This window comes from Calypte anna, chromosome 2 (genome assembly GCF_003957555.1).
Source record: "Calypte anna isolate BGI_N300 chromosome 2, bCalAnn1_v1.p, whole genome shotgun sequence".
In the NCBI taxonomy this organism is placed as follows: Eukaryota; Metazoa; Chordata; class Aves; order Apodiformes; family Trochilidae; genus Calypte; species Calypte anna.
In genome coordinates, this window is record NC_044245.1 from 9,652,839 (window position 1) to 10,806,271 (window position 1,153,433).

Consider the following 1,153,433-nt stretch of genomic DNA (forward strand, 5'->3'; position numbering starts at 1 on the left):
CATCAACTTTTTCAGGAGATAAGAGCCAGGATCACCAGAGGATATTTTGTCCTACTGACAATGCAGCTGAGACCTGTTGAACATGTACCAGTCCAAAAACCACTTCATAGAAACTGTGTTCTCTGAAGAGTCACATTTCTTTGGCTTCTTCCATGAGAAGGGATTGAATCCCTATGTTGGCTTTGCTACTGATAAGAATTTGGCACAAACTCATGACCTAACAGTTTGCTTATGTGCTAATGAAAATGTATGAATTAATTGCTAGGGACACCTAGACTAATCCTCTTCTGTATGAGACTTCCAAACTTTATCAAGACTTTATCAAAGTCTGCTTGAAAAAAATGCTGTCATGCTTGGAAAAAAACTTGATACCACTCCCATTTGAAGCCATCTGATATCACACCAGCAATGCAACACACTGAAACCCTGAATGAACACGTGACATGGTATTTCACAATTAACTAAACCTCAACTGTGTTTGTAAACAGTATTTATAGGAGGCCAGGCTTGTTTATCCTGAAACTATGTTATCTCAGGAAATGCAAGGCTAATGTTCAGTCGTGCCAAGCACTTGTTCCCTTAATAAAAGTCTGATGTTAAACTTTATAGACTCTTATGAATAACTGAAATCCGAAGAAACCTATAAATATTTGTCTGTCAGCTCGGTGATAGTTGAACAGCACTGTGTTCTGGGCATGAAGGGCATACATTATCTCCTGACATGGATGCTTGCCATTTGTTGTGATAAGCTGATGTGAGAATTCACCAGTTAGGGCTCAACCAGATTTCCAGTGCAGGAAACCAAAGTTGGATTTTGCCATCTATATTGATTTAGCACCTCATAGCTGGACCCTGAGTAACTGCTTTTTGTTATTGCTGTTGTCTGCATCACCTCTGTGTTTGGAAGGATGCAACCACAGCACTGAAAAATGGAGACCATGCTGAGAAATGTAAAGGAGCAGATGTAGTTTCACCACTCAAGTCTGATGGTTTTGCATTAAAGCCCTTTTATATTTCCATTCTTCAGTGAGTCCTTGATCCCATCCAGATCCCACTCACACCAGAACATTCTCAAGTGGATCTCCACACCTGAGTTAGAACTTGGGCACTCAGGCTCCAGTCTTCAGACTGGTCATGAGGTCTTAGCCATGGGGTACTGTCTAACACGTGCTTATTCTATGAAAAGGACAAATCACAGCTATATATTTATATATATGTGACATACATCACAGCACCCCAAGGCTGAGGAAGGCAGCCCCATGCAAGGGTAGGAAGGAATCTCAGGCCATGTTCTGGCCCGGCTACACCAAGGGTACAACGGTTCCAAGTCCAGCTCCAAACACTCCTGTACACCCAACACAAAGCTGGTATTTAAAACAGGAAATAAGTTTCAGTTGAAACAACCCCATCTAGGACAAACCAGACCCAGTCAGGGCTGACAGGGTTCCAATGGGCTTGGTAAGGGCCCGGTCGCCGGGCAGAGTCAAGCCCGGGCGAGGGCTGGGTCTCGGCAGGGCTAGCGGGCCTGGAAGCAAGGACGGCTGGGGAGAACCAGCACCGAACCCCCCGTCCTATGCTGGGGCGGCACCGGGCCGGGGCGCGATCCCGCGGGGGCCGAGGGGAGGCGCGCGCGAGCGAGCGACGCGGCCCCGGCGCGGTTGCGGGCGACGCGCGCGCCGCCGCGCCCGGTCATCGGGAGCGCGCCGGGGAGGCTGCGGGCGGCGGCGGTGGCGGCCATCTTCTCTCCTCTGCCGGCTGCTCCCCTAGTGCAAGTGAAGCAGCCCCGCCAGCCCCCTCCTCCCCTCCCTCCCTTCCTCCCTCCTCTTTCTCCTCCCTCTCACTACATTCAGCCGTCGCCGCCGGTCAGAAAGAGGGCGACCGGGAAAGCGAAGGCCGCGGGGCGGGGAAGGCGGAGAGGGAGGGGTGGGGGGAAGCCGGGCCGCCGTGAGGGGAGCAGCCCCACGGGGGTGTGCGGTGGGGGCGGCGCAGAGCTCGCCGGTGGCGGGCGGGCGGGCCACGGGGTGCCAGCCCGGGGGATTGGTGCCTCCCCGGGGCCGGCGGCGGCCCCTCCGCTCGCCCCTGCGGACCGGCGGGCTCCCCCTCTGCGGGGTCAGCTCGGGGACCCGGACCCCGCTCTAGATGGGATAAGCTGTAAACATGTTTAGCTTTGAAGGGGATTTCAAAACCAGGCCCAAGGTGTCCCTCGGAGGAGCGAGTAGGAAGGTAAGAAATGTCTCCTGTCTGTCTCCGTGCTTGTGTCTCTTTCCCTCGGCCCCCGCCTGCCTTGGCTTCTTATCGCTATTTTTACCGTGGGCCTTCTAAAATGGGAGCAGCTATGACTAAGGTTTAATAAAGGGGAAAAAAATCCTCCCCTCACGATGATGTGTTTTTCTCTGGCCTCTTTGGCTCTGGTGTTTGGTTTTTTTTTTTAATCAGGCCACACACCCCCTCCCAGGCTTGTAGTATAGTACGAATTGTGGGAAGCGAGGAAATGTCTCCTTGGCTCATCCCCCCTGCAAGCAATCCGGTTTGTTGTGGCTCGTAGCACCTCCCGAGCTGTTCGTCTCCAGGGCTCCCGGGGTGAAGGAGGGAAGGACTCGGAGACCTCTTGTCATTTCCCTTCAAAGGGAAAGCCTTGTCTGGGCCCCCCTCACTGCAGAGATGAGGGCAACAGCCTGGCACAACTCGAGGTCAATGCAAATTTCTGGGGGAGGTTTTGTCCACATGAGTGGGGGTTGCCGGGTCACCGGTTTAGCTTTTCTCTGTCAAGTTTACTTTCAATTTGTTGTGTGCAGGGTGAGTGGTTACTTGTCTGCCATACCAAACTATTGAATCTCCTTGTATTTATTGATGGCAAAGAAGCGACGTGATTTATTTAGATCTTGCTGATTGGACAGGGTAGTCAGATGTTTAGTCAAGCACTGAAGGGCATAGAAGTCCCGAAGAACAAGAGAAAGGACGAAGTGGTTTTAGACGTTATGAAGTCTTACTGTTAATGTGCACTGTAAGCAAGTTCGGTTGGCTCAAACTTTGAAGGTTTGGCAGTACAGTTAAAACCTGAACTAAAAGAATGTACTGTGTGATATTAAAACCACAGTGAACTTTGCATTTCGGTGTATTGTCCTACATAACTTTTTCAAGAGAATGTCTAACAGAACTGTATTTCAATTGTTTAGCTTTTAATCTGAATCATCTACTGTTTGTCCTAAGACATTTCTCCTCGTTAGACTACATGCAGTGGCATTATGTGAGACAAAAATACCATAAATACTCCCCAGCTGAAGTAGGAATTTGCCCTGGTCCTTAGCTAGGCACTTAAGGTATTTCACACCTTTTGGCACTGACTTGCTGATATTGTTACTTACAGAACGTGTTTCCTCCTACAGAAGTAAACAATTGTGAAAATATCTCTCTTACACCTATGGATTTTTTAATGAAAATTCAGCAGAATTCTATTTTAGTTACATGGGACAAATTGGTTAATGTTGTACCAGTATATTTCCAGTGGCAAATATTAAATGGTAAAAGAAGTGGAAACTGAAATTGGTGCATAATCTTCACTCTGTCTGATACAGAGGTTGTATTCTGTTAGCAGATTGATACTGACTGGTCTACAGATTTCATGGTTTTACTTTGGTAGGCTGAAGTGTTTGTGCTGCATCAGTGCAAAGCAGTTAGTTTCAGCTTTGGACATCATGGCTATATGGACATCGAAGAATACCCCTGAAATATCTGCTTATTTTAGGAAATTGTGTACAGTACTAATAAAAGAACTTAAAAAAGACTAAGAATTACTTCTAAAAATGTTTACCTGAACTTTATATAAGCATATGGTAGAGATTGGTGTGGCAAGCATTTACCTTGATTCCATGAGCATATCATTACCTCATGACACAATTTTCTTCTGGTCATGTTTCTCTTACCTATAGGCTTTGAAAGACTGACACTGAAATGTTTGTGCGTATGGAACAGAAAACCAATGGCTTGCTGACAAGACATCATGATAATAGAATCATAGAATCATAGAATTGGCTGGGTTGGAAGGGACCTCAGAGATCATCGAGTCCAACCCTTTTACCACCGTTGCGGTTGCTAGACTATGGCACTGCATATAACTTAAAGATTCAGTGTCTAGTTCCAGCCCTGCACACCTGTGCTGCATAGTTAGTGGGATGCTTAGTATTGCCTCTTTTGATTCAGTTGGTGAAATAAAGCATAACTAAATATACTGGCAAAATTTGTATGCAGGCTGCTTAATTCTGAGGATAATTACCCAATTTGAGATGTTGCACCTGTATAGTTACATTAGCATAACTTTCCCTATATACAGGCAGTACCAAAGATGCCAGCAGAGTGTTCCTGATGTGGATAAAATTACAGCAAAAGAAGTGATCAGGAAAGCTGAATATGGTTTTGCTAATATAACTGCAGCTGCAAACAGTAACTGTTGGTCATGGGAGATGTGTTGATTCTGTGTCTGACACTGCCATGTATGTCTGGAGTGTTTCCTTAGGCCTCATGAGGGATCCTATCAGAGCAGGTACAGTGATGGGAATATAGCTGGGGACTTGTGGTGTTGAGGCACTGAGCCACTGAATCTAGTGTGCTTTAATGGTGTTTTTGAAGGATTAAAGCAGAGATCTTCAGGTTTGTTTTTACAGTGTTTGCGTCTTACGTTGTATGTGTTACAAAAGTCTGTATTGCAGATGCTTTGGAGGCACTTGAGTCCAACCAAACTTTTTTGCCAGAAAAGTAATCTTTAAGTATCACTTGTTTTTGTTAAAATTGTCAAAAAAAGAATCTTTTGAAAAAGACTATCCTTGATGACTGTTCTTTTCAGAATATTATTGTGACATTTTAATACTGCATTTTACATAAAAGTCTGGGTGATATTGTCAGCATTTGGACTTTATCTACTTTAAAAAAATCTGCAGATTGATTTGGACTATCTCCATTAGTGGCATATATAATATATATGTATATATAGATGCTATTTTGTACTTAAAATGTGCTGTTACGTTTTGCATATATATATTTTTTTTAATGTAGGGTGCTTATTGTCAGCTTTAAAATATTATTCCCTGCTTTATGAGGTGTTTCAAAACTATTTTCAGATTTAGTTTTAAGTATAACTGGCAAAACATAATTTTTAATTTTTAGGTCAGGTAGCATCCAAAAATACTGTTACTGGAGTTCAGTACTTACGGACTTTTTGTACAAGACAGTAATTGTTGCCTAAAAGGCTGTAGCTGCATAATTTCTGTGGTGCACTTGAAGAGTTGGTTTGTGGTACAGTTCAAATTGAGCTGGCCCAACCAAACTGTCCAGTGGAATGAAAGAGATGTTCCTTCACCTGGGTGGTAACCACCTCATCCTTTTTTGTCCTGGATAGTGAACATATTTCTTCAGGGTGGAGTGTCACTGCTTTGTGGTGGCAGCTGGCAGGTTTCACTAATTTTATCATGAGGTCAGACTCTGGATGGCATTGTGCAGAATCTGTTTAACCACATCAGCTTGATTTAGCTTGATTTGGGCCCAGTGTTCCTTTATTAATTTTACCAGTGTCAAGAAAAATATGAAGTAGCAGCCCTTTAGTACATACATGCAGGGGGATTCCCATGCCTGCACTGAGGTGTACAAGGGTTATCTATAACTTAGATTATAAAATGTATTAATGACATCTTGTAATACAATATAATATGTGAAGCATTTAAGAAAAATATTTATTTTCAGGAATTTGTTATACAGATGAGTTAGCACTGGTGGTGAAAGTGAAAGTGAAACTAGATTCACTCAGTGTTATTTTTGTGGAAGACATGGGAATTTACTAATGAATAAGAAGTGATGACTGCATCTATATTTTGAAAAATCCAGTTTCTTTTAATATGGATATTTTAAATAAAAATCAAGAGAAAAAGTTTGCTAATAGTTTATTTACAGATGTTATATATTTGTATATATTTATGTAAATATATTTACACACATATATTTTATATATAAAATGTATAAATTATATATATTTTATACATTTGTATGTTTATGTAATATACACAAATGTATAAAATATTTATTACATAGCTATATATGTTTTCAGTAGTAACTGGTAATGCTTTCTTAAATGAATAGCATAATATTTAGCATCAGATTCATCTATATTTTTCCCCCACCTCTCATCTGAAGTGCAGAGGCAGAACTCTAGAAGCATCTTATTTTTTTCTTTCTTGTCTGTATTCTGTGCATGAAGTAACTTCTTGTGGAATAAAATTTAACAATTTAAGAATAAGCTGTAGGATTGCCAGCCTTTGGAGAGATCTGCACAAGTGAGGATTGCTTAGGATGGCAGATATCTGCAGGATTTAAGCAACCATGGCACAGATTTAAAAACTAGTTTTGTTCCTCTCTTACTGATTAGGGAAAGTTGTTAATAATTTCAGGAAGGAAGAATTATTATTTTATTATATCTTATTTAGACCCACAACAGGTCACAATGGAATGAAATTATGCTATGGGTTTATAGTACAGGATTTCTAGATCACAATTACAAATGTGCATTTTGTTTTTGAGTGGTGGGAAGGAATTTCACTAATATCATTGTCCCATAAGGCACACGGTGCAGATCCTTGTGCAAGTGCATATCTCATTCTGAATCAGAACTGTGTTTTGTCCAGAACATTGGAATGTCAAGCCTAAGTCTTGAAATACTATTTGAATCTCAGATGTGTGGTGTGGAAATATGAAGAGACCATCCGCTGTAAAAATAACGATTGTCTGTCAGTAGGAAGCTGTACAATTAACACACGCTAAATATTTGTGTGGTTTTTTTCCTCTCAGTGACATTTAAAATACTCCTCATTTGAAAGGAAGCTATGAATGCTGAAATTGTAATTAACTGACAGCAGTGATTGCACTGTTCTTTTCAGTTGTGGTGTTTTCTCAAATTCGTATCCAAAATTTCTGCTTTTATAGATACACTTTTCTTGCTTGTTTCTGAGAAAATGAAAAGTCACCCAGTTGCAACAATGTATACAATACACATCTTAAGAATTCTGAGGCAGACAAGCTGAGAGTAAATATCATCGGAACAACTAGTTTGTATTTCATTGAGTTTCTAGAGGCAAGTCCTGGTTCCACTGTGTGTGACTTTGTAGATACCAGGATAAAAGTGGTTCCAGACACATCCTAGATCCTACAGTAAAATTCAAGCTGAAATGCTGAGGTGTTTTATAGGAAGCACAATGACATTGGTTTCAGTGTGGCCAGGCTTTCCTTAGCCAAGTGTGTCTAACTGGGCGTATTTTAAGTACTTTAAAATAACTTCTGGGAGGTAGTCTTCTCTACATATAAACTGAATAATGATTAAATATTCAGAAATATGACGAGTCACAAATTGTTCTAAAGCAGAATTTTTCAAGGTGTTGAATGTGTTTTCCTCAGGTTGGCTAAACTGTGTCCAGTGGAAATGAAATTAGCAGTTTAAGTTACTGAGGTTCAGTTAAGGACATTGTGAGTCTTTTCAAACATTAAATTCTTGTCCTTTTTGGAAAAGCCACTCTGAAAATGGCTTTTTTTTTTTCTTTTTGTGTTAGAATAGAAGGAATTGAGGCAAGCTGATGCTTCATTCCCCTTTAAATGTCTGACTGCCTACCTTGATAGGTAGATTTGTTACCTGACATCTGTGTGGCAGGAAAAGAAACAAGATTGCATGACTGACATAAAAGTGAGGCAAGGAAGATGGGGAGAGGGAGTAGGAGTGAGCCAGGTATGATGTTTAGAAGTTACTGTCAGATGATCTTGTCCCTTGAGTAGCTCTGGCTGCAGGAAGGGAGGAAGAGGTTGTGGAACAGCTGCTGTAGCTGCCATGAGTCAGGTGCCTGTATGGATTGGAGTTGAGAAACCTGCATCTCTTGTAATGCTGTTGCAGCAAGACATAGAGCAAGCTCTCTCTCACTGTTCTGTTTATTAAGAGGCAAGGCAGGGAGGATTTCAGAGATAAAAGTGCAGTTAATTGTCCTTAAGAAATTTTGCTAGAATGCCCTTTGTAGCCAGAGATTATTTCATAGTTATTTTCATTGCTTTCCCTTAGCAAGTTTGGTTTCTATTGCATATTTACTGATTCTTTTTTATTTCTGAAGAGGCAGTGTTGGGTTGAGGAGATAAATTGTTCTTGCATTTAATTTAAGTTTATTATTTTGTCATAGTTGCAATTCCATTTCTTCATGTTTCTGATCTGTGTTTGTTCTGTGAAAAATAACAGCATTTTGACCTGTAATAATTTTTCAGGGTGGGATGTATCTACCCCAAAATTTTATTTTGTTAATTTTTAAAAAATTGATTGACTTAAAAAGTGCTTGCCTCAGGGAGACCCATTTCCTGATCAGTGCAAAGCTAGTGGTACACTGTGATACACTGACCTCTTATATCACCCCACTTCCCACCTCTTCAAATACTTGAAATGATTTGCTTCTTACAAGCCCTCTAGCTGCTTATTTCCCTTTATCTACTAACCCCTTGCATTTACTGTTTCTAATTTTTTTCCTATTTTTTTTTCCATTTCCTTTTCCACTCACATATAGCAATATATCTTCCTTTTTCTATAAATTCTGCTTTTTTCTTTCAGTTCTGATAAATTCAGCAACACTGTTTCTAAGCAGAATACAATGAATACATGATGTTGCCTGCAAAATGAAACTCTTGAAGCACATTGATGTCACTTCCAATCACATTGATGTGATCACTTCCAATTAGAACATCTTACTGACTTCTTTAATACCTTGGGTATCAGCTGTTGAAAAATAAATTATCTATTAATAAAAGCTCCGAAACTTTTAGCCATCTGTTGGTTATTTCTTAATTTATTACATTGCTTTGTCTTTTTTATGTGTCTCTGAGGTTAGAATCTCTTCCCTTTCCTTACCAAGCAGACCTGGAGCCTTTCCTATTGCTTGAGTGGAGATACATGATTTTATGTATGGATTTGGTTATGATTTGTTTATGCTATACTTAGCACATGGAAAAAAACCTGTCTTTAGAGGGCAATAGCTGTAGTTAGTGGTGTGTTTGGCCATAAATACTGTCTTTAGAGGAAAAGCTGGTTAACCTTCTTGTGAGATTTCTTTATGTTTGCTTCAGTAAATGATCTGAAACACAAACCCAATTTTAAATTCCTTTTCCGCATCTCTGTTTTTCTTTTCCCATTCTCATTTGGTGGTCTGTGTTAGAGTATTTTCTATCCTAAAGAAACTGGGAGAGAAATGAACTTGCTTCCTCTCTGTCATCAAAAATGAAATTCGGCCTTATTTTTAAAAAATCTGTATATAGACATTGAAAATACTCCACCACACTTGTTTTAGGTGTTGTTAAATATTTTAATAAACATTTGTTTGCCAACTTCAAATTTGCTCTATGTTCTTGGATCCCAATACATTTTCAACTTGATAATATTTTTTCTTAACTTCTCTAGACTAATAAGGGCATAAGCAGAAGAAGTAAGTAGTTACATGCACCATAAAAGCAGAAAAGGAAAATAACTTCCTTAAATCTCTTACCTGCTTTAGGTTAGATTTGGGAATGTGTCAGGGAACTTTCAGCTCTTATTGTCTGCAGTGGAAGCTGAATACATCAAAAAGGAATTACTTTGTGTATTTCCTTGGAAAGTACACAGAATCATCCAGTAAGAGATTCTTGCAAATAAAGCTTTGTTTGTATTTTGTAATCTGTGTGTACTGATTTAAGATTGTGCTTTAAAAACTAAAGCAAAGGTTTTTTATTGTAATGTTATTATTCTTTAGAGGCCTCATGAATACTTATGTATTCTTTACTTTTTCTCTGTTAGAGACATCACTGTCCTGAATCTTTCAATTTGTAGCCTTAAATTGGGTGGAGAGTTCAAGATTTTAAAAAATTCTGACCATTTATGTTATGTAGGTTTGTGTTGACATCTTCTATGAGCAACCTTTGAGGAACAGGATAAGTAAATATGAGAGCTTTGTGCTCTTTTGCAAGTTAGACAAGGAATGGGGCTTTGGCACTCTATGTGGTTACTTTGAACATGTCACAATTTGCTGTATGCACCTGGGTCAATGACTTATGTACAGTCTAAGCAAGGAAATAACTCAATAAACATTTAGTTCTACCTGCTTGGATTGGGACTCTATTCTGTTTCAGATTTCCTGTTTGTAAATGGATGATATTTGCCTGGATTATTAGGATGCTGAGAACAGAAACCTGGACAGGGATCAATACCATTTGCTGCTGTTTGCTTGTCCCTTTTCTTCTTACATAGCTTCCCTCTGTCACTGTGCTTTCAAAGGGCTGTTACATTTGGTAGAGTGGAAAATGATGAACAATTACTTTTCTCCAGTGTTTTGTGTATTACATGTTTGTGAACAACCCCTAAAGTGACATCTAGATTAAATATCATGAACACATTTGAATCATGTGTTTGAATGAAAATGCAGTCTTATCTTTCATTTTGCTTCATAGGAAGAAAAAGCTTCTCTCCTGCATCGTACTCAGGAAGAAAGGAGAAAACGAGAGGTAAAGTAGACTGTAAACGTCTGCATGCACACCAGATCTTCCTCTGATGTAGTAACATTTACAGTCCAAAGTACTTCGTTCTGCTGCAGTTGTACTTTGTTCAGGAATGTTTTGTTTCAGTGTACAAGTTCTGCCTAGTCTTACAGTATATTAGAAGATGCTTCCCAAAAGTGACTGTCACCTGAAAAAAAGTTAGTTAAGTGTACACTGGTTGGAAAGGGAAATTTTCCACTTATATTGATGCTCATTTCATCTAGTCTTTTTTTTTTTTTTTTTTTTTTTAGAAAAGACAGGTATTTGAATAGTAAATTGCATTTTTGCCTTGTCAGTTATCTGTTGACTATGGTCTCAACAAAGTCTTGTGCTCCTGCTTCTATAGTTCTTGGATGACCTCCAGCAATTCACTTCCACAGTGTGTGTGTGTGCCTCAGTCCCCTGGAGACAGAATCAGAACAGTGATACTTGAATGCATCCTAAAGTACTTTGAGATCATCTGATAATTGAGGGGCAATGAGATGCAGTTAATGAGGCTGATGGGTGAGGCATGAGGAAATCATAACATTTGTTTGAGGTGGAAGCTCACTGCCATGGGTAATTTAGTTTGGAATAATGAAATGGAAAAACAGGTATAAAATACCATTTAAAAACCATGAATATATGTGGCTATATGAAAGCAAAATTTAGTAATATAGAATTAAAATAAATGTTATTTTTTTATATTTTTCCCCTGCTAAACAGTTTTGGTCATAAAAAATATTTTTACTGTGTAGTTTTTGTGCTAATCAAGACCCTTGCTAGGTTAAATACAGATCCTGCAGTTGCTCCTCTGTTTCTGAGGACAATTGCTGCTTTTTTTCTTTCCAGCCTCGGTGTATAGTTATGGACTAAGTTAAGTACCAAGTTACCAGGATTTCACCAGTTAGATCAGAATGCTGTGTTACGAATCACATTTATGATCAGGGAGTCTGTATCAACATATGCAAAAAAGAGTCCTTATCAACATATGGAAAAAGACTTTTTTGTGCTTCATACATTTTTTGCCATATATTGCAATAATCCATTCAGCTGCTTCATTCTGTCTGCTGCAACGCTTATACAGTTAAATATCTGTAAATGTACACACTTCTTTGACATCTATCAGTTTCTTACGAAATGAGAGTCCTTAGAGACTAAAATCAGGGCTTTTAGAAAAACTTTCTGTAGCAGAATAATAGCAGTGACCTCAGACTTAAAACCTTTGCTGTTATGGGTCACTAATTGACAATTATGTATTCTAGGATAAAACCTGTATCTACAGAAAAAGAGAAATACCTACTTTTTAGTCAAGTGTTACATTTTGATTCTGAAATGACAATGCTTTTTCATAATTGAAATTCTCTCCTCCTTGCCCCCATACTTTGCATTTTCACTGCTTGATGCTTTGGAGAGAAAAATGCCCTTTGGCATATCAAAATTTTTATTTTAGTTCATGCTCTAGAGGTAACTAGAGTCTTTCAAGTAGATTCTTCTCAGAAATTGCTTTAAGAGGAGTTGTTTCCAAGAACAGCAAAATAGGCATTAAATAGCAAATTCTTCTGGTGTTTCTCTGGTCAGTTCAGGTGAAATTTTTAAGTTGGATGTGTCTTTATGGCAGAATAAAGTAGAAATCAAGTTTTTTTGAGTTGAAAGATTATGTGAACAAATCTATTTTAATTAAATTAATTTAAAATGTTTTGAGTTTTGTTTTGCATGGTGGGCCTTAGAATTATGGCCTTATTATAGTCTAAGAATTGATGAGGTTACAATTTCTCAGAGCTGTTTTTACTCTGTCTTCCAACTTCCCTTTCCTGAACCAGCCTTTTGTAGCTGTAGGTTCATGAGCAACTATTTTATTTCCTGTTTCATCCCCTAAGCAACTATCCAGACATTATTAGAAACCTAATTACAGAAGCTACTTCTGATGCTGATGGGTAATAAATATAAGTAAAAATGGAAAAATCAACTGAAGTGAACAAAGAATACCCAAAATAAAACCAACTTATGTAACACTGGAACAGCAAGAATTAGAGAACACATCTCAAGTACTGAGCAGCCCAGCCTTGAGACATAAGCCTGCAAGACACATAAAAGGGATGGAATGGAGTGCTCCCCACAGCTTACCTTGGCCTTGAGCACCAGGTGGAAAACACTGACTAATTGGCCTCATCGGTATATTAATGTACTATGAGCATGCAAAAATACCCACCCATAGGCCAGATGGACCCCTACTAACAAAAAGCCCTCTACCTTTTGAGCATGTGTAGTAGTAGTAAAATTTTTAAGCACTGTGACCTGAAATGGAAGCAAAGAACTAGTTACCTGATCATGTATAAGAGTGATAGAACAATTAGAGATAAAGTAATTTCCATGTTTCTGTGTATAAAAGTAGAGATTATGTTGCAGGAAGCCGAGCTATCTTTGTGGAATATCACCTGGCTCTCTTTTCTGAGCAGAATTGGATATTAAAGCAAATACCTCCACTTTGTGGATTGACTCATTGCAAACTGGGTGACAGACCCTGCATTTGGGACAACATTCCCCTTGGATATTTACAGTGACCGGATATGCTGGGACTGTTGTCAGTGAACTCACTGAGTGCTCTTTGTGTGCTTTCTGAAGGAAGCTGGCTTTCAGTTCCTCAGAAAGCAAGTACTGTAAAGGGATGATTTTAACTACTCTTTCTGCTACTCAGGAAGACATCATAAAATGACTCACTTTATATGTCTGGCTTGAAGGAGAGAGGAAGAATTTTAATTTCCATGTTGTGCTCCTGGGCTTAAAGCATTACCTCTCATTTTTGTTTTGACTGTCTCCAAATAGTTGATTTTTAAGATTTTTTTTTTTATTTTTTTATTTTTTTTATTTTATTTTTTGTGGATTGGTGTTCTTCCGCTCACATCTAAAATGCACTCATAAGACTGATATATTGTATGAATGGAAACAAGTAAGTCTTCAGTGTTAGCTAATCTATGCAGAATGAGGAATGATATAATCAAATTTGATGAATTCTTCATCATTTTAGTATTAGACTTTGTCTAATAAAATACAAATACATTTATTGTTATTTCTCTAGTATTACATACTTAATGAATGTTAAAAATGCTTTTTCAATATCTTAATGTAAATTTCCACTTAAAAAGTGTGAAAGGCTTCCTTTCTGATTCCAGTATATTTGATATAAGCCTTCAAACACTTAATTTTGCTAGTGATTAGTGCTTACTTTTTAAAAACATGCTTTTGAATATAAGGATATTTGATAAAAATGTAGAAATTTGAGTCAGCTCCATGGTGTTTATTTTAGTTTTTTAAATTTCATTTTACAGGAGGAAAGACGGAGGCTTAAAAATGCAATAATAATCCAGTCATTTGTAAGAGGGTACAGAGACAGGAAACATCAAGTAAGTACTTATTTATTTATAAAGATGTAAAATATTATAGTAAGAAGCAATTACATTGAAAAATCTTCACCTTTTTTAGTATTTTGTCTGTCTATGAAGTGCAAGTCCTTTTTCCCTCTTGACATTTTCAGTTGAGCCTCAATATTTTGGTAGAGAGATGTTTATTCTGCAAAGTGACAGTGGACTTCAGTGGGATTGTGTGACATGCTTTTAAGCTGACAAAGCATATGAAAACAGTAGGATAGTAGCAGCTGTCCCACATAAGTGAAGCTGTTTTTTTTTTTTCCCCCAATATGTCGAAGAGGTAATTTGAGTAAAAAAGATCTGATTTCTAATCTGCTCATGGGTACATTATCCTAAGAAAAAGTTGTATCTGTTTATATTAACTGGTATTTAGTGACTAGGCTAGATACAAATGTTTATTGTGTATTCTTCACTTAAAAAGAAACAAATTAATTGCAATGTGTACTTCCTGAATTACAGACAGCAGTTATAGCCTTAACTAGGATAATTGTGTCTGTTTTCATCTCTTAAAAAATAAATGTGTTGTATCCATTTTGCTGCTTTTTTAAAAATAAAATTGAAATAAGGTTTTTAAAGTTTCGCATATTTATATTAAACAGTAAACCATTAGTGATGTATTGATGCATGTCTTGTTTTTAAGTATTCTATCCAAAGAAGTGAATTTGATCGCTGTGCGAATTTGGCCCAATCTGGAGGAACCTTTTCCACTGCTAATGGAGCTAAATTGACTCTCTTGGTTCGCCAGTTACTCTTTTTCTATAGACAGAATGAGGATTCTAAGCGTTTGGTGAGTACTGTTACATACTTGGTTTACAGTACTTTTATTTAATGCACTTTTAAAGTACTCTTTAACTTAAAAGATTTTGAAGGGATGCTAAAAAGGCTATGACCAGTTCATTAAATTAATTTAAGGGCTCTGGCTTTTTTTGGCCTGCATTTTGCTTATTTTTGTTTAGACAGAATAACTTGCAATTAGATTTCATGTGTGCACAGACACAAAATCTGTGAAATGAAGCCTGTAAAAATCTTGTGTGTGTTATTCACAGTAACTTATTAAATATAATATACTTCTTCTGTTGTAATGTAATTTTTAAACAATATTTTCTACTTAGTCCTCTGATCATTCCTAGGATTTTCAGGTGTTGCCTTTTTTTTGTTTTGTTTTCTTTTGTTTTTACACTGCTTAGTAAAGCTGGCATATCAATTGCAAAGTCACTGCAAACTTCCCAAGTGTAGGTGTAAGAACTGTTCATAGCAGGTATTAGTAAAAGACATTGCAGAATTATGGATATGTAAAGCCAAAAAGTTAATAAATCCATTTGTGAGTGTAGTTCAGTCTTAACTTTGAAAATTTAGTACTAGCAGTTGCATAGTTCATGCTGTGTCAAACTTTCTTTACTGAACTGAACATGGTTATCCTTGTTTTTTGGCAAGATCTCCAAAGGTACCCAGAACAGGATTGCAGTATTACTGTCTGTGTCGTAATAAATAATATAACCTGTTGTTATGCATAGTAAGGTTATGATTATCTTTTCACAGGTGTGGTTGTGTCAGAATTTAATTAAACAGAGTTCTCAGTTTGTTAAGCAATTGGATGGTCCAGACAGACTTACTTGCTTATTCCAAATAAAAAGACTGTTGGGGCTGTGTTGCAGGTAAATTCTTTTTTCTATATTTCTGTTGTCTAAATAGCATTCAGAAATTCTGTTGGACACTTTTGCAGCAGGTACAATATTAAATGTAAGTTTATTTTACAGAGAGGATTGTTCATGTTAAGCAAACATGTAGGCCACAATAGATATTTGTTCTGTGTAAGAACAAAGGAATTGACTTTCAAGTTCAACATGTGTTTAAGGGATGCCCTGTCTAAGAATAACTTTAAGTATGTTTGTGTATGATATAATTAATAATATTTGTGGAAACTGGAAGGTTATCCTGGGAACTCGTGGTGATTAAAAGGTGTTATCCGAATTAGATTAATGTTCCAAGGGTATGTTTTGGATGTATTTTGTTTTAAAACTAACATTATTTAAGATACCTTTCCTCACACTTTGAGATTGAGTCATGTTAAACAGTTACAGGACTGGCTTCATCAGTACATTTATAATTTGCAGTGGGAGGATCCTGGTAGGATCGTAGGAGGGTAAATTTATCAAGGTGACTTGAAGAGTTGGAAGCTAAAGCCTTTTTTAGAAAACAATATATTTGCTCTTATTAATAATAGATACTAGTTATATTCTCCAGAGCTTTAAAATATTTTTTCCTTTTAATATTGAGGCTTTTTTGAGGAAATTGTTTCATTGAAGTCACTGAAACATGTGTTCTTATATTTGTATATACTGAATGTATAATAAACACTGACACCAGATACTAAAGAAGAGTAAGTATCTAAACTTACATAACAGTGACACCAGATACTAAAGAAGAGTCCATGAGTGTGTCCACCAGCTGTGGTGTCAGTGGATCATATTGGACATTTTCACTACAGTTGAAATGGTGGTTTTGTAAATGAAACTGTTTTAGTATTCCCACTCTCCCTTCCTAGCTGGTGATATGGGAAAGTAAAACGAGTGTAAGAGCTGTCCCTGCCTGTGTAAATAAAATGGAGGAAGAAGCTCTTCTTAACTGCCCTTGCCATCATGATGGTGGGTGGCTATAATTGCTTTCTGAACTACTTCAGTTTTCTGCAACAGTCCAGAAAATGAGCAGTGGGACAGGTTGCTGAAAAAGTGTGTCTCCCTGGGATAAGTTGAGATTTATGAGGTGCTGGTAGTTGTGGATGCTATGGAAAAAAAAATTGACTGTAATATTGTACAGAAGATGGTAGTTTGCTTGCAGCTAGACTTGCAAAAAAAGGCTCTTGGTGACAGAATGTATTTTACTGTTTAGTGAAATGTCATAGCCTTGTCAAAATAATTTTTGCTGATAGATCCTGTCTTTCAGAGTGGCAAGGAGATAAAGCATTTTTAGGGCAACCGTGACTATATACATCTCATATTTTTAATCCTTTTCATCTAATCCTTTTAATTCTAAGCAGAATTTTTGTGGTTATTGGTAGTTGTTTCATAAGCAGTTTGCTAGAAGGATGAGGTTGGTTTTATTTGTACTATTTCAGTCTGTAATCAAGGACATATTGTTTTATTTATACATAAAAGTGTTTATTCCCATCCCATATTGCTCTGGAGCTTTCATAACTTCATTTTTAATAAGGGTAGTTATACATGTTGGAAATACACATGTTCTTTGCTTCTCTTGCGGTCATTGCAGTAGACCTCCAAACTGTAACTTCACTGAAAGCGTGACTCTAGTAGGTTTTAAATAAAAATGCCATATTTATGGAAACCCTAAAATCAGGAATTATAAAGATACCAACCAAAAAATGTAGCTGAACTACTGAGAACACTTGGAAACCAAGTAGAAATAAATTGTTTGAGAGATGAATGTGAAAAGAAATTTTTTATAGTTTCATTTTTAAATCAATGTGCATATACCTGTGGTAAAATAAGTCTTGTTAAATAATTCTTATTTAATTTCATTTATAGGCTATTGCAAAATTGCAATGATGACAGTCTGAATGTTGCACTTCCTATGAGAATGCTTGAGGTATTTTCATCTGAGAATACATATTTGCCTGTTTTACAAGATGTCAGCTATGTGACATCATTAATTGAACAAATTTTGCACTACATGATTCACAGAGGTGAGTAGCTAGAAAGTAGAAGTTCTGGGAAATACTAAAAATGTAACAGTGTAAAAGATCTGCAGACTGTGTTGTTGAATCCCATTTTCCTTTACCACAGAAAGTGCATTAAGTGCTGCATACAGTAACCTGTACAATAAATGGATATTTTTCTTGTAATGAGATCACTGCTTGAGAAATCGCTGTTTGATGTGAATATTCCACAAAGTCACTTGACCACAGATTTTGAGAGTAGGTGAATATTACCTAACAGAAGTTTTATTCCAGTAGCTGTTTACACACACATGCTCTGTGCCAGGTGTAAACTTCAGTTATTTTGAAGTTGGGCATTGTTTTGCATTATAGTTCTATATAACTGCTAATGTTCATTATTATAGTAAATTGGTGTTATCTTTTCATCCTGCTAACACTAAAGACACCTTATCCAAGATAATGGTGACCTAGCTTTTATTTCCATTGTACCATCCTCTGCAAAACTGTTTGCTCAACTGCAATCAGTTACACCTGTGCAAACATACTGTGAGTTAATGAATGGTGTAGTTATCACCAAAATTATGTTTTGTTTTGAAGAAGCTTTATTGCTCTGGGAATGTGTGAAAAAATTAATTAGGCTTTCTGGTACTATAGCTTCAATTGGTAAGACCTGTGGGGAAAAAAGACAAAAACATTAGGAAATAAGCCTCTTGGATCCAGCTTCATTGGTATAAAATGTAAAAAGAGCACTTTTCAGTTAATTGTTGGAATAATTTTCTGTTTGTCAGTAAAAAAGTTCACTCAGTGGACTAGGCCATCTTATAGAGTTACTGAGGATTTGGTTTTTAACTACTACATGTTGAACTCACTATGAGGAAAAAAAAAGGCTTTTTCTGTAGCAGATTTATTTTAATGGGTGAGGCATAAGTAAAGGTATAGAAACATTTGTGTTTGTCTCATTACTTAATATATAGTAACTATATCTTCCAAAGTAGCTTAATATTATTCCTTCAGCTTAATATTCAGTCCTCACAAGTGATACATAAAAGTTTTAAGATGTTAGATCATAAATTGTAGTAAAAAAAATTTCATCTCTCTGATATAATCAAACCAGAAAGATGTGGTTCTGTGCAGCTACAAATATTCCATCTCCTAATAATTTTTGATGGTTAAACCTATAAGCAGCTTTTATATACTGTATGTTTCTGCACGTAGTTTGTCTTCCATGTATGTTTTGTGAGCATTGCCAAGTTTTCCCTTCATGGTGAAATCCACTTTTTGCATTGTGTGTCAAGCTAAAGAGCCCCTCTTGGAGAGTCTGAGGCTTCTCAATGGGGTGACACTGTTCATGGATTTGCAGTGACTCATGTAGTGGGGAAACGTGTGTCTTAGTTTAGGAGTTCATTGAGCAAGCAGAAGTTGGTTTAAGAAGAATGGAATAATGTGATTCCATTTGTACTTCAGTGAGATAAAAACAAATTACCCTCCACATGTCTTTCTGGATTGGGTATTTTATTACTGCCTGAGAGATCCTTGTTCTGGGAACAGTGATTGTGTTCTTTATCCTTCTAAAGCAAGGTGTCCATAGAATTGCGACATTTGTCAACGGGACTCTAAATTTTAAGATGCAGTCATGTTTGGAGTAGAGGGGAAAAGTCATAATTTCTGAAAGTGTGGAAGGAAAGCAAAAACAGGAGGAGAGAATAAAATTTTCATAGGCCATTGTTTAAAAAAAATAAAATTATTAATCAGCAGGAATGGTGAATTTTTGAAAAAAAAACTGACTCTGAATGCAGTTATGTATTTATGATTTTATAAGGTGAGTTTTTCCAAACAAGCTGCTGGTAAATCCTGTTACTTCTTCTTGAATGTGGCTTAGATTATTGTAAAATGTCAGGTATATAAATTGTTTTATAAGGAAAAGAATTACTACATTTAAAAAATCGGTATTTCTTACTTACAGGCTACTACAAGTCGCTTTATTTGTTAATTAACAATAAGCTTCCCTCGAGTATTGAGTATTCTGATGTTTCTCGAGTCCCTATTGCAAAAATACTTCTGGAGAATGTTCTGAAGCCATTGCACTTTACATACAGCTCCTGTCCAGAAGGTGCAAGGTAAATAAAGATAATATTAGACACTTGTATACTTGGTATTTTCAGAGATGTGCAGTTTGTTGTTGATGAATGTCCAGCTACTCTTTCAGGGCAGTTTGATTTATTTGCAATGGTAATGATTTTCTGAAACAATATAGTTTCAGGTGTGTTTAAGAAAAAGGCAATAAAATGCTGAAGACTGCAATAAACAGAGAATAGCAGGGCTAACAATATATAGGAACATAGGTGTAGAATAGCTTAGATGAGAGCAGAGGTGCAGCTATGAGTAGATGAAATATAATTAGAGTTAAAAAGAATTTTGTGTCAGAGATGAGTTTTATGAAGAGAAATAACTAAGTAATAGCTTATGAGAAGAAAGAGTTACCTAGAAAGATGGAGCAAAAACCAAACTCTGGTTGTATCACATGTGACAGTGTGGTCATGTTTTGTGTTGAAGTGCGTTAGGTGGGGAAATTCCTGCTTTTTAAATTTATTTTTTATTTCAAGATTACAAACAATAAATTTAGGTTGATAATAGTTTTCTGTGAGTTCGTAAAAAAAATTAAAGGATAAAATTGCATTCAAGGTCATCAGGATAAGTGTGTAGCATAAGTTAATTTTTGAGAAATGTGGTTTAATAGCCCAGGACTGATGGAGCACATCTTTGCAGCTTTCTTGATGGAAATGTTAAACTTGGAAATCAGTCTATTATTTCATGGGTGTAATTGTGGGAAATTTTGCCTGTATTTTCTATAAAGACAACTTTTCTTCATTTCAGGCAGCAGATTTTTGCAGCCTTCACAGAGGAGTTCCTGGCAGCACCTTTCACAGATCAGATATTCCATTTCATCATTCCAGCGCTTGCTGATGTGCAGACCATTTTCCCTTATGAACTATTTCTGAATGCACTATTATTAGCAGAAAGTGGATGTTCAAGAAGAAGTGATCAAGCCCCATGGCTTTTTTACTTTGTGTTAACAGTTGGTGAAACATATTTGGGTGAGGAAGCTAATTCATTGGTTTTTCATATTGGGGTTGGGATGTTATGTATTTCCATGGCGTGGTTCAGTGCCAAGCAAAAACCAGTTTTTGCATGCAAGTATTGAAGAGATCTGGTTTATTATCCAGTCTTGTACTTTTCAGTAAAAAATGTTTAATCTGGGAAGATTTGATATAATGGGTTTTGGTCAGGTGTTTCTTGTAAAAGATACTTTATAGTATCTTTTGAGTATCACACTGTCTGGCTAGTGTTACCTGAGTAAGAATCTTTTATTTCTGTGTATGTGCTATAGGGTCCCTTTCAGAGGAAGGACTTCTTGTGTATTTGAGGGTACTCCAGACGTTTCTGTCTCAGCTGCCTGTGTCTACTGCTGGTACAAATTGTCAAGATGCAAATAGTGATTCTGAAGATGAGGATGAAGAGATCAGTAAAATGACAACTACACCAGTAAGCAGTACAGAATTTCTTTGAATTAATTTTTATTTGTAGCAGTACCAAATACAGGCAAAAAGCCTGATCACCAGAAGTCTGGTATTTTTATAGTTACATGTAGAAGTGAGTACATTTACCTCTTAAAAATAGATGGCTGCTCACTGTAAGCAAATGAGCTACCCATGAGTTATGAATGTGGAAATACTGTTTGTGAAGGAACTTCCAGTAGACACTCATTTCTGCATTTCATGTCCCATGCTGACTGGTGTCAGGGGGGAAAAGATGACTATTTGTGTATATTAATCTGGCCTTAATGTATCCAAGTGTTGCAGAACATGCTTACTTTAAAGGGAGTCTTTCCCACTGACCTAAGTGAAACCCAATTGTTCCCTACCCTGAGATTTAAGTTTGCTGTTGGGTCTGATGCTTTTTAGAATGCTACTAGTATATACATATGTGCTTACATTTTAATTATTGTACAAGAAAATGTTATTTTCTAGTAAAATTTTGAAGTGTTGAGGGGCTTTTTTGGGGTTTTTTTGTGTGTTTTTTTTAAGGGATACTTGATCATTAACAAGACAATGTTATATTTGATATATTTGTAGGGTGATGGGAGAATATCAGTTCAGTACATAACTGAGGAATGTCTAAAGAAGTTGGATACAAAGCAGCAGACAAACACTCTACTGAATATGGTTTGGAGAGATTCAGCCAGTGAAGAGGTCTTTACCTTGATGGCATCAATCTGCCACACACTAATGGTACAGCACCGAATGATGGTACCAAAAGTCAGGCAAGTACAAGTAGTAGTGCTGCTGAACTGTAGTACATCTAAATGGGATTCATTAGATAGATTTGTTTTAAATACCCTGTGGTTTTTTTTCCTGTATTTTCTTTTCTGATCAGCTGAAATAAGTAACAATTTCAGAATTTCAGTAATAATTGCTGGCAAAATAAAGAATGGTTTGATTATGTTTCTTATTTTTCTTGTTCATTGTGCTCTCTTTGCAGTGAATCCAAAACTGTAAACTCTTGGCTTACAAGCAATATTGTTTATATTAGGATTGTGTTACCACACTGAGGACTGTGCAACCAGCAATATTTGTGATGAGAACAATCACACACAAATAGGGATTGCAAAGATTCTCAAAAGGACTTTGTCTGTCCACATGCTCAGAGGCAGTGTTGTTAATCATCATTCTAGCACAAGTTTGCCTAGGTTGTTTTTAATATTTCCAGGGACACAGATTACACAGTTTCTGTTGCTGGCTGAGTACTGAGACCAACCTGTTTCCTACCTTGTTTAATATATAGCCAAAATCTCTCTTGCTACAAATTGAAACAATTCCTAACTACTGAAAACCACTTTTGTTTGAGAAGGACCCTAGCATCTGAGATGGAGATCTAAGACTTGTTCATTTATATAACATTCTTTTACAAAGACAACAAGCCACTAATATCAATAACAATGGAAGAAGATTTTTGACTCTTATCATCAAATTAAGGCCCATAAGTATTAACACTCTTCTGTGTTGCAGCTAGTTTTTAGTAAGTATGTAGCTGCTGGTAGTAAAGTAACTATTTAGGGAATGTGGTAAACACAATCAATTCAAACTGCATTGTAAACAGTGATACAGAAAACTAATTACGTGCTATCTTAGCCCAGTGGTGTTTATAGCTGTTAGAGGAAGTAAGATGTCAGTGAAACTGTGATTGCTCGATTAGGGTAATTAGTTCTTTGTAGACTAATTGCATTAGAGCAGGATGTGAGACCTGAAGATCATAGCAGTTGAATGAGCATGCCTGCTTTATTGTCACAAGTAGTACATTGCCTTGGATAGTAATTACTGAGCTGAAATGCATCACTGCTTTGACTTCAGGTTTGCTGGTGAACTGTGTGGAACAGGGTATTTAACAAATAGGGTCACACAGAACTTTAATTGTATGAGTATGGCATCTGTTTCCTCTAAGAATCTGTATTGGGTCTTTGCAATTATTTGTGATAACAGGTTAGTTACACATTGGTTAATTTTAGGAGTTATGAGGCCTCTACTCAGCTATTAGGGCAAGCAGTTTATAAATTCGAACTTTTGAATAGCTCCAAAATAGTTGAATTTACCAATTTAAATTAGTAGTAGAGCTTTTAAGTGCTACTACCAATGGAATTATTTTCATGGTCAAAATAAACTTAATTCATATAGGCATTTTGTAAATTAAAGTAGACATTTAATTTCTAGTTCTGATTTCCACGTCAGTTTTAAGTATTAGGTTTGCCAGTCGTTGTGTCAGTCTTTTTTCCTTTTCTCAGTGCATCTTAGACCTGGCCTAAGATATCAAGCAGCAAATTTGAACATTCCTTTTGCGTTTTTTTCAAAGGGCATTTGATACTGTTTTAAAGGAAGTAAACTTTGTGCTAATGATTTCAGAAGATCAGCATAGTACTTTTGTAATTTTAAAATATGCCTGATGATTTTTAGTTGCCCAGATTATTTTATCAAATGTAATGATAGTGTTCTGGAAGATGCTTCACTTGTTTTGAGTGAAATTGAAATTATTTTGAATATGTTCTAAGAAATCAGAAATGTTCTTTTTATATTCTGTTTGGAAACATATTAGGTCAAGTGGTTTAAAAGAAAAGGTTGTTACAAAAACTTTGCTTATTTAACAGCATTTACAACTGTAACAGAAAATAATGATAATTAAAAACATAAAAGATGCAAATCTGCAAAGTGGGATGCTAAATGCAAAGAGTAATAACTGAAGATGACTTTTCAATAAATAAGAGAAAATAAGACCAAGAACATAGGCTTCGAAGAGAGGTAACAGCAAGTATTTCTGTATTGTTTCAGTATTTCTCAGGCTTTTTTCCTTGATAAAAAGGTGGGAAACTCCTAGTATAGACTTCTGTCACTCCATTAAAGTTGATTACTTTTTCTTCTTGTGGCCTCACAGTACATCTTTCTTTGGTTTGAGTGATGATGATACATGGTGTTAGGAACATTGGTGTCACTGCTTTAGCTCAACAGTTTCTTTGCTTTTGCAACAGAGACCAAGAGAACAGAACAAGGTACTGAAGTACAGTGTAGTTTTGACCAGAAAGAGAATGGCTCTGAATTTTCTTTCATACCCTGCAGAGTGGTGGGACCCAGGGGTGGATCACTGGGAAAGCAGATTGCTCTAGATTAGTTGTTAGGAATTTTGGGAAATTCTGAATCATATAAGTTCTGGAAAGGTGCAGTCAAGAAAAAGGCCACAAGACTGGAAAAACCTAGCTGTAGCTATGTTCAGTAAGCCAGGTGACAGGTGTAGAATAAAATCCTGACTGTAACAAAGTCACTGGGCGTTGTCCTTTTTTTTGGAGGGGCAGGCCTTCAAATTTTCACTGTCAGGTTGATTTGTATTACTGAATACAATTATTAAAATAAATGTCTCAGATTATACTTCTCTTTATAAAGAGTTTTGCAAGACTTTTGTTCATCAAAACTATACTTTAAATAACTAGCAAATTCTGTTTCTGCAAGATATTTTGGGGCATGATTTAATTACCATAGACGTCAGGTTATCACTATTGATTAATATTAAACAGTGAAGGGAGCTGTTCTTGTACTGGGGGACATCAGTTGCTATCAGCTGTCTGATGAGTGCCCTGGAGTAATTGGTAATGCTGGTTTGACAGTTTCATAGTGACAATGCATTACTACTATGTAATTAACGTAACACTGCTAGTCTTAACCTGTGGTTGAAAATTGGTTGGAAAGCTGACATTCTGGTGTAGCATGAGCAGTCTGTTTGGACACATGTAGAAGCTTGGGCTTTAAATGAGGCTATTTTTGTAATTCTTTGGGGCATGTTCTTTCACTGTTGTGTTTTTTTTTTAAACCAGAATGATTGCATATGAACTTTCAACCCTTTTTTGAGCTTTGCTTTAGTCTTGGTCCCATACAAAGAGAGGCAGAAACATAAAGCCATCTAAAGAGGGGTATAGTTTATTTTGGGATGGCTTTGCATGCTGTCTCCTACTTGTGACACCTTGCAGTTCTGAAGTGTCAAAATCTGTTGCCCAGGCAGTGGTGACCTTTCACAGACTGTATGAGTTCCTCTCATTCTAGTCTATTCTCTTCATTAACTTAAATGGTCTCAGTGGGAAACTGGGCCCAATTTATGACCCAGACTGAAAATCTTTCCTTTAACTAATTAACTTGTAGTGGTGCCTCAGCTAAATTAAGCTTAATGGGTCATTTAATCTGTTCTATTGCGCAGGAGGAATTCAACATTTATTTTTTTTTTTTAACCAGAGGTGCCCAATACTGTTCTGGCAAGTACACATAAATCATGTGGCCTTTGTGGACAATTAGATACCTACAGAGAGAAACAAGGTTCAAAATAAATGATTGTTATGTACTTACTTTTGGGAGAAGGTAATTGATTTTGTTATGATTAAAATAGATACTTAGCAAAAATTACTGGAGTGGATTTAACTCTGTCATAACCTGTGGCTGGGACACTGTGGATTTATCCACTTGGAAGGCACTTATCCTTTCCAGGAGTACAAAAATGGTTCTTGTCCCAGGCTACAAAACCTGCATATGATCTTTAAGGAAAAACTATTAATGAATCCATTATATTAAACCATGTGTAGTGATCTCATAATAAAGAAATTTGTAGTGTGCAATGAGATTTTCCAGAAAATTCAGAAATACTAAATGGAAGGATGAAAAAAGCAGTTTAAACTTTAGATGCTTGTTTAGTTTTTAGAATAGTACAAATATTGAAAATGAAACCCCTTAGTCTATAAAAAAATCACATAGAAGATCTATCCAGTCTTTCTGATTTCTACTGTTTGGGTATTTTCTTTAAAGGAAAAAGTGATCAAGACTGTATGGACACTCAGGCTTTACCTTAGCTGATCTCTAAACTGTGTGGGTTGATAATGCTTTCTCATCAGGGTATACAAGTTGTCCCTGTAATATTCTGCAGTTTAATTGAAATTATTATCTGGTGCAATGTTGTCTTAATGTAGGTCTATCTGGATATGCTGGTGTTTTGGGGATTTTTTTCTCAGCCAAGGAGAAAGACCAAATTAGGTAGATTTTGACCTACTTTAAATCTCAATTGTGTTATTTCTTAATTTACATTTTTAAGCGTTTTAAAAAAATATTTTGAAAACTTTGAAATTTTTTTCTTAAGCTTTTGGAGAGATAGGACTTTTCAGTGCCATCACTGCATTGTGATACTTTTATTTGTTTGTTACAGTTGCTATATTCTACTTTGAAAGGCAATTTCTTTGCTTGGAGGATAATAGGTTGTTTCTGCAATCATTCCTTTAACAATGGATTATATTTGAAGTGAATCTGGTGATGAAAAATTTTTGTAAGACAAGGCCTGATTCCCCCTTTCATGTTTAGCTTTCAGTTTCATCTATAGTTAATAGTTTGGGTAATAGTTAATAGTTATAGGTAATAGTTTGGGAACTTCAGAATTGATTGATTAACCTGCTTCATATTCTATAGGTATTTTGTATTGACAATATAGGTTGTTTAATAACATCTTCTACCAAATTTGCATTTTTGTATTTAACCAAATTTTCAGGGAAGGGAAATGGGAAAGTTGAATACATTCAGCATTTCTGGAATTGGGCCATAAAGTAAAGCAGTTGACTGCCTGAATCACGGATATAGAATAAAAATGGCTAAAACTTACACAAAGGTTATTATTATAAGCTCTTAAGGTTTGTCCTTTTTTTCCCCATCATTATTGCTGAATATCACTAAATGAAAAAATGAATTACATTATGATGGGTTCAATGTCCATAATGTTTGTTCATTTCTGCTAAAACTATTACATAATTTCCAGGGATGATTGTAAAATTAACAAGTTTTTACTTGGAAGCCCTATGAGACCTCATGGCACTGTGCCAAATTACTTCTCATTTCAAATATGAGGCTGAAAACTGAAGGTCAGCAAGGATATTTCTCATTTCAGAAACCAAGACATATGAGCTATCATTAAGATTTTTAAATATTACAATACAAATCATTGTTCTAAATTAGCTGATATGTTAAGCCCTTCCTTACATGATCATGCATAATATCCACCCAAATGTCAAAATAATGTGACTTTAGAAGGAAGTAAAATGTATCAAATTCAAGTTTAATTTTTTCAAAACTTCCACATATCTCAAGTAGAACTTAATTTTACAATAAAACTTATCTTAAACTGGCATTAGCTGGTGGGTGTTCCTTCAACTTTGACTCAAATTTAGTAATGATCACCAACATGCAGCTTTTCTAGAATATGTGAAGCTCTCAGCTCTTTTTAAAGGTACTGATGTATGTATTTAAAATTCAAAGTTTTTGAAAAAAGAGGGTGATACAACAAGAGAGATGAAAGATGCATCACAGTCCAGAGGTTGCATGTACTTAATTTTCCCTTCTTCAGCATTCCCCTTTTCTGTCTCCAAAACTGCCTGTACCTGTGAAACTCCATCCTTTCTGCTTAAAGAGTTCAATGCGACTTTATCCTTGCACAGCTCCTTGTCTGTGCATCTGCCTTTTGGTGAACACATGTGAATTGAGACTGTGAAAGAAGGGACTTGCTGTGTGGATGCATGAGAGAGGCATCAAAATCCCTCAGGGCATCAAAAAAGCCCTCAGGGCTTCAGCAGTGGGGGATCCAGGACCCTGAGGGATATGGCACCTGCAGTATTTGTGAGTGGGCGATGAGGTTTTCTTGTGGTTTCTTTGTTTTTATGTTTTTAAATGAATTGCCATTTAAATAATTCTCAAATGTTTTTAAGTGCTTACTGATATTTTACTTTCTTCCTTGATGAAATGTGTTCTTCCTTTCCTTTTGCCATCTGATGAATTTTAATTTATCCATATGGTCTGTAATAAATATTGTTTTTACTCAGGCAGCAGCTAGTTTATCCTCCCTATTCCCATTTCCCAGCCTCATACCTCTTGTGTGGATTGGCACGGGGAATTTTGATGTTATGAGTCTATTTGCCTCTGAAGGACATGTGGGCCTGAGTATTTGTTTTACCTTAATTATTCTAATAGTAATTAGGAGATCTAGGAAAGTTGCATTTAGGATGTCTAATTGAATCTAGTTCTTCAGTATCCAAAAAATGACAGCTTAGTCAGTCAAATCCAAGTTGGTTTCCTAGAATCATTCATGGTTTCAAATGAAGTTTGTCACTTATGTTCCTTCCTGCAAGGGAAAAAATAGTCTAAGGGAGAAATTTTAATTCCCAGAAGCTTTTTATTTCTCATATCTACAAAAAGTTTATCATGCAATAGTCATGTTGAAATTACCTAGGTAAAGTTGGTTCTGTGTGTGACTGACTTGTAAAGACACACATCTGTTTTACAGATGAATAAACCATTTTCTGTCAACAGATGGATCAGTGTATGTGTATGGGTAGCTGTCCTGATGGACATTGTTCCATTGATGTTGCTGCCTTTCTCTCTGCCATGCAGAATATACCAGTAAAATTTCTGCAGAATTTTAAATGAATGTTTACTTCTAGTATGAATGAACTGTAAGGTGTTTGAATCTACTTTTCTCAAAAATTGCTGGGTTTTAATGGAAGAACCACGGAAGTGACCTTCTAACAAGTTGCTGTGTTTTCTATGTTAGTTTCTATATTAGAATGGAAAAACCCTCAGAGAAATAACTCAGTGTATGTTATTTTTATTTAGTGTGTGTTTAATTCTGTAAATATTGCAAACTTGGGTCTATGTAGTGTGGTTTGTTCCAGAGTTACTGAAGACTACATATTTTAGGATTAAGGAGTTTTATGAAGGTGTTTCAACTTTGGGGCAGTTGCCAGATTTTATTAGAATATTAACCTCCATCTTGAAAAAATTAATTTTATTTGTTAATGTTTGATAAATGCTTGGCATAAAAGTTCTTATTGAAGTGTTGTGTTTTTTGAATACAGTATTTTTGAATATACAATTTATTTGAACTTTCTTTTGTAGGCTTCTTTATAGTTTAGCCTTTAATGCCAGATTCCTGAGGCATCTGTGGTATTTGATATCTTCAATGACTACACGAATGATTACAGGGTATGTGTTATACAATTTTCAGAAACTAAGTCTTTGTCAAAACAGAGCATATCTAGTGAAGAGAAAATGAGATGGTGGTATGGCAGGACATGTGGAAGATGATTGAAAGCAAAACACTAATGGTTACTTAGCATCTGTGATTTTGTAAAAATGAGCAAAACCTTGGGAAATGGACAGCTGTAAATTAATAAAATCTTTATTTAAAATAAGATGGATATTTAGTAGGTTTTGGTGTGCTTACTAGCATCAATATAATAAACACTGAAGTCTCAAATAGTTAATTCTAAGTGTGTGAGTTTTATCTTATATGCTCTGGCTAGTTCAGAAATTGGTGGTGGCAGAAACTTGCTCCCACGAACTGAGGCACTGAACATACAGATTTGTTCTGTGCTGACCTTAGTTATTCTCTTTGCTTCATGTCTCTGTTTTAAACCAGAAAGTATCAGCAGTCTCTAATAGTTAGCACCAAAGTTTATATATCAGGACACTGAGATACTATTGGGGCAAGAGATTACAAAGAGTAACCTTATAGTAGTTATTAAAGTGAGTGAGCTGTACTTACTATGATGTAGGAACTGCTACTGTTTCTACTACTACTGTATTTTTACTAGAATGTTAAAGTCAACACGTTTTTTTGAGAATTTAATTAACTATTTCTTTAATTTTGCATTTTATATTTTAAGGTCTATGGTGCCACTCCTTCAAGTGATTTCAAGAGGCTCTCCAATGTCTTTAGAAGACTCTAGTCGAATTATCCCTCTTTTCTACCTTTTTAGTTCTTTGTTTAGTCATTCACTTATTTCTATTCATGATAACGAGTTCTTTGGTGATCCAATAGAAGGTGAGTTTCAAGCATGCTAAATAGCAGTGCTTTGCAAAATTTTTTTTGTGTGAGGCTACAGAGTTCCCTGGGCAGTGATTTGCTGACATCTGTGGGGAGGGCTCTTCTGGGCTGCCTTGCTGATAGTCAGTCCCCTGAGCACTCAGCTGTCAGCTGGCTCTTTCATGGTGATTGCATTTAGAAAAATGAGGAAAAAAAAAAGATGGGCTGCACCTTGGGAGCCCTAGCTTTACAAGGTCTGATATGGAAATTCTTAATCTTGAAAATTTTTATGCATTAGTGAAGAGAGTGAAGTTTTTTTGGATGGAACCTCTGGTCTAACAAAAAATTAACATAGCAGGTATCACAAAAGGCAATGTTGTAATTAAAATCATTGTGACTGCAAACAATTAAAATAGCTGATTGCCTTTATATAAACACATTTGGGTGACATTTCTTTTCTCTGCCTTTAGATTTTGTTTGTGAAAATTAAAGTTCCAATGAAATAAATGTTTTTTCAATAATGCAAATGAAACTTATGTTTTATGTAGTTGCAGGTCAAAGACAATCATCGATGATGCCTTTTACTCTAGAAGAGCTTGTAATATTATCACGCTGCCTTCGAGATGCATGTTTAGGAATCATAAAGTTGGCTTACCCAGAAACAAAACCAGAGGTTCGTGAGGAATATATTGCAGCATTTAGAAGTGTTGGAGTAACAAAAAATACAGAAATGCAGCAATGTATACAGACGGAACAAAAAAGGTGGATTCAGTTGTTCAAGGTAAATTGTGTCAATTTTCAGAACATATTTAAATAAAATTTTCAGGCTTCTGCAGAAGATTGGAGATTATGTGGGGGGTTTTTTAATTATACCTTTAACACAGTTACAAAGAATATAGATTTGGGAACATTGCTTTTTGGCATTTATAGACAAACTTTAAGTATAGAATTATAGAATGGCCAGGGTTGGAAGGGACCTTAGAGATCATTTAGTTCCAAACCCCCTGCATAAGCAGGGACACCTACCACTAGACCAGGTTGTTCAAGGCTCCATTGAAACCTGGCCTTGAACACTTCCAGGGAGGGGGCAGCCAAAGCTTTCTTAGGAAGCCTTTTCCATTGTCTCATCACCCTCAAACTAAAAAATTTCTTCCTAATGTCTAACCTAAATCTCCCCTCTTCAAATCTGAAACCATTTCCCCTTGTCCTCTTGCTACACACCAGTGCAAAAAGCCCTACTCCAGCTTTTTTGTAGTCCCCCGTCAGATATTGGAAAGTTGCTATAAGGTCCCCTCGGAGCCTTCTCTTCTCCAGGCTGAACAACCCCAACTTCCTCAGCCTGGCTTCAAAGGGGAGGTGCTCCAGCCCTCTGATCATTTTAGTGGCTCTCCTGTGGACATGTTCCAGGAGCTCTGTGTCCTTCCCATGCTGTGGACTCCAGAACTGGACACAGGTGGGGTCTCACAGGAGCAGAGCAGAGAGGGAGAATCACCTCCCTTGACCAGCTCTCTGTGCTTCTCTTGATGCAGCCAGGACACAGTTGGCTTTCTGGCCTGCAGGAGCACATTGATGGCTCATGGTGAACTTCCGGTCCACCACCACACCCAAGTCCTTCTCCTCAGGGCTGTCTGCAATCCTTTCTCCTCCCAGCCTGTGTTAGTGCATGGGATTGCCTTGACCCAGGTGCAGAACCTTGCCCTTGGTTTTGTTGAACTTCATCCAGTTTGCATCAGTCCAGTTCTCAAGCCTGTCAGGGTCCCTCTGGATGGCATCCCTTCCTACTAGTGTAGTGACTTCACCACACAGTTCCTTGCTCATCCTCCTGCCTGCCTTCCTCCTCACTGGGACACATTGGTCCTGGGCATGCAGGAGGTGATCCTTGAATATAGACAAGCTTTCCTGGGCTCCTTTCCCATCCAGGTCTTTAATCTCACTCTGCCCTACTGTGCAGACCCTTGAAGAGACTGAAGTCTGCCCATTTAAAATCAAGTGCCATCAGTTTACTTTGCACTTTCCTTACTGCCCTAAGGATCTGGAATTCTACAGTGTCATGGTCACTTCAGCCTAGTCTCCCATTAATTTTTACATCACTCACCAGCCTCTCTCTGTTGGTGAAAACAAGGTTTAGCAAAGCTAGCAAAGAATTTAAAGTAAGTAGTTTTAATTCTGATAACATCTGCTTGTTTTTTGTTTCTGGCATTTCTCAATGTAATTTTCTTGCTTGTCTCGTTTATTAAAAAATTACTGTAGTATAGGCTTAACTTCATCTCCCATGCAGCAAGATCATTATAGCTTTGTGCAGTGTGAAATTCCCACTGAATTATGTGATTACTGAAGTACTTCTGTACTGCACTAAACAGGTACTAAAAAAGGCTTCCCTAAACTGGTACCATGCTCTATTGGTTTTGTTGGTATTCTACTAAAATTCATTTGTTCTACTCCTTTTGTTTTTTCTGGAATAATAATGGACTGGTGACTCTAGCTTAGCAAATGTAAACTTAATGTATGTTCTTTCTGGATATCTACCAGTGTATTTCTGCTAGTTTTATCCATGGCATCCTATCTAAGACATGAGTTAAGAGAAGCTGAAAACGTTGGCAGGAAAAAACCTAATACAACTTTTGCCAGAAAAAAAAAAAAAAAAGAGTGCTTGACTTATCATGAAAATTCTGCAGCAAACACATCTAGTCAGCTAAAATTGCTCATTAAAGAAGTGGGAGCAGAAGAAATGCATTTTCCAAATTGAATGCTAGATTTACAGTCTGTTTAATACTGGTGACCTCTCGCACACTAATGTTCAGTTCGAGTCATCAGCTGTCCCTTCAGGTCTTTTATCACTGCTTTTGTCAAGCTATCTATTTAATTGAAAGAAGTTAATTGAATGAAAATGATCAACTAAGCTTGTATTAATATTGCTAATGGAACTTTCTTCTTGGCCATGTTTGGAGAAAGATGTCATGCTAGACTTTAGGAAGGGCCCATTAAGGCTTGCACTTAACCTGATGGGCTAATTAAGGAATGCTTATTCATTCTACAAGTCTAAGATAGCTCTATCCAGCCTATTCTGCCTGATTTTACAACACATTTCACTTATGAGCATAAGCATTAATAGCAGTGAGAGTAACTGATAATGTTTTGATTGCATTGAATACAGTCCTAATGCACCACTGAATTTCTAATTTGCACAGGTTTATCTGATATATGTTTGCACAATTTAATTTAATTACTTGTCTTTAAATATCGAAATAAACTTTAGATTAAAAGGTCACAAGTGAAAACCCCAATATCTCTTTTTCAAAGAAGGGTGACATGAGGAGTACTTTTATGTATGCAGTTTCTATCATGCTGTCTTCTGTTTCTTCTCATTAGTTTGTCATATTTAATCATTCTTTTCATAAGCTACTTTAATATCAGGTGAATTTGATAATTTTCTGCTGTTACTCAGAAAGGTGTAAAATCACAAGTCACTCTGTCCCACTTTGGCAGTCAGGAATTTAAGTTGGAACTGTCTAAGCTCAGTGGACTGCTAACATTTTCAGGATCAAGGTTTGTTTTCCATTAGCTGAATTACAAATGTAAATCTTGAGGGTATCTCCAGAGGTTCTTTCTACCCAAGAAGTAGTTAATAAGTAAGTTTCCCTTGTTTGCTCCTTTAGAAACATAGTGTTACAGAGGAAAATTCATCTCATCAAGGAGATTGCTGTACACAACACAACACTTGAGTCTTTCCAGAGGGCAGCTACAACAGAGGTTCTTGCCAGTAAGCAGGCAGCAGTATCTTCTTCCAAATCATTACAACACAAGTCAAGTAGTTCACATCATAAGTTTGAAAGAAAAGTATATTCTACTTATTTACATAATGTCAAATATGAGGATATGTCATTGCAGAGAGATATATAATTTCAAAAACTGTTGCAAGCTGCCTGCAGAAAAGGCACATTCCTTCCCTATCATTTGTGCTTATAGTTTCTCCTTTTTCTTTTTTTCTTTTCATTTTCTTTTCATTTTCACTTGTTTAGTATGTTTTCTGTGCCACTGGTGTCTAGGGAACTACATTCCTATATGTAAATGTATATATGCAAATGCAGTCTTCTGCAAGGTAATCTGAAAGCAGTGAGATTTCTAACAGTGATGTGATTATTTGCTGGCAGATTGGAGGTCTTTAAGAATTCCATGTGAAAACATCTTTACAAAGGAGGTTCCTCCTCTTTTGGCTTGATGAGATGTTGAATAGTGTAGTCAACCATTACAGATTCTATACAAGGATTTAAATTATGAGTATATGGAAATAGATTTTGTCAAACAAAAGAGTTATTTCACTGTCCTGAGTTAAACTTATGAAATTAAGTTGCTAATTTTGCGTAATTTTAGTTTTGATTCTTAGTTGCACTTGGCACTTTATTGGAAATAAATGCCCATTTTAGTATTATTTATTGAAGCAGGTATTTCCTTCCAATGAAATATAAAAAGTTTTACAAAGAAGTCCTTAGTGTTCTCAATATCCATTTGTTACATAGGAGGAACTCAAGCCTCATTTAATTTGATTCTGTTCCCTTTAAGGATTCTTTAACTGATTGTAAAATGTTTTATTAGGGTGGTCTTCATGTGGATAATTTTTTCTGATTTCACACACACACCCCTCCCACCCTTTTTAACAATCTTTTTCTTTAGTATAGTGGTAATAGGACCACTGAGCTTCAGTGCAGGGTAGATGAGTCACTGGATTTTATAAGGGCAGGGTGATGAAAATTCCTGTCTAATCAGACAGTTCCCTTAATAGCATTCTTATTTTACAACCTTATTTTACAAACTGGATCTTAAAAGGTCTTTTATATAGTATTAGACACAGAATCCTTTAGAAAGCCCCTTAAACTCTTTGGTACTCTTGACACCTGACCATTAAGACTGTCTTTTAGCAAGATTACTCCAGGAAAGCTTTGTATATGGGTTTTTTTGTTTTTTTCTATTCATTTTCCAAGTGCTGTAGCTCTAAGCTGCAAAACAGATGGCTGTTCATTGTAGCAGTGATACTGTCTTTCTAGGCTAGCAATTTAATATGCTTTTGATTCTACTTTTTTGCTTTCTGTAGTGTTGGGCTAAAAATTGGTTCTGCTTTGGAGAGATGGCATGCAACCAAGTGTGGCAATTGTGGTTGAGATGGAGTAGTTGTTAGCTTGATATCTCTGGTTTTTTTCCTTTTTTTTTTTTTTTTTTCTCCTGCATTGAAGGAAACTGCAAAGATTATTACAACTGCAAAAACATCCTAGTGACCATGATAACTGTTTTCTTGGCCTCTGAGTTTAACTGATAAAGAAGATGTTCATAAACTAGTTATCTGTTCAGTTTTCTATCTTCTGACTATGGTTAAAATAATGACAAGAGTTACCTTTCATCTTTCAAATTCCTTGTCAATAACAGGTAGTGGTTTAAGCTGATGTTCTTGTGTGAAGTATGGGTGGATGCATCATCACTCACTGGTTCAGCTGATAAACAAAGATTTGTTAAACCACTGTTACTAGATGGTTCCCAGTGCTTACTCCTGTTATAACTGTGCTAACTAACACACAAAAAAGCTTCTACCAAGCACATTTTTAAAATCTGTAGATAACATTACAGTAATATGGTATATATGTGGTTATTACATGAAAATTGCAACCAGCTACTGCACACATACATTTTTAATTGTGTGGGTGCTTTTTGTGCTTCTTACGGTGATCACCAGAAGAATATTTGATAATCATCTCTTTTTTTTTTTCTGGAAATTGTAATCTTACAGTCTGTTTTCAGTGATGCTTGGGCTAGGCTTAATGCTCTTATGTTGGATCCTTTAACAATCTTACATTAGGATTTACTGTACAGTATAAACAACTGAACCAGTCAATCTAGGATCTGTTTTAATAGAGACAGGAACTCTGAGGCAACAATTCATAGGATAATTTGGCTACTTGTGGATGAGATGACCTTTTTTTCTTGAAAAATGCTAACAAGCTATTCATTGGCAACAAAAGAAGGCTGTAGTCTCTTTTCAGATGAACACATTTATCCTTAAAAATATCAGCATTTATTTTTTGGAAAACCATGACAATGTCAAGTTAGGTGATACCACCTGCAGACATGTGATATCACCAGCAGCTTTGTATGATTCCTCTGAGGCACTTTCAGCTGGGAATGCTTTAGTTTGTTAATGCAGCAACCTGTACGAGTCTTTTTTTCCTGTACTATATAGGTGTAACTTTTGCTGTTATGTTTTGCTGCCAATTTAATGCTTCTTCCCTTCTCTACTTTCTGAAGTTGATGTTGGCTTTTGTACAGTTTGACCACTGAGAAACACATCACCCAATCCTTCTGTTTATTAGTTGATCCCTCAGATTTGCCTGGTGTAGGGTGATGGATGTAACCTTTGTCTTGAGTTCAATTCTTCTGTGGTGCATTCTTCTTGAAAAATGATGCACAGAAATTTAAGAACAAGGAGGACAAGGAGAACCTACATGTCAACCAGATTGTTCAGAATCTTGGAATGAGAGGTTTAACAATAGCTGTATAGTTCTCTCCTAAAACATGAATATATTATTAAGTTTGATTTCTGAAAACAGTTATAAGCAAAAAGAAAAAAAAAATCTATAAAAGAACCAATGTATAAATAACCTGTTTAGGTGTTTCTTTCTTTAAATAAATAATGTAATGCTGGTAATGATTTGTTTAGGCTTCCTTGAACTGTGTATTTTGGGTAACCCTAGGATTATTTAGTCCCAGGTAGTCCTGGTTCCTAGGTTTTGTAGTGACATTTCAATGAGCCTGTTCTTTTGATGGCTTACCAGTGAACCACAATTACTTACTCACATTCTGAAATATTTAAGAGGAAGATACTTTACGTTTACAAATAAGTAACTATTTCATATATTACTGAAAGTTTTTTTAAGTTGTTTTTAGCTTCTGGATTGCAAAATTTCATTCACAGAACTTAATGTTTATCATACGTATGTGTTTCTGACACCTAGGTCATAACAAACTTAGTGAAAATGTTGAAATCTAGAGATACAAGGAGAAATTTCTGTCCACCAAATCACTGGCTCTCAGAACAAGAAAACATAAAAGCAGATAAGGTGAGAAAGAGTGATATCCTTTTTTCACATAGCTTTACAGGTGCCAGAGTTTCAATGGTAAAGTGTTTGATTCCTGACGGGATCAGTGATGTTGATGTTGCACAGGTTAGTAACCTGGAGTAATACTGCTCTTCTGTAATGTAAAAGTCTTGCCTCTGTTAAGAAACTTTTATGTTAAATCACATTTCCATTCCATAAAGTAGAACTTACTCTACAGTGTCATGGTGTAAGTCGTCTGTATTTATAGCAGAAAAAAAAATTAAATCTTGTAACATCTTGTTACATTTTATTTTCTAGCTATTTATGTACTCCTCATAATGAAAAAGCTAAACAAAATCATTGCTGTGGGGAAAAGCCCCCCTTCAAATCATCTTCCAAAAGAATAGAAAATTCAGGTGCACTTTCTGTACTTCTCTTACCTGGATATTACTTATTTTTCTAAGAGTAAATTGTAATATGTAATAGTAAACTGTAATATGTAATCAGATAATGTTTAACTGTAAAATATTGTTAAATTATTAGGTTACACAGCTGTATGTGCCATCTGCTAGGCATGTCTGGAGAGTCAGAAGAATGGGAAGAATAGGACCACTGCAGTCTACTTTGGATGGTAAGATACTGTCTATGCAATTTTTGCTTTACTAAATAAAAATACCAGTTTGTCTTGTGTGAAGAAAATAGACCTTTAATAGAGCTCAGTTGAGTATTTTGTGTAAAAGACTTAATAGTAGCCAAAAGTAAGGCTACATCTCAATTTTGTTTCAAATACTTTAAAAACTGTGTATTTCTATACATACTGTGTGTATGTCTTAAGAATATTCTAACGCACAACAGCTTTCCCCAGGCTTCTGCTGGCGTTGGTGAGGGGAAACTTTAAGGTGGACAAGTGGTATGTGTGAAAAATACATGTATTAATATGTACAAAAGACAGATGCATAGGGTACAAAATGCATGAAGTTGCAGAAGATGTAAAGCATTGTGGTTTTGCCATTTCTGTATACTATAAAGAAACTTTTATGTATTAACAACAAACATGTTTTAGGAACCATGGGATGTGTTGATTCCTTCGTATAGATATTATCTGTCATTAGATTAAGCAGAAACTTTGCCCCTTAAATTATTCAAAATATATGAACTTTATGGAACTTCCAATGAAAGATGAGAGAATTGGACCAACTTAGTAGTTAGGGTAAATTTGCAGTAGTTCAGTTGTGCCAGTATGCTTTTTCATGTAGACAGTCTGTTTCTTTCAGCTTTTCTTACCTTTCCAGTTTCACTGCTCTGGAATTTTATCTTGCTATGCTCAGGTAAAATAACAATGAAATCACTAATACTTGTGAAGATTTAATAATGCATTTAAAATTGAGCCTTTAAGCAAAAATGATTAATAAAGAAGTCTGTACTCTCTTTCAAGATGATGTAATCTGTTTCAGTATCTTAGCCAGATGCAGTAGATCATTTAGTGAAGACCATAGCCTTTATGCTGCTATAGAGTTGTACAGAACTGAGGGCTTTGTCCAAGGTGAAACCTAAGGGCTTCTTAAAGTGATACTTTTTATTTGAGTAGCTGTTACAGTATAGGTTTACTCAGATTACCCTATTAGTCTGGTTGCCAGATAACACCTATTTGGTCCAGTATAAGTATTCCTCAGAATTTTGAATCAAATTTTTTTTTCAGTTTCATTTCTCTTTTTGGATTTCACCTATTTTAAGTGATTGTTAAGATGAAATCTTAAAAGCAGGTGTTTTAGCAAAAATTTCCAGGCTTCAACAAACCTGTATCCTCTATGGCTTATGGACTCTACACCAGCAATCTGTTTCATCCATTGACCTGCATGGCTCTTGGCAGCCATACTGCTTGGATGATTTCCACTGCCAGACCTGTTCCACCTGTTTTTACACCCAGATCTTCCCCTATGCTACTAGTGTGCTTCTTCCTCTCATACATTCCGTATCAGGACACATACCCTTGTCTTCCCATAACAGCACCATTTTTCTCTGTCTCTAATATTAGATGACTTGGTCTGGGTAGTTGGTGGATAAGGAGAAGCTGTGCTGTGGCTGGTGCTGAGCAGCTACATGCCCTCGTTTTTCTGGCTGTCTATCAGACAAGCTGACACTGACACAATGTACAGAGCAGAGAGCTGAGCACTTATGATTTCTCTAATCAAGTAACTAAAGGAATTTCTCTATCAAGTTGAAAATTTTTGCAAAACCTACTATTTTTTAATCTTTGATTCTCTGTTAAAACTTAGCTGGTTAGCTCAAAAGGTGTGCTGGAGGAAAAATGCTGAGGAAAGATGACACAGTTTGTTCATGTAGGACTAATTTGCATACAAAATCAGGCTAAAGAAAGTGCAGTCACCATGAATGTGTGAAAACAAGCAGGTAACAATGTGCACATGACTTGTTTAATCCCTCTGGACTCCATATGGGTTAAAGCCAATTAGCATGAAAGTACTGCTGGATCACATATGGTCATGTTTATTTGTGCTTTTTCATTTACTTAAATGGCAGACTCGTGAGTTCTAAATGCTCTCTATTGATGACTCCATCCCATATTTCTCTTAAGAGAAAGAAGCTGTGATGGAGAAATGCAGATAAAATTGACTAATTGACTGGAATAATTGAACTGTCGAAGTCATGCAGTCGTTTACCTTTGCTGTACATGCACTTTTTATTTAAAATGCTTTTAACTCTTAGCTTAATAGGCTGCATACATTGACTTTAATTAAAAATGTTTACTAAGTGAGCTACAAGGTAATCACAGGTAAGCATTTTATCAGAAATTCCAAAGGCTTGCAATGTTGAAACCTGCCCTAAATGAATATATAGCAAGTACAGGGGTGTTTTGGGTCATGTCCTTTAAATTGGTGTGTAATACATCCCTACTTAAAGTAAGGGGATGTCCAGTTGCAGGAGTTCAGCAAGATGCTAGTCACCACAGGGGGGACTCAAAGCAAAAGCTTTAAAATGTCATTATAAACTTCCAGACTGGAAAGTAGTGTGGAGCACTTACTTCAGTTTTATAATATGGCCTGTAAATAGTCTATAGACTCTGGAGTCTTTTTTCAAGAAGGTGTTGTCTAGTCAGTAAATAATACCATTTTTTTGGTGCAGTTAGTTTACAGTGAGATACATCCTCAGCAACTGAGCTTCTTCCCACAAACTTTACTTTTTCCTAAAAACATCCTCTGTGGGTATAAAAAGGTTCAAAGGAGCTACATGGTAGCTTGGGAACTGCATGTGATGTAGCCTTTCTGTGGCTCTTTCAAGTCTTTTTTCTTTTTCTTTGTGTGTTTTTTTTTTGTTTGTTTTTTTTGTTTTTTTGTTTTTTGTTAATATTTCTTACAGGATTTCATGTGTTCACTAGGGTCTTGTTTTGGGAGAAAAACCCCATTAAAATACATGTTATCTTTCTCTTGGTTTCATTAAATTTAGTTTAGTTCTTTGTTTGTAAACCTAAAATGATTTAATTGAAAGTAGATGTTGTGGTTGAAAACACAACCCTTTAAGCTATTTTTATCATAGGATCATATTATATATTTCTGTGATGAAGATGCTGATTATTTATAGCTTCTGAATTGTATTCTGTTGTGTATTTTTTTAATTGAAAAATAAAAACATCAGTAATAGGAAAATAAGTTCTTTCTTCTGAACAAAATAAAAATGCAGCAGTACTTATTTTTATACACATTTTGTTTCCAGTATGCTTTTATTACAGTTTGCCTGCAGAAACTAATGTTTAAAGAAAGGTAAGGCTTGGTGTGACTGTTTAGTAAATAAACTATATTACTGTATGTATTTTCATACAAAATAAATAGAGTCACTTGGTACAGTGCTTTAAAAATGCTCTTTCAAAAAAATTTAAAATTATTATTTCTATTTTAAGTGGGTTTGGAACCAGCACCTCTTTCTGTATCTGAAGAACGACAACTTGCAATTCTGACAGAGCTGCCTTTTGTAGTTCCTTTTGAAGAAAGAGTAAAGGTACCTAATTTCTAATATAATATGCAGTTTTTTTGGTTTTTTTGTTTTCAATAAGTGTAAAATAGCACTTAGCTAAGTAGAAACTGGATTGTTTCCCTGCAGAAGTATATGATGGGCCATACTGTTTTTCTTCAGTGCTAACATGGCAACTGAACATTTGAAATGAATTACTTTTTTTTTAGCAATGATATTACCTGTTATAGTGATTGCATTAAAATTAGAAACGTATTACAAAGATACATGAGAGCAGTTGTATGTTTGTTTCAATGATTGATCTACGTGCTGGCACCCCCTTGTGGTACACAGAGCACTCACTATCTAGTTGTGCATCTGTAATAAACAAATTGCACGGTCAAGGGTGGGGACTTTAGTGCAGGGGTGGGTTTAGTCAGAATGAGATGATGGATGTCCATTTTGGGAAAATAAAGCATAGAGATTAATTTCTACTTTCATAGCTGAGTTGCTGAATTTTATAATAGAGTATGTGGTTTAAAACTTGTAAGATTCTTGTACTGCTTTCTTTGTTTTTTAATGTTTCCTAGATTTTAAATCTGTAATTGCTAGTTCTAGTAACTATTTCAGTTTTAATCATATTTTTTTTAAAAAGATGTTACTCTGTTACACAGATTTTTTTTTTCAGAACTGCTTTTGTTGTCAACTTTATCAACTTAAAAAGATCTCCTTGATTTGTCTTGTAAACTTTTAAGTGGCAAGACACCATCAAGAGAAGGGAGAGTGTTTCCATAGAGAAAATAAATCAGTATTCATCATAAAAGACAGTGACAGCTTTGGTAGAGCTTATGGTGGTGTGCATGTTCTAATGCCCTGTACATAAAAATGTGTCTGTAGCTGTTCTAGAATTGCAGACAAACTCAGGTAAGAAGGGACCTCTGGAGGTGCTTGAGTTCACATTCTTCCTCACACAGGAGTAATTTCAGATTTGAATTGGGATTCTCCAGGGCTTGTTCAGATGAGTTTTGACTTCACAGATCTGTGTAACCTCTTCCAGTAGTTAATCACTCTCATGATTTTTTTTTTTCCTCCATGTCCATTCAGCTTTTCTCTTTCTGCAGCTTCTGACTGTTTCCTGTTGTCTTCCTGCTGTGCACTTTAGAGAAGAATCTGGCTTTGTCTATACTGTAATCCCAGTTGGAGAGCATCTTCTCCACTAGCAACAGTTTTCCATAGAAATAGTAGATTTGAGACCCTACTTTATATTTCTGTGCTGTTGTCAGATTTTCCTCTTTCACGGTACATTTGTTGGTTTTAAACATCCCCGAGGACTCTTGCTTACCATTCTTAGTTAAGAAAACAGTCTGTGATATTATTGGAACTAGATGATGTTTTTGGTCCCTTTCATCCCAAACCATTCTATGATTATATTATTATTGGGAGGTTACACCCCTTGGAAAATATACTAGTCTATTGAATATAGGAAGGGTGCAAAAGAGGATGTAGTAATGAACAGACACTCTTTGGACTGAGGGTGCATTGAACCTTTACATAAGGCAGCCCCCTCCCATGCTACATCTTCACATAGAAACAGAGGTAGCTACAGTTACTCTTCAGATGGACTGTAACAAGTTCCTGTTGTGAAGACTTGCAAAGGGACATGGTGAAATTCGATTTGTACTGCAGCTGACAGTATTTTTTTGAATTGGTAACATGTTGTGGTTGTTTGTTTAACATGGCAGTGTTATCCACTAGTTTGCTTTGAATTATTTTCTCACTCATCCTGAGAGAGGAACTTATACCTAATTTCTTGTGTGCAATAACATTTGTGTATGCAGAAGGCTTGTGACTTTTTCCCTTTGTTTTTGAATACTTTGCATTGCAGAACTCTGAAAGGTAGGGAGAGGAAACTGGAATCATTGACACAGTGTCTGTAGATGTGCATTTTTATGTGGAAAGAATTGAGGATTGTATCTTGCAACAGAAAAGTTTTTTGCATGTCTGCCCCTTCTCCTTCCCTCCCCTGGGACCTGGCTCTGTATTATGTTTCTTCAGCTCAGTGAGAGAGAGGACAAATCACTTGAAAGTGAGTGCCCAGAACCAACCCAAAGGAAAGCAGTGAATAATCATCTCTCATTGAATATTTAGATCTGCACAGTGATATGATTTCTCTCTTCACTCACTTTAACAGATTTTTCAAAGACTCATCTATGCTGATAAACAAGAAGTTCAAGGAGATGGGCCATTTTTGGATGGAATTAATGTCACAATCAGAAGAAACTATATTTATGAAGATGCTTATGATAAACTTTCTCCTGAAAATGGTAGGTTTACATTTATCATCAGCTTGTTTATAAAATTTAACATCCTACTCAAGTAAGCAAGTAGGTAACTACGTGATAAGAATGGTAAAAATATAAGATGTGAAAATCCTTAAATTCCTTGTTTTTACGTAGAGTAATTCTCATCCACATCTAATGTATCTAATCATTGAGGTCTCATTCTCTTTAGCACACCCTTCCTTAATTAAAACCTACTTCTATGGGCCTTTGTTTGCCATTTACTTGTCCAAATAACTGCACTTTATATTATCTGAGTAGTTCTGTAGATCTTACCTTCTTTTGTAACCTATGTCAAATAGCCTATCTAAACCAGAGTATTTGGTAGGTACAGTATGGCCAGTAAGAATAATGTAGTGTACTTTGTAATGATAGTATGCTGTAGTGCATATTTTACCACATTGATATACATCAGATCTTAGTGTGAATTTGTGTGAGTCTTTATTAGTTATATCATATTTTTGCATCTAAAAAAATATTTTTCAAATACTTAAGATTTGCCATGTGAATCTCATCTGCTGTGCCATGTATGTTCCCTCCTGGAGAGCTGCCTGGTTTATTGAGGAAAAAAAAGAGATGTTGGTATTCTTGGTTTGTATAAAATTACTGGAGATTGTGCTTCTTAATTTCCTTTACTCTGGTAGTGTTAAAGATACTATTCTATTTAAAAATAAGCTTTTGTATTCCAACTCCAGTGTTTAAAGCTATAACCACCTAAACCAGCTACATTAGACTTAACTTTATTTAAATTAAGTACAAAATAAGTTCTTCTGCTCTTGGAAATTTTTAAAAGGCTCATCAGGAGACGTCACTGCATGATCATCTGGAAATTATATGTGCAATTGGCTGTTTTAGAGATGGTTGAGTCACCATCCCTGGACGTGTGTGAGGGTTGTTTAGATGTGGTGCTGGGGGATATGGTTTAGGGAAGAACTTTTAGAGTAGGGATGATGATTGGACTTCATGGTCCCAAGGGTCTTTTTCAATCTGAAAGATTCTATGATTCCCTAGTGGCTGTCAGTAGTTTTATTGTATGAGTCATTAAGTGGTCTCTTAAAAAGAAAGATGAAATGGAATTGGAAAATAGAAAAAATTGAGTCTTGGGTTTCCCCTCCCTGTCAATTAAATGTTTAAAAATGCAATTCTGAAACTGTTATGCAATGCTGAGTAACAACCAAGTCAGTCTGTTTTTTTCTGTAGAAAAAAAACCATTTCACTGTGAGACTTGTTAAGCACTGAAATGGGCTGTGCAGAGAGGATGCCAAATCTCCATCACTGGAGACTCAAATAGACAAATGCACTGAGCATCCAGATATGGCTTGGAAGTCAGCCTTCTTTTCAGTGTGGGAATTTCAAATATGAGTCTCTTCCAACCCAAACTGTTCTGTGAGGCCTTCTGTTCAGTCAAAAGAGCTCTCTTGTGGTAATACAACATTTTTCTGTTTGTTTGGTTTGGTTTTTTTTGTGTGTGTGGTTTTTTTTTTTTTTTTTTTTTTTTTTGTGTGTGTGGTTTTTTTTTTTTTTTGTGTCGAAGGGGATGAGGTGGTGGCTAAAAATGGCCATTCTGTGTTTCCAGCCAGCAGATTTTTTTCTACAGGAGAGCATTTCAGTTGAATGAAGAATTAACAGATGATTTTTAAAACTGCTTAAGTGAGGAACGGGATGTTTCCAGTAGATGTAGAGGCATTTGCTAATGGGAGAGTACAAGTTAAGGCACTAGGTGGTAATTCTTTTGCTACAAGGTGCTGACAAATCTTTCATGAACACCAGTTGTCCATCCATAATGTGTGTTATAGAATATGTAGGCAGTAGGTTTTTTTACTGGTTTATTACTGGTTACTTTGCTGAGACACAAATGTAGTCAATGCAAGGGTTCAAGTAAAAGCTGTGTATTAGCTTAAATCTTTGGAAGCCTTCAGTGAATTGAGCAAGTATGTCATTCTTCCCTGTTACATAGACATAGTTCAAGAAGTAAGTATTGCTTGCTTTCTCAAGTAGCAGCATTTTATGAAACAATTTTATGAAACCAACATTATGTTTTATGCCTTTGGAACGTGGCTCTCTGTACCACAACTTGCCCAGTGGAATTACATGACATGGCAATGAATCCAAAGTATCCAAAAATACTAAGTTCAGTTTTGAAGGATATTATTTAAGGGTGTAGCTTAACAGCTACTTGGTAGCTTAACCCCTACCAAGGCTTTCCATTCTATCTTTTCATGACTCCTAGAGCAAGACCCTTTGTACAAAATGAGTTTCACACATAGAATATTCCAAAACTGAATCAGTAATAGATTTTTGCTGCAGTACTACTGACTACCTCAATTTTTTATATAAAGTTAGTATAAATATGTTTGCATGTGTAGTTACATGTATTTTTATGTGAATAAAAGTCAAGCAGATTTTTGCATCTGATTTTCTGTTTTTTTCTCTCTGCAGAACCTGACCTAAAAAAGCGCATTCGTGTTCACTTACTTAATGCACATGGTCTTGATGAAGCTGGTATTGATGGTGGTGGAATTTTTAGAGAATTTCTAAATGAACTACTTAAATCAGGATTTAACCCTAACCAGGGTTTTTTTAAGACCACCAATGAGGGACTTCTTTACCCTAACCCTGCTGCACAAATGCTCGTTGGAGACTCTTACGCCCGACATTACTACTTTCTTGGAAGAATGCTTGGAAAGGTAAAACCAGTGTTATATAATATAAACCTATGACACTACCAAGTTTATTCAGTACTGTTTTGTTTTTTTTTTTACATGGGGGCAGGTGGGGAAAAAATTATAATTTTTTCCAGAGTTGAGAAAGAATAACTTTCAGATGTTGGATCTGAACATTATTTCCCCAAGTCACCCAATTTTCTGATTAATTTTAATATATTAGTTACATACTCGGGAAGTACAGAAAATTTGAGATACCCTGACTGCTAATTGAGAAAAGTTTGCATATGTCATCTTCTGTGTTTATCATCTTGCTTGAAATTAAGTTGCTTGGTGCTAGTGGCTACTCTGCTTACGGTGAGTTTTAACCAGGAGCTTTCTGAAATTTGATTGCAACTCCATTTTTGTCAGTTGGAATATATGAAATTAATATTTTCAGAAACACTTTGTATGAGCTACAATTCTTGCTAGTATTTAAAATTTGCCATGGTTATTTACTGTGCAATAAGTAACTGAGGTATGCCTTATGCTGTATGTGAATTAACTTTCAGTTATTCTGCTTGGTTTTTCACGTTTTGCATCTTGTTTAAGTTTTAGGGCTTGGTATTTTACTGTTATGAACATTTGAAGACTAATACAGATCTGTTGAGCTAAATAAAAAATGGAGAGAAAAAAAGAGCAGCCATTACAAACATTTTATTACATTCAGTTTGCTTTTATGAGCAGGCTTAGTGCTGAAGCTCTTTCCCTCTGAGCCCTTGAAATTACTTCTGTAAAGCTAATAATTGTGAAACAAAGTTTGGAATACAGATTCCATTTCAGATAAAAAAAATTTTGATTGCTACTCAGCTGTCTAAAACTGGATGTATCTAAGGTGTAAAAGACTCCCTTAATTGCCGGGATTATTTTGGGGGCTAAAATCCTGCTGACTTGCAGTGAGATTTAACATACAGTTGGATGTCCTTCTAATGTAGCTGGAGGTGGTTGAAGAGGATGTTGTTGGCAAACTTGAGCTGTTGAAAATGAGTGCTGTTCTTTACTTGCCAGTCAACTGATTTAGATTAAACTACCACTTTGTAGGCAAATTCCTTGCTACTGCATCCCAGTTATTGCAATATCCAAGCTTGTTAAATAATGAAAATTTCAAATCAACCATTTCAGTAAAATAATTTCTGAAGGATGTTTCAACTGCTAATGGGAGATGGGTTCAGTATTTATACAATAAAATTTGTAATTATGACATGCTGCATATCCCAGGCTTAATTTTCTTCTAATATCTATAAACTTTTGGAATGGGAAAGCAAATACTGCTGTGGTATTGTGAGGAAGTTACTTCACTCTGAAAATGTTTGGTGTTTTTCTGGGAATAGGGCAGGGCTCAGTTGTGGAGAGGGAATTTGAAACATTTTTCTTTTTTTAAATTGTAATTTTTAGTCTTTAATTTCTTCTGTCACACACACATTGCCTTCTGTAATTGGATCTCAATATTAGCCTAGAGACAGAAGTTGCAAAATGTGTTTTATTATCTCCCATAGAGTGCTGCAACTATAGTCTTGCCTTTGACTTTTTAAAATCATAGGGTCTATTATTTAACATATCAAAAGCATAAATTGTTTTTGTATTTGCAGTATATTTACCTAAGGTAAGAATTGACAGTGTTATTTAATAATTACCCTTACCCAGGTGCACAGACACCTTTTTAGTAGTGTATTTAGAGAAGTGATGAATTAAATGGAAAGATAAGGCACGACCATACTATTCAAAACCTGCCAGTGTTGTGATCTTAGTTAAGTTATTGAATACTCACTCACCCGTTTTAAAAAATGTGTCCATTTTATGCTTTGCACAGGGTTATTTGAAAGCAATAGTGGATTATTAAAAGCCCCTTTGCAAACAAAATAGATATAATGCAAAGGAAGCAATCAGGCATCCACAGCAATTTCTTATTTGTGGAAAGCAGTATGTAAAGAGCTCTGCCACCAAAAACTCTCACGTAAGAAGTTTCAGTGTTATCAGAAAACAAATACATTAAAATATAATAATTTATAGAAATTCTCTGTCTCTTGGTAACCATTTCATACTAATATAAAAGTGCATTTAACTTGCAATACCGTAAGTTTACACTTAATTCATTTTTTCTTCTCATCAGGACATTTCTAACAGCTTGACATAATCTGTGTTAATTGGTAAATTAGAATTAGAAACATCTGAAAATTTAAAACTTACCTTGGAAAACGTTGTATCTAAAAATAAAATTTATTTTTTTAGGAGAATCTATTTACTATTTGGGGTCTATTTTTGTAGTTAGTGAGGAAATGGAAATCTGTATACTGTACAAACTACATGGCTGGCTGCAACTTCTGATTACCAAATGAGCAAAAGTTCTGGTGGAAATAATACCAAGTGATCATGTAATTGCATATATTTCCTGAAATAATTCTTATAAAAAAAAAAAAAAAAAAAAAAAGAACTTGCCTAGACAGCAGCTACTCAAATACTTCCAAAGTTTACATTTCTCTACTTTCAGCAACTTTACCTGTAATGTAAATATTATTTTAACATTGGTGCCTTTGAAACATTTTCCTTTCTCTGCAGCTGAGGGACGTTCAGGTGGAGGTGTCCTAGCCCCAGATTCTCTTTGTTGTCCCCTGTGTGTTACCTTTCTAAATTTTCAACTTACATTTACATTTATTTAAAGATGTTAATGCGATAAGTGTTGTAGAGAAGGACATTATTTGCATTTGGAATTATTTGACATCAAGAAGATAATTCTTAATTTACTTTCAGGAAGTGGCAGCATTAGTTAAAAATATGGCTGGAAGTCCATCAAAAGATTAGAATTGTAACTTTTAATATTTTCCTCTTCTTCCTTTTTGATGTAAATCTGCTAGTTCTTGCATTTATAGTATTTTGCAATGATTCTCTTTGCTCCTTTAACAAAGTGACTCTTTCCAGTGCTAGAGATTTTCATCCAGTCCTCCAAGCATCTTTGGTTATACTGAATTAAGCCAGCTCCATTTCTTTTACTACAGCTGCAAAGCACTAGTAAATCATGCATTCATGTAGCTAAGAACACATGCACTATCTTTGAAATAAAGTATTCAGTATCTTTTTTTAAGCAATAGGATCTGCAGTCTCTGGAAGACATTACAGTTTTCTGAAAAGACAGATTTTTTTGCCAAGACTGACGTTTTATCGTAAATGGTTGGGAAGGTAGCATAAAGTACAAAATGTGACATTTCAAGTTACTGTTCTGAACTGAGTCCTTCCTTTGCAGATTCAAATAAAGAATTCTGTTACAGGAGACAGGAAGGACTGAGCAAAAATAACCTGTTTATTCTAAATTTTAGCATTATTTTCATGACTGATAGATTCAGATCACTTTGGCTTGGTTTAAATCAGTACACTCTGAATTGATTTGTGCCTCAGCCACAATTTATAGTACTAGTACCCAGAAAGGTAGGTACAGAACGAAGATACAAAGAGGAGGTAATTTCTATAAAATTTATGTTTTATTAATTTCAGTTACCCTGCACATGATTTTGTAGACTCAGCGTTTTGCTTAAAAGCAAGTTAGATGATCATTTGCCTCAGAAAATCCTGAATCATCTGAAATTGAATCAAAACAGAAGTTGACCATGGAAAGCAGCATGCTCTTTTAATTACACATCTGCAGTGCAGAAACACCATTGTAAGAGAGCAAAATTCCTAACTTATGGAAGTTATTTTATGATTTATGAACATCCATGTTAACTAATGTGAATCTATTTTTCTGACACGGTTATTCAGCTTGACAATTCATTTGTGTTCATTTAACCCAACCAATTATCTTTTGATTACAAGTAGCTACAGTAGTACTAAACTTGTAGATGCACGTCTGGCACTAAAAGTCTACTGAAATGTGGTATTTTAACTCTAAATCTTTAGGAAGGAAAAGTGTGTATTGATGTATTGTGATATTTATTGGGTCATAATGTATTTAAATTTTCTTTAATGCATATGTTAGTGATTGTTTACTGTGATAAAGTGCATAGAGGTCTCTTCAAGGAGTTCTGCATGGAAAGAATTACCTCATGTCAGTGGTCACTCCTCAATTAAAAGTTCCATTAGCAGATGATTCCTGCTTCTGGTTTGTGTACTGATTGCATTTTATCGCCTCTAAATCAGGTTTCTAGACAGGGAATAAATAAACAGTAAGAGTGTGGTAATGGTATCCTGATATTTTTCACATCTGGGAACACCTATGTCCATTTCAATCAGTTAGGTCTGGAATATTTACTGAAATTCTTTCATCTATTTGAACTGTCTTTAAAAATGACTAGTTTCACTGCTATTAAAATACAGATTTATCATAGAAGCCTATCCAGAGGTTAGAGAGTAGTAAATGTTTCAGTTTTTCAGAAAATTAGCTCTGAAACACAGAGGACATGTCTTCCTTTTATGTTTGATTATTAGAAAATTATGTTTAAATCTGAGAAAAGAAAAATCTATTAAGCTTTTACTGGAACCTGAGTAGTGAGTGATAACTGTCAGTTACCCAGTGCATTCACAGGTATCTCTGGGCCTTTCCTCTGCCATCCCTCAAAACCCACCAATTGCTACATTGATAGCAATTCATATCATATATGCTGTAACTTATAGAGGTAACTGTTCCTGTTAAAACAGAAAGTTCCCAGCTGATGAAGGGTTGCTTTTCTGCAGGCACCAACATTTCTATTTTGGTAATAAAGAGTCTGGTAATAAAATTAATGCACCCTAAATTCTTAGAATGAAAATTCTAGCATAATTTTCTATTTTAAAATTGAAAATTAACTCAAGGTCATTTGATATGCTTCAATAGGGTCTTTGGAAATGCATCCCAACATTTTTATGGTGGTGCATTCATTAGTCAGTCATTTTGCCTGTTATTTTGTGCTTCTCACAGAGCTGCAGTCTCTACACTGACTGCAGCAAATTTGCCAGGCAGACCCCTCCCATCTGAGTCTTTGCTACCCCATATCTCTTGAACGTCTATGAACTTGTACTCACTGACCTTCAGCTTCCCAGGGAGTGCTAAACCAAAAGTAAAATGGTTCTTAAAAAAGGTTTTATTTCTTCTGGGGAAAAAAATAAATTATATATATATATATATATATCCAAAGGTACTGGCACTGTTGCAAGGAGTGCTGATACAGTGCTATCAGATGCCTTATGCTGTCATGGAACTTTTTATTCCTTTTTTTAAAAACACAGAAAAGGCATCCAGTATTGCACTAGGAATTTTGCAGTCACAAAATAATGTACCAGACTTTCCATTACTATGGTGATATGAATTCCTCTAGGGGCTCTGCTATTGTATTGCTTAGAGAACTGAGAAACAGTGACTTAAAGATACCAGGTAGCAGACATACTGCATTGTGACACACGCCTGATAGAATTAGTTTTATTTTATCATATTTACATTAGAAACAATATTAAATTGCTTTTGCTCCCTGTAAAGCACATTATTAAGTATATATGTAAGAAATTGTCTTAAAATTACTAAATGCTAGCTTTAAAATGCTTCAAAATTATGTGTTAATCTTAATATAATTTATATTTTTAGTTTTATCTTTTTTTAGGGTAGGAAGGGCTTTGCTGGCCTGAATGGCTTTGTGAGTGTGATATTTCTAGGGTATAAATAATAAAATAGAAGGAAGTCCTAATGGTTTTGCTATTTTTCTATCATTTTTATTAATGGTTCTTTGCAGCTTTGAAGATCTATTGCAGTCTGTAAGTGCTAAGTATTATTTAATAGCAACTGGTTAAAATGACTGAAATAGAAAGGGTTATGATCTTGGGGACTGATTAGGGAAATAACTGAATTTGAGCCCAATGATTTACTGCATCAGCCCATAAGCTGTGTGTCTTTCTAGGGCTATGATTTTAGGATTTTTTAGGTTTTAAAAAACAGTTCTGGTTTGTAAATGATTAATGGAAAGTAGAAGCAGTAACTGATGAATTATTCTTCTTGGGAAATATTTTAATTTAAATAATAAATGAGAGAACTAATTAAAGACCTGCAAGTGTAAGTAAAATCATCAAAGATGCTGCATAGTCTTAGTTGGTTCATCTCTAAGTTTGTTTGCAGCTCACATGAGTTTTAAAGATGAATTAATTTAATGCTGAGTTTAAACTTTATTCAGAATGCTGTAATGCTCATGAAACCTCTACTTATATATAGTATATTTGTTGGAAGTTACAGGACTTAGCTTAAATTTTATCCTGTTTTAAAACATGTTGCAGTCTTTTCTTCCTAAAGAGATTTTTCCTAAATCCTGAAGTCTAGTCTCTTGGTACCTGAGCAGTACCTTGTGTTACCATGTTGAGCTGAAATAGTATTGTGATAGTTACCATGTACAGTCATAATCAGATATTTATTCTCATTATGTTGAAAATGAGAAAAGTTCCCATTGCACAAGGAACTGTTATTTTCCTCCCTTTCTTACTATGTACTGTCTATAGCTATCCTTCCAGCTGAGATCTTATATACTCCATATATATATTAAAGCTAGTCATTCCATGCCTATATTATGAAAACTCCTTGCCTTGAAGAACCATTCCTTGTTCCTGCACCTCACGTGTTTAATAAATGCGTGCAGTATATTCATAGGTATCCAAACAGTATTTTTCACATCAGATAAACAAGTTGTGATCTGTGTTGCTGAACTGAGCAAAGGCTTTTGTAGCTCATCCATGTTGCAGTCAGTTATTGTTGAACTATTCCACAATCACAAGTTGGTGATAGTATTTAAAAGAGGAAGAACTTCAGAGTGCCAAAGCCTATTAACCACTGTAGGCTTTCTATTCCTGTGCTTGGTTTTAGTATGTCCCCTACACTCCTGTTTTAAGATGTGTGTCCTATAGGCATTCACACACAGAGAGGAAGGTATATGAAGTCCCTTTTACTGAATACTGCTTCTTCAATAGTGAAGTAATTGCTCGTGGCCTTTTAGCCACAAAACCTTATTCTAATATTTTTGGGTTTTATTGTGTTTGTTTTGTTTTTTTTTTTTAAAAGGCTAGCAAGGCATTGTGAAATAATTAGGAAAAGAATGGGGTGAAGAATAGCAGAAATAATGTTACTGAAAACCAGATCCATGTGTTTGCTTTCTTTTGCTTAGTTGTTTCAGAAGCTTTTAAGTTACTTTAATGGTTACCGAGAGTAACCCAAAGGTTACTTCACCTAAAGAGCATCCCTAGTTTACATGAGTTGAAGGAGTGCTGGGAAATCCAGGTTGGCCCTTCTAGCAGGCAAAACCTTTTAGGTACTGCATCACCATATGAGCATTACAGTACTTGCATAATAGTCCTTGATGTAGATGCCTCTGCTTCAGATTAACCTCATGTCACAGTCTTGCATCTGCAAATTGAACTTTAGTGAAAGTGAAACGCTTGTACTCCCAGCTTTTTGAGGAGGCAGGTGTATACAGGCTCTGTTAAGGTGTTTGGTGCCTGCCCCTCTGCCCCTCTTCTAAAAGTTAGAAAGTAGAAGTCTTTTTGACCACCAGTTGCTTGTTTCATCACTTCTTATCTGGATTTTTTGCTTTCTATAAGCCAGTTGCAGTTTGAGACCAGGGAATGACAGTGAATTCAAGTAAGAGGTGAGTTAGATAGGAGGGCTGGGAATGTGAACTCTCAAAAATCATTGAATGACATTGTCCCTTTGGTGATGACCATAAGATTTAAATGAAACCTGCCAAAGGGTGAGTGTTTGAGATTAAGTTTGAGATCAGTTTTAAAATATATATTGGTAAAGCTTTCTGGCTTTGATTTCTTGAAGCAGTGTATGAACAGGAACTTCTGACTTACACTCAAGCAGAAGTCACTTTCCTCCAAAAGAAAGTTTCTTCTGTCAGGGTTGCTGCTCACTGGCTTCTGGGGTTAAAAAGAAGACTGTTTCTGGGGGGAGAGATGACCTTTTACTGTATTAAAGTACATACATAAATACATCCTAACAGTGCATCTTCTTATTACAGCTAATTAATCTGAAAAAATTAATTAGAAAATTAATCTGAAAAAATTACCTCTGAAAGAAATGGTCGCCATTCCTTTGTCTGTCACTGATGCTGGGCTCCTGCTTCCTTTATGTTGCAGACCAGTTCAGAAAGTTCATCGGGCAGAAAAATAAGTTTAAAATCACAACAGTTCACTAATGTAAAAGAGACAAGGAGTTAATCTTCCCTTTTGGACATTAGATTATCAGCAGTAAGAAAAACACCCATCATGGTGGGCTTCCAGGGGCAACTGGCTGCTTCAAGGTTGTGTTCCCATTGAAACAAATGGTCTTGCAGTTCCTGCCCAGTTTCAGCCATAGTGTGAGCTGGTCTGATTCTGAATTGAAAGCAAGCTCAACTCTAAACAGGGTCCATGCTGTGTCCAGTGCCCCCCTCTAATCCCAAAACCAAGTACCACAAACAAAGCAGAACAGAAGTAATTACATTTTTTGAACTTGATTCAGCAAGTTGTAACACTCACGTAACCTCCACTAAATAGCTACTTGGGTTTGTTTCCTGGTTCAGTCAGCAAGTTCATTTGTTTCATAGCTCTGGCAGGAATGGGTGGAATCCTATCTTTTGGTGGCAGCAGGTTGGTTGATCAGTTTATGCTGACTGAGAAGCAGGGAAGTTAGATGGAAGCTGAAAAGTAAAGTTTCAGTTTAGTCGTATTCAGTTGTACACAGCATTTCTCAGCATCTCTGATAAATGAAACAAAAATTCAGTTTATAATGATTTTATTTAGCAGAGTTTTAGTCCATTTTTTTATTCAACTTGATTAGGATAGCTTGACTTTCAAGGTAATTAAAACACTACTTTTTGTCCTGTTTCCAAAAATACTCTGTTTTTAATATTGTAATTACTTAGCTAAGAAAAGAAGTAGTAATTAAAGTTATTCTCAAGTTGCACAATTTAGTTTCTTTAAAAATGCTTTATATAGTTTTTAGATGAAGTTATAAATGTTCACTTTGGAACTACCTGAAGATTAATAGCAATGCATTTGAAATACATTATTTTTTTATTGATTCTTAATGTAGTAAATTACTGAAGTTATTTGGCAGCAAACAGAAATAGCCAGTGATGTTGTTCACATTTATTTTCCTGATAGCGTCACAATTTGCATTAATTGCATTGCAGCTGCACTCACTTATATTAAAAAGCTTCTACTATAATTAATCCTTTCTATTTCAAATCATTTTGGCACAATTTCTAGCAATAAACACTCATAAAAGACAGACACTTGAAAAATAACATACAAGTTTCTTCAATATACCTATTGCTGTTTTTTCCTGACAAGGAATTATTGATAGGCTTCTAAGATCAAGTGGTGCAAGTGGCTAAGTCTTAAGACCAGTTTGAAAAATGCTAAGTGGATTATTTTGCATAAGAAATAGACAAGTTTTGAATTTGTGTAATTAACCTGTGTTTAGAAAATACCTTGATTTATGTCTACATTTGTATTTTAGTTGCATACATTATGGAAATTTAATTTATAATCCATTTAGCTGATGTGATCATAGTTTTTAGTGCTATCATTTATTAGTCCTTGTATATTAAATGCTCTAAAGGCTTAAACCTGCCTTCTGTAAAAAATTACACCTCTACATTTACATTTTATGAGTCATAGATGGAATTCCATTTTAAATTCGGGTAGCTTTGATATATTTAAGGAATTACAATGGCTTTATTGTTACTAATGCAGGAACAGCAAACACTGACCTTATACATTGCAAATTAATGATTTATCCCTCTAGTTTGCTTTTAAAGTCAACTATACAAATGAGGATTTCGACTTCTACACCTTGAATAAATCATATAGCTCTAAATATAATGCACCCTTTGGCTTTGAACTCGTTACTCTCAATTCTTTCTGCAAGGTCTAACTCACCTCATAGAAATGTTCTTTCAGAAGTTTAAGGAATTGTGTATATTTTTCTTAACACCTTTGTTGGACTATCATTCAGTGATTACAGCTACATTTCTTTTTTTTCTTTTACTTTTCTCCCCCCCTCATTGTGCTTACTTTTCTAAGTTTGCAGCACACCGTGGAGGAATTAAATAATGCCAAAACATCCTTGAAGAGTAAATAGAGAACAAGGTGATTTTTTGATGATGCCTTTTCTGATCAGCCCTTTAGTGATATTTAATGATACTGTAAATATTTGCTTGTAACAGTTGGAGGTGCCTGTGTGACAAAACAAACTGGGCATCAGGAAAGATTATGTACAGACTGTCTCAGGAATGTTTTTTTAAAGGCCATAATCTTGAATTTTTCCTTTATTCATGTAGGCTTTTTCTAAATGATGTCACACTTACTCTTTCTATCTCTGAAGTTTACAGCTCTCCTTCTTTTGAGAGCTACCGTAAGTACTTTTTCCCCCCAGTCAACAACAAATTATTACTGCTGTATGGAAAATAAGCTGTTATTACATTTTATAATTTACTATAACAAGATGCTGTTTTCAGTTGCCTTGCATTACACTGCAGTATGATCATACAGTAGGGAACAGTGGTATTGCTGGAGTTGGTGCATTTCTGAAAATTCTCAAGGAAATTCTAAGTTTACAGTAAAACCATATGGGTCATGAGTGCTGCATGTTTGGGTCAGGGTCATTTGTGGTGCTGTCCTCTTTTGACTGGTGTTACAGTGTCAAACACAGGAAGAATCAGACCTGAGAGACAGTCATAACTGGGAAGGTCTCAGTTTGAAAATTAAAATGGTTTGATGATGCCATTAAGCAGTAGAATTCACCAAAACTATTCACCAAGGAATCTGTATAAGATGCAAGAGAAGTAGTTATTTAGATTTGTTTAAAATGTACTGTATTTAAGCAATTCTTTTAAAGGAACAGACTATTTTACATGTAGCAATTGACAAGAATAGACAAATAATGTTTGTGACAGTGCTAATGGAGGTAGAGATGCTAACGGTTTTGGAAGATATTCTTGTTAGAGTTGCACTGCCCTTTAGCAAACTTCACTTTTCTTGCTGATCTACACATTTAACATATTTCCTGTTTGCTGTCATACTTTGGACAAGAAGATTCATGACAGATGGGCAGTGACCTTACATTTTGAATCACTACATAGTTGATTTGTATAATTTGGGAGCTTGGTATTTCACAAGAATATTTAAATCTCAAACTTCAAATGATTATTTTTAAATTCATGGAGTATCTGAGCTTTTGCTATATCAGGAGATCCTATTCAGGCACCAAATTAAGGAGGAATTACCAAACAAAGTTGAGAAACAGAAACTGGACCTCAGAATTCCTACATGTACAACATTAAAATCTTAACATGCGTTTAATTGCTTTGTTTTTCAGGCTCTTTATGAAAATATGCTGGTGGAACTTCCATTTGCTAGTTTTTTCCTCTCAAAATTACTGGGGACAAGTGCTGATGTTGACATTCATCATTTAGCTTCATTAGACCCAGAAATGTACAAAAATTTGCTTTTTCTCAAGAGCTATGAAGGGGATGTGGAAGAACTTGGACTAAACTTCACTGTGGTAAATAATGACCTTGGGGAAGCACAGGTAAGAATGGCATTTGCTTTTTTTTGGTTTTGTTTCATGTGTGATTGATGAATCATTGCTACACTTACTAATTAATATTTTAATTTTAAAACAGTAGAAAACAACTGTTAAAGGTGGTGTGTGTGTGTGTGGTGTAACAGGGATTCTGACTTGGTATTTGTAGTACACAGAAGCTGCTGTTGTACTTCAGAAATAATTTTTGATGGTGACTTAAAGGTGGTCTGGTCTTTTAAGTAGTAAGCTATAGTGATTATATTCTAACAGTCATACATGAAAAGTTCTATTACCTTAGATAATTTCTTAAAATACTTAATGTTGTTTCTTTGATTGCACTTCAAATAATTGCACAAGTTAGATGATCTGTAAACTAAAATGTGTTGTCTCCTTTAGCTGTAATTTTCAAAGTACAGTACCTAAAGTTAGAAAGTTATTTTAAAACACCTTTTTATTTTCTTTTTTTTAAGGGGCTGAGAGATCAGGCAAGTCAGAGAGTGCTTGATGCTACTAAAAAGCAAATATTTAGGGCCAGTTAGGTCCATAAGTATGAGTTTTTAACACAGTTATACTATATAATTTATTGGAGGGGGTTTATCTTTTGTTTGCGCTGAAGATCACTTACACTCATAGCAGAAAATAAATGTCACTAGAGCTTGAAAAGTGCCTGTATGTGCTAGTACAGTTAACCTCCTGAGTTAAAGTCTTTTGTCATGCTTCCTCTTTCATTTATGAGGTCTTAAAATTGTGTATTATTTGTGGTCTACTTACACTTGATTACGGTGTTTAATTAAAAGTTGGCTCAAAAAAGTAGACCTCACCACAATGGGACGTGCAACAGCATCTTGACTCAGCCTTGTTTCTTGTGGAAGAAACAGACTAAAAGGGGCTGAGCAGTGCTCCTGGGTCTGCCTGGGACTCTGTGGGTCTCCCAGAAGCAGCAGTGCCCTGTGGTTCAGCAGCTGGGCCTGGACATTGTTGGCTTGAGTTCTCTCCTGATCCTTAAATCATAGCAAGCACAGTGTCCAAACCTTCTGCTTCAACCACACCAGGCTCTGCCTTTATTTTGATTCTGCTGTCATCCATTTCTTGTCATTTTCCAGAGAGGGTGATCAGACATTGGAATGGGCTGCCCAGGGAGGTGGTGGATTCTCTGTCCCTAGAGGTTTTTAAAAAGAGACTGAATGTGGCACTCAGTGCCATGGTCTGGTAACCACAGTGGCAGTGGATTAAGGGTTGGAGTTGATGATCTCAGAGGTCCTTTCCAACCTGTATGATTCTTTGATTTTGGAAGATCCTAAAACCTGGACTGCATCACAGTTTTAAAATAGTATCTGCAGATTTGGGGTTCCTGAATCATGGAGAAGGGGATAGTCAGCAATTGCCTATGTAAGTGATGTTTCATATTAAACATAGGCCACATGTTGGCCCTATGTGAAAACTTGTGACCTGCACAGTCTTGAGAAAAACACACAAAAACCTGAAATAAAAGCATGTGATGCAGGTGTATGAGAAAGCAGATTTTTAGAGCACCTACAAGAATACAGCACCTCCTCTGCTGCAGCATGTCCTGTAAGGGACTGTTCCTGAACTGAGTTCTATCCTAGCCATGCATTTGGTTCCTATGTTGCAAAACACACAAGATGTCAGTTTCCAGCATAATCCAGGATTTTTGCGGAAGAGAGGGAGGTCTATTGTTTGTATTAAAAATCAATTAATTTAACCAGACCTAAATTAACAGCTCGGTTGATCATAGCTAATACAAATCCAGTTTAGTCTCGTTATTAAAAAATGAAAAGTAGCTAAGGTTTTCTGGAGAGCTTATGGTTTCCGTACTTTTACTCTGTATTTCCTCAAAAATTAGCCACACAAGTTAGAACCTACCTCAGGGAGTAAAGTTGAAGGACAGAGAAAAAGAGATATTGTTCAGAAATAATAATATAAGGAGATCCAAGTAAGAGATTTTGCCAGCTCTACCAAGCCTGATTTATTTATTTAAATTTTCTAAGACTTAATTGCTTATACTATCAAGACTTTTGATTTTTAATTGTTCAGCATAACTTTAAAAGGGAGATTAAACATAACATGGAGTTTCTGAGTAACTAAATGAAATTTTAATTAAGTATTCTGATGCTGTTTTGCTATATTTATACTTGAATTTAGAACACTGTATCCATGAAGTATTCACCATCTTTTAATGAGACCAAGTATTAGTGTAGTTGAACAGAACTAATTGGTTCTGGTCACAGTCGTTTGTGTTCTAATGCAAGAACTTACTTTTTATACTTCATTTCATTATTGTAATAAACATCATATGGTTAGATATATTTTGTCTCCTATTTGACTTGTGTAACCATTGCATACTAATTAATTGTGTCAAGGTAAGGCTAATTCACTTTGGGAAAAGAGCTTAATTTGCACTTCTTGTGTTGAATGTACATTATCTCTAGTTTTCAGCTAAACAACCACTTTAGGGTCTAATAAATTAGAGCCCAATAAATGCCTCATAAATCTATCACTGTAAATAGCTGTCCTCATGACAGTGTCCATCCAGCAGCTGGCACAAAAGCATTATCTGCAATGAAAGACACATTCAGAAGAGGCTGTATTGCCTGTCAGTTGAAGGTAAAAATTCTTTTATCAGCATATTGATTCCAATCCTGTAATGTGCTTTTAGGTCCCATTAAACTACTGACAAAGTACATTCACCAGAAGTTCAAAAAGGTACTTAATAATTTGCACATTAGACCTGCTAATTAGGGGAGCTATGCCATCAACCTTATCTTCCAACCCCAAATAGCTTTAGCTTTTGATAAAGAACTGTCTGATGTAGTGATACCAGCCTAGATTTCAACCATTGGATCTGCTGCATAAAATAGTAAAAAAAAGTCTGAACAGAATGTCAACCTATAGTTACAGGTGTCTTCAAGTAGCTGTTTATATTTATTTTCTTTCTCCTTTTATCTTGGAATTAGATGTGATAAAATGGCTATAAACTGCTTATTATAAGTGTGAGGTTAATAAATTCAAGAAAATACCTCTTATTTTCAGACCTATTTCTGTCTATTTTTTTTAAAGTGAGGGAATAGAATTTTGTGGTTGCTCAAGAAAAGAGATGAAGATTCAACTAGGAATTTTTTTCAAAAATGTTAGATTCTGTACTTCAGAGAGCTGTTTCAAACATTGATTCTTGAGATTACATGGATCAGAACAGTTGAATATGATCAGAAGACCACATAAATAAAGGGTATAAACACAAATCCACAGGACAGCACTTTAATATAAAAAACAAGAGTTTCTATGAAATCTATATCGTTGATGTCAGAAAATGTCCCTTGATTTTTTAAAGTAGATGTGAATACCATTTCTGTTACTGAAAATATATTGCCTCACTAAAGGGAATTTTTTTTTCTTTTAAATTTTCTTGAGAGAAAATTTTGAAGCATTAAAAATAATACTGAAAGTTTCTGTTTTGGCAACTTCTTTACTAGGATACAGTGGTTTACTTGAATTATTTTGGAAGTTTTTCAGAGCAAAATATTGTAAGTTGAGACTGATCCTTCTCAGGCAGATTTATAGCAGTTACAGCACCTGCATTCTTAGGCATTCAGATGCAATCTGCTACCTGGAACTCCTTCCTGAACATCTGGAAGGCAGATGACAGAGGAAGAAAGGAAACCTTTATCTAATGTTCAGAATAGGGAAAACCATCATGGGCTATGTGAGTAAAAGTGATCAGGTGACAGGTCCCTTATTCTTTTCCAAAATATTTCCCACTTTACCCTCAAAGTATTCTCCTTTTTTCCATTCTCCTGGGAAGCAGCTGCCACTGTCAAATCTGTGTGAGCAGCAGCTACCATTAAGTTTGTCAACAGAGAGTTGCTTTTGTTTGTGATCACATTACAAAGCAATTTAGTGTGACAGATTGTTGTTAGTAAGCCAGAAGATAAGTCCCTTGAATTCTGCTTGGCCAGTGTTCCCTTACTAAGAGTTTCTGTGTTTTGTTTTTGGTGTGTGTTTATTTCAGTGCTATTCTAATACTCAAAATAGGTGCAATAACTCAAAATGATAGTCTGAACCATTTACTTGAGCTGCAGCCATACATAAAAGAGAGGTTTACTTTTTTTTTTTTTAAAGCTATGATGGTTTGCTTAAATAATAATAAATGTAAGTTCTTAAATAATAAATGTAAGCAGCTTTTCTAGAATGTACTTGCAGAAATGTGATTGAATTTATAGGCAACAAAAGTATAAGTGCTGAAGAGGTATGAGCAACCATAGTTCCAGGTGTATCCATCCCTCAGTCAGATGCCTAATGCAATTCCCCCCTCCACATTTCTAAAATATGCAAAGCACCTTTTGTTGCATAGTTTTAATATGTGACTTTTATATTCCATTTTAATATTTTCTGTTTATTTTGAAGACATACTTTGCAAGTATGGAATCAAATTCAGCTGTGGTATTGTATGAATGATCTGAATACTTATCTAAATAATATATATGATTTGATTGCTTTTAACAAAAGTGACTGATAATTAATGAGGTTAAGTGTTGTGGGGTTTTTTTTTTAACTCAGTCATACAAAACAGAAAATACGGTGAAGCCAAGTGTGCACGTTTTGTGTAACCTGTGTTATGATCTTGCACCCTCTAGTGGTGAAAATTGGATGGATAAAATCAAAATGCAAGCTGGTAGATCTTTTAAGATGTAGTAACTTGTGTAAGAAGTGCATCCACATTTAGTATAGTTTTACTGCCATGCCCAGGAGTTACCATTTTTTCTTCTGGTTTATGTCCTTCTTAGCTTTTATGACATAATATATTTGTTATTCCTGCTAGATTAGCCCCTTTGTTTCAACATGTGATGGTACATGGACAGAACAAGGGTAGAATTAATCTCACATTGACAAACTCAGGAAATGGATAATTAGATGACAGGAAAACCCCTGGGAACTTGGCTAACTGAATGCTGTAGTTTTACTGCAAGTGGCCTTGCAGAGTTCAGGGGAGGAAGGGGACCTGTGGAAATGCTGCTGGATCAGAAATAAGGGTTTACTAGTTAAAAGTTTAAAAAAAAAGTCCAAGGATCTTTTGAAACTATTTTTTCCTGAAAATAGTGGTGAAAAAGAGTACAATGCTTTTTTTCTCCAGTTTTCAGGAAGAACATTACAGGGAGAGAGAGTAGCTTTTATTAGACAAAAAATATTGCTTTCCCATTATTCTTAGACCCCTGTTGAGACATGACCATTATAATGAAATCATAAGCATGAGTTAATCTGTGTCCTGATCTCTGTTTTCAGGCCTGCAAGAAAGGCAGACATTGTACTTCACCTAGTGCTGGAATGGAGGTTAAGATGCAGCAGTTTCCTAGAACACCTGCCAGTAGTTCCAGTTCAAGCATCTTTTCGAGCTCAAATGTGGCTCATACTGAGCTCATAGAAATTATTGTATGCAAAGGGAATGATAACTTAATTAGTTTATTGTTGGTGTCTGTATTCTTAAGAGATGCTTGATGAGTTAGGTGATACAAATATGCTTTAGTATGGCCAAATTCAATGTGTCTCTGCCTCAAAGAGAGGAACTGTATTTTGTGAAGTTGTGACAGAAGAACAGATAATTATTCAGTTCTGGAAAACAAACAAGATTGTAAGTGGGCAGATAAATTATTACGGAATCATAGAATCACAGAATAATTTGGATTGGAAGTGACCTCTGAAGGTCATCTAGACCAACCCACCTACAGAAAGCAGGGACATCCTGAACTAGATCAGGTTGCTTAGAGCCTCATCAAGCCTCACCTTGAATATCTCCTGGGGTGAGGCCTCAACCACCATCCTGGGTGTTTTAGTAGTGTTGAGGTCTCAACAATCATCTGTTCATGTGAAACATCATTGGTAGCTCTGATTCTGTAATATTAAAGAGCATAGGAATTTAATAACTATGAGGAAGTTTTCTGATCTCATTAGGCTTTGTAAAAGGGTATTTGATAGGAGGAAATTAAAGGAACTTGACTTATTTCAGTTCAGTGAAAAAGCCTCTGGGAAGATTAATTAAGTTGCTGCCCATAAGTAATACATCATGGTTATAACTGAAGAGGAAGGAAAGAACTGGTTAAGCAATAGGGTAATGCTGAAATAGGTACAGTGAGCAAATTTCACCCATTGAACTCAAAGTGGAAATTATATTAATGCAATTATCAAGTAACTTTCCAGTGATGTTAAAACTATTACAGTAAAATTACTACAGTGGTATGAAGCATTGTAGATTTCTAAACTCTGGTGGTGTTTGCAGTAGCAGTGGAGAAAAGCTTAGCAGTCCAGGGCCCCCTTCTCATCAAATGTTTCCACTGTGATATGGGACATGTTCCATACTTCTTCTAATACTCTTTGTGGATGCTACCAGAAAAAGTATCCTCACCTGGGCCAGACAGTGACACCAGGTGGTGGCCTGTGCCTCCTGGACTGATGAGCAGCATCAGATGCCAGAGGTGCTGCTCCCAGAGAAAGCTCTCCTGCTTTGTGAGCCCACAGTTCATGCTGAAGGAGACTCACTCACTTGGGAGCAAGCTAATGTGGCAGACATGAATCGGCTAAACTGACACTTGATTTTACTTAATTCTAATCAGTACTACCTACACACAGGGATGGTGGTGTATTGATGAGGTTTTTATACTCTTCGTGTGACAAAATCAAGAAGCTTGTAGCTGAGGGATTGAAGTGGGAAGTAAGATGTATTTTTAACTCCTGTTGTAATTTAGGCTGTCCTGCCTTATCAAGGAAAGTGGTAAATATTCCATCACACGGAGTTTTACACCAGAATTGCTTGTCTTTCTAAAAAATGTGCTCTAACTTGTCTCTGGATTTATTGATTTAAATACAGGAAACTCTAGACAGAATTCTCTGAGCTGTGTGATCAGGAAGGTCAGATTTCACAGATCTGACTGTTCTCTTTTGGCCATGAAAAGCTATGAATCAAGTAAAAACCTAAATGCTCAGAAGCACTGTGAATTTTTAATCTTACCACTTCTCATTCTGCTTAGTACTGGAATAGATCATATTATTAGGTAGCATGTCACCAAATAAGCTATTAATGGTCTTAATCCTCTGTGCTGCAAAGATGTGATTGCTGCCAGAAACTGAAATAAGTGATTGTTTAGAAAAAATAAATTAAAATTTCCTGAGTGTAGAAAAAAAGGATGAGAAGGTGAGTGTATCTATCAGCTTTATTTATTTATTTATTTAGTTAAAAAAATTACTCTATTAGTACTCTAATAATCCCTTCTGGTTGGGCTTCTACTTAAGTAAATTAACATCATGTAATAGCAAGTAGAATATGTAAAGGTCTTTAGTGTTTTAATAGCAACTACCATTCATCCTGATTGCTATCTTAATGCAATTACACTGCCTTTATTTAGGGTTTCTTGTGGTTTGTTTTTCATTAAAGAAAGATTCTTTGCATTCCAGGGTATCTTGGTGTACATGAAGGACAGAAGTTAAACTTCTTGGTAGAAAAAACAAAGTTTAGAGTTGTATGGTTTTTATTTTTCTTGAAAGTACTGCATGTGTGTAACTTCACTTCTCAACAGTAGGTAGTAGGTAGTAGGAATGGTGAATGCTTATAATTCAATAATTAGGTTTGTATCAGAATGTGAATTATCACTCAGGGGACATTTCTTTTCTGTTATGTGATCTTGCAGAATTCACAATCACCCAACAGAGAAGATCCTGTCCAGTCAAGCACAGCTTTTTTAATATAACTGGAAGGAGAGTACTCTTTGTGAGCTCTGGTTTATACAGGCTTCTCTCTCTTCGAGGGCACTCTCTAGCACCAAGTGAAACTGGAGGTGAACTTGTCAAGGGGGAGATTTTCACCTCAGTTTCTGTCTGACTTACAATAGTGAATTTAGTATTACACACTGTCTTCTATTAAAGAACTGTGATTTTTCCTGAATCTGCTTTCTAGTAATAAACCATAGGGCCATGCACTCAGCTGCATTAGGAGCTGGAGGTCTAGGCTTAAAAACTGAGTGCCATAGAATGTGCTCTCATGGGTAAACAGAAAAATATCCTACCTTTATTAGTGGTCAGAATCTTCTGTCTTATTTTAAGATGAATTTTCTTCAGTATACTCCAGTAAACCTGAAATCTTCACATTACTTACTGGAATGTTTTGCAGTTCAATTCTCCAGTTCCAGGACCCAGAACTAAAGTTTACCAAGATGATGCCAATTATTGTTTATAGGTCGTTGAGCTGAAGCCAGGAGGAAAAGACATCCCTGTAACCAGTGCCAACCGCATTGCTTACATCCATCTGGTGGCAGACTACAGGTTAAACAAACAGATCCGACAGCACTGCCTTGCATTCCGCCAGGGACTGGCCAATGTGGTCAATCTGGAATGGCTTCGGATGTTTGATCAACAGGAGATACAGGTATTTCTGCTTAAAACTGCAGAAAACGATTGCTTTAAACAAAAAAATGCTATTTTTTGCTTGTATTGTAACTATCTAAATTTCCTTCACTGCTAGGTTCTGATTTCTGGTGCCCAGGTTCCTATTAGTTTGGATGACCTTAAATCTTTCACAAATTATTCAGGTAAAGAAGTTTTATTTAAATTAAAAATTGCATGACAGACTAGGGAATAAACTAATTCGATTTTTATCCTAGTTTTTAAAAACTAGTTGTAGGGTCATTCTCATTAACTTTGGCCAGACTCTGTAGATGGGCCTGAATTTCAGAAGATTGGGGAAAATTACAACGTAGTTTTATAAATGCCAGGAAACATACAGGTATGCAGTTTGTTTTATTTGGAGGCTTGCTCCAGGACTTGGTGGCTACCAAGAAGATGAAAAGTCACATGGAAAAGAAATGGGGTAATGGGTGCAAGTTACTCCAGGGGAGATCCTGATTGGACATCAAAACAAAATTTTTCACTTTTGAGAACAGTTGAACATTGGAATAATCTCCCCAGGGAAATGGTGGATTCACCAACACTGAACACTTTTAAGACTCAGCTTGACAAGGTGCTGGGCCATTTTATCTAGGCTGTGTTTCTGCCTAGAAACATTGGACCAGATGATCCAGCCTGGCATTCTTTGTCTATGTAATTCTATATATACAAGTTTATTGCCAGATAAGTAGAGGACCTTTCTAAATGGATGTTAATCAATGGTTGTGTTGGGTTGCTCCGAAAAGAAGTCTGCAGATGAATTTGAGATAGTTGATTTTTCCCCTGTATTCAGATTATTTGCCATTTCTCAGCCGGAGGAGAGAGATCAGATTTTTTTCTTAAGAGAAATGCAAGGTGTCTTACATAATTTTTTCATGCATGTATCATGAATGTAATAAAAAAATAGCTCCTATATCATTGGTTCACATCTAAGCTTACTTCAATGTAATCTGATTCATTAAATAACATCCCAAGTCTTGCAGATTTTGCAGATGCTTAGAGTAAAAGGCAGTAATTCAAAGTTAGTAGGTAAATGCTAAACTAAATAAAATAAATTTTAAACAAATGAATAGAATTCAGTGAAGAAAACTGAAATTAATAAACTGAGGGATATGGTAGCCATAGGTAAACAGTGAAACTCAAAATGCAGTGATCAAAGAGATCTGTAGATGACTTGAAGTCAGCAATGTAAGCCGGTTATAAATTTTCCCCAGGCAAGATTTTAGGTTTCTTGAAGAATTTCTTGCTTAAAAGTAGTGTACCTATAAATTGCTTAAATCTCATTACAGGTGGCTACACAGCAGACCATCCTGTAATTAAAATATTCTGGAGAGTTGTGGAAAGCTTCACTGATGAAGAGAAACGCAAACTACTCAAATTTGTAACAAGCTGCTCTCGACCTCCTCTTCTGGGGTTTAAGGTATTAAGTCTTCCTGACTTCCTAAAAGGTTTTTGTAAAATATTTCAACTTGAGATACAAGCTTTTCTTGTCTGTAGAAATTTACAATTTGAGAAGGATGTCTGTGAATTTCAAAATGACTTCAGTATTTGCATTTATCATGATTATAGTTTAAAATGTTTTTATGAAATGTTCTGTTGGTTCCTATTTTAACTGCAAAAATTGATCAGCCTCAAGCACATTGGTTAGGTCATTTACTCTTTGTCATGGTCTTCCCTGCCATGTCATTTTACTATGCAGAAGCAGTATTGCTACCAGTTTCAAGGAACAGGTTGTGTTAAGCATAATGTCTTCAAAATCAGGCAAAAGAGAATGTAGGATATAAAAGCAGCTATTAAATTTGGACCTTCTAAGTGAACCATTTGAAGCAGGAGGCATACTGTGTTTCCTTCTAATTACCATTTAGCTACTTGTAGGGTCACAGCTCACGTAACGCTCCATATCTAAATTCTCTCCTGCTATCTTTAGATTGATATTTGTGGTGCAGCCCTAAGTATGAAGAAAACATTTTGTCTGGTGCTTTTAAAACTAAAGCAAGCTTGAGGCAAGTTGAAGGCATTTTGAAACTGAGTCCTTGGGATATTCTACCCATGAGTTGCAGCTGGGCTGCAAAATTCTGGCTAGGAATTGGCCATGAACTTAATTTCCTATAAAATGTGGAAAGATTAAGTGTTATTCTTCAAGAAAATAAATTTTAAAAGTGCTTCATAGCAATACCATCACCTTCAGCACAGTGCTCAGCATGTTTCCTGTTGTACTATTTAGTACAGTAAATAAAATGGTGGGCTTATGTGGAACAATTTAAGGCATCCCATAATCCAGTTTCCATCAAGCAAGGATTTGTTGCTAAGCAAAAATGAGAACATATACTATGTAAATTTTCACATTATAAGCCACTGTGGTACAATATACAATATTTAATTAGCAGTGGATAGTAACTAATTTCCTATGTTTCTAGATAAAATAGGTGGATGAACCCATAAGAAATTAATTTAGGTATTATGTAAATCCTGAAGGTTTATTAGCTGTTTTGTAAAGCAGGTGGTGTTGAATGAACATTTTCTCACTATAGAAATACTTCTCATTATAGATACTAACTTTTTATAAAGGAACAAGGAATTCAGATATTATAATCTGAGGGTAGAAACAACATACCTGGAATTCTGCAATTTTATTCTTAAATAATACTGTGGAAGTTCATTCTGGTGTTGTGGCTTGTTTTTTGTTGGGTTTTTTTGTGTGTGTCTGTGTGTTTTGTTTGTCTTTTTCATAAGCATTTAAAATACCTGAGAGGAAAATACTAGAAGAATTTCTTCTTTAGGAATTGGACCCTTTCTTTTGATGGGCTTGAGGGTGACACATAAAGATGTTGCAAGTAGAAATATGGAAAAAAAAACCCAACAAATTCCTCTTACACACACATAACTTAGATATTTTTAGTCCTTAACACTAGTTTTCTCTTAATGAATTAAACAAAATTCATTCTAGAACTTTTAAGCTCTTGACAGTTTACTCTTTTTGTAAGTACAGTTTTCTTCTGGAAAACAAACAAGATGCTCCAGTATTGAAATCGCAGTGGTATCAGACACAGATCTCTAACACCTGAATGATTTAAAATACATAAAAGCATATGTGGGTTGTCAGTAGTATGGGGATCAGTTGCTAGGGGTGCAGAAAGAATGCTCCAGTACCTTCAGCAGCTTTTAGTTTTTAAGGCTGCAGAGCAATTTTGAAGTGGAGGAGTTATTTCTTGTGTCATATTCTGCAGTGAATTATATTTTTTCCTTTGACTTCCATCTATCCCTGTATGCTGTAACTTCACATTCTCTTCCCTCATCAGTCCTTTCATTTATTTTCCCCTTTCTTTGGAAGCTGATAGGTGTATGCAGTGCTGCCACTGCAGCACAATAGCATTTACAGCTCCTTTGGAGCAATTGATCTCTAACCCTCTGTGCGGTCTTAACCCTCTGTGAAATTCCTTCAGCTGCTGAAGCAAGTGCTGTGTGGTGCTGTTAGCATGTGGGTAGGTAGTGTATCCTTCTTCAGTGTCTATAGCTCTGCTACACTCCTTTTATAGGCACCTAGGAGAGGAACTGGCACTTTCATTTGGCAATTTACCTGTTCATGTGTCTTCAGGATTAAACTAATCCTGTCTCAGACCCCACAAGCTCTGTTAACTGGTATACCAACCTTTAAGAGTAAAGAGTGTCTGGGGTAATTACATTTGGATATGGAGACAACAGAAATGGATGTTTAATCACATGAATACTATCTAGGATATTAATTGATAGATTTGTGTGTTTATTTAAAAGCCTGCAGGCATTTCTATTGAACTTCTCTAAACTCAGTTGAATGTCACTGCTGAGTCCTAAAGCAACAAACAAAATTTTGTAGGACAGTGGGAAGAACAATTAGAAAACCATGGGATGGGACTAAGATGGAACAGTGCACATCAGTCATGTAATGAAGGGAGGATTGGAGAGCAGCTGTGGAAACAAAGCAAACAGAACTTTCTGTTTGTTGTCATCCTTTTTAACTTCAAGGGGAGGGGAGGGAATGCATCTGTAGTTGCCCAGTTTTGCAATAGCCAGTGTGACATTTGAAGAGATGGAGGAAGTGAGTCAAAAGTCTAAAAATACTGAGGCTGATAGTGACACATTAGAAAAGGCAAACGTGGAAAGCTGAAGTTTGTGTGTCTGCTTGGGAGATAGACCACAGCCTGACTTTTAACATATTTGTCTAAGAAAAAATGGAAGTCAAATAGTCATCAGATTTTCAGAATGACATCAGCAAGTTAAAAAATGAATTCACTGCAGAACGGACTTGTGTGCTCAGCCACAGGCAGCAGTCTTGTCAACAGAAAGCAGGGTGAAAAGGCATTACTGCTGCTCTGCTGGGCAGCACTGAGCAGGAGTTAGGTCAGTACTTGCATGGTGCTTGCAGTAGAATCTCATTGACATGGATTTACTAACCTGGTTTGCCAGGAAATGTTTTCCAGAAAAAGAACTGGGTAAGTGGTCAACAGTGTTATGTCTTGGTGACCTCTGACAGGGTGTTGTTCAGAGCTTTGAAGGTGAGGAGTGTGAAGCTGCCAGAGTGCTGAACCTTACTGGTTAAAGGACTCTCAATTTATTTATGTTGATGGTGGACACTAACACAAACTATCTTAAAAATTTATTTACAGTTTTAATATATATACTATATTTTTCTGAGGGCAACATAATTTCTGGTTCTCATTCTGAAATCTTCTGTATGCTATGAATACTATGAATATATATATATATATATAAAAACATGGAACCTTCATATTTTCCTAAAGTTAGTGCATTTTATTTTAAGATTAAAAAATGTCTTGACATTCATAGCATTTAGATAGCACAGCCTTGTGTGTCTCATTTAAGAATTTTAAACTCCTACTGCTATATTTGGACTCAGAATAACTTTTACTAAAGCTAATTAAAGTTTAATAAGTTTAATAAATGTGATTGTTACAGACCAAAAAAAAATTATTAAAACGTGGTTGAAAATTTTTAAGTTCCAATCAGGTCACATAATAAATTGATGATACTTTTCACTTCCAAACTATTGCAGTTTCCTGCTGTACAGTATTTAATTATGCAACAAATGGTGCCCTTGGCATGACATTTCAATTTAGAACTTCATTTTTCCATTTTTAAAGCTAAAGTAGGGGAATTCAATTAGCATTTTGAAAGGAACACTAAAAAAGCTGCATTTTAGCCATGAAATACTTTTAAGGCCTCCATTTGAACAATAATTTAGCTTAGAATCTCATTGACCTTTTGGCTTTGGAGCTGGGATTTTTTTCCAGTTTCTAAAATCAGAACTGTTTTACCTCAGGCAAGCATTTGATAAAATGAACACTTTCTTGCCAGCAAAAGCAGTGTTTTAGAGATAACAAATATTTTTCAATATTTTTCAGTATATTTTTTTCTCAGAGGAAAAAAAAATTGACATTATTAAAACAATTCTGTATTCTATACCATATGTTTGAAAAGTCTGTTCTTTGGATCAATAGTTATCACATCAGAAGAATAATCAGGGTTTGACAGATTTTTATCATTACAGATTCACTGTGCACATCAATATCATCCCAGTAGCAGCTGAGTGACTTTATAATCACTTTGTGAAGAAACTGAATATAATTGTTTTAAGTATAGTTAGATCTTTATTTGGATAATATAAAGTAGTAGTAGTAGTAGGAGAATATAAAGAGTTCTAGACCATGGTGATGTAAATACTTGCTTAATCTTACACATGAATAGTTCCACTGCAGTAATCTTTACTGTTGGGCTGGAAATTCATAAATTACAGGCTTATTGAAAGATCAATTTAGACAGAAATCCCCTTAGGAAAGGGAATGCTTTTAGCATTGCACCAGACAACTGATTTTATCAAAGAAAATACTGTGTATTGCGGTGAGTAGAAGGAAATTAATGGCTTGATACTCATCAAGAATTTATTTTGTATATCTGGGGTATACTGAGAAGTTAAAGCTCTAGAAGGAAAACATTAAAGGCATGTATTTGATCACTGTTTCTTCATTTGGGATTTTTTTTGTGTCACAAAGAAATTGATTTAGTACTATAACTTTACCAGTTTATTCTTAGTTTGGGTCACTCATTCATCCCCTTTGTTGTCAGATGATTACTACAACATGACAAGTAAAAGCTTGTGTACAGTTTGTCTGTAAAACTGGAATACTTTTAAGCTCTGAGAAATGTTGTAACTGGCTTAGCACATTACTTCATTAGCTTGAGCATAATTTCCTTTGTTAGGATTTTTTTGTCTATATAGAAACAGTGTCTTCTCTGCCTGGAAATTAAAAACCAGAAAGTACAATTATCAGAATAATTGGCATCATTATACAATGACAAATAATATATGTCATTCATACAAACCAGAACATCTTTTCTTTTTACCTCTGTTACTGCTAGTGTGTATTTTGCTGTCAGAAACCTTGAGTACAGCTGAAACCCATCTTTTGCCCCAGTTCCTACAGAATAAAGAGGGCATTTGAGAGGCTTTGTAAGAGGAGTCCGAAGTTGAGAATCCCAGTTGTTTCTCCCAAGCAGAAGAAAAAATTTCTTGCATGCTGGTGTATTACTTTTTCCATTTTGTGTGTCACTGTTTTTAAATAGCATTTTAAATGTGCAGAATAGAGCCTGTGAACATTAACCCATTATTGTTTTTTCCTTAGAACCAAATAAATTGCTTTGTGTTTTGTAAATTATGACTTTCGGTGGGGACAAGGCAGAGGGTGGCACTACACAACTTAGGAGTGTTTGGGGGCCACCAGGAATAAAAGGAAATAACATTTTATTATTTCCTTGTGACAGGTTTTGATTTGATGGTTTATTTCCTAGAAATAGGTCCCAGCTGTTAGGAGTTTTGGCTTGTATGTATTTTTTATATGTTTTCTTTTTTTTCTGTTGCATTTTTCAGGAGTTATATCCTGCATTTTGCATTCACAATGGAGGATCTGATTTAGACAGGCTGCCTACTGCCAGTACCTGCATGAACTTGCTGAAGCTTCCTGAGTTTTATGATGAAAATCTTATGCGAAGCAAACTTCTTTATGCCATTGAATGTGCTGCTGGATTTGAATTAAGCTGAGTTGAACTGATGCTTCTTTGGATGATCTGCAGAGGAACTAACCAGTGCCTACTCCATAAGCAGCACCCATACCCAAGCAGTTTTAAGGGAATTCTGTCTAGATTTCTGCAGTTCTTGTGTCTTATCAAAAGCCCTCAAATAGGTGTAATTTTTAAACACAATTTCTTAGTTAGATTTCATTAATTAATATTACATGGACACTGCTTTATGAGTCAAAACAATGAATGCCTGTGTGCAGTGTGGCTGTTTTCTGTGTTTATGCGAAGAAGGAGCACATTTAAAGAACAGTGACATCTCAGTGAAATTAACCAAAGATGAAGCTTTGGCTTTGTGCTGTTCAAACATAAATATTTTTGCAAACTGGCAATAAAGTTGTGAACCATGCAGCACATTGGGATGAGACAGGGCTAACATCCTGTAATTAATCTTTTAGATGGAAGTGGAGCAGATGTTTGCAGATGTCCCAGAACTGAGAGGATGAAAATGCTCATTACCTATAACCTGACATCTTTACTTACATTGTAGAACTGTTTACAAATCATAGTTGTTGCAGAACTGATTTTGTTCTATACTACCTTCCCTCAAGATGGTAAGCACTGAGATAAAATATTTATAATATTCCCATTTGTGCTTTCTGGAATACCTTGGAGAAATTGCATTATTTTAAGTTCAGCCTTTGGTTGTGTCATGATCACTTGACCGGTGTCGTTAATGGATGTGACTATCCATGTTTTCTCTATTCTGTTTGTCTTTTGTGCCTGTACAGATACTTTTTTTTTTTTGATGTATCAGACTCCTGTTGCATACACAGAACATAGAAATCATCACTTTGAAAAAAATACACATGTAACAACTATTAAAATTATTTGAACCAAAGTTACCAGGCTTTATCTTTTATATTTGAAGCCTGTGGTGTTCACATTCCTTTTCCCTGTGATTTCTTTCCATCTTAAGTACCATATCTGTGCCGTAGACACTTGTCATATTCATTAATATTTTGTGACTACACAGGTTATATATCCATCTGCCTGCAGTATTTCTGCTAAGAAAAATAGGTGGGAACAGGCTGCTTAATATAATTTAATATCTGGGGGAAAAATTGCTTTCATGTAGAAGGAACTGATCCCTAGTAGTAGGCACATTGTTGGGTATTCATATGCAAACTGCAGTTGATTTAAAAAAAGGAGTTACAGTTCAAACTGTAAGATTCATAAGTGCATCCCTCTGAAGTTTAGTTTTATATTTTAAAATCATCAAAATTTACAATCAGATTTGTATTCATCTCTTATGCAAAAAAGTATTTTGCTGTTACTGTAAGCTGTTGGATTTCATATTTAATAAGCAGTAAACAGCAATATCCTTTTAAATGTGGGGAAACAGTAATTTTAAGATGTTTGCTAGTAACCATATAAAAATGTATAATTTCTTAATTTGAGTAATAAAGTGTTAAAATGCTATTTGTAGTCTTGGTGTACAGAAATAAAACAATTGGTTTTCTTTTTGGTTTTGCTTTAGGCTTTTTATTTATGTCAAATGTTACATACCCAGACAATTCTTTATCTCAAAATTATTTTCTTGTATATTTTTCTACCTAAATTATGGAACTTGTAAAGAGGTTGAAAAAGAGATCAGTAATAGTGAAACTGCCTCTTCCTAATCACAAAACCTGAACACTTCTTTTAGATAGCATTATTTATTTTAGAACCTAATGCTTTAAATATTTTGAAATTATTTCTCAATTCCATTATTTTGCTACATTGGGTAGTGTTGTATCTATATTTTGTAAAATTAAATTTAAATTTTCTATTAAAAATTCATATTTTGAAGACTGTGTTGGAGTCATGCCAAGTAACCATGACTGGTAACGCACACTTTCTGCTTTTGTCAGAGGAGAGAGTGTGCACTGTTCCTGTCTGTTCCCATGAGTGCAAGCTCTAGGAAGTGGGTAGGCTGGGGGGAAATGTGAGGTGCATGTAGGTGTAGTAATTTCATTGCAAGAATCACACAGTGGCAGAAAATGTCAGTAGAAAATTTGAGTTTGCTGAAAATTCTCTGTATTTCTCTTTATTACTCTTTACTCCTTATTACTCTTTATTCTTCCAGTAGTACTCAGTGATCTTGTTTTGTACATTCTGTACATCAGGTATGAAATTCTGACATACCCACATCAGTGGGATTTTACCCAAAATTGCATTCTGCAGGTAGTCAGCTGAAAATCTGAGCTGCAGCAGCTTGCACCACCTTTGGTATCCAGACTGCTGTAAGAAGAGGGTTGGGCTCTCCTTTGGCAAGGGGTGTGCTCAGTTTTGACTGTCAACTGGTTCAGAGTGAAGCACAAGTCCCCACTTTTCAAACGTATTCCTGGATATCGTAAGGAACAGGAGATAAAGGTATGAGAAATAACATAGGAACAGTTAGTCATGTGCTGAGGAGTTAGGTGGTGGAAATGATCTCTCACAGATATTATGTAGCAAGAAAATGGATTTTCTATTTTTTTGAGAGAAGAGCAAACTCTCTCCCAGTTGTGATGCTGTCAGAATTTAGATAGGCAGAGGCAGGAAGCACTTTTAATGCAAGTAACCTGAAATCTCATTGTTGTGATTTTGATCATCAGAATTGTGGCAGAAATAATCATGGGATTTGAGTTGTTTTCTGTGCAAGACAACCCGTCCTTAAAGTCAGTTTCTGTACTTCAATGTTTTCTCCTATTTCAGTACTTGCTTTTTGAAAATAACAGCATTTTCTGTTTGGTTTTAATTAAAAAATAATTTTTGTAATTGTTTTTAAACAATTGTCAAGGTTTATCTTTATGATGGAAGTGGTCGCAAATTCTTCATCTCTCCAAAGTTAAAAGGCATAAAAGTGGAATAAAAACATAAAATTAACACTTGGTCTGTGTATCTTGGTAAGAATTTTTCCAGGGGTGCATTAAGTCCTACTAGCTGGACTGAAAAAAAAAAACAACAAACCAGAAAGGATTGACCTTGTTCTTCAAACCAGAAAGGATTGAACTTGTTCTTTAATCTCAGTTGTCTTCCAGCATGGTCCTGAAAGCCAGACTTGTGTAAACTTCACAAAACTCATTCATGATTTCTAGGAAGAATTTATGTCTTCAAAAGAGGAAAAAAGGGCTTCACTTTCGTGCCAGAACACTGAGCTAAGAGAAGTTTGGCTTGAACAACAACAAGGAGATCTTCAGTTATTTTTGTGACATGCTCCTTATTTAGAAACAAACAGAAGTTTCCTGATGCTATTGGGAGCAATGCAGACAGTTTTCTTTTTGCATCACTTGAGTTATCTAGCACAAACATCCTAATTTGGTCTATAAAGGGGTTTGGAACTTAAAGAAAACACTTCAAGGAGTGCACTAAGCTCATGCTAAATTTGAGTTAAACCAAAAACTGTCAAATGCCAGTGAGGACAGCACATCTCTCCACCACTGAAAAATGGTAAGAGCACAGAAATTAAAACACAAGAGAGCTGTTTTTCTTGGAATGTTTCGTTGAAGCTGTAATTTTTTTGTTATTTATAATTATATGCAAAACCATTTGCTCATATACATGAATCTGTGTTAATAATGGTTTGTGATGTAAATGCTTGTTACTATTTTTTCTCATGATGCTTTGCCTGTCAGTAAAGGAGAGAAGAAATGAACATGGTCTGTAAAACTGGTTAGGATATCTATATTTTTATTGAATTCTGCTTTTGTGAATAAAATGATTTGAGTTTTCTTGAAGCTTTGCAGAAACACTCTTCTTTAATTTTTATTTATTTTTTCTTTTTTGCAGTGAATAGGGTCTTCTCTTGCTAAAGATTGGTAGTACTGAACAGGTTCTAAATGGGAAGCATTTATTAACTGCTCATTGGTCTTGAAGTTACTACTGTTGGAACTGTCCAGAGAAGTGGCTGAGTCACCATCCCTGATGTATTTAAAAGATTTATAGATGGGGTACTGAGGGACATGGTTTAATGTTGGATTTGGCTGTGTGAGGTTAACAGTTGCACTTCATGATCTTCAAGGTCTTTTCCAACCCAAATGACTCTGATTCTGATGCTTGAGGATGATTTGTAACTTCAGTTTTCCAGCTCTGAAGTTCCCACTGTTATCAGCCAAACTGCAGCTATGAGGTTTAGCTTTGTTTCAGTCTGTCTTTCAAACAGCATAGCTAAAGTTCACTTTGCTTTGAAAAAAACTTCTTTAAAATCTTTGGAAAGAACAGAACTCCCTCCTTGGATAAAAATATGAGAAGCTCTAATTCATAGTGAAGAATGCTACACTAACTGTTAGAAAATACATAAAAAAACATCTCTGAGCTGCTTCTGGAATTTCAGCACATAGGGTGCCCCTCTGAAGGTGTACTTTAATTTTTATCTCCTTTGATAATTAGAATTATCTGCTTCCCTTTGCTTTTCTATTATTTTCATTGCTAAATACACTTTTAGTTCCATTATAGCATTTATAAAGTTAGCACTGTGCATGTTTATTTTGGAATACTTACACCATATTCAGCTTACCTGCCAGTAAACGTGGTAAACAGAAAATTACAGAAAACTGTTCTTGTTGGGTACTTCAATATTTGTAGCATGAATAGATGAGAAAGGCTTGCAGATGTCTTGCCTGTTTTTCAGCATCTATCTGGTAATCTGGAAAGCTCATAACATTTCTGATGTGGCTAGGGAGACAACAAAAAGCAAAAAGTAAGGGTTAAATTTACACCAGTTTAATCCATTTCAAAGAACACAGCATGGTTGGAGTCAGCAGGAATGTCTGAAAATAGCCTCTTCCTATCCCTATGCTCAAAGCAGGGTCACCTACAGCAGGTTGCTCAGGACCTCGCCCCATTAAGTTTTGGATGTCTCCATGAACAGAGACTCCACAACTTCTCTGGGCAATCTGCTGTAGTGTTCAAGTGTTAAAATAAAACGTTTAAAATCAGGTTTAAATACAATTTCATGTATTCCAGTTTGTGTCCAGTACTGGGCAGGACAAAGGAATCAACCTTTTCCAGCCTGAACAACCTTAGCTGACTCAGCCTCTCCTCAAGTGATGTTCTCCAAAACCTTAATCATCTCTCTCTTCTATCTTGCTTGCTAGTGAACACAGCAGCAAAACCTTTAGTGCACTTTGGTGTGATGAGACTGAGTAGACTACACTAATTCTCATGTCAGAGGCTGTAGATGTCTGCAGTTGTTAATAATGGGTAATGCTGGGTTTAAGATTTTGTGGCTTTGCTTTTTCACCTTCCAGGACTGCTTTGTTTTTTCAAGGATTTTGCAAATCTGTTATCAGCTGCAAAATAACAGACTTGGTATGAATTATGGTGTCAATTATCTTCATAGCTTTACAGATATGATGCTAAGCATGGATGGAAAGAATGTAGGATAGATGTTACATCACCTCACTGTGTGTTCACTTCTTCTGCCACCAACAGTATCAAACATCTATGGGTTGGGCAGCCCAGTGCTAGGTGCAATCCAACAGAGCTTGTCAGACACACAGGAGAAACACGGGAATTCTGACTGAGCCAGCAGTGTGCACTGGCTTGTATCAGGAACAGTGTGGCCAGCAGGACCAGGGAGGTAATTCTCACCTTGTACTCAGCACTGGTGAGGCCTCACCTCAAGTAATGGGTACAGTGTCCTTTAAGAAGGACACTGAGGTGCTGGAGTGGGTCCAGAGGAGAGCAGCAAGGCTGGTGAAGGGGGAAAGTCTTATAAGGAGAGGCTGAGGGAGCTGGGGTTGTTTAACCTGGAGAAGAGGGGACTCAGAGGAGACCATATTTCTATCTACAACTACCTGAAGGGAGGCTGTAGTCAGGTGAGGGTTGGGCTCTTCTCTCAGGCAGCTACTGACAGGATGAGAGCATGGCCTGAAGCTGCTCCAGGGGAGATTGAGGTTGGATGTCAGAAAGCATTTCCTCACAGAGAGGGTAATCAGGCATTGGAATGAACTGCCCAGGGAGGTGCTGGAGTCACCGTCCCTGGAGGTGTTTAAGGAAAGGCTGGATGTGGCATTTAGTGCCATGGTCTGTCGATGTGGTAGTGTTAGGTCACAGCCTGGACCTGATGATCTCAGAAGTCTTTTCTAGCCTCAATAATTCTGTGTCCATAGAGGCATGCAGAGATGCCCTGGAGGCTTGAATTCATGCTATCAAGGGATGAACTTCTCTTCTGGGATGAGAAGTTCTTGTGATCCTTGGTACACTTCACTCACTGCCAGAATAGTTGCTGTCCACTCTTGGCCCATATCTACCTGTCCATAGCTCTGTAGAAAACATGCATTCTGTCTGCAGTGTCTGCTATTGTGTTTTTGGGAACAGCTTGCTCATATGTCCTACTACATTTGAGATCATTATTTTCTCCATTCCTAAAGCAGCTGTTACTTCATTCTATGTAACATTTGACTGAAAAGTAGTTTTCCATTATTTCTATTTTATTCTCTGTTTATAGTTCCACATAGCTCTTGATTGCTGAAGAACACAGGCATGCACCAGATGGTGGCATTTCAGATCATCTTGCTACTTCTGCTTACCCTAGTGTTAGGTCTAGGAAAAGCATCTCTCCTCAGTTGCTATATAGCTTTTGCTGCATGTTGTCAAACATCTCTGAAGAAATTATTTTATTCTAGCCCTTTTATCTTTTAATTCAATTGAAGCCCTTCTTATAGTTTCCTTTTCCCCCTGATGCTTTCAGGCAAACAGCAGAGCTTAAAGTTCCAGGGAGATGTTTTAGGTCAATTTGTTTGTAAGATCTGTCTGGCTATTGAAAAATTACAGAGAATTAGCTAATATTTGGCACTGGCATACAGATAAGAAAGCCTACCCCTGATCAAATTAATGAACAGAAATGCTGATCAAGCTGTCCTTGCAAGGAAAAGCACTTGCTGTAAGCTGTGAGATCTGACTGATCAGCACAGTGCTGAGGTTGTTCTCTGCACACCCCAAATAAGCAGAATACATCTGATACTTCTGGAGTAACTGGCATATCCTGCAATGTTTTAACCACTTTGGAAAGCATCCACTACACTCAAACTTTTACTTACAAAGAGGAGTCCAGTTAAACTTGCAGCCTCCTGGTTACCTAAGAAGCACTGTACCAATGAAAATTGAGTTTGTGTTCAGCAGAACTCTGGAGAATGCTAATGAAAATCAGTTATTTTGTGCTTTTAATGCTTCTACTTAAACTTTTAAACATTAGGTGTATTGCCCATATTTCAAGTCTAATTGTTTCTGATAAGCTATCAGGGAAAAGTTAATGCTTAAGTTTTATTAAGTGGCACTTTCCAGAATTACTTTGCCAGTAGCACTGTAATTAAATGATGTGAAAACACTCTTTGATACATATGCTCATGTTCTTTGCTAATACCCAAAATAGAGTCTGTAAATCTGTAAATAGAGAAACTGGATGCATTAAGCAGCAGGCCGGGAAGGCTGCAGCCATTACCACATCAAAGGGACTAATATTAATATATCTCTAATGCAGCATTTTTAAGCATTTCTTGTGTTCTGATGGGCTTTTCATAATGGACCTCCATAAGTCACAAAAAACTAAAAAAAAAAACCAACAAAAAACCCGAATCTGGGAACCATGTGAATTTCTAGTACCTGCTGGAATGCTGCCACATGATTTCCATCATTAGGTTATAGCTACCAGTTAGGCCTGAATTCATCTTACTTAACTTCAGCCATCTGTAAGGTGTCTGTAGAGGCACTTCTGATGACAGAGAGGCCACCCGGACACATAGCTCCAGAGGAAGATGCTTTCTTTACTAAAATACATCTCCAAAGTGGGTGGGATAAATTGTGACCTGGAGGTGCCCCCTCCTCTCTCTTTCTCTGTCATTTTAGACCTTAAAGGAGAAGCTCAACCTTAAGACAGCTGAGGTTAGCTGAAGTGTAACCAAACCTTTCCTTCATGCTCCCAGGTTAAGAGCTGAAAATTCCTGGACAATGAAGATGTTTTGATAACAGACTTTATTCTGACTTATTAGTAACTGGACACCAGCACAGGTCTGCCTGCATCTTTGATACCAGCTGTGACAGACCAAGCTTGATCAGCTTCTGTTGTTGGAATGCTGCTCCTCTGCCAGAAACATTTAATGCTCTTCAACACAAAATTCCAAGCTCTTCTTGCAAGCAGCTAGACATAAAAAATATGGAACGCTTTTACTTCACACTTTTGCAAATAACTTTACTTTTTGTAGTTGCCTCTCTTGTTTATCTGTGTTCATGTTTTACACAGAGTCTGAAAGGTCCTTTGTTGCATGGAAAACACACAAGCAGTTCTTATTTAAAAGCTTTCAAACTACCATAAGACATCTTAATATGACCAACTCTGGAGTTTAAAAATAGTCCTCAGAACCCTTAGTTGAAATAAATGTGACTGAATAGACAGAGCACATTGAACTATGGGTCAGAAGAATGTTAATTAATTCTCAGGAACCAGTCAGTCCTGTCCTGTGGTACTTGAACTATGTAACTTGCATGAGAGAGGGGGGAGTAAAAAAGTGGTTATGAACGTTGTTTATCAGAGTGCTACTCTCAAATAATCATAGCTGCAATATTGGTTTTGACCTTTGGGTAATGTAGGAGAAGCAGAGACCTTTCCTGGACATGTACAGGTTAGAACACATTAGTATCATCAGCATCATCTGATGGTTTGGGTTGGAAGGGACCTTAAAGATCATCTAGTTCCAGACCCCCTGACATGGGCAAGGACATCTCCCACTTGACCAGGTTGCTCCAAGCCCCATCCAACCTCGCCTTGAACACTGCCAGGAACAGCTTCAGCTCTTCCCTGAGAAACCTGTGTCAGTGTCTCACCACCCTCTCAGGAAATAATTTCTTCCTAATATCTAATATCTAAATCTCCCTGTTACCTCTCATCCTATCACTCCATGCCCTTGTTAAAAGTCTCTCTCCAGTCACTCTCCCTGTAGCTCCTTCAGGTACTGGGAGCTGCTCTCAGGTCTCCCCAGAGCCTTCTCTTCTCCAGGCTGAACAACTCCAGCTCTCAGCCTGTCTCGGTAGGAGAGGCTCTCCAGACCTCTGAACATCTTCCTGGGCATCCTCTGGATTTTCTCCAAGATATCCAGGTCTTTCTTGTGTTGGGGGTCCCAGAGTTAGACAGAGTAGTGCAGGTGGGACCTCACGAGAGCAAAGTGACTGAGCTGACCCACTGAGGACCTGAAGTAGTAAGAGGTGGGTGTCCCCCCATCCTGGGACACAAGTGCAGCAGGATGCAAGCAGCAATTTCCTTCCCTGCTTACCACCAGGCGTTGTTCTTCTGGCCACAAAACAAAACTGTGAATGTGTTTTCAGAACTGAGCTGAGCCAAAGGGATAAAAAGCTGTCACTGTGTGTGTTTTGCACAACGTTTTGAGCAGGTTTGCCCTGTTAGTCTTGCTCTCCCCAAATCACTGTTAACATGTAATCCACCTCCACGCATGAAAAATTGTCCAGGGTTAAGCTTTGTCAAGGTGACTTCAGGTGGAATGCTTGGTCATTTACCAGTGGGGAGCTTGAACCACAGGAGGAAGGAGAAGCTTCTTCCTCTGATGCTGTGTTAGCAGCCTCAGCCTGGAGCCTCTGGAGTTCTCTTTGCTCTGAAGACCTTGAGGTACCAGTAGAACCCTGTAATTCCGTGCAGGATTATGCATCTTTGCAGCTGTTCCACTTGTGTTGGTAAGTGGAATATTTTATGTCAGCATCCATCACGCGCAATTTAAATATAAAATCTTCTCTGTAAACAAAGCAAAGGAACTGCCTCATGTGCTGCTTCCAGCCTGTTTACTGCAGGGGAGATTTTTCAAAGACTGAAGACAGTTCATGCTGTGCTGTCATCCATTATGAAACGCTGAAGAAAAAACATTTCAAAAAAAGTTTAAACCATTACATCAGAAATTTGTATGATCTCCCAAACTACACAGTACTGCCCCACCACCTACCTTTGCACTTTCTAGGCTGGGATTCCTCTTAGGTTTACAACCAAACGTTTGAAAAAGGGACAGTCTAATTTTTTTTTTTTTTTTCCATGTGAATCAACAGCTTGAACTTAACATCTGTTTGCTGATGAGGGACTCATAGCGTTACTAAGTGTCTCCTCTCCGATCTAATTTTAAAGACTTGTTTCCATGACCAGTATTTAGCATCAAACCTTACTGAACAGCATTTCTTTTGAAGCTTTTATTTCCCCCTACGCACCAAGCCCATAAAGTTTTCTTAGGGTTGCCCTGCTACTTGCCTTGCTAATTTACAGTATTCCCCTGTCTGATTCCTCTGTCTTATTTCAGGCTTTTTTTTTTTTTTCCTTTTTGAACTGATCCCACTCCCACATAAACATCTCCAAAATAATGAGCAGCCTTTTAATTGACTTTATTTAGGAAGCACATTTTAGGTGGGGAAACCCCGTGATTTCTAATTATATGCCTAACCTGATGCTGATCTATAAATAAACGCCTCCCCCAACTTTTTAAATAAAGGGCAAGGAATATAATTTTACAGCAATTTAAATAATGGATGAAGTCCAATTTTGGAAGCAGAAGAGTAACTCGGCTGCTCATTCTTTGCTCTCGGCTACGACACTCGGAAAACCACAAATGCAAATATAACCCAAAGGATGCTTAAATGTATTCAAACAGCACCAGGAACCTGCGTGTGTGCCAGCTGGAAAATGAGGAATCTGGCCTGAAAAAAGAATTATGTGTCAGGGTTACAATTTGGGAGACTAAAATAAAGCTGCACACGGGGGGGACATTTTGTCTTTTTCACTGCTGAACTCCCCTATTCAAAGAGTGGCTTTCAGAATTATTATTTTTCACCTCTTTTTCCTGCAGCAGCACCCCTGGACACCACATCCCCTTCCCCCAGCAGCACTCAGGGGTTTTACACCCAACCGAGTGGCCATGAGGGCTCAGGAACCTTGGGAGAGGAGTAACCAGGGGTGCTGCGAGGGGAAACCCGCGCCAGGAAAGCCCTTCCCGGCCCTGCGGCCGCGGATGGCACCGGATGGCACCGGATGGCACCGGATAGCGGGCGATGCCCGGGCCCAACAGGGAACGCGAGCCCAGCCCGGCCCGGCCCGGCCCGGCCCATGGCGCTGCAGTGCCCGCGGCCGCCGGTAGGGGGCAGGCTCCGCCTGCGCGCGGGCGGCGGCGGGGCACTCACGCCGTTCGAGAAACTTCCGGAAACATCGTTGCGGAAGTGACGGAGCGCGGTGACGCAGCTTCCTGTTTGCGGCTGAGGGGAGGGGAGCGGAGCTGCCGCCGTTGTCCCGGGCTGCAGGCGGGAGGGTGGCGGCCGCGCTGTGGAGACACCGGGGAGGGTGAGTGCGGGGCGAGAGGCCGACCCGGGAAGGGCCTCGCTGCTTTGGCCGTGTGAGGGAAAGGGGAGGGAGGAGAGGGGAACGCTGGTTTCTGGGCCAGGCCGCGGTTCTTAGCAACAGTGTTGCTGGTAACGGGGCCTGCCGGCGCGGCTCGGCGTGGGCCTGGGCCGGCTCCGCCATGCTGCGGGCTGGGGGAGCGGCGGTGGAGCCTTCCCCGTAGGGAGCCGGCGTGCCATCAGCCGTAGAGGCTCCGTCCTGGCCGCTGGTAAGGTGCGCGGCGGCGGCCCCGGGGCGGCCGGAGCGAGGGCTGTGGGGAGCGGAGCGGGCGGCGGGGGTCTCCGGGGATCTCCGGCACTCGGGGCGGCCGGCCGGGCGGGTGGGTGTGTGGGTAGGGAGCCACCCCCGAGCGCAGTGGCTGTGTTGGGTTTATCACGTAAGTCGAAATGGAGGAGATGGAGTTTGCGATCCTCGGGTCGGATGATCCCGCCTCGGTTTTGTCCTCTGCCGCAAGCAGAGGCCCGGGGAAATAATCCGCGGTTTTTTCTTGCAGCGGTTTCAGTTTCAGAAAGCAGAGGTAGAGCCTCGGTTCACCTTTTGCTCTTGATTGTATCGGTCAATCTTAGACTTTCATCCTTTTTCTGCGCAGAGGACTTTTTTGGCATGCTTGTAAACTAAGTGTGCTTTGCTTTTTTTTTTTTTTTTTTGTTTTTTTTTTCCCCGGTAGAATTGGTTTAGTTAAATTCTGTTCCGTGCTTATTAATTCAGGGTAGGGTCAGCAGTAAGGTTGTTGGATGAGGCGGTAGCGCTCAGGTGTTACGAGCAAGCTCAGTTTTAAGCTGTGTTGAAAGCTGTCAGAGGCGGGTAGCGAACCTTGTTTGTCGTCGTCATTGCTGGGCCTCTGAGAGGGTGGCGAGTTGGGAAGTGAAGTTATTTATGACTTTACTGTTCGTGTCTGCAGTCCCACTTTATACAGTATTATAGTGTTACAGTAAGAGCTCTTGTTGGCTGCTAAAAACCTGTGCTGGGGCCGTGAGCTGATGGAGGAGTTAGGATAGATAATGCAATATACAGAGCAAATTTGTTTGATAATAAGTTGGTTTTTTTCTTATTTGGATAAATTAACATCATAGAAAGTAAATTTGTAACAAAGCTGATGTCTAAATGGTCGAGCTTGTGACGTTGCATACTCAGCCCTGAGTTTTTAGAATATTAAGTGTAAAAAATGGTAAGGACAAGGTGTTGACAAAGAGGGAACAGCTGGAATGAACTATGCTCTAACTCTCTGGTTCTCAGCGGCTGGTTCCTGCTGCCTGCTGACCTTGATTTTTGTTTACTCGTTGGAGATCCTTGTACTCTAGTTAGGGGGATTTTTATGTTCAGCTGGTGATCAGGAGCCTGATGGTTACAGCACCGTTTAGTTTGCTGGATTATGTTGTCATAGCAGATTTGTTTGGACCAGTAAGTAAATGTAGTTACAGATCTTGTCTCTGTGATGACATTTTTGTGATTTTATTTTACTTTATTCAACTGTAATGCTAAGTACTGCAGAGCACTCATCTAACTTTGTTTTCCCACTTCTGCCTCGTGCTGCCTGTTCAGTGGAGAAGAAGAGTCTTTTGGAAATAAAAGCTAGTTTAGGGTCAAGTTTTCTTAAATTATCTCAGACATTGGAGGAGAAGTTTAAATTCCTGCTTTTGCTGGCAGTACGGCTTAAACTGCCATCATGATGATGATTTCTCTATCTGTAAACTCCGAAGTTCCCCTCCTTCTTTGTCAGATTCCTCTTCTTAGAACCTGTGCTTTTTGACTCTTAGCACATTCTTACCTAAGTAGCTTTTCCTTCTGTCTCTTGTGCCTTTGCTAGATTGATGAGGTTTGCTAGTTTATCTTGGCTGGACTTTGGGAGAAAGTATGCAAGGCTTTTGTTTTTTTGTTTTAGTTGCAAGAATAATGTCTTTTGGTATTTATTTTTGAAATATACACATAAACATTACCTGTTATATTTTTTCTTTCAACCACTAGAAGTTTTGAAATGTATATGGAGACAAATGTTTAAGTTATGTTAAATTATCATCCTAGCAATATACAAGTACCTAAAAGTTACTGGGCTGTGTTGAAGAAAGAGGGGGTTTTGTTTGTTTGTTTTCAAACTGTAAAACTTCATGACTCTTGCATCTGTACATCTGTGCTTAATGCCATTGCTGGAATTAGGGCTTCAAGCTGATACTGTGTAGGCTGAGGCTGATGAGTGTTCTGCTGTGAGTTCAGAGGCATTGAAATTCTAGGCTGGAATTGACTGAAATGTCACACAGGTCGAACAGAGAGGGAGCAGCTACCCGTGTTAGCCACGTTCTGCTCTTGTGCTGCTGGCTGCAGAGGTTTGTGCATGTCCAGCATGTCACTGTACTGGATCTCCAGAACTGACTGGGCCATCTGTTTCTTACCATCCAAAAAGCAATGTTTGCAGGGAGTGTGTTGTCTGAAATTTCAGTTTAGTTGTGTGAGGCTTTATCTGATGTTTTGCACCTTAAGCAGGAAGTGTTCAAATTTTTTTTAATAGCATCTCTAAAGAACTTCTTCAGCTGTGTCCTGGTAACATTGTCAACAGCTTTTCCTTGCACTTATTGAAGGAGTGAAAGAATTAGTGAGAAATTACTTGGTTTAGTCAAAACTTGGATAATTTCATATATGATGATTATTTACTCCAAGATAGCTTCATATTAAAACAGTTGTTGATAATATTAGTAGGTTTAAATTACACGTTTTTTGTTTTGCATGAAGTCATACATTTGAATAGATATTATATATTGCTTCAGTTTAGATTTAATGAACAGATTTAATTTACTTTGCTTCTTTCTATTTAACTGCTAAGGAAGAAATAATGAATGCATATGGATTTCACTCCTACTGTTGCAAGTTTTCTATTTGTTCTGAATAAGTACTTAAATCCCAGTGGTATTAGTGAGGACCCAGCATCTAACAAGCATCTTACAGCTCATGTGTTTAAATTTGAAGCAGTTTATAGCTACATTGCAACCAGGTTTTGTTATAACTTTGCTAGTTCTTTTGATAAGACAAGAAAGATTTTTTTTTTTCCTAAAGATGTAGTCTTTTTCTATGACAATTTGTCAATTTTTGTTCTGAAAAAGAAATTGGTGTTTGCCTTATTTTAGCATTTTTATTTACTGGTTGGTTTAAGTAAAATTAATCTTCACTCTAAAAGCTACTGTCATGGAGGAAGTGTGCATAAACTTTTAAACTACTTTCTTCTCCCTGAAGGTTCATCTCTTTGCATATGATTATTTGGCTGAAATTGCCTGGATCAAATCTTTGCCAGTTGAGGTTTTCACTGACTTTAATCAATTAATCAAACACAGGTCATACTCATTTTAAAATGAGTTAGGAACATTTTTACTCTGCATAAAATAGCCTTCTATGGTTAGTAGTAGGAGGGTGCCTGTGTTCCAGATTTGTATGATACAATTCCAAATTTGGATACCTGAGTTGTGTTTTGGAAAAATGCCCCTTTGCTTTAAGGAGGGATCATGAGAAAGCACCCCTTTATTTAAGGCCCACTCATAGATAGGTAAGAAATAGAGGATCAAACAACAGTGTGAAGGTAGCCTGCACATGGATGTGCTTCCTTGTCCAGTTTTGTTAGCTAGTTTACCTTTCTTTTACAGATAAAGGTTTTTTTGTTTTCTTCTCTTTCCATTTTTGGTAGGTTAATAATTTTTCAGTGGTTCTTATTGCCCTCTACAGGCTTTCTATGTGCCACAGTAATATGGGCAAGAAAGTCCTGTAGCTTCTGCCATGTTTTGGCCTCCTTGGGGAGGAGAGGAATAGAAAAGGTTCTTTGTCACGTCTTGCCTTAAGGATTTGAGTTACCCCTGTACTCGTGCTTTTTTTGTTCTTTTTGTTTTGGTGGGTTGTGGTGTTTTTTTGGTTTCTTTTTTTTTTTTGGAGGTGGGTGGTGTTGAATTTTTACTTAATTCTTGATTTTTAATAGAATGTGAAGTGCAAGGTAAAGCAGTCAGCCTGGCTACCTTTTCCCCTGTACTCTGAACTGCACCCTCTCATACATTAATCACTGTTCAAATCCATTCTGTTTTCTAAAAGTAACAGGATGTTTGCTGTAAACACCAGATTAAACTAAGCTTTTTGGAATGTTGGGTTTTATTAGATCCATCTCATGGGGATGCTGGGCTAGTAGTAATCCAGTGAGTATAAACATTGCTATTTAAGGACATTTTATTAACTTCAAATATATGGTAAATTAAATTTTTCGTGAAGCAATACATTTTAGAACCTGTAAAGGTAAATGGTGACATCTTGTCTAAGCTTAGGTAAGTAGAGGTTAAAAATACTAAGGTTTTAACATACCTTAGTCTGTACCCCACTATGCATGTATGAATGGCAAGAAAAATTTAATGCTGGTACAGTGTTTAAGTGTATTTTCCAGAAAAATTTCAAATTTCCTACAGATTTATTTTGTTGTTCTGTATTATTATTGCACTCATCAATGAAAGTGACTTTCAGTTCTTCAGTATTTTTCACTTTTATGAAGGATTTTCTGGTATTCGGTGTGGGTGTTTTTGTGTTAGCACTAGTACAGTGCTCCTTTGCTAGGACAGCTAGGACTGCTCCTGCTCCCAGCTCAGTTACATGTGGCACATCCAAGATGCTGTTGGTAGGACTGACTAAGATCTCTTAATTTCATGTGGGGTTTGGTCAGGGTTTTGGGACTTGCATAGCTTCCTGTGTTGTACTAAGTAAAGTTCATTTGATTGTTGCCTGGGTGGTGTTCTGCTCTGAAGTTCTGGTGTGAGATTTGTTTCTGTTTAGGGTGTAGGATGACACCAGAGGCAGTTTCTGTAACCAGTGTCTGTGTAAAGAAAGTGGACTCTTGAAGCCAGTGAGGACTTCTTGAGCCACTGGTACAAATGTATTTTGGAGCCTTAGTGAATAGTTGGTGCTTTATGGTTGATCTATATTTGTCCTTCTTTTAGACGGGTAACTTGGAGAGATACAAGCAAGTAATTACAGTTTGTGAATTGCAGTTGAAATCCCCAACATACTATTTTGGAATAATATTCTTGGAATGTGAAAAATAATATTTTTTTAATCATAGGTTGCAATTCCCAAAGATGCTCGAGTGTGTGCATCATCTCTTAACATACCAGAGTCATATCCAAATTGCTCAGTTGCTGTTGGGAGGTCAGATGGAAGCTCAGGTTGAACTGGGATTGAGAACAGGGTATTCTTTCTGTGTTGCCAGCAGGATGCAATACTTTAGGTAGGTTTGTTAAAAACAGGCAGGCAATAGGAACGGGATAGCTCTGCACCTTGCACAGGATGTTGATGACTGGGTGTTCCTGAGAACTGCATGAATAAGGAATTGAAACTCCAGCTCTCTCTACCCAGGTGACTGCACCACTCACTAAGCTTGAGCTATTCTGGCATCTTTCAGGACTCTTTGTGCTGCCCTCTTGCTCGCGGCCAGAAATAGATAACTTGTTCTGACCAGGCTGACGGCAAAGGTCGCGTGCCCGTGTCCCTTCCTGTCTGAATTCCCTCCCTCCTGATTTAAGAATTTGTTGTTTGGATGCCTTCCTCCCTTCTGTATTTGGTTTGAGATGCTGCTTTGTCATCCTTGTAAGTTCTGTATCTGATTGTTTTCTTTTTTGTCATCTGATCTTACAGAAGTTTTTAACTCTCTACATATCTATGCTCTGTAATTCTTCTCATGTCTTTTATGTAGCTGAGAACTTTGTTGTAAACAGTTTGAGCTGTGTTTCAGAATAACTTAAACTGATCTAGCATTGGGCTGTGCTGTAATAGGGAGGTCCCAAGGCTGCTCATGTACTCCTGTCAGTTGTCTTGTGTTGGTACCAGCATTAGGGGCTGCTTCTTAGTGGGGCAGAAGGTTCCTGATTTCTGTGATAACTGAGAAGTCTGTAAGCTAGGGAAGGAAACTTTTAGTCCACATAAACGTGTGGATGTTTGATGTATTCCTGTTCCACAGGAGGAGTACCTGATAGCATCCTATAAACATGCAGCAGTTAGGGACACAAGTAACTGTAGGTTCTTGAAGGCAAACATGAAGACCATGAAACAACATCTTCTATCTGGAGGTTTTTTTGCTTGTTTTGTCTTCTGAGACTTTGAAGATTCTCTGTGGTTAGGAATGGGAAAATCAGCTAATGTGGCCTGGCTTAGTTATGGCTTTGGAAAAAATCCAACTTCTTGAATGCTTAGTTAATGCTTTGCTTGTGTATCTGGAGACTGTTTGACAGTTTTGGGGTTTTAGGAATATGTTTGTTTAGTTAGGAAATTTGAGTATTTCTGCACTTCTTTTTGCAGGAAGAACATGGTTTGCTGCTTTGAAACATCTAGGCTTTTTCACCATGCAGATTAACATTTTAAAAAACTCCAGCAGTTTTATCAGCTATTTTCCACTTTGTTCTAAGCTGATTGGTTTTGTGTGTTGGAAAGACTGGATGCAGAGTTCTTTCCTGGTTTGAGTGTTTTTTTTGTTCTTTGTTGCTGTTTTCTTTTTATTACTGGATGCTTAGCAAAAATCCATGTATTTTTTAAGGGGCTAAATATTAACTGATGCTGGTGGGTTTTGGTTTTTTTGTTTGTTTGTTTGTTTTGTTTCCTTAAACTAAAAAAAAAAAAAAAAAAAAAAAAAAAAGAAACCCCTGCAGATTAATTTTCTTCATATAAATATTGCTAAAAATATTTTGCACACAAGGCAAAAGTTTCTTTGATACCTTAAATTGTGCCAGTGTTATTTATGCTTGATGTTAACTAGCAGTAGAAATAATGATTATTGGATGTGAGCTCCTCCTGTCATGTGAATATTACATCAGGAGAAGGAGAATATAAACATTTTTGTACTCTAGAGAGCTGCTGGTTTATTTTGATTCCAAACTAAATAGCAAGTAAAGACAGAAGAGCACACTCACTAAAATATGGAATATGCAAGACCTAGTCATTCCTTTGAAACAAATGATTTTCTGGTCTCGGAGTTGTTTTTAGATTCAGAGTAATCAAGTAAGGACTGGTCTTGTTGCCTTAGCACTTGTTTTTTGGTCCTGACTAGAGACTTCTGTTATTTAGGTTATATTAACGTATGTTTTGAGTCTTAACTTAAAACACTGCAGCACTGTTTCTAAACAAGTTGCTTTTCTTACCTGCTTATTCCAGCTAGAAGCTTGAGTACTGAATTTTTGCTTTAACTGAATTCAGAAGAGTGCTCATGCAAGTCTTGAGTTTGCACCTAGCAGTGTGTTACGTGCTCTTATGTTGCTGTGGCTTCCTGCTCTTGGCTCACTGGTTATAGCCTAGTAACTTGTTAGGAGCAGCTCTGACTTGCAGTCATAAGCATGGCTTGGAGCAGATTTTTTCTTCTCTGCCATCTGATTTCTTTCTGTAAACTATATGTTCTATATATGCTATTACTCAAAAGGTTTGGCTCTGTGGTTTGATAACACACTTATGCATGCTACCCATGCTCCTCAGCAGTGTATTTATAGAGCTGTGCTAATCATTGCTTGGGAAACAGCAAAACTGGCATGACTAGTTAATAGCAGATATTCTGGGATATTTTTGGCAATTTTTATGTTTACATGTTGAACCCTGGCATTACTATATTAGCATTGACATTCTTAATGTTCACTTTAATGCATGTCCCCAACTTCCCTTGGTGTTGCTCACAGTGTTAACAGTAGTACCCTTAGTAATTTTTTCTGTGGAGATTTCTTCAAAGGGCAAAAACAATTAGAGGTTTGTTCACCTGCTGCACTTTAATTCTGGAAATGTTTGTGGAACTGTATGGTTAACTAGATTGCAAAAACCACCTGAGTTTGAGACACAGCTCATCCATAGCATTTGTTTTAGTAGTTTGGAGGGAGCAGGTAACATGGCAGAGTATCACTTGAACTGGTTTTGAGATTTGAGGAAATGTGTGTGCAGCCACATCCCTAATTCAGATTAATTCAGCTTTAATCTGCAACAGCAGTGTCTTTGAAGATGTACCAATTTATTTTGAAAGGAAGTCTTTCTTGAGTGTTTGTATCCAGCTGTTGAAAGGTGCATGTAGTGTAGTACAATAAATTAATTTTAGAATATTTCATTGGGCTTTATCATTCTTAATTATTTCAGCATTTGTGTGAAAAAACATGTAAATGAGATTTTGTCAGGTCTGAAATGAAAAGTGCTGAATGCCTTGAGATGAGAGTGGAGTGATTTCAGTGAGTTTCTGTTCTTGATGCACGGGACAAGGTGGTGTGACTAATCCATTACTGTATTGTCATGTTCTAAGTATATTTGAGTGACTTTGCCTGCAAGGATTTGATAACTCATTAAAAAGGTCAGTCTTGCCTTGTCCATAAGACTTGAACCAGTTGGAAAGGTGGTTGAAAGTTTTGCCATAATGGAGGCTTCTTTCAGTGGTGGGGAGAAGAAGCCTTTGCATGAAGAATTGAAAACTATTCTTGATTTTTTAGATTTTCTAATCTTAGTGGTCTTTTAGTGGAAGTAAGAGTTAGTATGAATGTGTTCCTGTCAGAATTTAAATTGAGTAGAGTACTTTTTCTTTTAACTTGTAGGTTTCTTTGAACTCTTTTCTTTGAAAACTTTACTGTCATATACTAAGAATACAAGGTGTCTCTGTCCTTGGAGTTAGTTGGTTTACCTTGCAGTTAGCCTGGCCATGCTTTATGTTGCTAAACACAAAGGAAGTAAGTGGAATTCAGTAGCTTTGTCAATATGTGAATTTTATATCAACTTTGAGAACAGGAAAGGCTTATTGGAAACTGTAGTTTGCGTTTTATATTTTTAAGAACTGCACATATATTACTTTTTTTTGAATGTAGCATCTCGGTGCAAGTAATGTTTTGAACAGTGGATGTGAAAGATGTGTCCCCTTGTTTATGATGATGTGGGCTTAAGGCATGACAGGTGTTAGAAATGACAAAGTGAACGTGAATACGTAGTTTCTTTTACACTCAAAGTTATATCAAAATGGTGACATACTTCACATACTCTTCTTACTGTACTGGTTAAATCTGGCTTTTCAAGCTGTTTCAGGAATCTGCTGTTTATTGTGTTTCAGTGGGATTAAAGAACAAAAAAAAATCAGAATCAAAGTAATTGATCTATTAACATAAAATGCTTTTATTTTTTGGTATGTGGAACATCTAAATTTCTAAAGCTGTGCTCTCAGATGAGGTTTGCTACTGGAAGATACCAGGCTGTTACCTGCTTTCTATGTAGTAAGTAGCATTACTGGATAAACTTGTAAATTAATTTCTTGTTATTACAGGACTTGAAAGATTCATCTGTTAACAAGACAAGTACTGAAACATGGTGGATTACTATGAAGTTCTGGGAGTGCAAAAGCATGCCTCAGCAGAAGATATTAAAAAAGCGTATGTATCCCTGGTGTATATATATGTTATGCATTTTAGGAACAAATATAATCCACATTTTCTGGAATCCCATTTTGTTGTCAATACCAGAATAAGTAGAAGTCACATAAATTGATATCTTTCCTAACAGAGATTTGCAGAATTTGTTGGTACTGGTCTAGGCACAAGTTATGAACACATGGGGAATTCTGAAATGCATTTACAGTATTTAAGGGCTCTTACAACTTGCTTGAACCATTTTCTGCTTACCTGTATAGCATGTTTATTATTTTAAGAGTAAAATATCCTTTGTTTTCCTTCCATTCAGGTACCGTAAACTGGCGTTAAAGTGGCACCCTGATAAAAATCCAGACAATAAAGAAGAGGCAGAACAGCAATTTAAGCAAGTAGCTGAGGCCTATGAAGTTTTGTCAGATGGTAGGTATTTTGAAAGAGCTCTCGAACTGCAGGCCTCTGGTCTTGATATCAGACTGAAAAAGCTGATGTGCCATGTTTTAAAGGAATGTTGTAACTTTTGATTACCATCCAACTCAACTACCTCCTTTTCAAAAGACAAGAGAGAAAAAGAAGATTGCAGATAAGACAGAGAAAGCAGAAATTTTGAAACAAAAAATTAGGATCTTGTTGATCTACTTGTATCTCAGGATAGGTAGTGAAACCAGTTTCCTTCTAGAAATTGAAATCCTGGTTGCTAGGTCCTTTTCAGAAATTTGTGTGGAAATATCTGTGAATACCAAGATTGATTTTATTTTAGGAAATAAAGCCAATGTTACCATCAGTGTGGGAATTACTGTATTTATCCAGTAGAAACCAGTCAACTGTGATACTGAGGACAGTGTTTACTTTGAGGTGGTCTGAAATGGCTTCTGAGCCTGACCCATGTGGTTCAGGAATTCACCTTACAGTTCACCCTCATCTTTGTGCTTGAAAATTATAATTCATTTTTGCTTGTTTGCATTCGTTTGCTCGTTCTGGCAAAAGCAGTCTGAACCACAAAGTGATGTAAGCTAGTTTGATTATTTTCCCCTATAATTGACTGCAGCTGTCTATATGCTATTTCTGAAGCGTCCTTGATTTCACCTGAGACCAGTGAGCATGGAAAAGCTATATTTAAAGCACCAGCAGCATCCAGATTGCCTTTCACAATTTGGCCTGGTTTATCAAGCTGCAGTTTTGTAGCACCCTGTTTCTTTCATCTGTTTTGATATTTAATTGACATGAGAGAAACATAATTTATGGGCAGTTCATTGTATACTTCTAGAGTAGTTTAAACTTCTAAAAAAATTTTGAAGCAAGATAGAAATAGGATATTGATCTGGTTGTTACACAGATCTTTAAGTTCTTCAGAAACAGTACAGTGCTAGAATTTTAGAACATACTCTAAAATGTTGCTTGTTATTGGGTCTAGACTAAATCCTAAATTGCTGGTGTCTTAGCAGTCATTTGTACAGCACGGCTATCTGAATCCTGACCCCCATGGCTGAGAGACTGTCAGCTGCCCTGCAGACTTAATGACATTTTCTGACACTAGTACAGGCTTGAATGAAGACAGATTTTGGCAGGAGAATAGTTTTTAAGGGGTTGCATAAGCAAGGACTATTACTGTTGGGTTATCATAGAACACACTTCCCTTGTGATTTCAAGAATGCTGTATTTTTCAAAATGAACTTTGGGCGGTGTGAACCCCCAGGTCTTCCTTGCTGTTTCCTGCTACTTCTGACACGTTGTCTACCTTGCTTCTTTGGTCATGGTGGGCAGGTTAAGCTCCTTTCCTTAAAAATGACTGGAGAGGCAGTGTTGGTATTGTACTAAGCTTTGCTGGGTGCAGGGAGATGTGTGTGTCAACCTATTGCAACTTCCCATTATTTGTAGATTATGAGCAGTTTAGAAGACATTCATTCTTCTTAATCAGGAGTATTTTATTTCTCAGCATCTATTTAAGATAATGCATGTTCTTTCAGTATTGCTACTTATATTTCAAAAACATCACCCAGTGAAGAGATTTCAGTACAAATAGCATTCTAGTACTATAAGGCTAAGATCAGGTTTCCTGACTGGTTTTGGCCTGATGCTTCCATAGCACTGTAAGCAAAGTAGGCTATCAAAGTAAGCTCTTCAGAGTCTCTTCTAGTACCATCAGTGCAGTCTGATCTTCTGTAATAAGGCAGAGTTAATTTTTCTCTCCTTTCTCATGGAAAGTAGAAGACTGGTGTGCAGTGATATTAAGGAGCTATTCCATGTCGTCTAAAATAATAGAAAGCAACCAGTTGGAGTCAAATGCTTCAATTACAGTTTTTTTAACATCACTTCATTCCCCTTTATTAGAAGGGTTTATAATTAAAATTATGGGTTTTGCAGTCAATTATAGAAGGACTGTTCTTCTTTTATCATAACTCTTATCACAGTGGGCTTGGTCTTGTGCAATAAAAGGAAAAGAGGCAATGGTCATGGTTTGAAAGAAGAGAAATTCCAATGGGATAGAAGGAAGAAATGCTTACAATGAAAATACTTGGGAACTTCCAGGGAACTTCCAGAGATGCTGTGGAATCTTTATTTCTTGGAGACTCATGAGGTCAGGGCTTTATCCAGGCAAGTTTTGACCAACTTCAAGATGAGAATTGTTCAGAGGAGAGGGCTGAATGCCAGAGGTCCTTTACAACCTAAAAGCTTTCCATGGTACTTGTGTAAAGATGAAGACTGCAGTATTCTTTTTAAAGAAAAGCTTCCTTTTAAACTTTGCCCTTATACCAGATTTATTCTCTGCTACAACAGAACCTGAGCTTCTGTGACTAAATGGTAATAAGTCTAAAGTTTAGTACCTGTTCTTTCAGAACCTCAACTGCTTTTGCAGTTACATGCCAGAACTTTCTTAAAATCACTTCTGGGAAGATATTTAGCTGAGAATATAATTACCTGGTTTTGTTTCTTCCAAATTCAGCGTGCCTTTTTACTAACATGATGTACAACTTCTTCTTGTAGCTAGAAAACGTGAAATCTATGACAGATATGGAAAAGAAGGCTTAATAAATGGAGGTGGAGGTATGTTGACAACTATCAGTTCATTTTTTCTCTATTCTGGTGTAAAATAATTTTTGGCATCTTCCTTTCTAGGACAGGAATCTGGCTTGTACTAAGGCCTAAAGTGTAATCTTCTGAAAATGAAAATTACAATCGTCTTTACAATTTTTCTGGTTCTTGTAGATGGTATTACATCTGGATACAGAGCAAAGAGAATTAATTATAATAAGTGTTGTGTGTACTTAGCCTGAGTAATACCTGAGTAAAGAAATTTTACAAATGTGTTCATATTTTTAAATTACTGAAATTATTGAAATTTAAATTGAACTTTCCTCTTAGTAAGAATATGTGAGGGTAATTGAAATTTAACTTTTTTTTGCAGGTGGAAATCATCATGATAATCCATTTGAATATGGATTTACATTCCGTAACCCAGAAGATGTCTTTAGGGAGTTTTTTGGTGCAAGGGACCCCTTTTCATTTGAGTTCTTCGGTAAGTGATCTGCTGGCTTTAGTGTGTCTACTCAGAGTTAGTGCAGCTTTATTAGGAATAGCTCTGAAAACTGGAGGTAAACAATTGGTATTCTAAATGTTTGCTTCTGACCTGTTTCTTCTTGGTTGATTTGATAGTACAGAGCAGATAAGGCTTAAAGTTCATGTTTTGTTGGAACTCTGTTCAAATAAATACTCAATGTAGTCTTGAGAAATTTTGAACTGGAGGTTAACTTGCTGCTAAAACACAGCTATCAGTGTGAACTTGTATCATAGTAGGAATGCTTTTCTTGTATCAAAGTAAGAACAGCTGCATATATGGTCTAGACACTCTCCCAAATTAATGTCAGGTTTGCTTGGGGGACAGAGCCCGTAAGGGCTCAGATAACTGAAATAATTCTTGAGGCCTGGGTGTTTCATTTAGTTAAAGAAACCAATGTGTGATAAAGTTGTCAAAGTAATCATTTCTCCATAGTACAGGTGGTCTTTTGGCTTGTTATATTGGTTGCTGTAGTGTACTGAAAGTCTTTCTAGAGGTGCTGAAGTTCTTACTCATTCTCTCTCTGGATGTTCTATTGCACAAAAGGCTGACCTGTTAAGGAAAACATCCTATGTTCAGTATTTACTTAGAGAAAGTATTAAGTCCCATATTGAAAATTTCAAGAAGTGTACTTGAAAACCAAAGGTGTCTTTCTATTCAATGGCTTGGTATTGATTAATCTCTATAACAATGTATGTAGGTACTTTAATATTTTAAAAGTAATTTTTTATCGTTGGCAGTATTAAGGGGCTAATTCAACTCAGATTTTAATTACATCTTTCTTTAGTTTGCTCTTCAGGGATCATCAGTTGTTGAATGACATCTCAAAGATGGATTAGAAAAAAGGTTGAAGGGCTAGAGGTTGAATTCAGTAGAACATTAGTTGATTAATTAGATGAGTAGCTAGAGGAAGAATTTGGTTAGAGGTGAAGCAACATAAGCAGTTGGATCCAGTGGGAAATTAGTAGAAGTGGTAAAGGGTAGATTGCAGGACACACCTAGCAAAATATTGGTGAATGAAAGGGGTTCTGAACTGGGAAGACACAGTTTCTTCACTGTCGTCTTCATGACCTCAACCATTTTGCAGTTGAGTGGTAGAAAACCTAGAAAAATCTGAGCTAGATGTTGAGTAGGATGCTAATGAGGAGGAGCTGGGAGTGTTCAGCTCTTCTGTTGGTTTTTAAATTTAACATACTTTAAATAATACAGTTGGTTCTCAATCAAATTATCTTTACAGTAAATTGTATAGGTGAGGCATGTACTAGCTCCTGGGAGACTCATGTAGGCTGTGCTTTACTTGGGTTGTATTTACTTCATCAGCATTAGTAAAAGATTATACTTGTTTCCTCTCAAAATGGCAGTGTTCATGGCTAAACCTGAAGCTGTGAAGTTATGTTCTGCATGTTAAATAGTCATGGGATGAAAAACTGAGGTAACTTCTAGTTAAGTTCTCCTTTAGGATGTCAGTAGTGATAGGACTAGGGGGAATGGTTTCAAACTAGAGGATGTAGATTTAGATTAGATATTAGGAAGAAGTTCTTCACCATGAGGGTGGTGAAATACTGGAAGAGGTTGCTCAGAAAGGTGGTGGAAGCCCCAGCCCTGGAAGTTTAAGGCTACGCTGGACAGGGCTCTGAGCAACCTGATCTGGTGGGAGATGTCCCTGCCCATAGCAGGGGGGTTGGAACTGGATGATCTTATAGGTCCTTTCCAACTCTGAAAATACTGTTGTTCTTTTGGATTCTGTGGAAGGAAGACTGTATAACATAGGCACTGTATAGTGCCTAGAGCTATCTAGCTTGCTGCCAAAGTTTCCCTGGGATATTGCAGCTGCTTTAGTTTTTCCTGTAAAGAAATAGTGATGTGTTGTTCCCCTGTGAAACAGAGGACCTAAGAGCATACCTTTGCACTGACGACATCAAGGCATGCTTCCAAAACCAGTCTGCCCCTACTTAACACCCAAATTTATTTATTCAAAAGCTGGATATTTATTACATGTATTGATCACTGTCATTGTCAGCTTTAAGACATGAATAATGTGGCACAAGCTCCATTTCTTGAGGAGTAAGGTTTTGGCACTGTCAGCAGCATTGTGTATACTCCAGTAGATAAAAACAGTTTCAATGCTGCCTCCACTTTATGTGGATAATTGCAGTGTCAGTCATCAGAACAAAACCTGTGATTCTGAGTGAAAGTTCTTGTAAAATGCCCTGGTCTTCTTTTGTTTTTGTTTTTTATTTGGGCTTCAAGATGCTTAGAACATTCTCTAATATGGAAAAGTGTAACTCGGCTTTTCCACAGCCGAGTGTTTGCAATAATCTTTGCTTTGCATGAATGATTAAGGTATTGCAGCATGAAAATGGGAATGGTTTCAGCTGAATGTAGTGCATTTAATAATGCCAAAAGCAAGAGCAGAATCATGTGTATAGCATGTTCTGTTGGGTCATTGTAGAATGTGCTGTGTTGAAACAGGTGGGAAAGCTTCTGTCCTGAAAATAAAGAAATTTATCTTCTAAAAATGAGTTTACAAGTTGCTGAGAAATTTTTTGTGTACATAGTAACTTAAAGAGCTACTCAGGTTATAATTGGTTTCAAAAGCAGCAGAATAAGGACCGAGGTCATGGTTTCTAAAAATGCACACTGATGGAATCAAAGATGAAATTGAACAAATGCTGTAAAATGTTTGCACCTTTTACGGTTTTGACATGGCATGTAGTGAAGTGCACAGAAAACAGGTGGGGCTTAGTATCCTGATTGCCATTTAATATGCTAATAGCATTCTGATGTGTAACCCGTGTACGTTTATGGATGTGAAAATTTTGTAAAATCATGCTAGGAATTGAGTCTGTTAAGACAAACATGCCTGAGTCAAACTCGTGAGATATGTTGCACTGTGACTGCAGTTACAGAAAGTTTTCTTTATAAATATCTTCATGTGTACAAGTAAAACTTTTCAAGAACATTTTTCTGCTGTATTTTAACAGTTTGAAATGATGGAAGGATCCCAGTGTTACCACTGGTGGTGGATGTGTATTCATTTGAAGACTGCTGCTTCAGGCATTGTGAGGAGCAAAAATTCCTCACAATTTTGATGTGTTTTGATTGACCAAAATGCTTGACTGTAATTCTGGGCTGTTAAACAATTGACTTGGTTTTGGTTTAGACACTTACATTCTTACTTCAAGAAAAGGTTCTGTGTTGGAAGCTATTATCGGTGAGGAATTGTATTGGAAGATGAGTGGATATCAACATGAGCATAACATTACCCAAAAAGCAATTAATAGTTCAGACAACTTGTTAAGTCATCTTTTATGTACATTGAGCTTCACATACACATTTTGAGATGGATCTGAGATGTTGAAGTAATTTCTGTTTCGGCTAGAAAATACAACTCATGACCTACAGCTGACCAGAGTCCTCCATCCACAGAGGAAGCTCAACAGGATGTTGCAGGGCATTGCAGACAGTTTTAGATGCTGGTATGTCTAGTTGAATGAATTCCACAAGGAACTATTCTACTGAATGTGCTGATACTGTGATGTGATAAATTGCTCCAGATGGATGCACCTCTGGAATTTCTCCACCAGAAGTCTGTTTGTAGAGACTCTTTCAACACAGATTATAATGCTGACGGTTTTGCCGTAGTTGCTAAACAGTCTGATATTCAGTGTTCCTTCTGAGATGGTATTTTATAAATGTCTTAAGTGGTTTTCTTAGTTTGTGAAGTAGAATTCACACTGCATTTTAATCTAAATTTATTACCAGATGATATGTTTAAACTCCTACACATTCTGTGGAGTTTCACCTGAGAATTTTGGTTACCTGGTTTATGGGGTATTTAAAAATCCATATTTTTGGAAGCCAAAGGTAAAGTTTAACTCAACACCTTTATATAGCCAGCTAGGTAGAAATGTTTGTCACAGAGAATGTTAACTGGATAGTTTTATGTTATGTAGTTTGGTTCCATCAAACAACAGAACTACTGCAGATTGACTTATCAATTACATAAAATGAAGTATGAGCATTCTGGAATAGTATAAGAAATTACTTCAAGCATGCAGGCTAAAGAGACTTCAGCTGATAAGGAAGAGGAAAACCTGTGTGCAGTAATCATTGGAAACTGTTTCACATTATCTGTGTTTTAGGATGTTGTTTAGGAATGGAATAGCTTACTCAGCCTTTTTGTCTCAAGGACAGGAAGTTGTCTTGTGGGACAAATGTTTTGCTTAAGAGTCAGATCATGATGTTAATGTACATAAAATCCCAATTCTGATGATAATTATGTTAAGGTGTTCTAATGCAAAACATTTGTAAGTCAAATGGTTCTTAAACTGAAATAGAAGAGGTGGCTTTCAGTTCAAGTTATCTTGTACAACATTGTCCTCTTTGTTATTAATCTTTTTGTTGGCATGTATTTGCAGCTTTTGGTGCAATTTAAGAAGTGCTTGGAGGTTTGCATGTGTATTCATTGCTTTGTGAGGCATGTGCACAGTTTTATTTCAAAACCACCGATCTTGGATCATAATTGTCCACTGGTCCAAATTTAACTACTTAAAGAGTTTTTCAGAAATAGTATGTTTGAAGAAGGTTTTTAAAACACAGGAATTGTCTCACCCAGACAGCATTATCAACCAGGTACAGGTAATGTTGTAGCTCCATGGGTAGCTATACCAATATAGAGCTGCTTCTGCTGAAAGAGAGGCCTTGCTCCAGATTCTTATGTCTGTCTTAAAACTTGAATCTTTGACTCATGTCCCCCTGAAAAGCTGTTGGGTAGCACACTAGCAAAAGAGAAAGGTGGTCTCAGGTATCCTACACCAGTTCAGGTTGTTAGTCCCCAAGAAAATGGTTTTGTTCCAGTTTGTTTTCTTGGATGGCTGTCTGGTTAAAGTGATCAGAGGACAAATGCTGAACATAACACAAGGAGAGCATGTGGTACAATGGTAGGGGAAGATTCCTCTACTTTTAGGTGTGCCTGAATATTTGGGTATAAATTTGATAAATAGGAAAATGGTGAATAGAGTTGGTCTTACTGTACTCCAGCATCTTTGTAGTTGGGATACAGATGTCATTCAAAGGTAATCTTCCAAATGTCCTTTTTCTAGAGAATTAGTAATCCCAGGATCTCTGCTGTATATCATTAAAAAGACTTTCAAATGCTTTTGCTAGTAACTTATCTTAAATAAGTTGGGAAAACAACTCTTTGGCATCTGATTCATGGGCATGAGCAATTATAAAACAATGCTGAAACACTCTGGGCAGGTGAATCAGCAGTGCCTGCAACAGTCTCAACAGTGTGCTTATGCTGTAGTTAAGTAAGCAAATATCCCCATGCAAAAGTGCTTCCTTCTGTGGCTTATTTCTGTGGCATATCGAGTTCTGATGATAGGGGATTTTTTTGTGCCTTGGGTACCCTCCAGAGGTGCAGCCTGAGGTTCTGTGTTTATTTACCGCAAATTTGAATGTTTGAAACTTTTTTTGAATAGAAGACAAGTCAATTCTATTTTTTTGCATGTATGGTGTATCTGTTGCTCATGCAAATACACGTTATTCAGGCCTGCATCTCATACTCTCTTCTGGCTTAATCTATAAAGTCACTTACAGAATGCTTTTAATAGGAAAAAATTACGGTGAGCAGGCAGCCTGCTCTGCCTTTGTGGAAACACTGCAGACTCTAATCCTCACCACTGTTGAGCCTGACTGCCTCCTCATACAGGGGCTGAGCAGCTTTTCAACTTGATTCTGTTCAGTGTGTTGGAGAAAGTGTCATCTTCCTGCATCTGCAGTCCATGTGTTTTCCAGCTTTTCCTTGGTGTCATGTTTTGACTGAGGTAATAATGTGGCTCTTACTGCAAAGAATGAATGAGAGAAAGTTCACTGGTTGGGCAAGGAGTCCAGAGAGTGTTGACTGCACAGTGATGCTTTTTTTACAGGATAATGTATCCTTCCAATAGTGTCCCTGTAGGGTTATTAAGGTCTCTGGCTATGCATGTGTGTAAAAACATCTGCTGACCTTGCACAGTTTATCTCCACAATTGATTTTCTGGAGGTGAATTATGGCATTGCACTAGAATGCAGCCAGTTCTTTCATTAGGGATAGCTTTGCTGTGGGGCTCAATGCACCTTCCTGCACTGCTTTTGACCCTCGGGCTCTCCTTCCTGCTATTTTCCTGTCATCAGCACAGTTGCTTTTTGTTGGTCACACTGTGAGCTGTAGCAAAGAATTGATGTAGCTGAACTTGCTTGTATCTGGAGATGCTCTTCTCAGCTGATGAGTCCCTGGATCTGTTCCCCAGGCAGCTGCCAGGGTGTGTTATGGTAGAAGTGGCTGGCACAGGAAATGTGGCACTTTCAATTTAATATAGGGTATTGTGATTTCAGCTAATGGCTTAAATTGACTTAATGAATTTAAAATTAACTGTATTGTGGACTGTGTTGAAAGCAGATACTCTCAGTTTTGCATCCTTTCTTTTCTTCCCCTATTGTATGGTGCGTTCTTGCCTGTTTTCTTAGATATGCCAGTCTTGCCAACACCAAGTCAGATTAGCTTGTGAATGCAACAGAAAGCTAACAATACAAATGCTCAGTGTTCTCTTTTGAATTAATGAATTTATGCAACTTGTCATTTGGTTTCGTGATCACAAGGCAGAAAAGGAGAGCAATAACACCTTTTTAGTAATACTGTGCAATTAGCTTATATTACTGAAATGGAGAGAATCCTGGTTGTGTGTTGCAGCTCAGGACTCCTGAATGTGGGGGAGATCATGACCTACCTTATTTTGAACTGCAGCAAGATACTTATTATAGTTGTTGTTATTTGACTTGTTTAGAGGTTAAATTCTTTTCCTGTGACTGCAGATGAGCAAGGTAGGATTCCGTGGCTTGCAGTGATCAGGTTTGATGTTTTATCCAGAGGCACATGACAGTTGCTGCATCTGAATTAGCAAAGATTTTTCAAAAATAAATTCTTTTGCAAACATTGCCCCTACTGTATAATCTTTTATGTTGCTGGGGGTTTGGTGTCCTGAACTTCAGGGTAAGTTTTTTCTTCCTACTCAGTAACAGCAAGAGTCCTGATGTCCTCTATTTTGTCTCTTTTTTGGTAAAAGGCTACCATGAGTTCTTGGCTTAAGCATTAGCTTTTTCCACAAAAGTTTCCAGACTTCTGTATGTTAGAAGTCTGCTGTCTGCTGGCTTGCTTGAAATATCTCTGAAGCTTCGAGGTTGTGTATATGTGTGTGTGTATGTGTATATATATATATATATATATATAATATTTTCTCTTTTAAGAAAGGCCTTGTGGGTTTTTGTGGTTTTTTTACTACTTGTTTTTGTAGATTTGAATCTTTCTAACATTTAATAAGAAAATTACATGGATTGGAAGCAGCAAAATGAGCATTGTATGAGGACTACTAATTAAAAAACCCAACAATCTGATGTTGTGATACTCACTGCATTTTAGCAGCTTGGAAAAAGCCATCTATTTGGAAAGGTTACCATGCATGGAAGGGTTCTGCTAAATCACAAAAATAGACCTACCCGGATGAAGTGTTGTTTTTTTGCTGAGTGGTTCTATTAATCACCCTTATTTAGGGACTAAGAGCATAAGCAGGGTCTGTGTAGTTGTGAGGTTGCTATATTAAAGTGTGTTTGGTAGTGGATGCAACAAATGATAATGCAGAAGCCTCCTGCTGCCTTTTCTCCTCAATGTTTTTTATTTTTTTTTTTTTAAACTGCATACTGCAGCAATATGGCTGTAAGGATACTAAGAAGTGTTGACTCAGGAAAGTCCTACCCATTTCCTGACTCTGCAGTCCATCTTTTCTGAGCATTCTGCAGTCCACTGCGAAAGAGTGGTTCAAGTATCTTATGTACTGGAGAAAATAACTGGAAGAGCACTGGAGGATTATTAGCAGGGCTGCTACCAGGAATCACTGAAGGCTATAGTATTTGCTAATACAGAGGGCTGACCTCTTTCTTTGGTGTGTAGGGTTGCCAGAGGCTAATAGGGCATGTCCAAAACTCTGTTAGAGACAATAATCCCTTTAAAAGCTGGGTTGGTAGCAGGGATCTGGGAGATTGTGTGAGCCTCCCTTAAAAACTTTTGCATTTCTGCTGCTGTTGTGCTGAGGACAAGAGACTTGCTTGCAGAACAGACTGATACTTTTAAAAACTCAAAGCTTACATGGTAGGTATTTTATTTTTATTCAAACTCCAGGTAACAAAAAATGGACTATAAATAGAAAGCTTAACAGTGGGAGTAATGTAATATAGATGGTTTGTACACGTGAGTGAATGACCTTCATAAGTAACTTGTGAGTCACTCTAGCGAGAATAAATTGGACTACAAAACAATTAACTGTTGTGGTTTGACTTGCTAGATGATAATGCTAGTCTGAAAAAACCCAACAACAACAAAATGATCCTTTTTAAAAAATGGTGCTTGTTTTGGTAATAACAATTTTGGTGATAGGTTGCCATGCTTCCATGCTGAAGTGTTGGTTTAATTTCTGTTGTTCTAAAGGTTCTAACAGGATATCTCTATAGTTAGGACAATTTGCTCTACATTTAAAAAAAAGCACAAAACAAAACAAAAAAAGGAATAACAAAATGTCTTTCTCTCTTGCTTGTCTAGTATTATAAAACTTTGGTCTTGGGTTGTTTTTGTTCAATAACTGTGGAATCCAGGGGGAGGATAGGGCTATTTTTATTCTACTTGGTGTTATTTGTCTTTGCTGATGAAAGTATAAGCCTGAACCTCAGTGGCTGCCTTCATTCACCATAAATACATTATGATGCTTCACTTTCCTTAAGTAATTGCACATAAAGCAGATGGTAATTGCTATCTTTTAATTATCATATTGATTGCTTTAGTGTTGTCACGATTGCATTAACTTGGTGATATATCATAAATCTGCTTGGATTCTTGAGATAATACCAGAGAGTAGAATAAATACAGCTTTTCTGAGCTTTCTTTGCTTATGTGTATGCTTATGTAGTTCTCAACAGTCATGCAGAGTCTTTCCTTCCTTTCAAAGTTCTGTTGTTGCTGTCACCAGTTTCTGCATTTTTCAACAAGAGCTTACTATAAGCAATGTTTCAGACTTTTACCTTTCAATATTGAGTCCCTGCTTTAAAAACTTTGTAAAATAATTGCTGCTCTTCAGTACTCATTCTCAGAGAATTGTGATTGCTGAAGGGAGTAATTGAAATTCAATGCAAATACTGTGTTTATTGAGTATCTGCCACATGACTGCAATTTAATATGTTGGTTTTTTTGTTTTAAGAACATTGGTAAGAAGCACTTGCAGCTAATACTTGTAATAACTATTTTTAAGGAAAATATGATAAAGTAAATAAGGATTCTTTGTATAGGTGTCTGGTTCCCTACCGTCTCCTCTTCCACCCCCCCAAAAAAACAAACCCAAAAAAACGACTGTTGTCTTCTGATGCTGATGGAACAATAGCTGTTCTAAATGACATAACAGTTCCACTTAAATTTGAAATAGCATTTAAACATGACCCCATTTCTCTGTTTCTGCTCTCTTCCTTCTGCTTGATATCTCTTTGGGACACTGTAAACCTCTGTACATGCATCAGAATACACATTTGAAGTACCTAATGTGGCTAGTGATAAACAGTTGGAACACTTGAAGATTGAGTTATTAATCCCTGGCTGAAAGTTACCTAACGGAAAGTTACTTTTCAGGGACCTCATCATGGTGATGCACAATAAACCTTGAACAGAAATAAGCTAGACAGTTCAGTCCCTGTGTGCAGTATTTTGAGATTTGTTTAATATAAGTTCTAGTAGTTTAATCTGTTTGTAGTGCTACTCTCTATTCTACATGTGGGAAGACCTTATTGTGACAACAATAAGTTCCTTATGGGAATTTTGTGTGTAGAGCTCATGAGTATGCATCTGAAGAATGTTATATTTGTCATAAGCTAACTAACTGAACAAGCTTCAAATAAATACTACTTAAATTTTTTATCTTGCCTCCGTTAATGACATATGAATATGCACTAGAAGTAATACTATTTCTGTAGATTGTGCCACGTCTATTATACTGAAGAATGTGTTTACACAAGGTTTACTAGATTTTAATACTAAATGGCTAAAATAAGAAAATCAATTACTTTTTTATAATTATTGCTATAATTATAAAAAGAGACACAGAATTTAGTCCAGAGGGAGCCTAGGAGTTGCTTTCTTTGTGGGCTGTTCAGTGCAGCAGCATAAAATGTTTCTAAGGAGAAATTTATCTATAGCAGGAAATTAATTTATTTAATGAAGAAAAACTGAGGAATACAGAATCATTCAGTAATATTGACCTCTTAAATGTTTTTTGTTTTGTAGAAGACCCTTTTGAGGACTTCTTTGGGGGCAGGCGGGGTCCAAGGGGAAGCAGGAGCAGAGGTGATGGATCATTTTTCTCTGCCTTTGGTGGATTCCCTGCTTTTGGAAGTGGCTTTTCTGCATTTGACACAGGTAAATATCACAGCATTTCTAAAGGAATGCAGTTTTGGTTCACAAAGGATATCAGTATAATAAGCAGATACATGCTTCAGGATGTATTATATCATGAAATTCTGAATATTTCTTAAAAATGAAGCTGCTCTCTGTAGAGCCTGAATGTATACAAAGTCATAGTTAAAATATTTGGTCTACTTGAAAGTAAACAGAATTCTAAATAGCAAAACTTTGTGTTCTTAATTTTAGTGCTACAGTGTAGCTACTTGTAGCTTTAAGAGGTTTTTTTTGTCTGTTTGCTTTAAGGTGTTGGGAGTGTGATTGCTTTTATTTAAGGGCCTGAAAGCACAGTAGAAGAAATCTGTGCGTAAAACCCATGGTACTGCTTAGAATCAGTTTGGGGGTATTTAATTTGAATGCTGGCATCTTCTCAGAGGCTGCTGAGAGTTGCTGGTAGCCAGCATCCCTTCAAGTGTAAGGATTCTGGGTGTCAGCTGGCATGTTAGTGATACAAAACTTGTTCTGTCTTCTAACTCCAGACATCCCAACATCCATGTTTAAGCAAAAAATCAGGTTCATTAACACTGTTAGCTTTACCTTGCTTCATATGGTTGTTGAGTTCAGCAGACAGGCTTGAATACACTTTCTTCAGGGGAGGAGCTGACAAACAGTTTTTGAACAATGCTCTGCATTTGGAATTTGAACTCTGGGTCCATATGGGAGAAAATGATGGGGCTGAAGCTGCGGTTCTGTTCTGCTGCTGGTGTTCGGTACCATCTAGACACTCATGCTGTGTTGATGCAACCAAGGGTATCCTGAAGCTGGGATGTAGTTTGAGCAGATAAGAAATGTGGAAAAAACATTTTTAGTCAAAATACCTTCATTTCCAATAGGTTTTACTTCGTTTGGCTTGGGGCATGGAGGCCTTACTTCATTGTCCTCTACGTCATTCGGAGGCAGTGGGATGGGCAACTTCAAATCAGTATCAACCTCAACTAAAATAGTTAATGGCAAAAAAATTACTACAAAGAGGTAAGTGATATATTTGTATGGAACTATGTAAAGACATAGGGCACAGATACCTGCATATAACCATATGTACACATAAATGTAATGATACATGCATATATTATCTAATCTTTGCTTTTGATATTGTGGTTGTCTCATTACTTGGATTTCTCTGCTTAAAAAAACTGAAGTTTTGTTGGATTCTCCAACTTCCTGGTATTTTTTAAAGCTATAGCATGTGAAAATGGAAAAGATTGTTTTTGTCTAAATTCTTGATAGTCAAGGTAGGCTCAGATGTGTAATATGTTTTAGAACTGCCCTGATGAAAAATCAAGGTTGCAAAGGGTTTGCTGTTTAAAATAAATGGACCTGGAAGTGAGAATTCCTCCAGGACTTCAAAACCTCCTGTGTTGGTGATGCATCTTTTATCATGATTCTTAACTGCTGTCTGTCAAGTCAGCTTGAGCCTCTGGAAGGAAAAATGTGGTTGGTTTTTGTTGTTCATGAAGCTTTTAACTGAGGATTCAGAGGACTTCTAATTTTGCAAACAATACAAAGCAGTTTACCCCAACATCTGCTCTGGTTTGCTTTCCTAGGCAGTGTTTGAGCAAAGTTTTTATGTAAAAAACAATTTTTTCTATTAAGTGAAATAAGCAGCTGAAACTTGCTTTGGAGGAAGTTCCTATTTGTTGGGAAGTGAATTTTCAAGTATTAGAGCACACCTTTTCACTTTTTCATGTTTCTGATGGGGAAATCACTGAGAAACCCAAATACTGGTTAGCTGTAGGGTAACTTACATGCAACATGATGATCTATAAGTTATAGGAGTACTGAATAAGTAGTTAAATGCAATTGCAGTACTAGTACTAAAAATGATGGAAAAGCAAGAGGGAACTTTTTGTTTTGTTTTGTAACTTGTGTCCCATACTTCATACTTTTTTGAATCTTGTTGTACTGGGAAGATCCTGACATCTTGATGACTGAAATGCAGCCTTTGTCTTCACACATTGGTGTAGTCATAGTATTTTTCTGTGAACTTGTTCCAGAAAAATCTGAAAACAATTCTTGAGGTGACTATACCCTGTGAGAGACACCAAAGCAGTAGTTTATGCAGTAGAAGTGAAGGCACCATGTTTGTTTCAATATTAAAAAGTAGGCTAAATCGGGTATTCTGCTGCCATATCTTTTGTTACTGTATTTAAAAAGTGGGAGGAGAAACAAGAAAAAAAGTCACATATAGGAAGGCACATTTAGTATCTCTGAGTGCTGTTACTTTGAAGAATGTCTGCTTACAAGGTAGCTAAGGCTAAAGAAGATGCATATCCCAGCGTACTCCATAAAAATCTTACTTGAGCAATAATTTGCTTCAAGGAGAAAGCTGTTTCCCCATTTATAAAAGGGAAAGAACCACATAAAAAAAATCCGATCTCCAGAAGAATTTGTGGTTTCCTCATTTGAATCATGAGGGAAAAATCCCCAGATATTTTAAAAATTAGGTACGAGTTAAATACTCTAAAAATAATTAAAACATTCCTTATTTTTAAAACAAAGAAATAACCCCCCCCTCCCCCCTCCAATCCCATAGAGATCTTCAATATCATCTCTCCTTTCAGTTGGGGATAAGTTATATTTGCAGTGTGTGTGCTGGTCATAAACTTGGTACACCTTAAGTCTCCAAATAAATTGTCCTGCTAAAATGAAAAGTGAATTAAAGACTGTCTTGTGTGCCTTACATTATGCAAACCTGTGACTGGATCTGGTACATGATGCATTTAACACCCAGGTAGGTGCTAAATGCATTGATTGATTGCACAGCTGATCTGTCAGACATTTGGTTTTTCGTAATAGTACAGGTTCAGTACAACTGTGATAGTGTATGAAGTGACAGCTGTGACTCTGAACTCTACAAACTGGGGGATTCCAACTTCCAGGAAGCAATTTTCATGCTATAAATAAGCAATATCAGTGGGGGAACACAGATGGTTACTATTCAGAGCATCTGTGCTGTTAACTACATAAGCATTAAGGAGGTGGTGTTCCATTATAGTTTTTTATCAAAAAACCTCGGACTGGTGTGTATTTTCAACCTGCTTACAATGCTTTACAGTGGCTAACTGGGTTTTTTGTCCTACAGAATTTTTGAGAATGGACACGAGAGAGTAGAAGTCGAAGAAGATGGCCAGTTAAGGTCGCTAACAATAAATGGTAAGGAGCAGCGGCTGCGCTTGGATAACAAGTAATTCAACGCACGCATTTAACAGAAATTTTAAGCTATAACAGCCACCATTTGAGGAGTGACAGGAACATTTTTTGAAGATTTCAAAAGAACTCAACTTTCTGTATATCCGTACTTAAGTAGTATAAATAGCTCACCGAAGCTAGTATTTGTCATAGACTTTTGAGTTAATTGTTGGGACCACATAAATTGGACCATTTTTTGTCCTCAAAATTGTTGTAAATTTCTGTATGCACTTTTCTTTTTATTATATACGATCGAGGTGAACCATGATCCTTCAGTAGTGCTAGGGCGAGATGTACACTAACACTAGCATGAATCTTGCTTTTTCCAATTTGTTTGAAATGTGAGCCAATTAGTAGTTTAAGTCTGCTGTGAAGTTAACATTTCCAGAATAACCTGATAATCTTTTTAATGATTTCAGCTTTTTTTTTGTTTGTTTGTTTGTTTATTTGTTTTTTGTTTTTTCTTTTTTTTTTTTTTTTAATGTTTAGTAGTGAACAATGTTAATACATTTCTGGTAATGCATTTCTGGTTTAAATAAATTAAGGATGTTTTATAGTTGTGCATGAATGCAGACAGCTTAGTAAGTTTTGACAAATGTTTTAATGTGTAATGTAAGCAAAAGGTAAACAAAAGTGAAGCCAGTGAGCTGGGTCTTTTGTCATTTGGTACAAAAAAAAAATTCAAAATGAATAAATGCTGATGTTTGTGGTGCATTCTTTCATGAATGGCATTTGTAACCTTCTTGTGTCTGTGTGTGATTTGGGCAACTTGGGAAAACAGTGCGCTTTTATTTTCTACCACCTTTTTCTTCAGTCTTAAGGATGAGGGCCTTTTTTCTTTGCAGATGTTTTCTTCAATGTGAGTGAAAACATGATAACTTAATTGCTTTTCTAAACCTGTATCTGAAGCATTCAGAGGCTAACTCTCTAATTCAGAGGCTAACTCTAACTCTCAACTATGCCCTAATGCATAAATTGTTTTCTGTAGGCCCAAAGTAACTCCCCCTGTTTAAAAATTAAAAAGATTTCTAAAGTTCTAAGTTCTGCAATTACTTCCAAAATTAATCTGTAGTGAACATAAATACACAGGAAAACATTTAATAATTTAAAAGGACTTTCTGAACATAAGGATTTTTTGCTTATTTTGAGAAAAAGTATAATTTCTTTGGATCAGTTTTGTATAAAATTCCTAGGGTTAGCGTATCTCACTTATCAAACAAAAGTTGAAAGATTGATGACTGCCTTTTGTTAAGTTAAAGGTGTGAAGCAAAGTGTTAATTTGTAACTTAAGACCAGATTTTCAAAGTTTAGTAAAAGGTGACTTGATTTCTATGTCATAGAGCATGCAGAGAAGTATTGGCATTTCTTAGCACCTACCAGGCTGTGGGTAGTTTTATGCTTAAATCATGGATGTGCAGTTTTTGTCTGTGCACCAGCTTTGAACATCTGGCCTTCAACAAATTCTTCAGGGTGGCTTAGTGTTTTAAAAAAAAAAAAAAAAAAAAAAGCATGGTGTTTTCATGTACTCTTAATGTCTTTTTTCTGAACAACATCTGCTTTATGCTAACGAATATGCTGATTATTAAATATATTGAAAAGATACACTATTTTATCATGCAGGAAAACCAAGTCAACCCAGATCAGCAATCTATCAAAATGCTACAGCAGAGTAAATATTTACAGTAATGTTAGTATATCTTACCTTTGTCCCTCTACCATTAATGCTAATTTCATAGATCCAGACAAAACAGGTAGAAGAAGAAATAAATATGTACTTTGGTTTTGGGACTAGAGAAGTTATGTACCTTTTCAAGTTCTTCGCAGAGTTCTTGTTACTTCATTGTTGTGTTTTTGGTGTAGAAGCACAAACTCAGTTTAAAACTAAACTGTTTTCTTGTTAATGCTGGTTTTACCTTCCCCATGTATATTCCTTCTTGATCCAGATAACTGAACACAATTTATTTCGAAATCTGGCTTTGTTGTGATGTCTTGAATTATTAAAAATGTTAATTTATATTTATAGGACACAGTGTGCTCCTTTAAGTTCTGTAAACTGTAAAAAGTGCTTCAAAATTGGTTAACCAACTCAAATAAAATTAGGACAATCTGGAGTTGAGTTTGAATTCCTTCCTGTGGATATGTGTAAGTTTTTACATTAAGGTGCCAAACTTCACCTTCTGTTTTAGTCAGGGATAATCTTCTTTAGCAATTTAAATTACCTAGCTCAGGTAGATAATGCAGTTATGATAGCAGAGCTGCTGCTGCAAATCTGTACCCATCTGCCTTAGATCATCTTACCCAGGAAAGTGTGGTCTATCTTAGAGTATTATCTACAAACACTTCTCTCCAGGATTCTATAATGAAATCTTTTAACCCCCTAAATTTGCTGAAGATCCAGTGTTTGATAGTCTCTTTTCTGCCTTCAGATCTGTGAAGCTGGTTATTGCCAAGGTTTGACAAAATGCAGCACTGTAATTTCTTGGTAGAAAGAGAGACTGGCAAATCACTAACTTACAGACAGGAAGAAATGAGTCAGGAGGAAGCAGAAGGAATCTGAAAGGTTTTCTACAGTAGTCAGCAGGTACTCATACCTCCAGCAATGGGGTAGGGTGGAGGTTGAACTGATGGATACTTGGGCTTGCTCCAAGTATACAACTGTATTGGCAGTTCCTGTTCCAGATGTAAAAAATGGTAATCTTACACTTGACCCAAGCCTAGTAGTCTCCAACTGTTTAAAAATGTAGAACACAGTTTTTCTAAAATAACACTACTCTTTATTCTTAAATCCAACTTCATTATATACACAAAATGAACCTTTGTTCTATGCTTGCTGATTCCATTTCTTCCTACCGTGTTACATATTTAGACTTTGTAAAATGTGCTGCTGAAATGAGTTTTTTATATTGTTCCTTATTAATACATAACTTGCATATATGTACAAAACCTACTCAGTGGAAATGATGGATCCTCAAGAGCAGCATAATTACTTAAATTTCAATTTTGACCAAAATAGCACAAAATACATACCAGAAAATATACTTAATCTAGTAAATGCTAGGCATAAAATGTGCAGTGGGATGCTGTAACTTATAGAAGCAGATATTGTTTAAAAATACCATTTTTTCATTAATTTTGAATATTTAGGGTCACCATCCAGCTTAAACTAAGCTTCCTCCATTGGTTTGGAAAAACAAAGGTGGAGTTTTTGAACCTGCTGAGTCCCTTACTCTTCCATGCTCTGCCTCAAAGTTCATTGGTAGAATACAAGAACTTTGTAATGCTTTTTCTTGGTGCAACCTCTTTTTGGTCTCTTATGCATGGCAGTAATTTCAATGCAATACACTGTAACACAAGTTTTTCTTTGAGCTGCATGGCACCTACCCCTGTCACTTGGCTTTACTGCAGAACTTTGGGATCTTGCCTTAGAATGCCTCACGCTCAGCGTTGCTGGATCTGTTGTAGTTCTTGGTTCTTACAATGCTTTCTCTGTTGGGAATCACAGGCAGTGTTTTGTGGTATGTGACAAAGCTGCTCACAGAGTAAGTCTGTGTAGCATTTGTAAGATGTGTGCTGTATCAGCTCGTGATTAATTGATGGAGTTAGTGTTAGGATTCTGAAAATAAGCCTTGTGAAAGACTAAAAAAAATCTCTCTAAACAAGGCCAGTGGTTTTATATCTCCCTGTCAGTGTTGGTGTTTGACTGTCCTGTTTGCTTGCCTCCTTCAGTGTACTGGTGTTTAGGTATAAAGTGAAGGGTTGTTTTTTCTTTGTAGCTCTGCTTCTGTGTTTCAGACCAGGTGATAAAGTTAGATTTTATTTTTGGAAACCTGAGTTGTGTTCCTGAATTTGCTTCTGTTTGAAAAGTGACTGTTTCCTGCTTTGCAGGCTGTGATTGTGACAGGATGGTGTTTACTTATGTGGTGGTTGTATTGCTTACAGCTGTATGATGGTTATGATCAGAGAACTTTTCAAAAGCACTTGGTGCTAATGCAAAACTTTAACTTAGTATTTGAATTCTCATTCACCTTTTCACAAAGGATTTCAAAAGTGCTTTTAGAAAACCTCTCTTTGGTCATGATATTTGGATGTCTTAGTATTGAGGTTCATTGTTAAGTCATGGTGTTCTCACAAGGTTGTTGGAGTGCAGACATAATCTGCCATTCAGTAGTCAGTTGGCCTTTGAAACTTTACTTTTTGAATGTAAGAAAAGGAAATTTGTTTGCACTGTCTACTCTCTCTGGTCTTGGTTCGTTTGGGACTGAATTGTGATCATAGACTTGTTTTATGTAGTACTCAGCATGGACAGTTTGGGTTTTCTGATCTTGGGTTTTCTTGTTTTAAGTAAAAAGCCTTTTATCTTCCACCTGAAAATCTGAAATGGTTCTTACCTTGCAGTAAGGTTGGAATGGAGCAAATACACTTCGTTAGTGTTTCAGACAGAGCCTTTTGCTTTAATTGGTATAGTTTACTGCTTGATCTGCTTTGTTTTTGGAAAAACACCTTGACTGAAGATTGGGTGAGGTGTGATACTGAAAAGTTAGAGCAGAAGATGGTTGGTTTATACTCTGCTGTACAGGTCATGTATTCACAGAACGGAACTCTCACTTCTGAGATGCTGCTGTCAGATTAAACAAAAATTTCAAGTGCTGTGACCATCTGAGCCATAGCCCTGAACCTGTGCAAGCTGAGTGCTGATTCAAGCTCATTGAAACGTCTCTGAAAATGATGTTCTGGCACACAGCACTGGGTTAGGTGTTATCTTACTTAAAACAGGTGGTAGAAAGTTAATTGAAAACCCCCAGGAATACTTTATCCCCTGTCATGCTTACTGTGTCCAAAAGATACACAGCAGCTTGAATGTGATGGTACCCAGATCTGAGAGCTGGGGAATCTTGGTGTGCGGTGGATTTCAGTGGTGGGCTGAAGTGCTAATTACCTTCCAACTAAAGGAAGTTAAATGTTTCTGCCTGAGAAGATACCACCTTGGAAATGTAATTGTGAGGATTAAAGCATATTTTATTCAGAAGTAAAAAGTGTTATTAAAAGAATGCTCTTAAGTAGAATTTTCTCTTCTCTGTCTTTTAAAATAATGTTAGCTTTTGCAGCATAATGAATTAATTTTAAAATCACTAAAACCAGGTGATTTTTGAAATTAAAGGTGCGATCAAGAAAACAATTTTTTAGAGGCTTATGGTGATTCTTAAAACTTTGGTTTCTGCAAACTTCCTTCCTAGGCGTACAGTTGGCAGCTGCCTTTTGCAGCGAGCAGCACAAAACCCAGCATAGAAACTAAATCTGAATTTGTCATCCTTTTGTGGTATTTGTCTGCAACAGAATGCTCCATCTTGCTTATGTGAAAGGGCATGTTCTGTAGTGTCAGTCTCTTCTTCCAAAGGGAACTAGACTGGATGTTTTAAAATTGGTCCGGATTCCTCTATTAAAGTATTTCTGTAGGAAAATGAAGAAAACTAATTTGGTCAAGGCTCAGACTTTCTTCCAGTGTCTGAGCTTGGAAGGACTGAACCTTCTGAGTTCACAGGGCTTTGGCCAGGCTTTCCACACTGATACTGCCTCACATCAGAAAGCACTTTGATACTTTGATTTATTTGGACATGCACTGTTAAGAAGTCACTCAGACACCTCCCAGAATTAGTCTCCTAATCTTGACATATGAATTTCTTACCATTGGGTGCTTACAGGAAATGCAGGCAGGTCCTTATCATCAAGTGTACTGCACTTCAGTAACTAAAGTGCATTATTCAGCTCTTCTGTACAAACTGTGGGCAGTTTCAGTTCAGGAGAACTCTTTTCTGTAGAGAATTGGACATTTACTTAATGGTTAGTACTGGGTTAGTACTGCTGCAACCAGGAGTGATGTTCACAAACCTCCTGCTCTCAGTCTCTGACTAAACTCCTGAACAAGTGCAAAGAAGTAGAAAATACTCTCTTGGGAAGATGCACCTCCTGTGTTAGGACAACCAACAAAGTGCTTCTTTGATTAAGTGTGTGTAGTGCTACTTCCAGCTTTTCTAGTGTTATGTTCTAGCACCAAGAAAGGCAAATCTTAACAACCTTGATAAGCACAATGCTGCTTCTTAAGGTAAACTTGCAGGGCATGAAATGAGTAAGGAAGAAGCAGGAAACCAACACAGCCTGTTTGGGTGCTGTTGGCTTAAATTTCAAGAACATTTTTTGTCATTTGGCCTTGACCTTTCTCATCAGGAAGACCTGAGGAAGAGTTACTGCAGTGAATGCAGAAGCAGTGGGCATTTGCCCATTCTCTGCCAACCCAAAGTTCTCAGATGATGCAGAGGCTGCAAGTAGATGCTTCTGCAGCCTCAGGATGGTGTGCCAAATTCCATGGAGATTAAAAAAAAAAACTATACACCAGTAAGATAAAAGTGCGTGTATTAAAGGTCACCTTGTTTGCAAGGAGAGTATAAACATTTGTGTGAGGCTAGACAAATCCAAATTGGAAGATAAACATGCATTTTTAACACATGGGTGATTAACTGTTTGAAGAACCTGTCAAGAGGTGTTTTCTCCAGCTTCCAGCATCTTAAAAGAGTAGCTTTCTAGAAAATGTACTTTAGTGATAAGTGAGTGTTTGGGCTCTACAGAGAAGCCGTGCAGGAGGCTGGGGCACAGGGCACAGCACAGGGCACAGTGTTCCCTCAGGCCTTTCCTCAGTGTCAGCTTCTTCCTTCCCTCTCCTGTTGTGTTGACATTAATACACAGCATTCTCTTCCTGTAGTTTTGAGGCTGGGGGATGTTTTGTGATGGAGGAATTTGAGGGATGGTTGGGGCTACATGCAGAGGCTGCTTCCTTGCCTGTTGGAGGAAGCAGGATAGCTGGGAAGATAGGAGGAAGCCCTTGGATCTGGGGCATAGATGTTACTCCCTGATGACTGTTGCCCTAAAGCATCCAGTTTTGAATGTGTAGGTACCAAGAGTGGACTTCATGTGGGAGAAGAGTTCTGGATCTCTTAAGGTAAGTAGTTGTTTAGTAGTGGACAAATTGGGTGCTTGGTGAGGAGGAGGAACCAGGGTGAGGGCAGTGATGACAATCCCATGGAATTTGATTTGGAATTTGGATTGTAGTGAGCCCTTGTATATCTCTTGTACTCTCGCCAATAATAGACCTCAAAGTGTAGAGAGCCTAATTCCAGCTCCCAAGATGAAGTTTAAATGAACTATTCTTTTTCTTAAATGTGGGCAGTGTTTTAACAGTGTCAGGGTTTTATTTTTAGTGTATGTTAAATCTTAATGTGGATATCAATATACATGTTTTGAATTTTGAGTAACAGATGAAAAAGAAAGCTGCCTTTTTCTTAATTGTATCATCTTGGTAGTGTGCTGAGTACCTAAGATAGCAGTATGTCAGAAAAGCTGCTCTGGCTGTTCCCTGTGGAAATGTCTCCTACAGGGTGTGAAAAAACCTGTAGATGTGTATTTGGGTTTTATGAACACCCAGAGCTGCATTTGTTGTGTTTATTTCTAAGAGAAGCCTGTGGACAAGCAAAGTCCTGGAATTACGACCCAAATACTGCCGAGTTACATAACCATAAAACATAGCTTGGAACAAACCCAAAACAGTAACTCTTAGATGGCAAAATCTTGGTATTTCTAGGTCCTTCCTAATTTTCTGGGGAAGGTATCCTGCTTGGAGAGTTCTGGGATTCCAGAACTAAGTCATAGTTCTTCTCTGGTTGGATTAATCATACTTTGGAAACTAAATATTCAGCCCTTAAAATAGCTTTTGTGCAGTCTCCTCTCTGTACCAATGAAAAAAACCAGAAGGCTTTCCCCCTTAGAGCAGAATGAAAGCAGCCCAGCTTCACTGGTGGAGACTCAGATGTAGTGACAAGGAAACTTGTGACTGGAAAAGCACAAGTGCCACATTGGTCTGCTCTGCCCTTTTCTGGCTTCAAAGAAGTCTATCGACAGAAATCCTGTAACTGGCAAAGCATACAGTGTACACCTCATATGTGTTGAGTGTTCATTAGTAGAAAACCACTTCAGAACTAATTAAAAATGTACCAGAGCTGTAACTTGTCAGAGCAAAGGAATCATCAATTTTATCCATATTTTCCAAGGAGCTTCGAAGTTGTTGAGTTGCATCCTCTATGGAACCTATTAAGGAGTAAGAAAATGAATTCTGTTCCCTTGTACAACTTGAGTTCCCTGTTACATCTCTGGAAAAGATATCACTGGGTATTCTTAGGTGAAACACAGGAGTTTCTCTAGATGATCAGGTAGGAAGTGACAAAGTAGATGAGAGGTTTTACCACTGTTAAGTAAAATGAATATTAGGCTTTACTATGCATATTCATATTTTCAAGCTGTTACAGCAATGCCAGCTGCTACTGTTCAGCATCTCACTTTCAGTATCTATTGCAAGTGGAGGGACTATCTAATTTCCTGAAGTATTTGTGAAACATTGGTATTAGTTTACCCTAATCCATCTTGAGGGTATTGGCCCAAAGAATTGGAAGATGGGCTTGTTTGGGAGGTTACAAGAAAGTTGAATGATTTTTGTCCTGAATCCTTCCACAGTAGTTTTGTAGTCATTAATAATTCTGTGACTGAGGAATGCAACTCTGTCTGGAAAGGTGTCATTCAAGGTGAAGTTTAAATGCTTTGTAATGCAGTGAATAATCGAGAAGATACTTCTTGTAATCAATCACTCCTTCACAAGCAGCTCAGCCTAGAGAAATAAAGGATGTTTCTGAGAAGACACAGGTGTTTCAGCCTCCCTGCTCTTGAACGAAATCAAAACCAAAAACTTAATTGCTCTTACGTGGTTTCCACTCTCCCTTCTCTAACACTTGCTGAGATCCCATATGCTCTTTGCTGCTGAAATGTTTATAGAAGGAGATGACTGCATCCCTGGTAACCCTTTTCGTAGAATAACTGAGGAAGCTGAGTGCCTGTGCTGTGTTGCAGGGGGGTTGCTCATTGCCCTGGACAGAATAGTTTCCAATAGTAGAAATCCTTCTTCAATGAGAGCTATGTGAGGGGAAGATTTTGCCTTGCACCTCCCACCTCCTCCTGAAACAAAAAGCCAGCCTTTTGTTCACACTTGGCCCCAGATTCAGCTCACTCTTGTGCTTTCTGCATGTGGCAGCAAAATTCCCCAAATTATTGGTGTCTCCATTGCTTGGTATGGATCTATAAGTTTCACAGGGCCAACCCAGCAACTTGAAGGGCAGCTTTAATGTAGGTTAGATGATACATTGGTAACAGGTAAAAGCCTCTTGTTTTCTATTTTTCTGGCTAATTCTCACTTAAAATGCAGCCCCTTACATACTTTCAGATGAAATGGTGGTGGAGATGGACAGTCTGAGGTCCCAGCTGAACTGTCATCATTGACTTAGCTACTATCATATTAGTGCTGCAACAAATGGGTTTTATTTATTGCTTTGTCCTCTCAATAGACAGTGCTTTGAAGGCTTTGGCAAAGAAGTGCCATCTCCTGGAAGGTGAAATTACTGCCTTGGCTCCCATAATTTTATTTCCACTCTACTGCTCAATCTTGAGTAAGCAACTTTTTTGTTAGAAAAACAGGTGTTCATTTAGTATTTTTAAAAATCACTGTAAAAAGAGATGGCTTCTGCAGAGATCCCAGGCTGCATCCAATAACAGGAGTTAGGCAAAGTCAGAATTTTAACTGGCAAGTGATGAAATGTTCTCTGAACTGCAAAGAGTAGGACTTTTTTTTGTCAGTTGCTGACTTGCATGATAAAAAATGTAGGTGAAAGTCTTATCTATTGTGCATCTGCCTTAGGTTTCCTTTTGATATCACAGCTCTGACTGCAGGACATTTTCAGCCCTGTAAAGGCAGCAGTAATGATCTTACATGGCTAAGGAGAAATGCTGTAGCATAAATGAAGTTTGACTTGGTGAAACTCTTGGCATGTGTTGCTTGCTGGTGGATTAGCTTTGCTGGGTGCAGCCCCTTGGGCTGCTGGTTGTACAAATCTGTAGTTAAACAGTTCAAACCTCTGCAGTTTTGATGAGGTTTTTAAAGTTTTTCAGACATTGATAACACACTATAATGAGTCTGCTGAAAAGTAGTCACTTCAATATTTGGAAAAGCCTTTTTTGCCTTTACAAGAGATGCAGGTATATCCATATACCAGGTGATTTTTGAGCAGAAGCTTCTTACTGCAATTTCAGGGGCTGAGTTGTCCTTTTGTGCAGTTTTGGTGGGTGAATCCCTTCTGTGGGCACATCTTCCAAGAGATATGGGCACTCAGGGGCTCTTAGCTCCTGTCTGGGATGCAGTGTCTTCCCATTTCTCTGCCTTTGTGATAGCTCCTAAATACTGGTTGCCTCCTTTTTGCTTTTGTTCTGAAGTTTGTGTTTCGAAATGGTTGTTACTGCCCTTGGTGCTTTGTCCTGTGGACCTCAGGTGTGTTAGAAAAAGGAGAAGGTGGGATGGGATGGGATGGTGCTGCTGCAGCAACATAGGATTGGAACAGCCATGGCTCCAGGCATGGGCAATTCCGAGCTGGCTTTCCCAGGAGATGAGTGGCCACACTGAGTACACCAAGCTGGGACTGATGTCATTCTTTGAACTCCTTCCATTTCCAAAACTGAAAAAGCTCTCTTGGTAAAACGTTCCCTGTTGCCACTGGATCTCTGCAGCTGAAGCGTGTAAACTGACTGACAATACCAGTCCCAGGCACAAAAGACAATTGTAAGTATTGTTGTTGTTGGGTTGTAGTCGTGTTTCTAGTTTGGTGTTTGTTTGTTTGTTGGTTTTTTTTTATTTGAGAATTTTAATTCCCGTGCTCTCCTTTTATTGGTTATTTTGGTCAGAATTCCAGTTTGAGCAGTATACACAGAAAAATTTCTGCGTGTATGTATGTCTGTGTTTGAAAAATTACTTGTATATCTAAACTGTAATGAATTTTAAGGCACAGGCTGAATAGCTTGACTGTGAGTGGGGAAAAAAAACAAAACCAACATTTGGCAACTTTGAGAGTTCCCTGATGGATTGGAGATGCCAAACAACAAAAAGTTTTACACCTTGGGAGGTGCATGCCCCTAATTAAAGACCATATTTAGTCAAAATTAGTATTGAAATGCTATTTTTTTCAGACTCCTCATTAGCGTGTCAGTATTATCAAACAGAATACCAAGGAACAGTTCAGTTCTCTAGCAGTTTAGTTAGGAATATGTCAAAAGTAGAACTGGATTTTGTGGTGAAGGCATAAAAAAATACTGAGCTGTTAGAAGGGACCTCTGTTACTCAGAGCATGTGTCATTTTCAGGGTAAATTAAAAGAAGGTCTTTGTACACGAAGCTCTGTAAAACAGGGATGTGTGTAGGCACTTGGAGTTGGGATTTGCTTGCCCTAGTAACATAGGAATGGATGAGGAATGAACACGTTGTGGGGTATAATCAGAGAGGGAAGAGATCTCTCTTTTTTATAATTACTGTGTGAAACCCCTTGTGTGGTGTTACTGACTCAGGGTTGAAGGGAGAATATTTTTCAATTACTAACCTGAAAAGATGGGAGGTTACAAGCTGAGTGTGGGCAGTACAGTGTAAAACATGGAGCTTACTCTTACTGTCCTGTGTCCTGTGAGATTTCAACAGCACTAATATCCATTTGATGAAAATATAAACTTGGTGATTTTGTGCTTTTGCCAAATTACTATGGAAGTGTTGACAAAACAGCTGGGGAAGTCATTCATCACATTTTTCTGAAGTCACTCATGAGATTCTTCTTAAATTTAACAGCATAGCTTTTTGCTTTATATGTAATTTTGTTCTCTTATGGTAATCTGGATTTACTGTACATTAAGGTTTTGAAGAACAGTGTAAAGCTGATAATGGGAAAATACATAACAAGACTAAAATTTGCAAACTAGGGCTTGCTTAGAACTGGTCTGGAGATGCTTCTTTTTGTGAGGGCCACATGAAAATGTTTAATGATGTCTGTTATGAAGATCTGTTGATTGTGAAAGCAGAAGATCACTTTGCTTGCTGCATGGAGTTTTCTAATTACAAGCCAATTTTGGTGGGCCTGGTGGTGCTAAGTCCTGAAGGCAAGAATCAGTCTTGTCTCTCAGGGCAGCAAAGGGGCCATTTCATCTGGTACTGGGAGGTTCTGGAGCACAAATGTGAAAGGTTTGAAAGTTTGTGGGGATCAGTCAGGCACAGGGAGAGAGGAAATGCTGGTGGAAGGTGCCTCGTGTCTGGTTATGTGGCAGAGGTCCAGGCTGGGTTGCACCTAGTTGCATCGTGGTTTATTTCATTTTATTTCATATTTTAAGTTTTTAATTTTTTTTTTCTCAATAAGATTTGGTTTTGTAATTCAAAGTGCAGTTTCAAAAGGAAACATGAGCTGCGAGGCTTCCTGTCATTTTTGCCTGAGGTTGAGTTATAGGTGAGATGAAAAAAGCTCCAAATATTGAACTCAAATGAGAATTCTGATACCAGTGATACCAGTTCTGGACAAAGAGGGGCCATGTAAGAGAGGGAGTCTGTTCCAGTGATCTGAGCACCATCTCACCTTCAGGTTGTCTAGGGTTTGTTGAGAGAGAAGCCCCAAGAGTAGGACCCCCTGCCTCAGCTTTTTCAGGGGATCTGGCCAACAGCACTGCAAGAGTGGCATACAGGGTGACTTGAAGGAAACTGTTAAGGATCTGACATGACCCTGAAAGTGTAGATAGCATCATCTTTTGAGTAATGTCGTTTGCTGTTTAAAAATCAGGTCCATTTGTTCAAACTCTGAGCTTGAAATCTTGCTAGGTTGTATTTATATGTGTCAAGCCGCAAAGCTCGTTCCTTGCTCTTTGCTGCCTTTCAAAATTCATGCAGCAATGAATAAAAGACCCCGGTGTGATAAAGTCTTCTAAATTTAATAAAATTCACTTTGAATGGCAGCATGCAAATGGGGTCATCTCTCTGCTTGCTGCAAACGCAGGGAGTCGTTATCTCCTGCCATTTGCATTTTCCACATCCCAAATCTTTAAGATGAAAGCAGTTCATGTAATCTGTACAGGCTTTGATAGAAGCAAAGTTACTGCAGAAGGCTGCATGTGCTCAGCCTGCACTTCTTTCTCTCTGGCCTCAAATTTAAGCTAGGACCATCCACTGGGCTTTAAAAGCTCTCCTGAGATGTAAGTTTGGGGCTTCGAGCAACTTGGTCTAGTGGGAGATGACCCCATGGCAGGGGGGTTGGAATGAGATGATCTTTAAGGTACTTTCTAACCCAAACCATTCTATTATAGAAGTTTTGGGAGCAAGGAGGTGAACCCAGGCTCTCAGCAACTCTCCTGTCTTTACATCAGGCTGCAGAGATGTGGTGCCACTCAACAGAGGCTTTAGATACAGATCCCCATGTAGCTTCTCAGGCCAACAACAGGATGACCTCTCCTTTCAAAGCACCCATTTGCAAGGCTGTTGCAGTTAGTGTATGGTGTGAGCTCATTTCTTTTACCCAATTTCTTGCAGACCTGGGTCTCTTTGTGGCGAAACGTTGCTGTTTTGAGCAGCTCAGTGTGCTGGGATTGCAGGATTCATGTTGGCACATGCTGGGCTGAATATACTGGGGTATTTAGGCGTGTATGGGGCTGGTATGTAAAATACAGATGGCTATATTAAAAAAAAAAACAAAAAACAAAAAGCAAATCCAGAGGCTGAGCTTCCTAAGAAAGCTGCTGCAGGGCAGGGAGGGTAAGCAGCCCCAGCATGGGGCTTTCCCTGCCCCAGCCCTGTGCCATAGGGGGATGGGCTGGGTAGGAACAGCGGAGCTGGCACCGGAGCAGCTGGATACGAGGGCAAAAATAAAAGGAACGAGCCCATTGCCAGCTTCTAAAGCCAGAAGGGCAGAGGATTGCTATGTGTGAGCAGAAAGTATTGAGCCCTGCCCTTTCCTGGATACTGGACGTGCTGCAGCCATGGCTCTCTCAGGACAGAAATAGCTATGCAAGAGTCGTTCCACCAGTCTCTGTCCTTTTTTCCCAAATCCCATCCCCTTAATTTTCCCCCCATCTCTTCTTAGGGACTTCACCCCCACTTTCCCTGCGATCTCAGGCCACTTGTGGACTTGTTCTCCCCCTAACAAGAAATGCCCATTTCCCATGGCAGAGGTGGTAGCAGTGCTGGTTCTGGCCTGGGACAGTCTGGCCCAAATCCCTGAAGTTACAAACCTAATCAGAGGGTTTGAGTTGTAGCAGTGAGACCCAGTGCAGGAAGGACAACTGTCACCACAGCAAGCCCTGAATCTCCTCCTCTTCTTTCTTTAACTCTAACAGTGGCATTGAGGGGTGTGTGGTTGCACCGGAATTAAAATGACGTGTAAGCTAAGAAGTGGGGAAAGACACTGATGTGAGTGAGACAGCTCAAAATGTCGTCCTTCATCCTGTGCTTCAGCCAATGAACTGCAGTGCTGAAATAAAATCCCCTTGGGGTTTACAAAAATCTCTGCCTTTAGCAGCAGTGGTGCAGATGGGGCAGCTGCTCTGGCATTCCCCGGATGGTTTCTGAATGATTTCAGGCGCTTTCGGTTTTTGAGACTGCTTGCATGTTTTTACCAGTAGCTTTTAAAATGTCTGCTTTTTCAAGTAAGCATTGTATCAAATAGCAACAGAAAAGGGTGTCACTCTCAGTGGTATTTTGCAAAGAGGACTTGATGCAAATTTTAGTTTCTGTCAAGTCTGACAAACCCAAGAGAGCACAGCCTGAAAGTGGCTTTTGTAACTCCTGCTGCTAAGCATTGCAGTATTAGTATTTCCTGGCATTTAGAAACAAGTTTAAGAACAATTAATCAGAAGAACTTGCTCAACATAGCCTCCAGTAATGATGAGAGAGTATTTTCTTAGCTGAGCATGTTGCCTACAATTTCAGGGGAAGGGTGTGTATATGTGTGTGCGCACATGTGGTTTTGGAAAATACCCTGGCCTTGCTATCTTAGGAGCATCCCTTGCTTGTAACAGAAATTAGAAAAAAACTATAGTGTTTGTCAAGCTTCTGAAAACAACTTTCAAGTTTGGTCCCCTAGATTAGACCACTTCTGTGTTTATTAGTAGAGTTGTTTGGTCTCCTGATGTTTTCTCTGTGCTGTAATATATTGGATATGGAGCTTTTTAGAGAAGAAACAAAAGAACCGCTTAATTTTCAGGGTTTTTTCAGCCCAGAATAATCCAGGCCTGTAGAGAGTTTATTTCCATGGAGTAAGTTCTGAGCTCCAATAGGCTCCTCTCAAGTATGAGACTGCTCAGAAGATGTTGGACTTGAGTGCCAGAAGAACCTGGGCATCTTCTGCTGAGGTAAATATTAACAGCAGAGCTTATGTAACAGCAGAAAAGTTCATCAGTACAAAAGCCTTATCAACACATTACAGACCGCAGTGCTCTTGACCTGAGAAAAATGTATTTCAATGGTCATTTCTTTTCTTTCTTTTTGAGTTGCTCCTTCAGAGTCAGCTCAGTCTCCCCGGTCCCAGCAGATGCAGTTGAGTCACCAGAAACTCCAGTGCCTGCCCTAGGTGCAGGGTAAATTCCAAACCCTTGTAACAAGAGAAATTAAAAAAAGTCAAGCAAAGCTTTTTTCTTTAGCACTCTTGTTTTGTTGTTAGTCACCACTGATAGCAGCTCAGACTAACATCAGACTTGTAATTGAGCCCTCTCTGGAGGCAGCAGTCCTGCTCTGGGCTTTGGAAGGTACATGGCCTCTTAACTTCAAAGTCTCAAAGTAGGAGTAAGACACTTTGCTGGCAATCATTCAAGAAAGGCTGAGTGTTGCTCACTGCCTCGAGGAAATCTTCCTCTGAACTGAGCAAACCGGTGCACCTACTTTTGGTTTCTTAATACAGGGGGAAATCCTGATTATATGCATTTTTTTTGGTTAGTTGTGTAGGAAAATAGCAGTAGGGCAGCTGTGCGGGAACCACGGAGACTCAGCTTCCTCTTGCATGGGAAGTGACATGGTAAATGCAAATCAGGGGTTTTATATCCTCAGGATGTTTACCTGGGTTTGTTTGGCCTATTCCTGTAAATCACTATCATGCCATTAATTACTGCTGATCCTTGGTGGGAGTTCAGTTCCAGGACATACATGGTTACTGCTGAAATGTAACACAAAATAATAATGCTGGCTCATGCAGGGCTGCTCTTTTGGGAAGTGCTTCATGGCTTCTCTATCCCACGTCACCCAGAATATCCTCTGCCTTGGTTGTTTTTATATCTGTGCCTTATAAATATTTTGCAGGAACACACATAGACCCCCCCAGAGTAGCTGGTTGCTCCCCCAAAGCACCCACCTAGTCCATAAACTGAACTTGCAGTTTGCCTTAGAGATGTAAAATCCATGCATTTCTGAAAAAAATACAAGTTGGCAGTGAGTTTTCTGATAGCGTTGCCCTGTTGTAGGCAACCGTAGGCAATATTGCCCTCTACTGGTTAATTACAGGTGAAAGGATCCATATTTTCCCTTTTCATGTAGCAGCACTTTGCTATCAGAAATTATTTTTCAGCTCTTCTTGCTTGGAGCAGAAGGCAGATTTTGGTCCCAGCGCAGCTTTTTAGGATGCTGCACCTTGTGTTTGATTTTTCTTTCCCCAGAACCTGCTTTTCATTTGGGAGGACCCGGTGCAGCAGAACACTGAACTTTTAATTACTGTTTTTATATGTTAGTAGTAATGCTTAAACCCTAATTTTCAGAATTAACCCTTAGAAAAGTAACTTGTCCAGACTGGTTTGTCAAGTGAAATAACTGCAAGGTTTTTAATTAGTATTTGCATTAGTAGAATAAGCCCTTTTACATCAGGCTGTAATTTGGATGCTGACTCCAGTAGCCCCCGGATAATTGTCCCTTTCCCTGCCCTAGCTGGGGTGGCTGCACGATGAGCTGGATCTAGGCACTGAGTTAAAAATAAGCCTGCAAAAAGAGTGTTATTTTTAACCTGGGTAAGTCCCCTGCTCAGGTTCACAGCGTGGCTGCCTGGGCTCTCATGTGGGTGCTGGCTTGGGGGTGCAGAAGATGGCAGGAAGGGAGCTGTGGGGCTATTTGAAGCCAGAGTACCCTGAAAGTTGCTTCTCAGGTGAATAGTCCAGCTCTGAACTCAGCTATGGAACCCTTCCTCCCTCCAACTAGAAGATTTTGCCAGGGCAAGCATCACTGTTGACAAAACTCCAGAAATGTTTACACATTTTTCTGGTAGTGATGCCCTGTGTCCCAGACCTTGCCCAGAGTAAATTATTTTTAAGTCTTGTATTTACAACTACTAGAGCTTAGCTTTATCCAGAGCCTGCCTTGGATGTTTCTAATATATTCAAATATGTAGAACAAGAAAAAATTGTTGATGCCAATTACACCTTAATTTTTACTTTGCAAGGTGTGTTAAAGATAGATGATCAGAGGAAAGATCTGATGGCTTATGTGGTGCACAGCACTACAGTTGATTCAATATTTGAGTCACAGCTGATATGATGTTATGGTATTTAACATTTGTGCTGCCTGCTCTCCTGTAAGTCAGTGGAAAAAGTTTGGATATTTTTTGGAGTCTATTTCTTGAACTAAAATTGCCTTCACTGTGGGGGACATGGAAAACTGAATTACTCTAAATGATTAAAATGGGTTTAATCTTTTCAGTACTTAAAGTGAGCTTATAAGAATGGTGGAGACAGACTTTTTAGTAGGGCTTGTAGCCATAGGACAAGGCATAATGGTTTCTAACTAAAAGAGAGTGGATTCAGACTTAGGTATAAGGAAGAAGTTATTTACAATGAGTGTGGTGCAACACTTGAACAGGTTGCCCAGAGAGGTGGTAGGTGCTCTGGAAATGTTCCAGGTTAGGTAGATGGGGCTCTGAGCAACCTGACCTGAATGAAGATGTCCCTGATTACTGCAGGGACCTTTAAAGGTCCCTCCCAACCCAAACCCTTCTATGATTTTATGATTCAGCTGCAATATGAGCTGTGTCCATACTGGTGGGCATCAGCTCTGTATCCCCCCAGGGCACTGCCACGGGGTGAAGGACAAGGAGGGGCAGGCATGGGCAGCCTAGAAGTAGGAAGCACAAATCCTTCTTCTGGAGGAAAACTGGGTGACTTCATAGTCTCATCAAAGTTAATAAAGCATTTTACTTCAGCTGCCACTGTATTATGTTTTGTGGCCCCCAGACATGGCCCCACTGGGGCTGCCTCTGCTTTCATACAGCAGAGTAGTGCTGCTGGCAGCTTGAGAGGGAATTTTCGTGCACTAGAAGACAGGTCAGCTCAGCTTAGCAGAGCTGTCACTTACAGAAAGGTAGGGAGCTTACGAGGAGAGGTTTAACACAGACTTCCACAGGGATGCTGGTTCCCTCAGCTGGATTGTTCAGTTTGGAGAAAAGGAGGCTGAGGGGTGACCTCATTGCAGTTTATGGCTTCCTCACAAGGAGATGGGACTGGCACTAATTTCTTCACTCCTGTGACCAAAGACAGGACTTGGGGAAATGGTAGGAAGGTGAATCAGGAGAGGTTTAGGTTAGGTATTAGGAAAAGGTTTTTCACCCAGAGGGCAGTTGAGCAATGGGACAATCTCCCCAGGGAAGTGGTCACAGCACCAAGCCTGCCCAAGAAGCATTTGGATGACACTCTCAGGCCCATGGTGTGATCCTGGGGGTCCCCTACACAGGGACAGGAGTTGGACTTACTGGTCCTGGTGGGTCCCTTCCAACTTGGCATATTCTATGAATACTAAGAAGTCGTGCTCTAGGTTTTAGCAGAGCCTCTTTTGGGGCAAACAGTGGGTAAGAACAATCTTGCAAATGGCCTCTTCACCATGTTCTCTAAGCATTTCATACTGATACCCACCCTCAGCCATGTGCCCTTTCCTTGTGCTTCAGCTGCAGCTGTGTTGCACAGATAGAGCCCAAGCAGGAGCTGCCCAGTCCTGGCAGCCTGGCACTGGCACTGGCTCTGGCACTGGGAGGGCAGGCAGCACACCAGCAGCACCAGGCACAGCCAGGGCTTTCCTGGGCTCACTGTGCTGGTGCAGCATGTTCAGCAGACATGATGGTGCAGTGCAAGCACTTTTTTGGGATAATTTTTGAAGGAAATAGAAGAATTACAAGAATTGTTTGTGGTTTGTTTTTTTTTTTAGTTGATTCATCATCTTTGTTGGAGCAATTAAACTATGAAAACCTGCTGGAGGAGGGTGTGTGGTTCTTGCTTTGGACCACTGGCAGAAGAGCTGCAGTTGGAGAACACTCCAGGCAAGGCCTTGGAGAGGCATATGGTGACTTTTCACAGGGAAAAAGTGGCATAGTTGTAAGGCCTTGTCCCAGATCTCACAAGAGGTGTGTGCCAGGCAGGTCCTGGCATTTTTCAGTGTAAGAGCTGGGCTCATACCCTCAGAAGCTGAAGGTTTCTGCTCTGGAGAGCTTTTTTCATGGGATTTGATAAAGTAGGACAAGCTCACCTGCCTCTTCTTCTAGACTGCAGTTGATTGAATTGAAAATTTGGGAGTATGGAAAGTCTTTTGCATTTATATATTTGAAGTTGGACTCAAGCAGTATGTGCTTGCTGGAAGATCTTTTTGCGACTTTGTTGGGTGCTTGGTGGTGTGGGGCTGGTGTCACAGCTCAGCTCTGCATGAGCCTTCACTGCAAGCAGCAGATCAAGGATGCAAGGGGGTGCAAGAGGTGCCAGCATGCAGTGATGCTGTGGGTGTGTCACCAGAGAAGAGCAGGATGGCTTTGAATTCTTCTAGTGATAAATGGTGCCTTTCACACCAGCTGAATTAGACCAAAGGTGTTGGATTGCTCTCTAGTGTAATTTGTTATTTATTGGGGTGTGTGTAGAGCACCTGATTTAATACTCCAGCTGTGTTAGTGTTCGTGTGCCTGACTGGGGTGTTTCAATGACTGCAGACACACACACAGCTTTGAGAATGCCTCAGCACATTTCTCCTTCCTGCATCTGTTTGCCAATACAAGTTTTAAACATGCATCAAGCAGAACTTGACACATCAGAAAGAAACCCAGGCACTTTGCATTTCCAAGGGAGGGATCCCCAATTCTGCTGAACTAATTTGTTAAGAAGTGAATTCTCTTGACTGTTTTTTGTTTGTGCAACTGGTTTGTATGGGTTTCCTATGTGCTTTTTTTTTAACTCTTGGCATTTGTGTAGGCTTCATGTTCTTATAGACCTGGTGTCATCAGGCTGAGCCATGTTTCAGTGCTGTTTTCATCGTGTGTAAAATACTGTAGCATCTTATAGGAAATGCCAGGAGTTCTGCAGCTGGTGTTTTCTGAGGTTTTCATTGCCCACTGCCTCTTGGAGCTGGAGCACTCTGTGCTGCTGTCCCACCAGCCCTTTCCTACTGCAGGGAGAGCCTCACCCTGGGAGTTTTGCCTTGGTCGGGTGCAGGCAGGTGGTGGCTAAATGTGGAAACCCTTGGTGTTCCCATCACCTGTGGTTTTGTCTTGTTTGCTTCTGCCTTCAGAAGTGCAGAAGACTCCAGTGTAAAAAATTGTGAGTGGTGGTGGTGGGGGGAGGATAGGGTGAAGGAATGGTCCCTCTGCATAATACCCACGCACACCAGGTGCTCAAACACTGCAGTGTGGCATCAGGCACGTCTCTCCAGTCTTTTCCTGAAGCCTCAGGTGCTGCATTGCACTGTGAAATGACTTTTTAAACATACCTTGCCTCCTTTTTCTCATGCCCTCAGAAGCATCTCCCCATGTAGGATTACAAGGTAAAGACAATGCAACCTGTGTTGTTGGACAGTGGTGGTGATTTGGTGCACACAGTGAAGTGGGTATTAATGCTCTTGTTCATTACTGCAGACGTGGGGATTTTTCCATCTTCAAAGCATTTTCCAGCCATGAACTAAGAGCACATGCATTAGCTGAGAGCACACACCCCTCCCTAAGCAGCTGATGCCGGGCACATCCCAGGAAAAACTTCCAGAGTGTGACACACCACTTTTGATGCAAGTAAAATGACGCTGTGTTTCATCAGCTCTATTAAAAGTACTTAAGTAATTGAATTAATGAACCTTTAAAAAGCCTCTAAGAGACAAATGTGGTACACACCTTTCTTCTCACTTTTTTTTTTTTAAATCTTATTTTCCTGGTTGAATGTCTTTGGTTGGCTTTTTTATTTGTTATCTTACTGTTTGCTTTTTAATGTGTGGTTTTGCTGGGTTTTTGAAATTGTGTTATGGTAGCTTATTTCTCTACTTTGCAGCATTGGTACTCTTATGGTTTCTGCAACAAAGGAAAGAGTCATCTGCAAAACAGCATGAGTATGACTGGAGTACCATATCTGTCCTATTAATTTTGTCAGTCATTGGGGTTTTATTTCCATTGCATTCATTTGCCTTTGCCGTGTGTTGCTCCCTGGACTGTGTTTACATCTCAACCTCATACACATTAATCCCAATTTTCCATCTTCATGTGATCCTTCACTCTCCTCTGCCATCCTTCCAGCTGTGGATGTTCAACATCCAGCCCCTTTGAACTCACACTGGCTTTGTTTATCTCCCACCATCCCCGTAGCCAATATTTCTCCCTCCTTTCCCCATAGTTTTTCCCTGAGCAGGGCCAACCCTTCCTAGGCAGACAGTCCAAGTGAAGTGGGATGAGACGTGCTTTGCACAGGACAGAAGCACATTGTGCAGGGCCATGTGTTTGGCATGCTCACCCTAACTCTTGTGAAAAAGAAAACGGTGGCCCCAGAGTTATCATATCATATCAGAGTTATCATATCTGGCTGGCTTTAGGTGACTTCAGTGGGGTGAGAGGCCTTTGCTGGAGGTTTCTGCTCCTGACACTCCCTGATTAGCAGATAATCAGGATAAATCTGTGAGGTAACCACAATCAAAGCAGTAGTTTTCTGAAACCCGATTTCCAGCCCGATATTGAGGGTTTTTTTCAGGCTAAACTTAAGCATATTGGGTGAAACTCACTTTTCTTGCACTCTTTGCTCTTTCAGGTCAGGTAGATGAAGAAGCTTTTGCTGAGGAGTGCAGAAGGAGAGGACAACAAGCTCTGCCTTTCCAGTCGACCAACCCTCGTCTGCTGAAGTCTTACAAGCCTGCCAGTTCCCCCAGATATGGCCTGCATTACAATAGTGATGAGCCGGAAGAACAAGACAGAAGCCGGGTTACAAGCAGCTTCGAGACCCCTTTTTATTTATCAGGTGTGCACAACAAGCATGTTGATGAGAAATGTGCAGAAAAGAGTCCACCAGCTAGTCAAAAGCCAGAACAAAAAACCCAGGGAAGAGTTTGTTGCTGTGTGTTGACTTAACGTGAGCTCCTCAGCAGATAATAAACACAGCTTGTGTGCCTTTGTCCTGCATTAGTTCTGCTCTTCAATTTAGTCTAGATTCACAAATGGGACACTCAAGTATCCAGGGCAAATATTGTTATGCTGTTGAAGTGCCTCTGCTTTTTATTCTTTAAAGTGAAGGCCTTTTAGAGTTTAGCTGTTCACAATACTTTGCACATTCATTTATTTAAATTGAGCTTGGCTTCCTTGCTGAAGGTGAAGTTCAGCAGCTTGATATTATTTCTGGAAGCTGCAATTTTAGGCACCTACATATTAATAGAGAAGACTGAGACCATTCAGGTGAATGCAGGAATTCTGTGATTGTCCCAGTTATTTTTAGAAATAATTAGTCCTTTGATATGCTTCCTCTCTAATGTTTTGGTAACATAGTCTAGAGGCTATCTTGGACAATGAAGTCCTCATTACTACTTGGTTTAATTTGAACCTGTGGTCAAAGATCATCCAGGACTGCCAGGACAGGTTTGTCTGAAACATGAAGGTGCCTTTCTGCTTGGATGCCCAAACCAAGGGATCTTCTCCGTAGTGCTGAGTTAGGTGAAGTGCTGGGAAGTGTGAGCATATGAGGCTCCTCAGGGTAAACACAGAGCACGAAAAACATGCACTCTACCCCAAAACTCACATACTCCCAGTGCTGTACTAAATTCTGTGTTGATGAGCCTTTAAACCTAACACTGTCTTCTGTATGGAAGACCTACATATGCCTTATGGGATGGCAGCCTTGAAAAAATAGAACCATTCAGATAAACGTCTTCCTGATCAGTTGCTGGAAGTTGGGTCTCTTTAGGGATGGCCAAGTTGAATCTTCTATTTTTTAAAAAAACAAACCACCTCTGGTTATGAAATCTCCTACTCAAGGGTTACAAGTTTTGTCTCCTGTGTCTCTAGCCAGCACAATAAAACCTTGCCTTTGGAAACCTGTGGTTCTCTGCAACCACAGCAATACTTTGTAATGGTTCCAAAGAGCACCTGAGTTTGACATACACCTTGCAATTGTTGGAGCAATTTTTAAGATTGCTGCGGACTTTTTGCTGTGAATCTATTCATGCTCCAAGACGCACAAGTTTGCATTAAGGTGACTTTCTAGAAGCATTTGTGCAATCACAAAATCCTCAGTAGATTGTGAATTGTCATAAAAAATTCATGATAAAAACTTGACTGCAGTAAGACTAAGATTTTACTGTTGCTTTAAATATTTTGTCCTCTAATGGACAGGGCTGATGAAGGACTGATCGAGTCAGTCATAAAAACCTATGTGAGTGTCTTAATCCCTCCTTGGGAAGGTGGTGCACGAGTCGTGGCCAGTAACTCCTCCTTCATGGGTGTTCAGCAAGCAGCTTCACCTGTGCAGCTCTGGAATTACAGAGAACACTTACTTGCTCCTGCTTGGCTTCTTATTGATCACTGCTGTGCTTACATAGGACAGTGATGGGGAAAAATCAGTGTCTTTTTCCACCTTCATCCAAAGCCCACTCAGTTCAGTGGAGAATGGTTAAGTTCTGGGCACTGTTCCAACTTGAATCCGATGGTTTTGCCACTTTTGATGTTGGTAGTGAGACTGTGCAGGAACTTTAGACATTGTCCCAGTGAGAGCATCTCAGGCACATCCTCAGCTGTTAGTGATTCACCTGCAGTGAAATGGTTTTCTTTTCACAGATCTAACCATGGGAGAGTTTGGGTTTAAATTTATAAGTCTGTAGCAAATTTAAAGGAAGGAAAAGAGAATGGGTTTCATCTTGGCTATAAGGTGAACAACCCTCTGGCAGTGGTCATCTCTCTCTAGCATCCAAGCAGAAAGGCTGGCCAACTTGTTTAGGCTGGCAGCTGTATCCAGAGGTGAGATGAATCCTCTCCTTAGTCAGGGTTTCCAGTCATTACAGTGGGTATTTAATAAAAAAATTAGATTTTAATTTGATTCACCATCTAATAATGACACTTCACTTTTTAGTAGTAGTTGCTCTGTGTCTCATAATGTTCCTGGTTTCATAATAGCCTTTTAGAACAAAACTTCATCTCTTGTACTCTGAAGTCACTGAATAGCTCAGAGGTCTCTAGCTCCAAACAAGAAGTTTTTAAATAAGAAATCAGATGCTGCAAGTAATGTGCTTCCTGATTGTGTGGTGTATTGCTGACTGGTGCTATCCATGCCCTGTCAAAGTGGTATTAATGCCAGCAGAGATCTGGGGGTTGCAGCCATCAATGGTAGATGTAGTGGTAACTACCCCTAAAAAGCTTCTCTGGATTTGAGAGTTTTGACCTTTATCTACCAAGAACAGTTGAAATGTTTCATTGTTAAATACTGGAAAATCCATGATACAAAACATCATTCTTTGGAAGATAATATTGCAAGGTTTGCTCTTCCTTGTTAATGAAATAGCTTGTATTAACCCAAACCTCACACCATTAATTTTTGCTCCATTTTCACCCACTGGCATCCCTGAGAAGGGAACCACTTAGAGGAACAAGCTTAACTAATCTTGATCCTTTCCTGGCATGGATTCCTCTGCTGGAGAGACGAGCTATTTGTACTTTATTACATCTTTAACACGGTCTCTGTTCTTTTTACCAACACAGGCTTTCCTGTATTACACTTTACTAACTAGTAAAATCAACGTGCTTGGTTATCCAAAGTAATTACCTTAGAATTCTCTCACATTCTTGTATTTGGGCATGTAGTAGAGAGAGAAAGGAAAGCACAGCCAGTTTTCCATGGAAATCTAATACATAAGGAATGCTGGAGGTGCAGTGATGGGAGGGAGTTCACTCTCTCTATTCCACATCCCCTGGCTGTAACTCTGTGAGGTGGGACAGGGTAACAACTGAATTTTCCTGTGGGGGCAGTTTACTGGTGGATTTGGAAACTTGCTGGTTGCTCCTTGGCTTAGCCAGAGCTGCCCTCATGCATGATTTTTTTGGCTGTTATTAGGAGAGCATCCTGTGACCCATTTGCTTCCCATAAGAGATGGCTGGGTTCAACATGGAAGGGCTTCTGAGACTGCAGAGCCTTGCAAGCTTTTGCTTGCCATGTGGGAGTAAAACCTTGGAATTTACTTAGTAAAGTTATTACTTTAATTAATAGCAGGCGAGCAGGTTGTATCTGGCTTGGTATGCTCTTGTAGCAATTCTAGGCAGAATTTGTAATGAAAATAGTGTGGTGAGCAAATGTGAAGGAAGGCCCCAGTAAGTTACTGCAGGTATTCTATCCCCTAAAACATCAAAGTTTGATTACATCACTGGGTTGGCCAGTGAAACTGGAGAACTCACCCCTTGGATTTAACAGTGAATAATTAAACAGTGGAGAGGCATACCAAGACAGGGTGGGATGTTTTGTCACCTCAGGTCTTTATGCAAAGGCAAGTGCTCTCTGTGATGCTCTCTGGCATGGGCAGGAGCTGTGGATGCAGTGAAAGAATGAGTACATCAAGTCATGGTGTGCTGGGCAGGGGAAAGGAGGGAATGTGAAAGTGTAGTATAAAGCTGTAGTTGTAAATTGAGTCACATCCATGAAATTATACTGAGGCTGTGATCTTGGGTGAATTTTTATAATGCCATATGCAAGTGTGGTCAGTCTAGAATAACAGATGGTGGCTGCATCTCAGCACTAACCCCAAGCTACCTTTGAAATAGCAATTTATTGTTTTAACTAGAGAGATGTTTCTAAGAACAGAAAATTAGCACAGCACAGAACCCAGCTTGCATGTGCCCTGCTAAAGCTCTGTGTATGTACTGGAGGGCAAAAGAATAGCCACAGTCTTAGGAAAAGGTTAGTAATCTTGAAAACCATTTTCCCTGGGACTTGAGCAGAAAGCATCAATCCCTCCCACCTCCAATCTCAGTGCTTCCGAGCCTGAAGGTAGAAGAAGACTCCTTCAAAGTCTTCACCTTTGCAGGGGATCTTTAAAAATCAGGCCATGGCCTTTACTACTGACTGATGTGTGTAGGGAAGTGCTGCACACTGATTGCTGGGTGTGCCTGAACATTTTGTTTCCTTCTGCCAACTCCTACGCCCTGTTGGTACTGGCAGAAGGAAGGTGGAGCAGACCCTCTACTGCACTCTGCATCTTGATAGAGCAGGCAAATGTCAGGTGGGGAAGGAAGAAGTAGGATATCACAAATGGTTTGGGTGGGAGTGTTTTCCCCAGGGCCTTTGTTCTTTCGGATCAGCTGCTGGATGCATCTCCCTTGGAGCTGCTGTCCAAGAACGTGACAAGTGTCATAGTCAGTGACTGAACAAACCTGTGACTTTGGGAGGTGCAGATTGGCAGAGAAAGCCAATCTGGGACACAGCAGAGAGGTTTCCCAATTTCTTTTGGTCTTTGATGAGTGGCTGAGAGAGTTGCTACTAAGCATTGCTAGAAATTGGTTTCAGCCTTCAGCAGCTTTATGAAAGCTGGAGTAGCTTCTCTGCTCTTTATGGTTCTTCTGGAGGTAAAAGGGGATGAAATGGAAAGAGCAGTTCAGAATATGCTGTTTGTTTTAGACAGAAATTATCCAGCTTGTAAATCAGGTGAAATTCCAACCTGTGCAAATACTTGCTTTATCTGTCATTTCTCCTGTCAGCTGACAAAAGCAAGAATATACCAAGTTAGGGTGATAGCCATCAGCATTGGAGTCAACCTGGTTTCCTAAAGTTGAAGCTTGGGTAAGCTCTCAGCCACCTTTTCTCTCCCTCTTCCCTGGAATATATTTTTAGAGTTCAGATGGCAAACAGTCACTTCTAGGGGTGGAAATTTGAAAAGCCTTTCTCCAAGGCCAGAACTCTTTGGATGAAGCCCATTCAGCCAGGTGCTAACTACAGGAAGTTTCTATGGCCACTCTGTGATGCTGGCGACTCACCAGGACACAGGTTCACTGCAAATTCATCACATAGTGATGGGGCTGTTTCTTTCTAATTCAGATTTTGTTCTCTTGTGGCTTTTGAGCCTAGTCTTGCAACCAAAGCAGCTAAATATGCTTTTAATTAGTGCTGGTTGCAGTATTCAAGTGAAACAAGCACCAAAGGGTTACACCTTTAGTGTGCAATTTTTATGTTTGTTAGGAGCTGCTTCCCATGTTTGGATCAGGTTTTTGGCTGTTATCACCCAGCCTAGCATCACTGGAGCTAACAGACCAGCAAAGTTTGACCTATTCTTTCTTCTTAGGTGGGGGTAGAAAAGGAAATAGTTGAGTGAAATTATTTATCACAGCAGGCTTGAAACAGAAAAGGCCTGGCAGTTTTCTCTTGAGGAATATTCTGTATTTGTGCCTTATCTCCTATTTTGGCCAATCTGTTTCTGTGTGTCAGTGATAACACTTGAAAGATTTCAACTTTTCACCCTTATCATTCTAGAGGCTGGTAGGAGATTGTGTTGTCAAATGCCTGAATATCTTCATACCACATTACTTAAACATTTCAGTTGTTTCACTTATAAGACAATGAATTATGTGCTATTCATTTTAAGCCATAATTTACATTGATTCACGGTGTTTTTATGGAAGAGTTGCTAGAATTGCTTTTAGTATCTCAAACAGTTGAAGAAAATGGACTGTTAGAAAAAAAAAAAAAAAGGAAATTATAATGATATAAAATAGCAGTATCAAAACCAATCATGCCTGGATGTGGAAGCATTTAGAAATACTGACAGTGTTTTGAGAATGGAAAATGAAAAAATTATGAAGCTAATAACCTGTTAGGGTTTAATGATCCTTTCCCAAATATCTGTGTTAATATTTCATAGTTATTACATGAACTAGTTCTGATCACCTGATATCATCATGTTTTTCCCTCCAGTAAAGGGAAGAACCTTTGGAATAACAGCCCTTAGATGACTGATTCTGAGGAGTCAGCATGTCTCTTGTGCCTCCATTGGCCTCTGGGGGAAAGCAAAGAGAAGGGCTCAAGCCCTTCTGGCACATGTGACTTGCAGCAGTAAATTAAATGCCAAAGGATCCTCTTTTGGGCAATGTATAGGTGTCTGAGGGGCTGACATTGATGTAAACTTTATGGATGGAGTTCTTGGGAGATGCTCATGCGGTGTCTCCAGGGACAAGGTTGTGGCTCAGGGTGCAGGCAAAACCCAGCATCATCTGCAGTTCTGCCAAGCACAGCCAATATTTCTCTTCCTTATACAGTAAAACTGGTTTCCACTGGCTAATTGCTCATGGCAGAATTTCTAAATAAATATCTTGCTTCTTGACTCAGATGGTTGCAATAGATGAAGTCATGCTGTTGATACAGCATTGGAGCTAGAGTGATAACCCAGGAACAGCTTCCCTTTGCTGCAAGGGAGTCTATTTCCTCTAACACACCTACTTTTGATAATGTCTTCAGTGATTTTTTTTTTTCTCCAAAGACTTTCTCGTGGTTCTCTCTGAGTCTTAAAAGTAAACAGTTCTGCCCTGAGCACAACCCTACTTGTGCTTGGGAGGAGCTCTGATCAGGAGCAAACTCCAGCCACAGTGTGGCTTCCTACTCCTCTGACCTCCCACCACTTCCTTTTCCCATCTTAATGTTGCTGCTGGTGCTAAATTGATGGAGAATCAGGTGCCATGGCTTCCTCAGGGTCATCTCTGCCTGCTGGCAGACAGAATGGGGAAAAGGAAAAGCTTTCCAGAGAGGCAGAGCTATTCCCATCCTGGGCTGTGCCCTGGACTCCCTGCCTTGCCTCGCAGCTGCTCTGCCCTGCTCCCCATCACTGGGCTGTGCTGGTTCACAGTGCCAGAGCACTGAGCTAAGGGATTCCTCCAGCTATCTGAAGGCATCACAGAATGATTATATGAGGGAAATGTTGGCTAGCTTGGAGTTTAGATTTTCAAGTGCACTTGGGTAGCTGTGATGTCGGTTCTGCAGAGGTCACGGTCCCTGCAAGTCTGCTTGCAAGATGAATGTGATTGTAAGTTTGAAGGATAGGATGTGATGATGCAGAGGAAGAACTGGCTCATGTATGGTTGTGAAGGGAAAAGAAAATCATTGGGATGATGATCACGTGGCTGGAAGCTTGTGCTTAATGACCCTGTAGCAAATAATTGTTGTTTGAACTTAATGCTTCCATGCACCAGTGGAGATGAAGTAGAATATAACCTGTGGTGCATAGTTAAGCATGAGCAGGCTGATGACCTGCACAGAAAAATGCATATTGGTAAACACTGAGCACCTTTTGATTTCCTCAGGATTCTTGGCATTCCCTTGTCTTATAATGGAAATGCAAATACCTTGGTGATGCTGGCTACTGTGAGCAGGAAATGCCAGTACTTAAATAGCTCCTGCTGTATAAGTCTTATTTATTGCTTCTGTTTTGAAAATTATTCTAGTTTTGCATGTGCTCTAATTTTGAAGCTTTTCCTGAATTTCTTTGAAGTCTGAAAGGTCTCCAGAGCTTTTCGAACTTCAAAGATCAACAGCATTTTCTTTCTATCCTATGTAAGGGATATAGTAGAACTGGGGGTATAGTGGAAGTGATAATATACATATATGTATATTTTTAAGCATTAAAAAGCCAGAATTTTTATTTAAGATTCGTTAAACCATTCAGAGAATGTGTGCTTTTGCTAGAAGGAAAAATCCATGAATGCTGTTGAAAGTGTTTGACAAGCCATGTTTCCTCAGGACACAAAGAAGGCAGCAAGAGGAGGAAGCAGAAGCAGAGAGAGGAACAGAAGAAGAAGAAGTCAACCAAAGGGAGTTACTAAAATGGACTTCTCTGCTGTGCCAGTACCTTTATAATAATAACAACAACTTGATGTTACATATGAGCACACCTCTTTTGTGTATATTTTTTGATTGTTCACACTGCTAGCAAGGAAGTGACTCATGTTTAAAACTGTACTAAAATTGCACTATGTTACTCTTCTTAGTTTCACGGAGTGGCTTTCTTGCCAGTCAGATTAGGGAATTCGAATGAGGCTGATCTTGGTTAGAAGTGTGTTATGTTTGAAGATTAGAATTTCTTACCTCTTCCTTCCCTGGGACTAAAACGACTCTAGTCTAGTGTTTGTTTATTTGTCTTGCAGGATAGAAAGGGTTGTACAAATGCCTGTTTGGTAACTCTGGCATCTACATCAGGCCTGTTGAAAGAAGAGACCTATTTGCTCTCGCCAGTGGGGATGGGATTGAGACATGAGCTCTTGTAGGGTAATTCATGCAAGCTTAGTAAGTTACTTTTATGGTGGTTTTTACTTTATTCCGAGCTAGGCAGCAAAGGTTTTCCCCTGCCATTAAAATGTTCCTTCTTTTTAAATTGTATCATGAAGTTATATTCTCTGATTTTAAGAAACTTAGTGTAATGATGGTCTCCTGTAAGCACTCCCCTGATTTTCCTGATGCATCCTGATGAATCATTTAGTGAAATCATTCCTTATTTTAAAAGGTTATCTTCAGAACCTAGAGACAAATGATCTAAGTGCTACTTTGAAACCACTCCTTGTTTCTGCTGAGTAGGTTTTAGATAACAAACATTTTTTTCAGCATCTGTATAAGATTTTACCAAGTTGTTTCTGCAAAAACTTACACCTTTATGTATGACAGCATTTTGCATCAGTTTGTTGCAGGACTAAATTTTTTTTTTTTTTTTTTAGCTTGACAAAATGTCTTCAATTTAAAAGAAGTATGTATTTGCTGGCAAGATGACTTCCTTGCTTCCCATACTTGTCTCATGTGCATGACACATTGCTTCTCTTAACCTTTTAGTTTGTACAGAGCCCTTCCATTGCCTTAAGCATTCACCTGCATGTTTCTTGTCAGTATGTTGCCTCCTCTTTTTAACCTCCAGGTAGGAGTTAGCAGCTTATGGTTTTGTTTTGTTTCTTTTCTTTTGTCTCCCACTTGCCAATATGTTCTTGTTGTAACAGACTTAAACCTGGCAATATTGAAAGTTCACCATTCCTGGACAAACTCGCTCATAACATTTAAAAGATGGAGGAATGCACATCATGGTGTAAGGAAGAAGCTAAACAGAAAGATCAAGTCTGCATTCTAGCATGCTTTGATATAATAAATTCTGGTGTCTCTGGTATCTGCATAGTTTAGCTTTCAATGCTTACATTACCCAGTGTAACCTATGCAAACATATAAACAGCCATGAACTCTGTTAGGGTATTTAAATTATGGTTAATATGGAATAAGGCTGAGTACTGGTTTTCTGTCACTTAAGTACCACTTTTTTTGTTTTGTGCAGTGTTACTAATATTTAAAAATAAAGAAAATTTTCCTTTATACTTTGTCTCTTGAACTGTACTGTAGACTACAGCTGGCATCAGTTATTCTTGTTTAACTTCAGGCTGTAAGCACAAGGGGAAGAGTCCACGTTCATAAAACACTGACAAGCATTCCACGTTACTCCTTTTGCTAAATGAGCAAATTGATACAATCCCTGTGTCAAACAGCTGATACTGGAGAAAGAGGGTTTGTGCTGACTGGAAACATCACTATAAGGAGCATAAACCTGAAGTGGAGGAACACTCATCCTACAACATTTTGAATTGCATCCCATTTGCTTTCCCTACTGTGGAAGAAGTCCCCCTCAGTACATATGCCAATTTTAAGCTATTAGTGCTCCCTACTTTTTGGGAAAATGGTGCACACTTGGAAAAGCAGGAGAAGCGGAGGAAAGGAGAGGTGACACAGCACTGGGCTGTTCTCCCTCAGGCTGTCCCTGTGCTCTGAGCAGCCTTGTCACAGGATGGCTCCTGGTCAGGAATGTGCCTTGAAGAGTTAGAGCAGACTGGGATTTGGTACGTTAATATCTTCTTGACTCTAATCCCTCTGTTGGGCTTGAAGGAGGAGGATAGAGCTTTAATGAGTCAGGAGACCTGAGGGTAAGCTTTGTGTTCATTAGGAAGCCTGTCTCACCAAGGGCATCCTTATCTCAGCAGAAAAGTGATGTCCTTGTAGCTGGGCTCCTGCACCTTCTGTGGGGAGAAACTTCTGGAAAACATGGACATAAGCTTTCCAATAGATACATAGAATCTGCCCAGGCTTGCCTAGAAATTGAGAAATGTGGGTCCATGGCCATTGAGCCTAATTTCTTCCTTCAGCCTGATTTTTTTTTTCTGGATTTTACATGACAGGTAACTGCTTAAGTGTGCCCCATAAAGCCAAGCTGGAAGCCAGGCTGTAGGGCCATGGCCACATGGTGATGGTGCTTGCAGGGCAGCCTGGATGTGCTGCCACATCTGCTATGTCTGTATGAGCAGACACATGTGAGGTCTGCCCTGTCCCTGTGCATCCTGTGCCCAGGGTGAAGGCTGCATGATGATGTGGTTACTTAAAGTATGTGCTGGGGCAGGAGAAGTGCAGGTGGGTGTGAGACACCTCAGCTGATGACAGATGATGCTGGCCCAGGAGTGGCTGTGAATAAATGTGCTGGGCAAGTTGGGAAAGGGGTTCCTGACCATCCTACAACACTTGTATGGAAGAGCTGAGGAGAGAAACAAAGGAAATTTAAATACAGACATGATGTGATTTATGGAATGGATTGCAAAATGATTCTTTACAGAGCAGAAACCTGGACGCAGAGACCAAAATGTATTCAATAAGAAAATTAAATTATTAGGGTAGTGAACAGCTCAGTAACAGCATGATTAGAACAATACACTGAAAACAAAATCCTTTTCTCTTAAGACAATCAATCATCAGTCATCACAAGGAAAATCCTGACTGCTGAGTGCTGTGCTTCACTTGGAAACTGCTACTATGAAAATGGTTTAAATTGTTTGTACACACCTTTCAGAGATGTGCATAATCTGATCTTTGAACTAAAATTTGGCAAGACTTTGATCTTAATTACGTGATCCCAGACCTCTGTGGGCAGGTTGCAGACCTGTAAATTCTATTTCTAAAGAGGTAGCACAAAACTGTGGTGTTCTCTGCTGGCTTGGCTACCTTCACAGGGACTTGCTTTTCCCTCAAATTTCAGTACCATCTTATGAACCTTTGTATGTATGTGTTGAAATAGCATATTGAAAAGTTGTTTCTTTTGAAAAAAAGTCAAACCCAAAAAATGGGCAATAATCATTAGGAGAGCATTAAACTCCCTGTTTTCCAACCATGTCTGAAATGTGTGACTTCTACCCACTTGTTCTTCAGGATTGTTATTAGACATATGTCACTCAGCTGGTGGCTATCAGGTGATAGGATCACCTTGCTAATATATAGACTGACATTGTTTTATTCTGCCTACACAGAAGTTTATTAATTTCCATTTTTTTCCTTTGTGTTGTGTGCCAGTTGCAAAGAACTGTTTGTTCCTGGGACACACAGGTTAGTCCTCCCTGCATTTCAGATTGCAGTTATCTTCCTTGCTTTGCAATCCTGCTCTTTTATGTCCAAATTTAGCTCATATTTTAGTGCTTTCTCACAGTACCTTGCCTGGGGAGTGCCTTACTGCCCTGTATCTGACAGATTGATGGGGGGGTGCGTGGTACAGTTACCCACAATTAGGAATATTTAATTTTCCTCTTCCCAAAAAGCAGGTTGGAATCTGGTCTAAGAAACATTTAATCACTTATTTACAAAACATTGCTCATTGCTGAAAACTCTGGGCAGGGCAAGGCAATTCTCCTCTCCACTGATGAGGATTAAAACAGGGCACTTGAAGCCACATACAAGTGCTTGATTTTAATAAATGCTCATATTTGAAACAATGATTGGTTCAGCTGCTCTGTGTCAGCACACTTGGACTTCTCAAAGTTTTTCTAGTCCAAAAAGGACTAGGCAGGGTGTTGGGAAGTGTCAAGTTTGTTATGCATGTTGTTGGTGCCCTCTTGGCCACCGGCTGACAGCAGGAGAAGTACTTCCAAAGTGGCTGAGCTGACCCACCATGACATTTCCAAGCGTGGGGTAGGTTACCTTGTTCCTCTCATCACAGCAAGCACAGACTGCTCATGTCATTTGGCACATCTTGAACTACAATGTCAAGTATCCCAGACTTTCCTTCTGCCTCTTCCAGAAGGCCACATGTTGTCACTGCAAAACCAGCTCCAAAAGCAAGAAGTGCATGAGCAAGAGCAAAATGCACACTCTCCTAACCAGTCTGAATGCTCTGATTTCAGGAAAATGCCTCTGTGTCTGCCTGAGAGTGATCACAGATTTTCTAAGATGTCTCCAAGAAGGGAATGGGACCTCGCTGTGCTGGCTGGATGTTTGATTGCACCTCTTCAACACCTCTTTCCATTCACATGCCCACGCACCTTTCTACTTAAATAGCATATATAATTTTTTCCATCCCTTGTTTTGGAAGTGCTCATCCTTTGGTCAATGCAGAGTGGATTGTTTGTTCTTTAGGTTGCCAGTGGTTGCAATTTGTGATATGGATTTTATTTTCACATTATCTTAATGTTAGGGAGTTTCTGTTGGAAAAATTTCTTTACCTTAAAAAACTCAAAACTACTTCCACTTTTAAGATGAAAGCTAGCAGTGCAAAATGGTAGATCACAACAAAGCCAGCAGGCAAATACACCTCTTAAATGTATTAGGTTAAAGCTTATGGGATACATGTTTCTGCCTGATTTCTGGAGCTTCAGTGTGTGACATCTTTGGATGGTTTAACATGGTAAGCTGAGTAGTGCTTGGCTGCATATTGCTATGAGAGATCAAGAGACTGAAGTTTCTTTAATAGCCTGCATGCTCAGATCTCTAAGGAGCCATTAAGGAGCTCTAAGCAAACACTTCCCACGGTACTTGGAAGGAACACTCACCAAAGGGGCATGACTTGGTCCTGGCAGCAGATGCAAGCCACAACTTGCCACACTGGTAGGGTTGTGACAACATGGGGTTTACTGCTCTGGGGTTCAAGGCACGGAGGTAACCAGCACTAGAGCCTTCCCAGTGCTGTGAATCATGCTTTACACCCATAAAAATGATCTGTCAGCTTCCTGGCTCATGGTCTGTCTTTGATAGTGATGAATGGTGGATGCCTAAGGGAGAGCACAGGAATGGGATGAGCATGTAATTACACCTCACCAAAATGTTTTCCCAGCTGTGGTGCCTTGTGGGTCAGAGGCTCCTGGATCCAGAAATGTTTTTTTTCTCTTTCCCAGTTTGTTTTGGTTTTTTTTTTTCCATTGACCTGTTCTGTTACCTCTTAACCTACAAAACCGATCAATACCCAGTGTCCTATGGCAAGGAATTCCTTACCTGACTCTCAGGTAATGAGAGAGCCCCTGTGTTTTTAACCTTTCTCCTACAGATTCCTTGGATTTCCTCCCCTCCTCCATCCTGACACTGGAAGAGATACTGAACACTGCATCCTCGTTCACCTTTTCCATGCCACTTGTGAATTTAGACAATTTCCTCCTGCCAGCCTTTGGTTAACTCTTTTACAGCTCAAGAAGTGCAGCATATAGAACCTTTTCCTTCCTTTGATCACCCTCTTGGGTTAGGAAAGCTCTTTAAACATCAGCTGTTGCTCAGCTCCGTAAATTGTGATGACTGCCTGGCTGAACATGACCAGCATTTTAGCAGCTTGCTAATACCCTGTTATCAGTCTTACAGCAAGAGAGGGAAGCCACATAAAGCCCAGGACGCAGGAAGAGCAGACCAACTCTTGAGACCTGAGTCTGATGCCCTCAGTCTCGCCAAGCTCTGATGGGCTCTGGAATGAGAACGCATGAGCTCATGGAAGTGATGGCATCTCCAAAAGGTGTTCTCACCGTCCTTCCCACCCCCTCAGCCAAAATCTTGCCATGGGACATTCCTTGGTGGCTGACGGGATGCGCACCTCCTGACTCAGGCGCGGCTCCTGCCCTGCTGGTTGCTCCTCAGGCTGGCAGCAGTGACATCTGTAACCCTGCTCAGCTGTCCCCACACCAACTGTGGGGTAAATGCTTCTTTGTCAGAAAGAACACTGCCACTGCCAGTTTCTCTGCTCCCACAGAAAGCTCTTGTTGGCTGCATGATCCTGGTTGACCAGGGAGATGGCTCCATTAACCTTGGGAAGACACTGTGCTCCTGGTGTGACAAGACCCTGCAGGCAGTGCCTGGAGACATGGGAAACCTCACTCCACACATCCCTGATTTCTGCAGCTCTGCCCATGACAGCACAACAGCTTTGCCACTTCCAATCCCTTCTTGTCCCATATGCAGACAGTACTTCCCATCTGCAGCAGTCTGGGTTTTGTCCTGTTCCCCATGGCATCTTTCGTGCAGGGACAGCTGTGTGCAGGTGTTCCCTTATTGGGTTTTCAGGTCACTGATGTCATCTGAAATGACTGGGGAGTTAGCCATGAGGAAACCTCAGTGATAGGGAGGATACAGAGAGATGGGAGGGTGTAGGACATCAAACATTCATCTTTAAAAGTGCAAAGTCAAAACTGGCCCATTGATCCAACCCTCAAAAGGCTGTGTCAGGATCTGTCACAGCTCAGAGTGCATCTAGCTCTGCAGTTCTGCTTCAAATCCAGCTCTATTTTAAACAAGACTTTAGATCTGAGTGCAGACAGGCTCCAGTGGCAGGTAAACCCTGCTCTCTGTGCCTCTGCTCCAGCAGGCAGCCCTGCTGTGGTTTGCAGGAAGGTGTCTTTTGGGTGCACCTGAGCCCACGGCCTCTTCTTGCCCAGCAGGTTTCAAGTTTGCTGGTGATGGGTTTTTAATCAATAGCACGACTTCCCTTGGAACCACAGATTTTTCTGTCCTGAATAGGTAGGAAAATATTATACAGCTCATGTGTAATTCAAGCCTCAGGTTGCATTAGGAGATGGGATGTGATAGAACATGATGGTGATGGTAATGAGTCACCTCATATTGTGTTTCATTGTGATGTGTCAGCTGAGAAAGCCAAAGAGCAATAGGTGTTTCTACCAGCCCAAATATGAAACAGCTGCTGGTTCATGCAGAGATTACCAACTTTTTCCTAGGCTACTTAGCAGATGGGTTCAAGTCTGTGGTTTAGCAATTTTCTTATTTAAGCTGCTAACAGTCAACCACCTCAAAATTTGTTTTCCATCCAGAAAAATTATCAGTCTCCTGTTAGCAAGGGTTAACCTTGCTCAAAAATTCCACTTACCAGGAGGTGACTATCTTGGCAGAGGGGAAAGTTTGTGAGATTGTCTTAATTTTAGGACTACTTTGGGCTGGTATTGACTAGAAGAGGGTGATGATGCTACCACTCCTTGTTCCTGTAGAAGTGAGAATATGATTTTAAAAGTCAGTAGGTTAAAAACTGACCCTACACTTTTGAATTAAATCCAGAGGGTTGCGGATGCCTGGACACAGTCAGAAAATCTTAAAGGGTTTCCAGGATAGGATTTTTGTTTCCATTGCTGCTCACTGTATATCTGGTAGACACGAAGAAAAAGCATGCAAGACCATTTGGATGTCACACCAGTCCTAGGTATGAAAATTTTTCTACAGGATGCAGGTGATGGAACTGTTGGAGGCCAAGGTGTGTCAGTGCCTCTCCAGTACTGCTCTGGTGAGACCTTCAGCCAGCTGCTTACCCTCCTGCTGAAGTGCCCATGGATTAGCCAGGGCTGTTGTCCTGGTTTTAGCTGGGACAGTTACATTTTCTTCCTATCAGCTGGTACAGGGCTGTATTTTGGGTTTAACATGAGAATAAAGTTGATAACACACTGATGTTTTAATTGTTGCTAAGTAGTGCTTATCCTAAGTCAAGGATTTTTCAGTTTCCCATGCTCTGTGAGCAAGAAGGTGCACAAGAAGCTGGGAATGGCTAGGATAGCTGACCCCCAGCTAGCCAAAGGAATATTCCACCCCATAGGACATCATGCTCAGTATATAAACTGGGGGGAGATGGCCAGGATGGGCTGGGCTGGCTGGGCATCCCTCAGTGGGTGCTGAGCAACTGCATTGTCCATCACTTCTTTTCTTGGATTTAATTTCTTTCTCTTTTGATCATCTTCCTTATAATAATGGTACTGCTACTACTAAAATAATTTACTTTATTCCAAGTAGTAACTGTTTTTATCTCGACCCATGGAGGTTTTTTCTGATGCTCTTCTGTACCCTGTCAAGGCAGGCGAAGGAGGCAGCAAGCAGCTGGGTGGTGCTCAGCTGCTCTCTGGGGTTAACCCACAACAGCTGCCCAAGCAAACAGCCACCCTGCTGGGCATCCTGGAAGTGTCTGGTGTCCACAATCTGCTGTGGGGATGTTTTTTTCCTAAGATTTAAGCAAATTTTGTGAATAGGCATTTTTATGTTCACCTTCTCCTGTCATGCTATTTTTTTTTGAATGTGAGTGAACTCAGCAGGAGGTCTGTGGTTTCCAGCCCCTCATGCTGGGTACAGATTCAGGGCAGGTATAAGTGTCTCCTGTCCCACAGCTCTGGAGCTTCTCCTGACTGTGACTCTTGGGCAGTCCCCAACCCTACATCTCTCTGCAGCAGAAAAAGTTCTGTGAAAGGCTCTGGGGTTTTTGCTCTGTCAGTGAACAGAGACCAGGGTAGGGCCCTTCCCCTCATTTTTATACTGGAGTTTGAGCTCTCCTTCCATTAACCACTTGAAGCCCCAGTGTAAGGAGAAGGCTTCTTAGCAGGGCTGTAAATGCTTCAGAGGAGGCACCTGGGGGGGGAAGCTGAATAATGGAAATGTTAACAGAGCTTTCATTACACACCCGATACACCATTACTTAATTTCTTTGGTTTTGCCTTCTGTTTTTTATAGGTTATTTTACCCCTGATCAATAGTATTCATCCTGCTCAGTGAACAGGCTTGATACTGTTTTTATGGTGTGAAAATTACTGTTGCTTTGACTAGCTCCTATTACCAGGTGACACTGGTTGGCAGACAACAATTAATCTTCCTATTATTTGGAAAATAAATGTGATTTATAGGGGCAGCAATCGATAGCAGTCTGCATCTTGCCACCAGGGTGCTTGCTTTCTTAAATAAGGCTTTCACCTTTGGAGTGTGAAGGCTGTTTGTCTAGTGCTGCAGAGCAATTTATAATATAGCTTTTTTACTCTCAGCTTTTATTAAGAATTTTTTTAAAGATGATGATGATGATAAAGAAAACATCTGTTGTCTTTTTTTTTAGGGTTTGATGCCTATGTGGAGAGCAGTTGTGTAGGTGTGAGCTTATACCCACTGGCAGGGAAGGATGTGTTGTGGATGCTGGAGATGATGGAGGGAGGAGGAGGAAAGGCAAAGCTGACCATTGAGCACCTGTTATCACTTCCCTTCACTCACTGGAGAGATGATAGTCAGCACTGAGGATTTATTATTAAAATCTCACAATATTGATAGCAAAAAATGGATCAGTTTAACTGCAGGGAAGCAGAACCACTTCACCTGATAGCTGTGCAAGACATCACCTAGAGATGTGTGGGAGGCCTACAAGGCTGCTGCTGTTTTGTCTGCTCATTCTTGCTCTCTTGCAGCAATCTCACTGCACTCTACTACTTGGCCTTCTTTATTTATTTTGAGCCAACTCTGCTCCAGCACAGGTGTGGGGTCTCTTCCTCTGCTGCCCGTGCTGAAAATGTTTTGTCCTTCTTGCAGAACTAGTAAATAAATAGTCTGCCAATTTGGGCACAATTTTATGCCTCTCATAGGACAAAGGAACTAAGGGAGTGCCTCATGGCTTTGGATTTTTTTCTTTTTAAATTAAAAATACACATGGTCTCAAGTCCTCTCCACTCTTAGGCTTAGTCCAGGTGTAACTGTGATTTAAATTGTGTGCACGTATCAGCACCTCTACAAGCAATTACAGTTGTAGTCAAACCCTGAGCTCTTCCCTCAAATTGTGTCTGCCATGCCAAGGAAGAGTGGACAAAGCTGCAGATCACCTCAGCTGGGCATGGGGACCCCACACCTCCAAGGATGGATGCTCTGGGAGAGCTGCAATGCCCCAATCCCCCAGATGATGGAGAGCCACCCAAGCAGCCCCCCAAGCAGCTCCATTCCAGGGTGGAAATTTTCACCTCTAACCTCAGCAAACAATTCTGTCCTTCTTGCAAAATTACTGGTGAAAGAAGCCCTGAGTTGAACAAGCTACATCTGCACGTTTGCAGAGGAGAAGGTGAACACTGCATACTCACCTATTACTGCTACACAAAAGGGCTGAATTATTTCCCTCTAGAACTGAGCTGCTCAGAAAAATAGTTAACCAAGAGCTTTTCATTGCAGGGTTTTTGCAGAGAGGAATGTTCCCTTAGGAAGCAAGCACATCTGATGGGAAAATGTTGATCCTTAATTTTAAAAAGTGGATTTTCTGTCAGGTAAAGTTTTATTTTGGAGATATTTTGCTATCCATCCTGCTGGCCTTCTTGCTCTGCTTTGGGGCTGACCTGGTGAAGCTGAAAGGAATATCTGGAAGTTGTTTTTTTCTCCAGAGAAATAAATATGTATGTGTATGTATATGTACCTTAAGCACTCTTCTGGATATCTGAAATTTCTTTACTTAGGTCAAGAGGATTAATTCTATACTAGCAGCTAGGAAGCTGAAAGAATCTGGAATTGCCATTATCTGCCTTAAAACACTGGAACCAGCAGTTTTCTGAGTATCTTTGTACAGAGCCTTTATTTTTCTCTGAGTTTACATCAAGGTACTGCAAAACACTGAGTTGATCTAACCCTGATTTGGGCCTCCACAGTGGAATTCAATTATTTTATGGTCAAGAGGGGAATATTATGCAAATGTTATCTGCTCCATTACATGAGGCCAGGTAATGTCACTTAATGAAGTTATGATCTCATGGCAAATCCAGAGCCTATCTCATAGAGAAACACCCTGCCACAACTGGAATAATTATCTCTTTTAGGCATCATCCTTACAGCAGGTACTTCAGTAAGCTCAGTTCCTCAAACGGGTGCTGCTTCCAAGCACCTGCCTGTCTAGCTGCAATGTTTTTACACAGGACCAAGCATAGGGTTTGTGCTGAGTTAGCTACAACGAATGGGTTTCAGGGGGTAAAATAGCATAAATACAGATGCTAGGGTAGCTATAATTACACAGACTTTGATAAATATAATTACACTGTTGTTAAAGGGGCTTTGGTGTAATTTATTGCTCTGACTTGCAAGATTTGGATAGAGATAGAGAGCTGTCAAAGGGAGTGAGTGCATGGTTTTGTTTCCTTATCTTAAATTAGAGCCCCAGGACACAGCTGTGTTCTTGTACTTTGAAGATTAATTTAAAATAAATACCATACTTTTGCTATCAGTCTCTTCCCTTCTGTCTGGAATTTTTGTCACATGGATGCACTTATTGCAGGTGCAGACTTTCATGCTGTCCTGCTTTGGAGAGGCCGTGGTTTTGTGCTTCCCTGGCTACTGGTGCAGGGTTCAACACTGGTTTGGCACTGTATTTCTAGTGGTAAGTACCTTCACTGGGATAAAGATGCATGAATTTGAAGAGATGTTATACATTAATTATATCAGATTATAATTACCAGATTATAGCATATTATATCAGATTATAACAGCACAGATAATCTGAAGTAAAATCTGGACATATTTAAGGCTTCACGTATGTAACATAAATAAGTTATTGCTGTGTGTATCATTACACTAAATCTCACTCTTAAAGGATTTTCTATTTTGAAAAACTATCCAAGTAACATAGGTATCATGTTGCTATCTCAGAACCTGGTCATAGTTTGATGACACTATCAGGATGTGCCCTCTATAAAAGATCCTGAAAAGGTCTTCCTATTTGAACTAACCCTTGTGAAGTGCTCAATGCTTTTCTGAATGGAATGAACCATTCCTTAATTTAGCCCTTGCAGCTGCTGTACTGTTTGTACTAATACCTACTGATATTCAGCAAATTAAATCAAGATGCATCCTACCAAGTGTAGTGGTGGAGAAAGCTGATCAGCTCACCTCAAAGCAGCCCTCACCATCTGAGTTGTTCCAGATGTGGAACACTGAACTGTGATGAGTTAACTCCAACACTTACATAGTAAACCCCAAAATCCTGCTGTCATTTATGAGCCTAGAAGAAGCACAGTTACACAAAGCTTTATGTACTCCTGTCAGGTTCCTGACTTCATAAATAAAGCAGTGCTCTGCTTTCCCCCTGAGAAGAGGTTGTTGTGCACCTGTCTTGTCTATTCCCCATCAGCCACAAGCTTTCTACTTTGTAAAGTAAGGTCTCTCATCCTCGTTTTTGAAACACCTGAATTTCCTAGCACATTGGTATAATTTATGAGCTTTGTAAAAAATCCATTACTTCTTAGTTTCCTCTTTAGGAAATTTTTTGCAATTCTTGAGCATTTGGGTCTGCAAAGCTTATTAATATGAAAGCACAATTTTTTTGCTGGAGTTCAAAGCTGTAAATTTGCTGGAGTGAGTGTGGACTGGAGACAGAAAATGGTTTGATGTATGATGCATGGCCACATTACAAACATAACTGTACTTGAGACAGCAGCCTTCATGGTAAAGAGACTGTCCTGAGACTGAGAAGATCTGTATGCAGTTCTTAACTCTGCTTCAGCCTTTCTATCTTCAAATGGTTACCAGTCAACATACCTCTCTGTTCCCCATATATAAAATAAGGTAACTCAATCCCTTTCTCTTGCACTTCATTCAATCTATTTAGCTCATTAATTCTTCAGACCAAGAACTTGATCCTGCTATTTCACAGGGCGAGCACACAGAGCATTAATGTGGAGCAATAGAGATTAAACAGTCTTGTAGCTTATGAAAAGAAAATTCAGCCCTACAGAGGATTCCCCCTTACTACCAATACTGAGACAACACATTTCTCCCTCTCCTTTAAATCTGGACACACCAGAGATGGAGATGGGTGAGGTCTGCTCAGTGCCCTGCTCCATGGGTGGCTCCCGTTGCACCTCCTCTCATTCTGCTTAATTGTATTTGCAGTGCAAGTATTTGAGCAAACAGCCATATCCAAGGGCTTTCCCAGAGATAAGGGGGTTTACTTCACTTCCACCCACAGCTATCTGCAAAACAATGTAATTAGCTGATCCCGTGTTTGTCAAGAGAAAACAAAACTGAACAGCTTAAGTGGTATTTGGAGAAACACCTCATACATGCCCTTTGGCATAATTCAGGCTATAACTCGATGTCCACAGCCACAGAGAAGGGCTAGAGGAAGATCCCTTCTTTATTTAGAGGAAGAATTTCAGCACATATGCCTCAGGAGAAGTTATTAAGCTTCTTTAGTTATTACACTTCATCTTTTGCATTTGTAACATACATTTTGTAGGTACTCACATTTTTCAGGGCATGGGTTAGTGCAGAAGCAATGTAGCCAGTTCTCGTCCTTCCTCCAGCCCTGCCCCAGCACCCTGCATGAGAGACCCACTGGAGTAGAACAGACCCTGTAACTGCCCTCTGTGAGAGATTTATATATATTTTCCTGCTTGTTAGACAAACCTGATGTAACCCTAACTATCCAAGCCAACTAGTGTGGTAAAAAGATGCTACAAGATCTCAAGAATTCAGAGCAAAAGAAGAACCATTTAAAAAGCTCCTCAAAACAGCTAGCTGTAGTGGAATTAGATAGCTTAGCTAAATAAATAAGAAGTTATAGCTTGTGGAAAAAAATCCCAGTGATTTCCCCTGAGGTAAAATCAGTAGAGAAAAGAAAAAAACAGTAAAAAAAATCTCTCACCATAAACCCAAAGGGACTTGTCAGCTCTATGGAAGAAATTGGAGAGACCACTCAAGCAAGAAGAGGATTAGGCTATCTCCTATCAAAGCACACATAGACTGGATTTTTTACGGCAACTTAAACAGAAAGTGGTGGGGTTTGTGAGGTTTTTTCCATTTCTAGCTGTGGCAAAGAGTGGAAGAAAAAAAATACATAATATAGTCCCTAAAGTAATGTCTTTCTATTGGGACCACTGCCTACATCCTTCTAGGCCCATCAACTTGAACAATTATGAAAGTGGTCCACTTTGCACAGTGACCCCAAAGGCATTTATGTCCCCCAGTGCTGAACATGAGAGAACTGACCTGGCCCATTCACTTTCCTGAGTGAGGAAAGTGAGGAATTGCTGGGGAGGAAAGGACATGGTTGGTGATGAAGGCTTCTGGATGCTGCCTGCTTCAGGAGAGCTGGATGCAGCTCCCCTACCCTGAATCCTGCCTGCTAATCCTCTCTGACCTGGGCTCCTGATCCCAGACACATCAGCACTCAGCTGTTTTGAATCTGCCCAGGTTTTCAAAAATAGCAGGCATAGCCTGAGGATGCTCCCATGAGCACAGCTTCTGCTGTGAGGAGTGGTACAGGCTGTTTGCCCCATGCCAGAAGCAGGGTGCTTGCTGGCGACACTGCCTCCCCATAGATCCTCCTCTGGTCCTCTTCTCCTTTAAAAGGTCCTTCCAGGTGCCATCTCCTCCAGGCTCAGTCCAGCTCCAAGCTCTCTCCATTCCTGCAGCTTCTCAGGTTGGTCTGGTGGCAGCTTTCAGGGGAATACAGACAAGCTCTCCTCCATTTGGTGCATCCCTTCCCTTTCTTATTATCTGCCTCCCGCAGTCATTCGATAGTAAACTATGCCAGGGCAGCATAACTGGGCCCCTTCACTTGTCCATCTTCAGACCTGCTGGTGGACCACTTGTTGGGTGACTGGTCACACTGTGATCCAGCCCTGCTCCCACCATCTGCTTTGTACCTTTAACCAGTTTTTCCCCAAAGATAGAACAGTTTTAATTTTGCAGTAATTTGCAGTCTACTTCTGGGCTTTCAACTAACTCTTCTAGAAGTTATTAATCCAGGACAGACACATTTTTCTCTCTTTTTCAGCTTCACATTCTGGTGTTGCTGAGGTAATATGTCTCTGTCTGTCTCCCTTTATTTATTTATTTATTTTTAAAATTTCCTTGCCACTCTACTGCCAGCTGGAGAAAAACTGTTATCTTCTTCCTACAGGCAAGGTGCAAAGAGATAAAAAAGCAATTCCAGTGCCAAAGCTCAAAGTTTATCTTCCCAACCTCCAGCCACCACTCTTCCATGGCTAAACGTGACAGTGTCTTATGCTTGGAACTTCCTCAGGTTCTCCTTGGACATTTCCCTACATGTTCCACATTCAGAGACACACAACCACCAAGTCCATGCAGCCCCTTGTGTTCCTGCTGGATGCTCTGTGCCCATTTGCACCTTCAGATCCTACCCTGAAAAGGGTCAAATGCCTCAATTTATGCTCAGCAGATGAAACCACTTGTTGGGCAGAGTAGCTTCAGGTTCAGAGCTCTCAGCTGCCTAAAGGCTTCCCACCATTATCTTCTGCCCAAAAAGCTTTTTTCTTGGAGTGAGGGAAATAACTGAATATCTTTAAAACAGCTGTTCAAAGGCTTCATAGAGTGTGGCAAAGCTTGAGCACAAGAATGTACCTGGTAAGCAAGATTCCTACAGCCCATGACAACTCTGAGCACCAGGTAGTGGGCCCCGTGGGTTTGCAGCAGTAACCTTTGCCTCTGAGATGTCCCACGCTGTAAAAAAATGGTAGACTTGATCCTAATGTCTACCTAGTAGTCCTTTCCACAGGAGGGCTTCATATGGAAGTGGGTTTTCTTAGCCTGTTCCCCTGCTGCTCTTTTTGAGGTCATTTTACTTCATCTTGATGCTGTTCTCTAAGGTGCCTGACTTGCCAGAGTTGCAAGTTGTTTAAGGTATTAGAGTGCTGGAGTTCTGCTCATAAATCTAGTTCTAATTAACTCACCCAAGTTCCAATAGGTAATTTATGCTGGTATCAATCCAGTTTGAATTTACATCACCCCTTTTTAACCTCAGGACTTCTAGATACAATCACCTCAGTATATAAATGTTATGTTATGAAATAGTATCAAGGATGTTGTCAGTCTACACAGGGCTGTATCAAGGCTAGCTGGAGAAAGGGATTCATTGCTCAATATGTCATTAAAATGGATTCCATATTTTTACAAGTTTATACATTTAGCTTCAGGCATTTTCTTATGACTTGCACTAGCAATAAGCTTTCAAAACAAACACATACATGTGTTGTTCTATCTTGCTAGCAAAAATGACCATAATCCCTACTCTGCCTACCTTTCCTATTTCAAAAATTCTTCTAACTAGGATTTCTGTAGACCAGTACTGCCTGCCTTGAAGTATTTCAGATTAATAATTCTGATGCCAGCGATTTTACTGGGACCTCCCTCTCTCCCCCTTCCCCCAAAAACCCATTCATGCTTTAAAAACTTAGAAGAAACCCAGAAATTTACCATTTCCCATTGGCCATTTTTCATTTCTTGCCTACTTCAGAATCACTGCCAGAAGCTCTCATCAGTCTGCTCATGATGTATCCATGGCTCTCTCAGCATCACGTATGGCTGTGGACAAAACAGGCAGGTGAAAATAAGGGCTGCTGATTTTGCTATCAGTTTGCTCTTTGACCTTGACCTCTGGCTGGAAACCATTATATTATTCATTCAAGTTTCATGTTGTCTCTTCTCTTTACTTGTAATCCATGTTCCGTGTAGGTTTTATTACTAAATGTGGGTTACAGATTTCACCAACTGGGAATAAAATCACACTGTTAGCATGACACCCCCAAACACCAAGATGTCTGCTGGGTTTCTCCTGGGAGCTATTTACTCTTTGCACAATATCAGCCCCTTCCTACTGACCCAGCACAGGAACAGAACTAATAATAGGAATCATTAAACTTGCTTTCAGTATAAGATAATTTAATTTAAAACCTGTAGCCTAAATACCATTTGAATTTATTTGTTAAACATAAGACTTTGGTGTAACACAGACAGCATTTTTTTGAGTGAAAGCATAGATTCTTGCTTAGAAAGATTTATCTGATATTAATGACATAGATTGCATGAATCAGTACGTGCCATAAACTGCTTGAAGACTCGTTAAACCTGATGAATTAAATAACCCTCCTGGGCTGGAGAGAGATGTTCCTGTTATAGTTTATGATATACTGTATATCACATCTGTTTGTTATTGTTCTAACCATGTTATTTTATGAGTAAAAGGAATAATGCCAGCAGGAGTAAGTACTGCTTATTTTGTAGGAAACAGATGCTCTGCAAACAGGAGACAATGAAAAAATTGGACATTGGGAAATATGCTGGAAATCTGGTAGCCTGAGGAAGCACTGGAAGAGTTGACTGTGGAGAAAGAGCCTTAATAATATTGTTATATGGTATATATTATGATATATATGATATATATGGTATATATATGATATACTATGTTGGGTTTTTTTATTCAACATTAAAACAACTTGTGTTCTGATTTTAGTTGACTTTGAGCCCTTTTCCCTTGGAAGCATTGCCACAAGGGCTGCTTATCTGCTATTTGGGTCTCTTAGGTTGGAGTCAGGTCCCAGATGATACTGATAAGCATCTCTTCTTCTGTTCCCAGGGAGCACTGGACTGAGGCCCAGATCTGTATTTCAGTGGTTCACTAAATCATTTCAGGCTTGAGCAAAGGTAAAGCCTCTTAAAATTTCAGACCAAACATAATTTGCTTTGTGTTATCTATATATAAGATGCTTTTTTTTAATTATTATTATTTTTTTATTAGCTGGCAGCACAATTTCTCCAGTTCTCAGGTTTACACTTGCAGTCATGTCTGTGTTGGCTGGCTGAGAGCAGCCCCTATCAGCCTGAGCCAGGTCCCCAGGGAGTTAATGGGTTCTGAGCCAGGCCAGCTGCCCTTGGCTGTGAACTGTAAAACAAATATTTCTCTTAAACACGGAGCATCTGGACTATTCCAAGAATGTCTCAAAAGCTGGTCTAGGCTATGTCAGCTCTTCTTCATATGCAAAGGGGAAAAAAGCCTTTCAGAACTGAGGTATGAGAAGTATGTAACGCTGAGATGTGTCATTGTCTAAGCTTTGGGCAGGGTGGGATGTTAGGGAAGGTTTCCAGGGAACAAGAAAAACTTTCACAAACTTACTGGCTGGCATCCATGGCAAATGTCATTCCAGATATGGCAGAGAATTAAGCAGCTCTAGAGCAAAGCAAATCCATATCCAAAAATAAAGATAATAACACTTATATTTTAAGCTTGAATGCTAAAAATGCAAGTGCTGTAAAAATCAGTGAGACTGAGGAAGAGACTTGAGATCCCTGAGAGTATTTAAATGAGTAATTTTCTGTGATTCTGGTTAATAACAAGTTAAGTGTTCAGATGCATTTAAAGTGTGTGAATTGCCTCTTCAGCTTGAGGAGGGACTAATCTTTAAGTTACAAACAATGTGCTTTGCTAAACTGTGGACAAAATTTCTCTCACTGGACCACTGATGGGTCATGGTGTGATGAGAACATAATGTCTCTGGCTTAAAGAGTCTGTTGTAAATCTAACACATCGATAAACAAAGAAAGAAACCTACCTTTCAAAGAAGTCTACTTATGACTCCAAAAATTCTCACTCAGGCTACATAAAATTATGATAGTAAATAAATATTCAGCAACTCTGATACACAAAGCTCTTCTGACCTAGAATCAAGTATTTAAATGTGAAATTGGTCCTGCTCCAAGACATTGTCCTCTGCTGATGCTCCTTTTATATGTCCATTTGCTTCGTTCTCAGCTCTTTCCATCCCTCTCTGGGTCACTGTTGGCCTTGATCTCCTGGTCCAGTATTCTCTCAATGTGTCCAGGTCTCTGAATGACTGGATTCCTCGGGTGGCAAGCACTCCCAGGAAGCTGTCTCCTGCTGTCTAAGCACCTACTGCAGATGATGCAGCTCTTGTCAATTCACTCTGATGGCTCAGGAATATCTGATCTCATTTTAAGGTACTGACCTGCCTTTGGCCAGCTGACTTGCCCTCTGGGATTCAGTGGTCAGACTGACATGGACTGTAACAGGGTCCTACAGCAGCCACCCTGGCAGACACCTTGACTTCTGTGTCCTGAGCAGAAGCTCTATCCTGTCCTTGCTGTCCATTCTAAAATCCTGGCACATCTTTTTGAGTGCCCAGTTGGTTTTGATTCAGTTTGTATTTTTTTTCTCCTGTTATTTCCTCCTTTCTCCATCCTTTCCTAATCATGGCAGGTGATAATGCTGTTCTGCCTGTCACTCAGGCTCCCAACCTGGCCATCATATTAGCTGGGATTTAGCTGAGCTGTGATTACTGAAATCTCAGTGGTTCTTGGTTTCTGATTTGAAGCCAATCCTTCCCAGCAATGCACACAGGTAAATCTCTCCTCCAGACACCCACTGTTTCATGCTTAGAGCCTTGCAATTTCCTTTCCTTTGCCCTTGAGAAATTCAATCCTGCCCTGCTCCTCCCCAGGGGCTACTGAAGGTCATTCTCTAGCTTGGACTGCCTCTCACCTTTCTTTTTTCTACACTGACACCTTTTTCTCAAATCCATTGAGCATGAGCTTCTTGCCTTGGCTCTCTGGGCACATCCTGGCCCATTCCCTGCCATAAACTGCTTGAAGACTCGTTAAACCTGATGAATTAAATAACCCTTTGCATCAGCTTTTGTTGGCTGTCAAGGCAGTTACTCCCTCCTGGGTTGCCATCATCCCCAACAAGAACTTGGATTCTTCCTTCCATCCGGCCCTCGGGCTTGGAAGAGACATCTTGCAAACAACTCCATAGCCACATCATTGCCTGCCTTCAAAGCTCTTATTTAAATTCTCCTTTGCCATAAGGCTTAAGGGAAAAAACACACCTTTGACATTACGCAGACTACAAGAGTATATGATACTAAATAATATATTTGTTCAATATTTCCCTCATTTCATGTGTATTTTTTTCCTACACTTTGATTATAAACTCTTTTGGATAAGAATCACTTTCACGGGGCTGTTATTAGAGAAGACATAAATACATCATAAGGATAAATAAAGGAGGGTAGTGACTGTTCCATTCAAGAGAAGGACACGTCTACATTTCCTGGATGTCGTGAACTCCATTAGGAGCCCTGGGTGTTGACATCAGTTTGTCTAATTCATTGCAATTTTTTCTAAGGTAATAAGGCTCGTTGTTAGCTTTGGGAAACGTGAGAGAACTTCATTTCAGTCAGCAGTATAAAACACCAGCTGGTTCTTCAGTGCTGCATTTTTTGGAGAATCCACTGGAGGGACACCTCCACTACGAAACTAAAAGCAGCTGCAACCCACTCTGGCGCTGCCAGCATCATCTGCTCCCCCTGCCTCTTAGGTGGAAGGCTGTTATTTTTCTGGTTACAGATTATTTTTGGTTTAAAATCAAAGTCCTAGTATCACCTAAAGTTATTAGTTCTAGAGACATAGGAGGAAAAGAAAGGAAAAAATAGTCATGTCCTTTTGGAACAAGGTTAAAACTTGAAAACTTGGTGGTGGACATCAGAAAGCCTCTGCCAGCAAAACCCAGCTTGCAGAGTGCCCTGTGCAAGGGCTGCAAGAAGGGCCAGGCAACCAAGTCAGTCCTGGTGGCCAGGCCATCTCTTGCTGCTGCAGGTTTTCAGAAATGATGGACATAGGAAAGCTGAAATTGTCTCATGGTGAGCCTCCAGGAGGTGCAGAATCTCTGTTTTCCACATCGAGTCTACTGTTATTGCAAGCTGATTCTTGCCAAACCACAATTTTTTTTCCTAACATGAATAAACTAATATTTATGGCTACCCACTACTTTTCCCTAAAAAGTAATAGTCACTGAGAAAGAGGCAGTCTGGGGAAGACATGCCAAACGTATCTAAAACGTATCTCTGTGCAAATATGATTCTATTTTTGTCTGAAGCAGAAAGCAGGAAACAGTTATGTTCCTGAGAAACTAAATTTATCTTGAAAAGAATATTTATTGAAGTCACCATAGAAACAGAAATGTAGAAGTATTAGACTTATTCCAGTTGTTACTATTTCCTCCACAGCATGAGCTGTTACACAGTAAATAATGAACAGCCTAAGATCTGTTATAAACTTATTCTAGAGATAATTTTACTTTTTGATGGAAAAAACCCCCCTGACTTTTGTGGCACTTGAAATTTCCCTTTCACATTGCTGCTTTATTTTACCAGAACAAAAAGAGGTAAACACTTGTATTAAGTACTAAGCAGCCTCTGTTCCCACCTTTACTTCGTGCAGCCTTCCACACTAGCAATTTACTACAGTAGCTACTCTGTTTTACCAGTAGGAGCTGGGTCACTTCCAGTACTCTTGATTTAAATGCCCTATCAGGGAATCTTCACCTTTTCTCCCTGGATGTGTTTTCTGAAAGCGACAACGTAATCCTGTATGCAGAGGTTATATTTATCACAGCTGGTTTAGGCAGAGACAGAATTAATTAGGAAGTGTCTCAAATGTCAGATCGTTAAATGAAATTGTAAAAAGGTAAATTGTCATCTTCAGTCAGCAGATATCTTATAAAATGATCCTTGGAACAAATTGCAATAGCTGTAAAATATTCATTTCTTCTTTACAATTACTTGTAGCGACAATGTATATGGTTCCACATAAACACTAAAACTTTCTAATTTGATGTGAAGGTCAGCATAGAAGTCATGATGAAGAATTTATTTTAGTCTCCGTGGAATGACTAAACACTGAACAAATATTTAATTTGCATTTTACATTACTATTGAATAGACTTTTCTTCTTCAAATAATCCCCCCAAGTTTATTTCTGTTCTTTTCTTGTCAAAAATGTATAGTAATAAAGGAAAAAACCAAGGTATACATAACAAACGGCTAACATTTAATACATTCTTCTCTGTTATTATTTTAATACCATAAAAGATACCGTAATAGTGAAAAAAGGGAAAATGCAGCATATTTTTCACTCATTCCATCCTAAAGTGTTTACTTTTCTAGCCTGAAACCAATATTAGGACTTGGTAGTAGAAATACATTTTAGTTGGAGGAATTCTTGTAATGTACTTCTAGAGTCACGAACGTGAGGTCTGTTATTTGGATGCACTTTTTGATTCTAGGGTCTCACAGGAGTTTTCTCCATCAGGATGTTGGTAGCCACATTACAAAAGGTAACACATTAGGACAGAAGTCAGCACGGGGAAGATAGCATTTGGTTTTCCACCCTTCATCCTTTTTCCTCCACAAATCAATCTCTTTGGACTGAACCAGCTTTAGATGCAGCATCAAGGGAAATTTTTACGGAAAAGGATGCTTTAAAGGGGCTTCTGTACATTTGCCATGGTACTTTCCAGGCCCTTTTTGGGACATACAGACCCTTGTTGTTTATAGATTTTGCAGTACTGTTATGAAGCAGACTGGGCCTGGGTTCATGTTCCAAGACAGGTGAATAAACAAGCTCTTCTTGCTGCAAGAGCTGGAATAACTGAGCTGCAGGGAGGAGGAAGGTCCCATTAAAACCCAACATATTCTTTCCTCACACTGCTTCCAATGTGGGGAGGGCATTCCCAATCCAGAGACAAAGCAGCTGAGGCAGCTGGTACATCAGGGCAGTGGTCAGGTTATACCATACTGATGCTATACACAGCTTCTACAAAGCAGTGGTCCCAAATGTGCCAGAATATACTTAAGAGGCTTGTTTCTTTTGAAGATTCCCTCCAAATCTGCTTCTTTTCTTGGGCACCCAGCTGCCTGGCCTCACTGTGGCTCTCAGGCTTCCCTCCCTGATGAGTGATGAGGGCCTTGGGGACAGCCACCCTTCCCTGAGATTTCTGCTCAGTTGTGTGGTCACAGAGAAGTTTTCTACTCACTCTCCTCTGCAGAACAGGTTGGAGAACCCATTTCTGAACTTAGTGAGTGCTTGGAAAGCAAAGCCACCCCTATGGAAACCCTCCAAAGTTTTTTCCCTATAAAACATTTTTGAAACTGATCCCTCCCACAATGCCAGTAGGCTCTGGGAGAAGGGAATTTTCAGTGGAAAAGTGAACATAGGTTTCTTCCCTGCTGCTGCTTCTGTTTCCTATGCACAGTGCCGGAGAAGGGAGGTTGGGGTCTGCCCCAGCCACTTTCCCAGCTCTAAATTCATTGAGCAAGAAGCAGTCATGGCTTGGAGATCAGCTGTGCCTCTGCATGTTTTACATCCCTTTCTGGAACTGTACAAGAATTGGGAAGGGACAGAAGCCACCTGTGTACTCTCGGTGGCTCTGTACTGGTGCAGCTTTGAAATCCAGATTTCAGTGCTGCCCTTGTGACTCAGCTTTGTGTAGTGAAATGAGGCAACCAGGTGCCACTAATTACCAGGCAGTGGGCATGAGCTTGTGTCAAGCCCACCTGTGCCTGATTAGGGCGGGCCCCAACTGTGCATGAGCAGGATTAGGGGGCCAATAAAAGGTGAGGCTTCAAGCAGAGGCTTAGCTCATTCCTGAGCAAGCCAGCTTGGGGAGGTTGCTTGGATCCTGGAGCAGTAGCACTGAGCCAGGCTAACCAGTCCTGAGGGCAACAGGCTTAGAGCACTATTTGTGCACTTCTGCTGGAACATCTGTTGGACCTCAGAGCACAGTGACCTAAGAGAAGTTCGTCTTGCAACAGCTTTGTTATCCTGTGTCAGCCGTGGGCACATGTACAGCAGCTTCACCTAAGGTATGAGATGCTACTCCCTATGTTCATAACCTGCTGTAAGGGAAAAAGTGTTTCAACGTAGAACTTTGCCACTAGGCCACCAGATTAGCAGTCCTCAGTGAGACTGGCTGTATATGCTGGTAAAAATTTCTGTGTGCTTAAAGAAATCCAAAAGGGACTGACCATTAGCCTCTAATCTTCCACCCATCTTGCTGAATTACTTTCATCCAATCTTTCTTTGTGTTCTTACCTGATATCAACTTAACCCTTCATGCACGTTCCTCCTATTGAAAGCACAAGCTTCAGTCATCTGTTAAGAGGGTACAGTGAATGTTACATGAGTGTATTCTTGGATTTTTTTTTTTTTTTCTTTGTGAGCTGTTAAAATTGCTTCTTGAGGACATGAATGCCTTTTCTTGCTGTCTCCACTCCTCTGTCTCGGTCTTTGACACTGAGGACACTTGAGAAGTATGGGTCATGTTGCATGGGAGCATGGCATTTGGGAAGCATAATGCATGAATCACAGACATTCTGTTTTATTCATAAAGAAGAAATAATTTGGAATTTTGCTTTCTCTTAGATCTTTTGATAAACAGCCTTACATGGGGCAGTTTTTTAAAAGAAGGTGGCTTTTTTGATACTGCAGTAACAAGAAAAAGGTCTGTCTGCTTTTGGTTTCATATTATACAATGATTAGCCTAAAGAGATATCAATTATGTTTGTATAAAAACACTTTTCCTCACTGTTTTTAGCCCTGTGTGTTGCACTGATTAAGGGGAATTGATCTTTGCTGCCACATGAAAATGGGAAAACAAACATGAGCTCAGTGATTGTATAAGATGTGCTGGAGGGCCATAATTCGAGCCAAGAGGAATGCTTTGTGGATTAGTCAGACCATGCAGACAAGTCTATCAAATGTACAACGTGTCATATACAGATTTCTGTTTAGTGGACCTTTCTGTCCCAGCCTCCACATTTATCACTGTCTCCCTGACAGGAGCTCTGCCCTGTTATCCTGACTTGTATGTCATTTATCAGTGTTAAGTACAACAAAAGAGTATCTCTTTAAACCCCCTTTACCCTTTCACATGCTTCTACCCTTGAATAATGATATCTGTCTCTGCAGCCACAAATATTCTATTTCATCCTTTCCATTGTATTATGTTAGTTGCTCAATAAATGATTAAAATGGCATTAGTGCACTTTAAAATGAAAATTATTATATTATTTTTGAAGTCATGTGTAGAAGAAGAGATAAGAGCATTTGGGTGCTTTTGACCCCTTTTTAGGCCTGTCAAATCAGAGGAATTTTGTATAATTCCCCCATCCACAAAGTCAAAACACAGCAATACCAACTCAGTCCAAATTCCACAGCCCCCAGTGCCCAAGCTGACTTTTCAGACACAGGTATAAACCACTGACTCCAAAACAAAAAATGTGGACTATGACATAAACACAGAAATTAAACCATCAATGGTCTTTGAACATTCTTTCACATACAGCTTTTGAATCTAAGTTATTCAAGAACAAAGGTGAATGTGGGGGAAATGGGCCACAGGAACCCTAGAAATGTTACAGAAAGACAGTTTCTGGAAAAGATGTTTACAAACAGCATTTCATGGCCATGTCTTCTGCTGTGTTTTATAACAATGGATTGCCTCTATAGAAAGCTGGCAACCTGCTAGAAATCACAAGCTTCACAGAATTTATGTCTAGCTACTGCCTTGCAAGACATTTTATAGAGATGTGTTAGCAACTCTGTGTAACAGGTACAGTTCAGGCTCAGATTATTAATTATAGTTTGGAGTTTCAATTTATAATCAATAAAAAACCCCAAACCAATTACTAGTTTGAAACTTTGCTTCTCATTCTCTCATGTGTAGATACACATAAATCATCCAGTTCTCACACCCCTCCAGCTCTATTTTCAGGACCTATTTCCCCATTCTCTTTCAAAAAGATAAAAACCAGCTCATCCTTTATATTTTGCCCAGCTTTTTCCTGCTCCTGGCTCTCTCTAGAAGCACTGCCCCAGTTGGACATGTTCCCCTGCAGTCCTACTATATCCTTTCAGGCATCACTCAAAAGATGCTCAGACCCTCAGATTTGGGCACAGCAATAAGGGAGTATCTGCAAGGGGAGAGAGCACTGTCAAGGGATTACCTGGGAAAGGATGAAAAGATCCCTGTCAGTACTCCAGATTTGGGTCCTGAGAGAGTTATCAAGATTGATTATATGTGTAACATCTGCCAAAGCCCCTCTGACAAAGTTGTTCAGTGGCTGTAGAGTAAAATATCCTGATGCTGAAGGGATGCCCAGGGAGGGGTTACTGGATGAAAACCAGGATGCCAGTTCCTGATGTTGGCACAACACATGGAACACAAGTAGAAGTGGAAATGGGAGAGTCATCTGGAAAGCAAGATGTCTTCAGAGCTCTTGTTTCCCAGGTCTGGCAATGGAAAAGGCTCCTGGGGTGTCTTGGTAGATCACCTTCTCTGTTAACATTGAGTTTACTTGATCTCCTGCATACACTGGGAAAAGGAATCAGGTTTGGGACCAGGTTTTCTCTAGAGGGGAGAAATGCCTTAGCAGGTTTACAAAACCAGGACTATTTAATAGGATTTGCAGCACTTGCTGGCTGGCATGCCAGACTCCAGGGAATCTGAGACTTCCCAGGAGGTGGGGCACTGTCTTCTTGTTGATGAGTTGCTATCACAGACTTGAGATCTAGGAATAAGTTTCTGACAGAGCCCTCCACCTGGCAGTATATATATTGCAATTGGCAAGCAAGTTCCAACTTCTGACTTCCACAGGAGCATCTTTGGATTGAATACCTTACTCTGGCTGCTCTGCCAGAAGTTTCATCTCTATGTGACCATGGCTGTTTCAGATAAACTCCTAATCAGACAAAGTCTTACTCAAAGACACTATGGCAGCAGTTTTCCCAAAAAGGGATGATGCACTGACCTAATAGCCACTTTCCAGTAGAAAAAGGGCCTACTCCTTTTCCCCGCTGCTGCTCCCTGATATATACTCTTATTATTTACCATGTTTTGGCAGATCTGGGTCTCTCTGGATCCCTCTACACGTGGATGCAGCTCATTAACTCAGCAAATCCTGTTTGTTTTCCCTGCTTACCAAAAATTACAGGAGTCTGGACTTATAGGCAGCAGGAGACCATGAGAAGGGTCTGACAAATCTAGAGGTGGTGCACAGGAGACAGTGGGGGCATGTGGCTGGGTGTAGGGAAAGGGCACAAGATTCATATCTTTCTTTTTAAAGCAGAAGAGAAGCATTAGATCAGCCCACCAGATCATGATATTTAATTTAATACATCCTTAGCTCTCCTAGAAATGTTACTGCTTGTGTAGCTGAAGGCAGCTTTCTCACAAGTGCCCGAGGTTGGTGGTGCACATCTGCCCTACCATCAACTCATCACCTCTCAGTCATTTTCCAGTGATGAGCTCCCTTCTCACAGGAGGTGTTTCAGGTGCTAGCTCCAGATGTATCAGTATTTTGCGCCTTGAATGAATTTCATCCTCTTCCCATTATTTCACTTCGAAGTGCCACGTGGTTCCTTCTGTGCAACATCCCAGTTCTTGTGCCATCAGCACATATCAACATGCTCCTGACAGCTGTGCCAATTTAGCATTTGCATTTAGACTTCATTTTCAACAAACTACATGGTACTTCATATAACCTGATGTACATAACCCCATGTTGTCACTCGGTGCAGCATTTGACTCTGAACACCCTCCTGGCAAGATTGTTCTGACTCCCACTGAAACCAAAAGGGGTCTTTGCACTGATGTTACTGTGCCAGGCCACCACACTGAATTGGCTGAAAAGTTCAAGATTATAAGTGATAAGTTTTGAAGAAAACAGTTTGAATATGCCAGTGGTTCTTTAGGGTAAATTTTGTAGCTTTATACTGATAAAAACAACAGGAAAAAAAACCCACCCTGTGTTTAAACAAAATCACAGTGAATTGCTCAAAGGCAAAACAAAATTCTCTGCTCAGCTGTTTGGCTCACATTCATCTCCCTTTACTCCTATAGAAGTGACATTTTAATTAACTGTGTCAGGTGGATGTGTAACATCTCTGCTGAAAAGCCTCTATCTGCTCAGCTGTGTGTCATAGTTTCTATACCACTAATATCTACTGGAGGTCATGCTTTTGTGGTAGGAGTATCCAAATTCTGAAAAAAAAACTTCATAACCTATAAAAAGTCTAAGCTTTTCTTCCACTTGCACAAATCCACAGAAGGTAGTAATTTAGGTGGATTATTTAAGTACTATGCAATTTTATTCTATGAGAAAGTAAAAAAATCTCTAAGATCAAAAATCATCTCTTTATAGGTAATAAACAGTTTTGCATAGGACTGGCTGGCTAAATGGTAGTGGTTTTGTTCCTCGAGCAGGCACTTTTAGCTATGAATACCAAAGTGTGCAAATGTAAAACTGCTTCTGCAAATAGATGTGCAGCTCTGAGGTTCACTTTCTGTGAATGTTAATGGCCACAGAATTCAATCACATGAATATTCAAAGAAAGTGAACACAAAAGCAGCAGAAGTGTGGTTAAAGCAAAGAGATTTAAAAATGTAAGCCCAGAATCATGATTTCCCCCACCCTGCCAGTGTGAGTGTCTTAAACTTTGAGAGCTTTACAGTATTGACTCTGAATTCTTTAGGTAAATACAATGGGAGACAAGCCATGAGGATCCAGAGAGTCCTCTGAGGAGAGTATTGGATGTGTCACAAAGTCTGATTTGGATCTGAAGCTTTCATAGTCACCTGTCAGCTTAGACCTAGATGGGAGTGCTGTGGTGCAGGAAATACCTCTGCTGGGATGACAAGGACATGGTCAAAGAGGAGGATCACTGGCTTTGTGAGAGTCCCTTGTCAAAGCAGGAATCAGGGTGAGCAAGCAGGGAAACAATGTGTGAAATTTTGTGAAAGGTGAGGGATGAAAGTGACCAATACTTCTATTTTTATTGTTTTTAAATAGCGATGCATGTTGGGGTTTAAATTGAAAGTGTGTGATTTAAAATCAGTGAGCAGGAGGGAGAAACAAAGGAGGAATGGAAACCTATATATGCATTTATACATGTACTTGAACATATATTCTCAGTCTGTCACCTTAAGACATGGCACTTAACTGCAGCTGTGAGTGGGAACCTCTGAAATAGTCACTGAAGCAGGAGTAGCCATACAAATATAATTAAAACTCCAGGAGGCTGGAGTGCTGCATTTTGTTATTCAGGAACTTTCCTGATGCATTTTAATTTTTGTCAATAAAGAAATCATGCCCAGAGGCAATCTACAAGGAAAGAACATCAGAGGTTATGAATGCAACCAGTTAAAAATAAAGTGAGGTAATTTGGACCTTTGGAGAAGCTGAAGGCATTTTCCCAAGCACTTCATGAGCACACAGTCAGTGGGAGCCCACTGCACAACAGGGATGTGAGTGAATGGCATCTCTCCCAGTGACAGTGGGGAAACTGAGGCATGTTGGTGACTGGGACTCTGATTCTACAAGGCACTTAAATACATGCTTCAAACACAGAACACTCTCACTGATGGCAAACACTATTTTCCTGAACTGAGTAATTGTTGGTCTCAAATCCCATCTCTGTAAAACATGGGTAATGTGATGGCTGCTCTTAGGATTAGGCTGTGGTTGGAAATGCACCTGTGTTCACTTTGCTGAAGACCACAACAGGGAATAAGAGAACTGTTGGGAGTATCAGGCACAGCTATCACTGGTTTGATAGCAGTAGGAAGTGAGGAAGGACTGAGGCTGGCAAGTGATGGAGAAGATATGAAGGTATGAAGGAAGTCTCAGAGAGACTGTTGAATCTGTGCTGCTATGGGAATTAAATGTAGCACACTTACTCACTGTGTGCAATATGTAATAACAAACTTGGGGCTTCCTAGATACCCTCATACAACACAAAGGCAGGTGAAGGATACTGGGAAAAGGCTCATTTTATCAACTAATTCACTTTGCAAGATGGGAAAGACATGGAAGGGCATAAATAGACCCATTTCTTTTCAGTATATTCCTTTCTCACCCTCTTCTTAAAAACAATCACAAAGCTGAAGTGATTAGTGCAAGCTTTATGGTCAGAATCTTCATTTCTTCATATCACCTTCAAGCAACTTCCTTCTTCAGTAGCTTCAATGGCATATGGATTTATTTATGGATTTATTCATTTAGCTAGTAGGAAGGGTTTTGGTAATGTGGTTGCTCTGTTAGGTTTTGATGCCCGTTCTAGAAGGCTTAGCAGCTGACAATAGACCCTCACTAATCAAATATAAATGCCTTTTCAAGAAAATTAAATATTACCTTTCATTATATCTTATTGGCATCAGGTCAACTTCTGTTTTACTGATACTCCTCCAGAAAAGTGAGATCTGATAAAAAATTTAATTTCAGCTTACATTATTTATCAGAATTTTAATTTAATAGTCTATGGCTGACTTCGTAAACATCTCATAAGGATAATAACTTCAACACAATGCACAGCCGTTTTAAGACCTTACCAAAACCCTAGAACACAAAGTCACTTGCTCTGTGTATTGTTCTAACACAGAACAATTCTATTGCACTCAGTGTCATCTACCAGATGCCACCAGATGATTTGGAGGTGGTATAAACATATAATTGAAATCAATTTACTTAACAGGACTCTAAACCTTGGTATATGGGGAGATTTCCTTTGACAACTTATGGAAAATTTCTGCAAAGGCTGATACTGCCTGACTGCTTTTCCATTCTTCTTCAATGAAGGAGTGAGGTGAAAAAGCAGAAATTGAGGAGGTTTTTGTGTCCCCTAACTGGAGCCACTTATGATTCAGGCACATCAGTCTACACCAGCCACGTGGGGTCCCTCTGCATTCAGTGGAGACACCTTCATCCCTCTTATCCTGTGCTCTCAGAACTTATGCTTTTGGGAACTCCCTCCTCAGGAAGACCTGCCTTTCCTTGACTGTAGCTTGCCAAAAATATTGCCTAAAAAAAAGCTCAACCAAACAAGAAAAAAAACATTATCTTTAAGCATCTTTTTCATAAAATCATCTGTTCTTTGAAAAATGTTCTGATCCTTCACTTTGAACAGGATCCAACAACTATAATAAAATATAAATAATGTCTTCTTGCTAATTTTGTTTTTCCACATTCCAATGCACCTTTCTTCTTTCAGTTTTTCTCATTATTTTCCTTTGCTTTTCCAGAAAAAAAAAAAAAAGAGAACAGAAAATACACAGACTGAAGAATATTAAACCTATTTAATTACAGTGTTAAAAGCATTCTGAACACAGAGCTAGGGACCCCCTCTCAGTGGGGCTTCACCATCAGTCTCTGCAGAATTGTGTGGAATTAGGTGAGCAGGGCTAGCTATCCACTTTCTACTCAGTCATTAACCCTCAGCAACCTGCTCTTCATACTCCTGGGCTTCTCTGAGTTGAAGGGATAAGTGAGAATTTACAGTAAAGGTTCATTTCTGCCTGATCTGGGCCCTGGCAGCAGACAGTCCACTCCTTTCATCAACCTGGTGACTGAAAGCAGGCAGGATGCTGCAAGTCAGACAGGGCAGCCTGGTTGATTATTCTGCAAATATTTTGCTTTTTCAGATTTGCTTACATATCAAAATATGGATTTAGCTGATAAAAGCCAACAGTTCCATCAGAGTCCATTACAATCTATCAGGCAAATACTCAGTAATTTCCAAATTAGTCCACTGACTACAATACATTCAAGTGATCTTTATAATCTCTTTGTAAAAAAGAATCCACCTTTACAAGAATTACCTAAACATGGATTTGCCAGGCAGATAGCTTGCAATGTAAATTACTTGTGTTTGCCTAGGTAGAATGCATAACAAAATGCATGCTCAAATGAGAGACCATATTGACTCTTTACAAGCTGTTACGGTCTATTAGATAAATATTATCTCGGTTCACGATTGTGGTAGTTTTCTATATGCACAGTTTCTTGATAAGCCATATGGACTCTCAGATAAAATTGTGTCTTCAGATTTAGAAAGTGATATGCCTGAATAGCTGTAATGAGCACGAGGAAGCTCCTGTTAACCAATTAATCAGAATGTGTCACTGAATGCCCCCTCCTCTTTCTCTGGTACTATGTGCTATAAAATATACCCAGCAAACATGCATTGCTCAGTGGTGTTTTGACAAAAAACACATGCCAAGGGCACAACAACCAATCCTTGTACAACAGCTGTGGTTGTATTTGCCTCCCTACACTACTGTGGTTTGTCATCTTTCTGATTCTTTTCCATCTTGTTCACACAAATGCACAAAACCTCACACCCATGGCTCACCAATATTAACAGAAAGAACTTTACTGGTTTCAAAGGCATGAATTTCAGTCAGTGTTGCCTTTTCTCACTTAATAATAAGTAACAAACACATTTTTCAGTCACCAGTAGCAAAACCTCAGTTACGTTTCATCTAAATGGAATGTGAACTCCAGGGATTCCTACGTAACTTGTAAAGAGTTCACACAAACTGCCCAAGGCTGGGTCACAAACCATCAGTTGAAGCCATGTCTTAACTTTGCAGGTGAGATATCAAGCAACCTCTCCATCTTTAATAAACACAAGGATTTGTTCAGTGTGTGTGTTCACCATGTTGATGTGAGAAGTTAGGTGGCTGATTCCAGTTTGTTTCAAGTGTCTGTCTATCCCAGAGCTCTTTTTTTCCCCTCTCTGTACACCTTGCAATGGAGGTCTCTTGCTAGTTGCTGTCTACACAACTGATACATGAAGAGGACAAAACCCCACATTACTTCTGGATAAATGAAATTTTGTCCAGCTTCTACTCAGGTTTTACAGGGTAGATTTTCTCCTGAAGAGCAACAAAAAGGCATATTTACACAGCATGGTTCAGCATTACCCAGAGATAACCACAGTACCTTGGGGTATCACAGGTTTTGAAAATGACCCCTGGGGTGCTTTACTGTAATTATCACTCAAACTGGGCAGCATATAAATTCCTGAGTATCTTCTAGAATGTTTTTTGAAAAGACATAAACTTTTCTACCAGTAGAAAAAGTGCTACTTTGCTCTATGCTGAGCAGGATGGTCCCAGATAGCTGGGCTAGGTGAGTCTAGCTTTAAGAAAGGGATGGACCAGATACAGGCAAGGCCTTGAGTGCCTTTACATTATTCCTCACAAATGGCTTACATGGCTTTATTTTATACCATTGTTATTTTGCCTCCAGACCCTAGAAGCTAAGCCAACAGATGGCATATTAAGAATGTAATTTTAGTAGGTAAGGAATGTAACTTCACTTGGTCCTCTGTTCCATGACTTTCGTGTTATCTTAGTATTATTTAAAATTAGCTCTGCTTTGAATGGCTAAATTTGTTCTCTAAAGCCTGCTGCTCAAATGTAAACATCATACAACTTTGATTTCCTATGAATAGAGAACACATGCTGCTACTGAAAAGAACATACAAGACTGCCATGCACTTAGAAATCAAATGTTAATTATGAGTCAGGAATGGAAGTCACAATAAGCTTTTGCCCATCTGTGGTGGCCAAAGTTAATTTCCAAGCCTCTACAAAACCCATATTTTGCAGATCTGCTTGGATTTGTGTATTTTATCAGGACAGCAGTATTTCCAGCTCCTAGTCCTTACAAAGGAAGCCCTGGCTGCAGTCAGTATCTAATGCTGTTGCCCACCTTCACAGAGAGGACATCAGCATCTTGCCTGTGCTCATGTTCACATCTATCCTCCTCAGTGCTAAGATATTCAGCTTCAGACAGCCCTACCCTGTTGTGTCTGTGCTGTTGATGCTTTTATGGACTAAATTACACAGTTTGGTTTTGTTTGTTTGTTTGTTTTAATGGAAACAGACCTCTTTCTGAGTGTATTATTCTGTATGTCAAACTTGGCATGTGAAAAATAACAGTCATAAGCCTGAAGCATCCAGAGTCAAAGTTAGGCTGCCTGCAGTCATGTTATCCTCACAAAAATGTGACCAGAGGCAAGTGAAGACGAGTCCTGGTTTTCTGAAGTGACCGAATCCACTAAAATATGTAATTTACCAAACTGAAGTTGTGCATTTAGAAGTTTTGGCTTCCCTTTGCTTTTCCAAGCTCCAATATTTTATGCAGCTTATTTTAAATAATTGGAAAAGCATGGGGAATATCTGGGCATTGATAATATTGTTTCAAAATTTTTACAGTGCCTAAAAATGTTGATTTGCAAACCCCTAGGTAAGGGCACAGCCACCCCTTTTCCAACATGTAAGTCATTTGGGACGAGCTCTCGTATCTGAGAGGAAATAATGGACAAATTATTCTTGCTGTCACAGTACAAGTTATTATGTGAGCTCAGCTCCCTTTATTCAAATAAGCATTTTGGAAATAGGTTATGTTTGTGCACCTTGTATTTCAGTGCACCTTTGGCACTGCTGGAGTCTAAACTGAGCAGAGCCCTCTGAAGCTGTTCTGGGGACAGATCTCCTTCCATTTTCCAGGAAATGCTATTCTCATGGGACTTCCAGCAAAGCCCTTGCTCTGTTCAAAAGGCTTGGTTAGGCTTGAATAAACATCTGACCTTCTTGAGGAAGAAAATGTAAACCTCCCTCCCCTCCCACCCCAGCTGTGACTCTTTTGAGGTCCTTTTCTACTATTTGTCTTTATTTATCAAGCAAAGACAATATGTTTGACCTATATAAGAACAGAAAACTTTCAGACCTAAAAAAGCTTTTATCCATAATGAAAATAAGTGAAGTTCCAAATTGTGAATAAATATGAAATCTGTAGGAAAGAAATTTTCATTTTAAGTTTTTTTTGTTTTTTTTTTTTACACTGTGAAAAACACATAGAATAAATAAGCCTCCTTGTCTTTCTAGGTACACAGGGAATGATGAGCCCCATCCCTAGCTCAGTGTGTGACAACTGCTCCTGTATTGCAGGTTTTGTGGAAGAAGTGCAGAACTGTGTGGATTGATCAGCCAGGATTTGGAAGGCCTTTAATGTTTTCATTTTAGTTAAGCATTCCTAGTTCTAGTCAATTTTTACGTGTGCCATCAAAACCCAGAAGTAACTTAAATAGAAGCGGGTTTTCTTTTTTATGAAATGCATGACTTTCCACTTGCCTTTTATTCACTGAGCATTTCATGTCTTTCTTTAAGTTGTTCTAGGTTCAGCCTCCAAGAGAAGAGCAAGGGAAAATCAGGCCATTTAAAAATAAAATAGATTACTTCTGCACAGCTTTCTTTAATCAAAACCATTATAACTGATGGCTCAGAGCCTTGATTACACCTCTTCAGAGGGCACCCCTTGATTTTGTGCGACATCCCTGATTATTTTATTTACTTATTTATTTATTTATTAGCTTTTACTTTCTGCCTTGATTTCTAGGTCACTGAGTTGAGGCTCTTTCTCGCTTTAAATGGACTTGCTTGTTTCTCAGCGGCAGGTTATTTTTCTTACAAGGACTATGAAGTAAACATGCTCCCTTTTCAGAAGAAGACAAAAAATCCTGTGATTGCATATTCCTGGAGTCCTTTCTTTGCCCCCTCCCTTCTCTGCCAGCCCAGCCCCATGTGGAGAGCAAGACTGGACCAAGAGTCATTCCTCCCGACCTCTCCCGAGCCCCCATGGAGCCAAGGGCCAAAAGGTCATTTTCTCAGGTTTCCTCTGCAGGGAGAATCCAAAGGTCATTCCCTACCCCCTCAACTTACCCCAAGTGCATCTGAGAGACATTTAAAACTCCTTTGAAGAGGGAAGGGAGACACTGAGTCCATGTGCTTTACCTACTGCCTCTCAGCAGCCAAGATAAGTGAACCAGGGCTGTGCATGCAATGTTTACCTTGATACCCAGACCCAATCAGGCCTGACCTTGGATTCTAGGTTTGGCACTTTGTGAACTTCAGCAGGGAGAGGAAGAGATTGCTCACACATTTGAAAAGTAGACCTAATTCTTCTGCTTCCTTTTTTGTTCCCCAAACGAGCATTCTACTTCGCACAGTCCCCAGGATCCTCCTCTCCTCCCAGTCTGGGTTTCATTAGGAATTAACCAGATGCCATTACAGGGTGATGTTGAATAGCTCTGATATCTTCCTGATATTCTTGGTTCTTGGGAATGGAGCTGTGCAGGGCTCATTTTAAAAGACCTCTTAAAAAACCAACCCAGATAGACTCAAACAGCCTCACCCAGAACTGCTGCTACCCTGTCATGCATGAACCACGTGGACTGGTTTTGGAATCACTTTCCATTTCCCAAGGCAGAAGTAAATATTCAGGATTAGCACCTCTACAATTCCTCCTCATCTCTTTAAAGGAAAAAATCTTTTTTTTTTTTTTCCTTTGCTCTCTGAATTATTGAAGTAAAAGAGAGATTTCCCATCATTAATTTCTTTGACCCACCCGAGGAAGGAAGAGAGGAGCAACAGTGATTTCACAAGGTCCCCCGCAGAAGAGGGGCACCAAGGGTCACTTCCTCTCAATCTGTCCCCTCCAAAGGGGAGCAGTCAGGCTGTGTCAATGCCATGGTCCCTTTGTGGTGGATAAGCAGCTGGAGGTCATCCCCTGCCCCAGCCCTGCTCTCCCTGCAGACACACACACACACCCTCCTGCACTATTGCTTTCTCTTGCACACAGGGGGCAGGGGAGATTAGTTCTTTTTTCCTCTTTCTGCTTTGTATAGAGAAAACTCACAAGTCAGTACCTGAGCCCCTTTTGGAAAGAGACAATAACAAAAGGGCAGTTCCTAGGGTTTTTTTTTTCTGAGGATTTTTCATGCTGCTGGGGTGCAGTAGAATTAGATGAGCAAAGCCTTAAAATCCAAATAAAAGTGAAGCAAATTTTCTTCTAACGTCTAGGTACACACCAGCCCTGAATTTGGGAAAAACACTAAGCTCCTGTGAAACACTGCAAGAAAGCAGGGATCATATGAAATACACTGGAAAATCCAGGTTCTGTGTTATCAGACAGGAAACAATAAATAAAAATATCTATCCTACTTGTTGTCTGGGGTTTGAACTGCTGCATGTGACTCCTTTAGAGCCTAACATGAATCCTTTAAAATAAGGCAAGTATTCTGTATGAATTTCATGTACTTTGGGTCAGACCATGACCAGAATTCCCTCTTTACATTAGTCTTTGGGAAGATCTTTAAAGAACTAATGCAGAATTAAGAGTCCTTGTCAAGAGTTACCTTTACAGAGATAAACTGATTTTTTCTGATTCTAATGGACAAATTTTGTTCCGAGATAGGGGTTTGCAGTTCCCATCAAAGTTAACTAGATCGGTCTTAGCCACTTCCAAAGCAGAGGCAAGGGAAATATGCATTACATAGCTGCTTACACTGAAACAAGAATCTGTCCCTAAAATTTTTACATTGTAAAGGCATTCTACAACTTAATCCTTTGCTATTTTAAATGACAGGAAAAGCAAGTTGCTTAAAAAACGATGCACAGACATTTTACATACTTATAAGACTGGCTAAGTAGTGAAAGTGATTCAGCAGCATAAATTAATGTGTACCCAGAACCTCCATGTGAACTGCTTAGCAAGATCCAAAGCTCCTCTTGACACACTCCAAGACTGTTCAGAGGAGAACAAATTTTAGTCAAAACTTCTTTCTTTCTATTCTCTTCCTCTGCAAAGCCAGAATGACTTCTCTTAAGGCAGATGTTGACCTCTGGTACTGTGATTGCAGTCTGGACATTTCAGCACACTGAAATAATTCAGGACTTTCCAGCTCTTGAGGTAACACATTGTTTCTATAGAAGGAGCAACACTTGATTGTGGAACAACATCGTTTTTGTGTCCTACCTCAAATGCATCTCCTTGTTGCTTGGGCATTAAATGGCTACAAAATGCTTTGAGATGCCCATGGAAGTGTGCAATATTGTTATTCTGCAGCACCCAGCCACTGCAGAGTTCAGGACTAATGTCATTCATCAGTGCTTCAGATGACCTCCCTTAAAAATGAGTGATTTAGCCTTTGCAAGAAGAAGCATCGTATTATTGCTCATACTAGGTTGCACATAGGTGGGACACTGTGGGAGGAAAAGGAGTGGAAAAGGATCTGCTCTCTCACACAGAACTATCTGCAACAGTGACTCAGGGGATAGGCTTCTTCCCAATCTGAACATTTGGCTATCTATGACATTGAAAAAAATCTCAGCCCCCCATTTTTTTCCCCTTGGCTTGTGTTCACTGCTTCACTTTTTAAGACCAAAAGTGGTGACAACAGGATGAGATGTTGAAGGTCAAAGGATAAATTTTTTAAGTCACACACCAATGCCCTCCTGTAGTTTGGATTTTACCTGGGAGCTGGAGAAGGCAGAAAGCAGGGGTGGGGGAAGAGGAGTCACTTATCCAATGGAAAAAAAAAAAAAAAAAAAAAAAGAAAAAGAAAAAAGGTATTTAAAGCAAATATAGCCTGTGGGATGACATGGTCTGATTTCCATTTGGAGTTAGTTTAAGGGTCATTTAGATGAGGTGTTTGGGATATGGTTTAGGGGAGAACTTTGTTGAGTAGGGATGATGGTTGGACTCAATGATCCCAAGGGTCTTTTCCAGCCAGAAAGACTCTGTGATTCTAGGATTCAAGCATGAACTGTGACTCCCACCCATGCCCATGGATTCCTGGCTCTGCCTTGGAGTGTTCCACATTTCAAACTAAGCATGTGAGGATCCTTTATTAATTGTGATGGTTTTGTTTTTGCCACACAGTGCTGCTTGTAAAGAATACAACGAATTTCAGCCATTGTTGTATCCTTTCCTCCCCTCCCTCCCCAAATGCAAACTACAAATCCACTTAAAAAGCAGAGATCTTTTGACTTCTAACAGAAACTTTTATCCGCATAAGAGGATAAGGAATTCATTAGCTTAAGTTGTGTGATTGTAACAGCTCATTAGAGAGCACTGTGCCTTTCAGAATGAGCATGCCTCCAGCCCTATATTGAATCTGTCAAAGTTAAGGATAAAGGTATGGGACAACTTCACCATCCTGGAAGGCAATTTCTTATTTTTAACTATGCAGACCACAGGCTTCATTAAATTATTTTAATGAACAGTCACAGGCCTGACATTCAAATCTTCATTTGTGTCTAATTGTGACCAAAATATGAAATTGCTAAATTGATCTTTCTCGCTAAGAAAGATAAAAAAAAATAAAGCAAACCCATATTTTAATTTACAATCAGTAATTAAGTTTTAAGATTTATTTTGACTAATTGTTGTTTGTTTTTTTTTCTTTAAAGTGAAATATTTTTATTTCTAACTGCTGCAAAATGCTGCTGTAAAAATCTTAACATTCCTTCTCTTCAAACAAGGAAAAACTGCCACAGTTAAACAGAATAGATGGTAATTAGTCCTACTAATTTGTTGAAAGAAATGAAAGAAAAAAAAAGCAGAGTTCTCAGGCATTTGCCAGATGAAAAAACAGCGATACGGTAGTTTTTCATCTGTGGAATCTCAGAAGGCCTGGCCCTGAAAAAGCAGGTCGTTTGCAACATTTTATAAAATACATGAGAGGAGATTGTATTTTTCAATCTTCCCCCCGCAGCCTTGGCTGCTTCAGTCAATTTATGCATCATCTGCTCAAGTTCAATACAGGGCGCTGGGTCCCAAAATGTACTTTGAAGCATCCATAGCAAATCTCCTAATCTCCGCTTTCACTATCGGAAAACCACCTGCATTAGAGTGGAATTTGGGATCAGCTTTTAGGTTGAGAGGTGAAATGGTTACTTAGATAACCTGTAGTGTCTCGGTTTCAAGTGTAATGTTCGGGTTTAGATAAATGATTGCTTTTCATTTTCCCCAAAGATGAATGATAAAGGTTATAGTTTTATACCGGGATTTATAGACTCCTGAACCCGCATATACATGGACACCAAGTGCTTCTTTGACAATTCACCTTAAATATAAATATTGCAAACCCAAGTGTTTTCCTCAGGCCATTCTGAGAAAAATGCTATTATTTTACAGAGCCTGATGGTTGCATTAAGCCCCCATCATGTACCTTTAGTGATCAATGAGCTTTTCTGCCTTATTCTTATTTAATCTAAGCAAAGCTCAATACCTTTCCTCCCTCTCAAAGAAAGAAAATTACACATTTCTGTGTGCAGCAGTGCTAAGACTTAACACCAGTAACAGAACTTCACAAGACTGCACAAGGGGAGGTTCAGTGCTTTCTGAACTTTTGTTTCCAAGTACAGCTTCTACTACACCAGGTTTTTTGGTTGTTTTAACAACTGTTCTGTTTCCACATTTCCTTTATTTTTTATTTGTTCTCCCCTGTGCCATTTGAGAACAGTGCCTGTGTCGCTTGAGGTAAGAGAAGCTATTGGCATGAAAGGGCAAAGACACAAAATAATAATTGTTGTTGTAGGGTGCAACTGATAAAAAAAAAATATAATCTGAGTTTTAAACTGATTTTTTAAAGTAACCTCTCAGTTACAGGGTGTTGCAGTGAGGTGATAGCCAAGTATTTCTGCTTTATGAAGACAATCACAACACAAAACCAGGTTTTTTGAATCACACAGCTACTTGCAGCAGAATCTTTATTCAGAAAGATCTTGCAGTATCTCGATTCAGAAAAAAAACAGTATTTATGTTTGTCTTGTGCTAGGCAGGTACAAGGCTCTTTTGTTCTCAGAAAAGTCCTCCTGCACGCAAGTGTTTTAAAACATAGACTGCCAGAAAAAAAAAAAAAAAAATATATATAAAAACCTATCATTCCACTTCCTACTGATCAAAACCCACTGCGTCTTTTATCGTCAAATCTTACTGTTAAGATTTGGACTGGCAGCCTTCCAAATGCTGTTGCATCCCCATCATCCCCACCCCCATCCCTATTCTCATCTCCATCCCCACCCCCATTCCCATCCCCATCCCAATCCCCGTCATCCCCACCCTCATCATCATTCCCATCCCCATCATCGCCATCCCCATTCCCATCCCTAACCTCATCCCCATCATTCCCATCCCTACCCCTATCCCTACCCCCATTCCCACCCATCCCCATCCCTATTCCCACCCCCATCCCCACTCCCATCCCCATCATCACCATCCCCATCCCTATCGTAGTCCCCATTCCCATTCCCATTTCCAACCCCATCCCCAGTCCCATCCCTATCTCTGTCCCCATTCCCATCCCTGTCCCTATACCCATCCCCATTCTCATTCCCACTCCCATCCTTATCCCCATCCCTATCCCCATCCCTATCCCTATCCCCACTCCCATCCCCACTCCCATCCCCATTCCCATTCCCACACCCCAGGCCCCGCCACCCCCTCACGCTAAACGGCTGCTAATGGCACCGCTTCGCGCAGGGCTCACGGCCGGGCTGCGGGGCCCCTCTCTGCCACCCCTCCGGATTGGCTACACGGCGTTAGAAAGGTGGGCGCCGATTGGCTGGGGCCGGCTGCTGTTGCTATGACCCTGTTGCTAAGGCCCTGGCCGTCTCCAGGCCCTGCAGGAAACATGTAATGAATTATGGATGGATGATTTTCTCAGAGGCCTGATCTGTAATGCAGATGAGCTGCAAGGCCCCCCCCCCTTTTCTTCTGGGCTTTTAAAAAATATTAAAAAAAAAAAAGAAAAAAAAAGAAAAAGGAAAAAAAATAATCTGAGTTTTAAATCAGAATCTGGCGTTTGAACCTTCCCCAGTCACCACGGTGACTCCTGAATACTGATGTTAATTCTTATGCAAAGACAGGGCCAGAGGTCACTATCTGTTATTTGTTCAGGAAAAGCTTGTAGGATTTTCACTGAACTCGGTGACCTATTGGGGTATTATTTTTTCCCCCCTCTTTAGTTCAGAGACAAAATAGGATACAAACATCAGAAGTGGTATTTTCCAACAGTTGGAGAGGAAATCGTCCCTGCGGAGCATGATGGAGCCAGAGGAATCCAGCAGCCAGGCCAGCCAGCATGCTGGCTTTTCTCACCTCTTATGTCTTTGCCTAAGTATGAGTTAAAACCTTCTTGTTGGCAGAGCTGGTGTGGCAGAGGCCTTCATTAATGGTGTGAACAGTCTTTGGCCGAAGAGTTGTTCCCTCTGACAGCCACATCCATGGGATGCTCACTTCCCACGTGCAATCCTGCATTTTGCTACCCACAGGTAACTCCCCAGATGCAACCTCCTGCACCAACAAAGCTTCTGATGCTTCATACCTGAATAAAAAGGTAGCTACAATTAATTTAATTTCCCTAATCTTTATCAAGAATTACAGTGGATGTTATGTACAGAAATTATAATATTTTCCTATATTTAATGAATACTGATGTCAGAAGAGACACCTCTCCTGTGCTTATGCAGAGCTTAGGGGTTTTTTTACTTCCACACTGGTGACAAATTATTTCAATCCTTTCTGTGTCAAGTCTCTGGACAAATGCAAATTGAAAAAATATTAATTTTAGAGGAAATAATGAGCCTGGTCCTTATTGGAGTCAGATTTAAGCTAATGTAGTTTTGTCCAGACTCAGCCAAGTGAGTGCATCCTCAGTTTTTCTCAGTCTTGATCACAGCAGAGGTCTCTTGGTACCTTGAAGGTTCACGACCAATGTGAAGGACAAGGCAGCCCTGCTTCTCCTCAAAGCTCTCTTTTTAAGGCACTTGCACACAAAGCAATTTACTCAGCAAGGAAATTACTGAGCAACTAGATTAACTTCTACATATTTTGTATAGTGGAATTGATGCTTTTTACGCCTCAAATCCTGACTGGTTCATGGCCCTTCCTCAATGAGAAGCAGTTGACTTAAGAAAGAGCTCTGAGATAAAGGTGAAATGTCTCTGACCCTCTAGTGATTCCAAGTAGAGTGATACATTGTTTCTAGGATTATTAAATAAAATGTTCAGTTGTGTCAGTGAACACTAAAAATAATGCAGAAAGTCTGTGAAACACTGAATACAGGGGTAGAAAGCAGTTATGCTCAGCTTGGTCCATCAAGCAGTCCCTAACTGCTCCAGCTGCAGTGGCCCTTATTTTTTATTATTTTCTGTTATTAAAATGTTTTCTATTGAAGAAATTGGTTAAGATGAAGCTGTGTTGCCTAACACACCCCTTCCTGGCAGAGCGTGAATCAAACTCCATTAAAGAGAGAATACAGGCTGTAGATGTATCATTAGAGACCAAATGATGCTTATAGCTCAGAAATGTCTGAGATGCAGTTTGTTGAGAACATAGTGTTAACATGGTGGGGTTTTGTGTGTGTGTGTGACAGTGGTTCTGAGAAACACAGATAAAAATGAAAAACATGTGAAGAATTTGTACTTGAAGGAAACGTAGGTGATGCTTTTGTGAACCAAATTAATGTATTTTAAACTTTTCATTTGATGATCTTTATTTTTCTATGTATTACTCTGAGACAAAGGCATTGGAAGATGATTAAGCTCACACCTATATAGATACAATGTGCATCATGGATTTTGGATAGCTTAAATAGTCAGCAAAGAGGCAGCAAGTGACTTCTCAAGCACATAAGCAATTTAAACAAATATGTATTTGTACTGCTATAAATGGACCTGGGAGTTCTTCATGCTTTCTGTTGAGGAGGAACAAAAAATTCAACCAGCAGCAGACAAGCTCTTTCTGTAGCCATGCTGCCAGGTTTTGGAAAAATGTTATCAGATCTGAGGATGGTAATGATGCCTGCAGCACAGCTTTTTCCTTTGTGCTTTGGTCCTGACTTCACTGAAAGGGTGCAGGGCAAAGAGAACTCAACTCCAGCAAGCAATGTGACTACTCCCCCAGGATGTTCTGTAGGCAGCTCCTCAGGAGGAACCTTGCTGAGTTTTTCTGATTAAGATTTTGTAATTCTCTTTGCTGTGCTTGTGTGCTGTGGGGCAAGGGAGGGGCTGGAGGCCTTTATGGTATGGACCTAACAACCTGACTCAACAGATACAATACATACTGGACAATAGTTCAAGTGCATGAAGGTCTGGAGCCATCAATAGGCAGAGAAATGATGCAGGAAGCTTTCACAAAAGAAGCAGCTCTTAAGAAAGGAGCTGAATGAGGAAAGGAAACTTTGGATGCACTGAGTGGTAGGTTGGTGTGTGGCTTGGGTGGAGTGGGAGGCAATCTTCAGAAAGGAAGGAGAGGAGATAAATTGTATTTTTTTTTCTTTCTATCTCTAGCATCTGATTGAAAAAAAAATTAAATCTATTTCCACAGAAAATATCAAAGTTCTGTTTTGGTTTTTTTCCCTTCCAAATTTTCAGTGTTATTGTTTAAGTACAAGTTTCTTTCTTTTAGAAACAAAGGGCTTTTTTCAATTTACTTAAAAAGAATGAAAACTTTCCAGGGCTCCTTTTCTATTAAGGAATGTATGAACAAAGCAGCTTTGCATTTTTAACAACAATAGCTTTAAAATAGTGGTTTAGTACAAACAAAGATCCTTCCATAACTTAAAGCATTTTCTGCTGAAGTAATTTCAACCGGTTTATGCTATCAGTAATCTTCATGCAGTTTACATTAATCCACAAACATTGTATAGTGTGACGAAGCTGATGAGAATCAACAAAGGATAAAGCAGAGTATTGCAGCCCAGATTAAGAAACCCACTGTTTAATGCCAGCTGCTCAGGAAATGTCAAAAGTAAAGTGAGTTTCAGGTCAAGGGCACTGGGAACACTCTGTTAGCAAACCCTAAGACAGGCAGCTCTTGTTATTAGTATGAACAAGGATATGGTGAGTCCTTTTTAATCTATCTCTGGGTCTCCTTCTAGCTTCCCAGAGACAAATCCGTCCCACTTGGGCTCACCTCTGTGGGATTGCTGGGAGTTTTTCAAAATGTACCCTCTTTCCTCTTTCTAATATTCCCCATCAGGCTTTCTAAAGGCCAGGAAAAATCCTGTGGGCTCAGTGCCAGGCCTTGAAGGTGCAGAAATAAGTCAGCAAGTGCTTGTTTTTTATTTATTTATTTTTTAACTTTCCATCACAGCAAGGATCTTCCTTCACCCTGTGTTTTTCTACCACAGCATTTAATAGTCCCCATGTCAGGCCCATTTCCAACTTGCATGCCTTCGCCTTCAAGCACTTTTTTTGTGCTGTTCTGGGGCATTTAGATGGTGGAGGATATTACCAGTTACTCACCAGTTAAGGGAGTTGTACATCTTGCTACAACACTAAGTTGGCATGTGAAACTTCTGAAGAAATAGGATCGGAGTTTGGGCAGGTTGATAGCTTGATGAACCTTTCTATAGGTAGCCCATTCATGGAGGATGGGGCACTGTTTCATGTGACTGGGAGGAAGAGGATCTGGTTTGGGAGAACTGGTATGATGTGTGCTGATACTGCTTGGCAAAATGTCACCAGTAAAGTGCTGCAGAATTGAAAGTGTGTTGTCAACCACTCTGGAATGAACAGCAAAGCAACTTGGCTCTGTAACTTTAAAGCCATACAGGCACTTTCTATACCTGAATTTCCTGCAGATGTCCTGCAGATGTGTACCAAGTCTGCTGTGAAATTTGCAATGATTGAATTTTACAATAATTGTTTAGAATTTTGAAGGTTAAGAGCATGGTTTGATTCATTATGGATGTTTTTACCACCTCTATGAATTTTCAGGCATCCCCTAAATGCATACTTAGAAAAGGAGCCCTGGAAAAGCTGTGCTTTTTAATGGAGAAAAAGTCCTAATACAGCACTGTTCAATGTACTTCTAGCATGCATTCTGGTAACATACAGCGGGATGTGGCTTGTAATTTTTTATGATACAGCACTGGGCAACAAACTGATTTAGAACAAAATCTGTAAGGCCAGTTGGTCAAACTGATGAGGCTTATTGAAAAATTGTCACAATATTCAAGCATGTTGTCATAGTTTTATTGGTTGATTGGTGGCTATTTGAAGCTTTAGATTAGGAAGAGGGAGCTGAGTGACTCAGACCCTGCAAGTGCCACAGAATTTTTTGCTTCTGAGACCAACGTGGTGTTTCAGATTTGGTCCTTTAGAAAGAACAGCCACCATGATGCCATCTGCTAGGGTCCAAACCTTCACAGAGAAGGGATTTATGTCATCATATACAAGACATGTACAGAAGGGATATCTACAGCAGATCTAGTGGGCTCAGGCACTGGAGAAAGCCAGGCCCTTTTTGCATTTAATAATTTGATCTTTTTAGTTGTGTCTTCCTTAGGCTGAGACAAACCCTTGTCCTGGAAGTATCTGCGTTTGGTTTACTTGGCCCAGAACAATATGCTGTCATGATGGGTTGTGATGATCCAGGCTCTTCAGGAAACTCACTCTATGTCTCCTACCAAAAAGATCTGTATCATGCTGTAATGTCTTTGCCATGTTGGTCTTTGCTGTTTAGCACACAGTCCTCTTCCACACACAACTTCTTTCTGAGCCTGGGAAGAGCTCTTTTTTGAGTGAGTCTAGAACAGTTAGTCCAAAGCAACTGGTTAACTGGCCTTCCCACTCCCAGTACAGCAGCTTGTGGTAGGCTTACTGCAAGTGTAGCCACAGAAATTGCTCTAAAAGCAGCTTGGTAGCTGCTTCAGCTTTCCAAGTCAGCTGGCAGCTAACTCGGGAAGCTGAAGCCAGCTGGCAGTGTGATGTCTAATATATCTCCAGAAACCACTGTGTATGTGCAGCCATTTCCATAGTGATACAGCATACTGTTTTGTCCATGTGCTCTGGTCAAATAGAATAGGTCAAAATGCTGCCATTTATCCAAAACTGAGATAAAACAATGACATAAGGGGAATAATGGGACTATGGATGTGGATCCCGTATGCCATAATTCTACTTGATTACAAATAGATGCTATTATCTATGTCCTCTGAAGAAAAATTGCCATGATAGGTAGGATCTGGATTTGGACAATCCTACTGGAGAATTTTCTGGACAAAAGACCACAATACCAGAATTTTAGGTGTTTCATAAGGAGTAAGAGCCCATCTTGCAGGAATGCTGATATGGTAGCTGGCTGTGTAGATAGAAGTATCATAGATAATTAGTGTGTAACAGTTAACATTCCTTAGCTAATTTGCAAACAAAATATCCAATTCTCCTTCAGCAAATCCTGTGTAATGCAGTGGGTTGCTTCTTTGAGTTTTTCAAGAAAACCCTGAACTCACAGCTGCTAGCAAAGTTGGCATGTTTCAATCCCACCTGTGTTAGCTTTGAATTTAATACAAATTTCACTGACAATAGTATCAAAACTCATATTCTGATCAGTGGAAACAAACACAGCCTTGGTTTCTTAAGAGTAATTTCCTCTAAGATAAGAAAGCACCATAATTTGATCTCCTGTATAACACAGTCCATTCATTTTCGTGCATTTTACATGTTTTTCATACATGATGACTTTAGTTAGATAAGGCATTTATATCTTCAGGGGTAACAGTTGCATGCTACAGGTATAGAACAGAAAGAGAAAGCTGTAGTACCAAATATGTATAAGTGATTATGGAGAGTTTCTTAAATGGGACATGTATAAATGGTTGCAATTCTTGAAAAGCAATACTTTCTCCCACCTTTTAACTCATTTATTTCCAATTTGACCTGAGTATTTCTTTCTAATCTTAAATCTGCCAGTCCACGTGATTCTGTGCATGCAAGCCAGAAATACAAATGTAGCATCTAGGAACATTTGTCTCTATATATTTAGAACACAGATCTAGTTTGTTTGGTCCCTTCTTGTCAGTTACAAAAAGTCTTTAATTTTGCTTTAAAAATCCTTCCACTGGCAAATAACAGAAAATCCCAATCTCCAAACCCCATGTGGCCAGTTGTGCATGAGAGGTAGAGGACTCCCACTGTCACTGATAATCTTTTAGTGTTTAATTACCTTGTCTGAAATAAAATTACATCTTGTTTCAAGGTTGAATTTGTCTAACTTCAACTTCCAGCCGTTCAATCTTGCTCAAGCTTCTGTCAACAAGATTGAAAGCCCTTTATTAGGTATCTTTTCCACCAGTAAATACCTATATAAACTGATACAGTAATTCTATAAATTACCTGAAGTTCTGCCTCTAAAATGCAGTTTTTAGCTCTTGCTCTCCCCACATCTCCTTGACAGAGCTTGCTTGCTTCTATGTGCTGCCTGGTCAGAAACCAACACTTCATCACTTGTCTTCCAGCAAGTGATGAGGAAAGAGGAAGAAATTATCTAAGAAAGAAAGAGGAGAGGTTTGAAAGCAATTGCTTGATGATTGATCACTGTTTGTATATTTGGAAGAGGCATTTTCTCTTGAAAAGCAAATCTCTGCTAAACAGTTGCAGCCTACCCAAAATAGGCTGTCAGATCGTTTCTACAGTACTGATTCTGAATGTTTACAAAGCAATGCCCTGTTCTGGACTACAACTGACATAAATCAGCCAGGCTCCAGTGAGGTCAATCCCTGCCAGTGGAGCTATCATACTTCATATAATTTGAGGACGTAGAAAATGCTTTATGAAAGAGGCATGTGGATATTAAGGAACACTGGCTAAAGCAGTGATAACCTGTAGCATCCCCTCTGGGATGTCCCTAAGTTTCCTACTTCCAGTTAACATACAGGGTTCTCCAAACCATGAGTGGGGAACAAAGTCAGAGTGAAATCACAGAAAACCCCAGCTACTTAATTTAACAACAACAACAAAAAATTAATTTAATTAAAAAAAAAAAAAAAGTACAGTAAAAATTTCACCACCAATCTTCTATCCACAAGCCTAATTTCTCACACTGACTATCCAGTTATTCATACATTTAATTGGCACTTTCACGTTATGAAAACATCAAAATAGACTTAGCAGTCTAAGATGTCACTAGATTAGGGAAAAAAAAATGTAGTACCCAATCCAGCAAGCTTGTGGGTCTGTAACATTAGCTATTTATAGCTGAGCATATCAAAGCTTTCAGTGTAGAAGGTACGAGGAATCCAAAATAAGAAGGTGAGTACAGCTCTTCCCCAAGGAGGAACGGTGATCAGAATTCAACATATGCCAGTGGTGTAGTTTCTGTATATACCCTACAGGGGTAAGTTCTGCAGCAGTGATTTATTTCAAACATCTTTTTTTTTGTTGTTGTTTTTTCCTTTTTTTCTCAGTGAAGTAAAATTACAGCTGTATCATAGAAGAGAGAACTAAAGCAGAAATATGAGTCATGAAAATGTTCATGGTTTATTTCAGGGTAATAACTAAACACCTGCTAAATTTTTTAAAATTGCCCAGATTTCACAGTGGGTTTTATCTTTTTGTTTGTTTTTTTCTTCTCTTAAGCCCTGCTCTTGATCCTTGATCTGTGTAGGAAGATTGTCTCCCCAAATTCAGCAGAGCTCTGCCTGTACCAATGCTCTTCCCATGCGGGGCTGATTACAGGACAAGAACTGAGGTTTGTGTGACAGGGACAGCATTTCTCCAGGCGTGTAGGCGGAGTCCTGACATAGCACTGGGTGCACCAACACAACACGAGAAAAGAGATCATTACCCAGAAAAAAAACATAGACTGTTTTTGAAAGCTTGTGCAAGAGAAATAAGAAAAGTGACTCATCTGTGTTGATTCTATCTAACCTTTACTTTCCCACATGTTGCTGTTTTCTTCTGATAGCAGCTTTAATGTAGTTAAAGTGTCTTGCTGAGGAGAATGCTATAGGTGGGCATTATCTCCCCTGAGACACAGAGTGTTACCGAACCCCTTGGGCTCATGCTCAGTTGTCTGTTTTGCTTTTTATGTTTTCTTTAGTTGTTTTTCATTCTGGCACTGAGTGGGCAGACAAGACTCTTGAACAATCTGTAATTACATAGTTTCACAGTTGATGAAGTTACAAAGCAGTAAATATGTAGTTGGTATTAGAGAGGATAATTTTAACCATACTCACTCTACATCTAATAGAGCACATCTGTGTCCTCTGTGGGCACTCTGCCTTAGATAATATAAAAGGAGAGAAGTGGAGAAGAGAGCAGCATAATAATATCTGCATAGTCTTCAGTGGAATCCGTTTCTGGAAATACACACTTGACATTTGAACTCTCTCATACCAGTGCTGCTCCTGTTGCATCTTTGCCCTTGAATAGGAATACAATTGAGTTCGGACTGTTGAATCTCTTGTGACAAGAGAAATAGAAGTTTCCCAGTGTGATCTGATTGCCATAGTCAAAGAGAAGTGTTTCATTAGACCATCATGTCTGTAGTTCTTAACCTGGGGTCATGACTGTGTCTCAGAGAGTCTCAAAAGAGGCTCTCTTTTTGGCTCACAAGGAGAAAACAATATGATATATTTTTCTCTTCTAACAAAGATCACAGTACAAAATAGAATAAAATATTTTCATCAGCTTGCCTCTGCTGGGTTGTTACCTGCTCTGCTTTTACTTCTGCTGGCCAATATTTGGTATCCTGGTGATACAGAACAGCTTCCTCTGTAGATTACCACATGCCTAATATAATGAAATCATATTGTATTTATACCACTCAGAGCTAAGGGATATAACCTTTTAAAGAGTCAAGGGCCAGTTTTATTTTATGTTGCCAGTGTGAAAAGATTTGTTTATAATGCCATTGCATGCTGATGCTTGAAGTTCCTTGGCTGAAGCAGCTACTAGACTCACTCTTGGTCATCTTTGTTAATTATTTGTACTCTAACAGCACCCATGAATTCATGTATCTTGTCCTAACATACAGAGTTATGTTTACTTGAATATCCATATTTTCCAGCAGTCAGGGCAGACACAGGAAAAAGGAGACTGACTTCCATGGAACCATGTCAGTTCAGCTCAGCTGTTGCTCTCCTTAGGATATGCTACTAGCTTAGGATGCAACTCAGGCTGTTTGGAATATCCCTCCACCTCTCAGCTTCAGTATTCAAAGTACTGCAAGCATACTGATCTTCAGCAATGGTCTACCTTCTCCTGTACATTATGATGAAATGGCAGGACTCCCCTCTGCATGGGGGTATTATTCCCTGACTTATACTCAGGCAGTAAAGTGAAGAACACTGTTAAAAATCCATTTAGGAAAATAAGACAAAATTGAGAAGAGGCAACAGTATACTCAGTTTGCAAAAACCTGGACAAAAGCACACTCCTGAATTATTTTCTAGAGTTGCTTGCTGACTTCCTGAAGAAATTGCTAGTAATTTGTTTTTGTTTTCCTTGCCTTACTCTGTCTCTTTCTTCCTCAAATGCTGATGCCTTTCAGATTCTGACAACAGCACCACCTATGCAATACAGCAGAAATGATCAAAAAAATAAGGGGAGTGGTTTGATGATCTGTTTCTTAAGCAGCCTGCTAAGAGACGACCTCTGTATGAATGAAAGAAGTCAGACACAGTGTAGGAGAAATCCAACAGAGCTTGCTTGCTTTCCCCCCCTCTCTCCTCTAATGACAGGAGTGGACTGAAACAATCTCAGTCCCTTGAGCCTGTCATGGTTTGGAAGGATTACTCCCATCAGCATGAAAGGTTATTTGTGACTTCTTTTTGTCTGCAATTTACTGTTTCCCCTGTCCTGAGATTTCCTCTCTCTCATTTAAACAGTGTTGCTGTGGTTAAAAGGCAAAACAGTCATACCTGCACCCTTTCCTTTCTCCACCTCTGCTCCTCACTTGATCTGCCCTCTCAAACATTTCTCTTGCTACTCTTTTCTTCCCTCATCATGCAAAACCTCAACGTTCAGGTAATGAATCCCATCTCTCCTCTCTCTCTTTACTGATGCTTCCACCAGGTGAATGAGCCCCCTGACAATGGAAGGAGGAGATAAGAAATCCCCCATGGCAACATCATGGATATTTAAAATAATTTGGAGCAAAAATCCCTGCAGGTTTATTGAAAACACACACACACACACAGATTTATTTATCTGCTTTACTGCATTTTGCTTACGTCAAGGGCTGGATGGCTCCTGCTCAGCCCCCTCAGCAGGCAGATAATTGCTACATATCCTTTTGTGTTGCTGCCACCACCTCCACCATCGGGCGCCTTCTCAAACAATCGCCTGCACAGCCTCGGAGCAATCCATCTCTCCGCAGACAGTAGGATAACAGGGCTTTGATATTAGGGGTCTCCCAAGAGCAGGTGAGAGTCTCGACTCTTTTCTTGAAAATCAAATGAAGTAAATACTGAACATTTCTCTTTCCTTTTCCAGATCATTAGCAAAGATGTTAAAACCGGGCTAGCTCTGTGACAGCTCCAGCCCCATATCGATGGTCTCTCATTGGCCATCATTTCCATACAGACACACTGACCTGATGTAGTGTCATTTATCATTACTTTTTGTTTACAGCCACTCAGCCAGTTGTCACTCTGTGTGACAATGACTGTATTCAAGCCAATATGAATTTATTTTTCAAGAAAGACTTTCTGAGAGTCAAGATTCTGACTCACTGAGGAACCAGCTATACTGCATTAGTGGCAAGACCTTTTCCTTCACCATCACCCATTATATTTCTGATTAAACAAATCATAGCATAGCCTGGCCTTTGTGTCCATATTATTTACTGCTCAGGGTTTATTCCATGCGGTCGTGCTTATCTTTTCAGCAGGATATTCATCAAATTCTATTGCTATTCATTTAGGCAATAGCATATTTTAGGCTTGCTTTGATTTCCTCTGCCTGTTTCCAGCTTCTGAATGCTGGTTTCCTAGTCATCTCCCTGAACGTGGGATTGTCAGACTCCACTGCCTTCAGGCATCTGCAGACCCCAGCAGAGTCAAGACTAACAAAGCACCCCATTTTTTCCTGGGAGAAGGATGCCTCTGGCAAACCTGACACTTTTATGTGTGAGGCAGGAAGTAAACAGGTTTTTGTAGGTCATGGTAGCCACAGCAGTAGGTCTTGGTTATCACCTTCTTCCTTTTCTACCCTTCTCTTTTAGCTAACTGTTCAGTGAAGGTGGGAGGATAAGTGCCAGATGTGGGCGCACAATCTCAGTGAGAGCTGAGCCACATCTAGTTAAACCTCCTTTCCTTGAACTGGTGTGGCAATGTGTGGGTAACACTACGTGGCTGTGGATGGAGGCTGGAGGATGTGCTGACCTGCTGAGTTTTGTGAGTTGTCTTCTGGAAAAAGGGAAGCTGGATGGAGAAAACGTGCAGTAACTTATTGGCTATGATGAATATCAGAAGCATGTTCAGCAAAAGTTTCCTGTGCTGTGGACAAATAACAACTTTTCAGTTGTCTTTTAAAGCTGTCTCTTCAGTTTTTCCTGTCTTTGCCAAAGTAAATATTTCATTTCCCAGGATTAAGGCATCTCAAATACTATTTATTACATATTTATTCCCTCCTCTGTGGTCTCCTATCCCAACAGCACAAAATATATAATTGCACAAAACAGACCGGTGGACTAGAGATGAATCTTAAACTTCCCCCAGTCTAAAACTTCAAAGTTGCAACAGGAACCAGATGCTGGTCCCAAAAGACAGAACTGCATAAACTTATGTAAAATTTCTGGTGAAGCAGGAAGACTGCATGGTACTAAATATTTACTTCAAAATTGATTTTATCTCACTGAGGGTTTTTTTTCCTAATTTATAGAAAGTATGCTTCTTTTTTAATACTGCCAGATGCTATATTCTATTTTTTATATTGGAAAATACATTTTAACTAGAAATGTCATGAAAATGAATTTCAAATATGGATTAAATACTTAACATTAAGGGAAAATAATCTATTTTGGTACATGAAGCATTTTATTTCACCTGATGCGATGATTCAAAAAATATTTCTCTGTTTACTGATAACAACAAACCAATTTGGAACAAGACACAGCTATTTCAATGACATTTTCCCAGATCTACTAGTGAGATAAAAACCCATTATCTGTAGAGCTCGGAGTAGACAGTCTAAGTCATTAATATTATAGTAAAAGCACTGTAAGATGTTCAGATGGCAGATTCTGTGCACTTCTACATATATATATAGTATATATATGTGTATATGTGTTTCTATATATATACATGCATATTAATGTGTGATTGTGTGTCTGCAAACAACAAGTAATACAGCAGTTTTGCCCTCAAATACAGTAGCTCAATATAGCTTATGGAGAGGCATGGATGTCTGCATTATTATGGGTATTTTTGATTTACAACTTTGGATCCAGTCCAAGATTGAAAATGCACATATTCAGTTTGAGTATATCAGTAGTTGCACTGACCTGTGCTTGAAAGTTTTCCCAGAAGTCTTCCTTAAATATATGGTGTTGGATTTTGTTACTAACCTTTTTAAATAGTCCCCAGTATCCCTCATTTTATTGTTTTGGAAACCACAACCACATGCCATGTGTATGCAGTTTAGACTTGTGGGTTCATGTGCTAAGTATTTGGTTCCCAACTTTTCTTTGATCCCCTCAAACAAAGCCACTTCCAAGAGCAGATGAAACAAGCAGAGCTGTAGGGTGCTATTAGGTCCAGATGCCTTGGGATGCTATTAGGTCGAGATTCTGATGGTTTATAAGATGTTGAGGGCAGTAACTCCTATTTGGAGTGAGAGAGGCAGTAATTGGAGAAGCTCTGCTTGCTGCCATCTCTGGCAGTACCAGGACTGGTAAATTCACCCCTAACCCTTCTATGGTGGGCATGCATTGAGCACCTGGCCCTGATCTCTCCCAAATCTCAGTTTTGTCTGCCCAAGTGAGACTGAGCCACCCCTGCCTTTCTGTATAGATAGAGTGTGTTGAGCAAGAGGCACTGCAAGACCAGCACAAACTGCTTGGGGGTTTTGCTTAACATGAGTGATCCACTGGGGCTCAGGTGCCACCTGGTTCTGGAGATGACTGGAAAGCAAGTGAAGATAAGATAAGCACATCAGCCTTTGGATGCAGAGAACTACACATCAGGTCCCCAATGCCCAGCTCCCCACTGATGGACAGCAACATGCTGTGGAGGCAGTGTAGCATAGCTTGTTTAATGCTGCATTATGTTAATGCTTACCAGAGGGCCATTAACATGGGAATCTGAGATTTAAAATATAGTGAAACACACAATTCAATGTTTCGTAGCAGTGGGTATTCTAGAGTCATAACCACACAATTTTTTTTGGTCAAGTTTCAGCCCAAAGGAAATTTTTTCATCTAAATAGCTTTCTAATCTACCTATCCACAAACATGTATTTGTTTTAATGAAAATGGTTAATATTTATCAGACACATAATGGCAGTGTAATTTTTACCCAGATTGCATGCTTTACCTGTTAAATGTTTTACAAGCTTTCTAAAACCAGATTAAGCAAAAACATTAACATCAATCCGTTGAATGCAGGTGCTATTTAAAAAATGTAGATGTTTTCAAACACTAGAGTGAGTGGAAAAATATTGCTGCCTTGACTGTCAGATTATATTTCTTTCCTGTTGAAGCTAAGTGGGTTAAATTAAGTGATTAATTAACTATGCATCTGCACAATTAGATGGGCATTTTTATTCCACTTAACTTATATATTTATTTCTAGCTTGGGAAGAAAGGAACTGTAACAAGACAAAGGGAGTAACATCTACCAGAATTAGAGATTCCCAATAGCACTATTGTAGTATGGATTTTACTGTCATTTCCATTGTAGCATTGTGAATCCATTGGGTTTATAATTCAGGCATAAAAATGTGCTCCCTGGTGAAATTTCTAGGTTAGAGGAATTTTTGCTAAATTTTATTTCCTCTTGTTTAGAGACTGGAAGGCTGTAACTATAACTAACAAAAGTAAAAGCCTTTGTGGAAGGTTTGATAAGTTTCTTCTAGTCACGAGCTGATTTGCCTGGTCTGTCATTGAGGTGCCTTTTCCAAAACCAGCTCCTGAGCTCCTACCTGGACTTTTGTCTGTGGTGAGAAAAGGCAGCTGCTACTTTGAAGCTAAGAAACTGCTCAGGTGCCCAAGCTGGTCTGGGGCAAAAGCAGCAACCACAAGTTGTTTCCTTAGTGCCCCTTCCAAAGTGCACGTGGATGTCCATAAACCTGCCACTAATTCTCTCCAAATGGAGATGTGTGACAAGTGGTGTTCCTCAAGGATTGGTACTCAGACCAATCCTGTTAAATATCTTTGCTGGGGACATAGACAGTGGAATTGAATGCACCCTCAGCCAGTTTGCTGATGACACCAAACGGTGTGAAGTCACTACACTAGAGGTAAGGGCTGCCATCCAGAAGGAAGGGATGCCATCCAGAGGGAACTCAAGAAATGGGTTTGTGCAAACTGCCTGAAGTTCAACAAAGCCAAGAGCAAGGTTCTGCACCTGGGTCAAGGCAATCCCATGCACTAATACATGTTGGGAGGAGAAAGGATTGCGGACAGCCCTGAGGAGAAGGGCTTGGGGGCTGTGGTGGACCAGAAGCTCAACATGAGCCATCAATGTGCTCCTGTGTCCTGGATGCATCAAGAAAAGCATAGAGAGCTGGTCAAGGGAGGTGATTCTCCCTCTCTGCTCTGCTCTTGTGAGACCCCACCTGTGTCCAGTTCTGGAGTCCCCAGCATGGGAAGGACACAGAGCTCCTGGAACATGTCCACAGGAGAACCACTAAAATGATCAGAGGGCTGGAGCACCTCCCCTTTGAAGCCAGGCTGAGGGAGTTGGGGTTGTTCAGCCTGGAGAAGAGAAGGCTCCGAGGGGACCTTATAGCAACTTTCCAATATCTGAAAGGGGACTACAAGAAAGCTGGGGTAGGGCTTTTTGCACTGGTGTGTAGCAAGAAGACAAGGGGAAATGGTTTCAGACTTGAAGAGAGGAGATTTAGGTTAGACAGTAAGAAGAAATTCTTTAATTTGAGGGTTGTGAGACACTGGCACAGACTGCCCAAGGAAGTTGTGGCTGCCCCCTCCCTGGAATTGTTCAAAGCCAGGTTGTTTTGGGCTGTGGGCAACCTGATCTAGTGGAAGGTGTCCCTGCTCATGCAGGGGGGTTGGAACTAGATGATCTTGAAGGTCCTTTCCAACCCTGGCCATTCTGATTCTCCTTCTACCCATTGCACTGCCTCCCCATAACTGCAGCTGGGAACAGTCTTGAGCAGAGTTCCTCACTGATTCCCCACCACACACACACACAGTGAAAACAGAAGTCCTTTTCAGCACCGATGTTGACCAGACCTCCTTTCCAAGAGTGTTTTAAGCTCAGTCTGTGCCAGAATCCTGGTCACTGGCTGTTATAAATGCTGTAAATGGACTAATGTGGGCCCAGCAAGCACTGGGTCTACTGCTTTGAGCTGTGGTTTTTGAAAATAATGTGATGGATTGTCAGAGCCTTTGGTCAGCAAGGTGAGACAATGAGAACCCTGCTGCTCCCCTGCTCAGTTTGCAACTCCAGCTGCTGGTGGTAGCAACCATTCAGCTGAAATTCCCTCCAATGAGCAAGGACCTTGGCAACACAGAAATGTTGGGGTTTTTTCTCCTCTCCCTCGTAACTTTTGTTTTTTTGGCATCAGCTGCTTTGTGTCCTCATACAAAAGTTCTTTTCTTTTTCTTTTACTTTTTTTTTCAGCTGACATTTTGATTCTGCTTTAATTAAACCACTTTGGAAGCAGCATGACTCTGTTTTGGAATGAGTAGCACTGGTACAAGTTTTGTGCGGAGGCTTCTCTTTTTCAGAGTGACTGCATCCCTTCTGACAGCCCTCCCACAGCTAGCCCACCTTGCTGTGCCTCAGGCCTCCAACAGTTTTGGGATTTTTTTAACCTGCATGAACCCTACTGCTCTTCAAGCATCCTGCTCAGGTGTCACAGGGCAGTTTATGTGATGAGAGGCAACTGCTGCCACTCCTCTGCTATTCTGCTTGCCTGACACCTCTTGTTCCTATCTCCCTTTCCCCCTTTTCCACTCAGTGATTGACCCTACTGGGATGCTGTGCCCCAGGATTTCTCAGGTCTTTTTTTCTCTCCCAGGAAAAGAGCATGTTTGAACCTCACTGAATTACTGCTCTGCTGTGACCTTCCAAGTGTCTGAAGCAGAGAAAGGAATTGTGGGCACAAGGACCAACACCCTCCTACATCCAAGGAACACTGGTAGCATTTCTGTAGTAGAAGGGTGCTCTCTTACTACTCCCTCTACCTAATATTCTACATCTGATTTTGCAAAGTTTGAAACTAGCTGTAAGTAGGGGACATTACAAGATCAGTACTTCCAGGCTGTCCCCATCTCCCCCCCAGAAGTGTTCAAAGCCAGGTTTCCATGGTGCCTTGAGCAACCTTGTCTAGTGGAAGGTGTCCCTGCCCTTGTAGGGATGTTGGAACCAAATGATCTTGAAGATCACTTCCAACTATAGCCATTTTATGAGTCTATGATTCTTTTGGGTTTTTTTCTGTTTTCCTTCAAACCCATCCCATCCTGCCCTGCTCATATGGTGCTCCTACAGCTTCATACTTTCAGCAGCTTTGCTCTGATTAGAGTGTTTAATTTTGCTATAATTGGCCAAATGTCCCACCTTTTCCACATTCTTGTCCTTTAGCTTTCACTTTGCCTATTTAACCACTCCTTTTTTTACCTCTCCCCCTCTTCAGAGAGCAAAGCAAACATTAAAATACCAGCATTTTACATGGAGTTTAAAAAATATGTTCAAAATATGTTCACCCCATGAGTGAACACTCTTTTAGGTTTTTTTTACTACATTTATAGTAGAGGAGGTAAATTGTCACATTTAAACCATGAAAAAATGACAAAAAATTCTTGGAGATAAGGCAGTGATTCCCAGACACTTTCCCTTGCAGCTCTACTTCTAAGATTCTGAGCTCATCCCCAGCAGTATTTTCTGCGTAGGGTGCACGCCTCAGTCTGGAAAGCACCAGTACAAGGAATTCTGGGCTATTTTTAGTCAGATCCTTGGAATTTTTAACCATTCAGATTAAAATCTATTATTATAAAGAGTACTTATTTGGAAGTCCACTTTTGTGATTGAAAAACATATGGGAGAGGATTTAAAAAAAGATAATAAATGTTCAGTTTTTATGCCTGATTTATAGATAATATGCAGTCTCCTCATGGGACTGTGTCCATTCAGTGTTTCCTTCCTGCCCCAGCAAGGTCTCTCCAGGCACCAGTTTGGTACATTAGCATTGCTCCATTTGCAGGCCTTTCAGAGCCTTTCAAAACAGTATCCATTTCTGTTTTGCAACCCAACATTTCAATAAATCATCCACTTACAGAAAGGAAATCCATGGAGGTTAAGAAATAATTTCATATCTGAGCAGAACTATTATAATTACAAATATGTTTACCCTGTGCTGGTGGTTAGTGGATTGAAAATTGAGCCCATTTGGATGAATTAAATGAAATGCAGGAGGAAGTGATTAGCAGGCCCCTGTGTCCTGGAAGTCGTGTAGTGCACTACTAGGAAATTCATAGCATCCCCAGAGCCAAATGGCAGAATGCTGGATCACAGGGCAGCTTCCTTGGACATTGCAGTTACTTTGAAAAGTTCCAACACTACAATAAACATGGAAATGTTCTTAAAAGCATAAAAATATCACTGAGTATTGTTAATAAAAATGTTATATAGGGTACGTTTTCTTAGGGGTGAGACCAAACTCAATAAGAAGATGGCAGGCAGAATTAGGTAGTTTGTGGAGTCCTGGCTCTGTCACCATCTCTTTTGGGGGAGAGAGAAAAGTATTTTAATTACAGGAAGAGTAGTGTAGCGAGTGCTTCTCCTTTGAGAAGGAAAAAAAAAAAAAAAATGAGGAGGAGAACTGTGATCATCCTATGTCCTGGCCCTGCTTCAGGACAGCCACAAGCCATAGCCTGTTCAGGTCACACAGTGAAATTACAACCCACAGCCCCAGTGGGCTTGCTCACTGCCCCAGGAGCTATGTTTAGTGGTGGGTATTTTCAGAACCAGGATTTCCTATTGTAATCCACATCACACAGCGCCTGACAGGCAGATGACTGCAGGAATTGGTAGCTTGGAAGCACTGGAGATTTTTTTGACATGACTGTTTTAATCATCTTGTCTTTATTCCAGAAGTTAATTTCTAACTGTAGCCACAGTTCTGGGTCAGCAAAAATCCATAACTCGCAGGAAAACAGCCTAATTTTACACTTGGCAAAATGGCGACATCTTTAAAAATCTGTCAGCTTATTAATATCTAATAACTCCAAGCAAACTTGCCTTGAAATTTTGCTGATCTCTAAATTTTAGAGCATTCGAGGGGATCTGTTTTGTTTGTTTGTTTGTTTGTTTAAAATCTTATTTTAAGTTACAATTCCTTGTAACTGTTTATATCCATTTAATGACTGAAAAGACATGTCCACAATCTGTCTGTGGCTGAACTCCTCTGAATAGTTCACTTGTTTGGAGTGACACTGGTCTAACTTGTTGGTTCAGTGGTCAGCAGGCTTTTTGAATCAATGTAACACAGGAAAGGTTTTATATTACTGCTGCTACAAATGTAATCAACTATCTAGCACATTTGTCTGAAGAATTATTAAAGCATAGAATGCAAAGTGGCAGAAATAGAAGTGTAATTCTGGTAAAATCATCAAAGAATGCAATAACTGAGTTAGAAAATGCAGTGACAGATCTAATTAAAGAACTAAATTACAATTCAGTCCAAAAATAATTGTCATTAGAAGTAAAATCACATTTCTGTCTGAAGCATCTCAGCATGTTTGCCATTGTGATTGGTAAAACTAGAAAGAAGCCCACTCATTATTTTTTTAATGCAATTATTACACACAAAAATCAGTCATGAAATCGAATATGCCAGTTTATCAAACCATTCTCAGTTAAGAGCCTTCCCCTCCACACTACAATGCAGAGGTTTAGGCTTAGTCTGCTGGCTTACAGCATTCTCCTTTTGTGCTCATTATGGAGTCAACATTATTTTTGGGCTGACTCCTTTCTCCCAAAGAACTCTTAATTTTTTGAATTAGAACAACAGACTATTTAATTTTAATATTAACCTAATTGTTCATCTGAGTCAGTTGGAAGCTGTCTAACAAAAGGAAAATACTAACAGGACATGTGCCAACTGCAGTTTAAGTTGGGCTACTTTTAATACAAGCTGAAAAGCTTCTGTATTAAGCTCTAACAATAGGTAATACAGCTGCCGAGCTGATTACTTAAGCAACTTCTGGATATATTCACACAACAAATTTGAATTCTAAGTGTTTTGCATACTGTTTCCACGTATATAATTGTCTGCTGGCCCTTATCATTATTTATTATGCAAAACAGAATTCTTTTTGAAGCGTGAAGAATGAAGTAATTTAGTATGCAAACAGTTAAAACTCTCTTGTGGATTCTGATTTCGTATGTGTTGATAAATTCACTTACGATGACTGACAGTGTGAGATTTTTTGGGGTCATATCGGTCACTCTTTCCATGACACTGATGAAAATGATAAACTAAATGCCAGAAGTGTCCCTGGCGCATCATAGGATGAAATGTATAAAATGTCAGTGTCTAGCCGGTGTCTATTAATAACTAAATATGATTGCGTGTAATGAGCAGAGATTTTCATGTTGATTGAAGTATGATTTCTTTTGATCTTCCAGATGTTGCTGCTTAGAAATTCATATTGCTCTTTTGCTGCTAAATGCATAATGACCTTTTAAAACCTTTTAACTGTTAAAAACCCTATTATTTTCAGCAATGAAGTCAAGCTCCCAGCTTTTTTAATGTTGACTGGAAGTTCCTCTCTCTTGCAGTCCTGGTCTGCTCTCTCTCAAATCCGTTTCTTTGGCAAAGTTCCTGGCAACACTGACTCCTGTTCTTAGAGGAGCAGGTGGCATAAGATGACTGGACCCTGTCACCACTGATGCCACTGCTACTTCCTTACTGTCCCAGGGAGTTACCCAGCATTGCTGGGAAATTTAGCCTGAGCAAACATTTCATGCAAATACCCAGGTCACCTCGCTTCTGAAGCAGAAAAGAAACAAAGGCAGGTGTCAGAAATAAAGGCTCTTCTAGCTGATGTTGATAGCAGAGTGATCTGCTCAGAAGAAAGGAATTGCAGAGCATTGTAAGCTTTCTGCATGAATAATGCATTCGTGTCGCTCATTTTTGGGCTTAGTCACACCCTGCCTTCCACATTTGGCCCCTTTATGGTTGCACCTGTGCATGAATGGTGACCGCCTGAGAGCTTGCAAGAATAAAATAAGTCTGGGAGTAAAGGCAGCAGGAGCAGTGTAAGCTTCCCTTCATTATTCAGCTTTTGTGCCAGTCCCGTGTTAGTGGAAGGCTGTCCCTGGCCTGTGTGATTCAGCTGTGTTAATGCAGGGAGCTGCTTCTACACTGTGAAGCTGGTTTAAGCTCTTAACCAATCTGGTGAGTGGCCACTGTATGAAGATGGTGAAAAAGGGTGTCTTAACTCCTGGCACTTTTGACAGTATTGAGCTTTATGATGCTTCAAGACTTCTGAACAAGCTACTTCCTCATCACTGCACCATCCCAGGATCAATCACAATGAAAAGGGCCTTGGGAGACCACCTAGTTAAAACCCCTACTCCAAGCAGGACCAGCACTGGCTTCAGACTTTTTTTGCCCAACCCCTTAAAGTATTCTGGATGGGTCTGGAAGGAGAACTTCTGGCATATTATGTTTGGTACACTACGTATCATGGGTTAAGGGCCAAATCTTCTTTGTTGTCTCATTCTGAGCAAATGCTATGTGTTTAGGCAGTATTTATCTTGTGGAAATTAGCATGGGGACAAATGTGCTTAAAACTGTTTGACCAATTCACTGTAAAAGTCCTGTCCTATCTAGCTACTTCTCAACCATCCTCTGGACCCACTGCCATCCAGCTTAGGAATCGGTTCAGTGCTCCTTATTGCCTGGATGCTGGCAAATGGTGAGAATTTGCTAAGGGGGAGGCTGAAGCACAGAGCCATCCTGAGGCATTTTTTGGCCTCTGAAATGGGGACATGTCTCATGGATCTGTTTTAGCTATTGTAAATGGGCAGGAAAATGTGCCACTTCTGCACAGGCACTATGTAGATGGAGAAGGCAACGAAGATAATAAAGGGAAGTAAAGCACCTAGCAAAATAAATCCTATCTCATAAAGTTTTTACACATAAATCTGTTCCTGGAAATGTTCAACATAAAAAAAAGATTCTAGTTTTAATTACAGCCTCTGTAGCAAATATGCCACACAAAGCCAAGAAGATCCTAGTCCCTTGTAGGACCAGACCAAGTCTACCATATCACAGGTAAAGAGATTTTTTTTTGTGTTCACAGGTCAAAATTGCTGCTCACGATATGGCATCATCAAAATATCTTTGTGAGAGTGGATGCATCTTTCACTGACTTCCCTGTAGATCTATTTGTCACTAACACAATAGTGACAGTACTGAGGCCCTATTGCTCTCAGCTACTACTGGTTCCTGTGCAATGTACTGTGTCATTCATTATATATGCTGGTCCCATCTGGTCTGACAAGCCCTCTCCATCCTCAGAAGTGATTACAAATAATAATGACAACAAAACCCTGAGAATTTTTGCTTTATTTTAAAAATGATTGTTTTGTGTTGCATGAGGGCGCTCTCTGCCTATCTTGAGGGTCACCTGGCAACCATTCACCAGCCCCCTGACATCAGATCCATATCAAGCAAGGGCACCTGAAGCTCATTTGGGATGGGAGCTGCTCCTTTTCACCATCCCTCCTGGCCTTCTATGGGCAGAGGTGATGTGACTGTGAATGTGATGGTTTCATGACCATTACTTTGATAGAAGCTGTTTAAACATATTGTAGCAGTTTCATTTGTGTGCTGCCAAAATATTAAAAGAAAAGCTGATGCTAATATAGTATCAACCACCAACACTGCATAATTAAGCATGCATTATTTGCAGTTGATATTTGTCTGTTTAATAGAATTAAGGATAATTAAGAGAAAACAGTGAGAAGATATCACTGCACAATGTAACAATGCACCAAAGCAAGTGAAAGAGTGAAAGTAATGTCTCAGTAGGATCATTTACCATGTGGTTTTTCGTCATTTGTTTCTTTAATTGGTCACTTAATAATAAAAATTATATGTATTTATGTATGTATATACATGCATGCATACATCTGTGTACCTTTACATGGGGATTAAGGGAAAAAGTGGCAGGGTACATTAGGATTTTAAAACTCTGCGTAAAGGACACATTCAACTTTTGAGAGAGCAGAAGCATTTGCAACATAGGACTAAGATGAGCACATGCCTTCTTTCTCTCATCCAGCATACTTTCTGCTTTCAGTTTTTCGAAATGCCCCATGACTGTTCCTGTCTGATTGTGTTCCTCACTCTCTTCACCCCTAAGCTAACATTTCTGATTTGACTGGAGTAAGTCCAAAGGATGTTAAACACGGATTTGGCCACTGGGTTTTGCTACAGGAGTGCAAACTGATGAATAGCTTGTGCCAATCCATACCTTAGTAAGAGCATCTTCTTCTGAGGACCCACCTTGGTGCCCAGACTTCTCCTGGCTGTGATGTATCAGTTATAATTTTTCTGTTGGGGGATATCCCTTTGATTTAAGGGTCTGTTCCTTTAATCAAGAGCAGTAGGAACAGTGTAGGGATTGTGGCTAAGGATGTATTTACTTGAAACATCCAGAGCCCTGAGTATATCACCAACATGGGCCAGAATAGCCTGGGGAACATCTGTGCTTCAGCCCTGCCCAACAAAGACAAATACATCTCACTCAGTGGTTTGCTTTGTGTTTCCATATTGGCAGAAATAATTCAATGTGTCTTGTTAATTCTGTTAAGGCAGGCTCACCAATCCCCCCACCTCAGATTCAATAGTAATTGGGTTGATATTACCTGCATGTATCTTTGGAAGATGGTGCTGTTAATGTCACTACTTCAGAAGCTTTATCAATTTATTAATTGGTGCTAGAGACTTGATACCTTAGCTTTATGAGTGTCTGGCTTTGAGCAACCCAAAATTTGAAATTATTTTTGTTTTGGAAGATAATGTACTACAGAGGGAAGCAGCAACCTTAGACAACACCCAGGTTTGATGAGTGGATACCTAATGCAATCACTATTTTTATTTGTTTCTGTAGTGAAGGCACACCCAGGGGCTTTGGTAAGGGTTAGGACCTCTATGCTCAGTACCATGTACAGACAGCTTGCAATCGAATGTGGATTCATATACAAGAAAATGAAACCAGCCATTCCCTTTCAGAAAAATTGAATTCCCTTTCCAACAGGTCGATAACATGAGCTCAGACAGTGGTGGTTGAAAGGGACAGCTGCCATGGTGAGCAGCCCAGATTCCTTAGGAAAGTCCCATAACTCTGTAAGGCTGTGACAAGATGAATCTCTGAGCTTTTGAGGAAAAAGTAATACGCTCGAAGATAGAAACTACCCCTCTGGCTTCATCCCTCCAGGAGCGCCTTTACAGACAGGCAGAGCTGGTGGCTCCCTGCAGGAGCAGGGGCTGGCAGGCTGCTGTGTCATAGCACTGCCCCAGTCCCCTCTCTGTTTGCAGAGCTTCTGGCAGAAGTGGTAGGAGATGATGATTCCCACTCTGGGTGTCAGCTGCCCCCTTGCCAGATTCTCACTAACAACTGCAGGAGCAAGTCTAGTTCCTTCCCAGGCCTGTCCCCTCTCTCACCTGATCTAGCATCTCCTGTTCCTCACTCATGAAGCATTTGGGCAAGTGGCTTAATAGCCCAGAGAGAGCTTAAAAACGCAATCTTCCCCTAAACTGGTGTCTCCCAGCTTTTCCCACACCCTCCCTCTAAATCTCCTCTTTGCTTTTGCGGAGTTGAATTTTACCTGTAGTAAGGATCAGCCTCAAGCTGGTGTTGAGCTCTTCAGCTCTGCTGAGAGCTGATCCCAAAATGTACCTTTCTGCCTGGATTTTACAGAGATTTCTGAGGTCTGGTCCTCCTGGTACTGCACAAAAACACCTGATGGGTTACTGCAAATGGGTAATGAGGACTACTGCCAGTAGCCTGAACCCTGCTGGTCTAATTTTCATACATGGCTGAAATATCAGGGTCCTGGGAAGATGGAAAAGGAGATGGATCCAGCTACCTGAATCCCTTTGCCAGTCAATGCAAAGGCAAAATAAACTATAAAGACTTGCAGGTGTAAGGGAAGTAGAGGGAAGCCACTGGAAATTCTTGTTGTCTTGATGCCCTTGATATCTGCTTCATCCCCCTTCCTAAAGGCAGGAATCTAGTACTGGAGGTGCCATTTCTTATGTTTTGAACTATGTGACAGCAGTTAGAGCACTGACTTAGGATGGGGAATTTCTAGCTCTCAGCTTTCCTTCGATGGAAGTAGGAAGGTTTTCCCGTTTCCCAGATCTCCAAAGTGCCCTGATCAGAAAATCACCTTGTGTTCTGCATAAGAGCAGTCATCAACTCTACTTTTCAAGACAAGTCATGGCACAGCCAGGCTGTCAAGAGCCACATGGAAGAGACAGCAAGCAGGAGAGGACCACGCAGCACTCATCAGGCTTGCAAAAACAGCACGGGGCTTTGCCATGGTTTTTGCCTGTTTTTTATCCATCAGTGCTGAACTGTCACAGCAGAGATGCCCCTGCATGCTGCAGCCTTAACAGCAGTATGGAAATGGCTGCACCACCTTGGTGATGTCAGAAGTTCTGACATCTCCTGGGGACTGAGGCAGAGTGTAGGTGCCTGTTTGCCTGCACTTGGCTTGCTTTAGGATCAGCAGCCCCTGCCATGCCATCTGCAACTGCAGTAAAGAGCATGGGCAGCATCCAGGCTAAATGTTCATGGACTGAGCTGTCAATATCCAAATACACCATTTTTGAAAAGAAGTTTTGGCAAATTGGACCAATTTCTGATCTTTAAAAACCAGACTGTGTCTATGCAGAGTGTGTCTATGTTCATATTTATTCACACCATTCTCCAAAGTTCCAGTTCCCAGATTTGTTGTGAGGGTAGTTCCTTAGAAATTAATAACTGTGAGAGCTCTGTGGCTCAGGAATTGCTCACTTCCTCACATCATTAATACTATCCTTGAGTGCTGAAAATAATAAACAATTTTTCCTTCATTAATATTCTGAAGTCTATGGAAGCAAAGGCAAGACATGACTGCTAGCTACTGTAGGGCCTCAAAATACACAGTTTCCAGCTGGTGCTTCAGTCCTTACTCTGGTCCTGTCTCATCACCTTAATAAAACAGTGCTATCATTAAACAAGCCCAAATTTGAATCTTTTCAACTGAATCATCTGTTTTCTGTTTTTCTGTATATGTGTTGTGTATACATCACTTAGAAAACATGCTGAGTTTTACAAGCTGGATGTAGGTATCACTGCAGCATCTGCCCGGGAGATCACCCCTGTGCATTGGTCGCTGGTGGGGCTGGAGGTTCAGTAGGTGGCACCATTTCCTCTTCATTTAGCACCAAACTCGAGTCCCAGCACGGTTTAAGTCTGTTATCCAGGCTGGTTGTTTCTGACCAAGATGTGAAGGTGTGTTTCTGGCCTCGGGTGGGTGGAAGCTTGACCTTGGCATCGTGGTTAAAATGCATCTGTGTAATTCCATTCTGATTCTAAAAATCTCTTTTGCACATTCAACTTGCTACTCTGTTGTTTTTACTTTCCAGTCTAAGAACTGAGGTCTGGAATTCCATGTGTTGTAGGAACTCTCTAAACCAGTTATTATTCTTTACCTCAGTTACAGCTGTCTTCCTACAGAGGAAAGAAATATTTTCCTATATCTTCCTCCCCTTGCAATGCTGAATCTTAATTAATCACCACTTACAAAGTGATTTGAGATCCCTAGAGGAAAAAAAAAAGTATGGAAGTGCAAAGTATTGTTAATTGTTATTTTAGCACTTTAGAAGCATGAACCTGACCCTGAAAACTAGCCACAAAAATGCACTAATTCCAAATTCTGCATGAGAAAACTTGAGGCCACGAGGGAATTTGAAAGGTTCCTAATTAGGCAGGATTCATAAAGCAGACAAAAACTAGAAGACAAAGATTATACAAAAGAGGCAGGAATATATTTCATAGGAATCCAAAAGACAAGCAGAGAAATGCAGTGACAGATACTTCATCTAGACCACAGCTCAGGTGCAGATCCACCCAGGGAGGTGCCAGCCCATCAGCATGTGCTGCACTGGTAAATGTGCTGGGTAAACCCATGCTTGAGGCAGCTGAAGAGACTCCTTGGAGTGACACAAGGGATCTCCTTGGCCCCTTTTGTTTGGCTGATATCACCAAAGCAGAGGTGGGGAATTAGACTGACATACAGGCAGGGCAGCCAGAGAATGATCATTTGTGTACTGCTGGCTCTGCCCCACAGGGGGTCTGAATCTTGTGAGTTCCCCCCCCCCCTATTTTTGTTCTTACTATTACAAGAAAATTCTGGAGAATGGGAGCAATTGGTACGAAACAGTAACTTAGAAAAAAAAATTAACAACAGCCTTGGGACTGGATTTAACAAGGACATCTCAGGATACTAATGGACATTTTACATTCTAAGTCCAAATGCTAACTGTGTCCTCTGTCCTTATAGGAAATATTTAAATCCCAAAGTACCAAAGTTTCCACTGGTAAGGTTGGCAAAGTGCCATGACATTGGACTTTTACAGGTAGATTTTCACCTGCAATTTGATGACTGCATTGCTTGGTATTTGTTTCACTGAGAAATTTTCATTCTTTCTCAGAGGAGGGGATCTTGCAGACACACTTGGAGACTATTTTCCCCTACCTCCCTGTATCTGATCACAAAACACAGCCAAATGCTTCTTCCTGCTGCACACCCTTTTACCAGTTACAATAATCCTTGAGATCAAATCCCTGCTCTGCCTCTTTTGGGGCAGAAATGCAGTCGGATCTCCCCTCTTTCTGGAGACTTCCTACCAGTGGGGGGGTTCTGAGAGAGATTGGATTTAGTTACCTTGGTCAATCCTATAATAGTTATTTCCAAGTTCCTTTGCATTTACAATTCAACATTCCCAAAATAAGAAATCCAGCCCTGCCTCTCCACCAGCACAGGTAAGGATCCAGCCCCCCAGGCTGAAGGATCAACTCTTAACATCTTCTTGTACACTGTGACTTAATGAATATTTATGTCTTTATTGCAGCATGGAATAACTCAGGTCCCATGAGCACAGCCAGCAGGGGAATGTTTTATTTGTGAGCCTGAGATATGGAGCAGCAGCAGCTGAAATTCAGGTGCCATGGGGATTTCTGTAGAGGAGTGGAGAGCCTGGGTAGCCATGCAATTTAGGCTCCAAGGAGGTGTGGAGGGTAGCTGTTTTAGAAGTTAGCACACAGAACAGTACTTAGAAACTTCACCCTTAGAGGTGAATAGATGTTATTCTTCTTTGTGACTCACACCACAACTATTATAGCAGAACTCCCTGTCTAGCATGGATGCAGCAAACTAGACTCAAAAGTCTTAATTAGAATGTACTAGCATTACCAGAAAAGCAATCTGAGATGGGGGAGGGAGAGGACCTAAGAAGCGATACTGGCTGTAGCAGGAGAAAATGGACTGCTTTCCTTCTGTGTTTAAGCCTAATTGTTGCACTGAGGGTCTGTCTTCACTGGTGTCTTGGAGCTTTAGGCCTCTGTGCTGAAAGCAGGATAAATGCCAGTTGCAAAGGAACAGGGTACTCAGAACCAGGACAACAAAAACATCTTCATGAAGGCAGTGACCTGCAGGGCTTTAATTAGCTGTGGTAGCAGTAGGACCCAGCTGTGATGCTGAACACAGATCTGAAGCTTGGGGAGACTCTGGGCAGCCAAAAGCAGGTTCCCTAACTGTGCCAGAAGAGAAGGAAACAGAGGAAACTTCTGCCATGGTGACATGAAAGAGTGCTTAAAAGGTGCCTTGGGCTCCTGTGCCAGCTGGCTTAGTGGTTGCAGAGCCTAGGTATAGAGACTCATTTCTGGGAAATGTAAAGACATCTATGTTTAACATTAGAGCTTGTGTCTCATTTTCTCTGTTTCTCTGTTTGTGACCCTAAGTGCACAGAGAAACACAGAGGCATCAATGATCTCTCCTCTGACCTTCAATCATCTGCTGGAAAGTCACTTCATTAGGATAAAACAGGGGGTTTTATTTCAGAAATTTCCCTAACTGAGATGAAGAAACTTCTGTGCTGTGTTTGCCCACCTCTGAAAACTAAAGATGAGGGGGTTCACCCAAAGGCAGATTTTTTCCATCATTCTGACATTCCCATTCTCCATATTTTCTTGAATGCAGGAAGACAATAACCTTACCCTTGTCATGTTTTCATAAATACGTTTTCATAAATTCATTGTATTCCTCTCAGCAATTCCCAATCTATTTTCTGTTTGACCCCATAGTACTGATTTACATGGCAGGTTCCTATTCCTTTGATTTTGCACATGCCTTTTGTTTGACAAAAAGAACTGTATGCTATTCCCTTGAATTTGCCCATGATTCTGCCATCAATCTGAAAAAAAAAAAAAAAAAAAAAAAGGATAAAAAATACCTACATTTTTATACAGATTTTTCTGGAACCCAGGGAAATGACTACCACAAGGAACATCAGTGCTGAGTACTGTTGTTTACCCATGCACTCCAAATGCATTAATAGGTTACAAAATGGAGAGGAGTTTAGGTTAAACAGACAGCTTTGTCCCTTTGCAGGTGGCAGGCCTTTAGACTCACAAAATAAATAAGACAATTCAAGCATGGCTTTACCACTCAACACACTTCTTCTTATGCTCTTACAAAAGGTATGTACAATTGTGTATTAATGTAAAAGGCACTTTCCTTCCTGTGATTATTTATGTAATCAGTAGCAAAAAATTTGTGATGAAGTAGACTCTGTGGGTCAGCCTCTGATCACTCTAATTTGAATGCTGGATGAAGAAAAAATGTCACAAGCAGCCAATATACTGAAAAAAGAGAAGATCTGCAGGGACACTGACAGGGGACTGGCAGTGAGTTGTCATAGCAGGCTTTGCTGGATATTTGCTGCCTTTTTTAATATGCATCATTTGGTCTTCTGCCCCTGTATTACTAGCTTAGGCTCCCCTGCATGCAAGACAGATGCCTGACTTGTGGATATCAACAGGAGTTATGTCCAAAATAGATGTAGAACTGCTCAGACCTATTAAAACTGAAAAACTTTTGGGCATGTTTAAAAAGATAATGTTAATTACTTCAGGAACACTGGTGTCCGTGATACCACAGATTTTTAGGTGCCATCAGGGTTCATTAAGGAACTGTTTGGGGGTACAACCTTTTTTGCTCTTAAGCCTTAAAAGATTTAGTTGTGGTGTGGGCCCATAAGTCCTTGACATTTTTGTGCAACTCACAGGGCATTGCTTCCACCTTGAGAGCTCTGGAGGTTTACTGGCTCCCTGATTGGGATGGGGGGTGGGTACAGGGCTACAGCACTCAGGCTCCTGCTGCTCCCAGGTGTTGTTGAGGACCTGAGACATCTGACTTCTGAGTGGCCACTCCTCTGCATTACAGGGCATTTGAGTGCAAGGCTGCTCCAGTGCCAGACTGAGGTGAAGCCCTTTACCCCCTTCCAGTTAAGGAAAACACAGATTCATTACCCCTTGGTCAACACAGAAGTAGGTGATTCAGAAATGGCCACAACATTTATGCAGTGATAATATACAAAATATTTCCTAATCCCACCCTCATGTTCTATGATAAATCTGACCTTGGTGTTGGTTCTCTCTGTTCCACAGCTCTCCCCAGCTCGGGTAAGAAGACTCAGGTACGATAGTGGCAGTTTCACAGGAATTGCAATTATGGCAAATCAGAAAAACACTTCTATTGACATTTCTCAAAGAGGAGTAATTGATGGTTTGATAACTACATAATAATAAGAGTACTGGGTGCTGGTGAGACCTCATCTGTTATTTTGTCTCTGGTTTGGGCCTCCAGTGGAAATGAGATAGGAAGAAACTGCAGTGGGTCTAATGGGGAGCTACCAAAATGACACAAGGCTGGGAGCACAAAGAAAGGCTGACAGAGCTTTTGTAGAGAGGGGGCTAAGGGACAAAATTTTATCTGTAACAGCTTAATGAGCAGCTAAGATGGAAGACCAAAATCCTTCCTGGTAGTGCTAGGCACTATAAGAGCAGCAAACACCAGAAGATGTGGCTGGGGATTTCAGTCTGGACCTTAGGAAAACATGTTTCAGCAGAAGGGTAGAGCAGTGAAACAGCTCACCAGCAAGGCTGTGCAACCTCCATCTTTTGAGGTTTGCAAGTCTCAGCCACACAAAAGCACAGGCCTGGTCCCATGTGGGCAGTAGTCCAGCTGAGCAGGAGGATGGAAGCCAGAGCCCTCCAGATGTTTGTTCCAACCAACATTTCTGTGTTTCTGTGATTCAGACAATTCTGGGCGTTTTTGCTGCTGGTATCTCTAGCACAAACACAGTTCTAGGCTTCTGGAATGAGAATGAGTGATAGCAGGAGACTAGAACAAAGCAATATGAGTGGAAAAGTTTTGCTCAAAAAACCAGTGCAGTGGATGACTCTAAGAATTTTACTTATACACTGGTATAAGACAAAGAACTATGTGTTTGTCATTACATATGAATGGACTTCCTGCAAATCTCCTGTCCTGGTACAAAGAGCTGGGTGTAAGTTCAGAAGAAACCTGCTGGAAGGAGACTCAGCGTGGCAGGGTGGTGAGGAGCTGCCTCTCAGCTGACAGCAGAACAAAGTCTTTTCATGCTCTAAAATGATTCTCACAGACACTCAGGAACTGTTAGGTGTGGGAAACCCCATCCAGCTCTTCTCAGTGGTAGTGCTCTAGACTAAAATATTATGAAGAGAGAAGGAAATAATACCCTGAGGAAAGAAGTCAGCACTGATTTTACTGTTACTGGGGCTTGGGAGTGAGTAATACTGAAGTCTCAGGCTTGTGGTCATCCATGCACCAATAGCCCCTGTTTTAGTCTGCGACAAAGAATTCTGCTGTCCACACACATACATCTACACCATATTCTAAATACCTTCTATCACCACTCATCAGTTACTTCCTATGTCATCGACATATTCCTGACAAGTGGGCAAAAGTAATATTTCCAGTTTTCACTGTATGACAAGTCTTTGACTGTATGGGCTGCTGCTGCATGGAGAGCAAGATGTGCACTGCCATGACACCCAATCCCATCTGTCAGACCAAAGAAGTTATGAGAGGCACACATCAGTGTGCATGGGTATGAACATAAAAAAAGAAATAAACTTGTAAGGATCTATTTAAATACAATATTTTATTCTTTTCCATGTAGCTTTTTATACTGTTATAATCACCATAGCAACAGAGGTCCAGCTCTTCAAAGGGTATTTAGGTATCCTTCAGAACCCAAATCTACCAGCTGGGTGTTACTGCAGTAAAAAAATCTTGCTAAGGTTCCACCCACTCCTGTCTGTGTCCAAGGGGTCTGAGTACACATGCTGCCCATACCTGAGAAGATGCTAAAAGCTCCAGTTCAAGGCAAAACAGGGCCTGAAGACAGATCCTCAAAGTGAGAATTTCCCAGCTTGACTCACCAGAGCCTTGGAAACACCCTGGGAAGATGCTTAAATGATCTGTGCCTCACCCAGAGCACAGCCTAGGTACAGGTATGGCCATATATATTAATTTCTATACCTGTCAGTCTCGCCATCCTAACAGCCATGTACAGCTTGAGTATGGGTTAAAGCACTGGTGTGTGACAGACAGATTTAAATTTTACTCTGAATCATTAGAAGCAGAGAAGTACACCTCCTTCTCCTACATCCTACTATAACCCTACTCCCAGTTCTCCCTGTTTGAATGAACAGGCTAAAGAAAAATATTTCCTCTGCAGAACATCTCCCACCCAGAGGAAGGTTTCAAATTTTGACTCAAATGAAGCAAAAACAGGGTTAGTTTCCTGAAGCACAAGATTAACAATCATCTGTCATGGTTTGGTTCTGTTATCTTTTTGTGAAGGGAGCTATGTGTATAGGGGGATTTAAAAAATATTTCTGTGCATATAAATTGTGCACTACTTTGCATGCTTCTACTTTAATGAATAGCTTGTCTATGCTTAGCAGCATTGTACAGCTATTGCATGAAGAGAGGTTGCTGTGTACCTTTGCATTGCTCCTCTGTATATACTCCAGTATATGTTGCATACAGGGATGTTTATGTTCAGACAGTGTGCAAGGCTGTGTGTGCTTGTGCCCTGGCTGATGGGGGAAGGGGATCTCCTTGGCATAATACTTATTAGTATCATCAATCATCAGGGGTGTCATTTCCAAATTCCCTTTCCCTTACCTAATTTGCTGAACCTAATTCTTTATCACACTGCAAAACCCAGCATGAGAGATGGAAGTGATAATGAGAGGTGGCTTGCTCATCCATGCTCTACTGTACAGAGGCAATGTCAGCCTGGCACCTTCTGGAGGGATTTCCCATTTTCTTTCCCTTTCCACGTAGGGTGCTCTGAATCTGCTCATTGCATCCCTGCTGCACTGTGGCTTTATTTACTTCTGGATTCTCAGTGCACTCTTAAGCTGTGGGAGTCCCTAAGTCAATCAATTTGCTTGATCTGTCTGCTGGTGCTTTTTTGGCTCAGATACACTTGCTAATGCATCCAGTTCAGGACACCTCCGAAGTGCACTTCATTAATCTCAACAAGCTAAGGCTATATATTTTGCTTTCCAAGTCTGCTACTAAATTAGCAAAAGACCTTTATAAAAAACTTGCCTTATGGAATTTGCCAGCCTTGCTCTGCTTGTGTAAATAATTGCATGTCTTTAAAACTTGGAAGGATGAAAACAACAAATTGTAAATGCAATCTGAACTACTAACTCAAAACTCCCATCCCTGACATGAACAGGATCTGTATTTCCTCCTATATGTGCTGTCACTCCCATCTCATATGCAAGTCCTCTTTTTGTCAATTTATTTAACTCACCAGAAATCATTGATTTCCCTGGGTTTATTCACAGGACTGTCCTACTCACAGACTCCTGATGGAATTAATAGACCTGCATCCTGCCCGCATAGATTACAGCCCAATTACTGGATTGGGGCTCAGTTATTCATGGATGTGACATTGTTTCACCAGCAGGCCTTTAAAATACATAGCTGCTTCTTTCAGTCGTAAAGACGATGACAGAGAAAGAAAACAGAAGTGTATGAAAACAGTAATAAGGCAGGCCAGGATCCCTGCCAGGAAATGACCAGGGAAAAAGCAAATACAAGCTCTGTTTCCTTAAGACAGGGAAGGTATGTCCAGTGTGTAAAGATTTTAACACCAACACAAAGGATCAGTGAAGCCTGACTCTTCTGTTGATGAGGAATGAGTAAGACTCAGAATACAGATGTCACCAATTAGCAGCATCTCAGCTAGAAATGTGAATATTTTTAGAAAACTTCAAGAATAGGAGACTTATTTTTAAACAGATAAGAGATTTTAATAAGAAAAAAGAAACATATTATGGAGGATGCTTTACAAAAAACATTTGGTAATCTGGTTGCTTAGTGTCAGGAACTTAACTTTTTTTTGTTTTCTTTCTCTCTTTCTCTCTTTCTCTCTTTCTCTCTTTCTTTCTTTTTCTTTCTTTCTTTCTTTCTTTCTTTCTTTCTTTCTTTCTTTCTTTCTTTCTTTCTTTCTTCTTTCTTTCTTTCTTTCTTTCTTTCTTTCTTTCTTTCTTTCTTTCTTTCTTTCTTTCTTTCTTTCTTTCTTCTTTCTTTCTTTCTTTCTTTCTTTCTTCCTTTCTTCCTTTCTTCCTTTCTTCCTTTCTTCCTTTCTTCCTTTCTTCCTTTCTTCCTTTCTTCCTTTCTTCCTTTCTTCCTTTCTTCCTTTCTTCCTTTCTTCCTTTCTTCCTTTCTTCCTTTCTTCCTTTCTTCCTTTCTTCCTTTCTTCCTTTCTTCCTTTCTTCCTTTCTTCCTTTTTCTTTCTTTCTTTCTTTCTTCTTTCTTTCTTCCTTCCTTTCTTCCTTTCTTCCTTTCTTCCTTTCTTCCTTTCTTCCTTTCTTCCTTTCTTCCTTTCTTCCTTTCTTCCTTTCTTCCTTTCTTCCTTTCTTCCTTTCTTCCTTCCTTTCTTCCTTTCTTCCTTTCTTCCTTCCTTTCTTCCTTTCTTCCTTTCTTCCTTTCTTCCTTTCTTCCTTTCTTCCTTTCTTCCTTTCTTTTCTTTCTTTTCTTTCTTTTCTTTCTTTCTTTCAACATCTATGACTCCCCCAATGACAAAATGACAACACAGTCCCATGAGAGACCATTTGGGAGTCTGTTCAGACACTGTAATGATGGTATCAGTCTTTGTAGAAGCACAGGATAAAACATTGTGGATCAAGTGATGGAGTTTTACTAAAACCAGAATCTCCACACAGAGCCAGTAAAACACACCACTTTGGGAAGGACCTACTCAGTTGGTGAAAAGTCATGTCAGTAACTCAGGCTGACAGCAGCAAGGATTTATCAGAAAATTGGAAGAGAATGTTTCTGGCACAGAAGTTGTGATAACAGGAGCTGCACAGTGATGGGTCTGCTCTGATAACTGTGCTCATGAAGATGCACCTTACCCCACCTGCATATCCCCATGAGGCAGGTGGGCAGAAATGTAGCAAAAGCTACAGCATTAGGTTGCCCCATGTGCAGCAGCATGAGCCATGAACTGAGCTATTTGTTTAGAGGCCCTGAGACCCCAAAGATTGCTTTTCCTTTGCAGAAGAGGTCCTTGTTTGCTCAGCTTCCTGACTGAAAGCTGTTTTCAGACAGCTATAGCTATAAATAAAAGCTTAAACAATGGTATTTGGGATTCTAAAAGCTCTTCAAAGCAGGGATTGACTACTACAGTGACCCCAGTGTTCCTTACTCCATTCTTGACTGGCTTTTGGGCATCTCTGTAAAGTTTGTTCTCCAAGGAAAATATAAAAATCTGAAAGACTAGAAAATCGCAATATTCTTATATGAGAAGAATCAAGCTTAAGGGAGAACCTGTGCTTGCTGCAACCTAAACCATTATGGTAAATTGTATTCTGGTCTGGTCATCCCCCAAAGGGACTGGCTGATGCCAATGCCTTATGAAAGATACAGATTCCTTGTGTTGTATTGGATAAACTGTAAATGAACTTGCTGTAAGTACCTGATGGAAATCACTTTTAGCACAGGGATGCTACAAGGAATGATGTAAGATTTTGTCATGAAAACTGTAAGCTGCTGGTCAATGACTGTTTGTCTTCCCAGAGCCAGAATTACAACTCACCTCCATAGAAATTGCTCCAATATCCATATTGTCCTAGAAGTAAAAGTATTTTGTTAACCTTTTGTGGCAAACCTGTAGAGAAAAGAACCATAAAGTAAATTTTAAGTGTATAATTAAAAGGGATTAGGCACAGGTAGTAAGATTTAATTCCCACACATCCCCTGCAGCCTGGAAGATGTCCTTTTTCTCCCTAAAACCCAAAGCTTTCCTTTTGGCTCTGTCAGTATCTGTGCCTCACTGACACACCTTGTATGAGTAATCCCTGAAGGAGCTGAAGGATGTGCAGCTTGAGGTCATGAGTTGTAGTAGCTCAACTTATCTCCACATATGTATCACATTATAGTACCCTCCATACAAGAACAAGGTAGTCAGTCATTTATTTGATGCAAAGTCAGCTGGTTGCTGTGATAAAACATGAGTTAGGTTTGAATGCTATTTTGAGGCTAAAGTATCCCTCTTGCATCAGCAACTAAGGAGGGATCAGTCAAGGTTTGTATTAGGCTCCGTACCTGGAAGGATTTTCCCAAATGGGTTGGCCTTTCCATTATATCTGATATTTCTATGGATCCTGTCAGTATGGCATGTGTTGACTTTCCTGAAGTTATTCTACCCACTAGCAGCATCAGGAATGGCCATGTGTATAATCTACTATGAAAAAACATGTAAGAAATTCTACTGAGTGATGAGGGCATTGTCTCTCATATGTCTATCAGAGGGGAGGAAGCAAGCCCTTTACAGATGACCAACTCAAAAGCTATTTATGTTATACCAACCAACTGCAAAGATGGATGAAGCACTTAACCCAGCGGTTGAGTTTCCATTCCACCAGAGCAGGCAGAAGCTGGACAGGTCTCAGTTTTTGTTTTTGCAGTCTGTAGAATTTTAAAGAGCTCACAAAATTATTGCAGGGATAAATCTGCCTTATATACTTCAGAACTGAAAAATATTATGCTTCGTGGAAGCTATTTTTTTTTTGACAGGTAAGCAGCTTATGGTTCACATTTTACTTTCATCAGTCACTGTAAAAGTCAGGTAAAGCCAGTTAATACTGTGCCTGGTATATTTTCTCAACAAGTCTGCAAGACTAAATGTTTCTACTATTGTATTTTGATAACTACTACAGCCACCTCCAACTGGATGGTCTGTACTAAGAAAAATATGATTACTTTTGCAAATCATCCACGTTATGCACTGAAGTGCCATTCAAGTTAGGATGGTTATGAAGGCAGTTGTCATAGTCCTGCTGCTGCTCAAAGATCTGTGTAACATTTCTGGCTCAGGAGCCAGCTGTATGCTATGTTAAAGCATCAGCAATTTTCACCTTGGGTTAAGATTTCGTGGAACTCATTGTTTTTAATTTGCAGCTTTGAGAAGTGTAACCATCTATGTTTTATAGATTTTTCTTTTCCTGTGAGGGAACTCATCAACTTTGATGTCTGTAACTATTGATTCTCTGTATTAAGGGATTGGTAAAACAGATTAACCACAATAGCATGTTAATTAAGACCATGTTTCAGCTTTCCAAAATTACTCTCTTTTTGTGGAAAGCTGATGAATTGGCTGGCATTAGAGACCTTCCAAACCAAGGAGCCAGAAGGTAGAGATTCCAAGGGAAATTGTCAGCATACCCAAGAGAAAGTTTGGAGACAATGCAATCCTGTTTGCACTATGGTCTGTGTGGGTCTGTTATATCCAGATCTTTATAGAGTACTCACACTGACAGAGCCCTTTCAGATCATCTGCCAGGCTGAGCCTGGATGTGCCATATGTGCAAATCTCAGCACCAGGAGTCAAGATTAGGATCAGAACTTAGTCCCACAGAAAGATGTTTTGATCAAGCAAGCCAAGCCTGTCAGGGAACTTCTTCAGGTTTTCTTCATTACCTTCGCTTGTGTCCTTCCATCTTTAAATTAATCAGCCTTTGGATCAAACCCTGGCACAGAGAAAGGTGGGGACATCATGGATGCCCTTGAGTAAATCACAGCTTTCAACTGAAAGGAAAAAGCAAAGCCTTATGCATCATTTCTCCTACCTTGGTGCTCCCAGCCCCCTGGTCTGGCGGAAGGACCCTCTGCCTGCCTTTCACTCTGGTTTTGCTCTGCCTTTCCCAAGCCCCACTTCTGACTGCACTCTCACTAATTATTTTTTTCAGAGTTTGCAAACCTCAGAGTCAGCTCATCTCGCATTAGCGTCAGAGAAGTATCTCTTGGTACTTTACAAAAGAGAAAATGGAAAGTTGAGCATTATTTAATGTGAAATGTGGTAGAGTGCCTATGTTGAGCTTTTCTGAGAGGCCTGAGGCTCCAGCTACCTGAAAAAGCTGATAAAAGTTTCTGTCACCCAGTGATTCAGCTCCCCTCTCTACTGTAGCCCAGGCACTGCAGTGTGTGGATGACTCAGGGCACAAGAAGAGGGTTTCTGATGCAGACTAGAAGCTAGCAAGGCTGTTCACCCAAGTTTCACTTGTGCTAAGGTGTTTGTTGACTTCTCAACTGCCCAGTGCTCTTTTGAAGATATATTTAGTTAGGAAAATGATGCAAGTTTGCTTTTTCTGGAATGATGTGGGTTGTTTTTTAGCTAATCTGCCTGGCAGTGAGAAAACCTGGATCAGTTCCCAAGGGATGTCTCTGGTGCTAGGTCAGGGTGGTCTGATCTCCTGTCAGAAAGAGACAGCACCATGTGGGTTGAGTCATCTTCTCCAGCAGGCAAAACCCTCTCCCTATTTCTCCACCCCCCCCATTACCCTTTATAAGGTACCCAGTGGACTCTTGTCCCTTGCAGCATCATGCAAACAGGAATGTAAGTTGTATTTCCAGAAAGAAATACACTAAGCTCCTCAGCGTCATGTACATGCTTATATTCAGTTCATTTCATCCTAATTTGAGTACTGAAAAATTAAGGAACCTGAGCTGTACAGCTTTGGAATACTGTTTAAAAATGCATCTTTTCTGAGTAGATTGGAGTATGTAAGATGTGGACACTTTTTAGAATAACTCTTGATTTTATTATTGCTGTGAATTGTGTACTTTCAACATTTTCTAGAAGGAGGAGGGATATTTGTTTCAGAAGTTATTTTACCTGTTCTTTCCATTCCTCCCCCCTCCCCCAAAGACTTTATTTTTAATAACAGCTGTTATTTCATTCCAACTGCTGGGAAGAGACATCCAATAATCTCCTCCTTGGGTTCTTTCTAGAAAAAAATATTCAGCTGCCATTCAGGCCTGCCTTTTCATTAATTCTGTTTCAATGTATTTTATATGACTGCGTGTCTGCCTCTGCAACAGCAAGGAATCTCAGTGGGACAGAGCAGCTTAATCGATCAGCAATCCTGGTCACCCACAAAGAGTGTTAATTGGCCTTGGTACTTGAAGCATGTGACCCTGCCTGACCTAATCATCAGAACTGGAGAAGTCAATAAATTAGAGGAGAAATGCAGATGGATAAAATAAGTTCTATACAATAGGCTGCAAACATTATTCCTGAAACCAGTAGCACTATATGGAAAAGCCAAGTATTTGTGGGATAAGGGAGCGAAAAGTAGGAATAATTGTGAGTTTCCAGACTTTCATCTTTCAGTCTTCCACCATGTGCTTTTGAAATGTCTCAGCAATTTGAAAGCTACCAACTGAATCTATGAGGATTATTCATTCTCCCAGCACACCAGCCCTCCCTGGAGAGGGGCTGAGGCCAGGGATGTGCCAAGGTTCAGGGCCCCCTGGGAGGGAAGAGCCAGGCACAGAATGCGGCATCGCGGTTAAATGCTGCAGGTGAGATCTCAGCTCCCTCTGTGGCAATGGGAGCAGGTCTGCTTAGCCACGGGGTCCAGCCAGAGCATTTACCTCCAACTAATAGTTAATAACATCAGGCTGTTAATTTAGGCCTGTAATTGAGCCACATGAAGAGGCTGGTGAGAATACATCCCACGGTGCCTGCAGTATTAGCCCTCGGCGGTGCCTGGGTGAGGGCTGGAAGAGAGTGGGATTACCTGCAGAAGCAGGGCAGTCTCCTTTTAGCCTTATTAAAAGTGCTCCTGTCCCTGTCCTACAGATGAAGGACTTCACTCCCCAGAGCTGGCAGGGGTGACTTTCCAAATGTTGACTGCAAAGGAATTAATATGTGCAAGCACACACTGTCCTGGTGAGTGTAGGAAAGGATTTCCCTATGTACACAGGCAGAGCTTGAGCACCTGGGATTTTGGCAGGCAGGGACTGGTGAGACAGGAGTGTCCAGTATCCCAAACCTACACGGGGGAAGAGGCCAGCCCTCCTGTGAAGTATGGTGGGTAGGAATAGTTCCTCCCTCCTGAGGGACTAGGGAGGTCTCAGGACCTGGATCTGGAGTGATAAAGGTCTCAGCCTTCCTGTTCTGAAGGCAGCCAGTACTATAGTGAATCCTAAACTGCATTTTAAGCATTCAAAAAAAGAAGGAAATTAACAGTAAATGCATCTGACAGGTAATGTGTGAAATGGAGGATGGTGTAAGGAGTGTCTCCCACTGCCTGTCAATGGTGAAATATTAACACATCAGCAGCACTGGGATACACAAGCCCCTTCAGAAGGGGACATCCAAAGGGGAAGCCACAGCCCTGGTCCCATCTGGCAAGGCTCTGTCTGGCCTGTTCTGGCCAACAGCCCCGGGACCTTCCTGGAGAGGTTGAAATGACAAAAACTCAATCAGGCCATAGTCCAGGTATGGTCCTTCTGGCAGCTGCAAACATGAACAACTCACTCATATTTTTAAAGTTCACTTCTTGCTTGTCATCCTGGGACATGGTAGGTGACAGAGGATGCTCAGATGTGGGACAGGAAACCAGGGGAAATATGTCAACCCCTAGGCATGCAACCATTATGGCTGAGGCCCTAAAGTTAAGTATGGTTAAAATGACATCTATCATGACTTATTGAACACTCATTTGGGTTCTGAATTACCTTCTAGGTTTTGTCTTTAAGGCCAATGACAGGCAGACTATTTTTTACTTTCTCCTCATCCATGAAGCTCCTCAAAAGCTCAGGTGATTTTGTGATTAAATTTTTCTGGACATGGGAGGTCATAATTTTTTCCCTCAGAACTCAGCAGGTGGCAAATGCACAGAATCCAGCCTGAATTTTTATGGAATGAAAAACAAAAATGGAGAGTTTCTTACTCAAACCAGAAACTGCAAGGACTGGGGTAAAGTCTTAGTCTGAGGTAGCCAAGACTCCAGAAAGGGATATTTGAATCAGAGTAAATTTTCAGTGAGATTTTTTCTATTAATTTTTTTCACAAAGTATTGTATTTTTTTCAATGAAAATCTATGAGTTTTGCAGCTGATTCTGAAGATGGTTGGAAAGTGACAGTAGTAAAAGTAAAAGTAGTAAAGTATTTTTTTAAAATTACAAATTAAAATTTTCCAATAATTTCTTAAATTAGCTCCTCTTTGCAGCTTAGGTATTTTGACTTTCTATTTTCACCCTGACCTACTTGACACAGCCACACAAGGATGAGAGAAGAATCCATACATATTTTGCCACTACTTACATCCCCATCCCAGTACTGAACAAAAATGAACATCATCATCCCTGTTTTACATGTGGCACAACACAAGAATTCTTTTACCATTCAAGTTCCATTAGGAAATCAAATTCACTGACTTTCTCTGTAGAACTTTGTCTCTAATCACCTCCCCTTTATGAATTTAAACATATCAAAAATCACTCCTGAGAGAGGGCTTACTGGGAGGCTGTCCAGTTTGCAGTTTCCCACCAGTCAGGACCACCTAGTGTGGGTGAAGTCAGAGGAGGGAAGGGATGGGAGAGGAACTGCTGCCAGCCAGGAGCTGGGACACCAGTGCAGCCAAAATGAGTCCCAGCTCCTTGCAGAGCCAAGATGGTACTGAAGGGGTGGATGTCTCCTACACCAAAAGCTATAGATGCCCAACCATGAGTAAGTGAACATGTGCCTGGTAGGAGTGCTGTGACTCTATTTTATCCAGCACAAATGTCTTTAGGTACAGTTATCCATCTGTTGGCTATCCACATAGCTGTGCTCTTTTTTTTTTGTTTTTTTTTTTTCCCTGTTGTTGTTTATGTATATATAGATCAGTGATATATATATATATATATATAGTACAGCTCTAGAGATGCACAGATAAACACCTGCAGTCAAGCTACAGTCCACAGTGGGAAAAAAACCAATATATTAGCAGAGAAGTCAACATAAATGTGGTGTCAAAAGTTACAAGCAGTCCTATTAGTTGCAGCTGTCCAGCAAAATGCATTTTAAAATATAAGCAAAGGTTAAAAAAAATAGAAAAGAAAATTAGAAATAGAATAGAATAGAATAGAAAGAAAATCAACAAGGCACCACAGATTTATTTTGTTGCCCTTCAAGTGCTAGAAGATATTCAGTGGCAGCAGAACTATTTATGTTAAGAGATAAGAAGATCAGAAGGAAAGTAGATCAGATTATAGTATAATATAGTATGTAGTATAGGATACTATAGTATAGATTACAGTATAATATAGAATAAGAGGCAGAAGGAAAGTAAACCAGCCTGATGGACGGGATGAAGAAAAGATGTAAGGAATAGGAGAAGGCCTCCAGACCAGCCAGATGATAAGTGCAAACCTGTCTTGTTCCTTCCTTTCCATAGCTCACTTTTTCCCAGACCAAACAAAATTATTTGTATCACATTCATGATCTGCTGGCCTTTCAGTGGGGAAGACAGGGTTTTTGAATAACAATAATAAAGCTTTCCATTATTATTTTAATAAGGAAAAATTCCTTTTTATCAGATTACCAGCCCTGTCATGAGTCACCTCCCAGCCCTCCATTTGGCTAATGAATTTATGGCCCTCTCTCTAGGGGCAGAAGATCTTGTCAGTCACAAAATGATTCCCTTATCAGCAGATCTCACACTGAGGAGAGGCAGGAAAAAACATCCCTGCTCAGCTTCAGTGCTCATAGCTCTGATGCTGCTCTTCTCAGGGCTGCTGCCTTGTTTCAGAGCCTTTGAGGTCGGGAAGGATCATGGTTTGCTATGGAAAATCCCCACACCTTTGTCCTTTCTCAGATCAGGAGCTGCATCTCCTGTTGCAGTGAGAAAAACCTTCCTTGGTTTGGGTGCAAACCAAGTGGAATAAGCTCCCCTGTCATGCACCTAAAGGTTGATCAAGGGCAAAGTTTTGTCTAAAATAATGTCAAAAAAGTCTCAGCTCTGGTTCAGGACCCCAGAGGTACTGCCCACCACCTGCATTCTCATCATAGAATCATAGAATCATAGAATTGGCTGGGTTGGAAGGGACCTCAGAGATCATCGAGTTCAACCCTGGAACCACCGTTGCGGTTGCTAGACCATGGCACTGAGTGCCACATCCAGTCTCTTTTTAAATATCTCCAGGGACGGAGAATCCACCACTTCAGTGGGCAGCCCATTCCAATGACGGATCACTCTTTCCGTAAAGAAATTCTTTCTAATATCTAACCTAAACTTCCCCTGGCACAACTTAAGTCCATGCCCTCTTGTCTTGTTGAAAGTCGTTTGGTAAAAGAGCCCAACCCCCACCTGGCTACACCCTCCTTTCAGGTAGTTGTAGAGAGCGATGAGGTCTCCCCTGAGCCGCCTCTTCTTTAGGCTGAACAACCCCAGTTCTCTCAGCCTCTCCTCGTAGGGTCTATGCTCGAGTCCCTTCACCAGCCTGGTTGCCCTCCTTTGGACCTGCTCCAGGACCTCGATATCCTTCCTGAACTGGGGGGCCCAGAACTGGACACAGTACTCAAGGTGTGGCCTCACGAGGGCTGAGTACAGGGGCAGAATCACTTCCTTGGACCTGCTGGCAATGCTGTTCCGGATACAGGCCAGGATGCCATTGGCTTTCTTGGCCACCTGGGCACACTGCTGGCTCATGTTCAGCTTCCTGTCAATCCAGACTCACAGGTCCTTTTCTGCCTGGCTGCTCTCCAGCCACTCTGTCCCCAGCCTGTAGCGCTGCATGGGGTTGTTGTGGCCAAAGTGCAGGACCCGGCACTTGGCCGTGTTAAACCTCATCCCGTTGGAATCAGCCCAACTCTCCAGTCTGTCCAGGTCCCTCTGCAGAGCCCTCCTGCCTTCTAGTTGATCAACACTCCCCCCCATCATAAATACCTGGCAGAATTAAGCTTGAAGATAACAGAAGAGCAAATCCGTGTCATAGCACATGGGACAGCCCTGAAAGCTGGAACACCATCCTGGTATTGCTTTTATAGTCTCTGGCTAACAAAAGAAATACAAGTAAGTCATGTTCTTTTGGGTTTTTTAGTTTTTTTTTTTCTTTCTTTTTCTTTTTTTCTATGCAGCTTTAAAATGTCTATTGCTTGAAACACTCACAGAAATTTAGCCTATATGTGGGGAATCCCCACTGAGCTTTATGCTGTGGTCCTCCTGGCACAGCAGGGAGGTCTGGAAGTTACCAGCTGGCAATGCAATTCTCTCAGAAGAAATGCAGTTTTGCTGACCAGAGCCCCAGGCATGCTTGGGAATGGCAGCTTTCCGGGAAATCCTTCCATGTCTTGTGATGCTTTTCCTTCTGCAGGAAGGGCTGTGTCAGTACTGAGCTGCCTGCCTAAGGCTCATCTTGAATTTTCCATTGGAAACAGTATTTTTCCACTTTCAGTCCCCAAACAATTCTGGGCTATATAATTTATCACTGTTTATCTCTCTCTGTTGATTTGGAAGGAAGCTGGAAGGATTAGCTGGGACTACTACTTTATTTTTAGCTGGTTGGATTAGGGGAGGCAAATCCCAGCCTCTACACCTACATTACAGACTGAGGGGCTGGGGAGAAGGTGGGATGGGGAGAGGAAAAATGTGTGTGCAAGCAACTAATTATTAGAGGGTTTATAAAGATACCTGTTAGTGGTACAGTACTGAGTTGTTATCTGTTGTCTCCTAGAAGGTGTAGCCTGCACCGAGGCACCAGGTATTCACCCCATCCAGGGTACAAGGAAGTTTATAAAGAGAGAAGGTTATAAAACCCTGATGCTTCCTTTCCCTCTTCCCAGCACATCATATGTCACTGTACATTAAAGGGAAACTCAGATAACTAATTAAATTACTTTTCCCTGACTCAAAAAAATTTAATACTATTAAAAGAGCTTCCACAGATGCCAAAAGTATAAGCTATAATGGCATTTTCAGTCAGCATTAAATTGTTAATTAATTGTCATAAATTAGAAATAGTGTAACACATGCAGCTTCAGCCATCTATTCAGAACAAACCTCTAAAACGTGATGGACTCAGTGACTCATGCTGGTCAGACCTAGTTAGACTTGTATATATAGTAGCAGGAGTCTGCTTTAGGATGAAGGAGTAGTGCTGGTTATGTATGGCAGGGCTGTTTGTGCTTGCCATTTACAGAAGTCCTTCCTTTACATGATTGAAATTCACCAAGGAAAACTGCAAAGGCTTTTACCAGCTTAGATGTTGTATTGGCAGCTTACAGAAAAGCAAGTTTGGGTGAACATAAAAAAGGAAGAGCTGTGAAGGTGTCCCAGGGTAAAAACCTACAACACTGACAAAAAACCCCTTTTCTTACTGAAAAGAATGAGATTATTAGAGACTGGAAGATGCCCAGGCAGTGAGATGACAACACTGGCAGATCCCTACAGAGGTTTCCATCCATCCCATTCCTTGGTGAATTTGATGACAGGGAGCTGCTACTACAGAGCAAGGACCCACACTTTTCCTGCACAGAGCATGATAACAGCAGTCTTATCTTCAGGATCTCTGTTCTTATGCTTTATATCTTCATGTCAGAGGGGCATCAGCCTACAGATCACATCCAGCTCCATTTGGCATCTTGGCACTGGAGAATAAGGGAGGAAGAAGTTGATCAGGACAGGAATTTGGCACTATTGAGATTCCAAGCAATATGTGCTATAGAGTCTGGTTCAGCAAACACAGCTACAACAAAATCAGAACAAATTGTACACAAAAGTGTACGAGCCAGCAGATCATCAAAAATGTTTTTTTTCCCAAGTCATCTCATTATCTCGTCATGTTGTAGAGCATCTCTACTCCCTCAGCTTCAGAGAAAAATAAAGAAGGTGATTTAACATAACAGACATAACCTAAGGGTTTCCCCAGACTGTTCAGCATGTTGTGCTAAAACTGCAAGGAAGGACAAGTCCTACCTAACTACTTAGGAAGACAGTTTGGTTTGGTTGTCTGTGCTGTGGCTCTTTGCAATAGAAATATACAGGGTGTGCAGAACAACTTGATCAAGTGGGAGGTGTCCCTGCCAATTCAGGGGGGTTGGAACTAGATGATCTTTAAGGTCCTCTCCTACCCTAGTTGTTCTCTGATTCTATGATTCTATGAACTGCAATGCATTTCAGATGAATCCTAGTGGATCCCAGCTTGTTACTTCATCTTGTCATGGTTTAACCCCAGGCAGCAACCAAGCCCCACACAGCCACTTGCTCACTCCTCACCCATCCTGGTTGCATGGGGGAGAAAATTGGAAGTGTAAAAGTGAGAAAACACATGGGCTGAGATAAAAATAGTTTAATAATTGGGAAAAAAGTAAGAAAAAAGAAAATAACAATAAGAGAGAAATAAAATCAAATAAAGGCAAGTGATGCAAACCAAAACAATTGGTCACCATCAATATGTGTCCATGTTTTCCATCCAGTCCCCAAGCAGCAGTGCCCCTGCCAGCCTCCCCTCTAATTTTATTGCTAAATATGATGCCACATGACATGGGATATCCTTCTGGTCACTTGGGGTCAGCTGTCCCAGCTGAGTCCCTTCCCATCTTCTTGTGCATCTCCAGCTTACTTGCTGGTGGGGTGAGAAGCTGAAATGGCCTTGATCCTGTGGGAGCACTTCCCAGCAGCAGCTAAACCATCTCTGTGTTATCAACAGTTTTCAGCACGAATCAAAAATATAGCCACATGCTAGCTACAATTAAGAACATTAATGCAGCCCTAGCCAAAACCAGCATACTTCATAATACCTAATTTTAAAAAAATAAAAAAAACCCATAGGCTCTACTTAGAATGAACAGTAGAACAGATGAAGAAGGCAATGTTAAAAACCTTCTGTTCTGCAAGGAATGTCTTATTCAAGAAGGTCACTTACCCAGGTCCTTCAATCCTGTATAGCCAGACACATCAGATTGTTAAATTAATCTCTTTTCAAAAAGAGATGTTTATTCCTGCTCATGGAAACAGACCTATAAATAATCAAAAGGTAATTCTGGAAAAAGTGGTGATTTGTTTTTCCCCTTCAGCCATACACAAAAGCACTCGTTTCCTTTCAGCCCCAGCAATATTATTAGGATCACAAAGCTATGGGCTCATTTTGGCTCCTGTCCAACAGCTTAGGTGTAGCATCAGTAACACCACGTCTAGCTCATGCTCAGTCCCTTGCATAATATCTGTATGCAGGAAAAAACATTTCTAACTTGGACAACACAAATAAAATCTGCTGGAAAACGGAGCAGATTTCCTGCATGAAGGAAATGGATGCCACATTTAGAAACAAGTGCTGCTAGAGTATGCTGTTCACTAGTTTTTTTAACACAAATTCAAAAGTTTAAATACCTTTTTTTTCTTTTCTTTTTTTTTGTCACTTATCCCTTTTTTTACCCTCTTGGGCTGGAAAGCAACAGTATTTATGCTCCCAAACAATGTTATCACCTGTTGTAAGGTACATGAAGCCATAAAAGCCACACAGAGGCTACTCTCCAGCTGTGCCCTGCTGCAGTCATCCCAGCACCGCATGCCTGGGCTTGGCATATGCTGAAGCAATGCTGTCTGCTGCTGAAATCATAGCCCTACCTTGAATGAATCCAGTACTGATGGATGTTCAAACAGACATCATGAGGGTTTTCAGAAAGTGCTGCCAGTCTGGAGGTGGTGGCTTATATCTCAGAAAATATTTCCCTGTGAAATTCCCTGAAATTTGGTAGGAGCTACAGGATCCAGCTGGTAGACACCTGATGTGGGATTCATTTCCCTGAATGGGGGCATCTGCACCATTTGAAGCAGCATCCAGCACAGGGCTGGCCAACAAACTATGAGACTTCAGACTCTCAGCCATTTGGCATGAGTGCTGGGGGCTCAGCAGCCTCCAGCCACAGCATCTGCAGTAACATCAAATACTTATAGCCAAACACTGTATCATGCCCAGAAGGTGGGATTCAGCTCATGGGTTAAGACACTTAAACATAAAGAAATGCACCCGTTTGTGTTACATGCCTGAGTTTCCACCACAGTAAGTTACAGCCTTGTTGGTGGAGCCCAGGGAGGGAATTGGCTGTCCAAGTGTAGATGTCTCCTTCTGGGGAGCTGATTAGAGATCAATCTGAATCCAGGGAAATTTCAGTCAGGTCCTGAAAAATATTTTTCACAAAGAGAATTCTGCATCTCTGGGCATACTCAAACCTTGTCTGGAATTGACCCTGAACAATGTTCTCCAGGTGCTGCTCTGAGTGAGGGGGTTGCTCTAGCTGAGCTGCAGAGTTCCATTTTGAAGTCCATTCAGTAGTGCTCCCCTGAGTCCAAGAGGATACCAAAGCTATCATAGTAGGTGTCTTATTCTGCAAGCTGCATCCACCACGTGTCAAGATTCTACATAACTCATACTGTAAAAAGGAGGGAGAAGCAACGTGGCTTTTGTCTCAAAAGAGGCTTTGAAGGAATGAGGGAACATGTTGATGTGGATGATTTCCCTGCTACTGTAGGGATTTTCCTAGAAGCATTTGGCAAAGGCTGTCTTATCAAAGGGTGTTACAGAACCTGAGCTGCTATGGGAATAGGGGGAAGTTCTTTTCACAGAATTGGTCTGATTGAAAAAGAAGTTTAAGATTGAGTGCAACCATTTACCTAACTCTACTGAGTCTGGTGCTAAACCATATTCTTAAGCCACATGTCTTTTGTGGATTAATGAGTGGTTAAAAGATAAAAAACAGGCTGAGAAGAAAGTGAGAGTTTTTGCAGTGCTGGCGAGTCCCCAGGATAAACAATGTGAAAAAGGAGGAGGTGATAGTGAGGTGGTAGATTATGAACAACACATACTGTGTTTGGTTTTTTTTTTTAAAAAACTATGAAGTGTCATGGAGATATCTGTGTGTCCGTGTGAAGACAGCAGATGAAATCACTAATGATAAACATAACGTAAGGTACATCATGAAATATGTCTCTAACAATAAAGACCTAATGTTGAATTCTGGGTGAGCTGTGAATTTATACTGCTGTGATACTGCTGTGAATGAGCACCAGCTCAGTGCTCAGCAGTGGAGTTGGGCAACATCTTAGAAATTAAAAACAAAATAAACAAAGTAAAAAAAAAACAACCCCCCCCCCAAAAGAATTGAAAAAGAGAAAACCATCACTAGGTGACAGAGCACCACACCTGGAGCCTTGTACACCTGAGACAAAGCCTGGTAGAAACAGAAATGGACAAGGTAAGTGAGGTAAAGAGAAAGGTAAAGGTGATCAAAGGCATCAGACAACTTCTGTAAGTGGAGAAATAGATCTGCAGTGGGGAACAGGAAAACTGAGGTGGAGTAGGATAAGGATGTCTATGAATCCATGGTTTACAAAAGAAGAAATTACTTCCCTTTTTCTCACAGATCATCCAATGCAGTGACGGGTAGTAGGTTTACAGCAGCAAAAGGAAATGCTTTTCTACCTACTGTGTAGTTAAAATTTGGAACTGCCTATTTTAGGGTATTGAGGGAGTAGGAAGGTCCACCTTATGGTGGACAGGACTGGTAGACAGGACTGGTAGACATTCAAACTAGATGAGATAAATCGTACCCTAAACATTCCTATTTTCTGTTATTAACTACAAGGGAATGATGCTGTCACTCATCTGTAGAAGTCCATGCAAAAGCTACTCAAAGGTTGGCTGAGTCCCACCTTTAACTTCTGCTGGAAAGAGTAACACACTCCTCTATATTTGAGAACTCTGGACAAGGCTCTTGCAGGGAAAAGTCTGGTGTAGGGCAACTATGTCAGCTGCATAGCTCAAAACCTACTTTAAGTCTGTATCTCCCAGGATGGTCATCCATGTAGAGTCTTTATGCTGTACTGTTGATTTACCTATATGGGGGAGGACTTGTAAACTCTCAAGGTGGAGAAATAAATTTTTTGCTTAACTGCACTCCAGGAGGAATTTTCCCAAGTATTCAGTCATTTCAAGAACACAATGTGCTGGTCCGATCACTAAACCAAGACTAAACACAGCCTCCCCATTAGCCCTCCCCGTGGGTGAGTAGTTCTTTGTATTTGTTCAGCGTGCTAAACAGAAATACCAGTCCTGTCAGCACTGAAGTTTTACAAGTCCTAAAAATAAAACCCCAAGGTACTTTGGACAACTTGAAAAGTTCCTGTTTTTTATGCTGTATGAGGGACTGCAGTATTTCAGCTTGAGCAGAGGCAAGTCTCTCCTTTTTATGCTGTCACCAAGCGGGGCAGCAGGTGGGCAGCTCTTTCCTCCTTCGCCCCATTTTACAGAGCTCTGTGTCCTCTTGCTTCCCCAAACCTGTGTCCAGCTGGGATGCCCAACCAGATGTGTGCTGGGGATGGGTGCTCCAGCTGTGGTGACATCAGGAGCTCCTGACATCAGGTTCCTGGCATCAGGAGCAGGGCCGTGTCACAGCTCCTGTGTGCTGCTGCTGCTGGGTTTCATGCTCCCCATATTTCCAGATGATTGCCATGGCTTAACCAGGGTGTCAGCCAAACACCAGACACCATCCCCAGTCCTAGGGGTTAGGGAAGAGAATCAGAGGGGTAAAGATAATGTGACTCGCAGGCTGAGATATAAACAATGTAATGATGGCATTAAAATAAAATTAAAACAATTATGGTAATAATAATGATAATAATAGTAATAACAGAATACACAAATGAGATGCTCATGAGCCCACTGACAAATGTCCAAACTATTCCCAACTAGTGATCCTGGAGAACAGAAAATTCCAAAACTGCAATCCTAGAGAAGAGCGAGAGCTTCCTGGTGTAGAGAGACAAGATAAACCAGGTGCCTCGCACCAGAGTGAGCTTCCTCTGTGGGTGTGTGTCCCACCTTTATTGGTCCCCTGATCTTGCTCATGCCCAATAGGGGCCTGTCCTAATCAGACACAGGTGGACTGACACCCACTCACTGGCAATTCAAGGCACCTGGTTTATCTTGTTTCTCTACATCCTGGAGCAACTCTCATCTATTCACTGAGCGTGACTTTGCATGATGGGGAATATTACATTGCTCACTTAGGGTCCATTGCCCTGGCTGCACTCCCTCCCAGTTTCTTGTGCACCTGGACACAAATAAGGCACAGGAAGTTGAAAAGTCCCTGATTTCTTAGCAACAAATAAAAACTTTAGTATATTATCAACCAAATCCCATACTGAATCCAAACCACAGCATTATTCTTGCTATTAAGAAGAAAAAATAGCTCTATCATGGCTGAAACCAGGACACTGAGACTCAAACCCTGCTCTTCCCTGAGCCCTACTGGAATCTGATACCCAGTCTGCTGCACTGAATAGAAGCCAAAGCCATAAAACCAAGAGCAGCAGCAACAAGTAATGCCCCTTGGCAGGAGCTGGGACACTCCGCAGCTGCTTACAGAGAACACCAGAGAGGGAAAAGCCAGCACTGGCTGTGTGAGCCTGATGTACACACACCTGGCGGCTTTGCTGGTTGCCTGGAAAATCCATAATGCTCCTGTAGTTACCCACTTCAGTGTGTTTCTCTTTTTGTCCATCTGATGTTAGCAGAGGCTTCAGAAACCTATCTTGGAGATGAAAGGCCTCTTAAATTACACCACCAAAATAGCTCTAATGGTGCATATATTTTGTTTCCAAGATGAAAGTCACCTTCTTGGACTGAGAAAAGCATAGATATTAAAATATGCAATATATAAACAAGGTTAAAGAATATAAAATATGATTCTTCTCATGGGTAGGGAGTGAGTTGGATGAGGATGTTTTCTACTATTTACATTTTTCTAGTTACTTCCAGGTAAGGGGCAAACTATTTTATCTTCTTCAAAACACAAGTGAAATCAACACAAGACCATGAGAACTGCCATACCAGGGCTGTCTGATCCTACATATTGCCTCTGATTAACAGCTAACAATAGATATTTCGGGGAAAGACACAAAACTTCATATAATAGACGATGCTTACGGGAAAATTACTTGCTAAACCTTGTGGAAAAGACTGGTAATTTTACTCTGCTCTTACTTAGCAATCTTAGACTTTTATTTCTCTTAGCCTTATTTAATCTAATAGTATTTTCCATTACCTATTCAAATCCTTCTGTGAATCCTGCTACTATTATAAAAACTATTAAACCCTTGGGCAGCCCATACCGCACATTATGTAAGACTCTGATCCACCAGGCTTCCCTGCCTTTAATTTTACTGAAAGAGCGCATCATTTGTCTTGTTTCTTAATGTGTACACTTTGTGACACACAATATAGGCCTAATTTTTTTTCGCTTACTTATTGTACAAGGAGAGTTGGTGCAAATTAGTTTCTTTTTCCCCCTTGTATTATTTTCTAGTCTGAATACAGGAGTCTGCCTCCATCAAAAGAGGAGAGTCACAAAAATGATGAGAGCACTTGAGCACCTCCCCTATGAAGAGAAGCTGAGGAAGTTGGGGTTGTTCAGCCTGGAGAAGAGAAGGCTTCAAGGTGACCTTATAGTGGCTTTCCAATACTTGAAGGAGCATATATGTAAGAAAGCTGGGTTAGGACTTTTTGCATTTGTGTGTAGTGAGAGGACAAGGGGTAATGACCTAAAACTTGGAAGAGGAGAGATTTAATTAGATATTAAGAAGAAATTCTTTACAATGAGGATGGTAAGACACTGGAACAAGTTGCCCAAGGGTGGATGCCCCCTCCCTGGAAGTGTTCAAGGCCAGGTTGGATGGGGCCTTAAGCAGCCTGGTCTAGTAGAAGGTGTCCCTGCCCATGGCAGGGAGGTTGGAACCAGATGACTTATCCATTCTATCATGCTATCAAAAATTTGGCATCTGCAATTTGATAGGTCACACACTCAAACCAGGAGTGGCTGCAATATCTTCTGCTCAAAACAGATTAAATGGGGACCTCTAAGCCATCAGGAGGAAATTTGTGTCCTTTTTCAGCCCTGTGTGCCCACCTCAGATATTCAAAATCCATCCTTCCAGTAATGGATGGAGGTACCACTCCCACCCCTCAAAGAAAAGAAAGCACCATCTGGTAATGCTGTATTCACAATACTGTACTCCACAGACAATGTGACTTTATTCACAAATATGATTTTTACAGAGGTAGAACAAAATACTTTGTATAATCTTTTTTTTTCTTTTAAATTATATACATATGAAGAATATAATAGAATGACAAGAAAGAAAAGATTGTAAACAAAACAATATTATGCCATCAAATACAGTACGAAGAGCATGCAAGAACAGCTTCAAATGAAATCTTGCTGGTGTAATTTTATTTTATTTCTAATGTGGTAAATGAAGAATAATAAAGAGTCATGCTCTAACTGGACTGAGTATGCCACAGCTCTGCAATGTTGTCTTAATTTTTTTGTCTTTTAAAATAAACCAACAGGATAGCTTTCTTTTCACTGTGGTTGGGAATGCTTTTGTAATGCCCAATGTAATTTTAACAGAAAAATATAATAATAGAGTCTACAAAGTGCATTCTCATTTAAAAAGCAAACAATAGAAACTGTACAGTTTTAAAAAGCGAATTATCTCAACTGCTTCGTAACAGAATTTTCTAAACAAAGAAGAAAATATGCAGAATAAAAACTAAGAGAGCTATTGTTCTGTAACAAAGCTAATCAAATACTTGTTTTCTATTCCAATAAACAGTTTTTTTAATTAATGACTATTCTGGGAATTATGAAGTGGGCTGGATTTTATTAATGTTCTACTTGACTAATAAAGCATGAACTCCTTACAGGTACTATAGCTGTCATTCCCCTAGGGATGGATGGAGATTGGTTCTGCATGCATACTAGACAGGAACAAGGTTTAGTCATTGGTGTAGATTTAAAAAATATTTTAAAATGTTTTAAATGTTTAATAGTCCCTATAAAAATAAACTTGCTTATTTTGCTACTGAGTTGATCTTTAGATATGGGATTTTCTGCTGAGATTCTTTATTTGGCCCTGACAATTTCCAGGGATGCTACTTGGGCTGCACCAGGTCCCATAGATGATAGCCAAGAGAGATCATACCTGAAGGATGTGAAGGCAACAGCAAACCCCACACTGTTTTCCTGGTGCCAAGGGCTGACTCTCAGGGATCTGGGCTTTGGGGAACAGTGCTGTCCTGCCCATCCATCCGTCCAAATCCTGGTCCATGTCATGGGAAGGATGTTACTGCTGTTACTTTTATGAACCAATAATGCTGGTGAAAACCACCTTTCCATGCCTCATGTCTGCACCCACTGGGACCATGTAAGTGTGGAGTCTGGTCTGGTCACTGCTGCCTTGCTCAGGACCAGGAGCTGTGCTCCCTGCTGTGCCTGTGGGAAAACAGGGGTTTGCCCCTCTGCCACAGGCTTTGGCCAGTAAGGAAGGGAACTGTGAGAACTGATGTTATATTGCCCTCCTGCAGCTCTCCCCCTTAAATGCAATTTAAAGATTCAACCATAGAAGCAACACCTGTGCATTCAATTTGTCTTTATCAAGAACACAAAGATGTTCTTCAAGATACTGCACATGTGCTGTTTATGGGTGCACACCAAGCACCAGCTGAAGCCTCAGTCACAATCTGTTTATTAAAGATCAAGCAGAATATTGAAGAGGGAAGGACTGTGGGTCTTACTTGACTCTGGACTCTCAACTGATCCTGGCTAAAAGGAAGAAGCTCAGCTCAACCAGACAGTGAACATGGGGCAGGTCCCATGCCCAGTGCAAGTGGCTGAGGTGGCTTGAGCAACACAATGCCAAATCACAGGGTTTAAGCTAACTGCAGTGAAAAGGGTAAAGAAATACCTGCCCTGCATGAGAAATCTCTGTGGCTTCATCCATGGCTTTGACACCTTCCTGGGAAATGAACTGTCAAACTTGGCCAGATCACCCTGGTGCAACTGAAAGCTACATTTCACTATAATAGACCTTGCAGCAGATTTTCACCTCCAGAAGCATGGCATTTATTGAGAGGCCTGAACATTATGCTTCCCCTAACAGATGAAATACTCTGCGTGATATTTTGTGGTCAACAGAATAAGCCTGGCACCTCTTTGTGGAGGAACTGTACAAACTACAGCTGAAATAACAGGGTTGTCAATGACATTCAGCAGGAGATGCTTTAACCCTCTGAGTAAGACTGCATCTTTCTGTTGTGTAAACTGTCTACAAATATGAATAAAACAATACATCCCTGCCCCATTAGCTTTGGGGAAGATAAATGTCCTCTAATCTACGCTAAATAAACTCTGAAACATGAAGACCAATATTTAAGCCCTACACTCAGCTGCTTGTGAATTAATAGGGATCACCCTGAAATTGCTATTAAGAAATGCAAATATTTGCAAAAGAACAATTAAAAAATATTCCTGAAGTGCAAATGAAAGGCTTGTCAGCCATGCTTGTGGTATGCACAGGGACAGTCAGAAGGTGAACGCTAATGAATCCCAGGGCAGAAATCTATGTTAAAAACCCATTATCCCATTGGCAGTAGGTAATGGCACAGCATCTTGCACTGGGAAATAATTCTACCCACTAATCAGGGGGCTTGGCTTAGGATGTTCTAATTTTGATACTTTGGACAGTTTGCTTGGATATAACTACCTGTATTTTCAGAAAGCTGCAGTACATGGCTCACAGTAAATCTAATTCAAACACTTGCTGATACTGCTTAAACCGATCTCATCTGCAATTTTGTGTTAGCTAAAGTAATAAAAGAATCCTGTTAAACCTAAATTATCAAATGAAAAAGGCAATTTTCCCATTCATACTCCATTAGTTTTTTTAGTTATTGCTAGGAAAGCTCTAAAATGCTTAGGCCATAAAATAAACATGTGGCTTAATGTACAGTATGTGTACTTAAGAGGATGATGGCATCTGCAGTAACTGCTCTGTACTGCCACAGTAATGGGATGCACAAATTAAGCAACAGCACATACCAAGTAAAGCATAGAAAAATGTATAGCAAAAAGTAACAAGCCTTCTCCTTTTTTTTTTTTTTTTTTAAATAACTCTTTAATTGCTAAAAAGAAGAAATCACCAATATTCACACCTACAACACAAAATTGCAACATGGTTGATTTCAAGAGATGCCTGTTACCCCTGTGCCAGCAAAACTATGCAATATTTTACCTTTAACATTTCAGTGATTAGAAGTTTATAAAAGCTTCCCCTTTCCAAATTAGATTAAATGATACATTCTTCAGTCCTGAAGTCATATGATGAGCCTAATACGTTTTCAAGCATACAACATTGTTAAGATTTTGGAAAAAAGCACCCCAAAATTCTTAAATCATGGAAATGTAGGATCACATACGAAAAAGCATCTAAACATTCACTTTTGAAAATGAAATTAAGAGCCTAAATCACGAAGATACCTTTAACAATTTTACTCTCAGGCCCTTCATTCAAACACATCAGAGTACTTTCTATTAATGATTTAAATTCCTTCAGAAGAGCAGCACAACCAGACCTGCAAATCCACATAGGCAAGACTGCCTAACCAAACCATTTACATACATATTTTTCAACAGCAGGTGTTTTGAGAACACAAGAACTTCTGAAATTCAACCAGTGTGCTTCTTTATCCCTTAAAGTTTAGTTAAAATAGTTATCATTTGAAACAAGGAGCAAGCAGAGCCTCTTCAGAAAGGTGCAATGAGTGTCTGGATCAGACAAATTCAATGAGGATTGTAAAATGCTGACTGGAGATTTCTCCTTCAACCAGAGTTTTACAGAAATATATTCTCCTGGCTAAAATTGATGGTAAAACACAGTTTTACAGACGGAAACACAAAAATATAAAGAGGAGAGTCCCATTTCCTTCCTCAGTAATCCCATAAATCAACCATCTGCTACCATTACAGCTCTGGATATTTACCTGACTGCTGACAGAGCCTTTGCCCATCACCTGAGGTGAGTCCATACTCTCCTTTTCAGTGCTGTCAGTGGTAGGTACATAGTCAGAATTGCTGTGCTCATTTTTCCCCAGCTTCCCCTTAAGGTGACCAACTTGTTCTCCCTAGTTGCAACAACTGTGCAGGCCTATTTACTTAGAGCTCAGATTTTCTTCCATTCATGGCACAAAGCTGAAAAGTAAACAACAGTTAAGAAAACATTTGCCTGCCAAAGCTCAGCATGAGAAGGTGCACAATCTCTTTGCCAGAATCTGGATCTCTGTTTACTCACACCCTCAGCACTGTTTCATGCTCTTGCTTGGCATTGTATAGGAGCAATCACCATCCTCTTCAGGCCCTCCACACTTATTCAGCTTTTGAGAAGTTACAAAATAAAACAGAACACTGTTTTCTGCGACTATATTGACTGCACTAATTACCCACAATACTGTATATTTGCTATTAAGAACATGAATGTGTGCTTTCAAAGTGTGACAGGGCTTTGAGGATGTGAAAGGCATTAGATGGATTTTTCTGTCACTTAATCTGAGGCTTCAACGTACTTTTAAAAATTTGTTTAAAAACCCAAAAAAACAGAACGCACATTTTAACTGTTGAACTTTAACCAGCTAAAGGAGTTTGTAAGGACCCTATCACTACGTGGTTACAACAGAAGATACACACTTAAGTCAGGTCACGGTTTCCAAGAACATTCACAGGGACTGAGGATGAGGAAGATGAGGGACGGATCCTGCAGGAACCTCCGGGAGGCTGAGCTGCTCACTGGGGAAGTGCCTTGAGTATTGCATTCACTTCCTCTGCAACTGCTGTCAAAGCAAACTCGAACTGCTCCTGCAGAGAGAACAAACACATGCTCTGAATAATAAACCAAAACCCTCTCCAAGAGCCTGCTTCAACTATTCTGCAGCCGACTGTCCTCAAGACATTGTTAAAAATATGAATATGCAGGATGAACTATACACTGCGATGGAAAGGAACAAAATGTTCTGGGATTATTGATGCCATCTAACATGTTTGACAGCATCTTGAAGCAAGAGTCATTTTAATGGAGAAAAATGCTGTTTGCAGAAACGAAGCTATGGGGACACAATGATGTATTGCAATTGCGTGGTCAGAAGGGCTTGGGAGTAGTAGATCACCAGCCACTTCCTTCTGACATGAAGATGGAAACTTGTTACCATAATGAGATAGGAAATTAGTGAGATGCTGCAATATAGAGGCTTTGGCTTTTCTCAGGACTTTTTCTAGTTGAAATCAGCTGGAACAAATATCACTGCACCTTACACCTATTATGTAAAACAGTATCTTATTTTTGTTTTCCCTGTTAATTTTCTGTTTCAGCCTCCCCTTTTAGTTGCCTTTCTGCACCCACAAATTACCTAGTGGTGTCTAGATCACTCCTATTTAGGAAATATTGGGAAGGCATTTCTCTGATATCAATTTACTGTAAACCTAAACTAAAGATTACTAATGGGTTTCTGTGCTGGGTTAGCAGAAGTGTCAAGGACAGAGGAATGAATGGTCACCTCATCTACCTGCAACCCTAACACACTCCTAAACTGTCTAGTTCTACAGAAGAACAAAGGAGCTTTACTTCCTCAAGGTTAGCAGGTGTTATATTCTTCTCAGAAATTTAGCTTCCTGGAATATCTGGCAAGATTATTTGGAGTTTGCATTTTTACTGATGAAACAGGAATATGGGGACTTAACTGTGAATATAGAAAAACTGAGGACAACAGACAAAGACCATGAGGAAGCTTCTGGATTTTCTAGAAGTACTCTAGTGGTTTAAGCCAGCTGGGACCAAGAGCTGTTGAAGAACCAGCTTTGAGAATGGAGGTCTGAAACAGCCCCTGCAAGGTATCCTGAGATCACTGCTGGTTTCCCATTTGTGTTTCCAACTATGAAACTGGTATTCTGGTGGGTACCTTCAACCCCCAAAATTTGTGCTGCCTGGGCAGTGTAGGATGGCTGCAGGTATGCCAGCAGCAGTGGATGGCTGAGGAACACAGCCAACCCTGAAAGGTAATTACTGGACTAAAGCACTCATTTTTCCACAGTGTTTCACTTTACCGTGGAAATCTTTAAGAGGGATAAAAGAACAAACTCCAGATATGCAACTCAACTCATAGTTCAGAAAGACAGCTGACTTAATTCCTCCAATTCAGTGCCAGACTTCTTTCTCTTAGCCCACTGCAGAGTCATCTCCCATGTGGAAATGCCTCAGAGAGAAGTAATGATGGGCACAGTTCCCGAGCAGCAGCAGAAGAACAAAACTCAGAATAATTTCTCAGAGACACTGACAGTAAGCATTTTGCTGTCAAAATGGCATCCCAGTACATTTGATGGACTGCAGCCAAGAGTTTTCAATCAGACATCAATTCACCCTAAAGAGTAGGACTCATCCTCATTAGGAGAAAGAAAATGATGTATATGCCTGCCTATGCCTCCCCAAGGTCTCTGCAATTAAAGAAAAGACTGGAAATGCTGGTAGCCACCCAGGAGTAACACTCATATTTTAACCAGAGTACACTGAATGCATAAGATGGCAGTGGAAGCAGAGAGGGCATTCATCTGGACATGCTGTTCCAGAACCAAACTGGGTGCTCATACAGGCTCAAAAAGCTTCAGGAAAATTGGGCTGATGCATAACAAGTTCTTGCCTCTGGGGTAAGAGCCTTGGCAGGAAAAGCCAGCAGCCTCTGAGCCCCATTGATGCAGACCTGTGAGGTGTGGAGCTGCCTGAGCAGTGGCAGAGCCTTGCACCAGGGCTGGCAGGAGATGGGACAACCAGGTGCTCCCAGGATGTTGGTGACAGCTGATCCCAAGGCTGCCCATCCTCGGAGCACAGGGAACACAAGAGAAGAGGCTGATCTGAAGCTGACAGGGTTGACATGGGGCTGCAGCCAAGTTCCAGAGATGTGCAGATGCCTTTTCCAAGATGTGGGCATCAGTTCAGAAGAAGGGAAGCTGCCCATAGTAATGAGGCTACCTCATGTGCTCTTCATCTGAGTATATAGTCAGGAAAAGCTGATAAGTTCAGGGACTACAATACCTGTAATATTTATCCAATTGCTGAAATTAACTTATAAATCTGCCCTTTAATTTTGTTGGTTTGAGGACTGTTCATCTATCTGTCAGGCTGGAGACCATCTGACCTTGAGGTGCCTTTTCTGCTCATGGAGAGGTTCCCCTCAGGTGAGCACAGGGCACTGCTGCACCACCTGAGGAAAAGCATCTGTCTCACCAGAGGACCATGTGCTGATCAACATGAACTCATAAAATTGAGATACGGATTTTGGAGACAAGTCCAGTGGAGTCTACCAGCTAACACTGGGTGTGACTCTAAATTAGTGAGGTAAAACGACATTCAAAGCATAATCTTTAGAGCCAGAGCTCAAAACTGACTGAAAAACTGCAGTAAAGGAGGAAGCAGAGCAGACACATGAGATTTCCAAGGACTTGGTCCTTCTGAGATGGTGCAGATGAACTCTTTCCCCTCCTCCATTTTGCATGAGATGCAGAGGCAAAATACAGATAATGCAGCTTCCACTGATATGTACCATCACCTGCCAAAGAAAAGCCTCCACACACCTCACACCCCTTTCCATGAGAACAACCACAGTCAGATCAAATTAATTTCAGGAATTTTTAAAGGAGCTCAGTTTGTTGTTTCATACAACTACACTGTCACATATATTATTTGCAGATGCAAGATTGACTGGAAATGAATTTTAACAGCTTGCTGGGTACAAAAACCAGAGCTGGACAGGCATTTTGTGGTGTCAGTCCACTCATGATGCAGAAGTGACAGCATATTTAGAAAAAAATAATAAGCTGTGTTTTATTAAGTCTGCAAATAAAATTTCCCATGAAAACAAACAGTACATGTAGTTTGTAAGACTCAATGAAGAATTTTAGCTAAATAGTGCAAGAGGACAGATATAGAAGGAGAGAGAAAAAAAGGAAATATTTATTTTCCCCATCACAGAGGATATGCTTCTTCCTTCATTACTTTTTCCTCTCACATGTGGCATATCAATTTTACTTTACGATTCTCCTGCAAAAACAAGCCTGTAACAAACCCACAAACCCTCTATTATGCTTCTCAGAAATCCAGAATGTCGTTATGATAATTTCATTACCATTTATTATATACAGTGCTTTTGAATTAAAGATCACTTCCAGATGACAGAATGTTGCAAACAAATCTTTTACATGCTTACTGGAAATGTGGAGCGCTGCCTGCTGGAAACACAATAACATTGCTGAAGGAAGTTGGTGTTTATTTTGCCTAGGGATATTCTGTAATTGGCATTTTTAACCTGACTTTTAATCCATTGTTTTAAATTACTCCAAGAGTCTAATATTCCTCATTTGTATTCAGCTGGGAAAGAAGAGAGGTTTGTTTAAATTCATCAGAAAAATTCTCTGGGGATTGTGCACTGCTAGCAAGTAACCAGATATTTATAATTTGCAAGACATTAGCTTGAATAAGTGATTTAGGTGGTTTTGAGAAACTGACAATGATGGAAGAAGGAGCAAGAGGAGAGATAAGCAGTATCCTGAGAAAATTTTTCATCTTGGATGAAAACACAGGATACATTTCTTTACTGGAGCTCTTATAGATAAATGTTTGAAGGGGAAAAACACATCTTGAGTAAGATTTCCATAGGACTTGGGGAACTATTTCTAAACTAACCGAGAGAAGGCATTCATGTAACTTCACTCTTTGGCTCTGAAACTATGTTTTTTTTTTTTCTTGTAGACAACAAGCTGTAATTTCTCAGCCCTGTGAGGAAAACTGAAATCACAGCTCTATACTTCTGCAGAGCTGCCATATATTTTGGATGCATTATACAGAGTAGCTCAGGACTTCCATCTTCCCTGAGAGCAAATATATGTGACACTGGATACTATGTGCTATGTGCATTTTTTTCCCCTGGTCTGAACAATCAAAGCCACAGCAACATCTGTGCATTTTTATGTCTTACTTGCAGATAAAGATTAGTTAGCTTTGACTGGCTCATCTTTATCTTTCATGCACTTACTTAATTGGTAAATAATAATTAAAATTCCCCCCTGACTGTTCTCCAGCACCACTTCTCCCAGTATTAGTGGGAAGATAAAATGAGTAGGAAGAAATTAAAGTAATGAACCAATGATTCCTGCAACACACATTTATTTCACCTATGTCTGTTAGCAATTTGAACTCCCTAAATGATGCAGATTTTCCTATCAGTTCCATCCTGGACAAGACAGAGGGCTGTCACATTGCTCCTGTTATCAACTTTCACTTGATATTTTACCATACAAATTTATTTGGTCTCCATGCCACAAAAAAAAATGCTTTATTGTTGTATTCATAGATAGTAACTTGCAGAAAATACCCCAAAATATCACTCCATACATCACCGAAATAGTTAATAAAAGAAAGGTTCATTTCTAATTTAAGGCACTATAATCACACCATCAGCTATCCTCAAAAGTTTTACATTGTGGAAATGTAAACTGACAGGAATTACAGAGTAAGATGTTCACCTCACCAAAGGGTACAAACACCATCATCATGCTACACCTATAAAGGACATAGCTTTAGGCATAATCCAAGGTTTTACGTTCAAACATGCTAAAAATTACTCCATTTCTTACATAACTACATTACCTTCAAATAAAAAAAAAAATATTTTTTTCATAAAAAATATCAGATATAGCAGTTTCATTCTCTTTAACGAGCTAAAGCTTTTAAACTAATATTACATGCACAGTTAAGCACAGATACTCTAAAAATAATCCGTATTTCAGGATGAAAGCAAGAACATTCTTTCAAATGCACATTTTCTTTAGTAGGCTATAGATTGTTGTCTTGACTGCCCTTCATATATGGTAATCAAGATAGATGTTGGAGATGTTACAAGAAAGAGCAATAAACACCAAAGAAAGTAGCCTGGATAAATCTTCAGCATAAATAAACCTCAGTTGGTAGGGAGCCAAACAGAGTAATCAGCAAGCGACCTGTGTTAAATTAGGTCATAGCCTCTCTCTTCTGTCATGAAAACAACTACTGTGAAAGACCTTTAATGTATTTAAAATCCCAGTGGATTTATTGACAGTACCTTTGTCTGGACCATGCCTGGTCTCTGGTCCCTCAAGTGCTCCAGGGTAGCAGCAATATCAATCTCTTTAGCACCTGCAACAAACCACAAATTGGGCTGAGTTCAGAGCACAAGATAATCCATGCTGCATCTGTCAATCTCTTGCTATCGGGTTCCCTTTGGGCTAAGAGTCCAATTGAAAATTATTACATCCATCTCTCAGCAGACTTGGCAGGCAGCTGCAATTTTTGTGTTCATATAGAAAAAATAAGAGGTTGGGGCTGCTTTTATTAACATTAATTCAAGAAAAGCCAGAGAAAAAACAAATTCTTAAAAATGCTTGTGCACCTAGAGCAGAATATATTCTGTACAACCTCAGGGTCTGTCGTGGCGATGCCACCGAGTGTCCCTTTGTCAATTCTAAGAGTATGCACTGAATTAAGACCTGAATTACATAAAGATTTATGCTGTTAAAACAAGACTTAGGTGAATTTTTTCAATGGTGGCTGAGATCCAGAACACCTGTCTGTAGCTTCCTAGTTCAGGACCTGCAAAACAATCTTGCAGCATGATCATTCTTCGAGAGGGAAATTTTTTTGCTTTTTCTTTAGGTCATACTTTGGATGCCCAGACAGAATCAGCAGCACCAGGATGCAGAAAATAGGCAGGTGGAGCCTCACTGGTGTGGGGACTGGGTCCCTCCTACCATGCAATTGGAGGTACTTTCTTTTCAAACATGATCTATTGTAGGCAAAGCAAATCCTTGTGCCTCTCTCCTTTAAAATAATCCACAGACTGAAGAACTAAAGGGGAGCTGCCGATTTCCAACCCAATTTCCTCACATTTAGGATGTTTCAAGACCACCCTTTTCATTTTTCTTAAGTGCTTAGCCAGATACATGTTTTTTGAGGGGACCAAGAGAAAATCAGAATTTCAGACACTCTGGTTTGAACTCCAAGAGTAGAAGCCTGTGTGGACGTCTTCTGAGATGAGTTCAGCTACAGAATTTGGCAATCTTGTATCTGCATCTTGCAGGAACATCACACAGCATCAAAGCATCAGGCAGATGGGCAAAGGATCGCCCTAGCCAAAGTCTAACTGCCCCATCTTGTCTTCCCCATATTCCCTGCTGCCCTGGTTGTCCATGAATTCTCCTAAGGCAGATGTGGGTCTGCAGCACCTGAAGCTTAGGAAGATGCTGACCTCAGGTCTCTCCCTTCTTGTACACAGACTGTCATTATTAGATGGTTTATCAGGGACAGGGATCAGCTGTGTTTTGAAATTTGCTCCATTTTGAAGGATACTCAGTGGTGTGCTCTGAAGATGACTATGTTCCTTCAGTGTGCATTTTGACAACTGTTTCTTATTGCCTGGCCCTAGGAATCTTCTGGCTTAGCCTGTGACAATTTGGGACTCCCTTCTGGAGGCATTTAAATCTCCTCAACTATTAACAAGGGTCTTGGTGCCTAGCCTGGGGTCCATGCTCCTAAACAGTTGTTGCTAGAGTGGCTCACGTGTACACAGGTAGAACACTTACTTGCTTAGTTCCCAGGACTGGACTGGATCAATACTTACTACTTTTTCTGCAACTGTTGCAATTTAAAGGCTTAAGTCTAAGTATAATTAGATTGATGTCAATGTAAACATTATGCACCTCCTCATTTACCCAACTCAGTTTCATAACTCAATACCATCTTTACAAAATTCAGAAAAACCATGAAAAGTATCTGATTTAATTTGGGTTCCTTTGATAAAAGATATGAGAAAACATTTAAAACTAACATAAGCTCTAGAAGAGTAATTAATTTGCAACACATTCTTTGCACTGGTGAAAATATGTCCTTCAGCTGTAACAGAAATGGAATGAATTCATTAAGTAAACATAACAGTGAAAACTCATAAAAGGTATCATCTTGGCTCAACATAAGAGGAATTCTCTCTTTCAGAAATGAAGATGTGAGGAAAATTTAAGACAATGACATGGATATGGTTACACACAGGCCAGAGCCATGTTTGAGAAGGATGAACCCAGTGATTCTCCCCATGGAGCTGGCAGGTTCAAGTGCCACGTGGGCTTCCCCATGGATGCAAATGTGTATATGACCCCTCCAGTAAGGGACTGTCTTTATTTGAAATACTTGAGCCTCAGGACAACAAGGGAAAAAGTTCATCACAAGGCTTTATAACACTTTCAAACGATCAGACTTGCTTCTGAGCTTACCTGTGAAAGAGTTAATTCCTCTATTTCTGTGATGCAGGCATTTACTAGTGAAATGATGCTTGCTTTTTTATCATCATTAACAGAATGACATGCCTAATAGTATGAACAATGCCTGATTACAAAATCCTGATTTAGCAAAACACCAAAGCATATGCTTGCACTGGAACATAAAAATAGTCCTAGTGGGCCAGTGTGTTTAATGGAGAGCTTGTTTTGAAGCATTTTGTCAGTAAAACTCCCTGAAACATCAGTTTTTACTGATCAGTGTTTCCCAGCCCATCAGCACATCACCGCAAGCACTTCTGATGTCCTCAGCCAAAGGCAATTAAAAGCAAAAAGAGAGCAAAGTATGATTTTGCCCAAAGCACGTTTGTTGTTCAGAGGCCAGGAGGTCAGAGACAAGGCAAAGCAGAGGCAGAGATTGGTTTGCTACCCCCTTTTTTTTCTCATTCTTTAATGCCTCTGATACGACGATGTTGGGAACTACATAAGAGCCTAGAGAGGCTGATGAACAAAACTTAGTGTTGCAAAGATGGGCAGTTGTTTCTGAAGAAAAATATCTCAGAAATAGAAAATTCACAGGAAAAAGGATGAAATCAATGGTGTAGCCAGCATGAGTTGTTTTCTCTGTACCCGAGCAAACCTCTCTTCCTCCCCCACATCCACTGCTACATGCTCTGAATCTATTTATTTATTGTGCCTAAAACAAATGACTTGAAATATCTATTACGAGTCCACTATCAAATCTCATTTTGTAATGAGGGCTTTTTTTTTTCCCTATTTAAACTTATGCTAGATTGCTGTTACATAAATTCAGCTCATGTGTGCAATGACAGTCTGTAGCCAGTTCTCCAATGACAGGGATGGACAAAAGGAGATTTTTCAAGGCATAAAGGAAGGTTTGAACCCAACCTGCCTTCTCAGGTGAGAGGACCTCAGTGTTTAACTGCAGTGTGAGCTTTCAGCTCTCCTTGGAATTATTTTGTTATAATCTGTCACAAATTCAACACCTTTGACACACATTGGGGCTCTCTTATCTGAGAGTACAACAGTATGATATAGCATTTATGATATGATTTTAAGCCATTTCAGATGACAAAAGGTGCAGCATTTGTTCCACATTAGGAGAGAGATGTTGCATCTAAAGGCATTAGGGTCAAATCATACTCTTACTGACATGGCTGCAAAATACTTACAAACTGATAAGGTATTTCAAATATTGTCTATCTAGAAATCCCACATACAAACCAAATTTGATGCAATGGTTTAGAGTCTGAGCTGATTCCAAGGATACCCCATTACTGAAGGTGTTTTGCTGAAGGTACTTAACTATGAAGTCCAGCAATAGATGAAGACATAAATTTATTGTCATACAACAAATAATCCAGAGGAAGTATTAAAAATACGTGGCTGCAGAGCACTGAGTGTTGGAAGAGTCAACACAAAATCTGTCAAAAAGGCAACGTTTTCTATATTTGCACCCCATCAATACGTACCTGTCTGCTTCACAGTGCTACTGGTATCAGAAAACAAGGAGAAAAAAGAGGACGCATTTAAAGAATAGAGAACTGTCTTTTTACCTTTTGACTGGATTTTACTCTGCAGGGAATAAATTTGGTTTGTCTTTGTGACAGGTTCCTTTTCCACAATGGATTTCATTGCTTGTTTTAAGTAAATGTAAGAATCTGGCTTCGTGTTAGACTGAGCTAATGCTGTACCAGCTGTATTGTAAAAAATGACAGTGCTATGTGCAATGTAGGGGGTTTTTTTATTTTAAACAGAACTCCCATTTGCAGTAATGAACTGTGAGCCAGATACCACAGGCCATCCCCCTGTCCTCAGAAGCCCAGTGAGCTAGCTGAGTAAATACCTCTGAAAGCACTTCCACACCAGTGCAAGCCTGATTTTAACTTCAGTAATTAACTATCATCTTCCTAAAGGACTGAATCATTCACAGGGAGTACACAACAACCCACATCAGGAACATTAACTGAATAAACGAAAAGAAAACACAAGAAGATGCAAGCTGAATGATATATTGCCCCTAAGGAGAGAAGAGGTTTCTGAAGTCTGGGGGCATATTCATTGCAACCCTTTCTCTCCCTGCAGGCACCAATGCAAGATTCTCACTGGCACTTAGCAGCTGGTGCTCCTGATGAGCAGATCTCAAGGGGTTACAGTGTTTGCCCTTAGTAGTGTGAGTGGAGCATCCAGCATGTCTCAAAAACTTGGGTAAAAGTTGAATTCCCTTTTCTTTCAGCAATTAAACACGAGCTACCCAAATTCTGCTGCTATAAGCTCCACAAAGTGACCAGCAGCAGTTCACAAGAGTTTAAATCAATGAATTATCTAATTTTAGTTTTATGACTATAATAATGAAATCTTCCTTCTCTTCTCCTCCCTCTAAACATGGCAGGGGACTCATTTTGATAAGCACAAGACACAGGAGAAACACCCTGTGGAGGATAATACCTTCCACATTGTAGCAGCATTGCTGTCGTTGTCATCGTACAGGAATAAGACAAAGTTTGTCAAGAGGGGGTAACACATTTTAACATATCAGCTAAGAAGAAAAAATGAAGGTTGATAATTAAAAAGTGGTTTTCAGGTTCAGCACACTCTAGAGCTTGTGCACCTTAAAACATGCTGAGGTGTTTCTTTTTTTCCTTTTTATTTAGTTAAAAGAACAATCAGCATTTGTTACATAAATGTGTGAAAATTTTGGCTTAATGAAGGTAAGCTTTGAGATTTTTTTTTAAGTAATAGGTTTGAACATACTTGCATGGAAAGTCAAAAGCTCTATTTTATTCATTACTAATGAAAAGTGCAGAGTAGATTCTGTGAGACTGATAGAATTTTATATTAAAGGGCTGTATTAAAAGGAATATTTTAGATTCTAGATGCTCAGAATTTTCTGCGTATTTATAAAAATAAAATGATCCCTAAATACTTCATCAAAGCAGTTATTTGGGGGGGGTGGGGAGTTCTTTTTAAATAACCCAAACTGAAGAGTTTTCTTTGTGATGTTTCACAAATATACATCACTCATAAATATTAAATTAAAAAGAATTTTTTTTAGCTGGGAACAACTTTCAGATCTGCTGGAATATATCCTCAAAAAGATACAATTATAATTCTGCAGAATGGCTACAAATTTTTTACTGTGAGTCCTAAAGGATGGCTTGGTCATTAGGTTGCTTTGTTTAGGTACATTTGAATTCTTTTCCAGAGTGAGACTGACATCCTGCACCACTTTGGTTAAATGCTTAAAGTCAGCCTTTGTTTCACACCATCATTTATAAAATGAACCATCTTTTTCCTACCTAATAAGTTGTTATGAAGGCAAATCCATTAATGTTTATCAGATACTGGAAACTATAGAGAGCTGAGGACCAAGGCAGATACTTGTTTTTTCTTTCTCTTTTTTTTTTCTAATAGCCTTTGCACCTTTCTCAACCCTATTTCTGCTCCTCTTGATCATAAAGTGATCACAAAGCTGCATATATGATGTAGGAATAATGCCAAGATGTTGTACATGTGGGATTATTAGCACTGTTACCATTTCCCCTTCAGGAGATGATGATCTGTGTGGGAAGAAGCATTATCCCAACAGAAAAAAATGTAGTACAAGGGGGAATACAGAAATGACCTGTCAAGTGCCTTTCTTTTTGCAGCACTAAGAGCTCAGTTTCATTCCAGTCAGATATTACCTGCTTAATGCATCTTTTTATATTTATTATATTGTATAGGTTTTGAATTAGGCCTGGAAGGGCAAAAGGACTTGTTAGGTCAGATTAAAAACTGGCTTGTTAAAATCTCAAAGGAACAGCACCTAATACAGCTCCTTCTGCTGCTGTTGCTAGAAGCTGCAAAAGGCCCAATTAGACTTTGCAGGCTGCAGGATCAGGAGCTTTTCAGCCTCCGAGCCCTGCGCGGCGCAGGACGCGCAGGCAGCCGGGAGCAGGGTGGAAGAATCATTTGTAATGTTATGAAGCAGTAAAAATACACGAGGAAGGAAATCAGGGCAAAAACAGTGTCAGAAAGTACAACGAGCTGTCTCCTCACAGTGTGTCTGTGTTTAGGGAGAGTGCAAGAGGTTTTCATGTTTGGGCGATGACTGCATGACTCGTGCCTAAAAGTGATGCAAACACTCAAGCAAACTCCTGCACAGCAGCTTCTTCCCTCCCTGTGTGAGGACTCTGACAAACAGGCTTTCCTGGGATTAGTGCATTTTCTGGTCTTTTCTGTGGTCAGCTCTGCCTTAAGGAGGAGACAGACAGTGGACTGGAGTCAAGGACAGTGGAGACCCAAGGACAGAAACCTCCTAAAGGACGAATAGCAACAGCCAGGAGCCCAATACATAGGAAGGGCCCCTCTATACTGCTGGCTGTGACAGTATATGGAAACACAAGTGGGGAGCTAGGAGGGTGTATTGGTAACTAGGGACTATTGTGCTGTCACAGCTGTGCTGGTCCCAATGCCCATGCTTGCTGGACATAGCACAGATAAGCTATAGATTTGCCATGCCCTCAAAGCACTAGATGCCTCCAGCTTCCCATTGGCAACTTCTAAAGGATGGCTCGAGTAGCTGCTCCAGCAAGTGTTTGCTCCATTGAGTGCTTAATGTTGCAGTGAAACATTTAATCACACCATATGAGGGGCAAACTCAATCTGATTAAAGAAGAAAGGGTCATAACTAGGGGGAGTGTAACACCACTTCTTCACTGACCATTAGTTTTAATGGCATACTGGTAATATTTACTAACTAGCTGAGTCTCAGAGGCCCAGCCTCATCTCATCCACTCCAGCCATCCTTGAAGTTGGAATCAGAGTTAGTCATCTCCTCTCCCAACAGCTAAGAGGGAGAGGGGAAGCTCTGATGGGCAATTCATTTGCCTGAGAATTACTCTCTAGAGATGAATATGGTTCTTCATTGATGACTGAGGAGACCTAGACAAGTAGGTTAGGTGAGATGCTCAAAGCCAGATGCTTCGCATGGCTAAAGTTAGCTGAAATCAACCTGAGCTGAAAAGAGCTGAGTTCCTGCTCTGCAGTTTCAGGCTCACAAATGCTGGAATAGGCCAAATCGGACACTGTTTGAGATCTGTTTTGTCTCTGTTACCTTCTGCTCTTCAACCACCCCCCAGGCTGATGAACATGACAAAAGAAACAGCAATGTGGAACCACAATGAAAAGATAAACCAGTTGCAGTACAGTGTAGGGAGGGCCATGGAAGTGAAAAACGTGTTGTAAGAGCAACTGCTGTTTTACACTGCTCTGCTGCAGAGAAGCAAGAGTATTTTCTTTCTTCAACTCATATTGTCCAAATGCCCATTAAATAAAAATACCTCTAAATATTGCAGTTTAAAAAAGGGCACTGAATAACAGCTACAAACTACAAAAATAAAAGCAGTTTTCATTTGTAGTTATCCAGATGTCTGGTGCTATAGCTGCTGGAGTTCTGCCATCAGCCAGAAAAATTATTTGATGCTTTTCATGGAAAGAGAAGTGCATCAGCAAAACCTTCATGAGGGACATACTTTTAAAGATAACAACAACAAAAAATTAATTCAGATGGCATTTTCATTAAAAGCTTATTCTCTCCCTGAAATGAACAAATCTGTGTTCATGCATGTATGTGGTTAGGGGTGGACCAAACAGATACCTAATTCTGTGAACTGTCTGTAACTCAGAAAAAAATACCTAAGTTCTGTACACCTAGCAATGATCCAGACTAAAATTTCACTACATTTGTTAAAAAACACGAACCAAACAATAAAAACATAACAAAACAATCACAACAGCAGAAAAACAATGGACAAAGCGAGCATATAAATGGAGAAGGGATTACTTTAAGTAATAAAAGTGAAGCAACACAGAGAGAATACACATTACATCATGTGTTTCTGTTTACACATTTTATATTAATAATTGAAAACTGCGTGTTAAAAATGTATAAATGTAAGTGATATGGCTTTGTCAGTAGACAATCCAAAGGAAGGTGATACTGAAGATGGAGCAGCTAGGAATGACTAGTATTTTAAAAACTGCTACAGGAAAATACTGCTTCTAAGCTTGCACTGATTTCAACACTCTTGAAGCAACAAAAATTCCCTACTGACAAGTCAGCTTTTAAGATAATATCCTTTGTCAATGCAGACAAATTGTGCAGGAACCACTCATTTTAACAGAATAAAAACATAGGCTAATTTGAGGCCAAATTCTTCCTCACTTCCACAGTGCACAAGAATATGTTACATTATATTCTGTACTGTATTGGAACAGTTTCTCTTTTACATCTAGATTTCCCCCAGCCTCCTCAGAAGTTAAAAATAAAAGAAATATGCCTAAATTACTATATGCAAGAAATAGAAATTAATAATTTATATTCCATATGGGCAAGATATCCGACAATCACCTATGGTCACTCTAGAAAATACCAGTGCACACATCTAAATCCAACTTATACATGCACACAGACACATATGGAAAGGGTTGAGACTGGAAGAACTGTGGATGTGCTTAAAGGTGTTCCTCAGGATCAGCTCCCATAGAGCTCTAGGCAATTTCCTTCTTTTAGTACCTCTTCCAGAAATTGTCAATGAGTTACCTGAAAGGCAGTTCATCTCCACATGCTGAATCAAACATGAACAAAGCTAAGAGGCTGATTGCAAAAATGACATTTCTGAAAATGTGTCTCACTTTGCCCTAAAAAAAACATTTGGAGTCTCCTTTGGAAAATTAATTTTCTTTACAGAGGACACTGAAGTAGCTCACCCACATGAATCTATTAAATTCTCAGAACTACATTTTATATTACTTTAATTTTACATTGCATGTAGGTGGCAATGCTTTCACAAGACAGTACATGGAGTGACCTGAATAGAAGATGTAACTATTAGACTCATTCTTTAAAATGTTTATCCTTCAAAGTGGCAAAACTGTTCCAGCTACAGAAGGTGGGGAATACTTACAGTTTAGTTAGGTAATATACACTGTACCCTTTACAGCAGGAAGACTACCATCTGGTCAATTAAACACTTCTCTTCAAATCCTTCTACGGAATGCTGCATGAGATTAAGTACAAATAAGTAGTTCTTCACTCTGCATATAAACCTCCTTTTCTAAACATTTGCCCAGCTGTTTCTCCAACCAACAGCACAGTACTGCTATAACCAGCTTTTTCACTTTTCCATATTCTAACCTACCCATTGTGTGAAAAAATACTGCCCAAATTCCTTATCTGCTTGTTTCCTCCTTAGTTTCAGTCAATGACCTCTTGTTTTCAAATTAGTCACTATCTCAAGCTGCTTACTGACATCAATACATTCCTTTCAGGGTCTTCTAATGCTCTATGGGGACCTCCCTTCGTGCTCCCTTTCCCAAGGCATAGCCCATGTCTGATCAGTCTTTCTTCACAATTCATTTGCCCCAAACCCTGAATAATTAGGATTGCTTTCTAGCACACAGAACAGCCAATAATTCAAGAAATATGAAGCTTCTAGAGTAATCCCTGACAGCTAAGCTATTTAAAAAAAAAAAAAAAAAAAAAAAAAAAGGGAAGAAATTGCATCAACATCATCAACATTTGCTTTTTGTTTGGAATCTCTATATGCCATAAAGAAAACCATCTGAAAGTGCAGTGCATAAACATACAGCAGGAAACATCAACCAACACCACCTTCCCTGTAGTCACTAAAGCTTGTAGGACATGCTACTTCTTAATCTTCATTTCATGAACTATTAATTGATAACTCTATAGTGCCAAGAATGTACCAAAAGCTTTAAAGCTTTATGCCTCAGAATGTGTTTTTCAAAGGAAACAAACATTGTTTTAAATTCCCATAAATAGCAAGAGCTCTCTGAGCATCACAAGCTGGACAGTAAAAACCTGTCCTGTACATTCCCTATACACTTCTGCATGTAGCTGGGGGCCCAGCTCTCATTGTGATTAATTATCTGCTGGGAAAGGCTACAAGAATGAGCACTATTTGCCTAATTGTGTTTCCAGGGTAACTCGTTACATAAAAGTTACAAACATAAATGCAGCTCATTTAAAAACTGGCCTTATAACACTTGATATGTTTACATGGACACTCAAGAACTTTTTTTCAGAATCTGAAATAGCAACCTTTCAGATTTACATGTTTAGCATTAGCACTCTGAGGCAGTCTTAAGGATAGCCCAACAGTGCAGAAAATAATACCTAAAGTTTTTTGGCTTTAGCAGCCTGCATTTTTTTCTTTCAAATAACAACAACCAGCAAAGTGATCAGTAAAAACTTAGAATAACATTTTGAAGTCCTGAATTTTTCTGCCATAAATTTTCTCAGAATACCACATATTTCTAACACCATCATTAAATAACACCAAAAAAAATTAAAAAAAAAGAAAGCAATTTCTCTTTTACACTACATATTATCTCAAGCACTGTATGACGTGTAGTATCTTAAATTTCATTTTTGTGGAAGAAGCTGTATCCTGGTCTGAAGAAATATCCCCTTGTTCAGCACGAGCATGTCAGAATAGACTGCACTAGATTTGTATCAGCCCAACTGAACAATAGAATTTACTCAGACTTTGCATAAGGACTCAAAAATAAGCAGACTGAATCCATTTTAACATGAATATGGGCAAGCATTTTCTTTCATTAAATCCTTTCAGAGAGAAGCTAGCCCCACAACTTCATTATGATTGTTAAATCCAGACAGCAGATAGGCAAAACCTCAGCAAGGGTTCAGATTAGCCAAAATCATTTGATCACGATGAGTCAGAAGGCGAATTAAGGAATCTTTTGTTTTGCCTTAAAATGTCACGGTATAAACTGCATCTGCTCAGGAGCTGACTCACAAGACCCCCAGACAATAGGATAGCAGGGGCAAGGAAAGGACTGTGGAGATAACCTCCACAGCCAGATCAGGCCAGAGCTGATGTGCTCATCAATTATAACCCAAGCTTTTGAGTGCAAGAGAATAAACCATTGGTTTGGCTTTGCTAAATCAAATCTTTTTGCTGGGTTTTAGAATTCAGAAATCAATACTTTAAAAGGATTTAAAAAATTCATATTCTCCTTCTCTTTGAGTCATCTCCTTCCAGCTAGTTCAAACACAAGAAAATGGATGGTCAGCAAACCCCAAGCAGCTGCTGGCTGGAGTATTATCTAGAAATCAAACTATTATCTACACAATCCAAGCCTCTCAGTTCAGAAAAATCAAAGTGGGAAGACTCATAATTTCTTTTTTTTTTTCTTTTTCATGCCAGAAACACTCAATAAAAATGTTCTGCAATATATCAGACTTTTAGTCACTACAATAAGCCTGCAAGGAAAGACAAGAAATGAGAACATTTTCAACCTTTCTCTAGATCACACCAAGAAGAAAAAGAACTGATCAGCTCAGAGTTACTGTGAGTTTTGGATGAGGGAAAAATACCATGTAGATTAAATCTAAATCAGTTTATCAGTTATCCCTAGTAACAAAGGGTAAAACTTGTAAATATATAAAGAACTTTGAAATCCTCAGCAGAAATCACCCTTAGACAAAAAGACTCTTCCAAAAATGCAGCAAGCTGTGTTATCTAGGAAAACAATCCATTATAATTTTCTGTATTTATATAAATCATGGGAACACACATGGAATAGAAACAAATCACTTCCAACTTCTCACTCAGAACTAAAGCTTGCCCTAAGCTATCTGTCAGGAAAATGAGAGGTGAGGTGGTAATGTCTTAACATTGTAACCTTCCCCTAAAAATAGTAACTAGTTAAATAGTTATCATAGTTAAATCATGCTAAATATTTTTAAAATATATTACTGCAAGGCCAGATTCAGCATTGTTTCATTTTTGTTATTACAGTAATGGGTATAGGATCTTGTAACTGCATGGGAATCTAAAAAGAAAAATAATTCCAGTAATAAACAACACGAGAAACAGCAGCACTGGGTTATGGAACAACTAGACAAAAGGATACACTTGCATTTCAAACTTCCTGCTGACATGACACAGGAATGACAGCAGTGAATATACAGGGTTGTTCTCTGAGTGTTGCTGTAAGGTACAGCTCCATGGAGCGAATGGTCAGATGCAGCCATTACATTTACTGCACGGAAGACAGAGAAATCTGCTAAAAATCTGACACAGGAGGAAGCCCTTCTGAGCAAAGCTGGGGACAGGCTGTGGCTCCCAAAGGCAGCTGGGGCTGGGGAGGTGTTTGCTGAGGGAAGGCTCCTGCGTGCTCCCTGTGAGCCCCTGTGTGCCCTCCCACCAGTTCAACCCCCCAGGGACACCAAGGGGCCATTTCTACCCTTGGTGACAACTTTGACTGTCTTGCAAAGGAGTGTTTTGTTTTGTCTTAATTTCATTCCTGCTTTCTCAGAGGGGTTGGGGCTGTCAGACTGATGTGATGGGTGTTAAGCACTAAATCCTCCCAAGTTCAGTTTCGTTTCCTCTGCTTTAAGTTTCAGGAACAGGTTCCTTACTGGTGGTTTTCAGTGTCTAAAATAACATGAGGGACGGCAATAGGCAAGGTAGTAGAAGATATGAATTTATAATCTGTTTAATAGATTAAGTATTAGCATTAATTCAATGAGCAGTAGGAGAAGAAATTGTAAATGACAAAGGCATTTACAGTTAACTGTCTAAGAGAATGCAGGGAAGTAAATCATTAAATGAAAAAGGAGCTCTTTTTTTCAACCTACCCCATTAAGAACACCACTAAAGAGCCAAGGCATTTATTGATTGCTTTCTACTTTCCCACTGTTGAAACTAAGTACTCCTCTATTTACTTTGATTTAAAAATGCATTATTGTCTACCTTCTAATAAACCAGACAGTGCAGACAGTGGAAAAAGAAACCCAAATTATTCTAAGTTTATTCTTAAAAGTCTTTTTTTTTTTTTTTTTTTTTTTTTTTTTTTGAAAGACTGAAGGCCTTAATCCTTAAAAGCCTTTTTGAAAGAAATGTTACTAGATGCTGGCCTTGCAGCTGGGCCCAGATTGAAAAAAAGTGCACTTACATTTTTATGTTTAGTGCTGAAGGACTCTGAAGTTAGCCCTCGCACTCCACATAAAAGCTTTGGAAAGGGCATTCTTTGCCACTCGTGCAATTCATTCTCTAAGAAAAGGAAATGGAAAGAAAGATTTCATGTCCAGGGTTTCAGGCCCTTTGATCATTTGATGAACACTGGATCCTCAACCTGGGCCTCCAGCTTCTCAGGCCAGACAAAGAGGGCCCCGGCCGCACAGGCTGGGCCTGGGTTCCCGCCCGAACAAAACCTTTGGCGGCCGCACAGTGTGACAGCCTGGGAAAGGCCCACCTCAGCAGGGCTGAGATGCCCGCTCTGCCCTTTGATCTTTCATTTAAACCCCAGCCAAAGCACCAGGTCAGGGGATTTCGCGTCGCACACCCCCACGGGCAGAGGGGAGCAGGTCAAGAACAAAATGGGGGTGACCGATCTCCAAAAAGCCCTGTGACGCCTTTCTCTGACCAGTTTCACATGACTTGTCCAGCATTGTGAAGTGCTAAGCCCACACTTAAAACGGAATTTGACATTACATGGTACAATGGAGTCAATAAATGGCATTCTTCAGTGCTTTTACAACAAAGTCAACCCTCCCTTAAGTGGCTGAAAGCCCCAAGCTAGAAAATACTTCTCATTTACTTCTTTATAAGAGTAAATTGCATATACTTTAAATCTAGTTTTCACTGCAGCTTCTCATTGCTGATGACTGAAATGAGCCGAACAAATACCCAACAAAGGTCTGCATTAATTTTACAATGTGCCACTGCTTCTATTTTTAAAGACTAGGTTGCCACGTGGCACGTAACAAACATTGGAAATATCTCCATATTCCTGCATGGACTGAAGATCTGTTTTCCAATGAGCATGAAAAATTAATCTCATCCCACTGAAAAAATTATTTTGAGTACAGTGCTAAGAAGAAGGCAAACACAACTTATTTTAACATCAGCAGCAAGTTCCACAGGATGCTTGTGGGCACAAAATTGAGTCCATGTTTGACAAGACATATTAACAGTCAGAATATAGAGAGGAAAGAATGCTAAACTTTTCTTTCTAAAGGGACAGGGTGCTAGCATGTCCCACAGGACTGGGATGTGCAGGATGCAACTGATGACTGCAAAACATGGAGTGTATTTTTAAACTACATACAAAAATATGTCTGTGTTAGGAGATTTGAAACAGCAACTTTAAAGCGATTAGCACTCGAAGAACTAATTATTGTTTCTCTGTATAAATGACTGCATGTTTTTGCAATTAATCCTTTTTCATTAAATGCACATATGTGCATAATGCCAGTTTAAGGTGTCTTTAGTACTCAGCTTAAGAAAGACAAATAATTTTTTTTTTGCTTATTTTCAACCTCACAAGATTTCTATTATTCTTAAATTACAGTTCTAGGAAACTGTGATACACACACAGCCAAGGACAGGAGGAAGGGGTAAAATACATAAATTGAATAATATGTCTTTTTAGCTATCGGTTAGGTGCCCACTTTTACCCTTCTTCCATTTGAACACAGTTTTGGCATTAAAAAATTGGTTTAGTTTTAACATATGAAGGTTATTTTAGGGTATCTCAAGTACTTCCCACCATGAACAATTTAACAATCAATAAAAAGTACAAGGAATAACCCCAACCCCTAGACAATATATAGATTTAATTTTAAAGAAACGACAGTATACGTATGTACTGTTGATACATATGATGGATTATTTCCCACTTCATAAAATTGTATAGCACAAATAATAATAATAATAATAAAAAAAAAACCAGAAAAGTTAAATGAATTGACAATACTGAACAGACGGTTGCAGATCTGGGAACAGAAGAGCTGATTTATTTTCAATCTTCTGACCTGTTTACTGCAGTTGTTTTCCTCATAAGAGAGAAATCTGTGCAGCACATGAATCCCTGTCTGGTGCTACCTCTTTTAGGTGCCTTGGTGGTAATGGGCAGTTACAAAAAGAAAATTCATTGTGTTTGAGCATCGTGGTTTAGTAGGTGACAGGGGACTGGACAAGTCTTGAAGCAGACCAGGACCTAACTCATATAACCACTAAATAAGGATGGTACAGCCCCAAGGTTATAATTTTCTAAAAACTGTGGTGACTACTTTAAACGATAAATTAAAAAATTCAAATACTTATCAACAGCACAAACCCACCTGCTCATTCACAAAACGTTTGCATTTGAGTGTGTTTAAAATTGCTATGAAAATAAAACTTCAGGATGTTAAGGAAAGAGTAGGATTTGCCTCTAATTTATTCTCAGATTTTCTGTGAATATTGCTCCCCGCGTTGTCATGGCAACACAAGCACATCTTTCAGTACTGAGGAAGTAACAAGCCTTTCGATTCTCACCTTTGGCCATTTTATTGAGAACCATGTCAATTAGAATGTAGGTTCCACTTCTTCCCGCGCCATCACTGCCAACAGAAAGGGAAAAAGAAAAAATAAAGCCTATCAATGTGCATCTAGACTCAACATGAAGGTACCTGCCCCTAATGTTATGCTGTTACATCTGTGGAGGAGAAGGCAGAACAAGGGGCTAAAGCAGGGTACTGAGGGGAAGAGAAAGCTTGCTCTGAATGAAGACAAGCTGCTTGTGGAAGATTATCTATTAGCAAGCATGGATAACAGGGCTTTGTTTTGATTTTTTTTAAGCCAAGTTGTGTTTTTGCAATGCAAGTATTTTAAACAACAGTGGAAAAGGCAGTAACCCTAAAAGAGTGTACCATTTCTGTTCAAAAGCTGTATATACAATAAGCTTGTAGTCACTTGTACATAACAGCAAGAACCACAGACTAAGCTAGAACAGAACATTATCCAGAATGGTCCCCATATGTTGCAGATTGCATTTAAACACAGAGGTCAGAGGAAATGAAACATATATAGAGACCACACCAAGAACTGAAATATTTGAATCCTGAGGGATTGAAATCTTTGTAATACATCATGAGTGATTTCTTTTTTCTTTTTTCTTTTTTTTTTTAATCTTTAATTTTTCCTTAATTATAAAGATCAGAAAAAATAGTATCATGTCATGCCTAAGAAACAGCTTTAACTTGTGTGTATTGTCTGCCCTTCCTCAGAGATGTGAGACCAAGCCTTGGGAGGGGGGAAAGCTCCTTAATCTGAATGCAGATTGTGTCCCTTTCAGAGAGCAATGTGTAATTGCCAGCATGATGCTCTTTTAGAGCTACTGTTAGCAAACATAATTAAGACTTTAAGTAAAAGCTTTTTGTCTTTCCCTCCCCAAAATTTTTTACAAAGGTGCATGCATGACCAATTAGACTGGTGTGTAGCTTTATTAATTAAGGCATTATTTTTATTGATAGCTCAATTTGTGTACAAGATTTAATGAAAGGAAAAACAATAGAACAGTGTGTAGCACCTTAATAAATTCTGTTTACAGGCAAGCTATGAAACTTTATTTTTGTTAAGTCTGTGTAGACTGTTTTTTATCTTTTAGTTACTAGGTTGCTGCTTGGAGAAAAGGATGTAAAGGTAGTATTTTTTTTCTTTCTATGCTTATGAAGGGAACAAAGACACAATCTTAGTTAACTTGAATAATGAGCGACAAGACAGCAATCAGGACTAATAAAACCAAAAACTACTGAGTGCATGGTATACATTTCCATCCATCACAGTAAGGAAAGCAAGAAACTTGAATGCTCTTCAGTCTGCATCCAGTGTTTCTTTTTTCAGGCTTCCTGAATGCAATGCCACATGACAAACGTGTGTAGTGCCATGTATCAAACAACCTGCCCCTTAGCAGGGATGGTTTTCTCTCTTCCTTATCCACACAAATACCTTCAATAAATAAATTCAATATTCTACTTATAACTCAGAGCCTCCAATGGCAACCCCGAATATAAATGTCATTATGGTAACTAAAAGCAATCAAAGAAGAAATAAAACAAAATTGAGTGTAAATAAAATATACTAAACTGAGAAGGAATGCAAGGATCCAATATCATTTTTAAGGAGATTTATGAAATTGAAGTGTTACTTAGATTTGAATGGGTGGCCATACATTGTTATTTATGGCATTGCAGCTATGAAAACAGAGAAAAGGATAATTTTATTATGAAAATAGATCCTAAGCATTAATTAGCATTAAAAATCAGATTAATTATATACAATACCTTTGGCCTACCTCACTGCTTAGCGATTCATGTAGCTCTTTAATTTGCCCATTTTGTTTATATCTGTATTAAATTCTTATACATATAAATCTTTCTAAAGCTGTTTTAGAAATTGTACTTGCCTGCAATGAACAACTACTGGACAAGAGCGACCCTTGTAGCACTTGTTTACTTTTCTGAAATAAAACACATACAAAAAAATTAATTAAGCATATTACACACTGTTTCTTTAGCCAAATGTCAAAAATAAGCAATAAGAATAAGCACATATTGCAGTCTAAATAAACAGTCAGGTTAATAATTTCCTAACATAACAAGCAGTTGTTCCAGACACAATCTTGTTGAAAGTTTTCTTCTGTGTTGTTGCTGTAGACATCCCACTATTGCTGTTAGCAAAGCAAAATAAACTCTTTTCTCAAATAAATCTCTTTTCTCAAATGTCTCATGTCCTCTCTCCAAAACTAAGATTACCTTGAGACACTTTAATTTTAAGTTTTAATTTTAATTTTAACTTTGTGTTCATGAGCTTGCTCAAAGAAATACTGAGGTTCATCAAACTGAATCCAAAATGAAAAATGGCTGTTCCAGTATAATTTGTACAATGTGTGCTGATTTGGAAATCAGTTCTCTCCAGAAAGACAAATACAAAAACTCCTGAAATGTTTCTCACAAAATTCTAAAATGTAATCTATCATGGTAAAAATAACTAAAACTATTAATAACATTTACTGCTTTGGTTCTAGTGCAGATTTCTTACATATTTAATATTTACACAATCTTGTCTTCTACAGCTTACTGGTTATTCTTAGTGGCAAGAGAATCGATGTGAAGTCAAACAATAGAAGTACAGCTACAGAACAGGTCTGCTGAGACATAAACTCAATGAAGGAATTAACTAATGCTGAAGCAAAGCAAGATCCCCAGTCTGAGAACAGAGCCTAAAAAAATTGCTTTAAATCTATTTAGACTGCCTTACAAAAAACAAATTTCCAAACCCTCTCTTCTGCTCTAGGATATATTTTGCATGCCACGTGTGTTACGGGCCCCCCAAAAAACATAAAATATGCCCACATATGTTAACAAAGCAAGTTGAACAAAGGCTAAAATTGGAAAACACTGCTTCAAGAAATCAAAACCTTTCACTCAATTTCCTTCATGAGATGTTTTGAGTTTACTGGAGCTAGAAGGTCTCCTGTAAAGTCATTTCCCAGGGTAAGTTCCAAGGGTGGCCCAGGTGCTCTAACAGTCCCCACCTCAGCCCAGGTGTTGCCTAGGGTGCTGACTGCTTCACTGAAGTGAGCTGCTAGAATTTGTCAACTGTGGTATGATGTTATTATAAATTTTAAAGCATAGCTAATCTACTGAATCATTTAGTTCTTGGCTGTTCATCTATTCACTAACATCTGTGCTGTGAAAACATGCATATATCTTTAAACATTGCTTACAGGGTAGCCTGAAGATGCCTAAATTTCTAAATCTGTTAGGGAGTCAGGATACCTGGAACTGAATCCAAACAGGCTATGGAGATGTTGGTGATGTCCCATGAAACTGTGTTTTCACATTCTGCTTTTTATTATTTAAAATTCTAGCCAAACTTGGTAACAATATTAAATTGTTGTAATGATTGTATTTAAACATAAGAATTCCTCACAAATCTTACACTTTTGCTTACTGATGTAAATCATATTTGGAGATTCATTATGTCTCTATTTATATTCCTTGGATTCAAGTAATTAATGCAGTAGAACAATGTTCTATGAAACGTGATAAGTCATTGAGAAGCATATGACTTCACGAGTTAAGAAAACTGTTTATACGACCATAAATGCATATATATACAGGCACTACAGAGCAAAATTTCAATGACTTAAGTGGCAGCAAAGGCTTTAAATGAATGAATCATTCAGTTCTTGATGGTCATATCTGAAGTTCAACTCCTTTTATACAATAGAAAACCTGGTTTTCTTGGTTTTATTTTTTTAATTGTAACAGTAAATTATATTGAAAGGTCTTTAAATAACATCAGATACAGTCAGTTTACATTCCATTACGTGCAGCTGCTCATCCTCCCCCCACTTCCCACCATGTGCATTAGACTCATTTCTGCATTCGAAGTATTAAATAAAAGCTAATAACTACAGATGGGTATTTACCGTTTCTTTTTCTGCTTGTGTAGTTCCTTTGTTCCTTGTGTGGCACCACTAATGATATCTGCATGTTGTGCCTAACCATCTACCAAAGTCCTAATACGATTTCAATGACAAACTTGATCTAAACCTCTCAGTAACTCAGACCTCTCAGTAACTCAGACAGCCAGAGACACATGTTAGGGAAAGACACCTTATGTTTGTCAGTTTTATTGAAGGCATTTCAAACATTTTCATTATCACACGTTTCAGAAAACACATTAAAACAAAGGGTTTCAATCCAGCTGGTTCATAGCTTTGTCTATATATAGTTTATGAAAAGATTTAGAAATGCAGTGACATCTCATTTCATTCTTAAGTTTGGCTAATGAGAGTGAGCTGAAAATTCATCAGTAAGCAAAGTTCTTGAATGTTGAAGAAAATATATATTTTATATATATATATATATACATATACAGGAAGAATTAACTTAGAAAGAATGATTAGTAATACAAACCAACCCTTGGCTCATTGAGTGAAAAAGAAATCATCATGCAAACCATCAGCAAGCAAAGGTCAGAGGTCGTTAGAGGCTCAGAAAAGGGGTTTCCCACATTGTCCCTGCAGCAGAGTCACAGTTTCCAATGATCACTTTTGTGACTATGCAACTGGGCTCATATTACTAGCTGCAACATCACAAAAATGACACTGGCAACCGCTAATTAGCTGGCAAAATAAGAATTTGTCCATTTTTAAAGTGAGCAGTGTTAGTAAATGCCATTGCACACAGCGAGAAGTGATAGCATAATAGATATATATTTTAAGCAAAGCCCTCACATGTGATGCTAATTATCTTTTAGCTTAGCAGTCCCTCTTTAAAGTGTAAATGTGCTCCCTCTGGGCTCAAGAAATATTTAATTACACATATCAGTGCATGACTAACAAGCTAGTCCAGAGCAATAATGATTGGTCCATTGTTCAAAATTAGGACTCCAGAAGCATTTAAAACTGACCAGTGGTTTATGTAGTAGCCTCACCTCTCAGGGACTGTCTTTTGCACAGATTTTTAAAATATATAGAATAATCTCTTTTTGGCATTAGATACCTACATTACGAAAGTCTGATAGATTATTCTGCAAGGTTTAATGTATCTGCTAAATGTAAAATCATCTAAAACACTGTCTGATACACAGTAAAAGAAATGTAAGCTTTCAGTTTTCAAAGAGACTTGCAAAATTTACTTCAATAGAAATTTTAAGGTCTATATTTCCACAGACTCTGGGCAAGGTAATTTTGGGAATCCAATTTTTCTTGGTGATGAATTATAAAAAACAGAGGGTTGGTTATGTATATGCTTAATTTCATATATGTATGTGAATATATAAATATACACACATATCCATATATATATACAAACACACTGAATGCACATAAAAACAGAGATTAAAAGAAATGAGAGCAGCCCCTTCCTAGCACTACCCTACTGCGAGTATGGTAGCACTGTCAGACATTTATTCTGGGGGCTTTATGACTCAGCTGTCATAATCCAGCAGAGTTTGTACTTTAAACAGGAAGTTTCAGGTACAAAACACATATTGTATAAATGAATTTCAAACACATTATTTTAGCAATTGTGCATTAGTTTTTTTGTCATTAAAAAACCAGCAACATCAGATGACCAAGAAAACTGAGATTCACAGACCAGCTATTGTGCATGCCAAAATTCCTTTTCAGGTGGAATTTTACTATGCATTCAGTATTATGAGTTCATTGTACAAAATCTGCACGTAGCAAATGATTACAGTACCCTACACTGGACTGTGAATACATATTAAATGAACACTCAGAATTCAATTAAATCTTAACAGGTTCATTCCCATACTGGCTCGAAATAGAAAGAATGGCAGCTCCACTGCTTTTCTCATCTAGTTACAATTTTTCAAAGCATTGTGCAACACTTCTTCAACATTTAACCCTCACACAATGTCCCTCTAAGCAGTGGTGATGTGAACTGTGACTCAGTGCAGACCTAACCCTGTAGTTCACGCAGGGACCTCAACTCTTACTGAAGCAAGGTGGAGTGGAGGTGCTCTGAAGTTCAGCTGCCCTGGCTGTACAGGCTCATTCATAGCCTAGCTGGAGTTGCTAGCAGGCCTCCCTCTAACTTCAAACTGAGCAGAATTTGGACGCTGTGTTGTCTCCATGCTGCAGCCTGACATGGCTTCATGGAAGAAACTTGAAATTTTCACTCCCGAAATTCACCACAGCTAGCTTCCTCATTTCCAAAACCAAAGGGAAATCAACGTATAAAAATCCCACTGAGGTTTGAACCCAGAGAAGAAAACCTTGAAAATTCAATTACAATTTCAACTCCATCCTATGCTTGTGCTTCCTTCCTCCTCTCTTGCTTTTTCATTCTGACTGCAGCGTATCCCCCCACCCCTACCTAGCCACGGGTCCTAGTCACTCAGTACAGCTGTACTCCCCTACTTCCCCTGCACCCTGTGAGATGACCCCCAGCTTTGAACAGCCTTGCAATACGTACAAGAACACTGATGTTGAAGGATGGCATTTAGTCTTAAATTTTTAAGTGTAAAAAGGTTGCCCAGACAACTGGGCAGCCACCTCCTGCTGAATACACGCCAGCTTCTCCCCTCCGACTGGCGTCACTCAGAGCTCCCAGCACTTATTGAAAGAAGCAGGTTTGGACCTTTTGAGCACTGAGCCCCTTTATAATCACTTTGGGGGGTTGTAGATAATATTGCAGAAGAGGGAGGAAAACACACCATCCCACAGGCCGCTTGCGGATTGAGAACCAACTCCCCAAACCTCCCGGAGATTCTTTTCATTAGTCGCAAGCACAGCGCTGTGGATTAGCTGAGACATGCTAACACCTACACACGATGCACTGAGCACGGTTTGCAATCAAATGAAGATTATTTCGCTCCAGTATTTATCATGCATGGCTTTAATTTTCAAATTAAAATTTAGATAGACACAGCAAACATCAGAGAAGGCAGCAAGGACTTTCACAGGTTTTGCCTTTGTATATTTGTATTTTAAAGCCATGTTGACTTTCTTTAAAATTCCAGAGAGTATGCTTTGTCAACACTTTCATCTGCTTTCTGAAATTTCCACCTTCCTGAAGCCAAAGAAAGTCTAAAGACCTCACTGTTTGATCCTTATGAGCAAATGTCCCCATGGGAATGCTGTTATTGCCAAATGACTCCATCGTGATATTTTTTCAAGCGTGCTCATACTACATAATATATTTGTGAGACTCCTGCAGGATCACAGGGGAGGCACACAAAAACCCTGGATGTTGCTGAATGGATAAATACTTGGAAAACAAAGAAATACAGAAGCACTGAAGAGCTGTACAAAGGGAAGAAAGGTGTCAGTCTATAACTGGGAAATGAATATGTCTTAAACCCAGGCAACATCTACATGTGAGACACTAAAACATCAACCTAGTGCAGATTTTTGTGTTAGTTTAGCATTGTGACATCACAGGCTGAGGAACACCCTGTCAAACCAGAAGTACTTAAAATGAAGTATTAAAAGGACTGCTGTAGTTCCTCAGATCTCCATCATCTTAAATGAACTGTCATACTTTGTGCTTTACCTGCGGAAATCCAGAAGTGACCTCGTGGAAGCAGGAACCCTCTGATCATTCCAGCTGAGGAAATGGAACTGTGTCACTGTGCGGGTCTCGTTCGTCTGCAAGTTCTTAAGGTAGAAGCTCCTCACCAGGAAATCCTCACACCAGATGTGCTCAGAAACAAGGTTTACCTACACCCCACAGGAAGGAACAAAAGCAGATCAGCAATTTCAGTTGCAAGCAACATCTTCAGGATTGCAGGTGTAAGTTGTCTGGGGTGAAGGAATTGTATGGAAGCTTTATCAGCAAATTGGCCAGCGTTGGGAATTTTAATTAATTTATTTATTTACCTATCTCTAGTTGTCAGCAAGGGGCTAGATGATACTGCTATTTTATTGAGAGATTTCATGCAAAAGGGAAAATCACCAAGTTGAAACTTTACATGAACACAAAAGACAAGGACTGAAAATATTGCAGTCTTTTTCAACTTGGGAAATCTCTTCAATGCATTTCCTAGGCTACTCTCAGAAGTCAAAAATTTCAGAGTTAAATTTACATGAGAAGTAAAAAGTCAGTATCTTCTGAAATGTAGAAAAATAAGCATAAACTTGCAGCTGATTTGCAGAGTTTATCTTTTCAGAAAAAAAAGTTTGTTCAGTTTAAATAACTGTTCTTTGATGTTTTCCTACTCTTGCTATTTTGCATTGTGGCATTATTTTCTTCCTCTGCTCTGCTGGACAACTGGAAAAATCTGGGATATGACAGCTATTATCAATGTTACATTGCACAAAATGTGGTGGTATGCTATTTTGGGCTAGAAATGTAAAACAGAAAATAAAAATATTTATTCATTGTTGTGACTGAGGTACGAGGCAAAAATAGATAGCATTAATTACTAAAGCCATTATAGAGGCTTTTCCACAAAGATATGCATATGGTTTTCCTAAGGCAATATTTACTAGCTTAAAAATATTATTTTCCTATAAAATATAAATACACGGTTTCACGTATCCACCACTTGCAAAACAGTTTGAAAAACGAAATTGTTCTTTTTTTCATTATAATACTTGGCTCATTATTTACTAGCTTTTTTACTCAGCAGAAAATATCTTGCTATTAAAACTGTGCTTGAATTTTTCACAAATCTAAAACTACTCAAAGGCAGACGAAGAGTGTTTTAGAGCCCTCAGTTCAACCTCCAGGTTAGATCGCTGAAAACACCATTTTCCCCCTGCAAGAAATCAAGCCCTACACTTACTGTCACATCTGCAACCAAATATTTGGTTTAGGTACCTCATAGATGTGGTAGAGGTTTGACCCTTCGTCTGGCCAGTAGTGGTAGCACTGTTTGACTCCGTTTTCCACGAGGGGTGTCAGCATGACAATAACCACACAGCCGTTCTCCCAGACCATCTGCAGACAAAGAAAGACACCGTGGCCACATTGTGACTGCCTAATTACTGTGTGACATGTATAATTACTGCACTCAGACACACAATCAAAATTTATTCCATTCAGAGGAAATTTATTTCATTTTCATTAGACACTTTTACTCTGCAGCTGCTTTCAAATCCCTGAATAAACTGGCACCATGTCTTGCAGGCGTCCATGAAATATTAAAGAATTTCCAGCCATTTCAATTCAGGTCTTCTACAAAATCTCTTCTTGTTCCTGGTACCATGTTCAGCTCCTTTTCTGTCAAACTTCTGGGTCCACAAAGGGAACACTGGACAATGCTTGCAGAACACACAAGTATTCAGGATTTGATATTTAAAACCAAACAGAATAGACCTGCTAAAGTCGCATGCACTGAAACCTGTTTGTGTCCTCACCCCTGTATCTTTTTATAGTTTGACATGTAGCAAAAGCTACTTAAGTGCTGCAATGCTGAAACAATCATAAAAGTTGCGTCTGAACAACAGAAATCAGGAAAAGGCAGAAAAAAACCAAACTAAATCTGTTTTTCCAGTAAACATTTTGGATGGAGAATCATCTCTCCAAAAGGCATTTATAAAAGATTTCCTGCAGAAGTGCACTGGTTTCTTCTTCCCCCTTCATGCTTTTTTTTACCCCTTCTTTCTTTTGTTTTGCTTCTCTATTTTTTCTCCTCTCCGTTCTGTCCTCCTTTTTCTTCCCCTTCCCTCTTCTCTTTTATGTTCAATTTAATTTTCCTTTTCTGTTTTCCTTTCTGTTTCTTACCTTATTTTTTTGGTCTTTCCCTCTTACTCACTTTTTTATTTCCCCTTCCCCCTCCCGCCCCATCTTTTTTTTTTTTTCCCTTTTTTCCTGGAGGCAGAAAAAAGTCCTACTCTTGTTGCAGGCTGTGCACTCACAAACCACAGGTACAGCAGGAACAGAAGCAAACAGCCTATCTTCATTACCAGCAGCAGAGTTGCTTAATAATTTAGACCAGCTCCAGACTATGATACAAAAATCCAGCACATCCTCAACCAAAGGATCTGTGGATATCTCCCACAAACAGCAGAACAAACAGAGATGCTCTGGTCTGGCGTATCTCTGTTCCAAACACAGCCCATGGCTGAACAAAAAGGCTCCTATGAATTAATACCAAGTAGCATAATCAGTAAAACCTGTTATTATTATGCTGTACATTGATGTTATATTTGCATACAACTTTCATTGTCTTTTTGCTAGCATATAAAATTACTGAATGAAGAATAAAATGCTCTTTTTGTGGAGGGTTATGTTTATTTCACAGAAATATTTATAAGCAACTGTATTGACATGTAAATTTTGTAAACAAAAAAGGCCTTTGTCTAAACTGTGCAAAGATGAGATGATACATTCAATTCAAGGATTATTTTTTTTTAATTGCATATCAAATAAAAAGGTTTTCCATTCATAGATAATGATGTTGTCTTCTCTTTTAAGAAAGGCTTGCATATAGAAAAACAAATAGCATTTTCCTTTTTTTTTTTTTCCCATTTTGCAACATAATTAGAACAACTTTTAAAACCAGCTTATAATTATTTAGAGAAATGAATCTAGGGTTTACTCAGAATAGAGTTATTTATAAATCTGAACAGAAGTGGGGGAAAAATACAGTTGAATGCAGCCCACAAAAATAATCTTTCTTATCTTTATTTTTTTTCTCCTTAAAAGGATTACTTAACTAAAACGATCTGTAATTCATTAATTCTCCTGTTAAAATCTCAGAATGCCACAAACCCAGCAAAATACTTTAATAGATAGTTTATTTTTTAGACAGATGTAGATGTATAATTTGTATCTTTTTTTGAATTGCATTTGTTTTAGGCCACAGCTGGGAACCTTTTTTTATGTAAGGAAGATGATACAGATTTTATTCATTCTAAGGTAGTTTCACCTTTTTTAGTCAGCACTAAGATAAGAAATCAAAACATGTATCTTACTTTAAAACTAGCCCCACCAAACCAGCTCTTTCCTCACATAATGATTTAATGTGCCTCTGGAAGGTATGAAGCTCATTGAAGCCATTACGAAAATGAGGAGAAACACAGTTTTTATGAGTGTAATAAAAATACAATGATCTAGACCATAAACTAATCATCTAGCACTCTGCTTGTGCCACCCAAGTGTAACATTATGAAAGCCCACTCGTTTAGAGAGAAATCCTTACAGTTTGGGAACCCTGCTCATTGGTTCAATGATACAGCATTTCATTAGAGAGGGACTGTCTGCATCTCTGAAGATTTCATTAAGCATAAATCCAAATGAAAGTTAATTTAAACAAACAATTTCAAAGTTTCTCTGGGGTATAATATTTCTTTTAGGTCATTGTGTGAAAATGTGTAAGTCAAATCTAGTAAATCAAGAAGGCAATACAATTTAGTCCCTAGTACAATCATCCCTGGTACAAGCAATTGTCCCTGCATCTCCTGTGCTTACCATTCAGATGGGATTTTCACCAAGACTCACAGCCTCTGATTGGAAACTACAGAATTTTCTTTGTTTCCTTGATAACTTTAATATTACACTATCAGGCTGTTATCTGGATTTTTTTTTTTTTCCCCCAACTGTTACCCATTCAATGCTCCACCTTTAGCTTGGTGACGTTTTTTTCAGAAGCTGTATCTCCTGGTACCTAACACTTTACTCTGTTCAGTATTCAGACATGGACACATTCCAGAAAGTGGCTCTAGGAAGCGTGTAGTTTTGCAATGAAGGAACAGGTAGCACAGCCATGGTCTGCACAATCCCAGCACAGCCTTCAGAGAAGTGCCTCTGGTTACCAGAGACATTCTAGGTGGGCTTGGTGAACAACGGAAGAAGAGTTTCACTTGCAAATTCACAGTAATACTTTGCATCCTTGCACAATGGAAAAATAAAAAATAAAAAAAAATATAGAGAATATAAGGTCCACAGGGCAAAGGTTTTGCTTTTAGGTATACTCCAGAAAAATTAAGCCTTAGATTCCAAGTGTTAACTACTATTATGGAAATAACCACATATAAATAAGCTTATTTAGATCCCTTAGCACAGGCAGTTTTATGTTTGTAATTCACAGCAATATTTGAGGAGAAGAAGAAATGCTGAATGGAGTCTTCTTGAATGGAAGTGATAAACTCCAAGTTACATATAGGAGCTGACTGCAGGGCTCTGCAATGTCTGTTTTGCTGAAAAGGCAAAAGAATGTCAACTTTTGTGTGACGTGCCTACCTTCAGCCTACCTGCCTAGAGAATAACATGTTAATGATCTTTACTAAGGTTCTTCTGTTGTATACATACTTCTCAAACATTTCGTAGACAAGACTAACACTATCCTTTTCCTTTTCTTGCAAATTAAAGGCTGAATTCTGCAACCCAAAGATGAGCAGTGCATTTGAAATCCCCAGGATGGCCTGTTGATGAAATCCACCACGTGTAGAGACCTCACACTGTGGTTATCCAGTATACCAGGCCCATACAGAGGACTTCCACATTGGGATGAATTATATTTACTATGAATTATTTGCAAAAAACACACAGAATTGGTTTTTCAACTAAGAAAAACAATGAAATCACACATAGGAGATTCTGTGTTACAAGACTGCCACGAATCTGACAAAACACCAGTTTTTGAAAGCTTAAAATTTAAAATGTCCTTTTTTACTAGCTTGTAAATAGAATGGTTAATATGAATCACCTTTTTTTTCCCAGACAGTTCTTAATTTTGAAGCTTCTTTTTACAATAAATGATCTACTGATCTATTTCAGTTATTTTCTGTTTTATTTTATTGATGGGGAAATGACAAGATATGTGCTCTTGCTTTTGATAAGAACTAGTGGAGAAGTTCCTGAAACATGATGATTTAAAACCAGAAAATAAATAGGAATCCAGCCTCTTCATAAAGAAAATAAAAATATCATGCTAATCACACCAACTGCTTTCTGGAAGAGGTCTTCAGCAAAATAAGCCATCTTTTCAGTCTTCTAGGCTTCCCAGATAGTTGGTAAATGCAACTATTTGGAAAAGTAGACAAACAAGCAAACAAAACCCAGATAATGTCTAATGACATTCAAATAAAAAAAAATTCAGAATAAATTTCTGAAACAACAAGAAAGGGAGGTACTAAGCCTTGCTCTATCAGATATTATTAATTGCATTACATACATTGAAAGCAATTAACTGTGATTCCATTCAAGTTCTCCATTGGAAACAGGAAATACTGTATTGATTTGAGACAGTAGCAAAATGGTGTTTTCTGGAATATTTTAACACTAAAAGCCAATGTTCACACAAAAGATTAAAAAAAAAAGTCAGAATTTTTAACTGAAAAAATCCAAAAAACAAAACCTCCCAAACTCTGGGGGAATTAAAATTTTTGTTATGAACTAAAAAACTTCCCAATGTATGTTAGTCAAAAATTATCCTTTTTTGAGATCCTTTTTTGACTGAATATCTTCCAAGTTTGATATGAAGTGGTTTAAATTTGCAAAGCCAGGAGTTGCCATTTGAAAAGTCATAGCTGTGCCAGACTAAGCAAATCTGTACATTGAAAAATTAACAATCAACTATCTATGTTTAATAAAAGAAAAACACAAGAGTGGACCATATATAAGTAAGTGGTTGTCAGACTGGCTCCATGTGTTACGCCCCTGCTGTTGCAGCCACACTTGGTTAGAAATCAGTGGGAAAGGCAAATTCATGATGACTTTGTGTTGCAATAACTTCTGCTTTCTCAGGGAGACATAAGCTGCTCTTATTCTTCTCAGTAGACTCCTAACTCAAGCCTTATTATTAAATAATTTAAATGTGGGCACTATTTAGTATTGCAGTGATGACAAAACAATATTAAGGAGAAAAAGTCCACAAAAATTGCCAGTAATTAGGTTTTCACTTTAGTATTGGAATAGTGCACCCTAAACAATAAAGGGATAAAAATTTTAAAAGGGCCACTTTCAAGCACCTTCTCCAAGCAGAGTCATAATTAGAAGTGAGCATACTAAAGGCACACTCTTCTCCTGAACGCTTATGGAATTCCTAATGTTATATTTATTTCACATGGCTTGTCAAGTTACTAGAGCTCTAGAGGCTACTGTTCTGAGCCTCTCTCTCCCTTGCTGTTTTTCTTTTATTAAATTAAAATATGCATATTTTACACATTGAATTGCTTTGTGTCACTTTTCATCTGCTCTTCTTTCTGAAGGTGAGAACTGATTAGACATGCAGGAAATCCCATTCCAGGCAAAGAAAATAAAACTTGGGAATCAAGGCTGCTTGAAAGCACTGTCTTCTGCATAGAAGAACAAAATACAGAAAAATAATTTGGTCTGTAAATTAATTTCAGCACTCACATAACATGCTGAAGTGGGAGCACAGAAAGCAGCAATTAGAAGGGTTTCTTACAGTTGTTCTTACTCAGCCCCTGGGTTTGGAACATTGATTTTGCAGGGAGACTCATTCAGCTACAGGGACATGGTCTTAAGCCCACCGGGATTTGCCTGTGGATACCACTGATGACTAAACCTTTTTACAGAGGAAACAATCAACTGGCAGTATTTTGTATTTCTTTTGTTGAATTCTACAACTGAAAGAGAAAAGCAAGTGTTGCCAAACTGACACAAAAAGATTTATCATTTCCTCAAATCTGCAATTCAGGAACTGGGTTCTTAACACATGGGTGTAACCTCAGAGGAAAACATCAGTTTTTAAACTGACTCTGGTAATATGCTTCTGAATATGGGTAGAGAAAAAAATGGTTTTAGATTAAGAAATGTGAGATGGGAGGCAACAAAAAGCAAATGGCAGCTGAACTCCTTGGCTCAGATTAGGGCTCCAATACGCAAGAAGCACCTCTTTCTTGCTTCCTGTAGGAGCATCCTAAGCACTCCAGAGCAGCACCTGAAGTCTGCCTTCCTCATCCTGTGTCTGCCTCAGTGCTGCTCATGAGCAGAACCAACTCTGCCATCCCTGCCAGATTCCAGCCTTCCAGGGACTAAGGCACAGGACAAGCCATCAGCCTGAGCTACAGATCTGTTCAGGCAAAAGGTGCTTTGTAGGTGCTTTAAACCTTAACTGAATGTCTGCAAAATGATGAAAATCATACTTCTCTGTTCCTCTGTAAAAGTTATGTAATGTCCATATGTTGATTAACGATATTGCTTGTGGAGAGAGAACATCATAGAAAGACAACAGTTACATAAATAGGTATCACATGTGATCTGATTTTTGACAGCAACTATGAAGCAGATCTTTTTAAGCCCCTTGGCAGGAATTGCCTGATCCCTCCCTCTCTTTCACTTCATATGGTAAAAAAATCAAATACCATGAAAGTGCAATTCCCTATAAAAAGAGGGAGGGGAAAGAAGGGCAAATGTGGGTAGATTTATGAAAGGAAGGCATAATGGTGGGTGTTTTCCAGAGGGAAAAATTATGGCCTCCTACAGAAACCTCCATTTAGAGACAACGAACCTTAGCAGACATGCAATTTATAAAACTGGCATAATTAAGAACAGTTTTTCAGTGCAAGGACAGTTGGTTCTATATATCCTAACTCCTAGGAATAGTTTCTTGCCTATTATCATCCATTGCTTCTTAGAATACTTTGCAAGTTAAGACATGTACTTCACGTCAAATACTTCATGGAGTTATAGCCCAGCACATATGGAAAATAATAAAATTTTATGCCTCCAGAATTATTCACAACATGGAACTCCTGCTGTGAAAACTTGTTATAGATCAGAAATGTTCTACGTCCTCTTTCTTTTGAATTATGTTCAAAGAGATGTTGAATTTTAATAGCATTATGCGAAAGAGCTGAGTGAAATCTCACTGAAGCTGCTGGACAAAATCATCACCTTTCATTCAAGATAAATGTAAGACACTAGCAAACTCTTTTATGAAGCCTGATAACTGAAATTACAGAAGTTATCATCAAAAACAAGAGAAACATGAAGCATATGGACCCATAAGTTTCTCTAGAAACTGATATGCCTAATGCAGAGAGAGAGGCATTAATCAAGGCAAGATGATTAATCCAGATAAGCAGCAAAAATATGTAAAATGAATAAAGAAACCACCAGCACAGCTCGACAAAGTAGCATTGTGATTCTGGTAGAAGAAAAGCTGAAAGAGAGGTTGGAGGTGAAAAACTGTGTGAATGAGGTTTGGAAAAAAAAAGTTATTGCCTGTTATTTGATTCTCCCTTTGTTCAAGGAAATAAAACATTGTACTTTCTTTGTAAATAAAATGGAACTCTATCAAAGAAAAACCCTATCCTGAGGAGGAATTCTCTTTCCAGCTGAGAAGAAAACAACCCACAGACGTGGCAAATTGTTTAACCATTCAGGTAAGAATGGATTATACCAGGTGAGGAGTGGAATCCAGTTTTCAAGAAAGCGAATGTTGAGGTGGAATCCCCACTAAGTCAAAATAAAATCAATGAAGGAAGTATCTCTTAGAAATAGTAATCGGTAAAAAGAGATGAAAACAAGACCAGACGAAATTAAAAGAAGACTTAAATCAGCTGGAGGCTTTTCAAAATTAATTAAAGTAGTAGCTGGAAAATTTCCAGAGTGGTCTAAAGGATGGCATGCAGGAAGAGATGAAATCTCTGAGCCACAAACCCAGAGTACCCAGACAGATTAGGAGGCCCTGTGGCAAAACAGATCAATGAGATGACTGACAACACAACTCCTGTAGGCTAGAAAGTTTTCAAAGAAATAGGTAAGCCAGGAAAGTTGGAACTACCTTGGCACTTGCTGAGTTAGAGGAAGTAGCTCAAGAATACAAGGAGCTGGAACGATACAAACAACCTTGGAAGGTTGGAAAGCCTGAAGTGTCTTCACACCATTAGAAAAGCCAGAGTAAAGATCTTGCCTTTTTTGTCCACATTATTGTTACAACATATACAAAAGTTGTTCAAACACCATTTGAAAATGGCCAGTGTATAAGAGTTTGGACTATTTCCAACTCAAAAAACTGCCTTTGAAAAAAAAAATCCTAATATGTAACAGGTCAGCATGAAAACCCAAATTAATAAGAAAGTATACAGAAAATGCAGAGCCTAATGGCTAGCTCTGATGGATCAAGTTAGAGGAACAATACCTGTCCTTCTTCCTTACCTTGCAAAAAAAAGGCTAAAACTTTCAAGAGGTGGTCACTAGTGACATGATTGAAACTGATCCCCCTCCAGTCCCACACTGGTAGTAGGCATGGATCTGCTCAGCAGTAGTAAGAATAATAAACAAAATGAGCTTGCACAAAGCATCATCACTGCTCTATGAAAAATCTTTGCCCTGTTTGGGAAAGAGAAGCCACTGAGCTGACCATGATCTTTGTTCAGATCTGGGCAACTTGAAAACAGTAAATGAGAATTAGATTGCCAAGTGCCTCATAAAACTTGCACAAAATACTGGGCACTAGCTCAACACAAAAGATTTTAGAGGGGTCTGACAATAAACCTAGGAATAAAGATTATCCAAAACTCATTCATCTGTTTAGTCTTAAATAAATAAAACAGATTTGACCATTTGATCATGTAGATGGCAGACATGGAGAGCAGCAGACACTGCAGAGCAGTACTGGAGCTCAGGAACTGGGTTCCTTTTGGAAGAAGCTTCCTCCAGATGCATCTGCAGCCTTCTCCCCTGACAACAGACATTTGGTCCCCTAGAACCCTGAACAGTTGTTCTACAGTAAAACCTACAAAGTAAGTACTGTGACACTCCACAAATTCATTCCTAGTGGGCCACACTGCTTGCTAACATAGTTGATGGGGGGAAAGTCTAATACAAGTTTAAAGGAAATTAGGATTAGAAATTGTGTCTCTGGAATTTAAGCATGAAATCTAGATAGACAAAACAGGGGCAGTTTGGATTTCATTACGGATATCAGCTGTGTTGTAAATGCCAAGAAACTTGTCTTACACGTTCAAGCAAACAAATGCTTTGTAGACAAAGTGTTTTCTACAAATCAGCCAGACGTGCCTACAAGAGAGGAAAAATCATAACAGTTTCTTGCTGGGGCAGTCCTTCAGCCAAGATAAAAAGGAGTGTCTGATGCCCACCATGCCCATACACTCTTGGGAATCTTAGAAGCTAAGTCTCTGCAAAACCAGGAAGGAATACACCTTGTAGTTATTGCCAAGCTCCAAGAGTTTCTGTTGGACTTGCTAAAGCATGACATCATTTAGACAAGGAACAGCAGAATGGTCCCAGGTTTGTCTGGAGTCAGTCTCTCTTACTATCAGTCAGAAAACTGGTTCACTGAGCACACAAAAGGGGGGAAAAAGCAGCACAGACAAGCAACAGATGGTACTGAGTGAAGGAGGGAGAGAACCACTGAGAAGATGTGTTGGGAATGAATAACTGAATCTTTAAACAACCCCTGGTGGCAGCACTACAGTTCCTACAAAATACAGAAAATTGTATTCAAGTAAATATCAAAGGATTCTGCCCTCACCAGAGTTAATACTCTATTTTCCATAGCAAGTTAGGTTTCCATGCTTTCACTTAAAATAGGTACTATTGGGTGAAAAATTGATGTAAACTTTGCTCCTACATCTGGACAGACATAAGTCAAAACAACTTCAAGCCATGGTTTGGGACTCATACAATGGATGTTACTACATTTCAGTGGTTATGGACACAGTGCTCTGCAAGGAGTTTATCTCTTCTGGCTTGCTTATTACACTTAGTTGATACCATGGGCCATGTAAAAAGCCTGGGACTGGACACAGCACATTGCTATGTGATACATAGGGAGCTTAAGAAAAGTGAGTGATGGACAATTTTGAAATAGGTAGATTGTTAGATTGGAGTAACAGACATCATCAAAATGAATAAAAGAAGTAAGTTTTTCAATGGAACCTAATAGAACATCACAATTAAACTGGACACATGGCCATACTTAAGTAGAACCATTTGGTTGCCAAATGGTTTTTGTGGAGATCTGTAAAGCAAATCTGGTGGGGAGATGGAGTGAACTTTCACTGATGGATAACTGGGAGGAGAAATAATTTAAAAAGAGCAGAAGGAAAGTGAAGGAAAGGAAAGACTCTCCATTCAACAAATAGCATGAAGACAAAAGTCAAGAAAGAGACGGCTCTGTGTTTGAAACAAACAGTTTGCCTGTTAAAATTAGAAAAAGACAAGACCAAAATATGTTGCTCATACTATATCAGGTATGATTTCTTCTAATTTCTTTGTTAGCAGAAGTGCTTATGCAAACTTTGCTCTTTGAATACCTCCTTTAGAAATGAGAACACACATTTTTTTCAACATGTAAAAGCAGTTACAGGTAAAAATATACAAAATTTAAATATATAAATATGCAAAAATATACAATTAAAAATCCTGGACTCATAACATATCATTACAGAATAGCTAACTTTATGTTTGATTTTGCATGTTTAACTTAAGAAACAAATTTTCAAGTATCATGCCTGATATACAGAATTCACTCACCAAAGGACAAAAATCACATTTACTTGAAAATTTACTCCAGAACAACAGATCAACTGACTTCAAGGAAAAAAGAATTTGCTCTGGACTTCCTAAAAACCAGGCCTAAAATATCTCAAACCAAGTATTTAAATATCCATGTGCCCAAAAACAAACAACTTGACTCCTTACAGAGACAGCAGAAAAATGCAACATGAAAATGGTCTGCATCAAGTGATGCAGATAACATGAGAAGATTATTTCAAATAATGCAAGCTCCTAACATACATTGGCACTTCTGAAACTTACATATATATTCTTTATCTTCAGGAAAAAAAGTTTCTAAATCCATAATGCAAAACAAAAAACCCCAGCATGTTTGTGTTGATAGTAAAACTCTGCTGACCTCCTTCACAGCTTCTGTAAGCTTTCAGGCACACTTTTACACTTCCAAAGGAATATCCATCACAGAGTCACACACACCCAGCCTGGTGGTGTGTATATGGCCAAATCTGAGAGCTTCAGGAGCACAGAAAAAAACTGCATGCAAAGTAAGCTCGTACTTGTGCATTAGTAACTACTGCCTTTAACCCCAGTCCTGGAAAAAATTATGCACCTACTTAACATCATGCAGCAGGGTCTTAACCTTTAACTCAGCTACCTGTGGCAGGGAAAATGTGAAGAATTAAAGCATTTTGGGGCATGTGGGAAGTAGGTTTCAATAGACAAATTTACAGCACGTAGTGTCAGGTCCTTTTTGATCTGGAGAATGACAATGAGTTCTGGCTTTACTCTTAAGAAGGTCAGATCCTCTGAAAATCATCTAGTCCTTAGCAGAAGTTTAATTACAGAAAACTGGCCTGAATTTGGCACTAAGATATGAATACTTTAACTTGAGGTTTTCAATACAATTTCCACTATTCAATGTAATTTCAACGATTCCTTAGAAGGGCTTGTCATATACATAGATGTCTTTAATATCCATGTACTAGATTTTAAAAATACATTTGAACTAACATTTTTCCACATGTTGGGACTTCAAGCACAACAGTTTTTTATACACCTTACATTTCTAGAAATGCAGGAAGGCATTTGATTTGTCACATAAACTCAGTTTTCAAAGAGATGTTTAACTTACCTGCCAGAAGTCAGCAACAGTAGCAGTGAGAGGTCCCTGGGTGGCAATATATGCTGGGTTTCGGGGGTCATGGTCCATCTGGAATAAGGAGAGAGAACACAGATTGTTTTATTTACAAGAACATCCCTTGCTGCTTAAGAGACAAAGTATGTGAGAGCAGAAACAAGGGACTTCCTAAAGCACTGTCATGTCCCTCCATCCTTCATTGGCAAGCAAAGAATTTTATTACTATTTATAAGCTCAGAGGGTACCTTTTTCCACAAAAGACTGATGCTGTCCTATGAGTATCAGCAGACATGATGAGCACTGTAAGATCATTTTTGGTGGTTGACAAAGGCATTTATTTGAGATCAGTACTGGTGGTTTCATAGCAACCTAGGAGCCATTTGAAACATGTTTCTACATTGAGTGTTAAGAATACTCCACACATCTAAATATGTTCTCCATTTCCACCATACCAAGCAAGGGCATATGTAACTAAAAAACAGCAAAAAATGGGGAACAAATGCATTTTCTGGCTTTTTCTAGTTAGCTGATTTATCTAAATGCATGGATTTGTCTTCAATAGAGGAAGTTCTGCTTAAAGACCTTAATTATTACTTTTAATTCAAGTAGCAGAAAATTCACTGAGCAAAAATTAAAGAATCTAACAAACAAAGCCATCAAGAGTAAATAGGATTAGTGTGTTACAATGAATGTTTTTGAATTGATGGATGGTTTTCTTGGTTCTAAATCTTAGTACCCATTCTGCTGAAAAAGACGATCTGCTGATGGGATTAAAATCCAAACAAACTCATTCTAACCCTGAGCAAGACAAAACTTTGAGCATAAAGAAAAGAGACCCAGTTCAGCTCTCAGATGTGTGGATGTGACTCAGTGACACCGAAGTCAGTGAGAGTTAACTTATACCCACGTAGCTGAAGGCAGAATTTGTCTCAATACACAATTCTGTTCTGTAAGTAAAGATCTGAATAAGAATGAATGTGAACCACATTTGCATTAAGAGACATCCACTGAATTTATTCATAGCCATCAAAATTTTCAGTGATGGTACATGTCAGTGTAAAAGAAGGCACCTCATAATTATGTGCAACATAAAAGAGGAAAAACCATAAAAGAACAGATGTAAGTTATTCTAACAGAACAACAATATGATGAATGTTGCAAAAAGGAAGAGAACACTTTTATGTTTCTAATTTTCTGATGTATAATTAAGCTGGACTTAATATTAAAATTCTCCATGACAACAAAACTCAGGTAAAATGAAGTCACAGTATCCATGTAGAATAAAAGCTCATCATCCATAGTTATAAAAAACCTTGACCAGGGTGTCTATAATACCATCATTTGATTCTGAGCTGCATTGTGGTGCTTCTCTTATCAGCAAATATCTCTTCACAACAATAAATTGCTTACAACAAATTTCAACCTTGCTTTCTTTGCCTTTTCACAAAAGCTACTCTGGTAGCAGGACATTTCCTGCTGTGTGTATTTGGAGATCAGGGAAAAAAATAGCTTCCTTCAGAAAGCAGTATTGGAAGAAAACCACGCTGGGAGCCATGTCAAAATGTGCAATATTTTTTGTTTTTTAAGAACTGAGACACTGAACTAAACACAGCTGAAAAGAATAGCAAATCTGATCAAGCAAAGTCAGGCTTAAAGGTTTATTTTTGCTCCATTATTGTTGAAATAATTTATGTTATTGTTTCTTTTGAATCCCACAGAGATCTATAGGATTTAATCATGTACTTAAATGTTTTTCTAGGCTGGAAGAAAAAAAATCTTGGCTTAGAAAAATCAACCTGCACTGTGGAGGCCTTGCTACTCCCAGTGGAAACTGGTGTGTGCTACATCTAGTTCAAAATGATGTCACTTGTCTAACAGGCAAGAGCCTGACTTGACAGGAAATACACCAAACTTTAGAAATACAATGATTTACTTTGAATTTCTTCTTAAACTAGGTTTTGCTGTATGTAGACATGCCAGAAAACAGAGACAGCAGAAATCAAAGATGATGCAAATAGTGCTGTCACGGAGGAAATAATTCTCAATGTTCAGCTGATAAATCAGGAATAGGCCACTCTTGGCATTTCTGCATTAATCAACCTCTATCACAAAGGTGCTGTTGGAACGTGGCAAACATTACAATAAGCATGGAGTACTGAAGTGTATCAACAGTTCAACAATAATTCAAAAGACAATTACAATTATTACATTCCAAGCACATTGTGTTGCACAGAAAACAATTACGAGCACAAACTCTTCTTGCCTGGAGCAAATAAAAGATGGCAGAAAGGCCTATCACACTATTAAATGATCTTTTACTGAACAAAAATAAGAGTGAAGATTAAGCTAATTGTATGAAATTCACGGTTTCATCAATTTTCTATTATATGTACTCTTTTAAAGCCTGCATACTTCAAGAAAAATCACTACTCTGGTCACACTGGTTTTAATGTGAGTAAGGTGACGATGCATGGATGTTTTTGTTGTTCATTTTTATTCTCTCAAGGTTACTAAGAACACCAAGAACATCTTAATCTATCAAAGTTAACAAAAGTTTGAATAAAGAAATAAAGTCTGTAATGGTTTTTAAACTAACTAATCAAGGATTAAGTAAAAGGCTTTTTTTTAATGCCAGTAGTCATTATCTTCTTTCAAGGATCCTTCAGATTTCTCACTCCACAAAAATAAAGCAGAGAATATATTCTCCAGAGAAGAACAGAGAACAGCAGGCTCCCTACTATCAAGTATTAAAACAAAAATTGACTGTTTGCTAACGTTTTAAAGTGGAACTAACTTCAGAAATTACCCTAAGAGTAATTGTTCAAAAAGAGCAGTATTTTTCTCTCTATGTCCCCATCAAAGCACACAAGGCTCACATGAGAACTGGACTGAAGAGCCATTTTTGGGAAGAAAAAATGCAGTTATTACAACTGCTATGGTGGAATTCTCATTTTCTCCTGCAGTACAACAAAGGCAAGCCTGGTGATAATGTTTCAAGCTGCTTTCCCATGATTTTCGCTCAGGAAAAAAAAGGGATCAAGGATACTATGGCTGACCATGCAATTGACTGATGATTTTTGCCACCACTGTCAAAAGAAAATGAAAACAAACAAAAAATTCAGATTCACTGTTGGAAAACAAATACCACAGAAAACTCCGGTGGCATGACATGTTCTTCCACATGGCTTTACAATAGAAGTTGGCTTACAGTGTCTTAAAGTACGAAAATATTTAGCAACAGAATCACAATTAGCTGCACCTTTGCTAAATTAGTATCAGAGGACAATTCCACCTTTGCTTTACTAAAGAACTAAAGCTACTCCTTTAGTTTTTCCTGCTTAGTTTTTTCTGCAATCCAGCTGCCAGATCCTAGGAATCTGTAAGGTTTCCCTGAAAAAATCCAAATTTTATTAAGTTTTTAGATACATAGAGTGTGTTGCATGATTTCACTGGTAACGCTGATGAAATACAGCAAAATCAATACATTCTGTAAGGAAAACCCAAAATATATTTTCATGAATTTGGACTAAAGAAGTCCTAAAATTCAGACTTGTTAAATAGTTTTCTAAAACTGTAAACTCCAGTAAAAGTTTCAATTGGCATCAATCACCATTTTGAAAACTCATGCAAATGATAAATCAATTCATTCCTGCCTTTCACCTTCCCCATCAGCTTGTTAAATCTTTACATTCCACAAAAAAAACCCAACAAAAAACCCCAAAACCCGAGCAAGATTGGTCTCAGTCCCACCATATTTACTCTAATCAGAATCCATTGAGTCCAGCTGAAATATTTCTAAATTATATTAAATCAGAATGAGACCCAGTATAGACTAAATATGATGCAAAGAAAGTTGAACTCTGATTAACACCTAAAAATCTGGACAGATTCAAACTACTGTGTAGATGCCTGATTTAATGTGTTCATAAGACAAATAAAAACTATTTTCATGCATTTGAGGATTGCACAGAGTAGAGAAAGTCTTTAAAAATAAAAAAGAATATTTGTTTCTGTAAAAGAAAGCATAGCCAGCAAATGCAGGCTATGAACTTTGTAACCACATTCATCTCAACATTAAAATTAAAAAGGTAGACTAGTCCTCATCTGCACGTTTGAATTAAAATTTAAAACAATTTTTAAACCCTTCCTTTAAAACCCCTAATGGAACGAAAGAAGTAAATCTGGTTGTGAATGTCATTATGAATTTCAGAGTCTATTCTTGGTGATGAAATTCATATGCTGTGTTTGAACAAACTGTCATGCTAATGATATTCCTCAGTCTGGTGTCTTCAATAATAAGCAAACTGAGTTTTTAAATGTAGTTGATTGGATTTTTTCTCTTTCAGACACCCTATGAGGAAAACCAGAATTCCCATTTACTTTCATGACCTCTGATTTAAAAGCAAAGATTGCACATTATTTACTACTGGATGATTTTCCCGAAATTTAATGAGGACTAAGTACAAATATGACAGATGTAATTATCACAGTTTTATTCTGCACAGTCAGGGTCTCCTTGTGCCATAATTGCAAGCCTTTCATTCAGCTGCCGATAGCAGAGTTATTATCATAGTACTTTATGTTATTTCAGAGAGGAGGAAAAGAGATTTCTACTTCACTTTTACCCTGAAAATTTCTCCTGAGGACTCATTTTGTCTGGCCTCGTGCTACATGTAATAAAAAAACCTACAGGAAGAACTTGGACTAAATATCTGCTAATTCTCCTCACCCAGTGCTAGCCCTGATGGTGATGCCATCAGTCTAACTCCAGTTTTTCACAACATACTGGAGGGAAAGGAGGTCTTGGGGGGGGCAGCATGTTTAAAAGGAAGAAACACATGGGCAGGTGGCCAGGTCATTGTCTAACACAGGGATTTTTTTTTTTGTGGTGTACTGCTTCACTCATTTAGACTTAAGTTAAGGTTGAGTGAGCCCCAGCTGGAGACTGGACCACTCACCCAGAAGCTGGAGATACCCAGTGACATGTACACGCCTGGAAGCCTCCCTTTCCAAAGCTCAAATATAATTACTTTATTTTGCACTCTTTCCTCACTAGACATCTCAGACATGCAAGGAGCAAAAATCCCCCTCGAGTCAGTTCAGAAAGTACTGATCCTGTGCTATTAATGCCCATCTTGCAGCTCACTACAGTGCTCACTCCTAGCCAAACACTGCAAGGTTCAGATGCACCAGAAACATCACTGCACTAACATGATAATTACTGAGGTTATTTAAGTTGAAAGGCAGCAGTATGAAGGAAAAGCATTGGCATGATTTTTGCAAGAACAAATAAAGGCAGACTCACTGGTACTCCATATCCACTGTACACTTAGAAAGACATTGAATAAATATCTCAAAGAAACCCCCAAAGCAATAGCACATCTGTCCAGCTCATGGCCACAGCAAATCCTGCAGAGAAGTGCTCAGTATAGTATTCCAGTAGTTTTCTGAGGTGGGAATCAAGACTGAAAGTCTATAATCTGCCTTGCTACAGAAAAGCAATACCAGATTAACAAGTACTTTTATGCTAACCTGAATATATTTAATTTGTCTTGAAACGAAACAGTTTGCTGGGAATCTTTACAAACTAATAGCTTGCAAAGTAGAGATTTCCTCCTACCAGCACCCCACTGCATCACCTTCAGGAAACCCATGTTTTATCTACTGCTTTCAAAATGTCAATGACTTAGTGAAACAAGCTCACAAAACCATCTGGATCACCTCTTTCCTTGGAATAAGAAGTCATCACACAAATGTGGGTGGTGGCACTCCTTCCATACTGTAGGGTCCCTATCCTGCTATGAAGAAGAAGAACTCGAGTTTCTCCTGGCAGTTTTCATGGCCATGCAAGTTACTGGGTGCTTTTCCCAACCCAATGAAACACTTATGCATCCACTTATCTCTAGGTACAGAAATATTTCTGTAAGAGATATAGATACAACCGTAGGAATTTTGAATTTTGCTTTATTAGTGTGACTTTTTTGTGTTTCATTGGTCAAATCCTTTGAGTATGGGAAAGATACAAAAAAAGAAGTAACCTTCTGAATTTACAGAAGAAAGCATTCTCAAGTGCTGGATGGGAAAGCATGATTACAACTCCTGTAAAACCATGAAAGTTAAAGCAGAGACCCTCTGTCTGCATTAGATTTGGGCATCTTGACAAAGCATATGTCTCCCAGTTATGCTAACAAGATATCTCAGTCCTGCTTCTCCACCCCTAGCAGTATTTAATCTAATACTTTTCTCATCAGTGTAATTAATTACCATAATTAAAATTGCAATAGGCATATATACACACGGAAGAATATTTGTCCCCCAATCAAATATCTGTACTAAAACCAGTTAAGCTGTCTAGGAAGACTTCTGGCAAGATGCAGAAGCCCATCTTGGTTATTTGGTAAAAACACAGCATCTGTACCACTGCCAACACTGAACCAGGCTTAGCACTGTCTACAGATGATGTAATTCCATTTCTGCACCAATTTGTAGTCATGTGAATTACAGTCAAGCTCTTACAAGAACACAATATCTCACTTCCAGTTAACACCTCCCACTACTGTGCTTTCCACAAAACCTCTCAGCTTCTACTATCAAATTAAGGCTTGACCAAACATAACTGAACATGCCCTGAATACAGGCAAACAGAGCAATGAAACCCTGGAGCTGGACCTCTGTTCATTACTTCACAGGCAGGATACATATTCCTTGGAAAATCAAGTTATTCTGATCTCCTGATCCTGGGGCCAGCTAGAGCTTGGTCTAATCAAAGACATATTTAAAATGAGACCAAAGTTTCTCTAATTTGTGTGCATCTACCCCTGTTCTCTGAAATGGTATCCGGAAGCATGCAGGTGCTTTGGTTTACCTTCAACTCCAAGACAAAGACAAAAGCATCCTGAAGGTGTTTGTTGGGTTCTGTGGATCTTTTAACTCTTTGAAAAAAACATTTTTGTCTGTTTTTGAAAATTAAGTTTTTGAACTCTGATGAAAGAAACAAAAACAAAGCTCCAAGAACAGTTTCTATATAGTTGTGGGAGTTTTTTTAAGAAAAAAGTATTGTCAACAACACTGGAAGGAAACAGCCTGTAATTTCATGCTGTTGCAAATTGTCAGCTGCCTTGCCCACACAAAGTGACTGAACTGGGGGAGCAATACTCCCCAAGAAAACGAGCCAGTAATAACATACAAAGCCCACTGCAGCAAGATCCATCCTAGTTTCTTTCTCAGTTTCCCTATAGCAACTTTTGAATGCCTAATTAACGTGGGTAAGAACCATTAGCAAAAATTACTCCAATAGGTTCATAAGGGTCAAGGACAAGGTGTCTTTTTTACCCTTTAAATGGGTATAATAACTCTTCCACTGAGACACTATGGCAGGACAATGCTCCTGGCTCTATCACTCCTGGTTCGTGTCTAAATGTAGAGACTTTTTCACTCTATCACCTTCTACAGACAAGAAAGAATTCATATTCAGATGATGTTGGGTGAGACAGGGCAACTGAGCCATGCTGGACTATTTGGAGGCAAAAAACAGATTGATCTGTTCTGCAGTTTGCCTATATACATAAGTGGGAAGGGATCTCATTCCTTCTGTCAAACCAGCAGATTCAAAGAAGAACTGGAAGAGCTAGAGAAACACAAAGCTACACATCTGTAGAACAACAGAGGAAGAGATGTAGAAGAAAATGTCCCTTCTGCTGCAGAAAAAGTTCAGAGGCCTCCACAACAGAAACTATTCCTGCTGTGACAGTGGCTAGTAAGATGAAGCAAAAAGAACAAGCAAGTTTTACCTTCTCAGAAAAGGAAAAGCTCTGCTAAGAGTGTTATCATCACACGCTTAGGGGAGGGAACTTTTTATAAGGGCAAGTAGTGATAGTTCAAGGGGCAATGGCTTTAAATTGGCTAGACATTAGGAAGAAATTCTTCACTATGAGGATGGTGAAACACTGGAACAGGTTGCCCGAAAAGCTGTGGATGCCTGCTCCCTGGCAGTATACAAGGCCAAGCTGGACAGGGCATTGAGAAACCTGGTCTAGAGGAAGGTGTCCCTGCCCTGGGAAGGAGGTTAGAACTAAATGATTGGTCCCTCCCAACCCAAACCATCTTGTGATTAAGTTTATAATCATAGTTGTATAATATATATAATAATTTATAATCTTAGTTTAACTTAAAGTACAGAAAACCTGACAGAATTGCAAGGTAGATTGACAACTATCTAATGACTTTATTTTCTTACTAATTAAGCTTTCTTTCTATTCAGTTTGAAAGGGTGGTCTGAGATGTCACTGTTGTGAGGTGCTAAAAACCTGAGGTTGCACAAGTTGAGCAGCAAGGTGCCTGAAGTTATCACAGAAAGACTATTTGGATTATTTCTTACAGGTTACCATACTTACAATTGGGCTGGCATTGATGTAGTCTGACTTGTCATGGCTGTTTTCAGCTTTCAGACATATCCTGGAATGATCATCTGCAAAAGAGAAAATAAGAGAAAAAAGTTTCTATGCAAGTATCATACCTATTTGAAATTAAACAATTCAAAGTCAATGCATGTCAAGGCAGGCAAAGAGAGTAAATGCCAGAAAGTATCTTTCCTTCTGCCTAGCACAGCCTTGATGCAGCCACAGAGTCACGGCCTGACTCAGAATTGAAGCACTGAGGATCAGAAAGCAGGATTTCATGAGATGACCCAGAATGTGTTACAACTTCTCATTGGAATCAGGGGAATCTCTGCTGCTCAGAGAGTTTAAGATTTAAATTATGCAAACCACCAAAACCCCCACAGTAATATAGAAGACAGTCCTGTATTTGGGGGGTCATGGAAGAAGTTGGCCGATAGACTCTGTCCATCTGAATTCTCTATAAAATGAAAAGCAGGAACACAGAAGTACAGTTTAGAGCTGGGCAGTAAATAAATGTTCTGATCAGAGAGCAGTGCTGCATGATGCTACACTACTATAGTGATGTGGGGAGACAATATAACTTGAAGATGATCATGGGAGAGATAATTCAGATACCAACTGCATCTAAAAGCACAACTGGAGCATCTTACACTGCTGGTAAGGTAGCTACTTCAGACATCACTACCAAGCTCTGAACACAGGAAACATATTTGTTTGCCCATCATCAAGATTCTTTCACCATTTTATAACTAATTTTTCCTGGTGCTACCTCAATCATGTTTAGAGCTGGCACAACCCAAACTCTAGTCCTTTTTTAAACTTCAGGACACAGATAATGGATGGGTTTTATTTGTTAGCATTTAGACAGTGACAGTGCAGATGTCTGCATCTGTTCCAGTCATCTAGACTCACTTTTTGCTAAGAGAAAAAAGTATTTCTATGCCATGAATCATCTCGTCCTGATTTAGCTCTCTCAAACAGCCCAAATTGCACTTGAGAAATGCCTTTTTCTTTTCATTGACTAAAGAAAGAAGACCAGACCACACTCAGATAATTTATGCAAGATATGCCTAAATTTTTTATGTATGAATCTCAAACTTGTATCTGACACTTAACCAGCACACTTTAAACTCCTCAGCAAACCTACCTTGCACAATATATTGTGGTGAGAGGTCATGGAGGTGCTCTAACCATCTATGGTTAGAGCATGGATACTGATGTTTTGAGGGGATCTTTCCACTAATTATTCAAGTAGACAAAGTAAGAGTACACACACTCACCTAGTGCCCCCTGGCTAGTGGCCCATGACACCATTCCTAATAGCAGAATTACAATTTGTTTTTTAAAACTATGAAGTACCAATAATTATTTTAATAATTGGGAACAAGAAATGTTAAGTACTGCACAGGAACATAGAGACATGTTTTGGGCTCTGCTTAGGTTTATTCACCAGTAATGTCACAACAGTTCAGTATATGAGCAAGACAAAGGGCTGTTAAGCCACCCAATCTCACCAGCAAATTTCAACCCACTAATGTGAACAACCTTCTCTTGGAATAAGGTTAGAGGTGAACAAGTCTTGTCAAATGAATGAAGAGCCAGTCCTTAATATTCAGTGACATATTTCCTCTGGTAAGGTTTCAATGCAATAGGAGGATGAAGAAGATGAGAAAGGGAACATATTCATGCACATTACTCATTTCCACATTATTCTGGCACCACTGCATAACAAATCCAAAACATAAAAATTAACTTGTGACATCTGAGCTCTTGGGCTACCCAAGGTTTTGTATAGGAAGCTTTACAATGAGTATTGTAACAGAGTGCTTGAAGAACTACAGCCCTGAAACATTTTGGCCATGCAGTTTACATGCACTAACTGTGGTCTCTTACATATCTTAATAAGCACTCAGGATAAGTCCCATTCATTGCAAAAGTTTGCACTAATCACCAAAGAAAATGTGTGAAATATTTTCCAATGGGTGTGGGAGAGAACAGAAATCAGTATTTACCAAACAGATATCAGTCAGTGTGAGTCTCCAAGAAAGGGTCAAGTCAGATGAGCAACTTCAGGAATCTTTTTTTTTAATATCTAATGTTTCATCCAGACCCTCTGATTTAGTGTTACTGATCATTAACCCGCTGTCTTGGAGGGTTTATTAGAGGGTGAGACATATTAAGGCTTTGGTAATGAAAAGGTGATGAGACTGTGCTCAGAGAAATTGAAAAAAAATCTTCAAGAAGGTTGCACATATGCTTTCTGCATATATCAAGACTTTGCACCTGTGTTCTTCAATTGCAGGATTGAGTGTTCATATTGACAATGAACAGATTGTGCTTGTCTATGCCTGTTATCACCTTGAAGCTTCTAGGAACTAGCATATTAGCTCTTCAAAAAAAAAAAAAAAAAAAAAAAAAAGCAGAAAAAGAAGGGAAAAAAAAGGATACCACAGACACCAATTTGCAGCTATGGGAAACTATGGGAAAATGCTGAACGTACAAGAATTTTTTTCTTTGTCAATTGTATACTGATTATTTTAGACGGAAGGAAAGAGATGCAGAAGGCAGAACTAAAAGGAAGGAAAGGGACTGCAGGACAGGAAGCTATATAAGATCAATCTAAAGAGCAAGAAAGATGAATGAAGAAATGGTCGAGGGATAGCAAAAAGGAAGTGAGAGAAAAGACAAATGCTCTTATTACCTCCTGCAATCTGCCCAAGCTACAACAAATCATTGTTCCAAATGTCTACAATAGCTTCTGCTGAATACTGAACTACTTTGCATTTGCTATTGCTTCAACCAAGCCACAGCTGAAAGAAAAGCAAAACATACAGATGGATATGTGTGGTGGACAAGCTTCCTAAATAAGAAGGCTCGTACTAACCTACAGCCAAGGAGAAATAAATACAGCACAATATAAAATATGAAGTATAAATTATGAAATAGGATAGAGGATAAAGGATAAAATATAAAGTACACACACACGAGTTTGCAGTATGTAAAAGCTCAGTTTATAGACTGAGAAACCTAAGTTTTGGAGTCTGCTTACAGACATCTTCATGGAGACCAAAAATCTGCTTTTGGCCACTGCACAGCTCTCTTGATGCCACTGCACTGCCTACCTAGCTCTTCAATAACTGGAATGGGTGCTTTGACACTTGGATGACATGGAGGCAGCTACACTGTGACACATTCAGTGTCTGATTTCACTGAATCATGCCCAGAAAACTTGTTCAACACATCCGTGTAGGGTTCTAGTGATATCTGAGGTGGCCTACAGATGCTCAGGCTAGCAGGCAGGAAGGCACAGGTCTCCCATAGAATCTGTGTTATACTTACTAGCTCTGTATGGGTATCTAGAATATTTTAGACATCTCAAACAGCACTAGACTCCTGTGTTTGAGTTGAGTGCAAAACATTGCATCTGTCTGGTTATTTACATGGTGACCAATACTCCAGTAGGAAGCCATCTCACAGTGGCTCTGTGACTTGATGAAGATCATAGAATCACAGAATGGGTTGGGTTGGAAGGGACCTTTAAATGTCATCTAGTCCAACTCCCCTGCAGTGAGCAGGGACATCTTTAGCTAGATCAAGATCTATTATTTTTGCTGGTTTTCAGATGGGGATTGAGAGCTTGGAAAAATGAAACTCCCATCTTACCTAATTCCCTCTGTCTTCTCTTTCCTTTTAGTCAGATACTTCTGAAGGAACAGAATCAGCAAACCAAGGCTGTCCACAAGGACTATGATCACAAAATAGAATAGATCTTCTTAGATTTGAGCCGAAACCAAGTTCATTTACTCCAGAGCACTATTTGTGCTTGCATTACTGATACAGGTAATGCCCACAGCCACAGCCACCTCAGGTGTCCCCATCCTCTGACTGCACACAAACCTCACAGCTGGGTGCACACTCTTCCCCCAGATGCTGTGCTTTCCCTTGGATGAAAATCAGAGCACAAAGGTAAGCAGACTGCTCCAACATATACCACCACCAACGGACACCACTAGGGTGGACAGCTTTTGGGAGATGTTCACTGAGAAAAGCTGTTTGCCAAATGTATCTTCTTCGAAGCCTTACTAAGATGAAATCTTTCACATGAATTGGCAATCTTGTTCTACTTTGTCAAGGTGATATGAAAGGGATCAGGAAATGCTAACAAAGCATTACAGTGAAAGAATACTTTGAATGTAGCATAACAAATTTGTAGCATATCAAATCATATCGGTTTTGCTTCTTAATTTATTATGAACTAAATCTCTGTTGTTTTGCTGTAGTTTTCATGTCAAACATGCCTCATTGGAATCTTCCTCATCTCAACCTGATCTTAGAGTCTACAATAAGGCTCACATTATCATAGAATGGTTTGGGTTGGAAGGAACTTTTAAGATCACCAAGTTCCAACCATCCTGCATGGGTAGAGACACCTCCCACTATATCAAGTTGCTAAAAGCCCCATCAAACCTGGCACTGAACACTGCCAGGGAGGGTGCAGCCACAGTTTCTCTGGTCTGACCACCTTCATAGTGAAGAGTTTCTTCTCTCCTGCTTGTCCTGTCACTTGATGTCCTTATAAAAATTCCTCTCCAATAGAACAACTTCCTCTCCAAATCAAAATTGAATATTGCTCAAACTCTGTGTTTCCACCCACCATCAAAGTAGTTTTAAGGGTACAACATGGCAACTGTTTACCAGTGCACAGCAACTTCAGAAAGGGAAAGTAGGTGATTTTCTGAATTCTGTAAAAAATCAAAAGTGCTCTAATAGCTACAGTAGGTTTCCACATTGTAACAAAGCAGAAAGTATTTTTTTACTCTTCTAAAAGTACTAAGTGATTTTAAATGTCATAAACCACTAAGCTTAAAATAAATTGTGACCATCCTGTCCATGTCTAAATACCTTCCCAGGCAGCACCAATTCAATCCAGACTCAGTGATGGGAAAAACAGGCACAGCAATGTGCCATGGAGGAAGCTATGGTGAGACTGAATGCTGATCAGTGTAAGCTGATTCATCCACATGATACAGAATGATGAAAAGAGACAACAATCTCAGCTCTGAAAATAGTTGAGCTCTCTAATGTAAGCTAAAAAACTCTGGTCCTTAGCACTGCCACAGCTATGTTACTTCTGGATTCAGAACTGGAACAGTCTAATCTGAGTGTCTATATCTTCTAGTTCATGGTAAAATTCAGACATGTTTCTTACATCAGATGAATAACCAACAACACCTGGCAACACCTGTAGCTCCCTTGTTGTCTCCAAGACAGAGACCAGAAACAACCTGGCTTGGATCATGAGCAGGGAATCGGAGCAGTTCAAGAAGGTCTGACTTTAAGTCCACATTAAAATGATCATTTCAAGGAAGAAGATCAATTTGGATCAATGCACATTATCATGGAGCAATTTCACTGCCTATCATGTTGGTTAAATTTTTTTTCAGAATAGAAAAGACCACAGAAGTCTTGAACTCTCAATTTTCATGGTGACTTCTGTAGAACTTTTCAACAGACCTGATTCCAAAACAGATGGAAACCAGCAAACTGCTTCTGTTGCCCAAAAGGCTTTTCATCATTTTGGTCACTTACTCAGGAGAAGCTATATCACCAAACTATTGTACTCCTCCCCTAAGCAATGGTGTATTGTGAGAAGAACCTCTGCATAAACAAGAGACAAATCCTGATGAAGCATATATGCAAAGGCTGATGGGCTCAGCTAAAATTATCACATCCTTCAAAAGAATCTTCACTCTAAATCTGACTCTGACATTTACTTAATGGGTCACCTGTCATTTCCTCATTTCTAAAGGAGGAATAGTACTTACTCCAGGCTCTCACAGGGAAAATTAATATTTTCAGGGCACTTTAAAAATTAAAATAGCTATATGTGTTTGCCAAGTTACCCAGCTGGATTGTGGGCACATTGAGAGCATTTTTGTTGCTGTGGTTTGTGCATGTATTCTTAGTTTCAGTTTTGCTTCATTGGTTGCTTAATAAAACGTGTGGCAATACATTACCAATGTAACCTATGAGATACATATATTTGCACAGGAAAAATATGTTGCCTTTATTTCAAGCTCAGAAAGGTGGCTGCTTACAGAAAAGAGCAGATTCTAGGAATATAAACACTGGATACTTGATTTTCTTTTCTCTTTTATTCCAAGTCTAGCAGGGAGAAGCCAGTTTGAAAGCTTATGCACTGAAGCCTAAAGGGGCTCTTTCAGTACAGCTGATATCTGATAAACAGATCATCTAGCTCTGATTATAGACTGCTGGTATTTCTATTGGATGGACATGATATCAACTTGTCTAAACACAAGCCAAACTTCTTTCTGTTGAATGGCTACAGATGCCACTCTTGTACAGAAAGTACATTCCAGCATTGAAAAGCACTCTGGCTATTGAATTTCATGAGACAGCACAGCTGCAGCAGCAGTGCTATGGAACATAGCTGTGCATTTCTGTAACATATATACAACTTATAAGGAGATAAACGGTGTTTGATATGATTACAGGACATACAACTCAGTCCACAGCTGTAGCTACAGTTTTCTGGTACACATACAAGCTACTCTGTGTTCTGCTTGCCTCTCATCTGTAGCTTTCAAGAAAGAATATTGAGAAAAGTATAAAGAACTTCAAATGTAATAATCCAAATGTAAGTATACATACATGGTACTACAGCCTGTGTGCGATTCTTCTGGATATTTTCCTCCTGCTGTGCAACAGTGGTGGCATTGGGTTCAGCCTGATAAGCACACAGAGCTTCCCACTCCTTCTCCAGACGATTCTTGTTTTTCAGATGATCTTCCATGTAGGACTGAAATTAAAAAGAATGCCATATTAAGCATTGACTTAGCTAGGCTCAAAACTAAGCTAAAAGGATGTATCTCAGCATGGAAAGCAGAATGGGGAGATTTAAAGTATAATTCCGGGTGTTTCCGAACAAGTATTTGCTCAGAACCTCTTTCCAGCTTTCCAAAATGTTGAAAGCTTAGATATGTTGACTTTTTCCTAAAGGGAGGGAAGAATAGTCAGGAATGAAAAACCAGAGCATGAGAATTCTGAGTTTTAAGGACAGAACACATTCAGTCTTATGGTTAACTCATTTGCTTAAGAAAGCTAACTTCAAGTTTATTTGTGCTCTACAATATGAGAATGCTAACATGTACCACTGCTAACAGCATGGAAATGCCTGAAAGCCCCAGCTACTGAGCTTCAGGAGAAAGCTATTCCTTCTTCCATACCTAGAAAATCCAAGCACAAATGTCTCTTTTATCAGGCACTGAAAAAGAAACTTAAGTCTGTTGATAAAAATTACTTACCACAACAACAGCTCACTCAAACCCAAGGCTTTTAAAAACTAAAGTTCAAGCACATATACAAATCACAACAACGATGCAGCTGCTGAGGAGAATTAAAAATTGTCAGGCTGAAGTGTCATGGCTCAAGTATCAGGTCATTAGGAACTCATACTGCACATGGACTGGCACAGAGAGGGCCTTGAACTAAGAAGATGCTGATAATATTAATATATGTTGTTAAAGATTGTACTGGAATTCAGTGAAGTGTTAGGGGAAGCATCACCAAAGGAAAATTAAATGGCTGTAGCAGGCCCATCAGAGTGTACTGGTGCAGGTCCTAAGGTTTTTGCAGATCTCCTGAGGCTGGAGATACAGCACAGCACTAGCTCAGGAATTCTGTTTCAAAGGCTTGCCAAAAGCAAAATATAACTCTATTCTTCACCCTATGGAGCTGAAAATCAGCCATGTATGTGAAGGCAAGAGAGCAGAAAGGATAAAGGGTGGGGCTGAGCAAAAGTGTTCCCATCTTTTTCATGTGAACATTAAAAAGCCTATCACCTGGTACCATAATCCTTCATATACAGCCAAATTACTGCTCAGTGCCTGTTGTCTCCTACAATAAGGAACAGAATAATCTCACATTACACTCAGTTTGTATGTGAAATTTAAACTCCATAAAGCCTGTAGAAGTAGGTTGAAGTTATCATCATTAAACAGATTAAAAAAGGGACAGACTGTTATGGGGACACAGTCAGAGGCAGAATAGGGGTCAGCAGCAGTGTTGTGGGTGCTTTTGGGCCAAAGAGCACCCAAAGCAGATCCTACTGCAGCAGCCACTAGTACAGTCCAATCTGTAGCAACACTTGCCTAGAAAAAGCTCCTGGAAAGGATTAACTAAAAGGTATAAAAAGCATTTTAGCTGCTTAGAAAACCTCTTCCATAGACAATCTCTGTTACATCAAACAGTTCTTCCCAAAATTCCTTTAAAGAAGAAAAGGCTCACATGCCCTTTCAGCAGGTTTAACAGAAGGTGCCAAAAGCTTGCAGCTTGGCCTCTGCCAACTGGGAGCTCTGGTAAAGCTGATGCTCCACTGTGCTTCCCAGTAAGCTTCCCACTTCCTTTCCCAGTAAGGCAGGAGTCTGCTCCCTCTTGCAGCTTGAATGGAGTTTTGGTTACAAAAGAGCCCCTGGCAGCCGACTTTGTTTTGAGCTGGGTTTGTCAGGTGTGTGTCTTTACACAAGATTTGTTTATCAAACATGTTACTGAAAACCAATTCAAGAAGTGATGCTTCCATAAAGCCTATCTTTAAGGACATAGAAATATATCATGTTACAATAAAGGTTTCCAAAGGTGGTAAAAGATAGCAGTGGCCTAGATACAAAACCACCTACTGTATAATTGCTTTTTTTCTGTAATGAAGAAAAGAAGCATCACAGTGGACAGAACAGTGACCTAATGGATGGAGACCTGGGAGAGCTGTGTGGCCCCATCATGTGTTAGTGTGGGTCAGTTAACATGTTCCCTGCTTTAACCTGCAAGTTAATGGGAGGAAACCATCCTCTGATAGCTTGCTTGCCATTCCTGAAAAGATGTTACTACTGGGGAAAGGAGGGAGGCTAAAGATGCCCTTCTTTTCTCCTCATAAATTTCTGCCTGGACATGTATATCGAACATAATAAAAAAAATATATAATCCCTCCTAAGCAGAGAATAGTTGGTATGTAAGAATTTTTTATGAGGCAAAAGGAAAAAATAGCAGAATCTTACAATACCACTGAGCCAAGACTCCTGGCCTCAGAGAAGCTGTTTAACATGCAGCAGGCAGAGATCAGGAAGTCAAGGACCTGCCTGTAGCATCTTCCCATTTTAAACCAGTTTTATAGTCTGATTCATTTTAACATGCTCATCACCAACGTCCCATAGACTTCAGGGACGTTTTGTGCAAATATACAGATCTGCCAACACTGAATCTCTCCAAAATCCTGTGAGATCCATGAAGCTGTTGGAAGAGGGCCATGAAAATTTGATTCCTAAGGCAGGACTATATGTAGCAAGGAGTTTCTGGTTGACTCCAACCTGTCTAATTCATGATTTCAAGGACTGCATTTTTAGAATAATTATCAAATGTGATCATTTAGAAATTATCAAATGTGACACAGTAAAGGTAACTAGTCTGCTTTTAGTGCACATGAATTTTAAAATAACTCATCCTTCTTTAAAAAGGAATACTCTTTAAACTTTCCTTTTTCAGGGAATTCTCAGTGTAGTGAGATATGAATGTTCAGATGAAAATACACTGAAATCTTTACTTTAACTGGTCAACCACTCTTCATGGAGTTTCAACACCTGCATCACATAGATCAGATTCACTGGGCACTGACAGATCTTGAAACGGTGTTTGAGTATTTGAAGGGATCCGTGGAAGACTCTGTGCACTTTAGACACATTTAAAAAAGCTACTAAGAAAGGAGCTTGCTTGAAAACATTCAGAAGTCAGACAATTCCCTCAGAGCTAAGTAATCTTTCATTTACAGTCCTTCAGAGCCCCTACGCTCATCCCCACTTTGCTAAAGAGAACCTTAGTGATTTTGAAAGACCCTCTTGGGAGCTGCTGGAAGTACATTAAATTGAGTGGAACTTCTGATATTTTAGAGATTGTATGTCTACTCAAATCCACTCCCTAATTAGGATGTTTTCGTGAGACACACTGCAATGTTTGCCTGGCACCAAGGAAATTCATTACCGACATGTCAAACACGCACATGACTTTCCTCATCCCAGAACAGCAGGTAAAATAAATAGATGTTGTCAACACTGTTATTGTAATGCTCCTCAAAGCCCCCTGAAAAAGGTAGATGTCTGGCTTCAACAATATGTCCACAACAAGACAAGTCCTGTAATCCCAAATGTATGCTATTATCTAAACAAACACCCTCTGCTTGCCAGATCTCCTGATATTCCTTAAATTTCATTAAGTCTTAATTTTCTTTCCAGGGGGCCTCGCCTGCAAGGACAGTTGGTAGCCCAGTTTATACATTCTCTCCTTGCACAGACAAGATACCCTTGTTATCAAACCTATCATAGGAATAAGGAGGATGCATCAACATTATGTGGAGAGAGGGATGCATTGTAAAATCTGTTATTACTGTGTGAGTCATGCCAGCAGTATGGCAGAAGATGAGCTTTCGGCCAGAGGATGAAAAACTGTCCCAGGGACAATGAATCTCTGGCCAAGAGAACCAGTGCCAGTGGCAAACAATCAGACAGCACCAATGTGTCTGCATACAGGCAAAAAGACAGAGCACAGTGGCCTGGATGGGCTTGTATAAAGCATCCTGAGTGGTTGAAATACGGTGTCAAACCACCTTTGTTTTCTTTACTTTTTCCTTTACTCAGTGAGCAGTATCCAGAGTGTGCTCTGTGAATAAATTAAGGTTAACAAATATAACAATGAAATTCTAATTATTTGGTCCACCTCCAATCACTTTCTTCAGAGATAACATTGTTTGCATCTGCCAAGATAAGTTTTAAAAAGACCTGTATTATTAGCTGATGTTCAGCTATTACAAAAAGCAATTATTTTTGACAACATACCTCCCATACAGTACTTGATTAGAGGCTCTTTTCACAACCCAGGATGTCTCTTTTAATGAAAAAATGGGCACCTATTAAACTGACAGACCTTGACAGTTTTAATCAAATCTCAACCGTCAGCTGGAGAAGGGGATGGGGCATTATCTTAATCCCTGTGAACAGTGACCACTCCAATCCACTCCTTTCACCTAACAGTGTGAGGGCCACTTGCGTTCAAGCTGCTGCCACTTCTTCCAGAGAAGCAGAGGACCCAGCAGAGCTGTGATGCTTCACTGGGCTCCTCAGAAGGAATTTGGAGAGAAGAGAATTTTCCCATAGCTTTTATGTAGCATACTGTGCACTAAATGACCAGACTTGAAACAATTTGTTTTGTTATTCTCTCCAACTGACTTAAGATTTTTTCTGGTCTTATTCTGGCACATGACACCACAGCATTTTTGCTATTCTGCTTTAACACTTTTGGCTTCTTCAGTATTTATTGCACTGACTATATGTAAGAGGAAAATTTTTCTGTGCAAATCCAATTTACTTTCAACACGGCACAAGATTTCCTCTTTCCTTTCTCTGGCTTGATACTTTATCATTACTGGCTTCACAGTAAATTTCTCTTTTCCCACTCATATTACTCAAAGTTCTATAGAAGACAGAGACAGAAGCATCTTATCTGATTATGTATTTCCAGTATATTGGAAATATTTCAAATAATTCCTTGTGTCATGTACTTCACTAAGAAACTTTGCTAGCATTTAGGTGATCTGTATCTAAAGCAGAAGCCTAAAACAGAGTCCATGACAATTTCTCAGGACACAAACTGTTCTAAACTCTACATTGTTTAACTCTGTATCTAGAAATACTTAATATTTTGGATAAAGAATAGTAGTCCTCATTCGAGATGGCTTTTTCATTGAGATACCATGGTATTGCTTTTCTATTGAAATCCTAGTCTGCTTACACAGAGTATTTCTGTTCTGTATTATTTCTGCCTGTATATATTTCAGCACCTTCACAGATCATGAACAGAGCTATGCAAACTCTAGGCATCTCTTCCTGTGATTGTCTGCTTCAAAGATAATTTTACTTTATTTGTAGTGTTTTCAGGTCTAACGTTTTCAAATTTTTTAATTACTCCTTTGTCATCATTTCTGTGCAGAACTTTACCCTGTGATACCACTTGTATAAGTCATTAATTGACTTAAAAGAAGATGTTATTAAAAAAGTTAAATATAACTGTATCTAACAATAATTCCTGTACACTGCCAGACACCCCCACACATGGCTTTTGGTCAATACTTTTTGCATATCCTCTTTTAACCACATTACAACCCACACAATAGTCTGCTAAAAATTAATTTTTCAATAGACTATAATTTTTCAATTAACTATATATGAGAAAGTTTCAAGACTTTGTTAAAATCTGGATATTTTACATCTGTTGTTTTCACTTCATCTGCTAGTTTTGTAATGTTAGCTAAATAAAATGCAATCAAGTTTGTCCAGGAAAGATTTATTTTTTGTAAAATTATGCACGTTCTTACCCATTCTGCAGCTATCCAATGGAAAGAATGAAGGAGATCAGTAGATGCTCAAAGGAAAGACTCTAGCCTTCCCCATCCACTTAAATGAGACTTTCACACTTATCTCCCTTTATACCTTCTTGCTAGATAATCATCCATTTCTTCTTAAATATGTGCTCCGTAATTTTCTAGGGATGGAGTCTGTACTCAGGGCACAGCAGTAGAAAGGTTCATTGCTCCTCTTTCCTTATCCCCACTCTTTTATAAAATGAAAGGATTTATCAATCCTTTATTCTTCAAATTTGGTGCACCCACACTTGTCCAGATCTGCTCCAACAAAATTTCCTGAGGAAAGTATCACTATTATTCAGTGATACTTTTCCATATTCAGACTATCCAGAACACCACAATATTTCTTCACACTTTCAAAGGATTTCTCACATCCTATCACACCACACAGTTTCATAGTGGTACTGAAGTTACTTTGGGCTCTTCCTTGCTTACAGAATTCCAGTCTTTCTGAGCTGCTGTGGTGTTCTTGCACAGTCTGAGGGCTGTGAGCTCACCCCATGTGTTTCCATGAGGAATGCTTTCAGTGGTACCTCATGCAGAGGAAAACATGGGAACAGAGCCAACTATGCCCATGCTTTTCCTACCTTTCTTTCTTCCTTAACAAAGCAAACCTTAAATAAAGAGAGGATGCACTCAGCCAATTCAAGCCTTTCAATCAAATAGCACATTAAGAAAATAAAGTTTTCTCCTACAGCTTTGGTTCTGTGGAAGCACCACAGATGTTTCAGTTGCTCTGATGTAACCAACTCTCAATAATGCAGAGCCTAAAGCTGTTACCAAGACCATCTCCACCCCAGAAATGCCACTCAATAACTGTTGGTAAAAGCAATAGCTCTAGCCCTAATATAGAAAATAAAGTTTTCTATGTTAATTGTAGAGACTTGTGACCTTATTGGGCTAATCACATTAAGAAATAAATTTATTACTTAATGTAGTATCTTATTAAATGCATATATTATACGATATGCATATCATATCTCACAGAACCTGAAACTGGAAGATAGTTCAGTAAATTAAGCTCTGTTTTTAAGGTCTCATACACTGTCAATCCTGGAAAGTGTTCTATATCCACTTCTGTCAGTGACAACTGACTCATTGGAACCAGGATTTCATCATCTGTTTACAGCCAGTTTATGCTGAAGCCTCCTTTCCCTTTTTTATCTTCTCCTATGCTGTCCCAGATCTCCTGATCTTCTCAGCAAGAACCATAACAGGTAACCACAAATGAAAAAATATAGGAAATAAAAACCTGGGAATTTGTATTTTTGCCTTTAGACATAGACTGAAAAATTATTTTTCCTCCTCGGTCTATGGAGCCATATTACTACCTCAATGTATTTTGATCTAATTTTTCCTGTATTTCTCAGTACCTGATTACACCAGTGAAAAGGGTAGTTTTGAAGCCCATTCAATTAAGTATTGAAAACTACTATGAAGCTTTACTAGTAATTTGGCACAAACCACTACTAATATCATTCATACTATGGTAGGTGATGAAGGAAAACTGAAAAAAAAAACCCCACAACAGAGGAAAGCAATTCTCTGACAAAGCAACTATTCAGTCTGGTTGAGAACAGTATCCCTAGATTGCTTCAAATGGGTTGTATTATTTGGAATTAAATTAACTTCCATGGTGATGTGAGCCAACAATAAAAATTACATTCCAGAGTTTCAATTTTATGTTTTTTAGATGTAAAGATTACTGTAAATAGCTAAACATGTGCACAGAGACCACAGTTGTGGTTTAATCTGCCTAGATGCTTGTCCTTGGGTTTCTAGAGCAGCAGCATCTTTGCATGAGCAGTGCATGGCCTGACCTGACAAACTAGACTGTTGTGCAACTTTTGCAAGAATGACTTTAATTCACAAGTATATTGAATGGCAACCTATGTTCTGTTTACCAACATTAATATACCCTTGACGTAGTGTGTATCACTGCCTCCCCCTCTCTTAATGCTCTGATAATAGAGTTTTGTAACTTGTAAAAGGATTACTTCAATCCAATCAGCAGGTGCTGAGATCAGTGTGTGTCAGACAAACACTCACTAATCCCTTTTCTTACAGCTCCCAGCTGCCAAAGGTGCTCAGTAAAATCCCAGTGAAATAGCTGGATACAACCTGGTGTGGACTGATGCAGGTTTTCAGCTCTGGAGGAAATACTGGAAAATGCATGAGATGCCAAGCATTGCTTGAAGGGGGAATGATGGAGGCAAGTCTGCTTTTGAAATGGAACGTAGCCAAGAAATTAAACACTAAAAAAAATTAGAATGCTCAACTATGAAATATTTACTTTACCTGTCTCTCTAAATATAGCAGAAGACAAAGAAATTCACTCTACAAAGAATCCCTTTTCAAGGATTACCAGCTACTTAATGGTGCCTTCTAGGTCTTAAAATGCAACCACCCCCAGCTCCTCCTCCCTATCCCCTTTCCTGAAATTTAAATTATGCCTATGAAGTTTCACCCCTGCAATTACTCTGCTTTAAATAAACTTCAACAAAAAGGAGAAGATTATTACCATAAAAGGAATATAATTTGCTCCCTTGCAATTTCTGTATTTCTATAGCTCCTTCTGTCCAACTGTCTGAAAGTGCTCACATTACTTCTGCAGGGGAGGCAAAGTATCACTGCAGACCCACAGATGAGAAATAAAAGGGCAAAAACATTGAAGTGAATTTCCTGGTGTCACTGGATATGCTCCTAAACCACATGTTTTGCAGAGAAATTCAGAACTCGATCTTCTTCACCACTCCAGTTTTTTTTTCCTTTTCCCATCATCATGTTTATGTCATGCAAGCTTAATGAATCCATATTTGATAATCTTTCTGTAATTCAAATATGGCAAATATTCTGACTCCACTGGACTTAGAACAGGTTTCTGTTTGGGGTTTTTGTTTAGAAGTATAGGGTTTAAATGGCTGATGAGTAGAGGAATTTAATTTATGCGTGTTGGGTTCTGTATATGCTAGACATATCAAACTAAACAATAAAGTTTTAAAAGATGAATTGCCCAAAATGTGTTTCCAGGCTTTCTGTGCTTCTTATGGTAGATTTCATGATAAAAATCTTAAATAATAGAAAGCCTTTAAATAAAGGAAGTATGTTATTCAAATGGAGGGCTAGACCTCTTAGCCTAATACTGCAATTTTTAGCATGGGATATGCTATGACATTTCTTAAAAACAAAAATAAATCCAAACCAAAATAAAACCCCAAACCTTCCATTAAAGAAAACTCTGCAGTATAGGAACTGATGCCAAGGATTGTGTCAGCTGAATTCGTCATCTGAAGCATTTTGGGAAGCACTTCTGGTAGGTTTGTTAAAAAGCAAAAGCACAAGCAACACAGCTGAATGAAAAGTAGCAGAAAAACCTGTAAAAAATATACAAATCAAGCCTTTTGACTCTTTGTGATAAATATTGACACTCGATTCCATTCTGAGAGGAACTGCTATTTTCTTCTTACATATTAAATCTGTTTTTCAGATGATTTTTTTTTACTAATGGTTCGATCATCAAACCACAATCCAAGAAGTATTGGTGATTCATTTTTATTCTTGCTAATGATGTATGTCTGAACTTTAAAAATATATTACTACACACTAATTACCAAGCTGAAAACACAAAACCAAATTCCCTGCCTTCTTCCTCTCCAAGCCCAGCTAACTCAATTAAACATCTAAATTTGGTTCCCGGTTGGGTACTGTCTTTGAAAATTCAGATTTTAATGAATTAAAGTCTGTGTTTCTTTTCAGAGCATTTGTACAGTCATCTTCATTTACTATATATATAAAAATTACCAAGAGCTAAAGATGGAATTCTGATAACGTCATGTTTAAAAATAATCTTCAAGTCTGGTCAAGTTCTTCAGGGAGAAGCAGAAGACTTAGGAAAACCCAGGCAACCATGACCAAGTACATCAAAGTGACAGAGCACATGATCTGATTTATAGATAGTCTGGCAAATTATGCCTCTGCTAGACAGTGGCCATTTTGAGGGCAGAAAGGAAAATATTATTTTTATAGACACAGTATCCCTGATAGACAAAGGTAGAAGCTGTAAAACACTTACTACTCTTCTTAAATATGTGAACAAAAATGAAAAGGTGCCTCATCAAGAGCAAATTATGACTAAAATAAGAGAATCCCTCTGCTGTTCTGTGGCTTTTAGGAAAAAAAAAAAAAGTAAAAAGAAAATATTATCAAAATTTATAGTAGTAGTTTGTACACAAACATACACACAGGTTTGTGTGAAAATTGAGAATATAAAATTTGAAATCCAAGAAGGCTTGCAATCCACACTTACATCCACAGCCTAATAGCAGAATGTACAAGTGAACATACAATCCCTTGTGAGAAAAAGAAGGGAAAGAGAAGACTGGATAATCAGCCTTTTCCTTATAAAACTCCAGAACAGTCAGCAACAGGAAACTGCAAAGTGCACAAACACCTTCAATGGTCAAGTCCTCCAAATCAAGGCCATTTTGGAACCACATCTCCCACCCAAGAAGTCCCATATTTGTAAACTGCAAACTGCAGAGAAGCAAATCAACTGGAGTAACTACCAGGGGGCCAGTAAGCACTTCATGAAAATACTTTCAGTTATTACTTCAAAGGAGACAACTGTAGAAGAACACATTCTTGAATTCTGCCCTACCCCTTCCACGTCACACCCAAAAGATGCTGGCCATGAGAAAGACCCAGCTCCAAAACCTAGAGAAAGTGTCCCATTTGCAGGTAACCTTTTATCTATGCTCCAGGGGTTTTTCAAATGAGTTTGGCCTAGCTCAGTGATTCTCAAATTCTCAAATATTTTTCTCATAAAAGCATTCAAAAGGGATTGTGAAGTGATGGTAGAAAAGCTTTAGAACTGCGTAAGCTGACCACATCCCAGCCACTCCTGGGACTCTTGGGTTTCCATGGAAGCCAGTGAAGGATAACACTTTAAAGAAGTTTGAGGAACACTGGTCTAATCCATAGATGAGAGTATTTGAAGTGACAGAGGGCAAAATAAGAACAGGGGAAAGACAATGTGAAAGAGGACAGACAAAGAAGCCAAGAACAGACTGTAGAGGTCAGCTAAGAAGTGAAATGATTAAAGACACTGTACTGCAAAGAAAGAAGATCAGAAAAACAAAAACCAGAATATAGAGAATGAATAAAATGCTATGGGAAGAAGCAAATTTTTGTAACTGATAACTGTCAACATTTCCCCGTGTGTTGTTTGGAACACTTGGAACACTTCCCTTCAAAATACTGAAACAAGGGGAAAATATTGAGAGAGTGACAGTAGTAGTTTTGAGTAGACAGTACAAGTACAGCTTACTGCTAAACAGAAGGAAATAGCAAAATAAAGAACCTGAAATTTACTGCATGTGTGCAGTGTTTTAGGATTGAGCAGATTTAGAATATATTCTTGAAGAAAGCTGTTATCGATTCAGAAGAGGCTCAAAAAATGAGTAGATCACATATTTTTCCATCATAGAGGTAACTAAGTATAGACTGCACATCCTGAGTTTGGTTTTGAAAACCTTTTCCAACATGTATTTAAACATTTCAGGCAGCTCTCCAAATATGAAATAGTTTGCTCCTGGATAATAAGGCCGAAACTAAACTCACAGAATCAAATCTGATAATCCCAGATGCAGAACTCCTTTATACTTTCATGTCATACTTTCATGTCTTAAAAAAGACTAATGAGAGACAAAAAAGGGCAAAAGTATTGCCCTTCAATACAATCCTTTACCCATCATTGCCAATATGATTGGTTGTGAGAGCAGAGCACTGGGACACCAGAGAATGGAGTCTGCTCCTGGCTCTGCTTCTGACCTTCAGGTTAATCTTGGCCAAGACAGTTCCTTGTCTGTGCCTGAGCATCCTGGGCTAAAAAGACAGGATAATGATATTGACCTTTGAAAAGAGCTTTGAGGCTACTGATCAAAAGTGCTGTGTAAGAGTTGGCTTATTATTATTTTGGTTACTGAAGTGAGTTGAAAGGCTCCCAGTGACTTTAATCAAAATGTCTTGCATCAGGCCCCAGAATCCTACCTGAAGGACAAAGTTTCTTAAAATTCAGTTGTGGGTATACACATATGGTAAGTCAAAGGCAGGTGCATACCCTCAGATACTGCAGTTTTCTTGACTCCAGCAGAACTTCAAATGACAAAAAAGTTATTTCTGAAATTACTTTTCATATTCAGTAATAATGTATCAGGTACCATTAGCATATTCTCTATATTAGTGGTAGACACTCTTATAATGCTTTCAGTCAAACTCGTCTAATGCAAATGAAGACACCAATAGGTGAAAGGAGGCAATGAGAAAAGAAGGAAGCACTTTTCTCAGGCAGGTCTCACTTGTGCCCACCTGAGCAGCAGCAGGACATCCCTCCTCGTAGGAGTCAGCACTGTCTCAGGGACTTCATGTTCCTGCTTCTATGTGGTTTCTGTGGTTAATCAAACCAAATCTTCTGGATGCCTTCCTGCTAAAGTGGTAGATAGATATTTGCATCAGAAATAATCCTGCATTTATAAAAGCTTCGGGTTTGGAGTCTGCATTAGCTTTATCCTTGACAAATTCCACTTCTTTACAGCAGCCTTGGCATGGCACCTGTCTCTTGCTGTTGTGGTCTCCTTGGTTTGTTATGATTCTTACAGATTAAAAAGAACCCTTGATGTCTTTCCCTTGAAGCATCATAAGAATATATACAAAACATGCTTTTATACCGAAAGTGCTTATTCAAGTATTTCTCCTGCATGCTATTTAACACCTGCCATGTTTAAGCTAAAAACCTTTGATTTTGTCTGACAGATGAAACAAACTTTCTATGGCACTTCCTGCTACAGGATCATTCCGCTTGCAACACTGTTGCAAAGGAACATTTGTAGGGCTACAGATGAAAGGTTAGTTCTGTAACCTGTAATTTCCTGAGAGAAAGCAAGGATGTTCCCACAGGTGCACAAAGAGGTAAAGCTTGGAGTAATCTCATGGTACAGCGAGTACATGGAGGTTTCTTTTGTTGATGGTATCTTTGCTACACAAAGTCCATCTGCTCACATCTATCAAAGCTCCATCTATTCTTCTGGCAAGGTTTGTCACTGGTAAAGACATGTCTTTTTTCTCTGTAATAGGACAAGCAAAATTAAAGTGTTCTTTAACATATAACTCAAATACCTTAGTGTCTGAGAATGCTGCATATTAAATTCTGTGAATTATCACTGCTTTTTCACCATTTATGTCGCATGTTTGCAATTTCCTCACCCTGAGGAGCAAAACCAGCTTTGTCAGCTTCATTTGCACACACCTGCAAAAACTGGAAACTGCAAATACTTCAAGAAAAACTTTAAAAATTTTAAATGCCAACTAGTTTTTCATTGACACTTAAAATACATGTATATTATATTTCTGCTCACAAATATTTTCTATACTTCTATAAGGAGACCATTGCTTTATGTGGTATTTGTACACAGGCATACTTGTGGATATAAAGCACTCACCACTGAATCCTCCTCTCAAGGTATGTGGCACTAATAAAAATCCATGAAAACTGAAAATATGCCACCATTTAAAGGGAAAGAAGACAAAATAATACTGTTACCAAACGTAATTATAGTTTTTTTCTGTGGCATAATAATATCACTGAGATCTAGGGCCCAATTCTGACTGGGCTTCCACCTGCTAATCAGCTGTGTGCAGATACAGCCTTGGGGCAATTTCTGGTTTCAGATTTTTCTGCTGAAGCTTTTTTTCTGTTGTTATCACAGCAGACATCTTCACTTTGGTAAGGCAGACACTGAACTACCATCCTGCTACACATTCCAGGAATATGCACGCAGCAAGCAGCTCAGCATCAGCTCACACATGAACAGCCTTAGTCCCCATAAAATATTCATTCATTTAAAAAATATTTGCACCCTGCTGTCAAACTTAGACAAATTCATAGTGAGCTTCATAAAATAGCTGTTTTAATGGTAAATGATGTTCCAGAAACCTCTTTCAGGCTAAACACTCTCGTCAAAATTATTTTAATAAGAAAGATTAACAATTTCAACATTAGCTGCTAATCCCCTTTCATTTGAAACTGTGCTGATAAAATTCTTTGCTTGTCATTCAAATAGTAAGTAATAATTACAGATTTGGGGCCTCCATCTCTTGCTTCATTAATAGTAAATTGCATGGAAGTCTGAAGCGTAAAGTCTGCTTTGATACATCTCAAAATGCAATTTCCATAGCTTTCCTTAGCTATGTACAATTAATTACAGAGTTAATAAGGGGAATATGTTAATGAAAGGGAAATTATTCACTCAGACCACCTGGTCTTATCAAATTTCTTTAATATGTTTCCTTCTTTCTGTGAATGTGGATGACAGCAATAACACATTGTGTGCATTGCTAGTTCTCCAGTATTTTTATTTGTAACCAGCTAAAGTCCATTTAAATTAGACATGACAAGATAGAAGAACTAGTAAGGAATAAATAACTGACTGCATTTGTTTTCTCAAGTTCAGTATCTTTTTCATTTTAAAACAAATATGGTTAAACAACTTTAATTAGCAGTCTCTTCAATGCTCATAGTATAGACATAATGTATCCAGTAAGGAGACACTGTCATTTTCTGTTTAATTTCTTTAAAGAAATGTTTTGCATGTGCACATATTTAATAAAAGAAGTATAAAAACATGCTTCAATTCACCACACCGACAGCTACTAGAGCTTAGTCGCTATGTGTAGCAGGGTTACTGGATGTTCATGGGAATATTTTAGATAGTACAAACAGCCTGGTCAGAAGGAGGCAAACCTTCTCATAATTAATCTTAACAATAATGTAGTTGTGACACACAGTCAGAAAAATATTTTTTAAAGACAGAAACCAACCATCTTCAACAGACACTAGCAGATTTACTACTAACTATACTGAGAACAGAAACATTTTAGGACCTGGATGACAGCCCTCATAGTCATTTCAAAAAGAAAAGGGCAGAGAATAATTCCCAGAGCAGTAACAGGTCATCCTTGAAGGAGATGATGCTTGTGAGCAGTTTGTCAGCCCTCCCTTCTATACTTAGCTCAAGGCAATGGTACAGCAAGCAGCCAGGAACCAGGCACCAGGTAGTTCTCCCCAGATACCTATGGGGTTCTCTTGGCCAGCTGGGCAACCCGAAGCAGCATTAGCACATGAGTTTAGGACAAGAGACATGAGAGCACTGAGGGATAGCTACCGGTGAGAAAAAAATTGAAACTTACTACTTTGGTGTGGAATCATAGAATCAACTGGCTTGGAAGGGACCTCAGAGATCACCAAGTCCAACCCTTGATCCACTACTGCTGCAGTTACCAGCCCATGGCACTGAGTGCCACATCCAGTCTCTTTTTAAATATCTCCAGGGATGGAGAATCCACTACTTCCCTGGGCAGCCCATTCCAATGCTTGATCAACCTCTCAGTAAAGAAATTCTTTCTAATGTCCAACCTAAACCTCCCCCGGCACAACTTAAGACCATGCCCTCTTGTCTTGCTGAGAGTTGTCTTGGAAAAGAGACCAAGGTAACTGGATTCCCTTGCTCTATGCCTCAATAATAGAATTGCTTCTTTGTGGTAGAGAAGAAGAATGATTAAAAAAGACAGAAATTCGTAGCAAATAAATGCATTATATAAAGCCATGCTGGGGAGCAGCTTTGGAATATCTGAGGATAGTAGACCCTTTATCTAGCTTTGACCAAAGGTAACACAGTCCTCTTTTATGGAATTGCAAATACTATGCCATCCACAAGCAAACTTCACAGATTATCTGAATGTTTATCTCCTTATAAAAAAATATTTCCAAATCTGTCTGCATTCTACACCTTAATTTCCCCAAATACCACCCAAATTCTGTTTCTTTACTCATAAAACACTACCAAGTTGAGGCCTAATCCCAGAAAGAGTTGCAGAAAGCAAAGTATAATTCATTTTTTTATCTTGCCCTGAAGATGAGAATAAGCAGACTTTGTTGGATCAGTGGAGGGATTAAGATGCCCCCATTGTCAGTAGCATCTTAATCAGAGCACTTCCACCAGCTTCTGATGGTGTAGCCTAGCTGAGGAGATGGAGCTGTCCAAAATATGACCAGGTTCTCCCAGGTATCTTAAACTGCAACTGAATTAACAGTGCAAAAACAGTGTTCCAGTATGATGTCACTTCTTTTCAAGTACCATGAAGCAAGTCCCACTTTCATCCTGGATTGTTTTTACATCAATTCTGTATGTATTTTCAGAAGCTGTGAAGCTGTAGTCTCATTTACCACAAGTCATTTGATCGTCGTGGTGCATCGTGTTTTGCAGCCTCCAGAGAGAAATTTGCTTAAAGGAATTAAGTCCGAAGTCAAAGCTCACGTCCTTCCCATGTCTGAACTCTGCCATCACCTCAGAGGTACAACATAACATGTGCTATCTATCATATTGGCCCCTGGCCCAAGAAGGTCTTCTGAACCACCCTCTTCCCAGTGCCCTTCTCCTTCTGAAGAAGCATTTCCACCTGTCAGATCCCAAACCTGATGAACTGCTACAATCAGCTGTCCACAACAGAGTGCTCACATCATGCTTGGACACAATAGGACAAATACAGAGGAGCACTGCATTACTTAGCATGCATTTGGAACCAAAAGAAAAAACCAGGAGCCTCCTGGACAAGAGTTCCTCTCTGGTTTCTGCCACAAATAGGACTCAGAAGCAGCTGAGGACCCAGTAACACCTCTTGACTTCAAACTGAAGTATCAAACCAGATCTTTTTCATTAAATGACCCCCTAGAATCTCTTGGTACTTGCTACAGCTGGTACTTCTCTGGGGTTGACATTACCTGGATGTTCTCTAGAAACAGAAAAATAGTTCAGGTAGTCACTAAGTTTTGTTTCAGCCATGGCAGTGATCCTTTCTTCTTATTTTGTTCATATAGTTACATGAGCTAGTTTTGTGACAAACATTTCCCTCAATGTAACACTTAAAATTAGTACTGCAGAATATTGATAAAAATGTTTTCTTCATCTGTCTACTAGAAGACTTAGGAAATTATAATACTATGGCTAAAAATGTTCAGCTGAAGCTTAAACAAAGTTCAAATAAGAACATCACCACCAAGAAACAAAGTCTCAGAAATTTTCATGTTAATTTTCAAGCTAAATGCTTTTCTTGATTTACTACTCTTACAATTGTCATTACTTCTTAAGGCCCATTCAACAAGACTAATATAGAAAAAGGGAGGCAGCTGAGCATGAAATAAATAAAAATGGAAGAATCAAAGGCTAACTTGTTCAATAAAGGTTTTTCTGTGTTTCAGTGATTAAATCTATGTAGTACATACATCCATTTACTAGATTTGTGGCTTTATTAGTCACATGCAGCAGGAATTTTTGCACTTCTCTTTGAAGCTTTTCTTTATTCCTTTGCCTCAAGTCCTGGATTTAAACAGAGGCAAATGTTTGAAAAACAGCTTAAAAATCTAGAGAGGGGAAAACCCCCTAAAATGGAGGCCTAAGTGCCATTTCATCAGCAGGAGATCTTTCAGGAGGCAGCCAGCTCCACTCTTCCCTAAAAGCATGACAACTCAGGGAGAGAGGGGTAAAGATTTTTCCACTCACAGTATTTATGTCTTTTTGGGATCCTGATTATCTTGTCACTGACTAATGCTATATACAACAGTCTTTTCCCATGTGACTCCTCTGGTCTGACTGTTTGTGATGAAATGGCCTTTAGGGCCAAAGCTGCCTTGGGACTCATATTTCTTAAGACTCCTACAACTATTTATACTGGCACAGTTGAAAGAAAAGTTGAGATTTAAATTGAATTAGCCCAACTGTAAGGAGTTTCTGCTTTTAGTTAAACTTTGTCACTGGCTTGTTCCCCTTCCCATGTGAGAGAGGATTTTTCCTTCCTTTTCTCAGTTGTTTGCTTTGTTTTATGCAGAGTATTTCTATTCTTGGAATTCATAGCAAGCTAAAAAGAAATTAATGGTGATAGGAAGAAATTATGGGAAAAAAATTTTTAAAACCACTAAATAATTGAACACACTATAACTGTGACCAAGACCTTGTTTTCTATACCTGCAGTCCTCACCACTGTTCCTGTTGGCATTAATCACTTCTGCAGTATGTGTCCCCAGGCAGTGCACATCATGCTCCTTCAGCTCAGGAAATGTTCTCTGTGTATCTGCATTAAGCTCAAGGTGGAAAGTACACCTACATCTAGCACAGCACTGCCAGTCCTGATATGCTGGAGTTTCTTCTTTCATTTAGAAAAGTGTGTTTGGAGGCCTTTTGCTCATGCTTCTAATGGAGCTTTAAGAATCAAATCAAGGAATTTCAGCAAAATGTGATAGAGTATTTAAGAAATATCTTTTCTTGTTGAAATGTGCCTTCTGTCACTCAGTTCTACACTCTTCCATATTCAATTAAAACAAAGCAGCTAACCCAAAGTCCACTTCAAACAGAGTTTATTTTTAAAAATGAAGTGAGGTAAAACTGTTTAGAAATCACCAAAAAGTTACAACGCAGAGAGTACAGGATACCAATGTTACCTAAAACCCCAAAGTTCAACCTTGGAAACTACTGCCCCCTTGCTATTCTCAGTCCCACATCAATCAGCATCAAAACTGAATTAGATGGAAAAATTGCTAACATTTTGGGTTTGACTGGTTTGCCAGCAGCAGGTTTCATCCCATGGGCCTCTACTTCATGTTATGTTTCAGGAGGTGCTCACAGGTACTCGTCTGAGGGGTGACACAACCTCTCCCAGAACTTTCTTTTGACTCAAAGTTCTCATATGAGACAATCCATCACTTCTTTATGGGGAAGGTGCTTCTGGGTTTGCAGGCAAACACAAGGGCAAAAAAATTTACACCTTTTACATGCAAGGCCATGGACTTCAGTCCTTAGTTTATTTGCTCCTACTGTCTCATTCAGCCCACTTACAAAACTTTCAATATAGTATGCACAAATTATCACAGACTATTATTATTTCCAGCACAGACAGAAGTTTTACACCTTCAGGGAGAAGACTCCTCAGACTTCCAGTTTAAACAAGTACCAAAGAGAGTACTTTTGAAATTCAGACTTTCTGAAATTCTAATTTATGTAAAATGCTCCAAGTTTTGCACTTCTGTCTTTACAAAGAAAAAAACCCAAAAAACCCAAAACACAGAAAATCACTTCTGCTTCTGCAAATTTCCTCTCATCTATGATATTCAGATAACAACCTCAAAATGTTATCAGCAAATGCATATGCTCCCTTCTTGCTGTGCTGTTCTTAATTTAAAAATTCATAAAAGATTGTAATTATTTTAACCAAACAAGCGTGGCAATATATGAAGCAGATGTGGGATGCAATCTACCTAACTTACATGCTGAACCTGTGCTCCAGCATGAACAAAAGACATCCCTTTATCTTAGCTGCAGATGTTGATGGGATGGTGCAGGTACAACAGAAGGTCTCCCAGGAGGCTCAGTTCTCTGGACACCTTCACAGCTTCCCACTCACTTCACAAACAAGAAAGAGAATTTCTGGTGTCCAGACAACAGGCATTTCATTAAGTACCTAAAATGTAGGTAGAAGTTAAGAGCCCAAGTCAGGGAGAGCAAACCTCTTTAGGGACACCTTCAAATTCCCTCTGGTTCTTTTGCTGGACTGCAAATGGAAGGTTTCATGTTATTAGGATTTCTCTTAGCAATTGAAATATAGGTGTAAATATCTGAATAAAGTGGATGGAAATCTGCTTCTGAGTTTCTACTCTCCCTCACTATGATCTTCTGAAAAATAATGGTTTTCTTGCAAAACCAGCAGTGACTGAAATGAGGGCCCTTTGTTGCTGTTGCTCATGCTGAAACCAGCCAGTCAGTGCCACAAACACAACCACATAAAACACACTCCTCTGATTACACTTTCCAAACTGCTTAGATCTTTTAGAAAGAGAATCAGAAAGTGCCATATGGGCCATCCTCCTGCTATAAATGTGAGGAAAGAGAATGTGAAAAAGAAAAAAAAAAAAAAAAAAGCTCAGAATGTTGTTATCGCTGTCCTTCTGGGCCTCCTGAGTCCTCCCTGCTTCCTCCTGCCAACAGCACAAACTACCTCATGCTACTGTCAGCACTGCAGAGACACTGCTGCTGGTGTCCAGGAAAGTGGCAGAAAGGCAGGATTCCTCTCTTTGAAAGACTGGTTTCAGACTAGGTGAGAAGACTGCCCCATAGCCACATGGGTTTGGAAGATTCCAGGTTTCTCCCAACCTCAAGTCCTACAAATGATGCGCTAACCACAAGCAGCAAGTCCTCCAAGAAAACAGCATCTGTGGCCAACCACAAGCTCCAATAAACCCAAAGTAGCTTTGGCTTGGACAATCACTGGAGGTATGACCTGCTGGCACTCTCCAGCAAATTAAACAGCTGTACAGCAATGTTTCTGACCAATGCTGCCTCTGAGCAGGATTAGGTGGAGTCATTCAGCAGTCACAGACATATTTCTCCTAAGCTACTTTCACTGAAGATTTATCCTGTTTATAAATCACAATAAAATATTTCCTGCTGCCACTTTATATAGTCAGCCATTGTTTTATTTTCTCTGGAGAAGTCCTGGCACCTATGAACAATAACAACTGAGGACCCATAGCTCAGCTAACTGCTACTTCACTGCACACTGAGGAGATGAAAAACACATTTACAGAGCTGTAAATGCATTTACCCTGCAAAGCAGATGGTATTTGCCATTCTTACTCGCTCCCTAGCTAATATTTCTTGGTGCATTTTTAGTCACTGAGATATTTTTCATGGAAAATATCTAAAAAATTTAAAAGATAAGAGGACTGTGGCAGCAGAGAAGAGGAAGAACTGGGAAACTTCTTGTACTGAATGTCATAAAATTTGCAAAGTGGATCCTTGCTGTCCTGTACTTGTAGCTGCATGACCAGGGGAGGAAAAGCTCACTGCTGGTGAACCTCTTCTGTTGCTAAAGTCCAACAAGCCACTGCATCTCCATGGACTGAGAAGTTCAGGCAAATAAAGTACTAGAGATATGTGCATTTACTTTTGAGCAAAACATAAATTGAGTCAGCTCTCCAGTTTCAATGTGACCCACATTGACACAGAACATGGACATTTTTGATCAAGTCCAATCATCTGCTTCAGTGCTGCGTCTGAGTGATGCTGATCTTCCCATGTAAACCTAACCTAGCTTCTCTTTCAGCACATCTTGAATTTACAGTTTAACTACTCCCCTTAAGTAAACATCCCCACTGCCTGTCTGACCCTCCTATTAGGCTTGCCCTGATATCCAGGCTAAATGTATACTTTTGATTCTAACCTGTATTTTCTTCCTAATTGCATCATCTGCGTCTATTAAGGACAATTTTTCCTCATCCTGTATTTCAAAGCACATATGCAGACTCCCCTGAATCACTGATTTTTTTTTTGGCTCAGTTTAGACCAAACAAATTAACTGGTTTTACTCTCTCTGTGTGGTTTGTACTCTCACAACACTACAGCATTTCTTTTACCCTTCTTTGAACTTTCACCATCTAGATACAACACATGCTGCTAGATAGATAACATATGCATGAGTTCATTCAAGGTTAAACAGGATTGACTGAATTATGAACACTGAACACCGTAACACTGATCTTGACCAATGTGACTGTTTTTTAAAGTTTTATTTATTGCCATGTGGAGATAATTCTTTCTTGCAATTTTGGAGAGATTCCCAGAGCCAAAACAAATAGCTCCATGTGCAATATTTTCTCCTTTAGGCTTGATTTTATGATTTTTTTTTCCAAATAATATATTTGAAAACAGTGTTCTTTAATTTAAAGTAGTTGAAACTTATTGCAAATATTAAATGTGTATTTCCAACTACATAGGAAATCTTGCTCTTATCTCCATACAAATATATTGCCGTAGAACTTGACCACAGGAGTTTGTATTTATTTTGAGGCTGGGCAATTGAGGGGGTTTTTTTTACCCAAACATTTCAGCAAACTATGAATGGAAATCAAGTTAATTTTAATACTGGTTAGGCAAAAATGGGGCACTAAAAACTCTAACACATGATATTCTGCAACAGAAGCAATTCTTCCTACCTTCCTAACTGCACTTGTACACCAGATTTTAACATCCTTTAAGTCCTTTTTTTTCTGGGAAGGAATGGGCAAGGGCAGGGCAAAACACATTTACTCAGGATGGCATACACTGATGAAGCATCTGATTTACAAAACTGCCCTGCTTTTGCTCAGTTTTATAGCTGATCTCACCAAGGCTGGAGGAGGTCAGTAACTTGGCTTAGGTCAAGTTAGCTCTTCAGATTTTGCCTAATGTCATTCCATTCCCCATTAGGTGAGGTGCCTTATAAGAACTTGAAAAATATCTGAGAAGATCGTACTTTCAAATTTAAGTCAAGAAAAAGAGAGAGAAGAGTTGAAAAATTATGTCCTAGAAATATAGCATGATGGAGAGAATTCTTCTGAGACCCCACTGGTGAGTCACCTCAGCAGGACATACATAAATCAACAGGGAAGTTTCCCAAAGGGTGGCAATGCTACCATCTGAAAAGGGTGTTGACTTTACATCCAGCATGCTAATAAATAGCAGAAAACAAACATAGAAAGCAAAAATAAAACCTGTCTCATCATTTTCACCATCACCTAACCTCAGCTAATTTCAGCGCACTCTACCAAGACAGTAAATATTTAAAGGAGGAAGAAAAAGCATGAAAAAAGGGGTGTTACTCCACAATTCTCACAGCAGGATGACACTAATAGTGAGAGAGAGAAACAATCTGCAACCAGTTGCAACCACTGGACCCTGCTGGTCTTGGGCTGCTAAAGCCACTTCCACATAGATGTTAATGTGCTCATCTTCCACACTGATACTAGTTGCAAGTCGTGTTTGGAAGTAACCCAGGTTTTCCAATACAGACTCTATTAATAGAATACATTTGAATAATTTCAAATATAGAAGGGATTCAGCTTGGAGTGAAATCCAGCCAAGAAAAAGAAAATTCATGCTAGGCTCAAAATTCAAACCCCTTTTCTAACAGTAATGGAAAATAAATTGCTCCATATCACTAAGAGTCTGTTCCTTTCTCAGCTCAGATACTTCTGCACTCTAAAGAAACATGAGGAAAAGCAGCAAATTGACCAGAAATTTAGCCATTTTCTTCAGCTGCCCAAGCTGAGGTAAACATAAATTAACAGGACAAAAGGACAACAAAAGGCTTCTCTTTTTTTAAACTGGCACACAAACAATTCCAGTGTCCAAGATAAAAGAATGTTTGCCAAAGGAAAAAAAAAACAACCCAATATAATAAAAAAGAAATGAAAATAGAAAAGTTTTTAGAGTTTGAATTATATAAACCCAAAGTTACCAAGAAAGCTCAGGAATATTTTTTTACCTGGAAAAAGACAGGTTCCTGTCCTTTAAAAAGCGATCTCCTTCCAAAAGCTAAGCAGGTACCTTAAATCCTGACATTCCTCATGCTGTGAAGATAAACCCTCCTTACCAAGATCATGTGACCGGTGGAGATGTCCATGTTGGACTGGACTGGCTCCTCACACCAGGAGGATGTGCTGCTCCGGGCTGAGGGGCTGGGAATGGGCCCATCACTGAACTGTGAGGAAACACTATTGATTCGAGAAGCGTGCAGGGGCTCCGGGCGATCCGAGGTTTTCACTGCCATGCGCTGGCGGCATAGCTCCTGGAGAGAGAGAGGAAAAAGCAGCCCACAGTTAAGAGTAATTACAGGATACAGTCTACTAAAGACATATGATTTACAATATGTTTCCAGGATGGAAGTGTTTTCCTCCTCACGGCAGTGATTTCTGGGAGGCTGTCTGTTCTGCAAGGCGCATCTACAAAGTGATACTCAGTGACTACCCTAACCTTTCAAAAGCATAATTATGCCTGTATGTACATCTCCTTTTAGATAACCAAAAAATAATATTTGGAAGCTGGACTTTGCTATTAGATATCCTCTTTTCCTTCTCATTGGCCTGCATTCTGTGAAGCCACTTTTGAACTGCACAACCTCCTGAAGTTAATGGGATTGCACGGGAGTAATTGAGAATGCTACTTGGCCCTGGATATGCAAACTCAGCAAGCTCAAGTCAACTGAATTGATGTGCACTCTAGTATAAATCTTAGTTGATAGATGCCTCATTTCTCTTCATTAAAACAGCAAACTCACAACACTCCCTCCCTGATGTGGGGCAGAGAGGATGAAGAATGACATTAACAAAGAATAAAAACAGAAATCTGTCATTGTATTGTTTAAGCAGCTTTGGCGAAGAAAGAAAAATCAAGCTATCACACAAGCTAATGCAAACCATGTTAAAGTACTGAAATAGTTTGCACTGGGAATATATATTTTCAGTTGCTCCCGCAAATAGAATTCATGGAAAAATACAGAATTCTGGTTAGGCAACAGAAAATCCTGATGGTAAAATCAACTCCTTACAGTATAAAATTCTGCTTGTAATGGGATAAATGGACCCATAGTTATGCTGTCATTGTTACAATGCTTTCAGAATCAGTTATGTGTGGTGAAATCCCAGCCATTATAATAAAATTATCATTTTTTTAACATATGTCTATTGTCCAGGAGAGATACTTGGCTGCCTGCAATGCACAGCAAGACCAACTAGTCCATAGTATCTGGACATATTGCACACATGGTGTGGTTACACATTTGTCTCAGATTACTCATTCTGCACAGATGAGTACTAAGAGCACATTCTCTTGCCTCAGGCTGACAAACTAATACAGTCTGAAGAATTTATACTGTTCAAATGACGTGGCTCCTGTTTTCTTATTCATTGATAATTTAGTTGCAAGTGCCATCAGTAGGATGATCTGAAAACGTCCATATATCAACTGCAATAAAATCTTCTTTTCAGACTGGAGTTAGAAATATGAATTTAAGACCAGGCTTTTTTAACCCTGCAAACTTCAGGACACTGAAGAGGGATCCTAATCCATGCTGTAGCAAGCATTCCAACAAACTCAGTGGAACCATTACATTGAGCCTCCTCTTGCCTCCACATGGCAATAAAGATCCCTCCAAACTTTTTATTCTACCAAAGGTTCTGATTGACTTGCCATTAGAGGTGCTTATGTGGAATTTTTTTTATTATATGGCATGCAATATAAAACATATTCATATATGCATGTACAGATTAAGACTCATTGAGAAAAAGTCTGTATCATTTATAAACAGGATATATTTTATTGTCTATTACAAAAGCACAGTTACCAGAAGTTTGGGAAGCAAAGGTTACTCTTTATATGTGCTCTCATTTGTTGGAATAACTGTGCAGACTGTCCCAAGTGAAACTGATACCCGAGTTAATCATTATGGTTTGTATATTTGTAAATTTCATCCATGCCAGGTAAGAATTTTTTAAATGTTTACAAAAGGTAGGGTTTCTTCCACACCCGACAACAATGTTTTCAGTCACCTCCTGATACTTTTTTACTTTCTACTGACCTTATCAAGGCAAATATTGGACAAAAAAAAAATAAATATTAAGCTTCAAAATTACTTAGAAATTGAGTCACATATAATAGTGACAAATAGGTCAGTTAAATACAAGACCTCTTAATAAAGGAAAAAAATGTTATTCTTTTTTTTTATATATATATAGGGACAAAGAAAAAAAAAGCTCTTTTTCTCTGAAGGATCACACATATCATAAGATAGCAGTAGTCCAAAACAGCTATTACTTGGACCTTGGAATGACCTTGCAGTACTGTAATTTAAAATCCTTGCTTTTAGCAGATTTTGGGAAAAGTATAACAGTGTAGAAACTTTTTAGACAGAAAAATAAATCAACAGAAAAACAAAAAGCTGCTCAGATGTTTGGATATTGGCTGTTCTAATAGAGGGAATGGTTTATTGGACTAGGTAGAAGTATAATAACCAAATTTATAAAAATGTGTTATCTATCACATAACTGCTAAAAGGATGTCTCTTCTGGCTAGCACACCATGTGGCGTCCATACAGATTTATAATATTCTAATAGACATCCTGCCACTTGACTCACCCCAACTCTGTGCTAACAATAGCATTTGTACTCAAACAGGATCTTTGTTTTTAAGTTGATCTGTTCCTGCTGCTCATATCCTGCCTCAAGCCGTAATCCTCTGCTTTTACAAGTGGTTGCTGTGGGAAGGATTAGAGACCTCTGGTAACAAAAAGCAATCAGGATCAAGTGAACTCAAAGAAATGAATACACAATTTTTACTCAAATAATAATGACAAACGAAGCAACATTATAGCCAACTGGTTCTAGAGTAGATTAACCTCGAAATTAATAAAAATGTTTTGGACATAATGTTATTTTAAAGTTAAACATGCTCATGGTACTCATAAACGATGGTTGAGAAAAAAATATAAGTAAGTTGAAAAAAAAAGTAACCTGATTTCTAATATTAACATGTTTCTTTTGTGACGTGTATAGAGCAAAAACAATTATTCCCAGAACTGCTGTAACTGTCAAATACCTTAAACAAAGCAACCACGTCACTGCACACAGTCATGAAAAATGTTTTATGTAAACAGGAAGGTCAAATCATAGTTGCAGCAATAACAACACCGAATTTCTTGATTAGTGTTTTTAAATCTCCAAGACAATGCATTTTTCCCTGCCTGTAAGCAGAAGGGGTTTTAAAAATTTATTTCCAGATCAGTCTAATGGCCCTTGACAGCTCTTCCTTCCCAGACTCCCATCCAACCCAGCCCAGGCTGAGGAACCTGCCCCATCACACCCAGCACCAGGCTCAGGACACCAAGAAGTTTCTGCTTCTTCAAAGCCACCTCTCAGCTAAAACATTTCAGTTCCTGTTTGGGTTTTTAGCATAACACAGATAACACCACCACTTATAAAAGCTTTGATGCATGGGGCATTTTGGGGCACCCTAATGGTTCCTCAGGGACTCACAGACTGGGGAGGTCCAGCTCAGAGCAGAGAAATGTCTAAATGCGAGACACAAATTTGCTTCATTCTTGAGATGGGCATCTCTGTCCCATTCCTATGAAAGTCACTGTCAATGGTGGGGCTTCAATGGTTTCATATCAGGTGCTCTCAGGGAAACAACACTCAGGGGCCCTCACAGAGCCGCCAGCACTTCACAAGCACATCAGGCCCTAGATAATATGCTCATTAATATGCTATCTGCCACCTGTACAGATCTTTGCATGCTCAGGTGTGCTCTTCCCTGCTCTACAAAATATTTTCTCTCCTAAGCATTTAGCAAATCAGCCATCTACCAAACCCCAACTAGAATGTAAACTTGACTGCAATGTCAAAGCTGCAAACTCTGAGAACGACACAAGCTGTATTTCTGTGGTTGTCTCAGCACGTACACCATTAAAAATATTTTCTAAGAATTAATTCAATTTACTGCTGCAGTTCTATATTTAGCTGAGTGACTGAGGCTATTTCTGCTGTACTGCGACTCGATAATGTCTAGGCATTGCTTGTGTACAGTTTGAGTGTCATTCTTCATTTTAAAACATCATTTACACCTAAAAAAGCAATCATAATGCATACAGTGAAATATGAAGAAATGATCCTCCTGACCCCCAGGCTATGATCTAATGGATGGGTTGGACATAAACATTTATTTAAAAGGTAATTTGAAGTTTATGACATTATTTCTCATCACATGGGAATTGCTATCATACTGAGGCACTTACTCTGTTTTTTATTTCCCAGCATTTATTAACAAACTTATATGGTGGTCACATGCAGCATATAATGAAAAAATAATATTGCTGTGTGACAGAAACTGCCATAACCATGATAAATATTCTGTAAATAATGTCCAGCTAAATGAGTTCAAAGTACAGCACAACGATCATCTGTAGAGAGCTTTTTATTTGAGACATAATTGATAACCTTAAGCAAACCATAAATAGTATTCTCAGAAAACACCTGGACCTCTTCCAGTGATATTTTAAAGTGTTGCTATTACTTGGTTGTCCTCACAGAGACAAGGAGAAGCAGGAAGCAACAATAATTTCCTAGGTACAATACATGGATTTTCAAATCCATACAGTCCATTTGTAAACGAAACATATTGCAGCATAAATGTATTTATCCCCATTTAAGAAAGGGCACTAAGAGATTTACTGTGCCTAGTGGACTACAAGCCACACAGATGAGGAACCAGCCTTTCCACAGACACCTTTCCAAACTTGAAGAAATGGGTAGGAGACTCTCCTCTCAACCAAGGAGGCATCAAGTCTGTTCAGAAGTGAACCCCACAGATGTCTGTCCAGGTCTGGTTTAGAGATGCAACCTGCTTACCACCAAGAGGTGTCTGGCCAACTCTTCTGGACTTCCCTCACCAGTGACAGCAGCAGCATTTGCTGCCATCTGGCTTCATGATGCACAGCAGCATCACAGATGGGCAAAACAGAAAAAGATAATTTGGAGAAATTTTTTTATTTTCCATCATGTTCAGCTAATACAGAAGGTATCTGGAAAATCCATTAAGGCAAATAGTTCACTAAAATGGTTGGTTTTGGAGAGAAACCTATGTAAACACACAGAATCACAGAAATGTCACAGTTGGAAAAGACCTCTAAGATCACTGTGTCCAACTGTCAATATCTCCCCTGAATAAAATACATGTATCAATATCTGTATCACCAACAAGAGCATTTTCCAAAGTGCCTCATCTACACGGCTTTTGAATACCTCCAGGATACACCCTGGTAAGGACTAAGAGTATAGGCAAGCATAGAACTAAAGGCACTGGAACTGGGGCTTGAATGGCCAATAGTGAATCTTTATTTTATTTGCAAAAATGGAATTTGAAAACAAAACCTCACGGCGGCATCTCACGTACAGGAAACCTGACACGGGCATTCTGGTCAAGAGATGGCCAACATGCACCTCAGCTTTACACCCATTACTCTTAAAAGATGTGACTCCTCCCCAAAGCCATCTGTAGTGAGGATGTTGCTGTTTATTACAATAGCTCTACTCAAAGTGAATCCACAAGATCTTCAGGTAGATGGAGCCCAGCCACTGACTGCACCATGTGAGTTGTTCTCATCTAGCTGGCACCAGGCATATCGTAAATTAAATTGTTCAGTCCAAAGTAAATGAAAACAGATCCATATCTCAAGTACTGCACTTCTTCCCTCATCACATTAATCTCAAAACTGCTTAACAGGAACCTGGGGTCTGAGAGAATTCCACCTTTCCAGTTTATTTAGAAGAAATATAATTTAATTATCATACATTAATGAAAATATTTTTGTAACTGATGTCCAAATTTGCATTATTTAAAAAAAAAAATTCAGGAAATGGGCCTGATATTTTCACACTTTAGAAATCTTTTACTTAACAAATTCAAATGGAAATCACTTGAGTCCAGAAACAACTGAGTTACAGTTACTTTCAGAATTGACAAACATCAGAGAAAATAAACCCTTCCATGGTATAATTATAATGAAAATGCAGAAACATTAAATAAAAAAATCTCTTTGTTTGTTAAAAGTGATAGCTTACTGTATACCAAGCCCTTTCAACCCGACCTGACAATATTTTATCAGAAAAAAAATCTGCTTAAGCAGTGGTAATACAGTAACATCATATTTATTTACATGTAAACAAAAGTTGTTTTGTAGAAACTTGAAATTAAAAATGCTGATTACTAATTCTAAAGGTTAAAGGCTACACTTTATAACAAAATAACTAATGAAAATTAAGAATATATGTAACGTTACATGCTAGGTAGGGAAGAATTGGATCTTTAAAATTGCTTTTCTTCTCAGCTTTAATGCATTTACATTAAAAGTAGCCTTACTTTCTTTCAAATTAGGGAGGAATTATTCACAGGATGAGCTGAGAGCTGCATGTACAGCAGGGATTTAACTGTTCTGTTTTGGATGCAGTCATAACACAGTGAGATTTTAAAAACAAAAAAAATAAGGTAAGCTCAATTTTTTTATACAAATGAATCTAGGACCACAAAAATCATTATTCTCTAACCAAATCTGCTTAGTGTTACTACAGGGTGAAGCTAAATTCATTTGGCTGCCTTTGATTTGCTTTTTTCATACTTAATATGCTTGCAGGTGTTATAAATTTCACTTATTTACTGTGTTTGTAGCTTTGGGGATAATTAGAGCTTTACCAACATTTATTTTTGAGTTATTGAAACATGCTTTCAAGCTTTAGCTTCATTTTAACATAGCATGTCCAGGAGTAAAAGGGCTGCTTACGTATGTGGAATATTTTGTACAAGTCTTTTCTGTCCTTGACATAAAAGGCAGCTACTGGGATCAGAGTGCCCTCAGCAAAGGAACAAAGGGAAATATTAGAAAAACTGTCTGAGAGTAATATTTTGAGAGACCTCATCCCTCCACATCATCCAACGTTATCATTACGTATCCATACTCTGCACAATTCATACTTATCTCGACTTGGATCTGAAAGATCTGGGGGAGAGGGAAAGGCAAGTAAATTGTATTTATTTGCTTGTGAATAAGCCTTAGTCTGTCCAGTCCAGTTCACCATCTGCCTTCTCGCACTGCACCACCCCCTGTGTATCTGAATGTCACCGAGTCTCAGTGCAGGGTTTTGCTTTGTTTGCTTTTTAAATGACTCAAAAGGCAGGGCTGCTGTTTCCTTTTGAGAGCACTGCAGTCAAACAGAGCCTTGAGGTTCATTTACCTAACAAAACCCCAATTTTGATTACGTTCTCTGAAATTAAAAATTGCAAGTATTTTAGCATTGCAAGTCTTTCCTGGTGATGGCTCAGGTAATTATGATTCTCCTTTCTTTGTGCACACAAAGAAAGTGGAGGCCATGCAGGAGGTGAAAGGCAAAGAAAACATATCCATCTTACACATGCAATTACTCTTATTTGTATTTATTTGTCTTATTCCCTTCTCCTTAAGTTCAAGAATTTATACAGTCTTATCCTGCCAAATCAAAAAACCAAAAGCCATCAAGTTCTTGCACACTTGCTCCACGAGTCAAATAGGTGTGAAAATTTCTGGCTTGCCCAGAACCAAAGACACAAACTATGAAGTACAGCTCATGGAAATATTTTTACTTCTTCCAGGAAGTATTCTTACTTCTCATCAGTAAGACAGACAGACAACCAAATAGCCCAGAAGCTCCTGAAGGAGGGAGAGGTCTTTTACATGGTTCAAGTCACCAAAGGAAGACACAACACCACAGATCCAATGAGATTTCCCCAAAATAACAGCAATGTGTTTTCTCTGCTATCTGTGCCAGGAAAGCACAGGTATCTTTTGAGATAATACTGCTTCTCAGAGGACTTGTGAAATTTGGAAGACCATATTTAAGTTACTCTGCTAGGGATTTCTCTCCTCTGCAAAAATACAAGAGACCACTCTAAATGGGACTGTGTGAATAAGTCTGAACGTATATCCTTGATTTCTAAAAGAGGGAAGAGGTTTATGAAACTAACTTAAAATTATTTCAATACACCGGACTACACAGAGAGAAGATGTAGGGAGAAAGTTCACATCTTTAAACTGATTTGAACTGGTATAATGTCATCATGGTCATTATGGAATCACAGTGCTTTCTCTCAGGGTTTAAAGACACTGTCTTGAGACTTCCAAGGAAACCAGGGACTATTTCTAACAGGAAAGATCTGAAAATCATAGCCCTGAAGTCACCTTAGATCTACAAGTGTAAAAGCACCTAGGTTTTCCCCAGGATATTCCTGACAGTGTCTGAGCATTAGTGATCCTGCAATTGAGGCAGCTCTAATTCTGGAAGCAACAGAATATAAGATTCACCTACCAACCACAAAAAACCCACAATTTTTTTAAATGTAATTTTGGTAGTTTCAACAAAAGTTAGATTCTAAATTGCATTTCCCACATTTCAGCTGTAGATAAATAGCTTTTGGCAAGTATATGGTAAATGTTAAGCTGAGAGATGGACAATTTCTTAAGAAGTAATTAAGACAGAGAAAAATCACGTATAAAACACCTTTTCATACTTTGTTCATCTTAACTAACTCAAATATATGCTCAGGAGGACACAGCTGCTTCTTACTATGAATTTGCACAATAAATTCACAGCCAGCACAGCAAGAGCCATACAGCACAGTACGGGTTACAAATAAACCATAGTAACAATTGAATTAACCTGAAAGGCCATGCAGAACCATGTGCAAATTCATCATCTATTTTGACTTTGTCCAACCCACCCAAAGCCCAACCAGCTCCCAGCAGATGCCACCGTTCTAGAAGGTAACTGCCACAAATGTTTCCTTTTCCACTCCCAGCGTTTATAGTCGCCTGGGGCCCATGACAGGCAAAAAATGCAGTCCCAAGGCAGCTGTAGTTTCTCAGGAAAGGTATACATTAAGGCTGTGTAGTCCACTATTTTATTGCCCTGCAGGACTGCAAATGGAAGAACATTGCTGCTAGAAATAAGGATTCCCAGCTCGCCAGCATGACTCATCTACGCTTCTACCTCAGAAAGAAACAAACACATACCCACAGGTTCATGTCTAAAAATGTTGTTTTACCACATTTCAAAGATTACTATTGCTTCTCCTTAAGTCTGTGTAACTGCATGGATGTACTAAAATCAGGCAGAGGAATACGAAAAGAAGTCCTAAAAAACTTCTAAAAACCTCAGATATTTTTGTTTTGTATTTTTTTTTCCTTGAGGGTGGCTACACACATAAGAGGTGATGCTAGGATAAGGAATTATTTATCAAGGATGACCAACAGCAACAAACTTTTTTCCATAACATCATCTGTCATGACAGTTGAAATTGCTAGTGATTAACCTCTCCTGATTTGCAAACTTAAGTCATTGCTTTCCACCCATTCCCCCCTGAAAACAAAAATGAAATCACTCTCTTAAATCCGCTATGAAGAAAAAATGGAAATTTTTTGAACACAAAAACATTGTAAACAAAGAAACAAACAAACAAACAGCGAATGATCTACAAAGCACAAAGCTGCATGTAAATCAGAACTGTGAGCAAAAAACTTTGTAATACAGAGAAACTCTCCAAAACTATGGAAAAAAAATTAAATGTATGAGTCCTATTGTGTCTCTGAGAACAGACACACACAAAAATCTTCAGGGATTAAAAAGGTTGGTTAACATTTCTAAACATTCACTTTATGAGTGTTACAGGAAATACTAGAAAAAATTAAGAGGGATGTTATGCTCAGTACTGATGATCAGAGATACAGGGAGACTTCTCATTTTGTAGAAAACAGCAGCAAAAAGGCACATTTCTGTTTGCTCTCCCTGCCTCTCCCCAGAACCAAGCCCCCAGCCAGATCCAGCAGTGCCCAGCACTCTCTGCCCTCCTCACCACCCCTGCCCTGCTGCAGGGCACCTGCTGACAACAAACACCCCACAGCACCACCCAGGAGTCAATGTGTGTGCTGGCTTACAAAGAAAAGGAACTTCCTTGGCCACTACTGAGGCTCCAAAGGGTTTCCCTTTGCCAGCTCTTGCAAGTACACGGCCTCTTTCACCCCCTCGGACCTCTTCAACAGGCACCACCTCGTCTTCAATGGGCACCACAGACCAGTGCAGAAGACATACAAGGTAGGCACAGTCACGTCTTAATTTTAGATCATTTTGAGAGCTAAGGCATGAGGTTACAGACACCTTCTAAAATATCATCAGATATTTTATTAGCTGAAATACTTTTTCTCACATGACGCTTTGATTTTTGAGATTCTTGCTAGCAATTTGGGCATCAACAAAATCCTGCAGAAAGAGCACTTCATGTTGCAGTTGTGTTACAGAGATAGCTTTTTCTCTATTAATTTTATGTATTTACTGTAACAATGTTTTTGGTATGAGTTCACTCCTTCTTCAGTTTCTCATTTTACACACTTTTTCCTTCTCCATACTGCCACTTCTTGCTGTTCTAGAAGAAACGTCTTTCCAATCTCTATCCATATGGGGTTTTCGTGCCCTTAATCATTCTTGTCACCTTTTCCTCACTCCCTCCATTTCTGCAGCATTCCTCCAGAGATGGAGTGACCAACACTCACAGAAGCCTCAAGCATTGATTTATACTTAATTAACTTCTAAGGCCCTCTAACAAACTGACAAAATTATTAGTCAACAATGCCTGAAGAGCCATTGGGTTGACCCAGACCTTCAAAACCAAACTGAAATCTCAGCTTGCTAGGCAACACTACCCTATGTTTTAACTTCACACCCAGGAGTTTTCCAGTGAGGTTAATTAGGAAATGCAGCTCTTTATTTCACTGTTGTGGGTGACAGCATATGGATTTTACGTGCTCACATTCTCATTTTACTGTACATATTATTTCCCTGGAGTTCAGAGGGAGATGTGGTATGAAAATTTCACTATGTAACATGAATTTACTTATGTAGAGTGTTCTTCCTGACAAAACTACATTCGGCTCCATCACATTTCTCCTCCAGCCTCACGTAGATAGCCAGCCACATGCACTTTTCGCTATGATCCACTGCAGCAAAACCTCTTCTAGCAAATCACACCTTTTCACTCCACACAAGACATTTTTCTTTCACAGGAAGCCAGGATGAACTCCACTTCAGAAACTGGAAAAAGGTAAGACCTAAGTTTATTTTCCTCACACTGTCAAAAGTAAGAGCATATTGAAATTTTCCTGTTCATTTTTTCCGTGTTCTACTAATTAGTCATTGGTGGGAGAGGTCAGTATTTCTCCAACATGTGAATACTCTCCCTGATACATATTTAAAGACTGAGGATGCTCAGACCAGCAGTACTAGAAAACAGGTAGGTAGTTAGGGTTGCAATAACTACTAGGGTTGGTAGTTTTGGTTCTACTACAGCCCACTTCAAACCATATCTATCTGTTGTTGTCAGAAACATCACCAAGAAAAAGCCTTCCCACATACATGAAATCCATGCTTCTTCAACTTAGGAAACCTTTGATGAGGGGAAAAGGGCTGGCTTTAATCATCCAAGGTAAACATGTAACCTCACCAGCAGAAATTAGCTTTATTGTGACTATGCTGAGCCACTTCCACTTTGGAGAACAAGATCAGCCAATCCTGAAATTCTGAGATGCAACCAGAACACAGTTCTGTGAAGCAGCAGCAGTCCTATGTAGATCAGGAACCGTCAAGAAGCCTGCAACTATACTAGCTAGACAGGAAAAAGAAAAAATAAAATGGACGTAATTTTATCAGTCTGAAATACAAAAAGTTTAACAAACTATTTCCCTGATCCAAATCTTTGCTTGTTCAGAATGCAGTGATCCCAAGCAAGCATCAGTAAAATGTTAATTCATTGGTCTTCAGCAAAAAGTCTAGAAACTGATCAGCAGATCTTAAAGCTCATGCATTTTCTCCTTTGGATAAGTCACCCACACAGAATTTTATTTTCTCTAATTCAAAGGCTGTCCTCTTCCATGTCCCATTGATTAATTTTGGTTCTTTGAAGCATTTAACTTCTACGAGTGTTCTTTTACAGTTACTCCTCTTACATCTTGGTTTAGTTGTTTTGTAAGAACACAGGTGATGAAAACAGGATCTACATGCTGAAAGCTGAGTATCTCAAGTGGAAGATGAAGAACTGTTGGGGAACTACTGGCCTGTCAGCCTGACCTCCATACCAGGAAAATTATGAAGAGGTTCATCTTGAGCATGCTCACATGGCATGAGGAGGACACCCAGGGTGTCAGGCTCAGCCAGCCTGGGTTCAGGAAAGGCAGGTCCTGTTTGGCCAACTTCATCTCCTTCTTTGACCAGGTGACCCACCTAGGCTTGGAGAAGAGTGGCTGGAAAGCTGCTGAAAAGTATCTGGGGGTGCTGGTCAACACCTAGCTCAACATGAGCCAGCAGTGTGCCCAACTGGCCAAGGCAGCCAACAGCATCCTGGCTTTTATCAGAAATAGTGTGGCCAGCAGTACTAGGGACGTGATCATACCCCTGTACTGGGCACTGGTGTGGCTATACCTTGAGTACTGTGTTCGGTTCTGGGCTCCTTACTACAGATGAAACTGGGATTGTTTTGTTTGGAGAAAAGGATGCTGAGGTAAGACCTTATCGATCTCTACAACTGCCTGAAAGGGGTTGTAGTGGAGTGGGTGCTGGCCTCTTCTCCCAAGGACGTAACAATAAGAGTAGAGGAAACAGCCTGAAGATGCACCTGGAGACATATGGACTAGATATTAAGACAACTTTATTTATTGAAAGAGTAGCCAGGCACTGGAATGGACTGTTTTGGGAGTGGTAGATTCACCATCCCTGGACGTATTAAAAACCATGTAGATGTAGCACTTGAGGACATTCTGTAGTGGGCATGGTGGTTTTTTTTTCTGTAGTGGGCATGGTGGCATGCTGGTGCACATTAAATCACTCCATTTTTTTTTTTGTTCTTTACAATTCTTTGAACTGCTAGAAAGCATTTAAATATCTGTTGTGCATGTAAATATATGAAAAGGAAAAATATCTTGGACAGTAGGTCCTCATTCCCAGAGCTGTAGCTTCATCACTGTTAAGACAAATGAAATGGGGTCTCTTATCAAGTCAACACAAAGCATATCTTTGATTACCAACTCTTTGTAGCTCTGCACACAGGCTATTCATGGGTCTCCCTGCCCTCACATGTCACACTACCAAGGCTGCTCATGACACCACCTCTCTCTTGCAAAGACTGGAGCAGTTGACCAGCACGATGCCAGGAGAGTTCCAGTCTGCTCTACCCAACTTTTCAAAATTCCCACAAGAGCTGCACAAGACAGCTACAGCCAGAGGAAAGTTGAGGATTCAAAACTTACTTTTGTTCATCTCTCCCTCTTAACAGCCAGGACTAAGGGGTTTACCAAGATAAAGCTTTGGTTAGCCTCAAACCCTTTACTAAGGCTAATCACAGACACACTGCAGGAAGGACAAGAGATCCCTGAAGCTGAGACCTCACCAGCTTTGGGCAGGATATAGGTCTGCCCTGCCAGCACACTGCTGAACACAGCAGGTCTTCCTTGCCCACCTGGAGAAGGAGAAAGGAAGCAACCCTGCATCCCTACTCCTCTTCCCTTTCACTGCTCACCATAGGAGACCACTGTGCAGGATGAACAGATGTAACCAGAAGAAAACAGTAAGAAAAGTGGTTTTTATGTACCTTGCAGCCTTCAGCAAATAAACTGCAACCTGTTCCTGCTCACAGGCAACATGGTCCTATAAGAACCAACAAACACTGACTGCCACAGTTCTTTATATACCCCAAATTAACTTCTACTCTTTCAGGGAATGCAACCCTGGTACAAGAGTCATTTTACAAATAAGTAAAAATCAAACAAACAAACAAACAAAACAACAAAAACCTTCCCAGTTAAAAACTTCTAAAAGTATTTTTTTCTTCTAGAGCAGCACTTTGAAAGTCTCAGCAAGACAGATCACAGTGTTATCTGCTGAGAATTCAGAGAACATGTAATAGAAGGATGCGTCAAATCTAAGACATGATAATGGGGCTGCTCCAAATGAAAAAGGAAAATCCTAAAACAGAAAAAAGGGCAGAAGTATGTAGGAAAGACAGGCCTGATAATCTTCTGCATTTCATTAGGAAAAAAAAAAAAAATGTCACTGAAGACAGTATAGTTATTCCAGAAAATCAGGACACTTGAGATGATGTACTGCCTGGGACTGCAGATCAAACACTCTCCAGCCCATTAGGCAAGGCTGTGGTTATCTTTGGCTTTTTTATAACGTACAGGCACAGGGACATAATCAATTTACCAGAGGGAGACCATCCATTGTACTTATCCAGAACCTGCCCACGCTCAGCTGGCAAACAGCCCGTGGCACAGCAGGGATGGGTGGAAGGGGCTCTGAGGCAGGAGATGGATGCTCAGGAGAAGGAGCCCTCAGTGGGCCTGAATGGGGAGTAAGGGCAGGTAAAGCAATAGTTATTTTCAAACCCTAGAACCAGTTGGCCACAGATAAATTATTAACAAAACTATCCAGTGAATGAATATATGGCTTTTTGTTGGCCTGCATTAACAGTGCTGAAAAACTGCTGGGGAGAAAATTGGGTGGCTTGGCCTGAAATGGTGCCAAGGCCATTTGAACAATTTACCAGTTTAATTTACCAGGCAAGATGTAGCCTGCAAGTCCAGAGTGCCTCCAGCACATTTCTAAGAAATGCCTGTTTGGGTAAGGACTCTGGATTTCCCAGTAATTAAAAATGAGTCACTAACTTAATTTCCTCTCCTACTATTTTTTCCTTAGCATTTTCTTACATCCTAAATACACAGAAATTATACTGCAAGATGCTTGGAGCAAGTTTGTCCTCAGTGCATAAAATGCCAAGCTCAAATACTACATTCTTTAGACAGGAAAAAATATACAAAGTCAGGTCAGGGGAAAGGGTTGACATCACCACCTCTCTGCCAATTCGTACCAGTCCTACAGAGATAAATAGCCAACTACTTGAAAGAGATGGTTTATACTACTAAAAAGTAAATCCACATGGCACATTCTCATCCAAGCACTCCAGGAGGTGCATGTACTCATTTTCTTTCCCTACCTGCAAACCCCTCTCTCTCCACCTGCCTGCTCTAATGTGGAGTGTTTGACTCGGAGGCATTGCTGCCCCGTCACGGCTTCCTAGGCAAAACCTTCCTGTTATCAGGGCAAGTCTATTTCTCCAGCACTGAATAATTCACAGAAGTTATTTTCTTAAGTAAAAAAATCTTGGAGGAGAGATATTTGTAAGAAGCACAATATCCCTTCCCCCAGCCCCAGGGCAGCCTGGCTGCTGGGGCAGTGTGTGCTGGAGCAGTGGCAGAGCAGGGGAGGCAGTGAAGAAGGAGCATTGATCCTTACAGACAGAGCAGGCAAGCTCACATACAGATTTCCTGAAGTATCCTCTGAAATCTGTGCCATTGAGCTTCAGCACTTAAAAATAGGCATTTCTTATTAAGCACTGTTTTGAAGTTGATTTCGAATGCTGGGGTATGATTGATAACATACCCCATTCATTTATGCCCCAATTTATCAAACAGACGTGTTTGATAAATTTCTGCTGGTGTATAAATTCATGCATTATTTTGAAATTCTATTTTGAACATTACTACCATTTAGCTCAATCTTGTGGCTACCACAGGAAGCAAGGTTAGGAAATTACATAGTCCACTGCACCACAGGAATTGCAGATTGTTCTGAACACTAATAAGATAAAAACAGATTAAAAATTAAATCCGTATTTGTACACCTCCTGTTTTGGCCATCCACTGTCTAACTTCAGTGAAGTGTTTAACATAAGGTAAGCTCTTTGTTAAGCACCTTAAAACATTCCCCACTTCTTTTTCTTCTTTCTTCTCCCCTATGATTGCTATGCATGACTATTTTGTAGAACATCCATTTTGTACACTATGAAAACTGTCTCATCTTAAAGTACATGCAACGTATTTGCAGGTTGCTGAGAATTTATTTTAAAACAAAATTCTAATGGAAGACAGAGAAAATTGTTACAGTAATTCTATAGTAAGCAGAATTAAACAGATGAGAATGATTCTTCTAATACACATCTCCCCACACATGCTTTATTACTATTAGTTTGTCCTGTTGCTTTACATAGTCATATGAGATGACCTTTTCTTTTCCTTTTTAATAAGGACACAGGAAAAGACAAGATTAAAAATGTCCTTTGTTTTCCCAGAAGAAAACAAGACCTTCCTAGCATTCAGCCTTCAGGCAAAATTTTCATCTATCCAAAATTCTTAGTAAATGTATTCCTCACTGAGATGTTTACTAAGCACTCATGTACTGAATACACTTCATCCTCAGTAATATCTTTTTGTTGTTGTTTAAATGTAGTCAGGTTTGTTGAAAATGAGAGGGGTTTATGTAACTACAAGGTAGTATTTCATGGCACTAATTAGCCTCAGTTTATTTTGCTCCCAATCCTTACAGTAATTTGAATATTGCTGAGAATTTGATAAATACCAACAGCAGGATTCCTTTTTTTACATTTCACTTATTGAACAAAATTTCTTTTTTTAAGGAGCTGATATAGAGTATTACTACAGCTTCAGTGTCTGATACCATAACATTTTTGTTTATGAAAGTCATTCTAGAGTGCAAAATATGAAGCCACATTAGAGGCAATGAATTATCTGCACCTAAACTCACAAAACAGGCATGATGGCTAAGTAGAGTATGTTTCCAGTGGATTCTTTCAGTTGGAGCTTTTTAAAATATTTGCAGCAAAATATTTATAGCACTTCTTGTAAATACTGTGTTCTTAACATCTTTAATCAAAAATAGCAGCAGGACCAAGTCTTTAAATGCACAGGGAAGTTCTTAGTGGCTTTGAATACAGAACGATCATGCAATTAATAAGACTGTATTTGACAAAGGAATGTATAATTTATATGTAATATAATACATGTAATAATGCAAAATTTAACATATAATTTACAATTATATGCCTGCCAACTCAAGTTATTGAACAAGTTTTTAAAGCAGCCGATGATGTAATCCAGCTGCACTGACAGCACACAGCTCTTGTAACCTTGAATACTTTAGGCAGTTTAAGAAGGAACTTCATTGTAAACTGTTTGGTCTTTGCCCCTTCACTTTTAAAACAAGTTCCTTTGGCCAAGATGAAGGAAAATGAAAAAGAACATTATTGACATAAGACATTAAAAGGCCTTCTGAAGCCACTTAGCTTCAGTGCATTTCAACTTTTGCCTTTAAATTCTATTATGGCCAACATTTTGCAGAGCATTACCAGTGATGCAGAAGACTATGCTCATAGTAAAGTTCTGCAGCTCAGCATATAAAATATGCTGATGATTTAACACCTCGCACAACCCAGCGTTCCCCACACGGGAGTCAAAAGCCAGGGTTCAGCTGGACTCACAAATACATCACCCTGAATCAAACAGAGCATCCTTAAATAGAGGCAGTCACTAACACACACTCATTACATTAATAAATTGCTCACTAATGGGAGCGGTGACAAGTAAGACGTGCACTTAGTGGCCCTGTTTGCAGTGTGCCCCTCTGTCTGAATGCCCGTTTTTCTCTGGGTTATATTCTAAAGGCTTCAAAGTGCATGAAGAAAATCTGCTCAGTGTTGTGAAATAAATCAAAGAGTGTCTGCTGAAAATTCCTAAAACGCTTCAGTCCTAATCTCCCGAACCAGAGAGTGGGCTTGCAGAATGCTCAACTTGCTTTTCAAAGAAGATCAAAGCAACACAAGCAACAATTAAAAACACGGGTGCAGGTGTGAGCATGCGCAGGGGCAGAGAGGACCTCTTTTTAGTCATCCCAGAATGCTAACGTTGACTTATCTAATCCTTACACATGGGATTTGAAAGGACAGGAGATGGTGTCTAAAAGGTAGACAAAAATTCTCCGTCTTTACACATAAAACACGTTTTATGAACATGCAACATCTTCTGAGATACACTCGTGTTAATTTTGAAAAGCTTCTTAGCCACTGTCTAATTAAACCAGCCTATAATTTCGTTGCTTAGTGATTCAAAGGTAAATTGCAATTGTGTATCTACCCTTCCTAGTGTTATTTAGCCTTTAAACAGCTTATCTAAGGCACAGCAGAGATTTTATTTGCCTGCTTCAACTTTTAAGCAGTATTGGTTGTCCCACCCAGGACTGCTCACTTCTACCTGCACTTACACAAGAAATGCTACTGCTAGTAAAGTCACACATAAACTGCTCCTGCTGGCAGGCGAGTGCCTGAGGGAGTGTGATGTGTACCATGGCAGGCACTACACCTCCAACCTGGGGGAGACTCAGCAGCCAACCTGCTGTTTCCCTGACAATATACTTTGTTTTCCCCTTCTCAAGATGGTATTTCACTTTGCAAACCAGAAAAGGGGATTTAAAAATAAATAAATAAATAAAAATAGAAGAAAGAAAAACAAAAAAAGCAGCTGTGGGAAAAAACTCTTCTAAGTTCACAAGATAAGGAAGGAATAAAACCCTGAATGAACTCTCTTGGCTGAACTGCGTTAGGATGAAAAATGCTTCTGCTAAATCTTGAAAATTCAGGTCAGTCTTGTTTATGTGAAGACATAAACCACTGACATTTTGAAAAGCATGTGAATTGAAGTGATATTTCAGTGTTCTCTCTGAATCATATTGGGCCACCAGGACTTCTTTTACCATCCAATTTTTTCCCTCTTCAAATTAAAAAATAAGATCACTTAAGCTGTAAGCAACAACATATTGGAGTATCATGCTTTAAACTCTAGTGGTACCAGCTGCAGAAATATTTCTTATTTTTAAAATACACCCAGTTAACCAAATAGATACTTAAGAACCATTTAACAGAAAAGAATAAAGTAGGTACAATTTTCAAAGCTATCTGCTCTTTTTTTTTCTTCATATTAATATGGGTTACATTATTCTCCAATGAGTATCAGAGAAGATGAGGAAAAACGTAATTGATGCTTTTCTGAGATCTAACTGATGTTAACCAAAACATGCATCATACCAGATATCCATTACATTTAACACAGCTCAACATAAGGAGATTTGGAAAATGCAAATAGGGCTCAATCCTACTTCTCTTCAAATCTGCATGAATAGTTTATTACACAGAGAACTAAGCTCAGTGATTCATTCTGATAAAATGCAACTTAGCAGCATCAAAACTGCCCGGGTATTTTGTCTGTCTATACTGGGGCCTCCTACTGCTGCCACTGAAACAAATAGCAAAATTCCCTTTCATTTCTGCAAGAGGAGAGCCAAGCCCTTAGAAACCTTTGTATTTAAGGAAAAACATTTTTTTTCTCCCATTCATAAGTATAGTTCCCTTGAAAAACCAATGGAAATATTTAAGAAGTCAGGTGGTTATGACTGGGCCCAAAGGTCAGGAACAAAGAATATTAATATAGTTTTGCTACTGAAAAGCTGAGCTGCATCTTCAAAGCGTTGTTGTTGTTTTGAAACAGAAAAATGACATTCTCAGATCTAACTAGGAAGATTTAAAAATATACATAAATCTAGGAAGCAGAAATGAAGCACACATTTCATTTAGTGTCTGGATTACAGATTCTTATTAAACAAACCAGAGCTCATTATAAAATCAATATCAACTTAACCACTATACTCCCAGGAGAAATGGAAAAAAGGTCACTCCAAGAAATTCAAACAATTTTCCTGCTGGAAGGGCACGATTTTAATTACAGATACTATTAATTAGAGTTGTCAGTATGAAGATTGTCCTGTTAATTATCACAAATTCAGTTTCAAGTGTGACTTTGGAACCTGGAGGGCTTTTCTAAAAATTAAGAATTCTTGTATTCACATTTAGTGGAAGGAAAAAACCCACAACTACCTATTGCTTCTGTGGTTGAAATAAGGCAACAGAAAACCACCTATTAAAACCAAACAAAAAACGTTTATAGCCACAGTCTCTTTAGTCAACAAAACTGATCTGACAAACTGCCCTTTATCCTGGAGGACATTAGTTTTTTTCCACTGGAAATGCTCTTGCTCTCATTCTCTTTTGCTTTGGAAGTCATTAAATTTAGACAAAGTAATTTAGGGATATTTTTTTTTTTTTCAGTAAACAATTTTTTCCACAAAAATGGAAACCATTCCCAAAGATGTTACAATAACATTCATGTTTATCCTTCTTTACTAAAATCTCCCTGAACCCTGCCTGTGGAGAAGTACTTAATACATTACATCTTTTAACACGTAAGAGGTGCAGGCTGACCTAAACTTTGTATGGAAATATGAGTTTATTTTCGTATGACTCTCAGCAGCCAATTTTAATCTATCTCAGCTCCAGAATACAGAAAGCCCATAATGTTTAGTCCTTGGTAGAACAGAAAGATAAAACAACACTTGACAGAAGAGTGCCATTAAGGAGACCCTATGGGTGCACCACCTACATACTACAGCAACAATATTTACACATTCTGGAATTCTTTTTCCTGGTCACACTCCAAATATTGTGAGATAGCAGATTAGGGCTTTGTGGTATCTAACCCAAACACATACATTACCACATCAGTAACACTGCAAGAAGGAAGTGCCATGATCTAAACAAAACCCAGGGAGATGCAGCGTCTCTACAACCAACACTTCTGAAACCGAAAGAGAAAGCCCGAGGTTTCTGATTCAGTTCAGGAAACCTAAGTGCAGTCCTCCCGTATTGCTGGGCACACATCTGCTACCATTGTTCTCCCAGAACCAGTCCTGGTTTACCTCCCCATCTATCAGCATTAGATTTCATTTTATCTGAATAATGGCAGAAGGTGCCAACAGATCGGGTCAAAGGCTCTTTTCATATCAGACTCTGAAGAAGTCGATTACTCAAAAAGAGAGACATCTTCAGATAACCGTGCAATCCATTCCTCATAAATGTTAAAGATTTTTCGTTATTAATAGTGGCAGAGGTGACAGATTATGGATATTAATGTTATTTTTCAGAGAATTTCAATTGCAAGGCCTTTTTTTTTTTTAATGCTTCTAATTAAGCACGAATTTATAGCAACTACCAGAATGGCCAAGATTAACACCCCAAAGTAAAAAAAGCTTCTACAGCGAATCCGCGGGAATATGAACGAAGTAGGGAGCCCGCGTCGGAAACAAACCCGCGCCCTCGGCGCCCAACACCAGAAGGGTCCCCCCGAGGTCTGCCCGGCACCTTGGTGGGACCGGCCCGGAGGAGGAAAGCTTGGTCCTTACCTGATAAGCTGCGGGGGCGTCGGAACCGGCGTCACCCCCCAAGGCCGAGAGCTTCTCCTTGAGGCGGTGGTGGGCGCGGTGGCGAAAGCAGTAGGCGACCCCCGACGCCACCAGGACCCCGGCGATGCAGGCGAGGGAGAGGAGGGTGAGGAGAAGGAATTTGGCGGACTCGGCCTCTTCCCCGCGCTGCGGGAGCGGCGGGACGTTGCTTTTCTGCAGGGGACAAGAGAGAGGCAGCGCCTGAGTTGCGCGGTCGCGGAGCAGCGCGGAGCTGCGCGGAGCGGGGGGGAAATCCCGCCGGGGGAAACACCCGGCTGCTCTAACTTTCATCCAAGGATAGAGGCAAACGGACGGGCAGTGACGGCACTGCTGACAGATCCCCCCCATCCCCTCCCCACCCGGCTGGCATTTAACTACTGACAAGCGAAGGCAGGCGCGCTGGCAGCGCGCAAGCACCGCGGAGACCCCCCCCCCGCTCCGCATCCAATCTCGCCCCCCACCTCGCCCCGCAGGACCACATCCAGGGTCAGGGACTGCGAGGGGAGTAGCGGGGGGAAAGCCGATTTTTTTTCTTGGCGTGGAAGAAAAAAAACCCACACAACAAACAATCAAAAAAACCCCCACAAAACCCAAAAACCACAAAACACGGAACAAAATAGGAAAAAAAAAAAAAAGTAGGTGGCAGTCCTTCCTATTGTCTGTTGTAGAAGGAAAAGGATTAAAAAAGCCTGATAGTTCCAAACTCCTCCAGATTACTATTATTTTTGAAGCAATAGGAGAGAATCCTTCTAGTGCATTTCACTTGTCTCCATGTGCTAAAAAGTTGTACAATAATTTCCCCTCATTAGCTTCATTATAAGCTATATTAGCAACAATTAAAAACGCAACATGAAAATGAAAAGACCAGGCGCGCAAATTGCAGCAAGACTCATTTGGCCTGCATTCCCCCTTTCACAATTACCAGGGAAATGAATTGAAAAGCACGCCCCTGCCTCTGTCCTGGTTGCTACAAGATGAGAACAATTAGCAAACTCCTTTCCACCACCTAATTTCGCGTGGTAACAAAATGGATTTTTCCCCATGAATGCCTACCCGGCCTATTCATTATCTCTCCTCTATTAGTAATTTTCTGCTCCGTATTCAGCTAGCCAGCTCTTAATTTCCTCCTGTCTTGCAGTGTACACAGTGGCTCTTATGTCAGGCCCGGTCCATTTTTATCTTGTAATCATAAAGGCCACCAAAGCAATTATCGCTGGTCTTGACTGTAAAAGCTTGTCATTAATTAGCCTCCTTGCCTTCAGTGCTGCGGATTAGCCGGGGCTGAGGCTGAGTAAATGGAAATGCAGGTTCAATAAGACTCCTGGATTTTCTTGCCTGGATGCGCCGAGCGGGGTGGAGGATTGCCGGGTTTGTAAACCCCGGGCGGCGGGGGGCGGGTGCCGAGCTCGCCGAGGCCAGGCATGTGCCGCCCGCCTCCGCGCCCGCGCAGCCACCGCCGCACCGGCCGCCTCCCCGCCTCTCCTCCTCCCCTCCCCTAAACCGCAGCCGGCCCCTCCCCCAAATCCCAACATCCACCAGGAAGACGGGGCTGCCAGCCCACCTACCCCCCTGCCTCCGCCTCTCGGCTCCCGCCTTGGCCCCGGAGGAGCAGTGGGGCCGCCTCACAGCCCCCCTCCCCCCGGCCCAACCTGGCACCTGTCCCGGCTGCAAGGGGTGGAAAGCGCCCTCGGCCCGCACCACTGTCCGCACTCCTCACTGGGCGGTGGATGGAGAGATAGGAGCGTGCAAAGGAGACCGGAGGGGCAGCACCGACGGCAGCCGTCGGCTGCTCGCAGCTCTCGGCACCGAGGGCCGGGAGGGTGAAGGGCTTCTGCGCTCTGCCATTAGCATCTTCGTGAAAGGCCGCGTCCCCTCGGGGCCAGAGGTCGCAATCTGCATCTAAATAGGCAGCTCCCGGTTCCCCCCTCCCCCCTCCCCTGAGCGCTGAGCCCCGGGACCTTAATCCGCCTCGCCGCGGGGTTTGGCCTCCCATCAGCGAGGCGGGGACAGGCCACCCCCTACCCCGATCTCCCGGACCCCCCGCGGGCCGGCCCCACTCCCCGGCCGCTCCCCAGCCTCGGACCCCGGCTGTGTCTGAGGGCATCGCCGCCGCCCAGAAGAAAGAGGCTGGCGGGCAGTTCCGCGCACTGCTCCTGAATCTCGTCTCTGCTTTCGCAAGCGCGGTTTTAAACGATTTTCCTTCTCCGGTTGCCGTGCGGAACAACCGCGCAAGCACCCGGGGAAAGAGCTCTCCGAGGGAAACAATGAACATCATGAGAGCAAAATGCTGTCAAATGCCCCGAGTAAATACGGGGAAGAGAATGAACATGCTTGCCTTTCTCCCCCTGTGGTTATAGTGATTTTTAGATGTTGCTTCCAACTTTGCCAGGTAGTTTTCCCTGCAAAGCTCAGGTTGCCGTCCTTTGCGGGAGGAGCTGCCTCCCTTCACAAAAGAAGCGTTCGCCGAGACACCCCGCATGTCCCCAGCGCCCGGCTGCACTCGGGAATGTGAAGCATGGGGCAGAGCCTGAAATCTTCCGTGGGGCGTTCAGCACTGTTTACACCTCGGTGAGCATCTTCCGTAGGCATCCACTGTATCGGTGTCCCTAGTGATGAGTTCCGGGCAGGCGAGGGCTTGCAAAACCCCTAAACGTCTCGGGGGCGAGCACCAGCGCCTGCCCCGTCCTTCCGTGCCCTGGGAACGGTTGGTGGCCCCGCCGCGGGAGGGTGAGGGCGGAGGGACACGGCCGGTGCCCGCCGCCCGCCGCCTGGGCGGCCCCAGCGGTGCCCGGCCACGTCGGATCGGCCGGTGGGGAAGGGAGACCGACCCTTTTCCCGGCTCCTTCCACCCTCTCGCTTCACGGGGAGCACCTCCGGAGCCGCTGCAGTCGGGGCCCGGAGGGTTCTCCTCTCTCCTCGCTGCCTTCGAGTGGGGTTGATGCCACCTCGGCAAGCCCTTGGGAAACATCCCGGCATCGGGGACTGCTGCTTGCTGCCCGACCGGGTAAATCGCCGGGTAAACCCAACTGTGAAGTCCCTGCCGCTCGGCTCCGGCTGCGGGTCCGGGTCCCGCACCAGCGTCTCTCCGTGCTCCAGCTGTTAGATACCCCGCAGAGGGCAGCGGGGACCGGCCCCCCCGAGCATACAACATCAGGAAACAGTCCCCACTGCTCCCCAATTCATTTGGATAAGCCTTCTGCCCTTTCATCATGTTTGATGTCTGACCAAACATCGAATTATGAAACGAGTAAAAATTAATCCGACGGGTTAGTTACCGGCTCCCTCCCTCTCTCAGCCCCCCACCACCTGCAGCCAGGAGCACAGTTTTCCCCACCTCACCTAAACCCCTGATTTTTCCCGGCAGTAAGGCCTCAGCCTGAAACGGAGCCCAGGGTTAATTAGAGGCGTCCTGTCAGACTTGACATGAAATTGAAAGAAAAATGTTTAAATATTTATGAATTTGACATTTACAGTAGGATGTCTTTTAAAGCAGAACAATTCTCCCTGTGCTGGTTGGGGCTGTCATGGTGCGTGTGCCTGAGGTGGAAGGGGAACAATAGCTGTTGCATAACAAGAAAAACAAATCACACACACAGGCTTAACAAATAAATAGACAACATAAATTACACAAAATTAAATACTAAACTCAGCTACATGTAACTATGCTTTTTTTAAACTTTATATAATGGAATATATTGACGTTCAACCAAACGATTTTCTCCATGGAAAATTGTGTAGTATCACAGAGTTTCAGTGAAAGAAAATCAACTAATTCCTAAATGGATGGCTTAGGAAGTTACTCTGAACACAGAGGATTCAGAGATGGTCAGCCAGTCTTTCCTTGCTTTGAAATGGGCCGGCCTGAGCTTAAATGCTAGGAGGCAAAGATTAACCCTGCTTCAGAACAACATTACACCTACACCCAACAGCATTTGCTTGAAGTACACCTTTTCTGCCAGTGTTTGTGGGGTTTGTATTTTTTTTAAAAGGGAAGAAAAAATGCTCAGGTTTGGATCTCATGTGGGCTTTCCCAGTTGTTTGAACACATTTTACATACACTCAAAAGTGAGTCAGTAACTAGAACAGCCATAATGCTGGAGTCAAATCACTGTTCTAATTAAGGAGCAGCATCCCATTCCACGGTGTCATCCCATGATGCAGCAGAACAGCCGACATTTCAAATGAATTCCAGGCAAATGTCAGTAAATATTTAATGTACGCTTTCATGTAAATAAGTTCTCACACCTATGCTGGAAGTGCAGGAGAAAGTCTTCATAAGAGGAGAGAGGAGCTCCCCATGCAGTGATGTGAAATCTCACCTTCCAGATGCCTCAGCAGAATTACACTTCATTATTTCCTTTAGGGCACAGGGCCTGATTCTGGTCCCTGCTGAAGCAAAACTCTAATTGAAGTAGGTTTTTCTTTCATTCCACAAATTCAAAGATATTCCTGATTTAAAAGTCAGTATGACAGCTTCTGCACCTGATCTCTTTCCAAAGCTGGAAAGGAAAAATTACTATGATTCATATTAAAACAACTTGACATTATAATTTCTTGCAATTTTTGCATATCTTGATTTTTACATTTGAATGAGAGAGTTTTGTATCTGAGCAATAATTAAAAAAATGCAGATTTCTTAGTAAACATGGGCAAAAAGATGAACTTCAGAATATAATTTGTTTTAAAATATTAGAATGCTAAAAAACTCAAGAGGTACTATTTTTAATTTGGAATTCACTATAGAATCTAATAAATGAGAGAAGTGAGGCGGAAATAATCATGTATTAATTCTGTGCATTACAAAATCTTTTCAGAAGCTATTATCAGAGCAAGAGGCATTGTGGTTTGGATTCAGGGTGGGAGAAATCCTTTGTGCAACTGAAAGCTATTGTTCCTCTGTGCAGATGAAATTGTACTTGCAAATCTGCCATTCAAGGAGGTAAAAAAGTGCCTAGGCAGAAGAAAAGAATTCTGCAAGAAAATCGCTATTCTTAAAAATAAACTTAACTAAAATAAGTTTTAGTTCACCAGGGTTCTTTAAGGGGATCCTTTGCTAATAATTGCAGCAGTGACGTTGAAATTAACCATAAAGGATATATGTATTATTTCCTTAATATAGAAAGCATGAAGAAAGGGGGTGTGTGGGTGTGTATGGAGATACAAATATAAAATATGTATTCATATATATATATATGTATATAAAAATACCTGTCTGTGTATGTATGCTCACTTACATAAAACTAAAATTAACTTCTAGTAATTTCCCTCCCTAAGGTTATCTGAGACATAGGTTGAGATTTACTATGCTGGTTAAGTTTTTATAGATTACTAGAAAACCAGAGAAACACTTTACATCAGGAAGAGCCTGGCTACCCTCATCCATTGCCAGAAAACATACAGGTAAGATTTTTTTTTTTCCTTCAGTAAAATAAAAAAGCAAACAGAAGGGAAAGCAGCATGTCTTGTAGTTTTGGTTCCTACTTCTCCTTCCCTACTTTGTGCTCCCTGTCAAGTTAGACTGGGGCAACATGGCCTGGGGATGTTCATACAGTGTTTCTTGTGTTCAGCATTGTGTTCCCAAGCTGTATGGTCCAGGATACTTGGTGGTGTTTTAAGGTACTATCTTTTGAGTTAGTAAAAGGTTTCTGTGGCTGCTGTCCTGTGCCTCCCTCTTCACACCCCCTTGGAAAGCTTGCCTGGATGACTTTCAGCAAACGCCAGTTCATCACCTGAAATGAGGTCAATTTAACGCTTTTACCAGGGAGGATGAAATCAGATGGGAAGGTACTTTTTGCTTCTTTTAGGGGTCGGAAAGATTAGACAAATCGACAAATACAAAAGGCAGATGGATTTCTGGGAACTGCAGCTTATTCAAATCACTGAGAAAGGTCACTGCAAGAGCCACAGATCTATTCATCTGTATGGGTACAATGATCTTTCCACAACCTTCAACACCACAAAGCACTCTGGAGCATCTCTATACCTTTTAGTAGGATTAATACCACGAACAAAGACTGAATACAATCAAGAATTCATCGAGTTCAAAGATCCCTTGATCAATGGCAGATATTTTCTTCTGGCTTCCTAAAGGCAAACAGAAGTGAAGTTTCTGGTTAGAGTTACAAGAAATTATAGCTATTATCCTGAGTGCCACTACAAGGTGATGCTGAAATGCCAAAATGTCCAAGAACCCTGAAGAAGTTTGTGGCGTGGAAGGAATAAGGTTGTGAAAGAGGAAATTTAAGGAGCTTCAAGATTTTCCAGAGGATTTTTAAAAATTATTTATTATTATTTTTTTTTAAAGTCAGCATTTAGTTAAAGAGTATGGCACAAATGCCTACAGCATCACTGAGACGCTGTAGTGATACCACACAACTCGGGAAACTGGACAGCCACATCCATGCCTGTGTAGAAGGTAAGGTGAGCCAGGGACTGAGACACACATCCCGTCCTGCCTGGAGCCACGCAGCGTGCTTCTGGGGTAGCAGCAAGAAGACCAGGGTGTGGAAACACTACAGTGAAGAAACTTCGATTCCCATCTCTGTGGACTCAGGAGCAATGAGAGGAAAGCAGCAGAATGGGAACACCAGGAAGGAGATTTCCTCCTCTACCCAGGCTTTGAAAGCCAGAGTGAAACAGATAACTAGAGACTTAGCAGGTCCAACTCACAAAGTGCCAGAGCCTTAGCCAAGAGGACCGTCAGCGATAGCCGAGATTAATCAAGTATCTTCAGCAAGCAAGAGAAAAACACAAGCCCGTAGTGCCAGCGCTGATCTAATGCTGATGCTGAAGGCTCATAATTTAGGGATTAGATAAAGCGCCCTTAAAAGCGAGTGCCAACAAGATAGCCGTCTCTGGGTAACACGCCGGCAGAAACCGAGCCCCGTCAGTGGAGCAGCCGCCCCGTCTCGCAGGGAGCGGGGCCGGGCCCCGCGGCTCTCCCGCTCGCGGATGGGGGGGGTTCCGGCGGCCGCCTCCACATGGGGGCCCGTCCTCGGGGCCCGTGAGCGGGCCGAGGGGAGAGGGAAAGGAACCCAGTCCCGCTGCCTCCTCCTGCCTCTCTGATGTCCGACGGCCCCGTGTCCTGGGGCATCCCCGGGGCATCGCTCGGCCGGAGCCGCCCGGGGCTTTGGAAGCCGCGGGGCAGGGAGGTGGAGAAGCGGCCCTCCCGCCGCCCGCGCTGCTTCCAGGAGACCCGGCCCGGCCTGGATCGACGGGGTGGGTGGCGGCAGCGGCTGCCCTCATCCCGCCCGCCCCCAGACTCCGCTCCTCCGCCCCACGTCGCGCACACGGCTCCCATGCCAGCCCTACTCGAAAGACGCCGCTCCCCACCCCTCCCTTCCTTTCCCTCCCGGTCCTCCGCCGCATTTACCTGCTGCCATGGCGCCGCAGCCGGCGTGCCTGGACGGGCTCCTCCCTGGGAGGGCTCCGCGCACCTCGGCGGGCTCTAGCAATCCTCCTCCGGTGCCAAAACTTCCCCCCTCCCATCCCCGCTCCCCACTCCCCTCCTCAGCGGAGACAAAGGCGGCGACAGGCACAGGCGCTCCTCGCAGCCCACAGTCGCCTCCCGGCGCGGCGGGGGGAGTCGGGGGGAGCCGGCGGCCCCAGGCGGCCCCGGCGGTCCCGGCGGGGCGCGGGCGAGGACAGAGGATGCTGGCGCGCCCCGGCGCTGCCCTCCTTATATCGGGCCGCTCGCAGCCCCTGCCGGCTGCCGCACATGGCCCATCCACCGGTTGCTATAGCGATGCCTCCCCTCCACATGTTGCTGGCAGCAATTGGCTAAGGAGGTCTGGGCTGTTCAGAAACCCTTCGCCGGAGTGAGGCGGTGAGTGGACACGGGCTGTGTCACTCATTTGGAAAAGCTGTTTGGGGTTTCTGTTGTGGATGGGGGGGGATAGGGGGTGGAGAGGCGTGGGGGTTGCTTGGGTTTGGGGTTTTTTTTGTTGAATTTTTTTTTTGCTTCCAAAAATAATTTTTTTTTGTACCACTTTTACAAGATGGGAGCGGAGCCTAGAACAATGACGGAAAGCCAAAATAAAATCAAACAAGTACAGCAAGGAAAACCTATAGATCATTTGCATGACAATACACCAAAGGAGCATGTAACGTTTCTTCCTGAAAAGACTTTCCAAAACCTACAACCTACCACGGTGCCAAGCAAAGAAGGTCCAAACTTTTCCCCTTCACCAAATAACACACGGAATTACGAAGAAGCAGCATGCTGCAACCTGCCATGGGACAGTGGCAGAGCACAGGATTAATCACGGCAAGGCCTGCTGAGAGCGGGTGCGGTGCCGGGGGAAGCGAGCGGAGCTGCGCTTTGCCCGGCGCTGCACAGTCCTAACTCCGAGTTAAAGCCGCGTTTCCGCACAGCTGCCTGAGGCAGCACCGACCCTTACAACGAAACGGACCCCGCAGTCTTTCTCCACCTCCCTCAAATTAACGCAAGCCGCCAGCAAACACGCTGCGGGGGCACCTTCGAAGTACCTGCCCACGGAATGTCCCGGCTGCGGGAGCGGGACAAGAAAGAACGAGGAGTGGGGGTGGGGGGTGAGGCTGCCGAGTACAGATGAGGGTCCTTGGGAGGCCCCTTCAACCACTCCCACCTTGGTGAAGCACCCTTCCGCCTCCTTCTCCTCATAGTTTCTCGTTGCCCCTCCGGCAGGGGATGGCAGGCAGGGCACAGCTGGCCTCCTCTGGCCGCAGGAAAGGCACCCTGCCTCCCATCCCCATCCACCCACCCTTCCCCATCCTCATCCCTGTCCCCTCCGTAGTACTCCGCCTCTGTGCCCCCGCCTCCCCTGGGTCGGGCGTTGGCAGCCCGTGCGCTCCCCCCCACACCCTGGGCAAACCCCTCCGGAGCCGAGAGAGATCCAAATCAGGGAAGGGGAGCTGCTCCCTCTCCGTGGGGACACCATGCCCCACTCTCCAGCCACGGGGCGGCTCCGGCTCCGGCGGGACGGTGCGAGGCAGGTGGGATGGGAAGGGATGGACGGGGCGGACCGGACCGCCCCTTTCCCCACACCCTCGTAGCCGGCTGCAGCCCGGCCTTTGCCTTCCCGGCGGGAACGGACGGCTGGGGCATCCTGCGGCTTTCCCGGTGACACTGCTGCAGCCCCATGTAGCTTTCCTTTTTTACCCTGGTATTTCCCCTCCCCACCCCCCCACACACTATTTTCTCACAATATTCTTAGCGCCTTGCTTGGAGTTCCGTGCGTTTCTTAGGGGCTGTCCGGGAAGCCAAGACAGGGCGAGGGCAGCCTGTTTGCCCAAAGCATTCCACCCCGCCTCCGCTCCGGAATGAGGCTTCATTTAAACCTATAGGACAGCACCGAAAGTCTCATCGCGATCTACTGACCATCTTCTGCTTAGGGTCTCCCTATCGTATTCAGAAAGCGGGGAGCAATTGTGCCACGGGCTCACCCCTCACTCCCCCACCCCGGATCCCACACACCCACACCGACCCTTCCCATCTCAGACTGAAGATGCTGTTTACATCAACACCATTTTTGACAATAAGGTTTCTGGGGAGAAGAGGTACTCCTTACACTCCCACCTGGCTTCTGCTCACAGAAAATCCCTCACGTTTCCACAGATTAACACAAACTTGGCTTCTCCGAACATCTTATCAGCTACATTTTTCCTGCATGGCATCAACTTATTATTTTGTCAGTCTGTCAGCCTGATCTTACTCTTCTTCCTCCAATATTGCCTTGACCCACTAAGAGCCAGAGCATATGTAATTTGCTTACTAACCTGTTAAGTTGAAGGATAAATGAACCCACCAACAGATCTCATTAAAAGGACACCTGTGTTTGCATATTGATCTTTGTAATGAACTGCCTGGAAATGATGAACACTTCCATTAGCTTTGCAGCTTATATTTTTTAGATTTATAAACATATTAATGATGATCTCCCATGCAAATATTGCATCTTTTCAGAACTGTCAAGTGCTGAACTGGTTGAACACTGAACTGGCTGGTGAAGTGTCAAGAGACAGCAAAATACTTTTTAAAATGCATATTTTTTAACAGTGAAATTTTGAGAAATTGTTAGTGAAATATAAAAGACTTCTAATGTTTATGTATTTTCCACTTTTATTACATGCTAAGTACAGCCTTTGAAGGGACGGTAAATATCTTTCAATTATGTCACAGAGAAGAAGTTATTTTAAAATGGATAATTTATTGTGCTCTTCATTCAAAAATGCAGGATGTGTTGCCAGAAAGAGGAAATAATTTCCAATAGTTTTCTAATTTAAAACTTTAAATTTGTTTTTAAAATTTACATAGTACTGTTACTCACAGTCCTTATTTGTGAATTGACTTTCTGGTACTTGGTAAAATTTCATTTTAAACTGAATAACTTACATTTAGACAATCTCAGTACATTTTCTGTCATGACTTCTGCATTTGTAAATGGGAAAACAAAACCTGTGACATCAGCACCATTTCAGTATAAAATTTCTAGGAAGTTTCATGTGTTTTTCTTGGAACACTTGAAATCAAAAGTAAAAATGACTTTGAGAGTTTCTCTGTTTTTAGAGCATCTAAAATACCAGTATTTTGGAGATGTGCATTAACATTCATCTAAATGCAAGAGCTGTATTTGAATTATGCCTGCACTTAGAATATTCTGATCCTGTAATTTCAATGAGAATAATATATTTCCAGTATGCACAGAACAAACCTCTTGTCTCAGAAGCCATCATGTGTTTTAGGACTCTCTAAAAATCTCTTCTTCAAAAGTGGATGCCGAAAACCACACAAAGACCTTGTTTGCCTTGATTTCTGACTAAAATTCTGACTTTAGGTTCAGTTACTTCTTGCTGCAAATACATATGCAAGAAATAACATGAAATAGATCTTCATTCTTTTAAGGCATGTATGACAAAGTTGATATGCTATTTAATATAATTTTTTGGGTTTTTTTAAAAAGTTTTATCTAAGCTCTTTTGGAGCTTTCTTCCCCCTTAAACACAAATCCAAATATGTTTCAGAGGATTTTTTTCTGTCCATGGAGACCTTAGGATCGAAGCTTCACTCTTATGAACAAGAAGTCTTTTCTAAATATTAACTTCCTATGCATGTTTTTTGTTTTGTTTTGTTTTTTTAAAATTACCTTAACTTTAGGAATACATTTATTAAGACAGAGACAGACCACATATTTCTTATAAATAAAACCAACCTCTAGGACCATTTTTTAAAAAAAATGGATTTAGAAATGTCTTCACCACTGAACTTCACTGAATTTTATGTCTTATCTTGTGCTCATCTATGAAGATCAACACCAGACACTTTCTACTTCCAAGCAAACTCTAGAGCTGTTAGCTTTATTAGGAAAATTATTTCATTCTGGCTAAGATTTGAATCTAATTAATCTGTCTTGCATTTTTAAAACGGTAACTAAATTCAAGCTGCATACTGTTCTTCAGAGACAGCTTAAAATATTAATTAAGTAAAGAGTGCATTTTCCATTTATTTTAATTACATTAATACAGTTTCAATAAATAAAATAGTTCTATGCTTCATCAAACCAAACAAACTTGAATGCACATGTTTCTATTGAGTAGTTCTCTGTTCACAATGCCCCTTTCAGCTGTTTACTTGGTGCTTGGGTGTTCCCATTGGTGAAATGAGGTCCAACTCTTTGAAAAGGTCAGTTCAGCCTTCTGGGAGGCTGATATACCCCTATAAAAGTGACATTCTGATACCACATTGCTTATAAAGGTAATCAGTGGCATACAACTGGCTACTTTTATAGACATTTTTAAACAAATGAAGATTTTATTTTTTCATATTTTTCCAGGTAAATTTAAAAAAATCCATTAGATCTCACTGATCCACTTTCCTGTGTTGCTTACCTATCTACAAAATATTACAAAACAACTGGATGAATGATGCTTTTAGTTTTCAATTGCATTAAAGCTGACAAGTTCTAGATTTGCAGTTGAACTTCCATCTCAAGATAAACCACAGGATAAGACAGAGGAAGTCTTTTAGTACTAATGTCAAAAAAAGCATGTCATTCTACCTAATTCTATATAAATTCTATCCTTCAAATATTTGAGCAGAAGCATCAGGTGAAGGAAAACTAAATATTGAAGAAAAAGTTTCAAAATACCTTTGGAGTCACAGCAGGTGTTTTGAAACACAGCCTTTATACAGTTCAGAACAGTTTGAGTCCCTTTGTAATTCAGGGCCCAATTCTGCCCACCTCAATCTGAGGAGAAGTCCATTAGAAATCAACAGATCTAATCAGAATAGCAATGGGAACACAACTGTAAATATTTTCAGGTTAGGCTTTATGCAAATCAGTATTTCACAGAAAATTATTGTAATATTGCAGCCTAATTATATTGTGATTAGGTCTATATTCACAGAATATGGATAAAATATTAAGGTTTAACACGAGACTAAATACTGTTATTATGGAAGCTTGATTAAGATGCTTCTGTAAAAATGCCAACTCAAAACCTGTTTCATGGTAAAACATTATGAGAAATGCATCACTTTAAAATCTGATCTTGTTATAACAAAACATGGCTACCATTGAAACTTATTTTATGCATTAGTACTGTGTGTGCTAAGAATTCAGAGCTGGTAGGTACCAGTTTTTTCTACTTTTAGATCAGACCAGTTTTGTTAAAGTGCTATTTTAATACTGTTGTGGAAAAGGTATTTATTTCTTCTTTCCTCTACAGTTTCACAAGTGAACTAATGCAGTTTACGTGTGAAAAACTATTTCCATTACAGTAGCCAGTTCTGCAAATCTGGATGAGAAATGGAATCAAATGAGTTTTTAATTCTTTCAGCACAAACATTGCTCCTTCTGTCTTCTACTACTGGTAGCCTCAGGACAAACATAGATTACATTAGAAAATTGTCCTTCATTATATTGATCAAAATTCATTTCCAACCTACCTGGATCTGATTCTAGAACATTTTTATTAGTTTGAAATTTTTTTTCATTATGAATTCAAAGTAACAAAATGCTTTTATAAATAGTTTAAAGTTCTACAGGAGATGGTTTATAAAGCTCTTATGTGCTTTGTACAGTCCCACTGAGTTTCTTTTTTCACTGACCACTCTGACTGCAGACAAAGACCATCTCTGTGGACACCTCAGCAATGCCTCTTATGAAAATATGTTAAGACAGCATTTTAATTGCTATATGAAATGTTAACAACTGTCAGAATTACAGAGTGCTGTCAGACCACCTAAAGCTCATGCACCAGTAGTACTCCACTTTATTTAAGATTTCTAGTTGGTGTTAGGGTCCCTCATAAGGGTCTTCTTTTAACATTGTGATGGAGAGTAAAATCCTTCTTACACTTTCACTACATCTAATAAAGGCACCAACCCTGCTCTCATCCCAGTTCTTTATTTTAGAAAGCAATTTGCCAAGGTTTTCCCCTTCTGTTTCTCCCACTGAAGAAATGACAAAATGCCCCTGATTGGAAGCAGGCCCTCGGTCAGTAAAGCAAATATGCACTATGTGTGTGGTGTTCTTAATATTACTGTATTCCTGAAAGCATGAACACTTAGCAAAAGGAAAAACAAGACCCTGACACTCATAGGGAGGAGGATAGAAATTAGATAACTCTCAGAAAGTCCTTTTTCTTCTCTGACTCATACAATCATTCATGAGCATTATAAAATTTTGCCTTTTCTGGCTACAGAAATAGGAAGGTGACTACATCTGTTTATGCAACCACAAGCTATAAAGCCTAGGTAAATAATTACATCTGACAGCATGCTAAAATGAATGTACCATACAGTAATTGTAAAAAATACATACTTTAAATCTATGCCTTTAGATTATATATGAAATCACAGAGATTGTTTTGAGTTTTTTCATGTAATGAAGAATGCATATAGACTTATTAAATATTTTACAATTCATTTCAAAACAAAGCTTTTCTAAATAATGTTTTAAATTCCCATTTAAACCAGTAAGACTTTAGAGTCACTGCTTTGCCAACAGAGATATGTCAAGTTACACTAAATGTAGATATGGTCCATAAGGTGGTGTTTGAAACAATTATCACTAAAGTCTCATTTAAAAAAAAATGGAAAAAGAAGGGCAACAGTGATACTTTATACAAACAGAAGCTTTTACCTTTAAACAGTGGTCTTAGCAGTGGCACTGAATGCTACATCCACATACCTGGCACTGGTTTCCCATAACTTCTTCAGGGTTTTGGAAGGGTGAAGAATGAAGGGGTCAGGCCAGAGCTGGGTAAGATATGCAATGACAAGGCTCTCATGCAAAGCTAATTGCAGAGGGAAAATCAGAGCTTCTGAAAAGATCTTCATTTTTTGTGATTTGATAAGGCTTTGAAAGAAAAGACCTTCTTGGCTCTTTCCCCCTCTTAGTCACATACTCTGTGCATGTTCAAAAAGCTTTTCAATAAATCTCTAAGGTTTATCTTAATTCAGTATCAAATATTAAATTAACAGTAATACTAAGGAGAAAACCCTTTCAAATGCAGATCTCAGGGAAATCTAGCAGTTCACCATCTCAAACTACATATAGAATTTAATTTTCCACAATGAATTAGGTACTCTCCAACAGAGTTGCTCTTAACTTTATGAGTTACATTTACTTGAGAATTCAAGGAAACAGCACTTATGGACAAACATCCATTGAAAGTCCTCTCAGCCTCCCTCTGATCCTGTTCTCAGAGCTCCTAAAGGCACTGTGGAGATCTCAGGATGGACTTCAAGTACGCCCAGGGAAGTGCTGCAGGTTTGGCTTTTGGATCAATCACTTTGTAAAATGAAAGTGTAACCCTCCCCCAGGCACCTCAGAGGCCAGGAAATGAGGGTCACCATCAAAGCTTATACCTTTCCCTACTGCCTAGACTTCCTTGTAGGATAACAGCACACTAGGGCCTTACTTCACAGGAAAAAAAAAAACAAAAACGAAACTACATCTTAAAGTATGGCATTGTTTTAAACAGAAACACACTGGAAGTTTTTAGAGTTGTAACACTGATTAATAGAAACATTCTGCTGCTCAGTTCTCACAGCAAAAGTAGGAGATATTGTTGAGAAAAGGACGTGCAAAAGCATTCTTTAAGATCTTCGTTTTCCTACATCATTATGTCAAATTAGCTATTTTTAACAGTTAGTAAATTATATCTTGGGACTATTTCACTAAGCCAACTATTTTATCTGGCACTCCTGGGGATGCAGTCCCCTGATGCAAGTTTGTGCCTTCTACCCTGCTTTCTTGCTTCCAAAACCACAAGTCCATGAACCACAGAAAGCCCTTTAGGCCCCAAGTTAAAGGCTTAAGTGAGGTGCAACTCATCTCTTGACCTCCTATTGGTCTGAAAGGGCTCCTAGCAAATATAATTTCTATTCTTTCTGTTCAATATATTTATTACTCTACTGTTGATTACAATTAAAAATCAACTGAAACAAATGCCTTCTTCTCAAGAAGTTGCCATAGAAACAACACCAGAGAATTCCCTTTTAAAATGTCAAGATTTCCCTCACATTTAAATATGGACTCCCAGGCATTACTCACACACCATTAAAACCTGCAGCTTATCCAGTGAGTCATTAGTTTAAAAATATATCCATAAAAATACACTTCTCAAATATAAAGATGTTTTGTCTCAGTAAATCCATATCACGACACCACCCAGCTTTTGATTTTATCTTGTTCTGTTTTACATGCCCAGAGAAAACTTAGACACTGTTGTCTCTTGACTGTTTGAGGTAGGTGAGAAAAAAACTGAGAGACAAGACACACAATATGTGACAAATATCAGCAAAAGAAAGTCAGAAAGGGAGAATAACTTTGAACGTGTGTTTATATGGCAGTAGACAAGATGCATGGAAAGAAAAATCTCAGAAAGGAGGCACAGTGCAGACATTCTCCACACACAGAGAGAATTTTCATGTTGTTTCTTAAAATAAGAAATCTTTTAAATCAAGACATTTTGTATTTTAAGATAATTGAGGCTATGGTTTACTCTGCTATTATAGTTTAATTTCCATTTCTTTGTGCCAATCTGTGCTATAGCATTAATCTCACGTACTTTTCTACTCTTTCTTCCATGGGAGCACTGGCAAGCTGACAGATTTTGGCAGTGTAGAAGGTGGTCCATCTGCACAAGAAACTTTGATCATATGGAAGCAGAGGAAAATATGCTGGAGTCAAAGTGGAAGGTGTTCTGCAAGTCAGAAAAATGCAACTATAAAGACAAATAGGTCAGAAAAAAAGCTGATAAATAGTTTATTCATAAACTCTTGCATTTTTAGAGGAGATAATAATATAAAGGCATTGTGCCTTCCCTTTGCATTACTGGCTCTGCTGTAGATAAATAGCATGGCTGAATGGAACCAGATTAATGATAATAAAGACAGTTTTCTCATTTTCTTTGTAGTAGAGCCAACCTGAAAATGAGGAAAAACAACAAAATTGAAATAATTTTTGTTCTGCAGGCTGTGATAGAAAGGTTTTTTATCTTTCATTTTCTTAATGCAAGTAGTCTTAGAAATTTGCTTCTAAACTTTTAGTGGGAGAAATCCTCCCATTCCTGATTTGACTTAAGTCCTTTTTTGTCCCTCTTCCTCCATTTTCTCCTTGTTTTTGTCACTTACTCAGAGAAATAAACACTGAAGGACAGATATAAGGAAAACAGTAAGTCCAGCTTAAAGAAAAAAAATCTCCAAATAAAATTATTTTCTTCCTTCCAGTTTCTGCTGAGCTTTTAAATTTGTCAAAAATGCTGCAAGCATTTTCCATATTAAAATCTCAAATAAAAATGTTATTAAATTTTTATCCACTTACCAGTTTATATAATCATCATACTCTGATACTTATAATATATCTTTAGTTTCTTGCTGTCACAATTTTGCCTTCTGTTTCTACTTCAACTGAATGACATGGAGAAAGAAGAGTAAACCACAGGAATGAAATTGAGATCACATGAAGATGAAGTGTGGTATCAGGACAGACATATGTAGAAGACACCAACAGAAAAAACACTCTGGAAGTTGACACCAATTTTTAAATTAACTTTTAGCTTTTTAATTATACATTTCCTGCCAATCAGAGAGAAAAATGCTGGGAGTACTTTTCATCCCTAAACCAGTATTTTGATAACTATCTTCTGATTTAATTTCTTACTATTTCTAAGAAGAATGGACAGGTTTTGGAAATAATTAAATATAATTTTTCACCAGCACTGATCTCATGAAAAGTCATATTACCATATTTAGTCAAAATTGTGCCCCAATGGCTTTGCTCCATAGCAAGAGGTAGAAGCACACCATTGCCAGCAAGAAGTGCAGGGGAAGGTTTAGATATGAAACACAGGTGCATAACAGCAAGTCTTCATCTGGAAGTTGCTTTTAAATCTTTGGATTTTTTGCTAGTTACATTTATATTCAGTGCCACAGAAGGACCTGCATCCATGAATGCATGTTCATACATGAACAGGTCTATTTGTTTCAAAACTGAGTTTTCCAAAGCTGTCTGGATCAGCAAAACACATTTACTGAGCTATGGACTCAGTGCCATAAAATCAAAGTGCCCATGTAAGCTGGACTCTGCATCTTGGTATCAAAGGTAGGTGGTTAATGTGCTGAAGCTGCCTTGGCAGAGACCTCCCTGCTGACCACACAGCTGAGCATGGGCTATTTTTATCTGAAAAGTGAGATTTGGTAAAGGGAACTGCTTATTTCTTCAGTAGACCTCCTAATTTTGTTTCTTCAGGAAGATGTATTTACTTTCTCTAGTGAGAGAATTTCTCCACACTCACTTCATCATTCATCTGCCTTTGGGTTGATGCAAATATGAAATGGGACCAACACCAAAGCCTGAGGTTCAGCCCTGAAGCCCCTTCTGTACTGTCCTATAGCCTGGCCACACGTAAGTAACACAGCTTGCCTTAAAATCATGACAAAAAGCTCTGTGTCACTTCTATGGTCTTCTCTCTGAAAAAGAAGTCACAGGGATTGTAACAGTTTACAGTGGGGAAGGTCAGTCCTCATCTATTTTTTTTCTCACACACGTGAATCACACTTTTATGCACCATAGCTAGAAATAAACCAGTAGTCCACCTCAAAGCTTTAAATTACTTAGTGCTTAATTAAGAGTATGATAGAACATACATGAAATTTAAGATGCAGTCAGTGGGTAAATTAATGTGCAAGCTCATGTGTCTGCTCTGTACTTGAGTCTGATACTTTCATGCAGAACAAATTTCCCACTCATTTTTCCCCCTAGACATAACATAGTGTAATAACTATGATTAACATTATATGAAAATTAAGCAATTTTGAAATTGCAGGGTTTGGAAACATGACTATCATACATATGACAAAGAAAAATGCTATCTTTCTGCATCAATTTATTTCATGCATGGATGAGGGTTGGATCTTGGCCCATTCCAGTGACATTGTGACACTGCACTTTTCAGGTAAGGCAGGTAACAGAGCACACTCTTGCATCAAAGACACAGACTTGCTGTGTTCCTCCAGCCTCTACAGACAGGCTACTCCTTCAGAGCAGGGGTACAATATGAGTGGATAATAAACAAGAACATCAAGCTTCTTTTTAGAGAGCCCCCTGTCCCCTTTCATTAGGGTGATGCTAGGTGAGTGGCCCTTCAAAAGGAGAGATGTCTAAGATATCTCAGATATCTTATCTTACTCCTATCTTACTCATGTGGGATGATCTATGAGCCCTGCACACCCTCCACAAGTTTCAGCATTCATCCCCATGGAAATGAGAGATGGAGTAAGGTTGCAAATTCTCATCCTAGCCATTTGGTCATGCACATTTTTCAATAGGACTCCTTGTTAAAACTGGGCTATTTTGCAAGACATTTTCCAATGGCACTTGGTTGCCTACGCTAAATGCACAGTTGGGCTAAAATGCAGCATATTATCCAGCTTCTTTTTCTTTCATGGACTTTGGTTCTGCCAAATTGTTTACTCAATAGCCTAGGTTCCTTCAGCTGATGGAGCAGTAGAGGGGAGATCCTCAGGAACAAGCTCTGCCTCTCTGACCTATGATCAAACCAGCTTTTAATTTCTCTTTGCAGTCTCTATTCTGTCTCACCACTTACATCTCTGAAGCAACCTCTCCATACAACTTTCAATTTTAAAAGGCAGTTCATCTGCCTGAAGGATAATGAGCACAAAACCAGGCAAACATCATCAAGATCATTATTTATTTTTAAGCTGCTTCCTTTCCATAGGTTTCCCACAGAGCCCTGACTCTTGCTTTCTGTTGCTGTGTAGAACAGAGTTGAAGGAGAAGACCATGGATCTGAGATTAAGAAGGCTCTGTTTCTTTACACCCCATTACGACACTAAATAAAGAGATCCAAAAGTTTGGCTCTATTCCTGGTTGTGTAAGTGTCACTGATGACATGTGGTAAGGAGGGGAAAAGAATTTCTTAAGACTGCATTAACAAAATACAGTTTTGATTGAGATCTGTTGACACATTTAACAAAATAGGTATTACACAAAGCAAATAAACTCTACATTTGGCCAGAGAGCTGGACCACATTGTAATCAAGAACCAGAGAACAAGAGTGCTATAAACCACTTTCCAGTGACTGAGAAAGGGAATAAATCCAAAGTCCTTTTTATGGGAGAAGAAATCAGTTGGCTGCCCTATTCCACAGTTACAGTATCTAGTTTAGGGTTCCAATTACAAATCAAAGTGTTTGAACTCCCTGAATAGAGAAAACAGACTGAGCAAACTTGTCCCTCAGCTGCATGGTGAGGAAATGTGCCCAGACTGACAGGGTCAGTACCTCAGCTGCCATCTCTGCCCTGCAGCATCATCGGTCACTGCCAACAGCAGCTCTGAAGAGCGATGCTGTGGTTCCCCTCCTGCATGTGTGAGCTGGGAGCACTTCTTCCTTCCCTCTCCCTTGTGATGTTAAGGATCCTTAAACATTCAAGCTGTGCCATTTTGTAGCAGAGAGAGCAGGGTGCTGGAAACAGACATAACTCTGGTCATGGGCAGGGGGTAAGGACTTCCAGGAGCCTGCACACCTGGGACTGACATGGTGCTGAGCATGGGAGAAAAAAGGAATGAAGGCAGGACCCACAGCCCACTCCTCCCTGCTCACCCAGGTACTTGGAGCAGTGAAGCAAAGGATCACTTTGGTGTCAACTTTCATGCCTCTGAAAGAAGCTCTCAGCCAATTCTTAGACCTAGAATTTACTCTTCGTTGTGTGATGAGGCTTGTGAATTGGAAAACTGTGTTAGGGTGGAGTAGGCAGAGTTTGGGCCTGGCTGGTAGCCAGCCTGTGCCTTTGCACATCTCCAAGCTCTCACACAAAGAAGTGTTGAGCACCAGAGCCCATCACCATCTCCATGCAGAGGAGGCAGCGAGTTCACTTCTTGGCCATCATGGGACAAGCAGGCCATCCAGGCTTACCTGCAGGGAGACCTGATGTGGATGACACAAATCACTGCAGCTGGTAGAGTTCTAAAAGTTGATCTTTTCTAATAAATGCACAGCTTCAGAGTGAGTTCTGTGCTCTTAGCTGCTGCAGAAAAGCTCTCCCAAAGCACAGAGTGTCCTGGGCTAAAACCCAGGTGTCCAGGGGCTGGCTGAAGGCACCTGGCTGGTCTGGCCAGGCAAGATTTGTGTGCATGACCACTGGAGAAAACAAAGCCATGTTCTACAAGACCCTCATAATCACCCAGAAAGGTGTGAAATAACTGAGAGAAAGAGATGTAAGAGCAGCTGAATTGCAATTCTGGATGTAAGAACTTCTCACTGCAGGCTCCTAACCCTGCATTGAATTTAGACCCAGATTTCAGGGGCAGCAGCTGCATTATGCATTTTCCTCAGAGTGTCAGCTCTTAAGCCTCTCAGAGCAGGGACATTTATAATCTTCAGAACTGCTGGATTATTTATCATTGAAGAAAATCAAGCACTCTTACTTATACATTAATTTAAAATATTAATATGGATCTATTTGTCAGAAAAACACTCAGTGGTTATGGAGTATGTGAGGTACACCAGCTTTTTACTTACAGAAAGACAAAAGCATACCTTAACATCTCTTTTGCTGGAATTCAGCTACAAACTCTGTGACTAAAATGTGCTTTGATTTTAACACCTCTCCAGTGGCTTGCTGCTTTTCTTCATTAAAAAGGATCCCAGCAGAGTATTTTTTCTTGTTAGAGATCACTTCTTGTCCCTCGCTGTAGAAAATGTGTGCCCACACTGATTTCCATATACCAGATTATTATTGTTGGTTGTTTTTTTTTATTTTTTTATTTTTTATGATCAGGTCTGAACAACTTGTCCCGGCAGAATGATTTATGCATCTAATTTCCATAAGAATAGGCCTCCATTTAAGTTTAAAGAAAATAAGGGATTTTTTTTTTAACCAACTGAAGTAAAAGAAGATTACAGAAACCTATGGAAAAATAAAAGATGCAAACATTTTATTTATTTTCTTACACTGGCCTAATAGGATCATCTGCACCACAGCAGCAGCAGAAAAATGTTTATTTTAAAGCCTTGAGGATTTTTAACACAATTGGTACTGTAAGCTTTTAATGGTAGGTATAGGCTAGAGCTGCTGGCTGGAAGACTTGGACAGATGGGAGGGGGACTGGGGATTTCATGGGCTGACTGGGGCCACCGAGAGGAGAAATCAAGTTGCTCATTGGGGAACAGGTCAAGATACTTGTTAATTTTCTTATGGCCTGGTCACCCAAGGAAAATCACGTCAGCATAAAACCATCTCACAATCTGGATCAGTAAATCCATAACTGAGGTTGGTGTCAGTATACCTACTCCAGGTGAGGGAGGCAACCAAAAACTTGCTTAACTACAGATTCCCAGTGCTACCCTCAGGACTTGTTATCCCTCTCCAAGGTGTTCATCCCCAAATCAAACAGTGTATCTTCAACATAAAATATTCTCCTTTTCAAACTAGAGTACTTTTTGTATATAAAGGAGTAGACAAGAGGATGGGTGAAGAGAAGACAGGGTCATCTCCATCTTCAGGCTTGTACTAGATCTCATCATAACACCATACAAATCCTTCCTGAGTTCACAATGACAGCAAAGCATTTTTCTCTACATATTTCCAATCCTTGGGAGCTGAAGTGATAAGTGGACATAGAGTTTCTAGCATTCTTTCCATGTCTGTCTGTGAAGCTTGGTATAATGTTCTGCAAGTCATTACATTTATCAGTTCCTGAATTTTCTTATTTGTAAAACAGACACAGCAGAACTTCAGTCCCTCACAAGGCTGTTGTACAGTTCAATTCATTAAAATTTATAAGATGCATTCAAGTTTTTAGCCAAAAGTTGCTGTATAAATAGCAAATCTTGTAACATCTGTTTCCCTACACAGCTGAATACAAACTAGAAAAAACCCCTACAAGTAATGGATACAGGTTTCCTTGAGCTACCATAGCCATTTGCTGTCATTTTCTTTATTACCCTAGCTGAAAAGTTATAGGTAGGTATTCACAATGCCCCATCCTGTTAGAATAAAGCATGACTCCACTTTGGGACCACTAAAGTGACTCCAAATTGTGTGGATCTCTGGCTAACAGAAGCAGAATGAACTCACTGACTACAGGGTCAGATATCCAAGCTCACTGCAAGATTTTGATACAATGCTGCTAAGAAGAAGTTGAAAATCAGACCAGGCACTGAGAAAAGTAAGCAAGACGTCTAGGTATTTTTACCCTAGCTTAAAAATAATCAAGAGGGGCACAATGGAGTTAATTTAAATATCACACATGATAGACAGATGTCCAGACAGATTCCTGTAACAAGTGCCATGAAACAGGAATAAACAAAGGTGACTTTGTGAAAAATGCCAAAACTGAACAATAAAGGAGAAAAAAATCTGTTTTTGTGAAGCAAAAAAAAAATAAATTCCAACTGGATTTAGAAATGGCTCAGCATTCACTCATGTCTTTGTCATGCCAACACTGCAATTCCATCATCACCCTATGATCTTATAATATGGCATAGATAAAAGAAGTCAGGCAATTTATCTCAGCTCCACCCATAAGATATGAAAAATAAAGAGTTTAATGGGGTGGCTGCTAAGGGATGGTTGGTTTCATTAAACAACACCACAAACAACCTCTTGTTTCAGTGTAGAACTGGGAGAAAGAATAAAAAATAGAGATGTGAATTGGTTGGCAAACTCCAAATATATTTATATATGGACAATGAATTTGTCCCTGCTGGCTGGTCAGAGGGATGAACTGCTTGTCTTAGGAAAGCCTGATATCTAATGAGACTCTTACATTCCAGCATCATGAAAAAAATCCCACCTCAAATCAGAGGAAACCTTGCCTGCAATCATTAGAAAACTTCAGTAGAGACCAGAATTTCCAGGCTATATTGCCAGCTCTTGACTTGTCTTGGGCATGCTATTTAACCTCCCTGTGAAACATTTTTCCTGAGTACCAGAGGGATTCAGAACTCCAAGTCTCATTAATTTTCATTAGATTTGTGCAACTCCACCCCTTGGGTCCTTTGAAAATATCCCTTCCTGTGTTTTTTAGTTGACTTCCCTGTTAAATAGGGATAATAATTACAACTGATCAACCTGTTTAAACAATACAGTTATAATATCACAATTATCTTCACAGATTATATTCAGCACTGAAATAAATGCATCATAATAAATAATGCAGAACTTTAACATCTGTTCTAGTTAGTAAATAATTCACAACTCAATAATTAATTTTCTAGCTGCTTATTTATAATTCATAAATATTTGGCAAATATTCAGAATCTGAAAATTTTTATCTGAACTATTATTTGAACTTTTCCCTTTAATTTTTACATACTCACTTATTTGTGTCATTTAATTTGGCATTCATTAAGACAGTATTGTTTTCTTTATTCTGGCTGAATGAGAGAAATTCATCAAATGTTGGAAATAAAGTCACCATCAACACAGAATCATGAATATTTGCTTAATCTGACTTCTCCATGCCCACAAAAATTCACAATGTTTTGAGGACCCACCACCATTTTTATGAACAGCATGGTCTGGGGAGTCAGGCTCTGCACCCTTGTGTTATGTACACTTGTACTCTCTTCAATTGCCAACTTCCCTACTACCCAATAGTTCCATTAAGTAGTTCTCTGATTTACACCCAGCACTTACCTATTACAACTAATTAACATACACATGATGATCTGGAATTTGATGACCAAAATTTGGGTGAAGATATTTTTAACCAATGCCATAATTTACAGGAAAACATACCTTTAAACTGCTAATTCGATAGGTCCCCAAGAACTTAAATGCCTTTTTTAACCTTGTCACACTAGAAAAAGTGACAAAGGAATCTTGACACATCAGGCTGTGGCTGTCTTAATAAAAAAAATACAACCTTGAAGTTCAATCAGTGCTTTTTATTCTGCAAAACATGAATTGCTAAATATTGCAAATAATCATTACCATCAGTGTGCATTTGTAATAGAGCTTAGCAACAGAAGATCTGAAAGACTGAGATTATCCAACCTGAGGCACCTTCCTTTGCTGGTTGAATTGGGTACTTAGGTTCTGCAGGGTACTGGGGGGAAGAGAAAACAATGAGTCTGTTCTGTGAGGCAGTCCTGGCAGTGGGCTAATATATTTTGAGGACACACATCTTGCTCTTCAGTGATTACATCCACCGCCAGAGCAGCTTTGCTCTTTAATCACCTCATGAAGAAACTGAACCCTCAACTGCTGGCTGAGGTTGTTCCTTTTGCTTTAGGAGCAGAACAAATAAATATTAAGTTGCTATTTTCCCCCTTGAAAGGTGATCTCTACATTCACCAAATGTTCCTGATTAAGCTTCCAAGATTGTCTCGAATCTAAATGGATAGTTTTAGTTTGGTTCTCTCCAGAGGACTGAAAATATGGAACTCATTTACATCTGGATTTAAGTGCTTGTTCAGAACAACATTGCCCATGCAGATACATCCAAGCTCTTGCCTGTGTCAGCTCCTGGGTGAGGGTAGAGGAGTTAAAATGGGACAAGAAGCCAGGCTCAGGGCACAGCCTGCTCTCTTCAGCACTGATGGCTGCACTTCTGGCTCTAATTAGACCTTGATCAGATTAATAATGTATTCAGTCCTCCTGAATGCAATGGGACTACTGCTGGGGACAAAACATAAAAAGCAAGTTTAAGTGCTACAGGTGGTTAGATTGTCGATAACTAGAGCCAGAACCTTTCATATAACAACTCAAGTAGGGAGAAGCTATCTTCCACCCAGAATTTCCATGCCTATTACTTCACCAGAACCATTAGGATTGTTATACAGTGAATATCCCTGAGACAGCAAAGTATCATTATAATGGATTTTTTGTTAAGAGTTCAGAGCATCCATAAGCCTATTCACACAGCAAAGTGCTTCCATAAAGCTTTGAAGAGTGGGGTTTAGAAAGTGGAAAAGTAGCACAAAGGTGATTCAATAAGATGTTGATCTCACAAACAGTATCAAAAGAGTAACTTTTACATAAAATTGTGACATTTACTTTTACAGCTAAGAAGATTTTTCCTATTCATATTATTTTCATTAGGGAGCTACATTTATTATGCTTTTTCTGCCACTCAAGCACAGATGAATGAGACAAAAAGACAGATATTAAAAAAATTAATATAATGGCCTGATTCCCTGTAAATAAAGCTTGGTCAATTATCCATTTGCTTTAAGTATCTCTTTGTTCAGCCACCATTTTTCAGGTCATCTCTGCAGATTAATCCAAAATAGCTGTAACAGGTACCAGCCCTTGAAGCATCACCTACAGATGTAGGAAGCAGACAACAGCTGTGTTCATTGTACTCTGCCATGAGGATCTTTGCACCTTTTAAAAGGGATTTGGTGTAACCAAGGACAGGGTCTACATGTTCATTAATACTAAAATCAATTTAATTTGCTTTGAAACAACCTAAATACTCAGGGAGATCCTACTATCCAGGCTTCCAAAGTCACTGCTACCAGTTTCCTTATCCTTTATACTTGTCTAGTCATTTGTATACTTGTTTAACATGGGACACATACAGATCAGGGGGCTGGAACAACTCCCCTGTGAAGAAAGGCTGAGAGATATGGGTTTGTTTAGCCTGGAGAGTAGAAAGCTTTGGGAAGACTTTATTACAGCCTTTTAATAATTAAAGAAGGCATTTAAGAAAGATGGAGAAAGACTTTTTAGCAGGGACTGTAGTGATAGGACAAGGGATAAACGGCTTTAGACTAAAAGAGTGTAGATTGATATTTGATATAAGGAAGAAATTCTTTATGATGAGTCTTGTGAGTCACTGAAACAAGGTCATCTAGAGAAACTCTGGATGTCCCTACTTCGGAGTGTTCGAGGTCAGGTAGGATGAGGCTTTGAGCAACCTAAACTAGTGGGAGGTGTCCCTGCCCATGGCAAAGAGGGTTGGAACTAGAGGTGCTTAAACATACTTTCCAACTGAAACCATGGTACCCACTCCTAGCCCAACAAATACTTAATTATTCCACATATAATGCAATGACTTTAATATGACAGCTTGAAAGAACACATCTGAGAATATCTTGGTGACTAACAACATCTACTAGGAGACCATACATGCCAGTAAAACACTCAAAGCATGGAATTTTATCGGGTTGCCCCATGTCCATGGTGATCTACAGGACAGAAGATAAGGTCTTGCCTCCAACTACTTCTGTTTTCTTCAAAACAGACTGAAGGGTAAAAAGCTACTAGCACAAGAAGGTTCAGGGTTTTAATTCCTATCCATATCTCCTGATTTTCTTTATGTCCTCATAGATATGTGGCTTAATCCTCTCTTGATTCCCTGCTCAGCACATGGTTTTTAAGCAGGCCCTATTATATGTGCAAACCCTCGTACTCACTGACTGGGCAACCTGCATGGTGCATTTCTCTGAGACAGTGGCCACCTGAACACTACACCCAGAAGCACAGGCACTGAACCTGTCAGCATGGGAGGCTGAAGAAATTTTATAGGGTTAGCCTTACTAACTTCCCTGAGTCAGAACAATATGTGAATCTCAGCCTTGTGACTACTGTGAGACTGTCATAACCAAAGGATTATTCATCCTTGTCCTTAAAAATTCTGTACTAACACAAATAGACTTGGCTGATAAAATCATTGGTATAATAGTTAGTTTTTAAACTAATAATGAGTGGAAGAAAGTTACTTTCAGAAACAGTGCTTATGAATCATATTGCTCAGTCTAACCACACGGGTAAGTTAAGGCTATGACTTAATGACACCTCATTAAACCCCTGATGTACCTAAAGGAATACTCTAAGTCACAAGTAAGTAACAGACTCCAAGGCCCAAAGTATCAGGACATTTGAAAATAATTGATGATAAATTCTAAAAGTATGCAAACATCAATGAAGGTGTCTGAGTAAAAGTGTAGGCAGACTGATATTGGGAGCAAAGGAATTCATGACAGCTTTCCCAGTCCCGTCTTCTCATTTCTTAAATAATGCATGATCAGAAATGCGAACAAGTCAACACCTCATTATCTGATGTACCCTGCTCTCACAAGTCACACCATGCAGATTCCCAAAGCACTGATTCCCAAAGATGCAGCCGAGTGGTCCAAGCCATTAGGAATATCAAGGAACATTTTATACAACATGGTATTGGAAATAATTTCACATGCAATGTCAAGTTCATCCTCAGTATAGTTGGTGGCAAGAGCTCAAAATAAATTATAAGGCTTGAGAAGTCTAAGGAAAAGGAGGATTTGCAAGTCCTTTGCTGCAAAGGGACTGTTTTTTTCTTTTTCTAAAGTTATGACATTTTGCCTTTGGATGATTTTGTCTGCAAATACTGTAGACCAGTATCAGAAGGAGAGGAGAAAAGTAGAGACTGTACAATACTTTCTGTTACATGCATCACATGGTGCCTTTGGTTCAGCAGGCATAAACAGCTTTAAAATTGAAGGCTAATTCAAATTAGATTTTAGAAACACAAAGTCTTAAAACATTTGCACCTAACTAGGGGATTACACTCTTATCTTATCCTTAGAAAAGCTTTTGAAAAAAAAAACCAAAACAGTAGCTCAGATTTTAAATTGGGTCTTCAAAACCCTCTTGTTTGTAGCTATGTCATCTGCTTGGTTGCCTATTGTCAAAAGGTAAAATACCTTATAGAGAGAAGGATTTGCATAAATTGCTATCACCTGCTGGCCATCCTGGGTTAATGAAAGTGGGGAAAAAAAATAAAAGCATGAAGCATTTGAGCTTAATCTTTGTTGACTGTTTCTGTGCCAAAACAGATGAGCAAAATATTACTGTGGCTGTCTTAACTTGCAGATCATTTACAACCTGGGCTCAGTCTTGCCCTTTGCTATCCCTGAAATCTTCATCTTCAGCTACTGAAATCAGTCCTCACAGGGTGAAGGGACCTTTTCATAGTACAGATGCTTTTAGCCTTCTGCTCTCCACATGCAATAGAAAAGATGTAGCACAGAATACTGTGGGAACAAGGTATGCTAAAAGATAAATATCCCTTAGTGGTTTGAGCAGAGCACACACAGCAATTGGACAGTCAGGCTAGAAATAACACATGAAAAAAAAAAAAAAAGCATGTTAGGGAAATGCTCATGCATTTGGTCAATGTACTTCTAATTGTACTTTGGGGAAAAAAGAGTTAAAAGGGCAATCTATAGCAGCCTACAGCTACTTGAGTTTTAGTTACAAAGGTGGCAGAGCCAAAGGGTTTCCAGCAGCCTTAGATGACATAATGAGGGCAATGATCATCTGCTGTGACCTGGGAGATAAAAACAGCCCAAAGAGGTTTATGGAATCTCCAGTCCTAGTGGGTTTCATGACTCAGGAGTACCATGCCATGACTGACCTGAGAGTCTGTTGGCAATAGCTGCAGTTTGAGACCTACTCATATCCTTTGCAATAACCATTTCTGTGATAGCATATAATGCTAAGTATAAAAGTTAACCTGGTGAATATAACTATTTACTCAAAAGATAATAAAAACTACAGTGATTGTGAAAGCAGTGATTTTGTTCAGAGGAATAAAGAATAGTTCTGACAATTTACTACAGTATAAGGTCTTTTACCAATTATGCCAAATGAATTGTTTTTATAGCATCAGTTCTTTCCTATTTAGACAATTCACAGGAACCTAACATTAATATTCATGGGGATTTTATATTAACATGAGAAGAAGAGATCACAAAATAATAGACAACACTCACTTACAGGTGAGTTTCATTTCTAAAGGAGTTTCCACACTGCACTCTGTTATCTAACAAAGTTAGGAAGTATTTAGACTTGCCAAAGTTTACTCTCTTTTGTGAGTCACCTCATGTATGCCAAACTATTCTAGCTGTAAAAAAACGTATTACCACACATAAACACATTAAACTATGAATTATTGTAACAGTGGAACCCTGGATTGTGCACTATATAGTTGAACTATCAGTGAAAAAGGTGTTTGATTAACATCTGTATTACTGCACACAACAGACCAGCTATGCTATGTTGATAAATCTGCTCCCTTTATCCCAAATGCATCCAGCTCACTGCACAGGCAGTGCAATACAGTGAATGTAATGCTTTCAGGGAAACCTCTGGTCTGTAGGAGACAGAGTGTAAGAATGAGCCTAAGAAGCAGTCTTGTTATACATGCAGTGCAAGGGATGCCCGGAGAAGGTTAATCCCTTCTCAGAAGTACCTGGAGTGCAGGATCACTAATTACTCAACATCTCATCTCCAAAGATTTGTGCTTTATTGTCTGAACATCACCATTTCTTGACAGTCTACTTGGGCAGCAGGGGGTGAGGGAGGAAAGCACGGAGCTGATATAAATCAGCAGAGAGTCTGACTTGTCTCACAATTCTAAAGTTTGAATTAGTAACTCAGTAAAAACTACTTAGCCATGAGAAAACTCACTGAGTTCTGGACCAGTATGTAGTAAGATGGCAAACATTATTCACTCCAGCTACAATAGCACTATCTCCTTAGAATGCTCACAATTCATTAGAAGGCAGGTGAAGTAAATCTAATTTTGCCAAGCTATCATGTGAGTGCAGTATTACAGAGAATGGAGTGCATTTATATTTTGCATATCCTAGGTACATAATTTCTGTTTGCTGGGGATTATTTTCTATCTGCCAGCACACAGGTAAATAAGTGTGTACCAGCAACAGAATTAAGGTCAAAATCATAACCAACATTCTGCTGTAAATATCCAAGATTAAAATAAAAGTATTTTTATTAATGTTGTTAGAAATCTCACCACCATTTTAATGCTGTGACATTTGAGCAGTAATAATTTTTCTTCCTCTCACAGAGATGTGTACTTTTGTCAGCAAATATTGCAATACATGGCTTTAAGATTAAATATAAAGTTATGTCAAACCCTTACAATAAACTAAGAACAAGATCAAAGCCAAATGACTTGCATTTGATTCACTGATGCCATTCTAATATTAGGGAGTAATGATGTAACAAAAAAATATTAACTAAAGCTTACTGGGTGTAAACGTAAGTTATTTCAAAAGCATGTAAAACAATGTGTAAGATATCAGTTCATGGAAAACATGATGAATTCCTTGAAGTGAAAAATATATTTTACAAGAGTTTGGCAAAGAGTGCATCTGTAACTGAAATAAAAATCAATAGAAATTGTTGCATAGCTTAACCATAGGTTTATCCTCTTCCATTCAAATTAATGGGTTAGCAATTTACATGCCAAGTCTCAGCTCTCAGGGATTAGAAACAGCTGAGATATACTGCAACACTGAAGTTTATGATGTGAAAATGCTGACAGACTCAAATAAAATGGCACTGCTGCTACATCAGGTGGGAAACTTGATCCACGAACTATTACTGGATGGATGTAAATGTCTGAATCCACAGCTTCAGTCCAAAAGATTCAAACTTGCCTGTGGGATGTTGCCTAGAATATCTCTCTCTGTTTACAATACTCTTCAAAGTCATATCATACCTTAAGCAAGCTTCATATCAGCTACTTCTAGAAAAAATATGCTGTAGTGGATCACCAGCACAAGGCTTGCATGACAGCTGAGCCTGCTTAACAGTTTAAGGAAGGGATTAACAGATGTATTTTCTCAAGTGCAGTGTGTAAGCCTCCTCCCTCCTCCTCTTTCCCTTCTGTCTCAGGATTTGCAGCACTGTGGTCCCTGCCCCTCTCTGATACTCCCTGTGCCCTGCACACCTGGTGATGACAACCAGCCCTCCAATTCAGAGGCATCCCAATGGAAAAGTGGCATTCTTCATAAAGACAGTTTTTTTCCTGTAGACTTTCCCCAAAGCCTTTATTATACAGAAGCTCATGGCTAAACCCCAGGCTAATCCCTCTGGATGAGGGTGTTGTGGCTTTCACCTGCTACTGCTTCTTGTCAAAGTCATTTTACAGTGCAGCCTGTTCCTCTCACCAAGGAGATCATCTTAGCAAGTCCTGGACATCCTGGGCAGTTGTAAAGGAAAACACCAGCCAAATTCACTGCATTTGATTCCCATAGAGACCATTACCTTTTACTTTTTCCTCAGGCCATGGCTAAATAGGGCTTATGGAGCCTTGGGACTATAAAGATGCATCTTTCATTCACAGCACATCTCTGCTTCTTACAAAACTTGCCCAAAGTACAAAAAAAGTTACAAAATAGAAACAAAATATAAAGACAAGTCCAAATACTGTACTGACCATGAAAGTCTCTGAGGTGTGAGGTAATTGCAGCATCTGGCTGTCATGGTAACAGGCACGACTGCAATTAATAAAATTTAAAGTGTGGAAGATATTAGGTAGAAACCTCCATCAGCCTGTCTGGTTAAAGAGACTTCTCCTTTCCCACTTACTCTATCTGAAAACTCTCTTGATGTATCTCAGCCAGGTGTCACATTTTCTTCAAAGATTTCAAACCTTTGTGCAAAGCCACTGCCAGCCATTCATAAACAGAACACTTGCTGAAGAAATAATACCAAAAACCTATGATTTGGAGAACAGAGCCATCAGTTTTTTATAACGTGTGCTCTTGAATACCAGGAACTAATCTAATATTACATAAACCTCTTTTCACTTTACAGTCATCACATCAGCATGGTTTTCCAGCCAATGTCAGGCTGCCCTGGAACTGCGAAAATCAATGAAAGTTAAAATGGCACATGAAGGCACTGTCTTGATCTGCACTGCCATTAATTTAAACCATCTGGGGAGGCTAAAAAGCAACCCAATTATTTTCTATTTGCAATTCAAAGGTAGGGCTAATACACAAAGCAATACATGGTATGTAAGGAAATGTAAACCCGTCAGTTTACTGCTAAGTGACCCAGCTTATATAGATGTAATTAGAAAGTTATTAAACCACAGTCCCTTTAGCCATGGCTTCAGCTGAACAGCTCTGCTGATACTATCCATTAAATTGCATCCATTTAAAGCTCAAGCACTATCACTTCTTAATAGCATTACTCCTAACAATCAACCAGCATATGCTTTTTTAAGCATTAGTGCTTGCCTGCCATTGATTACCTATAAACACAATATAAATTAAAATTAAAAGAACTGTAACATTATCCTGGGAGGCACACCCACTCTTTCAGGTGTGCAGAAGCCAAGGGCCAAACCTGCTCTCTCCTCATCAGTGCATGAGAGGCTGGAGGGACCAGATGATGTGGCTAGATGTGGCAGCTCACCCAGGGAGATGCCCTACCTGGGGTGCAGGACTGGACTGATGAGCACCTTGCTAGCATGGTGGTAAAAGCCTTTGATACCTTTCTCAGATGCCTTCAGACTTCCTTTCAAGAGTCTGTAGCTAAGAGAGGGCAAAGTTTAGCAGAAATTGGCCAGGGAACTTTAATATAAAGGTGCAGCTCATTTTTTCATGGAACAGTTTTTGCCACATAAACATCTTTTCTGTGAGCAGTCCAAAGGATCACAGAAGGAACCTGATCCAAAGTGCAAGTTGAACACAGTGCCACGTAACCAGATACTAAGCCTCATCTGTCTGGTCCTTAAGAAAGGTTGAATCCTGTCACTAGGAAAGATATTCTCATTCCACTCTGGACATTTCACAAATTCACAGCTCTGCACAGCTCCATACAAGAGGTCATTAGATCCATAAAATTTCTTCAAAATATGTTCAACCAGGATGCAAATGAAGATCTGTGGCAAGAAGAAAAATTTCCTCCTTTTTAAACTAACCTTTTCTTTTTTCATCCATACTGTCTGATCTGTATTAGCCTGAGAAACAGTATAATTTCAGTTATATCTCTTTTTAAGATCAGGTATTTTCCTAACTCCCTGCTCTATCTGTGGGAAGGTACACTTACTAGAGATTAAATCTAGAAACGTCCAGGCTTCTGATGTTGTACTGCATGGAATAATTTAATTAGGTAATGGTACATCAGTATTTTTAGGAGAACTTTAATTTATTACATGGAAGTGATCATAAAAGTTGAATGAGCTCTGGAAATAACTTGTTCTTTTCTGAGACTATTCAAAACTTCATCTTTATTTTTAGATTTATAAAATCTATCTTAATTTTAAACTGTATAGATACAGGGCACTTAGAACATATATAATTAGAAATGAGAAGTCTAGATTCCTCTGGAGCAAGAGCTGTAAAATTTTCCACAAGACTGACGGTTGCATTGAGGGTGGCTTACCATTGGAGACAAAATATTTCTTTATAATAAAATGGCTTGCTTCTCAGATTCTTTCAGGTATAATCACCCACAAATTAGGTCTGCTGGATCTAATTTCCACACTGTAGTTTCCTAGACAAACAGAAATGGAGGAATTCTGCTCCTTTAGTAGCCTCTAGTCTTTCCTCTCAGCCTTCCCACTTGCACAGGATATGGTATTGAACTCTTAAGTCCAAGAGGATACTTGTGACTGTACCCACAGATCCAATGCACTGACACGCCTGCTCCTCCCATACATCTGTGGAATTTGTTCTGCTTCCCCAGCTACTTCAGAAACTCTGTTTCTGACCATGGAGCTTTCTATACTGACTTCATCTGGAACTTGCTCATTTAGGTCTTGGCATTTAAAAAATATAAGTATCAAGCTCCTATAACCCCAAAGTATGAAAGAGAGATTCTGTGTTTCTTAAAGGATTTCTTAGAAAAGACCACAAGTTCCAGTGGGTAAGGCTCCCTGGCATTAAGCAGTAGAAGATCTTAGAAGTCACAAATCAAAGAAGTTATGCAGTGCTAAAATACTAATAACTGCACCAGAATTACAGGTTTTGAAGCACTGAACTATATGTACACTTTCTCATCAGAAATGTTTTTGTACTGAAAATATTAATGTGAACAGAATCAGAATAGAAAAACCTCAGTGGATGGATGGCTTTACTGGAGTGAGCCGAATTTTACAGTGGAGAAGAGCAATCTTTTAACACAGAGTAAAGCAATCTTAATTTCTCTGATCCCTGAAATAGCAGTAGAACTAATGCAGAGACCATAATATGGCATGATTTTAACCAAGGTGCATAACATTCTGGCACTTTTGGCTCACCATTCCATACTTTAGATAAGGAATGTATCAGGAAATAAAATTTTTGGAGAAGAAAAGTCTCTTTTTCAAATTATTTGTTGAATAGTGATTGCATTGACACTGAAGATGCTAAGTGTCTTGCTGGTTTAGGTGTTTTATGCCCCCTCATATAGCAGTTGATTATATATATCTAAATGTTTTCTAAGAAAAAGACACAAAAGGTCCTACTTGAAGAGAACTCCTGAGCCTGCATATTACCCTATTATAAACCATATAACCAGGTCTGACCTAGTGTGGCAGCTTGCTGATATATTGCTGTAACAGCTACATATACACATTGTAATACAGTTCAGGCTATTACCAATAAAAGTCAGTTATCTGGCCTCTGACATTTATACAAGCCATAAATATACAGAAATAAGAAAGGTAGAACCTGTTTTCCTCCCTCTTGCCATCCTAATGATTCAGGTTTTTTTAAACTTGTTAACAACCCTGTGTCCAAGAGCTGTTCAGCTCTGTGCAGTCATTGTGCCCATTTACATTTCCCTAAAATAAATGCAAAGCTTTCATTGAATCTCTTTAACAACAATTTTTCTCTCTGCCGTTTTAATGCCTCAAGTACAGTGTCTGTCTTAAAATGAAAATTATTAGATGACCTAACACAAAATAGTCCAGTTTTGATGTTTGTATTGAGACCTGCTTTCCTCCCAGGTATCACTTAAACTATAAAGCCAAAGCTCGTACAGCAGTCCAAATTTTTTTTTTTAATTTAATTTTTTTTTTCACTACAAATAAAATGTTGGGGGAAAAAGTAAAATAAAAATACACATTCTTAAATTTTACATGGTAGAAATGTAAAGCTGTTTTTTTTTTTTTTAAATCCCAAATGTTCTCTATACTGAACACACTTTGATGTATTGCTTTACACCAACTTCAGCCACTGCCATTGTCTTCCTGAGTTTGCACAAGCATCCATGAAAATTTTAAATACTTCCCTTCATCCCTGGCATATCAGCTCCTAATGGGTGGTTTAATACATTTACTAAAATGTGGTTGAGATAAAATCTGTGTAAACAGAGACAAGCCTCAAGTGTTGTACTTAAGCTGTTCCATCTCAGCAGTCTGATCTCAGCACCAAAATTCACACAAACATACCCAACTATCCTGATATAAAGAGCTGGTGGGCACATGTACCTCCTCTTAACTTGACGAATGGGCTAATGAGCACCATTTGGAGAATTACACCTATTTTAACTCTTAAATACAAGCCTTGCTGCCAAACCTGATTGCCACAGTGAAAAATGTGGGATTGCAACTGGCAATCCCATTGACCAGGCCTGGCAAACCCACCATCCTAAGGACAAAATTGCACTCCAGATCAATGGGGATTAATTTAAGCATAAATTCTGTGTTTGAGGATGGTGAGCAACAATGCTTTGCCCAGCTTGGGCTGATATCTTTCCAAGGTTAGGTAGAGTGCCTGTCATGCAAACACAATTTTAAACTAACAGAAAACCAGGAAACAAGTATGTGTGTGACTCTAGGAATTAGTGAGCTGCTTTGAAACCTGATGACATCTCAGATGCTAGCTTCAGACACTAATATTTTTGTAGGTAACTCTTTTAGTCTGTCTTTGGCTTTTACGTCTTGTCCTGTCTTCTACACTGTCATCCTCACATTTGTTCTTGCATTGCCTGCATTTGTTCCCAGATCTCATCCTATCTTGTTTGTACCTTCACCACATACCAGGCTTCTTTCTTGCCCCTTGGTCTGAGTCTTTTATGACTTCTTCAGTTCTTGGTCTTATTTGTCAAAATTTGTCTTCATTTCTTTCACTGTGATTCAACTGAATTTAGCCAATAGGCAGGACCTATTGTGACAAACTGAATCAGACTACAGCTTCCTGCATCTGCTTCCACCAAGTTTGAGAGCCCTGACTGCTGTAAATGTATGATGGGAAGAAATCTGTTGAGACTAGGAAGATCTACACTCTGCCTGGTGTAATTTTTTTTTTATTGAATGTAACATGATGAATTTTGGGAAAGGCATGTCTGCTCTCCTCCACAGTTTCAAGGGGAATGTTGGAAGCAAGTTAGGATCATAGAATCATCATGGTTACAAAGGACCTTCAAGATCACCAAGTACAACTGTCAGTCCTACACCACCTTAGCCACTAAATCATCACCCAAAGTGCTACATTCTACTTGCTTTTTGAATATCCCCAGGGACAGCAACTTCGCCACTTTCCCAGGCAACCAGTTCCAATGTTTCACCACACTTTCAGTGAAGAAATTTTTCCTTATATATCCTAATAATCAGAACCTCCCCTGGCACAACTTGAACCCATTTCCTCTTGTCCTGAAGTTCAAAGAAGAAAAATGTATGAAAGACTATTAAACATAAAGACACCATCTGTGGTTCCGGAAGCCTCTGAACTGCAAATCAGCAAAAGCTGTGGAAATACATGAACAAAGTGTCTTTGCACACTGGCCCTACTCCATCCTGCTGTTGCCTTCAGTTCAATACAGACTTACGTGGTCCAAGAGAGATGTCTTTGTTCTCAGGTTGTCCAGGGAAAATCATCATCAACATTTATAATCAAGTGTGTTTACTGGGAGAGAATCTGGAAAACTGAAGGCAGGACTCCTGGCATCTGCTTAACAGAGTCACAGCTTCAGGTACCTCTGCTATTGCCTGTTAGCACCCATGGACACCTTCCAGAACAGCAATATCCCTGCACAAGGATCTCCCCACAAAGCTTAGGTAATGCCTTTCCAAATGGCCTGCCTCCTGATTAGAGAGAAGATGATAAACATGGGAAGAGGGATGCAAGTCCAAATAACTCTGTGAGAGAGATGGCAGCAGGGGATCCACAGAGCCCACTGGATTAACTGAAGGGGGGAGAAAAGGGGACATTCAGATTGAAGCAATCCACAACCCCAGCTAAGAGCTGTGTCTTTTGTATCACAGAACAAGCAGTGCCCCAGGCATGGAGGGAGAGCTTAAGTTTCCATAACCAGAGGAGACCTGAGAGAACAGTCCCTGACCTAGAACATGAGCTTGGGTGATAAAAGCCACAACAGAGATGAACCTCCTGATAGATGGCATTCCCAGAGTCAGATTTGACTTCTTGAAAGCTTTCCTAATGTGAGGACGCAGAATTAAATAACACATTGTGGAGACTTGCTACAAGGCTAAAGATGATCTCTCTGTTTCTGAAAAACCCATGAATTACAAAGCTGGACTGTCCACTGATGGACGGTGGAGTCTGTTTCAGCTTGTAGCAAAGAAGGATGAGATCAAACAGGATTTGATGTGGTGTAGCACAAAGCCTGAGTACTAATCCTGTTTCTGAAAGCAAATGTGTTTCCTTTATGTACTGAATACACTTGTTTCTCAGTTCAGGTCCCAAAAGGAAGGAGCATGCCAAGGGATTGAGACATGTGGGCAGGAGGCGCCGGCTACAGGTGAGGAGCACACGCAGCTGACACACACCCCAGCCCAGGGCGGTCTGGGGATAACCTGAGCATCTGGCAAATCTGTCTGCAGCAATGTTCTGCACCATTTGTCCAAGATACTCCTCTCCCTCCTTGATCATCCAAGCAGTGACCTAGTGGACCCCTAGGAAGAGTCCAGATCCAATGCAATTAGCAAGAACATCAGAAAATGTCTCCCTGGCGCACAACTCCATATAGCCAGGGCACAGCTTGAACATGTTTGTTTTGTGCAAAGCTTAAGAAGAATTTGCATTAGAAAACAGAGACAAATGGAAATTTTGGCTTTCACTGCTGTTTTTTAAGCAAATGTCACCCAAAGAGCTATTTACCTATTATCTAGATTCTGTTGTTGATAATGGCAGCTTTGCAATATGAATTTTTAAAATTTATTATAAAGCGGTATTAGGAAATGCATTTTGCACCATGTAATTATATTAATAAAGACATTTGTTTGATGTTAAATATTTATTCTTTCCTCACTGTAATCATACTTTTAATGCTGCATATATTTACAACAAGAATGCATTTTCAAATGTCTTCAGCCTGGTTTTATGATTATTTGTTAATCACAATCCATTAAAACCTTGAGGTTTTGAGTGGAGGGTTTGGGGGTTTTTTTGGGTTTTTTTGTTTGTTTTTTTTTTTGAATCGTCTCTTTTGCTTTGGTTGGCACAGTGAAAAGAAAAAAATAATTTGGGATTAGCATGTAGAATTTAACTAAGATTTATTTATTTTATTGTCAGAAGTAATAATAGGGAGTAAATTAAGTACTTTGAAGATGTCCATTTAGTGGTCTTTGAAGCATAATCCCATTAAGATTAATGACGAATTGCAGCTGAAAAAGACTATGTCCCTTAATGCTAATGTCTTTGGCAAGGTGGATAAATCACTCTATTTAACAGCAAAGATGGATGTACAGAGGAGCTGTAGTTGCACTTGTTTGATGTTAGGAGGTTTTTATTTTGGTGGTTGTTTTGTTTTGTTTTGTTTCTATCTAGAAGACCCAGGAACTCATAATCATTAATAAAATGTTTGAGGAAAGCCACACTCAGAGGTGACTATCTCCCTCTAAAATCACCACCCACTTCCCATGACTGCAAACTGTGCTGGTAATATCCACACCACTGCTCCAATGGTCACATCACTGCTCCAGTGGTCACACCATTGCTCCAGTGGTCACACCACTGCTCCAATGGTCACAACACTGCTCCAATGGTCACACCAATGGTCACACCATTGCTGATGACCTGTTCTCCCAGCAGATCTTGGTCATGGTGCACACAGCAAGCCTGAAGCAGGCAAGATGGACTGAAGGGTTAGACAGTGAAGGGAATGCAGATGATCTAGTTCTGATTTGGCTCTATAAGCTGTGCTCCTAAGTGTGCCATCACATCCTTCATGATACCAACTTCAAACTTCACTGTGGTGCCCCAGAGAGAAGAGGTTCTGCTTCTTTCCCTGGAAAGGCAACATCTTTAGGAATGTGCATAGCTAAGAAGTAAAAGATATAAAGAGTAGCCTGAGGATTGCACCCAAGGATTGAAACAGAGCATGCAAAGGAAAGTTTGCATGGACTAAGCTATGGCTCACACCCTCCAGACTGTACCAAGGAAGAAACAATCTCTCTTTGGCCTCCTTTCATGTCCAGCCTTGTAGAAGAGACCCAGTGGGATAAATCGCTGTTCCCACTTATGAGGCATAAACATCACTGGCAGGACCTCCTCTCATACCTTGCTATTATATGTGTGTCAGTCTGCTAAGTCTTCATCCTGCTTAATTTCTAAGAGCTAAAGAGATCATATTACACACTGATATAGCCACAAAATCAGCGCTGCTTTGCCCAGCAAATAATGGCACATGTCACTTCTGATTACAATCAGTTAAAGGAGGCAACAAACCTCACAGTATGTACAGCCTTCAAAGCATGTATTAAAAATGCATTTTTATGTTGTAATTGATTACTAAGATTGATGCATTGATTTCTTTCCCTCACATCTGAAAAGCAATAGCACAGACTTATATTCAAAAGAATGCACATAATATCCTTGGAAAACTAGGCATGAAGAATGAGTTTAGATTTCCCTGAGTATGAATTTGGGGAGAAAAATTATCCCTCCACCTTCTCACTACTAATGCAGCAGGGTTTATTTTTGAATGAAGGTAATATGAGCTCAAATTAAATGTCAAATATAATTTAACATTAAAGCATGAAGTAGCTGAGTGTGTGCGTGGTAAAACTAGCTTCTCTTCTGAGTGGTTAATTGCTATCTACAGAGTAATAACCTATAAAAAGATCTCTCATTTTCAGTAGTGAGGCTTAAATTTACTGTACTGGAAGAATTCTAAGAAAATAGAGTTTAGAATCCTTTTTAGTCACCAATGCCACATGAAGACACATAATGCCAAATAAAAACATCTGCAATCTGGCTGCTTCCTTCTCTGGGAGATGTCTAGACTCCTTTTATAATCAGCAGTAAGAAACAGACACTTCTAGCCTGTAGTTCATCATGTACTAAACTAGATATCTAAAATAGGCCAGAAGAATCTCATCTGAGAAGTGCCTATTTATCTTTTCCTCTGACTGTAAAGGAAGCCAGAGCCAGAGGCAGAAAGCTACAAGGCTATGTGTAGTTTTAATCATCTTCTGCCAACAGGATCAACTGACCAATATATTTATATACATATATTTGCAGCATTGGTCAGTTATATGTATTTGTTTTCACTGACACCTGATAGGTAGCTACTATTAGCGTTAGAAAGTGGCTATTTTATGCAGCATGCTGCCCACTGTAGGAAGTAGTGGAATCCTTGCCAAAAGAAACTCCAGGTCTGAGGCTGAAATCTGGGAAGACATTACAACAATCAAAACAGCTAAAACATAAGGGCATTATCTCCCATGCATTTATACACCTGCATAGTTCTATCTGTACAAATACTCCTACAGAGCAGGGATAGATGAATTTTTAAGCATGTTGTTGGCTACCAGTGGGCAAAAGACTTCATGCTGCTGTACAAGGGACTGGCTAGAAACCTCCACTAAACCAGCTGATTTCTGCTGGAGGGAAGGGGCAGTTTCAATAGGGAAAAGCAAAACAGAGAGGATAATATGCCTTTTACATTGGCATACTTACTTCAATAGGCCATGGTTATGACTTATTTTCCTTTTTTTTTTTTTTTCTTGGTAGCAATCCTAAATATGTAACAGTGTGAATAGTACAGAAAATCTGCCTCTGATGCATTAGGAATAGCTATACAGAATCTTTATATATGTGAAGTTAATGGCAAAGCTCTCACTAATTTAAATTGATTTCTGATTTCAATCCTTCAGCATTTATAACAACTAAAATTCTAAGGTAGTTTACAGAATATGAAATACTTTACATAACTATTTCCTCTGTAAGAAGGAGAAAGAGATTTGAGATAAAAGAAAACAAGAAATTAGTTTTGTAAGGGAATTATCATTGGGGTCAATGAATAAAAAAGAATAAACTATAGTTTTCATCATAATTTCTTGTCTGCCTTCAAAGTTGCAATTCATAAGTTTTACACAGTTGTCCAATTTATGTGTGGTGACAGAACTTATAATGTTTGTTTGGGCTCATCCACTGATAGGAAATATTGATGTAACAGCTTACATGGGTCATGTAAGTCACAGGATGGAGAGTGTTGGAAAGGTAAACTAACAGAGCCATCTGAACATAAAATATACCTTAAATATGAGAATTACTATATAATCAGAAAAGCATTGAGATAGCTGTCTAAATACTAGGTATAATATGGAGTGACTGATATGGATGAAATAAATGGAGAGTAAGCAGCCTGGAGTCACAAGGGAAGGAGTAAGCAATTCCTGTCCAAAACTTTCTACCAAAACAGATGCACCTAAGCCTCATGGAGCTGCTTTTTTACCCTAAGGCAAAAAACTTTGAAAGGTAAGCAAAGCTTAAGTCTCACTGAAAATTCCTGGCTTGTTTGTTCTCTGATGACCAAAGTCAGCACTGAAAGTGGGCAGCAGCCCAATACCAGCTGAGGCCAGAGACAGCTCGTGGCTCTGGTAACACAGTGACATTCCTCACGGATGTTGCCAAACGTGCAAATCTGCAGGAGGGTTTTACACAGTGGCACAAGCCTGGGGCATGGTGCTGGCATCCCAGGCTGTTGCCAGCTTGGCCACTGCGTGCTCTCCCTGCGGAATTCCGGGTGCCAGCCCGAGCTGTTCTGAGAGGCTCCCAGCTCCTCCCGCCCTCTCTGTACAACACCAGGTGCTGCCACGTTGGCAAAAGCATCTCAGCACCATCGTAGCAGTCCTGAACTACCTCATTTACAACAGCAGGAGAGCAGTTCTTTGCTTGCCAAAGCAAGAGTCACTCTTTGTAGTATTGGGGAGGGGGTGCCACAGCAGCCAAGGGGAAGGCTCCTCACTCCTGTGATCTCTGACTGATAAAGATAATGAGTGGTTTTTTCAGGCCCTAAAGCACTGTGCAGAGGACGTACCCCTTGACATACCATTGAGACAGAGGGGTTTATAGTAGTGTGCTCTCAGCTGGGGTCTAAGTTACAGCAAGTTGGTGTAGTTCTGATTTCCAGGTTGACTACTGGCAGGAGCTTGCTGATGTGGCTCCTCCTCCCCATACAACTTGCTTGAAGCCTTTTAGCCACAATGGCTTTACTGCCCTGTGACTTCTGCTTGCCCTTCTCTGTCCTGGCTCACAAAGGGAAACAAGGACTATCTGTCCAGTTAATAGGCACAGGCACAAACCACAAAAAGTAGAAGCAGAAATAGAAGATCAAAATAATTGTATCTGCCACATCTCAGAGGTATCCCACATGTTGTTGTGCAACTACATTTGCTAGCCCAAGGCAGAAAAAGCTGAAGAAAAATTGATGCTTTGCTATCCTGAGTAGAAAAAATACCTATTCAGATTGGTGAAAAAGGCAGTGAAACACCCAGGGGATGCTGCAGCACTATGTGGAGTGACTTGCTTTGAACTTGCATTCAGGGGCAAGAGCATCCTTGTGCAGCAACTCCAGTGATTACATTGTGAGAAGAAAAAGTGAGAGAGAAGAAATGGGCAGTGTAGGATCTGCAGCTGATGCAGTTAAACTCTATAAAGGACAAATAGTGCTTAGTCTGGCATAAGGGCTGCTGACATCAATTCAGGCAGGAATATTATCCATATACATGTTGGCAATTCTGTACTGGTGCAGTGTGCAGTGTGTAACCACTGATGTGTGTCACCTGGTTGGTCCTTTTTCACCAAAGCACCAAGAGCTCTCTTGCTACGGTTCACCTATGTCCTTTGGTTCTTTGGCTGCTGTAGAGACCTAGATGTCTCTACACCTGTTACCTTAAGTCTGGTAACATGCTCCAATCAGTGCCATACTTCATTAACATAAACTGTCCACCATTCATGCTGCCTTCTATATATTTGAAATCATAAGGAATGTTTTAAAACAAGAAATAATCACGTTACACACCAAGAGAGAACCTTAATACCTTATAATCACAGAAATCACATTTTTAGGGGTTGGAGGGGACCTCAAGAGATCATCAAGTCCAACCCCCTAATATTGGCTATCACATTAAAAATCTACATGTAATGTTTGTTGTATGGTCTTCTATTCTTCTGCAAGCTAAACTCCAGCACAAACAATTAAGAACTTTCACTGAAACCTCAATATTTGATGATTTAGCAGAAAAGATGGGTTCTAACAGATGAACTCCAGCAAATATTGCTGAGGTGGTTTACATGTTCCTGCTATCAGTTATTTTTCCCATTCTTCTGCCAAAGTTACTGCTCCTGGACAGAAGGGCAAACTAAAATGTGGGCCCATGTCTCACACAAACCTTTCAAACTGCTGAAGTATCAATCTGCGAAGTGATGCTATTGAAGTACAGGTGTCCAGTCTGGTTTTGCTGACCCCGAAACAGGGCAGAGTTGAAAGAAGTATCTCCACCAAAAGCCTTATATCAAGAGATGAAGAAACAAAAATGTTTTAAAACTACCTCAGTTTTCTCTCTCAGTTGTTCTCACAGTGAACTGAAGTCACAGACTTGTTTCTCCACACCTGTTCTCTCTGCTAGCTGCTAATTTTATCCAGTCCTCTATTACAGAACAAGATGAAAAGGAAGTTGTGAAAGGATGTGAGCCATAGCTTTCCTAAACCTTTAATATTTTTGAAGTTCCTCCACCAGTTCCCAAATACCTTTCCTGCTTCTGTCAGAATTCCAGAGCACAGAATGGAAACACAAAGTGCCAAACAGATGCAGCTATTTGTAAGAAAAAGCCAAAACCTTCTGTCCTCTCTCAATGATCTCTGACTTTCAGAATCCTGCCTGAAAATTCATCAAATATTCCTTTTGTCTCTTGTCATCCTTCTTAAATACATAAAGAACTCATTCATGAATGTATAAACTTTTGTCAGTCTCTAAAGTAAATGGAGTTTTCTTTTGAAATGCTTTAAATCAAAATCACTCAGTGTATAGCACTCTGTACTGCTATCCTCCTTTCTTCAGAGAGTGTGTCTGCTTTTGATCCTTTATTCCAGACTTCTCCTCAGCGCTGATTTCTCTGTCAGTTTGGGAGCTGTGCCCTGTGTTAGTGTTTAGATGGCATATTTTGGTGCTTTTCCCATGATGCTTTTACAAAATATCTCTTAAAACTCATGCTGATAAAGGATAAAAATGCCCAAGGATAATGTAATCGAGGCAATGCAATTGAGGCTTTTGTTTTTCCTCTTCACCTCTTTACTATTATGTGATGAAATAGTCAAGTAGTGGCCAGAAATTCCGTTTAAGTTGCATCAAGTTCTGCACCTACCCAAGTAACAGACTTTGGTCGATCCTACTACAGAATAAGGGCCCAAACTCACCAAGGACTGAAGATCATAGTGCAGGAAAACAGTTCCTCCTCAGGAAGCAGCAATCAATCTCTTCTACCCAGCATCTCTCCAGCCCCATCCCTCATATTGCATGCTGAGGGAATTATAATCTTGCTTTGATAAGCCATTTCTGTCATGCTGTGCAAGGAGACCAACACTTAGGTTTCTGGAGTCATGTCATCCCTTCCCAAACAACATTCAACATTCTTTGGGGACTGCTTCATGTAATACCTTTCTCTAATGGTTAAATTGTCTTTATTAATCTTACAACAAGAGTAGCAACAAGGCAGCAGAGTCTGAGCCAAGTCAGAACGTAGCTAAAAGAGCAAAGAAATCTTCCTCTGGTGTGTATATATATATATATATATATGGGTTTTTTTTAATAAACTTTTGCATTACACTCACTTTCAGAGACAAGTCTCTGTTAAGAAGCAATGGAGAACTCTGAGGTAGAGTAATTGGAAATGTGTCCTTCTGCAGCTCCTATTCACTGCTGGTGTTCAGCAATAAAAAGAGAATTGCAACCATGAATCACAAACACTACCATGCTGTCTTAATACTGCCTTTCAAGAACTGAAAAGACAAATATCACTTAGACAAGGAGAAACTCTCATATATCTGATACACCTCCAAATGCTCTGTGATTAATCTTTTTTCTTAAAAACAAACAAAACAAAACAAACACTGGTTGAACAAAAAAATCCCAGATCCGACAATCTAAATTTCTAAAGCTTTGATGGAATGAGGCCACTGGTGAGCAACAATAGAACTTTACATGGAAAAAACCCCAAACACTTCACTGAAGTTATCAAAAGAGCTATTCTTTTAGTTAGTTTTGGAGTAAATAAAAAAACACTTACTCCTTTAAGTTATTTGTTTGCATTAAATGATTCATTTGCATGTATTTGTCTAATCCCAGAGAGGTCATTGTGCTGCAGCATACTCACACATTCAATCGGGCTATTCTTTAAAGCCAAGTGCTGTGGCTTCTAAAGTGGGAGTGTGGATACCAGATTTCAGCAGAGTTGGAAATCCACTACATAAACTGAAAGAGTTTGCTGTTCTGTATTGTCCCTATCACGCTTGCTTGTTGAAACAACATCAACCTTTCAGCAATGGGAAGTGGGTGGCCGGGGAGCAGGAGGGATTTCTGACGTGCTGCCTTGGCCCTTTGGGAATCACTGTGAGATGTATGCAAAAGCCACGATGCTCTGGCTGCGAGCACTTTTTGAACAGCTTCCACAAGCCTCTCCAGGATTATGGTCCCATAGTGCTTAACTGGAAGGCAGTGAGAGTTTCAAGTGTAGATTTCCCCCCAGAGTCATGCACACTGTTCAGGCTTCAAGATGAGGCTTGAGTTTTTGGTTAGGCTGGTTGTCACCACCATTTCTGCCTATGTGCTCTTGCTGCTTCTCCTGCCTTATAAATGGCCCTCATCTGGATCAGGAAGGAGAATTGGCAAAAAACCATAACAAATATGAAATTAAAGCATTTTTCCCCATTTAGAACCCTGAAGTATTCCACTATGATTAATCACAAGTTTAACGTAAGGAAGGAAATAGTAGCATATCTGGGTTAGGACAGCAAATAATTCTTAAAGTCTCAGCTTGTCTATCTACCTACCTACCTACCTGCCTACTTATCTACCATCTATCTATCCTTGCCCATGTACAATGCTTTAAGAACTGTGGTTGAAAAAGACACTTACATAAGCACTAATGCAATTTGAATAAATGGTGGCATTTACAAAGGGGCAATGGGAGGGTGACACAGCCATTGCATAATGTAATTGGAGATTTATCCACCAAAGCTTTACATTTTGAGTGGGATAAACTGGATGCCCCAGAAACCAGCAGTTAAACAAACACTGAATTTGTAAACCCATTCAGAATTTGTAAAAAGTATTGTTGTTTTATTACTGTTATTTATCTTGATTGTGTTTGTTCTGCTTAGAAGAAATAAAACACAGGCAGTCTTTGCTTTAATTGCTGGGCCTATTCTTTAGTAAACAATGAAAAGTGATTTGAGATGTTTTTTGGCATGCACAGTCCAAAACCACCTAGTGAGAGTTCAAAGAACAAAGCAAATGCTTATTGGAAGAAATTACTCAGCTAACTAAACTGTGTATCTTTGAGTAAGACATTTTTTCAGCATCTTTACCCCATTTATCAATGCACAATTACTGTCACCATTGTGTTGTGTCATTAGGCGCAAGGTTACAAGTGCCAGTCAGAATAAAAAAATTGCAGTAATGTTGGCATAATTTTTCATTATCGTCTTCATTAACCACAGCTAGTGGGAGTAAGAGTTTATCCTTGCTGTTGTCATCGTCATGACAACACTTCCAAAGCTTGTCTGCCGAGAGTTCACCAGATACAAAAACCTGAATGTCCTCATTATTCCGCTTCTCACACTCTCACCCATGCCAAGGGTGATCCGAGATGCACGGGGCCCTTGATTTATCCCCTGTGATTTCTCTTGACAGCCTGGTATGGTGTCTCAGCTTAAGGCAATCGGTCTGATTTCACAGTTTAATTACTGCTAATCTGAAGGAGCGTGGCCAATGCTAATGAGCCAGCAGCAATCAAAACAATAATGGCTAAACTCACCCTGTTTCGTTCTTCTCTTTTTATTAAAACACCCCTGCCCTGAAATAAGCAAGTAATTTCTCCTGCTCTGCACAACTGCTTTGAGAGAACAGATGAGCCTCATGTACAATTTTGTGCTATTTCAGAAGAACTGTACGATTCCTTTATATTTGGCACTTAAACCCCTGTTTAATGTTAGTTTCCAAACAGCTTTGATTCAAGAAAAGAATCGATAGTTGGAAAAGACTCATTAGCAGATCACTAGCTTGGCTGCAGAACATCCATGGTGCCACACTGGGGCCAAATTTTGGATGGCAGCCTCCTTCAGTTTTGCAGCTGGGCATCACCAAATTATGCAGTGAATGAAAATATCTGTGGTAGCACTGCTAGAAAGAACCTAGATTTTTCAGAAAGGGCTTTATTGTAAAGAGAATTAATTATAAAAGTGGGTAACATCTACCCTGCAAAATGGCCAGTGCCCCCAGTTAACACCACCGAATGGTAGCAACTTGCATGTTCTCCCTTTTCTCTCCTGTTGTGGAAATAAATGACAAAAAGGAGAGAAACTAAGTCTTCTGGACTGATTCCTCTCAATCACGCTAGACCAAACATCAGGAGTAGCTCCAGGAAAATAAAAATATTTAGTCCTTGTATCTGTCTTTCTGTACATCCATTATCTGCTTTATGAGTTCCTCCAAATAAATTTTCACTGGCCTTTTTCTTCCTCAGGGCAGAACCTCTGTCCAAAATATTTACCAGACTTTATTGTCATGATTTGATTAATGTACAGAAACTTTTACATTTTACTATTTCTTCAAAGATGAAATAATGTACTGGAAGCACGGGCTCCAACATCAGTATAAATTCTAGCTATTTCAGAAGTGTTATATGGCTACTTCCACAATGCCATACAGCTATTTTCATGCTTATTCTGGTGAGACAGAAGTAGACTCTGGCCCACTTTGAATTAAGCAGAAACACTGTGTTTAAGCTACTGTTTGTGATTTATGACATATAAATAGAAGGCTAGGCAATATTTTGCTTGTTAAATGACATGGGAAGAAGAATGATAGAGAAATCAACCATAAATAAGAGGTTTTAGAGCAAATTTTGAGGAATGTGAACTGCTTGTCTTGTGCTTCTCTCAAGTTTATTTGTCATTACTTCGAATTTGGTGCTGCTCAGTTAACCTGAAGGAAAATAGCTTTTTAAGAATTTTGTCAGCACCAAGGATTACCTGAACAGAGTGGAATATCATGTCTTTTTTGCAGATAAAGGTGTTCAATAAAACAATAAATATAAGATTGTGCCATTTGCTTTTTTACAGCAGTGCCATTTAAATGTGTAATATAGCAAGACAGTGACAGTTTGTAGGATTTAGTCTATTATAAATAATTTTATCTCATCCATTCATTAAAGAGCTGTTCTATCAATGATTTTTCACATTTATAATGTCATATTTAAAAATAGAAAAGCTCAGACTGCAGTGCTACAGAGATTTGTTATTTTACAGTGGTTTTAAACTTTGTTGTTTTTTTTTTACTGCCTCAGTACAAGAAAAATAATGCTATGGGTAGTCACAAAATATGGCTATTTCCATCAGATATATGTGAGACAGACTGTCACAAGAGGGGAACATCATCCTAATAATATTTTCTACCTCACCACAGCACTCTCAGAAGATGCCAATGGAGACTGCAAGTCATTTTAAAGAACCACTTCATTTACGTGGAAGGAGTTCACTCCTAATTAAGTTGGAAAGCCTCTAGGGCTTTCTCCAGCCTTTGCAATTCTGATTTCCTTGGAGAACTCATGGTAAATCTATGAGATCCAGAGATTTCAGTGTAATTAAGGCCCCGTTGACTCAGATGTTAAAAAAGCACAATCGAAACTATACCATAAACCTTAAAAAAAAAAAATAATCCTTGTCCACAACAGCTCAGGTAAACTGAACTGTAAGTCTGCCAGTAAGGACAGTAATACATTGTAACTATGAGGCACAAGTGATAACAAGAAGAAAAAAAAGAAAAATCTAAGTTTAAGATCTTGCTTGTTTCCATTAGTACAACTCCTTGATATTCATCTGCCTTAGCTGGCTGAGGAACTGGGAAATTTTGGTGTAAAGTTGAAAAAATCCATGGAGCAGGGAACTGCAAAATTCAGAGGGTGTATGAAAGAGTTACAATTCCCTTATCTCCTAAGTTAGAATGTGTGTGCATGGCAAGAATGTAATCTGGTGCCACCAGACTGATGTGGTATAGCTACATGAAAGATCTGAAGCCCTGCAAATAAAACTGACATTTACACATAAGGTTGGATTCTCTGATTTGGTTGACTGGAAAACTCCACAAACTGCATCATTACAGAAGGCAGAAGAGAAGGAAGGTGGCACAGTACTGATTTAGACTTATAGAACAACAAAAACCGCCATCAGCAATAATAAATAATAATAATAGAATACATCTGAAACTGTAAGATGGGAATAGAACAACCTGGATTCCACTTAAGCTAATTTAGTAGCTCATTCTGAGCTAACCTGATTATGTCTGTATAGATGTACCCCAACACAGAAGGCAAGAAAATACCCACTCTCAAGACTTGATTCTCTCCTTTTACTGAATGTCTGTCAGAAAGTCTAGACTGAGAAGAAATTGTCAGTCAAGAGTAAGCAGCAGGCACAGGGACTTTGGCAAAATTTGACCTCATCAATGTTTTCAAATATGTAAGGGGTGAGTGTCAGGGAGATGGAGTTAGGCTTTTCTCAGTGGTGACCAGTGATAGGACAAGGGGTAATGGGTGTAAATTGGAGCATAGGAGGTTCAAGTTGAATATTCGAAAAAATTTTTTACTGTAAGGGTGACAGAGCCCTGGAACAGGCTGCCCAGGGGGGTCGTGGAGTCTCCTTCACTGGAGACATTCAAAACCCGCCTGGACACGTTCCTATGCGAAGTGCTCTAGGTGGCCCTGCTCTGTCAGGGGGGGTTGGACTAGATGATCTTTCGAGGTCCCTTCCAACCCCAAGGATTCTATGATTCTATGATTCTATGAAAATTGAGGTCGTGTAAATTGGAGTCAAAGAGAGCAAGTTGCACTGAAAAGCTGCAATAAAATAATGAAATGGAATTATGGAAAGTATCACATCCATTGAGTTATCCTTCTCTTTCCAGAAATGGGGACTACTAGCACGACTGTAAAGCATTTTTGACATTAAAGACATGCAGGCATCAAGTAAAAGGTGTCATTAACTAATATGGGGTACTTATTGAGGCATGGGGTGATGGATATTGTGACAAAAGAAACCCAATGATGAGCCACACAGAAGCAATGCAAAACAAAGAACAGACTGTCAAGAAATCTGAGTTGATTTCCTTATGGATGTTGTGAATTTGGGGGTCATCAGTTTTGGCTAGCTGTGGATCTGGCATTCTGGTACTCTGTCCCTAAAAAATGAATTTCTCAAATAGTCATCTACCAATTGGCCAGACCCAGTGCTTCTGAAACTGCATTTCTTGCACGGTTTGAACTGGCTCATTTTTTAACTTACAACAAAGAAACTGCCTTCAATTAATCTAAAATAATGTTGCTGATGAGGTTTTTGCAAGACAGGAGTAAGACAGCAGTAGCAGGTCACTGCTGTGGAAAGGAGGGATCTGAGGAATCACACAGAAGAATCATAAGAGATGGCATTTGAAGTGAGCACCAAGACAGAAAACCAAAAAGAATAAAATTGGAGAGATCTTCAAACAGAAACAAACGTCAGAGGCAAAGGAAAAAAAAGAAAGCAAACTTGGCTTGTTTAGCCACCAAGACTAATTCCCCTTCCTGTTAGAAAAGACCTTCATAGATCAAAGTATTACAGTGCTCTGAATTCCACTTGGGCAACCAGTGATATCCTGATTAGATTTGTATTTAAACAGAATTCTCATACATTTCAATTATCAGAATCACTGAAGCCAAGTGCTCTTTCAAGTTAGACCTAAATAATCCATTCTCTAACAGAAAGTGAAAAGGCATACAATATTGATACCAGACATTGCTTTGTAGAATCATATATACTTTTAGCAGCCATGAGCACAAATGTGAGTGTTCAGTATTCACACAGTTCCACTGGTAAGCTGAAAACTTACTACAGCAAACAAAAGCAATAACATCCTGGGGTTTTTAATTTCTTTAATATTCAAATTATAATCTTTCAGCCTAATCTTCAAAACTCTGCTTCAGAATAATTACTTCTGTGAACTAAAAAGAAAAGAAAAAAAGAAAAGACACTATAAAAGGTACTGATATTCATAGGTTGGATTAAGCACCTTCTAACAACAAGTGCCCTGGATGACATGCCATTTCAGGGTGAAAAAACAGATGTACCTCAAACCATGTGTCTCTTTAAATGACGCCTGATCGATTGATTTGCATATTTGAATATCTCTAGTAATGAATAAAAATCTAAATACCTAGTGAAACAACCCTGGAATATAAGCATATTCACGGCTACTGAAAAACAGCTTAATGGGTTAATACCACCTAAACACTACAAAGAGGCCTGAAAGGTATCTCTGTGAGAGGTCTGGGCATCAGTGAGATTTGTAGCTGCTACTTAAATGAACAAGGACATATATAGTGACAAAACATTCATTGCTCACTTAAAATTCATCAAACCATGAATTCCCTAAATAACTGTTTCTCAGACTTAACACCTGCATTTGCAATCTAGGATTTAAAGATGACAAAGACCCCTATGTTTTTTTGTAACATGGCTCTATTTTTAGGATTATATCACCACTACTTAAAAATGATGATTTTTTAATCTTGTGCTTTGGTTTTGTTACGAAGTTTAATATCTTAACTTTTATTTGTTGATATTCAGTGGACCCTGGGGTTCATGCCATTACTGTATCTTATGCTGTGTCTAAAATTATGAAGTACAAACAGAATAATGGGGAGAATTCATCAACACAGGAGATTTTAATTGAATCTTCCAGATTCAGAGAACCTCCTCCATTCCCCTACCTTCCTGAATTTTACTGCTGAAAGAGATGACACTGAATCTCAATACAGCAAAATGAATTTCAACAGTGCTTGTCCTAACCTTTGTCTGCTTTGTGTCTGCTTCCATCCTACTCTGTCACTGAAAGCAGCCTCTTTGCTCTCTATTTTCTTACAGGTTCCTTCCACAGTAATTGTACAACATCCTACTTCTTCTCCCAGACACTTCCCTTATTATACCAATTTTCTCCAAAGGACAATGCTACCTCATCAGCAAGAAACAATAGAAAGCAAAGATGTTTCAGACTGACATGGTCACCTGAATATGTCCTTCACATGCATCCCCCCCCCTCAATGTCATCTGTGAGTCCTACTTTCTGTACTTAGCTGTTACCTGGGCAAAAGACTATTTTTATTTTACCTCTCTTACAAGGGACCTGATATATCTATGAATCCCTAAAAGAAACAACACACTATAATAATAATTAAAGAACAAATACAGCTTGTAACATTTCCCTTACCCTCCTGAAATTGCAAGTGAAATAACTCTGCTATTTATCTCTAACACAATACCACCAGCATATCTAAATTATAGTTTTCTCTTGCTTGGTAGTTTAAATAATCCTAGAAAACTGTTAGGTGTACACCTGCTGTTTTCACTGAATAATGTCTCCAGAAGGTAGGGTGACCCACTCACTTTTGCAGCTCTCTTGGACAAAAAAATAAGCAAAAATTGTAGTGTGACTTTACCAGACAGGTTCACATCTCATTTTAAGTAACTAAATGTGTAGGCTGGAAAATTCAGATGCAACTCTTATGTACAGTAAATAAAAAATCAGTGATCTGGAAAACAAAGAAAGACTTAAAAGTGTATGAAAATGCCAGATCTTGCTTATCTGTCCCACTTTCTGTCTCTGGAAATTATTTTTTTTATTCCTTCAAAGGGCTAGCACATTTTAGTAGTTTGTATGCATAAGTGGCACTGGTTTTAGCTGTTGTTTTAGATATTTATACAATAAAGGGTCACATCTTTAGATTCTGTCACAGCTGGCATAAATGTCTGTTACCCAATTCTACCTCACCAGGTAAAATTCCAGAGTCAGAACATCACTTTTTGTCAATGAGCAAGAGAAAGATTGAAGGACCTGCTGCTGCTAGAGAGAAAAGGGGTCATCTTCATCATTAGCAGTGATAACAGCTCAAAATGGATGGACAGAACCTCTGCAGAGTTGGAAATGTGGCACTGACAAGCCCAGATGCAAATTGTTTTGTACTATCCAAAGCCCTGGTGCATAGTTCTTCTCCCTTTTTCCTTTCTGTGGCAAATAGCATCTCTTTAAAAGGATGTCAGCTGTCTTCCTCCCATCCCCATGGCAATATTCAGTATTCACACTGAGGCACTTTTTGGGGTGTCAGTAGCTGCAGCTGTCCCTGTCTGTGAGGTCTCTAAGGTCTGCATGACATTTCCACTTCTTACAAGGGCTGATCAGTCACCCTGCAGCCCCTAAATACAGGAGATGGCCATGCTTAGACACCAAGTTATGGGAATGTCAAAGAGCAGGTACCCAGAAACCATTTAAAAGGCACTGAGACAATGTTCTAAAAAGGGGCTATAAGATATTTATTTATATATTTTTAAAAAATGTATAATATATATATATATATAAATGGTGAAGTGAAAAAATATCTAAATCTAAAGAGTTTAATCACTTCAGGTGAAATAATGGACTAAGTCAAGCCATTTTGCCTGTCCCTAGTATTTAGTTCTTTAACAGCTACTGTGCCCTCCTCTATAATAATCTCTCTAGGACAGGACAAACAAGCACATACCTTCCGTTGAAAATTATTTTTAAAAGGATATATGAAACTTTGCCAACATAACCCAGAGGACATTGAAAGCTTTTAAAAAAACTAACTCAGGTTACTCTTTCCATTGTATCATTAAGGATGTCTAGAAATCTTGAAATCATGCTCTGTCTCATTTTTTTTCTTTGATGTTTTTGAAAAACGTTGTTAAGTTTCTCAATTATGCTCCTCAAATAAGATCTGATACTTCTTATGTATGTTATTTCTACCAGGAAAAAAGAAGTAATCTTTAAGGGTCCCTGTTTGGTATCTTCATCTGATTCAGAAAAAGCAAGAGATGCAACAGATATGCTTTAAAATAACTTTATCTATGCCAGAGAACAATTTTTGTATGGATCCTTGCACTTTGCTCTTTCCTGGCTATGCTAAAACAACAGTGGTGGATGTGAGCAGGCACTCGTGTTATATACATTGATACACTATATATATAAGATACAGTATATTAATATAATCTACCTCTCTCCTTTAAACCCATTCTTAGTAGTTAAAGAGGCAATGCCACCCCAACTGTACATTCAGTAGCTCATAGCCATGGTGAATGTGGTCTGCTTAGACTATCTCCTGACTCAGACAGTCTCATCTTGTCTGTTTACACTTAATTTGCCTCCTCATTATCTTTTCAACCATAAAAAGATGTTAACTTTGTTACCTAAATAGATAATAAGAAGAGAACCAAAGACTCCCTGCAGACAAAAAGCTCTATGGGTTAAGATGGTTTTATTCTGTCTTTGCCTGAGGGGGTGGGGGGAAGTCAGACCACATCCTTTGGACATTTCTCCTGGGCTACCAAACAAAGTGTCTTTCCTCAGAGATGACCCCTCTAGAGTTGTCCTTCTTGGTGTTTGCTACTTGAAGACACTTTAACTACTTTTTAGCTCCTGCTCTTATATGCCTATGCCTACCTCAAGTCATCTTCCAAGCCTCAGCTTAACAGAGAGAGCCCAAGGGAGCATCATAGGAGGGAAACCCAAAATCTGGAAACCCAGAAAGATAGGAAGTCTGTGTTTCTTGAGATTTAACAGCAAAACACACACTGAATCATGGTGTCAGGGGAGGGAACCTCTTTCCTTAAGAAAGCTGGAAAAGGTATTGAAATAATAGTGGTACAGTTTTCCCAGATCAATGCTCAGTAGTCCATTCTCAGGAAAGAAAGAATGTAAAATATCCAGAGAACTGAAGAAAGTTGAAAAATGATCCTTTTACTAATTCATCCTCATTTAGCCCAAAGCTGATATTTCCCTAACGTAACCTGCTATTTTCCATCAGTGGAAGATGGCATTTTCCTGAACTGGAAGTTGTACCCAGGACACTACATTTAATAATCTTTGAGGTATCTTTCTGACTTAAATTTCTCTAATAGTTTCTTAAATCTCTTCAAACTTGTGGCATTCAAAGCATCTTGTAACAATGAAATCCTTGATTTATTTGCATTATGAAGAAAAAGTTCTTTTCTGATGCCTGGAGATTTCAGAATGCCCCTGCTGCCTGGACTGTGGTGAAGGGAGGTGATTGTCACCCCTTTGCATCCTCTGGATAGTTTATAATTTTGTATACCTCTTCACACTTCTGTCATTCTCAGTATTATCAGCACATTGGAACACCTTTTTTCCTGGGGTAAAAAGATTTGGGGCACTCAGTTCCTCCTTGCAGGCTGTCTTCTTTTCTGAAGTTCCTCCAGCTCCATTGTACCCCACTGGAGATGGTGAAAAGCACTGCACAGAGTGTACAAAACACAGGGACATCACAAGTTTGAGCCAGGAAGGTATTTTCTTTTCTACTCTGTTCTTTTCCAAATAGCTCCTTTTTGTTTGATGAAGCTGCATTTTCACAAGCTTCTGGGCCGTGTGCCAGCGTGTTGTGAGATGACTTGGTATTTTTTGTTTTACTTCTTTTTATCCCTGACTTCTCCACGGTTGGCTGTCCTGCAGAAAGTTTTCCCAGGAAAGAAACGGATTGGCTGTGACTGAAGGGTCACTGCTACCTGTGTACAAACCAGCCCTACCATAGATTTCATCTCAAAGCAAGTGTTATTGTTCTGGAAAGGTCCCTTTGGGAGAAGGCAGGCCCACACCATGGCTGAGTGGCTGCATTAGATGCTGCAATATTCTATTGTAATTAGAAAACAGCTGTGAAGGAACAGCCAATTGTTTTTTGGCAGTCATGGCCAATTTTGCACCAATGCAAAAGATGAATCAAATCCTGAAAGTTTACAATGTCTGCTGAGAGCATAATGGCAAAAGCCACGCTAATGATTTTAAATCTCGTTTATACTGGTTTTGGCTGATGGAACAGTCTCTTGTCCTCTGCAAGCCTCCAGTGGGAAGGAATTCCCATACACTACACCATAACACCTATTGGGAAGAGGAGAGGAGAGCCAATGGGTTGTGTGTGGAATACAGGCAGCTGCCTTCCATAAGCAGGCTAAATATTGTGCATTCCTTCGTTCCAGAGCAGGAGCCATGCCACTGAGCCATGCATTACTCAGCCTCACCAAATAAACATAAAACTGGCAAGAAAGAATAACACAAAGTACCTGGTTACTACTGGGCTGCTCCTCCCTATCAAACACAGTCCACCTACTGTGTACTAACGCAGCAAAAATATTCAGCCAGGAGTACAGTGTTATTCCTTTAAACACGTTCATCCTACCAGTTCATTTAAGAAACATCCAGCTCTGTTAAGGCTACCCAATATCAGCCTGAAGAACTATCATCACCTGCTCCTAAAATGCAAGCAACTTTACTGTCTGAAGGATGACCACAGTCTCTAGGGTCTCATTCTATTGCTGAGGGAACCCCCCCCAGGATCTTTCAAAATTATTGCATACATCAGCTGGGATTGCAAATACTACTTAGCAAGATAACTGCTAAAACCACTTTTTTTGCATTTGTAGCAGTGCCTGTTAACACAAACAAATGTAATCCAGTTTGCAATATGTTGGTATAAGTGCAAACTTTGCTGTAAAGATTATTGATACAACATTTAAAAATGGCCCTTTGCCCTTCTTGCTCTGGCCTGAAAATAGTTGCATGTCAGTCTTTAGAAGGCAGTATTTTTGCCCAGATAGTCAATAATTTTAATAGAATTAGCATGGGACAGAAATGCCATCCAAAAATGGATTCATGTTTAATCTGGTAATCTGATCCCATATGGCATTTTAAAGAGCGGGAGGAATTAGTGTTTGCTGCTTAAAGAAATTACCCAGAAAATGACTGCTGATGACAGACCAAATAGTCTCTCATCAGCATTCAGTATGAAAAGACAAACATCACAGGAACAAGAGAAGTTAAAAGGTGAGCCAGCAAAGAAAGCCAAAATTTGTTCCTGCATGGCTGGAAAAGGGATAACAATCAGATGATAAAGGCAACCTCACAAAGTACTGGATATAAATAAAGACAAATTAGAATACATTGCACAGAATGGCAGAAGGCACTTTAAAAGCTGAACCTAACAATAAGCCAAGCTCCATCCTTAAATACCTATTCACCTTCTCCACAGTTCCAAGAAAGTGTTAGGAACGCATTGGAAAGCACAGTTTGGTCCCTTATTTATCTCTAGGGGAAGTAAAGGGCTTGGGCACAAGGCTTATAGTTACTGTCTTGGTCATGACACTTGACTGTGATTCAGGTCAAAGTTTCAGGACATACTTCTGAGAGGCAAAACAGGCCAACGTGGTTCTTTCTTCCTGCCTTTGTCCCTCAGTCCTGCTGATCCATTTTTCTGTGTGGCGTTGTTGTGAACTAGATTCAGAAACTCAACTCACAACTGATGCTCCCAAAGAATCAAATGAAATGACCAAGCAAATTTTTAATTCAGCTGAGGTCAGCCAGTTCATCTGGAGCTCTGCAAAAAGTGGCAATGGCACAACTGAGCAGCCACCCCTGGAGTGAACAGTTGGAGATAAATGGAATAAACAGATGGAGTTGAAGAGGAGAAGAGCAGGAACAGCTCCATACTGCCTTGGATGCCAAGAGCAACTGCAGAAATGCAGCCTCAGATCTCCCAGTTTGTGCTGTCTCTGGCAGTGTGTGAATATCCCCACAAACACAGTAAATATGGCCTGGGTGCTAAAAAAATTGTAATGACCAAAGTTAATAAAAATACCTGAGGGATGGAATGTGACAAACATCCAAAGCACTTCAGATTCTGGTCAGGCAACTCAGTAATTTCTGATGCCTTTTCTATGTTCTTCTTTCAGGATGTTCAGCTTCTCTGACCTGCCCAATGCTGGAAAACCTTGTTTTGTGATATCAACCATTCACTTGCCCCATCCTACTTGCCCTCAAAATCCTACAAGATATGAGGAGCCTTCCTCTTTCACTGCAATAATGGAAGGACATCAAAACAACGACCAGTGAAGTTGCATCAAAACCAAAGCAGGGCCTGGGAGTTGCAAATCTATTTAGTGATTCTGTATCTTGATACAGACATGTAGCACAGGTTAAAAACCAAAGAAAAGCAGATTTCCCCCTTCCTACCTCCCCGAAAAGGAAAGTGTTTAGCAGAACAAAGCATCTATTGTAATATGAAATAAGATGTGAATGTTCCCATATGAAGAACACAAAATGCACTCCTAAAGAATTATTCTGGTGCTTACTTCTGGGGTAAGAATACAGGATTTATCTGTAAAAGCAGTTCAGACCTGGGCAGTGCAGTGGCTAATGAAACTCATGCCAATCTGTGTCCAAGTCCTTTCCTTTGTGTCAGTAGCTCAAGCACACCAATTTGAGACAGAGCTCTGAAATGAAAAATCACAGCCCAGTGCACAGAGATAATATAGACAATAATGAAGCTTTTGCTGCATGCTTATACACATATGCAACACCCAGCATTCAGCTTGGGCAGAGTTTGGCTGGCTCACCAAAGCCAACAGCCCAGAGATAAAGAGTCTAAATTAGGGGGAAGAGAAAAAAAATTAATCTCTCAGATGCAGTCTACAAAAAAAAAAAAAAAAAACCAACACCAAAATTCAACACTTTTGACTGTTACCCCATGGCTCTGAACAGGAACAAACCCTGAGTCCTGAACAAATATTCAGTGGCAGAATTATTACTGTGGTAATAGTATTATTAAATACCAATGGATATACAATTTCCTCTTACTGCTTTTTTTACTGTGCCACCCTTCTCCTTACCTTCCTTTTAAACTACCTAAGGATTCCCAGAGCCTCTGGAAATTGAATTTTAATTAACAAAACTAACTGCATCACTCCTTTGCTGAGTAAAATATGGTTTTGTGTAGCAACTGAGGCAGAGGGAAGATAAGTCCCATTTTTCATCTAAAAAAATAGATGATTGTGATATTCTGTAAAATTAATTTTAACTTAATTGCCAATAACAATATGCCTAGAAAAAACTGTCCTAATATTATAGTTAGCTATTCTTTTGCTTGTCCTCATTTACCATTCTGGTTCCCACAGTAAGGGGTTAGTCTGGGTGGTAGCATGGCAGCTTCCATCTCTCCACATTATATTAGTACAGATTACCACTCTGCTTGACATTTTAAAAACACCTGTGATAAGTAAAAAAGTAGCATAAACTCACCAATGGTGCACACCATGTCAAGGGGGTTAATACAATTGGGATGTAATTATCAACATTATCAAAAACATTATCAATTGCAACATTATCAAAAAGAGTTTCTTTTCCTAAGGACTGACCACTTCTGGCAAGTCCTCCAGCCTCATGTCATTACCCATTTATGTGGTTTAGTGTTTATGTGATTATAGGTTCAGATTGGAAAGAATAAAATTTTCCAGGCAAGATAGAGCCAGGCCAGAGGGCTTCTCCAATTAATAGCAACTCTATTGTTATCACCAGTGACCTCTTCCAGGCTAGGCTTGATTTTCCTTGATTTTCCCCTTTCTCTCCTCTAAAGAGCTTGCTTTAACTTTTTGCAGAAAAATACCAACTAGGTGAGACAGGGTGACATAAAAGCAATTTCACTACACTCATTTTCTTTGTGGTCTGGTCAGCCAGGATCTCCTTATTTCACCTAAGAGAAAGGTGAAGAATGAGTTCCTAAGACCAGCATTTTATTTGCCCATCAGCCTGGCAGGTTGTGCCACTATTAGCACTTCCAGCCCACTAAAAGTACAATGGTTGCTTCCCATCAGCTTTTACAAAAAAGGTATTTATTGACAGGTCATAAAGTAAATATGGCAGATTCACTGTGCTAAAGCACCTGTAATCTTTTACTAAACCTATCCCCAAAGTGTCTTTCAGATTCTGCTGTGTGATTAGGATGAGTCTGTCAGTAAATGACAGCTTTTAGGTCAGATTTTGGCCAAGATTAAGATAACTTGCCTTTTTGACTGCTGTATTATTTTCTTTGTGGTCTTTGTATCGTGTCACCTATTTCTGTTGTTAAATAAATCAGGAGTAACCAGATTTTCCTTACAGGCACAATACAGCCCATCCTGCAGCAGGTAGAACAGAAAGAAGGGCTTGTCTCAGTTCAGCTGTCTTATCTAAATACTGAGCCTCCAGGACAGATGCCCAAGACAAGAGTTCAGAAGAGGAATAATAAGTCTGAACTCAATAGAATTATCTGGCTTCTAACAGGAACAGTGTGGCCAGGGAAGGGATTCTTCCCCTGTATTCAGCCCTGGTGAGGCCACAGCTTGAGTCCTGTGTCCAGTTCTGGGCCCCTCAGTTCAGGAAGGAGATTGAGGTGCTGGAGCAGGTCCAGAGAAGAGCAAGGAGGCTGTGAAGAGATCCAGCACAAGTCCTGTGAGGAAGGGCTGAGGGAGCTGGGGGTGTTCAGTCTGGAGAAGAGGAGGCTCAGGGGAGACCTCATCACTCTCTACAACTCCCTGAAAGGAGGTTGGAGCCAGGGGGGTGTCAGTCTCTTCTCCCAAGTAGCTACCAGCAAGACAAGAGGGCATGGACTTAAGCTCTGCCAGGGGAGGTTTAGGTTGGATATTAGGAAAAAATTCTTTACAGAGAGGGTGATCAGGCATTGGAATGCCCAGGGAGGTGGTGGATTCTCTGTCCCTGGAGTTTTTTAAAAAGAAACTGAATGTGGCACTCAGTGCCATGGTCTGGTAACCACAGTGGTAGTGGATTAAGGGTTGGACTTGATGATCTCAGAGGTCCTTTCCAACCTGGCTGATTCTTTGATTCCATGTGATCTAGGTGCAAATCAGGAGGGATTACTGGAAACCAAGGCAATGAGTATCCTGGTTGCAGCCCTTCAAAGGGGTCAGGTACTTCTTTAAATTTAGCACACATTCCAGTGACTTTCAGTAAGTAAATAGAAATATCACCACTTTGCATCCCTGGAAGACATCATATTTGAAAAAATCAAGAGATTAAGCCATATTATCTAGAAGGATATTCCAACTTCCTCTTGTAACTCTGCAAGTCAAGTACAATCAATACAAGTTCAGGCTATTAATTAATATGAAAACCACAGGCTAGAGGTGGGACAGGAGATACTTAAGACACATCATGAAAAAAAGCCAGAATTAATGGATGGGTCACATCAATCTCAGCTTGTACTAGTGATGAAGTGAGTGCAAAATGAATATACAAAATAAAAAAGGAATGTAAAAACATGACAGTTATAAATTCAATGTCAATAGAAGCCTTCAACTGCTCAGTTCTTGAGCAGTTGTGATGGATTCCCAGTTTGCTGAGTTTTATGTAAAACAGCTTGACACTTCAGTGCCACAAGTTTCACAGCATAAAAGCCATCACAGCTTTCAGCTAATTGCAGATACATCCAAAGGAGACTATGGAATCTTAACCTAATTTTTGGTAGCTATGGTGGTTATGTCATGAAGAGGTATCCAAAAAATAAAAGGCTGCTAAGTTTTGCCAAGCAATGGTACTCATTTCCTTATTTTGACTACTTATACACAACAGCTTAGTCTAAGGCAAAGCCCACAGAAGTCTTGGCAACTATTACCACTGGCTTTTAGGTGAAGCCTATAGTGTCCATTTCATCTTGAAGCCTTTGTTAGCATTTGACATACTGATGCACTGTCAAAGTTCAGCAGCTCTCAAAATGATATAGAGCAATTATTTAACAATTTAGAGCAAACCTACACAATTATTTGGAAGAAAATTTGAAATCTACTTTAAAACAACATTTTCAGGGTTAGCAAGGTAGGTTAGTTCCAGGTAGGTACAATTCAATCACTTTCACAGTTTAAGGGCATACGCTTTGCCCTGAATGTCTATATAGTCCCTCTGAGTATGTAAACTAACATGCCCTATTTTAAAAATTATTCTAAAACTGGTCCCTGAAAAAGCTCTGCCTTGTTCTTCCACAGAGCTCTCAGTGAACCTCAAAGTCTCTAAACACCAGCTAAGGTCTTTAGTCTTCAGGGAGCAATGCAGCAGCTCAGGACAGGCTTCCCAGGAGGGATACCATGTGCAGTCTGCTGCCATGCAGCAGTGTTGTGTGCTCCAGTTCCTATGCTCTTCCCAGCTTCATCTTCCTACCCCAAATCTGCCATCACTGTTCCTGCATTTTTAACTCTGCAGCTCATTAGTTGCAGTAGTGGGCAACCTAGCTCTGTATTTTCCTCTTTTTATTGGCTTTCCATCATTCACGTAAGTAAGTGATTTATCATTTCTTTACCCATCTAACAATGTCTACTCATTTGTAGCTCTTCTACTGTAGTTCATACATATTGACTCCGAGAACAGATATTAGATATCAGAGCAGATAGACTTGCAGATGTACTTATAGATGGGATTCTTTTCAGTCTCCTTTATGTCTTGATCAAAATGAGAAATTATTTTTTTTCTTCAGCATGTATTAGGAATTAAAGTAGGAAAGGAAAAATGTAAACAAATCCTGCAAAATACCCAGAACAGAAAATTTATGCTTGTACTGTGGCTCATATTGACATCACAGAAAGTTAGGGGTTGGAAGTGATCTTAAAAGATCAAGTCCAAACCCCCTGCCAGAGCAGGGTCATCTACAGGGTGTCATGTAGGCACATGTTCAGGTGGTTTTGAATGTTTTCAGAGAAGGAGATTCCACAACCTCTCTGGGCAGCCTGGTCCAATGCCCTGGCACTGTTGCAGTAAAAATAATTTTTCCTTGTGTTTATATGGAACCTCCTATGCTCAAGTTTATATCCATTGCCTCTTGTCCTGTCATTGGGCATAACTAAGAAGAGCCTGGCACCATCCTCCTGGCCCTCTCCCTTTATGTATTTATGATTATTAATGAGGTCATCCCTCATTCTCCTCTTCTCCAAGCTGAAGAGACCCAGATCCCTCAGTCTTTCCTCATGCACCAGACTCTTTCAAGCAGTTCCCTGCCCTTCATGAACTGAGGTGCCCAGAACTGGACACAATATTCCAGTTGTGGCCTCACCAGGACAGAGTAGAGCCACCAGAGCAGAGCTGTGAGTTATAAAACAGCAAGTCCAAGAACTGAAAAATGTATCATGGTCTCACTTCCAGCCATAAGTGCTAAATTTTATATTTAGTTCAGAAGATAATTTTCATTGCCTGTAACCTGCCTGCAATTTTTAGTGTATGGAAAACAATTTTTGGCATATGTTTTCCTGGATACCTCCCAGGGGACTTGATCCTTCACTGCCTTGCTTAGGTATCAATACTTTTGCACAAAATGTACAATGCACTCTAGTTCTTGTTGTAGCACTCACTCCTCCTCTCCTTCCTGCTGATGAGGTGAAAATGAGCAAAGAATCTGCAAGGGTGCAGGGTATAAATTTTCACACCTGCACTTTCATGATAAAATCTTTGCTACTGGAAAGATAGCATTTAAAAATCTTAGCAGAGATATTTTTTAAAGGCAGTGAAATTAAAATTTTCTGTTAGTACAACATAAATGAAAAGAGCCCTACATATTTTGAATATTAGTTTACGTCTGATGCAATACTGAAAATAACAGTTACACCTTTGAAAGTAACCAATATTATTAGCTTTAAAGTTTATCACATTTCCTTTTGTTAGAAACATCATTGAGAGTTTTGGATCCAGACAAAACAAAAATTTTATCTCTTCCCAGTTTTACATCTCGAGCAAATTCAATCCTCATCCCAACCACCATGTCTCCCATAACTTCTTTGCTTCTCCTAGAACCTCATAAGTAATCTCTGCAGTGATCTTGGGAAGGGACTCAACAGGCACTGGCAGTCAGAAGCAGCAGAGGGGGCTCACACACAGGGTTGCTTTGTCAGTCCTGCACATTTTCCTGTTCATTTTCGCTCTTTACTGGTGGTAATGGGAAAAGAGAGAGCTTCCATAGCAGTACTAAACTTTGAAACCTAAATTTCCTTATAATTTCCTTTGGAATTTTTGTACATGAATGCTTTTGATGATAATTTATATCTATTTCTTGCATCAAGACATTCATCAGTAAATCTCAAAGCACTTTAGAAAGGAGATCAATGTCATTATCATAATTTTGAAATTAGCTTACCAAGAGGTTATTATTTCTGGCACAACGTGATTGCTATATAAAAGCAGTATGAGTGCAATGGCATTTCTCTTTGTGCCACAAGCTTAACACTGCTGTCTAAAGATTTCTTTAACCAAATCAGACATCTTCAGTTATTCCTGATATCTTGAAAAAACCTCAAAACCAAGCCAAAACCTGCAAACGAAAAACTGAAGGAAATATGAGTCTTTTTGACCAAATTAAGAAATCCAAGTTAGTGTTACTGCACATTTCACCTAATCCCAAGCAGAGAATTCCAGAAAGACTGACACAAGAAAAAAAAAGAAACACATACACTGGAGGAAAGCTTTGCTTCTGGCAGGCTGCTGAGTTACATGCCCTGTCTTCCCCAGAAGGGGTTTTACTGATGTTTTATGGGAACACTGGTCCAATCTAGAATAACTCTCTGCTTGCTCTCTCAGCAGAGAAATGACAGAAAATTTCATGCTAAAATGCCAAACTGAAATTTTTTTACTGTTACCCAATTTGCTGCAATGCATCCTTTCCAGGGCTTAAATGTTTCCACTGCCCTAGAATGCAGAACTCAGGCAAGCTATGATAACTCCCTTCAAGGGAGGGAAGATGGGAGGAAAACATTAGAAATAAATAACAGCAATGAAAGTATTTCCAAGCAGTATGTTCTTTGCTGAACACCTGCAGTACAGCAGAGGTATAAATTGGATTTGGGCATATTTTTGCAGTAAATGCACAACAAAAAAATGTTAGATAGTCTGACAAACAGAAACCAGTAATGGTTAGCCAGAAATAATTTTTGCACAGCCAAAAGAAAAAATGTGGACGAATATGTGTTTTGAATCAAAATTAGAGAAGCTGGTTTTTTAAATAGGACTGAAATATGTGGGTTTTCTAAGGATGACTGCTTCTAGCATTCTAGCCTCAAGACAAAAAAGCACATAAAGCAAGAGAAAGTTCTGTAACCTTTTCAATGTTCTTCATTAGACTCTGCCATCCACAGCCCCTAGAGTGAACTGCATCATCAAATCAATGGCACCAAAGCCTCCTCTGATTTATGAAAGGCCTCACCATGGAGTTTTCATATACTAGTTATTTAAGTACTGAAAAGTCTTACCCATAGATCCTGAAGTAATTACACACTGAGAAGCCCCACACAGAGCAGGTTTTCAGCAAAGGGAGGCCACTACAGGAACAAAAGCTTTTTACTGCTGAAATCAGGCACGTATTATAGGTTTGTGTTTTTATAGGGCTGCATTAAGAACCAAGCCCTGAGAGCAGCACAAAATGAGCCAGAGATTTATCCCAATGATAAATTTGAGGAGATACAAAAGCATTTCCAGGTCCATCACTCTGCTGAAAGCCAGGTAAAGGTTTTCCCTTTTCAACTGTCTGATTTTGTGGTGACTTGGGATGGCAACACATACACACATGCATAGGGAAGGTGCTACAAATATTATCACCTCTCTACACGTACTCAATTTGGAAAAAAAAATTAAAAATTAACGGTCTCATAACCTTTGTCCTCTCATCCTCTGCCAACACAGACGAGAAGATTCAAGTTGGTTTGCAGAAGCAGCATCTGCTGTACCCTTGCTTCTGGGATTTGGACAGTGGAATTTCATGGGTGGCTCCCAGATTCCACAGTGGTGGAGCACTATGCCATGATAGTCTGGATAAAAAGAGTGCTCAGATATTTTCTCTGAAACCTGTCCTTCAAACAAAGCAGAAATGGGGCTATTTAATGCATTTTGCATTAAGATGCCATTTCCTTGCTGTTTTGATGGCTCGCAGTTAGGTAAGTAGTTCCCACTTTGCAATACAGTGAAAACAGCAAAAGAAGCATGAACATTTATTACTCTTACCCACTGGAAACTTTTTTTCCCCTTTTCTTCTCCCTGTCCAAAGTGAAAAACTAACTGGATGAGTGAATCTGCCCTTGCCTCTTCACATCAAAATAGAAAATACCCCACATTTATATGCCTAGGTTCCTTTTAAAAGATTTATACACACTTTATAAACATTTATAAATAGATTTTAATATATAATATATAAATAATATATAAATTCTATATATATTATATACACAATATATAAATATCTATTTTTAGATTTTACGTATTTGTAATTTACTTCATATATGTAATATACTTACATATATTGTATATTACAAATAACACTTATAAACGTATATACATGCTTCTTTATACATGCAGAGGGAGGGCAAACAAACTTTGCAGAACCTTTTCACAAAACTCAATTCTCTTGATCAGATGCATATTCATTGATGTTTTTGGAAGACCACTACATATTGTGGTATCCAAAAAGATCCAGCTCCCCATGACAGCAGCAAATAAATTGATCTAATCTGTTTCAGAGATAGCTGCTGATTAACTGACAAACAGCTACACATAGTGGAGTTCTGTAGAAATATATTTTATTCACATTAAATCCCTACCAAAATGGAGCTACAATTTCAATATGGAAGACGAATCCATTGCAAATCTGTGATGCAACCCATGTGAGCAGCTCACATCAGGAGAGTCACAAGGTACTAAAGAAACACTGGTTTAGTTCTTACTTGTGATGGCTGTACTTGGTGATCTAGGGTTACAATTTCATTGGTATCCTAGGAGCTACAGCTACTTTCACTGTTTGTCCTATAGTTAAGACTTTTTTTCAAGAAATTAAATATCACAGACTGCATTTTGACTTTGACAAAGCCACTCAGCTGCTGCATCCTGAGCGCTGTCAAATAAAACTCTAACTTGGACTCTGTTCTCTTAACTAAAGCAGCATAAAGAAAAGCCCAGAGTAATGTATAATGGAGGGATCTGGAGGAATACCAGGTGGTCAACATAAAAAAAAAAAAGCTGAAAGGTCTAAAATTTCCTACAAGTGGTCTTCATAAAACATCCTTGAACTATGGCTTGACCTAGGGACAAGAAGAACTAGCATGCAGCCAACATGAGTCCAGTCAGCTAAACACCTTTAATTCTAAAATACTTCCTAAATCTGACAAAGCAATTTTAATTATGTTGTTTAGTCAAAAATTAGAGAAGGCCAGAATATATACTGCTATCGTGACTACAAAAAAATTCTATATACTGAAAGGGGCAGGTATTTTGAAATGGTAAAATGAATTTTTTTTTTTTCACTTTTTGTGCTTAAACATGGCACTGCTTTCTCCAGGATCGCTGGCAGATGCTCTGAATGCTTATGACCATACCATCTTTTAGAGGCTGAAATCTTATGCAGATTTAGGACAAAATTTTCAAACGACTGAAGCCCTAACTCCATTTATGGTCTTTTCCATAGGCCCTAACCGTAATTGCTTGATGGGAGAGTTTAGTGTTTACTGTATCTGTATAGTTTTTAAAATATAAAGACAGAAGATCCAAGAACTCAGATACAAAATATAGTATCTGGTCACAAAGATTTTGCTCTCAAAAGTGACTGATGTCCATGATTTGTCATTGATCTACATGCAATTTATTTTCCTTGAGGACATAAGAATGACACAGTATTTTCCAAGGGGTACAATTCACTGTTTTCTTCCAACTTTTAGAAGTGAAATTATCATCAGATTTGGCACGGGGTGGACTGGCTTTCCTACAGCTGCTGTTCTCACAGCACTAATGACTTGCACTTGCATTGGATCACACTGAACAACCGTGCCAAGAGGCTCCCTGTATCCCAAGGGATGCTGTAGCTCCTCAGCAGCACACATATTACTTGATGTCAGACAGCACCGTCTCCAATGGCAGCAGCATCCATCAGCTGCCACAAGCTAAGAAAGAAAACAGCTGTTTCCAAATCTTTTTGAAATGATGCGTAATACACTCAAGTGAACCCCCCTTCCTCTCCCCAGGGATGTATTATAAATATTATGAATTTGTATTATTAATACTGTATGAGTGTTAGAATATTTATTGTAAGTGTGGGGCCTTAACATTTGTACAACTCAAGTGTATCTAGGGAGTCTCTACTAAGTGCTGATATGCAACTGCTTCTAGAGAAATGTAAATATCACACGACAAGATTGCACAACAGTTTGAGACAGAAAGTAAGAAATGTCATATTATCCTACAAGGCTGATGCTGGAAAATATGCAGATGTACGACAGGCAGCCAAGAGTGAATTTTGACGAGGCATTAGACAGCCACTCTAGTGACAGTGTAATAAGTTTGTTAACGAACAAGAGATCAATAGCCTTTTAATTTCTCCACTTGAAGTACTGAAAAATGCTCCCTGTAACATGAGGTTTTCTAGGAAAGGATGTCAACTACTCACTAATCAAAGCTACTTTCTTCAGTAGTGGTATGCCTCAAATATTGCCCTTTAAGAAACTGTTCCTGATTTACTTGTGGATCAAATTGCACTTACAGTCCAATGTGGGATTGCTGTAATAGGAGAAAGCAACAAGGGAGGACACCCACTGGCATATTACTTTTCTATTTTATTAGCAGGAACCATGTTAAAGCCAATTAAATTTCATAGAACAGAGAACAGTTGTGCTCTTCTGGAGATTCTTGTGAAGTTTTAAAGCAAAAATTGAGAGGCTCCAACAGAAACTGTTAATTATAATGGTTCTTAATAAAGAGGGAGCACAAATGAATACAGAATTTGAAGCTATTGCTGCTGATTTAGCACATCTTTTATTAAAACTTTGTTTATAGAAAACTGTTCTCAAAATTCACTCATATTCCAGTAACATCTTGCTCTTCACAAGAAAGGCTTTTTTTTTTTTTTTTTTTTCACTGTACAAAGCCACAGAATTTTTAATTTTGGTGAAAACTTGATATTTCATATCTCCAGCAAACATATGCATTAAAGGGCTAGATTTTTATCCCCCAAACAATGAGACAGCACATTTTCAATTTTTCAGAAGGCATTCTTAAGAAAATGTGATCAGGTGTTACTCCAGGAAAAGTCAGCCATCCCTGTAAAGCTGGGAGGATTTAATAGCTGACTCAAAATATGCACAGAAGAAGAAACAGCCAGGCTACCCTGCTGTATAATCACCAAGCTACCTGTAGTCCCAACAGCTGCAAAATTCTTCTTCCTGATTTTCAGTGAATCATAGAATCATAGAATAGAATAGAATCATAGAATAGAAACGACTGGGTTGGAAGGGACCTCAGAGATCACCAAGTCCAACCCTTCATCCACTACAGTTGCAGTTACCAGACCATGGCACTGAGTGCCACATCCAGTCTCTTTTTAAATATCTCCAGGGACACAGAATCCACTACTTCCCTGGGCAGCCCATTCCAATGCCTGATCACCCTCTCTGTAAAGAAATTCTTTCTAATATCCAACCTAAACCTCCCCCAGCACAACTTAAGACCATGTCCTCTTGTCTTGCTGAGAGTTGCCTGGGAAAAGAGACCAACCCCCACCTGGCTCCAGCCTCCTTTCAGGTAGTTGTAGAGAGTGATGAGGTCTCCCTGAGCCTCCTCTTCTCCAGACTGAACACCCCCAGCTCTCTCAGCCTCTCCTCATAGGATCTGTGCTTAAGTCCCTTCACCAGCCTGGTTGCCCTCCTTTGGACCTGCTCCAGGACCTCAATATCCTTCCTACACTGAGGGGCCCAGAACTGGACACAGTAGTGACTCCCAACTTTTCAGATTTTGGGTGCTGCTGCCACCCACCTTCTCACATGTACCATGTCAGTACTTCAAGGAAACATTCCTTTAGTTTCAAGAGCTAATCTAGAAAACCTTCTAATTGTAAAAATTCTGCAGGAATTCGCATCTCCCACCATCACAGCCTCCCACTCTTCCAGCATTTATTTCCAAGTTTATTCTGATAATTTTGGATCCTCAAGAGTCTTTCTGCCCTCTGACATAGGTCTAGGACCTTACCTTGGAGCTTCTCATCCCCAACCCAGCAGCCAGACTGCTATGGATCCTCTATGGATTTCTGCCACCTAGACTACCCCTATCTACTTTGCTTTCCCATCTCTTCCCTCTGCAGAGAACTTTTGCTTCCTTCATATATATTTATTTTATATGTGTACATTTGTATATATATTTCATGAATACATATAAAATAAATAAAAATAGACATCTTTAAAATTCTGATTTTATGTCTTCTCAGTGGAAAATATACGTTCTTAACACTAAAAATATTTTATGTAACTCCCAGTTCAAGCCCAATAATGTGAATGGTGTTGTGTGGAGGTGCAGTTCCTCCTTTCTGCTCTGGCACAATCTTATTTCCCCAACACAAAGAGTTCATGCTGTAGTAGACCAGGTGTAATATGTAGTAGTATGAACTCCCCAACTGCCACCTTCTGGGAGAATACATGTTAACAATTTGCCTCAGAAATAGGTTCTATTTATTCATGCATTTGACACCTTAAAGCCGTGATATATAATTTAATACAAAAATATAAAATCAATAATGATTTAGTTCCAACTATAAAGCAAGCCGAGCACAGATCAATTTTCATAACATGCTTATAAACATTTAAACACCAACTGATGCCTGATAAAAAACTCAGAGAAGCATTCTGCTGGTTTCTGTCTTTGGGAAACAGATCAATTCTGAGAGATAAGGATTCTTGGTAGAACAGAGCCCCTTTACTCTACAGCTCTCTTGCCTCCAACACTGCTCTATTATGATAATTGCACAAGAAACACTGGATCAGGAGTTCACAAAGAACTAATATACTTTAGCATGTTATGCAAGATTAGCAATTTTCAGTTCCAGAACCTTTCACAGGTTCTGAAGTTCAGTAATTGCAAAAAGGCAGGATTAGGTGGGCCATTCAAACCTTTCCAGCTAGGATGGCCAATGCTATGGAAATGACAGCAGGAATCAGCCTTGTGAAGTGCTGCAGAGTCTCAGTAACTGTGGGCTTGGCATTTCTGAGTAAGAATCAATGAAGTAGAGAAATCTGGGCTACTTTCAGGACAAAGTGGACCTGTCTTCATGAGCATCTCGATCTGTTCTTTTAAAATAATCCCACTACTAAATATGTTTACATTCTATCACACTTGAGAAAACCTTGTGGAATTTTGCTAAATCCAGAGTCAGCTCCATTGTGGACCTCCTAATTCCCCATGACAAGGCATTAACCTCCAGCTTTTGGTGTCTGCTGTTCCTAAATTAGGAATGTCAAAGCCCTGTGACATTCTAGACTTGGAACCTCCCTCACATTACTGTCCATCCAAGTAGCCCAACTTGATCCATGCAGCTGGAGGTAAGGTCAGCAAGACAATATGTGAATGAGGCTGCCTAGGGTTTGCTTTTTACCTTTTTCTGCAAAAGGAAGACTTTGCATCTCTGAGCTAGAGAGAAATAGCATTGGAAACATCTTCAAGTTGCACCAGGGGAGGTTTAGATTAGGTATTAGGAAAAAAATGTTCAACGGAAATGTTATCAAGCACTGAACAGGCTGCACAGGGAGAGGGATGAGTCAACATCCCTGGAGGTATTTAAAAGATGTGTAGATGTGGCATTCAGGGGTGGAGTAGCAATGTTAGGTTTGGAGTTGGGCTAGATGATTTAAAATTTTTTTTCCAACCTAAATGATTCTGTGACTTACAACTCCACACTGCAGGTAAGTGTGATGGGTTCACCAGGCAAATAGAGCCTTGTGAGGAAAAGGATCATCTTTTCTCTGAGATGAGAGGACAGAGATACCAAAAGGTTCTCATTTTACAGGACTAATTTCCATGACAGCATAAAATACTAAAACTGAAGGTAGTAAATACTCACTATGTACCAAAAACCCAGCAATACTGAAAGGAGACCTTTTGGAAAGGGTGAATTTCAATGCCTTATTGGATCAACCCAGCCCTGGCACTCAACCCTGGACACATGTGCAAATCTCTATAGGCTGAATGTCCCTGTGGTGAGCAGGTCCCCTGCTCTTTTCAAGCATCTCTCCTTCCTGTGAAGGCTCCTATTGCCAGTCCCTGGCCCCTGCATCCTTCACTCAAAAGCTTTCTGAGGGTGTCCCCAGTTCTGCCTGAGGAGAGGGAAACATCCTTCTCCCTTGGAGAGATTAAGGGGAAGTGCTCCAGCTTGCAATTTGGCTCTTTTTTTACTAAAAAATACAACAAAACACATAAAGCCTGCAAACAAATGCCAGAGTGAGAATCCTTTCTTTAGAGGATTCAGTTTGAACTCATAGAATAAAGGATTAGTTGCCTGAGAAGTTGCTGTTCAGTTTTGGATAAACTTGGATAAGTGAAGGCTAACTAAAGTCAAAAGCTGGGACATCCAAATAATCAGACATTTGGGTAGCCATCCATTTCAGACCAAGGAAAGGCATGTTTCTGCAGAAGGAAAGTCTTTGCTGGAAACCAGCATTCCCCCATGGCTGAGTTTAAGATATGTGAAACAGAGCAGCCTCCACTGCTCTTCTCCTAAGGTTTCCTGAAGCTTTGGATGAAACTTCCAAGTACTTTAATTAAACAATTGGCAAAGCTCCCAATAGCCTCAAAATCCATAATATTAATCTTTCCCTAGTAAACTTGGGGTTTACTTTAGGGACTAAAACACAGTAGTCATTTCTCTATTGTTTTTTTTTTAAATTTTGATTTATTTAATATTAAAACCTGGAACACTTTCTTAAACTGAGAATTTCAACAGAGAAAAGTTACTTCTGCAGTGACGTCTAGGGACACAGATATCACTGTTTCTTTGCACAGGCTTGTATTTATAGAGCAAAAGAGAATATCTCAGTAATGCATAGCTGTCCTAAACAGGTAGCTCAGCAAATTGTGGTTTTAGTGCTGACAGTTTATAAATTCTTCCTATTAACACATGAAATAGTGTGGGATTGTGTGAAAGCATTTTTTAGGCTTTCTGCCTTTAAGATTCTGCTTATCTGCATTATAAAACTCACTTTATATATATTTCCTGTCATCTAAAGGATCTCAAAGTCTCCTGAAAACTTAAATATGGAAACTAGAGAGACAAACACTAATTTCTCACTGAAAGTCAGCATTGGTTTAACAACATACAACATTAAATATGAAATCATCTTGTTCTCTCATACCTGCTTCTGCAAAAGGTAATAAACCCTTAATGAACAGAAAAAGATGAATTTGCTGGAGCACAAGGCAAGCATTTAAGGCAGTCTGTTGAAAAATATGATATAAATAGAGACATCAATACTAGCAAAAATTAAATAATCCAGTCATCGATTCCTTACCAGAATTTACATCCCTTCATCAGAGGAATATTCTTCTGACTTAGATGGAAAACAGAGGAAACTTCAGCCTTCTGTGGGCTCCATGTAAAGGCTGTGGCACACCAAGAGGTGCTTGCAATGAGCAGCACCTGGAAGGAAATGGGGAACCCTACAGAGCCTTTCAAAGGGGTTGCAGCTGTGGCCAGGGGGGGAACTGAAGCCTGGGATGGCAGAGGGATAAGGGTTATTTTTTTCCTCTTTCAGAGTTCATAGGAATTGAGCTTTCATGGGGTCTAGGGAAAAAGATCAGTCCAAAACGTAGGCTTGTACCAGAAAGCTTGTTCCTCACAGGCTATAGGTTGCAGGTTCCCAGACACAGAGTTTCCAGTTCTTATTTTCCTTGTGCTATCCTTTGAATTGATTTCACTAAATTTAAACAGATCTGCAGTCTGTACTGTGACTGCTTTCAGATTGTGGATGGTATTATTTTTTGTTTGGTTGGTTTGGTTTTGGTTTTTGTTTGTTTTTTGGTTTTGTTTTGGTTTTTTTTTCGTAGAAGCGTCTGTTTCACAGAGGGTATTTGCTACAACAAGCTAGGTACTTCATGGTAATACTTGTATATTTTAACCATTTCCATCCTGAAATAATTATTAAGAAATGTGTTTTATTCTTTATCAGCTTTATCTTCAACCATATTCTACAATATTAAAATTGGAGGTTTTCAATGTTTCTTTCATTTTTGCAAAATTCAAATAATTAAAGAAATTTTGGAAGAGAAAGGAAATTCACAAAACTGTGCTCTAGAGCTGTTCAATACATACCAATCATATTGATCGTATTTAATTAATGCCATAATCATTCTCAGAATGTCTACATTTCACTAAACGTGTGCCACAGAGAATTTAAACATTTAAATGCAGAGCCAATGTTGTCATATAATTTCACTTCCTGAGCACCAGTATGACATTTTTCACCTCTAAGTAATAAAAATTAATCCAGGAGCAATCTGCTTATAAATAAGCATGAATCTCTGGAAGAACTGAATGCTGAGCCACTAATACAGGCAGTGGATATGTTTTCCTTAACAACTCCAGGGGCCTGACCCAGACCCTTGATGAGTATCCTAATTCCCTGTGTACACAAAACAAAACAGAAGGAGAGTCAGTGACTTGAATCCAGCTCTTTGCCAGGGTTTGTCTTAAGAAATAATATTTTCCTATTCCTTGTTCTCTTTTTGGGTATTTGAGCCACGCCTCTCTTTTCTTCCTCCTTTTATCTCCCTCTCGAGTTGTATTTCAGAACCAGAAATGTTTCGCTTGATCTATTAAAAAACGAGTTGTCTCTTACTCTCCCATAGCTACCAAATCCGCATTTGACCTTCACACCACATTTCAGGATAGCATTGCTTCATTTTTCACACATAATCTGATTTCATTATACAGGTCAGAATTACTCATAATGAAAAGTTGAACTAGTAACAAGGCTCAGCATTGATGATTTTTGTCTCATTAAAAACTAGACTTTAGTATATTATAAATGGAACCACAACCAAATATATATATATGATCATCATCAGAGATTTAAGCTCTTTGCCTTTTTTTTTTTTTTCTCTTTGTATGCTAATTTTCTGAATAGAAAGTAATCAGGTTGGTTTATTTCGTTTTATTTAGATTGGAAAGACTATCATTAATCTGTTTTGGTAAGATGTTTCACTCACTATACAACAGCAGCAGCACGTTTTTTAATGCAGAGCTCTGCATGCAAACAGAACACAAATCCCCAGCTCTCCACCCACTGTGCAGTGGAATCTGTGGGTGACAAAGTGCAGTCAGAAAAGCACATTTGCAGCCTATAACAAAACAAACGTTATGATAGAGAAGAGAGGAAAAAAGGAAGCAATTTTTAGAGAGGGTTTAAACCATCATTTACCCTAGCGGGAGGATGTGACTGACTTGCCACTTTAAGGCTTTATTGATTAATAAGATTTGAGGATGCAGCATAGTAAGAAAAGTTTTCTTTTTCTTTTTATTATTATTCTCTTTTTAAAAAGTAACTTCAAAAGATGATACACAGCTATTCAAAGTTGCTCACGTTTACTTTGGGATTGAAATGAAGCCTTTGAGCATCAGGAATCCATTCCAGAGGGAATGAACGGTTTATTTTGATTTTTAGACTTGCTATTGTGCTTTTAACAGATCTTTTGGCAACAATTCCAGTTTTCATTAGTTTAAAGTTGGAATGAGTTGCTTATCTGTGGCTGAACAGAAACAGAGGACCCAGAGTTCCTATAAGCTACTGTGGGAAATGGGATGGCTACTGTTTTGAAAATACAAAACAAGGCTCCAGATGTATAAGTGACTCCAAGCCTGGAGCCAGTGTACATTGCCCAGTCAGTTGCATGGTCAGAGCTTATGTATTATTCACAATATATAGGATTTTATTACCCTGATACAAAAAAATAATTGGAAATGTGTCTAAATAGTAAATTAGTTTCACAGGTAAAGCCTCACTTTATTGGATCCAGTCAGTATATATCTGTGTCTGACAGAAGGTTTGATTAGTAAATCTAGGACCTCAATTTCTTATAAATATGTTTAGAAGAAAACAAATGAATAGGTGTAGAATAAAATAGTGTGTTTTAATTCTATAGTAGTTGAAGAAAAAAGTGCTATCACAAATATGTTTAGGAAATGCTAATTCTGATGTGACTGCCATTGCCCAGGCTAGGCTAGAGAGATACACTGACTGAAAACTGAAGCAACACAAAGCTAAGACCAAAAGAGTTTTTATTTCTTCCAGCTATTTTCAGTTTCACTTATTATTTTTTATGTCACATAGCAGAAAGGACTCTTTTTTTTTTTTTTCCCCACAACCCTTTCATCAAGAGAGAAATAAAAAAAACCCCAAAACCTAAACAGTAATTCAAAGCTCAGACAAAAAAGAAAGGATGCCAGATTTCAAGAATGAAAGAACTTTTTCTCTCCTTCCTTCTTAAAACGTCCTGGTTAAGAGTTCAAAGCACTTTTTTTCCTTATAGACTAGGCTGGAATAAAATGCCATACCCAATATTTGAAGTACAATTTTTAGAGTACATTGTGGAATTCAAAGCGTGAGCATTAGGAGAAAATGGATACCTAAGGAAAAAATTGAGTTTTTTCAGAGTTCCTGGCATTTGCAAGTTTGCATTTTAAAATGAATAGTAATCAAAAGTTAAATTACAATAACTAAGCTGCATTTTCCACCTATTTATTTTAAAGACACTTATCTAGATCTACAGTTAGCACCATGGATGCATCCTCCATGCAGCTAACCAGTGGTCACAAGCAGGACAGTAACAGAGTTGCGAAGTGAACAAAATCCCTATGCCCCAAAAGATCATTTAAGTCATTAGGCAGGATGTCTTTCCTGGTTTTTAATCAGACCCTTATCATGCTTTCAGTGTTGCACATAAAATGAAGGCAACTGAAACATCTGAAATGTTTGAAGAATCCACCTGTATTGACATGAAAAATGGAAGAAATAACAAAAAAAGCCCCTCTGCTGTGTCAAAACCTGCTCATTTTATACAGAAGATGTTATATTCTCTCTGAAGTTTAAAACAATCTATTTACAGCACCTTATTAAGAGTCCACACTAATTTTTCAAAAATGATATTTAAATGTGCCACAAGAAAGGGCATTCTAGAAGCAGGAATCTCCAAAGTAGAGGATCTGTAGTAGCAAAGCTGTTTGTTTGTTGGGCTGTGGACATTACAAGGTCCATTATTTGTAAAAGCCCCCTATGGCCAGCAGTCAAATTTCAGCTCTCGGTCAGTATCGAGTCCTTAGGGAAACATCATGAACAGCAGAGTTAAATAGAGGTTTTTAAAAGGCTGGGATTTGGGTTATGCCCTAATTATGAAGTTTAAATTTGTTTCTAACTGTGAAAACAAAGCCCCATGCAGGCTATACTATTAAAATCCTCACCAGCAGCAGAATGAGAAATCTGCACATTCACTGGGATTTCATAAGTGTTGCATCACTTCATAAAGATCCCTGTCACTTATAGAAAGATAAGAGCATCCTACAAGAAACCTTCACTGCTCTAACTCAGATGTTTTTTTCCTCCTCTAGAATTTACTAGAGCCTTCTCTATTCTTGTATACAGACCAGTTTTAAGTGACAAGACAAATTCAACTCTGGTTGAACCCCATGTTGCTTTTTCTGTAAACAGCTGACCCACAACACGTGTGCGCTTTCAAACCTGATGTTTTAAAAATATAAAACCTAAACTACATCTTCACTTACCCCTTTATGCTGCTCTTCCCTAGAAAAAGATAAAAGCTTTTGTTACAACTGTCTTCAGTGGTGGTTGGAAGGCTGGTGTAAACTTGGAGACTATCTTGGAGGAAAGCAAACAAAAACCCCCACTTGTGTCACCCCATTCCTAATATCCCTATCTACCACCAGCTCAGTGATTCAAAAGGATGTATAGGTTGAAAACTATTTGTTTGCATTACAAATACTGGGAAGCAGCCCAGTCTGCAGGACTGGCCTTGTTAAATACTTTCATAACCTCATTTGTGGAGTTTGTTTTACTCCTTTAGGTATTTTGGCTGTTGTGCTATTAGATGTCTGCTAATATATTAAGCAAATTGCTGTTGTGCAATAAGGTAACTAAATCTGACTACTTGCCTTCTAAAATAACTAGCAGTTTCTGTTTATTTCCTAGCTGATTAGAAATCTGCCTTTTTGCACCAAAGCAGTATTTACAGGGTATTCATGTAGCAGACACACAGTATAATCTTCTTTCTCTGCAGCTGACAGCACACAGAGATGCTCAATGTAAAACTCAATGATGTACAAAGAATTTGACTGCTATGAGATAACTGGTCCTTTTCTTTACCCTCTCCTGATGGATTGTGGGAGGCAGACAAATAAGGATCTGCTACCAGCCTGATAAGTCATTTCTGTCCTCTAAAATAGGGAAGCAGGGCCATATTAAAGGTGAAAACCTTTATAAATATTGTCCTGTGGAGAGGCAGATGAACAAAAGGTTATATGTGACATTTGAGAACCTACTGAAAGAAGCAGGAACACAAAAGCTAAGCAGATCAAAACATGTGTTTGCAAAGGCATATTAATTCTGAGACAAACTTTTGAATAATGCTAACCAATATATTCCAGCATGAGTAACTAGACCTTAGCATTGGCTAAGTTCACAGCAAAGGACCTACAGAAATCACTTGATTTTCAGATGATATTTGAAACTCAAATACAAATTGCAATTGCCTACCTTTAGGCACCACATAATGAAACTGCTGACAAAAATTACTAATTCTCAGCAGTCATGAGTTCAAGGAAGCTTAGACCAAATATTCCTGTACAGGTAAGAATCTTTTCTTTTTTTCTTTCTTCCTTTTTTCTTTTTCTTTTTCCATGTTTTCTATATGATGTCATATTTGTATCAAACTTTAAAAATTATACAATCAAGGCACAGTATTTTCCTAGGGACAGCCATAGCTGACATTTAGTGAATCAGATGGAAAAGTTCACCTTTACTTCCATGGCTACCACCTCTGATCTAAATCCTTTCCTTTGTAGAGTTTGGTACAATCCTGTCAATTCTCTTCTTTTAGATAAATTTGTAGCACTGGCACGTGCACATCTCTCTAGCATTTAAGAGCGTTAATGAGATGCTGTTTTCCCAGAAGACTTTCCACATCTATTTATTCACAAACGTGTGTGTATAGGGAAGCCCCTATATACTTTAGAAGATACTGCCTTGAAATACTCCTTGCTTAAGCACATTTAGTCAACTGAAAATGCCCTTACATTGATTAATTCAAGATAACAGACCAATGATATAACACGAGCTTGATGGTGGGTGCTCTGTTTGGAGTCCTGCCTCTAGAAATCATTGAAAATTTTGCTTAAATCTTTTCCCCTATAGTCTTACAGAGAGATGGAGACATAAAAACAGTGCGGCAAACAATCACAGACTAGGGCGGGCTCTGTTTCTAGGTAAAATGTAATGAAACTGCTTAAGAAGAAAAAAATTTAACAAGAACACTTCAAAAATAATTATTTTGGTAGATGTTGTCTTTATGCATTTCTCATCTTCAGCTAAAAAGACAATCTTTCGTATTTTTTATCTGTTCAAATCTAAGCCATCTTGGCAACTTGGTTCTTTTATTACTATGTCTTGGTTGGTAGCACAGAAAAACAGTTCCCTAAAAACTTATTTTCTAACATAAATATTATTTTGAAGAGAACAGAAACATTTCTTTGGCTTAGATTTTTATAGAAACTTGTTCTGACAAAACTGATACAGTTTAGGTCTAACACTTTTTCTTAGGTGCTCTGATTAAAAAGGACAAACTTCCTCGACACATTTTCTTCTCCACAGGAGTCAGGGTTTGCTTCAGTTTCAAACTTCACTTGAAGCATCAGACATCAAACCTTTGCCCTAGAAATTACAGGCTTCACAGACAGTTTCTGAAGGACGTGCAGGAATTCTATTTGCATGTTTCTGTTTCTAGTACTTTGCTTTTACTGCAACTGAACTAACACTTGTGGAGAGAATATGCAAACCTGAATAAAGGGAGGAGGAGTGATTAAGATCTGAGAAGACCTTCGCTGACTATTTAAAGCCATTCATCTTATCAATTAAAAAAAGTCTGGCAACAGCCATCCCACACTTGGTTTTTAAATGTTTTAGATAGTACTTTTCAATTCTAATTTCTGATTTCTTAAAGTCATCTATATAACTGTAAGACAACTTGGACTCATGCAGAAAGAGGCCCAACTCTGCAAATCGTATCAGGGGGTGAAAAACCAACCAAGTTTTTCCCTTTCCTTTCATCAGGAGGGATGGTCCCCATGGACTGAATTTCCTGTTGGAGAGACAAAAGGCAGCCAGGGAAGACTCTCAGAAGTAGCAGGTTCAGGACTCAGTTGTGCCTGGTGTTGCTCACCCTTACCGATGCACTACTCACTCAGAAGAACATTTTCAATATTCACACTACAGTAACGAGTGCTCAAAAATTAGAAAACACCAGAATTCATCTAGTTCATGAATATGTATTTTTGCTACTGTCATTAATTACATGATCACAAACCTCTTTTTCACAAAGTCCTCAGCCTGAAGGAGTGACTGCTGAATCTTTGCTGTTTACTTTTTGCCTGAAACCTTGGGAACAAAGTGAGAGAAGGTCACCTGCATTATCCATGAAGTCAGACTATTTATGGGAATGACTTCCATGAAGGAAGTGAATGTGATTTTGGTTTGCTCAGTTGTGATAACTCTTCTGTAACCTATCCAGTTAATTTTAGTCGTGGAAGATATCAGGCTATTGCAGATAGGGTGCCACAGAAATCAATACTGGGCCCCATGCCATTCAAAATACTCATAAATGATCTGGATGATAGGATTGAAAGTACCTTCACCAAGTTTGCTGATGACACCAAATCAGTCAGTGAGAAGAACACTAGATAGAGCCTCAACCTTCCTTATACAAACAGGCTGGAAGAGTGGGAAAGTAAGAATGCTTTGAAATTTATCAAGTAGAAGTGCAAAGTCCTGAAAAAAATATCGAAAGAATCCTGCACTGGCTAGGATCTGTGTGACTGGGTAGTAGCCCTGCTAAACAATAAGGTACAAAGAAGGGCCACAAAGATGTTCAAAGAGCTGGAGAACCTGCACTATGATTAAAGACTGAAGGAGCTAGGTCTTTTCTCCCTGAAGCAAACAAGGCTCAGGGGGCACCTCATCATAGTGTTCCAGAATTTAAATGTGGTTACAATGAGGGCAGAGGCACTCTCTTCATGAGGATCCCCATGTGGCAATGGGGAAATGTTACAGTGGGAGAGGTTTCTTCTCTATAAAAAAATACTTTACAGTAAGAACAAACATTTACTGGTACAGCTTTCCCAGGAACATGATGAAGTCCCCATCAGTACAGGTTTTCAATATGCTGTTATATAGGGTGCTAGCTCTAATCTTATCCAGGCTCCCTTTCCCATGAAAGGCTGGACCAGATGATCTTTCAAGGTCCCTTCCTTGCTGGGCTGCTTTATGATTCTATAATCACCCAAACAGATTCACTGCTTGTTGATGAAGTTCAGCCTAAGAAATTCTTAGTATGGAGTTCAGGTAGAAGAGTTAAAAATTCTTTACAGAAAAATGTAAAGATAATCTTAATTTGGGAGTTTCAGGCAGCTGTAATAGTAGGTGGTGCTGCTGTTACTCCCTGTGCCTTGTATGTCTTGAATTTTTGTTTTTATTTATTCTCTATAATTAAATCAAAGTGGTAAAATACAGGCAGATATAGAGGCAGTTAGATCAAATTATTTGGGGAAGAAACAGTAATTAATGGATCTATTTTCATCCGGAACACTAAGATTTTTCAAATGCAAACATATTGCTCTTCAATGTTCAATGAACACAGAAAAGAATTTTCATGGGGAGAGATAATTGTACAAAAATAATTCAAAAGTAAAAGAAAAAACTGAAATGGCTTCAAAGTAGTAAATACAGATTGCCTGATTTTGAAGGCTTAGGGCTCTCTTTATGAATACTTAGAAATTATCCATATATAATTGAAATCATTATTGCTGAACTAAGCATAAGTTACTGCTTATGCCAATGCCTCACTAGTCCAGTTAGTTGGAGTAAAATAGTGTTCCCATCAATGTAGTTAGAAAGGTACAGAACTCACTTCAGCATTATAATATATACATATATATATTCCAAAATTGAATTGCATTTATTCAATCCAAATCAATAATTTAAACTTCGCCATATAGCAAATTTTAATAATAAATTATTTAAATAACTGTAAGCACTTTATTTAAATAAGTTGCAATCATTTTTGCAAATTTAAGTTCTAAAATAGACTTGTTAAAATTTCAGGAAAAACGTTAGTGCAGTTATGAAAATATGCCCAAGTATGCACCTCAACATTTCAAAGATGACTTTTTAAAAACTTAATGTCAAACAATTCTTTGAAACTGACTGTTTACCTGTTTTAAAAACATCATTGTATTCACAGTGTAATTGAAAAGGAAAATTTTTTGCTTGTCCCATAAATTGTACCACATATATATAAGTATTAATACTAGGTTTTTGCTGAACTTGAAGAGTAAATTTAGGATGGGATGGGATGGGATGGGATGGGATGGGATGGGATGGGATGGGATAGAATAGAATAGAATAGAATAGAATAGAATAGAATAGAATAGAATATTTCAGTTGGAAGAGACCTACAGCATACATCTAATCCAACTGCCTGACCTAGTCAGGGTTGAATTTTTGACTTTTTTATAACTGATTCATTTTATTTTGGCTGAAACATCCAGAAATTGGATTGGACCTCAGCTCACTTCCCAGTGTGCCAAGCTGCCATGCACTGGCTCTGCAGTAAGCATCTCTGCACCTATATCCTGGCAAATGGGAAGTCATCTGAAGAAGACAGAGCTGAATGTGCATCACCCCTACACAAATCTTCACTAGGAAAAAAAAAATTGCTCCTTGCAATAATGATATCGCTCTTGAATGTCATTTTTTTCACTGCTAAACTGGGTGATATAAAAAGTGAGGGAAATTTGGCTCCAGGGGTGAAGAGGGACCTGTTCCCACAGGTCTCTTCTGGACTTCTGCTGAGATCACCTGGCTGTGACACAAGTGGCAGAAAGAAATGGATCTGTACTTTGCTGCTTCAGTGCTAAATCCAAAGCTTTGTTGCCCAAGAGCAATGGTTCATGTTAACCCTCTAGCTTATGCACTGGAGAGATGAGCGTGCATGTCTCCTGCCACCAGCTCTGGGCAGGTCACACCCTGTGCCCAAAGGGGGTGAGAGGGACCTGGTGGTTTCCTAAGCTGCCCAGACCAGACAGGGCTCATTTCTCAGCTTCCTAGTGTTCATTTCTCAGGATGCATGGTAAAACACAACCAGACAGACTTTAAAGAGTTACTTCTGTAAATCGTATCATTGAAGTGGTAAGTTCTTCTTTCTCCATGTAACCCTGGTGCAGTCCAGCTGAAGCACAAAAAAATATCTCCAGTTTGGGAAAATGATTGAAATCCAGCAAATCTGTTCCCCCAGAATGAGTAAAAGTTAGCAGATATTGGCTAATCTTAAGTTTTCACTGACAAGGTTTAGCTTATTTAGTATGCATATCAGTATTTTAAGCACTACTCTATCTACTGCTATTCTTTTCCTTACTACATTTAATAGCAATGCTAGAGTTAATGTAATGAATAAGAGTATTAACATACCAAAGAAAATATTGAGGAAACTCAAGTTGTTTCCATGCCTCTGCAGCCTCAAGCTAATCTCCTGCCAGCACTGACCATCCAGGCAATGTCAGCTCACTCTCTCACATACAAACACTTCACAGCTTATTGATACTCAAAATAGGAATGAGGGAAGACCAGTTTCATTTGTGGCTGCATATTGGAAACCATATTGACCAATACTGAAGCAATTAGGAGTGCTCTGAAAGTCTGATTTAGTTGAGACCACAAGAAGACCCCCAAAATCATCTTGTTTAACACAGATCTGTTCCAACACAGCCCTCCAGCAAGTGTGGATCACTCAGTACCTCTAGCAAGACTTCTGAGAAAGCATCGACTGCCATGTATAAATGATTGCTTTTGTTTGTGATTAACCCTATGCGTAGGATCTGATCTGTGTCAGACCAGCACACATAACCCCCCCAAAAACCAACAGAAATAATTTTGCACTGTAGCACTGCAGCTCTGGATGCAGTCTCAGCTTAATTAATACTCAAGCCTTACACTTTTGCAGGCCACCTCTCAGCACTGTCACACCTTTCCTTCAGCATGTTTGCTTGGTTTTGCAGAAACAAACACAAGATTGACAAACTCATGAAACAAAATTACTCCTCTCAATCCAGAAGGAAGGTGTTCTCTCAAGGTCATGTGCAGACAAATGCCACGAGCTGCCTGCTAAATCACCAGCAATTTACCTGGGCTCTGGATATACAGAATCCTTTGATATCCTCTGAAGCTCTAATGCCAGCTCCTCCTCCTTTTCAACCACCAACTCCTCTATCAAATTCACTGCAGAGTTTCAAGGGGGAAAAGTACTCACAAAGGTTATTCTAAAGCTCAAATCTAAATACATTTTTAAACACTGCTGAACTCTCTGCAGATGCCATAAACTAGGAAAAGAGCTGCAGAAGGCCCGCAATGATACTATCATTCCATTGCCAGAAGAAAGGGAGAAGACTTCAATCAATTTTGAAATTAATTTTGCATTTAAAAACTTAACAGCCTCTCCACTGTTTAGGGCATCAATTCTTCTATCATGATTACTTGCTATGTGTCAAACCATTTAGTCTCACCTCCTATTGTGCCATGATTGAGTTCAAGGCAGCAAACATACTGGTCATAAAAACAATGAAGCATTATGATTTTTGTCAATGACTTTAATTTAGTTCTGTTTAACTGATTGCCTATGCCTTATCCATTTTTTTTCTCTATAAATGAGGCCTGTAGGACAAATAAGAAATAGAGTCAGTAGCTAAGGCTTCTCTTCCTTTAAATAAAGCAATGGCTGAGAGCTTTGTTACACATTTGTTTCACAAATCCTTTTTTCTTTCAGTATCTCTTGAACCCATTTTTAGTGTCTGAATCCACCTGGTGGCTTCAAACTTTTCAACCTGGATCTCTAAAACATTTTCAGTGAACTACAAAACCTTCAACATTTCAAAGATCTGGATTGCTCATGGCTTGTACGAACGTGCATCTTTTAGACATGTTTGGTGTTCCTGAGCCTGAAAAAGTCTGGACTTGCTCCATCTTACTGCTTGGTGAGGATGCCAGTATGTGTAGATGGGGCAAACGCTCTTTAGAGGGACTGCAGTAAAAAGAGGCAAATCTCCAGCTCATCTGCCATACCAGTTAGCACTGCTGGGAGCTCATGCTTCCCACCAGCAGAGGATATCCAAGCCTTCAGTGAGTGCCACTGTGGAGTGTGGGAACAGAGAGGCTGCGAGCATCTGAGTGCTTCTAAGATCTTCTGTAAGTGGCCCTGTCCCCTTCTGCACCTTCCTGCATGCAGAAGGTGTAAAACATATTGGATGCAGAGAGGAGAGTTCAAAATTAGAGTGGCCACAGAGGCTAAATCAATATCTTCCAGCACACTCTGACCATGCTACTCATCTTCTGATAACTAGTGTGTCCACAACAGCAGGAGACATGGGATCCTACCAACTAAAATTGTCTTGGCCTTATTTATTTATTCTACTTTCCTACAGCATTTCTTTTCAGAAAGTAGAAAGCTCTGTATTTTCTGTGGCAACCTTTACATGAAATCACTCTATTTGAAGTCTTGTGTGAAAACTGTTAGAATTCATATTTTTCTTCCAACTACAGCCTTTCTAACTAAAGAAATGCTGTCTTTGAGAAATGTACTATACTTCTTATAAAATTCCAGTTTGCAAAAGAATATTTCACTCCCTCTTTGAAGTTAGGTATGCTTCCTCTGTTTATTATAAAGACATTTTCACCTAGAAAATGAAAATGACATTTTAGCCTTGTGGTACCAGTATGACTATTAGAATACAATCCCACAAATAGATGAAGAAATGCATTAAGGTAAATATGTATGGAGAAAAAAAAAAAAAGATGGGCTGTTTTGGCAGTGGTTAAGAGCAGAAAACAGGGTGGCAACACAATGATGGAAGGCACACATTGTTATTCACTGTGAATTTTTAATATAATTTTCTCTGCTTCACAAACTTTAAGTGATAGTCCACTTTTTAACCTGCTCCATAGATCTGGGGGCATTGCATATCTGCCCACAATACCACTTTATTAACCGCACATAATGAAGTATGCAACACTCAAATAATAATACATCAGTCATCAGAATAGGAAGCCAAAATGCATGGCTTGGTTTGGCTTGCTGTTCACCTTTGCTCAAGCAATTATAATGGCTTAAGGCTGTGACTGGAAAAATAAGAAAGTATAATTTGTCTTTTTCTCTTTCTCTTTTTTTTTTTTCTCCTTGTTTTTTTTCCCCAAAGAAAACCTTTGTAAGAAAGAAAGATTATGTTAATTTTTAAGTCGTACTTATGGTTCTTTCTTATTCTTTATGGGAGTACACAATTGTGTCTTACCTGTAGGCTAAGATGGCAAAGTCAACCACTGCTAGAGGTAATAAAGTCCTTTGGTTTCTCTGCACCCTTTGCCCATGCCAAAGCCCTGACCACCCAGGCTGTCTGCCACTATGTCTGTCCAGGAGAGAGATATTTAGGATGTGACTCTGATTTTCACAGAATTAGACAATCAGCCCCCTAACATGTTAAAAGAGAGTAAAAACTGAGAAATATTTAGCAGAAAGCAGAAAGCTGAATGTGAGACAAGAGGATAACTACATTAAATCTAATTTTCTGCTGTGAAAAATTTTAATGCGAAAAAGAAGAAGTGTGCTTACTGGTTATTTGTGGAAATAAAATATTGAATTAACCCAAGATTATCTCAGTCATACTGTCCAGAAATGAGAACCTTACACAACAGCCATTCTAAAAATACATTAATTGTATGTTGATATCTCTAGGCTCTTAGAAACAATGTAAACATTTAGCTGGCCTGTGCATAGTGCCATATTTCTGATGAAGACAGCAAACAGCAAAGACAACCAGCTCTTTGAAATGTCACTTATTTTTTGAACCTGCTGTTGCCTGTCCCTATGCGTTCAGAAATAATGGATGAAATTCAAACAGAACTGTCTTGGTTTAGTGCAGTGGTGTTTTGGGAGCAGGGGAGCCACAGGGGTGGCTCTGGTGAGAAGCTGCTGGAAGCTCCCCCAGTTCCAATCCCTGCCCCTGCCTCAGGCCAAGGCTGAGCAGATGTGGGAAGATGGATGTGTAGGTGGGCAGGCAGGAAAAAGCAGCCTGTGAAGTATTTCAGAGAGGGATCTGCAGCCATGGAGGACTCTGTGCCAGGGGAGGTGACTGTTCCTGAAGCAGCTGTGACTCTGTGTGCAGCCTGGGCTGGAGCAGTTCCTGAGGGGCTGCACCTCATGGGAGGGACTCATGTCCCAGGGGTTCCTGAAAGTCTCTCTCCCATGAGAGGGACCCCACACTGGAGCAGGGGAAGAATGTGAGGAGACCTCCCCCTGAGGAGGAAAGAGCAGCAGATACAATGTGTGGGGAACTGACCCCAAACCTCACTGCTCATCCCCTGTGCCCTGAGGGGAGGCAGCAGTGAAGTGACCTCAGCCTGGGAACAAGGGAAGGGTGGGGGGGAGAAGGTAACAAGATTTGGACATGTTTTCTCTTTCTTCTTGTAGATTAAATTAGCTTTTTTCTCTTCCCAAGCTGAACCTGTCTCTTCTTTGTCTGTTACCATAACAAGGGAATGCAAAACTCCCCATCCTTGTCTCCATTAATAAATCTTAAACTGGATTTTCTCCTCCCTGTCCCATGTGCCGGGGTGGTGTGAGCAAGCAGGGCCTGGTTGGTACAGGTCTCTTTATTGTGACAACAATAAAGAGAGGGGATTATCTTAATACAATCACAATATAGCAAGAGTCACCTTAAATTGCCTCACTGAATAAAACTATCTTCTGTTCTCTAAAACAGAAAACGAAAGAATCCCTACCAGGCTATGGCAACAGCTTTCAATGTTTTTGTCTGCTTTTTTCTGTTTTTCTTACAATATCCATAATTGGTGAGAAAAGAATCATCTGTCTTTCTGTGGTTTTCTGTTCAGAATCTGTGGCATAATCTGGACTGTGTTTGCTTTACAGGCACACATTTTTGGGTGAGAACAGTTTCATGACCTGGGACGATTTCAGGGGAAAAGCTGAAAATAAGACAGAAGTGCTCGTTACACTGTTGGGGCTATTTACAGAACTAGAGAGGTATTTACCTATTAGGAAGATGCTGAAGACCGGCTGTGATCATATTCTGCCACAGAGGGGTTGGAAAGGGGCAGGAGGTAACTAGGTGGAAGATGCTGGTAAGAAAGATCCTCATATGACAGTCCCAATGCCTGAGTCACTGGTTCCCTTCGTGACTATAGAACAAGTCTTTAAACACCCTGGATGCAAAAATCCTACAACTGAAAGGGCAGAACTTTTCTCTTAAGCCTTTCAACCATTTATTCTGCAAATATAGTCTCAGATGTGTGCATCCTGCAGTGACACATAAGCACAAGTGTGCTGGGATTTCCTCTTTGAAGCAGCCATCACATTGCAGCCATGTCTTGGTATCAGAAACACTGAAATGAAAGCACCTCCAAAGTTAAAATCAAGCCAGTTACAAAAAGTCATGGTGCAGAATTTGAAATCAAACTTAATATGCCAAATTACCAAGTGCTTCTACAAATAGCACACTTAGGAGCTGGACTGACACCAGTGTGTCTGAGAACTATTTATTTGCAACCATATTCATACTATTCTAATTGTCAGCTCAGCTTGACAATTTTGTTACAGATGAGTAGCAGTTTCGGTTAGCAAATCAGTTTATACAGCAACCACAGCAAGAGTGTCTTAGCAATGACACAGGGAACGGCTTATAGAAGGCTTGTTACTTTCCTGCCTATATTGAAATGGAAACACCCTTCTTGTGTTGGTACAAGAAACTCCTCTTAAGCACTTAAAACCAGCTAGGGAGTGAACAGTAACTACAGTCTGCAAATGTCAGCATCAGTGGCAAATGAAAAGTATGGCAGAAAAGGACAGTTTGTCTCTTTTTGAGGTATACAGGGCTTGGTCTAATTTCCATTGAATTGGTTGCTATGTTATAAAGTCAGATTAGGGAATCAGTGCTACCCTTTTTGGCCTTCCAACCTTTTGTGTGTCAGTTTCACAGCCTAAGGTCAAGACTCAGAGAATGGCATTCTGGCTCATAGGGCTGCCTGAAAGTTATCAAAGAGATAGCCAGATGCCTCCTAAAAAGGAATGACACTGACAGTGCAATGCAATCTTTCTAGCAATGAACAGGCCAAATAATAACTCTTCCAAAATGGTGGAAGTATTTAATGGAGATTTTGGATTTTAAAGATCTTTTGTGATTAAATATGGTTTCTTTGATACTCCTGGAGGAACTAATTTTTCATAGAACTTTGTCCTAGCTAACTGCAACATTATGAAACCTAAGGACAAGATACTTCCAGATGTGTATAAATTTAATAATCTGATTTTTTTAGTGTCCAAATAACTGTAATTCTCATTCACTATTACTGGATAGCTATTTCCATTTACTTAGATATTTTTAACTTAAACCAGGTGAATTTGAAAATACTTGTCTAAGCACTTAAGCAAAATTCAGACTCACAAATTTAAGTCCATGGGAAGGGGTATTCATTGGGGGTCAGTAGTGGTACCTCTTAACAGAAGATCTAAGACCCATTGTCCTCCTAGAAATGCATTATTATGCTGTGCTGCATCAACACAGATGTTGGTGACGTTTCCAATAAACTGTCACAAACCTCAGACTAATAATGGAGAAAATAATGAGTGGGAGAAAGGAGAGATAAGAAAGAAAGCACAGAGGTAAACTTCTCACAAAATCTCTATTTTGCATCATCAAGACCTTTCTTGACAAGCTCCATTTCTGCTCTTTATATACATAGAAAATTAGCATATCATTTGATAATGACCTATCAAAACCTATGCTTTGATTACAAGCAGCTGCTTTTGATTACAATCAATGAATCACTAATTTGTGCTCAACCACAGAACAGTTGGACTCCATCTATTATTCATTCTTGAAGTGCAGATCCTATTTAGAACTGGATTCCAAATTTCACTAAAGCTTTTACCCTCTTGGCTATTAATAATTCTGTTTTGAAGTTAGGTCTCTAAGGTTTCATGATGGTCTCTTTTGTTATGCTTAAGCTCTGAAATAACATGCTCAGCTGTTGCCCAGATATAGGAGTCTTTCTATCTGAGCATATGTCTAGAATGGGCTAATTTAAATCTTCAACAATCACATGATACTCTCTTGATTTTCAAAAGCTCTGTTCTTTTTGTCCAGTATAAAGTGAGCCATACTCACAAGGGGTTAATATAATATGACCTGTGATTGTGTGACATGAGATCTACAGGTCTACAAATTTCATTACAACATATATATATACACATATGACATAATAAAAAGATACACAAATGTCACATGCCTCCTAAATTCAAAGTATTTCAGCTTAAAGTCATGGCATATACTGTACCATTATCTAATTATGTGTGCATAAACAGACACATTCTTCAGATAAATCCAAACTTTTCAAACTCCAAGATTTACATTCAGCAAGCTTTGATTACATCATCCCTAGATAGTTCAAGATAAGGAACCACATATTTTTTCTTACAGTGTCAATGAGATAGTTCATAAGAGTGTGTGAATGACTTCTACTGTGGAAAAAACTTTTTCTTGTGTAAGTTGCTTCCAGTGTAAGACTGTCTGGCTTAAAAATCTGCACAACTCCATCAACCAACATAAAAATGATACCTCATTTGATAAATGGATAATGACTGGACTCAAACTAAACTAAACGATCAAATGTGTGCTGGTTTTTCTATCAATAAAAAAATAATAAATCTTCACCATCAAGCTAAAAATGTAAAAAATTACCTACTATTCAATTTGGCTGGTAGGTCTGATAGCTAATTTAAAAGATCCACTCTAAAAAACTGTCAAAAATGTTCAATGCATATGGAAACCTTTTTGAGACGTAGCTCACCACTCCCAGCCTGAAAACTGTTCTTAGACTAAACCTGAAGCAGACTGCTCGAGCTTGGGGCATCAGCAGCACTTGGCAGGGGCATCACAATCCTGCATTCCAGCCATGGTTTCTCTCCGACCTCAGATTCCTCATGAAACTTGTCAGAAACTGTGACCCCAAAAGTCAGCTGGCAACCCATACCAAGTACCCTGGGGTGCATAATCCAAACTGTAAACCTGAGAAAGGGAAATGTAGGTATCTTGCTGATAATGAGCTATCAAGAGAGAAAATCAGTTTGACAACAGAATCTGCTTGGAAAGCAATATTGTCTCTTAAATTTCCTCTGAAACTGCAAGCTGATTCTACGAGTGAGATTTACTGTCCACAACAAAAAGCTGAGAGAAAGAAGGAGACATTGGCAGTTCAAAATGATGGGCACAATTTGTTGCTCTCCACAAAACCAAAGACTTAATTTAAAAATCCCACCTCAAGCTTGGCAAACACAGGTTCCTGGAGACATTGGTACAGTCTACATCTGTAATGAAATCTTTCTGCTCCTGTCTCTGCCCATTTACTTCAACATAAATCGTGGCTTGTGATTTTTTAAGCAATCCACAGAATGCTGTCATCTGTAATCCATACTCAAATTAATAAGTACTTAATCATCTCAATAGTATCAATAGATAGACTTTAGGACAGATCCTGAGAAAAAATTACTTCCTATTGAATAAGGGGACTCAGGCCCATTTTTATTTATATTTTTAATTTACATGTTTTATTTATTTTATCTGAGATTCACAAGACAACTGGGAATATTCAGCCAGGGGTGTCATTCTAAGAGTTGCTGGGAGCTAAATGCCTTTGAATATCTGGCATATAGTACCAAGCATCTGACAGTCAATCCATTATATACAATATTTTTCCTCAGATGTATGTTGCTCCCACTGAAGTCACCAAGTTACACATACTTCACCAGGGAATTCTACCATAATATAGCTGTTAAGGCAGACTGGCATTTTAGACTTCATTTTCAAGTAAGGTTCATTAGAAAAATAGCCATGTAACTAAATGTTTAACCACCAACACATGGATTTGAAATGCCAGGGAATAAAGGTGTTACCTTTGCAAGTCTTTTTATTTCCCAGGGAAAGCTACATAACTGTCTAGGCCCTTTACAAACAAACAAAAAGAGGAAAAGAAATGGCTTCATGCTCTTGAGACACCTCTGGAAAACAGAATGACTGAGGAGCAGCACAGCAATTCAGCTATAATGGCCAGTAGCTTCCAACAACACAAAGACTGCATAAATGTCAGATTTCCATTACTGGCAGCCTGAAATCTTTGCAATAGAGTTGTTTCTATTAAGACTTGACATCACCGTGTGCTCTAATTACTGTTAAAATACCATCTATCATGCTGGAAATCTTTCAATTTATAAGCACATCCAGAGCCCTGGGCACAGGTAGATACACAGTGGCAGCATACACCAAAACTATTATTGATGGCTATCAGCAAAATAAATGGAGGGAAAAAGGCTCAGAAAAGTGACAAACACAGTCTGGGTGTTTATTGCTCTGCACTGGAGTGAGGGGTCAGACCCCTGCCAGAGTCACAGCCTCTGCTTTATAAGATATTGTCTACAAATAAAAGTTGAACATTTGTGGCCTGTTGCATGGAACTACACTGAGAGAATTAAACAAACGAAATGTGTTTGCTTAACACTGTTACGCTCTCCTAGATGTTTCTTGGTTTAGCTAAATTTACCTCTGTAAGTTGAAACAAACACAAGATCCTGTAAAATTGAACTCAAGGATCCTGAAATGGCTCATGCTGTTTTGAACATATAGATAAAAAAATATTGATGTGACTATAAAGCTTCTTTCCTATGGAGATAAAGCCTAAGGTAAGCTGAGTTTGTATTGATGTGAGAGAAGTACTAGGTATTATCATTATTTGCTAAATCTCAGTAATATACACAATGCTAGAAAATGAGTAATCACATAAAACAGGAAAGGTCAATTGAATCCACTTAAAACCAGATTCCTTTTGCTTTGGGGGGGGCACTAAAGACCTCTGGCAGTTTGCAAAATGTGCTACCACATCATGCAATGCACAATACCCAGTTGCAGGAAGTGATATATCTTATTATGAGGATTTTGAGTTGCAGCTACCATTACATTTCTAAAAGCCTGCTGCTGGCAAGGTATGGCTATCTCATCACGTTTTTCTTTTTGTTAATTTTAGATTAAATTTGTCATATGAAAGGCTGATACATAGAAATACCTACACACAAAGTCCATGAGTGCTTTAATTCAATGTTTAATTTTTTTTTCTTCTTAGTTTTCACAGACATAAGCAAAGAACTTAAAGAGAGTGAAGAAATATCAAAATCCTGTAATTAAAAATTCAGTATTTGCTTAGTTTTGAGTGCTGCTTCAGAACATGAGTGGGGTGATATTTTAATGCAATTATGAATTTTAAAAAGTCCTATTGGTAAGATGAACATGATATGCAGCACTTAAAAACTGATATTTTCCAGTGGCAGCAATTATCTGATATGAGATTTAAAAAATATCAGTGAGACATAAGTGAGAGGCAATAGCATCTTCTCTAAAGTTCACTGTGAATTTACAATGCTCTGGTGCTTTCTGAAAATCAAGTTCATCAAAATAACACTATGAAAGACAGAGCCTTTTTAAAAGCTTTTCATTAGCTATTTTTTTTGTAATCTTAGTATAATGCATTTGTGTATCTGACCATTTTTCCACTGGAATAAAAAATTGTCAATTGACGGAAGCTACTGGGACAAGCAAATGATCTCCAGGACCTAGAGGTACCTCCTTATTATATTCCACTGTGTGCCTAATAATGTAATCTCTTTACCTCTAATTAAAGCTATCTTATGCAACTGATGGAGATCAAGGGATAACTAAGGCTGTATTTATCATCTAATATTTGATAGGCATGAAAACGAGGACACGATAAATGCTATTTGCAACCAATTGCATAAAAGCATAAAGCAGGGCATAAAATGGCAACTACCTTCAGAAAACAGATGTATTCCCACAAAAGGGCTTCCCTGCACCTTAACCCACAGTAATCTTTCTGCCATTCCTCAGTCTGGTGCTGTCTGAATTTCTTGGTCTTCTATTCATGTTTTCTGGAGGTTTTCAGAAGAAGAGAAAATGCTGTAGCACAAATAGGCTATGATTATAATTTTAAAAGAAAAAACCCACACTATTGTTCCCTGATAGCCATCTGGATTAGACATTGTGAGTGAAGGGGATGTAAACTGAAGGTGAACTTTAAAACATTAAGATTGCCAATATCTGAAAACCTGGGCAGCAGGTGCAATCAAAATGGACAGACATAAAGTCTTTAGAGGTGCTGTACCCAAGGGTGATATTTTACTTTCTACACATTTACAGGTCTGAGAGCATTTAAAAACATGGTTTTAAGTTTTTGCTGCTGCCTATAAACACTCACTTCCTACTGCTCAGATAGCTGCATAAACAAAAATCATATATATATATAAGGATAATAGCATATCCTATTGCCTTTCCTTTAAAGAGTAAGATGCACAAACTAAGAACCTTGAGTAAACTGATACATTTTAAAAATCATCTTTCTAAAGCTTGAACTAGTCTCAGAAACATCTTCCTTTTATTATCATTTTATTTTGCCAAGCAAACAAAAAGCAGAGTGTATGATTTTTGAGAGAAAAACAAACAACAGAGATTAAACTTAGGTCTGTGTATTCCACCTGTGATGCCAAAACAAGCTATCAAATTACTGCATAAAGGGAACTAAAAGCATGACCTGTACATTTATTTTCACTCATGCTTTTCGCTGTTCTGTTGGTTTTTATTGCAAGGCTTAATTAAAATTAATAGCAAGTCAGGCTGACTTCAGATTGTTTGGAAACACTACAGAACAATTGGATTCTATCTCCACCTACTGTTAGCACTCAGTTATCATGAGACAGGTATTTTGACAGCATTTTAAAGCACTGATACACATGATGCTCTGGTATACAAACTGTACAGGTTGCGAGCAAAAATATAGCAGATTGACTCAATAGGGAAAGTTTCATTTTGGCTAAACCCCATATCTTATTACTTCTATAATAGGGCTGCAACTGAGAGCTTTGAGCTACTTCTGTCTACTGTTTCCTTTCTAGTCTCAAGTCAGGTGCATTCATACAAAAGGAGCAAACAGCCTTTCTTCTTATTTCCATATATTACTTTTGAGATTTTTCTCCTCCTTTGTATCTATGGGAAAGTTTCTTCTGAAGCCAGGGCTCACAGAAGAATCAGCACGCTTTGAAGTGCAGAGTTTAAACACACTTCAGAAAAGGTTTTTCAAGAACCTTGTATTTTACATTAACGAAAAGCTTTCCTCTGAGATTATGCAGATTTCCCTGCAGATGCTACCTAACAACATGTGGACTACATTTTGCCATCCCTAAATATTCCTCTTTTTTCCATGGACTGGAGTAACCCAAGGCTTTTGGCAGTGTCACCACAAGACTCTGCTGTTGAGGGCCTTTCCCAGCTCTGAATGAGGCATTGTGGAGTATGAAAATGGCCACACTCAAGGGTTCATCTCAATGAATTTACCCAGCCTAGAAAGCTAAAGATGCAAAACACCTGAGCTGATATGGCCTCAGCTCTGCCTCATTCATGGACTCACTCACACAGAGGCACTTCTTTGCATTTAGGTTTCACACACCTAAGTTTCTTTAGATAAGCAAAGAAGGTCTGGCCTTTTCAAAGGATGAGGGAAGGATGATAGTGCCCCCTTTCATCCAGCAGCTCAGTAATTAGATCAGCTGTCTATATGATGTGGGCCCCTACCTTGATCAAAAGGACTCATCTCTCCCTCTGGACAGCTGAAGCCACCAGAGCTGGGAGGTTCCCACTGAGACTTCTCTCAGTCCATTCTGTTGAAACTCTTCTTCTTTGCTTGGTCCAATAAAATATTCATTGGGCCAGAGACTATAAAACTGTAGCTTAGTAGCTGTAGCAATCCCCAGGGAAGAATTCCCATCTCTGCTTTGATGAATGTTGAAATATTTTCTATCAAGTACTTACTGGAACAAACATGTGACACTGTTCAGATTATCACAGCTTTGGGGAGTGGGGGCCAGGCAGGTGGGTTTTGGAGAGGAGAGACGTGGCTTTGCCTCCTGTGTCTGGGGTTCAGTGGAAGTCAACTTGAGTGCCTCAATGGAAGAGTTTTTAGTGTCTTGAGGGACTTATCTGCTGCTCTCAGCTGGAGCAAAGAAACCTTTTTTAACCTCCAGACTGATGAAGGTTGTGTCCTCAACTCAGTCTTGGCCCATATGCATATTTTGAATTTGTGTTTCCCTAGAAGGCTCCTCTTCACTAAGGGCATGGAGTGGTTTATGTGACCATATTCACATTTGGCCATGGCCTTATTTACGTCATATTACACAAAGCCTTCTGTGATGAAAAATGTCATTAGATTAATAATTGTCAATATTTTCATTTCCTTCTATAGTACTCATTATTTCAGCATGCAAACACTCCAAAATTTTAATGAATTTCATATCCTGCCTAGGACATGAGTGGTTATTGTTCCCTCTCTAAAAAGTGGATTTGAGACAGAGAGAGATTTATGTCAAAAAGAATTCATTAATTTTAGGTACCCAGTCTGAGCTGTCTCTATTTTGTAGAATTTCATATATTCACACGCACTCTCCCATTTAATCATTTCTTGCTTAAGTACTCACCAAACCTAAGGGCAAAGCTGTACATGGAGGGTCTTGTACATCCAGAAAAAGAGAAAGAAATAAAAATCTCTGACAAAAATCTCTGACTGTTGTAGGGGAAATTACCCAACTACATATAAAGACCTTCTTGTAAAAACAAAGAAAATATGCTATTTTAACCAAAAGACTATCCTGTCTCATTCACTCTATACTATCTGCCTTTCTTAACGAATGAGGTAGGGCCTCTTAATTATTTGCTTTATCACAAACTCCTAGTTCATCGCTAGACCTGACCCTTTCTGCATATGAATGAAGCAGGATTCTCTAATTAAAGATTCTACCGTACTACACTTGGAAAAGTGGGAAAAATTAAGTATGCACAAACAATGTAAGTCAAGCATTAAATTTTGAGGGCTTAACTTCGCTATCTTTTGAAAAAAAATATTTTTTCCAGAATATAAAACAGCATCCACAAGATTTTGATAAAAAAAAAAATAGCTTCCCATCTATAATTTGAATTTGTTTTCATATTGACACCAACACTGCTCATCACAGAATAATAATATCCATTATCTAGACCTCTACCATTTGAGTTTCTGGAATAAAGTAAGCGTAGTGAAAGAGAGAGGAAGTGTTACCATTGCTTCCAGGTCCTTGTGTTGATGTAGGTGAAGGCTGAGACTAATCCAGTGTCCCCAGAACACACTGGGAAGAAAGGTACTCTACACAAAGATTTTGTGTCTATTGTTTTCCAAATCTGAACCCATCTTTTTCCCAGACCCTTGTTCATCACCTACCCAGTCCCAGAACCTTGTGCTAGAGTTTCTCTCCACTGTTGTCTTGCCCATAGCTTTCCCAGCCAATTCTTCTATAGATCCAGACATGTACCACCTCTGGTTGGCCCTGGACATAGTACCTGTCCCAAGAAGCCATCCCTGGCACCCTCCCAAAATCTCTTGACTCCTTGTGTCCTGTGACATTGCTGATGCTCCAAATGTTAGGGAGGTTAAAGCCCACTCTCTGAACCAGGACAGCGTCACAGATATTTCCTTAAATTATTTAGAAAATATCTCTTCCTCTTCTCACCCTGATTGTGCAGTCTGTACCAAACTCCCCAAATCATGATCCACAAGCTCTCAGCCATCTTTCTGTCCATCCTGTTCAGTCTTATCTGTTCAACCATAAGCACGGATTACTTGGTGAATCTGGTTGCTAAAATGCTACACGTTTCCTCAAGGCATGTGTAAACCACACATATACACACATTTATACCACTTTGGAAAATATTTCTTGTATTTCCTTAAATGGAAAGCACCAAGCACCTGTCAGCACCAAGCAGAGGCAGCAGGGATGGATCATGGGGGAACTTGCAAGAAAAAAGCACCGTAATTATTTGACACTGGTTTAAAGTTTTTTTCCCCATTGCAGTGTCAGAAATGACTGAGTTGTTTGTGTTGTAATTTTCTAAGAAAAATCAGCCAGAAGCAGATAGTAGATGCTAGAAATTTTCAAATGATTAATGTTTGCAGCTGAAGTCTCTAACAGGAAGTCCCAAGAATCTTTAATGTTGGTAATGCTGTCCAACCTGCCTCTGGGTGTGAGCTATAAACAAAATTTTCGAGAAGGAAGTTTTAATATGCCTATATGGGACATCTTTTCACCATACCTTGAATGTTACCATGAATGCAGACAGTCTGTACCTGGATCAAAAGTGCCTTTTATCTTTCAAAGGGAAAGCACACAGCATACAAATGTATCCTCTGTTCTGCTTCCAAAAGCAGAAAAACTTAAAAACCAACTTCAACAAAGGAGCAAATACTCAATATAAGTGCACCAGCTGAAGTTTTGAGTTCATGTGCTGCATTGTTTCATATTCAAGTGAATTCATTTAGGAAATACAGTTTTGATAATTTTTTCTTCAGCTTTCAGGGCTGGCAGAGACAGCTAGCTTAAAGGAATACTAGGTATGACCAACTGGTACTTCTGTTGGTTCCAAAATAAAAAGGAAGCTTTGTGAGTTTTATGGGTTATCAGGTAGGTCTTTACTATGAATATCATAATGGATTTGTGATTTTTTGTTCAAAAGAGGTGCAAACCTTGCTTTATATTTATTGGTTATGCTTTCTGGGTTATCTCTGTTAAATTGAGGCTGTGATTAACTTTGATGTGTCTATCAACACCAGATCATAGGCTTACTTATCCAGTACTGCTGGGAAGCTGAAATATTTTAATGACAGTCAAAAAATGAGAAAGACATTAAAGGAAAAAATACTAAGGTCCCAATAAGATACCATTACATAAAAGCCTTTTTCTGAGATGCCCTTTATACCTCAAATACCCATTCAAATACAGAAATGAACTTTAAACATCAGTGTGGCTAAGTAGTTTGTCAGCTATTGACTACTATTTGTATCATGAATATGACATGGATTTAGTGACTAATTGTCTACTAATGACTAAGTTCTGCTAGATCAGTAGAGTACTAAACAATTTCTAGGTTATGAAGATACAACTTAATTATCACATTGCTTAACTTCTTCAGATCTTACCCAAGCAACAAACAACTAAATCACTTTTGTGAGAAATTTAAAAAGTTGCATGGATCTATTAACATCTCCTGGAACGTGTATTCCTGACTGACTGGAGCAAAACACAAACTATATTCACAAAGATATTTTAATTGCCCCAGGAGTCATTTCTTTCTGTAAAACACTTTCAAGAAAGCCACAAAATCTAATGCCAGTAGGGAAAGTTATTTTGTGTGTCTATAAAGTGATACAAGGATAGTGATATAACTACTATTTAACAGATTTTTTTAATTTATTTTTTTATTTTTTTGGTGGTGGTGGTGCACAAACTTGTAGCTTATCTTGTAATTTTAGGCAGCACCATGCTAACTACCAATGGGCAAGGAAGGACTGGCTTCTACTTCTGCCTTCTGCACCGAGGCTGATTCAGAAGTATTTACTGGAGCCAGTAAATGTTTGTGGGAAAATCAAATCATTAAGTTAATCACCCTTCTTCTTGGGGAAAAAACCCTCACTTAAAGGAGCCCCTCCTCCAACATGGTAATTGTAATTTCAGATGTGTAGGGGATATCTCCTTTTATGTTTTCCCTTGATTGTGCTGATGTTAGCACAAGGCACAGAAGAATGTTGTGTTATTGCAAACAACTTTAATTTTGATGTCTATAATTCATTTTTAATAGGGACAACTACATATTTCCCCTTAGAAATGTATTTAAAAGAGCCTATCATAAACTGAATTCTACCAGACAAGACTATTTATAGGCAAAAACCAAAAATTCAAACATGCTGTTTTCAAAGAAATTGCTTAAGCAGGTGAATACTAAAAAGCCTGAGCCTGTTTGTGCACAAAAGCCTGCAGATTTTTACTGGTAATTCAGAAACTTAGTGTACACATAGGTGGGCTTAAAAGCATCAAGTATACAATATTTCCATATCAAACAAATTTTGATATGAAAGATTGCTCCTGCAAAATGCAAAAAAGCAACTATTTCCCCTATAAATAGAGAACCTGCCTTCAAAAAGATGTTTTCAAGATCCCTTTCTTGAAAATGAAGGTGGGAGACAAAGAACCTCAAATGAGGTGCCCAACCAGGCAGCTTAGTGAGGCTTTTCTGTCCTGCCCCTTTGAAAACTCCTTCTGTATTTTCCAAAACAGAACCAGACTATAGGGTGGGAATTGTACTTCTCAGGTTCACAACTTCCTCAGACTCTGTAGGGTATAGTGGTTTATGCCATGCCAATACATTCTTCCATTCTGACTGATACCAATAACATCCTGGCCTGTATCAGGAACAGTGTGGCCAGCAGGTCCAAGGAAGTGATTCTGCCCCTGTACTCAGCCCTGGTGAGGCCACACCTTGAGTACTGTGTCTGGTTCTGGGCCCCTCAGTTCAGGAAGGATATTGAGGTCCTGGAGCAGGTCCAAAGGAGGGCAACGAGGCTGGTGAAGGGACTCGAGCACAGACCCTATGAGGAGAGGCTGAGAAAGCTGGGGCTGTTCAGCCTGGAGAAGAGGAGGCTCAGGGGAGACCTCATCACTCTCTCCAACTCCCTGAAAGGAGGTTGGAGCCAGGTGGACGTTGGTCTCTTTTGCCAGATGACTTTCAACAAGACAAGAGGGCACGGTCTTAAGTTGTGCCAGGGGAAGTTTAGGTTGGAGATTAGAAAGAATTTCTTTACGGAGAGAGTGATCCGGCATTGGAATGGGCTGCCCAGGGAAGTAGTGGATTCTCCATCCCTGGAGCTATTTAAAAAGAGACTGGATGTGGTACTCAGTGCCATGGTCTAGCAACCGCAACGGTGGTAAAAAGGTTGGACTCGATGATCTCTGAGGTCCCTTCCAACCCAGCCAATTCTATGATTCTATGATCATTTGATCTTATTATATTACTTGCTTTCAAATATGAGATGCTATAAATAATGTAGATCTAGTGACTTCTAAAAAGCTTAACTTAGGAATGAAGGCATAAGTTTTTCTTAGAGTGCCAGAAGAGAAGAAGGGATAACCTGGAAGCACTGTCTCCACACAGTGGAAGCAGGTATTTGTCATGGCCTCAGCCTTCTGAAAGACAAAGGGTGATTTGGACACTTTTGGAAAGAAGAAAGAGAATTAAAACCAAATAACTTCAAAGTATCTTTTGGGAAAAACTTTGACTGTGTCATCAAGAGAATTCTGTTTACCTTGTTGCTAATAGAAGTCTTAAACAAGAGGAAACCATAATTTTAGCCTATTTTCCACTCCTGCCTTTCCTTCAAATCTCTCACACATTTTTTTCATCAAAACCAGCTACCAAGCAATTTTTGTCAAACAGAAAGAAACAGGAAAATCTATGCTACTTCATTTCTTCTATTCAAGTTAGATGCAAAACTTGGCTCTACCTCATTACTGCCTGTAGGTATAATTTCTATGAATGGCCAAAACCAGAAAAGTGCAATTACAAAAAGCAAAAAGGAAATATTTCTGCTTTGATGACATTATTCACAGAAACACAGAATTGCCATGGTTGGAAAAAGCCTCTAAGATCATCACATCCAACAGTCAACATCCCTTCCCCACTAGAGCATGTCCTAAGATGCCTCATCTAAATGTTTTTAAATATTTCCATTTAGTTTGACAGAGTCTAGAAAGCAGACAGAAGTGGTATAAATACACATTCTTTTTTGGGTTTTTTTTGGGGGGTGGGAGGAACTGGAAAATACTTCAGACAATTCATATTGGTTTTCAATATAAAAGATGAGTGGAATATGCACATTATGCCTAAAAAATACTTCCAAAGTGATCAAATATAAATGCAGCTGGTTACTGAAATATTTAAGTCATTATTAGTTGTAACTAAAGGTAGGGGCAAGCTCTGGCCAGCCCAAGTCCATTCCTGACCTTGCCAGGCCAGTGACAACCAGTACCTAGACTTCTGGAGTCTCCTGGTTTTTGAACTGACTGACTTTGCTGCTGCCTTGTGCATTATTTAATACGAAACAGGACCAAATTTTAAAGTTCTCTTTAAAAGAAAAAGCACAACAGAGAAATAAATGTTAGTCAGAGAACATAATATTTTTTTTTCCTGCAATTTATAAAAAATTTTTTGCAGCTTTCATGAGGCTGGAAGTGTTGCCACTTGTTATTACAGGAACAACTTCAATTTTGCACATTTTTCCATGCTGACTTGTTGTCCACAGGGTGCTTGTAGAACAGCATATGTTACACCATGGAAATTTCTTCCTACTAGAGAACCCTAATACAGCTTTGGCAAACAGGCATGTTAAGGATCGACAGAAAACTTGGGAGTTTCTTTCTATGGTGGTCCAATTAAAGTTACCCTGCAAGTCCCAAAGTCTTTCTGTTCTCTCACCTCTCAGAAACTGTCAGGGTATACTCACCTAAACTGATACAGATTGTCTTAAAAACACACATACTATAGACTGACTGCATTATATTTCCTTTACATAAAGCCTTTTCTCAGTTAATTTCTATGTAGACATGAGTTTGGTGTTGATTATCAAATGTAATTGCTTTTCCACTACAAAGATGATTAAGTATGTGTCTATGAACCCCACATAAATATTTGGTATACCAAGCATACAAACACATTTACGAAAAGAAACACAAACTGAGATAACCAGCTTTGTCCAAATATCAGCAATATGGAGGCTAAAAAATATTTTTGTATCTAGTTTTGTATTTCTGTGTTTTGTGCAATATTCTCATCTATGTCTCTCAAACCACCCACACAAACTTCACCTAATGTGTAGAGGCATTAGCATGTTGCCATTGCAGTTGATAGGAGTCTCATTTGCTGAAAGTCAAATGTGTATTAAAAACGTTGAGATTTCTCAGTGTCTGCATGACACGGGTTATAAGATCATTGAGCTGGGGTTATACTAGAGATCTGGAAATTCAGCTCTTTTCAAACTTGTAATCCTTCTGACCAATTTTTTTTTTTTTTTTTAACCCAGAGTGTTTGAGAGCACTGTGCATATGTATCTGATTTGTGATCTATGGGATACTACTTTTATACATATCTACAGACTCAGAGAGCTCTATACAAGTAATTACACTAATAGAAAGGAAGACCAGCTGGCAATACATGTTGGGCAAAAAACCGAAGATGTGACAACTTCAGCTAAGCCAACAGAAAGAATCACTTGATTTCTTCTCTGCACATCTTTAAAATCATGCTCTGTGAACATTGTTATGACAGGGAAAAACAAGATTTTTTTCCCCGTAAAATTAAATGTCACTCTTGATAGCATAATATCTGAAACATCATCCTTCCAAGTCCACACCAATACTTTACACAGAAAATTAAACTCTCTCTCTGTTTATTGAGTGGATAATGCAGTCTTCGAATGTGTGAGAACCCCTGCTAGGTGAGAAATTAAAAAAGAAGCACTATAAAGTCTAATGGTATGTATGAAATACAGAAAAGAGAGAAAAAGGTAACTTAATTGGTAATCAGAAGAAATCATAAAACTAATCATGCAATTAATGTCTTAAAAAGCCAGCAGATGAGGTGTGTATAATTACCAGAAAACAATGCAATGATGGTTTCAAGGATTAATGAATTAATGATTGTTGGGGGGAGGAGGATTTGGTCTGCAATTTTGCATGTTAGCTTTAAATCCATGCTAAACTATTACTTTGCTTTGTTTACAGGGAATGCCCTCACTTTGCACACAGAATTTATCTTTGAAATTACTGCTTGTTTAATATTACATTTCCAATGTTTTCCTTGAGAGAGATGCAGATGTGTTTCTTTTTCCTTCATATAGCTCCTCATCCTCCCCTCTTGCTCATGAAAATAGAAGACTCTCTGCAATTGAAAGAGTTTGGACAGCTCATACATCAAAATGAAACAAAGCCTACAGAAATTCACCAATTGCAGGTGCTGGAATAAATTAATAAATATGTTAACATACATAAATATTTTTATTTCCTCTTTAAAATGTAAAGTGGTACACCACATATTATCAATTGTCCTTTGTTTTGTACACACATTAAAAAAATAAATTTGTGTTCTGGTGCTGATTGCTAATTTACTGATGATCTTATATATCAAGATGTTAATTTGTTGATAAAAGGAGGTGGTAGAAAATTACAAATGAGTTAAGGCTGCTGTACATCAAAACATAAGCATTCCTTTGATTTAGTTGCCAACAGCAAAGATTTCAAACCATCCTATGGTAAACACTAGTCTTTGTTCCTTGTTTTTTTTCTCATATGGTTCAAATGTGTGCAGCTGCTGCTGGATGCAATAGCAATGCATGATGAGTGGAAGGATGGATGAAAGCCTGGGGTTTTCTTTATGAAAGCAGAGTCCTATAATTCTACAAGGAATGGCTGAGAGGATGGCCCAGTGGTGAGGGAGCTGGTTTAGGACTGGGGAGACCCAGGCTACCAAATGCATCCTCAGGGTGAGTACAGTCCCTTCATGACTCAATTCTCCATTGATAGCTGAAGATGCCTTGATGGACTCCCAGAAAAGCAAACGCCTTCAAGACTGCCGTGTAGCTGGATGCTATAGAAAGAACAGACAGGTGAGCAGCCCAGGTAGAAGCTTTCAAAATTGTACAGCCGGTAATAAGAAATTTTTTAAACTATAAAATGAATGAGTACTTGTAAAATGTGCAACTATTAGAAACAGGCCCTTTTTCTGAGTCTTTTGGTAAAGGCTGGGGATCCCTCAAGGTCTATGATCCGTGGTGCACTGGGACATCACCTGCTCACAGGTAGTTCACATGGATAGTTGCAGTACTTTCAGTGCAACTCAGTAAGAAAAAGAACATGACAGAACAAAGAATTGAGGGCATGGAAATGAGACTGAGAAGAAATGAAGCCAATTCTCAAGTCTGGTGCTGACTTTCCATGTGGGTTTAGACTTTCACAGTTCATTTCTACGCTCCAGCTCCCAGCTGTAAGAGTGATTATAATACTTGGCTGCACCTCAGAGGGGTTCCAAGCATCCCTTCATTAATGGCTGGAAGCACTCACACAGTGGCAGTGATGGTGGCTGTAAGACAGGCAGAATTAGTATCACAAGTGAAAATGGTGTTTGCAGATAGCTGTATGTTAAGAATTGGAGTGAGGTTGGGAAACAAGAGCCACTTCCTATCAAATAGCCACTTACATCTGATAAGCTATGAATCCATCTTGATTAAGCAGTTGGCTGCTGCTGCCTCATTCTCATGTATCAATGGGGTGACACCAATGTGAATGGGACCATCAGACTCAGGGGATGAGATCCCAAAGGCTGCCACTTGCCCCAGAGAGAATTATAAATATTTTCAGAAGAAAGAGTGTGATTTTTTTCCAGTGCATTTTCTTCCTCGTGTGAGTCTGGGACTAGTTTGGGGTGAAGACTAGAGACTCTTACAATAATGTGGATATTTCTGGATCACTTATTTTCTATTTTGCTGCATATAGTGCTCTGTGACCACTATGTGAGGCAGCTGCTTCCCTGTCATCCCAGTGAAGTCCGTGGCACAAGGCTGCTGGGAGGGCTGGACAGGATCAGACTTTGATTTGGCAGAGTAATGGCTTCACTAAACTTCACTACTGACAGCAAATGTGTGACCTTGTCTGATTTTGCATAGAACTGAACTTTTGCAGTCTTTTGGAAACACAGTTTGGGTCAGGTAAATAAGATTTATTGTTGCTGTCTCTGCTGGACACGGACAGAGATGATACTTGGAGACAAGAAACACAGAGTTTAAATCGTTTTTTAGAATATGAAATCACCTCAGACATCCAGGATTTTTCCTGGAAATATTTCAGCAGGATCTGAATCAAACTGGTATGAGCTCCAGATGGAAAATTTCCTTAGTTCATTTTATCAATTTACAGATAGTTTTTGCATAATTCGAAGAGGAGAACAGCTTTATGTTCTAGTAAGTAGCATAAGCAAAGACAACATTGCAATTTCTATCAGTTCCAGCTGCACCTTTCCAAAAAAAGAATGAAGTTGAACAAAAGATATAACCCTTCTTGACTGGCAGGTCTAAATCAGATGTCTTAAAAATGAAAAACTGATGCAGTGGAGCATGCAGAGATATCTGATTTCTTGCACCACTTTTTACTCTTGGTAGTTAAAAAAATGAATGCTCAGTATCTCTATCCACAGTTGGGATATTCCCACTCTCTAGTCCTGCTTTGCCTAAGTCTGAGCCACTATTGGTAAAACTGCACTGGAGTGATGAGCTATGTCAGCTATGACAGCACGTCTGACTTTTATTCCATAAAACAGTAGGAAATCAGCAGCTCAAAAGAGAGGCACTGTTCTGCAGAAAGGGGGAAACTCAGAAAGAATGATCACATTTATAGCACTTATAAATAACTTTTAGAAATAAATATTTAAATGTTTAGATCTGTTTGTAAATGGAAGAAAACAAGGAATAGAGCATAACTGGGTAGAGCACCAGGATTATCAAAACCAGAGTTACTCCTGCTGTGATGATGTCTGTATTGCTGGCTATGATAAATAACTTGATAAGAGTCATGTGTAAGCGAATTTTCATGGAGACATCTCTGGGAATCCCGTTATCAAAGTTTATGGAAAGATACCCTGCCACTGAAATTCTGTGTTACACTGAGGAAGCCAGTTCTTCAGCTTCTCTCTCTCTCTCAGCAGGAGTTTTCTGTTTTACATTCTAAAGGATAAGTGCTGCCTTTTCCCACGTTTACACTTGGATTTATATAGATTGTATAAAAATCTATCTACAATAATGATATATGATCAGCAGTGGAAACTATTCTTTTCTTAATTACCAAAGAAAATTTGAGATGTGTATTTATTGGTCTTCAAAAACACAGGACAGCACATATTGAGTTAGACCAAACCCACAGATAATTCAACACTCTGCTTGTGGCAGCAGCCATCAGTGGGGATGTGACAAGTATAAGAATAGCTGCAGAAGCAGTGACACTTCCTCACAGTGGCTTTGTGATGATCACTCCCAGTCTGTTCTGTAATGCAGTGGGATTTAGGTTGGAGCCTGAAGGATCTTGAGTTCTTCTGTGGACATCACCTGATACAGAATCACAGAATCACAGAATCACAGAATCATCCAGGTTGGAAAGGACCTCTGAGATCATCAAGTCCAACCCTTAATCCACTACTACTTGGCTACCAGATCATGGCACTGAGTGACACATTCAGGCTCTTTTTAAAAGCACCCAGGGACAGAGAATCCACCACCTCCCTGGGCAGCCCATTCCAATGCCTGATCACCCTCTCTGAAAAGAATTTTTTCTTAATATCTAACCTAAACAATACAAAACATGCTCTGGCACTCCATGACATGAGTGCATCTATTCATGCCTCTAAGCAGAGAGAGTATATTACTGCATATTACTGCACTTCACACTGTAGAGGCACATCATTTAAATGCCTTTCATATATTGAAGCTTGGGAATCTCTAGTCTATTCAAGCTGAAGATGTTAAGAAGATGTAGAGAAAGTTATAATACATGGGTCGTGATCTTTCCCAGTAAGAGGTCCAGGGAGATCAGAATTGTTCAGTGAGAGTATGGGTGGAGATTCAGTTTCTATGCTTTATCAAGAGGACTTTGAATTCAAGATTTAATTCCCACACATAATAATTGCATATTCTCTTGACATGAGAAAGTAGAATAAGGAAAGGCTGAACTATCAAAACAACTGCTTCTGCAGTTCTGAAGTGGTTGTCTGTCTCCTCATCCACATCCTGGAATTTGAAACAAAGAGAACCAAAAAAATTTGGTAAAATTATGCAAAAAAAATTGATAGAGTTATGCTTTGCACTGATGATTTACACATTCAACTAAAAAGAACTGCCTCATCTTGATGAATTTGCTTTAGCAAACACAAAACTTCTAGAACTCACAGCAAATTTCTTAGCATAAGTCTTTTCTAGGCATCAGAGCCATTGACAACACTCAGAAGTAGTCTGGTCAGTTACTTTTCCTTTTCAGTAAACTTATTAAAACTCAGAATTTCCAAGTTAATATTTTATGATGAGAAAAAAAATGCATCAGCTTGATGCAATTTCTAAAAGCAAAATTCAAGTTAATTTTAGTGAATTCCTATATGGTAAACATAGAAATGAATGTGTTGATTAATATGACTAGATAGTGCGTGAGACAGAAATATAAATTACTGAAATTTCTACCCTAAACCCACAGGTTACTGTATAAAGAAATCCTGAAAATAAAAGCCAGTAATTTATGCTGTAAAGTTCCAAAAATAAAGCCTCATTTTAAAAAATGCTTGACATTCTGTGTCTCACCTGATTCAAACTGTAGCTTTGAAATTTCACTAGCTTTGAAAATCAAACCATGGTGATGCACGCTAAAGTCCAAGCCTCAAATCTAAACAATTCAAAATTTAGAAGTAGTTTTGAAAGGCTGGTTGTAGGAAAGTTAATAAGAGATGAAAATACAGTTTTTAGCACAGCACAAAAGGCTTTCTGAGTCTATGAACAACAAATGCTCAACCACAGTCACAAGACTATATTTAACCTGTTAAGTCATGATCTCCTTTATTTTATGCTAATTTCTTTAATCTTTAAGCCCATCTTTCCTGATCGTTTTTATTTTTCATAGCAATTCAGCATGTTTTAATCTTAAATGACACCCAGACACTGACTTAATAATTAATATGCCAAGTAAAGCAGGTAAACTAAATCATCTCTTAAATTAAGAAATTAGATCCTTTCTATTAGAGCATAAACATAATTTAAAACATTGGTCTTAATAACTCATGCTCTATGAAGGAAAGAGCAGGTGGCTTAGTGTTACTAATGCTGGATTGATATTACAGAAAAATACGAGAATCTTAGTTTGGTGTATAATGTACTTCAGTTGCTTTCTATCTGTTTCTAGCATTTAAATAATGAAATTATATTCCTTTTCATGATGCACACTCTTCTGAATTTTAAGATGCATATCCTAATTATTTTTAGAAAGTGAGGGATAATGTTTATTCTCAGTACATACTCTTTAAAAAAATTATTTATTTATTGGTTATAATTCAAATAACATTGTTTTAAACATTAACTACCAAACTGCAGGAAGCAGGGCAAATATCTAATCCCTGAGTCAAACATGCTCTCTCCATTAGTAGGCTGGGTGAAAACAGGCTGAACTGGAGTCAGGGTACACTGAAGTGTCTCATCATCAGAGGTGCAGGAAGCATCACTGCTGAGACTGCAGGAAGCTTTGTTTAACTCTAATTTGCAATGGTCATTTAAAGTTTTTATTTGATCTTTTGTGCTCACAGACCTGTACCATAAATCTCTTGTGCATAGCTTGCCAGCTGCTCAGTATCATTCCAGGGAGAAACACTGAGAACTTGGTCTCCCCCCTGCATCTCAGACCAGAATCCAATCATAGTTTGAGCTGAGTAACTTTGTTTTGAGTGAGCAGCTTCCCCTCTGTTCCATTTCTGAAGCTGAGAATAGAGACACTCTGTCCTTTGCTGGACTATGTGCAGTTTTGTACTGGTTTTTGCACTCTGATGGTGAAAATTTAGTATTTAAATACTCACTGGGCATGGCTGAGAACAGATGCCTAAAAGATGGTATGCAGAATGCACTGTCATGTTTTCATAAATCATTGAAGTTATTGCAATAGCCACTTATGTATAGAAGTTTCCTGATTTCGTGGTGTATATTCTGAACTTTTAGGTAGTCATTTGTTTTCCCTCTAATTCAAACAAATCAGGGGTTTTTGTTTTATTTTGGGTTTTTTTCCTTTTTTCTTTTTTTTTCCATGTTGGGTACGTGTAAATGATGGATTTACTTATAAAACAACAGAGTGAAACTATCAGTAAGAATAAATGCCACAGGAGGAAAAAGCTGTGTACTGTGAACTGCAAAATAAGACTATTTATTTATGTAACCCTAGTTTAAAATGCCTTATCATAACACTTGTAAGAATTCTGTAAGCAATAAACTCCAAAACTTAGATACAAAACCTTTCAGAAGGAAAGCCTGCTCAGACAAATCCTAAAGTTTACTCCTTTGGATTAAAAATAAAGAAAAAGTAAAAAACTTCAAAATGGGATATCTCCAGTAGGAATTTTGTATTTCATAAGTTAACACTATGGTCCAGGGCTGCCTCCAGACTCATCATCACCAATGCCAAAGATGATGCAGTTTTAATACTATAAGATTTCCATTTAATACAATTGCTGATACTGAGGGTTGACAGAAATGGTTAGGAATTTAACACTACTATGGAGACAGAAGTAGTTATCTCACAGATAATTTAACGTGAGACAAGTCCTTTCACAGGGAATACACTTTTCAAACAGGAGACCACAGAGCTCACCGGTGAAAGAGAGACAGGGATGTCAGGGGCAGATGCTATTCACACCTACTAGAAAAGCAATGTGTCAGAGTGCACAATACAGACTTCATATAAACCACTCATTATTTATCTGCCATTTTTATCTAGGATGGTTTGGGTTTTGGAGGGATTTGGATATGCAGGCTCTGTTCTTAAAATTATCCATGTGGAATGTGCCGATTGGTAAAACAGCTGTCAAAAGGATGGACATGAAACTTGCTGTTACCCAATGCTAATGGATGCAGAGACTCAAAGGTTCAAAGGTTTTGTTGGCTATGAAATGCAGCAATAAAAGAGAATCAAACATACAGTAAAATACACTCCTGGGAGCTAAAAACCCTTAATATAGTGTTAAATAATATACTCATATCAAATTGAAAAATAATATGACCGGTGCCAAAAGCCACGCATGTGACATGCAAGTCACAGGTAGCACTTCTCCAGCACACGACCCAAAGTTGTGTGCATTCTCTTGAGGATGACAAGAGGGGTCCATTCAAAATGCCACACGTAACTCCAAATCTGTCTCTTAGGATTGCAATACCATATATAAGAAAGAATAGAAATACCCTATATAAGAAAGAATAAAAACAGGATACCTGAATATGGAAATCAGGGACAGGAGTCTTTGGCCCCCATTTTTGTCTTCTTATCAGAACAAATTCTTGTTCTTGATTGAACAAATAACTTCCAATAACTTCATGCTGTAGACTGAAAGCTGCTTGTGATGAGATCAGAAGCAAACCACCTCCCTGTACTTTCAGGCAGGTCTCACATCCAATACAGTCGGTTAAAAAGCTAATGAGGCAGGGATGTAGCAACAGTTCCTTTCACTGGACTGATCAGCCACGTTACAAATGAACATGGTACTTCTTTAAGAGAGACCCAAGCATGCTAAAATGGTCCTTAAGTCAATCTCCAGCTACATTTCCCCCTCGAAACACAAAGAAAGAGATGAATGATTTAAAGTTGCTGTGGAGCTGACTGAGAGAAAGAGCCAGCCACATGAAAAATGCTCTTTTTGTGAAGAACAGCTGCTGCTCTGGTGTAGCACTGCTCTGTCTGGGGCTGCTGTTTAATAAATGACAACACAAATCCTGCTGCAATCCTTTATAGAAACTTTTTTGCTGTGAGACAAAACATCTTGTACATGGGCAGTGATAACCACACATTATAGAATGAATCAGAAATGGATTGCATGGCAAAATTCATCTGTTGTACCTGCAGTTTATATTTAATACTGTACGATAAAGTATCTCAGATGTCACATAAATCATTGTGACATTCTAATCCAACCTCTATGATCTCCATTTAGAAATACCAGCAGCTATCTTTAAAGCGTCCTTCCCAACAGTAACAGACTCTGACCCTATTAATGACATCAAAACTTCAGATGACTAGATTCTACACTTGCACCCATAAAGCACTTCATATTTTACTAAACTTTAAATAGATTTTTCTTTAACTTACATGTGTCAATATGAATTGGGCTTATGTAGTATTTAGATACATGCATTGCATGGAACAGGAATTACAGTAGGAATGTAAAGCTTACATAAAAGTTGTATTTTTATCCTTAGTTCACAGTAGAAATAAATTATTTTTCACTTTTATCTTTTCATGTATGTACATTGTCTGCATCACCTCTCACTCCAGCAGAGCAAGTCCCACTAAGGAACAAAACCAGAACAAAGAGCTGACTTCTCTTTCCTGTGCATTTAAGAACAGCTTGCAAAGGTCTGTAAGATACTACCTACCATTTGTTCTAGCTTTTAGAAAGTCCTGAATCTGAAACAAGTTATACAGAATAAAATCCAAGCTTCTAAGACTAGTAAAAGGCTATGTGGCTGGTATTTAAAAGCCAGACCAAGGCTATATTCAATGAGTCCACATTAGAAACATGTAGAGGGGGATCCCTGGAGAGACCATGGTAATGCAATGGACAGCTACACCACTGCACTACACAGGGTCAGCTCTGCTGAGTAGCGTGGTGGTGAGCAAGGCTGGGCTTTTCTTTTGGGGAAATTTGCCCAGTGGGAATTAGGAATTAGGACAGGTAAATAAACCAAGGGACTGGAAGATCATAGAAAAGCTCCCAATTTCCCTTCTCTTTCCATTGTACAGAGACAGCTGGGTGGAGTACACTCCCTGGTATCTATGCTTTATCTTGTATCCTAATGATCCTAATGCATTTGTGTGGGACCTAATTCAAGGCAATTCCATTGATTTGAATCAGAACTGTTGCAGCCACAAGGTCCCGAGCTACTTCAGAGCTGCGAGCAGGCACAGGGGAAAAAGCTCTGGTAGCGATTGTGTCCAGAACAATTCCTGTCAATTCTGAAAGCTTTTCTATGGCCAAATATGACTGCAGCACACTAATAAAAAGCACCCAGTAATTCAAGGAGAGAATAGCTTTAGGGAACATTTTAAATTTTTTTTTCAAGGCTAGGTCAAACCAGCAAGTCCACAAAGTATAGAGAAAAATAAAAATTACTGCATTCCCTACTTTGCCTGGAATTATGGGGCCACAACCACCTTGTCCTGGTAGAAAAGGAAAGGATATTCTGTGTGATCATTGGTGGTGATCACCTCAAAACCATCTGTGTCAGATATATTTATTGCCTTTAGAGCCTTTGATGTATGGCTTTGAGCATGGACTTTGAGCAGGTGAAAAAAGACAAAGAGAACTCATTGCTATTTACCATGTGTCAGATGGCAGCAATGTCAGAATTAGGGTGGTTGTCCTAGGAACACACCAGAACCAGCAGCAGTCAGCAGAAGACTAAGAGCAAAGAAAACAAGTCCTTGGAAAAGGCGTGAGGCTAAATTGCACAAGCAAAATAGTACTGGGAACATTCAAAAGATGAAATTTTCTTGCAGGGTAGGCATTACTTCCACCCTCTTCTTTCTGCCTTCAAAATTATTCCTTATTTTCTAACACTGGAGCTGGAACTTCCAGTACAGGAAAGAAATTTGTCTGATACAATCAACCTGCTTTGAGCTGGAGATAGGATGAGGTGACTCCTAGGTCCCTCCAGCCAACATTTTCATGATTTTGTGGTTGATTTTCCAGATGCTTCCAGCAGGCAACAGGCTTAGAAAGAGGAAAGCAATATCAGGAAATTTGAACATGCTTCTCAGAAACAACCTTAGAAGTCACCAGAGATGGGAATTTCAGTCATGGATATTAGGGCTGCAGGAAGAATAAGGCACAGGTGACAGCTTACTCTTGTCCCTCTAATGTGCTACAGGCCTCATATATAACCACATGCTGTACATCTGATGGATGCCTGGTTCACCTGGGCAGTACAAACATCTACTTTTCTTGCAAAAAAGAAAGTAATGTTTTTAGTACAAAGTTATAAGGTAAAAAACATTAAGAACAAAGCCTAAGGAGATATGAAAGGTTGCATCAAACAGTGCTTCTGAGTACCTGAGCTAACCATCTGGCAACCACCTCCCCTTTATACCATCTTGCAAAACCTGCAAAATGTGTCACGAATGTGCCCCAATGACACTGCTACATCTGAAAGGTCTTTCCTTTTTGCCTGGTCCTGGTATGACATGGAAGATGTGAACAGTCAGTTCTTTATGAAATTCTCAGGTAAAACTTAATATACAAACAAAGTTCCAGAAAATTGCACTGATCATTTTTGACACTTCATAATTTTCACTTGGCAATGTGCTTAGATGCAGCAATTGCCTGGAAGAGAAAATAAATAATAAGTAAGATGGGAAAAAGGAAGCACTGCTCTTTAGTATATACTGGAGAGATAAGCACAGTCATGATCTGCCTTGATATTGATTTCTGTATGAGAAGGGGCTTTCAGAATAAATCAAATGCTAAATACTAGCATATAATTGTATAAAAAACCAACAACCCAACCTGTGAAGTCATGGGCTATTAACTAATCACTATACTTCAACTAATGGCAGCATACAGGTGCTAGGTAACCCCTGATAAGATGTGTGCATTGGCTGCTTGGGAATTACTAGAGAAAAGTGATTCCCTTTCCTGCCACAACTACAATCAAACCCATCTCTGATTCAAACTGATTACATAGGAGTTTCTGTTTTGACTGGTTTTATAGGAGATAAATGCTGACTACATTGCATTCAGTCAAAATCGGCACACTAGTTGATAAAACCTTAAAAAAAAAATATGCAATCACTGAAGAGCATTTGCTTCTTTTTAGTGGGTTCATTACTCCTGACATCATAATGCTGCATGCTGGAATACTGAGTTCTCCAACTGATTTATTTTTATACATTGCATTACATTTCATAAGATATGAAGAGTCAGATGACTGGAAGCTGACTGCAAAAATCAATGAGGAACAGACACATACTAGCATATATGAGAAATGTTGCCCTTTTACAATTTTTAAATAATTTTACTCTCTATTTCACACTATCTCCATTATGCGTTTCATGAAAATCTAAAAATCCATTCTATTCGAGCATTCTTTTTCTTTATTTTGGTTCCCCAAGTTAACATTAAACAAAAATGAATGGTAAGCCAATTCTGAAAACAGTTTTCGAGGAACTATTATGCTGGCTCATTTGTTCTGAATAAAATGAAAGCAAAAACAAGCCCAAAAAAACCCAGAGAAAAAATATATGCCCATTACAAAGAGCTCTGTGGAAACTGCTGGCAGAAAATAATAGGTTTGGGGTTTTTTACCCAACTGTCTAGCATTTAGTATAATATTTATATTCTGCGAACTATTTTATCAAAAGACTTGCTATATTCCTTGCCCTGAAAAATAAGGCACTCTCAAGCAAACTATTTAAAAGGAATTGTTAAATTCAAAGCTATTTCACCTTTCTAAATTTACAATTTTTACTGTGTCTGTGAGTTGTCTCCCTCTTCTGGCTGATCCACACAGCCCAAGGGATCTACAATTCTTAGTGTTTGAACACCAGAGGCATCAGGTTTGGTGTGGCCCCATAGCCCAGGCAGCTCTTCTCCCATGTGGGAGCTGTTGAGACTGCAGCATTTACCTACAGGTACAGATTTGCAACTGGACCTTCATGGCAAGCACACCCTGCTCTACCTTGAAACTTGGAAGGAGTGAGCAAGCAATGAAAGAAAGAGCAAAATAAGAGATGACAACATAATTATATTTTTCTTCTAAGTTAGCTCTGAGGTTAGGGGACACACCAGGGGCTTCTATACTTCCAGAACAGAAATGCAATTGTTTGCATACGCTCCAAGTCGCATTACTATTTTTGTATTCCAGTCACACATCTCCTCTGTTGGCATCAGCCAGGGCTCTTTCCATGGCATACATTGCTCACAGCTTGATGCAACAAACTGCCCGACAACTATATTGAGAAACAGCTTGTTTTGTTTTCTAATTTGGAAAACAAAGGCAAGCTGCAAGCTGCGCTGACTGGGAAGTCATACATCTTTAACACAAAGTAAAAAGGAAAAGAAAAGAAAAGAAGGAAACAACCTTTAGATACAGCAGACACCCTCTTTCCTTGCTAAGTGCCCTGTCAGCATGGCCACTCTCATGCCACTTTTCAACACCAGATGAAAAAAAAAAAGAAATGTTTATTGATTTTGTGTTCAGAAGTTAATATTAGGGAATTCATTGCCTGTAGAGAGAGGGCTTCAGGTTTGCAGAAGGGATCCTTTCTCCAGTGGGATCAACTATGAAATGAATGTAGACTTCCAATTATTCACTACATAGGCCAGCAGGTCTCGAAGAGTTGCCTTGGAAGTTAACCCCTGGTCCATCAAGATCCATCCTGGCCTCGAATAACATTGTCTGGCTTGTTACCAACTTTCATCTCCCCACACACTCAGTCTCACCTCAGCATTCCAAGGAAATCCTTACAACAGCAGGAGCCATTGCAGGCCCATTTCAGGAAATGACCTCATCCTAGTCAGGGACATGGAGTGTAAGTGGCCTTACATTGCCTTTTAGAAGTGTACAAGAGCTGGGAGACCTGCTGAGCTTTGATTGTCTGACTGCTCAGGCTCAGTGTGCTCACACACTCCACAAACACAGCCTCAGTGCTCAGACAGTCAAGGATGGTCACAAAGGGTTGGAGATCACACTTGGGAATCCCTACAACAGACTTATCAGACCAACATGGAGTTCAATTCACATCTTCAGGAAGTGCTACAGATTGTGACATCCCACGTTTACCCAGCTATTTGTATGGCATAATCATCTTAACACCTCAGATGTAGTGGGGATCCAACTTAGTCTTAGCTTTTAAATGGAATCCCATTTAACTATGCAGCCCTTTGGTTTTTCCCTGCAATCAGTGGCAGGAAATAGAGGCCAATTCCAATCATAGCTGGACTCTGTTGATTATAGAGCTCACTATGATTATTGACTACGCTGCTATCATAGATGATTCAGTGAAGTGTCTGTACAAGTAAGTTAGGGGTTGATAACATTAGCTACCGATAGACTTTTCTAATCAGTGGGTGCACATCTCACTAGAGAAGGTAAGGGGGCAGGGAAGTCTTGGAACTTGTGGTGCAGTCTTTGGAGGCTCTGGAAAAACTCAGAATCAGTCTTGTGAACTAGGAGCCTGGGCACTGTGAGTCTGCAATTGCCATCACCTCCATGAAACAGAGCTGGCGTATAATTTCTGTAAATGAACAGGACTACACCAAAGGAAAACAACTTGTATACATAATTTATCTTCTCAGGGAAATGACACAACAAACCTCTGAGTAGTTGCTATCCTGTCAGGTATTTAGCATGAAGGAATCCAGTCTGGTGATTCCCTGGAGCATCATGGTAATTAATAATAAAGGTATTAAACATCAGGCACACAGCAAGGAAGAGACCTTGCTTTGAAAACTCAACTGCCTGAATGGGCTGGGTAGGAGTAATGAGTTCATACACTTCAAACAAGTTTTATAATAGAAGAATTTTGTGTTTCCAGGTCTCCTGAGTCACAAAACAATCGCTGAATTTTTTTAAGTCTGCTCTCCTGACTTCTGGTCTGATGGCTATTTTCTAAGACCATGTTTTAAATCAAGGCTAGATGACAATACAGTATATAGTTGTACCATTGTATATAAGAAAGGTGGTTGCCTTCTTGTGTTTCTTGGAGGTTATTTGCATTCTTAATCAGAGACAGAATCTGGCTGAGCAAATTTGGGAGTCCCCAGGATAAAGCTGAAATTTCAGCAGAAATGTGATTGCCTGAAATGTATCAAGTTGCCATATTTTGTTTATTTCATGAGATTCAATTACAGAAATTGCCAGTCTGCAACTCCAAATTGCCTGACAACTGTTGAACTTACTGTCTCACAAGCATCATCACCCCAGAGCACAATGATACACACGTTCCTCCACTACCATAAATTAATATAAGCTTCCAGTAATTAAAAAGGGCAGAATAAACTCCACACCTCCTTTATTCTCTGTCTAGTATAATGAGGATGTCATTCTGTTGTCTCATGGGTGGGATCTTTTGCCACTTCAGTTGTTATAGGGATTTTTCCTAGACACGTTGGGTACAAATATGGTTTCACTTCACAAAATACCTCTCTGCCCTCACCAGTCTGTTCATCCTTGTCAAATCAGGATTTCACACATTGTTTTCTGTACATTCCCTAATCTTAGTGAAAGTTTCATTTCCCCAGCCCATTGCCATCAGCTATTAGTCTGGCACAAAACCCAAGCTCAAAATGAAAAAAGATAAACCAGAGAAAAGAAAGCAGCCACAGCTACTATTGCTCTGCTTTCTCCTGTCTCAGCTAACAAAACATGCTTAATAGCACCATTGTGTTACTGGTGAGCCAGAGAGACAAGCAGGTGTATCTTGTCATGCCCTATGAATATTATCTATTCCTGAAATATTCTATATCCGACCATTAGTGTTTCCAAAGATCACAATGGCAATAGACAGAGAAACATTTCCTTGTCTAATGGACACAAAACAGCAATAACAACATGGTATTACCCACTGTGGATGTTACTGACCAACAAGGTCATAGACAACACTTGGATCAGCTCCAAGCTTCCACAGCTGAAACCAGTCTTAAAATGACAATTCAAAATTTCACACATTAATAATTATTTTTTCTCTTATGGCATCCTCATAAGATCTAAAGATATCTGATTGTCTCTTTTTGAACAAGTTATATTTCTTTACTTTGCTGATAACAAGTAGGCAAAAATGCTAAAAGTCTAAGTTATTTTTCCCAAAAAGAAAATAAGTTTTAAAATGTAATGAAGTCCTTTCAATTTATTTTAAAAAAATTATTGGTGGATCCTGGCTTCTATGGGTGAAAAAATGCCTTTTCTGGTTAAGAAAAGAATGATTTTCCTTTTAGCATTCAAATTTGCATGCCAATGCACTTTGCATATAATTTGCATACCACACTGTATCACAACCATTTTGTCTCTTATTGTAAAATCCAAGATCAGCTTCTAGCATTTCATGACTCGGATTATTAAAACATTTTGTTAAGTCAAGTCTGAAGATAAGCTTCCATCCTGTTGCTCCCGGAATTGCATACTAATGGACAGGAAAGGTGAGTGTCTAGTTCAGGCATTGGATTGGGCTTTGCCTCCAGTCCCAAATTTCTCATGTTTTTTTTTTTTTTTTAAATATGGACTACTTAACTTTAAAAATACCATTTTTCTTATTTTACAATTAAGGAGGTGATTTCTAAAGATATTAATTCCATTTCTTTTGTAATCTTGGCTTTTTGAGTGATTATCTGTAATGATTCACAGGCATGGTTTTCCTTTCACTCTGTGTGTGGGCAGATACCCAGTGAGATCCCAATCTTGTCTAGAAAGCACTACTGTAATGCCCCTGTTAATCAAAATTACTTAGCCTTTTTTTCAATTAAATGATTTATGCAAAGCAAGATCAACTTGCTAAAAAATTATTTTTTTATAGTTCCACACAAGTTTTAGGAAAACTTTGAACATGGATATTTTTCATGTCAAAGATATTATTTTTGGAATATGTGACAGAAAGCTTTATAACCAGCTACACTTGCAGTGTCAGAGCACTCTTATGGGAAACCAAAGTTCAAGCTTTCACCCACCTGACTCAGTAGAAGGATCTTGTTATGCACCAGGAGCTACACTGAACACCTGCCTGTCACTGGTTCTCATAAAATATTTGGAATATAAAAATATTTGTGTAAAGTGGAACAATTCCAGTAGGCTACTACCAAGAGTAGCTGATGAGGTTTAGCCCACATAGAAGAGCAGCACAGAAAATCAGTCTCTCTCCTGTATGAGTACCTATACCTCTCCCCTCTCCTGGGTCTGTCATTGAGCTTCAATCATGAAAACCAGGAAAAGACTTGATTTCATCCAAATGGGAAACCAGGAATGCTCAACGGTATCAAAAAGCTCTGCAGGATCCTTAACCATCCTTAACCTAAGCACTGTTAGGTGTAGACATGGTACTTTTGTGGAGAGAATCAGAGCAGACATCATGAAGCTGCCTTTCATACTTTGATATTGTGAAGTCACTCTGAAAGAAGGTGGCTGGAAATGGGACCCAAGGCCATGGCTGAGGGTCATTAAGCACCTGAAGTATTTTCCTTACTTGTAACAACAACCCAAAGACTTAACCCCAAGTATCTTAAGCAGCTGAAGTAGTTTGTTGAGGTTATGTGAATACTCACAAAATATTTGGTGTATTGCCTAGGAGTAGCACTGCACTGCTTTTCCTCACATACTACTCTGTGATGTATTATTGTTTAATACTTTCCTAATCAATATATCACCATCATCATCATCTCTTAAGACTAACTCAGGTTTCAGTGAAAGTTGAACCAATCTTTTCTTCCTAAATATTCATATTCATCCATTGTAGCCAAACTTCCTTGATCTATATGTAGAATTCCCAATTCTCTCCCTTATGAAACAGTTATCATTTACAATAAAATTAACAGCAAAATGTGTAAGAAGGTGAAGTGAATAAAAAAGAAATTGGATCATGTAGTACACCCTACCCTCAGCACAAAATGCTGCTGTTCTGCTGCAGAACACAATGTACTTCAAGGAGTCAATTTAGTGGCTTGGGGAAGAAAAGGCAAAGACAGAAAAAGGCAGCTCTTGTCTAAGCACCACTCTGGTCAAATGGGTAAGAGTCAAGATGAACCATTTATACCCTCAGGTGTACATTTTGCTAGTGCAGGCAGCTCTGGAAGAACTGACAGCTCTTTGAGAATCAATAGTGGGATTTTCCAGAAAATATCTAACTACCTTAGATCCTTAGATTATCTGGCAGCTGTGTGCCAGACACCTGTACACTGCTGAACACCCATCTGCTATATATGCCATGTGCATTTTTTATTTTTTTTTTTTCCAGGCTTGGCAAAGGAGTTGATTAGAAAGGTAAACATCTTTCATTACATTGGATCAGATTTTACAATAAAAATTATCAGGTCTGTCAATACATGCACCCCATGCTCTACAGGCTCTAACATAGTTGCCTTTCAATGATTTATTGCACAAATTACTGGAATTCTGAAATAGTACAAGCCATATCTCCAATATTTCTACTTAGTATAGATCTGATAATGAAAGGATGCAACCTCCTCAACAAGCAATATTTTTATTCTAGTTTTTCTCTTCGTCAGTAAGAATATCCTTTCTTTCAGAGCAATCTCTGCTTATCTTTCTCTCTTGCTACAGTCAATATAGCTGAATGCTGCTGATATGACTTTTGTCCAGGTCCAAATCTAAAAAAGATACCTTTTGTACAACCGTTAATCCAGAAATTAAATAAACTCACTGATGGTATTTTGAGTTTTAAAAGGACTGAGTTACCCACTGGTAGTGTGCTCAGTGCACAGTGATCTGTAGCTACATGAAACTGTTGAGTGTCCAGCAGCAGTCTACTCTGCTTGGTGTATCTGTGAAAACACAACACTGTCCTACAAAAATATGTGCTCACATATTCATTCAGACATGGTTATTTGAAAAATTAGGACCTTCATTATATATTCCATTACAAAAAGGTCATAAACCACCCAATAAATACAAAGATGGGCAAAACATTATGTACAACTAATAGTAAAACAATTAATAGTAAACAAAATAATAACAAATAATAGTAAAACAAACAAACAAAAAAGTTGTCAAAGCAAACACTTCTTTTTGGGGGCAATGCTAGAGGACCAGATTTTCCTACTAGTACAGGCAAAAGCAATATCAAGAATATTTTAACAGACAAGTATATTAACTGAACATACTAACCGATAGGGAAAACATACCTCTCTCACTTTTTCAATAAATTATGATAAATTTTACTAATGTGATATGTTTTTTACTGTAAAGAACTTTTTTTTACTCCAGGTGGTAACTGCCTGACTCTTCAGTGCACAGCACATAAAGAGGGAATTGGCTCTTCAGGTTGTGCATATGAGAGCACAGATAGGCAGATACACACACAAAACCCTAGAGCAACATACAGCACTTATCTTCTTCCCATTTTTAGATCATACATATTTCATTAAGCTTCATGCAGAGTGTCTTCTGATTTATGGTAATTGTCAACAAAAGCAAAAAATGCCGACAATTTTAACACTGCAGTATTGAGGATTTAACTGGGGTAAAATTAAAATGTTTAGGGGGAAAAAAAAACCACCCAACACCCTAAGCCTCTGGGAGGTTGACCCTTGAGATTTTATCAATTTTTTATTTTATTTTATTGTGTTTGTTGTCTGTAGAAGCAGATGCCAGCAGCAATATCTGATGTACCGGACACCTCCAGTGTTATCCCAGCATGCTCATGGCCTGGAGGATTTGGAGTGAGACTAATTTCCATATCAAACCCAATTTAGATGAAACATCTTGGTTTAAAAAAAAAAGAAAGCCAGCGCATCAATAGCCCCTTGATTAGATTTTCATCTCCTGAGCAGACAAATATGAATATTTATTACCATGAATGTAGATTTCCCTCTTTCCATTGCTCTGATCTTGAATATTACTGACTGCTAATTTTTATGAAAATTTGGGCAACATAATGTTTTCACATAAACTGACAGTTCTTGAGATAATCCCGTTATTGTTTGGTGGGAAATGACAGTTTCCGCTTATTCATGTGTTAACGAGGGATTAAATATTGTTTTTCATCACCGTAATCTAAGATGGACTGGAAATTAAAATTCGAACACTGTGTATTAGCAGAGCTTTGAGGGCCAGAATTTGTTTGCCTTCACTTTGTAAAGATCTGTAAATTAACAGTATAACAATCAAGTGAAATCTGTATCATAAAAACAACACCGACATTTGTGAAATGAAGTCATTACTCTACCTGATAAAGGCAAAGAGCTAGAGAGAGATAAGTAGTTCACAAAATGACATCCCTTTGTAAGAGCAAAGTGCACAGTGAACTGTTGTCAGCCACAATGGTCCTCAGGCATTAATGGAGTAGGTCACACAATGGCATCCCTTTTCCCTGTCCCAGGTTGTGATACTCCTAACACTTGGTATCCTCAGCTCACATTGAAAAATTGCTCTATGATAGATCCATCCATGGCACTAAAAGCAGTCAGAGTGACCCAGGAGCTGTTTTTGTACATGCTGGAGTGCTGGCTGGGCTCATGCCCTATTCAGGTCTTGGTGTGCAGTACATTGATACACTTAATTCTTCACCAAAATGGATATTTTGCTGGAGCTGCTTTAACAGGAATACAGGATCAGTTATCTCCTCAATGCTTGTGCCTAATGGCCGACCATATAGGAGCTGCTGGCTACAAGTGGTCCCAGACCTCCATCATCCTTATGCTTAGAAGGAACACGGCCTAGATGAGAACTAGTTGGCATAGGACACAATGTGAATGACCGTGCCAACAATTTAATGTTTATGGAAAAATGTGGAACCATGGAAGGCTCTGTGCCCTGGTCTTGTTGCCCTACTAACACTGATATAGCTATATGGCCCCTGATGCCAGGGATTCATATGGAAAGGTTGTATGTCTCACAGCTTGGATCTTAGCCCACAGGTCCTGGGCAGTGGCTTTCAGTGTCAACCTGGAAGGGAAAATCAGCTGCCAGAGACTGCTAGAGAGAGGGCTGAGGAACTGCTGCCTCTTCTAAATTAAGTCTGTATTCAAGATTGCTTGAAATCCGTGTGTTCTCACTAGGATCAAGCTCTTGCCTCTGGAGGTGAAAGAATCTTACTCCTCAAATTTTCTGACCAGCTTTATCCCCTAACCTTCAGGCTGTAACAGGATTTAATCTTCATCTACAGCTTCTCTATCCAAACCATTCGACCACTGAAGATTTTGTTTTCCTTTGAGTCACAGTGAACTGACTGCTGGTAGAGGGAGTATCCTGAATTTCATGAATCAGATATCTAGTACACACAAGCCCCTTCTCCTTTGTAAAAATCCTACATATCTTCTTTATGGATATATCAAATGAAGGTTGCCAAATCACAGGGTAGACAATAACACTGATTTTAAAGCAGAATTACCCTGCAGTTTGCATTATGTAGTGGGTGCTAGTATCCACATTTCTTTTCTCTACATATCTATAATGGTTTGTAGGGGAAACTGCTTTGAAAACAATAGCACAACATGGCCTAAACCCAAGACAAATCCTTAAAACAAACACGTGCTACTGTTTCAATGGAACAATGTTAAAAAAGACAAAAAGGAACACTGGTAGGATGTAGGATGCATAGGTTCCTGAAGCCACAAGGCAAACCATATCTTGTTTCATTTTACATGATACTGAATAAAAATTGAATTGCTGTAGTTGCCATGGCAACTGCCACATCACTTGGCACTTCTGCTCCTTTAAATCATACAGTGCTACTGTAAAGGAATTCATGAACCAACACGACACTTGAATACTTGTGCTTTTTATACTCTTTCTGGCGGAAAACATATATCAATATACACTGAGAGTTGTCTCTGAAAATCAGCTTTGTTGTACTTTTATTAACATTATAATCTCTTCCTTTTCTTGTTGTGTTTTTCACAAATTTGTAAAGAAGCTGGAAGGTGTTGGCACAATCAGAGCACAAGAAGATAAATTACTACTGACACCTGATTTCCAAACTGAAGCTGTGACCTGTCATTCAGATGTCAAAACACCTCTGCTATGAAATATTCAAATGAAATACAGGGGATACGCTTTGGAACTCTGGCCCTCAACAACCAGAGCTGGTGTGATATGTGACAGAAGACAGTCTCAGTAGCATTCAGGCATTTCTTTAAACTTATCAGTAGCTTAAAAGGGAAGTCTAACCATATAATTAAAGCTAAGCATATTCTAAGTGTTTGCAGAGTTGGGGACATGATTTATATTGTTTTAGTAAGTTCTGTATATAAAATGCAGCCACAGAAGGTGTATGACAAAATAATGTGGCAAAATAATATACATATTCATGCTGAATATATATTTTTTTAATTTTGCCATTTATTAACATTCTGGATTCAATTTATTTGAAAAGCAGCCCTCTAGTGGGCTATGTACCATAATGAATACTTAATAAATAGCATTAACATTATCTCTAAATATTAGCTAAAATGCATTTTTCAAAAACATACAAGATCTTAAATAAATGAGCCATAGCTCATCATTCTCTTTGGAGAAATTTAATGTTCTGTTTAGCTTTACTCCTCAGAGCTCTTGAAGCATTACTTCAAAATACTACTTTATGAGTAACTTCTGATTATCATCACTTTACTATATATGTATACTCACAAAACTGTAATAATGAGGTATTATGCATTGCCAGTAAAACTCCATAAAAATAGTATATTACTAGTAGCATTATATGTAAAATATAATCCATGAATTTTAAAGGGATATACAGCTTTAGAATCTATAACTCTTGTGTGGGGGATGAAGTAAATCTTCCTCCTTGTGCTTTCACCAAGAATATTTCTAGGATTGCGGTCTTTAAAGTTTTTCATTTAAATACTATTTTCCCAACTTGTATAGACACATACCTTAGGTTATATGCCTTAAAGCAAAGAGCCCATCTGTGACCTGACACATGCCTTGCCTGTGGCAACAGATGTTGCTCCAACACCTCCTGGAAATCTCTGCTAACCCAGAGAGCCACAGTCAGCAGCAGCAGCTACAGGACCTCCAATCCCAGATCTCACATAACAGGAAAAAAATGAACGTGTTGATCTCTAAGCTACAGGTTTTGTAGGAAAAGGTGCTGAAACCAGGCTTACAGAAAAACCTCCCCCTGTTTGCCCTGGTCTCAGAATGCTTACAGTGTACTGGAGAGGTGTCATTCCTCAGATGAGCCTCTGCTCCACTGCATTCAAACTACTTCTGGTCTGAGGAGGGTGGGTTTCAGTGGAAGCTGAAAAACTTACCTGTGACTTGGGCTAAAACTTGAGTATTTACACATGCACAGCTACTCTTTCTACACCATGGTCAGTATCAGAGATAACTCAGAGAAGTGACCTTAGGTACAGCATTCTTTTCAGTCCCAGTGTACCTCTGGGTGCAATATCTGCCTTAAATCAGGAGCACTTGCTGATTACCAAGGTGTCACTATGGAAAGCAGCTGGAGTAGATCCCAGGCTAACTTGGTCAAAAATTACAAGTGAAAAATTATCAAAAATTACAAGTCAAAAGCCAGCCCTTAGCATTCTACCTTTAGTTAAAGACGATGGGAATAAAGTTGACACCCTATTTTTAAACAATAACAAATGATTCATTAAGCTTTGCACTCCAGTTTTTTCCTGGATTTCCAATATCATTCTGAATCAAATCTGGATACAGAGATTTTAATAACAAAATTTGGCAACACTAAGGAAGATTGTCCTTCCTCAGAGGCTTGCACTTCACTGGAAAGTCTCTTATCACGTCTTCTAACTTCAATGGAATTTTTAAATGCTGGGTTCTTTATTTTAGTTCCAGAACCGTGCAACATCAACAGAATTCTACACCTCTCAAAATGTCTCTAAATGTCTCTAAACATATCAAAATATTACTGCTATATTTTAGAACATCTAGAGGTACAGCAAAGTTTGTTTCACATATATTTTGAGTTATTTCCATGCCATTTGGTTTAGAAAATTAGACAATTGTAATTGTTATGTCTGCCATACCAGGACCACCTTCAAATCATACAAACCAAATGTTGCACTTCCACTGATATGTGTATTTTCTTCAGTCCTACTAGGACACTGGAAGAGTTTATTTAAGATGTATTCCAGCTTGGGTGTCCCTTCAGCAGTTCAAGACAGAAACAGTGACATCCCCTCCATTTGTTTCAGGACATGATTCAGATAATTTATTATTCAAATCACTTTTTTTAGTAGCCAAAATGTGGTTTGCATCATTTTTTAGCCAACAGAGAGACTGACCTGTTATACAGAAATTGTTGCTGAAAACAAATTTTATCCCAAAGCTGGATAAACAGTTATTTTTCCATGCCATAGTAACTGCATATGGCCACTTACTTGAAGTTTTCTTGTACTGGAGCTGGGCTTGAATCAGACAAACTCCAGTCATAGCCAAGCTCAGAGTGAGATTGAACAGAAAAAAATATTACACTTTTAGAATAATTCAAAACTGTTTCCATGAAGAATAGTAATAGTAGTAAAGTTCCTAAAGGATGTGGAAGGAATTCTAGGCTATTCAGTGACCTATGGGTTGGGCCATGGTTCCTGGTGCCTGCTAAGCTCCCTTGGTCTGGAGGGCAGCTCCTGGGCACAAGTCCACCTGGAATAACATTTGGGTGGGACTGAGGTTACTGACCCTGCTGGATCCTGAACACAGGAGGAGCTAGATGGGGCCTTGTTGCTGCTAAGGAGTCTTTCCTCCACGTGGGACCAAAAGCTGCTCTCAAGATCCCACAGTGATGCTCAGCCATGCAGAGCAAGAAGTTCAACAATTATTTCTGCAAAAAGCAACATTTCACTTCAAGTTGGGAGATAGAATGGAGTTACAGGTCCTGGTTAAATGCTGTTTAGCTTTTTCCTAGTATTACACCTCTTATGCTATTACGCAAACACACACAAAGATAACACAACAGTTACATTCATACCATCACATATACTCAACTGTAGGAGGTTCTTCTGAAGTCAGCCTTAGGACTTCAGAGGTTTATTTCATGAGTGGGAGATAAAAGAAAATACCTCAAAGACAACAGCACCTTCATCATATCTGAATAACCAACATCTAACAAAATCATGATGAGTTTGTGTGGCACAAACATCATGCATGACCATGATTCAAACAAATCTTGGAGGGCTACCATATAGGAGTTTTGGAGCTGTCATAGGTGTTGGAAAACTTCAATCAGAAAAAAAAAACCAAAAAACAAAAACCAAACCAAACCAAACTACTTAGGAAATATAATTCCAGAAGCAGTCAGTACTACAGCAATGCTCACATCCCCAGGATTTCAGTGTTGGCACTGGTTTTCATACAAACCTTCCCAGGAAACATATAGAACTTTTAAGCCCACGTCCTCACGCATGAACAGCTTTAAACACTGCTGCTAATTCTTAATCTTCCTAAAGAAGAGCCTATCCTAAATTGATACAATGCAGCTAACCTCAGCTGTATCCAAAAAACTCACCGAAGCTATGGAAATCTTGACATAAAGATGACATAAAGATGATAAACTGTATTGTAGCTGAGGTAAACTCCAGACCAAAGTTGTTAATGACTACACATGTTTATGCAGTAACATAAAAGGAATTCATCAGCTCTTCCCAATTTTATTAAATGGCTGAGTAACCTTGGGGTGAAGCTTATTATCTGTTGCTGCTTTTGAAATTATTTTCTTGAGATAGAGACTGAGATTGAGAAACTCTGAGAAGCATTTCTCTTCTCCTCAGAGAAAGTGACAGCATCCTTCTACTGAACCCAAGGTCTGGGTAGTCACTAGTGTCTACACGTATCTTACTGAGGCACCCATTTAGTTATCATAGATCAGCAACTAAAACAGATTCCACTGTCCAGAACCATGCATGAATCATTGCTGAGCACAGAACTGTTCATTCATTTATTTATAGAGGTGCTCCATTTGCCACTGGTAGCTCAGCTATTTTTCTCTTGCTCTATTTCAGATACGAAACTTGCCATACAAAATCAATCCTTCTTATTTTACAGTCCTGCAAGTGAAGATTACATACCCATTAACTTCATCATGAATCTGACCTACTGTCCAAACAAAAAGGCCATTTCTCATTCTGAAACTAAAGAGTTTTTTCTAAGCACTTTTGATTTGAGCATCTTGACTTTAATTTACAGTTACCATTACATATAATTACATTCCTACAGTGTGAAGCAAAAGAAATTCATACTCAACAAAAGGCTCCTTCATTATGTTAAAATATGTACTTTCTATTATTTTAACAATGTTAAACACCAGGGAGAATAAAAAAAACCTGCAAAACTAGATTTACATAGTTGGATTTAACCTCAAATATCCTGAATCTGATACCCTCTGAACAAAGCAACAGCTTGGTTACAGAACTCCATTATTTTTCACATATGTGAGACTACAGAAATATATTAATTATGCACACAATTGTATATGCTAAGTCTTTGAAAGAGGAGTGGCTATAGGTGGAAGAATTCACATCCAACAAAATATATAAACAACCGAATAAATATCTTTTCATCACCTTAATATTCCAAAACATTGGTTCTTTCACTGCTGATGACCATATCTCAGATGTAACCTGGAATTTATTTAGATAAAAATGTCTACACCCCTCTGATTAGTTAATTGTTACTTTTTTCCTTCTAGAAATGAATATTTGTGAGAGTGTAAATCACAGCCTCTGTTGAAGTCTTTATTAATCCAAATTATCATCAGCTTTTAAAAAAGCTATTATAGTATAAATATATGGGAGGTGAGTTCAGCAGTGACGTTCACTAAAACACACTGGGGACATGCCTAGCCTAAGAACATGTTCATTTTTTTTTTTTCAAGCTGTAATAGCTGGTCTTAAAAAAGCTGGGAAGTCCTCGAGGCTATATTTCCATTACATCCTTAGACTACCATGGTTTCAACAACCCTATTACTACAATGTGGATTAATGATGCGTTTAACAGATGACAACTTCTTGAATGTCAAATATCCAAAAGTGCTTTCTTTCTTCTTGACCACATATAGGATGACAATTCATTTAACAATAAGCATCTGAAATGAAGTAGGCTTTCATTTTCCAGCTGACTTTGAAGCCAACTGGAATTCACTGAATGATGACAAAATACATGGAGGTATTTCATTAGCACAAGGACTCCCATGGGGGAAAAATTTTACTGAATGTAGCTCCCACAGTCTGCCACAGTCCTGGTTCTCCTGCTATTTAGCAGAAAGAAATTCTGCTTGCAGATAGCATGAACACAGGCTTCACTCTAGCTTGAAGTCAGTACACAGCCTGAGGTACATGGCCAGGCCTGGGGATGTACTTTCCCGATCTTGAGGTTACAACACCCTTGAGAACCAGTTAAATCAGCTCCAGTTAAGGAGAAATACTAATTTTACTTTTCCTGATTATTTCACCTCTGTTTGTTTCCAAGTTCTAATTCTTAATGTTTTGAACCCTAAGCATCTCAGCAGGTCTCAGTGCTGGTGTGTCTTCAGGACCAAGTCTTTCAATAATGTGAATAAAGTTACAGAAAGAACCTCAGAAAACAAAAAAAAAAGCAACCAAAAGAAACAAATATCCACATTCCTTCAGTGTATTACAAGTCAGTAATTCATTATTCTTACTACTTAGAATAATGTAATCACAAGGAAAAAGGCATTTGTCTAGCCCTGTGAGCTCTCACCACTAGCAAAATTACTTCAATGAAAAGGAAAAAGAAAAAAAAGATAACAGTGTACACAAAATTAGCACTAGAATTAGCAATCAATTGTAGTTCATACAAGATTCTAGTAAGATAGCATCATCTTTATTAATAAATGATGAACTGCTTAGCGGAGTTTTTGCCTAGTGATATCACCTTAATAACAGATACATGTTTTATTTATGTTTCCAGATACATTCAAAATAAGCAAGTCATTCACTGTCAGGTTGTCTCTAACTTCTGAAGACTCTTTACCCCAAATTTAAACTTTCATTGATGTAGTTGAGATAGCACTTCATCAAAACTAAGGGGAACAATATGATGAGTTCAGTTGCTGTGTTCATTTTTGGGGAGTTTGTTCCTGTGACACAGTAAAGCAAAAAACCTGCATTCCTTAAAGCCTGCTGCACTTTCCTCGTAAGGATGGTATTTTTTCTCTGTGGGATACAGTGCTATTTGTGCAGCAGGTTGTATTTTGACACATGCAACTGTATCATAAAAAGGCCCCTAGCACTATCAGACTTAAGCTCACAAACATTCATGAACTCCATCATTTCCTAAAAAAAAAAAAAAACAAATTAACATGTTTTGGGGAGTGTAAAATGTCCCCAGGCCACTTACCTCCCCTACGCCAGTTTGCAGAATTTTCAGTCCAGTTGTTTTTTCAATCTTCTCTTTGTTTATAGCTGTAAGAAAAATTAAGATTGAAAGAGTTATGGGAAAGCTGCAATATGCATGATCTTGCAGCATTTACAGTATAACCAACCTTCTTTCTCCCATCAATAAATTCATGACAGTTCATATCTATGCCATCTCTGGACTGCTGATCTTAAAAGTTCCTTCCAACCAAAATGATTCAATCTTTCCATGAATCTGTGATTCTGTGAATAGCTTTCCCTGATATCAGCTGTTAGTCAGTTTTTAAAAATTCATCAGTACTCCATTAATTGTTTCTTATTATAGGAAAAAGAATGTAAAACCCATTCTAGTTCCCTTGTGTATAAAGTATCACATACATTTAACACATATCCACAGTATTTTTTGACATTTTCCTTTAAAGACATCTTCCCACTGTCTCCTTTGCAGTGAAAAGCATGGCAGCACTTTACCATTTCAACAGCACTGTCACTGTGTAGGATGTTTCACAGCCAACACAGGCTCTTGCCTAGTAAGTAAGATAAATAGTTGATTTCACAACATTGGGATGCAATGCACAATGTTTTGCTTTTCTCTGTTTTCTTTTTTAAATGTAGGGCTCTTCAGGTTTATCATCTTCTAGATTGTTTAAAGCATTCAAAACAAAAATAAAATAATCCAGCATAAAACAGCCAAATGCAAAATGGAGTTAGCAGTCACTAAGACTACCTCTGTATATGAAACCTAAACATGTCCAGGGCATGAACTTCATCACAATCCTATGCTTTTAAACAATGACTATGGTCTTCATGTAATTTTGGCCTTGGCCGACTGGTATTCTCACAAAACAATGCCCATCCACAGCTCTGGGGACAGCCCAAGGATTAGATTTTTCCCAGCTAGGGATATAGAACCATAGAGTCATAGAAGGGGTTGTAAGGGACCTTAAAGATAATCTAATTCCAACCCCCCTGCATGGGCAGGGACACCTTCCACTACACCAGGTTACCCATCAAGGCCCCATCCAACCTGGCCTTCATGGGTAAAGTTATCTATTTTGGATGGAAGACTTCAACCTTCTAGATGCAGAGTGTCAGCTGAACTCATGGCCAAAAACCAAGCACATGGCTTGATTTATTTATGAGTAGATATGAAGACTTCTAGCCTCATTAAGCTCTCCTGCCCTCAGCTGTCTGGTCACTGACTATCTAATCCAAGTGAGTCATCGAGGTTCTCTCTGTCGTCAATGCAAAGGGATGGACATTTAATAGGATGAGTCACCCCACATCTGCAGGGCACCCATCTTTTTCCTTTGATTACAGAGACAATTTGGGTAGACTGAGCTTCTCAGTTTAAGTTGCCTAAAGGAAATATTCCTACCAGAAAGGATATAGTGTACACAGTAAATTTGCATAATAATGCTGAAAGGAATTAATATTTTTCTCTTTGTGAAAAAGACTCTTTAATTGCCACTTTGAATATTTTAAATATTTGAGACATTCAAAACAGAGCAGAGTGCAGCAGACAACTCTCAGAACTGATTATTTAGTTTGTCCAAAGTGCAACACAAATGACTCACACTTTAGAGGTGAGTTGCATCATTAAGGTTCAATATCACATCATATATAAAAAATGTGGAAATATTTTTGTAAAAGTTTGTATGTGCAAATACTCAAGAAATAAAAACTCAAGTAATTCCAAGACAGAGAAACTTTTCTGACTGCTTCATCAAGGGATGAATAGTGTCTGTAATTTAAGGAGGAAAGCTCTGACTACCTTTTAGACTTAGACAGCTTTATATTTAATTCTTTTAACATGCTACTGGTAAAGCAAATAGGAACGTGGAGGCCCAAGATAAAAAGCTTAAATACAACTATTGCTGCAAGACAGCCTAGAAAACCCCACGCAATACTCACATCCTTAAAAATAGCCCTGAGGAAAAGGACTTGGGCATGCTGGTAGAATAAAAACTCAACATGAGCTGGCAATGCATGATCAGAGCCCAGAAAGCCAACCACATCCTGGGGTGCGTCAAAAGAAGCATGGCCAGCTGCTCAAGGGAGGTGATTCTGTTCTTCTACTCCACTGTCATGAGACCCCACCTGAAGTACTGTGTCTAATTCTGGAGCCTCCAACACAGGAATGGGTGTTGGAGCAAGTCCAGATGAGGACCGCAAGGATGATCAGAGAGGGTTGGAGCACCTCTCCTATAAATACAGGCTGGGAGAGTTGGAGCGATTCATCCTGTAGAAGAGAAGGCTCTGTAGAGAACTTAGAACACCCTCCAGGACCTGAAGGGGCTGCAGAAAAGATGGCGAGGGACTTTTTACAAGGGCATGGACTCATAGGACGAGGGTTAATGATTTGAAGATGAAAGAGGGTAGATTTAGACAGGAGGAGGAAATTCTTAACTGTGATGGTGGTGAGACACTGGAACAAGTTGCCAAGAGAAATTATGAATGTCCCCTCCATGGAAATGTTCAAGGCCAGATTGGATTGGATTTTCAGCAACTTAGTCTAGTGGAAGGTTCCTCTGCCCATGCAGAGGTGTTAGAACCAGATGGTCTTGAAGGTCCCTTCCAACCCTACCATTCAATGATATTTATTCCACCCAGAGTTAAAGGGATCATGTAAGAAAGACCAGTTGCCTGGCCCATGTGTCCTTTAGTCTACATTTTCACTGTGTTGTGTGCCAGCAAGCTGAATTTCAGCCTTGAGATGGACTTCACTGCTGGCTGATGACTTGCCATGTCACAGAACAATCTTTTTATTTTTGGATGTACTATTAGTTGCAAAGGTGTTCCATGTTATCACACTGACTGACTCACAGCCAGCATACATATTAAAGGTAGATTTCTACCAAATGCAAACATTTAGAAGATTCATAAAACCATAGAGCTACATGACCTCCTTCAAAGAAACTGAACGGTCCAACAAATTAGTCTTTGGTAGCTTAGGATAAAAAAAGCTGCACAGCAGAGTAGCTGCTAAATAAATGAGCACAAGTAAACAGCAAGGCTTAAATCCCAGTGTGTAATTTTCCTACCTGTTTCCATGAACAGTTAATAGAAAATATTGGATCTGCTGAATCACTGAATTTTATAATTACTATTAAATATTTGACCTCCTTTTAACAGGTTTCCTGCAGACTTTAATTTCTGAAGCTTTGTTATAAAACAAACAAACAAACAAGTTTACTTAAGCCCCCTCCTCCCCCTTTGATATTGGCTAAAACACAAAGGACAGCTCTGACAGGCATGCTAACATGAACCCTGCCAAATTTAGGAGGCATGAAGGCACAATGTGTTATTAATGGAATCATTTTAAAAATGGTCAAGCTTAGGCATTGTCAGATTGCAGAGAGAGACAGAGCAGACAGTCTCCAGCATGTTCACTCCAGGTGCGTACATGAGCAGATTTTAGCTAACCTTGAACTCCACAAGCAGTTCAGGAAGGTCAAGGAATTCTGTCAAAAAACAGCAGTGCTGATGCTGAAGCACCAGCCACATATCAAGCAGCTGCTTGAAGGTGCTAAACAGCAAATATAGCTATTTAGCTTTTTCTATGCATAACTAAACCCGAGAATTTATGACAATAAACATGGGCGATAGACTATAGATAGATGAGGAAAAAGGTGTGAAATAAATTCAGATATTAAGAACTAGCTATTAATCCGTTGAAATTTGGCCTAAATTTAAAAAAAGTATTTTAGTGTACTACCTGCTAGCTTTTTATTCCAGTACAAATATACAGCAGATGATGTTTCTGTTGCAAATTTTATGAACTGGAAATGATGATTCTGAGTAACATGGTATATTGCACATTCAATCAAAGTTGATTTTTTATGGCCACAGTTTAACATCTTGAAATACTAATGGAGAACTGACAAACTCATCAGCAAAGAGTCATAATAAAGACAGCTATGAAAAAAAAAAATCAAGAAGAACCCCAAACCACCCAACTCAGTTAGCAACATATAAATCCCTTTTTAAAATACTGCTCTGAAACAAAAAGAGCTTCCAAACATACAAAAAAAGGGAGGCCTTTAAATTAAATTCACTAGATGAAGGATATGCAAATTACCTGAAGAAGCGGAGCCCTATAATGTTCTCAAAATTCTGCAATAGCCTATTTAATTAGTATTTTAATTTATCAGAATAATTCTTTGCACTTGACAATTTATGCAGTATTCCATATAATTAAGCACGTAGCTAAAGTGGAATAATTTTGCCTACTCTCTGTATACCAGTTATTTTAACCTGAAAGAAACTGTGGAAGTCTCTTCTGTGATCTAAATTACAATGGGGACAACTTAATGGCTTTGCTCTATTAGAGAGCACGACGAGGGTGTTGCTGAGTGTTTAAGGGCAGGGATTGTCACTGCTTGTAGTCTTCACAAACCTAAGGGAGGTCTGATGTGTTTTCTTAGATCTAAAGTTTATTTCCTTTAGCTAAGTTGTCTGTCAGTGGTATAATCAGGAATCTGAGTGTCTGGTTTTGTATTTGGCAGGTTTAACCTTAGAGTCAGTTGGTTATTAGGAGACACAAGTTACTCAGGGCTTTGAGCAGATCTCCAGTCTCATTATAGCATTTCTAGAAGAAGAAACTCCTGGAAAATGAATGGTTTGCTATAAAGCAGGTTGCCAAGCACAACCGCACCCTTTGGCTTACTCATGGGAGCAAGCACTGGCATGAGCAGGATGAGGTCAGGGTTTCTGCAGCAAGCTTCTGGGGTCTATCTCCCCTCCTGCTGCAGGATTTACTTGCTCCATGGAAGAAAATATCTTTAAATATAAAAAGTATTTTTTGGAAAATGGAGTCACTCACAAGGAAACCTTGCTTTTTGTACTATGAATCTGATTTTGAGGGTGTGATGAATTAAAGGTAGGGAAAAGAAGTACTTGTGGACGTGATTCCCCTGACATCTATTGTATGCCCATTTTAGAATGAGCCAGTTCATGCTCCAGACTCACTAACTATATTGACTGGAACTTCCAGTCAATAAAGTGATAGAGGGCAATTAATTCAGATTTACTATAGGCTGTCAGATGAATTCTACAACAGCTCTCCTCTTCCCACCAGCCTGTTGCAAAGCTCCTTTCATAGAGCCAGATTCAGAGGAGTTTCACTTATTTGCCCCCCTTTGAGGAGCTAAAAACAGGAAAGCAAATCCAAAGAGATGGTGTTTATTGATGCTTTTACGTTTTTAACAAGTTTCCCAAATCTAAGACAAGCAGTGTCTTTATTTGCACAAGCAGTGCATTTATTTGCATCAAGTTAGTCTTTCATTTTTCCTCCCCTCAAAGAACACTCCAATTGTATGCTCAACTTCTCAGGGTGGACCCAAAAGGCTGCCTTTATGTTTGACAGATTCAGGCACTGCCACAGGCACATATACACTATATGCCTGTTTTTAGAAGAAACTAAAACCTTTACCCCTTGCAATTCAATAAAAATGTATTTCCATAATATTTGGGCTCTCTATCTCTTGAAAGGAATACAATCCTAGAGCCAAACACCTTTTTGTGCAGTTGATGCACCTCCTGAAACTGGTGAAACCCATTGAAAGGCTGCCCACAGCCCTGGTCCATCCTGCCAGGAACCTGTGAACCTGTAACTCCTCTCTCTGGGCAGGAGTAGCATCAGGTTGCAAGTAAATAAGTAAAAAACACAACATAAGCATTCAAAATACTATAAAATGCTAATTACTAACTCAGTGGCCAGTTACAAGGAGAAGGATCCCTTCTGAAAAACCTGAACTAGTGGGTGTTCTCTGCCTATGCAGGGCTATTGGAACTACAGTATCTTTAAAGTTGTTTCCAATCCAAACCATTCTATGATTCTATGACTTACTAAATTTTACATTTCAATTAGTGAAAGACAAGGGTTTTTTGTCTTTCAATCTTTACTGGGTGCAAGTTAGTTGCTTCATGTGTAATTTCTAGTAAACTGGCAGCAAGGACTGGAATGAAAATGGTTGCAGAAAAGTCAAAGCTACATAGCTGTACTAGTGACAGCCTGCTAAATATTATGTCATATTCAATTTTCAAGTCATTTTTCAAATTGTTTTAATTAGATATTGTTTCAATCTCACGTGTGTTAATTTAATTTCTGATACCAACATTCCAGCTTTCAATCTGTTCAGATGCAGCACTTTCCTGTCTGGAGTAATTTAAAATATCATTTGCATCTCCAGCAATTTTGAGGGTACACATTCTTTACAATCTGCTCCAGCCAATAAAACCAGCAGATGGACATTCAGGCCATGCTCACAACTCTCAGTACATCTCTGAATTCTCACACTTTCTGAAACAAGGCAGCCAAATATCCATGAATATAATCAAGGAATTTTCCATCTCTGTCTTTTAATTCTATTCAAAAAACCATGCAAAATCCATTTGTCAGGTGAAGAGCAAGACTGCACGTTACCACAAGAGAAAAATTGGCCCATGCTTGAGTGGCCAGCAAAAGCTCTAATTTAAAAAAAATTAATTCACTAAAACAACATCACTTTTACCTCTGTAAACTATCTATCTCCCATATCCCTAATGTCCCATGGTTGGATAATATTCAAAGACAAAGCAGCAAAGACCTAATATATCAGACCCTCACATTACTGGCTGTTCATATAGATTAGTATGTATTTTAAACACTTTATTTCTGTCTCTCTGCTTTCATGGATTTATTTGTAATTATTTAGGAACTGGCTGCTCAGTTGTATGTTTTTCCTTAATTGTCCTTCAAATGACCACACTGCTATTCTATAATGTGATATTTAAATTGCAGTTTGAAATTCATTACAGTTTGTTTTTAATTTCTCTGGAGTTTTTATGTTAACGATGGGATCCCTCTCCACTCACCTTTCTGTTTCAATTAAGAGTTCAGTCAAGGTTCCTTCACTAGTAACAAGAGAATTTAATAACTACCACTGTAGGGTGTCTTATCCCATCCAGAGACAGGTATCTTTTATCTATCACATATAAGTACAGGACAGTTGTATCAATCAATCACTTTTGTTTGTTGGGTTTTTTAAATTTTTCACAAGTAAACCCTTGTAGAAAATACAAGCTCCAAAATAATTCAGCAGTACAACAGTCCTACAGACAATGCTACAGTTAAAGAGGAATTTTCAAGGTGTGGTGTCAATGTGATAATGATGATTCTGCTCTTGAAGTATGATCAAAATGAGCTGGTATGAATTAGAACTGTAGAAATGAAAAATCTTTATTCTAAAGGCTTTCTTGAAGAACTGGAGAAACTCATTATCAAAAATATTATCCTAAATTATAAAGGAAACATGTAATTATTTATTATTATAAGTAAAGGAGTTTTGAGTACCAATAACAAAAATAAACATTCTTCAGCTATGCATGTTTTAGAAATACAGAATAAATTTCACTGACTTTTTAACAGTGACAATTTTTAATACCATTGACCATTTTAATATTGCCAACTCAATCTTGCACACCACTCGATGGAGTGTAGTGAATGTATGGGTAACAATTTGCATTCTTAAAACACTTATCCACTATTTATAGCTAAAGGTGTACCAATTCAGCCAGAATTAGCAGAAAATGGAAAAAAATGTGTCATTCCACCTTTCCACATCAAAACTTGTTCACACAAATATTCTTTGACAATTTTCAGCTCTGTACTAAAAGCTCAGACGAAACAACCTGCAGTATGTTGGCCTGAGGCTAGAGCAGAATACATTCAAGTAGATCCAAGTGGTGAGACTTCCCGTGCAAATGCGAACAATTTTTCTCAGCAAGTTTCTTTCTGGGATGATTGCTAATGTCTAGATCAACTTTCAATGGTACATTTTAAAGTCACAGTTAGCTTAGCAGTAAAGTTCACTGACATATGTTCCATCTTAATATTTACAAATTGGAAGGCAAGATTCCTTGTCCCAGGGGATAGGCAGGTAAGGACCATCTGGATCTCTCAGCCCTTCTTAGTGCAAGGAAGTTTTGCCTCCTCACCTTCAAACCACTGTGGGAAGCTTCTTTTTTCTTCCTTTTAAATTAACAGCTTTTTGGAACAACATTATGAAAAAAGCAGTTTCACTGCCTTCTTTTATTTAGAGTCAAGAATTCAAAAGATTGCTTTAATTTTCTTGTGATGAAAATAGCACCAAGAACAACAGACATGTGTGATCAAACAGATAATAGCAGTTACTCAGCTTTTCAGGAGTGGCTCATATTCCAGTGTTTTGTAGTCGCTTTTTGCTTCTATTTTATTATTGTTTCCTTCCATATACTTCATTTCAGTCCCTAAGGACATCCATTGCATCTTCTTTTTGGGTTTTGTTATTTTAAAATAATAACTCTGTTCTCTTTAAAAGCATAAATTTTTATGAAAGATTTGTTCCTTGTACTTTTAGTAATTTAGAAAATGTAGACAAAAAATGTTTCCATGGCCATCTTCATCTAATGGAATAGTAGTATCTAAAATGCAGTTTTTCTTTGTAGTCTCCAGCAGTTTTAGCTGGAGTGGTTTATAAGCAGAAAGAATCAGTGAAGTGATCCAAAAGTTGCTACTTATTTTTATAACTTTGTATACATTCAATAAATCCAGTCATCTAGAATTTAAATGACCTTGTTTGGTTTCTTTAGAATAGATGATGTGTTGGGGCAAGGGAAATGACTAGAGCATCTCTCCAGGAGCCCACCAGATATTTTTTAGCATAAACTTAGTAACAGTCATTGCTGTTTTAAAGAAGTGTTCCACTCCTCCTCAGGGTGTCCCTGGAAAGTACACTGAACTTTCTTGGTATTATAACAAAGAATATTTTTGAAATATACATATTGACCTCTAATTATTAATCCTTATCTTTGCTATGCTGTACGGTTTTAGCGTTCTCCTGCTTGCACCACTTTGAGACTTCTCACAGAAACTGCCTGAAATGTATGAATTATTCTTATTCATATTTAAAATCTGTCAAAATCTTTGGATGGACACTGAGGTGTGTTTGTGCTGGTATATGAAAAATTTAAGAAGTGCTAACACTAATTCTCAGCATGCCAAACCATTGTTATTTTAAAATAAATACACATTCAAGAGCTGTCATTTTTTTGTTCAGTCATTTCCTCAGTTTATAAAACAGCACCCTGTAGGTTCATTTCTTTAATGATCTAAAACACAACTACAAGCCATGCTATTTGTTTTTCATCTACAACTACACTTAATGTCATCCTTGTGGCATAAATGTAACAAGACTGAGTTGGGAAAACATTAGTAATATTTCAACTGACTGGCTCACTAAATCATGAATAACACAGTTAATGCACAAGGTCATTCACTAACAAAATCTATTTGCTGTGCCCTCAGAACAAAATGAAAATATTTATTACCATGGATGTCACTAGTAACAGGAGTCACAATAAAGCTTTCAGCAGAGAGTGAATAGGGGCAATGTAAACTCGCCCACCATTTCCCACAATACTTTTTCATAATTCTGCCTTAATGAAAAGTTTAAAGGCTACTTTTTTACCTTTAAAACAATTTATTTAAAGTAAAAAAAAAAAAAAAAAAAAAAAAAAAAAAAGTGGAAGATTCAGTGAAGTCTGCTTATAGTTCAGAAATACAGGCCAAATAGTTTTCAAAGAATACAATTTTTATCATAACATTTTAAAATATTATGTTTATTCTGGGATGGATGAAGTACAAAATAAGGAAGCTAACCCTAAATTTACTGACAGAATTTGCATGTGCTTGTGTGTGTGCAGGTATGCACATTTGCTGGGAATGAGAAGGATGTAATAGGAAAGAATATAGAATGGCTACTTTGGAGATCCTAGGGACAGTTCAAAAGGGAAAGGTAACAGTCCCTATTGCCACTCTCTGAAGACCTTTCTTCAGAGCTTTTTAGTAGCTACCAGAAATTCAAATCCCCAGAGAGTGTTTCCACATGTTTTTCTCCCCTCCCCAGAGTCATCCTTACTTTAGGCAGCCAAGACTGCTGAAGTCATACTCAGTATACAATAATTCTCATTTACTGCATCACCTACCAAGGCTTCTGGTGGCCAGGATCCTCATGGGTAAGGCACTGTGCAAACATGCAACTAAAAGGGGGTTCCTGAGTATAAGTTTACATCTACCAAACAATTGAAGACAGCCAATGTCTAGAGAGAGAGGAGTAAAGATAACAAGGAGCTGATATTAAGTAACAAGATAACTTCCATCTGCACAACCTTCTCTCTTATTTTTTGATACAGGAGGGGAATGATCAGCTAAGCCTTATGAATCCTTTAAAATCTGCTGCACTTTCAGCATTTCACAGCTTAGAGGAGCAGAAGAGATTTCTTGGCAGGGTTTAAAATAAGGAGAAATGGCAGGAAAGTATTCTGATCAGCTCTCTCAGAGCTATTGGAAGTAAAGGTAAAGCTGTCCCTTTAATTGGCATGACAAAGAGTTCTGTTTTCCAGTGACTTAACCAAGTACTTATTGGCATAAGTTGCTGCTGGCTCCACCTCTCCTCTAACAATGCAATGAGAACATTTTTTTAGGAAATCCTTACAAAGTATAAAAAATGATACCTAGACTGTCCCTATCCCTGCAGTTTCAGTTCCAGATTATAAATCAGACCAGAAACCTCTCATTGGGCAGAGTTTTGTTCTGTATCTCAGATCTCTGGGCACTTTGTGGGAGAATTCTATATTCAGAAAAAGAAAAAGCATTTTTGTCATGCTGAAATATTAGAAATTAAGAAATATTAGAAATTAAGAAGACATGAACTGACAGATTGTGAAGCTGTGGACTAATACCATCTATCAGGAGCTAGTCCTGCTGGTAACAAGAGTTTGCTGTCCCTCAAAATGCCAGCTGCACACTCTTGTGTGTAGCACCTTATCTTCTTTTTTGTCAAAATGTGCAACATTAACAAAAAAATCTGCTTTATAAACTATTTGTATTTATCCAGTAAATTTTGACTGGCACAGTTCTGAGAGTGATCACAGAAGCAGCTCCACCAGCAGATAGAAGGTGGCTGTAACCTCTGTCAAGTTTACAATCACCTCTTTCATTGGCATTGATGCACTCAAAAGAGGCCATCGTCCCCCTGCCTTTGTGAGACTGTCAGACTTGTATGGATTATGCAATTTAACACATAGAAATCATTACTGCATACAATTTACTATAAATGTAAATGAAATGCCTATCCACTTTATGCACGTATGGGCATAGGTCGCTATTAGAGTGCCAGCAATTTCAAGCAATTTCTGCATGCTATTTTCTGAAAAAAAAAAAATAGCACAATGGCTTCCTTATGGGGTAAAAATCTATAGGAGAGTTAAAGGCTCAGTAAAATATTTTCTGACTGCTCCATTTGGCAGGCAGACTTTCTCCTGCTAGGACAGGCAGTAGAGCAAACCTCAGGCTGCACAGGGAGCTACCCTTGCAGGGCTCTCCCCTCCCAACCAGTGTGGCCACAGTGCAGGCTTCTTTCCAGAGCTTCCCCTTGATTCAAATCTAGGGAACCAGACTTAAAATGAAATATTTGCTACCGAAAAAGAAAGGCAGCTATTGCAAGGGCAGGACAGATAACTTCCTCAGGGAAGAATGTTGTGAGAAAGTGGTTAGCATATTTCCTGACCCCTTTGCTTTTGTAGACTGCTGGATCCGTGACTGATTTCTGAAGGAGACGATGCTCTTGTGAAAGCATTTAAAAATTCCTTCATATATGTGTGCATATATAAAATATACCAGATCCCTCTACTTTATAAATACCTACAATAATCTATGTACACTCACATAACATGCATTTGTCAATATAGGATAGATACAAATAGCTTATTCCACCCACTACTTTTCAAAAATGAATACAGTAGTATAAACATAAATTAAGTATGAGGTATACATCTCTGCCAATCAAGATTAATGTATATTATTATCCCTTGACCCCTTCTTAATGTTCCATTTTACCATGTTTCTAAAATATTTATACCATACAGCGTGTTAAATTATAGCAATTAAGACCATAGTATGGATTTATTAATATTTCATCAAGAATGTTTCATAATTTGAATTTCCCTGGTGCCCTTCAGTTGCTTTGCTGTATACTGTGGGGATGGAGAACATTTATGTCTTGTTCTTCTTCCTCGCAGAACGTTGGCAGCATTTTCCTTTATTTAGCCATACGAGGTCTTTTACAGCTACTGATTTTTTACTTGTTGACTGACTCAAGCAATAGTTTCAGGTTCTCCCTGTTGAGGTTTAGGTCTCCAGCAAAGCAAAGACAGAAAACTAGAAACACATCAGAGAAGGAACACGAAAGGAGCACAAATTCAAGGAGAGTCTGATACTGATGGGTTTGTTCATCCTGGGGAAGAGAAATCTGCTGCCAACAGCTACTTGGGCAGGATTATAAAAAAAAGATGGAGCCAGACTTCTGCAGAGACTCAGAGGAAAAGGGTTCAAGGCAATGGTCATGCCACAGATTGCTACAAAGGAAATTCTGGTTGGATAGAATGAAAAAAAAATGCTTAATGAGTTTGTGATGGTTGAATGTTGGGACAGGTTGCTCTGAGAGACTGCCAAATCTTTATTCCTTAATATTTCCATAATTCAGGTGGAGTATGGCCTCAAAAGCCAAATATTAGGTTTGGAACTGTTTTACAAAGGTTGTTGGACCAGATCCCTTCCAACATTATTTTTTTCTTTTATTCTATGTATGCAAACGTAACAACTTTAGAGACAGTGATTCTTCACAAGAGACAGGATAATTCCATCCTGAGATATCAAAATACTGATAAACCCTTCCTTGAAATAGGTACTGCATGTTTTTATGTGGAAAAGCTGCTGCCCTCAAGAGTACCATCATCTCTCAGACCTGCATTCAGCAAAGCATTTTTATTTCTGGTTCAGTTTGTTCTTATGCAGCAAAGCACTTTAAGAGACGTTCAGCTGATGAATCATGACCCAAAAACTCTGGAGTGGAGTGGTGAAGAGAAACACAGAAATTTGGGAAAATTCAAACCAAACTACTATTTGGCCTTTGCTGATTATTTTCTGTGGCACACAAATCTGCATAGTCATCAAACCAGAGCTGAACCAGGTATGGCAGCAAAACTGGAGATATTAAAAATATTTAAAAAATTGAATATTACACTGATTACAAAAAAATAAATGACAGATTTTTAGGGAAAACAATAATATTAGAACAGGCAAAAATAAATAGAGGGAATAGAAGAAAAGGAGTAATATGCTAATAATAGTAGGAGGAAATGCCTCTTTCTGAAGCAGCAAAATGTCACTGCATAAATGGCAGAGGATTAAAGGACACAACTGAGCTTTATTGCTGCCAATAGGTAGACGGACTCAAAGGTAGAGAAAGAAGAGTGACGAACCTACAGAAACAAACTGGGATAAACATGGAAAAAAAAACCAAAACTATCCAAGACTTCAGATTAGGTTTGGCTATTCCCTATATTTTAAAATCTATTTTCCAAAGATGGTTTCATAACGCAGTTTTAGACATCTAAAGATTAGGCATTTAGTACAAACTTTTTGCCTACCTTTCCTATAGCTGAGAGAGAGAGGCACCTCCAGAGAGCACTTCAACCTCTCTAAGAAAGACATCAATCACATGTAAATAAAACATCACCACCCATTTGATGTGCAGCCATGAAACACCAGAAGTAGTTGGGGTTTTGCAGCAAAGATTCAAGGATCTGTGTGATATGGAAATCAGCAGCTGACCCCGTTAGGAAGGGGGATACCAAGTTAATGGTAAAAAAACCAAGACTGAAGGAAGGGGATGGCTCTGCTGACCACAGCCTTAGTCATCCAGACTGTAACATAAATGGCAAAAATGTAGAGTGGTGTTTCCCCAAAATCCTGAGAATGTAGTTTCAAACTCAAAATTAATTTTAGTGCTTTCTCCTAAACAGATAATGATTATTATTTCTCCATTCATATGTTTGTGTTATTTCACATAATCTAGGATACAACACAGGAGTAAAACTGACATAGTGTGATAAGACTGACTTAATCTAGCACAAGAATACAAGTTTAAATGATTGCTGTAAAATAGCTCATTAATTTTAAAACATCAAAGACAGTTTTTACTAGGCATATTTTTTTCTTAATCATTACATCAGGTTTTTTGGTGCTGCAATTATGTTATACTACATACTTTGTTGAATTGTTTCATTCAGTACTCAGCCTATTTTCAAAATAATGGAATGTTACAGATTTTATATTTCACTTGGGAAAAAAAAGTGCAGAATTTTGTGTAGTGTAAAAATAAATTTTGGTTCTTTTCTGAAAAAGTCTACAAAAACATGAAACATGCCTCCACCAAAAATTTCTACTGAACAGACAAAGTTGACAAATTATCAGGAGTAACAAGAGCCTCTGGGGTTATCCTGGAAGGATTTGGTTGTTGTGGGAATTCATATAAATAGAGGCACCAGTGAAAGAGCACAGCTCTTTATATTACATTGTCACCTAGCAGGGAGAGTTGATGCTCCTCCAGGTAACATTGTGCCACATATAAAAAATGAGTAATTTTGAGCAATTAGTTTCACCAAAGGTTGAATGGGAGTCTGAAGATCCTGCTGTCTTACAAGTGAAGCTATGAAGGAGAAAGGAGGATTGTTTTTCACAGGTAGAATGGGTGAGGAGATGAATGTAAGATAATTAACAGGATGCTGCATCTCTTAGTTTTGATAGTCAATTTAATTAGATGTTCTGTAATTATGTATCTGGACAATTCCTTGGGTCAGTGCAATTCCTACAAAAACTCATCTATAATGGATAGAAGCATTAGGGTCTTGTAAAATAGAGATTTATGTAGGATGTAATTACATGTAAAGTGTATGTGTTTTGTGTGTATGATGTATGGTGCTGGAATAGGATTTGCATATACTCGAATATTCATAAAATCTTCAATATCTTGTGCAACAAAATGCAATAAAGGAAGGAATAGAAACACAGCTAACAGGGAGAAGATGCAACTCTTTCATTTTCCTAATTCATATTGTACAGTGATCTACTAATCGATATTCTTATTAAAAAATATCAACAAAATGTTTGATATTATAAATAAAATTAAATAAGAGGAATTATTAAAGCATTATAAACTTGTATTCTATTAAAATCTTAATCTTTAAATTAAATCCAAATTTATTAATAAGTAATTAAAAATTAATAGAAAATAAACTACAAAATATAGCACTGTAATAATTTGTGGAAATCAGTAGTTAGGATATTTTAAGGACATAAGCCTTTCCAGCTCAAACTGCAGGCACTGCTGACAATTCATTAAAAGGGAAAAAAATATACCACTTATTTCGTAATTAACTTATAAATACATTTTAATTATCATGTCACCCATGGTACTACATTTAACACATTCTTTTAAACCACCATATTATTACTTGTGCAATTTTACTAGATACTTAATTTACACTAAGCCACATGTTTAAATAATTATTTCAGCACAGTAGCATTAGAGTTAAAACAGTGTTTTTATAAAGTCTAATAAATCTGAAGGGAAAAGCACTCAGAGTATGGAAATATGTTTTCTATACACAGTGTGAACTCCAGTTGTTCAAAGTGAAGTGTCCCCTTTGGTGTGGAACATGAAGCACTTGGGATAGAAGAGCAGTGCAGCATCAAAGGAGGACCAATCATCTGATACCACAAAATGCATGTATTGAGTTCATATTTTGAAAGGCTTCCTTTACCTTGAATATTTAGCAGATCCAATATAAGTCTGAACTGACCCCAATGAATTTAAATCCTGCTTTAACTAAAAGGTAATATTTGAGAAGAACAATGAGTTATATTCTGTCTTTGTGGAGATTATCAGCACACAGGGTAGTAATTCAGAGACAGATATATGACATACTGGGGTTTGGACCAGAGAGATTATAAAGACTACAAATATTACTGGTATTTACAATCCCCAGTAGACTATGAAAAAGAAACTGCTTTGAAATATCTTTCATGGAATAGGCAGAGGTTGCTTGTTAAACACCATTTCAGTTATAACAACTTATTTTTTCTACTGGTTAATTATAAATGTTTTCAGCCTCAGACAAACCACAATGCAGATAAATTGACTCTGGGATTTAACTGTGGCATTAGGTCTTTTTTCACACTTGCAGCTTTTAATTTTATTCACCTTTTAATTAATAATTTATTTTCAAAAGGACAACGTTCTGTCCTTGTAACCAAGCTTTTCTTGCCACATTCAAGATGCTTTTCCCATTTTAAACCCAGGCTCTAGATGATGCCATGTGAAGACGACAAAAAAGTAAACCAAGCATATTCAGTGTGTGCTATGAGGTATTTGGATTTCTTCTTCCAAATCATATTTGGATACGTGATCATTAGTCCAGTACTTTTTATGTAAATATATATTTCCAATGTTTTATCTATTTAAAGCAAGGCAAAGCAAGTCAGGAGCCAACAAACCTCAATCCATAAAGCCTAAGGAAATGAAGTGGGTCTAGACACATCTGACAAGATATGTAGTTTAAAAATATTTTCCATTAACAATTTCTCATTTTTAGTGATAAACACTCTCCAGAATGGACCGAAAGAAGAGGGACAGATGATCAACTGGGACAGTTACTAAACTACCATCCTGAAGTGACCTACACTGCTACACAAGCCAAAAATAGTTATATCACTAAGACTTCTTGTTCCACAGTACAGCTGGGTTAAGTGTTCCAAATTAAGTCCATTTAAAAATTTTTGTTAAATGTAATTACAAAAACCACCCCTCATGCTCTCCCTGCCCCTTAATAAAGCCCTGCCCAAAGAAACCAAGCAAAAAAACCATCACACAACAAAATGCTTTTTTTGACATTAAAAATATTTTAAAATATTTTAAATTTTTCTTGGATTGTCATTTGGCATGAATTTTTCTAGAACTGGTTGCTGAAAAGGCCAGAAGAGTTTAAAGCACAGGTGAAACCAAATATTTAGTTTAAATAGAGACAATTTAAGGAAGTGTAAGAAAACAGGAAATTGTTCTTCAGGTGTTTACCCAAATAAAATTAAATGGGTTCGTTCTGTTTTGGTTTGGCTTGCTTTGGTTTTAGTTTAGCAAAAAAAACCAAACCCCAAACCATCAAGCTACAACAGCTCCCCAAAAATTCTCCACACAACTCTTCCAAATCTCCAAAGTACTTTTAAGATTTTAAAAAAGGAATTCAGTTTGATTTGCTGATTTCACTGCACTGGTTTCAAGTAGTCTTTATCTGTAATTGAGAGACCATTATAAAGTACATTCCTTTTCATGAACTGAAGATGTCTCAAGTATGGGAGGGAAAACTGCACATTTTTTCAACAAATATTTTTTTTAAGAACCAGAGAAAGTGTTTTTCTGAAAAGTGAGAACACAAGTAGACAACTCTTTTTGCTCCCCTTCCTAGCTTTTGCTTAAAACGCATTTTAAAATACCTTTTTCTAATAAATTCAATTTTTGCCACTATTTGTCTAAGTAGCAGGCAAGCCTCCTGACAAATCTTGAGCACAGACCTGGAGAAATCCAAGATGCTGCCTTTAATAGTCACGGGTGGTACAATTCAGAGAAATTAATGCTGTAGAGCAGAATATGTGTTTGTGTCTGAGCTGCCAAGCTGAAATGCTGCCTCTTGGCACATCTGCCCTCCCTGGGTCTGGCAGTGCCAGGGGATGGCTGGACACATGCCCCACTTTGTTGATCTGCCATGGCAATGATAGCCCTTGGCAGAATAAATGAGTAGGAGCCATACATAACATTACATAGTGCAGCTAAAGCTATCAGAGCATGTCTGCCTGAGTCCCATAGCTGAAGCCATCCCTGTGCATCCCTGCATCTAAATACAGCCCAATTAATCTCACTTTATTAAGAATTCAGCCCTGGAAAAAGGGTATTTTCCCTACTGAGTATGAAATTCTTCCTGTTTTGAAGTTTGAGCATTTGCTAACTAGCCACACTTTTGGTTACCTGGCTGATGAGAGGAAAGGTGTCTGAGTAATTTGTGGATATAATAATACTATACAAATATGGATATGAATTCATATGAAATTTTTTTAAGTGTTTGTAAATTGTCTCCAAACAGCTTGGTGTTATGGCTTTGGTAGACCTAATTTGAAGAATGTTTTGTGTTCATAAAACTTGGGTCATAATTCAGAATTTGATTCAGGGCTGAATCTTGGTGTGAGGTCATAACTATTTTGTGCCTCACCGATTTCACTGTTGTGCTCCATATGGACCCTGTCAAATGGGAAACTTACCCTGTTGATTTTATAGGGTCACATTTTCATAAGCATTCAATTCACTCAAAACATAACTGCTGTGCATCAATTTCAGTTAGACATAAAAGTCACACCGAGATGCTTTTGTTCCATGATTGGAAATGGATTGCATAATGTAGACACATCTCCTTTGTACAGCAATACCTGTGTCAGTAAAAGTCTTTGTCTTCCATATGAGATGGGAAAGTTGTGAAACAGTGAGATAAGAGATTTGCTGAGAATCACGCAGCAGTGTACTGCCAGAAACTGAAATTCTTCCTTGTCCCAAAGCCAAATACAGTGTCACAACATTTCATCCTATGGTTCAGCAGTGAAAAATATAATATTTCTACAAATGCTGATAGTTTAATGTATTCACCCCAACCAGGAATTAGTAACCATACACTATGATGGGGGTGTTCAGGATAAAAATAAATAAATAAAAGTAAAATAAAATTATAGAGCTAAAGAAATCATCTGAACTAAATAACCCATTTGTTTTTTATCCTCAGCTAACTGCCTTTTTCTAAGAAAGGCAAAGGAAATTCTTCTGGGAAAAGGAAAAGCCATGTTTGAGAAACCAGCAGCAATCAGTACACAACAATAAAATCACAGATTACCTGAAGGGTTCTTTATTATAAATACATCTAACGATTCATTGTACCTGGTTCTCTAGGCCCATTTTAAAATGAGCTGATAAAGCAGCATTGTTTCATAGACTGATAACCAGCTCACTGAATTTCAGAGAGGTCAGAGGCTTCCTTGTTTGTTTGGCTGAAGTAGTCTTTTAGCTCCCTGATCTTCTCACTCTGTCGTTATTATTAGTCTTCCTTGAGTTCTGCTTTTCAAATACCTTGTCTCAAGCTCACTTTGCATTTCCTATTCAGCAATTTAACCTCACAGACAGTTTATAAAACAAGATAAAAATCCATAAATTAGGTGTCCATGGGTGCTTGTGCCCTATATCTTTGTCAAGGATGATCACAATCAAATGCTTGTTTCTCAAGACAGCCTGTCAGTGAGCACAATTACAGGTTCTCAGCTTGCCCAGCCATAGCAGCAGAAGTAAGACCCTTGTAGCAAGGGAAACAGCTTCATACTAATTTTTCACCTGTATAATTTCTGCCTATTTTTTTAATTCTACTTTTTTTCCTTTACAGATTGCCAGTAACACTCTTTTACAGAAGTAAAACTCTATTACATATGCAATATTTATACTGTGTATCATTCTATACTTCACAGACCATGTGAAAACTTGATTGTGGTGCAACCCAGCCAAGCCACGTGTAATCTCTGGAGCTGGTCAGCTCTGCTGTGTCACCACAACAGTGAAGAACAACCTAAGGCACTTGTCCAAGGTGTCATGCAACCCCAGGAGTTTTAAACCCTTATAAACATCAACATCCTCATGATATTTTATTTCTGGACATGAAGGGACAACCCTGCTTTCACTATATAGGGCAGAAATTTTTCCATGGACTTCACTGAGGTCAAAACTTAACATAGTTTTTTTTTCTTTTACATTTAAGGTTACAAATGTGCTCTCAGATATGCCTTGCCAGTAAACAGTGACAGGTTTTGCATGAATGCTGTGGAGCATTCATCATCTGAAACAGGACTTATTACAGCAGACTCCAAATTGGGCACTGTTGAGCAAGGAAAGATAATGGTATAATAAATGCCTATATACCACAAGACATGAAAGAGATGAGTTGTGGGAGAGAAATTTCTTACATTTCTGAGAGGCAATCCATACATATTTAAGTGTCTCGTCTTAAAGTGACTCAGTATATTGCTAAAAGGAAAAAAAAACTAAGATTCTGCTGCACTGGTTTTGTGTCTTATCCTTGCAGACTTCCATAAGAACCATTAGGAAACTCCGCAGTGATATGAGGGCTTTCCTATCTGTCAGCCTCCTCCAGGATGGCTATGATTTGGAGCACTACCTGGGGTCCCCACATCATCTCATACTTTGCTCCTATCACTGAAATGTGTCTCCTTTGTCATCCTTACCCTAATAAGTTTTCTAAAGAATCCTCACAGGATGGGTATTAGTCTCCTATCCGAGTCACTATGCCAAGAGCCTCTGGGCACACCTTGAGGTGTAAGACCACCTTGCTTCTCTCTGCATGATGCAAAGAATTCATGTGGCAGGAAGTTTCCCATCCTCATTTCCTATTTCTTTCTTCCAGGAAGCAACCTTGTCATCTAAAACGTGAGAAAGCATCTGGACACCCAGGCAATGTGCTGACACAGCAGTACAGCTTGGTCATGAATTCCCTGTCTCTCTGTCACATTTTCTGCTTTTCTAGCAAATATTACCAGTTGCAAAATGTTATTCTACTCATAACAGGCCTCCAGGCAGAGTACAAAGCATTAATTAATTCCCTCTGATTCCAACAATTTAGGCAGTTTTTAACCCTTGCACTAAGCCACTCATTTGAGACTGTAATGTCTGAACTTGAATTCACAGATGCTACAGGAGACCATGTCAAAAGTCTTGCTTAGGTCAAAATAGATAACAACCACTGTTATCTGCTTATCCACAGAGCTTTTCATTTCATTTTAGAAGACAATAAGATTGGTTAGGCATGATTAACCTCTGATTAATCCATGCTGGCAAGTCTGAAGAAGAACATCATCTTGTCCTTCATTTGCTCAGTAATAACTTTCAAGAGAACACACTACATAATTTTCTCAGGGATCCAGATAAATCTGACCAGCCTGTAGTTTCCTGAAGATGAGTACAACACTCAGTTTTCTCCAGCCTTGACTCTCAATCTTCAGAACTTTCAAAAAAGATATAGTGGTCCTTCCTGTGATACCAGCTATCTTTCCAAGCATCCTTGTGGGCATATATGTTTACTCATAGACTTCCCTGTATCAAGATTTCTTAAGATATCATTGACCCAACTGTTTTCTAGTACCATAGATCATACTCTCATTGAAAACTATCTCTGCACATATAGACTTGGGAGATCTTTTACTGCAGGTCACAATGCTGAGAAATTCAGTCTACCTGCATTTGCTTTCAGAAATTCACATGCCCCATTCTGCTGGTTTTCCTCTTTTTTTCTTGTACTTCTAAAGCAGCAGCAGAAGCTCTTCTTGTTGTCCTTGATACCCCTTGCCAGTTTGAACACTAGTGAAGATTTGCTTTCCTAGCATCATTCCAGATCTCTATTCTATATTCTTCCTCTGTAGTCTGTCCTTCCTTTATAGAACCTTTTCTTTTATTGGAACTCAGTCCTGACTTACCAAAGCAGGTTCCTGACTGAGAGCCAAGAAAGGAAATGTTTTGCTTTCTGTCCCAAGAGACCTTCCAGCTCTGCTGAGCTGTTTTTCTATTTAGAGGCAACTCTAAAGCCTCTCACAGCATCTTATCTATCAGTTAGCTGAAAAGCCAAAGCTGGATCTCTGAAGCCCAGGGATTGGTATATGTCTTCCTCATTCCCTTCAAAATCTTGAACTTCCTTATATAATGGCCACTAATTATCAGTTTTAGTTCAATTATACATGTTTATATAAGCACAAATCATGATTTAATTAATTCTATCTGGAATTCCTCTTTTCCTTCTAGATTGAAAATAAGTGTGTTTCAGCTGCATTCAGGGAGTCGTGCGTCTAGGAAGATCCATCAGACTGAAGGGGCAGGTTCACTTCGTAACATTGATATTGCACAAGGTTACTGGTCTGGGATAGTCTCCTTCTATCTTAAAACCTCCTTCTTTCTCAAAATATTCCTTAATTCTGACTGCAGTCCCTCTTTGGTTCAATGTTCTGGCTCATAAATTGCAATACTTCACACCTTGACACCATATGGTGTCATTTACATTTTCTGAAAGGTATTTGCTTTTAAATCACACCAGCTGCACAGCTGTAAGTTAGATGCTAAGTGGGACAAAATCAAATCAATGGAATATGATACTATCACGACTGGTGCTGTCTGCATTTTGGAAAATCTGTTTCATGCTGGTGAGGCTGGGTGCACTCAGAATTGCACCCTAGGTTTCACTGCATCAAAAAATTTCTCCATCTTGCATTTCTGAGTTTGAAATAAATTTTAAGCATCATCAACTTTATTCTTTCTAACAAAAAGTATTTCTTCAGAAGATTTTGATATTTTTAAAGTGCAGCCTACTCTGAATTAATCCAGGGAAATGCCCTAAAAATGCACAGTCAATGATGTCTGAGGCCTCAGAGCTCTTGCTGCATTAGGGCTCAGAGGTCTTACAGCATTATCTCATCTCCTATCATTTCAAAGCTTTCAAACAAGTATACTGTCCTTCTAAAAATCTTTCATTCTTCAGGAACCAAAACTCCAGGGTTTTTGATCTCAACTCTATAAGTCTTTCCTTGATCTTAAAGGCTTCAGATTTCGTAACTCCCTCTCTGTTGATAGACCTCATTACAAGAACATGCAGGGTCAGAATCTGAGATGACTGTTTCTCACTTTGAATAACTATCTGCTTATTTATTTATCACAACTACTACTTTTTTTTCTTCTAAGGACATCAAGTAATTGCAAACATATTACTCTTTTGGTCTTCCTTTTTATTTTCAAGTTTTCCAAGAGGTCATTAAAGCATTTCTGAGAAATGAATGTATCATTAAAGTGATCACCAGCACTTTACCCTTGATGCTCTAGTGGTTCCAGCAGCCTTTTCATTAGACAGTCAGTACTGAACACTTTGAGAACTGTTGTGTAAGGAGCTGCTTAAAAAGGACAGGTAAGCTACTTTTATTTTCTTTTTCATTAAAACACCCTGTAAAATAAAAAAGCTGGGGATATTGTGTGTCTCCAGAATGCAAAGAATTGCTGGTTCTAGAGGAAACCGTAGGGAGCCAGACTTATGGACCAAGCTGGAATTTCATCCATGTTTCTGCTTGGCATTTAATTTACAAACACCAGTTCCCTTCAGACCTTGCTTCTACCCTACAGCCCTCCTGACTGCTGAATGGATTAGTCAGGAGTAAGAAGCAAAAGGTCCCCTAATATGAGGAAGGTTAGGGCAAGTCCACAGAGGTTTCTACACTGTAATGTAAAAGAATTCAGATATGAAACATTAAGGTAAGTTCAAGAAAAATACATTCCGAAAGGTAAGAGCTATTAGATTGTAGAACCATCTCCTGGTGGAAGTGGTCAAGACAGAATGACTTGGGTTGTATCCAACAAATGCTTCACGTGTTTTGTTTTGTTTTGCTTTTGTACAGGTGGCAAAGAGAAGAAAATGCATAGTGCTTACAACGTTACAGAGGTTTGGAGATTTTTTTTCTTCCTTCAGACAGTAAAGAGCAGAATGAAATTGTCTTCAGCCATTTGAATGTTTTATTTTTCCTGAACGGAAGAACACCTGAAGTGCTGAGGTGTAATTTGGTGCAGAATATGCAACATTACATTACAGAGAATATAGTTCTCAGGGAACTATTCTCCTCTTATGGCAGATACGTAACTTCCAGTAATAACAATAGAAATTACACATTTGCCATAGGAAACTGACTGCCGTGTCTTGCCCTAATATATTCCTGGTTTTGTGCTAGAATTTCGAACACTTAATATCCTTTACTAACCACATGGATATCCCATACATACAATTTTTATTCAAGAAAAATACACACAGAGAGAAACACAGGTGTTTATCAATGTTGCATACTAATGTCTTCACTTCAGTAACATAACTTCTTAGGAGGAAGAAAGTCAACATGCATACACAAAAGGATGCTTCATTTAAAATTGGACTGAAAATCAGCAAGTGTTTCAAAATATGTATCTGTTTGAACGTGGAATGTAACATTACCCAGTATGCAACCCCCAAGCAGTTTAGAGGGTTTTGTCAGCCATAAATTTGCTGCAGCTGAGCATCTCAACCTAACTCAAGCCTGGATCTCCAGGGCCCAGCAGGACTTTGTTGGTAGCTAGTAGCCCAGATGAGTTCTCATAGGAAATTTGTTAGCAAGCAGAGGTATGCAAGGTATCAACAGGCTACATCAGGTAGCAGAACCATTTAACTTGCCATTTAACCTGAGCTAATTAGCCCTGCAGATAGGATGGGTAAATTAGTAAAAAACTGTAACAACCATCCTGCTCCTTGTACCTGAGCTGGCTCACGAAATGCTATCTTAGATATTTGTTCAGGGTGCCAGAGCTGTGGACTACAACTTCAATAAAGTATCAAAAGTAATTAGCATACAGACTGTAAGACAAAGGAAGCAATTAAAGTGCATGTGCAGAAAAATAACTTTCTATTGTGTTTATGTTCTGTAAAACATGATTCTCTTCAAAACAGACAACTAGGATGAACCTCTCCATAGGACAAACCTATTTTTGAATCCTAGGGCTATATGAAGGTAAAATAGTGCAAGAAGTTCTATGAATACATTTCATGGGCATGTAACTTATTTATCCCAGAAAATCCCTAGATCTACTTTAAAAATATTCGTAAGTCATGTATTTTCGTGTACATCATTCTGGCCTTAGCACCATTGCTCCTTTTTCTTAGCTTATGATGCTGCATTTTTCAAATTTACACAGAAAGGAGTCCAACAAATGGAGAAAAATATTGCAGAAATGCAATAAAAATCTCAAATATTTAGATAATTCTCCTTCTTGCCATGTGATTTAATTGCATCATAAAAGAATAGGCTAGACATAAAAGATTTTGAAGTTATAATGAAGTAAATAATAAACACACATAAGAGAAACTTTAAAAATACAGTTAATGAAGTAATTTTTTTCTCTAATTCTAAAAAAATATAGGATAAAGCAAGAGGCACTAAAATTATGTTTGTAGGACATGAGCCACCTAAAATACAAGTATGCTGTCCAATACTGTTGGGAGAGAATCATAGGGTATTGACGCTGATGGTGAATGTGTATTTGTTGGTTGTGAATGGTGAAGTTGTCCTGTTCTGATCTTATGCTATATTAGCCCAGGAATTGTATTTCTTTCCTTCTGCATTTGCCATAATTGCATTTTATTCCTTTAAAAAGTGTTGGAGATTGTAAGAGTCTGAATTAAATTAATGTTAACTACTTTCACGGTAACAGATTATTAACTCAAAATCACAGGTTGCTGGACACTGGTGCCTCAATACATGACAAAATTTGGCCTTATTTCTTACCAGTTTTTTTTTGTATGTGGTAATGATTTTAGAAATCCCACTCTTCTGCTTTCTTGTACACATTTTTCAGTCGTGTAGATAAAATATTTTTCATAGGTCATCTAACACTTCCTAAATGCTTTCATAATTTTACTACTACTTCAAGGCTTGCTTGGAGCAGTATTTGATCTCTGTCTGTCAGACTATTTAATTTCTTGCCTCAAAGAACACTCCTGTACCAAAATATAAATGCTGTGGATTTCTCAATGTTTCCCCAAAGATCAGCATGTACTTCTCAAACGATAAGGTTGCATGCTTTTACTCATTAGTATTGGCACACATGCACACATTAATACCAATATATTGTGTTTTCCAAGCTCAGAAGAAGATGCAAAGAAAACTTTGAATCACCAGAGATTAGGGCTCTATCTCTTCGCTTTCCATGGATCACCTTTGATCCAGGCTTTTGCATGAGTTATAAGTAAGTTTGGCACTATCCTGACAGTGAACAGAGGATGTATGGGCTGGCAGAAGCAGCTGGCCACAGAGCAGGATGTAGAGACCACATGTAAAGATCAGCCCTAACTAATAATCACCTGGATGACATTTCAAACTTGGACGTTTTCTAATGACTGTTTCATTTCTTTCTTAGAGAAAAGATACTCCTACCACCACCTATTTCTATTATATGCATGTGCAATGTCCCTTTGTGCTAAGTAATACAAAGATAAAAATAAATCAATCCTTATCTAGAAAAACTGCATCATGGATTCATGATAAATCATTGTTCAAAGGTTAGAGGTTCAACTCCACACTTTATCTTCTCTGTAAAGACATAGGCAGATCTAGAAGAAAAATCTCTGACATGCCCTGTATACCTATCTGAAAACAAGGCACTCAGAGGAATCTACCTCCACGTACTGACTACAAGGGAATAAAAAGGGACTAACCCAGACTTACAGGTCTAACTTTTGATGTTTACATATGTCAGATAAATGTGCTCCATACCGTGAAAGAAAAAAGTGACTTAGAAGGATGAAACAGAGTACAATCAGATATATTCATCATTTTTTATTATTGTAAAACAAAAATTGCAAACACCATCTATATTCATCTGCCCTCAACCTGCCTACTGGTAAGTGATTTATGTTGACACATAGTATGAGACAAGATTTGTAAATGACAGCAACAGCTTTTCTTCAATGTATTCTGGAGTTTACCAGCTACAAAAGTGAGTAAAAAAAGTTTTTACATTATCGGAGTTCTTCCTTCTCTCACATCCCTAAGAACTACAAGAATATTACCTTACAGAGGAGAGGTGTGATAATAAAGATAGGTGTTAACAAGTCAGTTGAAGAAAATACTGACTATTAAGTCAGTTATAAGAGCCCCAAGCCTCAGTATAGCTACGAAGAAGATATATTATTTTTGTAAAAATTAGAAAGTTATAAAATCAGAATCATTACATAATGTAGTTATTCAAAGAACAGGTCAGGATAAACACTTTTGCAGCCCTGTGAGAATGATTTGCATTCTAGCACATGTACACAGTAAATTAGAGACTGGGGTGCTATCAAACACAAATTCCTAAGAGGAATCATTGTGTTTGCTGGTTCTCATCAAGTAATTGAATCAGTGCAGAGTTCAAACTCAGCCAAGTCAACACAAAATATATTGTAAGTCAATTACAGGAATGGCTCAAGTGAAGTTTGACCTTCTGGGAGCTGCCCCTGTAGTCATCATGGCAATCTCAGCTGGCATCAGAGTTAACCAGACAAATCATAACATCCACTTGGAATAGTCATGCACCACTTCCCTATCTGTGCAATCAACCAAGCAATCCCTTCTGCATTTCTTCCTATGGGACATCTAAAACAATGCAATTCTTCATGCCCTTGTAACAACCTGCATCTCTTAGAACTGCAGAGTGCAATAAGCTTCAGTGCAGAAGAAAAACCTAATAAAAATACTGATTAAAGTGAAAGAAATGGCCTTGCCAGGAAAGCACACTGGAGAACCACCATTTCAGTGCTTGTGCACTGATTGCCACATGTCTGATAGGATCAGGCTTCATCATCAGCTTCTATATTGTAAAACCACTGAGAAAGGATAAGAAAAAACATCTGGGAATTTGGTGAAAAATCTAATATGTAAGAAAAACAGGAGCACAAAACTAAAAAAAGTGACCTTCAGAACAAACTTTCTGAACCTGCTTTAAATGGAAGATACTGGGTTATGGGCTTCTGTGGCTCCCAGTGGAAAATGAAGATAGAAGATGAGTTCTTTTTTTTTTAAAAAAAAAAAAAAAAAAAAAGTTTGTGGAAAATGGAGAGAACAACAATGAGGTTCCTGTGCATTTTTCCTGGACAGGAAACCAGAATCAGCTGGCAGGGCAGTGATCAGTGAATGGGGGAATTTCTTCCAGGGCCCCAATGCAGCAGTGGTGGCTGTGTCCTGATGGTTGCTGGTGGCCCATGACCACCATAGCCAACATCTGGGTGCCATGTACCTGTTTCAGCAGCTTGCACTGAGTGGTGCTGAGGACCAGCACTTTCTGTGCTCTCTAGTGGGGTGTACATTTTCATGCTTCATTCACTGACCTCCCATCCTGGGGATGACATCCTCCACAGAACACAAAAGAAGATAAATGTGGAAAAAGTTGTTATTATATAAGGCTTGGTGCATGAGTTTTTCCCCACTAGTGTCAAGTTAAAAGAGGTTCCAGGTGAGAGGAAGCCAGCTGCAGCTGCCAGGATAAAAAGGAAGCTATTTGGACCTAATTTGATATTTTATTTCCAGCAGCCTAAAAAGCTTTCAGTTAACTAAAGGCCAAGTGATTCTCAGCAGAAGAAAATTTAAAAAACTGTACAGAGAGAAGGATGCTTTTTAGTCCCTCTAAAGTGAAATGCTCTGAACCATACAATTCCAATTTCATCCTCCCACTTAAGTATTCATGTGGATATCCTTTGCACTGTAGTGGGAGTAAAGGGGCTCCCAAAGTCACAGTAAGAGATCTCTTTCTCATGGCAATATACTTCAAAGGAATAGGTTTACAGATCTACTTACATGTGCTTAGGATCCATTTGAAAATGTGTGAGGCATCAAGGCTCAACTGACCTCACAGATTAAACATGATCTGTCATTTCTACAAAAACTTGCAAAACTTTCCCAAGGATGCTCTCCTCCCCATAAATCTTGGTTTTAGCTAAGCCAACAGTGAATGGGAACTTGTGGCTATTTGTAAGTGGCTTTATAAGATATTTGATAATCAGAGGACTCTGTCATTCTGCAAAGTATGCCACAAAAGCCAGAAGTTACAAACGTTATAGTAACAGCCATCAGCACAAAAGAAGAAAATTAACAAATCTGGAAACCTGAACTGGGGAAGGTGTAATTATTTCTTTAATTTTATTTAATGAAATAACAAAAAAACCAACAAAACCCAAAAAACTTTGTGATTTAAGAGACTGCAGTGAGGAAAGATGTAAAGAATAGGAGAGAAAATTTCAGACCCAGCAACACTGGGGTGAGCTGTTCTATGGTTTACTACATTATTTCTCACAGGTAAACACAATGTAAAAATGTTTACACGGTCTTCTGAAGCTAAAATACTCCAAATTTTTCTATTAACTGAAGAGGAGTTAGACTTGCAGTATGAAAAGTATTACACTGTAATTTTAATAATCCTCCTGGAACACATTTTTAGGCATATGAAGAAGATAAGCAGGAATAGTCAGGATGAATTCACCAAAGGTAAAACATGCCTGACCAACTTTGCTGTGTTCCATGATAAAATAAATGGATTTGTGGATGTGCAAATATGTGTGTCTTCCTTTTAAATGCGGTATTACCCTGAACATGCTTAGAAATAATAAGTATCTTCAAATTGATGGTCATAGCATACCTTCAGCTTTCAGAATCTGTGAGACACTCGAGCAACAAGCCTTGCTTCACTGCATCAGTGTGTCAAAAACCACATCAAAAATGTGTATATAAGTCAGCAGAATGATGCTGCTGCACAAAATTACATTTCATTCTAAAACAAAAAGTGAAATTTCTCATTTTCCTTTCATGAGCACAAGTATTGAAGAACTCTGATAAAACATCAGGTTAAACAGCAGTATTCCTAATAAATCCTTTTAGGAGGTTAGATTCAAAACACTTCTCTAAATAAGGCATAATGGCCAAAAGCTGAAATTACTCCAAGCTGCAGTCTCCTACCTGCTTCCCATCAGAGCTGTAAGAACTCTCTAGGATTGCTTTTCCTTCACTTAAAGTCCTCATCTGTTGGAAGCCAGATTTTTGTCTTCTCTGCCCCCACCATAGGAATGATTTACTGGCAGTGACTAAATGCAGTTTATGCCAATTGGAAATCTTGCCCTTCACTTACTTTCATCATAATAATGCCATAATGTCAACAAGAATCAGTGACAAAAATCAGTTTATGGATAGAGAACATCTCTGAAGAGCTAAACATGTGTTTGGCTCCACCCTCCACTGAAGGCTGACCTTCCATTTTCCTGGGCTGTGTAAAACTTCGGATCGTACCCCATTACTTTCCAAAATGCAGTTTTTTATTGCTTTAAATATATATTTTAAAATAATTTATAGCTTTCAAGGATTGCCACTTCATCCTAGACAAGATATTAGTCATATGTATAAGCCATTTGCATCAGATACTATTGACTATTTTGATTTACTAGGTCTGAAACAGAATGTGAAGATACTATAATGCTCTTTGAGAATTAGAATGGCATTCAATCCCAGATAGACTTAGCTAATATTATTTTAAATAGAGAGTAATTATGGGACAAAACCCACTCACAATAGGATAGAATCACCATGAAATGCTGATTATTTTGTACTGTTAGGGTGAAGCAAAGCATCCATCAGTGCCATTTAAGTCACAAAGTAAAATGAATTTGCTTTTCCTTTCTGCAGCACAATATAACGCAGAAACCCTGATAGAAAAAGAACTCTAATAGTACATAAATATTAATTTACACAGCATAGATGTATTAACTCTTTTTCAGAGATACATCAGTGAACATCACAAACTGGACAAAACAAAAAATTTAACTATATTTTTAGAGATTCCTCACAATTAGGGAGCACATGCTGACCTTGTAAAGACTGAAAAATATGAAGAGATGCTTTACTGATACAACGAGATCTACAAGATCATGAAAATGAAGAAAATAGAAGGTTAAAAAAGCCTCAAATCCTTACCCTCAGAATACACTCTTTCTGATGATAAGGAAAATAAAATTTAAAAGAACAAATAACTGCCTTCCTGACATTATTAATGAAATTTCATTTACCTTTTATATTTAACAGCTATCAGTCTTCATATATCAGATTTAATTTTGTACAGTTAAATATTACTTTTCAGTTGTATCAATAAATGAACCTCATGGAATGAAAAGCCAGATGGGACCACTATGATCATCTAGCCTGGCCTCATAAATAATAAAAAAAAAGCTTCTTAAGTGCAGGCTGAGAGAGGGAGGGGGGGTGTGTATACATATGTATATGTAGATATGTATACTTTTAAAATTGATGGTCTTTAAAAGTTCTGATCCAAAATGCATGTCTGTTAAAGCCACTGGATTATGAATGACAAAGGCAAGGCAGAAACTTCAAAAAATAGAAATGCATTTTTCTTTTTTGGTTATTTGACTGCCAAATTGCAAAGATGGTGGCAGCTGCCTTTCAGAATACAGCATATGTATTTCAATGGGGGGAAAAAAATCAACATTTGAAAATTAAAATTCATCATTACCTTTTACTTACAGCACCTGAATAATTGTTAAAAACAACTAATTGCCTGCATGCCAGAAAGCACATTTAATTAGCTGCTCATAAACCGAGTAGATTCTGAAAGCCCTCCAGGGGGGATAGGTGCAGAAATTCCATTAGCCAAAGTTGTGTGTGAATTTGAGCACTCCTTCAAAAATATACTCAGGAGACCATTTTTATGCATATTAGCTTTTCTCTTCAAAGTACTTTCCCTGTTCCATGTGTGCATGAATGAAAAGATTTGTCCATCTAAAGGGGTACAGGTTTTTATGAATGGAGGAATAGTGGGATTTTTGCTTCTTGTAACCAAGGTAAATGACAAGCATGCTGAGCATTTTTCTTGTAGAGGTTCAGACAAAATTTACAGAAATTACATCAGCAGGATGGGATAGAAAATGGAAAATTTATATGCAAGATATCACTCTTCAGAGAGGGACTGAGTACAGAGTCACCAGGTTTTTGGGTTTGCTGGGCAGCTTTATCTCTGAGCATGAGTTACTCAAAACCTTCTGCCCTGTTTTGCTAGAATACTAAAACTACATCATAGCAGAGGAAAAACACACCAGCCCCCCCTTGCCTTTAAAATATTGTGGCCACTGAGAGACACACACTGAGGTACACACACACACACAACACACCCCAGCTCTCACATCCATTCACTCCATCCAATTTTCTCTCCTTTACATCTCAAAATGAAGCAGCCCCCAACTTACTGAAGCAAACAAATGCATGGTCTCTTACTCTTTTAAAATGAAGTTATCTGGATTTCGTCTTGACAAAGTGATGTCAATCCTTGTCTACCTTAATTCTTTATTGCAGAAGTTGTCACCTTTAAAACTAAGGCTCCTTTCCAGAGAAGAGTGACTATTTCAAAGCATTTATCTGATCTGCTCTGATCTGCTAACATTTTTCCAAAGAACCATCCTCCAACAGGAAACTCTTTCATTGAAATGGAAAGTTTTAAGTGAACATGTTGATTTTTATAGTATTTAACAGAAAAATTCAAATGCTTCAAATATAAGAGGAACATTGGTCTTTCTTACTTGAGTTTGTCCTGATGGTACAATCTTGTTCTACTTATATTTGCACTTGTTTTAATACTTTGTTTCTAAATAATGCAATATGGTTTCCTATAGTTCAATATTATATTCTAATGCACTGAGATAGTCAGGATAAACTGTTTTGACTTAGCTGAAATGAAGTTTTCACTAACAGGGAGGGAAGGGAAGAGAAGGGAAAGGAAGGGAAGGGAAGGTAAAGGATTTCAATGGGAAGGGACCTACATGTATCACCTAGTGGAACTGCCTGATCAGTTCAGGGCTGACCAAGTTAAAGCATGTTATTAAGGACATTATCCAAAAGTCTCTAACCACTGACAAGCCTGGGACATCAGCACCACCACCCCAAAATGCTTATTCCTTGGTCCTTGACCAAATCTCAGTGCAGCAGTGTTTCCTAATGTCCACTCTAAACCTCCTTTGGCACAACTTCGAACCATTCCTTATGATCTGTCACTGGATATAAGGAAGAAGAGAGTTAAATTGAGAGGCATTAAATTAAAAAAGTAAGCCCCAACATTTCACTAGTTGAGAATTTTAAAAGTTTATCTTTCTGACACTTTTGATAAAGCTGATGACCACTCACATTGTCCAAACTGAGCAAGAATTTAATTTGTAAAGTTTTACTTATTCTTTTGCACAACATCTAAAATAATACAGATCACAGAACAAGAGTTTGTTGATATTTTATAGCATATATGTTAAGGAAGAAATATTTATTTTATTTTATTCATACCACTTTGAAGCTATGAAAATCATTATTAGCTATCTGCAATTTCTTATGATTGCACTAGTCATGATGAAATAATGGTAGATAAAGAGTTCCTTGCTAATACCTCCACAGTATTTTCACCATAATTCAGCAGTAAGTGACTATGAAGTATCAGAATTTTTAGCATCAGCTCAGAGACAGTATATTTCACATCTGCATCAAGACACAACCCCCAAATGAATTTAAAATAAAAAAAAAATATTGTATTGTTTTAAGAAAGTCTGTGGTGAAACAAGGCTTTTCTTGCCTCAGGCTAGAATAGCTTCTAGTTTAACTCAGTGGTCAGAGCACTCCCTGGAGAAACAAGAAGCTTTAATTCTACTGCTGGCAGTAACTTTCCCTTTGTTAGCAGCACTTGTACAAAATTATTTTTAAAATAGCACCACATGTATTAAACACTCACTCCAAGATGACTTATAAAAACAATGTTCCATATGTGCAAACGAGATTTTGGCAAGCACAAAATTACATGCAGAAATTACATTTGGGTATGGAAAAGACTCTTTTCACTAACCTAGATAGATATTTAATTTCTACAGGATAAATTGCATGCTACCTATTCACTAACATAATTTTCCCACTGATGATTGACATTTAGATATCAAAGAGGAAAAAAGATAGCATAACATTAGATTGCACATCTCGGAGGAGTAAAAGGTATTCATTAGATTAGGTATTCCAGCAAATGGCATGCTAAAGTCTTGACAAAAATCATGTCAAAAGTCATGTCAATCTTTTTTTTTTTTGCTGCCTCAAAAGCACATCTGTCTGTGGATGACAATCACTCATACTGGCACCTGAAATATAACAAATAATACCCACACTCAAAAAGATGAAAGGCAGAATCAATGTGGGACACACTGCATTGCTGACCAGTATTCAAGGACATGAAAATGCAAATAAACAGGGCTGGAGTATTCCCACAGGGATGCTGTGCAGCTGAGGGGCAGTGTGGAAAGAAGGAAACCATGGCAAAGGAACTCAGGCCCTCCAGGGTATTTAACCTGCAGAGGGATGTGATGCACAAACAGCAGAAAAGGCCTGGAGTGGGGGGTGATTGCCCCCTGTTCCTCCACACTGCCTCTTTCATACAGTTCAGAAATAGCTTAATCTGGCTCCAGACAGAATCCCAGCCAGTGCTGGTGGCTAAAAAGATGATGGTGTCTGTGATTAAACCTGGTCAATTTTCATACAAGGGTTAAATCAGCAGGGGAAATAAATATAAAAAAATAAGTAATTTTTTAGACCTTTAACAAGGATGAATATAAATTCAGAGTTCTGCCCCTGGGAGAAAGCCAGGACCTATGTTAAGGAAATAAAGAGAGCTGCATTGCAGAGTAACTGGATGAAAATGACTTCCTTACACCAGGCTGAACTGTTCAGAGGAGATGCACTACATATGGGAAGATGTATCCTGCAGTTAGTGTCTGGTTCTGCTTCCCTCAAAAAGAATAATGCTTACACTGTAACAATAGTGAGATATTAAAGGAAAGGAGGAAGATTTGCATTATCTGTGTTCATTAACCCGAACTATAATGCTTCCCTTAAATATTAAATACCTTCCTATCATTAGACATACAATGGGAAAGGGTAAAGAAATATATTATGTTGTGGATTTTTTTAAAGAATTTTTTTCTTAAGAGACAATGAGAAAAGAAGCACAGCTCCTTTAATCCTGTAATCTCTCTGGTAGCAATCAGCTTGGGGTATATTTCAGTTTGTTCACTTGTCAACCACATTAAGAGCCCTTCAATGAGCTTTTCTTCTAAAGTAAATACAGAATGACACATTTATAATTAGATCTCCCTGACCATTCCTTTTTAGGTTTGAAGGATATGAGATGTGGACATGTCATGCAGCCCACACTCCTGATCAGTGTGCTAAGGAGCTTAGACTTTCACTGTTGATTAGTGAATTGTAAAACAACTGACAAAATATACTACAGGTTCTGCTGGTTCAGATACTGTGGCCTCAGTTATTCCCTGCATGCAGGAAAAGCCAGAAATCCCTCTCTGAGCCACACTGGGGAGAATAATAATAATAATAATAATAATAATAAAAAAATAGAGTTCAAAACAGCCCTGAATTTCAAATAGATTATTCAATCATTTAAGAACAATGTAAGGCCTTGTGAACACAGCAGCAAGCAAAAGTCCCATCACCCATTTCTAAGAGCAATATGTTTCAAGATAATTGGGAATACAGTTTGTGTAATATGTTTGCAATTCCACATAATATTTAAATAATTTCTTAACAGTCATGGCCATTCAAACTGTCCCAAATATTTCCTCTTACTAAGGGTTTTATGCATTCATGCCTTTCATATCTATGACCAAATTTCTCTACAAATGCATAATATAAATTGCTTTGATAGTCTAGGAATAGACTAATGATGCTGAGTTTTCATGAGCTTTTCCAAATAGGAACTTTATTCCAATATAAGGACCTCATCTTTCTTCTTTCTTTTTTAATATATAGGACAAAAAGCTTTATTTTTGACTGCCTTAGAACAAAAATCAGAGATACTTGTCCCACATACATTTATTGCTTGTTTTACTGATCAGAGGAAAATTAAAGAATCATTTAGTGTATCAGCTGTGGGAATGTAACATTTCTGAGGGAAATTATCTTTGGAAATTTATGAAACAGTAATGTTCTCTAGCCTTCTGATTTTTATTGGGACTTTTCAGCACTAACATGGACCTCCTGGAACCCCAATTCTTCCACTTCAATCAAGACTAGAACATAACATTTGCCACTGTTCAGACCTGAGTCATGTAACAGGAAACAGTCCAATAGCTTCCCATCTTTTCTTCACAAAATAAAGTTTTCTAAACCAATCTTGTTGATTACTGTTAACAAAATCTACTTTGCCTGTTTTTCTTTTTCCCTGCAGTCTACTCTTCATTCAGTTTTTACATTAAGTGGCTCACTTTATCAAGTCTCTACCCAGTATCATCTAGCACTTTAATATCTGTGTGCTATTTATAATTCAATTATTATTCACCAACTCTTGTCCATCAAATCTGTTTTCAATCAATGATACTTCCACATATCCTAAGTATCCTAATCCTTCAGTTCTCATAACTATTGCTACTCCAATAATGTTAAATAAAACATGGCCAGTGACTGGGTCTAGTCTTTAGGCCACTTCTGTTCAACTTCACACTTGGCTATGGGACTTCTCTGGGCCCTCCCACTACTCTGTGACTGTAAAGCATAATTATTTAATATTTTCAGGGAGAGGTTCAAGATGTCTGAAATAATGGCTGTGTTGTAGCTCACCAGAGTTCACCACATGAAAAATGCACAAGCTGATTTCCCTGGAGTATGCTATGGGGGCATATACAGGGCATTTGATACCATAAAGCCCTTATGGAAAGTGTTGAGGGCTTATAAAGAAAGTGCAATCTGGTGCAGTCTTGTTATTTACAGGCAATGGACCTTGGAGTGTTCTCTTCCTTGAATCATGCTCAGAGACTGGGGAAAAATTCTGCTTGAAATTGGTCAGATATGTGCTCTGGATCATAGAATCATGGAGGAAATTTAGTTGGAAAACGACTTTAAGATCATCAAATCCAACTGGTAACCAAGCATATTGCTAATGTCACCGCCAAGCCATGTCCCACATTGGCACAACTTTTAAATACATTCAGGGATGCTGACTCAGCCATTTCCCTGGGCAAGCCAATGCTTCACAACCTTTTCAGTGAAGAAATGTCTCCTAATATACAATTTAAACCTCCCCTGGTGCAAACTGGGACCATTTCATCTTGTCCATTTCTTCTTACTTGTTAGCAGATAAGCAATACAGTGATCCCAAAAGCCACTGATCCACTGGTCAAGACTGTTCTCTGTCCATCTATTATTTATCAGTATAAAAATGTGAACAAAACATATTTGTTTCCTTTGTAGTAAAGGAAGAAATTGGAGTTCTTTCTATTTCCAGGAAGAAATTTTAGGAAGAAATTATTTAGTGTGAGATTTGTGAGAGACTGACACAAGTTGATGAGAAAAGCTGTAGCTGACCCCTCTCTGAAAGTTCCAGGCCAGGTTGATTTGGGCTTTGAGCAATGTAGTCTGGCAGGAGGTGTCCCTGCCCATGGCAGGGGGATTTGAACTAGGTGACCATTAAGGTCCTTCCCAACCAAAACCATTCTATGATTCTACGATTCTATGATTCCTTGTTTCAGTGATAGGTAATTAGAAAATTACATAATTTATAGTCAAGATCAAGTCTATTCTATGACTTAACACCAGCACACTGGCTAGACCATGGCACATCTGAGTGCCACATCCAGCCTTTCCTTAAACATCTCCAGGGATGGTGACTCCACCACTTCCCTGGGCAGTCTGCTGCAATGTCTGATCTGATCAAGAATTATAAATCTGCAATGGAACAAAAGGAACTTGTAGAGATACTTACAGACAGGAGTGAAATGTTCAAATTACTAGGTACAAGAATAGACCTAACAGCTGCACAATTGGTACATACTACAGTTATGTTTGAGTTGGCCAGGACTGAGACCAGATGCAAAGAGAAAATGTAGTAGAGTCAGTAAAACTTATGCACAGCCCACAGATGAAAAGAACAAGGGAAAAGAACTGAAAAAGACATTCAAGTTCATGGGGAAGATGTTGTCATCAACAGTATGCCCTAGCTAATATGTCTACTCTCCAGAAGTTACAGGCCAACAATCAAGAGGAGGAGAAGTTCAATATATTTAATTATGCTTTTCAATTTTTTAACTCAACTCTGGGATGCAGTTTATGTAAGTAACATAGGACAATTGAATCACAATTTTTCAAGAAAATATTGAAGTCCAAGCAGTCATCCCTTTGAAAAAGTCTATAAAATAGCTCAAGTGAAATCTAAGGCCATGCCAGCTGTCAGAAGGATGCTACTGACACCAGGGGAGGATCTAAATTAATAGATCTCATAGATGATCTTTCTAAAACAAAGCAGTGATTGACATTAAAATACAAGAATGAGAAAAGAGACAATGAAAGAGCATAATGACAATATATGGCATGTAAAAAAGCATCTCTTTTCCATTCGATACCTCATTACTAGTAAAAACAGTAGCAAATTTCAAAGAACACTGATTTTCTAAATCAATGAAATTACAGATGAGAAAACACTGGACTTGATTTCACCTTTATATCATTTAATATGTGACCAGAACATCTCGTACTGCTATAGCTCTATTGATTTAAATTAATTTAATCTTTTGACTAACTATAAATCAGAGAACAGAATCAGGACCAATTATCCTCAATGAGCATGAGTGTTGAGCCAGAAAAACTCTGTGGATTAGTTGTTGGGAAAAAGCTTTCAAACCAGGCAATATTTTATACCTCTCTATGGAAGGCACAAAGCAGTCACTGTAAGCTTTTCATGGATTTTTATAAGCCCATATACTAGAAAAAAACACCTTAATTGAGCTAATTTAGAAATGTTCTTTCTGATCAATCTATTGATTTAGTTATAATTTGATTCCTGGCATGGTGATCATCTTTATATAGCTCAGTAAGTGTATTGTGAATTCAAAATGCACACAAAAATGTCATGAAATCTATTAACTACTAAAACAATGATCAGTCAATTCATGAGAAATGGTGCAGATTCTTAAGATAAATGTCTAGTTTTCTGGTGGGGATCCTTGCACAAGCATTAAATAGTGTGTTGCTTCAGGACCATCTTATTTAATAATGAGAGACCAGTGGCCATGTAAAGGATGGGATTTTGCTCTTTATCACTGTGTCTAGAAGAAAATATGGTTGCAGGGGATTCCTGTCGAAGCCAAACGAGACCAGAAATTGCTCTTTTGTACTGAACTCAAGGTGCACACAAACTAGTATATTAGTGAAAAAAATACTGTCAAGTAGATTTCCTCAATAAAGTGCTACTTTGAAGTAGCAAATCCATATTCGTATACACTCACGATTCCTTACATTCCTGTGAATCTAATTCAAAAACTTAATTAAAGCCTGATCTTGTGCACAGGAGAGTATCCTTATGAGCAGTCTCACAGAAATCCTGTTCTTAGGCTGAATAAAGTTACTCAGCTGATGATTAGAGGATGAAAGTAGTGAATACCCAGTCAATGTATTTTGACCTCCCTTACATCACTCTGATTCAAATCCCTTGTAGTCTTTAGAATTAATCTGGTATAAATTGGATGATATTACCGTCCAAGTATTGCTGATTTACTTCTGTATGGTAAGCAACAGAAAAATGTCCTGAAACCACCATAGTCTCTGCAGGTTTGACAGTAGTCCTTTCCTGTCTGTTGGGAACACTGAGCAGTATTTCTGCTCTCTTCCGTGACATACTAAAAGAAGAAATACTTCCTTTTCTAAAATAAGCTTCATATTGTATTGTAGCAAAGTGTGGAACCATAATTAGAGAAGTTCTTAGTTGACTCTTGTTTCTTCCCAGTCTCTCAGGATCATTACTTTCCTGCCCTATTTTCCAAAACCTCTGTTCAACTTGAGCCGGAGGCAAAGTTAGGTCTTATGCTTTAGATTTTTATTCGGGCTCATCTTTCAAACACTTATTATTTTCCTTGCTGGCATATGTTTGCCTGTCATCAGTTAGAATCTGCATGATTTTACATTTATAAAGAAAAGTTAAGCAATTCAACCAAACCCATAAACTTTTCTTCTAGAGACGAAAGTGGCAGCTTTCTCATTACACATCAATTTACAGCTCAAAATCAGGAATAGATCAATGCAAACCATCTGCACCTTGCAAGTTTTAACATATCTCCCTTTCGTCACTCTCAGTAAAGCAGAGGAAGTTATGCAGAGCATGTGGTCTGCTTTCACAAATAATTTCTATGGAAAACAGCAGTCAGACAGTAATACAGGCCCAAGGTGACCTCATTACTGAAATTTGTTCTAGTTGTCATTAGACATATCACACTGTGTCACTCAAATCGGGAAAGGAATAAGAGATAGTGACATGCAGCACCAGTGATTAGAGATGAAAAATACTGTTACACCATAAGAATCCCTTGGTGGAAAAAAAATATGTAGAGTGTTTAAGATTCGTTCGCCCTCCCGATCTGTCACTACTTACTTTATGGCTTTATTCTTTTTCTGCTTGTTAATTCTCCTTCACAAGGGACAACACCTTTTCTTTAAGAGCATTTCAGAGGCTGACGCTCACTGGCCAGATAACTTTGCATAAAATATTGTTGGATTTTTGGTGGTGATACCCTCGTGTTGTGTGAAGATATTTACTGCAGCTGCAGGAGGCCAACTTGGACAATTTTGTGTGTGTGTGTTTATCAAGTGCAGGCTCTTGTCACTGCCTAGAAGCAGACATGGATTCATTCTTCACAATTGCAAATTAGAGTTAACTTTAAGTGCATAAGTCACAAGGAATGACAGAAGATGTCACCTGTCTAGCCAGAAGCAAAGCATGGTTGGAAAAGAGCCTAGTAAGAGGAATTAAAGTGTCCAGTCAAAGGTCAGTCTCAGCTTTTCCTACACTAGTAAAAAAAGCTCTGGTTCAATCCAGTCATCAAGGACTTCCTACCCAAAGGATGTGCTCCCATCTTCTGACCCCACAAAGTCCCTCAGTGATTTCAGGACACAACTCCTGAAGCATAATAATTTGGATGAGATTTGGTGCCAGATGCTAAGGCTTTCCTGATTTACCTTGACTCAAGAAAAAGGTCCATAAAGCCAGGTGCTCACCATTTACTATTATCAAAGATCTCAAGATGCTTTTTGCATGTTATAGCCAATTTCCAGTTTGATTACTTCCTGGTTACTAAAATTGTCACCGGTAAGCAAAAGGAAGAGAATTTCCTTTCTGGTTTTGGCCTGAACTTTTGGAAAATACACTTAAACACAGTAGCTTTCTACCTGAGAGCTGATGAGTCAAAGGACATCTCAGAATCACAGCGTGGTTTACCTTAATATAAAAAGACTTGGGGATGGAAGGTGCTACATTAAAGCAAGAAGTTATTGTTCCTATTTTTCTTCACAGATTTTTGCAGCTTGTTTACTGCTGAAAATTATTCATTTTTATACTGACCTAGATTTGGGAAGGGAAAGAGGGGATCTTAAAAGAATTTTATGAAATGCTTAAAACAGAGGAGACCAAACAAACAAAAATCCCTTTAATGGAAATCACTCAAATATAAAGCTCACTTTTAAAAGTTTTATCTTTCATGTCCCATATCTATATGTAATTACTTTCTAATGTGCTGGCCATTCATTTCCTGTTGAATTCTTAATTTATTTCCAATGCACTTTGCTAGCTCTATGCTGAAACAGGACATGTCCTGAGTTACCCATCTCCTTACAGTGGTTAAAATGCTTCACTGAACCAAGGTCAGTATAAATTACATTTTCAACTCAGCCCCTTCATCCTCCCTCAAAAGTCTTTCTGTTCTCCTTTTTGCCATCCAGACATCTGTCCTAGTCCCAGGTTTTATTAAAAAAAAAAAAAATAGTTTTTATTGTTAACCCCTTCTGTCTGAAACCTAAGGCATTGCATTCAGAAGTCTACTATTTGATATTCCATCAAATGTAAACACAAACTCTATTAAGCTTCTCATATTTCAGAAATTTTCATTTCCACTAGAATTCTTTTCAGTGCTAACAGTACTGCAGCATGTCAAAAATATGTATTATTCCATTTAACTATAATGGTGATAGGTTATTTTTTACTTTTTATCCACATATGTTAAGGTTGGTACCTACTAACATGTATTAGTTCTATCTGGAATAGTGGCAGTTCCATTCTACTATTACCTTTACCAATAAAAAAATAGGACATTCTAAAAATGAGAAGTCCAGCCCATGACAGCTCAACATACATTATAAACCAGCCTCAGCACAACTCTGGGTAAATTGTCTCTTGTGAACTGTTCGACAGCTGTTAGGGTTCATGTTGTTCCCTTATAAACTCTAAATAGGAATTTTTATTACCTCTGGCCATAGTTTAAATTGCATGAGCCCAACTCCATGCTGTAGATTAGTGTACTGCCATGCAGTTCAGCTTTTCTTTTTGCATACTACAATGCAGCTTACACATGAACTCTACCAGCAGTAGCCATGTGATAGAAAAAGAAAGGATAAACACACATGGTATTAAAAGTGACAGAACAAAACCTTATGTCTATAAGGAATTATTTTTGTACTTGCACCTATTTTCATGGGTTATATTCTTGGCAGCTTTACATCACTACAGTGAATGGTTCAAGAACTTCGCTCATACTCAACAAACACTGTAAAGGTCAGTGCTGTCACACTTTCACTAAACATCACCAAAAATAGCCACATAGTTGTTCAAGGAGCTCTTGCTTTATTTATTAAATAAAATCTATGCTATAAGGTTTTTGCAAAGTCTCACATCGCAAAAACTAAAGCAGATTTTTTAACAATGTCTAAAGTCAGAATATTTGAGCAATCTGTGCAAAAATTATTACACTTCAAAATTAAAAAAGAATAAATTTACTATTAAAATTATAAATGCATTACATCGGGGCTAAGAACTGCTTTGCTTTTTATAAAAAATGTGGCACAATCTTTATCTCTGTATGTGATTCTTTAACTAGAAAAAATGGGAATTTTACAAAATATGAAGATGTTACAAGAGAAATTTTAAAAATGCACCCCAACATGAAACTCTAGCTGAGACAAGAAAACCCCAAAACATTTCATAAATAACAGCAATAAGATGAATCTATCTGTGCTTAGATTTAACCAGAAATCTGTCCCTTCCTAATCAATTGCAAGCAGGAATATTTATTTGGCACATCTATGTTTAAAAGAGAAATACATATGTTATGATCTGATTTTTTCCTTAACAAATTGTATCCATTACATTCTTCTGTGAAATCTTATGCTTTGATGTACCTTTCAGTAAGTTTCAATTTACAAGCTGTACATAAAAGAATGGGAATGTTTCCCTACCTGTGTTTCAGCAACTTGCTTTAGAAAGCCCCAAACAGTTTGACTATTTAACAACCTAATGGAATGCTGAGAATGAATGTCTTGCTTCTCTGTGCTCTTTTGGGCTTGACTATAATTGTTAAGAAATTTTCAGGGCTATAAACAAGATGATCACATCCAAGTAATATTCAAAATTTACTTCTGGATTTTCCTTTCAAATAAAAATAATAATCATTAGCTTTTGATTTCCATAACTCACTGTGGCTTGAATAATGATCCAGCAAACCCAAGACTTGGATTACGGATTTTAGCATGTCTCCTCTTTGATTTCATTCAGTTTGTCACTGTAAGAATTTTCTAAATGTGTAATTATTCCTTCATTTTGATTGCAAGACATAATGTATGAGATAATCATGATTTCATATCAAGGAGATGTGGTGGTTAAAAAAAAATGTGGTAAAAAAAATCCCTGGACCTGGATTCAGAAGCTCTCAAAAATCTCATTCCCCATTCTGCCCCAGATTGAACCACCTTGAGCTAACAGCTCAGCATCTCTGCCTGTGATGTTGAACTATAATCATTCCTGCCTTAAAGTCTTTTGAGACCACAAGCTCAAGAAAAATGGTACTGGCATCAAGACTGGATTTGCATAGAGCCTTGGAGAGCCTGGCATACTACTGATTTTACTAAACCATTTTTTACTCTCACCCTCATTATGAATATTGAATATTCTTTCCAAAAACTTAGCCAATGAGAGATGTTTCCCACAGTACTGTTTTTAAACAGTATATAAAACATCTTTTAAAATGTTTGAAATATATATGGCGTACAACAGAGAACAGTTATGATTACTTTGGGGACTGAAAAAAATAGGAATATTCCTCCAAACAACCAAAGGAATTCTTACAAAGTTTGAAAATAAAACCAAACAGACTGTGTGTTTTGTTGCTTGTTATTTTTTTTTTCACAAAGAGTAACATACCTAGCTATTCCAGATGTGAGCTTTGCCAATACTTGTTTATTAAGTGTGAGGCCTTGTTCCAGCAATCAAAACCTTGGGGAGTGTGTGCAAGCCAGAATATTTGCATTTGGCCTTGAGCAATATACCTTCTGCACGACAGCATGATCCCCACAGTTTTGAACATGCTGACAGACTAAACCAACCAAATCTCCAGAGAACCAATGACTAGAACCTGTGATAATCCAATGGGAAGGATGAAAAGCTTTATAAATACAGCATGGTAAACTAGCACAAAGTTGATGGAAGAACCAGGGGCTGAGGTGACTGCTACTGGAGAGGTTTTACCATGGATACCAGCCAGACAATGGTAGAATAATAAAAACAGGAGAAGATTCATTATTTTGGAGCTGATGAATGCAATTTCTGTTCTTGACCTTTCAGGGCCAGATTCTGATCCCAAGGGAATAGGCTGACTATCCAGCTTCTGGTGTCAGTGTCATGGGCTCATCCAGCTCTAATGATAACATGCCTTCATGACCTGCCTGGACAAATGCTGTCCCTAGTCTTGTATTTCATAATCTTATTAAAAATGAAATTAAAAATGTAATGAAGTATATTTAGAAATCTTTCAAACAATCTGTAAAGGAAGAATCTTGTTTCACCCTGTACAGAGTCATCATGATGCTTTTTACTTAAAAACAAATAAAAAAATAGGCAAAACTTTGAATCTATATTTATTCTTACTGTTTATTTTACCTACATGTGAGAAAAAGTGTGCTTTCTTTCCCTTCCTTTCTTGCAATCTCAGCTTGATAAACCCTACTAGCCTATGGTTAATTTTATTCCTGAAAAATCAACCGGAACATTATCTACCCCTTCACACAGCATCTTCAAAACAAGACTTGAGTGGACACAAAATGTTTGGGACTGTGCCAGGGGCTTATTCTCATATCTCTGTTACCTCTTCCCTGGAGAAAGAATTAATTCCTATGCAAACCATTCATTTGCTTCATGATTTATAAACAATTTATAGTACATATCCTAAAGTGGAATTATAAAATAATTCTAATTAGATCAGAACCAAGCCCTAAAAGATGCTTGAAGCTATGGCATTTTTTAAACTAAAGTTTAAAATAAATTTGTGCTAATTTTATTTTGTACTCTAAAAATGTATGTGGGTGGATTACAACAAAACATACAAGTGCCAAAAGCACAGCGGAAATCAAGACCAATGTGGTTTTCATCCTTGAACATAAATCAGGAGGAACTCTGTTTTTTTAAAAAAAGATAATAAGGTTATTAAGCTACCAGAAATGTAAAAGAAATCCTCATGCAGGTGAGCTACAACTGCAGTAGTCAAACTGAGAAATCTGGGTAAGTTTGAGGAAAAACACACCATATGCAAACAGGCCACAGCTTCTTTTGTGACCTGACACACACTAATAGCTAACAAATGAGAGGCTATTTCAAAGGAGCTGGTCTTGCACAGCTCCTTTTGCCTGAATTATGGCAGGCAAATGGGATAGGAATGAATCACAGAGCAACATTCCCTGACACAATTCTCCTTTGCAAAAGGTACTTCCCTTCAGAAGCTGTTGGCCCCTGCCAAAGCCACAGGGATTACTCTTCCCCTATGGCAGACTGTAACATGAGGGGGACTTTTGGCAGCTGATCAAGAAACCAGAAGCTGAAAAACATACTAAAAAAGTGAGAAAACTGAGCCAAAATTCTTTAGGACAGTTATAGATTTTTCTGAGCCCAAGTTTGACTCCTCATTGACCTTCTAGCCTCTGCACTGGAACATTAGAACCACTCACAGAACACCATGGAAAATGATGGGGAAACCTGGATCTAAGAGGGTATGCTTTTTCACACAGCCATGATTCATTTCAACAACAAATTGACAGAGAAGGCTGACCCACCAATAAATCTGTCCTACTAGTAAAAGACGTCCAATTTAAATGTTGTCTGACCCCAAAACACCAAAAGTCAAAGCACAACAGCAAGCATTCTGCCTCTGGGAGTACAGGCGTGCAGTGGGATGCTGCATACATCACCTGGAGTTACTGCCTAGCTTGGAACTTCAAAATACACTGAGGTAGCCTAGGACACTAAACCAGTGAGTGCCTCATTTTCTGGTTAAGTAGAGAATCTGGATCCCTTTGGCAAAAATACTAGCAAAACCCACCACCTGACTGCCCAATGACATTTGCTTTCATCTACGTTCCATCTTTCTGAAAAGTCCTCAACAACCAAAAACCACTTGAGCTCAACTCAGTATTCCTCCTGTTCTTCAAACATAGTGATCACAGAATGATAGAATGACAGAATGACAGAATGCCAGGTTGGAAGGGACCTCAAGGAACATCTGGTCCAACCTTCCTAGGAAGGAACATTGTTTAGATATAGTGGCCCAGCACCTTGTCAAGCTGAGTTTTACAATTCCCCACTGTTGGGGAATCTACCACTTCCCTGGGGAGACTATTCCAACATTCTTTGACCATCATCACAGCCCTTCTCTGGAACCTCTGCAGCCTGTCTGCACCTTTTTCTGTAGAATGAGGACCAGAACTGAACACAGTATTACAGGTGTGGTATGACAGGTGCTATGTAGAGTGGAAGGACGATTTCTTTATCTTTGTTGGTGATGCCCACAGGCACTCCTTTTACTTTCTCCCCCTTTTCAGGTTTTTCAACCTGCTAGCCAATGAACACACCCTGCCACAGAGAAACACTGTTCTGAAGTATGTGATAGCAAAAACTGAGTGGAGAAGGTTCAGAACATGTGCAGGGTAAAGGGACAAACTAATACACAAGGAAAGAAAGCCTAGACTAATAGGAATTGATAGATCTTCCCTGTGTTCACCAAAGTCTCCCCTAGAGGCCTAGGTGGAGGTAGAGATTTAGTACTTTATATTTTTTTGAGAAAAGAAGGTGCACTTTGTTTTCACTCTAGTGATTGGTTCTCATAAAAGTAGCCATCTATGAATAATGTTTACTTGAAGAGGTCACATGCTATTTGTCTCTACTGTAAAGATGAAGATATAAATTATGTTCATCTAAGCTTAAGGTAAGTATTGTTCATCAGAGCAAAAATTCCATTTTACTAGTTCTTTTGTAAGTATCAGAAATAATTAAGGACTTCATTCAAATTCAAGTATTCAAAAGTAAGGAAATGCCAGATTAAAATTACATTCACAACTCAATTTGGACCTCTTGAACATATCTGCAATGAAACCATCTTCCATTATGTGATCACAGACTATTTTTCCATGGTATAGCTGCAGCTCTTTTTGTGCGCATTGTGGATGGTGTTCTGAGAAATGGTATTCTGGGAATGAATCAGGTTTATGTAGGGAATGAGGCTTTCATTTCTCTCTGCCTCATTTGTTTCAGGAACTGGAAGGTATATAATGAACCAGCAAGGGACTACAGAACGAGAAAATAAGATTTAATGGTTAAGGCAGCTGCCACCGAAGAACTGAATTCCATTTCTAGATCTGCCACAGAATTCTTGTGTGATGTGGGACAAATCACTTCACATTTCCCAGAGATGACCATTAATTTGATGTTCCTCATTTTCTGGCCTCCATAAAAGACAATTGAGCTGAGCTATTGAACACACATAGCTTCAATTTAAGTAGATTGCAATTGTATTTATATATACATAAAGACTGATTAAAATTATAGAGTGTATGAAAAAATATTATTTAGAAAGTAGCTGATGTATTGTCAGCTGTTTTGTTCTTTCTTTCTGTGTGCCTCTGTCCAACACCTGTAAAGAAGGGATAACAAACCCAGGAATGGCCAGGGTATTATGCAGGTAATTTTATTATTGTGTGTGAAGCATTCAGGTATGATAGTGGTGAGAACAATGAAGCAACCAATAATTTTGCATTCAGTGGAGGTTTTGAATGATGTGTGGTAAGGAAAGCCCTGGGGCCACACAGGACACAAAGGATGGAAGGAAACACAGGCCAAGTGCTGATGAAGCAGGGTCCTGTGGAAAAAGCACTCTTCATTTTAAAAATAATTTTAGAGTCCCTGCACCTACAGGGGGCAAATTAGGTTTTGCAGAAGCAACCCTAGTCCTGGCATTTTGTCATTTCTGTGTGAGCTTGATTTTGTCCTTTTCATGTACATTTGGAGATGGGTAGTTGCTTCTAAGAAGCATTTAAATGAACATTCAAGGGTTTATGTGAAGAAAGAAGAATCCAGGCACCTAACACCTCTTCCATTTCTAACCTAGCCACAGAGGAAGAGAAGTTTGAATCTAAACCTATGTTTCATACAGTTCTAGAAGAGATGGAATGTGGTAAAAACTAATGTATTGGGAATGAACAACCAGGTGGATATGGCTCCAGTGTCTCGGAAGGTTGCATCCAAGCTTATCCTCAGAAACAGTCCTGTCTCACATCATTCTACAAAATATAGATGGTCCTGCAGTGAGGAGATACCTGCTAGGTATCGGGACAGGACCCCATTGCCTCATTCATTCGGGAAGAGGACAGCTGAGAAGCAAATACCTAAGGCCACAGGTGGACATCCACTTCTCAGTTCATGAGCTCAGAGAATGTTAAACCTTAGCTGGTCCATGGGGCAGGCTGAGTCTGTCCCAGTGCTTGGCTTTTAACTCAGTGCTTATCTGAAATGGGAAACTTGGCCACCGTGTCTGCTAAATCTGGGACAGGATGTTTGGCCAGGTATGAAGTATGACCTGGCTTAGTGTTGTACCTGCACAGGGGCCACCCACCTCTGCTCACACGGACTGAAAAATGGGGCTGGGGAGGAAGTGCACTCTCCTATTAATACCAACAGGATCAGCTGGAGGATCACAGGAATGGATTTCTTTGGTACTTCACTAAAGCTTGGAATGATGATGAGGAAATCTCACAGGGCAGGGCACTCCTATCTTGCTGCTAACTTCCCTATTATATGAAAGCCATGAAAGAAATGAATACTGTGACAAGGTCATAAGTTTGCTTATAATTCTGCATTATAAGTTGTAGAAAAGATTACTACTGAATACCTTGTTTTACTCTTCATCCTGGTTTGTAGTCTTCTATTTTCTGATACCTCTTATAGCTGACTTTCACTTTGCCAAAATATAGCAGAGGCCACACAGTAGATCATATATCAGCAAATAAGGGAATCAAGTTAAAAAGCAAATTTCCTGTACTGAACTGAGCCAGCTCATTTCAGTATTAAGTTCAGGTGCTACACTGGGAATGAAGATTGGCTTTAAGGTATGTTTCAAATTGGATTGCCTGTGAGAATGCAAATATGTAACTTCCAAAATTCCAGAACAACATGCCCGCTCTCTAAAGCTTAAAGCAGTTTCATTCATGAGGTTTATAATTTGTCAAAGTATTTTCATTAGATTTGCATGCAAATTATGAAATACAAAACCAATTTAGTACAGCAAAGAAAATTATTTCAATCACTAAGGGAAATAAAAGTAACTTTTACTTAGAGCATAAGAAGTAAAGAAAAGAAAAGCAAACAGATTAAGAGTATCCTCTCTTGATGAATTCCAGTGTTTGGCCTAAAGAGATTAGCCAGTAGAATAAAAAATATTTAAGAATTTATTCATAAAATTTACCAACCCTAAATCTAAATGCTAAATAAATTAAACATTCCTAATCTTTCACATCTTCATTCTAAGCTTTCCTTAGCAGAGCAGAATAAAAATGGTAAACTGAACCTTAGGACCAAGCATGGGTGCAAACTGCTCATTCCAAACAACAGATGGCAAAAATTGTCACAGATATGCTGAAGTAATTTGAGCTGTAGTAGTTTATACTGTGGGAAGAATCAGCCCCACATTACTTGGTTCTGTATAGCAGTCTTTTGGATTACACCAAACCAAAATAAGTGAGTTAAGTGAGTAAACATAGACATGATATTCATAGACCACCAGGGAGACATTACATTAAGCATTCAGTATTGAGGAAAAAAAGTTCAATTGGTCTGTATTCTGCTACATGTATCCAAGGCAATGAGGTCTGTTTATGTCCCACTAAACCAGCATTATAACAGTGAGGTTGCACGACAACAAACTAATGTGAACAGTGTCACAGGCAACTGAAATCCTTCATCCAAGTATCACATCATGTGATGTATGCATCTCATTTGATACTTTTCTAACATTCAGAAGAAAATACAATTCCCACTTCCAAAGTAGATGGGCCTTTCTCTTCACTCTTATGTACACGTACAGCCTTGAGCAAAGCAAAACATGAGAAGGGATCTGAGCAATGATGATGCACCTCCTATTTTAGAGTTAGTGAGATATTTTGGAAACAATAGGAATTCATATACAACAGGTTAATTCCTAAAGCAATTAATGATATTTTGATTAAGACTAAACATACAAAAAAGCCTCTTCACTCAATTCCATTTGAGTACTAGGCAATCACAAGGACATGGGCTATTTTTGTTAATTTGGCAGATTGCCTTGCAAGTAATGAATGATCCATGAACAAGAGGTATAAATCTCTTCGGGAGTTCAACTAGCTATTTAACTGACAGAGTCAGATCCAACTAAATAGATAATTGATCTAAGAATGAGGAAGCTTCTTTCATCTAAAGATTTTTGTTTTAGGATAGAAAAAAAATTTTTAAACTCCTGGACAGAGTGTAAATATATTTAGATATGGAAATATATATATATTTGCTTTCACTAGACCAAAAGGACTCACTCATTTAAAATTTTTTTTTGCTTTCTGTTGCCAGCTTGTATTGTTTTAATGGCTACAGCCCAAAACAAGCAGGAATTGTTGCTGAAATACAGAAAACCACAAGATATCTTTGAACAATACTGTTGAGCTTCTTCCTGATGCTCTTGACAGAGCAGAAAAGGAACAGTGATGATGACTTGGCAGACACCTTACAAAACACATGACAAAACAAGATGATTTTAAGAAAAGGCAAGGGAGAAAAGGAAAAACCAGGGGATAATCTGAGAAACTATGCAATTACTTATAGTAGTAAGTAGAGAGGAAAGGTGGCTTTGATACAGAGGGGTAGTTTTTACAGGTCTATCACGGATATAATAGGTGAAAATAACATGAAAAAACATCATCATCTACAGCCATAAGTTTTGGGGATAAGGGAGGAGAGATCCACATACTGAATTTGTTATATAAACAACATTATATAAAGATATATATATAAAGATAAATATAAAGAACATTTCTATACACCTCAAGAGACCATGCTCTGACATGTTCATGCATTGCAGAGCAGATCCTGATGTGTCCACTGCAACACCACCAGGCAACAGTGCTGGAGCTCCTCTTGCTCCTTCACTACTGCTTCCAACAGAAGCTACTTATTCCTGTGGATTAAGGAGAAGAAATTGTGGTGAGCAGGCTAAAGGCCCTCACATCTATCTCTGATTTCAGACTCACCACCAGGACAGAGAGCATTTGGTAAACTTCCACTCCAGTCAGCAATGAATGAGGTAGTATTTGCAATGATCAGATATAAAATCAGTCTCAAAAAATACAAACTGTGTACAATTTTTTAGGCCTTTGATTTGTGAAACCATGAAGAGATACTCACAGACACAGCAGATCATCAACCTGTCAGTAAAACAATTAAACTTTTTATTCACTTAAGCAATTTCTTAAGATCTAATGGATGTTTGGAGTGATATATAGGATGTCCTGAAATGTAAGTGCTCAAGTTCCCTAACACAAGTCATCACATTATTTTAGATACACATGAAGAGAAAACACTGCACTACAGAGATTTGAGCCACTGGACATTCAGCAATACACAAGGAATGCTTTGGTTTCCAAGGGAAGGAAACCCACAACACTGGTGCAGAAAAGAACTATCAGATATTCATCACTCAACTCAAATTTGAAGAACTGGAGGACAGCCTGCTCTACTCAAAAGTACGGACACAGCCTCTATGTAACTCTGCTTCCCAGCAGCACAGTGAGGACAATTTTTTTTGTCTGTTCACACACCTCTTGTTTCTCTTTTTTAGTTAGACACAAAGCTCCTGAATTCCAGTACTATCATCATCCCATATACCTCCACCTCTTGGCCACATCGTGCCTGCAACCCTGGTTGGCTGGAGTACAACCAGGGTTGTGTATTGAGGTGCAGGTGCATTAGGAGGATCTCAACATGCACATAGTCCCACAGTATGAGCAAGCACAATCATTCCATGAATTAAGCCTTCATGACAATGAGAAAGTTCAGCTCTTCACATCTTTTAATATTAAAGCTGATATTCAGCACCAAATGTCAGCAGATTTCCTTTTTTATGTGAAGTTTACATAAGAACATTAAGCAGCAATTATTAATGTGGAGGGTGGTGTGAATATATTGAAATGTTTTTAAAGCTCAGTATTACAAACTGGAGTTTAAGAGAGAACTTTTTAGTCCCTGCTTTGTAATAGCTTTTGTGTACTATTCATAGTTAATATATAAGCAACTTTTTTGAAAATAGAGCTATGCCCTACTGAGAGACATTAGGCTAAGCCATTCACCTGCAGTTAAAAAGGTAAAATATTAAGAAAAAATTCGTACTATGGAACTTTAACATAACTGGAGAATGATTTAGTTTGCAATTTATGTACAATAACATTTAGAAGTATGAAATCAACACCTGTGTGAGTATTTGACTTCCCTATAAAAAGAGACTGAAAATAGATTTCTTCAGATAAGGAGATGCTGAAGTCAGACTGCAGTCAGACTGCAAAATGCTGGCAAAAATAACATAGAATGACACTGAAGTCAACGTCTTAGAATTCATACAAGTTATGAGAGCCCCTGACTGCTGTGTAGTGAGTCACAAGTGACCCTGGGTATTTTTTGCTAATTCAAGGGGTCTTGTCCCCTGAATTTCTGCTGAACCATCTCACTCTAATTGCATTCTGCACAGCTAATTCCTCCCCTAAACAACTAAACTATTCTGGTGTGCCAACTGTATCTTCCTAAATACCCATCACCCTCCACCATAGGAATCTTTGAGATTCTCTGCCTATATTTCTGTGTTTGATCAACCATACTTCCTAAATTCTAGGGAGGAAACCAAACCTATTAAAAATGTAAGCTTTTAATTTCAGTAAAAGAACTGTTTGACTATCAAACTGAATATGAACAGAGTAGTCTCATATGACAATATCTGCGCAAGGATTTTTAATAATGAAATTTGTTTAACATTCTCTTTTTGTGCTGCCTGTTTTTTAAAAAGTAAATGGTACCATCTGTTTAGGCCACCTGAACTGAAGTGACCTGAACAGGACTACAAACAGAATGAACCTACAGATACTCCACAGCACTTTGTCAAGCCCAAGTATAGCTAATTTACTTCCAGATAATATGGACAGAAAATTATTACTAGAAAACTTTAATGAACTTTAATTAAGAATAATTCTCTTAATTTTTTGCAAGGATTACTTTCAAAAGGATTTCATTCTCTGGCAAGGTTTTCAGCAATAGGAAATGATAAAGAATCAAGTCATAGGGGTCAGTTCTGAATCCAGCATCTCTTTTCCCACTCCTGTCAAAATCATTCACCATTATTTAGTGTGAAGTTTGGCTTGCACATTAGCAGAGCCTTTGATACAGGGTATCAGTATATACCTATGAGAATTGTATACTCTGCACAGCTATCTCTGGTGTGCTTGCATATGCAGTTCCACACATGCTGCTGCTTCCACATATGCTACCAATAGTGGCAAACAACAATCAGAGTGGCAGACGAAGAATAATTACATTTAAGGAATTGGGCAAGAGGTGGAAGAAAATTATAACACATTGACATATCCTTGTGGAGATCTTGGAATGCCTACTTTTCTTTCACACCCACTTAGTCATCAAAAGCTCCATCCCTGTGACCCCCCTTAGAGCATCCTTTCTTTGGGATCTGTCCCCAGGCAGGCTGGCAGCATGATGGGAAGTCACTGCTATGACTCAGCATCTTCATTTGCTCCAAGTGCCTCAGCTGCTGCTGCTACAAGACCAGCCTGAAGAGTTCTGGAGCTTGTCACCCCCACAGGGAAGTCAGGAGAACTCGATTTGCTCCTGTCAAGGAGAAGGGTGCCAAGCCAAGAGCTGAGCTTTTGCTGAGCCCTTGGCACTGCAATCAAACCTGAGGTTTTGTCATGCCCTTTTTGTTGCTTAGATTCATGAGGAAAGGCTCTAGGATTGCTTCCTATCCCTGCACAACTAAACTGTACCACGGTGGGAGGCTTGAACTGTATTTTTAAACAGGCTCCCTGCTGCTCAGTGTCACATTCTTTCTTCTTCTCCTTCCACAGCAATTTCATATATATTACACTCTAAAAAAGAGGGAAAACTCCAAAAATGAGCATCCTGCACACCATTTTCCAATGTTCATGGCCAATTTGCTGTGTTCTGCTGTGAATTTCATGACAAGGAACTTGAAGTATTAATATTGCATTTGATCCCACCTCCTTTTTCCCCTTTACCCACCACTGCTTGCTTACACACAGTATATGCAACACAGTGGGGGAGGGTGGTGTCTTCAAATTCTGAAATCCAAAATCTTAGTGCTTCTTCATTTTTTTTGTATGACTTAAAGTAATCCTACTATACTGCTGAGTTCAAGAAAAAAAAAACAAAACACCACATTTGTAGGGGGATAACAGATACTGCTACAGCAGAAACACCAATTTTTGTATTTAGTTATGTCCAGGGATTAATCTAATGCAAAATCTAGATTTATGTTTAATTCCCATTTTTACTTTTTAAGCTTTTCAATAATGTAAAATAAACAGCATGTTTGAATAGCTGCTTGGTTTATACTAAGTATTACCATGCATTTTCTTAGAGAGAGGTGCTTTGCAAAAGACCATCAATGATAATCATTAAAGGTAGGAAAACGTTAACATTCAAAGGAATATCTTTCTCTTTTAGCTTCTAATTCTTTGCCAAATGCATACATGGATTTATATATATGTATATATATAAAGTACAGGCAGTGAAACAAACATTTTCTTTGATTTAATTTCAAGAAAAATATCAAATGCAGAGACACATTTGCTATCCTTTCCTAGACATCAAAGCTATTTTCAACAGAAGGGCCTCTGCTCAGCCAAAAATATAGTCTGTTTCCATACTACAGCTGTATTCTGCAAAAGCTCAGAAAGAAAGAGGAAAAAAAATCAGTTTTCATGGCCATGCACCAGCTTCTACAGGATGAAAGATGAAAGCATTTTTGGTTGAATCAGCCAGTATCTTTTAATTAGGAGAAGCATTTCCAAAAGTGTCTACTTGTCTTTAGGAACACAAGTCTCGGTCACTGACTTCAATTTTGCAAAAAAAATTATACTATGACTTAGTGACATCTTTCACAAAAATGGGTCAATTTTTCTTTCATAAAAAATGCAAGAAATCTCACTTTCAAGTCACTTGGCCTTTTATTATAATATATTACATCCCAGTCACTGTCTTGATGACATTTACTGTTTCCTATGCAGGATACCAGAGTATGTATGAGTTACCCAAAGTTCAAAGAGGGCAATCATTAAAATTTGACATTTATGTCAACGTGTACACCGGGACTTTACCTTTCCATTAGCTGCATGCATTTTTCTTCTGGTAGAAAAAGCTGAATATGAAGTCTTGAAAGACTTGGAGTGATTTTGTGTGACCCCAATCGAGACCAATAGGTAATCCTGTATGATCACAACTTAGACAGCTAATTGAAGGAATTGATTAAAGATTGTTGTTGTTGTTGTTGTTATTTTCTGAGTTGTCAGGAGCTGTTGAGTCATAATGTGAGAACTTTGAATGATGAATCTTCTGTGGTCGTATCCAGAAATGTCATGGTTTACACAGCACACAGAATCAAGTTTTAAAAAACTATGTACATAACATGGTGGGTTGGTAAACAAAAACTATCAGCTTCACAAGCCTGGTTCCAGTTCCAATTCTGTTATTTTTGATGCTTTATAAGCTTAGATTTATTCAGAGCACAAGTTTTCTTTCTCCAAAGGAGGAAACCGATTTTAATAGAGTAAGGATATCATCATTGCCAGCCAATGTTCAATAAGTCTTTCTTTTGGTTCAGAAGTGTTTCTAAAACTCCTCCTAAAAGCAAATTGCACGCCTTTCACCACTTCCTTGCTTGGTCAAGGTAAAACAGCCCAGAAACTTCTGCATCTCACGTCATTGCAAAATACTTCTACAATTGCTCTATGATTTCTTGAGGGGACAGAAAGATTGATGCTGATGCAACATCCAATATCAACCTACAGCCTCAAGAGAAGAGTTTTCATGCCTGTCTGTAGTATGAAGTAAGTGTGAAGAAGAATGCATGAAGTTTTAGCTTTCACCATCTTAGTGGCCAACAGTGGAATCAAAACCCCAGGCAGGTGGGTCTTGGCTGGCATACAGTTGTGCTCCCAAGAACCTGGGAGGGAAAATGAGAGTCACTCAGAGAAAAAAAAAAATAAAGAAAAAAAGTTGCCTGTGGTTTCCATGGCTGTGAAGGCTGATGTTAACTTCCTAGGGGCTATGTGGAGACAATATCTCCTGGAATAAAATCATCCTGGCTACCTTCCCTCCAAAGCCTGGCACAAAGAAGACTGGGAAGATATGAGGACAAAGTCACCCACATTCTGCTTAGAAACTTTTCCTCCAGGGGTCCAGAGAGAACAAGGGTGAGATCACTTAGCAATATGAAGCCAAACCTATTGCACCAGTTTTTATTTGAGCTAACTATAATCATGTTGTTCTTCAATTCTGTGATTAAAAGGCACTCCAGGTCCTTAGAAAGAATTTTCTAAAAGTACCTCTAGGCTCAGTGGAGGCACTGAGCATTATACTTATCTATTATTTTCTCAGCACTGAGAGTGAATCCAGATATCTCATAGTATATTAAAGGCAAGGCCACACCACAAAAAATGTGGATTCACATTTCTGAGGAGTAGGAGAGTGAATAATCTCAGTGATACATTCAGGAGCTTGCATTCAATTGCTCCCTATTCAGGCTCAATTAAGAAGCTGTATTTGTCTTATTCAACCTACGATTGACAATCAAATAAATGATATTATATAGCCACTAACCCATATCTGTGAACTTAGTTAGCTGAGAATACTGTGGGCCAAACCCTGCCTCTCCAGGAACATTTCTAGAAATTATTTCAGTATGATTTCTTAAGGAGCAAAATACTACATATTGTCAACAAGAGTGGAAGGAACTGACTGAATAGTAGGCAGTATTAGGGAAAATCTACAAAATAACAGTTATTCTATTTTTTTTTTATTTACTTCTATTGTTTTTATTTTTCTTTGAGAAACTGAAAATGATTTCTGTAAATTTCAATTGAGCTTTCTGCTTTTATATTTGAAATATAATAAAAGACATTTGAAATTGCAGAAGAGCTTTAAAGCAGCAAACTAGAAGATATAGCATAACCAAGACTCTTCAGTACATTGATTTTCAGCCATAACAGAAAACATAAGAAGGAAAACTCTACTCAGTTAAGATATAAAGGAAATTCCTATTTCTAAATCTTAAAAAAAAGCAGTTTTTCCCCAGGTAGATCTGTGCAAGTATTTTCTACATGTCCATTATGAATTTCTAGATTTGTTATTGGTAATAAAAAAAAAAAAAAGTTTTTTTTTCCCTCTCTACTTTCTTATTAACCTGATTCATCTCAGGAATGAGAAGCTCTTGATAAGACTTTCTTTCCACAATGCTGTTACATGAAGGTGTAACTCGAGCCAGCATATTGTGCTCTTACATGTTGTCCCATCTGTATCTTTAGAATTTCCAATTTACTTTTAATTATCACATTTACCTAAAGATCTCTGTTGCATGTATGGTTGAAATACCTATTTTGAAAGCTCTTTTGCATTAGTATATATACATCATTATTACAATGAATACTTTAAAAACTGCTCAAAACAGAGAAGGAGTTTTAAAAGGTTTGTGGCTGCAGGTAAAGGTTTCACTTGTTTCACCTTCCCTCTGCTCCTATTACTTAGCAGCCTGCAGCTTCTAATACACTGCTGACAGACAGCTTTCAGAATTCTATACATTTCTTAAAGACAATTATCAAATGTACCCAATGCACTGGCCCAGAATCATACAAATAGGAATGGGGAAAGCTAACAAGGTGGAACCTTTGAGGTGGCATCAGCATCTCACATCTCTCTGTCTCTGTGAGTTGATAAAATTGTTACTAGTTCAAGAAGGCATTCACCCATGGTTTCTCCTTTCAGGAATTCCCTTCAACTAAGGCTAGATAGTTAAGGTCTTGTATGTCAGATGTGGTGAGTTGGCTGGCATGTTCGAAATCACTCCCCAGGAACTTCACAAACAAAGGAGTTCTGTGTTGCAAAGAGGACAGAGTCTCTTTTTGGTTTGTTTTGTGGAGGTTTTTTGTTTTGTTTGTAATAAATGCATTGACATCTCCAGCCATTTTCTACCCATAATGTGGGCAAAGTGTTGATGAAAAGAGAAATTGTCTTTTACAGATTATTCTTTCTTGAAAACACCAAGCATAACGCAGCTGCTACTCTGTCATGTACAGTCTGATGATGCTCAGTGGTGAGGAAAGACATCCCACTCCTCATTTAGTCTGGGAAAGTCCTCAAGTCCATGAAAACAGTGCAAAGTTTAACTTCTCAGAGCTGACAGCCTCCCAGCACTGGAGCAGAGTCAACCATCCTCACTCCCCTCTAGGCTGAACTGCATCCCTGCATCCATTGTCACAAAAGAAATTCATTAATGAATTTCACCACCACCACAAGACACGAAGAGTTTAGAGGCATGCAGCAATACAATGTGATAATTTAGGACATCAAATAGAGATTATGTAGTTGACTCTTAAAGTATCATTTGCATAAACTCTGCCTACAGAAATTGGATGTAAACAAAGATACAGGTCCTAGTATCTTGTATAAAAAACAACTAATGCTGTATCAAGGCTTGAAGACTGATGCAGAGCCAAGAGTGCCACCTACAGAGTTACTAGGAATATTTCCTTCAAATCTTTAGGTCCCCTTTCCATTTGCAAACCATCTATGAGAATGTTTGGTTAGCACTGTCTAGTGAGATCAAATCCAAGCTGCTGTACTCTCAGAACCCATAAATGAACCGGAAAGCTATCTAACTTTAGAGCAAAGCTGCTAAGCAAAAGAGGTGTTTGAAAAAACTGCCATCACTACAGTTGTAAGGTCTGTCTGTAAAGTCTTACCAGCTCAGAACAAGCCTGCTTTGAATGTATAGTCTTCCCATGTGCTTGACATTGTGGTACAGCACATTTAATACCTGCACAGAATCTGCAAGCACCATGAGAAAACCTCAGACATACTCTTGCTGCAATTTTGCTCTCACAAGGGACTGCAAGCTCTCAATGAAAAGAAGCACACAAGCTGAAATCTATTTATTTCTTCTATTCTGCTTTAGTCAAAGTCCAGAAATATGCTTTTCAGTAAGGTTAACTTATTGCCAGCCTCCTTGGTAACCAAAGGCTAGTCAGCAGTTCAGAAACACACAGCAGGTTAAATAGCCTCAGATGGTAGGAGTATTCACATTGGTGTTTTCTGATTCCCTTTACACTAATAAATGACCATACTTCAACAGGAAGGTTTTAAGTAGTGGCAAAAGAGTACAACAGACATTCCTTATCCACATGCAAATATTTCCTCATCCAGCCCACAGACTGCTGTCATCCATTTAAAGATGACGATTTCAATTACAATAATGCGGCTGAACTGAGCTCCACATTCTGTTAAACAATACACTTGTTATGGTGTTGGTAATACTCAGGTATGTGGTCTGCAATGAACAAAGAGAGAAGTATTCTGTGGCAGGAGGGAGAACAAAAAAGATCTTTCCTTTTGTATCTGATATTTGTAAGAAGTTTTAAAATCTATGGTTTTTTATGTGTCATATGGCTTACACATCTTGAAAAATCAGACAGTTTGGGGCTGACCCTGATCAGTCTGCTCAGCTACTGGCAGTTCTGCCAAGGTTCGAGCCAGTAACATATTGCAAGAACCTGGGCAGTGATTATACAATCTGATCTCTGCATGCCACCATAATTAACTTGTAGCTAATGACGGCAGTGCTACCACCATTTAGCAGGTTGAAGATGTGTGCCATACTTAATGCCTCCTCATGAACTGGGTTGCCTAATCTGAAAGAGATTTAGGACACTTAAAAAGAAACCTGCCACTATGCCTTTCTACTGTTTTCAAACCGCTCATGGTCATATTGGGCCTTTCTACTCTAGCCTTCAAATAAACAGAAAAGCTGCTTTCACAGCTCATCTCCAGATATGAAATTACTTTCATGGTGGCTGAGCACTCTCTGCTATCCAAATTTCTCACAAAAAAAACATTGCTTTCGTTTTGTGTGCTACTGAGCTGAACAAAGATAAAAGGAGTCAAGTAAAGATTATTGATTTAATGTTATCATTTCTCATTCTTTCTCCTCCTTAGGAGCATTGTTGTATACTTTATACAAACACATGCAGCAGGAGCAATGCCATGAACAAGTCAGCTTTGTGACTCTTTGTAGGCTTGAGTTATCAGCAGCCACCTGTGCTGTACTCTGTACTGAGGAGTTATTGGGTTGGAAAATTATCCAATCCATACTATCAAATCAAGGGAAAGATCTACTGTTTGCAATTACTCTCTCAGAGCTTGGTGCTGCTCCTTCTTGCATTCAATAAAATTCAGCTAGTGGAACTACAGGACTTAAGAGTGAGAGTTCACTGGACTTTATAAGTATCTTGTCAATGCCACAAAATAAGATAGAATTATTGCAGAGAGGTAATTAGAATTTTTTTTTCCTTTCAAGTTGAAGCTATGTTTTATAATTGAGATGATGTGGTTATATTGCCATTCCCAGCATGCACACAAACCCAAAAAGTAAAGTTTGAAATTTGATGTAGCAAAAGCTAGCATCCTCTGTGACAGCAATGCTAACAAGACAACAGCAGTTTTCCCACATTTGCAGACATACCAAGAGGTGACCTCTCAAGGACCAGAACGTGACCAGTAATGAGGCCTTACAGATGTCTTCCTGAAAGTACCACTAACATAAATTAGTTAAATGTTTTTATGAAGGGAAGAAAAATGAGGCTCAACCCCCAGCTATAAATTGTGAGATTATCTTCTTTAAACCCAGAATCTTGATAAAATTTTGGCACAGCCAATGGCTCAGCATCTAAAATTTATGCAATGCAAAACGCTCCAAGTGTTTATTTGAAAGAAACTTCAATAACTGGAGATATTTTTCCTGGAAAATACAAAACCAAAAACCAAATCAAAACCTGAAAGCATCACTTAATCACTAGAGCTCAAGAGAGAAAAGACAAAGTGAAAGCCACCACCCATACTATATGAAAAAGGAATACTTCTCAACATTTTGGAAGCAATGGGATGCATTAAACTTTTCAGAACATCAGAGTTTGCATTTATATAACTAGGTACACAGTTTATGCATTAGCATGTACTTTATGACAGATTGGGAATAGAAACAGTCTAGCACAGTTCCCTGGTTAGGACAGACACCTCAGGCTGTGGTGAAACCTGACCTTTATAGATACCTAGCAAAAAAAAAAAAAAACAACATTTAAGAAACAGATATAACATCATGACCTTTTTAGATACATAGCATAAAACATCTGAGGGGAAAATCCTGCCCCTCTTCCCATCTGCCACAGAAGTCACAGACACAGCAGGAACTGCCTGAGGGGCTGGTGGTGGGACTGGGAGGTACAGCTTTTACTGAATCCCAAAATGACAGTAAAGGTGGGATTGATTACACCTAACTTTGCCACCTACACGTCTGTTATTTAGGCTCTCTCTACACTTGCTGGAGGCAGGCAGGCAGCTCCAGAAGTAGTGTTTAAAATAAATGTCTAAGGCAGAATATATGAATTGTAAAACAGAATACATGAATTGTTTTCAGAGGCACTTCCATTGCTTTGACTACAGAGGGACTACTAATTCCTAACTAGAGCTCACTCAGATGAACTGCACCTCAAGGGATGACACTATTATTACAGCCTGTGGTGACAAGGGGCTGATTACATTGCTCTGGTACACAGAAGAGATCACATTTTAGTGGAATTGCTGTAGGACACAGGATTTCCTCCATCAAACATAAGCCAAGGCTTAGCATTATTTTTCTGAATTTTTGTTTCTTAATGGGAAATAATCTTGTAAAGCTGGAATTACTTCTCTGACAGGTTTTTTGTTTGTTTGTTTTGTTTTCTCCCATTATAAAACATAAGAAAGGAAGGGAGATATTAATTCATTAAGACTAAGAGATTAAAGATGTAGCATTGCTACTGATAATGTGTTGCTCCTCCTATGGTCCTGTCACAGACAATCCCATTCTAAATGGAGTCTGTAGGATATTTTGCCCGAAAGAGTGCCAGAAGTGTCACTAAACTTTAAAAGAGGAAATGGTAGCCCAATACCTAAAAAGAATTTAAAAAGAAGAAATTAAATAAAATCCCTAGGAAGGATTGCTCCTCAGGGGAAAACTGAGAGTGTATCAACATTTGCAGTGAGGAAACCAGAAAGATAAGAATAAATTCTCAATGGCAAGATCCAAGAGGCCAGTTAAATTAGAGAGAAATTAATGAAAATTCAGAACTGAAATACCACAATGGAAGTAGAAGCCACAGACAGCACTCAGAAAGAGAAAATATGAGTGTAAAATAATTTTGAAATTAAAATCAAATAAGAGATACTTTGAAGATATCAGAATGAGGAGAATGAGAAAAAATTGCTCAAGTCCCCTTAAAAGTTAAGGGAGAAGTTAAGGAAGAGGAAAGTCCATCTGTGAAGCCAAAAACCACTTTGCCTCAGTAGCACAGGGGACCCTTGGTCCTTTCCAGTAATTAATATGAAATATTATCAAAATGGAGGTGCCAGGAATTCTGGAACAAACAGCAAGAATCCAAAGCTTCTGAAAAATCTAATTTACAAGTAATATGAAATGTTTGTAAAACACACTCTCTCTGCTGCTTCTGATGCATACAGCACACTGTAGCTATATTTAAAATTAATCCAGAGCAATAGAATCACTTCAGAGAATTACTGACCAGTAGATGTAAATGACAGTTCAAATTAGAAAAACAAGATGATAATAATAGAAGGGCTAATCAGTGCTGTTCCTGTGAAGAAACACCATTTCTTGTCTCTTAAGAGACATCTTTTGTCTTAAGAAATAGCTGCAAGATAGCTGCAAGTTTTATTTCTCAAAAAAACCCCCAAACTTTCAGTGTCTTCTGTGCCTGATTTCTGCCCTTTCTCATATTTTCTAATGTCCTTACAAAAAAGATGCCACCATAAATGTTCCAGAATTATTCTCTAAGAATCTAAAGTAAAATAAAATTCCCTAAAAATGTATCATATAATATATTTAAAATGACACCACATAACCCAGCTGCACAAACAGCTGTGCTTACTACAGAGGTGGCAGTGATACTGCCATAACTGTAAAAAAGAAACAAACAAAAAAACCCCAACAAACAAGTAAGACCTTTGAGTTTGGTTTCATGCTGAAGAAAAGATGGCATAGAGCTCCAGTCTTAGAAGTCTTGTGATATGTTGATAAAATGGTGAATAAAGAAGAATCTTTTGACCTACTTTATTCTGACTGCAAAAAATATTTTTCAAGGTCCCTTATAAGAGATGACTGTAAGATGACTGTGTAAGAGGAAAAGGGGAAAAAATTGGCCCAGACCAACAAATGGCCAGAGGGAAAATAAAACATAATATGATTAAATGGTGTGCTTTTATCATGGTGGTGAAAGGGTAATGACAGGGCACCTCGTGGTTACTCTCTGGGTCCCTCACTATTTAATAGATTCATCAATACTCTAGAAAGAGATGGTGTGTATGTAGGCAGCAATTTTAGGACAGAGAGGACAATGAGTTCAGAGTTTTGCCAGAATATTGATTTGCCTTGACAAGTCTGTCTTAAGTTTTCACCAGCTAATAGATGCTTAAAACCACAGAACCAATCAATACAGAATTCAATAGCTTTATCATCTCTTAATTATTTATTAATTAGAAATTATTTTGATTTCACCAAGTAAGATTACAAGCTATACATAATAATTTTTTTACTTTCTGTTCTTCTTTTCCCTTTCAGGAAATCTCCTGGACAAGAATACAGATTTAGGAAGTCACAGTAATTAAGCTATCAAGATCAAATATCAAGAACCTGAAGAAATCAAGCTTAGTCCAATAATGTAGGTTAACCAGTGATGATCTTACATATATATCTATTTGCCCTTTTAATACTAATGGCATTTGGCCTATCCTTCTCTCCAGAAAAGAGAAATAAAAGAATATTTTAAAAATTATTTTTCATTCTCTCAAAAAATTGAACACAAATAACAATAAGCCTATTTTTAACAAAATATCTAACCAGCAATGAAAATGATCCTGTTCTTACCATATTTCTAAGAAACCTTTAAACCTTTATGCTTAATATCATATAGAAGTTCATTTTAAAAGAAATACTTTCAAAAGGTTACTCTTACAATATAAGGCTTGAGAAATGCACAGGTATTACAATATACTTAATTTATTTGTCCCTCACAGACGTAAGAAAAATTGTCAAGTTCTTGAAATCAGCACAGCAGCCATACCCTGTATACAAGTGTAGAATCATAAGACTGCTTCTTAAGGTCAGTGCAGCTTATGGTAATGAATATGGAAAGGTTACTATTGTGTCTTTTGTTGATTTCTCCTCAAAAAATGCAAAGAACAAAAAGGTCACTAAGCAATGTTTCTAAGCTACTTTGGAATTTACTAATCTATCACTGAAGAAAATAAAAAAGGGTTAATAAAATATACTCGAGACAGAGAAAATCAGATTAGAGGTGGCATTTCACTGTGAAACCTTCTTTAGCCAGAGGAAAAAATAACCCCAAAATCAGAAAGGAAAGCCCTTTTCAGACTTTGATCACTAAATAAATATTTACAACCTGAATAAAGCTTTTTAAACTACGAGGCTGGATCACCATAAGACATTACTGAGGAATACATCTGTGACAGTGGAGCTGACATCCAGAACTGTAATGAAACACAACAATTTTGGGGAAACTGTACTTGCCCAGATGAGTGACAGAAGTTACAGCATACTGAGTTTTGTAGACCAAGTCAATTGACATGAAAAAAGCAAACTGAGTGACATTGGCTACATTGTTAATGGAGAAATTTTTAACTCTTCCTACAAGGAAGAAACCAACCAGTGTGCACTCCCAAGCTTGGATAGTGAAGCTTGGATAGCCTGAAGTGGAAGGCTGGCAAAGGGACTTGGATTCTCCAAAGCATAGCTAAAGGCACTGCTCATTCTTGGGCCCAGGTTGGGGAAAACTTAGATGCAGTCAAAGTTTAAAACTATTTCTCTTTCCGCCAACATTCTTTTGTCCAAAACAAATGATAAACTGCTTCCAAGTAATTATTTGGGTGCCACCTGTGTCTCAAAGTTGTGGGGTTCCAAACAACTCAGATCTCCTGTGGAAACACCTCATGGTAGCTGCAGGGTCAGGAGATGATCTGAGACAAGGAGAAGCTTATAATTCCATGACACTAGAGAGAACTGGAGATACAGAACCAGAACTGCACTTCAGAGGCTACCTGAAACAGCATGATGACTAAAAGCTGAAATTTTACTAGGAAAAATCAGTAAAAACCTGATAGTGTTTCTATGTGTATATTTCCACATATATGTCATCAGAATAGGCATGTCATAGACTCTGCATTATTGCATATATTTATATTTCTGTGATTTTCTCCTTCTGTGGTCCCTTTAGCTTTGCAGCAACTTGTCTACAGCATTTGTGTAATGTGATGACAGAGTGGAAGAGGAAGCATAATCTTGACACTTTGGCATTACTTTTCATCTATCTTGCCTTTTGTAGAAGTTACTATATTACTTAAAATGCCAAATGCTCAGAACAACACAGATAAGCCAAATTTCACGCATTTTAATAGGAATATTTTACACTTTAGATTCAAAATAGGCCTCTTGTTTGAGTGGAGGATCAGCTTTGAAGATAACTTTGCAAACAGTGACATCGTTGAACTCAACTCTTTGGTAGAATAAGTTTTGAATGAAGGAGAGCATATAACCATTTCATGAAACAGCCCTTTCACTGTTGGGAGATTGGTTAATCTAGCTTAGAAACTTTGAGTTCATAAACCAATAGAAGTCTATGTAATGGCTGGTGCTGCTGGATTTATGTGATCATCTGTTCATATTTTTAAAATAGAGCTTAGAGAAGTAAGGGACATAATTACCCATGTTGCACAGGAAATAAGCTCCATTAATTTATCTTACAGAGAATGTTTTCTCTTACAGAGAATGACATTTTTAACAAAAGGAAATGTAAATAGAATTTTCAAAAGGTAGGACCATTTTCCTTCTCAAGAAAATTTTATGTTGAAACCACACATGATGTAATGTCAAGATGGACTGTAGTGAGAAGATAAGAAAAGAACTTCAAGTTTCATTTGCATTTTCATTTCACAATATATGTCAAATGCTTTGCTTGGCTTAGATAAAGGTGAAGAAAACACCAAGATTTTGTTTTTATTTTAAGACTTTTTGGAAAGCAAGGAAAATGTAGACAGAATGGTTTGGTGATGAAGTCCTTTTGAAATTATCTACAGCAGTCAATCCAAGTCCTGAAAATAGAGTTTAGTGTTGAAATATATGTTCTACAGTGCTATAGCCTTACCTACTCCTTTGTACTGCAAAGCCCAATCAGCACAAAGTGGAGAACATGACAGAGTCTCACACAAACTGTTAAGGAGTAATGGAGAAGGTACCAAGTGCAGCAGTACTGCATGAGGAAAAAAGGGAAATAAGATAATTATTTGCCCTCTTTCCATATAACGGGATCACCCAAAAGTCTGTGTGTAGTTTGCAGGGGATAGGCACTACTTACTTCAGTAGTCTGAAATTAAGCACATGCTTAAGAATGAGACCTTGGAGAAATTTAGCCCTCCATACTATTAAACAGTGGCCTAAAATACTGGAATCAGATAAGCAGTATTTATTCATCCATTATTTCACAAGCATTCATTTTTGGCAAGGTATTTGCAAAAATTTGAGTAAGTACATAGAAGACTAAACAGATGTTAGAACACAGCTTAAGGTCAGACACATTCTTAGACAGGTTACCTTCAGTTTAACTTCTGCATCTCTCTCACATTATTACAGGACATCTCACTTTTTTTCTAAAACAATTACAAGGTTGATACCTGTGATATTTACCTATTCTAAGGGTGTTGTGACAAATAACTCACCCTTGGACAGTAAAGCAGCAGAAAACCTATGCATTAGGTGGAAAAAATCATCAAAGCACTCTATAAATGATGATGATAATGACTCAACAGTGAATCAGTACCTTAAAAGTAGTTATCAAGGAAGCGAGGAACAAAAACCCACTCCAGTACTCCTGGAAGGAAGCAGTCATTATGTCTTTTCACTCAATATATGGGCAAAACGAAACGGTTTGCTATTTTGGGTCTTCTATGTGGACACCTCCCACCCCCTTCCCCAGTATATGAATATAAAAAAAAAGACCTAATGCCCTTCTACAGATTATTTTGTCTCTATAGATAAACTGCATTGAAAACTCGATAAAGAAAAGTTCCACTAATTAGATTTCTAGAAATAATCATCAGCACAAACCAAAGCAAATGACAAATCACACAGATGACTCAGTGGCAATGATGGCTATTAATCTACCAAAAAAAAAAAAAAAAAAATTATTTATATACATCTAAGATGATAGGCAATATCCAGGCAGAGTAGAACAAGATTTTTTAATTTCCTTTCCCAGATATTTTTGTACCTATAAAAACACTGAACTGCTGGACGAGTGAAATGAATTGTGTCAGCACACACATGCATGAGAATAATAATAAATAAAAAAATTCCCATTGATTCTTCCACAGAACTGTTTATATTTTTTTGTATATCAGAAATGAAAAAGGAAAAAAAGTAATTCTAAAATTTGAAATACGAGTTTTTTTCATTTTTCCTATTCAGCCTGAAACCTGAATATGTTTGGAATGCTCTAAAAAAACCAACTTAACTGTAATATTTTGCAGGAAATGAGAGAATTAATTATGCTTCCATTATTATCTACTTTATTTTTCTCCTATGAAAATATAAGCTGGAACTTCAATATTTTTTAGTGCATTTTGATGTAAGTAGCTTTATACTTAAAAAATATATCAGCTGTGGTCTATTCAATTATCATCAGCATAATTATGTGCAACAATACAGACATGGCACACAGATACTTTTGAGTGGGATTCTGAGGAAAGATCTTGTTACAAAGACTTAATATACACTTTTGCAAACTGTTTATAGAAGTAATAGATATATCCTTTTCTAGTCCAGGGGACAAAAACCCCAGCTTTTCCATTTCTGCTCCCTTATCTCTTTTAAAGTACAAATAATACATTTCCTATAATTGTGCTTTTCAAGCAGAAAACAGACAATGGATTGTTTTTTAGAAAAGGAATCTTTTCAGAGCAAACCATAACTAAGAGAAACGTGACAATTTCAAAGTTTGTCCTTCCTCACTGAAGATTTTCAATTGACTTCAGTTGCATTGGGGTCCTAAAGGAACTGTAGAAATTAGGTTTGAACAGCCTACTAAGTAGCCCTATCTTCACTCCTTACTAAGAGAAAGATGATCATTAATAAGATGGTAATTTAGGGGAAATTCAGGGTTCTCAAGCACCTTTCAGAACCATACTGGAGGACTGCATTCAAAGAATAATGACAGAAAGGAAAGAAGAAAATTGCAACTGCCTTTCAACACATTATAAAAAAAAAAAATCAATTTCTGGGTAAAATGACAGTCTCAGATACTCTTTACACAGGAGAACAGAAAATATTGTCTTTTTTTTTTTTTTAAATATATATGAAGATTAATGCCTTAATTGGTGAAAATAGCCAACAGTGAACTGAAGATTTTCATTTTTGTGAACATAAGTCAACTCTTGTAAAGAAGGTCAGCAGAACTTCAAAAGGATTTAAAAAAAAAATCAGCCTAGCCTTTACTTTCTGCAATTTTCTATCTCATTGAGAGAAGAATCAAACTCCTGCATGAAAATGCTTGTCCTGTTCCAATAGCACAAAGCATGGGCTTTGAAGCCATTGCACAAATAAATAGCTTTGAATTGCATCCACTGCTAAGTTAGGAAATCTCTCTGTTAGGCTGAGGCAGCTGCAGCCAGCAGTTTAAATCAAATTCATAAAATGCAGGGATCAGTATTTTCAAAAGAAAGTAACAGCTTACATAGCTGAAAATAAAATAAGAATTTATATTAATCTCAAAAATATTTCATTTTAAGGAATGATGCTCGCAATGAGGAGAGGCTCAAGCCTAGAAATGAAGCGTTCTGAGGACAAGGTGGTTTGATACCAAACCAAATAAACAAATTTTGGCAGGGAAGACTCAGAAAGGAATGATAAGGAGGGACTGAAAATTCTTTCCTGGAAAGTTTTAAAAATAAGATTTCTGTACTAACTCATAAACACATCTGCAGCTCAGCTAAGGAAATGTTTGGTACCTTAGTACAGAGACAGGTTTCATGCCTTTTGCCCAGGAAGCCCCAAGGGAGAGGTGCAATGGGACAAGAGTGCCTGCAGGTCCATAGGGTTAGGCTGGTGCTGCCTGGGAAAATTTGTATCAAAAAAAAAATCTGATGACCTCTAGGAAGCTTTGCAGGTCTGTGGTGTTTCCAGTAGGTCCTAAGCTCTGACAATAATAAAACAACAGAGGCATTCATGACAGCAGGTACATAGACCCCTGCATGATAATTACCTGATTTCCTCATGAATGACAAGGATGGAAACTTCCAAATCAAAGATTTTGAAGTGAGAAAAATCACACGTTTAACATCCTGATAGGCAAAATAATTCGGATAGCTCCCTTACTTAATAAGTATTTCTTTTTAGTCTCTCCTATACTTTTCCTTCCATTTCAACATGTTTCCTTCATTCTTTTGGGGCACCTCAAACATTCACACTCAGTTGAATGGTAGTTAAATCACTTCTGAATTTACACAGAGTAATTTGTTGTTTTCTAGCACAGCTTCCTTCCCTTGATTGTTTTTAATCTTCTCTTCTGTCTCTTAACTCTCACACTTTAGTTTCTTTATTTCTGAGGTGTTTCACTGGTGGTTGTCTCTACCTTTTACCCCCACTGGAAGCCCAGAAGCAGGTGAGAACCACTCTGAGCGGCTCCAGACTGTGGACTGGGCTCTGTGCAGAAAGACAAGTGCAGCAGCAGCAGCTTTCCTACTCCTCCTCTAGGCAAAAAAAGCATCAAACCCTCAAGGACTGGCAACAGCTGGAGGCAGCCTCTGCATCTCAGGTGCTTCTATACGCTCTGAACTGTGCAGGAGATACAGCACCTCGGCAGTGCCCATGTAGCATCATCCCATTTACCAGACCTCAAAGCCAAGGACTTTTATTAGTTAATGCTTAATTCATCAAGCCCAGAAGTCTACTTGGTGGAGATTGATATGAACATTCAGCACAAAACTGAAGTGCCATTTGGTCTGTAGGATTTGCAGACAGACCCACAATCCTTCTCTGTATGAGTCTGACAGTTCTTGTATTAATTGGCTATCATACGGCATCCATGCATGCAGTGCTGGTAATTAAGGCAGAGTCAACACTCATACACCCCCAGATTTAAAGAAAGATTGCTTGGTTGATTAGGATACAATTTGGTTTTGTATGCTTTTAGAAATTGTTCTAATAATAAGTTTGTGTGTTGTTATTAGAAAATTTAAAACTGTCAGCAAAACAGCTATAATTAATGTTTCTGACTTAAAGGCACAACACTTGAATTTTGAGAATAATAATTTTTTTTAATGGTGTGAGAAACAACATTGTTCAGGTTTAAAAGATTGAGCTAAATGGGTTTGTTCATCAGGAAGGAGAATACTGGGTTTCCCACCAGAAGAATATCAGGTTTCCTCCTATCTTCCCAGGATAACACGGTATCAAATTTCTCTGGTATTTTGTTTTTTTCTTTTTTTTTTTTTTTTTGGTTGGTTGGTTTTGCTTTGTTTTTTCTTTTTAGGATCACAGCTATTTTGAATTAAGCCATTATTAGAGACAGAGAGGTGACAAATTCCCTCAGCTCAGCAATATCAGAATTTGCAGTTTAAAGACCTCAACATAAAAACTTTACATACTATGTCTGACAGACTGTATCTGTTACCACAGATAGGCATCTAAGCACTGCAAATTGTCATTTCTGGGGCAACGCATAGCAGGGAACAACAATAACGAAGGGAAAAAACCCCACAACAGTATAAGCTACAATAATAGAGTTTAGGATGTAATCACTTAGCTGCTCTCTCTGGCCGCAGTGGTAGAATACTACTTTCCAGCTGAGTTTAGTCTCTGAAGGTCATTAAAGATGTGTACCAATAAACATACACTCCGCTATCAGATTAGCAGACAAAACAGTTTCCATGGCAACCATTGGACAAGAGAGCTCGGCTGCATTCAGCATTAATTTAAAATATTTTTTTTTCCTTCCTCAGTCTCCTTGGAGTCAGTACTGTGAAACACAAGTGCTTGCAAGCTCTCTAATCTGCGGCTGCCTTTGAAAACCCATCCAATGTGTGTTGAAGCTGAGCCAATTAACGTTACGAGAATCGGGTGGATTGCAGAGAATCTGGCAAGGCTGTGTTTACCAATTAGGGTTTTTTTATGATGCAAATGTTGCACACCATGCAGCAGGAATAAAAGCCAGCTATGCTGAATATGAAACTGTTAATTGCATTTTTCAGAGACACAGCTACAAGGTGAAACTAATCATACAAATGATAACTGGGTTTTACCACCTACAGTGCTTTGGTATTGCGCTCCCACTAATCTGTATTAAAATAGCCCATAAATTTTTACAGCACAAGAAAATGCAGACTGTAGTACACCCTTCTGAATTTGGAGGGGACTTAGGGAATCATGGAAATTAGATACAGGTAACAAGGAAAGTAATCAAATTATCATTAATAAATACCAAACAGTGATTTTTAAATTATTATTATTTTTTAAGAAAATACATATTTGCAATAAGCAAAGGAGAACTATAATCTATTCAACTCAAATGAAAATCCTCCTGGCAAAAGAAACTGGTAAAGATGTCACTGAGTAGGAAGTTTTATGTGTGAATCAGTTCAAAGGAAAATTGGAGATGAGGATGGAAAATGCTTGGATGAAAAGTCCTAAAGAAAATTGGATACTATATATATTTATGGAGAGGTTTACCAGATACAAACAGCAGGACAGCCTAGTATGTAAGACCCCAGATTGAAAGAATTTGAGAATATTTTAGACTGAAGAGGACCTTATGTTTAACTGGTCCAAGTGTATAGTGTATCTATAAATATATACTTATTTTTTAAAGTAGAATTAAGATATTATTTATTTTCAAGTACTATAATTCAGTATTGGAAAGGCAAGCCAAGTGGATTTTGTATCTATACCTTCCCATAAGTTAGGCCCCATTTTTCCAAGGGTAAAATTCATCTGAGTTAGGGGAGCCCTGAATAAGAAATACATGAAAAAGTAGTTAAATGAAATCCTTCAATAATCCTATTGATGGCATAACTATACCTAGAACAGTAACAATTTACTTTCATTTTATTTTTCCCTCAAAGATTTTTCAGTATGAAAAGAGCCAAAATAAATGAATTTTCTACAGTTTCTCCTGTAAATGAGACACTGAAATTTAATCATTAGATGAAGCTATGAGATTATTTTCTGATATGCACCTGGTGAATATTTAGACCTAAAAATGTTGCCCCTAACACCACAATTAAACTACAGACATTGCCATTAACACTACCACTATCTCACCCACTTGGAAGTACGGAGCAAAATGAGTATACTTACCTCATTGTTTTCTGTGACAAATTAAAAAATTAAACAGTGATGAAAAATTGATCAAGGTTCTAAGGACATTTGACTAGGTTCAGTTGTCTTCAGGTGTGATAAAGACCCAAAGTACTTTGGGGACCCAGAGTCCTAGAGAGCTCTGGAAACTTTAATCAATTCTTCATTGAATCTCCATAAGAAAAAGAAGTATAATTTTTCCCATTTTGCAGATAATTTCTGTGCCTCTCTTTCCTTAATTGTGTCAATCGTGGAATTAGAAACAGACACAAAATCTCCTGTCATCAATTTGTCATAAAACTATGTCTATGCCTGTAACTTTGTAGTTTCTAAGACAAAGCACACAGCACGACAAACATTTAGAGAGCACAAATATTTGCTAAACTAATCTATTTTTGGTCAGCAATCACATGTACATGACACTTAGAAAAGAAGAAAATCATCAGGCACAGGGGGCTTTCGAGCATTACATTTAGAGAAGAGGATCAAAGTAAATGCTGCAAAGAATAACCACAACTAGAATAATACACTAGATAACTTCAATTGGAAGTGGCATGGCTTAAAGTAACAAGATAATAGGGTTGAATAATGCAAATGACCATATCCCATGTGGGTTTGCACTACAAGAGACCCTAAAACCACAGAAAATTAGGAAAAGGCATTGAAGAGGAGATTCTTGAAGAGATTTTCCTAAAAGAATAGAGGAAATGAGGACAGCTGGGAACCTTGAATGCACAGCAGGATGAGGGGCAAGGGAATGATTTGCTCTATAATAAGAACTGAGGGAAACAGTGACAATTGCAGAAAGTGCATGAAGAAAACTAGCCAGGAATGAATGGCTCATGTGTTTCTGAACTGCACTGGCAATCAATCATCTATTTTCCAGCAAAAGACAAAATACAAATTTGAGTTGCAACTGCTGCCTGAGTGTGCTTAGCCCAGATCAGTACAGCATTAAGACAGCGAGAGAAAGTCTGTCAGACTTGATAAAATGATTATCAGAAGGGTTGAGTTTTTATGTGCTTTGGAAAACAGATGGGTCATGTCAGAAATGAACTGCATCTAAAGGACATGATTCTCTCTGTTCTTTTGTGTATTTATTTACTTGAGCTTTTCATATTCATTGTGTTGATTCACAGGACATTAAAGACATCCACTACCACGGGCATATACACCTCTGATGGATAAAGATGTGATTCTCACCAGTTTTCTTTTAATCAGGAATTTACTGCTGGTTTGCTCACTTCTATTCTCCATACTGTTAAAAGATACAGATTTTGTAAAATTTGTTTTGCAAGAACTTAGCAGCTATTCAGAAGTGGCCAGAAACAGTTTCAGTTTCAATGGGCTGCAGTGTAAAAATTTGAAGACCTTGGATTTGGGACTTAAAGAGATAGAGAAAAATTAAAGTAATCAAGATAATGATCAAAGGATAATAAAATACAATTGTTACTGACGATTATAAAGCAGTGAAAAATCTGACTGATTGTCTCTGCAAACAAGCTATCAGATTGCTAGAAATTGTTGGAAGTATGAAGGCTATTAGGAAAAAAGCTTTGCAGTGAATGACAAAATCATAATCTGCCTTGTGTATCTGAAGCTTAGATAGATGAACAAAAAAATCCTCTGGTTCTTGAGAAGGAAAGATCACTTTAAAATTGTTTAATGAACAGAAGTCCAGTATCATGGTATAAGGAAACTCACCATTTTTTAAGAACACTGACAACACAAGGCAGTTACAAAGGTTAGAAAGTAAAGCAAATATTAGTACAAAATACTGGTTTACAGCTACAGTAAGTGAGATACAGGTTATTTCCCAAGGCTTAATTGTCCAGCTGGGAAGAAATGGTATGCTCATGGCAATAAATTCAAAGAAACAATTTAGTCCAGAAGATCTCTAAGATTAAAACTAGAATCTTTCAAACAGATCCTTTTTTTTTTTTTCAGACATTTTTTATTTTTTACTTTCATTTTTTCTGCAAGTACAAAATTACTGTAGCACTGTATTACAGAGTACACAAGACCTGCAGAAATCCAACCATTTGAAACTCTTATGTAGAAATAAATAATTTCTGTTACATTAGGAATATAATTGTGCTCAACAAATGTATGGAAGGATGGATGATCTCTTCCTTGTAGACAAGAGGCAAGGACAAGAGTAAAAATGAAAACATGAAAATCATTAGAATGATAACTGGGTAAGGTATTGTGATGGTATTGATTATCCTGGAAAAAACTTGGATTTTCCACCTGGCTAGTATTATAACACTCCTAGTTCTTTATATAAGTTAGCTGTGCTTTAGCAGGTTTCAAGCCAGAAAATTAGCTTAGTGACACAATTTAGGAAGAGACATTGCATCCTTCTAGAGACGTCTGAGAAAGATGTGGCTGTAAGAATATCTAGGACATCGATAAATCAAGTAACACTATTATTTCCTAATGCTGAACATCTGATGCTTCTGTATCTTGATCCAGAGTTTGCAATCCCAAATAAAGTAGGTTTATAAACAACTGGTAGTAGAAGTGCATTCTGAGTATACTGGAAATCTGGATTGTTGAATTTTTTATTATTTTTTACTCAGTGTTTTTACTTCTAAGAAATTATATCACAGATGACAATCTTTACTATGTTAACACGGGAACTTCTCCAAGTTATCATTATACAGAAATTATGTCTCCCTCCAAGGAACCATGGTGACTGCAGAACTAAAAATAACCAGTGTCTATGGAGAGATGAATGAAGGTATGAACGTAGCATTCTGCAAGCCACTGCCAATAAAATCACTGAAATGTAGATGGAAATTATATGGAAAGGAAATTCTGTCATTTTGCCAACAACCTCTTGAAATGCAAGTATCACAGACCTGGAGCCACATCAGCGTGAGTCAGTAGTATCCCACCTGTCCTTCTACTAACCAAGACAGTTTTAACAGACTTGTACACACACTTCATTTAATTGCTCTTGACTCAAAGTCCAGATACTGAAGCAGCTCCAGGTGCTGCAGTCTCTTAAGGTTACAAAATTAAGCATAATATAATCACAATAAAACTGGTAATTAAGATACCTTGACTCTCTGCTGGCCTAAGATGGATGCCATTACCATACTACCTCTGCTTCTCCTGAGTTCTGATTTACACAGTAAATTCTGTAATTCCTCTATGATAAGATTACATCTTATATGTCTCAGAGTAACTAATGCGATAGTTATGGAACTCCCTCAAAAAACTACTGGACATCAGCTCTTCTAAAGAACAGATGAAGAAATATTTGTTGGATGAGGACATGTTTGGATTTTTAATCTGCCCCATTTTATTATGTATATGTATGTACTACTTGTGTCTCTAAAAAGTTCTCATTATTCTACTCTGAAAAGGAACAGTTCTTACTCTATGATTCATTGAGACTTCCATAGAGAGCAAGTCTTGTAGCAGTCTGAATGCATAATTTTCAATACAAAGCATTTAAGTATTCCTTAGATTTCCAAAATAATTTTCAATACTGATGTAAGTGAATACATGAAAATAAAACCTTGGTTTATTCCTGCAAGAACTCCAGAAGTAGATTTTGTAACATTCACCCACTGGCTAGAAAAGCTTTGCTTCTTTCAGAAATGAGAAAAAAAGAACAGTTTCCCTTGTGCACTAAAGGTAAATGAAAAGAGGGGATGCAAGAACGTTCCTTAGCATGTGTTCCTAGACCTGTATTACTATTGTGCCCTTAATTACTCCAGATGGTAAGGTTATCAAGTCAAAAGTAAGCTGATATACACATGATAGATGAAGACCATGTCATTTATCAAGAGACTGAAAGGCAGAATGATTTTAAAGTGTGACATTAATTTCCCATCCTAGTTTATAAGACTGTGTATGAAGTGATACAGAGCTGACCTGCAGTTATGAGATGACTGAGGGGAGTGGGGCAGCCAGCTCAGACAATCCTGTGAACAGGAAGATATAGGAACAAACCAACTTTGACACACCAAGCCCAAGCTGAGGGTCACTACAGGGGTCTCTCAGCACACGTGACAAGACTGGTGATTTGGTGGTTTGGATTTACTGCAAACATGAATTCACCAGGCTGAAACAATCAGGGAATATAGTAAAGGGAAAATAAATCAGTCTTTTGCAACAGGGACCATAGATAAGCTCAATAATTAAGTTGAAAATATATTTTCTCAGGTGGTAGTACTGAAAGTTTATATTTGCATTGAAAAGCTTTGACCTAATTTGAGAAGGTATCTTTAGATATTTCAAACTAATTTATAACAGATTGTTAAACTACATTAGTTAAGTACAGTTCTACTTATCGAATCTTCTAAGTATTATATAATACCTTTTGGACTTAGAAGAGCAAAAGACATGTGTATAAACAAGGAATTTTTAGTGTAGATTCAGAACTATTCTAGTTAGTGATCTGGAACTATAATTACACATACAAACAATACTTTTTCATTCTAGTCTCTTTAAAACCACCAATAAAAGATCAGTAGTGCCCCTGGAATGAAAGAGTGGAAATGCATAATTCTTAAATAGGATTCTGAAATCAAATGTAGAAACCAAAAAGAAAGCCAAAAGGACAAACAAATCTCTGTGACCATTTTCTTTCCTTTTTCTCATTCTTTTTGAAGATACCTGCTCAAATAACAACACAGCATACAGTCATGATTGCTAGAGTGGTTACTCAAGAGTTGCAAATGCATTTTCTAGCAATGGTTCTGAGATTTTTGAAAACAAAAGAGATGGCTGGTACATTTAGTGTATCGATTGACCTTTGTATATGACAAAAAAATACCTTCTCTTTGTGAGCACAAATTACAAGCAGAAAGTTTAAGGCAACATTTTTACCCCTGGACTCACAGACCTCAATTTTCTCTTCAAGACTATAATAAAGAGTAACCTACAGTTCCACTACCCTAGTATAAGCACAAATTGGCTCAAGTTTGATGTTTCCTAGGGCTTTCTAGAATTTGGGAAGAAAAGCATACTGACAGAAGTACTGTCACCTCCCACATGTTCCACTATATCCCAGCCCAGGTAGAAGTGGGGATCACAGCCCTCCCCAGGGACATTAGAGCAGAATAAAATTATATGTTCCCAGAGTGCTGCACATCATTTGTGGCCAAGGTTGAAAGATGAAACGTCCTCTTTGAGACAGTTAGAACAGGATACCTTCTGAATAGCCTGGCCAGGTTATTCAAAATCCAAATCAGAGAAAATAAACTGTTTTAGTACACCAATTTGTCCCTGGAACCCAAAGTGATATATAAAAAAACCCATGTCCTGTAAAAGTAGAGAAATACCATAACTATTGAGTTATTATTTGAGAAATTCTCTGAGATATAATGGCTACCTGCTAATCCACCCCAGGAAGACTTAAAAGGAAGATATAAACCTATTTCACCTTTTACAAAGCTGCTACCCAGGGGGCATTTCATCTCCCAGTGATATAACTATCATATTTTGCCAGAGGGACCATACCCAGGCTTGTTCTCTCTCCTATACATTTTCAGTCCTGACTGAAATAAGCATAATGACATATCAATTAGGAAGCCCTCATCGATCCCTCAGTTTCAGGCACTGCCCAGTATTTCTGTTGCAGGATCTTGTTACATGTCACCAGTTACTGCATTTTGTTTCCCTCTTTTCATTGCTAGCAATGAATACAATAATTCAAATTTTCTCACTTATATTTCCAGGACTGCTGGTGGGTAAATAAATGAATCTGTAACTTTACCATTAAGGAAGGCACAAAATTAAATTGCTGCTGTGGGTATAGGCATTTCTGTAAAATATTGGAAGAAAACAAAACCAAACCCAAACAAAAATAAAAAAAACCAAAAACCCACACAACCAAAAACAAAAGCCAAAGACTAAAATAATTCAGCTGACCAAATCCAGTTATTTCAAGAAAGGATGCAGTATGTTTTGAAAAAAAAAAAAAAGGAAAAAAAGAAAAAAAAAAAAAAGAATATTAATATCATAATAGAGATAAAGACCAGAAAGAAATGCAGATAAAGATAGAAAAGTACATATTATCAGTTACACTTTCTCAATTAGTGAAAGAGAAAATCTCCTATGGATCCAAAAGCAAAATTTTCTTTCACTTTATTTTTTGTTGTATGGGTTGCTTTTCCATTTCACTGACTTCTGTAATGGAGGCAATTGGTCGTTATTGACCATTTGTATGGGGCTTCATTGGCAGCAGCATTCTGAGCAGAAAAGTGCCTTTCCCAAAAGATCCTGTGTTGCTTTAAAGCATGTAACAGTTCCAGTATGCCAAATGCACGTCGTGCTGTGAGCCATCACAGCAGTACACAGATATTGATTTAGATAGAAACCAGAGGGCTGGGGAAGATAGAAAGGGCACAGTGTGCTTTCTGATGCGTATGCATTATTTAGCTTTCATAGTTTCATCTGAAGTTAGTGCCTATTTAGACAAAATTATAGAATCGGTATCACTGCATTCAATACAGGTACATCCAATCACTTCTGAACCAAAGAGATACAGGAGATAAGACTTATTTGCTCTTGAAGCTACCAAGAAAATAGCTTTTAGTAATGATCTGTTTTTTTCTACTTGAAAAATACACCTGGAAAAAGTATCACGTTTTGAAAAACATACGGTGCAAAGAAAGCATTGCATGCAGAAAGTCTTTCCTTACTACCAAAAAGGGACACTAAGAAATATATTACACAAATTCCACTGATCCAAGTACCTAGGAATGCCAAATCTTTGATTTGAGACTCCTAATTTGGAATTTCTCTAATACTGAAACATACTAAAATTCACAGAGTAAGGGATGCATAAGCAAAAGAGTGCAAGGATGATGCATTCAACTAACAAAGGTAGGAAAGAATGGAAAGGCCATAAGAGAGCATAACATTTATGTTAGGAGCTTGGATTAAAGTCACAACAGTTTTTTATTTTCATATTTTCCAAACATTTTTTTAACTGAAGTAGATGAAGAATAGTTCCTAGACTCAAAACATAACAACTGAAATGACTGTATTTGTACTGTCTAGACCTGCTTCCTTGGAGAACTATTCTAAATCATGAAGATAATGTTCTTTTGGGGGCCAGGTTTCGTACACAATATCAATAATTCATGAAATATTTTGAGTGACTTTACATATGCAGAAATGAACATGAGAAAAAAATGAGTTCCTCAAATGCCACTGAAAAATATTTTTAATACAGTGCTATGTTTACCATAATGTATTTTGCAGTTCTTACTATGTATATGTACTATGTACACAGGGCCATGTGGAGATGACTGTCAAACACTAAAGTTCCCAAAGATGGGCATTATCCTTATATTCATCTTTTCCTTGTGATCCTGATCTACCAACCATTTGTTCAGAAACATTCTTAATTAACAGTATTAGTATCTAAGGTATTATTGTGTGAACAAGAGCTTGCAGACCAAAATAAAATGCTACAGAATCTCTGATAACAAGCTGACAAATAAATGTATTGACACGGAAGCACTTATTTGACTGAGTAGTGCAGAAACATCTCCTTCCAGTCAAACAGACACAAGCAGATGATTCCTTTGCCTATGAGTGCTGAAAACTTCTAACAATGATGAGCCACTTTCAAATAAATTAATGAAATGCTTCCTCTTGTATCTTTCTACAAAACCGTAAGAATTTAGTAGACTAAAAATTAGATTCTGAATCACCTGCCAATAAGATTATCTTTTAAGGAGAAATAATCCAACTAGACCTGTCAGAAGCATCATCACCAACTCTATGACATATATTCATATAAAAATGTGCAGATTAGATATATTTAGCAGAATGTTAAAAAAGAGATCAATACTAATTCCTCTACAGATGTATATAATGGTAAGTGCTTTTTCACTGACAATTATTTATTTGCAAACATGACAACAATATGAATTATTATTGCTTTCTGCTGGATACAGTATCCCAGTTACATAAGGATAAGCATAATTTAATAAAAAATAAAAGTTTCAAGTTATAATTAACAATACCAATTGCATTTTATGGTGATACCTTACAAATATATGCTTTTGCTCACATTTATATTTGTATCTCTAAAGTTAGGATCCTCTCTTTATTACAGATGTTTCTATAACCTAACATAGAAATGCAAGCATAAATTTTTCTGTGGAATCATGTGCATATATGTTTTGAATGTGACTTATTTTCTATTATTATTTTTTTAATTTAGAAAATCCTTGAAGGCCCCAGCTAAATTTATATCAAGCATAACTTCAAAATGGCATGTAATATTTGTAAGAAGCCATATTTTATTATTAAATATTATTTAAATCACATTTTGGCTAAAAAGTTATAAAACAAACTAAACACAAAATAACCCCAGAACAGATCTTAGCAAGAATTTACTGGGGGAGTATTTCTAATAGGAAGCCAAAGTCATGAACATGCTATTAATCATAGGGAGAGAGGGCAAGTCAGTACTGGAAGCCTGTTCCCATCCTTTGACCTTGAAGGAACACTGGCAAGGGACAGTTCACCAGCATCATAACTTGGGGCCCTCATCTAGAGGGTCTTTTCTGTGCACTTTTCCTGCTGAAAGCACCACAAGAACAGCTGCTTTCACCGCAGTTTTCACAGAGTCTCAGGGGATCTTCTTGTTATGTTACTGCAGTATTTTGAATGACAGTCAGCCAGCAAAAACAACAAGAACAAGATCCAAAGAGAGGAAAGAATGGGGATAGGGGATGTAAAGAGACAGGCAAGTAGGAAGAGAAGGAAAAATGGATTATAAAAAAGAATCAGAAGACAACAGCAAAAATAAGAAGTTGGGGAAGCAGAAAATTAGATAAAAATAGAAATGAGGTGAAAAAGATTTACAGGAAGAAGTTTTTTAAGATAAAAGAAAAATAAAAACAGCACACATCAGAAATGTGGAATATATATAAATAAATAAATAGCATAATTTAGAAGAAGATTTAATAGAAGGGCTGAATAAGGTCTGCATGAAACTTGTAGCAAGGGAAAAATACAAAACAAATGCTGACTAACTAGAAAGACAATAATCAAATTGTGAATAAATGACATTCACAAAGCAAGCTCAGCTTGGAATAATGTTTGGTATTTTATTTTCCATTGTAATAGAAACATGTCTTGAGTTTGCAGCATCCATTTATATCTTCCCTAAAACAGTGCAGGAGCAGGTAGGACTAATAAGACCCTGCCTGACACAAGCCTGGTTAACAATGATTTTTGTAGATCTGTACTTTGTATTTTCAGTGTGTGTTTCTTCCATTCTTTTCGGTAATGTTGACATAAACCTAAAATTCACTGTCTATAGGCAAACACAAACACAGCCAAGATGCAGAAGTGTTTGCTTTTTTTTTTTTTGCACAGTACAAAAAAATCTTTTACAAATATTAATATCGTATAAATTGTTGCAGTGGGAAGTCAATGATGAGACTGTATCAGGTGGAATATCCAGTGACCCTTCAACTGCATTTAATATTTGATTCTGCTCCAGGCACTGTAGACCCTCCTATTTGCATTTGTTGGGGAAAGATTAAGCCATAATGGTGGAAATTTAGATAGGAGAAGGAAGAGATGAGTCATGATTTGAAAAGAGGACTTAAAAAGGAATTAAAGGTAGCAGCAATCATTGTGTGCTTTAAGCCCGAACCCAGGGCCAGGGATGTCAAAAGCAAAGCTTTCATTAGCTTCAGTGCCCTCTGACTCGAATTCTTTAACATTCTGGAGGGCAGGAAGGATTAGGTTTTGGAAAGCTGAGAGATTGAAATCATTCTAGGCAGGCATTAAAAATGCCTCTGCTCTGCCTCAAGTGTGGCATGATCTCGGTCATCTGACTGGGGGCAGGAATAAGACTGGAAACAGAATCTCAGTCAGGAGAGCACAATTGCATTCACATCACTTACCAGAATTGAAAAATATTTTTATGTTTTCTTCAAGTTACCTCGCTAGCTATTTTCCCCTCTTCCTCTCGTTAGTGAGCCAAGCACAGAACAAATATAAAAATGCCTTCTGTTGTGATATTTCTATAAAACTATCACTCTATTTAGACTCATATAATTAATGTGAACTACAAGGAGGTATTTTGAATAATTGGCAAGATGACATTTCCTCAATATTACATTCTAGCTTTTCTCATCAATGAACTTTTAAGTAAAGAAATAAAAGATATTGTAAAGCAAGAAATATTCAGTTTTAACAGATAAAACTTCTTAAGCCTTCACTGACAAAATTATCTTAATAAGACTCAAAATGTTATGCTTTCTTTAGTTTAACTCTTCTTTTTCTACCCCATCTCAAAATCCCCAAAATAAATGCAAAAAAATTTTATGATATAATGAATAAAAAGACTCCAAGTATACAGATGTGCAATTTTCACACATTTTTTTCCTCATGCAGTTGTCTATAATTAGCTTTCTAAAGGAAAAAAAGAGATACATTATAACTTCTACAACTCTCTTCTCCATCTTAAAATATTAAAATTTTGCTAATACATGAACTGAGAGGGTGATGTATTTTTACTTTAGAGAACATGAATAAAAGGCTGGCAGGTTTTTTTTTCCTGGACTGCTTCACATGCACGTACACCCCTTTCCATTTTTTTTCTTTTTTCTTTTTTTTGGTTTTTTTATCTCAACTGGAGGTGACTACTCATTTGTAAAAGAAAAGAGGTTAAGAGGCACTAAATAAAGATGACAGATAGCTTCATAAAATAATTTAAATTACTCTGTAAAAGAATTGGGTAGAAAACAAAGATGATGCTGTTTACAGTAACAATATTTAAAATGTATTAATTAAACCCAGAGCAGAACTACAAAAGAGAGAGGTGCTTTGAAGATGGAAAGCTCTGAATGCCACAGGAAGCTTTGAAGCTTCTCAGTTTCCTTTGTTTCTCACTCATAATACATGAGGACACTCTGCAGTAGCTAAGCTTTAACTTTCAAGGGACCTTTTTCTGTTTGTTCCACCATTAATGAGAAAAAAATAATAATTATACCCTGCTCTTGCTCGTCGCCTTTAGAATTCATGGCAGAGAGATTCTCTGCTGCTGAGTTTCTGTTTTCTATTTCGGAAGGCTGATTTAATCTAGTGAAAGTTACTCTGTAGTCAGTTGTGCCAAATATATGCCAGACTTGAGCATAAATTAATCAAAGCAAGCTCGTAGTACAGATTCTGTTACAGTATGGAGGCAAAGGTAGCAAGGATATTGCCAGGACCAGTTTCAAACCTGCTCTTTGAACTGAAAATAAAAATTTCAGCTTCACCTCCAATTACTTGATTTTTTTCTCCAAGTATCTTCTGGCAATCATTTTAGTAGAAAGTTGTATCAACAGTAGGAGACAATTCCTAGTGATACCTTCCTCACATGGGAGAACAGAGGAATACAGAGAAAAGGAGAGTTTGAGGAGTGTTTTACTTCCTGATGATGTCCCTGGAAGCCGTTGTTGAGTCCAATACTTGAATATATTGAATAAAATGGTGAACTCACAGACACGTATAGGTTTCTTGGACTTGGTAAAAAAATAACTTCCTTTTGTACACATAATTCCTGCAGCAATAGAGGTGATCCCTCTCCCCTTCCTCAATCCCACTTCAGGTAGAGTAGTTCCACTATGTATTTTATGTGCATTATCTCCAGAGATAACACGATCACATTGTCATGCAAACATGCAAATCTCCACTTCTAGTTGCCATGGTTTCAAATTGAAACGCTGGCATCCTTTTATCATAGCCCAGCATAACTTACTAGAAAAAAAAAAAAAAAAAAAAAAAAGAAGGCAGCAACTACAGAACTAGCCTGCATTACATACTGGAGCTCTAAACCACCTACTATTTAGAGGACTAAATCCTAGGTATGTCTTTTTTTTAATTCCGCTAGAACTTCTGATGCTGCATCTGGGTCCCGTTAATTAAAACATTTTTACATAAACTGGCTCACATTGCCTCTAATTTAAAACTCAATGAAAGGAAGGAACGTCATGTTCCCAGCCACAACACAATGCCACTGGGAACGTGCAGTTTTAGCACTCAGGAAATGCTGCATTAATGGGGTCAGAGTAGCTTTATGTTAAAAAGGAGAAAAAAATAAAAAAAAAAAAAGAAAAAAAGTTTCTCAAGTGTATTCATTGGCTGCTTTTACAAAGACTGAGGGATTTAATAGCACAGAAGAGGTGATGTCCAGGCAGGGGCAGCACAAAATTCTATATTGCCTTCTGAAGGTTTGCCTGCAAGCCTCATTCATGATCTAGAGGCAGCACACTCAGGTGAAATACTCTGACTTGGCTGGCAGTGCCAGTGTTGTATTAAGAGTTGCAGGAATGTGGACACATATCTTGGAAATAATAGGAAGACCTCTAATTTTCTTCTATAAAATTAGCCAAGAGATGCAACAGATTTCCAGGGTCCATTAGCAAAAAAAACAGGTTTAAAAGTAGAAAGTAATTGCTGTTTCATGTCTGACCAACCTGCATTTCACTGCTTTAAAACCCATTAATTTTAGGTATTGAAACTGCGTTGCCAATAGAAAGAAGCTAAGTATCCAAAGACCTCTAGAACATAATGGATAGAACCTCCTACACAGGGTGATTCAAAGCTACATCTTAATGCTCTAAATTGTCCTCTGGGGACTTCCCTCAGTCCAAGATCTAAATAAAGAGATTGTGCTCCTTACTTTAGCCATATGAACTACGTGGCCTGAATTCTGCAGTCTTGAACATCTTCCCAAGACCCCATTAATCCATGTCCAGACAAGAACCAACGTACAAAATGTACCAACAAAGGAATGAAATGCGAAGGCCAGCATAGACAGGACAATTCTACTTGTGGTAAGCCTCAAGAATGAAATCTGAACGATTTGGTTTGTGCCTTCTCAGAATACGGGAGCTTGGGCATGGCCCTCTGCATCAATTAGTGCCTAGGAGCTGCTGCTGCTTCTATGGACATGACCATGATGATGTCTTGTTCCTCCTGTCTCTCTCAGAGCAATGTTTACTACAGGTGTGTGCCTAAAATGCCTAAATTATGGATTTTGTTTGTATTTCACCTAAGATAAGAAAAAATAAAATGAGCCAGCTGGAAGTTTATAGAAAACAAATGTTCTGCCTCTAAAAACAGAAACTGTACTAAGACTTAAAGCATTTGCTATACAAGACTGCTCACTGTTCTCTTCTCTCCCCAAAATTGATATTTATCATAGTTAATTAAAGTCTCTCTTACATCCGTGTATACTCCAAGCCTGAATACTAAATATTATCAGTGATTATTACACAAATTCAGGCAAACACAGGTCTTATATCTCTAGAGTCTAAGGAAGTAGTCAGTTTACATTAGGGGAAATCCCAAGACATAAGCTCTGGCATTCCTGATTTTATGAAAGATTTTCTCTGTGTATGTGACTTCTTTCAGTAAGTTAAAATAGCATATAACTTCACATTACCTTGAGGCCTCTTGTGGCTTTTCTTCAGCGGCTTTATCATAACCTTTCCACTGCATGTGACAACTGCTTTCTGCACCCTTATGTCAGTGCCAAAGAACAGTATTTTTTTGTAAGTTGTAATTTTTAGTGTCAAGGAGAGATCAGATCTTTCTCCACCTCTCAGACAAGAGAGCATAGTCAAGAAGAAGGGAGTATTCCATCAATAATTTCAGGGCAAACCTCTCAGGTGTAAAGGACTTCTAGTGGTCTTTCTGTACTTTTTAAATTAGGAAAGATCTAAGAAAAAATGCTTTTTCCCCATACTCTCTCATTTGTAGCAGCTATATGCATCAAAGAAGAATTCTGACATTTTTACAATAGACTAGATCAAGTGTTACCCTTAATAAAACTATGATTTATAGAACAAAAAAATCTCTTATTAATCTAAATATGATTTTTAAATAAAAGTGCAGCAATTAACATTCACAGTTTAGACTCACAGAACCTTAGCTACACCCTTGGGATTTTTATTACTACCTTTGACTACTATAGAGTTGCTTTCTGTTCCCATCTCACTTCTCTCTGAATACCTTTGTTTATGAGCCAATTAAGCAAAACACTTCATCTGGACCAAAAGAAGTTCTGATTTAAGCAGATTGGGGCTGGCACCCTCAGGAAGCCTTATCATGCTTTTAAAGAAGAATAAATGAAATTTTAACAACCAGAAAACACACATATTAAAAAAAAAAAAAAAAAAGCATATCCAAATATTAAAGTATTCTACCTTTTCTTCAACATCTGATAACTTTCCCTGGAAAAAAGGTAGCACATGATATTTTTTAAGTAGGAAAAGCAGCATAATTGTAATGTCTATTTTCAAATTAAATCTCCTAAGACAAATGTTCTGCCCCATCTGCCAACACAAACTGAAAGGCTCCAAAAATCTTTCCTCTCCAGTTCTCGCTGGTGTTTATCCTCCAGTGTGTTCTCTGCACATACTCTTTCTCTGCCACATATGCTTGTCAGATGATTTGAAAATATATAACTGCCTTGTGGGCACTCTGTTTGATGTAGCTTTGACATTCACATCTCTGTAACATCTAAGTCTTTGAAACCGATGGAGGAAAAAATGTCCTAAAGCAGACTTTATTACCATTGTTACTTGATTGATTTCAGATAAACTCAAGTAGAAACAAATCTGGACCAATAGTATTCAAGGTAATGTTATTCTGTTAGGAGCACCTAAGAACTTACTAATTAACCTAAATTGTTATTATGATACTAAGCTGTAAATGTAAACACAGCCTAAATACAGAGTCCCTAATGCATTAATAAAGTGGTAAAAAATTTTTTAAAAAAAAAGCAGAATAGAGTAAGCCTGCCACCTGATGTCACAATTGATGGAACAAATAATTTGCCTAAATCCCTGTCTCCAGCAATAACTAATCCTAAATACTTAAGCAATTTTAGAAGTATTGTTATATAAAATGCATCAAAGTCGATGGCCCCAAGATCCTCTTCTAGCAACAGAAGAAATATTCAAATCCTCCATGCCAGTCACAATTTTTTAGACCTCTATCGTAACTTTCCATCAGTCATATCACTTTAAACAGACTCACATTCTATTTAATCTCTTCTTGTACACCAGATGTTCCATACCTTTGATCTTCCTAGTCACAACTCTCTAGATCTTTGCCCATAATAATACACCTTTTGGAAACAAGAGGAGGGAGGCAGAGCTTCATGTGTTTAGGGACTCAGGTACAACATGGTTTTGTAACAATGACATAATGAGGTTTTCTGTTTTTTTTCTCTTTTTGCTTCCCTAAGATCTTATTTGCTTTCATAACTCCTATTGAGCATTGAACTGGGATTTTCACAGAACTATATATATTAACCTCAAATGCCATTCCCGAGTACTTATAGCTAGCTCAGTGTCCATCACTGTGTATGTAACATTAGGACTGAGGGCTTTTTCACCCCTAAGTACCACATAACAGTTATAAAAATTGAATTTCATCTGCTAACTCACTGCTCAGTCCCTCATATGTCCTTCAGTGCTACACAGTCAGCCCTTGTCTTGAATATCTTGAATATCTCAAAATCCTCAGCAAGATATTCTGTCCTTTTCACAGATCATTTATGAATGTGCCACACAGCACAAATTCTGGAGTTCAGCTGGTGACATCTTTGCATTTTGAAAATGGAACATTTATTCTTATCCTCTTCTGCCTCTCTTTTTTTCTATTTATTCATATGAAGACCTTTCTATCATCCCAGAGCAACTTAACTATTTTATGGAGAGATATTGGGTAAAGTCTTTGGGAATTCCATGGGAACCATATCAATGGTATCTCCCTCCTACCTATGCTTCTTACTGAATTCAAGGGCCTGAAGCTGAGAGATAGGACTTTGGTTTTCAAAAGTCAAGCCATTCCAAATATGTAATACATAATATGTCCAATACATGGAATTATCTCTACTAAGTTAGTACAGACACTGGGTTTAGAGACTTTTCATTTCTGTCAATCTCCCTGTGGCCTCTCCCACACAGTAGTATTTTTATTTACCATCTTCCAGTTTGTTAGGCTGAGGCTTTCCCATCACACCTTCTACCTCAGCTACTTCATTCTATAGAGCTGTCTGGTTTTGAGCAAGTAGCACCTGGCCATGGTGTCTTATTACTCTTAATGTTTTCTATTTGTTCCATATATTCAATTTCAGACCTCATCTGATGAGTTTCCCATAAAGAAAGATTATTTCACAGAATTTTTGCTATAAACTTGAATAGTGAGCATAGCTTTATAAAACTGACTAATTTTTCACTTACGAAGTCCTTTTCTCAGAGCTTCTTCAACACCTTTGATTCTGTGAAAGGCCTCCTGCCCTGAATAGATTTGAAAATTCTTTATTATTGTTTTAAGAATTTGCAAATTGCTCATCGAACCTTTTTGCCTACTTTGTTATTTTTTTATACTTGCCACTACCATCCTTTCTATTTTTCTGTTTTGAACATATTTCCTGACATACCTCCTAATAACTTCTTCATTCTGTTTTACCATGCTGGCTAGATTTTGGTCTTTCTCCAAGTTTTTTTACTATGTGGTATGACTTTGGCCTGAGTTCCTAATATGTTGTCTTTAAATAATCTCCTTAGAACTTGAACATATATAAACTTTTTCACTGCCCCCTTATATTTTAAATTATATTTCTTCCCACGTAATGTGTTTTCTGTTAAGGACAGAAATAGTGAAATTCTGTGCATTTGCTGGCATGCTGAATCTAAGTAAAATGTGATTTCTGTTACAAAGCCGTCCATTGAAGAAACGTTTTCAATCAAGTCTTTAACCAGTGCTTAGGACAAAGGTACTGCTCCTCACAGGTTCCCTGAATGCCTGGTTCCATCAAATAGTTGTTAATTGAGTCAAAAACCACAGATGTGGCAATTTGTCTAGACAGGACACAGTGTCTAATCTCACTAAGTATACTGTATTTCCCCTATGGTATTGCAGATTTTATTATTTCCAAATATAATTCTTTTTTGGTTTTGTTGCTTTTATTCTGTATTTTGTATTCTTTTTTTGTATGTAGAGCTGGAATTCCCATCATAACTCACCACCATGGCTTTGCATGACGTCCCACTCTGATTTAATTATCAGCTTTCTCTAAGATATAAATACTTTAAACTAAAACTCTTCAAAAAAAACCCAAGAGACTCGTACTGTCCTTTGCATGTTTCATATCCTGACAGCTTCCCTTCCAAATTTGAACTTTATTTCTTATGCCAATAGTCAGGTACAGTGATGTATTTTTTTGAGCATCCTGCACTTCAAAGCATTCCATGTGCAAATCCTTGATTTAGCATGGAGGTGTAGCTATTGGGAATCATTACCTTTGGGAAAAGGACACTGCAGACTCTACAGAGAGACACTTATGGATAAAACAGCAATTGATTTACAGAATAAGAAGGACATTAAACATCATTAAAAGATTATGCTTCCTATCAATATCATTTATCCAAACCAAATCCACTAGTGGAAACATTTAAAATACTATTGACAGTTCAGAAAACTCAAGCACGATAGAAACAGAGATTTTAATAAGATAGCACGCAGGTAAAAATATGCAGAAGCCAAACCAGGGGGTGTTGAATACATAGAAGGCTGAGCCATTCTGTTCCACACTATGGAGCTCTCAGTAAGATCCAAATGGTAAAATATATTTTCCATACATTATAGATGCACACACGATGCACAGTTTCCCATGCCTTAAGCATCCTCAGATTGCAAGGGAACAAATGCACACATGTTCTGCTTTTGCCTGTGCTGAAGGAGATCCAGAATCTTCACCATAAAATATTAAATTGTGTGGTAAACCTTCCCCACACACCATGGCATGCAGAAGAAATGTGTACCTTCTGTGTACTTTCCTGCCTCCTAAGAAGGCCAATACACAGGGTACAGGAGCACCAGACTGCTGTGAGTCAGGACATGAAACTATTTACTAATGTTACTCACAGACAGTAAGGAATGTGAAATAAAAGCCAGTTGCTGGAGGATATTAAGCAGCTTTACAACCAGAGATATTTTTTTCATCACCCCACATGTTAGGCAGTTTCTGCTTCAGAACTCTTCTCTTCTGAGGATTGCAAAGCTCTTTGCAAATTTGGCAAAGCTCAAAAAACTTATCTTCTGTGTTAGGTTTTCTGTTTATGCTCAGAAAGAGCTCTCTTTCCAGGATCCTCAATAAATCATATTTTCAGCTCAATTCTTTTGAGGCAAGAAACAGCTCTACTCTGTATGTCCATTTTTTACCCCATTAGCTAGCTACAGGTGACTTCAAGCTTGTCATTTATACTTTTTGCATCATTGTCACTGCTGCCACACTCCTTGCTTTGACTGTATCCAGAGAAAAGGCTCACCTTTCCATTTTGAGGTAAATCCCTTAATTTGGAGACCATGACCTTACCTATGTTTGTAATTGTCTCTTTCTGGTAGAGTAAAAAAATTTTTTTAAATGTTACAATAAATAAAAACAGATTAAGAAGAAGAACAAAAGAACAGATCCCCAGTCACATTGTGAAAAAAATGGATAAAACCTGATAGATTTTATATGAAATTTGGGCATCAGTGTTAAATGAATGGTACAGGAATGGGAGATTGTTGCAGGTTCGTATCTACGCATAAACAATAGCTGGTTTGCACTGGCATGGTTCGCAATTGCTTGAGAGAGAACCACTTGCACTTGAAAAAGTTAGAGATTTGCTTATAAAAATACATATTTAAATAAAACAAACCACGTATATACAAAATACTTGAGCAACTCCCCAAGGCAGGCAGAGCTGAAGTCTTAATGTCACTGCTCTTTTGGAGACAAGATCAACCTATAACCTTATCAGAATAAAATTATATCAGTAAACAACATCCAAAACCTGCAGAGGCATTACAGAGATTTTTGGCATTCTAATTTATGATTTTCAATTGCTGTTTTCTAATTTTCAGGCTACTCCTTTGGAGAGACTTTTTTTTTTTTTCTTTAGTTCATAATTGCTTTAGTGGTTACAAAAGTCCTGAAAATCTACCACTTTTATCATTGTGATTTTTGATGATGCATAGTACTGATTAGAAAGTGTCTCAGCTGGTAATAAGATCCCTTCATAATTTTTTTTTTCAAGTGATGTTTTTTTGCTGTTCATACAGGAATCCAATTAGCATATTATTGTGGCTGATTAATATGCCTCATGTAAATTTACATGTCAAAATACATACTGTACTTAAACAAACAGACAAGGATGCCAGTCTTCTGTAAACAGCTTTGCATGCATAAGCTAACTCAGGAACACAAAAGCTTATATTTCAGTTCTCAATGACTACCTGAATAAAGATAGAGTGAAAGGGAGACAGAAAGGTAACGTTACTCATGCATGAAGTGAGCGAATGAATATAGACATTTGTGTCTCTTTGTCTCTGAAGAAAACTATTGACAAGAGATTCCCCATCTGCATATGAGGCTGTCACGTCAGATTAGCTCATCAGGTAATGGAAATTTGGCCTCTGATCCAGAAAAGGTCCCTATGCACTAAGAATCAAGACTGTTTCAAAGAGATTGTATTATCTTAGACAGCAGGATTAAATTAATATGGGAATGACTTCTACTGGAGGAAATTTTTTGTTAAACATGTGCTAATGTTTATTATGCAGAGCATCCACTTCTCATAAGTGATGTTTCTTGACATTTATTCATTCCTTTTTGACCTTCCTTGCAACTGAAAAATAAACAAGCAAAGTATACCCCCTGTGAAGCATGGATGATATGGTTCCTACCCAAACCTCCAAAGACACATTCTTACTAGCACACATTCTGGAATGTTGTTATCAGAAATATCAAATTAATGCCCTAAAAGTTGAAAAATTATTCAGGTCAATGATAAAGGACTGGATACAAAAAGTGGATGTACTTAACAAAAAGTGGATGATCTTAAGCTACTGTTCATCACCAACAAAGGGAAGACCCTGGGTTCTATTCTGTCTGCAATAAAAAGTTCACTAATTTACATTAAATATGCAATGAAGGAAGGACTGGAGATGAATCACCAGACTCCTGGGGAGCAGTGAGATACCAAGCTGCAGGGCAATGCTCCCCTCTGCTCTCGTGCACTCCAGGTCAGTGAATGTTCAATTATCCCATGCAAAGTGCAACAGTGTCTGCAGGAAAAGCTGAAAATCTCCTCCCAATACTTTTTTAGCATCATGCTTAAGGAGAGAGGATTCAAACTCCCTAAGGTAGAGGAAAACACTGAATTCATGTCTTCATCCTGACTGAACGTATTTCTGAGAGGAGAATGAGCTTTCATCTATAGAAATTAGTCAGGAAGACTGATTACAGGGATCCACACTGCAGTTTGTAGTACAAGTCAGAAGGAATCAACACATCAGGGAAGTAGCAAGTTGTTGTAGAGCAAAAGACAAAGACCCCAGCATATGACTATCTACTTGCAAACACTTCCAAGCGAAGTCAAGTCTTTTACTTCTATGGAAAATTGGAATAAGCTACCAAGCATGGCAAAAAAACAGGAGGCCACTTCAAACTTACCTTTAATGATGTCCCACATGTACATAAACACAAGCTTAATTTAATCCATTTAATCTCCTCCTGATTTAACACAAACCAGAAAAGCATTAGGAAGAACACTAAATAACAAGGTGTTATTTTCTGCAGAGCAAGGGGCTGTCTCCTAAAGGTGAGATAATCTATGAACCCACATGTGCTTATTACCATTGCAGTACCTCAGTCTTCTATATGTTCCAGTATAAAAAGATGAATTATGCAACTCAAGGAAGAACCTGAGATAAGAAATATGATTGAGGGGCATTTCAAAATAAATTCCGGATGCTGAAACAGTGAAATAATAGAAATATCTGGACAATGAAATGACATCTTGTTACTGACATCACAAAAAGCCCAGGTCTCACTTAACTTTAAAGAACTGGTATCTAATGGTGGTTGTTATTACATCCATATATTGGTTTTATTACTTCATTTAGTATATAAAAAAATTAGAACAAATTTCTGCATTTTCCAGTATTTAAAATCAGCAATTTAGAATATTCTTTGCCAGATTTAATATTGGCAGAATTAAATGCAGTTTTCTTTTTATGCCAAAAGTGAAGAAATGTTTTTTAAAAGTTTGAATCTACATCACAACTTTCAGTCTATATTAATAGCAATCTGGAATGTGAATATTCTAAAAGAAATTGAAAAAAGAAATTTATTGTTGTAGCTCTAATTGCTGTCAAAGGGATGATGTTATAATACTGACAGTGATAAGTGATGTAAACTTTCAAAATGCTACAGAAAGGAAAAAACTGTTATTTTAGTGAATTAAAACTGCCTACCCATTTATTTTATCTTTGCTGGAAGGTTTATTTATTTTATTTATTTTGTGCACAGAACAAAATCACCTGTAGCAAAATTGATACTTCTTTTTTATATTATTTTGTAAAAATTAAGCATATCCCTTTATGAAAATTTATCACTAGTAACAACAACAAACTGCTGAAGAAAAGTACAGAAAGACAAGTACATATTTTAACAAAAATAATTAATTTATTTCCCCAAGTTTTGCCTAAGGCTAACTTGCAATATGAAGAGCATCTCACACAGTTTCTGCACAAAAGTCAAGCAAGACCTACACTTAATGAACATTGCCAGCTCTTTTGGTGCTTAGAACAGAGAGGTATTAAGAGTGCCAGGCCATCAAATTAAATTGAAGCTATGGGCAGAATTCAGCTCTTAAATGAAGACATCTAAACCTAAATGTCTGCACAGACATACCTACATGTTAGTTGGTTGCCTAAGCTCCCAATGTACTTAATAAAGGCCAAAGATAACAATGTTAAGAGAGCTGTTCAGATCTCCCTGAACTGGCCACCTGTTCATGTCCTGCAGAACAGCAATTTTGTCTCTACTGACTGCAGAGGGATGAGAAATCTGGAGCAGGATTTTGATATCTCAGTGTCTAATGCCCTTGTAAGTGCTGTTGGTTATCCCAAGGTTTGGACTGCACATTAATGAAGTCCCAGATAAATATCCTAGACAGCTACAGCACCTCCAGTGGCTTCAGTTGTTCCCATCAGGCAAATGAATCCCACCACCACTACAAGTGTTTACTTGTTGTAGCACTGTTTATCCATATTAGATGATTTTATAAAACCAGTGGCTTCTGGAAGAACACTCAGAGATGCTCCAGGCCACAATAATGCAAAGAGCTTCTGTAGAGATGGAGAAGAAGACGGTGGGGGAAAAAAGTAAAAAGAAGTGACAGTTTATATTAGAACCAAGCTAGCCTTTAAAATAAATTAATTTAAATATAAATTGCAAACTACAAGAAAACATCTTTCAAGAAGCCCTGCTGCTCTCATGCATTGATGTGCAAACTGGTGACTTTAATTCTAGCACATACTGTCTCTTGCCAAAAAAATTATAGCCCCCTCGGAGCAGAGCCATAGCCAAAGACTGCTACAGAAACACTGAAACTGCAAGTCATTTCTGTAAGATAGGTCAAGTTTTGCTTGGGTTTTTCTTAGAATTTGAAAGGAAGAATGTTATTAAGTGTACTACTTAAGTGTACTACTTACTGATTTTTAAGTGAATGGTCTTTGCTATTAATGGAAGCTAGATGTGCACTGAACTAAAATAAACCATTACAAAATGACTTGCATTTCCTATAGAACACCAATGATACTCAGAATTTAAAAATCTGTTAAAATGAAGGAATATTTTACTGATTTAACATAAAAACAAAAATATGCAGGTGAAAACAAGGACCTACCTAACCACCAACAATCATCTCCAGATATATACTTTTATCTGTTATTTCTACCTTCATGTTGTTTTCTTTAAATTTAAAGGACCCAAAGAATATCACATTTCTCTAAAAAAGAGTTTAGGTTTCCATAAATGAAACCTAAGTTTAAAATTCAAAACATATGTCACAATTTTGGTGTTCAGAAGGTCTACATCTTTCAAGGATTTTGCAATTATGAACTTAATCAACAATTAAATAACATCCTAGTTGAAAGAGTCATGGCAGAGCTATGTAGGGCTGGAAATCTCCTAAGATCCAAGCAAAGTGAAATCAAGCTCTTTTATATGTTAAGAAGTTTAACATCATAAATAGGGCTACACATCTACTGCAGAAACTTTTTACTGTCTCAATCATCTGCAATCTTCTGTGATGCACAGAGACAGAAGTAGGGGTGAAGAAGGTATAAATTAAAAAGCCACAGACAAAAAAACATTACCCTTTACCTCTTCTCCCCATTTTTTATTCTGTTGACTAAATACAGAAACAGGTGCCCTTAGAGGTGACCCAAGCACCTAAGATATCAGCCTGAGGCTGCAGAGAGCCAGGAGTAACCAGCACTTTTCTGAAGCAGCATTTGGCAGTCACACAGGATATTGCTCTGTGCCCAGACCACTACCAGACCACACTATTTAGGGAGCTGCATTCTTTTCTTTTTTGCACAAGGGCAGGCAGAAACACTTCCCTCAAAAAAATGCTTCTTATCCCTCAGCAACAGATTTCTATGCCCGTATTAATTCTGCATGAGAGAGATCTAAGGGATTTTCTTTCATTGGGAGATCTTCATTGGCCAAACATTTAACCAAGACTCCTGTTGTAGTTAATGGAGAATAACAGGATCCTCAAGGGAAGAATATGTACTTGACCTATCTTAGACACCAATCATAAGTGTGGTAGACATGTCTCAGATAGATAGATGAGATACAGGAGATACAGATGAGGCAGACAGATCTCATGGGATGAAATGAGTTGCCCCCTGCAAGCACTTATTACATTCAACTGATTGTAAAAGGAGCTGAGGTTTACTAGCTTATGTGTAAAGTGCTTGAAAGACAGACACCTGAGTTAGAGGAGATGAAATCCACTCTTACATTTACATTTGATTACAAAGAATTGAGTTAGCTGACATAATACTGACCATGACTGATTGGGTCCATGCACAGAACAACTCAAATTCAACATGGAGCTGCAAGGCAGCTGCTATAATTAGTTGACATAATCCATACTTTTTTTCTTTTTTTTTTTTTTTTTTCTATAGGGGGAAAAACATTACAGTTCTATTCTGGACACTTTAAAAGATAAAATATTCATTCCCAATTTAAAATGGGAAATTACATGTGTTCTGATCAACACAATAAATATAAGATAAATATTAGATTTCTGTATTGCTAAGCTATAGAGAAGAGAAGGATAAGAGGAGACCTTATAGCTCTCCTCAACTACTTCAAGGGAGGTTGGAGCAAGGAGGGAAACAGCCTCTTCTCCTTAGTGGACTGTGATAGGACCAGAGGAAATGGATGTCAGCTGTGCCAGGGGAGATTTAGGCTGGATGTTAGGAAACATTTTTTTGCTGAAAGGGTTGTCAGGCATTGGAATGTCCTGCCCAGGACAGTGGTGAAGTCATCATCTCTGGAGGCACTTAAAAGGTGTTTGGAGCTGGTCCTTAAGGACATGGTTTAGTAGTTAGCTTATGGTGTTGGTCAAAGGTTTAACTGGATGATCTTGGAGGTCTCTCCCAACCTAACACATTCCGTAATTCTGTGACTGCATGAATTGACACATTTTGGTAATATAAACCAAAATTTCTCCAAAATAAAATGTGAAACTAGACTGCATACTGACACAAGTTGAATGAAGCTATCGTGATATAAAAGAGCAGGAGTTCTGTTGCCAGACAAGAGGGTTTATACATGTATGGAAACTTATAAATTTCATTACAGTTTACAAGTATGAAGATGTTTATGTAAAATAAGAGGCACAGAATTATAAAGAGAAACAAGTGGCAGCCTTAATGCACAAATGACATTTTATAGTTTGCTACAGATGAGTAACCAACTGAATTCCTATGGAAATATAGTGTGCATGGCATTCTCATATGTACCCAGTGAGTTCATAATGATTACTGCTATTACAATGAATACAAAATTAATGAATAATAAATTAAAATCTTATAATAAATTGATATTAGAAGCCTCTTTAAGTCATTAATTTTTTGTAACAGTCAAGTCAAAATCCATAATAGCTTTCTGAGAATAACAAGTTATGGATTTAATTACAGATAAAAAGAAATGTCTTCTATTAAAACATGGGGAATTATGCTCTAAAAAATTAAAATATTGAGCAGATGTTGGAAAGCAGCAAAGAATGTTCATAAACTAAAATAATAACATTAATATAAAAGGGAATGAAAATGTCACTTTTTCACTTGCAAAGTTTTCAAAAGAGATATTCCAGTTTTAAATATTCCATCTTTTAAGAGATGAACTAGCCAAGCATACTTACAAGAAGTTTGTTTGGTTTATGGCACGCTAAGCAAAACTTAGCAGAGAAACTCTTTTATTTCTATACACAAAAATCCTGTCATGGGGATAAAGATAACAATCAAAATGAATGTCATATCTAAATCTGACAATCCTTACTCAAAATTAATCTGCAATCTAAAATATTAGCATGAGTTTCTGTTCATATAATCCTCCAAAAAAACTTTCTAGAGAAAAGATAACTTTCAGCCCCATAGATATATGACATTTCAGAAGCTTAAACATCCTTAGAAATAAAGCATGAAAGATATTTTAGGCAGGTATGATATACCTCTGCATGATACCACATTTAGAGATTCCGTATGCGGATAATTTAGGCAATTTGGACAACTTTCAGAATTAAAAATAACTACAGGTATTTCACAGATGTTTATTATGATAAATACCAGACTCTAAAAAGTTAATCTCAAAGAGTCATACAACAGCAGGGGCTCAATGGCACCCGGGTGGAGCCCTATTGCTGTCAGCTACTTGGCATGAGGGGAGAATCCATTTGTGCACTTTGGAACATGTTCAAGAACTCTTTGAGATCCATGAAGGGAAGATGCATTAAAAGTGCAGAATGCACGAAGTTGTTAAAAATGTAAAAAGGCAAGGTTGAACCATTTCAAAGTAACTTTTTTTTTTTTTTTGCATTTCTAAGTAACTTTTTTTGCATTTTTTATCAGATACAATAACTTTATGAATAGAGAAGAACAGAAATCTGATGGACTTCTTTGCCTTTTCTTTCGACTGAAGTTCAGACATGAAAAAAACTGAGAACTATACAGAGAACACTGTACATTTAAAATCTATAAAAAGTTATGCTTAGCTGGATTTGTTTTCTATATTTGTTTGTATATGAAAGGCCATATCTGGTTACTTTAGCAATGCATTGCATAACCAACAGTGTTCAAGAGGAAAAGACTACACAAGTAAAAATAAATGAGTTGACTTCATTTTTAATTTGCCTTTAAATATAAAAGATATAAATGTTTCATTTAAGTATGAAGTCAGAGAACCTCACCTAGGTAACCACCTGGATGAGGGTAGGGCCACACCAACAACATCAGTCACATCTCTACAGGGATCTACTCCAAACTTAGGTTTACCTCTCGTGACACCAACCACCAATAGTGGTTTAATGACCTTGTGTGAATTGCTTGTATTCATATGGAAGAGGAATTAGGGGAATGAAACAGTATCAGAACACTATGTTAAATGAAGATAGACATTACAGAGCAAGAACCAAACTGAACTTATTTCTAGTGCTATCAGAATTTGAACTTGAAACAAGTGATACTGCAAACATGCTGAGTGCTGTTTGCTGTGTCACTAACCATTCTGTCATCATAGCTGCCATTTACACATTTTTCCTTCACAAAGAAATCTGAGATGTAAACACTTTTTGGAATGAGGAGTCTTATATACTTGTTGCCTTCTGTCTAAAGCAAGGATTTATTCAACTGTAAGGCAATATTCCACTGAGTTTGTTTAAAACTCTTAAGGGCAAGTTGCAATTCATTTTGATACATATGCCTTAACACGTAACTACATGCCAATTCAAACATCTATGATTGCTTGGAGTATAATAGATATCAGTATATAAAAGATACCAGCATAACAGTACAACAAAAGACACCAAATTAAAGTTCTTAAACTCTCTGATGCTCAGCTACAAGCATCACCAGTTTAATAACAGCAGAAGAGGATCAGATTCCTCATCTGTACTTTCACTTCTGGAAATAGATACCAGTACTTCTGGTACTGTCAGCTTTACATATATCCCAGCTTTCAGCTCTGTTTTGTCCATGCTGCTGATCTCAGACACTTGGTTATCCTATGAGAGCTCTGCTGCCAGTTGGAAAAAGACTTATGGACATAATATGAGAGGAAAAAGGAACAAAACAGAAAAGCAGACTCAGAAAACCTGAGTGGATCATCTGATTCTTTACAGTTAATTTAACAAAATATTAACTTACTATCAAATAATAATTGTTGACATATTTCCCTAAGGCTTATAGAAATCAGAGTTATGGGAGCTGCCAAATAAAAGATAAATTATGGCTTAAAACATCACTCAACTTTGCAAACATTATGTTGTCACATAAAACAACAGATTTCTCAATTTGGAACACATTTAAAAATATGTTAAATACTTTTAATTTAGCATAAAATAATGGAATTAATTTGGCTGAGTTCTTTTAAGTGGAAATAATTTCTGTTTCAACATGCCAATCCATTTTACAGCCAGGGGTAGTAACTATACCCAGTGTGGTTGATTTAACCTGCACACTTCCTATTAATGTTAATGTGAGTTTCACAGTGACATTGCTGCACATGGGGGGAGAATATACCCTCAAGTTGTTAAATGGCAATGAAAGAAAAGGATGAATATGTGATGACTGAAGAAAAATGCCAAGGAAAAAATTCAGAAAGAAGAGGATAATACCCAAAATTCATCCAGGAAAAAGAAGGATAGGGGTGGAAAGCAAACACTTTTTGGTCTCTTTCCAAAATCAGTTGTTTTCTGGGGTTCCACAAGGAAATAAAAACTAAAAAAGACTTAATAACCTTCTTTGAGAGACCAGTTATGAAATCCAGAAAAAAAATTGCATCTTTTTCTCCATTACAGTCTGTTTTTCAGATGGACATACTGCTTCTTTAGACCTAGATTTAAATCCTTATCTCTTTAATTGTGGGGTTTTTTTTAATATTTATATTTATCCGCATGCTCTGGATTACATGTAAATTAAAAAAGAATTAGAGGAATATCTTTACCACTGTTGCATTCCTTCAGCTCTTTATTGGTGACAAATCAACAGTTTGTTGGGAGAGCTGATTAAGGTAAAAATGACTGAACAAGAAAATTGGTCCTTTTTAGCTGATGCTATTTGGAGGTTCCAATCAGCTCCAACTGCAACCACTGAAACATTATCTTATTAGGTGCAGCTCTATGATTAGGTCACCAAATCCTGACCTGCATTTCCACGGTACATACCTTTGGTTTGCATTTTTCCTTTCTTTACAGTAAGAATTTCATGGTGACCATATACCTATATTATGTATTTCAGTTCAAGCACCAAAATGAGAGGGAACAAACAGTAAAATATATGAGAAATCATTGCAGACTTTAGGCCCTAGCTGGGTTTTGAGACCATAACTGAACCTCTTGCGTTCCTCTGAAAAACCCCGTCTATCTCTTTGTCTTTCATGTACACACACATGCACATACTTCCAGTAGCAAAAAGTATAGCATGGTAAGCGAGAAAATTAATTTTCAGTTTAGCTGGATAAAAACAGAAATAAAACATGATGAAGAGGCAGGCAGCATTATAAGACAGGTGATAATGTATAAAAATCTTCCTTTTCTCATAATTGTTTTAATGTATTAATTTTGGAGGGTTAAGTATCTTCTTATATTATGCTAAAGTACTTTATGAGTTTAAAATACATTATGGGAATCCATTCACAGAATATTGCTGGATGTTGTGATACTGACAACTTGCATAATAAAAATGGAATGCATTGAGTTTTTGCAGATGAAATCTCTAGCAAAATTTTGAAGCATTATCAAGTAAAATAAATAACCGTCTCCTCTCCCTTTGATTGTCTTGTTATGATTAATATTTTTTATGTAAATTAAAAGTATTAGCATTATTCCTTCAGTGCATGTGTGCAGCCAAATACACACACATATATAATATACACATATTATACATGAGTGTACAGATAATACCACACATATGTATGTATGCATATACATATATTTCATTGCTACCTCAGTATCAATTTTCCCATACTTCATTTCACATTGAACTTTTATACCTAAGCAGCCATCGCCCCCATTTTGTAAACTATACATGAAATTATTCCGTATTATCGCTTCACTTATGCTCAGCACAAATATACAGTGAAAACTGTTTTCCACAACTTCTAATTACAAAACATTAGCTACCTGAGTCTTCTCCAGCTGAGCAGATTAGCATAGATCTTCTCTGCTGACAGCTTTGACCTTCACTCCAGCAAACACTTGTCAAAATGCCAAAAGTAATTACCTGGCTGTTTAGGAAGGAGTAATGGGGTGTAGCTACCTACCTTTTCTTGTTACTGATCTAAAATGTCTATAAAACTTTGCCAAGAGGCATCCTCTGGATTTTGGCATACACATTTTTTCTCATCTTTTTTTTTTTTTTTTAATAGACTATCAAACATAAACTATAGGATTTCCTGCCAGCCAGTCCCACCACAATTCTAAGGGACAGGCTAAATAACACACTAGATGGATCTTTCAACCAAAATGATTTTGCTATTGCTTTCATCCTGATTTTGTTGCACTAATGCAAAGAGGAAAAAAATGTAAAAAAAGAGGTAGGTGCAGCACAGGAACAAATTATCATAATTATACTACAGTAGGCCATACTCTGTATCTGCTGAATTATCTTTGAGAATCATGCTATTACAATTTTTATTTTTAATTTTTATAAAAAGCCTTTTTGCTATTAATATTTCAGATTTACAATTAAGAAAATGGAGGCACGGGCTATTTACAGATACTTCTTGAAAATCTATGGCTAGATTTAATCTAGCACATCTTTTCACGTCAGCCAACAGAAAGCCATACAGTCTTAATCCATAATGTTCACATTCATAGAAAATATTTTCCAAAGAGAACAAAAGGATTTAACATGTTTTCCTGAAGACTAGCTAATACTTGAAAGATTAAGTGTTTGCAGATTATTACAATGGCCATGAATCTCTAAATCCTGCATACAATTTTTGGCAGACAATGGAAAACATCATCTCCAATAAAAACAAGATCAAAGGTCTATAAACATGACTACATCTTATCTTACATGTCACAATGGATATCTGGAGTTCAGGAAAAAAACCACAAATTTCTTTGACAGAAAACAAAATTCAGTAACAGCAAATCACTTGCCTTTTAGCCTCAACATTCCCTAACACTGGTGCGGGCTACCCGGTAGCAGAGGGAGCTGCTGGAGGAGCCTTCAATCCATGGGAAAAAGGCTGCTGAAAATGTTAAAATACAGGACTGACAAGTGTGCCCTCCTGAGTACTGCCAGCTCCTTGTCCCACTGTCAAGAGCTCATTATTTCCCCTCTCAGACACATTCCTCCACAAGCTAGCAGCAATGGCAGGTCATGCAAGCGGCTATTTCCAAGACAAATGATACATGAATCTTCCGGATCTCCTAACTAAGCCTTTGTCAGCCAAAACCCCTCCACCTACCCTTTCATCCCAGGTCACGTGTGTGCCTTCTTCCCAAGATGTCACTCCATAAATTCTGTCCTAGCAAGAGAAAAGATTGCTACCAGGTTTAGGTCAGCAGCCTTTACACACTGTTAGCAAAGCACTGTGCCTCTGGAGAAGTACCTTTTCCTGTTATTAATTTTCTCCAGGAAAAAGGGATCACAGCCTGATCCTAAGATGATTCTGTGCATAACTCTTTTTTTTTTTTCCTTTTGCTTTAAATAACAGCTATTTTTCATATAGCCCTGAAGTAGCTCCACTGTCCATCACAATTTTTTGTTATTTGGCTGACATGAGAGCTACCACTTACCATCACAAGACTGCTAACCATCCAATTTTATATATTAAAAATAGGATATTTAGTCACATCAGCTAAAGAACATTTTCTTGTTCTGTCAAAGTAAAATAGAACATTATTGTCTGCTCCACATGGTGCCTTGTATATTTGCATGCATAGTTTAAAATAGGTTTATCTTGTTGTTCCATATCTTGAAAAGTTAAAATCAATCAGTATAATGGGTGGGAAAAAATGTGTTCTTTTCAAGGTAAAGGCCTGATCTGACACAAATTAGGTTTTCTCTGATTCCTTTATTTATGCTTACCTAAAAACATACTCTTTCAACAAAAAATATTATTTTACTTAATCTTTACATAAATGCTGCCTTTTATGTTCCTGCATCACCAGATTTATTATTACAGTAGCATTCCTAAATAATTTGGTTTAATATGCATAGGATCTGCTGTGAACAGACACAGTCTCTTCAGCATATTGCACAAAAATATACAAAAAATCTATTAAAGGATTATAACATTTAAAGATGTCTGAGACTGTAAGCAGTATGTATGTACCACATTGCATGTACATTTCCACCTTCCTATAAAATCTGTTGCTTATCACAAAAATGCTAAAATAACATAAAATGTCTCAAATAATATGATGAAATGTGATGTTAAGAGGGTTGTCTTGGGTTTGGGGATTTCTACTTGCTTTGCTTTAAATTAGAATGAAATTTAGTTCTCAGATATTTTAGTATAGGGACTTTTTGATATTGTGTTCCAAGTGGGACTCCACAGTACTACTTCTATACAAGAAATAATACTTATTTGTTACAGTCACACATTCTAAGTGCTATGGATATTTGCTGATTTTCATCAGCTACAAACAGTCCTTTTAAACTGTGCAAGTCAGTTTGAAACATCTATAAAAGGAAATATGTAGCACGTCTAATATGGAAAAAGACTTTGCTTCCATAGTATCCAAAGATACTGGGAGATTCCTTGGACTTGAAAGACTACTTTGCACTTCAGCTAAAACAATAGCTAAAACAGTTTCATCTTGAATAGCTGTGTAAGTGAACAAGATGACTGATTGGTCGTTTAATAATATTACATATGGTAATATTTATCAAATTTTAAATATTTTTGAATTTACTCAATCTTAATTTTGAATTCTTAAAGAGCTTTGAATATGTTACCAAAGGACAATGTGAGTTAAGGAGACCTAAGTAGAAGAAATCAGTATTTTTATCAGAAGGTTTTAAGAGATCTGTCAACAGGAAAAATATTTTTTTAATATGTTACCAAACAGGGACTAGAGAAAAACCCTCAAACATTTCCAGCACACTAAATTCTACAATCATGAATTCAACCAATCTCCCTGGGTTTATTTGCAGTATTTCTGCATGGTTGTACTATTATCAACAATACCTATACAGCAGATAGTAGTGAAGGCTTTCTAACTCACCTATATTTAGCCACCCATAATAACTGCCAATTCAAGCAAGCTTTTTTCTTTGAATGCAGAGGCAATCTAGACAACCAGTTTTCAATAAATGCCTAACCTTTAGACAGCTGCAACAGATTTTGAAGAATTCTGTCCTCACTATTGCAATGTATTTAGTTATATTACCAGAGGGCTCTTTAAAAAAGTCAACTTTAAAATTGCTATTAACCTTTAAACCATGACATAAATTACTTTAATAGAGGTCTTATTTTTATCTGTCTTCATAGGTCTCCTTATGGATTTCAGAAAAAGCAACTACAGAAACACATGAGCAGCTGCAAATCAATCTATGAAGCTTTTTTTTTTTTTTTTTTTCCAAGCATCAGTTCTTGTCTTCCTATTGACCCTTTGGCAGAACATTCTGGGTCAAGTATCAAGTGTTCTATTCTAAAATATATACCACACCAATGGTATACTTAGCTTTATTTTAGTTTAATATAAACCTGATGCTGTATATTAAAGGGTTTTAATAATAGGTATCAGAATGTAATGACATGAATCATCGTTGTTTCAATTGAAGAATGTTGGCCACACAACATCACTGAGCTCTTCTTTTTCTCCCCAGTTCTATAAAGTTATTAACTAGCTTTGGAGTTCCCAATAGATAAGAAGATTTATTTATGCGTTTATGCTGGAATAGATGACATCACATTTTAAGATGAACAGCAGGAAATTCTGAAGTTTTTTGTTTCAACAGAAAGCTTTTTTAAAGTAAAAAGATTTCTTTCTAAAATTAGATACCTGACAGTTTTTCTTAGAGAAGAAAAGTCTATACTTAAAAAACAAAAACAACACATCCTTTCTAGTCATCGTAATGGATATCACAATTAGAAAGAAGTCACTGGAGATAACCAAAGGTGCTTGTGATATTTCAGAACTGAGGCACATTTACTGATGGGTAGCACCCCTCACAACTGCTAAAATTAATTTCATTTTTCAACAGAAGAACAAGGTGGGAAAGAAATGCCACCTCAAAAATTCATTAAGGATTTTATCTGGCATTTGCTTGCTCAGGAGACAGTTCAGATTCAGCATAATACTTCAAAAATATAATGGCATCCTTTATTCAGCAATGGAAGGAACTGAGGAAAATACTTCAGATAGCTTTGGAGATATAGTTAAGGTTAAAGAGATTTGATCTACTACAGAGGGGTCAAGATGTGAGGAAGGACATTGTGAACTAAGGAGGCTTGAGTAGAAGAGATCAGGATTTGTACCAAAAGACTTGAGAGCTATCAACAGGAAAAGAGCTGTGAAACTTTTACATTTCATATTATAGACCACAGAATCATAATCCTCCTTAAGCCTGGGCAACAGTCAGTCAAATCAGATGGACCTCACAGCCTCCTGGCTATGTTGCTCAAAGCTTCTTACAGAGAAGCTGACAGCTCACTTCAAAGATAACAGAGATTATTCATAGACACTGTTATCATCTCAGAGACAAAGACATCTGATTGCATGGTCTGCAAGACTCTAGGTAGAGAGAAGGAATTCAGCTGTAGACTTTCATCACATTCTCTTCATCACAGCTGAATTATGATTCTGACTGTGAGTGGCCAATGAATACTTGCAAAACAACCATTTTTGGTTGCTAGGTAGTAAAAAGAAACCAAGACAGGATGCCAGCATGGATGTGCTTGTGACTGAAGCAATAGAGTGAATGTTTCTGAGAAGTCCCACAAAACATGCAAGGCTTATGCTAGAAATCAACCAGACCACCAAGGCCAATTATAGCCATTTAGAAAGAACAAGGAGTTCTTAGAGAAGACAAAGACCTTCTATGCAGATTTGAAGTTTGTTGCTTCTGATGATATAGAACTTGTATCTCCTATCTTCAGAAGACACATATGAAGTCAGTTCTCTTTCTTTTCTGTTTTCCTAAGAACCTCATAGAAAAAAAATTTGTGTTAATAATGAATAATAATATATTTTCCATGTTTCTGTCAACATATTTTGGTATGTTCAATATTTATTGGCTGGAGAGTAGAATGAGCCTCTATAGTGTTCCTGGAAATAAACAGTCAATTTGTCTACCAGATCCTGATTCTCCAATGGTGAGTAAATTATCTGCCTTCTGTGCCTCATTTTGCCAAATTTCAAACTATGCCATTAAGAGGTATACAAGTCTTAGAGGTATTTCATAACTGTGATTTTTATTATATATACATCAATTACAAAGTAAACTGAAAACAACCTCTTTGACCAATAAAAAGATGATTACATTTCATGACAAGAATGAATACAAGAGAATTATCCTAAATATGATCTGCAATAATTTAGACTTACATGTGATTTACTTAAATATGAAATGTGTATTTCAGTTATACTGAAGACTAATAAAAAACAACTGCAAACAACTAAACATTTCATCTGTGTTAAAGCATTAACCAATCACACTTTCATATTTAAGCCTTTTAAATTATACTTATAAGGAGTATTTGTTGCACTGAATTAATACGGAAATCAAAGTATATTCATGTCTCAGCCCTTTCCTCCAGGGCTAATATTGGATATCTAACAAAACTGTGATTGTGACAAATGTGCTTAAGAAATAGGAGAAATAAACAGATTACTGCAGTGACTCTGTAAGCAGGTTCCTCACTAGTACTTCCAAAGTTGAAGAACCTGGAATAATTTTTCTAATGCAGCTAGGATGCTTGACTTTCTGGCTTTCAAATTTAAATTTCTTGGTCATTCTTCTGAAAATTGTATATTTCAAGCCTGCTAACTATTCAAGGTAATTTGTAAGATGTGATGGAAAGCAAGACCATAAAGACCTTCTTCCCCAGTTGAATGAAAGATCCCTGATATGACCACCCATTCATTCATCCTAATTAAGATTAAAAATATGACATCTTGGACCATTCCAAACCAATAAGACACTATCAGCTTAAATCACTAGAAAGAGTTAAGTTAAATCTATAGGTTTTGAAGTACCCTCTTCATCTCAAAAGAACTGTTTAATTCTTCAAGCTAAGGATCATGGTTTTTTCTTCTCAGAGTTGACAATTTTTTGCAAAAGTATTCGGTTTCAATGTCAAAATGTTCCATTGCACTGTTTGTTGCCATAGCTATTTCATCACAGCTGGGACATGATCTAAATTCTTGCGTATCTCAAAAGCTCATAATGTGTGAGTTTTCAAAACTAATCATTTGCTGTTGTTTCTAGAGAAATTCTATACTATTTTTTTATAATTATTCAGATACTTTTGTGGCAGTATCTTGCCTAGCTTGTCCTACAGGTACATTTTAAATATAATATTCATGCATTTGTAAATTTTCTTTTCAGCAGAATTAATTTTGCAATGTCTTTTTATAAGAATTAGAAAGCTGAGAGAGAAACAGTTTTTAGACAGGTAGGTTATAGGATTCAACACCTAACTCTCAAAGTCACAGTTAATGGCCCTTATCTAACTACACATATTCTGAAAATGTACATCTCACTGGCAGGGCAACAGAAAAAACCAAAAAACAAATCAAAACCAAACCAATGCATAGTTAAAAGGAGAATTAAAAAAAACAAAACCAAAGCATTTTCCTTATATTCCAACATATCTTCAAAATTAATATTTTGAAAAATGAAATAAAGATTTCTGACTTGCCATAATGGTATATATCACAATATATCTTAAACAAAAGAACCTGCATGCAGGACCCATTAATGCTTATATTTGATCATTCATTGCTTTTTGCTGTGCTACCTGTCCCATATCACTGACATGCTGAGATCACATATACCTCTCTCTGCTCTTTTTTGCAACACATAAACAGCTGCATTTTAATACAATAGCAAAAAAACAAAAACAAAAACAACAACAACAACAAAAACCAAAAAAACCCCGATGATTCTAACTAGTGAATTGCTGCTGCTACACATAAGCAAATACTCTTATTTCACTCCAGGAATGCTATCTATTCACAGATTGTTCCACATCTTTTTCATGTGCACAGTGTATATGTGATCATTAGAGTCACTTGATGCTAAAATTCTGTGCTTGGGAACTTCATAGGATTCCTCATTTCTAATTATCACTATTACTTATCATGTTTTTGTATAAATGGTGGTATTCTGGAATACCTATAAAGACTTATGAAATAATACCCATTGTTTACTACTATACTGACTAAATTGTGGTTTTATACAAATGGAGTTATTGCACTGATAATTGTTCTCTGCTAGATTTCTCCTAACCTTTAAACTGAAGAGAAACGAAATCCACATTCATTTGTCTAAATGATGTCATGTGCCAAGTGTAATTACTTCTGTAGCAGGTCACTTATGTCTAGAGAAAGTTTATTTCTTCAAAATATTGAGATGAAATTACACTGCACCATTGAGCCTGACTTATTAAACAGAAATAGGCCAGAGGACAGCTACTTGATACAAGATGCATTCTATATTATAAATGTCGAAGTTCGCAACGCTGGGAAAACATCGGCTGTCGTTCTGCTCTGTAGTCAAAGAGCAAATAAAGGTACTGTTAATGTGAGAAAGCAAGCTAGGCACTATTCTAAATTACTGTGTTGTCAGCCTTCCCATATAATTATGTATGAAACTGGAAAAAAAATTAATCAAAATATTTACATGGAATTGGAACTGTGGATTACTAGAAAACAAGTTTTATCAGCAAGAAGATGGCTGAAGGATTTTAGAGAGCTTTATCTCTCCTCAAGCTGGGCTTTACACACATGAGTAAGAATGGATCTCAAGCTTCAAGAAAACCCAGAAAACAATTTTTATTATCATACTTCCATACCTAAGTTTTCAAGTAGATATTCTAAGTCATTCATCTGTTTGCAAGGTTGCTAAAGAGTCCCATGCCTTCTCCAACCTACACATTTGTCAAACTCCACAGGCAAGGGTGGAAAACTTCAAATATAGTTCCCTATATTTAAACCTGAAGAATGCAAGGAAAGTTTATCCTTTTTTTTTTTTTTAAGAAAAGTATATACAACATGAAAAATTAGACAAAGCTGCACAAAAGTTGTTCCTGTGGATACCAGTGAGACGAGTATGTACATAACAGCTGCAGAAATAGATTCCTTTTGCAAATCTCGTTAATTTACATTCCCATAATTACTCTGGCATTTGATTACCTCAGTTGCTAGATTCATTTCTAAGGATGTGATGGACAGTGAAATTCATCTGTCAGTTTGCTCTACTCATTTTCTGTAAACAAGACCTACTTTCAGAGTTGGATGTATGTGAAGTTACCTAACAGCAGTACACCACGGAGTAACCAACATACCTGTGCAAGTATTTTTAATTACAACTATAGCCAGAAAAAACTACTTTAAGTATATATTGCTGTTGAACTTTGAACTTTATTTGTGGTTTTGAGATCTGCAAGTAAGAATTTTGCTTAAAATAAATGAACCGATAAGCCATTACATTGACAAGCTACTGCAACCTTATTTATTGATTAGAAAAGAAAAATGTGATGCTTTCAAAATTTAAAATGTTTGATGGATGAACCATGGGCAGGTTCTCTGTCAAAGGAAAACACAAGGCTTACTTACAACAGTACTTAGACCAAGTTGACATAGGAAGAGGAGCTGATGTAAGACTCATAAAAACTTCTTTCTGCAGTTATCAACATGTGGGAGATTTAATGTACTAGACAAACAGAAGTTAGGAATGAAATGACTGAGATTTTAATATTAGGTTCAAATAGATTCAAAAATCTACTCAAAATAGATTTGAGTAGATAAAAATATGATATAAAAGATTAATTAATTTAAACTGGTGAATCCGTAGGACTTCATAGGTGTAAGTGACATTTGCTTGTACCCAAAGTGTCCCTGATATGTCATATTTAAGTTGTAAATTATGACTTTGATCCCAGTGGTAAGACAAAATATTAGTGTTGCTTAGTTTTGCTGAAATAAAAATAAACTGGTCACAGCATTTATACGTTGAAGAGTTACATGCTAGGACACATTGGGAAGTACGTGAATTAGATAAGGTTTCAATGGACTTGCTAACAGACAGACGATGTCTGTTCCATGAACTTCTAAATTTTTGAACACATGTAAGCTTCACTATCCATAATAGGCACAGATACAAACTGCATTCTGATTTATTTTGAACCTGCCTTCTGCCAGTTCTTTCATCTGTTTTTGCATTGTTAGAGCCACTGCAGAAACCCATACACATTTTCTGTGCCATGTTGGACTTGACAGACCGTTCTCATACAATACTCTTTGTTTTTTTTCCAAAATAAAGATTCCTGCCTTATTTCACTTAACTTCTGCCTTTCTCTGAATCTTTCCATTTCAACCAATCTTCCAATCTCTCCAGCTCCTCTGAGGTATGAAAAGCAGAATTGTATGTCATATTTAAATACATCCACAGGACAGATTCATGTAAGAACAAAAAATGTTCTGTTTTCTATTCCTATCCCAATAATTCTCCAAAACAGTGAATAACTGAAATTTTATTTTCATTAAATTACCTAAAAGTACACAACTGTGTGTACTTACATAGACCATATATAATTATGTAACATACTAACTACATGAACTTACACAAACAGTAATGGTCTACTTAGATCTACAGCTTCATATGTAAAGGTGTTTTTATATATATGCATTTTTTTCACTATTTTACAATTAATTTCATCTGCCATGTTGGGTCCAGTCACTCAGTCTGACAAGATTTTTATAAATTTCTAAGACCAGCTTTCACCTAGTATTTTCAGTAATTTAGTGCTATTAACAGGTTTTCTCATCACACTGCTCACTCTCTTTTCCCATTCATCCATAAGTACATTGAATGCCACTGTCCCAGCAGAGGTCCTTGCACTTTTCTGCTATCTTTAGCCTTAGAAAAACTAATAATTTATTCCTAATCTCTTTTTCTTGCCTTTAAACCAATTACTGATCCACTACTTTCATGTTTGATATCCACACTCTAAGAAACAGATTCCTTAGAAACTTCTAGTGAAAGACCTTGCTTAAAGAAAGTCTTTGGCTACACAGGCAGTCTCTACCAGCTGCACCATGTTTGTTGATCCCCCCAGAGAGATTTAACAGGTTTACAAGGCAAGGACTGCTTATTGTAATCTTTTACAGGCACTTTGAAATCAATCATCCAATGAGTCCAGCAAAGAGAGTTCTGGTGTGAAAATTATTCCAGTTCCACCTGTAGCTAAATTCATACATGGTGAAGCAGAAGAAGTTGTTAAAGGACAGGTTTGGGCTCTCAGTGTTTACCTAAATGAACTTTCAAGCCAAATTGTAACTTGTTCATTCATAATTTTTAAAACATACCAACCGGGAAGTTTGGAAGTAAATCAGTTGCCAACTCAGTTACTATACAGAAATTACTTCTTGAAGTCAAAAACCCAGTCCTACAGTTAGTAGCCAAGTTGACAAGACAAGAGTCCTTGGAACATTGCTACTTATTCAGAGGCAGCTTAGCACCAGAAATGAAATGTTGATTCCCAAGATTAACTTGCCATTTAAACTCTCTAAATGGCACACCAACAAAGATATATTTCTATCATCTTTTGATCCAGAAAGTAAGGCTAACATGTAATAACATTTTTTTCTCCTGAAAAAAGGTGTTGGAAAAGTGAAGGCATTGCATCCTCATTTACCAATAGATCAACATGATTTTAGGAGTTCATGACAACACTGAAAAGCTTTTCTTTATTCTAGGCCTTGACTGCAAGTCTCTGTTTAACCCATTTCCTTGACAAACAAGGAAGACTGAGGCATTTTTAATTGATTCTAAAATGTTACACTTTAGTTTCCTATGTGTGCCACTCACCTCTTGACTGTGTCCCTCTTCAAATGTCAATCTTCCAAGGGGAATGGGATCTCTCTGTGCTATCTGTAGTGCAACTGCCCGCTAAATGGGCACTTGTGAGGTCACAATTTGTGAATAGAGGACAAGGACTCTTACCTGCTGCTTTGGCAACATCTGCAGTTGAAATGTTTTGGAGGTTTGAGTGCACTCTAAAGGTCACAGATGGTCCTAGCACGCTGGAAGAGATTATTAAAAATTGTAAGATTCAGAACCAAGAGACACAGCATAATATTGCTTATCAAAAGAGGTTTTTAAGGAGAAAACTATTAAGACACCATTAAGCCCTCTTCCTTTTGCTCCATTAGCTAGGTTTGCGTACATTTTTATATCTCTTGTGGTTTCTTGGGTGTATCTTATGCCCATCTGAAAGAATGTCGATGACATTAACTAAACTTCAGAACACTCCTGTAAACACTATTCCTATTACAAAAATGGCAAAACAGAGGCAACAATATTGTTTTTTTCCCAAGTGCAGCATAAACCATCACTGGAAATCAGCATCCAAAGAAAATTACAGATAGTTCCAAATTTTATATGCCTAATATTAATACAAGCTTAGTCCTGTGGTCATGACTGTAAATCAGAAGGACCATATAGAAACTCAGTATATTTATCTTGATCATATTCTGCAACAACATGGGATGGAAGGGAAGAAGATTTTGAGCATATCTGAGCCAGAGGCTGGTTTTGACCAGAAAGTATTTAACTTTTAACAATAAAGGTAATCCCCTCTTCAAATAACTTATGAAGGAAAATTAATGACTCTGTGATGACCTTTTGGGTGTAGCCTGATGGTCCTTCGTGGCATTAAAATCAATGAGGCATTTACAGCGGAAAGTACTGATTAGCCAGATGAAGCTCAGCAGAGTAAACTATTCAGGGCTTCACAAAAATTCATCCTAGTGCATATTTAAAGAAAAATAAAGCAATATATGTAATGTTGCATTCATTTTCCACCCATTCCAATAATATCCAACTTGCACTTTGGATGAAAGGAATCAAGACATCTCAGTTCTGATAACCTCATAACTACACTAAAATAGATATATTTGACAAACCTAAGTAAAATACAAACACAAATATAGTGAATGTAATTTTTAAGAAAATTTCCAGTCCAGTGACTCCATCTGGATAATCCAGGAACATGAGAGGACCCTAGTCATGCCTGTGAACTCATTGCCATAAGAGCTGTCATTTCTCTTTGCTGCAGGTGAGAAAATGTAGGGAAATAAAGAGGAAAAAACAGGGTGGGGAAAAAAAATCATTGTGCAAGTGGGATGATGGTGGGTTAAAAGCATTCAGAATCATTTAAACTACCTACTCATATTGCTATGTGGGATTTTGTTTTTCTCTACTGTAGCAATTGAATGCTTGAATGTAAGGAATCACCTGAGCACCACAAAAAATCAGCTTCCCTAAGAATATTTACAAAATACAGAAAAGAAAGCAGCTCTTGTCATAAATTATTGCACACTGGTGTTCTTCTGCTTATTTAAAATTAAACAAAAGACCTTGAGATTACTTGGTCAAAATTGTATTTCTGCTCAATGTTTTGGGAACTGACTGCTTCAGGAGCCCATAAAATGAGATTTTTCTCATGGGGGGCTTCTGGCAAAAGCACTCAATAAATAAACATTTCAATAACAATAGATGCCCTTTGGGGAATTCCTCGCTGTTCATTATGTGTTGGACCAGAACATTTAAACAAAGCCAGTAATTATTTGACTGCAAAATATCTTTTAAAAGACTTTTTAACAAGAGGGCAACCAGCCTGAGAAAAGGTTTTAAGATGTATAAAATGCACCCCTGATACTTCTAACCAGAAACTTTAAATTAGATAGATGAGACTGCTTTTCCAGGCAGCTGTCAGGCCCCCTGAAGTCTGGGTAATATTAATGGCAATTGTCTTTACATCACTCTAAATACGGAGGCTCACTGAAGTGCACACAATTGTTTATGACCTGATGAATTGCAAACAATCCATTCCCACAGCTGGGGAGGGTGCTGGCCATGAGCAGAGGCATCCCTCCTGCCTAGCAGCTCCCCCAACCAGCACCCAGCCTTCTGGGGAGGAGAAAACCATAAGCAATGCAAAGCACAATGCCCAGCCTGAAACACAACCTACACCTAAGACACACATCTGCTGCAACAGAGATTAAAAGTTTTAGGTTGCAGCACTTCTAATCTGGAAAGATAATATTGTGCTTCAGATCTTTTGTCCATGTTGTGTCCCCCCCAGCTGTATGCTCTACTATTACACCTATGCAAATTTGCAGTTGCTTCTTCTGACATAAATGAATTTACACCCATCTAAATAAGAGAAGATTGTGAGTTTTAGAGGATGCCTGGACTGCAGCATTATGATCACATTATTTTTTTCTGATGTATTTTTGAATAAAGGTAAGCAGGTCTGGCTTCAAGGCTAACAAACAGGGACTTCTCTCCACGCAAAATGCAGTGTCTGTTGCAATGACCTGCTAAATTTATTACTTGAAATTTACTAATTACCCCCTGTTGGCTGTCACAATTTTTTTTTTAATTTCAATAATTTTGCCTTCAGCCATAATAGTTTTGTTTTGTTTTTTTTTAACAAAGACATTCAAAGCATATTGCAAATTGTCAGCCTTATGTGCTGTTGTCTTATATTCTGTTTACTAGAGATGAAATAATTACAGTGTTTATACAAAAATGACTTGAAGGTTGATTGCTGATTTAATAATATCCCCTCCCCTTGGGTTTATATTTCCCATCTGAAGGTGGGAGGGTGTGCAACATGCACAGAACCATCCAATATTATTTGTGTAAAATAGAATATTTCCTTTCATTAATTGTTTTACTGACTAACAACATTCTTATTGTATTTTGCCTGACAACAAAAGAATGATCTGAATAAACAGAGCTGGAGCATGATCAATATGGTAAGGTCCATATCACTTTCAAGCCGTAGGTCATAATTATCTTTATGAATGACAGGATTTAAATCTCCATAAATTACCATGCTTTGCATGCCTGTTCTTTTCCCTCATGTGTGTGTATTTCAGTATTACAGCATCACTCAGAAGGTTTACTGTGAAATACAGTCACAGTCTATCATACCCCCTAGTGGAAAAGGATTTGAGAAACAAGTGCCAACATGGTTATGTGTATTCTTGGAGATGAGACATAGAGCTGATGCCAGATGGAACTGAGTTGAGGCTGCACTGCATTTTTAAAAAAATACAGGCAGAGTGCAATTTCTCCAGACTGGAGGAAGATGAGGAGATTAGGATTGGATATTTCCAACATTAAACATTCTATTAATGACCCTTTTTTGTAAAACAGAGCTTGCCTTAATAAAGCTTAGATTTGAAATTAGAGTCACTGCTTGTCTATATGTTCATTTCAAAATCCTTTAATCTCTGGAGGTTAAGAAAAGCAATTAGTAATGCTCCAGAGGATTGCACAAAGTAAATTTTACAGCAGTGAAGGTAATTGTCTCAGGAAATGTTTGGTGGGCTTGAACTAATGACTCGCAATGTGTACACATTTCTGTGTCTACTGTGTTTAGGAATTTGAAGCTTAGGTCCATTGTTTATATTGCACTGAAACCTTCTTTTCACCTTAACTATTTTTTTAAAAATTAATGCCTACACTACTGTGTTATATATAAAATATATTTATGTCAAATCAAATTAATGAGAAAAAAGCACATGATTAATGGAGGCATTTTTGTAATAGAGTCAGTTTATACAACAATTTACAAAGCAAAGGCAGAAAATTGCATCTGGTCAGTGTCATATAATTGGATTAAGAAGCTTACACCAACTATTTTCATAGAATCATAGAATTTTCAGGGTTGGAAGGGACCTTTAAGATCATCTGGTTCCAACTCCCCTGCCATGGGCAGGGACATCTCCCACCAGATCAGGTTGCTCAGAGCCCTGTTCAGCCTGGCCTTACAAACTTCCAGGGATGGGGCTTTCACCACCTCTCTAGGCAACCTGTTCCAGTATTTCACCACCCTCATGGTGAAGAACTTCTTCCTAACTTCCAATCTATATCTATCCTCCTCTAGTTTGTATCCATTCCCCCTCTCCTCTGAGCTTTCTCCTCTCCAGACTGAAGAACCCCAACTCTCTCAGTCTGTCTTCACAGGAGATGTACTCCACGATCATCCTCGTGCCCTGTCTCTGGACATGCTACAGCACATCAATGTTTTTCATGTCTTGTCCATGTCTCTTGTGTCCACTTTTTTCTCCTTCTGTTAATAAGACGAGCTGTAAATACATTGACAACTTGATTCAGGCTTCACCACCTTTTTTTTTACCAGAAAAAAAGTGGTCTTAATAAGCACTGGGTCATAATATATTTATATTACATAAGCAGCTACCTGGCTAAACTTCAAAGATTCTGGAAATTTGTGAAGGATGTATTGTGCTGACCTGCCACAAAACAGGATCTATGAACAGCTGAGCAAAGAATATTGATCATCACCAGACTTAATTCTAAAATGGAACACATCTTTCACTCTTTAATATCTTTACTCTTCAAAGATTTGCTTCATTTTATGCCTGAATGGAAAAAATGTCAATGTACTGCTGGATGCATTCTCACTTTTCTATTGACGTTTATGTACTTAAAGAAAGTGATCAATTAAAAAAATGTTTTCTGTTTTGGCAAGCAGAGCTTCTTGAGCCATTCTCTGGGAACTCTTAACACGCTCCTTAACCTGCAGAATGACACAGTGTTCCACAACATGCTGCAGTACCACTAAATATATATATATATATATATATATATATATATTTTCCTATTTATAACCATATAGACTACACATTAACTGCTTGTTTGCAACGTTGCCTACAGAAAAATGCTCCTGTACTAAAAATAGAGCCAATAGGGAGAGAGAAAGATTTGTTGTACTAACATCACACTTACATCTAACAGTGACCAAGTACTAAAGGTGAAAAAGTGACAACCCTACTAAAGGAAAGACATTAATTGCAGTGCTCACTGCTTAGGGTTATTTTTTTATCATCAATTGCATTTCATTAGCATGCTGAGGTGCATACAGATAGGTAAGGGCATGTAGCACCCACTGTGCAGCTGGGTGAGGTGTAGCAGATAGACTACAAAGACCAGATAAGACTGGGGCAGTTTCAGAGCAGTCACATCTTGCAAATGTAACTACATGGAAATTGAGTCAGGATGTGATGGCTGCAGATCAGATTTACCTCTGCAACTTGTATCTACAGCCTTCATAAACCAGGTAATAATTTGGACACCTTGCACTGTCCTTTTCAACTGATCAGTGCTGTGGCAGGACTTCATGGAGCACCATTTCAGGGGGACAGAAGAGGGCCATCCAAGTAATGAGAGGTATCCTGACAGACACTACTGTCATTAGAATAATTTTGAGAGTAGTCACAGAAAAGGGATGACTGGTCCAGAAAGGTGTTTTCTAACAGCAGCAGTCCCTGTTTGGAGGGTCACTGATACCAACCAATATGAAATGATGCACTTCTAATTCTTTTCTTTGACAATAATTAATTTTCTACTAATAATTTAATCTATATGCATCAAATTGTACTAAGCACACTGAAACTAACTTACAGTGCAAAAGACGAAAGAGTATTTTAAGGATTTTACAACTCACTTCATCACAGGTGAAGATTATTTTGCTAAGACTGCAATTTAAATGATTTTTAAAATGGGCAACACTCAATTTAGAGATTGATGCTACACTCAGTTTATCCTATTTTTATTTTTTACAAAATGCAACTTCTGATGATTACCCAATGTCTATGAATAATTTGTAGATCTTTAAAATAATTTTTCTATTAATCTGTCACAAGCCATGAAACTTGACATTTTCACCATGCTGAGTACATGAAAGTTGCCAGCTTTGCCTACCATGCAAATAAGGTTCTTAATTACAGTATTTAAAAGAACAAACCATATAAGTGCTATAATTTTTTACAGCAAAAGAGTGATTGAACTCTGAGTGTGGGAAAATGGTTTCCAAACGCTGCTTAAATATACAGTGATTTTTTTTTTTCACTCCCCAAAGATTAAGCTTAAGGGATAAAAAAGTTATGTCATTATAAAAAAAAAAAGTATAATTGTATCCTATTTATATATATCTATGTATATATGTATATATATATTAATATCTTTTAGTAGTCTGCCTGCTAGAAAACCAGCAGACAATCTCAATGTTTGGCCAGTAAGCAGTTTCCTGACTTCAGGTCTCCTTCCCTCTCTATACCTGTGTTATTCCTGGAGTATTCTGACTTTCAGTCTGTCACTGAGTTCTGCACCAGCTTAGGGAAAAATCAAGCAAACTGTCTTGAGCTTCAATCTACCCAGCTGCAGAATGGAAATGATTACCTGTTATTATGTGAAAGCTGTATTAACTAAATGTCATGGCACATATTCAGGTAATTGCTTGAAACATAGGAGTATATCTTGCCTACCCTTTAATGTTATGAACTTTAATTTTATTAAAGAAGGAATATGAGGGCATTCTTTGTCACACAGAGAGATAAATAGTAGGGAAATATGAAGTTAAAAATAGACAGGTAAACTTCGTAATCTTCCTTATCTATTAAAACCTCTTGAGTAGAGACCTGTGAGTACATGGAAATGTAGCACTATATTTCATTCTGCTTTTGATAATAAAGGTGTAAATCCTCTGATTTAATGAGATTACATGTAATAGAGAGCCAAAGTTCATACCTTTTTACTTAGTATCCCTAGATTTTTATGATCTGTTTTGTCACCTAGAACTCAGAAAATGCTGTAGGCCAAAATCCTCTTTGTTATTTTAGTATATTTTTATATTTTTCTAGCAGGCAAGTTACAGTAAATAGGATAAAATTATCTTGGTTAGATGCACATTTATTAAAGAAAAGTACACAAAATACACTGTACCTCCAGGGATAAAGCCATAAGGCTAATGTAATACTAAGGTTGAGAAATCACTCATCTTTTAAGTAAAGGAATGCACTGTTAAAATTTCCACCTTCTTATTGTTTCTTTATGCTCATTCCATTAAAAAATGATGTATCTTTATATTATAAATTAGTTGTCAAATTAAAAAAAAATTGTATTAGAAAACAGTGTAATTTCTTATAAAAGCGTGCATGAAATGAGTTACAGCAGTACATTTTTCAGATAATCTGTTCTCCAGACTCATTAAATCTGTGGAAGAATTCAAGTTTGATTAAAGTGGTTCCATCATTTCTGAGTTATGCTTTTTATAATATGTTATGGCAAAGAAATAGCCTTAGACTGTTGGTTTGCCTTCAAAACCAAAGAACATATGACAAATATTGCTCAACTTTTTTTGAGATATACCTTTTTATTGAGACCAAGCACAGCACAGTTCAAATTGAAATTAAAATGTTGCTTAATTTCTGGATAGCAAAAAGAATGGGAAAAAGAGTTCAATCTATTGCTGGTCTACACTAGAGCATCTTAAGGATGAAATATGACTTTTTGCATAAGCATGATATTAGATCACTGCTCTCAGTAAATCTAAATGGCATAAATGTCAGACTCCAGAATCTGCCAGTTCAGAAAAAACTTCGCAAGAATATTAATCCACAGGTGTTCAACACAAAACACAGAAAAAGATTTATCACACTGAATCAAGGAGAAAAGCATCATGGAGAATTCATTCAGTAGAGAAAAGTTTGCAGATGCAAACCTAAGAAGACAATGTGCTACCTGTCCCACTATCACTCCATCTCACTATCCTGCCTCTCAAGGTACCAATAATTTTCTGAGATGTTCACATTTAGAGCATACATAGACCATATGTCATAATCCATCAGCATGATGAAGTGAAAGTATCAAGTACAGGTTCAGTGTTTAGGTTCTGGATGACTGAATGTGATTAATCGTCTGATTGAGTTTTTCAGGTGTTAGAAAAATAACCTGGCAAACAGTGAACAAAGCCTCTACAGCACGATAAGGACACTATAGCCAATGCACATCTTCATAGGTGAGGCTGGGAGCTCCTCTTATCAGCCCAGCACTTCTGATCTGAATGCATGTAAAGCTTCTCTAAACCACCACTACTTGGTTTGATCTTCAGATATTTTCCTCAGTTCAAGTTCTTTTCACTGGGATGGTTGGCTGGCTTTTCAAATTGTATTTACTCCAGCCCAACCATTTCAGCCCTTCCTAAGAACAATTATTTGGTTGTGTGAGAAGTTTCCATTGAGAAGGAGGTGGCAAGTATCTTGAACCCCACTACTTGAAAACTGAGATCTGAAGTATGGCAAGAATGTGCCCACAGCTGTTCTCACAACAAGCCTTCCTAATTCAAGCTTTTGTTAGATCACTGTTTACATAAAACATGCAAAAAACCATAGTTGACACTGAGCACATACTACAATGTAATAGAAAAATCAATCTTGACTTACTCACTAGATTAAAGATACACAGTCTTTCTTTTCAAAGTGTTATTTAACAGGATCCCTGGCATCCAAGGATGAAAGGTGGTCAAGTACTAAAGAAGAATAACATTTTTAGGGGTCTCAACTTCATTTTATCAGACTTCAGGAAGCAAAAAAGGTATGGAACTAGAAAGATGTAGTGTCCAACCATTGTAATGTCCAACCTTTACTTTAAATTTTGCTAATGCCATTGGTTCTGCTTCAGATTCAGACTCCATTGATTTGAAGCCAAATCATTTCAGGCATTTTTATTTTACAGAAACAGGTAGCTTTGTTTAAACTGAGAGCTGATTTCTGGGACTGCTAAACATTTGGAATGGCAATTGAAGCTAATGTGATCTCTGTCTCGGTATGTGCTGTTCTTTACAGAAGAGGTTGAAAAGGCTGTACTAAGATATCAAACCAGACACCTCATACTAGCAAATGCTTTGATGTTGATCTCTAGGTGTGTATGGTCCTAGTATTATCTCATAGTTCATGTGAGTTAAGTATATCAACTCATGTTTGTCAAGCATTTTGACAGTGTACTGAAGAGCACTGTAGGAAAAAAAAACAAAAATCAACAGCACACCTAATGAAAAAAAACAACAAAGCAAAATAAACAAAAAAAAACACAACAAAAACACACACACACAAAAAAAAAACCAAAAAACAACACCAAAACAAGAGGAAATCCGATTTCTGACCTCAAAGCAGGATTTGAATAATGTGCAATAAATAAAGCCTTAAGCCACACATTGAACATGGAGACTAAAACGAAAAATTGAAGACATGCCCATTAATTGAGAATTTTGTTTCCCACATATGGAATAAAACATGGGGATGTAGAAAAATACACAGACATGAGCAAATATTTCAAGACTATATCATAAACAGTCATTATCAAAATACTGATATAGACTCTGAAAGATCACTGGTTTGAACATTTAAACCAGTTTTGGATGTCCAATATAGATACAACCAACTTTACATGCTAAGGGTATACTGGTTAAGTTTTATAACTTTGCAATCCATGACATTATATTCCATAATTTTCAACTTGAAAAATTAATTTGTATCAGCATTTAAAATTTAGCATATATATCCTGCTCATTCCCAAAAACATATCTATGCGCATATACTATTTTTATATGTGATTATGGTTATAAAACAAAAAGCAGCAGATAGAGATTAATAACATTTTCTGGAATGCATACAGAGTGCTCTGCGACAGGTTTTCCTTTGAAAAATTAAATATGGAAATGGGCATGATTGTTGGTCAAGTAATCAAGTTTCTTAAAGGGACAGTTTGATTACTGCATTTAGGTATGTTAGAAGGCAAAAATGACAAAGATTTCTATAAAGACAAATGGGCAGAGGAAGCCAAAGAAGTAGAAAAAATGAGGAAAAAAGAGACACCTAGAGAGAGAGATCTTCAACAGCAATAGCAAAAATCATATAAGGCTGAAGAGAGAAATAAGAAAGAAAAGAAGAAAAATCAGTGCTAGTGCAGCATCCATCAGAGAATGTAATATTCAGCTGAAAATTTCACTCTTAACTGGAGACTGAGAGTGATAGGATATGCAGTCTGAACACTAAGAACTCAACATAGCCTATTTTCATTCTAAAAATGAACCTAAGCTTAGAGCTGAAAGCCCACTTTAGCACTTTTCTCAACAAATATCCTAAGTATGAGAACATTAAATAAAAAGTCAGAAATAATTCTAATTTTCATCAGAAATTAAATAGCCATTTATGTTCTACTTTGATGGCTTCAACTATAGATTCTGAGTGCCCTTTCCACCACCCTAACAGTACATGTTGCAGATTTTAGTAGTTTTACTATATTTGGATGCTTCTTGATAACTTCTCATTTCATAAGTTTACTCTAGAATGTGTAAAGAACTGTAATGGTAATGAAGAAGGTCAGTGTTGCAGTGGTAATTTTTTATTTTTATTTTAATAAACTTAATCACTTCTAACACTACTGCCCATCTGACTTCAATCCATGATACCATTCCAACAATCAATCACCAGAGGCATTGGACACCCATAATTAGATTATAAAATCATAACTGTAGTCATTTTACGTCTGCTTGCATAATTACATCAGCATGCTAATATCCTTTTAATGGTCTCTAATGATGTAATAAGAAATAATGGAATTTATTTGACAGTTACATAACCATTAACAAAACATATTAAGCATAACTATTACTTCCATAAAGATTCAGGCTGTATCCAAAAGTGACAGCTAACATGTTGGGTCTTTTCTTCAATGTAGGAATATTTCTAATTATGAATTCCCCAAATCTCTCCCCACTCATCTGCTTCACAGGGTGAGCAAAGTTTATGTCAATGAAAACTTGACAGCAAACCAACTGTAGAAGTGGACTGAGTGCTGTGGGAGCCAAGCCTGAGGCTATACTGTGAATTGCAGGCCATCAGTTAAAGTTGGCAGGATTGTGAAGAAGAGAAGATAAGACAAGCTGATTACTACCATGCATCCACTAATCAAGAACTAACACAGGAATCAGGAGAAATCCATGGCAAAAGCAACTGCTTGCTTACCAAACTCCAAAGCACTCAAAATATAGGGAAGCATGGAAAATATTTGCAGATAAAATTGACTGTGGGTAGTAATGTATTTGTGAAGCAGTCCTTTTGAATATTAATTTTTTTTTTTTTTTTTTTTTTTCAGAAAAAAGACAAGAAACTCTGAATTGAAAATTTGAAGAACTTCAGAACTCACCACTCACCCTCCATCCTTGGTTCTCCTTACACTATCCTTATTAAATACATTGTCCATGTTCTCAAATTAACCCTATGATTCCCATTAACCTCCCTTCACCCTGAAATCTTGTAATTAAGTCTTACACTGTTACTTAACATTCAGAAAACTTGGTGGGAAAACAGAGAAATTTACAACAAACTAATACTTAGGTCAGAGTTCAAAGTAGACTTTAAAAAAGTTTTTAAAAAAATCTGAATACCTAAGGAATAAGAGTACTTTTAGTTTCCAGTAAAATAAAATAATTTAAATCAGCTATGATGCCTTAGGCCAAGTAAAAAGCATATTTCCTGAGATGCCTCATTCTCACACTTTGATGTATCAAAGGTGGATTAGGAATAACCATGACATTAAGTCTTTGCTGAAACCTCTCCCCATGATGCCACTCAGAAGCTAACTATTGCCTTTGAATTCATACAGTTCTCCAAGAGCTGTGTAGTGATGAGAAAAGAACAAATCCAAACCGTTAATTCTTTGCTCAGTGAGGCCTTTTTCTAAAGACTCTACTACTGGCTACATCTACTGGTCAGCTCCACATTTTTTTAGCATTTTGTGGGTTTAACATGAGTCAAAGCATCTCATTTTCTTGAGTAAAGAAAATTTATTGTGGATGATTTTTAATGAAATTTATTTTTGAAATAATATTTCCCAGATTTATAGATTTTTAAAAGGGCAGACTGTGTTTCTGTTGATAGACAGAATACTTGTCTATCAGATTTGGAGTTACTATCATTTAAAACATGTTTTTTAAAATAATGACCATACAAGTACTTCAGTACAGTAATGTAACTGCATATTAATGGAAACAAAACAGTCAATTTCCCTACTGCCACACTCTAGGAGAAAAAAAAAAAAAAAAAAAAAAAAAAAAAAAAAAAAAAAAAGGGGTTGTTCATTGCTAGTTGTTTCACTAGAGGGATATTTTTCATTAAAGAAGGAATCTACAACCTGCTAATTGCAATGCTGTTGTGATTTATCAGTGTTAAAAAATAACCAAGAGGTTTTATGCTAACAAATAGGTGGTGAAACAATTGTTTCAGCAATACAAAGAATTATTCTAGCAAATAAAATATGGGAAGATTTTAATTCTAAACAATATGCCTGGTTTTTTGTCAGATTTCTACAAAGATTTTCTCATCAGTAGTCTATTTCTCTGTACATATACATTAATAGAGGGGGCAGAATTTTTTCCAAATAATAATGAACACTTCTACTAAAGATGAAACAACTTCAGACTGGCTTTAAATGCAATATTAAATGATGAATTACATTCACTGGAACCGAAAGTTAAACAAAAGCTGACGGTAACACACATAAGGCTGAGAAAGTTTGCATTTCAGCAACCTCGCTCATGGGCCAAAACAAGCAGCCCAAACCCTCTGAAACATCCAGTTCCTCCGACAGGAACTGGATCCTACCCAGGCATCAGTTATTTTCTGTGTGTCAAGATGAGACTTCTTTCAAGCAAGCTGTCAAAAACCTCCCACAGGTAGCCCTTCTTTTCCCTTACTTTTCTATCAACCTATTTTTGGTTTCTGTTTCACAAAGGAAGAATTATGGTTTTTAAAGTAAATATTCCCATCAAAACAATTTCAGAAAATCCCCAATCTAAAAGTTTTTACAGGACACAGCAAATCATAACCTACTAGTTCAGGAGTTTAACATGCAGAACATTCATCAGTATGAATCACATGAAGATAAACAGTAGCTCAACATAGCTGAACTCCCTGTGACTTAGGTGATTAGCTGACCAAGAGGCACGACCTAGTGTGCCATGTGCCAGACTCAAAGCAAGGGACACCATTTTTTATCTATTTCTGATGTCATTTTCCCCCTTAGCAATGCTGGGTATAATGATACTTCACAGGACTTTCCTTATCTAGAAAATGTTAAATGAGGTTGATAATATTTTTACAGCACTTTGAACAGACTGTTTTTTGCTATGGGAGCACAGGAGAATGTCAGTCGTAATTTTTCAAATAATTTGTGCCTCTATGTAAGTGATGTTATGAAGATGATCACAGTATTTTTTTTCTTATGCACATTCTCATTAATTTTTGCATTAAAGACATTTTCTTGTAAGACAAACTATTGAAAAATAATGAGACACCCAATGAAATAAAAAGGGTCTAATTCCATGTACGTACTTGACATCATCGAAGGCACCCATCTGCAGTTTCAGGAGATCTGCCACTTCCTTTATTAACTCCAAGCCCTTTTCCACACTCAGGGGGCTGTTGAAAGGAAGCAAGAAAGCAGAGCATTACGAAAATGGAACCCATCGATACTTGAGAGGCTAAAAGTCCCAAAAGAGTTATCACCTTGGCCTCTTAGAGTCTGAAAGCCACCACTAACTGTATTCCTGTCACACAGTGATCGTGATATCAAGGGAATTGGGATCAGGTGCTTCTTCAGGCATGATGAATCACCTGAATTTTCCAGCAATAAGACAAACAATAAGGTGTAAATGGAATTGTTAGAAAGTGTAATGGGCCCATGATGCAGCAACCAGTTCATCTCAGTCCTCAATAAAAAATGTAATAAAGTGAAAGGACAGAAAGAGAGAAAGGGATTGAAGAGAAAGGGAGGAAAACAAACAATGAAAGTCAAATTGCAGACTCAGTAGCAAATGGACAAGGGAAAAGCATATTTTTAAATTCATTAGCTTTGAAAATGAATCTTCACCATGTGAAAGGATTCAAAATTATTATGGATTTGAGAGTAAACAATGGAGCAAGGCACACAGTCCAGAGGATACTGATTACGTACACAGGATTTAGCTTGGTGCCTGTATGCACTGCTGACAGAACCTGCTTTAAATCTTTTTAACCTTTGTCAATGCCACATTTACATTTTTTAATTTACAAAACAGGTTGCAATCCAGCCTAACACAAAGGGCTGCTATCGTTTAAAAATGCACTTATCTAGATGCAATATTTATATTTGAAAAAAATTCAGGTTATTAGAGTTGTTACACTTCCACAGATGCATTAAACGTTCTGTCCCTCATGTACAGAGGTTGTTTAGTAGTTGTTCAGTGCTGTGGAACCAAATACGAAATTATTCAGAAAGTAAAAAGATAAGGAAATAATATAGCAATGCCTAGTGTGAGCAACAGATACAAAATTCTCTTTCTAAATTTTGATTATAGAATTATTCTCAATGTTGCTAAAGACCCAAAGATCATGAAGATAAACCTTACAAGCTTGATGCTTACCTGACTTATGCCATGGTAAATCACAAACAACTCTTATGAGACCAATCCAGGGGAAAAAGGTTCTTTATTCTCTCTTTCAAGGATTTATAAAAAGTAGGAGAAGTAGGTGTCAAAAGAAGTATGTACTATTAGACATGATCTTTTCAAATGGGCTAGGAGGCAGAGGATTTTTCCAGGCTCTCTACCTAGGTTATTATTTCTGCTTCACAGTGAAACTTTCTGAACTAATTTTATACCACAGTAATCATTGCCACAAGTTTATTTATTGCCTGCAACGAGCAGTGTTCATTTATTTATTTATTTATTGCATTGGGTTCTGCATGCACTGCCCTAAGGGCAGCTCTATTTAAATAATGGGTTGTCTCATGTGGATCTCAGTTAGGATGGAATTGCTCAGACTCCCCTCACACTACTAACCCAAAATGCTCAAGAGATCTCTTGTCACACAAGCAGAGGTAGCCCCTCAAGGCATCAGATAAATTTAGAGTTTTTCTAGATGTCTAAGACAGAAATGTTCTTGTATGAGGGTAACAAAGGAATCTGATTGTCTCTGTAAGGAAAAGAATGTACCATAGATTATTCATAAAACCCCTGTATTTCAAGGACTGTCAGTGGGTAGAAATGTGATTATCCTCATCACTATGAAAGCAAATTGTCATAGTGACTCAGGGGCTTATTTGTTAATTAAATCTTTTCTCCCAGTGATGATGGCTTAAATTTTATGGAAATTATTTGTGCCAGCAAGTGGGCTTTTACTGTAATAGCAAGTCTATGCACTGGTGCAAGCAAAGTCTGCTGCTGTACAGTGGTGTCATTTTTTTTTACGAAGAGTCTCATTTGCAAAATCTCAACCTCCTAATCCCTGTTTACTCCTCCTCCCCTGAAAAGGCATTCTCTGACTTCAAAAACAAGATATGCTGCTACACACAGCATGGTGGTAACAGTGACGGGGGATGCAATCAGAGCATTTCAATGCTACAGTCCTGCAAGGAGAGAAAATGTGTGGGAAGGCTACTCTTTTGCACACCTGAGCAGCCAGGAGTAGTCTTAGTAACCCTTATTGAATACCAAACTAAATGGCACAGGTGCACAAACTCACCATCAGTTTGATAGGCTAAGAATTTGTCATTCATAACAGCATAGGAAAGCAGCAGAACCAGTAGCTGTGCACTTTTCAAAGTCATGATGCTGTCTATTATCTATTTCGGTACCAGTAATATCATTGACAACATTTGAGGATTCACATTAAGAATGATTCATTTACATCATGATTTTTTCCAGTAGAACTTTTCCAACTTCTTAACATTGATACATACTGGTACAATTTATTAGAGTTCTGTGACAACTGTATTGTAGGAGATTCGAATATTCAAAAACCTTTCTCTAAAAATGGCAGAACATTATTCTCCATACTCTATTTCTGCTTTGCTTTTGTTTAGTGCTGCATTTTGCTCAGTGTTGCATGGTTTGTACAATGTCTGCCTTTAACTTTGTTTACTCAGAGAGGACACACTGCTCCCACCAGTGTAGCACTGAGCAAACTGCCCACATTGCACCAGCACCGTGCACCCACATCACCCATCTGATTTCAGGTTTATACAAAGACTGGTACCAGAACACAACTTATAAACATCACATATCCTCCTTCTTGTGGCCCTCCTACACATCTCCAGTGAAAAAACACAGTATTCATGGAAGAGTCACAATTTGTGAACCTTCATATATTATGCTTGGTTTCTGCTTGTTTGATTCAGTTCTACATGGGAAGAAGTTGCTGTATTATGGAGAGAACTTTTGTGTTGTTTTTTATTTGTTTTTAATTAATATGATTCATCTATTGATTGTGAATATACAGCTACTATGAAATTAATTCAAAAGGTCGTGTTACTAAAACCAAGAAGGAAAGACAAAAACTGTTGCTCAGATTAGGAACAAATAGTGAGTGAGATACCCCAAGCACAAAACATAACAGCAGAAAGAAAACTCTTTAGAGTTAACCCTTACAACAGAACTATTTTATCAAGGCCAAAGACTTGGAGGAAAGCTGAGGGTGAGGATAAGGTTCCCTATTAGAACTGCCAAGACATTTATTTCAGCTCCTTATAGCAGGGGAAGAGAAAGGACCTCCCCTTTTGGTGAGATTTCATGCAGGCTCCAATCCATTCCACACATCATGGCACATAGTGAGTCTCTGGGCTACAGCCCCTCAGTTTCCAGGCCTGCTACAGCATGTCCAACCCTTATGCATGGTTTTTTGGAAGCCTATGGTAAGTAATTTCATTACATCAGTAGTGGTGAAAACTTAAAAGAGAAATCACAACTTACATAAGCCTCAGAGACACAAATATGTGCTGAAAAAAGCAAAAGCAACCAAAGACCTACCTATAGATGCTATGTACTCTTCGTAGGTTCTCTTGAGGTTGGCTAACCTTTTTTCTGCCAAAGAAAATTAATGGCTATTGCAGTGTTTTTAACAGTCCTTTTTTGATTTTACCACACCATTTTATGACTGCTTTGGAGATTTCTGGTCCCCTTTAATCTAAAATCTGGTTTTAGGAAGAACAGATTCATGGATGACATAGCACCTTTTTGCAGATAACATAGCTCTGGCTAGCTGAGATACTTGAGATAGTGCTTGGTTTCGGCTTCCTATCTTTGCTCTCATTTCACTTGCTGAAGATTTTTCTTTTTTGTATCTTCCATCAAGTTAACTCTGCTAAAATATGATAAAAAAGCTGCTAAAAGACAATATATTGTATATATAATAATATATGATATATATATGATTAAAGTGGCTAAACCAAAATGTGATATATCAGACAGTTCACAATAATTATTCTGGGGTCCTTTTTAGGTTTCCAGCTCCAGTTCTCTAAAGTTATAAGATGTAAAGACAGACTGAAAGTATAGAAGATTTATGTTTGACTAAATTTCTTCTATTGCTTTATATTCTAATGCCATCTCTATTTGTGAGTGCTAGCCTCAATATTATTTTTCAGTTGACAGATTTAGACCTTACTGAACCAGCAGCAGAATTCTGCCTCACTCAGGTGCCAATCTCTGTCTTATTATTTGCAGTATCTACTTTGTTTGACAGGTTAATGACAATGAGGAAATAAATAGGGAATAAAGTATAAATACTTCCTTTGGGGTTTATGTAGATGTATATATAGTTTTAAAGTCTGGCAGAGTGTCATCTACAAAATATTTCACTGCTGCTTTTTTTCAGGCCATAGCTCTTACACTAAACTAGTTACACATGCTGGAGCATGTGGCCTGTTTCTCTTCTAAAAATAGCCAGTGTTGTATGGTCCTACTATATGATCCCTTCAGGTAAAATTACTCCCCTTTTCAAGACTGATGTCATGATAGAACATCATGACATAACCATGAAAACTTCCTCACCCATTTTAACCATGTGAAAAATGAGTAGTCCAATGGACACCTACTTGTCTGAACTAAAATAATCATGAGACTGGAGTTTTGTCTAACAATAGCTATTTTATTTAGAGAGAAATTCAAAATGAGTGTGCAGGAGTATATATCTCCTCACTTTAATGTGAGCTGCTGAGCACTTCAGAAAATTAGTGTAATCCATTTAAATGCTCAGGAGAGGATTTGGGAGCCTGACTTTGCATAATTGTTTGTTAAAGCATTTCCACAATGTGTACTGGACATTGAATGTAGGAAAATTAGATTGTCTGGTGAAAATAATATTCTGTACCTTCCAATATCAAAATCCTCCCAGTTAGGAACTGAAAACAGAAATATTTTAAGAAACAATCCACTTACAGAGGTAATGTAAATAACAGAACATGGGACTATAATCTTCCTCTGCTATTGTCTATTAAGTACTTCAATTATCATTTGCTCAATATACGAGACAACTACAGTTATGAGGAGTAGTTTCTAAAATACAGTTCAGAAAGTTGGCACAACTTTGAACAATACTATTATTTTCTCCTCAGTCACTGCTACAAAATGTATCAAATTTGCTGGCCATTTAAAAAAATCTGTTTATACAGTCCTGCTGTATTCATTGGTTTTATACATAAATAAGAGAGTATCTGTTGCTGAATGAATTATGAAAGAGGAACAGAGTATGTATTCATCTAGAAGAGTGTTGTCATGACCCCCAATTTCACCACCCACAAAATGAAGACAAGGATACCAACATTCTTCATCAAATGCCTAGCATGTTTATATAAATGACCATTAGTATTTGACTTGCACCTCTTCTGGTTCTAAGAATACAAGGAGCAACGTTATTGGCTGCCCCTAAAGGTGATATATATATATTTCTGCCTACCAAATACAGAGAAGAACATGTAGTAGTAAAGACTACGTGACCTGAAAATTAACTTTTCATTATAATAAAAATTTCCTTCATTTCTTTACTGAAGCATTTGTTCCAAACATTTTCAGCTCAGGAGAATCTGACTGGTTTTAGAATGTATGTAGAGCTTCCAGGTGAAGAGAACTTCTCCATTAGCAGCCTTGCTAAATGCCTGCTGTGGGCAAATGGAGAAGATGGCCAGTCAGACCACTCCAAGAAAAGAGTAGTCCTGAATATTGAATGCTGATCTAAAAGACTACTTCAGCTTTGTGCTGCAGTAATCGAAATGAATACAAGCTACAAATGAGTGATTGGTTTCCAAGAAATTCTTAACTACAAATCTGATGAGTGAGAACAACCACTCTGAGCAATGGATTGTCCATTTATGACCTGGACTGAATGATTTATGCACTCAAGGCTCAAAGCTTCCCCTTCTGCTTAAAGAACAAGGAGACATGGAAATGAAAGAACTGGAGATCTGCAGGGAGCAACACTGGCAACATGGCCAGCTCTGCTGAGCTAAATGCAGCTCAAACTATTAAAAGCCAGTAAGAAATGCCAAAGGGAAAAAGAGGAAAACCAGAAGTAAATAGTAATGAAAGCCATATGTTCTGTATTTTCCAACATGCCCATCAAAACAATCCCATTTTGGTAGTGAAAAAATCTGATTAAGTTATACAGATGGCTTGACTGCTAGAGTTCACCAAGCCTGCTCCTGGCCAAAGGAGAAGGAGAGCAACACGAGTGTTATGCTGAGGTTATGTCAGTCTAACCACCAGTTGCTCTCATTTGCTTTTCCTCCTCTCATTTGCCAAGTGTCCTCAGAAACCCACTTACTGAACTTGGAAACCCACTCATTTATCTCTGAAATGCTCCCTTCTTGACATCATTCAAACTGTGTATTGTCTTTACCACACTGTATCCAGTGCCCTTCCAATACTCTCTTTAGCAATTGTAATGCAGCACTATAATGGACATCCAGTCAGCCCTGTCAGATTAGTTCAATTGAATCATTTTCTGCAAAAATGAAGAATAATCTACACTACAGAAATAGGCCTGACACTGAAAATTGCACTCTCTAGACCTAATTGTCAGTCTAATCCCCAGTGAAATCTTAAGTAAGGTTGGGTGCAATCCACCTAAAATTTGCTTCAGGACACAGGCAATGAAGTCCTCTTCGCCCATTTTTAAGACTTGAGAACTGCACTAAAATTACAGGGCATTTCTCTACAGCCTGAAAGTTGTCTGAGTGGTTAAATACAGTTCTCCTGGCAATATCAGAAAGTGCATTTGCTTGGGAAATAAGTGGTGCTGTTCTGCAGAACCTCTCATTTTCTATCCAAACTCAAGTGTAGTGGCATCTCCAGTCCATTTTTTTTTTTGTCTGGAAAACATTCAAAGTTTTGGTACACTTGTGTTCAGTTTGAATAACATTGAATCCACATCTCAGCCAAAGGAAGGCAGAACCTCAACCCACAGTACAGGACTTTAGGGTGGGCAATGTTTTTTTGTTTAGTCCAATATTTACTTTAAAAATGCTTTCAATGTTTAATAAAGTAAAATGCAAATGTGCTCAAAAATGAAGTTTAGACTGGCTTCTTCTGAGTGCTGCAAGCTGAGTCATGTTCCCCTGTGCATGCTGTCTGTCTAACTCTGTTGCTTTTAAGGCTTGGGCTATAATGATGATGATGGATATTGCTATCACTCAGCAGTACATAGAGCACTCTCCTAGAATGTGGGAGTTAAAACTCCCAAGACTTATTCAGTAAGATCTTTCCCATATTCTGCTTGCTTTCTAATTCATGCAGGTACATTAGGAATTGTCTGTTTGCTTATTATTTACTTTTAAAAAAAAGGGGGGGGGAGGGTGTTCTTTTTTAACAGGTGCCAAAGTAGCTACGGGAGTTTTAATTACCCACCTTCATGGGCCAGTATCAGACTTCTCCTACAGGACTCCTCTCCACTCTCAGTGCCTTGCTTGGCAAGAAGAAGCAGAAAAGCCAGAATGCCAGCACTTGAGCTCTGTCTCTCTATGGGCAAGGGGTTGGTGCATACCAGCCATGACTGCTCTGCCTGCTGGGAGCACTCAAGACAAAAGAGGGGGAAAGCAATTTCCAGTTCTTCTGCTGGGATCATAAAGTGAGAAGAGCAATTCTCCCCCAGCAGTACCTCCTAACCCCCAGACTTCCAGTCAGTTCTCAGTAGAAGCCACCAGCACAAGATTGGAGGTTATTTTAAACCACCTTAGCTTAAGCCAGCAGTAAATACAAGAGCTAAGCAGTAAAAACAAGACCTAAGAAATAAAATAAAGTTTGAGATAATTATGGAAAAGTAAAAGAAGGGGTCTTCTGAGATACATCTCTGTAAGGACTACTTAAACAACAGTCAACTCTGGGAAAAGTAACACAGACAAAATAACTAATTTTTAATTTTTAAATTTTTTTTACTGTTGTGTTCACTCAGCTAAAAATCAAAGTGAGATGTTTAAGAAGTTGTCCGGTAACTATATTCAACATTGGCTTCAAGACCCTGAGAAGAAACTTAAAGGGTATGAGGGCTGCTATGAAATCACAAGCATTTATTCAGGCACTTGCCCAAAGCCCAGTTGGAAAGTAAAAAAACCATCAGCATTCTATCCCAGGAGCACTAGGGATACTTGACCAAATAAATGACAATATGAGACACAAAAAAAACCCAACCCAACCCAGACTCCAGCTGATTCAGTGTCTGAGTCCAAAGCAGCCTAGGTAGAGAACAGACATCAGAAATCAGTCCCTGTTGCCTTATTTCCAGCAGCAAGAAAAAATATATATAATATTATGATATATGTGTAAAAGCAATTGGTTAATAGGAATATGTATATCGTAGAATCATACAATGGTTTGGGTCAGAAGGGACTAAAAAGGTCATCTCAGTTCCAACCCTCCCGACACCTCCCACTTGACCAGGATGTTCCAAGGCCCATCCAACCTGACCTTTGACATTTCCAGGAAGGAGCAATCTATAACCTTCCTGGGCAACCTGTTCAGTGTCTCACCACCCTCACACTAAAGAATTTCTTGATAATGTCTGGCCTAAATCTATACTCTTCTAGTTTAAAGCCATTTCCCCTTGTCCTATCACTACACATCCTTGTAAAAAAGTCCTTTCCCAGCTATTCTGTAGGGCTCCTTCAGGTTCTGGAAGGCCACTCTATAAGGTCCTCCAGGAGCCTTCCCTTCTCCAGCCTATACGATCATTGCTTATAGAAATACCTTTTTAAAAAGATCTCCAGCTGAACTCTTGACTTTAGTCATACCTATTAGACTATGTGTTATAGAAACACACAGCAGGGAAATGGGCCACATACTGCAGGATTTGCATGACTTCTTTTACATTTTTAAGTCTCAAAATACATGCCACTATACCAAGGGTAGGATTCACATAACTAAACATAGCAAATCCTTTTTTTCAGGAATTTCTGCAGCCTCAGAACCCAGACTACCAGGAGTTTTCAGAATACCTTTTCCTCTTTTTTTTTATTTGCTTCCCAAGGACTATTTTTCTTAATGTCTCTTATTTTGTCATACTTACTCCAGCTGAATTTCATCTACCATTATTCTCCTTAATCTTTAAATGTATTTAAATCCACCTGGAATTTTACTAAATCCTCCATAGTTCTTCCTAACAGAGACAATTTGCCCATGGGGTACTACTAATCTCTACACACACTGAGATGCAGCAGTTCATGACAAATCTTTGTCTCCTGTTTCATAACCAGCTCTTAATCTGCAGTGACACCCTGGCCCTTGCTCTGTGACTCACTCTCTTAAAGTCAGTATGAAGAGCATCCCATTTATCTCCTGTTGATTTGAAAGGTAGCTACAACCTGCAGCTTTGCTGCAAATGCAGCTTTTCTTCTGTGAGAGTCTGATGTATCTCATCAGAAGGTGCTTCACTCCTGAGAGTCTTTCAGGCACAGTCCTGCCATGAAGGGGAAGAGAGGGGCCCTGGCACTGCCTCCTGGAGGCTGAGGCTTAGTGGCCTTCAGATAAAAATAAGCAAGATTTAAAATGTGAATAGTAGCTTATCTCAGAGTGGGTGATCACAGCATGTCTTCAGTTTAGAGAAGGTGAAAACAGTACTAGGAAAGGTTTCATTTTAAGGACACAGTTTAATTTTTTTCTCTTTGTCTTTTATTTATTTCTTTATTTATTTATTTCTGCTAAGATTAGTAAATATTTTAACAAGCAACATAATGGGAAACTCAGTTACTGAAGTATGAAATAGAAGGATGTCAACCTCTGTGTGCAAATTTCAGCAGTAATTCAACTATGGAAGAGCTGCTGATGCCATCACAATTTTACCAAGTTTTCTCAAGAGATTTTCACCTTTATCTTCCCACTGACTCCTATCTCCATGGAGTTGGCTTCATGGCACCTTCTAGCACCTCAACACCAAGTTTCTCTGACCTGAAAAGTCACTTACAAAACTAAATGGCTGATTTTGCTGCTAGGTACCAACATTTATGCTGTGCACTCCACAGTCCAGAGGAAATATGTTATATTTCCCTGAGGAGGGAATAAATGTTGTATGCTGGCCACAACACCCCCCTCATGGAAGGGTGATCCTGACACCATAGGTAGCATATTAGCATATTCTCCTATTCTCATAATGTTGGCAACTACCAGTAGAAAGCTACTGAATCGAGCCTTCTCCAACTCCTCCTTCTTTTTTTCTAATCAAAAAAGGAAATCTCACTCAGGACAAGAGAAACACAGATTATCCACACAATGTAGAACAAACAGAGATACAGAGTGGTTTGCTCCAGGTCACAGAGGAGGTAAGTAGCAAGGACTGTTGGGAACATTTCAACATTAAAGTAATTTATAACATTGCCATTAAATTCTTTCTGAGCCTACCAAGCCTAAAAAACATTTAGACACCAATATTGCATTTATTTCTCTTGTCTGGAAGTGCCCCTGAGAGTAACTCATCCGATAACCTGTAATGAAAGTCCTGAGCACTGATGCTTCTCATCCATGGTGTTACAACAGCTTTCATTGTGTGTCTGAGTTTGAGCCTTTTGTCCATTTTTCAGTGTAGTTTCACACATCTCAAAGCACACATCCCCACTAAAGGCTTAAAGAAGGTATGTATTTCAGCATTAAATCCATTTCATTTGGTTTGAACAAGATCTGTGCTTTACATTTAGGTAAATCATGATTAATTCTGTAAATGGTTCACATTTATACAGGATTCATTAAAGCAACCAAATAACATCTAAACACAGAGCTCCCTCCAGATTGTTTGAGAGCTGCCTGACTTTGCAGCACTGTTGTCATAATCATTTTAAGGGCACTGCAATGTTATTGCATTGGGCTGCAGTTTCATTTCTCTACGCTTGTTTCCTCAAAGGCTTTATTAGCCATAAAACCTTTTTAAGCTTACTTCTTTTCTGACAGCTCACCAAATTCCCACTTTCTGTAATTTTTTCCCCTCTTCTCCCACCACCAATAAGTGTGAATTTAAACCTCTTAATACAGAGATTCAAGTCCAGACCAATTTGTAACGCAGATGACACTTGGTAAAAATCAATGGCAGTGGTCAGGCTATGAAGGTCAGAGGAAATAACAGCATCACGGAAACATGGGAGGGATAGAGAAGCCCAGAAGGATCAGCTCTCTGGAGTTATAATGGAAGTGTGACATTGTGCCAGCCTGTACTTGCATCACTTCAAACACACACACTACCTCCAGCTGTGTTAGTAGCAACAAATTCATACAGATGCTCTGTTGCTGGCAGAAACATGGAAACAATAATGACAATTATGTGTGCCTTAGTTGTGATAGGATCCTTTCTGAGGCTGAAATGGACTCCACCAAAGCTCTCCCTAATGCATTTTAAATGAAATGCTAGAAAAGCTGGATCCATTTGTCAGCAACCCTGAACCTCTGATGCTAAAAGGCCTTGAAATTGCAAAATTGTTCTTTCACATCAAATTATTCCTTCCTACAAGTAATTAGTAAATGAGACTGAGGACAATTGATGATACACATTTTTTATGCACCACTGAATTTTCATTCTTGCTCTTCCTTCATATCTTCCCTCTTGCTTCAAGGCAGCTTAAAGCCCAGACCAATTTATAATGCAAATGGTTTAAATGAAAAATTACAAATATCCAACAGTCTAGAGTTAAAAAACAGAAGATAAAGAAACACAAATAAATCTGTAAGAAATCCAAATTTTAAAGATTTAAAACCTGACTTTTTATAAAAATAATTTTCCACACTATTAAGAAAGTAACTATATTTATTTATATAGCAAATATACCTAGTCTTGTGGCTGTTTCATTTAACAAGCACCAGAGAAAGCCATAATATCAACTTGAAAGAAAAATTAAAATATTTTCCCTTTTTCAATTTATTCTCTGTGTTCTGAATTAGTCCTCACTGATTTTCTACTTATGAAATGTCATTTGCATGAAAACAAAAATTATTTAGACTGTGATTAAACTTACTTCATTCTAATTTTTTGTGGCTAGGTGTTTACATTGTGTACATGTTATCTGCATTTTAAAAGTTAAAAAAATATCCATGCATGAAAAATATATTATGGCAGTTTTATATCTGAGCTTCCCAGGACTGGGTAGAATCTCACTGATTAAAAAGTCCTGGTAGATGATAGACTGCATTATGATTCAGTTTGCTGCGTTCCCAGGAACCCTGATCTTTGGCTTTCTCCTTATCACTCATTTCAAAAGCTTAAAATTCATCTTTCTTTTATAATGAACTACATGGTAATTACCCCCAAAACACTATGATACACTAAAAGTATTCACCATATGGTGCTGTGAGATACTGCAGCAACTCGAGGCTTTGATGACTACCTCTGTTTATAAACACAAAGCACAGCTCCCAGCCCCATCCTGCCTCATGGATCTGTAACATGCAGCCTCTGAAATTCCAGGTCTGGAGCCTGGAGACAGCAGAGTAACCTGAACCTGCTCACAGACATCTTGTGGGGCAGCACCTGCACCAGCTGCTCTCCCCAAGAAGCTGGTCTGTGAAACCCTAACAAAGGATGCTAACATGGCACAGAGGCATGGAAAGGCAAAGATGGGAATGTTTGGGAATATCTGGTCTGGGAAACCAGGCCAACAGCCATATCTGTTCTGCTCACAAACACGAGGTAGTACTTTTGGCACTACTAGGACCTCCAGAAGCACTCCTAAAATTAATGGTTGTCTTTCACTGACTCGTGGGATCAGAGTGATTCCCTGCAATTACTCTTGCAAATGTGACAGGTTGGTTAGTTACCAAGCTACATCAAGTAAAAATTTTGCTCAGGATGTTACTCTAGAGGTAAAAATTCAGAGCTGTCTCCTATAAAAAGCAGAGGAAAACATCTGGAAAACTGAAGCCTGAAGAGGAGGAAAGGATAGACCCTTGGAAGGACTCCTCTTGTAAAATAATTTACACCAGCAGGTGAGAATCATGTTCAGGGATAATATATTTCAACAGATTATGGAAGTACAAAAGCTATAGGCAACAAAAGTAGAACAGACTATCATTTTATCTTTGCATATATTACCAACAAGAAGAAATTCAAAATATTCAAAGCTGAACTCTCGTACCTAAGAAACCTGACAGTATTTATTGTTCTCTATGACAAAGCCACAGTAACTGCTTTTTTATCTGTTATTTTCTTGTGCATGAATAAGAAGCTTGAAGTATCATTTTCCTGTGGGAATATACAATATCAGATTTCAGGCACTGAAGCAGTAATGTGGGGGAGATGATCTCTGTCACTTTCTAAGTATCACAAGGAAACTGGAGGATTAAAGAGAGAAAAAAACTCTAGGGAGTGTGAGTAGTTACATGTGAATAGTTAGCCAAGGACGTTCTTAGATTTATCTCTCCAACAGTTATGGTTCTGAGATACAATAGCAGAATTGTCTCTACTGGATAAATTCATAAGCAACTATTTTACATCTGTATTATTTAGGTAGGGGGTTAAGCTATGTTATCAGAAGCAAAACTTTTGGCTTCGTTCATTAATGATGGACATTTATATAACTTATTTATAGTTAAATAAATAGGGATAGTGACAATGTGAAGGATAAATATATTAGGAATTTTAAAAATTATTTCATGTAACAAATCTGTCTCAGATTTTAACAGACTTTAGTAGCAAGAGCTTTTCTCTTTTATGTATGTTTATAATCTATTTTTGGTTTTAAAGGTACTTGTAGAAGTTAAATGAAGAAGATGCACAAATCTGTTTCCCTTGATAAATTGCACTTGCAGGTAGAATAACAATTTCAAAGAGGACGTTGAGATATGCAGAGAAGGTCAAGTCAGTGTTTCTGTTTGTATATATGTATTAAAAGACAAGAATATTTTGTTATTACTAAAAAAACAAAAAGAGCTGAAAAGCCTTGTGCAATAGAAAAGTTTCCAAGAGACATCAAGACAACAAAGAACAATAAAACTTACAAGCCCTGTTTTGTTGCTGTAGATATTGTGATTAATTTTCTCCTATTTATTTTAAATTTCCTTTAAAAATGCAATTAAAATGCACTAAATATTTTAACCTGGTAGGGGAAACAAAGAAGATCATAAAAATACAATTCTTTAATGACTTGCCTTGGAAAACAGAAAACCTGGAGAATAAACCAAGAGTTCTGTATAACCCAGCTTCAGGGTCCTAACCTGAACACCATCCTTGGGAAAGTAATCATGATATGCAAAGTAGCATCATTTATCACCTTTGTAAAGGTGGAGAAATTATATTAAACATACGGAATAAGCCTAACCCTTCAGCATGTTAAATAGGTTGGGCTAATCACATTCCATAGCAATTTGATACCATGAACATAAGATCCATTTTCAGCTTTTTCACAGCAATTGAAAGGGAATATTGGCTACTTTAAATTAAATGCATAGAAATTTATTTATGTTCCAATTAAGTTAACATGTTGTGAACAGATTTACAGCCTATATAATTTTACAGAGACAGTCTGGAATTGAGAGTTAGCATGTGACAAAACACTAAATAGCCAGAAGCTGACTAAAACAACAATACAAGAAGTTCGCAAGCTAACAAAGCTGCCATGAGCTGTCTGCAATCTTGTATTTGTATGAAAAACTTCAAGCACATGCCTTCTGATAAACCACAGAACAGAACAGATGCCTTTCTCTGAATTGGATTGATTCAGAAAAGCATGACTGGACTCTGCAGCTCAAAAGCAGAGAAAAGATATGAAATTTCAAGTTAGGGTTTTTCTTAGTGCATTTAAGCTTAACTACTCAACCTCATCTCTAAGAAATTGCACATCAGGGTGACTATTTCACTTGCTGAGTATGCAGCAGCTTGCATTTATTTTTACTGGAGGTGGTAAGAACTACATGTTCTGTAAAGTCAGGCTTTGGGTTTCCTCAAGAGGGACTCAGGAAGCTAAACATTGTTGAAATGTTTTGATTGTGGGATCTTGGCCTTAAGCTCCAAGCATATCCTGCCAGAAAAATGGGAGTGTTGGCAATATTTCCAACTGAAAAAAAAAAAGTTTTCCATAATTGCAGAAATATGAGCTCAGAAAATAAGAAAAGTTTTCAGTTCTCTCGTCCAAAGACCAAGACTTCTCTGATTTGAGAGCTCACATTGATGTAACAAAAAGGTGTAACTACAGCCAAAGTAGCATACAAATGAAAATAACATCTTGTAGATATCTTTGTTTTACAAAGATGTTTTATAAGATTACTTTAGCATTTCAGAACTCAAATTAGTAGAAACGGTTCAAAGAAGTTTCACTGAGAATGACACAAATCCTCCAGTGGTAGAATACCAATTTTTTGAGGGAGAAAAGAGTAAACAAAATAAATCACCCAATTTGATTGGTTTCTCAGCATAATAAAGTGCTGAAGCAGCACAGCAGAGGATTTGCTGGACAATTTTCTACACTGAAACTGTCAATTCATTCTGAAGCTTAGCACTGATGGATATTATGGATTGGTATAGATTGCACTGCTCCAACCATCTGAAAGGTCACTCAACTAACACAGCAGGAGTGACCTATTGTTCTTGCCATTGACAATCAGGCTGCTGTTTTGACAAGTCTTTAAACTATCGCAAATCTTTTCTTCGAGTATTACATGGAAATGTTTATCTTTGCTTTGTGGCACAATTAAAAGCTGGCATCTTAGGAGTTCACTGAAGCAGTCTTAATATCTCCTTGGGTCACACTTGCAAAGCCATGGAAGCCTGAGAATCTAATGGTGAATGAATCACCCCTGACATTTGTCAACCGTACCACCGAGTATAATCTTTTCAGTTCCATTTTCAGATCAGAAGGTGAAAAGAACTCAGGCTATTATCCCCAGTGTGCAAATATGCCGGGCTACTTCCCTTTCTCACCAAAAGACCACTGTTTCAGCTGTAAAAATGAAGCTTTGCTGCTCCAAAGGAAAATGGAGGCCAATAAAAACTGACGGACTGAAACTATGACCTATGGCTTTATGGAGGAAGAAGAAAAACGTACAAAAATAGTAAGTATTGGAAAATAAGTAAGTAACTATGATGTTATATTTTGGCATTTCATTTTGTGTGCACAAGATGAGAGTGGATTTAAAAATCCCAAGAAAATAATAATTTTGGGTTTATAATCTTAAATGTGCTACTTGCTACAAGAAAGATACTTCAGTTACAAATTAATTTCATGCCTACCTTTACCTCCAGCTTCCACTCTATTTAAAATAGAGAACTTTAAAAACACATCAAGTTCTAAACACAAAATCAGAAAAGGATAGAATCAGGTTGGAAAAGATCTTCAAGATCATCAAGTCCAATTGTAAATATCAAAGATCAATTGTGAAATCCATTTCCTAAGTACTCACAGACTGTAACTGCCTCTCAAACAGGGGCAATTTTAGTCTGACATTAAATACTCTACTAGGAACACTTTTTGTCCCTTTAGTTCACTGGATGAATACAGTTATATGTAATTTGTGGAACATACACCTAGGGCATTTATTAATACAGACTGATGTTAACTGAAAGGCCTGAGGGAAGTAGCACTAAGTGGGGAAGAAACTGGCTTCCACTGCTTCACATAGCATTCTTAGGTAGGAACTAAGAAGTGTGGTTAAATTGGGGCATACCATCAATTTCTGCTAGACCAGTTTAATAAGCACAGAAGTAGACTTCTGAATAAAAGTAAACATATATGTCATCTACTGGAAGGACAAAGGCATTAGCTAGACAACATCCCTCCCCCCCCCCAAGAAGAATACTCTGTAATAACTAGCTCTGTGCTGGAGGATGTTCTTGAGAATAGTGAGCCTGCTACAGGAATCAGTCAATGAAAATGCACATTGCAGGAAATCAACTGAAAGATGTAATTGCAAAAGCAGTTTAAAACTGCTTAATGATATCCAAAGCACTTGCTCATTAAATAATGATCAACAGTGGTTACACAGAAGAGGACCAGAGGACCTCAGATCACTTGGGACTTTTCCTTAAAACAAACCCTCCCAAAAGATCTTTTCTAAACTCTTGAGATGTGTTTCTTTAGAAAGTGAAAATAATTTAACATTAAAACAGCAAAAAAATCATTCAGAATGAGATAAGATAGCAATGCAAGGATCTGTTAATATAGCTCTCATCCCCACTATGTCCTCACAAGGTAAGTCCTTTCCTTCAGCATCTATCATTGCAGTAACTTTTATTTTCTGCAGGGTAACCTCTGAGTCCTTATGAAATATATTCCTTCCACGATCTCTGAGGACTGGGTGTTTGTTTCCTACTGTTTAGGATGTCTCTGCCTCTCTCTGATGTTTGCAGGCTGCAGAGCCCCAGCTTTCACTCTCTTCTCTTCTGCATGTCCCTCCAAGCACCATATAAAATCTCTTCCCCCTAATGGCATCCTTTCTTCGTGATCCTACCTTTCTCAAGAGTAGCCCCTTAAAGAAGGTGAGAAAGGTGTCTGAAACCCAGCCACATGCATTTCAAAGCAACATAGAGTGGTAAAAACAAGAATATTGCACAATCCTATTGTCTTTGATCCCCTTAATAACTGCAAGACAGCCAAAAGAGTCAATCTGTGACACAGAATGTGCAGCCACAGTACCTCTAGAGGCAAACCTATCCAGAGGTAAATATATCCTAGAAATTCCTAATTTCTCACAGAGGTTGAGTCTGGATCACTAATTAAATGCAACATTTTCCTCACAAAGGGGAAAAATATTAAGGTGTACACACGGTTCTAAACTCCCAAATGCTCCTATAATAAACTGTGTAGCACTGGGGGAAAAAGCTGCCTTTTGAAAGTATAGTATTAAATGTCAAATTCATTTGAGACATGACCTGAAATCATTAGGTCTTTCTTTCTAAACTATCTGCATATGTGATGTTTGGCTTCCTATATGTGTTATTTTCAGATCAAAATGAAAACATTGAGAAAACGCTGTGCTTTATTACAGTGTGTCATTTTTGAAAGAATGACTCAGACACTGATATTTAGGCTACTTTCAAGTCAAATATTTAAAGCCCACATCCTAACCATAAGCACATTTACTGACATATTGGAAGGTCACTGGAACATAAGAAGACAGAGAGAGAGGTCTGAGCAAAAGACCTACAATCTAAATATCTTCCACATTAGAGGAAAAGCAACTATAAGAAAACAGAACTGTTCTCTTGTATTTTCATCAAAGTTCCAAACAGTTTCAGATGTATTAAAAATCAGGCCTGTGGCATTTTGCTCTTGAACATTATTATTTCATTAGGTGCAATGACTTTTCCTCCAGTTAAAAATACCATTCAAATTGGCTGCTGTACTTACTCTTTCACTGTCACAATATAGCCGTATTGTTTCTCCTCTGAAGATTTCACTTCAAGTTGTAAGCCTTGTCCCGTATTTTTCTGAGGCTCTTTATAGGGGTTTTCATCCTGCATTAAAATGTTCTTAATCCAGTGGTGGGTCTCACTCGGGTCTTTGGAGTCAGATTCACTGATCTTTGGAGCTGTCAGTTCCCTTAAGATAGTCTCACTTTTTACATTTTCCACACCAGCATTTATTTCTTCTGAGGAAGAGTCAATGTCTTCAGATTTCTTGGCTTCTGTCTTAACAGATTCTTCAGGTGCAAGGTCTTTATGTATATTTTCAGGTAACGCATTCTCATTCAGGAATTTAATTAGTTTTGCAGTGTTCTCCTGTATTAAAAGGATATAATTATTTTTAAAGCTAACCACAGAAATGTTATACTGAACCAAACTTGGATATAATCTTTCAAACTCTTATTGATATGGTAGAGCCTAATCATACAAAACTCACATGCTAATTTTCTCAATTTCTATATGCTGCCAGTCTAGGTAAGAACATAATATTTATTCAGTAATAGCAAAAGATCATTATTGTATTTTTGATAGTTTAATAAAGGCAAATAAATTCTATAGTTAACAGTTACTTTCCTCTACAAATATCACAGAATCTAGATAGCCTTTTCACTGTTTTGAACAGCTGGAAGAATGTTATTTTCAGTGGGGTTTTGTCATGTGTCTATGTGGTATTGATGAGAATAAAACTTTGTTATGAAATAAGTTAATGAAAAGGAGAAATAATAGAAAAATCCATCAAAATGCCTAAGTGTTGGCGATGGAGATATGCAGGCATCTTGGGTCATATACAGGAAAGGAAAAAGGAATAAATGATGAATTGTAGTTCACTTTCACATCTATAGAAATTATGACAAACTGTAAGTGATCCACTAAGCTTAACATATGATCAGAGAAAAAAATCTGTCAAATAAGTCAACATAATAAGCAAATGTGCAGAAGTCAAAACATGTGCCTGGAACAATCTGTTAGTTAGTCTCATTCTATAAGTGTACTGCAGCCAAGCATTTGGTATGAAATGATGGCTAATGGGCACTTTGTGCTCTGTGTCACAAGATATTCTTTTCTATCACTTCCCCTGTTCAAACTGTCACTAAGAAATTTATACATCTGATCCTCTGTAACCCTGTTGTGAAAGTGCCTCATTCCTTGAAGAACTTCATGTAGGTGGCTACACATTGTCCACTCGTGTGCTTTTCTTGCTTAGTAGAAGGGCAGCTACTAAAGAGATTTTACTGTGAACATAAGAGAGTTTTACCAACCATGAGTCTTCCAGTGTTAGCTTTTGATAGACTATATAGTATGACAGAGTATATAGTATGAGAAACTTCACAGCAGTTTTTAAAATATGTCTGAGATTTTTCTGCCCTATGAAATGCAGAAAGAGGAATATGCCTAAAATTTGGTTGAATATGGAACGTAATCTACAGGTTATGATTCAAAACTCGTGAGGAATTCAAAACTCAAATCTGGATTAAAAATCGCACAGTTGATGTTTCTACCTAGAGTATGATGTATATGCCTAGAGCTTTCAAAATGCCTCTGATATTCAATGATTTGGAAGACTAAGGGGTAAAGTGAAAAAAGTGAAGAATGACAGACCCCATGAAAGAAGAGGGAATTTTAAACCCTCCCACAAACACTTATCCTCAGAGGGAATATGTTTATTCATCAGCTTCTGAAAATTACAGAGGTTATCCGAGCTAGGATGCTTACATTCCCCAGAACTCAGAGCCAAAGGATAAGTGAAAAAAAGGGTGATTTCAAGAACATCTCAATGCTCAAAATAACCCAAGGAAAAGTCTGAATTTATCTCAACTTTGGGATCTGTTACAAATTCTGTGTATTTACTAATGAAAGAAAGGCCCAACAGCTCTGCAAAGCTCTTTGTGTTGTAGATTTGAATAAATGTTCATTAATATTTCAATGCATCAATAACAATATGCCTATGTTGTGATACTGAATTATATCTACAGAAGACACACAACAAGTCTTATGTTTTAGAAGTTTGTTCTTGACCTTCACAGCATACAAACCTAATACTTTGAGACATAACACTTGTTTTCTTAAAATACTGGTACTCTACCTCTTTATCAGTTCTTGCACTGGCTTCATGCACTCCATTGTCTGTAGGATATAAAAAGCACAAACATATAGTCATGAAGGGAAAACATACATAAAACAAACACTGCTTATAGACTGCTTTGTAGTGGTGGCCTTTTCATGCAATTTAAACACTAAAACATCAAAGCTGAAAGGGCAGAGTAAAGAGCGCTGTACAATTCAGTATTGTTGTTCTAACCCTATTTTGATAGCAAATTAATGCAAGATCAATAGACAGAGTACTTCAAAAGCCAATGTAATTGTGTTATTTTGCTAATTAAGTGTCCGATCTTCATATCAGATTGTTATTATCTAAGGAAAACACCAAAAAAATAAAGCGGTACTAGCTAGCTGCATGGAAATTTAAAGTCAAAGGAAACAAACATTCTGCATACACATTTTGAGGGAAGAATATTAATTTTTTTCAATATATGTCCTCTACCTAAATCACTTTGCAGTTTAACTATAGTGATGATGTGTAGGCACATCATAAACCTCAGTCAAATAATGCTGGCTTTTTGGTTTCTGAACTGAATCTCACTCATTTCCCCCAATATGATTCAGGACAAACCCTCATGTCTGCTCATTTTAATCTACAAAAAGAACTGGTAATTAAAATACCCAGAACATCTCTGACTAGTAAGGACTTCAAAATATTACCATGCAAAAAGACAGTAAGTTAAAATAAGTTTATCACTTATAGCATATATTTTTGGTGTCCTAGATATCATAACATTCTGAAAATAGACATTTGGTAATATCTATGTCCCACTGTGTTATGAACTCACTAATGGCAATTACTGTAGCTCCCGAATCTGCATCACCAGGAAACTATGTGTCCAGACAGAGGCAAATAACAATAAGAACTCCTTTATTTCCCTAGGCAGGAAAGGAAACAAGTAGTTCTCTACTTGTACTTGTCTAAGACTGTCTTCTGTCAGTAACTGTAGCACACTAAAGAATGATTACCTGTAAAACAGTTTTCCCCACATATTTCAAAATATATTCTTGGAATATAATTATTTTTCATTATCATTTTGCTTAAACATCTCATTTTCAAGAAAGGGAAATGAGACCACACAGCATAAAGTAATAAGTAATTTCTATTAATTTCTAATAATTTCTAATTAATTTCTAGTAATTTCTAATAAAGTAATTTCTATTTCATTATAAGTAGGTGTGTAGGTTTATCTTGTTTGTGAAGCTTGAAGACCAAGGGTTCAAAAAAAGATGCAATTTCAATAGAGTATCTGCTGTAAAAAGAAAACAACAACAGCCTTCAGGGAGAAATAAATTTCCCTCCTGTCCTCTTTAAAAGTCTAGCACCATTGTGAAACAACAAAGCAAAACTAGGGTAGCTATCTTTCCTTCTACTTAACTCCCAGACTTAATACCTGGTATGCTGATACTATTTTCCATTAATCCAGTCTGAATCTCTGCCCTGCCTTGAGAATGTTCTTTTTTCATCTGTGCTCCTGTTTTGTCTTCTTTAGTTTTTCCAGCAGCCTCCTCCACACCTTCCTGAATGCCAGCTGTCTGAATTGCAGTGGCGATTGTATCAGCGATCTCATCCAGTTCTCTCGAGCTGAGATTCTCCACACTGACCTGGTGTTTTTCTAGGTCCTTCAGTACATCTTTAATAAGTGCCTCTGTCAAAACAACATAAGCACAAGATTCAGCTGTATATAAGAAGCACGTGTACTTGTACCAGTAAGTATCTTTCATGTTTTCTCCAAGGGCTTTTCCTTCATGAAGAACATGCTTTCCAAAAGAATGCATACACATTCAAGCTGCCAGCTTTACAGGAAATGAAGTATTTTAAATGGATATTAGATTTTATGACACGGGGAATGTATGCCAGGTACTGGGTGATGCATGCCATCTACAAGCCAGGAAATTTCCCTGGAAGTAAAAACTTGTTGCTTTTTCTTTACAAGACGAGAATTTTTTCCTAGTTGGAGCAACTCAAAATGCAGAAGACAAGCGTTAAGGCAGGTTAAACTTTTTTATCTGCACTAAGATATCATGAACAATGCTATGGTTTATTTGAGATTAAAGATCAGTTTTCCTTATTGATTTGGGTTTTGCAAGATAAATACCTTTAAAGAGCTCTGTGGGGGAAAAAATTAAAAAAAAAAAAAAAAAAAGCCATGAGTGGATATGGGTATAGGTCCATTATCTACCTGGATATTTATTATCTACTTGGATATTTAAAAGAAAAACCTTCTAAACTGCATTTATTAATCTATAATGCTAAACATAGGGCTTACTCTAGCACAGAAAAATCAGTTTAAAAAACATCCCTCTTCTGCTTATTCATGCTGATCAGGAATTCAGTATACATATACATAAGCATTTGCATGCAAGCAAGAAAACTCACATAGTATTGTTTAAAAGGAGGAAGACATAGATTGCTTTTAAATCTGTTAAATGTATGAGTTCATATTTAAGAAGTTTGAAGGCAGCATCCAACCCTTTTTTTTAAGTAACATTACATTCTTCCTGTTAATCCCTGTGGCTGGACATCACCATCATCTGTAAACAAGATTTTGGCACTGTCAGCTTCCAGGCTTACATAGGGGTGAATGAAAAAGTAGTTGTGTGAAGGGAAACCACTACAAGAAAAATGGCTAAAGAGAAGGTTTTATTTCTCACAACAAATAAAGAGGAATTAGTTCTAGACTATTCTGCTCCAGGGAAGAGGCAGTAAAACATCTGATTTTGCAGGGAGGTAAGACTCAAGGCTCATTTGTCATTGAAAAAAGAGGCCAAGACCTTGGACATGACCATCATTTTATGGGCCTCACAGTGTTAGCTGAAGAGGTTAGAGCCTGCAGCTGACCATCAGCTTTTCAATGTCTACTCAAGACAGAGATTAATGTCCTCTAGCCTGTTCATAATTCACCTACTAAGTTGCAAGGATGCCATATTCCCTAACCTAATTAGTCAAAATAAAACAAGATAAATTAAGCAGTTTAAATAGTAGGTTTACTGTGAGGCAAAGAAAGGGGCACACAGGGAAGGTGGTTCTTTGATGTACTTTCTTTTCCAGGTTAAAAGGATGCATCTTTCCAATAATCAACCATTCTGATATTCCAAAATTCTCCTTATTTCATTCTAACATTCAGCTAAGGTTGTGTGCTGTGAACTCTTACTACAAAAACATAGTTTTAAATACACTTCAGTGTCACTATCAATAAAAGGTTAAATCAGTGATGTTTTTCAAACTGTGGCAGTGAAGAAAGAGTATGGTACTGTACTCAAATAGCATAGTGTTTTGACCAGGAAAGCAAGTGCTCAGTGATGACAGTCAAAGACTTAATCATATGACCTATGCCTGCTTTCTAGCCATAACACATTGAAAAGAATGCAATTCAGTTACTGTGATTTTCAAGCCATTAGGAAACATGAAGAAATTTATAAACTTCTTTCTGAATTAATGAAAACAATTCAAAACCAGATAAGGCTAGTAGTACTGATGTCCTGAAAGTTATTTCTGTTCTGAACATGGGACCAAGATTCTTAAAATACAGTGAGAGTAATCAGGAATGCCATGAAGTTTTTAGCAAAATTCAGAGTTTCAAGAAAAATACCAGCAAAGGGAACAGCATACGAGCAATTATGTCACTGATTTAAAAATATGCAAACAATACTCATTCCCTTAAGATCAAAAAAGTTAGTTCAAAATAAAAGAATTTATTGACAGAGCTAAGTAATTCAAAATTCTGATTTGAAAAATCATCAGCCTGAGTTTTCCAAGCTGTAAACCTCAGAAAAATAATTTGCATCTGCAGTCACCTGTTAAATTTTTTATAAGCTAGTCACTGGCCATTTCATCAATATTTGAATAAAAATCTTAAAACATAATTATATTCCAGGACATATACAATTAAAAGAGCTATATTAATGTAGCACTACTGGATTTTTGCTTATTTTAGTTGTTTCACAGCCAGCTGTCAAGACCAACTACTGTCAAGGTCACCTTGCTACTCAACAACATGCAGTAATATAGCCTTGTCATTTCCATTCCATTTAATTTTCTTCAAACTAACTTTTCTCTATTGTGATTATCTCAGCCTAGTCTTATCTCTCCAGTCTACTTCCACAGTCAATAACAAAGTAGTCTCAAACTCCAGCAACATGGAAATGAGGGAACAAGTTGGGAAACCACACAAGAACATGAATGGTCACAAGCCCTGCTCCAGATGATACTACTCCAGACTTACTGCAGGTTCTTCTGACTCATAAAGTAGAGACAGAGGAGTCTCCTGGTCCTCTGGTGTTGTTATTCCTGTGCTGGTCAATACCATCTGGACAAAGTTCATCAAATGAACTCCTAAATATAGACTTGCACCAATGTGACTAAAACGTAGGCATTATATGCTACCATTACTGATCAGCTACAAGGAGGACTTAAAATGTCAAGAACCAAAGGCAATAACCAAAGCTAGTAAAGAGGAACATCATGTATTCAGTATAGCAGGAGGAACAGTCATCAAAACATCCATAGCAGCCTGGTGAAATGTAGGTCTATGTAATGAGTCTTGCTAACTTGATGTGGTTACTGATAGGAGGTTAACACGTGTCCACTTCTTATCACAGCACTTGTCTGCATTTGTATGTGCTTGCAGATTGTTGGGTAAGGCTGATAGACAAATGTCAGTGAATCTTTTTTCAAATAACTTTGTGTCAGTTCAAGGAATTACATGAATGTCTTAAAAAGAGGAAATATTGATGGAAATAAAAAAACAGGTGGCTATTGCAATGGCATATCACTTAAGGAACACATGTACTCAAAAATGCACCTGGAACTGTGCACAGCCTTTATCCTCTTTCACTGACCTCTTTTAAACAGTTAGTAATGTTTAACAGGTCTTGTACTGTAAACCAGATTTCTCCCTTAGCTCCAGCTTCAGAACTCAAGAATGCAGGTTGTCTTTCCAGGTTACTGTTGTATGGTGTCATAACAGTAAAGGCACATATATCTTATATGATAGAATTTTTAATATCAACTTCACCAGTGGAATTTCTCTAGTACGTAACAAAAGCACCTTAGCAAGGGAAAACAGCTTTTTATTGTACAGCTCCTAAATCATGCTCCATACTCTATTAACTGCCAAACCCAACTTGCCTGACAACTGAGTGTTATGGCAGCAATAACTTAGCTGGCAGTCACACTGGGTGGTCTGTCCTCTTCTACCCATCACCCACTAACCAGATATTATCTGTACTCAACAACTGAGTACCACGTAGATTGCTGACTACAGCTTTGACAAGACAGAGCCCATACCACAATATCTTTATAAATGTGTAAGGGTTTGTGGTTTGTTTTTTGGGTTTTTGGGGTGGGTTTTTTTTGGGGGGGGGAAGAAAAAAAAAAAGAAAAGAAATCTAAATGACTACTTTTGTCACCTTTCCAAAGGAACATAGAGATGCATTCTATAATATTTAATACAACAAAAATGAGTAGACTAGAAGAAACTAGCCAAATCCTACATACAGCTGGTGCAGAAGCTGTATTAGTGATTTCACTATTGCATGGTGATGGCAAAGGCAGTACCCACATATGTCACGTTAATCATAGGGTAAATAGCTTCCAAATCTGATAGAAAAATAGCTCCTGAACCTGTATCAGACGCAGCAGAGAACTGAGCTCATGTAACTGCCCCCCATGCTTTCCCATTTTTGAACAGTTTTGTGGTTTAGAGGATTTGAGAGAGAAAACCCACAAGGGTACAAAAATCCTGAAGCACAATAGAGACCGGAGAAAGGTAAAAAGGAGAAAGAGCTGGCACAGTCACCTGGGAAATCTGAATCCAAACCGTCCTCACTCTGATGGACAGCATTGGTACCAATGAATATGCTGGCATCTGTCCTCACTGCTTGCTTATGAAACTAATAAGTGGCTCAAAAATGCAAAGGAAACTGTATTTCCTACACAAATGATTCATAATTTTGTATCTATGCAACATTTAAAAGCTAATGCAATAGAAGGTGTTCCTACAGGGCTCATTATGTATGTGAAGTCAAAGCAGTACAACCCAATGAATTGTGAAACATGTTATTCCCTCTAAGTGTTAAGCATTTTTTTCCCAGTTGGCTCCTACTAAGAAAGGTGAAGTGGAACAGCTGGAGGATAATGAAACCAGCATGTGCCTAGTTTGTTTTGAGTCTAGGAACAAAATTGTCTAACCTGTGCAAGAGCCTCACAGTGCCACCTGGATTTGATTTCACATTATAGTTTGTTCCTTGAAACCTATTATCTCCGGGCACCATACCAAGAAGACTTTCACATCTGAGCATCCTTTAGATTGCAAGCATTATCTTTCCTGTATTGCAACTTTGAGATTTCTGTGTATTATTGTTTTCTTAAAGGAAATAACACACACACACACACAAAAAAATATAAGAATATTAAACTTTATGGGTGATAATAACTACACAAGGGATTCAAAAGAACCCTCTTACACACCACCAAAATCCATTGGGATAGGGGTGACCACAGTGTAAAAGATGTAACTGCTTGGTAATGTCTGAGGATCAGTTCTTTTATTTGTGAGGCATTCTGGACTGATGGAATAGCATCAATACACTAGTTTAAAGAGACAGTGAAGCGAATGAGTTATTTTCTAAACTCTGCCTGACCCTCAGCCATGATATGAAGATCCAGAGAATCATTGAATAATTTGGTTTGGAAGGGACTTCCAAAGGCCATCTAGTCCAACCCCCTTGCAGTAAGCAGGGACATCCTCAAATAGATCAGGTTGTTTGGAGCCTCATCAAGTCTCACTTTGGATATCTACAGGGATGACACCTCAACTACCTGCCTGGGCAACTGGCTCTATTTTCCCACTAACCTCATGGTAAAGAGCTTTCTCCTCACATCCAGTCTAAATCATCCCATCTTGTCTTACAAAGCAGCACTTAAAATCTATGGTGGTATCCCACGAGATGTTATACTCCATCTTCATTTATATTGGTCAAACTACTTTGTACAAAAGAAATCAGGATCTGATCATAGCTAAGCTGCATTAGCCAAAAAAAAAAAAAAAAAAAAAAATTAAAATCCTTCAAATGGGCTGCATGTTATTGAATTTGGAGCCACAAGTAGCTCTAACCCAACCTTTATTATTATATGTCCACCTTATCTACATCAATAGACTCCTCCCTTCTGTGTCCTCTGCCAGAATTTAGCTCAGTGATAATTACTGTGTCTAACTTTGAATTTTACCTATGGTCTTTGAATTTCTAGTTCAATACAGAAAGAGAAGGAACCAACCCAGAAATTTTTGTATTGCTTCTATATAGTGTGGGATGCATAAAAAGTTGACAGCAAAGATACAGCCATAATTACATGTTGTTTGTAAAATCCTTTGATAAGATAACAGTTACATAAATGTTATGTCTTAATGAGTGCCATATATTTCTCCATGCATATGGAATGTAGGTGGTAGAATGTGGGTAGGTATTTGCAGGGAAAGAGTAGCTAGAATGGTCAACATTATTACTGTGAGTATTACAGTAGAAAGATACAAATAAGCCAGTACTAGGAGATATATCAGAACATCTACTTTTTTTCCCTCCAGAAATGTTCAGAGAACATGAAGTAAACTTTGAACAATTTAAAATAATCAAATAATAACTTTACCATCCACTACACTCAGAGGGACCTTTGCATCATCCTGGGAAGCAGATTTGTGATTCAGCATCTCAGGGGTTGGACGCAGCAGTGCAGACACAGGTTTAGGCTGGAACAGCTTCTTCATTTTAAAATCTTCTCCTTTGCCTTTGGAAAAAGTTCCATCAAAAGGACTGACTTGTGAAGAGTAGACCCTATCAGCATAAATGTGAGGCTCTTTAGTCCTGCTGCGAGAGCTTTTATCGTTGCTTTGTGCTGACAGGTTCTGAGTGATGTATGTATGCAGTGCAGCCAGCAGAGCTTTTTGGTCAAGCCCCAATTCTGATTCTGGTGAGAATTCGTCTGTTTGAGGCTGGCTGAAGGTCCTCCCACGAAGATTTTCAGCATGCTCTTGATGAGATGTCGATGCTTGGGCCAAAGGAGCTGCTCCCTCTTTGGGTTTTTGCATCATGTAGTACCTGATGGGATCATCGTAGATGTAGCTCTAGAGAGAGAGTAGAAAATGGAGAAGAAGACTTGGTCATTATTGCTTTGTAATTTTTTGTTATGCAGGAATTTTTGTTATGTGGGTATAACCTGCAGGGTTTTACCAGTCAGGAAAACAGAATCAATAATGCCTAGGTAGACTGTAAACCTCAAACTGGAAAGTTTTTCTTTTTAATACTTTAATAAACTGTTTCACAACATTAGTAAAAAGCAGAGGAAGAGATTAGAGAGAGAATAATAAAATCCAGAGTTGATTTTAGCAGTTATGCACTATTTGTATTCAGCTGGACTAAGACAATTTAATTAAGCCTTTCCCTTTGTTTTTTACTAGATTTCTATAAACATATTTTTCTTCCAGTTTAGCTGCCAAAAATCTAGCAAGTAAACCCAAAATGTAATTTTTTAAGTAACACTGAGAAAACTAAGCAATTATTTTGTACAAATAAAATGTTTATTTTTATTTAAAAAATCAAAGATTGCCTTAATCTTTTATTTTTTTCACTACATTTAATCTCTGATTACTATGTACTTTAACAGTATAATGAAATGCAAAGAGAGCCATTAAACTGGTTTTGAGTACCTCAATTGCTTTTAAGTAAAACAACTTTTGAAGCCCTCCCTGGAAGTGTTCCAGGGCAGGTTGGATAGGGTTTTGAACAACTTTATCTAGTAGAAGGTGTCCCTGCCCAAAGAAGGAGAGTGATGATCTATAAGGTCCCTTCCAACCCAAACCATTCTATGATTCTACAAGACTAATTCAGCAAATTAGACAAAAATTTATAAAATGTATAACATGGTAAAACTATGTTTCCATTTAAAAACTGCTGGGGAAAAAAGTAAAAAACTTGGGCCTTTATTACATGTTTCTGGTTGTAATTTCAGTTTTTAAGTGGGAATCTAGCACTGCAAAACAACATCTGTTTTCACAGACCCCTTTTTTTTTTTTTTATGATGAAATTTAGTTTTGAGGACAAAATCTAAACTCCCTTAAGGGTTTTAAACCTCCCTCCAGCACATTAAAAACTAAACCCATTGATTAATATTATATTTACTATAATTTAATCCTAGAAATAATTTTTGTTACAATAACAATGTGAAGGCAGAATTTTTGTTCTTAAAAAAGTGGTTCCGTCCTCCCAAATAATTTTTAAAAGACCTTTTCCTTTACTCCCTGCTAAACACAAATTCAAATTTACTTATATTCAGAATTATTTCAATTAGATTCTTTGTTTATAATTTCTTCAGAAAACTTCAGTGAAGTTGCACCCCATGGTGTATATATTTTGAAAGATGGCTTTTGCTTCTCAGCAGTGGTTTCTTGGTTGAATTGTCATACAAAATGCATTACAAGTTGGGAAACTTAGGACAGGGTTAATGTCAGCACTTATGATACAGCACTTATGATTACAGTGGACTAATGATGTCCTTGGGCACTGATAGTATACCAATTTAGGACAGAAAGAGCTGCAAAATATAGAGAGAGTGCAGCGACGATGTATACCAGAGGAGAGCAATTAGTAGACTTCGTCCAGAAAAATTGTTATTTATATACTTACTCATAAACTTTTTAAAGGCAAAAATAAGAAAGGCTGATAATCTATTCCAGAGTTGAAAAAAAAAATCAGATTTTATCTAGTTCTTTATTTATGGACAATAATTTTGCTCTCCATCTGCACAATTTTGCATCTTCTGATGTCACTGATTTTATAAGACTCATTCAGTCTTGTTTTCCAAGATGGTTATCCTCCCCCTGAGTAATTATTGAAGTTCAATCCCTCATTCTAAGTAATGATTTGTAGATTTGTAGATTCATGGCTTGTGTGACTTTATTACAGAAAAAGAAAAAAAGGCCCTGGCTGCTCTGGATTGTGATCCACCAATGCAAGGCTTTTGACTTCTATAGGTGGTCTTTAACACAGAAATATGTCTTGCTAAGAAATTGGGCTAGATTAAGACAGTGTCAAAGCCTATAGAGCTAGAGATGAAGCAGCTTTGTTTATGAAATATTTTAAAGTCCCCTGGGAACTGTATTTATCAACAGCAATGTAGCTCTGGTTCCATGCACCAAGTGCAAGGTGTGCACTGCTCTGATCAATACCAGGATTGGAGCCAGTTGTCAAAATACAGCTGCAATGATGTTTACATATTTAATAGCAAATCCTAGATGTGAAAAACTACTTTTTGTATGTATTTATCTCTCATTTTTTAACAGGTCTTTCCATGCAGTAATGGACTCTTCATGATATCCACTCCCTAGAAGGAAATGCAGAAGATGACATAAAGCAGTCCCAGACAGCAGAGAATTCTCATAAGCTGTTGTCTCCCTTTCCCCCCCCTGTACCATGCCACATTTTGAAGGACCTGCTGGGGACAAGAGAAGGTAGAACAAGGAGATGGGAAAGAGAGAAACATGATGGGGGTAGAGGACATTTCCAGTTCAGCAATGGAAAGACATTAAGGCAGCTCAACCCAGCTTGTGTAACTATACCCTAATTTGGATCTCTGTCCTACACCCATTTGCCTCTTTTGCCTCTAAAAATTTGCTAATAAATCACATCTTAGGGGGAACAAAACTGCTAGCCACTCTCAAACCACATGTGAAAGATTAGGGTCAGGAGATGCAGGCTGGCTTTTGATGAGCTGTTGAACAAGTCCCAATATCTTTTAATATTAACAAATCTGTGACTTCCTGCTCTTGCAAACAACAAGCACATCGAGATAGAAAACACAGCAATAACACCAAGTGTTTACACAAATTGGACAGAAGTGCCAGCCCTGGGCTCAGAGCTGCTCCTCTATCAGGAAGGGGAAGCCTCTCAGCAGCTTGACAGGTCACACTTCAGGTAGTAAGGGATGAAATATGAAAAGTTATAATTAAAGTACAGCACTGACAGCTCAGTTCTCTTCACAGCACACTCAGACACCAGCCCATCTGATGTGGCATAGTCTGACTTAATTAAAGGGGTCTCACAGTGATATGGCTGTGTCCCTTCCTTGCCTCCTCAGCCCCATCTCAAACAAAACACAGCACCAAAAATACATGTGCCAAGTGAAATATCCAAGGTGAAATCCAAGTAAAATTGCAGTGCAGATAAAAATAACCCTAGACTATGGGTCTGTGCTAACTGCCATGGGAAAAAAAAATAAAAAAATACATTTTTACAGGAAAAGATAGGAAAAAATATCTGTTAGACATAGATTAGAATCCAGTGACAATTTACATCTCAAGTTATTAATAATAGCTTCACAGCACTCTGATAATCTTATTGAAGTGTTTTTGCAATCTGACCCCCTGAACATGGACATTACGAACTTGTCTTTCTTCAGAATCAAATGGTGTATTCCATGGTAAGTGAAAAGAATCTGTAAATTCCTCTGAAGGTGCCTTTGGAGAAGCTGCTAACATTATGTACAAGCAGAGAGAGGCAGGCCACAGGTAAAAGTTAAAGAAAGAAAATTAATTTCTAGAATTATTAAACTGCGTTTGTATAAAGTACTGTCACTCCCTCTCAAACAACAACAAAGAAAAAGCCACACCACAAAACATTTCAAACAAATAAACAAAAAAAACCCAACCAAAAACACACACAAAAAACAAACAAAAAAAAACCCAACCAAAACCAGACAAATATTAAAAGAGATGTGCAAAACCAAGAAAGAATATTCTAGTTCCTAGGCATATAAAGTATACAACTGTTTTATACTGAATACAGTTAGAATGCAGGTCTCTTTTACTATCAGGAATGATACTTTTAAAATAGATAAGGTACAGTGCATTATCTAAAGTCACTCAGAATCTTTAAAAAGTACTCTGAATTGCTAAAAACCTGAGTTAAAAAAAAAATCTTATTTCTCCATCTGCACAGGATTTTCCTCTTCTTTACCACCTTTCAAATAAGCCCTCTCAATAATTCACACATTATTAAAAACCCTCACACACTAACCTTTTTGAAGATGGAATTGTTAGGGCAATGTATGGTTTAGGTATGTAAGTAGCTGACATTTTCTGCATGAAAGTTCACAGAAGGGCACATTAAATTACACCCTGCAGATGCACTGTGCAATAATCTATGGACTACAGGTTTTCTTTTAAAAAAAAAAAAAAATTAAAAGGGGGCAGGGTGAGATACATACAAATCAAAGCTGTTCAGTTTAACCACTGAGGGGTAGACTGATTTGAATATCTCACCCCAGTGCAGAAAGAATAGAATTAAATTTATGACAAAATATTTCCTTTCTTCAGGATACATTTGCTGAATCTTGAAGGCATATGGAGATAACAAAAGATCCCTTAGGAATGCAGAAGAAAGAAATCTTCCTCCCTCAATTTCCTTTTGCTTTTTCTGTTTGGTACATTTTCAAATATTAATTCATGTGTGTTACCACCCTAATTTGGCTGGACCATGATTCCACATACAATACTTAATTTACTGTGCCTATTTGAGAGCATGGCAGTTTCCTCTCTAAAGTTACAATAGAAAAAACCCTGCAACTCCTGGAACCAGGCCCTGCCTTATCAATGGTGGGATAAAACAAAAGTTTCCAAAGCCTACAAAAAATCCAATGATCTCATTCTTTAACTCACTGTTTGGAGTGAAAGAAGTTCAGTTTTTCCTACCAGAAGCAGCCTAGATCCTTTGCAGACCACACACACAGTCACCCCATGCAAACCCATCACATGGGAAATGTGTGGACTCATGTGAAATGCTGATTAAACAGGAGTACCAGTGCCACTGCCTGGTTGCTAGATCAGAATTTAGACAGTGAATTTGTACACCTCAATTTACCTTTTGGAGAAATCTATCCAACTATGAAACCTAAGGGCCAAATGGGTGTTGTGGAGTGGGTCACAGTGCAAAAGCCCCTGGGAAGGAGCTGAGTAAGGAGTACAGCTCTGTCCTTAGAGAAGTACAGCTGAAGCAGCCAGACCTAGGCTAAGAAAGCCTTTTTTCTTTTAGCTGGTGAGCTGCTGGCCCTCTACAATGCTGCACTGTCAGGAGGATATCTTAGCAGGTTTCAATCTAGCCGAAAGGGGGGAACTCTGCTTTATGAGCCTCTTTGTATTTTAGACATGATTTTACACACTGCACCAAATTCAGTGTTGGGTTTGTCTGTAAATAATAGGTAAAGCCAATGGAAAACAAAAAAACCTGAGCAAAAGTGGAGCAAAAGCCTTTTCTACCAACTGATAATTACCTTTTCATATACTGTGGATAATGAGGCTATGCCAGGCAAGAATTCAGAACACAGAAACTGGTAAAGAAAGTAGCAGCAATGGGATGGCATCAGACCATTGTCTTTTGCCAGATTCACAGGCTTAAGGCAACAGGCACCACTACAGTCATCTCATCTAACCTACTATTTTACTAAAAATTTTCTGTAACTACCACTTGTTTTCTTTCTGAGAATTTCAACAGCTTTGAAACCATTCAATAACTACTTCAGAGAAGTAAAGATGGTAAGGATTTTTAATTAACACACTGTGGTTTGCAATGTCAAAAGCTTGATCAAGCAAAAGGGGTCCTCAGAGTCTCTTTTGATCAAAACTAGTGATGATTTTCCTTTCTAATTCTGATTCTGAAACTGCAGTGTAACAGGATTTTCTGGGGTCTGAACACGTACCATTCAATAATCTACACTGCTTTAATTTCAGCTGACAAAGATTTGACTGCACACAGCATAGTCTACCACTCTTAAACAAAACAGTCTTCTAAAACAAAAGAAAAAAGGGAGAGGATAACTCCATTTATTTCTTTCATGCATAAATTTCTGATTAAGAAATTCACTTTTAAGTCTCAAATGTTCCAAGCCATTCTTGGGATGCTCTTAGCTGAATGCTTACCCTTCACCCTTCTCCAACAAACTCTCCTGCATGAGTAATTTTTTATCTTCTGTTGCCATTTCTTGTACTGCTGAGGAATTCACTAACTTTACTCTTCATAATTGGTTGTTCTTTCTGACACATCTTCATCCTCTGGGTTATAAAAAGTTTCCTTTGGTGTAGGAGCAGTGCCAGATTGTCTTTCCCTGACATTTATCATGGGGTCATCATAAACAAAATTGCCAGTTTTACAAATTGTGCTATATGTTATAAGGTGGATTGGGAAACAGCTGTGGTAAACAAGTAAAGGCAGTAAAAGGGACCTGTAGCATGTAAGCAGGCTGGCCAGGGTAATTATACTGACCATGCCTTGTGTCTCTTAGCAGAGTCTGTCCTATCTTCTCAATAATCTCCATTTGTAACTATTTTTCTGGATGAGAAGAGCTCTGTGTGCCAACAAGCAGAATCAGATCGTGTGTCCTGTGGTGCCCTTGCTGAAGCAGCTTCTATGATTCTATTTGGAATGGGCTGCCCAGGGAAGTAATGGATTCTCCATCCCTGGAGATATTTAAAAAGAGACTGGATGTGGCACTCAGTGCCATGGTCTAGTAACTGCAGCAGTAGTGGATAAAGGGCTGGACTTGGTGATCTCTGAGGTCCCTTCCAACCCAGCCAATTCTGTGATTCTATGATTCACCTCCATCAGGCTCCTGGGTTCTGCAGCTCCCTGGCATTACAAATAGGAACAAACAATTGACAGTCATCCCCCAGTGGACGGCAGAAATTGTGCAGCATGGTGACCAGTGCTGATATATGTACCATGGTTTATCAGCTTCCCTTGTCTGAGAACAGTTTGCTCATACATCAGTAAGTCTGCTACTTAAGGTTTCAGTGAATGATGTTTAAACACACTTTCTGTAGGCATATCCTGGTATGTTGAGTTAACTCATTATCTAAAGATGATTTACATAAAACCACGATCATCTTCATCTGCCAAAAGTTGAGCACATTAGCTCCATTTCAATATATTTATAACTCACATATGAATCTAGAGACTAATTTTACCCTAACAAATGCAAGTGGAAAGAAATCTGTAGGATTCATATCTATAGCATTGCTTTACAACCCCGCTGCAAGAAACCAAGCAATTCCTGGGCAAATGCTAGAGGTTTTCTTCCTCTCATTAAAAAAACAATAAAATTGGTTGTTGCATTGTCCTGAAATGTATACATCAGTAAACTCACACAAGCCTTAAGATAAGAGTTTAAATTTTGTGTCAGCTCTAGCCTCTCATTTGATAAATAAGATCTAAAAATAAATTTGGAATACACTTTGCAATTTGTAGCAGCTTCTCCATCTTTTATTTACTCAGCCCATTGTAGTGAAGCACAGTGAGTAAATATTTGCAAAACAAATAGCAAGATTGTAGGAGAAAGGACAGAAACAAAAAATCCAAACACGATATTTGGCAAAAAAACAGTTGATTTTGAAGGGGTGGGGAGATAGCTAAAAATAGAAGCAAACTTATTGTCCAGAAAATATTTGAGATTTTAAATTATCAACCTATGTTCCATCTGAAAATTATTAGAAGTTAACGAATTGGTCCTATGTAACCCTCCAGGCCTACATGCATCATTTATAACATAATTTCTACAGCACATATATGTTCAAATCATTGCACAAATAATTAAGCTTTCCCAAATGTGTAATAAGGAAAAATCTGTCACTAAATCATATAAAAACTGATATATTGTAAAGGTAAGTGTTAGGTCTAAGACTTGAAGAGCAGGGTACTGGCAGTAGAGTCTTCACTTGCCAAACTACTAAGGTAAAAAAAAATTCAATCACAGATCACATTAGCTTGCCCAACTCTGTATTTATGCTACAAGCAACCTGACTATAATTCTACGAGGCTTTGAAGCCATGATTCTGTAGACTTTCAAATGTGTGTGTACTGGTCTTCCCAGAAAGAAATTTGCTATTCACACCAGATTGATGCAGAATAGCCAACAGGATAGAACTTACCACATTTGATATAATAATTTTAAACAGAAAGAACAGATCCTAACTTTGAATTTTTTTCTTCCTGCCCACTGATGATAAAATTAGTTTAGGCTGACTTGCAACAGTACAAACATCAAATTCTGTTTCAGTGCTTATGGGGTTTCGTTTTTTCATTTCTTTTGGGGGTTGTAGTTTTTTTGTTTGGTGTAGAGGATTATTTTTGTTGTTGTTGTTTTAAGAGAACTATGTTTCTATTTTACTGAGAAGAGGTAGAGAGGGAAATGATCCAAAAGATTAAATGCTTTTCTGTGATTTGAGGCTTAACTTTTGTCAACACTCTAGCAAAAACTTCTTGCGCAACCTCAGAAAAGCTATTGGCTCTGTTTGGGAAACAGCGGTCTTAGTCCTTCACTACTTTGTAATGGCATCAGGTAAATAAAAACATCAGCACTTGTGAGAGGTTTGAGTTTTACTCTAAGAGTGGTTGCATTGTTACACCAAAAGATGAGCAATTCTCAACCCTCAGGGAGATGTTCCATTCTCAGTTATTCCTGGTGCATAAAAATTTTATGCATAGTGTGCATTAATTTTTTCTTATATGTAGTCTCCCACAGATAAAATATTAAATTTTACATGTATGACTTTAAATGTATACATCATAGAAAGTTTTCAGTTTTCAGCAGTCAAATCAATTTCTGATTACCTTCATTCAGTACTATATTTTAATCAATGTTAAAGGTTCTGCTTTTTTGAATTAAAGCTTCAGATTAAAGTGAGCAATGACTTCATACTTTACTAGTTAATCACAGCAATTATTATTTGCAGCTAAGTTGGGTATATCTTTGAGCACTTGCATTCTTAGATTTTCTAAAATAAATAACAACCCTTTCTAACTGCCATGCATCCCAGTTTGTTCAGTAGATCAATTACAAAGCATCAGCTGAACCCAAAGCTATGAGTTGTCTTCCCTGAGTGTGAAAGGGGAAAATAGGAGGAAGGCTCCCTCTTATACTAAGGACTAAAAGCTAAGCTTTACCCAATCCCCTGCCTAACTTTCTTACTCTTCTAGATACCAGCAAACTGACTCTACCATAAGTTTTTATCTGTGCCTTCTCCCCTCTCAGCTCCACTGTGCTGCTGATCTAATAACCAGCCATACCCCTCTGCCACTCACCTCTCACTGCAAAGACCTTTATTATTGACTTCCTTGATTCTAAAGATTGGGGGGTTTTTTCCAAACTCTTTACTTAAAAATTTGTAAGAATACCTGAGACAGTGGATTTCTGCAATACCAATATTTATATGTAGTCTACCTTGAAAACAAAAGAAAGCAATTAAACCCAAAGAAACAGAAAGGCAGAAAATAGATGAAACTCCCTGAAAACTCTAATTTAATCAATTTTTCTCTCCTGTTGACTACACTATGTACTAAGTCCTGGATGGCAAACCACCCTGAAGATGACATTAGCAGTAGATAGGACCAATGCCTGAAGACCTCAGAGGCCAAGCCAAGGGGAAGGAATAAAAGGAGTAAAAGCAATAGCATCTTCTAGCCCTAAAACACTAAGCTCTAAACCAGAGACATCTGAAACAAGAAACGCAGCAGTAGTATAAGGGTATCAGGACCCTTGCTCATTCCTACAGCCTGGAAGGTTTCCCAAATGAACCAATGGAGCATCCAGACCCAGACTGGAGCAGGGAAGTCACAACAGTAAGGAAGAGGGTGTTGAGCTCTGTGGTGTGGTACTAACAATAACTGTATATGCTGTAGCCACCATCTCTGAAATGAGCACAGTGCAGTGCCAGGTTACCAAAGCAGGGCACTTCTGCCAGCCTGAGGTATTAAAAAAAATTCACAAATGTGACTGCCAGAGGCAAAAAAATGGGTAAAGATGATAGCTAAACAATAAAAAAAGCAAGCAGTTCCAGGTGAGTTATTTCTATTTTCTTCCCTATTTTGAGACTTTTAAGTAATTTGGATCACTTTTGGATCACTTTTCAAATCTTCTCTTTTTAAGATCATTGAAAAAAATCTTCTTGGTCAGATGAAAGCAGTATAACTGAAATTTCATATAACTGTCCAACTGCAGGCATGTAGACTTTAAAAAAAACCAAAATGTAAGATCATTCCTTACTAACTCAGTTAATCAATGGTGTAAAGTAGAGAACAGGATTATTCACTTCCATACCGATCATTTTTGCAGCTTCTCTTTTTTTTGCTGTGTTGTAGCAGCCACTGTGGACATAGCTTTTCTTTTTTTTTTTTCCCACCTCCTTTATATTAAGATTTCCTCAAGGCTTCCCACATGCCCCTGCTATGCAAACATTCACACAGAGCTGCTGTCAGCAGCAAAGCAACCTCTCCTTTTACAGCTGACAAGCTTTAGTAACATCAGATACCTGTTGTCCCTTCAAACCCAACAAAACTCTGGTACTCAGTTTCTGTAGCACTGTCAGCCGTGTAGTGTTTTTTTCTGGTCTGGTTTTTTTCTGGTTTTTGTGTTCGTTTGTGTTTTGGGTTTTTGTTTGGTTGGTCCGTTTGTTTTGTGGTTTTGTTTTGCTTTATTTTGTTTTCTGGAACAGAGGGATGTGCTATAACTGGAGGGGAGAAGAGCAGGGGAATTCATACATGAGTTACAGGCTCTGTATTTCTCACCTCAATAGAGAAGATAAAAAAGCTTTCTCATTTTGTCTGTCAGCCTGGCTGTATGTTATTTCCATACTAAGACCAGGTTTGGTAGAAAGGAACCACAAATATTGATAACAGAACATTTTGTGAACAGTAAAATCTTCCTCTAAGTCCAAGTGGAGGGAAAAAAGCACCACCAAAAACCCACAGGCTAATGCTTAAGGAACAAATGCCACCAAGTGCTCATTTTCTGAACAACTCCTTTCAGATGAATTAAAGTGAAATGTTCTTTCCAAATTCAATCCTCAGGAAAGAGATGCACCAAATCTTCTGGCTTACTGCTATTTATCCACTGGCAGTCATAATCAACTGGCCAGATGATAGCCTGCAGTAGATACTGGCTAAATAGTGTGGATAAATTCCAAGTTAGTGAGGAAGTTCAAGGGCTTCAAAAATCACTAAAAGAAGCTCTTGCAATAAATGGTAGACATTACAGGAATTTTGATCCATCCCATGACTAAATAGTGCTATTTCTCTCACCATTTAACCAAGTTGTTTCAACAAGGGAAACAAGGAAAGAGTTACCTGCTTCAGGTCTTGCTGTGTCTTATTTTACAACTGTATGCATTACTGTATGTATGCTATGTTCTTTGTAATATTGAAGTTCCCTGCTTTTATTCTGCTAATACACATGGAAAACAGGCAAACAATAGACCAAAAGGTTGTAAAATAGTTTGGTTACAAATATTTAGGATACTAAATAAGACTTTTGTAGTATAACAAATATTTTAAATACTCTTTTTCTTTCTTTTTACCCTCAGTCAGACTCCTCTGATGGCAGTTTTGGAACAAATCAGAATGCACTCAGAGTCTGCCTACAAGTACTAAATTTCTGCAAGATTCAGCTATATTTCATAGCAAGTAAGGTATTAAAGCAACCATAGTGTTACATCTCTGAATCCCCAGCATTAAGAATGAAGTGACTGATGTAAATACACACTTGAAAGAAATTTCTTTTTAAAAGGGCAAAGGTCCAAAAGCTGCAATTCTAAGTTTAGTTAGGGTAAGTACCTTTCACCTTCCTTTTAATTCAGAAAAGCTCAAGAAAGTTGAAAAGATAAGATCTTGCTACGATTATTTAATGCACATTCGTAATTTATCCATATGTGAAATAAAAAATAAGGTACCAAAATGAAAATACCAATGAAGCATACAATTAAAATTCATAAGAGTTATTTTCAGTTTCAAGTGTTATGGCCATATCAAATGCAGCTCCTGCAGTTACTTTCCTTCCTACTGTTTTCAAATAATTAAATTTACTATTTTTCTGTTTCCTGGAGTAGCAGAAATCCTGGTTTCCTGGTTTCGGTTTTTGGGTTTTTTTTTTGCCTAATGAATCTTAGAAACATCTCCTGAATGATTTAAAATTCATGTCTTATTGCTAAGCTTTAAGATAATTTTCCTTTTATTTTATTTTAAATTATAGGTACCACATCTGTGCTCCTCAGTGAATAGAAGTGTACAGTATGCTCCTATATGTGCTTCATTTCCAGATTTTCTTCTCTTTATCCAACTCCCCCAGGCTTCAGAGTATCCATCGCCATGGCAACACTCGATAAGGTTGGTGGGTGGTGTTATCACAGCAGGCTTCCCTACAGAAGGTCTCAGCCATATGGATTATTTATGAACTTGCATGACAGCACCAGACCCACTGAAACACTTCTTGAGCAAGTTTTCTTGTCTCTGAAAGGCACTGATTCAAAGCAGGGCATCCTCACTGCACTCATTGCTCATGAGCAGAGGAAAAGTGCCATGCAGTTCGTCACTCACCCATCCCCAAAGCTGCCTTGCCACTGCCTGCAAGTTTCTCTTACCCCTAATGACATGCACCATAAATCATAAATCTTATATATGCCAATGAATAAAATTGGAAACTTCTGACTGCTACACAAAAATAATAACACTTCAGTTATGCCATGAGTAAGTGGTTCATATAACTGATACTGCTGTTGGGACATGCTGTTTCAGATATACTAAGTTAGTGTCTAGGAAAAAGACAAAACAAAACCCCCAACAATTTGGCTGTGGCACTTTATTTTATTCTCTTGGGGTTTTTTCCTAAAACTTCAGTATATTTTTTTAACTAAGGTTGTTGCATTTACATTGTATTCATGCAAATAGGACTTAATGATTTTTTAAAGGATCACTATAATAGCCTGTTTCTTGAAAATAATAGTTTGCTCTTGATAAACACCTTTTTTGAGCAAAAGATACAGGGTTGCAAGGGTCTGTCATATGCAACCACTTATCAAATATTTTTTTAAAATTTAGCAAGATCCATCTTCAAGCAAAACAGATTTTCTCTATGAAAGAAAAAAAAATGTTTTAGTCCTCAAATAGATATTTGTATGGGGTGGGGTTTTGACATAACCAATTCCAAAATTTGGAGTGATCTAATCAGATATTTATATCTTGATCTTGATAGGCTCCCATTATGATCAATTAGAAGCTGGAAATGTTGAGGAACAATTTATCAGATCTTGTACCAAAATCTCAAAGATTGTGTCAGCTCTACTCTACGCATCATAAGCACCAGCAAGAATTCACAGGGCAGTTCAGTCAGCTCCCTGGAGCAGTTCATATGCTATAAGAAGGGTTTCAGATCAGCCAGTGAAGGTGTAACCACCTTCATACCACTCTTCCTCTGTCCTCACATACCATCCATTCATAACCAAGGTAAAAGCCACCAGATTAGAAAAGTTCTATTGATTACTATGCTGACACTGACCTAACGCTTTTTGAGAGAACTTTGTTAGTACAGTGATAATAATCAAGTGTAAGAAGCCATAAGAAACAATGTCTGGTCTCAGGACACAATGAAAAATTGCAAAAGAAAGAGGATTCAAAGAAGGAAGCCAAAATCACAGAATGCAGGAACCAAATTTTAAATATTACCTTAAAAGAAGCTTTGTCGCTTGTCTTCCGTGGATACAAATTTGGAGCTGCAGACTGAGAGAGAATACTGAGATATTTAATATATTGCTGAAGAGACTTGGCCAAGTTCACATCATTTTCCAGATCATAATTTCTTTCATTATCTCCATTCTGTCCCAAAGTCCTGCACAGCAAAAGCAAGACAAAGAAAATTACTGGCCTGTACAATGTGTAAAGTGCCCAATGAAAAAGTCACTGTCTTATACTGCAGACCACTGAAGTTAGTTCTGTACATAACAAAAAGTCATTCAAAATTTTAGCAACCATGAAAAAATAGAAAATCAAATGTTTTGGCAAAAGCAGCCAAAAAATATTGCACTATTAACAACTTATTGCATGAATCAAAGTTAATGATCCAACAGTAAATCAAATAAAATGGCCACATAAAGGCAAAGTCGTATTTGGAAGAAAAGAAAATATTTGTAAAAAGAAAATATGCATGATTAAATTGCACCCCAAAGAAAAATGAGAGGATTCTAGAATTTAAACAAGTTGCTGAATGATGATTAGATTCAACATCAATTTGGTACTTCACCAATTTACAGAATAGAGTCAGATGCATAGAAATAAGTGAGAAAGTTAGCTCTGGCAAAAGGCTTAAAAAAGAAATAATGAAATGGAAAAATTATGTCTTCTGCTCTTCCCTTGTGCCTAGGATTCATAGAGTAGAGGTGATGTTTGGAAAAAAAACTACAAATGGGATTAAACAATAGGAATGTAAAGGTGTTCATATGGGATTCAGATTGCTTTATGCAGTGAATTGGAATTATAACCCACTCTCCTCATCTACCTCAACATGTCCATGATGACAATAATTTAAATGGCAACACCAGTAACTATTTCATTCTTTGCATAAAAAAAGGGTTCTCAGGCTGCTTACTTCCCTGAGTGACACTTTAATTTGATGGTTATCACATGTTTTCTGCCGCCATTTTGTACACACATGTCCACATACTGCTTCAGGGAAGAACAATTCCATGTGGAAGAGTTTTTCCAAATGAGGGAGATGAGACAACATTTTCCTTGTAACATCTTTGCATCAGTGTAAGAAAAATTTTACCCTAACAGTGCATCCAATGGTGCTTGTTTGGAGGCACAGATTGAGTGAGTACCATTATCTCATTTTCCAAATCTTGGGGTTAACTACATTATTTCCTGCACAAAGTAACAGCCTTCCTTCCACGCTCACAGTTGTATCAAAAGTGTGTCCTGACTAATTTAATGCCAATAAATGTAATTAATAACCTAATTTACTGTGGTGGCATCGCAACCAATTGTGTTCACAGGGTTGCCCGCTTTGAAGTAGCAGAAAAATGTTCCATGAAATTTTACTAGAGAGAAGTTTTAGTAATGAAGCTTTACTGCACAGAGCACTTGAGGGACCTTGATAGAATTCACCCTAAGTCTTGCCTCCTTCTCCTGATCTTTGTATTTTCCTCTTATTCCAGAGCTCTTAAATTCTGCCTTATAACGGAGGGTGGCTGTGCAGGTAACATTATCCACCTACTTGTCAACTTAAAGCCAGACTAAAACTTTTCTGAAGTTTAGAAAGAGCTGGGCAGTATCCTTTCTGCTTCAGTAGACATGAACTAATCCAAAGAGGTTCTCATCATAGGAGAGATCCCTCTTTCAAACACTCATCTTTCATTCATCAATTAATTCCAACTCCTATCTTCTCCTTTCTTCACTAACTTTGGAAAGAAAGGGGAAATAGAAATACAAGACCAAATTCTACTGCAAGGATTTCTACTGGAGCTAATGGGAACTGAATGCACAGATAAAAGACAGTATTTAGGTTAGCTTTTCAAGATATTATTTACAGTATAAAATGACTCACAGTGGTGGTAGAAGCAAAATCTGGGGTTTAAGATTTCTCATTTCTCTTACAGAAAGAGTAATGTGCTCAGATTGTGTTTAAATTCCACATTAGATATAATATTTCATAATATGGATTTTTAAACAATTACCACATTAAATTTCATTTGATGATTAAAACCAATAATGATTAAATCTGAAAGATTTTTTAAAATGTATATAGTTCACCAGAATATCACTGTTCACCTTGTTAACACAGATGGCAAACTGCATTAAACGAGGTATTGTTGAAATAGAATTAAAATATTTCTCAATTTGACAAAAAATATTTCTCAAAATTGACAAAGTGATATTGGAAAATGGATGAAAGAAATACATAAAGGTACCTGTTGAGTAGGAGAAATGACTCTCAGTTGATTTGTTTTGTGTGTGTGTACTTATTTGGAAATGTTTTCCTATTTAATTTGTTCTAGAAAAGGACTTTTCATATCATGAACTTCAGGGTATATAGAAAATATTATTTATCCACATAAATAATTATGTATTTCTTAGAAAAAAGCAGCACTTCAGAAGATTTTGTGTGGAAATATATCACTGCACCTCAGATATTACAATTGCTAGAATGTTCCCAGTTAATATATATCACATTTTTTAGAATAAAGTTTCTCCCTTTTAAATGCTGTGAGAATCTTATTACTGTCTTAATGATGGTATTATAATAGAAATAATGCTATACCCTTTTTCATACATTGAAGGTTGCTGGGAAATGTTTGTGGTTTAGCCTAATTGCACCAATGAACACAACTGACATTTATCCCCTGTGTGCAGAATGGATTTTTTTCCTTTATCTTGGATCCTCTTTCAAGAGTGGTGTTTTTTTTCAAATTCAATAAGGGCCCAGGAAATCCCATATACACTCCAGTTAGCTACCAAAGAACAAACTTTCATCTTGAAACCAAGCTTCCATTTTCAGCATTTTTTTAGAGATGAAATCCATGTCTTCTGTTCCATCAGATTTCATATGCACTAATATAGCCTAAGTCAATTTACCTTTCAAGTGTCTGAGTCTATTTTCTTGCTCTCAGCAGCTCTGTGGGGATTAATGACTCATTAGCATGACTTCATATTGCCTTATTATACACTCTACCCTTAATAAAAGGTCTTCCTGCCATAATGCTGTTTGATAATCAGATACCTACACTAAGTTCTTTTTTTAATTGTTCGATATTATCCGATAAGATTTTAGCAAGTGCATTGAGCAGACTAAACATATAGCAAAGTTTATCACAATCTACAGGACGCCAGAGGAAAAGTCCTACTGTTCTCTGACCTACAGAATATATTGCAAATGGACAACCAGAAAAATCAATTAATGCTTTAAACTGTTGGCACATAAGACAACGCTTTCAGAAGCACAGCTTGGTAACTTCAGAAAATCTATCCACAATAGGAACTGTTATAAGTGGAACACATTTGAAATTCCAATGATCTGAAAGTGTCAATATACAAAATGGGTTTATTTTTTTTAAATGTGTATTTCTAGTTAAAAACACAAAACACCTCAAACCTGATCACAACAGCAACTTCTAAAAGTGATCATCTCTTCTCAGTCTGAAAAAGAAACTATTTTCTGAATTTTCTTATATATGATATTTTTATATAACTTTGAATCTGGGACACTGCAGAATATAGTCTTAGTCTCATAGAAATCTGGTTTATTTTATCCTACTCTCACAAATAAAATTTTTAGACAAATTCATTCTAAAAAACCAAAATTCCCCAGACGAAATTCATTTATTTCTGATACCATGTACAGAGAGTAACCCAGACAGTAATGACATCTTGAATAGCTAAGCAGTGAAAATATTTATGGATTCAACCACGTTTTTATCACCTTTATCATTCTCTATAGATCTACAGATCTTTAGAAGTTTCTAGCTTACTGCACTCCTGAAATGCATGGTGCTGTGATGTTTTCATCATCATTGAAAAGGAATGCTTTCAAATCAGCAAATGCTTGAAATACAGGGTCAAATTCTATGAATTAAATTTAAAAAATGAGGTAAAAACAGCTGAAGCCACTGGACAGTATGGATTACACAGCATTTTTCATTTCCATAAAAGCGCATTCTAGATAAGAAATGGCTTTGCAGTGTACTCAAACCACATGCTGCAGTATATGAAACTCTTAAGCCAAACATTCAATATCTTGTCTGTCAAGGCTAGAAGCTCAAGCTTTGATCCACTGAGAAGGAAGTTTTCTAACAGAAAACCCTTTCTTGCAATTTCACTGATTTTGAGATACTGTGTACGTCTGCCTTTTTAAGCTGGTCATAAGTAGATCTGGCTGAACTGACACAAGACACTGCATCAACTGGATAGAAGACTTGATGTCTTTAATTCTGACACTTAAATTAACAATAGAAGGTGTCATTTCTTAACTTTATGATATCCTGAAAAACAGGGTTGAGGGTTTTCGCTTATTCTGTCTTCTGCTTTCCTACTGGTGTTTTCAGTGCCTTGGTATAATTAATTTCCCTTTATTATATAGTGAGTAGTTTTGGTGATGTTTATTCAGCATCAGTGTCAACCTATTTCTCATCATTTGCTAACCTTCCCAAAAACCTACAAGGCAAGACCACAATGGAAGACTTACCTTCCTGTGTCAGATCCTTCAGATGCAAATATATCAGGGCGCCTGCTGTGGATTTTGTGAATGCTTGAGAGTTCCTGACCAATAACATGCTGTGTATAATCATCTCTCCAGGTAAGACCTGGTAAATAAGGAAAACAAACAAACAATGAAATGAAGCAAAATCAGTATTTGATAACTTGTGTTCCATATAAACAATATTTAAAAAAAAAAAGAAAAAAGAATCTTTGTTCAATCGGAACACAAGAGTGAACTACAGGACCCTTCTGAATTAAATTTTGTTAAAATTTCTTGCAAAGGAAATAAGACATTAGATAATGTGAGGGCATTTTGAAAGACATTACTCTAAGCTGAATTTTAGCTGGATAAAAACAAGTTTAAATAGATTTGAAAAAAAGTTAATTTGGACAGCTGTGGACATTATCTCACTAACTGATATCTATTGACATGTTGGTTTTAGAACAACGATGGATTTAGAACATTAAGAAGATAGCACTGCAATGGAAATAAGTACCTTAAGTTTTGGTATAACATACATGGAGGTGTATTTATATTATCTTTATCCTTAAAGAACTTTACACCAAGAAAGAAGTGCTACTATGAAGGCAAATTCCAGTGATTACTCATTAATTACATGCACTGCCAATCTCATGGTAATTATACTTGAAATAATGATATAAATCCAATCATAACAGTTATCCAATTTGTAGATTTTTAGATGTTACGGTAACACTTTAGTTCTTAGAACTTGCCCATGCAATCATATGTAATTATCTAATAACTAAATATCACATAATTGAGGGAAATTTCTGCTTTTACACCACGCACAAAAAATGCCACAAAACCCTCAGATGAATATTGGTAGAAGTTCCAGTTATGGTTACCCTGCTAGTATCTTCCTATACTAAACCACTGAAAGAAAATTCTTTCTAGCACCTGATGCAAGGTGACAGAGCTGGCTGCTGGAATCAGCCTTGGAATGGGGATTTCTGGTTCAGTCCCTATTTCATACACATATTATAAACTTCATCACCATTTGCAGTCAACATCAGATTTGTTGGTAGAGGCAGTCTCTTAGGAGGCAACTAAAGCATCAGCCTCAGCAAAACCTGGCCACTTCACTCCTTGGATGAGTTTATCTTTAGTGAAGTATTAAAAGAACATCTGTATTCCACAGATTTTTCCACTGGATTGAGGTGGATCTCATTGTCTTTTTACTTAAGACCAGAATTTAAACAAAGTCTAAACAGAAGGTTTGTCCATTCTGCCAAAGCAGACAGCTCTGAGTGTGCAGAAGCAAAAATTAACATTTATCAAATTTTTAGCCTAAGAAGGACCTTTTTAAAGAAATCTGGTATGACATTAAAGAGAGCTAGAAAGTATTTAAACTGCTGTTTCCTGGGATTCAGACAAGTTGTAGGAAATAAAGTCCCCATCTAGGCAAAATTTATGTGGACTGCATCCCAAAATTAATTTTTCTTTATTAATGAAAATAATTATGAAAAAATCTAGAACCAATGTAACCAATGTAAAACCAGATGTTTTACAAATAAAAAAGCTTTTTTATATGTCATGGTTCCACTCTATTTTTGCTTCTTCTTTCTCCTTTCCTTTGATAAAAATGTTTCTCAAATTTATTGAGGAAACACTTCACCTGAAATCATGTTACATGTTAATGGCTGCAGTAAATTACTCCAGACCCTTGGGAGGCGGAAGAATCTCCAAGATATTTTTAGATCTGATCTCACCTTTTCAAATGTGCAGTGGATTCAAACCATTCAAACCTTTCCAAGCCATTCCAAAAATCTCAATATAAGGCTGCTCAGAACACATTCTTATGTGGATACACAAAAATGAGTCATCACGCACATAGTATTTTGGTGTAGTGATATTACAATTTTTACTTGAAAGTTTATATATATATATACACGTATACATATATAAATAAATGTATATGTTGAAGTATTTTTCTCGGTTGCCTAGCACTACACATTTGTTTTATAAAAGCAGGAGAAAAAACTATGATAACATTTAAGCTTAAAAGAACATGCAACAAAAAAATTCAGGCAAGATATACATAGATTAACACCATTAGCCTAGTTGATAAATCAGTATATCAATAGCTGTGTGTCCAAAGTTGCACTTTTGAACACCAGCACTATTAAAGGCTAAAAAGTGCACAATAAATTACATAATCTTTCAAGAAAAATAGACCAAATTACTCTCAAGAGTTTTATTAAAATTAGAGCGTGAAGAGTTCATCTACTTTAGCTGAACACAGACAGGAAATTTATGTTCCTCAGTCTTGAAGATTACACGTGGCTGCAGACCAAGGTGCTAACACGTGAGCTTTTATCCCTCCATAAAACTAGGGTTTTGGTAAAAAAAGCATAAGAAACCATTGCAATCTCAGTTGCCACAGTTCCTAATAACAGTATAACTTTTTAAAGTATTTCTCCTGCGGCATTATTTTAACATTTTCTCATGACATATTTCAAATCAGTACAAGCACACCATCCCTAATACTGTAGAAGAAAACAACTGTGGCATTAAAGAGGAGTAAATAAGATGAATGAAAATCAGGATGTTTCTTAGAGCATAAGAAAGTAGAATTAAGGGAATACGGCATCTCAACTGCATCTCCTAGTATATGTCAACTCACATAAGGGTTAGAACAAGACATGGATGAAAAATGCAAATTTTAACTAATACAAAAATACCCTCATCAATAAGTTAATATTGATTTTTCCTGCGCAGCTATCTCAGGAAATGTTACATGTCTAAAGCTAACAGTATGCCAGTCATTTTCCAGCATTGTTTTAGTTTCAAAAAAATCTCTCCCACCCACTGAGCTGAATAAAACAGGACATTCAAGACCCATAATGCCACGCTGACAGCTGCAATCAAAATTAAGGTTGAGAAGGAGCATATGACGCCGTATGGTGATTTCCTGTTCCTTTGTCTCTGCCGTCACACCTAGTGCCAGCTCCTGCCTCACCACCCAATTATTACAATTTCTCTCCAGTGGCTGAGCAGGATCACAGCAGTGCTCTGGTACACACATTACTTCCATGTCACTAACAGGGAATGGTACCGGGGGACGCCCAACCCCTGATTAACCATCCCCCCTGCTGCAGGTCTGCCCGGGACCTGCGTCTCCCAACTGTGAATTCCCACAGACAAACAATGCCAAGGAAAGAGAGAAAGGAGCCTGGCAGACATGGGCGTGAGGCAAAAGCTACACCAGCAACAGCAGCAGAAGATATAAAATTGCTCTCAGCTGAAGAGAACTGGTAATAATTAGACCTCATGGAAAAAAACCCTTGGTGCGTATTTTACTCACGAAAAGTGGCACTTTTGCACTGGTGTCAGGGCTCGAGATTTAATTCTCTTTTTTATTTCTTTGAAATTCCATAATCGAAATGTATGTGCACTGTAGAGACAGTGAAGTAAGGCATAAATACCTTCAGTAAAACCAGCCTGCACATCAAAACCAATGGTGTTGCTCTACATGCAACTGGTCTTACTTTATTTTAACCAGGCATCTCACTGGATCTTTTTTTTTTTCCACAGCATAATAAATTATCACTATTACCCACTTAACTACAATATTAATTAAGAAATCATTATTGTCTAGGTCCTCACTATGTTCAACACTTAGCAATGACTATGTCAACAGAGAGTATCAGTCTAAGAATTATTAATTGAAATAAAATAAAAAGCAAGCAATATAAACAGTGAAGCCAACAGTTATCACAGGTTTACACCGCTAAAGATAGTATTAGCATTTGTCCCAAAAGTAAAGTTGATGTTATTTTCACATTTATCATAAAATTTCACTTTTAACCTCCTTAATTGGCTTTGCTGCTTTCCAATTACACGGAATTATTGTAAAATAATCAAAATTCTAATATTTATTTTCTTTTCTCAGCTGTTCAGTTTGTCTAAGTAATGGCATGCCTTCCTGTGTTTCCAACTCTTTTTCATCTTAGAGAAACCTAATGCTTCTTTAACTATACATGACCACATCTTTAATACATGTAAATTATATTAGCAACTGTTGAAAACATTCATCTTCTACTTCTCTGTCTCAACTTACTTTAATCCAAAATTATTCATACAAATAATCTGCACCCTCTCTGAAGGCCCAGGAAAGAGAGACATCATTTTAACATTGCAAAGTCATTCTGGTGTAAATCAGTGGACTCTGATTTAAGTCTTTTAAAGGAACAACAGTTCTCACTGCCCAAAGGTTTGGCTGTGAAAATCTTCCTGTTCCTAATACCAACCAGCCTGAGGCTGCATGGGGCTCTTCAGATATCTCTGGCAATACCTCTGTTTGTCAGGGTAATGCCCTGAGACTCTTCCACATCTTGTGCCAATCAAAATTCAAAGTTATTAGTTCTGCATCAATATATTGGCAACAAAATTATTGTTATGTACCAAGTCTAGTCAAATAAACAGGGAATTATTATATATTGGCAGAAGCCCATATACTAAAACCTGATCCCTCTCTGTCAGGAAAGTCCCCATACACAGTCCAAAAAACCTCAGAAATATTCAGATTTGAAGCCTGAACATGTTACTATTTTTGAGTTCTGGCATTATCTTTTTCCCAGTTTTTGGTAATGTTATCTATTTTATTCCTACACAGTGTACGACAAAACAGGTTTTTCTCTGATCTGCCTTCAACTTCTACTTCATTTCAGCCAGAAAACACTCCTTTGTAGAGCTCAGAGACTTACATCACCCATGCCATGTGTTGCAAATTTTTATGCCTATTTCAGCTGTCAGAATGACTGCAGAATTTGGAGTGATTTGGTTTCTTCCCAGTTTTCACAACAGACAGGTCCATGTACAGATGTGTCCTTCTGCAGGCTCCCTTTCCACATCCTCTAGAGCAGCTGCCCTCATTCTCATCCCAGACCCCTACTTTGAGAGCTCAAGGGCACCTTCAGTAATTTTCACATATTTCAGAAGCAGCTAAAGTCAAAATTGCAGCTTTAATGCTGAGATTGCTTATTAAAAAAATCATTCTTTCAATTGCTGTATTGCCTACCTAAGAATACAGTGAAAAGATAAAATCCTGACATTTCCTGTTATGATCAAAGAAAACTACAACTTCTGAAAGCACTTTTGTAATACCACTTGCAATGGCAGCTTAATGGCAAATATAGTAGTAGAGAAGTTGAACCCACTTCTGCATATTGAAGCTCATTTCCAGCTCTTCCTATGACTTGGCACAACCCAGTATGGTTAAACCTCTTTTATCTTTGGCTTGGAACATTCATCTGCTCCAAAAATTGCAACTGATTATGCTCTCTACAAAACCAGAAGAAAATCTACCAAGACAGTTTTGGACTGCACTTCCAGGAAAACTTACTCAAACTAAATTTGTTTGTTGTGGTCAAAAGCTGCAATGATTTAGAGCTGAATCTGGTATAGACTATTTGAAGAAACTACAGGGAGCTGTAAGCAGTCATCACCACTCTTGTTCAATCCATTTCAAAAGAAGCTGTGGTCAAGCTCTCCTTAAATCTATGAGGAGCTTTTGCTCTTTCCTTGCCTTTCCCATTGCATTTTGCAGCAGCAGTGCCAAGTACTGGATTGGCACAGGTGAATTTGTTGCCCTCTTCTGGAGCTTCTAATGAGATGTTTTCAAGACTATGCAAGAATTTCAGTCTCTGCATACAGCAGCAATTCATTCACAGGAAAGGAGCTTCTATTTGAATAAACAGATAAAAGGGATGGCTAAGGATTACGATTTCAGGTTTTCATACATTGTTTTATTATAAATAAAAGTGACAATCTCCATGGAATTAAGTTACCAGCGTGATCTTCTTACAGCCTTGATTTTAATTTACTCTTAAGTAACTATCCTAGAAGGTGGAGGGAAGGTTCTTCTCTTCAGATTTTTGGAATTTCTGGTTTTTGAAAAGCCAAACAAGTGCTTCATTTGACAAGGAGATTATAAAATGCTCTCACAGGACTTAGTGTGCAATGTTTCCTTACTTTTATTTCAGCTCTTGTAGACAGCTAGAAGTAACTGGTTTATACAAGAGAAATATTTTAAGTGTTACCTAAGATTTTTATGCCACTGGAGCTGAGAGTAATAAAAGAATAATATGGTAATACAAAATACAGCATCTAACTGCCAACTAGAATAGGCTACTTTCCAAAGACTAAAATGGATACAAGAAAGGGAGCTCCGAGATCCTTCACATAAATCCTATGCTATTTATTGCGTCATATAATCTTTTTCACAAAGTGATGATGCACAAACTGAAAGCAGATCATTCAATTCACAGAAATGCTTTTTAGGAAGGAAGATAAGCAAAAGGGGGCTTCTTGTATACTTAAAATTTTACATTAATGTTCAGCCTTAATTTAATTCATGGTCAGTTACATCTTTAACTTGAATGGCTTAGGCTGTGACATATTTACAAAAAAGCAATAAAATCTAATATCTGGTGAGCAAAGGTGCTTCTCCCATCCCTCCATTTCCTTCTGATCCCAGGCTAAGCACAGACATTTTCTAAGTGCTGTCAGTCCAAAGAGTTATCATGAACATCAGGAAATATTAATATGCACCCAAAATAGTGATACTAAAATAAAGATGAGATTGCTTTGCTTGTTTCACCCAGCTCTTTTAGCTGACAACCACACCAAAGCGCATATGACTATTCCAGATTTAACCCAAAAAGTCTGCTGTTAGTTCTATGCTGCAAAACAGCTGTCTTTTACATTTACTACATTAATCCTCTGCAACCTCCAGTGGATTTCCTCCGATTTCCTTATTCTGTCAAAATAACCTTCATTTTTCTGTTTTTCTGTTCACTTCTTCCTTTTCTATCCTACTCTTCCTTTACTAGGTGTCTTATACAACTCTCAACTTCCACTTACTCCTCTCATAATGCAGCATTTCTGTAGCATGGAGAAACCGGTTGTAACACTAAATTGCATAATGCTAAGATTGATATATTAGTTAAGAATGCATATAAAATAAGCAGGTCTTCCTTCTCATTTCATTTTACTCATCTCATTTTACTCATTTAATTTCTTGCTAACAGTCGGATGACAAGCCTTATTGTCATGAACAATATCATTCCTGGGAAAGTGCCTCTTGCAGTGCCTTCAGTCTGGGAATTAAAATATCACCAGTAACAAGGTAGAATTGGTCAGAAATGTCCTGACACTTAAATAAGCACAGAAAATTAAGTGGGTATACAGGTTACATATATTCTAGCAAATTCATCTCAGACCTCCAGTTCTTCATGACTTTTTAAATGTCTACAAGCAGAACTGTTCTTCCAGCTTCACATAATTTTCACCCCCATTTTATGTAGCTGCTGAACTCTCCCTGATGTTTGTAGAAAATCGATTTTTGGCTGTCTGCAGAGTGCACTCTATTGCACATGCAAAGTCAATATACAGGAGTGCTAAACTGGGCAGCAGAGCAAAGGCTGCAGATGAAAATGCCTCTCCACTTCTGGTTCTGAGCAGAAGTCTTTTAAGACCAACATACAGACCATTGCACCTACAGGATGAAGGGAATGTTAGAAAGAGTCAGAGCAAAGGCTTCTGCAGGACACGGGCAGTGTATCACACAGGGAAATTCAGTCTCCTGGAAACATTTTTTCTAATCAGGGCCTTTCATCTACTTCCCATGCTCTGTTGTGCACCAAGACCAAAGCAAATTTCTGCAGAAAAAAACAATTGTTTGTTTTCTTTTTTACATTCAATGATAGGCACAAAGTCCACATATAGTTTGTATGGAACCATATACTTCATTTTCCGATTTTAAGCCACTTCATCTGGACTGTAAATTCCTCCAGGAAGACACCATATATTGCATGCATTTGCACAGTCTATTTCTATGCCAACAACATTTGTTCCTGTTGCTATTATTATTAATAAAAGCACAACAGCTGCAAAAGTGATGGTTCCCTTAGGAACCTTGGAAGGATCTTGGTGGCTGAAAGCTGGGAGTTTTCCAGGGAAATATGTTAGCCAAGACAGTTTGCCTGAAGCAAAGATGAACAATCTGCAGGTCACACTGCACCACCAAAAACCTGATTAGTCCTTCTCAGGTTTCATTTTGAATTCCACCCATATAGAAAAAAATACACACTTGTGAATGTGTGCAACACTGGAAGGCAACTTAGCATTTTCAGTCAGAGGAGTATTTGCATTATCTTTTTTGCTATTCCCTTGTGCACATGAACTTTTTTGGGTTTTGACCTTCAAGCAATTGCAACTGAGTACGCAATCCACTTTACTGCATGTTGCATGACAAATAATTTTTTCATTTAAGCATTTTTAGTCTTTGCATCTCAGGGCTATGATTTACAAGCTAGTTACAAGTAACAAATTACTGTACCATTTGTTATCTAAGCTACAGTGTCTCTCCATGTCTTTAGCTGGTGTCCATGGGTAAAAAATCAGATTATTTGACTTCTTTTAGCCAACAAAAAAAAAAAGGATTTAAAGAGAGAAGCACTGATTGAAATGATTACCTGCCTAACGTTAATTTTCCTCCCTTGTTCCAGGGAGTTGATGCCTCAGTGAGCTCTAGTAATATTTTTGGACAATTCACGCAACACTGATTCAAAGATTCACATCAATGCTTAGTTCTGCTGCACACAGCCTGCTTTCTATTTCTTTCTAGCTTCATGACTGCTGTCTAGGCTTGCTCTCTGAATACTTAAAATATGCCATGCTATGAGCTGTAATTCAATTTTACCACAATGTACTGGAATGGAGATGTTTTGTTTTCTTTTTTTTTTTTTTTTTTAATTCTGACAGATTTTTAGCAAGTTTGTTGACAAATTAAAATATTTATAATGCAAGAGCTGGAACAGGTAGGTAAGAAAGACTCTAAAATGTGAGGTTTTGTGAGCATAGTTCCAGCTGATGTTTCTTAAACACATCATTCAAAAACTTCATTGTTTTTTTCTCATAACCATCAACAGCTGCCAGGTTTAAATGCTTTATACTACAAACTATGACATTAACAAACTGCCTCCAAGCATGATGACATAACACTGAAATAAAGCATAGAGAGGGAATATAAAATTCTTGTAATTCTTGGGAGCAACTTTACCTTTGTGTGTTCTATGTTCAGCTAAAATCTGAATATTCAAAAATAGCTCCTCCAACTTCATGCCACCAGGGTCTAAGAGTATCTATGCAGACCTGCTATAACCACTGTGCTCAATGTGAAATACCTAGAACTTCCTTGAGGCAAAGACCATGGCTTGAGGGGTAGCCTGGACCTGCAAGCTGAGCCATGGGAAAGCCAGCACAAGGAGGGGGAACTGAAAGCAAATTTGCCTTCTTTTCAATCTGTCTCCAGCTTGTAAAGACACACGAACTCTGTGACATAAAACATAACTTCAGAAGTTAAAGTTATGCTGCATGTTGAGAGGCATTCAAGAGTGGTAGAACTGAGCTGGCATGAAAAAGAAACAGTAACAAAACCAGAGCCTACCCGGAGCTACTGCAAAGTGTCATTCACTAAGTGGCAGTCAGGTGCTTTTTTTTCTTAAAATCAAGGAAGTGAATATATTTTCAAAAATACCATTCATTACAGAAATTTTTCCATCAGCAGCTGTGCCTGGCATACAAAGCAGCAAACCTCCTTTAAAGCAACCAGCAAGATGAACCAGCAATAATATTCAAGCATTTCAAAAATGTTGGTGGTGTAGCTCATGTTTCTCTTGCACTTAGTACTGCTACAGAAGATAAGTTTTCTGATCAGTGGTTGGCAGTTTAAGAAATAGAGATACATTTCTAGATAATCAACTGCTACTTATTACCATACTTTTGATGTGGTGGAACATTCATGTGCCTTATTTTCTGCTTCCTCAGGGTATACTGGCTAAATGTCACATGCATTTTTCTCTCATGTTAAGAAAACAAAACCTGCATATTAATTCTTCTTAAGAGAGGCATAAATGTAATAAAAAGGGAACATTGATTATTCCATTCACCTATAAATTACCCTAATAGACATATATATAAAATACTTAAAAATGTAATTATCAGCAGCCTTAGCCCTCTGTTTATAACACTCATGATAGATGAAACCCACAGAAATCAATCTGCTCTGACAGCAGTTTAAACTCATTCACAGCAAAAGACATAAAGTTAAAAAGATAGACTATTTCATGTATTTTGCAAGCATATTGTTATTTAATGTAAGATCTCTGTTTCATTAACCAGATTTCTGCTCTTTAGAAATGAAATGATGAGCAAATCTGCCTGAAAATGTATTTGAGTGATAAGTTCAAGAGCTCCATAGTATCTCCTTAGCTGTTCCTAAGAGCAGAATAAAAAAACAGAGAATTGCCCTTTTCTCACTGCAAAATGCTCATGGTTCAGTTTCCCAAATCTTTAGCTTAGCAGGCAATCTACTTAGAAAATATTTGCAATCAGGGCCCCAAAAGGCACAATTCTTGGAAAGAGCAATGAGCAAAGAAACTATCAAAGACATCCTTCACCCATTTGCATGCTACAAATCTGGCTTTCATCTGGTATTCCCTATATACAGTACCTCACACAGTGTTAACACCTTCAAAAGAAAAAAGTACTATTTTTTCTAGATAAATTGTAATTTTATTTCATACTTTAGAACTCTGTTGCAAGGAGTAAACTAAAATTTGTTATATTTACTGCAACAAATAAATCAGAAACATGGGGCACTGCAAATTCAGTGATTTATATTTAGTTAGCTATTCCAACCCACTGTTGACATATATATCTCTATATACGATAAACTATGTTTATAGATATAGATTTTACTTTAATTACATTATATGACACATGAAAGAAAATAACTCCTTCTATCAATTACTTCTTAACTAAATGCCAAAGGTTCAAACCTATAAACTGCAGAAGTGTCCTGACAGCCACATCAGACTGTAGCTTTTATACTGAACATTACATTCAGCAGTTAGTCAGCTTTGATTAATTTATCTATATGCAGTAGCATACAGAGAATCTTGCTTGAATCTTTTCCACTTTTAAAAGTGAAATGTTGAATACATTTCTGAGAATGTATTTCTCAGAACCATAAATTTTTATCATCCTATTTGCTTGAAAGAACATTAAAATTGCCCAAGATTTCCAAGGCTACAGTGAAGGTACTCCTATGCCACGTTGATGTTGTCAAATACAATTAAGTCTCTCCTTTCTCATCCATGCTGTATTTAGAAAAAAATCTGTCACTTTGACTGCAATGTTTATATACTTTGTGTGTATGGGATGCTTTGTATTTATCTCTGGTCACGCCTTACAGCTGTGACTAAATGAGATTGTCCCAACATGCCAGCTTTCAGCTGCCCAACCACCTCCCATGCTGCCATCACAGGGTTCAAATGTCAGCCAGGATTCCCCCACCACTACCTGATGCAGGAAGGCCACTTATTTTCCATGGCTCTCCAAGAGGCCCAGCAGGTTATTTTGTGGGCAACAGCCTGTGTTCCCATGCTACCTGACCTTGCATTACTGACAGGAACAGGAGGGAGTACAATTTTTTTATTATTATTTCTATCATTCATATTGATGCTATGTCACCCAAATCTATTGTTCCAAATGATGATCCTAATGCTTGTAAATCCTATTTGGTTTTAGTTCTTCAAATGTCACCTGACTAATGCAAAGCACTTATGCTAAAACGAGTGTCTGGCCCATGAAAGAAGAGCTTCCAGTCAGACATTATGATTCAGTTATCCCTAGCTACTGTACCAAACATCCTCATGTATACAGCCTAGATATATCCTTTTTCCTATTATTCTTGACATTATTTTTGCAAGACAGGGAAAGTTTTCCTGACACAGTTTTGGCACTTGCACAATTAATTTGTCTTTATTTCACCGTGTCCTTAATAACACTATAAGCAACAGATGCCAAATCTTTCCAAGTGGAATGAAGCAGAAGTGAACTCACATCCCTAATAAATTGTTTATTGAATATTTATTTTTACTTGGATGACAAAGTGCTAGTGAATCCACTGGTGGTAAAACCCTTGCTTACATGCTACAGCACAGCATTTATCGAATCAGTTATTCTTGCTAAATCTATATTGCATTTATAAACCTTCAAAACAAGCCATGGTAAATGTCACTTCTTCTTAAATGCTCAGCAGAATCAATTACAAGTGATGCTGCCTTTATCCTTGAAAAATTCATATGTTTGGATCTGAGTCCAAGTTCTAAAAACCTGCCCAGAAAGACAAGCAGTGTAAACACACGGGTGATTTTCCCAGAAGCACTGAAGAAAGAAAGGAAAAGTTACTCAACACACAAAAGTTAAACACAAATAAGAAAACTGGTCTATCACTTTCCTAGATTTCACTGTAAGCTGCATGAAATATACTACAACAAAGCCCATTTTCTTACTTCCATGCTACACTGCATTATTTCGCAGTGGCCTTCCATATGGTGCCTGCAAGCAATCAGTTGCTTTTGACAAGTTTTTAATATTACATTAAGAAATATTTGAAATACAGATCAATATAAAATAAAGAAAAAATATAGAGTTATGATACCTGATTCTAGCAACATTTTGAAACTCTTCTGGCATACCATCAGGCAATATAATGTGCTATATATTATTTTCGTTTCCTATTCATGTATCTTTCATTTACAGAGCAATACTTCCAAAATTCTATTATATATTCAAGTTCAAAGTGAAATGAAATACAAAAACTGAGCAGCTCAGTATAAAATATATCTCCTCTAACTTCTTGAATGCCACTAGTACATTCTAGAGGGTGGAACAGTCAGCTCAGTGTCAGTGAGATACCAAGCTCCAAAAAGCAGAGATACTCTGCTAAGCACTACAGACCAGATGTGCTGACATTCCTGATGGGGTACAACCCAAACGCTTTTTCAAGGAAAGAATCACAAAGTCTTAATTTTCTAGCTGGTTTTGTAACAGCCATGGCTTAAAAGAGTGTGGGTAATTCAGGACTCTGAATTACACAGCATATAGTATTCATCAAGAGCATGCCAACTGGCTCAGTATAATGATGTGGGTTTTTTTGCCTATGGTGGATTTCTCAGAATCAGGAGAATTTCCTCAAGGGGAAATGCTGTTAGCACAGGGCAAGAAAAGAGACACAATAAAGAGAATCCATGGAGGCTGAGCAGCAGAGAGTGCCTCTCCTTCAATTATAATAACCACAGAACCTTATACCATACAAGCCACAGAGAGTCAGAGACATGGCAGCCTTTGCTCAATCCTTTTATTAGGATCTATGCTTTAGGGGAGAAACTGGAAGTGTGTTACTTCTGACTTGTCTATCTCCATGTCTATCTCCAGTGCACCTCACTTGGTAACCACAACCAGTATTTCTTTTCCATTTTAGCAAAACCTACACTTGAATATATTAATTAAACAGAAAATAATGTGAAGAGCTTGTCACAGAAATGACATTTTAATGGTAGATGAAATCTTGGGGCAATATTCGTTGATAAAATATAAACTGAAGTGGAAGAAAAAACAAACATCTATCCAGATCAAGACCTTCTGCTCATTGCTAGGAGAAGTCATCATAACGAAGAAAAAAAAAATCAGAAAACCAGACTCCATCTATTGATGGCTGCCAGGCAGCTAATTGCCTCAGAACAGAAAACTGGCTTTGAAATGAGAGTAGTTCAAATGTGAACAAAAAATGACAGCCTAGATGGTGATGATGAGCATAAAAAGACTTCTCAAGCACATATCCAGGAAAACAGAGGACCAAAAGATTGGTACTTTGTTACTTTTTATTACTGAGTGCAACAGAACACATTTACCAAAGAAAGAAAGAAAGAAACTACTTCTAATCATTTCTCATTCTTCATAGTAATATTTGATAGACACAAAGGTTGGATAAATAATCTAAGTCAGTAATTTTACTCTATTTAGCAATAGGAGATGGAACCACAGCTCTTAAAATTTAGGTTTGATGTCAACATGCAGTGATTTGTAAAACCTATAAAAAATGCTTACGCACATACCACTCCTTTTTGTCCAATTCCAGTGTGCTCTGTTAAAGAGGTTTTTTACTGTAACACTTGCAGGATATTTTGGATCTTTGCAGGAGAGATGAATTACTCGTTAGCCACTAAATGTCAGCAAAAGCATCACACATTCTACAAAATTTCCAAATTTATAATGCAAAGAATTTTCATTTTAACCACCAACCCTGAAGATATATTAGCTGATAAAAGGAAAGAGTCAAAACCCACTCAAGGCCAAGTCTCAAGGTTCTGGAAAGCTTCCCTTTCACCAGCTCACTTTGGCTATGTGGTTATGAAGTGAGAATATGTTGGAAGGGAGAAATTACTCTCTGTACCTCCTCAGCCTTTGTGGCTCTAATACCATAGAGCTATGACAGCCTTAATTTCAAATAAATGAGGGCAATTTAGAAAAAATGGGGGTGCAATGAATTAAAGGTCAGAATAAGGCCTGAGGGAAGAAATATAAGCTCTTTGTGGTATGAATTGCAATGAAATCTAAACAAGATACAATTTCCTATTACATAAGACTGTTCAGTTATCCCATTTTTCCCTCTTCTACCTCTATTTACTTATAGGTTGTATACAAAATACTTAGGGCTATACAACAGATGTGAAGTATAACAGCTTCCTAATCTGCAAAATAATTGAAAAATATTTTTTGGAGAGGCAACCCCACGTTTATCTGCTGCTTGATATAGATTTTCGATCTGGACAGTTGGCAGTCACTCACTACAGTTAAGACTACCTTGAAACAAAGCATAGAGACTTTGGGGGAAGGATGATTTAGAAACTCTCCAAGGGAAGAATAGGTTCTCACTAAAACCACTTACACTTTCAGATATATCAGTCAAATGAACAGTTATTTCATTTTCTTTTTTCTAAAATCAGAGAGGTAGAAAACCAGTTGAATGGTGGAATTATCATCATTAAAAGTTTGTTGCCCCTGAATCTTTAGGTCTAGCTTTAACAGACCTGATGGGTTTAATCCATTCATTTCTGCTCTATTCCTGCTCCATATAGAAAGAAATCTAATAAGGGTGAGATTAAAAAAACTTTAAAAAGTCATATAATGAAGAGAAATGCTAGTATTTCTGGAAACATCATTTTTCCACTACATATGTTCTCTGAACATCATTGTTTTTCTGCATTACACACAAACAAAAATGGAACTGCAGTTGCCTTCTCCCCTTCCTCTTCCTGTTATGATGTTTCTAATTCCAACTGCGAAGCCACTGACCTTTGAATTCATTTTCACATGCCTGGAAAACACATGTGGCTCCTCCTTACCTTAAAATTTTTCTTTCAAAATTTTGTGTGTCCCCTAGAAAATATCAATTCACATAGGTTTCTGTTAACAAATATAAAAGCTTTGCCTTAGTTTTAACTTTAGAGACCTAAACCTCTAATGAGGGAATTCTGAGTTCAGTTTGCATTATTTTATTTGTCACTAGCAACATGAAAACAAGTTCAGCATATATAAAACCACTGCAGCTTAAGCACAGCAAGATACACCCTGAACTTTCAAATCCCAGCTTTTTATTTTTACAAGCCAGGCTATGAAAAAAAGGCACTTCTAATGTGCAGTGAGAAATCCTTAGTAGAAGTAACAACAGCAGTCTTAGAGTTACAATATCTAAAGCAACTGCAAAATTGTGCTTTCATCAGGAAAGAAACAAAAGCTTTGTTAGTATTGAAGCTTACATTTATATTCAGCATAATAATTCAAAGTATCATTGCCTGCCACTATTAGGAGACAGAGGTCAAATATGGCAAGTAAAAAAAACCCCTACATTCACAAGCTATACAAAAGAGAAAATAGACTCAAACTGTATGAAGTGCAGTGACATTATTTAAATGTCTTTGTTAATCAGGGTCCTGACATAAGAGATGGTGCTGAGAAGAATTTGCTCTTCAGACTCTTCTCAGCATGGGTCAAATCTGCTTAATATTCCAAACGCTGAGTCTAGCTGAACCGCGTTACCCCTTTATGATCTCTCATCTATTTTTTTCTCCTTTGAATTCAAGATGCACTCATATTTTCAGTTTTCATCACTGCTAAAGGGCAGGGAAGATATAATATAAACAGTGAAGTTCCTTTCAAGCCTTGTTTATAATGATTTATACATTATACAAGTGTTAGACCTGCAGAAATTTTTGCGGAAACTCGGAACACAAAAAAGAAGTTTTGGAACGTTTACTTTTGACCTTAGGCTTTTTTTCCCAATTGTTCAATGAGAGACAAAAACAAGGACCATACTCTGATCCATACATGAGAAAAGAAGAGCAGTCTGATTTCCACCCCACATAGCCACAAGCTTGTGACGACCATACAAAGCAAAGAGCATTGAGGTCCACTGAGCCTTTAGTGCTCAGATGCTGCTGTTTACTTCTCTGTACCAACATTCCATTTGAAACACACCTGTGAGGACTATGAAGGATGTTTCAGATGGTCAATTTTTACTCTTCTATGGATGAATAAAAGATAAATAAAAAGAGGAAACCCATGCAGATTTTAAGTTCATAGCCAGTAAATTGGTCTCCCCATTCTCTGGTGATGTCTGTGGAGATCAGAAAGGGTTTCTTTAAAACAAGAACTAGCCCTGAGCCTCGTGCTGGCACCACACTGTAGAGGATGCCTTGCGCAATCACAAGATCAAGAGCTTGTATTTTTCCAGAATTCCTTTTTCCCCCCATCACTCATCACAAGCTTAAACCCTGAAAGCTGCTTTCCCATCACCCAGACTTGCTACCTGAGGGGTCTGGAGTCTATTTTTGTTTTCATGCCAAAATACTCAATCCATAAAAGCCTTTTTGCCATTTCAAACAAGACACGCAGCACAGTGTGAGGACATGAAAGAGCAGCTGGCCAGTTTATTCTGATTTATTTGTGACATTATGGGATTGCCCAAAGGCCTTGATCAGAGTCCAGTTGTGTTAAGAGCTGTCCCACCCTGTCCACAGCAAAGCAAAGCAGTAAGATAGATGAGGTTGTCTTGGAAAGATGGGATACAGCCCACCCAAGGACAAATGTTTTCCCCGTGGGTATTTAGGAAGGGCATAGTACTGCAAAGACCAACTGCACAGTTACTGAAGATTTTTATAACCTGATGTAACTAAAAGATTTGAGAAACTGCAATACTATATTTAGAATTAATGGGTTTTTTTGTTTGTTGGCTTTTTTAATTGCAGATAGAGTGGGGAATTTAATTCAGAAGAGACAAAACTGCTGAATTCAGCTTTGAGCCAAGCCTTCACCAAACCAGTGCATGTCACATGTATTTCCATCCAAAATGCTGACAGGGTGGCACACCAGTCAGGTAGGTAGGGTCACACAACAGAGTATTTTGTTTTCAGTGGGTTTAATATACATTTCAATTTCTTGTCCATGACTCTGATCTCTCTCTGCTCAACCCACTGTAGACATCAACTTCAAGCAAAAGCTGAATGGCTATAATTAGAGCATAATAACTTAGCAGGAGACACCTGTAGTGTCAGAAAGGCTGAAAATGTTTTGATACCTTCTTCCATGACCAGCATGGGCAGCAATGATCAGGTCCTATGGCTGAGCCACTTCTGGGAAAGGAAGTGCACTACACACTGTATGTGCAACACAGTATAGCTACACTAGCTTTTATTTGGGATGGGATACTTGCATTTCATTTATTAAAAAAGCCTACATTTGAACAAACTGAAGTAACAAAGAACAGATCACAAGGAAAAGTAGGAGATAACAGGAAGAAAGGCTTTCGAAAAGAAGGGGGAAAAAAGAAGGCTTAAATGTATTTTTCCTTTTCCTTCCTACAATTTTCTTTACAGCATTTTTGGGTTTGTTTTTTGTTGTTGTTTGTTTGTTTTATTGTGGGCTTTGTTTGCTTTTTTTAAGGACTAGCTTCAGAAGGGGAGTATTTAAGGATTAAAAGAGAACTCTTCCCTTCAGAGAACCAGTTTCACCAAATCTAATGTTGACAGGCACTGTACAGCTACAGTGTGTATTTGGGAAGACATAATAAATACGAACTGAAAAGGTCACATCTCACACAGGCACCTTTGACGACTCATGCAGACTCTCAAAATGCAGCTCAGAAGTAGATACAGTAACACATTCCTTCCCTCCAGCATTCACAGTAACTACAGTTTCAAAACCACTTAAATTTCCTATTAAAAATCTCAATTCAGGAATATAGCCTGCTTTGATTTAACATGTTCCCAGAAAGGCAATCATGCTCCTGTATTCCACACAGCAGTCCCAAGTCTGACATGAAATTATTTCTTTTTTTCCTGACCATAAATTAAAAACCTTACAGATTTCAAAGGAAACAAAACAGACAAGCAATCAATTCGTAACCACATCTCACTCATTCATGCTCACACTCTACTGCCAATAAATATTTAAGAGATCAATGAAACTTCAAATTGTAGAAAACCAGTAAATAATTACCATTTTTTAAAATAAAAAGCATGTGCAACTGGATTTCTTTTTCATAGTTAGCTATTGGAATCGAATGGGTTAATATATTTCATGAGACAGAAGACCTTAGATAAGCTTGGTGGTTATGTAGGCATGTCTGGGTTGCTAGGAGTTTAAACTATCAGCTCACAAATGGAGCTATTTCAGATCCCAGGTGATCCAAAGAATAGGTTCTCCTCATGCACTAAATGATGCAGGGATTATGTAGAAAAAAATAGTATGCGATCATATAATCAGACACTGCATTGTAACACACAAGCACAAAGATGCTGAATTAAGGCAGTGCAGGAAATGCTAGAATTACATTTGCCTGCCTTCTGAATATTTGATTTGTAGTCCTCAGAAGAGTTGTTGTTTTTACGATTATTATTAATCATAACTATTGTGTATAACACACAGAGAATAGGATACAGTCCCAGGTAATAATGGGACCTCTTGTGTGCAGCTCCAGCTTGTTAACTCTCACAGTTTTTGTCTTACTTGGCCATGGATATTCCAGTGGTTAATGGTATTATACCTTTTGTATATCAGCTCACTCGTGTATGACCACTTGATTGCCTCACATATACTGTTTAACCTAATTATCATAAACACTGATGCCTCAAGAATTTTCTGTGGCTCCAAGTACTGTGCTACTGAACCTAGGCATAACTCCCTGCACCATTTCTGAGCTTGGCCACAATACAGTAAACCTCTGCCACTTTGCAAAGCCTGATACCTCATTGATAAATACTGCTGAACTTGTTTCAGTAATATCCTGTACCTTATGCTGTTGTTTGGATTAATACAATGGCTAAAACATGTACAGAATAAAAAGGTCAGGAGCTTTGGGGGAAGGGGAATATTTTTATGTTTTTTTTTCCCAATACTTTATATAAACACAAGAAACACCACAAAGTACTTAGTCAGAGGGAAAAAAAAAACACAGGTTTCAGTTTTTCCAACAATGAAAGCAATCAGAACCTGTCACACAGTATATAAAATACGTTCAAACACATACTTGACTTTAATTTATTGGTGCTAAAGCTCCCACTGAATTAAACTGGAGATCAGGGTGCTAAGCACCCCTGTAAATCAGGAGCTTCACGCACGTGCGATTGCAGCCCCGAGCTGCCTGTTTAACAGGAAATCACTTTTATCACCGCAGCAAGTCGAGGAGCCATGACCAGAATGCTATCTTTATCTACCCAATCAGTGATGCTGGGTAAACTATTTCTACAGGAAATAAATATGTAAAGGTGGCATCAATTATTACAGTTTCAATTAAGGTACTGAATGGCAGGAGATGCCATGTGTAGCAGAAATTACTAATTAGAAAAGGGAATAAAGTGCATTTTTCAGATAAAGCTGAAATGTTTATTGTTGCTTTAAAAAAAAAAAAAAAAGGGAAAAAAAAAAAAAAAAAAGAGAAAGAAAAAAAGAAAAAAAATTTTTGGCAGGATATTTATTCTGTTTTCAACAAAGGAGATGACAGTATCCACGTCTGATAAGAATCGTCTCACTTCCTCTTCTGGACAAAGGTGGCAATACCAGGCTAGTTTTCATATTCAAGCCCCTCAATTATTAGTTTTGCTACCTTCCCTTCCCAGACATTGAAAAAGTCCTGGGCTTTGCTTTTTTTCTTAAAGATCAATGTAAAAATCCGGAATATGTGGTACTGAACCAAGAAATAACAGAGATTAAATACATATATGCACATGTGTTTAGATCACTAGACATTAATAGCTTGTATCATCATAATAAAACACCTTCACAATTGCCTCTATGATGGATGATTGCTGATTTTTACATGAAGCATATTGACAAATAATCTGTTTTGTAATCTTTGGGGTTAGTTCAAGGGTTTGTGAAAAAAGTGACAACAAAATGAATTTGCAGAAATTATACAGGAACTGATGCTGTTTCCACCAAATTCAGCAAACCTGTTCCATGTGCCATATGCACTCTTCCTTTGCACCCACCTCCTACAATTACTACCAAAGTGGTCAGGAATGGCATGGCAGTCCCTGAAAAAAGGTAATTGATGTGATAATGCTGCCAATAACAAAGCACCCTGCATTTATATAGTGCCTGGCCCCCCACCCCAAAGGGAACTTAAGCATCTAAACCTCATGCTTAGGAAGGAATATCAGAAAGTGGGTGAAGCCCAAGCTGTCAAATAATGTCCCTCGCACTGACTTTGGTCCAGGACAGCAGATTATTTCCAAAAGCCACATGAAATTTTCCACTCTGAAAAAAAGGGAATCTTTCTGATCTCTCACGATATGAAAAAGTAGCTCATGTTTATCTTCACACAATTCAGACTCCTCTCATGCCTGAGTCTTTTCCTTGCCCATATTTCTCTGCTTTAACTTTTCTTTCCCTCCAGTCAACTGCAAACATATATATGAAGATTTGATTTTTGGGAAGCATCTTCAACTCGATTCACTTCAGTTGAATCTTCAAACACTCAGCGTCTCTGACTATCAGGCCATAAATATAAGAGAAGTAAATATCTGTACCCTGCAACCTCTTCCCTTCTCTCTTTGTGACAGTGCTGCACACAGCTTCCCCAGGGAATGATTTATCCACAAGACTGGCATTTCAAATTCAACAATGTGCAATTCATTTCCACAGTCCTCAAAGATAACAAATACTCAGTTTTAAATTATTGAATCATTCATTTAACTTCAGATGCCTGAAAATTATCATTTTTATGAAAAGTAATAAATTGTAATTGCAAGTAATAAAAATATAAGTAAAGAGAACATCCGGACATGCCACAAAGAAAATACCTCTTTCTGTAAATGAGTGTGTTTAATTAATGATGATTTCTAACTCTAACACATTACTTACAGAATTAACATTCTTTATATCTATCGCTAGCCCCAATGTTATGAGTTATTTCAGCTATGAATGATTCCTGACTTTTTTTTAAATAATAGTTCTGTGTTCAGTCTTCCTGGAGGCAGCAGGAAGGAGTGTCAGGCCTTGTCTGCCCAACACCCCTGCACAGAGCATTTTCAAGCAGACACATTACTGACTATCCAGACTCTTTCAAAAGTTCATGTTCAGACCTGCTGACTGTGATGTGATGTAGGGACTCCCTAACAATATATGTTAAAAAAATGTTTTTATTAAATTGGCAGTCCAAGTTACACTGAGCTAACCTTCAATTCAGTATTTCCAGGTATGGCAGTATCTGTTACTTTCCTGTTTACCTAGATGATGCTATAGTGCTGGACACAAACTGGAGCACCAGCCCCATTGGGAGAATATAAATACCTTTCCTGGACAGTATGAGACTTCCCAAACAGTGGTTAAACCCAGAGGTTTCCAAGTGGTTAAACCCAGAGGCCATCTCCTGCTTAACAGAACAGCACAGTTCCATTAGTACAGAGTAAAGAGTCCATGCTGGTCATTATAGTACTGCTTGTATAAAACACTAAAGTTCAGTATTTTTTAGTGCTAGTGGCTGCTGGTATTGTATTATGACTGATTACAGTGAGATTCAAAATATTAGCATAGATCTCAAAATTTACTGATGATGATACTATTTCAACACAGAACAGTTCTTTATACTGTTCTCCATCTCTTTAGCTTTGCAATAGTGATACTGTGCTGAAGGCTGCCTTATCCCAGCTGGAAAATAAATCAGTACCTTGACTTTCATTCTTTATTATTACTACATGATAGTAGTAATCTACTACTAATCTAAGTAATCTACTAATCTAGTAATCTAAGTAGTAGGTTGCTTCTTTTGCTATTTCTTTATTTGTTCCTACTTCCCCATTTTAAGTCATCTGGATACACCTTCCAGCGTACTTCAGCCAAATCTTGTCTTTCTCTGCAAGATTACAGAGGCTTCTGGAAACAAGGTTTTTTACACATTAAAGCCCTCCTGCTCTGTAAACTGCCTCTCTTTCTTTGAGAGAAGCAGAACAGGTGGACCTCTAAGCTTTTCACTATAAGGCGTTCTCTTAAAATAATTTTTCTGACCAATTCTTTTACCTTCTTCAATTTGCCAGCACAAGTCAAACAAATCTTGACACAAATCAGATATTCCATTAGCCACCTGACTAATACAATATATATGGAGAAAATCACTTCTCTCTCCCTAAGTCACTATCTCAATCTGTATATTCAAGATCCACATTAGCCTTCTTTGCCCCAGCGAGCTACTGGTCTTGTATGACCCTAGCAACCTTTCAAAGTACAATCCTCAGAACAGGTATCCTCATTGCAACCCCCAGCCTGCATTCTCCTTATAATTTTTTTTTTTTATTTATTTTTTTTTTTTTATTGCTGATGTTGGAAATCATCCTAATTTCTCTGATAGGATTTAGTTATTATTCACAATACCAAATCTCTAAGTCATCTGGAAAATTTTTCGTGGTATTTGCAGTATGTATCTGTCCAACTTATCGACAAAGTTGTGGATGAGAATTGAGCCAGCATCTATCCATAAGGAATTTCACTAAACCAAATCTTAATTAAGTCTTATCCTTATTTTGGGAGTGGAAAGCAACACTTCCATCCAAAAAAGAAGTATTCACACATTAAAAAATATGCAAGGACAGACTTTCCAAAGCATAGCAAATTATAGTGTCATTATACAGTGTCATTATGCAGAAATGTAAAGACCATGTATGAAAATAGCATATGTGTATCAAAAAGAGCATTCAGTAAAAACCAATTTATTTTGAGCAAAAAAGCTTAGACTTTTTTTTTGCACAATTCAATGTGCATTAGAAGAACACTAAGTAATACTGAAACAAAAAATTGCATACGTTTTTATACATTTGGACTACATAGACAAGAATTAACAAAAAATTTGAAATAACTGCAATACAGTATTGAAAGCACAATAGATGGAAGTACATTAGTGCTTCCATAATGGTGATATTTTATTCAGCATGGGCTCTGTCAAGGATATAAATCCTTTCTGCCCATCCCCAGTGTCCCCAGGCCCAAAATAACACAAGATTAACATTCATGACAGACTTTTTTCTTTGGGGAGAGAAGGAAGGCAGAGGGAAAAATGTTTTGTCAGTGTGAAGGAGGAAGTCTGAAAGCAGATACAAATTCATAGCAGAAAAAAGTCATCTTCATTTTTTTTCAAATAACTGCAACCCCAGAATTCAGGAAAGCACTGAAATGTGCAACCCATTCATTCCTCTGGAAGTGGCAAATGCAACTTAGAGCAATCCTAAAGAAATTCCTAGATAGGAAAGTTCCTGAGGGGCATCTCCATTACTAGTCCTTACTCCTCCTCAATTCCTCCTCCTTTGCTCTCTGCTTACCAAGAAAGATGGCCCAAGCCTGTACATTCTCAGGGTGAAATTTGTAATATAATCGCTAAGATGCCACAAAGCTGAATATTTGATGCTAGTTTATTATTCTCATTGTTCTTTGGCAGCTTTGGTCTCCCTCCCCCAACCTGCTCTCCTTCCTCTCTTCTGCAAGCCCCCTCCAGAGGCACCAACAATTCCAGCTCAAAAGCCACATTACCTCTCATTTTATGAAATTTCTGCAAGGAATAACCTTTAACCCATACTTTGCCTCCTCCCCTTCCCTGCCAAAAGCTTTATTCATTCAATTCTTTTTCAAACTCAATTACTTCCCATTTAACAAATGGTTGATATAGCAGTGAAGCACTACAGGAAGAACAAAGGTTGGTGCTCCATTGCAATCTCTTCAGGGTAGAATTAAAGGCAAATTCTCTATCAGAGAAAGCCACCTCTCCTCGATTTTTCTGTCACTGCATTATTATTATACAGCTTGTCTCTGAAAGGAAGGCTCTCAGGGTGTCATGAACTCTCAGAGAATTTCTAGTCTACAATGCCTTTCAGTAAAAAAGGGAATGCTCCAGAGAGAAAATAACCTTTGTGTAAGGAAAGGTTTGTTCTGCAATATTGTTTGAGCATTGGCTTTACAGGGAAGAAATGAATCTCTGCATTTGCATCACCAGAGCATAGCAATTGGTCCAAAAGAATATCAGTCTGCACAACCCGGGCTATACTGCTCTTCTCTCTCTGACTGAGAAACGGGGAGACCTGAGAAGGATTAGAGTGTTTACACAACCTCTCTTCTATGGATACACATCCACAGAAGAACACACGCATTTGAACTGATTTCAGAAAACAGGAGTCCTGTTCACTTAAAATGATATTCTTTCATTAAAAAAAAAAATAAAAAATTAAAATAGCCCTGTCCTTTATGATATCTTGAAGAATAAGGGAAGAACTTATTCCTAATTGTGTATTCCCCCATTCCTCAATCATTCATATTTCTTTCTTCAATTTTAAATACTTAAATGCAGGCATGAATTCCTGCCTTTTGCTGGCATGTCTAAAGCAGGAGTTCACATCAGCAGCAGGACAGTGATACTTGCATAGAGGCAAGTTAGTGACACAGAAGAATCCTAGACTGTCTTGTCTTGGGAAAAGAAAAAAAAAAAAAAAAGAAGAAGAAAAAGACTGTTTACAGCAATTATCATTGTATCATTCATACACACATATAAACACAGATGTTCTGGCACAGGAAAGAACAGAGGACATGCAAAAGTGACAAATACTCTTAAAAAGGAGAGGAAATGAGGAGGCAGATTCTAAGCTGTGTGACTTGATAAATGCCCATTGAAATTAATGGAACTCTGATAGTTAATTCCAGCTAAGGATCTGCCCTTGAGAAATGTAAAATGCTTCTCAACCTGCTCTCCTCAATTATTCTAGATATGAAAGAAGTTAGGGTGTTTATTGTTTTTATTTCATATAATTTTATGTATTCCATTGGTCATTTTCTAAACTGAATTTTTTTTCTGTTTTTTTCAGTTAAACATTTTCCATATCCAAGTGAGACTGAAGAAATAAAATGTTGAAATAAAAAAGGAAGGTGAAATGGTTAAAGGAAAAAAAAAGATTTAGAAATTCATAGGGAAAAAAACCAAACAAACCAAAAAAAAGCCAACCAACCAACCAAAAAAACGGAAAAGAAATTTGTAGTATTTCAGTTCAGATTCAACCTCAACAAGAAACATGATCAAAATGTATCCTCCCTTGAGAGTTACAGATTACTGAAGACATTGGCACTTCATATACTTTTCTTAATACTGTATACAAAACGTATTCTTCAGGCAGTTGTAGAAAAAAAATAATTTGAAGGCATGCACATGGATTATTAGATAAAGCTAATGGTCACCATTCTCATGTATCTGACAAATTATTTTTATCCCCTAAAAGAAAAAGAAAACCTGTAACATGCTTCATATTCTGCAAACATTTAAATAATACATAAAGTCTGAGTTAGGAAGGAAAACACCTCCAAATCAAATCAATAAAGCCTGTAATACTAAAAAATCTCAATTCAGACTCCAGTTACTCTATGTTAGTGTTTGCTGCATGTCATACAGACTACTTCAACATACCTGCAAGCCTAGGATATTCTTAGCGCTGCAAATCCTTTAGATGTATCCCAAACACTGAGATAACTCTATTAAATTCCCCATAATAATAAACTATTAGGAAAAAAGCCACTACTGCTGTCATTCAGTTATACTTTAAAAATAGCACCACTAAGCAGGTGGTTAGCAGTGACTGCTACGCTTGCTGTCAGCTACTGACTGCAGATTGTGCACACAGTAAATCTATGCCAAGATATCTAGTTATTTTTCTTACTCATCTTCTCCCTTCCTACTCATCAACTTTTCCTAAATGCGTTTTCCAGCTGTAACACGCTGAGTATTAAACTCATGTCTAAAAGGCAGGGGTTATCACTCTGTGCTTGGTTGCTGCCTATAGAACAGATCTTAGAAAGAAAACTGAATTTTCAGCCCAAGGCTTTGGTAATCACTCTATGGAATTTTAAAGATAGACTTGACTCAATAAAGGTAAATTATGTGCAATAAATAGTTAATTCTTTTGCTTCATTAAGACTTTCTAACAGTGTTAAATGGGGAAAAAAACGTAAGGAAACTAGGATTTAGGAGTGAAAGCAGCAAGATGCACGTTGTAAAATTTTAAGTTACCCATCTGTTGAATTGCTGTTTATTTGTAAAATTATTTCAAGTTTGAATGATATGAAAAAATGAAGATAGACTTAAATTAAGTATACTGCAGTTACCTGCAGCATTTCACAGTTAATTTCCAGGTCTTGTACTCTAATGCTTTTGTATAAATGGTTTACTACACCTGGCCAGCTCATCATGACAGTACTTCTTCAATATGATGCAGAAGAAATCATAAGAGGCTTTTAAAAAGGGGAAAAAAAAGAAAAGGTTTTCAAAACCATTGTCAAAATGAGGGTCCAGAAATCAATTTGTAATTATCTGCCAACACAAATCTAAAGGCTTTTCTGTGATAAGGGTGGTAATACATAGGGCTGTAATGTGAATTATTTCAAAGAATAAAAGACTGATTGTCTTCATGACCTATATAGCTTTTAGTGAGCTTTAAAACAAAATTACATTTTATACTTCTCATGAATGGATTTCTCCCCCCTTTTCCCCCTTTAAAAATGCAGGGGTTTTGTCCCATCTAGTAGGCTTTCAGCTTTAAATAGGGCTCGGTGTCTTCCAATGTTGACACATTTAGTTCCACTGAAAGTGTAGGCTCTGGCTTTGCAAAAGAGCTGAAGCTCCCCCTGTACAAAGACAACCCTTTCCAACACATTTGAAAGTAAACTACAAACCATATCAATGTGTTATTTTTATACAGAAGCTCAGCACTACAGTCCTTTTTTATTTTTCTTTCTTGGAAAAAAAATTATCATTAAAACGTTACTAACAAAATACACAAAAATAAAATGGCACAAAAATACCAGTGAGCAGTTTATCAGAGTTTAAAATAAAGTCAAGATAATATAATGGAAAAAGAATAGGTTTTAGCACTTGGAACAAATTGAAATAAAAGAAAAAGTGCAATGTTTTGTTGAGTATAGGAGCCAAACTCAGATCACTGTACTTAATCACCTCAGCTCCTGTGGCCTGATGCCAACAGAGTGATTCTGGATGTCCCAGCAGGTGACTGAATGGCTTTTGATCATTCAGTGGTACTGAACATACACTGTAGCCTTACAGATCCAAACCCATGAAAGTTCCTGCGTGGGATGCTAGCTTCAACTTTCTTACACAAAGCTGCCACCACATGCTTTTACTTAATGGTTATAATCTACTTGAAAATTACTTTCCAGGAAGACACAGTAGTTTCAGTGAACTATTGTTAAAAATATTAAACATATTATCCTATTAATACTGCAGAGAGTATAACTCCACAGAACTCTATTGTTTTTTTGAAAATAATATTTGGTTTTTGTTCCTTTGGTTTCATCCAGAGATTCATAAGAATCAAGTTCTACTTAAGTGTATTAGTCTGAAAGCATTTTGGATCTCAGTTAAGAGCTCCCTGGGATAAAAATGTACATCCTATTCTTCCTAACAAAAAGCTGGATTCTTATTTGAAGTTCCTGCTGTCATGTAAGTGGGGATTCCTTTGCTCGAGCAGCTCGATCACACTTTGGAAATATGACTAATTTCTTTACCAAACTTGAATTCTTAAAACCATTCTACAATTAAATTAATTATTCTGAGGTTTAAGGATAACTGTTCCCATGAAAATAAAGAATTTCAATTGTTGGTTGGCTTTTTCCTGTTAATCAACCAACTTTATATGTTGGCAACCAAGAAAAACAAGAAATGCTCTCTGCTTTGATTTCAGAAAAAGTTAGAGAACTACTTTTTCCTTGTATAGAGTTTTAACCTTTAGAAAATGCTTTTCTGTTATTTTTCAGCACACTGATTTTTCTGAGACTTTTTTGTAGGATCATATTCTTCCTGCTCATAACACAATACATCATATGTGCACTGATCCTTTATGCTTGTACACTGCCAAAAATTTCAAGGCCATATTCAGGAACCCTGCATTTACACCTTTTAAATATTAAATAAAAAAAACAGTGCCAACATATCCATGACAACTCTTCTGTGATTTGCAAGCACTGCTCATTTAACAACTTTACTTTTCACTAGAGAGCCCAAACCCATCCCCATAAGCTTTATGTCCTTTTCTAACATTTGTTTCACTTGAACTTCATTTCTGAAGGGGCACTAAAGTGCATAATGTCACAACTTGCTGACGTATTTTCTAATGCTGCAAGCAAGTCTATCCAGTCTGTTCTCAAGCTCCAGATTGTGTCCATTGGGTCAAAAAGGTTGAAAGCAAGCGAGGTTGAGATCCTAACTGTTTGGTTCCTCCTTAGTTCCAGCTTGTGCTAAATTTCAATATTCTAGATAGTAAATTAATGGTGGGTTAACAACATAATAAAAATAGAGACTGTATGTTTCCTCCAGTCTGACTCTCAGACAAATCTTCTGCATTATGATTCCTTTCACCTAGCAGAAATGTCTCAGCACAGGAAAAAACACAAAGCCAGTTTTATAGTCTCTGACAGCACTCGGCTCACACCCAGTCCCTTGGGAAAAGTCATCTCCTCAACATAAATAGGGGAGACTACACTGAACTACAGAATGGACAAAGGAGATTTAAATACTCAGCCAGAACAAATGTAAAGACAAAAACATCACCATTTTACTCTTCTCCCTGTTTTTCAATCTAAACACAGCACCTGGCCTCTGATCCACCCAAAAGTAGCTAAAGAGACAAGACAATAAAACTTCCAGAACAAACTTTGGTAAGAAGATAGAAGTTAAACTCACTGCACTGTTAATCAACGCTTATCTTTTATAAGGAACATAAAGCAAATGTAACATCATTTAAAAAATGAAAACTTTTAATGAAAACAAGAATTACTCATGCTGTGCTACAGAGGATAAAAGATGTCTCTTTGGATTCCACTCTAATCTAGTTTCAGGGTAATTGTCAAAGTGTTTCAAATATCTTATCTCTCTCCCCCCAGTTTATATTCTTTATTTCTTTAACATACAGATTGCCTTCAATTTAGTTGGCAGGGATGTTGGTTCTTTCTAAGGCTCCCATTTAATCCCCAGTAAAATAAGCATTTCCTAAGAAATAACCTTCTGTCCCTTCTGACAGAACCTTCAGCCCAAAATGCCCATCACAGTTCCTATGTCATAGGAAATTTTACTCTATTTTCCTCACTCTTTCAGTTTGCTCCCCATAGATGTGCAAGAGAGTGCTGTTCTCACACCTTGCTTTCTTCTCTGCTCAAAAGTACCATCCTGCTCCAAATCAACTTTTACATCCCATTTTCTTTCTCCATTTCTCTTGATTCTCAATGACTTTTCTGTGCTAGGTAGCTCAGATTTGCTCCTGAGAAACAGTGCCTACCCTGTAAATCTTATGGCCTTTATGTAACTGTCTAATGTGCATACACTAAACTGTCTGCAGTATACGGACTTATTGCTATGTAATCTAGACTGCAGTATTTTCTTAAGTTCTTACCCCTCTGTCTTCAAATTGCACTATATTTTTTGCATTATGCTCATGACTGCCCTGAACCAGAGAGATCAGGGAAACTGAACCATGTGTCCCAGCAAGAGACCAGAAAAAGCTGATCAACTCATCAACAATCTTCCTCTCATCAGTCATCTTGATGCATAGCAGAAGCAATAAAGGTGTATAACTGCTGGTTTTGATTGGGCCAGTTAATTTTCTTCATAGTAGGTAGTATGGGGCTATATTTTAGACTTATTCTGGAAATTATTTTGATACCACAGGGACGTTACTGTATTGTTGAACACTGCTTGCATGGTGTCAAGGCCTTTTCTGCTTCTCACCACACCAGAAAAGAGGCTGGGGTTGCACAAGAAGTTGGGCAGGGACACAGGTGAGACACGCGACCCCAGCTGAGTAAAGGGATATCCCATTCTATGACATCATGCTCAGCATATAAAGCTGAGGGAAGAAGAAGGAAGGGGGGGGCATTAGGAGTAATGGTGTTTGTTTTCCCAAGTCACCATTACTAATGATGGAGTCCTGCTCTCCTGGAGATAGTTGAACACCTGCCTGTCATAAGAAGTAACCAATGAATTCTTCATTTTGCTTTGCTTGTATTCATGGCCTTTCCATTATCTATTAAACTGTCTTTATCTCAACCTATGAACTTTCTCACTTTTACGTTTTCAATTTTGTCCCCGATCCCATTAAGAGATGAGTGAGCGAGTGGCCCGGTGAGGCTTAGTTGCCCTCTGATGTTAAACCACAACAGCAGCATACTTGAAAATATTTGTTCTTCTCTCTTGCTATGTCTCTCTCAGTAGGAAATGGTCCCAACAATATAGCACAGAAAAGCTTGGTAGGTTTCACAGAATCATAGAATTGGCTGGGTTGGAAGGGACCTCAGAGATCATCGAGTCCAACCCTTGAACCACCATTGCGGTTGCTAGACTATGGCACTGAGTGCCACATCCAGTCTCTTTTTAAATATCTCCAGAGAAGGAGAATCCACTACTTCCCTGGGCAGTCCATTCCAATGCTTGATCACTCTCTCCATAAAGAAATTCTAATATCTAACCTAAACTTCCCCTGACACAACTTAAGACCATGCCCTCTTGTCTTGTCGAAAGTCGTCTGGCAAAAGAGACCAACCCCCACCTGGCTACAACCTCCTTTCAGGGAGTTGTAGAGAGTGATGAGGTCTCCCCTGAGCCGCCTCTTCTTCAGGCTGAACAGCCCCAGCTTCCTCAGCCTCACCTCATAGGGTCTGTGCTCGAGTCCCTTCACCAGCTTGGTTGCCCTCCTTTGGACCCGCTCTAGGACCTCGATATCCTTCCTAAACTGGGGGGCCCAGAACTGGACACAGGACTCGAGGTGTGGCCTCACCAGCGCTGAGTACAGGGGCAGAATCACCTCCCTTGACCTGCTGGCCACACTGTTCTGGATACAGGCCAGGATGCCATTGGCCTTCTTGGCCACCTGGGCACACTGCTGGCTCATGTTCAGCTTCCTGTCAATCCAGACTCCCTGGTCCCTTTCTGCCTGGCTGCTCTCCAGCCACTCTGTCCCCAGCCTGGAGCTCCCCATGGGGTTGTTGTAGCCAAAGTGCAGGACCCAGCACTTGGCCGTGTTAAACCTCATCCCGTTGGAATCAGCCCAACTCTCCAGTCTGTCCAGGTCCCTCTGCAGAGCCCTCCTGCCTTCCAGCTGATCGACACTCCCCCCCAGTTTAGTGTCGTCTGCGAATTTGCTGATGATGGACTCAATCCCTTCATCTAAATCATCAATAAAGATATTGAGCAGAACTGGGCCCAATACTGATCCCTGGGGGACACCACTAGTGACCGGCTGCCAACCGGATGCAGCCCCGTTCACCACCACTCTCTGGGCCCGGCCCTCCAGCCAGTTCTTAACCCAGCACAGGGTGCTCCTGTCCAAGCTGTGGGCTGACAGCTTTTTCAGGAGGATGCTGTGGGAGACGGTGTCAAATGCTTTGCTGAAATCCAGGTAGACCACATCCACAGCCTTCCCCTCATCCACTAGTCAGGTCACCTGATCATAAAAGGAGATCAGGTTGGTCAGGCATGACCTGCCCTTTCTAAACCCATGCTGGCTGGGTCTAATCCCTTGCCCATCCTGCAGGTGCTATGTGATTGCACTGAGGATGATCTGTTCCATGACCCTGCCAGGCACTGAGGTCAGGCTGATGGGCCTGTAGTTTCCTGGGTCCTCTTTCTGGCCCATTTTGTGGATTGGCGTGACATTCGCCAACTTCCAGTCATCTGGGACATCCCCAGTGAGCCAGGACTGTTGGTAGATGATAGAGAGAGGCTTGGCGAGCTCTTCTGCCAGCTCCCTCACCACCCTTGTGTGGATCCCATCCGGTCCCATAGACTTGTGGGGATCCAAGCATCTCAGTAGGTCACTGACTGTGTCCTTCAGGATTACAGGGGGGCTGTTTAGATTCCTATCACCTTCTATAAGCTCCAGAAGCCATCTGTCTTCAGGGTAACCTGTCTTTCTGTTGAAAACTGAGGTAAAGAAGGTGTTAAATACCTCAGCCTTTTCTTCATCTTTGACAACTATATTCCCACCCGTGTCCAGTAAGGAATGGATGTTTTCCTTGCCCCTTCTTTTTTTGCTGCTGATGTATTTGTAGAAGGACTTTTTGTTATCCTTCACAGAGGTGGCGAGATTCTGTTCACATTGTGCCTTTGCCTCTCAGATTTTCTTTCTACATGGCTTACCTAAATTCCTAAATTCCTCTTGAGTAGTTAGCCCTTTTTTTCCATAATTGGTATGCCCTCTTCGTAACCCTAATTTCTTTCAGAGTATCCCAGTTCAGCCAGACCGGTCATCTTCCCCGCCAGCTCGCCTTTTGGCACACTAGGACAGCCTGCTCTTGTGCTTTCAAAACTTGCTCCTTGAAGTACAACCATCCCTCCTGAACCCCTCTGTTTTCAAGGGCTGTTTCCCAGGGTAAAAGACATATCTGACAGTTTGGGGTCAAAGCCTTCTTGGCTTTCTTTTCCTTCACCCAGGTAAGAGGCAGCATGTGGTAGCTCAGCATGTTTGTCAATAACTTATCACCTCCAACTCTCTAGTTCATAGTAAGATCAAAGTAGATGAATACAAAAGGAGGAGTCTATCACATGGATCACAGAGAAAGACCTATTTTTCATCCCCTTGGTATACAACAACCTTCTGATTACTGACATTATGTTCAGTTCCACTTCCATTTTAAAGTTTCCACATTATTGATTGGTACAATCATTACAAAGCAGTTCATTCAAAAAGGAAACAGACAACAGAAGGAAACTACTGATAATCAGAAGATGAGGTTTAGCAATTACTAGCGTTTTAACTGAAACTCAACTGTGGAGTGATGCTGGAAGAGTTCATTGATTCCGGAGTGATTGCAAAAAGGTAAACTTGTCAACAACACCTAACCAGTCCTGGGTTTAGCAGCATCTGATAGTTCTGCACATTGACAGTTCACAGCAATCCATCTTGTTCAGAGAAATACTGAACTCAGACCAATCCTACCTATTGTAATCCTAATTCCTTCTGCTGAACAATTCAAAAGCAGTGTTTTTCCCCTAAGTTTTGTCTTCCTATGTTATCACTATTCTAGACCTAAATCAAGTAGTCCCCTCTGTAACTCAGTTGCCCACAATAATCCAGTCTGCCTCTCCACAGCACTGAAGTCACCAACAGCACAGAGCAGCAGCTGAGGAGAGTTACAAGATCAGAGGCCAGTATCTGCTTAGACGATTTGCATCATTCTTAGAAAGGGGCACGTAGCCAGCAGCCTGACTCAAGTGTCCTGTCTTCCTGTCTCACTGTTCAACACCTTTCACCTTCTCCACTAAATCAAGTCTCTCTGTGTACTTGTCTTTTCCACCTTCACCGAATGACTATTCAAAGCTTAAAAGTCTTCCTCCAACAATCCTTGAATTCCATGACAATTATACTTTGGAGAATCAGAAGAATGTCCTAATTCTTCTAAAGCTAATATTATTAGCTGAGACATAACCTCTCAAAAAAATGCAAAAGTAGAATTTTCATTGGGCATTTTTTTCATGAAACACCTGATTGCCATCTCAAATAGGGTATAACAGGAGGGACATTGCTGTTCAGTGTTAGTGTCAGGTATTAGCAGTACAGGTATTAATGACCTTGGTAGTGTCTCTGATAGCACCACTGAGTATCTCAGAGCTTTTGTAACATTACTGTTATGACATCTACCATTATTAGTTACAAAGATTTTATTGATTAAATCCTCGAGGAACAATCTCTCATGTATTTGTACCATGTTTAACACAATGAGGTCCTATCTTAATGCAAAAATTTACACTATTTACTATAGAAGCTAAACCACTTATGGAGAAAAAGCTACCTTCCTTCATCATCCAGTAAGCTTAGTTGATCTTACTCTCTGAAAAGTTATGAACATTATTCTAACTCAACAGGTAAGCAGATAAGACTGGTAAGGTTTTAAATCTTATTTAATCTTATTTTTCTCTTGAGTTTCAAAAGTTAATAAATTCAAACCTACATAGTTTCTGCTGATGTAGCTGCATGACAACTTTATATTATGAATAATGACAGCTGAATTTTCATTTTTTTTCATTTTAAGTATCTTAGATTCTGAAACAAACCTTTAGACTCAGTATTATTTCAGTGAGGATTAGGAAATCTTTTTACTGGTGAAAAATGTCAACATAAGATGCTAAATTTCAGGTATATACATGACTATTGTTACAGAAACACATTCCTCCTGCTAATGAAAGGCAGAGAGTAATCACAGTGGTTCACAGCACTAGTTCAACTGTTATCAAATACTGTCATGTAAGAGTAGCACTCACTATGCAAATAACTGTGGAGACATGACCCACACCCAGGTCACTGAAAATCTAATTGCACTGCATCAAATTTACCAGAAAATCACAAAAGCAATCACCAGATGATCACTGGCCATATTAGAGCATGATCATTCTTTCTAATGACATCCCCAAGCCATACAGGACATTATCTGTTTTGCTCAATTTCCAGACAAAATAGTTTAAGCAATATTAAGGCAATTTAGAGTTTAACGCTCCCTCACACAAACGCTTTCTCACTCCACTCCAACAATCAACAATCTCTTCTTTCCATCTCATTTGAAGCAGTGATTTTCTATCAGGGACGTATAACATACCTGGGGTAATTCCTCTGAGCTGCTGGAGAATATTTCAGCTTTAGGTCTCTAAGATGCCTAATGAGACAATTCCACACACGGAGGAAAAAAAGTTGGAAAAGTAAAGCCCATAGCTTTATTGTACTGCTGTCAGCTTTCAGTAGGCAACAGTGACTACTCAAAAGGAAGCGTGATTTGAATCTTGTATTAGCTTAGGACTTTTCAGAGACAGGGGCTCTATTTAGAAAATGTTCCTGAAAATATTTCACAGAGACCTGCTTTCCTATCCACTTGCCTAGAAAGAAAAGCTATATGAGAAGCCCTGGGAGCTCCAGCCTGCTAGCAGAGAGCCAGGCATTCCTGGCAGTTCTTCAATCTGTGGGAGCTGAAAGTCTGAGAACTTCTAGTAGATGGTGCTTCTCAAGCCTCTGGGAGTTGTAAAATAATGACTTCTATACAATTTATTTAGGAATGGCCAAAATTCCCCTCCATACAGCAACACATCCTCAAAGAAAACATCTTTCAAATGCTAGAATTTCTTACTGATGAAAAATTCTGATATTTGATTAGTTCTCCCTTTGGCCTCCAATTTGCTCTTTCTCAATACTGCTATTATGACACACCTTAATTCTTTTATTCTAAGTTAAGATAAAAGAAAGTGGCAGATTTTTCCAAATTACTCAAAATTTAAGCAAAAAGCCAAACATATCAATGGCATTGTAACTGCCTTTCCAGTGCATCACCACATAAATGCACAGGATATACAAACACAACAGTGACACAATCCATTTCAGGGAGAATGCTTTCAAAGAAAATCTTAAAGAATATCTGACATGGAGCTTAAATCTATATCATCAAACTCTTGTGTTTCTCTGGGTTTCTTCACTTCTTTCCCATTTGCTTAGCCCTCAAAAATTTGCCTCCATTAAAAAAAGGTGGCAGGAAACAGAACCACATACACTCACTTCTCTTATATAATAATTTCCACTTTTGGCTTTTACCAAATCCCCATTTCACAGGATACCAATTCCTTTCGGAATAATGTTTTCTAAGTCTGGAGTTCTAAGATTATTCTCTTTCTTTCTTAAAAAAATTTCAGTATCCTAATTGTCATTTCAAGGGAAAGTCAAATTCTGCCTTTCCTTTCATATGCATGCTTCACTCGAACAATACTTAATCTGAAAGACTGAGGTCTGAAAAAATAAGCCAGAAAATGATCCATCACACTATCTTTTACTGAAAAAAATTTGGGTTTGATTTTGATCTTGCTAGTAAATCTTTGGAAGAAAACCTGGCATTGAGCGGATCTTTCATCTCAATATGTATGACCTTGCAGAAAAGTCCACAGAATGTTTCAACTTCATAGGCATAGAATGTTAGGAATTGGAAGGGACCTCTAGAGATCATCTAGTCCAACCCTCCCGTGCCAAAGCACAGGAACACATCCAGGAGGGTGTTGAAAGTCAGAGAAGGAGACTCCACAACCCCTTTGGTCAGCCTGTTCCAGTGCTCCATCACCCTCACAGTAAAGAAGTTTCTCCTCATCCTGAGGTGGAACTTCCTATGTTCTAGTTAAATGTTTTATTCCTTGTCCTACTACTGGGCAACACTGAAAAGAAATTGGCCTCATCCTCTCAACACATGCTCCTCAGATATTTATAGACATTAATAAGGATTCCTCTTAGCTTTTTTTCTCAAGGACTAAACAGCCTCTCAGCCTTTTTTCATACGACAGATGTTCAAGTCCCTTAATCATCCTTGTAGCTCTCTGTTGGACTCTCTCCAGTAGATCTGTCTTGAACTGGTGAGCCCAAAACTGCACACAGTATTCCAGATGTGCTCTCACAGTGGCAGACTAGAAGGGGAGGAGAAAATCTCTAGATCTGCTGGACACACTTTTCCTGATGCACCCTAGGATCCCATTGGCCCTCTTGGCCACAAGGGAGCATTGTTGACCCACAGAGAATTTACTGTCCACTAAGACTCCAACGTCTTTCTCCATGGAGCTGCTTCCCACCAGAACGTTCCCTAATCTATACTGGTGGTTGGTATTATTCCTGCCCAGGTGCAGGACTCTGCACTTGTCTTGTGAACTTCACAAGGTTGACTTTTGCCCAGCTCTCCAGCCTGTCTAGATCTCACTGGTTAGCAGTACAGCATTCTGCTGTATCAGCCACCCCCCCCAGCTTCACATCATCAGAAAAAGTTAGTTGTTTGGATATATTTACTTTATTGCCATGCCCATAAGACAAGAGAACCTTTTTTCCCAAAAAATATTTCTGTAACTCAGTGTGAGGCACTGAGGTTCCCTCCTGCTAACAAACTGCTTCTGAAGGGACCTGGTGTTCCTTGCTCCGACTGGAGTTACCCTGTGCCTTTCAGAAACAAGGTCTTGCTCAGTCCCTGAGTCAGCCATACCTTCTCAGCCAAGGAACTGAATGCCTAGGTCTGAATGAAGACTGTAAAATACTAAAATTTTACACATGTCCATGCAGTTAGAGTCGTTATCCTGAATGCATTTAGACACACATGGGTGTAGAAGAGCACTGTGAACATGACATCCATCAGCAGCTCCTGATTGCTTGCAGAGCCGTTGAATGAATGCAATGTTCTGCAGCTAATGCAGTGTTCATTGGTTACTCCTTGAGAAGCCAATCGGTTTCCCCACAGTACTTTTTTTTCCCCCCCTTAAAATGTATTTATAAATAGCTGTGGAGAAATAATGTATATTGTACAATCATTTGTCTGAGAGTACCTTGACAAAATTCGCTTGTGTCCCTTAAGGCAGATTAGATGAACTACCATTTAATGGTATTGATGATGGATGCAGCAAACAGCTTTAGGCCTGGGAATATATTCTGTGACTCCTAGAAACTGCTAGGGTAGCAAGTAGCTCATTTGCAGCACTAGACAGAACTATCAGCCCAGGCCATGTAAATGGGAGGAAAGAGGTTGTGTTTTGAGATGCAAAACTTTCCATGAAAAGTAAAAGGGCTTTGCCTCTAATCAGAGCATCTCCCCAGTGAGCCCTTCAGATCCGCTATGGGCAGTGCAAAGGCTTGAATCAATTATCTGGTAATTACATTATAATCCTTGGAGATGCAGACAGAAGAATATATATCAGTGGCAAAACTTATTTTCCATTACTCTTTAAAAAGAAAAAAAAGAAAGAAAAAACTTTTATCTTTTCCTCTAGTTCAATTCCTCTCATATCTGCAAGGTAAAACTCCTCCTTATTCACAGGGCAATATAATGCTAATTTGCCCCTCATTTCCCATTTAATGGGCAGTCATGGCAAAGCACCCAATGCTAGCCCATTCATCTACAGCTGAAAATGGCAAAAAGAGGTGTTCCGAAGGGTACTGAAACCTTAAATTATCTACTCACCAGAGATGGAGGAGAGGGATTATGTAGTTCAGCCAAACCAGAAAAGCACTGATTCACTAATTTGAAAAATATTTAACTCATCACTCAGTCTTGTTCATGCACTGGGCCTGTTCATGCACTGGCTTCTCTATTGAAATCAGGCAAAGGTAGAGATTTTGGTTGGCAGATTTTTGTAAAATGGACTGGATCACAAATCTTAAAGTTTAAAAAACTGCTATTAAAAAAAAAAAAAAAAAAAAAGGCAAATAAAGCTCCTGCATGTAAACTCACCATCACATGAATCAAAAAAAACCCTCAGCATGAAGTACTGATAACTGATGCTTACAGGGAATTTGAAGATACAGGCCTGGTAAGAATTCCTTGCAAGACAGGCTAAATTTTGCCATAAATTGTTAAATTCTCATGTTAAATTCCCAATAAGCTCAAAATATTTCCTCCATGAAAAGGGAAGAAAACAGCAAACTTGATAAGCCTTTCATGTGATAAGATGTTGATAGCAGGATAAGAAGTTTATAGCAGGAAGTCCATACACATAGGACTTTTTTTCAGAAATGTAAGAAGTTTAAGGTAAGGGTTTAGCATTTTTAATTACAAAAAAAAAAAATTCAAAAGTTGACCATATCTGAACAGCAATTGAACTGACAGAAGAGATATGTAAATGTGCACTGCCAAAGCTATAATGTGGGCAAAACAAAGCACTGTGTAGCTAAGTAGCTACCCAACCTACCTTGTTCAGTGCTAACCAGAATACAAAAACATAAAACTACCTTCTATTTCTCCAATAAAGAAAAATACAACATGAAATGTTTAAACAAATAATTTTAACATCTTGATTTCTACCTGGATTCACTCAATTGGAGTGTCTGAGCACTCTGAAACGGAGCCTGGTGACCTGTTAATAAAAATACTTGTGTATTCATGTCTGTGGCAGCATGGGGAAGGAAAATCAGGAAACAGATGGAGGAGGAGGAGACTTGATTTAAAGTGTTCTGAACAGTGTTTTTGCTTAAATGGTATTTACAGTTTACAGCAAATACAAGAGTGCATTGAATTTTCTCCTTCCTGCACTTATCTTTTCCAAAATCCAGATAAACCGCAGAGAAGAAAAATAGATTAAAACGTTGTACTAAGTCCAGTGAAAAAGGGAAGGTAAATTGGAATGCTCTTAATGACAGCTATTTGCTTTATCGTGCTGTCTTATTTGCTATTTATTCTATTAGGCAATTTCTTACTATGATGTTTTAACTTGCCATAGCATGGTTTGATCTCTGTCAGGCTCTAAATGGAGACCATCATACAGGTCAGTTTGCCATCAAGTCTCCCAGGTTTAAGCCAGCACCCTCATCTCCTTTGAGCAGGATGATGAGGAGTAAATGCAACAGCAGAATCCCTCTGACAAACCTCAAGGCCCAATTGCCTATTACAGTTATGGTGAGATGCCATACAGCTCCTGCTGCTTCTCACCAGGCTCTTCCTACGCACCACTCCAGACAGTGTCCAGGTGAGTCCGTCTTGACCCAAAGTTTAATTAAGAGGATTGCGTGCTTTTCATCTCCCATTTTCAGTCTCTCATGTTTTCCTTTCCTGTTAAAAGCAGGGTATGACACTTTCTCTTCTCTGTGTCTCCATTCAGCCAGCAACAGTCTTGGCTCACAAAGAATATGCACTTTGCTAGAACTACAACTTGATTTTCTGGTAAAAGCCACCAGGATGCAAACAAGATGTTGAGAAGAAGCCTTGTTCATCAATTCCTTTAAAAATTATAACTTGTGTATATAATTACATGATTTGCCTGGAGCAAGGAGATTAGTGCCCCGGGTGCCAAATCCCTGGGCTCCATCACAACAGAGAGCTGATCTGCCTGTGTAATGCAGGCATCCTCACTTACAAAAGACAGGCTTTGTTCTCTGTTTTATATTTGATTTCTGTAACAGAGTGTAAAAGGACTTTAAAAATTGAAATCCAGGTTGGGAGTTTTCTGTAACAATCCATGCTATAGTATTAATTTGATATAGCCAAATAAAAATCACAATTGAGCTTAACAACATTATAGATACCCATTGTTTCCCCCATTTTTTCCATGCAGGAGCCCTTACAGTCTTTAGTACAGCTAGGTTTCTTTCAAAGCAGCACAATGTTCTTTACCACTTCCCTCTTGCAATGACAGCTCATTTTAAACGCTTGCCCATCCCTGCCGGTATCTGATGCTCTTGACACAAGACACACACAATGTAACAGACTTTTTTAAAAGGCTATTTGAAAGAAAGGGTAACCTGACATATAGAAAATGTTGCTAAAAATCTTTCAAAGTACTTTCCAAGTGAGAATCTGTTGAGCAGTCACAAGGATCTCTGCATACTTTATAGCTTTCAGTACAAATGAAAAGCAGAAGAGAAAAAAATGAGAAATCACTGCAGGGGGAAGTTTACAGAAGCTCGGAAGATAACATTTATCTAAGAAAGTAATCACGTTCTCTGTTATTAAATATGCTATTGTATATCATAGAAAATAGTTTACAGTAAAAATATTTCAAACAAATGCTATTCAGTTTAACTTCATATATATTTTAGTGTTAATAAAATGAAAGGAATGAAGCAATTTCTGTGGATAACATGGGAATGAAAAATAAGCTGTTGGTTGGATTTTCAAAATATCACTAAATCAAAAAGCATTAAACATAAAATAATTTTTATGAGTGTTGCCAACAACTTTTAGTATTAAAGCACTGGAAAATTATAGGTGTTTTCTGTTTTTTTCTCTAGCTGAGATTATTAAGTTGCCCTCTGTGGGCTGGAATTCAGTGCTTGTCTGATAGCAGAAAGCAAAACTGAACAGCTGATAAGGATAATGATTAAATAAGTATAATGGATTTTATACGGGTGTAGGAGGAATTTAGGAAATAAAATTGTCCAAATTAAGTTTGTGTCAGTCACCGAAATTTATATTCTTTGTCTTGCAAAAGTTGTCTATCATCTTTAAGATCCAGAGGGGATCAAGGCACCGTACTCCACAGCGGCATCTGTGCCTGAAACAGAACGTTGCTCTTTAGAACCACGCTGGATTATTGTTTTAATGTTTAAACAGACCCAGAAAAAAAAAAAAAAAAAAAAAAAAGAGATAAAAGGGAACAACAAAGCAACTGCTTTGTATAGCATCTTCAGTTTATCACTGGTGCTCTTCCATTCAAGAAATGACTGAAGTCAGGTTCAAGAATTAATTTTTGACATTTTGAATTGTCTGACCCATTCAGAATTATATCAAAACTCTAATTCATAAAAATAATAATATTGCCTTTCCTATATTGGGGGGAAAAAATTGCACTACAAAGTAATGCTGTTGAATCTCTTCCTATCAGTGCAGGCAATTTTTAGTATTCCATGCCATTTTGGGATTTCTCCTTTCTCCCCCTTTAAGAAATTACGAGACTTTTTTGGTTTTGACATATTGCTCAATACTTAACGAGAATCTCACCAGAAAAAAAAAAAATCCATAGTTGTTTTCATGACAGCAAATTACATGCCAAAGTGTGACATTTAAATGTTGAATTTTAATGGCTTGTCAGCAGAACTGAAATGCATTTTTAAAAATTAATACGTGAGAGAACAATGTGTCTGTCTATAAAATAATTCTGTTCATAGTAGACATGAATGGTAAATACAGTGTCAAATGTATTCTATTTTTCAAAGCACATCTTCATTTAGTAAGAAAGGAGTTATATGAATAGGGGTTAAATTCTCCTCTCCCACTGGCACAGTGCATCTCAGCTGCAACCATACTGGTCATGAAACTCCCATCAATATTCTTTTCTGGGAGGTTTCTACATCCAGGATAATTTTAACTAAGGCAATAAAAAGTGAACCAGGCATCTTGAGGAGGGGGAGGAGCATCCACCACCTCTTACAAGCACTCGATTATGACTGCCACATGCTTGCTAACAATCTTTTTCCTTGGACTGTAGGTAGTGAATGATTGTCAGAGAGTAAATTCAAGAAATGATTGACCAAAATATTCTGATAACATTTAATCACATAGAAGAATTTCCCCCTGCTATCTTTATCATTTCTATCAATAAATGTTTCACTTTCTATTAATAAAATTTGTCTCATGTAAATTGTTTACATTTAAGTGATAATACAATACCAAAACCCTTCAAGGACTCTATCCTGCTTTCTCCTACAATTCTGACCCCTTCTTATGCATCACAGTTCCTCTCCCAGTATCTCTATTTACTTAGTGCTCTCATTCTTCTAAAACAGTAATTCTCATCCAGGTGCCTCCCTGCCTATCTTGTGGGTGTTTTGAAACATCTATGTCTCCCAGCCAAACACATCACCCAAACCACTGACTGGTCTCTCTCCCAGTAGAGTTATTCACTTAGGAGTCTCTCCTTGAGCCAGCCACCAATTTCTGCAAAGCTCATAGATAGAATGTATTTGAGACCTTGCCTTTCTGCAAAATTGAGGTTAAAAATGATAGGACTGAGCTAAATTACTGCAATGGGCAGGCAGTGCCTATCCTTACAATACTATTTTAAAAATGAAAAACAAAACAACAACAATCACATCAGATAAATAGATGAGAGGAACTTACTGACATGGAGATACCAGTAGGAGACTAACATTAGGTATTTGTTTAAATAAATAAAAAATATCCAACAATAAATCAGGCAGGAGCAACAGACTTCCTTTGTAATGTAGAAGAGAGCAGCCCTGCAGGTCTGCTCCACTGCAGGTGAATTCAGGAGGGGGAAAATGTCTAAATTGAAGAGTCTACAGAATACCCAACATCTTCACATCGCTTGCCCTTGCACTGCTAGAAATAAGACATTAAATTAGATGAACCAATAAGGAATAGGGGTTTGCCTGCTTTCTAGGACAAAGAAAGTACTCCGATTTTTATGGACCAGTCATTTCTTTAATCCATTTTAAATTTAAATTATTATTCCACATAAAGAAACCTTTTTTTCCCCAAAAATTTGCACACGGAGGCATGCTTATCATGCCTACCTCATGTCTGACAGGCTAGCAGCTATCACAGAAATCATATCAACTCTTCCTCCAAAGCACACATCACTCAAGCTGATACCAACTTCTTTCACTGCCCAAATCATACGACAATGACTGACTCCAAATCACCTGCAGTAAAACTAAGCTGTTTATTCCAGAAATGAAAGACCCACAATCTCACTATCCTCATTTTAAACATTTGTCCTTCAGATAGATGTTACCTTGACACTCACCCTTGTGTGATGAAAATTTTTATTTAGTTGGTTTAAAGGTATTTTTAAAGGTGATCAGGTATTAAGCTGTCATATTCTCCATATTTTGTCATTGCTCTTTGAAGACTGTGTAACTTTTTGTCTCCCTTCAGGACTACAGATTTCACTTCCACTGCTAGCCTTGAAAAGCCAGATTAAAAACATGGTGCTAAGATCACATCCGTTGCATGGCAATGAAATGAAATGCCTTTAATCAGTCAGGCTTCTTTAGAACAGATGAAATTAGATTTCAATTACATTTAGAATCTGCAGTTACAAATATTTTGGTCTGTCAATCAAGCCTCAGCCAATTAGTTGGCAACTTGCAGCTTGTATTTCTAAAAAAAAAAAATAACGTGCAAATACGTTGCAAAATAAGGCAAATCAAAACTCTACACCACCGATTTTTTTAACTGAAAAGGGGACTTTAAAAATTATCCCAAATGTTTATGCACAGAATTTTTAAAAATACTCAGGTTGGATAGCATGTTCCACAAGTCATAATGTACACAAGTCACTGGTAAAGCCTGTTATTTAAAGAGTACATCTATTGGGCAGAATTGTTGAAAGCAACATTGTCTAATTAGGCAGCAGCAACCTGACAGAAATGTCTTTGCTACTGCTTCAGCCTCAAACATTTAGAGAATCTCTTGTTGAACAGTAACATAAATACAGACAGTTCAGCAGCAAGGATGAAAGGTTGTCAATACAGCGACATTAGCAGGCACTTTTGATTTTCTCCAACTAAACATTATTAAACACTTAGTTTAATAAACTGAAGCAATTTTACTGCTGTAAGTGGTAATATCAAGATATTGGATGAAGGGAATCCATAAAAGAATGGTAATGAGGCTGCAGTATTGAATTTTCACCATTAAAATCATCAGCTAAGTTCTCAGTTTTCTCCTGTACTTTCCAGGGAAAGAAAAATCAGTCAGAAACCCCAACTATATCCAACTGAATTCCTTTCACCATTCATTTGGAAGGTACAGAAGCAACTGAACTGGGAAAAATGCCTTTGTATGCATCAGACCTGCAGTATCTAATATTCTCACCTAAAGGTGTATGTTCAAGTCCTGACAAAGCAGATTGCTCATGCAAAGACGTATCACCCTTTCCTCATATCCACAGGGATCCTGCAAAGAAATGTCACCTTCTTCACCTCGTAGGGCTCCTGCCATAACAACATTACTATCTATATACTGACACATAATGTTGGTCTTTAAGGGTCCTTCTGTTCTCTTAACTTATAGGTTCTCCAGCAGTTGTCTGTGCTGGTTCTGTATCGTAATAACTGAAAGAAAGTGCATAAATGGAGCTTCTGAGCACTATGATAATACTGCAGAGCTTGGTTAAAAGAATGAAAATTCTATGTTTTTGTAATTATATATTTTATTTTGCACTCAGAGTTTAAAAGAAAACAGAATCTGTCTAATCTGCATGTACACAAGTCTGTCTCACTTTTGACAATTGTTCACCACAGAAATTAAAGTACCATTAACTTTATCCTTCAAAATAAAAGACTAAAAAAGTGTTCTGAGAAGAAACTTAAATCAAGAGCCCCGTGTCAGATTACCTTCTTGAACTCAGAGACCATAATTTGATGGCAGGTGGCTTTTAAAATCTTCTTTCCATGACTATTTTTTCTATATTTTTAAAATAGCCTTATCTTTATTCTTCTTTTTATATTTAAGACAGAAAAGACTATTTTGTTTCATGCAGGGGAAGAAAATACCCTATTTTAACAAACAGTGTAATTATCCTGTTATCCTCTATTTTGGTATTTACACTCCTCTCCAGAATTAATTCATATAACATTTCTTACTGTATCAACAGCCCATACATCAAAGTGGGCACAAGAGACCTTATTTATTTTTTTTCTTTAAATCAAATCTGTGTTCCCAGTTGGTGAAACCAAAGAACAGAGTAACAGTTCTTCATCACATTTTGGAAGGTGTTTTGACCCTCATGTTATTGCCAATACTATGAGTGTCACTGCACAAGTGGCAAAAATAGCAGCAATATCTTTTTATTGATACTGTATTCACTTTATCCTCTGAGGTTAAATTTATAGTTTGCCCTAGAGAACTGATATTGTATTCACATCCTCATCACAGCATATGAGGACTGCTCTTTAGAGACTGTATTAATCACACCATATGTTGTCCTGGATAGCAGATAGCACAGACAGGCCACTTTACCCTCTGACCCGGAGAGTTAGTTTAATTATGAACACAGGCTCCACCTACTTTGTTTTCAATTCTGCAATAGCACAAAAAAGGTGATAAATATTCAGAGAAAAATCACTGTTACATACTCTGTGTCTTCCCCTCACTGCTTCCTCTCCCCTTCCAATTCTTTTGATACTGACTCTTTCTAACAGTACAGAGACACTTTACTTCCATCCTGAAGCACTAACTCCTCTAGTTTAGTTTTTGATCCAACAGCAGTGGCCATCTCCCAGCAAACACTAGGTCACTTGTAAATACCTCTTTAAAGTCAATTCTGTTTTATAATGCCCAAGGCAAAGAGCTATCAAAGCAGCTTTCTCCACCTCTGTCCCATTATGCTAAAATCAGCCTGGTGAGAATGGAAGGCTTAGACTTCACATAATCCTAGCAGGCACACAACAAAAAAGATGAACTCAAAGAAAACTAAAGGGTTCCCATCCCCGTGCTACTACTGATTTTCTGTAAAATCTCAGCTAATCACTAAGGTCCATGACCAAAAACATATTTAAGCATCTTATAAAGGTAGGAGATTTGCTACTGAAATCAATGGAAATATAAACATTTACATATCTCTGTGAACCTGATCCGTTAGTCCTTCAAAGTCCCATCTGTAAAATGAGGATAACATTAAGTCTTTATCTGCCAGAGATAGAGACCACAACTGCTGAAAATTAAAAGGTGCTCAGATTTCACTCTAATAGAAAAAGAAAGAAACCTGTTAAATGGGAGAAAGGCTTAAAATTGAGTGGCAGAGGTGGAGGGGAAGGAAACATAGACGGACTTAGTGAAATGTTCCTTAGCCATATGTGCAGACCTTTTCAAATATAAGAGAAGGATTCTAACTTCAGTAGTGCCTTTGTTTTATTGCTGCTTTTGTTGAATATGATGCCCTCATTCCCCTTGCAGAGGCAGACAGTGTATGATATGGCAGATGCTGAACCTTTTAAGGATTTCAGTCATAATTTTTTACAAAAATTCTAACATTAAGCCTAGCCACTGGTTTGTGTTTATGCTGCCTCATTTAGATGAACATCCTTCTTCAATTTCTTCAATGGGAACACAGAAGTAAAATAGTCAAACTAATTCAGCTTAGCATTATTTGGCTGGCAACATGTTTTTAGGGGAATTTGGAAGACTGTGAATTCTGTAACATCTGTGAATAAGGGAGCAAGCCACTTCTCACTGCTCCTTAGACCACAGAGATACCCAGATGCCTTCCACCAAGATGCATACGCCTTCCTGCAGGGAGTATCAAGTGAATTGGTGCCACTTTATAATTTCTCTTATCAGAGCTGAGGTCGAGTATGCCAGAACTGAGTTCTGTTCTTCCATGAGCTCAGCCTCTTCAAAAGTTCACAGAGAAAAAACCTGATGAAAATACTTTCAGAAAAGCTCCTGTTAAGCTTCATGTTTTCCACATGTAGCCAGCTCTCTAGAGAGTCAGCAGATAACCCAAAATTGTCTTTAAAAGATATCTTACCCACAGTAACATACAATAGCAATGACAGCAATCAGAATACAGGTAAAGACAACAAAGCAAACCAGATCCCACTCAGCTGTTTTGGGGTAGCACTTAAGTACACTGGAATGTTTTGTTTTGGTTTTTTTCTGGCAAGATCACACCACTTTACTGCTAATATTAGACTTCCAAAACTTTCCCTAAGCACCAGCCTTGACACTACCTATACATATAGCAAAAAACCCCAAAAAACAACAACAACAAAAAAAGAACAAAAAAACCAAAAAAAAAACACAAAACCAAAAAAAATGAATAGTGAAAACAGTTTTTTCTTTTTCTGTAGTCATCAAAATTCGCTATAGAACATTAAAAATGAAACTTGATCTCAGAGGCAACAAAGGGAGATAGGGCCCAAAGCAGTGTTTCAATGCAGCCAGAAATTGATACTAATTAGCAGAAATGCACAAAATTAAAGGGGAACTGAAGCTATTAGATTATCTACTAAGTATACTGCCCATGAAGAAACAGCTTGTTTAACAGTCAAATGATGTATCATGTGGCATGGCCACTCAGCATCCCAAAGCTGTCCATCTTTAGAGGCTGCATCATTTCTTAGTGAAAAATAAGCCAACACACAGATTTCAAGGCAGATGGAACACAGCTTCCAGGAACTTGGCTTGCAAAAATTTAGGGGGCAAATAATTGGGTCCTTTCCACAGCTGGATCACAGTTAATCTGGGGGGGTGCCAAACAGGATTTGAAATGGATCTCTGGCAGATTCATTTTTGCTCTTAAACTTCCCTGTACTTTTCCACAACACCATCATTTCAGCAAAATTAGTCCATCTGTATCACTACTCATACCAGAAGGTGCTGATGTTTTCTTTTTCAATCAAAAGCCCAAACACACAATGTATGAAAAATTAATAATAAGAATCATTGGTGATACAGCCAAAGTAAGAAAACAGAGGATACTACAGAAATGTAGATGTGATGTCATTGAAAGCAAAGGTGGGATAAATGGTTCATTGGTCTGTTACTGTGAAAACCTATAGCAAGTGTCCTACAAAACGAATTATTAGTGTGCATCTCCTCACTTACAAATGGGACTTCAAGAAAACAGTGTAGCTTCATTTATTAAGAAAGCCAACCTTTACTTCTGATAGGCTAAAAACCATTAGGATAAAATATTAGATCCAGGTGTCATTTACACTATTTTGTACTAATTAGATTTAAGGAGACTGAGTCAGGACCAGGCAGGGACACAGTGTGCTCTCCTAGGGCACTAACACTCGTCCTTAGAAATACAGAACTTTGTCCAGCTATGGCTCTACTTCAGAAGAACTCAGGCTCATCTGAGGGATGCCAAGGGGTATTCAGAAAGAATTTTGGAAGACGTGGCTGAAAGAAGCAGCTATTAGCTATTACAGAAGTTATTTTAATGAAAAATAGGACAGCTATGGTAGGAATGTGCTGTATCATTTCCTTGAGAGAACTCAAAAGTCATTATGAATAATAAGGATTTTTTTTCTGTTGCTGAGGAAAGGCAATATAAAAAAAAACAATCTAATATCATAAACTGAGAGACAGAACCTCACTGATCTACAGAGGACTTTTAAGGGAACACTGTGCTGACTAGCTGCAGTTATTCCTAATCTTTACTCCCATTTCCTCACAAGTCATGGCTTCTTTTCTGTTACATCAGTACTTTAATCGCAAATATTTTTTTCCCTAGTAATGTATACACAATATATGTACTGTAAGAACTGGGAAGTCTCTAAACCATTGTCAGAAGACATGCAAGCAAAAAGCTTAGTATATACTTGCTTTGTATCTTACACTCTTTCCCTAAATATCTCCTACTGATCACTGTCAGAGGAAGATGTTCAGTTAGATGAATCATCTGAGTGAGCTGATGCTGCACTTCATCATTTACCAACCTAGAGCAATGGGGTTTTATGCCTATCCAGACTTGCTAGGTGGTTAAACCAGACTGTCACTTCTGGATTTGTTCTTTCAGTCTACAGCAATATGTTAGCAGACCTAATAATGGCTTAAAGGGGAGGGCAGGAAAAAAATGTAAAAAAACAAAAGTGTTTTGTTGCCACAGGATAATAAAAGTAAAAGCTTATTTCAGTCAAACTCAGCTGTAACCAAAAACATCAGCTACATGATGGGACTGTGCTTTTTGTGTCTTCTGGATGTCTTCTGACAGAATCGCCACCCAACTTTGCCAGCACACAAAATCAGGTTGGGTTCTGTTCTGCCTGCTGTGTTAAAAGAGAAATGAGTCACTGGAGCAGCTCACAGACTCTTTTTGAATACTCCTACCGCAGGCAGAGTAAGTTTGCAGTGGTCAGTGCTAGAAGCACTGAATTCAATGATGGACAATTTCAACAAATAGCCAAAATCCCAGCAGGCCTTCATCCAGAAAATAAGAACATTTACATTTTTTCAGGCATGTTTTGACTTCAGAGTTCTAGACTTGTATTTCTGTGTATTTTGTTCTAACATTTTTGAATCCTTAAAAAAAATTAAAATATTGAGAAACAATCCCAAATACTCCTGTATGACAAAATGTACAAAATCTTTGTACATTTCTTTCTCAGCATCACCCCCCTCAGCTGCAGCTTGCTCATTAAAACAGCAGGGAGGTGAAAGCCTTGAAAGTGGCAGGGTGTTTTATAAAAATTGGTGTTGCCAGTAGCCTTAGCAAAAAAGTGACTAACACAGAAATTGAGACAGGTGATGTATTTTTAAATTAATTAAGTAGCATCAAATAACAACGTTCCAGATTTACTTTCTTTGAAAGAGGGATATTGAAGTTTAGCTATTCCAACAGAACTGTTACTACAACATTTGTGAAATTTATGAAGATACAATAGCTCCTTTTTTACCACTAAAGACATTGAATAATCTGAAAGATGCATGCTGATCTACTTCATAAAGAATTTTTTAAGGAAAATATAAAATAATACCACATGACATGCAGTCACTAGAAAATAAGACATGTAAAAGGTTTATCTTGCCCTTAAAGAAAACTGATGAAGTATAAAGTAACAGATCAAAGACCATGAGAATCTTAGCAAGGCCAAAAGCTGAACTACCTTGCAATGAAATTAAGTTTGTACCACCAGCTGTCAGGAAAGGGCCTGCATCATGATCTGTCAAACCAAAGTTCAAGATAAAACTAGGATCTATTATTGCACGAGTTGCACAAAGTTTATGCCAAAACACACAGCAGGATTTCACCTGCCATTCAACAAAGGTCAGAATTTGAGCACTGGTTAGTTTATGCTGTATATGGATAACTGGTAACTACCCAGAAGATTTCAGAAGAACTATTAAAATATTGCAAGACTGTAGGCCAGAGCAAATTGCAGCAAAGTTGATTATTTTTTTCCCACTGGCCCAGACACTGGGAATCTGCAATTGCTTCTCAGATTCTGTTCAGTCTGTATAAGATTATTAAAGCTGTACCAGAAGCTACTTATCCTTAAAGTACAAGTTAATTTGTCCAAACTTGTCTCTGCAGGGCCTGGAACATGGCTGATCTTAAATACTGCATTCAGTGAGACACAAAGGACAAAATTCACATGACTCAACAAAACTGCATAAGTACAGCTGTGTAATCCATGGTCAATGGAGAGATAACCAATATGGGCAGTGAAATCTAGGGTATGATTCACTTCATCCTACAGTTGTCTAAAATTACAAAGAGGAATCTCATCTGAGAAGTGCCTCTTCCTCCCCTGATTACAAAGGGCCAGAGTAGACAGAGAGTATCTACTCATGACTGTGTGGAATAGATGACACCCACACAGTTGGAGCACCTTTACAATTCATCAAGAGCAGACCCAACCCAGGGTAGCAGAGTCTTTGAAGCATTGTCTGTCACAAAGAGTGGGATGGGATGGAGGTGTGGAGTGTGTTGATTTTGGCTGAGATAGAGTTCATTTTCCTCATGGTAGTTAGTATGGGGCTATATTTTGGATTTATGCTGTAAACAATGTTGGTACCACAGGGATGGTTTTGTTATCATGAGCAGTGCTTACACAGTGTCAAAGCCTTTTCTGCTTCTCACCCCACCCCACCAGCAAGGAGGCTAGGGATGCACTAGAAGCTGTGAGAGGACAGATCTGGGACAGCTGACCCTAACTGAGCAAAGGGATATCCCATACTGTATAACATCATGCTCAGTTTATAAAGGTGTGGAAGAAGAAGGAAGGGGGACTTCAGGAGTCATGGTGATTGTCTTCCCAAGTCACCAGTACATGTGATAGAGCTCAGATTACCTGGAGATGGCTGAACATCTGTCTGTCACGGGAAGAAGAGGATGAGTTCCTTGTTTTGCCTTCCTTATATGCACAGCTGGTGCTTTACCTGTTAAACAGTTGTTATCTCAAGCCACGAGTTTTCCTACTTCTACAGTTGCAGTTCTGTCCCCCATCCCACCAGGGGAGGAGTGAGCTGTTGTGTGTGATTTTTTCGCTGTCAGGGGTGAATCTATGATAGGGGGAAGTGAGAGCATTGGAGGATTAACAATTTTGCAAATTTTCAAACCTTTGAAAAGTTTTTAGAGTTGAGATGATTCCCTGTACAGCAAACTTAGGTCTACTATCAAAAGTAACCAAAAGGAATTGAAACATCTTTATTCATACAACATGCACTGGTATTACCAAAATCTGGATCACCCACCTCTGCACACACTGAACCAAGTGGCAAAAGATATACTTTTTTAAGAGGGAAACTTCTGCTAGAGCTTTCTGTGAGATTAGCTGCTGGCACAAGAATAAGAGATAAATGTAATCTCTTCAAGAAGTTAAAAGGAGGAAAATTAGCCACAGGGAACCTCTGATGAGGTGAAGGGCAGAGTCCTAGACAGAAGAAAACTGAAAAGCAGGCATACAGGAAGATGTACAAGGTCATGTATGAGAAATAACACAGACATTTGCACATTCTGTAAGGTCATCACTCCCCGGGAAGAAAAAAGGTGGATTTTATAAACAATGAGCCACTAGTTTTAGAGCCATTGTTCATATGCTCATATATTCTAGTATACTCATCTGATTATAAAACTATGTCTTTAAGACAACCCAGTATGATGCCAGTAACACTTTACTATCAATACTTGGCTGAACCTTCAAATAATTTTTTGGCATAATACAGGAAGGAAATCTGTTGGTTCCTAAAGCAGATGAATGCAGCAGTGCAGATGAAACAACCAATTATGGAACAAGATTTTGTCAGAACAGGTAGGTGACCAGTTTTCTCTAAAATCTTACCAAAATATGAAGTGGGATTTCTGATACATTAAGTGCTAAAGTTGAGCACTTAATTAGACTGTCGAATCTAGGAGGACTAGAAGTAGATTAAATGTTGGATATTTATATATAGTGATCAGACACTGCAGTGAAAAGGAAATATTACATGATCATTACTAATCTAAGTTTTAATTAAAATTTAAAAGCAGACAGGTTTTGCACTGCCCTCAAGGGAGACAAAGCTGAGTTCCACTGAGATGGGTTCAAGCGTATTTTTCTCATTTCTGAACTGAATTTGGCATCCAGTCTTTCTAATGCTATTCTCAGCTTAAAGTAAATTCTCCCATTTTTAGCAAGTTACACAGAGGGCCATATTCCATTATTGTTTATTGACTGATGGAATTACCTCACACATTAATAAGATAGTACAAAGGTATCAGTGTTGATGAACACTTTCATTTTAAATCAGTGTATTCCTCTCCAAGAGTTCACTACTGCCTCCTCAAACCTGCATGCAGTGTCCAAGCAAAGCTCACCTCCATGTGAAAAAAGGGAAGAATATTTTAGTACCATCTCTCCCATCTATATGCAAACACATAATAACAGCCAATCTTGCAGAGATTTTTGAATGAAGATTGGTGGTAATGCCCAAGGTATAACAGAAAACATAAGAAAATGCATTTTCATTCCTGTGTAGGGCTGATTGACTTATTCATTATGATTTCATTATGTGGTGAGTTTAACCCTTCTTCTATGTATAAATTGTTTCCAATTTGTTTCTAACTTCTGTAAGAGTTATTCATTATTCATAAATATTGTATAAAGTGTTTAGGTGAACAATTTCAAACTTAATGAATTTTTAAATCTCTTTTTCTTTTTCCTCTAGGAGTGACTGGCCCAAGTCACACAGAACTGACCTTAGCAAATAGTTTTCAGTGCATAGTGATACTCATTAAAGTTAGTATATGTAGAGGTTTTTTCTGAAATGAGGATAAGCATAATAAACCTATCTGGTTAGAAATTTATGGATTATGAATATAAAGTATTGTTGGAAGAACCTAAGGATTATTCCTTAGCACCAACCCTCCTAGATAAGAGGTTGCTGGCCCTCCACGAATGTGGAAAAAGAGCTAGAGCAGCCTGGAGGAGATGAAGGGTTGGGAGTCTGACAGAAAGGATGCTGTCTAGCAATCACCCCAGAGAAAAGTGATGCAAAGACTCAGGAGGGCCCCACATGTCGAGTGACAAGCTCAGGTCTCTGCACAGGAACAAACTCCCTGCACACAACCACTGAGAAGGGGGGAGGGACAATGGGTAACAGCAGAGAGGCCCCACAAAGGCAGGGAAGTGCTGTGCTTCCAGGTAATATTTGGGAGGCAGAAAAAGTAGGAGATGAAAAAAGATATTTTTTTATTGTGGAGTTATAGCTTGCTTATATATTTACAATGTTATTAAACAGAAAAACAGGAATTTTATAAGTGTAAATGTTTCAGAATTTGGAGCACAAGGTGTCATTAACAATTGATATCTTAGAAGAACATTAGACCATGTACATAGAGATAAAACCTGCAGATAAAGAAATGTCATGAATATAGAAATTGAGAAGGAAAGTAAGTCCCTTAATAATAAACAAATGGGGAAAAAAACCACTCAGTTTCATGATAAGTCTTATGTTGAATATGTAAATGTGCCATAATTATAGATTAATGGTACAAAATGGCATAATTAGTTTTGATATGCTATATTGTTATTCACAGTTTCCAAAAGTAGTGTTGTTAGAGAATTCAGCAGCTAAAGAGAAGTAATCTCATGCTTGAATTGATATTTGCTGACATCCCAAGTGTGGGGATGATTAATAATGAACTGCATTTTGATTGCTGTGTTTTCAAGTGTGTTTTAAAAATATATTGTATCCCCATATCCCTTCAAACCCCTGTATGCCCAGTCCAATGGTCCTGTGGATGCTGTTAACTTTTTTAAAGAATGATCTAAGAGAATAAGAATGAAGTTCAGAGGTGCATGGAACAACATTAAGAGAGCATGTTAATGAACAACCCAAACACAAGACTTTCTGCTACTGAGCTGTTGATCAGCGTAATGCTGAGAACAAGGCCATTCAGAGGAACAGGAAGAGACATCTTTAGTTTCTTACACAGAAGGAGGACATGGAGACAGCCTCCACATTTCAAATTCTTTTGTACTTCCCTTTCACACAATACATAGAATGTACTCTGCTCCTGTAACCAGGATTTGTAATGCAAATACATATTTCATAAATACCAATTTCCTGGAGAGTATTTTTCATAAATGTCTTATATGGCAAAGAGCAAGTTAATGCTGCATCAGATTATATCTGGTAATCAGAGCAGCCACACAAGGAACCAAATAGAAAAAAGAAATATTTTTTTAAATGTTCTTTCTTATGTGCTGTTCAACATACATGAACTAACCCAGGCATTCAAAATGGGATTTAAAAATGTCTCCTTGCTGCTGCTTTACAAAATAAAACTTCTTGCTCTTTCCAAAACTAATTCTTAGTTTTCTAAAGTTCAACTTAGGGTTTTGAAGATGAAATAATACAAGTGGCACTTTAGCATTTAACAAAGGCAGGAATTTTTTGCAACTTTTTCAGGGTGTTATTGTCCATTGAGCTAAAAAGTTAAGGCAGCGTGACAATGATACCAGGAGAAGGTAAATACATCCAGTCCCAGCTGAGTTCCTCCAGTGTAGCATGTCATAGGGTTTATGCTTCAATTCCTGGCTTCAGCAGCCATCTAAGAGAAGAATTTGTTAAGTACACGGATGTCTGGAGCAAACTGATTCCTCGGAAATTTGATGTAAAAGCACTGCTCTATTCAAGTAAAACCTCTCTCTTTTTTTTTTTTTTTTTTTTTTCCTGAAGGCCAAATGAGGAGTTTGCCCTCTTTTATATCAACATTTGAATTTAAAGAAAAACCTGCCTTCTCCTACCTCCTCATTTTTATCTTTCCATATGCCTCCATAATGATGTTATAATCACCTTGAAAATATGCGCAAGAACTGAATTCTTCCTTTTAAGATCATTTCAAAACTGAGCTTATGAATATTTGCTTTCTACCATCATCATTGTTGCAGTAATAAATGCTACTTTGGCCTTTAGAAAGAGACCTGACTGAAATACTTAGCAACCCTTCTGCAATTCACAAGTCACATTCATTTCAACTGATTGTAAATCACTTTAGATTTTAAAACAAATTTACTGTAAGAGTATAAAATTATTTCTAGAAAACTTATATTAATCAATTTACACTTATATTGTTAAAATTAATTTAGAACAAATATTTTTTCTCCCTGTCAAGAGCTTCCTGGGTTGTAGAGAAGAAAAATGAGGAAAAAAGTGCTATTTTTTTTCAACTAGTCTGTAAATCTGTTGCCTATTCCCAAAGCCCATGAGCCTCTTTTGAAAATCTTGCTGACTTGAGATAAATGAATTTAAAACTGTGTCCTACTCTTTTTGTTTCTCCTAATACCATCGTTGATATATGAATATCCTAAGGAGGAATTTCTTCATAATAGTGTTAAACAAATTGCTGTCCTTAAAATAAAAGCTTAGAACAACATGTTACAGCAAAAATTAAGTAGCAACACACATACTCAGGAATCTTCTAGTAATGATGCTAACTTACATAAATCCAAAGCCGATCAAAAAACAACAAAAAAAACCACAAAAAAACCCCAACAACACAAAACAAAACAAAAAATAAACATGGTTCAACAGGGACAACAGTAGCAATTTAGTTGAAACCGAAGTAAAACAGAAACTAAGCTACCAATTATTAATCTAACATGTTTTGTTTCAAATGCAGTGTCCTCTTGTCCTTCTCTTTGCTAGAAACAGTGTCCACCAGGCACACAGTAAACAAAAAAATATAACTTCTAGTTCAGGAGGACTACATGCCACCAAGCACATAATGCTAAGGTAAAAGGGCTCTGCTGCAAGAAGACATGAGGAAACAAAGAAAGAAAACCCAAAACAAGTCACATAAGAAGCAGAAATAAATAAAAAATTAGAAAACCACTCAAGTTAATTACCTCAAAAATATCTAGTCCTTACCTATATTTATATCTAATATATTAGATAATAGATAATTTATATAATTTATAAATTATAAATAACAGATAATTTATATCTAATAAAAATATAAAATATTCAATACAGACATTAGTAAAAGCTTTACTTTTTTCAGGACCAACTATATAAACTTCCATGAGAAATCTGTCCTGCTCATTACAAGATGGAGAGAACAGATGCTGTCCCCTATCCTTTCCGGGGAAGATGGCCATTACCAAGTGCAACTTGCCAATACTCTTGTGGAAAGGATGAGAACAACTGGATACTAAATAGATAAAGGAAATACTCTTGAAAAAAGGAAGCATAGGCCTCCTGCAGGTCTGTCACCTCTGACATCCCTGTGCACGAAGCTTCATGTAGGACTTGTCACTGATATTCAGGCAATGGAAATGAGTTTTCCCTGCAAGCATTACTTTAGGTATCAACGTAGGTGTCCTAGTGAGATGAAGTCAATACTAGCTTTTCCACTCATAAAATGTTGCCCAGATGAAATATTTTCATTAGTCTGTTTGCATAACTTAGATTTCAGAAAAAGCTAAGCTAGAAAAGGCTAAGTGAAAGAAAAGCATTAGAAAAGGCTAAGTGAAAGAAAAGCATTAGAAAAGGCTAAGTGAAAGAGCCACAAGTACTATTCACATGTCACTGTTAATCAGCCAGGAGTTACTACAAGGAAATTTTGCCAAATTTGCCTCACTTGTATGGGCTGCTGGACAAGAAGCAAATCCCTGGGAATTTTTTTAATCCTCTGAACCAGTAGTTTTCAAACCATACAGCCAACCTCAAATAAAACTCATGAACTTCCAAGAAATAATTTTAATCACAATTAAACTAGCATCACGCTAATGCAATATTTAGTATTTGGTATTTCATTTAGAATATAACTGGAAAATATTTAGGAACAAAACACACAGAGATGATGCAAGTGCAAAATGAACCATTCTAACCATTCTTTTAGAATAATTTAGATTACAAAAATTTCTTGGTCCTGTGGCTGTTTATAACAGAGGTACAATTCATGTAACTAAAGGTTTGTTCACTTTATTGGCTTTCACTTTACCCCGGTTTTGATTTTCTAGTTCAAGTTATACCATTCAGAAGCTAGAACATCCTTTCCACCTTTGGAAAGAACACAAGAGATTAACTTCAGAAAGCTGAGTAAAAACTAAAAAGAACACAGTAGATGCAGTTTGTAATAAAATCAGCAGTTCTACTTACCTGAATTCATTAGGTGGTTAAGAACTGTTTCTAGCTCACTAGAACTTGTGTTTTCTGCCTGTGCACCCTGAAACATGCTGTGGTGCAAAAGTATCCGTGGCAAATGATTTATCTTTTCTGATGATTAATTTATCTGACAAAAGCATTAACAGATGCTAAAATTTTATTATATAGTCAGTCACAGATAGGCACTACATGAGGAGGAAACACCTCTCCCGGAATTTCTCGACCAAGTCCCTGTTGCAGGTTCAATGAGTCAGAAGGCTTTTTACTTTTATAAAGCCTGCACTGCTGAAGCACATTACATTTGAAAACTGCTGAAGATGTCATCTCAGAGGCAGCACAAAATAATTGTACCACCCAGTACAACTAACCCTACACTCCAGAGTTTTTACTGTACCTCTCTGCGAGAGCTTCTCCAGAATGATCCTTAGGCGCTGAAGTACAGGGGGTGAAATGTCATATTTATAGAAGTCTAGTACTGGCACTTGCTGACATCTCCCAAATATTCCATCTGCAGGAGAGAGAAACAGAAAAGGAAAAATATACATTTCATTTTCTGAGAGGAAGAAATGCATGATGAGATGCGCATTTTCAATGTATCCTAATTATACACTGAAGAAACCTTTTAAAAGACACTTTAAAAAGCTATCAAAGGACTACTGAAGTCATGAGATGGGGTATTTTCTATCAACATAAATAAATACTGGAAATAATATTAGTTGGAGGAAGATTCTATTGTACAAGTTATGCATACAGTTTATTTTATAAAGTAATTTCAGAGTTCTGCCTCCGAAATCTTTTGATGTAAGACTTCTTTACTGAAAATTCAGTGGGAAAAAAACCTTAATGTTCAGTGCCTACTACGTTTCAGATGAAAAGCACAGCAACCAGAAATATAAATATTAATTTGCAGAAACTATAAGGATTTGCTGAAACATTTTTAATGCAGGAGCTGTGTGTTAGTCATTGGTAAATGAGAGCTGAGTCTGTAATGGCTAGCAAAGGCTCATTTCAAGAAATACCCTCTAATGAATGCAATAAAAGAAAGCTGTTCACAGAACAATGAGATATTAATGTGGCCTAATTTATTTAGCTCCATTCCATTTGTCTAAAATGACAGACTCTTCTCATCAACGTCTTTTCAAATCACACCTTCTAATTAATTTAGCTTCTTATTAGTCTTTATTTAGAGAATTGTTCATTTTGAGACAAGCTTCCTGTGTATGTGTGGGAGGAACAGGGAGTTCAAACATTCAAATTACCTTTCTCTCTTTCATACAAAAGACTAATTCAGAGCCTAGGTGCTTCACATACAATCTGACCATCTGCAACTCTAGGCCTCTGAGAAAGAAAGTGGTTTCATTTATTGTTCAAAACAGTTCTGTTCTATACAGTGATCCAAAGGAAGAAATTTAAATGCAACAAGTTTAATTAGCAAAATACTCTACTGCAGCACTATTTTTAACACAGTAATTACTACAGCTCTGATATTACATCTATGCTCAAAAAGGATAGCTACATCAGATTAGCAGAAAATAACAGCAAGCATTAATTTGCAAATGTCCATTACTTTCTGTGGTACTTCTCAAAGCTAAAAGACAACAAATGGGAAATACTGGCCCAGCTGTTCACTAAATAAAAATAATGGCATAAAAGAAAATAAACCAATCCAGGATGCAGAAAAAGGACATTATTAGCCTTCACCGTTGAACACAAATACCTCATTGAAATTAACCAACTTTTGCTTTCTTTGCCTTTGCAATCCTGTCACTTAAAACTGCCAAATTAGGCTTAACCAGAAACTCACAACCAATTCTGTTGCTGGAATCTAGACAAAATTTAGAAACTGCATGCCCTTATCTGGTTTGTTTCTCTGCCACATAATGTATAAAGCAGCCTAACAGCAGATTAAAATATTCATCTCGATTTAAAAACCTGTTGCAGTTGGAAATAAGTATGCAAATGTCAGTCACTTCTAAATGAATGGGTAACAGGAATAAATAAGGTTCTAATTCTGAAAGGAAATGTGACAAGATTTTAGTGTTTCAAAATAAGATTGTTCAAAATAAAATATAACTTGGTTTAGCCAGGTCTAGTTTGGAATACCACTATTACTGATTCTAATCAGGAAAAATTCTATGCTTGTATAAACAATATTTCACAATTTTTTAAAGGTAACATCCCTTAAAAATAATTACAATCTTATTTTAGAGTTCAGAAAGGCATACACATTCAGCACAAACTGAAGTTTTTCCTGTATTAAGTATCATTTCACGAAATCTCCATGGATGCAAAAGCTAATTCACTCCCAAACTCTAAAAAAGACCCAACCTTTTTTCTAAAACCACAGTTTTCAAAAACCTTTAGACTCCTGCATCTCAATAGAACAAAACCTATTTAAATTCTAAAATTAACAATTAGCACATGAGTCTGAGCTGCATTATACAATCTATCAAAAAACACAGGGACTGCTTAGGGAGAAACTGCAAGTTACATTGGCTTTTGTACTTGAAATATGGGCATAATAAGCTTTGAAGAGGCTGCAATCACAAATAGAGCTCCACTCTGCTCTGCTAAATGCTGCACTAGTAGAGGGGAGAAGGAGTTGTATGCCCCAAGGAGCAGTTGGCAAATACCATCTCTAAAACACAGAGGGTCTTTATAGGGGGGATTACAGCTAGATGGGAGTTGTGCAAATAGTAGATTTCATAGTTCTTTTTTTTAAGTATGAATTTTCCTAGGTTTTTCCATTTATTTCAGAGGTTTTTAGGTGGGGTTGACTCTTAAAGTATTTTTTCATCATTATTAATATTAGTATTTATTTCATTAAAAGGTTTCTGTGGCAAGACTTGAAACCTAAAAAATTAAATTCATATTTAGCATTCAGTTTTCAGTGTACCTTCTAATTAAACTGTCTTAAAATTACACAGATTGTGGGTGGTAGAAAAAAATGTAGAAGTTCCTCACCCACCCCCTTTTTCTTTCCTATTTCTTTTCCTGTTTGGCAGATATGGCCCTAATTCAGCAATGTCCAGCAAAAAATTCATTTTCACTTGAATTACAGCTTATATTTAAAAAAACATCCACTTAAATCTGCCATGAACTATCCCAAAACCACTGTGATACTTCCAGTGAGGAAATATTCAATGCACCTTTCCAGACCAGCTGGAAAGCATCACCCACCCCTGGTGTAAAGGTGATGTTGGGCTACTTGAGTGTGTTGGTGCCCCAGCATCATGTCATGCACCTATTTGACCTTTAAAGCCTCCAAGGACCAAATGGCCCAAAGTTTTCATAAAGTAAGAAGGAAAAGCTCCCAGATTTCACAGTTAATGTCAGATGGCAGAGGAAGTTCAAACCATGAGTGAGTCTTTAATAACCACCATCCACTGTATGCATATAGCCCTTAAGAGGGTGTTCATACTAAACTTTGATTAAAATTATGTTCTGAGAAGGAATGGAGTATGCAAAACACATCTGCTCTTTACACATGCCCAGAATGAGGCAGGATTGAGACAACCAATCAATATACACACATGATTGCTAATCAAATGTTATCATTTGCTAACCATTACTAAAATTAGTATCTGGTATTTCCTTAGCAATATTTTATACTCATACTTAGACCTGGAAACATCTGCATTAACAATATGATAATGTTGACTTTTAGACAGCTTTTTTTTTTTTTTTTTTTTCCCCCACATTTGTTTCCAACAAACAGACTAGAACAGAAAAATACTAAACCCAAGGAGACGGTCAGATGCTTCTTTATGTATCTGGCTATTTTGCTAATAAGTTTAAGCATAAATGTTTACAAGCTGTTTTAAATCTTGAATTTTGACAAACATATTACAAAGTTGGGTGCCAAGATGAAAAGATAAAAATTTAATGTAACCCAGGTGCCCAATAAGTTCTCAAAGAGTGGTAGATGAATCTCTTTAGTTTACTAGAGACAATACCCTGGAGCACGATACTTGAATATACTGAATATTTATCAATGCCTAGTGAAAAAAAATACATCTGAAAGGAAAAAACACAAGTTCTAGAAGGAAGGGTTTTGAGGAAGGGTGAGAAGCAAATAGAGAACTTGCATCTTAATTCATTGTTATTGCCCATTTTGAGATGAATTAGTGGATATTTATAATCTCTATTATCTACAAAGGAGGGAAGCACTACTTTGCAGTAGTGACTGACATCTAGGTACTGAAAAGAGCACAAAAAAAATATACTTTGAAACACAGCTTTGAAATGTCTCTTTGCCAGCAGGTTCAGATGGTACAATAGGCATCATGAGCTTAACAGGTACCGAAAAGTCTTTGGAAGCTTGCACTGAGCAACCACCTCCACGTTGAAGGTAAGGTCATCCAATTAATTTCAAGAAGTGTTTCCTCACGCTAACAAAAACCCACTGTAGAATAAACTGTCCTTGTCTGGAGAGACATGTCTCATCCTGGGAGCACCAAGGATGGATAATCTGCAAAACTGACACCAGGATGTATCCATGGTTCCTGTTGAGTGAATTTTGCTACTGGGCAAAGCTACGAGGACTGGGAGAGACACTGGAATTTGTCTGCAGACTGATGAAAGCTTGATGGATGCAAACTAAAAGATTATGTTCTGCAGTAATTACCTTTCTCATCCAGACCATTTTCCTACCTAGAAAGTTTGGACCCAACGATCCTTGAGGTTCCTTCCAGCCTGGCATTCTAGAAACTATTTAGATCTACAGTGAAATTTTCACATAGTGCTGCTAAGTGACCTTTGCATAGGAGCCTTCAAGCAGAGGCTTTGAAGAACCCAGTTCTGCTCTTCCAGCTTCCTGCAGCAACAAGAAAGGAGGGGGCTTTCCAGTGGCAATATTCACACACATGGATCAACCACCATTTCAGGTTCCTTACCCTAATTAACCGACAGCTGTTAAAAAACAATAAAGAGCTTAGTATAAAACATTTTTTTCCCCATATTGTAGACATCATGCTTTGCTCCTGTGTCATAACATAAACAAAAAAGTCTGCAGCCCCTGCAGTGTGTCAAATGGCATCTGCTGACACCTTTGACTGGATGTTCATGTCCTTGCAGCTAAACAGAGAACTTCCTCCAATGCCTCTGAAGACTTTTCAGTGGACATCATTCTTCAGCCACTAAAACTTATGTAAGAAAATTATTCTTTCTTCTCACTGAATATAGGTATTACTTCACACTCCTTCCCCCAGATATTGGTTTAGGGCACTGGAAGGTCCAAAAGTAGTCCAGGGCTGATGAAAAGCCCAGTGCTTGATATATTATAACCCAAGGTTAAAGCCTGAGTTGCCTGCTGGAAAGATTAAATCATGGGAAGCATAACATTTGCATCTCAAAAGTCTCATGATACTAGACTTCAAGGTCACAGATGTGGAATGTTTTAGTATGAAGGAGACTGTTCAAGTATTTTACTCTTCTGTCCCTGCTATTTCTCTCCAGTAAGGTGTTTGCTTTCAAAATCCTTTTTAAAAAATAATAGACTAAAAATGGAAATGTTACGGTTCCTTGAAGAGAGCATTAAGCCATATACCAGGAGGCTTTTTTTTGGAGAAGAAATAGTCCACAAACGCACACTCAATACCTAATAGTAAGCTCTTCAGCAAACAGAGTATTTTTAATATTCCATTCATTAAGAAAGATTTTTTCATAATTTATACTTCTAATTTTAAATTCTCTTTACAAGAGAGGTAGAGATGACACAGATGGAGCAACAGTGGCTTCTACAGCGTCATTTCTCACACAATGTTCTAAAAATATTACTCCAATGCTTGCAAACAGCAAACGCTTCCAAGTCTCACTGCAGTGCTTGGTCAGAAAACCTGTAATCCCCAAAACCTGCACAATAAAACCTGCAATGGACCCTGCAGCCTTCCTGGGAGGCAACCTCCCCGTGTTTAACTTTTAAAAGCTTTTTACCATTTTATTTTGCCTACCCTTGTGCAGCCCATGGTCATTTTTCTCTGTCGGAGCAGTAACAGTGGCATCTAGTGGACACTTTCCTGCTCAGGACTCTGACCTGCAGCCTACTAATCCTCACATAAATTTATTGCTTTCAGATTTGTTTGGCTTCATCTGGAATATACAGCTCTGCAGTGACAGCCACACTCAGTCTTCCTTATCCTAGAGGCTGAAAGGCATGTGGAATTTTAACTTAATATTAGGAATACAGTACCAAAAAAGAAAAAAAACAAAAAACAACCCAAAGTGCACCCAGATTGTTTTCAAATGTCTGTGATGGTATTCTGCTTTTCCTAGTGTGTAAGGCACTAAACGTTATGTAATAAAAGTCCTCAGCTTTAAATATAAAAGAAAGCATTTTTCACAATGTATGTTGTAGATTTTACAGAAACACCATAAGAGGCAGAAAACTAAAATGTAAGATGTTCTAACTTGAACATTTGTTTTATTCAACAAGAAAATACTGTGCAGTGGTTACTCTTAGTAACAGCCTAGTAAAGCAACTCTTCCCCAGTTACTATATACAATGCTGTCAAGAACACAAAGGTAACTTTATAAATTCTGCTGAAAACCAGGCCACCTTCAAGTCCTGTATAAGGACTCTAGCAGGATTTAATGCCTTTCCTCACCTTTTTGGACACAAGTATTTAAGGAAAAAAGGTCACAGGCCACTTGCTTTTAACCAGAGAAACCTAAAACCACACAATATTTCTTCTTATTGAAAGAACTGGGTGGCACGTTAATGATTATGGAAGTGCTCATCTTAAAAGACAGAGTTCACATTAGGAGCAGCATTAGGTAGCTGTGGTGCAAAGGGTGTGGAAGGGCAGGATTTGCCAGGCTAAAAATCATCCCAGGGTATGTCTGAGGGTAAATCATTCCTCTGGGCTGTACAGTACCCTCATCTCAAGGAATAATTCCGAGAGCAAGTTCTGAAGCACTCTGTTCTTCCTTTATAAATAAATAAATACATTTTTAAAATGATACAACCTTCAACACAGGGGAGATACGAGGCCAGGAACTGTTTCTGTGCTAACCTGCTAAATTAAGTAGTGGATTGTCCCAAAACATTATGCATACTTTCACTCAAGAGGTTCTTTTAAGTTACAGCAGAAATATGGAAATCGTGAAGAAAGTAAATAAAAACTTCTGCTCTCTTTTGTCTACAGGGAAAGGAGAGAAGGAAAGGACAGTGGAAAATCTAGCTACTGCTTAACAAAGCAAGAGGAGAGCAGGCTCACCATGAAAAGTGCTGCCGGCTCCCAAAAAGCCCCTAAACTGCTCAGCTAAAAGAATGAGAGGACCAGATTTCAATATCTGCTTTCTGTGATTCAGTGCACAGGAATGAACCTCAGTCATAAACAGGCCTCCCAGTCACTGAAATCACACCATGTCTTGGGAGTAAAGGGCAGGAGGGAGTATAAGGAAAGGAAAAAGTAGATGAAAAGAGGCAAATCTTAAATTTTTGCTGCTAGAGCTAATGTTCCAGCTGAATAATGCTTGAAGAACTTGGTACTTCTAAGAGAACCAAATTTAAATTCCCCACAGTCAAGGCAATTATGTGGAATGAAAGCTACGGGTTTGGCTCCATGATGAGAACAAGAATGAAAAAAACATTGACTGAACATCTTCTACATCCAGGTGACCACTACAGTCTGTAAGCCACAGAAACCACCTGCCTCTAATTTTTCATCACAATGACCAATCCAGACTTGAGAAAACCTTTGAGAAAAAGCCCAAGTTCTAATTGTAATAATAAGGGGCTTTCCTAAGCAAAATATTATTATTAATAACTATAAGGGGTTTTCTTAAGCAAAATTATATGTTCAATACTGGCTATGACACCTATAAGAAAAAAGAGCTTGCAATGAAAATCATCTGAACATCATCTCCTTTTTTTGGTCATATTTGGTACTAAGGAGAAAAAAGAGGAAAGATTTAAACATATAAAGCCTATTCCAAGAGAAAAAATACTTTAAATTCAAGTGTAAGTGAAGGTATTAATAGGTTTACAGAAAAACTCTTTTCTTTAGCATATTTTGTCATTGGACTGCAATATTAATTCCTAAGTTGATACTACACCTATCTCATTAGCTGGAAATCTGAGCCATGTACCACCCACCATCTACAGAAAGCAATTTCTTTCCAAAAGACAGACAGAATACTGCACCAAATTCTGACCACATAATTACTGGAAAATATGAATAAACAACAGAAGTTCAGATAAAAAGGAGAGAAAGGAGGTAGCCACACAGATCCTTAAGCACTGAACATCTGGTTCTTTGCAGGGAAAGACTAAAAGTTTATGCAGCCTAGTTGATTAATTATTTATGACATTGGGAGAAATGGAGTGAAAAGACAAAATGAACACCCTGAACCAGAACAAGTTTCAAGCAGGGAGAGACTATTCTAAAGCTGTTCAGCTCACTCCTGGAAGCGTAATGGAGCTCCTATTGCTTGCACTGTTTAAAATTAACACAGAGCAATGAGGAATGGTGAAACATGAGCAGTTCTTTTCTATATTACTCGGTATGCATTTATGAACAGAGGTTACTGGAGAAACTAAGAATTTATTTATGGAAGAAATGAGATGCAAATATACTAATGCTTATTTATGCACACTAATTTTCCAAGTATCACTGAGATGTACTTCAGTCACTTCAAGGATCCCCATTATGTTTTTGGTTGCTGCCAAGAAACACTTTGGTGCTGGCAATGTCTTTACTCTGTGATCAGATTATGGCTGCTCTTGCATCTGTATTCCCAAGGCAAAAATAACTCTGCAAGGAAACATGTTTAGCAAAGTGAATTTCAGAATTAATTTTCATTTTTTAATAAAAACAAAGTAGTGAAACTTTTAACTTGCGCTAAGTACCAAAAGCTTATCTTTTAATAGTTATTTATTGCAGGTTTGCAGGAGATGGTGTTCTCATGAAACCATGGCTAATGACAATTCATCAGATGCACTACCTTATAGTTAGATATAGTTAGAACAAACTTGGTTTATTGGTGACTTTTGCCAAGCTTGAAGCTTTCTAGTTCTTTACTTCAGTTTAAATACTTACTGAGACAGCAGATTACTTCTGTAATCTGAGCTAATGAATTTATTTCAAAATTGAATTGACTTCAGACATGCATGAAGTTATAGTAATAAAGTTCTCCATCTTGTTTCCCTAGATGCAAAGTATTGCAAAAATTATGGAATATTATGTTATGGCAACCTGAAACACCAGCAGAAATTTTAAAGACATTCCTTTATGAAGGGGAGGGGAACCCCCTATAAACCAGATTAACTTCACAGAGCACTGCACCCTCTGAACTGGTTAAAAATGTTTTGAGCTATCTCAGAAACCTCTGCATCTTCTTGAAGTATGAAATCTCCTCACACTTAGAGAAGCCACAGCCCATCAACCTCCCTTATGCAGCTTATGCATGGGCACTAAGAGGAGCCAAGAACCTTACCTCAGACTTCCACAGAGGGATGCTAACAATGCATGCTCTGGAGAGTGTGAAAAATTTGACAGTTTTCAAGCCAGATGTGCTTTAAAATAGCTCAATATGATGATACATACCAAGGACAACCTATCAGAAGCTGTATTTGGAAAAGTTATTTCTATCACAACAAATTAGAGGTCTGGACACAGCTGTCCCCTCACTGTGCGACAGAGCCTGAGCACTGCCCACAGCTTTGGTAACAGCAATAGGTGAAGGATGAGACACTGCAGTCTCCCTCACTTGGTTCAGACCCCAGTGTTCAGTCTGACACAATACCAGGGCAAAAACATTAAAAAGATTTGTGGCTATAAATGTTGGAATAAGGAGGTGACATCATTTAGTATGCAGCATTGATGATATCAGTGTGGGAATATAGAGTTCCAGTGTCTGAATTTTACAGTCAGTGATAAATTTTGGAACAGACACCGAGAGAAGCAAAAGAGATTATCTAGATGCTGGAAAAAGCCCTATAGCAAAACACCTTTTCCAGTGCTGTCTTCAGGACAGATGATCTTTTGTCTCTCTAAGGAAGCCTGCAAACAGATGAAATTATATGGGAACAGAGATCTGAAGCAGGACTGGAAGAACTTTAGTTCTCTTCAGTTTTGTGTGTTACAGTTCATAACAACTTTTAAGATTTGCAGTGCCTGAAATTATGGTAAGAATGAATCCGAGAAACAAGATTTTTCTGCTTTTGCAACAGGAGCAGAGACTCCTCATATGTGAAATGTGAACTCTCAAATTGCTTCCTATTTTATTCGCAGGATAGATAAAACTTACAGGAAATATTTAACATTTGAGCATACTTGTAAGTTGTAATATGCTTTTTAAAAATCTGTATACACTTAAAAGCCATTATTTAACAGGAGTTTGGGAACAGCCTTTAAGCTGCTTTATATTCTCCTACCATTTGAGTGGTAACTACAGAAGTTGAGCACTTAACACTTATGCTCTTCAAAGAAGAAAGAATAAATAAGAATAATTTTGAACAAAATATTCATGCCACAAAAGGAGAAAACAACAGTTCAAAGATGCAAAATTAAAACAGTTGAAAGCCAGGACTACAGGATCAGAAAAAAAAAAACAACCCACTGAAATATTTTACCAATGAGTGCCATACTGTATCTTTCCAAATTTCTCCCTCATACTTATATTGCTTATGAAGCACTAGATTCTTTCTTGGGATAACAAAAACTACACTGAAAATAGTACATCCATTTGTTGTCTCTTCTTATACTCCAGCTGAATGCTCTTCAGGTAGAAACTGTCACTTTTTTTCCTGGTATGTTTTGATAGAGTTAACAAAAAAGGACTGTGATCCTAAGTGAAGGAAAATGCCTCTCCCCAAAATCTGTTCTGAAGCTTCAATGGATTATTGAAAAAATAACACACATTTAAGTAATATTGCTGAATTTATGACACTTGTTAGCTAAATATCCATTTAGATCCCTGAAGATTGATTTCTTCAGCATTTCACCTCCGAGTGTTCTGCCAGTGCTTTGCCAGTCCCCAGTCATTCAATCTGCCCAGCCTATGTCCCCATTACAGAAGGCAGGTTTGTGAAGGGACAGCAGCTCAAGGGTGGTGACATGGACATCACCAAAGACCTCTCCAAAGGTGAAAACAGAAACAGAAATGCACATTCACTAATTAAAGCAAGGGGATAAACCAGCATATTAAAGGTGAGAGAGGAGAAAGAAAGAGGAATCCTGACGAAGGACAAAGCTTCTATCCAGCTTCTCTCTCTAGTCATATTTCAGCTCTAATTTTCCAGTCAATAAAATGCTTCAATGAGAAAATGTAATTTGGATTACCGAAACCACAAAGATTTCCAAACCATTTACAGACAGAAACAGTTTTCAATGCATCTTGACATTTTTGTTTAATCTACAATAGCATTGTCCCAAAGACACCAACCAAACCAGTATTTTTTAAATATGCCTCTTAACTCAGCTTCTGCATATCTAGAAATTGTAGTAATTTTACAAAGTGTTTCATTTATTTCTTCACTGTCATTAAGAACAGGAGCCAGACACAACTGTTAAAAATATTTGCTGTTATTTTCACTATTCATGAATGGGCAGTGTTGGAAAAGAACATCCCATTTCCCCCACATCTGTAGCATCAGCCTTTCAAACAAAAATGTTTACCCTGAAGTTATGAAAGGACAGTCCAGAAAACAACCTACAGATTTTAACAAATCCGAGATTTTTAAGTCAACACCCTACATCTTTTGCACAAATTTGCAGCTAAGTTCATATTCTGCCTAAACCATTGACTGCTGTCATATTTGGTGCAACTTGTTATGGGTGGAAAGATAAGCAGCAGGGCAGCAAAAAGCGGAGGTTTATCTATGGCAGCAAATCTCCTCAATCAACAGCACTCAGCTCTGCTTAACAGCCGTTGCCAAGTAACAGGGAGCAGCTTTTCTTATCGGCTTCATAATGTTTCATTGACTATTCAGACTAGAATAGAAAGCTGTGACACTCGGGGTTATAAGCAGCACAAAATGAAAATGGCATATTATGTGGTATGAAGAAGAGAAATCTTTTAGCCCTCACCTTATCAGGCCAGTGACTGTTACTCCAAAAAAAAAAAAAAAAAAAAAAAAAAAAAAAAAAAAAAAAAAAAAAAAAAATCATCATTTTCTGCTCTGCTTATTTTAATATCAGAAAACAAACAGAAAAATATCTACATAAACAAGATTTTTTAAAAAATTGTTTGCAGGTCCTCAGCAATTCACTGACATTCCTGGTACCCCTTATACAGAGAGACAAGGGTTGCACAGATCCCTATTCCATTACTAGAAAGCAAGTGTTGAATGCTTATTCTGAAACTACTGCAGCAGCTTCAATATGCTGAGGGATGTTTTCTCACAGTAGGTGGGATATCCCTCAAACCTTGATAACCATGACCAGAATAAGACAACCTACACAAAACTGACAACATTACATTTCTTTAACAAGATTACTACTTCTCTCTGTCTTCATTGCTGCACAGGTTCTGATTTTCTATTTGAATATTGATACTCTTCATGTACTGGAAGAGGAATAGCAAAGCCTTATTGCATCTCCTCTGATTATGATTTTTTAGTATAATCACCTTTTCTGATTATCTGGTTACTCAAAGTTAAATCTGGAGCCATCCAGAACTATGATGAATTGTAGCTGTCAGTGTATTTGCATATTGTAATCAGCATATACAGAATTATATCATTACCCACCACAGGAAAAATGGTGAGAGAATATTCTTAGTCACAATCACTGTATCAGACAACTTAATGATATTGTGCCCAAATCAGAAAATACTTTTTCCTTATGCTACCCTAAAGAATGATAAACCATCCCAAAGTCGCCATATCCAGAGGGCTATGACCCCCTCAAAGTTATGTCTTCCATATATTTACCCATGCTCAGAAAATAGAAGGAATATTCTGCAGCAAATTTTATACTCATGGAATTCTCTGCTTCTCACACGAAGTTCAGGTTAGCATTTACAAGCATTTGAGGTTGCAAGTACTTCAGAAGGATGTTGTGCTATTCAGTGTCCCTCATCACAAATTTCCATGCATTCTGTTAGTAGTATGCACATGCCTAAATTTGTAGTCATTGCAAGTCTCCCAAATGCTACTTGGAATAATTAGTATAAAATAACTGTTTGCTTCAGGAATTGTTTCTACTGCAGCCTTAGTGTTACATGGATGCCTTGCTTTAGAAAAACCTGAAAAAATAAAAAGCAGTTGCAAACCACTGCAAGTGTCATATCACACTCGTCAGGAAAGTGTAAAGCTTTGCTGTAATATGGAGCCCTTAGGATGAATATCAGCTACTGAAGCAGAAATATCCCTTTCTTTGCCACTGAAGTTTCCTATGCAGATATGATTTCAAAGTATTAATTGGGCTTGGGTTGAAATGGCTCATGTGATCATGATACAGTGTGATATGGCTATGGGCTTTCTTACATTTAGAATTAATTTCACCAAGGCATAATCACCAGTCTTCTTTCAGTGAAAAAAGACTTGAGATACACTCCTAAAGCTCATCACAGTCTCAGTAGGAAAACTGCAGTTTTATCTAGACAATGTATTTAGATGATCTAAAGAAGCATTATCCTCCACCTGCTTATCCCCTTCCATTTTTCACCATTAACGAGAACAGAGAAGTTTCAAAGAAGATAAAGTATTTTTTCTAATAGCAAAGTTTATTCTCACAGTAAATGGCTCGATTTTTAGAAAAAAGCATTTTTTAATCTGATTCAACCCTCCAAAATTTGAATATGAGATTGGACAGATAAGTTAGGAGGGTACAGCTACAGGTTTCCTCCCGAACTAACAAAGAGACAGAGGCACATGGTGAAGGGAGATTTGGCTATATAAAAATCTAAATTCTCAAATCTATGTGCTTTGATATGAATGAAGACACAAAGTGCTGGTAAATGGCTTAGCCATAACAAAATAACAAACTAGAAACTAATAGGATCTAAGTTTGTAGCTGGGTTTCTATTATGAGTTTTATGATAAAAAACCTTGGCTTTTTAGCTAATAATCAACTAAGAGGAGATATTACACCTGTGCCAACTTGCTTGACCACAACAATTAAGTATAATAAAATTCAAATTAATAAATTACTGATTTGAATGTATTGATTTATCAGACACTGAATTCCAAATATATTCCCTTCACTAAACTTTAGTATTTGCAAATAAATTCTCTTCATTACACTTTCATGAAGCTATATAATCTGTAGAAAAAAAATTGGGAACAGTGATTTTGTTTCTTAGGACTTCTGCTTTTTTACTGTAAGTCAGGGCAAGAGTGTTAACATCTTAGTCACGAAGAGGTAACAAGGTTCATTAAGCACAAATTATGGCATAGACTGAAAGAGGCAGAATAATGTGTTTTGTCTTTTCATCTCACAAGCAAGTGCAGCCTGATATAATTGAGAGGCCCCTTCAGCCATGACCACACAGAAGCATTGCAGGTGATTGTAGGACTTAAGTTTCAGTCCCATCAAGAAGACTGCACCTGCCCATGGGGCAAAGCACTGTCAACTTGTCCATCACCTGAAGTTTCTTCTTAAACAAAAATTAAAGCACACGCAAAAAAATATCTGGCAGTTGATAAAGAGTATCATGTTTTTTAAAATCCTTTTAAATTTCAGATTGAGTAGTGTATAAGTGTTCCTGTGCCATATCAGTAGCAACATTACTGTTCAGCATTCATATCAGGATCTGTAAGGGCCAGATTTTCAAAGCTGAGCACATACACTTAAGGAGTAATGGAATAAAAGTATCACATAGGCACAGGTAGGGAGATCCACAAGCTATGTGTGCATTAAATCAGTCAGACAGGTTTTTTCACTGGCAAGCAAACACTAACTGCAAGTGCAGATACAGGAAGCATTACCATATTATTATGTACAACCCATGGAAAGTGACTAGACCAAAATGAGGCAGAATTTAATGCTGGTGTTTTGATTTCTGTCCCAAAGGGTGAGGGTTTTTATCCAAAAAATAATCCTAAGAACCCTGGCATGTTGTTTCAGTCCATTCATGTTTTCAGTATCTGGGGTGGAAAATGGGGGAAAAGAATTGGCTGAATAGAAGATAATGCTAAGCAGATATTAGAGTAAAAAATTTTGCAAAGCAACATGAAAAAAATCTGAATTTATTTTTGGTATAAAATCTTATATTGAAAAATAACAAGCCTGGAAGTAATTACGGGGAAATATAGTTTCCATACAGATCTATCATTAGGCTTCATTCAAGTAGAACCATTAGAAGTGCATTCCTTTTACCTAAGGGTGAAGCACTTATGCTAAGCTGCTTCCATGCATTTAAGGAATTGTTTTCAACAGCACTCTGGAGTTGTGTTTCCTTTTTTTTTCTTTTTTTTCATAAGAAGGTTTCAGAATAATTTCTACAAAACCAACATGGATCATCTTTAATTACTGCATTGCAACCATGGCTATTTAAAAACCCAGTCTCAGCAAAGTAGATGACAAACATTAATGAGCAGTAATGCACACATGGTATTGTAAATGAAAGGATAATGAAAGCAATTTATTTGAAAATTAAAATATGATTAAGAATGGCAGTCTGTACTAGGACCCAGATGCCACAAAAAGCAACCAATGTGTAAGCAGACTGTCATTAATTTGAGAACTGTATGAAATTGCTTTCCTTTCTTGGACAGTTTTTAATATAAAGTATCTTTACTAATGGACAGCATGTATATGCTGGAAGCCAACAAGACCTATTGAGATTTTTAAAAGAAATAAAGAATACTAAAGGGAAAAATCTCCAAGAGAAGACTCTCCAAGAGAGAAAAAGTATATTTAGAAAATATTTCAAATTTTAGGTAGGATGAATTGCACTCTGCAAAAGCGACTCTCTACATTGTCTCTGGAGAGATTGTGAGGTCCTCCCTTACACTCTGCAGAGCTCCTAAACCAAGGACAGGTGAACTTGGAGCCTATCAGGAGGTACTCACAGCAGCACCTGATTAGGAACAGACACTCGTGGACAGCCTGAAAAGCAGGTGCACTGCAGTTAGGTAAATGCACGTAGAGGAGGTCTAGAAGCAATTTACTACAATAGTATTGCCTTTGACATCTCTTAATCAGCCTTTGAGATAATGTAAATATATTTAGCATCTAAACTGGTTCCATCTGTATACTGTGGGCTGCTTCATCAAATCTCCATCACTTCAAGGGCCTCTGAATTTTGTTCCCAGTCAAAGTATTGCATACCTTGGAAAACCTGAATTAGCAATAGGTACTAAAATTAATTTCTCTTTGTTGTTTTGTTTCTTTTTAAAGTGGCTGCATATGCCAAGTTGCCAATGATACAGCAAACCATATTCAGCAGATTGCTATGAAGGTTTCATGCCTACTCCCCTTTCAGCATTTGCATGTGAAAATTTCAACTTAAATAATTTCGAAGGCAATACCTCAGAGGTGCTTGAGCTCCATGATAAATTACTAATCCACACATGTCCAAAATATACAAGTAAGACAGGATGCATAAAAAAGTCATTGAGAAAGTTTTAGCCTTTAAAAAAAAAAAAAATCTGATTAAAACACAAGTAGGAGCCATGCTGAGAAAAGTCAAAGGTGGCTTTTCTGTCCTGGTGGTACCAAGTCCCCTTGTTCTGTTTCTTCTGGGGGCTTAGAGGCAAACTCATTGCTCCCTGCAGCCTCCTAGAGAGAAGGAGAAGGAGATGCTGAGGTCTTCTCCCTCTTACCCCATGGCAGGATACATGAGAATGGTTCAAAGCTGTGCCAGAGCAGCTTTAGACTGCCCATTAGGAAGCACTGCTTTACTGAGAGGGAAGCCAAACACTAAGGCTTCCTAGAGAGGTGGCTGATGGTGGTTAAGAGGCATTAGGACAATGCTCCTAACAACATGCTTTAATTTGGTCAGCCCTGAAGTGACCAGGCAGTTGGATTTGATGATCACTGTAGGTCCCTTCCAACTGAAATATTCTAATCCACTTTTCAACTTCAAAGCAAAATGCAATGCTATGCTGCTATGAACAGGACTTTGTTTTCCACAAAAAACCCCAGTGTTTTCTACTGTATCTAAGGGATAAGGAGAACTTAGTCAATACCTGGCTACTTGAGGACATGGAAATCCTCCTGGTAAGGCTGTACCCTGTTCAGCACTGCAGGAAATTTCCATCCATTTTTGCACTGGACAATATATAACATATAAAAAATTATGTATATACTACGACTGTAGAAGTAAATATCTAATCACCTAAGACAACTGTTAGGTTTCTTTAGGTAACACCTCTATCCCAGCTGAGCTGACCTGATACCTAATCACTACCAACAGGACAAGAAAGACAAAGAAAACATTTTTAGGTGTAGAACTCAAAGCCTTAACAAAAAGCTGCCCCCCTGTCAGAATATGTTTTTTCCCCCATCCCTTTTTTTCTCCCTACTGTTGCATTGATTTAGCTGTTACTAAATTTTACAAAGATTTTTAGAATTTTCAGCTTCTAATTATTTCTGTCAATCACACCAATCACTCAACACATCTTAAAAACCGCTTGGATCTCTGCTTGAACAATGCCACATTTGGGTAGGTGACAAGGGCTAATCATCAATGAAAAAATATAAATAGAACCAATGGCTGCTTAAAATATATTTTAATCCTTAAGAAATCCACTGGGATATTAACAAAAGGTGGTTTTGTCTGCAAAAAGGCATTAACATAGCCATTTATAAAACTAATAGGAAAGCGAGCACTGCTCCAGTAATAATGAAAGTACACTGCAGAATAACATTATGGAAATAGGAAACCAAATTGAAGAATTGACCTTGGGGCCCTGGCTTATCCTGGATGAAGATGACTTGTGAAATGAAAATTTGGCTGTAATTTGCTCTTGCTTTCCCTAAAAGGTTGAAGGCATTTCTATTCCAAATGAATAAAATTACTGTTAATTTCCTAGCATTAAGCAGGATGCTCTAAAATATAGTTAAATGTATTCAAATACACCTTCAAATCTTACTTTTATTTGCAGAAAACTAAAATGGTTTTTTTGTGATTTTTTTTAACAGTCAAGTTCTAATAGTTAATTTCTAAATTACTTCAAGAGAAGTACCTGATACAACTGAATCAGCTGGACACACTGTAGTTACATATCAAGTGTTTATTCTTGATTCAACAGATTTCACTGGTCTGAGCATTTAATGCTATGAGTGAATGGGAAATCCAGAACAGAAGGACATTCCTTCAAATAAATTTATTGCTTTCAAATAATGGTAAAAAATTATAATCTGTTATAGATAAAAAATAACAGCTAAAAATATGAGTGTCATAGCTGCATCTAACATGATACCTACTTGATAGTAAAGCCATCAGTGTATCCACCTCAGGGATGGACAAATGTCATAATATGGTGGTTCAAGTCAGAATTGAAACAAATCTAAGCAGATATCACAGTTGAATCACATGCACAAAATAGAAAAATTTAATACAATACTGTTCATGAAGGGAGCAGGCATATGTTTAACTGCACAAGAGTCAAAGGAAAGGAGCATGACTGTAAGATCCACAAGTCTTCCAGCATGTCTTTTACACCAGTAGTTTTAATTTTTTAAATGATAATTGTGCCTAGCATCCTCAATAATTGTTCAAGTTATATGTTTAAAATGGAAACAGACTACAAAAAACCACTCATATGTAGGCTTACATATAGCTGTATTTTATTTATGGATATATATTTTAATACTATCTATACACATAAAACAATAATTAAAAAAATCTCAAAGAGATTATATTAATAAGTATTTATCATTTATTCAAATATGGATACTCAAGCAGGAGCTGGGCAATACCAGCTAGAATGACAAGCAATACTAAACAGTGCAATTCCCTGAACATACTTGGTATGCTTCACAGAGGAGAATTTCAAGAAGGCATTTGAAGGACAGCTTTAAGTTGGCTTATGAATGGTTACAAACAGCTTCTGTCAAACATGAGGGATATAAGGGAGAAGGGTAAAGGTGCTTATTTGAAAATGAATACAAGGAAGATAAACCCTGAGGTAACTGGTAAAACAGAAAAAGGAATTAAAACCTGTAATATTTATAAGAAATGCACCTAATGCATATATAGCCTGTATTCAAGATGAGAAAAATTCTCAAATTACACACCTAAGCATAGAGATTCTAAATTCTCTATGTATTTTCTCAGATTTTAGATTTTAAAATAATAGTTTTTAATTTAACAACCTTTCCAAAATCTTATGGTACAGTATATGATTGATTTTCTTTCATTTAGCATAGTGGAAGTGAAAACCTTTCAGAAATCCATTATATCTAAAAAATATTTAGTAGCAACTTATCAATTTTTAATATTTTTTTTTTCTTTTTTCATTCTACAGTAGATTAATATTTGCTCTAGTGTTTCACAACAGAGATAAGGTAATGCAATTTATATGTCATGTGCCCACCAAGCTGCAGTCCCAGTCTAAGACAGGGCCCAGCCTAGTGTGCACTGGTAAACTAAACCTCCTGGGCATTCTGCCTGCACTGGTAACATGTTAGAAAGGTCTTTGGTATGGTACTGTCCCAACTAATTCTCTTCCACACTAACCATATGGGTAGTTCATGTGCTACAACATTTCAAGACACACCTGCAGAAATCAGGGCAAATCTGGATGGCTGTGGACCAAAGCTGGACCATTCTGTCCTGCTCAGATGCAGGGCCAGATGGTGGCCAGTGGGCCATAGCTATTTCTGTGGCCCATATAGCCAATATATTTTTAAGCACACAGCATAAACAGCAGTAGATATTGATTCTCTATTTCTTTTCTTGAAATACCTATGCATCTCACAAGCATCTGAGACCATTTACAGAAGTGCAATTTCATGTAAAGGACAGGATAGCAACTGAGGCTAAAGGCAAAAATGGGACATGAGGATGAAACCAACTTCCTCTAATATATGTTGTTTATCACAAAATTCCCCTGATAAATTATATCAGACTTTGCCTTCAAGACATTTCTTCAAGACGTTTTTTTCTTGTCAAGTTACCTACCTGCAAGGCATGTCCAGAGCCCAAACTCTTGTAAGGATCCTCTAAGTCTGATTCTAAAACCTATCCATGAGTCATCAGCACCAACCTGTTCTCATGCTAATACTGACCTTCAACTTAAATAGCCCTTTTCTCTCCTTGATACTATATCAATAACACACTTAGAGATATCAGCTGTATCATCAGTATCATCTCCTGGGCTCAACAGCCCAGGCTCAATAGGCTGTCCTCCTCTCCTTTCTTCACTTAGGAGACATTTCATTCTCTAATCTTATTACCAGCTGTCTTTCTGCAGATATCCAAGTTTCAACTCTATCTTCTTCAATATACTTGAAAAATGCTCATGCCTTTATAGACTGTTACTTGTTTATCCCTGCCTCCATGTACCTAAATAGATGCATACTAAAATTGCCATGGTCTTTCACAGTAACATGTTAGGATGTACAATCACTCCACAGGTGAAACACACATTCAGACACTTCTCTCTTTCTGATATTTCCAACTGAGAATGTTCTAACAGTCAAGCATTAATTCCTTGACTCTATGACCTTTCACTTTGTACTGTTCATGACTGGGTAATTCTATTTCTCAGAGCTACAGGTTCTTATCAGTGTAATATTCCTCTTCTCTTTTTAGAAAAAAAGAACAAACTCTGTTTTCTGCCAGCACTACCTTACTATTTGTCCTAAAGTCACCTTTGAAAACATTAAAAACAAGTTCTTTTACAAAATCAGTTCTTCCAAGTACTTTTCTCATCAGTAGAACCCCTTGCCATATTCTGCTGAGACAGTATTCACTTTAGAAATTCCTCTCATAGTCTCTGAACTCTGAAATTTAAAGAAAAGTTTGTTACGCAGACCAAGTGCTTTCCTGAAATTTCATTTGAGTCCACTGCCTCCATTTGCTGTCTACAAAAGTTCTCCTTCAAAAATAAAGCTGGGCAAAACAAAGAGAAATTTTTCAGGCCACTGGTATGATGTATCTTCAGTAGATTTATACGGTCATCTTCCCATTTAATTCAGATCAGATTTTCAGGCTTGCATATTTCCTGCCTCACACTGCCTTTCAAACATAAGCAACATTACCTTTTTTTCATGCTGTTGCTGTGCTTACAATGCTTGATGCCAGAACCACTGTTGGTGTGCCAGTTCTTTCAGGAAGCTGGGATGCAGATCATTCAGCATCAAGCTCTTTAATGGAGTTTTACTTTAGTTACAGTAACTCCTGGTTTTGCTAATGACTGCTCATCTCAGTTAACATCAATGTTGTAAAAATTCAGAAAAATAACAGCCATAGGACTGTTTCCTTTGAAAACTTCCAAAGACATAAAAGTACTTAGGCTGGCAAATCTGTTGTTACTTTATTACCTGGAATACAGACTCACTGAGGAATAGTTTTATGAGCTGACGCTTTATTTGTATAACTCCTGTTGATTTACAAGGACATATTTTGAATACTTCCAGACAGATATTTCAAGAATATAGGGTTCAAGCAGTCACAGCCATTAGCTAGGCAAAAGAAAATAAATATATACATTCTGATAATTCCATTAAGTTTTCCTGGCTCTTGCTGAGAGGATCTATCAGGAAAGCACTAAGAGAAAAGAATCAGAAGAGGTCTGATGCAATAACAAAAGTGTTCTCAACAGGTTTCACAGGTTAAAAGTGTCTGATACGTAGATGCACAGGATTCTGTGCTTCTAACATAGGCTCTTTCCTGTTCACTCTGCAATCACCTCCTGGTCTTCTCCAAAATACAGCAACTGAAGTGTTGGTAAGACACAAAAAGGCATAAAGCTCTACACACTCACAGGCAGACATCTTTCTGTATTTGCACACCTACTGGTTTTTCTGGAAACCACAACTGTAAAGCAGTTGGCATGATTTCTGTACCTTTCCTATATGATTGCACTTAACATTACTTTAAAACTTCCTTTAAAAACAGATGTAAGTATTAAAAAACAGAACACTTGTAAAGAGACAAATACAGGCATTATCACATCAGTTTATATGATTTGCTATCTAATAAGGTATTCAGGTCAAAAAGTTCTTAAAGAAATGTTTGAGATTGAATTCGCACAAGTAAAAATCATGTGAATTCCTAAATTGGATTAAAACATATCAAGCCTATTTATCATGTTTTATGGTAAATACCAGCAATGTGGTCAGAAAGAAATTTCTACACTGAAATTTGCAAGCAGACTAAAAATTGCTTGTTGAACCTCAAATTGTTCCTTTTTTGTTCTAGGAGGAAGATAACAGCATACATTCATTCCTTGCTGGCTTGCTCTTCTGAAGTAACAAACAAATAAAGGAAAAAATACAGAGTTTTTTAGAAATATGAGATACCCTCTCTATTTCAATTTAATGATATTTTTATTATTAGTCTTAAGCTTGAAGTCTAACTAAAGCAAAAAAAAAGGAAAAACTGACAAAAATAAATGACATAAAAAGCTCTCACTTCTCTTCAGTGTTCAGAAAAGTGAATTAACATATTTATTGAATTACATTGACAATGAAGACAGCAATATATTGAAATTCATTGATTTTTTTTTTTCTTGACTTAAAAGCAACACAGATGCTTATTACAAAACAGCGGTTCCACTTCTCATTTTTATCAACCCTTTTTTAGCAGCCACTGACATTGACAGTTTCAAGCTTAATTGTACATTCAGCATGTACTGTTAATGACATTAGATAAATGGATCACATCAGAATGCAGGATCATCAAAAGAGACCACGTGCCAATCTTACAAATTTAAAATCAAACAAGCTACTCTGTAGACCCTGACTCTTCAAGTTGTTTATCAACTGAGTACTAGAGAATATTTTGAATGTCATTATACATCAAAAGATGAAAGATGTGCCTACCACAGGCCCTGTTACAGTTATACAATGAAATTTAATTACATACTGTAAGTCTGAAGTCTTAGAACCATAGTAATTAAAGGGGTACAGTGCATTGGTGTTTTATTCATTGTAAGCCCTTATTTTCAGAGGTTTTAATTCAGACATGCAAATTTACTCCCTTATCAAAGGAAGACAAACACTGCAATACTTGCTGCAACTACACTAAAATACAGTTGAAAGTTGTTTGCAGCATCATTGTGGTTTTTTTAGAATGACCCTAATATTTTCCATTGCAGAATATATAAAGACCCAGAATAATAGCTGCTTAAAACAACAGATTTAAGACTGATTTGTCATTTGGAGTTCCCCCCACCTTTTTTTTTTTCTTTTTTGTTTGTGTTTTTTTTTAATACATTGCTATGCAAAGCTCTGAGCAAAATACTCTCGACTTCATACAAAATGTCTTTCTTTCTGCAAGACTATTGTTAGCACAAGTAGTGAGAGTCCCAAATAATTAAGAACCTTTTTGGAAGCATGAAATCTAGGTCCTTAAGCAGCAGGGCGTTTGGATAAAATTTTCACCTGTATAGGCAGCTGCAAATTGCAATCCTCTACATCTACACGGGCGTCCGAGCAAGACCTGATGGCTGAGTGGATTCAGTTTAATTGCCTGGCTGGACTCCCCAGGAGCAGTGAAGACTGCCTTGGAGAGCTGCTGAATTAACACATCTCACAGATTTCCCAGTCCTCACTCATTCTATGCTTTATAAAAGCATCCCTGCCCCCACAAGTCTCCCAAATACCCTAGAATATGTTGGTCATCTTCATATATGGTTCATAGCATAGAATATCAAAAGTTACCTTCCAAGATGTTTACAGATACACAGGGAAATAAACACTGTTTTTCATCCAGACAATCTTTCTGTTAATGCTCTCATGCATTCCTGGATTTTCAGGGAAAAAAGGGAAACAAATACACAATGGCAACTGCCCATAAACTATTCAAGATTCACGTTACCTTCATGAGCCAAATCTAATATTTTACCTGTTTTTAGTGCGAGGCTACTTAAAACGTGTCAGTGACAAGTTTTCAGGGAGTCTAATCTCATATTTATTTATTGTTTCCACTCAAGTTATGGTAAGGTACATGGTATTTATTGGGATAAGGTGTTTGGCAAATAATTTCCCCAAACATAAGTAAAAAATATATAGTTATACAAAGCATCAATAATTCCTTTATCCACATACGATTTCCCATAAGCCATTATCCAGTATAGCAAAATCCTGTGGCAACCAACAAAAGGGGCAATTTAAGGACTGAGTATTGCCTTGCTTCTGCAGATCTAAGACTTATTTTAAGCTTTGTGTGTGTGTGTGTGTGTGTGTGATCAAATCAGCATCAACCCAATTATGCTGAAGGTCTATCTTCTTGTTAGATGGCAGGGTCAGTCACAAATGAGCAGCCTCTTGCAATTTTCCATCAAATCAGCTCTGTAATTTCAGAGCTAATGCAGACATCTCATGAAAACAAATCATCAGACAGTGTTGGTTCTTCCCCTCCTTCCCAAAATGAGGTGTTCTGAGGGATTTGGGCTTCTCTTTTAAAAGCCAATTCTCATCTCTGTGAAAGCCAATGTGATCCATAGTAAACAAAAGTCAGTCACTTTTAGACCTTCAGTAATATTTCAAAGCAGTCTCACTTTGCTTGGTAAAAGACAGATTATTAATTTTAAGTACAAAATACATCCTGTAAGTAAAGGTATTTTGCAAGAAATAATTTGCATGAAACTACAAAATGCAAATCTATAGTCCTAAACTTGCTGAGAGCTCAGCAAGGCTACAACAAGCAGATTCAGGGAAGAAAAGGAAAAAAGAAAACTTAACATGTAAGTGCTCATCATAATTCAAAAATACCTAAAATGTTCAGAAAATGATGGTTATTTTAAACAGAGGGAGAAAGAGGCTGTGCATAATGAACAGTAAAGAAAACCAAACTCAAGCTGTTTCATTCACCTAACTTCTGCCTTCTTTCAGGCAAACTAAGCCACTGAATTCCTACATCTAAACCGCCAAGGAAAACATTAGGATGATAAGGAAGATCCCTAAATTATTCAGAGGGATTTCTGGGCTTCAAAAGGCTCCTTCACTTTGTTCCTTTATATATCTACAGCTATTTAAGTTTGCCTCCGGCTCTGACACTGGCAGCCTTGTGCTGGTGATGTTGAAAGAGAGGAGCAATTTTTTGAGTTTGAGCAGGCACTCCTCCAGTTGGAGCCCACAAAGAACAAGGTAGCCACTTAGGCAGGTCTAGGATGCAAGCACTGCAGCCCTCAAGAACTTATTCTCCAGCCCCTAGCTTTCTATTTCCAGTTTCTCCCACACTATGGTACTTCTGCATATGCCATATGGAATTTGTCAGTCTCTCCAAGGATCAAAAAGTAAGATGCTATTAACACATGCTTTTACTGCTTAATAGTATATTGGCAGCACTTTGGGGCCTGAGGCTTCTGAAGAGGAAAAAGAAAAAGAGTCAACATCCTGCCCTAATTCACAGGTCTACTGCCGGCATAGCCCACAAGTATTACACTGCTTTTTTTGTGCTTCTCTAATGCCAGCAGCCTCATTCTTAACAGCAGACAATAGGCTGACAGAGACACCGAGCTTAAGAAAGTGTAGAGATTTCCAGCTCATTGCCTCTTGGATACAGATACCTTTTTATTCTCCTATTTGCAAAAAAGACTGGCGGAAATACCCTTCGAAGTTCTGCCAGCTGCTGGCAAAAGGCTCTTGAGTGTACAGCCTTTCAAACAGACTTCCACTGAAGTCAATGGGATCACTCATATGAATACAAAGTTGCTAAATCAGGCACTCCAGAGGAACTCAACAGCCATCTGCTAATTAATTTTAAAATACATTTTCATCAGATATGTGAATAGAGTGTATGTGCTTCTCTGTGTGTGCCTCAGGTATAGATCTCAAAATGCAGAAAAAGACTGGGACCTGAAAACCGGTGATTGGGGTAAGGATTGGGACCTCATACCAAGAAAGGAAAATATTACAGCAAAGCCTCATAAAGCTTTCTTCTCTAGCTAACTACATACAATGCTATATAACCAGTTTTAGTTTAATAAGGAGCTTGCAATTTGACCCTAAATTCATTATGCACACAGCATTGCTGCTAAGGGGCTGGAGAAAGCATCACAGCAGCACTGGGGAGAATTCAAACTTGGATGCCCTTGGAAAGGAAAAGGCTTGAAAAACCAGCTGCAACTCAAAGCCACATCACAATCACAGTCAAAAAAAAGAAATGGTGCTTTGCACAGCAACACAGGCTCACCTCATCTAACACCTATTCCCAGACAATTTCCATACCTACATACAAAATGGAAAGGGGCATTGGAAAAAGAAAAAACTACACTTGTCCCCTTGGAAGATAGTAATTTTTTTTTCCTTCCTGTTAGAGTCCTTTGAATCTTTTTTCAACAACAGTTTAGTTCCATCTCTGCTTCCACTACCAGTAGCATCAGTGAGCTAAGATTTATAAGCAGCAAAGGTTGTTTTCTCAGATAAAATGGATTTTCTAATGTCTGGCCTTCTGGATATTTCTTGTGTACTTGTTTGCCATTAAGAAATACTGACTGGTTATTTCAGTTCCAGAAATCTCAAGAAGCAAATTTGTACTTTGGCAAGGCTACCATGATTCTCTATGCACTTGTTGGATGCCTCTGTGCCCTCCCTGTAACACTGTGATATTTCAGAATCAAAAACCTTATAAACAGGCTTAACCTTTCCAACACATCTGCCACAGTATTACTCATATAAACTGTCATGTATGTGAAATATAACATATTCACATATGTAATCTCATACATCTGAGAGATGTGATACTGTCTATACAAGCATACAGCTAAAAACACTCTGTAACTTTACTATTATGAGGGCTAACATTCAAATTACAGTAGTTTTGGAAATAACAGTTAAGCACCAGCAACTGCTGGTCTACATGTAAAAATTAGAAGCCTTTGAATAAGCTTCTTGGTGGGTCTGGCTAAGTTGGTCACTGCATTCAGAAGAGATAGTGACCTAAACAGGTGACAAGTGTTAGGTCTTCTTGCATATATATAAAAATAGATTTGAGGTGCTTTTGAAGATTTTAATGATGCTGATCCAATGATTGTAAAGCATATTGTAACTAAATATTATCGTTAGATTTCTAATAACTTTAAGGCTCACAATGACAGTGAATTCTATAGTAACATTTTGCAGCACACATTTTCAGAGCTTGTGGCATAAATCATAGTTTAGCAATATTAGTTTGGGATGAGCCTTGTGTCTGCATCCCAGAATTACTCAGTAGCAGCCAAAAGATGACAAATCACCCAAGTGAAGATGTAGCTGTGTCACGATTTCCATCATGCTCTACCATGGTAAAGAAGGACGCAGGGAGAAAAAAAGCAGCAGGAGTTGATATAGCCTTTATGGCCAAGGGCTGTGCCTGCATTAAAAGTCATGTCTTTATTTCTAGAGCCCTGGATTAAAACAGATACCATCTGACGTGCCATTTATTTATTCACAGTGGGTTTCAGTCTACAGGGTGCAATAGGTACAGACTACTGAAGCAATACTTAATATAGAAGCTGAAAAGGCTGGCAGCAAAAAAAAAAAATTCAGTAAGTAAACGCTAAGAAGTGTGCTTAAAATTACCCCAGTAATAGTTACTTCTCTTGAGTGTTTCCTTTCTATCTCAGACATCTGACTTATACTCTAATCAGACTGTGCTGCTAAACTCTTGTGTTTGTGCAAAGACCCTTTAAAAACAACAAACCATCACCCATATTCCCTCTTGCAACTGCTGAATCAAGGCTTTCGATGAGGCACTGCTTAATTCAAAACTGGTAAGCAGCAAACCATAACTATGGGCTGACAGTAAGGGATATTGCCATATACAGCAACAAAAGCCAAGGTCCTGCCACAAAATCCATTTATTGTACAGTTCTTGTGGGAATAACTGTACCTCAGGAAAATATATACTTTGACCACAGTTCTCTAATATTGCAAACCACCAAGTAATTATGGCCAAAACAACCTTTGTATTTTATTACACAAATGTGAGCGTTCTCAACACTCAAAGATTAAGGATAAGAAATAATCTGTACTGACCAAATGAAAAATGCACAGAATTGAGGATTTTGATAATGCTGGAAATGGGGAGAAATATTCTCATGGAAATTCAAAGTTCTCATCTAATTGTATTTGGAATAAAGAGTTCTTCTATTGTATGTTCTTTGTCTTCTAGGGATATGGCAAGAATAAACAAACAAAAAAACATTCATACATAGGATCTAGAATCCACTCAGGCTACAGGGTGTGGAAATCCAGAATAAAAGGAATTACATGCAATATAAAAATATCATTGCTCTGGCAGTACCTTGTAGAAAATTTGTAAAGATACACAATGTTTAGCCTGTAACAACTACTGAAAGAAAAATAACATTAATTTAGGAAAAAACATAACCGTCGTTGTCAGAGGCACAATACAACTGTAATTCCAGTAGGTTAGGATGAAGACATAATACAAAGCAAAGCACTAATATTATTTGCTTTCTCATAGATCCTTTTTTCTTCTCAGTGGCTTCTGCCACTATAGTTGCAATATCAGCTATTTTGCAATCTTTTGCAAATGGAAAGGGGAAAGGGGAAATAAAACATATTATTTGCTCACGTTTGGATTTTCAATATTTTTTCCCTTGATAGCTTCTCCTTTGAGAAGTAGCAGTGTCAATTCCCCAAGGGCAGAATTCAGGTCTCAGAAATTCATACACAGCATACAAATCCTCCATAATGCTCTAATAGTTTGTTAAACTCTGAGAAATGTTATCTATGGAAATACATATATGCATTTCATAAGCCCAGAAGCTGGTACTGATGCCATCTGCATTGAGCCATAACAGCCATTTATTAGCTTTATAGAAAACACTCATAGTTTATACAAATTCATAAGTTTCAGTAGCTCCAGACAGGATGAATACAGCATCTCTCAGCACACAGACTTCTCTGTGCAGTCCTCAGAAAACACCTTCCAAGACTGCATGGCAAAGAGCACAAGACTGAACTTTGTGAAGTGTTTCAGAAATTACTGACTACAAAGTTCCAGTTTTCTACAGAAGGCCCTCTGTACAAGCAGCCACCAGCCTGCAGTGAGCCTGAATTTATGCCCCTTGTCACTGAAGGGCTCTTCTGCTCCCACAGCCTGCGGTGGAGCTGTGGATCATGTTGCCAAGCAGAATAAAAGGTTGAGCTGAATTTGTTACGTGGGGTGTAAGAACAGAGTAGTTACCACAACACCCAATAAGGGAAAGGGCTAAAGTGCTCCTGATTATAAATTAATCTGCTGATGTACAAGTAACGCCTGCTGAGGCCATAAAATTAAACATGACAGACGTTTTCTTAGTACACGTCAATGTTACACTGTCCAGAGTGAAGCCAATTTTCTGGGCAGACTGCTATTAAATGAAGTCTGAAGGTTTGCAGTAGGAAAAGCACCCTGCTGACAAAAATTTCACCTGCATGTATTGTTCCCAATTTTCAAAATAGCCTGCAAAGTTTCTAGGAAAATAGCTTCTGCTGGATAAAATGCAAATGTTAAGCAAAGTGACAGCATCTATGCTGGTACAATTCTAGCTTATCTCTGGGTAATATTTTCACTCTAAACATTTTGTTCTAACCGTTTCAACAACCATCCCACGGCTTGCGTGTATTTCTTTTTTCACATATACTTCTAGCAAGCATTGAACCCCACTTCTCCCTCTAGATCCTGCCACTCTTATTTGTTAGTATAGCATGGGTTGCAGTCACAGTCTGCAGATGAGCCTTTTATCAACCAAAAATTATTGAAGTGTTTTCTGAGAGAGGCTTTACATAAGTTGAAACTCTTTATTGAAATTATTTTAATGGGTTTAATTTATGACTAGCAATGAAAGAATTCCAATGTTTTCATCTGTTACAAATCATTACCTAGGGACAGCAAAACATCTTTGTGTCAATGCCTTTAGCTTCACTCACCTAAAAAACCAGTCCTTACAAGCTACATTTCTAAAAGCATTTTCCTCTTCTAGAGTGGAATTCACTTTCAAGACACTCATTTAGAGCCAGCACTGACAAACTGAATGAAGGAGTTATCTACACAGTCTCAGAGGGATCTCTGAACACAACCCCACCAGACAAAAAATTCACAGCATGAATTGGAGTTACATATTTGAAACACAAAGCACGATGCCACTAATAGCAGTAACATTCAAAATAGCCATCAGTTCTGTAATTCTAAGCCTGGGTATTTGGAAAAAAAAGCATATATATGCAAAAAGGGCTACTTTTTAAGTGCCTTCCTTTTTCTTTGAACATTATATGTACATTGTTACAGTTGTGACTAACACACGTTTCTATTTTATTTACATATGATATGGAAACTTGAGATAGACATGATGGGTTTGGAGCATGGTAATTCACATGGTAAAAGTGCAAAATCTATCATCTGGTACTATAAATACCAATAGGAATTTTTTTAAAAAAAATTTTTTTTAATCAGCCACTTTCAGACAAAACACAGGCAGTGATTGCTAGAGTTATGGTTTAGGTTGAGATGTTGCAGAAAGTGATAATGGCTATCAAAAGAGTGATCAGAATAGCATGTTCCCCAGTGTGCTTTCCAATTCAAAGAGGCACTTGAAATTTTAATGGGAATTGGTTGAAGCACAAGACAAGAAATACTAAAATACTATGAAAGGTTATACTTTCAATTAAAGATCAAAACTTCTAAACAAAAAGAAAAATTATGGCTATTTTTTTTATATTAGTTTTATAAAAACAGCCACACTGAGGGAGTTATTGAAGCCAGCCACGTATACCAAAACAGTTGAAAAACAAAGCCCAGGTTGTTCTCACAACCTGCTCGCTTGACACACCATGCTAAAACCCCACATTACCCAAATTGATGTGCTAAATGAAGTAGGCATCCATTATGTATTTTCTGGAGGTATTATCTTCCTTTACCTCAATTTTACAGATGGTGTTGTCCCAGGGAAAAATTGACCAAGTCACATAGTTTAAATGAAATCAGGGTTGGAATGGTTTATTGATTTATTAATGGTACATAATTAACTGGCAATCAGTGAGCTATACATTCAGGATCAATATCTGCACAAGAATGGAGAAACCACAATACAAGGTACTTACAAAATTATAGCATATGCTCACAATTTTTCAAACACCCTTCTACTTCTAGCCCCCAGAATTACTATTCCCCATGGCCACCTTCACACAGTTGCCTACACAATCACAACCTGCTCACAGGCAGTGTGTGAGGATCTCCCTCCTCTGGGAGATGAGGGGGATCCAGCTCTACATATCTGTCCTTTCTTCAGCTGAATAATTTTTCATCAAGATCTCCCAGACTCAGCTATGAATCCCAGCAGTGCTAGATACCCAAAACCTCCATCAAGGAGGATGGAAACCATCTGGGACACAGGCCGTGATGCTGGTGGGTCAACCTTAAGCACTGATGCTGCTATGTTCCCACTTCTGTCTCCCCACTGTGGCAAATTTTCATGCTTCTTCTACAGTTTTTGTTTTTAATCTTTTTAATTTCTGCTTTAGCACTACCAATTTTGGAGCAAACATCCTCTCAAGGCAGTTTTGGGTATTCCATTCAAACACACTGTTTACTCTTGCATTGCTCTCTGTGGTCATCCAGCTATGATGACTCCCCAGTGTTACCAATCTGTGACTATACATAATAAAACTATTTTTGGTGTACATGGGGCAGATGACAAGACTAAGTTTGCAGCAATTTTTATGGCTAGACATTTCACTGTTAGCCTTCAGAAACAAATTAGTAAGAATTAATATCACAATGAGAGAGCTTTTAGAGCTAGGCACTTGTTCATAATAATGCTGTTAAGTTATAACACAGTATGAATTAAGTATGGATTCACCACCTACTGACATTTTATAAAAAGAATGATTGCAGTAACACTGATGTTACTAGAACTAGCAAAACACAGATGTATAAGACAGTACAGAAGGAAAAACAATGTTTTCAAGACAAGAATTATCAGAACTCCAAGAAACTGAGACAGCGTGCACATGTAATTAAAACTAAACATTCACATGGCACAGATGACTTTTTAAGAGGATGCCTTTGGTCATGCAAAGCTTGTATATTTTATGAATACATGAAACCTTTGGAAAAATATTGCCTACTCTTCAGTGTAAAGGATATTGGATCTGTTATTATGCAAAAATATCTGCAAAAATTTCAGACTGTTATCAATAGTAAGATAAGAAAGATGAGAACAATGATGCACATCAGTGCAAATGGATAAACAAACTCTTGATAGCTCAAAAAATCAATCAACAGGGCCAAGAACCTCAACACAATTACAGAGCTCAGTCGTGAGATTACATTTATTTCAAATTTCCTGCCATATATTTTCTGTCATTAAGTCTACATAGTTCAAACTGAAAAGTTTACTAGAAAGGAAGAAACATGCAATTTGTTCTCAGCAGTCTCATATAACATAGAAGTCCAGGTTACATACAGATGGAGACAACAGATACTCTAAAGGAAGGAGATCTGGTGAGTGAGCTGACACCTTTCCCATTTGCTAAAACAGCTTCTTCTCCAAAATTACAGCGAAGACAGACTCTCAGTCCCCTGTATATTGTGCACAGACTGAGGGAAACCGTCAACGCAAGCAACTGATTTAGCAGTTCAGTTTCCTGTGCATTCTCAAGTGTAAATAGTTTTTACAAATAAATAAATCAAATATAAGAATTCCACAATTTGGGGGGAAATTAGTATATTGTAGATGACAATTCTTAACTGCAAGAGTTGTTTGGGTTTGGTTTTGACACCCACTTTTATGTACTTACTTCAGGGACTGAAAGAAAACCCTGTTTGTACATTCTTATTGTTGACACTTTCAGCCTTACTCTCCCCAGTCTCCAACTTCCCAACTGGTAGAATAGCTCTTTTCTCCATTTAGCAAACTCATTAATCTTTTTGAAAAATGTAAATAGTACAGTTGTGATTGACATTGAAATATGTAAGAGTAAATTAATAATTATGAATTCTGCAAACAGTATGGATGTGGTGCACAGTGTACACAGTGATGAAAATAAAAATCCTACTCATTAAGCAGACACCCTCAGATGCTGATATTCAAATTGCTGTTTAAGTGCAAACTTCCATAAGCATAGGTCTGGTCACATCAGTAAGTGCTTTTGGGGGGGGTCTGAAAGACTGGTTATCAACCATTTTCACCTATGAAACCACATGGCAGAAAACCGAATTGTCCTTCCTGCTCATGCCCAAAATAAATAATTTCTGAATGTCTGATAATAAATAGCACTTGTGACATCATCCTAAAGGATAAGAAAAGATTTATATTTATATGAATAGGCATGGTAAACAAATGTCCTATGTGAATATGCTAAATGTCATATTAAAACCAGAACTCTAGTATTAACAAAAAAAATGTGTCTCTGAAAGATTTTTTTTTTTTTTTTGGCACCCTAGCCAACACCAACACACACATCTGGTAACATTTGTGCTGGCTAACCAGATTTACACACCTGATCACCTTTCAAAAGGGCAAGGGATTTGGCTTTGTCAACAACACCCAAACACTTGAAAGCAAAAAGTTTTTTAAATTTAAGATGAGATCCACTAAAACTGCTTTGGAAACCAGAAACATATAAAAGCATTAGGAAAATAGTGTCAATACTGTAACTCAACTGAAATTAATCCAAACACTACTGGAAACTCTTTTCCTGTATGTTCTTCACCTCACCCAGGAAAAGTTTACTACATTGCCAATGAATGAATTACATCACTTTCCAATAGGCAATGTTGGGCAACTGTTAATTTCCAATTATTTCATAAGCTAGAAAATAAACAAGTGCATAGGGTTTCATAATAGTTGTTTATTGCCACTGGGGAATGAGAATAAGGGAACAGAATAGGAAGAAAAATATTTAAAAAAAAAAAAAAGAGTAAGGAATGGTATGCACAGACCTGCAAGAATAATATACACAAATAAATTAAATATTTACAGTCAGAAACAGGACATATCCTCACATCAGCCCAATCACCTTGAGAAAAGCCAGGTTAGGAATCATGAAGAAGACAGAAGAAAAAGTGCTCATGATCTGAAAACTTTTCTAAAGAAAGAAAATGAAAGCAATAAAGGATTTGAGCATAAATTTTTATATTTTCCCCTTAACTTTTGTTCTCTGCCCTTGGCTTCTCTTGCCCACCAAGTTACATCTTGCTTTTGAATTTCCTTTGCTGATATTAAACTGCTGTGGCACTACTGGAATTTTTTTCCCTTGGAAATAACCCTGTATTTTTTGCAATCCTAGATTTTTTTTTGCCTGAATTAACGAGTGCTCATCTGAATTAATTCTCCTGTTCCTCTTTGGCTATTCTTTAAATTGCTGTTTGGAAAGTGTAGGGGAGGGCTGGGGACTTCTTGGCTGATAATGATTTCATGAAGCATATGAGATAACACAGCTGCATTTCTTTAGCCACTTGAAACAGTCAACATGATGAAGCCAAGCCTAGGAAGTCTTTACTTGCACAGTATTTCCACAGAGGGAAGACTGAGGGAACAAGGGTAGGACTGAGCAGGATACACTCTCATAACTCTAAATCTGTATTAAGATTCAGGATAGAAATCAGTATGCTGTAATTAATTCCTTTATAGACAATTGATAAAATGTTCAGGAAAAATCCTAACTTTTTGGAACTGAATATAGCTGGTACAGCTATAGAATTCCACTGTCAAGAATTCACCAAGAATTTAGAGCACACCTAAATGGTATTGATAAATATCCAACAGACGTCCACCGCTTTTCTTTCCTCCTCCCCATGCCATATAAATTACTACATTCAGCATAATTTTACTCATTTCACTTAATGCCATAAAAATCTTTGCAGACACAGGTGTAACATCTATCATGTCTACTTCCTTGCACAGATTAAATTTTCCATTTAACTTTTTGAATTCAAGTGGAGATATAGGTTCAAGTGCGTCTGAAGGCATCAGCAGTGGAACAAATAGGTTTTTAATCATAAGTGGAACTTTTTTGGCTGTTGGCATTCAGAGGACTTTGGCATAAAATGCAATATTTTACAATTAAAAAACAGTATTTAATTCCATGCAAATCCAAGAGCTCACTAGTGCTAGTTATCTCTATTTTCTCAACATACTTACGGTAAGAAAATAAGAAATACTGGTTGGATTCAGCAGTCTGATTCAGTAGTTATTACATCTGCTATTCATAGAAAAAATAAAAACCCACTGATCAGGTCTGCCTAGGATGCTATATTTCAAAGCCTGTCAAAACTTTACAAGCAAAAATGCTAGAATCACTGCCTTCCAAGGGGAGGAAGAAGGGAGGGAAAGTTGTATATTTGTTGAATGTACCTTTAGAAGGAGTAAAGAATTCTACAAGCCAACCATTCTGCCAAAGATTTTCTCTACTACCTTCTATTTTCATGGACTCCTGTATATAGTACAAAAATTGGCATGGCATAGATATCCTTGTGGTTTATAGATACATATGCAAAATATCACTTTAAAAGAAGTGGCTGCAGCAGAATACTAGGTGACTTCATTGCCAAGCTGAAATCAAACTTAACTTGTATTAAAACTGCTTTTGGTCTAAGATTCAGACATAAAGGATCATTACACAAAGACTTATTACACTTTCCCCATACCTTGTCAGTTCAATTAATTCTCTGGTTGAAAAATGGATAACTCCAGACTGTGGAACTTTTTAAATTTTTAAGATATTAAGTAATGTGATAGGTCACACAGTTGAGCTGAATTATGAGACATTTTCTTATCCCACCATGAGACCACCCTTTTGGCTGTATATTTTATAAAGATATCTATTTTTATATGTGTGTAATATGCATATTATTTAAAAATAGAATTCTGTAGATCAAATCAAAATAAGAGCATACAATGTCAAAAGTGTTGTGGAGAGAACCTGTGCTAGTTCTCTTCTATTTCTTTTAGTGAGCTTTAAGACTGGATACCAAAATTAAAACCAAAATCTGATTTACTTAGATTGCAATCTATAAATCTGCTAATAAATAAAACAGCAACACACTCTGACATGAAAATTTTACTTATGTACTTATTACTTCTTTCCAAAAATTTCCTGTGGAAAAAGGAGTAACATACTGGAGAAGTCATTAATTCAGCTCAAAAAAATCAAAGGGTAATCACCAGGCAAGACTCAAAAGATGTAGCTGGCTTGGTTTTTTCTTAGCTGATTTTTTACTATGTCCCGGCCAATAGAAATTTAAAACCTTTAGCAAGCTGCAAGTTCTGGGAAAATGCTTCCCTTCAGCTGGCTGAGATACCGGTGTTGCTGTGGGTTGGTTTTTGGGGGCACACAGTGAGAGCACACATTAACCTTCAGTGCAGACACACTGACACTGTGGATCAATTGGGTTGCTTTTATTCCAAACTTAAGTGCATTTCTGTCACAAGATAAGTGTCCATACAGCCATAGTCTTCACTTATGTGTTCTGCTTTGCTTAGAAATTGAAAGATTTGGGGGATTGTTTTGTTCTGTTAAAAGTTGAGGAATCAACAACTGCAGAAATGACCAAAAACACTATGATGAAAATGTGAGAAGCCCTTGAAACAGATCAAAACTTCAATGATTTATTTGATCAAATTTACTTTAAAAGTGAATGTTGAAATATTTAATAGGCTTAGTCCCCACATAAGAAAACTACCGTGCAATTCCACTGTTTTACCCAACTCTGAAATCTGATACCTTCTCCACTTTTTTCCTGTAATAAGCTTACTTCAAGGTCTAAATATGGTAATCAACCAGAAGAAACTAAATTACAATGGTGGAGCAATATTACAGTCTGCAGCAAGATGTATTCACTTAATGTCATGATCAAAATATGCAGTACATCTGCTATTTGGTCTCATGTTCATATGAAATTAATATTCTGGTGAGATGCACTCAGTGTGTGACTGAATTCACAAACGATATTATCAACAGTAAAATAAATAAATCATGTTTCACACTAAGACATCATGGATTTTTTTAGATGAAAATTATCCTTGAAAACAGACATAAAACATAATCAAATAGACCAAGAAAAGAATGAAAGAAAATCTCAGAAGAGTTTTAAGTATTTCAGATAAAAGACATATAAAAACAACTTTGGATGTAGGGAAAGAAAAAAAACACACTTGAATAAAGATAGAGAAATATTGAACAGAGCAAGATTTTTGTGCTTCAGAGTCCACAGTTCTTCCTCTCAGTGATCCCCAGTGAAATCAGTAAGAATTTATACAAATATGAATTGGAATAGCAGAATAATTAAATATGCAATAAATGTAAAAGGAGAAACCCAAAGATTCCTACTATGCTCACTATGTGGGAAGTTCTTTCAGACCTTCCTATTACATCCACACACACGGGTTTATAATACTTTATAATGGCATTTTATAATAGTCCTTCAACATGAAAGCAAGAATTATAGTGTAGAACATGGAATCAATTTTTTTTTTTTTACCAATAGTTTAACAGTAGGTAAGCATTTTCATAAGCCACCAATGAGACCATACCAGTCACCATAAGTGCCACATTTTTGAGTACTGTATTCCTTAAAAAACATCCTCACAGCATCACGTCTACCTTCCATATCTGTAACTCATCCATGGAACATACAGTCACAGGGATTTTCCCCTTTATTGTCTAAACTTTAAATTTACAAAATTCTGCTCAGATGACTTCACAGAATTATTCAAGAAAAGAAAAACATTCCATTTGACAGCCAGCTGAACTCCTAAACTGAGACACAAAATCAGGACAAGGCTTATTTAGTGATCACTTCCACTTCATGCTTCTTTTTCCCCATCATTCATCAATAATTCATTGCAGACACTGTACATTATACTCGCAGTGCCAAATGTAATCAAAGACTCCCATCCACCATCTAAGACACTGCCACATTAAGGCACTGTCACAACCTTTTTTAATGGTCCCAGCTGCCCTTCTCACATAAAACCCAGGTTTGTTCTTTATTCAGGATGAACTTTCATATGCATGGAACTACTCTGTGCCTGTGTGCAAGGAGATACAGTGCAAGGAGAAATATTTTACAGGTAAGAAGACTCTGGTTCTCCTAGCCCTGGGACTTCCAGCAGTGTCATTTCCACACTGGTGAGAGAAGGCGACAGGGCAAAAAGTATCACTGTGGAAGTCAAAACTTTTATATTGTCCACAAAGTGGATTCAGAGCTTCACAAAATTTTTAGGGAAAAGTATTGCCTTCCACCTTACCCTTCTGAAACAATTGTGTTGGCATTACTCTCAGAGTAAGTTATGAGTGGCAACAGCTGGACAGCTTGCTGGGAAGCAAAGCACCCACAACCTGGATGGTGCCCAGTGCTCAGGCTGCTGCTGTGCCTGTGCTGCTCACAGTGCAGGAAGCCTCAGCCTTAGGGCACAGCACTGTTCCAGGACCAAGTGTCTCACTTTGGCCAATTAAAGCTTTAAAAATTCACAAGGTAAATACCGTGGTACTATATATCACATCTTTCAGAGCGCTGCAGTTTACATGTTTTGCTTTCAGTATTTTAGACATGTATTAGCAACAGAGGGGGGAAAAAATTACAAAATCAAAGTTGAAACCAAATTGGCCTTGCTGAAAAAGAAGAAACAAATTAATCTCATAATCAATAGGCACTTCAGTAGACATATTTTGTACAAGTCTTTGCCAGGAAGTTATGGAGAACAGGAAGACTCCACAGGAATAAAAACAACTGAAAACACTGATGCAAGAGAGCCTGCACTGAGACTAGGTCATCAGCAGTACTTTTCAACTTGGCAAAAGAAAAATTAATGGAAGTTTCTTAATTGGCTAAACCACATCTGTCTAACATTTTGCCAGAATTAACAAGGAGAAAGAAGTCTGTTGCTGCCACTAAGGCTTGTTAATACATATCTGATAACTTGTATGAGGATAAGCCATTTTTATAAATATCTCTAAGTATTAACATTTTCAGAAGTCCCAGATCTTAAATGACACAACTCTTTCCTGAGCAAATTACAAACGAGTAGCTCAAGAGATTATTCCTAGTGAACAAGGATGGCAGCATAGTACCTCATAGATATACAAACACCACCCTTGCAAATAATAATAATAAAAAAAAAAACAAAACCAAAAAGTTCTTTTCTGGACTCTTTACTCTTTCCATCAAACATCTACCCAGTGCAATTCAACTCCACATCAGAGCTAGCTAAACCAGCACATTTATACAGCACCATGCAGGGATATTAGTTGAGGTCTCAGAGAGAATATAACCTTGTTAGAGCAACCTTGTGCAAGGGCTAATTAGGCCTGCTTCTCAAGCAAGGCTAATTATTCCCAGTACAGCACCATACTGATATCGCTCTGCTGCTTCTGGGTTCTGGAGTTAGATTATTCAGCAGAAGCTTGGGGATCTCTGCCCCATGCTGCATTCAAAACTGTAAACAAAATAGTGAGAAATTATTCTGAAAAAACAGCATGATGCACTGCACTGTCTCCATCTATCAAGGACATCAAAATGAGGCATGAATGTGTCTATGTACTGAGATCCTAAATTAAAAGGAAAGTTCACCATTAGATCCATAGCTGTGCTTTAGAGAAAAGTTAGACTGAAGGGAACAAATACCCCAAGAACTAGGGGCCAGGGTGTCTTGCTAGACACACACCACACTTGGTAGGCCCTAGGAAACAAAAAAAGTCATTAAGACTCACGAGGAGGTCCGGACTTCTGCTGTTTTTCTTCAAGACCATCTCTGAGTAAAGGCTAGTGCTTCTGTTGACAAGGCTGGTCTCAAACCATTAAAGCATAAACCAGAGCTCTGGTACAGATAGGGAAAGAATTGATATTCAGTAATTCAGCCAGTGCTTTTACATAAAATATGCATAGAATGAGGAATATATGCAATATATATATACATGCTGTGAGGTGGCCAGGAAACTTCCTTGTTTACCCAGTGAAGAAGTTTGTGTGAATCTTTAATCCAGCCATCTTCTGATGAAAAAAAAATCTTTGAAATAGAAAGACAAGGTGAAGTGTCTTGCATGACCACAAACCTGAATGCATTTTGTTTCAATTCATCTCTAATGTAAAGCCTAACATATAAGAATGAAGATTAAACAGTTAGGAACTGAGCCCTGCACAGCTGAAAAACACTTCTGTGATAACATTTAATTGCCATGAGCATTCTGTTAAGGACAGTGATTTTGTCCAGTCATGATGCCAGCTAACAATACATCTAGTTTTCAAAAGAAACTAATAGCAAATGTGAAATAACAGAAAGATAAGCTAACATTTTAAGCCATCAACCTACTGTATTTAAATTTTATTTTCCTATCTAGCAGTTGTTACCCATATAAAGATTTGACAGCACAAATAATAGCTTTTAATGAAATGGGAGGGAAAATCCAAACCAAATAAGCGAAGCAAAACAAACAACAAGAAACAAAACTGATGCCAGCTTGTTCCCTGGAATTCCATCAGAATTAAACAATCAGTTTTGATGAGGAGAGTACAGGGACAAGGCAGAAAGATAACAAATTTGAAGTCAATTTACCTTTGTACTTACTAGGCAGTAAATTAACACTTCTTCTCTGATAGCATAAGCAAAGGAGTTATTTCAGGGCTTTACTTAATACCTGCCTTGTACAAAAGATACTGGCCCAAAACTTGAAATTCTGGGCAATATGGTAATAAATAGATCTCAAGAACATTGGTATTGATTTGGCCCCACTCCTTCCTGCTGCTCAACCTGTCCATTTTAAAATCTTATTTTAATATTTTCTTTTAAACCATGAATGAAAGAACACTCCAAACATTGATCACATCTTCTGTCCTTGCAGTTTATAACCCCTACCAATGCCCAAAACACAGCATGTTAACTCCAGCAGATGAGTGGCAAACGCCATAAAGTCTGCTCTGTTTTGGGCTATTGAAAATTTACACTGACATATGTAAAACCTTAGACAGGAAATACTGATTTTGGAAACAGAAAGAGGAGAATTTTTGTTCAAAACCAGTTCATAAAGAAAAATTAAAAGTCACAGCCTGTAGAAAATAGAAATACTGATAGCAATGAATTATTTCATCTTTAATATGCATATCCTTTTTCCACTCCATTTTCAGACATACTGATATCTGTTCTATACAAACTGGCAAGCTGAAAGGTTTTAATAATCCAAAGCTTATCCCATCGAGCATCTGCCATTGTATACCATTTAACATGCTAGTGCCTGATTGTTTCTGTTAAAAAGCTACAGTATATTTTGCTAAAGCTGGTGATGTGCCAAGCACTCAGTGACGCAGTGACAAATAACCAGCTCGATTCCTAACAAAATACTCCCTCTGCTGTACAATAGACACTGTTACATAAAGCCCAATGCACACATATACATATTTAAACTATGAAAAGGTCATGAGTTTCATAAATCAGGCAATTCACTCTGATTTTTCCAGAATGACCTTGCTGAAAACAGAAATACCATTTGTATCCACCAATTATAAAGTTACTTGTGAGTTAGTTCAAACAAGCAGGATTGATATTCCAATGTATAAAGCTATATAGCTGCTCAAGCTTCAAAGACTGTAATATTCCTAAATCATTTTGTTGCATTTACATCTAGTATCAGAAAATAAGGACTCAAATGCACAGTTAAACATAGCTATGCCAAACCAGAGCTATCTAAACATAAGGAAAACATAAGGAAGAAATAGTTTTGTCTTGGTGTGTGTTTTACTGCTTTTATTAGATACCCAGAATTTGCCTTCATTTGAAGTTGCTCTATTATTTCCTCATTTCTCTACAGTAAGAACTAAGGGGATTAACAAAACTGAAAAGCTTAACTTTTCTGATGAGCTGGAAAAATATTTCCAGATACGTTTTCCATTTGGAAATTATGTAATCCAAACTGTATAAAAACATTTGGAATACCAAAGGCATTCAGGAGACCACACCTGAAACAACCTAAAACGGTTGCACTGACTACACCGGAATGAATATGTGCCCATCCCTTGTAAAACCAGATCAAACTGCAGCATGTGGACTCCTGAAGTGACATCCATGTGCCATTCATGTGCCAAAGAGTCTCTGTCCAAAGAACATGGAATGACCTCTCTAATTTACATCATAAATCTGTTTTCATATTTAGCATGCACAAGCTCTCCCCAAGAAAGCTGAACACTTCTCCTAGGAGAGCACCAAACTACATGTTTAGCCACAGATAAAACACAATTATCCATCAACAGATGCATAATTTTCAGCTTTTTAAGGAGTTAAAATTAGTTTCTAAGGATAGAGATTAGTCTTTTGCATTCAGATAGTTCACTAATCTACTTCACTTTATATTAGTAGTCTCCCCCACAAACGTTTTCTCCCTGCCCCAGGCTCTTCACTCATACAATTGTCACTCAGAAATGTGTTTAAGAAAACAGTAATTGAGAAACAAAATCATCTGCATCTCATGTTTTCATTATATGTTTTGGATTTATTCCGCAGAGATGTTAAAAAATTTAAGTTTTAATTTAAGGCACATTGTCATTATGCACTAAATTTAATTAAAAATTCAAATTCTATCTAGCTGTCTTCAAGTTCATTTACAGAAATTAGGCATTCAAGGGCAGAAAGATAAAAACACTATAATAACATTAATGCAGGCTTACCTGGGAATACAAATCCAAGGAGAATTTCTCTGTAGAAATTCAATTAAAATTATTCTTTTTAAATTAAAAACTAAAGATTAATTATTAATATATTATTAAATTACAATTAATAATGTTAATTATATTAATACAAGGATTATTAGAGTGTATTAAGTAGTAACCATGTGGCTTACTATTATTAACATTATTAGTTGATATAAGTCCTTTTTATTTCAAAGCATATAAAATATTTATTTACAAAATATAAGTATTCAGAAGAAACTATCTTAGCATCTTTCTCATAGGAAGCACTATAAACATCATTCTTTTCTTCCTAAAAACTAACAAATGCAGATAGCTGCAGTGTAATGCTAAGTTGCACATATGGGTAAAAAAAAAATCCATAATATTTTATCATACTTTAAGTACATTCACTATATGGATACGCACCAGGAATAACAACATCTCCACTCCAAACAAGAACCAGGGCACGATTTATTACAGCCCCAGCATCACAACATAGACCAGGTTTAACAAAACTTGGCAAGATCGTCCCTTTGCAGTTATCAATACTGCCACAGGGTGGCAGAAAGAACACCTGATAACTTCACTGCCTTTGCAAATTCCCGAGATCCTGCTGAAAGCCCAAAACCTGCTGAACCCACTGCTGCCCCAAGTTTGTTGCAGAACAAGTGCCAAGGCACATGTGGGATCTCTCTGCCAGCAGCCTTCACAGCTTTGTGAAAAGCCTTAAACACTATCAAAATTAGGAGTAGTTTTAGTGCTACTCATTTCTACGTTATAATCTCAAGAGTCACAAAAAACAGTTGTAGTTTACACCTGGCTGGAAAACAAAACCAGTTGAATTTTTCAACTGTGGGGGGTGAGAGACCCCCTTATGCCTCTTTTATGAAAAAATTCCAGCATTATGCACCCATGAGCACGTAACCTCACAGGTGGAAAGCTCCATCAGACCAATCTTCAGGCCTCCTGTTCAAGCAGGGTGTCATTTGTACACAAGGCAAAGGAAAAGCAGGACACAACTGGGAATGAACTAAGTGTGCTGACATCAAAGAGCACTTCTTCCCTCTGGCAGAAAGTCACTTGAGGAGGTATTTTTCCTTTTTGTTGCAAGCTGGTTACTACCACACACAGGTATTCAAGGGATGCAGAGTAACCTGGAGACAGTCACTTGGTAAATGGATTGAGCCCACTGAAGTAGTGGATTCTCCTTCTCTGGAGATATTTAAAAAGTGACTGGATGTGGCACTCAGTGCCATAGTCTAGCAACCGCAACAGTGGTTCAAGGGTTGGACTCTATGATCTCTGAGGTCCCTTCCAACCCAGCCAATTATATGATTCTATGAACCAAGGCAACAGGAGCCCTAAAAGAAGAGCTTTGCCATCTTTGGTCTCATAGCTCTGTGTATGGATGTTATTCCTACAGTCACGAGTTTAGGAACAGCTTGGGAATGAGCAGAAGTGGCTGCTCAGTTTACCCAGCTCCTTAGGGCTTGGAGCACTGTGATGAAGAAGGCTCCACAACTCTGCAGCTTGGGTTGCCTTGCCTCTCCACTTGTTCCTGCCTCAACATGTCATTCCACAAGGGGAAAAATTTGTTAAGGAAGTTTGTGGCAAATTTCTGAACTTCCGACATTCAGAAAAAGTAACCACAACTTTGTTTTTCTAACCAAAGATTACTGGATCATGCTTCGATCTTTTTGTTTTAGCAAGCTGAGGGGGTGAAGTCTTCATCACAGACCCTATGAAGGATTTTAGATATTTTTGTCCCCTTAGAAAGTAATATTGCAAAATTTCATCTTGATGCCTTTGATCCTCACTGAAGTCTACTTTTTATTATGAGACCAGGTAATTTTAGCATGTCAGTTGAAACAACAGTTCAGACACACCTCTCTTTTCTGTTCCATCAAGTAATAGTCTGAATTACATTTAATTTCTACATTTTCCCCATGTTCTCTACCTACAGAACTAAGACTTTTCACATTAAAATTGCTCTATCTCTTGCATGATGAAAGAAAAAAGATAAAGAAGTAACTGATATTTCAGATATTGCTTTGGTTGAGAGAAAAAAATCATAGTAGTTTCAGAAAAATGAAGAGAAAAAATAGATAAAAATAGATTTTTTTTTCTAGGTTTTGGATAAGAATAAGGATTCAGAGAGTTCAGTCAGTTGAAAAATTCTTCTATTTTAGTTAAACCAAAGAAATGAAAGTGCTTTTTCACTATTGAACTTGAGAAAAATATTAACCATACCCCTGGGCCTGATCCTTTCAGCAGTGTTTGTAAGATAAGATTTTTCCAGTCATTTAGCAACAGGTTTGCTAGTTATGTTTACTGGGAGTAAGAAGCATTTTCCCAGAAAAACATCCTTTTCTGGGTCTATCCAAATCATATTAATGGAAGCCAATAGCCTCCCATATTGCCAAAATACAACTCGTTTCGTCTTGTTTCTTCCTTGGAAAACACCAAACACTGCTCTCAGCTTTCATAAGCCAGCAGTTCCACTGCTTTGAAGCAGCCCAACAGTGGTCTTAAATTAATTACAATGCCATCCATCCCTTCCCTTGACATCTGGAGATGGCCCTTTGTGCCACCTTCTCCTTCAGAGTTGTCTTTAAGAGTGATACATTACTGCAATTTTCTTCCATCTGCTAGAACAACCAGCTAAACAGCAAGCCTGGTCTCTTTTTGTTGTTCCTGGCACTTTTGATGACAACTGATTTGCAACTCTAAAGCATTCAGCAATATTTGATGGTGTGGTAGAGAAGATTTTAACCTGTTCTCTTTCCATCTATACAGCACCATTGGCAAGCATATGATTTTGGACCACTGTAAGCTCTAGTTTTCTGTCTAACTAGCCTTGCAGAATACTATGTTTGGATAAACAAATGCATTCTGGATTTGAGCTGGCTCCTTGGGATCTGCAGCTACATGGGAACAGGAAAACCTTGGATGGTAGACTCATTTCTAGAGCACAAACTACACGGGTGTCAATTCCCCTGTTGCTTGGGTTTTTTGTTGGCTTTTTTGTTGTTACAGTGAATAAATCAGAGTGCATTTTACTATACCTTCTCAAAAAAAAAAAAAAAACAAACCAAAAAACCCCACAACCTTTTTTACTTCTCTGGATTACAGATGCACACAAACTGGCACTGTAAGCCGTTTTGTCCTTCTTTCCTTCAGTGACCCTTAGCATTGCACAAATTATCCTGAAACCAACTGGGGAGGGGCTATGTACCAGCCCTAGAAACATGTTTTCTAACTGCTTTTTAACTATGTTTTGTTCATAATTCAGTGATTAGTTTAAATTTGCATTTGAGCAGTCTCATGTGCTTTCTAATGGTTTCACAAACAAAATGCCTCACTTTTCTGTTACCTGCCACTGATTTCTTCAAGCAGTTTAATTTATTTAGTGACTGAGAATATAAACCATAATATTAAGTGTTTTCAGGCTCAACCTAGTGTAAATTTGTGCTAAAAATAAGCAGGAAAGGCTTGACTTAATAAGCATAGTGTCATAAGAGTACATCATATGATGGAGCAGCTATGTTAAAATTGTGACTGGATCGTGAGCATGGTTGAATCAAGAATAATTGCAACACCTCTTCACTAAGTGCACCATATACTTTCTTTTTCCTCAAAATATTTCAGAGCCCTTACAGCTTGACAGGTGGGGAAAATCTCTTTGAAGTGAATTTCCAAGTATTACTTGGAAATTCATTTCAGTAAGACAAGCACCAAAATTCTGCTTAACTCTCTAAAGAGACTGCAAATATACACTGTTATTACAAAGCACAATGCCAATCAAATTCTGATGTCTGCAAAAAACCAAAACCTTCCTATTCATAGCAGCTTTTTTTGTATGTGAGACATGGAAAACTCCCATGAGAAATTTTCCCAGATGTTAAAATTGTTCTGAACACTGTACCTCACTTCACACTGTACATATTGCTCACCACCTTCACAGCTGAATGGCAGAAGACACAAATTTATTGCATCCTTACATTTCAGGCCTCATTTGGGGTCCCCCTGGTGCCCAAAGCTCTGAAAGATCCCAATTTGATAAACTACAAGTAAACATGAGAAATCCTTTGCTCCCTTATTCAAGTTTTCACGTAAGAAAATATTTCTGAAGATAAAATTAATCTAAAGGTTGAAGAAAGTCTAACACAATAATAGAGGAAAAAATAGAAGAACCTTAGAGAAATTCAAATCAAGTTGGAAGAGGCAACCTAAAATGTCTTTGTTCTTTAATACCAAATCCTGCATATCTCAATCTTCAAAAAGAAAAATATTGCTAGCAATCTCACATACAATCTACAAGAAAATTATTTTACTATCAAATCCAGCAGTCTGCTGAATAGCTCTTCATACCAGTTTACTTCAATGAGCAGCAATGGGTTTAGAGTATTCATCCTTCACAGATTACTAGGATCACATTGCTCTAAAACAAAATAACTACATAGGAGTGTATCTGACTACCTACACATTAAATAATCTAGTATTTATATACACTATGTTCATAATTTAAAAGCCATTTTCCTAATTACAATGGCAAGTGAGATAGACAATTGTAATGGAAATTTTGACTTCAGAACACAAGATGGCAGCCTCCAAAAGGGAATAGGAGTTGTCCCAAATAATTTCCAAAAGTTATGGAACTTTTAATAATGATATCAGCTCTTGGACTGCAAGAGTCCAAACTTGACCACCCTTTTTATGTGAATCTACAAAATAAAAATAAAAATCACAGAAACAATGACTATACACCAAGAAGTAAATATGAAGCTAAGATATATTTCATTAAGAGAAAACCATATTAAAGTTCATGTATGGGAAGCATTTTGCATATTTATGTCTGTAATAACTTCTCAACAGGCTTTACTTCCAAAGGCAAAAATGCTGATTACTATTCCACAACTAAAATTTACAAGTAAAACCACTACTACAAACACGTAACATCATCCAAGAACTACTCAAAACTTTACCATACATAAAATTAATAAAATGCTTCTTCCCATTAACTGCTAAATTTAATATATATATATGGCTATATTGCAATTATAGGGGAGCAGCTAAAAGTCAGATTTCAGTTATGAAGTTGGATCATACTAAATCCCACTAAATTCCATCAATGTTGCTGGTTACCCAAGACTATGACAGTATGTTGTACACTATGCCCAGGTACAGTTTTCTTTCCTCTTTAAATAGTATGCAAACTGTTCACAATGAAATAAAACCATAACTCCATGGATGGACTTCATCTTCTTTTGCTTACAAAAGTCAGATAACCTCTTCCAGACAACGTACCAGAGAAAAAGATTAAACTGCAATTGTCATAAGGAACCTTGGGGAAAAGAGACTCCAAAAAGATATATTTTTACATTGCTTTAACCTCCATCCAGCTTATTTACACAATAATGATTCAATCATTAGTTGTACACATGATCCCACAACAAAAGTAACTACTACATTTAAGGCAGTTCCATTTGCATTCATATTGCAGTAGTAATGACTTAATTACATCTTAATAAGTCATAATAAGCTTAAAATATATCTACAACTAAGTCAAAATAAAAGTTAAAAAGTGCCTCAGTTTTTTTCATCTCTATAAAAAAACATTCAAAAAACAACTCAAACAACTAATAAAATCTATTACCCTAACAGCTGTTAATAAAAAACACTTTCCACATAAAATAAATACCATAATTTCCCCTTCTTTTGTAATCAAAGTTTTACTTCCCTTTCTTTCCATATTCAAAGTCCTTTCCTTCAGCCACTAAAATCCATGTCTGAAGGCAACTATTGCCATCCACTGCCCAGAGCAGAAACCTAGAGTTGGTAAGACTAAATACCTAAAATGTCCAAGTTGCTAAAATAAGCATAATTAATCCCATATTCAAAGGAACATCCATCTGTGGGACAATACTGTATGAAAATATCAGTGACTAGAAATTTATAGTACTTCCTTGGGACATCAGTTCAGAATGGACAAGGAAGACACTGCAAGAACAACAGGCATCCTACAAGAATAATTTTATACAAAGGCTTCTATACCATCCAAATACTTCCCCATATGTTGTATGATCCCTCAAAATCATTTGCAATGTAGAAGATGACAGTGAGAAAAAATTTTGTATCTCAAAGTTTAAAGACAATTTAAAGCTTGAGGCTGGCAGAAGAGATGAGTGTGTAGGCAGGCAAAATCCTTTACAAGAGCAAGTCCTGGAGGATGCTGCAATGAAAATTGTAACTAATATAACAGATGGTAGAGTGTAACATATCCTTGTATTCTGGCATATTTTTGTTACTGCCTATCATTTGGTTGCACCTGTGTCTCTTTCTACTCAAAGATTAAAGTCCTGGGAAGCTGAACATATTTTGCTTCCATTTTTTGTCTCTTCCACACAGTTCCTCTGGCTCTCGATTCTCTGAGGTCTCCACCCAGGCAAGCTGGCATCACAGGAAAAAATGGGATGTATGTTCAGACCTTGTGAGATCAGACAGCCCATCACCCACCTCCAGAAAGGGCCAAAAATCCCTTAACTATTTCTAGCTAGCCTTTTCCATCCCATGTGCAGTACTCTACAAGTGCACTACTTTACATTTTACTGGCTTACACTGCATTGATTATAAGCCATTGCTCCGATTTTTTTCTAAGTCACGATGTGTTCCCAGCCTGCCCTTGAACATGTTGACAGGCCCTCCTGGCTTGTATATCACCAGCAGATTTTATAAGCACACTCTCAGTTGTATCATGTAAATAATTATAAAAACATGGATAAGCACCAGATAAGCATCTCCAAACAAGCAGACAGGGCTGCTCAGCAGCTGCCCCTATGGAGGCATTTGCTGGAATCACAGGATGAAAGGACTCAGCACAGACAAAAAACAGTTGATCCTGCTGCCCACAGGGTCTTCACTAATACCAAGTCCCATCCTGGAGTGGGTTTTGCTCCATTAGAGACATATCCACAGGTTTAGGGAATTTCATATGAACAAGATCTATACAACTTGCTTGTGAGAAAATAAGCGTCAAAAACCTCCTTAAGGTCATGATTTAGCCATGTCTGCCGTGTCCCACACAACCTTTATCTTGTTACCCCTGTAAAAGGATGAAACTAGGTCAAATGAAATCCTTTTGGGTTACTTCTTGGACCAATACATATTCTGTTTATTACTAACAACTTTTGTTTGTTTGGGGTATTTTTGTGGTTTTTTTGTTGTTGGGAGTTTTTGTGTGGTTTGTTTGCTTTAATTTGATAGAGGTTTATGAAGAGGCAGGTGGATTTTATATAGTCCAGCCTTTCCACAGAAATTTAAATTAAGCTGAGAATGCATCCTCTCCCTTTCTTGCATCATCTTTTTTTGAATTAGATCTTTGTTACTCTTTATGTTCCTGGAACACTAGATGGTCTCTATGAATGGTCTAAAATTGGTGCTCTAAGACTGGATTGAACAAATATCACTGCAAAGCACCTGGGAACAGATGCTCAAATCCTCATTGAAGGTTTCTGAGTTTGGCTTCTTTTTTACTTCAGCAGTTGCTACTCTTCTACCGGTTGTATCAACTATGGAGACCTAATCTTTCCTGAAGACATAGTATTAAAGGAGGAAGACCAAAACACAAATGCTTTCATCTCTCCAATAATCTTTTATCTTTAGCTTACCATTGGGTAGCAAAACAACTTTGTCATTAGTTCATACAGCAAGGGATGGAGCAAAAAAAAAAAAAAAAAAAGAAAACAAATACTCATTTAATTTCATCTTTCTCAGATCATTCTTAGTTTTATTGCATTAGAAGGGGTTTTTTGCATGTTTAATTTTGGTTTTATTCCCAATGAGGAATGAGAAAGTTGGGAAAAAAATTTAAGACATTCTGGATTATCTGCTAGAATCTCAGGTCCCTGCTGCTGTAGCACCTTCACAATCTGTTCATAAAAGAAGATAAAGGTTAAAGTGAAATCAGACCATTCCTGTACAATCCTGCAGCAAAAAAAAGCATGCAGATTCAGAAGCTGCAGAGAGCATTATGGAAAAAGTGCAGCTCTAACAACAGACCCTGATCAACAATTCTGAGATGGAGCATGCTGCTGAAAAATATATCAATAGCAACCAAAAAAAACCAACCAAAAAACCAACCCCTCCAGCCCAGGAACTGAGGAATATAGCAATGGTCATCAATAAAAGTACTTAAGTTTTGAGAGCACTTCTGCAGGTGAATGGATAGACAGGACTGGTCTGTTTTAGAGGAGATTGTCAACATTACTCCCTATGTAAGCATCATTTTAAAAAATACCCAAATTAACAAACTTGACTTCATCTCTTCTGCCCTCCTTTTCTAAAAAATGGTTTTATAGTACTTCATGAATTTCAGACTTTGGGTAAGCATTTCACTTAAGGAAGATGGTGCTGGTATAGAACTGTCAGCTTCATTGCTTTTCGGTCTAGGGAAACACTTCGATTTCATACAAGGAAACATTTCAGAAAAAAACCAAAACAACCCTGAGTTTGGACAGAAGTTTCACATGTCAAACACAGTCTTTGGCATGAAGACTTACAAAAATGGAAGGAGGAAGATCTGTTTACACTGGTGTTTTGCTTCACAAGTTGAATGTTTTTGCAGCAAATCTTTGCTTTCCCCTCACTTTACACACTTTGGTTGCCACAGTGAAGCACACACATTCACCAAGGAAAAAAGCACTGTTGGAGTCCAACCCCAGGACCAGACCCGAGGTTTTCCAAGGGAAAGAACCTCTTGCAATCAGCACAAGCCTGGCAACAGGTTTGCAAATCAAGTGTTTTCCTTAGTAGGTCTGCTCCAATTGCACCACACTATGTGCGAACATAAACACAGCCAGCATCTAGCTGAAAAACATTTTGCCTTCCTTCAAAATCTATAATCACATTTACACAGTCTCTTTCTTTCTCTTTTACAAGAAAACATTCTGTCATACCAAATGTTCCCACACTATTGATATTTGCTCATTCTGTGAGTTTCATTATCTCAGGAATGGTAAAGTTGCTTGCTAGTAATTTTAGGGTCTCCTCATACCAGATGCTTTCCTTCCATGATATGATCATTTTTTTTTCTGTCTCCCTCTTGTGTGAGGACTGAGATTATACAAGAGAGTGTAGGAGAACATTTGAACACCCCTTTTCACAATGTATGACTAGAGTCATTTACACTACAAAGATATGACTACAGAAAACTACAAACTAAGCATTATAGTAAATTTTTTGTTTGTTCACATTTTAAAGGAATGTACCCAGCAGTGTTTCACACCGGGTGAACCAGGCTTAGAGTCAAGGAATAGGTCAGATACACAGAGGTACAACCCAGCAGGACAGTTAAGAACATGCTGTTTCCACAAGTCATTCCAGTCTGCACAGACATCCTCAGGGGCAGTGGCACGGAGCAGATGTCTTTCCATTCACAATCCTACCACTCTTAATACAAGGCTATCCTCACAGGGAGTTCTTGTGGAGTAACACACACACACACACCTTTTTTCCTGAATAAACTCACCAATTTTAATACTGCAAATAAACACAGCCCTACATTTGCAAAGAACAAGACTTATTCTAAGAAACAGAGAGCAAGAGAAGAAAGTGAGAGTAACAAGGTATTAGAGACATGCTGAGATTTTTCTTTTCATCACCGAGAGCTGTGGATGACAACAGGGATACTCTTGACCTACTTTTGTCTGGATATAAGACAGAAATTCTGTCATGTACTGTAATGTATCAGGAAGAGGTGCCAGAAGAAACAGAGGATGAGAAGCAATAAGTCATCAGCCTGGACACATTGTGATCAAAACCAGGGTTCAAAAAGACAGTGACACCTGAGGCCTCAGAGCCAAGCATGACAGGCACTAACGGATTTTCACTTCATTCAGATCAGTAGGATTTAAGTGTCATTTTGATTCAAGATGCTGTGTTCCAGCATTTCCAGAGTAATTCTCAAGGACTGAAATGTATTGTTTGCTATTTTATGACAGGTTATCAACTCACCTTAGTATGGGACACTTCTAAATACTTTATAATACAAAGTTGCTGTGCTAGTATTCAAAAAATTATTTTGCAAATAAATGAAGGTAGAGCCCACAAGAGCCATAAGATCATACATGATAAAGCCTAGATATAACAGCATCTCATGTTATATATATGCCCCGTAGAGAGAATTACAAATACTTACAAAATTACACATCTGCTCTAGAAATGCCAGATTTTGCTGACACAAGGGAAAACACAGGAAGAGTTATGGGAGCAGTATGCTAGAGATGAAAATTCTCCAATGAGTACACAGTGATTAATGTTGCTGCTGCTCTAACAAATGACAGGCAAGGTCACCAGTAAAACCAGTAGTCTTCTGTACAACAGTTTCCATGATTTCATTAAGTCCCATACACTATGGGAGCACTTCCCTGAGACTAACTTCCAACTAATGTTGGAAGCAGTAATAATATCCATAAGGCTGTGAAATTCACATCAGAGACAGATATACAGTCATTAAAAAATATACCTCATTTGCTTATGAAAGATCAAGGTATCTTAAAACTCTTATTTATTATATTTATATTTCTCTCAGGGTTTTTTTGTTTGGTTGTTTCTAGTTTAGTGGTTTTTTGGTTTTGGGGTTGTTTTTTTTTTTCTAGTTCTTGGTCTTAATTGCAACATCTTGACAGCTAACAAAAAATCAACAACTTCAACATGGGGAAGCAAAAGGATCTGAGAATACAGACTAGCTGGTAAAGCTGGAACATGAGAACTTTGCCTGCTGAGACAAGCTCAAAGAAAGCATGACTGCAGAAATGGTCAATTACTATTGAGAACTAAGTTCTAAAACACCAGAAACCCATATGTTACCTATACCTGCTTGCCATTCAAAAGTGTCCTATTTATATAAGGCTTAAGTCTGAATAATAGATAAGATGAGCAGGGAGAAGTAAGTAGCTTTCTCTGTGTTTCACAAGGCTTTTAAATCAGTATAAGGGGACAACAGTTTCATTCTTACCATGTCAAGCCCAAAACAACACACTTAACTATCTGAACTCCCTACATACTCTTCACTATTGTGCTGAAAATCACCTCCCCTCATTAAAAGTTAAGTGATTTCTACCACAGAATCTATCACATTGAATTTACTTTTTTGTAATGGATGTTATTAACAATTAAAGAATAGCTCTTCCTCCAAACTCTCCTCTCCCTGTAGTCAGCATGAAAAACACAATAGTCTCTGCAGCCAATAATTTTATTTCACACAATTCTAAATAAGCTAAATTCAGCTAAGAATGCTGAAAGGTGGTTACTTTTCAAACATATTTAGTGCCACATGATTTTACTGGGGTTTATATCAGCTTGCTTTTATCTCAACCACTCCTATTTGCATAGCTAAACAGAAACAGACTGCTGCAGGGGAGGGAGGGAGAAATAATGCACTTTATGCATTTAATACCTGGCCATCTGGTACCTCAGAAATGTGTTCAACTTCAAAACAGCAAGAAAATAAAATGAAGGAGTCAAAAGAGGCCTTGCCACAGCAAAAAAATGCATTAATTCTATACAAAGAGGACGACTGACAGCTGATGTAGAGGATACACACAAATCCAAATGCTAATACACAGGGATTATATGAATAGAAATACCATAGGTAAGCAGTATCTATGGAAAGTAGAATAGTATCTCTGTCCTTGACATCCTCATTCAAATTATTTTTTCCTGATTTTCTTTTCTGTATGTCACTAAAAGGATATGGGAGAAAACTGCACAATTAAAAGCATTTACCTTCACCTAGAGAATTAAAAACAAGAAATGCAGTAATGTTTAGCAGAGTCAGCATCCTCAGCATTTGTTAATGTCTTGGGAGAAACAGGTGGGATAGCTCAGTAGCACCCTATGTGACTGCAGTGCTGAAGAAACAGTTTCTACTTTGTAGAGACACCTTAAGTCAGGTACAGGTAAATTACTTTAACTGTAGAGAAAGGTGGTGATCCCATCACAGGAAGAAATCAAATTGAAGCAGGCTTTTTAGTGCTCCCAGGAAGCTTCTGAACTTCTCTTAATCCCTTTCATTTTGCCACCTGGAGGATGCATGGGGAAAAAAATGCACTGAGCAGTGATTGCTGTGAAGCCACAGGATCTCCTGGCAGAAGTCTATCCAGAAGAGCTGATTCCTGTGTTAATAAAAAGCCTGTGTGCACACAGCTGATTTTCCCACTGCCTTGCTGGGACATGCACCAAATTATACATTTGGAAGGTCCTGGAAAACCAAATTCTTCCTAAAGACCATGAGATTAGACTGCAGTTTATGGGATTCAAATACATTTTATCATCTACACCAAAAAATGTACAAGAGCACTAAATACAAAGTAGAGAAGAACTACCAAATGCTCTCAGGAAGCAGAAAGCAGCAGGAGATGCTGGGCTATTTACTTACATCAAAGGACGTGAACACAATGGAGAAAGACCCTCAGAAGCTCATTCTGACAGAAAAGGTTTTACAAGACCTGTCAAAGGAACTACAGGTGCAAAATACAGTGCAAAGGTCATTAATTCTTCATAAGACAAGTAGTATGAAGACTGGACTGTAAAAGGACCAATTTCACCATGCCTAGAGATCTGGTAGGTAGATAAATTGCAAGCACTTCAAAATAAATGACTTTGGAAGTCAAATTAGTAAGTAGGAATACAAAAATAGCAAGAGCCCAGTAGGACAAAAGTCAGAAAGCTCAAAGTAAAGAATGTAACATAAAGGAGCAGGTAAAAAGAACATGCTCTAAAGACACAGAAATAGTGTGAAAATGGTCAGAAAACAGATGGTTCAATCCTCCACAGTTTCTTTGCCTATGGTTGGCAGATCACCCATGGTCCTTCAGAAGATGGTTCATAGATGAAAGCAGAGAAATGGTACAAAAAAAGACCAACATACTCTTTCCATACATTTCAAAATTCTACAGGATTTAGCAGGAAAAAATGGGGGAATAAAAAGGTAGTAAAGTCTTACAGTTAGTTCACAAAAATAAAAGCCATTGTAATTACATTGTATGAAAAATGCATAGATTGTTTAAGAATATTAAAAAATGCAAGAGTTTTTCTGTTTAGATGATGGAACAGAGCGAATGTTTATAAAATATGGCATTTGCCTGCATATAGCACAGGGCCTGCAGCTTCTTCCAGTCCTCGAGAAAACAAGATTAGAATAAAAAAAAATCTTCACAAAAAAAAGCATTATTATGGAGAAATTTTAGCTACCATACCTAGGCAGAAAAACCAGCTGTGCAGTGCACAATATAGAATAGTTGGCTTGGATGTCACATCCTGATGAGAAATTTTTAGACTGTAATGGGTTAGCTACAGGAGTTTTAGTAAGATAATACAGTTTCCACAACTCCAAAGACTCTAAATGCAAGATCACATTCCAGTTCAGCAGCAAACAGTAACTGGATTGAAATCTGCCTGTATTTTCTTCTGAGCTGATCCTAGCATCAAATTCCTGAAGCACCTGAGTGACATGTTATTAGACTGGGAGACAGCTCTCAGATTTACAGCATACCAGAGATACTCTCTTAGGAAATAATGGAGGACTTCAAAGAACAGCTCTTCTCATCAAGGAATCCTTTTCTGAAAAAAAGGAACAACTGGCCTGCCCAAAAAGCTTGAAATCAACCACACCACTGGGACAGGTCAAATAAGTGAAGACAGCAAATTCAATTTCATTTGGAGTTATCATGTGGAAAGAGGCATTAACAGCAAGGCAAGGAGTTTAAATAACAGAATAGACTTTTGAATACTTTTAGAGCAAAGTGTCTACAAATTTGGGTGACTAATAATTTTTGCATCAACATCAGGTCTTGTCTTTCATGAAAAGATAATGGGCATTATAAAAATAGTCATACACACAGCTTGGAGTTATCTTACAACAAAATGGTCATTTAAAAAAAAGTTCATATGTGGAGAAAAAGTGGCATAAGGGAATGGTGGCATACTCTATTGTGTTAAGATCCTTAAAAGAAACATCTCGTGTTGTCATCACATTTATGCAAGCAATGAAACAAAAAATGAACAAGGTAAACATGAAATCCAAAATGGGTAGGACTATAAGTTTTCTCCAGTTACAAGGCAAGAGGAACACTTCAAATGAAGCCTTAAACTGGAGGAGATCAATTTTCCACAACAGGGATATGAATTGTACAATACTTAGTACGATCTCTGTTCATTTCAGACACCTGAAGTGTGCTTGCACTATGGCAACTCTCCCAGAATAACTGAGAACTTGCTACCTTGCAATTAAAATAGCTTTATGTGCAACATATATTATTTCTAGAAAAATAACATCCCCCAGAAAAAAACAGAGCAGATTGTATTGCATGTTATATCCTGGTCTAGTAGGAGTTTTCCCTGCCCATGCAGGGGAGGTTGGAATGAGATGATCTTTGAAGTCCCTTCCAACCCCAAACATTCAATGGTTACATGTCACCACCATAGAAGATGGCAAAAAAATACTAAACAGGAAAAATATCATTCTGCATTGACATTGCTTAAGGGAGGATGCCAGATGATTTAAGAGTGATCAAATAGAAGCTTTTAAAAGGCCTGAAAAACCAGTTGGAACTCAGCTAGGTCCACTTCCAGGATAAAGACTATAATTGGTGTGAAAAGTAATCAAAGCCTCTCTCATGCCAGGCAAACGAATTTTAATCCTTTTTTCTATATACATAAACCCGATCATTAGAAGTGAAAGTTCTATAAATTCACTTCATAGTTGTTTTGGGTATTGTTTTGAGGTTTTCTGGTATTTTTGTGGTGCTGTTTTTATGGTTTTTAATGTTACATTTTCTTGAAGTTACAAAGAAGTACAAATTAGATTCACGTTTTCAAATTGCAGTCTGTATGGTCAACTCAGACTCTTACTAGCTTTCAATGTCTTAGCCAAGATTTTTTTAAAAATTTTTTTTAATATTATAAACATGTTTATTCCACAATGCAAAAACACCAGGTTCATATTAGGCAGAGAAACATATAATTATGTAAAACTAGCAGCCAGGGATGAATCATCACTGAAACAAGGTCTGACAATCTCCTCTCACAAGTAGATGGAGAAGGAGCTACTAACCATCTGGATGCAGCGATTTCAAGTACTCAGTTCATAACCCAAACTGAATGTGAAGCTTCATTTCCCACCTTCATAGCAGCAATGTCATCCTCAGATCCATAATACAAACACAATGCAAGCATACTTTTCTCAGAAAGCTTTTTAAACAAAAAAAAAATTTCCAGTCAACTGTTCTTTTTAAAACCCAAAGAAAACCAGAGATGAGACTTAAGTAATCCTCCCTACAACAAGCAAGTCAAAGTGGAACCCTCTTGTTGTTACAACTATCATGCTTATAAATATATTTCTATGACTTCCATGATATGTCTCTTACCTGAATTATTTTCTCTACAGTAAATTTTTGCTGTTTCTACAAAGTAGGCAACAATTACAATTTTACCCTTATATCTGCCAAGTAGCAGTTTTATTTTGACTTATGATAGACTAAGGAGAGTGGCAAAAGTGCTAAACCTAGTTCCATAACCAATATTCCTTCCAGCTGTCTACCTATAAATTGATAATGTGCAGGATTCTTTCCTAGAGCAAGGCTTTTGTGGGTGCTATTTTAGTCAATTATTAAACCTGGGGATACAAGATGACAAAAGCTTCATAAATGTGCTAAATGTCCTGTTTCAGCAAAATACCAAGATTATACACAAGTATACATCTAGATTTTTAAGAAAAGGCTTTTACTTACTTAATGACCATATAGATATATATATTTGAAATCCCCACACCTTTTATAGGTTTTGACCTCTGGTGACTTTTAATCATACATACACATGTATATACTAACCCCCCAGACACACAGAGCAGTCTGAAGCAAAGGCAAATGATAGATGAACCATGAGGCCATATTGATTCCCTCTGCTGCAATGCAACTCAGGAGTGAAGTACAGCATCATTATTAGAAATTTCTGTCCATTAATTTTTCCTTGCTCTAGGAGTCCTTAATTAAAACACATTAACAGTGCATGCCCAAGTGAGCGCTGCTCCAATTTGAAACTGAAAGAGTGCTTGTGCCCCATTGTGGGCAATATTAATTAAAATCTCTCTTTTGTTTTCCCTGAAGTCTCCTCCTGATACTTCCAGGTAAGGTTAAATAAAAATGTATGTCACACAGAATCACAGAATCATCTGGGTTGGAAAGGACCTCTGAGATCATCAAGTCCAACTCTTAATCCACTACCACTGTGGTTACCAGACCATGGCACTGAGTGCCACATTCAGTCTCTTTTTAAAAAACTTCAGGGACAGAGAATTCACCACCTCCCTGGACAGCCCATTCCAATGCCTGATCACCCTCTCTGGAAAGAATTTTTTCCTAATATCCAACCTAAACCTCCCCTGGCAGAGCTTAAGTCCATGCCCTCTTGTCTTACTGGTAGCTACTTGGGAGAAGAGCCCGACTCCCTCCCAGCTCCAACCTCCTTTCAGGGAGTTGTAGAGAGCGATGAGGTCTCCCTTGAGCCTCCTCTTCTCCAGACTGAACACCCCCAGCTCCTTCAGCCCTTCCTCACAGGACTTCTGCTGGATCCCTTCACAGCCTCCTTGCTCTTCTCTGGACCCGCTTCAGCACCTCAATCTCCTTCCTGAACTGAGGGGCCCAGAACTGGACACAGGACTCAAGGTGGGGCCTCACCAGTGCTGAGTACAGGGGAAGAATCCCTTCCCTGGACCTGCTGGCCACACTATTCCTGATACAGCCCAGAATGCCAATGGCCTCCTTGGCACACTGTTGGCTTATGTTCAGCTTCCTGTCCATCCAGACTCCCAGGTCCCTTTCTACCTGGCTGCTCTCAGCCACTCTGTACCCAGCCTGGAGCTCCCCATGGGGTTGTGGTGGCCAAAGTGCAGGACCTGGCACTTCGTCATGTTGAACCTCATCCCGTTGGAATCAGCCCAACTCTCTAGTCTGTCCAGGTTCCTCTGCAGAGCCCTCCTGCCTTCCAGCTGATCTACACTCCCCCCAGTTTAGTGTCGTCTGGGAATTTGCTAATTGTGGACTCAACCCCCTCATCTACATCATCAATTAAGATATTAAACAGAACTGGGCCCAGCACTGATCCCTGGGGGACACCACAGCCACCACTTGGATCTGCTCCATACAGCACCACTCTCTGGTAGGCTCCAGCAGTTCCTAACCCAGCACACAGTGCTCCTGGCTCCTGTCTGAGCTCTGGGCCGACAGCTTTTTCAGGAGAATGCTGTGGGAGATGGTGTCAAAGGCTTTGCTGAACTACAGGGAGACTCCATTCACACCTTCCCCTCATCCATCAGAGGGATGAACTGATGATAAAAGGAGATCAAGTTGGTCAGACAGGACCTGCCCTTCCTAACCCCGTGCTGGCTTGGTCTGATCCCCTGATGTCAATGTATGTATTTGTGTATGTCAATACATAAAAAGCTACCTATCAGCAGACGTGCCATGTAACTAAAGTACTGGATGTTGAACAATTTAAATGGTTTCCCTTTGGAAACTGTGTGGTTGTCCATGCAATTTCATATTATGGTCTTTATTAATAACAGTAATTATCTCAGTCTCTGCCCATTTGACAAGTTGATAGTATCACTAAAGATATATACAGTTTTTCTGGGTTATAAGTGTAAATTATGTAATAACTCATTTGTGCATTAATTGATGTTGCAGCTAAGGCAAAAAAAATCCCAGTCTAAAGAATTAAAACATATACATTGAAATTTTGATATCTAAGATCAAGTAAAACATACAGCAGAGCAGGAATAATAAAATAATCATTGTGCTAAAATCCTGCACCTGAAAAAAGTATATTTCTGGTTTAGGTTTTTCAAAGTTAGTTACTGCTTGATATCAGGTTCTGTAGCTAATTTCAAAAGAGCATATTCAAGTTTATAAAAGCTCTTTGGGAAAAGTATGCTTCACATACTCTGTTGTGCAACCAGTCCTTTGCTCTGGCAATTTACTTGCTCAGCAATGTTTGCATAACTACTTTTAAGACCATTCATTCTCAAGATGAAATATGTTAAAAAAACCCAGAATTTTAAAGATATCTGGTGTACACACAAGCCTATGTCCAAATTACTTCTATTTTATACCTGAATACTAGTGCCCATGATGTCCATTCCTGACAAAAAGTGCCACCTCACTTGAAACGCTCGATGTGCTGAGCATGAGAAACGTTATCCCAGTAGAAAAGCTCAGCTTGCTAATAAAAAATGATAGCAAAAAATGCTTTTAACAAAGCATCTATTCTTCCAGTCAGGAAGCATCCATATTGCTGTGGTCCATTACTGTTCTGACAGCAACCAGATTAAGCAAAGTCTGTGAGACTTTGCTGAATTCAAGTTATGCTACATTAAATTTTTTCTAGAAATTTCCCACATCTGATAGAATATATCAGTTGGCCCAAAAGGTTTTCATTACTTCTTCTGGATCTTTCTCTTTTTTTCAACTAGTTGCATAAAAATTCTCCTAAATGTAAACAGAATATACAGAATTACCTTCTAGCTACATTGTTTTTCCATTAGAAGAATTAAAGTTCTATGTATCCTATTGGCATATAAATCAATAGCAGCACATAAATTGAAATACCACTCCTGTCCTTTTTTTATATATATACTCAAACCTATTCAATTGTCTAACAATTTATCTAGTTTTTTTGAATGGAGCACTCTCCTCTAGGAAACAGTTTTGTTATAACTACTCTACTTGAAAATGGAGGGGGGGGCATGTTTTTGTCAGAAAAGATGCTCTAATCATCTTTAAGATGAAGTCACCTTGTAATTTAACTGCTTCCAATGTAACTTAATATAACTTGGCAATAAATTTTTTATCAGTCAGAACATTAAGCTCGTGTAAAATTTAGAGCAACAAATTGAATTAATCCATAAATACAGCTCAAGATCTGAGACATCCCATGGTATGTAGAAAAACAGCCTTATATGCTGTCTGTGTACTATTGAGTACATACTTCAATTCCCTACTTTAATTTAGTAAACTAAAATATTTCTTTCATTTCTTGCATAAAATCTTTCCAAAAGCAGATTTCTAACAGCCAGCCACACACAAATCCATCTGCAGGGTGGCACAAAGCCAGCTCCCAGTGCTCCCACTGGCTAATATGGCAACTGTCATTCAACCACAGGTGTCTGAACTTCCATTTATTTACTATTAAGAGCTGAATATAACCCATGACTCCTTACACTCACCTTCCAAAGGAGTGTAGGGATATGGTGACCTACAATCCCCAAGGCAGAGGATCTGACCCTCTCTTTTCCTGGTACAGTTCCAGCTTTCGTGGCCCCACCTGTCCTTGAGCTGAAGTCCCAAGTGCAAGATGGCAATATTGTGTTCAGTGGCTTCAAAGCAGCCACATCCTTGGGTGGTTTGAGCCAAAGCATTATCAACTACAGAAAACGAGTAGGAAATACAATGACTGGAAGGGATTAAGAAAAACAAACAAACAATAACAAAAAAAAACTCAACCACACTGTTCCAGTAACAATTTAGTTTTTCCTTTGGGAGAGCTATTTTTGCTTTACTTCCCTATTTCATAGGCATTCATGGGCAATAAAATTCTTGTGTTTAAGTTGCAGACAAGCAGAATGTCCATAGAAGACAAGTGGCAGAGTTCAATTTTCTCCTGTTTGGAGTGTCCAGCAATATTTTGAAAATTCATGTAATAGTTTTTTCAGTATTTTCAGACCACTGATGAAAGAGCACTACTGATTCAGAAAGCATTGTGAAATAAATCAAACAAACTAACAGTACATCTTCAAATACAAAGTAGACCTCATTCATTTCAATCAATAAACTCAGAAGTTAATGGAGTCTGACATTCTATTAAATACTGCTGGTAAGGTAAATGGAATTTTTTTAATAAAGTAGCATTTTATGAATCATGGCAACAATACCAGAAACAGTACTTCACAGTCTGAAAAAAAGAGATTTTAGACAAGGGAAGGAAGATAGCAAAAAGAATCAGAAGCTTTGGTTAATGTGTGTAAACACACAGCAAGGTCTCCAGGTAACTGTTCAAGTACTTAGGGTTTAATGCAGGGTGTGCTCACAGGCATTAACACAATGCAAATGTGGAGCCAGGAGCAGGCTGATGACTTCTTCAGTTTAGCTTGAAAATCAAAACAACCCTGGCAGTCTGGCAAAGGCAAGTCATGGAGCTACACAACAGCATAAACACAGGCAAAGCAGTCCCTGTTTCCTAAAGAGTGAAAACGTGAAGAATAAGGGTGAGGACCAACCAATCACACACAAAAGATGATGTGAAGTACTGTGGGGTGTTTTCAGAAGTATGACACACAGCAACAGCAAGCATACCTTTTGCCTTCTAAAACTTGCTCTGTTGTACTTACTGGCCATCGATGTGTGAAAAGGGCTCTGTGCCTGCCCAGTGTTTGTACTAAATAGAGGGAAAGCTGAGAAGTGGTAGCTCCTGATTGTGCAAGCAAGCCTGAAGCCCTTCCAAGCACAGGTGGCTTTGCACAAGCAAGAACTCCCTGGGAAAATGGAGCCAAGGAATGGGCAGAGCTTGCTCCTGCTACAAGCTTGAAATGGGTAAGAGAGACCAAGGACACAAGTGACATCTTGGGGGTGCAAAAGCAGCAGGCAAGAACCAAGCCAAAAGTGTCCAGAAGAGTCTTGACAAGGGGCTGTGTACAGAGAACAATAAGAATCCCCCCAGGACCTGCACTGAGAGTCCAGAAAGCTTCCACCTCCTGCATACAGGACACAAGGGCCACCTTTGTGAAACATGAGGAGCCAGCACCAAAATCACCCAGAGAAGCCCTGTAAAGGAGCCATGTTAAATGCTGCAGAGAAAGGCAAAAAAAAAAAAAAAAAAAGCCCTATAGACACTTGGTACTTCATCATGAGGAAAAAAAACCTTCCTGAAAGGCAGCTGCAGGGCACAGGAGGTCATCATTCTGATGCAGACAGTAACCTAGGCAAAATGGACCAGAGAGGCCCTGACAAGCAGTTATGCCCAGTGCTGCAGACGAAGGCAAAAAATGCCTAGGAACCAGTGCCAATTTGCCCCAGGGGAAAATTTCTTCCTGACCACAAAGCTGGCAATCATCTATTCCCTGAGCATGTGAGCAAGACCTCCTTGTCCCACAGGCTACTCACACTTCCCAGGAGATGCCCAAGCCATATTCTGTCTCAACATGGAGCTATACTCTGAGCACAGGAGCTGGGCACCCCTGCTACCTCCCCTCTACCACTCAGCTCCCAAGGACAATCCTCATGCTGTTAATCTTTTTTTAGTCCACTACAGAAATCAACCCTACAACACCCAGAGCACCCCTATTAGCCACCCCTTCTGTGCCAGAGGTAACTTCCATGAGGCTACACAGTGAGGAGGACAAGGGACACAAAGACTTTTTTTGAAGGCATAATAGGGAATGGTTTCAGCAGCTGCAGCCTGGAGGAAATTCAATGTGTAGCCAGAGCCATAGGCTGGGATGGAGGGTGCCAACAGAATGCCATGGAAACAATGCAGGCTTTGAAAAACAAGTGAGCAGAGGTGACACTGGTGTGGTGGAAAGGCTGGTCACTTTCTGACCTAGAACATTTGGGTCCCTACCCAAAGCACACACAGGCAAAGGAGTCTTCCAAACAGCAAAGACCATCACTCCTTCTTGCCATCACAACCCTATATCCCACTGAGACCAAGCTGTGCAACTGCCCAAGTTTACAGGGGATACAAAATGCACTTCAGCCATGGGGTAAGACTTCCACAGCTCATTTGTGACTTTGACCTTTCCACTAAATACCTCTGTATTTGTACAACACATTTTCAACAAACCCACTTATAAGTAGCTGCAGTTCCCACAATACTGCTGCATGCCAGTGTATTTAGTGATGATAAAACTATGATTCATAACCAAAAATGCTACTATGGGTCTTAATTGCTGCCCTTTAATAAAAACTAAGAGAAGACTTTTGAATCAGCTATATACATTCACCAAAATCAGCATCAATCTGCTAAACAATCCCAAAATAAGACACTACTCTGCTCCAGAATAAATTTTAGCATGGTACATGGAACAAAGCTGCTTGCTCCAGCAGCAAATGTTATCAAACTTTCTCACTTTAAGTCATTAACAACAACCTGGAAACAAGTAAAAACTCCATCATAGAAGAACTGTTCACCAAAAGGAAAAGACTCTTTCTTCTAGCTTCACATAGCTCATTTAAATACCTGGTACATTGTGTATTTTTGTGCAATGCAGGACAGAGCAGCAGAAAAAAATGTGTATGTTAAAACGTAAAATGCATTGCAAAAGATAACCCCAAGATAAAAAAAATACCACAAGACAGTCTTAGCCCTTCCATGTTAAGGGGAAGTATTTCAATCATTAAGCTGTTCTTAACCTGCAACTGGTACCACAAAAATCCACCAACAGAATTACTCACTCTATTTACAATAATATCACTACAGATATGAAATCATGCACTCTAGTTCAAATCTGGGATATAAACCCAACTCTTCAAAAGGATCCAGAATGCTTAGGATCCCAAAATGCAAGTGACTTACAGCATACCAGCAATGCTCAAACCAGACACTTACCACATATATGCTCATAAAAAGGCACGAAGCTTTTCTGTATCTTGGCAGAGAGGAGGTCACAGCACACCTCAACAGGAATAACCAGATAATCAAAATCACAATGTACATCCTTATGTAGACAGTGTGTCACCTGGTTGTCCTGAAGACAAGTGCTTCTGTGTGCTAGCATAAATCCTCAATATTAAGTTACCAGGTCGCAATTTAAAGTCCAGCCAATGTCCCAGAATACCAGTACAAGCCCCACATTTTTCTGCTTTTAAAAATATCCTCGCTCCCATTGTCCTTGGTAACAAACTGGAACTGTTTCTGAACAAGCCAGGAGGTCAGCATACCCAGTGTGTTGAAAGCACTGACTGGATCAAAAGAGTTAAAGTGAGGGTATACTCTTTCTAAAAAAATCTCTTGGCTAATAAGAACTGTCAGTTAAACTTATGGATATATACATATGTGTGTGTGTGTATATATACAAGCAGATACATATCTTAGACTTTTGCTCAGGAAATGAAAAATCTAAGTTCTTCAGTCTGAAGAGGTTTCACTTCTCTAATAGCCATATCACAGGCTAGTCCCTAGCTATAAGGTTTTTAGAGAGTCTGGGACAACTCTCCTTTTGCTGAAGGCATGCCACTGAATAGAAAAGCTGCATGGAGCCAATAAGAGAGCAAAAGGAAAAGCATAACTCTGTACCCTAATAGGATATTCGACTGGAGAGAGCCGAATCATGATTTCCAGCTTCTGCTCACAAGATTGTTAATGCAGTGTACATTAAGTAGCTATTCAGTGAAAATCTGACAATCTTGGGAACAGGAGTTAATAGCCATAACCATGAGGGCACAATCCTGTTCCTTTTTGTCCTCTTTTTCCAGCTCCGCAAATCCTGTCTTTTCTATACAAAATCTGGACCAAAAGGGAAAGTCTGTCTTCACTCCGTCGTCTGTAGCTTAGTAATTATTGTACTGCCCCTAGACATTAAAAAGATCATAGACTGCACTTCTAGGGGTCTTGCTGACACTTTTTTTTAAACTTCTGACATGTCTAATCGACCACAGTTTGAGAAGCAGGGAAGGGTGCAAGAAGGGTGCTACCAGTGGCAGCAAACATCTGCCCACCTTCTGGTTTCAGATTCCTTGGATGAGCATACACAGTGTTTTTATGTTGACCTGCCCAACATGAGCAGCACTTGCTTTGACTAATTACAGCAAGTTTCCTTCACAACTGCAAGGTTTTCAATTTCACATTCAGACAGGAGAGGGACAGCAGTTACCCTGGGAAGTGCTGACTGCATGAGATACTTTGTACCTGCCAGTTCTTTTGTTTTGCCAGAAACTGAAGATTATCCAAGACAGTATAGACAGGATTCACATCCTTAAACATATTTCTTATATACAGAGCAGACCTAGTCATCCTAGCCACTTCTTTTGTAGACATGTAGTCAGGGGAACAATATTTCTCCTCTTACAGAAAAGATCTAAAGCACATGAGATCAGTTGTCACCTAAAAATGCCTATTTCACTCTCAAGTATTTGGGAAACTTTAGGCAACCAGCTCAGAGACAGAAATCTAAACTGCAAATATCAAAGGTGAAGCCTGATGAATCTCCATTCATAGGTTTCTGAAGCAGAACTTCGACTTCATCCTTCAGCCTCCCATATGCTAACATGAACACACTGACCACAAACCTGCTTTAGGCCATAGGAGAAGATGAGCCTGTCCCAAATATACACTGGGTTATTTCACAGTGCTTTGGACAAGTTTGAACTTCAATGAGCATCAGCTCAAACCTTATAAAGGTCATACAGGTTCTTTTTCTGTATTTCACTCCCTGCTCAACTTTGACCAATTCAAACATAAAATGGAATCAGCAGTCATCAGAACCATTCAAATACTTATCACAAATTTGCAGTACAACCACAAACTTAAATCCAGAGTACTTACAGGGAAGGAAAAAAAATGGAGACCATAGTTAACCCATTAGATCTAATTAAAAATTTCAAAAAACAAAACACTGGTTTTGCAAAGGAAAGTAAACAGACACCTACTTTGTTAACTGATAAAGAAGCTGTTTTTCAAACTTCACTGTCAGATTGCACCTTGTTGATACCATCAATATGCTAGAAGAACATTCTTTTCAGGGATAATCTCATCTCAAAAAATGTAATTGGATGGACTGGACTAGGAATGGCTGTCACAGATAACATACATGGTAAAAGCTCTAAGAATGTTGAAATAAATCCATAAGTTATTCCGAGATAAAATTAAAGCAGAAGAGATAAAGAAACCTGACCGGGGTACCTCCAAAAGTGGTATTGTTGGACATGAAATAAATATTCTCTGCAAAGTGAGCATTGAACTAAGGAGTAATTTAGTAAGTCACCCAGCATCAAATTCTCTCACACCTTCTCCACTCAGGACATTTTATTGAAAAAATCAGCACGACCCCTTCCACCACCATTATTATTAGGTGCAGCTCTGCTAGCAATGGCAGAGCTATGATTACTAAAACTGCTTCTGCCCCAGAAATTGGGTTGTTTCAGAGCTGAGGCAGTCAGATTTGATTAAAGCCATGTTAAAAATGCTAGCAATGGCTCAAACTCCATCATAACAAAGCTGTGTCCTCCCAATAACATTCAGTCCAGAAACAGGCCAGCAACAGTGCAAAGTATGATTTGTCTGTTTCCTAAATTATACTTCAAATGTCCTTTAGTGCATTTACAGAGACCTTAATTCTCAAATTGCAGTCTGGATGTTCCTATGCCTGATACAAGCAAGTGACCCAAACTGCTCCATTGCTTTACACAAATTGAACGGCTAGAGTTCAGGCCAGAAGAGATCATTTGGCCATTTAACCAAACTGTTCATGCCTCTCAGCCTTCAGCTTTAGTCCTCTCTTTATATCAGCTACCCAATGCTGCAGAAAACAGGCATTCAACCAAAAATTCATTTAAAAGAAGGAAGAAAAAAAAAAAAGAGAATCAGGTTTATTTGAAAACAGGTGATATATAATCTATTTACCTACTACCAATTTTTACCCACCAGTTCACATTAAGCTCATATTCCTGCTTTGAAGAAGTCATAGTGCACAGTATTTGCTGAGAATTAAAATAATTTCATATTGTTGTCATGCAATCTCACAGTATTTTTTTGAGAAATTGAACAAATTGAGTCTCATGTGCCTTAACATTTTCTAAAGCTTAAAATCATTTAAGCTACTCTCTGCTGCCTACATCCCAATTTTTGGCAATAACTTTAAACACATGCATGACAGTTTATGCAATATTCTCATAGTGGTCTTACCACCATTACAGTTGCTGAAAGTTAAATCAAAGCCAACCCCCTCAAGTCCCCAAGTTACACTTTGTTCTCATATCAGGAATTGCGTTAACATTTTTTTGCCACCGTGCCAGAGTAAAAACCCATACCAAGTTGTTTTCCATCTATATACACTACTGAGGCACTGCTTGGTCGACTGCCCTCCTGTTTTCCACATAATGCATTTCTCCTTCTTCTAGAATCTTTATGTTTGGGCTTACAAAAAAGACTATTTGTGCTTTAACACACAAAAGCAGCCATGCGCTCATCAAAACCCATTCTGACCACTTCTTTTGTCATTTGCAATTTTTTTTTTTTCAGGAAAGAAATTATACATTTTCTTTCTAGCAATTTGTAAAGCTGAATGAATCTCCACCCTACTTCAACATCCAGCTCATGACTAGTTTGACATCAGTCATCTCTGGCTGAGAACAAGGTAAAATCAACCAAATTGTATTCCTATTTCCTTTGCTAGCTCTACCTCCAAGTCTTTTGGATTTATGCAATTATTAAAACAAACAAACAAAAGATTTATATATCCGTCAAATTGATTTATACCATGATTAGAATGTTTTGCAGTAGTTATACCAGATTCGTGCCCTTAAATCTCTTAAGGATTTATTATTCCCTTAATAGTGACATTACAGACTTTTTTTTTTCCCCCTCTGCATGAGATCTTGGAAGGTGAGACAGAGCACAGAGCTTGGGAGGAAAATTACACACAGCTGGAAAACTATATTTAGCTACATTAATCTATTCCACTATTGCAATTACTATATAAAGCTAATCATACTAATGAAGCAGAAATTAGGAAAAATCAACAAAAGGTATGTAAACCTACATTCTGTTTTTAATAATTGTATATTCACATGAATAAATTCAGCAATTTAGATATTAGATTATTATGGGTTAGTTTAGTGTATACTTCCCATATCCTCACACTACTTGTCTGTCTCCTTTTGCATTCCATGTCCATTGGAAGCTGGCAAGGAAGCTCATTTCTCTTCTGCTTGTATTGCACCTACCCCATAGCTGGACTGCCTTGCTACTGTAGCAATATAAATAATGAAAATATGTAAGTGCACGTGATGTGCAAAACATGTTTATTGGTCATTTACATAAACACATACCATACCTGAAAATTAATATTTACAATTATGCTACTGAATTTAAAAAAAAATAATTCCCCAGTCCAGTTTTGTGTTCATTACAACCTCTGTTGCAATTACAGATCTAGTTAGCTTCCTAATTTGCTTTCTGAGTTGTTAAACTAATGCTTAACTTCCATTTAGGTGCCAATTCCATTGCAGATGTTCAAGCATACTGCTTGGTTAAAGGATTTGCAATTATGTTCTGCAGATTTGTTCCTAACTGTCAGCTCTATTATCAATAAAGCAGAACTAAGCTCTGGCTCAGCATCATCCCTGCCCTCTTGATTTATGCATGAATCAAAGCTGTTTGCTATACATTCGGGAAAAAAAAAATACAGGAGATTAATTCTTCTAAAAGGCAGGACAAATCAAGAATTTAAGGAGGATTTTTTTTAATTTGAGCTTCTATATATTAATGAAAACGTCTTTTTTTATACATGTACATGCATATATCTTGTGTGTGTGTATATATATATGCTGGGTTTGGGGATTTTTTCTTTTTCTTCTTTTGTATTTTCTACACTTGGTCATTCAATATGACAAATGTCCTAAATGTGATGATAATATTATACACTTACACTTCCTTCTGTGGCCAGTAGGCACACCCCCCAAACTCCTCTTCAACCCCCAAAATGCAACTATGCATTTATTTATGCAATTTACTTTATTAGTGTTATTTTTAATGCAACTAAAATTATTTATGCAATGTATTCATGCAACTTATTTATTCAACTCTGACAAAGCTAATCTCAGGAAAGCACAAGTAACTTTGAAGAAGCCTAATGACTACAGACTGGGAAATACTTGTCAAGATTTAACTGGTTTTTGGGGGTTTTTTTTGGCAGTTGTGTCCTATACATTTATGAAGACATCAAGAGTCTAGACATAACACAGCTAAGCACATCTCACAGTGGGGCACATGAACTTGAATTTTCATCATAACATCATATTGGAACTTGAAGATTTTGCCTGTTAATGTTAAAATTATCTGATGAGCCCTGTCAACAGATTTAATCACCCTACATATGTCATATTGAAAATCCCAACTAGAATACAGTTTGAGTAGCAGCAAATTCAGTGAAATATCTGGACAGAGATTTATCATTTGATTCTCAATGTAAGGCATGAAGACTGAACAAACTCTACAAGCAGCCTTCCAAGCAGTTGCCCCAGAAACTGTAATAAATCCAAATAAAAACTTAATTCCATTTTTTAAAAAACATATTTACCTATTCAACTACTGAAGATTCACTTGAAGTTTGGCCATTTTCAGGGCCACTTCTTTGCCCAAACTGTGAGCATCCTGTGTTCCTTCTGAGCTCCAGTTCTGAACTCAAACTACACCCTTTAGAAGCCTATTGGTTGCAAGATAAAAGTATTCAGCTAAGTAGCTGCAAAACTCCTACACAGCAGAGCTTAAGTGAGTCAACCATACCAAAATGGTTATGTAATTTAATTACACCTTTGGATAATCTCTTTAAACTCAGAATATGCCTTTTCCACAATTGGAAGCTCCAATAAAGCTCTGAAAGGAGTTTCTATGAACTCAACATTCATTACATGGAAAGAACAGAACAGTGCACATTAGTTTGTCTTCTAGGACTAAGAAGAATTTAGAGGGAAAGAATTTCAAAATAATTTCAAATATCTTCCATTTTGGGTACATAAAATCCAGATCTTTTTTAATATTCTATTTCTAGAATATATAAGTATCCACATTCTCTTTGAAAGAGGGAAAGTTTACCCATTACCTGGTTTATAAACAAAAAGGCACACTTGTTGTAAGAGCTTATTTTTATGCACTCTTTGTTTTTAATTCATAAAAATAGTTTAGAAAAATACATTTTTATTGGAAATAGCAATAAGAATGGTTGTACAAATTTAAAAATAGCTATGATTAAAAGATTACTTTGTGAAGAACTTGGAACCCGGTTAAAATAGGTCATTACCATAGTAAAGGGCATGGTCTTCCACATGTTCCCAAGTAAAACTGAGAACTTGATTTATTTCCCAAGTGTCACTTAAATGCACTCAAAGCCATAATTAATATCAATTTTGAACCTCTATTTCTATTCTTCATTTCTAAAGGAAATAAAATAGACCACTTCAAAACCCACCCTTCCCCTGGCAACATGTGAACCACAGTGCAGGTAACAGGCAAGTTCATTAAACTCCACATTTTTATTTAGGTTACAAAATTATTGGAGGCCCTGCAGTAAGGGCCAAAGGAAATGCCAAAAAAAAATGCGGAAAAAAAATTAATAAATTCTGAAACAGACACCTTTGTTTTGCAAGATACCTGTGTTTGCAACACAGGTGAAACAAAATTGCTGATAGCAAACACAGCAGTTCCCTACTGCCTGGTGTGAATGCATCTCCCTCAGATATTTAAGCACACATATTACAGTTATCCATCAGCATAACTTATTGAAACCAAAAGAAGATCTGAAACAAGAGTTGAGAAACCAGACAAATGCCGAGATCTGGGACAAGGAAAGCAGGAGGTGCAGTGGCTTGGGTGAGAGAAGAGACCAGAATCATCCGTAGGGTGATGTGGTTGGTTTAACTATAACAAATTGCACCCTAAAAATTCAGCTCTGAGAACATCTACTTAGGTCAAAATATAACACTGACAACTGCATAGGTTCTAGATTCAGGATTGTATTGTCAGCCTCCTTCTGCTATGAAGCCAAGTGAAAATTAAAAATCCCTATCCTGTAAGCATAACTTGGTGTGTTTACTTGGTAAAGAGTAAATTTTAAAGGAAAAGTCTGAAATTACTGGATTATATCTTACTGATATATATTCCCCAGAATTCTGGAAAAGTGCTTAATCTGAGTCCCTGAAATTCCTTTCACAAAGGAATTTCCTACTGACATTATTTCCTCAGGTCTATTTCTGTGCTATTTGTAAAGTAAAATGGACAGGGAGTTTACATGGTTCTATGGAAATCAAATTAACTTTGCTATTAAGGAAAAAAAGTCCCAAATTTTTCAATAAAAGTAGCTGCATCCTTAGCCCAATTAATTTAATTTTTTAATTAAGATTAATGGATCCAGGTGGATTGCTCTAAGATATTTCAGTTGAGGTTATTTACCAGACTTTATAAAGGTACATTATCATGCTAAAAGTGCACCATTCTACATCAAACTGTACACAAATCAAAATTTGAACAGGACCTGCTTTTGAAGTTGCTTTGGCTACTCCTTATGAGCCTTTCTGAACATTCAGAAAAGTATTCAGCTACCATTAGAACTACATTTCTCATTAAGATCTAAATGGTAGGAGAACTACGAGATGAAAAACAATGCCAAATCACCAATAGGACCAATTTTAACAATACCACTGCAGATCTGTTCCAAATCAAAACAGCCATTACACCCATTAAGGAGATATCAGTTTCAGAAGGTAATTGCTCTCTAGCTGAATACGAAGAAATCCAAATAAAAGTAAATTCATTGAAGGTACATAAATCTATGTTCATTTGATAAAGCATCCAAACATCCAACAGATCGTGTTATATTTTGTGCATCCAGATACATTTCATTATACAAGATCACCTGAAAAAATATTTGCATAGAAATCTTTCAACTAAATAATCAATGGTATTGGATTGTACAAATCTACCATATAATTCACACGAAAGCCTTACTTCAACAGCTACTGTGTCATTTGTTTGTTGTGGACCAGTAACAGCTACAAACCAAACTAACATTAAAAACATCTCTAGTTTCAGACACTCTGCAGCTGTGGCAATTGCCTTTCCAACAGGTGTTTTCAACAGCAGTCCAAGGAATTTTGAGTGCTGCATGGATCTATTTTCATTTATTAATATGCACCTTCCCATCCTCTCCAGCAAACAGAAACCACATTTTTAGGTGATTAATTTATAATCTTCTGAAGTATGGGTCATTTATGAAGCAAGTCAGGAACTAAGATCTAAACAGCAAGCAATACATTATATTTAGTTTCCAAAGTGCTATTCTGCCAAACAGAAGCAGCATTGGAAATTAAAGCATTTAGTTACAGGGTGGTATAACTGCTGTTGCTTTTCAAAGCATTTTCTCAAAAACACAACATTGCACTTAAAATTGTATGTGCAATGTCAAGCAGCTAATAAAGAATAAAATTTATACAGCTTACACTCCTTAAGCCATTCCTTTGTACCTACATGAGGATACAGAATATTTGTGTCCCTACAGAAACCCTTTAATCCATTCATACTATAGTCAAGGCTCATCACTAAACACCTCAGTCTGTGGCTGTAGAGGGTGTGAAGTAATTTCTTACTAAATAAAACACTTTGTGAATTAAAGTATTATTTCTTGCAGATTTGCACTATAAAATCTAAGATAAAGAGTGAGATACATTCATAGAAGAGCATATATAAACAGGGGCTTACAGTGCACTTAGCCTTCACAGCAAATATTTTCCTACAGTTCTTTATGTGATTGAGTTAAACCTCCAAAAATTGGACACGCTCCATATTTTGCCAATTTATATGATGTGTACCTGGTGTAACTGACACACACTTGAACAATTTCTTGGTAAAGATATATAGGCCTCCAAAAATCTGCCCCATTACACACTTGTGCTAGAATGAATTAAATTACTCATTTCTATATTTGTGCTCTCCTAGCAACAGATTACTAGTTGAGAACTGCATTTTGATCCGTAGTGCTGCACTCTGCTAAGAAAAACACCATCTTGAATCCTTGCACCAAAACCCAACAAAGCCATTACCACACCAGAGAATCAAGATGAACAAAACCTCCCCCCCCAAACAGCATTTCCCCTGGCTTTCCCAAATGCAAATGTATGCAGAAAAAAGGGAAAATAAGAAGTAAAAAAGGCAAGCTCAAAATCACCTGTAGCCATCACAAATCTACTCATTTTACAATTCTTACTGACTGATGAGAAGTAAATAATAGCCTCTTCACACTATTACACACCAGTTACAGCTTGCCATGGGTTTTTTCCAACTTTTTTTTGCAAGGCACTGCTTGTCCATAAGCCCAGGGCTTCTGCAGGATTTGCAGAGGAAAAGTGCTGCCCAGTCACAAAGCCTGAGCTGATCTCCAGACAGCTCATCCACAGATGTCAGCAGTGAACTCAGGATGCCCAAGACTTTCAGCCTAGGGTGTACTTTTCAGTCACGTAGCCCTTTTCTGGCATAAGTACAAAATGTTTTTCACACCATCTGTTCATCTATGATATAAGCAGGGTCAGCACAATGTTATGTCAAAGTAATTTACAACTGTTCATGCTTACTTACCAGTAACACATCAATACTAAAATGAAGCTATCTACAGCTTTCCTAAAGGTCTTCAAGCATTAGCAAGAGACTTTCCTAGCTACAATGCACAACTGCCAACCACGTCATATATTAAAAGAATTTACCAGGTATCATCCAGTCCAGATATCATAGAAGCATAGCCCTTAAGGCTAGTTAAATTCTCATTAGGCTGTATCAATCCTGGTTGAAGAACTCAGCTCCACAGCCTTCCACAAGGTTGCTTTTATATATATATATATATAAAATATATATAAGTATATATAAAAAACATTTATATATATAAGTATATATATAAATTTATATTATATATATGAAATATATAATATATAAGTTTATTTTTTTTTAATGGAGTTGTTGTCAGTCTGTATTAATTGTGGGGGAGGGGGCTGGTTCATTGTTTCAAAATTCCCTTTCCTTGTGACATTTCAGTATTTGCCATGATGGCCCAGGCTGTGAATTCTGCTCTGCCCAGCCCTACCTGTCATCACCCTTCAGGATGTTCACAGGGCATGTTTGGACACTCAGCTGTGGCTTCAGTACGATCCACTCCCGTGCCTGCTTCTGAGCTACACCTCCCTCAGCAGGGTACAAGAGGGAGAGGATGATGAGGAGTCAAGAGACAGAGCTGCATTAATGCAGAAAAAAATAGAAGGTCAGAACTCAATGAGGGACTAATGAAAGGGAACAGGAGGACAGAGAAATTCATTCTTGGGGAGAACAAAGTGTTAACAATTAAATTTCATGAGAAGTTTAAGAATTTTCTCTTAAAAATAATGCTTTTTTTTCCAATACACATCACTGCAAAAAATTTCAACACAAGCAGTCCTATTGCAAACCAATATGAAATAAAACCACTAAATAATTTTCATGATGCAAAACATTGCATTGCTGAAGATTCCATCTCCCCTCTACTAATACTCAGAAGTATTATTACTAACTGTAAAATGATGCATAATTGAAAAGTACTATCTTTCATTACGGATAAATTGATGTATCTTGGGCTTTTTCTACTTTATTTCTACAGTCATATAAAACTACAAATAAACTAACCATTTTAATCATATAAGGCTCTGCCCTGCCTATGATTGATCAAGATGGGCACCTGCTATAAAATACACCTTGCATATATTCATATAAAACAAAATGTTAATAAGACCTTTAACAGCAGTCCCCCTAAACACCCTTCTCATAAATTCATCTGTTAATAACAATGTCATCTAATAAGCAGGTCAGTAGAGAGTTGCAAAGCCAACAGTATAGCTCTGCTGTTTTCAGCTGCTCCCCAGAAAATATTCTCATCACCATACAAGAAACCATTTGCTTTATATGCATTTATTACAGAATGTCATTTGACCTGTACATTTTCCAGACATCATGTAACTGCTAAATTTCTCCTTTAAGAATAAATTGCAGTTTTTAGAGCCATATTCTCGAATGTGGACACTGCACACCCTGGACTGTCTGTAAATGGGACTCTTCCTATTTCTGTTATCTTTGACCATTTACAGCAAAATAAACCCATGTGTATCAGAGAAAGGAATTAAGGAACAAAAACTGGCCAAAAGGTACAGAATGATGACTATCAGTAGCTGGTCCAAATTATGCTCCCACAGACATCCAGCAGAAGTCTTTTTGGGAGGTTTTCAGTTCAGGGTAGTTAAAACAAACAACAACCCTTTTCTTAACAGAAAGGGCCTAGAGAAATATCTAGCCCACATTTACATGCCTCTGGCCAAACAGAAGACACAGTCCAATTTAATAATCCATCTTATTCCACCTTCTCTTCATGCAAACCAAAGGCTGAAAGCCTGAGGGAACATCTACTCCCTCCTGCCCTTTGTTTAGAGCAGCACAAGGGACACTGTTTCTGGCACACACCCAAACCTTCCCAAGTGCCCCAAGAAGATTACTTCAGCTAAACTCAGGGTATCCTGGGACTGGGATGAAAAGCACGAGGTGCCAAGAGCAAGACGGGTTTTCATAAGGTGTTTCTAATCGAACTCCAGCACAACAGGCACCACTCTCCACCCTAATGCCCACTGGGCTACACAGCCCATGACCCTCATCAAGAAAAACAAACCCACATCATACTTGGAAGCATCAGCCACAGACACTCTGAGACAGATGATCCAGCCACAACTATCAGGGACCAGAAAAGAGCAAGTGTTTTTGATTTTTTATTTTTTTATTTTTTTTTTTTTTTTTGCATTAGTAGTATTTCTGACTAAAGAAGGGAAGGAGAAGGCAGAGTGTCTCTTGAGGACATTCAGGCTGCCCATACTTCTGCTCATGAAGATGCCAGGAAGGACGGGGGACACATGTTTGGAAGGTGGAGGGAGCAGTCAAGAGTCTCAATAAGGCTTGGGAAGGAAAATGCATCCTGGCCACAACAGCACAAGCAAGGTGGACTTGAAAGCTGTATCTGGGGGGCCCATGCTCAAGGCCATAATATCTTACTATTTTTTGAGTAACAGCTTATTTTAACCATGAGAGTTTTCAAAAACAATAGAGACTATATCACAGATATGGATAACCCAAATATAGTTTTAACATTTCTTTCACACAGTGGAACACCTCAATATCAATTTCTTCAAGACTTTCTGCAGATTACATTTGACCATGCCTATGTTGCTCAAAGGTACACAAACACTATTGTAAGCCAGGTGGTATGCCACAAGCAAAAATAATTTCAATAGGTTACTTCTGAGACAGAAGAACACTTAAAAGGTTTTTCCTGACAAAACAGCAGCCTTAGTGAAACTACTTTTAAACAACCAGTAAAATATCAGAGATTGATGCCACCTGCAACTGATGCTGAATCATTCCAAACAGCAAAGATTTGCAAAGTTGCAGGTGTTCACACAAAATACTGCAAAACCTTGCCATCTTTAATTACTTCAAGTCTTATGAAATCCTTTGCTACCTCTATTGCCTATTACCTAAAACAGTCCTGAATCCATCAGCTTTCCACACTCCATTATTACACCTATTACTGCACACCAAATTCACTGATGCTCTTCCATCTCTGACAATTAATTTTAACAGGAAAAGGTACATGGCTGGATCTGTGGCAAAATAACTGGCTCTCCCAGATTAATCTCAGGCATTTCTATCTTATATACATAGTATCTTACTATATCAAATATTCAGTCATTTCAGGGGACAAAAAGAGAACATAGCAAGCATTTAAACCCAGTACTAACAACTACTTTCTAAACCATGTTAGTATTACTCAAGCTCACCTCAGAGTAAGAAAGTATTTTAAGAGGCTAAAACTGTCAGTGTAGTGACTTCACCTCTGTCATGTTCTTGCTTACAGGTTTCACATTGTCTGCCACTGAAATGAAGACTGATACATAAAAAGACTATTAGGTTATTATAGAGTAGAACTTGGCATCTGCTTTTATCCATTCATTCAGAATTTCCTGTAATATTGATGGAGCTCTACCATAACAGCACCCACCCACACCTTCACATACCACAGTGGCACCAACACCTGATACACATCATGTTATTACTAAATAATGGCATTTGTTCAGATTTACAGATTAGGTTGCTCTAGTTATGTGTCTCTTTGGGAGTAGCTTTAGTCATGACCTTGCCAGCGTGGGCCTTTCAATCAAGCTTGTCCATCTTCTAGCTCCTAGACTGCTCGTACCTTTCACCCTGCCCTGGCAAAACCTGGCAAATGCAACAGGCAAAACAAATAGTAATAGGATTAAGAGATTAGCTAATTCATCCAGCTACTGTTGAACCACTGCTGCGGTAGGGCAAGATGATAATAAACTAAACTTGTTAACACAACCATGGTGATTAATAGAGATAGCCAGACATCTTAACCCACTACGCCTGCTTCCAGCTTTAATCAGTACTGTTGACAAAGTCTCAACTGCTCAAAAATATGTTATAAAAATACAAACAAGCAGATGTTTGTATGACAATTTTTGCTTTCTTTGGCAGACAAAATAATTTCTCACAATATCTGCAGAACAAAGAAAATGCCCAAGCAATTACTGTGTGGCCATTTCTGATGTGTTCTTCCATAACCTCTCACTTTATCTAAAGAGCATTTAATCTGCTAATTATTTCATAATTCATATTCTGAGAATAAAATCAGCAAGTCTCAAAGGATATGGAAGATTCAGTAGAGGAAACATTCTTCTCCTTCTGTGTCTCCTCTTGAATATGATCTTCCAGACCTCTGGCACTGAAGCAAACTCACTCCTCCAGTAAACCAAGACTTCTGGCCCTATTCTGACCCAAGTCATTCAATATGCAGATAAGTAGTGACTCATGGAATAACAATTTTTCCCAAGAGCATTGTACTTTTCCTCCATTAAAAAGGCAAGTTTCCTATTTCTAAAATTAACTATTCTTTTCTAAAGATAAAAATAATGTATGCTATATTCTAAAACTAAACTAAAGTATGGATTAAAATATAAAATAAGTCTAAACACACAACAAGAAATATTCACATTCTATTTCTGAACAATACAATTACTATAATTACTATATTTTACTGTTTTCTCTTCAAAACTGGGTGAGAAGTAGTTTTACCAAAACATTTCCTATCTATCAGTTTCACATAAGCTTTTAGAAACCCTCCCTGATACTTGACTCAGAAGTCAAACACAGCACTTTAAGATGTATGAAGGTCTCCTATGAATCTAAAGAACTAATATTTGAAATTAGCATTAATTTGGATTAGTAATAGATTTGCGAATGCACCTGAGATATAAGGAAGTGCCAACAGAAACAGAAAGAACACCAAGTTTCTCCATGGGACACAGCTCACTACTGCTGCAGGTCACATGCAAGTTAATCCAAGAGCCTTGCTCAACAGAAAGAGCTTCTTTATCCCCATCTGATGAAGCAAACCAAAAGCTATTTGCACTGGCTTTGCACCTCTCCACCATCATGCTTTCTCCATAGGTGTTCTTTTCAGAAATGGACCCAGAATCATGTCTTCTCACCCAATTCTGAGCTCCTTTCATTGCCTAGAAGATCCCTCAGCTGTGAAGGCAGAACCAAATTTCAATTTGGGGATAGCCCTGTCAAAGTGGAAAGCCAAAGTGTTCCTTAGCCTTTTACCACCTTTGGGCTCCCCTCACTCTTCCATGCCTTCCAGGTACCCTCTGTAGTCCTGAAGCACCTCTCTCCCACCATGTAGCATCCCTTCAGTATCCTCCATTACTTGACCTGGAGAATCACCTTCCCTTCCCTAAAGCAGAAAATGCTGCTCACAAAGGCATCCCAGGGTACAGCAGCAAGGAGAAAATGTGTCAGGTCACAGTTGGAGAGGGACAGTGTGGTCAGACATGGTACTAAAACACCTGAGCTGGGACCTCCAGAGGACAGAGCTTACTGTGGATGAGCTGAAAGAATGGGAAGCCACCACTTTTTCCAACCCTGTCCCCAGCACTGAAGCTGCTGCAAGGAGGAGTTCAAGCCAGAATGTCTCATCATGGTCTCAGCCTTGCCAGAAAGATCTGCATTCTTCAGTTGCATCTAACATTAATTCAGGTATTGTTAATAGAAAAAAGAAAAAAATCTGACTTAAAACACCCCACTCAGATTCTCTTCCACCCTCCATAATAACAGCCACTAATCAATACTATTCACAGTGTCTTCATGTGCAACCTGCAAGATTTTTCCAAGCTGCTGCTCATAGGGGAGACAGCACTCAGCACACAACACTCAGACCTCTGCTAGCAGAGCTCCAGCCATGCAACCCAGCACAGCTCACAGGCACAAGACAGTAAACAAGGAGAAATAAATCATCTGCTCCCCCATAAAATTGTGCCACTTGAACTGCAGTATCTTCCACACTGATATTGTAGATAATCCTGTTTCATCTTGATTACAGCCAGCATTAACACCCAAAGCAATAAAATCTTTCACATTCTCATTTTATTCTAGCCAAAGGACAAACCTGCTGCAATGGACATATGGCTCTGCTCCTCTGCAAGTATGTTAAACTGCTACAAAATCTCCTTGTCTAGCAAACGAGAATGCTTTTAAAATCAATGACCTGTATTCATTTGTATTGTGCACAAAAACAAAATTTGCATATAATTACCATCATCTTTCGTTACAACAGATAGATAAATTTCTCACATTGTTTGCATTTCCCTCCTATTATGGAAGGGTTTTAGACTATGTCACTGATTATATAGCCATTACGTGTGACTTTTTTTCCAGCCAAAAAAGTCAGGTTGAGGGTTGACAGACTGCAGAGCAATTCCTGCATAGTTAAAGAAACAGTCTAGTGGATATGAACTGGGAATGAGACTATGTTTTGCATCACTTTAAAAACAAGAGGTAATTCATAGCCATTTACTTAAGTGTGATTTTTCAACCTAAGTGCATTTGGTAAGTGCCTGGATTTTTTTTTTTTTAATCCAAAATCTTTCTCTGCATGTGTTGACACCCAGGTGAGCATCCCAAATGACATACAACAGGATTAAACCACCTCCTGCTTTTCTCCTGGATACAGGATTCCTCCTGGTGTTACTGCAAGGTGAGCAGCTGCCATGGGAAGGCAGAGATCTTGCTCTTCTGTGAGCAAGAACCAACATTTCCCCCTCCATAAGGCAGACAGGGGCCCAAACTAAGAAAGCTCACCTCCATAAAATCAGAACAGCTTCATATACAAGCACTGGCCCATAAAAAAAATATGCCTGAGCAGGTAGGAAAACAAAAAAAAAATCTACTTATGCCTCCTCTTTTTTTCTATCTAACCCTATACTTCTGAAAAAACCTGATTTCAGATCAAGAAATGCTGTTTATTTATTGTTTGAACAAAATGTCTTCTGCCGTGTGCCAACTACTTCTTAATAGTAAACAGGATGCAAACTGCATGACATAGAGGAGCAGACTTTGTTTAGCAAATGCTTAATGTCATTGTCATGGTTTCTAAAAAGGCAGCTTGTAATGGCACTGAAATTGCACTTACTGCAGCTTAATTAGCAAGTGTCCATTTCCCATTTATGTCTCATGCAGAGACTTTCAGATTAATAAAGGGAAATATTTACCCCTGTACTACTGTATGCAAATGTAAGATATGATGAAAAAGCTATAGCCCTAGAATTCTGAACTATTAATTCCCTTGGCCAGTAAAAACTACTGTCAGTTAAAAAAGTTTCATTAAATTACCTGGCATAAGCAAAATTCCATTAAAATTAAGGCAGGCTGTCAGTAGAGAAGTAAGAAACTTTAAGTTATTTTAGAAGTCTAGTACATCTTTATATGTCAAACTTGGAAGTTAAACATAAAGGGAAATGAAACAACATCCTATAAGAAAGATGAAATCAGATTCCACAATCCATTTAAGCTGTTTCACTTGTCATTGGGTATTGCAGTTGGACTTCTTTAAGTGGCCATTTAGACCTTGAACTATTGGCAATCAAAACACCAAATGCCCAACTATTTAGCTGTCAATCCACTGCAATACTCATTTTATCTGAATTTCACAGGACCAGATACAGCAGCATGATACAGAACCAAGAGAACTACAGGCAAAAAGATATGAAGGAGGTGCCTCAATTTTTCAGCTCTACCCTCAATTTTGGGTTTTTTCCTCTACCAGTAACATTATATATGTTCTGTTTGATAGTACACCACTTTCTTATCTATTATGGAGTTCACCATGGAGAAAGGATCAATTACAGTTCAATAACAGATAAAGGTAATAACAGACATTATTGCCATTGAAAAACTGGACAGTGTGCAACCATATACAATCACACCTGTCTGTTACTTCCAGAAAACCATTATGGGTATAGTCTAATCTCAGAAAGACTTGGGAGATAGCACATTTGAAAAAATAAATACAATCTTAAAGGGGCTAAGATTAATTTAGGTACATATTTTCAGCCTTATCATAATATTAGAAATTCAGTATTAATTCAAATGTCATTACATTAAATCCAACACATTTTCCTTTTGACCAACATCTTCCCCTGAAGAGAGCCCTGACATTAAATGTTGTATCCCTTACTCTCCCTTAACACCAACTGCTGTAACAACCTTCTTAAATCATGCTGAGTCCTACCCTAGTCAAAGGAACATGCTGACACAGCAGCAAAAACAACTAAATATTTCAATTCACACAGAGCAGCAGCCAAAGTTATTTAAGGACTAAATTACAATAAATAGTTTGAGACCATAAATGTATTTATTGTTCTGTCTACCTCTAGAGCAACTTTTGTTGCTGTTGCCATGGAGGTTGTAGGGTATGAAAGAAAACTCAGTTAAATTAAAGGCTTTGAAAAGCTTATAATGGAGAATGAATTTTCATTAACAGGTCTTTACCTGTTAATCAGCAGTACTATGAATAGTTCACTTTCAGATTGTTCTTATTTATTAAATGAGGACATCAAACAAAAAAAGCCAGCTACCATTCTTTATTACAGAGCATTTATTCTAAGCATTAGAGAGAAGGTATATATTTTCTAGCTCTTTCTGGATAAATGTCCTTTGTACCAAAGTAAGGACTTTCATACACAACTTGAGATAACACTTCTACACTTTTATTTAAAAATAAAGTAATAAAACCAAATCTGTCTGTTTAGTACAATCTTTCAGACCAATCACAGTCATTATTTTCATATATATCATATATTTGGTTTTGTATGCATATTAATTTGCATTTCATAGTTAGAATAGAGATTGAAGTACTTCCCTTTTTCTTAGATTCTTACATGACATCATGAATATTTTTTATAGCTTGTATGTAGAAAGATATTCAGTTATCTTCAAAAAAAAAAGTCACTATGTCTTAAAGAAACTGTAATCAGTTTTGCTCTACTGAGGCAGATATGCTTTCAGGTGATCCAAGCCATAAGATTTTTGGTACTCAGCTCTCCAATATTCTTTAAGACATAACTTAGCCAGGACCACACCATTTTCCAAGCAAATAGATATTTTTTCTCTATCATGTTTACTATCTGAAGGCAGATTGAAAGTCAAACACTCATTAGTGATTGTTAAATGCTTTAAAGTTAGCAACAGAAAGGGGGAAGAAGAGCAATTTAAGCAGAGAAAACTTGTAGCTGTAAAAAAATCCAAAAGGATCTTATTCAAGGAGACATTTAAAATATTCTGTGTTTTGCCTCACATGCACAAAGAAAATGCAGAATCCATGGTCAGAGAAATTCATTCATAGCTCTGTAAAAGTGGGACATTTTAGTGTTTTCAGAAAAAAGGTACAAGCAGCATGGTTATTAAAAAAGCAAACAAGTTTCTCAGGCTGGAAATGTGTTCAAGCTTTCTAGTCTGTCCTCTTTAGATACTCCCATCAATGACTTTTAATCACTGAAGTACCTTACAAAGTTTTATATTTAGCAGAGATTAGGTAACCTCCAAAAATAGGCAAGGAGACCCAAAAGGTAGGCACCTCCCTTTTGGAATTGCGTATTTTGTAAGTAATCAATCTGTTAAGTAGAAGTATCCTTTGACACCAGAAAAACCTCGTATCTCCTTCAAATCTGGAGTCACCCAGCAACTGCAAACAGCTGCATGGCTGTCACTGCCAACTCACCAATTCACAACTCCTTTGTTTCCACAATTTTTATTACTATATTTTGTTCATATATATGTTTATGCAGCTTATTTTATGTTTGCTTTTCACTAGAGGTGAACAATTAAAAGGGAAAAAAACCCAGCCTATTACTCTATTTTTTTCAAAGTCACAACTCAAACATCTCAATGACAAAGTAAACCATAATTCAATACCCTCAGCACAAGAAAGGAAGAAAGTGGGATGGATTTTCTGCAGAGCCAAAGTTCTGCAGTGTCACACCAACCCAGAATTCATAAACTTTCCACCTCATTGCCAGAACATTATATCCCTTGCTGTCCTTTTCAGGACTCTTGTGTTTAACCATTCAGACAAATTTACTGAGACTCCCTACTGCCTTTTTTTCAAGCAGGCGGCATTTTTCTATGGTCTCTCAAACACTAACAATTATTTGTGTGTGTAATAACTAATGAAGTAGGGAACCTCTCTGAACCTATCCAGCATATGCTTCCTAAATTGTATGTATCCTAGTTTAGCTTCCAAAAAAGCGCATAAAAGGATTTTCCTGTGTTTTATAACACAACCAGGTATTTTCAAGAGTAAATATTTCACATCAACATCAAATATTCAAAAAAATAACAAATCTAAAAATCCTAAGAACTTTCCAATCCATCTTAAAAATTACTTATATTTTGTACAGTCATCCACATTATCACTGAAACGATCTAATTTGGGTAATGGAGAAGGAGATACTAGATAAAGTTTATTCCTCATTAAACTAAGTGTTGTGCCCCCTCCCCAACCTACAGGTAGAGAAGTGGAGTCTTTTAACCAAACCTCTTGAATCAAACACCAAAATCCCCTGAAAAATCACTCAGATACACATGGATTAACTAATTTCACCTTCAAACTTTTCCTGGTTCTGTGAAAGCTGATGCTGATATCTGGGCAAGAAATCACTACAATAAATACAAACAAAGATAGAAATTCAAGCTTTCCATTTGACAACATGGGATCATTCTTGCCTGAGCTGGAAGAAAAGGAGGTCTGTCCACATAATATACAACTGTGCAACATTTAGCAGCTCCAAAGCTTATTTACAAGCAGAGGGACACAGGAATTTGAAGATTACCTATGGCTGCTGGTGGATTATGGTTGAATAGACTCACCTCTCACTTGATGCAGGACAGCAAGCTGTCAGTGCAGTCTGAGTGATGGCTTTGTGCTTCTGCAGGAGCTACAACTTGAGATTCTCCACACACAAAAAGCAGCACAATAACACTTTCTGTGACAGCTAGGATGGTGGATGACCATAGCTGCATTATCACACTAAGTGACTTTTTCTAAAGACAAGATTCTATCTCCCTTTGATCATTGCTCCAGTTTTAATGCCCGTTGTGCTAGGCATTTCTACTTCACTATCCCACAGGTAGCTATTTTAGCAACCATACAGAGACAAAATCAAGTCATAAATAGACAGTTTGGAAGATAAAGAGACCTCTTCTTCAAAGAGAAAAAAAGCACCACACCTCTGTAAGGTAAAGCAGATGAAGTCATCACTATCCTGGCATTTTTAACCTCATAGTAAAACTTAAATCTTATTTTTTCACAGTGCTTCTACCTCAACTAGCTCAGAACCATTCAGCATCAATGTTGCAAAGTTCCTGTCAGTAAAAGACTTATCTGTGTATACTCAGCAGCATATCAGACCTCCCTTGTTTAGAAAACTGAGAATAGTACAATTCACTTGCAGACCAGCAGGACAGTTGGGTGAGTAGAAGTGAGGAAAACTGAAAATTTCTAAAGTCACCATCTCCTACTCCCACTCCCTGTCTTCTCACTGTTCATACTCCTAGTGACTTATTGCAACTTCTTTTCCTCTCATTAATCCTGAGAAGGTCTGACACTGCCTATTGTGCAGGTGTCATTAGAGCTTCATAAAAGGGGAAGCAAGAGAATGTTAGAGGAAGGTACATGGGGTACTCCCTCCCAAAAAACTCCACATCATTCATTTCTTCCTATTACATGACTGTCCACATTGCCTAATATGGAACAAGGGCAGGGAGAAAAGTGAGCAAATTTCAATCTTTGGTATTTATTTCCATATATGAAAACAAAGACTCATTTCCAAACATTTAAATGAAGTCACAGGCACAGATTCCAAATAATACTAAGGTGATAACTCACTCGATTCCAGTTAAACAAACTGTGTAAATACTTTTGATGATGTGGGCTTACAGAATACCATGTAACGATGGTAGATTTTTAAAAAATATTCTCAGTCTTTAGTGTCATACCAGCTTATGACAAATTTATTCAAAATATACCTTTTAAAAATTATGTCTAAGAAAAAATCTCTCCTTGAACTGTATGGAATAAGAACCAAAAGTAAATCCTCATATTTAAATAATTAGTCAAGTTTTTAGGAAAAACATGTATATAATCTCATTTACCTCAGAATTCAGGTTAGAAACATCATTATAACAGGTTTGCCTCAGAGGGTGGTATTAGGACTTAATTTACCTGTGAAGAACACCCACATCCTTGGAAAGCACAGAAAATTTCTGTACATACAGTAAAGGTATCTATAAGGCTCTGGCCTTACTGCTCAGAAGTATGACTTTAGCTATAACAAGCTCTGATTCTTACTGAAAAGCTTTGAAAATCTTAGGCACAGATTTATATAGTGTCATTTGACAAAATTTTGATAGCTTTTCTAAGAGCAGTGCCTTGCAAATGCAAACATCTGTTAGCTAAACACTGCTGAGGTGCATTTCCTTATGTACTTCCATCCTAGTGGGCAATGATCTGGAAAATCTAAAAGCGTAACACATTACGTTCAAGGAACCATTTCAGGGAGCCTGATTCTTCTCCCTTATCATCTGTAGCACGTTTACCATTTATGGCTCATCACCAGCACATGCAATCACTTCTATTCCAAACATTCAAGAAGCTCTATGGCCGAGGAAGAAAGTGCATTAATATTCTGAGTTATCAGGAGACATCCAAATCGGATAGGCTCCTGACTTTGTACTGCAATGCTTGGACACCCTTGACACACCATGCTAACCTAAGTCCCTCCTAACAAGTGCAGTTTGCATATATACAGCAATATTGATTCAGCTGTGCATAGCTGCTTCTGCAGCCTTTCAGAAGCACAGCAGCTTCAAAACACTGCTGCAGACATCAGCCCATGTCTTCCTGAGAGGGTTTTAGAGGCTGTCAGCGAGGCTTGACTTAATGATGCACACTGTGCCAATGACTGTATTTAATTAACTTTTTTGGTTGGCCTCACAGAGCTCTTTTCTACGTTCTGATCTTGTCTTCATGAACATTGTTATGCTTTCATGCAGGAAGGAGGCATGCAGCCACAACATCTTTCATAAATAAAACTGCCCTGATTTATAAAGCCTCTTGATAAGGAGCAAAGATATCATGGTATTCACGCAAGGATAAAACATTGCATAAAGCTGCTTTCTGAAGCAAAATATCTAGAGATTAAACCTAAAGGAAAAAATGTCATCCTTCTAAATGAGTAGTTCAAACAGTTTAATAAAGGGAGGAACGAGGGCAATAGGGGATGGTTATTTTGAAATGAATGCTTTTATCTATACCACATGGTGCCTTTCCCAGTGGCACTACCAGAATTCAATAGCATGATTTCACAAAAAAAGGATAAGAGGTAGTCTTTACTTTGCTGCTTTCAGGAGCCAGATCATTTAAACCTCCTAACAAGGAGGTTATGTGAGCCAATGTGTTACACAAACTGCTTTACTTACCACTTAAAACACAAAACAGGACACGACATATTCCCACTCATCCACCAGTATTGGGCATAATGTATAAATACAAGGAGTGTTCAAGGAACAGTGAAGGATCTCTGCCTCAGAGATCTATAATTTTTTCTTGATTGTTTTTCCTTTTCATACAAATACATTCTAGGCATAACAACTACGAAAATAAAAATACATGCACATTGCTTAAACTTTTGACCCAGACAGCAAAACTTACGAGAACACTTGAATGCCATTTCTTTCCCTACCTACAACCGTGCCACTGCAAAACCCCCATTTCAAACCTCTTCCTTAGACTGTTCTTGTCTCTTCTATATTATATATATAGAGATCTAATTAAGACATTTTTATTTGCTTCCTTTGGCATCTGGAGCAGCTTACGTGCACTTACTGGAAAGCAAGCATTTCCAAGCTTATGGAATGCCCAATTGTTTTCTATTAGGGTCTGCAGCTCATAAGCATATTCTACCTTCTATATCAAGTTTAATAGCTGCAAGCTTTCAAGCTTCAAGCATTCTTATGGGTGAAAATATCAGTTTCCTCTAGCTGTAAAAGAGAGGCAATGATGTACCAGAAGTGAAATGACACCTAGGTCACTTTACCCTGCAAAGTTTTAGTCCAGGTAAAACTGCCTTTTTGACTGGTTTATGCCATTAGAATAAACATGAAACAATATGCTACATTTTAACCACCTGATGAGTCAGTGCAGCTCAGAAAACTGATAAAGGTTTATGGAAAAAATTAATATTGCATGAATGCTGCTGGAGCTATTAAAACAAACATAAGTAAGCCCATCAGTGAAGCTGAGAGAGACCTTTATATGATGAGGAAAAACATCAGAAAAGTCAACAATCATTATTACAGCAGATTCTTTGCCCCGGCCTAATGGCTTATGACCTAAACTGATTTAACTTATGCAACTGATTCAGTTGTGCTGTTTATACCTTACAGCTGGATTACATTACTTTTAACAGAAGAAATTTCTTTTAACATCCCTTTTTTATTCATACATGTGAAAAGTTCATCAAATCTTTCAGGCTCTTAATCTCTTTTTCAAAATAAAAGAGAAGGAAAGAATAGTATAACTTTTTTTCAAAAAAGTTATGAAATATTTGTTATTTTTTTACAAGTCAGATGAATGACAAGGTCTTGAAATCTCCAGTTAATGACACGAGATAGCAAATATGTCAATAGGCAAACCCAGTCTAATTTTTGAAAACTCAGTCAGTTCAGTTGCCTTTGTGGTCAAGAGAAAGATCACCAGCCCCTGCAGGACTCAGATGCTACCCAGAAGTAGCTGCAGTTTCTTACCCACATTCACACTGTGCTTCAGGAATACTCACACGTGTACAACAGATACAAACCTTTCTCTGACCTTGCAGCCCACAAAGTAAGCTCTGTTCCTGAGCATAGTGACCTGCACAGACTTCAACTCCTGAGCTTTCATTCCAGAAAAGCATTTTAACATGTCAAGAACTTTAACATGTGAAGAACTTCAGAAGTACAGTTGAACCAGAAGCAGTTTGGACAGGAAAAATGGGAAGGTCTGCTCAAAAGCCAAGGGTCCTCTTCTTTAAGCCAAATAAAAGGTGAATTTTGATAGTATTTCAGTAATTCAAAGTATAATCTTAAAAAAAACCCTGTTAATTGTCTCAGGACTGGTGAATTTTACTAGCACCAAGGAAAACACTGAAAGTCCACTCAAGCCAACAATTGCCCAGTTGGGGGGAAAAAAAATACTTCACAGTGACCTTAAACACTGTGACAGAATCCCTGCATGTACTTTTTCTAATTAAGATCAGACATTAGAAAACATCATTGATCAACTGGCTTATTCATTACTGACCTTTCTTTAAGCTGCAGTTATGCCAAAATAATTGTAAATCTACAGAAGAGGTTTTTCCTGAATCCAGATACAAATTCCATAGTTTTGCACTCTAATGAAAGTCATGTTGAGTTTTTAAAAACTGAATCTTCAGTTAAAGAAAACAGCTAGATCAAGAAGCTAGTAAAGGAACCTTGGTAGGAACAACTTTACTGAAGACTTTTGCTGTCCATTATGATTATGTACATATTCTTATCATCAACTATTGTATAAGCTCCCAGCTTATGCACTGGTACATAATGGGGACCTACCATAAAACCCAAATAAAAATACTTGCTTTGGGGAAGACTACAGCTAAGCACTGGAGATAACTGATAGCCAGCAAGATGAACCACTGGAGAAAAGTGCCACTGCACTAGCACCCTTGCTGGTGTCAATCATAAGAAGTGCTAATGCAGAGTGCCAGCAAATTATTGGAAGAACTTCAAATGGCACTTTTACAGAAGACTGTTACTTCTAATCTTCTAACTATTGAATTCTTCCCAGCTCCTCAACCATATTTGTCTTTTTTTCTCTCCTGCCTGCATTTGTCTGACATTCAGCGATATTGGAAATTAAATCTCATTTCATCTTAAATGTTAAATGTTTGTTAAAGTAGGATATTAAGAGTTTATCTGCTAAAGACCCATATTTTTAACTCCTGTGTTTGATGGGAAACAGAATTGCCTCTATGCCATATATTCGAAGAGAAATTCCATATGAAGAACTTAACTAAAAAAAAACAAAACTACACCAAAACCAAAACTAATTACTGATGTACCTATTTCATACCCATCATTCCTTCAAAAGATCTCTCTCTAAACATCATCTATCCTTCATCAGGACTTAAATGATTACATATAGAACATTAACTGTCTTTGACTATTTTGACTACTATTCCATTAGTTTTTCATACATTTGTATTGTCTTTTTCTAACGTATAGTAAAGAAATGCTGGAGGAGAGTAGGAGAAAGCTGCTTCTGCATTAGTTCAAGTCAGAGAAACAGGAAGCAACATAATCAAGTACAATGTTAGTCCTACTTCCAAATAATAACCTTTTAAAGAAAGGGAGACATAATTACTCAACATCATCCTCTAAAAGGAAGAGCAACCTAAAGGTAAAAAAAATTATTTTCAGCCTGTATTAAGACAAACGTTAGCATATATCAGTGTTTCATAACAATACATTCCATATAAAAGGAGATGATGTTTACAAAGGTTGAGAGAATATTTATATATTTCTAAGATTTATTAATTTTCCTCTAGCTGTAGACCAGACCAGTCATACCTGGTACTACTTTTTTATTCCCTTTCCTTCTCATTCATAAATAAATTTGGCATAATGAATTGACCACAGAGCTATTACACAGCAGAGGACAAAGCAGTCAGCACACAAAATATTGAAGACTTACCATTTACACAGATTTCAAAAGATTTGCAAAGGTCATCCTCAAACAGGCAGCCTAGAAACACAAAAGAAAAGTAAAAATTAATACAGGTTTCAAACTGTGGATAATTAGAGCAGACTGAAGACCTCTCAGGCTATTAACTGCTCTGTGAAAGTCAGACATTTGGTTGGCCTTAGGAGTTTAAATTGGGCAGTACAAAAAGTCAAGAACACAGAAAGAGCTCTGGTTAGACAGCACATCTTACTAGCTGCTAATGTCCAGAATAACCTTTCATGTTTTTCATCTTCCTCATTCTTCTGCTGAGGGTTGACTCTTCGCTGTGTATATATCATTTGGTGATTTGAAAAGCTCTCTGATGAGTTAATTTTTAATTAATGTTTTTAAATATGTTATTACAGCACAGTAATGCAGTAATTCCCTACAAAAATATACACTAAGAAATAGGGAGTTTCCCCAAGATATTTCTATTGTGATAAGACAGGTAATCAAGTACATATTGCTCAAATTAGCCTTGAATTTAGTAACTGCAACCATAGATCATGCCTAAATCCTCAGAAGCACCAACTCTTTGGAGAAAGGATTAAAAACTAGTACAGCTGTGTGAAAAATACCCTAGGGAGGGGTTCCATCTAAAAACAGGAAATTTGTTCCAAAGCATGTTTTTTCATGGCCCCACCGTGTCACCCTAGAAACTATCCAGGTTGGCAGTCCCAGATCATCCACTTGTATACACATTCACAGATTAAGTATTCTGTTCTCCTGTAGTGCCTAACCAGGTAATGAGATACTAGTTAACATCCCCTTTATCTTTGAATAAAATGAACTCTTGCTGATATTCATGATGGCAGCAGGATACACCTCTGCTCCAGTCACTCCACACTGGAGGATGGGGACAATGACCAAGTAGAGAAGCATCATGAAATACCATGAGATTGTTAAGGGCATGCACTCATGTTAACCCAACCAGTAGTTTCTTTACTGTGTTTTTGAAAAAGATCTAGAACTGAATAAATTCCAAGAAATGAGGCTGTATTTGAATACAGAAACTGCTATAATGTCACAATTAAGCCTCTGTGGGAATTATTGTAACCTAATAAATGGACACAGGGAGTTATGGAAATTAAGTGGTCTTGAGCACTTTCACACTATGCAGCAAAAAGGAGTCAGAAACTTCACCACATGTGAACACAGGAACAAATTCTCTCTCCTCATGCCTATGTCCTCAGAAGCACAGAGCACATGCATCTCTATTCACCAGAGTCAAATGGATTAAGTGGCCTATTCTTTCATATATATAAAACCATATTTATACATACATATATATATATAAAAAGAAACCAACCACCAAATACGGAACTGAAAAGCTCAAGAGTCTCTGCCTGTGAATTAATCAAATCCCAAGCCTGCCAAAAGAAAAGCTCAGAGGAAAAATGTGATTTATGTATGTCTGCATAGCTTTTCAGCAGGTAACTGTATTAGCACATCATTAAGCCTGAACTAATATACCATGTCTCTCAGCAGGAATTATTAGCACAGCGCTAGCTCTGAGCTAGGCAAGCACATCCACATGAATTGAAGTCAGTTGGAGCACCAGCAGAGACTCTTATCCACGCTACATCTGTGTGTAACAACCATGTACACTTAACCATGAGCAGATAATGAAAGCCCTCAATATGCACACCAAAAATGTCTTCCCTTACCCTTTGCCTATGCACCAATGAACTGTGGATATAGATTTGGTAGCTTTTGATAGTAACATTTTCAAATCAGGAAAGTCTTCTTCAAGCATAGTATGACAGAACAGGATTCTACACAATCCACAAATTCTGGTTTGGGACATCTTTTTGACATACAGCTGATTTTGCTCCAGACAAATCTACTGTAACAGCCATTTACTAATTTATCTTTTGTTGCTGTTTGTTGTGACATTAAGCAGCATCATATGCCACTTTAAATATCATATACTTACTAACAGTGATGCTGTGTAGTAACAAATATACTGAAGAGTGAAGTAGCATCGTCTCAAAAAAGCATTTAATTCAATTAATGCCTTTATGGTATAATTACATTTCATTTTCTATCAAACAATCCTCCTACCAGAGATAATCTCCCAAAACACAAACTACTGATGCAACACCTTCAAACCCCAGAAAAAACCCTTAACACCCAAAACCCAGACCCCAAATCTTACCTCACACAGCAGCCCTGAGTCTAAAACTGAGCAGCTACATATATATTGCTTTGCTTAATCTAGAAATTAAACACAGCTTTCTTACACAACTTGCATTAAAGATTTCTTTCTTCACCACTGCTTGTATGGTTCCCAGAGGTAGTGACAAAGAGGGCTGAAGCAATGGCAGAGTTGTGTACAGGTGCACCAGCACCTGCAAGAAGTTCAGCTAATCATTCCCTCCCCAGGTAACCAAGGCACCCAGGTGTGCATCTTGTAATTTAGGAAGATTACTTCCCTGACACACATTGGAGCTGTTTAGAATCCAATTAGTACAGCAGCACAGATTATCCCATATACATGGATAAGCAGGGGTTTTTTTCACCTTCTTCAGTGTAAGGTGTTTCAATGGTGTGATATATGTCCACAGCCTTCTACCAACATAAAACATGTGCTTATAAATTATCTTCTCAATAATTTATCACACTGTATTCCAGAAGCACTTACATGACTAAAGCCCACTACAAGTCATAAAAGCCCTATTTGTGCAATATAGACCAATATAGTGAACTTCTGCTCACTATAGGTAATCAGGTCTCTCAGAAAGAAGTCAAGAACAATAAACAATATATAAAAAAACCTAACTTAAATCCTCAAGCCCAACACAGGCTTCAGCAGCTTGAAATTCTTCTATGTCAGCTACAATGACCATTTTTTATAGTACCCACTAACACATAGAAACCTTTTCTCCTTTTTTAATTTTATGATTGCTTAAAGCAAGGTAGGTATCTATGCTATTTCTTACAAAACCTTTGAATGGTGTATTCTTTGTAATCTAGACAGAAAGTACATTACATAGGACCTTGCAAAATCACCTACCTCCCTTTCCTCTCCCTCTGGCATACATCTCCAGGACTGTTTCTCAGGCAATGAGCACAACATAATGACAAAATACTGTTGCAAGTGAAGGATGTAAAAGTTTAAATCTCTTTGCCAAGATAGTTTTCTCATGGGACACTCATAAAACTGTTCCCTTCCTACTTTCATCAGGCATATTGCTGTTCTGCATTCCTGAAGACAGGATAGGAAAGTTTAAAGTTGGAATATAGTCTGTCTGGATTTACAAAAGGTGCCTCTGCAGGTTACATCAGTCAGGCACCAGCTGCAATCATTTGAATTTTATCTAGAAAAAGCTGCAGCAATTCACGTATCAAGAAAATAATTTCTGAAAAACCACTTATCAGATAGATTGTGTTGTGGGTTTTTTTCTTTTCCCCCTCCCCGTTACCCAACCCTTGATTTTGCATTAAACTTTCATCTAAGAAAGCCCCAAATTTGTAAAAGAAATTTATTAAGATAAGATGTAGCAAAACAAACCTCTCTTAGGGAACGGCGCTTCAAGGTCCAACCAGGTGTTCCAGCAGAGACTCACGAGCAATGCTCTCAGCCTATGGCTCCCAGAGCTGACTAGCCCGGATCGGTGCTGTTGCTCCAAGAGCAACTGGCCTCTCTGCTGGCTAGCTCAGGACTGAGCCAAGGCTGTGTCTTAGGCCTCACCTTTTATTGGCCCCCTAACTCTGCTCATGCACAGTTGAGGCCTGCCCTAATCAGGCACAGGTGGGCTTAACACAAGCTCATGCCACTCCCTGGGAATTAGTGGCACCTGGTTGCCTCATTTCACTACAATAAGCAACAAAACATATCCCCTCTTTCTCAAGAATTGTTTTATGCCTCTTCAGTTCATGCTTTTCCTTCAGCTGCTAACACCATAACAACCTCACCTCATCACAAAGTTTTACCCAGTATAAGTTCTTTAATCAAAATATATTAACTATTATATAAATCATTACTATTTTTAAGAGTATAAGAACATACCTCACACCACCTTTGTCTGCTTCTCTCACAGTTAGTTGCTGTCTGGTATGGAAACCTTGAAGAGTAAGTGCTGCTAAATATTGCTATTAAAGCATACAGGAAACACCTGAGGATGTCAGCACTGGGCACGCCTGCTGGGCCTCGTTGGGTCTTTAACACCAGCTGTGCATGATTCCAACTAGAGAGCACAATTATCTTCCTACAATAAAATTTTAAAATACGGTAATAAAAGAATGAAATTTTTAAAAAGGTCAGCTCACACAACTGGTTTAGCTCTAACTGAAAAAAAGTTAATATAGCACCTAACAAGCAATGATAAAGCTGACTGGTACAAAGAGTTAAACGTGGGTTTCATGCAGAAAACTGGAGAAGTTACTTTATAGAGGTGTAGTCTGCTTACTAACAAAGGGGAGAGAAAATTTTCTCCAGTCTACTAAAGTTGTGATCTATTCTATGTATCTTTATCTATCTGCCATACATGTATGCCTAACAAGACTAGAACTACACAAAATTGCAAGTATGGCTGGGAATAAAGTACTTTAAGCTGATCATGGGTTTTAAGCAGAATTGCTCTCACTTATATCTGCTTGGTGATTACACAGCTGCTATAGGTTTACATACACCTACAATGTATCATTCATTATGCAAAAGCTTTCTATTGCATGTGAAAAATCAAATACTGTTTTATTTTGGAGTTCACTTTGATAATAAATTTGCATATTTCCTGGCCCTAGGTAGATTACCTTTATCTCATTTATCCTTTGGTTTTTTCCCTGTTCCTCTTTTAATTATGTTTCAAACTTCAAACTCCCCCATTCTTTTCCCAAATGTTTTTTTCTAACATTGTCATTTGGACCCATTCCCTTTTATTGTCCAAAAAGCATTGTTCCATCAGTAGAATGCAGATGCACCTTTCTGCCCCTTCCATTCATGTGCTCAGGCACTACCTTTCCTTCACCTGTGCAAGTGAACAGCTTGTCTGTCACCTTTTTATCATTACTAATTGCTGGGAATTTCTCAAGTCTTTCCTTTTTCCAGCAGACTCAGCCATTTCTCATGTGCCTCCCCTCTGTTGTTTTGATGGAGAGATAAAGAGACAGGAGGTAAGAGAGGGACAGAACTTGCTCGGTTGTGCTCTCTATTTAGAGCTTTCCAGGGGCAGAGCAGATTCATTCCCGTTTCCTCTTTCTCCTCAGTTTCTCAGAACATCCAAAATATTCTTCATTGAAAAAGGCATTTTATAAAGAAATCAGAACCTGTGGTAGGTTATTGACAACTGCTTGGAATAGTAGTTCAACTATTAAAGAAAAGTAAATTTACTTGGTAAAAATTATATTAAAGGAGCACATCATACTAAAGGAACTCTTTCTCCCAGGAGAGAAATCAAGAAAAATATATGACAGCATAATAAATACTCAGCTTTGATCTTCTTTTACTCTACCACTTATGCTTTTTTAAATGTAATAGGTGCCCATTTTTGTAATACTGTAAACTCGAGAGCAGATTATTTATTTTTTCTCATGCTCTTGGGCAAAGCCTAGTACAACAAAGCACTGATCCCTGGTGAAGAATCCAGGCCTTACTGTAATCCAAATTAACAGTCATAAAGCTGACAGAAGAAATCCCTGCAGTGGCTGACTTGAGGACTGTTCAATCTCTTACATGAAAAGTTTCCAAAGTAAAGCAAGGAAAGGTTTCCCGAAAGTTTTACCATATGGTGTTAACACTTCCCCATCTCAGAATTTTTCCTTCTTTCAATGACTTTTCATAAACACTGATTTTGTTTATTGAAATATAGCCCTAGAATAATTCACCATGGAATGGAGTTTTCATTCAAAAAGGGAAAACCCCACTACTAAACTTATAGCCAAGATTTGCCCTGAAGCCTCCATGTCAGTACGTATCAGTGCTTCACTTACCTTCTGTACATCATTTGCTTTTCAACGTGTATGGATTGCCACACTAAATAAGCAAAATAGTTTAAAAATGCTGTGATGTATGACACTATTTCACTATATAAAGGGGTACTTTGTCTTTTATGCATTTAGGTAAAAAAAATACGTATTTTCTTTTGCAAGTAATTACTCTGGAGCCTATCCATCAATAAAAAAGAAATTGTGTTGTGGTGAAAATAATATTAACTTATCTGATTACTAATGCCATGATTGCAATGATGTAAGGCTTTTCTACTGGGGAGCACTGAGGAAAGGTCATGATAAAGAATAATTGAGGATGTGAGCAGTAATAATAGTTCATGAGGCAGAGACAGGGAAAGGCTATTGCTAGGAAAGCTACAGAATAGCATTTGCATTTGCCCAGGGCTTATAAAGAGCATAGCTGATAAAGGCAACGTGCATTTTTGTCACTTTTTCACAGGAAATATTAAAAGCACTTGCAGTTATTCCACTGAAAAATTTCAGTTTTCTCACTGATACATTTTCCACCCCTGTTTCTATAGCAGAGACCATCACTAGCTCAATGTCAGCAAACTGAGAGCAGAGATATGATACTTCTGTCAAATAAGTAGCTCTACTAATACTTACTTTGAACACCAGCACACTCTCCATTTAAATAAAAAAATTGCAGCCAAACCCATTAACAGAGAAAAAAGAGAAGATAATTTTAAAACTAGAATTAAAATTACAACTTCTGAGGATCGAGACCAAAGTCTTTTACCCACACCAGTCAGCTGTGGCAGGAGGGGTCAAATGTTCTTTTGCTCTAATACTTCAGCCCCAAACAAAATATCTTTGCCATGTCAGTAGCCTATATTGGGATGAAATTAATATCTCTCCATATAAAATATACAGTCTATTTTTTTTTTTTCCAGAATTAGAAAATGTTCATTGAAGTGCTAAAAAGCTGTACGCAAAATTTTATAAAGACCCAGACCAGGCCTTTGACAGCTGCAGCTGAGTATCTCCTACTCGTCACCAGTTGCTACAATTAAGTTTTTTTACTGGGCTATAAAGTGAAATCACCCAACACCAAACCTATGCAAAACTTTTTAGTAGAGAATCTGAGAGCTGAACTTGAGGTTACTGACTAAATAAATAATACTCCTTTGCCTTTTACATACATCAAAAAGCAGCCTGATTCTTTTTCCCTGCTGTTTCCTGTAAAATACCCTTCCCCCACAAAATCTGTGGACAGCAAAGTCTTCTAGTATTATTCACAGCCACAAGATACTGAAAATGTAACACTGAGGCTTACATACAGCAGTGTGATGTTACCACCAAAGTCATCCTCCATATTACTGAACATAGGACTGCAGCTCAGTGGCCTCTCCTATTTATGCTGTGAAATAACTGCTGTCATCATTACATCTGTCAACTTCATTTTACTGATCAGTGTATTTCTATATACTTGCATTACAAAACTGGAGAATAGAAAAGAATTCTAAGTCCTAATTATAGCATATTTCTAGCTTTCTTCCATAGTCAGGGTTGAAGAAGTAATGAAGAGGAAACAGGAACTGGGTCTGGCACTTCTGTGCTTCAGAAGATGGTATTTCAGATAAAATTTTCAAAAATGCTTATGTGGCAAAGAAGCTGATGTCCCATCATCTGAGGCTGATCAGTCTCCTAAAGCCCTGCTCAGCTGCAGGGTTTTAAAACAGTTCTTTAATGTTGTGTCTCATGTTTTGGGAAATTCACATTATTCACATAATCAAAGGAAAGGAAAGAAATATGTTTCTCATTCTCCTCTAATTAGCACCAACATTTTGTTTTCAGTATTTTTCAGTGAATCATGATGAGTACTTTGGTATTTAAAAAATATAACCACAATTCACATCAATTCCTATCCAGTTATATTGCCTCTCAAAGTAAGTAATTTCTGAATATTTAGGTATTTGTGCTTCGCCCAGCACTGTCTTGAGCAGACTTCAGAGGCAGAAATACATTTTCAGAGAACATCTCTTTGGACTCATTAGTGTTTTCTATTTTGTTTTATACAGCATCTTCAAACTGATGGTGTTTGTACAAAGAGCTGCAGCATGACCGGTTCCTCTCACATATGACCCCTTCTCTTTCCTTTCCTCACTCTTCTTAGAAAATCTCCTTTTTGGTCCATCTCTATTTCACAGTTATTTTGAACTGTGCAAATTATCATGTGGACTTGGCGAAAATGACTTGGGAAGGAAAAAAGAACTACATAACCCTGTAGAGTTTGAAGTGCAATGAGATAGTTCAGAGTCATTTACTGCAGGAAAGCAGGAGAACAGTTCTCATCTAGACAACAGCACACATGGGTTTAGGAGCTGCACTTAACAGAAAAGATCCAAATAGGACAGGACCCAACGAGTACCCTAAATCTGCCTGTTCCTGTGTAACCATGCTGAGGCCTGCTGATATTGAAAACACTTTAAATTTAATCCCTATTATTAATATTACTGATATTACCAGGACTGTGTTTGGAAAAACAGCTTTATAAATTAATTGTGCAATTTTCAATCACATTTTAGAGTGCCAAAATCATCTAAATTCATCTCATGAAAGACAGACTAGGTCTATGCACTTGGTAATTTCTTTAATGAAGAGTTTAAATAGTCTAGAGTAATCATCAATAATTGCTCAGGTGTTAGGTAAAAATCATGAAATTCAAGGCAGAAAGTCATAGTCTCTTAAAGTTCTTGAAGGAAAAAGAATAACATTAGGTAAAACTCAATGGACTGTGACAGCAAAATTCATCTGCAGAATTTATCCTGGGAATCAGATGCAAATGAAACTGAAGGATTCTCTAGTATAGGACGAAGTTATGAGAAATATGTCATACAAGAATACTGGTAACACATCAAAGTTATCAATACTTAGGGAAGATACCTAAAACTTTATAAACGAATCTTATAAATGTTTATGTACTAGAAATTTTTGTAAAGCTAACAAGAAATCAGCTGTTTTAAAAAATACAAAATACCTTTTAAAATATCAATATGCAGCACCATGTGCCTTTTATTCAAGTCCTGTTTGACTTAGAGCAAATACAAGCACCTAAATGTGTATCACTCCATCACTCCACTTTCTTATCTAGGATGGATGTTGAGGGGCAGACCTAGGATGATACTTTGTTAAACTGTTAGAGAACCAAATCTATCCTGTGTTGGTTTGAAACTCATTCCAGATGGTAGGTTGAATTCATTACATCAGTAAAATGGTCTGGTTTTATTTACTTTTGTGAAATCACACCAATTCGAAGAAAACCTGGTACTGAGAGTGAATGGTCCTGATTTTGACCAGTAATTGTGCTGCAATTACTCCTGTCTCACCCTGATGTATCTGAGGCTGGCATCAGAACCAGCTGTCCCAGAATACATTATGTTATTCTCTGTGAAGTAGCTCTGCCTATCCTCTGATCCCAGTTAGATGGATTTTTCCCCAGGATAGCTGTTGAGAAGCAGGCAACGTAACGAGACATATCATAGAAGTAGTTAAGAAAAAGAATAATGATTAAAGCAATTTGGAGAGGAAGGCAAGAAAATTATAGATAATGCTGAAACATTACAAATACGATGCAGGCAGAGTAGCACCAGAATCTATACTCTGGTTCCTTCCTAAAAAGTACACAAAAGATTCTGTCTCTCTCTCCAGAAACAGAACAAAAGCCAAAATAATAAATAAATAAATGCTTAGAAGGCCAGAGCCCCCAGATTCTAGTTCATCAGTTCATATGCCTGCTAACCTCCTTTAAGACAAAAAGAAGTGTCCTTGGTTTCATGTATTTATAGAAAAAATTTGAAACCTGGATACTTTCAAGAGTTTATATAGGTGCCTTTCACTATTAAGAGTAGCCAAAACCATTACCACATTATAGCCATACACTCACCAACTCTCATTAACTTACCCCATTAATGCCCATTAATTCTGGTGGAATTGAAATATTTAAGAAGCTTTGTGAATGGCCCAAATACCTACTTTTTAGTTCATGTTTATTATCTTTGTAGTTTTTCCTCTGTAAGTAATAACCTCTTAAGTGGCTGTGCAAAACTTGTGCAGAAGAAGGAAATATTTTATAACTTTTACTGAACAAACAGTTCATGTTAATGAACGTGATGATGTTGCATGTCCTTTGAATATCTTAAATAGAAAATACCAAGCTGCTTATAAACCAAACCTACTACCAAGATTACCAGACTACAATGCAGCAGGCTGGAATTCTAGTCTTGGTCTTGATTTTTGATCCTGGTCTGGACAAATATTTTTATCAGAACTTTCCCTCTCTATTTTGTGCATCTTGTCTAAAATTTATGACCATTATGTGTTCACAATGGTCAGGAAACAGAGATCTTGTCACATTTGGGTGCTAATGATAATTGTAATAAAATAATAACCTTTGTATGCTTTTGTTTAGCTTATCCATATCCCACAGAAATATTTTGAACCTTAGAAGAAAGGAAATAGCTGCATAAAGGTACTGGGAAGTGTTCAGTACAACAGAAACAAACATTTCCTGAAGAGAATGGTTTTTAATAATTTGAGTAAAGCAAATACCCTCTACTTCTTCTCAAACAGTAGATGGATTTCAGCAGAGAATGTGAAACAGCTCACTGCCTAGCACTGAACCCTATAATATACGACATTTGAGCACTGGGGTAGGGTGGTGGCAGAGGACTGAAAAGCTTGGCAGGGGTCAGGAATTCTAGTTAGGGCTCTAGCGTGGCCAATTATCAGACAAGCAAAGAGACCTTCAAGCCTCCAGTAATAATTTTTATGAATTTCTGTATGGCTTCAGGAGCACTCTGTCATTCCTTCTTGACTTGTTTTACAGATGCTTTTGATTAAGAGATAGATTGTTCTGCAAGTTTCAGATCAGACTGCTTCTTTCTACTGTTTTTCTTACCTAACAGTTTGACTTTAATGAAAGGGAAAATAAGGCATATATAAAGTAAGGAAAAAAATGCCTGAATGTTACATCTATCCTCTATCATACCCCTTTTGGATGAGCAGCATGATTACACTGCAGTTACAATTCACAGAACCTGTACTATGCACATGATGTGTAGCACAATGGAGTTGTACAGTATTGTGATCCACCTGAACATAACAACCCACTTCAGTGAACAAGTGCATGCTGATGTAGCACATTGTTCATATTCCCACCTCAACTTATGTTGAAGACGGATGTCAAGGACATTTGCATTTCTTTAGCATCACTCAAAGTGTTCAAATCATGTTTGCTGGAAATAAATTCCATTCAGAAAGCAAACACATCCCAGAAAAATACGCAGGTACTTCAGTGAATGTTTTATACATCTTAACATAACAGCATGTCTTATAAAAAGCCTTTTTGTGTTTGCATTTGTGCAGATATCTTGATTTTTATCACGCTAGCCTCCCCTGTGCTCATTCTCTATCCCTTTGTGGATGTTCTTTGCTCATGAGAGTTACCAGATAGAAAGCACACAATTTAAAGAGGAAGTAATGAGAATTTTTACATGACTGTTCACCAATAGGAAACCCTCTCAGCTTCCTCCACTGTCCCACAAAGCTGTTCAGAACTCCAGAGCTGTCTGTGTCTGCTGAACCTGGCCTCTCACTAGAAATTATAATTATCCTGTATCCTGCACAATGAAAAAAGAATGGGGCTAATTAACTTAATAAAGGGATTACCAAAATTTGATTCAGAGGAAACTTGGAAACAGCAAGATGAGACCCGACCTGAGTTTCCCTGACAGTATTTCACTTGGATGTTACAGAGTTCTGTCTTGGAATTTCAGAGATTAACAGAAGGAAGCTCTCTCATTTCTTGCAGGCATCCAGAGAACAGAAGTTGTTTTACAATAACCCCATTGATAGTTTGCAAGCCTATTCCAAAGTTTCACTACTTCAAGACTGGATTTTTTTCCTCCCAAAATGCTTGGTGATAATATTTCATGAAGTTTCAGGCATGAGTCTTCACTCTACAGTTGACTGTAAATTGACTGGCATTAGCATAATTCTGTGAGACATCATATTCAATGAGGTTTGGAATCAGTCTGGCACCTCATATGGGAGCCTTCTTAAAAATTCTTACATTATTTTAATGAACCAGTATTATTCAAAAAATAATTCTTTTCCTCCAGGATTTGAACTTCAGCCAAAACAGTAAACCATGATCTTTGAAACTATACTTGGAGACTCCAATTTGATTAATATCTTAAGAATCCAATCTTCTGTTGTTTCTGAATTTAATAATCTGGAGACAGCAAAGAATAATGTACATAAAGTGTTTACAAAAAATCCTAATTATGAGACTCTTAGAAAATCCACAAAAAACAGCAAATAAATCACCAAAACAAAATAAAGCTTTATGACCTTTATCCCCTGTTCTGTGAACTATAAATCATGCAGCCAAAGTACAGGAAGAAGAATATTAAAATTGTACTCAATGAGTAAAATAATTTATTTGTTTTTACAGTGCGACTTCATTTGAAGTGTTCTTTCAAACCAACATGAATAGCAGGAAGAATATCTGGAAGATCATTAAAGAAATAAAGAAACAGAAGTAAAAGGAATTTTAAGTAACATTCCTTTACTTAAACAGAAGTAAAGAAAAAAAGACATGGCAAAATAATGTGTTATTAAATACTAATCTGCACAAGAAAAGCTACTTCTCTTCATTTAGCTTAGAATAAAGCTTGATTATCAAATTCTCATCAATCGTAGCTCTTTTGAGAAGCTGCTTTCAGTTTCCTGCTAACAGCTGAAGAGTATCAGGTAAAGGACCAGAACAACAATCACTGTATTGACATTGCTCTTCCTTTTATATAATTTCCTGGACTGTTTCACTGTGGGCCACATGGGAAAAAAAATGGAGTTCACAGATTATGATGTGTTACTCTGCTGTTAAAAAAAATACACTGGCATACTCCTAGCTGTAACTTGGTTCAGGATAAACTTAGGATCTTTTACAGCTGAGGTTTTGTCTTTCAATTCAGCTTCCCTTTACTTATTAATGTAATGTCAGAATACCCAAATAAAAAATAACTTTGCATCACTTTCAATGGAATCACCACAAACTGTTAATAATTTTAGATATCTAAAAACATTAGGTTAACCTATGTAGGTTCAAAGAAAAAAGTCTTTAGAGTGCCCCAAATCTGCTGGAGTATTACATCAGAGTAACCCAGTTCTTCATCTTCTTGAACTGAACATTGTATGAGGATAGGGCCCAACCATGACGGACTGGGAGAGGGCTGCTTGTGGCTGACAGTGTGTGAATATACCTGCCTCCTATGTACCTCCCAGAAAATCCTTACTTTTTTTTTCTGTGCAGAACACCTCTTTTTTTCTAGGCAGAACACCTAAAATATAATTACTACAAATTTATTCTTCTTTTAGTTGTAGTGCTTTATTTACAAAGTGATATGAAAGTGTCTGTGCACTTGCAAAGCAACAGCTGGGTACTCGAGCTTTTTGTCACTCCAGAACTACCAAGCCTTTACCTGTCAATTAAAGCTTCTCTAGGGATGGGATTTCCTTGTTGCTGTTGATTGGACCACTATCACTCTGCTCTAATCTTCTAACTTGTTTTCTTCTGAGATCTCCAGCACACCTCCATAGCCTGGCTAATGTCACGGATCATAGAGTTTACCAATAAGGACCAATGGACAGAACACTGAGTTGAAGCCATGGATTATCATCCCCCCCCAGCCACCACCTTTTCAGATGTGTGAACCCCTTTATTGCTTCTCCCAGTCTACTGCTTAACTATAGAATGCAAACAGCCAGCCTCAAAGATTACCCAGTCTTCTTTCTTTTTCCAGTCCATAGAGCTAATTTCACAACATTTCCATTCCCAGAGGGATAACTGATTCTATACCCCGAAGAAGTATAAGGGGAAAAAAAGTGAACTATATCAGGAGGAAAAACTTACTCATTCATTACTTCATAGAAGCTTTTTTTAATTTATTTTTACTAAAATATCCTAAGAGATTTAAGGTGACTCACAAATATCTAAAATTATGGAAGCTATTTTCTTCCTGTGCTGTTTTTCCTTTATATGATGAAGTACTTTGCTTGCTTTTGTTTCTATTTTCTGCTTAGTTTCTACCTTCTTCTTTTGTAAGAATAACATCGTACATTATGTTTTCACTTGAGAAGCTCCTGAATGCATGCTACTTATATCAGCAGGAGTCATGTCAGATAAAAAACCTAACCACACAATTGCAATTACAGATCAAAGATGATTGCTAATCTTAGTAACTGCTACGTTAGTTCTCCCATTTTCATCTGGTGCCATCCACTTTGCAAAAGAGAATGCTTTTCTTTGTATATATCTGTATTACACATGTATGAATACACATATATTTAACGTGTATATATTACAAACATATTATATACTTGGAATTCTTTTTTTTTCTGTTATCACCATTCTTATCCTAAAACAGGGATGAATTGTTGCCGAAACATCGGCATATATAGTGCCATCTGAGACACCACAGACACATACACACACAGCACTGAGACACAGAGTACAGGACTTGTGGAGTTTAGTCAGAATATCCATAGCACCTGAAACAACACAGATTCTTTTTTGAGGCCACCGAATCCAGCTTTGTTGTCTAAAATTATTTAGGTGAGCTAGTTCATAAAATTCCTATTTCTGTAAGCTGGTCTTACAATTTTCTACGTACTACAATTGCCTGATACGAGACCACTGCCTCCCCTGGCTTCTTTGACATGCCAAAGAACAAGATTTGTTTTTCAAAACTGGTAATTTTGGGGGAACTGCATATCTGGAATACCTTTCAGAGGTACAATTTCAGAGCATACAAGAACTCAAAAGGAAGGAAGAACTAAAAAGGAGGCACTGTATGGTATATTTAAGCTCTGCATGAAGTTTAAAGGTTTGTTGAAATGTCTCTACTTAACATTAATCCTGTTGGCATTGTCTTGCCTGTTCCTACATGCCTCATTTTGCAGTGTTGCAGATAGTCTTGAAAATAGAGTGTCACAGTCACCAAGGGAATATCTTACTCCTGGTGTAGGCATTGACAAGTGTATTGATTTTTGAAATAACAAGTTTGGATCCTTCGTGTTCAGATCTGGAAGAGGAGTTAAAGCAGACTGGAAAACTACTATTGTGGCATACAGAAGAGATGCCATTCCTCAACTATACTACTAAAAGAAAAGAGAATTAATTTTTCCTTCTACTTGAAAAAGCAGAAACAAGGGTTACCTTCCTCATATTTGGCTTTAGTGGCACAGAATACCTTTTGCTATTAATAAGCAAATGCATGCATCAGAAATGTATCCATACTGAAAAGGCCAGAAATTTGCCTGCAAGTATTATGGTAGAATTAGGGGTCTAGTATAAGAACAAGTAGGCCCACCATGACCTTTAAACAAGAGGTCAGCAAACAGCTCAATAAATGGGATTGTATTTTTAGGACCCACTCCAAAAAAATACTTGAAATTACCCAAATGCTGTTGAATATTCCTAGAAAAAAAAAAATCTAAAACGCAAAGATTTCCATGGAGACTTAGGGCTCAGAGATGCAGTCACCAGGCCAGGTCACTGGCACATAATTAAAGACAAGTTTGTGTGAGTTTTTGCCACCTTAAAATTAATGGCAAATCTCCACTTGTAACAAATGGCTATACGGATGTCATTTTGCAGAGTTATACTACCAATAAGAACATAAAATTTTATCACTGGAGACACTGAATAGGTATGATAACAAATAGTATTTTTAAAACATCATCTATATAGTAAGCAAGCATAAAAAGTTGTGAGAACTCATTCATGCAAAATTTCTAGACATATCTGTTCTCAGAATATAAACTCGGGTATCACTTATTGAATTATGCATTCTGCACAGAATAACGAGGAGCTGAAATACTGCAAGACACAGAAATCAGGCATGAAGATAGAGATTCTAGTTATCTAAAACTATCTCGCTTCAGAGGGTTAATTTCTTGTTCAACGTGTGAGAGATTCATTCTCTATTTCTGTGCCCCACTGCATCTGAATCCCTAAATGATCTCTACAGAAAAAAGTGTGAGGGAGCAAAAATGTAAGGCTATTGCAAGTCTATTTCAAGCACTGTAGGAGTTTGACAGTATTTCATTTTTCAACATATGCTAAAACACTGTGGGATGACTTTTTACCTTCTGCAGCTTCGTGCAGATAAATACAGCTAGATAGGATCTGGGTGTTTTATAGAGTCAGAAAGATGGAAGGAACAGCATCAGTGGGTTACTTTCCTCATAGCAGCAATGTATGAGCCCTCCAGAACCAGTTACAACACCTGGAATCCAAGCAAAAGAAACAGAGACCATGCCCAGGCTCCTTTGCCCACTTTTACAAACAAAGGCTACACAGGATCTGAATTGAACTTCGCTGTAGTGGGCTACTTAACTTGGGGTCAGCACCTGAGACATTGGTGGCTGACTGATTTATGATGACTAACTGAAGAAATTTATTTTTTAATGGAAATTATTCAAAGCCAGGAGAAATTATGAGAAAGAAAAAAATTTTATAAATTCGTTATGTGACCCGAGTTCAAGCTTAACTCTGTAAATGCTATTCCTGCCCAGTGAACTTTTTGCTCCCATTTTGTTTCCTCTTCTGCCCTTTAGAAGGCAGCACTGTAGACCATTTCCAGCTAGGCCCTTTTCATTTTCCATACTGCAAGGTCTCTTTTGTACCACCTCATCTCAGCAGAAGGAAAAACAGAAGAGGGAATGTCTTATTTCCCCTTTTATGAAGCTGCCATGGGGTGAACTGAGGTGGCACCAATAGTGCAATAAAATCACTCATGGAACTCAATGCATCTCCCAATAGCATGCAAATTTTAACAACATCAGGCTGTCCACTTGCATCAAGGGAGCTTTGTCTGGACTTGGATTCTGGCTCTGAAAGTGGCCATCAGCAGATGTTCAGGGAGAAAGCATCCAAAACCCTTTTCAGTGAGAGATAAAAACCTGAAGTTAGAAGCAGTATTTGGATTGTGGTGTTGGAGGACCATCAGTTCCCCTTCGGAGCTCATTTATTCTTTTGGCTTCCATGAGACTCTTCAAAGCCCAAGTGACAGGCAGGTAAATAAATATTATCTACTTTTAACAAACTAAAGAATATGTGTTTTATAATGTATGAAAGATGTTGTGAAAAGGAAACAATTAACAGTCTTAGCAGTGGTGTATGTGCCACTTGTGTGTCTTTTTTTTTTTCCTTAAAGATCTTACAGTCTAGACAGATGGCATAAAATACTCCGGCAGACCAGAAGAAGTGTCTAGGCTGACACTTGTAAAGTTATGGGGGTTTTAATTTTATTTTTAAAAACAGAAGTAGGTGACTGGGTTTTTTTCTTTTTCTTTTTCTTTTTTTAATGCATTAGGCCTTCTGGTTCCTAATATCTTATAAAACAATATTAGATCAAAATGCTTCCTTATTTTTCTCTTACCTTCTCAGTACATTACCTTTCTTATATACAACAGTGGAACAATTACATTTGTTTAGCCAATATTAGAAGATAAACTACTCTAAAGCTCAGAAAATGTTTGTATCTTCATTACACTCCAATTAGATAATTAGTAAAGCAAATATAATATTATTTTCCTATTCATCAGTTATATAGTAAGTTCAATGGTATAAAAGATTCAAATACAAGAATTTAGGCTAGGCTGGAAATCAGGCTTCAGTGTATTTAATCTTTCTACCTTTGAAAAGCAATTTTTATTTTCAGTAAATTTAGATAGACTTCTAGGATCTAAATGCCAAGGAGATTGAAATAGTGCAGGGTATTTTGTGTTCATATGAGGAAAGTTATGCAAACATGCACAGATTATATCCAACTAACAACATTTTTCATGCTAATGAAATTTTATTCCTTTAAGCACCAAACAGTATTTTCAGCTTGAGCATTTCATTATTTCATTTATCCAAGTAGTAATGGGTATCCAAAGGAAAGCACAAAATCTATGGTTCATATATCAGAGTTTTACTGTTCTTTGAGTTACTATAAGATTTCCAGTCGGCAAAAACATGAACATATATATATAATTAAAACATTTGAAAGGGCTTGCAGTTTTGCCAAGTACATGAATCTTATGGGAAGAATAAAACTTGCAAAATTTAAGCTTTAGAGTTTAAACTTTTGGAAATATATTAGCATGTGATAAAAGGGGGCAAGAACAGAAACCACCTGCTCTCCTATAAAAGGAATATTTTCTTCTGCATTGCTTCACAAGTTTTATGTGAGCACAGTATTTTCAATACAACCAAGGATTAATTGATATCACCACCTTACTCCTAAAGCATAACATGTAATATTTGTTATTGTGCACTAGAGGCCTATCACTTTGTAGAAAAACAATTTTAGCCTACAAAACAGCACAGTGCACCTAACTATAGGAGTACTGCAGAAAAATGCCAAGGGATAGCTGCCTGCAGTGGCCTGTCTTTGGCTTGCTATATGATAATTAATGACAACCATAACTGTAAACTGTATAGCAAGAATAATTGCTACTTATATATGGACTGAGAAAAAAATTGGATCAGAATGTATATTTCTAGCTAAGCAGCAAAATGACGACTGGTATCTTTATTGAACACACATTTGTTCAATAAAATTCTGAATTGCAAATGAAACCAAAACTCGTTATATTTTATCAGACAAGCAAGCAAGTTTCCTACTTTGAACAGAATAAAAGATGTTCACAAGGGATGGTCTTCACAGCACTCAGAACAGCCCCCTCAGCAGGAGCCTCTCACTGATGGCAAAAAAATAACAGTTGATAACATTTTTGTGATGAACACATTTGTGCCTCCCCCATTACAGACACAAGACATTTTCATTCTGAAGAGGATGACTTTAAGAAAATTGTATTAGCCATTCATTTTGTGAGTATTAGTGATCATTTTGTCACCTGATTAGAATTATGTTTGAGAACACTGGATAAAAAGCATAAAAATCTACTATCAGCAAATGCAGCCTACTTGAACTGCACCTATTTTTAGCCACTTGTACTGTAAATCAGCAGTGCAGATCCCCACTAGGATAACAAAACCAAGTTCCTGATGCTCAACAAACAAAAACTGGAACAGAAAACAGCGTGAGCAAACTAAAGGTGACAGTCATAATACAGAAAACAAAACAGACCATGTCAGAACCTTGTTTTACAAAAAGAGCAGAACACAAACTTTTGATATTTAGCTTCCCGTAATAATGTAGGTAAGTGAACAGAAGCCAAAGTGGAAAAGATTCTACTAGGTTAAAAATCAGTAAATTTAAAAAAATGGAATCTGGAGGAGCGTTAAATTAAAGTAAGTCTATTATTCAGTGTTGTGGAAGAAAGCATAAGCACCACAAAATTTAAAACCAAGAATCAAAATGTCAATGTGTAAGAAGCCCAAGTGCTACAGGAGATTATTTTATGATTTTTAATAAATGTTTACAAAATTATTTTTCTTTTAATTCTTAGTGAAAAAAAAAAAAATAACGACAAAACTCAGTTTACTATCAGCTTAAAATCTTGTCTCCATTCTATAACTATTTTACCTTCAGATTTTCCTGCTCACAGGTTGCATTTCATGGCACACATCATCTATATAAACGTAGGTAAACACACAATCCTGAACTGATATCTCTACTAATTCTTTCCTCCATAAACACATAGCCAGAATGCAAGGAGGTTTTCATTGGGTATTCCTTGTACCTTATAAGTTGTCTCATGCAAAGGTTGATTTCTAAAATAAAAATTAAAAGACATTTTCATTATATCGTATGGTTTCCTCCTAAATGGTCCTCCCAGACAACGAACTATTGGAACAAAACAAAGAACAATTCTAAAAATATTAAAATTACTGCAAGAGGTTAACTTCCCACAAGACAGAGCACAAGGCAAATGGAGTAGGTCTGGACTGAATACATTATAGACAGTCTGGTTGCCCCAGAGAGGAACTTCTGTTTACCAGCAAACCCCAGAGTTGTTATGGCACCTTTGAAAATGACCAGAACAATTACCTGCCAAGTCCTTTACTTGCATTTCTTGGACAAAACCATGGTGGCAGACTGTATACCAATGTCTTCTGCAAAGACTATCTACTCTTTTTATAGGAGAGAAAATATCTACATTTGTATAAATATGTACAAGACAGCAGCAAGGATTATTTTATTTGATAAAGACTTCAGGAACAACAGCTCAATTTTTAGTGACACTTTTACATAAGAAGAGTAATTGAGACATGAACAAAAAATGTTCTGTCTCCTTGCCAGCTGCCACAATTGTGCAGCCACCAGGCTTCAGGCTGGGGCAGTTCTGATACAGCATCCATTGCTCTAACAAAATAATCTCCTCCTCCTCTAACAAAGAAAATTCATCCATGCTCATCCCACTGGGCTATTCTGCTGTACAGCAAAGTGTAGCCTCCTCAGATATTTGTGGTTAGAGGGAGATATAGAAGTACCTGAAATGATGCTTCATCTCAGAACAAACCCTAAGGATCATCACAGGACCTATGAAGCCCACAGGTTTCCTCAGCATTATGTTACTGAGCAGCAGTGTGGGAAAGGCAGTGAGGTAAATTGCACTGAATTATCAGCAATGCAGGTAACTGCTACTGTTTCAGTTCAGATATGAATGGCATATTCTCCTACTGTTCTCACAGTCTGGATGAAGTCAGCACTTGACTGAAGACCAGATGGCTAATCCCAAGGCCAGAAAACAATGAGGAAGCTTTTTGAAGAGCATGTCATTATTTCCATTAAAGTACCATGTATTACAGAGAACTCAATAACTGTGAGCCTCTTCCAAGGATGCCTCAGAGAATATATACCTTAATTATACATTAGCATTCCTGCAAATTTAAGTTCCAGGTATTCATTAAATCAAACTCCTGAAAGCTTAAGAGTAGTATATGTGACCATGTAACATTTAGTAAAGACTTATTCACTGAACAGAGACCGACTGATAGACATCTGTGGGAAAATGATCTTCAAGCACATAATTAAAAAACTAAAACAGTTTATTTGTGCAGAGGGAGCAATTTAAAACAGGTATTTTCCAGCTTAAAGTGCTAAATGCTACAACCAAAGACTTGGCCACATACAATAACCTTGCTACATAGAAGGCTCCTGAGCTACATCAGTATTGTCAGAAGGTTGAAGGGCTGATACTTCTCCTCTTTATGGCACTGGAGAGGCCAGCCCGGGGGTACTAGCTGGAGAGAGTCCAACAAAGGGTTACCAGGATGATTAAGGGACTGGAGCATTTTTCCTGGGACTGTTTAGCCTGGTGAAGAAGGCTCAGGGGAGATCTTGTTAATATGTATCAACATCCGAAGGGAGAATGTAAAGAATATGGATCCAGGCTCCTCTCAGCCATGCCCAGTGACAGGATCAGAGGCAATGGCCACAAATTCAAACATAGCAGATTCTCTCAGAACATCAGGAAACTTTTTTTATTGAGAGGATAACAGTACTGACACAGGTTTCCCAGAGAGGCTGTGGTACCCTCTCTTAGAGGTATTTAAAATACCTCCTGAAATCCTCTGTCTGGAATTGGTCCTGGGATCTAGGTGGGTTGAATATGATGACCTCCAGGTTCCTGCCAACTCCAACCATTCTGTGATTCTTTTTGAAAAAAGCTAACTTACCAGTTAGGCTTAATTGAAAGAAAATCACCTTACTTCTGAGTGTCCACACAGAGTGAAAGCATAAGAAATGTGGCATACCAAATCTCTTTTGAATTCACGCTTTCAATAATGCAGATCATCTTGTTTATGTGTGCATATGCAAAAAAAAAAAACCAACAAAGCCTCTAAGAAGCAGAACTTTCACATAATGGGGATGCTTTTCTTTACTCTTTTGTTTCAAAGGAAAATAAATACCTAATTATCTGCAACTGCAGCAAATCCTGTGTATCAGTAGCATCTTCTTGTAGAAGACGCCTTTACCACTGACATGTAGGATGTTGCCTATTACTAAAAGCAGTAGTAAGCTGGGAGACTGGCACTGCATCAAGCTGACTCTGATCTGGGAATTCATTTCCAGGAGTCCATTATTTCTCCTCTCTATTTTCCACTTCTATTTTAACATTTCAGCCTTCTCTTCTGCAAAGACTGTTGTTTCTGCAAAGGTGGTGTGCTCTTACACTTGAGTGGTTCATTGCATTCTTCCAGTTTGGAAATACACGTGCAAAGAACACACTCAGATAAAAACGTAACAAGACATTTCCTTCTATCTAAAATTTTAATTAGATTTCTAACTACATCTGAAAATACATAATACAAAATGGGGTAGCAGAGCAGTTGAGTACTTTCATTTTTAAAATGAGTAGCACACGATCATATGTATTTCTTAAAATAATTTTCTAAGTTATAAGCTACATACAAGAATTTAAGCTAAAGCAACATGAAAGGCACTTGTCAGGAAGTGCAAGAGGTCAGCAGCAAAGACAATAACCTGGTTTGTCACAATATGTTGCAATAAGAATAAAGCAAAATCAGAGTAAATACTCTCTATATGAAAAAACAGAAATCTGAAATGAAAAAATTGAATTTGAAATTATTCCTTCATCTTTTCCTAATACATTTTTATAATAATTTTGCTAATATTTCAATAATGAGAAGGCAAATGTACATTAGCTAGAAGTGTATCACTATTTCCATTTTAAGACTATTCAAGGAGAAGGGACATCACACTTAAGGGGATTCCAAGTTGTCATCAGTGCCTAATTTTTCACAGCTAGGTCTTTGCCAACCCATTTAAAAGCAAGCTTGTTATTTTGCACAGCACTAACGCCTACCCATCCTTCACACTGCACTCCACTACTGCCCTTTTGTATTATACATCAAAGCACAGACCTCTCAAACAGCATGTGGGGAAAAAAGAGCCACTCTAATGTTACTTACATCCCATCACTCTGTTGCATCTTGCTTTTACTTGTCATTCTCTTTGAATCCCCTATTGATGTGACACATTGGGATGCGGATATAGTACAGATGTAGCATAATTCCTCAGGAGTGTATGGCTCCACTTTCAACACAGAAATGCTTTTAGAAAATATCCATGTTCATTGACTCAATGTTTCCTATTAGGAGGCTGTTGTAACCCTGGTTTTCTTAGTTTTCTCTTGCCAGAGTAGGCTGCCATTTTCCCTGCATCCCTGGTTCTGAAGTCAAGTGACATGTTAAAGCCCCTCAGGTGTAGGCACTGGCCGGAAGTATAATAAGCCTCTGCTAAAATCTTAGATTGTTTTCTTCATTCTGCTTTCTTGTAGACAAAACCAGTATTTGAATTAGTTTTATGAATTTTATGAGTTAAATTTTAAATAATCCCAGATCCATCAAATAACTGAAAACAGCCTTGTAGATGTGAGAAACCACAGCAACCTAGCTAGGATAAAAGCACTAAAAGGAGAGAGAGAAAAATAAAAAGAATACTGATAGTTTTAGGCAATAAGAATATGTAATTAAGGATTTTTTTTTAAACACTCTGCTGGCAGAAAATCCTCCTAGCTGGTAGAACTTTTATTGTGAACTAGATCTGACAACCTTCTTGAACTTCTGACACCTGACAAGTTAATTGAGTCATTTGGAACCCATTACCAGCTCCAGCTACCTTCATTTTCTAGGAGAAAATACGTCTGGTTCTATGACACAAGAATATAGTAGCTTGGTGATGATGAGTAGCCTTGAGGAGATTTTACTGTGGCTCTGCCTCAGGAAGGGAACAGAATTATCTGCAAAGGCAGAAATAAACTCTGGAAAGTAACAATTCCATGAGCACTTCATAGGGGCATAGGGTGGCACGATCACAGCCCTCACTACCCATTTCTATCACCTCTGGCTTGTTCTAGCTGGGATAAGTTTTCCCATCCTGTGGAGGAAAGGGGCAGCAAGGAGAGCAGCATAGTGGGAGCAAGTGAATGTTGCCAGCTCAGGAGATGGCAGGTGAGCAGGACAGCTGGTTTGGCAGCAGGGTAACTTTGTGCTAGCATACAATGTGTATGGAACTATGTTGTTAATAGCTTGTTTTCTGGTTAACAGAACTGAAAAACTCTTTTTTTCTGTAGTCCATTCCCTATAGAAATCTTGGAATTCTGCAGGTGGAGTATTCAGATTTCTTGTTTGGAGGCTGTAGCCAAACCTGAACTGAAACCCAACACAGCACAAAATAAAAATCAATATTGATGATAAACTTCCACTACTCAAGATTGTGGAAGAAAGCTGTAAAACAATATCTAGAGTACAAAAAATATAGAACCTGGTTTTAGGAAGCATTTTATAATTTTTTCAATTTTTGCAACACCTCAGTATTGACCACTGACTATAGTATGGCTATTCAATTTTTTTTAACACTATATTATTTCTACTTTAGCATTTATTAGAATTAAATTTCTAAGTTTATAGCATATTATGGCATGTTGTTATCCCCATTTCTGTTTGGAAATGCTTCTTAAAATTGCTATGGAAAAAGAGGTATTTTAAAAACTACATTTGAATTGCATTCTAAAATGCAAAGACTAAATGATCTATCAGGAATACAAAAATAACCAGAGATGGAAAACCTACAGCAACATAAAAAGGATTCACAGTTACAGAAACAAGCATTATATGAAATAGAATGGCCTAAATTTGACTGAAATGCTATATAAAATTTTAAAATGGTCACCTAGTTTCTGTCAAAATTAAACATTATTCCAAATCTGGAAACCTGAGTAATCAAGTTAGAGTGGCAGTATTAGCACATTTATAAACCTGTAAAATTCCAGGGTGGAGAAATAAGAAATTAATTTTTGTCCATTCTGATTCATATTGATGAAGAGTCTGGAGCAGTTTGCTTTAAAAGTAATTCAGTAACCAAATGTGACAATCACAAAACTGTAAGATGAATGATAACTGCTTGCTGCTGGAGGTCAGGGGTTCAACTCAACTCTGGGTTTCCATTAAACTCAGAAACTAAATTTAACACAGGACATATTTGAAAGGAAACAGAAACATGTCACCTTATTGGTGAGATAAATGAACAGAAGGCAGAGATGTCTGTAAGCTGTGTATTCGGAGAGATGCTAAATAGCCCTGTGTCATAATACCTTTCACTTAGTAAGTGAAATACAAGACACAGGAAATACGCAGAGAGAATGAAGAATGCATTTTCACCTGGGCTGCTTATACATATTTAAAGTTAGAGAAAAGACAAAGTAATTTATTGGTGATTGTCAGAGGAACAGAGGAAATTTTTTTCACCAGTAAATCACTGCTATGCCTGCCAATAACTCATTCCACTCTACTACATCTTGGCTGCCCTTACATGTCCCTCTGACATATCACTACACTTTGAAAAAGAAGTACCTAAATATAAGAGTTAAACTACTTTATGCATTTATAAATATATACTTATAAACATATATATAAATAAATATATAAGTATATATTTGTATTGTATTTGTAATGCAGTGAGTGTTCTCCTCAAGCTCTAATGCAGAGTTACTACTGTAGCTCAGTGCAAACATCTATTACAGGTCAACTTGTATCACTACATATCTTGATGCCTATAGAATCTGTATGTAAGTTGAAGTGTGCACCAAACTCAGGTAGTTCATCCTCGGTCCCACAGTACTATTTATTTTATAGCCTATTAACACTATGAACAAAATACTAGGGAAGGCTGAATGCAAGAATTTTCTGGAACCACATCTGTTTACTATTGATTCAGAAAATGTTATCCTTAATTTTCTTCCCCCTTGAAAAGGCATGATTGCAAAATATTTTTCAATTTTAGCAAAATCCAAAAGGTAGAACCCCAATTATTGAGGAAATTGCTTTCATTAACCTGATTCCCATGAACTTTATTTGACATTAGTGCAAACTAGGAGTAGATTAACCACACTTAGGATTTAAACAATGTTTGCCAACATAGAGGTTAGATGAATAGGAATGCATTTCTGCTTCTAAGTATTATGACTAGGGAAAAAATTCTTAGACTTGTGACACAAGGTTCCTTGAAAATACCATCTGTGTCCTCAGTTGTAGTCAAATAAATAAATCCAGAAAAAAACAGTGAAAGGATTCTGCTTGTTCCCCACTTCTGGAAGGGGGTAAGACAGAAGGCTTAAAAATTCATAAGTAGCATAGAAGAAGTAAACAGGAAGAACTAAATTCATCATCCCTTCAACCACAATAAGCACACTTTTTACAAAAACTGAGTCTTACAAAATGCTACAAATTAGTGCCAAGAATGTGATATAATCTTTGATTCGGGACTCCCTGAACTGAGAATTTCTGAAGGCTGGCAAAGGATACTGCAGAAAGATGACTAGAAGCTTGCCCTATCCTTCTGTAGACTGCAGTAAATGCTGTATGTAGGCAATGTGCAAAGAGAGAGTATGGGCCAAGAACAGCCCTTATCAGGTTCACTGGCAGGTAGCAATGTTCCACAGATAAAAATAGGACCAAGGTTACACAGAAGTAAATAGAAGCCAAAAATAGAGAAGTTCCTCGTGATACTCAGATCTACGTACAATTTCTCTGTAGCATACAGATGGATGTTCAGCTGGATACAGATATTGCAGTCAAGGGATGGGTATTTTAAGTTAAGAACTAGTTGATAGGGTGACCAAGATATTTTATAAATAATACCACATTCTTTGCTTATAGTGCAAATATCACAGATTTTTTACTAAAGGCATATTCTTCACAGAGAATTAAGTAGATGTAGAAGGTAACCAGGAGGCACAGAAAGCCAGTAGCTATTGAGTTCATTTTAACTACCCACATTTTATCATCTGAAAAACTCTAGATTTGACAGATTATATCCATTTGGATAACTACTTCACATACAGACACCTAGATGGAGACATCTAAACACAGGTGTCTTAATCTGTAGCTGAGTCCTGCCACACATAATCCAAATGTGCCTTGACTTTTCATATTCAAGTAATGCATATTATAATGCTTTTATGATTTTATTATCTCCTAGCCTGGCTTTGATTGCTGACCTCATTTAGCTTTCCAGTTAATAGCTGTTTGATGATTTGCCAAACCAAAACCATGTGTACAGACTGTTCTTCACTGAATTGATTGATTCAGGACTTACTTTCAAGATCATGTCTGCCCCATTTGCAGATGTTCTGTTCTTCCTAATAAGGACAGGAAAACTGAAAACCCTTGTTATAAAATTCATATTACTTCTCTTCTGTTATTCCAGTCTGCAGCTTGTCTGAAAATTTGCTCCTACTTGCTATTCATTTTTTAGCGAGAACCAGTAAATCCCACACTTCAGCCAATTTTTATTTTCAGATAGGATTTTCAAAGAGACCTAAAGGATTAGGCTTCTCAGCTTTCATTAGCAGTCACTGGAAACTGGGCTTTTAACTCTTTGAAACTCCTTATCTTACTCCTAAAAGCTTTCACATTTTTCAAGTCTGACTCAATACAGACAGCAGGTAATCACTGACATGAAGCATGGTTTAAAGGACTTGAAGAGCTTCTTACCTGACCAAAAGCAAAGCTGATGCCTGTAGTGTTACAATTTTTCAAGTCAGTCTTACGATTCCTTAACACATAACTTCAAATGTGGAGATAACTCTGAGAAGCTGGTACTTGTTCTTTCAGGCTGCTTCTAAAAATAGATGAAATGGGCCAGCAACAGCTCTCTGACCCTGGTATTGATTAACGCAGCATGGCCCACATCCATTCACTCAATTCCTCTCTCCTTTCTGTCCAAAAAGGCCTGCCAACCTCTTTGCAGTGGCTTTGGCCCATAATATAACCCCCAGTCCTTGCCTGGGTATTGTCAGGAAAATTGCTTATTTAACACTCCACACTCTGCCATAGACATGACTGTGATAGCAGAGCAGCCATATGGATAAACAGATACCTGTGATCAGGCCCAAACTATGCCCATGATTAATTTATTAACAAAGACATACTATTCACTGAAGATTTTCTTTCCAAAAGCAATCATAATCTTCCCTAGGGATGTATCATTCTCTGTCCTTTCTTAGCCTGACAATCTAATGACATTCTTGGAAAATGGAGAAATCACTCAAAAATCACTCAGTCACCTCTTCATTGTGATGGGCTCTCTGTGCCAAGGGTTGGTAACGTTTCAGACTACAGCCTTAACAAACCCCTTAACAAAAAATATTTTGCGAGCTGTTTATTTACTTCACCTGTACAGTATAAATGTGTCAAAGGAAAAAGGGGAAGACCTGAAGTCTCAACTACATGGAAGTTCAACTACAGCTTTGAGACAAGTCCCCAAATATAGACAGAGTCTAGAGCATTGCTTCTTCTGCAGTCCCAATTACTACTCTGTTTTTCCAGTCTTTGTCCCTTCCATGCTCTTAAGAGCCCCATTTCTACCAGGTGGCTGATAGAACTCTGCCTGTTCCTCTCCTGTTCAGAACATTCTATGGCCCAAATCAAAACATTAGACAAAAAATGAATATGTATTGCTGGCATAGGTGGTACTAACAGTGACCAAGTTCTTTTTTGGATCTTGTTCTCAACATTTTGACTGCCTTATTGGCTTTTTTGCATCTTGACTTTTCTTATGCAGTTCTCACTCTTCATCCCATCACACTTCTCTGGTTTCAGTTCTCTCATTTTGAAACCACCAGCAATATGTTTTCCTTAAGCAACACGTTTCTTTCTGTCTCTAGGAAGCTGTGGTTTGGCTGAGGCAAAGGTTTCAACTGTACTGTAGCTGTGTTGCCATCATATCAATGCCTGGGCATGCACCCTATTGATCCAGACTCTGACCCAGCCCTTCAGACCTAATATCCCAGCCTGATCTCAGGTCTTTCTCATCACTATGGACTTGCTTGACCTGGACTGTCAGCTCAAGCTGGCTAAAGTCACCAGATTTGCTCACTTGCTTTGCTCAGGATTGGGTCTCTTGATGAGGCTCCTGCCTCTGCCAGCCTTGTTACCATCCTCAGCTTCTGGCTCCCTTTCCTTGAGGGAGCTGAGTGCTTTTGCTGTTCCCTGGCACATGTTATCTGAGTCATTTTTCATTCAGACTTTTACTTCTGCTGAAATAGCATTTGGCTTTTATCATCTGAGAGACAAATGCATTCAAAAAGCTCTTGCTTCTTTTGTTATTTTTCTTGACTTAACTACTTTATTTAGGTGGTGTGAATCAATTTTACCTTTTATGATAGAAGCAAGTTTGGAGTTTGCAACCACATAATCACAATCACTTTTTTTTTTCTTTTTTTTTTTTTTAATTTTCTCATTTAGCAACCTTTCAGGAAATATGGAGACTATAATCGCTTCCTTTATTAATAGGCATCTCCCAAGAGCCCAGCTATTTCCTTTTTAGGACTTTTTAGTGCTTTCTTTTTTCAAATGCCTTTTCTAAAGAGGCCTTCTTTACCAAAGCTACAGTTTCTATTCTTACATTGATTTATCCAGTATTTTTACTACTACTTCTTGGTTTAGTTCTGTTGACTTTATGGAGACAAAAAATTAAACACAAATATTCACTAGAAAAATCCTAACTTTCTTTAGTTGTCACCTTTATTTACTGCTAATCAAAAGTTTCTTTCTATCCAAGTGCACTCATAACTCAAGCAGGAAGATGGGCATCTGGACTTGGTAGGTATTGTTAACTTGCCCCCTGGATTGCCTCTATTGATAACACTTACTGTCTATAGTTCAGTCTTTTAATGAAAGAATTTATACTGTTATCATCTGCATTTATGAAAAACCTTTTGCTCTGAGTCATTCAGCTGATGGATACTTTCCAAAATACTGAAAATTACTCACCACAAATCTACTGCAGTGACAGAAATGTATATTTTGAATAATGGATTTAAGGAGCCAAATTCCATTCCACTCATAAGCTGTATTACCAGAAAACAGACATTAAATATAAGTGTGCAGTGCAGCAAACAATTCAGCAACAGGGTGACACAACACACGAGAAAGGTAAGGTTTTCTTGAGTTTCCAAAGTCAGTAGGGATGCAGTTTAGAAAAATTTAGTCTTATGATTACAGAAGTCTAATCTTTGACACCAGAATTATTATTACATTCAAAATTAATGTTAATTGAAAGCCTTAATGTATTTTTCAGAGCAACAAATACACGTGATGATAAATTAGAGGTTTTCATAGTGAGCAGAAGTGACAGGATGCAATATGTCCTTTTAATCTTCTGCCTTCCTTCCTCCTTCTCATTATTTCAACCTTCTACTGGGTTCTGCATACTAAATACATTTCAAGGCCAAGTGAGGGAGAGCTACCCATAACACCCCACCCAAAAGTTTTCCTCATCATTCTCAGCTCCAAGCAGAAATTATATATTGTCTTCTGAATACTGTGAGAGACAAAAAATCTGGGAGAAAATCTGATAGACCAGCAGCAAAATTTTGAGGATCTCGTTAGCAGGAGCAGTGGAACAGAGTTACTGTTAATATTCTTACTGCTTTTTGTCTTCTTCAGAATTCAGCAGAGCATAACTAGGCAGTATTCCTGAATTACCCTAATTTTGTCAATAATTCAATGCAAACCACCTACCAAGAGCATCATGAGGATTAGTGGCCTTAAAACTATGATGAATTTATTTTCTAAAACTTTTTTAAATGGAAGAATTGTACTGACTCTGTGGAGGGGATGGGAGAGAAAATTAAGAAAGAAAAATCAGGGAATTTTTCCAAGGGAAGAGAAAAACACTAAATTATTGCTTTAATTAAATAGCCATGGATCTAACCTGCAAACCATAATATGGTGACAATCATTAAGAGAATCATGGCTCATGATGCCATTTACACATAGTTTTATACCATTAGCATAGTGGCAGATGTGCATTTCTGACAACATGACAGGTGAAATTTATTCTGATTCATAACTGTACAGCTAACCTGACAATTACAATCATTACCATGAGCTTTCTTATGTTTGCATTTGTGCAGTAAGATAACTTATCATATAGCTTTACTTCCCATTTTAAAATAAGATCTAGATACCTGAGATTTAGTGGGAGGAAGTATTACTTACATTGGGGTTTACTTTGAGGATCTGGTAAAGTTTCCATTTAAAGTCTTTTTCTATTTCCAGCAGCAATAGGAAACCACCTGGAACACCACTGGTATTAGTCAAGCATTATGATAAAATCAGAGAAAAAATCACAAGAATGTTGTAAAGAGAGACAGAGTTTCAGCACTTAAATATTTTAAATAGTAATTTATGTGATTTCAGGTTGTGAATATTCTCTCACTATACACTGAAGAACCTGTCAACGATGCAGAAACAAGATAAATACAAACTCATTACTTTTTCCTGGCCTTCGGAGGACTTATCTATTTGAGGAGTTTTTTAATATAGGCTTATAAGTACTGTCATAAATTATTCAGAGTTTGATTTTATATTTTATTTGTTCCACGATGCAGTGATCAAATCTGTGCTACTTTCAAACCAGAATGGCAGTTTGTGTGGTTTAATTGTCTGTATTCTGTCACTGTGGGTCAGACAGTGGGGCAGACATTTGGTTTATTAATGCAGACTGGGATCACTGTTTTGCTGTATATTTGAGAGCCACTTTCTCAGCTCCAATTTTTTTTTATTTCTTTAATGAGCACAGAAGACCTTTCATATATATTGATGACTCCATAACTCCATTCACTGGCAGGTTTTGCACAGGGTTTCATCATTAGCAGATAATTACTGCTAACCTATTTTTTCTGCCATATTTCTTCTCTGTTTCCACAGTCATAGAAAGGCCCTTCCTTTGACACCTCCTTCCCTTCCACAACTGTTTTAATATTAAATAGCTTCCTGATTTTTAGTGGATTGAGAATACCCTATTTTGCTCAGAAGATAGCTTGCATATAGAGCAGTATGTTCAAGGAAAATAAATTACTGTGCCCTTCAGCTAGGAATAAATGGTATCGCATGAAGCTCAAGGAATTACATCAGTAATACCATTACTGTTTAAAAAGAAAACAGAAAACTTTTTTTCAGTCAGTGACACACAGGCAAAAAATATTCTTTATCCATTTTAATGAGATGTGAATCAACAGTTTTCTTTTTAAATAACTGTAAAATATTCTATTTTTTTTTTCAACATTGTTACAATCTATTAACATTTCTTCTGCTCAGTCCTACTCTCCTCTCTGCCTTCGCATTCATCACTGTACTTTGATGGTTTGAGCTTGCCCTGTCTTGTCATTTTCCAAATAGTCCTTCCAAAACTTGCATTAATTAGTTCTTATAGGAGAGAAAAGGGAAGGGAAGGGAAGGGAAGGGAAGGGAAGGGAAGGGAAGGGAAGGGAAGGGAAGGGAAGGGAAGGGAAGGGAAGGGAAGGGAAGGGAAGGGAAGGGAAGGGAAGGGAAGGGAAGGGAAGGGAAGGGAAGGAAGATAAATATTTCAGTTGGAAAGGATCAATTATCATCTAGTCCAGCTGCTATTAGTACACAACTATATCATTCAACTTAGCAGAAAGTTGCCAATTAACCTTCTAATATCTTTAATAATCATAGAATTGGCTGGGTTGGAAGGGACCTCAGAGATCATCAAGCCCAACCCTTGATCCACTACTGCAAATTGCAGGTAAAAAGCTTTTTTTTTTTTTTCCTTTAGTGTAAATTAAACTTTTACTGGAAGTAGAGCAACAGAAAAAAACAATATTCCTTCCAGCTTCAGAAAATAATGCAGCCCAACTGAATGAGGAAGCTGCCGACCTGCACATGGCTATCACATATCATCCCTTTAAATAATTCTGTACCTTGTAGCATTGCCAGAATCCTAGAACAGGAAAACAAATATAATAGAAGCAACAGAATGACAGCTTCTGGGAAGCAAGCAAAAATATTCTTAAAAACTATAAAGAACTCTGATGAAAGTTCCTTTAGGAATTTATAGTTTAGGTATTACTGTATTCTTGCTAGCATAATCTTCATGCACTTATTTTTTCTTTAAATCTCAGAATTTACAAAGTAGCTTCTTTTTAAGTTTGATATATTTGTAAGCTAAAGGAATTGTGTAGAGCTTTGTTTTTTGCAGTGTATGGCAACTAATTTATATAGAATACAAATACATTTCAGAGAATTCTGTGGCAGCTGGGTAAAACCAAATGAAACATCTAGTTTTTACTGGTGGAATGGGGCTCATTTCATCCATCTCAAGCCATCTATAAGTTAACTTAGTGGTATATGATCACCATGCAGTACAGGTATATGATCACCCTGTGGTACAAAAGCACTTCACCGAAGCATATATCAAGAGAACTAACAACAAAACTGCCTTCATGAGCTGACTTCCATCCAGCATTCACAGATAAACATTTCACACAAATGATTTAAATGACCCATGCAACCCAAAGACATAAAACAAAAAAAAAAGCTTTTATTTTACCTCAAATTCTCCAAGCACACCGGGCTGCCCCAAAAAGTTATGGGATTCCCAAGGTTTCCACATGAATTTTTGTCACTAACTTGATTATTTTGCAGGAGTTTTTGGTTTGGTTTGGGTTGTTTGGTTTGGGATGGGTTTTTGTTTGTTTGGGTTTTGGGGGGTTTTGTTATTTGTTTGGGGCTTTTTAGGGGAGAAATTACTGACAACTCCTTCCAACCACTCACAGTTTTAGATACAACCTTTACTTGCCTTTCCTCAAGTCTTATGTACCTTGAACTATAACAAAAATGTCAGTCAAGTTGGAAACATAACTGTCTTTGGTATTTATTGAACTGATTTTTATAGAAACCTTCAAACATACTTGAAAATTCTTATCTATTTTAAAGTACAAATATATAGATATGGGCCCAATCCTAGGTTGTCTCATTACAAAAGAAGTCAGAACCTCTCAGAAAAACATCTATTGAGCTTCTGTTTGATGCTCTAGTCCTGGTATGAAAGATAAATTGTCTTTTCATCAACCTTCCTATTTTCCAGTAAGCTTCCTAATAATCCTGAGCCAGCAGGACTCTTGTCTTGTCTGACATCCAAAGCATTAGCAATGATGGGTGAAGTTTGCTGAATACTTCAGTAAATAAAACAGTTTTACCTTCTACTTCAACACAGGCTCTTTGCCATCTTGTAATAATTTTGAATGTCTCCTCTTCACTTACTATACCATATAAATGAACTCACACAAAGAATTTTTTTCCAATTAGTAGCAGTGGGTAGGAAAGACAAGCTGGTTTGGATCCCAAAGGAGAACCACAGGATGATCTGTTCACATTTACAAAATAAAAACCCCAATCTTATGTATATTTTTTACTGTCAGCTATGTGATTTCTGCAGGTTAGTCTATCAGGTCCTTTATTTGTACTTTTTACTCATTTTCTACATGTATACATTTCAGGTCCAACACAACATGTACATTTGAATTGATCAGCTGTGCATAATGGCTCTTGGTGGTTCAATTTTTATTTCTCATTTTAAAATGCATGGGTTTTGCTTGTTGCTATGCGATGTATAAAACAGTTCATTAAAAATGGACATTTTCTCATGCAACTGCTTTATATTTGACTGGGCTTATTTGAAGGTTTTTCTCAGCTGAACAGTAATGTGCTTCCACAGCAAGGAAGCTAGAAATGGTTTCCAGTTTGGAATCACAGACACATCATGTGTGTCAGTGTTGATCTTTTCAACTCATATCTAATACAGGCTGAAAAGAAAAAACATGCAAGGATAAGAGATGGAAAAACACATATCTGTGAACAAATAAACCTCTTCTATCTGCCCAGCCAGATCTGCATCTGCATTACTACTGCATCACTGAGAACAGCAAATCCTAAATTGGCTCTAGTAAGATGCTGGATAATTCCTGTCCAAAGATTAATGTAATTTCCCAGTAATTTTATAAAGGGTGGAAACTATGGGAATACTATGATCTGGTCAGATATGGAAAAATAGAGAAGGCTGAAGTAGAGCCAGTAGTCTTAGTATTTTTAATATAATCACTGAAGACACATTTTTCATTAAAATCCCTGATAAGTATGGGCACCTAACTGTCCTAGGTTCCTAAGAACACCAGTTCAATCTTACTATTCTTCTAATCCATTTTAAAGGTAATAAAGAAGGAGTGACAAATCTCCTATTACAGAGACTATAAATAGTCAGTCTGCTACATATTAACTATGGAAGAGCAACCAAAGATGCTTGCTGGGATCATTCAACATCTGCCAACTAGTTAGAACTAAATCACAGGAGACTGTTTTGGGATTTTAGCCAGTCAAGTAAGAAACTAAAATCTATGCAAAACAGTCTGTCTCATATTGCTTTTGTATTAGGTCTCACACCTCAACAGACTATGCATTTTTTTTCTATTCATTAAAAAAAGAAAAAAAAAAAAAGAAAAAAAAAAAAGAAAAAAACCATGTCTACTCCAATATCCATCGTATAAAGTCCTTCCTTCAGCAAAAGGAATAGATAGTCTGAACTGGTAATTCTGATTTTTTGTTTTATATCACTCTTCCTTACTCTAAGAATACATGAAATATTTGATTTAAAAACATGTTTCCTTTAGGAAGAGGAAGGCAGCATAAACCACATTGCACATGGATTTGCACATGGATACTTGCAATTTTACCAAAATCAGAAAAATCAACAATTACATACTGTCTGAACAAAGATATGCAGCAGAAGGAAAACCTACCCTGTAGCTGACATTTATAACAAGACTTTCAGAGGGTCAGAAACACTATGTTCAGTCTTCAGCTAGCAAGGTTTTTCTGGCTACATCTGTCATCTTCCAAATCACTGACTCAGTCTGCCACATATTATATTATTTCAGTGTATGTTTGTGGATCAGTCAACCTGATATAACTCCTCCAGGTAGACACTGTACATCTGTTTGCCTCCTGTATTTGTATCTCTTCCTCTGCTGTTTACACTTGGAAAACTGACATCTGTTTTCTAGGGATGGTAAACCACTACTAAATTGCAGCAGAGCACCAGTGTAGCTCTGTAGCAGTAGCAAAACCTTGCTCTGAAGCTGAAAGAGCCATACTTATTGTGAAAAAAAAAGTGCAAATGCAACTTTCATACAATAAACTCAGGCTCTTTAATATGAATCAAATCCACTTAAACATCAAGGTTGGACAACACACTGAAATTGAAATGTCCATACTACCATCTTATCAGCAAACTGTGAGTACCTGCAGAAGACACAATTTTTTCTTGAAGGGCTTATTTCAAAGAATCCATTATTTGGTTTCTGACCTTATCATATGAAGTTTTGGAAAAAGGAAAAAAAAAAACAACCAAACACACAAAACTCAGGCATTTACTATTCCAGTCCAAATAATAACAAGGTATGGAATTTCAGCTACGTGTATAAAAATCTCAGTCAACTTTCTTCTTGCTGTCCTAGAGTTCAGCCAGTGGAGCTCAATGTCTCTTTTAATCTTCTCTTCCTTCATCCTGTTCTGCAGATAGGTTCTACTTCATTATAAAAACTCAACAATACTCTTTGAAAAATTGTACTTGACAGCTCATTCCAATCTATGCCCACAGGACTGTGTATAGCATCAATTCTTGAACTTTTTTGGAGATGTAAACCTGCTTTGGTCGTCTGTCTTGGGCAAAATATCTCCCCTTTCTGACAGCTACTTAGGCTTAATCTAATATGCATCACAGTCCAGAAGTGCCAGATTTTGTAATTTTTGGCAGGGGTTGGAATCCTCCAGGGATGAAGGGTGAGAAAAGACTACAATTACTGACTACAGATGTTTCTATTTTCCAGAGAATTGTTAAATGTCAGCAATTAAAAATAGTTACTACTATTGTGACAACGGAAATATGTGCCTCTGGTAATGATAGCTGCTTGTAAATCTCCTCCTGGACAAAATGAATTCTTACTGTCCTATGTATTACTCCTAGGCTGTTCTCCTAGAATCTCATCCTAATGTTGCATGGCAGAAATATTATCTGCACAAAAAAAAAGCAGAGATTTCTTACTCAATTTTAAAACTGAACTGGTTCACAGTACTAGGTCAAGTGAGCAGTTTCATTGAAGATAATTCACCAAAGATTTAACTTCCTGACAATCTCAGCTTCAGAAGTCCAACTCCAGTTAAGTAATTTGAGCTGAATTTTGCTAACAGTCCTGATGGAAAAAGCAGAGTTTAGTTGGTGCTTTCTGCTTTGCTGCACCTTAGCACTCAGGCCTATCAAAGGCAATGTGACAAACTTGAGCAAAAATGTCCTTGCAGCCTTGATGTGACAAAAGATCTGCTTCCCAGTTTCTGTGGACAACTGAAATCAACAGCTGTTCCTATGGCCTGCTTAATGTCTTATAATTTTTATGTGGAATGGGACAGCTTTAACAGGAACTTTTAGTATTTTTAGAGCTCAGAATATAATAGGCCAGCCAAGTAGCCTGGTGAGAGAGGCAGAAGGCATCATCTCTACCATTTTGGAAATTATGCCTAAAGCCCCTTGGTAATCAAGCTCTTTGTTACCACCTTTCTTTTGTTCATGCTTATGAAATGTTCCCATTTATTCATAAAAAATTAGTCTAGCAATTAGTCTAAAAAAAAAAGGTGCTCTAACAAAGCACTTTTAAAAAAAATCAAACAATTCAATTTCAGGTCAATATGTTTGCTATAGTTTTGTCACCAATAATTGATGTCAGCCTAGCCACACTGCCTTTTCTTGTATTTCAGTTAAAGCCCTTTTATTTCTTAAATTTATGTAAAAGAATCTAGTCTAAAAACATTCCACCTTTAAATCTTACTTTGCAATTCTAGTAGTCTCATATTCTATTTGTGTTAATCTTGATTCATATTAAGTTACTCAAATTTTTGACTCCTACAACCAGAAACCTTTGCTTTAGGAGTAAGTGGCATTCCTGTCAAGAATGCAAGATTGCCAGATTTCATCACACCACTAGGAAGACACACCACCAGGATAGTTCTATTCCAGGTATAGGTAAAACAAAATATAGGAAGAATTTGGATTTAATTTACTAATGTGAATTAAACCACTAGATACAGAAAGTTTTCAAATGTCCACAATTACATAGACAGAATGATACACAGATATTTCATAATTTAGGTTTTCAATAATTCAGATTTTTAAAACATTTTCTCTTTTCTCCTACACAAATCTGACCTACATCACACCTCTAGCCTTCATTTGTTGAGCTGTGACCATACACTAGGTCAGAAAAAAATTCAGTAAAATTTCCCCTCATTATTCTGAGGGTCCCAACTCTTGAATCACCTCACTCTTAGCAAGACAATTCCCTCACTGTTTCAGTACTTCTCAGATCCAGAATCAACACAAAGTTGCTAGTGAAGCTGGTTGCATAAATCTGTATTGCACAAAGTACTCTGATACGTGTGACACACTGAGCTCTGTCAGGTTTCTAAAACCTAAGCTCTTCCAAAAGGTTATGCAGCCACTTCTAAATATTGGCATTTCTTAGGTGCTGATAAAATTTAATAAAAGAAATATTTAAAAGGAAAAGGATCCATTTTACTAGCTGAAATAAAAAAAAAATCTTCTCAGAAAACAACAAGCAAGTCATCTGACCAAGAGTCACAGAGGTAGGTCAGTATTTGGATGACAGTTGTGAAATGGGTCAGCACCAAGAGCTATATTCTATGTCACCAGATATACCATAGCATTTGTTGTAGCTTCAGTCAAAGACACCAGCTAGCAGCCTTCTTTAGTGATCATTAAGATATTCTTCCTTTGATGCTTGCACTGTCTAAACATTTTCTGGCTCCCTTTCATCGTTTCTTGTCATTTAGTAAAGCAGCTGTGTCACTTATGTTCCATTGTCTCAAACAAGCTGAAGCTGGACATATATTAAGACTCTCAGTCTATAAGGATATGCTTCTCTTTAGGATAAAGTGTTGGAAAAGCACACTATTTTAAAGTACCTCCAAACTATCATATCTATCTTTTAATTTTTAAAATATTTCAGTAGCTTCATCACTTCAACAGCTACGAAAGAAAAAAAAAGAAAAACCAAAAAACCTGTAATAGCTAGAAAAAATGTGTAAGAATATGGAATAGAAACTTCTGTTTCTTCAAAAATAGCTGTTCTTGTCTTTTCCACAGATGCCTGCTGTATCTTTTGTCATGAGAAAATAATACTATTATTTTTTCATTGTGAAAGCCAGTAATTTATCTCCTTATTGACATTTTCAGTTACACAAATTCCTGCATTGTAAAATGGAAGCCAAATATGGTGAAATTATTTTATATTGCCAGTGTCATTATGCAAACCACAATTGCTGCTGCTGTCAACAAGAAAAGTTTCGTGCTGCTGAAAAATCACTTCATCTATTCTTGCAAAACATGACACGAGCTGCATGTAAATTAGACCACGCCTCCTAATTACTCAGATCCCATTGCTCTTGACAGCATAGATGTATCAAGAAAAATACCTTAAACAACTTCTCTAGTTACATATAGGATTATAATTCAAACAAATTAAGGGCAGGTGGGTTCCTATGGCCTCGGCTATTTTTTTTATTTTTTTCACTATTACTGTATTGTCTACCAGTTATTTTTCTGTCAATTGTATGAAACTTAAACATAATATCAGGGGGTGAGCCATTAGAAGCCATTTCTAAAAACCAGAAAATTCTATTGTCTAATCATGAAAAATAGTAGAGGGGTAATGGATTAAGTAGTAGAACTTTGTCATTTTTGTAAGATGACTCTATTCCAGCCTCTGCTTGCTCCCTAAAAATCTCTGAAGCATTTGCACAATGCTAAAAACCAGAAGCTCAGATACATTTCTCTCTATGCTATATGTGGAACACCTGCTGGCTTCCTTTCCTTTGGTGTAGATTTTGGCAACAAATAAGAAGCCTAAAGAGTCTATAGGAGCCAGTGTCCACTGGGATGGAATCCTCTGCTGACCTGAACTCACAGGACTCATTCTATTTCTTCAGTGAGAAACACACCAGAAAAACTGCAGAAGGTGGCATAGAGAGATGCACTGAAGCAAAATAGCAGGCCCAATGCTATTTTTTCTATCAAATAAAAATTTATTCAGTGCTTTAGGGTCAAAAACTATTACTGCTATTTTTTAAATTCAGATTAGTCAGATTTTCCTACATCTAACCTAATCCCCAGTTAAAAACATCCAGCCATATTTGGATTATCTGACAGCAAACACTGCAGAGCGAACTAAACAGACAAACACACTTCTGAGCTGCAACCAAGAACTCTGAAGAAGACTTCAGTGCACAGGTGTCTGTAACACTGTGAGTATTTAAGAAAACAGTGAATAGTAGTGGAAATACTGTGGAAACAGAAATAGTAGTGGATGCAACTGAACCAGTACCTATAAGCATGAGAACTTTGGCCTTGGTTTCAGTTTTAATAACATATGCATTTCAATAGACACACACATGGGTAGAAAATTGATACAAGCTGAGGATTTCACTTCCTGTGCTTAAATCTAGAAACTGAACACCAGGAGTGACATGTCAAAGAGAATGGTACAAAGTCATGTTCATTCAGCCTGGTTTTCAACATAAAAGGGCCACATGCTCTCATCTTAGCACTGTCTTGATAGTCAATAACTAACACTGGTTTTGTTCTGTCAAAACTCTACTTGAAATGCTGCTGCAATACTAAGATAGAACAATGAAAGATTTTAGTAAAGTGTATGAAGTTCTGGTGAAGATGAAAGCCACTATCTCTTCAAGGGAAAAGTTGTCCATGGAGGAAATCTCCAAGATTTGCCCAGATGAAAAGCAAGAATTAGAAGAAAGCCTGATGACAGTGTATGTAAGAAGTTATTGCCCTGCTGTACTACTTCAGGATTTGATCTTGTTCCTCTTGATCTCAGTGTTTCAGAAGCAAGTGCACAAACATCAATTTAAAAACAGTAAAAAAAGGAAAAGAACAAATATTTTCTGTTTAGGACTCACTTGAATGAGGACTTCCATCCTTCTCTTGCATTTTGCAATCTCTCTTGCAATTTTTGCAGAAATAGTACATTTAGATAGGCTTACTTTCATGACTACAGTCAGTGGAAGAAAATTATGAATACAAATGCCTTATCCATTCCAACTTTCTGCAGGTCAGCCCATTACAAAATACATTAAGATAAAACTACACTTTTCAAATAACTAAGATTTTAACTGAAGCTGATAAGCACTTTTTTTCTCTCTATGCTGGTAATACTGGTCAGATTTTCTTAGAGCCCAGTATACAGGATAAGTAAAAACTGCTTTGTTTTAATCATAAAATGACCATTAAATCATTTTACCGTGGATTTAATAGATATAACCGTTCATATTAAATGAACAGTATGGAACAGTGAAGATGGAAAAATCTATACAGATTACATTTCACATAATGTAATATACTCTAACATATGAGATAAACAGAAGTGTGATTGATAGTTTTCAATTCAGAAAAGATCACGGTGAGCACATTGTTCATTAAGAACATCAGAGAATGTCATCAAGTATCATCAGTTGGACACTGCAATCATTCCACAATTTCTGTTTAAGTAAAAATATTCCATCATATACTCCATTTGAATAAGTTCAATGGCTTATCATCACAGTGATTAAAAACCACTCATATTTTGGCAGGAATTTATTCATCTTCCTTTTTCTGCCACTCATTATGGCTTTTTCTTGACAAATTTAACAACTTCCTTCTTTTAGCAAAACTCCAAAGCTGCCATCTAGGAAACACCCTAAATTCTCTGAATTTCAGACTTCAACATTTCACAATCTACTTTGTGGACAAGCACAGAAGGGATTTTCACTGTACCAGATCTTAGAAATAGGTTTTGGGTCATAATCAGTAGTAAGTATAATAGTAAGTATAACTTCAATAAAAATACCAGCAATATTAACAGCAAGTAGTTTACTGCAGATGAGAGAAACAAATGAATAAGAACAGAAAGAAAAATTATTTTCACTGTAATTTACCTAAGCCACCAACACTATCATAAATTGGCACATTCCGATACAGGTTTTCCCCAGATCTCTCTCCTTTTGCATAAAATAGTATATTTAGAAAACGTAAAGGAAGTTATTTTCTATTCTCAATAAAATTATTACCATCTTCAAACATAAGCTCTACTGTATTTTTACAAAGAACTTTGTATCATCCTGTACTTTTGGACTGCTGTTATGCCCAGCTGTTTTTGCAATGCACATCAAGTGACATGACTAATATGTCACTTTTGGAAACAGTTGTCTCTGTGTTTCACTTTTTCTTTATGAATTACTCCTGGTCTTGCTCATTTATCTTCAGTGTTATTTGTTTTGTAGGGGAGTTGCTTAATTGTCTTTTAGAAAGTATAAGCATAGATTCTGTGTCTGTATTAATAGTGTAAGAGTTTATCCCTTGTTGCGAGTGCATGTGACACAGAACTCAGATGGTTCTTCTTACTTGAGTTTTTTCCTGTAAGTCCCAAACTACTCAAAAGCCCCTCTGCATTGTGCAGACAGGATTTGTCTTTGAGAAGCAGAGCTTTTTATCAGCAGTCCTCATCCTACATTTCTGGTGGAATCCTGAGACATTGGCCTGGTCAACATGGATATAGGCTTTGAGCTGAAGTCTAGCAGACCAGTGTTCAGAGATCAAATGGACTGAACTCTGGCTGTGTTGCTGTGTACAGTGCTATGTTTTGTATTACCTACTTACATTAAGAAACAATACTTGAAACCACAGCTAAACCCACTGAAAATCCAGATGAGAGGCAGCAAAAGTGTGTAAAATCCAGGTTCAGCCATTATCTACCATCATAAGAGATGCTTTTAGCCACCTGGACATAGTAAACAGGAATGCTTTGATACTACTGTGAGAAATCATCATGGATCTCAGAACCATTCATGAACTTCAAACAGATTTAAATTTTTTGCTGTTTCTCACCTTCAACATAAAGAAAAGCAACCTCTTGATGAAACTCGTAAATACATCTGCAATTTATGGGCTCTATCTGTGATACAAATTAAAATGTCATATAACTGTGAGGATATCGTCCAAATAAATTTTAAAAGTGTACCTCAGAGCATGGCAAAATGTCAACATGACAAACAGAGAAGGGCATTAGTTTAACATTCTTTTCTTAAACTCTTTGAATATTTTCCTCTCAATGCTTCATTCCTGAGATTGACCAACTATTCATAAACTATTGGTTTTATGCAATTCCAAAAAAAAACTGTTGATTTTTTCCTGCCTTTGCCAAACCTGAATCATAAAAAATTCCTTGTTTTACATAAAAATGGTCCACATAAAACCTTCAAAATGATGTAGTTTCTGTACTGGACTTTACTAATACAAAGTGTACTGCTATAAACATGTCTTATGTGGCAAGATCTTATTTGGAAAATAGAGTAAGTGCATCAATTGAGGTAAGTACTGATTCCTCAGTGGACAATATTATTTCATGGTTTTCTTATGTAATGAATAGGGACAAGAAATTGAATTCATCTCCTATCTATGTATTTGAAGAAAAATCCTAGGATGATGAAGTCCAGAAAGAAGCACCTCATTCACTCATCAATATGGCTACAGATTAAAAGAAAATCACCTTGCAGAATCTTGCTGTCCATAAATAAATATCCTTGGATATTTATTTATCTTTGGATATTTAACTATCTTTGGATAGTTCAATTTTGTATACAGAACTGAACTACTGCAAAAATCTTGGTATTTTAACCGGTACTAAATTCGGTGTAAGGTCAAGGAAACTGTTTTTACATCACTATGCTCATTCAAGAATTTTTAAAACCAAAACCAGTATAAATATCTCCTTTACACTGCCTCAAGACGGGAGCTGTCACCACAGTTCTCTACTTGGTATGCAAAACATTATCCACATTTTGTGCTCATAAAAATATAGAGAACTGTCCTGATTTGCCTACTGTCACTTAGCAGGAAACAGAAATCAAACCCTGTTCTATGACCACTTGACATTCAAAACCCTTCATAATCTACTTCCTAATATTCCTCTTCTCTCCTGAGAAGAAAATTTGAGTCCTCCAACTTCTTGTATTCTTGTTTACCATTTCCTTTCAAGTTACTAATACATTTGCAGTTCTCTTTCTGAATCAAGATACAGTTCCTCTTTATTTTCTAATACTGTTTAAAACACAGTCCTTTATGACTGCCATGGACCATCATAAAACATGTCCTTGTGTGTAACCAATTCCTGGCCCTTACCTGTACCTATAGGTGACTTTTCAGCCCTTCTAACCTTGTGAAGTTGCACTACCAGCACACTACTGCACCTTGCTCGTACTCCAATGAGCTAAAAATATCTTTCTTCTTACCAAAGAAAAGAACTCACAGTCAAAACTTAAATCAGTTCATGTAAACAGCATATTGTTGATCATCTTTACATTGCTATTCATCTATGCAGCATTTAAATCCTTGCATATATATAATGTCTACCTCATTCATCAACCCCTTCAGGCTGGAAGTGCATCTTTTTCACAAGTCTTAAAAAAATCTCACCACACTTGGCAGCAAAAAAAAACCCCCAAACAACCCACAAACAAACATCAAAACAATAAACAAAAAACAAGCAAAAAACCCACCTGTATATACTTCATTACAGAAATTTGAAAAAAATCCCAGCACTATTTTTGTATATGAAGTACTCTACATCAAATGTAAAGGTTTGTTTTCTAATGAACACAGATGAAAGAACAATCCCTAAAAAGTCTCTCTGCACTACTCACAGTACTAAGACAAGTTTAGTACTCTGAGAAAATAAACTATGCTGTATATGAGCAAGGCATCATAAAGCAAATAATCATAACAAATCATGAAGTCTATTACACTTTAGAGCAAGAGGGAAGGAATTTATTTTTGGTCAAGTGTGTGCGTGCTGGTACATTTGGATGATTATTTTTTATTACAAACAATGTTTTTATAGTTTAGAAAAAACTGGAATTCAGCAGAATAATTTCAGTTTAAAGCTAATGATTACCTAGAATTTACTTGGGAAATTCTTATATTTTACTTGCTCATTTAAAAAAAAAAACAAAAAAAAAAACCAACAACAAAAAAAATCTATAAGCAAATAAAGAAATTTACTTAAAAAATTAAAAATTACTTTTAAAATTTTAAACAATTCCCAAACAACTCAAATACTAAAATACTCCATCGCTGTAGACCTAATATGTACTTCAAGCAAAGACTACAGCTCTACAGTTTCTATTACAAAGGTTCTTTAAATTTTAAAAACTTTGCAAAAGAATATATTTGACGTTTATGTGACATGTTTGCTAGGTATGACAAAAGCACTGCTTAAAATAATAAACTTCAGCATTAAAAAGTACTCTTAAGAGAGAGGATTTGGGAACTATCCCATCTGAAGGTACGATGTAAATCTAGGGTTGAATAAATTCATGTAGATACATTAAAAAGTTTGGATGAGTTTCATACTGTCTGTAAAGTCTCTACAGCCTTTACAGCCTCTGTGGTTGATGGAAATCCAGAGTTTAGCCAAATGTTCCATGTTCCTGGAGTACCAGTCATCTCATCCTGAAGCAAACACATAAAATAGGGCAGATCAATTATGTCTCCTAAGTGTCTCTTACTCTTCAATGGCTACAAATGGGCCACGAAGTTTTCCTGCTTCCAGTTTCCAGCTACCTGCCCTTCCTGATTTCCCTGCTTCCCTTCCTTCACCCGGCATCCTGGAAGGATTCCATCCGTTCCTCTGCCTGTGCTCCTGATCCGTGCCAGCCCATATCTGTGTGTTCCTGCCTCCAGCTCCCGACTGCTGCCGACTCCAGGATTCCAGCCTGGACTTTCCCAGGGCTGCCCTGCAACCTCAGTGGTGACGTGAGAGTTACTGGGGGAAAAGGGGGGAGGAATGTGGTATCCCTTTTCCTGTATATTTGTATATATTAAGTAATTTTTCCTATTTATCATTACTGTTTCATTAAAGTTGTGTAGTTTAGTTTCCAACCCATAAGTCTCTCTCCCTTATTCTCTCTCCTTTCTTTATCAAGGAGGAGAGAGAGATTAATAGAGAGCGTCTGTTGTTCGGTTTAATTGCCGGGTTTTTTAAAAAACAAACAAAGAAACAAAACCACATAATTTTAAATATTTAATGTATTACATTCTAATTTCTGAGAAAGCATTATATTGCTAAAGCTGGAGAAAGAGCTTGTTATTTCTTGGAGTGTTTGCCAATAGATACTGTCAATCCTGTCCAGGATTAGGAAATTATTGAAAAATTGAGCAGAACACATTTTTTCTGGGATTCCCTCCAGAGAACAGGTATCTATCTATTTGGTGGTCTTTTGAAAAGTTGAAGCTTTTGAAATTAATTATAAATACAACGATTTTATTGAAACCAGCACAGTCTTGGAAGCTGGCAGGAAAAGAGGCATCAGGCTTTTTTCCTCCTATGAAAAACAGAAATGGCAGCTGGTATCTGAAGGAGAAATAGAAATATCACCTCCATGACAATTCCACTCACATTCTGCTCTTACATAAGCAAAATAAAAAGATTGTAAGAGGTGAGGGGGGTGTTTATTTCTCATCCTTTTACAAACTAAAGCTGCTTTGAGACTGTCAGCAGGTCTTGTAATTAAAAATGTACTTTTCGGAAAATCAAAGTTCTAAAGGATACTTCTAATGAAACACTTCACTGGATAAACGAAAAAAAAAATATTCCAGCTAATTGAAGCAAAATGTTTAATTGGGGTCAGGTTAACATTGCAGTGCAGCTGAGCCAGATATGAATGTTGGAAATTTAGAAAGGGAATTTGAAACACCTGGAGTCGAAGTCCCAACATTCATATCCTGGACTTCGACTTCAGGTGTTTCAGATTCCCCTTCTAAAGTGTGACAGTGCCTCATGGATGAGTTGGACAAGAAAGCCTGACCCAGTGACAAGACTGGGGTCTCTGTAGAGCTGCAGTACCTCAGCACTTTCCCTCTGCCCATCACAAGCACATGAGGGCCTGAAGATACAAATTCTAGCACTGGTAGTAGCAATACCTCCTCTCTGCCCTCAGGTTGACAAACCAGCAGTTAAAAGAAAGAAAAGAAAACTAATGCTTTAGTATTTTGCCTTCTCCAAAAATAATCTTTTAAAACATGTTTTATTCCATTAAAACATCCTCATGTTTAATTTTTGTCCTGATATGGAGCAAAAACAAATGATAAAAAATAAGCTCCCAATAAAGAAAAAAAATTAAAAATTAGAAAAAACACGAAAATTAGAAAATTAGAACCTCTTCAAGGAACACTCTGCTGAAACTAGGAGTAAAAGAGTATAAGCCAAAAAAAAAAAAAAAAAAAAAAAAAGCAGAATTATCTGAGCCATTATCTGATGGCTCCTGTGAAACATAACTACATAACTTTAGTAGATACTCTGGATTCAGAGTTTTAATTCAATGCTCACACAAAACTAATGGTTCAAGATGTTAAAAATAGCAGCTATCTGGGATGTAATAGTCGTATTGCACTGGTGAGCAATTTGACATCTCTTGCTTTTCAAGCAAAATCTCATAATCATCACTCAGGTAACCTGCATACAGCAGCCAAAGATGAGAAAAACAACAGTGATTTTCTGTCACTGAAGTAATTTTTGCTGAATAGTTTAATATATTTATTGCCCTGCATTATCTTTATCTTAAAGGAAATGATGAATACATATTTACAGGTTTATTTTAGAAGATCAAAGCTCTCTGGATAGCCAGAAGATTCAAGGAACTGCTCTGTTTTCAACTGCATATGCAGATAACTAGAAGTACCACTAAAAGTAGAAAGGATGCTTAATTTTTGTTAAATCTCTCACCTTCTTCCTTCAAAAGTTACACTTCTTTAAATTGAGTGACTGCAAGATTACAGAATATCAATGGATCTTCCTAAAGCTGTATTGCCTTTCTCATCAGTATAATCATCCTTCATTTGCTTGTCTCCACACCTGATTATATTTAAAGATTTTTTGTCATTTGTCAAAGTAAGTGAAGGTAATGAAAAAATGGGTCAGCTGAGGTTACAGTATCCACCAGACTGGTATAAGTTCATGAAAAATCAGTAAAATATATGCCTACTGCACCTCTGTCTACTTTATCAATTTACATTTTTCTGAGCACGTCATAGAGCTATTTTCTCTTTAAATTCAGCTTGCCTGCCATTTAATCTTCTTCCTCACACAGATGTCATGTACCATGGTGCTCTTTTAGTATTTCACACCCATTTGAGGAAAAAGAAAGTCATACATCTGTTAATTATAAATGTATTTCTCTATCTCTATATGTAAAATATAGGACTCAGGATTAGTGGCTCACAAATTCTTACAGAATGAATTGGGGTAGATGTCACCAGTGCTCATATAAAGCCTCCAGATGACACGAGTGTAGCAGAAATGAACTGAAACACATTCCTTCTAGAACAGCACTGGCACATTACTCCAAAGTAAGACAGGACAACTGATGACTGAAAAACAAATCTTTAAAACAAGAAGTAAACCAAACCTTCTCCTGTTCCTTTCTAATGCTGAGAGCTAAGAAATGAGCTGAAGGGCATCCCCAAATCCCATTTACACTCAGTTCCTTAAAAGCCCATGTATATAACTTGATCTCAATAGCTTCCACATGCTGCTGTACAGAGCTGCCATGCAGCCTTCCAGTCCTGCCTGCTGCACCAGGCAGAGAGAAGACTGAAGTGATGGTGTTGCCCATTAAAGTTGAAATGGGTTCTTTGGATGTAGCTCCTTTCAAGTCACACGCTCTCTTCTGTACCGAAATCCTAAGTAAAATGCAAAGGCATGTTTGCCTTCTTTAAGTTATACACTTTCTGTGGAACCCAGAGGGGTATTTTAATATAGGCTACAGGCTGCTGTATGGATCACAAGTCTAAAACAAAAATTTGTACTACTGTATTTTCTGTCCATAGTGGCAGGGAATACTTAGCACTGCATTAGTAATTTGCCAGTAAAAATCTACTGCGTTTTGTTTCTTATAAAATATTGTTTCTTCAGGCCCTGACAAGCCCTGACAATCCTAATTTTTGATTCAAAATTACTGTGACTACACACTTCTTTTCTTTTTGGGAAAGTTTGTGTGTATCTGCAGCTAGATTATTTTTCTACTTCAGACTTGTTCTGTAGCTGGGCAGAATGTCCTCAGGACTGTGGCTCTTTAGATCCCAGCAGTCTACAGGGGAACACAGGCACTATTCGGGGGGGATGTTGCTTGTGCTTACTCAGTTTGTACTAGTCTGAAGTTTCTTAGGAGCAAAGCAGGCTCAATGCCATATCAGATTAAACCAAAATCTGTCTCTGACAGTGATCAATAGCAGTTCCTGGGTGAGAGAGGGTAAGAATGGGGTGATACTGACTAGATATTGACTACCCTCAGATATATAAGGCCTCACACCAGCCTGGAGAGATTGATCCACCAACAAAGATGTGTTCCTCAGCAGACATGCAGAAAAAGAGAATCTTCAAACTATTCATATTTTAAATTCTTATGGGAAAATATTGCTGCAGGCAAGATTCTTAGAAAAAGAAATCACTGAAATGATCCTTTTCTTCCTTGCACTGCTTGACTGGTTTTGATAATTATTCCATAAATACCATTTATGACATTGAAAAAAAAGTTCTTACTGGAAAATCTGGAAAGGATTCAGTCAAAAAGGACACAAATACTTCTTATCAAAACTGAATAATATTATTTTATTGTTGCTACAGTAACATGTTCGTAACAAGCCTTTGAATTTAAACACTGTCTTAAGAGAGTTCTAGGTCAAGTTAAAAAGCACAGACAAGCTGTTCAGAGGAATCAAGGTTATATTCAGCATGAATAAGAATTCAGTGGAAAAGGTGAACTAAAGTTTTTAGCTATTTCCATAAGGACTTCTCACTTGCTGTGGTCTGTCCTACTTTCTTTCCATGTAGCCACCCAGTAGTCTCTTTTCTGAGCACAGAATTCTCAATTGCCTCTCAGGGAAAATTCTTAATAATTTTTTATCCTCTAGCAAGATATAATCTTTATTTAAAAAAAAAAAAAAAAAAAAAGCTTAGATTTGCAAAAAGATGTATTTGCAGATATAAGTTTGCACCTCCTCAGATGAGACCAAGAATAAAAAGCTATTTCCAATTTCTCACATATGGAGAGTAACTACACATAGATAATATATGAACTGAGAAACTGAGTGAATACAAAATTCATTCATGAGACACCTGGGGATGATAACAGGAATTTATATTTACTTGCTTTATAACTACATGATATCTGGTGTTCCCTCACTGATCTCTAATGTCTGGAGTTTAAGGAGTTATTCTGGGGGAGAGTTGGCAACATGGATACTGGGGATCATCTCTGGAAAAGGAGGAACAACCTCTTTCAGTTTTGATGCAGCTATAAAGCATCAGTTAGTGGATTTCTGGCACCAGTTCAGTTTCAGAGAAACATTCAGTTAATTTGCATCTTCTCAAATGTTTTTACAGTCCTTCACAGATGTCACCAGATACCTACTCATTGGAGGAGAATGAGAACCAAAGCTTCTATCTCATCCTAAAGTAGAGCCCATATCAATTAAAAAAAAAAAAAAAAGAAAGAAATGAGACACATGGAGTATTGTTATTGCAGAAAGCACTCCAAACAGCAAATTCAAAGTAATTTGAGCAAATCATATCTAGTTTCATTTTTAAAATGCTGTTCTAATTCTCTGCTCCAGAAATGCCATAAATTCTTTAAGTCACCCCAAAACTGTACACAGGTGACAGTACTATGAATTTGTTATTACAGACTTTTCCAGTGTGTGAATTTGTAATGTTGTTAAAGTGCTCTATTACCAATTAAATGAGTGAAATAAATCCTGATTCTACAAAATTCAAGGTATAATCAAAACGGCTTTGACCTATTTTCTCCCATGCTGAAAGCAAAAGGGGTGAGCAGTCCCATTTACTAAGTGACAATAGCACTCACCTATAGTAAGGCACATGCTCAAGTATTTGCATTGGTAATAAGACACAAAATTAAACAGATTTAATCATAGCTCTCAGACTATATACTATTATAGAAAAGCTCTCCTGTGATTTATGACATGAAAAAACAATCATCATAATACCTGGCACACATTAATCACAAATGAAATGTGAATAAAAATAATTATGAATAAATACAACTTAAAATACTGTGGAATGAACGGATATGAAGAAACTACACCATGAAATTCCTCTGTTTCCAACAAAGCTCCCAGTTTGCTGATTCTTTACTTACAAAGACTAGGAAAAAGATATGTTTTATCCTGACTCAAATATAAGAGAGATCATTACAGTACACTAACTTCCAGCTTGCCAAATAGCCCTTCTTTACTTTTAGGGTGTCAGAGCACTGAAACATCTGCACAGAAAGGCTGTGGAGCCTCCTTGCATGGAGAAAGTCAAAACCTGCCTGGATGCCATCCTGTGCAACCTACTCTAAGTGAATCTGCTTTAGCAAGGGGATTGGACTGGATGATCTCCAGATGTCTCCTCCAACCCTTAACCTTCTGTGATTCTCTAAAGGCCAGTTATTCCTAACATTCTCTCTCTCTCCTTTTTTTTTGTTTGTTTTTTTCTTTTTTTTCTTTTTTTTTTTTTTTTTCTGGCTTTCTGTTTATCAGTATTCATTGCTTTTATGGATACTTATTTGAATCATTAACTTCTGAAGCTTTACTTTATAAAAACAGCATGTATTTTATCTAATATGTGTTCAGGAAGTGTCACATCTGCAGCCTGTAAACGGTTTGGTTTGGTTTTATTACAAACTGATAGTTATTTGACATCTGCCCAGCTGGGAAGGACTTTCCAAAGGTTACATGGCAATGCTGAAGCTGGTCAAACAGAGTTCTGTTAGCACAGCTGACAAGAGCTGAAAGGACTGGAGAATTAAAACAAATCCCAGGTATAAATGAGTCTTCACCCAACAGAAACCAGAGCAGAAAGGTAGATTCTTCTCCTCAAGTCAGTACCCATTTTAAAGGATGGAAGCTGACCACAAATAATAGTTTCCTCTCTGGGAAATTTCATTAAGCATTCTGACAATTAGGTTAATTGGACAGTCTGTTGAAGCCAAACCAGGATTACATAAACAAGAATGTTACATTATCACATACGTTGTCTGACACTGAGGAGTGATTTGGGTGTGCCTGGAAAACTACAGAACCCTACACCCTCTGTTTTCATCCCAAATGAAGTAACACTCACACCCCATTCTACAGGATGAGGGTCAGAAGATGATACACCACCAAATCACCAAAGCCCATCCTTCAGCAAAAAGAATTCTCTCAACTGAGAAGAGCTAAGCAGAGTTTCTTTGTCAAGTATCAGGAAAAATGCCAGCTCCCAAGCCAAGGGTATCTTTCAGAATGCAACAGAGACAATGGAAAACTGAGTAGAAGAAAATGTTCACCTACTTATTTGCTGATATTCTGTCTTAAATTGAGTTAAACATATTCTATAAAATCAGCTCAAGGCAAGCCCTATTAAAATATCTGAAGCCTGAAATCACCTTAAATTCAGGAACCTTGGACTAATATCTGACATCAGAAGGATCTGAACCTGCAACAGTTTTTATTTATACCAAACATAAAAACAACTTCAGGAAAATGGATGCAGGTATTAATGAAAGGCTGTATTTTAAATACTTCCTTTGATAGCAGGGTTTCCTTGTGTAGTGATCAACTTACATCTGAAAGTAAGTTAGTATTATTCTCATACTGGATGGACAAAAAAAATAGATGACAAAAAGCCCACCTTGTGAAAGCAGTGTTAGATGGCCAAACATCTACACCCAAAATCACATTCTGAAAGCCTCATGCAGAATCTTAGATAAGGGTCATCCTTATCATCCCTTTATATGCACCATGATTTAATTTAGTCCCTCTGGCATCAACCTTCCTAAACTGCAAGTTAAGAGAGTTCAGCCACGCTCCTTTTATCAGCCTGCATGGCAACCCTGTCCCTCCTCAGCACCCCATCAGCTGATCATGTCAGAGCTCTTCTCTTTCTGCAAAACCATGAAAATAGCTACATAATCTGAAGATGATCAAGTATTGTTCTAAAATCCTCTCAAGTAATTCTTTAATTAGGAAAGTTTAACGACTGGGTGTGATCAGCTCCTTCATTCTAGCTGAGTAAGATCCTTCATAAAAGCTGGGTGTTCTCCTTTCTAAAATGTCAGCCATTTAACAGCTGTTTATTCTCAAGCCTTTGTGCTGTGTCCATTTCCTCCTCCCTTCTCAGTTATTTACTTTCAGATTATAAACTCATTAGAGCAGGTGTCACTCAGAGCAGCAAAAACAAATGGAAAGGAAAAAAAAGAAGCTCAGCTGTAGATCTTTGTCTTGTTGGGCACCACAAAACCAGCCAGATATAATGCTTTTTCAATGCTATTATAGTATTATAAACTGTATACTGTCTAAAATTCTGAGTGATTGCTCCCAAAGAACATGATTGTTTCATTTTTCTGCAGCTCTTACAATGGAAATTTACCAGGCAGCATCATCAGTTAACTGGTTTTTCCTTCAAAATTTCTGTTTCCACTATTGCATTTATTTTGAATATACAATTTTTATAGCTGCCCTTTGTCCTTGGAAATCTTCCCCTGTGTGTTATGTATGTTGATAAACTGCAATTATGAGCTGGCCTATTTAACTAAAATGAACCTCCAGGTAGGTAGTACTAAGAAGAATATTTCAACAAGTTTGAAACTTCACTCCATTATTGAGGAAAGGGAAAATTGCAGAATATGACCCAAAATTTCAAGGGTAAAAAACCCCAGCCACCCAGACTTTTCTTAAATACAGATCAAACAAAAACAGAAAAATTAAAAGGAGTAAAGGTTGGACTAGATGATCCTTGGTGTCCCCTCCAACCTGGCATTCTATGATTCTATGAACACCCTGTGCTGATGAATTTAGGTGGGGTTATATCTGCCAACTGTTTTGATAACTCTAAGATGTGTTTATCTGCTTAAATACTTGATTATATTTACATTGGTATCTTCATTAATATGCATCTATTTTCAGAAAGTCATAAGAGATGAATAATTCCCCTTTCCCTTTTTTCTTTCTTTAGGACATAAGTAAGAAGTGGGATAGTCACCAGTGACTGTAGCCCTCAAGGGAAGGAGTTGAGACAGTCCACAGGGTCATACCATGAAAGTAAAAAACTGTTGAAGCTGGGATGACTCCTGGGACCAGGTCACAGAAGAAGATGGGTATAATATTTTGCTGGTGTAAGTAAGGCACTGCACTTATGGCATACTGACAATACTGAGCAGTGCTAAAATCTAGAAAAGGAAAGAACGTTTTATAAGTAATTGCTCACTGAAGATATTTGATAGCCACTGGTCATATCAAATAAAGATATCAAATAAAGCTGAAATATAAACAGCAAATGCATAAATTATTCTACAATAATTAAACTAAAATTACAACAGATCATTGTGACATGAGAAATGCACTGTAATGTATAAAATCTTTAAAAAACAAAATAGATATTCACAATCTTTAATGTGCATTATTCAAGGGTGATCTTTGATGCCATATTTTTAATTCAGCCCTGAAGAGTATATACAATTTAATGTCTAATCTACAAATCAATTCTGTGAGAACAGTGAGGTTAATAGGAGACTATCTCTGACAAGGACACAGGTCAAAGTTCCATGCCATGGAGAGCTCAGTGACGGTGGTGGTATAAAGTAATCCTATCCACATAGCCATCTCCCTGCTGCCATTTCATGGATACCAGCACTAACAGCAGCACTGCTCTCACTGCTTGAGAGCAAGGTTGTGATCAAGATCCAATTTTTTTTGTTTGTTTGTTTCAGCCAAACTGATACTCATTACAAAGGCAAGACCAAGCAGTTACTGGCAGGAATACAATAAACTTTTGTTACTGCCAAACATTCTGTACTGCAAATCTGTAGCCTGATAATAGTTGACAAAACACAGACGATTCCTTTAACATACAAACTCTTTCATCCTCAGGCCTAAAAGATGAGACATGAGCTTCAGGGTGAAGTAAAGCAGCTGTCTGAAACAACTGCTCTGAGTTTAACTGACTTGTACCAACCAACTAAAAAACTTATGATGAAAAGACAGCCCTCCTGGTGAAGAGCAGAAAATTAACGAGAGAAGAGGCTATGATATCTTCAGCTCTTTTAGGACAGGAACAGACAGACAGGTAATTATCAAAAATGTCTATCAGATTTTCAGCATCCAAAATTTATTTGTGCAAGGCATTTTGTAGAATTTTTTGAAGTTCAAACTTGAGAGATCAAAGATAAATTGGGGTGAGGGGACTGTAAAAATGGGTTTTTTTATGTATATTCACATATTTCCTGACTTTTTATGAACTTTGTAAGTTTATTACAATATGTATTGTATGACTGGTATCAGCTACATTGTATTCTATGAAAACATCTGGAAATATACTACATTTCAGGTGGCACATATATTACCTTGTACTTATTGGCTATGATTTCAATCTTATGCAACCATTGTTGCATGCTGTTAAGATATGACTGAAAGAAAAGACCTTACACCCACTACAACCAGCTGTACTTCCCATAAAGCTTCTAGTTACTGCGTTTTACTCCCTTAAATAGCCTGTTTTATCAAAATATTAGTTTGAAGCAAAATAGGTATGCAATGTTAAGTGCTAACTCTCTATTCAGGGAGCCTGTAATTCATCAAACTATGTTTAGTATTTAAATATGTTTCACTGAAACAAACTGAATGGAAAAAGTGCAATAAGATGCAGTAATTTACCAAGCTACTTTAGTCTCAAAAATTCCATCAGAAAAGGAATAAATTCTATAGAGCTAAGCTCCTCTAATTTATTCAGAAAAAAATTTCCCTAATTTTTTGGGGGACACACCTGACCTGAATGGCATACTGTTATTGGGAATGCTAGAGTGGTTTGTCACTATGAAATAGTTAAGACACAAATAGACCCCTTTCACACCCCTCACAAATAAAATCCCTAAAAACTCACATATGTACACATTAACCTCCATGCCCTTCACACATTCCCTTCATGTGCTAAGCCTTCATGGTCCCCTTGCCTTCAGCTAATTCCAGACTCCCTTCCATTTGTCTATTTTACCAGCAAACTGCTTGTTCATTCACCTGCTATTTTCCCTTCACTTGGTCATTATGTTCATTTCTTCTGTCTCATTCAGAGATCTCCACTTGTTTTCCATTACCAGAGGGTTATTTTTACAGATAAAATTTTTTCCAGGACTACTTACATCCTTCAGCCACTTCACTTGTTTCAGTCCTTTACATGACAAACCTTCCTGATCAGTTTACTTGCAGGACCTATACATCTCAAAGCTATGCCCATGGTTTTGAAGTAATGTAGCAGGTGATCCTCATCCAACCTACTTTTAGTTTAAGCTACTTCATTAGTTTCACCTCAGTGGGGAAAGACAGGTGAATCACTCTCCAAAAGTGCTTACTTCTCCCCAGATTTAATATATCTGATTTTGAAATAGCTGCAGTAAGTACCATGTATTTACAGACACTTATTCACCCTAAATTGGGAAGAGTATTAAGAGAATACCAAGTGGAAAACAACAGCTACATTCAGGGAGACATTCACCTGCCCTACACTTGATATGTACTGATGGGTACAATTAATTGAGATTTATAAACTGGATATAGCTTAGAGGGAATCTTGAGTGATTAGCTCAAACAATTATATCTGGTTAGAGGAATCCCACTTGTTATATTAAATTAAATAAATCCTTTCTGCTCCCAGAACAGATTCTCATCTTCTACATGCATTTCCTGACTCAAATTTTGCCATGGATTTGGCCTAAATGAATGAATTATTATTTCTATTTTTTTAACCTCTTTTCCTTCTTGTCATCTTGCCTCCTCTTTTCATGCCTCAGACTGGTCCATTGAACATCTCAGTTTTGCTACTCTGTTTCTTCCACAGGAAAAAGATCTCCACCCAATCTGACATCTTTACAGATCATATACAATTCACTAATCATTCCTAATCTCCAATTCCAATAATTTTACTTTTACAAATTATTTCCTTTCTCATTCCCTCTTTTGAACATCCACATTCCCAACATGCCTCTTTTCCTTGGCACCTCTTCTGCTTGTTTCCCCTCAAGCTTGCTCTTCTTCATCTGCATCTTCACCTGCTTATTTTTTACTTGCAAACATTAGGACAGTTTGACCAGTAACAATACTACTTCATATCTTCCTAGATTTATTAACAATGACCATGCTGAGCCTAACCAAATATCCATGCAGCTCAGCACCCTGTTTTGATGGAGACTAGCAGTGGACTTTCCCTCTTGAGTACTTACCCTCCTTTGCTAATCTTATCACCAAAAACCAAACTGATCTTTCCTCCAATCTTTACTGAACATCTTCCTAAACACCAAGGCAGATTTTAGCAAGACATTATATATACAGATTTTGTAAGAATAACTTCAGAGATTTTATATAATTTTTAGGATACACTGTAAGTAGAATGAGGTACATCTGAGTTCATGTTCTTAAGCTCTCCTTCCAGCCAACAAATATCTGCTCAATGCAGGAGACTTCAGCTCCCTGCTTATCAGTGGGCTCCACCTCCTCATGGGACTGCAGTTGCCCTTTTCTCACTAATGGCAGGCTCTCCACACTGATGTGTATAAAAAAAGCATTGCTATTCACTGTAACAAAGTACACAGGCAACTCACTATTTATCATTACTGTCTCAACATTAACTACCCTTTGGTATAATGCCCAAATACTCCAGGATCTAAAAATTAGGAGGAACCAAACTTCCTCTCAATGGGCTGACTGATGGCATGGTATGATGATGGTGTGGTATGATGAAGTTTTTGGGACTGGTATTCACTGGTAACAAAAAAGAAGGAAGACAAGTAGAAATATTCTCTTTTATTTCACCAAGTACAGAGAAATGTTAGAGTACACTCCAGCAGGAAGAAGAAATGAGTTTCTATTTTGAAAAACTTTTCTGCTTTCTCACAGTCAGTAGATCAAAAAGAAAAAAAAACTCCCTAGAAATCCCATACTATGAACAACCCTCAGAGCACCCTGCAATGATGTCCTTTGACTGGCAGAGAAATAATCCCTCTCCTTTCCCTTTGAAACTTTCAACAAAAGCAAGTTAGATAGTGAACTGGAATCACAGAACAGCCATGTCATGATGCCAAAAACATTAGTGCATATTCTTACCTTTACTTTAATGCAACTAACAGATAGACATGCCTTGATATCAAGCTACTTTGTGGTTGCTTTCTAACGTAACTGATTACTGAAGAAACATTTCTGGAATATGAAAAAAACACTTTTGGTTAAGGGACCCACACAGCTTCCTCCATGGAATATTTCACATTCTGAGCATATATCATGGCCTCAATTAAGTTATTTTCTTGGTATTTTTATTTGCTAACATTATATCATAAGTTACACATAAATTACATCAAATCAACATGATATCAAAATACCTGAGTGCCCATGGGAAGTTCCAAATTAATATAGCCAGAAATTCAGGCAATTTCATCTACTGAGCAGATGGGTTCCACTACAATTCACCCACTTTCTCAGCCAGCCTGCCACAAGCCTCAACCAGCATTTTGATCCAAACACCACTGAAGTCAATTGAAAGGCTGCCATTGACTTTGGTGAGCTTCAGTTCAGCCCAGAACTGATGCAATAAACAAAATTTCAGTCCTCGTGGATCTCCAACACAGTTGACAGCAATGGCTGAGAATGACAGTAATGTAACATCTATCCAACAAGGACTGAACCAAGATACACTTTTATACTACTTCCCATGAAAATCCCATGGCCAAATGCTCCCTGGCACTATTTCCTTTGCACTGTATTTGAAGCACTGACTGAAAAGCCAAAAAAAAATAAAATAAAATAAAATAAAATAAAATAAAATAAAATAAAATAAAATAAAAATAATATCTCATCTGTAATATTTTTTATTTCATTCTCTTGTAATTTAAGAATTAACACCAGAGAAATACTTTCCACCAATGGTAAATTAAGTCCCTGCTCTTGTAATTTCTTAATTCTGTTTAATTTAAATCACTTGACATGCCTAGTCCATGTCTAAAATATTTTTTCCAGCTGTTTAACAGGCACACAGTCCTTTGTGAATTTCCTAGAAGCAACATACAACATTTTTCAAAACTCTGAGTAAAATTTCTATCCTCAATTACATTTTAACCACAGCACAATGTAAGACACTGTGTGTGGTCACTGGCATGTACCAGGAACTCACAGCTGCAGGTTTAGAGGAATGTTTCATGTTTAGAAGCTTATATGTGACCAACTTGTCTTTTTGTTAGTTAAAACTAAATTCACAGCCATTTGACTTGCAAAAATTTTGCCTAGGATGATCTGAATACAATTTTAAAGGAACTTTTGCACGGTATATAGAATAACTGTTTCCAGCCATTTCCTCAGTTTATTAATGAACTCATTTAAGAAGAAAATGCAAAGTGAAAAACAGGATTGCATGCAGCAGAGATCAAATTATATTGCAAAATTATACTCATATTCACTGAAGGTTATAAGCATCATTTTACACATTAGAGGTCAGTCAATGTGAATCACTGCAGCAAGCACACATACTCTGTTTTCTAATACATATGGGGATGGCTTCTGCTGTAAAGGATCTGTATTTTAGGATTTATGAAATAAGGTGACTAAAGAAGTTCACAGTTTACTTTGTTCCCAAGTTCTCTACCTCAGCCATCCTACTTCATATTAAAATTAAATAACTACCACTGCAATTTTATGAACAGATTAAGTCTACTTAAAAAGCTGTACAACTGCATGAAAATACTTTGATAGTTGGAGAGGCAAATTTTTACTGAAGTAACTACTTGGTGTTCATTGAAATGTATTTTAAGTTTAACTGTATCCTCACCAGAATTATTTTCTCATTAAAAAAAGATCCATAGAACTATCACTACAGCAGCAGAGTAACCCAAACCTCTGGAATTTAGCAAGCATGATCAACATATATTGTTCACAGAACAGTACTTTGTAAAACGTCTAAAAAGAAGTTCCATACTCATAGGTGGATAGTATCTTATAAACAAATTAAGATTTATTTAGAATATTAAACGCAGAGCCCCAGTGTTTCATCAAAAATTAATGAATACTACTATGTAGCCACCTGAGTTTTCCTTCAGAAACTGTAAGAATCTCTCTCCTGCGCTAAACCTGGGCAAGAGAAAGAGAGAGGAGAAGAGTAACACTTTTCCTTATTTGTTTACATTTAAATTGCTACTGTAAATGGCAAGAAATAGAAGAGTATGTGCTTTTGTTGACAGCAACCTCTTATAGAAAGGATCCTTCCCACAGGAACAGTCTACAAAACCTCAGGAATTATCTAGGGAAAAGAAACACAAACCTAATTGTTTATTCTATTTAACTGTAACGTTAAGTCTTGCAATGTCATAAGCAAATTTGAAAGCAAGTTACAAAATAAACAGACTGTTATTTAGAGAATATTACTACATGGGAAAGCACAGAGAAAAAATGGCAAATAAAAAGAGGAAATTAAACTATCTTAATCCAGAAATTAAACTAGATTAAAACAGTTCATTAAACAGTGAAGTTCATTAACTTCTAGCTATGAAACAACTTTTAGGAAGACTTTCTGAAACATTTAATAGGAACAAATTAATTGCAAAACTCTTTCTATAATTAAGTGGCTTTTAAAAAGAAAGTTTCTTGTACATGTTATAGAGCCTTCTTATTGCATTTTATAGTTTTCATGGTGCATCTGGGTTCAGTTTTCAACTAAAGAAGATGGGAGTTCTCATAAGAAAATCAGACTAGTATCTTCCACTATAAACACAAAATAATTCCAAAACTTAGATAACTTTTAAAATTACAGTTGCATCTCCTGATGTTTCTAAAAATTGTAGTCTAAAGTTGGCTGAAATCTAGTATAAAAACTGTTTGAAATCCTGGTCAATAAAAAAATACAGAGGAACTCAAAGGGAGAAGCCAGGTAATACTGTCTCACTTTCAGCCATGCAAACATAATAAAGTCCTGTATCTTGTCAAACACAATAAATCCTTTCCCATGTTTCACACAGACCTGTGAGATATCAGTAAGTTCCCTATCCCAGCGAGAAGTAAAAAGGCTCAGCTTGTTCAGTTGGTATTGGAATAACTCCGATTTATTCCTCTCAGACCACTGGATTCCATATGTAAACCCAAGCCTGCTCTTCCCTCATTCCCTTGCTCACAAGGACAGATTTAACTGTCAGGCAGGCATCTTTCCCAAGGAAGAAGCACAGGGATGCTACAGGGAAGTGACAGACACACAAACATTGTTCTGTAGCTACAACACACTGAAAAATATTTTGTGACCCAGACTGGTTTCCAGTTTATGTTTAGGGAGAGAGAATCAAAAACTGACTAATCTGAAAGCACAATGTTTAGCCTATTGCATTATTAAAGGTAAAAATTACAGCTATTACTTTCAATATTTTTATGCAGCTTTCTCCTCAGCAGATTAGGAGAAGTAGTCTATATCTATAGCAACCAAGAGAGCAGAGGGAGGGATATATCCAGTCCAAACCACTTCTTAAAACCTTGAATCACAACCTTCTCTATAGCAAGCATTCAATAGCTCATTTTTACTGCCACTTGACTGAAGCCTCATTAAAAACATGGTCAGCTGATTTTAATTCCTTCTTAATAAAAAGAATATACATGAAGAAGACTGCAGTGATCCTTTGGTAGGAGGCTTCCTTTGTTTCTTAAAGTCATTTTATTTTTTGTCATAGGAAAAGATTTCTTAGGGACAGCTGGTTTAGCTCTCACCCTCTGATCTCTATAACCACAACAAGTAGGAGAAAAAAAATGAAATCCTCCAAGTTACAACCTTCTTAACTTGAAGTGACTTTTGGAAAGCTACTGTAAGTGAAATAGGACTGAATATATTAGTATATATTACTGGAGAAAATTCTGGTGAGCATATAGTCAGGAATGTCTCAGTGCAAGGAGAGGACTGCCAGGGAGACTGGCACAGGAGAAAAGCACTGATCTTAAATCCAGAGAGTTTTCTGTGTCCTTTCATGTTAGCGTGCGTCATTTCAGCAGGTGGGCATGTTTACTGTAGACAGGATCTTCTAAAAGAGGAAGGGGTTGGTTGGAGGATGTCTCAACAGAAGGAGGCTGTTTAACAGTCTTCCCAGAGCAGTACTGGGTATTTTTAGACACTGTTAAAACAGCCTTAACCAGGAGCCAGTGCTGACTCGCAGCTCTGGCAGAATTAGTTAAGGGTGGACACCACCAAGGGCTGGGCTGCACCTGGGGGGTTGTGGCCTGGGGATTTCCTGTGGTTTCCCAGTAAGAGGGCAGTTAATGGGCTGAATCCAGTGAACTGGGAGGAGGGTTAGATTTGTGGAGGATGGATGCATTTCTGGTGACTCCCCGCTGGTGGACCTTGACTTTAGGGGCCTCATGATTGTCTCGGTGGAAGTTTTCAGCATGTGGGGAGACTCTATGAGACTCAGAGATGTCCCCAGACAACCCGCCGGCACATGCTGCTGGGGCAGCGAGGACACCGGGCTGGACTCGGGGTGACTGGGGACCTACGAGGAGAGGAGGGATCCGGGAGGTGAGAGGGACCGGAGAAGAGGGACACTTAGCGGGCAGCGTCGCTATGAGGAGCCGGAAGATGAAGCCCCTCAGCGGAGCCAGTTGAGGGAGCAGAGGACAGGCCCCCCCAGCGGGAGGCGGTCGTGAGGGACCAGAGAACAGGGATGCTCAGCGGCAGCCGGTTGTGGGGGGCCGGAGCACGGGCCCCTCACCGGCAGCCGAGCAGCCGTGGCCACCGGGGGCCAGTGGAGCTATCTCTGGAGGAAGGTCTCGAGCAGCAGCGGAGGGAATGAGGGGACGGCGCAGCCCCGCTCCCCGTCAGCCCCCCGCCTCCCTCCCCTCTCCCCACTCACCGATCCGCGCTTCGGCGGCGGCTCCGGCGGAGGGCTGCTGGCCTCGTGGGGAAGAGGCGAGGACCTGCAGCAGCGGCGGCAGCAGCAGCGGGAGGACGGAGCCGAGCGCCCCCATCATGCCTGGCCCATCGCAGACGGCTGTCCCGCTCCCCTGCCCGCCGCCGCCAGCTCTCACTCCATGCCGCCCGCCTGCCCTTCGCCTCTCGCAGCCGTTCCCCGGCTCCGGCGAGCTGCAGCCGCAGCAGGTTCAACACCCAGGACAGCGACCAGAGCCGCCTGCCCGCCCCCAAGCCGGCCCCGCCTCGGCCCGCCCGCCCGGCAGCCGCGGGGTGGGGCAGATCTCTCGCTCTCCGCGGCGCCGCCTCCCCGCTGCTCTCTTGCCGCTCGGCGTCCGCCCGGCTTCGGGGAAGGGCCGTGTCCTCCCTGCTAAGACCGCGGGTTAGTCGCCCCCGATCCGGCGGGGTGAGGGCAGGGGACGTCCCTTGACCCCTACACCGCCACTGGATCTGACGGAGGCTCCGCCTCAGGCGGGCTGGGTTCTTCCGGGCACTGCGCGAGCGGGCGAGGGGCTGGGGTCCCTTCTCGGCAGAAGGGCTGTTGGCTTGAATCCTCCGTAAAAATGGCTGAGAATGGGAAGGGACCTATTAAACGTGCTTGTTCCACACACTCGTATGTAAGAACAGCTCAGCACCTGTCCAAGCTTTGTCTTGAAGAAGACCCTAGCTGAGTGAGCACTCCCTGCGGCCTCGCCAGTAGTGGTTTATTTACTGCCGGTTTTTCCACATGAAATAACCTGCTCACCTGAAGGATCAGACGATCCCTCAGGTGAACACCACCAGCACCTGAGGTGTGTGCACTCGCTCGGGGATTGTGGGAGGGAGCAGGAATCCCAGGCACGAACATAGTGACTCCCTCCTTGCTCACAGGCTTTCATTTCCTTACAAATTCAGTGTAATCGTATTTAGCCTTTAACTCAGCAGTCACGGTCGAGGTGAAACTGCAGCTGCCATGCCTCCTGGCAAGGAATGTTTTTGACTGGGACACCCAGCTCTGCAGGAGCAAGCGATGGCTGTCCTAGACTCCTCTGTTACTCCAACATCTGCTTTATTCCTCCCGTTAGTTTCAGGTTCTCCTGATCGACTGCACGTTTGAGGTAAACAGCTCTACCAATACTCTCTGATGCGATTCATCTCTTGCTTTAACCAGCCATGGTAGACTCGCACTCAAGGTATTTAAAAGGATTAAAAGCTGTGATACACGAAGTGGCTTTGCCATAGAACAAAAAAACCCACGACAAACTGACCCTGGAAGAGCACAGCTGGTCCTCCATGCTCACCTCAAAGGAGGTGGAAAAAAACACCACCACCAAGCCCAGACCAGGGTGCACATAACGAGTTCTGCCCCACGGTGTGGTCATCTAAGCCTGGGAGTCCAGGTCAGAACTTTGCTGCAGGCTCTGGGTAGTGGGGCTGGGGTGCTCAGGGGTCCACACAAGGCACTTATGGCTGTGGGTGGTCTGGTAGCTGCAGACTTCTCTAATTCTCCCAGTTTTGCTCTGTTGGAAAAGCGTGAGCCTCTGAGCTGGGGAAAAGGAGTTATGGTTTCTAGAGCTGGTGAAAAGTCACCTCCTTTCCTTTATGGTTAAGGCTGGTGATTCAGATGCAAAAAAAAAAAAAAAATTGATTAAGAAAAATAAATTAAGAAAAAAAATATATTGATACTAGATGATGTTTGCTGGCCCAGGGTTTGCAATGGGGTTGGATGGTCTTTTGAAGCGTTTCTGTCCTTGAGGTCTGTTACATGGTTGCTTGCGTCTTGCAGGGGAGGGGTTTCACTAAGTCAGAAGGTCCTATTACCTCAGAAAATCAATGTTGATGAAGCTGGAAGAAATCTGAGCACTGAAAGGGGAGAAATAAAAAAGGAGGGAAAAGCATTCTATGGAAAGGACAAGATGAGAAATGAAAGTGCTGAAACATAAATTCGTATATTCTCATGGGTTATGCAAACCATCTGGCTTTAAAATCCAGTAATAGGAACAAGGAAAAAGGTCATCTGAATTAGCAGAGAACTGCAAAACAACTGAAGGTAAGAAAGGAGCAAATGGTAGGCATAGTGAGAGAACAAGTTGTTCATCAGCATACAAAATATCAGCAGTATTATTGCACATCATTGCAGCTCTGTGATGAATGATTTGCACAGCTCCTGTAAATTTATGATCGAATACCATGCGGATTTTAAAAGGAAATTAAAATTCTCATAGCTGTTCTGTGCAGAAGATTAGGAAAATAATGACATTTGTTCTAATGTGTGTGAAGCAATGTGAAAAATCGGGAGAGAAAGGGCATTCATCAGGAAGAAATCCTTGAGTACACAGGGTTGGTAAAGACAGGAGTAAGGTTTCAAGGAAAGAGTAAAGAATCAATTGTTAGGTGAATTGGGAGTAACTCCAGTAGCAATTCTCAGGGATGAAAAGTGTAAAGCATTCCCTACCTGGTTGTATTTTACAGTTTTATAGTAGGCTGCACCTAGCAAAGATACACAGATCTGTCTTAAAGCCCCAGGAACAGACAGATTGAACCCAGTGGTATTAGGCATAATGATTTTTGTTAATGATGTGTAAAAACTGCAAGACTTAAGTCTGCCTGTAAATTAGATGAATAACAGAATCACAGTGTAATTAACATGTTATGACACATGCAGGTTACTTGCTGGTTCACAGTAATTTTCTCAAGACATTTCTCAGTGCCAAGGTTTTTCATAGTTTGTATAATAAATTAAGCATCCATGTTTAGGTCTAACAATTTTGTGAGGTTGTTTTGATGGTGGGTTTAATTTCACATTTTCAATAAGTTTCTGAAAACGTAAAGTGTGTAAGTAATTCTTAAAAATTACTAGAAAGACTAGAAAAATGAAATTCTGTTCTTGAAGTTGGGGATGTTGTGAGGTTCTAATGTAACTGCAAGGCTCTGTAGTTTTGAAAAAGGAATAGAAGAGGGTATGAGTAAGTTATTTCTGTAAGAGTGTATTTAAATTTTTTGGTAAGAGATTCTCAACTATTGTAGACACTGATTGGTAGATGAAAGGGTTTAATATATGCTCTCCATTGCTAATATGTCTAGAGGTGAATCTGAAGCTAAATGGAAGAATGACATTGGAAATAATAGATCTGAAATTTTCAGTACAGTGAATAACATATTGAAGTTTGGCATATTTGCTGGAACTGAGTATTTATATGACACCCACGTAGGTCTGAAAAACATACTTGACAAAGTGAAAGAAGAGCTGGATAATCTGTATGATTTTATTTGTATGAAAGATTTACATTCCTACCCCTGGTTACCACAGCTGAACACAAGTTTTTCAAGGAAACATTTTTCTGTTTGAAAATGCTGTATTGTTTGACTAAGGTTTCTTTTGTTATAAACATAAATCTTTTAATCAAAAATCCATTAGTAAGGGCTAGAAAAACATCCAGAAAGGGTCAGAAATTAATTATCTCAGAATGGATAATTGCCCAGGAGTCAGGACACCTGCATGGCCTGAGATTTTATAGATTAATTTTTTTCCCTGATTGATTCAAAGATATGGTCTCACCATTAGACAGTAAGGTCAGCCTTGGTGTCTATCTCAATTTAATTGAGCTATTCAGAATTATATTAAATTATTAAATATTAAATTATATTAAAAGCCAATAGCCCTGCTAGAAAAGTCATTGGCAGGCAGAAGTAGTTTAGCATGGAAGAGGCAAGAAGATGAGTATTTATTTTGTTGATTTAATACTGTTTAAAATGAAAATAGTAGGAGTCATTAAAGAATAACCTGATAATTGAGTTAATGATAGGCTTGTTAAAGATGTAAGATGGTGCCAAACTTACATGAACCAAAAATTGAGGGGTGAGGTGGGGGAGGAGTAGCAAAGAAGGTAAACAGGATTCAGTTAAAGTAGAGCATTGCCTAATAACTTAGGCATAAAAACATACAAAGGGAAAAAATTGACTTTTACTGTGTTCTTTGTTACTGAGGTGATATTTGCAGATCTGTTTTTTAATTACAAATGGGAATTATATATGTGACTGTAGAGATTGTATAGGTATATTTGTACATTATGAACCTGCATTTTTTGTCTAAGGTTCACAGAGCTATTTGTCAGTTAATCCGAGTATAAAGAAAAGCCTGAACAAAAGGTCAGTTCCAGCTATGTTAAACACAGTACACCTGCACAAGCAAACATGCTCTTAAAAAAACAAAACTAACAAAACAAAACAAAAGAAAGCAACCCAGTATTATTACCTTCTTAATTTTCTGTCTTTTTTTATCCCCTGGTCTATCTGTCCATCTCTCCAACTCCCCCTTCCCAAAGCAAAGCTTCTGAGCATGTTAATTGCAGATCATTTGTCCTTTTAATGCATCCAGAGTCCACTGGGAACAATATCTATCAGGCAGTTTATCTAAGATTTGTAACCTAAATATCTTGGCAGAGCTTTGAGATGTACTGAGGGGGGTAGGGGTGAAAGAGGAGAGGAGGAGATAGAGGTTTGTGCAATATCCATGCCCAGGCAAGACAGAATTTAGACTATTTATTATTTACATTTTCTGGCTCTAGAGGACATAGGTAAAATATTAAAAGCCTGTTGAGGCAGTACAATCTCGAACTGCTAGTACCGAGCAATTGTTGATGGAACAATTCGACCATAAGCCCTGGGCTAAGCGCAAGGACAGTGCTGCTTAAAGCATATTTTGTAACCACAAGGAACAGCACGTTAGAACACTCGAAGGTTAGGGAGTAAGCAAGACGATTAGATTAAGGGACTCGGCACGATAGCAACATCCACGAAGAAGCTCGAATGTGTGAAAGATAAGCTTTGTTAGTTAATTGTTGCTAAAGGTTTTGTAGCCAATCAAGTTAAAACGTGTGTAACGAGATGTAGAAATCACCAATCAGCAATATGTATACGTGGCATTAGCTCTTAGATTAGTGTATAAATATTGCCTTCTGATTCAATAAAGTTGGACATTTGTTTGCATCAAACTGAGTCTCCGTCTCGCATCTGTTTGCATCAAACTCTCACTGCGACAGCCTGTAGATGAATATGCAGACACAAAGGGAGTTTTTTGGAGGCTTAGTGCTGCATGCATAACCTTTGCTATGCTTTTCTGGGGGAAGAAAGAGATGGTTGAGCAGCAGTAATCTTCCTGCATCTTGCTTGTGATTTGAGGACTTATTTCAGAAGACTGTGAAAATTAAGGCCAGAAAAAATATCTCTAGAGACACATTTCAGAGTGCCATGGTTACAAGAGGAAGAGTGCTAACTGCCATTGTGCATATTACTGGGATGAGCAACCATAAACTCTGTTTCAGGCAGCTGATGAGCACTGGACCATCTTCAGGATGATCTGGCAAAGACACTCTTCGAACAGTGACTGAGGAGCTGTTCACACATTCATTCCCTGGAATATTTTTAATTTTTAATTCCCTATTATTGATGGAAATTTTAAAGTTACAAGATTTATTTTTAAATTGGAGGGAAGGGGAGCGGTTATCACCACTGTATTGTAGAGGTTGTAATAGCTCTTGGGATTAAAAAATATCAAAAATGTTACTAGAAATTTTGCACTATGCTCACTTCCTTTGATTTATGTATGTTGAAAAAGTATATGCATGATTTTGTAATTTTATGTATTCAACTCTGTCATTAAGAGAAAACATATCACTTATTCCATGTACACATTTTTTAAAAAACAGCATTAAAATAGTTAATATTTTAAAGCTGTTGAGTCTGAAGGACTTGTCCTGCAATAAGCAGCACGTCTAAAAAGCCATCCACTTCCTGACACAGTAAGTGTGTTTAGAGGATGAGAAACTGTAGAGAAGTCTGGATTACTGAGAGTTAAAATCACATAACTCTCTCTATAGCAGTACAAATATTCACTGTATAACTGATAGGGTTTTAAAAAGGAAAGGAAAAGAAGTAGGTTGATTTTAGTTATGACTGGTAAGCTGTGAGCTCGTCTTTTATTCCCTATACTGCAACTGAATGATAATGGCTTTTATGTGTTGCTGGAAAGAGCTGTTGGAAAGGAGCCTAAAATGGAGTGTTCAGGGCTTGAGAGATGAAATGCAGCTAGAGAAAATTACCTGTGAGAATAGCAGGAGTTGTGGCTTAACTGAAAACTATAAATGTGACTTACATTAACTGAAGACCCAAACATCTGTGTATATAAGCTCAAAGGGTTGTGTGCTTTGAGCTGACTTCTGAGGCTGTAGAGATCCTCAGTACCAGATCAGGCAGTTCAGTTTGGATGGCACTTTGAGCTTGTGAGGTAAATTTCTATAATCTCTTCTGGTTTGCTAGGGATGCTGGACAGAGCAGCTTCTGTAAATGTAGGGATTTGCTGGTCTGGATTGAACCCAGATTCATCTGAGGTTCATTACAAATTTCATCTGATTTGTTCAAATACTTCTTCTGATGATACTTGCATTAAGTAGGGAGCTGAAGTTGTATTTGATATAAAACTGCTTGAAGAGGTTGCATGAAGCAACTTGTGAGTATGGCCACATGGAGCAATGTATGGATGTTCAGAACCTGTGAGGAACAGACCTCCAGTGTCTCAGGATGTGGATACAATGATGATGAAGCTGAACTCTTGGGGATGGGTGGCTCACCTGCACTAGAACTGGTGCCTTTTAACTGAGAAACTGATTTATTGCTAATGCCCACCATCACTTCAGACCAATACTAAGCTAAACTGTGACTTGCCTATTTTGACATAACTGGAGAGAGATTTCAAAATCAAACTCAAGTGAATTCTTGCTTGTTTTCATGGGTGCTTAAAGTGCTTAGCACGACTGAAAAACCCTGCCATCTGAGCATATCAAGATGGTATATCCAGATTAAATGATTAGACATTAGTACATGTTTTTTTCAAATAGGATCATGTTCTTTTAAAACTAGATTGAAACCTCTAGGTGTGCAATGAATAATGAGATTTTGATGCCATTGATCAAGATTGATTTGAAATGTCAATGGGAAGCCAAATTTTTTAATTAATTGGGTACTTTTAATGCGAGAGAGCTCAGAAACACCTAAAATATTCTAATCTATCTTTGCAAATCTATAGATTTGATACTTGGTGAATGGTTTTCACAACCAATAATTAATTCCTTGAGATATCCACTCCTCTTGTGCTGAATTAAAGGATGAATGAGATTACTGCACTTTTCATTCTGAAAGAAGAAACCTGTAGCTGATTAAAGCTGCTGGGAAGCTCTGGTTGCACGTCCCTCACTTTCTGCATCTGGCTTGGGAAGCTGAAGGTCTGAGCACAACTGCAGCTGGAGACAGGTGCTTTGAAGTGTGCTTCCCCAAATTCATAGGTATTTTTTAACTTGGTCTCGCTGCACTTTAGTAAAACGGTGATAAAGAAACCTACAGAGAGTTGGAAAGATAGAGGACTGATTGCAGAATTCCCAAGCTGCAGTGAGTAGTGCCATAGTAACGCATCTGTGGAACTCAATGGTTTTGTCCTTAGAGCTGTGTATGATTAGCATGCAGCAGATTAAGTATAGAGATGTTTGTTAAACAATGAGTGAAGAAAAAGCACAGAATGTTTGCTGTGTTATCGACAGCAAAGTCTTTGATTCAGCCACGGGGAAGATCCAGACCGACCACTGAGAAGGGAGCAGTTTATGTGGAATTAATAATTTGTCTCAGTGCTATTAAGGATATCGTGTCCATTGACATGTAATCAAAGGGGAGGTTAAAGCTGTGCACAACTTCATTTGATACTTCCTGACTTTTCAGTGGCTGACTTTTCAGTTCTGGTAGTGTTCTTAAACCTGCTTTCACGTGGTATGTAGGAAGGATGATCTGGTTTCACAAAGTGCATTTTCCAGCTTGTATTTCTAGAATACAAGTCAAGAAGCCACTTGTGCTCCCCTCCATTTTATTGTCCTGCATGTCACTGTTGCTTTGCCTGCTTATTGCTGAAGACAGAATATGCTTCTGCGTTAGGCTCATCACCTCTTTATGTTCTATCCAGGAAACACTGTTGTCCTACTTACTGTAATAGACAGATACAAAGCTTGTGGTGACCTAGCAACTGGAGTATTTGCTATAGCTGATGTATGACTACACACTTGGAGTGTTGTTGAGAAATATACTGGGAGGAAATCTACAACTGAACAATATGTTTGATAGCAACTCATAACTGAGCAAGCACACCTGAGCTCAGATTATCTTCACTTCTGTTTTATAGCTTAATACTTATTGACAGAGGCTATGTTCAAAGCAAGCAAATAACAAAAGAAATCAAGTACATAGTTTCTAGAGAAAAAAAAGGAAGAAAATCTCGCTCAAGGCATTCTGATATCTTGGAGTACAAGACTGCTTGGACCATTGCCTATGATGTGTTTGTTTTAAAAGAAGGTTTACTGAGGGTATGCCTTGACCAGAAAAAAATAAAATTAGGGAAAGTTCATGGTAATGACAGCTGGGGGAAGCAACACTGTTTGGACTACACTGAAATTACATTATGTGTCCTCTAAAGTAGAAGATTATATTAAGAACAGTCATGGGTTTTGGTGAAACTATTAGAAGTTGAATAATAGAAGAGACAAGATGCTCTTTTTCAGTTCTAAATCACTGCTTTAAAAAGCCTTCTCTTTGATCCATGTTGTAGTTCAGAGTGTTCCAACAGAGCATCTAAGACCAAACAAAAACATTTACTTGTCTTCTCAAGGGGATCCTTCTCCAAGGCTGAGCATTTTCCAAGAACTTATCTCCTCTGTATAATAAAGCTTCTATTGTATATGGCTAAGTAGGTTGACTCAAACAAAATTATTTTCATATGCAATAGTATTGAATGTGATGCACTGCTCCGGGTAAAGCCAAGGGGTGGCTACCAACTTAGAAAAAGCAAGCCACTATCTGAAAACTCTTTCTATTAAAAAATCCATATCTCCTTATGCCATCCTCACCCCCACTTAGCCTCTTTGATCTGAGAACATTATGATGAAATTAGCAGCTCCTAGCCTGTAGAACTTTTTAAAAAAAGGGAGCAAGGGGGAAACAAAACTATGCCAGGAGTATTTTTATATCCCACCCACTTTATATCCCAGCCATTCTACCAAGGGATGAGGGTGGCTGAGCAATAGCAGCCACACAGGACCATCCCAGCAAGGACTAGGGAGGGCAGTCAGACCTGGGATTGTCCAGGTGAGTTGCTTCCCTCACAGAGCCCCTGTGTGCTTCAGGAGAAACCATCTGGCATCTGGGTCTGGCCTGTGCCCCACTGCACTCAGAAGAATTTCACCATCAGGAGCTGAAGTTCTCCCCTGTGAGAGGGGAATTTCTCTAGATGATCCATGAAGCAGATGAACAAAGTTCCTGCCTTGAGGTTTATGAAGGATATTTAGTATTCTATCATTAAATCCCCTATATTACCAATGGAGAATGAGTATCATGGTGAAAATGTGGCAAAAGTACAAAATTCTACTGGCAAGAATTACATTAAACACAGTTAGAAAAAATACTAATACAAAAAAAAACTTGTTAAATAAAATTAAAGGTAAAAGAGCTGCCCTAAACTTGGACTGCATCAGGAAGGCTGAGAGCTAGAGGGGCAAAGGTGGTCTTCTCAGTAGGTTTGGGAAAAAATAATTCTCCTCTTTCCTCTCATCATAATTTAAAAAAAAACCCAAAACTAACTCTTTCCATACACATTTTTTTTCCACAAAGTCTATGTATTTCCAGAGCCAAAAGCATCACACCTGTTCAGATGTGCTAACTGCATAGAAGAGTCTTTCAGCATATTGCACAATGATTTCTAATGTTAGATCCCATTGAAACAAATCTGCTTTTGAGCATTCAGTCTGTGGACACACTGACAAATTAATAACTGCCACCCAGATTCCCTGATCTCTCTAAGGCAATTTCAGGCTCTGGAATCTTAAGTGGGAAGAGAAGAATTCCCCAGAGACTGTCTGACCTGTGATGGGTGGCTCAGGTGCCAAACATTGCTGTTGATGCCAGTGCAGACCAAATCAGGGAATCAGGAGGCTGTCTGAAAATTGCTTGAGAAGTTCTCTCATTTTCTTAAATCAAACAATTCTCAAGTTCATTGCAGATGGGCTACTTTTATTTACCTCTTTTTCAGTCTATACATAACTTTTTTAATTCTGACCATAGCAGACATTTGAAAAAAAGCTTAAAAAATAAAATCTGTCAAGCACTGAAAGTTAGCAAACCCACTTTCTAATAATTTACAAATCAGATTCTTGGGTCATAGATATATAGTACACCTTACAGTATCTCAGATATTTTTGCTACTGTCCTGGAGTTTGAATATTGCAGGAATCCAGTGTGGACTGAACTGAGGAAACAGTGCTGTCTTTTCCTTTAGATGTTATTCTGAGGAAATAGAGTCACTGATACTTTCCTTTTTTTATAGTCATGGCAAGATTTCAGAAGGGCCAGGCCATGAAGCCTGTTTCTTGCTATTAAACTGGTACTCAGGTATCATTTTAGGCATTTGCTAAGTGAGGATGCTACATTGAGGAAAAAAAAGGGGGAAAATGCCAATATTTTTCTTCATATGAAAGTAGAGCTAACGCAATTTATGTGTTTAATACCCCAAAGGCAGAAAATGTGTCACCAGACATTGCAAAGAACCCAAATGAGGGATGGGCTGGCTCTGTCCTCCATGTCCTTCAGGCATATGGTTCTACAGGATTCATGCACCTTTCCAGCAAGAACTGCTAAAATATACTTAAGATGTACTTACTTAAAATGTAAGGCATTGCAGCAAAGTACCTATTACTGCAGAACATAAAAAAGTTATTAACTCAAGACAAGGATTATTATAGGAAAAGTAAGATGACTAAGGAACTAATTGATTGGAAGAGGGAAATAGTTTAAGCTGCATAGGAATTACTCATGATGTTTTAAAATGGCACCTTATTTCATATTTTCATTAGTGACAGTACAAAAAAACCCTTATAAGCTAATCAAATTTGAACATATATTTGAAACTGGGACAAAGTTGACACCAATAGCAATCAAATGACTAGAATTTTACATGGAAAGTTTTTAGTAAAAACTTATGTCATTTTCACATCATTAAATAAATAAGTGTAAGTCATATGTTTGAGAACCAGAGTATTTTGCTGAGAACAAGCTTGTCCTCTCATTAAAAAAATAAATAATGCAGGAGGAAAAGGTTGGTAAAAGCTTCTACTTCCTAGAGTCATAAGCATTAAGAAAATAATAGTTACAAAACTCCTGCTAAGATACTGTTTTTAAAAAAAGATAACAGATAGAACAAAAAGCAAATTTCCACTGCTGAAGTTCCTCAAGTACTAAAGCACAATTTCTGCAGCTTTTTTAGAACCATGGCATGGAACTGGACCAAGACAAATGACCCACTGCTATTAGAGAAAACTAAGGACACACCTGTGCTGCACAACCTAACCCAGTAAAAATATCCCAGCGATTGCTGAGTAATTTAAAGTTAGAATTTCTTCACATTTTGAAGCCTGGGGTCATGCTCAGACAAGCAGCAGTGTAGCTACACAGAACCCAGGACTAAGAAGTCTTATCTGAAGTAGATTAGGCAAGATTTGTGCCTATTTGCAGTGGCTTAATGAAACTGAAGAAGTGCTGGCTGCCTGGGGAAAGTTTTGCAGCTGTTCCTGAGAGCTGCCCTTGACCAGCTGCTTGTCCAGACATAAGTACTAAGCCATGAGTAGCTACCACTACAGCTACTCCCAGCACAGACACAGCAGGACTTGATACAGTGGTCTTTGTTCAGAAGACAGTGGAACAGATTGGGAAATAAATCTGCAAGATAGCTGATGTATCTCCTCATTTCACATTGCAGTCATCATTTTAAGTATTCTTCAATTAGCAGTTACCAGGTGAGGTGACAGACTTATCCAAGTTAGTCTCTGATTTCCCTCTGTAAGGCAGAAGGCTTCAAAGCACTTGACAGCAGCAGCACTTGTGAGTTTAAATGCAAAGTGAGTTGCAGCTGTCATGGGAGTAAACAGCAGGTGCAAGGTGGGTTATTTCCTTTCCAAGTCTGGAAGTTTGTGGATACATACCTGAAGACATTTATTTGCTAAGGAACAATCTTGAGAGCTTCTGGTTTTAGTTTAGCTCCACAACTTGAAGCTGCAATAGATGGAAAACTGCTTGGACTTTGTTTCCTGGCCAGAAAACAGAGCAAATTGACTTTATCAAAAAATGGACCAATCCTTACAAGTAAAATAAAAAATACAGAAGACTTCTGCAAATAGTTTAAAGCTCTTGCTTTCTTTGGTAATATTTACACAGAATATATATACATGAAGGGGACACCTACAGGCATGCAACTTACAGGTGCAACTAATGACCAGAAAATTTATTATTCAGGCAGCTGTATATTTACAGTGGCTGCCAATGCTGATTGCTTAAAGGAGTATTTTAGGATGTCGTGATCTTGTTCATACTTTAAGTAATTTTATTCAAGTTCTTGAAAAACCTGAGCAGATCCCAATAGAAAGTTTTCAGACATAGATAATATACTGCAGCTGGCTGAGTATCAAAACTGTTCCATAACAAAAACTGACAAGCCCCTTTCCCCAAATAACACTTTAGCAGCACACTTTCCATTTAAAAAAACAAAAAAAAAGTTATACAGGTTTCTAAGATAACTCAGCTTAATTCACATCCTATTTATTTGTATCTTTGAAACAGAAATGAGGTGTGAGCATTTAACATTTTAGCAACACTTAATTTGCATGGAGAACAGCAACAAAACCCTCAAACTCCTAAGAACATCATTGCATGTGTTGCAGAAAAGCCAATGTTTTTTCATCTGTCAGAGCAAGTAAAATAGAGCTGGACTAGAAATTGAGCTGAAATGTGACACCAGATGCACCACTAATGCACAGTGATTTCAACATTCTTGAGAACCATTTGTGTACCTGCCTCCAGGAGGACAAAGGTTTATCGTGAATTTTTCTTACCCTTTTTAGCAATATCAATGTGGAGTTCTTCAGAAGAGATCTGCATATTTCTGATGCTGGCATTACCCTTCTTTCTTTGAAGTTCGGGGATAATGTATCTGCAACAGGTATTCCATGAAAAGTGAAAACTAAAAATACAATATTACACCCTGAGGAAAAACAAGGCAGTAAATTCAGATTCTCTGCTAATCTAACAATATGAGCAAATACTGAAAGACTGAGAAGCATGGAAAAAAACCTCTGTGATTTACATATTCATTAAGTAATTTGTATAATCAGAAGATTTAAAAGGCCATTACTGGAACACCTGCCTGTTAACAGATGTAGAAGAATGAAGGCCAAAGAACACAGTTTTTATAAAGATGTTGATAGATAAATAGTTGGCAGATCTACGGATGCCTGCTGTGGCAGCATTAGTTTTTTTGGCTAAGGCTACTGTTGTGGATAAGGTAAATCTTCTGGAACTCTTGATTTTCCAGTTGCAAAGCCTGACGGTTGTTTATTCAGATTGTGATCGCTTTTAAATATCAATATTCCAGCTAAATAAGCCTTTAATCCAGTAGGGAAGCCTTATGCACTAAGTCAAGTAAGAGTTTGAAGTAAAGCAGGATAAAGGTGGTCCACTGCACTTGGCAGAGCAGGTACTAGAAAAAACACAGAATGAAAACCAGCACAGCAGGTGTCTGTTTAGATAGATGAGGGTACAGCATATGTAGAAATCTCAATCAAGAATAAGGAGTGTATCCTAATTTGGCTAAATTTGCTAATTTCTGTTTTAGTGCCACTCAGTTAAATTGGAGGCCTCAACAGGGCATTTGCAGAGCCACAGGGATAATCACCTCACTTAGCCATAAATGTTAGATACCCAGTCTAGTCTAAGCTGGTGACACGATGCTACTTGTAGTCTTTAACCTAATCATTTTGTGAGGATTCCTGTTAGATCTCATTCCAAGACAAAAGTAGAGCATGAGCTGTGCTGGGTTGGTTGGTTTTTCATCCTAGGTAGTGCAGGGCTATGTGTTGGCTTTGTGCTGAAAACAGTGTTGGTAATACAGGGATGGTTTGTCATTTCTGAGTAGTACTTACCCTGAGTGCCTTCTCTGCTCCCCCTGCTGCCCCTCCAGTGAGAAGGGGGGGAGTGCACAAGAAGCTGAGGGGACATAGCTGGGAAGCTGACCCCAAGTGCCCAGAGGGACATCCCACATCATGTCATGCTCAGCACTAAAATGGGGTAAGTGGGTGGTTTGAGGGCAAAGTGGGACACTGCTCTGGGACTGGTGGGTCAGTTGGTGACAAGCAGTTGCTTTTATTTGCATCACTTGCCTTCCTTGGATTTTATTTTCCACTTAGTTTTTTCCTCTCTTCCTTACAGTTTAAAAAAATGTATTATATTATTTCTTTTTAATGATTACACTGTTTTTATCTCAACCATGAGTGTCTTTCTCCCTTTTACCCTTACAAATTCCTTCCCTGTGCCACCAGTGAAAGGAGTGAATGAGCAGCTCACTCCGTGGCACTGAGCTGCCTGCTGGGGTTAAGGAACACCATGATCTTAGACATCCAATTACAAATATCTTAGGTAAGGCAAAATAGCATTCTGTAATTAGCACTCTATTACTAGTTTTAGGAGAGCATCTGGTTGCATGAACAAAACTAAGTGGCTTACATGGCTGCATTGTCAGCATCATTAGTATTAATTTATTAAAACAGCTAAATATAAAATAATTTAACTTTTGTATTTATCAAGTGTATGTTTAATAGCTAGGGAATTACCCTTTCGGTACACTGCCACCAAATCAACTTAATATTTGAGTTGAGAGGCAGCTCAAGAGATAATCTAGTGCAATCCTCCATTTAAGCAAAGCTAACCTCGAAATTATGACACAATGATAAGGGACTTATCAGACAAGTTCAGTGCATCTCCAAGAATGGATGTTCCACAGCCTCTCTGAGCAGTTTGTTCCTTTCCCAGTTTCAATTCAATCTAATAATTTTTTTTTCCTTATAATCAACAAGATTTTATCTTGCTGCAAATTGTTTGTGATGCCTCTTTTCATCTGTATCTCTGAGAAGTGTCTTTTTCTTAATCCTCATGCAGGCAGGTGAAGGATGCCTCTCTGCACTTGCTATGCTGGTTCACAGGATCATGTTTCAAGGTAAAAGAGCAGGTGTCTTTGTTGAACATCATGAAAGTTGCTGATCCTTAAATCCAGCTTGTCAGGATCTTATTGAATGGGACAGCCTGCCCCTTGGTTCAATGGCTGTTGCTCCCTCCTTGGTGTCATCTGTTCCCAGAGAGGTTGTGTTTCATTCTGTCACCTCAGCTTTTAATAAAAATGTTAAATAGTATTGGCAACAGCAGCTGTCCTGAGGACAGTCCCTAGGCTTTCAATCTGACTTTGGAGTGTCATTAATTCTTCAAGTCTGATGGTAACTTTAATTTCGAAGTATATAAGATACAATTATTATTTGTTTTACAAAAACAAAACCCCTCATTTAATACACTTTATACAGAATAACCTCTTTACAACTATTTAAAAAATCCTTACTATTACATTATTTTAATATAGCTTTATACATTTTGCCAGCTTTAAATGTACAGAAGAAAGCAAAATTTAGCTATTAATAAGTTTACAAGACAGCATTTTTTTAAAAAACAATATGTCTTCCTTCCTTTAATTTTCATGACAAAAGTTTCCACCTGGTCATGGATTCAAATATTCCTCCAGAACTTTCAGGGATGATTGATACAGGATTCTGAAATGGCATAAAAAAAATGCATAACAGATTAGATATGCTATATCAGTCCTTGATTGTTTGATTCTCAGAGTATAGCTACAGTATGACTTCTCTGACAAGTTATTCTGTGTTAGTTTAAGTATTAAATATGTCTTTACAAATTATTCCTGAAACAGCTGGTTTTCTGTTCAACTCCATTTTTCTGTTGATATCTCTTGCTAGTGTAGTCTACAGCAAGCAACTTTAAATGACTATGTCAGTTCAAGCACATTTTCTGATATATCATCATCTATTTAAAGAACCCACTTGTTTTCACAGCATTTTTACTCTTTATTCAAAGATAAATAGTCAAACCCTTTACTGATAAACTAAGGCCACTTTTCATTCTTGTACTTTCTTCCTTTCTCCCTCATTCTTCAATCTTCATAATTTTTCTCCTCATTTGTGGCATTTTTTTCCCAAGCCTGAGCTTTCTATCATAGCCATAGTAGCAGCTGCCTCCTGCAGCTGCATACAGTCATCACAGCTCCTTTCTGACTCCTTTGTCTCACAAATAATCACATAAACAATCTCAAAGGGCAGCTCTGACACTTGGCAGGCCTTTTTTTGTTTCTTGCATTCCCTGACAGTCACTCACCTAGCCTTCAAATTGCATTGTCACACAACTTCTAACTGCTCTAAAATATGCTCAAAAGACAAAAACGGGCACTTTGGTTTTTGGTGAAAACATTATTTCACCATTAAACATCATACACTTTATCCTTTATGCTTCTTTTGTAAAAGATCCTGTCACCTGCATTTCTGAAGCATTTTTTCCTCCATGTTCTTATTGCTCTAGTCCTAGCCTGGTGCCTCAAATAATCACATTCAATCAGTTAATCATGATGAGTTAGGGCATTCAGCATGAAACACCAAGACCTGAAATACAAGAGGCAGCTCTGTATTTTTAAAGCAGGATATTGGATGTTGGAGCTCCCTAAATTCAGACCCCCATGGGTGTGGCACATGCTCCTCTTTTCAAGTGCTACACATCCTTTAAGCCATGATGGAACTCAAAAGTCAAAATAAGTGAATATTATAATGCACTATAATATAAGTATAATCAGTGAAGTACTGTGGTTGTAGACACAATGCTACTTGTAAAAACTTTATTTTGCTAGAATTTAAGGCTAATAAAACAATAAATCTGTAATGTTGGACCATGTACCAGCAGCACACTGGACAATGAGTCCACATTCAGAATAACAAATTCAAGTCAGTTTTACCTGGTGTCTTCCTAGTGAACCTTTACATAGGTGGCAGACAAAATCATACACGAAGTTATTTTACGAAATAAAGAATCAGTATTTACAGATGCCATAAGAGTGCAATAGAAGTTTTGGAAACTAGCTGAATGATAAAAAGAATACCTTTCAGGACAGCCATTAGGTAAATTTAAATTCTAGTACCATTATATCATAATGCTAATGAAAGTAAACACAAAATATTAAGTCAAAGGTATTATGCTATAGCATGTTTTGTTTTCTAGAGCATGGGACACTGACAGGCTTGGGTTTTTTGGTTTTTTGGGGGGGGTTTGTTTGGGGTTTTTTTTTGATAGGCATAAATATTTGCATTTTATAAAAAAAACCCTAATATTTGTGCCACTACTCTTGAGGAAATCCTCTCAATATACAATATGTTGCCCACAATTTTTCAGTGCCCTGAACACTATTTTTAAAATAATAGACACACAGGCACACAGGGCCATCTTAAACTGCTAACTCAGCTGAAGAGGGATGACTAAATTACAATAAGTTTGGCTTCTGAATTACTGCAACAATTCCTTGTTTAAGTGCAGCACTTAATTACTACACAAGGCAGCATTTTCACTTTTTTCTTTCTTTGCTGATATGTAATAGATTACTCCTAAGCCTAAATTTAAGATGCTAGCACAGAATGCCAAGTCTCTTGGGAAATTAAAGAATGTCCTTATTTCCAGCTGTACCTGGGTATTAAATAAAATAATCCCTCAGGGACTTATTAAGAGATAATGCATTCAGAAACAAAAAGTAATAATACTATTAGGATGAGTTTAAAAAACAGTAACAGATTTTGGCACGCATCAGTGCAGCACTGCGAATTAGAAGATCGTGCTCAAAGCAGTGAGCAAAGATTTAGCTTGCAGCACATCATAACTAGAATTCTGGGGTTTGAGAAACAAGGTATGATGATAAAATAGTTTACAAACAACATTTCAGACTTCATGTAATCACATTTTAATTATGCCAGTACCACAGCACTACACATGCCATGTCAGATGACACAAGAGGCTCAGCCTGGTCCAGCATTATGCCTACCTGAGAAAGTGTGAACAGACCTGAAATTAGTCAAGCAAAAACTAATAATTGAAGAGATTTTTCCTAATAATTTCTCCACATGAATTGTTTTACCCTTCTGGAGATAAAAAATTCCCCACGCACATGTAAAAACATCAGTCCTTCCAAATTGTGCAAACTTGTGTGGAAGACTCTGATTTTTATTATCATATTGTGATTCTGATTCTTTTAAAAAGCACTTCCCACCATCACATTCCTATTCATTGAATCTGCATCTATCAATTTTGTATTATACAAAGGGAACCATTCACAGATCACAAAACTGAAACACTGTGTAGCATCTTATTCTCTTCATCTGCCCCAACTTCTAGGTTATTTTGTCCCTGTTCACTGGGCAGAGCTGATCCTACAGATTCATTACACAATTATCCGTGTTCTCACTGAAATTTATAGTCAGTAGTGCACTCAAGTGGCAGCAATTATTCATTTTAGTGTGTCTATATAAGATTTGCTTTTATTTCTCAGCCTTTTTCACTGTCTTAATTAGAATAACTGCAAACTGAATCATGATATGCTGCTGCTCATCTTTCTTTTTCAGATTATTATTTTTAAAAATGTTCTACTAGAACACTTGGCAATCCAGTGTTAAATGGTTTCACGAGGAAAAATTGTTTTTGTTTGATTTTGTTTTTAAACAAGGTCTCAACCAAAATAAATTTTGTTCACAACTCAGCAACTTAATTAAAACAATCTACATAGGAAGAAGAATCACTCTGAGTTTTAGAAGTCCAACTATGTAGTGATTTATTTCTTTGTTTAAGTAAGACTTTTTGTCTCTTTATCAAGTTTTTTTAAGAGCACAATGTCCTCTCTGGGAAGCAAAGTCTTGACAGCAAAGTTTCTGTTTTCTGTTTATATATGACAGACAGGAAATTGAAGTGCAGGGTGCTCTGGTTTTGATTTTTAATTTTCTCTTATTTTTTGAAAAATAAGTCTAGTTTTCATAGTATATAACTAAAGTGGCTCAAATATCACAAAAATTTCTGGTTTATTTCTTAAGATTATGAATCTCTTTAAAGAGAGTTATGTAATTCTTTTTGGGTTCTGATATAACAGCAGACTGAAATGAAAGAATGCATATATTAGCAAAAACCACAGCTACTATATTGTATTGCCCTACTATCAGACTTTTTTTTTCCCTCCTGAAAAAATCCAGTTTACATTCTGCACTTCTAAACCAATTCCAATTCCACAGCCTTGTGGAAGTTCTAGCACTGCCAGAGCAGTATTTGAGCATCCTGACACAGCTCAAGTGCAGACTCTAAGGAGCTGAAGTATCATGACAGGAAAGAGATATATCCCATGTGGTCTCCTTGATAAACTACCACACTTCTCATACTGTAGCATCTCATAACTTCAGCACTGGCTTTAAATCAGTGACACTAATTCCATGACAGCACAGCAGCCAAAGGTCTGTATCTCATCATTACCATGCCAGAGAGCAATGTGCCTCAGGGCAGTGATCCATACTGTGGAAACGTGCTTAGGTCTGAAGGATCATGCAAGAAAACGTTGAGTAAAATGAAATGGGTTTGTTTTCTTTTTTAATTTGAAGTCTATCTACTCTACATCTATGATATAAAACGAATATGAAGAGTAAGGATCATCAGCTTATATAATTCAAGACTGCAAGGGCCTCTGCACATTCAGGTCACTGTGCTACATTAGTATCTTTCTCAGTATTTTTCAGTAAATGTTCATAACCATACTTCATTTTCTCCATACTCTATGTCTGTGCTTTCTAATTTCACGGGCAGCTCAATAACTAGGCAGAAATCAAATATTAACATGTTTTTACACTGAAGAAAGTTTGAGACACTTAAGGCTAAAGCACTCATCCTGATTATTCAGTTAAATTTTTACCATCTGTATAGGTATTGATTCAAATACCTAATACCAAAAAAGTGGGAGAAAAATCTTCTAGTAATAAGAAATAGCATATAGCCTACTTGCTTTGCTCTATACCAGGTGCTAACAGAACAAAATCCTGCAATATGCAAGATCAAGTTATAACATATTCAAATTATATGCAAAAAACCCAAACTAAATGTCTAAAGATTGCATCTGTATGGACAGGAAATTTTATGCTGTGCTGTGCTCAATATCTCGCAATGGTTTAACCAGTAGTTTAAACCAGAAGGCTCTGTCTTGTGTAGGTACAAATCACAGCCAATTATTGCAGAGAGGGTACAGGAAAACACTGGTTTCCCACAGTTACCTTTCCATGCTGCTCAATTCTTCTGTGGCAGAATCCCTGCATGCAGTCAGCTTCCTCTGAACAGCAGGTGCAATATCCTTTAGAAGTGAAGCTTTGTGCTTTCCTATTTGGAATATGATTATGGTGAAAAGTTGGACAAAAATAATGATTTGTCAAAGAAAACTCTGCTCCTTTTCATAATTTTTAAACAGAAGAGATTGTTTAATAAATATTAGATATTAAATTTGATTGTCGTGGATTAATTACTGCAAATTTCAGCAAATCAGAATATAGAGATGGACCCTATGAATTAGCAGACAGTTGTATTTTTAAACTCACTACACAATGATTGAAAGCCCAAAGCTCAACAATATAATTTACAAGTGCTGTACCCTTAAATCCTGTAGAAAAATGGTAACTAAACAGGATGAGAATAGCACCTGTTGAATTGTGTAAGAACTGAGCTTTCATAATGTAGTACATAGAAAAGTCAAAGAAAATAGACAAATAGGGATTGACTGACCTTTAATTATATTCAGAATGCAGACAGTAGATGCAAGACTAAAAGTCCCTTCAGATTCTTCAGAGAGAATGTATTCCATTAATTCACATAAAAATGACCTGAGGAAAAAATAAAGCAAAAATGTTGGAAATCATGTTTCTTTCAAAACAGAACTGAACTCAACAAGTTTGTGATTATGCTATGGTGCCACCATAACTTCAAAGGTACCATAAGAGACAAGGCAGTTGTTACTGGGTAACTGAAGACTACATGGTGCTTCTGGAATGGAGTATGTATGTATTCCTGGTACACACTAAATTTAGCAAATAAAACCAATTTAATTCTTAAAAAAAAATAATCATATAGCCCTACTTTTAGGGGCTTTTTAAGACTCAGATATTATTAAATATGGCTATAGTACATTTATTATCTCATTTGAAATGTTCAGTTAAAGGAATGATACTATTTCTGATAAACATTTTCTCTCATCTGAATACCTCTGTATTGAGGAGACATGTTTATAAGTACCTTATGAAAGCTGGAAACTAATGTGTTATTAAGGAATTCATTAAGATGAAGAGAATTTGTTAAGATGAACAGTGTAGTACATAAAATGTTCTCTGAGAAGCATTTAAAAAAATGGACCCACAACCTGCCCTCCAATCAATACCTACAAGCAATACATCAAGAGAAAGGGGTTATGAAGTAGTGCAGGTAAATTTAGCAAGATCCTAAAAATTTATTAGAATTTAGAAATTAAAACTTTATTCTCAACATATAAGCTGTTCTACACTATCAAAAACCTTGGACAAGTTAAGGTAGAAACATTTACCTGACAACATTTACTGATTTCAAGATTATGGCCATTAAACTGCTTGAAAGAGGAGGAAGGTCTGAACTAGTCTTTGGTAGAGTTAAGTCTTTTTCAGTGGAAGCCTAAAAGAGAAAAAAGTGAGCAGCTGTTTTAGATGAATACATGCACAAAGAAAACATCAAAATAGTATTTGAATAACTCCAGTAACCAAGATCTATCCTTAAGTAATTGTAAGAATCCTTCAATACAGTAGCATCAATGGAATTGTTTCCACATGAACAAACAAAAAAAAATTAAATATAAAAGGCTAAAACTAAATAAATAGTATTTTTATCAATGTATTCTTTACAGTAGTTCTGAAGTTTTATTTAACTACGTTGTTGTTCACTGTTCCTAAAGGCACAGCCTACTGAACATAAATGAGCATTCTTTGTGTATCCAAGTTTAAGTGTGCAAACATAACATCTAAAAATAACTTAGGTGACAGTGATGTTCTGATTTCCCTGTGTCAGCTTTTTTTGGTATCAAGTTCCGAATACCATGGCACGTATATAGTTAGAAATTAATTTTCATTTACAAGTACAATGATCTGGAGGCAAGGAAAACATCAGCTCAGGTGACTTGCTGCAGTGAGCCTTCACACTCCACAAGTATGAATCTGAAGTATCATTTAAGACCATAAAGTTCTACCCTGCAGTATAAGTAAAGAGCCTCCCTCACCCCATAGCCCCTCAGCTCAGCAGAAAAAAATTAGAAGCAGCTCTGTTGTAATCAGTACTTTCTGTATTAGTTATTGCACTCTGACCTGAAGAGCAACTACAGTAATACAGCCTCTTCTAAATAACCTCTGCTCTTCCTGACAGTTCTCAAAGCTTCCATTGCTTTCTGGCCATAGTTGCTCCTACCACTACATGCATTAGGAATATTGGGAATGTTACTCTTCTCATTCAAGGACAGTATTGGTTCTTTGGACTTACACATACAGTAACTTCTGTCTATGTATCATCTTATATATAATCTTCTCTGTAGTAGAGGGGGACCAAAAAACATAAAATGAGAAATGGATCTGTATTGAAGCAGAGAATGTGTAAGTTGCTAAGCAAGGCATCAGCCTGCTTTTCCTGACCCTTATGGGTCTCTATTCCAAGAATAGAGAACTAGAATCTTTCAGAGCACTTTGGTTCACTTCAAGTTCCTTAATGCTGGGTAAGATGAGGAAAGGTGGGTTTAGAACAACCTTTTTTTCTTTTTTCTTCATTCTCCAGGCTTTTACTGCTGAGTGCAATGTTTTATGGTATGTCAGCTTAGGTCAACAGTCTCAGCTGTGTCCCCTCTCAAATTCTTGTCTGTTGTCTGCTTGCTTTTTTTTAGGGCAAGGAACAAAGGGAAGAGAGAAAGCCTTGCCACTCTGCAAGCATTGCTCAAACCACAGCACTGAAGGGACTACTGTGGTGAAAGGTAACTCCTTCCCAGCCAAACAGTGTACAATGCATACAGAGAGAATGCTTCAGAAAACAGGCTGTTAATCTCCAACACTGCCTAGTTTCTAAAGTTTTGTCAGAGACCGAGAATTAGGTATCAGGACAGCTCAGTTTCTACACAACTGTATTCATAAATCTGAGAGATGCACCATGATACGAAGCATGCCAAATAAAATTTGTTTGTTCCATGCCAGTCCACACAAAATCTTGATCTGCAGAACAAAGATGACACTTTCTGAACATAGCTTTATTATTCCATCTATTGGTTAAAAGGCAATACATATAAAGAAGAAAAAAAAAAGTCAATATTAACTTTACCTTCTGTAGCATATAATTTATCTCTGCTATTACTGCTGCCAGGAGAGTAGAGACCACACCTTGGTGAACTGCTGGGCAGGATGATTGCCAGCACTGGACCGCATGTATGAATTCTCCAAGAGGCATTTGAATAGAGTGAATCAACTAAAACCAAAGAAAAACAGATTTTTTTTGGTTGCTTCTCTGTGAAGAAGTACAAATCACACCTTGAAAGCTATTGAAGGATCAGAGAGAACTAGCAACATGTTTGGGAATTGTATTTACATACATTTAAGAGAAAACAATGCTTGTAATGAAAAAGACCTGGAATGTTTTCCAGAAGTCCTGAAAAGTTGACCATCAAATTTTCTAGAGTGATCCAGCCTTATTACTACTACCTAATTTCTGCTATAAAATACATGAAGCTAACTTTTCTGTGAAGATGGAAAGTTATGAAGAACTCTATGATATCATAAATATTTTGAAACTGATATAATTTATGGTGAAAAAAAAAAACCAAAAAATCACTTCTCCTCCATCCCAAGATCATAATATATAGAATAAAATTCTTTGCTCTGTATTAAGAAATTTCACTTATTTGCAGATAAGATTAATAATCTTTAAATGATAGGATAGTTCAGTATAAGTAACAGAATGCCTTGTTGTCTATTTTACCAGTTTTCTGTCATGATGAGACCAACAATGGATAAGAACACATTGGTAATGAAGAAATTTAGAAAATTTAACAAGATGTTGACTGAAATAATAATCTCAAAACATCTAACACATCTGAGGAAAAAAATATGGATTCATCTACAGATATGTAGAAATTTGAAGTGTAATGATACCTGAATCCCTTCTTCATGCTGCTGTTTGAGTATCTGTGCCACACATTCTAAAACTTTCTGGAAGACTGTTTGTACAGCATGGAAAAGATTATTCACTTCATCTGACCCAGTATTCTGAGTTACAGAAGCCTCAATAATTTCTTTTAGAGAATACAGTAACACTGGAACACAAAAGCCACCTCTCCCTAGAAAAAAAAAAGAGTTAAATACATGATATAAAAATAGTAATGAGATATCCTTCAGGTATCAGCTTAGAATGAAACTCAGTTATATATCGTAAATAGCTATAGTTTATAAGTATGGACTTGTCTACTTAATTTCTAAGCATTTTTCGCTGAAATTTTCAATCAATATTTTAAGTATAAAAGCAATTTTCCTTCCACTTCTTGAAGTACAGGGATACAAATTACAGATTCTTCAGAATTTAGTTCTAATTCTGATTGTACTGTCTACATAACTTTCAAAATGTGAGCCACATTTAAATAGTACTACAGTGATGCCTCCTAAGGCATAATGATAAATACTTCTCAAATATATATTTATCACTAATTATATATATTTTTAAAACTTCTAAACCCCCGTAATTATATAGTAATATTTGGAATCTAAGAGCAGATAAGAATCATAAGTTACACAGCAACATGGTTCTGGGTTGGTTTTCTGCTTGTTATCAGCTTTCTGAAAAACTCCTGTAACTTTTGACCATATTACTGGTACTAGCTAACATAAGCTCTAAACACCAGTTTCTAAGAAACAAGACTTCAAAACTCTAAGAGCAACAGTTCTGTTAATATAACACAAGTCATTAAAATATACATGGAGACATTAGTAAAAATATGTTACCTGTTTGTATAACTAAGAGACACATATCTAAAAGCTTCACTTGCAACATGGTATCACCAAGGCCAACCATGATGACATCTTTACATACTGTCAGGTATGCCTAGAACAAAGATGCAGAAGTATATGAGAAACACTATTTATGTTAACTAACAAATAAGCAAAACCTAAGAATAATAAAAACCATCAAATCTTAGCCAAGCTGCCTTTAAAGCCAGTACATCTACTTGGTGTTACACAGTTCCAAAACAGTTCCCCAAATGTTTCTATTGCTCTCCAGTGAACAGTTTCTCTCCAAAGGCAGTAAATCCTTGATCATTTTTACTCAGGCTCAGATCAGAGACATTGATACTTAACATTTACTGAGGCAGAATATGATATCTTTATCTCAAACAGCAAAATTAAAAACAGCATACAAGAAGAGATTTTCCCTCGAGACACACGTTACATACTAAACAGATTGTAATAATAATGTGCAGACATAGTGGAGCACAGAATTTTTAATCAGTCTCTGATTTGGGTGAGCTGGGTTGTTCTAAGGACAGTGACTGTGACCAACATTAGTCTGTTTTTCCCTTGACCAAACTCTGAAAGGACCCATAGCTCAGTGTAAAACCCAATATGGGTTGAGTGATAAGTCATGGGAATGTAACAGAAAACAATTTTAAAGTAACTAAAAAAATTGTATAAACAAATGCTTTCTCTGAAGGGCAAATGAAGATAAGGGTCACTAAGGGTCACTATCAGTGCTGCCCTCATCAAGTTTCCAGGTAACTCACACCCCATTTCTCTGCTGACTTCCAAAGTTCTATGGGACTCAGCACAAGATGCATACTGAATTTCTCTTAACTTTCTGTTAATGCAGCTTTATAAAACATTATCAACACAGCATTTAATATTGGGGGCGAGAGACTGAGGACAAAAATTACTTGCTAGAAATGTAAAATTTGGGAAACCCAGGCTACATCACCTGCTATGTTATAGATTTCATGAGTGGGCACTTTTGCAAGCATGAAACATAAAACATGTTCCATCCTCACTTCAACATAAGATAAAAATATATTTTATATACTGGTAGGTGAAAAAACTTTAGCTGTTGTTGCCTCCAACTACATGATTTAATTGCTAGGGTATGCACAGTTATATTTATATATTTTTTTATTTAAATATAAAGGTTATAACTAACCTCAAAGTAATTTTAAAAATTGGGCAATTTCAAGCAATCAAAGGAATAGAAAAAGTACAAAAACCTCAGAACAATGGGACTATATCTGATTCACTTGCTGGGCTCCATAAACTGCAGTATACAATTGTTACATAAAAGGCTTTTCAGATTGGTAGCTCTCTATTTACATTATAAGAGACCTCTAACCTTGAAAATTAATTCAGAAACATTATTGTGTTTTAAAATGCCATCCTCTTGACCACTTGCTTGTATAAAAGGTACAACTTGACTTTCTACCCAAGCACCTGTCTGCTTCAGAAGTGAGAGAGGATCTTTTCCATCTTCAGAAAACTGGAAAAAAATAGAATAAGTTTACCAATTGTCTTTCCAATTCTTTTGTAATTTCCTTACAATGTCAGCTGTTACTACAGCTTATAGAAAAAAAGTATAACCATACCTTGTTCTGAAGATGAATACCCAACCTGCAAAAGAGGCTGAAGGCTCTTAGGGCAGTTGCTTGTTTGCAGTTACCAGAACCTGCATCAGTTGCATTCAGAATATAGCCAAGAACGTCCTGAAATATCAAGATTTGCATTTATATTTTACAGAAAATCCTTTCAAGTGTTTCTTGTCCCAACATATTTTCTCCCCAAAAACCAACCTGACAAACCAACCAAAAAACCAAAAAACAAAACAAAAAATAACCCCAAAAAACAACCCCAAAAGATTAACAGGCATAGTTTCAATTCCTTTCATTTTGCAGTACCATAGCTGATTTTCAGACTATCCCTCACATGTACATTGCAAAAGTCAGGTCCCTTAAAAATGCTCTAAAGTAGATCACAAAAATTGAGACACCTAAAAAATGACAAACTAGTTAAAATATGCCATCTGTAAGCAATTCTAAACTAATATGCTTCTAGTTTAGAATTTGTTTGCAGTACAAGTAAAAAGAATATCTTTTTCAGAGAGGGGAAGAAGAGATCATGAATCTCATTGCTTTAGTCTTGCAGACCTTGAATTTGAGCCAGGCAACATATAGTTAAGCACTCTTTGATAAGCACTGTTTATGGTAAAGAGAATATTACCTTTGCAGCACCTAGAATTTTCAAAAGCTTCTTCAGTTTCTGTTTAGGAACTGACAGCAGGCATCCACGATTAACAGGATGAGTCAATAAATATTCAGTGTAGTCAAGTGCTACCTCTGGCTTTGATTCATGTGTTACATGGATTCGTACTCGTCGTTCAGATGTGTTAATACTCTAGATGAAACATGAAACCAGTATAATAAGTATCTTACTTTACAACTAATTCCAAAGCAGGAAAAAACCCCCACAAAACAAACAAAAAATAATTGTTTCATGTATGCATGTACACACCTTTCTTTGGACTAGAGTGTCAGACAACCAATCACAGATTAATTCCAAAACATGTCCCACTTTACCCCAACGACACATGCAGTCTATCAGGGTATCATATTTGCTTTGGTCAGCACTATTGTCAATGTTTCTGAGTCTGGAGATCACCCCACAGCTTCAACGAAAACAAATGAGAAATGCATTAGTTTTACATCCATCAGTGCAGGAATTATTCAAAGAAAATCAACCAGTATAATACAAAAAAAGATTGACCAATGGCTCAAAGGTATATTTCCACCTCACAGAATTTACTAACTTACTGAATTTGTTCAATGGATTAACATATCAAAACAGGCACTTAATACACCAAGTTTTGAAAAATCAACAAATACAGTCAGAGATTTCTTGTCATTCATATTTTGGATTTAAAAATAGTACCTGAATGTAGGAATAGCTGCAGGTGGCATAAATGATGCCAGAATAACCAAGGGAGTTGTGCAGCGGTCATCCTAGGACAAAAAAGTACAGCATTTTATGTATATGTACAGATAGACACATACACAGAAAACTGAAGAAAGTCCTGAAAAAGTATTATTAAATTGTATCAAATTAAGATTTTCTGTTTTTTACTAGACATGGAACTCAAAGAATGTTATAACAACTGAGTCCTACTCTCAGAGGATAATTATCAATTATCTTATCCAGCTTTCTGATAAACCACCATGACTATGGACCCATTAGATTAATAACCATTGCAAAAGAAGTAACAGCTCTAGCTTATGTGATTTTTTTTAAGTTGAGGCTAATACTTAATTTCACAATCATCACACCACCTAAGTAACTCTCAAGCAACTAGTGCCTTAAATGAATACCCATTCACATCAGAAATTTATTAAAAAATACTCTAGAGGAAAGAGTGCTTATATATAACCTCAGTAATGCACTACAAGTTTTTACAACACATCATAATGCTGGATGTGGCACTCAGTGCCATAGTCTAGCAACCGCAACGGTGGTAAAAGGGTTGGACTCGATGATCTCTGAGGTCCCTTCCAACCCAGCCAATTCTATGATTCTATGATAATACAAGGTCTAGGTTATGACATGGTGCCATTTCAATTATATAGGAACCAATCTATGTGAAAGACTCAGCAAAAATAGTGTATCTGTATGTCCAAGCATACAAGCAAATGGAATTATTCCCTACTAAGCTAAAATCTTTTAAAGATGTTTTTTACAAGAACATTTAAAAATATATTTGTAGTTTTTCAGTAAAGAAACATGCTGTTTCATGTCTTTTAGAAACCAAGCCTCTGATGACAGGTCTTTTTAGATCCAAGCAGCTTACTCACTATAGAAATACCAAAGAGGCTGCTTGCTAAAGCTGGATATCTTTCTTGTCTCTCTCCCAGAACCTTCCAGGAGGGGTGTTACATCCTCTACCAAAAAAGATTGGGAATGTCTTTCATAACTTTCAAAAGCTTTCAGAGTAGAGAGAGCTTTTGGTGTATCTGTGCTGCAGAACATTACATAGCAATGAACTGTGTTCCACTCCTTGATTAACTAAAGAAAACTTTGATGTTTTTAAGTATAACAGCCAGCATAACTCAGCATAAAACCCATAAATAATAAAAGGGCATCCTGTAGATAATCTTTCCAAATTACATGAATGTGCAGCAGATACTGTTAACACTATCAAAAGACAGCATCCTCAAGAATAACAATAGAACTATTGAACAGATCAAGGAGACTGAAAATATGAAAATTATAGATTTAATTGCTTTTATCAAACCCCAACAATAATGAGGTGTAACAAAAGATCATTAGAGTAGAGAGAAATTAGCAGAAACCAAACACAAAGTGAAAAAGGAGCCTCAGCTGCTTTAGCTGTCTGTTCCAGCAACTAGATCATTGTGAGAAGGGGTGGTGGTGGAAGGGTTTGCGAGGGAGTGGGTGGAAAAACATATGGATTCTCATCCACACTGAGTATTTATTATGCAATGGCTTATTTTCTGTTATTGACTTCCAGAACTTCTGAAAACATGCAAAAGAATGGAATCCTATAAAAACATTACAAGGAGAGCAATTTATTCCAGAAGTATTTCTGTGCTGACTATGTAGATAAGGGTTCATCAGTCAGATACTGGAATTGGACAATAGCTTCTATGCATTTGCAGAAAGCTGGTGGTGTTTATGGTTTACAGCACAAGAGAAAAGAGTAGTTAATGCCATGAAAAGAGAAAGAAGCCATAACACCTAAAAGCATCTGAGAAAAATACTAAAGTACTTAGACGAAAATTTAGGCTTTCTTTACCTTAAATTCTTTAAAATATTCAGGAAGTACAGAAGCAAATTTTCTTATGGCATACTCTTTGGCATCTTCATTGTGATCCAGTGCTTTGTGAATACTTTTCCACAGAATTACAGTTATCTCCAATAAACTTGCCATGCTGGCCACATCAGCTGTTGACAACACATTATTCAACACCTGAAATACAAACAGTTAGATGGTACTACATATTATAGTCTCAAATATAAATTTTAGTTAAAAAAAGGTTTCAAAAAAATGAAAAAAACACCTTTCTAGTAATTTCAAAAAGGCAATGTGTTAGTTGTAGAACATGAAGTTCATGATTCATCCTTATTTTCTGTATATAACTCAAGTCATCCTTCAACAGAATTTTTTTTTAGTAATTTAATTGTGGAATCAAACCTATTTATAGTTATTACTGAAAATAGGGAAGCGTACACTTAATATTTGCATCATATTCTTTCTATATTATTCTAGCTACTTCACCAAGTTTCTGCTATTGCAAGGAATGAAAACACCATTATGGCAATTTTCCCCTTTTTCATTCCACAGATGGCAAAGTTGTTTCCTTCATATTTCTCTCACATAAATAACTGCCTATTTCTCAAAAAAAAAAAGTTACCAGAACTAATCATAATGTGGACATTCTTACACTTGTATTCTCCTTTTCATTTTCATCATCTTCATCACTATCATGAAGACTCTCTGTCTTTGCTTTCTGGATGCAGGCATTCAAGCAGCGCCGAATAGTAAGCATCAACTTTGCTACATTGAAATATAATAAGAATAAATTAAGAGTTACTATTTGTTAAGAATGCTACTAGTCAATGCTTCAAGTGTAATGCTGGTAAACCAGTGTGCAAAAAGAAGACAGCAGAACCAGAAAAATACTGGGAAAAAGATGTGATTTCTAGTAAAAGGAAATGGTAAAAGAGTGAAAATATTTTATATTCTAAGGTATGAAGAAGAAATGGCAACATTATCTCCAGGTTCCATAATTTTATTTTTAATAAAATCTTAGAAACCCCACCACCATCTCCTTTACCAAATCAGGATCAGAGGAAGCTCCCATAGCTCTTACATTTGTCTAGCACAGTTATTAATTTAATGACTTATGTTAAGTAATATATTCCCTCCACTGTAAATTTCAAGTATTAATAAAAGATGTAGTAGCCCAATCAGTAATAAGGAGCTCATCTATAGATGAATGTTCTAGAATGTTACATATAAAGATCTGAAATCACTTGAGACACAAAGTTATTTTATTTCACTATTTCTTCATAAGCAATTAATATCAACTTAGATAGTTTTAAGGTACATGTGAAGAGGAAGGGGAAGAGAAAAAACAGATAATACCAGGTAGAGAGTAGCACAGCACCTAAGAGCAGAAAAAAATTGCAATTGTCCCCTCATTGAAACATCTCAGGAGTGCTGTCACCAGGATTCATTGCTGGTGTCAAGACTTAAAAAAACTACAAACTACTATTATGCTAAAAACAAAGGATCTAGCAACAACATAGCATTTTTTTAGAGAAAAAAAATTAAAAAGCAATTACATGGTGTAATATTAATATTTCCAAATTCTCATAAGGTTTTGTACTTTACCTATGTTGGTGGGAGCAGTGTATTCATAAGCATATTGATAGAACTTTCTGGCTGCTGCTGAATTCATCTGGATGAGAGTAACACAGCGCTCACACCACACATCCTCAGGCTGGTTGGTGGGAAAGAAGGAGTTGAACAAGAGATTGACAATGCGCCGTGAGACAGGACGTGAATCGACTTCAAGGCGAGTCAGAAGGTGCTCCATGGGACAGATTTTCCAGAACTTTTTGGAGAGAGAAAAAGACATTAAAGGAGTTAAAAAACAAAGAGGAAAAAACAATTACCTGATGAAGTGTTGTCCACTTAAGAAGTCTGAACACATATAAGAAAAGCGTGAGCATTTTTAATATTCACTGCAATACCAGCATTTGCTTGAGGTCATAGACTGCTGTAACAATGCTACTTTACTGTTCTGACCTCTTTACCTCTGAATCTCCTGGTATCTCTGACAGATTGGTAAAATTATGATTCAAACAATTCCAGGAAAGAATTGGGAAGAATTATTTATGCCACAAGGATATGACCACACATTATCTGTCATGATGTGACTTGTTACATATTCTCATCGTAAGACAAAGTAGGACCAAACTATATACAAGTATAGTACACACCCTAAAATCCTTTACAGAACAAGATCCTTTCTAAAATCATCCCAAACCATTAAGGGCATCCCATCATTAGCAGGACTCTAGCTTGTCTGTAACACTAATAAAAGGCTATAAAAATCACAAAGAATAAGCAGCTTTTTATGCCAGCAATAGTATTATTCACATTTGTAATTTTTACAAAAAGATATTGAATTAATTATGCTGTGCAGTTTCAGGTGAGAGGAAAAAAACACACCACCTCAAAAATGTTATTTTATTCATGAGTAGAAATATTTGCAGCAGCTAACTCCCCACTGATTTCAAACTATGGGCATCCCTACTTACTATCATAAAAAAAAAAAAAAAGGCCTTTAAGTAAGCATTAATCCCAGGATTTACCAGACATACATATTACAGTTTTTAAGTAAATGGGAAGTTACTCTCAAAACATCTAACACTTATCAGGATTTTTCTTTTATGTAAAATTGATCCTTCTATTAGAAGATTTGAGTCTTCTATTACATAAAAATTACACAAATCAGATTATTAGGGAAATATGCTTGAGTATTTTGAAAATAATAAATAGTAACACAATATTATAGAAATCTTAATTAAGATTTCAGAGTCCAACACTTTCAGAATAGTTCTGTGATGTACTGGAAGAACTTGGAAGTACTCAACTTACTGTTGCATTATTGTAATCCTTATCCTGATCCTGTAAGCAAGAAGCTAAAAGCCCTCTTTTTTTTTTTTTTCTCTTTTAGGAATACTGAAATATTTCAAAAGTAGTTTCAAAAGGTCTTCTTTTTTAAATATTTTATATTTAAAATATTTTTTTCTATTTTTCTAAATAAATACTTATATTTTATCCCCTTTATGCTACTTAAGAAGTGTCACTTATCCTACCTTAGCAGCCTTGGTAGCCTTAACTTTCAGAAGCATATCAACAAAAGCCACTCTCACTTTCTCTGAATTGTCATGCAGACTGTGTTTGACTGCTGGCAGGAGCTGTTCCAGCAATGGATGACTTAGTTTGTTGTCCAAAATGATCGGCAGGCACTGCAAGGAGAAAAAGATAAATTTGAAGAGCAGATTTGCAAAAAGTTGTAGCTACAAATTGTTGAACTGGACCATCGCACTTCTACAGTAAACTTAGAGACAGACACACTCTGAATGCTTATTTTCTTGTAATATTATTTAGTAAAAATTGCTATGGGTATTTAAAATTTCCAGTGAGCTTGTTTCAGATTAAACAGCTCCATATCTACACTGAGGCCACTGTCCTGCTTCTACATGAATGCACAGCATCAATGGCTCTTCATGCTAGCAATTCAAGCTCCCTAAACACTGTTGAATTCAGATTTTAAATATATCTTTTTTTGACAAGTTACTTTTAAATTACCACTTTTTTCTTACTCAGTATAGACCTCAAGAAGCTGCAGTGGAGCAAGTGACGATAGCTCCAAGTTAAGGCTGGATTGACACATCAGACAAAACTTCTAAATAAAAATACTTCTTAAAGAGTTCATCCTTCTGTCCAAGATAGTTATTTATTAGATGCCAGAAAGACAGATGAACTAATCCTGGCATATTGAACATGAGAAACCAGCATTCCCAGAGAAACAGAACGTAGTTAAATTCATTCAAACCTCAAACACAAATTGGGGTACAAAATCATAACATAATTGTGCAAGTCTAGTGATGTGTTAAAAACCAGTGACAGAAACATATTGGAACCCAGATGCAAACATGTTCAAGCCTAAGCACCACTTTTCCAAATTAACATTAAGTTATTTCCTGGCCTTCAAGCAGCCTCTACTAGAAACCTGTGCAGGACAATCATAATTTTAAATTTAGAAAAAGATTTACTTTAAAAACAGAGCATCGAACATCAGCAGATGTTATATCACATGCTAGCTCTCCAGTTATTTTTTTCAAAAGATCAGCAAGAATTGTTGGAGGAATCATCTCCCAGTATTTGGAGGTTATCTGAGTAACTCCAAGTATCCCTGTAGAGCGAACAACTGGATGAGGATCTTCTAAGAGACTCTAAAACAAACAGAAGAAAAGTCATATGAGTGTTATTAGGACTCCACTGCTGCTTAACATTAACCTATCACAAACAGCATTCCATTATGCAAATTAACACACTATGAAAGAAATGTAATATTAATATTCCCTCAAGGCATTTTATTGCAAAGCAAACAAGGAAATTTAAATTGGAAGCAAAATTAAGAAAACTTTGGAAATATATTTTTTAAATATCTCACATTAAATCTTACATCTGTGATTTAATTAAGAATATTTAGATTTCTATTTACATACGAGTTTGCAATGGCCACTGTTCCTATGCAACAATATAAAAACTGTGAAACTGATTTAATTATCTAGTATGTATGTTTGTAAAGACCATACTAAGGATTTCCCAAACATTTTCTTAATTAAAATACTGTTCCTATTCTCACCCATTTAGGTTTGTAAAGAGATATTCTGTTCATATCTCCATTACACTTATGAAGTATTCAATTATACAGTACTAAACTTCTCTTCAAATGCTTACATATTAAATTCAAAGCTCTCTTTGCCAATACTAGGTTGAGTGAGGATAAAGATCCATTCTCATGTGTCTAGTCTTTCAAAAGCATCTTTAATTCACAGATTAATGAAAAACAATCCCAACTATTTCATTTTCAGAGCTGAAAATAACTCATCTGCTGTTAGTTCAGAAATTTAAAATACTTTTGTGTTTTCTGCATTACAGTCTGAAAACCTGAAAGTTCATGAAGTTGAATTGTATCAACACCTTATTTTCAAGTTAGTTTTCAGGAAAGTTTCATTTCAGTTTCATTAAAACTTACAAAGAGTTCTTCAAACTGTTTCTGAATTTCATTGTCCATCTCTTCAGCGTTAAAACTGGGGTCACGAACAGGAAAAGCATCAACAAACAAAAATGCTGCATTTGATCTAACTTCAGAGTTTCTGGCCTGTTACAATGAAGGAAAAAATATTCTTCAGAAAGTACAGACCTTCAATACCAAAAGGCATATCCTGACAAATACTACTCCCCAAAGCACTTCTAGCAAATTAGTGTTTTTAATGAAGTAGAGGGAAGAGATTGATTTTTAAGTTTATAAAAGAACTTATAATAACATTTGTATTTTTTTAACCATTTTTTTGTTCCTATTGAACCTCAGTTATTAGCATAATCAGCTTTCAAGACACATCAAATTCCATGACCCTGACTAATAGCAGAGCTCTTCTGCTCTTCCTAATGCTAAATAAATTTAAAGTAGTTGGGATTTCTCTTGGTCACCTTTAAGCTCCTCTCCTGAATACAAGCTGATGTAATTGAAAAATTGATGCCTATTTCTTCAACAACCCCCTCATTCCTGAGTATTTAGAAACTAAGTACCAGCAAGCCTGCTGTCCAACAAATATATTCAGTTCTGCATGTAAGCACATAAGTAACAGGACCATGTTCTCCAGGCAGATTAATAAAAATCTAAGGCAAGCCTCAAAACCTTCAGGTATTTTACCATTTCTAAGTGTTTTCAATGTTTTACTATGCATTTTGCTAGTTGTAGAACCCCCAACCTAAAGCAAAATGAAAAAGTCTGTATTTAGACTCAGTCAGTGAAAAATAATTGGCCTTGTGGACTCTTCTGGGATATAAGAGATCAGGCAATTAAATGAAGATGAAATTCAAGGTGTCTCGGGGAAAAACCTGAAATCCAACCACCAGGCTACATTTTATTTACCAAAGACAGCAGTGCAATGATAAAAGCCTGTGCACACTTCTCTTGGAAAGAGGGAAGGAAGAATTTTGTTCAGATTTGGGTCCCAGTTAAATAAAACAAATGAAGTAGGCTTAATTTTAGCAGAAATATAAAAGACAGCTCAGGGAACCTACTGACTAATCATCCAATTTTCTCCCTTCCTTGTCAAAAGAAACGTTCAGATTAAAAATGGGAAAAAAAGAAAATAAGGCTAACCATGTAATATTTAGAACTAAATAAAGAAAACAAATTGTAAACAATTACTTTATTTACAACTTATTTTGTATTTCCCTTCTGGATTCATCGTCATAAGGTAGGACACATCTCTGAGCAGAACAAAAAAATCTCAGTTTCTTCAAGCCAAATATCCAAACTGAAATACCAGGAATGCAAATAAAGCCCGTATCTATATATGTATCTACTCCTTCATTATTAACTTGTTTTTATATACCATGGATTATATGAACAGTCTAAATGTGTAAATATTATAATTCCCAATTCAATCTTACAAAGCTGCAGAAAATCCTTTAACTTTGAACATACAGGCTAATATGGGAATTCAGGGTGAAATAGCTCTTCTGCACTAATATGTCATGTAAAGATCAACTCAAGTAGGTTTTTGTGCAGTAACCTAGACCTTTTCTACCATGGCCCTTTCAGAAAGATAATTTTCATAACTTCCCAAAGTGCATCACACTGAGTTCCATTAAGCTCACTTTAATTATGAAGCAAGTATCCAGAGTTTAAATTTCTGCCTTTAATTAACTGGAATTTATCTCAAATGTATTTGAATTTTCAAGCTTGTAATAGAGTCAATGTCTCCACAAAGGTTCAATCCAAGACTTTTAATCCATATTCTATTTTATTTCACACTGACTTTTCCATGCAAGAAGAGCCTGCACTTATTTAAATGAATAACTTTTCTTTACTTTCATGATTGTATTATTCTAAGGAACATTCAGAACCTTATAAACAGTACTTTTTTTCTGCACTTATTTTTCAGAGTTTTGTTCTAAGTTTCATCTGGTCTTACAGGTTTTGAAAGACACTTCCAATCAACGAAAACACTGGTTTTTCCAAGTAAAATTTAGTTTAGAAGTGTGGGATGATTAAAAAACCAACCACTCAGCTTTAAAGGAGTCATTTCCCTCAACAGCTTGAACTCCTAAAGGAGTGGTTCTTGACTTTTCGGTTGATAGGAAATAGCTTAATCACTGCTTATCTCAAAATAAATATCCATGGGTTTATATTTATACAGCTTCTTACACTAATAACCAGTCACTGCACAACTGTCTTTTACATGTTTGCATGAGACTTAATTTTCATATTAAAGATATGGGAAAAAAAGGAGAAAGTTACACAATGACATATTATAAAAAACAAAATGCCAAATACTTCAGCAGTACTATGTGGAAAAAAAAAAACCAAACCAAAAATCAACTGTACAAAAGTCACCCAGCAAGACTATCACCTATACAAAACTAAGTGCCAAATGTCAAATTCTGACATTTAGTCATGTATTTACTTTCACCAATCACAAATATGGTACTGAATCATTTGGAATTCAGAATCTTTCCCTGCACTGAATCATTACATTATTACATTACTATTATTACTGAATTTGATTTTTTTACAATTCTGAAATCTATGTTCACAGTAGCTGGATTATTTAAAACAAATTCTCCATGATCCATTTGATATACTTATTGATGTCTAAGCTTAAAGTGCTTAATTGCATATGTAAAAGCTGCCCAAGATATACACGAAACAAAAAAACCCAAACCAAACAAATAAAACGTCAACTCCTAACCACATAAAACAGCCCAAAAAACTCAGATTTGTTCTAGAAATGGAACCATTAGCAATGTGAATATTATGAACAGTAGATGTTAAAAATCTGAACTACTTCTGGAATGAGGAATTTTACTGTCTTGCTGCAAACCAGTAATTAATTTTTTTTAACAGCTGAATCTGATCATCTTCCCACTTCTATCACAAGGTTCTGCTGAAACCGAAGAGCTCTCAGTTACCTCTTGTAACTCATAAAATCTATTTTAAACATTTTTTTTAGTTATTTCTAAATACTTTCAACTTTACAAGCTTTTAAATATTTCTCTCATGGCTTGAGAAGATGCTGAACATGACCAATCAGTAAATGAAACTTAGGTAAATGTTAAACAGCACTTAATTTGGCTGTAACAAATGATACATACAAGCTCTCACTGAAGGAATTTCATAATCTCAGACAAAATACTGTTCACAAAGAAGGAAGCTTGACTTATCTTAATCATGGAGTGTAATGAATAGATACACTTTAGTCTGTGCATGCACAGGAAGATGTACACTGACCCTAAAAGTATGAGGAGTCAGATATTTCACTCCAAATGCTTGATTAAAAGCACACCTACAGGATGAATACCTGTACATACAATTAAAATAGAATAAAAGATTTTCTAAAATAATACTAGTAAACTAATTGAGGTATATTATAAGGCTGGTAATTAATCAGAAGGTGAGGTTAAATCGTCCTCAGTATTTCTGTCTTTGACCAATACAGTTCTGATTATTCCATAAAGAACCTGGAAAACAGAATAGAGTATTACACAAAATTCCCAAATTTAAAAGGTAAGTCCAAAATTTGTTAGTCACACTGTCTATGGTTATCACTGTGTACCTGTATACAAAACTGTAGAGATGTAAATTATATCAACAAATTAGAATAGCATTGTGTAAATTATACCTAATTACAGCTTGCGAAGTTACTATGCTACAGCTAAATTGCTAACACAGATTTTTTTTCCATTTTTTTCATTTTATTTAAAAAGCATTTATTAAAAACAGAACATATGGAATGTGTAAAAAAATTTAGTAAATGGAGAAAAATGGTCCTGTATTCTGAAAACATAATTACCTTCAGTGCTCTCCAAAGGATAGGTTTATACAACCTATAGAGCATTTCTTCAACTCCTTGACGAACTTTACTTTGTTTATGAAAATAAATCAGCACCTGAAAAAAACAAAAATATCAAAAAAAGCATTTTAATAGTACTTTCTACATTCACGAAGTGTGCAGCAGTTGTCTCATTTCATCATTTATATAAGACCAAAGAGTATTCCATAGTAAGGAAAATTATAAAGCTAGATATATTAATTGACTCTATATTTTATTTACAAGTCTTAAAATAATAAGAAATAGGTAATAAATAAAATTTTACAAATTCATAGATTCAATAGATCTATTTATTTCTCTAACTGAGAAATAAAATTATGGCTAGAGTTTCACAGCAACCACTCATTTTTCATTGCAGTAAAAACTATTTTTAAAGTAGCGACCAGAAGTAATTTGAAACTACAGGTGAATAACTCATTCCTCTTTAACAACAAAGGAACTTTATTTGGTAATGGGAGTTACCCAAATACAAGTCTACAAATATAAACCATTTTGTATGAATTGATGAAAAGCAAGTAAGAGCACTCCTTTTGCCTCACAACAGTACTTCATTAGCTTAAGTCCCTTTTATTTTTGTATCTGAATTATGCAGTCAAAAAAGGAAAGTAGAAGATCAGACCAAAATATCAGAAAAGACATCCTGTAACTTGATAGGAAATAATTTCCCTACTCAGAACAGTGGACAACTTGAAAAGAAGTTGACCCTCTAGTGGCAGCTTCAGGTATTCGCAGCTGCACCTAAGACAAGGAAGCCTGGGAGTAGCATTACAGAAGCCATACTATAGTGGAAGAATCTTCTCTCTCGTTTTGAAATGTATTTAAGTAAAAACAATTTACAGGAGACTATGTAGCTTTTATGTCTACATTATAACGATGTATCTAACCCTATAACGATTTATCTAACCCAGGATTAACCTCAAATCAGTACTGCTTTGTAACAGATTTCATGAGAACAGCAAGCATCAAGATACTTAAAAAGGGACACAGGTTTTACAAACTTTTAATTCAGGAGGGACAGTTGTACATGTTGCTTTGTCCTTCTCTCCAACTGTTCCAATAAAGTAGTCCAAACTGTACTGAAGTGAATGACTATAGTTGTCACTTTCCTAATCACTACAGGAGCTTCTGGACGCTATGTTTTATCTCAGATTTTCCATTCAAATGTACTCCAAGACCCACTCCCCTCACAACTCTAAGACAGATTTATTTACATCACTATCCCCTTTTAAAATCATAAGACTGAGTCTGAAAACCATGAAATATCCTGTTCAAAAGCCTACTCCATCAATCCAGAATCAGAGAACGGAATTCACTGTAGATACGAGAACTTATTTAGATTTGATTCAGAAAAAATAAACCCCCCAAAACCAACCAAACAGAAACAACAATACAGGACCATATGCTGGATTATCAAACTATATATTGCATGTACTATACATACAACTGTCCATATATTTAGGTGAAAGCAGTGGAGGTGACAGGACATAGATCAAATAGAAATTCTCTGTCTTAAATGCTCTGCACACTTCTCATTCTTCTTCAAGTGTTTTGCCCATGAATAAAAGCAAGACAGACAACTAGAATCTGTAACTAAGTCAAGGTATATCCCTATAAACACATACACAAAAATCCTGCACATAAGAGGAAAAAAAACCAGAAAAAAATTTAACTCAAAACCCATCACTAAATTTGCCTCAAAGAGCTTACAACTTTTCATACCTGCTATCAGCTGTGAAAAGGTCAGTTCTCTAAACAAAGAAAAGTTTAGATAACAGCAAAAAATATTTCTGGCACTCTGGAAAATCCCATTACATTTATACTTTTGAGCACCAAAGACAAACCCAGTGCAAAACTATTAGCAAGTTCATGGGTCAAGAGAACAACAGTTGAGCAAGTGAAGAGGACAAATGTAAACCAAACCAAATGCAAATACATCACTCACCACATCTCACAAGCAGACCAATGCCCAGCAAACCTCCAAGCAATGGCTATCTCCCAGGAATCCACTGCAGTCTTTATTCCTGACCATGATGTTATATGGCATGTAATATCCCTTTGGTCTGCTTTTGAATCATGGCTGTACCCCCTCCTCACTTCTTGCACATCCCCAGGCCACTTGCTAGGCAAACAGTGGTGAGAGCCTTGATACCATGAGAGCACTGCTCAGCAACAGCTAAAATGCTGGTGTGTTATCAACACTGTCTTTGTCAATAAATCCAAAACATGGCACCATCCAGGGCTACTATGAAGAAAATTAATTCCATTCCAGACAGACCTAGTACAGTATTTTAGTATGAAATTGAAATTTTTCCCTTTATAGTAACTGATCTGATGTTTTATGCTTAATAGTACCCCGTGCTTTACAGGAACTCACCTCTCTAACTTTAGAATGAACAGAAGAACTTCTGGGAAGATGAATTCCATGATGCATGAAGTCCTGAATGCAGTTATGTTCAAGTATCTACAATAAAAACACACTCATGCTATTTGTACACACAATAAAACAATAAATACTGTAGGCTGTGCAGCAACTTAGTTTTCTATGAAACAAACTGAAAATAGTCTTTGACATTTTTTTTTGCCTGGCTTCTGCTTGGCCAAGGTTTTCCATGCTAGGGTTCTCTGCTTAAAGTGATTTTCAAAATTTCAGAATATGTAATTAATCTGATTCTGAGAACCAAATCTGGAATTCAAAAGCACCTCCACACGTCTCAGTTTAAGAGCACCAGGATAAAACCAGGACAACACAGTAATAGAGAATTATTTGAAAATGGCACTTGCTATTTGAATAAGAATTATTCAAAATTTGGCTGTACCATTGCTGTGATGCTTTAATTAATCATCTGCATGGAAATCCACAAAAAAACAGACAAATATCTAAGCTACCAAACATATAGACTTGCACATACTGACCAAAAGCTTCATTAAATCAGTGTGTTTACACAAAACACTGTGCTGAGCAACCTGATCTAGTGGGAGGTGTCCCTCTCAATGCACTGGAGCTGGACCTAGATGATCTTTAAGGTCCCTTCCAAGGTGCTTACATGCAACCAACCCAGTCACAGTGAGCAAACATTCAAAGCATGAGATGCTCTTATTTCTTTGTAATGCTAAACAAGACCCTTCCTTCAGGAAATAATTCTTTATGGCTTGCTTAGGAGTGATTCCAGGCTTTAAAAGTCATATTTTCTTAACCTTGAAATTCAAAACTGCCCAAATAAAATTTCAAGAACATTATTACCTCCAAGAATTCTCCTGACACCTTCTTCCAGGCCCTGAAGTAAACTTCTGAAATGTATTCCATTAAGGATCTGTATTAACATATGGAAACATTTTAAAGCAAGTGTCCTAATCATATCTACGTACAATTCACAAAGGTAATAACAAAATTAATACTATTCTTACATTTGTGCAACATTATTTTTACAAGAAGCAGGTATCTTAAAAAGTCTACAATGATAACTACTGAAAAAACAATTAATTGTTAATAATGAGCCCCAAAACTATTTTAAAACACGAGAGAATACTTATGGTGAGAAAGTTAAAACATCAGCATAGACACATCACTTATTTCACACTAAATGCCTCAATGTAAAGATGTACAGGTACACATTAACATAACTGAAAGAATTAGAAAGTCTCTCTGATTTTAATATAAAGAATTACTTCTATAATATTTCCCTGAATAATCAAAGGGAAAAAAAAAATACATTTTTTCATCCACCAGTCAAGTTTTCAGGCTATGAGCCTGCAAAGCACTTCTTACTAAAATGTCTATATAAAATCTTACCACATTATATTAGAGGTTGCTCATAGAAAAAAATAAAAACACCTTACAGAAGCAGAAATAGACTTGCCATTCTCACACAAACATTGTAAACAATGCAGCAGTTTACACAAAAGTAATTTGCATTAGCTAATGTTAAGTAAGCATTTACTACACCTATAATTGTACACATAAGCATGTGCAGAGCAACTATCAAATGAAGTTGCTGAAACAATACAGTAGTTACATCCAGCAGATTTGAAGGTTTCTGAATTCTGATTTATTTTATCAATATACTATGTATTTTAGAGTGTGAGACAAGACTTTAGCCCAGCTCTTAAGGATCATTAAGAACTCCGTGGTGCATACCTTGGAAAGAACTGTAATTGGTTTTTAACAGTTCCATGTATCATTTTAATGAAGTTTACATTCCAGCTGAACAAAAAGCTCAAGAATCTTCTTCCCTGTTGGGAAGGGAAAAAAAAAATGTGTCAGATGCCAGAGGAATACCCAGTTTAAGAACCAACTCAAAAATCAGTAACTACAGAGCTCGAAGATGAAAAGAAATGACACCTCTAATTTTAAAAAGCACAGATGAGATAGTTCCAGAAAAAAAATCTTCATTTTTTTAATAGAATTCAAGTATTACTGTTATTTTTATTGTACAGAATTTGTACATTATTCTACAGAGAATGTAGAATCAATACATGGATTATTTATCTGCTTGCATTTCCTTCAATGTCCATTCTGTTTTGGTGTGACTTCCAGTGGTATTCCATAATAAGGAACTGGGCAACTAAGGACCCTCATCAAGGAGGCCCTCATCAACACAGCTTTTAAATAGAAAAAATTTGGTTCCTACTGTCTTGGTGCATATTAAAAAAAAAAACCTGAAACTTAAAAACAACATAGCAGTTCTTCACTGACAGAAACATAGGGAGTCAAATAAAATATTTTTTTTGCTGTACATTTTGCTGTAAAGTTGGGTTCTTTTTATGGTACTTTAAAAATAGCCTATGGCAATGCAATCTTTGACATGGAATGATTTTGAAGAGAAAATGTTTTGCTACAATTATCTGTCTCCAGTAAAAGAAAAACTGCTATTGAAGAAGAGAATTATAAAAGGGAATGGTTTTAAATATTGAGAGATGTGCACTGGAAGCAAGATATTTAGTAATTATTACCTAGGGATACAAGAACTGGAGTGATGATTTAGACATATATTTCTATACTAAGTCAGAAACAGGAATAAAAGATATGTTCCAAACGAGACAGAAATACCAACTGTTTATAGCCTGGTGTCAGAGCTCATTTGTCTTATAATGCTATGTACTGTACTATAAAAAAAGGCTTAATGCAGAACCATTAAAAGTAATCAAATAACCAAAACTGACTGATAAGAATATCACAGCAAGATAAAAGTTTGCTTACCTCTTCTTTTTTAATGTGTTTTACACTCATAAAACACTGAAGCAATAAGTCCTTGACTTCATTACTCTCCTCTGAATCATAATCAAAACAAAGTAATGTCTGATGCAGATTCCATAGATGAACTATATCTGTACCCTGACAGGAAAAAAAATAAAATAAAAGGCCACTATAGTGAGGTAGCTATAGCTTTACCACAAACAACAATTTGAAGGATTTTTAATAATGAATTTTAAATGTATTGTTACCAGGTAGGAAGTTTTCAGATTGTGAAACTGTGAACACTGGTTGATTAACCATATCAGTGGGGAAAATTACTAAAAAATGTGTAACTGCAGAAATACTGACTTCCAACAAATGAAGACATGGTCAAGGATAGCGAGAAAGCCAGTATTTAATGTTAAATAATTTAAAACTGCATTGTTCTGCTTTTGAAGCTTTATACAATAAAATCGTTAACAGCAAAAAATAAAAAGAAATAAGGGAGATATTTTCTGTAATTGAAAAAAAAAAACCGAAACACACCACAATACCCTAACTGACACATTAAAAAAAGTTTTCAGACAGATACAGACTAGGAGTACAAGAAGCTTTCCGCATACTCTGTGAGTAGCTGAACAATGTACTTAAAACATGAATTAACTGAAAGAGGTAATTATTATTTAAACCTTAATCACTGGACTTTAGAAATGTGTGACAAAACCTAAAAAGAAAAGATGATAAAAAAATCAAATTCAGCTGCAAAATTCAGGTCAAAAAATATTTAGTTTGTTCTAGAGAAGACATCATTTTAAGATAGTCCTTTTACAAACACTAAAAAGATACTTTGTAACATGTATCCCACTTCCAATAACTGAGAACCACTAGGACACTGAAAACAAGTTAATTTGAAATGAACAGGCATTTTGGTGAGATAATCTTTCTTGGAATATTCAATAGTTATCTAAATCTATACAGGTTCAGCATACCAGAGCAGCTTTGTTCAAGCTTTTTCTTAGCAGAATGATAAAGAGAGTCTTTCCCAGCTGCTCCTTTCCTTCCAGTCCTTTCTCCCACCACAGTTCACAAACACGTTGGAGTGCACCCTGTAGGACTTTTTCAGATTCAGGTAATGCAGGAAAAATACCTACAACAGTAATAAAATAATTATTGCAATAAACCTATTTATTTATGTAAAATATTAATATGTTAGTACACTAACTATACCTCCCAATGTAAACCAGTTATTGCCACATTTGCATATCTAATGACTTATTCTCACTAGGGGTATTTAGGCAGCTTTCTTAACTCTAAGGTTTTGGCCAAGGTTTTGGACCAGTAACAATGATCCAAAGGTAACAATAATCTGAAGTTTTGCCTTAAAATACAAGACACAGAATATTGGGTAAACAGTTGGGAGAAAGAAAACTAAGTTCTGTGTAACTGATTTTTAAGTAAATGCTCCCTTAAATTTATCTCATAAATAAAATCTCAGAACTCAACCAACTTTTCTCCTGTAAATTCTGTTCCTGAGGCCAGTCAGGTCAAACACAAAAGCCTAGTATACTCATCTGCTAAAAACAGACAGTATAATGCTGTATTCTACAATTAAGAAGTACGCACCGTTTAATATAAGAATACATTCTAGAAGAGCTTTGTAGTTTGCAGTTTCATCCACTACAGGTATGGAAGCAGTAACTACAGCTGTCACTCCTTGGATCACAGCTACAGTTTGTTTCTGAAAGAAAGACAACGTCAAGGAGACAATTCTACAGTTTACTTTATACTTACAAGATAATTATGACAAGACACAAACCTGAAGAACAGAGAGTAAAGCTGAACTGTTATTTAGCTACCATTTTGAACAAAGAGTTTACTGGCACCCAAAAGCCATAAGATCAAACTAAAGCACACATCCTAAAGCACATTTGTTTCAAGAAGTTTGAAAAGGGCTTTCAGCTCCAGCTGGTAGATAACTGCAACTTTTCAGGTCTATCCACTTCATCATTAAAAATTTTACCTACAACAAAACCACTCAAACATGCATCCATTTCACAGGTAGAAGGACCATCATTAGCAGAGTCTCATGAAACTCAAATGTGTAGATGTGGTGAATTTAGATTCAGATTCTATAGACCTCTCTAGGTATGACAGATTATCCACAAGCCTCTAGGTCTCCCTAATGATTTCACCACTGCATTTCCTTTTTCCTTCCAGAACTATACAACCTTTTTCCCTGATATTCTCACAACTACATGAAGTGCAGTACAGAAGGCAGTATATGAGGGTCTGAGTCAGAGGAATTCTGTATAAGCTAAATTTGTGAGAGGGGTGTTCAAATCTAGATTTCATTAACTTCATTCAGTTAAATGAAATAAAAAGACAGGCAGTGAATTTCTTATAGCATATGCTAAATACTTAGGAAACATCTGAGATAATAACATTACTTAACTGAAATAAGACATACAAAAAGCCTACTCAACTCCAATGAAAAAATTAAATCCCATCTTTCATAATTAAAATTATCAGATTTAATCTTTTATAGATAGATATAGATAGATACAGATAGACCAATCATAAGCTTAACCTGAGCATGATAGTCAAGATGTCAGCTGAGAATGGAAGAGGGAGATAATGTTTGGAAATGACCTTGTTTGATAACCCCTGCATGCTTTCAGATGCTATGAAAATATCCCATCTTACTTTCCAGAAAATAAGAAATATTCACTTGTTTGGGTTTTTTTAAGAAAATTTTTACCATTTCTGGAAGTGTGTCAACTTCCATGGCATTATTCCTTTCATCATCTTCAATCCTTTGCCATGTTTCCACAGGGTTCTCCATCAAAGTCTCTGTCAATAGCTGTGTCAGTCTTTCCCATAGTACTTCCTTTTGCTTTCTTGGCAATTCTTGAAGAAGTTCATTCAAGTCAAAATGAGGAAATTTATCTTTCTGTGTATGGTCAGAAGATAGCACATGATTCCACATCAGTGAAGTAGCCTATATTTCATCATCCTTTAGTTTCCTAAAATTAACTTTTTTTTTACACTAAGGATTAATTTCCATTCCAGTGATAGGGACAAAATACCTTTTATAGAAGTCATATTTCTTTAAAGAACAGCACAAGAAATTCTTCTCATAACTCTGTTGTGAAATGAGTGCTTCTTTTTGAAGTCTTTCACTCTTGATGTCAACACTACTAACACAAATCACTTCTCTAAATCACTAACTTCTATCTCTCATAGGGTTCTAAATACTTCATTCCAATGGAGACAATTCCATATCCTTAGCCAAGAAGTTTACAACTACACAGAAGACCATGATAATATCTTTTTTTATCTTAAATATAGATTGTTTAAGGGTGTTGAAAGAAAATCCCTATGCGAGGAGTAGAAATGTAACAGTCAGTACAGCCATAAGGACAGCACTACAGATTCTGGAGTACAATCTGCTCTGTACACTGCACTATTTTTAAGCACACACACACACATGCCCCCAACCAACCCCTACTCTCTCCCCCACCAAACCTAACTCCTGAGCACATTAACCCCACACTTCCATCTTAAGCAATACTGAGTGGGAAGCCTCTAGTCCCTGTAAGAGACTTCACTAAAAGACTGATGTGAATGAGTCCATGATGTTCAAATGAAGTATTTAAGTATTTTTGGTTTGAAGATACACTAAAAAACAGGAATCAAAAAGAACAAAAAGTTGAAGGGGAAAAGAAAAATGGAAAATAATGAAAGGAGCAGCAGCACGTATTAGTAGGTTCCCAGAAGTGTAATATTGTTACATATTTATAACAGAATTTCTATCCTATTCTACAGCTGGAACCAAATTCAATAAACCACAGTGTGATTTACAATGTGAGTTGTTTGGCCTTCTACTTCAAACAAACCCAAAAGACAGGATATCAAGGTGGTGCTTTTTTGAACAAGAATTATTATGTCATAATAAGGTTAGAGTTCCCTGGTCTTTCTCTGGGTTGATACAAGAATGAGATATGAAAATTATTCCAAAACTTATAGGTGAAAAGGATGTCATTGAGTGATAGTCATACCTGTGATTCCTAGTTTTCTGTCTAAAAAATAATGTACTTGATCTGGAACAGGATTTACTGGAAAAATTTAACAGCACTTGATAATGACATTGATGAACAGCACAATATGGTAATATTTCTACAAGATTACAAAGAAAGAGAAGAGAAAAGGTCAGGCAAATCTTGAAGGAATCCTGCAAAGCCCTGGAATTTTAGTAGATATGAATGAAACAAAATATTGAGAGAAAAAGAAAACTAAAGGGCTGGGGGATGCAGAAGCAAGAGACAGTGAAATAAGTAGTGATGTTAAGAACAGAAATTTAAAAAAGTTAAAAAGGCAAAGTCTGAGGCTAGAGCCTAAAATAGAAAAAGCAGGGCATAAATGTAATATAAAAACTAAGCAAAGTGGTAAGACTCTAACCATGTTTTTCTCTTCTTTCTACATTTATACATCTATTTCGAAAGGAAAAAAAGCACTTCCACAGCCTCCTCCAGAAAAGCAGTGAAAAATTACTCAGGGGAGATCCTAAGATGAGACATGGTCAAACAGCCTTCATTGCTGAAGGTTTCAAATAACTCAGGTCTCTTAGACAATCAAAAATATAAATAGAAGTGTATTCATGTTTCCTTATGCTACAAAGGCATGAAAACAGTTTCAATCAATAAATTCACTCTAACTGGTGAGGTACAGTTTCCTGAGATATTGGCAACAGCTGGTACCTGTTGCAAGAGAACTCCTGTGAAATGGTGATGAACAATCAAGGATGAAAAAAACATTTTTAACAGACCAAGATATATTAAGAGAGATTACGGAATGAAAACAGCAGAAAAACATGACCAAATTAATTGAAAAGGAAACACTGCAAGTACTGTATGTGAATCTGAACAGAATAGTTTCTTGTTAGAATTTTTAGATTTGGTGAAAAATGGGAAGGAAGCTTGAAGGAAAGCAATCTGATAATAAAGTTATCATCTATAATCACATACAGGAGCACAAATGAAAAATTAAGTAAATTTCTTTGAAAAAGAGAGTCAATGATGTCTGGGAGACAAACCTTTCTAAACTTATTATATAGAATGTGATCCCTACAAAGGTCTAATACATCTGCTACATTAGTAAACTAGTTTGTGTCTCTGATGACACAGAGGTAAACTAATCAGCATACTTTAATCTGATACATGTAACATCAGGAAAATGCTGATTAGAAAGCTTCAGAAATAAACCTCACAAAATTATTTATTAAAGCTAGCATGTTTAGGAGGTGTTTAGGAGAAATTCTGTGTATCTTAATATCAGACAAACTGTAGCTTAGTGGGAAACACCACAATGCAAATTATTATTGCTGATTACTGTGCAATATCATACACACAATATAAGAAGGAAATTTTAATTAGTAGATTTCTGTGGATTTGTTTTGTTGTTCCTCTGGCTTCGTTCCACACTGCATTTAGAGACAGCAATCTATCATATCTAAAACATTCAGTGACAAAAAAATCTACCAAGTATCATTACACACAGAGTAAAGAATAAGTGGACAGCCTAAACTATCAAATGAACAGATGCTAGTGAAATATGCCTCTGCTATGTTTGTATATTAGGTCATATTTATTACAGAGCAATGAACTCTTTCATAAGTAGAAATACTAAAAAATACTTTATCATCGGCAAATAAATATTTTTTTCATTATCACAGTACTAATTATTTATTTTCAAAAAAGTAAGCTCCATATTAAAAAATTAGCTGGCTTATAAATAGCAATTCCAGATTCTACAGCTTTTTCAGCTATGTTCCCTTGAGTGCCATTTGAAATTATTTTTTCCACAGCAATCAAATTAGCATATCAACAGGTACCAAAGAAATAGCTTCTACCCCTATGTCACAATTTCTGCATGAAAACAAACAAGATTTCATCACTAATGCATTATTTGGCTTACTTACAGGATCCTGAGTATAAAGCAAGAAATCTTCAATCGACTCTTTAGACACAGCTTGTAAAAATGCTTCACGTTTCATTGTGTTGTTTTTCCTACCTGTATAAACAAACCCAAATGTTAAGAGAAAATTCTGTATCTCAAAATAAGATAATTGTTGGCCCCAGTGGAGAATATAAGAACTTCATCTACATAGTTGTAAGAGATGTTTCCCTTTCCAAAATACTTTACAGCTATCTGAATCAACATGTGGATTCATAACGTCAATGGGCTACAGTATTTGCATGCATTCATTTTTTGTCCTCTTTTTATTAAATATGTCTTAAAACATAAGCACTTTTAATGGATACTTTTATTTTTAAAAGGAACAGTATAATCCAGCACATATCCCCTAATTAGCTAGCCATCATTCCCAATGATAGCATTTACTCGTATGGAAAGTGGTGAAGGCAGAAAAATATTTTTTCTTTCTCCCCTGTCAAGTGAAGATTACGGGAAACAAGCAAGGTCACTAGAGGATCCTTGATGTCCCTCCAACCAGGCATTCTGCGACCCTACGGTTGTGTCACCAAGAGCTTATTTTATACACCGAAGAACCACTTCCATCCTAGTTGACTCCTGATGTCCTTCTTCCATTCCAGTTGGAAGCCCGGCTTGAACAGCCTTTACTGGGCGTGGAGCCACAGAACGGGGACAGGGCACCGTCCCGATCAGCCCGGGGATGGTCCCTTGCCGGGCCACCCCCATGTCGCTGGCACGGCTCCACAGCTCTCCCTGAGGCGCCAGCAGAAGAGGGAGAGAGAGGACAGCCGGACAGCTTACCTGGTGCTTCCTCAGAAAGAAATCCTCTACACGTTACGTTCCCATCAACGCGGAGCTGCCTGCACAGGAGGGAAACAAAAGCGACGACCGCGGGGGCCGAGGCGCGGAAGGGCCGACGCCTCTCAGCAGCGCTGCCCACAGAAAATAAACACCGTTTGTACGAGAGTCCCGCCGCTCCGCTGCCGGTAGGGACACCAACCCCGGGTGCCGCTCAGAGACGGAACGGGACGGGCCCTTCCCCGGGGCACCCCTCACTCAGCCCCTTCCCGCGGCCCCCGCTCCCTCCCGCAGCGCTGAGGCGGGCACCGGGACCGCTCGCGCTGCCCGCGCTTTCGAATTCTCCCGCGGTGGCCGTTGAGCGCGGGCGGACGTGAGGCGGGGAGGGGGGAGGAGGGACGGCTCCGTTCCCGTCTCGCGAGAGCAGAGCTGGGTGGGGCGGTCTGGGGAGCGGCTCCGCCCTCAGTGCCGCCGAGGTCTGAGAAGGAGCCGGGGCGGTGTCGGGGCCGCCGCCGGTGCCGCCCGGGACTTACGGGCAGGGAAGTGTCAGTACTGCACCTCTGCCCCGGGACGGCGGGAGAGCTCGTGTTTCCGCCTTTTCTGCGCTTGCGTTCGTGTTATTTGGAAAGGCTGAGGTTGCTTTCTGTCAGGTGCCGCCTGGGTGACTCCTGCTGCCTCAGTGCCACCTCCAGCCGAGCCCACTCCTCCCGTCCCTCAGAGGCCACGTTTTATGGGGGACAGGGTTGGAGAATAGGCTACTGCTGTAGGACCAGACCTCTGAAAGGATGGACGAGACACCCTAAATCTTCCCGAAGAGGGCAGGCCCAGTAATGGGCACGTCTGGACAGCCACAGCCTCGCCATGAGCGAGGAGATCACTGGAGGCCGCTCCTGCCGCTTTAAAATGGCTTCAGTGAAACGATTCCCGGCTGCTCTCACCTGTACTATAAATAAAGGTTAGGGTTAGGGTTAGGGTTAGCAGCATCCAAGCAATTGCTCAGAGATGGCTCACAGATTAACATCCCAGCTTACTGGTACCCTCCTGTAGCTATCTCTTAAATTTCAAAGCCTTCAAACCGTGGAAGAGATGTTCAGTTAAATTTATGTAGAGGCTCAAGAAGCTTCAGTATGCCTTCTTTCATGGACCTTGCATAACATGAATGTCCTATTCTTATAAAAACAACTCTGCTAGCTCACAAAGCCTGCATCACCCATTTAATTACACCAGAGACTTTTTTTGTCCAATAATATTTTTGTTACCAGTGTTGACAGCTATGCATTTAATCTTAAAACACAGTGAACAGTACTTGTATTATGCACCCATCAACCAAAGCGATGAAGAGCTGAACAGTCTGCTCACCAGAATTTATAGGAGACTGGGTAAGATAATTATATTTACACTTTCACTGCTAAGGATTTTTTTTTTAATATATCAGGAAGTGCTGCATTCTGTTCCTTCTCAAACTTGATTTGCAGCGCTCGGAAATAGCTGGGCTCAGTTCCTTAAATTAACCATAATCAGATTTCAAATTCTGTAATACTCCCTGTTCCATTTGTCTGAGCTCCTCTACAAACCAAAACCAGTCAATATGTCTTATTAAGGGCTTAATTTATTTATTTCAATTTTGCATATGCAGTCGCATAATATTTCTCAGTATTTCTGAGTTGTTGGCTGTTCAGAAGAGGTAGATACTTGACTGATATCGCTCACTTTCAGTCTGTGGTAGCAGTGCTGCTTTGCCATTTTACTGTGCAAATAAACAGAACACCAAAGTAATTTCTCTAAAAGTTCACACATCTGATCGGACTTTTCTGGAGTGTAATTTTTAAAAAACATGATATAATTAAGATTTTGTTCTATACTATATATAAAAATGCACTCTTTTAAAATTAATATTTAAGTCTGTAGTATTTTCATTTTATCACAGAATATTCTTTATTCATTCTACATCACAGTATTTGTTTATATTCAGGATTAAGACTAGAACATTTTCTGCTGTATATATTTGATTTACAGGCTTTTTCTGGATTATTTTTTTACATCCTTGAGTAAACAGTTTCCCTGGTGTATTATGTTTTAAGGACTACAGGATGAAAAAAAATTATTTCATGCTTATTCCATATAGTTACTGTTATTCTGTATTGCTTTAAAAATGGACGTAAGAGATCACTGATCTTACCGAAAACAAAGATGAAAACTGTTTCAGTTCCTGAGTTGTCAACCAAATGCATGTGAAACTACTGAAACAACTGGATTTTAAAAGAAATATATGCCAGACAAAAAGTAGTGTAGGCAGCATAGGAGGATGGGTTGCATTACTTGACAGCTGTAATTGAGATGGTCCTAGACCCAAGGCAGGAACATCGTGGCAGAAGGAGTTAGCAGCCCAAATCTCATCTTCTTGAGCAACAGAAGTGCACACCTGTGGTTCAGTGCCACTCCTTGCCTCTACCAGAAGCCAAACACACACATAACCTCCCCAGGTCATATTTCCCTCTTGACAGAGGCTTGTCTCCTTTGAAGTGTGGAAATCCAGCAAATTAACAACACCCACCTACCAGCAGCCACAGAGAAAGGTCCCAGGAGAGATGGATCCCTGGGCAGCCATGTGAAACAGCATCTGCCCTCCAACCCCCTCACTGTGCAGTTGGCATGCACTGACTTCCAGAAGCAAACCACCAAAAGAGGGGAGCATTTTGCTGTTCTACAGTAAAGAATGATGAAGAATTATGGTTGTTTCAAAACCTAAAGACCTGACTTTATTTCTCATTAGGTATCTAAGTTCAAGAAGCTTGTGAAACAGCTTGCTTTAAATAAGTTGTCTGAGCAATCATCATACTGGTAGAACAGTAAAAGTGAATTAAAAAAATATGAAAAATGACACTTATACATTGTGCTGTCTTCCCTTCCTGCATATGTTAAAAAACTTTTCCATTTAACATCCAAACTCATGGATTTATATATCATTTCTCTGTGGACTGAATAGTCATTAGTACCTTGACTAGTCTTTTAATCAGATGCTACATTAGTCACCTGGTTACTGTTTACTTAGTCAGGCACATATCCTTTAGCAAACAAGCTGAAATATATTTTAGCTTATAAATTGTGTCGCATAGCAACAACCACAGAATGATTTTTTCCTAGTATTGAAACTGAAAGCTGACACAGATAACAACAGACAAACACCAAATGGTTCATTTTAAAGGACCACAAAGAGAAACAAGAGAAGCAGAGTAGCAATTTGTAGGTTTTTTTTTTTTTCTCTCAAGAACTGTGCAAGAACTGCAAGCCAGTAATGAAGCTACAACTCTATTTTCAGTTTCTCTAATGTTCTCCCTTTCAGGAGTACAAAATTACATGCCTCTTTTTGACATATCTGTTCATCTGTTCAAAATAATCTATACCCTGTGATAATAATCTCATATTTATTACCATTTTCCTGTCAAGTCAAGTTAAGGCAAAAATGAAAAATGAGCCTTCCACACATGGTTGCTGGGCAACAGCAAATAAAGATTTGCTTTTGTGCTACTGCTTCATAAGCTAGTCTTTATTTTGCTGGTGGCCTGTATAAGATATCTCAATTACAGATGTCTCTCAAGAATATCAGAGATGGAGTATAGCAAACAATCTATTTTAACCTATATGATTCAACATGATAAATACACATAAAAAATTAACAAGCAATTCCTTCAACATCAGATGCTTTCTTGACACATTTTTTTCATACTTACATTATTTTCTGGATGATAGTTTCTGATAATATTTTCGTACACATCTACTAATGCATTAGGATTGTTACTCCTATTTCTTTTCATTTTAATATATAAAATTTGTTATAATTAATACTGTACCCACAAAATCTGCTCGTCTTCTGAGGCAGGCTGTTAATAGTTCATTCATTTCCCTTGAATTTTATCCTGAGTGTACTTGAGTATTCCTTTGAACACTCAAACATGACAAACTACTTTGTTGGACAAAGGTACCAGCATTTACTTGGCTCCCACATCAACCTTGGCTTCGTCAAAGCTGAGACTTGAATGTTCTCTCCATTCCTGATCCAGAGCAGGAACATAACCAAAGCACATTGTGCTTTTCTTACAGGTCCTGTGTCCTTCATTCAAAACAAACAAATATGGAGCCAAGTGAGTGTGGTGCTTGCTCAGTGCAGCATCAGGCCAGGAGGATACATTTGGAGTCAGGCACTTGAAAGTGTTCAAACAATCACCAGTTCAGACATAGCTGACATTATTCCAGTACTCTCCATCAGTTTTAGTATCACAAGACCTTGTGATGATGTCTTGACAATAATGGACAATTTGTCAAGTATTTTCTGATCCTAACTATAGACAAAGAAGAACCATTTTGTAAGATACTATTTCTAGTAGACTTTGGTCTTTGCCCCTTTTCCCCGTATTTATTATACTGCTCCATTATGATTTTCACTGTTGTTAGATATCCTGAGTTTCTAGTCCCATTCTTGAACCAAGAGCAGAATACTTAAGATGTGCTCATAACATTAAGAGGCCCCTTTCCTGTGTCTTAAACTGTAATTTCACTTCTGCCTGCCTCTGATTTTCAAGTTTTTGCACTTAGTCTTATTCAAGTTGTGTTAGCCCCTTGAGAGTTCTATCATCAACTCTAATCATCTAGGCTAGGTATCTAAGGCACAGAACAGCTACATGGATTGCTGAGAGAAGCTTGAGAAATCTATGGTCAACTTAAAACCTTCATCTTTCAGAAGTTTCCCACATTTCCTCACATCTGTTTTATTTCCCAGTGCCTCATTACTAAATGCTTTTACACAAACATTTTGGCAAATTGAAACCAGATATTATTCCCCATTATGGAACTCAAATCTTTCAGAAACACCTGTGTCTCAGAGCAAAGCAGAGGGAGCAGAGTGCAGTGGGACCATGCCTGTTTTTCACACCTTTTATGCTAGGATGACATCTGGCTTTATTCCCAAAGATGCCTGGAATCCAGACCACATCACTATTGTGCAAGAAATGAAATGCACAGGCAGCCAAAAAGGCTTTCCAGAAATAGTCTGCACTACCATCTAGTGGAATATAACAGCATCTTTAAAATAGATAAAAAAATATGCAGTAATGAATATAAATCTTGTAACTTCATAAAAACTGTTAAAAGATACTTTTTCCTCAATTTGCAATGATCCAAACTTGAAAAAGCATATTAAATACAATGAAAAATATTACTTAGAACAAGGTTGCCTGAAACTGAGACTTACCCCTCTTTTCAGAAAGTTCACAAAGTAATTAATGATTTACTAAATAAAATGGAAATCCCCAGCACTGATAAAAATACCATTCTATTAGTGACAAACAGCTATTGCCATTAACTCACTTTCATACTTTGCATTTCATTTTTATCACCTGTATGAATATCAGGTCTAGAGACATCCTGAGGTCTTTGGATGCTGTTATTAAAGTTCATCACATTTATCCATCTGGACTCTGATCTGAAATCTACACTGGAGCACCAGTTCAGTGGCTGTCGTATGTGATTTATTTCAGAAAACATTTAATGACTCGAGGAAAAACAGGCAAAGGGTCTTATCAATTTGAGGTTGAAAACACTGCAACATGGTAACATCAGCTAAACTTTCAAGTAGCAAAGAAAAACCACGCAAAAGAAAAACCATGCAAAATGCGCCAGGAATTTCAGCCTATCAGTTCAAGTATTTCTCCCATGTTGAAGTCTGCATGGAACTGTCTTACAGAATATTCTGTATTAAATTATTAATCTTTGTGAAATGTTTGGGAACCTCCAGTTGACAGTCTCTGAGAGTTTATAGATAACACATTACCTTGCAAGTCCAGCTGAAGTATAAAAATCCTTATTTGAAATTTTGTGCTGGAAACAATCACCATTAAATGAATGCACCATTTCCTGTTTCACCCATTTCACCATTTTCACCATTTCCTCACCCAGGTTATTAGGCCAAATTAATGACATTCATTCAGTACCTACAGACAATTACCACTTTGCTGGCATTATCTACATAGCAACTCAAGTTGTATTTTTAATTACTAAACAATTTTTGCATCCTGACTTAGCAAAGTTTGTGACTTCCTACTAGGTATCACCTTTATTTTTTTTTTTTTCCCTCAGTCAGAGTTGCTACACGCCCATCTCTGAGTGCTTGGAGTCAGGCAGCAAAATGCTCAGGAATGCACAGGCCCAAGATTGCACAAGAGCTCCAGTCTATTTATTGATCCTACTTAAACATTAAAAAAAAAAGTACTCAAGAGGCATAGAACAGTTCAGGTTGGAAGGGACCTCAGCATGTCATCTACTTCAACATCCTGCTGAAAGGACCTACTATGCTTAGGAAATGAATAAACAAAACTAATGGTCAGTCACACAACAGTTTCTTACTCTGCACCTGATGAGGGATGGTGTGCATGTGTGATGGCAGTCAGGGTGCTGGGGTGTCACAGCTTCCCTCCCTGAGCCATTTCTTGCACTCAGGCTGAAGTGCTACACATCCAGCTCTGAGGGCAGTTGGATTATTGAGTCCTGGCAGGAACCACCCCTGCCACAGCCCAGGTGAGAAAGGCAGAAACCTTGCCTAGCTTTGTCTGTCCTTGAACCTGTTTCTACATGGATATTAAAATGGTCACTATTAGCCCTTAATTCAGTTGTAATAAAGTCTAGAGCTAATGAAGACTCAAAGAAACAACAAGGGAAGACAGGCTGGCTTCATTTTGGTAGCATCTGAGGAAATAGATATGTGTGAGTCTGCCCAAATTGGATTCCACTGTAGGTGACTGGCAAGCAATATTCCCTACAGACAGTGAGAACAGAACATTGCCTCTATCATATGAATACAGATTACAGAGTTTTTCTCCCAGAGCTGCCATCTAATCTAGCAGCTAAATTCACTGTGTTCCCTGAAAGAAATGCAAGTGTGTTTTTTACCTCAGCTGCTCTGCATTTTACAAATAACATGTTTCAGAGGGTGGCTGGGAATATTGTTGAGAGCTTGAGAGTTCACCTTACAAATGAGTAGGAAAACATACAAGAATAAAGTTAGACACTTTAAGATGTATAAAACCAGCATTTGTGATTAAACAGCCCAATTCCTTCAAGCAGCCACCTACAGCCACAAGTAGGTCTAGGACCATATTAAGTATTGATTCTTTCCTCCAAATAGCAAAGGTACCACCCAACATTTAGAGGCTTTTTGCAGGAGAATATAAATAATCTCTCTGATTAAAACAGAAACTTCATTGGAAAATAATTTTGCATTCAGCTGAGAAAATACCTAAATTGGTAACTGTACTGGCAAACACTGCTCTTAGATGGAAACTGGACAAACTCAGTGATGGTTCAAAACTGTTTAAACAGTATGGCAAACATTAAAAAAAGTCTAGGCTTGGCTAAGCACAAAAAATTCAAACCAAATCAATATGGAGGAGTGTCTTGCACCATTATTTTTGTACTATAGTAAAATCTTCTGAAGAGACAGGCAACATTCCTTTGCAGTTGCTGATAAAACTACCACCTGACTTGTGCAACTGAGTGAATGATTTGATTTTGATCCAAGTAAGGAAAATGCAAACACTTGATCAGTACTTATATTGACAGGAAGCATTACTTGGCTTAGCTGCCTTCCCATTGAGTAGCAGAAGCCTTCCAATACAGCTAAAAAAATGAAGGTACCTCCCCTAGGAAAACCAACCAGACATATCTTTGTAGTCAGTATTAATAAAGATTATCCAGTGGGATCCCTTCTCAACATGAGTGACTGGTTGATGAACTTCTGCAGCTTTTATTTATGGCTGATGAAAACTGACTAACATCAGAATTTCAGACAAGTTGTAGCTATTTGAGGGAATAGGTTTCATAGTTAATTATGGGATTGAATTAATTATTATTTAATGCAAACAGCATCCATTCTATAATTATTTCATTTCTATGATCTAATAAGTTTTTATTTATGCAGTATGTAGCAGTATTTTCTATCAATATCTGCCTTAGCAAGCAGGTAGAAGGTTGGGAAAGATTGCCACACATAGAAATCTGCTGGTTCTAAATCTAATGTAATAAAATCCAGTTCTACGTCCTTTTAAAAAAATGTAATTCATGGCAATTGATGAGTACCTGCTAGAATTGTGACAATTTGTTCCATTGATCATTTTAAGAGAAAAAAATTAGACAAGCTGAACAAAGGACCTACTAACTCTTATGTGTGAATCTGTTCCAGATCAACAAGCAAGGAATTCCCCCATGAAGCATCATGTACTCCACTTTCATGTAAAACCAAAAAATCTGCCTAGACACCTTCAGCAAGGCTGCACAGTTTAGAGCAGTGGCATACAGTAGTATTTTTAATTTTCACCTCATTGTATTTATAATTAGGAGAGGGACACACAAAAAAGGGGAAAAGGCAGGGTGTGTGTAGAGGGAAGCAAACACTGACTTCCATATGAACCATTTATTGAATAAATACATGCATCATAATGTAGAAGTACACGAGCAAAAAAGGCAATCTGTACAAAATTGATTACCCCTTTGTTCTTAGTTTGACTGTCACCATTTGCTGCAGATGTGATAAAGAATTCAAGACAGAAAAAGAAAATTCTTTAATCCAAATCCAAAGTGATATGCATGCTGATTTGAGTTCAGGTTATACTACTGCTATAATTAAGAAAGCTGTTTTTCTTGTCAGTGAAGCAGAATAAATTCTAAAAACCATTTCAATAGTAGAGAACATGTGTTGGTACATACAGGTAACAAATCTTTTAGTCATTTCTTAAACATCTTCATATGTCCATATTTTAAGGCACAGGTTAAACAAGTACAGGAAAAGCTATCAGTTGATACTGGATACATTGACTTGATCATGAAATGTAACTTTTACCTGAAGAAAAAATGATGTTTGTCCATCCTAATTCCATACAAACAGAACAGTCACAATTTGGTAATGATGATACAGAGGTTTGTTACCACTAACAAAAGAACCAGTCTCGCCTAGAGAGTGTCACATTCTGATCCAAACTTGCTCAGTAAGCAAGCATTTGGTAAAATTTGGTAAAGAGTCTGGCATCCGGGACTGATTACAGTCAATGGCAATTACTGTTATGTAATTGCAATGACAATTCAATCTCTTAATTTTCAATTCCTAAATGGAATTGGGCTCTATTAAGAATCTATCCCTAATTTTAGGCCATGAACTATTTTGGAAATCTAGCCTATATACTTCCACAGTTACTCACTTTGTGCTCTCTCACATTTACCCATATACTGCATTTTCCCCTCCCTCTGGATTTTAGAAGAAAAAATGTGTACCTCTTTTTCTTCAAGTGCAGTCTTCTATCATCTGTCCCCAGACTTCACTTAAGACAAGAAACACTGAGTCAGTCTAACAGCCTATTTGTTGGCTTAGGATAAATCTCCAGGGAGTCTGTGGCCAAGATGTACAACAGAAGTCCTTCTACCTCGGACTGAACTAAGGCAAAAGTGTCCCAAATGGGGAAGGATTGCAGACAAGACAATTACAGGAAACTGGCTGCACTTAGATCTCACTTATTTAGATCAGATTCTGCTTTCTGCATTTTCATTGCATTAACAAAAATTCATTTCTTTCCATTCTTGATATGCTAATGGAGAACTCGCAAAGAAAATATTTCATAGTCTAATTTATATGAAGAGATGAGCATGTGTATATATATAGCTAGATAGATACTAAAATACATTCCAATGTGATTAAAGCCTTCAAATAGAAGTATTTTTTTACATTCTCCCTGTTGCCCATTCCATCAGAAAGTAAAAGAAGCAAAATTTAGAATGTAGGTTTGTTTTCTAAAATTGTAATGTATAAAATGTGGCAATAAGAAGTCCATCACTGTACAGAGTTGAATGTGTGCATGTCACACACATCCTTGACAGATGTTAATGGTAAACTGAATGTAGACAAACTGAAATGTGTCGATTCTTCAACTTGAAAAAGACAAAAAGCTACATCTATGGTAGGCACTTTGGTACATCTAGTAATGTAGGCATATTCTACATCTAGAATTAAGGTTCTGTCAGTAATCTTACAATAAAGCTAATTTCAGGAATTTATTAGTCTGTTTTAAAATTCTTTCTTGGCTGAGAGATCATTCTCACATCTTAGCTAAATAATATACTTTGTCTGTTTAATTGCATACTTATCCAAGAATGAGGATGGTGGCTCTGAAAGAGCTGAACTGTTCTCCTGGATTCTTAATGCACATTTGTATAACAGTCTGAGAAAACTTACCAGAAAAAGAAAACAGTTCTGAATACAAAAAAGTTCCCCATAATTCATAAAATGAGAGTTAGGAGCTCAGCTGTTGAGGCTGATACTCCCGCTTCAACTCTCAACTGTGTACTTTTATCAGTCTGTGCTTACTGTATCACTGCTGGACTGATCTACTACCTCTTGCAGTAGACTGTAACAATTCACTAGAATGCCATTTATCTCAAAAAACTGGATGGACTACTGAAGTGCATTTTTTCATGCACCAAACATGCTCAGAAGCAATGAAGCAACTGTAGAGACGGTCAGCTCCAACTCAGTTTCACACTTTCTTACCTACTGGTGTTCCATTTTAGTATTACAGAAGATACAACATAATATTTAGAACAGTATTGTACAATAAAATTAACACATTTGTTGTAGGTATGGCTACTATATGAACTTACGTTGCAAGCTGATTTCTATATCTTAAAAATAAGTGAAACATGGCAGTAAGGACAGTTCTAAGTGGTTAGAGATTTTGTTTATCAGACAGAAAAATCCATCCTCACATCTTCAAAAGGTCATCTCTAGTACTATAGAGTACAGGAATAAATAGCAAAATCCAAGTGAACCTGTATAATAAAACTGTACTGATTGTTATGTTTACTCCATTAAATGAGAACTCAGACTTATAAACCGTGATTCATGGACCCTCTCTTTATACAGCATTTATAGAATAATCTTCTTTGTTTATAATATCTATAGAATGGTTTCCCAATAATACATTTGTATATAAATATTAAAATGTTAATATTTTGTACATTTTAAGCTAGCCACGCTGGGCCAGGAACACAATAAAGTAAAAACGTTTTTCTGCAGCTTGCTTTTGAAGAATATCACAAAATGATTAAGACCATTGTGCGGCAAGGACAAAAGAGACTGATCTGGAGAAATTAACATGCATTTAGAAGAAAATATCTATATCCTTTATCTAATTTTCCTCTGAATTCAAACCAGCATGAAAGAATTATAAAAAAATAGGATATATTTACATGGTACAGTATACCTTGGTGAGATATAAAACAAGGCAGGAACAGCAGAACAATCTTTTCACTTTCTAACAGGTACAGCCCATTATAAAGATCAATTTAAACACAAAAGGTTACTTTACTGTACTATTGCACATTACAGTAACACAAAACTGTTTTGCAAATTAAAATACAAAGTTTAACAATGATATGTCTGCATAAAATGACCAAGTGTTATAAAATTATTTGGGATGTGTCTAAGAACTAAATCAGTAAAGCTATAAAAATAATATTGATACATCTGTGAGAACAATGCATTAAAAATATATAAAGGTTGGCAAAATTATGTGTGGGGAATTCCCAGGCTTCATGGGCCTAACTTGCACCATGTGGCCTTGTACCATCTTCTGTTAAATCATACCTGAAAATTAAAAGAAAAGCAATATTTATTTTTTATTTTTTTACATTTACCATGTATTATTAAAAAGTACTAACGCATCAATTATTAGTACAGAGTAGTTATTATTAATAAAGGAAATACACTCACCACTGGGTCCAGCCTTTAACAAGCTCTTCAGATGCCAGAGGTATTAATAACTGTGGAAAGTTAAATTAGCCATCAGTGCATGGTGTGTGCCCTTCATTATCTTTTAAAGAGCAAATCTGACAATCCTATAAACTAAAGTATAAGTAATGCCACTAATAAACAATATATTTTACCTCCTTGTCATCATAGCTATCTATCCAACTTGTAGTCAAGTTCCCCTTTTTGGGGGGCTAAAATTTTAAACATGACATATTTTGGCAATGGCAATCAGCTGTGTTTATGCTAACAACCTTCCTGGTAACAGGAAAAAAAGAAGAACACTGTTCACCATGAACTGGCCATGATTCTGGTATCTCTCATCCTCTTTACAGAGCTCAAACATAGCCATTTACAGGGCTGTAGGAATTTATTATTCCTTTTTGCATGCTCCAAATCACATGTGTAGGAAATTTAGAGGGATTTAATGAATGCCTACAGAACAGTGAAGCTCTAAACACAATGGCTGGCTTTGGCATTGGGAATATCTGCAGAATCAGTTCTTACAGGTTTTATAATCTGGAATTTTAATTACCAAACATACACTTTTGTTGTGTGTACTTCTCTAGGTACTCTTGCTTGTCTTTCAAGTTTTGTCTAAATATTTGCTGAGATACTACCTGTTTTCTACTGGTTATCTTCTTTCTCTGATTTTATGATTTAAAGGTCTGACATGCAGGTTTCTTCTGTTACCTAGGGCTATAGTACTTACCATTTTCTAGAAGAGATTACTGCCTCATCTTTTGATGTTTGTTGCCTCTCTTATTGGAGCTTGACATCTAAGCCTTTATATTATCTTAAAACTTTTTACCTGAATAAGGTGCTTCAGTCAACACTAAAAAAGCCCATATCACAAGAGGATTTTAGCCCTATATAATAACAAGCTCTATGAACAGCATTTGCTTGTCGCCAACTTACTTTGCCAAGCAGCCCTTTATCTTTGGATAGGAAACCACCACTGTTCTTCACTGCTACATCCAGTGTTCTTCTCTGTACTTCAGGCAGGGAAACACTGAAATCAAATCTGACAGGCAAAGTGATGCTTTAGAGAGAATTCTGTACCTGAAGTGCAAGTTCAGTTTCTACAGCTAAACAACAATTCAAATCATAACCAAAACATCCCCCTCCTTCCCCAAAAAATGAGGTCTGAGATAAATGAAGAAGAAAAAATTAAAACATTTTGCCTAAAATTTTTCTTCAATACTATGATCAACATCACATTTTTCAGACTTTTATTAACTTTGGTCTCTAGAGGCCACTGGTAAAACAAAGAAAAGCCAAACCGAAGATGTAAAATGTTAACCACTAACTCTACAGAGAAGAGAAGATAAAAGAATGAGGAATCCTGCTATCCTGGTAGATCAGTATTACGATTATCCAATAGAGTAAGAGTGGTCAGTCTTACTGATCCTCAGTTCTCTAGAACCAGAGCTCCTTTTCCTTCCTGGCACAACAAGGAAATCTGCCAACTTTTAGGGAAGCTCACAGTTTGTTTACTCGTTGTAAAACTTACAGAAAGTGAGAAAATTATACCACAATCTGCATCTATTTGTCACTACAGTTCTCAAACAGCTTTATTGCTTTGAACAACATTTTACTTGGAAAGGCAAAGTAAACAAGTCTATTAACTGGAATGAATAGGAGAGAGCTGCACTACCAGGAAAATCTACTAGAGCTTCTAATGATTTACAGAATTCTCGTGGACAGAATGGACTGAAGTGCTGTTTTGCCCAAATTAACCTTCTGTACAGAAAGATCTTCTTTATTGAAAAGCAATGGGTGTGGGAGGAAAGGGAAAGAAACTTCCATACAAAACCTGAGTACCAAGGTAGGGATTCTTATGCAACAAAAGGTGGAACAAGCTTACAAAACTTCCAACCTGCAGGCCAGAATACAGCCTACAAGAAAATTTCCAGACTCCCTGAACACTGAGAAGTGCCACCAAGTAGATGGATTGAGCAATTTCATCATTCCTAGACACTGGCTCACCAGTCCTACACCAAGGGGCCAGCATCTATCAGCCAGGCAATTGGACACTGGGAATCAACATGATTCCTGACAGGGATACCAGCATTGCCCAGCAAAAAGGCACTGATGTTCTGACCAAAGACTGCACACTGATTCTTAGGTACCAGCACAAAGGGGATATAATTTACATGGGACATGGCAGAAGAGAAGACAGAACGGGCTGGTAATTGAGTAAAAAAGGCTATAATGGTAACAGAGAAAAAGAGGATGGGAAAAGCTCTTATAGCAGATGAGAAAGGCACAAGTGAGTGTGGTGGTGACAAGTAGGAGTTTCAGCGGCACACTACTTGGGCAAGCTGAGAAACCTTGATTTGACAGCTTTGTAATTATGCAATATAAACAAAACTACTATATGTAATTTCACACATACATTTGATCAAACACTGGGTTTAATGTCTTCTTTGATACGTGTGTTTTTCTTCTTCCTGATCGTCTCTTATCAGGCAACAAATACATTCGCACGTATGGATCGGATCCTTCTTCTGAAAACGCGATGAGATTTCTGTGATCAGTGAAAAAAAAATAGAACAAGGAAAATAAGTGAGACATTGCTGAATGAAATTTCTACACTACTATCTCTTAGTACAGCACATGAACTGATTGTGGGATATCTTGCTTCAAGTATAATGCGCAGGCAAAGCACATAGATAACAGCACTAGAAAGGAAAATTTAAAAGAATCCCAAGCAGTGACTTGTAGATAAGACAGTAAGAAGCCAGCAGAGCTGGGAATACAATGTTTCTTACATTCCAATTAAAAATTTAGATGTCACTTCCAAAAATTATGCATTTTTTTCATTCCCTGAAGAATTCAGTTTCTTAAGGATGGCTTTCACACAGTGCTGATAAAAATCTAGATGAATTCTAAATGAATCTTTATTCATTTAAAATCTTACAGAGACACAATATGTAAATACAAAATCACAGCAAAATCTTAAACACAGCATTTACTAATTCTGAGTATAGATCTCCATGTTTTGGTATTTCCATACAATTATAATTCATGGGTATGTAATTTTAAATATGACAAAGATCATCCAGGGAATGAAGCAATTTAAGGGAATAAGTCAACATCTGAAAAAGTTTAAAAGAGATGTGTGTAGAAATAGAATTTGGTATTTCATGCCTACCTGCAGGAATGCACTACCACAATCAGTTTGTTTCTTTGGGAACTATGACGAATTGTTAGCTGAATCTGTCCTAATGGAGACTGCCCCAGAGTTGTTCCACTGCAGGAAAAAAGACAGAACTTTACACTTAGCTCTTAACAAATGTATACTTAAAAAACTAACTGAAATACTTGTGAAGTTGTGTTTCCAGGAATCATGTACTACCCATTTAACTTTTCGCTAGATCAATGTGCGAGAGAGGACACACAAATTGTCACAGGAGTGTATCATCATCTTCATCAGTTTCTTGACTTTAGCTCCTTGTCCAGCAGCTCTATTCTTCAAAGGAATGAGCTAGGTATTCCTGTCTGTTTAGAGACCAACTGCTCTTGAGTGCTTTGAAAACTTTTGATTACCTTTGAAAAGGGTAATCTTCATTTACCCTAAAATGAAGATTAGAGAAGTATCTAGGGAACTGTAAAGAACAATGGTACAAAGGGCCACTCTTACCTATGGCCAGGAGAGAATTAGAAGACCATGTCATTCTTTTCTGAATTCTCTAATGCAGAGATACAGGTGTTCTTGGCTTAAAACAGTGATTCTTAAACCCACTTAAAAACTCATATCACAGTACAAATACAGTCATTTTACTTTTCTGTAGCTCATGCCACACTAAATATTGCTTAGATAAAAGGTATTGCTTACAGAAAAAGCATTGCTTAAAGAAAAAGAAAGCACCATCTTAAGAATGTCTGTTTTTAAAAAAAGCCAATTAATTCAGTTTGCTCATTTCACTCAGGACATGTGAATGTCATGCTTAGCAGTTCTCAGCTACCTGATAGATATGCTTATTTCAAGGGAGAGATGTGCCTCCTTTGTGAAAAGCTACTGTAAAGTGATTGCAGAATGTTCAATTAAAATTACCAAGTCATTCCCTTTAAAAACTAGCATGAAGCATTTGAGTTCATTATTTTCTTAGTTAAAACAAAAAATATAAATAAAATCAGACCATCTAAACACATAGGGCCTGCAATAAAGGACCTCCTTAGCTGTGGCTTTACCACTCATCAAATGAGAAAGCGTGAAATTTGTGTATTAAATAAGGAAAAGTATTTCAAGATTTATCACAATTAACAAAGTCTAACCCAGTTCTGGGTCAGAAGAGAGAGTAACTGAAGACAAGGAAACCATAAAGATAAATGGGAAACTGGAGCACAAGAACAGATGCTAAAGGAGATGGGTTTGTACAGATTGAAGAGAAGGCCAACAGCAGATTCATTTGCAGTCTTTCAATACTTAGAAAAGACTGAGTGAGGCTCCTCTTGGCTGTGAGCAGTGAAACAAAACAAGTTTCAGCAAGAAAAGTTCCAACTGGAAATAAAAAAATGTTTTCACAGTGGAGTGGTTAAGCACCTGAATTGCTGTGGAAATTTAAATAATCTCCATCCTTGAAAGTATTCAAAACTTGTCCGGCCATTGCCCAAGAAACCTGATCTAACTTTGAAGTGGGATTTGCTCTCAACAGAGGGCTGACCAAGCTCCAGAGATTTCTTCCAACCCATATTACTCTATCGATTCTATGAACTCCAACAGAGAAAAGGAGAAATTGGTTCAGTTCCTTAAACTAGAAAAATTAGTCTTTCTACATAGATCCTCAGAGAAGATACATGAATAGAGAATTAATGGTTTCCATTTCCCACTGAGAGTGGGATGACTTCTCAGCTATCTTCACTGGAAGGTATAGCAGCCTGTTGAGGCAAGTTAAAAAAAAAAAAAAAGATCAAGAGAATCTAAGAAAGCATGGCTGCTGCAATCCTCATTAGCTGAATAGTAGATGTCTATTAATTTAAAATTCTTTACAGTCAACTACCCCTCTGAGGCATATATTCAGCTTAATTGGCTTAATACTAAGACTAATAGGATTCAGTAGTGAAACAGGCAACTATTGCCATGAAAGTCATTAATATTGTACTGAAAAATACCCTTCCCTCTTGCCATTCCACTGTTCTTAGCACTATACAGTATAGCTACAAGAACAAGAACTTTAGCTTGCAGATCACTGTAATGGTGAGGTAACTTCTATGTGCAGGGTCTAAGTGAGGTACCAGGAGGAAGCAGAAAAATCACAGTGAGTGGTTTTCAGATAACAGGCTCAAACTGCAATAGAAAAAATGTAACTGAAACACAAACTAAGCACTCCTTCTTTGGCTGCACTGACGATGTTTTTTTATAAATCAGCTTAGATAAATGGCAAAATAGTTATTAACACCATACTTTTCAAGCTGACGTAGTCTTTGTCGTAGCTCCTGCGTGGCAATAGGCAGAGATACGTCTGAAGCTATGCTAGGAGTGGGTTCTTTGACTGAGAGGTGGCTGGGAGAATAAGAGAAGCTAGAGGCAGGAAGACTGGAGGAGCTTCGGCTGAGATCTGTTGGCCACTGAGGGCTGGCATTAGAAGGATGACTTTTCTCAGCTGTATCAGTCTTTTTATCACTATCAGTCACTGGGGAAGCTGGAACAGGTTTGTTTGAATCAGGTGGTGGTGAGACTGGAACCTGAGGCTTAAAAGATGATTTTCTTGCATCTTTGGAAAGGGATGGCCTTTTTACTTGGGCTGAGTGTTGATGATCTGGAGATCGTGCTTGCTTTTCAAGAGAAAGGACCTAGATACAGTAAAAATACAGATAATATTACTATTTTCCAGGATAAAAACCAGCAAGAAATACGTAGAACAGAGGTACTAGTTGGCAACAAGTTAAGTTCAGATACTAATGCAAGACCAAAAGTATTCACACTTATTCATTCACTCTACAATAGGAAATCATTTGCATAGCAAAACACAGCTCCATCTTATTTGTAGCAACTGGAGTAACCATAAAACAATGTGAAATTCTCCATTCATTTAGAACTATTGTCCTCATCATGCCCTTCCCATACTCTACACACTTCTGTTGCAAGTGATATTCCCTTTGCAGGTCTAGCCACCAGGAAATGCATTCCGTAATTTTTTCTTCTAATATTCTGAAATTAAATCCTACATCACAAGTTCTTCTCAGTTCTCTCTCTTTCATAGGTTATTTCCATTTTTTAATGACAAGCAAATCATTAAAAAAGACAAGTTCTTTATAAAATAACAGAAAATAGAAGTTAACAGAAGTTTGTCAGTGTTTGCAAGAAGGTACACCTTATTAAACCAAATAATTCAGCTGAGGAAAAAGACAAACTAACTTTCAGGTATGCAATTTTTACCTTCAGAACTCTAGTGTGCTTGGAAGTTGGTCTGAATTTTTCTACTACTATGAAGGTACCTTCTTCCCCTATTAAATTTATTCTTTTTAAACAATTACTACCTCAGTTCCATTTTTAAGAGACAAAGCACATTTCACTGATCTGTAGCTGTGTAGCTCTTGTACACTTATGATGCAGTCATCCAAGACTTGAAGGAATTCTGACTCTAAATATGACATCCAAATCTAAAACAATGAGGAACCTCAGTCTTAATTAATATTCTTGATTACTGTTTTGTTCAGAGAATTTTCTGGTTTTGAAATAGAATATATTTAAATTAGTGGTTAATTAAATTGTGGTTAATTAGTGGTTAATTAAATTAAACATTCCACAACTACAGGTATTTGGCATTGTTACACACAATGAAACCTCTTCATAAAGCTGGAAATCAGAAGTCATAATAGACTTAAATATTTCAGATATTTTTATAACAGGTAAAGTTTTAGAGTACCCTGAGTGCAATCTTCATGTTTATAGTGCTGTTGGGGCCAGAGTTGCTCAGGTGGAACCTCTGATGCATAGTTAAATCTTCACTCTCCAGCAACTGGCTCAGAGGCAGCTTGAAGTTCCCCAAGGAACATTGGTGCTGTTCATCCCGCACCTGAAGTAACACAGAAGCTAAGTGATTTGTTAAGAATTCTGAGAAAGAAAAGGAAATTACAGGTTTTTTAAAGAACAAAAAATTCAAATGTATGTATCAAATGTATTCTTAAATTAAATTTCCCTACTCATAAGGTCATTTTACACTGAAGGAGGAAATAGGAAATATACTCAATGCCTCATTTCTTCATCCCAATCTTCTACAGCAAAAGTGAGACAGAGACACTCTACCCAGCCCTTGATCAAAACAAGCATTTCCAAACTGTCTTTTCTGAAAATGAATTCCAACAACTGTTAGAGGAACAGTAACTAGGACAGTCCTTATTTACAATTCAGTATCTTACAGACCTCTGTGGGATGGGAGAGGAAACAGAATTAGACAAAGATAACAGCAGTTTCTGCTAAAAATTAAGGTCTAGATTTACTTTTTTTTTTTTTAAGACAATGATCTGTTGAGTGACTAGTTACAGTCTTCCTTCCTTTAGCAGTACACAAAAATAAACATTTCATAGCCTGGTCTTAAAAATGTTTTACCATTTTTAATGATGTTCACAATATATTCAGTCTCATTTCAAAACAGCCTGTAATGCTGTAATGTCACTACTGAAATGTCTTAGAAAAGTATTTAAAGAGTTAGACAACATACCTCAACTTCAAGATCTTGTCTTTTGGGATTGTGTACAAAGAAAGTAAAGTTTTCCTCCCATACTGGTTCATTGGTCTTGTATCGAATCTAGAGTTAGAGAACATGAAGCAGACAAATGATAAAAATGTTTCTGTCTTGATGTCAAGCCCCAAGTACATTTTTCATTTTCTCATTGCAAAATTTACATCTGAAACCTGACATCTGACATATTTAAACAAAGATCAAGTGGGATCTACCAAGGTGGATATAATTTCACATGTAAAATTATACACAGGACATTTAATAGAATATGTTTTGACATATGGTTGCTTTCAATCATTGGATGTATTGACTAAGAGTGGTGGTCTTCTGAGTCTACAATTTATAAAAGAGGAATATCAGTTTACAGATCTTGACTGTCGACAGCAGCCTTGGCCACAGTGACCATAAGATCACAAAGCTTAAGATGCTGAATGGTGTGCAGAAAACAACAGTAGAATAAAATCTTTGGAATTCAGAAAAGCAGACTTCAACTTGCTCTAGGAACTGTAGGAAGACATTCCACAACTGTCTACACTGGAGGGCAAAGGAGCTCAGGAGGGATAGAAAACAGCCTCCTCAAAGCACAGAAGTAGTCCATATGTCCAAGCAGAAAAAGCAGATGTAACAACAAAGAAGCATGGCTAAACTACAAGTTCCTGAGAGCTACCCAGCCTTTGGCTCATCTAAGGTTCCACTTTGAACAGAAGGTTCAAGCAGATGACCTTCAATGGTCTCTTTCGACCTGGGCATTTCTCTAACTCTATTCTGTAAACTTTCAAATCATGACCAGTATTTTGAAGCCTACAGTTTGCCTTCAGTATTATCTGTATAATCACTACTGCAGGAATCCCAGCTGAAGATCAGAACCTACTGTGGAAGGACATCTACAAATAGTTAAAAATCTGGTCTCTACTCACAGACAATTAAAACTGAGTAAGCAACCATTCAATCCCTGGCTTCCTGTTAGCAATTTCAGTTCTGGAGGTAACTTCTAAAGCAGTGGGTATGCTGAATGGCTTGAAAGCCAGCACCAAGTACAAAGAGCCACCAAATATTTGCAGATAGAGCCAAGTATAAAGAGTAGGAACTTACCTTACTTTCCTGTGCCTTGTGTCCAACTGACAGCAAAACAAGTGGGTTGGGGTTGCTGTTTATTTTCTTTCCTGACTGATAAAGAGAAAGCAAAACCTTTGCCTTCAAAATAAAGCAAAACTTCTCTCCTCTGAAACTTTAATACTTGTATCTTAAAAATACACATCATGTTTTCTACTAGAGGCTTCTCTATTATTCTCAGTATTTTTATTCAACAGGCTTGAATGACAGACTGGCTAGCAACTGGTGAACGCATTAACATGAAGGCATCCAACTACTGCAAGCAGATGGGATATGGAGAAAGCACAAACTCAGAAGCTCTCTTTATTTACATTGCAGTAGTATTATTAAATTGTATGTAATATCAGAACATTGATATTCCCCCTTTTCAGTCTGGGGACAAAGAAGATGCACTATAATGTACCTGAGGTATATTTTTACAGTTTACCAAATACTCTTTTATTAGAGACTCGACCATCTGCCATATCTGAGCCTTGCTCACCAGCTGTATAGCATTACATCAAGCTGTGGAAATAAACATCAGTTTAGAAACAAATCATACACACAGAGGAACATTCCCAACTAGAGGCTTCTTTCACAAGCTTTAATTTAACCTAACAAAAGTTTAAGTCAGAAAGGAAAGTTAGACATGAAAGTTAATCATCTCAAACAGATGTTAATACACTTTACAAGACCTCAGAAGTATAGTATACACGGTTAATAATATATGTTGAATTTTACCATGTAAAAAATTGTACAGATCACATATGAAAACAGAAAGTTAGTTGAAATCTACTTAATGCATGTAAGGTCACAATTACAACCAAATGATTCAGATATTTTTTATTTTAATTTAAGTATATGCCCACTATACTTCCACTAATGCTATTTGACTTTAATGTGACACTCTGCTTATAGCCATACTTTTCTTTAGAAAAAAAGCTGCTAGGAAAGTACTCCTTTCTTGGTTGAATGACGCATCTCTTTTTTTCATGATTTCTAATTGAAAATATTTATCTCTCAAGGATAACAGAACACAAAGGTTTAAGAAGCAGAAGTCTGACTACACTCTAAGTAACAGAGTTTAAAAATGGTAGGTGAAACTAGTTGAATTTTTTCTTTGTCCACAAAAAGGTCCCTGAAACTTCCTTTTCTTCATAATATGATAAAACTACAGAAGTTGACAAAAAGACCTTGTTGCTTATGCTAATATGTTAATAGAAATTACTTCAATTCATGCTAAGTAGGAAACAATATGAGCAGACATGTATAATGCACCTCTACCACCTGCCACAGATGGATTGCTCAGAATTTGGCTTGGGCTGTCTAAATTTGCCTCTCAACTCTGTTCTCCATATCAAAAAGCTAGGTTAAATTCATAGAGCATTTATATAAAAGATGTAAAGCCCTCTAAAAACATTTAGGAGAAATAAAGTTATTTCAAAACATGTCAGATTGATTTTTATTGGTTAGTCATTCAGAGTTGACCAATAAAGTGTCACTCAGTATATGTAAAACATGTCAGCTTTCATATCAGCTTTGTTCTTTAGTTACTATTTCAAATTTGTTCTCATTACAGTTTTTCCCCTAGACTTGTAAAGCAGCCTATACTTGACTCAACTGATCTAAAATTCCAATTATCCCAAACCATTGTATTTTACCAGTGTCTTGACTGCTTCTTTAAACAAAACTTAAGTAAAATGGAATTGTACTAAATACATATGTGGCAACAGAAATTCCATCAGCTGTTGGAAGAGAAGTGATGCAGGCATTTGTGAATTTTCAATTACTTTTGTGACCTGAAATGGACAACTACATGAATTTTACCTTTAGGGCTTTCTGAACAGCAGCCTTCTTCAAGCCATCAGGATTAAATTCTAATGGATTATGCTTTTAAGTCAAGAGAGAATGAACATAGGAAGGGTTAATAAGACATGCAATGAAGCACTTTCACAAAGTTAATTAGTTATGACACAACAACATAAGACAAAGCAGATTTAAAAAAAAAAATCAACTTAAAAACACATCTTTCAAACAAACAACCAAAGAAAACACAACAACACATCTGACAAAACTTTTTTTTTCCCCTTGTCTTCTTCAAATGCTTGTATTTTGCTTTAAATCTATATATACTCACAAAATAGGCTTTATTGAATGCCTGATGGCCTACTGGCTGCCTTCTGAATTCACCTTTTTAAAATTTGGTCAAGTTAACTTTCACAAAATAGAAACTTCTCCGATGACAAATCAAGTAATTATGCAAAGGAGTCCTTTTATGGGAGAAATTACTAGGCTGAAAATATTTATAGGACTTAGATCATTATAAAAATCCAAGCAGCTTGAGCCTCTTCTGCTGATGAGCGACACAAACACTGCATGCTAACTAGAATTAATTACTCCTACTTTACTGAGTTAAATGAAGACATGCAAATGCATTTAAATAGGAATTCAAACTGATTTATCAGGACCTCTGACTACTTTGCATTAATTAAGCAAGTTTTAAAGTATCATTTTAAGAATAAAATACGGTTCTTCAAGTGATACAGGTGAAGTACAAAAATGTTACAGAAAATTTGCATTTGATGCATAAGAAATAATTTCAGGAAATACTGTTTTGAAATAAAACAGATTTCAAGTTAGTATACTTTTGGCTGGCTTCTTCTTAAAGCATGAAATCTTGCTTCAAGGGAGAAGTCTGCTTTAAATCTGTAGTCTGTGGCAACAAAAATTGCATAATGGCCTTTTTAAACATGCTGGTTTATGAACAGGAACTGATACTATTAATGCTCTGCCAAAAGAAATGCTTTCCTGAAATTCAAATCCAAAAGTGACTAAAATTGGAAAAGAGATTTATGCAGAAATACTGCTTTCCATTTTCTTTTGGAATGTTATATTCTGAAGCTGGACAGTCTGTATGACAAGGTCCCTGTCACTCGGCTTTATAATTTTTATCCCAGAATGAAAATTTTATATTTGTTATGGTGAAACTGGATAAATCCAGGAATAAGGTTTGGTTGGTTCTGTGAGATTTCCTTAAATCATTAGTTTTCTTTAAAAAAAAATTAAGGCATCTTCCACAGCTGTATCTGACACATTAGAGACTTACTATTGTACTTCTATATCTTCAAAGATGGAGACTGCACCATATCCCTATATATATCAATCCTAATGTTTAACAGGCCTTTTCATTAGAAATAAATTCCCAAGAGGTATGTTCCTTGTTGGAGTTTAAGCACTGTTTCTTATTTTCTTTTAAACATGAGGAAATCACATTGTTTGCAGTAACCTTGAAATGATTTCCACCCCATCTTTACTTTCTAATGCTGAGCTCCCTTTCTCTGCTAGTTACGTTTATTGGGTTCCTCATTATCATCACTGTTGTCCTTCAGATCTTAGAATTGCTGCAGCCAAAATCAGGGCCTTAATAATGGCAAAGTAGAACAGAAGGATTCATTACAGGCAACATTCCCTTTTTGTAAATACAGTATGGTGTATTTCTTTCATAACATGGTACAGCACAGCTACAGATCTAGCTCTGTAGGGCTCTCCATCAGACAACTATTGTTATCCAATATTTATACTGGTGCAATGATCATCCCCTATGGAAAAGGACTTATTTTTTCAAATATCTGCAATTCATCAAGATAATTCTGAATTCTAAACCACTCCTCAGTGTTCCTTCACATTTACACCTGCTAATTCATCTTTTTTTTTTTTTTTCCCCCTGTATTTTAAAGCATTTTAGAAGTCAAAAACAAACCTATGTGATCAATTATAAAAGCAGACAGCCAATGATTCCTGGATATTGAACATGTCTCAGTTCCTCTGGAATCATAGCAAGGACAGGCCAAGAGGAACATCAGCTGGGGCAAATATGTTTAAGCCATACTTCAGGTTTCAAGGGAAGGAGCTGCAGGTCCATGAGGATGGTGGCTGAAAGGCTGGGCGGGAGAAGAAAAGGGAGGATTCAATATAAAAATCCAAGAAAAGGTCTTGCCTTGGGTGAAAAATCTGTTTTGCTATAGTTCTGAGTGCCTGTGCAGTTACAAGAAAAGGGGATGGGTATCCAAGAACTGTATCAATAACCAAAACTGCAATAAATCAAATTTTAGGCTGGCATTCTGTAACAGCAAGTTCCATTTACAATAAATCCCAGTAAAATATTCAGAAATTACATCACAACTAACAAGCTGTTCTGTTATTAAGCCAGATCCTAATTCAGTGGGCTTTGGAGTATGACTACTTCTGTTGACTCATAAGTCTTGCTTAGGGTTAAAATGGAGCTTTACAAGTTTCTAAATCTCCAAGTGCATCCTCTATTGATGAGCAGAAGACAGTCACTGCTCTGTAACAGTTGATTTTAAATACAGATCATTTATATGAAGACCAAATTTAAAAAAAATAGTTACAAGCTAATGATAATATATGATAAAACTAGTGTTATTTTGGGAAATTATAACAAGGTCACTATTCATAGCCTTTAGGTTCAGATAAATAAGGGTTAGATGGTAAATGTCTGAATGATGTTTCCTGCATCTTAGGTCCCCAGCACCCAATAAAACCGTCTAGAAAGGACAGAGTACTCAGGGCATTGGATTTTTTCTTCTCTATATAAAGTGAGCCACCTTTTTGGCATTGCCCCACCTGCCCTGCCAAGTAACTCATATCAATTAGATACCTGAACTTGCAGGTGTGAATGTTTGCATGATACCTCATGTTTAAAGATGTCCTGAAAACAAGGTGCAATTTAATAACTGCTGAAGCCTTTGTTATCTCTGTCTACTGCAATCCTCTCCTCTCTCTTTGCCTCCAGCCAATAAATCTTGTTTCCTTGCTTACTGCAAGTCAAGCACCATGTGCAGCTGCTGAGCAGGGTCAGGTAACTGTGGTGCTGGAGGAAATTCAGACCCAGCTATCTCAGAATGGTACCTGCTCCACTCTGACTCACAAATGGCTTCAGAGATGGCTTCAGAGATTTGGAAAGTTTTGTCCACTGTCTAAACAGGTGTTATATATAGATGACATGTCCTAAGACCAGCAGAAAAATAGGGATTCTTTTTCAAGCAATTTGTGGTTTGTTTTTTTTTTTTTTTTTAAGCTATCATTATTTTTAGGATACCTAGTACCTAGTATTTTTAAAATTAAGAAGAAAGAGGAACTATTTGTTAGTTTTAATACTAAAATAACTGAACTATAACTGATGAACTCCATTTATTATTAATTGAGTTTTAACAAGATTTGGTAATGTAGATAAATTTTTGACACTTTAAAATTAACTTCATAGAGAACTAACTGAAAGCACCACAGAAAAGGGTTTTGTTTGGATTGGGGTGGGGAGCATGATGGAAGGTGCTTTTAAATCAAGGTTTACAATATGAGCTAAAAATAGCTACCCAGCAACAAATTTATCTGCACAATCTACAATGGCATATTCACCTTTCTCTGGCAAAAGAGTTCTTACTATGAAGAAATTCTCATTCTTATTGAAGACACAAAGGTTGTATTTAGAGAATTAAGTGTAAGATATTCAGAGGTTCATTAGTTTGCAATAATCTGGTAACATTCAATTCAAACAACTAAGATTAATTGGTGGTTCTCTCTAGGTGGGATTTTCAAAACTACAGACTAATAATAAAAAAAAAAAAAAAGCTTGGGAATTTGCAAAACAAGGAGCATCATGGAGTGAAATAGAATTTACAAGGGAATTTATAGTTTAAGGAGCACAAAGAATCAACAATTTTTAAAGCAATACTTGAACCAGTGTGGAGAGGCTGCAAGTTCTTAGAAACATTGAGTGCATCACCTTTAACAAAACTACAGGGTTGGTTGCAATATTTACTAGTTTAATTTCTTTGCAATAAAAGACAACAGTTCACCAGCACAGTGTGCTAGTGCAGTATGAAATTTCTTTCTCAATGAATCAGCAATTGAAGTTAAATGTAGGAGCTTTTACAACAAACTTGTTTTGGGTTTTAATTGTAAAATGTTAATTACTTACCCAATGATATGCTGACCAGTGAAATTTAAGTAGCCTTTAAAATGCAATAAAAATAGCACAAAAACAATGCACACTTGTTGAAACCATGCAGCAAAACAAATTGCATGCTCTCATTCCACTAAAGTGAGTGGCTTTAGTAGCACTAATCCACACTCTGGCAGATAAAAGGTACAATACAAATAATACCAGAGAACTCACAAATAGTGCTCTATAGAGTGAGGTAGTGTTTTCACAAAAGACTAGTCCCGATGCTCTCCTCTCTTTTAAGTATCCACACCCAAAGTTTCCCTCGTAGATACTCTTAGGAAGATGGAAATGGAAGGAGAAAGCAGAGTGATGGGATTGTGGCAGAATGAATGCATAAGCAGCTTTACTACACAAAAAAGTTAAGGAAAACAGTCAAAGGATTCCAGAGAAAACAGCAGATAACAAAAAGTAATTAATTGTTCATCATTACAAATAGTTTATACTGTTAAATGACTTTCTGTAGTGCAGCAAGGTGAATTTCTTATTTTTAATTTTTATTAATAACTGAAATACATTATTCCACATTCAAAGTTTATTTTTGACAGTTCAGATTATTTATGGCAGGTCCAACTAAGTAAACTCTCTCCAACTGAAACACTAACTTTCTACACTGTTTCTATTTCATGGAAATATGTTTCAGATAAATCATCCCTCTGAAACCTACAACTTTTATGCAGCTTGGCCAATGCCATAATCTAAATGTACCAGTGATAAGCATTAATTTAAGAAACCCATCTGGAAGGTAATAAAAAGTACTTACTCATCTAGAAAGTATTTCAGCTGTAATATTAAAGCTGTGGACAAATGTCTTCATTGTAATGTCAGTGTAACTTCAACAAACTTCATTCTCTTGGAACTTTATGTTGCCCATAAATGCAAGCAATCCAAAAGAGTGATTAATTTTTCTATTAATGTTTATGATCAATGTTTATGAACACAGCATGGGAATCCAGAAGACTTTCATCTTTAATCTTGAAAATGTTGTTCCATTTAAAATCAAATAGACATTAAAAAGCTGTAGTTGCTATAATTCACTGCAGTTTGTCTAGCAGCTTTATGATTTTTATTATATAAGCATTGTCTTCAAGAATTTATTGGAACCTTTTCAGTTCTCTTGCATGAATAAGTCTTCCCACATGACTTTCCCACCATCTAACCATTAAGCCTTCTTGTGTTTGGTTTGGCCAACTTGAATTTAACACACAATTTTATTATTATTTTTTGTGAACTTGTAAATGGAATTTTCAAGTGTTCAATGTTATTTTCTATCACATTCTCTACAACACATTTCAGGAAAGAAGTTGACTTGAATTTAAATATTGAGTCATTTGTAGCACCTGCTTTTCTGGGCTGATAGGGCAAGGAAAAAAAAGAGGGTTAAACAGGTCTCACACTAAGACCAGCCTTATTCTCAACCAACCCAGGAAGTATTGTACTGTAGACAGAACACCAGACACAGTAGGAAGAAATTTGTTATTCTGTTCCCAAATTTCCTAACTGGTCAGCTTTGTGTAGGAACCTTCCCTTTTCTGTGTCCTAGAGTTTAGAGATCTACTGATAAAAGCACTGATTCAGACACTGAAGTTTAAATACTGCTCTCAAAGTGGGTAGAAGTCAAGACTTGCAGCCTAACCTTTCCGAAGGAGGGAGACAATGTTACACAATTTTTGTTTAAAACCAGAAGGGAAAAAAACCTAAACTTACAAAAAAGCCTGTGAGTACTTGCTGGATAAGCTAATCTAATATTGAGAAGCAGAGATGTACAGAAAAACAATGGAAATTGTGGATGACAGAACTTTAAACTATTCCTTTTAAGTAACAGGCTTTAGTGTATTTTAACAAATATACTGAACTTGCAACAGCTTGAGTAAAATTCAGTAGTCAAGTAAGAAAATATAGAAATGGGTTTAATTTATTCTAGTGCACAAAACAGACTGTAAATAAACGTTTTCTGTGCATTGAAGTGTTCTGAAGGTGGTCTTCAGCACACCATCATCCTATTATATTCCTGTGTACTCTGTGCTAGTATAATTCTCTCTGCAAACTTGCAGAGTTCTCCTGAATTCAATGCAGAAAAATGTTAAAAAGATTGGACTTCCAAACAAGCTATACCCTTCTAGCTTCTAGAATTAGCTAAAAATATTTCTTCCAAACACTATTCTATACAGGCTGGAACAGACATGAAATCAGTGGTCAGTGATGGAAATTTTTCAGGTTATTAAGGTTTCCTTCGTTACCACTCTGATGCAGTACTTTAAAGTACATTTGAATGAACAAATTTGCAAAATATAAATATGTGAGGCTTCAAAACTTTATTCTCCAATTAGTATTTTAGTCATCACTTCCAGAATTCCTCATCTAAGACCAATGCTGAAAAGCATGAAATATGTTTCACATATCTATTTTTGGTAGGGTTCATCACTGCTATCAGTTACAACCAGGAACAGTACTTTGCTAATTTGAAGCAAACCACAAGACAATCTATGTTTGTCATAAACAATCTGTTTCACAGTCTGTATTATAATCCAAATAACGACAGAACTATCAATTTTTTTTTGTTTATGTTCTGCACAAGCAAAGAAACAATAGTCTAAATGACAACCTGACAGAAAATCTGCATCAACTGCACACTATAAATTTCATGATAAGGACTTCAGTATCTTCATATCTACTACAGACACCCTAAACCAAAGCAAGCAAGTTTATCTGAACTCAAGGAAGCAGGCCTTTTCCCACTGAGTTCCTTAAAATTCCTCATGCTAATTGTGTACTATTTATGGAAAGCACTGTGTAATAAAAACATGCAGACTTTCAAGTCCAGGAAAGGAGCATTCTTTAGAGAAAAATCACACTGATTAAAGTGTTATGTTTCATTAAATATGTACCTACAATACTATGCTACTAGGAACGTGGACCTTACATTACATGTTTTGAAATGAGAGAAAGTACATAAAACATGGCATAATGTGTGTTAGTAAAGCAGTGTGCCATACTACCAAGCAAGACATGCTGAAGTACACCAGAGAGAACCATGACAAAAGGGTACCCATCAGAATATGACTTACGGGCAGGTTTCTTGCGGAGTCCAAATAGAGAATCAGTAATGCAGAAGACAGCCCATCATTGGCTTGGTCTTTATCAGCTCTAATGCTTGTTAGCACCTAAACCAAAAAGATTTTGTAAGCTTTTCTAAAATTCAAACAAAATTTTTCCAAAATGCAGATATTCACAAAGGAACACTAAAAAGCATAGAAATAAGTTTAAGATTCCATACAGACATTTCAAGACATTCTTAATGAAAATTTCTACTCCATTTCCTAATTTTTTTTCCAGACTGGACAGACCATAGTATCATATCCAGGCTAATTAAATTTTAGCTATTATTCTCAAACCATTACAGTAACAGAAGAGAACAACAAGCATTTTAAAAACCAGTGCCACTAGACTACATTGACAGTTATGGCTGGTTTGAGATTTCTAAATAATAACCTGTTTGGAATAAAGCTAAAGGCTTTGCAGCAGTTAAGAGAATTAAATTACTAAGATATTAAAAAAGCAAGCAACAATGCAACCAACAACAAAAAAACAAACAAAACAAAACCCAAACCAACAAACCAATGGACAAACAAAAATTCCAAACTAAGCAAAGAAAAAAATCACATAACAATTAATTCCTTCAATACCTTGTCTAGATTTTCAGCAGTTGGCATCAATGTGAGCCATTCCAGTTTTAAATGCAATTTTCCTTTGGACACTTCATCCAAAGTAAACCACTAGAAGTTAAGAAAAATCATGTGACACCAAACATGAAAATATTATTTCAACTGGGACGTTTAGGAAATTATAGACTCTACTGGAAATCTTGTAGAACAGAAAGCTGCATAATCTGGAAAGATCTGGTTCATCGCTTAAAATATCCTATTTTGTGCTAAATATTACAAAACCAAATAACTAAAAAAGCCAACAAATCTCTATGTTATATAGTAAAAGCACTTTTAAAATATCAAGTGAATTCTTCAAGAACAAAGATGTTCTGGAATAACATCTGCATAAAATTTCTCTGAACTCTAACATAAAGGGTAAAAGTTAGGTATAGTAGGCTTACAGTAGCTAAACAGGGCAGTTGACTGTACTGCAAGAAACACCTCTCATCAAATACATATTATTTTTCTTTTGCATACTTGTAAAATTAAAACCCCAAAGAAGAAAAATGGCATTATTCTTCAGATTTTGCCAGTTCAGATATCCCTTAAACCACTGTGCTGATCATCAAGTGACCTTTCCTACAGCATTAAGCTTATTCATGAACATAGAGAAATTACTGCCAGGAAAAAAAAAAATAGAAGTACAACGTTTTAAAACCAAAACTTACTGAACTTACCTCATCTAGAAGACGCTCCTTTTCAACTTCAATTAAATCTATAATCAAACTAGAAAAAAGGAAAAATAAACATAATTGGTATTTCAGCCATCAAGCAAAAAGTCTGTTAGAGAAGTCACATCCCACCCTGTGCTTGCTGAGTATCCAGGCTTCCACTGAGATCAAAACCAGCTGAATACTACTCTTTCAGCCCCTAAGAGAGTAAGAAGTAGGGAATGAGATGGCAAAGCTTAAAGCAGAATAACAGAAAATCTGCCTATATTAGAGCCCATTCCACAGCTACAAGAACAACTGGAACAATATGGCTTGCACATGTATGACCAAACTCTCAAAACAGTGACCACATCCAAACTACAAACTGGAAATAGCCCTGGACATGTACTATGACTGAATTCATGCTTTGGTGTTACTTCCCACAGCCTAAACATGTACCAGGGAACCTACCAAAAATTAAACAGGGCAGACAACTGCATGCCAGTGCCTGAGCATCTGTCACAGCTTTTTATATTATCAGCATAATTTTTAAAAGAAAATTAACTTGCAGAACTATAGCAGCAATAAAATAAGGAAAAAAATTACAGCAAAGTATTTAATCTCTTTTCAATACCTACAAACATCTCCATAACATATACCTTCCCAGGAAGTCATCTTTATCTGGATCTTCATCAAAGAGCTCAATCTCTAGCTCCTGTCCTGGATGTTCATATACTAAGGCCTGGAAGTACAGTTAAGATAGCACTATTAATAGTAAAACTAACTAGCTTTGTTAAATGGCACAGTAACAGTAAAACATTGAATTGTACTTTTGTACAATTGAGTACCTTTGTGTATTAAAGCATATCAACAAGCAAGTGCTTTAAAAAGATTCAATTTAATGAGCAGAGCAGATATAAGAGTTTTTCAGATGTGATCTGCTAATATTAGCTTTAAGAGACTGGACAGTTTTTCACAATTACTGATGCTTACTGTAGACAAAAAAAAGTATATACACCAATGAAAATTTTATTTTGTTACAGAACTTTAGGCTTTTAGAAACAGACACCAAGAAGCTCCTCCAGGAGGTCCCCACAGTCTTTTTTTTTAACAGAAGAAACTTTAGAAGACAACTTCACAGAACACAAAACAAGGTGTTTTCATTGGTTATACCTCATATACTTCATTCCACTTGGGATTAAGATTTTCTTTGATGACCTTGCTTTGGAAAATTTGGTTGCCCAAACGGATGATTCCATAAGGATCTGACTTTCCTTTGACAATCCCTTTTAGGTAAGTATCTTTCCCCTCCAAGTCCTGAGCTTCAATAAAATGTATCCTCAGAACACCCTGAAAAAGAAAAAGATGAGTTCATGTAGTAATCTGAAACCCCCTGTCATCACAATTTATGCAATATATGTTTTACAATTTCCACTGTGATTTTTTTAACACAGAACTTAGTTTGGACACACTGTAAATGAAGGGATATCAATAACATGTACTCAGATTCCTGAAAAGAGAAACTGCCATCAACAATCAGAAACATATCAGTTATATCAAGAAATACCATGCTACTGGAAGTGAGTAGCAATAAACAGTAACAACATTCAAGTTGAGAGTAGTAACCATAATTTACCATTATAATATAACACATGCACTACTTAATTTTTAGTCTATACAGTTAAGCTATATTTTAGCCAATAAGATGTTTAAGATGATTAAGATGTTTAAGAAAACAAACAAACAAACAAAAAAACCAAACCAACCAACCAAATTTGTGGCAGTACTATGAAACATTGACTCCACAGAAATTATTCATAAGCTAAATTAATCCTTTCAAGTGATTGGATTCATGGCAACTTGTACTACTGCAGCAATTGCATTTAGAAATTCACATGGATGTACATATCTTTAACGGTTACTACTGAAGAAAAAACTGAAAGCATTAACACTGGAAGTATTAACAGGATCCTGCTTACCTTTGGTATAGGAAACCGCAGCTGAGCAATCTGCACTTCACTGACAAGGGGGACAGTAATTCTGTTTGGAAGGACCAGGTAGTTGGATATTATATCCAATATTATTGTATCTGACAAGCCACTGTTGAAGAGAATAATCCTCAGTTACTTCATGAGAATTAAACACGTAATGTCCACTAATATACTTCTTTTGCTGCTGAACAACCTAAACGATGAAAATATTTGACTTTGGGGCAAGGGGCAGGGTTGGAACATACATGGGTTTTAGAAACTTTTTTAAAATTAAAGGTTCTTGCCAAAACGGCCACCAGGTGGAAGCAGCTGACACTGAATAGCAGAAACCACAGAGATAAATTCCTTTCCACAGCTTCGTGCCCCCCTCTCTTCCCCGCCTTTTCAAGCCACCCAGGGTAAGAGGCTCTTGCATAACTTTTCTTGCCAGCATTGCATACACTGAAACACATGTTAGCTGTTAATCTACTTTTGTATTTCAATAATGATTTAACTGTCCTTAGAAGTTTGGCTAACTGTTCATGTATTGTTATGAAGCAAGTTGTTTCCTTGTGCTGGGAGGACCATATTTTTAAAACAGAAACACAAAGAAAACACACTCCTGGCCCAGTAAAATATAGCCTGGAGAAGCAAAACAGGTTTTGTTCTGACAAAAAGGGAGTGGCAGTACAATCCAATTGGTTATGAATCATTTAAAAAAACCCAACCCCACATCCCTCGCAAACAAAGAAAAGGAAAAGTTTGCCTAAGCTCCAAGTTCAGTTTGGGTCCGAACAGACAAATCAGGATGCTGCTCCCAGACCACCACTGGTTACAAGCATTGCCTGCACTGGCAAAACTGCTGCAGAACTGGAGTGGTTTAATTCTTGACTGTGAGAGTAGTGAGACACTGGAACAGGCTGCCCAGGGATGCTGTGGATGCTCCCTTCCCTAGCAGTGTTCAAGGCCAGGATGGATGGGGCTCTGAGCAACCCAGTCCAGTGGGAGGTGTTGCATGCAGGGGGGTTGTAAGTAGATGATTTTTAAGACCCCCAGCAACCCCAACCATTCTATGATTCCATGGATTCCCCATGGAAGACAAGTGCCCAGGAAGATTTTAAGGGTATGTACAAAATTTAATGGAGAAAATGGTAAAAATAAAGATGACTTCTCCTAAATACACTTCATGATTTTTCTTTAACATGGAATTAAAACGCATGTAATGTTGGATTACTTAGAACATTTTTCAGAGGGAGCACTTGTATGTTCACCTTGGGAAGTTTTTTTTAAGATTGAATCTGCCATTGGGAGTTCCTCTGACTCCACATATTTATAAAAACACAAAAGCTCCAGTGAAATGTAGTATTTATTACCCTTCAAGCAGGGGAGAATATTTCATGGGGAGCAATAAATATATTATGGCAGATATGTGTAACAGAATTAACCCATTCAACACAATCTGGCCCAGTTCAAATCTACACTGATCTTTAACACCAGAGATTTTCAACCTCAATAGTTTGCATCCCCTTGGCTGCCCACTTCCACTATAATCCATTAAATCCAAATGAACTGTGGTACATGATAGAACACAGTTGACACTTAAATGACAACAGGAACAGAAGAAACTCAGATCAAGTATCAGTATCAAGATCAATGCTCTAGGCAGACCTCATCTATTTTCTGGAAGATCCAGCATTGGACATTGTCAGGATATAGCTCAGAGGAAAGTTTCCTTCTATTATAGTTAATTCTCTTGTGTCCTAAGGAGGAGTTTTCTCTTCCTTCCTTGCAAAGCTTATCAAAACAGATTTAGAAAGATTTTCCTTCTACATCTACACTAAACGCTACAGCTTCATATTTTCAGTAATTCTTAACTATTAGAAAAAAAGAATTATGTTATCTGAAAATAAGTAGCTTCTTTTAATCATCACTGTAACATGTTGCTTTTCAAACTTTTTCTGTTGTTTTGCTAAGTACCAAGTTTTCAACTTGTGTATGCGATGCTTTCCCTAAAATCAGTCAAGAAAATAGAACCCATTATTTTGTCAGAGTTGACTTAAAAATTAAGATAAAATCTCTAACAGTTTTAATATTAAAAAGGAAAAAAACCAAAAAACTGAAGTGATGGCAGGATAAGCAACAATCACACTTTTCAAAATACACGTCGGACAATAAATCTCCAACAGAGGGATTTACTTTGTTCTTACTTTTGTTTGTGTCCCTACCTGGCAAGAAGAGAAAGCTCTGCCTTCATGCTCAGTAAAGCACACACCTTAATGAGCTTTATTACTAGATAATTACTAAAGAAACTGACCTAGGTCAGAGACAGCAAACAAATGGTGCAAGAGAAGCAATGCTACCAAAGCTGCCTTGGAAGAGGGTTTATCATCATCTTCTTCTCTAGTATTTAATTACGATCACATAACCTATCCTAGACTAGAAATTGGTTCAGAGGTTGATTAATGTTCAAATGGAGATACAATACATCTTCCTTTTAGAAGACAAAGAAACAGCCTGAAGCACAACAGAGCCCAAATCACTTCAAGGATTTTCAGTCCTTCGTACCAGGACTAAAGCCCAGTTCTGGGATTCCAAAAGTCAGTCTCACAATTTCATCACAGCATAAGTGCTTGAATTTCACTAAAACACCTGAGGAATTAATATGAAAAAACAGCACTAATTGAATTTCACAGACTTTTACGCAGAGAAACTGCACTCGTAGAAAGCAGTGGATAGTCTAAAAGCAGGAAGCTGAAAAGAATACTAAGCAATAAATGAAGTAAGTTCTGGGAGAACGTGTAAAAAAACCTGAAGCTGATCTAACCAAATATTAGCCAATTGGAATGCTAAGTAGTCTTCATAGATACAAGGCAAAATGATAAGATTTTTTATTATTTTATTACTTACACTAAGAGGTCTCATCTATGGAAAAGAGAGACAAATCACTCAGAGAAAGGTGTATCAATTAAATCCCCATTGTTGATGCATCCTTAATAAATAGCTTAAGACTATAAAACTCTAAATTCATTAATTTTTTAGTTCACAGAACTGAGAGAAGTGTGAAATGCGTCAGCTTATTATAAACTTCTAAAGCTCAATTTCATTGAAGAAAAATATTTGGCAATTACAGTACAACTGAGTAATTGCCAAATATTTTTCTTTGTACTCTAGCTCTACTCAACTTCCAGTAACAGAACAAGCACCACTGCATTTTTCCTGCATTGCTTTATTCATACTGCAGAGACAGAACATCTCTGGCTGCAAATAACTTTTTTACTATATCTCAAGCAACAACCATAACAGAATTCACCCTCCCACCATTTACATCCCCTCCTGACACCACCTGATTATTCTGGCCCCTTCTCACATAGAGATTTTAATTCTTCTCCTCTGTAAGCTGTACTAGTGAGGGAACACAAATTACTTCTGCAGCTTTCTCCATGTGGAGTCATATACGAGGAGCAATTGTAGCTGTTAACAGCTGACAATGAAGCTTCCAGCAGCAAAAGCAAAAATTCATTTAGCAGAAGACATTTGCAGAGTACATATAATTAGCTTACTGTGCAGGCAAAAAGTGGTAGGACAAAATAAGTAACTGCTGGCAGCAATCTCTTGTTTATCATCATGTAGAACAACTACAATATATCAAACCACTTTACAAAAAAAAAAAAAAAACAAAAAAAAAACCCAAAAATCCAAAGAAAACCCCACAATCTATACAGATAAGAAAAACAAATAGAGCCCTGAAGAAAGCTCTTGGCAAGCAGAGCATGAGTCACCACAGTTACAGTTACTATAGAAACTATACCACATCTAGATGGCACCATTCTATGTGTGTGTGGCCAAGCTTGGTTGCTCTGGAAACCATAAACTTAAAATACTTAAGGAGACTGTGTTTATATTTGAGGTTTTGTGTATGCAGTCAGGAAGATCTGTAGTATGATATGAATCTCAGAAGCCCAGTAAGCTTAAGTATGTCAAAAGGGAAATTACTCAGGAGCTGTATTTTAGAAGCCATTTTCTCACTCATCAAGAAAACCTCTTCCCTTAGAGACAATTTTAAGCAGGGTTGAAACATAAGCAATTCTTGCAGCCATTAACCTACTTAGTGCAAGTTCTAATTTCAGACAGTTCAACTGGGATTCCATGCAACCACTTCACTTGTCTAAGGAAAGCAAAACCAGCTTCAGTCACAAAACTGAGTACTAAAGGATTAATTTAATACTTATATTCAAACTCTTGTTTTTAAACACAAAAAAATAATTCTGGAATCTGACAACTCTTTTGAGTATTGCACCCAGTAAAAATACTAATCACAAAATCCAAGCATATGTCAGATCCACTATTATCCCCTCAGCCATTGTCTCTACTAAAAAGCCCTTGGGTAACTATTAAAACTCAATAATTATAATAATATTAATGAATTTAACCTTACCAGGATTGCAATTATTCAAAGCAGCTTCATTTCCTCCTCTGTCTCTGCTTTTTTCTGAGGTTTTTATCATGTATTATTTTTAAAAGCTATGCATAAGCCAAAGCATTTCTTCTAGCTCTATATAGTTTCTATTTTTGATACTCCATTTGATCTTGACATAATAAACTGAACGCTTTTAAAAAAAGTACTTGAGAAGATTACAAAGTCTATTTAATTTGATTACTGTCATAAGGTATTTCTAACTACCTCTACACGAGGAGCTAGAGATATATCAGCATATAAAGCCATGAGCCAAGATGTTGTGAGCCTACTGGCATGAAAAATAAGGATCTTTCTGCTGGCAGATAGGAAACTCATAAGATTCTCAAAATCTGGAAGAATACTAAGAAAATACTAAGAATACTAAGAAAAGAAGATTTAAAATATTTTTAACATGGGCTATTAGATATCCTTTTGATGTACCTTCCCTGGTAGTGAAATCACTACCTGCTGTATATTTAGCAATTTTATATCATCCTAAATTAAGAGATAACTGTTCAGAGTCATTAAATCTAAAATTATTTAGTTTGTGGAGTTCAGATTTTCTGGGGTTTATTGTCATGGAGGAATACATATTTACAAATGCTTTACATATACTCACTTCAGTCCTGGAACATCCAGAAGATTGGTCAGTCCAGTCCAGTTAATTTCCAAAAGCTGTGAATTACAGACAAAAGGAGAAGGAGGGTGAGAAGGACAAAACCAAAACAAAGCTTAAGCACCTCAGAAATTTAGAACTGACAACAATGCAGAAATGTAGCAATCTCTTCATTACCTTTCATGCATACATATAAATACATACACGTACACCCCAATATACACATGGACATAGTCCTTACTACATACAACCAGTATCAAATGAAATCTCCTTTTTCCTAGAGAAAATTTTTCATATTCACCATAGACCTGTTATAGATGAACAGTCACCAACATGGATTTGCAAAGTATAGTACGATAATGAAGAATTCCTGGTTTGAGACCAGGAAAAAAGCAGATGTAGAAGACATGACCAAGAGAAAAAAGGAAGGATTTGGTTTAAGAAGGTGAAAGGAGGATGCTGACGATGAGCTTTTAAACATAGATAAGGCTATTTTCAGATACAAAGACACAAATTTATTCTATCATTCATGCAATAAGGAAGAAAGGTATCAGCAGGGTACCAAATTGAGATAAATTCTCAGAAATAACTTAGATAAGTCATTGCTAGATCATGCATACTTTCTTCATTAAAAATCTTTACAGAATATTGGACATACAAATTCTGCAATGGTTCTTATTCTTTTCCAGGATTTGCCAGCATGAACAACTAATTTCTCATGTTCTTTAAAATCCTATATGCTTCTAATTTTAAATAACAAAATAACAGCATTGAGTTTCTTATCACCCTTTTTTTGCATTTGCATTTCCTTTTGATTTGTTTTCATGCTTTATCTATACCGCACACAGCAGTCAGCATAGCCCAGTGCCATCTCCTAAACAGACTTAACCAAATTACATGAATGGAGCAACACAATGCATGTTGAAATCTGGCATTGAGAAACATATCCTACACTAGACTGAAACATTTACCATGCTGATTTCTGTATTAACTGCCACAACGCCCAAAAATCCCAAAGAACAACCTACTAGATACCACTATGAATAGGAAGATTTTAAATTTATGTGACTACAAATCATTTGAAAAGGTTGCAGCTCAGCATACGAAACACATTCAGGGCCTATGGTACAACCTCACTATCCATACTTTGACTATTACACACTTTTTCTCAAAAAAAAGGCTCCAATTCATTCCATCATCAGTCCCTTAGACCAAGAAGAATGTAAAAAATTATCACACAGAGAAACTGAAAAAAAAATAGTGGCCATCTAGACAAGACATGCAATTTAGTATATGAAATATCAGAAATATCTATTCATCCATTTACTGTACTGGAATAAATACAGAGGTCAACTTCAAAAATGTTAAAGATAAATCTTTTTCCATTGAAATATGAAGCTAACAAATTTAAAAAACATTTCTAGCACTAAGCACTTTACAGGATTATTAGAAAAGCTTTGCAAATTAATCTTAAACCATGAAATACTTTTGAAGAAATACAAGTCTTTAAACTCCTGTCATAATTCAAGTTTTAACTATTTGGGCTGTGAAGGTAAATTCTCCTTGCAGACAAGACTTACTACATTTATCCACCACGAGTCCTTCATTTCCAGTTCTACCAGAAGATCCCAGCAGTAATGAAGCACCTCATATTACTGCAGTAACACACACTCTCTAATCTTAGTCTCTATACATACTAGTGACTGATGCCTCTTCTTTTCATGGGTTTACTTTTGGAGGTTTGGTGTTCTTTCCCTCCACCCATCACCCCCCCACTCCCCTCAATAAGGTTGTTTCAGGTCTGCATACTTGGTTACCAAACATGATCAGACTTCAGCATAAGATACACCTTCTGTACATACACCTTTCTGTAAAATAAGAAGAGTTTTCCAAATAGCAACACCAAATTCAGTCCAAAAAGAGCCTATACCTGCAGTAGAATGGAAATAGCTCTGACAGGAGGCAAACTCATAGCAGAGGCAGAACAGCAGTCACATCTCTAGTACTGCTTGATGCACAAGAGGGAGCCCTTCCAGCCATAGTCCAGACAAATAATAATGATTTTCATTCTATGTTGGATTCACGATGAAGATGACCCATGTAGGCATGAAGAAGATGACCCCCAACTTATGATTCTGACAGGAAATTAAAGCAACCTCACCACCCTAAGAAGCTGAAGCACCCTGTGGGGAAAAAGGGAGCAAGCAGAAAACTGCCAGCTGATGATATGAAGAACTGAATATGAAAAAAAAAAATATTCCAGGCTTTAAAAAATAGTTTTGGCTTTTAAATATAAAAAATAGCTTGATGATATAATTTCCTTCTCTGCCACCACTTTGAGCAATGCAGAATTCTTTTAGTTTAGCTAAATTCAGGGAGTGCCAGCTGGTTCCCTGCTGCAGAACTAACAGGGCACTGGGAAGACTGTGTTCAGGATTCGTCACCAAGTGAAACTCTGCCAGGAGCAAGGAATGATGTGGTGCCTTTTTCCACAATGGATTGCAGCTAAGAAGGGTGATGTGCCTTGCAGAGACTCTTCCCAACCAGCCCACTGGCCTGGAGCAGGATTGCAAACACCAGTTACACTTACCAATGAAGCACATTAAGTGTCATATTATTCAAAGCTCTTTCATTTCCTCCTCTGCCCAGAGCAGTGAAAACAAATTGTTTCCTTCCTGAAAACCAAGGAGTTTGTGTCTTATCAAGGCTCTGTACTCAGAATTCATGCGATACAGACACTGAGGCTTACAAATATACACAACCCTGTAGTCTGTAAGAAAACACAGGCTAAAAGCTAATGGCCATTTTTAATGTATTTGGGGTTCTCAATATCCTAGAAGCCTTTACAAAGTGAAAAGAATGCACTGGAATGTAGAATATACGGGGCCACAACTGGAGTTCACAGCAGCACAAAAGGCAGCCTCTGAACACTGCCAACACTGTGGCTTGATTTGGCTGCAATAAGCACTGCTAATTCTCAGAACAGAAGCCACAATGTATTTTAAAATGATGATGAACTTCTTCCTGCTAATCAAGTTATGGAAGAATAAGATTTCTGCAGGACAAATTAAACTCTGCTACATGGTACAGTAATGGAATTCCACTGGATAAGCTGTGTTTCTTCTCAGAAATTTATGATGAGAAGGGGACTAACACCCCATTTTCTGTTATTTGTGAATGATCATCTAGAAAAGCAGCAGTGAGACTCACTCTTGGAGCAAGGACTCCTTGTGAGTCCAATTTTCATCAGTACTGATCATTTTGAAAGTCACAACCAGCACAGAATTTTCCCAAGTCAGCCAGTAATAAGTGAAACTAAAACAATATTAAACAAATCAGAACTACAGGATAGAACCAATCTATAGAATAGAGGGAGAGTGGTGCTCAAGTCAGCAGGTGGAGGACAAAACTGTGCTCACAAACGTGAAAGCTTTTGAAGAGCTGCTCATTTTCCTGGAAGGGATCCTGTTTTCCAGCCATTGTTTTTTAAAACAATAATATTGGTACTTTCATGTCTGTTTTGTCACTATTTCTTTTTTTTTTTTTAAAGAGAAAGAGGTTGGGTTACAACAATATTGAGTATGACAGTAAAAAAGCTTTTGAAAATCACCCATTTGCACTACAGCAATAAGCCACACACACTTCCATAACTGAACCAAAAATCAAAATAATGAACTATGCAATATTTGTTTTTTAAAGTAAATATAACTGCACTTCCAGAACCAGAATATACAGTAAATATAATGTTAACATAATGAGAATTAATGAAAAAACTTAGAAATCCTGACTATTTACACAGTGTTAACTTGTCTCTAGCACTGAAGCTCAAAGATTAAAAAGCCAGCTTCAAAATGTTACAATGCACATACTTCTCTCCCTTGAAATCTCTTATTTTTTGACATATTTTATAAGCTGATGAAACTTGTAGTACCTCCTTCACAGCAAAAGGAGGTACTAATAACAAATAAATACAGTATTTTATAAACTGTATTTATATAACAACAAAATACAGTATTTAAAAAGTTTCATATAAAGTAAGAACCCTTGTAGCATCAATGCATTTCATGCATCACTCAGAAATACAAGACTGGTAAACTCATTGAACAAGTATGTTTGGAATTACTAATTTAGACAGCATTGCCTTATATAGCCATTAAAGCTAGCAAACAGATGATACAGAGCAAGAGGAACTGTTGCCAGTTACTTTATACTGGAAAATATGAGAAAAAAAACCCTAAAGCTAGCTGCCAACTAATTCCTCTTCTAACAAAAATATTGAGGAAAACCTTTCCTTGGCTGCAGCCACTTGTTCTCAAGTAAGAGGCCAGAATTTGGTTATTGTTATAATAAGCATTATTTTAGAACTTTCTACATAGGTTAGAAAAATGAACACTATGAAAATGCACTGCAATGGGGAGAGAAGTCTGCTTGTAAAAAACTAAACGTCCATGTATAACTGTCAAAATTATGGAATAGCTTGATTTTGAGATACATTTTTTTGAACATACATCCTTAAGTTTTCTCAGCTTGACAAATAGATTAAAAGGAAGGTGAGAAACACTGGTAATGCTTCTGAAACTGAATAATTTTGGGGAGAAGCTGACTTCTTAATTTTCATAGTCCAGTCTATTTCCCATCCTTTTTTTATCCTACTGACCACAAACAAGAGATTTTTCAGTTGATTTATTTTCAGCTTACTAACACAGGTACAAGTTATCTAAGTCAAGAACTTTTCAAACACATGGCACTTAGAGTGGATCAGGGACAGAAAGGACTAAGCACAGGTACTAGAATTAAAAGATGACTGGAGAAGTATCTAGGAGTACCAGAAATAAGGGCCCAGACAAACGCCATGAGAGCACGATGCAGGGAAACAGAGCAAGTGTCAGGAACAGCTGAGGAGCATCCCTGCTGCTGGTCTCTCCCTCCTATTCCCTACCAGCTTTCCTACCTCTCCCCTATGAAGCAGCACAGGAGCAGCAGCTGCAGGAGGTAACCCAGGGAAGCAGCCCAGACACATTGCACTGGCCCTGATCAGTCTGAATTCCAGTTCCAACTCTATGCTTCATCCATTCTCATAGTTGGGTCCATTAGTAAACGTAACAGAAATTACCCACTTGACATCTAGGATAGAAATTTCAGTCCCTGTAGTGGGTAAATTCAATACAATCATTCTGGGTTTAATGTGTGGTAACAACACCATGGTTTTAAAACAACCTTACACACGTCTCGTGGAATTTTAACTTAGATGACACTCACCCCGCAGACTGTCATGAGAAACAGCAGCCAATGCTTTTTAAAAAAAACATTTTAAGTGTACCTAGAAGACTTTCAAGAAAAAAATGACAGCTTTGACTGAACACACTTAATTTCAAGGTAATTATTCATCTTGGTTTCTTCTTGTATTCGTAAAACTTGTCCCCTATTTTTCTGTGAAAATTCAGCCAAATAAATGATAGTAATTGCCCATTTTTTTTTCCTTTTGCAGTTCTTGCTCCATTGCTGTCACTGGCACTCTAAAAGGAGTAGAGATACAGACAGAAGTACTTACAGGTTTCCTAAGGAAAAAAAGGGATAGAGCTCCAATTAGGGGCATGTCTCCAATTAGTGGTTCCAAGATAACCCTCATGGTGCCATGGATCTACAGAAAGGGAGGGAAAAAAGCAACAGGATGGATTTTAGTTGAAGTTTTAAATAGAATTCATTCACTGGCAAATGCTCACACTTCTAACTCACTAAACTCTTGGTTATGGAAGAATTTTATATATGTGAATTTACATGTCATCCAAACCCCAAAGAATTAACAAAGGCACTAAATAGTTCAATTTAGAAATTCATTACATTCATCTACATGATGCTGTGTCATGTTGATGGTAATTTTGCCAAAAATATGAGGTAGATTATTTATACAGGTCAGTGTAAACAAGTGTGGCACAAACCAATCTAATGGCATACACAGGTACTAAAATACAAGTAGTTAAATGCTTATAAGTAGTATCAGAAGGTAATCACATCTAAACTAGTAATGGCATCTAACACAAATATTAAATAAAACAAAAATTTTAAGCTTCATATTCCCTTTAAGGACTTGCACGTCACATGAACGTTGGGTTGATGTGAAATTATCTCCACCTTCTCCTGTACAAAATGTTATCTACTTCTAACAATTTACACCTAAAAGAAATCTACTCTTTCAGCCAAGTCATGTTACTGAAATTATTATGCAATATCACGCAACTGGAGAAAAAAATACTAAGCAACAAAACTACACTATTACTTGTTCTTTCTTATAAATTATTTCATTGGAAACTAATGACTCAGTGATGACTTCAAGATCAAAATAAAAAAAAATAATTTTCACCTGTATACTTTTCACACCAGCTCTGCAGAAGTATCTCTTTATTTCCAAGTCAATTTCACAATTTCCAACAAAACTAAAACAAGAAGAAAGTTCACTTTTATGGAATGTTTGACAATGTATCTTTTCATCTCAGTCTATACACAAAAAAAATATATGTTAAGCCATTTAAAACAAAGTTGGGATTGTTAAAAAAATTACATCCTCTTCAAAATATCTCTAATTTGAGATATTTTGATTACAGTAATGTCAAACTATGTTATCATCTACAGAAACACACATAAGACAAAACACGTAAGTAGCCTTACTTTTGGGAAATAAAAGTCACAGGATTCAACCTCTGTTTGAAGAAAGCTCTATATAGGTGTCATTGATAGCACATGAACCCAAATCCACACTCATTTAATATAATAATGAGAAACACTAGATACAGGTGGTTATTTTGCTAAAAATCAAAGTTGTCTGAAAGATTTAGACTTGCAAAAAGTCATATTCATAAATTCAGTGAGCTGGGCATGATGAGCTGGTTGATCTAAGCAAGGATTAAGTCAAAACCAGCTGACCCTTTAATGAAGAGAGAGAAATTAGAAAACAAAATATTAAAAACAATGTAAGTTCTTGCATCCTATTTTGGGAGATGCAAAGTCAAGGACTTGAAATTTTGCAGATGCTGTCCTGTATCTCAGAGATAGATACATAGAAGATTGTAAAAAAAGTCTATTTTGCCTATGCAACAAAGCTAGAGGATTATTTGCACACAACTCAGATTGCAGCAGCTGCTTGTCCTGAAGCTCCACGCAGAGATGACTGCAACTTTTCCAAGAACTGATGCTGCTGTGAGTCACACTGGGTCTGAAAACTAATTCTGAGACTCAACAAGGAATTTAGCAAGAAAGCTTGAGTCACTGATTCTACAGAACAACAACAAAGACCAAAAAGCAAGAGACTGAAGACCAAGCTACAGCTAGGGAGAGACTGTATGGATAAGGACGCTGGCTATAATGAAATGAGTTATAATGAAAGGGCAAATGAAATAATCTGAAGAACCCTCTCAAAAGATGGCCCAGTTCAAGAAGATGGAAGAAGGAACTAACTGGAGAGGAGACAGGGCAGCTGCAACATAGCCAGACACTGCTGCAGGAGGGGGAGGGAATTTTTCTCTACAGGGCATCCATTTCCAAATCCTGCAGTAGAGTCCAGACTTGCCTGCAGAACATTCATCAGACCTACCTTGTACAATGAAAAAAATTGTTAAGTCATGTTTATGAGTCTGATGGAATCTTATTTTAGAAATACCTGAGAAATTTAAAAAGTGGAGTTTCTCTCCTCATTGGCCAATTTTAGGACTAAGTCAAAATAAAATAAATTGATTTTACAGTAAGAGCAGAACAGGACGACTCCTGGTCCCTCCCCTCTCTCCCCCAGCTGATGACCACCAAGCACTATCAAAAGAAATTTAAGTTTCTGCATTCAGGATATCCTTTATTGGAATCATCTATAGCCTCCTGTGCTCTGTGTATGATGGGGCTGTCTTTGGGATTTCAAGCACATGCAGTTGTTTTCAATCCCTTAAAGAGAAATAATAATACTGCAACATTCTTGTAAACATCCAACTTTGGAATTGATTTTGGACTGCTCAAAAGACAACACTACACAGAATCATTTTGGTAGAATGATCAGTTAGGGGAAGTAAAACATCACATGACAGAGGCCCATGTGAAAGAAAGGTGATCAGAGCTGTCCCTGGAAAGAATGTAGTGTGACTGTACAGTTTAAAAATAGGTACATCATTTTTAATATACTATTTAAATCGATGCAATTTCTATTTTTACCTATCTAACTATATATAGCAATAGTAAATATATATATTTAGATAACTATATAAATACATACACATATACAATTGCATAACAACATGACACAAAGACACAAGGTCAATTAAAACTTGAAACTGGAACCTTAATCTTGGCACTCTGCAGCATCAGAACTATTTGTGTTATGAAGACTGGGAAGCAATATGCTTGTTTGAAAATCCATGACGACAAATTGAAGTAAAAATAGCAACAAACTTTATTTGAGGGTAATAAGTCAACAACTTTTGACCTTATATTACATTTAAACATGGTTTTATACCCCAAGATATTTGGCTGTGTCCATTAGCAGCCACCATACAGAATTCCACTTTAACATAACAAAATTTGAAAACTAAATTGAGTAAGCAAATTCTATACATTCAGATCATAATACCCCAGAAATACTTATGATGTACAGATCACCAAGATAGATTACAGTTTAATGAGGATAGTCTTGTAAGAACACAACAGCAGCTGTACTGAACCAGCAGCACAGTAATGGGTATGTGGTCACTGTAGCCCACAAAAGACGATTAGAAAAAACCCAAAGAATATGACAAGCATATTTCCCTGTTTACAATGATCTGTGATTCCGTATTTTGGACTATCTTTGTTATTTTTTAGAAAGCCTTTAGACCTCATTTTTACATGTCTTCTGCCAGTGAAATAGTAGTGAATTTCTCCATTCAAGTATGTCACATGAAAAACAAAATTCAATGTATTTAAATTCATAGTCTAAAACTTTTACTACTTCTATTTTTTGAGTCACGAGAAGCTGAAAAAACTCAGTTGTACACTATTAACAAGTATTTCCTAATCTATTTTCTCTGGCTTTTTTTGCTACAGTTTACATTTAGTTTGACAGTTTATCTTGTTTTGTGCTGATCCATAACCTTTAATTTTCCCCAAATAATTACTACATTCATATGCTTCAGCAAATATAAGATTTCTATTTATTAACTATTTATTTAGACTTAATATTCATTTGCTCAAGTAGTCAAAATTTTTTCCTGTTTTTTCTAAGCCTTAATTGCTAGAAGCTATGATAGTAACTCCAAAGATCTCCTGTTTACATTTTTTTCCCAAAAGCCTGTGCCCATTGCAATATACACAGCCTGGGGCAATCAGTGGGCACCTAGCTGACTCAGCACTATTATTTAAAACACTTCAAGGAATCTATTTCAGCCTTTTAGACCAGATAATACTACAGTTGTTACCACTTCTCCAACTAGGTTGCAATGTAATGTAATGAGACACATGGGTCAAGATTTCCTTCAGGTCTAGGTAAAAGGACATCCTTGAAATTTCTGTACAAAGCCTTTCCTTCTGTGGAAAAAAATCTCCTTTAAAGAAAAGAAATGGACTTGAGACTTGGTCCCTCAAGTGTCTCAAAATTAGCTTCTCAAAACCATTTTTTTTGCTGTGTGTCCATAGTGGCCAGACAACTCTCTTTTCCTAAGGACTTAAGTCTGAAGAGATGAAGCAGTTCTCACACACGCTATCAAAAGTGGCAACAACGAGAAAACTGAAGGAAATTTCTCCATTGGGCATAAGAGCACAAATCCAGTGAAACAAGCTCTCAAGAGACAATCCTGCTGTATTTCACCCAGCAACACCAAATCCAGCTTTGGAAACCTGTCTTTTTCCTGCAGAAAAAAACATGTTCAGTGTGGGCCCTGCTCACAGAAATAGCCCTTACTCTGCTCTGAAACCCAGGCAAGGATGCAGCAGCATCTTACCACTCTAGGGTCCAGCTTTGACAAAGAAGCAGTTTTCAACTTGGCTGAGATGTAGATAAGTAATCTAAAATTAGGAATAATCAAAATCAAATTTTGGAGCTGACTCTTGAAAGAGAAAAGCTGAGAATCCAAATTACCCTTCTAGTTACTGCAAGGGAAGTAGCAATAAACCCACAAGGCTGCTCTTTGCTGCATCACAAGTGACTGACAAATCTGGCCTTTCACAAGCTACAAACAGCTAAAAGTAGTCACTGTAACACATATCTCTGATGGTGAAATATAAAAACATTACTGGTTTCACTGACTAAACTTAAAAAAAACCCCTCTAACTGCAGACTGCATCGAGATTTTGGCAAATGTTGGGTATATCTATTTATAAACCTATACAAAAGGGGTCAGGAGGAAAGGGCAAAGAAACCTGAAGCAGCAGAGCACAGTCACTCTGGCATTACATAATACACAGATTTACTTCAGTAGCTCTCATTCTCTTTTTCTAATGTGTTTATTTAAAAAAAAAAAATCTATGTAACTGAGAAAAGTAAAAAAACCCCTCAAATATCTTATATCCTAAATTCTAGACCAGGCTAAATTTCATGGCAAACTTTTTATACATTAGGAAAAAAATTCAAAGACAGTGCTTTAGCTATGTGAGTTTTATTAACTGGTGTTACTTTAATGATGCACAGTGAATTAATAGATTATTTTCCTCAGCTAATGATGTTTACAGTATGCAGCTCCTTCCTCCATTCATACATAATTAGAACTAGGTACATTTGTAATAAAACAATTCTTCTACTTCCAGACCAACATAACTGCCAGATCAAAGAAAGCACATATTATAAAGCATGGGCACCATCATAATAAGATAATATAGTTTACCTGATTTGAAGATCCAAAATGATCTGCCTCTTGTCCACATTTTCAGTGTACACTTTTACACCATTGATCCGTAGAGGCTAAAAAAATGAATTATGTAGAAGTTGAACCCTGCTACTGAGCTATACCATATGAAACTCTTAACTCTGAATACACGCATATTCATGCCTGAAGAATTTGTTGTAACCATTATTAAAAGGTGTGAAGCAAAAGGTATGTTTAGTTTAAAAATGTTCACCTTGTTAGGATCCACTCAGCCACAACCTTCCTGGAAATTACCCTGGGTTTAGACCACTAGATTTGAAGATTTACCAAAGATTTAATATCTTGCTTTCCCTCTCCCCACAATAAACTTCTCATTTCTTCGTACTAGCTTACATCTAACACTCCCAGAGAAAGCATTCTTTCTGTGCAACTAAAACAAACAAGAAACTAAATTTAGTTCACAAAAATGCAGTTGCCTTAAGTGGAATCCAGTCAGAATGGAGGGAAAACAACCTGTTATCTCCACAGAAAGTTGTATTGTTTTGTCAGCTACTCTACGCTCTCTAAACCACAGTGCTTGTGCTCTCCCTCCCTCTCATGTAGAAAAAGCACAGACCAACCAAACATTCCAAGATTCAAATATTCATCAAACACTACAGGTGGGAGAGGACGAACAATGACCTTGCTTAGCACAATCTCCTGTCACATTTTTTGTTACTCCTTTTGGGAAAAACTGTCCTATTTCTATTTACATCTTTTTAGTAATTTAAGTAAAATGGGAAACTCCTGCTGTCAGACTACCACTGTTTTAGGGGCTGTGCAGCTCACAGGATTCAACCCAATCAAGGCTGTGAGATACAGTAATAATAACTGTTTCTTTCTCATGTCTAGAACTCAGAAGTTCTCAGGAGCGTACAGAAGCATGGGAGCTAATTTAAATCTTACTTAAAATTAGCACTACTTAAAAGGAATGCTATTCTACAGATTGTAATATAGAGCCCCTCAATGAAAGGATTTACAACTTTTAAAAAACAAAAAAAGCCTGCACAAAAGGTGCAGTAGAGTAAAATTAACAGTAATATACAGGAAACAGAGTCACAGAGAGAGAAAAATAATTCCCATTCATCACATCTGATACTCAACTTCAGTTTTCCTGATATTCAGAGGTGGGGGGCGGTAATTATAAAAACCCTTATTTAAAATATTATTTATAGCAAGAAGGAGTAACATAAAAAAACAACTTCACAAAACTGCTAAGCTGCATCTCAACAGAAGTAAAGTTATGGTTGACACAGGTAAGAGTAACCAGTCCTGAACTGACTGCACCCAGAAGTAACTTAGGCTTAGCTTGTTCTGCTCAAACAAGGCTCTCCTACAAGCAGGTGAGAGCAACACATTATGGCTTTCCTTTGGAAAACTGAGCTAGCAGCCTTGTCACTGAACTCTGTATGTAACATAAGAATCCTTTACTAAAAAATCCATACACATTTTTTTCTTACTGTTACAACAGAAACCAGAATAAGACTCACCACCAAATGTTACTGAGAAATATTTTGTGTAGATTTAAAACAGGCTACATGAAAATGGGAGGTAAGACAGAGCCTCTTAGAAAAACTTCAGACGCTGACCTGATTTCCTATATCAATCTTTGTAAAACTGAAGGTGCTGAGGTGGTTGTTTGCTCCTCTTACTGCTGGTTCTATGGTCTCTCGGAAGAGTTTCTCAATAAACTGGCAAATAAAAGGCCACATCTGTTTTACAGTCTATCAGGAATAAAACAAAAAACAAAATTAAAAAAGGAACGTGGAACACAACTTCACACATTACTGAAAATATTCTTTAAGGCATATGTAAAAAAATTTTTTACAAAGTTTTAAACATACACATTTCCTATACAGTTCATTACAGACATGAGAATTAGTTCTTTTTTTACATAAAGGGAAGCTTTCTGGAATTCTCAATTTGTGTTTTATACAGTTACATGAATCTGAAGCACTGGAAAAGGAAAAAAAAAACAGTACAAAGAATTTTCATCTTTTATCCCTTGAATGCACATGTATTCAGCAGTGATGCTGAATGTTGGGGAGAAGGGGGTTAAGTTTACAAGTAAAGAGAGGAATAAGAAAAAAAAAATGGGTCAAATGCATTTTTAAAACACATGCATAAACACATGCATGTAAAAAAAAACCAAGAAAAAAACAACAGTATTTTACTGTTGTATCTGAAAATTCTATCTTGGTGTCATTCCCCCCTATTTTCTAGTTAGCTCATTCTTATATGCTCTTTGAATGAAAGATATTTTTAAAAGCCAACCTCAGGGGATCTTTATCTTATATCAACACACATAAAAATCAAAAATGCAAAACTGATTTATTTTTAGATTGTAGGTCAGAAACCTACAGTAACTGTATCCCAGACAAGTAGAACATAAAGGACTTTACAGCTGCTATGACTTCCACACAATTATAGTTGTCATTATTTTAATGCCAATTAAAGTCATTCTCCAAAACTCATCATTGCAAGACCATGAAAACAGACTTAATCTTTCTCATGACTAATTGGATCAATGACCAGAAGCTTCAAGTATAAAAAGAGCATAGAAAATTAAAACCATTCTGTTCTCAGAATCCTGCCTTGCTTTTTTTTTTTAATTTCAGATTTTTCTCCTTCTACTTCCCATTTGGAAGCAATGTTAATGAACAACCTTACCTTGTTGAGCCATTCTGCCCTCTCTGTGTCTGGAAAGTGGACCTAAAAAAAAATTTAAAAAAAATTAAGACAAAACACTTTTTAGTTATTCATGTCCAGTCATTTATAAAACAGAAAACTTAGGGGCCTCCCTATGAGTGAGCTACCTATTAAGCAGAGAACATTCATGACAAGAATATTAGAATCCAAAACATGAACTCAAGTTCTGCTCTGAACAGATACAACTCCAAGCATATATTGAGCAGTGGCAACTGGAATAAAATATTGCTTTAACACTTCAAATGAACTTAAAAAAACAATAAGCATAGCTGACAAAGTTAGTGTCAACAAAATCTGCCTCTTAAGTTTCAAGGGTTTTTAACATGACACTCGACTGCCAGAGCCCTGGCTGCACCTCTGCTTCCTTTCACTCATGGCAGAGCAGTGCAATATCAATAAATCATGGCTTGAAATATTTAGTCAGTGAAGCTAAGCTCGAGAATAGATGTTTTAAGCTTCATGAAAAGTCCTTCAAAAGACATTTTTAGTGTTTTCTCCAACAACTTTAGAAATCACAGAGAGCCATATCTATATGTACATATGTATGTATGTATACACATATATACATAGGATGAAAAGTACACATGACAGGAAAACACCAATTAAGCTCTGGATGAACAGACACCCCCCAAAAAACCCCATTTCTTTAGATATCAACAACTTCTACAATGAGATGCAGATCACACTTCTGAAACACAAAGAGCCTTTGAACACACTAAAAAACTGTGACCTACATATACTGACTTTCATGAAGCAAAGTCTCTACTTAACTGAACTGCAAAGTCTTAATCTCTTCATAGCATAGCAGACTGTACCACTGGTTTTAACACCAGTGCTACTTGTTATTTTTATTATGCATACGCCCCAAATGTGAACAGTCAATTAAATACATGTTTTTTAAACTCTATTTTCAACAAGTTGGATTTGAAAGCAAGCCCTAGCAATGATGGTTTTTGTTTAGTTTTTATTAAATTCTTGCATTAAAAAGCAACACTAACTAACATATTCTTGAATATACTCAATTTATCTTCTGACCAGTCCTTAATTTGATCTAAGCATCCATGTTTTAGCTACTGGCCCCTACAGTATAATCAGTAATGTCACTTCTCTGGTCTGCCTCCTTCTCAATATTCTCAGATCCAAAACTAAGGTCAGACACACAATTTTACAGATTCTTAAAGAATTACAAATACTGCTGACTTCCACTGTCAAAAGAAAGGTTCTTGGCATCTTCAAATGACCTTTTTCCAAATATATCACACAGCTATCAAACTATTCCACGTGACACAAGAATGACTTATTATCTGTTTGGCTGTAACAAAAACATTTGATAGGAGTTATTTTGTGAGTTCAAAGTCACATATTATGTGGAATCACTTGAGACAGGCTGGGAAACAAGCAAGAAGGCACATACAATAACGTCTAGCTATATGTGCTAATTTATCTAATTGGATTTTTACCTGCTGTATTTATTAAGAACTTGCTTAAAAAGACATAGCTCTTCATTTTTCCACAGATATAAAAATTACTTGTACTTTAGTGTGCCTCATCTATCCCGCTACTACCATTATTTGAGTTAGTACTAAATTAAGTCCTTAATTATATGTCTAGATTACTCCTACACTTGAATGTAATACAATGAATTATATCTCCCATTCCTGTTCCTCACCCCTTTTGCATCTTTGCTTTTCTACTCACTCCACTTTTAATATAATTCAGTTACAGAGACTGCAATGCTAATGGCAGTAAGTTGTTTTTTGGTTTGAGTTTTTTTTTGCTTTAAGAGTCTTTGATATCAAACACAACTTCATGCAAAGACAACTGGGGAAAGCCTGAAGGATGGAAGTTGGTACTCTAGATAAATCAGAACTGGCACAAGAACATCAAGGCAATTGCACAAACATTTTAGGGCCAGACACAGAAGCAGGCACCAGACTAAGTGATGTGCAAAATCTGTTAACTCCTGTATAAAATCTATTAGACAAGCATAACAGAAAGACACAGAAGATTTCAGCAAAGACAAAGAATAAAAGCATTTTCCACTTGGTTTCTGTTACTAGATTGCTCATGCAGGTTTTGGTAAGTACTGTCTCATTTTAACCACTTGGCAGAGTTCCTTGTTATTCATAGCGTAACTAGAGAGAACTGTTGCAAGAAATAGGCTAACACCCATGTTTAGCACCAAAGTACTACAGTATTACATGTTCCAGGAACGTTCTAATAGTAAAAATTATATTGCAGAACACTTGGAAGTGCTCAAAAGATGTGTTTCTGCACATTAAAAATACATGATTTAGCTTTCTCACACAACTGCCTGTGGTCAGCTCTAAAAACTCTCATGATTACATCCTGTTTCTGATGCCCTCATATCCTGTGCAGTTAAAACCTCAATCCAGAACACATTATTTTCCAAACACATCATTTTTTGTAATGATCAATAGGATACCAGAAAGAGCCCAGGGTATTCAGTTCCTTGTTCTGTTCTGGAAGACAATAAAACAAAACAGGGACAAAAGAAACCCACTAACAAGCTCTTATTTCCATAGGAACAGCAGAAATATTTCTTACCCACAATTTTTTTATTATTCAAATTCTCTACTTATACTCTTCATATTGGGTAAATTAACTCAAGTTTTCTACCCAGATGATCATCTGAACCTTTCTAAGGAAACAAGGCTAGACAAAGAACAATAACCATTCAACTCAAACACCACAGACTGAGGACTGGTTGGCCATTTTTTGAAAAGTCAAACAGTGATCAGCAAATTATATCAAATGAATCCCAAAGTGCAAATAACAGTGTTGCTGCCTTAAACATAAGGGATTCATTCAGATAAGGGAAGTTTCACGTATCTACATAGATGTCACTAAAAGCAAGCAGTGACAAGAAAATCAGAAAGAAGTTACAACACCCTTCTGGAAGTAATGGTGAACTGCTTTCAGCACAAGTTACAGGTATTCTACTTAAAAATAAAAATTGCACAGTATTTGTTCTTATTCACTGATCCCCTCTCTGTAAAACACTTTTCTTCTAAGAATTATCTTAGTAGCCTTCTCCATCCTTAAGGCTATTCATCCGCCAATCCTTCTTGTATTTAACTTCTATTTAATTATTATGATTAATACAGCTCATAGGTCCTAAGTGTTACATGAACAGAAACAAGAAAAATGGCACCTGCATTGAAAAGAGGTAAGTACCTCTATTAACCAGAGTATACCATCAAGTGAAAACTTTTTTTGATGCAAACCAATCAAATTCTTACTGTGTTGTAACACACAATAAATAAAAAGAGAAAGTAGCTTAGATTAAAAAAAATAGCAAATACCAACCAAACAAAAAATCCACACTAAAAAAAACAACTGAAGTCCTGCTGCCATTACTGTGTATGGAGTTTCTTCCTAACCTCCCAAGAATTAAAATTAATTCAATTTTAAACTACATTTAAATAATCTATTATAATACTTATGCTTAACAGATACTTCTCTGAGTCAAGCACTACCTAGCTTCTATCTAGTTTCTTCAATTACTTGTTGCTCCAGATGAAAATCTTGAAGAAACATTAGGAGTAACTTTTTTATTAACCACAAGGTCACACAATATAATGAAGTTTCTTGATAATAGTAGTTACATGTAACTTGAACAGTTTGGCAGGTATTTCACCAACATCTCTTATATTAGATCCCAGTCACTTCTGCTTACTTTGGAAAGCTAAAATTACATAAAAAAACACACACAAAAAAACCCCATACAAAACCACACAATTACTCTTCATAGTCTCTTCAGGCAATATCAGTGCAAAGGAAAAGCATAGGAAATACAGAGCAGAAGTCTGACTTCAGAGCTCTAAATCACCTTCTAAACACAGCATAAGCAGTTGTTTAGTTACTAAACCTAAAGCTAAGTGGTGTGGTAGAAAAGAAACACATTAAAATTAAATTATCCTTTTAATTACAACTGTCATATTAATTTGTTTAAACTACCTGCACTTGTAGCTCAAAAAGGCCAGAGAAATTTAGTAAAAGAATTACAAATCTCAGCATGGAGACAATAAGAAGTGTTATTCAATACAAGTGGTATTCAAGCTCATTTTAACTGGTGTTTTCCAGCTGGTAAAGCAGGATGGCCTAGGGACATTTTAAGTAAAACAGAGCTGAGCAGGGCTGATTAATTAAGCCCATGTATTCCACCCAGCAATCCTCTCTCTCTGGAGAAACAAGGAGCAGCAGTAGATGAAGTGAGGAATCCCTTGCCTTTTGCTTCTCAACACAACCTGGAGATTCTCAAACACAGACTGAGGGGACAAACTTTTCTTTTTAATAGGAGGTAAAAAAAAGGGGGAGCTGGAAGGGAAAGCAGAGCAGCCAGGTTGCCTCCTGTTACTCCAATAATCCACATCCAGAGTTATCCTGGCAGTTTTCCTAATTACTTCAACACCACAAATACTGTACCTTCCATATCCTCTGAATTACAAGGAAAAAATGCACGAAATATTTACTGTTGCAGAACTGCAGGAGTCAGTATTCCTAAAAGAGAAGGTTAAATGTTTAATAACTAAGGTTCCTCAAAAAAGCTACAATTAACCACAGGTACTGCAATTTCCATTGTATTTCTGGTAATCTGATTCTGTTTAGCATGCTTTGGCATGGATTTTGTGTTTGCAGCCTTAAATACATTGAAATTATTAACCTTTGCACAGCAAAATTCTTATTCATCATTGCAAACGCTGTATGTTTTCAGTATAGGGATTAAGCAAGGGCTCTTGAAACGTTTTCACTGACTCATTGGGGCATGATGCATATGTCTTTCAATAGAAAGATCTGGAAGATCCAGAAGCAGGCTGAATATATAAAATTCAGTTTCAATTAATACATTGAATAATTATTTAAGCCCACAGGGTACTTCATAAAAAAGTAGCTAGAAGGGCCTGTGCACATCACTACAAAAATTAAACTCATAAAATAATCAGCACAGGTTTTTGTAGTAATTGCCCACAACCAACAGCAACAAATAAATTAAAAAATAAAAAGAAAATAGAATGTTGAAAAAATCATACAATAGACAGTTGGGGCAGGCAATCAAAAAAACTCCACACAAGTTAGATGCAGTGATAAAGGAGGTGTGGAAGGGCCCTGGAGTCATTGCCATAGGCTATAAAACCCTTAAGTAAAATGGAAGCATTGTAAACAGTGGAAAAATATCCAAATGGAAGAAACAGTTGTAATGCCAAGCAAGGTTAAGGATGGTATTTATTTATAAACTGGAACATAAGCCATTTAAGTGTTTGGACAACACACTGGAAAATCAAATAAACCTTAAAAAAAATAAATAAACAAAAAAGCACACTACATGCCCTTTGAGTTAGATATGAATGTATGAGACAAGACTGGTATTGGAAACACACACTTGGGGCACCACCAGATGTTCCTAAAACATTCCTGTCATCCCACGTGAACTGACATTATCAGCTCAGCAAGTCCTAGGAGCTGCCACAACAAACTATGGACAGCTACTTAGCACAAATCTTCCAGTCTCATCTCGACCACATTCTCCACTGTTTCACAAGGTATTTGCTTCAGAGTCAGCATGGGCATCAAGTGAAAAAAAAATAAAATAAAAATCAAACACAGCAATCAGCTTAAATGTGTGGCAGCTGTGAATTCAGAATCCATCCCTCTGCAGCCCTGGTATGACACCACAATATTCTTACCTGGGTATTTCCCCTAACTTCTGTGGCAAACAAGGTCTTTGGCAATGTACAATAAAGTACTTGGAAAAGAAAAGCCCTGCCTAGAGATGCTTTAGGGTTCTGACAGGACTGAAACAGCAGCCACAAAGCCAGTCAAGCAATTCAGAACTGAAGGATGCTGAGACAAAGCACAACAGTTTCACTTTCTCCACACGTATCTTTCACTCCAATAACTGTTAAATATGCTTCACTCATACTGGTAGTGTCAAAAACTGCACTTTTCAGCATTTTGAATCACCAGTACAAAAACTAGATAAAATTTGCCTAATTGCTGCTGCTTTAGCAGAGATGGAGCAAGCAGGCTACAATACACAGCTACCCAGAAACCTTCTTAGAAGCAGCTTGCCATAAAAAAAAAAAAAAAAAAAAAAAAAAAAAAAAAAAAAAAAAAAAAAAAAAAAATCCTCTGGGATAGACATTAGAAGCAGCTGCTCTGGAAGAATGACAGAACAGTAGTCTACCAGTAAGGGAGCTGGGAAATCCTGCTAGCCTGACACTCAGCATTTGCAGCCCCAACTGGAGAAAAACTGTTAAGCCTAGAAACTAAAAAATAAGCATCACTAACTTCCAGAAGCATCCCTGCTTAATCACCTGAAGAACAACACATACAACAAAAATCCCTTGCTTTACCAATAGTGGTTACACAATTTCCTTCCAAACACCTGGAAATACATTGGCATGGATTCCTGTCATACCTCGAGGCAGAATCTACCCTAAACACTGTGTAGTAGGTCTCCTAGAATCACAGCTTTTCTTTGCTCATGTTAACTCTTTCTAAACACAAACTCCTAAGCCTTCAGTCCTCTACCACAGGTTTTTCTTCTGGTGCTGCATACTTGCAGAATTCTTATAAAATAATAGCATACTAATAATGTATATCATAACTCAGGCTTCAATATAAAGTCAGCTTTGTAACAAGATTGCTTTATTCTCTATGCAGCTTAACAAGATCTTGTAATTCTTCCTGAATCATTGTTTGCACCCTTTTTTTCTTCTTTCCAGATGGAAAAGAACTGCAATCTGTAGGCTTCTGAATGGCTTCCACTTTCTGAAAGATCCACATGCAGAACCTCTGACATAATATTGGTCTCTTGACACAGAAACAAACATTTTTTCACACCTAGCTAGCAGTTTTCTCTAGAATTAAATGAAGGTTGCTGGACCACCTCTAAAACAAGAACTTTATTTCTCAGGGTGTGAGATTTCCAACAAGTAATTTCAGCAGTGTGCCACAATATGTCAATATTCCTAAGACTCAGAATAAGTCAGGGCAAACAATGAATGCAACCTGAGCAGTGCCTGCTGCCTGGCAGACCAGCCAAAAGCCCTTCCATTACACAGTCTAAGTTCATATCCACCACTCAGAACCCATTAAGAATAAACACTCGCTGAAAGATAACAGTCTTCAAGCTTACAGGAAGTGGAACACTTTATCAAAAACATTTGAAGACATTCTTCATGTAATGTTTTTCTAAACTGTCAGCTGGCACAGAAGTGATGTTGAACACTTTTTAAAGAGAAGTGACATAAAAACTAAGTTTAGCACTACCCAGATTTACAACTGTGCTGCTGTCTACTCTACGTCCTTATTCAGAAGACCAGAATCAATTATGAATTGTTATGATAGCCAGATGCCCTTCTTCAGACCCCATCTTCAGTGGGCATTTACAGCAGTAACAATTATATTTTAAATGCTTATGTCCAGTGAAAGGCCAGGAACAAGAGAGTTGAAGAAATAAAAACTGAACAGCACAGCTATCTACACAAGCAAAATAAAGAACTTTATCCTGATTCAGTTGTGCTGTTACACAAAATTACAGACACCTGGTGTTCCCAATTTTAAGCAGTAAAAAAAACATTCGCTGATAACCCACATCTCCAGATCCCCACAAGCACTGATATCACTACTGAAAGCAGAGATGCAGATTTTAAACGCTTAAACTACTGAAAAGCATGGCATGAACCATAGCTGTAAGGATGCACTTCAAAAATCTTGCACAGTTTTACTTTTTGACATGTTATCAACTTCACCTTTTGCTTCTCAAAAGAAATTTCACATAAGAAAATTCACTTCCACAACATAATCTTAATACCTTCAAATCTGAGCCTTCAGGGTTTAAAAAAACCTTAGAGGCATTAGCACCTTATTCTCAATTTGTTACCTTTCAAACATCTGTACTTTTTAGCCTGTGTAACAAATTCCCTTTCAGCTCTGTTGAGAATTCAGGCATGTTCCCACTCCATTCCCACTTACTGGATTGATGGCCAACAGAAGAAATATTTTTCTCTCTGGACTGTTAAATATTAGCTTTCAAAATAGCTTATACAACCAGTGTTGCAGCACAACTTACTATCCTTTGAATGTTTACAGCTATGAAAAGAAGTGCTGGGCTCTGCACCAAATTGTCAGCCATCCTTTTTGCTGCTGTCTAGACTGAAACATTGAAGGTTTCTTCTCCTTTCACTCCACTGACCCACTGCCCCCTTTACCAACCCCTGTAGTCAGGAGCTCTTATTCACTAGGGCTCCTTTTCCTGTGAACATTTGCTACATGACTTAGTTAATCTCTCTAAAGGAACCATGCAGGAGTTCTGTGCAGTTAAAATGGACATCCAATTTTCAAGAAAGCTGAGTATTCACAAACTACTGACCATCTTCTGCAGGACTCCCTGTCCTCTTTCTCAGGCAGATTAAATGTCCTTTCCTGTCTTTAACTGATTTACCAGCAACTAATTACTGAAGAGTAAAATGATCTTCTATGATTCAATGTGCACATTTTGGCAAGAAACATTTCCATTTATTGAATCCCAGATTTTATAGGCTGATTTTTTTTTTTTAAATGCAACACATATGAAACAAATCCATGTGTACACTTAGACAAATGTCATTCGCTTTTGATTGGTTTGGGGGAGAGAAAACTGCAAATTCATGTTTGAAAATACAATAGAAGAGAGAGGTTGATATTTTTTTGTTTGTTTTGTTTTGTTGTTATTCAAGCTAAAATACAGTACCAGAGCATGCATATTCAAGTTGGGTAAACCTGCATCCTAAGAAGTTAAACAAGTCTATAGAAATTGTTCATTACTTAGCTCTTTCATGCAAATTTAGCTCTTACACTAAAAGAAAACATATGCACATCCATGTCTTAATTTAATCTGACTCCTAACACCTGAAAAAAGTATGTAACATCTGTTTACTTCACTGCATCTAATATTATCCAACCAGAGTTTATTCTTTAGTGTTAAAACACTCTTTAAACATAATCATAAATAATACAATGCATAATGGGTGTTTAAAAGCCCCCTGTCCCTACTTTCTAGCTGAAACACTAGACACTTACTACAAAAAATCCAGAAGGCATAAAGAGTATAGCAAGACTGGCAGCTTTGCTGAATCTGCAAATATTTACTGATAAACTCTGAAAATATACAATTCTGCTGAGAAAGTAAAAGAAAGCAGAGCCCTCTAATACCGTGAACCCAAAAAAGAGTGGTAATGTTTAATTGAACATAGTGAGAGGTGGAGAGGAAAGCCCTAGTTAACCTGATAGCATCAAATATCAGGTGACAAACAGCTTATGTAACTCTTTCCGGTTCTTACACTCAAGCATTTAACCAGATTCTTATACCATGTTCTTATACAAAGTTTAGTATTTTTAATAATCAGGCACACACTAAAACTTCAAAGATATTACATTTGTTCTCTGTCCTCTATAAAATCATGTGACCCCCTAGTGGACTGTATTTTAACACAAATACAGTATGATGCCATTTGCTAGAAAGATACTCAAAATATATCACCAGTTCATTGACAACATACAACATAGGAACATAGAGATCAAAGGTCCAGCTAGAACAGCAATAAGAAGTGATGTCTAAAAAAAAGGAAAAAAATTGTAATATGAACATATCCTTTCCTACATATTCTTTCAGCTTCTGCAAAGGCTGGCTGCAACCCCTAGCAGCTACTGTCATCTTCCTTCAGCCCTTCCATCCCAAAAGTGTTCAGCTCTTTGCAATAACAACAACCCAAAAAATTAATTATTTAACTATTTACAAATTCTCTTGTATCAGACACATTTACTTAAGACAAAGCTGATGCCCTATATTTTAGGGCAGAACTTATCCTCATGCAGGATCATGCTGAAAACACAAAACCAATGGAATACATAACAGAAAATACTCTGACCACTGAATTCCAGTCCTCTGCAATTGCAGGCATCATTATCCCATTTCTGTTTATAAACTCCACCTTAAAACCATGGAGTTTGCTACCATTCCTCAGAAGAAACCAGGAAGGGCCACTCTGTGTTTTTGGTAGGCTGGGTTGCTAAGGAAAGACACTGAAGCACTCCCTGCTAAACCACTTTCTAAACTTAGGTATGCTACATCAGGCACTTGAGTTACAAGGTGGAACCAAACCCCTGACTGCCTCCCAATTAAATTAGCTGTTATTCTCATTCTTAAATATCTTTTTAAATATCTGATATCTTAAATATCAGTCTTACTATTTTCATTCTCTGTGTTAACAACAAAATAAGGAAAAAATCTTCAAATGACAGTCAATAATGTTCAACATAAATAAAAATCCCCACCAAAATCCCTCCCAGTAATTGGTATTGAAAAGTTTTACATTACATATTGAAAATGTTTTACAAGCATGTTTTCCATCTGCACCCACAGCTTGTAATTCTTGTGTTCATAAAAATCGTGGATCTGTTTCAACAGCTTCTCTCTTTCATCTGGAATTTCTGACCCATGACTGAGATTAGCAGCTCTTATCCAAGAAGCTATTGTAGGAAAAGCAGAGTAAGTGTACTTAAACCTACAGAGGAAAGGATACTACTGGAACTGGATCCTCTATGGAAAACATGGACACTCATGCTGCTGGATTGACACACGTGGTACCTGTACAGGATTACATGCAGCAGGTTGCAAATCTCCCACAAAACCACTGCTTTCTGTCAACCAACACAAAAACCAACACAGCTTGGAGGTAGCTCATGTTCATATATAAATACAAAGCTCTCTATGAAAAAAAATTGTAGGTAAAATCTTGGTTCAAGTAAAGTCAGTTGCCAAACTCCTATGAATGCAATAGGCTGAGAGGAAGAATGCTTCAGCAGGTGGACACAACATACACAATTGTGCTCTGGAATGGGAACACAGTGCCTAAGACAAACACACCATTAAAAACAGATTGACAGCCCAGCACTGAGACTTAACATTGACACTGATGAACTCAGGTTTCATTAAAAATAATTAAAAAACCTGAAATAAACAGAATTTCACACTGACAAAGGTTGCTGCTCATACATACAGAACTAGGACAAAGACTTCTTGTAGTATCTCTAGAACTGTACAAAAATTTTCATCAGAAAGTCAGTTCAGTACCAAAATATTCCATCCATAGCACTACAGTATTTATGAACATCTGCAAAAAGGGAATACTGCCTGGAAAACACATCTGGGTTTGGAACATAATGAAGTCCACACTTGGTCAAAACAAAGTTAAAGCCCCTCAGGTGGGACTAAAGCAAATAAGCAAATGAGTACCAAAGGGCAGGCAGTACCTTTTCTGCAAAACACTACTGCTTGTTGCAATACTTCAGTTTAAACAAACCTAGATATTTGACAGTCCTGTTTGATCCCTTTACTTGTGTACACAGACAAGTGTTCAACCACTTGTCTTTCCCATGCAAGTCTTTAAAAATCAACAAAGCCACCAAGGAGGAAAAAATATTACTCTAAGTAGGAAATCTGGAGTTTAAAACCTACATCTGACTTTCATGGGTTTTGTTTTTCTTAGATTACTGACCAGTCTTCAAGGATATGACTCACTTAAGAGTAAATATAAATATAAAAATAACAAATGACAAAATAAAAAGCCCACTTGCAATGCTCTCCTACCAAAATTCCTGCAGAGCCTGGTGCCAGGAAACAACCCCTGAGATTCCAGCTTCCCACAGACACTTTCACTCATGTTATGACTGCAAAACATCACTGATACCAAAACAGTTCTCCTACACCACTTTGTACCAAAATATTCTCCAGCCTTTTCTTAAAGAGTTTTTCCATCTTAAAAAAGAGGGAAAGCAAGTGATCATAAACTCTAAAAACCACAAAGCCTTCTTCTAAACTAAGCTATTTTTAAAAACAATACTAGAAACTCAGGAATCAGTGTTCCCCTTTGGGAAGTTGAATGTTTTGCCACATTATCTTAAATGGCTTCATTTTAATTTCTCTGTTTGTAATGTAAATTGATTTAAGTTACTTGTGTTGGTTTAGAGAGGAGGTCCTATATTTTCTGAAAGAATATTCTGTAGTTTTTACATAGGCAGTTACAAAACTATCCCTTAAGTAGAATGCAAACTGTGTAAAAACTACCATGTTGAGTACATGCCAAAACTTTTTAAAATTACCAATGTACTCCCAGGTAGCATGTCCAATCAAGTGTGTGTAGTTGCTGACCTGAACCACAGAAGTTTGCTTCTATACACACAGCCACTGCCTATGCGTTGCAAGTGCTTGCATGAAGGTTTTTACCCACAACTGAAACAAACCCTTGGATAAAGGCTGTTACTGACCTTCAAACAAATGATGGGTAGCAAGCAGGCATGTGATTAAGAGTCAGTATTCTCTTAGATACACAGGAGGAACATTCCAGCATTAGGCTGCTAGAATTGTAGGGTATTTGCTAAGACAGGATGGAGAGGTTGCAACAGAGAAAGAAGAGTTGTGTACATTTTACCAACAGATTGCCTCATGGCCATTTCAAAGTTTTTTATGTTAAAGATTCAGATGTTAATGATAAGCATGCAGTTGCAATTACTGAATTATTCTTCTCTGAATTTCAAAATTCTATCTTTTACATGTCCAAGAATAATCTGGTCACTCTAAATCTTCTGTGTCATTAATAGAGAGATATAAAGACCTCTAGAAAGATATCTCTAACACCTTGAAACACTTCTCCTATGGGCAGGTAGAGTCAAGAGATGCCTGTACTGATCATAACAACAATCTCAAAAGAATTCAGACTCGTATGTCTAAATTTAAGTTCAGCAAATTCTGGGTCTAAGTGGGAATCTAATGCCTTGTGCTTAGAAATAAACTGACTATTAATTCTATGAATGGAAAGAAATTTCTGTCAAATCAAGACAGAACTGTAAGTTCTGAACTGTAAGTAATCAATCCCCCCAGGCAATCAGTTCCCTGAAAGCTTCAAGAACTCTAACACATGGCAATGCCAGAATAGCTCTGCCACCTTGACTGCTCATGTGCAGAACCTTCCTTAGCCTGCAGTCTTCTTGCAGGAGTTTGTGCACAACACATATGCAGCCAAGTCACTGATAGCTCCTAAACTATCAGCAGATTTTAGAACAGATGCTGCTTCACAGTGCTAGTATTTTTTAGAAGTTCTACAACAGAATATTTACTACATGTATTAATTAAAATTTAACAGCTGTGGCCAATATTATTCCCTGATAAAACTAGGCATGTAAAAAGTAGCAGTGAAGTTGTGACCTCCTTATTCTGGGCTATTACACAGAGAAAAGAGACCTCTTGAAAAAAATTCAGTTCATGACTGAATAAAGACAGATGGCAGAAAGAGACATAACTGAAATGAGGTGCCAAGGTTCAGCAGAATGAATCTATGTTTCAGTTTGCTACATTAAACTTAATTGCGTGCACTAATTTGCAATTGATTATTTTTTTTATGGCTTTTACTGTTAACTGTGCTGTTTCAGGCCTGAATCTTGGCTCAGTAAAACTGACAGATATTTTCATACAGATCTCAGACTGCTGAAATCCTTAATCACATGTAATAGCTTTCTTACAGAAGAATGCAGTGACGACAGTTAAATGAAATCAAATCTTCTGAGTAAAGAGCCACAGTTATTTTTCAGAGATCTGCATAAAGAGCAGTTGATTTGCAACTATGGCATTCCAGATAAAAAAAAAAAAAGTCTTTTCACCAATTTGATGAAGGCTTTTCATTTTACAACTAACCTCTGACAGGAAAAAAAAATAAAATAAAAAAAAAAGTTTTTATTTCTTTTCAGGATCAAAGGGATGTTGAAATCACATGCACAGTTCTTGTTGCCATATACTCTTTGCTGCATCTGATACAGTCTAGTTCTGCTCAATATATTTTTTTAACTGTCAAGACATCAAATAGTCAGCAAGCTTGACATTTACTTAGTTAAAAAAAAAGTGAATGTGAGATTTCTGTTCTAACTAAATAGTTGAAGATCTATTTATCTATGGAAATGTCTTCAATTAAAAGCAACATGCAAACTTTTTGGAGAAAAAGAAAATTCTTTGGGATATGCAAAGCTCCATGTTCTCTTTTATACTCGGGAGCTTATATAGTTATTTTCCATTAAAACAGTGACACCAGGAATCGCACATCATGGAATAATCTGAGCTGCTCCAAATCAGAGGGTTTTTTCCCATTTTCCTTTCACAGCAGGAGACTGCAATGTAACAACTTCACATACATATTGTGTTCTTCACCAGAGCATGACAGACAGATATGTTACTTCCATGTGCCTGGCAATGCAAACCATCACAGCAGCAGAAACCAGCAATGGGGTTCAGCACGAAGAAAATAGAACAAATGAAAACTCAGAAGACAGCTGGGCCTGGCAAAAAGGAAAACCATTTCCTCAAACACTGCAAGTCTCAAGCAAGAAATCTAACGACCTTAGAAGCTGTAACACACTACATCTAAACTAGAAGCTAATCTGTTACACAGGAATCAACAATCAGAACATCACAATAAAGGAAATCCCAGAGTAGTTTGTCACCTTAAGACCCATTAATTTTAGGAACAGTAATAAACTAATCTCTTCTCTCTGGCAAGGGGATACATTTCTATTGCCTTTCAATAAAATAAATGATGTTCTGTAGTTTTTCAGCTTCCACACTGAGGACACAGATGCGAATCAATATTATTAAGTCAAGAATGCTTTAAAGTAACTGAAAGTAAAAGCTACAGACCCTTCCATTCCTTGAGCAGTTTCACTTCAAGCACAAATGTCTCCACTTCTTAATAGAAAAATGTTTTACAAAATATCTGCCAAATATTCCACATCTTAAATACACAGATGAAAGCTTGGATGTCTTCAGCCAGAACAAATACAGACTGTGTAGCCCAGTATCCTATAGCTACCCATTTCCCCCAGGAAAATGTTTGAACATCTTCAAAAATTGTCCATTAGGTCTTAAAGATTCTGTCTACACTCATTCCCAAGCAAGAACTAGCAACTATAATTAGCAATTATAATTGCCTATTACTCCAGAGTAATACCCAGAACAACATTGTGAAAACCCTGTCTCCAAACCCAACAAAGGCTTAAGCACAAGAGAGAGAGAGAGAAAAAAAAAAAAAAAAAAAAAAAAAGAAAAAGAAAGAAAGAAAAAATTCTTGTATATCTATTGTCAGAAGTACTGTTATGGTATTACCAGTACAAGAGACTTCCTTCCTAGCTGTGCCAAAAAAGCATAAAATTTAGGAGAAAGGAAGCAGGTGTACTAATAACTACACGTGCTGGAAGCAAAATCACTTAACCCTCAATTACTGCTTTAATAGAACATTTCAATAGTTCCTCATCTCTCATATAGTAAAATTTAAGTTCCTATCTTAAAGCATGAGGACCTGATTTGTAAAAAAAAAAAAAATAATTCCAAATCACCCCTATTTTCAGACTGTTACTATGGCCCTGCATGTAATGGATTACTCCAATGAACAAAAACAGAAAAAAAGCCTCTAAGTTCTGCTCTTTTTCTGGTAAATCAAAGTAACAAAGTCAACCAATTTGGAACATTTTTGTTACTCCCTCTAGGGAGCTGATGAAAGGCCAGACACATAGGGGAAAGCAGATTTAGACTGTAACTACAAAATTTTCAAAACACAAAGGAACTGACAAAAAAAAACCCCAAACACTTGTTGAAAAGAAAGTTTTCTGTTACCATGTATCTATGTTAAGACCTGAACACAATACAAGCACATCTTATATGCAACTTTTTAAAAAGCTTTCTATATATCCAAATTGAATAGAGAATTCTCATTATTAAACTCGTATGAAAAAGAAAAATAATAAAATTCATTTCTCAGAGGAACATGGATAGTTTAGGAGCATTCACATCAACACTCTGTTCATACCTAGCATAACCTAGAAAAAACCAAAAATCCCCCACCATTCCAAACGCCAAAGTATTTTTCCTGAAATATAAACCAAAATAAAGAACAGCACAAACAAATAAAGAACAACAAATGCTACAATTTGAACTAGTACGTCAATCACTATCAAATATTCTTATAACACATACAATTCACATGACCGAACACTTTTTTTTTTCCCCAAAACCCACTCTTACTTCCTGCATGTTATTTGACATATAACTGGCAGAGGGTGGGTGGGTGGAAAAGTGTTCTTTTTCTAGTTCAGGCGTTTTAGGGGAACAGCATTGGGTGAGGAACACTGCATATAAAAATATATTCTGCATCATAAAACTGATTACTAGACCAAGACAATTTCCTAGCCACACATACTAGAGAACTTTTCTATTTCAATAATTAACAAGATGAATCAATAGACTGTGGGAGGAGAGAACAGAGTTGCCACAACACAAACTGCAATTTTTCAAATTATTGCACCACCAAGCTTGCTCTACTAGGTAGTATCAACAAATTAAGAACAGATATTTCCTCATTTGAAGCATCTTAGATTTACTACATTAACAGTCTGCTCAAAACGTGCAGACACATCAAACTTGCCAACTGCCAACAAGTTCGGGGTGTTTGCTCTATAAACCAGCACAAAACCATGCAGCTCAGCACATGTGTTGTGACATAATGAAGTCCACACTTGGTAAAAAACAAAGTTGAAGCCCCCCAGGTGGGATTAAAGCAAATAAGCAAATGAGTACTAAGGGGCTGGTACCAAGTACCAGTACTTCTTTCCCTGAAGAGGAAAACACAAGAGTTGTGATGGTTTTGGATATAAAGTTGCAAACTTATTCACTATTATTTTTCAAAGCTGATCAAGTTACTAGTCTACAGAATACACTATGTGAAGAAGGGCATCTAAAAGTACAGATACCTGAATTTTTATATTAGGCTATACAGATCTGAAATGAAAAACCACATGCTACAAAAAAACATTAATAATGCTTAAATATAAAACAAACCAAGCTTCCTGAACTGGTAAGTTTTAGTAAGCTATTTTTAAAATGAACACGCACAAACTTTGAGCACAATTAATTCAAATCAGAATAATCAAGGTTTTATAACTACCTTCATGCTTCAACAGTTCTCCTGGTTGTTTTTAAAAATTAAAGAGGAAAACACTACATTTTCAGAGATTCACCTGTTTTCTTCACACCATCCTTTCAAGACAGCGACTGAATATAGTAATATGGACTGCCAATACATTTAACTTTGCATTTGGTACTACATCTTTCAAAATCTTTCTGAAGTAAACTATTTCAGTCAGTCTGGATGATTAAGTCAGCATCTAACCGAAGGAATGCAAACAAAGGTTGCAAAAACAACAGTGCAGTCTGTAGTAGGCTCTCTCAAAGTCTTCATTAAAACAGTTGCAGAAGTATGCAATTTACGTAGCAAATATAAATCTCTTAGGTGAAAGTGATTTCAACTGAACTAATGTAAACTTGACCCATGCTGCTATATGATAAGGACAGCCAAATGACAATGTAATGCTTGTCTGTCATATGAGAGTTATTTTCAGCCAAGTAAAACTAGTTTCATATTTCTGGTAACAACTTCATGCTACATAATTCTCCACTGCTTCAACTGAAAACCATCAGCTCTGTTTCAAAACTGTAACTCCTAATGAAAATTTCCTACTCTCATCAGGGTGTAGCAGACAAAACTTTGAGCAATGAGTCATTATATTGGAACACTCATCTTCCAAGGTTTATTTATATACCAGGAGTTCCATCTGAAAAAATTCTATGTTTTATCAATTTGCTGCACAGAGTTTTAATACCAGCTATTTAGATGACAAGCATCTGAGAAGCTTAAAGTGTCTCACTACCTCCCACAAAACACCCCTCTAAAAATAGCTTTTTCTTTCCTAGTACACTTAATAGTTAAGCAAACACTGCTATTTTATGCAGAAAAGGTTTCTTACCATTTTAAGCCACATCCAGAGACTAAAAGTTAATTCAAATGACAGTTCAAAAAACCCACAGAATAATTCAGGTTGGAAAGGACCTCTGGAGGTCATTTGATCCAAACATGCACTAAAAACTGGGCTAACTTTTAAGATGGATCTGCGTACTGAGAGTTTATGTTTGATGATTTAATATGTTAACAGGTCTGTTGAAATGTCATAAGAGAAATCAGATGCACAACTTGACATTATAAACTGCTCAAGTTCCAACTTTGTTTCCCCAAAAGACACCTCAGCAGTACTATTTGCCACTTTCTCTAAGTCCTCTTCATGCAGGCTATTGTTCTCTTTCACTTCAAACCTGACCACAGGCTTCAATAACCTTCTTTTTTGCAGGCACTAGGACTTGTGTGCTTTCAATAAAGCCAGCCCTTATATACAACATATATATATATGTTATATATATATATATATATATATATTTAGGCATGAAAACAACAACAGCAGACTAAAATGAAAATTAAAAAAAAAGAAAAACAACCAACCAAACAGAAAAACATCTTAAGACCTGTACACATCTTCCTTAGTTACTCAGGGCAACAGCAGATTTAAAGGATACATTACTATCAGTTCCAAAAGTCAGTAGCAAACGTTATGTAATATCAATGTGTTATTTGAAAAAATAGGGTATTATACATACTGTTTGGAAGGCACTCAAAACAGTTCAAGCAGCACACTAATACTTTCAGGTTTACATTTTCATTTAGTAGCTCAGTATCATGTTCATAAACATCAGTTTGTTACATGGCTTTCTACTATAAACATCCTGGAAAAGAAACTTTATATATGAATCAGTCAGTTTACCACACTACATCTTATGTGACAGTTATAATCTCAGCATAGTTTTAGTACACTAAATCTGACATTTGAGAAACAGGAAAATATGGTCAACTGTCCAATATAAATGCCTTTTTTTTTAACTGGTTCTCCATTCCTAAGACCACCATTCATGTGTCTCTTAACTAGTAGGAAGTCAACCATGTTACCTTCTTTAACACGAAGTAATAGAGAACCAAACAAAACTTAAAATTTAAAAAAACAAAAACCACACATACAAAAATACAACCCTCAATACACAAATGTTGCATACATAAACTATCAGGTACTTGGAACTGATGGCAGCTAAAAAAAAATAATCAGGAAGGAGAAGGACACGGACTTCAGTTGTCAAATACTCACACTTGATTATTCTATACTTACCCACACTTCCCAGATACAGGCTGGCAGCCTAGAGTAAATGGCTATCTGCAGTACTAACCATATAAACTGATTAGATCCATCTTAACATTAAGTACCCATAAATGGTAATAATTTTTCTTATGAATCACTTCTCAACAAATTCAATCTAACATACTAAAGCAACATTTGGACAAAGGATCAAAAGGATGTGTCACAAAGCCTCACCGCCTTTCTTTTCATATTTTCCTATGTTGTATAAAAATTCATCTACAATCCTACAGCTATTGTAACCACAGAATTAACCAAATGTATAGCTAGAAGCTAAGAGAAAGATCTTTTGCTCTATGGCAATTAAAAACAAACATCACACTGCAGAGATCCTCTTGCTAATCAGCTTTACAGAGTATATACGTAAGGCCAGTCAGCAGGGATTGGTTGGAGATTCCTGTCCTGAATTATCCATCTAAGATCCAGTTTGCAAGTTTGATTCTACATCATTAAATCTTCATATGAAATATGTTTAACACAATAAACACCTTGACCACCTCTGCCAATGTCACTCAGTACAGGATGTAACCTGCAGATTCCCAACCTTTTTTCTTCCACAAGCATACTGGGTCAGCCTTGCTAATATCAGCAAGTACCAAAGTCTTTTTTACTTTAACCACAGAACTGGAGTATTTGACAATAAGTTCATGCATTAAGCTTGGGGATGGAGGTGAATGCATGCAGATTTTATTCTAGCACAAGGCTGAATACAAATAATTTCGTAGCTATAAAACAATTTCCTTTTTCAGATGTGTCCTTAGGTCTGCTTTTGCTCAGAATAGCTCCTCCTCTCTCAAACACCAGCAGCTTGGTGAACATCCAACAAGACATTCAACTGGGAAATAGGCAGCTACCACTGAAGTCACACTTCAGCATTGCAAAAACAGTCATCAAAACATGGGCTGATAATTATTTCATTGATTATTGTAGCTATCCATCAGCATCTAGTAAAAGAGTAAATGCTGACATTCTCTCTTGCCCATTGGTGAAGTGGTATATGGTAACTCAGTACTCACACAGTGCAATCATTTCCTACAGCTTTCCAAGAGAAAGAAAATGGACCAGGCTTCTTTAATACAGGAGTATAAATGAGTTTAGTTTAAAAGGCAACTAGGCACCTACTTAAGTTTAGGAAGATTTTTTCTTTAAGAATATAAGGAAAAAATCAGCAAAAATAAAACCCTAAAAACCACCTCAAACTACAGCAGAAACCTAAGCAAGTCTAGGACCCAAAATGCTACAGCAGATTTGTAATTAATGTTCTAATATGACATTACTTTTACTGCAGTCGTGTAGTATTTCATTTCCTGTATAACACATGGCTAGAGATACAGAGAAAATCCCTAATTTTGTTTTCAGAATGAATTTTCAAAATGTTAAAATTTATTTCTGTATCGGTTTCCTGCTGATTGCTGACAGACTGCACACAGATACAGCTCTTGGTACCAAGCCAAATTTATAACTCATCTGGGGAAAAAATATCAGCATGGCTCTTTCTATCTGTATGTTCAAGAAAACAGGAGTCAGATTTTCACTTATCAAAAAAAAGATGTTCAACATGATATATTGGCAAGTTATAAACATCACATTAAGCAACAAAAACCCCCACAAAGGCAAAATCAGATTAACTTCTTTGCTTGTTCTAAGAAAAAAAATGGAAGTAAATTCTACCACTTATATTATAAAATTCCAATAGTTTTTTAAAAAATAAAGGCCAACATGATAGCTGGCCTTTAAAAATTTAGAATTTAGTCCTCATTTCCTACGTTCTACCTCATAAGTTTTTATACTTAAATTGCCACTTACCTAATACATGTGTCTTAATGACACTCATTCCAATATAAAATACATCTAGTGTATTAAAACACTGCTGAAAAAGAGGAAATGTCGACTTTATTTAAAGCCCATTTTGATCTCAAATCCTTTCACACTGTAAATTCTGCAGCCTTGTTCTAAATTACTTGGAAAAGTACCCACCTCTGCTCCTTCCCACCCCATATAATCAGTGACATCTTCCAAACATGGCACAGATCTACAACTATTCAACTATTCAATCTACAACTTGTTAGCAAGTCCAGGAGTACAGATTTTATTCTTCTAATGCAGTAAATGAAATATTATTTAACACACCCATTTTTCTTTTAAATAGTTCAGTGCTGACATTTCAAATAACAACTTTTATTCATGTTGAATTAATTAATTTAACATGCACAGCAGAGAATATTCCTATTGTATAACCACCTGCTTACTCGAAGAAGTAAATCTAATTTAGGAAACTAATAATTAACATTACAAACACTAGTGTGATAGCACAACAGAATCACTTTCAAATTGTAACTAACCATATTGCCAGCAGGAAAATCTGAATTCATTTCTCCTGCAATAACCACTTTCCTAAAAATAAATAATGCAGCAATACTGCATGTACTCATGCATGTATCATTACAGTATCAATCAATCTAAAGGAGGGGTGGGGAGGGGAGGCACAGTGGGTGGAAATCACACCTTACATATACTGCTGCTCAGCTAAAAGTTCTTTTCCAATCAAGAGCTCAGAAAGACACCACACGTCAAATAAACGTTGGGAATGTTACGTAATTTTAGTTGAAAAAAATCTTACATCTCAGTTTAAGTCCCAGAAGAGTAAAATATTTCCTATATTTAAAACACAGCATTGTCCTACTTAAGTATTAAAGTTTATTTCTCTGACCAGAAACCCAGGGAACATACCCCAGTTTGGAGCTCACGTTGAGATGGATAAACTGCATACCTACTAAAGACACCTCAGGCTCCATATACTGTCCAGTAGCTCCAATTTGAAATATGACTGCAATCCATGAATCTCCAAGACAACACACATAAAACAGAGGGATGGAAAACAGCCGTTTTCCAAGGCACATTACAGATACAGCAAAAACCCATATAAACCTTAATGACTATGACAGCAGTCACTGAAGAGTGCTTCTGATTTAATTGGGCCTCCAACTGTCAGAAGATTTCTGTTTTCCAGATTACATTTCATCTGGAAGATCCATTTATTTGGAAGCATGGTATTTCCAGAATATATATAGTATATAGGTCAGTAGAAAGAAAAGAACCCCCACAAACAACATAAAAAAAAAACCCCAACACCAAACCCTAAGTGATTTACAGTATGTCTGCCAAGTGGTGTATCAGAATGTCACACTTTTGGGGTAGCCATGCATATATAGGATCAGTTATTTCTCATAATGCCATAGGATATGCTGATGTTTGCAGCCAGCACTCACCTCTAATTTCAGTCAAGAGGCTCCTTTCTAAATCTTTATTTATTTGAACAACTCCGCACAGGAAATAATTTCCATTTTATCAAAGGTAACAAATTGGAACTTAGATAAGATAAAATTTACATGTAGCACTAAGTTTGAATATCTAATGCTTAGTTACCAGCAGACAGTTACTATATACAACTCTCCACAACAAATCTAGCTTCAATTAATTAATTTTAAATGCACCCAGACAGAATACTTTCATTATATAGCTGCATGGTAACAGGGAGAAAAAAAAACCTCACTACCAACATAGAACTAACATAAGAGCTAATAATCACATTATTTAAGACTCACATCTCAGCTTCAAGAAGTAAACTGAACTCATCCCTTTTAAACACAGTCCCCATTTTTACCATGACCTTCTGCTAGAAAACTTGGACAAAAGATACTAGGAAACAGGAGTAAAAAAAAAAAAAAAGAGTCCCATCTCACACATACATACTATATGTTCTCCAGACACCTGGAAGTCCTATAGCTTCCTAAACAGAGCTGGGACAGGCCATATCAGGTATAGCAATTTGATCATATGAAAACAGCTACTTGGTTATTTATGATAGCAACCCAGCTCGATGCACAGTCCTGCAGAGTACCTACCCGAGGTGTGGATGCCTATTATTAAGGAGCAGAACAGACAACAAGGAAGTCACACTGAAAGATGTAACATGAACCCTCAAGACTTCAGGTATGGAGACCAAGAGGGGCAGCAAGCTCTGCACCGGGGCAGACCAGGAGAGACAGAGAGGCCTGGATGAGCACTGACACTGTCGGGTAGCTGGCTGTCAGCCGTATTAAAAACTGTTAATCCTCCAAAGTAAAATTTAAGAAGAAAAGGTATTCAAGTCTCAGCGAATACATAAATAAATAAATAAATGCAGTTCTAAAGACTTTTTAGAAAGCCTGAAAATTTCGAAAGAAGACCTCCACTTTCGAAGAAAGCGTTTTATAGCCAACCAACCACAGCAATGCACATTAAGGCTACCAGAGCCCCTTAGTCCTCACCTCCCAACTCTGAAACCAGCCAGAAACACCTCATTCTTCTGCCACTCCTGTCAATAATGCTTTATTCAAAACGGTAAGACCGATGCCAATTTTGTCTGCCTCTAATCTTAACTTTTTAATAAAAGGTTCCTGCCCGAGTCGTGCCCCGCAGAGCCCTCGCTACATCCAAGACGCGTCCATCACTGCCATCTGGCAGGAGGGGACGGGAGGGGGAGATGGGGGAGAGAAAAAAAAAAAAACAACCCCTGCGGTAAAGTTTATTTCTGTGAGGGAAATCCCGGCCATGACAGGTCCGGTGCTGCACGGCAGCGCCGCGGGGCTGTCACCACACGGCAGAGGCGGCGCGGCTGCCTCAGCTGCTGCGGGCGCTCCAGGACCAGGTGGCCGCGCCGTGGCGGGCGGGCGGGCGGCGGGGACAGGGACAGGAACAGGCCACCCCGACGGAGAGAGGGTCCCTCCGCCTGCCCACGTCCAGCACCGCCGCTGCTGGACGCCAAGTCTCTAAAGAGGCTGACAAACCGGGACGAGCAGTGCAGGGGACGCGGGAGATGCCTCCTGCTCACCCTTTTCCTCCAGCCAGGCCGGCTTTAGGGCTTTGGCCTCCGGCCTGGAGGAAGCCTCTTCCCCCACTGCCCGCGGAGGAGGGGGCCGCCTCGGGGGTGGGCGTCACATTGCTCCCGGGGAGGTGACAGACCCCATCCCGCCCAGAGACTGCGCTGCCCGCCGGGCGCGGGTGCTCCCTCGGAAGCGCCGAAGGGTGTTGGCCACTCACCCACGCAGGCAGATCTGCGGAGGAGACGCTGAGCCGCACCGCCTCCTCCTCGTCCTCCAGGAAGGCGAGCGCCCGGCCCAGCCGGGAGGTCTTGCCGCCGCGGTGCCTGCGGATCCAGAAGAGCCCGCACAGGGCGATGAGGACCCAGCTGAAACTCAGTCCCAGGTAGCCCAGCACATACACGGGGAAGATCAGCACGAAGCTCCTCGCGAACTGCGACACCAAACCCGTCACGTCCACGCTCAGCAGCGGCTGCGGCGGCGGCGGCTCCGGCACCGAGTCCCCAGCTGCCACCGCCTTCTCCGCGGCTGCGGGATCCGTGGCGGACCCCGCGCCGGTGGACTGCTTATCCGCGGCCCCGCTCATGCTACGGCAGCGGCGGTTCCTACTACTGCTGCCGCTCCTCCCGCTACTGCTGCTCCTCCTTCTCGGGCGCTGGCTGCGAGCGAGCAGGGGGGTAGGGCGGCGGCAGCGCCTCGCATCCTGCGCCCAGCCCCGCTCGCCGCGCACCGACACCAGCCGCCGCCCGCTTCCGGGTTCGGGGCGGCCCGGCCCAAACTGCCGCCGTCGCTGCGGGGAGGGGAGGGTGGTGCGGCGGGGGGCGGGTGGTGCCACTGCGAGGAGGCGCCTCGTCCCCAGCCGCCCCTATTGGCGCCCGGCGCGGCACGCGAACGCCCTCTCTGCTGTGCCCCCTCCTCCGCCCCCGGCAGCCCGGCGTCCCGTCTCCCCCTCCCTTCTGCCCGGCCCGAGCCGGCATTACTCCTCTTTCCTCCCTACCCTCCAGGCCTGCCATGGGAAGTACGAGTTTGTCCTGCACGCCGGGATCCCGACCTGGAGGAGACCGTCGCCGCCTCTCGCCGAGCTCCCCTCACTGGCTGGGATTCCCGCCACCTCGGACACCCCGGCTTGGAAGAAGACAGCCCGACCGATCCCCCCCTTACCGCCACCGAGGGGCAACGCGCCGAGGGAGGAAGGGGCCGTGGCAGGGATCCGGGCTCCTGCTGGGTGGCACGAAGCAGAACCAGGTTGCCACGGCGTTAGAGACCGCGAACGTGCCAGTGTGGGCTTCCTCAGGGGCAAACCGCACCATTTCCTCACTGTCTTCAGTCATGAGTAGGGTTGTAGGGTTTCTACCTATTACACCCTTCAGTTACACCCTTCGTGGGTTTTTTTGTTCTCCACTGAGGGATATTATGAACGGATCGACTGATCCGTGGCTCAGAGGAACCAGAGGTCCCTTGCTCCGCTCCTTTATTACAACAGGTGTTCGCGAAGCTTTGCTCACGCATCCTCAGTTAAAGTTGGCTCTTCTGTCATCTTAATACATGCGAGAACCAAGGGTGGCACCCACACTATTACCCCAAATTCTGATCTGTGAAATTATGCAAACTGATATTCTACAGGCTTGTGTCCTGTAGCCTTTTATCACAGAAACACCTGGTTCTCACATCATTCCTGCTGCCATTCCTTTATTTTTGCAATATTTTTTATGTACCCACCAGTTTCACACGGAGCAGCTGTTGCTTGTCCTTAGCTGTGTGCTAATCAGTTTGCTGGTATGCGCTTGCTGATTAAACTCAGCGTTTACCAGGAGGCTTTCGTCCTTTGGCTTTAAATAGCCAACCTTTCACTTAGTGGGAAAGAGGGTCCTTTCTCCTCTCTTCAGCTGCCAGTGATCACAAAATCTGTAGGGCATTAAGAAGCTTAAGTGTTTGCAGGCAGGGAAGAGGGGAGAATGAAGTTAGCCAATAGCTTGAGAAGTTACAAAAACACAAATGGACAAATAGAGAAGCTGCATAAACTTCATTTCTTTAAGAAGTGGAAGCAACTTCAGTCTCAATTATTCAGAGAAATGGAAATTCAGAAAGGTGATGGCACAAAAGGAAAAGTTCTTTGCTCACTGCTGCACAGCAGAATTGGAAAGAAGAATCTGTGTATTGATGACTGAACGTGGTGTTCTGTTGTATCATCTTTCCCAGTTCTCTCCATGTCTGCAATTAGACACCAGGGACCACATATGGAGAAACAATTTCTGGCCAGAAACTCATTTTTGATCTGGTGTGTTCTCCACCTGTACAATAAGCTTAAGCAGGATGAAAATAAAAAAAATCAAATTATATTAAAAAGAAGTAACAAAATCAAAGTTTTACAATTATATGGTAATCTAAGCTTTGAAATGACAATATATGTTCTGTCTTGTAGAGAACACAAACACCTACAAGCTGTAACAGAGAGAGTACTGAAGGGCAGCATGGGATCTTGCAGCTTGTTACCTTGAACTGGGGGTATTAGATATGGCTGTGTGACCCCTTTGTATGCCAGTAGTATCAAACTAGAGTAAATGTGAGTGGTTTTTTTGCATTTATTATATTCCTCTTCTAATTTTTTGGTTGCTTATATAGAACCTACTCCTGAGTTTCAGTAACACCTAGTAAAAACAATCATATTGTACCTTTGCAGCCTCCATTATAATCAATATTATTAATATTTCCTCATTTTTTCAAGCCCTTTGTTCACAGTCTTGGATTCCATAGCTCCATGTCACTTCCCTATCAGGATTCACAGTATCTGAAGTAAAATACAACTCTACCACAATCCAAAATGAAAATTCAAAGCAAACAAAAAAAGTGATTAACATGTTTGCCAACCAACAGTACCATATGCTGCATTTTACTCTACTCTCTCCTTTATTTCTCAGTGCGTATTCTGCAAATGAGCTGGATATAGAATTTGTAGAGGAGTACTCTGTATAGGCAGTATTATACTGGAGAAGCACATCATGAAAAAAAACAACAAAGTCATCTTGTAGAAGCATTTAGAATGGCAAACACATAATGATAGGCCTCGCATTGATACTGGGCAGAGTAATTAATCAGCTGATATGGGAGTTTGATCAGAATTAAAGATGAGTGATACTGTGCCAATCAAATAGGAAAATGGAAGCAAGATCTTGTAGCATCAGTTTGATAGCATTTATCTGTAACATCAATAGAACATTCTGATAAGGAGGTTACTGCTGACTTCTTTGAACTTCTGTAGATAACTTATTTGGCCCCATGCAGTATTCTGATGAGGAAACTGGGTGGCATGAAGTTAGCACGCCACTATTATAATAGGGACAAAAGAGTTTTGTTAAAATCAAGATATAAAGTCTATTACTAGGGAATAAGTTAGGGTCAATATATGTAACAGTTTTCCATAAAGTTTTCTAGATAAACACGAGTTATTTGTTTATTCTTTTTGCCTGAGAACCTTTGAACTGGTAATGCACTTATTTCCTGCTTCTTTTTTTTTTTAATACTTTTGATAGTCTTCAATGCATCAGGAACTCCTGAAGATATTCAGTTATGGTGCAGAGATCACTCTTGCTTTCCCTTAAGTATGCTGTAGTGAACTGTGTAGGAACTGATTATGTTTATTTAATTTAGGTAATATTAATTATTTTCATACCATGCTGTGTAGATCTGTTTCCTTCTAATAATTTTCATAAATGCTTTTTGCTTGCAGTATTCCTTTACTCCCATTCTTAGCCATGTGTTTTTTCCCCCTTTTTTGCTTTTTGAAACTCAATAATCAAAGTAGTCAAAGTAGTGTCAGCCTATATCTATCCTTATCTTGCACCACATCTGTTTCCCATGATGCTTTATTTCCAGTAGATACTAACACTATCCTTCAGAATAATAAATATTCTTCAGAAAAAATCATCTGGGCTTTTGAGGATGAGAACCACAGGCAAAATTAAGTTTAGATGGTGAAAAAGAAAATTTAAGTTTCCCTGACTTCTTTGCATTTGACAATAAGAAAACATGTTTTAGAAGCAATTGTATTTGTTGCCTCTTGACCATTTTCAGTAAGTTAATCTTCCTGAAAAACAGGATTTGATGCTCTACACCTCATCTTACCCAACAGCATTATTTCAATCTGATGCTTCTCTCTACAGGTTTTTAACTATTGAATGGAAGTCTTTATTGAGTAGAAATCTGAAAATGTTTACTCAGGAGGTTTTTTCCTAAAAAAGAATGTAATTATTAATGGAAAGGTAGTTTACATGAAGTTTCAACATACTAAATTCTCATGCAGGATTACTCAATACTTCTGTGTTTCATGTTACCCAACTGTCTCAACTTGCTTCAGATTATTGAGTATGCAGCACATATATTTTCTGCCTGCTGCAAATTTTCTAATATAGAGAGCACAAAGAAAAGTCAGAAGACTCTGCCATACCTGTTCAGTGCATAGAGCCTTAGGTTTGAAACAAACCAAAATATGTCTGATCCCTGCTCTCAACCAGTCTGGCTTCAGTATCACTGAATGTGTAAGTTTTACTCTCATGATAAGATCCTCAGATTTTTATTGCTTCTGAAGACAGAAAAAATTTCCACTAAAATCTCTATCCGTAAGCTTTCATAATAATCATCTTTTTTTTCCTACTGGGATTCTTCCTTCATGCAAAGCCCTCATTTATAAAACTTATTTTTTTAAATAATAAAAATATCTGTTTAAGCATGGTGGAGGATTGTCATGTTGTCCCTGTGAGGGTTATTTCCAGTAAATTTTTGGGGTATTCCTGTGATCTGTCACTCTCTACAGAGGTGGAAAAAAAGGCAGTATCACACCCCAGAATTAGAGGAACATCCAAAGACAAAAAATAGCCTATTATCAGAGAATGAATAAAGCTGAGTTATTCTATATTCCTGTTTTTAAGGTAACAGTGCAGGTGAGGAGTAAGGTATGAGTACCAAGCCAGAGAAGATAAAAGCAAATAGAAGCTAAAATCATATCAAAGTTCCTAGGGCTACCAAAAGCTTTCCTAACAACACACTTCTCTTTCCAAGAAAAACTAGGGCATCCCTTTATACTATCTAGTAATACAATAGATATGTGCCATTTTATTGCCTATATTCACATGATTCTAAACCCCATTGTTATAAAATCCAGCACAACTACTGATGTATTAATCTTTTCCACACTAAATTGGTGATAAACTGTAGTTTCTTTTTACTACATGGTGGAAACACTTAAACATGCACAAATTTTAGCTACTTTAATCCAAAGGTGTTATTCTAGCTTGTGTTCTCATGCAGCAGTTAAACTTCAGTTTGGGCTGTGTCTTTAAGGTTTGAAAAGTTCTTACCCCCACCTGCAATTCTTCTCTTGCCATAAAGCTGCCGAACTAGTGCACTCCAATGGGAGTAAGAATAACTTACTGGCAGCCAAAACTTGTTTGTGTTTGTTTTTGTTTGGTGACATATATGCATATTCAAGAGTAGATGGTAGAACCAGAATCTGAAGCTGCTTCTTCTGTTTTTTGGTATCACTGTCACATTTGCTTGTTTTAGTTAAATTTATTTGCTATATTGTTGTTAAAACCAAAACTCAATTAGAGTACTTGAAGGCAATTTTCCTTTCAGCCTCTGGATGTAGGATAGCATTTCTGTGGAGTATCCCTTATTGAGGAGATGCATTGTTCCATCTCACCACTTTGGCCTAAGAGCTATTTGAGTTAATCTAAGATGCCTTGTAAGTGCATTTTTATTTATTCAGAGAAGAAAATATAAAATGCTTACAGAGTATTATTGCTTTGTCAAAGACAGTTAAATAATTCATAAGAATGCTTATAAATAGCTTAGTATCCATAGATGCTTAGAGGATGTAATTTAGCCCTTAAAGGTCACAGTTACAGTGAATGGTGCTTCCTTAATTTACCTTTGCTTTTCCTGCTACATGATAAAGAAAAAATATTTCATAGTAAACAGAGAGATATTTTACAGTCTTTTAATTTTATTCTGGAAACATCCGTAAGAAGCAACTGTAGCAACCATTTGTCAACTGTTTAAGACCAAGTATAAAGGTTAGTTTTATCTTTGGAGTTAGCCTGACAAAAATGTTCTTCCTTTGCTTTTTTCCGACCTCAGTAATGTTTTCCACATACATTGATAGTAAGTATTAGCAGTGTTACATATTTGTTATTTTTACTCTTAGAAAGAAAAATTAGGCAACATACTCAGAGGGCCCTGAGGAATCATCAGGTCTTTTAAATCACACAGGCTGTTAATAGGTGGTAAATACTTGCTGTGAAAATAGCACACCCCTTTCCAGCAGGCAAGCATTATTTACGTCGTTTCACGTGTTTGGTAAGATGCTCTTTTCTATTTGTTGCAGAAAACAGCTCCAGCATTTGTTATTGTGGGAATATTAACATTTTTCATTTCTACACGTGTTCTTCAAAGGTGCCACTACCTAACATCGGGTAAACGGCAGATTAGGTTATGCTTATCACCATTAACTTTTTTTTTTTTTTCCTCACAGCAATCGCGTATGACTTCACAAAAAGTGACCCAGCTGCAATTAGCAGTGGTTTCAGGGCACACTCGGCCTATGAAAGGTCCAGGTGAACAACAGGGGTACTCGAGCTGCTGCTTGTCCCCTCCTGCCCCCTCTCCTGCCCCTCTCCTGCCCCCTCTCCTGCCCGCTGCCCCGCGGCTCCCAGGCCGCCTCCGCCACCAGGGGAAACCCAACCGGGGAGGAGGAAGAAAACCTTCCGGCAGCCACTTCTGCCGCTTCTCGGTTACAAAGGCCTGAAGACCATGGCCCGAGGCCATCCTACCGCGCCGCGGAGGAGTGAGATCCCCCGCGGAACTCCTCCCGCCACGGTACGGACCCTGCTCCCTTTCCCCCATCCCTACGCGGCAGCCCCGTCCTCCCGTTCTCTCTGCGGGCCCGGCGCTCATCCATCGCTCATCTATCGCTCATCCGTCGCTCGGCCGATCGGCTGCTTCCCCCTCGCCGCCTGTTGCTAGGGGATCCCGGGCAGGGCCGCAGCGGTTTTCTGCCCGCTCCAAGGCGGCCGGCGGCGGAACGCGGCTCCCCGTCCGCCCCGGGCATGGAGGGTGACAAGGTGAGGGGCAGTTGGGAAGCGGTCGGGGCTCCGGGGAGCCGGACGAGCCTGCTGGGCTCCTGCGGACACGGCGTAAGGGGCCATTCCGCCTCGCCCCCTATCCCCCCTCTCCAGGAGGGCCCTGAGGAGGTGCCGGGGGCGGTGGCAGCGGGGCCCGGCCCGGCCCGGCTTCTTGTGCTCAGCTTCCCTTGTCCCTTTACACCTCAGGGCCCTTGAAGCCCGGCCAAGCCATCCCCCTCACCCGGCCAAGCCATCCCCGCACCCGGCCGCGTCTCGCTGCTGCCACTCGTGTCCCTTGGCGCTGAGTAACCGGGAGGTCTGTGTGGGGCAGAGGCAGGGAACAGCCCCAGTGTTTGTTCTGCTGGCCCTGATAACCCCCGTGGCACTCCCGGGACAGTTCAAGATTCTTTGTTTTGTCAGCACGGCGATGAAACTCCCACTCGAGAAGCAGGGCAGTAAGGGAGCCCTTACCCCTCTAGTAAGAAGGATGAGGTCGTGTCAGCCACAGATCTTTCTGCAGAAGATCATAGGTGGTTTATGACAATATCCAAACCTCTTAGTGTTTCAGATTGTAGATAAAATATATTTAATGATTGATACTCCTGTAACCACTAATTGTTGGGTTTGAGTTCTTTAGGAACATATATGACTTTTGCATGATTTCATTAAATTATGGGAAGTTTGTAGAGCTCCGAAATAAAAGAAACAAATCCACATGGATATGCTAACATAAATTATTGTGTTACGTAATAATTTGAAAAGGCAGAAATATCAACTATTCTAGTACTGCTGTGTGAATCTGGATTTTAAAGCTAATTAATTTGTAGTGATGCTGTATAGAAAATTGAGTAGGAAGTAGAGTGGGTGGGCAGGATATGTGAAGTAGTATGTTAGAACCACTCTAAAAATGTCCACTTGGGGTATCAGTTCAGTATCTGTGGTAAGTCAAGAACCTCTTTACTGAAAAGGGATCAGTTAGTTAATTGTGATGGAAAGTTAACCTTTGATTTCAGTTTTAAGTGCATTGCTGTAAGACTGCCAAGGATGTAGAGAGTGTTGTACTAGCAGCCACACTGAGTGAGAAACCCTCCTTTTGCTGTTTCTGTTCTATCAAGTCTATTACTTATTTGAGGGCTCTCAGACATGTAGCTTCTATTTGATATGAGAAAGATATGTATATGTAAAAAAAAGTACTTTTCTCTGGCTTAAATGCTACAGACATTTTACTGTTGTTTTGGTTTTTTTTTTTGAGGGTTTTTTGTTTTGATTTGTTTTTTTTTAGAATCATAGTTACTTAAACACGTAATATTAAGTTCTGAGAGCCTCCAATCTTTCTAGGTTGTGAGCGAAGAAACTCTTCTTAATCTCTCTTGAAGAGTTCATCTGAAGTATCAAGGTCTCCTGTTCCTCTAACTTCATAGTGCATACTTCTTGTCTAAAGGGCGTGTTCTTGAATGTTGAAACTTTTTGTAGCACTTCTTGAGTTCAGTAAATCTGTCATATTATGTCAGCTGATGGGCTTTCCATGCTCTGAGGTGGATAAATGAAGTTAAACCCTAGTGTGGTTTAAATAACTAATCTTAATCTGGATTTAAGTGGGTATATAAGGACTTCTAAATTAGCAGACAGGTGAGAAACTTCAATAATTCCTTATAAAGTTTCTTATAAATATTTTTTTGTGTGTATACAATGATTCCTTTAGTAACAGAGGGACAGTGGTCTCAGAAGTATTAACTTCCTTGAAGCTTTATCGAAGAGCTCTCTTTGCTTGTTAGACTCCTGCAAGAGTAGAGAGTGCAAAATCATCATGTATAAAAGCAACATATTCTAGTGGTGGTGGTGGTGAGATGAAAACTGCAGACCTCAGAAGTGTGGCTGATGCCCCTTTTGGGGCACCAGAGAATCATTTCTAAATGGTTACTGCATGCTTTTTGCCTCAGCTTTGAAATACATCTCAAATTACCTTATCTGGTATTGTCTATTGGTGATACTGGCTTTAGGCTAATAACACCATTAGCATTCTTTTTTTGTTTGTTTGTTTGTTTCATGATATGTATCTAAATATTGTCCAGAACCAAAACATAATATATTTTAGGGATTTTAAATGCATAACTATTTGAGCACACTGTTCTCTTCCCATCTATATCTGTCCTTCCAGCTTACCCTCACACAGTTCTGTAAATTTTTTTAGGGTTCAATAAAATTTCACTCAAGCATGTGATAAACTTTGATTTTACTTTCTCAGGTGACTGCAGCTGTATATATTTGTTTTGTGTTTTTTTTTTTAATGGAAGTAAAGGGCACTTTTCTGCCTTCTTGATACTTTTGATGGACTTTAGATGAAGTTTAGCAGTCCACTACAATCTCTTATAAAATGAGATTTTTTTTTTTAATGTAGAATAATTTAAAAATTAAAATGTACTACTAAAATGCTAGTTTCTTATAATAAATAAGCAAAAGTTGGGCACCATATATTTATTTTTTTCTACCAGTGCAGCTCATAATTCAAATATTGATGAGTGATTTTTCTGGTAATTTTAAATAACTTTTACCAAGACTAAATTGTCATGTAATTTTGGATATAATCATCATCTTTCAGTGACCTGGTTAAAATATTCATTAGATTAGAATTCCTCATTTGCTTTAGTGATGTCAAACAGTTGGTTTCTCTTGGTGTGTTTAGTGGCAGCCAAGCAGGTAAAGGCAGTAAAGCTGCAACTGAGTATAGGGAAATTAAACATACTTAGTTAGGGATAACTCTAGTGAAAAAATGTCCATGCAAATTCTTATTATTTTCCTTATATTTTCACTTTTTTTTTTTAGTGCTAAACAGAAATTTTGTGTATGGTTAATTGCATACCAGTTATGTGTATCATGAAGAATACAGCTAGTAGGTGTAGGGAAGACTATTCTCTACTCAGCACTTGTGAGGCCCTGCCTGCAGCATTCTGTCTGGTTTTAAAGTCTCCAATACTAAAAAGGTTCTAGAGTCAGGCACTGAGCCTGGCTTTGGGGCTGGAGCCCTGAAGTACCTGAGGCTAAGGTGCTGTTCAGACTGCAGAAAAGGAAGCTGAGTGGATATAGGTGCTGTCTTCAAGTATGTAAACAGGATCTGTGGAAAAGGTGGAGTCAAGTTCTCTGAGGTGTATAGCGAAAGAACAGAAGGTAGTGGCCCTAACTATCATTATACTAACTCAGTATAATGAAAATATTTTTAATTGTGAGTGGTGAAACCCAAGAACAAGTCTCCTCAGATATTACTTATCTCCAACCTCAGAATTACTTAACCTCACCTAAATAAATCTCTGACCAGGACTTTGAAGTTAGATCTAATAGAGCAGGTCATTGAATCCAGTTACATTGATTACTTTCCAAAAGTAGCCTGACTGTGTGCACTCATTTGGTCTTTTGATCAAAGATCAGTTTTAAGTCTTTCTTGAAGGGCTGCACTATTATCCACCATAGGTATGGACCTCAAAATTAGTTACCATTTGTGTACAGAGCTGGATAACTTAGTAGAAGTCTGATCTTCAAGCCTCTTCCAGGTCCAGTCAGATCCAAATCAGTGTAATGTTTATGTTACAAAATGCATTGGTCCTTGCCATTTATACTTTGATGCTCTTCTTTGGAAAACTAATCATTACATGATTGGCTTCTGTCTGCAAATTGATTAATCAGTCTTTTGTTGTCTTTTGTGTTCTAGAGACGAACCAAAGAAGATACTTGGAAATCAGAAGAACTTAGGAAGCATCTTAGGGTGATTTATTTTATATTATTTCTACTAGTTTTCATGTTAGGTTACCTTGCAGCAGTGAAATGTAGTGACAGTCTAAACATAAAATCATAGAATGGTTTGGGTTGGAAAGGACCATAAAGATCATTGCAGTTCCAACCCATCTGCCATGGGCAGGGATACAGAGATACTGGATACAGATACAGGGATACAGATACATACTTTTTTACTAGCTACTGTGCCTTGTGGGATCTATAGTAGCTCTTTAAGGCTTTTTAGTACACCAGACATTTTAAATCTGTATCTCTGAGTACAAATCATACAGATCTTTTATGTGTAGCTGCTAACTTCCTTGCCAAAACTGCTTGTTCTGAAGTCCGTGTAGTCCAAGTGTGTCCAGAGGCTGACCCAATCACTTAATGTATACAAATCACAGAGAATTTCTAGAGGTTTCTTCATTAGGTAAATATAAAAAAGTTCCATTACTATGGAATTAACACAGCACACAGCAGAGTGATTTGCTGGCCACCCAAATCCAAGTTAGAGCTCTGTTTAATATATACTTTTTCACTGTCCTACATGTATATTATGTACTGCATTTTTTATAATCTATCATGTTTGTAATGCACTTTAAAACTGGTTAGTTACTTTTAGCTGCTGATCAAATAGGCATGCAGGCTCCGGTCAGTTCCACCACTGATATTCATATTAGCTTTGTTCTATATTTTGCAAAAGCTCTTTTCCAGTATGTATGTTCTGTTCTGTTCTGTGTCATGTGCAGATCGTCATTGGTCCTTTGATGAACTAAACCATCCCATTTGTTAATCTATTGCTTAGCTTTCTATCAATTACATTTCAAAGCTCCCCTTTATTTCAGTACCAGTTCCACAGTATCAGCACTTCTTTTTTTTAATCTTTCAGTAACATTTCCACTATTTCCATCTGGGCTAAAGCAAACAAATTTTGAGCTGAAATGCTTTAGTTCTAACAGAAGTGGTGTGGTTGGATTTTAGGTTGTGTGAAACAGCTGGGTGACGTTTAATTCACTTTGCTTATTGACTGTAATCAGATCAAGTTCTTTTCATTCTGTGTTGAGTAAATAGCTGAAAAAATGGATGTAGTGAAATCATTGTGAGTTGTCCTGCTTGCTTCAGGAATGTTAAAATATCACTTATGACTTCAGAAAAATCTAAGAAAAGTTGAATTCTCAAGGCTAAAAATGTCAGTTTTTGCTTGCTGCTTTCTATTCAAGTAAAAGCTAATCTTCTATTCCAAAGGCAGCTGCAAGATGCCCACTTATCTATCATTATTGTTTATACCTGTAATGTATTTTAGAAGATGGCACAGTTTCTGTCTACATGACCTAACAGCTTTAAGATGCTTAGTTAATTTTTCAGTATCTCACTAAAAAAAATGCACAGTTCCACAGTAATTTTTCTTTTTTATCAAATTATTTTCAGACACATTGAAAATGCAGCTTATTTTTAATTTTATCCATTACTTATTTTTTACAATAGGTAGAGACATAATGTTGGTCATTTACTAAGTAAGCCTAGAAATTTTAATACACTTTGGGAAGTGAAATTCACAGATAGCAATCTACAATTTTTCTTTCATATCAATGTAATCTATCAAAATAGTTTGTTCAACTATAATAATAGATTTTGAATATTTTTATTTTATTTTATTTCAGGCATCACAACCAGGTAGTCAAAATGAAGACCAAAAGCACAAGGAAAAGAAAGTGCAGAGGGAGAAGTCTGTTCATGGCACAGATGATCGTAAACATGAACACAAAGACAGAGGGAAGAGCAAGGAAAGAACAAGAGAGAGAGAGAGATTTAAATCTGGTGAAAGAGACAGGGATAAAATGAGAGAAAGGGGAAAAGAACACCAGAGAGGAGACCAGGAGAGATACAAAGATAAACTTCAAGAGTCAAATTTGAAGGAGAGATACAGTTTACCAAGAGAGAAAGACAGGGAGAGCAATAGAGAACGAGACAAAAAGCATAAAATACGTGAGATAAAGCAAATAGATACACAAAGTAATCTGAAATCATTTGAAAGAGAAGAGAAAGAACATCACAAAAGAAGAGAAAGCAGGCATCATTTAGGTAAGTTGCTTTGGGTTGATGTTGTACTTCAAAATATTTGATACTTGAGTAGAAATACTAAGAAACCATATCCCATCAGTACAGAGACAATAAAGGCAGGAAGATGTGAGTACCTGCTGAAATGTGTGTCTTTACAGAATCTTGTTGTAATGTAGTTTTATTTTGATGCTTTTAAAAATTTTAGTGCTCGTTTCACTTTCTCTGAAGAGGGGGTCAGTGTCACTGTTCTTGTTGATCAGTTGATATGAAGAGAGTAACTACTACCTTCCTGCCTAGACATCCTCTATTGAGGGATCCATCTTAATCCCCAAGTTGCAGGGTGATTTATGAAGTTAGTAGCATGTGTCATACTCTTACCATTACACAAGACAACTGAGAACAGAGGGAGTCATTAGCAAAGAAAAAGAAGTAACCATCTTTGGATAGAAATTTTCAGTGGAATATTAAGTTATTTTTAGAAAACTCATATGATTTAGAAAATCCACACCACTGAAATTATATTTTCTAGCTGCTAGAGTTAATTAAGTAGAGAGTTTGAGTATAATAAAATTTGTTCACTAATTTATACATATTTTCCAGAGGAGAAAACAAGAAGTGAGGAGCGAGAAAGAAGACGTGCAGAAAAGGAGGTAAAGGAAGGGAAAGAAATTATGTGTTTCATAGTGGAATAATATACAATTGTAGAATAATTAAGAAACTGTATCATACTCCAGTTCCCAAGAAATCTAAGAGATGCATAGATAGTAAATCCTCACAAAGCTACAAAACGAACAACAGCAAAATATATCTGAGCCATTCTGTTTTAAGTAAAAAGAAAATCGAATTTGCACAGCAAATAACATTTTAGCCTTGTACAACTAGATAAAAATTTTCCATCTGCTATTTATGCCTTTATTCTTTGCAAGAATATGAGTAACTATCCATTCTATTTTTTGTTAGACCACCTAGTAACAAAGAATTAATTTTTGGTGTGAAGAATACATGATCAAAAGATTTTTCTGTAGATAAGGACATGGTGTCCCATAAGAAATAACAGTATCTCAAGTGATTCAATATCTTGAAACTTGCCATTGTAGATTAAAAAAAAATGGCTGAAAGTTCCACATGGCAGAAAAACATTAGGTTACTTACAAATGCAGCATTCCAGTGGTTAAAAATTGAAAGATTTGTGAAAATAAAACTCATGGAGCATAATCTAACTCTTTCATGTTATCCTTCTCTTTCTAGGATAATAACAAAAAGAGAACTGACAAATTTTTAGCATACAAAGCTGAAGAAGTGGAACATGTACACAAATTACAGAAAGACCTAGAGCTGGTTAAAGAGGGAGAAAGAAGACAGAGAGAAAAAAAAGAGCATTCTGTTAGGCCAGGAAAAGAGAGGCTTTCAAAAGAGAGAAATCATAAAAGCTATGAAAAGGAAGAGGAAGAAAAGCATAAATCAAAGAGATCTAAAGAGGGATCTTCCCATGGAGACAGAGAAGGGCACCTGGCAGAAGCTAATGAGACACCAAAAAGCAATGAAAACGAAAGAAAGAAGAGTGATCAACGGGTTAGTTTTGTTGAGACTTTAAAACATTACCTTATAACTTATTTTAATTGTTGATATATCACAATTGATAAGATGAACAAAGAAATACTTGGATTTTTAAGTCAAAATTTTCTGAAATTCGAAGCTGAAGTGGTAGATTAAAAATGTTACATCTGCATTTAAGTATCTTAACCCAGAGCTGACTCCTTCCATGAAACTTTAAACTAGAAACTTGTTTTTATGTTGTTAATGTATTTTATTCATAAAATTATTTATTGCAATGACTTTTGAAATTTGTAGGAACAGCATGGAGGTGAGATTAGGCCAGAGGTCCATTAAAATGTATTGGCTGTCTTTACAGGAAGGAATTATGATTTTAATAGAGCCTATTTTTTATGTTGCCTGTAAAGGGAGCATGCATATCTAACTCATGTTAGATGCCACGTTTTCTAGAATGAATATAGATCCATTATATTTATGGTTTTTAGGCTCTGAAGCCGCAGAGTGTCTTCTATGGTTCTAATATAGGTCATGTTGTTATATCCTAGAGGTTTAATCAAAACTTTCATATTTTTTACTGGTTTTTATTGTATAAGTACTCATTCTATAAGAATGAAGAAATATATAGGAATTTTTAAATCTGAAAATGAGAAGTTTTATGGAGTACAGAACCATTCAGATCTATGGTAGTTGCTTCTGTTGCCTAAAGAGTGAAGATGTACAAGATACTCAAGTAAAGGTTTGGAAATTTTCTGGTGAAAATACCAGAGCTCTTCAGAGCCCACCACCACTAGTGATACCTGTAGGTGAGTTTCTGCAGTAGAATTCAAAAGTCTGTCTACAAAAAATCTGGAATTTAATCTGATAAAGCATTATAAGGGTTTGTAAAGCAAAGGAGAAGATTCAAGATCCCATCTTCTTTCCTTTCTGCATTATAGAGAGGGATGTAGCCAAACTTTACTCCCAAGTATTTAATACTTTCAGAAGCTCGTATTATGATATAGCATGTCTTTTATAGGTGTATGTTTTCTTTGCTTACCATGGTTGATGGTTATACACAGAACTTCTTATCATAGAATCATAGAATTGGCTGGGTTGGAAGGGACCTCAGAGATCATCAAGTCCAACCCTTGATCCACTATTGCTGCAGTTCCCAGACCATGGCACTGAGTGCCACATCCAGTCTCTTTTTAAATATCTCCAGGGATGGAGAATCCACTACTTCCCTGGGCAGCCCATTCCAATGCCTGATCACCCTCTCCGTAATGAAATTCTTTCGAATATCTAACCTAAACTTCCCCTGGCACAACTTAAGACCCTGCCCTCTTGTCTTGTTGAAAGTCGTCTGGGAAAAGAGCCCAACCCCCACCCAGTTACAACCTCCTTTCAGGTAGTTGTAGAGAGTGATGAGGTCTCCCCTGAGCCGCCTCTTCTGTAGTCTGAACACCCCCAGCTCCCTCAGCCTCTCCTCATAGGGTCTGTGCTCGAGTCCCTTCACCAGCCTGGTTGCCCTCCTTTGGACCTGCTCCAGGTCCTCAATATCCTTCCTAAACTGAGGGGCCCAGAACTGGACACAGTACTCGAGGTGTGGCCTCACCAGCGCTGAGTACAGGGGCAAATAAATGACTTACAAGCAATGACTCATTAAGAAATGTGTCATAGAAAAAATTAATTAGAAACTTTCCTTACTGTTTAATATCACTGCTACCTATACAGTTTCATATGCATATTTCCTCCCAGCTTTTCTGACACATGAATATTCTGACTTCTTTTACAGAACAGCAAAGACAAAAAGAGGGAGAGGCTTCAAGAAGAAATGAGGCATCATGATGCAAGGTGATATCAGAGATTTAAATAAGTATTTACTGTATGATGTCTACTCAGATTCAATCACTGCCAAACAAAAAGCATTGTTGATCTGAGATGTCTGGGTTGAATATCATTTTTTACACAGGCCTTTTAAACAATACTGTAGCAAGAAAAAAAAAATAATCTGTTTTGCTTCTAAGAGGACTCATATAAAAATGTGTGTATTAGTATTTATTCCATTTACTTTTTTTTCTACCCCAGGATAGCAATAAGTATTTTGTAGTCCTTGCAAACTGCATATAAATTAATCCAGGCATGTAGTTTGGGAGGCAGAAATGTTTCTTTTTTTTAACTTTTCAAGTATTTTTTTCTTTTTGAGGTGAAAAGACTTTCTAAAACAAACAAACAAACCAAAACTGATGTTTTTTTCTGAGTGAACAAATAAAATGGATGTTCTTTTTTTCAGTAGAACTGTAAAAGACAGAGGAAAACTCCCTGAAAAAGAGGAAAGGGATACAAGACAAGAGGTAAAAGTATTTGGTTTGGAACTTAGAATGTTGCATTTTTTGGGGGGATTAATAACAATTACAGTATGTATGCCAATGTAATGACATTCTAAGATAATATAAGGTTTATATATGTTGGTCTTTAGGTATGTCTTTCTGGATAAAGCATTAGAAAATTAGTTTATTCTGTATAAATTTGCTAAGTATTGAAGGTAGCCATCTATTAAACTGCAATTCAGTATCTTCCTGAAAAATTAATTCTCATTAAGTGGGAAGAGTTTAGATGTATAATACAAACCATCTACACATACCTAAAGTATATTATTTCTTTCTGTAAACAGCTGATATAAGCAAATAATATGCAATGTATGGCAATGAAAACACAGCTAGCTGTGTAATTCATGTGTTTCTTAAAACAGTTGCCAGAAGCAAGAGGAAAGTATTTCCCTGTGCTTAAATGGACAGTTTTCAGCAATTCTGAAGTGCAAGCTTAATTTGGGATTAATTTGGGCCAATCTGTTCAGGAAAAAGCCCAACTTTACCATAAAAAGTTGTAAAATATTTTGTCATATTTTCAACCATTCCCCAGAATCCAAATTCTGATTTGAAATGTAGGAAATAAATAATAGTACATAATGAAAACATCCTTTTCCATATTATCATGTCCTGGTCAGCCATGTATTTTTTTTTTTGTACCTTTCATCCATGTGTCTTTCAAAACCACACTATGTTCTATTAAAATGTGTCTGGTAATCACTGCTTATTAATGTATTCATTTATTTTTTTATATTTTTTATATTTTTATTATTCATTTTTCTAAGCTGAATTTTTTGTATGTTTGCTTGAGAAGGTTGAAACATCTGAGGAAAACAACTATTCATTTATCCTTATGCTAAGATTTAGCAAATAAATTTTTTTGTAAGATTATTTAACAGATTCATTTATTTTTTCATTTAGGAAGTGAAAGATAAACACATCTATAATTCAGACACAGGAGTTGATAACTTTTCAGCAAATTATGAAGATGATTTTGAAGTAAGTAAAAGCATAAAAGTACCAAAATATTGATTAACTTAATCTATAAATAAATAAATAAAAATTACTGGAAATAACGTGTTTTTTACTTATTCTTTTCTGTTGGCAATGATAATAGTAAATATTTATAAAAGTAAATACTAAGTAACTAGAATTCTATGTAGAAACTCTCTGCTATATATTTGCTTAACTTTCATCAGGGTATGGGAACCAACTTTTGTGTTCAACTTCTGTGTTTTGTCTTCACAAGATGCTCTTTCGGTCTTCTGGATTTTAATTATTTAAACAATTTTCTATGAAAAATGCTAACTTTTTACAATAAATTTCAGGATGAACACATCCTGGTTTTTTGCATTGCAAAAATATCATAATAAATAACTTTATACACCAGTGAAGCATTTATTCCACTAGCACTGTGGAACAAGTGCTGTTGTCTTGTCTTGTTTAAAATAATCTCACAAGTTATGCCATTTCTTTCTATCAAATGTTTGTTGTAAAATGCCTTTTAGTCAGAGGATTTATAAGAATTTTTTATATTTGTCAGCATTTTAAAATTTCTTAAGAAGATTGTGCAAATAGGTTTAGAATCCATGTTTATTACTTATTGAAAGTCCTATTACTTCTAAAGGATTATGAAGATGATTTTGAAGATGATGATGAAGACAAAAGTAGTGAAGAAAGAGATGCAGAAGAAAGCCTAAGAAAACCTTCATTTTCCAGAACATCAGAAATTAAAGAAATTCAAAGAGCGATTAGTGCAGAAAATGATAGAATTTATGCTTCCTTGCCAAAGAAAATTGAAGATGTAAAAAAGGAACCAATCATGGGTATGTAACTAGATACCAGGGTTTTTTTAAGAAATGTATGAGTAACACATATAATTCCTTAGTAAACAGGCCACTTTTTTCTAGAAGTCTGCTTTGAGGCAGAAATCTGCTCCTCTGGATGAGTAATTTAGGATTTGGAGTAAGTAGCTTGCATAAACTAAAGAATGATTCATGGGCATTACTAATGATTTAAAATGTGAAGTATAAAAGTTTACCGACTGACATTTAGTGTATCTTATTTTGGCTAAGAAGAGGCTACAAAAGTCTGGATTTTGAAAACTGGAGGAGTGCTAGAACAGTTTGGGGCTTCCACTGACATTTTTCATGTAGCAAATTTGAAGCCATTGCTCTGGGTGGGAAGGCAGGAGAAATACAGATACAACTGAAATATGTAGTTCTACATCACTTTTTATTTTTTCTGACTTTTTTTTTTTTTCCTGAAATGTGACTATGGCACTATTGTCTTATTTTTAGTTGAGCTGATACCTTTGAGTGCCATATCTGCTTATTTAAATAACTACAGCTGTGGTTCCCCTTTGCATCCTTCACTTATGTGAATGGCAGTATAGCATTGTTGTGCAAAAGGATCTTAAAGAGATTTTTTTTTTCTCTAGTTCTTATAAAGTTAGTGCAGTCACCAAAAAATAGCAGAGATTTTTTTCTTCTTGTAGATTTATGGAATTATTACTGTTTTTCTAATAAACAATATGAAATGAAAAAAAAAAAGAGATGGAATACAGAATCAGATTTTAAAATTCTGAACTGTAACACTTAATGCTTTTTAGTTAGTTACACAATGCTTTTTTGGTGAGGTTTTGATCTCATTTGGTTAAAAAGGTTGTTGATCACTTTGGTAATGATTTTTAGAAGCTTACATTTTTTTTCCAATATTCTATAAAAAGGCAGTATTCCTCTGAGGAAGTGAAGCACCATTGCACCTTACTGGAAGTTGGTTATTAAGGGCAGTTAGCTACCACCTAGCCAGGAAAGAGGGTAGAATCCACATGACATCAGATACTGCATTTTTTTCATTAAGTGTGGCTTTTAAAGCTACAGTTTTCTATGTTTTTCTTATTCACCCAAGGGCATCAGTTAAGCTGACGTTTGAGATTCTCCACTAGCTGTAGTGACAAAATCTTAATTACAGGTGTGGCATACACATGGTGTAGTCTGTGTGAATTTGGCATGCTTTTTTGGATTAGCTCATAGGGTTTTACTGTACACAGGGGAACAAGGGATCTGCTAATGGCAGGAGAAAGAAAGAGGCACTATCTGCATGTAGTCTTCTAAAATAAATCGGAATGGTCAAGCATTTTGAATTGATTGGTAATGGACCATAATAAGAGGAAATGCTGACCTGTTAGAGAAGTTGAGAGGCTTATTGTACTGGTAACTGTATTAAAAAGTTTGTTGTGTAATTTGCAAACTAGTTACTCTTAGTAGCAGTGTCATGATAAATCTGTTGCTTTTTAGACTCACTGCTTTACATTTTCATGCACTGTAAAGTGTGAATTACAACACTTGATTATGTTTTATAATACCACAGAAAAGCAATACACTTCTGTCAGAAACTCTTTTTGTGGAATATTCATGGATTTTCAAATGGCAAACCATCGACAAAGTAGCCGAGATATGGCTAATAAGCAGAAGTAAGTAAGTCTATTTTAAATATTCCACACAAAATGGCAACTTGTTACGTGAGATGTAATTTTTAAAATTATATTTGAAATATGTAAAGTTTACAAACTTGTGCCTTTTTGAGTCAAATATTCATATCTAAGCTAACAGTAATTACTTCTTCAGTAAATATAATTTACAGGCTTCGAAAGTATCACTTATAACAGAAATTTATCTCTCTATATTTTTATGGGTATAATTTTATTGAAGAGTGAGTTACCAGGATTGTAATTTCTTTGTATGATTCTTCAGTCTCTTAATTAGATGACTTACAGTACTAAAGCACAAGCCTTCTAGTTGCGCTTAGTGCTCTGCAAAACTGTTTTTTTTAAATAATCAAGAGTCTGTGTAGTTCATACTGTTGCCAAAATAGCATCTTCCCTCTCAGGGTTAATGCCAGTTGGTGTAAAAATATGCTATTACTGATCTAAGATTTCTCTAGATTTGGGACATCTAAGACAGCTCTATATTGAAGAAACAAATGGATGCCTGCTTCTTGTGGAACTTGTCAGGAGCTCCAGTTTTATCCAAAGCACTTCATGTATCTCCAGTTTTCTGTTGCATGAATTGCAAGGATATTAAATTTTATTGATAATACTAGATACCACTGATTCTTGGCTGGAAAGCAGTGGCTGATCTTCACATAAGGGAGATTTTATTGTCTAGGATGTCTTACTCACCCTACCTAAATCTATATGCCCAAATTTTACACAAGTTCGTTGGCGAGGCTTCCTTTATAGACAGTGGACACAGATTAGGAAATTCAGTAGGGTATCTCTCTGAAGAATTGCCTTCTGAAATGTTTGTCAGCCTCTACTCATTGTGTACTATAACTGATGATATTATTTATATAACTTGGTGTACACGCTAGCAATATATATATATATATTACATATACATAATCTGTGACGGTAAGTGACATTTTCAGAAGAGAGGGTTTGTGGAATTTAATGCTGTGATAATACATCACTCTCAGTTAACAGACTGAAAAAAATCCCATAAATGAACTGAGGCACTTTGCAGTTGTATTAATATGAGGCTTAGAGGTTTATTTTAAGCATTTGTATATTTCATTAAGATTTTTAAGTAGGAAGCAACTTTGATACATTTGAATTAGAGCTCAGCAATCTATGCCCATAATGTTTGTGAAGAGGTGGTGTTTAAGAAGTAGAAATAAATATAGAATGCGGGTCAGGAAACACAATAGATGCCATCAAGTACCAAAATGCATGAAAAAATGCATGAAACCGCTACAAAAATTTTCTTATTATCAAGGATTCTGTACTCTAGGAAGAGCATGGAATTATTTTGTAAACAGCCATCTGTGTATAATTCAGGCAGGTAACTCCTAAACCAAAATATTTTAGCAGTTTTATGACATCAAAGTAGATAGATAGTTGTGAGAATTGTGACAAAGATTGTTTTTTCTACACATTCATCCAGGTGGAGTGGTGTGAATCTCTTTGTAGTTCGTGATAATAAGTAATACCACATAAATGGTACATAAATGTTTTAATATCATGTAAAAGTTTTTTATTGTCAGACTAAGATACTGTCAGACTGTCAGATCCAAAGGTAGATTTGGTTTGCAATTAAAATTTAAAATATAATTCCATTTGTGAGCAGAGATGGAAAAATTAAGACTTGGGGTAGTCAGAAAGTGAAAGTATTCAGGGAAGCTGGATAAGGTATTTGAGTTATTTCATCATTACTGCAAGGGAATATAGGAAGATTTTGAGGTTTCACAGGACAGATTCAGGTATCTCAAGTACTGTACAATGTGCCAGTCTTTTTCAAAACAAAAAGTACAAGTGGAAGAATACATAGTCTAGCTCAATCGCAAGCACTCATTTTCATACAGTTTAGGTCTGGTCCAGTAGTCCAGGAACTCTGATGGGTTTTGGGTGCTTACTTTTTGGGAAAGAGGTCAGTTTTCATGTTCACAGGTAATGAATCAGCAATTAATTTATTTCATCCATATATTTAAAATGTATTTTAGGATTGCTGCTGTTATGTATTTCCCTAATCATGTAAAGAGCTACAAATGCAGACAGCCTCTTGCAGACTAATTCAAAATACACTTGCATGTCTAACAGAACCAGGATATTATAGATCTTTATAAATCATGTAGGTGTTTTAAGTTAATAAACTGAGTGTAGAAGAATTAGCCACCATCCTAGCTTTAGGAAGGAAGATGCATTCACCTGATACTTCACAGAAGAGCGTTTGACTACTTAGGCAAAAGTAGTTCTAGGCTTTGACAGTTTGGCTTTAATAATAAACCACATTTTTCCTTTTGCAGTCAGTATTGCATTTTCAAATATGCTAATTAGCATAACATTAAATGATAATTCATAACAATATTATATATTTCTTCTATTGTTATATTTTTGTCTTGGTACAGCTTCAATTTGCATACATCAGTGGATTGTTAGATCTCTGGAATGGTACAGAATCAGGTTGTTTTTCTTTTGGAATAGCAAGTATTTGGTCTTAACCATTTTTGTGTTTCTCTCTTGCAATTCATTCTAAAGAAAACGGAGTTCAGAACTTCTCCCATTAATTGACCTGGACTTCTCAGTTAGTTTTTCATTGCTGGATTTGCCTCCTGTAAATGAGTATGACATGTATATCAGGAACTTTGGTAAAATGAACACTAAGCAGGTGGGTAACAAATATGTAATGATATTTAGATTCTGAAAGTGCAGATTCATGTTCTGGAAAGCAACTTTCTTTACAAAAGAAGGTTACTAAGGCCACTAGGACAGTAAAATAAGAAATGAATAATTTTAATCTCTAACCCTTAATGCTAATACAGCAATGATATCAAAACACTTCAGCCAAACAGGCCATTTCCAATTCTATATTAGAAGAGGACTCTGTCATGTTCCTTCCCCATTTTCTAAAGGGCTTCCTATATGTCTGTGGTTCACTGTCCCAAGTGTTTATGTATAAGGCATCCTGTATTTTTGCAGTAGGTCACTCCTGTGTGAAATGTGGTAAAATGTGCAGTAACAAAATAGTGACGCTGTCAGTATGCTTAGGTCTGAATTTACAGACAGAAGAGGTTGAGCACATTGGTCAAAAAATGGCTGTTGAAGTTCTGTTCAGTTATGCACTGTCATTCTTAGCTGTGCTACCCAAATGTCAATCACTTTATCTTTCTACTCTAGGCATATGTTCAGTGTAATGAGGACAATCTTGAGAGAGATGTTCAGACTGAGGAAATTGAGACACTGGAGAAATGGACACAGCATCCAGGAGAAAGTGCCCATGTATCTGGAGGTGAAGAACATTTTATTCTTACTCATTTATGGATATGTGTATTTAAACTTTGTCTGTTGTACCCATTAATCATCAGAATTTGTAATGTGGCAGGCTGCATCAACAGCAAACTGCTGTAGGCACTCTGAATCCCCTTGTGGAGGGAGTGGCAAAAGTAGTTTATTTCTTCTGGATTGCTGTTTCTTTTGCCAGATCTTGTTCTTCAGTACTGTTACTTCTGCTGAAGAAGAAGTTGATTCCTGCCACTCTGCTCTTGCTTAAAAATGACATGGTTCTTATGGTTCTTTTGAAGCTTCAAGTTTGGTTTTGGTTTTGGTTTTTTGTTAGGTCCCATAAATAGCCAGGAGGTGTCAGTGAGTGGAGCACTAACACCTCAAATTGATTCACAGAGATTAACAAACTTCCTCCGGTCTGCTTTCCAGGTATGTTTAAGTACTTACTACCCTTTATGACTTGTGTACATAAATATACAGTGTGATATATTGCTTACAGTACTTATTCTGACTAATTTAAATATATTACTTAAATATTACTTACTATCAGGGAGATCCATCTCTTTGCAAAGGAATGGAACCATAGCTGTGCAAATTTTATGTCTGTAAAGCTGTATTTGCAAAGATATAAAAAGAACAAGAGAGTTAGTAAAGGTTGATTAAATTAATCCATGTACTTTAGAAAGCTGCAAATATCAAAGCTGAAAGATAAGATGACTCTTTTATTTCTATAAATGTAATTATGTTTGAAAGGTGATTGCTGTTTTGCTAGAGGAAGATCAAGTTGCAACACAACCCAAGTGGAAACTAAGTTCTGGACAAACCAGTCTGTCTATTAGTGATAGCTGTTTCCAGTTAAATACTAACCAGCCATTCCTCCATGGTAAGGGAACTTTATTCTATGCTTTGTAGTATACAGTGTGAACTCTTCTTCCTTACACAAAATACCATTCTTTTTGTCATGACTGAAGTGCAGGAAGCACATATCAGGATATATGGATAATATAAAGCCCACTTTTATGTATGCTTATCTTGTGATTCTGAGCAGCTTGGTTTCACATGGGGAATATCCTAGCTGCTGTGAAACCAGAAATACAGTCAGTGGCTAGTATGATATAGGGGTGCCCTGGATGTAATTTCTTGCACCTCTTTTTGAAAGGCCATTCCAAAGGATGTAATTTCTTTTAGACTTTTATGCTGATAGTAGGGCCAGAATTGTAGATAAAACAAGGTTATTGAACAGGGAGATTATAGCCTGATAAATTTGAACTGCAGTTATATCTTCCTCATCTAAACAGTCAATGCTCAGATTGAAAGAAAACGGAAAATAAAGCATCTGTAATTATGTTAGGAAACGTTATAACACAAAGCCACACAGATTCTAACAGGAGCATGAGATGAACCAGACAAAACCTGACCTGTGATATTTCCTATGAGGCTTAGCTTAAATTTCAGTAAATATACTGGCATCAGATCAGATTGGCTGCCTTATGCTCAGAATAATTATTCAATTAACTTCCTGGCTCTTTTCCTTTTTGCTTTCTACTCTATTTTTTTGTTTTTATTATTCCTGTAGTCCCTCCTTTTTTCCTTGTGTAGTGTCAAAAGCAACACACTCTTAATAGAAATAATCTTCATAATTATGTCTTAGCTTCTGTGTTTGTTGCTATAGCATCTGAATATGCTTTTTCATCTGCATTGAGTTTGCTTTTTTATTGCTTTTTTTTTTTTTTTAATTGTGTTTAGACAGAAAAATATCCTGCTTATATGTCTCTCAAGTTCAGAGGCAGACAATACTTTCTGTTCATGGATTACCTGAAAAGCCAGGTGTTGGTTTACTGAACAGAAAGAGCATCATATGTGTTTGGAACATCTGGCAGCCCTCCAGTCCTCAGAAGGTTTTAATATGTGACTCAGAGGTACGTTTTACCATTGTATATTTGTCCAGTGAATAAAAAGCTTTATTATGTGTATTTTGTTTTCTTGTTTGATGTAAGATGTGTCATCTTTTAAGAAACGTATTTGAGCATAGTGAGCAAAACACTGTTCTCATTTCATTTTGTGTGATGGTCATGGTGGTTTTTTGTTGGTTTTTTTTTTGTAATTTTACTTCATTTCATGGTAGAAGAGTGTAAGGAAATAAAACAGCTGGTTCAAAATGTTGTCAGGACATGTCAGGTAGTGATCTCTACTGATCACTATCATACAGTTGAATCAGCCCCTTTAAATTTGTGGCAATAGATGCAGATTACACAATTATCTTGCAAAGGGAAGGCCTACTGAAAGTCCTGTATCCTACTTCCCTTTTAAATAAATTGTTCTTCTGAAGCAAAGATCTGTAATCTGTCTTTTTGGGATTTACATGTGTAGGAAGAACAAACATATCTCAGGCTTAGCAAGTCATTGGCCTTTATCATATCAACAATGTGTATTTTTACTGCTTAACAGGTGATATGTTGCTGCTCTAGTCCCAGTAAAGCAACCTTTGTTTTTGCTGGAACAATAGATGGTTCACTGTTGGTGTGGGATCTTGAAGAAGACTCCAGAATGCACCCTCATATGATGGTCGGTGACACTGACTGGACATTTAGAGTTCCAACCTTTTCCACTGGTTAGTACCTATCAATTCTGTGATTGGTCCTTTTGTGGGCACTGAGAGAATTCCACTACTGATTCTTCTGACAGCACTCTATCTCAGTAGCCCAGTTTAGCCAGTTCTGAGATTATATTTAGTCTAGTAAAAGTTCCCAATTGACAACAGCTGGAGTGTAAGCCAGCTCAATCAATAGACATGATTCTCAAGAAGCAGTGAGAATCATGGAATCATTTGCCAAATTGGAAGGGACTCATCAGGATCATCAAGTCCAACTCATATCCTTGCACAGGGCACCCCAAGAATCACACCATGTGCCTGAGAGCATCATCCAGACACTATTTGAACTCAGGCAGGCTTAGTGCTGTGACCACTTCCCTGGGGAACCTGTTCCAGTACTCAGTAAAAGAACAGGGAGGTGGACAAAATGTAGAACCTAAGGAGTATTGTAATATTAAAATAGATTACACCACAAATTTAAAGAGATGAGCAAGTCATTTATATTATTGAATTTCTCAGTATATCTAGGTGTGTGTTGAGAGGTTGGGAATGATGTGTACATACCTGCAGTTTGACCCTTGGTTTGTCTCAATCTTAATTATAAACTGTGGCCATTTTTCATGGCACTGTATTGTACACTATAGTGAATAATAACATATAATAATATTTAAAAAATATTTTTATCATTGCAAATTAACCTTTTTGAGAGGCATTCCTGCCCATTGCAGGGAACTCGGAAAAGATGATCTCTAAGTTACCTTCCAGCCTAAGCTATTCTATGATTCTATGATGATTCTTTATGTATTTTTCCTTGTTTTGTGTGCAGGTGCTACCATTTAACTTACACTGATGTATTACTACTAAAATCCTCTTTTGTTCACAAGTGTATCTAACGTTAATCATTAGTTGGTCACTGATAGACCTAGTGGGTTTTTTTTGGTACACCAAAGGTGCTTGGTCTTGTGTTTCAGAATGTGTGTATACAGTTTCATGTAGTTGCTTATATAAGCAAGCATTTTTTAATGTTTTGTACTTAAAAAGTTTTATTCCTTTAGTCTTAAATTAGATTAAGGTTCACTGCACAGAGCAGGTCAAGAAATCAACAGTATCTGACAAAGAATGTATGTTATTGTTAAATTGTTAAATATTGTTATTGTTAAATATACAGTTATTTTAAAATGTTATTAAGGGGTAAATTTATATTTTCTTGTGAATTTGTTGTTTAAGCATAGTTACATTCTATTAAATAATACTCTGTCAGAGTAATTTTTCTTCAATTTCGTCTTTTCTATAGTAAGCAGTGATTTATTTCTACCCCTATTATTTATGGAGCTTGAAATTCACTTAATTCTTTTCACTGTAACCCTGAACTAGCAGATTTTAATGAAATTTCTGGTGCAGTCAGTGTTGCAGCAGTCATTTGGAAAATGAGAAGTAAATGCAAATGGTGAAACATTGATTTATTTATTAGTATTTTGATAACTTAGGAAATGGTTTGCAGTATTGTATTTAAGTCTTTTATGAAGTAATTCTTTATAAAGTTTTTATTTTATTTTCCTTCTTTGTACTCAGCGTTCTCCCATAACCTGAAGAGTGGTTAGGTTTTTGTTGTTTATGTTGAAAATAATATGGTATATTCCTTTCATTATTCTTAATTACAGATGGCATTCTGAACTCAGTAAGCCACACTTCTCCTATACTGGCAGTGGAACCTGTCTCAACCTCTCTCTACAGTGATCAGAAGTACAAACTATCAAGCCTCTCTTATCAGGATGGTGTGTAAGCTGCTGTTCAAAGTATCAGTACATCTGAATCTTTAGGCATCTAGTGAAAAAAAATACTTTGTAGCCAAAATCCTGCATATAATTCTGTTCTGTCTTTTGTCTGTAGTATCAATTGCATACAACATTCATGTTTAATTTTTGCTCTCATTTTTATGTAATGTTCATTCAGTGCAGTTCAACATCTTCTGTGAGTACATGCTTCTTACAGTGTATGAATTCAAGACAATATTTTGTTCTTCCATGGTAAAACAAATTATCACTCAAAAACTGCTTTTAGAGAAGTCTTACTGCTTCTGTAATATCCTTAAAGAACTCTGTATGCCTTTAGAGAAGTCTTAGTGCTCCTGTAATGTCCAAAAAAACCCCTTTATAAAAAAAGTGGAGAAACTTGCTTACATCAGAAAGCTCTTAAAATATGTGACTGTACTTGATGTTTTTTTCCTGGCCTTTTCCATTTTCAACCTTTAATCTTCATGCCCCCAAATTCTCAGACAGTGTTTTACAGGAGACATTATCCCTTCTATTGCCCATTTTCACTTTGAAATCCATAGTAGTCCAAACATATGTGCTATATATTGCAAATTTTACAAGATTTCATCTATCACGCTATGTTCTGTTCTCAAGTCCATGCAGAATCCTGGCATTTTAAAAGGTGCCAAGAGAACAAACACCTACCTGTTAGGACAAACTGAACAAAGTAGTTTTATACCTTTTTTTTTCAGGTAGAATTCGGGCATATTCTCTTTTTATGCAGTTGAGACAATCATAACAGTTTCAGACAACTGACCAGATGTTAACCTAGAAATCTTTCAAATTATTGCTCAAGATGAAGGTCAGTGTATGAATATAAATTGTTCCTATTCTTTTCACAGAAACGTCAGGCCCTCCATTTCAGATAGCTTCAATGGATGAAAATGGAATCCTCAACATGTGGGTGAGTAATATATGTATGAAAAGAGAGAGTCTCTTGTGTTGGAATAATAAAATACTTCTTCAAATGTAGCAACTCAAATCCAGGATTTTTGATAAGAATTTCCTCCCTCAAAAGTACAGCAACACTAACCATTCTGTTGGGATTCTTAAAATGTTTGACCTTACTCCCTAATGCCATGCTATTATCTGGAGGCAACACTTTTAACAGGTACATGGATTCATTAAAACAGGCAGTCAGTATTTCTGCTTCATAGGTCTTTGCTCATGTATTGCTATTAATTGAATCATAGATTTCAGTCCTCTTTCATCTATCTCATTTATTGAATTTTAATCACAGTGGTGTCATTGACTGTACTGAATATATGTAAGAAATTATATTAATAATTTATATAAAATAAATTTTAAAGACTTAAAATGTGAAAATCTGTGGGTAAACTTACCCTGCCTAAAGTTTGACAGTTAGGTAAGCACCAAATCTGTCATTCTTAACTACAGTTCTGACAACTCTTCTTCCTAATATATGTTTTCAGTCTTACTGTGATGCAGCTTTGTCACAGCTGCTGAACCTGTTGTTTGCATCTGAATTGATCTTGTTCAAGGAGCTGAATCACTCAGTGAATAATAAGGGGATAAAAGTATTTCCCTCTTCTCAATAGTTATGTCCCTTAAAGCTCTAAGTAACTTCAGCAGCAATTCATTTAGGCCACATGTTTTACCTTTTCTATTTCATGTATAGTAAAAAACACAGCATATATGTTAAATTTCCTTATTGGGGGATTTAGGTTTTGGTAGGTTTTTAAATTTTTGTTTTTGTCTGTTATTGTTTTTTTTTTTCTGACTAAATGCCAACTAGCAATCAAGTGTATACTGTAACTTCCCATATTCTGCTTTCCAGCAGGATCATCCAGCAGGCATTGAAGCTATTTCTAGCATTGCAGACATTGAAAAGGATAGAGAATGTACCTGTAATAACTGTATGGTTAGACCTATCTATCTAAATGTTCTTTTAGACTTATGTTATACATTAGAATACATAGTTAAAAAACTTTAAAATCTTGTAAATATTTATTGCTTATTAATGTTAAATACTGATTTCTCAGGTAGTTGTTGAATTACAAAAAGTGGATTTAGCTGGCTCACAGACTGATTTAGGTGAGTATTGTACATTAAAGGTACAACAAAATGCTTAAGTTTTGAGATTATGAAGTTAGAACAGAAAGGAAGAGTCAGTGATGACAAAAAAGTTTAGAAGAAGGCAAAATTACTGAGGGAACAGTAAATTTTAAATAGGACATAGATCTGATACTTGGGATTATTTGTTAGGGATCATGAGAGTTATTTTCAGTGCTATCTGAATTCCATCTGCTAGTTTTGTATTGCTAATTGCCAACAGGCAACCACATTTCTTATAATGGCACAGCAGATTTCTGTGTCTGCATCTTTCTTTCCAAAGAATATGAGATATTATGTTCTTCTTAATCCTCCTGTCCTTTCTTTCTTTTTTACCAAACCAATTATAATGCTTTTGTTCTTGCCTACATCTTCATTTTGCAAGTTGTTCTGAAACTTCTCCTTTGTGTAAATTACTTATTTAGTGTCAGAAAAACATTTCCCTGTCAAAAGTGAAAAACAGAGCCTGTTCGACTCCTTTTGAGTTATGTGAATTAAGAAAATTACTATATTAGCTATATTAAGCTGCTAAAGCTGGGTATTATGGCTGTGGAGAGGTGCATTTTTAAGCCATGGTTGCATGTTGACACAGTTTTACTGCCACCAGCATTTAGTTCTTTTTCCTCTTCAAAAAATTCTTACATTTGAAGGGTTTGAATAATTTATGTTATTTTCTACTAAGAGGCAACATAGATCAGCTTTATAGAAGCATTATCAGTTCATTAGAGATGTTATGGTAGTTCACTGTCAGAGTGAATGAATGTGCATTTTCACCATTGATAGAACTGTTTGTTATAGAGTGATATTACAGAGATGTTATATGTGTACTGCAAAACTAAAAGAAACATAATCATATTTCTCTGTCCTCTTTCTTTGATTTCTGTCAGAGATTACAGATGTTCAGATTTGAGATTTCAAAAGCCATATGTACATTAAACAATATAATTATGAAATATCTGCTTATTAATCATCTTAGTTTTTAATTTGATGGTGCCACTTTCTTAAGCAAGGTGCTTGTATCAGTTTATGTAATTATTTTATGTAATTTTAGGTTTAATTCCTGGAGGGAAAGTGAAGTTAGTACATAGCTCTACTATGGAATTAAGTAACAGGTAAGAAAACAGGGGCATTTAGATTTTACAAGTGTATTCCACAAAGCTGTTTTTTTCTTATACTTTTATTAATTTGCTGTTACTTTTCTCATTAGTTGTTTGGGGTTTTTTTTAATACACATTTCTTCTTAAAGCTAGTCATAGACATTTCAGATCAAGAGTTCCTGTATGTAGTTGCATAGCTTAAGGAGAGAACTTCCAATATTTATGTCATATTTTACCTTTATGTTTTTCCTAGCCTTTTCCCAAAGGATGTGCGCCAGAGAATGCCCCTGACACAGACTATTAAATTTCTGTCTTCTAATCCTAATAATTTCATTGTTGGAACAAACATTGTGAGTAATGTGCTGAAATTCATCTCACTGTAATTCTTTATTTTGGAAGCTAACCATTTACTTGGAATTTTAGCACAAATAATACTGTATACAAAATTTATAATTCGAGACTATTTTTAAAATCTGTTAGCTATTAAAATCTTTTAGCTATTAAGAATCTTTTATGGTAACAGTTGTGTGAATTATTTAACATTTTATCATAATAGTAATAAAGCAAATTATTTTTTTGTCTTGGGTAATTTGTTTTCTATGTGTTGCTTATAGGGATTGGTAGCCCATGGTACAAGACATGATTTAAAAGTATTTCCAAAGTTATTCAGACCCCAGGAGGGTGGACTCAGATCAACAAGCATCAATGCAATTGATTTTTTCCCTTTTGGAAAACCACTATTTTTGGTATGAAAACTTTTTTCATAGAATACAACTTTGATCTTTTAATTACTTGCTGAGGGAGGATTTCTAATTTTATGTATTTAAGTAGATGTGATAGTTGACTTCCCTCACTAATTCCAATCTGCCATGAAGGGTGGCAACAAATCTTGTGTCCTGGTGTTTGAACTTTGTTTATATAAAAGGTGGATCATCTGGTTCACAGAAACAAATGGCAATTGCACTTCAATCTTATGTCTTATTCTTTGTTTTTACTGAAATTCCTCATTGCAAGCAGGTCTTCTGCTGTTGATGAACCCTCAGCTTTTTATCACACTTTTCCTACATCTGACAAGATAACAATTTTCTCTTCAAAATGCTTTCTTTCTAAATTTGCCATGATTTATGTTATTTCATTGGGATTGCCTAAGGTATAAAATGAACGTGTTTGGCTGAAGCGTATTTTGTGTCACTTCTGTGGAGTCAGATCTTCCTTTTACCAGATATTCTACCCTTTTATCCAGATTCTTTGGACTGTTACTGGGTTCTGCAAGCTTGTATCTGCAGAATTTGCTCTAAAAGTAAGCCCAATCTGCAGTCACTGTAAGAAGTCATCATAATTTGAAAATCCTAGGAAGTCTTTCTGATGTAGAGGTTTGTAAGGTCCAGGGTAGTAAGAGTAAATTATTTTCTGTTGTCGCAGAATAGTTTCTTCTGTTGCTGGATTAGAGCAAACTTGTAAATGTTGCCTATACTAGTCAAGACAAAAGCTATAAGAAGACATCTGGAAGCAGTTCTATCTGCCTGTCTTTGGATTTAGTTGTTTAGTATGAATCATCTTAATTTCAATATAATGTTAACCACAGCCTGTCCTACTGAAAGCCACTATTGCTTTTACATATTATTTACATATTATGTGTGACAATAAGGAGCCCTCTGATTTGATCTCTAGGTCTCTCACCCTGATTCAGACTACCTTCAAGTTGTGCTGAATCATAGTAATAGTGAAGCTGGTAGTTTAAGATTTTCTTTCAAAATAGTATATTAGGACTTCAGTCCAGGATTAGTGGATTAGATTACTCTAGTATGCTCAGTACAGAGGTACTGCATTTGGACTATGAAATACATTAGAAATTAAATCCAAATAGTATGTACAGTGACATATATGTGCCACTTCAGTCAGATAACTCATTTTTTTTTATATGCTTTTTATTCTGAGTGACTGAATTGCAGTTTTTATCTTGCTTAGTTGGTTTAATTCCCACTAGGTATTTTCTTTTTTACTACTATACAGGTTGGCTGTTCAGATGGAAGCATTAGATTACACCAAATGACATCAGAGTATCCCCTCATGCAGTGGAATGACAGCACAAGTGGCCAGCCAGTTATTGCCCTACAGTGGGCTTTAACAAGGCCTGCTGTATTTTTTGTCCTGGATGCATCATCTAATATTTACATTTGGGATCTTCTTGAAAATGATCTGTTGCCTATGGCAAAGCAGACTATTCCATCAGACAAGTAAGTACATGCAATACTATCTTTTTAACAAAATATCAATATTATTATCTACATTTTTATTAGATATTGGATGGGTGGGTGGATATTGACTTTAAATGTTCATTAAAAGCCTATATTTTTTAAGCAGTTGGAGGTGTGGAAAAAGACTATAGCAAGCTAAATTTTAATTTATCCTTGTTTACTTAGTATTTTATACAGTCTGATAAAAAAAAATAACATTAGTATAAATCAAAATCAGGGAGACTGTTATCAGTTGGGGCAGAGGTCTTTACATGGAGCAGCCATTATTTATATGAAGAGAAAAAATGTATTTCTACTGAAATGTTTGAAGTTCAAATACAGCTTTACTGGATAAGATTCAAACCCTAAATTGGGCAAGACATTGGCCAACATTTAAAAGTGCCTATGGAGTGCATGGTTATCTGTAATAAGAAATACATTGTGTTCAGTGTCAAAAAGTGAACAGCAAGACTAACATCAGGGTAATCTCACCATATTGTTCCTGTCAGTTTAGAAACCTATGTATCTTGTACATTGATGTGGAAAAGCAGTTTAAGCCTTTCTGAATTACTGTCTTGAGGATTCTCTTTCCTCCCTGATGGGAGCCCCAGTGGGAAGACTTGCTCTTCTGTAGGTTTGACTTAGTCTTGGTGAATATCCCTCTAGCTGAAAGTTTCCCTTGTAGGTTTGTAAGCTGTAGGAAAATGCTGCTAGTCTGGGGAGAAAGTAAGTTTTAAAGTTACTACTCTGTACTGTACTATAGTTCATTTTCACAAAGCTGAAATACTTTTAAAGCCATGATTAGAAACTGATGATGGAATCTTAGAACAGAGTAAAAATTGCCTGTTATATTTACATTCAATGATTACAACTGATGAAACACTAAAGAACATGATGGGACTTGAAACAGTGAGAAATACTATACTGTGATGAGCAGAAGAAAAGAATCAGGTGGCTAACTATAAGAAACCTGCTAAAAATGCATCTGAAAACACCAGTATCTATTAATTTTGCCTCATTTTTTTTTTTTCAGTGTTATAACTATGGCTCTACTGGGAGAACCAGAAAAAACAAATGGATTGTTAGGCATTGCACTGGCCAAAGATTCTGGACAGATAGAGATTCACAGTGTAAAGAAGAAGTGGGCATTAACTCAGCCTGAGGAATGTGAAAAACTACATTTTATTTTATTGCAGTCTTTTTAGAAACAATACACCTATATGGTTGACCATGTTATTGCAAAATCTTTAGATTATTTTTTTACTTCAGTTAAAAGGTTTATAATGCTTTTTTTTATTTGTATATATCTTGTGTATATTTTATAGAATATCAATAAAATATTTCATCTGAAATAATGTAAATTCTTATTAGAATGACAGAACCACGTTTAGCATAATTATACTCAAAAAAGATGAATTGTATTTAATTTGTGAAAGTAATCTAGATGCATATAATTTTTCAAAGAAATATTGAAAATATATTACTATAAATTACACTGTTGTTTCTCATTATTCCACTCTGAAGTAATTCATAGTAATCCTTTATCTGGTAAGCATGAAGTTGTGCCTCTGTGTAAGCAACCTGAATGTATGGAGATTTCTACCTCCGGGCATTTTACACACTCATACTTGGTAACACTTTGTTAGATTTACCTGAAAACAAGTTGCAGTACAAATGTACATCACACCACATCTTACTTCTGATTTTGACCCTGAAACTTTGAAAAAGGGATACCTGACTACCTCAGGTTACATACACTGCCTGTTTGGATCAAGCTATGTAAATGATACGCTTGTGAGATTTACTGAAGTTCTAAATCTTTTGGGATTTCTGATGTAAACCAGAAAATACTGACCTGTTTAATCCAACAAATAATTTCCAGAGCTCTTGTTGTGAGGAAGAGGATAGTTGTCTACGATATTATACTATTTTTTGTAGACAATTAATAAAGTTTACACCAAGACCAAGCGCTGAAAATATCTTAAACTTTTGTAGCTTATCAGTTTAGATAATATCAAGATCATGGGGACAACCATTGTTAAATGAGCAGAGATTAGGGGGAAAAAGGACAATTGGAAGACAACATGTTCAGACCTTTGTGACCATATATTTAAGGTATTTACTGTCTTCTAAAATAGACAGAAATAATTTTTAAACATAGTTGCAAATGCTATAATATATATATTGTTACTTAAATTTTGCAAACTCGAAGTGGCCACATGATGGTGCCAAGTCACAGCAGTAAAAAATGAGTGCTTCTCTTAACAACATACCCCACTTTGGGATTGAATCTGTTGTAGGCTCCTGCATGTTTCCCTTTCCTCAAAAGCTACATCTGCAATCCAGAGAGCCCGATTAGTTTCCTATCTTGAACTAATCTAATAATACAAATGTATCCTGTGCTGACAGGATGTGTTTTTATGAGAATGTGACAAAACAATGTGTAGAAGTTTCCTCCATTTCACCTTAGCAGATTGACTTACTGGTGTGGCCATTTCTGAGCATAATCTGGTCAGAGAAGTGAAAAAGACTAGTAGGCATTCATATAAGGAAAGGACTCACAAAACTGAACAAACGAACAAACAAAACAAAATACTTCATTTTGTGTCAGCTGCTTCTAATGATTTTCAAGCTTATATTGTTAACATAAGGTGTTCAATTTTATGCATGTCTCCGAGGGAAGCAACAACACATTTAACTACATATAAGACCCTTTGTATGAAAGAAAAAATTCACAGTTGATTCCAAAGTCTTTCCATATCAGAATAATTTTTACCAGTAGCTCTGATGTATCTGTGTACATGCTCACACATTCTACTGAATGGTCTTTATATATAATGTAAACAGTACCATCATGAAAAATTAAAAATAGCCCAATAAATGTATTTTTTCTGACCTGAGGAGAATATGTATTTTGGAATACATGTTCTTAATGGTATGAACTGTAGTTAAAATTAAGTGAGCCATAGAATAGAGACTTACTATTCAAATTACATACAATTTCAGTCACTATCCACCCATATTAATAGCTTCTATAAAATATAACATCTTGCTCTTAAGCCAACAAATCCTGGCAGCAAGGCTGAAAAATTCTGAATATGCAAAATGCCAGAAAGCATATCCAAAATTTCTGCTTTTATTTTCCACTTTATGGATGTGCTTTGAAAACCTTTTCCATTTAGAACATAAATATTAATATTGTTTTCATTTGATTTTGTCATCTCACAGATGGGAAAATGAAGTTTTCAGTAGCTAAATAATAAGTTAACTGAGGAACAGAATTCTTGCATCAGATGGCTGATTTCTTACAAGTGTTTGCAAATGCTTTTATTGACCTGTCAGCCTGTATTTGCAGTGTAGCTTAGAAAAACAGGAATAGCATGACTCTTCTTTTGTAACAGAACATTTCTTTGTAATTGTGCTGCAGGTGTACATCCTACCCAATGCAATTTTGCCTTAATTAATAATAGCTTTCATTTAGTTAAGACATTTTGAAGGATACAGGAACATTGTAGCTTCCATAGCAATGAGGGAACATTTTGCAAGCTGGAATATTTTTAGCAGAACACATTTGAATCACAAAAATAGTTATTCTTTTTACATGCAGGTGTTTTGTCGGCTTTTTGGGTTTTTTTTCTGAGGTATTGGGTCTGTTTTAGGTGTAGAAATTGGCAGAAGTAAAGCAAATACTGAAGTGTCATTGGATTATGCAGCATTTTGGAATAGGCCAATATAAAATTCACTTAGGAAGTAACCAGAATTTGGCCATCAGTGGTGGCAAAGAAGGGAAAGTTATGAAGATGCTGGAACAGGAATATGGCTCATGAACCATACTTTCAATACTAGCTTGGTTTCCAGGTTTACCAGGGTTCTAAGAGTAGAGACAAAAGGTTTCAGGAGGTTCTATCAGTAGAAAACCTCTTTACCCTAATTTCTGATGTAGGCTTTTTCATGTGATTCAAGTGGCTATAGGAGGGCCTGTGTCTTGATGTTGTGATGCAGGAAGTAGTGATTAAGGGATTTTCCACAGTCTTTCCCTACAAAAACTGTGATTTATTTCAGGCTGTCCTTTCTGTGGTCTGCAGCCACCTTACCAGGCCCACTATACTGGCAGTGAAAGCACTTTCCTTAATTACCTGAGATTTTAAAGTGTTAAATAAGTGTTAAATAACTGAAAATGATAACTGTCAATGATAACTGGCACTGGAAGCTGGAGATTTTTACCTCCACAGCAGATACCACTCTGGCAGTAGCAATGCAGACTCTCTCTGTGCCTGACAACGTGCAGAAGTGAGTCAGTCTATAATGAAATAATTTCTCATAGACCAAATTGAAGCCAACCAAAATCAATGGAAATGTTTCTGTGCATATCTTATACAGGCTATGGAAAGTAACAGAAAGTAAATTTCTCCCTTCAGGTCTGTATTTTTCCTGCATTTATATACAGGTATTTATAGGCACTGATTGTTCCCCTTCTGTCTCCTATCCCCCTCCCCCCCCCCCAAAACACACTCTTTTCTATCAGATTCTTTCCGAAACTCTATTGTTTTTTCTTGTACAGTCAATATTAATATAGATGTCAGCGACTGCAAGTTAAGAGAGGTAAAAGCTGTCAATCTATTTTCAATAGTTCAAGGTCCTTTAGTTGGAAAAAATTCTCTATAAGTGTTGGAGAAAGCCATTTGTAAATCCAGTAAAATGCTTAGATTTAACTGAATGGCACAAAGTAAGGAAAATTCAGATGTGTGTGAGATCTATTTCCAGCTGCTAACAGTGTCAAGACCTGGCTCCCTGCCTCCTCACTGTAGTGCCAGCTCTCTGCTTTGGAGATCCATCTCATCTGGATGCAGTGGTGGGTTATGTAAAATCCCAAAAACTATCACATACCTGGACCATTAGGACTCTTATATCAGTATGAGGCATGAGGAAGTCTAGTGGTCCATTGGAAATGGAACTAGTGGTCCAGGGAAGAGGTTATCATCTGCAGTCTGGTGTGACCTTGGTGCACCTGAGCATTGGCAGCAAGACAAGGCCAGCTCACTCAGAGGGTCCTGCTTTCCATCAAATCTGCTTTGGGGACAAAAAGGGAACGTCTGAAGTACAGGTTTAGTTACACCTTTTTGTCCTCTGTGACAAAGCTAGTTCAGACCTTCCAGGAGCTGCATTGAGTAAACAATTTCCATTTGTAATCAGAAACACGTTTCCTTCACAAAACATGGATTATCAGTCTCAGTGGCTTAGTGCAATGTGGTCCTGAGTTAAAGGGGCCTTATACTAGCATGAGGACATCAGGCCAGATTTACAGAGTTAGACTAGGGTCAGATTCTTTGGTAGCATTGCTGGGCATGATTTTGAGCATAAAGAAATCTGTGGGTTTTTTTCTTCATATTGGTTATTGCCATAGTGTCAAACGCAGGCTTTAATAAAAGCAATAACATGTTTGAAAAACCTGTATTTTTTATGGATGTAGCTTAAACTTTTTGACACTGTGCCATTAACGTGATGGAATTTCATCCCCAAATAGTTTGTATCCTATTATAAATTAAAGCAACCTGCACTCTGTTTTCCAGCTTTATACTGGTGCAACCCAATTGAAAACAGCAATGATACCTTAGTAAAAGCAGAAGTAATAATGTTATAGCCCATACTACCCATTGACATTTATAGTATGATTATTTTTCACCTTTAGTTGAACCCTTACATCTATTGGATTCATTAAGTTTTGTAATATATTTGTTGCCCTTTTCTCCTGGATGTCAAGTGGGTTTTGCTTTTATGAGTCTGAAATATAGCAGATTCTTTGGAAACTAATCCCATGCTCAGGTCAGGCAATCTGTTGCTGCTGAATATAGGTTTAATACAATAAATAAAAAGCAGTTAGAATATATTACTAATCTTTTTAATCAAACCTTGAGGTGCCTACAGTATTCTTTAAATGGTTTTCCCTCTTAACCAAGAGTTCTACTTTACTAGCTGATAATTTCAGAGCTCTTCCTCTACTATGTTGTATGTCTTGTGACCAGGCAAAACCATCCAAGCCTCCACCACAGTTGTTGCACATCAGGGATTTCATAACTTGCCTCTAACTCAAACTGCAATGTTTTTTATCTGTTACAGAGAAAAAGACACAACACAGCAACTGGTTAGACAGATATTCTAAAAGCCTCATGGAGAGACATGGAGGAACTCTTCCAGAGGCTTAGAGAACGGATAGTCCAGAATCAGATATTTTCCATCATAGTTAAATAGAGTCAAACAGTGAATCCTTGCAGTGAGTAGCATAAAGTAGTGAAGTACTGTGACCTCAGTACTGCAGGTTTCAAGTGTCATATCTTCGGGGCAAAGAATTAGGAGAAAAAAGTTAACAAAGTTTGCTCATTTAGAATATTCTTTCATAGACAGTTGGGACTCAAGTTCTATTGCACTGTCGAAAGAAGTAACCAAGAGAACAGTCTTTGTCTCACAGAGCTTATATGATGTAGGTGGAAAAGATTTTTTTTTTTGATTGCTGCATTTATTTGCAATGGTAACATGATGCTTTTAATGCCCATGCAGTTGAGCCAAAGGACAAACTGATTAATAGTCGAAAAGTTGGATAAAGAAAAAAAAATATCTGAGACTGCCCTTCTAACCTTCATTTAGAAAATGAAGTATTACTGAGGTTACTTTAGATATCCAACTATTTTTCATGTTATGAGACAGTGTCAAAGGGCTTCATTTAGAAATGAATTAATCCAAAATTATGAAATTCACATTGAGGATAATGAAATTCCTTCATTGGGGCTGTTGGGATTGGAATGCAGGGTTAAGGTTACAGAGGGACAGTGCATTACCGTAGCTGCCCTAAGTTTCCTTATGCTTTTGCTTTTCTCACTCAATACTTAGCATTTTAGCAGTTCAGCAAGGTCAATTATTAAGCAAATACTTTTTTAATTATGTTGTGGCTGCATGGAGTCCATTCTATACAGATGGAGTAGAAAACTACCTATCCACAGTCTTCTAAGGCTTAGAGTAGTTTACATTTGTTTGAACTCCAATTTGCATCTTTTAATATTTACATAGACCAGGATCTCACAGCATACTGCATTTCATATCCTTCCATCCATGTCTTTAAAAACAAAGAGTGCCTGTTCTTTAGTGTCTCTACTGATCTCTGAAGTTTAAAGTCTACCCTAAAAAAATCTAGCTATATATGAAAATAGCCAGAATCAGACGTTAATCTTATCCCATCCACATGGCCCAACAGCAAATGCTGAATACAGAATAACACAGGAAGCATGCAATGAGAGTTTTCTTCCAAGTATGGTATGGCTTCCAAGCTTCTGGCCATCTGTGGCATAGGAATTTTCTGACTCAGATGATAGCAAATCACAGTGTTTAAGAGAAAGAGACACATTTTTCCCCATTAATTCATCCAATAGCTTTTAAAAACTATTTGTATTTTGGCATCCAAAGATTTTGTGGCAATTCACTCCACCTAATAATTTACACTGTGTAAATAAATTCTGCTGTTTTAAGCCTGCTGTCTGATCACTTCATTAACTGTGTCTATTAACTGTCAGTTTGAGAGATCAAAAAAAAAATATTCCCATTTACTTGAAACACTGTTGAATGCTTCAACATCTTGTGATGCATGATCACACCATCTTCCAACATTTGCATCTACTAGAGTAGGGGGGAAAAAACCCAACCCACACTGGGAGTGCAACAAGCAGCAAGTAGTACCCACAGTTCTTAGATCTAAAGTGGGACTGGGTTTATATTTTATTAGTGTCTCCCTTGTCACTTTATAACTAGAAATGCAATTGCTCATCCAGCCAAGATGAATCATTGCTGGTTTGCCCTTACCCACTGTGTGTTAATGGTGACTTTAAAGGGAAAGCTCACAGTTTATGAAAACCCCTCACACTGTGTAACAATCCCCGAGGAATATCCATGCTCCAGGTGTCCTTAGGCCAAGGAATGTTTGAGGAGTCTCCTTATGGATATGCAGCAATGCTACCACTCAGGTAAGCCTTGGGCCTTAACATGAGTCACCATGTACCTTAATCTTGGGGTTTTTAACCTCTAATTTTAAGTCAGGAGCAGTACTTCACTTGGGATATACAGCACAAGATCCCTGCTCCTTGAACACAAGCTCTGTGTATTTTCCCATAACCTCATCCCTGTCCATGCAAACTATCAAAGAAGCATTTGGGTACAGAAGTCCTTATTTGGACTAAAATAATGTAAATAATTTTTACATTATTCAATCTATTGAAATTCATCCAGAATCTAATCTACTATACCAGCAATGTAGGGCATGATGGGAGTAGTGCTAAACATTATATTTCTGTTCATCTTGTATTTCAGAACCTCATATTAAATTTTTAAATTATTTTTATTTTTTTATTTTTATTTGGTGGGTTTTGTTTGGTTGTTTTTGTTTTTGTTTTTTAATAATACCATTATTCCTTTGGATATATTAAAAAATTTCAAGGTATGGTAATTCCTTTTGAGAAAATGGGTCTCTTTCATCTCTCAAAATTCAGGCCCTTCTGAAAGCCTAAATCTCGCTGATACCCAATCTGTGGTTTTTCACTTTCTATCAGAAAAGTATTTATGTCTTTGATTTAAAGCACTTCCATATTTTGGTTAGCAAATCTCTTCACTAATGCCCCCTCCCTGGAAGTGTTTCAGACCATGTTGGATGATGCCTTGTGCAACCTGATCTAGCTGGAAGTGTCTCTGCCCATGCAGGGAAGTTGGATCTTGATGATCTTTAAGGTCCCTTCCAATCCTACCCATTCTATGACTGATTGATTATTTTGTCAGTCTGTCACACCCATTTCACTCAGGGCATAGCAATACCCAACGAACCACATTAGTGGGCAAAATCCATCCAGAAAGTTTGTTGGTTGACTTAAAGAAGACTATGGCTCATAAAGCTCTGCTGCTCTAAAAGCATTATTAGCTGCTGAAATAACTTCAAAGTAATTTTCTGTTCCAAATTAGACTGTATCTTTGCACCATAATCAAGTCAACTTACATGCATAGTTATTATTTATGGTTTATTCTTCATGTATTATTAGCAACTTGCTGCAAACTTCATTTGTAATGTTGACAAATGTATTAGCATACATCATTTTAACCAATATATTGGAAAAACTTAAACATCTATAATGCTTTACTCAACAATCACTGTGATGCCTCTGGCACAGACAGTGTTTGCAGAACCTTGAGGTCTCCAGCAATTTTACTAGAGCTCTGACTAAAAGCATTGACTACAAAGATTTATGCTGAAAGTGCTGAAAAAAAACCTTAAGAGAAGAAGAATAGTACCATAAATGGCAGCACTTGAACAGTCTGATGCTTTCAGTTGGCAGTGGATAGAGAAGTAATGAAGGTGAGGAGTGTGGTGTTTGCTGAAGTGACACTTGTTTATCTTGAATAAGTGCTGACAGAGGGATGAGTGACAGGGTGCAATCCTTGTGAAATAAACTGGTGTGGAAAGCAGGCAGATTGGAGCAGAAACCAGGAGCTTTTTTGCTGCACAAAGCACACGTGATGTTTCATTCCTTTAGGTGTTATCTGTGACGTAGATCTGCTTTGCAGTGAATTAGGAAATGGAGACACAGACAGTCCTACAAAATGTCAGGAGAAAAAAGATTTGGAATCTGAGTCCTACTTGCATCTCACCTGGGGTTCGGTATCACACGGTCTCTCCTAACCTTTTAGGGCCCTAAGTACCTGAGTAAGCTTAAATGGCAATAGCAAGCAATAGTTACCTTATGCAAAAAAAGGGCTGTTGCCAGCTCGGTCTTACAGCCTCAGGAGATACATACATTATGGAAAACACATGGATTTAATCAGGATGAAGGGATGGGGTTCTATGGAAGAGTTCAGATTAAAAAGTCCTTCTCGCACCTGTGAATTTGCCTTTTTTTGAGCATCATTTTGCATTAATTAAGATGCTAATAAAAGATCAAAAGCATTGGGAATGGGTGTAAAAGTGCAATGGGATGCTACAATCCAGTGGCTTATCAGTACTGCAGGTTTTACTGATCTTATTCCACTCAATGTGCATAGAAGTACCTGCTGGTACAAAGCTACTCAGCTGGACATCCTCAGATGGTGATACATGGTGGCTTTGCCTATGTTGGACTCCAGTTCCCTTGCCATCCTTTCTTCTGTATCCCTGCAGGATTTTCAGGGACAAGAGAGTCACGGGCATTTTAATTTAATTTTCATTAACCAGGTTTATTTGGACAATGACAGCAGCCAAACTGCATTAATAACTTCAGCTTTCTAGCTATGAGAGAAGGGGAGAGCCATTATCAAAGAGCAAATGTATGGGCTTAATAAGGAGATGGACCCTTATTAATGATAAAAGTCAGAGAAATTTACCATGAGTTGATGAAGATAAACATTCCAAAAAAAAAAAAAAAAAAGAAAGAAAGAAAGGAAGAAAGAAAAAAAGAAAGAAAGAGAGAAAAAAGTTTAAATATGTTAAATATGAAACTTCACAGGAAAGCAATGAGTCCTGACAGGCACTAAAAAAATTAAAATCAAAACTGGCACAAGGGTGTGTGCTTGAATCCAAGTAATTTCTTATGATATCAAGAGTAAATAAAGCCTAGTGGGCAGTCCTGCATAAAAATAGTTTGTGCTTGTATTAGCTATTAAGGTTCATGGAAAGATTAATTTTAAGTATGCAGTGTGTGGAAAGCTGGAATTGTGGGAAAGTGCATACCATGATGGGTATGTGTGCCCTTAGGAGTGGAGGGCAACTTCTCAGGCTCAGTTATTGCAAAGGTGTAAAAGACAGAGTCTGTGCCCAGCAAGGTCTCAACAAGGAGACAAGAAGGGACAGGAGAAAGCAGCTCAGAAGGAGCAGAACACTGATGTTGCTTCCCTGCACAAACGTGGGCACTGTCAGGGGGAAATGTTCAGCAAAGAACATCATCTATTGAAAGAGTCAAGTCCGTCTTATCATAGTACCCTTGTGACCTGCTTTTAACTTCAATATTGATAAAGAATGCTTTTATCCTTCATCTGTTCTCACAGTAAGCCTGTCCCTAACTTCTGAGACCAGCAATGGTTTAATCACAGGAGAGCACAACGTGCAGGTGAGCTCCCCTCACAGACAACTCTGGGGGTGATCACTCTGGGAGAAGCAGCACACATGAAAGGGGCTATTTCAGGTCTGATATGACAGTGCCTGTATTCATACATGTGCCTTGCTTCATTTGCATTCCCAGCCAGGCAGTCTTTGTGCTTCATTTTTCCTAATGACAGCTGCACTTTGATTGCACTTGTGTACCTAAAAAACTGTGATTGAGAATTTTTTATCTCCAGATAAATTAATGGTCGTGAATAACTGGAATAAAGGAAAGCAATTAGTTGTGCTGAAACTGACACACCAAAATGTCTGAACAAATGTTGTTGTGGTGAAATTACCCCAAAATATTTTCAATACCATGCAAGATGATCTTGAGGCAGAAGGAAACCGGTTGGCAGTACTTACATGCTTATTATGTGGTTTTCAACTGCTTGAGAATGGAGGTGATTTGAAGGGGTGAAGGGCACTGGGGGCCATCATGGTGCCTGCTGGCAGAGGGAGAGGATGGGTGCCAGCTCCTGCAGTGCCTCCTGCAGTGACTTTGGTTGGATTATTGCCATCTGTTTCTGTTTTAGCAAGAGCACTCGGTGCCACTCTAGAGCAGCAGCTGACGGCAGAGACAGAAGAACAGGTTTATAATTCAATATTTAGGGCAATTTGCTTTCATTGAACCACATTGGGACTAAAAAAATTTGTGATAAATTGGAGAGGGGCAGGGAAAATACTATTTTCTTTGAGCATAGGTAAACCTAAGAGATGAGCAGGTGAAAGCAGGCAGGCATTTCAAAAGCATTTCATTATGTGCCATTTAAAAAAGTGCCACTGGTTCTTGGAAGATCACAAGAGATGTGCAGACCTGTCAAGGTGGGACCTGTACAACTCACTCCCTTCAGTTTCTCATCAAGTGTCTCTTCCAAAGCTTTCAATTACACTGAATTTTGCACCTAAGATGATGCCGTGTCATGTCTTGGCTGCAGCTATCTCATGGTGAAATCTGTCCAGCAAGACAGAAACAAGGAATTTAGAGCTGTAGGCTTGCAAAGAGAAGGAACCACAGTGATTGTATGTCAAGGTGGGCCCAACCCCAGTGATTGATGCCTATTGATTGATGCCTATTATATCTGAAGATATAAGTAAGGGGAAAAAGTCATTCACAAGTGATAAGATATTAAAATATAGTAATATTCTAAAAATATTATGTTACTGTTATTTTGATACCTGAAAAATTACTGTTCCCCTTATCATGTATGTGCTTTGTGATACAAAGAAGAATGAGGATGTGGCCCTGAACTGTCAGAATGCTACTTAACAGCTTTGGACAGGCTGGAAAATGGAGATGATAACAGTCACTAAGAGAACATCACCATGGAGAGAAACTAAAGTTTAGTACCAACATATGGTTGCTGCACTGAGGATAATGTACACTCCATTTCACAAACCTCCCAGCAAGAAGGAGTACCCCCAATTCAGAAAAATTTGGGCAGAAGATTTCTTAGAGATAGCCAAAGAGTTTGGGTTGTGTTTATGGTTTTGCTACAAATGAAGGAAACTAGGTGATGATAAAAAGTGTGGGGAAGACATCTGAAATCCATAGGTACAATTTGAAGTTCATTCCAGAGATTTCCATCAGCATCAGTGAGATCATTATTTCTTTTATTTCTTTAACACTTGTGCCCAGGGGGCAGAGGATGGTCAGAGGCAGGACCTAACTTGGTGACTGTTCTTGGGGGAGCAACTCTGGAGCTGAGCACAGGAAAAGAGGTCATATTTAGAGTGTGGTGGCTTAACTCCATTAATCTCACTTCTTACATCCAAAATCCTGGTCACCTACGTTATTCATGTGCCTCTGAATTCAGGTCTATTAAAACTCAGAAATGTTTTTTCCTTTGGGGAAGCGAGGGTAAGTTGCATAAATAACTTCTTCTTGCCTGTACATGATTTGCTACCAGCGAGTGTGCCATTTACTCATCTCTCTGTGCACAGTACCTGCTGATATTCTGAAGTCATAAATGAAATTATTTTGCTCATGCCATCACCATCCCTCTTGGCCATGGTTGTGCTGCACCCCTGTATCACTCAGAACTGCTGTGTGATGTGCTGCTGACTGATGAAATTCTTCCCTCTGCAGGCAGTAACACACACATAGGTCAGCCCCCTCCTTCTCAGCTCAGTGCTTTTCACCACCCAGCAGTACAAGCTGGAATGAAGCATGCTTTTAAATATCTCTTGACACTGCTATGAGGAGCACATTGTGGTGCTTGTATTTCTTGCCAGTTTTTGAGCTCCTGTCCACCTTCTTCCTCCAGCCCATGGACTCCCAGGAGTGGTTCACTGGCAGGTGATGCTGTGTGCTCCTGTGGCAGAACAGAAATAGCCCAAATACACAAGCAAAGTTCATAATCCTATCGGCTGCCTTTGGAAGATGTTGATACTACAGGGGAAAGAAAAAGTGAAGAAGCTCAACGTGAGCAGTTTGTGTGGATTGTTCTCAGGAGAAACAATAGTGCTCAACTCATACATAGAAAATAGGCAGAGTTAAAAACAAAGGAGCTCATATAGAAGAATATCCTAAGCATATGCTTGTTTTCAAACAAGTATGAGAAGTCATATGAGAAGTATTCTGAGCATGTGGACAGTCCTCACACCAGAGGAGCTATTCATGTTACATCCTCTGCTGCAAGCAGCAAAGCCAATTTCAGCCTCTGTAACTGGTGCTTTTCTGACTTTTGAACTGTCTCAAAGGTGCAGAGACAAGTCAGGTGGCTGAAGGAAACTCATTTCACTTTGCAGTGAGGGTAGGCATAAAGCAAGTGCTGGCTCAACAGCTCTGTGGAAATGGAGAAGCATTTAACAGTAGTATTTCAGTTTCTGGTGGTTACAAAACATCCCAGAGGTCAACACAGTAAGGCCAAGCAGAGAAATATGAAACACTAAAAAAATGTTTCCTCTTTCTGATGTTTTTTTAACAACTAGTTAACTTAAATTTTATTGTATGGGTTTTCTGGGTTTCTCAGTTTTGATTAAGAGACAGGAGACCTCATAATTCATGTGTCCTGCAAGACATTTCTTTAGGGATTTTTTTTCATTTTACAATTCAAAGTAGCCACCTTTAAAATGACAAGCCTTTCTATGATGTTCTGTTCTATGGTGTTTGGGCACTTTCAAAATACCTTTATCAAGGTGTCCTGCGTCTGTGGTTTCTAACCAGCATCATCATCAGTACTCTTCTATTAACTTGGCTCAGTTTCTGATCCTCCTACTTTGTCATATCTACTAGAGCCCTGGATAGTTTTTTAAAAATCCATCAAACTGCTGCATACTGTTTTATCTTAACTTGCTTTTCTTGACTTCCTGTATTTCTTTGTAGTAATTTTCATCATTGAGATACCATTTTGCCAAGCTGACCTTTGAAGAATTATTATGTTTAATTATTGAAATAGCATCTCAGGCCTCATAAACAATGTATGTACCTCAAATTATTAGAACAGCAATTTATAAATAACGTATGATGAGTCCATCTGTATAACTATTGTTAAACTGTCTGTAATAACAATAGGGGAAACAGACTTTAAAGAGAGGTATTACAAACAATAACACAATGGTTATGAGCATCTTAATACACAATGGTAAGGAATGGTAAAGGATAGTTACAGTGATTACTGCTTACATCACTTGCATGCAGACATACCTGTTCATGCAGAAGTCAAGAGCTCAACCAGCCTACAGGAGATTATGGTCATGAAAAGCATAGAGCATAGAAAGTCTAAATGTGAAAATGACTCTGTAGAATATTCCTGAGACTGTTGAAAGCAAAATAAAATGTTGGTCTTCGTTCTGAGCACCTTACAGCATCTTGGGGTGTCTTGGAGTAAGGAAGGACCAACCTTTTCAAATATTCACTTTTATACCATGCTGGGGAGGACTGTAGAAGAAAAGCTGTAGGTACTTACTGGATCTTACAGATTGCATTGGTGACTGCATGAATACAACTGAATGGAATACATGTCTACTGGTGCCGGATCCTTAGGAAATTTTGAGAAAGTCAGAAAGTCAGTGAGGTGGATACCACAGCATTTGACAGTCTCAAAAGCAGTTTGATTTAATGACACCTTTTGGAAACCACACTTATATCCAAGCTCTGGGACATCTAGAATTGGGAAGAAAGAGAAATGCTAGATGGCACCCTGAATGACTGCCTGGTAAAGCATAATGGCCACTGGCATACTTAATGCCATGCATCATGTTTTGCATTGAAGATCCATCAAATAAATTTATCTGATGACAGAAACTGCCTTTGCTTCCTGTATGAGCCTTGGTTCACATATACAGGGCAGATAGGTGTGGGGTGGTGGTAGGTGTTAACATAACATTGTTATTTGTGCAGTCCTACAGTAGAGAGCTGCAGGTTCTAGGAAACAAGGGGGGATGTGTGAAGTATATAAATCTGCATGGAGCTGCTGTGTAATTTTAATGAGTGTGTCAGGGGTCAGCAAGGGAGCTAAGGAGGAGCTTCAGGGCTCTTCAGCTTCCATTGACTTTCTGAAGTTATTCCAAATACAGCCACTGCTACAAAAGTTGGCAGTTTGGCTACATCCAACACTAGAAGCTGATGGTACAGTGTGAAGTCCCACTATTCCCTGTCTCAAGCAGTAGAAGTACTTCACAGCTGTCATGTCTGGTCAGATGAGCTCTCACAGACTGCAGAGATTCAGACTATTCATTTAGTTTAAAACAAGGTTGTGTTCCCACAGTTGAAATTGATGAAGTTAGTCAGACAGTTTCCAGATAAACATCCTCCATTCTGGAAAGTATCCAATCCAGATATGAGAGGAAAAAATTGGTTCTGCTGAAGCTAGTGGAAAAATTCTCAGCAATTTCAATGATTTAATTTCATATTTTCTGAGATAACATGGTAAAATTGTCTGTCCCTTCAGGTGAGGAAAAGCAACATGCCCTTCTTGACCTTTTGATCAGCACTAATTAGAATAATTAGAACCCACATTATAGGAGGTGCAGTATAGACAACCTTTTCAAGTCTTTATATTGCTTAAAAAACCCAGCAAGAACCTGTGTAGACATTGATACTGTTAGGAAGTGAAAGTTGGAAATATTTTCTAGAAGACTTCTTCATGTGCCTTGCTACCTGTTAAATGTGATTGAGTCCTGAGATCTGTGTTATAAATTCAAATAAATTACAGAAAGTAGGGATGGAAAATCCCTGTCATTTAATTACCCAAGTCCTGGTCTGTAAAACCAGACTATCTTTAGCAGATGTATAAGGCATGTACATATAGTTTACAATCTAAGACATAAATCTTAGTGTATATTTATGTGTTGGAGATTCTTTCATCTCCTTTGGTGATCTACTGTTGGATTTATCAGTTCCTGTAACACTCATGCTCTCCTAACCCAGACTCCTCTGACAGCAAATGCAATTGATTCCATCTTAGTTTACATTGGTGGGAATGGAAAAACATGGATTATCTTACTGTGTAATAACCTTTGTAGGTATATGAAGATGATTATCTGTTCTAAAATGAATTATCTCCATTTTTTTCCTACGAGGCTGACAGTTTTTACAGTTTTTATCTTTCTTCTCTCCTTGAAACAGTTTCTCATTTGTCAAGAACAAGTGCAATATCCAAAGCAAAATGCTGTACTGCAGCAACAACTCTCCCTTAAATAAATCAAGCTGTATAAAGGCAATGAGAATGTAGAATTGCACTGAAAATAAAATTATTGCAACATGCCATTAAAGGATTCCTACCCATATTCTCACTGAGTACAGAGCAGAGCAAATTTGTCATGGACTCACCCACTGCCAGCAATGCAGCACCACTTAATACGTTATTTATTTTTTTTTAATCTTTAAAAAAATCATATGGTTTTCTCTGTATTCTTACTGTTCCCGTCCAGTAAAAGAGTTGCCTGGTTTGGGTGGTTCTGTTTGGCTCATGGTGAGGAAAAAGGACCACTCTTTCAGTTATGTTAGCTACCATTTAATCCTGATTTATTTTCTGTCCTGAGTACTGTCAGCATCTTTCAGGAATCATAGCCTTGCAAAGACAGACTGAAATGCAACATGTCTGCATTTCAATATCTGAATATCTGAATATCTGGATATCTGAATATCTCCATGGGGTCATCAGGCTCACATCTGTATTACCTCCACTGGGCAGCAGAGGGTTACACATAAAACAGCTGGAGCAGAAGTGACACCTGGTATAACAAAGCAACAAAGAAAATCAAATGTTTTTGTCCTCCCAAAGATTTATTGCTGTTGAAGATGAGGGCAGAATTTCTCTGATTATTAGAATTTGTACCTGGAACAAGATGTACACACTTCCCTTTCTGGGTTAACGCTTAATTCTCTGAAGCTGCCTGCCAGGAAAGACATTTAGCTTGAGATTGCTGATAGCGTGAAGGAAATTTTCATTTCCCTTTAAATAATGAAATTCTGCTGTGGAAACTTTGAAAATATGCAAGGGAGGCTTCTGTGCAATGAGACAGAAGCCCTCTCCAGCTGCAGAATTGGCCAAAGTTATGAAATAGGAAGTGCTTGTTTTAAAGTGTGGGAGACACTGTGCTGGTTTGCAGCATAAATTATGCATCTCCCCCTTCCTGCAGGCCTGCACTGTCTGTCCATGGCTGAACACACAGTCCTTGGCTCCAGTGGAAAGAAGCTATCTGGATAACAGGAAAGGAGGATATGCTAACAGGCAGAACACTCATTTCTTGCTGAGCACTTGTCCTTAATGGCAGGGGAGTGTGTTCTTGGGTTGTCTGCAGCCTCATTCCTGAGAGAGAAGCACCATCTAAAAAAAGCTGATGCTCAACTTCTGTAAACCCTTCCAAGTAATTATCACCTCAGTATGTAAAGGGGAACAAAACTTCAAACTTCTGATGGAAATGAAGGTAACTCCATGTCTGGAAAATATTTCTGTAATGCTTCCCTGTAGTGAAATAAGGCAAGCAGGTGCCACTAATTCCCAGGGAGTGTCATGAGTTTGTGTTAAGCCCACCTGTGCCTAATTAGGGTGGGCCCCCACTGCGCATGAGCAGGATTAGGAGGCCAATAAAAGGTGAGGCTTGAAGCACAGGCTCAGCTCAGTCCTGAGCTAGCCAGCAGAGAGGCCAGTTGCTCTTGGAGCAACAGCACCGATCTGGGCTAGTCAACTCTGAGGGCCATAGGCTTAGAGCATTGCTTGTGAGTCTCTGCTGGAACACCTGGTTGGACCTTGGAGTGCCGTTCTCTAAAAGAGGTTTGTCTTGCTACACCTTCTCATAACAAACTTAACTAACCTAATTGACATTACCTTCAAACTTGCTCATACCAGGCTCCCTGCTCCTCTTCCTCTCCTGTATACTTCACTACTGGTTTGATGTGTGCCCAAACCTCCTTTACAATTCACACTGTGGGAAAATGAATGCACTCAGGCTCAGATTAACCTGTGACCCCGGGCACTCACAGGGATATCTCTACATGTGCTATGTTTTTCGGGTTAGGCTTGAGCTCTCACTCAGAGCTGGTAGGAAATACTCACAGATGAGCTTACTCCAACCACAGAGAGTGAACTTGACTGGGGGGCATGGTAACATCAACCCCAGCCCCTGTGTCTGTGGGAGCACCAGTGGGGGTTGGGGACAGAGCCAACTGGGGTCAGCTCCACTCTCACCAGTAAGGCAAATGCATCTTTGTACTCTCTCTGGTAGGCAAAATACACAAATGTAAATCTCCCTTTGCTCTCTACCATCAGCCATAAAAACTGTGAGCTTTCAACTCACCATATACTTATTTTTTCTTGTATCATCTCTTTAAATAAGTGTATGACAGAAAAATAGAGGAAGGGCACAATGCAGAAATTAGTATTTAGTATTACTTGACATGATACCAAATGCTACCCAGCAAAGCATTTTTTTCAGAGTGTAATCTGTAGATTTGATAATTAATATGAAATTCAAATATGATCTCTACACAGGCACGAGACAGCAAGTCTGTGGAGCAGCTCTGGAGCAGAGGAGAAGCCAGGAGTTGTGCTGGGGGTACTGATGAGGTGAGCTCTAACTCTGAAGGGAAACCCTCAAAAATAAGTTAAGCAAGCAAAACAACATAATGAGTCTTCAGCCTGTGCTTACAGAGCTGCATACTCTGGAAAACTTCATGGGAAATGTAGTATTTCTTCAGGTACTTTGGAGATATATGGTATGTTTGTTATATCCCAGAGCAAGATGTAAAGTGTGTCAAATAGAGATTAGTCATTTGGAAGGCACTGGTTAGTTTAATTTAAATTCAAGAATAGTCAAGCTATGGCAGTGATACAGAACATATTCCTATAAAACCTGAGGACATCTCTGACTGTAATAGGGATGACCTTTTGTATTTCATTGTCAGGAAAGGATATTACTGGCTGCAAAATACTGCTCAGCCCCCATAAAAATGTACTCAGTTTTTGAGTGCTTTATTTATGGGATAAGCAGTGTGATGACATTTTATATGCTTTCTCTTTCAATGGCAATATTGATCTCATGATTATTTAAGTGATTTTCTCAAACAGTTCTCTATTTAGGAAACTGAGATATATGAGAAGTATTGTCACGTAAATGTCAGTGCAAGTACTTAAGCAGTGAGAAATTTAAGGTTGCATCATTTTTTCCCTTTTTCCATCTTTGACAGAGAATTTCTAAAGCAAGCAAAACTAAAAATGTCCCAGGAAATATTATGGGATGACAATGTGACATGATATAAGAAAGGATTTCCATCTCCTCCACTGCACTTTCCACATGGTATTTCTATAAAAATTCAGAATAAAGTAAAAATGTAGTGTACAATGGACTCCCTAAATGCAATCTAATGGAAGTAATTTCTGAGTGTAAACTCCTAGCTCCATCACAACAGAAAATAGTTTATCATGAAACTAATAACCTGAAAGATATTGAACACTTCAGAATAAAAAGAAAAAGGCTTCTAAGACTGTGACCCAGTGACAATCTTCTCTTAATGGAAGATTTTCAGTTCAGATAAGGCAATATGCTTCCGAAATAATTTAGCCAGGTTTATCAGGAGAGGTCCTTCAGTCTTGTTGCCACATCAGTGCTATATTAATGGTTTAGATTCAGCTGATTCATCAGGGCAAAGGATGCAAGTCAGATGATTTCCCGAGTTTTCTTGCAGAAGGTTTGGGGTTGCATCATTCTATGATCTAGTTACAAAACCAGTCAAATCCAGTAGAAAAAAATTAAGATAGAAAAATTACAAGGCAGAACTTACTGGAACTTGAACACATTTCCTAATCAGCTTTCTGGATTTTTTTTTTTTTTTTTTGAAAGTTCAGAGTGGCTATCACTGGGAAATTCTCTTTCTTTCCTTAAATATGATGCATGTTACTGCCAATAACATGGTGTTGATGTAGCTGTATCCTGATTAATATTTATATATGGCATGCTCTCTAATAAATTAATTCACTTGCTCATTAAGTTTCTGTACAGCAACATATATTTCATTAGATGTTTTTCCCACCTACAGAGATAGATATCTCTGAAGAAATGTTTGTCACTGATTACTGAAAAAAGCATTCTTGAATTGTGAGCTGTGTGCTGAGTTATCTTTCTTTTGATTTATTGACTGATTCTGATTTCTATGTAAAAATTATTTCCAAACCAAAATGTCTTATGTGATCTTTCATCTAATTACAATTGAATATTAGATTAAATTATTTTTCTGCTACTACAGGTGGTGCATTATGTTATTTAAATTTCCATTAATTAATAGATGGTTATGCAAACTGTTTTTTAACTTGAAGAAATTATCTCTCAAGAGGCTTTACTATTTACTTAAGTAGATCAGAACAAAAGAATTTAGAAATCATGTCTTGCATTTATGTTGTGCTTTTGCATTGTTACAGGGTGTATATTCTGAATATACAGTAATATAAATGTACATATAAAAAAAAATAGACCAGAATGCAGCATCAGGAACTTCAAGGCTGGAACCTCTATAGCTGTTTATGGAAAGTACATCTGATATACTGATGCTTTACTTTAATGCACAGGAATTTTTTTGATCTTGATGGAAAACAGACTTTATCCCATCACTATCCTTGCTGAACATGGGGTATCCTGATTCAGGACTCCCTTGGTACAGTGGCAGTATCCCTTACCTCACATTTCATTTGGACTGCCAAACAAACTATGAGGCCAAGAACAAAACGTCTTATTTCTGTGATTTTCTGTGTGTATATTTTATTCAGCAGTTTCAAAACTCTACATATTTTATAAATGTTAAGTGGATTTATTGCCTGCTATTTCAGTCTCTTCTTCCAGGAATTAGCTCTTTGAAGTAATATTCCAGAGAATATTACAACTAAGATATCTGTTCCATTGAAAATGTACCAAAACCACTCTTATCTTTTCAGGTAGATAACACAAGCAGTTCCCAGGCTGTTAGAATTTAAACATGTCTCTTAAGTATGCACCACATCAGTATAAAGGAGACTCCAAAGCCAAAGTTTTCTGTGAATGGAAGAAAAAAATAACAAGCTAGTACCTGTTGCAAACCCCCTGACTTTTTCTATCTATCTGCAAATGTCATTGCTCAAGGCCACAGCAGTCCTGAGTGTAATATAACAGAGTAAAACTGGAAGATGAAAATGAGCCCAAGTCATATTAATTGATGCATAAGTTCTTTGAGGATCTGCAATACCTCATGATGAAAAAGATGGGTCCAGGGGTTTCTGTTTCATGAGGACAACTGTCCCGAGACAACTACAGTAGGAACTGTAACCCTGGGAAGCTGTTTTGTACATCACTGAATTGATTTTAATGAAATGGTTATGTAGACAATTTGGTCCCATGTGTAGGTGCTATAATTCTCTTGCTAAAAAACTAACACCAGATTATAAAATGTGGCAGCCCTTCATCCCTCCTAGTGAAGCTAAGTCATTCAACTGAAGTGGAGAGTCAAAAAATAGGAACCAAAATGAGAAATCTTTCTGGTAGAGGAGTCTGGATCTGGTGACAGTCATACACATGTGCATTTCAGTCTTCAGTACAAAAAACATGGACAGTGGTGGGAGTCAGGGCTGGAGCACCCATAACTTCTGTAACATCAGTCTCTATCTTAATGTCTCTGTTTGTGCCTTACAAAAGGAAATTAAAAAATTCCCTTGCACAGAATGAGAAAAGAAGCTACTTCCTCTCTCTAAATGACTATTTGAAAGCAGCTTTTTGGAAGGTGATTCACATTCCCTCTCCAGTGTAAGTTGAAGAATAAGGGAGCATTGGCCTATCTTTATGATTCCAACCTGAAGAACTAAATTAACAACCTATGTTCTTGTACTAAAAGTTACTGTCTTGGCATATATTCTGCTTCTTCACTAAGTGCTTGTGGTCTTTCTGTTTGGTTTGCCATTGTAGAAATTGTCATAAAACACTCTTGCTAATTGAAAGAAAACATGAAAAGACAACCCCAAAAAACACATTAACAGTATGGCACTGTAAGCTGAATAAGATTGTTAGAACATTGTCACTTGGCAGAGTGAGAAAAGGGGGCATAAAAATCACCAAAAAATGACTGGGAGCTTGGTTTCAGAGGTGGTAGAAGATGTTCTTCAGGCCTCAAAACACAGAAGCTAAATAAATGAGGAACATTCACTGATTTGAAAACCATTAGTAATTCAGCCTTGATTTTTATCCAAAATACAATAATCCCCAACATTTTTTAACATGGATTTTCTACTTGTGTAGGTGTCCTTTGTGTTGCTCTTACTAACTGAACATTATTGTTCCCACAAAACACATTACATTTTGTTCCTGAATGACTAATGACTCCACTTTCCTATTAACAAGGGCAGCTAGTGAGATACCATCCTTATCCCCCCCCCCCTGCTGAGCAGAACATTTTATGCAGTTTCTTTACAATAGACAATAAAGAGAATGAGAGACTGGTTACTGTGGATTGCTGCTAGGGATATGAGTTTCTCCTTTCTGTCACTGTTCTAAGACTCCCTGAAGTGCTTGTTAGCATATTAACTAAAAGGCATTAATACTGGGTATAGCATTAAATTATACTGACCATCTTGTTTGGTTGTAGCCTGTTCTGCAGAAACAAATGTCAAAGGTCCATTTCCTGGGTAAATTATAAAACTAAGATAGTTATTACATTTAGAAAACTAAAACCTTTAATACAGATGGTGCTAATAGCTGGCAGCCTCAAAAGGTGCATGAAAAAAGAACAAAAGTGACTAAAGAAATATTTCACACATATATAAGCCTTTATAAACATTTTAAAATAAAGCAGTAAACAAAATTTGGAAGAAATGAACTTCTGATATTGTTTGTGTGGTGTTCTTTATGCCATTTCTGGCATATATGTAGGTCAGTGCTATTTTATTATAGTACAGTAAATGGCACATCTTGCTTAAACACACACCTCTTGGTGGATGTAAAAAGTCTCAAAGATAAAAGCCACAAGATGAGTGGACAAATGAAATCAGTTTTACTCAGGTGCATAAGGATGTAGGTTGTAATTCTTAGCAGGATGAAATAAAAGGACACTTAAATTACTCTTGTGTGTGAAATGGCTGGATTTGTTTCCCACATACACTCAGTAATGTGCTAGCAACATATCTCACATGAAAGATAAAAAAGGAAATAACTCTTGCATTTTTTATTTGACTGTGGTAGAAACACAATACCACAGTTGCTATTAATGAAAAACTCTTCACGTAATTCTGCAGGTCTCTCTTATTCTTTAATTTTTGGCATTATGAAGGTGATAGTTTCAACTTAAAGTCCCTTAAACTATGCAAGTGGCTATTTGAAAATGCAAACTGTGCACCAGCACACCCAGCATTGTACATTACAAGTACAAAACATCTTCTCCAATCTGCTTGAAAAAATCCCAGCTTGAGAGGTGCATAAACTGAGTGTTCGTACCCAAAGAATACTTCAGATGGTTCTTGAGTTCAAAACATGAGCACTAAGAATTAGAAAATAGGAGCAATGGGAGATAGCGTTTTCAGCAATATATAATAAACTTTCACAGGACCAGAAAGTAGCACACTAATACTTAACTTTATGGAGTTGTACGCCCTCTCTTATTTCTGCTGAGTTATACAGATCTTATAAAAAAATTTCAGGACCTTTTTAAGTTCTCATCAGTTAAAAAAGTGTTGCAAGGAACTAGGCCACTGCAGTCTGGGACTTGATCCAAAATCTATTTAAATCTCTTGAAAATCAGGTGATGCCTGATCATACTGTATCTCAGGCACATGCCTTATGTGTATGAAATTCTTAATTGAATATAAATGTTTGGCCAGGGTTGCAGGCACATAAGTGATCTGCTTAGTGAAGGTCTATGAGAAAACTGAGATTATCCTGTCAGCACATCGTGGTAATTATCTACTGCTGCTTGGCTTCTGAGGAGCTTCCTTGTAACTTGAACTAATCCAATATTAATTCACTGACTACATAGAACCAGGGATATTGTGTCATTAAATTAACTTAAATAGCTTTGTAGCAATGTGGCAGAAACTCAGCTGGCATTGCATAGATCTTCATCATTGGTTATCCTTGATGCCCCAACAAATGTGTTTTATTCAGACTTTTGCTGCTGAGAATGCATCAGTTTAAATATGAGCTACTGAATGTGAGATTAACAGTCCATATATTCCACTTGTTTTCCTTGTGAAGCTAATTAAATAATATAAACAAATTAATTATTATTTTTCTTCCTTGGATGTTTGATATCACAACAATTTCTTTTTTAATTGTTTAATATATTTTCCCATTTTATACACTGGTCTGAGACTCCATGATAAACTAGTAAGAATGACTTGACTTCAATAACTGCAATTCCTCTCACTGCCTCTCATCCATTTCCAATCATGACCATTATGGCTAATATTTGAGAATTAGAATTTCTTTTTTATTATTATTCACTAGACAAAATCATTTGTAATGAAAGAAGAGGCATTCTGTTACACTTTCCAAATACAGCCATAAAAATTCCAGTAGCTGAAGTAGCCAGTTTTAGTTATCAATTTTTTTCCTCCCCATTTTATTAGGAATTAAATTATTCTAATTAAGGGCTACATTGATTTTTTCTGGACTGCAATACTTAACACAGGACAAAACTACGTGAGGAAAGAAGTGAGAGGGAGATGGATGTGAAAAGAAATGCATATTAAATTCATCTTTTTATCTTCTGTATTCCACTGATTATAAATTACTTTTCAATCAACCCAAAATACTGCTGCTATGCCATATAATGAAAGGAGAGACCAAATGTTAAAGAAAAGAATATTCTGCTGATGGAAGGATTCAGATTCATGTTCAGCAATTCTTTTTAGCTCAAATATTTCATGTAAATTCATAGGACTTCAGTTCTGTAAGGCTTGCAAGGTAGATTACTCTGAAAAGAAGAAATTGAATACATTATGGATGGGGTTTAGAAATTTCTGATGTATTCTTTTCCGAGGTTCATTTAACTTTAATTCAGCTTTATTCTGGAAGCTATTCCTGACAAAAGACTGCAGATGGGAGATAAAACCCCTAGCTGTATCTATATATGGCTATAACCACATGCATTTGAGCCATTGCCACTCAGAGAGGTGCCTTTAGATACTTTGAAAATACTTAGTGCTCAGTGTTGGTCAAAAGTCAAAGAGTAAGGATCTTTAATTAAGATCTTTAATATGTATTTCTTAGCAAACAGAAAGAATCATTAGGTTGTAGAAATCAATGGTGCTCCCACTTCTTTATCACTGCTTGCAGCTCTGATTCCTATTGTAAAAGGGATACAATAAAGCTAGAGATGAAACAAGAGGGAAGAAGAGCATGATTACAGGGACAGAGCATCAACCTGATGGCTGCTGTGGGTTAACCCCAAGAAGCAGCTCATCCCCACAGAGCCCCTCTTTCACTCTCCCCCAGTGGGATGGAGAAGAGGAACAGAAGGGTAGAAGTAAGAAAGCTCATGGGTTCAGATGAAGACAGTTTAACAGGTAAAAATGTCACACAGAGGCAAAGAAAGCCAAGGAATTAATTCATTACTTCCCATCAGCAGGCAGGTGTTCAGCCATCTCCAGGAAAGCAGGGCTCCATCATGAGTACAGTGACTTGGGAAGACAAACATCACCCCAAATGTCCTCCTTCCTCCTCCTTCCTTCAGCTTTTAATGCTGAGCATGACACCATATGGTATGAAATATCCCTTTGGTCAGCTGGGGTCCCAGCTCCCTACTTCTTGTGCACCTCCAGCTTCCTAACTCACAGTGCAGCCTGGGAAACAGAGGAGGCCTTGACACTGTGGAAGAAATACTTAGTAATTGCTTAAACACTGGTGTGTTGTCAACACTATTTGGGTCTCAAATCAAAAACAGTGCCCTAAGGGCTGCTATGAAGAAAATTAACTCTATACCATCCAAACTTTTTGTACATCCTGGTTTAGAAGAGTGATGAAGGAGAAGAGGTTCCCTAGAGTCAGCTCACAAATGGGGCAACAAGGGAAGCATTATTCACATCCTCTCATAACATAACATTTATAGGACACTTGATGAAATTATTAGGTTACAGTGTTAAAATAAAAAGAATTACTTTTCCAAACAATGCATAGTAAAATTACAGGATGCAGACTCTGAGGATGCTGTGTCACTGTGATTGTGTTCAGTCCAACCCATGGAGTTCAAACCTAACTGTATATATTAAGTAGTAAGGAGTTGGATTCAAATTTAGCTCAAGATATTCCTGCACTACAGGAGAGTAGTGGGAGTACCCATGCAGGCAAGATTAATTTTATATACAATTTTCTTCCCATAACTTTTCCTGCTGCATCCACTACAAATTACTGTCAGAGACAGACTAATCACCTGATTTTAACTGTGTGTTAACATAGTATGGTATTTATGTTCTTATTTTCAGAGAAGTTATTCACAGATGAACACAAATCAAGATGGAACAAGCAAACATCATATTTAATGGGAGCCAGTACGGCTGCAGCAATCTCTGAACATTGAGGTCCAGGACATTAGGAAGTTCAGTTCACATTGCACATAAATAACTTCTTTATGAAAAGACATCTGTAAAAAAAGAAAGCTCTGTGCAGATCTGAATTAAACAATGTCACCTTGGCAAGCAAGTCTTTGGAAGAGTGGAAAAAACCCTCAATGCTCTCCATATATTTATATAAGCAGTAAATGCAGTTTATGGGCGGATGTTATCATAACCTATGCTCACAATCACTTTGCTGTTCTCTGCAATTGTCAGGGCAAAAAACATTTCTGCAAGAACATAAAGATAATGGCAGTTAAATTTAGTTGACTATTTTAATCTTAAAATTCAGCCTCTAAACACATGTAATTGATAGTGTATGAATGAGTCACGGAAACTTGCTTTTTATGAAGAAAATTACTAATGTTCAGTTCTGCCTTATCTCATTACTTTTTATATCACCCATTTCCTTCCAGTATGCAGTTTAGTGATCGCTGATCCACAACATTTATAGTAATTTAAATGTATTTCAGATGCTGGCTAACATGACTCCTGCCATTTCAACATGCTCGTGAGTTTCCAAGATATTCCACTTCCATTTTTGTTCTTATGGGCAGCTCATTATTTACGAAGTCTTCCATGATGACCTCCTGCTTTACCCAGGCTGGAAGGCATTCCTTTCACACACAGCTTGCCAAGACCTTTCCAGCACAACTGGGAAGATCAGCTATGACCAGGAGAGAAAAGACAGCGAGACCAGAGGAGCAAAGGAGGTTCTGGGATGTGGACAAGGAGTCCTTGATGGGCTCAGACACTTGCTGATGTTGATGTCGTACTGTTCTGCAGCGCTGCAGTGCTGTTCCCACTCTGCTTTGCAAGGCTGCCCTGCCATGGTGAAGGGTGCCAGGTGTGTACTTCTGAGTCTGCTTCCAGTTATACATGGGTTTGACTTTGCTCCATTTGGAGACGGGCAGAGCTCTGTACATTTTCCAGCTGAAGCGAGCAGAACTGATGGACAAGCTGACATTCAAATATTATTTGAATTAACTTTTAAAATTATAATGTGAGATCTTAAAACTGATGATAACTGTTCTCAAGCTGCACTGAGATGCCAAATCATTTGCTTGTGTTTGCATGTCAGGACAGCCCCATGGGGCTGCCAGGAGGGCTCATAGATAAACTAAGTCACTTTGGGGTGAAAATGATCCAGACCCAGCCAGGGGGACTGTTCAAGCTGTTGTTACAGAATCCTGAAAGACCTCAAGCTGAATGAAAATAGAGGAAGCCACTGAAGCTGTTATTTCATCCATTCACATAATTTTTAAGATCCACTTCTTTACAGTTATATAGCAGTGGAATGTTACTCATGGCTCCTGATCACATGAAATACCTGCTCTACAGCTCCCAGGGTCAGAAGCTTTGCCACACCTTTAAGTATGACAGCAAAATGCTCTCGTTGTCACAGCTGCATGGGAACAGATCAAACAAATGATTTGCAATAGTACACATCTCAGGAACATCTCCACTGGTTTCTATAAACAAGAACTTGGAGCTAGAGACTTGAAAAGTGGCCCCTTTATATACCCAGAAGGGAAAATCAAAGACATTTCTAGTCACTTAAATAGTTGTCAGTACATAGCTACATGTTTCTGAGAAACAGATTTGCATAACAGCATAAAATTGATTGAATTAATTCAACAGCAAAGGAGTCAGCCCCTGTTCGGAGTGTCACCTGCCACTAAAAATGCCATCTACAAATTCATATCACTAATTGGCACACAAAACTGTAAGTGCTCTAGCAAAAACTCTATAATCCAAAGCATCAAACTTGTATGACATGTTTAGAGAACAGGAGGTGTTGTAACTGTATGTATGGAAGGAAAGGGTATCCGGCACACATCTACACACATCTACAAGAGCAGTGTGACTTGAGTGTGAAGCAAAGCTTTAAAATCCTTTTGTTTTTTGTATTTTTTTTCTTAATAAAAAAACAACTCAAGAGATGGAATCCATCTAAAACGTGAGGAAATCAAATAGGAGTTTGCCATAGATAACTCTGCTGGAAAATCCAGTATCCTTGTTTGATAACAGCTGATCTTTTAGACAAAGACAGTGCTATATGTACTTGAATCAGTGCAAAACAATTGGCATGTGACTATCTAAAAATGTGAGTTAGGCAGAGAAGATAGGGATTATTATATAGCATAGAAAAAAGGCTGAAATGGCAGGCAGCCCTATTAAGTGCAGAGGGAGATATCAGAGGAATTCCTCAGGAATGAGTCCTGAAAATAATCTTACTTAACAGTAATCATGAATTAAATTCATAAGGCCATGGTCCAGAATTGTGGGACTTTTCTAATGAAACCTACTGATGGCACAGAGTCAAGAAAAATCATTGTTATTGAGGGGTTTTTTGTGTGTTTTATTCATAATCACATGGCACTTGATGGTCAAAATGTTAGAAATGGTATTAAATACAACATGAGATGGAAGCCCATATCACAAGTGGCTGCTGCTATAAACTTTGAACCATGGCACCAACCTTGGAAGTTCCAAGGCTTGGCAAGGCAAACTTAAAGCTCTCATCATCCAGGGTGGCATCAGGTTTCCCTCTGAAAGGAGGACTGGACTGTGCTGGAGTGATCAAGAAACATTATTTGTCTCTGTAAGAAGGCAGGAGAGAAGGAGAGATTGGTGTGTTAGACAGCATGGACTATCAACTCCTACTGCTATGCTGCAGTCCCACAGGGTGTTTGGTAAAGATACTTCCTGTAGAGATAAGAGGTGATTTGGGAAAATGCAAGTTTCTGAGTGAAATGCTTTATACAGCTGTAGTAACCAGTGCTCAGCAAACATTAATTTCAACTTTAAAAAGTGCAAAAAGAAGAGAATAGGACTATGAAAGTGGCAGGATTTAAGACACATCTGCCTAAATGTTTTAATTCTGTTATAAAACACAAAACATTTGTTGCCTTTTTTAAACACAAAACCAAAAAGCTTTAGTGGAAAATAATCTAGATCAATTCAAATTTGAAAAAATAAATAATACAGAATTAGAACAAAAAAATTCAAGAAACCTAATATAGAGGGGTTTCTGGGGTGGCTTCAATCTGGAGTGAAGGATTCATTGCAATGTTTTGGTCATATTTGTTTTTCCAAAGCTCTGAATCATGTAGGATTTGAGACACTGCATCATGCTGATACTCTGACAGCAAGAAAGGAGAGTAAGAATTTTCAGCTCTTGAGAAAACCACATTGCACAGACTCTCTGTCTCCTCTAGAATGATTTCACAAGAACAGTCCAAGGCAGTCTACAATACTTTTAGTAAAATTGCACATATTTCTTGCAATGAAGAAAACTGTTAGATAAATGACAGGTATGACCTCGTCATCCAGAAATGGAGTAGATGGTGTTAATGATGCTTGCTTCACTTTACATGCAACCCTGCAACATGTCAACTTAAACAAATACCCAAAAACTTAAGCAAAATGTCTCTTCTTGAAGTTTCTGTGTTCTCTCTCCCTTATCAGTGCCAAACCAACCTTTCTGCTGGTAAATTTGAGGTTTGTCTCCATGCATATTTTCACCAAAAGTCCCTAAATCAACACCAAAATTTTACCCTTAATCCTTTTTGAACTGGAATTTTGGTGGGGAAGGAGGCTATTTCAGAGTGCAAGATGTGACTCAAAAACAAGTCTAAGGAAAGCTGAATTCATAGCTAAATAGTAGGGCTAGAATTCAGAAGGTCTGGACTATATCCTTGACTGCCACATACTTCCTGTATAAGCTAGGCATATCTGAAATATTCAGTTTCCCTCCTAGAAAAAAAAGGGGATTAGTTTTATCAAGTTAGTAAATCAGGAGAAGATATTAGCAGATATTCTTCAAGCACTTTGACAGATGTTTTTGAGAGAGTATAGAGCTGCAAGATCAGTATAACTTATATTTCATCACATGGTGTCTGCACCTGGAACTTACTCTGTTTCTTGGTAGAAATTTTAATTATTTATATGCTGCAGATTTTAAATGTGAAATATTGGCATAAACTTATCTCCCTCTTGGTAAAATTAATTTTCTTTGACTTCTCTCTTCATCATTCATTCTTCAATCCCTTCTCTTGAAGCTACTAAAATTTTCCTAAATTTATACTTAACCAATTGCTCCGGACTTAAGAAAACTCAACTTGTAGATCTTCTGAAATGCCACAGGTAGGATCTTACACTATCCCCACACATGGGTACAGTGTGACAAATCTTTCTTTCTGGTTTAAGCCATCCCTGCCCCCATTTCCCACCCCCATCACTTTGCCTACAGCAACTCTCAGTCTTCAAAATGAATCAGAGATAAGCACAGAGACAGAACCCTGCCAGGGTATCAGAGAGAGAGGCTCAGATTGATTAGCATCACACCTCATGTCTGTGCAAATATTGTGATTCCCTTCCCTTGCCTGCTGGACCAGGAACCTGGAGACTGCTCTCCACCAGCTGTTGCTGCTGATTTCCAGGAGAGAGACAGAAATGAACCCATTAGCTCTCAACTCCACTCCAGTGAAGCTGATATAACAAATAATGTGAATTGACAACCCCTGCAGTATCAGAAACAAACCCCTTTGATTGCATAATTAACTGCCTAATCACAATCTTGCTCCTTTCCAACAAAACCAATTCAACTGGTTTTTCCAGCTTCAGATAGAAGCAAGCTGCACTTCCTTACATAAAATCACTTGCAGAGGGTATGATTCTGGATGTCACCCTCAGAAATAAATACTTTAACCTGAATCTCACAAATACTGCCAAAATACCCATGATTTATTGATGAATGGAATAGCATATGAATGGAATGAGGTCTTAAATGCTATGTATTAGGAAAAGTGATGTTACTCAAAATCAGTAGCTTTTTTCCAGTTTCACCTCCTGTCATAACACCTTTAGATATTTTTACAGCCTGACAGGGAGAAAACAGCTTTGAATCTGGCAAAAATATTCTTTGAAAATTATTTATATGGTGGTACATTTTCAAAAGGATGTGACAGATGAAAGCAGAAATATGTGAATAAAAGTATAAAATGGGCAATATTACACAAGTTCCAGGAGAAAATTTTCCTTCTTGGAAAAAGTAGCATCATAAGATGTTCCCTTGCAACAGCAAGAAACAGAGAAGCAAAGTTTGTAACAGACACATGAGCCCAAGAAGGCTTTCTAGCTTGTATGAGTACACGAAAATTCTGGATTTTGGGTCCTGTCACAGAGGGAGAAAAGCAAGGAAAGACAGGAAGAAGTTGCTACTTTGGACAATCTTAAACTTCATCTTAACATTACAGAGTTGATTGAATCTTCATTGAAACTGGGATGAAAGCAACCAAGGAAGTTTTTCATTATTAAATATAGTCTAATATGTTTAGCAACTTCATCTGTTCTTGGAAATCAGCAACATTTTTGAAACAGTAAAGTCTGAGAAATTTGCTGTGTGATGAAGCTTTCCATTCCACGGGGAGCTGAAATTCTGAAGAAGTGCACTGATATGTCACAGTGTTTTCATCTGCATAATCAGCCTGGAAATGTCTGTCTTAAGGGCTGGGGAAAGAACATCTCCCAGTGACCAGCAAGAGCAAGAAAATCTCTTGGTGTGCAGCAAAGCAGCGTGGAGCAGCACAGAGTGCTGAGGCCAGAGGCTAGAAGGCAGTAAAGAAAATGCATTATCCTAGTTAGGAAACTCGAGGCTGCAACTTGGTTGTAAAGGTCAGAAGCCACTTTCTACCCTATGAGCAAACCAAACACTTCAGTATACAGATTGTCCAAAGAAACCACTATTTTTTAAACCTAATGACACATTGCATGAGGAAAGCTAAAACACTCAAAAACAATGCCAAATGCTGAGATGAATAATTACAAGTCAGAGGAAATAAAGTATTCAGCCCAGACATTTGGAGAACATATATAGAAGTAGAGTTGTACTATTCGTGGATCAGTATATGAATAGGTAATTGGAAGAAAATTTCTAGGCTAAGGATGAATGCAGAGCACAATGGAGGGAGAAGACAAATTTAGACTAAAAATCTCTTAATAGTACTCACATTTTCTTTCAAAGTATCTACGTCAGTGGCAGTTTCTGTTGATCCAGGAACAAAGGACCCATGTTAGCCTGAATCTACAGATCAAACAAGTGACTGGAATAGCATTAATAGAGAGCTTTATGAGAGCAATTGACAAAGAATCAAAACCTAATGATTTTTGTAATTCATTTACATGTTTATAATCTCAGATTTAGAAAAGTTTATCGTTTTTTTCTAATTTTTCTTTCCAGAACTTTGGACTTACTAATGCAATTAAGATTCTATAGTCTTACAGGAGTGTAGGAAGTATAAGTTTATGGGTCATGAGGTCTAATCCCCTGCTGTTTTAGATTCATACCATATTACCCCCTCTAATTCATATAAAGAGGTATCTAAAGGTGGAATTTTCCTTAGATGCCATCAGGTTTTTTTCAAAGCCCATGTCCTCTGGCAAGTGCAAACAACTTTCTAACTTCCAGCCTCAGTTTATATGAAGCCAGTCAATATCTGACTTTTGTAGGAAAATCTGCATGGGTAGAGGAACAATAAAAAACTCCTCTGCTAACATTTGTGCATGCAAGAACAGTTGTTACGCAACAGTAATCCTTTTAAAAAAAACCCTCCCACTCCTCAGGATGTTTCAAAGCATTGCTGTAAATTCACTGTTAACACTGCAGTGAAAATACTGAGGGTTGTAAAGTAAATATCATCTTACTGCATGTCCTGGGAGCGGGACAATAAAACTCGAGATTGTGGGTTTAAATTCAGATCCAGATTGCATAAGCAGCTGAAAGAATGGGAAAACTTCAATGTTTCTATAGCACACCCCTGTCAGGCTGCCAATAAAAGGGAGAGTGTGAGGGGTAGCAGCACTGCCAGGGATTGCTGACCCCACTGCAGGGACACGGATCTCCCCGCTGCAGCCCCCGACAGGCTTCAGGCACATCCTTCCTGCAGCCCTCCCTTGGGTTAAACAGGAGATATCCCAGAGGCAGGATCAGTGCTCAGCCTGGATTCTTGGCTTTGCATTCAGGCAAAAACCAAATTTGCAAATAGAACACTCAAGTGAGGTGTTTAATGTTAGATAAACATGAAGGGGGACTAAATGACAAAAAACCCCAGAAAACCCCCAGTCAAAAAACCCCCGGTGTTGCCTGTGTCTTCCAAGCATTAGCTGTTGTTTGCAGCATCAGAGCAAGTTTGGAGCTATGCCCTGAGCAAGGTATATGCTGGGTTTTTAAAGGATTTTTAAAAAACTTATTTACAAAATGGATTCCATATGTTACATGACCAAATGGTACTTTCAGTTGTCTAAATTGATAAATTATTTTTCTAATTTAAGAAACAGGATGTTATGGTCTTTATAATCAAAATGAAAATGATTCTTTAAAGATGTGTATTTCAGGGAAACAGTATTTTTCTTCATTTTTTTATTGTTGAGTAATAAGGTCAAGTTAAGTGTTTTTTTAAAACAGGCCATATGGTTTGGGTACTTATCTGAGCAACAGAAGCTAGAGCCTGCAGGAATGATTAATTTGTCCAGTTGATCACCTGGCTAAGACATAATCATCCTCTACAGCACAATTTCCTGTATTACTCAGATTATATTTTAATTTTCAAATTGCTTCTCATTAATACATCTCTGTATAACAAAATATCCCCCAGTAGTGAGGATCCCCCCAGTTAATTACATTATAAACTTGCTTACTGATTCCCTCACTATTTGCAGAGTATTTTTATTTTATATCCTACAGAGACAGGCAGCCAAAGCCCAAGGCACTAATTAAGAGCAGGTAAAGAATATAATCAGGAAACCAGGAATAAGCAGTGGTTGAGGACTATTGCTAAATAAAGCCTTTCTGAACAGAGAATTTCACAGCTTAACAGGATTGTGTTGAGAAGCAGTCTCAGTTACAAAGGCATCAGCTGAGAAATACAGAAGGCCTTCAAAATAAAGCAGAGCTCTTCATTTTGATATCTTGTGTCTTCCAAATTCAATATTCATATTTAATTGAATATTCTAGGGCACTGACCCTTTTCTCTAGGATGTTACTAGAGAAATACTTATCTTCCTCTGTGAAAAATTGATAGCTGGTTTGATGCAACCTATACTTACTTACTAAATGGTTTGATACAAAAACAAAACTGCACATCAGCTGGCTCACAATATAATTCAGCCTATGTTGTTAAGGAAAGATGAGGCTATTAAAATACAGCCAATTATGAATAATAGAACTTAATTAATAGAAAGCATCTTATTTTATTTAGGTGGACACATCGGGTCTGGTTATTTAGAACTTATTATTATACATCATATGCAGTTCAAGGGATCCTCTTTGCAGACTTAAATGACCTCTCTCCTGTCACAGAGTCACTGCAGAAGTAGTTACCCCCAGTTTACAGGGAGGCTGCATGCAGGCTCTGCCTCTTCCCCAGCAGCTTGCAGAGCAGGTTGATGCTTTTCCTGGACACAGGATCTCAGGCCTCTCACTGAGTTCCTGGTTTCTCCTATTACCTCTCACCTATGGGAGAACCTCTGCCCAGGCACAAGCAAAAAGAGCTGGAACTGGGAGCTACATTAGAATTTGGTCTACATACTGCAAATGGAAAAGTAGATGTCCTATAAAAGCAACCTCATTCTATAATCCAGCCCCAAATTTACACATACATAAACACACATGGAGTTTGCAATACTTTTTCTTTTGCTGTCTGCTGCAGCTCTTTGGTTCAGCATTCTTGCAGAGAGGGGCAGAGGAGAATGCAGGCATTCCCCCCTTTCTGATTTTCACTGTCCTAGGCACTGATCTCCTTTACCTTTTGAAATGTCCCAACTGGAACCTCCTTGGTACAACTGGAGAAAACTGGCAGCTCTGCCCTCTGTTCAAGGCTGCCTGAGGGCCAGTGGTAATGGGTACAGATCTAAGAAGAGATTCCTGCAGCTGATACCACCAAGCATAACTATGCTGAACTTGTAACTGTTTACTTCTTCAAACTGCTTCTTGAGTGCATGCTTCCTCACCCTACTCCCAGATACAGTTTTTTGCTTTATTCTGTGGACATCCATTTCTCTTCCTGCAGGATTCTGTCAGCATTGAATAGGATTAAAATTATTTTTAATTTTTTTTTAAGGTATCCACTTTTTGTGTTTGACAGGACTCAGACTTACCATGGAAAACTGCAGGTGCTGTTGCCAGCTCTGAGGGCAATCAGTCCAGACGCCAGCCCCCCCCCTGCACACCTCCACCCTTGCATGTTCAGGCTCATCAGCCCTGAAATAGCTCATATGCAGACATCAAGGTGACCTGGTTGTGGAACCACCCAGTTAGCAATGAAGAGGACCTGCATGTGGGCAGGGACAGAGAAGCCCTTAGCAGTCATGTAACTGAATGCAAAAGGGCAGACTGACATGTGGCTTATACAGGTACACACAAAACATGGCAGATGATGAGAGCTGAGGTCTCTCAAAGGGTCAGACGACATCTCTGAGTGATGTTCTACAGACACAGAGAGGACAGATTTCCTGGTTGATGAGAGACAGCAAAATAGCTCTCTCCCTCTCTCTTTGGCCCTGCTGGCTGTTGCCACCAGAGGAAGTGCTCTGCTCCATGAGATGAAACCTCCTCCTCCATGTGCTCACCTCCTTCACTGACCCCACCAGCAATGCATCCTTGCCAGTCTTTCCCTGATGTATCTTTCCCATGGCAGGAGCATGTTTTTTTTCTTTTCCCCCATGCAATACAATTCAGTTCTAATCACACTGATGAGAATCCCTGAGCTGCCAGGGCAGGAGGACCATTTTCAGTTTTGAAAATATTCTTTGTGACTGAATCTCAGAAATACATAAATTGCATAAATAAAAAGTTCTGTGCAAAATCTTGAAAAATTTTTATTCTCTAATTCCTCTTGATGCCATTATGGTGTTATTAACTAATACCTCTAATACCATAAAGATGTAAACACTTATTTGTTCACAGCTTTATATATAACACATCTCAGAGAAGGCTGTTAGGTATGTGACATTAAAAACTGAAAACAGAAAAGAAAAAAAGAGCAAAACCAGAAGAAACATACAGTGAATTACAGCATAAATAGGAATTCTATTTACACACATTAATCAATACATCATAGTCTGTACATTTTGTAAAAAACAATGACATTCATTTACATCATCTTTAATTTATACTTGACAGATGAAAAGTTAAAGATGACAAAAGATAATTTCAAAACAATACTCATGTGCCAGGAAAAAAAAGAAACTCTGCAGGTTAGCATGAACTTATTACAGCGCACTGGGAAATAAAGGGTGCTGGGACATTTCAGCCTCTGGTTTGGCTGACAACAGAAATGTCACTGATGTAGATTTAACAACATAGTGTTGTCATTGGGCAGAACCAGGCTCAACACAGAGGGGTTAAAATATATCACAGAATCCCCCTTTTAAATGTTACCCTGATGTGCTCTTGTAACATGCATGTTATAACATATTATTTTTGTTTTATCATTGTTTCTTCATCAGCAGAACAGCACTGCATCCTAACTCCTGCTGTTTGGTTAGGTCAGAGTAGAACTGACAGCCCACAGCTTATAGAGGCACTCATGGTAATGTAAAGGTACTTTTGTTAGTAAAAGTATTTCCTGTATGCACAGGTAGTAATTGCTTAAACAACAACCCTTATACACATAGCATCTTTCTCTGCAGGTTACTTGCCAGTTCTTTTTTATCAGACATATCTAGTGCTTGATTTTTTCCTTAGAAATGTCTGAGAAAATCCTCTATAAAGTGAACCTGGACTTTATTAACAATCACTTTGCTGAACTGGACAAATTTCACAGTCAAGATGGTTTTTGAACTCATAGAACTCACAACAGGAGACAAATAATGCAAATGACATCTTAGAACTTACACAGTGAGATGTGCATTTGGCAATGCCTGATTCTGACAGATTCTGACAGATTCAAAGCCATTCTGACGGATTCTCTGGTTTGCCTGTAGTTTTATCTTTCATCATGTCAAAGGCAGAAGGAAGCATGTCTGGAGTCCATCAGAATACGAAATGGATGTAAGGGAATGGGGTGGGATACCTCCAACTTGACTACAGAAGGTTATTTTTATGCTTTTTGCCACCAATTAGTTATTGTTACTACAGTATAGTTTCAACATATGCTTAAACTGGGTAATTCCTCAGCACCCACCATAAGGCTGTTAAGGTGCAATTTGTTGGGTTCTCGTGCACTCCAGCTTGGAGTGCTTGGAGTACTTAAATACAGGCCATATTCTTAAAATTTCATGAAAGCCACCAATGCTTTCAGTGGGTGAAAAGGTTATTTTGCAAAGCACATTAATGCACCTGACCCAGACACCAAGACCAATATATTTTTAAAACGTGTTGGTTTATATGGCAAAAAATACATCAGCAATAATCTCATCACACATCAGTAGTCAGTTCCTAGTTGGTTAAAATGCCTGTGTAGAGTCAAAGATTTCAAAAGTATGACCAGGTAAGATTGAGAAATATGCTCAATATACATGCACTCTTGAAGAAGATACTGAAATGCTTTCTTTGCATTTTCTTGGCCAAAGCAATTATGAACAGAATGGAGAATAGAAGAAAACCAGGAAACATATATGAGAAACATATGAGAAAATGCCTTGCTGTCAGAATTTGAAATATTTAAAATGTTTAGTTTCTCAGAGAAGAAATCAAGACATGATTTAAAGAGTGATTTTCAAGAGATTTCACTTAAACATGGTAGTCTGAAGCATTTTGTTCCAGCATATGACCCTTCTATAAAGGGCAAAAACGCAAACACCTAACGCAAACGAAGGAACAAGCATTGAAAACTGAAGCAAGGCAAATCATAACAGGACATAAGGCTATTTGCTTTATCACAGATGAGTCAACTGCAGAGATACCCTACAAAGTGAACTGAGGGATCCTCCATTGCCTGAAATTTGAATAATCCTGCAAATATTTTGAAAGACAGCGTTGTCCAACCCAAGTTATTTACTTTTAAAAGGAGTATCTGGGTAATAATATCCAGATAACTGAATTGCCTCCTCTGGGAAGATTCGTCTTACCTAATTTTAGATGTAGAGAAATATAGAGTGAGAAATGTAAGTACTAGCCAGGTACCCTGGGCTCATTTTATAGTAGAAATAGAGAAAAAGGACATTCAACATACCTAGCTTAGATGCCCAGCTGAACATGGGATGAACCCATCTTTAACTTGTACCTGCATCTCTGTGATGACTATGGAAGGCACTTAGCAACAGTCTTTAGCTTGGAGACAAACATCCAGCTTTTAAATAGCAAACTCAGGGCAGATGAATTTCACCTGAATTTATCAAGCACTTAACTAAAATCAGCTCTGCAGAGGAAAGTTTAAGTCAACACAAACTATATGTTTAATTTGAATCATGGTTGGCAAGGAGAAGGTAGTATGTCACTGTGTCCCTCAGCCATCATCAGCAGGTAAAAATCACTTGGAATAAATGGTGCAAGCTCCAAGGAAAATAAACCACAACAATTAAACACAGTAAGAGACTAAATTGTATTTACATTCTTGTCCAATAACTTTACCTCATGTGGTACTGGCTTTTCAGAGAGGGCAAAACCCCCAGGTTTCCTGCTCTTAAAACTTTGCAACTCTGTATGGATCATGATATAACCAAGGGGAAAAAGGCAGCAGAGGCATAAAGAAAGGGAGGAGCACTATGTCACCTGGCTGTGCCAGGAAAGCATACTCTTGTCTTGCTGCCTGATGCTCACCTCCTCCCTGATGCAGCTGGGATGGAGTGAGAACTGGGTTTAGGGATGACAGAAGGGTAAAAGATGTTTTCTCACATTGTGCTTTTGACTTCTAAGAGTCATGGAGTAGGAGCATTTAATTCAGCCACCCTGTGCAAAATGCAATGAATGGCAAAGCCATGAAAAGTTATCTTGCTTCTGGGGGGCATAAAGGTTTGAAAGAATGATCAAGTACTATGTTTGTCAAAGTGTTTTGCAGCTTTTACATATATTTTAGTATAATGCTTATCTGTGTGTGACAAGGCAGCTGAAAGTCAAACGGCTGATGATGGGGCTGATGCTGTAACTTTGCATAAAATTATTCGGAAATCAGAATTTCCTGGAAGTAAAAGCAAGAAAGCACAGTACTTTCTGGGCATTTTCTGCTACGAAAATGCTTGCACAAAGCATTATAAAGTGAAATTGTCTCAAAGAAAAAGTGTTTTGTTTAATTTGTTAGATTCTGTGATTTTTAAAAGAGGGATAAGGTTCTGCATGGTACTGCATTTTTCACTGTCATGAAAGAAAAGTGTATGCAGCATCTCTCTCTTGTGTGCCATGCTTTTCATGTCCACATAGTCCTTTACAAACTCAGTGATACCATCTATGTTCTCCCACTGGAGAACATCTATGTTCATTGTCTCATATGGCATTACTTCTTACATGAAATGCAGAATCAAGTCCAGTGTAGAATCTGAGCCCTGTTAAAGGCAACTACGTCATTTTGTTGCAACTTAAAATGTATTTTCTTATTTAAATTTTATTGTTTTGTAATTAAAAAATCATTAAAATTCCGATTTTCTTCATTCTCACCAAATTAGAACAAATACAACTTTCCCTGGGATTCAATGAATCACAAACACAAGTAACTGGTGATACATGATGCAGAACAGACTGATGGACTGACTGCTTGAAATCTCTACTTATATTCTAGCATTCTGTCCCTGAGCCAGTTTACTCAAAGAAACTCCTTTGAAAATAAAGATGAGAATGTTTGCACACTTGTCAAGTGTGGGATCTGAGCAATCCTAATGCCACTTTGGACAAAGAAGCCTTAAGAGCATAGGTGAATTAAATTTAGGTTTAGAAGCATTGATTTATGAGTTTAAAGCCTTTGGGAATACATATAGTTTAAATGAAGATATAGAAGCATGTCTGTACACCTCACAGGTCTGTCATTGGGCAGTTTACTTCACCAAGTAACAGTATAAAACACTGTGAATGGTTGGAGGTGATCAGCAGCTTCTAAAAGTCAAATTAGCCAAAGCAACAACTCAAAGGATAAGTCCTGCGTAAAGGGGGCTCTGATGTAACATTCACAGTCACAGGTTCTGCAGAACTCATGGGGCATTTTCCATCTTTGCTCTGGCAAAACTTTGAATCACTACAGGGTAATCCTGCTTAAATGAATTGTGTTTGACTGATAAACAGCTAAATTAAATCAGACTGAGAGGGGGATGGACACTTTGACAGCTGCCAACTGTATTTCCAGTTCTGGTAATGTTTTAAAGAATGTACACGTATGCCAGCCAAGACTTGCCCTTCCTGCTGCTTCTCCTTGTCCCTGGAAATATTATCAGATTCTGCCAGGTCCACACAATCTGTTCTCTGAAATAGCAGGGTAATTGCTTTTATGGATCAGAGGCACTCATGCAAATATTTATTATTCCCACTTTTTATTTAGAGTGGACATGGTTAAATGTGACATTAGAAGTAAACATCACTGGGTGTCTTTTAAAGAGTGCAAATGTTCTGTGTATGTTTACAGGAATCTGACAGTTCTATGTCTTTTTTTTTTATATATAAAGTGGCTACATGATAGGATGGTGTTGAAAATTCGTTCTGTTTATGCCTTTTATGGTATTTCTTTGGGATTCTGTTTAATATTTTTTTTTCTGGAGTCATGTTCAGGATTGAATTTCAAATTAGCTCAGATAAGATAAAGAACAGAAATAAGCTGAAACAATTTACCTTATTCCTTAAATGGGAGTTGTAAATCTATTGCAATATTCCTTGATTTAGCTGCCAAGAATGTAGTTTTAGAGACATATTTAAATGAAAATATTATATAAAAATGATATTTTAAGTGCGTACTATGCTATCCAAGGCTGTTTATCCTATGCCAGATTGCTCTAGCAATAAAGCACTTCTTCAGAAAATTGTTTAATAAAACATTAACACAATCTCTTTGATTTAAACAGAAGAGAAGAACTGGTGACTGCTATAGCACTATTGAAAAATGCTGATGTAGCCTTTTCTGTGTGGACTGGAAAGGTAGCTCTACTTTCTGCACCTAAACATAAAACCAGGAGCTTTTAAAAGGAACAGCAGGACTGGAATCGAAATCTGTAGAAAATAATCTCTGAAATTTATACTATCAGCCAAAAAATACTACCAGTCAAGAAATAGTACTTTTTTCCATCTGTATAAATAATGTTAATGTTTTCCTGGATTAGCACATTAAGCTCGCAGTGTGGTTAATTATAATCTTACATTTCTTTTTTGTGTGAGTTGCTTTCCATAATTAGGAATGGATTTCCTAATCTTTAAGGAAAGAACTGGTTCTTTAAGTATAAAAAAAGTGTAAGAATTTCTCTTGCTTCCTGTCATAACCTTTTCAACATGTACCAAAGCAGTTTGCACTGAGCAGGATACCAGGCATCTATGCTGTAGGCACGTTGAAGGGTAAAGGGACCATTAGAGTAAATTATTTTTTAATAGTTATGGCTGGTAAACAGCAAGAGAACATCAGAATTAATATGAATATCAATTAAAAAAAAAAAAAAAGACAGAAAAAAGAAGAGAAAAAAAAGAATGTAACCAATATATCCCAAATATCAACATGTAGAAAAGCAAAGCACTAAACTGAACATTTTATAAAATATCACATTAAGCTTTCTCATGAACAATATAACAGGGTTTTTTTGTGTTTTGGGGAACCTAGATGATTTATATCACGGTGGTCTCTGTCTGCATAAACGACTGAGCCCTTGAATTCCGGTGAAGCTGAGAAACACTTTCTGACCCATTTCGAGAAATTGAAGAGCTGTGGAGTCTGTAATCTCTGCCTGCTGTCTGTTTCCAGCACATACTCCGCCACTTTCTTTTCAGCTCCCCTTGTACCTGTGTTAAAAACAAAGTGCACGAGATGAGCTGAAAATATTCTTTTATATGAGTAACTTTTCCATGTTCACTTGATGTAAAATCAGGACCTTTATGTATAGAATCATAGAATGGTTTGAGGTTGTTGGGGACTTTTACAGATCATCTAGTCCAGCCCCCTGCCGTGGACATGGTCATCTGTCACTAGATCAGTTTCCTCAAAGTTCATCCACCATCATCTTGAACACTTCCAGTGATGGAGGATCCACAGCTTCTCTGGACAATCTGTTCCAGTGTCTCCACCACCCTCGCAGAAAAAATTTCTTCCCTACATCCAATCTAAATATACCCTCTTCTGATTCAAAACCATTACCTTTTGTCCTTTCACTACAGGCCCTGCTAAAGAGTCTTTCTTCATCATCCTTATATTCTATACTTTTCATACTGAAAGGCTTCCATAAGGTCTTCCAAAAACTTTCTGTCCTCCAGGCTGAAAAACCCAAATCTCAGCATGTCTTTACAGAAGGGGTGGTACAGCCTTCTAATTATTTTTGTGGCTGTCCTCTGGACTCCCTCCAACAGATCCATGACGTTCTTGTACTGAGGACAATCACCTCTCTCAGCCTGCTGGCCAAGGTGTTCCAAGTTTTGGATAAATTTCTGGACTGGTTGCACTTCACTTACACAAGCCAAATTGCTTGTAACAGAGCTAGAATTAGATCATGTTAAACAACAGAAGACACACTTCCTAGCACATCAGTTTGATAGAAATTAAATTTCAAACAGCTCTTAACTCTTTACCCAAATACACAAGTTTCTCCTGTTTCATAGAAACCCTCATATATACTCTACAAATAGGAATCCAAACGCTTTATAAAACAGCTTTATGTATCAGAGTGGAATTATAGGGGCATTTAAACCTTTACTGAAAACAATACTTAGCATCCTTGGTAGGAAAGGTGAGACTTACTTCACTGTTCAAAAAACAATACAGGACTGCAACAATCAGCCCCTGGAAAGAGAAAATATTCTTTAGTTAGTGAGCAGTACCTACCAAGATCAAGGTAAAAAATCTTTTTAATAAAAACTTTAAAATTTACCTGAAATGATCCCAAACACAACTCAAAGATTATTTTGTAATTATTGGAACTGCGGTCAGGAAACAGAGCAAACACTGTGTAGTGAACTCCAAATAATGGAATAAGCAACAATGTGGATTTTGCAAGTCTCCTGGACAAATAAAAGTGAAAAAGATGGAATTTAATGATAAGCTCTTGTTTCACTAAGATAAGAACCTAATGCAATGTCATTTACATAAACTTTGTATGCCTTTAGATTTTTAAACAGTCTTTTATAAGTGCCTGGTGTCATGCCACAGTTTTTGGAAGTGATGTTTCAATACATTATTCCACATTAGGACCACATTTGACAAAGCATCACAAGCTGCATCATCAAATCTCTTAACCTGGCATGAAGGGTTCAGAGTGAAAAGGAATAATGCCATGCCATTTTGTATGGAAGAAAAAAAATCTCTCTTGAAATTAACTGAAGCTGATTTCCTTTAAATGTATTGTTAGTCTGTATGTTGCACATACACAGCATGCAAACAGAACCTGGGAAATGTAATCCAGAATAATCTCAGCTGTTAGATCATCATGAGCAACTTCAGATTTACTCACAAGTACTAAAATCTCATAACTATGCCAATGATACTAGGCATATATCATTAGCAATTTTTTTCCCATTCAATTGCATAATACATTTTATCACAAGACATGACTGGTTTAGGAAGGAGCACGTTGAATTATTAAGCAAAGCAGCTGTGATGAATTGCCTGTGAAACACTGAAATGGTGAATAGCTAATATCCCTTACCCATCACTTATTTCAATCTAATAACATCAGTTTTATATGTTATACAGCACCAGTCATGCATGATTATGGATGTCTGGTATTGGATAAAATTCAAGAATCTGTAATGTTGAGTCCAATAATTCCTCACGGACTTGATGAATATAACTTGATTCACCAATAAAGAATGCTGTTGTGAATTCACCTATTTGAACAGAAAAGTCCAGGTATTTCAAGCAGATTTTTTCTGTTTTAGCTTTCATGGCCTTCCTTTGTTCATAACTTCCCAGAGGCTGCATCCATTTATGTGGAAATAATTGGTTCTGACAGCAAAGTTTCTCAAGAACAATAAAACCCTCAAATCTAAAGGAGACACATGTAAGCAGGAGAAATAGGATTTCCTTGGTAGAAGAATTTAATTTACAACTGGAGGACTTGATGATAGTAGCAAATTTCCTGGTTTCCCAAGTGAAATGGAAAAGTGACTTTATTTCAAATTAACTTTACCCACTGCAAAAGTAAAATGAACAACAAAAAGGTTGGAACAAGGCAGAAACAAATGGGATGGAGGAAGGAAAGAAAAATGGTGACTTGACTGAGTACTATGCATTTTAGACTCATACTTCACCTATACTCCATCTTTGTTTTAATAACTTTTGTCTAGCTGATAGTTCCTTCTCTATACTGCACTTACATCTTAATGAGGGAAAAGGACCTGAAAAATAGGCTTATTCTTCTCTGTATTTTGGGAAATGCATTTGCATTTTGAAAAACAAGCCTTCCAGACCTTCAATTTGCTTTCTAGATTGCAGTATTTCTTTAGGAGGCTAACCTGCTTTTCCCATGGGTATTGGCTAAAGACTGTCTAACCCAATCTTAATTAGGCAATCAAATGCTAAAAGCAAAGAATTCATAGGGCTGAATAATGAAAGACAAGGTTGCTATTAATGAACACTTTATACTATGAAGCACTACAGTAAACGGTGAGAAATGATGGGACTTGGAGGATGGGAATGCCTCATTTTTATAAAATAGATAAATAACATGGAAACAAATTTTCCTGTAATAAGAAGTAAACTTGAGGGGGTTTCCTGCCCATAGGTTGGGCACTGTGCTTAATAGTAATGTGACAACTGCATAATTTCATCTAGGTTGACTTTTTTGTCCTATGTATTTATCTAGTTAATTCAAGCAGCAAATACACAAAAAAAGACCCTTGTAGCTCTATGCAGCAAAGCCTTAGAGCAATCCAGTTTTGTCATCTTTGTGTGGCATATCAGAATTCTTCATTTTTTGCAGGAAATATATCACATTGTTTACAAAAAACATGAGGTCCTACACATACTAGCTTTACGTTAGCACATTGTGTTTTATCTGCTTTTAGTTCAAGAGCTAAGTATTTTTAAAATTAATCACAAAATTACAGAATCATCCAAGTTGGAAAGGACCTCTGAGATCATCAAGTCCAACCCTTAATCCACTACCACTGTGGTTACCAGACCATGGCACTGAGTGCCACACCAGTCTCTTTTTTAAAACATCCAGGGACGGAGAATCCACCACCTCCCTGGGCATTCCAATGCCTGATAACCCTCTCTGGAAAGAATTTTTTCCTAATCTAACCTAAACCTCCCCTGGCAGAGCTTAAGTCCATGCCCTCTTGTCTCACTGGTAGCTACTTGGGAGAAGAGACCGATCCCCCCCTGGCTCCAACCTCCTTTCAGGGAGTTGTAGAGAGTGATGAGGTCTCCCTTGAGCCTCCTCTTCTCCAGACTGAACACCCCCAGCTCCCTCAGCCCTTCCTCACAAGACTTGTGCTGGATCCCTTCACAGCCTCCTTGCTCTTCTCTGGACCTGCTCCAGCACCTCAATCTCCTTCCTGCACCGAGGGGCCCAGAACTGGACACAGGACTCAAGCTGTGGCCTCACCAGTGCTGAGTACGGGGGCAGAATCCCTTCCCTGGACCTGCTGGCCATGCTGTTTATGATACAGGCCAGGATGCCATTGGCCTTCTTGGCTACCTGGGCACACTGATGGCTCATGTTCAGCTTCCTGTTGATAAAGGTGTTATCCAGGAGAACCTTCTCAAAAGTCACCTGTATGGTTTTGAAATTTCAGTGTCCATGCTAGGTCTTGTCACTGAAATAAGATGTTCAGTGACAAACTCAGTGTTTGTATCTAGACTTAAAAATAAACCCTAAAATAAAGCCTTGATTCTGGATTACAGTATCCAGAGCTTTTATGATAAAGAACAATAATTGATATGGTAATATAGTAAAGAATAAATCCAAATCAGCAATATATTTAATTGCCTCCCATCAGTCCTTGATTCTAAAGCTGTGGAAATAATCGATTTAATGTTCAAATAAAAACACAAGAAGAGAAAGCCCAAACAGAAATGAAGTTGATCTAAATCAGAAACACATTTTTCTCTAGAAAAATAGAAGATGCTATTTTAAATCAACATAAAACATCATATTTAATTTTTTTTAATTTAAAATAACATTACCTCCTTCCAGCTCTTAAAATAAATATAAGTGTTACAACAAATAGTATTTTGGAAATGAAAAATTTTTGAAAATGTTCTTAAGGCAGTTAAGGCAAAGCATATTATCTTGAATCTTTTGTTATGTTGGAATGAAATATATAAAGCATTAAATGAAAGATATCACCCTTGAAAATTTTTAGCAGCATATTAATTCACGGCTTAAACTCAAATTCAAGAATAACTTACTGATCTTGATGGAACCGCTGATATTTAATGGGTTTTGACAAAAAATAATCTTGCTCATCCCTGTTTCAGCATTGTTATAAGATCTTTACTAAACCACATCTAAAATACTTCTGAATGAAAAGCAATTATAGTATCACAGCAATTCTTGGTAACAGTTTCATGAAAGGAAATCTTGTGGAGATACTTTTGGCTCTGTGTATAATATCTAAAAACAAGACTCACTTGTACTGTGACTGGTCATTTCCTCCAACATCTGGAGATCTTAGCTTCTGCAGTAAGATTCTTATAATACTAATGAAAAGTATAAAATTCACCTGTAAAGGAAACAAATGGTGATTTCTGACCTCCTCTAACCTTTTGCAAAACAAACAAAAAAATACTTATGAAGTCTCAGCAGTGGGTGTTGTATACTTCCTGCCAGAACGCATCAATCTCTACCCTGTCAAACCTTTTGTGTGTTTTCTGCCTCACAAGGTCTTTTATGTCCAGTGCACCCCTGCATGGCCACCAGTTCTGGTCTGGCTGGCAAAAGCCTTTGCAAGCTTCAGTAGTCAGACACCGCCTCCTTCCAAAATCTCAGCTGAAGGCAAGTTTCCTAGCAGGATGGGACATTGGGTGTGATTTGATGAAATCCAGTATTGCCCTAAATTGTCATGTGGATTCAAGACTGGAAGCCCAAAGGAAAATGTGACTCCCTTATGCAGTTTTGACACTCTTTGCTTCTTGTCTTGACTTTTATTAATTTTCTGTCTGAATTAGGGAGGAGAAAATTGTTGCACAGGCGATCTGTCAGCTCCAGTCAAGCATGGAAAGGGCCTCTCACAAGTATCTTAGATATTTACACAGACATTATCACTGAAGGAAAGTAATCCTTGCAGTATAATTCTCAGAACAGCCCTTCGAGATGGAACAGTATTACTATTTTGTTTCATATTTTATTTCATAGAGGGACACTTGCATAAAAAAATTGTGGTAAGATGACAATCACTCTAGAAAACTGAAGTACAAAACTCAGAAGACCCCAAGTCTTACTCCCATTGTTTCTTCATCCTTGGCTTTTTGCATCTTGTGTTCACCAGCCCTTCTGGTGTTGGATTGTTTGGTGTACTCTAGAAAACCATACACTAAATATCGCAGCCCTGTGATAAAGGGAAGGAACATTTGGAATGCACACGTTCACATCAACACGAGTGAAAAATCACAGCTATAGCAACATAAAACAGCTGTATCATAATGCACACATTTTAGAAGAAATCAGCCTAAAGAAAAATTCCTATCATTGTGAAAATGAGCCTTTTTGCTCTTTCTAATTAAGACCATCCCAAAGCCCCAGATAAGGAGTTTTGGTACCTAACCAGTCTAATTGCTATAAACCTTCAAGTGTCTGCCTTGATATATTGCTGCAACTCTCCTTTTTTCCAGTCTTAACAATTTGGCTGTAGACTTTCCAAGTTCAATGAATTTCTGTGTCTTCTCTGGCACATCCAGTACAATTTGTGATGTTAATAAAAAAATCCTATGATCAGAGAAATTGAATGTCACACTATTTTGTTTGAAATGCAAGTGAAGGGAAATGACAGGAACTGAGAGAGCTTAAATACAAAATTTAGAAATTTAATTAGTTTGGTTTTTTTTTAAGAAGGACAAATGTTAGAAAATTTAAGTCTTTACTGAACTTTAGATACATTTTTCAGGCAGATGATGACTTAGACATTTTCCTTGATGCAAGTCCCTAATAACAACTTGCCACATGCACTAGAGCCAGCACAAGGAGAGAGCTTCAATTTCAGTGTATTTTTTAGCCACAAAATGAGAAGGAAAAAAAATCCTTATCCTGTATTTGCAAAGGGGTTGGCAGAGTAATCCCTGTTCTTCAAAATAATCCCTATTTTCTACTGTAATAGAATAAACTGTCACCCACTTGGTTTCTGAAGCATCAAATCACTTGCAAAACTACACTCAGGTGACACACATTTTTGGATGCCATTCATGTACTACTCCTAAGTCTGTTTTCAAACATGTATCTGTCTGTAAGCATGATCTTGGATTAATGAAAAACATACTTTCCTGTTTTAAATTTGTAACAGTCTGTAACAGCAGAAACTGGATATTAAGATCTAAAGGTGGCAACTGCCACTGACTTAGTACAATGGAGCAAATTAATGTGTCTAAGACTATTATTGAACTGAACATTTGTTAAAATCTTTTTAATTAAACATATGCTTTAGAATAGTGTGTTTGAATAAAAAGTGAAACAAGTAGTGCCCTGGGAGTTTTACTTTTAGTTTTGGGGTTTTTTTTTAAAAGCTTTTCAGTGCTGTAAAATCATTTGAGCATAACCTCGTTAGACAAAAGAAAATATGTATTCTGTTTAATAAACATCTAAGAACAGGAAAATAATATGAATGCAGAGAAACTGCACAAGTGTGGTGACAAATGGTGCCTCCATAGTGGAGTAACTGTTGGCTGCTGGCACCCTTTTCTGTCAATAACTTTTTGAGTCTAAACACATTGTCTGAGCATGTTGATGATGTTTCTTTCTTTCTATTTAGTCCTTTACACTGCCTGTAATGTGAGATAATAAGGTAAACATTTCTCAGTTACTTAGATGTGACAGAATAACTGCTGCCTCCCAAACACCACTCTTTCCCAAATGGCAGCAGTTTTTGCCAGTGGAAGTATGGAGAAGGCAGCTCTGGAGACATTTACTAAATGGAGAATATGGGTAGCACCATATAAATTGTTTGGAACAGTCAACCCCAATTAAATAACTCTGAAATGTGTACAGCATGAAGGGTGAAAGGCTGCCAGATAACTTTTCTCAAGCCAAAATTTCCAGATGGAGTTGCCAAGGAAGGTTTCTGACACAATGAGTTAGCAGAACTAACTGCTAACTTTGACAAGTGACTTCAGAACTTGCTCTCATAATATTGTTTGCTGTTGGATAATAACATTATAGAAAGTATAGTCTTCTATGCAGTGAAAATGCTTGGAGTTAGCACAGAAATCATTGGAACAGATTGAATATGGCATGAAGACTGATCAGACTTCTTTTTAAATATAACGCAGTTAAAACGTTGATCCTTAAAACCTGTGATTGATTTCCTCCATTTTTAAAGGTATTATTCTCACAATCAGGCTCTGTTCCATTATTTTCTTCACTCTTCCTCCTCCTCTCAAATACTTTCAGTATCAGCCATGCTCTGGGCTTGCTTTCATGCCATTACATCGACATCTGATGAGAATTCTCAGCTCAGGTATTCTGGTCTCCTATATTTTCCTGATACTCAGTTTATTTCTGTCACCTCACTGACTACTTACAAAGATCTCCTTCCTACTACTGAAGCCATTTTTTATTGCTAGTTATCCCTGTCACCTTTCTCTGTGAGTCTTCCATTCTTTCCACATTCTTGAGCAGACAGAAGGCACTGCATGGGTGGGTATAAGTACATCATACTTTTATTGACTTTGTCACATCACCTATCCAAAGAACTTGAAATTATCCATTTTCATTGTTGAATAGCAGGCAGAATGACCTCATTATTCAAAGACTTGAATCTTCAGCTTCTATTTTTAATAAAGTGGAAATCTTGAGGCTCATCTGTAGTGTAACAAGGCAACCAGGTGCCCCTAATTGCCAGGGAGTGAGCTCTGGTGGCGCAGCCGGCTAAGACCCAGTACTGCAATGCTGAAGGCCCAGGGATCGATACTCCTCAGAGCCTCACCCTGTGGGTGATGAGCGCTAGTGGCACAATGTAGGTAATACAGTGCTCCAAGAGCAACTGACCTCTCTGCAAAGCGTGCTCAGGACTGAGCAGAGCTTGTGTCTCAGGACTCACCTTTTATTGGCCCCCTGGTCCTGCTCATGCGCAGTGGGGGCCCACCCTAATTGGGCACAGGTGGGCTTGACACAAGCTCATGCTCACTCCCTGGCAATTAGGGGCACCTGGTTGCCTTGTTACACTACACTCATCCTGGTGTGTTTCCACATATTGAAGTTATGTTGACATGAATTTAGTTTTTCACTCATTAATGACCAATTATATGTAACATTTTATTAGGTCCTCTTGCTCAATGAAGGCATGCTTTACTTTGCTGAGCAGTAACTTTGCATAGCATCTTAGCTGTCACAATGAACATGCTGGTTGTAGATCAATGCTCCAACAAGATAGGAAGGGTGAGAATCACTGCTTTTGTAATTCCCTTTCACAGGAGGGAGTTTCTGCTTGGTAGTTTATTCAACTACCTAAACACAAAACGTAGTTGATAAAACAGCTGAAGAATCCTCTAATCAGACATGTCTTCACACAGTACACAGAATCACTTGGCCATCTCCAGCTGCTCTCACCCCTATAACATGCTGTTTAAGAGAAGAAACATCTCTAGAAGGTGACAACAGATCCTAAACATGTGCATCCAGCAATCCAAAAAAGATCATTTGCAAAATGTTTCCCTATGTCTTGTATCAAATCAGTAATAGAACTGTTAAAAAAAACAAAACAAAAAAGAGTACAACTGTTCCAAACAATTATTCTTGTCCATGTTTTATGATATAATGTACTTTTGTTGACTGTCTAGTATTCATTTCTCTTAACTCATTTCCCAGTCTTTGCTAAGATCCAGCTGCAATTCAAGTCTGCCAATGAGCAATTGGATAACTTTTGTTTTGAGGTCTAGGACTTCTTTGGAGAAGCATTGCTTTCTGGCACACGAAGTTTCAGCTGTCTCCCACATAGCTATTTAAATTGAACATCCAGAGAATAGACATTCATCTTTCTATAAACACCATGTGGTTTGTTTTTCTTTTATCTTGCAGCATATTTTCTTCTCTCTGGACCGTCTCCCGTTCCCCAGCTGCTTTGAGATACACATATTCTCTTCATGCTGTAGGTCTGTTGCATGCCCACTTCTTCATATCATAAACCATCTTTTCTCTCAGTCCTCACCTATGTCATTCACAAATACTTCTGCTCTGCTTTCTCTTTAAACACTGCAGAATTCACTCTGGGGGAGATGATAGGAAGTTCTCTCAAAATGATTTTCAGCAAGCACCGATTGAAAGGCAAGCCCAAGTGTAATGTGGACTTGAAATCTTGTGTAATCTAGCTGCCCTAATTTTCCTGACTGTTAAAAACAAAGCAAATGTATCTAAAATGTAATAATTTGCACTGTGATTGTTTACAGAAATGGACATACAATCATAATATACAATTCCCAAAGTTAACTACATGACTACTGCAGTGAACAGGAATTTTGTTTTGCTGCTCCAGTAATTCTAATGAGTTTTACATAGGAAATGTCCCATGAACATTCTCAAATCATATTCTTTTGCAAATACTTCATGTTCAATATACATTCCAGTTGGCTAACAATTAAAGTAAGATATAAACAGCCATCATTTTTTATGGCTGCGATAATATCAGGTTCTCAATTACAGGGCTATCTACTTTCTTTACATGCAACATCAAATCTGTAATTCATTGAAAAATAAAATTAGGTTTTCACTTCCCCCAGGCTCATAAACAGGATGCATATTAAAGAAAGAACAACATAAATAAAGGCAACTGCTCATTTAATAGGAAGCAGATAAATTTTGAAGGCAACACATTTTAATGGCCTTGGCATCTGTTTAACATTTCTCCTACAGTGCAATTTCTTTTCATTAAAACAAAATTCTTGCCTAACTAGCAGTAAAGAATAATGGCTATATTTACTGCACAAGGCTGAATTAATCTATAATTCATGGTTAAAAGTTTACTTACTATAATAGAAATTAAAATTGGTATTCGTATAACCCACCAGGGACCACCATGCTCATTTGTATCCCAGCAACTATGAAAAAAAAATGTTAACATTAATTTCATCTGGTAAGCAAGGTCTGTGAGAAGTATTTATTATATACAAGTCAGGACACACTAAAAAAATGTCTGTTCTTGTTTAGAATTTGGCATTCAATCTTTTTCTGATTTTAATTTTATTTCACTGGTTTTGATATGCATATGCAGATAATCCTAAACATCAGGCACTCTAGACTGCACCATTACACATCACAGAAGGCTGTAGGAAAAACAAGCTTAAGTTTCTCTTTGTTTAGGACACTTTTCCAATAAGCCCTTGACACCAGCCTCTGGATAGCAGGAAGGTTTAAAGCAACTGACAGGTGAAATTGAAATGACGTAATTCCTTGTGGGATATCTAGGCTATAGATTGCTGGAGCTGGTTTAAGACCTGAAACTGTCTGAAAATCTGAAATTTTCTCTGTCAGCTCAGCATTTTGGGGGTGAAATACTCTGAGTATAAATGCTCTGAAAAATTAATCTTAAGGAAGGGCAATAGCCTTCAGAGTTTCTCCAACTATGATCATAATGACAAAGGAAACAGGAGTTAGTTTTCATTTTACATGTTAGATGTCTTGTAAAGAAAAATTAGAAATTATGTAGGACACGATTTTTCAGCTTTATTACAGAATCAATTGAAAAATATTAGTTAAGCTGAAAAAAAAAGTGTCAAAACTGTTTGTTGCACTAGGTAGGAATTCTCTCCCTGTCCTTGGGGCCAACAGGAGCAGCAAGTGTGATCTTCCTACAGAATTCTTATCTCAGTTCCCATTTCCATGCTAGGAGCTAGTCCTAGCACTAGTTAGTCCTGTTTTACCTGGATACACGCATCTTACATATATGTACATATGTATATCACATTGCTTCACTGCTGGGAATGTAACCTAGGTATACCCAAAATTATCTTGATTTAAATCTTTTTAGTTTCTAGTAATAAAATTAGAATGATCAGCATCTTAGTGCTCTATATTGCAACACTGAACTGAAGGACCCCCTCTGCTATTTTAGAGTATTATTTTCACTTCCAAAAAAAGAAATGTAAATGTGGGTCTCAAGGTTTAACTTTAGTCATAACCTATCTCTGCCCAAACCTGCCTTCAGAGTTTTTCAAATAAATGCCAAGCATAAACAGCATGCTGAAGGGTTCTTATACACCTGTCCCTTTATTGCCTTATCTGAAATTTCAGTTCTGTACTTGTCCCTTTCAGAACACTAAGCTACCTTTGTGTGAACACCACCATGTCCCAGGATAGGATTGAACTGGTGCAGTTGGAGTGTTTAAGCTTTCTCTCCTCCACACACTTACCCAGTGTCCTCTAAAATGATTCGTGTCACTGTCCATGTAATAATGAATATGGTGGGAATTCCTGAAAAATTCAAAGTAAGTTTAGAGATGTTCACAAAAATGAAGGTACACACACAAACACACACAAAAACAATTTTTCAGCCTGCTAGTAACTAACTCTTCCCCAAATATACAGCTCACAGTAAACAGTTAAGTGAATGGAAGGAGATGCCCATCTGATGAGCTACATGATGTAAGCAATGTATTACAAAGAAAGACTGCAGGGAAGTGGGTTTATTTGTTATAAAAATGCAGTCATCATGACTAATACTCAAAGACCATCACTTTCTAAGCTATCAGAGTGACCTAGAAGGAAAGAGGTACAAGTTACACATTCCCAATACATTTTCAACGAATATAATATAAAACAAGTGTCAATCATTTGATAAAGGAACCATTTCCACACACAATGTAATTCCCATTTCCCAGCAATAGCTAAATATTTTATGATCACCTATTACTAGAAGCCTTAATATGCTTTGTAAAAATATCATTGCACTTTCTGGAAATGAAACGTGTTTAAAACCAGATGAAGAATATCATTGGGCTTTTCAAAAAGGCAAATAGAACATGTGCAGCTAAACTTTATCCTCCCATGTGAGTCCATTCTGCATCATATGTTTGTGGTGGCAGTCCTTTTACTATTCCATCTCCTTCCCAACCCTTGGGCATTGTGCAGAGTGGCACAGGGCAGAGCCATACCCAGGAGCACATCAGCAGCAATGCTTCAGATGTTTTTTTGTTTTTCACTATCTCCCATGAACAGGAGACACTAGTGAGTCTGAGGAGTCATCCAACAGAAATGGCATGAATGAAATCATAGAATCATAGAATCATAGAATCATAGAATCATAGAATCATAGAATTGGCTGGGTTGGAAGGGACCTCAGAGATCATCGAGTCCAACCCTTTTACCACCGTTGCGGTTGCTAGACTATGGAACCTGACTAACACATACATACAAAAAAAACCCCAAATCAAACCAAAACAAAAACCAGGATTACTGGAGGATATCTAAGTTCTTACCCCATCCAATCAGCAGGTAGATCGTGAAGTGTCTGTTGGGGGAGAAGATGAGCACAAGCAGTATGTGGAGGTAAAGTCCTTCAACTAAGAGCCAGTAAAAATTTGCCATAACACCATACTGAAAAAAGACCAAAATAGCCTTGCAGCCCACCTGAAATATGAAAATAGGGATCAAAATTGTTGCAGAAATGCTGCATTATACTGTATTAATATAGTCCTTAACTCTCCATGTAGTACTAGTAACCCAGGTCAAGTGGAAATTTATTTTCTAGAGTCAAGCAAACTGAGACATTGCAAATGTTACTATATATATATTTATAAGGTAAATTAATTATAAAATTTATGTAGATGGCTGTCATAGCAAATTTGATCAGAAAATTTGAAAACTTCGTAACAAAAATATTATAAAAAGTGGTGGTTATGAAAGTGTGCATTTCCAATGGTTAAGTCAATAAATGGCAAATACATTAAAATATCATCTACTAGGTTGGTACTAAATATATTAAAATCACAGCAGACTTCCTAAAATCTTAAACATTAAAAAAAAAGAAACTGCTTTAGGATTTTTTCCAAGCGAAATGGGAAAAGTAGTGGAAAATATAACTTTACATAATGAATACTCTAAGTAGATGAGAAAGAAGTTGAAAGAAAGTGAAAGCTGAAAATTGTGTGTTCCCTTTAGAAAATGCTTTAGTGTTTCTTAATAAACAAACCACGTGAGCACATATTGTACAATGAAACCCCAACAGTCTGTGTTACTCTTCAGAATTAATTTTCAGGGGCCTGTGCTGCTGATGTTCCACAGTTCTGTCTGCTGCCACTTTCATACTTCACAGCAGGAATCTGGGATGTGAGAATTGAACATTAATATGTTTCTGATGAGACTGAGCTGAGAAATGTGATGATTTTGTGAATGTAACAGATGGAAAAAATTGTACAAAGCAAAACTTCAAGTTTCTGCCTGCTTTACTTCCTTCGCCATTTTAAATACCCTTCATGCCTCCACTGTTTCTGTTAAAATTCCAAGTGTACCAAATACTTAAGTAGGTAACCTGCTCTTTCAGTGACTGATTTCTCTGCCTAAACAGGGGTGTCTATGATAAAACAAGGTGCCCTCAGGGATCCCAGTCACCAGCTGCTAAGCCAGAAGGGCACAGACCTCCTAGAGATATTTCTTTGTATCTTTCAGTCCCTTGTGGTGTCCCAAATATCTCAGTGCAGCCCAAGTAACATATATGTCTATATTTCTGTCTGTCTACCTGCCTATACAGACAAAAAAGTAAAATTTCACTTCACTTCACCTAATTTGAGATGTATACAAGCCAAGTTTCTGGTGTAAGTCACCTGCTAGCCAACCAGCTCCCTTTACAGGTCATGAAGAGAGACAGGCATGTCCAAAAACATCTTAAAGCAGATGAGATAAACAGTCCACTGAGAAACACAAAACCCCAGATAAAAGATTAGTTCAGCCATCTAATTTTGTAAGATTAATCTTACCTTTGGACTTTGTATCCACTGAAAGGATACCCATTGCAGACCAGCAATGGGCCAGAAAATTTGACATGGAGAAAATTAAACATTTCTAAATGCAAGCTGATGCTTCTGACTACTTGAAACCAGGTCAGCAGTCAAAGTCTAAAATTTTTGTAATCTCTTTTAAATTCCAATGCTTATATTCATTATAGTCTCCATTTACATACCAAAACCCCACATCAGAATAATCAGCTCTTCCTTCAGCTGCTCTCATATCAGGTGTATTTCCAGATGCTGAGGAGTGAAGGTGTCTGTCAGTAAAGAGTTAGTCAAAATCATGTCTCTGGGACTTTCAAATCTGGGACCTAGTTACACTGTGGTTTGCATTGTGTGCTTTTAGACATCTGTGGCACATCAGTGCAGCAGAACTGTGGAACATCACATGCACAGCAAAAGGTAAGAAAGGTGGCAAAAACCCAATGCAAGACCAAAGAGCCAAGCTGGTGTCAGATCATCCCAAATATAGTGCAACAGAAACTGCTTGGCAGTCCACAAAGTTGGACATAGAATAACCGAGAATAACTGGAGAATAAATGCAATTGCAGAAATCAAGTAGTAATTTGAGAGTCCATTGACTAATGTTTCAAGGACCTAAGAACTTTGAATTGCCCCTGGTAGTCTCCTACTAACTCCTTTGCCTACTTTGGGTCTGCTGGCTCAGACACTATCTGTCTTCATTAGAAATATCCCAGATTATGAATCCATACATACAGCTTGGTAGTCACTGCTAAGAACTTTTTGCTTTGGGACAATATGGCTTCATCAATCTACAAACAGTTTCCTTTCATTTTTGACTCACAAGCTTAAACTGTAGTAAATTAAATTCAGAAGGTATTCATCAATATTTGTAGGGTTCTTCTGCTGCACTTTTGACTGAAACAACAAAGGCAGAGAATAGGGAATATCGTATTGTGGTCAGTCTTTAACAGCAAGACTTGAGATTTTTTAACCCTTGTTCATGAAAATATAGTAAACATGCTAGCTTGCCTGGGATGCAGAAAACAAAACTTCTGTCACAGCCAGAAGCTACAAAAGAGTTAATAAAGAAAATTCCTGCAAATATTTAATTCTCTGACTTATATATCTCCCTCCACTGATACCTGTCCAACTCCTGGACCCCTGAGAAATCTGATGGAACATTTCCAGACAGGTAGGCTTTAATCATTCCCAGATGATGGCATCCTTGTTTGTCCTAAGCTCTCCCAGCTTTATTAATGCAGTGGTAATACTTATTCTGATATAAATTCTGGTTATGATTTGGTTTTGTAGATGACATGTTCCTTCATGGACGTGCAAAACTATATTAACTTATCTCACTTGTGCTGCAACATTTTTTCTCTGGCTACTTCTAACAGACCATTTTGCAAGTCACTGTGTTCTCTGCAGAACTGTCTACACTGACAGCTTGGTATTCCTAAATATTTAAAATGAGCAGGAAGGAAAATTTAGTGACACAACAGTATCATACCAGGTAGCAAATGAGTTTAATTACCCATGAGGTTTGATCCTCTGGACAGTGAGCTGTGTTGGAGCTTGAATAGAGAATATCATCCTTGACTAAAACAGAGATTGCTCTTAGGATGAAAGAGAGGAAGAGGTTCAGATGGATGTAGTTCCGAGTACAATGAAGTTTTCTAAGAAGAGATTTAAAAACAGGCATTTTAGATTTTAAGACACAAACCTACAGACTTCTGCTACTGTCTGGTCATTTCTTAGTAATATGAATCATGAGTAAGAGTTTAACATTTCCCCTTCTGCCATATTGTCTGTGCTGTCTTGCTATTTTCTTTTGTCATCATCATCGTCCTTATCATCACTATAAGCTGTCCAAAATAAATAAATTATCTCTTACTCCTTTTCAGTATCACAGACCAAAACATTCCATGGTATTTCTCCCACACCTGAACAGAGCTGTAAACACTGATTACTGAATCCTTCTGTGTGTGTGCACTCAACCATATGTTTTTCTTGCAAATAAAAATTAGCATTGTTCATGTATTTCAAATATGCTCTCACCTATTATTTTCAGATTTTTTAAAATTTATCTTCTGCATTTTTATTAAATATATGGGGTTTTATCCCATAATCTGATTTTATACCAGAGCAATTAAAAAAAAATGCATTAAAAAACCTACATCACTTATTCGTTCTATCCAGTGAGATGAAAACTTCTATTTAGCACAGCAGCTATGTGCAAACCTGACAAACAGGTAACAAATTAAATATTCCAAGCAAGCAAATGAGTGCTAAGGGAAAGCAAGTTATAATTCAAGGGCTTTTCACTTAAAAAAAATTCCCTTCAAGATCTTTCCCTTTAACAGAATTTTTAAAAAACCAAAACCTCAAAAAAAACAATGCTAAGAGTTATTTTTGGTCAAAACCAGCACCTTGAACTGCACCTGGACATACACCATAAGCCAGAGCATTTTAGCATTTACAAGCAATGAAAGAATGAAGATGCAATGCAAATCCAGAGGGACCATGACACTCTTGAGAGATGGGTCCATCCCATCCTCATGAAGTTCTATAAAGCCGAGTGCACCTGGGTCAGGGCAATCCCAAGCACAATTTCAGGCTGGGCAGAGAATGGACTGAGAGCAGCTCTGAGGAAAAGGACTTGGGGTGCTGGTTGCTGAGAAATTCAACATGAGCTGTGTGGGCAGCAGGTCTGAGGGATACAATACTCCTCTCTATCCACTCTTGTGAGACCCAGCCTGGAGTCCTGTGTCCAGTTCTGCCTGGAGAAGAGAAGGCTCTGGAGATACCTTAGAGCACCTTCCAATACCTGAAGGAGGACTACAGAAAACCTGGGGAGGGACTTTTTATAAGGTCATGTAGTGATATGACAAGGAGTATTAGCTTTAAACTGGAAGGGATTAGAATTAGATTAGACATTAGGAAGAAATTGCTTCATGTGAGGGTGGTGAGACACTGGCACACGTTGCTCAGGGAAGTTGTGGCTGCTCCCTCCCTAGCAGTGTCCAAGGCCACGTTGGTGGGGTTTGGAGCAACTGGATCTAGTGGAAGGTGTCCCTGCCCATGCTGGGGAGTTGGAACTGGATGATCTTTAAGGACTCTTTGAACTGAATTCATTCTGCAACTCTATAATTTGATGATAGAATACTAAATAAGCCATTCTCTAACTACTAAAGCAAGGATAGTTACACTGAGTGTAGGGAAATAAGTAACATCCATCTTGGAAAACTCTAGCTTGTCAAAGAACATAATCACAAATAAAAGCAGTTCTCAAAAAATGCAGTGAGTTCTGTGGCAATTCATGTCTTTTGCTGAAACAGGTTCTGACCCATACGGAAACCCTGCCATCACCTTGGATTACATCCTATGTTTATATAAAGTTCAGAGATACACACAAGCTGCAAATACAAGGAAAATATTTTTCAGGAGTAACTAATTTAGGTGATTAGTTCTTTGGATTCAGTAGCTGCATTTATATAAGGTTGTCAAACCAGCAGTTTGGAGGTAGTGGGCAAGCAAGTTGGGATTTGTATGCTGAATCAGGATAACAAAAAAATGTTGTTCTTTAACAACTAAATGAAAGCTATCATGTTTATTCCTTTGAACTTACCACCTCATGATACAAAACTACCATGTGAGGAACACTTACAGACAGCACATCATATAGAAATTATGGAGACTGGTATTTTTCTCCTTAGTAAGAAAGATAGATCTAGAACATCAGTGTTATGTAGAAATATGCTGCTTTACAGTTCAGTTACATATTGAGCTGGAAGAAACCAACTTTGTTAAAAACATCTAAAAAATATTATGTATTTTCAGTCTTTTTGATTGTCACTTTTCTAAAACTTTATGATATAGTAAAACTTAGACATCCAAAATTAAGAAATAGTAAATTGCCTTGAAAGGTGGCTTGAACAGCTTCTTTGGCTATATCAAAATTATTTCTTTTGCTGCTTATAAAATAAGTGTGCAGATACAAGAATGTGCCTGACAAATTGACAACCTCCAACAGGAAAATATTGTGCTGGAAAGTTACCTATTAGGTTTAATTACTGTAAGTGTAGAGTATTATGTGGGGAGTGGCACCATAGTAACTTGAAAAATGCTGTCAGCTTAGTTTGGCAAGGTATTTTCATAGAATCATCGAAAGTTAGGGGTTGGAAGGGACCTTGAAAGATCATCAAGTCCAATCCCCCCTGCCAAAGAAGGGTCACCTATAGCAGCTCATACAGGAACACATCCAGGTGGGGAAGGAGACTCCACAACCTCCCTGTGCAGCCTGTGCCAGGGCTCTGTCACCCTCAGAGTGAAAAAATTCTTCCTAATATTTATATGGAACCAGCCATGCTCCAGTTTATAACCATTGCCCCTTGTCCTATTATTAGTCACCCCTGAGAAAAGCTTTACTCCATCCTCCTGGCACTTGCTCTTTACATATTTATAAACATTGATGAGGTCACTCCTCATTCTCCTCATCTCCAAGCTGGAGAGACCCAGCTCCCTAAGCCTTTCTTCATAAGGGAGATGTTCCACTCCTCTAATCATCTTTGTGGCTCTGCACTGGACTCTTTCAAGCAATTCCCTGTCCTTGAACTGAGGGGCCCAGAACTGGACACAATATTCCAGATGTGGCTTCACCAGGGTAGAGCAGAGGGACAGGAGAACCTCTCTCAACCTACTAACCATCTCCATTCTAATGCGCCCCAGGATGCCATTGCCCTTCTTGGCCACAAGGGCACATTATTGGCTCATGGCCATCCTGAACATTTTCAGATATTCATGCTTTGTGTCTTTGTTTTGAGATTGAAAGGTTATAATATTTTCCTTCTACAATACTTCTACAATGCTTCTTTTACAGATATTAATAATGAGAGCCAATATGATGTTTTTCATAAAGATTAAAATCTACCTTAATGTCCGTTTCTTTGGAAGAAATACAAAACAGAATATAGGAGCTGCATGGGAAGTTTCAGGAACAACTCCCCTCTCCCCACCCAACACTTCCACCTTCCACATGTTTATAGCTAATATTGAGAACAACTGCAAAGCCCTGGGGCTGGATCTGCTCTGCCAGACAGTACAGAACAATGTGACAGAAGTCATGTCACAATACTTTAAAAAGAATTTCCAGTTCCTTGTCATGAAGGCTTTTACCTTCAGTAAAATAAGCTCTACATTATTCCATGTTCTCTTGCATTAAAAATACAGCACATATTCAGGATTAAATTAGGTATAATTTGAAGCACACACATACAAATCCAGCAATTCAAAATTTTAATAATCTCTTGTTTTACCAATATCCAGATTTCAAATCTTAATCCTGCTGGATGAAGTCAGAATACTGACAAACCTTCTGCTTTAGTAACTTCCAATTTTTAATTCACTGCTTAGAGACCAAATTTCCTTCACAGAATTTCACTTAGGAGAGTTGCTCTTTGCTCTCCTTTTAAAACATAGCAAGGTGAAAGTTTGCTGGTTGCTTTCAAAGGTGAATGTGTTTCAGGGATGAGTGAGCTTTATAAAAAGTATGTTGACATTCTCTGTAAAGAACCCTCAGACCATTCAGGGCAAAGTATAAAGTTTCTTGGATAGCAGGTATTATTAGCTGAGCAGCAAAAAGTTAAAATTTTTCAAATTTGTCCTTAAAATTGACAAAAATGTATGGGATGCCCTACAACATGTCTGAGACAGACATACACATATAGCCATTTGCATTTACTTCTATTATTAATAATTTACAATTGCTTCAGCTGCAGCCTTTAGGTGTAGGTGGCTGCTTCTTATCTTTTAGGGAAACTCTATACTGAACAGTATTCTTAGTACCTCTGTGGGTTCCTAATTCAACTCACCATGTTAGGAGGTCCTTACACTCCCTGTGGGTAAGAGAGAAACAGACTTTTTCAGGGAGAGACTTAAAAAAAACCCACAAAACCTGGATGTTTCTAACTGACTCAACAGAGAGAATGGGGAGTTCTCAACTTGGATATTTAAACTGAAGTTGAAGGCTTGAGTACATAACAATTCTTGATCTGTTTGTTACAGCCGACTTCTAGGCATGGAAAGCATTCAGATGTCTGTAACACAGTCTTTTATGTGTTATTAGCTTTACCCATTTTGAAAATGCATGATCTGCCTGGAGTGTTTGGTTGTAGAGAAGAGATAACCATGAGTGACTCAATTAGTTTTTCAAAGATATGAAGAAATGTAATTATGGGTTATATATGTTCTGAATAGTCTCTGAATATTTAAATACTGAGACATTTTGATGGGAGAATGAAAGGCCTACAGAACTCACGACAGGAATAGTTCATCACAGGATGAACATGCTCTGACAAACAATATCCTGTCCTCTCAAAATTACATGTATCTTCTACCAAATCTGAGGGATGCATTTTCTTATTTTTCTGGGTGCTGAGTGGAACAGAAAAGTGTGAAGTTGATGATGGACAATATAGAGGCTATTCTATTAGCCAGGTAGAAGTGATACATAAAGGCATGAAGGTGGGGAGACTGAGAAAAGCTGTGATACCGATAATACCATTTTGCAATTTCTTTTACCAGTTGGAGATTGCTTTCAGTCTCAGATAACACCCAGAAATTAGGCAAAAAACCCACTGCCTTTCCTAACGCTGCCTAACCAATGCTAAACCAATGCACATCCAGCACTATGCTTCATGCTTATCCATGACTTTACAATCCCACTTGGACATATTAATGATTACTTTCAATTATAGTACCCCTGAAAACCACTCAGAAGCTTCTGAAAACTATGGCTTCTTACTTGTCCAGTGTTGAGACCAGCATCCTACATGTTTTGAAGAGCAGCGCAAGGTATTGATTTTAGTAATCAAATAGAAAATACTTTACATAATCCATTCCTAAATGACTATTCTTTCTTACATGGACTGAAATGTCCATGAGTTTCCAAAGTAATTTGAATTTTTTTAATGACTGGTGCTAGTAAAAATCAAGGTAGCATTACCTAATTGTGATCTTTTTAACTGAGAAAAGTGTAAAGCCAGTGAATTTTCTAAATATCTGAGACAACAGCTAAATCAGTGTTATAATTTTTCATATTTAGTTATGAAACATACATACCTGAAAAGGCAAAGAATTATGCTTCCTGTTGTAAGAGCAATCAGAGATAGGCTGTGCCCAAGGGTATAAATTGCTTTCACCCTTACATAGAAGTTGACCTGCACAGAAACATACATACATTTGCAGAAACCACTTACTGATATGTAAAATTGACTGCGAAATTATATCATTTTCGATTAAATGGCTCTGAAGGCTAAATCAATAGCATTATTTTCACTCTTTGCTCTACAATAATGATGAGAATATAAAATCTTTATTCCAACCTATTTTTACACTGCAATATCTCAAGCCAATTGACCTCAGTAGAAAATTCAGCCTCGGGAACTCAAAACTTAAGACACCAAGCTGGTACTATTTCAGTTGATTATCCCATGTCAACGAGGTCAAAGAAAGAATAAGATTCATCAGCTTCCATAAACACAGTCAAACTGGGAATAATAAGCCACAGTTTGAAAGAATGGATTATCTCTGAATGAGAGAATCTTTCTCAGTCCTTCTGCTCCAGTGTAATTCATAATACATTTATACTTGAGTCTAATTTTAAAGACATTTTTAGTCTCACTAATTTCCTAATCTAAATGTTCAAACACTTTATTAAATTGTGAGCCAAAAAAATGCTTTCTTTCTTTAGTAAAGCTATTTGTTAAAAGTTGGAGAGGAAATTTTTCAATGAAGGAAAAGCAGACTGAAGTGCACAGTCTGCTGATTAACTGCAGTCATCTGTAAATTTACCAGCTACATATTACATCTAATCCCATTCTGAATGACAGTGTCAAGAAAAAGAACATTAGTCTCAGATTAAGCTGCTTCTTTATTTATGCCTCCAACAAAGTCCTTAACCTGACATTGTATTCCAGTGAAGCTAGATAAAATATTAAAGTTGTAGTTTTTTATTGTTATGAAATTAAAGTTTTTAACAGCAGTGTATAATGTGCTATGTATAATTGAAAAAAATTTCAATATTTATTGCACATGGTTATACCACTCACCTTCTTGAACACTGTTTATAAAAAGGACCAAGAAAACAACCATTTTAAATAAGGTAAGCTAAAGGAAAAGCAAATGATTCATGTTTATTTTTATAGGATTTAGAAGTCCAAGTACAGGTAACTTTAGCAATCCAAATTCATGATGAAGTTAGCTGGACATTCACTTAGCAAACATTATACAGATATGGAAATAACTGAACGAAATGTAAAATCTTGAAACTGCACTATTGTAGGTGTGATCAAAAGGGAAAAAATAAAGGAAACACGACTGCCATAGATCTTAAGTGTATTCATAGCCACTGCCACACTTGTTAGGCACTAAATGTGATATATCAGATATCAGAGAATACAGAAATCTCTATTTTTAATTAGAGGAGTAAGCTGTGATGTCCTCTTTGACAACAGTCCTGATATTTTAATGTTTTGTTTGGCTTATGTAACATTAATTTACTGCAGATATAAAGAAAGAAAATAGGGACTTAGTAAGTATTACTTTGTTGATGTCTGGACAGTCTTGTGTTTATTTGGAAAGCCCCACTCCATTTATAGGGATGCTGTTGGCACAAATCATAGGCTTTATTTCACCCAGCATTAGGTACCTCCAGTGCAAATATAAACATTTAAAGCAATGTAGATCCTCTTCACTGGGCCTTCTAAGAAGCACTTCTTATATCTATATAAGAAGTCAGCATGGACTTCATTGAATATGTTTTTTCTGACAGTAAAGAGGCCCCAGAGTGACTAATTCAAGTGCATCTACCCAGAATGTTCTGTTGCTTGCACTTGGATAGCCCCAAAAGGTACTGGTTTTCCACATGAACCCTATGTTTGCTAAATAGGACTCTAAGTAGTCCAGTGTTTCTTGAACAATGTCTCTAAAACTGTTTTCAAATACAATTCTAAAAATATTCTCTTTCAAAAATACAATTTCATACCAAATAATTTCTGAAGGATGTTCCCTCAATTCTCTGCTAGAATGGCAGAATTATACTCCCCAGTTTGGCTCACTTTTTGACAGCTCTAAAATCTGTGCCTACAGAAAAGCACTTCAGAGCACTCCTATTCTTCTTTAATTTGGCTTTTGTCATAGCAGAAGGAACATCAGCCAGTCTGCAGGCAATTTTCTGAGAATAGAGTAATAAACAGCTTCTAAGCAGCAATTACAAAAGCCCATGGCACCAAGAGCACTGCAAATACCTTGGGCGCCCTCCATTCATTCAACCTGACCTGCTCTGCACAGTTACAGAAAAAGGATACTCTGATAAATGATTTAACAATTTGGCAGCCTCATGGCCACATCCACAGTGCTCTAGAAGAAATTAATTTTATTTCCTAACTCTTGTACACATCACAAGTTGTAAATATAGTCTAAATTATGCACAGTGCTTCCACAATAGGTTCTGTTTGTTATCATCTTTTTGCCATTTGCAGACCCCATTTCTACACAGTGTACAAACAGAAGCCTGAATGGTCTCTAAATCAAAAATTCTTAAATTTCTTAAATTCTCTAAATTTGAGAGAGTAAAATACCATTTGCAAAAGAAGTTCCAATGTGCAAAAGAAGTGCTGTTTAAATACTGAGTGGAAGATTTCTTGTTCACTTTCACAGAAAAAAATTATAGAGATACACTTTTAGTAATGACAGTGATGTTCAACATCACATGATTGCAGAGCAGAGACAGAAGTCTCCCTATGTATGCTAAAGCCATGCACATATACTTGATAAGAGTGGACACAAGGACAACTTTGCACCACTCTCATCTTCTCTTGGGAACTACCAAGTTTAAGAAATCCTAATGTTAAATTCATCACTGTCCTCCTGTAGTTTGTATCTGTTAATAAAATTCAAAAGAAAATTCAAAAAATTTAAAATTATTCAAAAGAAAAGCAGGTAAACCAGGACTTCTGATGTAAATTGTGTCCTGGCCCTCCACAGTGAAGCTACAAACTCATTGCACTGAAATGAGCATGAGAGATTTAGCAGCAGCTCTTTTCAGATCAGTACATGATCCACTTTGCTGGCTATCATGGATGATAATTTATTACCAAGAGAGGACAGAGATCTGTTCTCCTATGCAATGATCCCACTTGCAACATTTTACATTACCAAAAGGTTTGCCCAACTTTTCTTTCAAAGCAACAGACATACAAGCTCCCCTTCTTACACAGCCAGAGATATCAATTAACGATTCAACCTATTTGGGTTTTTATTCAATTTTTTATAGAATAGATTTTTTTGAGATCTCTAAGAAGTTGATTTTGGGATAAGAAACTTTGCCTTCTTATGAATGTTTTCCATGCCCAGCAATACAGAGTTGCTGTTTACTGCCTAAAAAAAAAAAAAATAGAATAAAGTGAAGAACTGTAAAGTAATGGAAGAGATGCAACAGCCACTAAATGTTGCATAGATAAGGCCATCTCAGCTATGTATCAAGATTCTCCTTACAAGCAATGAACAGAAGCAGCAAAGTGCTATTTATGTAATCTTAAAACAGGCATCTAAAATAATTTAGAAGGACAGTGAAGTAAAAACATTTACTTTTTCTTTATTAAATAGAAATTAAACCCAGAGAGACTAGTGCAGATTCAGAATACAGATGTTGAAAGTTAGATAACATGACTCTGTCTGAAGAGTTTCTCCACTGATTTGATCATCTTCTCATCAGGAACTAAATGAATTACAAAATTTGAATTTTTATTTTGATTAAGATTTTTTCCTTTATTATTTTTTTTTAAATCTTGTTTTGAAGGGCAACATTTGAAGTCTGGCATCTGGTTTTGTTTTATTTGGAATTTTTCCAATTGAGGTCCCACTCTCATGGGATATCAAATACCACAAATCTGTTTTCTTAGTAATAATATCATAAGGAAAAAGTATAACACATTTTTGGAAGACTTTTCAAATAACTACTTGTGACTCGGTGAAATGAATAAGGTAAGAGTCATGTTGCTTAATATGTGTAGAGGTGGGATAAAAAATGACTACAGAAGTCATGTCTTAGTGATACTAGTGTGTATAATTATATAAAAAGTATATATAAATAAGTATATATATAAGTATATATAAAGTATATATAAAAATATAGAGGTATATATAAGTATACTTTTATAAAGTATAAAAGACTAATGAAAAAGCACCCAGTAGTTCTTGGTACAGAGAATTACAGGGATGGAAGCAATTATTAAGGGAAATTTTCTAAATCCCCAGGTGTCAGAAGCAACTGGTTTGGCTATGCTTGAAATACTGGTTTCCTATAGAAATATATAAAAGTTGTGGATTTTAATCTTGTGTTTCACCATTCTTATAAAACTGATGGGGGCTTCAATAAGTACCTACAGCTATGTATGTGTGCAGATGATGTATATTTTATATGTCAGTTTGAAACTAGGGAAATCAGACTAATCCTAGCTTAAATAAAATTAAAGAATATGTTTGTCAATTCAGCTTCAAAACCACATAAACTGGTTAAAGCCTTTGGGTGGCTGGAGTCTCAGCCTTACACTTCTTAATATGTAGCTTCTGTTGCAATTTACATTCATTCAAGGGCCATCACTGGTCCAAAGGAGTTGCCATTCTCACCAGACCTAAATGGAGTACGGAGATTGTCATAAGCACAGCTCCAACTCTAGCTGCTGTAAATTGCAGAAGTTACTTTTTTCAAAATATCCTTTGCTTTTCTCTTAAGCCATATCTTCCAGAAGACTGGCAAATGATTTTGCAGTATGTTGAAGAAAGCCAAGATGTCTTATTTCACTTCTTTTGTTTCGTGATACTGTGTTGTGCTTGTTCAAGGAAATTTTTGATAAAACTGTTGAGATAAGAGCACTTCTCTAACACATTTTTTTATCTTACAATCAGTATCTTAGAGCTATGTCTTCTCTTAATACCTTTCTGTATAATTTGCCTATTTTGATTTGTACCCTCTATTTCCTGAGATCTGGATCTAAACTAAAATAGGCAGGGGAAAAGAGAACAATATCTTTGAAAGGTACTTTTTGCATAATGGCTTACCTCCCTTAGGAATAAAATACTGTCTGCTGTTTTTACCAGTAAATATGCTGCATGAAGTTCTTGTGAGAATTTGTACCTAATTCATAATCCCTTGGTGCTCGTGATTAAGTGGACAAATTGCTCCTTTCAGGTCTGGTCTCAACTGGACTGGCTAGACTGTGATCTTCCATAATGCTGACAAATTAACCAACTTCAGAGGCTGTCAGTTTGCAAAGGCATCAAATCAACAGACAAAATGAATAGCAAATGAAGAAAAAAAAAAATGAAGGTTATTCCTCTCATAAACTATTTATAAACATTGAAAGAGAAGGAAAGCAGCTTAAAGTTGCAGGGCGTCTCAGAATTCAATACAAATTTATTTAACAGAATTTATGAGATTATTTTTATGTATAAGGATTGACTTTCCAATGTTCCAAGAGTAAAAGCATATGCTAAAAGGAATGATAAATGGTCCAGAAATCCCCTGAATGCAATAAAGGGTTCCCACAAGAGACATCCTTTACTCTAGTTCTCTTATGATTCAGGTACCAGCAACTTGCGAATGACAGGACCTCAGTCCTTAGAAAGTCCTTAGAGAATGTTTTGTACTTTGGCATAAAGAAAGTACCTGTTGTTCAAACACCTTTGGGTTGATTGGGTTGACTGTAACATGCCCAAATAAAAAGTTGGACTTGGTTAATTTTTTTTTATCATTCCATACCACCTTGAAAAGTCTAGACTGGATTACAGCAAAACTCCACAGGCTGAATGTTTCAAAATCAGACTTTTTTTTTTTAATCTGATTTCAGAATTCTTAAATGAATAAAAAAAAAAAGTTGAAATTCCACTTAAAGTTTCTAACCACACATCAGTTTTCCAATCACACTGATGTGACTGCACCTCTAATTTAGAGCACATGCTCTGTGCTTGACAATACTGTCTACCCACGAGGGAGAACAGAAGAGGTTGTCTTCCTTCAGGAAAGGAACAGACCCTAAAATAACATTTCTGGCATTCTCTACACAGGCATGACCATTACAACAGTCTGACTAAAATTAAGGAAGAATCTGTGCAGTTTTAGCACAATAGCTGTCAGTGTCAGTAGGACTGAAACAATCTGCTGGCCACTCAGCTGCCAAATGGCCAAAGATGAAACAGCTACCTGGAGGTATAAGCCTAGATTGAAACTAACAAGCCAAGAGTATTTCAACATTTCCTTAACACCAACCAGGGTCATTTTGTTCAAACTAATTACAGACAAATAAGAAATTACGTAATTTAAATTATTTTATAATGCAACACTATTTTTTCATGTCTTCACAATGCTACACTTGAAATTGTGGCTACTTAGTACATTTCTTTCTTTTGGACCTTGTAACTCATTTCTGACAATGGTCAGAAATCTTAAATGTTTTTAAATTTTCTACTGATCAAAAAAATAACTCTAATTCTAAAAACAAAGAAAAAGGCAACTTGTGTTCTGAATTTATATGTTTACTAAATACAAACCACCTCCACCAAGACAAAGAATTAAATTCTGCATTGTGCTGTGCTATTGGAAAACCAGAAAATTACTTTAGATAAATATTGACTTAGCTGTAGCTATTAGTAATGTCACTACTCTGCATTTTATATACTACCATCTAGAAACAAACTCTTTATATGGCACTACTGTAAAAATACAGGCAAATCAATACTAAATCTGATAGCATATAAAAAAGTCTCTTTTATGTCAGATGGGAGTATCTTATTATTTTATTTACTATTCTGAGTGAAGCACAATTAGAAACTTCTCAGTTAAACCTTAGCTTTAAACTCTGACCTTAATAAAAATTTTGCAAGGTTGGCAGGAATACAAAGAAGGTATGGATTGACCAAAACAGAACTTTAAACTAAATTACAATTATATTTTTAAAAGATTTTTATGCAGCATAAATGACAAAAAACCTTTAGATTTTGCAACTGTAGCTGAATCAAGTAATATGAAATTGCAATGCCATTATGCAATTGAAATTACATAAATTTCCTGTAAGTCTAAGAAAAATATCACTTTTTCAAGGGTTTTAAGAATAGCTGGCCTGTGCACAATAGTCACGTGATTATTTGAGCAATGCTGATTCCAAAACTGAATTACAATGATTTACTTTTAAAATTTCAGGAAAAATATTCAAATTACAACTACTAAATTAAATTTAATAGGTTGTTAGGCATAGTATAAAAATCAGTGCATTATGATTTTCAGAACAATTTTATAGAAAACTTTACAGAATCTGTAACTGCTTTCTAGACTATAAGTATATAATCCTAATTTTTTTTCTCATTTTTGTGACTACCTAATGGTAACAGGATTTTAAAGGGTACAAAAAAAAAAAAAATCCATGCATTAAAAATAAATTGTATTAATAGAGGTCTGTGTTACTAGTTGATTTTCAGTAAACATTTTGGTAAAATCTATTCATACATAAACTTGTGTTCTGCTTTCTTAGAACAGATACCTGCTTTTGCCTTTAAAGTTAATTTTGTGTTATTTTTACTATGTTCAGGAGATAGAGTTTTTCTGTTTATTTACAGAACAGCCATAGAACAATAGCTTCCTAGGCCAAGTTATCTGCTACCCTACTACCACCTCCTTGGTTTAGAAGGACCTCTAGGGGTGAGAGATTAATTCAGTGCTGAAGAACAAAAATACTAAGAACAAAGTTTAGACCTTGATTGTTTGTCAGAGACAGTTTTAATATTGAGCAGATGTCACCGTGAACATAAAAAATCCCTCACAACTTTTTGACTATTTAACCAAAAATAAAATTGATAACTACTAAAGTATTTATGATCATTATCATCCCCAGTTACTTTTTCTTTTCATTCCATGGGCCTGTAATACTGTATGTAAGGAGGATATATGATATATTCACCACAGAATATGATTACATAGAATTATATTAAAACTTTTATAACCATGTGAAAGAGTGCATTCTATAATATCTAAATATTCATAGTAGGAAAACATATCAGAAAGCCTTAAGCTGTACAGTGCAAAACTGGTCCTAGCTAATTAGTTCAGTGCTTTAGAAATAATGACACAAGAAACTGCTAGTAGAAATGGAATTAAGAACCCCAGTTCTTTTCCTTTGCAAAATGAACTTAAGCAACACAGAAGCCAGTACTACAAAATCTTGTAGCACTTATAGAGAATAAACACAAATTGAGATAGGGGTGGATTACATAGTGTGGACAATTACCATTTTTCTTATCAGGCACTTCTACACATTTTTAATGGTGCAGAGCAAACCAGAAGGTACTCAAAATATGTGAAGTAAACTTGGAATTCCTGACGGAATTCATCTTTATGCAAGTAATTAATTATATTTCTTTTTCCAGCATGTTTATCCAATTCACCTTAAGTCTAAACATATCCCAAAAAAAGGTGAGCCCAGTATTGCCTTAAGTCTCTTCAATAACAGCAACATAATTAAGTAATGAAAAATGCAGGAAAGTAGCCAAAAGGGGAAGGCTTCTTCCATAGATGATGCTTAGCACAAGCTGCAACAGGTCCACCATATTTGGCAGTCCTGAGGATGTTTCTCTCAATTAATTTGTCTTTGCATGACCCTGTTAATTCAGACCACATAGCCTGTAGCTTGCATGTGCTGAGTTTGTGTCTTGCTGTGTGTAATTAATGTTGACAGAGAGTTTAAAATCCTCTGAGCAGCTAAGACTCATGTCTAGCTGGTTAAATCTATATAGAAGATGTCAAAATATGTCACGTGAAAGATTGCAGAGAGGCTTGGACTGGTTTAACACATCTTGATATGTGTTTCCAGCTATTCATCTCATTTTGCATGACTGCAGCAGAAATAAAAATGGGGGAAAAAAAGTAGAATCAATGCAAACGATGGAAGCAGAAAAGTTCTTTCACACCCTGAATAATATCAGTGAACTTAGAACAGAAATAATGGATTATGTGTTTATGGTATTTTAAAATAAACTTCCTCATTTCAGTGCATTTTCAGCATAAGAATTTGGTACCTTTCAATAAATGGCCTGTTCAGTATTTCCTAATCAATCTCTATCATTTAAACTTGTTCTAGAAAATTCATAACTGCCCAAAATTGATGTATATCTGGAGAGATATATATGTCTGTGTGTATACATATGTAAAAATAAGTATATATAAATATAAACGTGCAGAATTAAGAATTTTTCCTACCTTATAATCATCCTCATAGTCATTATATCCACAAGTACTTAAGATGTCAGGAAAAATATCTGACCATCCATGACTCGTACAATTTTTACTAATATTTCCTGTAAAGCAAAGTTTGAGAGTTTAAATCAGAAAGATTCAAAATTCTCCTCATCAGTACATCTTTAGACAACCTACCTTTGTCATTCTCTGCTAACACATTGTATTCCTAGCACTGCTGTTAAAGCAAAGCATCCATAAAGATTCTGATTGAACACAAATTTTTCACTATATGGACATTCAGACATTGGAATGGTCGACCAGGGGAAGTGGTGGATTCCCCAGCTTTGGAAAGTTTAAACCTCTGATCATCAGGGTGCTGAGACATCTCATATAAATAGTAGTATTAGAAGGGTTGGTCTTTCAGATACTATAAAAAGCTTATTTGTAGATTTGTAGGTTAAGTAATGCAATAGAAAAGTAACTGAGGACTGTTCTAATCTATTTAAGCTTTTTTACTAAATGATCTACAAAGAGTTATAAAACATTATGCTGATGAATTACTGCTAGAGCTAACGCTGATAGATTTGTTAATACACTTTAAAGGCTAAATTATGTGATAGATTAAAGAATGTGAAAATAAATATGCATCCTGAATCTCACTCTTTGAACCAATCACTGAAACAATGTAGTCCAAGGAATATACATGAAACTACAAATCTGGTTGGAAAGGAATTTTGAACATCTATTAATAAAAAGGATTTTTGGTTGGAACTGAGAGAAGAAATTTACTCTTTTCCCAGAGAAAGTAATTCAGATGAGATGGGGCAACATGTCATTCTACTCTTTAATCTTCTTAATGTGAATTTATATTTATACAATATGGAACAACTTCAATAGGAGAAAAGTGAGGAGTCCTATGTCAGAATAAAGAGTGGTCCTTAAAATTAATAGAGCTTTCACAATGTTTAATCATAAGCAGCCTCCCCTCATCTTTCACAGCAATTTTATATCCATGATACTTGAAATATATAATATTATAATAACAATAATATTACAATATATAATAACTAATAACTAACTAGTTTTGTTTGGAGTTTATGACTGGCCTTTAACTCACTAAAAGATGCCTGGCTTTTAACACTTTTAACAAGTTCAAATTTATGTGTCACAGATCAGCTTTGGCCAAGAATTACCAAACGTGTTTATAAACTCTCCAAACAAAAGCTCTTGTGATTTTTATCTTGTTCATTGGTTACTGGAATTTATTCTTTGTATAAAATCTTCAGTGTAAAGTTGTAAATATCCTACAATTAACCAACCAACAACCAAGTCTTTCTATCTCATAACAAAGCCTTGACCTTCAACCACCGTGTTTCCACAAACAACAGGACCACTTCTGTCATTTGTCATAGACGTGGCATTCTTTAAAGAAAAAGTAGCCTACTTATACACTTTGAAAAATCTTTACTTTAAAAGTGCATCAAAATTCTCACTCTGACTGGGCAGAGCAGGAGAGTGTTAACAGAACCACAAGTTACATCAAAGCTAAGTTTGCAAGAAAAAGACAATACTGAGGTATTTTCTCCAATAAGTACTGTAAGGCCTTCCAACTTAAAGTCAGTTAGGCAATGTTCTAGGGAACACATTGTTTATTTCTACATGATCATTCCATGCTTTTAAATATTTCAAGTGGCAAGCTCATTTGAAACCTATCACTTGACACGTGCATTTGAATAAAAAATTCACAGAATAACTTTTGGACACTCATATACTTACATCATCATGTTCAATACAGAAAAAGGATTTATAAGGATTTTATAAAAGACATTATAGGATTATGTGATTGCCAGTAAAAAGTAATTTAATATGAAATTACTAGCATTCCATAAACAATTATGTGTTATTCTTAAGTTATAACATTGACAATGACATAATAAATTAAGAACCAGCTCTCCAAAAGTTGTAAAGATGAGAAGACAAATACTTCTTTTTAAAATAACAATTTAAATTAAGAAATCCTTTAAAGAACTGATGGTATTTAAAAGCCAACTCATGGTTTGGAATACTTCCATAAAAATAAGGTGACCTAGATCATCTTGTAGTAGGATTTTAATTCCTACTAGACCCTGAAAAAAACAAAATTCACATCTCACAAACATGACTATATAAAAAGAGTTAGATCTCTTGTCTGAAGGTATTTTTATAATTTTCTGCCACAGGAATCCAGTTAATTCGAAATATGCTGTGTATAATTTATTACATATTTGTGAGCATAATCAAATTAAAATGGTACTGAGATGCCCAGATCTTAATTGAATCAACCACTAAAGATTATTTTCCTGAAATTATAAGAAGACAGAATTATAAAAATTTTAATTAAACAGGTATCACTAAAACCCCACCCTGGTAGTTCTACAAGCAAGAAGTAAACAGGTAGCTATGAAAAAAGCTGTATATGGCAAAATTATAGCTAACTATAGAAGGGAAGTGACCTTCCAGTGTTGAGAACAAAATGTCCAATTCAGATAGGGTTGTAATGCTTTGTGAAGATTTCAGACTTAAATATTTATTTCAGTTGTTTTACAGGAAAATTAAAATGTTATTGAAATATAAGATACTAACAGTTGTCACCGAAACTCCTGAGAGTGTGCATATACTAACTTCAGGCAAATAAACAGAAGTAGATTTTTTAATGTTTATTAGTTTTCCTTGTCTCATGACAACACCTTTATATCTTCATTTGAGTCATTTGAAAACTTTTATAGATTTCACAAGCTTTAGTGAGGATTTTACATATATTCCCCTTCATAAACTGTTTAGACTACCCGTGATAAACTAATCAAGATTCACCAGCTCCAGGAATGAAAACCTCTGCTCATCTGTAGATTGTTTTAGTTATCTATTTTTTACTTGAACAAGACTTAATCTAACAGTTTTCAGAATAAAGGCATTTTAGTAATCCCAAATTAGACTCTACATTAAAAGTTAAAAAGCTCTCCAGACGGACCTCAGCAGCAGAACTAACTCCCCTCCTATGAGGGAGTAACATAGGTTCCTCCTATGCACTGGAGGAACAACCAGTATGTGACCTGCTGGAAACTCTTAAAGATGTCAGTCAGACCCAATCACCTTAAAAGTAACATAAATAGGTCAAAAAGAGCAAGCAGTTTCTTCAGTCTTGGTGCATGCCACTGTATCAGAATATTTATTTAGTATCTAACCCCACGAACACCATACAGACCATAGAGACAATTATTTGGTCTCTTCATGATGTATCATGAATGGCTCTGTTAAGAATCTATTATTTTATCTTTTTAAAAATTAAATAAAATCCTTAAACCCACTGACCCCCAGTTTTAGTAGATTACCTTATAAAATACCATGATAAACCAGAACAAAAACACCTTAAAATGAAGTACCTGGTTTGCCAGAAAAAAGGCTAAATACTTTTGGACAAGGGACAGTGACAGTCTCTCCAATCTTTGCAGGACGCCAACAGGTGATGTTATCCCACACTCCCACACATCCTGAAACAAAACCAGCAGTAAGAGACTTGAAAACTCAGTCTGGTCTGAATCATCCTACTTTTAAAGAGTTGTTGCAAGCTTTGGATGTGTAGTTCCAGAAATATAAGACTCTTTAAGAAAAAACATCACAGCATCACAGAATGGTAGGGGTTATAAGGGACTGAGTCACTGGGGGGGTAACAAAACACTGGGATAGGCTGCACAGTGAGGTTGTGGAGTCTCCTTCTCTGGAGACATTCAAAACCCACCCAGATGCACTTCTGTGTGAACTACAGTAGGTGGTCCTGCTCTGACAGGGGGTTGGACTTGATCTCTTGAGGTCCCTTCCAACCCCTAACACTGATTTTTGTGATTTCTGGGAGTCCAACCTCCCTGCCAGGGCACTAGAAAATAAATAAAATAGTATTTTGTATGAAAATGTTAAGGGAATCATAAGAGTCTGCTGATTAACAAGCTTATTTTTAGGTCAGTTAAAACACTGCTTGCAAAATGTCTCATTAAAACTGTAATTTTGAGTGGGTAATGCTAAGAAAAGATAAGAACATGTTAAAAAAAAAAGTAATTCACTGGATTCAGTATTACAATTGGGACAGCATCATGTCTGAAGAATTCTTGGAACAATAGGTATGGACTAACAAAATAATCTCTTCTAAACTAAATAACGGAGATTTGAACAAAGAATGCTCCTTATTTGCTTAAAATACTGTGTTATTACTCTCAGCTTGTCAAGTTCTCCAGCTACCTGAAGAGAACTGACTGGTTTGGTTCCTTTAGAAACTTTTGACTCCTAAGCCAATATATCCTTTCTCAGCTTTACCTTAGGGAAAGGGAAAAAAGATTAGGAGTAGGAACCATGAGAGTGGCATTATTTTTATCTGCATTCCACAGTGTGCTGAGAAGTTCCTGCTCCCATTGACAATTCAGTTTGAGGTTTATAGTCCTCACCTCTTGAATGGCTGTTTTTAGCAACTGATTCACAAGGTAATATGCGTTGAACACTGTAATAATTTTTTTTCCCCCATGCATAGGTTTTCCCTACAGCTGCTTCATACATTTTTTTAAGGATTAAATAATGAGTTTTATTTCTGCTCTGTTTCACCCAGCTGCCTTCTACTCCCTCCAGCATTTGTGGCTATTCTTTTAGCAATAGTGATGGTATCTCTGAGGTGATGCTGACTTGGCTGTGTGCATATAATTTAAGAGGTTTACACCTCAGGAAGTCATCATCTTAGCCTTTCAAGTCAATGGAACTTCAATATGCTTAGGTGCTCCCTGAGTTGCAGTACTAGATTATAAAGAAGTCCTACATGTCTCTGATGTAACACCAGGCCTTATGTAAAATAAAAGAACATTTACTGGAGCCAATTCAGGTCAGGCTTCATTCCTAGTTTCAATGAGATTACATACTTTATTTGAATTTTTTTGTCTTTAATGCTTGCCTTGTATGTGCAGATACGTTATAATTAAAGGGAATGTAACAGTATAAATTACATTCTGTTCCTCATTTTTTTCAGCTTAAATAAGTATTGCCACCACATTTCGCACCAAGTTTATTTCTCAACAAGTTTATTTACCTGCATGTGCTTCTTTATCTATAAAAACGTGGATCATTGTGTTTGTAGTGGGAAGTTTTTTCTGCATATGCATTTTATCCACCAGGTGGCACTTTGCATTTGGATTTAAAAAACTGCCAGTCCAAAGAGAGATTTGGTATTTTTTTAAACTGCCTAGGAGAGCATGAAACATGAAACAAAGAGAAAGTTCTTTGAAAAACAGCCAGAAAGTTGTCAGATAGGCTAGGATTTATTTTTCGGACAGGGCAATGTTTTGATTTTTGTACTTAACTTAAGCAATCTCACCTCTTACGGGCAATGTTTTCTACATGTAGGTCTGAACGTCTCAGCACGTAATTTAGGCCACATGAGAATTTATGAACATAAATAAGCAGACTCAAATTCTTCCTGCACTTTCACACAAATAGAAAGAAAGGAAAAGGAGGCTCTAGAGAAACAGCAAGGTGGCAAACCAGAGGCAAAGGAAGCATGTGGTAGAACTGCTTAAAGTGACAAAAGGAAGAAGGTAACAGCAAAAATACTGCTGCTCCAAGCTACTTTGCTAAAATTATTTTCCATTTGTTTTTGCCAGGGCCCTGAGCATGCTACTGGGCCTTAATGGTCCTGCTCAGCCTCATGTCCCTGCTCAAGGTCCTAAACTCAGGTCTGGGTCTTCAGCAGTGTTCTGGGTGCACCTGATTTCAGCTTCACCACAACCAACCCCATGACCTCCACTGCCGGGGTCCCAGCCCACCCCTGCAGTCCTGCCGTGTCCAACTGTGGTCCCCTGCATCAGGTCAGATCCTGACACCCCAACAGATGTCCTAAGGTCAGGCTGATGTCCTAAGCTGTCCCTACCCCAGGGAGGTGCCCAATGCCCCAGGCTGGGGCTGCTCCTGGTTGCCCTCCAGCTGCCTTGGCTGGAAGTGGGACAAGTTCTCCACAAGAAGCTGCCAGGCTACAGTCCTGTGGGAATGAAGACACTGCAGAATGGTCAAGAAGCAGTTCTAATACACCTATGATGAGCCAAAGCAGTTGGTTCAATCCTTGTGAAATTGTATGGAGTGCATACAAGCTCTGATTCTTCAGAAATACTGAGGAAATGTAAATGTAAAAAGTTTTAATTACCACTAAACAAGGACTGTACATACACAGAAAGTAGAACTTTGGAAGTGTGCAGTATACATCAGATTTAATGTGTTAAATAAAATCATAGAATTGCCGAATGGTTTGGGTTGGAAGGTATGATGAAGATCATCCAGTTCCAACTCCCCAGCATGGGCAGGGACACCTTCCACTAGATCCAGTTGCTCCAAACCCCACCAATGTGGCCTTGGACACTGCTAGGGAGGGAGCAGCCACAACTTCCCTGAGCAACGTGTGCCAGTGTCTCACCACCCTCACACGAAGGAATTTCTTCCTAATGTCTAATCTAATTCTAATCCCTTCCAGTTTAAAGCTAATACTCCTTGTCATATCACTACATGACCTTATAAAAAGTCCCTCCCCAGCTTTTCTGTAGTCCTCCTTCAGGTAATGAAAGGTGCTCTAAGGTATCTCCAGAGCCTTCTCTTCTCCAGGCAGAACAACCCCAGTTCTCTCAGCTTGTCTTCACAGAGGTAGGGCTCCATCCCTCTGATCATCTTCATGGCTCTCTTCTGGACTCTTCCATGTCTTTCTTCTGCTGGAAGCTCTAGAACTGGACACAGGACTCCAGGCTGGGTCTCACGAGAGGGGAGTAGAGGGGAGCACTGCATCCCTCAGACCTGCTGCCCACACAGCTCATGTTGAGTTTCTCAGCAACCAGCACCCCCAAGTCCCTTTCCTCAGAGCTGCTCTCAACCCATTCTCTGCCCAGCCTTAAATTGTGCTTGGGATTGCCCTGGCCCAGGTGCAAGATCTTGCACTTGTCTTTATTGAACTTCACGAGGATGGCATGGGCCCATCTCTCAAGCCTACCAGGGTCCCTCTGGATGGCATTCCTTCCCTCCCTCATGTCAATGGCACCACTCAGCTTGGTGTCATCAGCAGACTTGGTGAGGGTGTACTCAATTCCAAAGTCCATGTCTCTGACAAAGATGTTAAACAGCACTAGTCCCAGTACCAACCCTTGGGGAATACCACACATCACTGGTCTCTGTTTGGACATCATGCTGTTGACCACAACTTTGAGTAAGACGATTGAGCCAATTCCTTATCCACTTTGTGGTCCATCCACTGAATCCATATCTTTCCAATTTAGAGACCAAGATATCATGCTGGACATAATGAGAAAACCAGTTCAGTTTATCTCATATTCACCTAAAATGTTTGCATTTAAATTGGTTTTCAAGATCCAGTTACAAGAAATGGCAAAAGCAGCATTATTGAGATTTCTAGGGGATTACAGTCTTTTCACTAAATGTAACATTTCAGAAGAAATGCCTTTTTTCCTTTCTGAAGAACAGTTTCTCATCAGAGAATCAAAAATCTAAAAGCCCATTTTACTTTTTAATGTAATCTACATATTTTTAAGATCCGGGAAGGAAATACAGTTATCAGTTAAAACTTTGAAAAAAAGTCTGTGAAAAAGAAAAAACATTTCCATGCAAATTTTCTACCTAGTAAATCCTGCTTTTCAATTGCCTGAAATGTTCTTTGGAGACAACAGCATTTATTTTTTTAATGGCTGGACAGCACTCTAGTCTTACAATAAGATCATCATTTTCTATTATACTAAAAAAAATTAAGTATATTAAGTATAATGTATAGTCAAAGCTCTAAGAGGTGCCTTCATCTTCTTCTTGCCCCTTTTTAGATACACTGTACATGATTCAAAAAATATAATTAAATGTCCATCTCCTGTTCATATAAACCTCTCCACAAAATATTAAGCTCTCTGTAAAGTATCAGGACCATATATTTAGGGTTTGGTTTTTTTCTTATGTCTAACCCAGATGCTATTTGTTGTATTAGCTGAAGCTTTTTTACTTCTTTGGTATTCAAGATTGCTTCCTTGTGGTGTTTGAACTTTAGATGTCATGAATTGTACACTGCCACAACCATGTCTCTCTTTATCAGGATTCAAGTACAGAACTATGTGGGGCAGTATTTCTTTCAGAATCTTCTGAAAAACACAGTATCTAATCAAATATCTAATCTAAACCTATCCTCTTTCAATTCACTGATGCAGAGGAGAGAGTGATTTTCAGGTTGGCTTAGTTATACTCACAATCAATCCTTCTTTTATGTGAACAGAGATAAATAGGTGTATGTGTCTGGATGTGGAATGCAAAACAGGCACCTCTCTTACTGGAGAAATAGCCTTAATACCAGAGTTAGATAAACTAACTTTTGGACAATTTGCCATTGGTACAATATTTAAATATTCATCCCAGCATTATGAAGAATCTGTGGAAAGATGTGTGGTTTTTTTTCATTCAGATCATGAGCTCAGTGCAGGAATCACTGAATAAAATTTTCCTGGCAGTATAATTCAGGAGATTAGATTACATAGTGACATTGGTCCCTCTTGCTTTAAATTTATGAAAAAGTGAGATTACCATTATGGTTGTTCTGTCTGTTTTAATTTCCCATTACTAGCTGCATTATGAAGCCTCTCTTTGAAAGGTTTATGAAATTATCTCCAAAACAATTTCTCTTTCCATTTACATCCCCTCCTCAAAGCTAAGATGTCATATCTAAAATTAAAGATGTCTGCCATATGGGTCTCACAAAAACACATTCTGGAAAGCAAGAGCCAAGAAGACTCTTTTAACTGAGCAGCCACTCGCTCCAGAATAAAAAAAAAAATCAAACACCAGACTTAATTTTTTCATAGTATGATCTTTTTGGGAGTTTTTGTTGTAGAATCCTCTTACAAAGTAGATTGAGTTTTAACATTTTTGACCATAAGGTTTCACTTTTATGTAAAGGTGAATGGAAATGAATCAACTACTTTATAAGATTAAATTATTGATATGTAATTATGAAAATAATTTACAGTTGGCCATTTTTGATGTATTTGCAATCACTTTTATTGGGAGCTTTCTCTTTTTAAAAGACAGCCCCTGGCTGATAGGTAAAAGATACTTTAGTGTTTTATCATATGGTCCTCAAAACCTGTAGCTCTTAGGAGCTATTTAGAATGGAATTATTCTGCCCTCCAAAAATTGGAGCTTAAAAAGAAAAAATCCTCTTCTAGATTTCCAGCTAAGATGTATCCACACCTTGGTCATCAAATTATAGGAGGGAAGAAGAAAACAAATGCAGATGAAAGCTAACCCAGTCTTCATAAACTAAAATAAAAATTAGAATAGCTAAGGAGCACTACAGAGGGGAGGGCACTGCCACAGATATTTGAAGAGTTACTTTCTTCCCTAAATGCAGTGCAATGCTTGCTATTAATGTTATTTAAAGGATGTGCTAATGTCTGAAAACCCTCCAAAGGTGCAAAGCAGGATGTCTGGATATCTAAGTTTAATGTTAGCAAGTGAGAAGAATTTAGACAAACAAGGTCCTGTGGTTTTAACATAACCTTAGCATTGTTCAGAGGATATTTACACAGTGTTTCCTTACAAAATACACCATTGCTTTATTCAGCCATGAAGTAAGCAAGTCTTTTACATAGCTCATACTAGCTTTTACTATAGCTCATAGTCAATGATATTATATCATATAATCTAATAATATAATAATATAATCTAATGCATATATTTATACATTAAAAAAATTACTCTGTGGAATTCTTGAGCTCACTTTATGAGGTAGCTCAGGTAAGATGACTATGAAGTTAACTTACTTTGCAAAAATACCCCAACCAACCACAACAGCCTTTAAAATTCCCTTTATGTCTCCCTAACTGGGAGCAGGGATAAATAAGGTTTTCCATACACAATGGCCACCTAGGCCGAAGAAGAAACTACCTTTCACATAAAATTTGGATCCTCTGAAATTCAGTAGCTGGGCATACTAGCTGAATTCTGAAGCATGCTACACAAAGGTGTGAAAGCTTCTCAGGTGTCCAAAATGTTAATGAAAAAATTCCAACTAATTTTGTAACAGAGACCCGAGCCTCCTGTGGAAAACTTCAGTGGATCTTTATTTCCAAATTCCAGACAGCATCTTCCACTGGATTGTATTATAACTTTTTTGAGGCAGGTAGCACACACTGAAGTTAGAAAGGCATAACTGGCTTTCCCATTCAGGAAAAAGTGAAATACATTTTGTGAATTTCTTGTAATGAGTTATACTTCAAATGTGCTGCAAGTTTTAGGTGTTGAGCTAGGATTTGGACTTGACAATTTCATTCTTCTTTATCAGCAGTCAGAGCATCACTGACAATCTAAAAGTCACTGTTCAAAATAGTCCTTACATCTTTGCATGAATATAGAGAGTTTATTAGGAAAATAAGGATATAGAATGGATATTTTTTTGGAAATGTAGTGCATAAATTGAACATAGGTTCCCTGAGCAGATTTTTGGAAAGCATGACACGAACCACAGGAAAAGTTGTCCTATAACATTAAACATATACTTTTTAAGGGTTCATTACCACAAGGGTTTATTCCAGTCTTTTACAAAATGGCATATTTTCTTAGTTTCAGCCAGGCATTCAATTAAATGTATAAAACCTTCCACTGCTCATCACTGCCTGCAGGGCTGAATCAACAGCAGACATACTGTCTCCTTCTAAGACATGAAGCCCTACCACAGCAGTTTGCCTTCAAGGGGTACCCCTCTTCCAGTTAAAAGAGGTTGTGAAGAAAATACTGAAAAAATTTCTTTCTTCCCCTAGGGAACACAAAATAAAACTGGTGTGCCTCCACTGATACCCTTGGAGTAGCCCAGCATCTGGATCACAAAAGTGGATCTTGAAGAAAGCTTGACTTTCAAAACTGTACAGTAGTTAACACAGAAATTATTAATTCAATATTTAATTCATTAAGCTGTACCAGCAATTAATTCTCCATCTGGCTTCACAATGGTATTATTTATGTAACAGCAGTCTCTCTTCACCACTCATATAAATTAAAAAATGTAAATGTAGATCAATTATTCCAGTAAGATTTTGCTTGGAAGAGATATCCATGTGAATTGTTCACTATTATTATAATGCTTCTAATTACTGATCTGGATTATTCAAAAGGAAAATTATAGTAAATACAAACTGTTGATGATCCTTTTAATTATTTTATATGAATTGATATTAGGGAGATTCACTGAGGGAGTTACACATTCACATCAAGAAGAAAGGTGGAAAAAGGATTGGGCTGGGACTCATTTATGCTCAAAGGGCACTGCAGATGGAAGGTTCCCTGAAGTATCATAATAATCTTCACAGCACATTCAAAAGGACTGAATGTGAAAAAGCAAATGCACTATGTATCACCTAGTTAAGTCAAAGGAAAAACACTCCACAGAAAGAGTTGCAGGCCAGCTATTCTGAGATGACACCTGGGCTGGACTACCATATAAAATTTTTCAATTAATTTTAATATTGAATGTTTGTTGAATTAAAATACTTCCAGACACTTAAAGGTAATTTAAGAACAGAACTTAAACTAATGTCACATCTAATACTAATAATTAATGAAAATCAAAATTCTATTTTGAACTTAAAAATATCTAGTTGCCTTTAGATTCAAAATTTATTTCCCTATTTTCTGAGTCTCACGGAGAACCCAGTATTTCCTGTAACCAGAGAAGTGCTGACCAGGCAGTGTAGGCACTTTTACTTTTCACCAGCGGGTGCACAGAGACTGCTTCCTGCTCACAAGTTCTGTCACATGGCTTACAAAAGGCAACTAATCCTAAAACATTACACATTTGTCATGAAAAAAATAAAATTCACACTTCTAAATTTTCTAAAAAGCCAAAAAAATTAGCAAAGTTCTTCTATATCTACTTTAATGTTACAGATTTGCTTTTCATTTGGTTGTCTGGATTTATCTGTCACCTTTGTATGTTGCTTGCTGAGCACATGGCATTAAAAGTAACACCAGCTTACAAGAAAAAAAAAATTTCCATAATTTTACGTTCAACTCACATAAAAATATAGCAAGAAAATCTACTAAAATTCAAAATTAAGAAATGACATTTGTTTCTTCTATTAAATTACAACTGGCCACATCTCTATCTTTCTGTGTGGAGGGAAAATAAAAACAATAAAGTAAGAGAAAATTTGGATTTTTTTAATGTAAAACTACTGCCTAGGTTTTCCTTTGCATGACTCCATAGTCCTCTAAGTGTGAATCCAATATTCTATCTAAAACTTTTGCTTGAGAAAGCCTGAGATCATTCTTGCCACTAGTAATTTGCTTTCAGCCATAGCTAGAGAGAGATGCTTGGATCCCAGGCTTTCTGCATTTCTTCAGACTTCTTTTTCCTGCTGATACTGTCACCATTAGGCTGCAGCTTCTCTTGCTGGTCAGAAAATAATACCAATTACAGCTTAAACATGAGAATGCATTTGCTCCCATCCAGTGTCCCATCCATTGGGTGCCTGGCACCTGGCACGCCTCTCACAGCAGGACTGATGCATCTGTATCTTTAACTCAAAATCTGCATAAATTCTACAATACATAAAATTAAAAGCACAGTACAAAAAAACCCCCAAAACATTAAAGCTTATGTTTTCTTACCTTTTTGGTCCACTGGCTTGGCATTCTTCAGAAGTTCCATGCACTTTGTTTCCTCCTTGTGAATCTCCAGCTGAAATCTGCATTCTGGGTGGATGCTATTCACCTGTGTCAAATTAACAAACAGTCCAGGGTCTTGAAACATGAATTAAAACTCTTTAAGAAGGATGCAACTACCAATAATGAAATCCATAATTTTAATGAGCACTGGTTTTGCCCAATGATATGCCAAGCATTTAGCAGACAGAGTCATTGCCCATTTTAGCTTCTCACACAACCGAATTTTCAGACAACAAAAGTTAAAATAATCCACTAGAGCATTTGCTGGCTCCTTTCTGTGGCATTTCAAGGCCTATTGTAATTTACAAGAAACTATTTACCTTTCTAGGCCATTCACCAATGTTGTTTCATGAGACCTTTTCCTCCAGAAAACCATTTAAAGTGAAGCAGAAAGCTACTTTTGGGTTGTTGGGTTTTTTTGCTTTTGTAGCAATGTAGGAAGCTGAATGTTTAATACAAATCACAGAACATGAAAACTCATTGAACTGCATTCTCTATGACAGCTTTCCTCCATGTATATTTTACCTCTGGAAGGATCCAGAGAATGATTATTTGATTCAAGCAGATGCTACACAGCACAAAAACCCACCACTCCTTTAAAAATTAAAGCACTATGGCCATTACCCATTTACAGCCCTGCTGCCTGTTTCTTTATTTTCAGGCAGTGATGTAGCAGTACTGGGGAAAAAAAGAAGACTGGACAGTTCTACTGAAGTCAGATGGATTCACAGTAGCAGAGTCTAATAAAGAAACAGGCATAGTCCATAAGAGACTGCACGGGAGAAATGAGTATAGTAAGTGACAAATGGGAAAATAGGAACTACCACTGGAGCTGATGGGACAGTGACATTAGCTTAAACAAAATAGCATCATAATGAGATAAAATGTGACTATGCTGTACTTCAGTTGTCCTCATATTTGTATCACCAAGGTGGTCTCTCTCCAAGCTTGTCCTCTTGTGTCTCTCTTACTTTTTTTAGGAGACAGTAGGAGAATTTTTCTAAAATTGCAATACTTAATTAATTAAGCTGTGATCATGGACTTGGAGCCTAGGACCCAGAGTTAGGACTGAGTCTGTTTGTTCTGTAGTCTCTCCTTGTGTGCAAGCCACTGGAGCAGCTTTTAAAAAATACAGTGTAACTACCAGAAGCATCGATAGCAGGAGCTGTTATGAAAACTCAGGAAAACCTGTCTCATCTTCAAATGCTTCATTTCACCATGTAAGATCACAACCTTACTTTCTTTTATCCATCTTTTCTCTATATTGACTATTGAAATTATATACTTCCAGAGGAGAATTTTTTTCTGTTTAAGTGAATTTGTACAGATCCTTAATACAAATTAAGATTTTTAGCACTTATAATAGAAAGTTCTGAATTACACTGCAAATGTGTTTTTTATGTACTATGTACTTTCCAGACAGGTTCCATATAAAATAGTCCCATGTACACATGTTTTTAATTGTATTTTCCTTTCACATAACAGATTTTGAAGATTAAGGGGGCTTTTTTTGTTTTTTTCCAATTGCAAACATTCAGTAACTGAGCACAGATCTCCTACTTGTCAAAAAGCATTGTAACTACTGGGTCTTGGAAAGGTGGGTCCCAGTAAATGGAAATGTTAACTAAAGGAAGAGTAAAACAAAGCAGCTACTGCAATGAAGAAACCTGCAACTGACTTCTCTCTCGTACTTTTTCAGTATTGGTGATCTAATACCAAAGGTTTCTTTGGTATTTAGTCCTCAAAGGTAACACATCATTATTTTTCATACCCAGGATGCATGCTGAATTGTAATACATTTTGTTCTAAGACATACATTAGCTTCATTCAGATACACTTCACTAAACTAAAGAGATTATGGTTCAAGACTATGTGGCACTGACCATGTCCTGAAACTCATCAAGAACCCCAAAATGGATTTTGAGGGCACTCACCACCTTTCAGGACTGGTGCTCATCCATCTTACCCTCTGCTTTACCAGGGGTAGGTTATCTTTTGTAACTACTGAATACAGAACCATGTGTAAAGGTCCATAGGCAGCTGGAAATCCAGCTGAGAAGTCACTGTGCTTTTAGTGGTTGAATAATATTTAAGGTATCCAGAACAGCAGTTTGATTGGAAAAACATTTCTTCCGACAAGCAGCTTACATTTACCTTCAGCATGGTTTCCCGACTTTTGATGGAAATGACCTGTTATTTTAAATTTATATTTTCAAAAATACAGAGGGAAGATTATATTTCTTAAATCGTGTTTCCAATAACCTTATAGGCTTTGACAAAACAACCGAAGAAATGTTTAAAAATATAAAGTTAAAATCAGACGCCCTAAATTTGAAGACTTTAATATCCTGAATGCTTTGAGTGTTGTTATCGGGTACAAGTATTAAAGATGAATTAATCACGCAGGGTGTTTTCCCCATAATATGATTACTAACGACCCGCAGACCGTACCACGGCAGCGCTCTGTGAGAACTCTTTGCAAAGTAGCAGTGGCCACCGGCTGCCGGGGAGAACAGCGGGGAACGGGTACCTGGGGCCCGAACAGCCCGGAGGGGGCTCCTCAGCCCCCTCCCCTGGGCTTGGGGTCCGGGTCCGGACCGCGCTCTCCCGCCACGGAGGAGCCGCGACAGCCCCCGAAGAGAGCCCGGGGGTGCGGGGCGGTGCCCCCCGCGCCTGCGGCCCGGCCCGCCGCTGCCTCTGCGGTCCGAGAGCCTGTCCCCAAGAGCGCCGGCGGGGAGACGGGCTGGGGGTCCCGGCGGGGACAGGAGCCCCCTCCCCTGCGAGGTCCCCGCCCGGGGACAGCCGGGAAGCGCAGTCACTTCTCTCCCGAAGTGAGTGCGGAGGATCCGCAGTCTCCGCACCTGCTACGGCTGCAGCTGAGCCCCCCGCTCCGGGGAACTGTGTGGGACCACCCAGTCCGGCGGGGTTCGCACAGGCACCTCAGCCGTAGGGGTCACCCCGTTCGCGGTCTGGAGGGGCGAGTTTTAACTTTCTCGCGGGTGGGCGCGGGGTGACTTACCCGCCGCAGGCTCCAGCAGAGGAAGAGGAAGAGGAGGATGGGCAGGTTCCTCATGCCAGCCAAGAGCCGGGGCCGGCAGGTTCCGCTGCCCCGCGCCGCTCCGCGGGTCCCTTTCCAAGGCGGCGAGCAAGAACCGGATCCCGCCGCGGCACCATAGGGCCGAGCACTCCCCGACCCGCAGGCGACCGCTGTCCTGCGGCTGTCGGCGGCTCCCGCACCTGCACCGGCCGCCTCCCGCCCGCCGCTCAGGCGGCCCTCAGCTCCCAGACCGGCTGAGTCCCCGCTCGCCACCGCCTCTCTACGCTCAGCTCCTCCTCTAGACCCCGGCTTCCTCCCCTGCCGCTTCTCCTCAGCCCTTCTCCTCTCCTTCCTTTTCTCCTCCTCCTCCTCCCCGCCGTCGTTGCTCCCCCCGTAAGAGGTGTGAGTCTTTCTCCTCAGCCGGGGTGCTCTCCGCCCATCCCCGCGTCCCGCAGGTGCTGCCACGCCGTCCCGGGCTATTGCCAGGTTGTGGACGGCATCTACCCCGCTCTGCCGTGGGGTGCCCGTCCCGACACCGTAGCAGGGCAAGCACTGGGGTGTCTTGTGCCTGCAAACCCCTTGAGATAATCAGAAGTGTCCCCCCAAGCCAGACCCCCACGAAAACCCCATCACAGGTGTGGGTCAAGTGAAGTGAAGTGATCCCTGGCAGTCTCAGTCTCATCACTGAGCAGATCAGCAATTGTATTGCAAAATCTTCTTCCCCACAAGCTGTTTCTTTTTGAGGTCTCAACAGAGGGCCAGATGTTTAAGGCAACTCCATACTACTACTGCCTGGCAGTTTATATGAGTCATGGATCCTGGTTTTGCCTCACAAGACATGTAAAATATGTGATTTAATGACATTTATGTGAGCACATGCCTTTTGTTATAGAAAAAGCATAGTTTATATGCTGGCTTTTAGCTGAGGATGAGAATAAATTAGAGTTGTCTTTCTACTGTCTTGGATGTGCTATAAGTGCAGTGTATTAAGAAGGGACTGAATGGGTAACATAGGACTCATCTAAAAAGCCTTATGCCACCCAAATTACCATCTTTAAGCTAACCAAGAGAGGTCCACAAAATTTTCCTATTTTTAAATGCATTTCACATGAGAAGAAAGAAATTACTCCAACCTCTGTGATATGATTAAAAAGAAATACTACAAACCTTAACGAGCAGTGTTACAACCTGCATGCTGAGAGCAGAGGGAAACGCCAATGTACAACACAAAATTTCTTGTAGGATGGCATATGATCAAGTAATGAAAATATTATCATTGTAACAGAAAATAGTACTGCTTTGGATTGACTTTGGTCTCTGTGTGACAAGTGAACCAATATGACCAATTGCACCTATTTTTAACATAACTTGGTTGGAGGAGAACCTGCTTATGCTGCTAGCTCTGAAATTCCTGGGCAGGCTTTCAGGTCAAGACTCTTGGAAACAGAATTATACCATACCAACTCCATGACTCCTGAGACCAGTGTCCAAGGTTTTTTTTCAGGCTCGTGGTTATTGACACACACAGTCTGGGTGTTCTGCTAGCAATTTCTTAAGACCTATAGGTCTTTCCAAAATATCAGTCTTAAAGCCATTTGTCTATTCTTTTCATTTACAGAAGTCTGATGACTTATCATTATTGCAAGGCTTTGGAAAAATCTTTTCTGTCTTTTCTCTGTTTAGAAGTTATTTTTTGCACTTTGTGATGACTTTTCATCCTACTAAGAAAGCAGTCTTTAAATTCAGTCACTCTCATAAGTGAAATTTATACATGTCAAGGCTCTTCAGGTACCCAAGAGCCTTCAGGTATCCTTGCAGAGGAGCTGCCAGGCAGACTGTCCAACAGCTGGACTGTCCCAGCAGCTGAGGAAACAAGAGTTTCCAGACACCCAAACCCAGTGTTTGATTCTTTGAGTAAATGATTAATTAAGCTGTTGAAGCTGAGTGGCCTGGGAAACCAATTAACAAATTAGTGTTAACATTCTGTCTAGAAACAGCCTTGGGAACTGTCATCATTATTCCTTCTGTGGAATGACAGAAACTAATATATTGGGTACTAGGCAGTCCACATATCCCAGAACTGTCAAAGACATTTTGAAACTTTAATCTGTTCCACCAGGCGATTGTCCAGAATCACATTTTTGTCATTTTTTTCCCCATTGAATCAGCATTTTAAGGCAAAAAGAAAAATAATTTTTTCCTCAACTGTTTCTTCTGTTGCTGTTTGGACTCACTGACATGAAAGAGATGCATCAAATACTAATGTAGAGGGGAAAAAAAAGAAAAAGAATGGAACTAAAATAACTGTTGATCCATAGCGATATATACTAATGAGACTGAAACTCTTATTCAGCAAGGAATGGATAAGGTTATGAAGGAATCAAGGAGTCATATAAATTTAGCCAGTCAGTGCAGATTTGATGCTCTTTCCAATAATGACCCATGTAATTCAAAGGAAAGAGATTTTGTGGAGGTATCCATGAGGCACAAATAGACTTCACAGGCATGGAGGGATGGAGTACAAACACAGAGAGAAATTAATTCCCTCCTCACCATATAGGTGGTAGAAAAGCAAATACAGTTTGACTGAAATAGATATTATTTTGAATTAGCAGAGCATGGGTATTACATAAAGGGGAATAAAAATGGAAATTAAAAAGTTCCACATGAGGTAATGGAGTTAGCAACCTGCAATGCAAAGTTACTTCAAGCTCTCTGCTTCCATGGCAAATGAAGGAGCCAAAAGCTTTGCTGCAATTCCAGCTGTTGGGAAAGTCTACCTATCAAGGAAAGGCACATGCCAGTGGAGTTGTAAGTAACAAATACCTTCTGCCTGGCCATCTGTCTCCACAGAATCCTCTGATGCACAGTGCTGGCAGTAAGTAGCTGGTGTGATTTTGGTGAGGCTCATGGAGAAGAAGCTGACAGCTTTGCCTACTAAAGCAATGACATCAATTCCTTTTGAGCTGAATCCTTATTTAAATTATTTGTGGAGTTCAGGATGTTTTGACAATTTGTATTCTATCCACAAATCATGTTCTTATCACATATAAGGGCTGAAACTCCATTGATTTAATTATTTAAGAAGAGATTTTCTTTTGTCCAGTCATCTCATAATTATTGTTTACACAAAGCATAATGTGCAGTTGCAAATACCTGAACTGCATGAAAAATTTAGAAGTATTTACCTGAAAGCATGTGTACAAGTCATCTGGAACAATGTACATCTTTCAAGAGTGGCAATCTCTTGATCTTTTAAAACTATTTCACGTTTTGAGTTCTGCTTTTGAGATACAGAGAAATTTTTAGCTATAACTTTATGCCGAACACTGAGCCTCATTGCAAAGTGATGCTCTTCCTAAGTCTTCACACTTAGAGTAGATCTTCATCACATATTCCTAAATCTCCCAAAGGCACTCTTTACTGTCATCCTGCATTTTCATAGAATCATAGAATGTTAAGGGTTTTTTTTTGTTAGGTTTGTTTTTGTTTTTTTTTGATACTTAAGGGAAGATTTTATCAGACATGAAAATAGACATAGAGTGGATTTCCAAGAAAAAGGAATTGTGACTTTAATGTAGGTACAGTTTGAACCTTTTATATTTGAGACAAAGTTCCCTCCAAATTTTGCATTGGTAACTACTAATATTGATGATCTTATTGAGCTGCTTTCAGTGATCAGGTGGAAGCACAACAAAGAAGGTGCCAGGCCTGAGGGGGGGCAAACAATATATATCTTGTCCATGGAAATGGGAATTCAGCCCTTGGAGAGGCTCTCAGGGCTACACCACCACCCTGTGAGAAGCAGCACAGTGTTGCTGTTGTCCAGCAGTTGACCCTTCTGCACCAAATCTTGTAGTAGCTGCAGCAAAAGGAAAAGGTAAAATGCAGATTCTGTGCAAAAAAAGACCAAAATATTATCAATGGCTTTGATCTACAGCTCCTGCAGGTGTTCAAAATAGCCTCCTACTTATTTTGAACTTTTGTTGTTGTTACTGTCAATTTATGTCTACATAATCTCTTGAGCCCTATGCTTGTTTCTTAGACAAAAAGACAATATTATGCAGAGGAGAGTGTTCTAAGGAAAAGACTGACCATCTGCTACACCATCCTTAAGTGTCACCTCATCTTTTTCATTCTATTCCATTTCAGCAGCCCGAGCAGAGCCCTGTTGTCTCTAGGCATGAAGAGTAACTTCATGCTAAAGCTGAGAGCCTATATTCTAGGGATGATGCTCAAATAGTTCCACAAACTGCTCTGTTGCAGTTGCCTGTGAAAGGACAGTTTGCCAACATCAGCATACCAAGTGCATCCCAACAGCACATACTGCCAACATAGCAATGTGAAGAGCTCTTTAGAGTGGCCTTTCCACAATGTGCACATAGCTTGGATACTCAGCAAATAAATTTCTGCAGATTAGAAACACAAATTCTTTGAAAACCAAGAGACTTTTCATTTTGGTTTATTAAACTCTGGACTCTCAGATTTTTAGAGGGCTTGATTAAGGAGGTATCTGTAACTGTGGATCTACCATCAGGATATGGCACAGGGATGTTGTGTACCAAAGACACAGAATGTAGTCTATAATACTTAGTGTAAAGTATGCAATTTTGTTCTGTCTCCCTCAAATTTATAAGACTCCCAGGTCTTCTGTAATTTCAAAAGAGTCATAAAAGTCCCTTCAGAGTAATGAACCTTTCAAGTTTCTGGGCCAGGGTACATTGTTTTTCATATTTCTTTATAGACAAGTCCTTTAATAGTACTTGTTGAACACATCAAACTAATAGGTATTCTGTAGCATTCACATGTATTGATTAAGTAGAATCTGGTATTTTATATTTATAAATTAAATCTAAAATAATTATTTTGGTATCTGGCATTACAGGAAGTACTTGGCTAAGGTCATTTAAGTTGTGATTTACTACAAAGCTCCAGGATGGATCATTGAGTTTTGAATCTCTCACTGGACATAAAGAAATAAAAAATTTTTATTCTGAAAATTTGAAGTATTTTTTTTTCTGATACAATAAGAAATTGTCCCCATTAGTCTTAGGGGGCTTGTGACTGTTAGTTATTGTGAAATTTTATGAATTTTTTTTGCAATTTTAAATAAAGACTTTGCCACAAAACTCAGAGACAAAACTCAAAAACTGTAGAAAAACAGACTGTCAGGCAAAGCTTTAGAAAAGTAGATAAGAGTAAAGACAGAAAGAAAAAAAAATGAAAAGGAAAATAACATAAAAGTAGTATTTATCCAGTGGAGTCAGTACCAGCTTAATCCAATACTTTTCTTTACTAAGATTATTTTCTACACAATGATTAGGCAATGCTAATCTAGATGTATTCTAGATAGCTGTCAGCAAAGCATTTGTTACAGTGCCATAGCATTTACTTGTTAAAATTGCAATGACGGAGCTTAATGAAAAATTTATTTGGCAAAAATGTGGTTAAAAGAACCTGACATATAATGCTGATGTGTAAAGAAAGATAAAGGGAAATAACACTGAAGTTCCTGAGAGATCAGCCTGGGTTCACTTTTTATGCTTTATATGTTTTAATTTTTGACAAAACAAAATTTTCTAGGGGTTCAAAGTGTTGTCAGCAGTAAGGATTATCTTGATATATTAAAGAAAAGGATCAACTAAAAAATATGCACTAGAAAAAGTTGGAAAATTAATTTAGAAAATGGAGAGTTGTGCTATTTAACAATGAATAAGTATTTACACCATAAGCTAAAGGGCAATGGGAGGAAGCCCTGTGTGTACAAGTCAGTGTGTGGCAAATACAAATATTAATGTGACATGACTGTGAAAAATAAATGTGATCTTAGGACATATGGGAGAAATACTTTCTACAGAGTTAGTAAAGAAATGAGGCTGGGTATTACACAAAGGACTGGACAGATCTGATTTGGAGTTTTGCATATAAATTTAGCACATCAAGCAGATTAATTCAGGAGGTGCAGAGCAAATAATTGAATTCCTAAGGATTTTAGAGAATGCTTGATTCAGTAGCCTCAAAATATAAACTGAGATTAAATATGTAACCAGGAAAGAAACTTTGTAGACAAAAGGAAATTTTGGCAGAATAACAGGTGAATCAACCTCGATGAGATTAAATGCATAGGTGGATATCCAGTTAGCTGCTGTGGACAAATATTGTAACACTGAGAACAAAGAAAGAAAATGTTTTTCAAGATAGAACTTGATCAGACAGTGAAAAGGATTTTATAATACTGCAGCTGGGTTGAGGCAGTCTATGGATACAAATGGGTGATGAGTAGATAGAGGGTACTCTTATGGAGAAAGACTAGGGGGTATTGGATGAAAAACTGAATATGAGCCATCAATGTTCTCTTGCAGCCCAAAAGGCCAATCACATCCAGGCTTCAATCAACAGAAGGGAGGCTGGTAAGTCAAGGGAGGGCATTATTCCCTTTTACACTTCACCCATGAGATCCCACCATTAGGGTGGGGCACTCTGTTCATCTCTGGGGACCCCAGCATAAGAAATTCATGGCTCAAGTGGGTCCAGAGGAGGGCCACAAAGATGATGAGGAGGCTAGAGCACGTCCATCTGAGAACAGGCAGAGTTTGGGTTGCTTAGCCTAGAGAAGAAAAGGCTCTGAGGAGACCTGAGAGCAGCCATCCACTACCTAAGGGGACAGCAGGAAAGATGTGGAGAGGCTCTATCAGGGTTTGTGGTGATAAAATGAGGGATAACAGTGTTAAACTGAAAGAGAGTAGGTTTAGATTAGGTTGCCCAAGATGTGGATGTGGATGAGATGTGGATGCTCCCTCTCTGAAAGTGTCCAAGGCCAGGTTGGATGGGGCTTTGACCAAGCTGATCTACTGAAAAGTGTTTATGGCAGTTAAGCTGCAACTATATGGTCTTTAAGGTCCCTTCCAACTCAAACCATTCTATGATTCTGTAATACAGCTCTGTGCCCCAACATTAGACCAGGCTTTTCCAGAGGTCTTTTCCAAGCCTCTGTTCTGCTTTGTGGTAAGTACTCCCCTCAACATAGTTTTGTGCCAAAATTACTGTTCTACAAAATTTGTTTGCTGGATTTTTTGTCTTTTTACACAGAAAAAGTAATTTTCTATGCAAAGTGCTCACCTATATTCCAAAGTAGAATGACTTTTGGCAGAGGTACAAATATTTAGCTTTTGGATAAATATTCCCATTTGGGGCTTTTCAGCACAATTTTTTTTTTTCTAGCAGTGAAAAAAGTCACCGATTTACAAAAGCTGAATCTTAATTTTTTCGTAATCTGGGAGTATTTGTATCAGGAATTCTGTGCTGGGCTCTTGTCCAGAAACAGGGGAAAATATAACATTAAGACTTGTACTAAAGGATGATTTTAAAAGGAGATGAAAAATCCAGGCCACCAGTATTCTTGATAAAGAGAGAGAGGGAGAAATTGCATTAATATAATCAAAAGACTGAGAGGGTTTTTTTCATGATTTTCCATCTTGGAACTGAGCCAAGTAAGTATACAGTGAATTTTTAGTCAGTTACAGCTTGAGGCTGTTTTGATTTTTGAGTTTTTGTATCTTTGAGATAGAATATTTTTTACATCATGGGTTTGTTTTTTGTTTTTGGTTTTTTGTGCTTCAGGATGAAGACTGAAGCTCTGCATACTTTAGAAATTCAGAACATCATTCTGTCAAAAACCTTCAGTAACCACAACCTACTGTGATAAACATAAAGCAAGAATTTTAGTAAGAAGGGAGGTGAGATTTAAATGTAGTTATCGGGGCTTGATTTCTTTCACTTAGCTCAAGTGTAAACAAAGAGAAACTTCAGTATAATAAAAAATTTTAAACATTTTAAAGGTGACTACCTCCATTAAGAGAAAAAAATCCACAGCATAAGGTAACACATGAAGCCCAGTTGTTAATGTAATACGAACTGAATGACATATAAATCAAGAATGGATTACTGAGGGTTGCATGAAGAATCTTCCTCCACATCAGGAGAGTAAAAGAAATACATGCTGACAAAACAAGGCCCTGTAATCCACAGGAATGTTCCATAGGCAAAGTCAATAACACCCTCTTCAGGTGTCCAAGTTAAACAGAACGTGTCTAAAGAGCAGGAAAAGGCAGAGTTCATGGCACAGGCTGCTGCTGTCAGTGGGTGAAGACAGATGAGCAGTTGGGGGAGCAGGCATCTGTCTGCAAAATTAAATATTAGGAGCAGATGTGTGCTTTTTCCTTCTCTAGAGATCAGATGCCTTTGCCCATTCAGGATCTAAAAAGCTTTGTGAAAACAAAGGCCTTGTTGAGCAGAATTAATTCCTTTTACATACACCCCAAACCCAAAAAGTTACATTAAGGTAGGAGAAAGTAGCTATGAACATAGGTGGCATAGGTTTGCTGAGGACTTAATTCCATGTCTTCCCTAGTTCAATCTGAATCAAAGCCACCATTGTGAATGGTCAGGAGTGTGCCCCAGTTATCAAACCAGAGGCTTGCTGGAACCAGAGGGGAGGGTTGAGATTGTGCTTTTTCGCTTAGTGGTGGTGACAGAGAATCCTCTCTTCTGTTTAGGCATCTATTCTCATGAGACATGGAAGAAAATTGCCTCTTTGATGCTTTCTCTTTGGTTGAGATGAGCTAACTGGCTTGAAAGTTTATAGAAAGAAGATGATACTTGGCTGTGAAACCATGTAAAATCTGCTCAAACCTAAAATTTCTGTAAATCACACTGCTCTTTCTGAGGTGGTCAGATAGTTGGTTATCTCATGATCATCAGGGAAAGATGACAGTCTCCTTTTTTTTTTAGTATCTAATAGCAGCTTTAGTGTGGGGCACTTCATGTATTGAGGAGAAATTTACTAACTAAATAAGCCAGCATTTAGCTAACCAATACTCTTGAATTGAAGTGCCAGTTTAACTTTTCCCCAGTAGCAGTGCTATATTGAGTTGGAAACTTAGAAATTAATCCTAAGAGATTTAATTTTCCTGCTTTATTATATACTGGTTTTAATGGAATTGTGAAGAATGGCTTGTGAGAGACAGGTGTCAAAATACCAGATAGAAACTGACTCACCAGTCACAGGATTTAATATTAAGGTCAGGCTGTGAAAATACAGTGGTGCTCAGTCTTTATTGACTTGCAGCTTATGTACTGATTTACACTGGACAAAATGACTGGAGTGGGTGTAATGTCCTATTTTCCCAGATTTGATAGTAATTTACATATTCCTTCTACAGTTGTTAGCAATGACACAGGACACAAAGCAGTTAAAACAAGACAAGAACCCAAAACAAAGGAACAAGCTCAGAATGTCCTAGAAGATGATTACAAGCAATTCTCTGCAGAGATTTTCAGATTTACTTTACATTTAGATGGGATTGAAATGTTGAAGTTCCATCCAAACAGAGCAAAGGAAGAGCACACACAGTGCACACTTTACCTTCCTAGTCAGTACATTCCTCCTCCCCCCTTTACTTGATGTATTTTCATGTGCCAGTTGGTAACAAAGCTTTAATGCTGATGTTTTGCAGGTGAAAAGCAGCTTACATCACAGAGCTTTGATAGCATGGAATACTCTAAAGTAAATGAGCTCCAAATTCTACTTGAACTAACTGCCTCTAGTCATTAGAAGTATCCCAGTGCATAGAGGCATAGAAAGACATGAAAGATTGTAAGATCAAATGCTAACATCAGCTTTCATGCTGTACTAAACTTACATGTTGATGTCACTTAATTTCTATTACTTCAGCAGCCCCCAACTCACACACAGTGTCTGCTGGAGTTCTGCCCCTTAACTGCTGTTCATCACCCTGTGCTGCTGGTTTGCATTTTGATTGTAGAATGATGTCTGTCCACCTGGTATGGGATGGACACTAGATAGTGTATGGCAGTAATTTCACACTTTCTTTTCCTGAGCAGCTTCTTAAGGTCATTTGCCAAATCCCCATTGTCAAGCCATGACATTAACTTGACTGAGGAGTGCAATGTTTGGTCAATACCTGGATTTCAAAATACCCAGTGCCTATAATTTTGGCTGCAGTAGCCACAGCACCTTCATATTCAGTATATTGCCATACAGATGACTTACCTAATTGAATTTGAATCCAAGAGCCTTTCTGTTATTTCTGAAAAGAATTACATGCTTTCTGTAAATGAATGGTATGTTTCTCTGTTTTCTTGTAGCTACTCTGAAATACAAAGGGCTTGCCATTCTGCCAAGGGCTGAGCACATTGATGATGCTGATGCTGATGGGAATAAAGATGCAGACATGACACTGCAGAAAGGATGCATAAAGGAAGAATAAAATTCAATGAAGTAGCATAAAGTTGAAGAAATGGATGGTTACTCACAGAATGATGAAATAAAGTATGATAAAGTATGATAAAATATGGAAAGGTCTATAGTAATTTGGGATAGTCTGTGAACATCATCCTCAGAAAGCTGCTTCTTGTTTCTGTTACCAATAAAAGGAAATAACTGATTTAAGCAACACAAATTAGTTATTTGGAAGGATATATTTTTCTCCAATGATCAGTAAAGGAACTTGACAGAAAGAGCTGGTTGCTTCCATATTGGTATGGAATGTGGGATAGTTCTTCAAGCTTTAATGCTGTTCACAAGATGGAACTTGCATGGCTACTGCAGCAAAGTAGATGTGGGGTGTTTTGAAAAAAAAGAATCCAGAAAGGACTGTTTACTTCTTTGAATCTTATCAGGCATTTATCAATATGTTGCTAAACTCTGTAGAAACAGTGTATGTCAGGGTCATCTTAAGACACATATCTTAAGGATGTTGGTAATTTTTAAATCTCCAGTATGACATGAGAGTGTGACTGGCTTTGATTGTCTCACAAGTAGGTTTTTTTTTCTTTTTTTTTTAATCAAGAAAAATCTGGCAGGGGCTAAGTTTAAAATCTACTGGCCAAAGAATGCCTAGGAGAAAAATTTAGAAAGGAAACAGTTCTATAAACTCCAGCACCAAATACTAGTGGACAAAAATATGTATTTCAGAAAATTCTGGTCTCAATCATGTTACTTGCTGACTGCCCCAATTAGAAGAGTTTCCAGCTCCTGTTCATGGTCCTGTAAAACTCTGATTTCCAAAAGCATGAGTCAATGTGTTTGAAAACTTTGGCTATGAATTTAGGATCCCATCCTTAAAACATGCTGCAAGGTGAAGACTAAGCCACCTTAACACCACAAGGCTGAACTGAGTCCCAATGCATGTGCTTGAACTGTTTGCTTAACTCCAAATATTTACACTGATAAAATGTATTTCAATTAGAAGCTGTGTGTAATTCAGTAAAGTTTTCTGTAGAATTACCCAAAAACATAAACATAAATTATTTTCCTGCAAGGTCATTATTAATAATAAAAGGAACACATATCCTTGTTTATTATTTCTGTTCCAAACTGCTTCATTCCTGTATAATAACTTTTTGTGGAAGATAAATCTTATTTCCAAATCCTTACTACTGATTTATAAACAAACCAGATAAACAACCACAAGTCAGTTCCAAGCAGAAATTGCAGCAGTTTCCAAAATGAGATTATTGTATCTCTCATTTACTGCCTTTTATTTCTTTACTTCACTGTATATATAATATGGGCACACACGAGAGTGAACTTGGTATGTAAGCTATGCTCCACTTCCCACCCCAGCTAGGAAAATACCTTTCACCACTTCTTGTTCCTAAATGCACAAAAATATGAAAACCAGCTCTAATAAAATATCCAGATGAAAAATATGGCATAAAATTTTGAAATACTATGTCAACATTATTTTAAATAAGGTTATTTCAGTTTCACATCAGATGACCCCAAAATAGTAAAAAAATTGTTTTCATAGTTCCAGTTTCTAGAGTACTACCCTGAAGTTTTCATTTTAGACTTATATTGGTTTTCATATTTCTATAAAATACTTTTAATTTGCTGAACATCTCTTCAGGTACAACCTGCAAAGCCTGTATCAACCAAGGTCTCAGCCTTTTAACTAAGAAAACTTCTCATCTCTTGTGAACTCCCATAATAAGATTTAAAATGAAGGAGTTTACAGAAGACACTTGGCTGCAAATCTGAAGCCCTTTTTTAAAGGTAGTCTGCAAAAAATTGTATCTGGTTTCAAAGGCTGTGAGCCCTGCTGATCTGTATCTGCCTTCTGCCATTTATTGAAAAAATGAGGATTTGGATAGGACATTGCTTGAAGTTTTGTTTGTCTGTTTTCTTTTCCCCCCCTGTAACTTAAAAACCCATCAATATCAGCTCTCATCTTGTATTTCTGGATCATTATTTGGGGAAAAGTAAGTTGTTTGATTCCTGTGTGTTAATACCTTGTTGAAATTTGATGCATACAAAATATTTTTAAAGGGTTAGTTTAGTTCCTGAAGTTAGGTAACAATAAAGAACAATGAAAACCAAGAACATTTTTTTTTAGCATGAGAGAAAATCCCTTCCATTTGGAATATCTCTATTCCACCACCTTTGGCCTTGGGAATTCACTTTTGATGTAGGAAATGTCACCATTTTATTGGTCTTTCCAGACAGGTTTTAGAGTTTGCCCATATAGAATTTTCCAGAAAAATATCTAGTGTAATTTATTCAGTTGGTGAAAAACTTGCTACTGAAACCAGGGACCAGATTTCCAAAGCACAAAATTTTTATTCCAGTGAAAAGTGTAGTCTCATAGAAGTTTTAAATCTTAATCAACCACAAAAAAAAACCCAAAACCAAAACCAACCAAACAAAAAACAACCAAAACCAACACAGCCAAACCAAACAAAAAACTTATTGTATGACCAACAGAGGACAACAGGTTTTTCAAGTACTTGTCTTTAGCTTTATGTGAAGGCATTAGTGCAGGACACTCACAAGGAAGAAAAAGCTTAAGGCAGGAGTGTGTTCATCAGTGCCTAATAAGGTAAAGTTCCCACTGGCATTTTTCCCATAGTTAGAATATTTCTAACATTTCTGCCTTCCATTAATTCCCTGTGGAAAGGCCTGAGCTATTACTACATTCTTGTCCTATATGGACTTTGACAGTCTGATGTAATTCTCCCCTTTTTTATTCATAAAATGTCAGGCAACTTTTATATTTTTCACCATGTTTCTGTTTTTCATATAGTTTGAATATAAATATTCACATAGAAGATATTTTGGCTTTGGCATTATCACCTTTTGCCACCCAGAAATGGGAATTCCATTGTAATTAATATTTCCTTTTTTTCCTTCAGTGATGTACTGTGCATCTTTTAAGAGTAACAAAGATGACAGTGCATCCTGTGAGTTATAATTCAACCAGGTAATGTCATTTATAGGAATGAATGAAATCAAGATTTACTTAAAATCCATTTCCCCAGGAACTCTGTGTTGACTTTTCCAGGTGGAATGCTACCCCCAACCCCAAATTCCTGTGTAAGTGGAAGTAGTATTTTCTGACCAGTGCTAAAAAACCATTTACTAAGCAGCTTGTAGAAAATAACTGATATCTTTAAATAAGACAGATTTTGATCTGATTAGATGTGGGGTTTTTAAAATAAATGATACAGGCAAACTGAGTGTTAGTGAAGAAATAGCACAGAGAACTTCAGTCACCTCTGTAGGAAGTCAGATTATATAGCATTAACAGTCTGTTCTTGTTTTAAAACATAACAACCTGATTTTTAGTAATCATTGTGCTACCATTAATATTCTTAAAGTGATCAGAAATATACATGGAAAGAAGACAGTACAAGAAGACTTACTCTTCCATATAACCACTGAAATAAAAAATAACAGGGTTTCAAAATTCCTGAGCTCTCACCAGCTTTTTCAGTATGAGCTGCCTCATTTGCTGTGATACAGAGGCCTTAAATATTTAGGAAGCACTGGTTGTGGTTTGCAAGTGCATTTGCAGTAAGATTCAGCAGAACTCTGAAGTTAATAGTGAATTGGGTTACTCTAGCACTTTGATTCCTCTGGTGATAGCCCTAGCCCTGGGCTCATGCTGTTGGATACTGTTCAGACTTGCACTTTCAAGAACTGTGTGCAAAAAAAAAAAAAATCAAAATTAAGTTACTTCTCCAAGATCACACAGCAAATAGACACTCTCTACATGGATCTGTTAATACCCAGGGTAGGGCTGAGGCTCTGGTTTTCTTCTCAGAAGTCACAGTCCTTGAGATGTCTGTGCAGAGTGTGTGCTTTGCCTTCCACCCATGTGTCCCCTAGGACCAGGCCATGGCTCTGCTGCTGATGTACCCCATGGGTGGGAACAAGGTGCCTCTTCTCAGAGGGGATGACTCAGATCACACTGCACACACAAGCTTATTATAAAGAGCAGAAACAAACTACAAGCTCATCCCATCCCAGTATTTCAATATTATCAAATTCTTTCATCACTCTTCCCATTAGCACTGTGCAACTGGTTACAATTACAGTTTTGAAATATTTTCTAAGCCACTTAGGGCAGCTACATGGATCAGCGGACCAAAATCACTCTTGTTCTAGGAATTTTGTTTGTTTTTAAAAACATAAACCAACAAACTTGAACTGTCACTTTGGTTTGCTATTTTCTAGGTCCTGGATCCAAGTTCTGTTGGCTCTTAGAACATGGTAAAGATGAGTCACATGCTCAGCATATGTTAGAGGAAAAACATCTGAGTATTCTGATTTTTTCTGGATGTTATCAAGCTGTGAGAAGTGACAGAAAATGTACTACATTAAAAAATGCTGTATCAGAAAATGCAGGAGAAAAAGGGCTAAAATAAAAAGGGGAAAAAGAGGGGGCAAAGGAGTAGTGGAAATATAAAAAGAAAGGAAAATAAAGACATTTAGATTTTTGACCAAAGCAGTGTTGATAGCACATGGATCTTTTAGCTATTGCTGAGCAGTGTTTAAACAGCTGTCTCACCAGCAGGGAGGCTGGGAGTGGACACAGCTGGGACAGCTGACCCCAGCTGTCAGGAGAGGTGTCCCATGCCAGGGGACATCATGCTCAGGATGTAAAGCTGGGAGGAGGAACTGGGGCAGTCTGGAGCTGGAGTGTTTGTGCCTTTCTTTTCCTAAGCAGCTGCCTAAGTGGGAGCCCTGCTCATCACCTGTCTGCTGGTGGCCAGAAGTAGAATGAATTCTGTATTCTGCCTTGTAGGTAGCTTTGCTTTACCTGTTTTGCTGTCCTTATCTTGACCCAGGGTGTTTCTGGCTTTTACCCTCCTGATTCTCTTCCTGTTCCACTGGAAAAGGAGGGAGTGAGGGGCTGCATGGCGATGAGCTTCCTGCAGGGTGGAACCACAGGGAAGAAAAGAGGAGAAGAGAGGAGAGGAGAGGAGAGGAGAGGAGAGGAGAGGAGAGGAGAGGAGAGGAGAGGAGAGGAGAGGAGAGGAGAGGAGAGGAGAGGAGAGGAGAGGAGAGGAGAGGAGAGGAGAGGAGAGGAGAGGAGAGGAGAGGAGAGGAGAGGAGAGGAGAGGAGAGGAGAGGAGAGGAGAGGAGAGGAGAGGAGAGGAGAGGAGAGGAGAGGAGAGGAGAGGAAAGTTGGCGAGGGGAAGGAGAAGGAGAAGAGGAGGGGGAAGGGGAGGAGGAAGGGATATCAAAAGAAATTATGCCTAAAAGCCACAAAGCCAAATATTCAAGTTTCGGAATGGAAGACATAAGGCTGTCTGTAAATTTCTTCTGGCCTTCTGGCATGTGCATTAAAATTCAGACCTTCATTCATTGTGATATTTTCCCCTCAGTATCTCTGCCTCGTTCAGTGCATGGATATGTAATATTTCCTTTTATTTTCATTCTGTATGTGACCTTAGAGATCTTAGTTAATTCATGCTATCCAAACCCTCCCCAGAACAGAGATTTGTCAATTTTTCTCAATGGCTGTTCTCATGTGCTCAATTTCAGAGCATTTGGGTGCTTCACAAATGTAATGGATTAATTTCCACAGCACCCATTTGAGGTGCTACAATATTATTAGCCCTCTGTAGGGACCTAGAGAGGAAGGTCAAAAGCTAATGACCTAATTTTGTGTTCCAAGCTGAAATGCCTGGAGCCTAATTGCCTAAGACTTCTGACAGGACTTTCTACCAACCACAAACTGCAATTTAAAGAAACTTTGGTGAGAGTGCTTCACACAGTCCCACTGAGATTAACATTGAATACCAGAGATGCTCCCAGAAAGGCATAAATCCCACTACCTTTCTGCCATCCTGCAAGGGCTTTCCAGTATTTACCCCCCTCATCTCCGCACTGCGGACACCAGACCTGCCCCTCAGCCTCCTGTCTTTGACATGATCAATGAGGCTTTTTTACCAGAGAGAGAGGGAAGCCCAACTGAACTTGCACCTCTGTGATGGACCCATTTCCACCACACCTCTGAGGTCCTGCCTGCCCCTTCAGACTGCTCACAAGTCTTCTCCTTCATAGCCTCAGCTTTTCTGAAGGACAGCATAGGGAGAACATCTCTGGAATCCAGGATCCTCAGGCCAGGCCTACCAACATGTAGATCATCCTCTATGGACTGGATGTCACCTCCTGGAGGAAGCCTTCATTCCTGGCTAAAGCCAACAAAAAACACATCAGCCCCTCATATGATCCTTTGGTGAAAGAGGCAACCTCCCCTGGGATTTTTTTTGTGTGTGTGTGTGTTTGTGGGGTATATCTGGGAGATGAGCTGTTACAGTTCTGATCTCAGTTACTGCTGCCACCCTTGCCCACCAGGTCTGCAAACACAGCCTCTTGGTTGTCCTCATCATTCAGCTTGCATGACTCTAATTTCAGAGGTGACATAAGGAAGGTCTGGTAAGGTCCTTTGGTCAAAATGTTCCTTTGGTAACTATAACATGGGGTCTCTCAGTGATTGGTAGGTCTTGTCCTCTTGTCAGAATGTAAGACGTGAAATGAAGGAGGTTTATCTTGGATATTAGAAAAAAATTATTCACATAAAGGCCAGGGAAATGGTTGAGTTACCATCCCTGGAGACATTTAAAAGATATGTAGATGTGGTGCTTAGGGACAAGGTTTAGCAACAGAGTTGGCACTGTTAGGTTAACTGTTGGACCTGATGATTTTAAAAGACTTTTCCATCCAAAACAATTCTACAATTCTATGGACATCCTGTTGTATTTCTTATCTCTTCAAAGCTTGATTTTTCAGCTATTACATTACTTTAATTTTGGATGTCATTTCAATTTGTAAAAACAGTAAAATAACATCAGTTCATATCCTATGGGCAGATGTAATGTCTTTGAAGGGGTTTCATGAATTTCAGCATACTCTTCTAGTATTTGCTCAGAATTCCATGGGTTTGATAACTATGCAGTATTTTTATATTATACCTTGACTATTTTTCCTTCTGTGTCTTGTGTTGCCATCTTCTGTGCTTCATGCAGACTCTCTCCTCCTTTATTCAATGCCATTACTTTTTCTTCCATAGAATAGGAATATTGAGAGTACAGCTAAACCTTAATGTTTTCAGCACCATCAAGAGAAAAGAGAAACTGTGAGAAAATACAGCTCAAACTGCAGGCAAAGATTGCACGTACTGAATACAATAAAATTTTGGGAGAATTATCCAGATATTGAATACTAGTAAGAATCTATTGACTGATTTTTCAGAACTTTGAAATGTATCCGAATTTTGGAAGATTTACTTAGTAATGAAACCAAGGCAATGCTCCAAACCACAGAGGTCCCCTAATTTGTCAGTGAAATGGTTATTAATACATTAGTATCTGAGAGAATAGCTATCCAGAAAAAAAGTTTAGTTATTCTAAACACGTTCTATTTCAATAAAATTACACTTTTTATAAGAGAGTTAATAATTGTGTATATGCATGACACACAAAGTGCTGGAACTGTTTCTTAGAGTTTCTTGCAAACCAGTGTCAAGTGGATTTTATCTGATTTCTCTGTACTCCTGTTAAATTTGAAACTGGTGAGTTACAGAGAACTGGAAACAATAAGTACTTTTTTTCAGGAATAATAAAACAAAACAGAAAAAAATTACATTTTGGATGTTAAGAGCTTTACAGCTATGCATATTCCATAAATGATTAAATATGTCCAATGCATTTTTTTTTTAAATACTTACTGGGTATTTCTATCCTTTCTGAAGAGAGAATACTTCTATTTCTAAATTGATTTTAAACTTCCTTGGGAGGTCTTAGGGTATGATTATCTAGTAAAATTGGTAGAAATTTGAAATTATGCACAGCGTTTTGTACAAATTCCTAAAAAATTTACTTTGAGGAAGTAAAAATGCTTTTTAACCTGTAGAGATAACCTATACAAAATCAAAGCAGGAAAACAGGTAACTTTATGCATTGATTTTCTGCAAATGTCCATTAAATTTTGGCAAATCTAAAAAAAAAAAAAGAAATTATATGTTGTGTTCATCAGTAGACAGCAGGAGGGAGCTGATCATAAGGAGAGCTGCCTTCTGGAATGAGCAATTGCCTTTAGTCCAAGATCAGAAGGAACTTAGAGACAGTCACAAGGACAGCTGAGATTGAAGCATAAATCATCTAAGGGAGGTAGGAGGAAAAAGTAAGGGCTTGCCATAACTTCTGGCTTGAGTCTCCAATGCTCTCATCCAGATACTGCTCACAAGAGTGCTTTATTCTTTGTTAGGAAAACACATTAAACAGGATTTTGTCATAGAGATTAACAACATTAACAAGTTAGCAGCATTTTTAATGTATTTGTATTACAGCTACTCCTATCTGAACGTGACTACCTCATCATGACAACTGTACAAATTAATTTTTCTGATCTGTAGAGCTAATAATTTAAATTCAGGCAGAATAAACAAATAAAATAAGTGGGGAGACTGGAGAAGAGGACAAGAGGGAAACAGCAGTAAGAACACTTAGTTGTACAGTCCATGTACATACATAATTGCAGCTCTATTTATGAGTACTAAACATGAGATATTAATGAGGTTTGTAATCCCTGCTGGCCAGCTGCCCAGCCATTAATGGAAGGACAATTTGTCTGTAAGGAGAATATTCCTTCACCCCACTGTGTTACTGAGAGGGATTTTATAAATGCCCTGGGCTTTATTGAGTTTCTTAATACTGCTAGCCTTACCTTCTTGAGTCAGCAATGCAAAGGTAGAAGTCGTATCTCTAATGGATGGATATTCTCTTTTATCTAATTTGACACTTACAGCAATTCTAGAAGTCTTTTCCCACCCTGTTTTCTGCAATGGGACCTCTTGACATACCAGCATAGAAAGTACACTTGTAGCACAGCGAGTTAAATGTTGCCTTACTGACAAAACTTTCTGTGATTTCTGTTTTAGAAGTAATACAATCTGTTATAATTTGAAGATGTATTACACAGCATTAAACACATTTCAGTAATAAAAACTTGGATTAGGATCCACCACTCTCCTCCCTTCTTTGTCTCATGAAGCTTAATCCTGATTTAAAAGACTGTAATTGCTTGTGAAATTGGGATTTGTTGTGCACACAATGCTCCATGCAGTTTTCCACTTTCCCTGTCACCCTCCCTCCAGGCAGAGATGCTCTGCTGTCCTCAGGCTGGCACTTCCACTCCCAGGGAGACTCCAGTGATGGCTGTGGGGCTGCTGAACTGATGGATGTAACGGGGCAAGTGTGTTCACAGGAAACCTACCTGGCTGAATGCTTCCCTGACAGGGAATTCTGCCTCTGACTGCCATAGCTTCCTCTCTCTGTTTATGCCTGTCTCCTGATAGACAGAGATCTCCCTCTATTTTGTTCACACAAGCCTGAATACAGGCAGAAGTTGGCTGTTGCTGACAGTAGCAGTCAATGAGAAGGAGATTTATCTCCCAACTTTCCCTCTACCATTTCCTCATTTCCCCCTATGGTTTGGAGTTGCTTCCCGGGCTCACACCATGTGAACTGTCTGCTCTACAGGGCAAGATCAGCTCAGAGATTGCTCTGAGGGGTTGTTTGTGCTTTATGAAGAAAGGTGCTCACAGGTGTGAAAGTGCCACTGGTGGATTTGCAGGTAGAAAGATGTGCAGGAACTCAAATCTTCCAGCATCCCGTGGGAAGGGGCTGCAATCCTATCTCCTGGATAAGCGATGCCTGGCACTGGGATGCTGCCATGGACTCAAGAAAGCTGTAAAACACAAACCACTGGGATGGGAGACATGGGAAGTAGAAAAGTGCATGGAGTATTCTGTGAACAGCTAATCCCAATGTCAAAAGAAGCAATTATAGACTTGCAAATCAGGATTAATCTTCATGAGGCAAAAAGGTGTTTGATCTTAATCCAAATTTTTTTTTACTGAAATATGCTTATTACTATGTAATACATCTTCAAAATTACAACATTATATTACTATGCCTCCAGGGAGGTATGAATATGTACTTGTCCTGTTCTCCCTCTTTTAACGTGGCATCTGCTACTGGTCAGATACCAGGGTAGAAAAAACCTTTGATCTGAATAGAGCTGTTCTTGCATTTTCATGGTCATGTCAAATAGCATCCCAGCTTCTTATATTAGGGCAGTCATCTCAGATCAAAAATCTGGCTTCATGATCTACCTTACTCCTCTCACTTTAGTCCTCTTATCATGTACCTTTCTTTCAACTCCAAGCTTTTAGATAACCTTAAAAATTATTTTCCATCTTTGTTTCCACACTGCCTCAGGTCTCTTGGGAGTAGACTGGGAATATCCAAAATTCTTGAGAAAGCCTTTTCTCAGGCTATTTACAGCTTATCCAGAAGCAGAACGATCTAAAAAAAAAATCATAAAAACCCAGTTCTCACAAGACTGTCCAACCCAATTTAGCAAACAAAAGGAGTTTGAATACCCTCCAGACCTATTCAGACTTTTGTGTGGCTCTCAGTTGTGACCTTTTTCAACAGTTTATGGCTTATTGATCACAATCTGTATTTAATATCACTGTTAGGAGATCAAGATGTGTTTGTTGCTTCATTTGCTATATGGAAGTATATTCTTCTCTTTGAACACAGTGAATTTTGCAGTGGTAGATGCCTAAGCTATGCAGATAATTTAGTCTTCTGGAGCCACCAGTGATACACTGGACTTGGGCTCATGGTTTAGGCACCTGCTATGTGCTTAAGGTTTAGAGTGTTGAACAGTCCCTTCAGTCTCAATGTAAGAGAAGTTTTGCCCCCAAACAGGCGAATTCACCATGGAAAGTGGTTCCAATCAACAGTTGAAACTTTATTTTCAAAGCAAAGCTGCCAGTGAAAAAAAAACAATGTTTTTCAAGCTTTTACATAATGGCTTTTCAGACAGATGGCTGAGAGGCTGTCCAGAAGGTGACAGGAGTGCTCATTTTTATATTTTATGCCTTGCTTGGAAGCTGAAAGTGAATTGATACTGGAGAGGATGCAGAACCCGTAAGTGCTTTAACTTCTGTGTTTTCTGTAACAAGAACTTTCTGACCAGATGTAACAAGAACAGATCCAACAGGGCTGTGAGAGATCTACAGTTCTTGAGCTGAAGTGTTAGCCACAGCAAATTCAGTGGCAAAACTCCCAGTGACTTTAGCTGGATCTCTCAGATGATTTTGTCAGTTCTCAGATGTGCCCTTGAAGAACAAACAAAATTATATTACCGAAATTTGGAACAGTGATGTGGTTATAAGGACAGTCCAATTTCCTCCCCCTCCCCCCAACCCCCAAACAAACAATCAGTGCAAATCCGTGAACCCTATAAAAAGATCAGCAGAGGGGTTCCTGCAACAATAGCACTACAGAATCATCCGGGTTGGAAAGGACCTCTGAGATCATCAAGTCCAACCCTTAATCCACTACCACTGTGGTTACCAGATCATGGCACTGAGTGCCACATTCAGCCTCCTTTTAAAAACCTCCAGGGACAGAGAATCCACAACCCCCCTGGGCAGCCAATTCCAATGCCTGATCACCCACCCTGTAAAGAATTTTTTCCTAATATCTAACCTAAACCTCCCCTGGCAGAGCTTAAGTCCATGCCCTCTTGTCTCACTGGTAGCTACTTGAGAGAAGAGACCGATCCCCCCTGGCTCCAACCTCCTTTCAGGGAGTTGTAGAGAATGATGAGGTCTCCCCTGAGCCTCCTCTTCTCCAGACATCATGGACCCTTTGACTGAATTTTCTCTGTTTTGTAAAATCTTAATGAAGATGCATTTACCATATCAAGAAGCAGCTTGCATTGTAGACACACCCATCAGCCCCTCATCTACAAGTGAAACAGGAAAAAGAAATGAACACACTATTAACAGTATAGAAGCAGTCTGTAGCTCTACAACAAAAGGACAGAACAGGAAACAGCAGTGAATGCGGTGAATTTTTGATATTTCAGGATGCATTGCAAGATACTTGGGGGAGTGCAGAATATTATACCCTACAGCCAAAACTGAGGCAAAACAAAATCTGCTTTTAGGTCATATTGCAGGACTTATGTATTTGCAGCTAACACTGTAGCTACCAACAAGCTCAGCAAGTAACAGAAGGAAGCTTGCATTGCTTTTTTCAGCAGCCAGTTTGGGGACCTGCTCTCTTCAGACATCACTTTGTTTATGGAGTAGCAAAATTATTTTCTGAGCTAAGTTAGCGCAAAATCCTCAAAAACTATCCCTTTGGAATATGTCAAATAAAAATTAATTACACTGCATGAGAATCAGGGGAGCTTGGTAATGAAAGAAAGAGTAACTAGGCTGGAAAAGTATGAGTCTGCATTTGCAAAGATCTTCTATTGCAAACACAGCTAAAAGAGAGGGAGTTAGAGCCTGGAAGGCGGAGGTGGGTGGGTTCAATGGAAATTCATTGAGAATTACCATAAAAAATCCATTGATTTTTTTTGTTTGTTTCTTACTTTTTTTTTTTTTTTCTTCCTCCTTCTCAGTCATTAAGAACTACCCAGGAAAAACAGACAGTTTATTCTTGATACAGGCAAAGGGTAGATGTGGAATTTGGGTGCAGTAAGGAGCCACCAGCCATTTGGAGGAAGAGAACATAGAGCTAATATGAGTAATGTCAAGTAGCTGTGAAAAGAGCATCAGAACCAAATGAGTCATGGAAAGCTTAGGCTGCGTATGAGACCAAGACATATTTGATGCCTCATTCAAGAGGAGACTTAATTCTGTTTGCTTTTGTGCTGACCCAAGAGAAATACTTGTCTGAATGATACAAGTATCTGTCCTTTTTGTTTATAGTACTTTGAGTCAAAAATAGATGGGACAAGAGGAAGTCATCTAAGGAAAGCAGTTTGTTTATGAAAATGTTTTTTTTATTCATTTCCTGTTTGTATATAATTTGTATGCATACTCCCAGACTCACGTGTGCATAACCACATCCCACACACAAGTTTTCTTCCTACAGAGGCTCACTAGACCAACTACTCAAAATACTTTTTCAACAGCTTTGCTTACTAGCAGGGTTTGGAACAAGGAGGGCAGTTCAAATTCCACTGGAGTCTGTGGAGAGATGTCCATTGACTTCACTGAGATTTGGATCAGGTCCCATGTCTTTCTCTCTTTAAAAGTTGGAAAATAGGCTGCAATTTCTCAGCTGTATAGACTGGGCTAGTTGGGCCTGAAACTGGGGGCACAGAAAAGCCTCACATACCCAAGGCTGTACCTCACAAATGAGTCTTTTCTTTGTGTTTGCTCACGGATCATTTGGTTCTTCAAAGTCAATCAAACAAATAATGCCTCTAGTCATTAGATTTTCTGTCCTTACAATGTTTGGCAGCTCTCAGAGATGTTATCTGCAAGATGTAACCAGCCCTGTGGTCATGCCAAAAGATACAAATTCGGTCTTCTGTAACAATGAAAATTGTTTTGGGTTTGGTTTTTTTTTCTTAATTGGAGGAAGAAGAAAGATATTTTGACATAACTTCTCAGGTTCTCTTCTGCAAAATAAATATTCTTCAGTCTTGAAGAATATTTCAGTCTTTTTATACAAGCTTGAATAAAAAGAAGGGTCTGTGGTCTAGTCGTGGCATTAGTGCCTTAAGTCTCTTCTTTATCAAAGCAATTTAGCAAAGGTTTAGATGAATAACTAGTGAAAGTTTTTGCTTGATGAGGGATTCATTGACCATGGTGTTTCTGATCTTCTTGAGAATTAGTTTATTAAGTACCTTCATACCTTCTTTTTCAGTATGAGTTCAAGATTCTTTATTAGATTTTTGTTTAGTTTTAATCAAGACATTAAAATTACTGCTTTAAGCTTACAGCAGGCATGGATAAGAATACTAAGCTAGATCCTATATTTCATCTATGAAGAGATATACACTTTTAGTATCGAGTTTTTCAACTGATTTCAGCATGAATTTCACTGATTTTGATCTCAGGAGAAGCTGAACCTAACTAACTTTAAGCTGGGTGTCAGCACTCTGTTACTTCTGCACCAGAGGAAGCTGTTCCAAGTCTATTGATTTATGCAGTGATACATTACTAAAATGACATAATTATGTGGGCGCCATAAGATTTATTATATGTTTTATATTCATTTATTTAAGTGTTTGAGGGTTGCTTCTAATGTGACAGATATACACTCTTGTTAAGGCACCAGCTGAACTGTCTTTTTTTATAAATAAGGTTATTTACTTTTGGGAAAAAAACAGATGTAGATAGTTGTCTATTTTTTAAGTTGTCTATTTTTTGAGTTTCAGACTCATAAGACAGTTTGTTTAATGTTCTTATTTTCATTATATTTTGATGACAACTTAATTATTTTAGAAAAATCAATAGTTCCTCCAGTTCCCTGTGTTAAACACACGAAGAGTATTATGCAGTAATTATAAGGAGTGAGCTACAACTGACGTCAACAGAATTTGTGTGACTGCACATATAATAAATGAAATCAGAATACTATATAACAGCTGCAAGACAGTCTAAGAAATAACGTTATGAGTGCCATTTTAAGGAACATGCTGACTAACATTTATTTAATTCAAGAATCTCTACACAAATAGTGTTCTTGTCTACTGACTTTTGCATAGCCTGGAAAATGTAAATGAACTGATTTCCAGGTTCGTTTGGCCCAAATGTAGGGATTCACACTCAAATATATCAATTGTACCCTGATTAGGAACTGGTTGGCACTGCAGTGACATGGGCAGTGTGAAGGGCTCAGGACAGTCACACCTCTGGGCACTGTGAGTGTACAACTAACAAAAGGCTGGGAAGAGAACACATTCCCAGCTGAAGGATTTTGAAAACAGGAGACATCTGACATCCTCCCACTACTTGTTCACAAGAGCTCATTTTAATAATTTGTGATCAAAAAAAGAAATTCCCTAGCTTTTGATCATTGGCTGCACTTACCCAACTTCTTTCTGGGAGTAATGGAAATTCTTTTTTTACAACAGTACCTGAGCAGGGCTCAGCTGTTGCCTGGGGAGTTCCTGCAGACAGGAATGGTCAGCTCAGAAGCAACCTGTGGTGCAGAAGACCACAGAACACAGAGAAAACAGTGTACTCGTTTCTAGCATAAGCAGTTACTGGAAGGTGTAGAGAGATATTGTCAACCAGGTGCCTTGAGTTGCCAAAGAGTGGGTGTGAGTCCACCTGTGCCTGATTAGGACAGGCCCCTGTTGGGCATGAGCAAGACCAGGGGGCCAATAAAGGTGGGACCCACACCCACAGAAGGCACCTCAGCTCACTCTGATGCGAGGCATGGAGAGGCCAGCAGCTCGTTGAGCCTCTGGAGCAAGAAAGGCTCTTCCCGCTACACTTCTACCCTGGAAGCGCTGTGTGGTGGCTGGAGTCCTGGAAGAGACCAGCAGCTCATCGAGCTTCAGGAGCAAGAATGGCTCCTCCTGCTACAGGAAGGGAGAAAGACTGAAACAAAATTTCTCCCTCAGATATCTGATCTCATAATCCACAAAACTCCAGCATTTATCTCGAACTCCAATGCTAGAACACCAATTAATTTATGCAGACATTTGAGAGTAGACCTCTGTAGCCTCAATCTGTAAGCTAAAACAGAGATCAACAATAACTTCTGTTCAAAGCACAGAGGATAGCTATTTAGAAATATAATTAGTCTTTATGTCATTAGTATGCTGACATTCATGATTCTGTGGAATAATATGTTAGGAAGAGAGTTGGAGAAGTCAAGTGATTTAGATGCGAATGTAGAAAGTCAGAGTCCTGGGACACATTAGAGGCAGAAAAAACTCCTTTTAGGAGTTTTAGTCTTGACTTCTGCCAGATGTCCAGACTGTCAACAGAATTGTGGATAATACAGGATGTAAAGATACACTGTTTCCTCTTAACACTCTTTATAACTATCTTTGAGGGAAACACAAACACATAGAATCCGAATAAAGTTTCCACTATCTTTCATCTTTCTTCTCTTCAGATACTGGGCAAGCTTTCAGCCTGGAGCTGCCTATTACTAACTTTAGCTTGTTTTGTTGCTTTTACTGTGCCATTTTAACTAATTCTTCACAGCAAATGCTCTGTGCAGGCTCCAGATCTGGCATGTCTGAAAATATTTACATCCCTATTTCTTCTTTTGTTTTTTCAGTCTCATCTATTATCACAGAAGATGGGTGAGTTTCCCCACCAAAATATAAGACTGATAAGAGAATGTTTTTAGTATATCCAGTCAGCAGTTTGGGAAGAAGATGCCTGTTATGATCACTTGGTTTTTTTTGTCCCAAATGTTTATTATTGCTTGTATCTTAGAAATACCCTGGACTTCATCACATTCTTTCAGAGGATTGCACAAGGAGATTCCATACCATAAACTATAAGGTTTGCTTTGTTGATTGGGACCTCACTGGTTTCCCAAGCTAAGTGGGTGGTTCAGAATGTCTTCAAGATTCCTTTATGCTATGCATTGAATTCTACACATAAAAATGTTCAAATAATTCATTACATAAATATACCTTCTTTTGTTTGGATTTAATTTAGATGCTTAGTTGCTTTTTAGATGCTTTTTAAATTTTTTTTTTCTTTTCTTTCAGAAAGCCTGGGGTGTTAATTTCTATGATAAAATCCTTTTGCAGGTATTTTGTTAAAGAAGAAGCTCCCTATGATGTACATTAGCAATGGCCCAAAGCTTCACAACTTGATACTGCAAAGCAATACAAACAAAAATTTGTTTTTGATCTGTGAACCTTTGGTTTTGAAGCATGCAACAAAGTTTTGGATGAGCCTTTATAGTCTTGGTTAATCTAATTTTTAAAAATAAGTGTAGAACCTTATTCTTATTTTAATTCCTTCATACAGATCTAGAATACCTGGTCTGAAGTCAAAAAAAAAAAAAAAAAAAAAAAGGGTTTTTTTTTCCTGGAATTGAAACTTACATCTGTCCTTAAATATAATTTATCTGAAACAAGCTATTTCCTTTCTCCTTTTTATAATCTATAATATCTGTACTAACACGTTAAGAAACAGAATGAACAGGTTGTAGCTGAGGGAAAAAAAGATTAACATATTTATCTCTAAAGACCATACCTGACCAGATCATACCTGTTAATGCCACAATCTTCAGAGAACTGCTCAGACTGATCACATAATCATAAACAGATTACAACAGAAATATTGTAGATGCAGTCATAGTAGCCCAACAATGTTGCTGAAAAATCTTTTGCCAGCTGAACTGCCATTTCTTCTTTGCAGTTCTTTCTCCCTTACTAATGGAAAAGACAATGGAAATAATATAATTCACTCAACTAAAAAGCAATATTTTCACAGAGCAAAAAAAAAAAAAATCAAAAAAGATATTGGGAAGAAAGAACAGCATTTCAAAAATGCCTTTTCTGACTACCTGAATCATAAAATAAGCATAGTAATATAAAATAGTAATATAAAGAATGAGAAAACATATTTTCACTCACTTAAAATAAATAGACAAATGAAAAAAGAAAGAAATACCACATATTTCCAGACTGAAAATTGCAAAATAATCCCTTCATAATCAAGCCATATAGAACAAAGTGAAGAAGAAGTTACATCCAAAGATTTATGGTCTAAAAGCACTGGGAATTTCCCCAGTTTTCAAGGCTAATCACATTCAGAAGTGACTTATCCCTGGAGCAGGTTATATGTATATTTATAGATATTCCATAAACTCTTTAGTACAAAGTGAAACATTAGACTACTCTACTAGCAAAGCAAGAACTGAAGCACTTAGGGCTAATAGCAGTAATACAGAGACAAAAAGCCCCCCCAAAAGTGCTAACAAGCTATCTTTCTAGGTGATTCAGTCCCAGCTGAACCCAAGCACAAGGCTGAAGTGGCTTCAGAAGAGGCTGTGGGACAACCTTGGACTTATTACAACATAATTAAAAGCAGCCTTGTGCTCACCTCCTTTACTCTGTAAGAAAGAGAACTATTTCATCATACATTAGCCAGATGGTGTAGACACAGTGGACTTTCTAGACCTCTGGGCATTCCTCCAGGGTGGGAATCATTTTAGGAGGGCATAGCCCAGCAGCATCCAGCCCACACTGACCAAAGGTGGTCAGACCAAAGTCTGGGCTCATCAGTGTTAAATGCAGGGAGATACTTTCAGCCCACACTGGCAGCTCAGGGCCTCTCAGCAGTGCAGACACCATTTCATTTTCATTTCCCTGCTGCAAGATCAAGGAACCAGGACTCAGAGTTGCCTACCAGCAAGAAAAGGTGGGTGTGTTGGCTCTGCTTATGGTAGAAGGAGAAGGTAAGCACCAGCATGACCTCTTTCTGCCATGTACTAGGTGGTTTCCTGTCAATGCAGACATGACTAGAAATTTTCAGGGCTCGGAGACAAAAGAAATAACTTGTGGGCCCACACTGGCTTTAGAGAACTGCTTGCTTCACCTGTGCCTAGAAATTACCCTGCCTGGTAGGTTGCCTGCAAAGCCAATTCTGCATTGAACTGGTCTGTATTCCCTAACTGATCCCATCCTCTGTCTGAGGGTCACTTTGAGGCTCAGGCACTCATGTGCTTGGCATCCATCTCTTCCCTGGTGAAAACAACTCAGAGTTGCACATAGGGAAGGGGAGGGGGGGGAGGGGGGGGGAGGGATGTGAGACTGTAATTTCTAAAATTAGTTCTTCAGAAGGATAATATAACCCTAATGACTTTCAAAAATTAGTACTACATATGGCAAAGAGAAAAACTAAGGACTTTCTATAGGCATTACAAAGTGCCACTTAGCACTATAATTCAACCAGCAATTCAATTTTCCAATGTCTAAATTCACGTTATGATGTATAAAAAAGACCCAATTCAAAAGCCATATGAATGAAATGGATGCAAGCCTCTGTGATTCATTCCATCAGCATCATCAGCTTTATAAATGGAGGTACAAAATACCCAAGGTCAATATTTCTGTGTTATGAAAGTGAAAGGAAACTGAATTAATGAAAATAAGCAATAACTTTGGACCTGTAATGAGAGATCTTGCAAGAGGTAACAGCTTCTTCCAAAAATGGGTTTTCCCCAAGGCATGAAAGGTAACAATAACAGTGCAGTGATCCAAGTGCCAGTCAGTGGTTTGTTATGTGTCTGAATCTGGATTCTTCAATATGAATGAAAGGTAGGGAAAACAAACAAATGAACAAACCACCCACAAAACTTTTCAGCTCCCATTTCTCCACCCCGTTTATGTTGTCTAAGCTTCCCTGAACCTGATGCACCACAAGTTACTTTCCATTATTTCTCTCATGCAGTGGTACACCCTGTAGCTTTATTTTTAGCATGAATTTTTGGATGAACCTATGATTTATTTCTATATATTTACCTCTGCTAAATATTTACTGTTTTGCCAAAGCCCTTGCTTTTAAAATTATGGACACATCCAGATGTAAATTTGCAGATGATACTTGAAACAAATATTAGTTTCATCTTGAGTTCCTAATTTGACAGTGATCAAATTTTATTTGATTTAATGAATGGTAAAACTGACTTCACAATTCATAGTAGAACTTCCACTGATTATATCTCAGATCTATATGAAAGCAAATTGTCTTAATACTCATTGCCCTCTAATACAATGCCAAAATTAGGAAATATTTGATGCTGCATATTATTTTGATGACTGCATACTAACTCATCATTTTTTTTTTTTGCAGCATTCTGTTTTTCTTCCCTGTTAGCTGACCGTCATATGTAAGAGCTATATCATTAGCAAAACCCAAGTAACATTCTGCTTTCAGATCTCTGTCTTCTCACTCTATCTGTCATACTCCATTTTAAGAGCTTATAAATTCAGTGCCAAGCACCATGTTGAGAGAACCTCTCTGACCAATGCTGGTGTTGTCATTCTTTGTGTCTACTTCATCTGTGCAAGCTATACCCTGATATAAACCCATTATGTCATGTTTATTTTATTTTTGCTTATATAATATTCCGAGGAAGAGACATGTTTTAAGTATTCATTGTTGATTGATGCATCTTTGATACAGTCTTATGTGGCTGAAAATGTGGTTGAAGACTTGTTAAGATCTACTCTGCTCTTGCTAATTTTTGTAGAATATTGGGCTCATTAATTCTGTTGTTGAACTTTTCTCAGGTGGAGCTTCATAATTTATTTAGCCCTTTTAAGCCTTTTGATTTACTGCCATCACTTTCAATGTTTCTATCAATTTCGTTCCTATTCATGTAAATCCTCTTGGGTTTCTCTGTACTGCTTTTCTTGATGTGATTTTTGTTGATTTTGCTTCATATGGAAGAGTTATGGACTTGTTGGAGTTTTGAAAATATTGAAAAAAATTATTAAATTTATTTAGGGTAATTTCCTGTTGTTGATTTTCTCATTTATCTCAATTATCCATGCTGCTGCCCTGGAAACTGTATTTTTTCCAGAATAATGATACTGTCATATGGAAAGGGATTCAAGAAGTCAGTGTTGATGTCCTGTGATGAGTTAAACCTTGCTGCATGTAAAATCTTTTCCTGAATTTGAAATTGTGTAGTAAATATCACTACATTTAGTTTGTAGTGGTTAGCTTTCTCTTTGTTTTTCAGAGGTTTGTTTTCATATGGTTCATCTGCTTTCTTATTTCATATCATTTGTTATCTTTGCTTCTGAAGGTTAATATCATGTAAATATCCAGATCTTCAGGTAAGTTTTTTCCAGTACTTACATGGTACCTGATAGTTCTTTTGGGATGATTCCAAATTAGTTCATAGATCTCTTCATGAGGAAATATAATTCATGAGCTCCCTTGACAGAAACAATTCAGACATCTATGGATCCATCTAGCTTGGAAACTCACGCTACATTTGAACATTTATTCAGAGTTGTTTTCTCAGCCATTGGGTCTGCACTTTCTCATTAACCAATTTTCTGTAGACTTATCTAAAATAAGGTGGGATTGAAGTTTATGTGAAAACATGAAAAGTTGTTCCCTAGATTATTTATTTCATTCACATTTTTTTAATTCTTTTTATTTGTTTATTAATTTTTTTGCCTAACATAAAGAAGCTTCCCAAGGCTATATTTACCTACTGTTACAGGAATGGAATGATAGTCAGTCAGTAAATAATCCTTTAAGTTAATTATTCTCTCTCAATGCCTTTGACAGTGCATGATTATTTGTCTATAGAATTTTTAAAATATAACTAGAAAAAATAGAATTTTCATAATCAGAAGATGCTACAGTTACATTACTGTGTGCTGGTAGAGGTGGCATCCCTGGTTAGGTATACCAAGTGTCTGGGGTTTGTTTCCAATAGAGCCTCACTTCATATTCGCACTCTATCAAGTTGAGTTTAGGCCTGCAAATAAACTTTAGCTCTTCTTGGTAACCAGTGCTACCAACTCTATAACTAAAAATATAATCTTTGATTTTATTTAATGCCAATCTTATTTTTCTTCTACCTAGTGATTTTCTGCAAGGCATAGCTAGCTGTTAAAAACAGATAACCATGTTATTTTCAAGTATGTACAACTTTTTTTCATGCTGCATTCTTGATCTGAACTAGGGGTTTGTAGCACATTTTAGTTTCTTGTCTCTAGTGAACAATTTCTATTTTATTTACTGTACAAGAATATGCCAACATGTACTGAACAGAGAGTTAAACTGGAGCAAGAGAAATTGGCTTTTATAGTACAGTTATGTTCACCATGAGGTATGAATTATAGTTAGTATGCAATTTAGAAAGGTATTTTTTTAAGTTAAAACATTTAAAAGGAGCTTCTTAAATTCTAGATGCTTTTAAATAATTCATCCAGATTCCTAAACCCTGAAAAGCCTTTTGGATCATTAATCAAACCATGCTGGCTTTTGCCCTTCACATTTTTTTTTCAGACTAATCCACAGAAACAAGCAAATAAATTACACATTAAAATTTATGAGTACAAATTTTTCCTTCCCTCTAAATAATGTGTGTGATTTTCCCTAGAGAAATTCCCTCCTGCATAAGAAATTAAGGCTTTTAAGCAGAGAGTAGTTCCACTGTCAGGAAGAAAAACAAAACCATTGCCATAACTATGTTATTTTCAAATATTTTATTATTTTGAATAATATATTGTTCATATGAATGAGGGCTTGGTAGCATATATAACCATAGCTAGCTACTGAATGTCACAGCACTCTGACACAATACAAAAAACCCCTCATAGGTTAAGCATTTTTTTCTGCCAGCAAGGAGATTTTGTAACAGTTTAATCTTTAATGAAGCCTCAGAAGGAATAAAACTCTCAGAGCAGCAAAACTTTCAGTTCTTTTCATCTCCTGGCAGCTAAAATCAACAACTGCAGACCCTACATACACTCTGGTTTCTAGTCTAGATGATGAACTGCATTTCCAGGAGATATCTATTGCAGGGAATGGGCAGGCAAACCACCTTCATGACTTGAAAAGGTTGACTCAGTTCAGATGAAAATGTTAATCAGTTTCTGAAGATGTGGTAAAACCAAGTGATAGGTTGTTACTTTATAAAGAGTAAAACTTTGAGGTCAAAATGGACCTTTTGAAAAATCATAAAAATGAAGGTGTAGGCATTTTAAATGCCTACTTGATATATTTCAATGTTATTGCCACTGAAGGTTACTGCAGCATGCTTATTAACATCATTTTTACATTGCAATGCATTTCAGAACCAGATTATTTGTACAGAATAGTGAGGGCTTTATTTTGGCTTCCAAGAATATATTCAGTGCAGTTATCTGCTACACTACAAATAACACAGTTTTGCAAGGGACAAAGCATAATTGTCCATTGCCAGTAGAGCTGATTGTTAGAAGATGCTATTTTCTTGGGTCACATCACGACAGAGCCTTGATTAGTTCTATATTAAGCCAAATTACTTTATTGCATCAAACATTTGGGCCAAAAAGGCTCAGTTTTAGCAGAATGTATGTAATGATATCTATATAATGCTAATGAGACTTTTGCAGTTAAAGTGGGGAAGGACCTGCAATGGAAGGACCAACCCATGGTTACTGAAATTTCATCTGGCACTTGCCCCACATTTTAAATATGTAAATTTAGGTGTAGCCTCCCAGCAGTGAGAGGCCTCAGCAAAGAGACAGCAGAGCACTGACAGCCTCCTTGCAATGAACCTGTTCAATGTAATTATATCTCACTCTTGCTCAGATAGTGTCAGTGTTCTAAAAGGCAGAACAATGGAGGCTACATTTTATTTGGGTTACCTGGAAAATGGCGTTACTGAGATCAGATGGACATTATACATAAAAGAAATAAAATAAAATAATTTAAAAATACTACTCGGTAATCCTAATCCTAATTTGATCTCAAAGGTCTCTTAATGGTTTTATGATTCTAATTAGAAATTAGGTTAGAGTCAGACCTGCAATAAACTAACAAGTTGTTTCATTCTGTACAGCACAAAAATTGGCATAAAAATACAATATTCGAATTCACTAGAAAGTCTGTACTTTCTCATTTTGTCTTCAAGACTTCTTACCTGAGGGATCTGATTTTCCAAACTAGTGGGGATTTTAAGGCTGATTACCAGACGAATTACACAGTCATTTAATTATTAGCCAGATACCAAAGTGGAATTTAAAAGACAAATGCATCCATTTGTAATACACCACTTCAGTAAGTCTTAAAACTACAGAATTCAGCATACAGCTACTGCTTTCATCTTTGCTGCTCTGCTCCTGTTTTTCAATTGCAAGGTAAAATTGATTTTGCTGTGCAAAACAGAAGCTTCCCATGTTCCACAATGTTCAGTAGAGATCTGGAAATCTGTTTTGACCAAATCCCTGAGCTTTCACCCAGGAAGAGATCTAATGGGCCCAAGAGAAATCACAGCTTCCTACTTTTTGGGAAAAAATAGTTTCCAGTAAAAGGAGGTATTGTTTTTGAAATTACTCTATAGGGCACTTTAGGGCAGGTTGTCAATAAGAAGGTCATTCACATAAAAATAAAAAAGAAAAAGGTATAGGTAGACAAAGAGTTTGTCAACTGTTTGACATAGCTACATTCTCCATATGACTAGAGAATGACAACTGCAGGCCTGAAAATAAGAAAAACATTAATACCTTAATTTTCTCTCAGTCTTTCCAGATCTACTTTAAACACTGAATAATCTCAGCAAAGGTACCAAGATATTGAATGCTTAGTCTAAGCCAAAATTAACAGTCAAAATTTTGATACCCAAGTCACTACAAGTATTGGAAACACACCTTATCTTTGACCTAAGCTGGTACTACTTGTCCTCATAATTTAGGTGATGGATTGGAGGGGGCTGCTATTTTGTTTTGTTTGTTTGTTTGAAAACTTATATATGAAAATTGCCAATGACTCTGGAAATGGGTATTCATAATAGCAGCTTTTTATGTTTTTCGTGATAAGCTTAATCAAAGTATCTGATTATAACTCTTCCCTTAGCACTTCATGTATTGTCTGCTTGGGAGTACAATAGATGAAATTTTACTCTTTCTGACTAAATGATTTCCATGGCAATTTCATTGCCATTATCCATCCCACATGTGGTGGTTTTGTACATAAATGTGTCTGACCCATGGCTTCTAACTATTACTCTGAAGAAGTAGCTTTCAAACATAATAATACAGGTAGAAGTCATAGCAGAGCTAATAGCAGCAAGTACAGATGAAAAAAAAATCTTGGACACAGCAAATGTGTTAAATAGAAGCTGAGTTAGAGGAGGATATGAGAGCATACCTGATTACTCTTCAGTGGAAACAGGTCTTGTAAACATATTATATTAGTTAATTCTTGCTAGATTATTCTGCACATCAAGTGTTTAATTTGAATGAAAGTCTGATGCATCTCAGTTGTCTCTGAGGGCAGTAAGAAAGTTTCTGTGATTCCTCTTTGCCTCTTCTTCAAATATCACAGCTTTGAAACAAGGAATGAGAGAGATGAAATGCTGAGAGAGCAGACCCTGCCATTGACTGGAGGTCAGCAGAACCCAGTAGTCCAGCCAAAGAAACCCATCAGTAGTCAGGCAAGAATGCTCAGTGTTACTGCTTGGACATATCCAAGAGAATCTCTCTTCTGGTACAAACATTGCCTTCTTCTAAACATAAAGGTGGTGAAGTAGAGTTGTATAAAGAGCAGGATGGAAGCCTATGATGTTACTACATGGAGGTAACAAAACTGATGTTACTTGCTTATCTATTATTCAGATATGATAAATGACAAAGACCTAATCTTGTGAGGACTCTGATTTCTGGGGAATTCAAAATGTAGGCACCCCACACAATGCACAGACAAAGATCCTCTGGGGACCAATTGGTCTGTGCTGTTCCCCAGCAGAGAAAATCATCTTTGTTGTTCGCAGCCAGCATCTGTCTCCTGCAGTTAAACATCTCTATCTATTCAGTCCTTTCTTTCTCATTAAGAACTGACACTCATCTGATAGTGAGACTGACACAATGGGATGAGCACTCATCTAGAAACTGGAGACCTGAGGTGGCAGCTTTCCTTCACTTCACTGAAATAGAAGTTTGAGTGGACATCTTCCACCTCGTAGGTGTATACCATGAGCATTGATATTTTGATTCTGTCTCATTGAAACTGCTCTTATGTAAAACATCTGAATAAGTGCTGGTCAGAGAGGACTTCAGAAAGTGCTGATCAGAGAATACTTGAAAACCACAGAAAGTGAAGGCACGTATGTGGTCCAGAAGCCACAGGAGGAGGTTTCTGCTTTAATTTCAGTTAAAAAACACTGTTCTCACCATTTTTACCATCCTAAGATGTTTTTCTCCTCCCCTTTGCAGTGCTGTTACTGCTACATATTTGAGAGACTGTACCAGGCTCAATTTTTTTCCTCTTATATTTTGTGATTTCACTGAACAGGTAAACTACCATGTCTGCTACACTGATTCAGCTGGCCCTGTTGGATACCAGGTGGCATATGAATATGAAATGCTCAGACTAAGTCAATATTGCATTTAAAATTCCTTCAAGGGCTCAACAACTTGAAACAGACCTACAAAAATGTAATGGTCCATTCTCATATAGCTAGAGTTGGGCATTAAGAATCCATGCTCAAGGGAAAGCATGTTTCCCTAATCCATAGTAAGAAATCTCCCTTCATTCTTCCTTGGGTTGATACAGCAGAAATCTCCAAGGTGTATTTTATTTATATATTATTGTTATTATTATAATTACTTTAAATTCCCTTTCACTGTGTGTGTTTGACAGAATGTGAGGATAATTTTTTTGATGGGACAGGTAAAGGGAAAATCTGAAGTTGTTTCAATGAAGAAAACAAGCAGTTTCTACACCACTGTTCATTATATCTGATCAGTCAACAGTGAAAGTTGTAGCATGATTCAATACATATAATGCACTCTTTGAATGTCATTCGTGCAATGTCTGGGTCCTTTATAGAAGACCTTGTCACAGGAGTCAGATTTGAAACTTAGAAAATACACTAGAATACAATTTTAGATTACTTTGTACTAACCTGATAAAAAAATCCTCCTTTACTATACAGTGACACTTTATTGTATTGTAGCAATCATAATAGCATATGTACCACAAAAGTATTCTTTGTTTTACCCAAATACATAAGACTTCATACAGGAACCTTTGCTTTACCTGAAGCCAAAACTGAATTCCTTGTTAAAATCATCCAGCCTTGTCCTGCATCCCTTTGGACTGCAGCAGAGCTGACTCAAGCAGCATTGCTATGGGTTGTGTCCTGTCCCCGGGGGAATGGATCCCATGTGCTGAGTCACACATGCCAGGTGGGTACTTTGTCCCCCTGATGCTCCCAGTCCTAATTCTCTCACTGCTTTCCCCATGTTTGGTGAAAATGACTCCTTGTGGCTGTTTCAGTGGAGCCATTTACTGTGTGTTGAGGCTTGGTAGCTGGAGCATGGGCCATAGCCAGTGTTGGGTTTTTTATCCTTGGCCCTCCTCTTTCAGAGGACTTTGTGAAGAGCAGTCCTTGGCTCACTCTCCTGGCCTGGCTGAACATCCAGGTGACACTCAAAAGTGTCATGAGGTGTCTGAGAGTCCTTACAGTCTATACAGTCTATAGATGGGACTGTTGATGTGGAAACAAAACTACAAGGTAATACTAAAAATAAAGCTGGGCCAACAATTTTGATAGTTTTTAGGCAGAAAACCAAAGTGAGGGAGTCTCATGGATATACTTGGATGTTAGGCAGGCCTTTGATAAGGAGGTATATGATAGTCTACGGAGAAAATTAAATCAATTTGTCTCAGACAATACAATTAGTACAATCAAAAACTGGCTTGTTAAATATTGACAGTGGAAAATTATACATAATTCATTAAGAAGAGAGAAATTCACTGCTGATATCCCACAAGGACCAGTATTGTGCTACCTGTTTATAAAGTTTGGATAAATATATCTACAAAATTGTGTCAAAAACAATAAGATGCACTTAGAAAAGAGAACAATTTGGACCACTTCACTAGAGTAAATAATAGCCAATATGTATCACTGTACTATTTGCTGAGAAGGTGAGGGTGAGAGGTGTGGAGGAGCTTATGAAAATACATGACCAAATTTTCCAGATTTCACAACCCAAACACTTTGGGCTTTCACCTGCCAGTGGAAGCTTTGCAGATAAGCCTGACTTGATGTAGCAGCATCCCAGCAGAATTAGTAGGACTGCTCTAAGAATTCGAACTTATTTTTATTGGATGGAAAAAAAATAAATCCCTCACTACAAATTTTCTCACATTTACAGTTCTGTTTCACAGCATCTAACATCAAACACATGAAGCAGCACCCTAACAGACAGCCCAGCACTGTAGGTCCCTGGGCTAGCATCCAGACATGTGCTGAAGAACACAAAAAATCATCCTCCACTATCAGATCGCTTGATATATTGAGACAACTTTACACAATTATATTAGTCTCCTAATAATAATGACTATCATAGAAAGAAAAAGCAATTATTTTCTTTTACCTTCTTAATAGCATGAATATTTTTACTATCTAGTCTCTCATGCCAACACCTGAATCGTGGAAAGCTCAGTGTTAAAAGTGTGAATAAACTACAAAGGAACATCTGGGGTGGCTGTAGTTACCAATCTCTGACTCTACTATTAATCATTTAAGTTATCCAACTTTTGCAAATGCTAATTTAAAATAAACACCAGTAGCTAAATTCATAAATATATCATCAGTCAAGACTTGCTTCCCTTTGAAAATGTGGTGAAGTAGCCAGAATAATTGTTTTATTGTAAATCCTCAAAACTGTTTCGTTGTAAATCCTTAGAAGGGCACAATTGTCTGAGACTGCTATTTCACTTAATTTCTGTAGATATAAAATACCTGAGTCATCAAAACTGTCTCCTCTGTCACAGGGTTTTTCAGATAAATTTTTTGATTTTAGATGTCTTCTTCACACTCTTCTGATTTAATAAATGTTTATTAATCCTGTGATACTATAAACAAGTATAGCCATAGATTCGTAACAAATCTTCTACTATCTGGTACATATTTACTACTCTTAAGTAATTTAGCTTGTGGTAAGATTTCATATTCTCTAATCATTGGACAGAACAGACTCTTTGAGCCTGACATAAAGCAGTGATGCTTCTTCCAACTCAAAAACATTGTCTGTAATGACGGTTGTGTAGCAGCCTCAGCTCACATTTTCAAGATTCTTATCTTTGTATAAAGCATCACTTGGGGACCACAGAATATACAGTGATTTTTTAATAAGTGATCAAGTTTTAAATAATACATGGCTTTTGTTATATAAGATTAGAAAGTTGTTCCAGAAAACAATGCTATGATGGATAAAACTTATCTTGACTTGCAGCCTACCTGTATTCCTAGGCAGTCTGGATCCATTACCTCCCTTGTTAGTTAGACTGAGTAGCACTTTGCTTTTTCTCAGCTCTGTTGTATTTCCAAACCCATTATATCCACTCTCAGCCTTTATTTAAAGAAGATTGATCATTTTATACTCTTTTTTTTCCCCTGTTAGTTGCCTGTACTATTTTCATGCAGACAAAAATATGGGTGATTAAATTTGAATGCAATATTCTAGCAGGATCCCTACCATTCCTTGCATAATGCCATTAGAACTACTCTTTCTCTACAGAAAGTACTCAGCCTACAGTAGTCCTACTGCTGCCCTTCATTTCTCATGGGTGTGCCATAACAACAGACCAAGGTCATTCTGTCATCAGCTAATTTAGCCAGATTTCTCTTTCCTTCAGCACAAACAAAATAAGCAGCAATGACCAGTCAGCTGCTTTATGTAATGTGTATCTCTGTACAGTGCATATGCCTGTTGCATCAGCTCTGCTCCCAAATTTGCTACTTCAGCACAGAAAGAAAACAGTTAAAAATCTGAGGAGCACAGTGATGGCAGAGAGCTCCAAAGCAGACTAAGAGTGAAGACTGTATACCAGAAAGCAAAACACATAATGTTATTTATAGCAAATGTCACAACATACAATTTATTATGGTGTCTTATCCTCATATGCTACATATTTTTGTACATGAAACTGCATTATATTTCTATTTTATACATACATAAAGATATTATATATAATACAACATTCCTAAAAAGTGTAATAATGTAAATTAACTGAAACATGTATTTAAAAAATGCTATTCTAAATATTAGAGTTCCAAGTCCCAGACCTGGATTCAAAGGAGTTCAAACATTTTTCTGAGAAATAGAAGTAATTAAGATCTATATATGAGTGCATGAAAACTTTATAGGATGATTCTGATCAGTGTAGCAAATTAATACATTCCTCTATAAACAGCTTAAATTACCTTCTTTTATGTCATGAGCACTCATGAATCCAAAACCAAATGCATTTTGGCTTCCTAAGTAAATTATGCCTGCATTTTATAAGTGATTTCTGTAGATGTCATGCACTTGCGTGATACTCTGAGGTATGTGTATCCAGCATGGCAGAAAATGGTTTAATTTCAAAAAGCATTGTTTTCATTTACATTTTTCAAAAATCTTGAAAATTTCTGTATCATGAGTTGATTTAAGGAGAAGAGCTTAAACTGGCCCTTATATTGCCTGAAAATTCTCTTATCAGACTCTATGTTTCTAGCAGTAATCCAGCTAGAGCATTCACTGTTGAACTAAAGAAGGAAAACAAGTATTTCTATTTTAAGAGACACATGAACCTCGTTGGAATTAAAATACTCTGGAAATGTAAGCCCTGCAGTGGCAGGACTTTTTGAAATAGTTTTCTGAAGTTTTGATGGACCTGCACATACGAGTAAATTTAGTGTTATTGAAATTCCATCAAGATATTTTAGCTTAAAATTCAAGGTCCATGTATTTTTTTTGCTAGGGCAGAGGGTGGCAATCAACACCTGAAGCAGAATTTCACAAGTCCTGTGCCAAGTAGACTTCCAGCCAATTACACATTAATTTTAGCAGATAAGAACCAACACAAGTTTGAGTTTTCTTGAGGCTGAGACACACCTGCAGTTTTGCTTTCGGGTTTTCATTCCTCTTATGATACAAAAAGAATGGATCAAACTGAAATTAAAAGGTTTAATATTCTTGCAGTGGTGAAGATGAAACTGTTGTGAAATACTAGTGCTATGTGTTGAAAATCAAACAAAACCATCAACTCCTCCCATCCTGGGAAACATTAGTGGTGGGATATTCCACTGAATCAGCAACTGTCAATGCTCTCAAATTTAATGTCAATTTATTGATTATTATTCTGAAAGTACAGAATCCTGATTCCCAGTCTGTGCTGCCTGATTCAAACTGAACAGCTTAATTTTTCCTACTGGAAAATCTTCCCTCATTGCTTGTGACGTCCACATTCCACAGCAGTAATATATGGGCAACAATTTGCCCTAACCAGTTTTATTCCTGATGTATCTGTAATACCATCCAGGTCACCCTTTGCAGGATTCTTAAACTGCATTCAATGAATGGTTAAGCAATAGCACATTTACAATTTTTCCCTAAAGACAGAGGTGGAAGATCTGAGACGGGGAGAACAGAAAAAAAAATAAAAATGAGTGAACAGAGCCTGCACAGAAACCTTGCTCATGTGCACCATACGTGAGCTATAGCATTGAGAAAATGAATCAAATATTGTCTTGCCATATTGTTTTTCATCAAGAAGCATCAGACTCTCTGAAGTGTGGCCTTGGAGGAAAGAGACTGCGTTGATTCCTCGTCACAGAGCAGCTGGGTCAGAGCAGTGAGAAGCAAAAATGAGTGAGTTCTGCTAAGGACCCAGAGTGGCTCTGGCTTCCACTGATGTTCACCTCCAGGAAGAGTCTCTCCATGCTCTGCATGATGATTCAGGATGCAGTATTTGCTATGATCCCATTTTACAGGTATGGAGACTGTGTTCTGGAAATAAATGAAGAATTTGTTCACAAATTTGACCCATTCCTCAAACTCTTCCTTATGCCTTCCTCTTCCTCTTCCAAAAAACAAAACCAACAAAACCAACAAACTCATTTATTTATTCCAAGAGAAAACTAACATCTATTTTTCATGTATGCTCAACTCACCACCTCTTACCCTTTTTCCTCTGTTTCTGCCCAGTCTCTAGTTTCTGGCCTCAGTAATTTAAACCCTTGTACCTTTCTAATGGTTCCTTTTCTATGTTCTGTGGACCTTTGTCTTTTTAAATTCCCTCTTTGGGGATCTTGAATAGCTCTGTCTTTTCTTTATACATATTTTCTAGTTAAATGTAACCTACAAACATAAATGCTTCCACTGCTTCTATGCCTCATTTATATCCTTGTCGATGGGATTAATATGTCCAAATGTAGAATTTTTTTTTGAACCACCCATTGTATGTTCTCTGTGTAGTCTGAAAATGAAGCCAATATTTAAAGAATGTTGAGTGCAATTCACCCGACTGCTCAAGAACACCTCTAAAATAAGTCAGCTGAATAATGATCTAAATAAGCTTCTTTCACTATAAAGGTTAATATCTAAATAGTATCCTCTTACAGTAATCTTACATTACATATACAAAAATAACATTTCTTGATCTGCTACTTCTTGCACATCAGACTCCAAGTTCTCAGGGCTTTGACCATATTTTTGCTCTGATTTCTGTTTCTTCTAGTACACCAGAATCCCAGCATACATCCTTAAGTAGACCACATTATCACTCCTACAGCAGCAAATGTGCCAAATTTCACAAAATTTTCACACTGGAAAGATCCAACAGATATGAGGATTTTGACTAACATGTTCATGAAGTAGTTAGATTATGCCAGATTTTATTTATTTATATTATTTTCTTTTCTCAGCAGAAAATAAATTGCACTTTCAGAGCATGAGAATGTCAATTTACAGCACAGTTATAAAAGTATATGAGTATCACGATTCATCCTAAGGCAATGGGCATTAAGGAAAGGAAGGTTTAAGTGTTAATGTGGCTGTCAGTCACAGAGGAAGGAAAAGAAACCCCACGAGTTTATTGAATTATTTGTACTTGGATTGATATTCCATTCTTGATCAACCAAATTCAACAGCAACAAAATGTCACTATGAATATTCTCCAGGTAGCTTGGAAGTGTAGGGATAATTTTATAGGAGGATTTTCTAATGTAATTTCCCTTGTGGAAGTAATGTTTTTAGTGCCTAGTGCACCAAAACAAAACTAGGATAGTAACAGATGCTCTTAAAGTGTTTCCTAAGTGGACAAATGGCCTTGGTAACACAATAGGGACTCAGACTGTTATTTATCAGAAACTGTGCAAGAGCTGTCTTTCAACCTCACTTTGGAGAGCTGGACTCCCACTTTCCTCTTCTCTTGTAAATCTGCACTTAGTTCTGAAAAATATCAAGTCCTCAGGGAAGATCATTAAGGTGCTTTGTAAGTGGCTAACAATAATTACTGGAAAAGCAAGCAAAATGTGCTAATTAAAGATGAACTGAATGATGTGAAGAACTGAACTATCCATTGCCTAGATAGCTCCAGCTATTCAAAAGCACTGGCTGAAAAAAATTAGTAGGTGGCTAAAAGGAAATATCTGTCATACTGGCACAAGGGTGACATTGTGATTCTCTCCTTCCTCTCTCTACCTCAAAAGCACTATAACTTTTAAACTCTGGTTTATTTCTCCTCCTGGGCTCCTGGGAAAGTCCTGATGACTGGATTTGCTAATGATTTATCTTTTCTTTAGTTCTATGACGTGTCTATACAGGTACAATGGTGTTTTCAACCTCATTACTTCCACTTTACCACAGGACTTATACAAAAAAAAGATTAATTCAAATGAGGCATCCTGTTCTCCTTCACAACTGAAACACAGATGATAAACTGAAGTGATTATATTATGGAGGCTATTATATAGAAAAAATTAAATAACTTTCTTTTTAAAAGGAATGGAAATATATGAGGGCAGCAGTTCTAAGGCACCGAAATATAGAACTAAAATAACCATATGTCTTCTTGGAAGGGAAATTACAAAGGGGAAATATCTATTCTTTTTAAAATGTTTAAGCTGATTTAGAAATAAGAATAATAAAATTCTCCAGCCATGAGAACAGGGTCATTGCACATCAGCACAGTGGCATAGATTCACAGTTGCACTACTACACCAGATGCCATTTTCAGATTATTTTTCCTCACAGTAATTCTGAACTTTCTTTGGTCTTAAATCCTCATTAAGTAGTACTAAACTACTGTGATTTTTGTCACACATAAGGTCCATAGTCTCAAATTTAGCGTTTTATGCCCAAGTGTGATTTGGGCATAAGTAATAGCATGAGCATTAGTTCTTTATGAGTCCTACAAGAGATGTAAAAAACTCTTGATACATGGTAGAGTTTTTTCAAGGTTCATCATAATTATACAGATCTAACTCTGCTTTCCACACTCTGCTGTAAAATGAGCCTGGCACATGCCAACTTTCTGCACTGACACACATCACTGACACAAAAGGTTCTCTCATTATCCACATGAAATATTGTTGGGTGTAGCAGTGATGAAATACAGCACATTAAACACTAGAAAGAGAATTAGTTGTCTCTCCATACCATTAGTTTTTCTCTAGAGGAATCCAGCAATATATCAGTTATGTCTGATACAAAAAAAGTACTTTCTTGAGACCTTTTTTGTCTTACTCAAATTCTCAGTGTCATAAAGAGGACAGAACTGATGAGCAATGCTAGCAATAGCTTTTCTGTCCTAGAAGCACAAGATCAGAACAATGAGGATATATTTTGGGTCCATCAGCACAGAAAGAACAGTTGTGGTGGGCTGGAGCCCTCCATCACAAGTCCATTCTCTCCTCAACTCCAAGCAAGGTCTACTGCAACCCTGAAAAATGCTGGCTCTGTGCTGAGCATCCTGCTGCTCCCTCTCAGTGATTTGCAGAGCTCTTTTCCACACTTTTAGGAAAAATCCCATATGTGGTCCCATATGTGATAACACAGGGGGTCAGACTCACTTCAGAAAAGTTTTTAAATCTGTAGGACTTCAGAAATGCATATTCTTCACTGCAAGGAGCCTTCAGAAAGGCACTGCTGAGTTTTCATCAGAGCACTTTTAAACATCTCTTTGCTTGGTTTCCTTCTTGCTGTCTTGAGTCCTCTCTTGAGGCCTCATGGGGGACGTGGAGATGAGCAACAGGGCCTTGGGAAACAGGACACTGCACAAGGAAGTATCTGCAAAATTTTCTGATTAATAACCTGTAAATTAGTCACTTCCTGCACTGGACATGAGTGTTGTATGTGTTATATATAAATTATGTTATAAATTATATGTGTTATATATATGTGTTTATAGTGTTATGAATTCCTATGTTATTCTGAGTGGGGTTTTGTGCATTCAGTGCCCTCTAGGCAGGAAAGCCAATTCTCGTGGAAAGTTTTCACTTTTCCAAGCAGACAGGATGGCAGTTCCACAGCACACACTTCAGTTTAAATAATGTGCATAAGACTTTGCCATTTGCTCTCATTATTTCAAATGTTATTCCAGGTGAACTGATTCAATCCATAGGAAATTTTGCATTTCTTTTCCTCCTTTTGCTGTGTTTCTATGACAGAAAATGGCCATACTGCCAAGGTCGAAGATAGCATCTGGAAATGAGCAAAACAGGGAAAAAATGCTGCAGGTTGGGTTAGGAGGCTTGTTCTTGGGAAAATGGAATCAAAATAGCCCTCCACCACAGAGTAAGAACAATGTAATACCATTTCCTACGTTTTCAAAGCTACTGCTATATCTAGATAAGGAAAGAGGAAATCGCTGGATTTATTTTCTTGTGTAGTAGGAACTAGATGAAGCATTTGACTAAAAGAACTAGATTTCAAATTTAATCAATACTCAAAATATTGTCTTCATGAAGCAAAATGAGCTTTTTTTTGTTTCTTTTATTTTATGCTTGGCGAGTGCTTATGACATAATCAAACAAAAATCAACAGCTAAAATTTGGCACTTTCATTCTGGCAAAAGGCTGGTAGTGCAGGGGCAGAGGGCTGAGCTTGGCCAGTTCACCTCTTTGTAAAATTATTCTTGTTTTCTTTACAATTCTACCTTGGGCTAGCACCTGCATTACTTATAGACAATAACACTCCATGATGAAATTTATTAAAAAGCATCTTAGCTGCTCTTGTATAATCCAGTGTGTTTATCTTTAGTATTTGAACTTATTTGAAAATACTTTTCCACATACTCCAGGATTGAATCCACTTTAAAATATCTGTGTAATCACCCAAAGAAAAAGGCAATATAGAGGTAAATGCTGCTTAGAATTCACAACAAGAGATTTAAACAATATTTTCAGCTCTTTCCATAGGTTCAGGGACATGAAACAAGCGAATGTGGTGATAATAATAACACAAATTTTCTTTTAGCTTCCCACAGCCCAGAAAAGGAAAATAAAGTAACCCAATACTGGTTTATATATGATTTGCTTGTAGTGACAGATGTGTCATGGAACTTGGCATAATTTCTTAGGTCACAGACTTTGAAACCACAGTACAATGTGAGCAGTTTAACCAATTGAAGTAAAAATAATCATTTCCTGTCCTGCAGTCATAAAATGTTCCTAAATAGACCACAGATAACTCCCTCAGTTTACCACAGAGCAATGGCTGCAGTTGGTATTTGTTAAACCCATGGAGTAAGAAGCAGAAATCTCAGTGTTTTTTAGAATTAATTAGTGTTTCCAAGAACTGCCTCAAATTATGCCTTTCACTACCATAAACTTCTGCCCCTCCAAAAAAACAAAAAACAAACAAAAAAACCAACCAAACAAAAAAAACCAAACCAACCAAACAAAAAACCAACCAACCAACAAAAAAACCACCAAAAAACAACAACAACAACAACAACAACAACAACAACAACAACAACAACAAAAAACCAAAAAAACAAAACCGAAACCAACCAAACAAAAAAACCCAAAAAACCCAGACTGGCAGATGCTGTCCAGGCTGTAGAAAGCACTTCCTTAATA

The 1,153,433-nt window shown here is 37.8% G+C and overlaps 7 protein-coding genes across 14 annotated transcripts; 3 read left to right on the top strand and 4 right to left on the bottom strand.

Annotated features, from left to right (window-relative positions):
* The first annotated feature begins 1,983 nt into the window (after positions 1-1,983).
* UBE3C (ubiquitin protein ligase E3C) lies at positions 1,984-76,938 on the top strand. 2 transcript variants are annotated; one of them, XM_030444391.1, is made up of 23 exons: positions 1,984-2,223; positions 10,483-10,536; positions 13,878-13,952; positions 14,617-14,763; positions 15,516-15,631; positions 17,519-17,676; positions 19,613-19,766; positions 20,524-20,744; positions 21,038-21,192; positions 21,783-21,970; positions 29,160-29,246; positions 29,930-30,087; positions 30,618-30,850; positions 37,068-37,172; positions 37,695-37,782; positions 41,065-41,162; positions 43,306-43,438; positions 45,893-46,140; positions 57,458-57,670; positions 65,904-66,092; positions 66,189-66,255; positions 67,399-67,529; positions 73,032-76,938. In XM_030444391.1, the coding sequence occupies exons 1-23, from the start codon at positions 2,158-2,160 to the stop codon at positions 73,200-73,202; spliced, it is 3,255 nt and encodes a 1,084-aa protein (XP_030300251.1). In that variant the 5' UTR covers positions 1,984-2,157; the 3' UTR covers positions 73,203-76,938. The 2 variants fall into 2 exon arrangements, with proteins under 2 accessions (XP_030300251.1, XP_030300252.1); XM_030444392.1 differs by lacking the exon at positions 1,984-2,223 and having other exon boundaries at positions 10,483-10,548.
* Positions 76,939-84,374: 7,436 nt separating this feature from the next.
* On the top strand, positions 84,375-142,723 carry DNAJB6 (DnaJ heat shock protein family (Hsp40) member B6). Of its 4 annotated transcripts, none has more exons than XM_030445525.1 (10): positions 84,375-84,524; positions 93,856-93,961; positions 94,269-94,378; positions 96,941-97,000; positions 97,362-97,472; positions 107,872-108,003; positions 108,879-109,017; positions 111,128-111,198; positions 133,176-133,382; positions 141,117-142,723. In XM_030445525.1, the coding sequence occupies exons 2-10, from the start codon at positions 93,897-93,899 to the stop codon at positions 141,197-141,199; spliced, it is 978 nt and encodes a 325-aa protein (XP_030301385.1). In that variant the 5' UTR covers positions 84,375-84,524; positions 93,856-93,896; the 3' UTR covers positions 141,200-142,723. The 4 variants fall into 4 exon arrangements, with proteins under 4 accessions (XP_030301385.1, XP_030301383.1, XP_030301386.1 ...); XM_030445526.1 differs by having other exon boundaries at positions 84,431-84,524; positions 96,941-96,994; XM_030445523.1 differs by lacking the exon at positions 141,117-142,723 and having other exon boundaries at positions 133,176-141,107.
* Positions 142,724-235,059: 92,336 nt separating this feature from the next.
* Positions 235,060-857,543, bottom strand: PTPRN2 (protein tyrosine phosphatase receptor type N2). The gene is made up of 24 exons (XM_030445109.1): positions 857,426-857,543; positions 794,581-794,631; positions 703,315-703,428; positions 644,949-645,066; positions 640,439-640,601; positions 626,553-627,027; positions 624,027-624,035; positions 620,299-620,553; positions 618,888-618,928; positions 616,749-617,119; positions 598,523-598,609; positions 585,258-585,337; positions 472,228-472,292; positions 340,703-340,915; positions 319,536-319,730; positions 296,216-296,363; positions 289,538-289,611; positions 281,139-281,216; positions 269,429-269,548; positions 268,160-268,326; positions 262,531-262,584; positions 260,622-260,686; positions 245,043-245,116; positions 235,060-239,757 (listed from the first exon to the last, which is right to left on the bottom strand). Exons 1-24 carry the CDS (start codon positions 857,541-857,543, stop codon positions 239,686-239,688), a joined length of 3,207 nt encoding a protein of 1,068 aa, XP_030300969.1. The 3' UTR covers positions 235,060-239,685.
* Positions 857,544-873,136: 15,593 nt separating this feature from the next.
* NCAPG2 (non-SMC condensin II complex subunit G2) lies at positions 873,137-908,489 on the bottom strand. The gene is made up of 28 exons (XM_030445511.1): positions 908,245-908,489; positions 907,430-907,521; positions 904,211-904,402; positions 903,076-903,190; positions 902,442-902,599; positions 901,477-901,611; positions 900,415-900,509; positions 899,521-899,590; positions 898,654-898,740; positions 896,241-896,336; positions 892,412-892,537; positions 891,423-891,602; positions 890,460-890,612; positions 888,967-889,189; positions 888,014-888,126; positions 887,365-887,538; positions 885,489-885,559; positions 885,072-885,225; positions 884,781-884,954; positions 884,150-884,266; positions 883,900-884,043; positions 882,531-882,630; positions 881,688-881,872; positions 880,861-881,004; positions 879,080-879,183; positions 878,269-878,366; positions 877,767-877,869; positions 873,137-873,188 (listed from the first exon to the last, which is right to left on the bottom strand). Exons 2-28 carry the CDS (start codon positions 907,502-907,504, stop codon positions 873,137-873,139), a joined length of 3,438 nt encoding a protein of 1,145 aa, XP_030301371.1. The 5' UTR covers positions 907,505-907,521; positions 908,245-908,489.
* Positions 908,490-916,687: 8,198 nt separating this feature from the next.
* Positions 916,688-984,658, bottom strand: ESYT2 (extended synaptotagmin 2). 4 transcript variants are annotated; one of them, XM_030444411.1, is made up of 23 exons: positions 984,105-984,646; positions 959,808-959,849; positions 958,727-958,861; positions 957,117-957,193; positions 952,649-952,721; positions 951,839-951,928; positions 946,291-946,346; positions 941,225-941,345; positions 940,419-940,595; positions 939,905-939,987; positions 939,273-939,321; positions 938,575-938,664; positions 937,957-938,052; positions 930,694-930,756; positions 928,867-928,941; positions 927,754-927,840; positions 926,959-927,108; positions 925,494-925,882; positions 923,241-923,339; positions 922,482-922,613; positions 921,002-921,107; positions 920,048-920,097; positions 916,688-919,921 (listed from the first exon to the last, which is right to left on the bottom strand). In XM_030444411.1, exons 1-23 carry the CDS (start codon positions 984,468-984,470, stop codon positions 919,876-919,878), a joined length of 2,652 nt encoding a protein of 883 aa, XP_030300271.1. In that variant the 5' UTR covers positions 984,471-984,646; the 3' UTR covers positions 916,688-919,875. The 4 variants fall into 4 exon arrangements, with proteins under 4 accessions (XP_030300271.1, XP_030300270.1, XP_030300269.1 ...); XM_030444410.1 differs by having other exon boundaries at positions 928,867-928,962; XM_030444409.1 differs by lacking the exon at positions 930,694-930,756 and adding an exon at positions 935,063-935,164.
* Positions 984,659-990,885: 6,227 nt separating this feature from the next.
* On the top strand, positions 990,886-1,018,621 carry WDR60 (WD repeat domain 60). The gene is made up of 24 exons (XM_030445187.1): positions 990,886-991,002; positions 994,706-994,759; positions 996,429-996,849; positions 997,429-997,478; positions 998,077-998,400; positions 1,000,157-1,000,215; positions 1,000,658-1,000,715; positions 1,001,652-1,001,729; positions 1,002,358-1,002,556; positions 1,004,103-1,004,205; positions 1,006,768-1,006,897; positions 1,007,407-1,007,518; positions 1,007,846-1,007,940; positions 1,008,265-1,008,394; positions 1,009,258-1,009,430; positions 1,009,960-1,010,122; positions 1,011,766-1,011,879; positions 1,012,761-1,012,822; positions 1,013,922-1,013,973; positions 1,015,043-1,015,103; positions 1,015,342-1,015,438; positions 1,015,703-1,015,834; positions 1,017,102-1,017,325; positions 1,018,359-1,018,621. The coding sequence occupies exons 1-24, from the start codon at positions 990,988-990,990 to the stop codon at positions 1,018,528-1,018,530; spliced, it is 3,078 nt and encodes a 1,025-aa protein (XP_030301047.1). The 5' UTR covers positions 990,886-990,987; the 3' UTR covers positions 1,018,531-1,018,621.
* Positions 1,018,622-1,060,072: 41,451 nt separating this feature from the next.
* Positions 1,060,073-1,106,867, bottom strand: VIPR2 (vasoactive intestinal peptide receptor 2). The gene is made up of 13 exons (XM_030444948.1): positions 1,106,703-1,106,867; positions 1,103,627-1,103,729; positions 1,094,344-1,094,451; positions 1,090,946-1,091,043; positions 1,081,759-1,081,856; positions 1,076,174-1,076,315; positions 1,073,149-1,073,299; positions 1,072,084-1,072,144; positions 1,070,703-1,070,772; positions 1,065,163-1,065,254; positions 1,061,456-1,061,585; positions 1,061,326-1,061,367; positions 1,060,073-1,060,376 (listed from the first exon to the last, which is right to left on the bottom strand). The coding sequence occupies exons 1-13, from the start codon at positions 1,106,754-1,106,756 to the stop codon at positions 1,060,203-1,060,205; spliced, it is 1,323 nt and encodes a 440-aa protein (XP_030300808.1). The 5' UTR covers positions 1,106,757-1,106,867; the 3' UTR covers positions 1,060,073-1,060,202.
* Positions 1,106,868-1,153,433: the final 46,566 nt, after the last annotated feature.

Coding starts and splice junctions, on each gene's coding strand:
- WDR60 (XM_030445187.1), top strand. Junction 1,007,941..1,008,264: donor TCCTCCGGTCTGCTTTCCAG/GTATGTTTAAGT, acceptor TATGTTTGAAAG/GTGATTGCTGTTTTGCTAGA. Junction 1,012,823..1,013,921: donor ATGGAATCCTCAACATGTGG/GTGAGTAATATA, acceptor CTGATTTCTCAG/GTAGTTGTTGAATTACAAAA.
- VIPR2 (XM_030444948.1), bottom strand. CDS start 1,106,756: ATGAGGAACCTGCCCATCCTCCTCTTCCTCTTCCTCTGCTGGAGCCTG. Junction 1,061,368..1,061,455: donor TGTGTTTGGGATCATTTCAG/GTAAATTTTAAA, acceptor TTCTCTTTCCAG/GGGCTGATTGTTGCAGTCCT. Junction 1,060,377..1,061,325: donor ATTGTTTTTTGAACAGTGAA/GTAAGTCTCACC, acceptor TTTTTAACACAG/GTACAAGGGGAGCTGAAAAG.
- NCAPG2 (XM_030445511.1), bottom strand. CDS start 907,504: ATGAAACGTGAAGCATTTTTACAAGCTGTGTCTAAAGAGTCGATTGAA. Junction 881,873..882,530: donor TCTCTTAGTTATACAAACAG/GTAACATATTTT, acceptor TTTTTTTTCTAG/GGAGAGGTGGCTTTTGTGTT. Junction 879,184..880,860: donor TAAATTATATGCTACAGAAG/GTAAAGTTAATA, acceptor TTTCTCTTTTAG/GCTTCCACTGAAAAAGACTT.
- PTPRN2 (XM_030445109.1), bottom strand. CDS start 857,543: ATGATGGGGGCGCTCGGCTCCGTCCTCCCGCTGCTGCTGCCGCCGCTG. Junction 319,731..340,702: donor ACGCCCCCGCAGCTTATCAG/GTAAGGACCAAG, acceptor CTCTCTCTCCAG/GAGCTATGCCGCCAGCGCAT. Junction 268,327..269,428: donor ACCTCTACCACATCTATGAG/GTACCTAAACCA, acceptor TGTGGGGTGTAG/GTAAACCTTGTTTCTGAGCA.
- ESYT2 (XM_030444409.1), bottom strand. CDS start 984,470: ATGAGCGGGGCCGCGGATAAGCAGTCCACCGGCGCGGGGTCCGCCACG. Junction 946,347..951,838: donor TTTTTTTCCTTAGGAAACCT/GTAAGTACTTCT, acceptor TGTAATTCACAG/CTTTTGGAAATTAACTGGAC. Junction 938,053..938,574: donor CTGCTGAAAATCTAGACAAG/GTATTGAAGGAA, acceptor TTTTTGGTTTAG/GTGCTAACAAGCATTAGAGC.
- UBE3C (XM_030444391.1), top strand. CDS start 2,158: ATGTTTAGCTTTGAAGGGGATTTCAAAACCAGGCCCAAGGTGTCCCTC. Junction 10,537..13,877: donor AAGAAAGGAGAAAACGAGAG/GTAAAGTAGACT, acceptor TTCATTTTACAG/GAGGAAAGACGGAGGCTTAA. Junction 41,163..43,305: donor CTTTTGAAGAAAGAGTAAAG/GTACCTAATTTC, acceptor TCACTTTAACAG/ATTTTTCAAAGACTCATCTA.
- DNAJB6 (XM_030445523.1), top strand. CDS start 93,897: ATGGTGGATTACTATGAAGTTCTGGGAGTGCAAAAGCATGCCTCAGCA. Junction 108,004..108,878: donor CTTTTCTGCATTTGACACAG/GTAAATATCACA, acceptor CATTTCCAATAG/GTTTTACTTCGTTTGGCTTG. Junction 109,018..111,127: donor AAAAAAATTACTACAAAGAG/GTAAGTGATATA, acceptor TTTGTCCTACAG/AATTTTTGAGAATGGACACG.